This window comes from Bubalus kerabau, chromosome 11 (genome assembly GCF_029407905.1).
Source record: "Bubalus kerabau isolate K-KA32 ecotype Philippines breed swamp buffalo chromosome 11, PCC_UOA_SB_1v2, whole genome shotgun sequence".
Lineage (NCBI taxonomy): Eukaryota > Metazoa > Chordata > Mammalia > Artiodactyla > Bovidae > Bubalus > Bubalus kerabau.
In genome coordinates, this window is record NC_073634.1 from 25,368,123 (window position 1) to 26,521,555 (window position 1,153,433).

Here is a 1,153,433-nt window from a genome sequence, read left to right on the forward strand (position 1 = left end):
TGAAATACAGTGACATTTAGACTCACGGAATTTGCCCTATAGTGAGAATAGCAATTTTTCAAAAGTTACAGCAGGTCAAGCACTAGTGGTTCCCGGGATTAAAAAACATGATGTTCCATCTCAATCTTTCTCTGATTCAAATAAAATTGAAGCGCCCTGGTTGGCTGAGCTGAAAGGGTCTGCCATTTGCCTACGATGTGTTTTTTTTTTTTTTTTTTCTTTTTAATTTCATCCTTCATCAATTCTAAAAGGCTCTAATATTGTCTTTGTTCTTCTTGTAGCCATTTTGTGTGTGTGTATTAATCTTTTCTTGACAACTATATGTTTTTTGACATCTGGACTTTGCTTCTCATCATCCTCAGAAAGACATAGGCAATTTGGCAATTTGTTTCTATTGAACTGAAAAGCCTTTGGGAAAGGATGTTTGGGGAAAACAAAAACAAAAACAAAAAAACTCTTATGTTCTGATTCATCGACAGAAGGAGATTAGATAGGAGTTTTGAGTTAATCTTTCTCTTGGGGTTTATGGAACTGTGGCTTAGTAGAAATCCTCATGAATGTGTGAAAGGTAAGGCATCATGTCACCTTTGGTCACGAAATACAGATTTTTCTGTATTCAGTAATAGAACCATGATTTTTGTTTCATTTTTATTGCACTATGGCCAAACATGAGTTGCCCTCAGATTACTCAAGGACAGTCTTATCATTTGCAGCTTTAGGTGCTGGCTTCTTTAGGACTGGGACTTATGTATGCTTGGAATTTGCTGGCTAGAATTTTTAAACAGATGGCCACATGCTTTTTTTTTCCTTTAGGAAACTTGCTTGGTTGTTTGTCTTCTAGTTCTCATGGTAACCAAAGAAGGTTGTTAACATTTTTCTTTTCACAAAGCAAAATCATCAGAGCTGTCAGAATAGGTACAGCAGTTTGATGAGGAATTGATCTATTGTCGAATTTTCTGGTTTGTGATACTGGATTCTTATTATACTTGTATCTTGTTTTTAGTGACATATTGCAAGAACAAGAACCTAGGATGAATCCTTTGTTGCATATAGTCTATTTAATAATTTGTTATTGCTATAAAAATTCCTTAACATACCAAATATTGGTAATAAAGGCCAGTGTTTATTGCTCACATGAAATGATTTCAATAGATGGGATTTGCCTGGGACCATCATATATAACCTTCAAATGTTATAGATTTATCATCTCAGAATTTCTGAAAATATATCATGGCATTCCATTTTCAGCCAGTGGATGAGATATGGAAGTAGAGGCCCTTAAAAAGGATTTGGCTAAGGTGCTAACTGAAGATTGAATGTGACCCTTTACTAATTGTTTATTTGCAGTGTGTTATTCCTTGAAATGGAGTGAAGTTTCATCTGCCAACGAATGAGTGAGCATAGATCCTAGGAAGAGCTACTGATAGTTTTGCCTATGTAAGCGTGTCAATTGTAGGATCCTGGGAATCTGCACTTAAACATGTTTAATGACTGGGTTCTAAATGAAAAGAAAAATTAAGAGTTAGGTGGCAAATCTCTGGATCTGTTTATATTGTCTTCCCCTGTCTGTGATTATGTGCTATGTAGCTGATTAGCACATAATTTCAGTTCACTTGCCCAGTCATGTCGACTCTTTGCTACCTCATGTACTGCAGCATGCCAGGCTTCCCTGTCCATCATCAACTTCCAGAGCTTGCTCAAACTCATGTCCATTGAGTCAGTGATGCCATCCAACCATCTTATCCTCTGTCATCCCCTTCTCCTCCTGCCTTCAATCTTTCCCAGCATCAGGGTCTTTTCTAATGAGTCAGCTCTTTGCATCAGATGGCCAAAGTATTAGAGCTTCAGCTTCAGCATCACTCCTTCCAATGAATATTCAGGACTTATTTCCTTTATGATTGACTGTTTTGATCTCCTTGGAGTCCAAGAGGCTCTCAAGAGTCTTCTCTAACACCGCAGTTCAAAAGCATCAATTCTTTGGTGCTGTCTTCTTTATGGTCCAGCTCTCACATCCATATATAACTACTGGAGAAACCATAGCTTTGACTATACAGACCTTTGTTGGCAAAGTAATGTCTCTGCTTTTTAATATGCTTTCTATCTTGGCCATAGGTTTTCTTCCAAGGAGTAAGTGTTTTTAATCTCATGGCGGCAGTCACCATCTGCAGTGATTTTGGAGTGCAAGAAAATAAAGTCTGTCACTCTTTTCATTGTTTCCCCGTCTATTTGCCATGAAGTGATAGGACTGGATGTCATGACCTTTGTTTTTTGAATGTTGAATTTTAAGCCAGCTTTTTCACTCTCCTCTTTTATCAAGAGGCTCTTTAGGTCCTCTTCACTTTCTGCCATAAGGGTGGTGTCATCTGCATTTCTGAGGTTATTGATATTTCTCCCGGCAATCTTAATTCCAGCTTGTGCTTCATCAAGCCTGGTATTTCTCATGATGTATTCTGCATATAAGCTAAATAAGCAGGGTGACAATATGTAGCCTTAACGTATTCCTTTCCCACTTTGGAACCAGTCCATGTTCGGTTCTAACTGTTGCTTCTTAACTTGCATACAGATTTCTCAGGAGGCAGATAAGGTAGGCTGGTATTCCCACGTATTTAAGAATTTTCCATAGTTTGTTGTGATCCACACAGTCAAAGGCTTTAGCGTAGTCAATGAAGCAGAAGTAGATGCTTTTCTGGAATAACCACAGAAACTAGGCGCAATTGGAGAATCACAGCTGTTCACAGATGGTGACGATAGTGCTTCAACATAGCTGTTGTTATGGACAGCTTAGAACAAAATGATCATTTGCAAGAAGAGAATTCCTGGTATACTCAAGCCCAGTTTTGGACTGATAGTTGTTCCCAATTATAGAGTATCTACCACATACATGTCATTTGTAACTTGCTTTGTTGAAAGAGTTCATCTTGTAACTTGCTTTGTTGGAAAAGTTGTAAGTTTGTGAGTGAAATCAGCTTGATTTTTGTTTCCAAATCAGATATATACAGATAAGAAAGGCCAAAATAGCAAGAAAGATATATACCTGTTCTCTATGGTTGTCTGAAGGTGAAGGTGGTGTTGGATGAGCTGTTTCCAATGTGACTTTGATGAGGCATGGGACACTTACTTTGTGTGCTTTTCTTGCCTCTGGGGGATATTAGCTAACGTCTCTTTGCTGCTGCTGCTGCTGCTAAGTCGCTTCAGTCGTGTCTGACTCTGTGTGACCTCATAGACGGCAGCCCACCAGGCTCCCCCGTCCCCGGGACTCTCCAGGCAAGAACACTGGAGTGGGTTGCCATTTCCCTCTCCAATGCATGAAAGCAAAAAGTGAAAGGGAAGTTGCTCAGTCGTGTCCGACCCCCAGCGACCCCATGGACTGTAGCCCACCAGGCTCCTCTGTCCATGGGATTTTCCAAGCAAGAGTACCAGAGTGGGGTGCCATTGCCTTCTCCCAATGTCTCTTTAGGGATATGATATTCTATAATCTCATTCCACAGAGAAAAGATCTATGATAATAATGCTGTAGAACTATCACTATGGAATTATATATCAAATCTTGATGAAATTTTTTGGACTCACCTAGCGATCATGGTGATCACATGGGTTGTATGTATTGATACACATTGTTATTATTTTATGTCATCTTGGGAGTTTGCTCAATCCTAGCAGATACTTTCAAGATAGAGATAGCTCTATCAATGATCATAAACTTAAGCTTTGGAGTCAGACAGGCTTGAATTCAATGTCTGATTCTGCCATTTCATAGGTGAGTGATTTGGGGCAAGTGTTTCTCTAAGATTAAAGTTCTCATGTGTAAAAAGGGACAGAAATTATTCTTGTTTCAGAAAGTTTTTGTGAGAATTTGGGATATAATCCAAGTCAAGTGCTTAGTACATTACCTGGTTAATAGCAAGCACTTGATAAATGTTGGCTAAAGCTACTATGATAAAGGGAGTTATATGGCAAAACCAATACAATATTGTAAAGTTAAAAAAGTAAAATTAAAAAAATGAAAACTAAAAAAAAAAAAAGAATTCAGCTCATTTGGTTTTTTCACCTTTCAGTATAGAAGATGTTGCTGGTGTTCAAGAAAAATTTATTCAGACACTTGTTAAATATGATAAGGAAGACTTTTTTCAAAAAGGGAAAGGAGACTGAGCTCAAATCTGGATAGAATGAAGACAAATGGGGGTTTATAACCAAGGAGCAGGATTGGGAGTCAGTGGATAGAAAATTACTAAAAGTGAACAGCAAGGCTGGGTGCATTTTTGCTAGTCCGATTCAACAGGAATCTTGTTGAAGGCAGGCCAGGGTGATAAGTTGTGAAGAGTGGGGGATAGGGAACTTGACCAAGTATCAAGGGTTGGGAGGATTGTCACTAAACTGACCCTAAAGGCTTTTTCTTTTTCTTTTTTTTTTTTTTGCCCAAATTGAACTTAGTGGGCAAGGGACAGAGCCCAAGTTCAAGGTCTAGTCAAGAAGAGCTCTCCAAGGAGCTGTATTCAAGTTTGATCAGGAGAAAGTTTTGTCACTGTTATCAGGGACATAAATACTATCCAGCACACACATACCAACAACCATTTGTTGACAGCCTTATGAGTATCAGGCACTCCATAAATGGTGATTGTTTCATTTAATCTTTATGACAACCCTAAAAAAATAGATACTACTAGTCTCATTTTACACAGAAAGAAATTGAGGTTTAGACAAAGTTGCATTCTAAATCCAAAGTTTCTGACCTCACCAACCAGCACTTGGAGGCACTATTCCATGTTGGGCACATGTAGCTGGGCACAGGAAGATCTAATCCAGTACTTAGCAAATATTTACAGTGAATGAATGAATATCTGTGTGAATGGCAAGCTGCAGTTGTTTCCAACAGCTTCAGAGGAATGAGAAATGCTGCAGAAATTAATTTGTGATACCAAAGTCAAGGCATATATACTCATCAACTTTATTACCTTAAGTGCTTTATTACCTTAATGGCAGGAACCATAGGGTTATATGGGGGCATCTCCTTGAATAAAAATGATGAAAATGTGGTGAGAGAGATGAATCTCGCTGCAAGTGTGTGTGTGTGTGTGTGTGTGTGTGTGTGTGTGTGTGTGTACAAGCATTTTTAAAAAACGGATATGGTATTGGGTTGGTCAAAAAGTTCATTAAGCTGTTACAGAAAAAGCTGAATGAACTTTTTGATCAACACAATACATATAAGGAAATATATCATTGAGAAAACATCCTGGGTGTATTCTCTTTTGTGGTACCCTGTGGATAAATATTTATAATTTAGCAGGCATTATGTTCTTTTTTATAGAATTCTTTGATCCCCCACAGAAGTATCATTTTAGGAAATGTGATCTGATGCTACATTTTATGTGTAGCAATGAAACTTGAGTAATTTTTTAAAACATAGTATACAATTTTGGGGCTTCCCTGGGAGCTTAACTGGTAAAGAATCCCTCTGAAATGCAGGGAAACCTGGTTTGATTCCTGGGTCAGCAAGATTCCCTGGAGAAGGGATAGGCTACCCACTCCAGAATTCTTGGGCTTCCCTGGTGGCTCAGATGGTAAAGAATCCACCTGCAATGGGGGAGATGCAGGATCGATTCCTGGGTTGGGAAGATCCTCTGGAGGAGGGCATGGCAACCCACTCCAGTATTCTTGCCTGCAGAATCCCCATGGACAGAGGAGCCTGGTAGGCTATAGTCCATGGGGTCGCAAAGGGTTGGACATGATTGAGCAACTAAGCATACACATTTTAAGATGGTATCTTTTAAATGTTTCTTCCAGAGTTAGGGTCAAATCTCTTAAATTGAGATTTAGTTTAATTTAATTTTAAATTTGACTTTGAGACAATACTTCTGCAAGTGATAGTTGCATTTTCTGAGCCAAATGTACTGTATTTTAACCCAAGACTCCTCAGTGGCTAATTTCTATCATTGCTATAACATAGAAAGAAAGTAATTTGTTAATTTCATGAAAGTCACGGCAGAATAGTTTAGGGAAAGTTCAGAAGTCCTTACTTTTGTCCTCAAAAATTCTCCCAATATTTATATAGAGCCAGATTCACAGTAGATACTCAATAAGTATTTGTCAGATGGATGAATGAATTTTTGCCAAAGCTATAATGTTCTTGAGCCTGGAATTAACTATGACAGGGAAACATTTTGATTCTCCTTTGTTGGAGTTAGTTAATGGAGTCACACTGAAGATACATAAAAAAATCAATAAAAATGAATGACTAATTTACAAACATTTATATTTAAGTGTTAGGAAATATGGTAAGATTAGGAAAACAGTTAAGACAATGGTTTGTACAGAATTGACTCATTCGGGCAATGAACACTTCACGGATTACAGTTTAACAAGTTCAATGTCACATTTAACATACATGTATGACAGACAGTGCTTCTGATTTTGGTATTAATATACCATCAGTTATACACATAAGAAATATTGACAGTTCAATTTGGGGTTATGAAATATATAATTTGTTGGGTAAGACATTTCAAATTACAGTATATCTCAGGCAGCATGCAGGAAAAGTCATTTATTTTACATTTGTTAGGACACACCTTGCAACAAGCTTCCAGTCTTGGGTAGTTAGATCAAGAATACAGAAACCATTGAAATGATGGTATGGTTGGAATCAGCAGTTGTATTTAACTGACTGAAAAGGCATTCTGTTGAAAACTCTCCTAATTAATTCATTAGGAAAATGCACAGTGATCATAAACTCCATTCTTTGAAAATTGTTTTCACAATTCTCATTTATTGGTGATACAGAAGCTGCAGGAAATTTGAATTCTGAGAGCTGGTTGTACATTAACAGCAGGACTTTATTCTTCTGTGGGCTCACATGATTACAACAAAGATGCTTGCCATTTGAAATCACATATTATAACAATGGTGCTATACGAACATCACAAATATTTGGTGTTTCAGGGCCTTAACAAATATTGTGGTTATTTCACCAACAGACCAGATTAACAGGCAGTGTAAATCACATATATCCTAAGATTTTAAAAATACATTTTATACAATAGGTTTCTAATTTCTTCACTAGCATTTAATTTTGGTGTGTTTTTTGTTTTCCTTTTTTTTTTTTGTCTCATATTTAGAGTCCTTAAAGAATCTATGAAGATCTGGCTCATGCCAAGAAACTCAGTAAGATTGATATTTCCCCACAGGAATATGGCTGAGTGTACATTGAATCACAGAGTCAATAAAGCAACATCTAACTTATAACAGATCATTTTTAAAATTCAAATAATATCTAATAATTTTAAAAGTAGTTTGAACAAAACTATAGGAATCAAAAATTTTATTTACAAAACATTTGAATATATTTTTAAATGGCTAGTTCTCACTAACTGCACAAATTTAATATCCTTGGTGTACATAGTCTGTTAACCTTCTATGCAATGCTGTTAGATTTCTGAGTTAACATACATGTGATGGTTAGGTGGGAAAATTAGATGGTAATTTCCACTCTTTCAAGGTGCTTGAAAGCAAGTGCTTTAATACCTTCCATGTCAGATGAGATCTGCCATTAATGTTGGTGCCTTTAATTTGAAAAGATTTAGCTGAATTACCCAAACGTATTTTAGTGCAGTTTAAGAATTATAGGAAAGACTGATAAATTTACCATCAGATGTTGAAATTCTAACCTAACATCACACTGTTGATCTAAGTCACTGTACCTTTCATTTCCAAGGCGTCTGTGTATTACATTGGCTTAAAAAATATTTTCCTTGGTCCTTAGAAATACAAAATATTAATTTTCAAAAGATAGAGGATGAGAGGGTGAGCATTTCTTACAATTACATTCATAATGAAAGAAGTTAATCTACATTTTACAGATCATTAAATGGTCTTTGGCAGAAGACTTTACAAATAACTTCCTCCACTTTTAACATTTTGTGTAGGCCATTTCCCTTTTTGATGATATCAGTTGTAAACTCACTTGTTCACAACTATAGGTTAATAGGAAAACACCACAGATATAAAAATATTTAAGTTTAGCACATACTTGTTTTGAAAGTTAAATTCAAAGTATATTGACTCATTGATACTAGAGAAGATATTCTACACAGGCATTTCTGAGAGCACTGCTTAAGATCACAGTTTTAACAATATGGTCAGCAAAGAGAGAGTATGAATATCTTTATTTCCAACAAAATATTATCACTGAAACACACTGAAAGAATCCACTGCAATCTTTTTAATTATAATACACTATATTTCCCACAAAATGAGTAATATATAATGTTTATGTGTGTGTGTGGTACGCATGTGTGTGTACTTAAAATGGTAAGTCTCAGAGGCTACATTCATTGGCATGGAAGAATAAAAACGGAAAGACTCAGTTAAGTAGCCAAATGTATTACTGACATACCACTACTCAGAAATTTCAAAGTTCAGTGAAGTTGTTAATTAGCTTTAGACAGGCGATTGTTTTCAGAATCAACTAGAGGGACATTATGATTGCTTACTTCCTTTTTCGAGACACAAACTCCTTCTCCACTTTGTCCCTCTTCTCTCCACTCTCCCCCTGCCTGTGTTTGGAGGCTATTTGTGGTGGGTCCTTTATACTGTGCGTGCATGATGTGAACAGGCTGATCTTTCCTTTTCTGTCCTGTGCGTTGGATTTATGATCGCCTCTTAGGATGAGAGGGTTTCTGGCACAGTGATCTGCCTCCCTTTTCTTTATGGATTGCCTATGAGTTCAGTTTACTATCAAAAGTATCCACCAAGCTTATTTCAGTGGGAATGAATTACCACTCTAACCAAAGGTGAGAGAGACATTCTAAATTGGTTTCCTACCTGAGTTCTTCCATCCGGGCTGCTGTGCCAGGAACACTCCCAGTGGCACAGAGCAGTGTTTTGTGTAGATAAAGTGGGTACAAGATGCTAGTTCCTTTTCTGGCGCTCATCTAGAAGCTCAAAATGTGTCCTCAGTGTGAGCCTTCTACTGTCTACTAAAATTAATAGGTGAAAGCTAGGGAAGTCCCCCTGGAATAACAGTTGTGCCAACAGTTATGTTTATGGCTTATTAGAATAGTATTAAATTGCACCACTGTCCTACGAACATCACTATGGATGGCATGGAAAGGCAGAAGCTGCTGGAGATTCAAACAATTTTCTGTTACCTTCTAATGTCAAGACCTTTTAATGTACTGCACACGTTGGGGGGGCTTTAGAACATAGAAGTTTTTCTCTTGCGTTTTCTGAGGGAAATTTTTAATCCAGGTTTGATTCAAGATTTCAAGACTTGAGTCAATAACTTAAACCATGGATTGTGGATAAAGCCAAGCCACCACTGTGATTTTGCCTGGTGGACAACAGGGTTCTGGGAGGGAGGTCAAGGCTCTGAGTGGGCCCCGGTCAGTCTGATCTAGCCCCTCCCTCTGCAAAGGGGCAGGTCCCCTTACCAAGCACCTTGACATTTGATGATCATTCTAAGAAGGGTCTTTTCAGTGAGGTTTTAGCTCTGAGTGAAAGGCCAAATATGCAGATGGAGATGGACAGCACAGTGGAGACAGAGGAAGGGGAATGGTGCTTTGGCTGGAACTGTGTGGTGATCAGGTCACAGTGGGGAAAGAACTGATGAGAAAATGCTGTCAGAGACAGAAAACGGGACACCCAAATGTTCAAACTTTGACCAACAATCAGATTTCTAGAGAAGCAGGTACAGCATTATGATAAATCAATTATTCTTTTTCAGTAATTCCTGAAAAAGAGCAAAAAGTCAATCTAAGATACCTGACAAGTTCGGCTCTTTGAAGGAAGACCTGGGAACATAGTTTAGCATTTTCTTCAGAACATCATTGTTGAGGTTCCAGTTTCGGTTTCCTTTTGGCTGCTTTGAGTTTACTTTTCTGCATCAGAAGAAGTGGTCAAAAATATATACATATGGATGTTTTAAGTAGCTGTCAATGTGATACTTTCAGGTTCGATTTAAAGAAGCATACACACATATCCCACAACCTTAAACTCCCTTTCCTAAGCCATTTTAATAAGCCAAATCAACTTGCTGGCTTTTCACTCTTGTTCTGCACCAATTCAAATGAGCCTAGAAAAAAAGCTCCCAGGGGTCTTGGGATTGTTCTCTACATTGTTTGTGGTTTCCAGGTTTTATGAGCTATGTGAACCTTTGAAACTATCTTTGAAAACCCAAATTCACTTAAAACCATAGTCATTTTAGCTCAGTCCATACCCAATCTTCAAACCAATAGACCATATCATTAAATATAACTCAGTTCTGTTAGACAATGGTTTAGCATTAAGGCAAATGGACCAGAGCTGATCAATTAAGAGAAAGGTGTCCAAGGTCATTCTCTGGACACTGGTTAGTCAGGCAAATAGATTAGCGTTGTGTTTTAGGAAGAACTAGAAAAGCTAATGGCAACCCACTCCAGTACTCTTGTATGGACAGAGGAGCCTGGTGGGCTGCAGTCCATGGGGTCGCTAAGAGTCGGACACGACTGAGCGACTTCACTTTCACTTTTTCACTTTCATGCATTGGAGAAGGAAATGGCAACCCACTCCAGTGTTCTTGCCTGGAGAATCCCAGGGATGGGGGAGCCTGGTGGGCTGCCATCTACGGGGTCGCACAGAGTTGGACATGACTGAAGTGACTTAGCAGCAGCAGAAAAGCTAATGAGAAATCTTTCTGATAGGAGATCTTGCCTGAAGCTCAGTTATACCAGTAAAGAATATGTGTAAGGATTAATTTTCCTTCAGGTTATACTGAATATTTTACATCTGAATGTTGGACATTTCTGTAAATATATCAGAATGTACTGGGGCTAGATGGACTCTATCATTTAAGCTTTTAAACTTTTTCCTGTGAGGAAGCAGAGTTAAACAGAGGATGACATGAACTTTTCTTGACCACTGAGAGCACAGATTGGAGTTCTCAAACTTGAACGTACATCAGAATCATCCCAAGGGCTTGTTAGAAGCCACATTGCTGGGCCCATTCCCAGGTTTTCTGATTTATGGGTCTGGGTTGGGCTCTCAGGTGGGACCAGGGAATTTATATACCTAACAAATTTCAAAGTTGCTACACATGCTGCCTTGTCATGGACCAAATGTTAAGGGCCGCTGTAGTAGCTTCTTCTAAAACACACTTTAGTTATTCAAAGTACCTTAATTGAGCTCCCAGTTCCATCTGGAATGGGATGGTCAGTTGGATTTTTTCCGAGGCATCCTTATGATGTAGGCAAAGGATGAATTCAACTGGTACTAGTTTACTTCTTGAGAAATGAGAGGTTCAGATGTTTAAGTCCGATATTAGCATATAGAGCAAACCCATAAGTAAAATATGACTCAAACTTGTGCCCTAACCTATGACCTTCCTCTGAGGGATAAAGGCTTTTTCTACCTCATTAAATTTGAGTCCCAAGAGGCAAATGCAGAAAACTCTACAACCTTTCTTCAGGGAGTATTATTTTAGTAATAGTATTAAAATTCTCTCTTGCCACACAGGTGATATTCTTCCTGAGACCTCAGGAGGGTTAACATGATAACAGCTAAATCTGTTCACAGTTCTTTCACTGAACACAAAGGTTTGTTGACTTTTTTCTAGTAATATGCCTATTAAATGCAGGGACCTATGTAAAAGAGTAAAGCAGAAGCAAGTACTCCAAAGGCCACTCCATGAAGTATCATTGATGCAGAATTCTGTTTGACAAGCTGTCAACAAGTGTAATCAGTGATGGCGATTCTTTTGACTGACATGTGGACCTGGGTCAATCAAGAGGCTAGATGGGCACAAGGGGTTAAGGAAAGACAAGACATGAGTTTGTGTGAAGGGGTTGTTTCCTACATAGAAGGCAAGTTCCATCTATTTATGGTTTCTCTGCCTTACCAAGCACCTACTGCTAACTGACTGAGCTACCAGGATGGCTTAAGGCAATCATATCTAGAAAATGCTTATGGTGCAGATTTGTTATTTAAAAGACACAAATATTTACCTTTCCAATTTAGGATTTCCTAATCAAATGTGAAATAGGGGTCAAATTCAACATGGGGGACTTAAATATAAAAATATGATGGCTACTGCAACTGAATAGCAGCTTTATATAAAGACATATAATGAGAGAAGGAAAAGTAATTTTTTCCCTAGGTAGAACTGTGTGTGTGTTAGTCACTCAGTTGTGTCCAACTCTTTGCAACCCCAGGCTCTTCTGTCCATGGGGTTTGTCAGGCAAGAATACTGGAGTGGGTTGCCATTCCCTTCTCCAGGGAATTTTCCCAACCCAGGGATCAAACCCAGGTCTCCGGCATTGCTGGCAGATTCGTTACTGTCTGAGGTAACAGGGAAGCCCTTAGTTAGGACAAAAATACTATCTTTTCATTTTCTCTCTCAACAACTAGGCTCCCAAGATCACTTTCTCTGTTCTAATGCCAGGAGTTTTTGTTTGCCTCTCCTCCTGACAAATTTGGCTTTATGCCTCAGTGCTAATAAAACTGGAATAAATTACTGCTATGATGTTGAAATGGTTTTGCCATTTCTGATGACATTCTAACTGGTATTCCTTCGAGAGAAGGCTTACATATATTCCACTAAGATGTTGTTTACATAAGCAGAGTTTGTCGTGATTGCTTTTCTTTTTTCTTTCTTTTCCCCATGGCAATGTCTACATCCTTTTGCTATATTTTCTCTAACCGTGTGCAATTCCAGATTGCTAATGAGACATTTGGGCTGTGGCGAATCAGATGATTGCTAGGGATGGGATTTAAGTCTTTTCTGTAAAATCTTTTTGAGGAGTCATTTTCTCCGTAACCAGGGAGTGTTTAAAAGACAGCTGAGTTTGCAGCAAAAGCAATTCTTTCTTCATCTTCCTTTAGAATACTTGTATCTTTTAATAATCTTTCTCCTGGTCAGTGTACATCCTGTTTGCATTCACACACTTTGGTATAAAGTCACTACTGGCAGTCTCTTTCTCCTAACAGATTGTCATTAAGTACACAAAAAAATGAAAAATAAAAGTGGAATTATTGTGGGAAACTGTGTGAACTCAGAAATTACATTTAGAAGACTAGCAGATTCAACCTTAGGAAGGTCAGTGAGGAGGAAGGCATTCCCATCTGATTAAATTTTCTGTTGTCGGGCATCCCACAAAGGCAGAGACTTTTCACTCCCCTTAGGGAAGGAAATTTTTTCAGCAGTGCGTAAAGAATTGTTTCAAAATAAATCTTTAAATTCCCGTCTGACTTAACGTAGCTTTATTGGCTTGATGCTCACATTGATAATCAAGTATTGTGAGGAGTGTGATGAGGACCAACTGGTTCCCAACATAAAGCACCTTCAACCCATACCCCTTGGATTGATACCAGGATCACGCCAGTGCTTGATGGGTTCTGGAAAGCCAAGTTAAAAGTGAAGTCCTTCCATTTCATGATGGGGAAATTTAAGTCCCAAAAGAGCTTGAGATTCATAATCCTCTGAAACAATTAAATTCTAATTTTCAACAGATGAAAGCCTTTGGGGTCACTTCTTTGGTGATTATTTGGTGTTGAAATAAAGAGAACATTGTGTACTCAGACATGGGGACTGAGGTCTTCTCTTGTTGACTGTTAATATGTGACAGCTGAGGTTGTAACTCCAAATAGTCAGACACCTCAAAGTCAAAAGAGCAATGGGCAGAGTTAAGAACATTCAGTGATGAACTAATATCAACACCCAATAGAAAAAATCTTCAGTAATGGGGAGGCAAATCATTTCTGGAACAAGTTTATCCCAACTTGAAATGTTGAAACAAAAGACTGTATGTCATTCTCACACAGGTTTTGGTTCATTGTACACTCTGAAGATGTTGAGTCTGAATCCATTTATCTCATTGGTAAAAGACAGAATGTGGAGTTAAGAAAATTAGCAGTTCTATGTCTATTAAAGGAAAGTTCCTTGACAGATTTCAGAACAGTTCCATTTAGCAGTTTCAAATTGATAAAATGTCTCTAGACCAAAATTGAAGATTAATTTAATTAGAGTGCCATAACTGGACTCTTTCTGACTAAATTCAGGGCTAGTGCTAATTTTCTTGGAATTGTCTTAAATGCTTGATGCCATCTTAGATTACCTAGTACAATACTCTGCACAAAAGAAATGCTTGAAGTCTATGGAATTGTATGATTGAAAAAAATGTAATTGCCTCTGATATTTGATTTAAAAATTGTTCCACTGATTTGGCTATATAAATTATTTTTTAAGTTTTAACTGAATATAAAGTAGGTCAATGATCTTGGAGGACTGACTTGCTAAATTGTGGCCATCTTTGGTTTAACTTCTGATTCTTTTTATTCATGTAATTTGTCAGTTGATATTTATCAAGTTTCTTATCAAGCTCCAGCATCCAGTTAAAATTTTAATTCACAAGTACTCAATGGAAAAGACTCTGATGCTGGGAGGGATTGGGGGCAGGAGGAGAAGGGGACGGCAGAGAATGAGATGGCTGGATGGTATTACCGACTCGATGGACATGAGTTTGAGTGAACTCTGGGAGTTGGTGATGGACAGGGAGGCCTGGCATGCTGTGATTCATGGGGTCTCAAAGAGTCAGACACGACTGAGTGACTGAACTGAACTGCCCAAATACTCTCTGCATTTTTCAATACTTATTGATGTATGAGTTCTAGGCAGGAAGATAAAGTGACATTTAAGATACTTTCAACAAGGTGATTTTTTACTTTTGATAAAGGATTGGAAGTAGTTCCTCAAATCTTGTTTTCTGGGTGGGTTGCAGTCACTAACAAAAGCCGTTTAGTAAGTACGGTCTTAATATGGAGACAATCAGGTGGTCTGTGTTTTTGTACAAAACTTCTGGATCAACCAATGAGGCACCTGTCATCCCCCCCCCACTTTTTTCCTTTTATATTACAAGCTCTGGAAGGTCTGTTTCTCCAGGGAGAATTAGGAAATAAAAGGCAGAGTCTGGAGCTGTGTCAATATCCTCCCACTGAGTATGGGGAAATATTCCACTGGGAACCATGACAGATTAAGAGCAAAACACTGAGAAGCCTGTCAGAAGCCCAGCCCTCCTCTAACCCAGCAGTCTGTGCTGAACCTTTATTGTTTTCAAATGTTATTATCTTGTCTGTTGCTTTAAAGGGACCCAAACCAATTCTGGTATCTTTATAAAACAAACCTAGTCTTTGGGTAAACCCATGGATCTCATTTGAGTAACTGGAAGCTTCAAGTTCAGAAAATATATGAATTAATTCTAAACAATGACAAAGCAATTATTATTTTCATTTTACCGACATGATTTTTTGAGTTGGAGTGTCAGTGCATTAGCTGGAAAGGAAAAAAATGAAAGTTTAGACTCCTCATCACTAGGTCTAATACTTAAGTGTTGCTGAAATTGGTTCCATGGCAACCAGTTTTGAAAAAGGGATTCACTCTCCAAGCAGACAACAAGTATGTGATGGAGCTGGATGATTCTGTTTGGAAAGGTTTGAGTCAAACACAATATTCTGGCTCAGAGCAGAAAGGGATCTCTGCAAGTATTATTCATCTCAAGTGAAAAATGTCCTTCTGGCATGGTTCTAATGTTCACAGACCATATCCATCACAGGAGTGAGCAAGGTGATCTGGTTCAAGGACTAGAATTGATTCCATCTCTTTTACCCACTTCCTGACACCATCTAGTAACTGAGTGGTGATGTGATTATGATATTAATCAAGAAAGTGAAAGTGAAGTCACTCAGTCGTGTCCGACTCTTTGTGACCCTATGGACTGTAGCCTACCAGGCTCCTCCCTCCATGGGATTTTCCAGGCAAGAGTACTGGAGTGGGGTGCCATTGCCTTCTCCAGGGGATCTTCCTGACCCAGGGATCAAACCCAGGTCTCCTGCATTCCAGGCAGATGCTTTAACCTCCGAGCCACCAGGGAAGCCCATCTGTATTTCCTGGCTCTACATTTTCTTTGCCTCTAGATACTGAATGAACAGGATGGGGAGGGTAGTGGTTGGGCACTGATGTTAGTAATGTTAGTAAACTCCATGGCTCAATGATTAACACAAATTTCCTGAGAGCTTTGCATAAATGCAATCTTTGCTTCATATCTGAGATTTAAAAGCATCTCTCTTGGTTTTGTGTCTAATATTAAAAAAATGTAACAGTTACATTTTTAAAGATAAGAAGTAGGTTTAGTCCATTTTGAAAGGGAGGACAACTTTTTTTTTAACTTTCTCTATTTGCAGTTGTTTCTGAAAGATGTACACAGGGATTAAGAGTCAGAAGTGGGAAAAGGGGATACTGAAACACAGCCACTGATGCAGTCTAATGCTCACAGTTTCTTCGGGTGCTTATTGGGAAAATTCCCAATCCATTTGATGAGAAAGATAGTCATTTATTTAAGATAAAAAAAAGTAAATCTATGCAGTCTGTGAGAACAATCTGAAAATATCAAGGATATTTTAAGCCTCATGCATACGTTTACCAAGATTCAGGGTGTCAAATTTCCTATTGGATTACTAATGGCAGCAAAAACTTGTGCTTAAAGTTTTAGACTGAAATATCAAAGACATTTTCTTGCAAATTGTAACAAAAATAACTACATTTTTGCATGGTGCCATCCTTTGCTTAGATCCAATACCACAAAAGTTGTTGATGAAATATCAATAAAATAAAGTCATCTCAGTATTTCTAATAGTAAGTGTCCCAAACAGATTCTAAGACATAATGAAACAGTTTGTAAGTAGGCTCCACTCTGTACCCACCCCTTATCCTTCCCCCTGGAGAAATTTCATGTACCAACTGGTTGAAAGGGTGAAATTGCCTGTTAGTAAGATGTTAGGATGGCATGACCAACTCGATGGACATGAGTTTGAGTGAACTCCGGGAGTTGGTGATGGACAGGGAGGCCTGGCGTGCTGTGATTCATGGGGTCGCAAAGAGTTGGACACGACTGAGCGACTGAACTGAACTGAAGATGTTAGCAGCAAACGCTAGGGAGTGTATATGATAGTTGAGGGTTGATTTAGTTTAGAACATTTAAGCTAAGCTACAGTGGAGAGTCTATATGGCAGTAGATGATTAGGTATTTGGGCAAAATTAGGTGGGAGTCCCATTCCTTTTACACCAACATGCCAAAACACATTTCTAGAAAATATCAACCAATGTATGGGGACCTGTGTGCTTCCAGAAAAATATAAAATCGCATCCTTCTAATCCCCCAGGATTTGACCTACAAGAGGATGTTTTTTTCAAGAGCTGTATTCAAAACCTCCCAAAAGACAGTATAATTGGAAAATGAAGAAAGTGGCCCTAATTGATCAAAAAAGTTTCTATCAGAAATGCTTGCCAAATGAGGAAGGAAAAATGAAATTCTTTCTTTTAAAAATCTACTTATGTATTTAGAAGGAAAGATATAATTAATAGTGTTATAAGCAATTTTCAAATGACATTAAATTTACACCCTTAGCAAAAAAAGGAAAAGGAAATCAGGAATATGCTTCCTTTCCCATCTCTGCCCCCTTTTCCTGTTTATAAAAGAGATCTGATAAAAAGGAATGTCAACCTGACATGGACTTTTAGGGCAAATCTAGACATCTGAAAATACAATCTGAGTTCTTTGATTTATATCATCCATTTTGTATTTATGTATCTCTATGCTCTGGGAAGAGATGGGATAGAGGAGATTAACTGCTGAAACTATATCTGATTCTCATAGAAATAATCTTCAAACTAGTATTTCAAAAAAATTTTTTTTGGTTTGTTTTTACACAGGTTGAAATGACAACTTTTGGTAAAAAGAAGATTGAAAACAGCACTTAATTTGCTGTGCATAAAAGGTTAGTGTTTCAGAAGCTTTTTAAATACTGATAGGTCTGTTTGAGCTTTACTGTTTGTATGGGCTAGATTTAAGTTCAATATCCCTTCTGGTATGTTGATTATTTTAAATATTTAATTCTGAAATGTATAACATAAAAAGGAATCCACTTTTTATAAATGAAATTATCAGGTTGCTATGTTGTGAAATTAGAAAGTTCATGGCTTTAGAAAAAAGAGGAAGGAAATTAGTGGAGGCATTTTTATTAACACTTGTATAAGTCTAGTGCATTACACAAAATAACTCAGCAGTACTGAAAACTGTGCCAAAAGCATACTTTTTGGGGGCTTGACAGGGCTTCCCTGGTAGCTCCACTGGTAAAGAATCCGCCTGCAATGCAAGAGACACCGGTTCGATTCCTAGGTAGGGAAGATCTGCTGAAGAAGGGATAGGCTACCCACTCCAGTATTCTTGGGTTTTCCTGGTGGCTCAGCTGGTAAAGAATCTCCCTGCAATGAGGGAGACCTGGTTTGATCCCTGGGTTGGGAAGATCCCCTGGAGAAGGGAATGGCTTACCCACTCCAATATTCTGGAGAATTCCATGGACTATTCCATGGGGTTGCAAAAAGTCGGACATGACTATAATCTTGCTCACTACTTTAGAAAAAAGAGGACGGAAATTATTGAAGGCAATTTTATGAGACACCAGTGTAAGTCCAGTGCATCACACAAAATAACTCAGCAATACAGAAAAGCATGCCAAAAGCATACTTTTTGGGGGGCTGCCAAAGCCAAAAGTTATGCATTCTCAGCTTCGATTTTCATATAAAAACTGAGAATAAGTGTGTTAATTGTACTATTGTTTCTGAAAACTGGGAATTCATCTTCCACAAGGAGAGTAGAAGTAGCAGAAAGCATGCATGACACTAAGTCAACTCAGTCACATCCGACCCTTTGTGTCCGACCCTGTGTCCAACCCTGTGTGACCCCATGGATTGTGGCCCACCAGGCTTCTCTGTCCGTGGGATTTTCCAGGCAAGAACACTGGAGTAGGTTGCCATATCCTCCTCCAGGAGATTTTCCTGACACAAGGGTTGAACTCACATCTCTTATGCCTCCTGCATTGGCAGGTGAGTTCTTTACTGCTGAGTCACCTGCGAAGGATAAGGGCTTTCAAGTATCTTAGACAAGGGTAGCCTGGGATGAGATCTTAACACATTTTCTTTTGGTTAATTCTATTATTTTAAAAATATGTTCTTGTCAAGCACATAGATAATTCTCACCCACATAATTAACCATATTCTTCAATTATATGAGCATCATGAGAATGTAAAATCTTTTAAGATATCTTCCTTGAAATATTTTACAAATTTTAGTGTGGACTATAAGAACGTAGAGAACTATTTTTCTCAGTAGACACATGGGCCGTATCAGCTTTATCTTAAATATTTATATAACTGTCTATTTTTAGGTGAAACGTCATTATGTATTTTGTTATCTAAGGGAAACTGTTTCTTCTACTTGGAAGAAATGAGATTTTCATATAGGAGGATGGTTCACTGCAAATCTAGGAACATATTTTCAGGAAAGATCTCCTTGGAGAATTTATTTATTGCTCTACCTTGTGACTTTAAGAGACCTAATAACTAATTCCATAAATTAAATGTGGTTTATTTCAACATGGAAAATGTCATGGACAGAGGAGCCTCGTGGGCTACAGTACGTGGGGTCACAAAGACTTGAACACGACTGAGCATGCATACACATGCATATTTCAACTTTGGAGTGTAGGGGAAATGTCTTTGAAAATCTCTGGGCCAGGTCTTTATAGGCAAATAAGCAATTTCCAGTACACAGGGCTATATAATCATTTTAGTAAATTAATTCCCTTCTATACACTTGGATTTGGCTAGGTAGATCTGTCTTTGCAATCAACAAACTAGGAGTGCTGGGCTGTGCATTAACTATCAAAATTGACTCAGTAACATTGAAATTAGTCAATTTCTCTTGGTGTGTTTGGTTACTAATGTGAATTTCCCTACCATTTGCATATCATGAATAATAACTACAGAGAAATACTTGATCCACTCATATTTCCTGGAGGCATGGAAGCTACATATGCTGTTTTTCTGTATTTACGTACTTGATGTTTGGAGATATATGTGAGGGTGTTTATCCTCGATCCATACCTACATATATCAACTGAACAGAAGGCTAGGTGGATGGGCACTAAAACATTAAGAATGTGGGGCTGGTGCACTGGGATGACCCAGAGGGATGGTACAGGGAGGGAGGTGGGAAGGGGGTTCAGGATGTGGAACACATGTACGCCCATGGCGGATTCATGTTGATGTGTGGCAGAACAAATACAATATTGTAAAGTAATTAGCCTCCAATTAAAATAAATAAATTTAAATTAAAAAAAAGAATGTGATCCAGAAAGGAACAAAATGAACAGCTGCTGTGTGTAGCTTCAGGGTCTAATCCTGTCCTAAACATTTACAGAGATCCACACTAAGATCCAAAGACTGTTTTCTAGGTGAAATATCATTATATTAATATCTGATTTTCCAATGACAAGTTCACTTTCAGAAAAACATGCCCAGAGAATTTTTAGCATGAGCCTTTTCCCCATTGCTGAAAGGTAATAGTGAACACTACTGAGGGAAATGAATATCATGGGAGTAGCCATGGAAGAGCTACAAAGGTTGGGAATTAGGAAAAGAAAGGTTAAGGCTGCATATTCCCAAGGGGACACCTCTCTGGATCTTTGGAAAAGGTTAGGGATGCATGATTCTAAAGAACGTGAGCAGGTCAAGCATCTATAAAACACTACATTGATTACCAGGCAATTCTGGGCAAGCAATTCTTCCCATGTAAAGACATGGGTCATAATTCTAACTACAAAGTTATGTTGCTTTTTTAAAAGTTATAATGTTCTGTTCTACAAGTCAACTAATTAAAATAATTTATACTATGATCACTGATTTCAAAGTTCCATAGGAGATTCAATCAGAGGAACTTTGACAAAACTGAAATTGGAAAAGCCTCTGAATGCATGTTTTCAGATACCTTGACAGGTAGAAAAAAGTCACAGACAGCTTCATACTCACCCATTTCTTGTTGGCTGGAAAGCTGAAGCACTCTCTCCTTTGGGAGTCCCACCATTTAGTGGTTGCTCCTTCTATAGGTAAGACAGTCTCTCTTTGGGGAGATGATTAACTGTGGCCCAATTAAGCTCTAAAAAATAGCTCTTACAATTGTTTCCCCTTCTATGCTATCTTTGCAGGTGGAATAGCAATAGGACCGACTGACTCTTGACACACACTGATGGAAGACAATGAACATGATTAGAAGTGATAGGAATATGATGGTTGAAAAGAAGAACCGAAATGCAATCCGCTACTAAAACCTGTAAGTGGAACTGAAAGAAAGCTAATGAATCCACTCCTAACAGCACCTTTCTCTCTCTGTAAGATGAATATGATTTTGTATGTCTCGTCTATGTAATACCCTTGTTTATCAGTTGAAATGCTCGATTTTACTTCTCTTGGCCAAGTGAAACGATGACTACAACCAAAACCAAGTGCCATTTGGAGATTATGGTAAGATCCAGTGTTGTGCATGGCTGATTATGAAATGACCAGATATTCCTGAAGTTGTGAAACTATACCCAAGACTTGCTCTGGATATAACTGCCCACTATCAGAGAAAACCATCATCAAGAGAGATTGCATTTCTTGGGTCAGGAAACACTGAAGGAAATCTTACAGGAGCTGATTTACATTCTTGAGAAAGTGAAGTTTTGTCACCATTAGAGAATGCAGGACTTTGTCATCTATTAGAGGATATTTGTTATTTTTCTGATTGCTTCCACAACATTCTCAGATGTATGCAGCACAGACTGGTGAATCTCACTCTGACAGGTTAGGAGCAGGGCTGTGGGATCAACAGTGAATCAAGCCCCCTGTGGATAAAATACGTGTACGGTGATCTTTTTATTAATAGTGAGACCACTGGAGGGAAGGTATGTATGAGGAAATCGAATAGGATGACAGTCACCTATCAGAATAGCTTCAGAATTGCAGACAGACAGTACGCTTTTCAAGAAAAGATTATAAGAAGGAAAAACTTGGTGCACTTATGCCATGAATGGTAAAACCAAAGTTCTGTGAAATCTCCACTGGTAGAAGGCTTGAACTGGAACCTTTGAAAGAACAGAATTAGCTTATACGAGATTAGAGTCACTGGGCCACAGCATTGTGCTGAATAGTTGCTCAATAGTCAAGGCTAGTCTGGTCATTGAATTATCCCTTTTACTGTTAGAGTAGTAAATGTTGGCTGCTTATTTTGTGTTAAACCAAAGATTGGGTCCCAGGATACATACTAATTGTTGATCCAAGAAAATTACCTTCACATACGAAAGTGTTTCATGCATGACCATATATGAATATAATGAGGAATTCTAAAGAAAAATTTAAAGACAACTAGATGAATAAGGTATCATTTATCTCAGCAGTCAGACACTGTGCTCCCTTGGGACATTAAAAGCAGACAACGCATGAGCAAGGGTTGACATTTGTAAGGTGGTTACTGGGCATCTATGTTCTTTCTTGTGGATGAGGATACCAATGGCACAATAATACCTTTTGGGTCTTTATTTCTTCAAAACATGAAAACAAAAGATGAAGTCGATGACAATGAGAAGAGAGAAAACATTGCATACAGAATATGCTGGATCACTAGTGATTAAATCAGAAATCATTAGAAACTTTATTTGTCTGTGTCAATAATGTGTACCAATTATAAGGAACAGCACAATTGGTGTGCCTCCCCCGCTAAGCTGTGCACAATACACACAAAACAATCACACAAAATGAAATAATTTTACATGACTATAATTACTAAAACAACCCTGAACAACTAGAATCATATTTTCCCTATAACATGAAAATTTAAAAAGCAAACAAACCAAAAAGCTTTGAAATTGAAATTGACCAACAGTCAAGATTTCTTAACATCCTCTGTGAAAATTTGCTATGGGATTATTAACGTTCCAAATATAGCTAGAAAGAAGTGCAAAGTCTTTCTAATGTTTAAACAACTCATATCCCTTGACTATTTACTTGGTGTTTCTAGGCTAGCTTTTCATTAAATAAATCTTCAGGAAAAAATGGGTTAGGATTATGCCACCAGTGTGTTGGGCCATGACAGGTCAGGGCTGAGGCTCCAGGAGATGTGAGAAATTAGAGCTGCAGGGGGCATGGAAAAGTACTGCTGTCCAACAAAGATCAGCTGAAGACAAAAATTGGGATTAATTGGGATTTCTCAGACAGCTGGGTCATCAGCAGGATTTCCTTACTTGGTTTAAAATGGAAAGGTGTACAGATCTGCAAGACTGGCTCAGGATACACAGACTGCTGCTCCTCCCGTATGCCTTCTACTCTCTCAGTTCAAGAAAATCTTAGACATCTAGGCAAGAGAATTTCAGCAATTGTGTTTTTCTTGTAAGATCCCATTGTTTCCACGTGGCTGTGTTAACTGTTACTCAGGGGTTAACTGTGAACCCCCTCAGGATGGGGATCTGGGCTGTCTGGTCCATGTTTAGTCCCCAGGTGCTAGCACAGCACTGGGCAGATTGGGTGGGCACTCAGCATTTACTTATTCGTTCAGTCATCCAGTGTTTATTAAATGATGAGTGATTGTGATTACTAAGTGGAAGAAGAGAAAACAAGAAATGAAAATTATCATCAGTTAAGGATCTTTGAAACAACACAGAGGGCTTAGGGGTGTCTCCGGCCTGGGATTCTTTACGGATAGAGAAATGTCTGAGAGGGGACCTAAGTCATTCCATTTTTCCTCATTTGTGGACTCACAGCTTTGGAATGTTGGGTTTATCATACTCTTTGATATTGTGAAATAGAGCCATTCCGTTTCCAGGATTAAAAACCTCCCAGAGCAGTCCTGTGAGAGGCACTGATCAATCATCTCATTTAATCACTTCCTCCTCAGCCCTACGTAGAGAAGACACTTTGAAAGGCCTGTTGCTCACCGTGGCTTCTTTTCTCCTCAGGAACTGCAGATACTATCAGAGGGGTCTGGACGGTGAAAAAAATGGGGCTCTGAATAGCCTTTGACATAAAAAAATAAAATGAACAAACCAGCACTATCTACCGTCTGTGCCAGACAGAGCAGATGTGAAATAAATACTTTGGGGGCAGGGGTGTTCCAGGAACGGAGGCTTTCAGAGCCCAGGCACATCTAACGTATCCCCTTCTCGACACAGCCCTTCTCCTTGGCCTTCCTGAACCAACAGGTGAGTTTTCAAGGCTTTGATATGCACCACACGGCTAATTTCCCTTGAAGATACTTCGTCGCATGCCCGCTGTCCTCTCAATAGCTTTAACTCCCACGTAACAGTTATTGTTTCTTAGAAATGAACGTGCAGATCCATGAACAATAAGCCATTTTCTCCTTTTATCCCTAATCAAACTCAGTAACAACACAAAAGTTACAACTCAGGTGAAAAGAAAACTCACTTATGTCTTCAATGTCCAATCAATGTCGCCAAATGGGAGAACAGTATATGCTATACTCTACTATATACAGATACGCTTTGTTTTGTTGTATTTTTCATCCATGCACTGTGTAACAGGTATCACAACAACATTCCCAAACAGGCAGATGAAAGAGGAGCAAATGTTCCGCCATGACTGCAACAGGAGTGTGCAGGCCATAAGTGCCTTGGAAAACAGAACCGCTGGACAATCCCAGGCAATAGCAACATGGGACACAGACTGATGCAAATGGGAAAGGATGGTGTGCTTTTTGAATGGAGTTATTCTTCCTGTTTGTACGAGGGGTAAAGGGCAGGAGAAGGGGTTTGGGATGGGAGGGCTGGGGAATCAGCAGGTGTGGAACATCAGAATCAGGGCCTTGCTAATCATAGTCCAGCGCTAAAGAGATAAGAAAGGACTTTGTGTGTTCCTGGGAATCTAGGCATGTTGTTTTTGTACCTGTTGAACAAGGGTGCCAGGCCTAGTATCTTTAAATATCAGACTGTATCTAGAACCATGACTCTTCTTGGCTCCATTCCAGCTCCCATGTTTCTTCTTGGAGGGAGCTTCACCTCTGCTCCCACTCCAGAGATAAGCATGAAATTTAGTAATATGGTGAAGACATGCTTCTTTCTTCTTCCATGCCCATTTCCTTTCTTACTCCAAGATAATTTTTAAAGTTTTTGGGCAAAGGGAGAGTCATCTTCCTGATTTCCATTTTTACCATTGAGATTGGACATCACCTCCCACAAGAGAACCACAAACCTTGATCCTCCCCCTGCAAAAACAAAACCAAACCCTAACATCAACCACCTCCCAACCCCGACCCAAAACAAGCAAAAACAGAAAACAAATCAAAGACTTAAGGATTTATGAACCCGGGGAGAACACAGCCTTTCTGGGCTGAGCTGCAAAGATGGCCCTGCCTCCATGCCTGGTTCAACAAGACGATGCCCCTGGGAATGGGAGGTGATGCCTTCTCACTCCGGCCCTAGTACAGAGTCTGCTCTTGAAGCTGGATTCCATCAGCAGGTGGGTGGACATGACAAATGCCAGTTTCCTCTGTTCATTATACATAATTTTTATGTATATATATATGTATATATATATATATAAATTTACTACATCTGATTGTTCCTTTAGAAGCCTTTTATGTGGCAGTAGGCCTCCAGGGAGGAGAAGAAAATGTACAAGAGCCACAGGAGCACAAAGAGGCAGGATGTGAGGAGCTTGGCAGTCCGGGGCCCACCCAGCTCACCTCCAATTTCTGGCCTCCGCCGATACAGCAGCACCCCCACATTGATGAAAGCAAAAATGGTGAAGAGAGTGACAGAAAAAGCTAGCGTGCCAGGGGACACTTTGAACTGTTCCCCGTTGGCCGCGTGGTAGATGGCGGCGATGGACCAGGCCACACCGATGCCCAGGAAGACGTTCACCGCGTTGCTGCCTGTGACGTTACCTATGGATGCGTCCGCATACTGGTCCTGGGTGGCTGCCACTTTGCTTGCGAATGTGTCTGAGGAGGAAGAAGAAAAAGACAATGAGCGATTAGCCCTTTACAGAGGTCTGTGGAGTGCTGGAAGCTGCAGCCGTGTACTCTGGAATCAAGCCTTCGGTGGAAACCCTGAGACCAGGACAGAGCTTTGTTCGCTCAAGTCCCAGTCTGTGTCGTCAGAACAGGAGGATCCCTAGGTAACAGGACTCGAGGGCTTGGTGGTGGGTGAGTTATAAGCGACTTTGATCAAGTTCTTTTTCCCCACAGATACCACAGTTCTTTGTTGATGGTAACAATTCTACGAGGGTAGTAAACTCTAGAGGTAAGGATAGTGGGCTCAGAGAGGATAAGTAAATGGGTGCAAAATCAGGCAGCAAGGAAGAAGCCACATTAAAGCCTGAGCTCAGGCCTTCTGCCTTCAGGCAAATGCTTGTTTATTGTATTATCTCACCTTTCCCTGTGCCTGGCATCCTAATGGGCAGCCTCAAAGCTCTTTGTTTACCAATAATCCTGAATGCATCTTTTCTCTGAGGCTAGGGAATTCACACATTTTCTTTCTCTACAAGGAGCAGGACACTTGGTGAACAAAGCACAAGGGTTTAGTGCTCATTTAAGCCAGAGGGTTTCAAATTCTTCCTTTGCAAGGGAGTATGTGACCCCAGGCAGTTAATTTTTAGAGATTCAATTTCCTAATCTGTGAAATGAGGATAGTAATGCTCACTTTAGAGTGCTTTTGTTAAATTGAGCTATTAAATGTAAAATGCATATGTTTCTGGTACAAAGCAAGGGTAGCTATTTTTGTTGTTTTGGGAAGACAACATGAATGGAGCTGCCCAGATCTGTTTATTAAAAGGTGAGGTGAGGATGGATCTGAAATAGCTCCCTTTATTAATAATGTAACAGGACCTGTAAGATATTCAACTTCCTTTTTATATGATCACTGAGTTACTGATATCAAAGTCCTTTCAGCTACCTCTGCAAAATATGTTGCACAGTCAATTTAGAATAAATATTAATAACTGTCCAATTGCACTCACATTCGCAAAACCAGCAGTGGCAGATATCTATTACTACAAGGTATCATGGTCTAAGCATATGTGTAGATGTGTGATATCTGGATGGCTTTCTCCACTCTGTTGCTACCTCCAACAGTGTGTGTGCTAAGTCGCTCAGTTATGTCTGATTCTTTGCGACCCTATGGACTGTAGCCCTCCAGGCTCCTCTGACCATGGGATTCCCCAGACAAGAATACTGGAGTGGGCTGCCAGGTGTCCTCCAGAAGATCTTCCCAACTCAGGGATCAAACCCATGTCTCTTACATCTCTTGCAATGGCAGGTGGGTCCTTTATCACTAGTGCCACCTGGGAAGCCCAAGCTCCAATGGGGATGATACATAAAGCATGTTTGCTTACATAAGCCTGTAGATTCTTGTGCTTTACCATAGGAGAGGTTATTTAGGCTTCTCAGAGGCTACTGAATCTGCAGTGTCTCTTTCTTTCTGAAAGGGAACTGGTTAACCTTGAGGGTCTGTGGGATGGAGCCACAGATAGATTCTGACCTACGTTTTATAAAGAGGCAAACTTCTTACTCTGTGATACCCATATTACACAGATATGTTTTTAGTTTTTAACTGGCGGATAATTGCTTTACAATGTTGTGCTGGTTTCTGCCATATAACAGTGTGAATCAGCCATAGTTACATGGATATTTTCACTGAACCCTCAATCTAAGCCTTGTAGAGTAGACATTATTATTCCGTTTTTACAATCTGGCAAACAGTGATGTTGTGATAGTCTGCCTGTTGGACAGAGTGTCCGTCAGTAGAGCAAGGATTCTGAAGCCAAATCTGTTTGATTTCAGAGCCATTCTCAGCCTACACCTTGCTTTCTCTCCTAGGAAGGCTCACATTTTCCTCTTCTCAGTCCCTTTCAGGCTGCCCCGTTCCTTCCACTCAGAAAACTTGAGACAGGTTTCCGCAGAGTACTCTTTCCTGTACCGGTGAGAACTAAGAAGGAAGTGTAGGCAGCTGGCTATCCTGTCCTGCTGGACTGGTGCTGCATGGTACATTGAGATCATACACTGCAGCCTGAATCAGGATCATCACGGAGGCTGGTGAGTAAAAGCCAAGTGAGACAAACCTTCATCTCTTGCATTATTAAGAATTACTAGGAACTGCCATAGCAGCAGCCTCAAAAAAAAAAAAAAAAAAAAGTCACTTGGCTTTTAATTTTCAAGGACAGACAGCTGAACAAGGAATGTAAATGAACAGAGTCCAAGGAGGGGAGACAGCCACTTACAGCTCAGCTACTGCTGAGGAACACTTGAGATGGTATTCTGTGCTGACATGCCTGCTGGTGGTGGCTAGTGATGCGGGGCCTTCACCTTCCTCTCTTCCGCCCTCTGCCATGCTGTAGGGATGGGGACCTGGCATCCTTGGCCGGCTTACCTCCCTTGGCACATAGTATGTGGCACTCTAGGCTTCCTCGGTGCCCCATCTCCACTCGACAGCATCTCTGCTGCTGTGCCAGAAGTGAATGAGGCACAAAATCAAAGATTTTACTGGGCCCTCCTGGGTCTGTAGGGATTTCTTCTTGCTCAAGTCATTTTTTCAATAGCTCATTAATGTGAATAGCGCAGGAGAGTCCTAATAATAATAGGTTCCTGTTTATAAATGCCTCTGAAAGTTAGCAACCCAAGTGGTTAGCTTATATCACATAAATGAAACATGTTTGGGCCTCTGAGCCAGGTAGGTTTTACTTACTGGAATTATACATCAGATCTTTGATTTGCAATTCAAAAGCTGTATAAGAAAATTGTAGAAACATATGTAAATCCAAACTATTAGCTTTAATTTCAACAGAGACAACTCTGTTTTCCAAATGAAGTGTGATGGAATCTCCCCAAACCACCTTCTCTCACCACTGCTTAGCTCACAGAGTGGCAGACCGCAGACTGTAGATGAGGTCCAGCCAAGCCTGGCCCTGAATGCCAAGCCCAAGACCTGTTTGTGGCTGAACAAGGCAAAAGCCATGCAAATGCCATTCCCCGGGGTGATATCCAAACAAGACCTGTTGCCACAGTACAGGCGTATTCAGAACTTAGACTGTTAAATACAAACCAAAGGAGTCAGATATCCATTGTGATTGCTACAAACTAAGTAATTGTCGATGATAACTTATATATGGGTTTATAACTATACCTACATAATAGGAATTTTTATTTCTAATTCTCACCTTGAATTCTAATACATTTAAAGTTAATTGTAGAGTTTTAGAATTTTGATTCTGCCTCCTTGGTCCCTGTAACTGTGAATCACTAACAGGAAAGATATGTTTGGGAGGCAGTGTGGCTGGAATCAAACCACACATTACAGAGTCAGGACATGATTGTTCTCTGCATCTGGCCGTTGCCAAGTCACTTGGTCAATATGCAGGACTATGTCAACACATTCCCCTTTCTTCCAGAAATAATTTTTTTAACTGAATTTCTCAAACTTGATCACTACCTACAGACTAAGCTTTTAAACATTTCTTCTGTAAAAGGGATAGTTCTTACAACCCTGCAGGTCACATGAAGGGTTTCTGTGTTTTGTATAGTTCCACCCTGAAATGATTTATCTTTGCCTTGACTCTTAGCATATGCTGGGGGCCAGCTGTTCAACTCTCAAGCGGTCTGTGCTCAGGAACTGACGCTGACACTGATTCCGACTGCAGTCCAGCCTGCTTATGGAGGCAGGGCTGCTGTCTCCCAGCGCCCGTGGATTATTGACAACATGAGGGACTCAGAGCTTCCTCATAGTAGTGACAGAAATCTCATCAAGGGGACATTCTGGGCTCTTCTCTCTGTGTGTACTCAGGGGTTCTGGTTTCCTAATTTTACTGTTGGGTGGTACATAGAATATATCACAATACTAAATTCAGATAAATGATTTTGGTGAGGTTTTCTTTTTTGCAGGAGTCTATACATGTCTACCCTTAAACTTGACTAGTGATGACAATATCTCCTTTTAAAAGAATAAATGACCTAGATGAAATATTCAAAGTGATGTCTAGACCTGAAGATTTTGCCAGTGATGAAATTGTGCCAATATTTGTGAAGTTAAACCACACAGCACAGTCATTGAGCTCTTAAAAAGAGGTAAGAAATGTTGGCACGGTTATTGACTTCAAATCATGTAAGTGACTATATGAGTGTAGCCATGGAATAACTGGTGGCAGGGAGGACTGTTTTAGATACTGCATAATGTCAATCAAGTGTGGACTGAAGATACTGGGAGATCCTTGTTTTGTGTTTTTAAAGATTTGGGGCTCTACCATCCACCCAATTATTAATCAGACTCTCTGAGAAAAAGACACAGGGATATGCATTTTTATAAATGCTTGGGTGAGTTTGATGGAGGTGCTGGGGCAGCCTGGCATGAAGTCCCCCATCCTCTAGTTGTGCTGTGCTCTCTTTTAAAAAACCCAGCTCAAGCATGGCAACTATGAAAGGCCAAGGAACGAGGAAATTTCCTTAAAATTGAATTCTGGCTGTTTCACTTGTCACGTAAGAAGTTTACCTACTTTATATGGTTGTGAAGGAAATGAGTTAACATGAACAAGAACAGGGCCTAGTACTTAATGAGTGCTCAATATTAGTAATTATTTTTATAATACACCAGAGCCAGATCCCAAGAGAATCCATAAGTGGTCCAGAATTCTGAGTTACTATAATGATTCTAAACTTCTGGGGAGTTACAACACCCTTTAAAGACATATTAACTTTACAGTCCTAGGTATTTAAAAATGTGGTAGAACATAAAATTATTCTTAAAATCAGAGATTTTTATTTGAAAATTCCATATAACCTAAGTCATAAAAGGGCTGCCTTTGTGGTTCAGATGGTAAAGCATCCCCCTGCAATGCAGGAGACCCAGGTTCAATCCCTGGGTCAAGAAGATTCCCTGGTGAATGGCAATCCACTCTAGTATTCTTGCCTGGAGAATTCCATGGACAGAGAAGCCTGGAGGGCTATAGTCCATAGGATTGCAAAGAGTCAGGCTTGACTGAGTGACTTTCACTTTCTAAGTCATAAAAAGACACTAGAGATCTGGCTTATGGCCCTAATTTTACTAGTGACCAAAAGACATACTTGCTTAAACAACGCATATATTCCTCTATTCTTTCCTCTCTTCTGTGTACTTTTTGTTTCACATCCTTCTTACTCTGCCATCTTGCCTCCATCCTGAATCCCCACAACGTTGATTTTGTTGACCTACATGTGTTTTCTTGACTAACACAGGGAAGGTACCACTGTCCTTACACAGAGGGTGAATCAAAGGAGAATTCAAATGGAAATTTTACTTATGTACTAATTCCTCTGTCACTAAGGACTTTAAACAAGTTTTTGCCTTTGTAATATTTATTTACCCCCATAAATATGAAACCCAAACTTCTTACTTACATACACACACTCACCTCACTGGTTCATATGAAAAGAAACCTTGTTTGGCATCCAAGTGAAGTTTAACAGATCAGGGAATTACTGATGTTTGATTGATGTTTGACCAGTTAGAGGAATTATAAAAACTGACAAAGGGAAAAAATTTCTAGCCATAAAAATCTGTCCCTGAAAAAGAAATGGAGACAATGACACTGACTTTTAGAAGAGAAGAAAAGAGGTAAGTCACAAGTTCAAGAGGACTCATGTTGGCAGGTCAGAACACCTGCTTCTACTCATTTTTATCACCAGGGTAGCTTCGGAAAACTACCAGATTGTGAGCTCCACTCTGGGTTTCTGTTCCCTTGGTCTAGAATGCAGCCTGAGCACTGACATTCATTAAAGCTCTCCAACTAGACTGAGACCCACTAACCAACTATGCAGAGCCTTCGATTCACTCTCTGTGTAAGGACAGTGGTACCTTCCCTGTATTAGTCAAGAAAACATGTAGGTCAACAAAATCTATGTTGTGGGGAATCAGGATGGAGGCAAGATGGCAGAGTAAGAAGGATATGAGCTCACCTCTTAGGAAAACACCAAAATCACAATTAACTGCTGAACAACTATCAACAAAAAAATGCTGGACCCTAACAAAAAAGATATCCTACATCCAAAGACAAAGAAGGAAGTGCATTATTCTGATGGTAGGAGGGCACGGTTGTGATAAAATCAAATCTCATGCCCACTGGGGGAGGGGTGGTATGAGCCAAAGACTGGAAAATATATCACAGAGGTTCCCCCACAGGAGTGAAAGTTCTGAGTCCCACATCAGCCTTCCCAGCCTGATGGTCTGGCAACAGGGGTGGAGCCTCCAGAAAGTCGGGCTTTGAAGGCCAGCAGTGTTTGATCACAGGACTTCCACAAGACTGGGGGAAGAAGAAACTCCACTCTTGGAGGGTGCACACAAGGTCTGTGTGCACCAGGACCCAGTGAAAAAAGCAGTGAGAGCCTGGGCCAGACCCACCTGCTAGTACTGGAGGGTCTCCTTCAGTGGACGTAGAGGCAGCTGCGGCTTACTAGGGAACAAAGACACTGGAAGTAGCAGTTCACTGGTGCGAGCCCTCAGGGCAGACCACCATCTCTCACCAAGACCTGGCCCCACTCAACAGGATCCCATTCTAGGACACCTCAGGCCAAATACCCAACATGGTAGGCACACACCGCCTACTCAGCAGCAGACAGCATGCCTAAAGTCTTCCTGAGCATATAGCTGCCAGCTAAACCCCTTGACATGGTCCTGCCCACCAGACAGACAAAACTCAGTTATACTCAGCTTGGGGGGAGGCAAAATCACTTCAAATCACTGAATGATATAACCTAAATGAGATAAAAGATAATATAGAATACATAATTATTATTTATGCCTAGCACACAGGGGAACTACATGATAAACTAAAAAAAAATTCCCTTTCTGGTCATAAAAGTTTTCATTCTCATTTTCTGATGGTTTCTATTCCTTTTGACATTTTGAGAGTTGATTTCAGTGTAAATAATAACTTCCTGCATTTTATACCAACTTTTGGTTTACAAAGTGCTCTGAAATCCATATTACTTAATCCTCTTATCAGCTCCCTAAATTGTCATGATTATGCCTATTTTACAGGCAAGAAAAGCATGGCTGAGTCAAGAAGTTGATTCCAGCAATAACATGAATAATGGTTAGAAGTTCTGTTTCCTGAATTCAGTTCTAAAGTTCTTGTTTCTAAAGAAAAGTCTCAAACCCATCCTTTCACCTAAAGCAACTAGAGAAATAAGGACAAACAAAACCCAAAGTTAGTAGAAGGAAAGAAATCATAAATATCGGAGCAGAAATAAAGACAAACAATAGCAAAGATCAAAGAAACTAAAAGCTCGTCCTCTAAGAAGATGAACAAAGTTGAGAAACCTTTTAGCCAAAATCATCAAGAAAAAAGGGAGAGGGCTCAAATCAATAAAATTAGAAATGAAAAAGAAGTTACAATGGAAGCCACATAAATACAAAGGATCATGCGACTATTACAAGCAACAATACACCAATAAATTGGACAACCTAGAGGAAATGAAAAAATTCTTAGGTACAATCTCCCAAGACTGAACCAGGAAGAAATAGAAAATATGAACAGACTAATTACAAGCACTAAAATGGAAACTGTGATTAAAACATTCCCAAAAAAAGTCCAGGACCAGATGTCTTCACAGGCAAATTCTATCAAACATTTAGAGCAGAGTTAACACATAACCTTTGATACCCTTCCAAAAAATTGCAGAGGAAGGAGCACTTCCAAACTCATTCTATGATGTCACCATCACTCTGATACTGAAACCAGATGAAGATACCACACACACAAAAATTCAGGCCAATATCACTGATGAACATAGATACAAAAAATCCTAAACAGAATACTAGCAAATAAAAATCCAACAAAACATTAAGAGGATCATATACCATGATCAAATGGGATTTATTCCAGAGATGCAAAGATTTTTTCAATATCCACAGACTAACTAGGGTGAACTACCCCACCAACAAATTGAAATATTAAAAACCATACAGTCATATTGATAGATACAGAAAAAGCTTTTGACAAAATCCAACACTCATTTGTGATAAAAACTTTCCAGAAATTGGGCATAGAAGGAATGTACTTCAACATAATAAAGGTCATATATGACAAACATACAACGAATATCATACTCAATGGTAAAAAGCTGAAAGCATTTCCTCTAAGATTAGAAACAAGATCAGGATGTGCACGCTTGCAGTTTTATTCAACATAGTTTTGGAAGTCCTAGCCAAGGCAATCAGAGAAGAAAAAAAAAATAAAAAGAATCCAAATTAGAAAAGAAGGAAGACCTTCACTGTTGGCAGATGAAATGATAGTATACATAGAAAATCCTAAAAATGCTACCAGAAAACTACTGCAGCTCATCAATAAATAGTGAAGTTGGAGGATACACAAAGTACAGAAATCTTTTGCATTCCTATACACTAACAACAAAAGATCAGAAAGGGGAATTAAATAGTCCCATTTACCATAACATCAAAAAGAATAAAATATCTAGAAATAAACCTATCTAAGGATGCAAAATGCTTGTACTCCAAAAACTATAAGATGCTGAAAGAAATTGAAGATGACACAGATGGAAAGATATACCATGTTCTTGTATTAGAAGAATCAATATTGTGAAAATGACTATATTATTCAAGGTAATCTACATAGTCAATGAAATCCCTATCAAATTACCAATAGCATTTATTTACATGGAACTAGAACAAAAAGTCTTAAAATCTGATGGGGACACAAAAGACCCTAAAGCCAAAGCAATCTTAAGAAAAATGGAGCTGGTGGAATCAGGTTCCTTGACTTCAGACTATGCTTCAAATCTACAGTAATCAATACAGTATGGTACTGCACAAAAAAACAAGTATAGACCAATAGAACAGGATAGAAAGCCCAGAAATAAACCCATGCAACTGTGGTCAATTAATCTATGTCAAAGGAGATAAGATTATACAATGTAGAAAGACAGTTTCTTCAATAAATGATGCTGAGAAAACTGGACAGCCACATGTACAAAACTGAAATTAGATCATTTTTTACCACTATATACAAAAATAAACTCAAAATGCATTAAAGATCTAAATGTAAGATTGGATGCTATAAAACTTATAGAAGAAAACATAGGCAGAACACTCTTTGACATAAATCACAGCAATATTTTTTCAAACTATCTCCCAGAGTAATGGAAACAAAACCAAAAATAAACAAATGGGACCTAATTAAATTTAAAAGCTTTTGCACAGCCATGTGCAAAACAAAATGAAAAGCCCACATAATGGAAGAAAATATTTGCAAATGATGTAACTGACATGGGATTAATATTGAAAATTTATAAACAGCTCATGCAGTTCAATATAAAAAAAAACAAACAACCCAATCAAAAAATGGGCAGAAGATCTAAGCAGACATTTATCCAAAGAAGACATACAGATGGCCAAGAGGCACATGAAAAGATGGTCAACATGGCTAATTATTAGAGAAATGCAAATCAAAAGCACATTAAGATATCACTTTACACCAGACAGAATGGTCATCATCAAAACGTCTACAAACCAAAAAATGCTGGCGAGTTTGTAGAAAAGGGAACCCTTCCACCCTATTGGTGGGAATGTAAATTGGTACAGCCGCTATGCAGAAACATATGGAGATTCCTTAAAAAACTAAATATAGAGCTACCAAATGATCTAGCAGTCCCACCGCTGGGCATATATGCAGAGAAAGCCATGCATGGTTCAAAAGGATACATGCACCCCAGTGTACACTGCAGCACTATTTACAATAGCCAAGAAACGGAAGCAAACTAAATGTCCGTTGATGGAGGAACAGATAAAGAAGATGTAGCATATACATACAGTGGAATATTACTCAGCCACTAAAAAGAATGACATAAATCCACTTGCAGCAACATGGATGGGCCTGGAGATTACACTAAATGAAGTAAGTCAGAGACAGACACGTATCATACGATAGTGCTTGTATTCAGAATCTAAAAAAAAAAAAGATACAGATGAACTTATTTACAAAACAGAAAACAAACTTATGGTTACCAAAGGGGAAGGGTGGCAGGGTGGGATAAGTTGGCAGTTTGGGACTGACATATACACAATACTAGATAACCAACAAGGATCTACTATATAGCATATGGAACTCGGCTCAATATTCTGTAATAACCTAAATGGAAAAAGAATTTGAAAAAGAATAAATACATAACTGAATCCCTTTGCTGCACACCTGAAACACTGTTAATCAACTATACTCCGAATATAAAATAAAGAATTTAAAAATCAACTTTTTTTTACTGGATAAATTACTTTTCACTTTGATATTGTTAACTTGAACATTTGCACTTTGCAGGGTTACCCCTGGAACTTAGTTTTCCTATGATGTATCTGAAATCCTGGTATATTTCAAGTTCAAAGAAAGATTAATTCTAATTAAAATAGAGAAATAGTGTGTCTATTCTTCAGGGAACACAAGGCAGAGAAGAGAATGAACAACAACCAGCAGCACTATTTGCTTTGCTTTCCAAACTGTAATTTGATACATGTTCGCAAAAGGAAACAGTCAACACTCCACGTACACATATTGGGAACACACAGTTCCATAAAGGATTATTTTTCAGAACAATATTCATGAATGTTCAAGAGTGGGTTCAAGGTTCCCCTTCCTTCTTCAAGCTCCTAGCTTCATGGCATTTGCTAAAATTTTCTAAGGTCTTTGATTCTAATTCATGATATTAATAGAAGCATTTTGAACCTTCCAAAGAACTCTGTTGGTTTACCTGAGATGGGGCTCTTGAATTTCTCAGTCAGTGTTACCTTCGCACTCTCAGTCCTGAAAAGAACCCTGAACCAACTAGCTGGTTGTAGAGCAAAAAAGCTGTGTTCTAACCTGGCTGTCTCTTGCTGCTGTTGCTAAGTCGCTTCAGTCATATCCAACTCTGTGTGACCCCATAGACGGCAGCGCACCAGGCCCCGCCATCCCTGGGATTTTCCAGGCAAGAACACTCGAGTGGGTTGCCATTTCCTTCTCCAATGCATGAAAGGGAAAAGTGAAAGTGAAGTCGCTCAGTCATGTCCGACTCTTGGAGACCCCATGGACTGCAACCTACCAGGCTCCTCCGTCCGTGGGATTTTCCAGGCAAGAATACTGGAGTGGGTTGCCATTGCCTTCTCCGGGCTGTCTCAGAATTCTGTCCATGGAATTCTCCAGGCAATACCTGCATTAATATGGTTCTGGAGTGGATCAGATTATGTATGCTGGGTACCCTGAGAGTTCTGATTGTTTGCTCACCCAAATAAAAAGGTTGATGCAGATTATAGTGGTGGACATTCCAATGTGTGTCTGATCAAGTAAGGGGTTACAAGGTTGATTGACTTAAAGGAAGTCTCCTTGCGCTGGTCAACCAGCAGCTGGATGATGAACATGATATCTGATCAGTTTCCAGTTGGTGCATGTGAGATAATGGTTCCACTTAGCATGGAGATATTTAGTAAGCTGAGGCCACTGTGAGTGGCCAGTTTGGTCACCTGAGCCTGTGTTACTCTGGTAACGACTATTGCTACTGAAGAATACCAGTCCTAGTAACTCTGGTCAGCATGCTGCTGCTGCTGCTAAGTCGCTTCAGTTGTGTCCGACTCTGCTACCCCATAGATGGCAGCCCACCAGGCTCTGCTGTCCCTGGGATTCTCCAGGCAAGAGTACTGGAGTGGGGTGCCATTGCCTTCTCCATCTGGTTAGCATAATATATCTAATTATGGTAGTAAGGAGCCTAAACTTAAATAAGTGAAAGTGTTAGTCATGTCTGACTCTTTGCTACCCCATGGACTGTAGCCCACCAGGCTCTTCTGTCCATGGAATTCTCCAGGCAAGAATACTGGAGTGAGTTTCCATTCCCTTCTCCAGGAGATCTTCCTGACCCAGGGATTGAACCCAGGTCTACCGCATTTCAGGCAGATTCTTTACCGTTTGAAGCACCAGGAAAACCCCATACTTAAGTAAGACCTGGCTTACTTTACTTACTCTACTTACTTATTGTACTTCCATTTGCCATGCACTGGCCATGTGACCTCAGCACAACTTCTCTAAGCCTCTAAAACCTCACCTGTAAAAATGGGAAAATACAAGTCCTCATTTATATGGCTGATGATTAAAAGAAGTGATGCAAAAAGGCGTAGTGTGGTGTCTGGAAATTGGTAGGTATAACAAATGCTAAGTGTTATTATATTTTGGAAATCTTTGTTCTGGTAATAATAAAGGATATGTGGATGATATTAAAGTCTTTTATTATGGTTTCCTTCAGCAAGGTGATTTACGGGTAATAGACCTTATATCCCACTCCAGTACCCTAGCCTGGAGAATCCTAGGGACCGGGGAGCCTGGTGGGCTGCCGTCTATGGGGTCACACTGAGTCGGACACGACTGAAGCGACTTAGCAGCAGCAGCAGCAGACCTTATATAGGATTATAGGAAAATGTGGTTTTGTCCTTGATGTTCAGAAATGATAGAAGAGATAAGGAAAACAATAGTTAACATTTATGTGGCTTCCTAGGTGAGGCACTACACATACATAGATCCTCATTTAATCCACAAACAACCCTTTAATGTGGGTACTATTATTATCCCCATTTAACAGATGAGAAAACTGAAGCCCAGAGTATAAGAAATTTGACCAAAGTTACATAGCCAGTAACAAGAGGTGAAGCTAGGATTCAGACCAAAGAGGTGTGACTAGCTGGAGTGAATGTTCTTAACCACAAGTCTGGCGGGGGGAGGGGGTGGGTTGATAAGGACTAGATAACTGACATACTTTAAACTTGAACATGGACAAAGAGTTCAAAGAAAGTGTACAGAAACAATTATGTTCAACTATGATTGTAACTACATAATGTTAAAACAGCTGATCATTTTGAGAGGTCGATGACTGATAAAACACTTTTTTTTAATTCCTTATATTCCTGGCTTCTCCCAGTATTACATTTACAATGTCTACAAAAGTACATAAAAATGGGTTTGAATGAATCTATGTTAAATAATTAAAATTTTTGAAATTTTGAGTCATAATTCTCTTACTTTCATAATAAGCCTTTGGTGACACCATGCCCTTGAGGGTAAAAAAAAAAATGGTAAGATTTAGTGAAGCAACATTTTTCTAAGAAAAAAGAGAAGGGCAGATCTGGGACTAAAACAAAAAAACTGAATTAACTGTCACTTTCCTGAGCCATGCTAGTCTGTTAAGAGAAAGATACACCTGAAACTCCCTTTTTGCCTCAAAAACAGTTCCGAACTGCCCTGCACAAAATAGTGTCCCCAGTTTGCTTCTCCCTCGCAATCTTCCTTGCATTTGAAACCTGGTTCTTTCTCCTGTGCTTTGTTCTATTTTGGGAACATCCATCTCTTATCTGAGTCTTCTCAAGTCCTCTCCCTCCTCTTCTCAAGTCCTACTTTAGAGATGGTAAAGCTCAAGGTCCCCCAAGTATCACTACAGCTAGATATAGCTGAGAAGGATCTGAAAGAAAAACCTGGGAAAAGATGAAAACAGAAATCCTCGCTCTCACCTCCAGGTAGCCTTAATGAGTCACAAAGGAAACTCCCTGTTAGGTGGCTATTGGTGTGATTCTAAGTCCGAGGCTCTAGACCATACACTGATGACCGCAACCTGTGTCTTTACCCTGTGGGTGTCTACCGAGCTATTTATTCCACAGAGAAATTCTCTTTTTGAAGAGGCTGCTTTGTGTATTATAAGCTCAGGAGAACACGAAAAACTAGTAAAAGTAGGCAAATGGAAAGTGAAAGTCACTTAGTCGTGTCTGACTCTTTGCGACCCCATGGACTATACAGTCCATGGAATTCTCTAGGCCAGAATATTGGAGTCAGTAGCTGATCCCTTCTCCAGGGGATCTTCCCAACCTAGGCAAAGGGAGGCAACTCAATAAACGTTAAGGGTCAGTGCACAAAACTTCAGCCCAGCCCTGGAGGCAGCAGGTGAGACCTAAGCGGGTTCTAAAAAGTTCTGATAATTGTCCCATTTCTGATTCCTCTTGCCTTGACTTGGTGTAACATTTCCCTCATTAACTCATTCCTATGAATCACATAGTACAAAATGGCATGTGTCAATCAAAAGTTAAAAATCCATAACATCTTTGGTCAAGCGATTCTACTTCTGGGAATTTAGAATTAACTTTACAAATGTGAAAGTTCATGTATAGGGATGTTTAGAGCAGAGATTTTATGTTAGAGAAAAATTAGAAACAACTGAATTGCCTGCAATTTCAGTAAAATAAATTGCAATTTCGTATAACGTAATATTGTGCAATTGTTAAAATCATGATGTAATGATACACTAATAGAAAAATTTTCATGATGCACCGCTAAGAGAAAAAGCAGGTTATGTAACAATGTCTAGTATGATTCCATTAAAAAGTGGTGGGTAAATATTTGTCTTTGTATACATATTTTTGTGCAATTTATTTACATATCCTATAATTTTAAAATTTGAAACACAGGAGATCAAGATGGAATAAGAGGACATGGAACTCACTTTCTTCAAATGAATAATTCTCACTTAAAATGAACTGGAAACTGGCAGAAGAACCCCTTTACAACCAAGGCTGTAAGAAAGATACATACATACTCTGGTAGGGAGAGAAGAAAAGTGACTGGTTCTAGACCTGGGCCCTTAGAAGGGGACTCAGAGGAAAAGGGAGACGACAAGAGTGGACCTATGGAGTGAGTAGGTCAAGCCACAGACTGGGCATCCCAGATCCTGGGGATCTATGCAGAGGAGAGAGACCCCCTTACCTGGCTGGAGGAACTGGGTCAGATGGACAGGCTGGAGAAGCCTGGACACTGCACATGTGCTGACTAGCTCTTGAAGCAGGGCAGAGAGAGGTCTACCCTGGAGGCTACTAGGTTGCCAAAGACTGCCTCATTTCACTTCCCAGCCTGAACTGAGCAAATGATCTGGCCCTGCTTACTGCACACCACAGTGTAGTACTGGATCTGGGGCAGCCAACAAGAGGGGGAAGACCAGACCGTGGTCACAAAGGTGACCCATGCTGAGGAGGAGCCCCGGGTGGGCAGCAGCAGCACACCAGGAACCACCCAGATCACCGAGAGCTGCCCTGCTACCACAACTAACCTACCAATACATGCTGAGTTCACGCAGGTCCTTGCCAGACTACACGAATAGTTCTACAACAAGGGTGGGGGTGGCGGAGGCAGGCGGCAGTGATTGGCTGTGGGAAACAAAGGGGATTCATACCCAAGGCTGCATCTGAGTGAAACAGGATGCCTACACAGGCTGTGCATCGGACCTCTGTCTACGTACAGGCCCCACATGCTTCAGCACAGCCCTCTGGGGCAATGGTCCTGGTACAGAGAGAGAGAGAAACAGACACTTAAAGGGAAAGGAGTCAGCTTGAGCCTGACCTCAGGGCTTCTTCTCTAGCAACTTGATTACTAGACTTGACCCTGACACTGACCCTCACCAGGCAGTGATGGCCACTGAGCAGACAGGAAGTCCTGCTTCACATCTGACATCAGCTCTAGCCCTCCACCCCATCTCCAGCCTTACTGCCTACCAAGGTGATAGCTGCCTGCACACCCTGAGGAAATTATTCATATACATAAAATCCAGTCCTCCCACCAAAGGCATTAGGTACATGACTGTAGCCTACCAGGCTCCTCTCTCCATGGAATTCACCAGGCAGGAATACTGGAGTGGGTTGCCATTTCCTTCTCCAGGGGATCTTCCAGACCCAGGGATCGAACCCAGGTCTCCTGCATTGCAGGCAGATGCTTTACCATCTGAGCTTCCAGGGAAGCCCCAGTCTGTATAGGGATCCTCGCACAAAGAACACCACTTCAAGACCGCAATAACTGTTTAACCTAAATTCACAGAGGCGGAGATAATTAAGCAAAGTGAAGGGTGGAACTATTCAAAATTGAAAGAGCAAGAGAAAACCTCTGAAAAAAATAATAAAACAGAAATAGACAAGTTATCAACTAAAGAATGCAAAACACTGGTAATAAATTGAACTAGACACAGCTACGTCAAAAATTGTTAACTGAATTAAGGAAAATAACTGATTGAAACACTACTGTAGCAAGGCACTAGCAAATATAAATGAGACCCATTCAGAAATGAATAATAGCTGAAATAAATAAACCAGAAACATGAATAACACACTAAGTGATACAGAAGAATACGCAAGTGACCTGAAAGACAGAATTATGGAAATCACATAATCAGGATAAAAGAATGAAAATGTTTTAAAAATGAAAGCAATTTGATATCTGGCATAATAGTAAGGGTTCTGAAATTTTCATTATATGAATTCCAGAAAAGAAGGAAGGGGATTGAAAATGTATTTGAGGAAATTATGGCTGAAAATCTCCCAAACCTGAAGAAGAAATCAGATACAGGTACAGAATGCATAGAAGATTCCAAACCGCTTCACACTAAGACATATTGTAATTAAAATGGCAAAAGTTAGAGAATTCTAAAGATAGCAAAAGAGTCAAATACAAGGGAATTCCTCATAAAGCTATCAGCTGACTGGTCTGCAGAAATTTTGCAGGCCAGAAGAGAGTGGCATGATATATTCAAAGTGCTGAAAGGGAAAAACCTGCAACCTAGAATATTCTATCCAGCAAGATTATAATTTAGACTAGAAGGAGAGATAAAGAACCTCTCAGACAAGCGACAACTTAGATAATTCATCAATACTAAACATACCATGAAAGAAATGCTGAAGGATCTTCTCTAACTAGAAAAGAAGTAAGAATCTATAGGAAAGGGAAAATCCCACTAGGAAAGGCAAATATATAGTAAGATATGAGGATCAACCCCTTAAATAAATCTTACCTAGATTAAAAGGCAAAAAATTGTAACAGCAACTATAACTACAATAAACAGTTAAGTGATAAGCATAAAGATGTAAACTATAATAATAAAAGCAAAATGTGGGAGGAGGGAAGTAGAAAATGTAGATCTCTTGGAATGTGTTTGGACTTACATAACTATAAGCTTAAAACAAGTAAATGTAATTACAGGTCAACATACATGAACCACATATAACCACAAGTCAAAAACCTACAATAGATATTCCAAACACCAAAAAGAAAGGAACACAAACACAATAAAAAAGTCAACCACAAGAAAACAAAAGAACAGAGAATAACTATAAAAGCAACCAGAAAACAACTATTAAAATGGTAGTTAATACAGAATGGGAAAGACTAGGGATCTCTTCAAGAAAATCAGAGATACCAAAGGAACATTTCATGCAAAGATGGGCTCGATAAGGGACAGAAATGGTATGGACCTAACAGAAGCAGACGATATTAAGAAGATGGCAAGAATACACAGAAGAACTGTACAAAAAAATCTTCACGACCCAGATAATCACGATGGTGTGATCACTGACCTAGAGCCAGACATCCTGGAATGTGAAGTCAAGTGGGCCTTAGAAAGCATCACTACGAACAAAGCTAGTGGAGGTGATGGAATTCCAGTTGAGCTATTCCAAATCCTGAAAGATGATGCTGTGAAAGTGCTGCACTCAATATGCCAGCAAATTTGGAAAACTCAGCAGTGGCCACAGGACTGGAAAAGGTCAGTTTTCCTTCCAATGCCAAAGAAAGGCAATGCCAAAGAATGCTCAAACTACCACCCAATTGCACTCATCTCACACGCTAGTAAGGTAATGCTCAAAATTCTCCAAGCCAGGCTTCAGCAATATGTGAACCGTGAACTTCCAGATGTTCAAGCTGGTTTTAGAAAAGGCAGAGGAACCAGAGATCAAATTGCCAACATCCGCTGGATCGTGGAAAAAGCAAGAGAGTTACAGAAAAGCATCTATTTCTGCTTTATTGACTATGCCAAAGCTTTTGACTGTGTGGATCAGAATAAACTGTGGAAAATTCTGAAAGAGATGGGAATACCAGACCACCTGATCTGCCTCTTGAGAAATCTGTATGCAGGTCAGGAAGCAACAGTTAGAACTGGACATGGAACAACAGACTGGTTCCAAATAGGAAAAGGAGTTCGTCAAGGCTGTATATTGTCACCCTGCTTATTTAACTTATATGCAGAGTACATCATGAGAAACACTGGACTGGAAGAAACACAAGCTGGAATCAAGATTGCCGGGAGAAATATCAATCACCTCAGATATGCAGATGACACCACCCTTATGGCAGAAAGGGAAGAGGAACTCAAAAGCCTCTTGATGAAAGTGAAAGAGGAGAGTGAAAAAGTTGGCTTAAAGCTCAACATTCAGAAAACGAAGATCATGGCATCCGGTCCCATCACTTCATGGGAAATAGATGGGGAAACAGTGGAAACAGTGTCAGACTTTATTTTTGGGGGCTCCAAAATCACTGCAGATGGTGACTGCAGCCATGAAATTAAAAGACGCTTACTCCTTGGAAGGAAAGTTATGACCAACCTAGATGGCATATTCAAGAGCAGAGACATTACTTTGCCAACAAAGGTTCGTCTAGTCAAGGCTACGGCTTTTCCTGTGGTCATGTATGGATGTGAGAGTTGGCCTGTGAAGAAGGCTGAGCGCTGAAGAATTGATGCTTTTGAACTGTGGTGTTGGAGAAGACTCTTGAGAGTCCCTTGGACTGCAAGGAGATCCAACCAGTCCATTCTGAAGGAGATCAGCCCTGGGATTTCTTTGGAAGGAATGATGCTAAAGCTGAAACTCCAGTACTTTGGCCACCTCATGCGAAGTGTTGACTCATTGGAAAAGACTCTGATGCTGGGAGGGATTGGGGGCAGGAAGAGAAAGGGCCGACAGAGGATGAGATGGCTGGATGGCATCACTGACTCGAAGGACGTGAGTCTGAGTGAACTCCAGGAGTTGGTGATGGACAGGGAGGCCTGGCGTGCTGCGATTCATGGGGTCGCAAAGAGTCGGACATGACTGAGCGACTGATCTGATCTGATCTGATGCATATATATACAGCTGATTCACTTTGCTGAACATCTGAAACTAACATAACATTGTAAATCAACTATATGCCAATAAAAATTTTTAAAAAACTGATACCACAGAGATACAAAAAATAAGAGAATAGTATGAAAAGTTATATGCCAATAAACTGAACAACCTAGAAGAAATGGACAAATTTCTAGACAGAGACAACTTGCCAAGACTGTATCAAGAAGGAACACACAATTTGAACAGACGGGTCATTAGTAGTGAAACTGAATTTTTAATTAACAAAACTCCTAGGAAACAAAAGTCCAACACCAGATGGCTTCACTGGGGACTTCTACCAAACATATAAAAAAGAAATAATTCTTCTCAAACTATACCAAAAAATTGAAGAGGAAAAAACACTTCTAAATCCATTCTATAAGGCAACCACTACCCTGACATCAACATCAGACAAAGACAGTACAAAAAAGAAAATTACAGGCCAATATCTTTGATGAATATATATGCAAAAATAAACAAAATGTTAGTAACCTGAAACCAACAATACATAAAGAGGATGATACATCATGATCAAGTTGGATTTGTTCTAGTGAAATAAGGATGGTTCACCATTAGCAAATAAATCAATGTGACATATCACATTAACAAAAGGAAGGATAAGAATCATACGATTATCTCAATAGATGCCAAAGCCCAGTTTACAGAATATAACACCCATTTATAATGAAAAAATTCTAATCAAAGTTGGTATAGAGAACGTTTCTCAACATAATAGGGCTTCCCTGGTGGCTCAGATGGTAAAGAATCTGTCTGTAATGCAGGAGACCCAGGTTCAATCCCCGGGTCAGGAAGGTTCCCTGGAGAAGGGAATCACTACCCACTATCACTACCCAGTATTCTTGCCTGGAGAATTCCATGGACAGAGGAGCCTGGTGGGCTGCAGTCCATGGGGTTGCAGAAGACTTGGACACTGAACACCTAGAAAACCCTCTGCAGCCACCCTTCCCCTAGTGGGCACTGCAGTTGGGGATCTGCAGGAGGAACTCTGTCCTTCATCTCTGTCTCCAAAAGTGTATGTCCCTCTCCTGCAGGGCTGGGGGATGAACTAAGACTTCCTCCACTTTCTCGTAGGGGCGAGGTGGTGTGTCCCCTTCCTGTGCAGCCTTTGGACAGAGCCCTGCCTCCACATCCCTGTAATCAGATAGCACTTCTTCCCCACTAAGCCTGCTGCAACAACCTGAATTTCATGGTTTCCACCCTGAACAATAAGGCAACTTTCCTTATTTCCATGGGGTCCCACAGAGCTGGACCTGATGGTGCCACTGATGCTTTCACTTTACTTTCTCAACATTCTCATTTATGACAGACCCACACCTAGCATCGCACTCATCAATGAAAACCTGAAAGCCTATCCTTAAATTCAAGAAAAAGACAAGGATGCCCACTCTCATCACATCTATTTAACACAGTATGCAAAGTCCTAGCCACAGCAGTGAGACAAAGAGAAATAAGCATCCAAATTGGAAGGAAAGAAATAAAACTATAACTATTTGCAAATGACATGGTACTCAATGAAAAATAAATTACATAAAATAATCGATTGTCATGGGAGAACAAAACAATATAAAGTTCAGTATGCACAATTAATGTATGTATAAATACTCATTTCAGTGTTAACAGCGTTTATCTCTAGGTGGTAAGGTTATGAATGATTTATGTCTTCTACCATTTGCTCACTGTTCTTTCAAATTTGGGAAACATACACCCCATTTTGTGATATAAAGGGAAAAACTAACATGGCCCTGAAAGGAAGTTTCTGGTGACTGTGAGATCAATTTCATTCAGTACAGTTATTTAGCTGAGAAGGAATAGAGAACTTGTCAACATGGTCTTTGGTCCCACTCTTACTACATACACCCTTGACCCCTTCAAGAGGGGAACAGTATGTAAGATAAAATAATCTTCCTGTGTATAGAAATCTAACTTCAGATTCTTTGGTTGAATACTCTAAAATGACAAATGAAAACCAAATGTAACATACTAAAACTTGAAAGATAGATACAAGAATGTTGTATAGATGCAAATGAATGTTAGGATTATACTTCTTTTGCATTCTTTGCTTATTACTATTTCCTATTATATTTACAAAGAATGTATTTAGTACTTGTGTTATTAAAAGGCTCTTAAAGATACATTAAAACATAATCTTATCTAAACAATGGAGTCTATCGGGGAAGGGATTTATGGTTGATTTTTTTCTGGTTCTTTCAGTAGTCATGGATATGGTACTCAAATCCTTAGATTGAAGGCATCGCACATATTATTTGCAAATCAGATACATGTAAAGGGTGAGGAAGGGTATGGAAGAGATGAAGAGGATATTTCCTGCCTATCAGGGGCTGACCTAGGGCCCAGAGACAAGAAAGTGCTCAGGACAGTCCATATAGTGAAACAAGAATTCTAAAAAACAAATTTCACCCACTGTAAAAGTCTTCCCAGGGCCAGCTCTGAAGAGATATGTCTGTATTGGTTTCCTTCCAATCCCTCCTGTCAAGCAATGAAGGATGGTAGAGCAAGGCCAAAATCCTCTTTTAATTTTGTATCTTCTGTCACAGCAACATATTTTATTTACTAACAGTTGATTTTATTGACTTCAACCCACAGAATTGCTTTGCATATTCACTGGACCTGACAAATACTTTTTACAAGCTTGTTAAAAGATCTGTACCCTTGAGATGTCTAGGAAGAGTTGTCGGCCCAGGTCTTTCATCATTTGTACTTGGGTTCTTACTAGAAATGTCATTTGTAATGTGAAGACCAGAGAATAAGGGGTAGGGCTCTCTCTAAGCTGCTAGAATATGCGATGAGGCTGAGCTCTTATGTCACGCTTTGTCCTTGTCTCTCTCAGGCACCAACACAGCTTAGTACTTAATAAATGTCTTTTGATAAATAGCTCTTAGGTGTACAACAGCTTACAATTTTTAAAGCACTTCCACAGATGTTACACTACTGATTCTTCTGAACAATTTGGAGGTGGGATGGTGGCTGGGAGGAGTACCATCAGCCCCACGATTTTTTTCAGGGGAGGAAACTGAAGTTCTCTAGGGTGGATGAGCTGTGAATGCAGAAGGCGGGCTTAGAACCTACATTCTGTGATGCCTGTGCCCAGGTCTTCATGCTGCGGTCTTGTTCCTAGGATCCTTGATCAAATCCTGTTCTTGTGACATTTTACCCCATGTTGAAACCTCACATAATGAGACTGCCCAACTCCCAAGGCTGCTGGGATATCAAAGAGATAATTATACAAATGTACCTTCTGAACAATGAAGCTATTCAAATGTATTACTGTTTTGTGTTCAATGCAACGCTCTGGCCTCATGAAATCATTAATCATTGATACCTTGGTGTGGGTCATTTATTGAATATTCCAGTCATAATATTCAAGTATTCCCTCGAATATCCAAGGCTTCCCTTGTGGCTCAGCTGGTAAAGAATCTGCCTGCAATGCGAGAGACCTGGGTTCAATCCCCGGGGTGGGAAGATCCCTTGCATAAGGGAATGGCCACCCATTCCAAGTATTCTGGCCTGGAGAATTCCATGGTCTGTATAGTCCATGGGGTCGCAAAGAGTAGGGCATGACCGACTGACTTTCACTTCACCTCCAGTCACCGTAACACAGGCTGGGACCTGCGACCTTTGCTGCAGTGCTAACACCTGGACAAACATCTCAAGTAACAAGATACAAAGAAACTATAAGGGGCCAAAAATAATTATATGCATGTACAGTTGAGGAAAATTATGGACGATACAAAAAGATAAAAAAGCCCAAATGCTACTTCTGATAGGCCTGGAGCATAAGCAGGGTATATACATGCCCCCCGCCCCCTGCATACAACACCACCAAAGGGGCGGGCAAACCACCCAAGTCACCTGTCTGACCCAACTTCCGGACACACCACTACCCTCATCCCAGAGAAGGACCAGCTCACCCTAACTTCAGTGAGTAAGCAAGGGAGCCTGTTGTTTGTTCTCTCTGCCCCCTGCTGCAGCAGGTACCCCAGTAAAGCCTTGCCTGAATTTCTTGTCTGGCCTCTGATCAATTTCTGTTGATTGACGAGGCCAAGAACCCTGGTTGGCAACAATAACTAACCCGGAATATTTGGGATGAGAGGAGAAAGGTGTTGGGAAGAAACATCCAGGGTACTGTGGTCTTATCTGGTCAGAACAGATAGACTGGGGTGACATGAGAATACTAGCTGCCAGAGAGAAGAGGAAAACAGCAGATAATTCAAAGGCATTATCTGAAGTGGGGTCCAAGGAAAAGCAATACTTTTTCACAGTTTCTAAGATTAGAACTGTCTGGGTAAGTCGGCAAAGGGAGAACCATAGGCTTAAAGATGGGGTGACTTGCCAACTATCAGTGGTACCAGGAGATATACTATCTTATTAAAATACCATCCCCCCCCCAATTCCATGATCCTGCTTTATTTTCTTAACAATATTCATCCTATTGGTATCTGAATATTATCATGTTTTTAAGTATCTGACTTCACGGGATTCAACATCTGTCTTTTATTAATCCCTCTGACCCCAAGTAGAACAGGTCTTAGCACTTAGGGTATGTTCACTAAATATTTGTAGTATAAATGAATGAAAACAAAGACAGAATGGCTCTGAGGCCTATGTCTTGCCACTACATCATATCACTTCCTTTGTTTTAATTCTTAAAACATTTGAGCCACAGTATTGCTGCCAATACTGTGCTGGAATCAAGATTGCCGGGAGAAATATCAATCACCTCAGATATGCAGATGACATCACCCTTATGGCAGAAAGGGAAGAGGAACTCAAAAGCCTCTTGATGAAAGTGAAAGTAGAGAGTGAAAAAGTTGGCTTAAAGCTCAACATTCAGAAAACGAAGATCATGGCATCTGGTCCCATCACTTCATGGGAAATAGATGGGGAAACAGTGGAAATAGTATCAGACTTTATTTTTTGGGGCTCCAAAATCACTGTAGATGGTGACTGCAGCCATGAAATTAAAAGACACTTACTCCTTGGAAGGAAAGTTATGATCAACCTAGATAGCATATTCAAAAGCAGAGACATTACTTTGCCAACAAAGGTCCGTCTAGTCAAAGCTATGGTTTTTCCAGTAGTCATGTATGGATGTGAGAGTTGGACTGTGAAGAAGGCTGAGCGCTGAAGAATTGATGCTTTTGAACTGTGGTGTTGGAAAAGACTCTTGAGAGTCCCTTGGACTGCAAGGAGACCCAACCAGTCCACTCTGAAGGAGATCAGCCCTGGGATTTCTTTGGAAGGAATGATGCTAAAGCTGAAACTCCAGTACTTTGGCCACCTCATGTGAAGTAGTTGACTCATTGGAAAAGACTCTGATGCTGGGAGGGATTGGGGGCAGGAGGAGAAGGGGCTGACAGAGGATGAGATGGCTGGATGGCATCAGGGACTCGATGGACGTGAGTCTGAGTGAACTCCGGGAGTTGGTGATGGACAGGGAGGCCTGGTGTGCATGGGGTCGCAAAGAGTCAGACACGACTGAGCGACTGAACTGAACTGAACTGATTGCTGCCAAGCAATGGAAGCCACGGTACTTTTTGCTAGAACAGCTCTAATGGGATATAACTGGGTCTGAATCCTGGCTGCATTACTGCTGTACCCTCTAGCTTCTCTTCAACGAGTCTTCCTCTCCTGCCAGTCTGTAGTCTGTTTTCCAGTGTAGTCAGTCATCCTTTTAAATGGAAGATCTGATAATATTGGTCCCCTAATTCTTACTGGAGATCAAACCAGTCAATCCTAAAGGAAATCAGTCCTGAATATTTATTGGAAGAAGTCATGCTGAAGTTCCAATACTTTGGCCACCTGATGCGAAGAGCTGACTCATTGGAAAAGACCTTGATGCTGGGAAAGACTGAAGGTAGGAGGAGAAGGGGACAACAGAGAATGAGACGGTTGGATGGCATCACCGGCTCGACGGACATGAGTTTGAGCAAACTCCGGGAGTTGGTGATGGACAGGGAAGCCTGGCATGCTGCAGTCTATAGGGGTTGCAAAGAGTCGGACACTACTGAGCAACTGAATTGAACTTAATTCTTACTGTCAGGACAAGAAGTTATTGACGTCAGGTTCTCGTGTGTGGTTTGTCCCCTTTCTCCCAAAATGTGGCAACTCCAGAAGCTTGAATGTAAGGGCAGGCAGTGCCTGGAACCACTTCTAATGCAACTTCACACTGAGTCCCGACCTCCTCTGAGCCGGGGGCCTCTCTCGTTTGACAAGTGGGTTAGTTTAGGGGCTCTGGTTTGCCGTATGTCAACCCTCTGAAGCATCACCATGCCTAGAATCCTTCAGAGAATGGCATTTTCACAATCTTTGTGCACATTTGCAGTGATTTTTCTTTTGCAACTGTACCTCAGGAATGAAAAGGTATAATTAGTCCTCTGCTGGGCCCATGTGTGGACCCCAGCGGGGATCATTTTAGTTTGGAATGACAGCAACCCTGCTTGTTATCTCAACTCACATGTTTTTTCTTAAACAGGGATAACCTAATAATAGCTTGAAATTTATGGAGGACCATGCCAAAGAGCCCCCTGGGCTTCAGAGGGCAGAGGAGGGGATGGGGGGGCAGAAAATACCACATAATTTCCTGCTTGTAAACAACTGAACCAAAATAAGCTCTTTTTTCCCTGTGCACAAAACACTGGATTTATAGGTACTGAGTTAAACAAAGGTTATCAGATATGGTCACCAAGGAGATCAGCATTTCTGGATGATGTGTCAGAAAATGTGGCTGAACCATATAAAGTGTTGTATAGATTTAAATCCTTTTCTGGAATAAAGCAGAGTGTAAACAGTCATACATAGCTTATGTTCCCTTCCTGGGAAGAGGCAGGATGTGAGGTCTGTGTGCTAAGGAGCCTAGATGGCGTTCCAGCTGGCATCGTGTATAAATGCCGAGCACCATGATTTCATAGCCAGAATATGCACTATTCCCAACAGATACTAAAATTCTTCTATAGTCACATGGAAGATCTGCCTTGTAAATTGAGTTAGCATTTCATCTGCCTTTTCTAAAAATACCAGTGGGTCTTAAATTCATTTTGCTGCTCATGCGGTACCCATGACATGGCAATTAAATGATGCTTTTTTATAACCCACAGTTCTTTAAGTTCAGTAACAACATTTTAATAAAAACATGTTATTCTTTGTGCAGGGAGGTCCTGGCACGTGCCTCTGTTCTACAGACCTTGGTCTCTGTTCCTAATGGTTTCCATGGATTTGAACTGATTCAAGGGGCCTACAAGGTGACACGCTGGGACATGGATGAGACTGAGCTGAAGCTTGCCTCCTTAGTACTGTTATGATCAACTAACTGAAGGACTTTTTAATTTTTTATTATTAAATGAAGTGCAAAGAAGGGCAACGCCTAAGAATGTTCACACTATAGTACAACTGCAGTAATTTCACAATGCTAGCAAGGTAATGCTCAAAATCCTTCTAGCTAGGCTTCAACAGTACATGAACTAAGAAATTCCAGATGTACAAGCTAGATTTAGAAAAGGCAGAGGAACCAGATATAAAATTGCCAACATCTGCTGGATCATAGATAAAGCAAAAAGAATTCCAGAAAAACATTTACTTCTGCTTCATTGACTATGCTAAACTTTAACTGTGTGGATCACAACAAACTGGAAAATTCTTAGAGCAATGGGAATACTAGACCACCTGAGAAACCTGTATGCAGGTCAAGAAGCAACAGTTAGAACCGGACATGAACAATGGACTAGTTCAAAATTTGGAAAGGAGTATGTCAAGACAGTATATTTTACTCTGCTTATTTAACTTATATGCAGAGTGCATCATGCGAAATGCCGGACTGGATGACTCACAAACTGGAATCAAGATTGCTGGGAGAAACATCAACAACCTCAGATATGCAGATGATACCACCCCTAAGTGGCAGAAAGTGAAGAGGAACCAAAGAGCCTCTTGATAAAAGAGGAGAATGAAAAAGCTGGCTTAAAACTCAACATTCAAAAAACTAAGATCATGACATCCAGTCCCATCATTTCATGGCAATAAATGGAGAAAAAACAGAAACAGTGGCAGAGTTTATTTTCTTGGGCTGCAAAATCACTGCATTTGATGTCAGCAACCATGAAATTAAAAGACACTTGCTTCTTGGAAGAAAAGCTATGACAAACCTGGTCAATGTATTAAAAAGCAGAGACACCACTTTGCCAACAAAGGTCAGCATAGTCAAAACTATGGTTTCTCCACGAGTCATGCACAGATGTGAGAGTTGGATCATAAAGAAGGCTGAGTGCTGAAGAATTGATCCTTTTGAACTTCAGTGCTGGAGAAGCCTCAGGAGAGTCCCTTGGATTTCAAGGAGATCGAACCAGTCAATCCTAAAGGAAATCAACCCTGAATATTCATTGGAAGGACTGATGCTGAAGCTCCAACACTTTTGCCACCTGATGTGAAAAGTGACTCATCAGAAAGGACCCTGATGCTGGGAAAGATTGAGGGCAGAAGAGAATAGGGCAACAAAGGATGGGATGTTGGATGGCATCACTGACTCAATGAACATGAGTTTAAGCAAACTCCAGGAGACAGTGAAGGACAGGGAAACCTGGCGTGCTACAGTCCATGGGGTTGTAAAGAGTTGGACACAACTTAGCGACTGAACAACAACAACCTCAAAGTTCATGGTGCTAATTCTGAGTGCCACTGTGTGGTATTTTCTCCCAGAAATCCCTAACATATAGGTCAAAGTTACTGTTGGCAGAAGGGTTACGAGTTGTTTTAAAAGGCACACAAATTCATATATGCACAAAGCAATGAAGACCAGAAACATCTCACATGCATAGACTGTACATGTCTGTAGAGATTGTGTAATGAATAAAACAAAAATCATAAATCCTATAGACTCCATGGTGCATCCCTAACATTATGTATAACAAGTATAATTACTATCATATAGAGAATCCATGACATTTTTATGCTAAAATTGGTCTTTGTTAAATATTGAGAAAAGACAACTTTGTGCAGTCAGAATGTACATTAGCAGTTATTTGGGGCTGGAGGTGGAAATGGAGATTACCTGTATAGGGGCATGAGGGCTCTTACTGTGGTAATGAAACATTCTAAAACTGGATCAGGGTAATAGTTGCACAACATAGTAAATTTACAGAAAAAAAAATCACTGAATTGTTTACTTCACATACCAATTTTATGGTATGTGAATAACGCCTCAATAAAGTTGCTTAAAAATGCAGTCTGGGGCCTGAATTTGAAAGAAAAAAAAATTAAAGAGTGGCCCTTGAAAACTGTCACTTGCATTATCTTATTTTCAAATGTGCAAAGGGAGAAATGAGAGTCTTCACCTGTACATTGTTTACTGGTCATTCAGTAGAGACCCACACTTCTGCTAACCCCCATGGAGTGAATATTCCTAATATGCTTTCCTTATACTTGATGCTTGCTCTCTTTGGAATACAACTTGAGCTGGAAAAAAGTTTACATTTGTCTGCAATGCATATCCACAACACCAAGTCTTCAGGCACAAAACACACACACACACACACACACACACACACACACGCCCCTCAATAGTATGGTATTCCTGCCAGGTGTTCTTATTTGGCTGACCTAGAGTTTATAAAAAGGCCCAGTTAAGAGTAGGATGAAATATTTTTTAACTCCCTTTCTTACACTGTGGTCGTTGTGGAACTCAGTGAAGGCAGGTCGTGTGAGGTTGGGACCCTGATCCTAAGGCTGCAAAGCTTCAGGTGAAGCCTGACACACGCCGAGAACCCCTACTCTCTGGACCACCTCCTGCTAGACGACACCCTTTTTATCATCCTGGTCTCTCCCTGGCCTGGTGCACAGGACCAGGTGCCCATGCAGTGCTACCATTTGGGAAAAATAGAAGGACTGTAATGGCCAATGAAAAAACTAAGAGGACTGTATACAAGCTTTTCTTTTGAGCGAAAGGGATAAAGGATGGAAATAAAATTTGGAAATGAGTATTTCCCAGACTGGCTTTTACAAGACGCTTTTAGGCCTGTTGCATATAGTTTATTTTTATTTAGGATAATAGGCAGTGCTTGTGGCATTTATGGAGCAAATCTTGTGAAATCTGGTGTCAGGCCTTCCTCCGTCTTGCTCTGTCCTTGTAAAGTTTTGCTTTCGTAGGCTCCCTTCAATTCTAATGACATCACTCATTCGTGGGAAAGTTCTCTGGAAAGAACAGAATGTTTTACCCCCAGGCAGCTTCTCACTGGTGTGAGGTTCAGATAAGTTTCCATGGAAAGACATTTGAGTGACTAGGGCTGACCAGGGCTGCTCCCCTGGCCGTGTCCCTGGGTATCTTTGCCTCTTGGCCTGACTACAGATCAGAGGGCCCATTGTCAACAGTCCTGACCTTTGCTGGTGGCCAAGAAACTGACTGCATATTAGAGCATTTGAAAACAAAATATACCTGCCCTTTAGGTCCTCTTGGGAGAACTGTCACCAGGGCCATTGGGAAATCTTGGCTCAGAGTAAAGTAATTCTGTTTTCATTCCCATGTAAGCTGATGTGAAATGTTAACCATCCAATTTAATATGTATACACGCTGGAGCTGTGGCACTGTCTCTCCAACTTGCGCTGAGTTGAAATGCCAGTGCTTGGAGGGTAAACCTCACAGTCAGTCAGTGACACTGCAGGAGACAGGAATACATTTGGGGATGTCCATATCATCAGAATTCTTAACAAAGGATAGTAATGAAACTAGGCTAAGAATTTTCTTGGCTTTCTATTTTCTTTCAATGGCTGCAATATAGCAGAGCTAAAAATACTGTGGGAATCCTAAACCCATTTATCAGTACATTGGAGTAGAAGGGGAAAGAGATCTAACTTTCTTATCAGGTCAACTACATGTAATATCCTGCACTACAAAGGTGTTCTCCTATAGTCCTCAACTCTAAGGTAGATTTTCATGTCCCCATTTATGCAGCTTAAGAAACTAAGGCTTTGAGAAATTAAGTAATATGCTTCTAGTGAGCAGGGGTAGGTGGGTTTGAACTCAGGGCTACCTGAATCTAAAGTTCCTGTTCTTTTATACTCTGTTGGTGCATCTTCACTAAGATGGTACTGAGAGAAGATTCTGCATAACTTTTCTGGGACTGAGACTATTAACAGTTAATCTGAAGCCCAGCAATAAGAACATGGAATCTGTTTAAAGTAGAACAAAGAGGAAGAGACTGAAGCAGTCTGATTCCTGCTGTCTCCAAGGTAGCTCAGATGACTGGGGAATTCAGAATGGCTGGGTACTATTTCCCCTGAGAAGAGTTTTCTTTTGGGTGGGGTGGTATGCTACTGTGTTGCCTTCTGACCCCCTATTTTTGGTTAGGTTGGGACAGAATGAGTATGTGCGTGGATAGGTGTTTTGGACAGTAACCTCTAGAAATTCTGCTCCCAGGGCTCCTACTTCTGCTAAACATTGAAAGTTGATTTCCAGAGTTGCTAGTAGGTCTTTGCAGAACCTGACTGCTGAGATAGTGTCCCCAATATGTCCTTCCTGGGCTCCACTGACCCCAGTGACTGGGCAACCTCGTATCACAGGCAGCTTCTAGCTAGAGTCAGAATGACCCAACCTCCCTTGTGGTCACTTAAATTAGCAGCACGTGGCTGTGCTGATGAAGATTATCTTGGCATGCTATTTTTCACCAGCTGAGTCAGAACTGAACATGCTTAAGAGTTTCCAGTCATCTAATTTTTTTCAAATTTACATGTAGGAAATGCTAAGAATCTATGAATAGAGGATTAGGTCTTTACTACTTTCTGAAGTTTTTTGAAGCATGGACTCTATGAGGTGTTTGATGCCAGAGAATAATGTAGTATCAGATATCAAGGAGCTTGAATGTAATCCACTGTTTCATATTTTAAAAATGGAAAATACTAAAATTAAAGCAAAAGTGTAATATCCCCCAAATTATAAACTATATGGGAAAGGATATCTGCCATGCTTACTTTGCAACTAAATCCCAGGTGTAATGATAAAGTGGTTAAATACCAGATTTAAGTATTATGAGATAATATGGATTCCATAACTTACCATTGATATAAACTTGGCCTAAATGTGGCCAAATCATTTTTCTATAAGCCCTAATTTTCTCATCTAACAATTGAATCATCTAAAACAAAGTGCAGGACCAGCTCTCTTCACAGGTGAATTTTATCAAACATTTAGAGAAGAACTATCATTTTCAAACTTTTCTAACAAATTGCAGAGGAAGGAACATTCCCAGGGCCATTCTATGAGGTTACCATCAACCCAGTACCAAGAGCAGACAAAGAGATCACACAAAAAAGAAAACTACAGGCCCACATCACTGATGAACATAGATGTAAAAATCCTTAACAAAATACTACAAACAGAATCCAACAATATTAAAAGGATCATACACCATGATTGAGTGGGATCCAGGGATGCAAAGATTTTTCAATATATGCAAATCAATCAATGGGATACACCATATTAACAAATAAAGATTAAAAACCATATGATCATCTCTATAATAGAGACATAAAAAGCTTCTGACAAAATTCAACACTCATTTATGATAAAATCTCTCCATAAAGTGGACACAGAGGGAACCTACCTTAATATAATAAAACCTATATATGATAAATCCATAGCAAGTATCATTCTCAACGTTGAAAAATTAAAAGTATTTCCTCTAAGATCAGGAACAAGACAAGGATGTCCACTCTTGCCACTATAATTCAACATAGTTTTGAAAGTCCTAGCCACAGCAATCAGATAAGAAAAAGAAATAAAAGGAATCCAAACAGGAAAAGAAGTAAAACTGTCACTGTTTGCAGATGACATGATACTATACATAAAAAAATTATAATGATGCCACAAGAAAACTACTAGAGCTTATCAACAAATCTGATTAAACTGCAAGAAACAAAATAAAGGCACAGAAACCTTTTGCATTCTTGAACACTAGCAATGAAAGATCAAAAGAGAAATTAAGGAGACAATCCCATATTCCATGTGTTAAAAAGCATAAAATACCTAGGAATAAACCTACCTAAGGAGGTAAAAGAAGTGTACTTGGAAAACTATAAGAAAGTGATGAAAGAAGACAAAGATGACTCAAACAGATGGACACATAAACCATGTCACTGGATTTAAAGAATCAATATTGTGAAAATTATTCTATTGCACAAGGCAATCTACAGATTTAATGCAATTTCTATCAAATTACCAATGGTATATTTCACAGAGTTAGAACAAAATATGAATGGAAGACCCCAAAGAGCCAAAGCAATCTTGAGGGAAAAATTGGAGCTGGAGGAATCAGGCTCCCTGACTTCAGACTATACCACAAAGCTACAGTTATCAAAACAGTATGGTACTGGCCCAAAAAGAGAAATATAAATCAATGAAACAGGATAGAACGTCCAGAGATAAACCCACACACCTATGGCCCCCTAATCTGTGACAAAGGATGCAAGAATATACAACGGAGAAAAGACAATCTTTTCAATGAGTGGTGCTGGGAAAACTTGACAGCCACATGTATTATAAAAGAATGAAATTAGAATGCTTCCTAACTCTGTACACAAAAATAAACTCAAAATGAATTAAAGATCTAAATGTAAGGCTAGATACTATGAAACTTAGAGGGAAATACAGGCAGAACACTCTCTGACATAAATCATAGCAAGATCTCTTTTGATTCACTGGCTAGTAATGGAAATAAGAAAAATAAACAATGGGACCTACTTAAACTCAAAAGCTTTTACATAGCAAAAGAAACAATAAACAAAAAGACAACCCACAGACTGGGAGAAAATATTTACAAATGATGTGACTGATAAGAGATTAGTCTCCAAAATTTACAGAATAGCTCATGATGCTTAACAGAAGCAAAAAAACCCAACTCACTCAAAAAGTGGGCAGAGACCTAAATAGACATTTCTCCAAAGAAGACATGCAGATAGCCAATAGGCACATGAAAAGATGTTCAACATCACTCATTATTAGAGAAATGGAAATCAAAACTACAAAGAGATGTCACCTCACACCAGCCAGAATGGCTGTCCAAAAAATATCCACAAATAATAAATGCTTGAGAGGGTGTGGAGAGAATGGAGCTCTCCTACAATGTTGGTAGTAATGTAATTGGTACAGGCACTATGGAGAACAGAATGGAAATTCCTTAAAAAATAAAAATAGACCTACCATGTGACCCTGCAGTCCCACTCTTGGGCATATATCTGGGCAAAAACATGATCTGAAAAGATACATGCACCTCAATATTCATTGCAGCACTGTTTATAATAGCCAAGGCATATTACAAGGCAGAGAATCAACCTAAATGTCCATCGACAGAGGAATGGATAAAGAAGATATGGTACATATATACAATGGAATATTACCCAGTCACTAAAAAGAATGAAATAATGTCATTAACAGCAACACGGATGGACCTAGAGAGTGTCATATTTAGTGAAGTAAGTAAGTCAGAAAGAGAAGGAGAAATGTCATATGGCATCCCTAATATGTGGAATCTAAAAAGAAATGATTTTAATGAACTTACTTTCAAAATAGAAACAGAATTTGAGACTTTGAGAATGAACTTATGGTTGCCTGGGAGGAAAGACGGGAGGAAGGGATAGTCAGGAAGTTTGGTATGAGTGTGTACACACTGCTACATTTAAAATGAATAACCAACAAGGACTTACTGTATAGCACATGGAACTCTGCTCAATGTTATGGGGCAGCCTGGATAGGAGGGGAGTTTGGGGGAGAATGGATACATGTTTATGTATGGCTGAGTCCCTTCACTATTTACCTGAAACCATCACAACATTGTTTGTTAATCATCTATACCTCAATACAAAATAAAATGTTTTGTTTTGTTTTTAAAAGGCTTTTTGTTTTCACAGCAAAGAAAGCCATGAACAAAATGAAAAGGCAACCCTCAGGATGGTAGAAAATATTTGTAAATGAAGCAAGTGACAAGGAACTAATTTCCAAAATATACAAACAACTCATGCAGCTCAATATGAAAAAAACAAAACTGAATCAGAAAACCAGAATTTGAAAGGATGCATGCACCGCAGTGTTCACTGCGGCACTATTTACAATACCTAGGACATGGCAGCAACTTAGATGTTTATCAGAGAAATAAAGAAGGTGTGGTACATATATACAATGGAATATTACTCGGCCAGAAAAAGAAACAAAATGGTACCATCTGCAGAGATGAGGATGGACTTAGAAACTGTCATTCAGAGTGAAGTAAGTCAGAAAGAAAAAAACAAATATCATTTAGCATTAATTATATGTTCAATCTAGAAAAATTGTACAGATGAACTTATTTGCAAAGCAGAAATGGAGTCACAGATGTAGAGAACAAATTTATGGCTACCAAGGTGGGGGATGAATTGGGAGATTAGGATTGATACATATACACTACTATGTAAAAACAGATAATGAGAACCTACTGTATACAGCACAAGGAACTCTATTCAATGCTCTGTGGTCATCTAAATGGGGAGGAAATTTTAAAAAGAGTCAAGCTGTCCACTGACAGATGAGTGGCTATAGATATGGTACACATATACAATGGAGAAGGCAATGGCACCCCACTCCAGTACTCTTGCCTGGAAAATCCCATGGACGGAGGAGCCTGGTAGGCTGCAGTCCATGGGGTCGCTAAGAGTCGGACATGACCGAGCGACTTCACTTTCACTTTTTCACTTTCATGCATTGGAGAAGGAAATGGCAACCCACTCCAGTGTTCTTGCCTGGAGAATCCCAGGGACGTGGGAGCCTGGTGGGCTGCCATCTATGGGGTCGCACAGAGTCAGACACGACTGAAGCTACTTAGCAGCAGCAGCAGCAGCAGCACACATATACAATGGAATATTACTCAGCCACAAAGAGGAACAAATTTGAGTCAGCTGTAGCGAGGTGGATGAACTTGGAGCCTGTTATTCAGAGTGAAGTAAGAAAGAGAAAAACTAATATTATATATTAATGCATATATATGGAATCTAGAAAAATGGTATTGATGAACCTTGTAGTGCAGCAATAGAGACACAGATGTAGAGAACAGATGTGTGGACATAGCTGTGGAGGGAGAAGGTGGGGCAAACTGAGAGAGTAGTATTAAAACATATACCATATGTAAAACAGATAGCCAGTGGGAATTTGCTGTAGGATGCAGGGCGCTCAACCCTGCTTTGTGATAACCTAGAAGGGTGAGGTGGGGGGAAGTTCAGGAGGGAGGGGATATGTGTATACATATAATTATGACTGATTCACATTGTTGTATGGCAGAAACCAACACAACACTGTAAAGCAATTTTCCTTCAATTAAAAAAATGTAGAAGTCTAGAAGTCAAAAAAAGAGCGAATATGTTTGTGTGTAACTGATTCACTTTACCACACAGCAGAAGCTAACAAAACACTGTAAAGGAACTATACTCCGAACTTTTTTTTTAAAAAAGCTCTTGTTTCTATACCCCTGTGGTTCATATTCACTAACACTGCAATCAGAGGGCAAAGTGAATGGCTAGTTTAGCTAGTTTTATATCATGTACATCCTATGGTATTTAAAAGTCTGGAAGTGGTAACTTAAAAATGACAGATGATCTGATATTAAGATTATTTTTAAAAAAGATTCCATGTAGAAAATAGGGCAAAACCTCCAAAATTGTCTATTTCCTTCTCCTTTATGCCTTAAAATCTCTAGGGTAAAATAATTCTTACTTGACAGAACTCAAAGGATAATCATAATACTGGAAGCAAACAGAAGTCAGACAATGCCAGTGCCCTAGAATACCCAATTTTTAAACTGTTCTGGTCCCAAAAGTAAACAGTCAGTAAAGAGAAGATGAAGTGAGCAGTAGGCAAGCTTTGGGCATAAGCCCAATCAAGATATATGAAGAAAGACCAAGACAGGACTCAGGTCAAACTACTCCAAACTCATCAACATCTCAGAGTTTTCTGTGTAATTAAAGAAGAATGCTTACTTCTATTTGACTTGATTTAAAAGGAGCCAGAGATGAAAGGAAAAGGTTCATATTTGGAATCTGATGTATAAGCTTGTCTTAATATACCCAAGTTTTACTCACGTAAAATGACTGTGTGCTAAAAGATTGCCAATTAAAGATGGTTCCTAGTACAAAAAAGGCTAGGTTCCAAATGTTCCTTCTTGCACATTATCCTCTTGTATTTTGAACCTGTATTTCCAGAGAAGCAATGTGATATAGCATGGTTATGAACTTATGCCAGTCTACTGAAAAGTGCCTGTTTAGCACTCTACAAAATATACCTAAAGTTTCTAACAGTTCTGGCCTGAGTTCTGAGTCTTGGAAGCGGAGATTATAGGAGAGAAAAGAATGAAGAGATAATACCTTGCTGCTCACAGTTCCCACCATAGTCACAATTATGAATGAAAAAACGTTGTTTCCATTCTGATATGCTTAGTGCTTTGAAATTTACTTTAGCCCCTTCTTACTACAATAACCTACTCAGATATATCCTAGTCTTCAAAAATAAGCTACACTAGAGAAACTATTCATCTCCCTTGATTCTAACTTTAATTCTTAGCTGTCTCTACAAGGTGTTATGAAGAAAGCAATCTGACAGACCAACTCATACTCATGTGTAAATGATTGTACATTAATTTATATATACAGCACACATACACAAACACATGCACACACGTAATTGCATTATTTATATGCTAACTAGGAATCATTCTAGGAGCCAGGGATGTAATAGAGAAAAAGAGCAAGGTTTCTGCTCCTATGAAACATTTCCATGGGGAGAGTAGGCCAAAGACAATACTCAAAAGCAGACTAAAAAATCCAGAAAGTTATAAACACTCAATATCAAAGAGGGTGCCATAACACAGGAAAACTGGGTGACTACTTCATATGGCATGGTCAGGGAAGGTCTCTTTGAAGAGGTGACATTTAGGATGAGACATAACTGAAGACAGCTTGTGCAAATGAAGGGGAAGAGCATTTTAGACAGCTAGTGAAACCATGAGAAAGAAATGTACTTGGCGCATGAAGGACAGTAAAAAGACTATGCTCAGACGCTCAGTCGTGTGCAACTCTGTGACTCCATGGATTGTAGCCTACCAGGCTCCTCTGTCCATGGGATTTTCCAGGCAAGAATATTGGAGTGGGTTGCCATTTCCTTTTCCAGGGCATCTTCCCCATCCAGGGAACTAACCTGGGTCTCCTGTATTGCAGGTGGATTCTTTACCAACTGAGCCACCAGGGAAGGCTGAAAAAGAGTGGGCAAGGAGGCAAACAGGACAGACAGGCAGGGGCCAAATCATATGGTCTTTGTAAGCCAGAGTGATGCTTTTGAAGTTTATCCTAAGTGCAAGAGAAAGACTGAGATTTTAAGGAGAAATGCAGTCTGATTTACATCTTAAAGCCATCTCTAGAAGAAGCATGGAGATAGATAGGAGGCTACTCTGGGGGTTAGAGTGAGGAAAAACAGTTGCCTAGACTAGCATGACTATGAGCGAGACAGCTAAGTGGGTCTGATCAACATAGATGGTAGAGGAAAGATCTGCAGGAGTTATGAACACATTCACTGGGGATGAGGACAAAGGAGTCAGGAACACCTGGGAAGATGACACTGTTTTCCAGAGAAAGGCAAGATCTAGAAAGAATAGGTTTGGGTGAAAGATAAAGCACCTGGGCAGTAGAAATCAACAGTTCTATTTGGTATATGGTGCTTTTCAGCTGTGAATTACACATCCAGTATGGATATAGGAAAGCAGTTGGTATACGAATGTAGAACTCAGGGATAAGTTGAAGTTGGGGATGTACACTTGGTACTCACTGGTGTATCAATGGTAATTAAGACTTGGAGACTGGGACAATGGCCCAGTGGGTGAGCATGACCAAGAAGAGGGCTGAAGACCCGGCTCTGGTTCACTCCAACATGAGGAGGTGGGAGCATACTGTTTTGGAAGCCCCCTTCTTCTCCAGAAAGGCAGCTCTGGGGAAGGGTGAGTCAGGAGAAAAGACTCTTCCTCTATGAACAGGTTTGGATCTTTAAGCTTGTACAGGCACACTTGAGGGTTGTCAGGAGTCCTTCTCTGCTGGTAGGTTAATAATAAAATCTCACTACCAGTTGGTATGAAGAAGCTCTGTCTCTTCTGCAAAGTCATAAGCTCTTTTTCCCAAGGTTTTGAATATGGTAAGAACATACCATTAATGAGATACATAGATATTTAATTCTACCCTGAGTCGGGAGGACTAGTAGTGAAGCTTTTCAATGCTCAAATGCCATCACAATCTAAGAATCTCAGTCTCACAGCAGAGGAGGCAGCGGCTTATCAAACACTAGCCAGGAGCCTTTCTACCTTAGGAAAACTGGTAAGATGTCAGCCTAGAGAAAGAGCTGGGCTCTAGGACCAATACCAACGAATGGTAGGCTATAAGTAAAAAGAATCAGTTTTTTTCCCATAGCAACTGGGCTTTGTCATTTGGGAAGAATAGCATCTTTTTCCCTCTAAGAAGTCAAGCACTTCTCTGAATCATCAGGATTGAAGGATGAAGTCAGAAATATTGAACAAGATGCTGAATGAACAATTTGCAGTTTTCTGAGGTGCAGGGGGAGGGAATGTCTGTTTATTTAGATATGATCATGTGAGATTACCTGTGAATATATTGTTTGGGGAGTACACTGCACAGTTAATATTACAGCAAGTTATAGGAATTCTCCCATTAACAGAGCAAAGAAATCTTCTTCCCAATGGGAAGAATTTATGGTAATGCAGGGAAACCACTTTGACAACTAATGACTCTGCTATATCATCCCACAGGCTCTCTCACCTCTTGATACCCCTACCTGGGTTCTGTGCTGGTTTTTAAGTGGCAGGACAAAAGACTTCAAGCACTAGTGAGTGAAGTCGCTCAGTCGTGTCCGCTCTTTGTGACCCCATGGACTGTAGCCTACCACACTCCTCCATCCAAGGGTTTTTCCAGGCAAGAGTACTGGAGTGGGTTGCCATTTCCTTCTCCAGGGGATCTTCCTGACCCAGGGATTGAATCCAGGTCTCCCGCACTGCAGGCAGACGCTTTACTGTCTGAGCCACTAAGCACTAGGGTTTACTGTAATCCACATTCCATGTCACACAAGAAATTTTAATCATACGGCTTTGATATGTTCCAAAGCGTTCATTCAAATACGAGATACAGAGCCATGTTTGAAGACTGATATATAGCAAAAGGAGCCAGCCTTGAGATATTGATATGAATGAAGAAAAAAGAAAAACACCCCAAAACATTTTCAGACCCAAGGATTTCATGTAGGAAAAGCATTTTTTTTCAATCCCTTTTAAAGTCAGAGATGCATTTGGTAGGCCCTATTGACTTATCAGAAATTCAGGCTAATTTTGAATAACTGTCATGAGATCTAATTTTGCCTTCATTACCATAATTTGCACATATTCTCCTCAAGGGTTAAGAATGTGCCACGGCCAAGAGTGTGCACTGACTTGGGTACCGTTTCGCACGGTAACTTAAGCCTTAAGGACAGCAGATCCCCTGACATTTTCCTATAGTAACCTGAGACAGAGCTGGGGCTGACCATGATGCTTAGTTCCTGTGGTTGTGTACATGTTCTCTAAACAAAGCAACTGAAGAATATTTTCAGTTTTTCCTCTTGCTTGCTATATTTCTAGTCATTTTTAGAAATTAAAGACCAAATACACATCTATTGGAGTACAGCTGGTTTTAAGGGGGAATCTACTCTCTTCTGAGGATCAGCAATCAACAGGAAGAATTTGCACAGCCCTGCTCTCTAAGGTGGGAGGAAGAGCATTCGTAATTGCTCGGCTCCTCCATGAACTCAGCTGGACCCCTAAACCATGCTGGGCCCAGCATGATCAAGACCTGAAAACAGTCAATCAGTTGTGTAATACCAAGCGCTGTGGCTGACCAGTATAAATCTGGACACTTCACCCATCCCTTGTTTCTCAAGGCTGAAGGGTCTGGATTCATACTTGTCAGATCATCTTTAGCCATTCAACACCATAATCACAAAAGCTGCTTTTTTATGCAATTCCTTCTATGTCCCAGATGCTTTACGTAAGCTGTATAATTTACAGGCATTTTCCCAATCCTTACCCTCATTCTGCAAGTTAAGTATGGTTATCCCTAGTTCATAAATGAAGAAACTGAGGCTCAGAGAAGTAATCTATCCATAGTCACGGAGATAATAAGTACCTGAGAAGAACAATTAATGATCTCAATCAAGAAATCATGGTTCAACTGTGCTTGTTTTTAGTCTCAAAAACCAAAAGTCAGGCTGCCAACTATGTCAAGTGTTAGTAGAAGTCACAGCCTTTTTATCAAGGCTCTGGCAAGTGTTGAAAGTGGGAAGGGAATAGCTATATTTCCCCGCAAGTCCTGCCTTTTCCCAAGCCCACTGCAACTCTTGTCACTGACTTTCTGTCGATAGAGACACAAGTCTTGTTACTGTCAGTTGAGGCTGTAACTCTGTCAAGATGTCAACCAGTGCTGGAGAGTGGGTCCAGAACCTGAGTTATAATAAACTCTGATGTGTTGATATATACCTGTGAATCACCTGTGAGCTTCACACACATTTTGGGCCCTTCTTTAGACCTTCCGATTCCATGGCTCTCAGGCACTTGCATTTTTTAAACAAGCTCTGAGGTAATTTTGATGCCCAACAAAGTCTGAAAATTACGGCTCTCAAAGTAATGATCAGGAGAAGGCTATCTTACTTAGAAGTGTGAGTATACATAATGAGCTATAGCTGTAGGTTGGAAGAAAAAGATTCACCTTATAGGAATGCATGAAGGGATGTCCAGTTGGTCTGCTCACTTTGGTCAGGATGACTTTTTCCTTGTTCTGATTCATGTTAATTTTTCATTTACTCCCATTAATATTTGGGTCAAGAGAATATCATATCAGGTCTTAAATGTTTATCTTCACAGCTCTGTCGGTAAAGAATCTGCCTGCAATGCGGGAGACCTGGGTTTGATTCCTGGGTTGGGAAGATCCCCCGGAGAAAGAATGGCAACCCACTCTAGCGCTCTTGCCTGGAGAATCCCATGGACAAAGAAGCCCAGCAGCCTACAGTCCATGTGTTCGGAAGAGTCGGACGTGACTTAGTGACCAAACCACCCAACAAATACAGTGAGTGCTTCTTGCTAAATACACAGAAGACAGAAATTTTGTTCTTAAAGATGATTCTGCAGCTGTGTTTTTCAAAGTTCTAATTGTAATAGGAAGCTGACCTATCAATCTAGCCATTAAATCAGTCTGCACTCTCTGGACAGGCAGGCAGGCCCTCTGGGAATGCTACCCTGTCAGCATGAGGACAATGACCAGCTTTCTAACCTTGAGAAATGCCATGACAATATTCTGGCAGTGACATCATGCATAGCTTTGGGCTTTTGTCTTTCATCGGCCGGGTTTGTTAGCGCAGACCTTGAAACCGCAGAAACAAAAAGGTCAAGAAGGTGAAAGGGCTTCCATTTCTGAGGCAATCACATAGGCATGTATCCCCTACCTGGCACTGAGGTTCCAAGCGCGACGAACACCACCGCGGTCACGGAATCCTTCAGGCCGATGGTGCAGCCAAAGTGGGAAGCGAGGTCTCCAATGAAGGCCGTCAGTAGGCCGATCATGAGGATGGAGACGATGAAACACGCCCAGCCGTTCCAGTACTCTGTCGGGGGGACAAAGGCGAAGAGGACCTTCCAGAACACAGTCAGAAAGTGCATCACGTAGTCAAAACAGGAGGGCAGCTTCTCCTCCCCACATTCGTCGTCATCGTCATCTTCCCCTAGAGAAAGAGATGGAGGATATTCCATCAAAACCTGTGCTCTCAGCTTCCCTTCTCTCCTACTTTCTCCTTCCCAGGCTTTTTAGCCCTTGCCTGACAGGTAGGTGAAGCTTTGGGTTTTCCAATAGCCAATCATAATTAACCAAATAATTATTAAGGTACTGACATACTTCAGGGAACAGCAGCAAAAACTTAAGCCCCAACCAGTTCTGGTGATATGCAAACAACACACACTTTCTACTCCCATGTTACCTCCAGTGAGAGTTGTCATTTCATAGAAATGAAAAGGATTTCTCCCCAAAAACCAGGAAAGTCATGTCCAGGCTTGGAAAGAAGCCTCTTTTAATGAAAGATAACTGACAATTCTTATACCAGGATTCTTTCTTTCCAGCTTGGAGTCTGGCTCTGGGGATTCATGGCTACATGATCTCATATAGGACCATGTTCTAATAGAGGCCTGTGAGCCCTACATATTTCTCCAGCTTCATCTGCAACTGCTTCAAACTCAAACTTCATCCCGGCCAAATGGAATTATTCACATTAAAAAAAAAAAAAAAACAACTGTATGTAATGTACTTTCTCTTACTTTTATCTTTTAGAACCAAATGTGCTTGGCATGGGAGAAGGAGATGGCAACCTACTCCAGTATTCTTGCCTAGAGAATCCCATGGACAGAGGAGCTGCTGTCCATAGGGTTGCACAGTCAGACACGACTGAAGCTTCTTTGCATGCATGCATGCATTGGAGAAGGCAATGGCAACCCACTCCAGTGTTCTTGCCTGGAGAATCCTAGGGACAGAGGAGCCTGATGGGCTGCCATCTGTGGGGTTGCACAGAGTCGGACACGACTGAAGCGACTTAGCAGCAGCAGCAGCAGCAGCAACAGCAGTGTTTGGCATATCCTAACCACTCTCTCCTTATTCTTTAAAACATCACTGCCTCTGTGAAACTTTCCCTGCCCCCTGCCCCCTCTCCCTCTGGCCATGTTGGGAACTTCTCAAAGTTTCCATAGCCCCCCAACACTGGTAACACTGGATCACTGGTTCTCAAAGTATGGTCCCAGAAGAGTGGCAGCAGCATCAAGAAATTTTTTTAGAAATGCAAATTCCTGGCCCCACTGATCAAACACTAGGGGGAGGGGTGAAGGGGGAGGGGTGTGAACAAGTCATCCAGGTGATTCCCACACATGCTCAGTTTGAGAACCAGTCTCTAGATGGCACCTGTTCCTTCCTCCATTGTGACTGTGAACTTGTCAAGGGCAGGAACGTGTTCATTTTTGTGTCTTCAGTGTTTGATCTCATCTCCAGCATATGCAATAAGCTGGCTAAGTTCAATGAATGTGTGTTTGGATTCCGACTGACTCAATTTGAGTACTTAATTACATAATGGATACACCCATACCAATTTTGCCAATTATGTTACATGATACTATCAATGCATAATAATCGAGTATCAAATACTACTACCAAGAAATTCAAAACTTACTCTTTAAAGAAGTCAGGAAAACAATAGTAGTGTTTTAAGACAGAGATTTCATTTACAATGTGATATTGTGAAATAGCTGTATCATCACGACTCAATTGACACGAGTTTGAGCAAACTCCGGGAGAGAGTGGAGGACAGAAGAGCCTAGTGTGCTGCAGTCCACTGGGTCACAAAGAGTCAGACATGACTTAGCAAATGAACCAGCAACAACATAGGGATATAATCCCCATTCACATATTTTCAACTCTTCTTGAATGTCAACTCTTCCTGAAATAGGGTCTAATAAATATTTCTGTGTTCTGTGGCCACTTTGGAAAGAACTCCTTGAGACTTTGTTTCGCCACCACTACCTCCCAAAATCTTGTCATCAGGGATCCACTGTCCTCCCAACTAATGCAGCTGGCAGTGGGTGGGGCGGCCACACTTCCCAGCTGACGGCAAGATCTGAGACTGCCAGCATGGGGCCAATGTGCGTGCCCTTCACGAGACTCTCTGTGGAGAGGCCATCTGAGGCAGCTCATAGTTGGGAAAGCCTCTTAAAGCAGAGGAGCTCTGAGAGAAAAGTGGCTCTCACAAAACACGAGGCGTGTCTGGATTTGTCATCTGTCATCTTACAGGACGAGAAAAGAGGCAGTGGGTCACTCTTCAGTAAGCACGAGGTCAGAAATTATTATGCAGACGCACTCTGGCATCCGCAGAGAAAGTAGCCCGGTCTGAGGCTTTGGAAGCTCTGGAGTAAGCTCTCAGGAAGAAGCCCGCAGCAGATGGATGGAATCAGCTTTGGAGACTAACGAGGACTTGACTCGGCCACAGATGGAAAAAGGTGAGACTCACTAGAGGGAGAAAGTGTGGATGACCATGTTAAAGCAAGTGACCAAGGAGGCCACTTGGCCATTACACTAGGGTGACTCTAATGCCTTAGGAATCGATGTAAGCAAGCCGAAACCTCAGCCAGAAGCAATTCCTATACCTACACTAGTATCGGAGAAAATGAAATTGAGGAGCCACCAATCTCAAAGAGCCAGCTGTCATAAGTAAGGCAACTGCTTAAGCTAGAGCCAACTGGACAATCTTCTTGCTTCTTGTGAATCCATGTTTGGTCAAATAAAGTCTTAAAAGCTTTTAATGTGCCTCAGTTTATCTTTTAACAACCATTTGTACAGTGCTTATGCTGTATGGTTATTATTACATTTTTAATATCTTTCTTGCCTGAAAGCCGAAGATCTTTTGAAGTAAAAGCACATGTTGTGGGCTGAACTGTGTCTCCTCCAGATTCAGCCCGATTCCCAGTACCCAAGAATATGACTATATTTGGAGAGAGGGGCTTAAAGAGACAGGCTGTTAGGGTGACCCCTAAACCAATCTGACCGGTGTCCTGGTAAGGGGGAACCAGGATATAGAGAGAGGCAGCAGGGGTACTTGCACGTGGAGGAACAGCCCTGTGAGCACACAGCAAGGAGCAAGCCCTTCCTGCTCCCAAGTCAAGGAGAGAAGCTTCGGGAGAAGCTGAACCTATCAAAAGCAACATCTTGGACCTTTATCCTCCAGAACTGAGAACACACATTTCTATTGTGTAAGCTCCAGTCTGGGGTGTTTTGTCACGGCAGTCCTAGCAAACTGTACAGCCCCTTTGGAAGCATCCTGTATCACAGCACTGACAGGTGGGAACAGCCACTCAGTGTTTTGATTACCTACTCCTTTTTTGTTTCCTTATCCATCTCTTCTTTTTTCCTACTGTTACTGAACCAGGTTCATTTTGCCCTATGAACAGTAAGGCAAATCGCTGAGAGGCTGAGGTTTGCAGTAAAGGGAGGGTTTATTCCCAAGGCAGCCGAGTGAGGAGACAGGAGGACAAATCCCAAAGCTGCCTTTTGAAAGCAGAGGGTTTGGATATTTACGGGATGACGAATAAAGAAGAAGGTGGTCTGGGACATGGGGAGCACAGGGAAAGGTGATTGGACAAAGATGCCGTAATCTTGGTTCTGCACAGGCATAATGCTCAAAAGGTCACTGAGTGGGCACTCACGCATGCCCAATTGGAGGGTCAGTGGTCCCATCCAGTGTTAACCAGCTCAGTTCCAACTAGACACAGCCTAAAACATCTCAGGCAAGCACCTATTGTTTATGCTATTTGGAGAACTTGCAAGTCATAAAATAACCTTGATTAGTGAAGGCAAGTGAAATGGATTTGACTTTGAGTTCCATTTCATTTCACCTTTCTTCCCATTTCCCTCTTACCCTCCACTTGAGTTTCAGGTGAAACTCACTGCGAGAGTTGCAGCTGTCAGGTCTTATTTGAGGGGAGGGGCAGAAAAATTTCTCTACCTCCTCTTCTCCCTACTTCCCAATCTAAAGTTCTGGTGTGTGTGGGGCGGGGGGGAGGGGGTGCCCTGCATGTACGCTAGGAAAGCTCAGAAAAAGCACTAGACCTTTTAATTATATTTTTGTATCTGATTCTTCAAAATTTCTATATTTGTAAAGATTTTATGATTTTATAGGGAACATGATTCCCAGGTGCTGTGAATGGTCAAGAACCCACCTGCCAACGCAGAAGACATAAGAGATACAGGTTCGATTCCTGGGTTGGGAAGACCCCTTGGTGGAGGGCATGGCAATCCACCCCAGGATTCTTGCCAGGAGAGTTCCATGGAGAGAGGAACTTGGCAGGCATAGGGTTGCAAAGAGTTGGACATGACGGAAGCAACTTATTATGCTCACATCAAGCATGCATGACTAAAACAGTTTGGAAAACACTAGATTTTAATCAATCATTCATACAAACACAGATCATTCTGCCTCTAACTCTACGAAGTTAATTTTCGGGTGTCTAAGTCTCATATTGTGAAGATGAAAAGAAAACAAATAATGAAGCTTCTCATAAAAAATGACACTTATAAATCAAGAGCAGATATTATATTTGTCTTCAAGATGGAAATAATAACACCATTCCCAGGAGGGACGTGCAAGGGAATAATTAGATCATCTCTGGAAAATGTTTGAGGATATTTCAAGGTAATGATTATCATGGTCATGATCATTATTTCCCTCCACTTAGTATTGTTATGGTGTTTCCCCATCATTATCTAATTGCTTAGTCAAGGTGCTGGGTCCTAAGGTGACATTCTAGGCTTTTAAAAACAAAATCTGATATTGCCCTCTGGAATTAACTTTATGACCTGTAAGTTTGCAATGCAAAGTGTGTGTGTGTGTGTGTGTGTGTGTGTGTGTGATAGAGAGAGAGACAGAATTTCCTTCTGTAGGCTTCCAGCATTATAGGAAATCTTAAATATTTTAATGCTTAAGTCTGGACTGGAAGGCCCATCTGTTTTATTGCATTTGAAAGTATAAGTGGGTTCCCATCCTTTTTCCTGGGATCTCACTGCTCTTTATAAATTTTAATCTCCAACTCAGATGTCATTTAAATATTAAAAATGACCCCTGACTGCCATGTATGATGCACAATTACCCTGTCTTGGAGAAGGACAAAGAAATATTGTGTTCATTCATCAGCATCTGTATTATACTTAAAAGTGTGCACCTTACAAAGAGCAGTGGAGCATTAAAAAAAAAAAAAAAAGCACCTGGAACATCTCTTATGTGATGGCACAGATGATAGTAATTTGCTGTTTCTGTATGTTTGGCAGCTCGGTGTTACCGGACGCTAGGTAATTTTTTCGAGTTTCTCTTCTGCATTAGCAAAGGAACAGGCAGGTTGGTTGGTTTCCTTTTATAGAATTCCAAGCAAAGGGTCCTCTTATCTCAGAACCCTTCTTTTCAGCTTTATGGACTTCACTAATGGGAAGATTAACAAACAAGCTGTATTTCATTAATCCTTCCCATGGCCTTTTAAGTGGTTTCCTTGATACATGTTGGACTTCCTAAATATAACTACAAAAGTAGCCAAATCATTAAAACTACAGACAGTGGAAAGAACTGACTTCAACTATTGATATAATAGTACTTTCCCTGGCCCTGCTCTGCAGCATGAGAACTAAGACATCATCAGCTCAATTAATTGATCATGAAAGACAATCCCTGGACATTATACAACTGCACATTTTACAGCATCTAAAGTAAACCAGGTAGAGACTTCCCTGGCAGTCCAGTTAAGACTCTGCACTCCCAGTGCATGGGACCTGGGTTCGATCCCTGGTCAGGGAAATAGATCCCACATACGGCAATTTAAAAATCCTACATGCCACAGCTAAAAATTCCTCATGCCGAAACTTAGACCCAGCACAGCCAAATAAATAAATATTTAAAAACAAAGTAAGCCAGGTGTTAATCTGTATCCTTCTATAAGGCACTCACGGAGAAGGCAATGGCACCCCACTCCAGTACTCTTGCCTGGAAAATCCCATGGATAGAGGAGCCTGTTAGGCTGCAGTCCATGGGGTCGCTAAGAGTCGGACACGACTGAGCGACTTCACTTTCACTTTTTACTTTCATGCATCGGAGAAGGAAATGACAACCCACTCCAGTGTTCTTGCCTGGAGAATCCCAGGGACGGGGGAGCCTGATGGGCTGCCGTCTATGGGGTCGCAGAGTCAGACACGACTGAAGCGACTTAGCAGCAGCAGCAGCAGCATAAGGCACTCAAGGTTTGGCCTCAGGGAGAACTTGGAAAACCAGAAATAGAGGCTTTTGCTAGGTGAAGTGGACCTTTGGTTCAGAAGATTCAGAAGACTTAAATCAATTTCTGGTTCTGATAGCTTGTTTTGGGGCAAGACGCTTGACTATCCTGAGCCTCAATTCCTCTTCAGTCATATAAGTTTCTAAACTTTCACATCACAGGGCTGTTGTGAGGACAGAGGGGAAATGCCCAAGTCCTTTGTAAAACTGCAAACCCCTCTACAGACCTGTGTGCCATCTTCCACAACTGTTACTTGTCAGAAGAAAGGCTGTAAATCAATAGGATCTGAGGATACCAATTGCACAGAATCTGTATTCTGTTTGAATGAACTGTTATCACTGCAGCTTCCCTGAGCGGCTTGGTTTTAAGAAAAAAAAGGCAGAACAGAGGGAGAGAACATAATGGGGTGTCTACTGAATGTCATACACTGAGCTAATTTTTTTCACAAATCCGATCTTATTTAATCCCTATAATAACCCTGCAAGGTAGGCATCTTTAATCCCATCGTACAGATGAAGAGGCTGAAGCTTAGAGACTTTAAGTGACTTTTCTAAAATAATGACACAGAAGCTTTTAAGGTTAATTAGGTCCCATTTGTTTATTTTTGCTTTTATTTCCAATATTCTGGGAGGTGGGTCATAGAGGATCCTGCTGTGATGTATGTCAGAGAGTGTTTTGCCTGGAACACATGTATACCTGTGGTGGATTCATTTTGATATTTGGCAAAACTAATACAATTATGTAAAATTAAAAAAAAAAAATAATGACACAGTCAGTAAGTGGCTGAGTTGGGATTTGACCTCACAGCCCATGGAACATTTTACTTCCCATGATGTCTTGCTGAAGCAACTTGAGGAATACAGCATTGATCACTGCACACTGATTCAAAGTCTAAATCTGAGAATTATTCTAATGTCCCGTGCTGTAGAATGTAATGTTATCTTTTTGTACGAAAGCAAAAATGATGTTGCATCATCAGTAATGTTTGTATTCTCATTTACTTTTTAGTATATGATGTGCTCTTGGCAGAGTCAGCCGTATGTTCTTTCTTGAACTCCTGGGGACTATCTAAACCCAGGAGACAAGACAATCAAGTAAGGGAAAGCATCACGGTTATGGCTGATTTTGAATATCTAGAGTACGGCGAGTTATTTTCATTTCTAGTTGTCAAAGGTCAACTCTCTATATCAACATCCTGGTTTGCATCCAGTTCTTCATCTAGAATTTGGGAAACTGGCCTAAATTATTACAAGTTTGTAATGGAAAGCAGTTTAGAGAACCTCTACTGTTGTTAACCTGAGAAAATGTTTGACATTCAGAGCCTTCTAGATATTATTTATTTATAATCAGTCCATTTTTATTTTGCAAGACTATCTTCCAATATGAGCATAATGAGAATGATCAGAATGCTTTCCGGGAGTATGACATTATTGATTTAGGATGACATTTGTGGCCAATCACACTGCCTTCCACATAATCTTGTAAGCCCAGTAAGTGTTACTCAGCAGCCCCATGTAATATACAAATCAATAACTGTGAATGTAGATCACTAAAGTGGTTTTCTTCATTGTACAGACATTGTTTGGGCATAATTTCTTTCTGAACTTTTATGTCTTTTTTCCCAAGTGTAGCTGATTTGATTTTGTGTCTCTTTAGTTTCCGAGCACAAAGATTTGCTGCCTTCAAACAAATTAAAAAGCTAATTTATTACTGAATGGACTTTCTCTTCCATAGCTATTACTTTTTTTTTGCAACCTGATATACAATGATTATAAATTAAGTTCTACTCATCTGGTGTATAATTCTATTTCTCTTATTCAATGCTTCTTACAGAATTATTAACTATTAAAAATGAAAGAAACCTTAGCAATCAGCTAATTTACCCCCTTTTAATTTTAAGAGAACAAACAGAACTGATTCAACTGATGAATTTTTGGTCTCTTTTCTCATCTCTCTCTCTCTCTCTCTCTCTGTTATATGTAAGAACTTGATTGAAACCCAGTGGCTTTTACTGTTTTGCTCATTCAGTGACCAAAAACGTCTTTTTCCTCTTTCCCATTTTATATGATTGTAAATTATTTCCCCCTTCATGGATTACAACTTTGTTGTGGGGAAGGGGCTTGTGTAACTCTATGAAGCGATGAGCCATGCCATGCAGGGTCACTCAAGATGGAGGCATCACAGTGGAGTGTTCTGACAAAATGTGGTCCGCTGGAGAAGGAAATACAACCCACTCCAGTATTCTTGCCTGGAAAACCCCACGGACAGTTTGAAAAGGTAAATAGATATGACACTGGAAGATGAGCTCCCCCAGTTCAAAAGGTATTCAATATGTTACTGAGGAAGAGCAGAGGGTAATTACTAATAGCTTCAGTAAAAATGAAGCAGCTGAGTCAAAGCAGAAACAATGCTCAGCTATGGATGTATCTGGTGGTGAAAGTAAAGTCTGATGCTGTAAAGAATAATACTGCATAGGAACCTGGAATATTAGGTCCATGAATCAAGGTAAATCGCACATGGTCAAGCATGAGATGGCAAGAGTGAACACTGACGTCTTAGGAATCAGTGAACTATAATGGATGGGAATGGAAGTATGTAATTCAGATGACTGTTATACCTACTACTGCGGGCAAGAATCCCTTAGACAAAATGCACTAGCCCCCAAAGTCAACAAAAGAATCTGAAATGCAGTACTTGGGCGCAATCTCAAAAAGGACAGAATGATCTTGGTTTGTTTCCAAGGTAAATCATTCAACATCACAGTAATCCAAGTCTATACCCCTACTACTGATGGAGAAGAAGCTGAAGTTGAACAGTTCCATGAAGACCTGTAAGACCTTCTAGAACTAACACCAAAAAGGATGTCCTTTTTATTATAGGGGATTGGAATGCAGAAGAAGTCAAGTATGTTAGTTGTTCAGTCATGTCTGACGCTTTATGACCCCATGAACAGTAGCCTGCCAGGCTCCTCTGTCCATGGGATTTCCCAGGCAAGAACACTGGAGTGGGTTGCCATTTCCTTCTCCAGGGGATCTTCCCAACCCAGGGATTCAACCTGGGTCTCTTGTATTGTAGGCAGATTCTTTACCATCTCAGCCACTAGGGAAGCCCAAGAAGTCAAGAGATAACCAGAATAACAAGCAAGTTTGGTCTTGGAGTACAAAATGAAGATGGGCAAAGGCTAACAGAATTTTGTTAAGAGAACATGCTGGTATAGGAAACACCCTTGGCAAAACTAATACAATTATGTAAAGTTTAAAAATAAAATAAAATTAAAAAAAAAAACAAAACAAAAATAAAAACACAAAAAATGACTCTACACATGGACATTACCAAATGGTCAACACCGAAATCAGACTGATTATATTCTTTGCAGCCAAAGATGGAGAAGCTCTATACAGTCAGCAAAAACAAGACCTGGAGCTGACTGTGGCTCAGATCATGAACTCCTTATTGCCAAATTCAGACTTAAATTGAAGAAAGTAGGGAAAACCACTAGGCCATTCAGGTACAACCTAAATCAAATAACTTATGATTACAGAGTGGAGATGATAAATAGATTCAACGGATTAGATCTGGTAGACAGAATATCTGAGGTACTATGAACAGAGGTGTTTAACACTGTGCAGGAGGCAGGGACCAAAAGCATTCCTAAGAAAAAGAAATGCAACAAGGCAAAGTGGTTGTGGAGGAGACTTTACAAATAGCTGAGGAAAGAAGAGAAGTGAAAGGCAAGGGAGAAAGGGAAAGATATACACAACTGAATGCAGAGTTCCAGAAAAATAGCAAGGAGAGCCAAGAAGGCCTTCTTAAATGAACAATGCAAAGAAAGAGAATGGGAAAGACTGTAGGTCATTTCAAGAAAACTGGAGATATCAAGGGAATATTTTATGGAAGAATGGGCATGATAAAGGACAGAAAGAGTAAGGACCTAACAGAAGCAGAAGAGATTAAGAAGAGGTGGCAAGAATACACAGAACTATACAAGAAAGGTCTTAATGACCCAGATAACCTGATGGTGTGGTCACTCACCTAGACCAAGATATTCTGGAGTGTGAAGTCAAGTAGGCCTTAGGATACATTGTGTGTGTGTGTGTGTGTGCATGCTAAGTTGCTTCAGTCATGTTTGACTCTCTGTGACCCTAGGGACTGTAGCCTGCCAAGCTCCTCTGTCCATGGAATTATCCAGGGAAGAATACTGGAGTGGGCTGCCATTCCCTCCTCCAGAGGATCTTCCAGACCCAGAGATCAACCCCACATCACTTATGTCTCCTACATCGGCAGGCAGGTTCTTAACCAATAGCACCACCTGGGAAGCCTCTCTATGAATAAAGCTAGTGGAGGTGATGCAATTACAGCTGGGGTATTTAAAATCCTAAAAGATGATGATGTGAAAGTGCTGCACTCAATATGCCAGCAATTTGAAAAACTAAGCAGTGGCCACAGAACTGGAAAAGGTAGTTTTCATTCCAATCCCAGAGAAGGGCAATGCCAGAGAAAGTCAAGTTACCAGATAATTGTGCTCATTTCACAAGCTAGCAAGGTTATGCTCAAAATCCTTCAAGCTAGGTTTCAGCAGTATTTGAACCAAGAACTTCCAGATGTATAAGCTGGGTTTTGAAGAGACAGAGGAACCAGAGATAAAACTGTCACCAGCTGTTGGATCATGGAGAAAGCAAAGGAATTCCAGAAAAACATCTATTTCTGTTTCATTGACTATGCTGAAGCCTTTGATTGTGTGGGTCACAACAAACTGTGGAAAATTCTTAGAAATGGAAGTACCAGACCACCTTACTTGCCTCCTGAGAAACCTTTACATGGGTCAAGAAGCAATAGTTAGACCCAGATATGGAACAACTGAGTGGTTCAAAATTGGGAAATGAGTACAAGGCTGTATCTGCCATCCTACTTATTTAACTTATATGCAGAGTACATCATGCAAAATGCCAGACTGGATGAATCACAAGCTGGAATCAAGTTTATTGGGAGAAATATCAACAAACTCAGATATGCACATGCTACCACTCTAGTGGCAGAAAGTGAAGAGGAACTAAAGAGGCTCTTGATGAGGGTGAAAGAGGAGAGTGAAAAAGCTGGCTTGAAACTCCACATTCAAAATCTAAGATCATGGCATCCAGTCCCATCACTTCATGGCAAGTAGAAGGGGAGAAAGTGGAAGCAGTGACAGACTTTATTTTCTTGGGCTCCAATATCACTGCAGATGGTAACTGCAGCTGTGAAATTAAAAGATGCTTGCTCCTTGGAAGAAAAACTATTACAAACCTAGACAATGTTTTAAAAAGCAGAAAGATCACTTTGCCAAAAAGGTCCATATAGTCACAGCAATGGTTTTTCCAATAGTCATGTATGGGTGTCAGAGTTGGTCCATAAACAAGGCTGAGCACCGAAGAATTGATAGTTTCAGATTGTGGTGCTGGAGAAGACTCTTGAGAGTCCTTAGGCAGCAAGGAGAGCAAATCAGTCAGTCCTAAAGGAAATCAACCCTGAATATTCGCTGGAAGGACTGATGCTGAAGCTGAAGCTCTAATACTTAGGCCACCTGATTCGAAGAGCTGATTCATTGGAAAAGACTCTGATGCTGGGAAAGACTGAAGGTCAAAGAGAAGGGAATGGCAGAGAATGAGATGGTTAGATAGGATCACTGACTCAATGGACATGAATTTGAATCAACTCTGGGAGATAGTGGAGGGCAGAGGAGCCTGGAGTGCTACATTCCACAGGGTCACAGAGTTGAACATGACTTAGCGACTGAACAATATCAACAACAATTTATTTCTAGTGAGAAAACATATATCCATCTTTTCTACACTTAATGGTTTCTATATGCTACTAAATTTAGTAACCTGAAGATTCAATCCCAAAAAGAATTTACCTCTTTGTTCTGGATTTAAGAGGAGTGCTATAAACACTCCCTATACCTTACTTACATATTCTCTGATGCAAAGTAAAAGATGTCAGCACCCTTCTTCCAAGTATATTGCAAGGTAATTCCTTATCAAGAAAGATCTTAAAACACAATTCACTCAGATTTCTAGATCTATGATTTGCCAAAGCACAGGGAAAGAATATAGACATTTTCTTTTATCAAACAAAACATGTGGGGATTAGAAAAATACCTGGATTTAAAGCATTGGGAGAGTTTCAGAGCTTGCCAAGGTCAACTCCCTATATAATGTGAATTCCTTTAAAATCTCTTTGGCAAAGTCACCCATGCCACATTTCAGAGTCCCAGCTATTAGTAGTTCGTGGTCACACAATGCACATTTTAACGGCTATGGCTGTCAGCTTGGGCTGGTAGGCCCATGCATTTATCCAGGTCTATTCCTTAAACCATATGGGATAAGTCCAATCCTGTTCCTCATGACATTCCTTCAGGCACTTGAACCTGGCTCCTCTCATTTCACCCTGGGGCCTCGCTCCAGGCTCAGTCTGGCCATGCTCCTATGAGCACTATCTTAGTCAAAGCTTCCTTTCTTTTTTCAGTTTTTATTCTATATTGAAGTACAGTTCATTAACAATGTTGTGTTAGTCCCAGGTGTACAGCAAAGTGATTCAAATATACATATACGTGTATTTATTCTTTTTTCAAATTCTTTTCCCATTTAGTTTATTGCTGAATATTGAGCAGGGCTCCCTGTGTGATACAGTAGGTCCTTGAAGATTATCTATTTTAAGTATAGCAGTGTGTACATGGAAGGGTTAGGGTGGGGAGGGAGAGCCTGGGAGTTTGGGATTGACATGTACATACCCTTCTCTTTTAGAATGCAGTGCATGGAGCTGAATGCAACTCCAAGAGGTGTTTATTTGCCTGCACTGGGGAAGGTCTTTTGCTATCCTTATTCTGGGCACTTTCATTAATGAATCCATATCACACATTTTCATATGCAGAGTAAACCAACACCATTAATCCATGTTCCAATGCCATTTCTAGCTCACGTCTTCCATTTCCCATACTAGTGTAATTGATTTGCTGCTGCTGCTAAGTCACTTCAGTCGTGTCCGACTCTGTGCAACCCCATAGACGGTAGCCCACCAGGCTCCCCCGTCCCTGGGATTCTCCAGGCAAGAACACTGGAGTGGGTTGCCATTTCCTTCTCCAATGCATGAAAGTGAAAAGTGAAAGTGAAGTCGCTCAGTCGTGTCCGACTCTTAGCGACCCCATGGACTGCAGCCCACCAGGCTCCTCTGTCCATGGGATTTTCCAGGCAAGAGTACTGGAGTGGGGTGCCATTGCCTTCTCTGGTAATTGATTTGGGGGACACAATTTTACAATCTTTTATCTATCTTTATTAGGCTCTTTAAAAGAAGTGATTACTTACTATCTGTTCAGTCCATGTAAAACTCTGTTAAGAGAAAACTTGAACCTTGACATCATACCAGCTCTTACTAGGAAGTGTCATTCTTGAATATATTTGAATGATGACAGAATCCCTTGGTGTGGCTAGCTATCTGTCCTTGAGGGGGTTATGGGTCCTACTGGTGGTCTCTAGTCTCACTGCCCTCATCTTTGCAGCCAAAGGCCTGAGGATAAGTCTAGTCATATATTGAGAAACCCTTTTTCACTAGCTCGTGGGACCAGATTGACTGTGGAGACCCCATGTCTAGAATCAACTGTGCCTAAGACACCCATAGCTAGGAGTGTGTCCTTTACTCTAGAGATTGACTGAACTTGGAGTTTTTGGTCTATTTCCTTGGAGAGATACATTGGATATCAACACCGTATGGCAAGAAATATGAGTTCAAGACTTCTGTAGCTTTGTGACTCGAATTTCTGGCCTGTTTCAGATGGAGAGGATGCCTATAAAAGTCCTGTTAAACATCTCCACTATCTGTTGGGTTAGCCAAAAAGTTCATTTGAGTTTTCCCATTATGGAAAAACTCGAATGAACTTTTTGGCCAACCCAATACTATTTTTAAGCTGAGACAGCTATGGCCCATTCTGCCCTCCCAGGACCAGTACTGGTTTCAGCCCATATTTGGGGGGCTAGGGACAGTGATTTGTGATAATACTGGAAGGGACACAGAAGGCAACTCACTCTCTGTGCATAAATTTCAACCCTGTGTAAACAAATGAACCCCTGGGCGATATTTTTCACAAAGAACAGAATGCCTACCAGCTTAGGCCATTATGGATCTTGTTAGGATGGTTAACACAGCATAAGAAATATCTAATGCGACAGAAATATTTCTCAGCAACTGTGGCCACTGTCAAGATGAAAAACGGATCCACTAAGGAGTTCCAGCTCCATGCAAGTTTGATTATTAGCCAAATGAATCAGTTTAAAACTGAAACTTGATTGCTTAACCTCTTTCTCTTTTAAGAATTCTCCTATGTGAACAGAGTGCTCCTAAATGATTGTGGGCTGACATAATTAGTCACATGTGGTTTTGCCCAAAGCTCTACTTTTGCAAAATCACTTCAAGTCAGACTAAGAATCTTGAAATTCAGTGTCCTCTTACCCTTTATCGATTGAAGGATTAACAGAATTTCAGGCTCTTGCAATAGACAGGCATATTGCCTGCAGACTTGAGGAGCTAAGAAATAAACCTCCAATAAGCAGAGATGATATTTAGCAAGTGTAGATGCCCCCTGCTAGTTTCAATGCTTTAGTTAAACCAGGTAGTATGTGGGCACACCAGAATCTGAGACTGGCCCAAGGGCTCTGATAATACTTTGTAAATATCAGCAGCTGTGTCTGAATTAGCCTCCCGGAGTGTGGGAAGCTGAGCCTTGGAGGAACTGTTTGGGCAGCAATAACCCTGTAATCAACAACAACAACAAAAATCAGTATTATGTCCCAGGAAAATGTTGAAATTTATATAAAGGGTTGATGTGTATCAAAGGCTGCCATGTGAGAGGAGTACAAAGACGATCTATATTCTCTTAAGATGGTGTTGTGATTAAACTATAAATTCAGATTCACTTACTGAGTGCCTATCTTTATGTATATGGGTCAATACACACATTCCACTTAATCTCCCAGCAACCTGGTAAAGTAGGTATTATTTTCTCCATTTTAAAAATGAAGAAACCAAGCATCAGAGTTTAAGACTTGCTTATGAGATTTAAACTCTTTCCATCACTTTATTGTAATTACTTGACCCATTGTTCCCAGAGAGAAACATCTCTGTAGTTTGTCCAGCAAAAATCCATTCTGATAAAAATCTAAGCCCATCTGGAATTGCTTTAGGAACACTGTAACTGGGAAGTAACTTAAAATAACCCCCTACATATGATACCATGGATAAAATACTGAATGCCCTTGCAGTATGAGTTAAATGATGAATGATGAACGAATGGATGGCCCTACTTTCTTTCCTCTTCCTAGAGTCTGGTTTTCTTTTAATCTTTGGGAAAATCCTCTCCTAGTGGTTTATATCAGCCCTGTTGGGAAGTGGGATTTTCTTTATGCCATGGCAAACATCAATTTCTCTGCATAGCAAATGGAATGGACTCTAGTCAGCTCTTCAGTAAAGACAACTCCTCTCCCTTGTGATTGCTTTTCTGGTCTCAGGATCACTTGAACGAACTTTTTTTCTGACTGTGGGGTTTGTGAGTTGATCTGCCAGCAAAATGGTGCTGAAAGTTGAGAGTCTAGGAACCTCATCATGGCCTTGGTTTGCACAATACAAAATGACGGCAAGCGTTCAAGGTGCCCCTCATCTGCTTTTTCCTGGTCCCTTCTCTCTGTTGTGATTTTCAATGAGATCCCAGGAAACAGGGCCCCACACTGACAGCTAAGAGGCTTCTATGATTTCCATGTGCTCAGGCATCTCACAGATTCTTCTCCTAGAAACAAAGGCTAGCCTCAACTAACTTTCTCTTTGGCGATTTTGAAAAGATAAACGAGACTTTTTAAGAGAAGTGAGAACCTTATAGATAGTGAAATCAGTTTTGGACAATAGGATTGTCTCATTAGCAGAATTCAGATAGAGCATCTCATTCTCTGACTGCATGTGAACTCTTCTTTTAAAGGGTAGGCTGCCTAAGGTGAGTGCTGACAATCAGATTTGTCTGTCCATTGGTGGTTTTGACAAAGGTCTGTACAGTCAGAGCTATGGTTTTCCAGTAGTCATGCATGGGGGTGAGAGCTGGACCATAAAGAAGGCTGAGCACTGAAGAATTGATGGTTTCAAATTGTGGTGCTGGAGAAGACTCTTGAGAGTCCCTTGGACACCAAGGAGATCAAACCAGTCAATCCTAAAGGAAATCAACTCTGAATATTCATTGGAAGGACTGATATGGAAGTTGAAGGTCCAATACTTTGGCCACCTGATGCAAAGAGCTGAGTCATTGGAAAAGACCCTGATGCTGGGAAAGAATGAAGGCAGGAAGAGAAGGGGGAGGCAGAGGATGAGATGGTTGGATGGCATCACTGACTGATGGACATGAGTTTGAGCAAGCTCTGGGAGTTGGTGATGGACAGGGAAGCCTGGCGTTCTGCAGTCCATGGGGTCGCAAAGAGTCGGACAGCTTGTGCATAGGTCCTGAGGCAAGAGCAAAGTATGAGGAAAACACTGTATGGATGGAGTGGCCTATGGGCATTAGATTTCAGGATGCACACGTGTGACAAGAGATAAAGAAGACCAACCTTAAAACAGAACCTATAGGTCCAAGTGTGAATCCTAACTTCTGTTTCCCTATCTCGTAAATAGGTTAATGAATATTCACTGAGCAAGGTTGCCATGAGGCTGGTGTGAACACAAAATGACTATTCATCAAGAGTGGGACCCTTCACTTCATTGGAGACTGCAGACTGTTGGCCCAAGAAAGTTGTGGTCTTTACTTCACTTAATTCTGAAGCATCACGTCATCAAGAAGTCCAGAAGACTTTAGGTGATATATCAGGGGACAGGCATGGGCTAAGGACAAAGGCGCTGGTTCCATAAATGTCAATTTAGAAAGAAGAATGAGATAGTGCTGTGTGATGTAGCAAGTACCTAGGATTCTAAAACAGGCTCTGTGTGACCTTAGAGGAAATTCTTTCCCTCTCTGGTCTCAGCTGCTTATCTACTGAAAAAAAAAAAAAAAAAAAAAGTGAGGTTGGACTAGCTGATCGGTAAGCTCCTTTCCAGGTACACAACAGGATTCTGGTCTAAGATGTTTTCTCAGGACAGAGGGACAACACCCAGACAGATGTGCACAGGCAAGGCAGGAAAGAGACATGAGCTGGTGGGTTGTGTTGAAGCCTGTTGGTTCAGGCAAGTGGCATTTCATTGCAGAAGTCATAATGACAAGGTCTTTATCAAGAAAGCAGGCTGTGAACAGCAAGAATTAATGCTGCAAGTCACTTTCATGAGGTTCCTCTGCCTCTGTGTGTGTGTTGGGAGGGGGGGGTAATTGGTTATGTTTTCTCTTTTTCCACCTCTTCAGATTATGCTGAAATGTTTTCCCCCACTGCAAACAGTATACAACAGCGACCGCCTGGAGATGAACGCCCACCGCCCCCCCTTCCCCCCAATCCCCAATGCCATGTGCATTGGTTTGGAAGCAACAACTAAAATTGTATCCACGTTGCAGCAGTGAAGCCAACAAAAGAGCTTCTGGACCCAGTGATGGCACATTGTTTGCAGAGCCGAGCTGCTGCCTCTCCAGACAAAAGCTGCATTAGGGATGTGACTCCAGGCTTACAAATAAGAGCGCTGAATCACTCCCCAGCCTTTCTATAGTGTTTTCCTCAAGATTTTGAAATAAGCAATTTAAGAGAAAAACAGCCCAACAAGTCAATATTCTTTTCAGAAATATTAGCTAAAGCATATCCAGGGGCAGAAAAATAATTGCTTGTTTCTCCCACCTTCTTCTTGTTCTCTCACCCCTGTGCATCCAGCCTGCCTTTTTCTGAAACTAACAGTTGAAGTTACCTGATTCAACATTTTATTCTGCTACCAGTGACATTTTGAAGTTGATTGATATCCGAGATTTGCTTTATCTACCTACCGATATGGTCCTAGAATATCTCCTTTAATATCTCCTATTTATGGGAGATATTCAAGTTTCTCTCTGGAACTTACTGTCATTTCTCCCTCATGCCCTCTGCTTTTCCTCTTTCTCAATTCAGACCCTGATAATGAGCCAAAAAACACTAAAATCCCACTAAGGAAACAGACAGAAAATGCAATTTTAAATATGGATTTGCATATCCAATTTGCATACACAAAAATAAATGTATTTTATGTGTACCATTATATGCATATGTATATATGCATGTTCTGTAGATGTGTATTTATTATATATGAATTAAAAATATGTCTGGAACTTTGAAACAAGGCATATGGATATGTGTGAGGGTATGTGTTTATATAGATTTTTTTCTAGATCAGACATGGCAGTATGATATCAGGGAAAACAGGCTTTTAATCCAGTTACATGTAGATTGAAAAACATTGCTTCCCACCTACATTCAATCACTCTTTATTCAATAAATATTTTCACTACCAAACACTGTCCTGGATACTAGAGAAATGGTAGTACAAATGACAGATTTGTTGTTTAAAAAAATATTTCAATTTAGATTATCTACTTCTAAGAGAACTTGGGCAGATCTGTACCCGTTAATAAACTAAATTACTTTAAGGTAAAATAGGACTAAAAATATCCAAAGAAAGTAGAAATAAAGGACACTTTCTGACACAAGACTTGAGTGAATATTGAATTCTTGGACAAAAAAGTTAAGCTTTCTGATGGTAAAGCAAATACGAAAACATTGAATTAAAAATTATTTTGCTAAAAAAAACCCAAAACTTTTCTTTAAAGTAGGAATTTATCATTTTTCTTTATAGGAAGTGACATTATTAATAACAACTAACTCTAAAGAAAGATAAAAATACTTTTCAAATATTATACTTTAAAGGTAAAAATTAAAATGATGATTAATTTATAATCCATAAGAATAGTTTTGATAGGGGCTCTGGTAAAAGACTATTGAGAGTCCCTTGGACAGCAAGGAGATCAAACCAGTCCATCCTAAAGGAAATCAACCCTGAGTGTTCATTGGAAGGACTGATGCTGAACCAGAAGCTCCAATACTTTGGCCACCTGATGCGAAGAGCTGACTCATTGGAAAAGACCCTGATGCTGGGAAAGATTGAGGGCAGGAGGACAAGAAGGTGACAGGATGAGATGGTTGGATGGCATCACTGACTCAATAGACACGAGTGTGAGAAAACTCAGGGAGATAGTGATGGACAGAGAAACCTGGTGTGTTACAGTTCATGGAGGCACAAAGAGTTGGACACAACTTAGCAACTGAACAACTGATAAAAAGTTAAATAAGCTTTACTTTCCTGATATCTAATTTAAAGCAAGAAGAGCAGCTACTGAATTTAATGTGACCATTAGACAGCATGTCGTAAACATTTCATGTCTTAAATGAACTTTGGCCAATATGGTGCAATTACCCAATTAATCTAACGTGTACTCTAAGGCAGATATTTCATTTGCTTAAAGCCAGAGCCCGAAATTTGAAATAGCAGTATCATCAAAAGCAAATTGACATTTACTGCTGACAATGAAGGGTCCTTCAGAGGACCTTTCGGTACAGCCATGTTCCCAAAACAGAGATTATCATTCCAATGTCCTAACCTGTTTGTGGCCTATTAAACAAACACTGTGTGTCTGATTTAATTATTAAAGAAAAGGGCACACTGACCAGGAGCAAAGAACATCCAAATAAAGATTAAATGCCCTTCTTCCTGGGATTCCAATGCTGGTCCTTTGATGATAAGACTCACTTCCCAGGTGCCAAGGCCATTTTGACTCTTTGTGTAGGTGGTCTGTTTCTTTTTCTTTTTTTGAAACCTTGACGAAATGTATCCCTGACTTGTTTAATGTTTTTAATTATTTTTTCAGAGTACACCTGGGAAGCTGTCTTCTGGGCTACAGTTCTCAGTTTGGTTCAGATAAAACTGGGGGACACATGTACACCCATGGCTAATTCATGTCAATGTATGGCAAAAACCACCACAATATTGTAAAGTAATTAGCCTCCAATTAAAATAAATAAATTAATTTTAAAAATAAAATAAAAGCACCTCCACGAGGGGAGTAACAACCTTAGGGGTAGGAGGCAGGTACATCACTGGGGCTCTAGGAAAGGGGTAGAGAGTTCTAGAACAGCCAGGGTAGCTGGGGCATGTGCAATCTTCTGTGCTCCTTTGCACCTGGCTGGAACTGTGCCTGATAGAGTTTAAATCCCTTGTCAGGCAGAGATCTTAGCATGGTAATGAAGCAAAGGTCATTTTCAGACACCTCTAGTCTCCTCTGTGCAGGCAAATTCCTGTAGTTAGGTCCGAGGCTGTTGAGGGGAGCTGACCACAGCCTCTCTCTCAACGCACTGGTGCAAAACATCTCTTTCAAATACCAGGAGCTTTTGATACAAGCACAGAGGTAAACCAAGGCACCAGCAGGAGCAGCATCACCTGGGAATTGTTAGAAATCCATAATCTCAGACCTCCCCCGGTGCTTTTGAGAATAAACATCTTAAAAAGATCCCTGGGAGATTCATGTACAGATTAATGTTTGGGAAGCATTGTTCTTATAAGTGTTGGGCTACTTCTGATCTAACTTCTTTCAGGTCAGCAGAAACCTTCTACCAACAGTAATTTCACTCCCATGTTTATAAATTGAAGATTAGAGGGATGGTGGATTCTGTAGTGATCAGAATTAATCTTTCCAACTGTGTCCCCTGATTGACATGTAGCAAGGTGGTCACTAAGTGGGTTCCAGGTCTTACAGTCTCTCTTTAGTAAGAGCAACTCTTAAAATATTCATGTTTTAGATTTGCTTTATGTTTTTGTGTAAGAAGTTTTCCCATCTTAAACAAAAAGGTGGAAAGACTTTTATGATTTATGGTATTTTATTAGTAAATGCCATTTGAGCACCCAAAAAACCTCTCTTTTTCTAATTATAGATTGTTTTGATTATTTTCATTGACACAGTAGATAGGATAGCATTATTCAAGCAGAAAGTGAGCCAAAATTTCATACAGTTTTTGACCAACTTCTTTAAAGGCACCTGTACCTACTATTTCTCATGAAACTTCATCTTTTTTTCATGAAGCTCAGTCAGTTTCTATATTTAGATAAAGGATAACTAAGACTCTTTACCGGAGAAGGCAATGGCACCCCACTCCAGTACTCTTGCCTGGCAAATCCCATGGACAGAAGAGCTTGGAAGGCTGCAGTCCATGGGGTCGCTGAGGGTCGGACAGGACTCAGCAACTTCACTTTCACGCATTGGAGAAGGAAATGGCAACCCACTCCAGTGTTCTTTCCTGGAGAATCCCAGGGACGGGGGAGACTGGTGGGCTGCCGTCTATGGGGTCCCACAGAGTCGGACACGACTGAAGCGACTCAGCAGCAGCAGCAGCAAGACTCTTTATAGTCACACAAGGAATAGGACAAAAAGAAAATTCCCAATCCCTAACGGCCTCTCCCCTTTTTTGTCTGATTGCCTCACAGTCAAACTAATGCTGTGTTACATCTGACCTAGCAGTGTTTTTTGTTTCTTCAGCTGCTTAAATGGGATTTTCATATGACCCACGGGTTATACATTAAGTAATGAGAGTGTCTCTACAGTAATGATGTTCAATAATAGAGGAGATGTTAAAAGATTCTTGTTTAGACCAGATGGCACGGCAACCCTTGAAACTCATTTGAGGTACCGTTTTTATTATTTATTATTTAGGATTTAAAGAGTGGATCAGTCTTCAGGTTGACAGAATTGTCAAGTGAATTACTGTTCAGGGGCACCACTGAGGTGACAGCTTTTGCCATTAAATAATTCAACTTATCTGAGTGCACTTATTATTCTATGTAACACATGGTGAAGGACTGATGGCAGAAGCGTCACCCAAACTGAGCCAGTCTCCATGCTGGGTTGGTAGGCTCAGGAGATGCCATCCCCTCCACCTCTTTAACTCACATCGAGTCTCTGATTATAATCTTGAGCCACCTGGGAAGCCTTAGTGCTGGATACTTAAGATGATCAGGTAAAAGAGAGGGCAGTATGTTGACTTTATTCAAAGAAAGTCACCAATTAGTAGGCAGAAGGCTACAGATGCACCCAGGGAAACAAACACCACCCTCTGTCCTTGAGGGAACTGACTGGTACCTTTCCTTACCGAAATATGAGCTTAAGGAGATTTAACACATATTAAGAAAAAAAAAACAACTGCCATATTTCAATCTTCTGCTCAATTATCTGAAAGAATAAAGATATAGGCCATAGAATGTGCCAGTCTCTCTGTGCCTGTGTTTTGTATGTCTGTATGTACACACGTTTATATATGTGTGTCTCTGTGTGTTCATGTATTTGTACACACACATACAGGTCTGCGTGCATCTGTGTAAGTACGTATATGGGTGTTCTATGTGTCTGTGCACAGGTGAGTGTGTACTCAGTTCTCAGGCATAGTGAGTGTGTGCACTTCCACAAAGAAGAAAATCTCAGGCTGACGTGTACCCCAGCACTGACATTTACCAGCTCCGAGTTCTTGTGCAAGTTACACTGTTTTTCTGAATCTCAGTTTACTTATCTATCAAATGGCATGTGTAATATAAAATGAGAAGATAAACTGTGTTTTTAGTTATGTAGCCTTTTTAGTAATTAAATGGAATTGACTGCCTTTCACAAAATTTGGTTATTTTTTTAATTTATTTTTTAACTGAAAGATAACTGCTTTACAGAATTTTGTTGTTTTCTGTCAAACCTCAACATGAAACAGCCATAGGTATATATATCCCCTCCCTCCTGAACCTTCCCCCTATGTCCCTCCCCATTGCACCCCTCTAAGTTGACACAGAGCCCCTGTTCGAGTTTCCTGAGCCATACAGCAAATTCCTGTTGGCTATCTATTTTACAAATGGTAATCTAAGTTTCCATGTAACTCTTTCCATACATCTCACCCTCTCCTCCCCTCTCCCCATGTCCATAAGTCTATTTTCTATGTCTTTTTCTCCACTGCTGCCCTGTAAATAAATTCTTCAGTACCATTCTTCTATATTCTGTGTATATGCGGTAGAATACGATATTATATTTCTCTTTCTGACTTACTTCTCTCTGTATAATAGGTTCTAGGTTCATCCACCTTTTTATGGCCGAGTAATATTCCATTGTGCATATGTACCACAACTTCTCTATCCATTCATCTGTTGATGGACATCTAGGTTGCTGTATCTAGTGCTGCAACGAACAATGGGATACACGTGTCTTTTTCAATTTTGGTTTCCTCAGGGTATATGCCTGAAGTGGGATTGATGGGTCATATGGTGGTTTTATTCCTAGTTTTTTAATGAATCTCCATACCATCTTCCATAGTGGCTGTATCAATTTACACTCCCACCAGCAGTGCAAGAGCATTCCCTTTTCTCCACACCCCCTCAGCATTTATTGTTTGTAGGCTTTTTGATGAGGGCCATTCTGACTGGTGTGAGGTGACATCTCATTGTAGTTTTGATTTGCATTTCTCTAATAATAAGCGATGTTGAGCATCTTTTCATGTGTCTGCTAGCCATCTGTATGTCTTCTTTGGAGAAATGTCTGTTTAGGTCTTTCCCCCACTTTTTGATTCGGTTATTTGTTTTTCTGGTATTGAGTTGTATGAACTGCTTGTATATCTTGGAAATTAATCTTTGGTCAGTTGTTTCATTTGCTATTATTTTCTCCCACTCTGAGGGCTGTCTTTTCACCTTGCTTATAGTTTCCTTTGCTGTGCAAAAGCTTTCAAGTTTAATCACGTCCCACTTGTTTACTTTTGTTTTTATTTCTGTTACTCTAGGAGGTGGGTCATAGAGGATCTTGCTTTGATTTATGTCATCGAGTGTTCTGCCTATGTGTTTTTCCACTAAGAGTTTTATCATAGAATATTCAAGATTATTTGCCTCCCAAATAACCAACTGTGGTATCCCAATGCAAAAGTTGGTTCTGGTGAAAATATATGTTGCCTTGATTAGTCCTTATAGCAACTCATGAGTGAGGAGCTGCTTTCTCCACTTTCCACATAAGGGGACTGAAATTTAGAGGGGAAGTAATCTGCCTAGAGGGTTTCCCAGGTGGCTCAGTCGTAAAGAATCCACCTGCCAATGCAGGAGCCGCTGGTTTGATCCCTGGGTTGGGAAGATTTCCTGGAGAAGGAAATGGCAACCCACTCCAGTCTTCTTACCTGGGTAATCCCATGGACAGAAGAGCCTCGGAGGCTACAGTCCATGGGGTTGCAAAAGAGTCGGACACGACTGAGAGACTAAACAATAACAATCTTCTTGGAGTCATCTGGGAAGCTGTTGGAGGTCTGGGACACAAACACGCATCTGACTCCAAAGCCTGGTTTGTCACCCCTCTGCCCTTCACCTCACTATAGCCCAGGCTGCTGGGAAGAACGGCAGTGTGCTGGCTACGGAATTGGCACTGGCATTCTGCTTCTCTTTACCCAAATAACCTTTGCCCTTTTCCTGACACATTTCTCCCTTGTAGCCCAGCTGGTCCATGATTTCTTAAAGCTAACCTTCATTCCTGTCTTGGTAGAGACACTAGGAAGAAGGTGGCATTGGGGGAAATTCAAACTGGACACACAGTGAATTCTGGCTTCCCTTAGAAATACATCTGCCAGCACAGCTCATACCACCTAATGGTACTCAACTTGTCTTGCAAATTTTTACAGGCACCTCAGTGCTGCAGGCCACCACTCCTGGGAGTCTATCCAGGGAAAGACAGAAGGAGACAGAAGGAGAACTTCAGGGACATGACTGTATAATCCCCTTCTGGTCCCTGGAATCAAATGAGTCCTTTAACTCTTCAAATATTTAACTAAAAGAACTTGGTTTACAGAAACATTATGGTCCTAAGAGGTCTAGGGACAGAGCTATGAAATTCAGTGAAGGTAGGGGAACCAAAAGACTGCCAGAGGTTACCTTAAAACTAGTTTAAATACAATCAGTGGGAAACAGAAGCAAAATCCAATTTATGAAATTATTATTTTGTTTAGGAAGATAGATCGTTTCAATTTTGCACAGAAAATTGCATGGGACAAAACTTCTCAGTAGAGCCGTTTAAAAGCAATTTAACATTTTTAATAAGGCAACTCTTTCTAATTCTCAACTATTTAGCCATGAAATCTTAAAATCCAACAAAATTCTGTTGTCAAGAAATGTTGCTTTACCAATTTTATTGTCTATTTAACAACCCAAGAATATTAACATTCTTTAGAGACCTAAATTTAATCATAATGACAACTATTGAGCTTCCTAACTGCCCTTCATGTAATTTAAGGCCTATAAACTATCAGTTTGCTTTTCTGATATTTTGTCTCAAAATTGTAAAGGTCAATTTTACCCAGCAGCCTGCAAATTTCTAAGCAATTTTTGTCTTGTTCCCAAGCATACATTTAGAAACTTAAACACAATACACTGCATGATAAATAAGAATCCTTGAGGGGTTTTGCATTTCATTCATCAACAGTTCTTCAAAGGATGTGAGGGGACTTAGTCCCATTATCTAAGTGCTGAAGAAAAGAGTATCAGCTGTGGTGATAAAGCCAGGGGAAGTCATGAGCCGGAGGGGAAGAGCAGTTTTCCTTGCTTTGCCATTTCTCTCTCAAGAGCTGTGGACAGCACACTGGACTAGTTATTTGGTAGATCAGGGCTCTGGGCTACTTTCCAAAACCAAGTTGCCTTGCGGAGGCTCAGATTTTTCCTCCCAAAGGTCAGGATAGTCATAATACTGACCTCCTGAGATTTCAAGAGGATTTAATTCAACGTAAGAAAGGGCTGTCAAACCAAAATCTTCCCCTTTAAAGTAAGAAAGTCTTAGCATCTTTAGAGTTGTTTCTCTGTATACCTATTCTGATCAGGAGCCAAAATACAACTTTACAGCATAATCACTTTTGCTGTTTAAAACCACCCTTTTCCATTACCATAGATGGGCCAGAAAATGTTTAGCTTGGTCCCTGAAAGTTACAAAAATGTGCCGATAAATCAACACGAAACCACCCCACTGCTAGAAAAGCAAATTCAGCAGTGACAAGTCTATGGACTGTGTCTTCTTGGCCACTGAAAATGCAGCCCCTTAGGCAAGCTTCTTATCCCCCTCCACAGCTTTGTTGTTCTGATGATAAGCTCATCATTGTACGTACATTTTGACTTCTTGCTTATTTTACTTATCTGCTATCTTCTGCATTAGAAGGTAAGCTTCATGCAGACAGGAATATTTGTCTGTGTTTTTTTTTTTTTTAATTTTATTTTATTTTTAAACTTTACATAATTGTATTAGTTTTGCCAAATATCAAAATGAATCCGCCACAGGTATATATGTGTTCCCCATCCTGAACCCTCCTCCCTCCTCCCTCCCCATTCCATCCCTCTGGGTCGTCCCAGTGCACCAGCCCCAAGCATCCAGTATCATGCATCAAACCTGGACTGGCAACTCGTTTCATACATGATATTTTACATGTTTCAATGCCATTCTCCCAAATCTTCCCACCCTCTCCCTCTCTCACAGAGTCCATAAGACTGTTCTATACATCAGTGTCTCTTTTGCTGTGTCTGTTTTATTCACTGTCATATCCTTTGCACCAAGAACGATGATTGACATATAGAAAAATGAATGAATGAATGAATGAATGAGGCCAGGTCATGATCATCATTTAAATGCTCATACATCTGCGGCCAAAGGAAATGTGGAAACTATTAGAAATGATCCATTAAGGCTTATGCTGCTTTTAATGTTTCAATTCTGATATGTCAAAGCCCATAAAATAATTTGGTTATTTTAAAATATCTTCTACCACTGGCCTTGTCAACAGTGTCTTAGACAAGTTATCTTTGTCCTTCTAGTTTGTATTCTCTCTGAGAAGGAGTATAACTCCCACGCCTCAGATAGTAATCTTAGATTTACAGAAAAAAATACAAGCCATAATGAGGGACTTCTAGAGACTGAATGTTTATGTCCCTCCCAAATTCACATGTTGAAACCTAATTCCTGATATGATGGTATATGGAAGTGCGGCCTTTGGAAAATGATAAAATCATCAGGTTAAAGTCCTCATCAACAGGACTAATGCCCTTGGAACTTGAGATGAATATACATATACTATTATATATAAGATAAGCAACAAGATAACCAACCTACTGCATAGCACAGAGAACTCTATTCAAAATTCTGATAACCTGTATGAGAAAATAATCTGAAAGAGAATGAATATAGGTATGTGTATAATTGAATCATTTTGCCATATATCTAAGACTAATACAACATTGCAAATCAACTATACTGCAGTAAATTTTTTAAAAAAGAGAGACCCTGAAGCACTCCCTCATCTCTTCTATGTGAGGACAGAGTGAGAAATCAGCTGTCCAGGAACCAGGATGCAGGCTCTCACCAGGCACCAAATCTACCAGGCCCTCACACTGGACTTCCAGCCTCTAGAACTGCCAGAAGTAAGTTTCTGTAGTTTACAAGTGCACCCCGTCTCTGGCATTTTGTGACAGCAGTCTGAAAAGAATAACACAGGGAGTCCCTCACCTCCACTAGAATTTATGTGTAAATTTCAGATTTACTCCCCCTAAGCAATTACTCATCATTTACTCTTCATAAATTTCCACTGTGGACTCCACTGCAAGAAACCAAAGTGTGATTATAAACAGTACTACTAATAAAGAGGCACAAACATTCCTTTACCACCCTCTGTTTCACAGTATTTGGGAGATCTGTCAAATTATTCTCTGGCAGATTGGAAAGAGGGGGTTGTGTTAGAAGTCATGACCCAACCTCTAGTGACGCTGTTCCCATATTTTACAGTCTGGGAATCACTACCTAGAAAATTCTAGTTTTGTTCATTCACTGCAACAGTAGAGGATGAGCCTGCAGGGATCTTTAAAGAGAAAGAACCAGTGGAAATGCAGCAGCAGAATTGAAAACCATGATGGTGGCGCTTTCCTGAATCTCTGAAAGGGGCTTTCCTCCACCTTTATTCAATCACACAGAGAATGGACAAGGCTTGGCAATGCGTGAAACAGATACATCTTTCTGGATTTCATTTCCTCAGGTGTCTGGCTCCTTGTGTTTGCAGCACACTTCATTTTGCAGGATTTTCCTAAATAAAACTCTTCACTTTGCATGTACAGGAAGAAACAGAATGTGATTCTATTTTTATGTCCAGAGCCACTGCAAACACTTAATGCTGTTGAAGAGAGTTTAAAATGAGGCAGATGGTGGTGGTGAAGGGTCTTCATGTCACCCTGCCCCACCAATGATATTGCTGCTTCCTTTCAGATCTACACTTGGCCACTTCTCCTGCTCGCAGGAAATTTTCCAGACAAAGCCCTGTGATTGGCTATCCATGAGTTTGAGATGGGAAGGCTTTAAATTTATCTTGTCTATTTCCAGAGAGAAAGACGCAAAGTAGACAGAGAAGGAAGTTCTGTTTGAAGACTTTTACTTCATCTATAAAGTCTAAATTTGTCCCCAAAATGTGCATATATGCTACAAATACATTTATTTTTCTTTTAATTTCATCACAGAGAATCTTTGGTGCTTTGACATAGACCAAGTGTTTATGGCAGGAAAAGTAAGCTTGTAATGAATGACATTATCATTCATAATATTCATAGAAAGGCACTCACCAGCACTGACAGTGATCGCCTCGATGAACTGCTCTCTCCAGCTATTCGTCCCAACCACGAGGGCTAGATTTGTCTTCTTAATCAGTTTGTCCACGGTACTCTAGAAAGGTTGAAAAGAATCAGATAATAACGGCTGGGTTGGTTAAGGCCTCCGGAAATCTCAGACCTTGTTGATTTTGAAATCCCAGATTTATATAAAGGGTAGCAGATGTTAGGCTCAGAACAACAGTATTGACATCAAACACTGTTACGTTTATGCAAACAAGCACAGTCCTGACTTGGAAACATCCTGAAATGGAAACTTCTTTGTAGCAAATACAAGCCTCCTTCAATGCCTAATGGCCAAGGAAGAATGGCCTCAGTGGTTAGAATAGAGGATGTTACAAAGCCCATCCTTTCCTTTTGGATGCTTCATGAACTTGCTTCTCTCTTGGCCTCATCTAGAGTGTGCTGTCTGCAACTGAATTTATCTATGCCCTGCTCAGCATTATCTATCAGTGAACATCCAGAAGTGGCAGAGAAATTACAAAATTAAAACCTATTCTTACTATATTTTTGTTGATCAATGAAATGCAGCCAAACAGCAGAGTCTCAAGACTGCTGCTGTATGATGATCAATAAATGGATTTTTCTTTGGCTACTGGTTTTGTAAGACTAGTGGCCATTAGAGAATTCATCTCACCTGACTCCTGTTGCAAATGACAAAAACCAAGAAAAAGTCAATTTGTATGGTTTAGGGCAGTAGTCCCTAACCTTTTTGGCACCAGTTTCGTGGAAGACAATTTTTTCCCATAGACTGGGGTGGGAATGGTTTGGGGATGATTCAAGCACATTACATTTATCATGCATTTATTTCTATTTTTATTATATCAGCTCCAGCTCAGAGCATCAGGCATTAGGTCCTGGAGGTTGGGGCCCGTGGTTTATGATACACTGCAATGACCTTGCACTAAATTTTCCACCGCTCTACTAATACTGAGTCACTTCTTCTTCTTTTTTTTTTTTTAAAGACTTTTGTTTTAAGCTTGGTTCTGTACAATTAGCACTCCTAACTTTCCACATAAATGTCAGTTCATGGAACAACAGGAGCAGCCAAGCATTCACAAGAAAACTAAGGAAGCAGATGCACCCAAAGCGCTACCACAAACCACAGCAACTGCAAGGAGAAGGGTCACTTCTGGGACTTGAGGCCGTTCTTCCCAGAGAGACTACCACCCGACTAGTCTACCACACGCCCACACTTACTGTCAGAGCTTCCTCGAATTCCCACTCATTGCAAAGAGGCAGAAAACACATATCATTGGTCTTAGGTCAAAACCTGTACATGTGTAAGGCAGTGTCCCTGAATTGACTAAGGTTTGAGAGAGAAAGAGAGCATGTTATCAGCTAATCAGGAGGAAGGAAAATGTGATCTGAAGGGTCCATCTGGAAGGCCAAAGCCACATCAGAATGTCAGGTACAACTGTCATTGGAACTGAAGCGAAATCTTCCGAGGATAATAAACCTGAAAGGGCCCATCTCCAAGGGGCCCGCTCTGTCCTTTCACATCAAGCCTCGCCAGGTTGTTTCTCCGCAGGGAGGTGGCCTTCCGGCCTCCAGCTTTGTGTCTGCACGTGTCAGTGCCCTGATAATGCTGCCATCATCAGGACTGCCCTAACTAGAAGCACATGGCAAGCCTCTGACTTTTCTCTCGACTCAGCCAATGTTAAGTCCTCCAAGTGTCATGGTTGATGCCGATTCAAAGTTCTCTGCAGAATGTAACAAGAAATGACCATGACTTTTCCTAAATATGATGGAAACTTGGGGCAGGCCTCTCCAAAGGAACCCTCTTTATTCTAAAGCCAAGGCTGAGAATCCCATCACCTGGGGGATGAATAACTGAGAAGAGAATCTTCTCTAACAGTTAAATACCTCAAACAATATTGCCTCAGACATGTCTCTAAAGAGCTAAGTTATAACATAAACTAAACTTAAAATGTATATATGCAAAACCTCAGGTAGATCATAAACTTTAGTTCATGTTAACCCTAAGGGACTATGAGATAGCCTGGGTTCTTCCCAGGACTTAATTTACATACATGTCCTCTCTTGACCTATAGGAGTAGACGAAAGAATAAGGTGAATTTGAAATTTTATACTTGAGCATTCCCATCGACACTGGCTTGGAGATTTCCTAAACGTCCATTGTTAGCTCTTCACTGCGCTAGACTGTGAGCAATTGTTTTAACCTCACCCTCAGTCACGGGTGTTAGAAAAATCCAGTACTACGTCAGAAGACAGCAAATAAGAACCCAGTGGGCAAAGCAGACTTGAACATTGTTAGATGTGACCCCAGATTTGGGTCTTTAATGCAGTTCTGAGGGCTCTGAACAAGTTCTTTAAAACGGCTATGGTCTAGAAAAAAATTCTTAAGAGAATAAAATTATATCAACATTAATCCTTGAAGGCACTTCAGAAACATAACCCAATGTGCCCTTCAATGTTAATATTAAACACACTGATGAACTCTAGAGGACATATCCTTTGGAAGCTATTCTAGAAAGATAAGTATCGCAAACAACTAGACTTACGGAGAGAGTGTTGGGTGACTTTCAAATGCTTGGATCATTGGTGTGGTTACCAGAAAGAGCTTTGAACCCAAGAAAGTTTTGCTGCCTAGAAGACTGTGCTCTGCCATACCCAATCCAATTCTTCCTACAGGAAGTGACTGTGATTGTTCTTCCTGGTCACGGGTGCATGGAAGGGGAAAGCTCAGGGTTGTTCCAGAAGAGAGAGGGCACAAAATAATTCCCAGGTCCACAAACATGGACAGGCTGAGATGTCTGCGCCTCAGGAATCTCAGGGAACACGTGCACAGTCGGTCATGTGTGTGCAGCTGGCCAGGTTCCAAATCAAACACCGGGTGGGTTCTGATGGTCGGGGTCTGCCTAGAACGCACTGGTCCCAGTGTCTATCCTGCTCTTTCATTCTGTGGGAATGGCTGGAAGGATGAGTTAACACATCCATGGTGGCCTGAAGGGGAAAGTTTAATTGCATTTTTATCTTTTAAATGCCACTTTAATTTGCAAAGAAATTTTTCTTTCCACCTATCTCCTATCAGGCACCTTCCTTTGTGAACTAAATTAAAAAAAAATAATGAACAGGCCCAGCAAAAGGCAAAGAAGTCACAACCATGAAAACTCCAGATACAATGCAGAGGGCTCTGGTTTCTAGGCTGGTGGCCTGATTCTCCCTTTTGGATTCTTCATTCTGGTCTTCCAAACAGAAGCAGGATCTGCTTTTCAAAAATAAGTAGGGAAAATGCTGCTGAGCTCTGGCGTGTAGTTCTGGAAACCTTTTCACATCCCACTGAAGAACGCAGGTGCACCTCTACTGGGGGGCTTCTAGGAGGGAGGACCATGTGAGTGAGATGGGGTGGGAGTGGGATGAGGGCTCAGTAAGCAGCTAAGAACAGATGGAAAGTTTCACCTCTAAGTCCTAAGCTCACCCTAAGGTCCATTTGCTTAACTTCTGAAATATGACTTTTCTCATCTAGAGAACTGGAAATCTAATTTTTTGTCTGATGACAAACTCTCTGGTTACAGGCACTCTACCTTCAGCTTGCAGATTATACTCAAGTGTCCTCGGATCTTGAGAAGATGACTACGTATACACGAGAGCTTATCGATCGCATGTTCCGTGGGGAGAGCTTACCAACCTCCCTCCAAACAAAAGCCTCGTTTTTAGTAGTGCCAAGGCTTTGCTTCTACTAGATTGACTAGCTCTTTCAAACAAAGCATGGTTTCTTCCACACATCTCTTAGAACCCATCTTTGCCTCTCCTTGCTGTCCTCTTGGAAAAAGCCTCCCTTTAGGGCACCTTGGATCCTGTTAGTGATCGGACTCTGAACCAGAACCCCAGACCCTGGTTCTGATGCTGTTTAGTTTACAGGATCTGCTGGTTCCCTACCAACTCTCGAATTCCACTTCTGCTTTGATGGTCTCTCCGTCAGTGAGCCAGTTCCTCTCTCTGGATGGATCATACAGCACACACCAACACTATGAACTGTCTGGGTCCAGAGATGGGCCCTGCCTTCCTGCTGGGCAGTGCTGATAAGCATACCTTGAACTCGTAGGATTCTTCAATGATCACCTCCAGTCTGGTGTGCTCTCCCAGAATGGGGCGCCCCATTTCCGCAATGCGCCTCTCTTCCTCCTCTTTGCTGGTCAGTGGCTGCTTGTCATCATATTCATCTGTGAAAGGGAAGGGCAAGAGATTGAGGATGGACTCCATTTTATTTGGAAATCCCTGGATCCTGAAACAAGGACACCAAGAAGGAAAGAAGTCCTGATGACCTACTGAAGTCCCTGGGGTGATGTCGCAGGGAGGGGAGAACTGGACAGATGCCTGTCATGTGGGGCCGTGATCACCGTGACAGCAAGTGATCATAACATCCCACAAACTAACCACCAGCCAAAGAGCAGATCAGGAAAAGCAACCGACAGGATCATATTCCTGGCAAAACTCTGCCATATGGCATCTATGATGAGGGAATCACCTAGGTGTTCCCTAGGGTGCCGGGTCACCTGGCCGTTCGTACACATCCTTTTAGCACATGACGAAGAGGAAACACAATTAAAGCTGCCAGGTGAAAGAATCCGGTCTCCTCCTCTCTACTTTCAAGAGGCAACAGAAAATGCCCCAGGGGCAAAGAGATGATAGATGGGATATTCTTATCTTAGCCTCTTATTTGCTACTACAAGTTAAGAAGCTAAGCATCCATGCATTCGCATTTTAGTAAGATCCTGTACTCCAGGTCTGTCTCTCTGTGGTGCAAAGCTGATGGGTTGGGAGGACCTTGATCACATTAATCTTAAAGGAAACAAGGAAGAGGGAGCGTGAGGCCTTCAGGGAGTTACTACTACTCACCCTGGGGGCATGATTATTTCCAGAACTACCAAGTAATTTACACTCCAGGAGAAACTCATGGGTACTAAGAAAATGTTAATGGACTTGAGAGTCCATTAATGAGGGGAAGCTCACAGTTGGTTCCTCTCTGTGTGAAGGTCATTAGGATAAATCCCAGACTGAAAAGGCCATGCACACGTGAAGGACAAACACTCGTCCTATAATCACTCAGCCCCCTGTCCTTCAGGCTCAGGATGTGGAACAAGACAGGCCACTTCCCCTCACAGTTGAGCGGAATGGACCTCATTGAAAAGGATCTAGAATTGGTGGTACAGAAAGACTGCAGCCCTGATGCCCTCATTTCTAGAATCCTCTAGGCAAACTGCCTGCAATAGGAATCTGTGGACTGGGGAGTGATCAGGGTGGGAAGGACTTGTAGCCAGACTCCTTGCCTTTTGCATTTAGGCATCAGCTATTGCAGGAGTTCACCACTCCCTTCCCCTCCAAAGACACATGGCTTCCGTCTGCTGAGGGACCCTGCCATGGTGGGTCCATCTGATGTGCCAGCAAATGATGCAGAAAACTAGTTCCTAGGCCAGTTGCTACGGAGCAGATGGGCTAGAGGCATTGCTAGCATTTTATAGGAAAGTGAAAGTGCCACTTGGATTTTAATTTGAATTACAAGACATTAGGGGAAGAATATTCACTATGTTCACTTTTCATAGTTTATTTACAAATGGGAAGTTGTTTTTAATGGGATTCAAGTTGATTTAGGTAGAAAAATATAGAGAAATTACAAAAGAAAGGTGATACAATACAGTGGCATTACTTTAAACTGCATTTCACAAAATGAAATGATTTGGAACATGACATTAACTATACGGACATGGTAGTAAACGAAATCAAATCATGTAGTGAGCAAAAAAGGTTATTCCCTTTTTAATCATCCTTGAGTCCTTCTGATGATGAAGACATGCTTATTTGGGGGCTATTACATCTGTAACTAGTTCCTGACATTAGGGTTTCTATCCTTTAGGAAAGAGAAAACATTTCTCAGGCATAGAGCACTGGACTGCATAGATCTAGAAGTTAACTATTTTCATCCTAAAAATTTTAACCTTATTTTGTATTTATGACAAATACTAGCTTTCCATTAGTGTTAGTGACTTGGTTTTGTTGTTTTGTTTTTAAACAAATTTAGTGAAGTAAAAACATGAGCCAAAACATTGCATGAAGTACATAACTGTACAGTTGGTATGAAGCCAAACGAAATAATGGAGAAGAGGTATGAGAATGACCAAAATTTAGGAATATCCGAACAGATTTCAAACTAAAGAAAAGCAGGGCATCTTGCTCCTATTGCTTCCTTCTACACTCTTTTTCCAGACTTGAATTTAATGCCACACTTTATCCTGCTGTCTACCCATCTAGAAAACCTTCCCCATTTTCACCTAGCTGAATCCTATTTATTTTTCAAAACTTTACCTCTTATTGCATGAAATATCCTTCAACTGACTTGCTTAGGAATGACCACTATGTCAGTTCTTAGTATTTGGTGTGTGTATATATTAAACATGGACACTTCTAATATACTACATTTTGTATTTAAACCACCTTTTGTTGTTGCTGTTTGGTCAGTAAGTAGTCTTTGACTCTTTTGTGACCACACGGACTGTAGCCTGCCAAGATCCTCTGTACATGGGATTTTCCAGGCAAGAATACTGGGGTGGGTTGCCATTTCCTTCTCCAAAAACCACATTTACATACAAATATCCTGCATAAAAACTTAACAAGACAGAACAATATGTCTCATTGCTCTCTGAATTGCCCTCACACCCCCCCCCCCCAAGCCTATTATGATATAGTACTATAAACTGTAGGTGCCTACTAAGTATTTGTCATGTGACTGTCCAACTCACTGTTAGAAAAGTCTATTTGCTCTACGCATAGAAAGACTATTCAATCATTTCACACACGTCATCACACTCTTACCATATGTCAGCACACTGAGGCCTTCCAACCCCATTCCCTTTTCTAGGAACTCATGGTCCAGTGGGAAGTGAGGCATATAGGCAGGGTAACTTCTACTACAACAAGCTAAGGACTGCAGATTCAGGGTGAGGGAGCAGCTTCCCTCTGCCCCAGGGAATCAGGGAAAGCTTCAAGAGAGAGGAGATACTTGAAATTTGCCCGGAAGCATAAATAGAAGCTCACCAGGTGAAGGTGGTGGGCAGGCTGGCTAGGAGGTATTATAATAGAGGAGGGAGTGGTATTCCAGGCAGAGAGAAGTCAAAGCACAAAGGTTTAGTGGCACAGTATGGTCAAGGCTATTTTCACTTAATAAATGTCATGAACATTTAGGAGATATTTATATGTAACAGATAGTAGCTGGATAAATCCTTTTATTGCTCTATAATGATACAGATGGGCTTGCCTGGTAGCTCAGCTGGGAAAGAATCCACCTGCAATACAGGAGACCTTGGTTCAATTCCTGGATTGGGAAGATCCCCTGGAGAAGAGAATGGCAACCCACTCTAGTATTCTTGACTGGAAAATCCCATGGACAGAGGAGCCTGGCCGGCTATAGTCCATGGGGTTGCAAAGAGTCAGACATGACTGAGTTAGCCCTACTACTCTAGTGATACAAATAAGTTAGCATTCATTATCCAGATTTTTGAAACTGGCAAAGAGGAGAGCTAAGAAATTTTTTTAAGTGTCCTCTCTTTAGATAGCTTTTATTGAATAGGGAAATAGTTTAACAGCACATTTTTTGATGAACTATTATGTTTCTTTTCACTTTGAGTGTTGGATCAAATGCAGTTCATTTTAATATGGTCAAGTCAGTTTCATTTCCTTCTTTATGCACATGTTGTGCTTTTTGTTTGGCTTCTCAGATAGAAGAAATTCTCTATTTAATTCTCTCCCTCTCTCTATCTGTATATCTACATAAGCTTGCATGCTTGTGTCTAAGTGGCTTCAGTTATGTCCGACTCTGTGTGACCCTATGGACTATAGCCCACCAGGCCCTTCTATCCATGGGGATTCTCCAGGCAAGAATACTTGGTTGCCATGCCCTCCTCCAGGAGATCTTCCCAACCCAGGGATCGAACCCATGTGTCTTATGTCTCCTGCATTAGGAGGCAGATTTTTACCACTAGCGCCAGCTAGTATATATGGGAATATATATATATGGGAAGCCCCATATATACATATACCTGTACCTATTTTTAAACTCACTTTATTTTACTGAGAAGTTGATAATAAATTATGTAATATCATGATCTTAAAAAACAACACAACTTAAAGATCAAATGCGTAATGAAGAGCCATGGTTCAAATCAGTATTGACAAGACAGAAAATAATCCTGGGATAAAATCATCTGTAGGGGAGAAATCTGAGAGCAGATATCTCCTGGCAGTTTGCAGCAACTTGCTGGCCTCTCTGATTAGAACCTAAAGAGGCCCATAATTTATTTCCATGAGGAATATTCTGGAACAACTCTGCAGTCAGAGCTGCATGATGATTAAGTGGGTGTGTGGGATGCGAGAAACAAGGGAAGTCCTACTGAGGCGTGCTTCTGTTGCCGTGTCCAGTGATGGGTGATGCTGACAACTGAGGAGTGGGTATCCGTGTCCTCATCCAGAGACTCAGTGACAAGGGAGAAGGAGCTCAAACTGGGCTCTAATCCTCCTGTCGACACGGGACAGTTCTGTCATCGTTTAGTCACCCTGTCAACGTTCCACTCTGGAGAAGCCCCACAGATGCCCTGTCGTCTGTTTGTGTTTGGCTAACATCACGTTGCCTGGAGGCAGGAAAGGCAGATTCTGAGAAGAGAGTCAGCTTGCTTTTAAACATACTTCGTAATACTTGGAATAAAAGACCCATGCCTGAGAAGCGAGATTTGCAAGAAATCTGGAATATACTGAAACTTGGGAGGCCTCTGCACAGAGTCCCCTTTATAGGTCCACGCTGCCCCTTCCACCATGCTTCCCACCCTGGGCTGTTGTGGTGGTATCTTGTGGCTGACCCAGGACACCCCTCCCACTACAGAGAAGCCATGGCATTGTATAGCAATGTTTCCGTGGGAACAGGGGCTGAATTGTGTCACTTGGACTGATGCTGAAGCTGAAACTCCAGTACTTTGGCCACCTCATACAAAGAGTTGACTCATTGGAAAAGACCCTGATGCTGGGAGCGATTGGGGGCAGGAGGAGACAGAGGATGAGCTGGCTGGATGGCATCACTGGCTCGATGGACGTGGGTTTGAGTGAACTCTAGGAGTTGGTGATGGACAGGGAGGCCTGGCGTGCTGCGATTCATGGGGTCGCAAAGAGTCAGACACGACTGAGCAACAGAACTGAACTGAACTAAACTGAATATCTAAAGACCCAAAGAACACTTGAAGGCTGTTAACTGTGGTTTTCAAGGCCCGTGAGGAAACGAGTACCTGCGATGGTGATTATAGTAGAGGGGAGTGGATGTTCTCTAGCGTGAACTTTCCTGAAGACAGGCTGGCCTAGCAAAAGGACAGGCAAAAGTCAGCAGAATGGATGGTACTGGTTTGCCAGCAGAGCTCTGTGGAATTAGTAAGCATCATACCCAAAGGCATACAGCACACACAACGTTAGTCTGGGGATTGAGTGGTCAGAGGTCACTGTTCTGTAGGTCACAGAAGACAGCAGGTCAATGGGGCAAGGGTTCTAGGAGCCAAGCCAGATTGTTTCTGGGAAGCACACGTGCCACAGACAGGAATGCAGCCACACTCCTGCAGGCGTCCGAGACGCACTAGCCATGTCCTTCACGTTCCTGCTTCCAGAGGCATCACCAAACTACAGAAAGCACTTGGTGCTCCTTTTAGAGCCTACTGGTGCCAACAACATGGCCTCGAGCAGGCCGTTTCCCCAGCTTATTTCCCATATGTAACACGGGGATAGTAGTACCTGCTCTGTCCATATCACAGGTTTGTTTGAGGATCAAGTAACATAATATCAAAAATAATGCTTATTTATTTCTTGGGCAGTCTGAAGGGGAAAAGGTTGTATACACTGGCAGGTTTTGCAAGGGTGCTCCATTGTCACCATGACTGGCTGGATTACCTAGTTGAGGGTTTTCATGAAACCCCTGGTTCATCTGACTGACAGATGCCCCGGCTGTTGGTTTCTACCAAGAGTTCCCATAACTGACCTGGGAATCATAAGATTCACCCTCTGTGCAAACTCTGCCGTATGCATGCTGTCTGTACTTGGACAAGGTGTTTCTTTCAGATTCAGTTTTCTCAACTGTTGAGTCAAACTTGAAGGGAATTTGTTCTTCTAACCCAAGTACTGGAGGGTCTAAAGTGTGTTTAACTGTTGGAATTTTCATAGTTTGGCTTCTTTAGAAAGCCATGTGCCTTATGAAATCTATCATATGATAAGCATAAAATGATTGGAAGAGTAACTTTTAAAGAGGTATATTTACTATTATGCACTTTTAATTAATTAGCAAAATTTTAGCTGCCTGTTTTGGGAATCAAACATGCCTCTCTCTTTGCAAACTGAGCCAGAATACTTAACTTTATTAAAAATATCCAAATTAATGTACTCTAATTTCCCTGCTTTGGGTTCTTCCTATTTTTTTGTTTGGAATTCGTACTGGTGGATTTAAGAGACACTGTGGAGGCTCTGGATTGAAATGGGAGTAAGATGCAAGTAGGAATGTATGAGTTGGGAGGAAGGAATTAAAAGTGCTGGAAATAGTCATCACATGGCCTTGGACGTAAAGGCCAAGCTCTGAGCCCTGGGTGAGTGGTTGGAGCAGATTGATTAATCTCTTTGAACCTTCATTTCTTCTCCTGTAAGAGAAAAAATCTTATCCTGTAAGGTTGAAGATCAAATGATATAATGAATAAGAGATGCTTTCCAGATTCTAATGAGTTATAATGTAAAAAGGGTTATAATGTTATGGGCCTGGAGGGTCAAAGGGGAATTACATCGTAGACACCAACAAGGGCCTTCCAATGAGGCAAAGATAAGCAGCAACAGGGGAAGATTTGCAAATTCCAAAAGCATCCCCAGAATTTAATGTCCACTACAAATGACATTTCTGAAATAGAGACACTGGGTTGTGGACCAAATGACTTTTTCAATTTCCATATATCCTGATTTAAATTTAGATTTTCACACTCAGCTGCAAAGACGGCGTAAACCTGCTGGCAAAGTCCAAGAGCTGGATTAATTCTTCTCTACTGCTCCTGTGTCTCAAAGCCTTGACTTCAAAGCTTCAAACTGACTTCAAAGGAAAGCTCTTCAGGGCTTACAGCTGCTTTTAACTGTGTAGACCTACATTTTAGAACTTCCCCCAGAGGTATCTATAGAGAGTGGATCCCAGATATTCTTGGTTCAAGAGAAGAAAGGTCATGTAAAGCGAGAGGAACAAACCAATGTAGAGATCCTCAGAGGGTTCTGCAAATTCTCTCATTTTAACTGCATCGTTGCAAGTTTTGGGAAGAGGTGGTAACACCAGAAAAACTGCTATTGGAGATTAAAATCTGAACCATAAGAAAAAGCTTAATGAAGTATATGAAATAGTAGAAAACCTTTGGAAGACATGATTCTGTCTTCTTGGATGCATAATGTATCCAAGACAGAAAATGTTAGATATTAGTAGTCGGGTATTCTAGAACTTGATATGAACAATTTCTGAGAAAAGAAAATTAGATACCATTAATTAGTTACTAAAAAGGAAGATGCTTCAAGTGATACAGAAGGAAGCCCCTAAAAGCAAAATCCTGACATAGTCAATGATAAAACAGGAAGATATCCAAACACATCGGTACATTTTAACAAGAGATTCCACCTACCCTAAAGACTTTGTTAAGGTCTCAGCAGCAGGTTGCCCAGGACCAAGCAGTAGATACTATACTATTCCTACCTTCCTCAAAGCACACAAGGATCAATTACTTATTGGGTGATTGAATCAGAACATTTCCAAAAAGACTTCAGTAAATGATAAGATGAAAAAGAAAAGATTAAAGTTTTAAAAGTAAATGTACATTCCTGCCTTCAGATTCAAAACTAGCATCATTGGCAGTGCAGAACTGGGAAGACGTGACCTAGGAGAAAGTCAGGTGAATCAGATTTAAGAAATTCTCTATGAGAACTTGCCCTGTTGAGCATTTTTATCCTTTTCAAATTCTATGTCTCCAAGAGCCTATGAATTATTTTGTCATTAAACATTGTGTCTGGAGAGAAAGCAGTGGAGAGCAATAGCCCATGTGAAATTGGATGCATTCAGAAAGTTCCACTTTGACAGAATCATGTTGAAACTTCTTGATCGTGAGTTTACACTGGTGGTTTGAGTTAAGCCCCACCCCCACCATAACATTTTCAAATAGAATTTTTGAAAATGTTTCTTTTCTAAATGTTTTTGTTTAACTATCTTGTTTCAGGAAAAAATAATTAGACTATTGATATCTACATAATTGTATTGGAAAATGCCACAACCATTAGGACAGCCTCTAGAGACATCTTCAACCTGCAGCGTCAGACAAACCACAAGGATATTTACTTTCCTTTCTAAATCTACATGGATGATGTTGAAAGTGTGCAAAAATATTTAAGGTCAAAAGAGAGGATGCTGCAAGGAAATATCTCCCTTCCATACACAAGGAAAGAGCTTTAAAGTTGTGCTTAAAAATGCAATCAACAGTGGCTGGGTACCATTCTGAATTTTAAGAGTTTAAAATTTTTTAACTCGAGTATTGAGTTTTTACAGAACACTTTGTCATCCACTTCAAGAGGCAGGCATATTACTCGTTTCCATGTTAAGAATCCTAAAACTTCTCAGATGGGTGTGGTGGGCAGAGCGACGGCATGCTTTGTCTTCTCCCAATAGGACATTATCTATGATTAGAATCCTGAGCTTGGGCCAGGGAGTTGGCTTGGATGTCAACTCCTATGCCTCCTTGAGACTAGCAATCATTGTATTTATTCTGGTACTCTCTGGAGCATCTAGCAGAGCTCCCTCATATTATCAGCATATAATATGTGCATATCTGTAAATTGATCAGTGTTAAAACACGACCAATTACAGGTTCTCCATACAAATTTGCTCATAAATAAACACAACACACACCTTGTTAATGTGTAAAACATTAAATGTGTAAAATCAGCAAGAGCACACCGTGTACCACAGCTAAAGGTTAATTCTGGGTAAGTAAGATGCGGTTCTTATTTGATATTTAAGGGTAACTGGAAGAAAATGAAGAACATTTTAAAAAATTGTCTTACCATACAGGTATTTCCCTTCATTAAAAGGAAATAAAAATGGGAAATAATTTTTTAAAATGTAAATAACACATGGTGAGAACAGATAGTAAAAAATAAAATTTGGTTCATTAGACTTAAAAATTCATACCTGTTATTGTGAAGCCACCTAAAAAAGAAAGAAAATAAATAAATGTTACCATTTATTTCATTTACACTCTAAATAACAAATACCAGTGACATCAGACCACCTGACAACCCATCCAAGGTACAAAAACTTGCCAAATTGTATTTATAATTAAGAAAGGTATGGAAATATCAATTCAAGATTTAACCATTAATCATTCTTTTAAGGTTATGATGTTCAGTGCACAAATTTAATTCTTGTGCATGCCTAAAAAAGTCACTGATTTTTTTAAAAAAGGTAATACTAAACTCAAAGTGGAATACAAACTGTCTGACTTCCACAAAATTATGAGGCCAATCGCTCTAAACAACAATCTTGTTAATAAATCAAGAGAAATAAAGAATAAATCAGAAAGCTACTGTGGCACCTGATAGAAAAGGAAAATAACCTAGAAAAATGGAAAGGAAATGCAAGAAATGAAATGCTTACCAAGCTCATTCAATAACAGGGCTGTGAAGGAAACAGACAAAGACAAACACAGAATAAGAGACCAGATGAATAATGAAAGTAAGAGGAATATCAGCAGAAAGAAATCCAGGCAGATCTGATTATAGTGGTAGGGAGCTGCTACTAAATGGTGCATGCCAAGTAAATGTGGCATTGGGAGTATTTCCAAAAAAAAAATCCCTAATTTCTGCAAATTGGTGTGCCTGATTGTATATGTAAACAATTTACTTTATATATCATTTCTTGACATTTAAGAAAACATGTCCATTATATGTTTACACACAGTGTATATATCTAGTTTGCCAAATATAGCAGAAATATTTTATGAGTCTTCTTCATGAAATAATTGCCTGGGAGTTAGTGAATTCAACAGACAGAAGTCTGAAATCATCCAGGATCTCAGGGATTGTACCTTTCATGTACCTTTCAATGAAAATGGAGGAAACATCTTAGGACATTTCATTTTGGCCATCTCTCCTGATAAGGAGATTTTGACCCAGGGTTAAGTTCTCTCTCTGGAAGTTCTATATGCATGATATTTGGTCATCAAGGAATGCTTAGGTTTTTTTAAATCCTCAAAACTTGAGTCCCAGGAATTAGTGCTTATTTGTGTGTCCTTATCTATGACTTCTGCACATTCTAATTGGACAGCCACATCGCTTCTTGCAGACACATAATTTCACAGAAACTGACAAGTCAGAGAGGGAAGGCTTGTGGTCGGTGGAGAGGACATACATACTTTGTCTTTCAGGCTATGTGCTTTAAACTCGGAGAAGGCAATGGCACCCCACTCCAGTACTCTTGCCTGGAAAATCCCATGGACGGAGGAAACTGGTAGGCTGCAGTCCATGGGGTCGCTAAGAGTCGGACACGACTGAGCGACTTCACTTTCACTTTCATGCATTGGAGAAGGAAATGGCAACCCACTCCAGTGTTCTTGCCTGGAGAATCCCAGGGACGCTGGAGCCTGATGGGCTGCCGTCTCTGGGGTCGCACAGAGTGGGACATGACTGAAGCGACTTAGCAGCAGCTTTAAACTCAGACTGTAAGTGTAGCACTTTATTTTGGTAAAATCTACTTGCCTAAATGTATCAAATAAATTACTTCCACAGTTACAGATGAGAATGTTACAATTACTTCTTCAGGACCAGTTTTCTAATGGTAGTGGCATTAGAGGGTACTTTCAAAAACAAGTCAGTCATTTTATTTATGACGACACAGATCTACTTGGTGGGTGTCGAAAGCAGATCAAGGAATTTTAATTTGCTTTTATATGAAGGCATATTTTACTAAAATGACAATCGAAAGAGCTGTGTATCCAAGATGCTCTTCCTTGAGATAAAAGGCAATCCTTTGGAGGAATACAATTAGAAGTAAGTGCTTTTTCCTGTATGTTAATGAGGCATTTTTGATCCCATCTTTGTAAGAAATCAGCACAATTTTCTAAAGTGTCTTTTTCTTTCACCTGCTGTCTATGGCACATTAAATAAGCTGCATTAAAATGGGTCCCCAGTGCTCCTCCTCCATCATTCCAAAGGCTCCTGTTACCTTTTTGAACTTGTTCTGATTAAGTCAGGACAACTTTGTTTTTCTGATGGACTCAGAGGCCAGTGTGTTCTAATAAAAGCAAGATTAGTTAAATTCCCCCAAATGTTGGGTCTATATAGGAATTAGTCTTGTGTATTTGATTTTTCCTTTACATGTAAAAGTATATATTTCTTGCAAAGTGGTCATCTAACCATTTAAACTGTTCTCATCAATTGTTTGAATGCAATCAATATGTTCTATGTTCATTTTATAGATACCATTAAATTTACCATTCCTTTTAAAATGGCCACTATTAGAGGGTAATTATGGGAAGCCTTTAGAATAATTCAAAATTTAAAAAAAAACTATTTTTAAAGCTGATATAAAATTCAGCTCTAAAATTTTGTTTTTAAACAAAATTTAAAAACTTTTTAATTTCATGCTGTTTTTTATTTTTAGAAAAAATTTCTTTGTTAGAAATGTGTCAGTTCAATGAGAATTGAAAGAGTTTGAAGCATAAGGCAGAATCAGCCTTAATTAAGGGTTAAGTTCTTAATGAACTATCATCATGTCCTTTCTACTAAAGAAAATTCATATGCCTATAGGTTTTATACTTTTTAAATTTCATATCTGATGATATGAGTAATACTATGCAAAAATGAATACTGCTCTTTAAAGATCTTTGTTCTTACTGTTTTTTGTTTTTGAAAACTGGCTTCTCTAAGGAAGACTAATGATTGAATTCTGAAGTTTCCTATTATTTACCATGAGACACAACTGCCATGACTAACATGTACACAGTAGTGTCCATCGCTAACGTATTAGGGGATGCTTAATAGCTGGAACCAAATTGTTGAATGATTCCTGAGTAGTGAAAAACTAAACCCAGAAATTATTCTTTTATGTCATCCTTTCTGAATTACAGAACTCTCTTCCATTATTTCTGAAATCTGGTATCAATTAAGGTGAACTGGCATTTCCTGAAAAAAAGGGGCATTTCTTGGTGCATGGTGGAACAGGGAAGGGGAATGAAATTGCCAAAGCTTCAAAGGAGAGGAAGTATAGTACTTGGAAGCCGAGGAAGAGGAGAGAGTTAAGTGTGAGAGTAGGAGACACGGAGAGAAGAGTACAATTTCTCGCTGGTATGTCTTTGAATACTCTCACACCTTTCATGCCTCTTCTTATCCATTTTGGTTCCTCAAGCACAAGGGAGAAACTGCACTCTTTCTCATATTCCTCACGGTCAAATATTCTAATGGTAATGATCTTCCTGTGGGAACACAAGACAAAGGCAAAACAAATGGTTGGAGTCACACGCTCATGCTAGGTGTTCACCAAGCAGCATGTTACTGTGATGTTATGGAAGGAGAACGGGCCACACATGGACCTCCAGGAGTATGTAAAAGGGCATCCAGGGACTCTCAGTGGGCCCCCGCTAATCTTCTCTGCCAATCCATCACTGATACAAATTCTTCTCCTTCAATTTAGCAGTCAGGAGGTACCCCAAATTAGGAAATCAGACCGTTGGCTTTATGGGGGTGTAGCCAGCATCAGCACCAACATTCCCAGCAATGGAAGCTTGACTGCACTGCCAATGCTCAGAATGCAATGTGCAGAGTGGCCCAAACTGGTTGATGGGGCTCCAGGCCAGGCCTACTGTGGCCCCAAGGAGATCCATGCCCTGTTACATAGGTGGAGGGATGTGTGCATCGTAAGTCACGTTCTGAAGAGTGCAGGCATCCAGGGGTGGCACAGGCCAGCAGAAGCTGTTGGGCTCAGCCCTGGAGCAGCTCCCCCACCTTTCTTCTCACTCATCTCCACCAGGCGGGGCTCTCCAATCTCAAGGAAGAAGGTCTTGTTTTTCTCATACTCCTCATCATCAATTACCTTGACTGATATTGTTTTGCTGAAACAGAGAAGAATAGAAATTGACGAACAAGGGGAAGAGGAAAGAGAAGAGAAGGAACATAGAGAAGAGGAAAGCAAGGTTAACGAGCAGCACTTCCAGACAAACGCCAACTGAGAAACTTCTGGACTGTGAGACTGTCCTTCCAGAAAGGGTGTGGGATGGGTCTGAGAAATGCACAGCGCCCCTGCCCAGGGCCACAGAATTATTTTAGTCAAAACACAGCTCTCATACGGCTAGGTTTATCATCATTGTGGGAAGCAGAAAAACACAGATCACAATAGTAAGAAGAGAAAAATATATTTATAAGCAAATACCTTAACCATAGGACTGTCTGAGCTATGCTCTGGAATTTACTCCTGTGATACAAATCAGTAAACCACATCAAAATATGAACAGAGGCTACCTCTGTTCATAACAGGCATGAGGATCATTTTTGTGAGGATCATTTTGTGAAGCTTTCATTTTGCTTTATTTCCAAACATGACATTTTTATCACAAAATTTATTAAAATTATATATATATATATATATATATATAAAAGGATCACAAAATAAAATACCTTACCCCACCCAATATCCTAGAGTCAAACTCATTTTCAAGTGAGTCAGATTTTCCACCTAGATCACAAGGGGAAGCTGTGTTTTGTCTCTTTAAAGATGAAGGCCTCTTAAAGTGGGGGTGAGGAATGATGTTCTATTTTCTTCCCTCCCAAAGTTGAGTTTAAACTTAGACAAAATACATTCTTTAACCTCCTTGCAAACTCCATGGATACATCGAGACATTTCATTAAGAATTCTTCCTGTAATCGATCCTTTAGCACTTTTTGCCTTGTTGTCTTATGGTTGTGATGGACAGGCAGGTATGACAAATACAAATATTATGCAAATCTAAACCTCCCCTAAGCCTTGATGACTCTGAAAAGAAATCTAGTGTTACCTTCTAATTAATAAGGGTTTAATCACTTCATGTATTACAATTTACTCAGAGCCCAAAAACACGTGTTTGTTCTTAAAAATATCTTTTGTTCAGTAACATCGGCCAAGAATATTTCTGACTAAAGGTTTAAAAAAGATGAGTTTTCAAACACATACAGTTTTAATGTCATGCACATTATTTAGTTTTGGTGGAATTTTCCAGGTTTTCTATAAAGCTCTCTCTTTTTTTTTTTTTTCTTTTTTTTATTATTGATCAAAGCTCTCAAGTTTCATTTAGACCTACACATGCCAAAGAGCACCAGCCTTCTCTTCTCATATGAAGGAGAATAAAGGTAGAAGTTGCTTTTAATTCTCTGAATTTCCCAGCCTCTAATGCTAAGTGAGAACAAATGACTGCTTCTGGTTCTAAAGAGCCCCATAACCTCCCTGCTCCTCACCTAAAGAACAGCCCCATAACACTCACATCCCAATGGTTCACTGCTAAGGAATTGGAACACACGATAGTGCCTTTCTATCTCAGCTTTGTCTTCAAAGACTGAAATAGTAAGGCTAGGTGAGCAGCTGTCAATGACTAAAGCAGCATCATTTTTAAAGAGCAGTTAGATATTTGTAAAACTACCAACAGTCTGACAAAAGTCCAGCCATATATATTTATATATATACACACACACATATATATAGTGAACAATTCCTAACTTCCAAAACTATGTTCTGGAATTCACCAATTTACTTTATATCTATAACCAGCCTGCTCTGACTATACCAGGGTATCTGATCATTCCTCAGTATCCAAAAAAAATACGAAATATTAGAGAAAGCATAAGAAGATATAGGAATGGATGATACATGTGTTTTTCATTTTAGAATGAATTTGGTAAGTGAGATCAAATTTATTCTTCAAAAAACTGCCAAACATCTACCTTATTTGTCATCCAAATTATGCATTTTAGGTATTAATTTCCATCTTACTGCCTTGTAATCATAGACTATACTTGTACATCACTGCTAAAGCCATCAGCATCATATGATCGTGTGTGGGAAAACGCCGGTGGGCATTAGAAGGGTCCTGCTACTGTCTTTTGGACCTAAAGGCCTCTCAAGACACTTCACGGTTAGAGTGCATGTTGCAATGCTCTTGCTTATATTACATATAAACTTTTGACTTGTGTTTTTCCATCCTGTACTCCCAACCCATCCCAACTCTCATGCATTATTATAGAAATAAAGCATAGTGGAGATGCTTGGAGTGGTCTTTCTACTAGGGCAAGCATTTGTTTAGCAGGGGCTCCCAGTTTCATTCCCAAAGGGCAACATGACCACTTATTCATAAATAAACAGAAAAACCCAAGTAACATTGTGTTTCTGATCCTTGGTGAATTTAATCTGCTATTGCTGTGATAGGTTTATTTTCTACATTCTGAGTAGCTGATCAATGTGAAAAACATAAGGTCTCACCCCCCTCATTTATATAACAAACACTTAAAATTTATCAATAGAGTATCTCTAGTCACTGGGATTATAATCCTTAGAAAACATTTCAGTACTTGATAACTATGACACTGGAAGTCAGCTATGAAGGAAAAGAAAACAGTAATTCTGCAGGTGCCTGGCAAAGGCACCTAAAATAGATGGGATTTGCATAATGGTATATCATTTCAAAATCATTAGTAATACAATCAATAGTGCCCCTGACAGGAGGAGCCATTAAATCACATATTGATTTTACTCCTCTTGCTCAGTATAGCTATTAATAGGAAACTTGATTATTAAAGGAAAATTCAGTCAATTTAAAGAGGCAAGATAAAGAAATCAATATGAATTAGTCCTCTGAATCAAGAGAGGCAAAACCCAGAAGAGATTGGTAATGTTCATCTTTTGCTTACGAACAGAACTGTTTCTCCCCCTAGCAAAGGTGCATGCGTGTTAAGTCATTTCAGTCATTTCTGACTCTGTGCAACCTTATGGACTGCAGCTCCCCAGGCTCCTCTGTTCATGGGATTCCCCAGGCAAGAATACTGGAGTGGGTTGCTGTGCCCTCCTCCAGGGAATCCTCCCGACCCAGGGATTGAACCTAAATCTCGTGTGTCTCCTGCATTGGCAGGCAGGTTCTTTATCACTAGCACCACAAGGGAAGCCCCCTAACAAAGGTAGAGAGGTGCAACTAACCTATGTAAATTTTAAAGGATCATATCCTTGGCATGTCTTTGGCTCACTTTCCAGAACCTAATGCATAAAAGACTATGGCCACTTCTTTCATCATGGGCGAAGTAAATAAGATGGGGTTGGTTTGGTGAAAACCCCAGTTTCACTTTTAGCTTGATAATCAGCAGAAGCACATCTCTCTCTGCTCCTCACAGTTCTGCAGTGAAAATTAAATCTCAAGGACTGAATGATCTTAGAGGTCCTTCACTTTGCCCCCTTTGCCACACCAATCCCATATTCATAGGGCTTTTGCACTGCAATAAGACTCTCTCTCTCTGAGAACATAGATTCATGTTGGCTATATTTTGGTTCTATTTATCAATGGGAAGCAGTCAGATAACTGTTATTCTTTCCTTTTTTGAAGTATAGTTAATCTACAGTGTTATATTAGCTTCAAGTGTACACCAAAGTGATTCACTTATATATATATATATCATTACACTAGTTTTATTATTTCTTTAAATCAGCAAGTTAATCAAAACAAAACTGGAATAGTTGGGTAGATCCAGCCTTTCATCCAACAACAATGTCTGCACTAATTTTACATTGATAGGGAACAAACAGAAAAATTGTGTCATGCAATTTTCAGCTACCCTAATCATGATGAAGAGGGTAAGGAGAATTTCTCACCTGATTTTTTTATATCACTCTAAAGTTGAAGAGTATACTATAAAAACTATGTTTCCTGGAAACTAGCAATACAGTTACAAATCTTATGATATCATTAAGACATTAAATAATTTCTCAGGATGGCCAAAATATTTATGGAGATACATTTTGGTTTCATTTCTAGAAAAAAAGCATTTGGTTAAGAAAGATCAAATTATTTAGTGGAAAAATACAGGTCGTTCCTTTGATTTTTGCCTTGCCTTTGATGATACTAAAGCCACATCTATGTTTTATTTCTCAGTTTTTCTCTTATCTGATGGGTTTCAAAGGACCCAGATTCCTTCAAGCATCCTAGTCAGGAGTTCTTATATCAGGTGGTGACTCAGGCAAACTATGAAAAAGAAGAGAAAGACATGGTGCTATTAGCAAGAGTTATAAAATCTCCTCAAAATACGAATATCTCATTATTAAGCCAAATTTGAATCAGCCTCTTTTCAAATTCAGCTTCAATTTGTCCTTCTGTGCTTTCTTCTCCCTAAGACTACTCTTGAAGTTGAGAGAAGCGAGAAAAGATGAGTTGGAGGATGAAAAAGAAGAGAATCTTTCTAAATCCTCATAAAACAAAAAGATTTTACTGAGGATTTCACATATATAGGTACTGCAATATCTCTTTAGAAAAGATTTTCTTAAAGATCTAACCTCTCTTTAAATCAGAGGTCAATGAACTGATGGGCATTTTGCATTTCTTAGTTCACCCATCTTTCTAGCAGGCCTGGAAGTAACTTCTACCATTTAACAATTCACAGAGGAAATAATGACTGAGAAGTAAAGTAACTTCCAAGGTCACAACGTGAGGCTCCTGTGACTGGATCCACAGACAAGTATCTTTCAGGTACATGACCTACAAGGTCCTTGCTCATTGAGCTGTGCAGTATTTTTATGACCACTTTAAAAGATCTAAATCATTACCTTGAATTAATACAGAGGTTTATTGTTCAATCTTTATGTTAGCAAAGACTGCCTAGATGAGCAGCAATAGATTTTTTTTTTTTAGCTATAGATTTTTAATTATATTTTTAAAAGGAAAGCAGTACATATTATATTGGATGATGGTGTATTAAAAAGTTAAATCCTTGAGGTGATAAAGATCCTATTAGGATTAACTGAAAAATGCCACAGACACATAGGGGCTCCAGTTCTGAGGAATGTGAGCAGCCAACCAGCAGCTTTGGCTTCACCGAGGGGCTTGTTAGAAATGCAGAGTCTTGGGGCCTGCCCCAGGCCCACCAAATCAGATCTGCATTTTATCAAGACCCTCAGAGGACACCAATGCAAGTAAAAGTTTGAGAAGTGCTGATCTAGACTGGAAAAAGCATTCCTAAGTCTCATAATAAATGAAGAGGCTAGTGATAGCTGGGCTTGTGTTTTGAAACTGTCTGCATATTTGAACTGAAAACTCTAAATGCTTAGGCTGGGCCCATTCCAGATCAGTGAGATGATGAGACTCTCCAGTTCAGGAGTCTCAGCATGAATACAGTTTTAAAAAGTTTTCAGGGGATTCTAATAATGTAACTGGGGCTGGGAACTGACTAATGAAGAATCGGCACATGTGTCCCTGATGCTTAAAAGAATATATATTGATAAGGAAAAGGTAGCATTGTGGGGCTTCCCAAGTGGCGCTAATGGTAAAGAACCTGTCAGTACAGGAGATGTGAGAGAAAGGGTTCACTCCCTGGGTTGGGAAAATCCCCCGGAGGAGGGCATAGCAACCTACTCTAGTATTTTTGCCTGGCAGGCTACAGTCCATTGGGTTGCACAGTCATGCAAACTGAAGTGACTTGGCGTGCACACACAGGTAGCATTGTGAGGAAGGGAGAGTCAAAAGTAAATTTTAGATCTAATTAGAAATCTAGGTTGAAGCATGGGAAAAGCATTTAACTTTGTCCTTCACCAGTGTTCTTTTCTGGATTATATAGAGAATGTAAAGTTGTTGTGTCCTCCTCAGGAAATACTGGTTTCCACAAGCCACCATAATAGTTATAGATGAGAAAAGACCTTGAACATCTGGGCAGCAGAGTTTATACTCATTCACAGTGACTTCCTTCCTAGAGAGATAAGAACTCTGGTGCTAGGTTTTAATACAACAGAGGTCTGTTTGGAGAATAGAAAGACTAAGGGTTTCGACTGACACAGAAGATAGGAATGCCTTCTGTGCCTTGTCAGTGCCTCTCTCTGCCTTGAGCCACGCTAGTGGAAGGCCATGTCCATGGAACTGAAAACTTTCCATTTGGAGGCCACCATACTCAGACTCAAGAAAGAAGTCCCAGGACCAACCTCATCTGAAGGGCAAAGATCTGGTCATTTCTCTGACCACAGAGTGGTGTCATCAGGTAAGGCAAATCTGCAACTGAATCTCCATTCCGTCTGATGTTAAAAGCTTCAGGGTAAACGCCTATTACTCAAAACGACAAAAAGAATCAACTTAAAATGGGCAAAGGATCTGAACAAACAGTTCTCCAAAGAAGGTAAACCCGTGGCCAGTAAGCACATGAGAAGATAATTAACATCATTTGTCATTGCTGCTGCTGCTGCTAAGCCACTTCAGTCGTGTCCGACTCTGTGCAACCCCATAGACGGCACCCCACTGGGCTCCCCCGTCCCTGGGATTCTCCAGGCAAGAACACTGGAGTGGGTTGCCATTTCCTTCTCCAATGCATGAAAGTGAAAAGTGAAAGTGAAGTCGCTCAGTCATGTCCAACTCTTCGCGACCCCATGGACTGCAGCCCATCAGAAAGATACAAATCAAAACCGCAATGAGATACAACTTCACTCTCATGAAGATAGCTATAATCAAAGAGACAGATAGTACTAAGTGTTATGGAGAATGAACAAGAATTGGAACTCTCTTACACTGCTGGTGGGAATGTAAAAGGGCATAGAAGCTTTGGAAAAGTCTGGATGTTCCTCAAAAGTTTAAAAGTACAGTTATTATATGATCCAGCAATTCTATTTTGAGGTGGAACTCAAGAGACTGAAAAACATATGTCCACACAGAGACTTGTACATGAATGTTCATTGCAGAATTATTAACAATAGCTAAAAGTTGGAAACAACTTAAATGTGTGTCAGCTGATGACTGGATAAACAAAATGTGATACAGCCACACAATGGAATATTATTCAGCAATTAAAAGGATCAGAATTCTGATTCATGCTACTAACAGGTAGCATAATACACCACCCTAAAACATACTGCTTTGGTATACTGACTATTTTGAGCTTGTCATTGGCTTTTAGTCCTTAAGTAGCATCAGACTCTTTGAGACCCCATGGACTGTATGTAGCCCACCAGGTTCCTCTGTCCATGGGATTGCCCAGGCAAGGATACTAGAGTGGGTTGCTATTTCTTTCTCCAGGGGATCTTCTCAACCAGGGATCGAACCCATGTTTCCTGCATTGGCAGGTGGGTTCTTTACCACTGAAGCATCAGGGAAGCCCATTTTGAGCTGAGAGCACCTAAAAATAGCCAATACAGGGAGACACTTCTCTGAAACCCTATATGCCTAAAGATAGATGCTTCATCAACCAGGGAAACTGACTCATCACCAGAAAGGAGACTAGAAGCGGACATCACTTATCTCCCGTCTTTTTTTCTAAGGGCCCATTCATTTCTTTCTAATAATTATGTACTCTCCCTTAGAAGCTTAAATCCCCCTTCCCATTTCCCTAGGAAGATAGTATTTAAGATTGCATTTAAGCCACCTCAGAGAATGACTCATTTCTCCCTGGGTATCTCCCATGTACATATGTTAATAAAATTGTTTAGTTTTCTCTTGCTAATCTGTCTTTTATTACATGGGCTCAGCCAAAAACTCTAAATGGTAGAGGGAAAATTATTTTTCCTCCCCTACACTTTGACATGGATAAAGCCTGTAAACATTATGCTAAGTGAAAGAAACCAGACACAAAAGTTCAGACATTGTATGATTCTATTTATGTGAAAGTGGAATAGGCAAATCCATAGAGACAGAAAGTAGATTGGTGGTTGCCTCAGGGCTGAGGGTTGGGGAATAAATGGCAGGTGACTGCTAATGAGCATGGGATTTCATTTGGGGGTAATGAAAAAATTCTAAAGTAGATTACAGCCACGGTGGCCCACTTCTGAGAATATATGAAAGCCCTCTGAATTGCACGTTAAATCGGTGAATTCTCTGGTATATGAATTGTATTTCAGTAAACTTGTTATTACAAAACACAGCAACAACAGAGAACAAGCTTCAGGATAAAATCATGGTCTAGAAAAGACAGTTGCTTAGGGTAAGAAAGGCTTACTGAGAATGTTTGGGGTGAGTTTTCAGTTAGAAGTTTCACATTTTGTGAGTCTGCCAAACAGGGAGCTAGGGTGCTGCATGGCCATGGGACAGTGAAGAGAATTTGCATCAAAGCTGTGTTCTCGCTGGGTCTGCCAGCTTGGTCACCCTTCAATCCATCCCTCTCCTCAGGCAGAATGCTCGCTGCCGCCTCCAGGGTCAAGGGCTATTGATGGCTTTGACAGCATTTCTGGTGGATGTTACCTTGGGCCTGACTTCTTTGGCTGGTTTCTTTCCCTCTAAATATAAAGTCTTAAGAAAAAATCAGAAACAGCATTTCCGTCATAGCATTCATTTAAAAGGAAAGGAAAAAAACTCAATCAAGGATTATGCCTGCTGCCCTTGCAAAGCCGAAAGCTCTCTTCACATCACCTAGGGCTTTATCCAGTGCTCTTGTTGGCACTGATTTTGCTCTACCAACAAGGCAAGATATGCTTGCTATGGGTTACCTTTGTATCACTTGGCTTAAATTCCTTGCCCATTTTAAGATTTCACCCCCCCTCCCCCATCAACAGTTGACTTTGGGAGTTGCTTAGTGATTTGGAATCAGGGAAAGAAAAGGGCAGTCAGAGAAGACCCACACATAACTTCTTAACATTTTATGTAAGTGACACAAATCAATTCTCCCTCTAATTAACATTCCAAATAGGATAAGAATAGACTGCTTTTCATATTATTTCTAATAACATTTTTACATCCTTTTTAGATTACTGGTGAGGAACTCTTTGCCCTGACGTCACTTGGGAGTTTGTTTAAGTTTCCATTCTAAGCTAGTCACAGAAGAGGGACTAGATCATGACTTACATTTATTGTTTCCTTGGTTGAACTGTCAAGGGCACCAAACTGGGAGTCAGATTACCCTGGATTTTTATCTTGACTCTGCCACTTTCTAGCTGAGATCTGTGGACCAGTTCTGGCATCTTTCTAGACATTCATATTATCATCTATCAAATGGGGATAAGGAAACTCACTTCACAATAACTGTAATATTTAGTGTTATGATGATCACATAAATGGTGTCATCATTCATCAATGGTGAATAATAAAACTTCACAGGTGGATGCAATGATCAAATAATATAATGCATGCAAAATCATTTTGCAAAGGACTGTAACATGTTAGGAAGAGTTATGATTAACTGAAATGGAGTGGTTTACTTTATAGTTCTTAACTTTCTCCTTCAACCAGTCACCCAAAGGGGCAGTTGGCAGATGGTAGAGGTAGGTGTCAGAAAATTCTCAGTGGAGTGTTTCCCTGGCGCCTCAGTGGTAAATAGTCTGCATATATGCATAAAAATGTGCATACTAAGTTGCTTCAGTCATGTCCAACTCTCTGTGACCCTATGGACTGTAGCCTGCCAGGCGCCTCTGTCCATGGGATTCACCAGGCAAGAAAAGTAGAGTGGGTTGCCATGTCCTCCTCCAGGAGATCTTTCCGAACCAGTGATCGAACCTGGGTCTTAGGCATTGCAGGCAGACTCTTTACCACTGAGCTACCTGGAAAGCCATATATGAATGTGTATGTGTCTAAATAACTGATTCATTTTGCTATACACCTGAAATAAACACAACTTTGTAAATCAACTATAGTTCAATAAAAAGAAAAGAAGGAACTGGTTAGCTCCCCAGTCCTAACAGGTGTCCCCTCACCAGGGTAGCTAGATACACAAAGGGGGCTGAAGTTATACTTTTCCTGGAGCTCCTGCTATGAAGCAGAGCCTGGCAAACCCGGATGGGTGCTATTCTTTAATTTAAATAGACTCCAAAGAAGAGAGGTGCTAAAGTAGCTAAACCAAAGTAATTCTCCAGGAGGCCTTGTCATCCCTGCACTGATCTCTCTGCATTATCAAGTGGTGATTGAAATCATTGCTTCAAGCAGAGCAAGGGGCAGGAATAGCTAAAATCCTGCTGTTCTCAGGGGATTCCAGGGCAGTGTCACAGAGCACTGGAGCAGGGGCTTTTCCAGCAGAACCTTGCTCTATTCTATTTTCCTCTGTTTGCTTTTGAATCTGAATGGCAACCAACTCATTTGTTCAGATGCAAAATAGGAACAAATGTGATTCTTTTTTGATCTCTCTCTTTTTAGCAATCTATTGTTAGCTTCAGGCCTACCTTCCAGTCCCTAGAAGACATGCTGGTTGACCATTTAAAAGAGAGACTGCAGGGATCCTAGAATTGTCGTTTCAATAAATAATAAACTGGGAGTTCTATAATCTAAACTCCTTCCCCCAAAATCTTCTATCCTATGATGATAGGGTAATGTGGAAATCTGGATGTATTAAAAATGTCCATAATTTTGTGATGTATAAAATTTATACTTTCGCACTGTTTTATTCCCCTGCAGCTAGTACACCTCAGTCTTAAGAAGGATAAAGTAATAAGGATCCTGAGTTTGTTACCTCCATGTGCACTGGAGACATTGAGACAATTTGTCAATTTAGTGACAAACAAAGTGGATAAAGCATTGGGTACCATGTTGAAATACACCAAAATGGATCTTAGTCTAGTGTTTTGTTTTGTTTTTTTTGGTTTTTTTTTGTTTGTTTGTTTACCACTATTGACATTGTGCAAGTTCCATCAGAGGGACTTTTAGCAAAATGATGGAAGATTCTTACCAACTTTAAACTGATTCCTTAACTTGTTAGGACTGTTTGTAATCTGAGATCTTGACTGAATTCCTTAATAGGAATGAAAAATGTCAACTTCTCCTGAAAAAGTTGTTTTAACAAATTCCTCAAAGTTGAGGATAATGTTAAGAGTATTTGGGGCATCAAATATCTTTCCCACAAACTGAACATATAAACATTTTAGTTCAGTTTTAGAAACTTCTGTTAAGTCCTCAATTTGCCACTGCCCTTTATAAGAATTTGAAATTAGATGAAACTGGCAGCTGTTGAATTTCAAAGGCACAGTTGGTTTCCCAACCTTCTCCAAAGCTCTCTTCATCTTGAATTTTTTCAGCATTCCTGGGTTTGTCATTAGACTCTTTCCAGAGATTATTTATACCTTTGGTCCTTCCTCCTTTGTCAAGATTCTTTGCTCAAATTAAAGAGTTTCCCTGGAAAGCAGTGGAAAGATCTCACTCTTAGAACATTACAGGAAAGCAGCTAGAATATGCTGAAAGCATTCTAATCGGAAGAAAGTATAAAAGTGAAAGTTGCCCATTCGTGTCTGACTCTTTGTGACCCCATGGACAATACAGTCCATGGAATTCTCCAGGCCAGAATACTGGAGTGGGTAGCCTTTCCCTTCTCCAGCGGATCTTCCCAACCTAGGGATTGAACCCAGGTTTCCCACATTGCAGGCAGATTCTTTACCAGCTGGGCCACAAGGGAAGCCCAAGAATACTGGAGTGGGTGGCCTATCCCTTTTCCAGCGGATCTTCCTGACCCAGGAATCGAACCGGGGACTTCTGCATTGCAGGTGGATTCTTTACCAACTGAGCTATCAGGGAATCCCTATTCGAAAGATGCCAGCTTTAAAAAACAGAATGCCAAGAAATAAAGCTGAGTTTTCCTAAGGTCTCTAATTCATATCCTCTCTTTTCCTTCCTCTCCTCCTTTTCTCCAAAGTCATAGAAGATTGAATGACAGATCAATCTCTGCATGCATTTGTATAAAATATTCTAAAAGACAGGATACCAGCAATTTCCTTGAATATAACTAAAATAAATTAATAATTAATGAACTGATGCTAATTTTTATATATCACACTTCTATTCCATCGTTAATGTTTTATTGCTATTTTACATTAGATTAAGCAATCAATCCTTATGTCTTCACACTATTGCAGGGATTCAGAATGAGCCTCCCCACTGCTGCATGAGGATTATTTTGAGCTGCAAGCAATCAAGACCTGTGGATTCAAGAGAAACTACTGCCCTTCCATTAACTACCTAGAAGAATTTGGGGATTTTTCCCAGAAAAAGTTATTCACAGAGATAAATTTTATCTAAGTGACCCTATCTGTATGGCAGGGTCAGTATCTATCGATATCTGTTCTTCTGCTTTCAGTCCTGTGAATGACCCTCTTGACCTTGGAAGCCCTAGGCTCCTATCCCATTCCTTAGCTCAGGATGACATACAGACCTTGTTTTACCTTTCTGTCTCTGACCCTCTCATGTAGATCTGATCTCTAGTCCTCTCAAGCATGTTGGGTCCCCGTATATACGAAGTTCAGTTCAGCCCAGTCGTTCAGTTGTGTCTGACTCTTTGTGACCCCACGGACTGCAGCATACCAGGCGCAAATAACAGAACTATTAGGGCTAATCATGTTCCTGTAAGCATGACCATGGCTCTGAGTGGTTCCACCATACTGGTGGGATAAAACAGCCTCCTAAAATGTTGTCTTAAGAAAGGGACTCAGGTTGCAAAATTCTTACTGTCATTTACTACTGAAACTATGGTTACTTACTCTAAGGGTGCTCTGTAAAGCAGTTATAAAAATGGTATTTATCTCATTTGATTGCTGCAAACAAATCGTGACAACATGTATAAGATGCTTAACATGGAGACTGGTGTATTTGAAGTGCTAAATGAATATTAGCTATGTCTACTATGACCGGGAGCAATATTGTGCTAAGAACTGGGACTTCTGGGACTGAACTGCCTGTAACTCATGCAAATGAATTAATCTATGCCTTAGTTTCCTCATCAGTAATAACGGAATAATTACAATTATATCATGAGGTTGTTCAGGTGACTCTATGGGAAAACAGAACAGGGCGTGGCACAGAGAGAGCACTCAGTCAGTGGTGGTTATCATAATTATTGTTACAGAGTCCAAAGAAGAAAGGGACTAGGAACTAAAGTATTTCAGTAAGGCTGCTGCTGCTACGTCACTTCAGTCGTGTCTGACTCTGTGCGACCCCATAGATGGCAGCCCACCAGGCTCCTCTGTCCATGGGGTTCTCCAGGCAAGAACACTGGAGTGGGTTGCCATTTCCTCCTCCAATGCATGAAAGTGAAAAGTCAAAGTGAAGTCGCTCAGTCTGTCCGACTCCTAGTGACCCCATGGACTGCAGCCTATCAGGCTCCTCCATCCATGGGATTTTCCAGGCAAGAGTACTGGAGTGGGGTGCCATCAGTAAGGCTAATTTACTGATATTAACAGGGAGGTTTGTAGAAATCAATAGTACAGATTTTAAAATTAAATCTTCAGTGAATATATTTCCTTTCCCTGATAATACAGGTAAAACTTGATTCTGAACAGACATCTGACCTTGTTCATGTCAAACACCTTAAATTGGCAGAATGAGCAAGTTGGTACTTCATAGGCTCTTTTTCACTAAATACAATTTAAATAATATAAACTGCTTTCAGATTATTTGCGTGTTATTTGTCTTAAAGTATTTTTCCCACTTGTTAACATCATGCTTATTCATTTTGAGAACTGAACAAATGTAGAAATGAAGGAAAAGAAAAATCACCCAAAAGCCTGCCACTAGAGATTACCATCTGACTTTTTAAAATGTTTGCTTTTAGCTTTTAAAATACACAACTGCATAATTTGGACCATTTTTTGTGTATATGTCTGTGTGGGTGTGTATAAATAAAATTTGGTGTTGTGATTTTTTGCTTCATGTTATATTTTGGATATTTCCCATGGAGAAGGAAATGGCACCCCACTCCAGTGTTCTTGCCTGGAGAATCCCAGGGATGGGGGAGCCTGGTGGGCTGCAGTCCATGGGGTCGCTAAGAGTCAGACACGACTGAGCGACTTCACTTTCACTTTTCACTTTCATGCATTGGAGAAGGAAATGGCAACCCACTCCAGTGTTCTTGCCTGGAGAATCCCAGGGACGGGGGAGCCTGGTGGGCTGCTGTCTATGGGGTCGCACAGAGTCGGACACGACTGAAGCAACTTAGCGGCAGCAGCAGCAGCAGCATGACATAAAAAATATAAAAACTCTCCTTTAAAATGGCACAAGATGTTCCATGAAATGTCTTCACAATAATGTAATTAACTATATCTGTACAGTTATATCTTATAATGGATTATAATAATAATGGATTGTGGGGCATTCATTTTTTTTTTTCTCTACTGTATCTAAATAGACTGATCTACATTTTAGAGGAGGGAATAACGAAAACAAGCCAAAAATACTATGAACTTTTGGCATTTTTCTATGGATGAGCTACATAGGATTAGGTCTCTGAGAGCTGAATATTTATTTTCCCTACATTCCTCTTTATATGCTTGAGCCCTATCCTGGACTCCTAATATATATGGTAACCTTCTTCTTCTAGTTATTCCTAGTGGTCTTTATTCAAGTTCTTGTCTGAATTCTGTCCTATGGAAAATTTATACATCCCTTTTTAAAAGGAGAAATTCTCTCCTTTGTTATTCCTAATCAGTTAGCTAGTTGTGATGAAAAGTTTTTAAGAATCATCTGCCAGTGTTTTTTCCTAAAAGGCCATTCTGGCTACCTTGCTAAGCTTCAACCGCTTCCGTAACAAATAATTCCTTGAGCCAAATCATTCACAAACACCAATGATTAATCACCCATTCCCAAATTTGTCATCAAAACAGTAGTGGTCATTTTCCACTCGAATTTAGCCCTTGCCTTCCCAAATGCTCTACTTTCCAGTCTTGAAGAAGTTCCTCAAACCTTGGTCATAGAAATCTCCTGGTTCATATTATTATACAGATGAGCAAACTGAGATTCACTGAAATTAGCCAACACCTCAAAGCTGGTAGAGGCCAGAATCAGGATTAAAATTAGTCTCCAGATTCCACTGTCTGAGCTTCCCTGGTGGCTCAGATGATAAAAAAAAATCTGCCTGCAATGCAGGAGACCCAGGTTCCATCTTTGGGCTAGGAAGATCCCCAGGAGAAGGAAATGGCAACCCATTCCAGTATTCTTGTCTTGAGAATCCTATGGACAGAGGAGCCTGGTGAGCTACAGTTCATGGAGTCACAGAGTCAGACATGACTAAGCAACTAACACACACACACACCAGACTCTAAATCCAAATATGGTACTCCTTTCTTCTACAGTTACCCTAGTGTTTTTCTTCTTGGGTACCGCTGAAATCTTGATCACCACTCTTCAAAGAAAACCTTTCCTTTCCCATCTCTTCTTAATGAAGTAAAAACTGATGCTGATAACAGAAGGAAATGATGATATTCTTTAATAACTCACTGCTTTTCTATCATTGTCCATTCTACTGGTGGATGCTTTACAAATTAAATGGCTCAGATGATGAAAATACAGACTTCCTTTAATGAGGATGACTGAATAGAGTCATGACCTGGTGAGTCTCTGACGTGAAAAGAATCTACAATATCCACAGAAACACTAAAGAAAGAATAAACAAAAACTAACCCAGAGTCTTATTTGTATCCCAAGTCTTCTGGGCACTATGTTTAGCAGTTATCTGTCTTTGCATTTTTTCTTTCCTTCCCTTCCTTCTTCAGTCAGAGCCAGGGTATATTCCTATCAACCACTAGACAAGGAACCTGATGATCTATTTGTACTGAGGTAAGAATGGTTGATAATTCTATTTCGTTCCATTTAAAATATACTTCTAATTTTAAAGAGACCCTTATTTGCTGAATTCAAAGGGAGTAATTATGAAAGAAAACAGCTTTGCAGCCATGTGGCAATTCTATAATTGCTCGGACTAATGTACTTCTGTGTGGTCAAATATCTCCTGAGTGTCTAATCACAAACAGGTAAACATTAAAACTGATATAAATGTTGAATCAAAAGTTTTTACCAGCAAAATATCAAGGGCTTCAATAGGCCCCCTGCTTTCTGCTGAGGCTTTTCACTGTGCAGGACACAATAATACCCTGACTGTGGACTCACATTGAACTTTCCAGGGCAGAACTTATTTGGATGTTTAAATCTTTTCTAGGTATTCTATTTAGTTGAAACCTACCCTAAACAGTTGCATTTGGAGCTCATATTCCTAACAGAAGGAACCCAAGGCACTTTATAGGTAATCACCACAGAGAAAATCAGCAAGAAGACAATAAAGCTTCTTATTGATAACAGCAATTTAAAGCTTAAAATAAAAATTAACCAAAACTAGAATAGAGTTTACTGGCTTTGAACTGAAAATGTGTTTTGCTTTTTAATTTTTTTTCCTTTTATGTTTCTTGTTTGTAATGGAATTTTTCCCTGGTTAGACTTTACAGAACCAGAGCAGGTTTACAGAATGCAAATAATGACGTTGTTTAACAATATTGAATCACTAGACCAAACACTCTGCGAAAGTACTTGGTGAGCAATTCTGGGATTAATTACAAGGATCCTGAAGAGCTGCATTTAAGGTGCACAGTGATTTTAGGGGAAAATCTGTTAAGTTGGCTTGGCAAAATTTTTGATTTTTGATTTTGTTATGGATTGCATGAAGTTCACAGTTAGTGTTCAAAAGGCAAATCCTCGCCATTATATCAGCTTTCGATGCAGACATAATCTTCTTATAAGGAAAGGTTATTGTTTTTAGGATTTATGCTATTTTATAAATTCTCTAGAAAGGCTGTACTTTTGTTCAGCAAATTTATAGGTAGAGGGGACATAAGAGACCTAGATTTGCATTTGCAATACAGATTTATAGCTTTTGGCCAGAAATATAAAAGTACATTTATAGAAACATATAAAGATATGCTTATATTTATATCATATATGTATGTTTATATATGTTTAAGCAGCATAACCTTGGTCACATCACTTTCTCTCAATTTCAAACTCATTGACTGCAAAATGAAGTTGACAAGAAAAGTATATGAAATAATGTACATGAAAAAAATTTTTGCACTTTGAGCACTTTCAAATGTAGGGTACTAACTTAATCTTCTCATTTTGCAACTTAGGTCACTTAATTATAATAATTTTATATTATTGCCTTTTCGGTTTCCCTCTAAAATATGTATAGAATATGTATAGTATATTAATATTCATTTTTGGAAAACAGGAGTTTACTGTGTGAACAGAAAAACAATAATATCTGACAACATTCCATGGATCTCATTTCAGAGTGATATTTTATGTTTATAAAACTAAAACTTAGAATTTATAGCTACATATATTGTTGATTGCCAGAACATGAAATAGTACTTTATTAAATGTTTATTAAGATACTGTCCTACTGGATTTTAACACTTATGTTGACTTTAATCATGTAGAATTGGATTTAACTGCTATTAATCATAATATGCTGCTGCTGCTGCTGCTGCTGCTAAGTCGCTTCAGTCGTGTCCGACTCTGTGTGACCCCATAGATAGCAGCCCACCAGGCTCCCCCATCCCTGGGATTCTCCAGGCAAGAACACTGGAGTGGGTTGCCATTTCCTTCTCCAATGCAGGAAAGTGAAAAGTGAAAGTGAAGTCGCTCAGTCATGTCCGACTCTTAGCGACCCCATGGACTGCAGCCTACCAGGCTCCTCCCTCCATGGGATTTTCCAGGCAAGAGTACTGGAGTAAGGGTGCCATCGCCTTCTCTGAATCATAATATAGTGCCTGGCATATAGCGTATTGTGGTCAGTTGTGTCCACCTCTTTGCAACCCCACAGACTGTAGCCCCGCTAGGCTTCTGTGGTCGTGGAATTTTCCAGGCAAGAATACTGGAGAGGGTTGCCATTTCCTACTCCAGGGAATTTTTCTAACTCAGGGATTGAATCTTGCATCTCCTGCATCTGACAGACAGGTTCTTTACCACTGGGCCACCTGAAATCTGTTAATCATAATATATGGTTCTTTAATAATATAAAGCGATAAAAGAGAAATAAGAGTGCATCTCAAAGATAGGACTATGTATCCTGAATAAATTCTACTAATTCACTAGAAGTAAAAATTATTTATTTTATCTATCTATCTACCTATCTATTTTTACTATTTAAGCCAGAAAACCCCTAAAGGTTATCTATGGATTCTCCCTTCTCTGTCAACTTCCTGTCCTCATATAACGTTCTTAAGTCCTGAATAATAAGTTATCTTTGAGTTTCTGAAGTATTCAAAATTCTCTTTATAGTTCTAAGTAAAGGTCTTTCATGAAGTCAGACTTCCTGATACAGATATTAAAAGATTAGTGAGACTGATGTTGGAATTGAAGAGAATCCATAGAAACACAATTCTGGATTTTCAGAGCCCCAATAATGTAAAGCCTTTTGGCAAAACCATATACACTCAGCAGCCCTGTCGCCAAGGGCCAGGATAGCCCCAGGTACCCCAGGAATGCCATGCATTCCCCATGGCAATGAACATAGTGCCAGAACATGCTGTTTGCTTAAGAGACATTTATAATTGGCATAGCTTTTCTTACTGTGCATATTTGTACTTGAGTTTGTGCTGATCCATCAAGGTCTGTTAGATTTTTCAGTAAAATCAGCCCACATATTTTTTAGATGAAAAGATAGGCTCCTTAGCATATATTTGGCTGTGAGAGTTGGCAAAATGAGAATAATGCATATGATTCAACCTCATAACTTGCACTTTCCTAGGAAGGGCCAAGTGAACTTATCAGGCACATGTCAGATCCCCACAGCACGTTGTTTTGTCCAGCCATTCCATAAACCTTTATCCGGTATTAACCATGTGTCAGGCCCATGTTAGGTGACAGGGGTAAAAAAGTAGAATATGAATTCACTGCTTAGAGGAGTGATAGGCATGTAAACCGAAGACTGCCTACCTCCCTAAATGCTAAATATATGTGTGGGCTCCATGCCACGAGAGCTCAGAGGGTGGGCAACTTTACAAACGGCTGGGATGATTGGCCCAGGTCTTGAAGAAAGAGTAGAGTTTTGTGAGGCAGAAATGCAATGAAAGGTCAAAGATAAAAACAAACAAACAAAAAAAATGATGCAAATAACAGAAATGAAAAGGCACACCATGTTTAAGAAGGGTGAAGTGCTGTCTGTCCTGTTTCCCAGGCATATTAAATGAAGGGAAGTTGATGAGCAATGAATCAAGGAAAGGAGATTGGGATCAGGAGAAATACTGTCATGTGGGCACCACTTGGTAATAAAAACCCATGGGCTGGGCTGCCATGATCAATTTTGACCTTTAGGAAAAAAAAAAAATCTAACTCTGGGATAAAGCTTGTATTGCAGAAGAATGGAAAAAGTGGAGAAGGCCAGGGAGGCCACCAAGGGGTAAGTGCTTTCCCCTGGACTGCCAGATCCTAAAGTTCCTGATGGAATATACAGCCAGGGACCCCTCCAGCAGCATGTTTCCAGAAAGTATTTGGTTCCCAGTTTTCAGTCTAGCTCTGTCAGAGCTGAAGAAACAGAGAGAAATTGCTTTAATTTCTCTTCTTGCAACTTCACCTTCCTGAAAACTTCTCTAGGGATTAGAGAAAACAAATTGAAATTCCATGAAATAGTCTCTCTGAGCTCCTCCTTTTGCCTGCAATGATCAATTTCATATAGCAAGATGGAGGTAGTAAAATGCAAATTCTGCTGAACAAAACATCATCAGGTTGAGAAACTGACCTGGTTTTCATGAACAGAAAAATCTAATTATCCACCATCAATTCAGGCTTCAGTACATATTTCATTTTTATCAACTATGAGTGGTTTTGGCAAACTTTATGACAAAATGATATCTAGATGTGTACTTTAAATTTTTAAATGAAAGCATCAAAAACTGAAGTCTCAGGTTAATGAATTATATAGAAAATTGCTATCACATTACATTACCTTATATAGTATTGGCAGGAGGATTGGCGAGAGAATACAACCAAAACGATGTAATGAAATGGAAATTTACAAGTTGGGGTGTGGAAAATGGTAAAAAGAATATCATTCTCCTGATACAGTGAGAGGTCACTGAAAAAAGTGATTCTTAGACAGTTTAGTAGGCAGTGTGTGTGTGTGTGTGTGTGTGTGTGTGTGTGTGTGGAGAGTGAAAGAGAGAGAGGAAAAAAAGAACAAAGTGTCTTGAGGTCTATGATGAGAAATAGTAATTTACTATCAGAGGAAATGAGATGTAAAAAGATTGAAAGTATGAATAAAATGACATCTGTTCCTCACAGTTCTTTGTGTTAGGCAGATAGGAACCGTGAGGGGATGAAAGCAAAGGAGATAACAAGGGTTCGGCTGTGACAGTTGGTATCATGACTGAGGGCCAGGCCTGATTCATCAGAGTGGGATGAAACAGACTGGGAAGAGGAAGAGACTAGAACACAATCTGCCCACTGGACTAGGGTTGGAGGCTGGGAGTAAGGGTGGCTGAACAAAGCCACCAAAGGTGGAGGAGGTTCGTTCCAAAGCGGCAAAACACAGCACCCAGAAAGTATGGAGATCTATGACAATTGGAAGCCAGGTACACCACTGAGTCAGATGGGCAAGGAGCTGAGTGTTGACTTAAAGATAGAACAACATCAAGAGTTCAAAGGGGACTTCCCTGGTGGTCGCATGCTGGTTTGATCCCTGCTCCATCTAGAGCCCATGAGCCACAATGGCTGACTAAAGCCTGAATGCCCTAGAGCCTGTGCTGCTCAACAGGAGAAACCATACAACGGGAAGCCTGTGTACCATGACTGAAGAGTAGCCCCCACTTGCCGCAACTAGGGAAAGCTGCATGCAGCAACAAAGACCCAGTGCAGCCAATAAATAAATAAAACCTGGAAGAAAAAGAGTTCAAAGGGCTGCACACAGCATAAGGTAGCAGAACCTTGTCCTTATCTGGGAGAGGTACCCATCCTCCAAGGGAACTGGTTATTGGAAGGATATGCCTTCATTTAGGATAAACTGAAGTCATGAAATCAAGACAGGAAGGCAGAAACCAGATAGGAAACCAAACCTTATTTTCAAATCAATTCCAGAAATCTAGCAGTTTACTGCTTTTGTCCTGAGTGCCTGAAAGGATACACAGGATGTACAGCAATTCCACAGTAGTTGATAAATGACAGCCTGGACTATTGGAACTGGAAGACAGGTCAGAATCTGATGGCAAATAAACTTCCTGTGATGCTGAGGCCCAGAGGACTAGACTAGTGTTTCTAAAATCCTTCCTACTTCAGATCAGGGTAGAGTGGGGATGGGAAAGCTGACTGAGATAAGTCTGGGCTTGTGGAGAAATGGAGAAAAAGGATAAGGCTGAAAAAGTGGAGAAAAATTTGCAGCCACCATGATGTCTTTGCCTGGAACTCTTTCTGCTTGTTCTTGTTTAGTCACTAAGTCATGTCTGACTATTTGGGACACCATGAACTCTAGCCCACCAGGCTCCTTTGTCCATGGGATTTCCCAGGCACAAATACTGGAGTGGGTTGCCATTTTCTTCTGCCAGGGAATCCTCCTGACCCAGGGTTTGAACCTGCGTCTCCTGCATTGGCAGGCAGATTCTTTACTGCTGAGCCACCAGGGAAGGCCACAGACTATCTATTTCTTCCCTAATAGCTTCTGAATGGTTATCTATTGCTTTACGATGATCTGTAACCATTAGTTATTTAAATAAATGGTGTTTCCAAGCATCTAGGCCTAGGAGATGGCTAACATCATGCTATGGAAGGTTAAGGAATTCTGTGGGGAAAATACAACAAATTTTGGTGTAGATATATTTAATCCAAGCTGTGATAGGGAAATGTCTTTAAGAATATGAAATACAGGTCTTCAGTGGAGATTAAGTGTCTAGGTGAGAATTCTCTCTATATTGGTTATGTATACTGAAGTGGAAATTGAAGCCATTTATATGAGCTGCTAGACTTTTGCCAAATGGAGTGATTTTAGAAGAACAAGGCAAGGAATGTAGAATCCAATACTGAAATTTTGTTAAAAAAAAGAAAAAAAAAAAAAAAAAGCGTGTGTGTGGGGGTGTGGGGTAGGAGGGAGATGAGAGAGAGACCAAGAGAGACAGAGTCAGACATAGCAAGGCACCAGTAACCATAGAACGACAGAAATTGAAAGGTCCTTGAAGCTTAGGGTAAGCTTTAACTTAAAGAGGGAGACTTTAACATGCAGAATCAGAAGAACCACAATTATACAAAAACAAACAAAAAAGCTCTTGCTTTGGGCCAAGAGGATACTATTGGAAATAAGCCAAAAGACTGATTTACATAGTAATCTGAAGGGAGATAAGGCAAGATATCAAGATAGCAATGTTGTTTGTGGCCCACTCAAAGAGAAAGCAAAGGAGAAGGAGTATCAGAGGAGCAGTCCTGATGAATGGTGACTTTCCTAGGAAGTGGCCTGAGAAAAATTAAGCATGAATTAGAATTTAAGAAATGGGTTCTGAGTGAAAACAAGATTCACGGCATTACATGAAATCAGATTCTAAACTTGTGAGTCCTGAGGTTTATGGAAGGAACATATTAGACCAGTGCTTCCTCCAATCCAGTGGGCCACTAGAATTTCCTGGAGAACTTTCAAAACAAACATACAGATTCCTTGTCCTCACCATAGAATCAGAACCTTGGATGCATAGATGAGGGCTTAGTAGGGGAATCTACAGTGTGAAAAAGCTGCCCTAATAATTCTAAGACTGTGATCCATCAACTGGCCTTAGGAAGTTATTTTACTAGTTTCAACAGCAGATATCATTATGAACAGGACCTTAAAAAAAACTCTGTCTCCCATATCTCTATCTCCCATATTGAAACAGTTTATGAAATACTTTCCCAGACTGACCAGGCATCATATTGTTTATTAGTCAGGGTAAAAGCAAAAGGTAGTTTTTTGTTGCTCTTGCAGATTCTGCCCACTGTAACATAGCAGGTAAATTTTCCATCAGGTCTATTTTCAGTACATTGATTAGCAGTAGAAATTCATAAATTAGCTCGTAGAATGACTAAATCTGTGACATTCTGCAGAGGGGGTATTCTTTATGGTAGATTGATTTGTTCTGCATCCTGTATAATGGTCCATTAGAATATCTCATGGAAATGCTCTTGTACAACTCACATGCATCAGGGGCTGCAAAGATGAAGTCTGGCATTTATTACTGTGGAACTGGACCAGGTTTCTCTGGCGCTACTCCATGCAAAGTCATTTGCTCCAGTTCCTATTTGGGGGCCAGATAAAATAATTGTCAGGGTGTTCCAATAGTGACATCCTTCCTGATAAATTTAGCCTTTACCGAGGGATCCACTTTCCATGCCCAGAGATTTTTCGCAGAAGTGACAGCTGGAGCCTCAGGATGGAGCTATAATTTTATGGTGCAGAGTCTAAGCCTGGAAATGCAACTAGTAAACCATAAATGCCAAAGGCATCATAAAGAAAACTGTACTTTAGGAAGTACTTGCCAATTTCTGAGCAACTAATTATTCCTTTACCTACCCACTGACTTTTATGAATAAAACAGGCCAGGAAATGCATTTTTTAATTAAGCAGGCAGTTATGATAAAATGAGGTACTTTCCATCCTTAGCAAGAGACCTCTTTTTCATGCCCTCCTCTGGAACGTGTTCTGATGAATGTGTTTTTAGGTTCACTTCCATTTTCAAACTTTTATAAACAATGTCTGTCAAGCAAAATTGAGTGTTCTTAGGATGAGAGAGAACAGAGTGAAACTGACTGCCTCCAAGACTCTTTCCGGTTTGGAAATTTTCTCATCTTGCTACATCTTTTTCACCCCCCCCAACTCTGTGGAACTGAGAGAGTGGTGTTATCTCTGAGATTCAATATTCAAGGCTCTACTACGAAAGTTGCAGGAGAAAAGGAATGCCCACGAATGCTCCTTGGCGATGGCTTCTGTGGAGGGAAAGCAGTGCCTCTCTCCCGCATTTCAGTTCTCTCAGTTGCCTTTGAGTGCCAAACTGAGTGTAAGTCAGAAGGACCCCCTTGAATGCCTGTCAGAATTGGCTAGATGGAGAGAAGCAGAGGACTATACAATTTAGTGAAAGTAGAAGTTGCTCAGTCTGTCCAATTCTTTGCAACCCCGTGGAGTGTGTATCCTTTCCCTTCTCCAAGGGATCTTTCCAACTCAGGAATCGAACCCAGGTCTCCCACATTGCAGGCAGATTCTTTACCAGCTGCGCTATAAGGGAAGCCCAAGGATACTGGAGTGGGTAGCCTATCCCTTCTCCAGGGGATCTTCCCGACCCAGGAATTGAACCGGGGTCTCCTGCAATTGCAGGTGGTTTCTTTACCAACTGAGCTATTAGGTCTCCTCCAAACTTCTAGAAAGACTTGTCAACTCTAGTCAGGTCTTTGGGCAGAAGAAAATATCGGAGATCTCTGAAATCTATTTTTCTGTGAAGATATAAGATAAAATTATCACTAAAATCACTAAATTTTATTTCTACCTTAGTTTTAGAAAGTTGGGTATATATTAACTTCTCAAATTTGCAGTAGTTTAAATGAAGATATAAGTGCAAAAAAATTGTCTAAACATGGGTAAAACAGGAAACACAAATAAAGGAGGAGTTTGTGGTAGGGAAGAGAATGGTAGTAAAAATTTCTCTTTACTTGGGAAACAACTATGTTTGGAACAGGGCACTAGTTCCATGTACAACAGCTTAATTGACTGGATGGTCTTTCAGGGAATGCTACTAACCAGAGTTCTTATTTGCATTTCCTTAATGCAAATATAAAGAAAGATGATCTATAAATATCAGTGTGAGATATTTATGTAGTATGATGTCTGAAATGCCCCCAAACACTTGGCGTTGTATCTCACTAACTCATTTAAATTTTAGAAAATAGTTCAGGTATTATTAATTTCATTTGCTGTGAGAAAATTATTTCTTGATTTTTTTTTTTAAAAAAGACTGAATTCAGTAAATCTGACTCAGAGTATAAATAAAGTAACCCACAGTGGAACAAAAACAAAACAAAACTCCACAGTAGTATGAAAAAACAAGGAGACTGAACCCCAAAGTGAAAGATCTTGGTATTTGATCTACTTTCCAGTTGGATCCAAAGCATGTTTGGAAGCATGCTAATAAGGACATTGACAGGATATTGTGGAGGTCCTCTCTTTAAGGCACTAACTATCCCAAGAGTGACTCTGAAATGTAGTTCCCAGACCTTTATTATGGTGATAAAATTCACATCAACTCAGCTGTCAGTACTTTTTACTGTGGAGATGAAGTTGAAGGGATTTCTCTCTGCTCAAAGCTTTGAGCTTCCATAGGAATTGCAGTTTTATGGAAAGTCCATTGAAATTAAAAAACAAAGAAGTTGAACTAGGACCTGTTCTAGACCCCATAAACATGATTCTGAATTGCTTTTTGATAGAAGGCATTATATTTTACAATTCTTTGGTAATGAAGTTAATAAATATAGAAACTGGCTGCTAACATAGTGAGAAGTTGTTCAACTTTAAAACTCCCAAAATTAACATGATCCCATTTTAGAGTGGGACTAAAGATTTTTCCTATTTTTAGTTATCAGATTTAGGGTCTATGACTGGGCCTACTTAGAATCCTAGAAAAGAGAAGAATTAAATTATATATCCCAGGTGGCACTAGGGGTAAAGAACCCGTCTGCCAATGCAGGAAACATAAGAGACATGGATTTGATCCCTGGGTTGGGAAGATTCCCTGGAAAAGGAAATGGCAACCCACTCCAGTATTCCTGCCTGGAGAATCCCATGGACAGAGGAACCTGGCAGGCTACGGTCCATAGGGTCACACAAAATCAGACACAACTAAAGTTACTTAGCACACACACACTGCAGTGGTGGAAATTCCTACTCACTTTGAGAACTTTTACTGAATTCCCATTGGATCCTGGCTTGCTTAGGAGAGAGCATGGAGTGTGGAGGCTGTGTATTCTTCTGAAGCAGCGTGCCTCTAGACCAACACGTGATATCCTTAATCCATCATGGTCAGTCTACACAGAGAATAGACCTCCATAGGATCATAAGTATAGTCTCTCTGTATTATATCACAATGCTTGTGATCACAATGCTTGCAGCCCGTAGGATTTATTTTTCTAAGGGATTGCTACCACTCCTGAATCATGATCAGACAATAAAGGGAAGCTTTAATCTGTCTTTGTATATCCCAGACCCTATGAATTAGGATTCTGAAAGAAGCAGAGCACATTTTCTTATTCTCTTGCTAGGAAACTACACTTTCAAAATTCCTCTCCTCATTTAGAAAAATGGAACTATAAAAATTCAGCCCCAGAGTTTGTGCGTGTTAACACACTTTGATGATTCTCCAGGGTAACTAGTCACCTGAAACTGGACAGGACTTACATGAGGCTCTTGTTCTTAGCTCCAGTCTTCACAGGGGAAGTAGGAGAGGACTGAAAAGCATCACTCATTAGTGACCATATTTGGCAAAGGCCAAGTCTCTCCACCCTCAAGTCCCCGCCCTCCATTATTATTCATTCTGAAAGAGCTGTGGCACAGGCCAGATGTCATTCCAACGTTAAAATTACATTGTTTTTATAACAACGTCAGCTTACATCACTCTTAAATAGATCACACGAATGTTCCTCTGTACACTGTCAGGGAGAGGATGAGCTAGATCTTTCCAGCGGACTTGCCAAGCACACACTGTGGGAGGAGTTAAGATTTTCTCAGAATGTTGCATAGCTGGCTCCCAGCCTACAAATCTCCATGTTTCTCTGCAGCATAACTCATTGCAATAGGAAACATCCTTTTTAGTGGTTTATTTGATTCCTGGAGGAAATTATGGATATCTGTTCTTGGGTTAGGTAGAGGGCCATTGGCCAGAGCTCTTTTCCTGTCTGTTCTCTTCTCCCTTCCTTCTTGGGGCAGATGACCTTGAATTCCTTTATGGTCCATTGCTTAAGAGTATTATGTGAACTACCTCTCCTAAAGACCATTTGAAACCTGGAAGATAACAATTCCAATTTCAGGATCAGAATCCATATGGACTCTGAACAGTATGGAAATGGTAATTTTGGAAGCTTAGTTCCTCCTTCCTCTCTCATCTCTCCTGCAGTCCCACTTGCTTTAACCTCTGTGCCCCTGATGATAGAATGGGGACCAAGAACTGCAGGGTGACTGACAAAAGTCACCTCAGGTAAATCTGACCTCATGGTCACATTGCCAGATGAGCACATCACTTGCTGATCAAGTCACTACGACTCTTCCAACTACTGCAGTGAGCCTGAAGAAAGAAAGAACTTTTTTCTTTTTTAGAGATTTTGCCCTTAATTGACCTCATGCTTCTAAATGTCCATAATATAATTTTTTAATGAACGATTCATGTCAGAGAAGTCCACTTAGATATCTACCAAAGATAAAACCAATCATTATAAACAATGTTAGCAAAACAAGCTAATATGTTTAGTATTACAAGGAATCCTGGCATTTCTTTTCTCAATGTTCCCTCTATTGTTTTATTCTCTTTTTTTTTTTTTTTTTTTTTTTTGCCTCTTAAACAGAAAGAAAATTCAAAGTAGGGTATAAATTATAAAACCAAAAAACTCAGAAATATTATTCTATTCCTGAATGGCAACCCCATTCCCTTAAAGAAAGCAAAAAAAAAAATCATAAATAATATACCTCTCCTTCAAGATTACCCTGACATGTAAGATAAATGCTGATACTGTTTCTCATGGGTCTGACTTTCAGTTTCTTGTGACTCAGTCAAGGTCTGGTAACTATTTCCTCCTCATTCAATACTCTTTGGCTCTACAACCAAAACAAAACTGGATTTACAAATTTATGTTTCATAGTAAATTTGAGGTTATCTACTCTTCCAAGCAGAGAAGGCAATGGCAACCCACTCCAGTACTCTTGCCTGGAAAATCCCATGGACAGAGGAGCCTGGTAGGCTGCAGTCCATGGGGTCGCTAGGAGTTGGACATGACTCTGCGACTTCACTTTCACTTTTCACTTTTCTGCACTGGAGAAGGAAATGGCAACCCACTCCAGTGTTCTTGCCTGGAGAATCCCAGGGACAGGGGAGCTGGTGGGCTGCCGTCTATGGGGTTGCACAGAGTCGGACATGACTGAAGCGACTTAGCAGCAGCAGCAGCACCCTTCCAAGGTTCCTTGGTGGCTCAGTGTAAAGAATCTGCCTACGAATACAGGAGGCATGGGTTTGATCCCTGGGTTGGGATAATTTCCTGGAGAAGGAAATGACAACCCACTTCAATATTCTTGCCTGGAAAATCCCACAGGTAGAAGACTATAGAAGGCTATGGTCCATGGGATCACAAAAGAGTTGGACATGACTGAGGGACTAAACAACAACAACACTCCTCCAAACCAGAGATTTAAGGGCAGGTAATTTATTTGGGAGAAGAAATGGAAATAAAGCTTGATCCAGACAATCAACCTCAGCAAAATCATCTCCAGTGGAGAACCACGACTTCAGATTGAAAGCACAAGCATGTTTTTGCTTTCTCTGAATGACTGCATGATACTTCCATGAGCTTTGGCTCTGGAAATCTAAGCTTTGAGGTTCCTGAATATTCTGGTTTGAAGAAACTTATGCTGATATGGATCATGTAAAGCAAAGGGTTTTACAATCTGGAACAGGAAAAGTCTCTTTTGGTCCTGAGAAGTGCTGAACATTTTCGTGTGTGTGTGTGTGTGTATGCAGGTATGTATGTATGTTTCAGGCCATTTTTTTGGGGGGGTCTATTATCCTTAGAGGATAGATTTTTTAGAGATTACATCAGCACCATACAAAGAACAAGGGATGGACATGAATCCCGTGCTGTCAACTCAGTGAGGTCAGGTGAACAGGTCAAAATGTTTGAAGTTCTCATTGGGATCTGACTGTATTCACTTTCTGATACAATTCTCCCTACCTCAAATGTCCTTCTTCATGTCTCTCCATGCCCAAAGTCCACTCAACCCTTTAAGACATAGCTATAAGGTCACCTCCTCCACAAAGCTATCTATAATTCATCATTCAGAATTACCTTTTTCTTTTCTGAATTTACCATCACACTTTTCTTGTAAATTCACATGGCGTATACCACTTTCTGATTTGCATGGTAATTTTGTTCTTGCCTAATCACCAGGACTGGGCTATAAATGCTTTGAGAAAAAAATCTCTATCTGCTTCAACTTTGCATTTCTAAAGAGAAGGGAAAGCAACCAGGAAATATTTATTGAATTAGAATATATAGAGATGACTACATACACACGCACACATATATTTTTTTCTTCTGGGCCAATATCATTACCTCCACTCTAAAAAAATAAAAGCATTTGTAGAAAGCACTGAGACTGAACATTCGATACGTTTAGAAGTAGGTCGGAGCTAAACTAGACACCCACAAGCAGGCAGAGGTTCATCTCAAGGAGTCAAAGGAGATCATGGCTCTGGACAATCGGTATGTCACTTCACTGTCATGAACTGGAATTACCCTTTGGTTTGAGAGCATGTGTTCATGATTAAGAAGCTGTCTCTGGGCCCAGATAGAATATCTTGCTGGTCCTGGAGGAAACTGATGCCAATCAGAATGGCATCAACTATAGGCATGCTTTAAAAAATGCCCTTGTGACGAGCCAGAGGAGATGACATGCTACGTTAAAGAACTCAGTGGCTCTACAACCATGCTCAGCTTAGAGTCCCTCTCAGACAGTTACATGGGACTGTTGTGCTTGTGCCAACTACTCTCGTTCCATAAAACAAAGGGATCACTTTTGGTTGCCTTCCCTCATTCTCCCCAATCGGCTGATGTCGGTGCCGCTTTGCTCAGCACCCCTTAAACATGCTTACTTGCAATTCCTTCCAAATGTACTTATTAGAAACCCTGCATTCCTGATCCTGGAGGTAATAAACCTGGAGACACAACTTTCATTAGCAAATGGAAAGAGACTTTAAGTATATCCAGAAATAAACTAAAGGGAATAAAAGACTGGGGTAGTTTACAGCTAAAGAACTTCATTATAATGTATTTAGTAATGAGGCGTTCTGCTTCCCCACAACATTGCACTGCTATTGCCTCTTTCTATTTGCCTAGTGTGATGGCCAGCAAAACCTAAACAGAAAATGCTCCACATCATGAGTTATTTCCACATCACTGGACTAAAAAAATGCTGTCCATAGTAAGCCTGCTACTGAAGCTCCCATTAGTTGCCCAAGAGAGCTGCAAGAATTGCTCAGAGGAGACTTAGCCAAAAATATATAACAACAACATATGGAGAAAACCAATAGAATAATAAATGGAAGTAGATGAACAAATTCAGTACTGATAATGGGGGCATTTCCTTTCATCTAAGTTCCTACATTCTAATACTGAGAGTGTTAAAAACAATTTTACAAACCAAGTTTAAGAGAGGGAGGACAAAAAATGCAAAAAGATCTGTGTGTTCTTTAGATGACATTTGAAACATGCTTACATACTTTTAAACACCATTTGTTGCTGTCTCTATTCAGGCAGTATGCTTGAAGGTCTGCTCAGAAAACATCTTAAACTCAGGATACGTTGTTCTCTTTTATGATTGGTTTAGATCACTTACTTAATAAGAATTGTGGAATTATTCCAGATGTGACATTTATAGAAAATTCCAAGGTCTGAAAATTCCTACAAGCCCATAAGGACATTTAAAATTGATCATTTTCACCCTCATGATTCCTTAAGAAAATCAACTACAGGTTTTCAGATTATTTTTCCATCCCAATTAAGGGTAACCATAATAACAACTGCATACTTCAGTTTTCAGCAGAAGTGACTACACATTTTTGCCCTTAACTGAAGAGAAAACAACCATATGGACCTTGTTCTTAGCCAGCGCTCCATTAGCTAATTAAATTTGTAAAGCCCAACCATTGACAGACCGTGGATTAGCCCCATTTTAATGACTCCATCCCTTTGGCAGAGCTAATGGTGTCTTGTTTCAGAGCAGACTAGGTAAATTGCCTCATTCTGAATAGGTTAGGAGGATTCGTGCAATAGAAATGGAATGTAAGCCATATAAAATGTATATGCATTTTTTAAAAGGTAAAGAGAAAAGACAAAGTAAATTTTAATAATATATTTTAAATATCCAATATATTCAAAATATTATCTTAACATATAATCAATATGCAATTTGTTAATGAAATCTTTTCTATTCCTTTTTTCATACTAAACCTTTGAAAGCTGGGATGTCTTTTACAGTTATGACATCTCTTCATGTAGATTACCCACATTTCAGTGATCTATTAGCTACAGATGGCTTGTGGCTAGCATATTGGACAGTGCAAGATTCCATGGTAGGGTTTTCTACTTCATTTTTTCCCCATTGTTCACACTTATGATCTTTTTCCAGAGTTGAGTATTTCACTTTTCACACCTGGATACTAGCTGAACATGCAGCCTTTGTAGTGGTGAATGAACCGAAAGAAGTAACCATTTCTTTTGAAAAACATTTACATCTTTTAGGTCTAAAAAGTGCTAGAGCCAGAAAAAGGCCCAAAATGTTTAGCCTGTTGACCCATTTTGAGTTGTGATTACAGAATATTTCAAGCATCTTAAGGCATGATGTGCAAATTTTGAGTCTGACAAACTCCAAAATTTTAACTTTCTGCTTCACTTGTGCTGTGTACAACTGATTCATGGCTACAGTGACCATCTTATCCTCACTAAAAACAGGAACACAATTTGACAAAGGGATGGATTGTATTTGTATGATTTGTTGACATAAACATTTTCATTGAGACATGAAAATTAAGCAGATTTAATGGAAAGATTTCAAAGGAGGAAATAAAATGATAGAAAATCAGGTTATTTTCAGAGACTTCACCAATGTAGGGGAGATAAATAACTAAGGTTCTACTTTGTAATGATAACAGGACCAACAAAAGGATTGGGGCTAAGAAGAACCAACAAGAACCAATAAGATTGTGTTGTCCCCTGATTTCTGGAACATCCATGTAAATAAGCCTGTTACAAATAGCAGCGTTATGAAAAATGATTAAATTTTCATCTTAAAATCAGGGTATCTGCCACTTCCTCAACATCTATATACTTCTAGAATCAAAAGATGTCACTTCATCACCTTGAGACATTTATTTTAATCTGTCCTGAATGTAATTATTCGATCAAGCTACTGTCACAAAATCCTATTAACTCAAACAGAGACTGCATTATTCACTTCTTACTCATACCTTGATTCCAATGCTTATTAAATGCAAGTTTCACTCAGCCAGAATGAAGGGTAAGCCTTAAGGGTTCTCACATCTTTTTAATTTTAGGAATTGTTTCTTATCCAATCTCATGAATATCAGTCTCAAAGTGAGAATAAGCTTATGTTAAGAGTTCATCTTAATGATATATCTAGGCATTAAAAATTCAAAGAATGCCTAAAGGTTATAATAAAAATTAAGAATAAAACTCATCAAATGACTCAAATACTTCCTTTGATTATCCTAAATGGCAATCATTGAACACATGAGCATTAGAAGCAGCGGAACAAGTATTAAAGTTTGAAGTCAAATGCCAGAGACAAAAGTTGTAGAGCATTATTTTCACTCCTAGAAACCAAACAGATGAGGAAAATTTGAAGGAAGTGGAGAATCAAGTATATTCCGGAAACAGAACTCATAAGGACATGAGCACTACATCTAACTAATTGCAGTCTACTGAAGAGCCCAGCATCAATGGCTTTTTGTTTTTTCATAGATTTCTTTAAGAGACACTGTATCACTGCTGATCTTGATGGCATAAATGTGAGTTCATGTGAAAAAAACATGAGCCTAAATTACTCTGAATTGCAAAGTGGCGCAGAAGAGCTGAACTCTGAAGGGAAGATGTTTTAACATGTTTTTTTCAAATGCATTTTCTTAATATATATAAAAAATGATAAGAGAAAAATCTAATAAGATTTTCTCTTTCCATAAGAATAAAATAAAAAAGTTAGGTGATAGGAAGGCACTATGTTTCAGTTACTTGTGAGCATCTTTTGCCACTGGTACTTCAATCAGTACCAGTACAATCAATGATGTCTGAAGTTCATGTAAAAAAGATATTGACTCATTTAATTAATATCTTATTGACTCCTTTAGTCTATATCTTTAGTTTCCTTGGACTTTTGTTCCCCCGAGACAAGTTCCATCCAAAGGGAGCCATCATCAGATGGCCAGCACTTTTCAATCATCCCTCAGAGGTGTCTGATTTCATCCTTTTATGGGAGGAATGCCCTTGGAGAGAGAGGTGGTGGATGTTGGCCCCTTGTATGATAAGATGTTGGATGATGAGGTCTGCAACTGTCTCATTTTTCCTACAAATGACAGTATTCCACTTAAACAAGCTCTACAGAAACCATGATTACAGTCTCTCAAACTAAATAAGGGATCCAAGGTAAGATAAAAATCTCTTTTCCTTGGTTTTCTAACTTCATCACTTGAAATGATTTTAAATGCTACACAAAATAAATGTATACAGTGAACAAATCCACTTTACCAAAAAGATGAACATGACATGAAATGACTGCTTGAGAAAATATGAGGCATTTTTAAGTCCCCATATCAGAGATGTGGGTCCAAGTTTCCAAATCAGAATATGGGAATCATGCCATCTGGAATGTTCAGTTTAATAATCTATTAGGCCAGCCCTAGAAAATGTGTTAAGTTGATAAAACATAACCTCTCTTCCCCTCCTTTTTAAAGCATCATTAGGGGGCTGCTCTTTGGAGTTCCCCCGAGTTGCCATTTATTTTATTTGGAGGGATTCCTAGGACATGGCCTTAGAAGATGTGCTAGGTCTCGTTTCAAAGTATGCTGCAGCTCTTTGAAACTGGCCAGATGGAGTAACCTTGAAGCTTATGAACCTGACCGCCTTCATAATCGCATCACCAGAGGGACTGCCTCTCCCTATAATTCAAGCTATCCAAGAGAACTGATATAAACATGTATATCCACCTCCAGCCAAGGGGAGAGATGGTAGCATGGAGGAAGAAGGGAAGATCAGGAACAAAAAGGAGAGTGGTAGTCTCTGGCTTGTAGAAAGAACCCACTTATGCCTCAAGACAGTGAGTATTAAAGCAGATTCATCAAGTTTTTCTTCTGTGTCTCTCACTTTCTCATAATGTGTCTCTTCCTTAGTCAGGGTTTCAAAGTCTCGCCTCTTCTCCTCTTTATAAAATCTTTATGGCAAGAATAAATCTAAATCTCATTTACAATCTCTCCTTGAAATCACTAGGCACTTGTATGTCAAGGGTAGTGAACTTGAAGTCAAGAAAATACTCCTTGAATGTTAATTTTTCAGGTACCACTGTTAGAAAAGGGCAGAAAAGGGAGGGAATGGAGAGAGATCCTTGGCCCTTTGTACCAGAGACTGGCAGCTTATCTGGGAATGCAACAGAACCCCCTTTTCCCTGGGCATCATTCTGGGGTTTTGGTTACTACACTTGGAAATGAAATTATACAGAGGGCAATGGCTTTTTCCTTTGGCACATCAATCAATCAATCAACTCTGTTTGGAAGGTTCTATAAATAGGAAAGAGTAGAATAACTTGGGCACAAGAGGACTCCTTGGGGCCTTCAGCCTCCTCTTCCCCAGTCGAAAGCAAACAAGGGTTGAAATGAGAAGCCAGAAGGCAACAAGGGCCATTTCTCCTCTCCTGTATCCACTGAAGTCTAAACGTTCCTTAAAGAATTCAGAAGTCTGAGCACAGAACTCTGAGCATGCTGATTTTTGAGGGGAAAATAATCAGAGAATGTCAAATTTGGGAGGCTTTTGAGGTTGTTCATTCCAGAGATGAATGTTCCATGCTTCCCTCCCACACCCACACCAGATGCCATTCATTTATTCATTCATTTGCCAATTCTTTATAAACACCAATTATGTGCTGGAGACTGTTCCTGGGGTGGCTTTTGACCAGAAAAAAATCCTTGTCCTCTTATTGAGGTGAGACAGATGTATATAATATATAAAATAAATAATTAAAGTCTATAATGCTATAAATACTATGGAAAAAATAGACTTCTGGAGATGAGGAGTGCTGGGTGAGGGGTGGCAGTTGTCATTTTAAGTTAGATGGTCAAGATAGGCTTTATTGAGAATGCGACACATAAGAAAAGGTTTCAAGAACAGGGAACTATACGCAATATTTTGTAATAACCTATACAGGAAAAGAATCTGGAAAAGGATACACACACACATATATATACACACACATATCTATACACACATATGTATATACATATATTCTTACATACATAACCAAATTACCATGTTGTACTCCTCAAACTAACATGATATTGTAAGTCAACTATATTTTAATAAAAGAAGATGGCAAAAAGAGGAATAAGGTTAACATTTAAAGGTTGAAAACATGTATCACAATAGGTAATACATGCTAAGTGCCTCTGATAAAATAAAGGCATCTGATAAGCTGTAGAAATAATGTCTGTCACTGCTGACAAGTTGCATGACCTTTGAGAAACAAAGTTATATTTTGTTTCAATTTTCCTAACTGTCCAATAAAAGTTCAAACACCAAAAAAAAAAAAAAAAAAAAGAAGAAAAGGCTTCAAGAAATAAGAGAGTTAGCCATCCATATTTTGGAGGGAGGCAGAAATAAAGACACAAGTTTGAGCAAACATGGGGAAATAGGGAAGCCTGGTCTGCTTCAGTCCATGGGGTCACAAAGAGTTGGACACGACTGAGTATCTGAACAACAACCGAAGAAAAGACGGCTCAGGCAGCACACAGATACTAAGGCAGAAGCTTGCCAGTCTTGTTTATGGTTTAAGGAAACTATGTGGCTGGAGAAAATGTGATCTAGGAGGAAAGATGAGAAGTGAAAGCAGAGTGGTGGGGAGAAGGGTCATCCATGTAGGCCATGGAGACTCTCGAAATGACTTTGGTTCTGAGCAAAACGGGGAGAAATGTTTTGAGCACAGAAGGGATATAACCTGACTTAAAAACTTTAAAGAATCACTCTGGCACCTTTGTTGAGAATAGATTGTAGAGATAAGGGTGGGAGCCAGGAGGCTACTGTAATTCCAGCAAAAGTCTGTGCCTCAGAACAGAACAGTAATATTTAGAAAGGCAGACTGCATACTACAGATGCCGGCACATGGGTGGATGCAATGGTGGGAATCTTTGGTAAGTCTATTCTGATTGCTTCTCTTTTCTCAGGGAGCTGGGAAGCAAGATCACCAGCTGAGAGTAGGGGGACAGAGGCTGGGAGGTACTGGACATCTGAGTGGAGCAAAGGCTTGACTAAAATAGCTTAGGAAAGGGGGAGAGGGAATGACTAGGTAGGTACATACAGATTGATGATGGCATCATCAAGTGCTTTCTACTCAATTTTGCCTTCTTTCCCACAGGTATCAAAATCTTTCTCTACCCAGAGCTCCAGGCAGGCCTACTGACTGATCAGAATTGGTAGATGAGAGAATGTGTCTTTGCCAGTTCTAAACCTAACTGGGTTAGTTAGTGGGTTAGTTCTAACCTAACCCACTCCTTTGGTAAACTGAGATTTAGAACATTTCTTTTAAATTTCCATCTCTGTGTGTGGTTTGCCAATTACAGATTGGCTAGTGCTCTACTACGTAAAATAATTAGGATGCCTATGACACCACCCTTATGGCAGAAAGTGAAGAGGAACTAAAAAGGCTCTTGATGAAAGTGAAAGTGAAGAGTGAAAAAGTGGGCTTAAAGCTCAACATTCAGAAAACGAAGATCATGGCATCCGGTCCCATTACTTCATGGGAAATAGATGGGGAAACTGTGGAAACAGTGGCTGACTTTATTTTTCTGGGCTCCAAAATCACTGCAGATGGTGAGTGCAGCCATGAAATTAAAAGATGCTTACTCCTTGGAAGGAAAGTTATGACCAACCTAGACAGTATATTCAAAAGCAGAGACATTACTTTGCCAACAAAGGTTCATCTAGTCAAGGCTATGGTTTTTCCTGTGGTCATGTATGGATGTGAGAGTTGGACTGTGAAGAAGGCTGAGTGCCGAAGAATTGACGCTTTTGAACTGTGGTGTTGGAGAAGACTCTTGAGAGTCCCTTGGACTGCAAGGAGATCCAACCAGTCCATTCTGAAGGAGATCAGCCCTGGGATTTCTTTGGAAGGAATGATGCTAAAGCTGAAACTCCAGAACTTTGGCCACCTCATGCGAAGAGTTGACTCATCGGAAAAGACTCTGATGCTGGGAGGGATTGGGGGCAAGAGGAGAAGGGGATGACAGAGGATGACATGGCTGGCTGGCATCACTGACTCTATGGACGTGAGTCTCAGTGAACTCTGGGAGTTGGTGATGGACAGGGAGGCCTGGCGTGCTGCAATTCATGGGGTCACAAAGAGTCGGACATGACTGAGCGACTGATCTGATCTGATCTAAATATCATGTACCGAGAGGACATGATGACTCAGGCTCTTGGGTATTCATGCTATATGACAAGGGCACCAACTGTAGCTGAATGTCTGAAACATGAGCTCTGTTAACGTGGCAGGAAGAAGACACCTTCTTACTCAATTTCTACTTCACTTTTAGTTTTTTGCATTCCAGCTCAAGGTTATATACCTTTTTCACCTCCTGGCTTCAATTTTCAAAAGGTTCCAGGGAGACCAGCAGGGTTTCTGTTTTGAAAAACTGGCATGACTTTTCAACTAGACCCAACCGCATCATAACTAATTTCAATAAATTGAGGAGATGATGAAGAATGTTAGTCACCACTGAATGAGGTGTGTATGCTTGCTTCTGCAATTTAAAGGAAAAAAAGAAAAAGGTTCATTTAAGTCATCTTAAAAGGGCCCTTACCACAAAATGAAATTTGGAGAAGGGGTAAACTGAAATGCAAATGACTTTCCTGTTTCACCAGCAATTTAGTACTACCTAATGAACGCTGAGTCATCAAAGCATTTCTTGTCATTTCTGCACCCACACTGGGAATCGGTTTCTGACCTTTAAAACACCCTACTCTTCTGAACTGCTTTTTATGAGTTATTTCTCCAGTCTCCTTCCCACTCAGTTTACTTCTTGGAAGGCTTGTTGACCTTTATCATCATTCCTCTCTTTTACTCAATCTTAAGTCTGCGCATCATTCTGTCCTTTATGTAAATTACAGTTTCTGAGAATGCTTAAGTTTAGAAGGACCATTAACACCATGAGGTCGGACACAGTTGTAAACAGATGACCAGAGTGAGCTCACATGTGACAGACTTCTTGTTAGATTTTTATCAAGATCTTCATTTTTCAAGTGGTCTATCATCTTTGGAAAAATTAGGCTATTTTTAAGCAGATTGTTCCTTTGTCTTTCCAACCTAGAAATAATAATTATGTCTTTCCAATCTAGAACATAATAATAAGTTCATATCCATTGCATGGGTGATGCCATCCAGCCATAGAACCATGATTCTATACTTAGTCAAAATTTGGTGAACACAGTGTAAAGCCAAAATAAAAGGAATTTTGAATGAAAGTATAATATATTCTTCAGTATACTGTATTTTTCTTAATTTTGAAATATATAAGTATTTTATATAATTTAAGCAACGAAGAGGAGGGGTGGATGTGAGGAAATTCATTTCAATATGGCCCAGGAAGAGGGCAGAGGAGAAGACATAATTACTATGCAACCTAAGGCAAGACATGGGCATCCCAGATGGTGCTAGTGGTAAAGAACCTGCCTGCCAATGCAGGAGACGTAAGAAACGCAGATTCGATCCCTGGGTTGGGAAGATCCCCTGGAGAAGGGCATGGCAATCCACTCCAGTATTGTTGCCTGGAGAATCCCATGGACAGAGGTCTGGCAGGCTATGGTCCATAGGGTCACAAAGAGTCAGACATGACTGAAGCGATTTAGCACGCACGCAAGGCAAGACACCAAGTGATGGTTCCTTTTTCTGGTGACTATCTCATAAATACTTCTCACCAAGAGCTAGTCAGAAGAAACGCGGTGTCTTGAAGGCATCATGAGTATGTCAAAGAAGCAAGGAGAGGGTACGAAAGAGTGAAGACTTCCTGGCTTTTTCTTTCCTCCAGGAAACATTATTTTCGAATTCTTAGGCATAGTGGCTTGGACTCAGAGCTCTTCATGGCACAGTGCTGTCTTCTTCTAGCACCTACATGGAGAACTCATTTGGAGAGTCCTCTGGATGGAATCCATAATTGGGGACCACAGAGCATATGTATGGATGTGGGACTGGGGGGTGGGCAAGAGGGATAAGGTTAAGTCAGGACCAAGCAGCTGACTATAGGCTATCAAATAGGACACTCAGGTCTGATTTGTGGAAGCAACATTATCAGTAGCTGCAGGTCCATACTGGCCAGAATTTATGAACTCAACTGTGGTGTGCCAACTCTAAATCTTTATAGTCTAAAATAGATGACCAAGTTCACTCTTTCCTGTAGGCCATCACCTTGAACTTCAGAAAGGATAGTGCATTTTTACTTTAGATATTCAGCCTCATATTTCAGTTTCTGGTGATATCAGCAGACATAGATAATTTGCTGGGAAGATTACCATGTGACTCAGGAATAAAACCTACCATTAAAGGTCAGAGACATGTACTTAGAACTGCATTTCTGGCTTCATATCCCATCCCCTTACACGCACAGTCCACAGTCCAGAAAATCAGCCTTTTCCATACAAGATGGGTTTGACCAGTAGATGGAGTAAGTGTTTCCCAGAACCTTGTATCTGCTAATTAATGATGCAATCTTTCAAGAAGGGACAGAGCCATGCCCAGCAACTCAATATTGAGCTTTATGTACAATTGCAGCTGGTGAACACAGTGAATGACATGGCCATCTCTTGCTTTGTAAGAGATGAGGCCATGTCATGGATAAAAAACTGAATAGGAGAATTAGCAGTAGGGAAGCAGTGGGATACAGAGCAAAAGGGGTGCTTGCACAATTTTGCTTAACACCAGCCCAGTCTCTGGGAGAAAATCCCAAGTGCAATTTTTCCCCCCTCATCTTAAATGTTTTTCAAAACTGATCCTTTTATTCTGCGGATTTGGGGGAGAAGGGAATGGGGGAAAGTCCACTTTGCAGCCTTGTGAGAAGAGAGTTGTATCAAATCTCGCAGGCTGCCAAGCCTTTCTTTTGGCAGAAGTGCTAGGGATATTTCACTGGGGATAATTTATCACGCTTGCTTTGGGTGTTCCAAATTTGCAAGCTATGGCTAGTTTCCAGAGACGGCAGGGCAAAAAACTCCACTTTCCTAAAAGAAAAACAGTAACCGCATCACCTTTCAATTAAACGGGCCATGGAAAATGAATAGGCACAGATGATCATGGATCTTCAGAAATCTTCAGAATGCCTGTGCTTGGCTGCTGGTGGTGGGAATAACAATGGTGTAGCTCAAGAAGCCTAGACTGAGGGTCTTTGAATTGGCAAAGCATCTGCTTCTATATCTGTTTCTCTCTGTATATTTTTATGTAAGAATATGCACATACATACATATGTGAGAGGGCTAGACAGCATATTAAAAAGTAGAGACATTACTTTGCCAACAAATGTCCTTCTAGTCAAAGCTATGGTTTTTCCTGTGGTCATGTATGGATGTGTGGGCTGGACCATAAAGAAGGCTGAGCACCGAAGAATTGATGCTTTTGAACTGTGGTGTTGCAGAAGACTCTTGAGAGACCCTTGAACTGCAAGGAGATCCAACCAGTCAATCCTAAAGGAAATCAATCCTGAATATTCATTAGAAGGACTGAGATGAAGCTTTGGGCACCTGATGCCAAGAGTCTGCTCATTAGAAAGGACCCTGAAGCTGGGAAAGATCAAAGAAAGGAGGAGAAGGGGACGACAGAGGATGAGGCGGTTGGATGGCATTACCGACTCAATGGACATGAGTTTGAGCAAGCTCTGGGAGATGGTGAAGGACAGGGAAGCCTGGTGTGCTGCAGTCCATGGGGTCACAAAGAGTTGGACACTGAACAACTGAACAGCAACACACATGTGAACCCTCACGTGTTCAGCACCAAAACATAGAACTGTTGGATGCTATCAGAAGAATTATAGCCTCCTTCACTATGAAACCAGTCAAGTCTTCCTCATTGTCTCTGAAGTCTGCTTTTCCCAACTCCTTCCTCACCTTCCAGGTATCCTCAGGGTGCTTCCTTGATAATCCAAGGCTCTGAGGAGCAGGAAACAAACAGCAACTCCCTCCAGATAAGTGAGCCATGTTGGGACTTGTCCTCACTGCCTCAGCTCTTCCTAACGTCCTTTATGCTTTCAAGGTGAGGGTTCCAGAAGCTACTTAGCAAATCACTTACTTGTACATTACGTTAACTCAAGTCACATATCAGTATCTTATAGGCAACTTCCAGGCCAGCATTCAGAGGATTAACAGATGGTGTCCATGTTGAGTGGGCAATTAGTACATAAAAGGAGGGGTGTGTGAGGACAGACTCTCACCCCAAGTAGGACACCACCTTCGGAGGCTCCTTCTACTTTGGTGGTCCAGGATCATACCATCTGCTTCTATGGACATCCCAAGAACCTGCTCATTACAGAAACAGCCCAGGACCACTCCAGTGATGTGAGTTTTGCAGGACAGGAGAACTCAGAGGTCACTCAGGTCACTTTCCTCTCCAGGAAACACAGGGCAGACTGCTACTTAGTTTTGTTCTCCTGACTTTTGTTTCTATGGATTGTTTACGGATTGACAGGATCAATTCCTATGGAGCAGAGGACCACCTTGGGCCAGACTCTACCTTCAAATTCAGAGACACTGTAAGGCAAAATAGGGTCTAATGAGTTTTATAATGCATTCGAAATATCTTCCTACTTTTTAGGGGGATGCTAATCCATATGACTTCTTCAATCCTTGCCCTCTCTTGCTCTGCTAAAGCATTTATAAGAAATGATACACAGAAGGAGCTCAATAGATGTTAGTTCTTATTTTTGCCCTCAAAAGGTATTCCAATCCTATGCCCCAGGTCCCAAATCCGAGTGGAGCTCTCCTCTTGTTTTTCATGATCCTACCAAACTGCTCTGCTCTAGGATGACACCTGACAAGGTAAACTGCATTTAGGTGTTAATGGGTGACTGTGGGTTGACAGATAAGCCTTCATAGTCTACGTTATTTCTTGACCTGTGCCTCTCCTTTGGGCTTCAGCTTCTATCAGGCTTCTCCTCTGTTCTGTGTGATCCTTCAGATGATTCTCTTTCTTGCCCTCAAGTTCTTTCCATTTAGGTAACTAGAGGTCATCTTTCAGGAAGTCATTTAATGGGGTTGGTGGCGTTCTGAGCCCAGAGGATTCTTCTCATTGTAGAGTGAACTGTGATCCCAACCTTTATTCTAGACTATGTACAGAAACCAGTTCATCAGAGCAACAAGATAAGGTTTAGCTAACACGATCCCACCTGTTGGTCTGTGAAACAACAAATTTCAAGATTTTAATTACAAAATTCACGCACACCCATCCACCATGCTCATTTCCTACAGTTATGTAACTTAACAAATAAGCCTGTCTAAGTTTTACCTGGATGGCGACAGAAATGGGGTTAAAAAATAAAAAATATTAAGTAACCATATGTTAAATTTATATTTACCTAATAGAATAATGCTGTATTCTGAAATAAATCAACATGTGATGAACAGGTTGCATGAAGGCTTGTCTTTACATATAGGCCTACAGGCCAATGTTAAAAGGAAAGAAAAAACAAATCTTAGTGGTTCAGGAAAGGGACACAGCCTGCAGAATGTCATGAGAGATTCTATTTCAACTACTTGCAGTTAACTCTGACTCCGTTATTAATGAAAACTGCAATTAGTAAACACTTTGGTTCTAAATTTCACTTTATCAATATTTCCTCTCTCTGCTACCTATTAGTACGTGGGACTACTAGGCTTACATTTTTTAAAAATGCCCTATTTTCCACTGCTAGCTGTGTTTTGCTTTGATAAACTCAGGGCAAACTGTGTAATTTCTGCATTGAGAAAAGGGAATGACAATACATTAGACAGAACATTTTTGAATAAAGAATTAGCAACTAGAAAGACTGAAAACAAATTTGGTATGACCAAGTAGGCCATAATTAGCATGATACATTTTTGTTGGCTGAATTTTATGTATATGGAGCAGAAGCAGGAAAAGAGGAAGCACATGTAGGCCTTAGTCTATGTACTTTTCTGATTTTACGGATGATTACATTTCTCCAAGGCCTCTAATGCCTTATAAAAGATGAACACATTCTTCTGGGAGGAAAAGCCAATTAACTTCCTTGTGTGCAGAGACTGGTAACCTTGTCTCTTCTATCTTGGGTTTCAGCGGGACACCCTCATCTTTGCATGAAAAATGCTGACCAGTGGAATCTTGGCTAAGAGTGCAGTGTCCTGGCCTCATGCCCAGCTTTTGTGGCAGGGAGTTACCCCCCGAGTCCTTTTTTTTTTTTTTAACTAACACTAAAGTTGTGACTTCGAAAGCAAGATTTGCTAGCGCAGCAGAGGAAACTGGGCTTTCCTTTTATAGCTATCAAAATCAAGTCTTATGTTTCCTTGCAACCCTCAACTGGCCTTTTTGGTCTGATATAATCACAATATTCATAAAAATCTTGGTGGGAGAAGTTAAGGAGAGACGAGAGCATGCAGGATTCCCCTAGTTTTGGGGAGCTCCATCTATGTGGCCCTGTCAAGAGGGATGCAGGAGAAGGACTGTGGAGTGAAGGTGAACCCTGATATGTGTGTATCCACAGAGGAATAACAGCAGAGAACAATGAGAAAGGGAGAATGAAGGGCAGCTGCCATTGACCTTGTAGGCTTCCCACACGGGATTAAAAGTCAAACTGGCGGACGCTTCCGAGGAGTGGTCATGGCCATTCCTCATCCCCTACTGTCAGCACATGACAAAGTGTGCTGCGGCTAGCAGGAAATTCTTTCCAAACATTGCAAAATATTGGTCGTGTTCTCTTCAGTCTCTCATCTACCCATAAGAGGTCACAGGAGATGTTAGAAATTCTCTGTCCAATTCAATGTCCAATTCAAAGAAACAGAAATGGAGTTGAAATAATACACTCGTGGAGTTTCCTTCACTGATGCTTTCAGATATAACAAAACTTACAAACATTTTAAAATAGACCTAAAACCACCTCAAATTTCAGGTATTTTTCTCCTTTTGGCCTTCCATTCTAATAAATGGTTAGCCTACCTAAGAAGTAACGGTCTTCTAAAATCACTTCAGCTTATAGCAGTGATACTTAAGTTTTAGAAAGAGTCCTAAAGGAGTTGAATCAGTATCTTAATTGGCATTATAATGTCCAAAACAGAGATGTGATTAGAATTTAGTTTCCCATCCATGAGGTGGTTCGAAAATTGTGATTTAGCCCCTGTACAGTTTGCCTAGAGTAGGATAGCTTTTAAAAAAATCAACATGTCTTTCTGTCAGAGTTTGGTTAGGCAGAATTTGACTGAAATTACACCTAGTAAATAAGATTATTTTTATTTTGTTTGAGAGACATAGATCACTATTCCTTATGTTTCTTTTTTTTTTTTCCCATCTCAGGCAAATGAGGCCAACTTTCTTGCATCTCTGAATCTGTAGCCTTGCAACTGGCTGGCAATGATCTTGAGAAGGAATAACTGTGGCTATGACTTAGATGTTTCTTTGAAGAAAAAAAAAGAGAGATACAGACAAAGGAAGGGGAAAAGACAAGGGAGGAGGAGAAACAGTGGAGAGAAGAAGAAGAAAAGAGGTAAAGGAAGGTAAGAAAGAAGGGGTTCTGTGAAGAAAAAAGAAAGAATTTAAGTCATCAGAGCTTCCAAGGGAATATCAACTTTGATAGCCGAGACACCTCTACCTCGGCTCCGTCACCTCCCGAGTGAGGGAGAGCATCATTTCTGAAGGCGGTCTCATGTGAGTCTGGCACATGCTTGATGCTTTGGCATCACTGTGCAGGTACTTGTTGGAAGGTCCCAAGCCCGGCAGCCCACTGGACACAGGTCTTTGTGCCTTTGGTTTGTCACATGCTGGCCAACTAGCCAGCTAATCTGGAGACTGGTTTAACCTCAGGGCTCTTCTGATTTCTTTTTCTGACATAGCAATACTTCCATTAAGAAAAAGGCACTCAGCTATTCATTTCTGCTAACTCTGAACCTGGCCAATGAGCTAGAAGCATGTGCAATTCTGTGTCTATTTCAGGGCATGGATGTGGGGGCGGTGAAAACTCTGCTTGGTTTAGAGCTCTTTGCATTCATCTCACTCTTCCCAGCCAGCTCTGTTTTCTTTGTTCATCCTTTCCCTGACAGGCTGCCTGATGCTTACAAGACGATGCAGGATTCCAACAGGCTCACACTGGATGGAGGAAGGAAAGAGCACAGGAATAACTCCCTTTCTTAATAGTTTAAAAAAAAAAATAACATTTTTTTAAAAAGAGAATGCCTGAGTGATCTTAAGTACTAGTCATTGCTGTTTGAATGCTTTATTTTCTAAAGGGGGGAATTAAAACCCCATATACTATATAATCTTTGTATTCCTATACCTTTTCTTTCTCTCTCCCTAGGTTTTGGAACTCACTGGAGAAAAAAAGCCCATGTGCGCCTAGTCTCTGGTGCTTTACTGATCACTACATTGCAATGTCTAATATACTAAACGTTGGCCCTGGGAAAGCAAACAGCAAACAACAGGTTATGGATACAAATAATTAATTAAATACCTGTCTGATTCATTTCAATGAAGTAAATACTGTAATCATAACAACAGTTTTTTTCCTAATCTGTTGGATTGTCAGTGTATTAGAAGTGAGCATATCCTAATTTATAATAGGAGGAGTGGGTAAGGCTGAACGAGATGTTTGCTCCCTCTCTGTAACCATCAGAGACAAAACAGGAATGAGCCTCCCTGAAGCAGAGTGGGTCTTGCCCAGAAATTACACAGGTAACCAACTAAGTATTTGTGAGCCCATCATAGTTTGGCCACAAATACATCCACCACAAAGATATTAAAGTGCCTAAAATTTTCACTTTGTATGGACTCAAACATGATATGATTTGAGAGAGAAATGATAGCTAATTGTCTAGTGAGATGGAGTCCTTTTAACTGATGACATAGTACCTTACGCTTTTAACTGAATGGAAAAAGTATAAGCTTGAAGGAGAGGAGGCTGTCTCCGAGAGGCTGGGTGGGGCTCTGGAGGGGGTTTGAAAGGATTGAGGATCCATTAATGAAAAAGTTTCAAGAAACAGAGTCAGAGAAGCCAAACAGTTATCTTGCCTCTCCCAGATTTTCTGGGAATCAGGCATTCCTAAAAGTCCCTAATTTATTAACTTCACTGTTGAGAATCATAAAATACCAGGAGCTAAAACTCCATCACTTTATGAGAAAGGAAGCAGAAACCCATGAAGGTGACAAAGAAGTCATAGCTGGAGAATAAGAATATTTTAGAATTTTCTTAACACTGTGCTAGGTAGTAGGAAGTTCACATACCTCTTCCAATCCAATGACTGACTACCAGCCATGGCCACACACCCCAATCACTCGTGGAAGTGGAAAAAACATAGATTGTCTACATTTTCCAGACCACTACCCATGAGAGAATACAATTGCTTAGGCTTTGGGTTAGCATTTGGCAAGTGTAGTTTTCTTTTTTTTTTTAAACCCCACAATGATTCTGAGTCACTGCAGGGTTAAGAACTTTTTGTTTAATTCTTAAAATTCTGTAAGACAAGTATATTACTCCATCTTCTCCCAAAGATGAAACTGAAGTTCATATTTGACCAATTTCAGGGAACTAGAACTCGGGTCTATAATTTCCAGTTTTCCCATTTAATACAACAGCTTCCCTGAGGTGTTGAAGTCAGGTTCTGAGTAGATAACCATGAGACTTACAACTGTATCCCACTATATCTCTTTTTCTAAGAGACACCAAGGAATATATCTGTTGGCAACAGGGTATAGAGAAAACAGCACAGAGTGGTTTTAATTGTTGTTAGTTGTGTGACTGAGCATGCCACCGTGCTGAGCCTCAGTATCCTCATTTGTATAGCATGAATAATAAATATCTCAAATTGAATTTGAATAGTAAATGAGAAAAAATATATATAATGGAGTTTAAATAGTGCCTGGTACTTAATAAACCCTCAACAAGTAGTAGTTCTTTTTGCCAAGTCGATAGCTCCTAATGATCTTATATTAGGCATTTGGCCTCATTTTTTTCTTCTTCCCTTTTTCTTTAAACAAAAAAAAAGGTGGTAGGACTTCCCTAGTGGTCCAATGGTTAAGAATCCACCTGCCAACGCAGGGGACATGGATTTGATCCCTGGTCCAGGAAGATTCCACATGCCTCGAGGCAACTAAGACCATAGGCCGCAACTACTGAAGCCCGAGCGCCCTAGAGCCTGTGCTCTGCAACAAGAGAAGCCACTGCGATGAGAAGACCTTGCAACTAGAGAAAGGCTGTGCACAGCAACAAAGACCTAGGCAGCCAAAACTAAATAAATCAACAATAAAATAAAAAAAGAAAGGGGTAGAAGGCACCAGGCATGGAATACAGTCAAAGCTGGTAATAAATCATGCAGAATCTCTTATACCCAGTGAAAGATATGTAATTTCTATATAATTTCTATTTCTCTCCACATGAGAGTCAGCTTGGAGTAAGGGACTTATCTCCAAGCTGTATTTGCCTTTAGCCATCAAAGCCTTAATTTTTTTCTTAGGCGGTATTTTGGTCAGGGGGTGGGGTGGCTGACGGAGAGAGGGGCGGGGAGGTTACAGCCCCTCCCAAGGATGCCTCTTGGTGACACCACTCCTCAAGCATCACACTTCACCTTAGCCTCACTGGGATAAACAGATTCTTCCGGTGTAATCTTATGAGCTGCTAGACCTAGACAAGTACGTTTACCACTTGAATGGTAAGCCTCAGTGTTAGAATTGCTCTATTTATATTTTGCTCTGCAGGCAACCCTGATGCTTTTATATAATCGGTAAGCTCCACTCACTCAGCAAAGAAGTAAATAAGATGATAAACAATACTTTCTTTTCCACACAGGCTTATGATGTATTCAGAAGCCAACTTCACTTCCAATTATTCTGGCTAACTCAACCTGTTTTAAAATACCTGAGATGACAGTTGGTTTTATAGTTTCCTCTTGAAAGTCAGGCCTTGCTATGACAGTTACTTTACAAGCACAGGGGAGCCTGCTGTGTGATCGGCAGGGCAAGGGCTGGTTTAACATAATTACTCAAATTTAGCCTTGCTGGGTCTATGCAGCTCTTGTGTAGTTACATAGCACTCCCGGGCTCCAGAGAGGATGGAAGTTTGGCAGCTCTATATGCCATCTAGATTCTCTGTTCTGCAAACTTCTGTGGTTTCAAGGGTTAGTTTTGTGGTCCATAAGAAACTGAAATGCAGGTTTGGAGAATCATTTGGAAATGCAAGCAGGAACCACACACCAGCTTAGGCACGGGAAGTTCTAGAACACCAAGGAACTTGAGAATAATCTGGTTTCTGTATATAGACTTTGTGGTCTCTGGATCCTTCCTCCAGAGAGAAGTCAGTTATAGACATTTAGGATTCTAATAAGGACCTGGATTCTCCTACCTTACCCACCTCCACTCTGGGGACAGAGAACTTAGCGCCATAGGCGTTAGACTAACTTGCTTTTTATTTCCTTCTGAGTTGAAGTAGAAGTACCCTTGACTGATGCATCTGCATTTGAATGTCCATAAGCGTGGCAAATGCAGCTGTCCAACTATTTATGAATAATCCAAAAGATTAGCTTGTAGCTTTCAGTATCATACTGAAATTAGTTAAATGGAAGTACCACTAACGAGCATTTATCAATAAAGGCAACTGAAGTAACCCTGCTAATGTAATGGCCAGGAGGGATAATAAAATAAGTGGACAAAACAAGCCTAATTCTGTTCAGCATCACAGTTGCTCTGCTGAAAAACTGAGAGCCAGAAAATGACCGCAATTAAAACATTTTAGCAACAGGGGCACTGCTTGGTGGGGCTCACCGCTGAGTTTTAAATGGGGGGTGGGGAGTTGTGCTTCAAGACCTCTGCTTTCCATAGGACCTTTCTTGATTATTTTTACTAGTGTGAAAGCTTTGATTGTTTCTCTGAACTCTTACTACATAAAAAGGCACCCATGTTTTATAAGTCAACAATTTTATACGGCTCTTTGTTTTATGGGTATCAATGCAGTCTACACAGCAAAATTATAGCAACAGAAAACAGGGGCCCTATTTATAATAGGATGTTTTCTCTAACTTTCTTCCTTCCCTCCAACTATACCTCAAGGTTGAGTGAGGCCCATATTCTGTGACCTCAAAGAGTGTTTTGTGATCTACTTTACACTTTAATCATACCACATGCAAATAATAACTCTGATGAGGTTTTTTTTGGAATCAGTGACTGTCTTTTATCTCTCGTTTTCTAAACCCAGCACCAGGCTCTGCACAATGCCAGGACAGCGCTGAGTATTTTTGACCAATGAAACAGTTGTGCCGTTTAGATTCAGTTTGTTGCTGTGTCTTAGTAAACTCAGAGGACAATGAGCTGCTTCCTGTCTGTAAAGGACTTAGGGTGTAGAAATAGTTATTATTCATAGTTTATATACACAGAACTCAAGTCATGCTGGTGAGTATACACCCCCCAAAGGAAATGAAATCAGCATGTGTTTAAAATTACTTTTCTCTTTCCATGTGCAATCATTAATTTAAAAAACCAATGTACTGGCTAGGGAGGATTAAAGATGGTGGTATAGGAAGATCCTGAATTCACCTCCTCCCACAAACACAACAGATTTGCAACTACATATGGAATAATTCCCTTGGAAAAAGACCTGAAAATCAGATGAACAGAGCCTCCATATCAAAGGGTTAAAGGATATCACTGAGACAGGCAGGAGAAGCCTGGACATCCTCACAGAACCTCACAGGACATCTCTCTCAAATAAGGTCACTTTTTAAGACTAGAAGAGATAGCTGACTTACCTAATACATAAAATAAACAGAGAACTAGGTAGAATGAGGAGATAAAAGAATATGCTCCAATCAAAACAACAAGATAAAACATCAGAAAAAGAACAAAACAAAATGGACATAGGCAGCCTACCCACCAGTGTAAAAGTAATAAAGATGCTTGCTGAACTCAAGAGAAGAATGGATGAGCATAGTGAGACCGCTAACAGAGAAATGGAAAATATAAGAAAGCAACAAAAAGAAGTTATATGAACTGAAAAACTCAAAAAATTAAGAACATATAACCTACCTATTCTTCTTCAGAATCTTTACTCAAAGAGCATAAAATACTAATTTAATATGCACCGCTGTGTTCACTGCAGCATTATATACAATCACCAAGATATGTAAACAACCTGAGCGTCTATCATGGGTGAATGGATAAAGAAGATGTGGTGTTATACACAGTGGGATTCCCTGGTGGCTGAGTGGTAAAGAAAGCACCTGACAATTCAGTGGATATGGGTTTGATCTCTGGTCCACAGAGACTCCCTGGAGAAGGAAATGGCCACTCACTCCAGTATTCTTGCCTGGGAAATCCCCATGGACTGAGAGCCCGGCAGGCTACAATTCATGGGGCGGCCAAGAGTCCAACACAACTTAGTCATTACAAAAAAAAAAAATGGATTCCTGCCATTTGTGACAATATGCATGGGCCCTGAAGGTATTATGCTCAGTGGAATCGATGAAGAAAGACAAATTCTACATGATTTCACTCATATGTGGAATCTAAAAAGATAGAACAGACAGACCAAAGAAAAAAACTCATAAATACAGAGATTAGATTAGTTGTTACCAGAGGAGAAGGGATGGAGGGCAAAATGGGTAAAAGGGGCCAACTACATAGTAATGGGTGGAAACTAGACTGATGTTGGTGATCACTTTGTAGTGTATACAGATGTTGAATTATAATGCTATACACCTGGAATTTATACAATTTAAAAAGAAACAGAAAACCAAAAAACTCAAATTTGCCTTAATTACTGTCCTTAGTAAACAAAGTGGTTGACAAAGCCCTGTTTCCTGCTATAAAACATAGTAATTGTTTTTCTTCACATCATTTCTTAGTGTAAAGGATACCCAAACACTGGCATCATATATGTAATATCTTTTCTCATTCCTGCAGTACCTTTAACTATGCCAACGTACAGACCACATTTATACCGAACAGGAACCAAATATGCCTACATGAGAATTCATACACATAAAGCAGAAAGATGGAGTTTGTTTTAGCTTTGAGGCATACATGATGATGTGGAAAATGTTGCTATCTACATGGGAACGACACTGAAATGAAGCCAACGGGAGGCAGCTGCAGCTGTCTGAAAAACAAAGCTGAGGAATTAGATACCAGAAGCAAAGGGCTGCAGCCCAAATCCCAGGGAGTCAAACACCCTGCTGTGAGGCCTGGCATAGGCAGCAGTGGGTTGGCATCACTGAACTTCCCTTAATGAAAAGACCCCTAGGTCTTCCTCCTGGGTCAGCTCCATTTCTGCCATATTCTAGTCCTCATTAAAGGTTTGCATGGCAAAGAGCTTCTCAAATACAAATTTCTGTATCCATCTATGTGAAAAGTAGAAATGGTGGATAGAAGTGGTTTAAAACAAACCTGTTCTGAGGCACAAATATTCAAGTACCTAGACCTTATCTCCAAATCACTGGGGGAGGGGGGGTGGATTCAAACTACACCTACGGTTACAGATCGGAGAAAGCAATGGCCCCCACTCCAGTCCTCTTGCCTGGAAAGTCCCATGGGCGGAGGAGCCTGGTAGGCTGCAGTCCACGGGGTCACTAAGAGTCGGACACGACTGAGCGACTTTCCTTTCACTTTTCACTTTCATGCATTGGAGAAGGAAATGGCAACCCACTCCAGTGTTCTTGCCTGGAGAATCCCAGGGACGGGGGAGCCTGGTGGGCTGCCGTCTATGGGGTCGCACAGAATCGGACATGACTGAGGTGACTTAGCAGCAGCAGCAGCATGGTTACAGATATTATATGATTAACGTTTTGATTATGTAAAAGGTGCTCACTTTTCAGTTCTTCTTGCAAATAATGTAATTTTGCTAAATTGCTTCTCTTTTATTAACTATAAGGAAGGGGAGAAGGGAAATCAATGGGTCTCTTCATGTAGTCAAGCCACCTTTTATTGAAAGTCTACTATGTGCCAGTCATGGTTAACCTCACAATGGTTATGCACTAAAATGCTCATGTCATGTGCTAAAAATTGTACTCGTTTTTACATATCACCTAAGAACCATAACCATAAAGCTGAACCTTATTACTATCTTTCATTTAGACTACATCCTCCAAAGCTATTTACTTGACTGTTGTTCACAAACACACTGGATTTGTTCCATGTGCAATTAACAGGGATAAAACTTGAGCAGAAAAGGTGCCAGTTAGAGATAGCAAATGGCCTTTGAGCCCACCACGTTGCATGAATACCATTTCATAATTATAAAAAATAGAAAAATAAAAATGCTACATCAAGAGAAATTATTTTCTCATACATAAAGAAATTTGTATTTAAGAACACAAATCACATAACTTGGAAATTAATTAAACAGAAAACACTTCAAAAATTCAACTGTCAGAGAAACCTCTTAATTTCTTTCAAAGCTGAAAGAATGTGTCCTTGCAATAATCCCTGTTGTTTTTTCTATGCAGCTGCAAAACTTCATTTAGTCAATTAAAGTTGAGATTATTTGCAAGATTCTCTACTGATAAATCTCCCCCTAAAATACTTAGAGCTCTCCCCATTTCCACAGCCCTGCCCACTGCTGTTACTGTGTTTCATCTCTGTGTCCTTTCCTGGAATGGTTCCCTATGATCCTCTGAGCATAACCTGATGACTTTATATGTGTGTTAATCGCTCAGTCGTGTCCGACTCTCTGCAACCCCATGGACTGTAGCCCACCAGGCTCCTCTGTGCATGGGATTTTCCAGGCAAGAATACTGGAGTGGGTTGCCATTGCCTTATCCAGGGGATCTTCCTGACCCAGGAATCAAACCCAGGTCTCTCACATTAGAGGCAGATTCTTTACCATCTGAGCCACCAGACCTGATGACTATACTTTTCTAAAAATGCCCTGAAATAGCCTGGCAAGGTTTCCATTGTATGTCATACACATTATCTTTTGCTCCATTGAATTCTCTTTGGTAGTGTGTGCATATGTACGTTTGTTTTTTTAAACTGAAAGTCACTCAGTTGTGTCCAACTTTTGTGACCCCATGGATTATACAGTCCATGGAATTCTCCAGGCCATAATACTGGAGTAGGTAGCCTTTCCCTTCTCCAGGGGATCTTCCCAACCCAGGGATCGAACCCAGGTCTCCCTTAATGCAGGTGGATTTTTTTTTTTTTTTTTTACCAGCTGAGCCACCAAGGAAGCCCGAGAAAACTGGAGTGGGTAGCCTATCCCTTCTCCAGCAGATCTTCCCGACCCAGGAATTGAACCAGGGTCTCCTGCATTGCAGGTGGATTCTTTACCAGCTGAGCTACCAGGGAAGCCCTTGGGTTTTTAAGGAGTAGTTATTTATGTGCATTAGGAAAAAGCATGTTGGTTGAAGCTATAAATAATGTACATCTAAGAGAGACTATTTACTAATGACCATGACATCAGTCTTGAAAGCTAGCTAAGTTCCAGTCTTAGCTGATGAACTTGTTGATCTGGGAAAGATCCTGGAATCATTATACCAAAACTCTTATTTTTAGATTTGGAACTGAGGTCTAGAAAGATGAATTGATTCATTACAAGTTCCAGAGCTGGCACCTTTGACGCGGCCCTCAAGTTTGGGGCTTCTCCCTGAACTCCTGGCTCAAAACCCAGCCTTCTCATTGTATTATGTGAAGGGTACTGGCTTCTCATAATACAGTGAGCTCCAGCCAGCCTAGAAACATTCTGGGTTCCTCTAAAGCCTCAGCTTTGGCTAGGTTGGCTTTGTCTCCCCCTGTTCTTCTATATATAAATCTTCAACTCCAAATGAACCCCAGACACTTCTGCTGTCTTGCTATTCTGACTTTGTACCTTTCCCACTTTTTAGAATGCTCTAACCCTCATCACTGCATTCTAATTCCACGAGCAAACATTCTAGAAAGTGGTTTCTGTCCTAGAGTTCACACATTACATCTTTGTTCAGTTTAGAAGTACTACTTAGATCCACAATGTAAACCAAACTAAACACTTGTCTTTACTTGTTTTACAATGTTTGTTCAACAAGTGAGATATTTATAACTTTAGGCCTCAACTTTTACATGATCACTCAGAGGATGAACATGATAGACAGTTCAGTTCAATTGCTTAGTCATGTCCGACTCTTTGTGACCCCATGGACTGCAGCACGCCAGGTTTCCCTGTCCATCACCAACTCCCGGAGCTCACTCAAACTCACGTCCATTGAGTTGGTGATGCCATTCAACCATCTCATCCTCTGTCATCCCTTTCTCCTCATGCCTTCAATCTTTCCCAGCATCAGATCTTTTCCAACAAGTCAGTTCTTCATATCAAGTGGCCAAAGTATTGAAGCTTCAGCTTCAGCATCGATCCTTCCAATGAATATTCAGGACTGATTTCCTTTAGGATGGACTGGTTGGATGTCTTTTCAGTCCAAGGAACTCTCAAGAGTCTTCTCTTCAAAAGCATCAATTCTTTGGTGCTCAGCTTTCTTTATAGTCCAACTCTCACATCCATATGTGACTACTGGAAAAACCACAGTTTTGACTAGATGGATCTTTGTTGGCAAAGTAATGTCTCTGCTTTTGAATATGCTGTCTAGGTTGGTCATAACTTCTTTTCCAAGGAGCAAGCATCTTTTAAAATCATGATGCAGTCACCATCTGCAGTGATTTTGGAGTCTCCCAAAATAGTCTGTCACTGTTCCCATTGTTTCCCCATCTATTTGCCATGAAGAGATGGGACTGGATGCCATGATCTTAGTTTTCTGAATGTTGAGTTTTTAAGACAACTTTTTCACTCTCCTGTTTCATTTTCATCAGGAGGCTCTTTAGTTCTTTGCTTTCTGCCATAGTGTGGTGTCATCTGTGTATCTGAGGTTATTGACATTTCTCCCGGCAATCTTGATTCCAGCTTGTGCTTCATCCAGCCTGATATTTCACATGATGTACTCTGCATATAAGTTAAATAAGCAGGGTGAAAATATACAGCCTTGACATACTTCTTTCCTGATTTGGAACAAGTCTGTTGTTCCATGTCCAGTTCTAACTGCTGCTTCTCGACCTGCATACAGATTTCTCAGGAGGCAGGTCAGGTGGTCTGGTATACAGGAATGCATTATAAATGGCTCATTAATGGAAAATGTTTATGTGCTATTCAATTTTTCCATTAAAATTATAATTGAACACAGTTTAGCATGAATGATCACATACAGGTATTTAATATAAAACTGATGGCAAATTTTGTATGTCAATCATGCCCAGCTCTTTATTTATTTTTTTTTTTACTATACTTTCATAAATTAAAAAGATTATTCTGCTTACTCTCCATTTAGAAAAGTTCCTCTGTCTTTACTTGAAAGCTTAATTCATATAGGAGGGCATTTTCCACAGGCTTTCCTGGTAGCTCAGATGCAAAGAATCTGCCTACATTGCAGGAGACCCAGGTTTGATCCCTGCATTGCGAAGATCCCCTGGAGAAGGGAATGGCTACCCACTCCAGTATTATTGCCTTGGAGAATTCCATGGACAGAGAAGCCTGGTAGGCTACAGTCCATGGGGTCGCAAGTCACTGGACACAGCTGAGCAACTAAGACTTCACTTTCTCCATAGTCACATATCTCCTGACATTTATGTGGGAAGCAGAAACAGGGAGTGAAGCTTGAAGTAGTTTTAAAAAAATGTTTTGATGCATAAGTAGTCAAATGCTCAAATTATATCACCAAACCAAGGGGGTATGTGGAAATCAAGTTTGACCACCTCCTTCAAGAGTTGCTTGATTCTCTCAACTGGACCCTTTGCTTCTCTGAAGTGAACTCATTGCTGCTTGCTAAAATCTTTGTGGCCTGTTTTGTTTTAAGATATAGAATATAAGGAAAGAGCAGTAAATGTCACTTATGCAAGAGAAGTGCAGGTTCTTGGCACAATTTTTTCCTGAACTGAAAACGGTGGCATGAAAAATATAAAGCAAAAGCAGAGTTACATTTTGCAGAATCTAATAAATGCACACATATAAGAAATGGAAAATATCCATTACCCTTTTGTCATTAACATCTAACTTGGGAGAATGTACTTGATACACATCTGTAGATCTTTATAGTTGCTCAGGATTCCAAATCTTTCCATTTTATCTCTATAATGATACTTTGGAAGGATGGCTGTGGGGTTTTTTTTTCCCCTTCCAAATTGCTGTATCAGCCCTCTGTTTTCACCACCTCTCTTTTTTCCCCTCAATTCAAAGTCAAACTACATATTCTTTCAGGACATACTTTGACAGTTTTCCTATCCATCACGACTCTGAGGCTCTCACTTTTAACATTAATTCTTCTCCAGGGCTCCTTCCCCTGATCTCTTCTCCTGAGCTTTGGGCAATTATGTTCTCTTATCTCTTTCACATAAATCTCACTTGGAAGACAAGCCCCTCAGGTTAAGCTGCTCTGGGGTGTGTGTACTTCTCCTCAAGAACCAGCAACACCTACATCACTAGCATTCACCTTCACCACCACCTGTGAAAGCCGCTTACTTTGGGAAAATGATTTTCTTTTTTCAGCACTCCTGTTTTTAGCCTGGCTGTCCCTGGGCTCTGGCCAGGGATACTTATAATGTTGGGGGCACTGGACTACAGACTGGAGGGGTGGACAACAGGAGGAAGATAAAAGTTCCTTAAATGAAAAGCTTACCATAGAATATGGCTGTGTCCTAAGACGCACCAGGCCAGGATGTTTGTTAGCAAGCAATGAGTCCAGTTCAGAGTAAAGCAACATTTAAAAGAGGTGGTAGATCATTAAAGGTCTAGGTAGACCCTACTTAGAGGTTTGTGGAAGCAGAAACCAACCCTGAGGAAGCCTTGGCCATGACCCAAATGACCACGTGCACTGTCTTCTTTTGAGCCTGCAATTCTGTCTAGGTTCTTAGGCTGTAGACGTACAACAGAAGGAAACCAGGGCCATCTCAGTAGCTGTGTCCTCCTTTCGTTGGCACACAGATGCTCTGATTAAAGACAGAATGTGCTATTTTCAGAGAGATGGAGCATAGAAATATGGCATAGGTTACTATTTTTTGGGTCTCCACATTTTTAAGAAATGACAAGGGTTATACATTTAGGGTGATGTGCCACTTAGGTGGCATCTATCTTTGCAAAGGAATTGGAGATTGAAAGTTAGGATTTAAAAAGGAGATTTAATCCATATCCTCAAGTAGAATGGACTTGTAGAAGCAATCCTAATCAATTTATGTTATTGGCCAACTTTTTTTTTCTTACAAGGCAATATCCTTCAAGTAAGAGCTATGCAGTGTCTTCTAAGTTTAAGTTTGTACATTCTATGAAGTATGAGATTATATTATACAAAATAACTCAAGGATTGTTCAAAGAGATCCTTTTCTAAGTCTTCTATGAACATTTTTTTTCCTCCAGGAGGAAACTAACATGTATCATTAGCTCTAGAACCCATTCTCTTCTAAGAATAACAACATATGTGCTTAGCTGTTATTTGCAAAGAAATTTATCTTTACGATGATAATTGCAGTAACCTTTTAAACGAACACACGCATACACCAGAACACACACCTGTCACTGCTGCCATGGATACGGTTCCAAAACATAAGATACGATGCTACTGTTGAGGTCGTATAGCCTCCAAAATGAATTTTAATGAAATTGTGGCAGGGTAGGGGGGAGAAAAGGAATTTTATGGAGGCTTCTAAATTATTTAGTGAAGTTTGCAACTAAAATCTGACTAAAACCCCACAGTGACAACCTTAATCTGAAAGGGAAACAATAGTCAGTAAATGTCAAGTATCTCAAAAGGAACATAAATGAGCTTTATTTAAAGATAAGCAAAGCACCCAAATGCTAGCTCTGTAAGCTAGCTAGCTCTTTAACACTGCCCATTTTCAATAACTATTCCCATTGTTGGTTGAAACATATTTGAGTATAAGCGATCTGGGAGGTACCTACTGAAACTACTTAGCTACCTGAAGATTTTTCCTAGTTTCTGTCAACTTTTGACCTTCATATTTGAGCATCTTTGCTTTTATAAGATAAAAAAGATTTCGAGTGACAGTGTTTTCAGAGCTGGTCTCTCTAGACATCTGTCTCTAAAAGACATCTATTCCAGCCACTTACTTTACAAATGAGGGAACTGAGGCCTACAAGAGGTGAGTGACTTATCCAACATACTAAAAGTTCATGTGGTTGGAAACTACAACTCAGGTCTCTGACTTTATGCCCCCCACACAATCACTGTACCACCTTACGAACTACAGCCCTCCTGTACGCCTGCTCAGTTGCTTCAGTTGTGTCTGATTCTTTGTGACTCTGTGGACTGAGCCTACTAGGCTCCTCTGTCCATGGGATTCTCCAGGCAAACATACTGGAATGGGTTGCCATGCCTTACTCCAGGGGATCTTCTTGACCCAGGGGTCGAACCTGTGTCTCCTATGTCTCCTGCACTGCAGGTGGATTCTTTACTGCTGAGCCACCAGGGAAGCCCACAGCCCTCCTGACTATTGATTAAAACTGGTGCATTAAACTAGTACAGCCACTATGGAGAACAGTGTGGAGATTCCTTAAAAAACTGGAAATAGAACTGCCTTATGACCCAGCAATCCCACTGCTGGGCATACACACTGAGGAAACCAGAAATGAAAAAGACATGTGTACCCCAATGTTCATCGCAGCACTGTTTATAATAGCCAGGACATGGAAGCAACCTAGATGTCCATCAGCAGACGAACGGATAAGAAAGCTGTGGTACATATACACAATGGAGTATTACTCAGCCATTAAAAAGAATACATTTGAATCAGTTCTAATGAGGTGGATGAAACTGGAGCCTATTATACAGAGTGAAGTAAGCCAGAAAGAAAAACACCAATACAGTATACTAACGCACATATATGGAATTTAGAAAGATGATAACAATAACCCTGTATGTGAGACAGCAAAAGAGACACAGATGTATAGAACAGTCTTTTGGACTCTGTGGAAGAGGGCTAGGATGGGATGATTTGGGAGAATGGCATTGAAACATGTATAATATCATATATGAAACAAATCGTCAGTCCAGGTTTGATGCATGATACTGGATGCTTGGGGCTGGTGCACTGGGACGACCCAGAGGGATGGTATGGGGAGGGAGGTGGGAGGGGGGTTCAGCATGGGGAACACATGTACACCCGTGGCAGATTCATGTTGATGTATGGCAAAACCAATATAATACTGTAAAGTAATTAACCTCCAATTAAAATAAATTTATATTAAAAAAAAATAAAACCGGTGCATTCTTTCATAGAGGCAGGAAGTCAAGTTCTAAATTTGAATATCTGAATATGTGAATATTTTTATTGCCCACTTATATCTTTAAAGCAGTTAGTCAAATTTGCTAAATGAAATAAACTTTTCACTTCTCCCTTAGAGTATGTATGTCCTCCTCAAATCTATTGATTGCATGGGAATTACTACTCTGTAATGGCACCCCACTCCAGTACTCTTGCCTGGAAAGTCCCATGGATGGAGGAGCCTGGTGCGCTGCAGTCCATGGGGTCGCGAAGAGTAGGACTCGACTGAGCGACTTCACTTTCACTTTTCACTTTCATGCATTGGAGAAGGAAATGGAAACCCACTCCAGTATTCTTGCCTGGAGAATCGCAGGGACGGGAGCCTGGTGGGCTGCTGTCTATGGGATCGCACAGAGTCGGACACGACTGAAGCGACTTAGCAGCAGCAGCAGCACTTTGAAAACCTTGATACCTTCATGTAATAAAAGAAGGAAAAGTCTTCTTGATTTGTAATCATTGCTGTACCACTTCTGTCCTCTGAAGTTGTCCCAGGCACATAATAAAGCCAACCATGAAACCGCTGCTCACCTCCAGGTCAAGAGCCTGGCAAACACACTGATGGGGTTTCACTGAAAGCTATCTAATGATGGCTGGGGCTCCAGTATATTATTTGGAGCACAAAGTCAAGGCAGTATACTTGGGGAAAAAAAGCCTTCACGGTCATAAATTATGACTGGGAAATGGGCACTCCCCGAGACAGAGAAGGACTTATTATGTAACTCTCATTAAGGGTTGCCAGTGCGGCAGGCTATTGTGTCTCTGGCGGGGTTGAGGACTCCCCAGGCTCTAGGAGGCCCCTGAGACAATGTGTCATACAGTGATGATGGGTGGAAAATACTCTCACTGTTCAAAATGTGATTGTTTTGGCCTCCTCTGCGTTAAGCTTTTGGCACTTGAACGGGACCCAATGTAACACCACAGCTGGGAAATGACATTATTTGGATTGGGTAAGAGGCATTTTGAATTGGACTCCACTGTAGTATTAGAGACGGGAAAAATTCCTGTCATATTCAACAAATCCCAGAGAAACTATCTCTTTGTCGTTCGTGTGTTTGCATGTGAATGTGCAATATAAACATTTTTTTTGTATAAATATACAGATAAGTTAGGTGGGCAAAGTTGTATAAATCTCTATTACTAGAATAATTCATTTCATAAATATTTACTGAGCACTTAATAAGCACCAGGGGTTCCGTTCCAGTGCATATATGTTTATACACACGTTACCTCTAAAATAGAGATGATGACTTCCTTCCTTGCAGGTATTACAGAACATAGCATGAGAAAAATACATGCAGTATAGGAGGCTGTCATAAACATTAGCTCCCCTTACATCTCTTCTCACTATTCCTCAGCTTTGAGATATGAATAACTTTTCTGTCCTTCTAAATTCTGCAAAACACCCCAACAGGTAGAGGAGGAAGTGTGAAATGTGGTCCGTTGAGGCCCAATTCAGAGCCCGTGACACCCATCCTGAACCCTCTACTTCTAAAGAAGGACCCCACACCCCACCAGGCTGAGAGTGACCTGTCATCTTTAAGATCCAGTAAGGACTGGGAGCTTTTTCATCATAAACATCTGCAAATGTATTCAAATCTTATAAGACTAGACAGGTATTTTTTTCTGATTATAAAATATATTTATGTTGTTGAATATTTGGAACATAATATATAAAAATAAAATGGAAAAGAATAATTAGATATAATTCTCCAATATTCAAGTGATATTGACTCAGTAGTGTATTGTCTATTCCCTACAGATGGCTATTGACTTTGGGGCAGACTCCCAAGAAATGAATATAATGGAACTATGATGTCTCAATTTTGACTGCATATAGTGTTATAAATGGCAGCAATGCCTTATGACTTCCCTAAGCAATGAAAAAGATGTGTTGTGAAGTTTGTGGGGATATGTGTGTGGGGATGTGTGTGTGTGTGTGTGAGAGAGAGACAGAGAGAGAGAGAGAGAAAGAAAGAGAATGTATATGAGATTATTTAGGAGAAATGAATCCACTAGAATTTCACTGCAAACCAGAACTCAGAATATCAAAGATGTTTAAATAGGCCTGTCTAGTTCTTTGTAAATATAATTTTAGGAAACAAACTAAAACATAAGGGCAAAAAGCCTACATTTTGCTCTGCATTTGCAAATAAAGCTTATTTCATCAATGGTGAAATTGCTTTGCCTAATTTGTAACCTCATTATAGTCCTGAACCCCCACGCCCTCACCCCAACATGATGCTCTGTTTATGTAGCTTCCCCTGGTGGCATGTGCTTCAAGCAGAAAAGGGTATAATTATAAATCTCCATCCACTAACAAGACCAATGGCTGCACCCAGCAACTCGACTCTCCCTTTGTGAAGCTCTACACAGGGAGCAGAATGGTGTAGATACCATTCTGAACGTGGAATGCCTAAAACTATTAGGAAAACAGCTGCCTCTTTCAACGTTTACTCATGGTATCACTTTATCCATCTTGTCAGGAGCTAATATTTTAAGCAAGGACCAGATATTTTAAGACACTGTGCCTACAATTAATCACTCAATTATACCAGAAAACAGAGAAATACAACCATAACTTGTGTTTGAAGACTTATTAGGCTTGCTTAGAAAGAAGGGACTAAATTTGTGCCTCTGGGCAAAGTTAGTCAGACTGGAAAAATAAGCTTGAAATGCAGAGTATGCTTGGTACTATCTCCATTTTTATAAAAGCAAAGCTAATGAGGCTCTTCTCTTTTTTAAAATCATTTTTAAAAATTGAAGTATAGTTAATTTACAATGTTTTATTGATTTCAGATGTATAGCAAAGGGATTCAGTTATACATATATCTATGTGTGTGTATATATATATTTTTCACATTCTTTTCCATTACAGGTTGTTACAAGATATTGCATACAGTTCCCTTTCCTTATAATTTATCTAGAGGCTCTGCTTTCTATTCTAAGGCTATTAAAAGTATCTATCTAAACCTGGTGTCTTAGAGGAAATAAATATTGTAATGATGATAAACCACTCATTCATTTCTTCAGCAAACAAGAATTCAAGTGCCTACTGAATGTCAGTAAGAGCCAGACTTCTGACATCAAAGACTCATTTCATAGCCCTTAACTTCTACAGAAAGCAACTGGATGCAGTGGATACTAACCAAACCCAGGTCTCCCATATTGCAGGCAGATTCTTAACTGTCTGAGCCACCTGGGACTCTTTAGACCTAACTAATTCATTACTTACTGTAGTTATTTTCAACTTATGAAAAGAAAGTAGGAAAATTTCCCAAGCCTAACTTCACCATTTAAAAAAGAAGTGACATCATGGCTTTAGGGTTGGTTTAATTGTTTTTGAATTAAGAAATCCATTCAAAAAGGTCCTGTAGCTCATAATCTCATGCCAGGAAAATGAACAAAACAATGCAATAATACATAGCATCATATATTTTTGAAAGGTATTGCATTTCTTTGTGATGGATTGGCCATGTACTTGAAAATACATTCACAGAGGAAGGCACCAATTCTGCTGCACATTTATAGAAGCATCTATTTTTTTTTTTTCCTTACAGGTAAAAGATATTCAAGTGAGGGGAGAATTCCATGTGAATGTCCATATGCATCCCCCCTATGATGGGTCTAAGAGTTGATAAACAAACCTCACTTCTAAAACCTCAAAAGGAACACTTGAATCAGGAGCAGTGGAAGAACACAGGTAGACTGAGGACAGCCTGCAGCAGACTGAGACATTTCTTGAGTAATGGTTAAGTGCAAAGGATTCTAGAGTTGGAGGGCCAATTCTCCATCAGCAGCCCCCCTTCTCTGATACAAAAAACATGAACATTTGGGTAATTTAATGGAAAGTTGTGAAAATGCAGCTGCCAACATTACGTTCCAACTAGATTGCTTCCTCTAAGCTTTCCTTGTAGAAATTTTGAAGCCTTCCAGACCTCCTTACCAGGGGGTTAAAAATTAAGTAGAAGGTCTGGGCTCTTGGATTTAGGATGGGAGGTGCCAGAAAAGAGACAATGGAAAAGAAAGGAGCCACCAGCTAACTGCTATCATTTATTGAAAAACCTACTATGTGAGAATCTTATTCTGAGCATTTCGTATCTATCATCTCTTTAAATTTCGTAACAATGCTAAGGTAATGACAGCCTTTCCTGCCAACCGCTGAAGCCCAGGCTGGGAGTTGTCCAATGATTTTTCCTCTATAATCGCACCCTAAGGGAAGACATTACTCTGATTTTTCCACCTCATGTTTTTCCCTGGCAATTGCTATGAGAGAATGCTGTTTTTGGAGTTGAGTAGGCAAGTGTTGTGCATGATATGAAAGATCAAAAAAAAAAAAAAAAAAAAAACCCCAAAACTGACACAAAGCACTAGTCAATTTCAGTCTATCTATGAAAGATCGGGGTCTTTTCCTATAAAATGAACAGTGTGTATGGGTGTTAGTCGCTCAGTCGTGTCTGACTCTTTGCAACCCCGTGGACTGTAGCCCACCAGGCTCCTCTGTCCATGGAATTCTCCGGGCAAGAACACTGGAGTGGGTTGCCATACCCTTCTCCCAGGGATTTCCCGACCCAGGGATCAAACCCAGGTCTCCCACATTGCAGGTAGATTCTTTACCATCTGAGCCACCAGGAAAGCCACAAATGAACAGATTCTACCTCAATTTTCAGCTGGGCTTTTGCTTTTTTTTTTTTTAACTTTACAATATCGTATTGGTTTTGTTATACATAAACATGAATCTGCCACAGGTATACACGTGTTCCCCATCCTGAACCCTCCTCCCACCTCCCTCCCTGTACCATCCCTCTGGGTCTTCCCAGTGCACCAGCCCCAAGCATTATAGAGCGCCATCTCAGCCAGCCTGTGGACAATCAGTACAGGATTAGTGACACTGTGCAACAGCCAAAGAGGTGCATTCCTGAATGCAGAGGTTGCTCACCACCAAGGAAGGAGTCAGTTGCTAGAATCCCAGCAAAACCTATGGGTTTGTTCAACAAAGGGAAGGAATGTCTGGAGGATAAGACTCCCTGCAGTCAACTTCTGGAAAATGTCTGCCATACATATTTGCCTAACTAAAAAGCCTCTTGATGAAAGTGAAAGAGGAGAGTGAAAAAGTTGGCTTAAAGCTCAACATTCAGAAAACTAAGATCATGGCATCTGGTCCCATCACTTCATGGCAAATAGATGGAGAAACAGTGGAAACAGTGTCAGACTTTATTTTTTTGGGCTCCAAAATCACTGCAGATGGTGACTGCAGCCATGAAATTAAAAGATGCTTACTCCTTGAAAGGAAAGTTATGACCAACCTAGATAGCATATTCAAAAGCAGAGACATTACTTTGCCAACAAAGGTCCGTCTAGTCAAGGCTATGGTTTTTCCTGTGGTCATGTATGGATGTGAGAGTTGGACTGTGAAGAAAGCTGAGTGCCAAAGAATTGATGCTTTTGAACTGTGTTGTTGGAGAAGACTCTTGAGAGTCCCTTGGACTGCAAGGAGATCCAACCAGTCCATTCTGAAGGAGATCAGCCCTGGGATTTCTTTGGAAGGACTGATACTAAAGCTGAAACTCCAATACTTTGGCCACCTCATGTGAAGAGTTGACTCATTGGAAAAGACTCTGATGCTGGGAGGGATTGGGGGCAGGAGGAGAAGGGGACAACAGAGGATGAGATGGCTGGATGGCATCACCGCCTTGATGGACATGAGTCTGAGTGAACTCCAGGAACTGGTGATGGACAGGGAGGCCTGGCATGCTGCAATTCATGGGGTTGCAAAGAGTTGGACACGACTGAGTGACTGAACTGAACTGATATATTACATTATTTTAGTCCACAAAATCTATTTTATGGATAAGGAATTTGATGTTTATCAGGATCAAGTAACTTGCCCAAGTGGTTACACAATTAGTAAGTTGCTAAGCTAGGGTTTCTAGGTCTGTCTCAGCAGCCTATAATTTTAACCATTATGCTCGATGGCCTATCTTGAACTCAGTTTATCAAACAGCTATTCAATTAATCTCTCTTAAGTTTTCGCAGATTTTAAGCATTTCTTTTCTTGGTTTGGCAATAACATTATGCTGATGCAAACGTAATTTCAGTTTTTGCATTGATATTGGAATACATTATTAAATAAATGTGGTTATGTTATCCATAATTTTAATGTGCATCTCTTGCTTTATGTTTTTTTTTGATAAATGACTTATTACTTGCTGTTTATTTTATATTTATTTTAGACTATGGAAGTGATGTTAAACAGCAAATTCAAGTGATTTTCTTATTCGAGTTCAAAATGGGTCGTAAAGCAGTGGAGACAACTCTGAACATCAACACCACATTTGGCCCAGGAACTGCTAACAAACATACAATGCATTGGTGGTTCAAGAAGTTTTGCAAAGGAGACAAGAATCTTGAAGATGAGAAGCACAGTGGTTAGCCATCAGAAGTTGACAACAACCAACTAAGAGCCATTATTGAAACTAATCCTCTTACAACTACATGAGAAGTTGCTGAAGAACTCAGCATGGAGCATTTTACAGTCATTTGGCATTTGAAGCAAATTGGAAAGATGAAAAATCTCAGTAAGTGGGTGCCTCATGAACTGACTGCAAATCAAAAAAATCCTCATTTTGAAGTGTTGTCTTCTCTCACTCTATGCAACAATGAGTTATTTCTTGATCAGATTGTGACGTGTGATGAAAAGTGGATTTTATATTACCACTGGCAATGGTTGGACTGAGAAGCAGCTCCAAAGCACTTCCCAAAGCTAAAGTTGCACCAAAAAAAGGTCACAGTCACTATTTGATGGCCTACCGCCAGCTTGATCCATTATAACTTTCTGAGTCCCGGCAAAATCATTACGTCTGAGAAGTACACTAAGCAAATCTATGAGATGCACGGAAAACTGTAACGCCCGAGTGCACGTCACATAACCAATGCTGCAAAAGCTGAACGAGCTGGGCTATGAAGTTTTACCTCATCTGCCATCTTCACCCGACCTCTTGCCAACCAACTACCAATTCCTCAAGAATCTCAACAACTTTTGCAGGGAAAACGCTTCTGCAACCAGCAGGATGCAGAAAATGCTTTCCAAGAGTTTGTTGAATTGTGAAGATTGGATTTTTATTCTACAGGAACAAAGAAACTTAACTTTTCATTGGCAAAAATGTGTTGATTATAATGGTTCCTATTTTGATTAATAAAGGTGTGTCTGAGCCGAGTTATAATGATTTAAAAAGCAGAGACATTATTAAAAAGCAGAGACATTACTTTGCCAACAAAGATCCGTCTCGTCAAGGCTATGGTTTTTCCAGTAGTCACGTATGGATGTGAGAATTGGTCTATAAAGAAAGCCGAGTACCGAAGAACTGATGCTTCTGAACTGTGGTGTTGGAGAAGACTCTTGAGAGTCCCTTGGACTGCAAGGAGATCCAACCAGTCCATTCTAAAGGAAATCAGTCCTGAATATGATGCTGAAGCTGAAACTCCAATACTTTGGCCATGCAATGCGAAGAACCAACTCATTGGAAAAGACCCTGATGCTGGGAAAGATTGAAGGTGAGAGGAGAAGGGGATGACAGAGGATGAGATGGCTGGATGGCATCACCAACGCAATGGACATGAATTTGAGTGAACTCTGTGAGTTGGTTGATGGACAGGGAGGCCTGGCATGCTGTAGTCCATGGGGTCGCAAAGAGCCGGACACAACTGAGCAACTGAACTGAACTGATAATGATTTAAAATTCAAGGTCCAAAACCGCAGTTATGTTCAAACCAACCTAATAATTTTGAAGCCATATACACACAAACTCAAATGAAGAAAAAAAAAACAAAGTAAAAGATGCTCCAGATAGAGACTTTATAGTTGCACTTCTTGGCTACGGGCGGTTACACCGGCACTGCAAACGCATGACATCCACCCGGACCCAGCTATAGAAATACATTCTGAAGAGGGGAAACTTGAAATGCCCAGACTGTGGTCCTGAATTCACTTATGAATGCTTGATTTTAGTGCATTTACCCAGTTTTTCTACTTGGATTTTACTCACTATGGTTCAATATAACTGCTTCCAGCCAGTCCCCAAGACAGACTTGTTCACTGTAGTTGTCCACGAGTTTCACGCAGAAGAACCTCATATAACAGCAGCGTAGCCCAGATACCAGGCTGGTCAATCAGCCCAAGAGTCCATCCCTCAGCACATCCCGCCTTTAAGATCTGCTGGTTGAGTGTGCTATGTTCCAACACTGCCTTCCAAATAGACCGTTTATAAAAAGCAAGTTGCTGCTACCAGGGCATGCAAACATGGTCTAGCTCCTAGTGCCTGGCAGAGCTTCCATGTAACAGTTTTTCTGTTTAAAACAAACAAACAAAAATGAACATTTTCCCATTATTGCCTCAGATTCTTCCATTTTCCCCATATTTCCTGAAATGTAATAGCTGAGAGATGAAATTACACATTTCACATTTTACTGTGAAAACATCCTGGAATGAAAAGGTCAAACATTTTCTATAGACTCAGTCAGTTCAGTTGCTCAGTTGTGTCCAACTCTTTGCGACCCCATGGACTGCAGCACACCAGGCTTCTCTGTCTATTACCAACTCCCAGAGCTTGCTCAAACTCATGTCCATCGAGTCAGTGATGCCATGCAACCATCTCAACCTCTGTTGTCCCCTTCTCCTCCCACCTTCAATCTTTCCCAGCATCAGGATCTTTTCCAATGAGTTTGTTCTTCGCATCACATAGCCAAAGTATTGGAGTTTCAGCTTCAGCATCATATTCAGGACTGATTTCCTTTGGGATGGACTGGTTGGATCTCCTTGCAGTCCAAGGGACTCTCAAGAGTCTTCTCCAACACCACAGTTCAAAAACATCAATTCTTCAGTGCTCAGCTTTCTTTATCGTCTAACTCTCACATCCATACCTGACTACTGGAAAAACCATAGCCTTGATGAGATGGACCTTTGTTAGCAAAGTGATGCCTCTGCTTTTTAGTGCTAGCCATCTTCCTGGGCAGACATGGAAGTTAGTACCTTAGGATCAATTCTTAACTATGTTAAAGTTTTGAGTCCTGGTCTGTTTCCAAGAATGAGGAATTGGCTTTAAGAGGCCTGGAATGGAGAGGTCTACTGCCCCCAGAGAGCACGAGGTCCACTGCTTAACTGAGGCCCATTGCAGTCCTAACCAGTCAGACTCCAGATTAGAACAAATCCAGATATGCCTAGTTTCACTTCACTTGCCCAGTGATTGGAAATGCTTAATCTCAGACTATGGAAGGAGTCTGACCAAAGCAACTTTAAAATATATTAAAGGTGTATGTGTGTGTGTGTATATGTGTATTTTTTGCTGTGTCTATTATGCACATGTATGTGTATGTGTGTGTGTGTGTGTGTGTATGAAGAAAGGGGTCTAGGCATGGATCTTACTAATGTGGTTATTTAAATAAACTCTCCCATATAATAGAGCACCAGATGGTGCTACAAAAATGAGGGGAAAGAGGCTCAGTGTATATATGTCACAGAAGCTGTACTGTCCTGCATTCAAATGATAAACATTTTAATCACTCCAGTTTATAGCTCTGCTTAAATTTTTTTTGTTAATGTTAATATAAAATGCAAATTTACACATAGGATCCTAATAAAATGCATAAATAATTGGATTTTACAAGAGAAACGAAAATTATGGATAATTACATCCGGCTCTCATTTTAAAGGTGAAGTCAAGAATTAAATCAAAATGCAGAGAAGTTGAGTGACTTGCTAAAGGTCTTATAGGAAATTAATGGCAAAACTGTGATTAGAATATGGGTTCTCTGACTCCATATTCAATGTTATTTCCTCTATCACCTGTAGCAGATTCAGAAGCAAAAATAAATTTATGTCACATATGCTCAATTCTCAATACAATTTTGCAACAATGTTTTAAGAAGTATGTGTTTCCTGACCTCAAACTTGATGCAAGATGCTGAGTCCATTAAAACAAACCGCTTGATTTAAAAGAAAACAACAAAAATTTAGATCTCTATCACACCAAAAATATTTATAGAATTTTTAGAAGATCATATTCCAGAGATAAATCAATAAAATTTTCAGCTTTTGAGGACATGAAGGCACATTAAGAGAACTGAATGTTCCAGGCTGTGGATTAAAAACAAAATACCAACTATAGGGTGTACCTGTTCATGGTAATTTGAAATTTATTTTAAGGTTTCTCTACTGAGGTATTATTGGGAATAATTACTAAAATATATACTTTTTCCTAGGTTTAATAAAATCTCCTTTGATATACAGTGTGGGCATACATGGACTGGCATTTGTAACCAAATTAAGATGATGGCAGTCAAGAAGAAGACTGAATGTGGGGCTACTGGCTATTGAGACAGAATTAGTTCTAATCTTAAGAGTAGATCATTTCTGGTTTTGGAGGGGTTGTATTAATATTATTTGTCTATTCATTGTAAAGTAACCTTTTGGTCATAAGCAACTTCAAAACAAACAAGAAATCTACACCTGATGTTACTTTTCACTTTTATTCCACATCACCAGGGGCAAAGAAATTTTATTTCTAGGACTTTTCGGGGAGAACAGGTTGACTAGCGGAGCTGAAGGTGTGATCGTCCTGCCAACTGCTAGAGTCTTGTGCTCTTGCATTTTCTGTGTCCTGTGACACTTTCTAGGAAGTGAGCGAGATGAATAACAGCTTCCACAAAACTCCGTTGGCTCTGGAAATGGAATTAGGGCTCCTTCCAATTTTCTTCATGATGTTATAAGCAGATGAATATTTTAAAAATGACTGTTGAAGGAGATCAAGCTAGAGCTGCTCTACCATGTTACAAATGTAAGCGAGTCAATTAGTTTGCTGTTGAACCTCTCAGAGTTGCCAATAGTTCATTAGAAATGCCTCCATTATATCAAGTGGAAAATAAGCTTCAGTTCAGTTCAGTTCAGTCGCTCAGTCGTGTCCGACTCTTTGCAACCCCGTGAATCACAGCGCGCCAGGCGTCCCTGTCCATCACCAACTCCCGGAGTTCACTCAGACTCACGTCCATCGAGTCAGTGATGCCATCCAGCCATCTCATCCTCTGTCGTTTGATCTAATGAATGTCCATTCATTTTGACATTTTGAGAGTAGATTCTCAAAACCCTTTGAAGTAAGTAATACACTGGTTGTAAAAATTTGGGCTACCTTTACTTGGGATAAATGCTAACAAAACAATGTATCCCATTACATCAGTGGTTTTCAAAATTCAATCTATTCATTTGCATAATTCACCATGTTCCATAATATTTTCATAACCCTTTGTGTTTCTCAAATGGGTGGAGATGCCTAGACCTTACCCAGCCATAGTCTCCAACAAGGCGGTGAAACAGTGAGGAAGTGTTTCTCTTCCCCCCATTCCTACTCTATTGAAAAGTACTATTCTAGATGATTCCTCCAAAAATATTCAAGCTTTTAGAACTTGGCTTTTAAAAAGATTTTTTACTTAGTGTGAATTTACCATTGTTTTGAATACTAACAATGTGTTCCTCATGTAGTAGGTAAAAACAATTGCCACAGAATCATTTAAATCACAGTGAGAGTCCTGACCAACTCAAACGTATTATGTGGCTCAGAATGCTTCCTGGTCTGATTACCTACCAAGACCTGTTGAAGACAAGGAAGGGTGGAGACTTCACTGGGAATGATTCATTGATATTCAATTAGTAGGTTTTGGTTGAAAAAAAAAATGTATTTTGATAATAAGCAATTGTTGTTGTGGAGGTTATATTAAGACATTAACATCCAAATCTACTAGATAAACAGATCTAGTTATCTATTTTCAAAATCTTGTGTTTGTGTGTCGGTAGGTATGTGGGGGATATATTTTAAGTAAGTCAAATCAAACCATTGTTGTATACCCTGACTTAACAACCTACAGAAAAATTCCTTAACTAAAGTTGTTAAAGGTAAATTGTGGTGGACATTAAAAAATGTCAACAGAATAAAAATTGCCTGAAAATACAGTGAATTGTTTCTTAAGTATTTCTTTATTATTTAAGGGGAAGAACGCTAAAGATGTGTAAGGAGACTGGGATATTGGAATTAGGCTGAGTTAAAATTCTTGCTTTATATATATATATATATATATATATATATATATATAAAATATTAGACAATTTACCTAACATCTTTGAAGCTCAGTTCCTTAATCTAGAAAATGGGAATAGTATATATGCATTACAAAGAGATTATAAATACTAACTGGAGGAAAGAACCCAAGGCTTTGGCAAATAATAGGTGCTTAACATAACCTATGTTGTCAAAATTATTAATTGGCACTTGGCAACAAAAATGATCTGGAGAAAATTTCTACATACACATGCCCTTGGTCCCATAACAGGAGAATCTAAGTTCAGAGTGGGATTTGTGTGTTTGGAGAAAGCCCTCCAGACAATTCTAATGCACACACCTCTGGTTAAGAATGACTGGTTCCTTGGATCACTGGATGTGTTAATACTTACGGGATGTGATTGGGTTGTCACTGCAGTGATCTGCTACTTAAGAAACTTTCTCCTAGCCAAGAGTCCCAATGTGGTTTAAGTCTCTCCAAGGCCCACATTTAACTTGGGGTTTGGGGAAAGACAAATGGGATGCTTTCCCAGAATATTTCAGTACAATGTAGCTCAAATAACTTAAGTAGATTAGTATGCATAATAGTGCCTATGTCTGTTTAGTGAGTAGTTCAATTAACTGGATCATAGAACTAATGGATTAAAAGTTTGATGCTCACTGAGGCTTTTGACTTTTCTTTGCTTCATAGTGGCCCCTTAAGCCATCATCACATGAAGGTATCAGGCAAGAGAGTATCCAGATCCATAGATCCTACTGAAATCACTAGAAGAGTTAAATATTAGCAAGAAACAGCTTTATTCAGTATTCAATTTGAAGGTTTTTAAAAAAGAACCTCTTAAAATGTTGCATATCTGAATGAGATATTCCTAAAATATTAGGGTGTGAAAATGATTCTCTTTATAAAATTGAAAAAAAAAAAACAAACCTTCAGTAGAAAAAAACTCAGTGTGTGAGGTGGATAAACTTCAAACCTGCTAGTCAGAGATACAAAAAATATCTATGTCTACCTCATGTTGCCAAGGAGACTGTGTAAACAGACTAAAACAAAGAGAAGTGGCTGGCTGGCAATAAGGCTAATGTGGAAAACCTCTTCATTGTTGTGTGGCATGCTTCTTTTCAGAAAAGCAGGAAGAGGTGGCAGGCAGAGAGGGAGAAAAACAAGAATCGAAGCGTCTTTCTTCCAAAGAGGGCCATCGGCATCCCTGGGGGATGAACCTGGCTGGCCAAGGTCAAATCGTATCAAGTTACTTGGAAATAAAGCTTAGAAGCTCTGTGCATTGTCTCATGATTCCCTTAATATGTTACCCCCTGTTCTCTGATAAGCTGTGTGAGGAGGCAGACTCAGGGGATCTTTTCATTCAGACACTCAACCTCTGTTTATTTTGGACTTCCCAGGCAGGAGGGAACACCTGGAAGGTCACGAAGAGAGTAAGCAGCTGAGTGTGTGCTGGGGTCACCGTTTAACAATGAAACACCCACACAAGAGGTCTCATATGACTCACATCTCTTTACCCTTTCAGAAGTGTATCTAATCCAACCATATATCCAAATGTAATTACTTCCCCTTCATCAGCTTCATTTAGTCAGCATATACAGGGCAAAATGTTTATAGTGCATGATATAGAAAAATGCTCAATTCATTAAAAGTTTTAGTGAGAAAAATTTTGTTTTTACACCACTATATATGAGTATGATTACAAATCTGCAAAACTCTTTAGCAAATAATGAATAAGTAGTCAATGGCCATTAATAATGGAAGTGAAGATTACAGACTGTTGTTTTTTTTCCTTCTTTTTTCATCTTCAAGTTTTCTATTATGTACCTATGTGACTTTATTCATACAAAAAGAACTTAATAGTTTATGAACACGAATCTGGTTTCAGTTGCTGAACTTCGGAATGTATTCTTTTACAGAGTTTGAAATGAGCATGGGTAACTTTGACAAAACCAAGATATAAAACAATTCTTTCTACTGCTGTAAGTTTGTTGGCAAGATTATATTTTAAAAGAAAATGTCTTTTTTATTGTGCCTTTTCAAACTTGTCATCTTAGAAGTTGCTTGTTTGAAGGGAGATAAAGTAAAATTGCAAACTAGCCCTTATTTTATTGGAAAGCTTCCACTCAATCAGAGGGCAACTGTTAGCATTCATAGTTACACATTAAAAGAAAAAATTCTTTCCAACTGCTAAGTCATCAACAGATTAAAAATAGAAACAAGACTGGGGTCTTAAGTCATTTCTTTACATTGTGAGGGTTAAAACAAATCACTTCATAAGAAGGTAGTCAAGAGTCAGTGCTCAAAGTAGGCATATTGAATCAATAACTTCTTTTTCTATTAAACTCCTCCTAACTTGAGTTGTTAAATATGTGTGTATGTGTGTGTTTTTACAGGCTGCTATAATGATGTATCAAGCAGCCTCTTCAGAAAATTCATGAGAAAACATGAAACTAAATGCAGCTGAGAGTTACTGTCTTGAAATCTCAAAAATACCACCTTCTTTTATAGAAATGGGTTTAAAATTTATTTCATATTTTCCCCCAGAAAACTGTGAGTCTTAACAAAGATATATGCTTCAAGGTAATGCCACCCTACCTTGGTCCAGCTGGTCCCTAGAGTGGGTAAATTTATCAGATTCTCCCAGATTCCTAGGAGACCATGAATGCCAGCCAGCATATTTGTTTTTGTTCATTTTCACAAGATTGACAGGCTCATTATGTTAATATTGACATCTCCACTTGAGAGCTCATACTGTGCAATTGTAAATTTGCATATGATAATGAGCAGACAATTATATCAAAGAGAACATTTGGACTGATGTGCAAGGCACCATTTAATTATAAGAACAGCAGGCGGACCGAGCCTTGTCATTGATTCTTCCATTCCTTCCATTTCATCTCCTTCCAACTTGTACTTCTTCCTAGATTTCCCTCCTTCTCTACCTTTTTCTCCTCTTTACTTCCTCCCCCAATCCCTTGATAAAAAAACCTATCTTTTTCTCTCTTTTTTAAGCCATCGCTCTATGGCTACACTTGAAACAAGAATTCTTTCCTCCTGTTGGTTGACATCTGCAAATGTGAGAGAATTTGAACATGACAAACAACAAGGAATTAGAAATAAACTGCAATGGAACAGTGTCTCTTCTCTCCCCCCTCCACAGTGGAAATGATGATATCCTCACCATCTGTACCCTTGCAGTCTGTGAGTGGGCAGAAAACCAGCTGGAGATGCAGTCCATGGCAGAAAGCCAGACCCTCAGCTTCTGGGAGGTCCTAACAGCTCATGATGCCTCCCAGCTATTGGACTATCTCTTGCCATGTACATTTAAAGGGAAAATGTAAAATATTTCTCCAAGCTGTTTTGTATAGAGAGGTTCTCCTACTACAAAAGGAAGTTGATATGAATGGAGGAGGGGATAGAATTCTGGTCTGAGTGTCAGAACCTCAGTCCTTAGGGTCCTCCTTTTTCAAGTAGGAAATACTGGGTCTATTGCTTTCCCCCTCTGGGGTTTGATTTTCTCATTTCTAAAGTGACAGCTTTCAGCTTTAAAGTTTCATGATTCTGTTGGAAAATACATGCAGAAATAAGATAAGAATGAAAATAGTTGGAGGATGCATGTATCCTTTACTTTGGTTGACAGTCTATGTTGAGTGAAATATCACTGCACTACCAAAACACATCTATCCTAGGCTCTTCCCTTCAATTAGCTGAGGAAATGTGATTACTCTGAGCCTGAGAGACTTGTGCTAAAAAGACAGAGGCAACGATTCTATTTGGTACCCTCACTGATACTACCCTGTGTCCATGTGTGTATCAGAATTGAAATTATGGCCATCAAAAAGAGAAAGGAGAGACAGTGGATGAAATGGTTACATAGTATCACAGACTCAATGGACATGAACTTGAGCAAACTCTGGGAGATTGTAGAGAACGGAGGAGCCTGGCATGCTGCAGTTCATGGGGTCGCAAAGAGTCGGACATGACTTAGAGACCGAACAACCCAACAGCCATCCCGGTTTGCGAACTGGAGAAACAGGGCTGACCGTCTGTGGGAACTGCTCCTGGTACAACACTGCAACTGTGAAATCCAACAGAAGCACAAGATGGGGATCCACATGGGAATATCTCTATGAAAAGCTGTCTTGTGGCCTTGTGCGTGCTAAGTTACTTCAGCTGTGTCTGACTCTTAGTGACTCTATGGACTGTAGCCCAGAAGAGCCCAGGCTCTTTTGCCCATGGGATTCTCCAGACCAGAATACTGGAGTGGGTTGCTGTGCCCTCTTCCAGGGAGATCTTCCTGAGCGAGGGATCGAACCTCCATCTCTTATGTCTCAGGCATTGGCAGGCAGGATTTTTACCACTAGCACTACCTGGGAAGCCCCCTGAAAACCATGAGATACACAACATTTTTATTCTATTCCTAGCATGAACATCCAAGGATATCAATTCCTCCTAATAAATGTCTTCTTATAACAGTCTTAAGGGACCTTCAAAATTCTACAGAAGAAGACAGAAGAGGCAATGGACTATAAAATCACTTTGGGGGATGGCTTCTTGGCTTCTAACGGGGTGATCCTCATACACTTGAAAACCAAGGCTCATAGGCCAAGATACATTTTCATAAATTTGAGAATGTGTATTAGTTGTGTTGCTGTTGTTTAGTCACTAAGTCATGTCCAACTCTTTTGCAACCCATGGCTGTTAGGCTCCTCTGTCCATGGGATTTCCCATGCAAGTATACTGGAGTCAGTTGCCATTTCCTTCTCCAGAGGATCTTCCTGACTCACGGGTCAAACTCACGTTTCCTGCGTTGGCAGGCAGATTCTTTACTATTGAGCGACCAGGGAAGCCCGTATTAGTTATGACCTAGCTCTCTATATATGTATATATTTATGATAAAAATGTCAAAATGAACATAAAAGACAAACCTGTTTTTCAAAGGCTTCATAAAGCAAGTAATTATCTACCATCTAAAGGGTTCTATTGGATATATTTAGTATTCTTTTTTTCTTTCTATTAAATTATATGTTCCCTTTGGGTCACATGTTTGCTTTATAAATGGGCTTGGTGGCTTTTTGTGTGTTTGTTTTATTTTTGACATTATTCAACACTTTCTGATGCTGAGGCCAGACATTCAGGGAAAAGCAAAACATCTGCAGAGAAGCCTGACAGCCTAGCCTAAATTCTGAGCTGGGTTCTTCCAGATTGTTTTCCAAGAACAAACCCCAGGCCTACTGGATACATAAGGTTAAAGACACTTCCTGTATCCACAGGGTTGGGCGTGTTGGCTCAATTCCTCCAACCTGCCATGTGGGATGTGGGGGCCTGTCACACCACCCTCTGATGCCTTTCCCTCCCTGCTGCTTGGGCCGCAGTGCTGGGGAGGTGGGGACGGAACACTTCTGCAACTGAGGACAGTAGATGACCCTACCCCACATTCAGTCCCAGAACCTCTGCAGCTCCACCTGCCAAAATATGGGGCTGAGTTCAGAAAAAAATTATATATGTCTATAAACTATATATGTGTATATATATTACATGTATATGTATATAAATACATCTATATATTCATAGTTCTCCACCTGAATCTTATATTTTGCTATACATACAAACTACATTATTTGTATATACTACATATGTGCATGTATAAACTATATATGTGTATATATATTGCATATACATATATATGCATGTATATAAATATATGTTCAGTTCAGTTGCTCAGTCATGTCCAACTCTTTGTGACCCCATGGACTGCAGTACGCCAAGCTTCCCTGTCCATCACCAACTCCCAGAGCTTACTCAAACTCATGTCCATTGAGTTGGTGATGCCATCCAACCATCTCACTCCCTGTTGTCCCCTTCTCCTCCTGCCTTCAATCTTTCCCAGCATCAGGGTCTTTTCCAACAAGTCAGTTCTTCACATCAGGTGGCCAAATTATTGGAGTTTCAGCCTCAGCATCAGTCCTGCCAATGAATATTCAGAACTGATTTGCTTTAGGATTGACTGGTTGGATCTCTTTCAGTCCAAGGGACTCTCAAGTGTCTTCTCCGACTCCACAGTTCAAAAGCATCAATTTTTCAGCACTCAGCTTTCTTTATAGTCCAACTCTCATATCCATACATGACTACCGGAAAAACCGTAGTTTTGACTAGACGGATCTTTGTTGGCAAAGTAACGTCTCTGCTTTTTAATATGCTGTCTAGGTTGGTCATAGCTTTTCTTCCAAGGAGCAAGTATCTTTTAATTTCATGGCTGCAGTCACCATCTTCAATGATTTTGGAGCCCCCCAAAATAAAATCTGTCACTGTTTCCATTGTTTCTCTGTTTGCCAAGAAGTGATGGGACTGGATGCCATGATCTTAGTTTTTTGAATGCTGAGTTTTAAACCAGCTTTTTCACTCTCCTCTTTCACTTTCATCAGGAGGCTCTTTAATTCCTCTTCACTTTCTGTCACAAGGGTGGTGTCATCTGAGTACATGAGGTTATTGATATTTCTCCGGGCAATCTTGATTCCAGCTTGTGCTTCATCCAGCCCGGCATTTTGCACAATGTACTCTGCATATAAGTTAAATTAGCAGACTGACAATATACAGTCTTGATGTACTCCTTTCCCAATTTGGAACCAGTCTGTTCATTCATGATTCTCAGCCTGAATCTCATAGTTGATACAATCCTTTTAACTATGTTCTAGCTGGGGAAAATTATTTGCTGATCTTAGCTCATTTTAAAGAACTCCAGTGTACTTTGGAGGCTTCCTAACATACCAGCGTACTTCCAAATATTGCAGAAAACCTTTTTAGATATACCATAGGGGAGCAATCTTTTAAACAAGTTCTCAACACACAGGTCTTAAACAGATGATGACATCTGACTCACTATGTCCCTGATATTCACTTACTATCAGCTCCTGAAAGAAAATTAGAAAATCAGAGGCAAACTACAACAAAACTCCTGTAAAAAAGCAATGACAACTGTATCAATGAGCTCTTTATTACTCTTTCTGTGACCTTTTCATCGTTTTAGACCCTCCTCACAGGCAGCCTAATGATGGCAGGACAATCATCAAGGACATCTCAGAGAAAGGAAACTGATTATTGAGATAGCCACTATTTTCAAGAGCATAATCAGATCACATTACGCCAACACTCCCTCTGACACAATCTAGTCTTTCCTGGAATTAATTAAAGCAATTAATTCCCTCCTCTTTCAAAGCAGAATGATTACACAAATAGATAATTTTCTAATCCATACCCATAAGGCACGTTGATTTCTCTGCACTTTGCTCAGTATGCCAAAGAATCTAACTGAACTAAATTACCCCTGTTCTTTATATGACCTTTCAGAAATTCTCCATCAAATTTGTCTGCTTTGTTTTCCTCTCTGGTCGGATAGCAGAACCACATTCGTGCATGGACACAGGACTCCAAGGTTAATTAAGCCTTTTGCCCAGCAAAGATGGGTGATGCCCACCTATGATGGCAGTGACAGGATGCCACAGGACAGGAGAATAGCTGGTGAGCACGCTGACAGTCACTGCATAGTTTTCTGCAACAACAATTTCCCTGTGTGGGTGATGCTGACAATAATTAGGCAAACAGAATGCCAAACAATTGTAAGAAAAGCTGTCAAACATTTTTATTATCCCCTGCACAAGTCTGTGATTTATCATCACAGAAAAAGCACATTTAAAAAAAATCTCGAAACAGTGACATTTTGTTCAAATTACAACACAGCTTCCCTGACTGCCTGTGGACTGACATCTCCAATGTCGGAAGTAACGCTCGGCAATTTGTTCCCATCAACTGAGCAGGTCTCTGGAGTGGGCTCCAGCCACTGCTAGGAAGAGCTGATGTGCTAAGAGCAGGAGCAAAGGATCTCTCAATGCATGGGATAACAACTGCCTTCAGACATCAAAATAAAATAACCAACACTCATATTTCCTTCTTCGATTCTTAGGGTCACACTGGTTCTAAAACATGATATATTGTCTTCTGCCCCAAGGCTCCTACCCATCATCTCTTTGTCCTTCTTCACCCAAGACCCCATCTGGGGTTCTGGACTTGGTCCAAGTGCATTTTAAGGGTTCTGATCTTTTCATGAGAAAACCAAATTTCCTGATGATATCCCCATTGGTTATAATTGAACCAGCAAGAAAAAGAAATGGCAAACAGTTTTAATCTAATCTACTTTCTTTAGAGTTTGGCATAGTTTGAGGGATACATTCTTATACATTGAGAGAAGTACTGCAAGATGTTCTTTCAGAGATGTGGAGTAAATATACAGATGTAAGGTGCTAATAATATTGTTTTGTAAAATGTCTGTGGGCCATCTCTAAATTAGGTACCTGGATTGCTAAGTGTTTAAATGGACCTTGTGGTCATTTAATCTACCTTTTCAGCTAATGAGGGAAAGCTCGTCTATGAGATTCCTTGTGGATATTCTAAGCTGGAATGTTTCCAAGCATGGGGATGAGGAGCCCTCCCATTGCAAACACTTGGCTGCTAAAAGATCAAGGACCTGGATCTCCACTGTCTTCCACAGCCGCTCCCACTCCTTCCTCAACATTAAGATCCACTCAACATGGAGAGCTCCTACCTTCTAAATATTGTCTTACCCTCTAGATGGTACCTTGTTTGAATAGCCATTTCTTTCTACCCTGTTGTAAGAACTCCTTCCCGCTCCTTTTCTCACCTTTTTTTTTCAATCTTTATACCTACAAGAGTACCTTTTCTCCTCATGATCCTCTTTTGCTAGAGTTTGGACAGTTATTGAGTATCATCAGTATCTTCATTTTATTTTGGTAGATTTTGATTTTCAGAAACAGACAATAGTCATTTTACTTGAAATATGGCAAATCATGTATGTTTGTTAGTGCACAGAGTAAACGAGCTTTAATTCTCCCTTGACCATGTTATTTTCTTCTAATAATTTTTTCACAAACCATTCAATACCTTTTGCTGATTGTTGGCTGCCCAGGAACCCTCTTACTAGATTAATCCCAACTGGATTTTCTAACCATATTTCCCACCAAAATGCACGTCCCGTATCTTATGCCTAAGAAAGCTGATAGTGAATTGAATGGCCTAATTTAAACTAGGGTATTCACAGCTTGTATCTGAATACTTTAATTTACTTCAACCCAATGAACATTTATACATCAACAGTGATTCATTTCCTTAGCCTAAGAAAGTAGACAGAGGTTTGATTCTCTCTCTTTCACACTTGTCTTTATATACAAATATGAATTATACACTATAACCTGCATATATAACTCTGAAATCTGTTTATCAAATGCAAACCATAAAGGAGTACCAGGTAAGGGATGTACAGAGCTCACTAAAAACCCATCTCAGCTACAACTCATCTCAGAACAACTCAAAGGTCTACAGCCTGGAAGGCAAATCCATGGTATCAACTTTGAAGATAAAGAATGGTTTCATGACCAACATCAAATCAATTTTTAACATTTCTATCCTACTCTGACCTAGGATGGTCCAAAACAAAAGCATTAGCTGTAAAGATCAAATTAAATAATTTTCTTCTAGAATTCCCTCTTGCCAAAGTTAATGACTGAATAAATTCAGGGACAGATAAATTTATATAACTTATACCCAGAGTCACTGGAGGAAAGGTAATACAAATTCACACTTCAAATAAAGCAGATGTCGATGCTTTATACCATATATAAATATGGTATACCATATATAACCACCATCTCTGAAACACAGTGGCTAACTTTATACATCTGGATCCATTCAGGCAAGAAAGAGAGCCATATAGTTTTCTCTCACTCATAGTCAGACCCAAGAGTGTGTGGCAAATATTTCAGAAATAAAGTTTCTTCAAGAATTTTCCATTTTGTTTCCATCCAGAAAATAAAAAGGGGAGGCGGTAGATATCCTAACATAGCCACAGCTGGGAATATAGTTTGGTGAAAATATAGGAAAGAAGAGAGATGAGGGACGCCTATATATTTTTCTTTACAATGTGAATATATTGAGCATAAAAAGATCACAACAGAACCAAGTAAAATCGGCTCTTGTTGTACTTTGGGAAATATTGGTTCTGAGGATTTTCTTCCATAACAAGGTGGTCTGTTCTATCACACTAACTGGAAGGCCAGTCTGGGGTGTGCTCACTGGATGCATCAAGATCAATTACCCCTGCGGAGTTTCTCTTCTGCAGGAAACAGGGGAACGCCAGGCCATCAGTATTCTGTACACACACTAACAGCTTGTGCTTGCAGAGACAATCATATTTCAGCTCCTTTCAGATTCCATTTATTGGTTATTTTCCCCTTTGGCACAAAAGGTTTCTCCTCAGTACTAAGCAGGGGCACCAATCTAAGGGAATATATTGGAAACTGCCCTCCTGGTATTTTGCTAGGGTTCTACTGGAGTTGAAGTGCTCACACAAAATGGGACAAAAGTTTTAGGGTGTTCTGGGGTGACTTCAATCCCAAGGTCTCACTCGGTTGACTTGATTTCCTGCTCTTAGAGATGTAGGCCATGCTAGTTTAGGATGGGAGGTCTGGTAGACCCTGAATATGAGGCAGTTTTTACATCAGCCATTAGAAGACCCCATGCTATCCTGAATGTCAAGTTACTATGGCTTCATTTATGAGCAGGTGTGGATGAATTATTTAACAGGAAAAGGTGGGAGTGAACACTGCATGGTAATGCAGCTCAATAATAAGTGAAAACGTTTTATCTCACAGGTTCCTTCCTAAGACAAAGAGAAAATGTGACGGGGCAGATATCAAGGGATTTGGGGATAGGTAAAAGATCATTCCTTAAACAATCTTATCAAAGTTTATGATTTTGTATTCTTTTGTGTAGTATCTGTTTAGTGCTTTCTCCATAAGTAAATTGGAAGCTCCATGAGTACCAGCCACGTGGCTGCTCTGTTCCTTGCTATATTGCCAATACCTACTATAGTTTTTGGCACACAGAAAGAAAGAACAAATAAACACTCTGTCTCCTTTAAACCAATAGTTACCATTCTTCTCCAAGTGAGAAGTTGGTAAGGATTTTCTTGAGGTTTGATGATGACCAAAGCCAACATTGGAATGGAGATTAGCTGGTAAATGTGGTCTTTGATCTATTGGGGATTCTGGTAATATGTGACCTGGATATCAAATGAGTATATTCTATTATGTCCTAGACCACTGTGGTAAAAATTGTTTATTATAAATTTTTTTAGGTTGTAAAATTTTAAAAAAATATTGTTTTAAAGAAAAAATATAATAGCATCCATTTGTTCATTAAAAAAAATATTTTCTGAGTCCCTACACTGTGTCAAGAACTATTCTGGATTTATGGTGAATATGAAATCAAGATTGCCGGGAGAAGTATCAATAACTGCAGACACGCAGATGACACCACCTTATGGCAGAAAGTGAAGAGGAACTAAAAAGCCTCTTGATTAAAGTGAAAGAGGAGAGTGAAAAAGTTGGCTTAAAATTCAACATTCAGAAAACTAGGATCATGGCATCCGGTCCCATCACTTCGTGGCAAATAGATGGAGAAAATGGAAACAGTGACAGATTTTATTTAGGGGGGCTCCAAAATCACTGCAGATGGTGACTGCAGCCATGAAATTAAAAGAAGCTTTCCCCTTGGAAAAAAAGCTATGACCAACCTAGACAGCATATTAAAAAGCAGAGACATTACTTTGCCAACAAAGATCCATCTAGTCAAAACTACAGTTTTTCTGGTAGTCATGTATGTATATGAGAGTTGGACTATAAAGAAAGCTGAGTGCTGAAAAATGATGCTTTTGAACTGTGGAGTTGGAGAAGACACTTGACAGTCCCTTGGACTGCAAGGAGATCCAACCAGACCATCCTAAAGGAAATCAGTCCTGAATATTCACTGGAAGGACTGATGCTGAAGCTGAAACTCCAATACTTTGACTACCTGATGCAAAGAGCTGACTCAGTAGAAAAGACTCTGATGCTGGTAAATATTGAAGGCAGGAGTAGAAGGGACAGCAGGGGATGAGATGGTTGGATGACATCACCAACTCAGTGGACATGAGTTTGAGTAAGCTCTAGAAGTTGGTGATGGACAGGGAAGCCTGGCATGCTGCAGTCCATGGGGTCATAAAGAGTCAGACACAACTGAATGACTGACCTGAACTAAACTGGCAGATGGGTTGCTCATGGAATTTTCACTGTAGTAATGCATCTGTCACTGGAACTGGTTGGCATAAAGGCCAAAATAGCAGTTTTAGGCCAAACTGTTCTACACAAATTATATGAGACCAGAGAGATTAGCTAAAATGTTGTTCGTATTTAGTTCTCCTGCCAGAGCATTCACCAACTAACCTGGCAGGAGGTGAATCTGGAAGCACAGAATGAAGTGGGGAAAGAGGTACCCAAGGATCATGAAGGAACATTGTTCTCATCAAATGGCCCTCCTGTAATTCCAGAGAAGGTAAGATATTTAAGCACTGAAATGGCTTCATGAGGCAACACCAACTCCAAAGTTGTTCTACAGTTTGAACATCCCTTCAATGAATGACTTGAGGTTTGAACAACCTACAGAGCAGGCTCAAAGCATAGGTTGGAGACTCAGCTGACAAAGATAATTTAAGTCATGCCTTTACTATTTGCTGGCTGATTCATGAGAAAGTTTCTTAACCTTTCTAAGCATCAGTTTTACCTGTAGAGTGGTGATAACAAAACTGACGTTATGGGGTCACTGTGAATACAACATCAAATAATATACTGCATTCTTAGCATGGTAAGTGACACATACAGCAGCTGAATTAGTGTTAGTTGTTATTATTAAACAGAGAGAGAACATATTTCATTAATGATTAATCACAATACTGTGATTCATAAAAACAGTATACATAATTTGTAGGTAAGAAAATTGAGGCTTAAAGGGGTAGAACATTAGTACTTTCATTGCTTCTAGGATTCAGGGAGGATTTATATTTCACCTTCCCCTTAAAGTTTGACACAGCCACGTGACTTGCTGTGACTAATGAAATGTACAAGAGAGAAGCATGTGCTGGTTTTGGGTGGAAGCCTTTAAAAGCCACGTTCCCTTCCCTGTACCATCACAGTGATGTTCCAGGAAAAGGAATGTCCAAATCTTGAGTCCTGAAGTGGGGACAAGGAAGAGCAGAGCCCTCTGCTAATGATGCCGGACATACAGCATGTGCAAGAAAGAAATCTCTGTTGTTTTAAGCCCCTGACATTTTTGGAGTTGTTTGTTTTTATAGCAAAATCTGGTTATCCTATCTTACCCAAGATTAAACACTATTCAGGTCTAGGATTCAAACTCAAGTCTTATGATATTAAGGCCGATCCTTACTGTATTACCTTACAGATATCCTTGTTGCTTCTTAGAAATAAAACACCCAGTGGGTATTTTAGCATATCAACCAGTTTTCTTCAGGAGAAAACTGATGTTCCTGTTGATCTTATCCTTGGCTTTGAAAAAAATTAATTCTTTTTTCCTACCGAGATAGAAAATTCTCTGAACAAAGGTTAATAGAAGGTAACTAAAAAGTTGGAGAGAGGTGGACAGATAATAAAACTGGTTGAAAAGCTGTATTCATTTTGCTGAACTCTTTATTTCCTGTAGGTTCATGACCTGAAGATTACATGGGATGAAGGGAGGCCCTTCTCAAAAGCCTGCAATTTTGTAGCTACAAAATCAATTTTTAAATGATTTATGTGGTGTTCTTCAGGACCAAAGGCAATGCTTCATTCCCCTGTGGTACTCAGGCCACAGCTAAGATGCTGAAAAATGATTAATGTTTATTTACAGCATGCCTCCCCTTATATATTACTGGAAACAAGATTTGAGAGCCTGGCATTTCTATAGCATGAAATTATTTACTGAGGGAAGTCTCAGGCAAAGAGAAAAAAAAAATCTACTAAAAAGCAAAGATCTCAATATACACTGAAAAAGCCATTTGAAAGCTTTTCTTAAGGCTATCTATTTCCATCTATTCAGTTTAACCCATTTTTCCATAAATGGGCCAAATCAACTTCCCAAGAAGAGTCACTCTTACATCAAATCATATCACCACTAACCTTCAAAGTGAGAGGAAAGCTTAGAATTACTGTAGTTTTTTTTTTCTCCATTAGACTAAATTCATAAGTTTCTAGATTGTGGTGCACGTAGCTTATTTAACTTCATTTGAGGTAAGTGTTCATTTTAAAAAGCTGCTATAAGGATGTCTCCTCTGAGCTACCATATACAAGTATTTCTTTCTTTCAAAACTGCAGAAGAACTGTATTTCTAGGCTTCCTACTCTTCAACTTGCCAGCCTCAATTCAATATTAACATCACTCAGCACCTGAGAACTATTTCTACCCAGGACAAGGTTTACATTTTTCTCATCAACCACACCACCCTAAAACTACTAGCCCAGAACTCTCAATAATTTGATAACAAGGGGCTATTTAGTGTCTCCTTTGAGCCTTGGGAGCTTTAGGTTTGAGGTAAAAGCTCTGAGTAGCATGGAGGGAGATTAGGAACTACTCTGAGAACAGTGGAAAGAAGTCTGCCCATTGCTTCTTGACACCAGAAAGTGAGAAGGCTGTGGAGAATGGTGCCTGCCATTTTATTTTGTACTATTTTCTAGAACAAATTTTCTAAAGGGAAGAGCTCGGAGAACTTGACTTGGCCAATTACCAGCACCACACTGGAGGCCATTCATAGATTTGTGTACACTTTGTACCACATCCTTTTCCTCAGTTCATTGAACACTTTCTCTTCGCTGGGCCAATGATTTTGGTTAAGCTGCAGGTGGAGGCCTATGGATCACTGTTTCTTGCATCATTAAGCACAGGCATGTCTCTCCAGTGGGCTGTGAATGAAATTAGTACTCTGCTTCTCTCTCACTAGCTTGGATGGTTTAAAAAGCATGCTAGCTCACCAGTAAATGACTTGAACTGATATGACTAAGGATAAACTATCCTGTCAAAAAAATTTTCACTATGCTGTGAAAGTGCTGCACTCAATATGCCAGCAAATTTGGAAAACTCAGCAGTGGCCACAGCACTGGAAAAGGTCAGTTTTCATTTCAATCCCAAAGAAAGGCAATGCCAAAGAATGCTCAAACTACCACACAATTGCACTCATCTCACACGCTAGTAAGGTAATGCTCAAAATTCTCCAAGCCAGGCTTCAGCAATATGTGAACCATGAACTTCCTGATGTTCAAGCTGGTTTTAGAAAAGGCAGAGGAACCAGAGATCAAATTGCCAACATCCGCTGGATCATGGAAAAAGCAAGAGAGTTCCAGAAAAACATCTATTTCTGCTTTATTGACTATGCCAAAGCCTTTGACTGTGTGGATCACAGTAAACTGTGGAAAATTCTGAAAGAGATGGGAATACCAGACCACCTGATCTGCCTCTTGAGAAATCTGTATGCAGGTCAGGAAGCAACAGTTAGAACTGGACATGGAACAACAGACTGGTTCCAAATAGGAAAGGGAGTACGTCAAGGCTGTATATTGTCACCCTGTTTATTTAACTTATATGCAAAGTACATCATGAGAAACGCTGGGCTGGAAGAAACACAAGCTGGAATCAAGATTGCCGGGAGAAATATCAATCACCTCAGATATGCAGATGACACCACCCTTATGGCAGAAAGTGAAGAGGAACTCAAAAGCCTCTTGATGAAAGTGAAAGTGGAGACTGAAAAAGTTGGCTTAAAGCTCAACATTCAGAAAACGAAGATCATGGCATCCGGTCCCATCACTTCATGGGAAATAGATGGGGAAACAGTGGAAACAGTGGCTGACTTTATTTTTCTGGGCTCCAAAATCACTGCAGATGGTGACTGCAGCCATGAAATTAAAAGACGCTTACTCCTTGGAAGGAAAGTTATGACCAACCTAGATAGCATATTCAAAAGCAGAGACATTACTTTGCCAACAAAGGTTCGTCTAGTCAAGGCTATGGTTTTTCCTGTGGTCATGTATGGATGTGAGAGTTGGACTGTGAAGAAGGCTGAGCACCGAAGAATTGATGCTTTTGAACTGTGGTGTTGGAGAAGACTCTTGAGAGTCCCTTTGACTGCAAGGAGATCCAATCAGTCCATTTTAAAGGAGATCAGCCCTGGGATTTCTTTGGAAGGAATGATGCTAAAGCTGAAACTCCAGTACTTTGGCCACCTCATGCGAAGAGTTGACTCATTGGAAAAGACTCTGATGCTGGGACGGATTGGGGGCAAGAGGAGAAGGGGATGACAGAGGATGAGATGGCTGGATGGCATCACTGACTCGATGGACGTGAGTCTGAGAGAACTCCGGGAGTTGGTGATGGACAGGGAGGCCTGGCGTGCTGCGATTCATGGGGTCACAAAGAGTTGGACATGACTGAGCAACTGATCTGATCTGATCTGATCCTGTCAATTGGAGAAGGAAATGGCAACCCACTCCAGTATTCTTGCGTGGAGAATCCCAGGGATGGGAGAGCCCGGTGGGCTACCGTCTATGGGGTTGCACAGAGTCGGACACGACTGAAGTGACTTAGCAGCATCCTGTTAATACAAGTTTTTTATTAAGCTCTCCTGGAAGTAAAAGATATATAAGCAAAGGGCAGAGGCTGAGGGCTTTCCTTTCCTGTTTGTAGCTTTTTTGTGTATCAAGTTCATCACTTATTAGCAAACTTTGGGAAGCCCACTTCAATAGGTTTGCTCTGTAAAAAGTGGGTAAACCTGCTTAAGATAGAGTAAAAATAAGAGGATTCTTCTACAACCATCAACTATTGAACACTTGCAATTATTAACTGGAACATAAAACAAGAAAACAAAAGAGTAACGGCTTTGCTGATGTGTTAACAAGATTCTGGATCCTTCCCTTGCAAGTAAAAGACTATGTTTGCTGAGTCACTAGATGAGTCTTATGTCTCCAGATAACTTCACCCATAATCCTTGTCCTTTGTAAGTGATGGAAGTGGAGGGAAGAAGGCAGGAAGAATACATGGACTGCTATCCCAGAAACTTAGTCACATTGACTAATGAATGCAGTGGGCTTGTCACACAGACAGACGACTATTTTTTTTTTTTAACATTTTCCTGTCATGCAACTATTCTGTGTATGAAGCCTTTCTTCTAAAGTCCTGTGGTTGTCTCTAAGAACACCAATCCAGAGAAAGACACTAAATTCTCAACACACTGTTCTGTAATTGTCTGCTTGGCCCCTCTCAGCTGCAAGTGCTGTGACGGTGGGGAACGTGTACTTGGCTGTGTTGCAGCAGCCATTGTGGTACCTGGGTGCAGAAGGTATTCAGCAACTTTTTACTGAATGAATAAATGAGAACAAAATGATAGAAACGCATAGTACATGCATTAGTTAAGTACCGACCATGGGGCAGGTTGTGCTAGGCACTTCATGAACCATATTTTGAATTCTAACAACTCTAAAAGTAGAAACTTTTTCTCATATTATAGGAGAATAGACAGCTTCAGTGAGTTTCAGGCATGTGTCCAGCACACGGAGACTCTCCTACAGTGATTCCCTCCTCTGTGATAATCAGGGCTCTCCCACACTGTGTCCTGTGAGTGTCCTGGGACCGGTCAGCAGGAAGGCACGAGGAAACTCGTGAGTGATAGCTTACCTTCCCCTCTGAGCGCTTATCTCTTGGTCAATAGGATGGGAGGGGGAAGGGAAATGGAATTAGGGAATTGTGGTGGGTGATCTTTTATCACATCGAATCCTGAAAATGAACTCATCATGCTGACATTAACAGTCTTACAATCAAGTGAAAGTCCGGCTTCCCTTGTGGGTCAGCCGGTAAAGAACCTGCCTGCAATGCAGGAGACCTGGGTTCGATCCCTGGGTTGGGAAGATCCCCTGGAGAAGGGAAAGGATACCCACTCCAGTATTCTGGCCTAGAGAATTCCATGGAGTGTATAGTCCATGGGGTCACAAAGAGTTGGACTTATAATCAAATGAGTAATCAAAAGTTAGGAAATACAATATCTCTTATATGTGGAATCTAAAATGTGATACAAATAACCTTATTTACAAAACAGAAACAGACTCACAGACATAGAAAACAGACTTATGGTTACCAAAGGGGAAAGAGGGCAGGGAGGCATAACTTAGGAGTTTGGGATAATCAGATGTAAACTACTACAGATAAAAAAGATAAACAACAAGATCCTAATATAGCATATAGCACAGGGAACTATGTTCAATATCTTGTAATGACCTGTATATAAAAGAATATGAAAAAGAATATACATATATATTTGTATAACTGAATCACTTGCTGTACACCAGAAACTAATATAACTATACTTCAAAAAAAAAATTAAGAAAGAAGAAATTACTTATCCCAAATTCCAGGCCATGGTGCATACGCTATGGGTGCTAACGATGAAATTTCCTGGGGCCTGCCCCAGACTCACTAAGGTGGGATTCTTAAAAAACAGGCCCAGGAATCTCCATTTTTAGCAATTCAATAAATAGTTCTTAACACAAACTAAAGTTTGAGAAATGCTGTACTGGTTCATCTGCCTCTAAATGTACATTCTCGGGGCAAGAAATTTTTCATGCACTGGCACAACACTATTAGCTAGATGGTCTATAAATAGAACTGTCCCTTTAGCAAACGTTAGGGTTGTCTTTGCAGCTCAGAGTACGGGGAATGCCTTGGTACCCGCCCCCCATTAATGTTAATGGGAATCATGTGGTTAATTCTCTATACTTCAAGCTGAAAAGTGTTCCCTTTAGAGCCAGGAGAGGCTATATTTAATCAAACCATCTGGATTCCTATGCACATGTATAAGGGCAAAAAAATAGGTCACAGTTGGTAAACTACATTCTGGAAACTATTCCATTGTATCAATAAACCCCAAAGCCCTGAGAGGGCTCCTCTCTCCTTGGTGAGTCACTCCCTTGGTGAGTGACAGGCCCGGAACCAAGAGAGGTCAGAGAGAGTGCAAACTTAAAGGAAAAGGAGTTTCAGTAGCAAGGAAACACATAAAGCAAATCATCCCCTAAAGATAGAAGTACAGAATAAAGTTGTTACAAACTATTAACCTCCCCAAATAACACACTTCAACTCCAAAATAACCTCACTTGCTGTTTAAGGAGCAGCATGCGATTAAGAAACACAATTTGGAGAGCACAAAAGCTTCAAATGGGAACTCAGGATGTCCTCGAGGCTTGCAGACACTCAAGTGCCTGTGAAAACCATGAGGACAATGGGTCTATGACCACGAAGAGAATCAGGGCACTTCACATCAAAGGAGCGGTGAGCCTTCTCAAGCCTCAAAGAACACAGTTCTATTATTGACTGTTTCTATCGGCTTAGCCAAAAAAGATTGTTCGGGTTTTTCTATAGGATGTTATGAAAAACCCAAATGGAAATTTTGGCCAATCCAATATAATATGAGAGATGCTATAGAACCACATGAGAAATTTTAAAGCAAGAAGAGGATTTATTGAGCTCAGTCTGAATATGAACTTGAGCTCTGTCAAGCATGGGAGCAGAAAGCTACTGATTGTAAGGGAGCCTGAGGGCCAGAGGGTACTTACTTCTGTAGGTTGGAAATCCTACACAGCTCTCTCACCAAAATCAAAGTGTCAGCAGGGCTGTGTTCCTATCCAAAGGCACCAAGGGAGAATCTGTTCTGTTGCCTTTTCCACCTTCCAGAGTCCACCCATACTCCTCAGCTCATAGCCCCTTCCTCTGTCTTCAAAGTCAGCAATGTAGCATCCCTCTATTCTTCCATAGTCACATCTGCCTCTGACTGCAGACAGCAAAGTGTCTTTGCTTTTAAGGGCCCATGTGAATAGACAGGTTGTGTGTGTGTGTGTGTGTGTGCGCACGCGCACACACACACACAGGAAAGGAGGGGGGGCATTATTCTGCTGACCACACAGGGTAAGAGGTAGGTTCCCAGAGGTTCAAAGGTGCCTAGGTAGGAAGCTAGGAGGAGGCTATCTTTATGGGCCTTAGGGCTGGGGCTATCTTTCCAGGATCTTTTAAGTATACAGTTTAGGCTGGTTTTGTATTCTTTTTTGGCTGTGTTGCGCAGGCTGCAGGACCTTAGCTCCCAACTGGGGATTGAACCCACACCCTCGGTAGTGAAAGCAGAGAGTCCTAACCACTGGACCACCATGGATTTCCCTCAGGCTGGTTTTTTTTAAGTATTTATCCTAGGAACTTTATTTTTTTTCCCCCCTTGGGGTATAGCCAATTAACAAAGTTGTGATAGTTTTAGAACTATCACAGAAAGGACTCAGCATGTATCCATTCTCCCCCAAAATCCCTTCACGTCCAGGCTGCCACATAACATTGAGCAGAGTTCCATGTGCTATACAGAAGGTCCTTGTTGGTTATCCATTTTAAATATAGCTGTGTGTACATGTCTCTCCCAAACTCCCTAACTATTCCCTCCCCCTCCACCCTTTCCCACTGGCAACCATAAGCTCGTTCTCAGTCTGTCTGTTTCTGATTTGGATGCAAGCTCATTTGTACAATTTCTTTTTAGACTCCATATACAAGGGATGTCATATGATATTTCACTTTCTCTGTCTGACTTAATTTACTCAGTATGGCACCTCTAGGTCCATCTATGTTGCTGCAAATGGCATTACTTCATTCTGTTTTAAAGCACCCCTTTCCTTTATCACTTTCATTGGTGCCATCAACATTATGGCACATCCTCTCTTGCTTGGATTATACACTCATCCTTCCTCACTGGTGCCCTAGGGCCCTATACCCAACCTGCCCTGCCTCAGGCTAACTTGCCACAGAGCAGTCAGAGGAATTTTTAAAAACACAGTCATGTTAATCCTATGTTCACATCCAGTCATGTCACTCCCACGTTCAAAATCCTTTAATGTCTTTCTCTCATACTTAGAACAAGCCTCCAAAGCCCCTTGCCATAGCCGACAGAGCCCTCCCTGGCCTGGCCTAGGACTCTTTTCTAATCTACCCTCAGCTTCCTCCCCAAGGTCACTGGGCACCAGAAACAGTGCCTCTCTCTGTTCCTCAAGCTCCCCCGGCCAGCTCTTTCCTGGGCTTTAGTTGTACCTGGAAAGCTGACTCCAGATCTTTGTATGATGTCTTTCCTCCTCTTTCTTGACCCAAATGAAATATCATCTCCTCGGAGATCATTTCTGACCTATCTCACTACAATATCAAGCACTTTTTCATTCTCCATCCCCTTAACTTATGTATATATTTATTTTTCAAGTTCCTTATCACTACCTGATTGAGGGCAGGAGGAGAAGGGAGTGACAGAGGATGAGATGGTTGGATGGCATTATCGACTCAAATGACTCAACAGACATCAGTCTGAGTGAACTCTGGGAGATGATGAAGGGCAGGGAAGCCTGCTGTGCTGTAGTCCATGTGGTCACACTCAGACACGACTTAACAACCAACACTACCTGATGTTGCGTTTGTTTTCTTGTTGATTATTTGTTTCTCCCATTAGAATGCAGAAGTTACCTGAGGGCAGGGAATTCCCAGTGGAGAAGGCAATGGCACCCCACTCCAGTACTCTTGCCTGGAAAATCCCATGGACGGAGGAGCCTGGTAGGCTGCTGTCCATGGGGTTGCTGAGGGTTGGACACGACTGAGTGACTTCACTTTCACTTTTCACTTTCATGCATTGGAGAAGGAAATGGCAACCCACTCCAGTGTTCTTGCCTGGAGAATCCCAGGGATGGGGGAGCCTGGTGGGCTGCCATCTATGGGGTCGCACAGAGTCGGACATGACTGAAGTGACTTAGCAGCAGCAAGAACAGTGCCTTACACATTAAATATCTGTGTGGTAAATAAAGATTTAATTCAACACACATTTGTCGACCACCAACTTATAGGAGATGCTGTGATGCAGCAGTGAAAGAGAGAGACACACTCTTTCCTTTTCCTTCCAATGTCCCACTGATTGACTGGTTTTTCTATCCAGAGTCCACTTTTAATAATGCCCCAAGTTTATTTTTCAATTTCCATTTCCATCTCATGGCTCTCCCCTGATCTGATTCAATCAACACATATTTAATTGAGCACCTAACGTAGATCCATAATAGGTCCCTGTACCTGAAATAAGAACATCAGTTTTGGAGGTTCCTTCTGCTAGTGGCAATCATGAGAAGCAGATAAGGGGTAGGAAGTTTCTACACAGATTCCCACCTCTAATCCGACACCTTCCTTTTCTCATTTGAGTTAATTGACAAAGATGTAAGCATCTTCATATAATAACAGAAGCTCCCTAAATACTCAAAGGCTTTCCATAATGGAGGAGTCAGGAGACATGGTCCCAGTACCAACAATGCAGAGACTGTTCCCTACGTACTGGGTAAGGTCACTGTACCTCTGCAAACCTCTAGACATGGGTATAGAAGTCACACTAGCTGACCCCCCAGCCAAATTAGAGTAAGCCTGCAAACCTAATCCCCATCCTAGTCTAGGTGGCACTATACTGGGCAGTGGCATTTTAATATTTTCCACTTCTTGTTCACCATTGTGCTTGCAATTTTATGTTTTACTTAGAGAACATATGCTAAATAAATGTTTCTAAATTAGCCTGAGCTAATTTCACCCTTGAGCTCACTCTGCTACCACTGCCTATAGCAAATCAGATAGAGCACTGACACGCGCTCTGCATGTACTACAAGATGTGTGATGCAGAGTTAGTTTGGGCTCCCTGTGGGAAGATGCACACATTCCAAACACTCTTTGCAATTAAGAAGTCTAAGGAGATACTTTCTGTGAATGGATAAGCCAAGAAGAAGCTCCATAAGGTGCACAAATCCTGGTCCTGCTCACCGATTTGTGGGGGAAAAAAGCTGTGTGTCAGGAACTTCACTTAAAGTATAAGCAATATGGATAGTCCCTAAGTACTCAATAGGGTGTCCAAAATTAGATGCTATTTATTAGCCCTAATAAGGGCGAAGCATAACCCTATACTTTGAAAGTGAGGCTCAGTACTCAGCAATTTGCTAAATAAGGTTGTTAAGTGATATCATGGTATTTTGAGGTTACTCTGAACTTTTCCTCTCTCTGGTTCATTGCCTCGGGATGGGGCGAAATTCCTAATAAGTGAATCACTTAAAGGTACTTGCCTAGCAATGGGGATGAGGATGAAAAAAAAGAAATAGTTAATACCATGTGCCTCTCTTCATTTTAGAGCCGTTGGACTGTCAGTCTCCTGTCTTAGAACACTGAGAGGGGGTCCTACTTCTTGGGACTCCCAGGAACTGCTGGGTGTTGGTACTTAGGCATGAGGCCATGCCTTCTCTGATGTCCCCACCCTTCAGCTCTCTGTTCCTGTATAAAGAAGGCATCGTATCGTTGCTTCTAGACCATTCTGTCCCAGTTGCTCATTTCCTTCACTGAATAGTCAGGGGTCAGAGGGCCACAGGAAGATATGGAGCAGCCCTTCTGAATGACATACACTGGGCGCTGCAGCTGTCCAGCTGTGTGCCTCCCAGGAAGACATTCTCATACTTGTCTTCAACCCAGGACACCTGGGGCACCACATCTAACCATGCTACTAGCCCAGCATATTGATTTATCCACATCTGCTCATTGTGGAAACAAGCACATACTTTCTAGGATTAAAAATAAACTAGTAACAGCAGAGCTTGGCTGTCCAGCCCAATACCAAAGGGCAATGGAATTTGTGTCCCAAGACTTTCCAACCACAGCCAGGTCAAAGGCCATGGAGTGGGGCAGTCCTGAAAATAAGACTGGTGCAGAGATCATTCAACTCTATGTGGGTGGAAGTGAACAAGAGATGCGAAACTTTCTTGATCATTTGACATCAATGCTCAGGAATATAAGCTTTGGGAAAGATTAGGTAATGATACAAGCATACCAGCAGCTTCTATTTATGTTGAGGCAAATCCAGATATAGATATTCTTGCTATTTTCATTGGAAAACTAATTTCATCACTGACAGTAAATCAAATGCTATATAGCCACCTAAATCATTATAAATGACTAAAATCTATATGACTATAAATGACTATGTATCCCCAGAGAAAAGAACAAATGCTTATAAAATTCAAAGTGCCTCTACTTAGAACATGGTTGTTACAAATGAAGACTGGATCCCAGGAGGTTCTGTAAATGGACGGGGGTTGAAGCTGTGCTGTGCATCACCCACTTGGTTCTTCCCTTAAATTGAGGCCCCACAGAGAGACAAAATCACAATGGCACCAAGTGTCTATTTGACATAAGCAGTAGGTAGACCATAAATATATGAATTCATTCCTTTTTCTACTGCACAAGGGCAAATTTGAAACATTTTTATTTAATCTAAGATTTTAAGATTAATCAAGTTAGTATCAAAATATTGGATGAATGGTTAAATTTTCCAATTCTCACTTATTTCATATGTATGGAATAAGGAGTATATACTTGTGTTCTCTAATTAAAACACTTTGAAATTGGATCAAAACTACTGTACTATAGCTTCTGTTATCCTGGGATAAACAACAGCGGTACAGAGAGAAGACTGAAACGCCTGTAAATACCATTGTTGTTAAGTCTCTAGTTCTCACCATGAACTACCTACTGAACAGAGGGCCTATGAGACTCAAATCATTATCTTGTGAACAAAGGAGGAAACTGTCTTATGCGAAGGATCCACAGAGTTAGCTTGGATATAAACATCACTCAAATGTTGAATAAGTGTAATAGTTTTTGCAAATGAACCACTCTACCTATAGAGAAAATTAAGGTTAATCTGCAAAAGCAACATATTCTCTGTGGCTTGGGGCACAGCCTGATTTCATCAATGGAAGCAGGTCGCCTGGAAGGACAATTTGAACTTAAAAGTCAGAAGGCCCAGGTTTGAGGACTTTCTCTTTTTCTTGGCCCTTTAGTAACCTTAAGTAAGCCATAGTCCTCTGGTGTCTGATTTCCCCTGGCTTTAAAGATATCCACTTAAGGGAACATAATAGTCACAGTGAGAGGCAGGATCCTAGACCTGCCTACCTCAAGGAGCTTTGGGAGAGTCACAAGGGATAATGATATGCAAGGTGCTTGAAATACCCTAATAAGGCAGGGCCTTGAGCCTGTCCAATAAGCCTGGATGCTGTGTGGGGAGGTCAGCCTGGAAGGTGTTGGGGGCGAGGTACAGAGGGAGACTCACTAATGTCTCTTCAGGACGGTTACCTCACTCAAGATATGGAAGGTGAATACCCCAGCGTGGATCTCTACACGTATCATGGTACCAGCAGACTGACAGGTTCATTTGTCATAGCTCTTGTAATGCATTCTGAGAGTTGACTGAGCCCGAGGTGTTTATACGTGAACTTGTTCACAGATGTATATGGCTAGTTGTAAAAATCCAACACGTGAAATCTCCTGGTTTAACTATTGGCAATTTGATGCCTTTATATTGGCAAATTAAGCAACAGTTTGGCAAGTGTGAGTTTGGGAGCTAATAAATAGCTGCTTTGCCGTCTCTCCCTGTCCTGCATTAGTTATAAAGCCAGAGCCAGAGGAGAGGGCAGAGGGCAATCGGACTCTTTGCCTCTCTTTGTGACTATATGTTCCTTAAACAGATGTCTTCATAAAAAAAAAAAAAAAAAAAAAGTCAGTTAAATTGTTTCAGTATGTGGCAAGGACTAAGGAAACAAGCCCCAGAATTTTATTTCCATCTGAATCTCTAAGGCTGAATGAGAACAATGGTAGAAAGCAAAAGAGCCTTAAACAGATTTGATGCATTTTCTTCATTTCTAAGAATATCTATTCGAATGCATTATTCTCTAGCCAACAAAAGAAAGATGCCCTGCTCAGTCTTTCCTCATGGACACTGTAGTTTTCAAGGACAAAGACTCTGCTATCCAAGCAATCCAGTGATTTCTAATGATACCAAGGCCGGCAGAGTGGAGGACATAAAATACTCGGGGAGGGGTGTGGTGAAGGATAGCATTCTTCTTTCTTTGTCTTATGCAGGGTGTTGATAATTCTAGGAAACTACTAATTCTTTAATGTTTCAAAAGGCATTTTAAAGAGGCTACTGTTTTTATTGGACATCTTCATTCCAGGTTGGAAGAATCTCTTTATTCCTCAGCTCTGTTGACACCTATACGAGGCATTTCCCAGGGTTAAAATGATTCATATCAGAGAATTTATTCTTGACATTGGCTTACCTTGGGAATTAGGGGGGAAACTTAACTTTGTGTGGTGGTTCAGCTTAGAAAGGTTACTTTCAGTTAAATGACCTAGGTAAGAAAAGTCTACAATAGGACAAAGAGATTCTACCTAGCAGAATTATTCAACTAAAAATAATGTCATAGGTAAATTAAAAACTGATGACCAAGTCCTACTACGGGAACTATAGGATCGCAGTATAAGGGGCAAGGATATAGGAAGAGGAAGTTAATGTAATAAAAATATATCTGGTTTATGCTGATGACAATAATATCATATATTGGCATATTCTGATTCTACCACTCACTAGCTTTATTACTCTGACAAGTTACATTGTCTGTGCCTCAGTTTTCTCATCTTTAAAAGAGGGATAGTAATCGTAGCTACCTTATGATGTTGTCAAAAATTAAATGAAATAATCACTGATAAGTTCTTAGCACAGTGTCTGGAATATTGTGAACACATGGCAAAAATTAGCTGCTATAAAATCAACACTACTTAGTGTTTGACTGCATGGATAAATTTAAAAAACTAAAAATAAGAACAACAATAAATATGCATATAGTTGCTTGCTATGTGCTGGGCATTGTCCTAAATACTTATCAGCATTATATATATTAACATATTTAATTCTAATGCCAACTCATAAGGTAGCTATATCATGATCCCCATGGTACAGACAGGGAAACCAAGGCACGGAGACTTACCTGTTTACATGATGGAGCAGGAATTTACCGAGGCAATCTGCAGGTACCTTAGTGTTTCCTGAAGTGATTTAACAAGTTCTTGTTTTTTATTCTCTTGCCCATAAATCACTGGTATGTGTCTTTGGAAAACACACAGTGGTTATTTTATAGCAGCCATTAACTCTATAATTTATTCACTTGGATCTCGGAAAACAAAGGCATCACAAAGTGATGGTGTGAAGTTAGAGTGGACTTTGTGTATTATTCATTCATACATGCAAAAACAGTATCCAATGTGAAATGTGGACACAGCAATATACTTAAGTATTAGAGGGTGAGATCTGAAGATTAAGGGCACTTTGATTTCTCTTTATTTTCTTATGAGGCACACACTGATAGAATGTCTGGACTCAATGACAAGGCGGCCCTTTATCTCTTTTTTTTCTGCATATCTAGCTCTTATTCTGTAACTAATGCCTATATAAGAAAATAGAGTGCCCTACTTGACATCTGAGCTCTTAAAGATCTCATACAATTTAATCAATATTCACTTTTTACAGTTTTTTTCCCCCATCTTATTTTGCAATGACTTCCTCTACATTTTTTTGACTTGTCTTCAAAGCCCAGATGCTTAAATATTGGTTGCTCTGGGTCTTAATGGTTACTCCAGAGCCATGGAATTTTATATTTGATCTCAGACTTTTTTAAGACGTGACAGCTTGATTATTTTACAAGGCCCAAACTCTGAATCAAGTCGGTAATTTTAAGAATCAAAACTGTTTTTCCCACTGATGCAGACATTTTGAAATGTGTGGTCCAGAGCTATTTACGAGCGGGTTACAGCTGTTGTCTCTTTGTGCCCAAGAATCACGGAGAGTCCAAGAGTTGACCCTCCAGGGAATGCTATTAATTTCACTCTCATTTTAGACAGCATTTCCTTCAACTAGCAATTTTCTGGCTCCCTTAAACTGCACTGTAGCCTCACGGCATTCAAGCATTCACAGGGCACTTGGACAATTTAGCAATAATACAGGTTTTTATTAAAATAAGTGACTTTGTCGAAAGCTAGGGAAATATAAAATGACTCAAACAAAAAGGCAACTGCCAGAAGCTGAGAAAAAATGACTTAAACTAAGATAGGGGATGGGTTTCCCAGGTGGCGCAGGGGTAAAGAAACTACCTCTAGGAAATGCGGGTTTGATCCCTGGGTTGGGGAGAGCTCCTGGAGAAGGAAATGGCAATGCACTCCAGTATACTTGCCTGGAGAATTCCATGCACAGAGAAGCCTGGCAGGCTACAGTTCATGGGGATGCAAAAGAGTTGGACACGACTGAGTGCATGCACGCACACGCACGCACGCATGCACATACACACACACACACACACACACAAAGGGATAGGTAATTTCTTTAGTCTATAAGAAGAAAGGATTGATATAATACCAATTTGGGGCACAGTGACATCTGAAACTCAATGGAATAAACACTAATGTTGTGAGGGATGAAGCAAAACTCTTTATAGAGTAAAATACCAACTTTCAAGGCACATGGACATGATTTTGGAAGTGCTATATCTGATTCCATGTTTGATAGGGTCTGATGCCTCTTTTCCTAAGTGTGGATTGGAAATCGTATTCTGGTCCTTCTTTTAAGGGAAGAAGTCAACATATCAGTTTTGAAAATGTGATAAAGTACCCTGACACACAAAATAAAATCTATTTTGTGAAGGGTAAAGAAAATGATACATTCTGTTTCTCAGCTCTGCCTCCAATGTGCAGACATTACTAGAAATCTCTAGTTGTGGTCCTCCTGTTGTTTATTTAGTCTTTGATTGCTTATTCTTCAACCTGCCTACATTAATATTTTGTTCCCTAGTTCCCTTATCTATCAGACAGGTAACAACAATATCATAGGATTGTTTTAAATGTTAAGCTCCTTTGTATTTGAAAAATGTTAGAATTATGTAAAGATAAAGCACTATATAAATGTTTGATTTAAAAAAAAAAAAAAACTGTTCCTTCTCTCTTTTCCATTCTGATAAATTCTTAATATACACCATGTGGTATTTAAAATCATGGGACTCATTCTTTTTTTGTTTTTAAGCATTTTGGAATGGCAAGATACGAAAAGCACTAATGCCACATTGAAACGTTAGATAAGGACAATGAAGAATGGAAAATCCCAGTCTTTTAGATATTGATTGCAGCTTTTTAGGATTACCTCTGGTCCATGTAAATTGCAAAAGCAGACATGAGCTCTGACAATGTAAACCGAACTAAAATATGACTCTAAAATATGAATGCCCGCTATTATAAAAGAATCTCAAAATGATAAAACCTGAGGAAATAAACATTAGAAAAGAGCAGGTTATCTCCTCTTCCTTAAAAGCCCTGAAATGTAGTTTCACCATTCCCAGTCACAGGATAAAACATCTGTTCTAGTGGAAAAACAACAAAAATCCATTTCTGTAAAGCTCCGCAGAGAATTTTTCACATGAGTAGATGGAAATATGGATTCCATTTTTAGATAACTACTCTTTCTTGATGTAAAAAAGCCAATGGTCAAAAACATAAATATCACTTCGGCTTCAATCCTGAAACTCTGATAAGCACAAAAGCTGCAATACCAAGCTTAATTAACTTGACATTCACTTATTCATCCTCTCTTTTTGAAAACAGAGTAACATCTAGACACTGGGAATGCTGAAATAGAACATTTCATCTCTGCCTACAGGAGTTCACACTTTAGTCAGGAAGTCAAATACCAAATCATTAAAATATGATGTGATTAGCTCTGTAGTAAAGAAAAATACAGGAACAAGTCAAGGCAAGGCAACAAATCAGATCAGCAGTACCCGGACAGGCTCCTGAGAAGAGGTGACACCTGACTGATATCTTTGAGGCCCTGGAAGGGTAGCCAGGGAAAGGTTCTCTAGACAGGAGGAAAGATTTATGCAAAAGCAGAGATGGGTAAAAAAGCATCTGTAATTTCTCAGACAGGATTAATCTCATATATAGCACCTTATGTTGTCTATACTTTTGTTAGGATGAATATTATGCATATGTTTGTGGATCTACATGGCTCTCTTAGTGGACAGTAACCTCCTGAAGCAGGCCAATTCATTGTCTTGCACTTATAACTTGACCACATAGCAGAATAAATGAATTCGTACGATTTCACTCGAGTCATCTGTGAAATACATTCTTCACCAAAACACACACTGAACATCTCACTCACAAGGGGAGCCCTTTGTTTTTTGCAAACATGGCCCCATTCCCAGAGACAGGGCTGGAGAAAATTTTCTTGTCTTTTCAAAGAATCTGATCCCCAAGACATTTTTGTGGTCATGTGGAAAAGGGTCTGGGAAATGTGCTCTTGGATGGCATGGCTGGAATGAGGAATGGGAACTGTTCTGCCGTCTACCAAGTTTCTGCAAAAGGTAGTGAGAACAGAAAAAGCATCTGTGCCGATCAGTATTCCCAGTGCTGAAGTGGGAAGATGCTATAAACACAGAAATGCCTCATAGCGATTTCTACCCAGGGTCTTGCCGAGAACAGTTATAAGCAGCAGTCTCAGGTCTCTGGAGTCCCAAACAGCATTAGTGAAGGTCACTCTGAAGACAGAGCCCCCTTCCTTGGCTCGGCCTGGGCCTTGGCCAGGTCCAACAGAGAAACCAGATCCAACAGAGAAAGAGGTTCATTTCTGAGCCTGAGGGGTCTCTGCTCTCTTTCAGCAATTTACAAAGGAAAGTTTTAAGTATGTGGAGCTGGGAAATTCTAGAAAGGGAAAAGCTCACCTTCTCAAATGGATTTCTTCCTTAAAGAAGTAGAGCAGAGAGTGGCGATTATTTCACCAGTAGTTCACAGGGGAGTAAGCTGGAATCAGCTAATGATGGTTGTTAAAGGTAAATGTTCCATGATCCCCAGGAAGTGACTCCCCATCCTGGCACTTTTGTGGTTTTATCTACACTTCAATCTTGGGTGGAATAAAGCCATTCTGGATTCATCCTGATTGGATATTCAAAACTGGTGATTCATGGGAGACTGTTTATTCTTATAAATAAGTGTGACAACAGTGGATTAGCTCCTGGCTTCTAACTCCTCCATCCAGCTCCACCAACAGAAGAGCCCAGCTTGTTGACAAAGCTGCTACATCAGCTGTAGCCTACTTGCCTCCTTCCAATAGCAAAATAATAAAATGCAGGAAAATGCCACTTTCCCCATTTTTCTTTCTTTTCCCTTCTTCTATAGCATTTACTTTCCTCACCTAATTCAGAGGTGTGCTAGGAAACTTAACTAAAACTGAAAGGAAAACTTTCTGGAAATCCTAAAGACTGGAGTCATAATAGGGAATAATTTCTGACCTGGGATAAGCTCCCCTAATCAGCTTTCTCATCCCAGGTACAAAACACAATAAGACTAACCAACATTTGGGAGAAAAAAGAATGGAATGGAAAATGGAAAACAGAATGTTACATTATCTGATTAAATTTCTTTTCACACCTGGAAAAAGGTAAAAAAAATTTCTGTATTTCTACAGTAGTCAGAACATGAAGTATCATACTGAGAGCATGCACAATGCTTACTGAAATGCAAAGGCTATCTAGTTTAGAAGTCTGCATATGTATATTCATTACTGCACTCAGACCCATACATACGGCTGGCTTATTATTATTATCCAAGATTATAAATGGAAGCTAAAAGACTTTGCTCTCCAAAGCCCTTTCTTTGCCCAGCTGTATTGCTAGGTGAGATGCATCTGTCTCATTTTCACACATGTCGTCCCTCAATTTGGTCTAGTACCACAAGGAAGACAAGCCATAGCTTTTAAGGGAAGGGTGAGACACTGTTCTTACTGCAGTTCCTTGCCAGCAATTCTTAAAAGGATCATCATTGTCCCTGTGTGTAGTCTTGCCCAGTAAAAGAGAAAGGTTATTAAAAGTATCCAAACATAGGCTGCAAGCGGAACTTGACCTCTGATCCAGTGTAAGCCCAGCAGATGCAGACACACTTCCCATCAGCCCTCCCACTCCCTTAAACCACCCCCACCCCCATCCACCATCATAAATCTTGAAAAACCTACAGTTAACCTTATTACTTTGTCAACACAGTGATGACCTATGTTTATATCCAACCGGTCCCGCCTCACTGAATGTTTTTCCTGGATGGATCTGATTCCATTAGTTTTCTCTCTCATTCACTTATTCTCAAAAACACCTTGATTCTTTATCAAGCCACTAGCTTTACTTTATCAAGCTGACTCTTCTGCCAGATCTCAAGAGAATCTAGGAACTGGTGAGTTTGCAACATGATGTTAGAACTACTGGCCCATTCAGTGAAAACAAAACAAAAATAAAATAAAATAAAATCCAAAACCCTTTTTCCTTCCCCCCTACTCCCAATGGGAGGAGCAGGATATGAAAGTGAATTTATAATGAAGTTAGTGTCTACAGATTTCATGACTTATGCATTTGGGCTTCCCTTGTGGCTCAGCTGGTAAAGAATCCGCCTGCAATGCAGGAGACCTGGGTTCGATCCCTTAGCTGGGAAGATCCCCTGGAGAAGGGAAAGGCTCCTTACTCCAGTATTCTGGCCGGGAAAATTCCATGGACTATATAGCCCATGGGGTCACAAAGAGTTGGACACAACTGAGCAATTTTCACTTTACATCCAGTTATACTGGTGTTATAGGAAGAGTAAGATGCTATTATTATCTTTGATTTTTTGATAAACCTGAAACACAAGTTAAACAAATGGTAAGACATATGAATCTCTGACAGGCAATAACTTGCAAGAGAGAATAACAAATTATTTGGAGAGTGTTAAGTTGTCTGGAGAGTGTTATGGTTCATCAGGGACCCTTTTCAAGGGGCTTATTCAGAACCTCCCTTTCAGAGGCACCTACACAAGAGCCATCACCTGCCAATGATCTGGAGAAAGATTACGTCTTCCCAGCACTCACCCTTGTGACAGCGCTTTCCACAATCACAAAGGAATATACACACAAAGGCAAAGCACAAAGAGCAAATGGGTGTTGCTTCATTCCTCTCACCTCTAGTCCCCAAAACATCAAAGCACAGTTCTTTGTGTGGGTTTCACTTCAGTTGTCCTTTCTGCCCCGCACAGATCAACCCTATCTATGGAAGAATATGGATGTCCAAGTATATTTTACTTTTCATTTTTAACTAATTTTTATTGGAGTATAGTTGTTTTACGTGTTGTATTAGTTTCTACCTTAAAGAAAAGTGAATCAGCTATATGTTTACATATATTCTCTCTTTTCTGGATTTCCCTCCCATTTAAGTCATCACAGAGTACTGAGCAGAACCCTGTGCTATACATACAGTAGCTTCTCATTAGTTATCTATTTTATACATAGTATCAATAGAGTATATACATCTATTCCAGTCTTCCAGTTCATCCCACCTCTCCTTCCTGCTTGGTATCCGTACAATTGTTCTCTATGTCTGTGTCTGTATTCCTCCTTTACAAATAAGATCACCTATACTATCTTTCTAGATTCCACATATATGTGTTAATATAGGATATTTGATTTTCTCTTTCTGAATTACTTTATTATGTAAAACATAATTCAGAAAGATACATGCCCCTCAATGTTCATTGCAGCACTGTTTACAATAGCTAGGGAATAGAAGCAACCTAAATGGCTATCAACAAAGTAATGGATGAAGAAGATGTGGTACATAAATACAATGGAATAGTCCTCAGCCATAAAAAGGAATGAAATTGTGATACTTGCAGAGCCGAGTATCCTTAACAGCCTTCCCAACAACAGATACTAAAGATGGGATGAAGGTTTCGAAAACAGAGACCTGTGGTCAGGCAGAAAGAAAATAATAGCAAAAGCCTTTTTATTTCCTGCCCCTCCTAACATTTATTTTTTTCCCCCTGAAAAGCAAAGATGTATGGCTGTTCACCCAGGGATTTTGGTAGAATCGAGGAAAATCAGGCTTGTAATTGTTTGTGTAGTTCCAGTGGTTAAGGGAAGCAGTGACTTTGGCCCTAATGTAGAATATCTGCAGATACGAAGCCCAAACCCTTGGGAGGTGAAGTTGAAAAACAAATTTCTCATACGTATCAAGTTTGCATATAAATCTTATTTCCATCTTCCCAAAAAATTTCAATGAAAAAATATGTATGCATGGTTTGGGTAAAAATACGCTTTTCTACATTTTCTTGGATTGTTGCTTAGTCTTATACTAAATGGTTAATGAAGTTTGCTCCTTCAATCTCCCTTCCCATGACGTTTGGCTAGTGCATGGCAGCCCTGCCTATAACTGCTCACCAATGACCCAAGCTGCTCTAGGCAGCTGAGCACAAGAGGACCGCTTCTGGCAATTCTTCAGGAGCTAAAAAGGGCAGATTCCCATACCCCTGGGGAGGAGCAAGCTTCATGTTCATATGCATGGTTATATGGGCAGGCTGCGACCCCACGGACTGCAGCCTACCAGGCTCCTCTGTCCATGGGAGTTTCCGGGCAAGAGTACTGGAGTGGGGTGCCATTGTCTTCTCCATCCTTGAATCTTACTTTCATGCATTTTGATAGTCTTGTTTTATAACTAGAGAATGTCAGAGGTAGAAACAAGATGATAAGCTTTCTAAGCCATAGAGTACAACAGCACACAAAATCATCTTTGCAAAATGGTCAACCAGACCTTAGGAACAGAGAGATGGCAGAATTTTTTCCTTCAAGAGACGTTTATTAAGGCCTTATCTACAAGTCTGTGAATTGGGTCTTCTTATCTTAATTTTATACATGATGAAATGGAAACTCAAGATGTTCACAACTGGTAAGAGATAAAAGGGGATCTTGAGCCTAGGTCTGATCCCACAGCCTGTATTTTTTAAACTAAGTTAAGGCTATGGTTTTTCCACTGGTCATGTATGGATGTGAAAGTTGGACTGTGAAGAAAGCTGAGCGCCGATAAATTGATGCTTTTGAACTGTGGTGTTAGAGAAGACTCTTGAGAGTCCCTTGGACTGTAAAGAGATCCAACCAGTCCATTCTGAAGGAGATCAGCCCTGGGTGTTCTTTGGAAGGACTGATGCTAAAGCTGAAACTCCAATACTTTGACCACCTCAAGTGAAGAGTTGACTCATTGGAAAAGACCGTGATGCTGGAAGGGATTGGGGGCAGGAGGAGAAGTTGACGACAGAGCATGAGATGGCTGGATGGCATCACCAACTCGATGGACATGAGTTTGGGTGAACTCCAGGAGTTGGTGATGGACAGGGAGGCCTGGTGTGCTGCAATTCATGGGGTCGCAAAGAGTTGGACACGACTGAGTGACTGAACTGAACTGGTTTAAAACATAGTGTTAGTTTCAGGTGTACAGCAAAGTGAATCAGTTATCCATATATGTATATCCACTCTTTTTTAGTGTCTTTTCTCATACAGGTCACTACAGAGTACTGAGTAGAGTTCCCTGTGCTATACAGTAGGTCCTTATTAGTTATCTCCTTATTAGTTATCTATTTTCTATATAGAAGTGTTTATATGTCGATCTCAATGTTCCAATTCTTTCCTCCCCACAAAGCCTGTATTTTCAACCACTATAATATACATCTGATGGCCATTCTCTTTGACTTTTTCACAACTGTAGGAGGAAAAGCATATTAACAAGCATGCATCCTCAGTTGTGCCCAACTCTTTGTGACCCCATGGACAGTATATAGCCTACCAGGCCCCACTGTCCATGGAATTTTCCAGGCAAGAATACTGGAGTGGGTTGTCATTTTCTCCTCCAGGGGATCTTCCCAAACCAGGGATCGAACCCACATTTCTTGCATCAGCAGGCAGGTTCTTTACCACTGTGCCACCTGGGAAGCCCAACTAGGAGGAAAGTTCTATACAATGACAGATTCATACTTTCAGTAAAAGAATAGCCTCATTAACTGTGAGGTTTGGTTCAGGAGTCAATTTCTAGTTTTTTGTAGTTTTTTTTTTAAGGTCGCTTAATATTTCATATCCTCTATCTGAAATAAAATATAATAACAATTTGTCTAAGAATTAAGTTTTATGTCATCCCATCAATGTTGAGTGTGATTCATCTAAACCCAGGGAATGCCAACAGTAGAGAAGCCCAATGTTATAAACATAAAGAGGGTGATCACAGTATTTGCACATGAGATAATTTGGCTTCTCTTCTGAGCTTCGTATGCCAATTATTTTAAATAATCACTCTCAGTTAAACAAAGTATAACTATTTTGCTTATACATGTCAAGAGCACTTGCCGTGCTTTTGATTTTGTTCATTTCTCTTCACTAGATATTCACAAAGTAGTTTTCACAGCAAAATAGCTTGTTAATCCAATCAGTTGAGATAGAAACAAAAACCAGTCCTATTGGTCCCCAGGCACCAAAAACATGATGTGGAATTTTTTACTTTTCATTTGACTTTTCTTCATTGTTTTTAATAATAGAATATTTTGCCTGAAATCTTTTACATAATCTTCTGGTTGGAGATTAAATGCCAAGACAATGTTTGAGACACTAGTAATATTGCATAAAATCTCTAAGAGAATAATGTGAGACCCCAAAGTGCTCTCTAAGAGCCAGAGACTAGACCATGAGCTGGTTCTCTTTGCTGTTCACTGCTCAGCACACAGTGCCTAGAATAGTGTCTGGCACATAGTAGACAATGATGACTAACAGAGGTCTCTCCAATGAATGAATGGAATCTCTACAATGGTGTCTTCTGCAGCTTCTAGAGGAGGACTCTTTCATTCCGTTTTTTTTTTTTTTTTTTAGTTTCTTTTTTTTTTTAATTTAATTTTATTTTTTAAACTTTACATAATTGTATTAGTTTTGCCAAATATCAAAATGAATCCACCACAGGTATACATGTGTTCCCCATCCTGAACCCTCCTCCCTCCTCCCTCCCCACACCATTTATCTTCAAAGAGAAGAGACTTCAATATAGGAATAATCCTAGGTTTATAGCGGGGCATCTTCATTCTCTTTCTGATCCATGCTTCTACATGGTATCTAAAAAGCAAACTCAGAGCAGGACAGGAAGGACAGGTGACATCTCCTGTAGTCTGCCATCACCTTATGTGTGCTTATTTGGGGGAGGTAACCATGCTGGAAACAATATATGAGCATTCTTTAAAATGCAATCATTGATTATAGAGGGTTTTGTGACCAGTGAACTCATTGGGGATTAGCCTTGATGGGCAAAAGAGGAGATACGTTCCTATAAGGAAAACCCCTTATAGGGCAGTCTATTAGACAGGAAGTTTATTTTCTAATGCAGCTGAGCTAAGGTACCAACCTAGGCAATTTATACTGACGTCTCAGTTCCATTAATGACTTTCTGTACAGTCCTGAGCTAAGATGGACCATTATGTTTATATCATGTCCATTCAGAACAATTTTTCTAAAACTTTCCAGTTGAAAACAACCAACCATGGACCTATCAATGTGGAACTTGGGGCAACTGATGACTCCGTGTGCTATAGGTTCATGTTCTCTTCTGAGTCATATGTGTTTAATTAGTCTAACCAACATCATGACTGAACCAGCTCTGTACATGCATTCTTCCTTATACTTTCAACTTAGACCCAGTGAAGCAAAAAGTGGATGTGATGGCAGACAGGATGGAATCATGCTAACAGGCTGTTATGGAGTCAGACTTTAAAAAGTAACCTCCTAGGATCCTTAAGTAATGTCTACCCTCTTCCAGAAAAGTAATAGATCATAAACTCTCCACTCCTTCCAAAACACACACATCATATGCACCACATACACACACACCATACACACCACACACACACCACACAGGCATCACACATACACACCACATTTCCTAGACAAGCATTTTAAATAATTTGGAGCTCAATAAATGCTGTTATACTAAGCTTTCAAATAAGCTGGTCTGTTAGTAAATATAATGCCACCTTGAGGCAAAAGTAAATGATAATATGCAGTATTGTGGTGTCTAGTTGACTAGAAAAGACAAATACAAATATAATAATTGCAGAGCAATACAGTTATTTAGGTGCAGAATTAAGTGGTTGGTTGAGTTACCAGTGATCAAGAGTCTATAAAATACCTGCATTCCTAAAACACATTTGTAAGTTGGCAGCAGTTTACATATGTTGTCAGAAAAATAATAGGAGTGAGCCACTCACAAAAGCTTACATGATAAATAATCTTCCTGAACTAGAGACTTAGGGCTATAAAGTAAGGATGCTCTATTGTTCCAAGAGGAACAAAATTTTGGATGCTAGGCATCTTGGAAGCTGGGAAAGCTAGGATGCTTCTGGGATAGTGGTCAGAAGCTCTCAGCAAAGGGTAATCCTATTCCTGAGTGTCAGCCAACCAGGCAGGGGAAGGTTGTCCATGTGTGGGGGCACATGGGCAAGGACAAGGGGTATTTTAGCTCCAACTTACTATTGCAAGATGATGGGGTTATGAAGGCAGGACGGAAGGACAGGGGAGGATGACAGATGGAGACTTGAAGGATGGAAGACTGGAATAGGGGCTCTGCAGGGACTGATAGAGACGAGCCATCCTGGCAAGTGGGGGGACGCAAGCTTGTCTCTTCTCCTCCCACCTGCTCTTTATTGACTCACTGTGGAACTCTAATCCAGAACTTTCTTCCCCTACCAAGACAGAATAGTGTATGGAAGTTCCTTTAAAAACTAAAAATACCACTACCATATGATCCAGCAATCCCACTCCCGGGCATATATCCAGAGAAAACTGTAATTCAAAAAGATACCTGCATCACAATGGTCACAGCTGCACTGTTTATAACAGCCAAGACATAAAAGCAACCTAAACACCCGCCAACAGGTGAATGGATAAGGTGTGGTATGTGTGTATACACACATACAACATATATACTCCATTGTGTATATGTATGTATGTATATATGTGTATGTGATAGAGTCTCATGAAAACTTGTATATGTATGTGTATATATATGTATATATGTGTGTGTGTGTGTATGTATATATATATTCCATTGTGTGTGTAACACACACACAACGAAATATTGCTCAGCCACAAAAAAAGAATGAAATAATGATATTTGCAGCACAGTGGATGGACCTAGAGATGATCATACTAAGTAAAGTAAGCCAGACAGAAAAAGACAAATACCATAAAATATTGCTTATGTGTGTGTGTTAGTCAACTCAGTCATGTCTGACTCTTTGTGACCCCATGGACTATAGCCTGCCAGGCTCTATCCATGGAATTTTCCAGGCAAGAATACTGGAATGGGTTGCCATTCCCTTCTCCAGGGGTTCTTCCTGACCCAGGGATTGAACTCAGGTCTCCTGCATTGCAGGCAGATTCTTTACTGTCTGAGCCACCAGGGAAGCCCAATATTGCTTATATGTGAAATTTTAAAAAAAGATACAAATGAACTTATTTCCAAAGAGGTAAGAGTGGTAGGGGACAGATAAATTAGGAAGTTGGGGTTAACATATACACATTACTATATATAAAATAGATAACTAATAAGAACTTACTGTATAGCATAGGTAACTATACTCAATATTTTGTAATAACATATAAGGGGCTTTCTTAGTGGCTCAGTGGTGAGAACCTGCATGCCAATGTAGGAGATATGGGTTTGATCTCTGAGTCAGAAGATCCTCTGGAGAAGAAAATGGCAACCCACTCCAGTATTCCTGCTTGGGAAATCTCACAAACAGAGGAAACTGGTGGGCTACAGTCCGTGTGGTTGCAAAAGAGTTGGACACTCTAGAGCAAGGGTCCCCAACCCTTGGGCTTCCACCTTGTTAGGAACCAGGCCCCATAGCAGGAGGTAAGAGGCAGGGCAAGTAAAACATCATCTGCCACTTACTATTGCTAGGTTTAACGCCTGAATCATCCCTTCTGCCCCTCAGTCCATCCCAGCCATGGAAAAATTGTCTTCCAGGAAACTAGTCCCTGATGCCAAAAAGGTTGAGGGCCATTCCTCTAGAGAGCAGAAAGAAAGGATGGAAACAGAAGGCCTTTGCTCATTACAGATACTACTCTGCATGCCAAACCCCACATGGGTCATGGTTCCTGCAGGGGCTCATGGGGAAGAGCTCACTTGAGGTTATGAAACTTTAATGGGCAGTGGCCTGAAGCAACAAGGAAGAGAAGCAGATTTTAGTGTAAAAGCAATCCCTGGTCCTTTGGCTTCCACTTCTGCTTCCCCATTCTGCTGTCCTCATCCGCATTGTTCCCTGCAGACCCTCTGTAAACCACATGTGGTACTTAAGGCAAGGCAGTCTCATCTGGAAATAAACCTGCCATGGGGCCTGGATTCATGACAGTGTTTTCATGAATTTTCATCTGAAAAACAAACACATACACCCATGAAGAACTGTTCCTACAGCTTCACACAGGAAATAAACTTCTCATCTACTTTGTTTTTATTTAACAGAATCACATTTTAGGAAAGCTAACCACCTGTCATTAAAAAGTCTGACACAAAGATAAGGATTTTTTTTTTTTAAACTGGTTTCAAAGGGAAGGTACATTCTGCTGAAGAAAAAGAGAAATTGCAGAAGTTCCACCAAGGAAGTTCTGGCTTCAGTGAGGCTCCATAGACTGGATGAGTTGGTCTTGAAGGCTATGACTTGGCCTAACATCTGCTTCCCCCCCGCCATCTCCCGCCTTCTGACCTTTACTTCTACTTCAGCTGAAACATTCAAGGTAAGGATAACTTCAAAGTTGAGGTTCCTTCCTCTCACTCCAAGGTTCAACAACCATCACCCTGGTCAGCCAGCAGACATCAATATCAAGTTAAGACCCTCTATCAACATAAAATATTATGACTTATTGAATGGTTAGCATTTTTTAACAACAAAGTATTTTTGAATTAAGGTATGTACATTGTATTTTTAGGATATAATGTTATTGTATACAAACCAGACTACAGTATGGTGTAAACATAACTTTTATATACACTGGGAAACTCAAAATTCTGTGTGACTAGCTCTATTGTGCTATTTGCTGTATCTGGAACCAAACCCACAGTATCTCTGAGGTCTGCCTGCATAGCCCATGTGTTGTTTTGGAGCCAGCTTACCTCAGCTCTTGAGAATCAATTGTGCACATCTCTTCCAAAATTTATGTTCAGTGAAATGTTAATAACTTGAAATGATCCATGGTAGAAATATTAACATCATGGGGAGATAGGCAAATGCTACAAATGAGGACTTTTGTTTGAAGAGTGGCAATTTACCAGAAAACAGGTTTGTTCTTTTCTTAGAGAAGCTCAAAAAGTACTTTGCTTTTAAGATGTTTCTATCAAATGACTAAAGAATATTAACATATATATACTACTATATATAAAATAGGTTATCAACTGGGACCTATTGTATAACACAGGAAACTGTACTCAACATTCTATAATAACCTATGTGGAAAAGAATCTAAAAAAGAGTGGCTATATGTATAACTGATTCACTTTGCTGTATACCTGAAACTGCTGCTGCTGCTGCTAAGTCGCTTCAGTCGTGTCCGACTCTGTGCGACCCCAAAGACGGCAGGCCACCAGGCTCCCCCGTCCCTGGGATTCTCCAGGCAAGAACACTGGAGTGGGTTGCCATTTCCTTCTCCAATGCATCAAAGTGAAAATTCAAAGTGAAGTCGCTCAGTCATGTCTGACTCTTAGCGACCCCATGGACTGCAGCCTACCAGGCTCCTCCCTCCATGGGATTTTCCAGGCAAGAGTACTGGAGTGGGGTGCCATTGCCTTCTCCGATACCTGAACCTAACACATTGTAAATCAACCATCCTCCAATATAAGATAAAAATTAAATTAAAAAATTTAAGAAAATAAACATTCTAATGAAAATACTACAGTTTAAGAACTTAATGCTAAAATACAATTTTTTTTTCTGCTCAAATATGCTATAAAATCATAAGTAATATCATTCTTTCCTTTGGGGAAACTATAAGGGTGTAAGCTATAAAAGAATAAAAAAGCAGATAAATTAACCAAATCTTTATTTTCAAAGAATAATTTGCTTTGATAGAGTCTCATGAAAATGTTAAATTATTTGTAATAACGTTTCTACTTGGAAAACTTATTCATATGGTTTATGTTACAGTGCAAAGGACAAGATGTTCCCTTTTCAAGTTACAAACACAAATTCACATTTGGAGATGGTAAGAGAGGCCCAATGGCCTTCAATACTTTTCTTGCCAGCTCGTTTTAGAGTCTAAGGCTACAAATAAGTTTGTTGTCTATCTTTTGCATTGAGCTACTATCTGCAGACAATCTTGTAAAAATACAAATAGGTTCCCAGTAGGTGGAAGATTATTAAATAAATCTATCAGGGGCTTCCTAGTGGAAAAGAACCCACCTGCCAATTCAGGAGACATAAGAGATGGAGGTTCAATCCCTGAGTTGGGAAGATCCCCTGGAGGAGGAAATGACTACCCACTCCAGTATTCTTGCCTGGAAAATCCTATAGGCAGAGGAGCCTGGCAGGCTATGGTCCATAGTATCGCAGAGAGTCGGACATGACTGAAGCAACCTAGCATGCGTGCACTATCTCCAGACAATCTTGCTAAAATACAAATTGGTTCCTGGGAGGTGAAAGATCATTAAACAGATGGATAGATGGATATCAGACATATGTCAGATATTTCAGAGATGTCTCTATCTATCTATATGGATCAGAGATATATCACATATATATACATCAGATTAATCAACAGATAGTGTTCAAGGGAGTGATATGAAGGACAGACATATTTTGGCAGGTGGTTGGATCTAGGAGAAGTCTTGGCCAAGTGTTCTGCTGGAGGAGTAAGAGGTCTGGGATGGTGAATTTGGGACAATATAAAGCACCTGCAGGGAATTTGTGAGATAGAGATTTTTGCCCATGATTTGGTCTCAAGCTCATGAGCTGGATGGTTGGCTTCCCTAAGTCAAGGCCCCCATCTTCCTCACTGTTGTGTCTTGATGGTGCCTGGATTATTTTAAGTTCAGTAATTATCTGTTGACAGTGAGAATTGTGGTACAAAAGGCAAAAAAAAATACTGTTTTTTCAAAGTTTTTCTGCATTTTTCTCTAAGTTTAGAATGTCAGTGAGATAGCATAGTTTATCTTCTATTTAAGTCATAAAGAACATTGATTCTCACAAAGTGTAGAGATAACATCGAATACTAAACTCATATTCTTTCCACAACAATTACTTTATGACCTCCCATAGATGAGGAAGTCAGGCTGATAAGTTTTCAAAGAAAAAGACTGTGACAGAATTAAAGTCTGATTTACAGTAATGTATTTTCTGGGATAACTTGCTGTTTTCTCATCTTAACTGTCCTATAAGTCTTTGTTAGAGGCTCAAAAATACAAGAATTAGAGTAAAGGGAAACTGTGTCTCTTAAAAACAACAATGCATTTTTTTGAAATCAGAAAGCAAAGAGTATTATAGTTGCTGTAGGTAATTTCATGATTCATCATCAGGATCCATTCATCAGAATCCCTCATGAGGATTCAAAGGACCACAAAGATCCCATTACCATGTTTAATAATGAGTAGTAACTTTTTTCTCTTTTCACAGGTACTTGAAAGTAGCCCTTATCAGTATCTCCCTGTCCTCACCTCTAATATGCAACAGTTAAAAACTAAAGCCAAAAAGGTTTCAAGCAACTTTGTTAAACTTTAATTGACTCCTCTAGCAACTCAGCGTTTTCTCCAAGGTCGGTGCCCATGACAAAAACATAAGCACTGGGCATATTTTCTAGACATAAAAATGCAATGTAACACACAGTAAGCAAAGTTTATGTCAAATGACCACCTGTGTTCTTGATTATAAGAAGTGTTTTCACAAACTTGCCAGCCTACATTGTAAAGCCACATGGAAACAAAGGGAAGACATGTCCAAAGTATTAAGTCAGTGGTTTCAAGAGTTTATAATTCCATGGCTTTATATCGGAGATCCTGCTCTGTTCAACAAAATCTAGAAAATGAAAATAGGTCTGTGTATTATACATGGGAGGTCTAAGTTTTGCTGTTGAAATTCTAGAAGCTACCTGGGTTCCAAAATAGGAGTCTCTCGATAAAACCTAGGGCTCCACTGTCATGGCATGACCCACTCCCATTTGGAGATGAGTCCCTGATATTTTTTTCTTCTCAAAGAGGCAGGGAAGTGAGATGTACATCTACCAAAGGCATAATGGGGGGTTGCATCATTGAAAAGCCCTCATGGTGACTCTGTCCCCTGTCACTCCAGAGATATATTGCTTCAATCGCCTGTAAAAAAAAATACATGACCTTATATAGTTAAGGTCCTCATATCCCTTAAAAAGTCCTTTGTTACTTTTTATTAATGTATCTGATCCATTGGATTTTTCAGTTAATGTAAAGTTTTTAACATATTTTTATAAAACAAGCTAAAATAGATTCACTCTCAACCTCTGTGAAACTGACGTCATACTCCATCTCAGTGACATGGTAATTACTGGAAAGATACCTTTATCTCTTTCAATACCTACCTGAAATTCTTGTAAATTACAAATCATTAAAAACACCTATACATCCAACACGTCAGCAATCTAATATCACATTAACTTATAGCAGCACATGCTTAGCCATATATTTTATTTTTCAGTCTCTATGTACGTAGTGAGTTAAATAGAAACTATATAAAGAGTATTTACACATGATACAGAGGAAAGAAAGGAAGGAAAGAAAACTAAGCTGTGAGATCAACATACAGGGTTTTTTCTTTCCAAGACATTTGCGTCCTCATCAGGGTAACGACAGAGGAAAATACTCCCTCCAACCCCCTCACTGCCAGGACTTTTCTGCCTATGATGTTAACACATACCAAAGGAGTCTTCAAATGCCTCCTGCTCAGTCAGACTATTGATCTTTCCTTTATCTCATTTTTATTTCTCCTGCTTCATAATGTGATAGGTTTTTGGAAGATTTGGCAATAAAACTGCCAAACAACCAGAGAATTTGGGCTTTGATCTTTTCCTCCAGTGTCTGAGCTGGATTTTGGGTCTTGCTGCTGTGGAACAGCTGCTTCTAGTAACCCCTCAAACTTCCACCCCTGCCCTTTGGAGATCTCCCTGGTCACCTGCCACCACTTACATGACTATCCATTGTGAGGACAATGTGAGTTTCCAGGAAAATTCATTTCAGAATATAATACAGTGTGGATTTAAGACCTGATAGAAGTACACCCAGAGGAGTGATTGTGACCTTTTAAATCAATAAATTCTTGGAAGCCTTCTGTAAACCAACTTCAGAAAATAACTGTTCCCTTCTTGGTACACCACTGTGCTTTTTGATTTGTCTTTTGTTAAGTCATGGGGTCGCAAAGAGTCGGACACGACTGAGCGACTGAACTGAACTGAACTGAACTGAAGTCCTTCTGAGGAAAGGGCTGAACCTGGGGATTGTAGACCTTAAACAGTGACAACAGGGAATAAAAGAATGTTATATCACTCTGACTATTATCTTACCAAAACTCAGTAATAAGAGCGTCTGTTCCTTCATCCATCATCCAGTGGACTTTCAGGAAGGGGAGAGGGAATAAGCATTTAGAAATCCATCCTCAGCTGACTTTGAAAGATCACAGATCATGTTAGAGGAGGGCCTGTGAGCTTGTCCACCTTCGTTCTGGGTTCCTTCCTTCCTCAGTTCCTTCCAGTACCTTCTTTTTATTCTTTGAATAGATCACACTTTTTTCCCTGTCATGAAATATTCACACATGCTGTTTATTCTGTCTTGGATTTCTTTTCCTAAGATCTTATTTGTACTTCAAGTTTCTATTCGAATACTACTTGCTTAACAAAGAATTTGCCTGACCACCTAATCTAAATTAGGTTGCCCCCTCCTTTCATTTTTTGATTGAACCCTTTCATTTTTACGGATTTTCTTCACAATCTGCCTTTACACTTTGTCTCCTTTCTTGTTTCTGTGATTCCTACTGGCATGAGAGTCTCACAATGGCAGGCAACATATAGGTAACATGCAGTAGAAACTAAATAAATATCTGCTGTATCAAGGCATTTTTTTAAGGTGAATAAATGGGGTATCTGGAAAAAAAAAAAAAACTCACAGCCATACTGAATTGTAAATAAACTTATACTGATGTTTTTGTGTTCAGTTGAATAAACTTTAAACTTCGAATTTTAAGTATTACAAATCAGTGAGAGTTTCATTTATATTTTAAACTTTCATTTTTCCCAAAGAAGCATGTCCTCCAAGTGAAATTTAAATATTTCTAGCTTCCCATAATATCAGAATCTTTTTTAATATTTAGCACTATAGGGCTTTGTATGTTTAAGAAAAATCACTGTATTTATCTTAAGTGAAAGATAGAGAAAATTCCATTAAGCTTTTGACCTAATTTTTCTCTGGTTTAAGGCAACTGAAGAATTCTCAACTGGAAACAATTTCTTGGTGGCTATTCCACTGCTATCCAGAGGCATATAGATGGAGTATGTTCTACAGACTTACCTATGGCATACTCATTTATATAATTTTTGTCAGCAAAAAGGTTAAAATCCTGATGTTACTTAATCAAGCTGTAAAAAAAGGTATCCAGATGCTATTCAGTACTTTAGAAACAGTGATGATTTGTATAGGGTTCAAGGCATTTCAATTATTATATGAAGGTTTATGTAGCAGGTTTAGTAAGTTTTATAAAAGTGAAGTATTGGGATCAATAGAATCCATAATAATCTATTTAATATTTTCAATAAAGTGCGGAATGCAAGTGGGAAATCAACTAGAATCTGTTTCGTACACCTCTAACTGCAATGAGGTTATCTTTATGGTCAAAATTAACCAGGAGATTATTTATGCATGTTTACTTATGATTCCCTTTAATCCAACAATTCTACTTCAAAGAGCTTATTTTACAGATTTTTTTCACAAGTGGATAAAAATTCTTAATGTACCATTTTTACTTTAAAAAAAAAAAGAAGCAAATGTTCATCAATACGGGAGTTTTTTCCCTGATATACATTGTTTGCTACCTGCTAGAAATTGTTCTAAGTATTTTCACACAATTAGTTAATATTTAACAACAGCAATCTTATGTCCACTTTAAAGATGCGGAAAAGTAGCCTGTGGGAGGCCACAGAGATACTAAGTAGCCAAGCAAAGGTTTAAGTCCAAATGATAATTTTTAAAAATGAGGTAGACCTACATTTACTGGTAAAATATCCAGGACATATTTTTAGGTTGAGAAGAAGTAAGATGCATAATAGCAAAATGGTTCTAATTAAACAACATTACTTATGTATACCTACATATGCATATAAACACCTAGAAAAGGTGTAGAAGTTTCTCCCCAAACCAGTCTGCATTATGTCTTATTTGTAAGAAAAGGTTTAAAAGAGACTTTTTTATTTTACTTTTTTTAAACTTCTGAATGATTTTAATGTGATATTTTTAAATGGCAAAGAAAAGATACATTCTTGGGTTATTAAAATTAAATATAACTCCCATTTCCAACCCTGTACTAAAAGCAATATTTGAAAAGGTATAACACTTACTGGTCATATTTTTGTTTCCTAATAAGAAGAAGATATAATTAAAGATTCTAATTTTATATAATCTAAATTCACATGAACATACATACACTCTGTATGTAGCAAATGTATTATTCTGAACACCCTCCCATCAAGGAGAAAAGAACAGAAGGAAAGTCAGACGGTTAAGTCCAAACATTCCCCAGGTTTCCGGAGACACTAGAAAATGAAAATGACTCCAGTGAATTCATAAAGATAACAAAATTACATAGTAGGCAATGATCTGAAAAGGAATATCCTGAATATAAAAATCACAATGGAAGTTGTGATGGTTTGGTATATAATGCAATCATTCTAGAAGAATTCATGTATTTTTTTTTTTAAAAAGCTATCTACATATGGATAAAAAGAAGTAAATTTTTGTCCAGATGATTATTTTATTTAGTGTTAGGCTATGAAATTCTTCTATGTAATGAATGATAAAAGGTAGGATTAGAATCCATCAAATTTTGATTATGAGAAGGAAATGTGGTTTATGAAAGGCCTGTGCATCATGACATTATTGATACTGAATTTGGATAAATCCTCTATAGTGAGAATGTGATCCAAAATTATTAATCATATAAATTAAACTCAATTTAATAAACTCCAATTAACACAAGGGATTACTCTTAATCCTTCCAAAAACGATCGACTTTTGGACTATACTACATCTAGAGACACAGCTCTCATTAAGACAACATTACTCTTTCCTGCTACTTCTCCAACAGCTCACTCTTGAGAGCAGGAGGAGGAGGGAAGAAGGTAGAGAGAGGGTCTGCCTGAAGCAAGGGGCCTGCAGACGGTGGGGACAGCAAGACAGTCACGGCATCCAAGTGCCATATTGAGAATTTGAGAACAGGCCTTACTGCTAGAAAACATGTTACCATGCTTGGGCTTTGGCTTTATAATATACTCAGTTTTGCAAAGAAATAAGGAACAGGCTTCAATCCACTTTCCTTAATCCATTCAGTCAGATCTGATTTGCACTGTACGTGAGTACTCCCTGAGTGGCAACTGAAGAATATTAAAAGTGACTCTTTTTTTAAAAAATATAAATGTATTTATTTTAATTGGAGGCTAATTACTGTTATGCTAGAAAGTGCTTCAGGTAATTTTTTCTTAACTAAGAGGGCCCAAGAGCAAGACTAGGCACCCAAATTTCTAGGAATGGCCTCTCTTTGTTGCTGCTGCTGCTAAGTCGCTTCAGTCGTGTCCGACTCTGTGCGACCCCATAGACGGCAGCCCACCAGGCTCCCCCGTCCCTGGGATTCTCCAGGCAAGAACACTGGAGCGGGTTGCCATTTCCTTCTCCAATGCATGAAAGTGAAAAGTGAAAGTGAAGTCGCTCAGTCGTGTCTGACTCTTCGCGACCCCATGGACTGCAGCCTACCAGGCTCCTCCATCCATGGGATTTTCCAGGCAAGAGTACTGGAGTGGGGTGCCATTGCCTTCTCCTCTGTTGAGAGCAACCTAAAAAATGCAGATGCTGTAGCCCAACTCCTAAGAAGAAGTTTTAGTTGTTTAATGAGAGAAAGTAAAGATACAGTTAAGCGATAAACTAATTTATTTTTCAAGAGGACACTATGCCTTATTTAGGAGATCTATTAAACTTCCAGTTAAAATGAGATTTTGGTACCATCTATGGCTTTTAGAAACATTTTCCTATTTCCTGCTATTAACTATGTGGCTGAGAAAAACTAGCTGGTGATCTCGTCAAACTCTCCATTTAGTAGGAACTTTTGGTAAGGGGACATTTAAAATTGCAACTGGATGCCAGACTGCATGCTTTCTATACACAAATTTGCACCAACGAGTGGGCACACTAGGAGTGTGTGTGTGTGCATGTGTGTGAGTGCTCAGACTCTTTGCAGTCCCATGGATTGTAACCCTCCAGTTTCCTCTGTCTATGGAATTTTCCAGGCAAGAATACTGGAGTGGGTTGCCATTTCCTACTCCAGGGGATCTTCCTGACCCTGGGATAGAACTGGTGTCTCTTGTGTCTCCTGCATTGGCGCTCAGGTTCTTAACCACTGGAGTCACCTAGGAAAGCCACTTTTTAAACTTAATCATTCTTCCATCATTTTTCTGCAAATGTTGAAACAAAACACTGAATATAAAAGATCTGTTATCTAACATATAAAAATTTAAACTACTGCTTTAAGGCAAGCAGAAAAAAAGTAATAATCTGTCTCTCTACAGAATACTTCTAAGGAATAAGATAAGGCATGGAGAACTGGACAAAATTGAAATCATTTAAAGCCAAAATCTTCACTTTTTCATTTGTAATAAACCCATTCCTTAATATGCCTTCAGAGTAGAATTTCCTAAATCCTACTGTAGGTGCCTTTTTATTTTTCTTTCTACCAAAGAAAACAAAATTAAAGACAAAAATCTGTTAAAAGCAATCAATGGAAAACACACATACACAAATACACATACACACACATAGCTGCTGCTGCTGCTAAGTCACTTCAGTCGTGTCCGACTCTGTGCAACCCCATAGACGGCAGCCCACCAGGCTCTGCCGTCCCTGGGATTCTCCAGGCAAGAACACACATGTAGGTAAGTCACTTTAATTGTGTTTGTTTTCAAGCTGGATAGTTCCATGGACTATTCTATCTTTATTCCCATTAATTTCCATTGTTTTATTTTTGACTCATTTTACATCCTTTGGGAATTATTTGCTGATACTCAAACTGTCACACAGCGTCTTTGCTCTCTTCTCCTTCCTTTATGTCATCATCAGGTTCATTAATTATCCTGTATTTCCACCCAAATAGTTGACAAAGTGTCAGATCACTTTAAGGACTAGTCTATGTCACTCCACTGGAATTTTCCTTTGACCAAACTGGCAACAAGCATGACACTTTGGTGGTCGTTACTTAACAGTTGTATAATCTAGCCTTCTTTGATCTCGTATTTCTCTATCTTGGTCACATGATTACAATGAAAGCTTTTATTCAAAGTCTTGTTGAAGTGAAGACACATGGTACTCATGGTATTTTTCTGGTCTTATCACTAGGAACTATGTAAGAGACAGAAAGTGAGTTCCTTGAGGGCAGGCAGTAACTCTATGACACGTAAATGATGTTTGCTCAATGATTGTTTATTGGGAGAGTCTCAGATTTTTTGAAGAAGTTGCTTAGTGATACTAGAGATGCTACTTTCTTATTGCGTGATGTGGTTTCTAAGGATCTGGGTTCTAAATCTGAAATTAAAGAATGCTAAAACGTTCTAAGATCTCTTGCAGGTATAAAATTCTACCTCAAGTGACCGTTCCTTACCTTGCAGCAAAGTGAAATGACAACCCATCTCCCCTAACTCTGTGTAGCTTTATGAAAGAAGTTTAAAATATATACATATTTTAGTATGCCAATACATCCTGAGATAGAAGTGGTGTGTTATCTCCACATTGTGTAAAGCAAATATTTCAGTTCAGTTCAGTTCAGTCTCTCAGTCTGACTCACACTCTGTCCAACTCTTTGTGACCCCATGGACTGCAGCACACCAGGCTTCCTTGTCCATCACCAACTCCCGGAGCTTGCTCAAACTCATGTCTATCGAGTGGGTGATGCCATCTGACCATCTCATCCTCTGTCATCCCCTTCTCCTAATCATATTTAATTAAATATGATAACATTAAAATAATCTTATTTAATTTAATGTTGACCTTTAAGACTCAAAGTGGTGCCAATCATTTGGAAGCTTGGAAAAAATAATACAGACTGTTTAACATATACAAACATGAATTCAGGAACTCTAAATGGAAGGGTGGTCGTAGCATTAGTAGATGGACAATTCCAGGGAATGAGTGAACCTTTAGTGACTCATTTTCAAAGGGTCCTTCCAAGAGGAGGGGCTACTATTTTAACAATGTAAACTGAAGAATTCTGTCCATAGATTAATAGAAACATGCCTGGCTTAAGTGTGAGCTTGATACAGACTAAGAGAATTATGAAATGCCTATTCTAAAAAACCCCAATGTCTCTGTTTGTTGTGGCTAATTAGTGTGTGGGTGGTAGAAATGGGGTACACATACCAAACACAAATTGGTTACGTTAAGCCATAAATTGCTTCCACCTGCTTCCGACTGGGAGTCACACTGACTTCTGGCCATTTTGTTCCCATAAACAGATTTGGTTATACAATAGGAAAAGAGTATACTGTGTTTTTGGAAGCTTTAGTCTCATGGGATTTATGAGTGAAATCTGTTGTTTTTAGTAAAAGAACAATTTATTAAGGTGATTTTTAGGGGGATAAGACATATGGGAAAAGGATGGAGGTACTAATTTCTGGGGAAAACAAATATACAGATAATATTCACCAACATTTTCAGTCCCTCAAGGTGATGAATTAGTTTAATCATTTTAGATGAGTTCCAGATAAAGCCTACCACACTGACTCTGCTTTCAAAGAATTTAAAAGGCTAAGGTTTTAACTAAGGCTAAGGTTTTAAATTTGGAAAATTCAGCAGTGGCCACAGGACTGGAAAAGGTAAGTTTTCATTCCAATCCCAAAGAAAGGCAATGCCAAAGAATGCCCAAACTACCGCACAATTGCACTCATCTCAAACACTAGTAAAGTAATGCTCAAAATTCTCCAAGCCAGGCTTCAGCAATACGTGAACCATGAACTTCCAGATGTCCAAGCTGGTTTTAGAAAAGGCAAAGGAACCAGAGATCAAATCGCCAATATCCACTGGATCATGGAAAAAGCAAGAGAGTTCCAGAAAAATATCTATTTTTGCTTTACTGACTATGCCAAAGGCTTTGACTGTGTGGATCACAACAAACTGTGGAAAAATCTGAAAGAGATGGGAATACCAGACCTGCCTCCTGAGAAATCTGTATGCAGGTCAGGAAGCAATAGTTAGAACTGAATATGTAAAAACAGACTGGTTCCAAATAGGAAAAGGAGTACGTCAAGGCTGTATATTGTCACCCTGCTTATTTAACTTCTTTGCAGAGTACATCATGAGAAACGCTGGACTGGAAGAAACACAAGCTGTAATCAAGATTGTCCGCAGAAATATCAATAACCTCAGATATGCAGATGACACCACCCTTGTGGCAAAAAGCGAAGAAGAACTAAAGAGCCTCTTGATGAAAATGAAAGAGGAGAGTGAAAAAGTTGGCTTAAAGCTCAACATTCAGAAAACTAAGATCATGGCATCCAGTCCCATCACTTCATGGCAAATAGAGAAACAGTGAAAACAGTGGCAGACTTTATTTTTCTGGGCTCCAAAATCACTGCAGATGGTGACTGCAGCCATGAAATTAAAAGACGCTTACTCCTTGGAAGGAAAGTTATGACCAACCCAGATGGCATATTCAAAAGCAGAGACATTCCATTGTCAACAAAGGTCCATTTAGTCAAGGCTATGGTTTTTCCAGTGCTCATGTATGGATGTGAGAGTTGGACTGTGAAGAAAGCTGAGCACCGAAGAATTGATGCTTTTGAACTGTGGTGTTGGAGAAGACTCTTGAGAGTCCCTTGGACTGCAAGGAGATCCAACCAGTCCATCCTAAAGGAAGTCAATCCTGAATATTCATTGGAAGGACTGATGTTGAAGCTGAAACGCCAATACTTTGACCACATGATGCGAAGAGCTGACTCATTTGAAAAGACCCTGATGCTGGGAAAGATTGAAGGTGAGAGGAGAAGGGGATAACAGGGGATGAGATGGTTGGATGGCACCACCGACTCAATGGGCATGAGTTTGAATAAACTCCGGGAGTTAGTGATGGACAGTGAGGCCTGGAGTGCTGTGGTCCATGGGGTCACAAAGAGTCGGACAGGACTGAGCGACTGAACTGACCTGAACTGAACTGAGCGACTGAATTGAGCTGAACTGACGGTTTTAACACTTTGGTCAACGTTTAGCTCACAAAATGATAGTAACTTACATACTCTGAAGTACTATTGTAAGGGTGATGTGAGAGAGGGGACAAGAGGCAAAAGTAATGTATGGAAAGTATACTGAAAACCATAATAGCTTATATGAACATTATATATAATTGGTAAGTATTATCATTAATGGTGAAATAAAACAGATTAATATTTAGAAATGTTTTTCAAGAATGTTCACAATAAACAATTTAGATGTTTACAACAACTAGTCTGACAGTGCATACTCTGCCCTGGACTTCATCACTCCTGCCCTCCCACCCCTACCCACAAATAGGGAATAAGGAGAGAGGCGATATATCTGGATCCACTGGGGGTCGAGGTGTAAGCTACTCAAAGAGTAAGAAGAAATAAAGTGCCAGACTCTTAATGCTCCATCAAGGCAGTCATCGGAGGCATATCTCACCAAGAGACCTGGATTCAAGGCTGGTGGGCATCGCATGACTCACCTCTCTGGGCAGCAGAACGAAGTGAGATCATTGAGCTGCCCCACCAGCTAAGGTTTCTGTGACTCTTTCTGTATCACAATTTGTTCTACATCTTCTGCCATTAGGATCCCAGGAAAGATATCCATACTTACTATCCATGAAAGGAGTTGACTGCCTAAGTGATTTGCCTGCTCTCCACAGTGTGGGGAAAACCTATTAAAGACACTTTAAGACACAAGGCTGCACATCAGCAGTCAGGCTCTCCTCCTTTCTTCCCCCCTCTTTCCCTCATTCTCTGATAGAAACTGTAGAAAAACACAATCCCTGCTTGGATTTTTCATCTCAATTTCGAGAGCCCTGGAATCTGTCAGGTTTGTTCTGACACTGGATGGGACACAGAGAAGGGAAGGAAGATGCAAGAAAGTTACAAACTGCTGGCTCACTTCTCAGAAAGGGGCATTGGCAGACGTGGTTTGGAAGCATTTGGACTCTTGAGGGTGATGATCCAGGGGACTGGGGAACCTGCTTCTTGCCTGAATTCTCCCTCACCTTCAATTCCATCACTCTCCACTGCACATGCAAGAGCTTCCCATGTGCCTATGGTCAAACATCCTCCCAAGGGGAAATGCAATTGGATGGAAGAGTAAGCCCTGGGCCATAGTCTATGCTCAGGAGAAAACGTAAATGAGTATCTTGCCTAGCAGTAGTTCTTTCTTCATTCTAATTAGTCTAGAGCAGTGATGACAAAGCAGTGGCAAAATCTCTGAAGACTCTCCCTGAGAGCATACTGGAGTGTCCTGAAGCCCTGCGCCACATGCTCATATAGACACCTCCATCACAACCCTGGCCCTCAGGAAAGAAGTCCGTGTGTAGCATTCAAAAGGGAAAGCTGTAACACCTACTACTTGCTTTGGTGACAAACAAGGAAAACAAGTGTGGTTTTCAATTCCCCATGCACCAATTAGCTTCTCAATAAGATCCAGAACACTTAAGTTCCTCCAGTATATACCAGGCATGCATTAAGAACTATTTCATTTTATCCTCTGAGAAATCCTATAAAGTTGCTATTGGTATTGCATTCATTTTACACATGAGGCTTGGAGAGGCCACACACCTAATGGAAGGTCACACAACTGGTAAATTATGGAGTTAGGATTTCCATCCAGCTCTGGATGATTCCAAAACCTTTATGTCCCCCTGTTTTATGAAAGTTGGGTGTGTGAAATCTAGAATGGTCTATCCCATGGAGAAGACATTGTACATTTCCTATTTATTTCCTTGGCTGAGTCATGATCGTGTATTGCTTCAGCTCCTCAGAATAAAGCTGGAATAAGGTGTGCAAGGTAGACCAGAATTCTTCTGCATCCCACTGTGCCCCAGTGAGACCAGGAATTCTTTGCAGTTCAAATCTCAGATACAAGCTCTGAGCTGCAGGTCCCTGATTTTTGAGTTTGTTCAGAGCCAAACCTGTAGACCCAAGAACTGGGAAGGGGTAACCAACACATATCTCACATTGGTAGGTTAAGGCAACTCAGTTCCTAGTCAGGAAGAACCAACATTTAATCCTCTTTTTTGAGGATAGGAATTTTCCAAGGTAAAGAGAAATAGGCAAATTTTATTTGGCCCTATAATCTTGTAGGAACAGAGAGGAGGAAGGAGGTTAAGAAAGTTCATCTGGTGGGGAGTTGGATGATCCGGCTTTGCATCCCACCTCTTACACTAGCTAGTTCCACGACCTTAAACATAACAGCAAAAATAGTGATAATAATCTTTGTTCATTGTATTCTGCACGTTGAGAATTCGTAAGTGCTTTATATTTAATCTTGAAGATTTAGAACAACCCTCTACACTAGATGTTATAAGGCCCCTTCTTAGAGATAAAGAAACTAAGGCTGTAGGAGTTGATGAAACACACTCAAGGCTGCAAAGCTAGCTTGTGGCCAACCTACTAGCAGAACCTAAGTATGAATCCAGCACTTAAATTCAGGCTACTCTGTCCTTCAAAGTCTGTTTCTTATCCATAAAATTCTGACATGGGCCACAGGCTTTGAAGAGCTCTTACCTGCCTAGCTCTTGGGTCCACAGAGATCTCAACATCTAAAAAAAGGCAAAAGCAACAACACATTTTCAAATTCTTCCTCTCTTGTGGACTGTAAACACTAGTAAAATGAACTGAATCTGTATACTGTGACTACACCCTGCCAGAATCTGATTTATTTTGGACAAGTGGCCGTTCCTAGGAGTCTTAACTCTCAGCTGACCCTATGATGCTATGTGCCTTCAGTTTAAAAACTTCATATCATTCCAGGTTCCCCCATCCTCTCAAGAGCAGGAAAGAATCTTTGCCAGAGAGGAGGGAATTTTCCTTCAGGTATCATTTCCTGCTGAGCTGCAAACACACACATCACATTCGGAGTCTTATCAGTGACCTGAGTTCTCATGGGGCCAACCCTGGAGTAGGGAGGGGTGGAAAAATAGAAGGATGAGATACTGTTTAGGTATCCCCTGGTATCTCTGCTATAAAATGGATTACATGGGCAGAGCACACCAAGTTCCAGCAAGCATAACTCATGCCCAGGACAACATGCTGTAATAATTCCCTTTGCCTTTCTTGGACCATCTTGAGTTTGGGGGACCTCTAGGTATCTGATTGCCTATAATCCTGTGTGCTCCTGATGGTGCTGGAGAAAGAGAAAAACACATACGTAAAGGATTTGATCTGCAAGGCCTGGCCATAATCTGAAATCAAGTCAGGGACACAATTCAGAAGTATAATTTGCTATAAAAACATCCTCAGGGGAATAACTGCTGAGTTCCCAGGAGATGAAGCAACTTGTAGTTTTTATAACAGATGGGGATTCTGGGTTTTCCAGACCTCCGATTGTTCAAGACTGAGACACAGACAATTGCTGAAGCTAATCTGGGGGAGGGAGAGGAAGACAAGTTCCTCTCCTCAGGAACGAGTTTCCTCATCCAGCCATAGTCTGGGCAGTGGGCAACTCTCCCTCATCTTCCCAAAGCCAAGTGAAATATCCCAGGTCATGGTTAGGCTTGTCACAGGAACCCTGGACGACAAGATGTCATTGTTTTAAACCAAGATACAACAGCTTGGTTAAGTCAACAGCTCCTTACAAAAAGGCTCTAGTGGCTTTTGAACAAACACAGGAATCAAAGTGCTTTAATAGCTCTCATAAACTTGAATAATGCCACATTGATAATACGATGGTAGCATTCTGACCACAGGCAAATACAGAAGGGCTGCTGGGAAACCTGACCAATGCTATCAGGAATGGACCCCTTGGAGGTGCCCTTCCTGTAGTTCCTATGTGCCCCTGTGCTCTGATTTTCAGTCCACTTGATCCTTCGTGAAGGAAATAGGAGGATGTTGGAACAGAAATTTTCAATATCCAGATTCCAGACATATCAGCCTGCTACAGACAGAACTCAAATCCAAGGCATTCCTGGAATCCCCATGTTAATTACCACATTATCAAGTCCTGGAAGGACTGTGAACTATTGTAGAAGGACTCTGAGTAACTCGATTCCCCTAATGAACTCCAGCCACCCAGACAATGGAATGAACAGCCCGTAGCCAGTCTGGGCTGCTGCCTCTTACCCCTGCAGTCTCAGAGCCTTGGCCTCTCCAGGGTTTGGCACGTGGCCTGTCCTTTCCCACTGTCAGCCTCCTTGGCGCTGCCTGGCAGCCTTCCTCTTCCACGTGGACCGCCCAGAGCCTTGCCCCATCCCTTTCCTTGACCCAGCCGCTGGCACTGATGCTGGTTCATCACCTCTGCTGCCTTCTATCCTGTGTGTTCTGCATCATTTCGCCTGGGTTACCAGCTATGACTCTGGGCTTCCCAACTATGGCTGTTTTCTGGGGGTAAACAGCCATGCCTGCCTGGCCTGTGTATGCCATAGATGAGGCCATCTGGTGTTGTCATGCTCACTGCTGCCAGGAATACTTGGACCACTGCTTTGAAGCATCTTCAGCCTAAACCCTTGGGGTCAGTGCTTCTTAAACTTCTTGTGCATATGGATCACCTGAGGGTGTTGTTAAGATGCAGATTCTGCTTCAGTGGATCTGGAGTAGGGCTTGAGATCCTGCATTTCTCATAACTTGCCAGGTGACTGCAATTCTGCTGGTTCAGGACCACATACAAGCAGCAAGGCTCGAGAAGAACTCTGTCCTATTCACCTTTGCATTCCTGAAATGTCAACCTTATTATCACTGCCACCCCTTGATGAGGCACTTCTACATATGTCGCAGTGGACATACAATGATGATCATGACCTCAAAGCACATAGACTGGGGCAGGGTTTCTTAACCCTTTTTTAGTCACATTTTGGGCTAATCATAGTTGTGATAAGGCTGTCCTGTGAATTATCAGATGTTTAGCGGCATCCCTGGTCTCTGCCCACTAAATATCAGTAGCATCTCCCCAACTGTGGCAATAAAAATGTCTCCAGGCATGGCAAATGTCCCCCCGTGGGGGCAAAACTGCCCCTTCTTGAGAATCACTGGTCTAGTAGAGAGACAGATATGCAAATAAAGAACTGAAATACAGATCAAATTACAGAGCTGAGTACACACTGCTCAGGAAAATGGATCACTGAAATTTTGAAGCATGTGATGAGCCTTTGGCACCTAGTAAGTGCTCAAGAAAATGTGTTAGATAAAAAAATGAACTGCCAATGTCCTTGCGTTCCCTGGCAACTAAAACAATTTATCCTTCTGACCTCACCCAGGGAAATGATCCTTGCACATTCCAAAGATAAACATCTAACTACAACTGAGCGACTAACACTTACTTCCTTACTTCACTGGCATGATGAATTTCCATGGACATATTTACCAGGTGCATGGAGGGGGAAAAAAGAAAGCTTATCTTTCAGAACTGAAAGCTTATCAGTTCAGATGGAGTATAGATTTCTAAGAAAATGAGGCTCTTAAAGTAATAAATTACAGTTTTTAATTAGGAAGTTTGTACTGTTTTTTTGACATTCTACGAACCCTTGTATTAGAAAATAACAGGAAAGAGTGTGGACCTATAACTCTGTAAGTGAATTCAAGCAGAATGGTGCATTTTGTAGCTTAGCTCAACTTAATGCACGCTCTCAAACAGCTGTGCTTTTTTTCCCTCCAGGTTTTGTGAGGATGAATGCATTTCTAAGGCCCCATCTATTCTGAGATGCTTATGCTTCTACACAAATGCATCTGACATCTGACCATGCATAAATAGGATGGCAAGCCAGCAAGCAGATTAGATTGGGGAACCCAAGTAAGAGGGATATCAGGGAGAGTCCACCTTTCTGGGATGGAGGAGATGAGGAGGAGAGCTACAGAGTGGCAGTCTTGGTGTCCAATGGTAGAGCTATGATAAATATGGTCAGCATTTGGGCTCATATAATAAGGTCCCCATTGAAGAAGTTTAGATTGTATTCTGATATGGCTCTGGGGTCGCACAGAGTTGGACACGACTGAAGCGACTTAGCAGCAGCAGCAACAGCATGGAGGCAGGAATAGAGAAGAGTATAAGTGTGAAGTAGAATTATAAGTCTGTGGCAGGAGACTCCAGAGGCACAAGGGCATTTGAGGACATGTAAAAAGAAGAATGGAGTAGAGGGGGTACGTAGCATGGAACTCTTTCATGCAAACTTTTAGACATGAACTTGGGAGATGTTTTATCCTTTAACATTGTGCAAATGGAAGCCAAGAATAGGCCCACAGGGGAAGTTCTTGGAAATATATACTGATTGGACTGGAATACCCAGAGTTGCCAAAGGAAAGTGTGACACTCAGTCCCATTGCCAAAGTCTGTAAGCCTTTGCCCAAATAATGGCAAACCTTTCCTTTCAGAATACAGTTTCTTAATTTAAGCCTGTTCCCGCATAGAAGTGGAAATCAGCAGATGTGAAGTCGAAGCCAGGCCCCATGGCTGGTTGGCTATGTGAAACATTTAGGTTCCAATTTTCCTATCCAGAGAATGGGGAAGCTAATACTTTCCATCAATCTATACTGAAGAAATATTGTGATGAGTCAGAAGACAAATCTCTGATTTTCTTTTTAATAAAGACTGTTTCCACATTGACTGCGGTAAAGGCTTGTTTAGTCCATAAATCAAAACAATCCTGACATAAAGAATTCAAACAAAGAAAACCAAAACCCCTTTAAGAACACTCCCTTTTTGGTTTTAATATTAGAAATTGCCTAAAAGTGTACAGTCTCTGGTTAGATTTCTTAGCGTAGGAAGCCAAGGCTCCTGGTTACCGGAAGTGTCTAGTTATTAACACACTTTGTTCACATAAAGGAAACAAATCCACAAATGTCAATTCAGGAGTGTCTCATGTTCTACTGAGTTTGTACCTTTCAGTGGCGTGAGATATCAGCAAAGCCTCTGGAATCATCCAGAAGGGACAATGGACAATTTGCACTGCAGTCTTGGTTGTAATAATGTAACATCCTAAGCACCCAACTCTAAAGACAGTAGTCAGTTCTGGGTAATTAAGAACAAAACAAACAAACAAAAAAAAGATTCGGAAAAAGAAATAATAAAATGAATTAAAATAATACAAATCAAAACAAACACTATTCAAGAGAGTTTCTTTTCTCATGCCTAAGAAAGCCATTTGGACCCAATATATGAACTAATAAAGCATGGAGTGGTTCTTCTATGGGCATCTGCCTTTTGCTAGTTCCTGAGTAGAAACTGCTCCATGATTGGCTGCGTGACAATAAATTGTAATAATTATTCATTGTTAATCAATCTTCATATGGTGAAAGGAACAAGAATTAAGTGGAACAAAAGGAATCTAATAGCATGACAGCACAGCCATTGTATGGAATCACCCAACTAAAGCTTCAATAGCTGGACTGTCAATCAATCAATACTTTCCTGGATCATCCTAGACAAGTCTAGACCTCATCTGGTTTTTACTTCTGCAGAACAACAAGACTAAACTAGACATCTTTCAGATCTGCCATGGAGAGACAGAGAGGGTCTGGTGGGAGAGTCACAGGATAATTTTGATGCCATTTGTGATGGAAATTAATCAGTGACTCTTTGGTTTGAGGGAACCTGGATCGTTTCTGCTGAGCAGAGAACAGGAAGAACTCGGGAAGTGATGGTGTAAGGCTCTAGGACTTCCGGGAATCGTGGCTAATAGCCTAGTGATGAACTTCACTCAGGAAGCAGAAGGAATTTCTCTGTTGGGGAAAAAAAATCAAAATGGAATAAAAACAAACCCCCAAAGGTGTGTTGGGCTCCCAATTCTTTCCGATAGTAGTTCAGGCCTGCAGGGGAGGAGAGAGCCAGGTAGATGCCATGGAGATCAGACACCTGGCTGATTAGCTCCACAGGGAATGCTGCACAGGGCAAAGCTTTGTCATCCCATCTCTTTGAAAATACATCTTCTCTGGGGGCCTTTAAAAATAGGACAGGCTCTCAGCAGGTAAGATGATGGGATAGAAACCTGCCTGGGGGAAGTGAATAGGAAAATATATTCCCCCAAATATTTGGGGCACTGGGTCCTGTGGACAGTTGGACTCCAAAGCTAATTGGAGACATTGAGATGCTCTTTATGTAACCTAAAACTCCTACTAAACACAGTGAGATATCAAGTTGAATCAATTATTTTGCAGGAGAAAAAAAAACTCTGATCATAAAATGCAACTTGTTTTTGTTACTGCTGATGTTTCATTTTTAAAAAACTGAATTTGGCTTTTGAGGGAACCAAAGTGACAGTGCTTCAGGCAAAAAAATCTCACTTCTTCCCTGTTTACCTTCTTCGTCAAGGTGTGTTTTTAATGACAAGAACTACATTCTCCATGCAGGAGTAAAAAGTTTATGGATATTTGCTGCAACTTCTGCTGCTCTCTGCAGTGATCAAGGGAAACTCCTCTCTAGGGAGGCCTTCCGGCTCCGGGAGGCACACAGAGGAAAAAGCGCCTGTGGTTTTGGCTGTACCTACATGATCCCAATCATCCCCCTGAAATGGGTTATTGAAATATTCCCAAATGTCTAAGCAATTCATATTGTGTAAGTAAATGGTTATCTGAATATTTTACTTAGTAAACAAATGGTTTTGAGATGTAATTTACATACCATAAAATCCACCCTATTGAAGTGTCTAATTCAATGGCTTCCAGTATATTCACAAGGCTGTACAATCATCATCACTCTCTAATTCCAGTATATTTCAATCACCTAAAGTATATGCATACCTATGGATGATTCATGTTGAGGTTTGACAGAAAACAACAAAGTTCTATAAAGCAATTATCCTTCAATTAAAAAAGAAATAAATTTAAAAAAGAAGAAGAAACCTTGTACCAGTTACGAGTCTCTTCCATTTCCCACTTCTCCAGCCCCTGCCAGTCATTAATCTACCTTTTCTGTATATATATCCTGGATATTTCACATACATGGAGTCATACAAGATGTGGTCTTTCGTGGCTGGCTTTTTTCACTTAGCATACTGTTTTTAAGTTCATGTCACAGCATGTGTCAGCACTATTTTTTAAGCAATTTCAAAGACAAAGCAGCTAAGTATTAAAGTTCTCCTCTTCTTTCAGATGTAGAGAGCTGGAGCAGGCTTAACCCTCATAACCATAACCTCATAACTCTGGATGTCATGGTCCCAGGCAACATGGTTATAGTACAGGCCAAGGTTTACCGGGACCAAATAGAGTTGAACTAACCCAAAGGGGCAGGGCGGATTTCATAGAACATAAGCAAGAGATAGGACATAACTAGAGAAGGAGGAAAGATAGTACAATATAAAGGAGGCCAAGGAGGGCAGTTAAGATCTGAATACATGGTGGGAGGCCAAATAAGAGAGAAGGAGCCGTGGGTGAGATGAGGCCAGTGGCTAGGGATGTGGGCCAAGCGGCCAGGGATATGTAGTATCTGGGTCTGTAGTAGACACCCTGACTTAGGGCATGGGCTCCAGAGTTCTCTGTCACAGAACTACAGAATACTAGCACTGGAGGAAACCTTAGGAGCTGTCTTTTCCAGCGCCATCATTTTAAAAATGAACACCCTGAATCCTGGAGAGGTAAGAGACTTCCTCAAGCTCACAAACCATAACCACTGTCTCTCCTTAGTCTCCCTCCTCTCAGCAGGATATATTTTCTACAATAGCTCACTGCCGCAGTTCCAATAGTGGAAATTAGTCATACGCTGGTATCAGTTCAGTGGGCATATATTCACACACCATCATGCTAAATAAGAGCAAGTTGAAGGTCTTAAGATATATTCACACTAGCTTAAAAAATTTACTATGCTTTCACCTAAATTTTAAAGGGTAATTCTTGACATATACAGGGTTTCTTTATATTTTGAATGCAGAGTTCCAAAGAATAGCAAGGAGAGATAAGAAAGCCTTGCTCAGTGATCAATGCAAAAAAATAGAGGAAAACAACAGAATGGGAAAGACTAGAGATCTCTACAAAAAAATTAGAGATACCAAGGGGACATTTCATGCAAAAAGGACAGAAATGGTATGGACCTAACAGAAGCTGAAGATATTAAGAAGAGGTGGCAAGAATACACAGAAGAACTGTACAAAAAAGATCTTCACGACCCAGATAATCACGATGGTGTGATCACTCACCTAGAGCCAGACATCCGAGAATGTGAAGTCAAGTGGGCCTTAGGAACCATCACTACAAACAAAGCTAGTGGAGGTGATGGAATTCCAGTTGAGCTATTTCAAATCCTGAAAGATGATGCTGTAAAGTGCTGCACTCAATATGCCAGCAAATCTGGAAAAGTCAGCAGTGGCCACAGGACTGGAAAAGGTCAGTTTTCATTCCAATCCCAAAGAAAGGCAATGCCAAAGAATGCTCAAACTACCACACAATCGCACCCATCTCACATGCTAGCAAAGTAATGTTCAAAATTCTCCAAGCCAGGCTTCAACAGTACATGAACCGTGAACTTCCAGATGTTCAAGCTGGATTTAGAAAAGGCAGAGGAACCAGAGATCAAATTGCCAACATCCGCTGGATCATGGAAAAAGCAAGAGAGTTCCAGAAAAACATCTATTTCTGCTTGATTGACTATGCCAAAGCCTTTGACTGTGTGGATCACAACAAACTGTGGAAAATTCTGAAAGAGATGGGAATACCAGACCATCTGATCTGCCTCTTGAGAAACCTGTATGCAGGTCAGGAAGCAACAGTTAGAACTGGACATGGAACCGGAGTACATCAAGGCTGTATATTGTCACCCTGCTTATTTAACTTCTTTGCAGAGTACATCATGAGAAACGCTGGGCTGGAGGAAGCACAAGCTGGAATCAAGATTGCCGGGAGAAATATCAATAACCTCAGATATGCAGATGACACCACCCTTATGGCAGAAAGTGAAAAGGAACTAAAAAGCCTCTTGATGAAAGTGAAAGTGGAGAGTGAAAAAGTTGGCTTAAAGCTCAACATTCAGAAAATGAAGATCATGGCATCTGGTCCCATCACTTCATGAGAAATAGGAAAACAGTGGAAACAGTGGCTGACTTTATTTTTCTGGGCTCCAAAATCACTGCAGATGGTGACTGCAGCCATGAAATTAAAAGACGCTTACTCCTTGGAAGGAAAGTTATGACCAACCTAGACAGCATATTTAAAAGCAGAGACATTACTTTGTCAACAAAGGTCCATCTAGTCAAGGCTATGGTTTTTCCAGTAGTCATGTATGGATGTGAGAGTTGGACTGTTGAAGAAAGCTGAGCACCAAAGAATTGATGCTTTTGAACTGTGGTGTTGGAGAAGACTCTTGAGAGTCCCTTGGACTGCAAGGAGATCCAACCAGTCCATCCTAAAGGAGATCAGTCCTGGGTTTTCATTGGAAGGAATGATGCTAAAGCTGAAACTCCAGTACTTCGGCCACCTGATGCGAAGAGCTGACTCATTTGAAAAGACCCTGATGCTGGGAAAGATTGAGGGCAGGAGGAGAAGGGGACAACAGAGAATGAGATGGCTGGATGGCATCACCAACTCAATGGACATGAGTTTGGGTGAACTCCTGGAGTTGGTGATGGACAGGGAGGCCTGGCGTGCTGTGGTTCATGGGGCCGCAAAGAGTTGGACACGACTGAGTGACTGGACTGAACTGAACCTTTATATTTTAAATAAATTTCATAAATTAGTATCAGTCTGTAGGTTTAGAAACTGAAAGAAATGAATGATGTTCCCTAAGAAGTCAACCGGTGGGAAAGACCTAATTCTGTACTGTGATTAATACAATGATGCCCAGAATATGCACATAAGTATCATGTAAGGACCACTATAGAGTGCTCAGTGTTTAGCAATATTATGAAATTCACAGTTCAAGAGGCAGAATTCCAAAAGCATTTCGCCATTTAAAATCCAGAATTGTAGATTTTTAATGAATTTCTGCTAAAATCATGCTACAGAGGAAATCTTTGTTCCTTCAGAAAAGTGAAAAGGAAATTCAAAATAAACATACCTTCACAGCTTTGAGATCGCTTAAAGTTATTCTGTGTATTTATAAAATGAGACAATTGAAAGCATTAAGATGGTTGTATAGATGTATACTTATTGACACAGCTTGATAACTTATTGTTGAAAGACAAATGGTTATAGAAAAATATTTAAAATGTAATCTCTGTATATTACACACACACACACACACACACACACACGAGACATCTGGAAAGATATCCATAAAGTAATGAGAATTATATCCCCAAATAGTAGAATTATAAGAGGATTTAAGTTTTTGTTTTATTTTTTTGTTATCTTTATCTCCTATTTTTTTCTAAAATGAACACAGATTACTTATATAATTAAAATGTTAAAAATAGACTTTGTTTTGAATACTGTATTGCAAAACAGGTTTCTTATTATTTTTTCTTACAAAAGTATCTTTTAGAATCTACAACAAAAATAAAACCAAGGTGCCTTTACCATCTTCAGAAGCTCAAAAAGTGTTCAATTTTTCTGCATCAAATATGAATCAATAAATACAAAAGGGAAGCCTGTGAAAGGGAACAGATGCATGGGGTCATGACCTATCTCTTCTCTTCTCCTTTGCTTCTAGTCCCTTCTCTCTCAAAGAGATATAGCTCCTTTTCACTCCTTTTGATTTCTTAAATCAGGATGCTCTGTCTAGGCTAAGCATAGAAATCATGCTTTAGAATTTACCTTCAGACCATCTGCCATCTACTTCGTATCTGAAACATGCAAGTCACTCCTGCCTTGTTGCAAAGTGTACAGAAGCATCACTTCAGAGGCACATTTGCAGAGTTTGTTTCTACCCACTTTTATCTCCTATTAATAGGGCACTTTGAATCACTCTATTTGCTTATTCATAAGGTTGAAAGCTACAAGTATAGATCATATTTACTTTACAAGGGATCAAATGCCCAAAGTCATCATAATGAACAATAATGACAGGTACCATTTTTACCATAGAAAGATTCTCCATAAGTATCCTGCAAATTTCACAAGTATTTTTAAGAATGGACTCCTAATTCCAAAACCAGTGGACTACATTCATTAAAAAATACAAGACATGGGATACCAAGCTGATCCCATAAATACAACTGAAGCTCTTACCTTTAGGTTTGGGATTATGGCTTGTTAGATATAGTATTAGACTTTATCATTTGTGGCAAGTATAGGTTAGTTTTTTATCCTATAATTTTTCACAATTATTCTCATATTCTCAAGGTCTATTGTTCCAGTTTTGAGGTACCATTAACATACAACAAACTGAACACATTTAAAGTGCATTTGATATTTTTGATGGTATTGGTTTTCTAATGTTAATTTGCATTTACTGTATACAGAAATACAATTAATTTCTGCATATTATTCTCATACTCTGCAAACTTTCAAAATTCCTTTACTAGTTTTAGGAGTTCTACTTTTGTAGATTCCACTGGATTTTCAATATAGACAAACACATTGTCTGTGAATACAGGCTTTTCCTTCTGCTTTTCCAATCTGGATGCCTTTTGTTTCCTCCCTTTATTTCCTTAGCTAGAATTTCCAGGATAACATTAAACAACATTACTGAAATCAGATATCCTTGCCTTGTTCCAAATCTTAGGGAAAAAGCATTCAGTCTTTCACTGTTAAGCAGGATGTGAGTTTTAAGTTTCCCATCAATTTCCTTTATTAGGCTGAAGACCTTTCCTTTTATTTCTATTTTTTTGGAAAGTTTTTATTAGGAACGGATGTTGGATTTAGTCATTGCTTTTCCACACCTATTGAGATGATCATATGACTTTTCCTTTTTCAGTCTGTTAATATAATGCTCATCAGCTTAATAATATGATCCACATTTCATTATTTTTACTATTTTAAATTCCCAAACAAACCAATTTTGAATAAGCAGAAGGTTGGTCATGGTTGCTGCCTTAATGCCACTGACTTGGACTCAAGTGAGATAGATAAATAACTATTTTCTTTCCTAAGAACACTCCTGTGAATTTCAATGATCTAAATCTGTTTCAACTGGCTTTCTGTCTACATTTGCAAGATGCAATTGTGTTGGTTCTGAACTAGTCTTAGGAAAGGGAAAAAGCGCTGTGAATTTTAATGCTGATATGCAGCTTTAAATGTGGCCCTAAATCATGATCTCTAATTGAAGAACTGGTCTGAACAAATAAAGACAAATAAAAATGGATCCTGTGTCTTTAATGGCACTCTTTTATGCAAAATGAAACTTTTGGAACACTTATCTTTTCATGAAGTTGGAGTACCAGTCATATTAAAAACTATTTTCCAGTAATGGGGTCCCAGAGATATGAATTTACCTAAATTTCACCCTAATTCTATGTACCCTTTGGCACATGGTTATATTCCATTAACAAAAGTGAAGAAACACTCAAAAGCTTCTTTCAATTGAGAATGTTTCTATCAAGAAATGAACCTGGACATGCAACCAAGACAAGTAATTGCAGTGATCTCAGGCCAATTTAAATTGTATATTATAAACCTTCTATGTAGAAAAAGTTTATAGGTTTTGTATTCGAAAGCTTCATGGAAAAAATATCATATGAAAGTCTTTTGTTCCCTAAGCAGGATCTGAGTTTCCATTGTAAAGAAAACCTCTCTTAGTATCTAGAACTCCTTGACATGGTATGCATGATGAAAATAGACATGTTGGTTTGTGCTGATCATGGTCAATAAAAACATATTTGGTCTATGAGCCAGGATCCATTTAGACTGGCACGATTCTGAACTAGACTGGATTTTCTTCTGCAGTTCAAGGGCATAAGGAAACCAAGAAGTAAGTAGACTTGCCACTTAAGCACTGGGGGAGAAAAAGCAATTTACTAAAAGAAACACCACTTGAATAAGTTTAGATACCTCCACAAAGCAATGCATTCACTTCATTGGAAAAAACCAAGAGACATTCAAAGAGCTTAAGGGATTAGGGGAATTTTTCCTATTAATTTGAGCGTTGTGTATGAATTTGGAATTTGCTTAAATACTAATAAATAAGTCTTGTATAAAAAGTCTGCTTCACTCATTATAGATACTAAAATTAGGAACATATTTTCTTTGTTTAAGCATGATAAAAATTTAGCTAAGATCATGAACTTTCACACCAAAATTATTTCATTCTCAAAGTTTATTTCTTTTTTAAAACAGCTATAAGCATGAATGCAAGAATATCAGCTTGTAGAAAAAATTTCTCTACCATGTCTTAAGACTAAATAGAACTCTAAGTCGATCCATAGCAAAAAGTCTAAATTGGTACATAAGTCATATGGGAATTACAAATAATAATATAATAGTAATATCCACAATATGCTATATAAACTAAAAGTTCCAGCACACAAAAATGAAGTATCTATGAATCTCAGATTGTACTTTTATATACTTATAGAGGCCAACATTTTACCCAAGTGATCAATTCATAAAAAGTTGTATTTGATAAAATTACCAGTTGAACTGGTAATTTCATAAACATATTGGCTATTGGTGATACAGTGACCAAGGCTGACAGAGAGTCCATGTATGTCAGTGAAATATACTGCAATCAAAATTGTTAATAATACTGAGAGAGTGGCTCTGACATATATTCCTTACCATGTGTAAAACAGTTAGTGGGAAGCTTCTGTATAGCACAGGAAGCTCAGTTTGGTGCTCTGGGATGGCCTAGATGGGTGGGATTGGGGTGGGGAGAGGCTCACAAGGGAGGGGATATATATACACACACAAACACACACATATAGCTGATTCATGTTGTTGTACAGTAGAAACTAACACATCAGTGTAAAGCAACCATACTCCAATTTAATAAAACTGATAATAATGAAATTATTACAAGGGCCAAACAAAATGATTCTGAAATCAACATACAAGTACAGATTAACAGAAAGAGGAGATGCAGCTCATCAAGTCAACTTATTTCACTCAGTTTTTGTGGGGGCTAGGGGGGAGGATGTTTTCCTTTAGTTTGGTGCAGAAGCTTTAGAACATGAATACTCCCATATACTATTCCTAAACCACTGTGAACATCATTGAGTTTAGTCAATCTGAACATAAATGCAGAGTTAAGGAAAAAGTGGATATTCCATAAACACTCTTATGTACAAATATAAAATAAATTAATTTTGTTTTTTTAAATAAATTTAGAAAACAAAAAACTAGACAACCTTGTCAGAAATATTAGAGAGGAAAAACCTGGTGAATAAGATCAGTATGGTCTCCTAAGGACTGGATTATTGATTTCGCAGAATCTGCTCCCAGCATCTTTAAATATATTTATGAATGAAATGCACTGGGTTGAGCAGGTGCATTTGTAATTCCAATACTAGTTACCCTTGAGGGCCTCAGGGATTTCCATTTAACAGCTGAGGTTTCAAAACTTCCCAAATTTGAGATTACTGACTTCTGATTCCACCTTGTCCCCTCACCAGTCATGATTTGAATAAGGTTTTGGGATATTTAATAGTAATAGGGTTTTCTGGTTTTTATATCCCAATTTCATGAAAAATCTGATAAACTCTGTTTAAGATAGTTTACTGAAAAAGAAGGATATAAATGTGCAGAAAGGTAACATAACTGGAGTGTGAAAAAATGACGCTGTAATCCCAGTGACAACAACAAATTCTCAGGATACCATTTGTTGGCATTTTGGAAAGTCACAAATTGCCGATGAGATTCTCTGCTAAGTGGTTCCATCTGTTGTACACACAAGGCCTGTGTGTCAAGTCACATTCTAATGGATCATTTGCACCTTAAAATAAAACCTTCAGTGATGTGCACCAATGCAAAGATTGTGGCAATAGGAAAGGGAACATGTGCCAGAGCTAGAAATAGACACACAAATGAAGCACTCCCTATGCTTCAAGGTCTCTCATTTGACTGGTCAGAGAGACACATAATCGGTGCAAATTTATGAAGTGGGAACTCTCAAGGGAGAGTCAGGAGAAGGCTTCACAGAGAGTAGCACTGAAGTGGTCCCTGGAAAAATGAAAAGGGGCTTGCCAGGCAGATCATCAGAAGTCATTGATATTTGACTTTAATATACATTTTGTTAAAACAAGGGATACATACGGACTGAAAGTGAATGGCCAGAAAAAGATATTTCACGCAAATGGAGACCAAAAGAAAGCAGGAGTAGCAATACTCATATCAGATAAAATAGACTTTAAAATAAAGGCCATGAAAAGAGACAAAGGAGGACACTACATAATGATCAAAGGATCAATCCAAGAAGAAGATATAACAATTATAAATATGTATGCACCCAACATAGCAGCACCACAATATATTAAGCAAATGCTAACAAGTATGAAAGGGGAAATTAACAGTAACACAATAATAGTGGGAGACTTTAATACCCCACTCACACCTATGGATAGATCAACTAAGAAAATTAGCAAGGAAACACGCTTTAAATGATACAATGGACCAGTTAGACCTAATTGAAATCTATAGGCATTTCACCCCAAAACAATGAATTTCACCTTTTTCTCAAGTGCACACGGAACCTTCTCCAGGACAGATCACATTCTGGGCCATAAATCTAGACTTGGTAAATTAAAAAAAATTGAAATCATTCCAAGCATCTTTTCTAATCACAATGCAGTAAGATTAGATGTCAACTACGGGAAAAAACTATTAAAAATACAAACATATGGAGGCTAAACAACATACTTCTGAATACCAACAAATCACAGAAGAAATCAAAAAAGAAATCTAAATATGCATAGAAACAAATGAAAATGAAAACACAACAACCCAAAACCTATGGGATTCAGCAAAAGCAGTGTAAGGGGAAGGTTCATAGCAATACAAGCTTACCTCAAGAAACAAGATAAAAATCAAATAAACAACGTAACTCTACACCTAAAGCAACTAGAAAAAGAAGAAATGAAGAACCCCAGGGTTAGTAGAAGGAAAGAAATCATAAAAATTAGGACAGAAATAAGTGAAAAAGAAACCAAGGAGACCATAGCAAAAATCAACAAAGCTAAAAGCTGGTTCTTTGAGAAAATAAATAAAATAGACAAACCATTAGCCAGATTCATCAATAAACAGAAGAATCAAATCAACAAAATTATAAATGAAAATGGAGAAATCACAACAGACAACACAGAAATACAAAGGATCATAAGAGACTACTATCAGCAACTATATGCCAATAAAGTGGACGACTTGGAAGAAATGGACAAATTCTTAGAAAGGTATAACTTTCCAAAACTGACCCAGGAAGAAATAGAAAATCCTAACAGACCCATCACAAGCATGGAAATCGAAACTGTAATCAGAAATCTTCCAGCAAATAAAAGCACAGGACCAGGTGGCTTCACAGCTGAATTCTACCAAAAATTGAGAGAAGAGATAACACCTATCTTACTCAAACTCTTCCAGAAAATTGCAGAGGAGGGTAAACTTCCAAACTTATTATATTAGGCCACCATCACCCTAATACCAAAACCAGACAAATTTGCCACACAAAAAAGAAAACTACAGGCCAATATCACTGATGAACATAGATGCAAAAATCCTTAACAAAATTCTAGCAATCAGAATCCAACAACATACTAAAAAGATCATACATCATGACCAAGTGGGCTTTACCCCAGGGATGCAAGGATTCTTTAATATCCACAAATCAATCAATGTGATACACCACATTAACAAATCGAAAGATAAAAGCCACATGATTATCTCAATAAATGCAGAGAAAGCCTTTGACAAAATTCAACATCCATTAATGATAAAAACCCTCCAGAAAGCAGGAATAGAAGGAACATACCTCAACATAATAAAAGCCATATGTGATAAACCCACAGCAAACATTATCCTCAATGGTGAAATATTGAAAGCATTTCCCCTAAGTCAGGAACAAGACAAGGGTGCTCACTCTCACCACTATTATTCAACATAGTTTTGGAAGTTTTAGCCACATCAATCAGAGAAGAAAAAGAAATAAAAGGAATCCAGATTGGAAAAGAAGAAGTAAAACTCTGTTTGCAGATGACATGATCCTCTACATAGAAAACCCTAAAGACTCACTAGAGTTAATCAGTGAATATAGTAAAGTTGCAGGATATAAAATCAACACACAGAAATCCCTTGCATTCCTATACAGTAACAATGAGAAAACAGAAAGAGAAATTAAGGAAACAATTCCATTCACCATTGCAACTAAAAGAATAAAATACTTAGGAATAAATCTACCTAAAGAAACTAAAGACCTATATATAGAAAACTATAAAACACTGGTGAAAGAAATTAAAAAATGACACAAATAGATGGAAAAATATATCACTTTCATGGATTGGAAGAATCAATATAGTGAAAATGAGTATACTACCCAAAGCAATCTATAGATTCAATGCAATCCCTATCAAGGTATCAAAGGTATTTTTCAGAGAACTAGAACAAATAATTTCACAATTTGTATGCAAATACAAAAAACCTTGAATAGCCAAAGCAATCTTGAGAAAGAAGAATGGAACTGGAGGAATCAACCTGCCTGATCTCAGACTATGCTACAAAGCTACAGTCATCAAGACATTATGGTACTGGCACAAAGACAGAAATATAGATCAATGGAACAAAACAGAAAGCCCAGAGAAAAATTCACGCACCTATGGACACCTTATCTTTGACAAAGGAGGCAAAAATATACAATAGACAAAACACAGTCTCTTTAACAAGTGGTGCTGGGAAAACTGGTCAACCACTTGGAAAAGAATGAAACTAGAATACTTTCTAACACCATACACCAAAATAAACTCAAAATGGATTAAAGATCTAAACGTAAGACCAGAAACTATAAAACTCCTAGAGGAAAATATAGGCAAACCACTCTCTGACATAAATCACAGCAGGATCCTCTATGACCCACCTCCCAGAATACTGGAAATAAAAGCAAAAATAAACAAATGGGACCTAATTAAAATTAAAAGCTTTTGCACTGCAAAGGAAACTATAAGCAAGGTGAAAAGACAGCCTTCAGAATGGGAGAAAATAATAGCAAATGAAGCAACTGACAAACAACTAATCTCAAAAATATACAAGCAACTCCTGCAGCTCAATTCCAGAAAAATAAACAACCCAATCAAAACATGGGCCAAAGAACTAAACAGACATTTCTCCTAAGAAGATATACAGATGGCTAACAAACACATGAAAAGATGCTCAACATCACTCATTATCAGAGAAATGCAGATCAAAACCATGATGAGTTACCATTCCATGCCAGTTAGAATGGCTGCTATCCAAAAGTCTACAAGCAATAAATGCTGGAGAGGGTGTGGAGAAAAGGGAACCCTCTTATGCTGTTGGTGGGAATGCAAACTAGTACAGCCACTATGGAGAACAGTGTGGAGATTCCTTAAAAAACTCGAAATAGCCATACGAAAACTGCCATACGACCCAGCAATCCCACTGCTGGGCATACACACCGAGGACACCAGAATTGAAAGAGACACATGTACCCCAATGTTCATTGCAGCACTGTTTATAATAGCCAGGACATGGAAGCAACCTAGATGTCCATCAGCAGACGAATGGATAAGAAAGCTGTGGTACATATACACAATGGAGTATTACTCAGCCATTAAAAAGAATACATTTGAATCAGTTCTAATGAGGAGGATGAAACTGGAGCTGATTATACAGAGTGAAGTAAGCCAGAAAGAAAAATACCAATACAGTATACTAACGCATATATATGGAATTTAGAAAGATGGTAACGATAACCCTGTATGTGAGACAGCAAAAGAGACACAGATGTATAGAACAGTCTTTTGGACTCTGTGGGAGAGGGAGAGGGTGGGATGATTTGAGAGAATGTTGTTGAAACATGTAAAATATCATATGTGAAATGAATTGCCAGTCCAGGTTTGATGCATAATACAGGCAGGATGCTCAGGGCTGCTGCACTGGGATGACCCAGAGGTATGGGATGGGGAGGGAGGTGGGAGGGGGGCTCAGGATGGGAAGCATGTGTATACCTGTGGCGGATTCATGTTGATGTATGGCAAAACCAATACAATATTGTAAAGTAATTAGCCTCCAATTAAAATTAATAAATTTATATTAAAAAATTAAAAAGCATATTTCAAGTGAAAAAAAATAAACATCAATGGCTACACTTAAAAAAAAAAAAAAAAAAGAAGCAGCAGCAAGGCTTCAGAATGACCAGGTGGTCCTATGAGACACAGACTACAGGGCTCCAGTTCCTGATTCAATAGGTCTGGAATAGGGTCCGGAATTTGCCTTTCTAACAAGTTCACCTGATTGGAAGATAATTTATAAGAGGAAAACTACTACAAAATGAACACAGAAATACATAAAACCAATGCCAATTCCTTTCTGCAGACTTTGCCTTCTAAAATTCGTATGCAACCCTCCTCACTCTCCTTCTTTTCACATCTGCTCTGAACATATTTTCAAATAGATACGTTGTTTCACATGCAGGGGCCCCTACACAACTACATCCAAAGCACTTCCCAGCCCTACTTTGTGTTTTCATATATTACCTACTACTAGTCCAGCATCTCAGAGTGGCCAACATCTAATTTCAATCTCATTAGGATCAGAAAAAACAACCAGGTTTAAGGGCACTTGCTATCCCTAAAACTCTCTATAGCTCTATTACCCTGCCTTATGTTGTTACTTTCTAAGTTATTTATTTACACTTCCTTCCACTCAAATATAATCTCTATGAGGACAGAGAACTTGTTTACGTTGTTCACTGGCTTGCAGTGTATGTTCAAAATTTTTCTTAAACTAATAACACTTATTTTATCAATAACACTGAATGTGAATTCTTCCAGAATTAAGTTTGTAAGTTATTTAGAAATTCAACTTCTCTGAAGACATCTTTGGCAGAGACAAGGTTAATGCTCCCTTATTCAAGTAGAGATACCATTTTCTAACTTCTCTTGTTCAATTTCTTTCTGATATTTACTCCAGGCTGGAGACAGACAATATCCATCACTTCTCAGATTGAGAGAAGGCAGTGGTAATAAACTAAGCTACCTACATCATGTAATCGTACTGACTTTATGACTCATATTTTTCTGAGTTAGGGAAAATAGCTGTTTGGGTTTAGACTAGAGTAGAATTCTGACTCATGTCAACAAATCACTGACAAACTAGACACTGATAAAAGCCTGAAGGCAAATTTTATTAGTGAAAACCTACAACAACTCTACACAGCTATTGGTTAATTATGAGTTGACTCAATATCCTTTAAAACAAAAACACACACAGCTATATGCCAACAATTAAAAATAATAATTTGAAAGATACGCTTACCAAAAATGTTATTCTGCATTGGGATTTTTTAAAAGATAGAGACTACTGAAAAAATCAATCATGCTCCATTTGTAATTTGAATCCAGAATTCCTCTAACACTGTTAAGTCTATTACCTTAAGTGGTTTTCTCAAACAGAACTATTTTTAATCTGAAAATCATGGTGGCAAGTAAAGTAGACATTAAATTGTAATATTTCCTCAATATTTCATAGGTGTGTTTTATTTTCATTACACTGGAAAACTGATGGTGGTATTTGCTTCACTCCTCACCACGGTATCTTAAGTTTTTTAATGTCACTGCTCTGTATATTCACAGCATACTGACAGCATGGATTTCCTTGTGGGGACAGGGCTGAAAAACCCAGGATAATAACAGGGAACAGAAGAGAGTTTGATTGGAAAGGAGAGGGTAAATATGTATCCATGGAAACAAGGGCTAGCACATGGAAAACCTAATTTTTTCCCTCTTTCTTTACACCTTAAGCAGGCCAAGTAAACTTATTGGAACTGAGCTAAGTTGGGAAAGAAGAAAAATTCAAAATCATCAACAAGTGATTTTCAACTTTTGGTATGCATCAGAATTTTCTACAGAAATGATTCAAAATATCTGAGCTTCATTTCTCCAAACAACCTAATCAAAGATTCCCATGGAAATGTCTGGGCACCTGTATTTTTAGAAACCCATTCAGGTGATTCTGTGACTCAGCACAATTTAAGAGTTGTTGGTTTAGACTACACGCTAACTATGCACCAAGGACTTTACTAAACCATTCCCATGTACTATCTAAGTTAATCTAGTCATCTTCACCACAATTGTACAAGGTAAGTATTATTATTATCCCCACTTTGCAGAGAAGGAAACCAAGATTCAGCAACTTTGTCAAGATCACATAACCCATAAGTAAAAAAGCAAGAATTAGCTGGCTCTGAATCTCACAAACTGCCTCCAATCATATTGGGTATAATGCCCCATATAAATGTAGACTATTTCTAAGTAAAACCAAAAGCTATTTATGAGTCTGTCCAGAAATAACACTAATATTTTTATCTACTGAGGGTAACCAGTGAGGAAAATATATATATTGATACATATTAAAATTCAGAAATGCGCCTGTCACATCAAGTGCCTTCTGTGTTCAGCACTTGAGAAGGTTATTTATTGGAAGTTGTTCTTTTTTTCTCTTCAACTTTTTCTTTTAACTAACTTTTATTGGAGTACAGTTACTTTACAATGTTGTGCTAGTTTCTGCAGTCCAGCAAAGTGAGTCAGCTATATATACATGTATTTCCCCTCTTTTTTGGATTTTTTTCCCATCAGGTCACCACAGAGGATTGAGTAGACTTCCCTGTGCTATACAGTAGGTTCTCGCGTGCTCAGTCACTTCAGTTGTATCCAACTCTTTGCGACCGTACGGACTGGAGTCCACCAGGCTCCTCTGTCCATGGGATTCTCCAGGCAAGAACACCGGAATGGGTTGCCATGCCCTCCTCCAGGGGATCTTCCCAACCCAGGGATTGAACTCATGTCCCCTGCATCTCCTGCAATGCAGGTGGATTCTTTACTGCTGAACCACCAGGGAAGCCCCCACGTTCTCTTTAGTTACCTATTTTATATTTACATAGCTCCTGTATGTATGTATGTATGTGTGTATATATATATATATATGCCAATCCCAAACTCCCGATTCATACCACCTTCCCCCCTCCTTTTGGTATCCATACATTGGTTCTCTATATCTGTGTCTCTTATTTCTGCTTTGCAAATAAGTTCATCTGTATCATTTTTCTATTCCATATAAGTGATATTATGATATTTGTTTTTCTTTTTATGACTTATTTTACTTTGCAAGACAGTCTCTAGGTCTCCTCAACCTTTTATTGAGATGTTTGAATGAAACATTGGTGCTCAGGGTAAAGAATTTACTTATGGTTAATTCTTGAATTTATAGTTCCTTGAATTTAAACAATGAATTGATAGATTTGTGACTGTTATAAAATAGCTACTGGAAGGACACTGGATTTGGAAGGTAAGATAGGAATGCTCAGCTGAAAAGGTAATATAGGTAGACATAATAAGAAGGCCTTTAATTCCTGGCATGCTCCTGTTTATAGGAGGGTATGAGGATGGCATTATTTCACAACAGAGAGAAATCAAAGTGACAAATTATTTTACAAGATGCCTGCAATTACAACGAGAATTTCCTGTTTCCTAAGTGGAACAATTAGCAGGTGTTCATGAAGCCTCAGGCAGGTCATACCATTTGGAATAAGACACAAATTGCTCAACATTAACTCTATTTAATTTTGCTGTGCTTCACTCTGCTCAGAGGCAGTGGGATTCAGGGACTCACTATCCTTATTTTATGTCATTAGGCTTTTATTCTTTTCTTCAGTTCTCTGCAGCTTGGACCTTTCCAGTTGCTATTCAATTAATTCTTGGAACTTCCTTTGTTTTCTGGCTGAGCCAGTTTTGGCCTTATCGATCACTCTCTAAGCCATATGTTCTTTATTGGAGAGGTTTAATACATGTTTCCTAAGTAAACAATTAAATGAATGAAAGAAGGCATGCCTCACTAAGCAGCTCATGCATGAGCAGTTCTGCCTGGCATAAAGCTCCCCATGTTAGGCAGAAATCTTCATTCAATCCTCCTGCAGTAGCCATCATTCTGCATTGCTGGATATATAAACAACTCTTCCCAAGGGCTAGGCCTTTAATGTCTGAAGGAAATGATTATGAACACCTAAATCCCAATTATTCTACATGCTTATCAATAGATTCTTTTAGAACATGATTTCTAGATATTTCACAATTTTGATCATCCTTCTTGGGAGAGTTTGTCTGTCCCTATTAACAAGTGGCACTAAGAACTGACCACAGTACTCTTGATACAAGCTCAACATTGCAGTTTCCTCTGAATCTTTAACTTTCTTCTCCTTCACACTCCTGTTCCATCCAAAAACAATATGTTTTATCAGCATGGATTTCAAGAGTTTATGTGGTATTTCAGGAAAGCAATGGTTTGCAATTAATGAAAATGTCTTATTACTTCTCTATAGGCCATACTTAAAAAACATTAAAATCAGATACTATTATTTGAAAATCCAGAATGTGCCATGTACTATGAGGTGCATTTAACATCGTGAAGGCAAACAGTGCAACAAACAAATGCAGCCTTAAGATCTAGGAACAGCTCTTATCCATGTTCAATACATTGAAGTTTGTGACTTTTGATCAAATAGGAAGTATTTAATCAATGTTTTCCTGAATATGTGGATGACTTCTCCATCTGTTAAATGGGGATTATGGTACCTCCCTTGTAAAGCTGTTGCAAAAAGGCAAAATGTAGGTAAACTATCAAGAAGAGACACATGCATAGAGTTGGGACTTAATAAACATAGTATTTTCTATCATGGTTATCATCATCTTCACGTTCTCTAAAGGCACAGCGTGTACATTTGCAGGTGTTTTCTTATTTTTAACTTAAATGCCCCATTATGTATTTGTAGATATATACTAGTATATAATCAATTTTCTCCAGAAAAAAATTTTGAAAAATTATTCCATCATTCAATTCAAACTCAATAAACATGCAATGTGTTCATCAAAATACTGATTCAAGCATTGGCCAGACAAAGAGGGGTCAACTTTATCCTCCAACATTACATGATTCCCCAAACCATTACATCTCACAGCACTTCTGTAGTTAGTTGGCTGGTCTACTTTACCTGGCATTACCTGATAGCTTTCTTCATACATTGTCTATTTCTTTGTCACTTCATGTATCTTTCAAGCTATGGATAATCCTCAACAAATTCACATCACATTACAATCAGATGTTAAAAATGAAAAATACTGGGATCTGTTCAAGCTCAAAAATGTATTAAATAATAAGAATCACTATCAGCTAAGCAATGTTAGGTCTCTTTAAACTCTTAACATTTCCTCCTGAATCATTTTGATGTGTGTCTCATGGTTAAGAAGAGTGAAGAATGGCTTGATGGATCGTGTAACATAGGAGATCATATTTAAAAGGGACATTTTCCTCCATTTTCAGTATTTTTTAAACTTGATCTTTTAAGAGTCTCCTTAAAAGAGCATTTGATGAAATGAAAATGCATTAAAATCAAATGTGGCTGACCTCTTCTCTTCCTCTGCCCTCAGAACATTTTGTCAGTCACTGCTCAAAAGAAAATTAGCCAATTTAGCTATTAGTCAACAACAGCTTTTCTCCCTTCATCCCGATGGCCCGTCCCCCTGGACTTCCCATTCTTATCATGCAGGTGGAGAGATTGAAGAGTGAGAAAGCGGCATGCAAATCAAAGGTGAAGCCTGTAAAATCCCTGATTTGACTATTGGATACCCTGAGTTATGTTTGTTTCCATCTGTTTTTCAAGATCATACACCTACTTATGATCCCACTGTCTCAATTTCCTCATCTACAAATTAAAGGGAATATGAACACTGTTTTTCCCTCAAAGTCCCAGTATATACCTATTTCTGTCATAGAAATCCAACAGCTGGATTCTTGTCTTTCAAATAATTACTTTAATATTGCACAGAAACCATCTGCTAAAGAATGCAATAGATTCTTCTGCTCTTCTGGTATATGGTTTGCACAAGTCAATTATTTAAGACATTCATGACCACTATGACCATTTACATCAGTTCTAACTGGAATTCTGTTCATCAGAAAGGACAGCCTCAAGTTTGACAGAGACAGTGGTTTGAAAATACACTAGAAGGCTATCATTAAGGAGTGGAGTCTATGGACTACCTTCTAAGTTATGAATCACATAAGACACTGGTACATAAAGCATTTCCTACTCATTTCATCAATTTACAGGCATTGATTAAACTTCTACTGTCTGTAACTGAGTTATCATGTCACTCATTTGTCACTTTAGAATCTGCTGCTGAATCGCTATGAAAATGAAAAGGCTCATGTATGATGTTTGCTGCTAGAGTTGATACAACATTTATTCATAAGATTCATATATTCTTAACCAGTAAATCAATTTCTTTGACTCTTCTTTCTCCTGTTACACTTCACTGAATGAGCTCAGAAAAGGCTGAATTAGTAATGATTTCAGAAGGCTGCTCTGTGCCTTTGCAGAATATGAGAGCAGGGTTTTCAAGGTATTTCATTGTTTATTAGCTAAGCTTCTGATTGAGAGAACTATTTTATTTTTTTTTATAACTTTTTAGGAACTATCCCATAGTAGGTATAAGCAATCCACAAATGTTTGTTGAAGGAAAAGGAAGACATAATTTTCACACAATTATGACTTAACAAGTTGCCATTAAACCAACTTTGGGCAATATGGAATTAATTTAATATCAAATGTACAAAAATGATGGTTGTGTAAATGCCACTTACATAGTGTATTACATTTATCATGTGAGCGACTGAACAACAACAAAGTAACATATACACGGCAGTGAAAGTGAAAGAGTTAGTTGCTCAGTCGTGTCTGACTCTTTGTGATCCCATGGACTGTAGTCCACCAGGCTCCTCTGTCCATGGGACTTCCCAAGCAAGAATATGGGAGTGGGTTGCCATTTCCTTCTCCAGGGTATCCTCCTGACCCAGAGATCAAACCCAGGTCTCCCCCATTGCAGGCAGATTCTTTACCATCTGAGTCACCAATACATATATGTGGCTTCCCAGGAGACCCTGGTTCAATTCCTGGGTCGGGAAGATCTGCAGAAGGGATAGACTACCCACTCCAGTATTCTTGGGCTTCCCTTGTGGCTCAGCTTATTAATATACATAGTATAAATATAAATATTTAGTCCCTAAACAACCTTTTACACACTTAGAGTAGTTTCTATAATCCATATTTAAAGATTAAAAATTAAGACATTTAGTATTGTTCAAGAAAGCAGAGTCACATTCCATTCCATAACTACTGAGATTTTAGTTCGAGAGCTTTTATAATTTAAAATCCATTTGATCAAATAATAGCTAAAATGAACTAACTATAGATAGATTCAAAGGTTATTGACTTGAGAAGAATATTTACAGAAATAATCTTAATTCTTTGTAAAGCAACATCACTATAATGCTTTCTTTTCCAAGAGTTTCTAATGTTTTTATCAAAGACAAATTACAAAGTTGATGATCATTTTTCCTGAAAACCTATAAAGACTGACATCCATAGCATAGTATCTACTTGATAATTAATCATCCTGATTTTTATCAATATTTCATTTATCACAATTTTAAATACAAATTAGGAGGAACTTAATAGACTCATATAAGAAATTGCTGCCCTCAAAAGGTCTTACAAATAGAATAATCATTTCTTAAATAAGTCTCAAATTCTTTCCTTACCTGTTTCTTTTTAAGGATTAATTTCCTTGACTAAAAATAATTCTGAGTGATTAATCTATCTGACGTAAAACAAACCTGGGTTTCTGGCTTACTTGCCTGTCAAAATCCTCTTTTTAAAATCCTCAATTTAAAATCCTATTAACACTCATTCCACCATATTTGTAAGGCAAACTTTAAGTACCAAGAAGCAGCATAATGTAAACTTAATAGACTGGCATTATAAGGGACCATATGATCAAAGCATCTGCAACTTGATAATCATTTGTCTTTCTGCCCAGATTTTGGAGAGGAAAATACAACAAAGATAAAACTGTCTTGCCCAAGCAACTTGCAGGAGTGCTTAACTAAACTTTAAGTGCATTTCAGGGATTCAGAAATATCCTGAAATGTTTAAGTAATCTGAAATGATATTAGAAAGTTAGGCCTCTTAACTTTTTTTGGTGCTTGTTTGGGATTCATGTTGATATATGGCAAAACCAATACAATACTGTAAAGTTAAAAAATAAAATAAAAATAAATAAATAAAGTTAAAGTTAGTTACCACATTAAAAAAAAAAAAGAAAATTATGAGAGGTGAGTCTAGTTTAATTTTTTGAAAGATTTATTAGAAAAAAAGTCTGTAAAATATTGTGCTCATTTCCATTCATACTTAATTTATAAACAGAATTACCATACAATTCATACTCCAAACTGCAACACTTGGTGATTGGAAGAGGGCATTATTAATAATTATAGTATATGTAAACTAAGATTGTCTTATGAAAACCGGGACATAGAGTCACCCTATTTATAACTAAGCATATAAAGAAGAGACAGATAACTTAAATAGAAGTTTACAGGATTGAAATATAATATTTTTAAAAATTAGCATTCTATATCTGTGACCATTTGATTTGTAAATTAGTTCATCTGTACCACTTTTTGTTTTTTTAGATGCCACATAAAAGCTACCAGTATCATATGATATTTGTCTTTCTCTATCTGACTTACTTCACTCAAAATTACAACCTCTAGGTGCATCCATCTGCTGCAATGGTTACCAGGGTGAAAGGGGAGGAATAAACTGGGATTGATGCATACACACTACTATATATAAAATAGCTAACTAATTTGGACCTACTGTATAGCACAGGAAACTACACAATACTCAGTAATATCCTATATGGAAAAATAATCTAAAGAGTGAATATATGATTTACTTTGCTACACACTTGAAACTAACACAACATTATAAATCAACTATACTCCAAGAAATTAAAAAAATAAAAATAAAAGAATTAGTAAAGAGCATTTAGTTTTTAAATGGATTCTGGATTAAAAGGGGAAAGGTGGTCTGAACCAACACTGTAAGTGAGAAGGAAGAAAGAGCTTACATTTTTAAAGAGGAAGAAGAGTTCAGAAAACTCCAAGATTGGGAGTTACATCTAGTTTTGAATAGACAATGATACAATGGGATCAGGTTAAGTTGAGGCTGTTTCAGGGACTCTTCCTAAATCTACATAGCAGGATTATTTAAATGTCCTGTTTAAAATATACACTTAAAGAGGATCAATTGGTCAATACTTTTTTCCTTCTAATTCTGGAGAAGTGTTTTCTTTGTTGTCACTGTAAGGAGAAATGTCATCAACCCCTGTTCTAAATATGATTCAAAGTTCAGTAACTCATTCATTTATTAAGAATATAAGGCTTTCGTTTCCACAAAATACCCGTTGTTCCCCTTCCTCCCCTCCCTCCCTCCTTATTTTCCTTTCCTTCCCTGACCCACGCCCCTTGCCCCTCTCTTTCAAGTAGAAACATAATCATCTCAAGTCTAAACTTTATCAAAAACACATTATCTTGGATAACTCAAAAGGCCGTATCTTGCCAAGTTCTCGGTTTCACTGGCAATGTCCCAGTACCATGCCTTGTCACAGAAGCACAAACACAGCACCTTCTGATGCTACAGTTGTTCTCAGGTGGCAGTGCTGATGCCCCCTCACCTCCTGCTGGGTGAGCACAGGATGTCTACACAGATGACCTAGGAAAGATGTGGGCCACAGTCTGTGCCACGATTTTTAGTCCCTGTTTGTTTCCTTCCTAGGATTCTGGGAAGATCCTGACAGTGAGATAAGCACATGCTCCTGCTCTCCTGCAACACCCCTTATTTATTCCCAGGAAATCCCCACCACATCACTTTCTTAATAAATAATGACTCAATTTATTTATTTGAAGGACCGCTTTCTCCCTCCAGACCCCGCAGAGAATAACCATAATTAATTCTTTTATAGAGAAAACAGTTTACATTTTCTGTTTTAAAACCAAAAAAAAAGGCAGACAGTTTGACTTGTGAGGCTTTAGGTGGATGATCAGAGATTTCAGAAGAACACAGCTCTGCCCCCTCTGCTAAATGCAATGAAAACACTTGACCTTTTGAGGCAGGTCAGAGAAAATGCTTCTCAAGAGGACTGTCAGGCACCTAGAGCCAGGGAGAAGTCCTAGTCTAGCCCAGGGATGTTGCTTTTCCTTTTCAAACCAGTCATGCAGATCAATAATTGGGCTAACGATAGGCCTGAAAAGGCATTTTTCCTAGAAAGCCATTAATCAATTTATGAGCAACCCAAGCACATAAGGTTGCATCTAATGAATATTTCATTATTATATGTTGTAACGTAATATATATTATACTCTAAGAATGCTGTTTTAAAAATTTCTTGGCTCAGCACAGGGGACTATACTCAATATTTTGTAATAACCTAAGAATCTGGATCATTGAAAAAGCAAGAGAGTTCCAGAAAAACATCTATTTCAGGTTTATTGACTATGCCAAAGCCTTTGACTGTGTGGATCACAATAAACTGTGGAAAATTCTGAAAGAGATGGCAATACCAGACCATCTGACCTGTCTCTTGAGAAACCTATATGCAGGTCAGGAAGCAACAGTTAGAACTGGACATGGAACAACAGACTGGTTCCAAATAGGAAAAGGAGTACGTCAAGGCTGTATACTGTCACCCTGCTTATTTAACTTATATGCAGAGTACATCATGAGAACTGCAGGGCTGGAAGAAGCACAAGCTGGAATCAAGATTGCTGAAGAAATATCAATAACCTCAGATATGCAGACGACACCAACCTCATGGCAGAAAGTGAAGAAGAACTAAAAAGACTCTCGATGAAAGTGAAGGAGGAGAGTGAAAAAGTTGGCTTAAAGCTCAACATTCAGAAAACGAAGATCATGGCATCCGGTCCCATCACTTCATGGGAAATAGATGGGGAAACAGTGGAAACAGTGTCAGGCTTTATTTTGGGGGGCTCCAAAATCACTACAGATGGTGAATGCAGCCATGAAATTAAAAGACGCTTACTCCTAGGAAGGAAAGTTATGACCAACCTAGATAGCATATTCAAAAGCAGAGACATTACTTTGGCAACAAAGGTCCATCTAGTCAAGGCTATGGTTTTTCCAGTAGTCATATATGGATGTGAGAGTTGGACAGTGAAGAAAGCTGAGCACCGAAGAACTGATGCTTTTGAACTGTGGTGTTGGAGAAGACTCATGAGAGTCCCTTGGACTGCAAGGAGATCCAACCAGTCCATCCTAAAGGAGATCAGTCCTGGGTGTTCATTGGAAGGACTGATGTCGAAGCTGAAACTCCAATACTTTGGCCACCTCATGCAAAGAGTTGACTCATTGTAAAAGACCCTAATGCTGGGAAGGATTGGGGCAGGAGGAGAAGGGGACGACAGAGGATGAGATGGCTGCATGGCATCACCGACTCGATGGACATGGGTTTGGGTAGGTTCCGGGAGTTGGTGATGGATAGGGAGGCCTGGCATGCTGCGATTCATGGGGTCGCAAAGAGTCGGACACAACTGAGCAACTAAACTGAACTGAAGAATCTGAAAAAATAGATACCAATGTATGTATAGCTGAATCATTGTGCTATCTACCTGAAACTAACACAACACTGCAAATCATGCTGCTGCTGTTGTACCATCATTAAGTCTTGTCCTACTCTTTGTGACCCCATGGACTATAGCACGCTAGGTTCCATGAGGTTCTACAGGCAAGAATAATGGAGTGGGATGCATTTCCCTTTCCAGGAACTCTTCCTAGGACTGGGATTGAACCCACATCCGTTACATTGGCAGGGAGGTTCTTTACCATTGAGGCACCAGGGAATAAACCCCATTGTAAACCAACTATACTTCAATTTTAAAACATTTAAAAATGTGTATGGCTGAGTCCCTTTGTTGTCCACCTGAAACTATCATCATAATCAGCTATACTCCAGTACAAAATAAAAAGTTCAAAAAATTAAAAAATAAAATTACCCATGTTAGACCACTGACAATTTCATATGATCCAATCTAACAGGTTCTTAATAAAGAGTTGTTGAATACATAAAGAATAAAATGTCTTCCCTAGTGGCTCAGACGATAAAGTCTGCCTGCAATGTGGGAGACCCAGGTTCAAATCCTGGGTTGGGAAGATCCCCTGCAGAAGGAAATGGCTATCCACTCAGGTATTCTTGCCTGGAAACTTCCATGGACAGAGGAGCCTATCAGGCCACAATCCATGGGGTCACAAAGAGTCAGACACGACTGAGTGACTAACACATGGATAAAGAATAACAACAATAAAATTAAAAAAAAAAAAAATCTTGGCTCAGTGCCATTCAGATTCAGTCTTGAAACCTGAATCAAAAAGTTTTTGATCTGCTATCATAAAAAATAAGCACTTTGTCACACTGATATCTCTTTAGGTTCCACTGTCCTTAATGAATGACTTGGAAGGAATGAAAAGGTAAATGCACATTAATGTCTGGGTGAGGCTACCCTACTAGGCCTGCCTAATGCCAGGAGACATGAGTTGCCTTCTTCAAAGCCCAACAGAGAAAATCTGCAACTCTGAACCATTCAGACCTGATTTATAAGCAGATGCAATATACCTCTCAAAGCTGTCCAGTATGTGTGGTTTTGGAATCAAAAATCATTTGTTCTATACCTTACCCCCTAGTATCAGAAATTACCAAATCTTTGTCTATAACCACATCCTTCAAATAAATTTAAAACTCTGTGTACACATGGTCTCATTTAATCAAAGAACCTGCTGAAATACCTACTATTATTATCCCCAATTTAGAGGTGAGAAACCTGAGCCTCAGAAGTCTTGAACTTCTAACTGGCTTAATCAGAGACTTTGTGGTGTTTTTTTTTTTTTAATTTTCACACAGGGAACTATACCCAATATCTTGTAATAATCTATAAGGGAAAAGAATCTATAAGAGAATATATATGCATACATAAAATATATATTTATATAACTGAATCAGTTTACTGTACACTTGAAATTAATACATTATAAAGCAACTATACTTCAATTTTAAAAATAAATATTAAAAATTTGCAATGCTTATTCATCCAGTTTTCCTTTTTACGTCTCTACTCAATGATCACACAGATGGAAACTTTTACCATGGGCAGATGTAAATACTTAATTTGACCTTACAAATACATATAAATACAATCCTCCTATCTAACCTAAACTTGGAAGATCTGCTAGTATTGAGGATGATGGACAAATTCAAGAATTGTAACTCTGAATTTTTGTTTCAAATATTGTCTTTTCTACCCTTATAAAGTAAAATCTGCTTAAAGTTATCATACATTTGAAAAAAAAAAGAATCATTTGTCCCAGATTTTGTAGGCAAGTCTCTGTAGAGGAGAAATAGACCAGCTCATCTTCACCAGCTTTTTCAAACTCAGAGCTAAATGGTGCCTGGAGATGGCTTCCAATATTTTGGTGATGAGTTTGCACTCTCACCTTCCCTCGTACTACCAGTATTCTATTTATCCATTATTTTATACTTGTCTTTGCCTGTGTTGCTGAACCTCCCACTTCTGATATAATACACTATCTGATTCCAGAGAGGTCTCTTTCTTGCCAAGACCACCTCAGAATATTGATTAGAGTCAAGATCAAACATAGTCACGGCCTTTGAAAATAGTGTTTCTGTCTGAAAGGCTCCACCGAGCAGCAGGGCAGAGACAAAAAAAAAAAAAAAAGGTGAAGAAAAAGAACATCAGAGAGAGGCAGAGGCAGAGCTAAAAATCTTTCTTCCCTGCCCTCGGTATTTTTCTTTCCTCTTCTTACTTTTTTTCACAGCTCACTGATTTCCTTCCTCCCCCTCTTCCTGGATTTTCACTCTTAACTCTCCTCTCACTTTTCCTTTCTCTTTTAACCTCAGCACTGCCCACAGTTAAAGGACAAGATGGCCCCCTAGGAGCTGAACAATTGGTGGCATTGATCAATGGTGGTGGTCACTACCAGGAGCTCTACTAATGGATTCTAATAGTCCCAGTCCGGTAATGACTTGAATATTTAAAGAGGACACCTTCCAAGTTTTCTGCAAAGTATTTGGTCCTTCATAGGAAATAAGACATTGCTTTTACATAAGAAGGTGATTTATAATAATGATACCATATTACAGCAACCTTTAAAAAGTAAAGAAACCATTAGCAATTCTCTTTGTGTTAAAATGTACCACTTTAAACTACTATCTTCTAATATTTCCCAGACAGATGTTTTATACATTTGAAGCCATACTTTTGCACTCTGCTTTTTTAAAAAATAATAATCACATTTCTAAGTAGGTAAATTGTCTTCATAATTTTTAAAGATTGTATGATTCCATTAAATGTTTATACACTTCACACAAACATTCTACTAGTACAGTATTAAAATTTTGAACTGTTTCAAATAGAACACTGGAAAGAATGCTTGAGCATGTGATATTTTCATATTTCAAATTATTTTTATAGAATATCACCCCAAGAGGTATTAATGTGTCATAGGAGGTAACCATTTGATGACACCTTATATACACTCCAGTACTCTTGCCTGGAAAATCCCATGGACGGAGGAGCCTGGTGGGCTGCGGTTCATGGGGTTGCTAGGAGTCAGACACGACTGAGCGACTTCACTATATATATTACCAAATTTCACATCATAGATTTCCTTTAAAAAAAAGTTTTGAGTACCTTCCTCAAGCAAAGCATTCTGCTAATTTTGGAGCAGAAATGAATGCATTTAAAATATAGTCTTTACCCTGAAAAATCACACAGTCCATTTAGGGAAATAAGACATCCACCAAGAGAAAATAGAACTATATCAACTACGAGGATTCAGAGAAGAACAAGATGTTCTTCAGCAGTAGGGGCTGAAGAGTTAGACTTTTAATTGAGCCTTAGAACAGTCTTAGATTTGGATGAGTTGAGATGGGAGAATATCCAGCTGGTAAATAATGTGGTAAAGAAGGAAATTAAACAATTCAAGGAACTCCCTGTGACTCAAAGCACCATATGAGTAAATTTAATGTGTTAGCGTAATCTACATAGATTATAAACTTCCCAAAGGTATCTGCATTACTAGTAATAGCTCTTCACCCTTTTCCTTGAAGCTTTCTCTTTCCCTGTTACATCTGATGGGATGCTATAGAGGTTTACCTCCTCTGTCTGTGACCAGTCCTCTTCTTTCTTTCTTCTTCACACAACCCCTTTAAAGAAGGCATTTCTCCACTTTCTCTTCCAGTCTTTCCACATTTTCTGCAGGTAATATCACTTAATCTGTTGTCTCTAGCCACTGTTTCTTGCTGTTAACTCCCCAATTTCTATTTCTAGCTTTCAATTCTCCTTTTTGGTCTAATACCGTTCCACCTGCAGCTGACAGCCCTTGAGATTCAACAAGCCCCAAACTGAACCCTTTCTGTGTGTTCTTCATACCATTTGAAACCCTCACAGAGTTCAGAAGCATCATCATCTTGGATGTCTTTCATCTTCACAGTTCACATTCAATCAAGTTTCCAAATTTGGTCCCAGCTTCACAGTGAATCCCAATTTCCCCCTATTACAGACCAACACCACCTTTCACCTAGAATACTGTGAGGATTCCTATCTGATCTGCTTGCCTCCAGCCTCATTCCATTCAATCTAGGCTCCACATCATTACCAGGCACATTTCTAAACCACAGAGTAGATTGTATCACTTGTCTACACAAGGACTTCCAACAGATCTAGTCAAGATGGCAGTCAAATCCAAACACATTAATGTACTCCACTAGTCATTTATGACTTAGACCCACTTTACTTCTCTAAATTCATCTCCTCACACTACACCTTCTGCACACACACATGCATGCACACACACACATGCCACCTTGGACCATTTAAAATTTACTGAAAATAAACATTGACTTTAACCCAGCTGAAGCTTTTCTTCTGCAGTTTCCTTTGAATTGAATACTCTCATACGCTCTGGTCTACTGAAATCTAACACAACTATTGAAAGAAAGTGTTCGATTAGTTAGTTAGCATTAGTCGCTCAGTTGTGTCCAACTCTTTGTGACCCCATGGACGGTAGCCCGCCAGGCTCCTCTATCCATGGAATTCTCCAGGCAAGAATACTGGAATGGGTTGCCATGCCCTTCTCCAGGGGACCTTCCTAACTCAGGAATCGAAGTCAGGTCTCTTGCTTTGCAGGCAGATCCTTTGCCATCTGAACCATCAGGGAAGCCCAAATAGAACCCTTATGTCCAACTAAATGTCATCACTTCCTGAAAGTCTTCCCAGACTTCTGTCTCCTCCACTTGAACTTCTATGTTCTAACTTCCTACATTCTAGAGCACAGAGTAGTTCATTTACATTTCTGTCTGCATAACTATTAATAGAACAGTTTCGTTCTGAAGGCCAAGTTAAGAAATTCCATAAATTCAAGTGTGTTTAATTTTTTAATCTCCCTGGCCAAAGGCTGAGCTTCCTCCTGCTACTTGATAAATGGCTATTAGAGGATTACCAGCTAAACCTAAAAGCCTTCAAGAAGATGTTCAAAACAATCCTTATCTAATAGGTATGGAGAGGAGGAAGGGAAGAAATGAGAAAAGGGTCTCAGAAGTTACCAAAGACTTTTCCTTCCAATCAACCCTATGATGTATCTTCATTGATACACGATATATCATGAACTCTGATCGCTTGTCATGATCGGTTCTTAAGCAAAAATGTGGCACTGCAAATTCAAGTTCTTGTGCTAGGCTCTTTTGCTCCCACTTCAGGGCCCTTACTTAGATTTAAAGTGAGGGTTTTGAGTTCAGAAAACTCTCAGGCTCTAAGTGCTCCCCACCCCGTGATGCTGACTAGTGTCCGAGCACACTGTGGGATGCCCTGGTCCCCAGATAAATGTGAGGTAGGACAGAGGGGATAGAGAGGAAGAGAATTTGCAACCAACACTCCAGCTTTATTTATCACTTACCCTGGGAAAGTACTGAGCTAACAAAAAAGGCAAAAAGAAAGCCAAGTTATTTAAAGAGCGGGAGCTAAAACATCAGAAACATAAACTAACGTTTCTAAATAAAAAAGGGTGTGCAGCACAAGTCTTTTTTTAAAGTAGATTTCATATCCTAAGAAAACTGAATTTAAAGTGATATTTTTGAATGAACGATATAGCCCTGTTTATTAGGACTCAGGATTATTCCCAAGACCTGTTTCTGACTCCCTGGGCTCATGACGTTAGGTAGCACTGTATTTTTTTCATTTGTGTATCACAGGCAGGTTAATGATAGTATCTGCTTTTGCCTAAAGTGGGGCTGGTAAAAGGAACGTATTAAAATGATGAGGATAAATAGTTATGTCTACCCAATACCAGTTCTCCACTATTTTTCAGGCTAAATTCCCACAGAACTTTATTTTACTTTTTCAAAAGCTACAAATATTGTTTGCTTATGTGCATGAAAAGAATAAAACCACCAGTGAATGATCTGTAAGTTTGACTACATTTGATAAACTAAAATGAAATAGAAATCTAGAAGACATCAAAGTGGCACCTAAACAAAAAAAAAGAGTGGCACCTGATGCTTTTCCTCATTAACAAATCAGCCAGTTATTCCAACTTGGTATGTGCACACTGATTGCCTACAACCTGAGAGAAACATTGTCTATACACAGAATGATTCATATCCTTAGTCTGATTATTCTATTTGAAAAGGTGAATGCAGAAATTGTCATCATTTTCTAGCTCAGGAAAGAAAAAATAAAAACATATTCCCTCTTTTTGCATTGACTGCTAAATACCTGACTGATTAAGATTCAGTAAACTAAGGCATTTTTGGATAAACAGGGGTATTCACTAATTTAGAATCTAATGGATACATTTGCTAAGTGACTATGAGTCTTCCCAGGTGGTTCAGACGGTAAAGAATTCTCCTGCCAATGCAGGAGATATGGGTTCAAGCCCCAGGTTGAGACGATCCCCTGGAGAAGGAAACGGAAACCCACTCCAGTTTTCTTGCCTGGAAAATCCCACAGACGGAGGAGCCTGATGGGCTACACAGTCCATGGAGTCGGCAAAAGAGTCGGACACGACTTAGTGACTACACAACAAGAGCTGGCCTAAAACTATAGTTGAATATCTGATCTAATACTATAAATTTATCTGCAAATAAGAGCACATACAAAATAGAATGAATAAAAGTCTCAAGATAGTCATAAATAATTTCTTTTTTCCAAGTGTAATAAAGCGCTTGTTATGTAGTTTGGAGAAGTACGTGTGCAGCAGCACAAGTACATGTGCACCTCACTTCGTAGGTCGAATGACAAGGGTTCAAATCCAGGACCTGCCAAAGCACTAGCAGCCTTGGGATTTCAGGACATTTACTTAATCACTTCACACACATCTCCTCTCTCAGAAAATGAGGTGATAATATCTATGTTATGGGGTTGTTGTAAGTATTAACTGAGGGGATGCCATGTATGATGCTAAGTGTCTGACACAGATACTTTTTCAATAAATGTGCCTTCTATTATTACTAATGAGGCTAAAAAGTTGAACAGTCAAGACAGTGCTTCTACTTTCATATTCTACAGGAAATTCATAGAACAATCTAGTTCAAACACACACACACACACAATGAAAATATTTTCCCCAGTGTCCAACTGTGCTTGGTATATCTCTGTTTTCCTTCCATGGCCCATTCTCATGCATGTGCATTCTGTCGGGAAGACTTCCCAGGAGAATCAGAAAATGTCCTATATATTAGTGGAATTTCCATTGACTGGAACAGGCTTTGGATAAGGCCTTATTGATTATTTTCCTTGATGACAGTTTTTCTAATGGAGATTTACCAAAGGATTTCTGTAGTGACTTGGCAATACTCTAAGCATTTTATTTCTCAATCTTCTTATGCCTTTCTGAAGGTCATGGGCTGGGTCTATGTAATTCTCTTTGCAGCACCACATGCAATTGGTTGCTTAGCAAATGCTTTTTGAGATGGTGAAGAGCTCTGTTTCTCATTAAGTGGTTTTGAACTCTGGCACTGCAAGTCCTGACTCTAGATGTACCCTTCACATTACTACATAATTCAATTCAAACAGTAAAGTGATTACCTTCTCTCCCCAGGACATATGGAACGTGTTTCCCCCTGTGTCTTCATATGCATCTTTTTCCAGTCAGTCCATTCTAATGAAAGGATTCCACTATTCCCTAAATTCTTTATTCTGATCCTTTCCTTAATTTGATGTTGCAGCACTGAGTTGTGACACTAGGGGGAAAAAGAGCCAGCAAGTCAAACATGGGTTAGGAACGTAATTATCTACCATGCTGCAGAAAAGGAGGACAGGGTTGGCTTACATCCAAAGGTCAAATATATACAGGCTTTCTTATGGGAAAGGAATGTCAAACCTGTTTAAAAGTCTTTTGAAGTGAGTTTATAGTCCCAGACTTCCAAAATTAACCATCTGGTTGAATCATTCTAATATTTCCGTGAGCAAAGATAGATTGATTAGCTTTTCCAGGGTTATGTGTTATCAGATAAGCACAGCAATATATTTTACATAAATACTTTCTACCCAAATGTCATGAGGAGAGTACAAGAAGCTGAAAGATGCCCTCTGAGACTGCCCACGGTTTTTCATAGACAGAAAAGGCAAACTGGCCATGTGAATGTAATTTTTCAACATGATACTATGCGAGCCAGAACAAATGTATGGCCTCCTTCCCTAATTCTTCTTTTATTAATGCTTCTAAATCATGTTAGAATTTTAGGGCTTCAAATTGGATTAAAGGTTGGCTGAGTAGGATGATAAATTGTGTGTTGGGGGGTGGGGAGGAAACTCTGAACAAAAATTCTTGTGCCCAGTATAAAGTCTCTTTCATTTCAGAATTACATTCATCAGAATGTTAAGGAGAAGCATCTCAAGTCTATTTGTTTTATCTAAAACCGAGGCCTCCCACTGAGCTTTTTCCGCTTTGCAATGGGAAACATATATTTTTCTATCACCATTATTTTCTCAAGTATAAAGAAGAATGAATAAAACAGCTTTTTTAGGGCCTCCATAACTTCATATTATTTTAACATATGATCAGTTGTCTCCTATTAGGTTGGCGTCAATAAGCATCCATTATAAATACAACTATATGCATAATAAAGGATATCCCATTTTGTTGTGCCAACATCAGCATATACAGGGAAACACAGAGTGTTAGTGTTAGTTAAAAGGAGCCTTAGAGATTATTCAGCTGTCTTATTTCAGAAGTTAATAAAATGAGCTTCAGAGAGTTTAGTTATTTCTCTCCAAAAAGCTTATATCTGATTCTTTCCATCCTAACCCCGAGTTCCAGTCTAGTATGATACTGTGGGTGAAAGAAAGTAAAACTACCATGTACTGAATATTGTATAAGCCTTTCATGTCTTCTAACCCACTCAACACACTCAACAATTTAACATCATGCATATAGTCAATTCTGTTTTACATATAGACATCCTAAGTGTAGTTTAAGGTCACATATCTGGGCAATGACATTTTTGTACATTGTGCAAATTTTTGAAATTTAATAGAAAATAAAATTTATGAATACAATTTAGGTTATAGTAAATAATACATATGCATTAACATTCTTAAAAGCTGTTTTATAGGTACTAGTAACAAAAGTATTATCTGTGACTCTACTATGGAGAAAAACGGGTAACTTCTGTGATACACTCAAAGGGAAGAATCACTCTAAAGAAGGATGCCCTTAAAATGTCCCCCAAAACACTTTTATTTAGCCATAAATATGAATAAGTGAGCTTGAGGGTTATAATGACAAAATTCTCAAACCATGGATCAAATGATGTCCTATTTTCAGGCAGATAACACCATAATAGCAAAGAGGAAAGATATCTAATTTCTGTCTGGGACATTTAAAATAAATATAATGGGAACAAACTGTCAAAGCCATCCTTCAATCCTACACCTCTCTCATTTGATCCTTAAATCAACCCCTTAACTGCTGGAATGGGGGTAGGAGGTGGGAAAACACTTCATGCCAACCTGCGCTATCTTCTTCTGTCCCTGACCTCTACCAGGGCCTGCAGTAAAAATTGCTCATTTCACCTATAGCGCAAAGGCCAAAAATCCTATTCATATCAACTCATAGATCTCAACCTCTTGGGAGGCACCGGTGCTCCAGTCTTGTAAACAGTCATATTCTGAATCTCAGATGAGTTTCCAGCTTAGGCAGGTGGATAGACAGACAGATATACAGTATAGATATGTACGATATCTATATATTCATCCTTCTATAGGTGGCTTCCTTTTATCCTAGAAATTCAAATGTCATAAAGACAAAACAGACATATGCCCAGAAAGTTTAGCAACACGTTCATATATTTTTTCTAATTTCCTAAAATATCAAAACATAAATAACCACAAAAAAACTAACATCTACCACATTTGATGTCTTTCAAATTCTTGTAAACTGCTCTATAATTGTAATTAAATACACCTTCTGTTGTCAAGTTAAATTGAAGAATGCTGTCTATGAATAGGAAAATGAGATAGGAATGACTGACACCAAACTAGCTCCTTTTAAGAAATATGGTAAGCATAGCTCCCTTTCTCTTCTTCGTATTTTTTAAAATCATGTGAATCATACAGAAGCACTTTTCTCCAAACTTAGAACTGTGACAGCCCTAAAAGGAGAACAGGGATGGCTATTTTCCATAGACCCCAGGGCCAGCCCAGGAATAGCCCTTTAGCACAAACTGCACGGCTCACAGAATTTTAAGGAATCTTAAATAAGGTGATCCGCTTTCTCAGCGGGAAATGAATGTGTTTTGAGGATCCATCTTTTCCACAATTATCCAATTCTGTGTGAATCTGGCACTTTGGGAATTTGACATTATTGGTGTAGTGGAATAGGCTTATGGAAAAAAGTCAAGAAAAAGTTAAATGCCCGAAGTTTGGAAAGTACAACTAGCTGGCTTATCATTCAAGGGCTTGAGAATGAATGGGGAGAAAGGACAGGTTCCACGGAGAAGGTAATGTGAGAGCTACAGCTAGAAAAAACTGGAATTTACAAGTCAGACAAGTTAGGACATTTCGTTTTCTACAGTGGCATGCTACTGACTCACGACTCCAGGAAGTAGTGAAGGACAGGGAAGACTGGCATGCTACAGTCCATGAGGTCACAGAATTGGACACAACTTAGAGACCGAACAACAACATGCCATGGTTACAAACCAAATTTCTACCTATGTGTAAAGGCCGACAGCTGGTCTCTGAAGATTCTACATTTCACCAATAATAACGCTGACTTCGCCTTTCCAAGGACCGTTTTAGGTGGAACATTAAAGACGTAGGAGCATCTCAATTATAGCAATGATCACACTGAATTGTAATTACTTGTTTGCATGTCTCCTCTACTTGAAGACCAGGGATATATTTATATCACACTGCACCAGTGTCTGACAAATTCATACACTCAAACGACTAAAACAAATCAATGAACCAAAGAGAATTTAATCAAGACAACAAAGGCCTTGCATGGGCCACTCTTGCCCTCTGTAGTTTGTGATGGTTTTAACTAAGAAAGCTCAAAATGCCCATGTGATATGAAGAGTCAGTTCTGAGTACCCCTGAGACCTCTCAACTAGGCCAGAGGGTTCCTCAGGATTCCAGATAAATCTTGTTTCACCAAACTTCCCTGAAAAATAACTTCACATGCCTTGGGGAAGTTACCTAAACTGGCCTTTCCCCCGGGGCTCCTCCAGCTACTGTCTAGGCTCCACTTCTGGAGATGCCACCATAGATATAGACTGTTAGGTTCACTTTGGTCCACCAACAAAACAAGTACAAACTTCTGTGTCCGGCGAGCATGTTCCATTTTTGAGTACCTTAGTATTTTTACTCCTGCTTCTTTTGTAAATAAAAACTATTTTCAAAAATAAGATGAAATCCACAGAAAGATCATGGACTTTGGTGTCAGAGACTGAGTTCGAATCTCAACTTTGCCACTTTCTCTTGGACCCTGAGTAATTTAATTCCCTGAGACTCAGTTTCCTTACAGGAAAAATACAAGGAAAATAGCACTTACTTCCTAGGAGGCTATGAGCATCAAATGTGGTATACCTGAGACAGTGCACTAAATACATATTCAGTAAACAGTGACTTTAAAGGTATCTAAGAAAACAAGAACATTTTTGTAATGCACAAAAGCTAACCCTTTTTTTTTCTCAAGAGGGCTGGAAACAAGGAAAAATGCTACTTCTCTTTCAACACAAACATGATGATTTTGTTAGCTACTTTAATTAATGTACTGGGCACATTTTCCAGCTGCCATGTATCTTAAAAAATATAAATTCTTTTTACTTGAAGGATATGGAGGAAAAGGAAATAAATTGACAGGATGGCATTTTGAGATTTATACTTGAATTGCAATATTTTGTTAGGAAGGATTTCCCAGCAAAGGTTGTATCCTCATAAACAATGATACTGTTTTGCAAATATCGTAATGCTGCACTGGTCAGCTGATTTATACAGAATAGTTTCTTTTTAAAGTATAGTTGATTTACAATGTTTCAGGTTTATAGCAAAATGATCCAGTTGTGTATATATATATATATATATTCTTTTTCAGTTCCTTTTCCATTACAAGTTATCACAAAGTGTTGAATATAGTTCCCTGCGCTACACATAGATCCTTCTTAACCTATTTCATATCTGTTCACCCCAAACTTCTCATTTATCCCTCCCACTACCTTTCCTCTTTGGTAACCATAAGTTTACTTTCCATATCCGAGTCCATTTCTGTTTTGTAAATAAATTCATTTGTATTCAGATTCCACATATAAATGATGTCTCATGATATTTTTCTTTCTCTGACTTCACTTAGTACGATCATTTCTAGGTCCATCCTATTTTCTTATAGTCATTTCCTTATAGTCATTTCTTTCTCATAGTCATCCTATTATGACTTGTGAATTTTCTAAGCTTTAAGAAAGTACCTGACTCAAAAGACAGCCTATCAAAGAAGTCAGGTAAAAAAGCAATACATACAACAAACTATTTATCTCCATTGGCCCTTCTTCAACAATGCAGCAGTAGTTATTTGAGTCAAGTAATGGGCACTCAGTGATAATATTCAGTGTGGATTAATCTCTTTTTTGTTTCCCTAGGTACTTTTTCCATGGTCTCCTAGAATTTTTACCCTTGGTTTCTGTTCAGTTTATTTTTCTTCTTAGTTATATTCCTATTTATGCCTCTAGGAAAATATAGAATTAATCTTTCTATGTATGGAGAAATATACCATCCTGATGATTCCAGAAGTCTATTTCAATTATTTTAAGTTCCCCAAAGTACTACATGAACATTAAATTCCTTGATTCTTCCTAAATTCCTTGATTCTGTCAGTTCTATTATTTAATAATCCTACATCAACTAAATTAGATCTGTCTTTCTGGTATTTGGCTCAAAATGTCACATTTTATGATGAGTGATAGGTGTAAAGGAAAGACCCCTAAGACTCAGAGAAGTAAGCAGATGGAAACAGCATCACCCAGCTCATATGAACTTAGGAAATATAGGGGTCCAGAAGCCGTGTTCTGTCTCAATCCCCTCTCCAACCCCTCAATTCTTCAATGATGCTAAAATCCAGCCACTGGCTAATTTTACTGGGGCAGCGTTTGGTAACTTTTCCAGGAGACAGAGACATGTGAGGATTTGCAATAGAGAACCATGGCCACCCTGCCTGAAACACAAATCTTGACATACATAAAAATAACTATGGCACGTACTAACCTGTAAAAACTAGCAAACAGTAGCGTGTGTGTGTGTGTGTGTGTGTGTGTGTGTGTGTGAAAGCCAGTGTTCTACAAACTGGTTGATATGAAAGGAACACCAGCTATTCTGAGAACACCAAATCTGCTGAAGGCAGATTACCCAGGAATTGGATCCACACAAGCCAAGCCTCCTGAACCATCAAAGATGGTCTTTGATTCTATCCTCACTGTGTAAATGTCCCCATTTGGCCTCAGATCCTATTGAAAGTGCCCAATAAATATATGTGAATGATTATTACGAAGTGTAACTAAAGACTGCAGGTGTGTTCCCAGCAATAAGTTACAATAAAACAAGTTTCCATCACCAAAACTAGTGATGATTCTTACTTTGAAATTAGATGGTCAATGCCTTCAGTAGCTGGATCTTTTGCTTCTTAAAATTCCCAAATAGGTCCTGAAAGTTGCACTATACATACTACAGGAATCCAATAAAATGCTAGATTTCACTACACAACTACACATAGATGTGACTTGAAATATTTGAAAACAATATGCTATGCATTATAAATATAAGAAAACTTAAATATAAACATAACTGAAATGATAAACAGGAATTAAAATTTAAGTTACTGGTTAATTCATGATCTTCTAATAGAACTACCCATAAACCAGGGACAATGAGCTTTCCTGGAAAACAGACTGTTGGCCTCAGATAATGGGCTGCTCTTGTACACCCAAGGCAGAGAAAATTAAATGCCCCCAACACAGATCACACAACCACAGAATCTGTCTGAATTCCAAGAACCAAAATGACTTATATTAGCAAACAAATGCCCACTATTTGCCTCCAGCATCTTCTTTCAGGTTTCTTTGTTTAGTTCCTGATGCTGCTGCTGCTAAATTGCTTAAGTCTGGTCCGACTCCTAGCGACCCCATGGACTGCAGCCTACCAGGCTCCTCCGTCCATGGGATTTTCCAGGCAAGAGTACCGGAGTGGGGTGCCATCGCCTTCTCGTGTTTAGTTCCTAGCAAGCATGCAAATAATAGGTTCCTCATTTCCAAGATGCCACTCAGTGCAGCAACTGCCATCTTGCAGGCTGTCATGGTCCTGACAGATCAGAGTATCCTGTTTAAAGATGGCCAGTGATCAGTAAGGGCAACATGTACTCTCTCCTCACATTTCATCTATAGGAAGAGGCAGCTGTGCTTTGAGCATCTCTCAAGAGCTGCGGTGGTCCAGCTACAGAGAAACCGAGGGTCCTCTGAAGTCATTCGGAGCCAAATCTTACTCCATCATTTTTATATATACTGGGGTTTGGAATTTGTTTTAGAAACATATCCTTTACTGTTTTCACAATACCAGATCAAAAAAGAAAGTAAGTGAAGTACAAGGTGAACAACTTATATACAGGTATGAAAAACTACCCAATATACGCTCTTAAGTGAATAATGTAGGTTATGGAATAAAAGTAATCTATGATCCTGTTTAGCCATTTTGTATAGAACCAATGACTGTTTGGCATAGGCATAGGTAAATTTTGAAAGTACTCGATTATTAGCAATGAACTGGGGCAAGGAAGTATTGAGTTCGGTATTATGGAATATTTCCAACTTCTAAGGTATATCCAAATAGAGAGGTGGATAGATAGATAGCTATTGCATGATTAGAAAAATCATGAACCTACATCATCATTCAAAAAAGTGATCAAAATACAATATATCTATTGTATACTCATTCTGCATACCTTCACAAATCCAATTGAAAACAGTAGGCCAATAAAATGGAATATAGTTTATCAATTCATGATGTTTTTTAGAGCTTTTAATGTGCCCAGTGGATAGCTATTGAGAATAACTAGTCATAGGAAGCAGAATAAAAATGTGCATTTACATAGAATAGAAGCTCCCAGGGCTCACTGTAGCCTGTACACCTGGTAAATTTTGGCCAGTTCATTTTAAAGCCAAGATATGTTAGGTGTGCTTTGGACATTAGAAATGGCGGTCCAAAAGGGAGTACATTTTGGTTTACGTACTCCTTTGACAGTCATGAGGACTATGTCCATTCCAAATACTCTGTCCTTGTTCTACGAATTGACTGGGCAAACTGGGCAAAAAAGCAGTTGAGAGACTGGATTTATCAAACACCGTTTCCCATTTCCTCCTTGAGAGCCCCAGGTTTAGGGTCAGGATTTTTGCTATGCTAATCCTCTACCCAACAGGAGGGCCCCCACAGTGCTCTAGGTTATCAGAGTTTAATAGCTAAATTGGCCCTGGGCTGATCCATCTATTACTAAACTGTAAGTTCATCCTGACAGTAAGGAAAATGCAAGTTTGCCATAAAAGTCAGCCGCATACGTTTGGAGGTCTGGAGGGCAGGAGAAGTCTGAAGGGGTTATTTCAGATACAGTGAGAGGGCAAACAGCCCTCTCTCTGCCTATCACACACCAGAGAGCTTTCCTTGAGTTTTTGTTCTTTTTGCCTAAGGCTTTGATTCCCACACAAATACAAATTTCTCTGAAGAAGTTCACCTTTGGGGCTATAATCAGCCATTTTATACCCTATTATGAATGGTTTCATGTAATTCATTTGGGAGAGAGCCCAGTCCTTGAAGGAGTTGATTCCTCTGTGTGTGTGTGTGTGTGTGTGTGTGCATGCGCACACATGTATGTGCGTGTCATTCAGCCACGTTCAACTCTTTGCAGTCCCATGAACTGTGGCCTGCCAGGCTCCTCTGTCCATGGCATTCTCCAGCAAGAATACTGGAGTGGGTCGCCATTCCCTTCTCTAGGAGATCTTCCTGACCCAGGGATCAAATCCGGGTCTTCCACACTGCAGGCAGATTCTTTACCATCTAAGACACCAGGGAAGGAAGCCTGATGCCCAACTGTACTTCAATTTTTAAAAAATGTTAAAACCTCTTTTTGCTCTGTATGTCTCCTTGGGGTGAGCATGCTGTTATACGGCTTATGGTGACAAGTAAGTTGGGTAACTGAAAAAGCGGCTCCTTCTAATAACTGGAATGTATACTATTAGAATTGCACTTGATGCTTCTAATTTCTCTTGGAATAAACTTCAATGTATATTACCATCCATTTATACTTTACATATGAGCTGATGGAGACCCACAGAGTTCGTGTGCTATGTGTGCTAAGTTGCTTCAGTTGTGTCCGACACTTTGCGACCCTATGGAATACAGCTTCCCAGACTCCTCTGTCCATGGGATTCTCCTGGCCAGAATTGAAGTGGGTTGCCCTGCTCTCCTCTAGGGGATCTTCCTGATCCAAGAATTGAACCTGCATCTCTTATGCCTCCTGCATTTTAGGTGGGTTCTTTACCACTATCACCACCTGGGAAGATTAAGGGGGTAACAAAAAAGACCAATCACTGCAAATATAAACAGTATTCTGTATCCTTGACATTGTGGTAAATTTACTCATCACTTTAAGATTTATGCCTCAATGAAATATATCCACACAGAAGCCCTTGAAAGTGAAAGTGAAGTTGCTCAGTCGTGTCCGACTCTTTGCGACCACATGGACTGTAGCCTACCGGGCTCCTCCCTCCATGGGATTCTCCAGGCAAGAGTACTGGACTGAGTTGCCATTTCCTTCTCCAGGGGATCTTCCTGACCCAGGGATCGAACCCAGGTCTCCCGCATTCCAGGCAGATGCTTTAACCTCTGAGCCACCAGGGAAGCCCTACCTACATTAAAAGATGGGAAGCCTGATTCTAGCTGTATCCTGAAATTTCTGCATAAGCGCGGACTTTCAAGACAAGCTTTCAAGACCTCACCTAATCATGAGGATACTGAACTAAATCAAGACTCTCTTCTCTGTGAAGTATTCAACACAAAAAAAGAGAAGGCAAAACATATACAATTCAACATAAAACTTGGGAAACATCTACTTAAAAAAAGAGACTCAGAGAAACATATAATAGACCCCCTAAAGAGTTCAGCTGCAAATAAATCTTTTAAATTTCGTTCAGTTATGCATTTTCTATATCTATTTGACCAAAGAGAAACCCCCTGCAGGATCAGTTCTGCAGGATTAAGGCAGTAGACAGAATTGTGGATAGAATCTGGGTAGTTTTCTGTGCCCGAGTTCAAATTCTGGCTCTGCCAATTACTGGCTCTTTGAAATGTGGCAACTAGCTTGCCCTCTGTAGGACTTTCTCAATCACTGATTTATTCATTCAACAATTACGCTTCAAGTGCCCCATCTTTTCTCATCCATTACCTATGAACATTCCTATAAATAGCACCTATGAACTTTAACTTATTTTATGTAACAGTTTAGGCAATTCTTGAATAATCTGAGGTCGCTTGAGATTCAAACTAGTATAACAACTTCCTAAAAATTTATATAGCACTTAATACTCTTTAGGAGCTATCCTAATCCCTCAAGAAATATCAACCCATAGAAATCAGTTAAAAATACAGTGCCTATGACTGTCAACTGCAAGGAGATCCAACCAGTCCATTCTGAAGGAGATCAGCCCTGGGATTTCTTTGGAAGAAATGATGCTAAAGCTGAAACTCCAGTACTTTGGCCACCTCATGCGAAGAGTTGACTCATTGGAAAAGACTCTGATGCTGGGAGGGATTGGGGGCAAGAGGAGAAGGGGACGACAGAGGATGAGATGGCTGGATGGCATCACTGACTTGATGGACATGAGTCTCAGTGAACTCCAGGAGTTGGTGATGGACAGGGAGGCCTGGCGTGCTGCAATTCATGGGGCTGCAAAGAGTAGGACATGACTGAGCGACTGATCTGATCTGATCTGATGACTGTCAAAGTTAAAACTTAAAGTCTCTCAATTGTGTCCGACTCTTTGTGACCCCATGGACTATAGCTTGACAGGCTCCTCTGTTCATGGGATACTCCCGGCAAACATACTAGAGTGGATTGCCATTCCCTTCTCCATGGGATCTTCCTGACCCAGAGATGGAACCTGGGTCTCCTGTATTGCAGGCAGATTCATAACCATCTGAACCACCAGGGTCAACCTGGTACGTTTTAGGGTCCATATAATTACATACCAACATATGCAAAACTGTTCATGCAATTATGCAGAACTGTCTAGAGTTTAAAACAAAAGGCTTCAGAGCCAAAGGAGCATTACTGCTGGCCGGCCAAGGACTATAACTATAAAACTGCAGAGAAAGGCCCAGGCATCCCTTCCCATGGTTGTTAATTTTATCATTCCCACTCTGTTTTCCTCCAGTATTGGCAAGAAAACTTCAGAGTGAAAAGGATGCTCTGCAGTCGTATTTGGGGGATGCTTACTCACTAAGTCCTGTCTGATTCTGCAGCCCTGTGGACTGCAGACAGCCAGGCTCCTCTGTCCATGGGATTTTCCAGGCAAAAATACTGGAGTGTGTTGCCATTTTATTCCTCCAGGGGATCTTTCCAACCCAGGGATGGAACTCATGTCTCCTGTGTCTCCTGCATTTCAGGCAGATTCTTTACTCATTGAGCCATTGGGGAAGCTTACCTGGACCTAGATTGCCAGACAGATGCCAAAAATTTTTGAGCCTGATTCTAAAAACTGAGCATTGAACATGATTAAAAAAAAAATGAGATTTGAGAGCACATATACATGCTTCCCCAACCAAACTGTCTTGTTCCGACACCTACCTACCTCATGAACCAATCAGTGCTGGTTAGGATGAGCAAACGTTGAAAGCTTTAAGAGTCAATTTCAGTGTTTTGCTGTATGTCTGTTCTCAAAAAGGGGTAAGATGATATAATCCAGGATTTTCAAATTTGGCGACTGGTTCAGTTTGAATAGTCCAAGTTTGGAATGCAAAGCTTTTCTAATCCTATTTGCTCCTCCTGGATCAAGACACTCTCTTCATTGTGTGGTGGATGTTTGTGTTTCATGGTGATGAGAGCGAAAAGTAAACATTTGAACACTCCATCTCCTATGTCATAAACAAAGCAGAGCAAAAAGCTTTCACTGAGTCCTGCTACTCTTCACAGACCCCTTATCTCTTATCACATGCTTTAAAGAGAGTCACCACAACCCTGTCTATCAATTCAAATGCATGTTTAAAAATCAACATGTTCAAAAACTGTTAGAGGTGCTTCATGACTGTATCTCCATTGATTTGCAAAGGAAATTGGAGTGTGATGGGGAAGGAAACATTTATATACGAACTATGTAAAAAAGCATCCAGAAGATGCTCATGGGCCCAAGGAGAATGTCAGAGAAAGAATTCCACAGGCCAGAACATGACAGATGATACCTTTCAGCTCTGAGATGGATGGGGCCACTGATTTAGTCCCAGAGTTGTCAGTCAACGAATAGAAGAAAGAAACGATGCAGAGTTCTATCTGAGTATTCCCACCTCTTGAGCCATTATGCTTTACAATGACCAGAAAATCTGCATTTTGAAAACCTCTCATTTTCCTATAGGCTGCTGATTGTACTCTTCAGAACTATACGCTGGCTTTAGGACTCAGGAAGTGTGGCTGTGCATGTCCATGTTTGGAGCTGTCTTAGTTCTCCTGTGCTGCCAACAGTAAGTAATCGATGGCATGGGACACAAAACAGTGGAGCCTTCCTTTTCCCAAGTTGTTCTTTCACTGAAGTTTTGCTGACAGTTTCTTTCTGTATCACTGCACTCTGTGTTCAAGTGGATGGGCATCGCCAGGAAGTTATTAGAAATCTAAGTTCAAGGGTTCGGCCCCAGATGAATTAGAATTACTTGGGGGTGAAGCCCAGCACTCAGTGTTTTAACAGGCCCTGCCTCGAAATCCCAGGGCCACTTCTTGTCATCATTTCCCTTTCTGGAAAAAGAGCAAACTTGAGTCAACATTTCATTCTCCTCCACCAGAGCTCTTGCTCTAATGGGATTTACAAGTCTGGCCTTTCATGCGCAGTCCCCCAAATGGAATGCAGGGCACAGGAAGGCAGGGAGGGAAAAACGTCTGAATGCCAAACAGAGAAGAATGACCTGTGGGGCAAAGTTGTTTTGTCTGCATCCTGTCTAAAGGCACCAAAATTTACAGAGGATAAACTAAGGGAGGGGAAAAAAATCCTGTAGCTCTATAATCATTCAAGTTTGGTGTAACTGTAAATTAAGCAATAATATTGTGCATATTTTCAACCAGCATCTGTGTTCCACCAAGTTTCAGTCTGGCTTTTATTCCCCTGAGGAATCAGCCCACATTCAAGCAAGTGAAGAGATGGAAAAAAAAAAAAAAAAACTTATTCTATTTTCTATTTCCCATGTCTCCTTCTGTGTATATATCAAGGGACAGTGTATGACATGAACAGTTCTGCAAGATCAAGGCAGAATTGTGGATAGAATCTGGGTAGTTTTCTGTATCTGAGTTCAAATTCTGGCTCTGCCAATTACTGGCTCTTTGAAATGTGGCAACTAGCTTACCCTCTATAGGACTTTCTCAATCATTGATCTATCCATTCAACAATTATGTTTTAAGTGCCTACTATGTGCCAATATTTGTTACATATATTGCTTACCCAGTGAACAAGAATGATACTCTGATCTAGTACAACAAATGTTTCAGAGGAAGCTTAAAAAAATCAAATTATATATATATATATATATATATATATACACACACACACACACACACACACACACACACACACACACACACGCACAAACTAATGTTAATCTTGTGACCAAAAATGGGAGTAAGAACAGAAAATGGCTGATTGTGAATGAATTATTTTAAATATAATAGGTAGTAAAGGCCTTTTTAATATTTGAGCAGAGAGCTGAGTAAGATGAAGACTTAAGGCTATCTGGGAAAGAACTTTCCAGAGGGATTAGCAAGTGCAAAAATCCTGAGGCAGAAATGAGTGTAGAGTGGTTGGAACACAAAAAAGGTCAATATGGCCAAGAGGCATAAGGGAAGAAGAGGACAGAGCTGGATCACATAGGGTGGATTTGTGTGTGCTAAGAACCCTTAACATAAGACCCACCATCTTAGCAAACCTTTAAGCACACAATACAGAATTATTAACAATAGATGCCATGCTGCACAGTGGATAACTAGGACTTAGTCATCTTGTAAAACTGAAACTTAGTAACCTTTTACTAATATCTCCTCTTTCCTCCTCCCCACCCCCCAGTTCCTGGCAAACACCACTCTATTCTCTGATTCCCTGGTGGCTCCGATGGTAAAGAATCTGCCTGCAATTTGGGAGACCTGGGTTCCATCCCTGGGTCAAGAAGAATCCCTGAAGAAAGGAACAGCTATCCACACCAGTATTCTTGCCTGAAGAATTCTATGGACAGAGAAGCCTGGCAAGCTGTAGCCCATGGGGTTGCATGACAGAGCAACTTCACTTCACTTCACTCTCTGGCTCTATTAGTTTAATTATTTTGGATGCCTTGCATATGTTATATCATGTAGGAATTGTCCTGCATGACATTTTTTTTTATTTAAGTGTGATAGGAACACATTGGAAGTGGTTATGCAGGAGAAGGCTAGGATCTGACTCAGACTTTAAAGGATCATTCCAGCTGCTGTGTAAGAATTCACTGTGCATTTGAGAGGACGGGGTTCATGAGCAAGAAAGGAAAACAGGTGTCTGAGGCAAGACAGCAGTGGCTTGGACAAGCTGTAGAGAGAGAGATAAATAGGACAATGCTTAGAAGCAGGAGATAATCAGTTACTAATGAAAAGAAGCAAGGCTGACTGCTAGGTTTTTGCTCTAAGTAACTAGGTAGATGATAATGATAGTAACTGAAATCAGGAACCCAGAGGGAGGCATAGACTTGTGTGAGGAAAGGAGTGTAAACCAAGAGTTATTTTGGATGGGCTAAATTTAAGATATCTATTTCTGATCTTTAAATCTGTAGCAGACACCTCACGCTAGGGTATGAAATGGATAAAATGGATGTGAAGCACTTAGCACACAGTAAGGCATACAAGAAACACACAAGTTAATAGAATAGAGGTAGATCTCAGTCCTCCAGGAGAAACTGAGTGCTATTTCCCCTTAGGCTAGAATCAAGATGATTTAAGCATGATGTGACCAGGTGCAGTCAGCCAGTGCTACCTCGGCACTTCTTAGAGTAAAGAAGGCTACACCTACCTTCTCCTCACCTATAAATTTAACCACATAAAAATGAGAAGCTTTTTGAGGCTCTCATCTGCCACATACATCTTCTCACCACAGGGCCTTTGCATGCACTATCAAAGAAGTCAGCACAGAACAATGAGGAGAACACAGGGTTCGGAGCCAGACAAACTGAGTTCAATGCCCAGCTTCACCTTTTGCTATGTATGTGACACCAAAGAAACTAGAGGGGTTGGATGGGTGGTGGTGACAGAAGGAAGTTCAGGAGTGAGGGGACATACATATACCCATGGCTGATCCATACTGATACATGGCAGAAACCAACAAAATTCAGTAAAGCAATTATCCTTCCATTAAAAAATGTTAAAAAAGAAGCTACATAGTTAACCTCTTTGACCTTTAGTTTCCTTATCTGTAAATAGAGAGACAAAAATGAATCTCATTCCTTCCCCATACTAGCTAACTGACCTCAGTTAAGTTTCTTTCTGAACCTCAGCTGTCTCCTCCATGAAAGGGGATAATAAAAGCATCCCACTCACAGACCTACTGTGTAGATTAAGGAGCTAATGGATGGAAAGCACATGGCACAGTGGCACAGTGCCTGGCATCAGAGAAGGAATCGTTAAGTGAGCTATTTATCAACAACAAAAATCTATGGCCTATTTCAAGATGGCGTTTTCTGCAAATGGGCAGCTTATGAAAGTAATTTTGAAAACAAACCAAATTAGAAAAGAAAAACGTGTCATATTAAAGTTATATATGATAATTTAAAAAAAAAAACATGAGATCAATGTATATGTCAAGAAAAGCTTGAAGCAGAGCAGAAAAAGAATCATGACGTTTTCCCAGAAACATATAGCTGTTCCTATTTCCTCAAAGAGAGGAATGTTAATAGTAATATTAATATTAAAGCAGAGATCCAAAGTAATGAGAAATACTTGCTTCCAGAGACCACTAAATACCAGAGACTAAAAGTCTGGGCTTTTTTTTTTTTTTCTATATCATGCTTTTACCTAAATTCATAGTATAGCTATCACTTTTTTTTTTTAGCCACTTAATTTTACAGTTTTATCCTTACTAGAATGTTTGTGCTTATACATAACTTGCATCATATTTGTATGAGTGTTTTAAATCCACTTCATACAAGCAAGACAAAATTCATTTAAAGCTGTATTATCAATAATGCTAGATATCTATTCTCTATAACTATCTGTGTTTACAATTGCCCCCACCAAGCACTACTTCCCCACCCAGACAAACAAATAGCATTTCTGGGTATTGCTGAACTATTATTCTAAATTTAAATTAGGTATACTATTCATTTTACATAGATAATATTATTTTAAATACATCTTTTTTTTTTTTTTGGCCTTGCCATGTGGCATATGGGATCTTAGTTCCGTGATCATGGATTGAACTCATGTCCCCTCGCATTGGAAGGGTGGAGTCTTATCCACAGGACTGTCAGGAAAATCCCAAGCATAATATACCTTATTGTATAAAACCAAAAGATGTCATAAATTATAAAGGCACAAAAACTGATCTTTGGATTAGTATGCTAAATCACTTCAGTCATATCTGACTCTTTGTGACCCTATAGACCGTAGGTCTCCAGGCTCCTCTGTCCATGGAATTCTCCAGGCAAGAATACTGGAGTAAGATACCTTGCCCTCTTCCAGGCATCTTCCCAACCCAGGTATCGAACCCACATCTCATATCTCTTGCACAGGATGGTGGCTTCTCTCCACTAGCGCCACCTGGAAAGCCCTTGGATTAGTATGAACCTGGTGACTCAGATGGCAAGGAATCTGCCTGCAATTGGGAGACCTGGGTTCAATTTCTGGCTTGGGAAGATCCCCCAGAGAAGGGAATGGCTACCCACTCCAGTATTCTTGCCTGGGAAATCCCATGGACAGAGGAGCCTGGAAGGCTACAGTCCATGTGGTCACAAAGACTCGGACATGACTGAGCGACTAACACTTTCACCATTTTTTGAGTTCCTGTAAAATAAGCCAGACATTCCAGTAGGAACTTGGTATAAATTATCTCTAATCCTCAACACTTTCCTGTCAAGAAGATATTATTATGGTTGACATTCTATAGATGATGAAATTAGGGCTTCAAGGGGCATGTAACTGGTCACAGGATCTGGGCTGTTAGGTGACAGAGCTAAAAGGCAACTGCAGGTCTGTTCATCTGAACCTCATAGCTCCATCTGAATCCTCATCTATTGCAAAGGACTGGATACTCCTCCAAGGAATATTTAATACATTAAAATTTGAAAAATCTCAAGTAAAGCATTATAACTGGATTCTGGCTAAGAATGGGGCCTCCCATTGTACTTCACATCATATTTTATAACATTTGTATGTTAATTATTTATATCAGTGACCATATCTTACCTACTTTATAAAGCAGACTAAGTCTGAATTTCATTTCTATGCAGAGGAGATATCCAAACAGTCACTGAGTACATATTACAGATTTGAACATGCCATGGAAATGATATAGTGACGGGACATTCCCCATGACCCTCTCTTCTCTCCGGCTTCTCACCCATGTTCCCATCTCCTTGGTTAAGAAGCAGTGCAAGCGACGGAGAATATGAAGGCAGTGGCTTCAATGAAAAGTTCTAAAGGAAAGAAGGATGTACCAGTTCCAAAGGCTTCTTCATAGCACTTCCCTTCCATGGTTATTCCTGGAACTTAAGTTGGACTGCCTGCAACTTATCTTTGGAGACATCTCCAGTGTCCTTAACTCTAATTTAGTATCTGTTCTTAGTAATATATTAGATCTGAGTAAACTGGTCTACTGAACAATGCATTCAACTAACAGTCAGAATACCTACCTATATTTCAGTCCACTCTCCACCCAGAACAGACCAAGCACTCCCAAATAACTCTCTGCATACACTAAAAATATGCCCCTTTCTCCTTAACTAGAAGAAAGAGGGAGAAGATGGGAGGGGAGAGCTTTGATGGAGACAGTGAGGAACTCCGTAGACTACAGTTAACTGATCAGCTTGCCTGCATGCTGGACGTTTTGGAGATTATCCAAATGAAAGATTCAAATCGACAAATCCAAGGGACTCCTCTGGGACTCCAGGGCGATGCAGACCAAATACAATCCAAGGGTTCTCAAAGCACATCTCTCTCACACCATGCAAAATAGGTATATGTGTATTCATAAAGAAATCAAAAGAAACAAAAGCCAACATAAGGAAAATGGAAAAGGGTTTTAAAATAAGCTTTGCTTATGTCCATCTAACTAATAACTATACCAAATAGCTATGACAAGTTACTCCTTTAGGAATTAATAGATAAATGGTTTGCATTTACTTAGTTTACTTTTTTAAAAAATTTATTCACAAAAAGTCTTGGAAGAAACTTGCACTTACATTGGAGTTGGAGCAATATATCCAGTGAACAATTAAAGAACACATTCAATTAGGGAATTAAAGTAATAGATGTTAAATTTAGCCCAGAAAGTTAAGATTATTATTTCTGAAATAATATTCTCCAAAGCTAAAAATAAACCATTATGCTTACTGTGGTGTGTAACATTTCGGTGAATGTCTCAAATGGTTACCTTACGCTTTCCCGTGCTGTTCCTTCCACTAGGGAATGGCCATTTCTATTTGTTATCCAAAGGCTGGCGAGTTCTATCATCTTTGGGAACTCAGAGAAGCTTGTTAGTCATCAGAACTGAGTATGAAAAAAGTGGGCACAGAATTTAATTTGATTATGAAGACTATAATATGCAACTCTGTTCTCTAAAACTCTGGATACAATTTTGACTGGGGCAAAGAATGACTTAAGTGACCCCTTAAGGTGATTTCTATCTGTACATAAGATTTAAGTCTTCAAGATTTAATCTACTCAGGCCCTTTTTAAAATATTACTGATGTGGCCACATTTTAGTCCAAATTTTTTTTTTTAACATACAATTTGACTTCTTTAAGAAGTAGAGTGTTGCTTTGAATTAACACCAGGATTCTAAGTTATTTAAAATCGGTAATGATGTTTGTCTGTTGCATCTAATTGAGTTAATCTGCATTAACTCTGTATTAAGAGATTAAGAGTTAATCTCTTAATCTGGTATTCTCCAGTCATGTCTATACCAAATAAGAACCTTCCAAGTCTTTGTGGCTTATCTGGTACATCTATGAGAAACCAGGGAGGGCATTAAAAGCTGGCGGGTACAAAGCTCATTTACAGAAAGGTCCACACCCCCTCTTATTTTTAAGTTCTTATCTTTGAATTCCTGCATGGGTGGAGATCTCTTAGCCATGCTTCTGTGTTCACCTTCTAAATTACTCCTGGTTTCAGCTATAACTTTCTGTCATCAATTACAAAATTACTGGGGAGAAAAGAGGGGTAAATCTTTTTCAGTAGTAGATTAAGTTTTTTTTTTTTTTTTTTCCTTAAAGAACTTTTTTAAGAAAACATTCTAACTTCTCAAATCCTCCCTTCTTCAAATGTATGCTTATTGTCATATGCTTCTGTGTCTTCTTAGGAGCCAACCCTCGACAGCTTACAAAGAGATGAAACAAAGGAAACAGTGCCTTTCCTGGAGCCCTTCCTTGTGGCCCTATTCTTCTCTTGGTCATTCATCCATGAACAATTCACATTATCCGTGAATTCTCCCCTGTTCTTCATAGCCTGTCTAAGGCCTGTGGGTTTTTCAGTAAGGAAAACTGCCATTATTAAACAATTTTCACCCTAAACTGCCTTGTTTCACATCCTGTTTTAAATCGCTAACACATGGAGTCCAATGGTCTAATACTGTGATTAAAAAAACTGGTGGTGTGGCTAAGGCTCTGTGTTACCAATCTGGGGGGCCCGGGTTCAATCCCTGGTCAGGGAACGAGATCCCACATGCCACCGCTAACAGTTCATATGCCACAACTAAGGATTTCACATGCTGCAACCAAGACCAGGGGCAGTCAAGGCTATAAATATAGAAAATAAATGTTTAAAAGTTCTCTGGAACTGAGAACAGTGACTAGAATCCTCAACTGTAGTAAATTTGGGTATGTTATCATTCTTGGACTGAGAACTAAGAGACAGCTAAAGGAGAATAACCCACAGAGGTCTGCTTCTCCATTAAAACTACCCGCATGCCCTCGACTTCCTCTCCCAAAGTCCCCTTCTACTTCTCCCTTTGGAAACTTCCATCCCATTCTCATTTCCCCAGTTAGTCCCTGACGGTGGTAAATGGTCCCGTCAGAGTTGCCATCTTGTTGCTTAAACAACCTTTAATATACAGAAAGCCCTTTGAAGGGAGGGAGACATCAAACTAAGAGCAACTCCTCATAACTCTGGACTCAGACCCTCTTTCTGACTTGGAGATGGGAAAGTGAATTAGACATTTAATAAACTTTTCATTTTACATGGAACACAGATAGTAAATACAAGGCCAAATTGAAAACCTCTGTATATAAGTCATGTCATTCTTGTGCAGATGTTTTCATAGGACAGAGTCTCAGAAATGGGATTGCTAGGTCAAAGGACAAACACATCTCTAATTCTGTTAATTATTTCCAGATCTCCCTCCATAAGGTTATGCCACTCTGCACTCCCTTTAGGAATGTATGGGATTGTTTGTTTTCTCCTAGATTTGTAGCCAAACCCAATGTCAAGCTATTGCATTTTTGCTAGTCTTATGAGTGAGAAAGAGTTTTTTGGTGCAGTTTGAGTTTACATTTAATAATGAGTGAGATTACCTACGGTGAAGTGCCCTCTGTAGTCTCCCTTAAATATCCATTCTTGGCAGAAGGCATTTTGTAATCCAAAGTTTTGTATACCTTCAGGTTACACCCCATGGGATCCTTGCCCGTCTTACACATTGAGTGAGGATGGACCTGACACATCTGCCAAAGGAACCAGAGGATCTAGACGCCGTCCTTCTTCTCATAGTCTTTAGTTACTGGTTTGGCAGAAGCTGAATGAAGACTGCAAAGGTGACTCTCCAGAGCATAGTAAGGAAGGATTACTTATTCCATAAAGTTACATTCTGTGCTATTTGGGGACCCTATCTGAATGATGAGTCTTCTCTTTTTCTGAAATGTAGTATTCACTGTAGAATGAACACAGAATTTTAGAAAGAGAGGGGAAAGAAGGAAGGAAGGAATGGAGGGATGGGGGGAGGATGGGAGGGAAGGAATATCATATTACCCAGGTCTGATGTGGGGTACTCCACAAGGTCACATTCATTTCTAATCTCCTTTGACATATTAGATGGGGCACACCACAGGAGACATGTTGGTGGCAGGAAGTGATTCCCTTGGCCCATCTCATGGCACTATCAGATGGGTGTGAGAGTCACCACTTCCATAATGCCAAGAGAAATAACCTAATAAATATGGGGGCTTTTCCTTCAAGTGGTATCAGAGGCCTTGACAGTAATCATCACTCCTTCTCAGATGCAGAACTGCCAAGGACTTATTGTGTGCCATGGACTTATGTGTCTAGATGACAGTTTACCCTGGGGTCACCAAGTCCATCAGAATTGAACTTCACTTTAACTGTGGTACACACACACACACACATACACACAACACCTGATCCAGCTCAGTGTTTAAATGTCGGTATAAAGTGGCTATTGGTTCCAATCATCCTGTTTCTTTGACATCTGCTTTTCCTGGTATTTTTTGCCATTTTATCACAACAGAGATTCTGATCTGTCAGTGTCACTAAATTAATAAAATTTCAATGGGTCCCATACACTCCTGAGGGGGTATGTGTTGGGAAAGCTTGATGCTCTGCTTGGCCCCATTCACTTCTTCAGTCACAAACATGTCCTGAGTCTGCAATATGGCAGGTGAGTTCTGGTGAGGGCTGGAGGTCAACGTCAACATGCTGTTTTTTTCTGAATGGTCACATTCCCCACAGAAGCAGCTCAGGTGCCTCCTCCTCCAGGAAGCCCTAATGAGCTTTACCCCAGTCTGGATTACGTATGTCGCCCCCACCTCAACCCCCAGTTCCCAAACAACTTTTTCTACTGTTATACACAACATTACATCTAGACTACTGTATGCCTGCCTCCATCCTTGATCTCTGTCCTCTCAGCACCTATGATTGCCACACACTAAGTACTCAGATTTATTACTAATTGATTGCTTGAATCAAGGGATGAAGAAATACTTGTTCTCAAAAATCACATAAAGCTAGTTGAGCTTTCCTAAGTTATTGGTAAAACCCAGTAACATATTTACGATGTCTTAAATACTAACAATATTTGGAAAAGACCCTGATACCCAGGAAGAATGGAGGCAGAAGGAGAAGAGGGCAGCAGAGGATGAGATGGTTGGATGGCATCACAAATTCAATGGACATGATTTGGGCAAACGCCAGGAGATAGTGAAGGACAGGGAGGCCTGGCATGCTGCAGAGCATGGGGTCACAAAGAGTCAGACACAATGACTGAACAACAACAAAAAATAGTATGAATAACTCTTAACTATATAAATATTTATGAATTATGAAATGTTATCCAGTGTACCTTTCAACAATAATCTGGAGAGTATTAGAATAATTTGATATTGGTCTCAAGCTCAGTCATGGTCCTGTATCCAGAAGGGTGAAGTCAGACTAAACCACAATTGAAATAGACACATCACACTTTGGTCTGTTCAAATCTGCCTGCTTTTTCAGGCTGTCACCTCTCCCTGTTCTTTGCCTTATGCATACTTTGTTAATGCGAGGACAAATCACAGTGTAAGACAACAACAGTCATATTTCTAGCATAATTCCAGAAACACAAACCTTCTGTCTCCTTAAGCCTCAATTATTTTTTAAAAAATGACAAAAGGCATATGCCATGTCTTCTCTGCTTCTTGTCATCAACCATCACGTCCTACTGAAAACAAGGACACTCCATAAGTAGTCAAGAGTTTAATTACAATACACCAATCAGTCCGCCAGTTACATCTGCAGAACAATGTAATAAAAACTTAACAGATGCAGGTATGCTGGGGTAGGCAGCTCATATGAGAAAGAGTTCCTGATTTATCCCAGCAAATAACCCAGCGAGTGTATTTTTATGACAATTACCTACCATTGAAATGACAGTCTAAAAGATATTTAAAGAAAGGATGTAAACAGCAATATTTCTGTGCTCAGTGTAGAGGCAACATCCTAGCATTGATAAGCAGTCTATAAAATGCCTACATCACTGAACAGATTCAAACCCACTGGCTTAAGTGGCAGTCCTTTGACACATATCATTCTTCTCAAAGAGGTCCAGCAGCTGCCTTCTTGTTCTCCCTCTCTCTCTCCCCTCTGTCCTCTGACTTTAAGGGGACTCAAGCTGCTAGGAAGACAAATCTTTGTTTTTGAGTCACATGGTTTCTCTGTGCTGCCAGATATTTTATCCTGATGTGTTTATGTAAATTAGAATAACAAGTAATTCATCAGAAAATTATTTCTGCTCAGCGCACGCCAAAAAATAGATGCAACTGAAACAAAAAAGTTTGAGGAGGGCGGTTCTGGTAATGATCTAGCCTTCATCCCTGTTATGAATGAGGAAAGCAGCCATCCATCCACTCATGCCCCCATTCATTCATTATTCATTCAGGCAAAATTCAGTAACTAGATAAGGTTTTGACATCATTCTTCAAGTGCATATACTTCTAAAAATTAAAATCTAAGCAGAGCATAGGAAAAAAAGCCTACCACATAGTGCCTATACTTAAATATGCTCTTAAAAATGTTGCAGAAATACCTGTAGTTCTCATAAAGCGTATTTCTATAGACATACCAATAGCTAAAGAACAGAAGTACGGTTTCAGGTACTTGGGAACATCAAAGACAATGCTTATATCAGAAATTCCCCAAAATCTGTTTTTTTCTTCTTTGCAGCATTAAGGTAAGAACAAGGCATTTGGAGTAAAAAAATTCTGACTTTGAGCACTAGCCCTGTCTCATCCTACCTATTCTCTTCACTTTATGGGGCTGAACTGAGGAGCAGATAAACCGACTTATGTACTCACTGTGATGTTCTCACATTTATTCATATATTCATTCATTCATTCAACACTCCCCACACTGATCCAAATACTGTCCTGTGTGCAGCAGGAGTACAAGGGTAAGACAGACAGACAAGGCACCTACTCTCACAGGGTTCTTCGTGTATCTAGCAGCCAGAGACTGATAAAATAAACAGACTAATGACCTTGTAATGACAAATTAAAGTGGGACAAGTAGAGAAAGAAACCATCACTGAAGACTCTGGGGTAAAATGCATTGAGGGAGATCTTTGGAAATTAAGAGATAAATGAGCGAGTACTGGGTGATGGGGTGGAGATGGATGAGATGGAACAGCATGTGTAAAAGCCTCAACAGCAAAGAGCACAGTGGTGGAAAGGAACCCCAGAAAGATCAATGTGACTGTAAGCTGGGAATGGGCAGGAAAAAACTAAGAGTTGCAGCTCGAGATGGGGAAGGGGTGTCCAGCAAACACAGAGTGCGTTTAAAATGAAGCAGGCTGTAAAGGTAAAGTTCACACTGAATTTTGAAGACTCAGCATGAAAAAAAGCAAAATATCTCAATAATTATGTATATTGGTTGCATATTGAAGTGATAATATTTGGATATACTAGATTTGAAAAAACATATTATTAATTTCATCTGTTTTTATGTTTTTTTCCCTAAATTTTTTAAGATGATTACTAGAAAAGTCAAAGTTACATATATAGCTCATTTATATGGTTATTAGAAGCTGCTGGTTGTACATGCAGAGTCTTTTAATTCCAGACAAGGGTTTTTATCCTGAGCAATAGGAAGTCTTGGAAGGCTTTAAGCAGAGGAATGAGAGGATCATTCCAGTTTCTGGGTGGAGAACAGATCAAAAGGCAGCTAGAGGGGATGTGGAAAATCAGCTATGGACCGCAACAGATCAGACAAGATGCTTCATAACAGTTTGGTTTAGGGTCAAGAAGTACAGAGATGAGAGGGGAGAGGATGAAGGGATATTTAGGAGGAAAACATCAACAGGCCCCAGCAGTGAACTGTATGTGGTATTGAGAGCCTCCACAGGGCAGAATCCCAGCTGGGAATGCAAGAAATACATGTATACCATCCTAAGTCCTATCCTAGAGGTATGAATTCAGTGTTGTCGGAGCACAAAGTGAAAAACAAGACATGCTTGATGTAGCATATAACGCTGATGTTGCTTTCATTTTACAACAGGTTTCATTAAAAAATCAGGTTCCAGTACCACACCAAGAAATTTCATTCTGGTTAAAGCATTAAATATCTTTTACCCAGAGCTGAATTTAAATCAACAGATACATAACAAGTATTGATCATGTGCAAGAGACTGTAAAAGACTGTCTCTTGAGGAGAAAAGGAAAGAGAACTAATATTTATTTAGTCCTCAATACCACGTGCCCAGAGCTTTATATGTGTAACTCATTCAATCAGCTTGAGAATCTTATGAGGTTATATTATTTTCCTAATTTAGAGATAAGTAAAATGAGGTAAAAAGAGCTTAAAATTTTAATTGAAATTTCAGAAAGACTGGGGCCATTTTTATTTTTTCCACACAATATCCCTACAGCCTAACCTTCTGCCTAGCATACATTAAAATGCTCAATAAACCTGGTAGAATGAAAGGATAAAGGTTATACAGTTCATAAGGAGTAGAATTAAATTTCAACCCTGTTGTATCTTGACTCCAGCACATGGTATCAAAGTTGGGGATTTTTAAAAAGAATAAAATTAGATATAGCTTGTATATTCATATGTGGTTAATAGGTATTTATGTAAGAGTTCTTTATCTATGATAGACGGTCATCCCACACTTCACTGAATAAGAACAATTAACTATTCCTGGAAACACTGTGTGTCAGATACTATCCTAAACATTTTACTTGTATTTATCTTACTTAAGTCTTATTCTTAGCATAAATACCTGTGGGGTAGGAACAATTATTTTTCTCATTGTATAGACTGGGAAACTGAGGAACAGTGGGGTCCAGTCACTTGCCCCGAGTCATACAGTTGTAAAGGCATTAACCCCAAGGAACCTAACTCAAGAGTCCATAACTCACTTTGAACCAGTCTGGAGTCTGAACCCACTACTCCATGGGACCCTGGTTCTTACAAACAGCCCCCTAAGATTAGGGTACCCCTAAGATTAGGACGGAGAAGGCAATGGCACCCCACTCCAGTACTCTTGCCTGGAAAATCCCATGGATGGAGGAGCCTGGTGGGCTGCAGTCCATGGGGTCACTAAGAGTCGGACACGACTGAGCGACTTCACTTTCACTTTTCACTTTCATGCATTGGAGAAGGAAATGGCAACCCACTCCAGTGTTCTTGCCTGGAGAATCCCAGGGACGGGGGAGCCTGGTGGGCTGCTGTCTATGGGGTCACACAGAGTCGGACATGACTGAAGTGACTTAGCAGCAGCAGCAAGATTAGGGTGCCATTGGTCCAGCATGCTCTCTCCGGGCCACACAGTGTGATGGTTCATCAGGGCACCCCCTTGTAAATCTAGGAAATTATGGTGTTCAGACAACTGGAGAATCATAGCAACATGAATACCAAAGAGCCTGTGGAACTCATTTAGTTCCACAGGTGCAAAATGTGCAAAATGTGCAAAAAGCACATTTATCCTGGGTCCAGAAATGTCCACTGGCAGGAAGCCATCATCTGTCTCTGACACTGGATAGAGCAGAGAGAAAAGGTGAAACAAGGGGCTGAGTACATTGCAGATTTCCCAACAGTAGAGACATCTCCGTTCAGCGTGAACAGTGAACTCAAGAGACTCTTGTTCACTAATGGAGCTTAAGAGTTAAGATGCTCTCTAAGAACACTGGGCATGAAGGGCTTGCTAGCAGCTCAGATAATGAACTGGGTAGTTTTGACCAGCCATCCAGGCATTTCATGTGTGCTGTTTACTTCAAGTGTCAAATGACAGACTGACTCTGTGATGTCTAAGAGGGCTTAGTGCTCTGATTTGGAAAATCTATTGGGCAAATACGGACCTTATGTGAACATTTTACTTCTTTCAAGACTTTAAAATGGTCACAAACATTAGCAGAATCCCTAAAGGAATCTCATTTTTTTAAAAAAGAAATAGTATTATTAATACAGTAAAAAATTTTAGAACAATATTCATTACCTGGCAGTTTGATATAAAGGCATCCCATCTGATATCCGTCAAGATGGCCAGAAGTACAAACAAGACCTCATTATATGGTAATTTAAGCTATAAGGTGCTTCCGTGCCTGCAAACTGGGAGCAGCATGATGCTTCTCTACTTTATGGTATTGTGTGCAGTCACTGGGAATCAGGACAGTCAGCCCAATGCCCTGCGTTCTAAGTGGCCATATGTAATATGTAGGGAGGACTGCCCCTGCCCACCTGGCAACCGGAGAAATAACCCTGCCAAGATTCCCAGCACTTGCTCTGTCAGAAAACTTATACTCGATTATAATTGCTTGTCTAATCCTCTGGTAGACCTCTAACTCCAGGAAGGCAAATCATACCCTCCTTTGGTGTTAAATTTATTTCATTTGCATTCTTTATTACTGCATCCCTAGCATCTGGTACACTGCCTGGGACACTGTAGGCACTCAATGTATAGTGAATGGAAGAATAATGTGACTTTTATATGTCACATTAAATGTTGGTAAATTACAGTTAGAAGACATTATGAAAATAGTATTCTAGAAGAATATTGTTTACAGGTTCTCCGGTGACATTTCTAAGTGTCCTAACATTCAGACAAAAATTCTTCAAACACAAAAATGAAGGCTGGTAATAAATATTGAGGTAAAAGATGGAGGAGTTGGTGGAAAAAAAAAAAAGGAGATGGGGGAGATAACGGTATTTGAGAATGTAATAAATTAAAAGGCATTTAACAATATGTGGTCAGACATATTTCTTTTGGAGAGAAAAGATTAGGAAGTGATACACTATTTCATTTGGTTTGGGTTTTTTTTACAGAAAGCAAAGAGGAAAACTACATTACTTTTTAAAATAAAAATTCTTCCAGTAGTTCGTGTTTCTTCAGGTCTATTCTCATAGAAGAGCAAGTTATTTGGAAACTTGGATTAACTTCATAATGCAGGGAATGTACCTCGCACTACTATAAGTTATATTCACTTTTCATCTAACAGAGGAGGAGTTAACCCCTCTATCTGAATGTCCCACAGGTATCTAAAACTAAACACCAAGCTGACCTAAGAGGTCCCCAGAGACCTCCTCACTGCCCTGTATTCTCAATCTGGATGAACGGATATTGACTTAAGGTGAACACTTTGGAATCATGTTGGCTTAAAGGTCTTTTTCCCACTTCCTTCTTTCATCTGCCCATATCTTGTCAGACACCAGGTTTTATCAATTTTCTCTTCCAAATGCCCTTTAAATCTATGTCTATCCTTCCATTTCCATTATTACTCTCTGTATAATTAACATAATTTTCTAGACTGCTTTTTTTTCCTCCCAGCTGGCCCCAATCTCCAAAAAGCCCCCACATTATATCATAAATAAATGCCTGTAAAATAAAATGCCTGATCATGTCATTTTCCTGCTTAAAAATCTGTGTGGCTCTCCATTGCTGAAGTCAGTCACAAGTGCATAAAACAGCACTGTCCCAAGTTCTCCCTAGTCTGGCCCAACCCACCTTTCCAGGAACATCTCCTGTCTACTTTGCAATTTACCTTGAACAGGTGTCTCTCCAGACCACATCAGTTTGTAAGCAAAGAGAGGTCTACGCCAGCAGGAATCAAGCCTATTTCAATGGTTCTATTTCTATCTAATCTGAAGGAATAGCAACATTTTTCAAATTCCTTGTAGCCAGGTCTTAGAGATCCCAAAGGGAAGTTATTCTCTCCTCCAAATGACTATAATCCAATTTGATGATCTTTTTATCATATTCAACACCAGTTACATATTACTACCTCATGAAAATTATTGCCTAGAGAAAAAAAATAATGATGATTGACTGGTCAAAGGATTGGTTCTAAATTAGCAGCAGTTCCATAGTTTTGTTTAGAATGGTAGCTATCAATCTTTTCCAATCCAAGTCCTCTTTATAACAATATTTTATAACTTTTCTTCATTATCCATTATCTTAGTTAATTAAACCTACTTACATCCCTAAATTAAAGGCCAATATACACATATAATGCACTGATCAGAATATTAATTTAAAATATAAGATATTAATTTATAATAAAATGTTATCAATTTAAGTATGTTCAATAATAATCACACTAGCCTTACTGGTGTTGTTTTTTAGTTGCTAAGTAGTGTGCGCAACTCTTTTGCGACCCCCATGAAGCCTGCCAGGCTCCTCTGTCCATAGGATTTCCCAGGCAAGAACACTGGAATGGGTTTCCATTTCCTTCTCCAGAGGAAGAAGTTCCTCTTCCCAAGCCAGGAGTCAAACTTGCAACTCCTACCCTGCAGACAGATTCTTTATCACGGAGCCAGCACTAGGTATAGGAAGCCCTACCCCAGGCTACACCTTCCAGTAATAAATAAGTTTAGATGTAAAAGAAAAAATTAGAAGCAACTTCTGTCTAAAGTGTACTGGAAAATGAAAAACCGATATACAGTCTAAAGCTAGGTGATAGAGAAAACAAAAACCAGTATTAGGATAAGATACAAATACTCTTCAAGTAAGAATAGTAGGTCCAAAACAAATGACCAACTATCAAAGTGAAGTAAATTTTTGTCATTTGAGACTACACCATGCAATGTGGTATATCCAGCACCCTAGTTCCCTTTATATACTACATTCTCACTGTGCTGCCTCCAAATCACCAGCACAGCGGAAACAAGGCCCTGCCAATTATCCCAAATCTTCCCCAGAACCTCTACCCCCAGAAGGTTCAGCTTTCATTCAGGACTACTGGCTTAGGAATGTTCTGTATCAAATTGTACACCCGACCTAGAGGAATAAGAGAGATTTTCCTGGTGAAGGTTGGTATTAGATGAGTGTTACAATCATTCTCCACTTAAATAAAACTCAGACATAAAACCCAACTTACAGTCAATGAGTTAAACCATACATTCAGCAATCTTTCCTTTCTGAATTTCAAGTTGAAGCTTATTGCCAAAAGAATAATAAACAACTGATAATCAAAGCTGTCTCCTTGCCCTTTTCTGCCCAACTTTTAGACCCACTGAAATAATAATGATGATGATGAAGATAATAGCTAACATTTAAAAATTTTGTGCCACCATTAAACCAAGTGCTTTCAAAGCACATAAACTACATAACAGCCCTCTGAGCTCATATTTGAGATCCTTGAGAAGATTAGTGAAGATCCATGAGAAATAACATGGCAATCATGCTACACATGGTAATCATGCTACACATGGTAAATGATTACAAAACAAAGGCTATTGTCATTAAATCCCAAACCACCCTGAGGCAGTTACTCAAAAAAGCACATCTTACCATCATGTCAGTTGTTCAGTAGTTACACATTTATATCATGAAAAATACACTTTTTAAACACACATGGAAACAAGGCCATCGGACAAGAGACCTCCTTCAGATCTGCACCTCTCTGACATGTAATAAAACCTGTGCTTGGCTTCCATTACCGACAATCAGTTGGTTTGAGGATTGTGCCTAGCGAGGCAGGGAAGCTTGGTGTGTTGCAGTCCATGGGGTTGCAAAGAGTCAGACACCACTGAACAACTGAAGAACAATCTAGTGAAGCAAATGAAGCCCTGCATTTGGGCCCTGAGTTGTAGCATTATTTCTCAAGGTTGATTGATTCTGAGTCACATTATTTGCCTGTTCAGTAGGACAAGAAATTTTCCTGGGGAGATTTTCTTTGGTAGTGTTTATGGGGCGGGGTGTGTGTGTGTGTGTGTGTGTGTGTGTGTGTTTGGGGGTGGAAGCAGAAATGTGTGTGTGTGTATGTGTGTGTGTGTGTGTGTGTTTGGGGGTGGAAGCAGAAATGTGTATGTGTGTGTGTGTGTGTGTGTGTGTGTGTGTGAGTTTGGGGGTGGAAGCAGAAATGTGAGGACAATATAAATGGTCTAAAAAATAACTAAAATTACCCTGGATTACTCACCTTGTTACCTCTGTATCCATAGTACTAAAAGACAGTTTTTTTATAAAAGCATCTTTTCTTTCTCTCTCATAAGACAGTAAAAATATCTGACAATACAACTTTCTGATAAAAGAGTTTTTTCTTAGTATATTTTTCAAATGTTTATAAAAATTACTAAATCAATTAAAACATATCACTTGATACAATTTTCCTCAATAATCAACAGATGAATTAAATGGTGGTAACATGGATAAACAAAACAATTTAGGAAAAGACAGCTATAAAACCATGAGGTCTTAAACATTCTTAACTTTTAAACTCACTGAAATTGTCCAATTAGTAAGAGGATTTTTTTTTTCAGGATAATATGCTTTATTGATTCATTAAAAACATAAACTGGAAAATTTAGTAAGTAGATAGTGAGCAGAACTAAAAAAAAAAATTAGAGAGTTTCCATATCAAAAAGCCAAAATCCAATAAAATTGAATAACATTTTTTGTTCACCATATATCTTTTATGTTTCCATCCTCAGGTACTTAGATCACTTTTGTTTGCCAGATGACAGATGCACTAGCTGCCCTTACTACTGCCCTCACTCCTTAACACATATACAATAGAAAAAAGAAATTTAAAAATATCCATCTCTAGTCTCTGGCCACTAAAGAGACCACTGCCCTCCAAGGAAGGTCTTACTTACTTACCAGCCTGACTCTTATTTTAATGCAGAAAAATAAGGAAGTAAGGATAAGGAGGGGAAATAGGAGGACTTTTCATCGTTTAAAAGTTTGGGTGTTTTTTTTTTTTCCCCCTCAGTTTTTTTGAGAGAAGAAAGAGAGCAGCTTCAGGGTCTGTACAGATAACAGATGGGAGAAGAAAAGGGAGACTTTAGGTTTATTGCTGGAATACATGTTTCTTTAATAAAGAGATCAAATAAGGGTCTTGAGTTATTTATCGTATTGCACGGCATGTATTCTTTTAGCCCTGAAACCACTCTGGGACTGATCCATACTAGCCATGTTCTCAATGAGTTATTTATGGTATTTTACCATTTTTTGAGTGAATTTAACTGTTTTACCTTATTTGAACCTCAGAAATCCATAGGGTAGGCAAGGAAGGTATTACACTCACACTGACATAGGACTAAACCAAAAACATGAAAATGGGATAAAAATTTAGACTTTCTACTGTTCAAGTTGGTGGTCCGTTTAGTCTATATTTTCATATATCATATTTTTATACATAGCTTAGTGATGATTTGCTTCAGGGTTATGTTGTTAGAAATTCAAACATCTAAATAACCTGCAGAAGACAAAATTGGTAACGTGTTTGCAGTGATCTAAATATTTGGCATCCACAGAAAACAGATTAACCACCCATTTCACTTCTCACCTAGATATAGATGGCCAAATATTTTTCTATTCTTGCATTTAATCACACCATTCAAGAACCCCAACACTGGGGAGACTCGGAGTGCCCTTTGCAAGATCTCTTCAGAAATATTCCTTCTCATGCAGAGAGCACAAGTCGGGTTTCATGTTTATCTAATGTAGGCCGGTCCATACCTACATTTACATATATAAACATGTCACTCACTTGCCTTGCATTTGAGAGTCTAAAAATCCCTTTATGATATTTTTTAATTATAGATTTTAGAGCCAGAGAACCAGGGCCTCATTCTTCCCCAGTATATTAACAAGTTCCTGAAAAAATTGGTAATGGTTATGCCTCTTTATCTCTATGTTTTCAATTTGTCAAAAGAGGGTAGGTAGGAAGAGTACTTGCCCCACAAGGGGACTGTTAAGCAAACTAAATACACATACATACTTAGAGTGACTTATAGGAAGTGCTCAATAAATGTCAGCATTATTATTACAGTTGTCAGGGCTTTTTAAAATAGTTCTGGCACATAGTAGTCACAAAATTAATGTTTCCATGGTGCATGTAAAATGAGTCCCAGTTTTGCCAATATGGGACCTGGGAGCAGGGGGAGTGATTTCATCAGAAAAATAAGAATATAAAACCCGCAATAAAAATGCGGCCACACAAGGCTGTTATGAAGATCAAATGGAATAATACATATCAGAAAGGCTTTATAAACTATAAAGTGTGGAATACATGTTCATTGTTGTGTTTATTCTCTAATTTCATCCTCACAAGATGATGTTCTGCAGCTGTGATTATCTTCATTTTATAGATGAGGCAACAGGCTTAAAAAGGATTATGTAACTCACTCAAGGTCATTTAGATAGCATGTAGGAACAATCAGACCAAAAAATTATGTCTTTTTTCATCCCTCCAATTACAGTATCTTTTTGAATATTCATAAATGATCCATATAGAACTACAATTTCTCCAGAACATTATTTCTGTGTATTTCTATGCTTGTTTGTTTGCTTTTTTTAAAAAATAAATGGCATTTGACAATGTGGATGAAACTGTAGTTTACATTTTAGGGAGATTTCATCATTGCCAAGGAATTTTTTTTTTAAAGTGTGTGGCAGCAATCCAATGGCAGTAATTAACAAGTTTAATCAATCTAAAGTCCTCTTAAAGGAGCTTCATCTGTCAGTTTTAGGTTACATACATTGAGATTAAACTTAAAATTCCACTGGAGATTTGCCATCTGATTTTCAAGGGTTTTAAGGTAATCAAAAAAAAACAGAGATCAGTTACTGTGGTTCTAGATGTATGGCACCCCACTCCAGTACTCTTGCCTGGAAAATCCCATGGACGGAGGACCCTGGAAGGCTGCAGTCCATGAGGTCACTAAGAGTCAGACACGACTGAGCGACTTCACTTTCACTTTCCACTTTCATGCATTGGAGAAGGAAATGGCAACCCACTCCAGTATTCTTGCCTGGAGAATCCCAGGGATGGGGGAGCCTGGTGGGCTGCTGTCTATGGGGTTGCACAGAGTCGGACACGACTGAAGTGACTTAGCAGCAGATGATTTTATAAGGATTTTTCACAAAACCAAACTGGTAGAATTGTGTAAGGCCCCTCTGGAGAGCCCATCCCTGGCCAGTGAGCTGGTCCCCAAAGAGAAGAATTCACATAGTAAAAGCTCATACCAACCCTCGCTTAATCCAGCAGGTGAGATCACACAGAATGAGTAGGCCCAGTTCTCTTTACCTGTGCTGACCTCTGAGGGGCAACTTCTGGCCTCCTTGTTCCTCGTCCTAGTCTCTGCCTCCATTTATTTTCTGGATGTCAAATGTTGAGTCTATAGTTCAGAATCTCCTTCTATCTGTGTCTCCTAGACAACCTGGAGTATCCTGACACTGACCTTTGCTTACCTTCTCTGACACTACACTATGGCTACTCTAACATCCAACTCTGATCTTTGCTTTGCCCTCTGTATTCATGACACCCACGTGTCCCCCTTTCCCTTACTGTCTTATCTCCAAATGATGGCTTCTTGCCATAGTAGTCCAGCCCCATTTATGCCCCTGCTCTGCTGATTTCTGATAAACGTTGGTAATTGCTTCTTCCTATGGAAACAGTTTACTAAATTGTGTAATGTTTCCTTATCCTGTTGAAAACTGCCCACCCAGTCTTAAGTAGGGCACATTGACACGTGTTATCAGTCTGTGTCACTCTGCCATAATTGTTCACCATCTCATCTAGATGCCTCTAGCCTGTACATAACATCTGAACACGCAGGCCCAAAGTGGAATTGAATACTTGAGCTCTACCCAATACTCGATCTACCCAGTACTAAGGGTAGGAAGACATTTAGAGATCTGGATGCACTGCTTCTGCTAAGATGCAGTCTAGGGTTACCCCAGCTTTGTCCACAGACACATTACACCACTGACTCACATGAAGCTTGGAGGCAACAAAAGCCTCCATATCCCGTTCAAGGGAACTGATGCCAGGCTAGGTCTCCCACTTCCTTATGCACTTGGTGCTTTTTCAAAACCAAAACTCAGCTCATTATATTCATTCCAATTTCCATCTATAATGTAATATTAATTACATAATTATTAATATCTATTATATGAATATAAGCTAATTAATATTGATATTCTGATATTGAAGTTTATTGGGGGAAAGTGGGATTTGCTAGTTCCAGGATAATCTTCCTTTTTTGTTAAAATTGAAAGCCATTTCTCTTATTGCTGTCCTCACCACCCTCATGCTATCAGCATCTAAGATGAGCTCTTACAGTTGTGTCTGCAACCTCCATGATGCTCAGGGAAAAGCATCTATATGACAACCATTAGCTGAGGACATAAAGCATTAAGTGGTGAACAGAAGCATCTGTATATAATCTCTTAATTATTAATGTGCATGAGCTTCAACAGTGTCGCTTTAAGAAAAAGCTGCATAGTTTTAACAATGCTCATTTTAGAGCTTTAGGACGTTTCATTCTATTCCAGTTTAAACTCAGTTGTTAAAACAATTCTTATTGGGTCATGGATTAGCCAGCCCCATGACACTTGTCCTTCCATCTATGGCTTGTCTGTCATTTCAATATGTGTCAACACCAATATCACAGAATACTCTGGAAACAAAATTCCGGCAAGTCCATCTGGTTGGTCTTTGGCAGTCTTTCCAGTTAAACTGTTCAGCCATTGGCTGGAGCCAATTTGAGGAATCAGTGGTGGGCTAAGCCTGGCAGCTGAATGTCAAGAGAAGGAATTTTACTTTACCGCTACAGGGGTGGAAAAGAAATGAGGCAAAACACTGATTAGAAACATCAAAGAAATAATTCAAAATTTTCCCTTTGAATCTTTGTGATACATCTTTCAGGATAAAGATCTATGACATAAAGACCAAGAGAGGTAAAAAAGTTGAGATAACTGTTAAACTTCCTGGGATGTTTTGTGGTCTCAGAAAGCATGTCATGAAGAGATATGGCATTCTAATAGCTACACATTTATAAATTCTGGATGTAAATTCTGGGCAACAGATTCAATTCAGTTCAATTCAGTCACTCAGTTGTGTCTGACTGTTTGCAACCCCATGGACTGCAGCACGCCAGGCTTCCCTGTCCATCATCAACTCCTGGAGCTTACTCAAACTCATGTCCATTGAATCAGTGATGCCATACAACTATCTCATCCTCTGTCATCCCCTTCTCCTCCTGCCTTCAATCTCTGCCAGCATCAAGTTCTTTTCAAATGAGTCATCTCATTCTTCGCATCAGGTGGCCAAAGTATTGGAGTTTCAGCTTCAGCACCAGTCCTTCCAATGAACATTCAGGACTGATTTTCTTTAGGATGGACTGGTTTTATCTCCTTGAAGTCCAAGAGACTCTCAAGAGTCTTCTCCAACACCACAGTTCAAAAGCATCAATTCTTGGGTACTCGGCTTTCTTTATGGTCCAACTCTCACATCCATACGTGACTACTGGAAAAACCATAGCTTTGACTAGATGGACCTTTGTTTGCAACCCCATGGACTATAGAGTCCATGGAATTCTCCAGGACAGAATACTGGAGTGGATAGCCTTTCCCTTCTCCAGGGTATCTTCCCAATCCAGGGATCGAACCCAGATCTCCCGCATTGCAGGCAGATTCTTAACCAACTAAGTTATGAGGGAAGCCTGGGCAACAGATTCAACAGAAATATAATATGTATTAAAATTAGGTAAAAAGATTTCTCCCTTCTGTGTTTGTTCCTCAGTCACCAAATGAGCATGAGTAAAAAATCTTTCAGAGTTTTTTTCTAGAACCACAGAAGAAGTTGGTGAGTTCTTAGGGCTCAGACATTTTCCCAGGAGTTAACAGAAGAAAGGACACCAGATATCTACGAAATCAATTTGTATTTGCAACCTTCCTTTCAGCAACCCTCTCCCCTAGCTTCTTCTATCAAAAAGCTTCTCAAATGTCTCTTTTCCCCTTCATTTCACCTCAAACTTGTGTGTAGGCTTCACTGGCCCCCTGTGGCTTTTTAAAGTGATTTTGCTTTTGCCTCTGTAATTAACAGCCTAACCTATCCTTGAGTCGAGCACAATCTCCTGGAGAAATTTTACTTCTGAGAGATTGTATTCTTATCAGACTGACTTTCTAAAAGTGTGTTTAACTCTAATAATAAGTTACAAAACATATTAAATTTACAAAGTACACCAAACCTATAAATATATTACAATGGGAACAAAGAAAGTCTCTACTATATTCTTGGGTCAGTATCTCAAGAAATTAATTCCAACTTTAGTGTTTTACAACTTACAAAGCACTTTCACACCTGTCTTTTTATTATGACAACATCATTATTAATAGTATTATTAAGGCTGTGTTAGTATCTTCACTTTGCAGAAAAAGAAACTAAAGGTCTGAGAAGTTAAGAGACTTGGGAGATTGAGGAATGTAACCCCAATGTTCATGATTCTAAATTCAGTGCATTTAGCTTTTTGCTTTACTTAGTCACCCTTCAGACCTTCACAGTAATAAGGGTCACCTAAATATTTTCTGACTAAGGAGAGCTAAGACTCTCTGTCCTTCCTCTGCTCCTGAAGTTTGACAAAAGTTTGTTTTAAGGAGGTAATAACTAGAGAACCAGACATGGAACAACTGAGTGGTTCAAAACTGGGAAAGGAGTAGGTCAAGGTTGTATATTGTCACCCTGCCTATTTAACTTCTATGCAGAGGACATCATGTAAAATACCAGGCTAGATGAATCACAAGCTGGAATCGAGATTGCCAGGAGAAGTATCAATAACCTCAGATATGCAGATGAAACCACCCTAATGGCAGAAAGCAAAAAGGAACTGAAGTACCTCTTGATGAGGTGAAAGAGGAGAGTGAAAGAGCTGGTTTGAACCTCAACATTCTTAACACTTCATGGCAAATAGATGGGGAAAAAATGAAAACAGTGACAGACTTTACTTTCTTGGGCTCCAAAATCACTGCAGAGAGTGACAGACAGCAGCCATAAATTAAAAGACTCTTGCTCCTTGAATGAAAATTTATGACAAACTTAGACAGCATATTAAAAGGCAGAGACATCACTTTCCCAACAAAGGTTCATATAATCAAAGCTGTGGTTTTTCCAGTAGTCACGTATGGATGTGAGAGTTGGACTATAAAGAAAGCTGAGCGCCAAAGAATTGATGCTTTTGAACTGTGGTATTGGAGAAGACTCTTGAGAGTCCCTTGGACTGCAAGGAGATCAAACCAGTCTATCCTAAAGGAAATCAACCCTGAGTATTCACTGGAAGGACTGATGCTGAAGCTCCAATATGTTGGCCACCTGATGCAAAGAGCCAACTCATTGAAAAAGACTGGGGAAGGCTGAAGGCAAAAGGAGAAGGGGACAGCAGAGAATGAGATGTTGGAAGGCATCACCGACTCAATGGACATGAATAATTTGAGCAAACTCCAGGAGATAATGAAGGACAGGGAAGCCTGTCATGCTGCATTCCATGGAGTCGCAAAGAGTCGGACATGATTTAGCAACTGAAGAACAAAAACTAAAAAGAATCTATATTTTGCAAAATTGTGCCTGAGGTTTAAGGATTTCTATGTATGATACTAGTGGCCTCCAGCCCCACTTCTGGAAAAGTTCCAGTTTATACCACTTCAGGTTCTTAACTCAAAAACTTGGATTTCAAGCTCAGACTTGAGTTTTTCTTTCAACCTAGGGATCAGCTTTTTATAAAGTGCATGAAAATTTTTCAAAATAAATTTCTACATTTTTGTCTTTCTCATTCCCATCACTACTCCAGAAATAGGGAGGAACATGGAGAGGAAAAATAAGAGAAAAAAGGGGCAAAGGCCCAAGGCACTCCTGTCAACTATCATGGACCTGACTGGGAAAACATTGGATAGTTTTTGAGGCTTCTGAACATGGGCTTGATGTTCTGGCAAACACTGACTTCAATTTTATCAAGCCTCAGTTTCCCAATTTTTACAGAAAAACATGAAAATAATATATTTTACCTCTTAGGATTTTTGTGAGAATTGGAGGGCTATCATGAAAGTAACATGAGAAGGACATGACAACCCACTCCAGTATCCTTGTCTGGAAATCCTATGGACAGAGGTGCCTGGCAGGCTACAGTCCCTGGGGCTGCAGAGTCGGATACAACTGAGCAACTTCACTCCACTCCATGAAGGTAAAACATAATGTGTGGAACTTGCACATAGTAAATGCTCAATAAATCCTAGCTCTTTTTATTATTATTATCTGTTTCTGGAGATAGAACAGATGGAGACAAATACATTTCAAGAGGGAACATAAAAGAATTAAAGGTTAAACTGCATTTCTTTGGGATGGGGGTATAAAATTGTCTCCATGCAGAGTTGACCCTGTTCTGTGGAAACGCTGTCTCTTGCAGGCAGTTTCTGAGCATGTGACATCGTTGGTTCCATGTTGCCATGGCAGCAGCCCTGCAGCCAGACAACAGTTTTACAACAGAACGAGGTCCAAAGTCAGTCTCCCGGGCAATCACTGAGAACTAAAAGCAGGGCTATATCCATACATGAAATTGGGATGCAATGTCTTATACATTTCTTAATTTATAAGCATTGTTTATTCTCTTTAGAACAAATTCAATGCTTTTCCAAGACAGGATGCCAAGTAATTTTTTAAAAAGAAAACTGTGATAAGCCCCTCCTAATGCAGAAAGGATTAGAGAGCTTGCTACCAGCAATCAAGAAATATTTACAATAATCACATTCACTCCAGAGTTCATCTATGAATCTAAACAGAAAACTTTAATCCTACAGAGTGTAAGCTGATGCCATGGCTATATATGGTCACATAACTCCTACGGGAAGAAAAGGGAAAAGAGGAAAAAAACTGCAGATACCATGTCATTTATAATTTGTGTATAAGTTCTAGCACTGGGATCTGTTAACCTTGGCAAAATTTACAAGTAAGATTCATTAATCAGCTTTACTCAAGTACATGTAACACTTTCCATTTTAAGAAGCCACAAACTCCCCTCCCTTTGGGAAATCTCACTGTTTACCATGCTGTATTTTCTTCACAGATAAAACTGCTAGGACAAACATCAAAGACAGCTGGGTTCTGTTCTCTATGGTTGACCGCCCCAGAGAGGGCAAGACATATAAATTTTTCTTGGAGCCAACTTAATTTTTTCCCCTTTCTCTTTACCTCATTTTGCCTTTAGGTTAAAAAGGCATTAAATATTCTTAAGAAATGGCAAATTTTCCCACATTCTTTCTGGGTTGAAGACACTTCCACAAAGAGTTTGGGTTCTAGAGACTCTTGCTGAAGACACTTCCTCCCTGGCAGTTAATAAGCCATTGTGTATAGGATATTTTGTTGCTTCATTCATTTCCCCAGTGTAACAATGGAAACTCATTATCTCTGCCTTTGATCTTAACATAGGAAGGGATAGCAAATTGCCTCACCTACTAGTGAATGGAAGGGAAATCCCAGGTGGTTTAAGGGGACAGGTGTCCAAGGGAATACAAAGGAGAAAGTATGCTAAAGGGAAAAAAAGGAATTCTTACAAAATACCAATATCAGCCTTACGGTTTCCACTGAAACTTGTCTAATCAACTCAGAAAAAAAATCAAACTGTGTCCTCAACTTTAAACTGAAGAAGAGACCCTGGCAATGTCAAAATGTTTATCATTATCAACATCATTGTTATTTATTTATTTTGCTTTGAAGGATATCTCTTTTAAAAGCTGTCACTACTAGATGTTCTGTTGTTACAACTTTAAGAATGGCTTTAAAAAGGGGTGAATTGTGAAATTAAAGTGCATATGTACCTTTGCTGCTGCTGCTGCTAAGTCGCTTCAGTCGTGTCCGACTCTGTGAGACCCCAGAGATGGCAGCCCACTAGGTTTCCCCGTCCCTGGGATTCTCCAGGCAAGAACACTGGAGTGGGTTGCCATGTCCTTCTCCAATGCATGAAAGTGAAAAGTGAAAGGGAAGTCGCTCAGTCGTGTCCGACTCTTCGCGACCCCATGGACTGCAGCCCACCAGGGTCCTCTGTCCATGGGATTTTCCAGGCAAAAGTACTGGAGTGGGGTGCCACTGTCTTCTCCAATATGTACCTTTACTAATATACTAAGCCCATAGGTCCTCTTTTGGGGTCAACCTCAACAAAAGCATGCCTCTCCAAAAATAGATCATCACAATTGTGATTAAATCTTCCATGCTCAAAATGTACACGTCAATTTGCAAATATCCTAAATAAACAATAAAAAAGTTATAGTCAACCTCTTTTCCTCATACTGAAAGACCCCTAAGACTGATTTACAGTTTAAGGAAAAGATTAAGATCTCTTAAGCATCTATTTTAAGTTGGTCATTTTGCAAGTTGTTTTATACATGCTACACTATTTTGCTTGCCCAACAACTCACTGGAATAGGCATTAATATATCTAATTTACAGGTAAGAAAATGAGTGTTCAGAGAAACTGAGTCACAACCAAAATTACACAGTAAGATCTGGAGTCCAGAATTCTCATTTCTCAGGCCTACCAACAAACAAACCAGTAGATAAACAAAACAGTGTAAGGATGAGTGGAAAGTGGCATGGGGTGCTGGATTTCATTGCATGTAGCCCCACTCTTTACTCCCCCACTCTTTGGTATCTGTGTTCTACCTCTTTTAACAGCACCCCTAAAGCAGTAGGTTCAGGTATTCTTCAACACCTTCAAATGACTATGGATCAGCTGAACAGGAAGGCAGCTGGACAGAGTCACTAAATTCATGTCATCTTCCCAAGAAATATCAGAGAGAGGTTATTTGTCTGTTTACAGATATGTTCCTTGCCTGATCCAGTGTGAAACACAAGGTGTAATGAAGTCAAAATGACTTCTCTAACCTCGGGGCACCCACAACTACATAAAGGATTCCAAAGAAACATCCAGAAATAACATTACATTACAGAAAGAGCTCTATTAAATGCCCTGACACTATAGACAATAAGGAAAGGGAAGTTACTTTGAATTTCCAAAGTAATTTTGGAAAAAGTAGAAAAGAAAATTCTAGAGAACAGAATGAATGAATGAAGAGGATTTAGATATAGAAAAGTCTTAAGACTATTCTGTGCTGTGTATGTGTGTGTTTGCGAGTGTGTGAATAATTTAGAATTATAATTGTAAATTTTGAATAAGGGAGTCCTAGATCACAGTCATGGAAATTATCCTGGCCATAAGTAGGCTTGCAGAAGGCACAGAGAGGGAAAGTTAGTGTTCGTCACTCAGTAATATCCGACTCTCTATGACCCCATGGACTGCAGCCCACCAGGCTCCTCTGTCCATGGGATTCTCTAGGCAAGAATTCCAGAATGGGTTGCCATTTCCTTATCCAGGGTATCTTCTTAATCCAGGGATCAAGCCCTGTTCTTCTACATTGCAGGCAGCTTCTTTACCATCTGAGCCACCAGGGAAGCCTATAGAGAGGGGAGAACTGGACAAAGAAACTATTTAGACAGTTATCCCAATTCAGCCTTGATAGTGATAAGGTACACCAACGAGGTAGAATAAAGACAATTATTTTCCCAGCCTAACTCATACACAGGAGGCCTTGAAGACACCCACTATTCCACATTGTGATAACAGAGCAATACCAAGTGAATGACCAATGATGACATATGCTTAAAGAAGTACTTCGTTTTTTGGAGCTGAGACACTGAAAATATAGACTAGCCATTATCTTTTAAAATGGAGCCCCTTAGCATTCTCATCTCTCTTATATAGATCAAGTCTCATCAGTAAAAGGGGGAAAGGTAATTCCAGAGCAATAAATCTTCCATGGAAAGCACTTTACCTCTGGCTGTTTGATAATGAATTTAATCATTCTGGAGAACAGCCCCTGTCATTACGGATTAATCACCAAACACTCTGTTTTGGTAAGTTAATTGATGCTATGTTTGCAGCTGATGGTGGTCACAAGACACACTTGATATTTTAAAGAAATTTAGAGATTGAAGGAATGCTCAAACAGTTAATTAGCAACCACAAAACACGGCAAACAAACAAACAGAAAATAAAGGCTAAGGAAGTTACAAAACAGCAAATACTACTCAGATATCAGTCCTTTTGGTTTTGCAGAGTTTAAGATGGAACTGACTCAAAATATTGGTAGTATTTCTCTTCCTGCTGGTGTGCTTGATTTCTTTCTCAACTCAAGAAGGGAATTTTAAGACAATGCAGTCTAGGGTGGGGCAGGGGGGAAGGGGGAGGGATTTTTCTAACAGATTTTTCAATGTATCCATTTTTCAGAGTGCAGCTTATTTTTTAAAAAAGATCTCTTAATTGGATAGCTTGAGAAGAATTTGTGTATGTTCTATTTTCAACACAGTATCAAATTCTATAGCATCTCCCTTAAACTTCCATGTATAACATATGACTCCAGGATTATTACCATAGATATAATTATAGAAAATTGGCTAAGAGATCTCTAGTCAAATACTCTCTTAAAAGGTATTGGAGGTTTAGGAACTGAAGCAACTGAAAGATTCAGCAAGTCTATGGAGCCAGGTGCTAAGGTTTGTAGGCTGACTCCTTCAGCAAGATATTTAGAACTGTGAATAAAGAGGTAGACTTTCCAACTTAAAAGTGTCCCCAGGGTACATTTTTTCCAACATCTTTATCATGCTATTTTTAAGTTTCACTAATTACTACACAAATTTGTGATTTAACTGCTAACCTAGGCTTTGGGCATTTCCTGGCAAGCTCACACGTGTGACAATGTACATCGTAGGCACCCTAACTGAGCCAGTCTATTTCTCAGTACATCAGTAAACATTCATGATCACTAGGATCAGAGGTGTGCTCAGTCGCTTCAGTTGTGTTTGACTCTGCAGTCCCAAGGACTGCAGCCTGCCAGGTTCCTCTGTACATGGAATGATCCAGCCAGGAATACTGGAGTGGGTTGCCATTTCCTCCTCCAGGAGATCTTCCTGACCCAGAGATTGAAACCTCCTTCACTGGCAGGCAGATTCTTTACCATTAGTGCCGCCCGGGAAGCCCCTATATACATATACTACAATGCTTGATGCATACTGAGAAGTAGGTAATTATCTTGCTTATGGTCCCTAAAGTTCTGAGCAAAAGGGTGAGAACAAATTCAAGTAAAAAAATGTTTGGTCAGCTCTCATGCTGCCTCCAAATGTTAGTTTCATCGCCTGACTTGAGTGGGTTTGGGGTGAGGTGAGAGATCAAACATTTTCCATGTACTCTCAGATCTAGCCAGAGGATGAGAGGTAGATGGTAGCTATGGTCTTTTCTACAATTTTACTACTAACTGGTCTTTTCCATGAAAGCAAATCTAGGCTAAACTCTGCTAAAACTTACACATTTACAAACAAGCACAAAAACAGACAGCATAAACCCAGGGAAGTCCCACTCTGTTGACACTCTCACATGTGCCTTATAAGAAGTCTTTATGCTGAGGCAGATGAAACCATCCAGCAGCAGTCTGGGCAATTACTGAGTCAAGCTAGCAGGAGAGCCCCCATGAAAGGTTGTTATCAGACCAATGATGCTCTGACCATGAGTACTACTTCTTCAAAGGTTGGACATCTCAGCTAACAGTTTCTATACATCCTTATTACAGGTGCAGTGGGACCCACAGAATCTCTCTAGGCAACCAAAAAGTTTAAACACTTCTCATTTCCAAAATGGAAACATATCTCATAATTACCAAACTCTCTATTATGATATGACTGGCAGAGTTCTAAAATGACCCCCAACAACACATGACCATGCGTAATCCCCTTCTTATGAGCATAAGAAATAAATATAATTTACTTCTAAACAATAGAATATGGCCAAAATGATGGGATATCTCTCCCTCCCAAGTTTTAGATGGTATTATATAGCAAAAGTGCAAGGTATATGCAAATGTATTTAAAGTCCCTAATCATCTGACATTGAGTTCATCAAAAGAGCATTTTTCCTGGGTGGGCTTCATCTCATTAGTCAGCCTTTTAGAAGAGGGTCCCAGTCTTCACAGAAATAAGTCACTCAAAGAGATTCCCCTGTTGAGTTTCAATAAGCAAGCCACCAAGAAGCCTATGGACAGAAGGAAATGAATTCTGCCAACAACCACATGATCTTCGACAAGGAACCCACACATCAGATAAGACCCCAGCCTTGACCAACATCTTGACTGCATGCTTGTGAGACCCAGAGCAGGGGGCCCAGTTAAACTCTGCATGGGCTTCTAACCTGTGGCAACTGTAAGGTATTAAATGCATATTGTCTTAAGCCACTCTATTTCTGGTAGTTTGCTATGCCGTAATAGAAAACAAATACATATGGATCATGGTAACTATGTTTGAAGCGCTTTAAGCACCACTTCAGGAATAGATGCTTCGGAGGTGAACTAACAGCCCTGCAGCACAGCTCAAAATGAATCAATGCACACAAGCACCACGTTGTTTATCCTCAGGTGTATCTGAATAAATTTCCACACAGACAATAAAATACTCAGTTCCATATATTAGGTCTTTGGGCTACAGGTAAGGCATTGCAGAGTAAGACTTGGAGGCACCTCCAGACATGTCGCGTTCTCTCTCTGCCTCTCTAACCAGCTCTATTTCTACTGTTCTCTCCCTATTACAGAAAACAATGAGTTCTAGAAGTCTGCAGCCACTTTCTCAAGGCCAGTTGCTTGAAGACCAAGTCTGAAGCTTCAAGACATGAAAGTTTCACAGCCAAGTGCAACCTTTTTTACCCCCACCCAGTTGTAACCCTGCTCATTGCCTTATAATTCCCACCCTAAGCTCGCTTTCAATTCACAGGCTCTGTAGAAAATTATCCTGCATACCTTGGCATCAGCTATTCATTCATCAAACATTTATTAAGCACTTCCTCTGTGCCAGGCATTGTTCCAGGAGCTGGTGATAAAGGAGTGAACAGAACATGTCCTTGTCTTCCCAGGCTTAAATTCTAGTGAAATGACAATAGAAAATAAAATTATCAAATATATAATATAGTATTATTTGATGTTGATAAGCACAGAGAAAGACAAAGGAGCTGGAATTTTCTATAAAGTCAAGAAGACCTCTTGGGGAAATTGACTTTTGAGTAATGGCCTGCAGAAGAAAAGGAAGCAGGCCAAGAGGATATTTAGAAGAGCAATGCTCCAGGCAGAAGGAAACATACATGTAAAGGCTCTGTTTGAGTGGATACCTTGAAGGAGAAGACCTTGAAAAACTAAAGGAAGCCTGGGCGACTGAGGCAGGGTAAGTCAGGGGGAGGACGGGTCTTAGAAGCAACAAGAGATAGGGTTTCAGGGGGCTTTTCCTCTGAAGGAAGTAGGAAGCCAGGAGAGGGTTTTGAGCAGAAGACCATCAGGGAGACTCCTTTCTTGGGACTTTTAAATTGGAACCAAATCAGAGTGTTCATCTATCTGGAAGTGGCTTCTACCCAACCTGCGGAAGGAGAGAGAGTCTCATTGCCAGAGACAGAGGAATGAATCAAATTATGTGGACAAAAGTGGAAGTCAGAGGGTAGGCGAGAATTCAGCCAGGTGTCCCTTCCATGCTCCTTCTCCTGTTAAAATCTTCTTCTGGCTCAGCTTACTCACTGCCCTCTTTAAAATGGCCTCACCTCGGGACTTCCCTGGTGGTTGTGTGGTTAATAATCTACCTTGCAATGCAGAGGATGTGGGTTCCATCCTTGGCTGGGGAACTAAGATCCCACACAACACAGAGCAACTAAGCCTGAACTCTGCAACTACTGAGCCCAGGAGCTATGGTGCTCATGATGAAACAAAGATCCCTCATGCCACAGCTAAGACCTGATACAGCTAAACAATTAATTTAATAAATGACCTTGCCTCGCACTTCACTGAGGGGAGCTCAAATGTCACATCCTTGGAAGGGCCTTTCCTGACCATGTTTTCTAAAACAGCAGTCTCCCATGCTCTGCCCCCTTATCCATGGCTCCCATCACCACTTTGCACTATTGTTGTTCAGCTGCCAAATCGTGTCTAATCTTCGTGACCCCATGGACTGAAGTACGCCAGGCTTCCCTGTCCCTAACCATCTCCTGGAGTTTGCCCAAGACTTTCCACTTTATCATTCTCCCCCTGGATTAGAATGTACCCTCCATGAGGATAGGGTCTCTGCCCATCTTTTTCACTCTTCTGCCTCTACTAGTTTCTAGAATGGCATCTGCTTCAGAATAGAAGCTATTTTAATACTTCTTGGAATGAGTAAATGAAGAAATGTAAAACCTTAAATTCCCCATTGTTATTTACTCCCATGTCAGTGGTTCCTCTACTGGGGGGGTTAGGGAGCAGAATTGTAAAAACATGGGTGGCTGGACCCTCACTCCAGAATTTCTGGTTCAGGTTTGAGTCCCAGAACAGAGACAACTGTTCTATATCTAGTTAACTCCTGTGACTAGCAAGAAATTTTGGCTTGTAGAGATGACTTGAGATCTATTTTTAAAAGTCGATTAGAGTTCTCAGGCTACATTTAAGGTAAAACACATAACCACCAAAAATGTGGAACAGCTCACTCAAACATTTTGCCAATAGGGAGCTATTAAGATAGAGTTCTCGTGGATCTAATGCTGTTGGAGATGGGCACATTAACAAAGCATTTACAAAAAATAAAGCATTACCAATTTAGTTTATGTGACTTGACACCATACATCAGCACCTCATGAAAATATAATTACATAATAATATCCATAGTGTCATGCAAAATTGCATATTAATACTCTAAACTTATTATTGCATCCCAATAGCCTAAGAGATAAGCCAGACAGAGATCTTTGCACTCATTTTCCATAACAAAGCTGAGGCTTGAAGAGGTCAAGGCTCCCTAAGGCATGCTGAGAGACAGTAGGATTAGACTCAATTATTTGTCCAGGATCCCAGCTTCTTGCTTCCACAGTCTAGAGACAAAGCAACTTTAAAAAAGGATAAATCATTGAAGTATAGTCGGTTTACAATGTTGTGCCAATCTCTGCTGTATAGCAAAGTGGCTCGGTTATTCACATATAGATACCCTCTTCTTTTAGTATTCTTTTCCATTATGGTTTCACAGGTGGTACAATGGTAAAGAATCTGCCTGCCAATGCAGGAGACACTAGAGATGTGGTTTAGATCCTTGGGTCGGGAAGATCCCCTGGAGGAGGAAATGGCAGCCCACTCCAGTATTCTTGCCTGGAAAATTCCATGGACAGAGGAGCCAGGTGGACTACAGTATACAGGGTTACAAAGAGTCGGACATGACTGAGCACAGCGCTGCAACAGCAAGTTCCATTGTGGTTTATCACAGGACCTTAAATATATTTCCCTGTGCTATATAGTAGGGCCTTTTTGTTTACCACTAGACTTCAATAAAAATAATAAAATAAAAATATTAATTTTTTTAAAAAAAATTAAAGAATAAATCAATCATAGGCACTGCCATGAAATGCCCTGAGTGCAGGCATTATTTAATTTCTTCATGATATTCTATTGTCTTCACACAGAAATCTCACAAGGGGAAAAAAAAAACCCTCTTATCTGTGTCATCCAGTGTTTTGTTTTTTTTTTTTAAACTAAGTGCTATAAGACAGATGTTTAGATAGTTCTTTGATTTGTTGGTCGAAGTTTGACTGAAATCATCACTAATTCTTCTGCACAAACGGGTTCCGCCAGTTGCACTCGAAGCATGCTTCGTTGTCCTAATAAAGCAAAAGAAAGTGACTCTTGGCAAGTGATGGGTGCCTTAGTTATTTTATTGCTACAGTTTTTGAGATTTCAATGATGCTGCTTAATGAGATTTCCTTAATAACGAGGGTCCACACTGAACCCTGAATGGGTTTTTCACAACTTCAGGAAAGCAGAAATTACTGATTACTCTACTTTGGCCAGATTTGGCCTTTCTACTAAAATAAGGGTTACCAGGTGTCCTACTTCTTTAGGGAATGTGCTACTTTTGAACAAATCACCCTGCATATCTGACCCAAAGTAGGGCAGTAAAAATGACTCCTTTTCTATGACATCCAGATTCTCTTCCTCCCTCAGCTTTGACTCACCGAGTTTCCACACCTTTCAGTGGCTAAGTTTGAAACTTTTCCCAGGATAAAGAAACCCAGAATCTGCGGGTCCCTTATCCTCTATGCCTCCTATAAGAGGTCGCGACCACATAAAGTTTTCCACCAAGCAGCCTAGTCAAGCTTTCTAGGCTGTAGCTCCCTGTAAAGCAATCTCTGCAGTTGCTCAAGACATGAGAATCCGGAGTTGGCTGTGCTCGACAGTAACACCAGTTCTGCCTGAAATGGCTAACTATGTGATGAATGCTCAAAGCTCACGTCTTCAAGGGAGCCTTCCCAATCCATCACATCCTCCACCCACAACACACACACCTAGTTGGAACTCTCCTTTCCATTTCTCTGGCACTCCATTAAACTCTTACACTTCTCTTCAAGTGATTACAACAGGTGGCCTAGTATCTTAGAGACTCCAGTGGGACACATGGCATGGCTGCTTCCTGTTCCTCCGTGAATCTGTGAATCCTCAACCCACATTTCTAGAACAGATTTCTCTCTCTTCAGTTTAGCAAATTTCAATGCATTTTATAATATTCAGGTCAAATGTGCTCTGCTGTGCCCCATTCTTCCTATCTCCATACAGTTAATCTAACCTTCCTTTCCAACCTCAGATATTCACACATTCCTCTATGTAACACTGCATTGTAATTATTTATGTATACATCTGCCTTCTTCACTAGACTGAATTCATCAAGATAAGCTAACCCCAATTGAGCTTTCACAGAGGTTAGTACATCATAGGTAGTCAGCAAGACTTGACAGAGAAGCTCTCCTAAACCAATCTCTGCCTAATGATGAACTTAGGATGAACTTGACAATAAACTTACTGCTCTCCATGCAAATGAAATACCTGCCCCTAGTCAATTACTCTCAGGAATACTTGGACAGTAGAAATGCAGTCACCAAGGGTCAGTTTGTTTATTCCCAAACCTGTTTAGGGAATCACAGTAACAAAAGTGGCTAATCTGATTAAATATTATATAAACTCATGAAATATGGCAGTTAAAGACAGTTTTCCCTATGAAAATCAAATAGAATGCTCCACAAATATTCAACTAAGACACTGTTGTATTTAATTGTCTAATTTGACATGGGCAGGACAATTGTAAAAGACTGGGAGAAAATCTGGATGAACTCTGCAATTAGACTGCCGTGTCTTTTAACTGAAACTGAAAATTAAGCAAGTAAGAAAACAGAAATACAAGCAGTGGATTTTTACTTAAAGTAAAACTTTACTAATTCTGTTAAAATATTAGTGAAAGTACATTTAGATAAAATAAAAATAAAAAGTACATTTGTATGTTTTGTATATTTTATTTAGAGTTTACATATATTTCCTGCCTTAATTTATATCATGACTACCCAGGCAGAGAATTAGAGGGATTCTATTGTAATTATTTTATGTCCTTCTTAATTGATTCATTCACTTATTCATTTGAATATCTGATGAATACTATATTTTCTTTTGTATTGTCTAATGCACAATTTATCTCTCGTACAGCTATAAGCTTACTGACAGATAAGTGTGGAATACAGTGCTTGGCAATTTAGAGGTATCCAATGATTGCATAATTAATTAGTGGATACCTGATATTCCTTATTTTGACTCTATTTTTTCCTCTTTTGACACATCCTCTCAAAAAAAAAAAATAGGGTTGATATATTGCATAGGAGTAAAAGCAGGAAGAAACAAGATTTTTATGTACTGGCTGGTATTCAAAATTAAATCTTTTTCTTCCCCACATTTTTACAAAGCTAATTGAAACCAGATATCTAACATAGCCAATTCACCTAAGAGAGGTTGACTCTTTGGTTCTGTCCAACTTTCTCGACTATCTGCATAAAGGGGCAACACAAAATGTAGAAGTATATTTTCATAGTACAACTGCCTGGGCTGACTATGCTGAACCCAGCTGTACCAGGAGGTGACTAGCTTAGGGGACTTAAGAATTAGTTGAGACTTATGGACCCACTAACTAGGGGAGTCTCTCCCACCAATTAATCAATTCAGCCACACTGATGTATGCATACAGATAAAAGCCCAATCCTGGGAAGCATCTCAAATTGACATCTTTAAATTGTGACTGAAAAACTACATGACATCTTTTTCAAAGAAAACTACTGCAAGAAATATTCCCTTTTAGGCCAGATAAGGAAGCGTTTATGTTACTGATGAGTAGAGCCACTTGGAAATCATCATAACTTGTTTAGGGATTGCTATTATGGACACTGATTAGACCACTACATTTGAGAATGTAATTAAATTCATAAAGGTACTTCAACTTGAATTGCTAAAAAATACAGAAGTCATCTGGAGATGTTTCATGGATCATACTGATATATGCATGCATCCCCAGTAAATATACATTTGCTACATAATGCGTTATGGCTGCACACATCATAAATGATGTTTGTCTCACTAGTATCTTAACTCTCATTCCCCAATACTATAAAAAATGATGGGCAATGAGGAGAAAGTACTGAAAAATGCCTCTTTAAATAATAACCTCAAGTTTCTAGACCACAAGAAGGGTTTATTTAAAACTTGCACTCACTGATGAGAGTAGGCAAAACAAAGCATCCTATACATCTAAGCAACACTCTATAGTATTGGTAGTTTATATAACCTTGCCAAATCTTTTTTGTTAAACCTACTGCTTTCTGACAATTTTTGTTGAAGATTTTCCACTTTTAAATTTCTTATTTTATTTAGAAGCTAGAGTCAAATCAAATGAAAACTCAAAGGAAACATATATAAATATATATATTACAGTAAATACTTTGCTAAATACATGTGTATGTGATGTATATGCGTGTGTGTGGATGTATATACATGTGTGTGTGGAGAAGGCAATGGCACCCCACTCCAGTACTCTTGCCTGGAAAATCCCATGGATGGAGGAGCCTGGTCGGTTGCAGTCCATGGGGTCGGGAAGAGTCGGACACGACTGAGCGACTTCACTTTCACTTTTCACTTTCCTGCATTGGAGAAGGAAATGGCAACCCACTCCAGTGTTCTTGCCTGGAGAATCCCAGGGACGGGGGAGCCTGGTGGGCTGCCGTCTCTGGGGTCACACAGAGTCGGACACGACTGAAGCGACTTAGCAGCAGCAGCAGCAGCAGTGTGTGTGTGTGTGTGTGTAAATAATGCTTTCCGTGATGGCCAGAAGATTTATCTAAAATATTATTTCATTTGTGATCCTTTTGATAGGCTTATTCCATAGAAACCACAATGACAATTTGCGGAGATCAATAATTGGCTAGTGTAGAGAGGATTTTTTCACCTTTATGTCTTGTGGTTTAGTTGGTAAGTCGTGTCCAACTCTTTGCAATTCCATGGACTGCCCATCAGGCTCCTCTGTCCAAGGAATTTTCCAGGCAAAAATACTGGAGTGGGTTGCCATTTCCTTCTCCAGGAGATCTTTCTGACCCAGGAATCAAACCCAAGTCTTCTGCATTGCAGGTGGATTCCCTTGTGACTGAGCCAATATATCCTCAACAATCACTTAAAAGTACATATAAAGATTTATGCTCCAAGGTTTTCATTACAGCATTTCGTATAAGTGCAGCAAATTGGAACCAATGGATAAGTTTATGTTTCATCCATACATTGGAATATTGCCATTAAATATATACTGGAATATGTTGGAATATTGTCATTAAAATAAAAATGTATTAAAATAATAATTACATGCCTATAATATGAAATAAAATGAATAAAATTAGCTTAAAAACTATATATATGAATATGAATATATACACACACATATTATGATCAATTATGTTTAACATAGGCACAGAAAATTACTGGAGAATATACAGAAAAAAGTGTTATCTCTGAAGACTGAGATTATGAATGACTTAAAAATACCAGTAATTTATAATCTTAAATAAAATAAAGATAAACTGAACCTGAAAACCCTAAATAATATTTTATTTTTATAGTAATGTGATATATAATCAATAGAAAATAAATTTTAGAATCAGAAAATCCTGGATTCAATCCATTCAGTCTCCTACTAGATATGTGATCTTTGCAAGCCAGTTAACCTCTTTGAATCTCTCTATATAAAAAGTCCAGCCTAATAAATATTATGTGCTCTATTACTCCGAGCCCTTTAGGCAAGGCTTCATCCCTTCTCTGAATTTCTTCCAATTTATAGATACATACACACAATCTAGTATTCTATCATTTAACAATATGTCATGAACATTTTCTCCCATCATTGAAAATTCCTCAAAACCTTGCTTTTTCACAACAAATAATATTCCATGATATGAATATACCATAATTTACTGTTGAGCAATAGAATGAAAGAAATATCTTACTAGAGTATCTGGATTACACAACCTAAGTACTATATAGTAAAGCTAAAGCATTAGTAGAAAGTAGAATATTTTCAGATGCTACTTAAGTGACAAACTCAGCTATCTTTTCCTATCCTCCTCACTGGCATTCTTTAAAGGAAAGACTCTATTCAGTTTGCCTCTATCTCTTGGTTTAGAATAATATAATTATTCAACACTTTTTTTTTTAAGTTTTCAGTTGTGAACAAGGTGTTACCTTAAATGGGGCTGATTCACCTCAGCCCCAAAACTGATTGCAATTTCTCACATACTTTCTGCTAATTATTCTAAATGGCTATAGGAGTATAATTATGATCTCAGTGGTTCTCCAAGTGTAGTCTTTGAGCCAGTAATCTCAGTTACCTGGAAACTTGCTAGAATGCCAATTCTTCGGCACCATTTCAGATTTCCTAAATCATAAATTCTGGGGATTAGACTCAGCAATTTGTGTTGGAATAAGCCTCCCGGTGATCTTGATACTCAATCAATCATGATCCTACAGATAGATCATGATGTTGAAATAAGCCATTGTACATAAGCATAAACCCACCTAGGCATCCACCAATTCTTTTTAACAATCTGATGCATACCACCTTCTTTGGCAACATTTAAATATCACTTGTCTCCATCTACCTTAATCTGAACACTTTGGTGTGATCACTCCAAATGAGCTTCATAAGAGAATGAAGTAAAATTCATCAAAGATCTGTAATCAGTTGGTGGGAGTTTTATCTTACCCTAGCATTTCCATTCTCAGGCAGGACAGTCTGAAGGGGCAAACAGTAAATATGGAAGCTACTGAATGGCTCTCTGGGGATTTATCTTCAGGCAGCTCTAGAATGCGGTGGAGCTGGTTCTAAACAAATCATTGACAAGATAGACCATTTTATGGAAGCTGTTTTTATTTCTTTTCAATTTTTTCCAACTTGAAAACTGCGACTCTCATAAGTGCTTCTCTACTAATCCTTCCTGCCAAATGTTCTATTCTCCTCTGAAAAAATATATAGAGCTATTATAATATATATTTAAAAATATAATCCATATATATCATATTTAAATAACTCCATCTTAAGGGAGAGGCTGCTTTGAGAAAAAGTAGCATATTATTCAGAATAGGAAGGAGATGCTGGTATGACATTAAGGGATTTGAATACATTTGAAGATACATCCTTTTGGTAAATAGAGTATAGAACTAGAAATATCTTCTGGAAGCTCTGTTCTCCAATTTTAAAATCCACTTGTCCTGGCTAATAGTAAACCAGAAGCTCACAGCCTAATTTCTCACTCCCTGGTCAGTGTGGGGTAGTCATAGAGCCACGAGAAATTTGACACTAACCATAAAAGCTTCTCCTGTAAATCCCCCAAGATTTATGAGAGCAATAGGTCTTCTATGCTCTTTCTTTCTCAAAACCTTTACTTCAAAGTCTTCTGGGACTAGAAGAGCCCTTAGTAATCATCCAGTCTCCACACTGTAGAACTCTGAGTCCCAGGACCTAGAATTACTGAATCTTATAGAAATTTAGTGGAGAAGGCAATTGAGACCCCCACTCCAGGACTCTTGTCTGGAAAATCCCATGGGCAGAGGAGCCTGGTGGGCTGCAATCCATGGGGTTGCTACGAGTCGGATATGACTGAGCAACTTCACTTTCACTTTTCACTTTCATGCACTGGAGGAAGAAATGGCAACCCACCCAGTATTCTTGCCTGGAGAATCCCAGGGATGGGGGAGCCTGGTGGGCTGCCATCTATGGGGTCGCACAGAGTCAGACACGACTGAAGTGACTTAGCAGCAGCAGCATAGAAATTTAGGAGGCACTGAAACCAAATGTCTTCACTTGTCAGCTAGATAGAGAGCCAGGAATCTACTTTTTGAGGCCCTCAGCCTCATGTCACCAGCCTCTATCACTACCAATATCACTCTATTGTCTATATGTCCTTTCCCACTGGGATGTTTTTACACAGAGCTAACCTAACATATCCAAGATCGAGTTCAACATTATTTCTTCTCATTCAGTCCTCAAGTAGAGACAGCAAAATATTGCCTGCCCTGTCTTAAAAAAAATACAGCTGGTAAAGAATCTGCCTGCAATATGAGAGACCTGGGTTTGACCCCTGGTTTGGGAAGATCCCCTGGAGAAGGAAAAGGCTACCCACTCCAGTATTCTGGCCTGTAAAATTCTATGGACTGTACAGTCCATGGGGTCACAAAGAGTTGGACACAACTGAGCCACTTTCACTTTCTTTTCATGTACTTAAAGATCTTTAATGATAGAATTTCATATAAGAGGAAATCTAAAGAGATCATCTTATCCTTGCAACTTGGCATAACTAAACAGAGAACAAAACAGCTAGAAACCTCCTCTATTACTACAGATTTCCAAGGAAGGAAAAGAATGGTCTCGGTAAATTTAGGACACGTAAGTGTTAAGGCTCGTATACTGATAAAAGTGGGCAAAATATAAATCACGCTATGCGCTGAAGTAACACTATATCATGGGTGTGTGTGTGTGTGTGTGACCAGTCATGTCCAGCTCTTTGCGATCCCATGGACTGTAGCACATAAGGCTCCTTGGGACCATGGAATTTTCTAGGCAAGAATACTAGAGTGGGCTGCCATTTCCTATTCTAGGGGATCTTCCCAACCCAGGGATGGAACCTATGTGTCCTGTGTCTCCTTCACTGTAGGTGGATTCTTTACCACTTCACCAACTGTGAAGCCCTGTATTATGGATCTCTTGATATAAAAATCTGGCATAGATTGTTGTACATGAGTGCTTATTGCTGAAGAGTTACCAGATTTGCTTGGTGCTTTTGAAAAAACATTTTTAGAACTTTCCAAGACTTCTAATCCCAAAGAAAGGCAATGCCAAAGAATGCTCAAACTACCGCACAATTGCACTCATCTCACACACTAGTAAAGTAATGCTCAAAATTCTCCAAGCCAGGCTTCAGCAATACATGAACCGTGAATTTCATGATGTTCAAGCTGGTTGTAGCAAAGGTAGAGGAACCAGAGATCAAATTGCCAACATCCGCTGGATCATGGAAAAAGCAAGAGAGTTCCAGAAAAACATCTATTTCTGCTTTATTGACTATGCCAAAGCCTTTGACTGTGTGGATCACAATAAACTGTGGAAAATTCTGAAAGAGATGGGAATACCAGACCACCTGACCTGGCTCTAGAGAAACCTGTATGCAGGTCAGGAGGCAACAGTTAGAACTGGACATGGAACAACAGACTGGTTCCAAATAGGAAAAGGAGTACGTCAAGGCTGTATATTGTCACCCTGCTTATTCAACTTCTATGCAGAGTACATCATGAGAAACACTGGGCTGGAAGAAGCACAAGCTGGAATCAAGATTACCAGGAGAAATATCAGTAACCTCAGATATGCAGATGACACCACCCTTATGGCAGAAAGTGAAGAGGAACTAAAAAGCCTCTTGATGAAAGTGAAAGAGGAGAGTGAAAAAGTTGGCTTAAAATTCAACATTCAGAAAACTAAGATCATGGCATCTGGTCCCATCACTTCATGACAAATAGATGGGGAAATGGTGGAAACAGTGTCAGACTTTATTTTTCTGGGCTCCAAAATCACTGCAGATGGTGAATGCAGCCATGAAATTAAAAGATGCTTACTCCTTGGAAATAAAGTTATGAGCAACCTAGACAGTGTATTGAAAAGCAGAGATAATTACTTTGCCAACAACCGTCTAGTCAAGGCTATGGTTTTTCCTGTGGTCATGTATGGTTTCGAGAGTTGGACTGTGAAGAAAGCTGAGTGCAGAAGAATTGATGCTTTTGAACTGTTGTGTTGGAGAAGACTCTTGAGAGTCCCTTGGACTGCAAGGAGATCCAACCAGTCCATCCTAAAGGAGATCAGTCCTGGGTGTTCATTGGAAGGACTGACGCTGAAGTTGAAACTCCAACATTTTGGCCACCTCATGCAAAGAGCTGACTTATTAGAAAAGACCCTGATGCTGGGAGGGATTCGGAGCAGGAAGAGAAGAGGATGACAGAGGATGAGATGGCTGGATGGCATCACCGACTCGATGGACATGAGTTTCGGTGAATTCCAGGAGTTGGTGATGGACAGGGAGGCCTGGTGTGCTGCAATTCACGGGGTCTCAAAGAGTCGGACATGACTGAGTGACTGAACTGAACTGAAGACTTTGTCTACCCCCATCTAGCCTGCCTGCATTGTTCTTCACATGTCCTCTTGTTTGTTGGCAATGAAATGCTGATGATCAAATTATTAGAGGGGAAGATAAAGTGAAAGTGAAGTCACTCAGTCATGTCCCCATGAAATATGCAACCCCATGGACTGTAGCCCACTAGGCTCCTCTGTCCATGGGATTCTCAAGGCAAGAATACTGGAGTGGGTTGCCATTTCCTTCTCCAGGGGATCTTCCTGACCCAGGAATTGAACGCAGGTCTCCCGCATTGTGGGCAGACGCTTTACCCTCTGAGCCACCAGAGGGGAAGATAAGAGAATGAAAAAGAGGACAGGGAAATACCATGGTTTGTGATTAACAGATCAAAGGATGACTTCTGGCATTAATGTTTATGAATATTGGGGCAGACTACATTAGTCATCTCTGGGTTCACTTATTTTTTTACCCTACATGGAATGAGATACTTACTGTCTGTGCCTGTGAGAACCCTAATGACTATCATGTACTAGAAAACACATACATTTTTGGTGGCAGGAGTCAGTAGATAAATCAAGGGTAGGAAAAAAAAAACATTGTCAGATCAGTGCCAGTACTGACTGAATTTTACTGGTCTTTTATCTTTATCCCATATATATAAACTCACCCAGATTTTTTAAAAATGTAAACTGTCTTACATTTTATAACTCTTTTATAGAATTATAAAATTTCAATAACAAAGTCACAACATCCAAAACACAAATGCTAGCATCACCTCTAGTTTTTCTGAAAATTCTAAAAATATGATAATTAGAACTGATTTCTCATGTCACACCTCTGTATTATTTAGTTAAGGGGAAAAAAAAACTCGACAACCATCCAATTGTGTTCTATTGTGCTTTGGGGTCATTTATCAAAGGATGTACACTAAGAAATCTACCAATCTTTGCTTGTGATCACTTAATCTGGCATTATAATATAAAAAACTCTCACAAACAAAGGTTATGAGATGACATTTACAGGATCAAAGGAAGGATTTCTATGCTCCAAGTGTTTTTCTCTCCTCTTCTATCTAAATAGTTTTTCAGTATATAAAAATAATTTGCACTTCCATTTGCTGTAAAATACTATTACATTCTTTGTCGCCATTGGGAAGCCTTAATTCTGAAAATATACATATATATGTGTGTGTGGATATATACATAAGTTACCCAGGTGGCTCAGTGGTAGAGAATCTGCCTGCCAATGCAGGAGATGCAGATCCCAGGGTTGGGGAGATTCCCTGGAGAAGGAAATGGCAACCCACTCCAGTGTTCTTGCCTGGAAAATCCCATAGTCAGAGAAGCCTGGTAGGCTATAGTCTATAGGGTCACAAAAGAATTGGACACAACTTAGTGCCTACACAACAACAACTATAATTATAAGTATACACACACACACTCTAATTTATGTAGAGTCTAATTCCACATAAAGCCATATGAAGATGCTCCCAGCAAACACAATAAGGGGATAACTGTGAACCATAAAGTGATAAACATCTGGACTATAATCCTTGTGTTCTTTGATTTGTCAGAATTCACCTTGTAACATTAATTAGATACCACAGTTAGAAGAATCAGTGATTTTATAAGTGATTTTATATAAGAGGATCTGTAACCCAAGTGGGCTAAATCACCCCATCAACCAAAAAATTGAAAAGTTCAGCATTCATCCTTACATGTATCACCTCTGGCATGGCAGTGGGGTTACTCAGCTATTACAAGCTCTGAGAACACAACTAGATTACCTTAGATGAGATCAGGCGTGTTCAGGGTGATATGACCATAGACGCAACTAGACTACTTTAAACTAGTGTTCTAAACCAGTGGTCATTTGCCCTCTATGTGACATACAGCAATGTCTAGAGAAAATTTTAGTAGTAAAATTTGGGAAATGATATTGGCATCTAGTGAGAAGGGCCCAGGAAAGCTACTAAATATCCCAGGATGTACAAAGAATTATCTAGACCAAAAGGTCAACAGTGCTCAATTGAGAAACCCTGCCCTAAACAGATATAGCTTTAATGCCATGCAAATCCCCACATTCTAAGGAGGGGGTGGGAATGTGGTGGGTAAGGAGTGCCATCTTAAGGACAGTAGCTTGTTCGAGTTTAGGTGTTCACGCCCAGTAAACTAATAAGACGTTTGTCTTTGCTAATGTGGATTTATCAGGGAAATGAAATTTCAACTATTATATTTAAAATACAGTGTTTGCTCTTCACGTTTTTGTGATTTTCTGCAAAAGAAATAATTATAACAAAGCAAATGACAGATTTAATTTCATCAAGTTTCTATTACATTCTTTGATAAGATTATACAGAGTAACTCATGAATGTCTAAATACATATCTATCGATTTGTGAGAGAAAAAAAAAGTCTGTGAGCCGATGTCTATTCTCTTCCTTTCCAGAGAACTGTGATTGCATTTTTCTTTTCTCTAACATGTATAGAGTACCTGTTGCCATAGCAATCACTGATTTAGCACAACATGTTTTTTCCTCCTTCTTTTAAAAAATTAGTTTCCATTCCTGCCAAGAAGGAACATATTAATCTACCCATTATGCTAGCTTAGGGAAGTTGAAAGCCATACAAATTGTCATTTACGCAAAAGTTCCCAGAAAGTCAACTGTTAGTATCTTTTTTGCCAAGAACTCTGCCCCAGTCCCAGAGAGGAAATGAGATACTGAAATAAAAGATTCTGGAGCTAAAGAAGTAGGGTCTTTCATATTTTCCACAAAATTTCCCAGCAAGGTGTGAAACCTCAAAGTCCCAGATACTATGTCTGCTTAAGCGAAGTAACTCTCTCACTGGATATAGCTTTATAGCTTTTTTGAACTGATGTGCAGAAAACAGGGACTAATTAGACAACACTTTTTAAGACAAAAGTGTACTTTAATTTACTTATCGCTGAGGGAGGCCAAAACAATAACAACCAATAAAGACAAACAAAAAATCCTTGGAAGTGACTAAGAAGAAAACCCTGAAGAAACCAAAACCAACTGTTCAATTCTTGATAAAATAAAAACTCCTGCTTGAGTCTCCTGACTGATGAAATTCTTTCTAGTATTAGGTAACTTAGATCTTAAATCTGATCTAGCCTTGCTATTCAGACCTCAAAATGCTTATGAACATACCTCTCCAGAACTGTGTCCAGGCCTGTCTTAGGACAATGGTTTGTGCTAACCTGGATTTTTATAACTGACATTCCAAGCTGGGAAGACCACATTCTTCCCAATTTCTCAAATCAAATCCACTGGCTGTCCTGTCCTAGTCCATAAATCTCTCCAACCTCTAATGGGAAATGCCACATACTTGGGTGACTTCAGGCTCCCTAAAATTTCTGACCTATTTACTGCTCTAAGAGAAGAAAGAGAGTGGAGGGAAGAGAAACAAAAGGGGGGGCTGAAAGATATTTTCAGAAATATCTGCTTATTATCAGAGTGATGGAAACTTAGAATTAAGATATAGAAAATAAAAGATTAGAGATGTGACATTAAGGTTGGCCCTTATCCAAAGCTTTACAGAACTGAACTGCAGCTACATAGGAGCCTCAAAACACAAAATGTCTGCTATAAAGGAGAAGAGAGGACCATTTTCACCAACAGCATCTATGAAGAATGAATGCACACTGCCTTTGAAAACACCCTTAAATCTCTATACTTGAAACTGATTCTTAAAAATTTAAACTCACCATATTTACTATTATTTTCCACTGAGGGGGAAAAAACAAAACAAAACACCTGGCCATGCATTTCCTTTTAACATCATGGAAATGGGTAAGGGTTTAAACGGAAGAAAGATATTACTTCCTGAAACCTTGGACATTTTGCTAAGAACATTCTTAAAGGAATGCATCTGTTATGAAAACAAAAACAGTTGATAAAATGTTTTTAAAGCTATTCGTGTCTAAAGAAAAATGTGAGGGATATGGAATTGGAAGCAAATATGCATTTGATTAGGCTTCCCTGGTAGCTTAGCTGGTAAAGAATCCATCCGCCTGCAATGCAGGAGACCCCGGTTCAATTCCTGGGTCCAGAAGATCCCCTGGAGAAGGGATAGGCTACCCACTCCAGTACTGTTGGGCTTCCCTGGTGGCTCAGATGGTAAAGAATCTGCCTGCAATGTGGGAGACCTGGGTTTGATCCCTGGGTTGGGAAGATCCCCTGGAAAGGGAATGGCAACCTACTCCAGTATTCTGGCCTGGAGAATTCCATGGACAGAGAAGCCTGGTGGACTACAGTCCAAGGGATTGGAAAGAGTCAGACAGGCTACAGTCCATGAGGTCACAAAGAGTCGGACATAACTGAGCGACTTTCACTTTTACTTTTCACTTTCATGCATTTGATTGCACTAAACCCATTCTTCTGCTTTAAACGCTCAGTTCACCAACAGAAAGTGTGTGTTAACTAGGCAGCAATTTAAAAGGCATCACCTTTCCTCCAGATCTCAGTTGTTCACTCAGTCACGAATCTCGAAGGTTACATGAATTTATGGATAGTTTATTTCCATTTTGTTGCCAGTAATAACATCATCATCATTTTATTCTAGTATCTAATACAAGCTTAATTAAAATCATGAGAAAACCATGATAGAAATTTGAAAGCAATGTATTCCAAAACAGACCACATCAAAGCGCAACACACAATGCAATTACCTACACACCCTAGAAAAAAGACGTGACAGTGAAAAAGTATGATGAGAAATATCTAATCAACTCATTAATATTTTCTAGAACTATTTAATGTTTCATTAAAAAGAGAAAAAAGTTATTGCTGTAAAAAGCTTTCATCTCTGTTAAGCAGTAATCTTTGAGCTTCCATCATCCCTAGAAACTAGGTAGAACATAAGAAAATTAAAGAAGCAAGTCAGAGAAACTGTAGGTGGCCTTGTTGATGACCACTGATCCAGTGACAATGACTTGACTTTCTAGGTCAGTTCTCCAGCTACAGTAGAGAGACTTAACTCTCAGGATGGCATTGGAAAGGTGTACTTTCTCAGTCTGAACAAGTTTTGACAGGTTCTAAGCAGGAAGATCAGAGTTTGAATCTGTGATTTCTATGTAGGGACCAGATCTGTGAATTCTTTTCAACAGAAGAAAATGGAACTGTTGTTTCATGGATTAAACAAAAATAAGTATGACATGCTTAAAGAAATTCCTGGTACAGAGGAGCTATCTAATAATGTGTCTGATCTTTTCCCTTTGTCTCTTTCAGAGCTATACTGCCATGCTCAGTATTAGGAGCACAAGCAGGTTATAAACTTATGTGTCCATTTGATGGTCTAATGTATGACTATCAGGCCAGTTCTCTCAGTTGATACAAATGAGTATTATGGACAATAAAGTTCAGGATCAGTTAACAATGATTAATTGCTTTGCCTTAGTCAAAGGTCACCTCAACCAAGCTTTCCATTGCTTTCAGTGAAGACAAGGAAACAGAACTAGTTACAAATCGGTTCTCACTGGTGGAAAAATCAGTGCAAGGAGTGTCACCCATAGATTGTAGGCATGAGCATTCCCTGTGCACATAAAAGTTTCCACGTTGTCATGATTACATATCTGGATATATTTGCAGAGACTGGCTATTCCAGATGGGCCTTCTCCACACTGGGTGCTCACAAGAATCACTTACACAGCTTCATAAACATGTCAGTGCTCAGGCCTCACCCTGAGAAAAGTAAAACACAACTTTCTGAAATGGAAAGGATTCTCACCAGGATGACCACCCTGTGAATCCATAGAAATGGAGATCAGGGGTCAAAGGAAAATATTCTCCTTCTCCCCTGGGAATCACCAGTATTTGCATAGATCTCTATGGCTGGCTACATGACCCAGAGCACTTTCTTAAAGTGGGACACAGTGTGCTCTGAATCCAGACCTGACACTGACTTTATCATGGTTGGGTAGCTGCTGCCTTATGGAGAATGGCCCGTGGGACACTGAACTTACACGTTAAACAGCTGAGCCAACGGATGCTTCCACTGCCAGGGAAATAACAGAATGGGGAGACCCTCTGTTCATCTTCCACGGGTGCCAGCTTGGCAAAATGGCATTTTTTCCCTGCAGTCATTGAAAGAAAATAATCTGGCAACTCCTTTAGCCTGTGAGCTCTTAAAATACGGATGCATTTTTTTCTTTACCGGCTTATTTTCGATGCAAACCAGATTCCAGGCTCAAGTAAAGCGCAAAGCATCTTTCCTTCTAGCCTTGGTTTGCTTTTTCAACTCTTGGGACGGATCTGGGCTATAACTTGCTAGCCTTCCAGAGAAGTCTATCAGTCTATCTGAACTTTCTGAGAAGTCTATCTCAGATATCCCAGAAGTCTGTCTGAGCTATGTTGCTAAGAAATGCATCCCTATTAGATCTTCTGCCCACTATATGTGTCATGTAACTGTCATGCTCCCGGTGACTGGTGGTATATTGATTTTCCTACTATATGTTGTTAAATTGTAAATAACTTAGAAAATTACAATAGTAATACAAGTTCATTGTAAAAATGATATAAATGAACAGAAAGAAGATATCTATTATAATACCAAAGATTAATGACTGTTAATCCAATTTCCAAACACTTTAGATTAATGACTATTAATCCAATTTCCAAACACTTTTCCTACGTACAAGTTCTTTCCTGTTTTTATAAACATGCAATCACAGTATATTCACCACTGTCAAATCTTCCTCTTTCATTCAATATATGACTTTTTGTCAGTAATTATTCATTTAGAATAGTATTTTTAATTGGCTGCCCAGTATATGTCCTTGCAATGTTCATAACCATCTCCATATTGATAAATATAATATTTAGCTGTTTTCTATGTTCTGCTGTTGTAAACTAGACTACGATGATACAGCTCTTCAGCTGCTACTACGCTCTCACAATTGACTGATGATGACTCACCTTCCTAGGCCTAGGAAGAAGCAATGGATTTTGATGTTTACAAAGACTATCACCACAGCTTATCAAGCAATAGGCCAACATGTATTACTGTTATATCCAAATGCCTCGAAAGAAAGAAGCATTGCTTCTTTACTGAAATTTTATGACATATATAATCCTGTTTATATTATATATATCCATATATCCTATATTATATACATACATATGTATGTGTATATATATTATATATATATATAATATAGGATACATATATAATATATGGCATATATATATCCTATATTAAATCATATTTGTTCAATATTTTGTGAGAAGAGAAGAGAAAATGGGCTAGAAGAAGACCAGTCTCAGGTTCTTGACCTGTTACCTTTTAAAACTGACTAACTTTTCAAATTACTGCTTTGAATCACTTAAGCTATTTACTCTGTTTACTTTTTTAAAAACTTTGTAACATATATTTCTCCAGCGTACGGGCCTGAGGTGAAGTGGGAATGTGTTCCAGTGAGCCCGTTTCAGCTGCGGTGGCACTCGGCGAGGCCTGGAGCTTGAAGTCCTGTTTTACTGTGCGGTTGAAGCAGAACAACTAAAGCTCATGAGAAGTGCAGATACATATATTTATAAATATAACACACACATATATATATACACATACATACACATGGCTAAATATACTATATACAAAAATACTATATATTTTTGGCAAAAGATTTTAAAAACTGACTGTTAAAAATGAAATGAGGCATGTGGAGGTATGAAAGCCCCAAGGACAGAACATCTCTGAGATTCCTCCGTTGCAATCAGTTACTATTTAGAAAGTCCACTTCTATTTGCTAACAAATCCATTTCTTATAAAAGAGGGAAAAAGGCTTCCCTGGTGGTCCAGTGGTTAAGACTCCATGCTGCCAACGCAGGCAGCACGGGTTTGATCCCTAGTCGGGGAACTAAGACCTCCGTGCCATGTGGTGTGGCCAAAAGATTTTTAAAAAAGGCACGGCAGCTGAAGTGTCACTTTCACTGGGTGAGGTCAGAACTGCAGAAGGGTTGAAGGTCCCCTGCCAGCTCGAGTTCCCAACCCCGGAAGGTAAGCGGTGGCCAACAAGACACCGTGGGGAAGCCAACGATGGGACTCGCTGACAGGACTTGTGTCTTCACCCCACCGTCCTGGGGTCAAGGCTACCAGGGAACAATGTAAGCAGCACACGCCAGGCAGCTGGTGGTCACTGGGACCCTGCCCCTCTGGCATGATTTCCGCAGAACTCTTGGAGGGGAAGTCAGCTGAAGGAATTTTACTCAGGTCTGAAACAGTCCAATCCCTAGAGGTCTAGATCCAGAAAGACTCCAATTTTTTGTCTGATTCTCACCAGAATGAAAAACCATTTAAATGCTCCCTGGGGGCCTTAAATTATTATGTTTCCAAAAATGCTATGCTGTGGGAAACACTATTATTAAATAAATAGCCCCTCTCTCTTTTACCAAGGACATCTGAAAGAAAAAAAAAATCACCAATGAAGAACTGGGATGCTGTTTTAATTTGCTAAAAGTGACAAAATGAAAGTCATCATTTTTCTAAATTCCATAGCCAATTAACAACTTTTCTCATTAGTTACTACATTCAATCCCATTTAACAAATAGGTACCTTAAGTTGCAAGAGAACACAGAGACTGAAGGCAGAATCTAGAACTGAACGATGAGGGTGGGGATAATTGAGGGGGCAGATTTATCAAGCTGATAAAAAGAAATGCTAGCAGCCTGGGTTATCTGAGAATTCACCAAGGAAGCTAGAAGCCAGTCAAAATGTCCCTGGCAAGAGAACAAATTCCCTGAAAAAGCAAACCATACATTCACTGGATTCTTCTTTTCCAATCTTTTGTTTGCTCTTGCCTCTGAGTAAGAGTCATTCGGGAAAACTTTCGTGGGTCAGATGGGGAGGAAGAGGGAGAAGGAGAGGCAGGCAGGGAGGGAGGAAATGAGACGGGGGTCCTGCGGACAAACAGCGGGGGGCTGAACTGTCTCCTCCAGGGGGAGAATGAAGTGGGAGGGCCAGGGCAGGCGGTCTGCAAGAGAGAGACATGCCAGTTCCCTCACAAGAAGACGGCAAGGGAGGGTTCTTCTCAGAAAACTGGGAGAGCTTCTGAAGGTGATGTCAGAAACAGAGCATCTGCCTTCTAAGGACTTTGCCAACTGGCAGAGAGGGCATGGTTCAGAGAGCCAATTCTCTGTAAGAAAGAAAGGCAGCAAACAGGCAGGGAACATTCAACTCAGAGGGAAAAGCCACCTTTGAATGACACGGGAAAGGGGACAGGAGGGACAGAACAGGGCATCGTGGTCCCCTCTGCGAGGGAGACATCCATATTTTACATTTACATGGTGTTCTACACTTTACAAAACGCACCCACCATCACACTGCAGCTCACAGTGATCTGCGAGACGGGCACAATTATCGCTTTTTTCCAGATGAAGAAATTATCACCCAGAAATAAGTGATACACTTGATTGCAAGCTTTCTAATGTTCCTTCCACAACATCTAAGCAGCTTCTCCTGGGGAAGGTCTGTGCAGAATGAGTAGAGTTAGAAGGACTTTGTAAATAGTCATGCATTTATAAGGTGCTATTATTTACTATTAGCTTTGTTACTATGCCAGCTCATACCTAGAGACAGCTGTTCTTTCCATGGACAGAAGAAGACAATTCTGAGTTTAGGAGGAAAAATAAGCTATCTTCCCAAATACTATGACATCAAAGGTCTAACTCATCCACTGGCTGCCAGGAGAGCCTCCTTTAACCTCTAAACCAGTGACCTCGCAAAAGCTAGATCTTGACCCATCATAGCTTTTAAGTCATCTTGACTTGCTATCTCCTCAGATTCGACTTCCATGTATTGTCTGCCTTCTTTCTGAATGCCATGGATAAGTGATAATTCTGTAGCAATAGGAAATGAGTGGGGATACAGTATCAGATCTGAGTTTCTTGGGTAAATACAAACACAGCATTGATTTTGGTCTGTGCTGGAATATCTGTTTCAATAAAGAACTATTTTATTGGTTTGAGAGTGCTCATTTAACTTCATCCTTCCCCAGGCTATTCTGAGTTTGTTGTCACATCAGGCGCTGGTTGGGTTTCTGGGTTCAGGCAGCTTTTGCCACTTTGCAGTGACTGCAGGCAATAAGGCATCACCCACAGGCTGCTAGACAAGGACAGAGACCCAAATCTCAAGTCTGATTCAGTCTCCACCTCCTAGGGATGCGCTAGAAAACCCTAATAGAGGCTGTCTTCGAATGCCTTTTATATGCTTTAATCTTTACATAGAGTACCTTTAATCTTCACAATTACAGGCAAGGTAGATCTTTTTTCTTTTTTTTTGAAAGATGAGACACTGAAACCCAACAAAGTTAGATAACGTTACCAACGTCATTAAATCGGCACATGAGCAAGCCATCTTGCTGCATCTATCACTACAAAACTTTCAGCTTTCTCTGCTCTACCAAAAAAGCATTGTTTCCTCATTTACTTTACAAGCTTCAAAGACGATAAATGGTATCTTTCAAAGGTTGCCTTTAACATAAGTTTGTGTTATGAGAGCTCTACACACATACCCACCTGCTAAGGAGCTTCTTTCCCTACATGGTGAACCCCCTGCTTGATCCTAAAGGCTCAATTCCACATAGAGCTCTACAGCCTGCAAGGAGAGTCCACATTCCATCCACCAAAGAACCACACTTTTGTAACAACACATTCCTCATCACTCCAAAAAACAAAACCACAGCTTAAAACCACCCTACTCTAAACTACACAGCTGATTACTAATAATTATATTTATCCCTAGTCTATATGTCTTAAAGAAATTTAGCCATAAAAATCCTTTTTTAAATTGTATTCAATACGTGTAGTTGAAATTAATAATTACATTTCAGGTTAAGATTCTTTCAAATTGGAACATAATCACAAAATGTTATTAAGATGTTTAATTTGGGTATTTTCTGGCTTTAAATGAGCATTTCAAATTGTAGAGTCAACAACCTTCTGATTGCCTGACTTTGAACTGTCTTGCCCTCCATACCAATGGCCCTTCTGTTGGTCTAGTCTATTGAAGGCACAAACAACCTTTAGGAACTGCTTTGAATCCAAGATCTTAATCCTAAAATCTTTCAGCCCCCACTTTTCTTTCTGGCCATTCTTTACCTTTATTACTGACTTGCAATCAGTTGCCAAGTTTTATAGATTTTTAGCTCACAAAGTCTCTCAGGCATATTCTTTCTTTCCATTCTGCCTGCCTGTGACGTCCAAGTCCATTTACTTTTTAAATTTTATTGAAGCATAGTTGATTTACAATGTTGTGTTAATTTCTTCTGTACAGCAAAGTGACTCAGTTACACATACATATATGTCATATATATATATATATTCTCTTTCATATTCTTTCCTATTATGGTTCTTCACAGAATATTGAATCTAGTTCCCTGTGCTATACAATGTGACCTTGTTGGTTATCAATCTTATATATAATAATTTGCCTCTGCTAATCCTAAACTCTGATGCTCAAGTTCTTATCTATTTCTATATATTGATATAACACTTTGTGTGTGTGGTTGTGAGGCTGTTTAATTCATTAAAATGAAATTTTTCAATCTCTCTTTGTTAAGTTTAGGAGTCTTCTTTAAGTACTAGTCAGTGCTCACTGAAAACCTATATGCAGTCAAGTACTAAAATATATTTATACAGATGGTCTCATGTATGAATTTCTAAATCTAAGTATACATTCTAAATTTTTATTATTTAAAACATAGGTGCCAAACAGAACCTCAAATTTCACTTTGACTTTCATCACAATCCAGATTAGTATTCATTTTTCCCTTAGTTATGCCCATCATCTTTCCAGTGCTAACGAAAAAGATGTGCCTTAACCACATCACACTGCAGAACCTCCATCCTATCTTTTCTACAACAGAAAAGTAGGGGGTGGGAGGGGGGAAATCTTGCAATTACTGTTCTGGAGTCATTGTTCAGCTAGTCACCTTGACTCTACCGTCATTTATTGTTCCTTAACTTTGTGCTTAAGTAAATTACCTCTCTCAGATTAAAGCCTTTGCCATTTGCTACTGACACAATTGCACCATTTGATTTTTATCTGTGACTTACTGCTTCAGATCTGAGTCGCAGTTAACAAAATTTAAGGCCGTGAATTTCTTCTCTAATTGGGCATTTGTGCCTTTCATAAATGACTCTCCAGTGTATCAGATATAGGCTCTATCCACTTGACTCATAAAGTACACCATGTGAAATCATTTTGGAACTTAAAGTTAGATTTAAATTGGTATTTACAGTTAATCCTCACTGAATAGGAAATACTAAAAATGAGGCAAGCTTGAAAAACTCCGAGCAATTTAGCATTATTCAGTATAGCATGCTAATTCCCTTTATTCAAAACCAAACATTTTGCAAAGCAAAAAACTCTCCTATTAAACTCTAGCATTAAGAAGAAGAAAGTAGACTCTTAATTACTCAAGGAGGAAATGCATTTGCTCCGGGCTTAGCAGGTTAGCAGTGTAAACAGCCCAGGGAGCCTTATCAATGGCTGCCCTTCCAAAGAGCCTCAGCACCCTGCACTGACTCATTCTTCCCAAGCCATAGAAGCCAATACCTGTGTCCATTATCTGCAGTTTTCCATACTGAGAAAGACATCATCATCCACCAAAGGAGTGCTTGGGCTTTTGTCCTTACTTTCCCTACAGAAGGAAATTCAGTAGAACCCCTTTATTGGTCTGAACAGTCAAAGCATTGACTATCTGACTTCAAGGTTTTCTAGCCAATCTTTTCAGCAATCTGGAAAACCTTTTGGTTATAATTTCCTGCCATTCCTCTGTTCATACAATTAGTTCGCAATTCAACATTAGCTTCAGACTAGTAGGAGAATATTTAGTGTGCGAGATTCAGAAAGCACAGATCCTATTCATAGAAAGCACTCTGGCATCCAAAACAAATGTGTAATTAATAATGAATAATAATAGCATTGTCTCTGAAGGCAAGAGCATGAAAATACATCGATGAAGTAAAAATAAATTCCCCCCCAAAAAACTGACAGGACCATATGTGCATGAAAGGAAATGAGTAGAAAGTGTTTGTTGCTTTTGACTAGCATGTGTCACCATTTCATTTATTTTTAAAATGTAACTTTTCATAAATTTAAGATAATTATGGATTTATAGATCCACTGATATCTAATAGAGCATAACCAGAGACAAATAAGATAAAGTAAACCCATGAATTTTCACATATTTCTCTACAGCCTTCTCACCTGTCAATCATTAGTGGAAAAGAATGTTTCCGTCTATACATATCTGACAAAAATCTTTGTTCTCTGCTTTTTGTTCTTATGTGTATATGCCTATGTTCACCAAACCTTACACTATTATTATTAGTCCTTTGCAAATACCAGGATTACTTCTGCACTCCATCTGTAACGTATTGATTTTGCTGATGTCTTCAGGAATACATTTTTTTTTTTTGCAACAGATACAATGATCTGAAAAGGCCACATTAAAATATGCAATTTTATGCAACAGCTATCAAATCTGTAAAGTTCAATATCCCAGGAGTTTGTGTGTGTTGAGGAAAAAAATCCAAGAGAGAAAGATGTAACTAAATTAATGAATCATCATTTCTTCCCTGGTCATCAATGCCCTAGATTCATTAAAAGATAGAACATTAAAAGATAGAACCATTGGTCTGACTTAGGGCAAATTTGCATTTTCATGATCAGAAAGCAGAATTAAAGCATTTCAGCAGTTCAAGCTGGCATGGGTACATTGCTTCCTAGATTGAAATGTGTAATTAACCAGAAAGCTAGTTGTTGTACAGCTACACAGATTGTCCAAAAATGACCTCACTGCCGTTCAAATGAATGCTGAAAAGTGGAGTGCCATGGTGACTTTTTGTTTTATAGACAAGCTACATCCAAGCATTTGACAAAGACTGATATTTTCCTTTATTTTTTCAAAGCCGATGAAAGCTTAGGGGTAACAGCAATTATCTCTGTTTGTCAAACACTTGTATCCAGAAGTGGATTTATAATCCCTTGAAAACTCTATAATTTACTGAACCAGTGACCAAGCCCATGCTACTCTCCCACCCCAATCTCATTGAATGTAACTCATTTCAATAAAGAATTAGAGAGGGAAAATGCTAGGAAAAGTATGCCTCCCAATTTCCATCAGAAATACCCTTATTTCTTAAATAAGCAAATACCAATTATTGGACAGAAGAGCTACATTTCACAGCATAAAGTCATCCCATTTTTGTTGCTAAGTGAAGATGTCAGGGCAGAATTAGTGGCTGAGCATTAGGATGGGCTGCATACCTACATTTGCTAAAGCAATTACTGCAAGAAAAAGATAAATATGGGAAACATTGTGGATTAAAGCCAAGGAATGTCTTAAATATAGATTGCTTAGAAAAGCACATAGATGTTTCCATATCTTGTAAATGAGAGTTTTCAAGAGGTTGTCTTTAAAATAAAATGGATGGGGATACTTGGCCCCTTTTCCAGCACATCCTACAAATGCGAATTCTTGGGAGACATACCCCAATTCATCTTCCAATTTCCAACAAACAGAAGGTATTGCACCATTTTTACATTTGCACTTCAGTGTTTGCATGATGGTTTCTGGTTAGTTTGGCCATGTTTCATTTTCAGAAATGTTAGAATGGGAAGGATGAAATAATTCAACTCTTAATCTTCAACAATTTAACAAACCGCAGTGTTTATACTTGTGCTAACAGGTGTTTTATTTTGTCCTTGTCCATTCTTTTTCTTATTTTTCCTACTTTGGTCAACCCATGTCACACACTAGCTGTAAATTATCTTGATTGCACTAATAAGATTTGACCTGAAATCTAATTTAAATTGCTAAAAATTCACTTTGTTCCTTGAAAATGATTAGCATGAGTCTGAAAAATCTGTTAGCTGAATCCTCAGCGACTATCACAACCTTGATAAAATCATTTCATGTAGTACGTCATGCATCACCATATGCTAGACGTTTATCATCCTCTTTCTATAGCACAGAGCTTCTCATTTTTCCTCTCATGGGGAAATGCAACTAATATTGGAGTCATTTGTTATCAGTCATCCCTACAAAATAGGCACATATACAGATATACACACACACAGAAGCTCATTTCTTCAAACATTTTATACAAATAAGCAAAAGAGTATGCTAAATATGATCTCTGAGAACATTTAGAGCATCATCCCTTTGATACACAAGGTGAAAAAAATAGATGATGTCCTGCTCTTGGATCTTTGTGCATTCCTGGACTTTCCAATTCTTCATGAATGCACAGTTATTTTGGCAAGATGCCAGAATGTTCCACAGCAATTTTTTAATGTAACATTCAATATATCAATGCCAGATAGAGAATTTTAGAAATTCTAATTGTGTTGTTGGGCTATCGAAGTCTACAGCATTTCACTACCAGACAGGTGGGGTGGGAAAGGATGGCAACGTGTGAGCTGTGATGAGGGCTGAGAGTGGAGGGCATGGGAGGAGGCTAGATGTGCAACCCGCATGGTGGAGCTGTGGGAAAGCTGAGGGACTCCACTGCCCAGGGCAGCCACGATTGCAGTGCTAAAGGCCCAGAAGTGAAGGCAGTCCTGCATATCCATCCAAGCCAAAGCATCTTGTGGGTCACTCCTCTGATGCGCAGAGACATCCACAGAAGGACCTAATGTCCCACGGTCACTGGGTGGGGCTTAAACTTAGGTAAGTTACTATATGCTAAGTATTCCCCATATGGGTGTCACATGCCAACTACAAAGAGAGAACAGGAACAATGCAATCCCTTCCTGGGCTGTGATCTCCCCTCTGATCCCAAAGTTTTCTTACATCCTGATGGTAATGCCAACCGTTGACTGAGGATGGGCTCAGTGGGTTCCACACCCAGTTCCGCTCCTCTGAACTGCCTGAGCTCAATAAGTCACTCATGAGATTGCTCTTGGACTGTTTCCTTATCTGTGAAAGGAAATGTTTAACTGGATGCTACCTAGGGTTCCTTCACTCCTAAATGTCAATGGTTTCTTCTTTATGAATAGTTTTTTCTCCCTGCCTTTGGCCTGTGTCCATTTCTCTATTTCCATTTCCAAGTGTTTAATCCTTCACCTCAGTGAAGCTCCTGCTCACACCCTCCTGGGTCCTCTGCCCCAGAAATATCATCAGTCTGATCTTAGCACATAGCCCTCAATGACTGCCTGCATTAAGTTGTCAGCCCCTGTCAACAAGACCTTTTCACTATGATTTATCCTATGTTCCCAACTTTGTGACCACAACACTGCATTCAGTAAATATCTTATGAATAACTGACTTTGCCAATCTTCTTGGAGAGTCCCCTTAGGCAAAGAGAATGGTCAGAGGGAGTTGCTCTTTGTTTTTTCTGGCCACTACCTTCACAGAGAGCCAGTTTGGTGTTCAGTCTCTTTGGAGCTGACTTTTCTGAGCTGTGGGTCTTCACTGGCATCTGTAACTACTGGCCTATGGCACCCCACTCCAGTACTCTTGCCTGGAAAATCCCATGGACGGAGGAGCCTGGTCGGCTGCAGTCCATGGGGTCGCTAAGAGTCGGGCACGACTGAGCGACTTTACTTTCACTTTTCACTTTCATGCATTGGAGAAGGAAATGGCAACCCACTCCAGTGTTCTTGCCTGGAGAATCCCAGGGACGGGGGAGCCTGGTGGGCTGCTATCTATGGGGTCGCGCAGAGTCGGACACGACTGAAGCGACTTAGCAGCAGCAGCAGCAGCAGCAGCACTCACAAGTACAAGCAGATAGGGGCTTTCGTGGTGGCTCAGGTGGTGAAGAACCTACTTGCAATGCAAGGGGAGACATGGGTTCGATCCCTGGATCAGGAAGATCCCCTAGAGAAGGGAATGGCTACCCACTCCAGTATTCTTGCCAGAGAATTCCATGGACAGAGGAGCCTGGCGGGCTACAGTCCATGGGATCGCAAAGGGTCGGACATGGCTGAGCAGACAGGCAGACAGACAAGCAATTAACTGTGTCGGGCACCAACAACTATATGCCGTCAGTAACAAAGTCACAGATACGTTCTCTCCATAACAGCCTAATCATTCTCTATCATATCAGTGCTAGACTGTGAGTTTGGCCATGGAAAGGGACATATTTTCTTTGTCCCTCTCAACTTCCTTATCTCCTGTCTCCCCACCATCCAGTTCCTGATGGAGCTGGAGGCATCAAACGTCAGTTAGTATATTTTGACTGAAAGTTTGGGGCTGAACCCAATCATGTCCAGTCTACACTTACCCATCAAGTGTTCATGCTACACTGTTTCTGTGAGATAGGCAAGCATTTGGATACCCTCTCCCGCCTTAATTTATCCGTATTTCCTTTCAGACCATGAATATCTTCACTGTTGTGGCACACTGCTACAGAGCCACACAAAGCAAGGCCGATTTGGAAATACAAAGTGGAAAGACTGCCTGTTTTATTTTCTATAAGGCCCTCCTGAAAGCACATGAAATCTGGGGATTGTGAACTCTCCCTCCACGCAAAGGACAAAATAAAACGTAATTCAACTGCTTGAATTTGGCCTGAAAGGGACAGCGCTGAGCACTGGGAAATAAGGGAATGGGAAGTAGGTGGTCCAGCTGCGAACAGAAGGAGCAGAGACAGAGCTGATAATTAACAAACCACTGCACACTGAACCATGCCTTCATGCTCACAGGAGTGGAAAGACAGCACCAAAGGCCCATATTTTGGAGTGACTTTAAAATTCATGAGTTTAATCAGGGTTCAGCCATATAAATTATTTGTCCCTTGGGCTTGACCAATTCTGCTATGCTCAAAGACACAGCATTGGAGCAAATTTTAAATTCAGTATTGAGTTACAGGACAGTAATAAGGGAAATAATCTATAGCCTTAAGAAGCCTTAAAAAAAAGTAATTTTCCTTGGTCACTTAACTGCAATCACAGTAATGAAAATATGTTATAATTACATAACATGCTATAAATCAGAGTAAGTGATTATACTTAAATATAACTTTTGATACGATTGAAAAATATCAATTCAAGAAAGGCCTGCAAAATTCTTCCTATTTTTGAGACCATGAACTTTCTTAAGAGAACAAGCCCTCCTGAAATAGCTCCAGTGCTTTAGCTTCTGGTCCTCATTTAAAATGACCTATGAGTTGAATGAAATACCACCTAAACATGCTCACTCATACTTAACAGGGGTATATTTTAATATTTTTCCATTGGGAAAATAATTCTGCAGATTCAGGCATCAGAAAGACACTTGGAAACAATAGATAAATCACTTTCTGACCTGCTTTAGAGCCAAAAGATAATGGAGTCTTAGGCTCTCTGTCAAGAACTCCTGCTTCAAAATTGTCCAAAGCAAGCTGCTGGCCAGAAATGAATTTGAACCCCCCTCCAAAGAGTTCTAAATTCACAAACCTTCAAAAACACACACGTGCACACAATGCCACATCAGAGCTTCAGTTTCTCAAGCGTGGATATATGATCATCCATTTAGAATTTGTGAATGCTTACAGGATAACCTCCAACCATCATCTGGCTTGCTGAATACAAGAGGCTGAAGTGGTGGCAAATGATGAAACTGGAGAGCGGAAATAAAAGAAATAAAATACCCAGGTTTTTGGAAGTAACTATAACAGAATCATCTTGCTCAGAAAACGGTGGAAATTATGCATCTTGGAGCCGTATTGTCCAAAGGTCAGCGTTATCAATCTAAAGGGCAAGAGTGCTGGTGAGAATGGAGTCATACGCAACAGTTCAGTTCAGTTCACTCAGTCTTGTCCAACTCTTTGCAACCCATGGACTCAGCACATCAGGCTTCCCTGAAAATCACCAACTCCCAGAGTCTACTCAAACTCCTGTCCTTCACATTGGTGATGCCATCCAACCATCTCATCCTCCGTTGTCCCCTTCTCCTCCTGCCCTCAATCTTTCCCAGCATCAGGGTCTTTTCAAATGAGTCAGCCCTTCACATCAGGTGGCCAAAGTATTGGAGTTTTAGCATCAGTTCTTCCAATGAATACTCAGGACTGATTTCCATTAGGATTGACAGGTTAGATCTCCTTGCAGTCCAAGGGACTCTCAAGAGTCTTCTCCAACACCACAGTTCAAAAGCATCAATTCTTTGCACTCAGCATGCTTTATAGTCCAACACTCATACCCATACATGACTACTGAAAAACCATAGCTTTGACTAGATGGGACTTGTTGGCAAAGTAATGTCTCTGCTTTTCAATATGCTGTCTAGGTTGGGAATTACTTTTCTTCTAAGGAGCAAGCATCTTTTAATTTCATGGCTGCAGTCACCATCTACAGTGATTTTGGAGCCCCCCAGAATAAAGTCTCTCACTATATCCATTGTTTCTTAATCTATTTGCCATGAAGTGATGGGACCAGATGCCATGATCTTAGTTTTGTGAATGTTGAGTTTTAAGCCAACTTTTTCACCCTCCTCTTTCACTTTCATCAAGAGGCTCTTTAATGCTTCTTCACTTTCTGCCATAAGGGTGGTGTCATCTGCATATCTAAGATAATTTATATTTCTCACAGCAATCTTGATTCCAGCTTGTGCTTCATCCAACCCAGCATTTCTCATGATGTACTCTGCATATAAGTTAAATAAGCAGGATGAAAATATACAGCCTTGATGTACTCCTTTCCCGATTTGGAACCAGTTTGCTGTTCCATGTGCAGTTCTAACTGTTGCTTCTTGACCTGCACACAGATTTCTCAGGAGGCAGATCAGGTGGTCTTGTATTCCCTTCTCTTTAAGAATTTTCCACAGTTGGTTGTGATCCACACAGTCAAAGGCTTTGGTATAGTCAATAAAGCAGAAATAGATGTTTTTCTGGAACTCTCTTGCTTTTTCAATGATCCAGAAGATGTTGCCAATTTGATCTCTAGTTCCTCTGGCTTTTCTAGATTCAGGGTGAACATGTGGAAGTTCATGGTTTTCAAACTGTTGAATCCTGGCTTGCAGAATTTTGAGCATTACATTGCTAGTGTGTGAGATAAGTGCAATTGTGCAACAGACTGAACCTTCATTGGCATTGCCTTTCTTTGGGATTGGAATGAAAACTGACCTTTTCCAGTCCTGTGGCCACTGCTGAGTTTTCCAAATTTGCTGGCATATTGAGTGCAGCACTTTCACAGCATCATCTTTCAAGATTTGAAATAGCTCAACTGGAGTTCCATCACCTCCACTAGCTTTGTTCATAGTGATGCTTTCTAAGGCCCACTTGACTTCACATTCCAGGATGTCTGGCTCTAGGTGAGTGATCACATCACTGAGGTTATCTGGGTCATGAAGATCTTTTTTGTATAGTTCTTCTGTATATTCTTGCCATCTCTTATTATCTTCTGCTTCTGTTAGGTCCATACCATTTCTGTCCCTTATTTAGCCCATCTTTGCATGAAATGCTCTGTTTGTATCTCTAATTTCTTGAAGAAATCTCTAGTGTTTCCCATTCTATTGTTTTCCTCTATTTCTTTGCATTGATCACTGAGGAAGGCTTTCTTATCTCTCCTTGGTATTCTTTGGAACTCTGCATTCAAATGGGTATATCTTTCCTTTTCTCCTTTGCTTTTCGCTTCTCTTATTTTCTCAGTTATTTGTAAGCCCTCATCAGACAACCATTTTGCATTTTTGCAATTCTTTTTCTTGGGGATGGTCTTGATCCCTGCCTCCTGCACAATGTCACAAACCTCCCTCCATAGTTCTTTAGGCACTCTGTCTATCAGATCTGATCCCTTGAATCTATTTGTCACTTCTACTGTATAATCATAAGGGATTTGATTTAGGTCATACCTGAATAGTCTAGTGGTTTTCCCTACTTTCTTCAATTTAAGTCTGAATTTGGCAATAAGGAGTTCATGATCTGAGCCATATTCAGCTCCTAGTCTTGTTTTTGCTGACTGTATAGAGCTTCTCCATTTTTGCCTACAAAGAATATAATCAATCTGATTTCAGTACTGACCATCTGGTGATGTCCATGTAGAGAGTCTTCTCTTGTGTTGTTGGAAGAGGGTTTTTGCTATGACCAGTGCGTTCTCTTGGCAAAACTCTGTTAGCCTTGCCCTGCCTCATTTTGTACTCCAAGGCCAAATTTGCCTGTTACTCCAGGTAGCTCTTGACTTCCTACTTTTGCATTCCAGTCTCCTATAATGAAAAGGACATCTTTTTTGGGTGTTAGTTCTAAAAGGTCTTGTAGGTCTTCACAGAACCATTCAGCTTCTTCAACATTACTGGTCAGGGCACAGACTTGGATCACTGTGATATTGAATGGTTTGCCTGGCAAACAAACAGAGATCACTCTGTCATTTTTGATATTGCACCCAAGTACTGCATTTTGGACTCTTTTCTTGACTATGATGGCTACTCCATTTCTACTAAGGGATTCCTGCCCACAGTAATTGATCTAATGGTCATCTGAATTAAATTCACCCATTCCAGTCCATTTTAGTTCACTGAGTCCTAAAATGTCAATGTTCACTCTTGCCACCTTGATTCATGGACCTAACATTGCAGGTTCCTATGCAATATTGCTCTTTACAGCATCAGACTTTACTTCCATCACCCATCACATCCACAACTGGGTGTTGTTTTTGCTTTGGCTGTCTCTTCATTCTTTCTCGAGTTATTTCTCCACTGATCTCCAGTAGGATATTGGGCACCTACCAATCTGGGAAGTTCATCTTTCGGCGTCATACCTTTTTGCCTTTTCATACTGTTCATGGGGTTCTCAAGGCAAGAATACTGAAGTGGTTTTCCATTCCCTTCTCCAGTGGACCACATTTTGTCAGAACTCTCCTCCATGACCCGTCCGTCCCAGATGGCCCTACAGGACATGGCTCATAGTTTCACTGAGCTAGACAAGGCCGTGGTCCATGTGATCAGTTTGGTTGCTGCTGCTGCTGCTAAGTCGCTTCAGTCGTGTCCAACTCTGTGCAACCCCAGAGACGGCAGCCCACCAAGCTCCCCCGTCCTTGGGATTCTCCAGGCAATAACACTGGAGTGGGTTGCCATTTCCTTCTCCAATGCATGAAAGTGAAAAGTGAAAGTGAAGTCGCTCAGTCGTGTCCGACTCTTAGCGACCCCATGGACTGCAGCCTACCAGGCTCCTCTGTCCATGGGATTTTCCAGGCAAGAGTACTGGAGTGGGGTGCCATTGCCTTCTCCGGATCAGTTTGGTTAGTTTCCTGTAATTGTGGTCCTATGCATATGGACCCCTTGTTCCTACTTTGCCTAACAACCAACCAATAAAGCTGTTAATTTATTAATTAGCTGTTAAGTCCCTATTCCCATTCCTTCACCACCAAACATAGGGTGCTGTGAGCTATGTAAAAATACCGCAGTGAATCAGAGCAATCATGGACTAAGAGTGAGATGAATCAAAAGGAGCACTTTTTAAGAAAAAGAAAAGAAAAAGAAAGGAGCCAACCTTCAGAAGCAAATACTAGAGGAAACCCATGAAATACAAACTTTATGATTTAACTTTTCAAAACATTATGTGGTTTCATATGCCTCCTCTTGTCACTAAAGCTTTAGGCAATACATATGATTTGTGAGATTATCATAGTACCCCTCTGAGGGCACTGAAATGATGCAATGAGAAATTCCTGATTTTCAGAAATTCCAGGAAAGTCTCTCAATTTGACTTGTTACTGGCCAAATAAGATTGAAATCAACATAGCATACTAGGGAAATAACACTGAAAGTAATCTTAATTGGTTTGCACTAAAAGCTTTCTGCATGGTGACTAATAAAAGTGGCTTATATACCCTATCAATAACTGAACATTGATGAGCATTACAGGAAAAAATAAAACTTAGCAGATGTCTATTTGCACAGTGATGAAAAAAAAAGAATTGTGGACTTTTCCTACAATATAAATATAGTCATCATCATAATTTTAGCATGGCATTTTTATACATTTCCTTACTCTTTCAAATCATTGAAAATTACCTTTAGTATTAGATAACAATATTTCAGTACCACTGTATTAGCAAACCATTTTTACATATTTCATGATACTCATCATAGCACTATGATTAAGAAGTATTTTCACCAATTTTAGAAAAAGAAACTGAGTCTTAAGAACACAGAAGTAAATTACCTACACCCATAAAGGCAGCAAATGAGATTCAAACTGAGATTTTTTGACCCCATATTGTAATATTGCAGTACAGCTGCAAGCTTAATAAATTATTTTGAAAAATAATTATTTTTTTAGATTGGATTTGATTTTGGAACAGACTGAAGTTATCTGGCACTAAGACTTCTAAATAATGTGAATATTCAGAAAGATAAAGCTATATGAAATTTTTTAAAGATGTTATCTATTGCTCTGAAGATAATTTCAAAAGAGAAAAACAAGGAGGACTTTGAAGAATAATGGTATATTGGAATTCAGGAACACTTACTTACTCCATGGGGTCACAGAGTTGGACACGACTGAGCAACTAACACTAACCAACTTAATACTGTTCAGCTATTAAGATTTTAAAGAATTCTATTTATATAAGGACTATTTTAAACACATACCTACAAAGCAAAAGAGAGCAAAACAAAGATTATATATACAAAAAGGTAAAAGGTTAATCATCTCTGGTTTGTGAGATCATTTACAATTTTCTCCTTATCTTTTCAAAATATTTATATTGGGTACATGATTTTTTAACAGACACGTAAACTGTTTTAAAGTCAGTATTTTAATAAGAGTCAACATGGATTGAGTTTTAACCGTGTGATAGACATGGTTCTCATCCTTTTACATATGTAATTTAATTTACTTCTCATAAAAAGCATTGATGTTGAGCTATTTATCCTGCTTAATAGGTGAGAAAACTGGGGCAGAGACACTAAACAACCAGACCAACATGACCTTTCAAATAAACATCTAAGCGAGCATCTGAACCAAATCATCTGACTTCAGACTCGTGTGCATCAGGACCACGGTCTACTACTCATGCTATACAGGTGGCTTAGGGATGTGTCAGAATACATTAACATCATGGAGAAAGCAATCTCCTGCAGCTGTGACTCTTGTCTCCGAAGCTGAATAATCCTGTGGGTGAGACGGCTTGTGATTTTGATAATATATGAAGTGTACTTAACTTACCCTATATATAACTAGTTTTCATGAATGTGTTACTTCTCCTGCCAACGCAAAGGCTGTTTAACAGGGAGGGGTAGTACATTTATTTACATTCATTTTGTGATCATCTAGTTAGATCCATTTACAGTATATCAGGCACTGGACTAAAGTCTGAGAAAAATTATCTACTTATACCACTCACTGACATAAATTTAACATGGAAGGGAATGCACTCCTTTTTTTTTTTTTTTTTTAACTATCTGACCAACATTTATTTTTATTTTTATTGGAGTATAGCTACTCCACAAGATTGTGCTAGCTTTTACTATATGGCAAAGTGAATTAGCCATATGCATACATATATTCCCACCTTTTTGGATCTCCTCCCCATTTAGGGGAAGGAGGGAAGGAGGGTAGGATGAATTGGGAGATTGGGAGTGACTTAAATACACTGCCATGTATGGAATAGATGGCTAAATGGAAACCAACTATATAAGATAGGGACCTCTGCTGGGGCATATACTCTTAATTGATGCCATTTCTTGACCACAGGAAGGGAGCACAACTTTAAGAGAAAGGATATTCAGGCTGTTTCCTTGCTAAAAATATGTTTCTTAGGCACTTCCACCTGCATAGATTGAAGACAGCACAATTAATCTTACTGATTTCAAAAATTTCTGCTAAATGCATTGGCAAATATAATGTCCACAAAACCAAAGTTATTACAATTACAAAGATGTCCGTGTTAGTTGCTCAGTCGTGCCTGACTCTGTGACCCATGGACCGAAATCCACCAGACTCTTCTGTCCATGGGATTTTCCAGGCAAGAATACTGGAGTGCGTTGCCATTTCCTTCTCCACGGGATCTTCCCCACCCAGGGATTGAACCCAGGTCTCCTGCACTACAAGCAGATTCTTTACCAACTGAGCTATGAGGGAAGACCTTACAAAGATGTAAGTCAGTCACAATAATAAAAATATGTTTTTATTTCATATTATCATGGCATTATCAACTAGGAAGACATAAACACAATTTTGCTATAGATGAAAACTACTGATAGACATTTTTGTGGTTACTGACTCCATTTAAGTACACTCTGAAAAGTTAAGAGTCTAATTTTTTGGCTATCATTTTTGATCTTTAAAATTATCTATTTTAAGAATTTTTACAATCAGATCCCCATTCTTATTAAAAAAAAATTCTAGAAGAATTCAGGTGTTATTAGCATCGATTTACTTTACACCTTATATTTGTTCCTATTCTCTAAATACCATGTGAGTTTCATATAACATGAAAACACTCATGTCTTACAGCTTTTGGAGGCTTTATTACATAAAATGCACAGCATGATAAATCTAAATAAACATCCTTTAAGTAGGAATTCAAGGTATACAAAGGTTAATGTGTGTCAAGGAGTTTTAGTCCTATTTTGTTTATAAGGAAGATATTTATTAATCCCTGGATAAATAGGTAAAAGTGTAATAGATGCAAATCCAAGTAGCTGCACATGGTCTCATGAACGATAAGCCGACCTCTCATAGGCACCCGGTGACATGTTTCACCAAGTACTGCCTGAGTTATAGATACACTAACTAACAGCTGCTCAGAAAATGCCCTTCTTGGCTCATACTTTATACCAATTGAAAAAAGAAATGTTTAAGTAGTATGCAAGAGAAAAAAATTCAATGTTTAAATGGTACTCTAATTGCAAGAACAATTTAGAAACAGAGAACTAAAACCTTGATTTCCCTAATGTGAAAATACTGTTTATGCCCTTCAAGTATTTTATAAAATGAAACACAAATCACAGTGATTACAGAGCTACTAATGACTGAAGTTGCATTCTTTGCTCTCTTTTATTTTAGGTGTTAATTTTGTTGGAAAAAAATATCCTTTATGAAGACCAAAATTCTGGGAACTATTGAGGTTCTAGTCACAGAGACAGGTAGACTGTGGGGAATTAAATATCTGTACACGTCTGCATCTATAAATAGGGTTGCACATGAGATGGAGCAACCAGATGTGTTCCCATGCGTTGGTGTGACATGTGTGTGCACACCAGGGCCACTGCATATTGTTACCTGTATCTTCTCCTGAGTCACACGAGTGTGGTCAATTAAAACTCGCAGATTTATTTTTTATGAAAGGATATTTCCAAGTTTAATATATCTGATTCTATATTTTCCGGATTGATTTTTCCTCGTGTTAAATTCTCCACTGTTCTTGCTTTGACTGAGCTGTAATTACCCATTACTTAACTTAAATATTGAATTCTTCAAATATTTTTCTGTTCCATCCACTTTTACACTTAAATGAGGACTGGTTTTAGTCTCTTAGAAGTTTATTCACTGTTTATATAATTTTGCAGTATTTTCCCCTTTTTTTATAAATCAATAAATAAGCCTCATTTTCACACTTTATGATGAATCCAAATATGTAATATAGGAAACAGACTTAACTTGATTGGAATGAATTGGCCTATGCCTAGAGGTCAATTATCGTTCTTCCTACTCCTACATAGCCATTCTGAAAAGATTATAGGTTTAAAAAAAAAGAAAGTGATGTATATTTATAATAAGACAGTAGGAATCAATATGAGAAAGCCCTTTGCATATGCTAACACTGGGGAAGACAGACAGATGGGTTTGTGTCATGTGGATACCAAAGAGTATGGACTATCTGGCTCAGATGGTTGTGGCAGGAGGGAATGGAAGAACATGTAGGGACAAGGCCCTGAGGAGTGACCCTGGAACGCACGAATGGCAGGGATAGCCCAGGGAAACATGGCAGCTTAGAAGCTCACCAAGCGTTTCTCTAGGCTTCCACAATCAAGTCTAAGAACAGAAAGGTAAGACAAGGCCACCGGGTCCCAGGAGGATGCAATGCTGCTGAAGAACTACACTGCAAAGCTGGAAGGGACTTCTGAGATTCTTTTTCCTTGAATAAAGACATAATTGGTAACTTTGCAAGTGCTGCTGACAACATTATACAGATCTGCCTCTACTATTTCCCTTAAGATGGAGAAGAAAAATCAATTGTTTAATCCATGCAAAAATAAAAAATAAAAGGGAAACCTGCCAATGTAGTTTGACTAACAAACCACTGGAGTTGTGGTTTGAGTATAATGGATTCCCTCTTCCATTGCCTCTAATCTAATTAATTCCTCATAATGTCCTCATTCCATCAGATGTGTTTACCAGCCAAGTTGTATTAAGATGACTTTTTTAATAGCTTCATTGAAAAAAATGAAGCAACTGACAAACAACTAATCTCAAAAATATACAAGCAACTCCTACAGCTCAACTCCAGAAAAATAAATGACCCAATCAAAAAATGGGTCAAAGAACTAAATTGATATTTCTCCAGAGAAGACATACAGATGGCTAACAAACACATGAAAAGATGCTCAACATCACTCATTATCAGAGAAATGCAAATCAAAACCACTATGAGGTACCATTTCACGCCAGTCAGAATGGCTGCGATCCAAAAGTCAATAAATGCTGGAGAGGGTGTGGAGAAAAGGGAACCCTCTTACACTGTTGGTGGGAATGCAAACTAGTACAGCCACTATGGAGAACAGTGTGGAGATTCCTTAAAAATCTGGAAATAGAACTGCCTTATGACCCAGCAATCCCACTGCTGGGCATACACACTGAGGAAACCAGAAGGGAAAGAGACACGTGTACCCCAATGTTCATCGCAGCACTGTTTATAATAGCCAGGACATGGAAGCAACCTAGATGCCCATCAGCAGATGAATGGATAAGCAAGCTGTGGTACATATACACAATGGAGTATTAGTCAGCCATTAAAAAGAATACATGTGAATCAGTTCTAATGAGGTGGATGAAACTGGAACCTATTATACAAAGTGAAGTAAGCCAGAAAGAAAAACACCAATACAGTATACTAACGCATATATATGGAATTTAGAAAGATGGTAACAATAACCCTGTGTACGAGACAGCAAAAGAGACACTGATGTATAGAACAGTCTTATGGACTCTGTGGGAGAGGGAGAGGGTGGGGAGATTTGGGAGAATGGCATTGAAACATGTATAATATCATGTATGAAACGAGTCGCCACTCCAGGTTCGATGCAAGATACTTGGGGCTGGTGCACTGGGATGACCCAGAGGGAGGGTATGGGGAGGGAAGAGGGAGGAGGGTTCAGGATGGGGAACACAGGTATACCTGTGGCGGATTAATTTCGATATTTGGCAAAACTAATATTGTAAAGTTTAAAAATAAAATAAAATTAAAAAAAAGAAAAAAATGGATAGAATGTGGGTAATTGAAGCAAACAGAAACTTCAAATACAAAGTCTTTTGTTTCTGATGACCATTGCTCTCTTACTACAAGTGTCTTTAGTAGAAACACAATCTCTTCTTTTCTGAAACAACACACACACAGAGTGCTTAAATTTAGGATTATCATCCCACACTTCCTAATTATTACACCTGCATAATTATTAATGGTGTTCTCTTTTACTAGAAAAAGTGCTCTGATTTGGACAATAAATGACACAGGCTACCTTAATACACATTGACAGGAATGTCAATTTAAATAAAACATTGTAACAAATTGATATGATGATTTTAGCAGATCAAACCAGTGGATGTATATATTTTGTAACTTTACAATTTATTAAAATTCCATAAGAAAGGATTTAAGCTTCACTTAGTTGGTTTTGGGGCTTTCTTGATAGCTCAGTTGATAAAGAATCCACCTGCAATGCTGGAGACCCCGGTTTGATCCCTGGGTTGGGAAGATCCCCTGGAGAAGGGATAGGCTAGCCACTCCAATATTCTTGGGCTTCCCTTGTAGCTCAGCTGGTAAAGAATCCACCTGCAGTGCAGAAGACCTAGGTTTAATCCCTGGGTTGGGAAGATTCCCTGGAGAAGGGAAAGGCTACCCACTCCAGTACTCTGACCTGGAGAATTCCATGGACTGTATAGTCTATGGGGCCACAAAGAGTCAGACACACCCAAGTAATTTTCACTTTCACTCATTTGGTTTTTATATTATTTGTTATCTTTAATGTGCTTCTTTTTTGTAAATGACTATGCCAGGCATAGTGGTAAAGAATCCACATGCCAATGCAGGGGCGGCAAGAGACACAAGTTCCATCCCTGAGTCAGGAAGATCCCCTGGAGAAGGAAATGGCAACCCACTCCAGTATTCTTGCCTGGAAAATCCCATGGATGGAGGAGCCTAGCAGGCTATAGTCCAGGGGGTCACAAAGAGTTGGACGAGACTGAGCATGCACGTACGCACACACACCCCCCACCTTTCTCTACTTCACATCCCTGAGTTCACCAAGGCTATGAATAATGAATCAGACCTGAATTCTTCCCAATCTTTACACTTCTGGTCTTTATTAGAGAGGGCAGTCAAATGGTGATGGAAGCCATGAGGGGGAGCTAGACAGGGAGAGAGAGGGAGCAGAGTGGCTTTCTTCTGGAGAAGAGCAGGCACTTAGTGCAGCTCCTACAGCTCGCAGCCTCGCTGAGAGCTGAGCATCACTCCCCCTCAGCCTCACACCAGTGCCAAAATCCCCATCGGGAGGCAATGACGGAACAGCAACTAGGAAGGCACGCAGAAGCTGTATGGTGCACCAGCCACATCAGTGCAGGACTGCATATGTGCACAGCTACCTCCTCGAGTCCAGCAAGAGACTCTCCATGCCAGGGGCCACGTCTTAGTCACCACTCTGTCCCAGCATCTTATAAGGGACTTGACACAGGACAGATATTCATAAAACAGTTGTTGAAAGCAGGCACCATCACTATTGGATCCCACCTCCTTCCTCTGGCTCCTCAAACACACTCAGGCAATTGTATGTACATTTCATTCCGAGGACAAAGTGGCTGTTTTTAATAAAGCAGCAGTTTAAGTGAATCCCAGGTCTACTTTCTTACTCAAAGACTATCTTTTGTGTGCTTGAGCAAGATTCTGAATGAATTCCAGGCTTCACTTCATTTTAGTAATAGCCAAATTCTAATCAGGGCTGTATATTCTCAGCTTCCATCTCTTGTCTCTCTGCCTGCCTTTCTCCTCCCCTCTTTTTTCTTTCTCTGTCTACTCCCGTTTTTTTCTTACTCTCCCTGCCTTAGCTTCTCTTTCTCGCTTATCCTCTCCCTCCGTTTCCTTTCTGTTCTCTCCCTTTTTCTCTTTTCCTAAAAATTAAACTAAATAGCTCACTTGAAGCGTGGTGTCAAGTTAAGATTATAATGTCTAGTATGCTAGAATGAGAACTGTCCTTTGGGAATTACTTTTTTTTCCCTTGTTTTCAGTTCAGTTCAGTATGCCCTAAAAATTAAACTAGGCTTCCCTGGTGGCTGAGTTGGTAAAGAATCCTCCTGCAATGCAGAAGACCCAGATTGGATCCCTTGGTCAGGAAGATCCCCTGGAGAGGAAATGGCAACCCACTCCAGTATGCTTGCTTAGGAAATCCCAAAGACAGAGGATCCTGGCAGGCTACAGTCCATGAGGTCACTAAGAGTTGGCCAGGACTTAGCAACTTCACCACCACCACAAAATTAAACTACATGTTAATAGGACTTAATTTTGCTTTCCCACCTTTATCTCGGTAAGTAATAAACGTGTGTGAAAGATAAAAGTTCTCTGTTGAAAATGAACAGTTGGGGGCTACTGTAATGTTAAAATTAATTATATTTATAAACATATTGACAGTGAATTTACTCCAAACAGACCAATAATTCACCTGCAAAAGTCTAAAAAATAAAACTATGCTTGAAAGCCAATGACATACAGACACACCTGAATGCTGAGCTGATATAAAGTATATGCAAGTTGTCTTTGGACAGTTACCTGATTTTAGTTCAAAGTGTTTTGTTGTTGTTCTTGCATCCTAGAGAATATAGCTCAAAAGCAAGAGGGACTTCGAATTGAACTTTTAAACAAGCAGCTAAAAATTCCATTTGCTGTGGGTAGGTTTGTATCCGTTGAACTGTCATGTGGGTTCCTTCTTCTAGGAAAACCTCCTAGCAGAAATTCCTACTGTTAATGACCTCCAGGGGCAAAGAATGCAACTTTTCAAACTTGGTAGTAGTGCTGTCACAAAGTAACAAGCATCCTCTGGTACCCTCTGTCATCATTAATTTACACTGTCTTGTAATACACAAAAAAGACAGACAGACCAAGAAACTGCTATTTTAAGAAAAGCTACATTCACTGTTCAGCCATATAAGGAAGTTAAGACACAGAGCCAGTGCAGGCGATGACAGAAAGCTACTAATAGAGTTCCTTTACTATTCAGGAACAAGAGGAAATAAATACTGTGAGAGAGAATAGACAGTAATTGGGCATGTTGCAGAGATGGAAGGATTATAGCGTTTAGAGTTTTTTTTTTTTTTTTTTTTTTTTTTTTTTTTGTATACCAATAACATTTTATTTACAAAAAACAACCCCTGTTTTATTTTTTTTTTTTTTTTTTTTTTTTTTTAATTTTATTTTATTTTTAAACTTTACATAACTGTATTAGATTTGCCAAATATCAAAATGAATCCGCCACAGGTATACATGTGTTCCCCATCCTGAACCCTCCTCCCTCCTCCCTCCCCATTCCATCCCTCTGGGTCGTCCCAGTGCACCAGCCCCAAGCATCCAGTATCGTGCATCGAACCTGGACTGGCAACTCATTTCATACATGATATTTACATGTTTCAATGCCATTCTCCCAAATCTTCCCACCCTCTCCCTCTCCCACAGAGTCCATAAGACTGTTCTATACATCAGTGTCTCTTTTGCTGTCTCGTACACAGTTTTTCCTGCTTCTCAAACTCAGTTAATCATGGCTCTTCTAGACTGATGGAGTGGTAGTGGGTGGGGGGCATCATGGTGAATGCATGTTCAAGAATCCAGAAAGGATACATCACTCTTCTGGTTTCCCATCTTCAGAGCTGCACAACCACACGCAGTCAGGATCACAGCACTATGGCCTTCATGTTTGTCCCTGCCTCGCCTATGACAGCCACGTGACGGGAAAGAACAGCCCGGAGGAGACTAACCTCTACAGTCAGGCAGCCCTACTGCTAAATTCCAGGTCCTCTCTCACTAGCTGTTTGACCCAAAGAAAAGCAGTTACTCTCCAAGCCTCAATTTCTCCAACTCTAAAGTGAGTACCGGAGAAGGCAATGGCACCCCACTCCAGTACTCTTGCTTGGAGAATCCCATGGACGGAGGAGCCTGGTGGGCTGCAGTCCATGGGGTCGCTAAGAGTTGGACACAACTGAGCGACTTCACTTTCATTTTTCACTTTCATGCATTGGAGAAAGAAATGGCAACCCACTCCAGTGTTCCTGCCTGAAGAATCCCAGGGACAGGGGAGCCTGGTGGGCTGCCGTCTCTGGGGTCGCACAGAGTCGGACACGACTGAAGCGACTTAGCAGCAGCAGTAGCAACAAAGTGAGTACAATAAGCACTTAACCAATAGCTTTATGGTGGCTCAGACGGTAAACAATCTGCCTGCAATACAGGAGGCCTGGGTTCGATCCCTGGGTTGGGAAGATCCCCTGGAGGAGGGCATGGCAACCCACTCCAGTATTCTTACCTGGAGAATCCCCACAGACAGAGGAGCCTGAGGGGCTACCGTCCATGGGGTCGCAAAGTGTCGGACACAACTGGGCAACTGAGCACAGCAATATAATGGTTGTGAGGATTTAATCAAATGAATATTGTAAGGAAAATAGCATGAAACCCAGCTCACCATACATCTTAAAACCATCTCTCCACCACCGTCACCTCCCTGTCTCCATCACAGTCAAAACTCCCACCTCCCACACCATCACTATGACCACCATCACCACCTACGCCACTACCACCACCATTACCGCCACTTATGCCATGACCATATGCAAAATCACAACCTCCAATACCACATCATTATTATTATCAGCACCACACCACCCTGTCCAAAGCTACCGCCTCCAACACCATCACTATCACGCCAGTATCACTGGCATTACCACCACCATCACCATCAATTACCAACACCATCAAAACATTTACCATTGTCATCTTCATTTCACAGGCAAAGAAACTGACTCAGAGCTTAAGTATCTTTGCTGAAAGGTACAAAGCCAGTAGGGAGAGCTCCAACCTGGGCACAGAACCCAAGTCGAGAGCTCCTCCTATGTCCATCTTTTATCTCAGAAAGTCTAACATGGAAAAGTACAGAGGGCTTTGTTTCAAGGGGGACCACAGGGCTTCAAGGGTCCCAAGTACTCAGGATCTCTCATACCTAAGCTTTACAAATAGTATCTAGAAATAAAATATTCCAGGTTGCGTCATTAATAGCTGAATTCCTGGGCATAATGAAATCTCCCCGATTTCTGCTTTGGCTGTTCTTGCCCCTTGCTTCTGTGTCTTCAATGATCACAAAGCACACAATGACTATTCCCCTATGTAACCCTGTGGAGACATTGTAAGAGGGAAAGAAAATGTCATGGAGAACACAAGTCCTGGGGAGAAAGGCAGGAAATAAAAGGCATTGTTGATTTCGCCTAGCTCTACAGAGAGACAGCTGTATAGGCCTGCGAAAAGAAAGAGCTCTGGCTGGCTCAACCTTTGGCAAGCAGATCTGGTATTACGTAGGCAGTCTGTTGAGCCAGGAGAGGAAGCAAAGGAGGAGATTTCCTTTAATTCTGGCCATATTGTTGACCGCTTGTTTTCCCCTCCAGGACCCTCTGGACTTGCCCACTCCCAAGACAAAAGCTGCAAGGCAGTGTGGGTAGCCACAGCAGAACCCCGCTTGCCGCTGGTCTGCTCCATCAACACCTTCCACAAGGTTCCCCTCAGCTGGCTCACCCAAGGCAATTATAAAGATCACCTCTTGTGCCACAGACCCACTTTACATTTGGATGTCCTTTCTTCCTTTCCCACCACTGGGCACAGAGCCACATCTGCTGTTGTAAGGATAACCCTTAAGAGTTGCATGGCATTTACAACATGAGAGCAGCCTAACAGGTAGTGCCAGTGGTAAAGAACCCACCTGCCAATGCAGGAGACATAAGAGACTTGGGTTCAATCCCTGGGTTGGGAAGATCCCCTGGAGGAGGGCATGGCAACCCACTCCAGTATTCTTGCCTAGAGAATTCCATGGACAGAGGAGCCTGGTGGGCTACAGTCCATATGGTCACAGAAAGTTGGACATGACTGAAGCGACTTAGCACACACACACACACACACACACACACACAGGGACCTAACAGCTTTCCCATCCCAAAGAATGAATCTCCAGTGAGTGGATTTCAGTAACCATGACAGAACATGGTGGAGATACTTTACAGGAAAACCTCTATGGTTCTCAAGATACTGTAATCCACAGGCAATTTTCTATACCTTGGCTAACAAAGAGCAGTGAAACAACAAATAAAATCCTATCATAGGTGTTATACCCTGAAGGTGGCTCCATTCCAAAGAATTCAGCATGCTTAAATCTCTTTTCATGGGTTACCAGGGTCCTCAGGAAAGAAAACCAAAGAAAATCTCTCCCTACTTCACAATATGATGTGAAATCTACTTGGGTTCTACTGAGATGTTGCAATGGTTACCTCTGAGAAAATGCAGCCAGAAGGCAGGCAAAATGGGCTAAGGACTATTCCAGTGGCTACAGCACTAAGGGAAATCAAAACCATCTAGAGACCAAGGACGAATCCCACTAAGTGCAAAAGAAAATACTGGCAATATTTTTTTAGAAATCTTGTAAAGTTTGCTTATAAACAATAAGAGGCAGTGAGATACAGAGGGGCAAGCACATAAGCTGATTTTTAAGTAGATCATACACTCTTCTTTTTTCAACAATTTAAAATTTTTATGCTATTGTAGTAAAAAGCACTTGCTAAGATCCAACTCTAAAGATTTTTAAGTACATGGCACAATATTGTTAACTACAGGTATGATGTTGTATGGCAGACTTCTAGAACTTCCTCATTTTGCATTAACTGAAGCTTTATACCTGTTGATGAACAACTGTCCATTTTCCCTTCCATTTCCTCCAACAACCACCATCCTGCTCTTGCTTCTATGAGTGATATATACTATTTCAGATATCTCATATAAGTAGAATCATGCAACACTGGTCAGTTTGTGACTGGCTTAAAGGGATATATACTCAGATTAATTTAAATGCCTTCATAATGATTTAAAATCCCATTAAATGAACTAAGGCCATTTGGGGCATTATTTAGCATGGATGGACCTAAAGATTATCATGCTTAAGAGAAGTCCCACAGAGAAAGACAAATGCCAAATGATATCACTTATATGTGGAATATAAAATATGACACAAATGAACTTATCTACAAAACAGAAACAGATTCGCAGACACAGAGGACAGACCCGTGGTTGCCAAAGTGGGGCAGGGAGAGAGACGGAGGGGGAGTTTGGGGTTAGCGGATGCAAAATGGTAATATACAGAATGCATAGGTCCTAGTCTATAGGATATGGAACTATATTCAACATCCTATGATAAACAATAATGGAAAAGAATATAAACAAAAATGTGACTCGCTTTGCTGCACACCTGAAACTAACAACACTGAAAATCAACCATAATTTGAAAAAATAAAATTCCATTAAAGAAAATTAATGTTCACTGAGTCTTTCATTAAGAACCATCCAATATATTGAAAACATCCATACTCAGGTTTACCAAGTTACGATTCCATCCTAAAATGAACATCGCTTTTCTCTCCGATTATGCCTTCTGCAAATGCAAATATTTTACCCCAAATTAAGGCTTCTCCTACAACTTATAGCTTATCTTTGGAATGACATTTATACTGATTAAAATATGTTATCTCATTATCCCCCATTTTAGAGTATTCGGAGATACTTCTTCTGTTTCCTTCAAAATAATTAGTCCAGCGCTGAGTGCAAATTAGTAACTTAGTATGTACAGACTGATTGATAAATAAATTCTTGTCTAACCCTGAACCAGAAAATCAATCAGCCCCCTATGTGATGGCCTTGAATGATGACTCAAAAGGCAGTCCTATAAACACTTCAGTGTGTCTAAACTATGACATCTCATTTGCTAAGATAAAATTTCTTTACATAATTCTATTATAACCCCAAACTCTAATCTGCAGTGGGAAAATGAGATTACAGTAGCAAAGGCAGCAATCTAGTTGACATGGTAAACAACCTTTCTGCACATAATCAATTTAGGTTCCCAGCAGCGGTGAATTAGAACTTGTAATTTTTTTTTTTTTTTTGGCTCTTACCCTGTCTTATTTTTTATAGTAGTTACGCATTCATGAAAATATATGCATTTATAAAAACATTTCTTGTAGTTACAATTTAGATTTTCAAATGATATTACATGTGGTTTGCTTCTAAAAGAGATAAATATTCCAGTCTGAAAAGATAATCCAAAGCGGAAGTCCATTAAAACCCTAAAATTACTCCCATCTAAATTTTTTATATTACTTGGGAAAATTTTTTATCAATGTAAGGTATCATGCCTCCATCATTTTAATTGGCTAAATGTCACAGATAAATACTTTTGCCACAAAGTAAATCTAGAATATGTTGGATTCAAGGTAGTATGAGCTAATAGGCTTTTTTGTCTAACACTATTTTCTCTAGTATTGTTCACCATTTCTGATTTTCCCCCAAATACAATTATTGTTCTTTTTCTGATCATTTCAAATTTTCCTAATATTTTTTTCATTTTTTATAGCTGACTGCCTTCTCTTTCTACTCTCTGAATTGTTTTATCATATAGCTAAGTCTTTATTCCTTGGTATTCTATAGAGCAAGAAAAGAATACTGGTAATATAAATAGCAAAAACAAAGTACTTATTTTCCCTGGAATATAATAACGATTCCATACAGCCTATATGGAATTTCTTTTCTAGATATTTTTCAAAAAAGAAAGTGATGTAAATATTTTACATCCAAGAGCTATATATGTTGAGATGTCTTACATATTGTATTTGCTATTTGCTAATAACTATTGCTATTGTATTAGCAATACAATAAATATTATATTGCTAGAGTAATGACGTTGCAATCAAACTTGTAAACATTAATAGTCTTTAAAGCTAAATTAATTTTGGACAGATCCATTGTTTAACAAATTATGGCTAGAAACTCCCAGTAAAATGATATGCTAAGTGACCTACATACTTCATTTTCCAACTTTGCATTTTAAATATACAGCAGTAAATGCTCATGATGTTTTGAGTAATCTTCCAAAAATGATATTATTGTTGAGCTATAACTAAGTAATTAAATTTGATTTGTATCTGCACTAGCTAATTAACCTTAACATTTTCCAGAACAGTCAAGCTAATGTTAGACCTTGAAACACCGAACAACATTTTCTATAATTATTACCAAGAAACCAGCATCATTAAAGAACAAACATTAGTAGCACTTCAAATTTTTGGATGTCACCTTCCTAACCACAAATCAAATTAGCATATTCTTCGTTTATTTTTTATTAGCTGTTAACATTAGACAGAATTCCCTGTTGAAATTCAAGATTAGCTAGCATGGGTTTAGTATTTGTCATTGATTGTGTTTATACAAAAGCATGTGCTAATTGTTAATTATATCTGTCTAATGAGTGTTTGCATTGTAATTTTCAAATGTTTTGCTGAGAATAAATTTTATTTGAGACCACAAGCAGCACTTACCACTTAATGCTATTTTCCTAAAATATGGATTTTGATCTTTAAAAGGGTCAAGTTGAAATAATTCAACTCATTTATATAAAAATATGAATGAGGACAGACATGCTTATTTTATAAATTTAAATGACTTTTTCTACACTAAAACTGAGGTCAAAGATTAGGCATCTTATTCTTGAAAATAATGAATTGATAAATCTGACTGCATTTTGATCTCCCTCCCTGATCAGATTGAACTCTACTTCTACCTTGGTTAATGACTTCTTAATTAGATATACTTTAAATCCAGGCTTTTCCAGGAATTGTTTTAAGCTACTGTGGAAAGCATCATAAATTCTGGCTTATGCATGTCATTAAACAAACCAAAAAAAAAAGAAGATTTGAAAAACTATCTAATAAAGCTGTTCAGTTCAGTTGTTCAGTGGTCTCTGACCACCTGGACTGCAGCACGCCAGGCCTCCCTGTCCATCACCAACTACTGAGTCCACTCAAACTCATGTCCATTGAGTCAGTGATGCCATCCAGCCATCTCATCCTCTGTCCTCCCCTTTTCCTCCCACCTTCACTCTTTCCCAGAATCAGGGTCTTTTCAAATGAGTCAGTTCTTCGCATCAGGTGGTCCAAGTATTGGAGTTTCAGCTGTAGCATCAGTCCTTCCAATGAATATGCAGGACTGATCTCCTTTAGGATGGACTGGTTGGATCTCCTTGCAGTCCAAGGGACTCTCAAGAGTCTTCTCCAACACCACAGTTCAAAAGTATCAATTTTCTTCATAGTCCAACTCTCACATCCATACATGACTACTGGAAAAACCATAGCTTTTACTAGATGGGACTTTGTTGGCAAAGTAATGTCTCTGCTTTTTAATATGCTGTCTAGGTAATTCATAACTTTTCTTCCAAGGAACAAGCATCTTTGAATTTCATGGCTGCAGTCACCATCTACAGTGATTTTGGAGCCCCAAAAAATAAAGTCTGTCACTGTTTCCCCATCTATTTGCCATGAAATGATGGGACCAGATGTCATGATGTTTGTTTTCTGAGCTTTAAGCCAACTTTTTCACTCTCCTCTTTCACTTCCATCAAAGGCTCTTTAGTTCTTCTTCACTTTCTGCCATAAGGGTAGTATCATCTGCATATCTGAGGTTATTGATATTCTTGGCAATCTTGATTCCAGCTTGTGCTTCATCCAGCCCAGCATTTCTCATGATGTACTCTGCATATGAGTTAAACAAGCACGGTGACAATATACAGCCTTGAGGTACTCCTTTTCCTATTTGGAACCAGTCTGCTGTCCCATGTTCAGTTCTAACTGTTGCTTCTTGGCCTGAATACAGATTTCTCAGGAGGCAGGTCAGGTGGTCTGGTATTCCCATCTCTTTAAGAATTTTCCACAGTTGGTTGTGATCCACACAGTCAAAGGCTTTGGCATAGTCAATAAAGCAGAAGTATATGTTTTTCTGGAATTCTCTTGCTTTTTCGATGATCCAACGGATGTTGGCAATTTGATCTCTGGTTACTCTGGCTTTTCTAAATCCAGCTTGACCATCTGGAAGTTCATGGTTCACGTACTGTTGAAGATTGGCTTGGAGAATTTTGAGCATTAGTTTGCTAGTGTGTGAGATGAGTGCAATTGTGCGGTAGTCTGAGCATTCTTTGTCACTGCCTTTCTTTGGGATTGTAATGAAAACTGATCTTTTCCAGTTCTGTGGCCACCGCTGAGTTTTCCAAATTTGCTGGCATATTGAGTGCATCACTTTCACAGCATCATCTTTTAGGATGTGAAATAGCTCGACTGAAATTCCATCACTGGACAGACCTGTGTTGACAAAGTAAGGTCTTTGCTTTTTAATATGCTGTCTAGGTTGTGGCAACCCACTCCAGTATTCTTGACTGGAAAAACCCATGGACGGAGGAGCCTGATAGGCTACAGTCCATGGGGTCTCAAAGAGTCGAACACGACTGAGTGACTTTACCATGTTGGTCATAACTTTTCTTCCAAGAAGCAAGTGTCTTTTAATTTCATGGCTGCAGTCACCATCTGCAGTAATTTTAAAGCTGAGGGGTATCCATAGTCCCATCCATGTATTTTAGGTTTTTGAGAACGTCATCTCTCAAGATTACCTTTGTAATTGGATGAAATATAAATTCATTTTAAAAGATAAAAACTGAGTTGTGTCTACATACTTCACCTAGACTACATGATGACAAACTCCTTTTAACTTGGATCTGACTGTATGGACCTGACATTGGAAACAACTACCAGAGGAAAAGCAATCCATTAAAAAAAAAACAATAGAATAAGGGATCTTTGATAATATTATGTTTTCCCAGACGCATTTTGTTTGAATCTTTGGTGCCTAGATTAAGGCTAAGTACCAGTCACCACAACAAATTTATTCAAGCAATAGACCTATTAATTATCTTCAAACCTTATCGGTAGTAAAACTCTTTAACGCTAAGATGAAAATTCCTTAAAATTTCAGAAAGAAGAAAAAATGCAGGGATGTACTTTCATTACACTTCTAAATAACATGTTTTGTCATTACTAAAAGTTCATATTTCAACTTACCACAAAAAAGATAGGAAGAATTTTATAGCACTAGGAGAAGGCAATGGCACCCGACTCCAGTACTCTTGCCTGGAAAATCCCATGGATGAAGGAGCCTGGAAGGCTGCAGTCCATGGGGTCGCTGAGGGTCGGATGCGACTGAGCGACTTCACTTTCACTTTTCACTTTCATGCATTGGAGAAGGAAATGGCAACAACCCACTCCAGTGTTATTGCCTGGAGAATCCCAGGGACGGGGGAGCCTGGTGGGCTGCCGTCTATGGGTTCGCACAGAGTCGGACATGACTGAAGTGACTTAGCAGCAGCAGGAATGGCTATTCATCTAGAATATTCCTAAGAACACATACTGGAGAAGGTGATGGCACCCCACTCCAGTACTCTTGCCTGAAAAATCCCATGGACGGAGAAGCCTGGTAGCTGCAGTCCATGGGGTCGCGAAGAGTGGGACACAACTGAGCGATTTCCCTTTCACTTTTCACTTTCATGCACTGGAGAAGGAAATGGCAACCCACTCCGGTGTTCTTGCCTGGAGAATCCCAGGGATGGGGGAGTCTGGTGGGCTGTCGTCTATGGGGTCACACAGAGTTGGACATGACTGAAGTGACTTAGCAGCAGCAAGAACACATACACAGAGATGCTGATAATTCCACTGATTCTTACCAGTTTTCACAAGATATCTAAATTTCTAAAGCTGAAATTTGGCAATATTCCTTCCATAGCAAGAATTAAATCAATATAATGGCATAGGGTGAATGTTTGAAATAGAGCTTGACAGACTAAATTTTACCATCAAACCACTGTCTCTTTTTTTCCTTCTTCTACTACACTCTGCCCAAAAGAAATTTATTTATGCTTTGGTAGAAGTCCTGGACACCAGATTAGACAGGGAAAGCTGCCTTTCAAACAAGTACAGAGCCCTTATTCTCGAGAGAAAGCAATATTGCATTTTTTGAGAAAACATCCTACGTAAAATGAGTAAACAAAACAAAATACCAATTTGGTCATGTTTAAGAGCTACCCTTGTGAATTCATTTAATAACATGCAGTATTCCTTTAATAATATGCAATAGCACTTGTAATCCATGTAAAAGTATATCTAATACAAGAGGGTTCAATAATTGAAATGATTATGAAATGTAATGAGCAAGAATTCCCAGCAAAGAAATAAAGTTTATGTACTAATGTGGGCAGGACCATAATCAACAGAGGCCTTTGGGAAAATCCGTCCTTGGGTGTGCAGGATATTCATTTCCTATTACCATCTTTCAGTAAAGTATCTGTCCCAACAAAACATGTCTCACTAAGTGGAATGTTAACAGCATAAGAACCAATGTAAAACAGATACTGAGCAAAAGTTCTCCCCACACACATATCCAAGGAAGGTTATTACAGTCTCTCTTAGATTTCACTGTGACAGCATATGGATTGCCCATCTCTAGAAATACAGTGTCAAAGAGGTGAAAGACATTGGAAGGCTCTTTTAGGAAAATCTGTTTCCTCTGCACCCCCCTCCCCCATCCTTGTATTTATTTTCTCTACACTTATAGTAGAAGAAATTTCACCTTGAAGAGAATGCACCTGCCATGTCACATGCCATTAACAAGAGTTAACCATTTTGATAACAAACTATATTTTATATTGTTTATCCTGAAATCCCTAAGTTGTCAATGATCCCGTCAACATAATCATTCATTTGAATATTTTCAAATGAATGATTTAAAATGAATGTTTCACTGCAGATATTACAAACAGTTCCTTTTCTTCCATCCTTGCAGTTTGGATATTACTGACTGGGTCATATTTTCTGGTTTGCTTTTGGTGAGTGCAGTGCCCCTGGCCTTAGGCAAGGAAGGAGGAAAAGCACTCTAAACATCCTCTGCCAATGGAGGAATCATCACACAATCAGATATTCTGTGTTACAGCGTTGGCAAATGTCACTGTGAAGTGTCAATAGGAAAACTTAATCGTTTCCCACTTCTTTTCTCTGACCTGCTCCTTGTCATTTCAGACACTTAGAATTTTATTTCTCTCACCATCCCTATGCCAGCAGGGTAAAAGGGTTTGTTTAACCATGTAAAGTAAAATCAGACTAGAACTAAAAAAGAACTTCATGACTTTTCTCCATTGGCATCAAACTGAAAAGGCAGGATTGGTCATTAAGTTATAATTAAGCATTAGCATTTCAGCAGAAACATTAGACCATCACAGAAACAGTGTCAGAGAAAAGCAGCAAAAATCATTTCAGCGAACCCTAGTAGCCAGGAAATTATTTTTGGGCTTTCCCAAATTGTACTCAGTAATGAAGTTAGGACATAACGTGCCTTTTGCGATATTCCCTTTCTGTGTGTCTGTTATATGATCAAGACAGAATACAAGTTTTTCAACCGATCATTAAGTGCATAAATTCTGCCAGAAGACTCATTTCATCATGATCCATAAACGTACTTAAAAACTGTAAATGCATAAAAGTAAAAAGGAAAACACATTAGGATCTTGACAGATATAGTATATTGATCAGTGGCACATAAGCTAGAAGCTGGGATATTTTGGTATTTTGAAAGTGGTTCTGTATAGTAACCAATCCATTCTTTCTTCACCATTTAGTTTTTAAAAAACACACACATGTTCACACAACCACAAACGTACTCAACCACACACGTAGGCATAAAAAAAAAGAACTTACACAATTTCATCATTCTGGAACTCGAGCTCTCCGCATGTGTCCTCAAAGTCCTCCCCTCCACCTCTGGCAGTCCCCTCAATGGTCTTATAGGGAACGATAACATTTCCACGTGCTCCAGATGTTCTCAGAACTTTCACCTCCATGATGCCAATGCTCTCACTCACATGAGTCACCGGTTCCTCAAAAGTAAAGATGCCAGCATGGTCATCATCAAAAATAGTCACGGTGGCAGTGGAGGGGGATCCCAGGCAAGCAAGGGTAGAGACATGACTGGCTTCCAGGATGCCATCTTCCGAGGCTTCCAAAGATACTTTGACGTTGCTGAGATGCACAAGGAAATTCTCATCCTCCTCAAAGATGTCATCATCAATGATGCCAACTCTGATTTCCTTCTGGGTCTCACCAGGCTTAAAGACCACAGTTCCTTCGGTAAATTCGTAATCAGATCCAGCGTTGGCTGTGCCATCCTCTGTTCTGAAGTCAACAAACACGGTGTTGGTCAGATCACCACCTCTGCGGATAATGGTCAGGGCTACTGTGCCACAGTTCTCCAGACACTGATATGTCCCTTGTTCAAAGAAGATCTTACTGACAGGGTCATTTTCAGCCACTTCTGTGTTGACCTCATGCATGCTGACAGCTTTCCTGGCTTGGTCTGCTGCATGCCTCTTTAAAATGTTGCCTGCTCCGGTCATCAGGCGGGTAGCTTGAATGCGGTAAAACGCTCGACTTTTTTGCTGCTGACTTAAGACTTGGTAATTGGCTAATTCTATTAATTGCTCTATTTCCTTCTCTGGATGCTTCTGCTTGAGTTCCTTCAGAATCCTAGCCATTTCTCGCCTGGCTTCTTCATCATCTTGGTCCCTCTCATCAACCTCCAGAACCAGGGCTCCATCTAAGAAACTGTCAACATGGGAATTGACCACTTTCCCATCCATTTCAATTTCTGTCTTGGAAGACGGCCTGTCTCCTTCGTGTTCAATAATCATTCCCCTCTGCTTGCCAGCCCGATACCTCTTGTAGACATACTTGTAAAACAGAAGCCTCCTGTCTGCCACCCAAGCAAACACAACGCAGATGGGGAAGAAGAAGAAAGTAAGCAAACCTTCCCAGACCTCCACGACCCCAGGGGAGCTGACAGACAAAATGATGTAAAGCCAGGTATAGGCAAAGATGCTCCATGCCGCTGTCACAAAGAACACACGCAAATGCTTGATCTTCCTTGTCTCCCCATCCGGGACGACGTAAACACAAAGCGCAATGATGATGAACATGTTGAATGCAGCACTCCCCACAATGGTGCTAGGACCAAGGTCTCCTGCAGTGAAGTTATGGCCACACACCTCGATTACTGAAAGGAGAATCTCTGGAGCTGAAGACCCCAGGGCCATCAAGGTCAGGTTGGACACTGTCTCATTCCAGATCCTCACAGTTGTCTTGGTGGTCTCTCCATTGGGTTTCTTTATGGTGATTTCTTTCTCTTGAGATGTGATGACTTCTATAGAGGACATGAACCGGTCAGCAATGATTGAGACTCCAAGAAACATGTAGACCATGGCCACAAAATACACAGTCGCTCTAGCAATTTTGTCCCCAAAGGAAGGGTCCTGGGGCTCCCAAATGGGTAAAATCACCCCCTTCTTACAGTAGTAGGAGCCAGTACACTCGCCAGTCTCATTGCCTTCTCCTTCCATTTCTGACTCAGCACTTATATGGTCCACATGGGAAAACAAGAGAGCCACCATGGCTAACACGTGAAATCCCATCGACAAGGTGGGTGACAGACTGAACTGCAGCATGCTGGGCAATGGCAGAGTTCCAGCTGTCCCAACCTACTGGGGAGAATAAGAAAGGGGGAGGGGGGGGAGGAAAATCACATCATTAGATCCAGACCCAAAGCACTCAAGTGACCCAATTATTTTTATTACATTTACCAATGACTTGTTTATATTTGACTATCACAACATCTATGGTGAATCATGACTCTAAGAATCCATCTGTGATAAAGCAATCCTTGGTAATGTTTACAGCCCAATCTCTCCACTTGTGGATTTTCTACATGCAGTCCCATTTACTGAGCAATGAGCAATGTACACAGCTGACTTACTGGAAGAAAACGTTCAATTATATCCTTGGCTTGTTGAACACACATGCATGCACGCTGACAGCCAATGAGGAAAAGCACAAAGTTTTGACGCATTAAATAATTTTCTCCTTGTTGCTAAGGCAGATTTTCTTTTAAACTGTGGTTAACACAGTCAACCTTCCAAAAACTGTTTCATTGCCAAAATCACCTTAAGAGTGACGCTATGAAGTTTAGACTCTAAAAATCCTACAAATGCATGACATGGTAACGATCTTAAATTCTGGGGCACAGTTTACACTGTATTTAATGCAATTGTTTCCTATGGCTCATGAGGGTCACTTGGACTGCAAAATCAAACCAGTCAATTCTAAATGAAATCAATCCTGAATATTCACTGGAAGGACTGATGCTGAAGCACCAATTCTTTGGTCACCTGATGTGAAGAGCTGACTTATTGGAAAAGACCCTGATGCTGGGAAAGACTGAAGACAAAAGGAGAAGAGTGCATTAGAGGATGAGATGGTTGGATGGCATCATCAACTCAATGGACATGAATCTGAGCAAACACTGAGAAATAGAGGACAGGGAAGCCTAGCATGCTGCAGTCCATAGGGTTGCAAAGAGTCAGACATAACTTAGCAACTGAACAACAAGAAATCTATGGATCTTAGAACCACAGAGAAATCTTCCAGCTTGCCTGCAATCAAAGCTCAATGGTATTTGCACTTGAAGGGAAAAAAGATCTGTTGTAAGGCAATATTTCCACACAATAAGTATAGTTTTTAAGAGCATGTTTTGATGACAGCACATTTCCTCCTAATTTTCAGCAACACCAGGTCTTCTGATGCATTAGCAGCTGGGCATCTGGTTGTTTGAGCGCTGCTCTTCATAGCTGTGTACAGATCTCATTCTAGAATCTGCAGGCTGCCCATGGCAGGAAAGGGAGATAAGCAGGCCTAGGTCTGTGCGTGTGTCTTGCCCAGGTCTTGCCTGACAGGCTGTGAAATCAGTGTTACCAGCCATAAAATGTTCCTTCTCTGTGTCAATGTCAGAATTTTCATGGTCATTCTAAAATACACATCAGTTCTATAGAGGACTCAAGTGACCTAAAAATACAGGGGCAATAATTCCAACTAAATTAGCTCAGGCGGCAAAATGACAGTGACCAAAAGTACCTATGGGATTAAAGGGCTGTAGGAAACGGGATATGGCAGGAGCATCACTGGTGGGAATCCAGGTTCATGGTGCTCCACCTACCACTCTGCTCAGGTAACCAAGGTTTGTGCCTCTCCGTGACCTTGTATCACCTCTGATTCCAGGGTTTTGGTGAATGGGGTGGGGGACAATGAAGCAAAGAAGGATCTGCTGCAAGTCAGGGTGACTCTGGTCTGGAAAGCCAGTTATAACATCCAATGACATAGGGATAAGAAGGGTCCTGAGTCAGGTCTTAGTCCTGTGGCCTGACATAAAGTCAAACGTAGAGCTGGGTTAGACCCCTTCATGGCCTCAGGCTATCTAAGTCACCCCCACATTTGCCTACACTCTCTGCCCTAGGCTTACTGCTGATGGCTTATATTGAAAACTGCACCAGGGCCCAGGAGAACCCCTACCTGGCCCAGCACATTCTGGCATCACCTAAAGCACCCTCCCCGCAGACTTTTTTTTTTTAAAGCTCATCGCTACAGGGAGATAAGCTTTGACATTTTCCTCACACTAAAGAAGACACAGCAGAGGGCTGTGGTGATCAGATCCCATTCTAAGTAAAAGGTGGAAAAATAGAAGAAACATATTTTCAAAGTATGCAGTTCATGGTCAGTGTATCTACTTGTTCAGTCATGACTCGACTTGAGTGGGTTGTAGGATCTCTTCTTAAAACAAGGTAACTCTGAACCATCCCTGTAAGAACAGTGGCAGATCTAGTTCTAACTCCCTTGCATCAATTTATTCCACGATTTATGAGAGCTGCCCAGACAAATTTTAGGACATGATGGGCTCTCTTCTAGGTCCTGAGAATTCATCAGTGAATTTGTTTTCAAGTCTCTGTCTTTGCAGATCTTATATTCTAATGGGGAGGAAAGAAACAAATAAATATAAATGTCAGGTGGTAAAAAGCACTGTAATGGTGGGGGGTAGGGAGCAATTTCAAGAGGACGGGAAGTCTGTACGTTATGGTGTCTGTGCCAGGTTGTATGTGTCAGTATGTGCACACACATGGAAGGCATGATTTTACAATGGACAGTTTAAAGAAGGCCTCTCTGATAAGGTGCCATTTGAGCAAAGTCCTGAAGGAAGAAGAGGCCCAAGCTTTGTGGATACTTGCAGGAAGAGAATTTCAAGTTAGGTACAAAGATCTTGATGAGAATTGTGCTTTGCATAGTCTAGGGACCAGGAAGAAACCTGTGTGGTGACAGAGAAGTGATGGAAAGAAGCAGGGCTGGGGAGCTGGAAACTCAGTAGGGACAGATCATGAGGGCCACGGAGGCCACTGTAAGACATTGGCATTGACTGTAAGGGATTTGGGAATCACAGGGAGATTCCAATCAGAAGTGTGATATGAGCTGATTTATCTTTTAAAATAATCTCTCTGCTGGTTCACTGAAGAACAGACTATAAAGACAAGAGGAGAAAAAAGGGAGCCTGCATTTGCCTATTATTTAAAAAAAAAAAAAAGTCTGATCAAGGCAATGATCCCAATGCCTTGCAGGTATATAAAATGATATAGTAAAGATCTAAAGTTTAAAAAAGAGAAATAAACATTTGCAGTGATCCTTTTGGAAGATTTGCAACTTAAAACATTTTGGTAACCTGTAAGGATCAGAAAGGTTAAGAATTTGCTCAGAAGGAATAGTACAGAACACACAGAGCCTACCCAAACAGACACAAAGTTGCTCCTGTCTCCAGGGTGGATAGAATGAACCACTCCCTTGAAATTGCTGCCAAGGCTCATCATTCCATTCCTCACATCTCAGCCAAAACAAACCTCCCAAAATGCAGATCACACTCTCTCACTCCCCTTAAAACTCTTTATGGCCTACTGCCCTGAAGACAAATGCAAACCCCCTCAATAGGCTATTTAGACCTTTCAGGATCTGGCCTTTGAGTTCTAAAATATGGGAATTCTCTCAATTTCCTGAACAGGACAGCCCTTTCTTACCTCCAGGTCTTTGCATATTGTGCTTTCTGTGCCCTGAACTATTTTCCTTCTTTGAAGCACATTTCAAAATGACACCACAGCAAATCACAAATCACAGTTGACTGCCTGAGATGGTAATCCCAGGCTCCATTATTAAACACTGTCCCAGACACCATGGTAAATTTTTTACATCTATCTATATCTAATTATTATATCTAATACTTCCAGGAACCAGCACTTCCCTGTTATACAACTCCTAATGTTGCCATTTCCATTAGAGTCTGTGTGAATAGCACCCCTAACAATATACCGTAAGCCTGTTTGTAGGTGGAAAGACTGAGGTTCAGACAGGTTACATACTTGCTGAAAGTCAGACAGTAACTAAGATTCAAAGCCCGGTCTGTCTCTGAAACTGATGTAATCCCCTGCTCCATTCTACCACACCTGAGGGTGTATATAGTGACCTTTTGAGAATGATTGGATTTGGGCTTAGACTAGCTCAGTGGAAAACCTCTTGGCTTCTATGTGGGGATAGGTAGCAAAAGTCCCATGAAAGGTTTCCAACAAGCCTAGTTTTATCTTATGGATGGCAGACTGACATGGACACATATCCGCAGCTGGGAGGTAACCTGTGGGCTGGAATGTTCCTGGAGACAACTGGCTTCTACTCTCCTGCCTTTTAGCAATTACCTGACAACCTCTTCTGCAAATACTCTCAGGGCAATCTCTTCAGTCTTCCAAGTAGAAGCCCTGCCCCAACCAACATCTCCCAATATGCTCCCAGCCAAAAGGGTATGAATGTCTAAGGGTGGACAGAGCAGTAAAAAAAAAAAAAAAATCATCATCGGTATTACATAAAAAGGAAGGGGACTTCTGAGGTTAACTCAAAAATGTCACAATTATATTCAAAAGATGGTTTCACAGTAGTCTAATTTGTGAGGTCAATGGACCAAAAAACACTGCTATAGCTTATTGGTCATGAAGCAACTGGAAAGAACTCTCTGGACTTCAGTTTCTTTCTTTATTAAATTAACACCAAATCCAAATGCTTGTGAGGATATGGGGTTTCTTTACCACTGAGCCACCAGTGAAGCCCTGAGGATGTGGGTTAGGTGTCATCAAAAAATGAGTCCTGCTTCATTTTTTCCCTCCATGTTTTGTCTCAATTCTGATGCCTCAGATGCAAACAGATCTGACTCTTGCCACTGTCTCCTCAAATATTTATTTCTATGAAAATTAAGCAGCAAATAGTAGCTGTTGATGTATTAGTCTGCTGCCTGACCTTCTAATCTTTCACCCTGATCTACTGAACTCTGAACAAGAGGTAGTCTGATCTTCACAGTGGTTTCAGATAAGCCCTTATATCCAGGGCCAGTTCTTACTTAGGAATGTTCATTACATCATCCAAATGAGCCTTCAGCACAGTAGCAAGAATACTCACATTATCTTCTGCTCACTATTTATTTTAAAACAAACCAAAGAGCCCCAACACCTATAGATGACAGACCTGAACGTCACGGACAAAGGACGGTGAACAGGTATCAAACTGAAGGAGCCCGCCCCTCTATGGCAAAGGGAGAGGTCACAGAAATGGATGCATGTACTCGCCAGACAGATCTTCATCAAACTGCCATAGCAGAGGTTCAAGGAGTAGTTAGGTAGCACAGCACTGGGAGCTTTAGTGGTTCTGACTGCAAGGAGAACCAGCTCAGAGAGGAAACACCTCTGGCATTCTCACCAGTTCTGTGCTTGAGGTGGCCTAGTCTCATTCTGCTGATCGGCAGCTGGGGTTTTTCCAAGGAACTCCTTGACTCTCCATCAAGACCTGGAATCCCCACCTCTGTAATTCTTGCTGACCGAAAGCCTCAAAACTAAGCAATGAATCTGTTTCTAAGGCAACAGTGTAACAACCATGAATTCTCATCCACTACAAATGCAAGCACTTCCAAATGCTTCTAGACAAAGACGATGCCAGAGGATGCCCTTCTTTATCTGATCATCCACTGAGGGTGCCAATTACCATTCTGGCCCCCACCCTCAGGCCATCAGGCCATGGCCACACTTCACCAAGGAGCTCCTTCAGTGCCCACAGCAACTCTCTGCTATTACTTTATTTTTTCCCCAAAGAGAGAGTTTCTACTTTTCTTCCTGAAAAATGAGGACAGGTCCTCTGGGAGACAAGCAGTTAGACATCACGTAAGGGGCTCAAGCCCCCTGCCCAGACTTAAAAGACTACAGGGGCCCTGTCCCATGTCAGAAAACACCCTCTTCATTCATCAAAGGTAGCAGCTGGGGTAATGGTCAGGCAACGTGGCCAAAAAGGAAAGATGATTTCAGAATTTAGGATAATAAAAATGTTACTGAAAAGTCATGGGACCCTTTTTCCCTTATTTTGTTTTTCTATATAGAACTTACTACTTTTTATTGAATTATAGTTGATTTCCAATGCTGTGTTTATTTCTGCTGCACAGCAAAATGATTTGGTTATACACATACATGCATTCTTTTTTATATTCTTTTCCATTATGGTTTATCCCAGAATATTGAATGTAGTTCCGCATGCTATACAGTAGGACCTTGCTGTTTATCTATTCTATATGTAACAGTTTGTATCTCCTAATTTCAAATTTTCAATCTCTCTCCCAATTCCTCCCCCCTTGGGAACCACAAGTCTGTTCTCTATCTCTGTAAATCTTAGAACTTACTACTTTTTATACATTATATACTTTATTTAACAGTTCTGCTTATTCTCTCTCTCTCTCATAGATGTCAACTCTGTAAGGGTAGGGATTTCTGTCTCTTTTGTTCACCCAGTTCCTCGAGCATACCCTGCTACATGGAAGATGCATGGCACCTGCTTTTATTAAATAAATAAAATACTTCTCAGTTGGCCTTGTGCTGATTCATCAAATCTCTGATGTGGAATCAGAATCCAGGTGCTGGACCTAGACATATGCATTTAGAAATGTTCCCTAGGTAAGATGGATACCCCTAAAGTGAGCAAAGGCCAGTATCAGACTGAAAAGCCACAATCAATATGCGGTAGAGGAAAAGAATGAAGAACGGCAACACCTTTTTGTTTATTTGTTTTCACTACAGAGATTAACAATACTGTTCTTTCCTAGCAAAGAGCTCCTTACTGAGGTACTTCATGCAAAATAACCTTCTCACGCTGCCCCTCCTTTCCACCTGAATAAACGTCACCTCATCCAGAGATTTTCACCTTTCCCTTGCCCATCTCCTGCCGCCCCACCCCCAAGGAAGGCTTTTGTAAGCACTCCCATTCATCACGTGACAAGGAAAGATGATCCATTTAGGGGATCATCAGCTAAAATCTGAGGTCAGAAATCCCTCCAAAGGCATGTAAAAATCTCAAGGTTTTTCCATTCAGTCAGGAGAAAAAAAAAATGGTGAATGAAATCCTAGCAGTGAACAACCAAAAACTAAAATAAAAGAAGGCAATCCAAAAAGCTGCAGAGAATGATACCAAATTTTAGCCCAACAAGTAAGTTAATACTTAGCTCTAATGACAATAAATCATTTTTTTTAAATAATCTCAACACTGCCCACAAATGTATAGTCTTGGGGTCAAAACATGTTTATCTTTTAATTTTTTAACTGGTAAGTAATCCAAACAAATGGGAAAACAACACATTCATTCACAAGTTTGCCAAGCTTCTCTTAGCCACTCATATGTGCCAGATACTGTGTTTTAAAGACATATAAGATGATATTCCCCAAAGAAGCTCACATTCTAGTAAGTCATTACAAGAGACAAGGAGTGAGTCTTGCTTTCCAGAAGACAGAACTCTTCCATGACTAGGGAATCATGGAAGAGGAGAGACTTTTCAGGCATTCAGACAGTAAGACCATGACCACACCTGGATGCCCTCAAAGTGGACCACCTCATTTCCAGGTTAACATACCTGGGGTCTTGGGGTCATACAAGTGGGCTTCTAGAAACCTCCAACTGCTCCATCTACAGTCTTGCAACCAAAAGATTTCAAATGTAGTGAACTCCCAGAAGTGGGCCTCAGATCATCTCTTCCATGAAACTTTCAGGGGTCTCATGTTGGACAATAGCAACTATTTCAGGTACCATCCACCCTGAAAAGAGCAATCTTTCCTGATGTTTGACCTTACACTGAAAAAAAATGAGGTCATATGTGTGCATTTATTTCTGGGTCACCAAAAAAGATCTCCTACCTAAAAATATTTCCCACACTAGCTTGTTGACATTGTGCCTTCAGACATTTGAGTGAAGTATAACCCTCCTGGTATTCCTAGTTCTAGAGAGGAGACCATTTATTTGTTCTCAAGCATGTACTGAACGGCTTCTAGTGCAAAGCACCAGACCAAACACTGTGGGGATCACAAAGAGGACTGATTCCTGGTCCCTGTTTCTGATAAATTTACAGTCTTCAAGTGATATTTACTCAAATGACCATGAATAGGAGAAAGAAGATGGAAAATTCCATAAAAGGAAGGGACTGGAAAAAACAACAGAAGCCAGAGAGAGTAAGGGCATTTCAGAAGGAAGCAATGATGTGACTAAAAGCATAGAACAATACTTCTTCAACTTCACTTCACCTAAGGATCTTCTGGAAAATTCATTAAAGTGGAGATAACTGGGCCCTATCATTGGGTATACAGTAGATCTAAAGAAAACAGTGTAAGTGTTAATTGCTCAGTCGCATTCAACTCTTTGTGACCCCATGGACTGTAGTCTGCCAGGCTCCTCTATCCGTGGACTTCTCCAGGCAAGAATACTGGGGTGGGCAGTCATTCCCTTCTCAAGGGATTCTTCCTGACCCAGGGATTAAACCCGGGTCTCCTATATTCCAGGCAAATTCTTTACCTGCTGAGCCACAAGGAAAGCCCTGTAGCTCTAAAGAGGAAACCCCAAATTTGAATTTTAAGAAGCATCGTAGGTGATTCTGATGTAGGTGGTCTTGGCACTGGTAGGATGGGTAGCAATGCATAAAAGGCAGAACTGGGTAGGAAGGCAGAACTAGCTTGAAGGGCATCAGCATGTTTAGCAAACACAGACTAGAGAGGAAAAGGACTTAAAGTCCTTGATGTAAGGTGGTGCTTACATATTAGAAGATAACATTTGTTGTAATATCAGTATGATGCTGATGTGAAATAGTATATCAGATGGGCTCTCATCACAAACTGGGACTCCAGAGAGCACTAAAATAATGAAGTCCCAGGATTTCCCTCAGGACTTCCCTGGAAGTCCAGTGGATAAGATTCCATGCTTCAATGCAGGGGGCGCAGGTTCAATCCATGGCTGGGGAACTAGGATCCCACATACTATGTAGCATGGCCAAAAAATAAAAATGGTGAGTGTGTAGGGGAGGGAAGAGAGAAGAGGGCAGAGAAAAATGGACCCTAATCGGAGATTAAAAGGGTCCTCCAAAGAGGAGATTAAATCATTGAGAGTAACATACATACTTCGTAATTTTGGCAAGGGCTTGCTCTGCTTTCCTCAAAGAGAAACAGCTAAGGATAGCTGGGAACCTACATAGACACAGGGCAAAGGAGCAAATCCATGGAAATCTTCAGTTCAGTTCAGTTCAGTTACTCAGTCATGTCCAACTCTTTGCAACCCCACAGACTGCAGCACAGCAGGCCTCCCTGTCCAATATCAACTCCAAGTCCACTCAAACTCGTGTCCATTGAGTCGGTGATGACATCCAGCCATCTCATCCTCTGTCGTCCCCTTTTCCTCCTGCCTTCAATCTTTCCCAGAATCAGGGTCTTTTCAAATAAGTCAGTTCTTCACAGCAGGTGGCCAAAGGATTGGAGTTTCAGTTTCAGTATCAGTCCTTCCATTGAATATTCAAGACTGATATCCTTTAGGATGGACTTTAGGTTGATCTCCTTACAGTCCAAGGGACTCTCAAGAGTCTTCTCCAACACCACAGTTCAAGAGCATCAATTCTTCGGCGCTCAGCTTCCTTTATAGTCCAACTCTCACATCCAAACATGAATACTGGAAAAACCATAGCCTTAACTAGATGGACCTTTTTTGGCAAAGTAATGTCTCTGCTTTCTAATATACTGTCTAGGTTGCATAACTTTTCTTCCATGGAGCAAGCATCTTTTAATTTCATGGCTGCAGTCACCATCTGCAGTGATTTTGGGAGCCCAAAAAATAGTCTGCCACTGTTTCCACTGTTTCTCCATCTATTTGCCATGAAGTGATGGGACCCGATGCCATGATCTTCGTTTTCTGAATGTTGAGCTTTAAGTCAACTTTTTCACTCTCCACTTTCACTTTCATCAAGAGGTTCTTTAGTTCTTCTTCACTTTCTGCCACAAGGGTGGTGTCATCTGCATATCTGAGGTTATTGATATTTCTACCAGCAATCTCAACTCCAGCTTGTGCTTCATCCAGCCCAGCGTTTCTCATGATGTACTCTGCATATAAGTTAAATAAGCAGGGTGACAATATACAGCCTTAACATACTCTTCTTCCTATTTGGAACCAGTCTGTTGATCCATGTCCAGTTCTAACTGTTGCTTCCTGATCTGCATACAGATTTCTCTAGAGGCAGGTCAGGTGGTCTGGTATTCCCATCTCTTTAAGAATTTTCCACAGTTGGTTATGATCTACATAGTCAAATGCTTTGGCATAGTCAATAAAGCAAAAGTATATGTTTTTCTGGAACTTTCTTGCTTTTTCGATGCTCCAGCAGATGTTGGCAATTTGATCTCTGTTTCCTCTGGTTTCTAAAACCAGCTTGAACATCTGGAAGTTCACGATTCATGTATTGTTGAAGCCTGGCTTGGAGCATTTTGAGCATTACTTTACTAGCGTGTGAGATGAGTGCAACTGTGCGGTAGTTCGGGCATTCTTTGGCATTGCCTTTCTTTGGGATTGGGATGAAAACTGATCTTTTCCAGTCCTGTGGCCACTGCCGAGTTTTTCAAATTTGCTGGCATATTGAGTGCAGCACTTTCACAGCATCATCTTTCAGGATTTGAAATAGCTCAACTGGAATTCCATCACCTCCACTAGCTTTGTTTGTAGTGATGCTTCCTAAGGCCCCCTTGACTTCACATTCCAGGATGTCTGGCTCTAGGTGAGTGATCACACCATGGTGATTATCTGGGTTGTGTAGATCTTTTTTGTACAGTTCCTCTGTGTGTTCTTGCCACCTCTTCTTAATATCTTCTGCTTCTCTGGGAGTCTTCAGAGACCTTTCAATCAGGTTCCATTCACAAGCTCTGAACAGACGTCAACAATATGCAGAAACATAAAACCCAACCTGGACCTCCTAGGTGGTGAGGAAAGTTGTGCTCTTTAAATGAGAGGCGTGTATGGAGCCTCACCATGTTCCCCTGTTCCCTTCAACTCAAGAGTAAATCTTTGAAGTCACTCTTCTGGCTTTGTAGTCTGTCTCTTGGGACTGGGGATGTTTAATACAGAATTCAGTTTCAAGCCATGCAGTAGGAACATGCACAACACCGTAAAAAGAAAATCTTTTTTAACAAAAAAATTTCTGGTTATGTGAGCAAGCTGGTGAATTTCATCAGCTTTTTTCCCTGAGTCATTAAGCTTCATCTTCAAGTAGATTGTTTTTCGGGGATGGGAATTTATCAATTGAAAGTTTGTAGGTCTTTCAAATTTTCCTGCAGTCACAAAGCACAATCCTTTAAAGAATAAGATGCCCTTGAGGAGAACAGAAATAGAAAGTAAAAAGAAATAATTTTTTCAAAACCCAGGTTGGGGGCTTTCCTGGTAGTTCAGTAGTAAAGAATCTGCCTGCCAATGCAGGAGACACGGGTTCAATCCCTAAGCCGAGAGGATCTCACATGCCACAGCGCAACTAAGCCACTGCACCATAACTACTAAACATGTGCTCTGGAGCCCGGGAGCCACAACTGCTGAGCCCATGTGCTGCAACTTCTGAAGCCTGCATGCCTTAGAGCCCATGATCTGCAACAAGAGAAGCTACCACAACGATAAGCCCATGCGCCACATGTCGAGTGGTCCCCTGCTCACCGTAACTAGATAAAAGCCCCTGAAGCAACAAGGACTCAGCACAGCCAAAAATAAACATTTTTTTTTAAATTCAAGTTGATTGATGCTCAGACAATAGTGACTCTTCATCAGCATTCTATGTTCTAATTTTCTAAAGTTCCTGACAATAGACGCAGTGACATAGCTCTGAGTGTAAATATAACAAATCCATTCTTTTTTAATGGAAGCAGCTTAGAAAGGAACTAACCAAATTTTTATTTAGAGAAATAAAGCAAATAGCTTTTCAGGAGGTAAAATGTGAACTTTTTATACAAACCCCTGAGCACAGTTTAAGAAACATACAGTTTACTAAGTAAGGCATCTAATGAACATGTCCTTTAAACCAGGGCTCCTCAACCTCTGCGATCTAAAGCCTGATGTTCTGAGATGGAGCTGATGTAATAATAATAGAAATAAAGTGCACATAAATGCAATGTGCTTTAATCATCTCAAAACCATTCCCCTCTACCCCCGACCTTGGTCCATGAAAAAACTGTCCTCCATATAATCAGTCCCTGGTGCCAAAAAGGATGGGGACCACTGTTTTAAACCAATCCCATACACCTGTGTTTGAAGAACTATTTATATATTGACTTATGGTTTCAATTTTAGTAACTATGCTATGACTATTATTGTCTTTTTGTGATAGGTTGAGGATTAGATAGGAGCTTTTGAAAAAGATAAAAAATTAAATGGAGAAGGAAAGACTCATCATGTAACCATTTTATTAACAAGTGAAGATAGTCACTCCTGCCTATTAAGTCTTTGCGTAAGCAAGGATTGTTTTCACCAGTATCAATGGTTAATGAGAGAACATGTATTCATTCATTCAACAAACACTGAATGTCTATTATGCGTCTGGCAAAGTATCGGGGGCTAGAACCATGAACTAAACAGACAATCTCTCTCCTCCCAGAATTTATTATCTAGCTAGGAAGACAGATGATAGATGTTAATTTAAACTGTTACAAACAGAAACACTTATTTAAATTGTTACAGAAAGAAGCATTTATTAATTGATAAATCCTATAAAGGAAAAGGCAATGGCACCCCACTCCAGTACTCTTGCCTGAAAAATCCCATGGACAGAGGAGCCTGGTAGGCTGCAGTCCATGGGGTCGCTGAGAGTCGGACACAACTAAGCGACTTCACTTTCACTTTTCACTTTCATGTATTGGAGAAGGAAATGGCAACCCACTCCAGTGTTCTTGCCTGGAGAATCCCAGGGACAGGGGAGCCTGGTGGGCTGCTGTCTATGGGGTCATACAGAGTCGGACATGAATGAAGTGACTTAGCATAGCATCGCATAAAGGAAAAACACAGTCCTAGGAGAATAAGTCGGAGAAGGCAATGGCACCCCACTCCAGTACTCTTGCCTGGAAAATCCCATGGACGGAGGAGCCTGGTAGGCTGCAATCCATGGGGTCCCTAAGAGTCAGACACGACTGAGCGACTTCACTTTCACCTTTCACTTTCCTGCATTGGAGAAGGAAATGGCAACCCACTCCAGTGTTCTTGCCTGGAGAATCCCAGGGATGGCAGAGCCTGGCGGGCTGCCGTCTATGGGGTCGCACAGAGTCGGACACGACTGAAGCGACTTAGCAGCAGCAGCAGCAGCAGCAGCAGGAGGAGAGTACGTAATGGAAGGCCTGACCTACTAGGATATTAGGGAAGGCTTTGCTGATGAAATAACATCTGAGCCAAAATTTTTTAAAAGACACTCAGCAAGAAGCCAGGCTAAAGGTTGCTGGAGTGCAAGGCCTTAGGCTGACACTTCTGTAATTACCCTTCTCAGTAATGGGATTATTCACAGACCTACCTTCTTAGATACGCTGGGGTATGAGATCATGTTTAGAAAATGCTAAAAACAGCTTCTGAAATTTTATATGAGAATCTCCCCCTCTGAGATCACAGTCACACAGTGGAAATTAACTGCATTCTACCACACCGCTGGGGGCAGTACTATAGACAGAAGGGTCATTGGTCTTGGGGCCAAAAGAAATGAGTGCTGGTCTTGGCTCTCACTGACCAGTCATGTGGCCTTGGACAAGTCGTTTTCCCTTTCTCAGCTTGATCTGTAAAATCAAGGAATTTTGCAGATAGCCCAAAGCTATGATATCCTACTTCCTCACTTCGGCATTCAAGGTCATCATCCATTATACATCACCTGTCTAACTTGCCAGATTTATTGTTCCTGGTAGATAGCTGAGCTACAAACTGAAAATTACCCAAATACACACCCTGTTTTCCTTTCTCATGCTTTAACTACCTGTCCTCCATGACCCATTTTGAATATTCAATTCCCCTTCAGAAAACTGCTTTTACTGCTAGGAAAGCTTCTAAAAGTCTTCTAATGTTGCCCCTTCCTCCCTTTTCCCTGCAAGAAAACTCAGGCTATGAGAACTTAAAAGACTTTTTCTCCAAAGCCACGCATTTCAGAAGTGACAAAGCTAAGCTCTAAAACAAGGTCTCTGAGTTTCTAGGCCAGCTCTCTTCCCATGACACCAACCCCAATTGCTTGGAATCCTGCAGCCCCTAGGTGACTGGTGTGTTTCTCTTAAGATCTGTGTCTCGAGGGTTAGGAAGCTATGGCCAACTGGTCAAATTTAGCCTGCCATCTGTCTTGATGATGCCTATTTTTTTAAATATACTTTGAAATGATTGAAACATTTTTAAAAAGCACTGTTTCATATGGGAAAATTACACAATGCTCAAATTTCAGTGTAAGTAAAAAACTGTTTTATGGAGCACAGCACGTTCATGCATTTAAGTACTGTCATGGCTGCTTTCACGTTTTGACAGCAGTGTTGAGTAGCTATGACAGGCCCTGTGGTCCACAAAGCCAAAATTATTTACTCTGTGGCCCTTCACAAAACAGTTCTGTGAGGGTTCAGGATGGGGTTACACATGTACACCCATGGCTAATTCATCTCCATGTATGGCAAAAGCCACCACAATATTGTAAAGAAATCAGCATCCAATTAAAATAAATTAATTAAAAAATAAAACAACACAGTTCTGTGACCTTTGGTGCAGCCATTGTGTGTGTCCTTATCTTCCGGCTCTCCAAGACAACCTTCCACAATCTGAATGTCCATGTGAAGGCACACAGGTAGGGACAGTCACCCCTCAAGCAGTAAGGACCAATTCTCATTGAGCACTCAGGTGCTATAGGCAGTTCCAGATGTTTTATAAGTATTAATGTATTATTCCTCACAAAAACCCCATAAGGCTCTCTACTATTACTATTCCCATTTAACAGATGAAGATCCCTGGGGTTAGGAAGACCACTGGAGAAGGAAATGGCAACCCACTCCAGTACTCTTGCCTGGAAAATCCCATGGACGGAGGAGCCTACAGTCCATGGGACTGCAAATAGTTGGACACGATTAAGCAACTTCACTTTCACTTTCACCAGACAAATAAAATGAGGCACAGAGAAGTTAAGGACTTTGCACCATGTTAAATATGCCATTTGTTGAATTCAAACAAATATTAAAGCTAATATGACATGCCTGTTGCCTGGAGGACAACATGGCGACCCACTCCTGGATTCTTGCCTGGAGAATCCCACGCACAGAGGAGCCTAGCGGGTTACAGTCCATAGTGGGTTGCAAAGAGTCAGACATTAACTAAGCACGCATGCATGATATGCCTGCTGACCTCAGAGAACTGTGGTCTGAGTGCCATAGCATCCTTCATTGCATTCATCAATATCCTTGATCTAGAAGCCAAGTCATCATTCTCTTTCCATCTGAGGAAATCACTGCTAGACATCCAGGGACCCGAGATCAGAAAACACAGGCACATGTCTAGGGCCTTCTATTAACATATTATCAAAGAACAAGAGAGATGTAACTTTGGTGAAATACATTTCAGTCACACATCTGGATCCAACTACATCCCATTTCATTCTATGAATTAATTTAATTTCATATGGCCTCCATTTGCTTATTTGTCTCTCTCTCTCTCTCTCTCTCTCTCTCTCTCTATATATATATATATATATATATATAAACTAAGCTAAGTCACTTCAGTCGTGTCCGACTCTGTGTGACCCCATAGACGGCAGCCCGCCAGGCTCAGCCATCCCTGGGATTCTCCAGGCAAGAACAATGGAGTGGGTTGCCATTTCCTTCTCCAATGCAGGAAAGTGAAAAGTGAAAGTGAAGTTGCTCAGTCGTGTCCGACTCTTAGCAACCCCATGGACTGCAGCCTACCAGGCTCCTCCGCCCATGGGATTTTCCAGGCAAGAGTACTGGAGTGGGGTGCCATTGCCTTCTCCGATATATAAACTAGATGACCTCTGATGTGGTCTTCCAGAGCTACCTAGGGTTCTAAGCAGCATGAGAAGTGATAAGAAGGAGTTCTAGAAAAGTGGGCAGGGGCAGCTGCACAGCCAGGAGAAGACAGACAGTACAGAAGAGTTACCAACTGACTCCAATATCAACTCTCAGATTTCAGCTCCAGGTGGCTCACATCAACCAACATTTAAAAGGTAGAATCTGGAAGAGTTCAGTTCAGTTGCTCAGTTGTGTCCAACTCTTTGCGACCCCATTAAACGCAGCACACCAGGCCTCCCTGTCCATCACCAACTCCCGGAGTCCACCCAAACCCATGTCCATTGAGTCGGTGATGCCATCCAACCATCTCATCCTCTGTCGTCCCCTCCTCCTCCTGCTTTCAGTCTTTCCCAGCATCAAGGTCTTTTCCAATGAGTCAGCTCTTCGCATCAGGTGGCCAAAATATTGGAGTTTCAGCTTCAACATCAGTCCTTCCAATGAACACCCAGGATGATCTCCTTTAGGATGGACTGGTTGGATCTCCTTGCAGATTTGGAAGAATAGCAACCTGCAATTTCTGAGGAACACAGATGACTGAGCCCCTGAGCCCCTCCCCAAGCTTTATCCTTTCACCCTTGTCTGATGCCACTCACTCTGGGGGCTCTACCATGAAGCACCGAGGAAGTGGTGGCTGGTGTGTAGAGTAAGCAGCCTGATTCTCTCAACCTGCTAAAACTGGATGCTGTGCATTGAACAGAGCAGAGCCAAAGGGGGCCCTGGTTCCTGTACCTTAAGGGGAGGCAGAAGTGAGGAGCTGAAAAAGCTTCAGGGAGAAAGCACCAGAGCCATTTGGTGCTCAAGAAGGAAAGAAAAACCACCTGTGATGGCACAGAAACCATAACCATCAAATACAGCTGAACCACAACCATCTAGAAAAGTGGGCAGAGGCTATATTCTTTGCCTCACCTCTCAGACTGATGCAGCTTCTCTCCTTCAAGGCGTGCTGGAAATTCATCACCCATTTTGGTTTCCCATGTAAAATACATGTGTGCAACGGCTTCTGCTATCACTTGTTCCAGAGCCACAGGCCCCATGGCATGGTCCTGACTGGGACATGCAGCTTGTCTGAAGTCTGGAAATGGCCCTAACCTTGCTCTGGGGTGGTCCTTGTCATAAATTAGCTGGGGCTGGTTTACATGTTTTAAAAATAGCGAGACTGTGCTTATTTCAAAGGCCTTTTCATTCTTTGAGAATGAACTAAAATGCCTCCTCCTCCAAGAAACCTTTTCCAGTGTTCTCTTCTTCCTCTCAACGCTAGAGCCCTGGGCTTATTCGACAGCCGCAGCCACCTATCTCATTCGGCCCAGTATTTAGGTGTTCTAGACTGTACATCAACAAGAACAAGGAGCAAGGCTTTGGAAAAGCCTCAAAAACTAGTACCATCACCTACTCACTCTTGGACAAGTATTTTAACTGAGCCATAGTCTTCATCTTTAAGTCAGGATCAGGATGATTCCTTGCAAGGGTATTACGTAAGAAAATAGGTAAAGTGCCTAGACTGATGTCTGGAACATACTGGGTGTTCAACAAATGTCAAATAACTCCTCTTTAGCATCTGCCTTCTCTGAAAAGCCCTGTTCAGTGCATACACTGAGTGCTCAATAAATGTCATAGTTGGGTTAAAATAAATTGCTGAATCACTCTCATGTCTGTTAGACTTCATCTCACCTTAGGTTCAACCATGAAATTATTTTTCTAACTTCACACACAATAACATCTATAAAGTGATGAATTTTTCTGTCTTTCCTAAAAAACTAAGATGGATTCTAATATTTACATTTTATGTTTCTATGTCTATTACATATGCAAAAATGTTTTTTTGAATGAGTATCACACTAGTTTTCTAGATGAATGGTATGAATACTCCAAAATGACACAGCAGAAGCCATTCAAGATTTTAAGGATATCATTTCACATTAGGGGACATATCTCACTCATTTCTCAGAAGACTTAAGCTAAATTTTCAAGAAACTCTTGTTACCTTTGCTGCCCTGGAAGTAAAGTTTCAGGGTGCCAGTTTATCTTTGCCTCTGTATGGCTACTTTCTAGGTCCCAACTTCAGTAGCCTGGTTCCAATTCCCTGGCACTTCCCCACCAGAAGGGCCCTCTAGGGGCACTAGCTGGACAGCAACCCAGTTTCAAACTTCTTTTCACTTCCTCTGCACCTTGCTGTCTTCTAGATCCTCGGGACTTCTCTATCTGCCAGATGATCCGACAAACCAATCCAAGTTAATAAATGAACAGATGCGAATGGTTTGTGAGAATGAATGAGAACTCTTTTCTAGGTTATCCCACTGCATTCTATTAGGGATTTACCCCACTCCAGCACTCTTGCCTGGAAAATCCCATGGACGGAGGAGCCTAGTGGGCTGCAGTCCACGGGGTAGGGAAGAGTCGGACACGACTGAGTGACTTCCCTTTCACTTTTCACTTTCCTGCAATGGAGAAGGAAATGGCAACCCACTCCAGTGTTCTTGCCTGGAGAATCCCAGGGACGCTGGAGCCTGGTTGGCTGCCGTCTATGGGGTCACACAGAGTCGGACACGACTGAAGCGACTTAGCGGCAGCAGCAGACAGAATTACTTTATTTAAATGAATGCCTGTAATAGTGCGAATTCCTGATCCTACATTGGTCGATAGATAAATGCTTTGAATCCAGGCATGTTCTGTGCTTCTCAAATCACTTTCTAGGCAGCTGCCTACAATGTACTTGCCCCTGCTCACTAACACACTTTCATCACTTCAGCTGCTTTTCATCACTTCAGCACTTTCCCCCTCCCCCATGGTCTACTCTTCCTCCTGAAAACTGGCTACAAAGTTTCAGATGAAGAGAAAATGGGATTCTCATGAAACTTTGTACTTACTATAGTTTTCTGACTGTACCCATCAAAGGAGAAATCACAAATGTAGACATAAAACACTTAAGGGTTCAATACAGAGTTGTCAGCAAAGAGAGCCTACAGAAAACACTTGAAACACAAGAGCTGGGAGCAACTGTCTTCCAAATTGAATCAACACACTAGTAAAAGATGCCTGATCTCATTTGTATTCTCAACTGCTGGTGATGAAAACATATCAGTAAGAGTAGTTTACCCTAGGAGTCTCCAGTTCGGAAAAAGAGCACCTTGATATTCAAACCCTGCTGAGAATCTAAGTTATTTATTAGTTGGAAGTTTGCAAAATACGTGTTGTATAAAATATCTGTTGTGAAGAGTATGTGTTTGTATGCCCACACGCACGGGAGGCTGAGGACAGAGGGAGACAGGGAGAAGAGATGCAGACACTTTCACACAGGGAGAGCTATCTTTCAGAAGAGAAAAAAAGGAAACTGAAAATAATCCCACTGCACTTAATGAAGCCCCACCGAACTAGCCCTGAGTCCAGCTCAAAATCTCAGAGCAAGACTCTGCAAGCTCACTTTCCCAGAACCTAGTCCATCTTAGAGTCAGAGAACAAATTTGCGTCCACTAAATCTCAAGGACATCTCCGCATCTCTGGGGGTAGATCTCGCTTTGTTCAGAGAGAAAATTGGAAACAGCTAGTTGAGCAATCTACCAGCTTTGTTAGCCCCAGTTACCACTGAAAATTAGAACCAAATTGATAGGCAGCTGAGGGAATGGATTCTGAAATCCAGAGAAAGTCAGAACATTAGCCACAAGAGGGAGCAGGAGAATCTGATCAGATGGGAGACTACTTGGTACAGGTTATGAGGAGGGGTCTGACCATGAGGTATGTAGGATATTGAAAGACATTTTGACAAGAGACATTTATCCCTTAGAGGAAAAAAAAAAAAAAGGATGGTGGAAGGCTCAAGAAGAGAGATCGCGGCACGTGGATTCCTAAGTTTTGTCAGCCCAATGTCAAGCAACAATTTTTAGAGACAAGCAACATAGATACACACTGCAAAAGTATCAAATGTGCAAGCTATGTGCTCTACCGTCCTCTTTAGTTGTGCTTCTTTTTCCACATTTAATTTCTATTTCAATTTAGATCTTGTGTATTTCCATGATGATGGGACAGATTGCTTGCTTCTCAACTACTTGCTTTTCTCCATCTACCTGAAGGCATCACAGAGAAAGGGCCTCTGTTACTGAACTACAACATGAAAACCAGATGGTACAGTCCCCAAATGCACTTACTTTGAGAATAACCCATCCATAAGCTAAATGCATGCTTTATACTTTCTTTAAAGGGGAAATGCAACTTGGTAGGATCTACAGAGCTTTTTTCACCATTTATTTTGTCAAAGAAACAGATTAAGTACTTACAGGGAAGGAGATATGCGTTTACTTTGCAAGATAAATAAAACTATTTTTGTCTGGTAAAAAAAAAACATGTTAAATATAGCTTTTCTAACAAAATGCTGAAGCTCTCTTGAAATATTTAATTTTCAAAACATAGTGAGTTATTAGAGAGAGCAATTAATACAATTCCTACAAATAGTCCTGTAGGTGTTACTGACTATACTTCACCTTCCTTTAGTAATTTCACTTTCTTTTTGTCATTTTATTTGGAGTTAACACACTGCTGGGCCATGCATTTTTCTTCCCTTTTATGATCAACATATGGGTTATCCAGTACTTAATCTGAAAAGATACAGTAGAAACCATTATATAGTAACAATAAGTAAACTGACAGTAGGTAGATAGACAGATGTAAAGCACAGCCCTGGTATTCTAATTCATTACACTCCTCTTTCAGCCCTGCTAAGGTTTCAAGGCAGAGTAAAGGAAGTCTGATCGTCATGGACACTCACATCCTTTGCTGTCCCTGCACAGCTCAATAGTGAATAACAGTTTACCTCTGTGCAGGTTTTGTTGTTTGTTTGTTTTACTTTTTCCGTAGGAATTAGTCATGCCATACTTAATCAAAGAGCCAGTTTAGGTGAGAAAAATGAAGGTTCCTTCTTTAGTAGGTGGGAGAAATAATGAACTAGCCCTCAGATTCAAATGGAATCCTTCAAGCAGGCAGAGTCCCTAAAATGAAAACCATTTAAGAAAATACATTATGCTTCTGATGAAATAAGTGGATCTGTCCCCGCCTTCTCATTCAGGAGGCCCCAAAGATGGAGCGAGCTAGTTCTCTTCCTTCCTCCTTTTTTTTTTTTTCATGCTAACCTCAAAATTAAGCAAGTTTAGCAAACCCACAGAGGTAAATCCAAGTAACAGAGAGGAACCTAAAAGCAATCATTCCTATTAGAGCTTTGTTTTCTTTTCCAAAATGAATGAAATATCTAAATATATTTTCCTCCCTCTTTGCCTGACTTGCTGCAGGAGCAGCTCTGAGAAAGAGAAACCTGCGAGTGAGGAGTGAGTGTGTATGTTAGGGGGCTGTGGATGGGAGGTATGCTTTCAGAATCCCCTCCTGATTGCTCCCCATTTCCCTCAGGATATATTTTCACACAGATACTACAGTGTGGATGTTCAATTGCTCTAATTGGAGAAACTCAAGCTATGCCTTTAACCAGATCTGATCAGGCTCTCCACCAACTCCACCAGCTCCTCCATGACACGGATGTCTGTACTGTCTTTACCACCGTCATTTTTTAAAAAGCTCCTTCCACTACACCTATTGATATCCTTTTCTCTCTCTCTCTCTCTCTGTTTTTAGTCTTTACACCTCCAGCAGGACAAAGTTTGTATTGTTATATTCACAACCACTAGTGGCTAACTAGCAGTAGAGAGATAGCGCCTGCAAGGGAGCCAGGCAAGAAGGGGGTTAAATAAATACCTAGTGCAAAGGCGGACTTTCTTTCCACAGACTGCGGACACCATGCACAACGCTTTCTTCACAAAATTCTTTGTTACATTCGATCACTCTGCTCACAACCCAACCATTGCCACTTTGTCTGGAGAGGGAAATACGAATTGCCAGCCCAAGCCATTCATCCAGAAGCCACGAGGGAAGGGGGATTTTATACGCCAAGGATGCACACATACTGTATTTTTAAAAGCATCGCCTGTGCAGATTTGGTTTCCGTAGCCGATTGTCCACCCATAAGACCTCCCTCTTTTTCATTAAGGAGGAGCCAAGAAGGATATCCTCACATCTCAGAACACAGACCATTTCCCCAAGAGCCAGCAAAGCTCCAGGGGCAAAGGCGGATAATGCAACGGCAAAGTTCCCCACGAATCTCGGGGGCAAGCTGCCTGTGCGCGCAGCATCCCCAACGCACCCTCTAGCAGAGTGCCCAAAGGCTGGGACCCTGCAGCCCACTCCCCCCCACCCCCCGCCCCGCCGCTGCATCCTTCCCTCGCCTGTCCCCCCCGCCCCGGCCACACCTCCCTCCTTTCCGCAGTCCTTACTGAAGGAGCGCCCAGGGCTGGCCGGAAAAGAGGAAACTCGCGAGTGTGGGCTTGGGGAAGACCCCAGGGATTACCAGGGGGACGGATGACCATGGAGCTGAGCCCAGTGGGTGGGGACGCCTGGATCCCCAGCAGCGCGGCATTCCGGGTGGACTTCGCTCTCAGCGCCCTGAATCCTCAAGCCCAAGGCGGTGCAGGGTGCAGCACCCCTCCTTAGCAGCCCTTTCTTCCTCCGGCAGGCGGGTACACTCAACGACCAGGCGCACCAGCCCGAGCAATTTCACTCTCCGAGCAGCGCGTACACCCCAGATATGGGTAGGGATACACACACACACACACACAATTTAGGAGCCGGTCCTTTCCCAAAGCGGAGGGAAGTGGAGCCTTCTGAACAAATGGAAAATAGTTGGCGGTTTCTGACCAAATCCCTTCAGCTGCCCATCAGAAGATCCTACCTGATTTGGAGGAGTGTGACTGGATCCTTCTCCGGTTCCTCCACGCTAGTAGGAAAGACGGCGCACTGCCTCCTTTTTAAATAGCTCCCGAGCTGGGAGAGGTCGCTCCCATCTTCGGGGGGAAGCACAAAGCGGGCGGCGGGTGGGCTCCGATGCAGCGCCGGCGCGAGCAGGAGCGGCGGCGGCGGGCAGCCGGTGCGCGCGGGCGGGAGGCAGCGCGGAGGCCGGGAGGCTGGGAGGGCCGGGGCCCGGGCGGCGCGCGCGCTCTCCTCCCTCTCTCCCTCCCTCCCTCCCGCGCACACTCGCCCGCCCGCCGCCCGCAGCCTCGCACTCGCTCTCACGCGCGCTCCCCCCAGCCGCCGCCGGCGCCCAGGCCCCCCGCGCGCCCCACGCCGGCGCCCTCGGCCACCGCGGACGAGCGGAGGTGGCCCGTTTCTGGAGCTCCGGGCCGGAGGGGAACAATTCCAGCTTCCCAGCCTCTGCCGCGGAGGTCTGTCGACGTCCTCCCAGCTCTCAGCTCTCGGCCCTGCAGTGCGTTCGGGCCGCGCGCGCTAGCGCTTTCCCCGGCGCCCAACCCGTGGGTTACACGCGCAGACCCGCGCTGCAACTTTTCTTTACCGCCTTCCTCACCCACAGACAGAACCCCAACCCCGGCTTGCCTATCCGTTTCTCACCTCTGAAATTGTTCATCCAGATATATCTTTCTTCCTCCACTTTCTATCCCTCTGCTAAAGAAAGCTTTCTTTTAGCAAAGGGATCCGGGGATGTATCAATGATTTTTCTCTGAAATCCTCCCTCCGTGTTTTTCCTACTTATCGGAACTGTCCAGAAATACGCTAGCTAGGAGCTGCTGACACAAGCAGATAAGGAAAGGGGGGGGGGGGGTGAGGGGTGGTAATTCCCCAGCCAAGAACTCCGAAAGATTCTCCTTTGTTGGTGTTTCCCTCTAAGATTGCAGCTCACCTGAGAATAAAGACCAAGAGGCTGTTTAATGAGAAAGCCCTGAAGCTTTTAAAACTACAGAGAGGAGTAAAAGCTGAGCAATAAGGTTAAGCTGGGAAACATCTAATGCAGCAATCGACGAACCATTCATTGCCCTTTCCAAGAGAAGCATTATCATTGCCAATACATCACTTCGCCATAATTAATAAAGGAGTACTGCGCCAGGCCCTCGCCCTCTTGACAGCTCATTCATCCTTAAGAACCCTTAATGATTTGGCAGGATGAAAGGCTAGACCCGCGGTGGAGTTCACAAACCTGGCTGAATATCAGACACACCTGGGAAGCTAGTGAAAAATGCAGATTGTAGCGTCGCATCTCGAGACTCTGATGTAGCTTCTCAAACCGGGCTCCAAGTTGGTATTTTTCAAGCACGAGTTGATGTTCGCCACTCTCTGGTGTGGTTTGCTTAAGTGTGGAAGATCAGTGGCAGCTGTGTCAGGGGGTGAGGGTGGGAGGGAGACGGGAGGATCAGACTCAGAGTTGAGTTCCTTAGTAGACTCCCCCCACCCCCCAGCCCTGTACTTACAGTCGGGCTCTGGGCTGCCAGGTCACAGGAAAAGAGAAACTCTGACTCCAAGAAACCCGCTGTTTGACTGTGAGGCAGAGTGTGAGGGGTAGGAAAAGTAGCTCTCCTTTGCCTTTTTGCCAGTGGTTCACAATTCTGACAGCACCTCAGAATCTCCTGGGGAGCTTTTAAAAATCCCAATGCTTAGGCCACACCCCAGAGAGAATATCTTGGAATCTCTTCCGGGGGGGGGCGGGGGTGAGGGGTTGCTCAGGCATCAATAATTATTTTTAAGTTTCCCTGGTTGGTGCCCCATGTATAACCAAGGTTGAAAATCATATTGTAGGCCAATGCTCCTCAAGCGTGAACCTGCATATGAATCAGCTGGAGACTGCAGTTTCTTATGCTGTAAATCTGAAACAGGCCTGGTAGCTGCACTTCTAACAAACTCACAAGTGATGGTGATGCTGCCTGAGTGAGGACCACTCTTATTAACAGAGGCATGCAGCCTCTTCCTGGTGGTTGTGGACACTCAGCTTGTTAGAGGAAACTCCGAGCTTCTTGACTTGTATATTCCCAGGAATCATTCTTCCCCAAGAACATGTTCCTCCCCTCTGTGATGAGTTAAACTTTCTCGGAAGCCACTCTTCACACAAACGTTTTATTAGACTGCACTCACTAATGGGTATGAATAGAATGACATGTGGGGAGACACAGAAGGTTGCCACCTCCCTGTTAGCATATGTCCTCAGACAAAAATTACTTAGGGTCCTGCCTTCAAGAGTGTGAGAGGCAGACATTTGGCTCACACTCAAGGAAAGGGGCTTGAAGAGAAAAGTGGCTGCTTTGCAAATGACATTGGGAAAGGCATATAACTAGACTCCACCCATAGGAAATAGGACAAAGCTGACTGAATGCAAGAGCTAAATGAAAAAGTGAGCGGAGTACGTCTCATTGGAATGGATTTTGTAGAAAGGGTGCGGCCTGTTATTGGTATTAAGGACCACTTAGTGAAAATTCAGAATTTCTTCACAGTGTAAGCATGCTTGTGTCACATGGGGTGATAAAAGCCCTGTTCTTAAATGTCTGTATTCCAGTAGTGCCCCAAATCTATCTTGTCAGCTGTTGAGAAGGCATGAAGACAACATCATGTTCTCTTTATTCCTGTTTTTTCTCCCAGTTTAGACTATTTTGGTTAATTTTAATATTTGAGGGGGGAACTACATTCACTGGTCTTCTGTATTTCCTAGAACCATTAAAAGGTAGCCTAGTGACTTGGCACCATTTTTGATTTGGCTCAATTTATGACCCCTTAATTTTTTTTCCTTTCATTTCTCACTAAAGGCATTTTTATAAGGGTTCCTGGGGCCCAAGGCAAATCAAACCTTTCGTTCCCTCCTAAATGTCATACATGACTGGATTTTTATTACAAGAATTATCAAAGGCTACATCACTGGCACAAAGCTCTAGGTAAGAAAAGAAGCTGCTCAGGCTGTGACTTTGGAAAGAAAAAATGTTGTATGTAGGAAGACAGTGATTTACATTCCAATGGCAATGCTATTTCCTAATTGTATTCTTGTGTATTGATTGCCATTCTTTCCTCTGGACTTAAGAAGTAGTTGTGGGCCTCCACTGTTATCTATCCCAGTTGGCATAACCATCTTGCAGACTCCATAGGGATATTATTAAGATTTGGTATATTCTAAAGGTGGTTCAGATTTTCAAGAACTATTTGCCTACAAACCGTCAGGGGATCTTTTTGCAAGCTCATTTGAAACCAAATGAAACTGTTGTGAATTAGGCACTACTCTACTCTTTTGTCCAGGCTATAGGAAAATTAGACATGTGATCAGGGGTATCCCAAATCTTAATATTGTAGTAAAGCAGTCGACAATTTTTCATCATGAGGAAAACAAATACTTCAATGTAATTCGTTTCACTTTGAATGACTTGGGTCAAGTTACCATCCTTATTTTTGGTTTTGTTTTTTTCAGCACTTGGAGCTTTTTCAGTGTATTAATATAGCACAGGATGGGAAAAAGTCAGTTTTCATTCCAATCCCAGAGAAAGGCAATGCCAAAGAATGCTCAAACTACTGCACAATTGCACTCATCTCACACGCTAGTAAAGTAATGCTCAAAATTCTCCAAGCCAGGCTTCAGCAATACGTGAACCATGAACTTCCAGATGTTCAAGCTGGTTTTAGAAAAGGCAGAGGAACCAGAGATCAAATTGCCAACCTGCTGGATCATCGAAAAAGCAAGAGAGTTCCAGAAAAACATCTATTTCAGCTTTATTGACTATGCCAAAGCCTTTGACTGTGTGGATCACAATAAACTGGAAAATTCTGAAAGAGATGGGAATACCAGACCACCTGACCTGCCTCTAGAGAAACCTGTATGCAGGTCAGGAAGCAACAGTTAGAACTGGACATGGAACAACAGACTGGTTCCAAATAGGAAAAGGAGTACGTCAAGGCTGTATATTGTCACCCTGCTTATTTAACTTCTATTCAGAGTACATCATGAGAATCGCTGGGCTGGATGAAGCACAAGCTGGAATCAAGATTACCAGGAGAAATATCAATAACCTCAGATATGCAGATGACACCACCCTTATGGCAGAAAGGGAAGAGGAACTCAAAAGCCTCTTGATGAAAGTGAAAGAGGAGAGTGAAAAAATTAGCTTAAAGCTCAACATTCAGAAAACGAAGATCATGGCATCCGGTCCCATCACTTCATGGCAAATAGATGGGGAAACAGTGGAAACAGTGTCAGACTTTATTTTTCTGGGCTCCAAAATCACTGCAGATGGTGACTGCAGCCATGAAATTAAAAGACACTTACTCCTTGGAAGGAAAGTTATGACCAAACTAGACAGTATATTCAAAAGCAGAGACATTACTTTGCCAACAAAGGGCTGTCTAGTCAAGTCTATGGTTTTTCCAGCCGTCGTGGATGTGAAAGTTGGACTGTGAAGAAAGCTGAGTGCCAAAGAATTGATGCTTTTGAACTGTGGTGTTGGAGAAGACTCTTGAGAGTCCCTTGGACTGCGAGGAGATCCAAACAGTCCATCCTAAGGGAGATCAGTCCCGGGTGTTCTTTGGAAGGAGTGATGCTAAAGCTGAAACTCCAGTACTTTGGCCACCTCATGCAGAGTTGACTCATTGGAAAAGACTCTGATGCTGGGAGGGATTGGGGGCAGGAGGAGAAGGGGACGACAGAAGATGAGATGGCTGGATAGCATCACTGACTCGATAGACGTGAGTTTGAGTGATCTCCAGGAGTTGGTGATGGACAGGGAGGCCTGGCGTGCTGCGATTCATGGGGTTGCAAAGAGTCGGACACGACTGAGCAACTGAACTGAATATAGCTCTAGGCATCCCCCACGTCTTTTCCTACTCTGCCCATGTTCACGATTCACCTATCTGCTCCTTCATTGGTTTAGTTTGATACTGATTTCCTCATAAGAAAAAGCATTTTAGCATCCCTAGCTTTAGCCATTCTCCTGCATAGGAAACTCAGGTGAAACACTGGACCAGGTTTTCTTTGCTGCTAATGGGACCCACGGTTTTTGCTTCAAGGGTGACTGTGAGGATTCTTATTGACTTCTAAGTGCTATGTTCCCCCTCCCTGGGGTCTTGTTCCTGCAATTAAACTTCTACTTCTCTATTTTGCTTTGAACAGTTGAACCTGTTCTAGTCCGTGGCCCATGCTGGTGGGTGGAGCAGCCTTCCCAGTAGACTCCGTTATAACCCTTTCTTCCTCAGTGCTCCGTCACTATAAGGTCAACCACTTCCTCTGAATCTGTCAGCCTCTGCATAGCAGAGACTTGCACTTCTGCATTTGAGTAACTTACAGTCAACAGTTGACCTTGTGCAAAATCCTGACAGTTTCATTTTTTATTTCTGCCTCAGTACAATGAGGACATCATCTAGTTTGTACTTCCCAAACTTTACCAATGGTGAGTTTAGCAGTCAGTAACTCAATGGCAGAATCATTATCTAGATCAACTAGTGGGTCAGAGAAGAACAGAGACGGGTTAAGAAATAGGCTTTGGAGTCAGACTCTGGGTTTGAATCTCACATCTGCCTGTGTGACCTTGGGAAGTTTTTTTAACCACAGTGTCTTTCTCTGGAAAACCTAGATCATAAATCTCCTTCAGGGAGTTATGGAAAGGATAAATGTATATAATGTGCTTGACATATATGTACTTGCCTTATCACAGAAATTACTCAATAAGTGGTATTATTATTATTGGTAAATTTCCATAAAAATGATATCCATGAAGCAAAAAAGAAAAGTTTCTATATAATTAGGTTCAACATAATCAGGCCATCCCATTACTGATAATGATTATGCTGTGGTTTTTGTTATTTGGGCTTCCTTGATGGCTCAGATGGTCAAGAATCTGCCTGCAATGCAGAAGACCTGGCTTCCATCCCTGGGTTGGGAAAATTCCCTGGAGAAGGGAATGGCTACCCATTCCAGCATTTGTGCCTGGAGAATTCCGTGGACAGAGGAGGCTGGCAGGCTACAGTCCATGGGGTCACAAAGAGCTGGACACAACTGAGTGACTAACACTTTCATTTTCATTTTCATGCTGTGGTTTTCATTATATGGAATTCTACACAATGAATAATCCAGGAAAGCGGATGTCCCTATAGTTGAGAGTAGTTTCCCTCTCTATAATGAAAGAAGCTGCTGTGTGCTTTCCAATTTTATAAATACAGAGTGTGGTTACTGCATCCTCCCTGGATTACAATATTTCTTTTCCTATATGTTCCTCTTTTCCTATGATCCCCTCTCTAATATAATCTCAGGGTTTAATTTCCAACAGAGCCATTTTCAGCAAATTCCAGTATGAGGAAGATTTTGCTTTTTTTGTCACATTAATTTTCTTAACAGAGGACCTTATCTAGAGAACATAAACTTTTTCACTAAGTTTGCACAAACTTTCATCAACATTGATTCAAGGACTCCATCAATAGGGACTCAAGATGAAATCCCCAGAGTCCTCTGTACCCGGCAGTTTATTCCTCAGAATCCAGTTCTGAAGCAATGTCCCTGAAAGATTGTACTTTAGATCTTTCAATAAATCTCCTTTCTTTGGCATTGCCTATGATCTATAGCTCCCTCACTGCATCTTCAATTGCTGACCACTGATTAGACTCTTCTGAGAACTGACAATATTTTAGTAGAGACCACAGTGCCCGGACAGTAGCCCTTGAAAATGTTTATAACAAAGATACCTAAGGGAGAAATGGACCAAATTTGTGGGTGACTTAAGCCATGGTCTTAATGCTGCTGATTCTGCTACCACTGGAGTGTCTGGAAATAATGACATTATATGCTCTTATCTCTTTAAAAACTCAGAATCTTACACAGCATGACCTAAAGGGTCCTTAGCAATTACAAAGAAGGAAAGTTCAGAAACTATAATGTTTCCCCTTCGTTTTAAAATATTATTCTGTCTCACAAAAGTCTTTGCCATCTTTGGATTTGTTTAATAATTTCTGAGAGTGTAGACCAAAATGAGAGTGTAGACCAGTTAGTTGTATAGATAGTAAATTTATTTGACATCTACAACCTAAATTTTAGATAAGAAATTCTTAAGCGCTAATGAGGGAACTATGATTACCCTCATTTTTACAAGCTGAGAAAGTACAAAGAGATTTGCCCAATCCTGGCTGCACATAAGTATCAGTTGTTCAAAATAATACTGAAGCCCAGATCCACTTTTTAGAGATTTTGTTCCTACTGGTCTGGAGTATGGCATTTTTTTTAAGTTTCTTGGTTGATTCTAGGTTCAGCTTGAGCTAACCACTAGCCTAGGGTCAAATAGCTAATTAGTGATAAAAACAAGTGAAAAAATTCTCTTTACATCTGCCATAATTCTGTTTCTATCCTGCTGCTACAATGAACATTGGTATTTAACAGCACACAAAAATGAGGACTCTTCTTGGAAATTTAAGATAATTAAAAATGTTTAAGGACCTTTTTTGAGTCTCTAAGAGACTCAAGTGGGTACTGTAAATGACCTTACAAAGACAGATGAGCAGGTTGGAAGAGATGATCAATAAAGCAAAGTCTAAGACTGCAGAGCCTCTACCTGTCAGACCCCAGCATCTAGAGCAGCTCTGTGTTCATAGTAGATAAATCAATGAAGCACATAACTGTCCCCTGACCTATCAGGGGGCAGGGGTGACCTATGTAGACAAAATAGGGGTTTGGGTCATAGGGGAAAATAAACACTTTGGCCCCTGTCCAGTGCAAACTGCAACTTAATAGCAATCATCTCCTAGCTACAGTGCAGGCCCTAGTTAGCAACTGACAGTAGTCACCATATCCACACTCACAGTCCTGCCTGGCCACCTGCTCTGTGATGACAGACAGAGCAGGAGGCCAGACCACACAGAGATGCAATCTGACCAAGCCTCAGGCTTGAGCCTGTAAGCTGACCCCTTGTCAGTTATCCCAGCAATTACTTTTAAGCTCTTGTTTGACCCAGTTTGTAAGCATGTCAGAGAATCTCTTATTTCCTGTTAAGAGGGGTTCTTTAGGCATGTCTTATATGGATATGGTGCTTATAGTTTCACTTATTAATTTTTGAAAATCAAGGAACCAAATAATTTCCTGAGAGGTTCAAAACCAGTCATTAAGCAACTCAAATAAAAAGCCAAAATAACTGGGGAGAGCAGAGACGAAACACAGTTGAAAAGTCATATTAATTCATTTTTTCATTTATCTCTTTATGATTCATTCAAAAAATATTTATGAGGACCTACTCTGGGCCAGGCACTGTCCCAGATGCTCAAGACACAATAGTGAAAACATTAGTAAAAGTTCCCACCCTCCTAGGATTTACATTCCACTGGAGAAACAGGCAGAAAGCAAAATAAATTAACACACAGTGTCAGATGGAGATACTCCCATGAGAGAAATGAAGCAGGGAAAACAAGATAAGAGACTTTGGGGAGAAAGTACTAGTTTAGGTGGTCAGTTTTTCAGAGATCAGTTAAGACTGCTCACTGACAGCTTGAGTCCTTTTTTGAGAGTCCCAGACCAATGAAATGATAGAGCACTGTGCTTTATGTGATCATTTGTTCCTGCCTTGAGTTGAGGTTCCTTTAGGAATTCCCACCTCAGAGCTCCCGGATTTCATCAGGGCTAGGTGCAGAGGCCTTAGCCACACGGCTTGCACTTCTGCAGTCATGAGCTTGTGTATGTGATATAGACCCAAGAGTTGTTCCATAAAGACAAGACTGCTGCCAGAAGCTGCACATAAAATGGTTATATTCCTTTCAAGGCAGAATTGCAGCAGGAATTCTAAGTTCCCCTTTGGTTTCATTTAAAGAATAGCATGTAATGAATACATCTGGATGGCAAACATTACACAAGTGAGTTCTCATGGGTAAACTGCTTGCCGCAAAATTAACACCTCTGGAGAGGGGGAAGGGGAATCCCTTACAAGTAAATTGATGGTTCCGGTGCTGCTTTCCATGAGTCTATCACGCCTGCTTTGTCCTTCTTCCCACATTCTTATCTGACATTACACAATACAGATTCCACATGCACACATACACACACACTCTTACACAAGCACACAGTCACTCATATCCACGAATATGAACTGTAGCCAAATATCTTATTATTGGAAAAATCACCATTTGCAAATATGGAAATAATAGCCAACCTGTCATTCTTTTCTACTTTTATTTAGCACAAACAGTCTTTTATTTGCCAGGTCTTCTATACTTGGGTTCAAGTCTACTTAAAAGCTCACAGGCTAAAGCAGTTTATGGCCTATTCATTGCTCTCCTTTGAGATAACAACAATAAATTTGAAGCCTAAAAAGAACACCTGAATTTCATATTTTATTGCTCTTAAAAGATATTTTTTGGTTTTCTGGTTTCTTTTGTCAAAAAAAAAAAGGTATCTCTGAATGTACATAATGCTCAAGAAAAGACAGATTTTAGATGGAAAAATTATTCAACACTGCAAATGCCTACCTAACTCATATGAAAGGATCAGTAAGTATGTGTTAAATAAATGATGCAAATTTGTGGGACATGCCTTATTATAGGGCTGTCATTTAAAGAAAACTTAGTAGCAGATAACTGAATTTTTAAATTATTCAGGCAGCAGATAGTAAGCAACTATTCCATTCAGCAGCATGAACTAAGTCCTGTGGTCACTAAAAGCTGAATTACATACTTCCCATGACCTTTTGGAACTTAGTCTCAGAGCTAGAACTAGACCCTGGAGATTTTTGAGCATGTGAGTCCTGAAACCAGACAAGTGCTTTAAGAAGGTACATTAAAAAAAAAAAAAAAAATGTGCATCTTAAGTGGATGACCTGTAAGACTGGGTGTGGTCAAGGATAAAGAGACCCATGAAGAGATAGTCACAGCCCACAGAACGCCAAGTGAGACAGTGACTGGAGAAGAAAGGCAAAAAATAGTTACTTTTCGCCGTGGCTCAATTTTTGGCAGAGTCCCATTCCCCCACTCAGCCAAGTATTAAAAGAAATAAAAATGGAATTTTCATTTTCGGAGGAATCATCATGGATGGTTTCAATTGGAACACATCTGACTTCTATAATGCTGTTAGTATTCTAGAAACTCTCCTTAAAGTGGTCTGCTAACATGGTAGGAGGCAGGGTCACCTTCTCCAGCAGGCAAGGGAAGCACTTCACCCCTGAGAAGCTGCTCAGGGGTGATAAAGAGCAGAGGACCCCTAGTTGGTTTTAGTATCGTGTTTACATCCTCTGCAGATGATGCACGCTCTTATTCTTTGTGCCTTAAATTGACTCTTCCCACTGCCAGGTCCCCTGGATGTGCAGCTGTCTTTTAAACAGGTTGTAGAAAGCAGAGAATAACTAGTTGTGTTTGTATGACAGCTAGAGCTTAATTGTAACCAGGGAACAGGTGAAAAGATACTGTCTCCTACTCGCTTCTACCGCCTCTCCATGAGTAAATCTCCAGACATTTAAATTTGCTGTGTGTGAAAGCCAAATGGAACCAATTTTGATGAAGTATGGACTTTATAAAGAGCCTATTGCTTCCCTTAACTATAGGTTCTTTTAATATTATTTTAGAAATATACAGAATCAGTGAAGGGAATCCAAATGGAATCATTACATTTAATCAAATCTTTTTGTCTTTTGATTTTGTATATATTCAAAAGAATATTGTTTGCTAAAAGCAATGATATTTGTTGGATTAAAAAAAAGAAAGATAAAGCTGTTTTGATTTTCTGTGTGTGTTTCTTACATCTCTGTGACACACCCTTGTGCTGTGCTTAGTTGCTCATTTGTGTCTGACTCTTTGCTATGTGACCCCACGGACTGTAGCCTGCAAGGCTCCTCTGTCCATGTGGATTCTCCAGGCAAGAACACTGGACTGGGTGGTCATGCACTCCTCCAAGGGGTCTTCCCAACCCGGGGATTGATCCCAGGTCTCCTGCATTGCAGGCCACTCTAACACAAACTAGAAAATTGTACATTTGTCATTATGGGAAATCTAGTGTCAATTTATCACTAATACCACTTGATATTTAAGACTTATCTTTTAAATGGAAAGCATAGGCTTTTTTATCTTCATTCCTTGTATTAAGGTGAAATGTTATTTGTGTAAAATTTTAAAACATTTAATTAAGTATGAATTATAATTAAATAAATTTAAATTGATTATTTTAATAAATTTACTTAAGTAAATTTATTTGAATAAATTAAAAAAGTTATTTATATATAAATACTAATGTCAGAAAAATCCATAATGAATTTTCTGACAAGTTTGGAATCTTCTTTTTCTGTGAGAGACAGTGTCCTATGATCAGAGCAGATATCAGCTTGATTTTACAGACATGGGCTTGAATTTTGGTATCTACCTGCTTTGTTCAGTGGCTCAGTCAGGTCTGACTCTTTGTGACCCCATGGACTGTAGCCTACCAGGCTCCTCTACCCATGGGATTTCCCAGGCAAGAATACTGGAATGCGTTGCCATTTCCTACTCCAGGATTTACCTGATAGGGCTTCCCTGATAGCTCAGTTGGTAAAGAATCTGCCTGCAATGCAGGAGACCCCAGTTCAAATCCTGGGTCAGGAATACCCACTGGAAAAGGGATAGGCTACCCACTCCAGTATTCTTGGGCTTCCCTTGTGGCTCAGCTGGTAAACAATCCACCTGCAATGCAGGAGGCCTGTGTCTGATCCCTGGGTTGGGAAGATCCCCTGGAGAAGGGGAAGGCTACCCACTCCAGTATTCAGGCCTGGAGAATTCCATAGACTGTACAGTCCATGGGGTCTCAAAGAGTCAGACACGATGGAGCAACATGCATTTTCATACAGTTATAATTATTCATTCACTCATTTATTTGAGTATTTTAAAGTTACTATTAAGCAGAGCGTAATTAGACATAAAGGGGTCATCAGTGAACATGTAAACAAATGGGGCTTTTATCTTGGGAAAAAAAGGAAGTAGCAAAATTACACAACTTTCTAACAAAGAGAGCTGGCCTTTTCTTAGGAGAGTCAGTTAAGGTCTAAAAATGGCTAGGAACTGGCTAAGGGCAGAAGAGGGTGAATTCAGCGTAGTCTTGAGCAGAAGAAACTTCAGGTGCAGAGGTCCTGTGTTGAGAAGGAGCAGTCTAGTACTGTTAGTAGGTTGGTGGGAGTGGTTGAGGTGGGGGTGAAGCATAAAAAGTGAGGGAGAGAGAGATGTGAGCAGGAGCTACAGCGTAGGAAGGGCAGTCCGGTACTATAGAGTTTGGTATTTGATCTCATTCTTAAGATCAAGATAACTTTCCTGTTCATTCTGAGGACTTCTTTTAGTTTCTTATGAAACAATTAGCTTTGTAAGTACTAAACTCTCTTCACTTTCCTACTCTCCTGGCTCACACATATCTTCCCAAGTTTGGTATTAAGGGAGAGACTTAACTTCTTAAGTCATGTGTTTTAGACATGATTTTATTTATCACTGTTGTGCCTTCTCAGGGGTCACCTGTATGATTATCAATACTCAAATTCTCTACTAGTTTGCTTTTTAGATTATTTGATAGAGTCCCCTTCTTTATATGCCCACATATCTTCCAGACATGCTTTCTAAATTACTTTCATGAACTTATGGATAAGAAGAACTGTTGATAGCCAAAGTGAATAAAAAAGCACTGGCTCAATTCTGGAGTGGAGACAATGTATTTTATGACTTTAAAACACTCCTATCTTTTCACCTGTTTATTTGCTGTGAACATTTCTGCATTGTATTATATAAACAAATTATTGATTATGTGCAGTAAGCTAGCTATTCTGTGATGGGTTATAGAAGGATAGTATTCAACTGGTTTCTCCTTTTTGAGGTCAAGAGAGAAGGCTCCCAAGAAAATTGCTTTAAAAATTGTAAAAAAGTGAGACTGGTATCAAGTTTCCCAGTATCAGTTTACTTCTGAATCGTGTACTCCTGGAGTGGAGGAAAGACCGCTTGGGAGAAATGGGATGGGGTGGTCTCTGAAGTGGGGCTTTAGTGGGGAAAGGAGATAAAAAAACATTGATTTATTAGAAAATATTGACAGATATTGAGGAGGGCATGGCAACCCATTCCAGTATTCTTGCTTGGAGAACCCCAGGGACAGAGGAACCTGATGGGCTACAATCCATGGGGTTGCAAAGAGTCAGACACAACTGGGCGGATAAGCAGACACATTGACAGATATCAGAGTTAGTAGGTAGAATTTGAAAAAAAAAATATTCAGGAAATAGGTTATATTATCATTTGTTATGAATTGGGAAGTGCTTCATACTTCCTTATTTTTTTCAATTAATTAAATTATTTTTGGCCACACCTCACAGCATGCAGAACTTCCCTGACCAAGGATCGAACCCATGCCCCCTGCATTGGAAGTACTATGTCCCAACCACTGGATCACCAGGAAAGTATCAATTAATTTTATTTCAGAATGTTTAAAAAGTTGCTGCAATGTATTTTTATAAAAGGGGTAATATGGGTCTGAAGGAATGATAAACTTTTCAAGTTTGTAACTCTCTAGGACTTACAAAAGCAGGGTGCCATGGCACGCAAGGGCAGAAGTTGGGAGAGAAATTTAAATCAATTGTGATTATCAGATTGAAATTTAAAAGTAAAGGGAATGAGTCAATTACAAGAGGCTCTTTCAATAACTAAAATGGACTGAAAATTTTCTGGACTGATATACACTCTTTAGGAAGAGCTTCCCCAGAGCCCCGCTGGAGGCTTTCCTTGGAAAATGATTCAAGGGTCTTTTCTGCAGCTATTGTATCCAGTTGAGTGGCCAGCTGTTGCTGCTATTCAGTTGCCAAATCATGTCCAACTCTTTGTGACCCCATGGACTGCAGCATACCACACTTCTCTGTCCTTCACCATCTCCTGGAGTTTGCTCAAACTCATGTCTATTGATTCAATGATGCTATTCAACAATCTCATCCTCTGTCGCCCCTTCTCCTGCCCTCAATCTTCTCCAGCATCAGGGCCTTTTCCAAGGAGTTGGCTCTTCACATCAGGTGGCCAAAGTATTGTCCTTTGAGCTGTTTTGCAGATACTGAAACTCTCACCAGGTGGAAGAAGTTAACTGTATGCTGCTCACAAGCACATATACCCCAAACCAGTTGGAACCAGAAGGTGATGATGCTGACTTCCAGTGACCTCACCACTAACCAGTTAGAAGACTGTCCACATGTTGATCACACCCTGCTCCTTGAATGCTATGACTCCTTACTACCCCTGCCAGGCAGGGTGGGACATACGATTTTGAGGGCAGTATCTTGTTGTGGGCTCTTTTGCCTGGCAAAGCAAGAAAGTTAATTCACAGATATTATGTACCTTAAGAAACCTATTTATGATTACTTGACATAATTAAATTATTTCTAAATGGCCCAAGAGAGCATTAAATATAATAGTGCCTAGGTATTGAGATTAATCATAGACTTTATTGGAGTTGGTTGTCAAAAAACAGAATATGCAGGGAAAGAAAGAAGCAGGGTACAAGTCCTAAAAGGTGAATTAAGTTGAGAGTGAAATACCACCTGGTGCATACCAGGAGGGAAGCTAATTAAATCTTCTGAAAGGAGTGGAATGGATCCCCAAGGCTGGCTGGAGGCTGAGCTGGTTAGAACATGGTGTTTATTCTGTCCCTTAGGGTGCTTATCTGACCCTCAGGAGGGTCAGTTTCAATATTTTAGCTTTCTCAATTGTTCATCTTCAATTTTCACCTGTCCAAAGACTCCACTCACTGTTAACCCCAAGCTGCCCACCTTGAAAATGTCTCCTGTCCAAAGCTGAGAATGTGATGGGGATTGATGGACTCAACCTCACTTCTAAAGGAACAACTCGATGTAACAGGGTTTGCTCTATAGAGCATCACCCTGTAGATCGAACGGTAGCACTGCCCTCCTAAACAAGAGGTGATGTTGCTAAGTGCTGTTACGTATGGCTGGAGGGAAGACAAATGTCTAAACTGTTTCCTTCACTTTTCTAAAATATCTTTCTCCTCTTAATTAAAAACATTGGTGGCTGCTGTCTTTGTCTCCTATTTTCTCCTGCAGAATGATGATTTACTACCTTTTTGCTCTTTTCAGAGGCAATTTCTGCCTTAATTAAAAAAAAAAAGACATATCTCGTTGCATATGACACTCACATAAATAACTTCTGTCCTTGTTATTCCTTTCAGAATGCTGTCCACTTTAATTAAATCCTGATTAATTACCATTTTTCCCCATTAGTGGTTTTTGCAACACTTTGATTCACTAGCATGTGTGTTCACCATCTTTATCTATTACACTAAATGATATTGAGTTTTTGTGGCTCTCACATTCATAATCTTCACAAAATAATTTTTTATAACAAAATTGGATTTAAGACTTTTCATATATGACCTTATGATTGTGCAAAAATAAATTTAATTACTCTTGAGTATGGGTATGCTGCTGCTGCTGCTAAGTCACTTCAGTCATGTCTGACTCTGTGCGACCCCATAGACGGCAGCCTGCCAGGCTCCCCTGTCCCTGAGATTCTCCAGGCTAGAACACTGGAGTGGGTTGCCATTTCCTTCTCCAATGCATGAAAGTGAAAAGGGAAACTGAAGTTGCTCAGTCGTGTCCGACCCTCAGCGACCCCATGGACTACAGCCTTCCAGGCTCCCCATCCATGGGATTTTCCAGGCAAGAGTACTGGAGTGGGGTGCCATTGCCTTCTCCGTGAGTATGGGAATAACATTAAGCAAATTGTTTCAGCCTCTTCGATCCATGTTGTTTATCTACAAAATGAGAGTGTAGAACTGACCTCTGCCTCTTCCTTCAATTAAAACATTGAGATTCCATGATATAAAGTCTCACTATTTACTCCTGGTTTCAAAGTTTATTTCACATTATTTGATCCACAGTGTGCCTGAGAGAGGTGGTATGTAATTATTGATTTTTCCCTTCATGACTGGGAATTCTCTAAATTTTGTTCAAACTATAGTCATTCATTTTCCCTGGAAAGATAACTTTGAGATAATACTAACTTCATTGGCACTTAGTTTTTAAAAAATAAATGGTATTTATGTACTCTTTTACTATTTACTGTTATTGCATTTTGGAGAAATAGGCTCTTTCCTAGTCATCTAAACAGTTATTTTTAAAATCAACAAGCACTCAATTATTTTGATTATGAAGACTTTTCATGTCTTTCCACATGGTTCTTTGCTCCTTCTGAAACAGAAAGGGTTTTTGGATTATCATAATTTCTATTTTTAATTTCTTCTTATTTGAAGTAGAGCTACTATATTTTGTGTATTCCCAGTGTACATAAATATTTTTTATGCCATAATCTATATTTAAACACATTCTTCATGTTTTATTGTAGTAAATCTCTGATATGCATAAAAGGGCAGGGAGACGTAGAACCAGTTCCCATGTACCTGTCTTCAGCCTCACTGGTTAGTGACAAATAGCTTTGTGCATACAGATTTCCCTTCCACCTTACAGGTTTGATTCTTCTTCTTCTTTTTTTTTTTTTTTTATATGTTTAGGATTTTATTCATTTGTCTCTTTCTGGCTGCGCTGGGTCTTCACTGTTTTCTTCCAGTTGTGGTGAGCAGGGGCTACTCTCTAATTGCTGTGCTGGGGTTTCTCACTGCAGTGGCTTCTCTGGCGCACAGGTTCTAGGGCATGCAGGTTTCAATAGTTGAGGCACACCCCTGGCTCTAGAGCACAGGCTCAGTAGTGGTGGGTCACAGGCTTAGTGACTCTGCTGCATGTAGGATCCTCCCAGATCAGGGATCGAACCCATGTCTCCTGCATTGGCTGAGCAGGAGCCACCAGGGAAGACCCAGGTTTGATTATTTTAAAGCCGCTTCTGGATATCACATTTTCCTTTAGTCTTTCACCGGAGAAGGCATTTAAGGTGGTGGCTTGAACCATTTCAGGAGGTTGCTTGGTTTTCTTGGCTATCTCCCATGTATACAGAGGATATACATGTTATTAAACTTCTGTTTGCTTTTCACCTTTTAATCAGCCTCTTATCACAGGCATCTCAGCCAAGAGCCTAGAGTATAGAGGAAAAGTTGTTATTCCTCCCCTACCCTCTCATCATCTCTTTGGTTACCCTGAAATTCAATTTGAGCAGTGTTTTAATACTTGCAATAAATTGCCCCTGTGTACATTCTTCCCTATTTTCTTTTATTTGAAATAATATACATGTCTATGTAGTTCCTTTAGAAAACAGGATGTAAGTAAAAATGTTAAATAACATTAATTTAATTAAAGCTCCATACTTCATGGAAACTTTAAAAATTTCCCTTTATGTTTAAATCTAAATAGCTTTTCTAGAGGGCAATCTGGCAACCTTTTTATTTTTATTGTGCAGCCCTTTATTCAAAGTAAATCTACTTCAAGTAACTTATCCCCAGACAATAATTGAAGAGTCTGTACAAATATAAATGCACAGAAATTTGACACAGCGTTGTTTGTAGTAGCAAAAACTTATTGCAAACAATCTAAGTGTCTAATAATTGACTGTGTAACACATGACAATCATCATGGCAGCCATTAAAGATGGAATTACAGCTCTGTGTTGACATAAAAAGATTCATATATAGATCAGTATGGAATATTGATCTTTATTGACATGCACATATCTTATGTTAAAAGCATATTACAAATAGCTGGATGTTTTATTTGTAAAATGAATAATTTTATGTGAATGGATACAGATATGTTTATAATGCATAGAAAAATTCTGAAACCTATCCTTTCAAATGTTACTTATGTTTATTAATGTCTGGATGGTAGCATTTGAGTAACTCTCTACTTACTTTCATTAATACATGAATCTGTTTCACAATTAACCATGAAAATAAATAAAATATTAATTTTATTTATTTTATGAATAAAAAAGCATTTTCAATCAACGGTAGACACTTATTTAATTAAAAAAACGATAAATCAATTTTCAATTTGTAAATAAATATTTCTGTTTAAGCGTAGCAGGTACCACTGTTTCTTCTTACACTTAAATCTCATGGTGCAGATTATAAACAGATAAGTGGTTTTTATATACTATGATTTCTACAAGCCAACTTTTAAAATTTTATGTCTAGATTTAATGCTTCTTATCACCTGTGAAATTGCTGATTTTCTACTGAACCGGACTGAAGGCAGCTTTACATTGAAGGTTCAGTGCTCAAACAGAAACCTTTTCCAGTGCTAATGTTCTCTGGTACATGGAGCCTCTGTACATACTATATTGTATAATTTTTAGAACCATCCTCTGATGCAAGTATTGATAACCTTATTTTATAAATGAGAGAGAAAATCCTATGTTTACAGCTAATAAATCCTAAGCTGGGACTTGAACCCAGGAATATCTGCTCACGTCTATTTTTTGCCTTCTTGACCACTACATTCCCATAAGACTCTCATTCACTTCTTCTCTGCCTGAAAGGTCTTATCTGACAAATCTTAACCACACTGAGAATATCTTATTTAATTTGCTGCCACCACATCTCTGGAATAGATGACCTTATCCATCAACATCTAAACTATTATGGCACCAGCACAATATCAGCCCCTGTTAGACAGGGACAGACTACTTCCCCCATCATCCTATGTACTGAGATGGTAATGAATTGTGAGCTAAGCACACTGAATTGCTATTTCTGCCTAAAAATAATTTTTCTCCATCAGTCACATAGAGGAAGTACACCCTTCATTAAAATAAGTAGTTACTGAACTCAGGCATCTGTCTGGAAATACCGTATTCATATACCCCAAGGCAATCAAGTTAACAGGAAATCTGAAATGATCTGCAATTGCATTGAGTTGAAACAGGTTTGTTTTTTTTAATTACAAATATCAGATAACTTTAGTAAGATAGGGCAAGACTTATTCTTAACCGAAACTTAACACCAAATTTTAATATAAATCTTGAAACATTTAGAAGATGTTTACCCAGCTGTGATGCATCATCTAACAAATGAAAACAATAGAGCATCAAGTCTATGATACTGCGCACTCTTCTTTCTTGGTAAAGGAGTAGCCTGAGATGGACTATAAACAGACTTGACCTATATCTAAACCAGGAGGATCATATATGTGGGCATGGAAGCAAAGCAATTAAGGTGATATGAAAACCAAGTGCTGTGCATGGTGACATTCTGACTGGCACATGTTAAGACCATGTCCATTTCACATGCAGAAATTTAACTTACACGTTGTGGAATAAAAACAAAGACGTTCTAACATGCATCACCCCAGGTAATCTTTAATCTCTGATCTTCGTAAAATTGTTCCTTTTAGAAAATAGATATGAAGCATTCCACCCTACCACGGCCCTGGAGTTGGTGAGAGTATGAACTTATTTCATCTGCTTACCAGTCCTTTGGTTTAGGAACTAATATTATCCATATTTTAAAGAAATATAAGCATAGAAATGTTGAATAAATTTAGGTTGTTAGGTTTGAGAATCTGAGCTAATGGCCACAATGCTATACCTTAATGTTTTCCATGGCTTACCATTTGGATTCATGTTTGTAAAGCTTTAGTTATCTGAATGTGCAAATAAGCTGAAACAATTGTCTACATGTACACTAAACACATTTTTGGAAAGAGAAAGACATAATGGATGTCAAATACATACATACATACATACATGTGGTGGTTTAAACAAAAAGTCATGTCCAATTCTTATGACAGTGTGGACTATAGCCTGCTAGACTCCTCTGTCCATGGGATTTTCCAGGCAAAATACTGGAGTGGGTAGCCATTTCCTTTCTAGGGAGTCTTCATAACCCAAGGATCGAACCCAGGTCTCCTGCATTGCAGACTGATTCTTTACCTATTGAGCCACCAGTGAAGCTTATATAAATGATTTTCAGAGACCTGAGAAATATATTTAACTATAGTGATCAGGGCTATTTATTTTACTATATACTCATCATCTTAAATTTAATTTATAAAATATTTACTTAGGGATCTATTTGTTGATAGTTTAATATCTTAGCGCAACACTAACTTTGTGGTCCACATTAGACTATTAAAAATTAGTGAGGGGCTTTCCTGGTGGTCCAGTGGTTAAGACTCACCCACCAATGCAGGGGACATGGGCTCAATTTCTGCTCAGGGAAGATCCCACAGGCTGCGGAGAAACTAAACCCCAGCACCACAACTACTGAGCCTGTACCCATGCTCCGAAACAAGAGAAGCTGCAACAATGAGAAGCCTGTGCACTGCAATGAATAGTAGCCCCCGCTCAGCACAACTAGAGAAAGGCCATGCACAGCAATGAAGCCCCACCACAGCCAAAGTAAATACATATATTAACGAAATAAATCTTAAAAAAAAAAAAAAATCAGTGAGGATCCAAAACAGCTTTTGCTTATGGGGGTTTTATCTATAGATATTTATTTTATTAGAAATTAAAAGTAAGAATTTATTAAACATTTAGTTATTCATTCATAAAAATATTTATTAAACATTTACTCATTCAATAAAATATACCCATTACATATGAACATGAACATTTAAACAAACTAAATACATTTTCTGAAAGAAAAATATTCAGCAAGAAGAATGATCTTGTTTCCAATATATGCAAATATTTTTAAAGCTTGACTTCAGAGAAGACAGCTGGATTTTCATCTTTGCTTTTCCATTTAGTCTGCTGCAATATCACATACCCTGTAGCCTCTAGAAAACTGCTATGTCCACTTGTGAGAAAATGAGAATGAAAAGGCAAATATTAACACCATCTTCATATTATTATGGAAATAGCACTGACGTAATGGATTCCTGAACTAGTCTCTGAGATGATCAGGGGTCCCAAGATCACTCCTTGAGAACTGTTGTCTTAGAATGACTGACTACGAGGAAATCAAAATAAATCTTAGGGCTTCCTTGAGATGACTCTGCAAACTGTGGGTTCTCCTAAAATTTCTGTTTTCCTCCCAAACATAGCATTCTCTGATGCTTCAGAATTTTTAAGGGGCTTGGGGGAAATTCTCTGGTCTAAGCAATTTTCTATTCAAAATATAGTTAACAATTTTAACATATTCTCAGACTCGTTTTACCTCTAAGAGCTCTTGTTCTATTTCAAAGCATGGAAATAAATAAGTAATGAGAAATTAAAAACATTATTTACAAGTTAATTAAAGCATTTTGAGGTTAGTTTCGGAACATTTTGAGTTTTTTATGACAGTGTAAAGTTCTGCATCAGAAATCATGACTTTTCCCTACTCTTATCACTCAATTTATAACAATCTATCTTCACTGGTCTTCCTCAGGGACCCTATAGAGACTCTTTCCCCACTGACTCAGTGGTGAAGAATCTGCCTGCAATACAGGAGAAGCAGCTTCCATCCCTGGGTTGGGAAGATTACCTGGAGGAGGGTATGGCAACCTATTCCAATATTCTTCCCTGGAGAATCCCATGAGCAGAGGAGCCTGGCAGTTTACCATCCATAGGATCGGAAAGAGCTGGATACAATGAAGCGACTGGGCATGCACTCACACACAGGGAAACTCTGGACCTGAGACCTCGAGCCGAACTCTATTTCAGTGTCCCAGGACTAACTGGCCCTGTTGTCCAAACTCTTGCCTGATTGCATTTGCCAAAAGACTGAATTCTCAAGAACTACAGGATCCAATTCATTTATTTAGGGACAGAAAAATAAGTCTTACCCTTATGAAACTTGCCTTTAGCTAGGGAAGAGTGAAAATAAACAAAGATATAATGTATCATTAGGTAGTAATAAGGCTGAGAAAACAGTTAAGCAAGTTATGAGCTGCTGCTGCTGCTAAGTCGCTTCAGTCGTGTCGGACTCTGTGCAACCCCATAGACGGTAGCCCACCAGGCTCCCCCGTCCCTGGGATTCTCCAGGCAAGAACACTGGAGTGGGTTGCCATTTCCTTCTCCAATGCATGAAAGTGAAAAGTGAAAGTGAAGATGCTCAGTCATGTCTGACTCTTAGCGACCCCATGGACCGCAGCCTATCAGGCTCCTCTGTCCATGGGATTTTCCAGGCAAGAGTAATGGAGCGGGGTGCCATCGCCTTCTCTGAGTTATGGGCTAAAGAATGAAAAAGAAGGAGTTTAGGTTAGGTGGTCAGGGAAGGACCCCCTCAGGAGGTAGCATTTGCCCAGAGACCTGAATAAGGTGACAGAGAAGGCTATTTCTAAGGAGAAAAAAAAAAAAAAAAAAAGCAGTCCTGGCAGAGGTCATACAAAATGTTGATTCCCTGAGGTCAGAAGAAACTTGGCTTATTTGCATCTGAGAAAACAGCAGGAGCCAGAGTGGCTGGAGCCAAAAGAATAAATTCTAGAGATAGAGGAAAGGAAATGAAGACCATAACAAGTTGTTACAATTTATTCTAAGAGTGCCAGAGGCAACTGGAAGGTTTTGGGTAGAAGAGTATCCTGTTTCAAGAGGTTCCCTCCAAGAACACAGGGGGAGAATCAGCCTGGGGACATGATGGAAGCAAGGAGACAGTGGGGAGAGGGGTGCTGGTGGTTTTCTTTAGGATGTTAAGAATAGGACAGTGGTCCAATTATGGAACTATTTAGATGGTGGAGACAACAGGATTAGCTGATGGATCAAAAGTGGGTTATATGAAAAAGAAAGTAAACAGGGGTGAGTAAAATTTTCTATTGAGCAAGTGGGTGAACATAGCTGCTGTTTACTAAGGTAGGGAATCCAGGGGCTAGACATGAAAAGTTTTGTTTGGGATGTATTGTTTGCCACACCTAGTAGATAGTCAAGTAGGGATGAGAATCTCTCAGTTGAGTTTATAAGTCTGGAACTCAGTATTGTGGCCTAAGATTGAAAATGTGGGCATTATTGGCATATGCATGTTCATTAAATCCATGGCACTGGTTAAATAAAGTGAGAGCAGAAAGAAGAGGAGAAGGGGGCTGAGGACTGAGGCCAGAGCACTCCTATATTAAAAGATTGAATAAAAGAGGAGGACCTAGAGAGGGAAACTAGAACAGTCACTGACTTAAGAGGACAACAAGGGGACTGTGATGTCCTGGGAGCCAAGAGATACAAACATTTAGAAAAACAGGGGCTTTGCCATTTCTGGATTCTGCACCTAAGACTTCACCTTGAGTTATTCCGCCTTTGCTTTGGTCTTTCCCACTTTCTAGACTGCCCCTACCCTGTGACACAGCAGGCTTTAGATGTCACGGACCAGGAGCGATCTTGTAACCGCTCAAAGCTCATCCCTCCTGACAATTTACAAAGAAATTTGCTAATGAACAAGCCCCATATTTATCAACTCAAAACAAATTTGTTTGCTGTATTCAACCCCAAAACCCATAAAAAACAACAAGATAATTGCACAGTAGTTATTTTCTGGAAACATTGTATTCACTGAATATTTTTCATATTTATGGGAAAATAATTGATGTTCATAATGATGTCCTTAAATTAACATGTGGTCCCCAAAGCCTTCTGGATGATTAAGGAAAAACCAATTACACTGAGCATCTTTTAGGGTTAAAGCATAATATCTCCTATTCTGGTTCTTCTAGAATTAGATATTAATGTGTGGTCATATAGCAAAACTCTACTAGCTATAATTATTGAATAAAAAATGATATTTTCTAAGCACAGCTGATAAAAGAATGTACTAGTCACTGAATCAGCAGAAAGGAGGGGTAGGTGATACTGGTATTCTGGGCTGTCCATTACTGTGGATTGTCAGTGCCAATGAAAGAGCATGGGTGGGGCTTTGGATCATAGTCTACAGAGGGAAGTAAAGTGCGGGTCAGGCTGGGAAATGTATGTTTTAAGGCAGGAGTTGTCAGATGAGTGAAGAAAAGCAGTCATTAGAAGGAGGTGAGGCATAAATGATGTAGGGAGTACATTATGGTTCAGGACGAATTCACATGGGTCAGCCCTGAGGTGCCTGGTGGGAAGCTAATGACATAAAGAAAAAAATGACAGCATAAAGAATGATTCTGAGGTTCTGAAATCAGACTCAGAAAGAGTGGCTGTCACATCTTGAGAATGCTTTACACCATCACTGATGTTTTTCTCTGAGGGTAGGGAACCCCCTCCAGGCAAACTGGAAAAACGGTGAGGTTCCTGAGGACTGGAAATTGCCCGTAACACTGCAGATTTAGTGGAGACCCAGGCCTCCAGCTCTCAGTATGCAAGGGTAGCGGTAAAGGAAAGTGAGTTCTCAGCTCTAATGGGAATGCTGGTTTTGTTTGTTTTGTAATCCAATCATATAACCTATGAATTTTTACTATAGTCCTCCTAACTAGGTCTGTGAAGAGGCAGAAGTGAATAAATAAAAATCTTTGCCTTGGGGCTTCTCTGATGGCTCAGCGGTAAAGAATCTGCCTGCCTATGCAGGAGACACGAGTTTGGTGATCCTTGATCTTGGAAGATCCCACATGCCATGGAGCACCTAAGCCCCTAAGCCCCTAAGCCCCTGTGCCACACTAGTGAGCCTGTGCTCTAGAGCCTGGGAACCTCAGTTACTGAAGCCCACGGCCCCTAGAGTCGGTGCCCTGCAACAAGAGAAGCCACCACAGTGAGAAGACTGCCCATTACAACGAAGAATAGCTCCCGCTGTCTGCAACTAGAGAAAAGCCCATGCAGCACTGAAGACCCAGGACAGCCATAAATAAATAAATAAAAGTATTTAAAAAATCTTTGCCTTACAGAAGCTTCTAGTTGACATGAAGGAGGTGTGGGGGGAGGGTGGGGAAAGACAGATGGGCAAGCAAGCAAATGCAGAATGGAGGTATGATCTGAGTGTATGCCATGTAGAGAGAAGAGGGTGTCTGCTCTGCACAGAGAGGAAGGAAATGAAGAGAAGAATATCAAATAGGGCTTTCAGGAGTTGATTGCTCCACTGAGTCTTAAAGGACCACCAGAGGTTTTCTAGGAAGACTCGTGGGAGGACACAGTGACAGGCAAAACCACAAGACGTAAGATACCAACTTACTTCCTGTGATGTGCAATGAAGTTTGGCTTGTTTAGAATGCTTAATGAATGTGGAAAAGTGATGAGAAATAAAGGGTTGCATGCTGCTGCTGCTGCTGCTGCTAAGTTGCTTCAGTCATGTCCGACTCTGTGCAACCCCATGGACTGTAGCCTACCGGGCTTCTCCGTCCATGGGATTCTCCAGGCAAGAACACTGGAGTGGGTTGCCATTTCCTTCTCCATAGGCCATCCCAATCCAACCTTGACATTTTAATTGAGGTGTCAAAATTGGTTGTGGCAATTTAGGTGGGGCTTTGGGTTTTAGATCCCTGCCATGAATTCTGAGGCTTGAACATAAGACCTTAACTCGTGGAGAGAGTTTTATCTACACAAAAGTCTATATATTTTCACCCTGCTTATTTAACTTATATGCAGAGTACATCATGCGAAATGCTGGGATGGATGAAGCACAAAGCTAGAATCAAGATTGCCAGGAAAAATATCAATAACTTCAGATATGCAGATGACACCACCGTTATGGCAGAAAATGAAGAGGAACTAAAGAGCCTCATGATGAAGATGAAAAGGAGAGTGAAAAATCTGGCTTAAAATTCAGCATTCAGAAAACTAAGATCACGGCATCTGGTTCCATCACTTCATGGCAAATAGATGGGGAAAGAAATGAAACTGTGACAGACTTTATTTTCTTGGGCTCCAAAATCACTGCAGATGGTGACTGCAGCCATGAAATTGAAAGACGCTTGCTCCTTGGAAGAAAAGTTATGACCAACCTGGACAGCATATTAAAAAGCAGAGACATTATTTTGCCAACTAAAGTCCATCTAGTCAAAGCTATGGTTTTTCCAGTAGTCATATATAGATGTGAGAGTTGGACCATAAAGAAAGCTGAGTGCCGAAGAATTGATGCTTTGAACTGTAGTGTTGGAGAAGACTCTTGAGAGTCCCTTGGACAGCAAGGAGATCAAACCAGTCATTTCTAAAGTAAATCAGTTCTGAATATTCATTGAAAGGACTGATGCTGAAGCTTCAATATTTTGGCCATCTGATGCGAAGAACTGACTCATTTGAAAAGACCCTGATTCTGGGAAAGATTGAAGGCAGGAGGAGAAGGGGATGACAGAGGATTAGATGGACATCATCATTGAATCAATGGACATGAATTTGAGGAAGCTCTGAGAGTTGGTGATGGACAAGGAAGTCTGGCATGCTGCAGTCCATGGGGTCACAGAGAGTCAGACATGACTGAGTGACTGAACTGAACTGATGGTCTCCTAAGGAGCTAAGATAGCCAATTAGGGAGTTCAGATGTGAAATGAAGGAGAATTCTTAACCATCCTTAGACTAGATAATCCAATCATTCCTTTAATGAGGTTTAATGCTTACTCCTATAGACAAAGAACTTTAATTTTTCTAAACTTATGAATGAATCTCCAAAAAGTGAGGTGGGACACACACTTGGATGACAATGTATGAACTTCTGTCCACTGAGAACTTCTGTCCTGATGGTATGATAGTATTAATAAGAATGGAGTATCTCATGGGAAATACAGATTTCTTTTTTCTCAGGGAAGGTAACTGGAATAAAAGAGATGTAATGTTGCCTTGATTTCTGTGTACTCAAGAATAGTGATCACCCATTTCAGGTTTTCTAATATAATCATCTTTCCACAGTCTGTCTTGTTCATTCTTTTCTTTGGAGCACAAACCTAATGCCTACTGGTATTAAGAAAGAAAGTGAAGTCACTCAGTCGTGTCTGACTCTTTGTGACCCCATGGACTGTAGCCTACCAGGTTCCTTCGTCCATGGGATTTTCCAGGGAAGAATACTGGAGTGGGTTGTCATTTCCTTCTCCAGGAGATCTTCCTGACCCAGGGATTGAACCCAGGTCTCCCACATTGTAGGCAGATGCTTTACTGTCTGAGCCACCAGGGAAGCTCAAAAATGAAAGTTAAATTTGCTCAGTTGTGTCTGACTCTTTGCAACCCCATGGACTATACAGTCCAGGGAATTCTCCAGGCCAGAATACTGGAGTGGGTAGCCTTTCCCTTCCCAGGGGATCTTCCCAACCCAGGGATTGAACCTGGGTCTCCCACATTGCAGGTGGATTCTTTACCAGCTGAGCCACAAGAGAAGCTTACTACTGATATTAAGTACATGTTAAATTTTTGAAGGGGTAAGTGAAACAGTAAATCAATGAAGAAAAATTACCAGACTAATTTCTCTGATATTTTGGTCTGGAAAATATTGTTATAATTAATCTGCGGTTGCATTTTTATCTATAGCCAACATAATATTGGCAATAACCATGTCATGCACTTTTTGTAACATTCAATGTTAAAAAACATAATGCAATTATCTGAAAATGTGAACAGAGAGCTCATTAAATAAATACGTGAATTTCTTGGGAAACATGATCTTTCTTCAATTGTTTATTTACTTTTAGTTTTTTAATTTATTTTTTGTAGGCTGAACTGCAATGGAATCTGAAGAAAATGTAAGGTTTTTATTATCTTAAAAGACAGAAGACCCTATGATATAGTCCTAGACTGAAAGCTGGGGTTATGTATCAGTAGTTCCCTATTCTTAGAACCCTCTGAAAGACTGCATGCAAGTAAATCAGTCCAATCCACTTTGCTTCAGATTGTTTATTAGTAAAATGATCCACCTTCTCTTTTCCCCTAGTCCCCTCAATATTTCTTTGTCCCACATTATTAAAAAGAGGATAACTTCTTGGCACTTAAACAGTACTTTAGAAATGATCCCTCAATTTTTTAGGCACCATCTGAATGCAAAGGACTCTTGACCGTTTGCTGAAGAAAGAAAAGGGGTCAGTTGGCTTGGAAAGTTTTCCTTCCTCTGACTGAAGATGAACTTAGTTGCATTTTTCTCTGCTCTGTACACTTAAGCCACATGAGTAATTTGCCCTTAAGTTGAACTACTGAATTTCAGTAAAGATGTTTGTGTGTGCCTATGTACTGTGTAAATGCATGTGTATGCGTGTGTGTGTGTGTGTGTGTGTGTGTGTGTGTGTGGAGGGGGAGATATGGTCAAAGTGGGAACTGTACACAAAGACATCGGTTAATAAAATTTCAAGGGTACCCCCTAAAAAAGCTTAGTAAATGTCTATCCCTGAGTTAGAGTGACTTGCCATGGTGTAATGACTTTCTAGAATAGTTGTGACCCAGAACTTTTCAGAAGCTCTTTGGTTGGCAACTCAGGTAAAGGCCAGATGATCAATATATTAAGAACATCTCAGAAGAAGGTGGTATATAAATACGTGGCATTGTTATTATTCCAATCTACCTCCTTTGGCCACGTATTTTGGCATCAAATTGTGAGAAGCCAGTGATACAATTTCTGGAGAGTTGTTTTACACATTTTTTTCCTGTTTATTAATTTTGTTTGAACGGAATGTTTTTAATTCTGCCTTCTCACAATTAGCTGTGTCTTGGTTGGGGATTACAGAAGCACTTTCCCCTTCCCAGTTTTATTAGTTTACACGCACACATACTGTTTTTCACCCACATATGCATGCACACACATGTGCCATTTTGCTGAAAAACAAAACAGTCCACCTGTTTAAGGCACTTCTACCTGTCACGGTAAGGACAATCATTGTTTGAGGCATCATCAACAGAGTGCTAGCTGAACCAAGTATCTTTCATGTTCTGTTTACATAATGCTGAAGCTGACTAAACTCAATATGACCTTTACAGAGGCTAAGCCTTCCCAACAAATTGTAATAGCCAGTCATCTTTGTAGTTGCAAATCCAAACATTAAAAAAAAAAAAAAGAAATACTATTTAAAGCAACATGAGTTAATCAAATGTATTGATATCATTCATTTAAAAGTCTATGGTTTTGTTTGGGTAGTGAAAAACTAAGGTAGTTTATTCTTTTCCTTGACTAATTCCCCTGTACATTTAGTGTGCATTTCTCTCTCTCCTGAAAAAAAAATGAGTCTCTGATGGTTTTCAGGCTTCCCTGGTGGCTCAGATGGTACAGAATCCACCTGCAATGCAGGAGACCTGGGTTGGATGGGTTTCAAAGGATCTCAGAGATAATAGAATCTCAATATGATTTTATACTTTGATGGACTTTTAAAGCATTTTGTAATTGAAGTATAGTTGATTTACAATGTTGTGTTAATTTCTGCTGTACTGCAAAGTGATTTCATTATATATTTATATATATATATTTTAAAAATATTCTTTTCCATTATAGTCTATCATAAGATACTGAATATAGTTCCCTGTGCTATACAGTAAGACCTTGTTTTTTATCCATTCTATATATAATAACTTACACCTGGTAATCCCAAACTCCCCATTCATTTCTCCCCCACCAGCCTGCCCCCTTGGCAACCACAAATCTATTCTTTGATGGACTTTCTTATAGGAAATTTATATTAGGGATATTGCATTTTATTATCGACCAACTAATTTTAAACATCAGGAAAACTTTCAATCTTCATTAATTCAGGCCGCTAATTCAGAAAGTACAAATGTGCAGATTGTTGTTGAATAAACATTTAAAATACATTTGACTGAATTCTTCATCTCCTTTTCAGTAGAAATTCAATCTAAATTAGCATCTTTTAATGAAAAATCTTCAAGAGACGCCATAATTGGTATTTTGTATGTAATTTTAACTCATATATTTAAAATTACTTTTTTGGTCTAATTATTTTATATCACACAGTCCCAATGAATTCGTTGTCCCACTAAAACCTGCACCTCAAATTCTTGATATGCTATTTATCCTCTGATCACAAGTTTTCTTAGGCTTAGGGAATTCATAAATGTTCTTTAAACTCATAAAGATCTTCCACTTGGCCTTTTTTTTTTTTTTCTGAATGAAGCCTTTCTCTTACAAACAAGAAACAAGGGACACAGAAAGGATTTGTACCTAGGCGCCCCATAGGGTCTTGCTTGGATTCATTAGCAGACCAGCAAATACGCAAAATGAATTTTAAAGTACAGAACACATGTATACGTGAAGAATTTATTTAGACAGACATAGAAGCAATGATGGCGGTGGTTGGCCCTGGGAGAACTGGGAGCTTAAAGCGGCAGGTTTCCTCACCCTTTGGTAATGTGTGAAATTTACCCTTTTACACGTGAATATTAACCACTTTTTCCCCTCAATGTAGCCTGATCTAGAGATATCAGTGATGACTACTTCCTACATATAGGACAGATACAGAAAAGGACGCACAGACGTTTCTCATCTAGGTTAGAGAAATAAAATATCTCGGGGTCATAAGTAGGGTTTTCATGTTATCTCTTATAACACCAGTTTTATTTGCATCTGGGGAAGATCACTGCTAAAATACCAACAATAAATGAGCATTTCCATTTCAGTTTTGATGGCAAGGTGCTTTGACATCCTAATACTTCTGGTTTGGGGAAAAACATTTTTAAAATCATTAATACTGGGAGAGAAATACAAGCCTATTACACCTCCCTTCATTGTTTATCTCCTTAGAGTGGTCCATTTTGTAGCTGTGCAGCTGCTAAGCTCCGGCCCCCACCCATGTACCGGTAATTAACGCACCGGGCAATTTCTTCCTGACGCCAGGATCTGTTGATATAGCTATGAAAATGGACTGAGAGCCCGTGATAAGGTTTCCACAGAGACTTGATTTTACTGAGGAATGGGGGCAAAACAGGACAAGGAAAGGCCAGGATGCAAAAGCAGAATCCTTTTCTTGTCTTTTTTTTTTTTTCCAGATTGTAATTCTGATTTTCTCTGGTGCCTGGAGCCACAAACATTGTTCTTTAAAGCAAAAAACCTCATGAAATCTTGAAAGAGGAAGCCAAAAGTTGCTTTCCTTCCCAAGTGACCGCCTTTTGCCTCCAAAGCTTAGGCTGCCCTAACTTTGCTTAGATGAAAGAGGTTGAGTGTATTAGTTGAATCCTAACCAACAAGGCTTGTTAGGGCGAAAGGGTTTCAGGAACATAAACATTCAAGTTGTGCTGGTGCACCAATTACTCTAAAAGCACCTCTCTGCCCACGTCATAGCTCATCAGGAAAGAACGAGCTCAGGACTTCCCTGGTGGTTCAGATGGTTATGAATCTGCCTGCAATGCAGGAGACTCAGGTTTGATCCCTGCGTCAGGAAGATCCCCTGGAGAAGGGAATAGCAATCCACTCCAATATTCTTGCCTGGAGAATGCCATGGACAGAGAAGCCTGGCGGGCTACAGTCCCTTGGGTCACAAGAGTCAGACACAACTGAGTGACTAACACACAAGGAAGGAGCTCAGGGCACGCTCAGAGATGAAGACGCAGATGTTGTGTGGCACCTGAGACCACCTATCCACCATCTAATCTTAATATTTTAAACAGATCTCTGTCTATAACTGCACCAATGATATTTAAAGACAAATGCCTAAAAGTGTAAAAGATCACAACCATAACCTTTTAACTATTGCAATATCCTTTAATGTGGAAAGAGAAAAGAGGAGTGCATATTTTTGCCCTTAGATACAACTATAGCAAAAAAAAAGGCAGGACATCATTCACTGATTGAGTCATTTTTCTAAGAGGGAGCAAATATTCTTGTGTTTGCTTTTGCATATGTGCACAGGCACTTAGTATTTCAAAGCTCATGGGTTAACACGGGGAGGAATAAGGGATATAGTGAAAGAAAGTATTAGTTGCTTGGTTGTATCCGACTCTTTGCAACCCCATGGACCGTAGCCCGCCAGGTTCCTCAGTCCGTGGGATTCTCCAGACAAGAATACTGGAGTGGGTTGCCATGTCCTTCTCCAGGGGATCTTCCTGACCCAGGGATTGAACGCAGGTCTCTAGTATTGCAGGCAGATTCTTTACCGTTTGAGCCACAAGGGAAGGGATATAGAAAAGAGGGCAAATAATTGGTTCTGTGGCATGTTGTATCATATCTTTTCAAGGTTTAAGCTCTGAATGTCACCTCACATGCAAATGAGTGTCATGTTTATGTGTAAGCACCACACTGTTGAAGGAATGGAGTGTCAAAACAGGCAATGAATTCAGCCATACCTGGGCTTAAATCCCTGCCACATGTTGGCTGTGTCATTTTACCCAAGATTATTTAACCTGCTTGTACTTTAGTTTTCTCATTCATAAAATAGGAATAGCATCTTTCTTGTTGGATTGTTATAACAATTCAAGAGATAACAGTTGTAGAACATCTAGCAGTTTGTCTAGAAGAGTAGCAGCCAATCATTCTCAGATTCCTCTTGTCTATCCATAAAAAAACAACATAGCTTAATTTGAGCTAATAAAATCTCATACTGAAGAGAACTATCATAATCTTTATCACTGGACTCATGGGTAGGGGGGGAAATGGAATAATTGATTTATTCTTGAAGATATACTGATGGAAAACAAATGGCTCAGAAGTCTTAACCCTTTCAGACAAGTTGTTTCTTTATCTGAAATCCAGGCTTGGAACTCTTCCAGCCCTATTCCTTTATGTCTCTCTTATAATTCAGAACATTCCTGGACTTCCCTGACAGTCCAGTGGTTAAGAGTCCACGCTCCCAATGTAGGGGGCATGGGTTCAATCTCTGGTCCAGGAACTAAGAGCCCACATGCCACCTAAGTTGGCCAAACAACAACCAAACACTGAAAAAAAAAAAAAATTCAGAGCATTCCTTGCCTTGGGCAAATTCTGACTGAGGGGGCTAGGTTTCTGATTCTTCCATAGCCTTTTGGGTGGCGATTCCAGAACCAAGGTGGTATAGTTTAAGAACTTCAAAGTTGGAAGAGGTATTACAATACTGTTTCAAACTTTAAGGCACATTAGAATCACTTGAAAAGCTTGATTAAAATGAAGATTTGTAAGACCTGTCTCTAAAGGTTCTCTTTCTGAAGGTGTAGTTTCTGAGTTCCTGTACTTTTTAAAACAAGGTCCCACTCGTCTTTGATTCAGTTGGCTTGGAGCCCCAGTGCGTGAAGGCTGAGTAATCCAAGGATTCTCCCAGCCTTAGGGTCGTTTATGGTTCTCAATTCAATGCAAAACTGCCAGGAGAGACTTCAAATTTTGTAAGGACTGAATCTTACACAGTTTGGGAGTCTCCTTAAAGAAAAAAAAAAAAGGTCTTACTTTTGTAAATCTTGCCAAAGCAAATAATCATATGAACATATTGCTAAGACCTCTCCCAGGGACTGGGAGGGGAACCTGAATGTGAGGGTCTCTGGACAGAAGCTTCCTCAGCTTCACCATCCACTTCTGAGTACTACCATGACAATTCATCCTTGTTATTGTCTCTGTTTCAGACAATCAAGAAAACTGAGGAACAGAGAAGTTAAGTAACTTGCTGTGGTCACATAGTAAGTGGCAGAGCTGGGGTTTGAATCCAGATAGCTTGTCTACAGAGACTTGGTTCCTTTACTATGACAATAGACAACATCATGCCTCTTATTGATACTTCCTGTTTTCTGAAAACCATAGAGACAATGCTTCTCCTTATTTGTGTTAGAGGCGCCATAGTTACACTCTAGATGAGCTAAAGTGCTGATGACAATAAATCAAAATATACAATAATTAGTCAAATATTTATGCATTCTTAGCAACTATTAGGTCATTCTATTGACTTCAATATCTTCATATTTTAAAATCTAAATTTAAAATACACCATCACACAGTATATATTGAGAAATATATATGATAAATAATTGATGAAGACTTTGAGTGATGAAAAGTACGAGAAGTTACATCTCTAACCCCCAGAATCTTATAATCTCATAAATCAAGGGTGGGTTAGAATGGGAGGGTGTATGATAGTCTAAAATTTATAAGGAACATGAGAAATTCTGTGGGAAGCTTCAGTATTCAGAGAGGAGAAAAAACAGAAAACTAATCTCTGCAAAAGAATAGCTCCATTAAATAAAAGCCAAACAAAACAAAAGAGAAAGCAAACTGACAGAGATTGCTAATCGTCTAGTCTAATATTCTGTTGGTAACAGATCCCTCAACTTTAAATGCTTACAATAAAGTCTACTTTGCAGTAAAGTGTGGCCACATGATTAAGTTCTGCCTGATGAGATGGAAACAGCATTGTCATGTGACGACTTCCAGAAAACCTCTTAAAAGTCAGCTAACATGCTCTCTTTGTTTCTTTCTCTTCCCCTTTCTCCTTTCTGCTGGTTTGAATGCAGACAGAGGATTGGAATTGGAGCAGCCATGATGATCCTTATGACAGCAAATAAGGGTGGGCAAAGCATCAAGCTAGAAGGAGTCCTAGTGATCACAAACCACTCTATCAGCCCTGAATTGTTTATTTCCAGAATATGTCCATTAGAGAGAGACAGACCACTCTCTTTTGCAAGAAACATTTATTTTTTGGTTTCTGTCATTTGCAGCTAAATTTAATGCTAACTAATAAAAGCTTCTATTTTGACTGCTCATTCCAGTCACTGTTCTGTTAAGAATATTTCATTGTATAAAGCAGACATACATGTAACTAACATTATATGACTACATTTTTCAAAAATGCATTGTTGTTCTTCATCCAAATAAAATTAGTCCTCACAAATTGTCACTTTTGGAGAAAATATGATTATTGTTCCAATTGGACTGCTACTAGTCAAATTAGTGTCAAAGATTTTCCTTTGGAATTTTGTTTAAATGACTTCTTAGACACCTTACTAAATTAGATCCCTGGGGTAGATATTTCTTGGGTGTTTTTTGCTTTCAGTATTTGATACTCTTACTTCGCTTTTTGGAAATTCTCTACCTTACATGTTTGGGTAACATCTTCTGCCCTCTGCAGTCTTCTATCAGGATTTATTTTCCCCTGCATTAAATTTTTCTTGCTAGATTACCTATTTATTATAAAAAGATATTAAAGAATCTGAATCAACAGCCAGATGAAGAGATATATGGAGTAAAGGAATTTTGTCTTCCTGTAGTGTGGATCTGAACATGGAGGCATGAGGAAGTGTTCTAGTTTCCCAACAGGGAAGCTCTCCTAAATAAAGGGCTCCCTGAATCACTTATTAACATCACTCCATGCCTTCCTCTAGAAGGGAAGCTCAATAAGAGGAGGGACAATATCTTACTGCCTTGCTCAACCCCAGAGTCTAATGTATAATTGAGCCTGGTAGATCATAGATGTTCAGTAATTATTATTTGGCCAATGAATGTTAAGGCACAGCTGGCTTTACACTGTAGATGTTGAAGAGTCTAGACACTTGCTTCCAGCCACTAGGCACCAAGAATATGGGCACATAACCTGCCATCAGCCAAAGGCACCTGGCTCTGCCTCTCAGTGGAGAAAAACAATGGAGCATCCATTTTGGAGTGGTGAGAGCAGCAGCCAACATCATTTCCAGGTATAGCAGTGATAAGAGTGCCCTTTGGAAGGAAGAGGGGTGATGCCAGCTTGGCACCCAGGAAGATTGTGATGAACCGGCATGAGTTGAGTCTGGCTATCCACTCTTCCCTTGTTCCTACCCATGCTTCCAAACCTCCTTTTCCAGGGATACTATGAGCTTCCCAGGATTCTTACAATAAATTATCTTTGCATAGCCATATCATAGAAGCCTTCCCTGATGATTCTACAAAAACAGAAACTCCCAGCACCTCCTGTCCTCATCATCCAAATCTAGTGAGAAGCACTGGGGAGGTTGAAATGTGTTTTTCTGGAATTTGGAGTCCATAATGTGTACATGTGTGTGTGCTAAGTCACTTCAGTCATATCTGACTCTTTGTGACCCTATGGACCATAGCCAGCCAGGCTCCTCCCTCCATGGGACTCTCCAAGCAAGAATACTGGAGTGGACCTCCTCCAGGGGATCTTCCCCACCCAGGGATGGAACCCGTCTCTTACCTCTAGCGCCACCTGGGAAGCTCCCAGAATGAGTGACATACATTCAAAAAGTCAAAGGTGAGAGTCAAAGTTACTATCACCCGAGTTAGCAGGGTGGGGGGAGAGAGGGCTGAGGTCTACTTTTGGAACTTAAGTGAACAACCACAGCAGCATTCAAAGGATGTGTTAAGTGTTTCTCATGGACTGGATTTGGGCCACTAACACAAGAGAGCTGGGTTGGGTCATGTTAACTTCTATTCATTAGGGTAACCCCACCTGGTATGTAAGGAACCTGAGGGGAAGGACACAGAGGAAGATGGAAGAGCAAGTCCAAGAAAATACAATCAACTGCTTGCATGTTGGGAATCATAATTTAATCTATCCCCTGGTCGAATCTCTTAAGAATCCAAGACAATCCCCGAGAAAGTCAGACACCTGCCCGATTATGAGAAGTCATCCTATTAAAGAACTCTAACTTTCATTAGGTTAGCAAAAGTAGAAGGAGGAGGAGCAAGGAAGCCAGCAGGCAAGGAGAGAACAACCATCTTCCTACCCTCCTTCCCAGCCCTCACCCTACAAGTCATCAGCCTGCAGCCATTCTCAACAGAGCCCAGGGAAAGGACTCAACATTGTATCAACTTAAACTGATCGTTATATGAGACCAGATATCCTGTTTTCTGAACTGGGACCGTGTTAATGTCTTGACTTGATTGTAGGACTTCCAGTTAACAATAGCCTTTTACCACTTGCTGTCCAGGTTTGTATCTAGGTTTAAAAGAACAGAGCAAGGAAAAATAATGCTGCTTTTATGATCCTTCCCTGTTAGTCCTGTTTGTTCAAATGGTCAGGAACCCACTCGAGTATTCTTGCCTGGAAAATCCCATGGACAGAGAAGCCTGGTAGGCTACAGCCCATGGGGTCGCAAAGAGTTGGACACGATTGAGTGACTTCACTTTCTTTCTTTCAAACAAACAATGAAGTGGGTGATATGTTCACCTGCACCTTGGTCTTTATCTCAGGGATCATTGTTATTTTGCTCTGATTTCTCCCATCAAATGAAAACACAAATGGGAGAAAAATTTTTAAATAATAGATACATGTATATGTATAACTGAATCACTTTCCTGTACATCTGAAACTATAAACTATTGTAAATCAACTGTGTGTGTGTGTATGTGTGTGCGTTCAGTTGCTCAGTCATGTCTGACTCTTTGTGACCCTATGGACCATAGCCCTCTGGCTCCTCGGTCCATGGAACTCTCCAGGCAGGAATACTGGAGTGGGTTGCTATTTCGTACTCCAGGGTATCTTTCCAACCCAGAGAAAGAACCCAAGACAGAACTCAAGACAAGTCTCTTGTGTCTCTGCATTGGCAGGCAGATTCTTTACCCTGTACCACCTTGGTAGCCCTAGATCAACTATACTCTAATATAAAACTAAAATTAAATGCACAGTAAACAAACTTTTAAGATTTAATACTTTTAACTGGGTTATTGATGGCTAAAACTGTTTCTCTTTCTATTGTAGAATAATTACCACTTCAGAGATTCCTTGGAAATATTAACACAAAGTAATCCATTGGTGCTGAAATTTTTAGTGATAGAGAGAAGGCATTTTATATAGGGCAACTTCCCACCATATTTGGTAGAAAATCTCACATATGATCTGAGTTTATCAGGCATTTAGTATTTGCTGAATGAATAAATGGTAAATAAATTGCTCTTCTACAAATGGTACAAGTTGGTGGATGTGACACAGATGCAAACATCTGAGATATAGAGCAAACTGGTAGAGAGTGTGAAGTGAATCACTTTTATAGGCTAAGAGGAAGTAGTGTGTAGAAGGAAGGAGCAGATGATGTATCACAGGAGCAAAATTAACCAGTTCACGCTTGACGAGCCAATACTAACCAAGAAACATCAGTCAGCCACATTGTAAAACAACAGCTTTGGGGGGATTAATAATTAAATAAACTAACAAAGCACAATCTTTCCCCAAGGAGAAAATCTGTTTCTTCTAAATAAATTAATTCAAGTATTAGGAAAGAATCAGTTGCTCAATAATTATTTATTGAAAGCCCATTAAGAGATCAATATTACAGAGAATGACATAGAATCTAAAAATCTCTCAGAACTGTATTGATTGAGGCTTCCTGGTGGCTCAGCAGTAAGGAATCCTCCTGCCAATGCAGGAGACGTGGGTTCAATATCTGGGGAGGGAAGATCCCCTGGAGAAGGAAATGGCAACTCACTCCAGTACTCTTGTCTGGAAAATTCCATGGACAGAGGAGCCTGGGGCTACAGTCCATGGGTCATAAATGACTTATTAACTAAACAGCAACAATAACTATCGATTATTTGTAATTTTAATGTTAATGATTCACAGTTAAACATTTTCCATGTTTATCCTAACCGGTTGCATTTTTGATTGTCTCATAGATATCTAGCTTTAGAGATGGAAAGGATCTTTAAGAATGTTTCACTAATAATCAACCCAAATTTTCCAAAATGTAATTTTTGCACACTGGACATATATCCTTACTGTAAAGTGTTAGTCACTCAGTTGTATCCAACTCTGCGAGCCCATGGACTATAGCCCACCAGGCTCCTCTGTTCATGGGATTTTCCAGGCAAGAATACTGGAGTGAGTTGCCATTCCCTTCTCCAAGAGATCTTCCCAACACGGGAATCAAACCCGGGTCTCCTACACAGCAGGTTCAATTCAGTTCAGTTCAGTCACTCAGTCATGTCTGACTCTTTGTGACTCCATGGACTGCAGCACACCAGGCTTCCCTGTCCATCACCAACTTGCTCAAACTCACGTCCATTGAGTAGATGATGCCATCCAATCATCACATCCTCCGTCATCCCCTTCTCCTCCTGCCTTCAAACATTCCCAGCATCAGAGTATTTTCAAATGAGTCAATTCTTTGCATCAGGTGGCCACAGTATTGGAGCTTCAGCTTCAGCATCAGTCCTTCCAATGAATATTCAGGATTGATTTCCTTTAGATAGACTGGTTTGATCTCCTTGCTGTCCAAGGGACTCGCAAGAGTCTTCTCCAGCACCACAATTGGAAAGCATAAGTTCTTCTGCACTCAGCCTTTATGGTCCAACTCTCACATCCATACATGGCTACTGGAAAAATCAGTTTTGACTATACAGACCTTTATCAGTAAAGTGTCATCTCTGCTTTTTAATATGCTGTCTAGGCTTGTCATAGCTTTTCTTTCAAGGAGCAAGTGTCTTTAGTCTTTTAATTTCATAGCTGCAATCACCTTCGGCAGTGATTTTGGAGCCCAAGAAGATAATATCTGCCACTGTTTCCCCTTTTCCCCCTTCTGTTTGCTATGAAGTGATGGGACCAGATGCCATGATCTTAGTTTTTTTGAATGTGAGTTTTAAGCCAGCTTTTTCAGTCTCCTCTTTCACTTTCACCAAGAGGCTCTCTAGTTCCTCTTTGCTTTCTGTACTGCAGGTAGATTCTTAATTTCTTTATTGGAAAACAGATTATACGTGATGATGACATAGTATAATAGCAAATGACTTTTGCAGATATTCTTTACATAGTTAATATGTCTTCACATGGTATTACATATTTTTATTGTCTATATTTCTGCATTTTCACTGTGTTGGTGAGTGCATGCGCGCTAGGTCGCCTCAATTGCGTTTGATTCTTTACAACCAGGCTCCTCTGTCCCTGGGATTCTCCAGGCAAGAATACTGGAATGGATTGCCATGCCTCCTTCAGGGCATTTTCCTGACCTATGTCTCTTATGTCTCCTGCATAAGAAGCTAGTATTATAGTGCAAAAAACTAGTGGGTTCTTTACCACTAGTGCCACCTGGGAAGCCCCCACTGTGTTGGTATCAAATCGTTATATTCATTCTCTAAGTGCCTTAAAATTTGGTAGCTATTTTCACTCAGCTCAACATCATTTTCTGAAGAAAATTTTCAGGAAGTTAGGGTCCCCTGCTACACACCCTATACTTCTAGAAATATACTCATCATTACTGTAATGAGTGAAAATTATAAAATTTGTGTTTAATATCTAGTTCCGCAATGCATAGTAAGCTTATCAAGGACAGAGAATGTTCACTCTGGTGTTCCAAGCAGCTAGCATAGCAGGTACACAAAGTAAGTCCACTAGCATGTTGCCTGGCTTATCTGAGGTGCAATAAACGGTTACATGAATGAATGAACTCAACAATAATCATTTAGAACCTCTTTTGTGCTTCCCTTAACTGCAAATGATAAAATAGTCGTACCTTGATTTGGGGTCATTTTTTTCTTGGTTGACCTACCAATTTTTCTTGGTCTTCAACCTCATCTGAGCATGCCAATTTCATACTTCAAGGCTCTTCAGTATACTTTTCCTTTATTTATTCAATACGTTTTTTTTTTTTTCACTTCTTATGTGAAGATGAACATATCTTCTGAATTTTGCATTTCTTTGTTAACTTGTTATCTTCCCTCTAAGCAAATCATTCTAAATTATTTGACTTGGAAGTGCCCTTAGAGATTATACAGTCCAAATTCTCTGGTAATAAATTATTTTCTTCAGTAACACATCTCAGGATTAGTTATCTGATGCTTGTTGAACACTTGTAATCACCCTAAAGAAACTCACTTCTTCTCAAGGAAGCCCAATGCTTTGCTGTACCTGTTAAATTACTGGAAACTTCTTTGTGCTTTTCGGGACTCTTCTGGTCTCCTCTGGTCTCCTCTGGATGGTGGTATCATACTCTAAATAAAACCCTCAACTTCTGTATGATGGACCTTTCTGTACTGGCAGGAAGCTCTTGTACCTTCTCAAATAAATTTAAACATCCATGGCTCTTTCACCTGTTCATCATTACAGTTCTTTTTTTTTTTTTTAATTTTATTTTATTTTTAAACTTTACATAGCTGTATTAGTTCTGATCAAATGTTTTGCCTTTCTGATTACTTATATTTTAACTCTTTAAAACGTGGTGGCCAAAGTAACATAGTATTCCCCAGATGGTCAATTTAGTGCTTTGAACAGTGGGAATTTGCCTCATATGAACTTCATAAAGATACCAAGATTCAATATTAACTCATTGGCAGTTTGTCCTAAGATAACAGGGAATGATAAACACAGTCTAGTTTCATTAGACTGTGACCATTGCCATGGAAAAAAATGAATAGCCCAATAATTAGCGGAGGCACAGTTATGTTTTATCAATTCATTTCCCTTCACAAATGTCAATGGTGATGAACCAATCAACCGTTGCTTTGGAGCCATATAAATGTCTGCTCCACCTTCCCCACCTTGCAAGCTGGTGATACTAAACAATACAATTGTTTATACTATGGATTCTCAAACAAGTGGTCAACAAATTGATTCAAATAATGCCTTCCAGAAAAATACAATCCTGATATGAGAGAAATAATAAAGATGGCAAAAGAAAGTACTGACATCTTCTGCTTCAGTATGAGTATCAAATATGGTAGAATTTATTTTAGCACGTCCTTGGATCTGGATTTTTAACCAGATCATGTCCCATGAAATCTAATTCTACCATTAGATGAGGAGATATATCTCTGTTTCTAACAAAAAATTCTGTTTGATTTTTAAAAAATATATCACATTTTTTGGGAAAGCATAGAAGATAACATATGGATGAATAAAAGCTTTAAAGAATATGCAGAAAATGGGAATTATGCCCAAGGATGCCATATGAATGAGGTTATCTATGGTTATTACCCTAGTCTATTGTATATAAAACCTTAATGGAAGTTGCATAAGTTATTTTGGGGAAGAAGGTGGTATACATTTAAAAAAGTACTGTTGAAATATTCAGTTTCTTTTTTCAGCTATTACATAAGTAACATGAATTGCATGTAGGAAATACACAAAATTGTCAATGGTGAAAAATCATGTGCTATTAGGGTTTCTTGAGGAGGTAGTATTAGAGACAAAATACACAAGATGTAAGCATCCATACAACTAAATACTGATTTGCACTACTCAGATTCTCTCCTTAATATCTGACAATTTCCAGCACTTTAGATCCATAATGTACATTTTGCCTAAGTATCTCAGAGATTACTTTAGTTATAGAAGATGGCTGATTGAGAGGAATTTTTCACATTTCTCTACCTTTTTTAATTTTCCAATTACAACAGAGTCTAGTTTGAATTTCCTTTATAAAACTAATGTCTCAAAGCTCTTAATAACCTTTCATTTTGCTTGAATAAAGCAGCATATAAACCTTCCCTATTTCTGCAGTTGGGAGAAAATAACTGGATATATTGATACTGTAGGCTGAAGAAAAAACAGTAAATTCTTAATCACTACTCAAGACAGAACCAGTGGTTCAACTGAGATACTTCCTTAGAAGCAAAACTCTCAGTTCTTACCACTTGAGTGTTTACTCTGAATCCAAGGAGAGAGTAATAGGAGTGAGAGTAGCTCTTTGCAGTGCCTGCTGACTCAGACCAGTTTTCCCATTGCTGCTAAAAAGGCAAGGGCTAGGTTTCGTAATTGAGAAAGCTTAATGGTCAGCTATCGCATTGAAACAGACACGGTACTTGAGCACTTTTTCATGCTCCAGTAAGTCAACTTTTAATGCGTAGATAACACCATCTTAATCTCCGATACGACTTCATGGAAAAACAATACAACCAGTCCTAAGGAAGGGGAAGTTCAAAAAAACAATAACAATAAATGAGGTTAAGGAGTTTAGAGCCAGCTGACTTCATATCTGGCTTTGAGTTTAGCATTAACTTTCAGGTAGGAATGAGTCTTTAAGTAAACGTTTGCTCTTTTAGAAGCAAGAGCTATTAAAAGGATGGATAGACAGAGTACGGAAAGGTCTTTGTACATGTGTGAAATATCACAAGATTAGATGAAATGCTAGACTAGCCTTTGCTGTTACCACAAGGGGGACACCTTCTGTGGACAGAAATAGACTGAAAAAAAGTGAAGCCTTTTTATCCATATTTCTCCTCTCTCATCTCCCCCAGGCACACTGAGAAAGCTGGCGAAAGACTGCAAATGACAGGGAATTGCCATGAGACAGAATTTAGGAGATTTAGGTCATCAAAATGCTCTTAGGATCGACACTTGCCATCTCATTTCACAAATATGCAGACAAATCCTCTTGAAACAGGTTCCCAAACTGCTCGCTCTCAAGTTTTTTTTTTTTTTTTTCCTCGAGAGCCTGTTCAGCACGTGGAAAGAATGAGCATGTTTCCTTTTAACTGTCAAAAGGGAAGTCTCATCTGACAGTGTATTTTTAAACAAAACCAACTGTGTTTTTTTTTTTTTTTAAGTAAAGTGACCGAAGGCTGGGGTAGGTGGAGGAGGGGGACTGTGAAGAGGGTGGGGACAAGGAGAAGCACAGCAAAGATTTTTGCACTAAAGCCATTCATTTCCTTATTCATATTTTGTCTTCCTCCCACCCCAAATTGTCTTTATAGTCCATGGAGTGGCAAAGAGTTGGACCTGACTGAGCGACTAAGCACTAAGCACCGAGCACAAAGGTTACTTAAGTTCACAGGAGTTTGTTCCGTGTGTCATGTTAGTATTACATAACATTGGATTTCTTTACTTGACTGAGCTTTTTTAGGACTGTGCTCATGTCTTGTGCTGTGCTCTGCTTAGTCGCTCGGTCGGGTCCGACTCTTTGTGACTCGTGTCTTAGAATTCTTCATATTTTCACAGCATCTTTCCACAGCGTCTCTCCACATGTAATATTTCAGTGAAAGCAAAGAGAGGGTACACGGTGCCCTGTGACCGAGTCTTCCATTTGCACTGGGGTAGATTGCAGGATTGTGCGAGCCTAGGGCGCTATGATAGAGGAAAGAATCTCGGGTTTGGAAATGATCTGTGTTAGAATCCCATGAGATAATCATAATTATAGTAACAATAAGGCTCTAATGAGGATAATTGTCATTGATTGGGTGCTTACTCTGTGTCAGGCACAGCATCTAGTGCTTTACAAACATCTGTAGCTGCTGCATCAATCTAGGAGGTGATCAGGAGCCCTGTTTCACAGATAGAATACTGAGGCTTAGGAAACTAAAGAGACCAGCCTGTGGGGACACATTGCTGGCAAATTAGAACAGACACTGAGTAAGAAATCAAGTATGTCTGCTTAGTGTCACCATCTGTAAACAAAAGTAAAATGTACCTCAAATTTTGCTGTGCTTAAATGGGAATACATGGGCCTTGAAAAGCAAAAGGAAATATATACACAAAAGTGTTTGTTCTGGGATTTCCCCAGTGGTCCAATGGTTAAGATTCCTTGCTTCAAATGCAAGGTTCATGGGTTCCATCACTGATCAGGGAACTAAGATACCATATGCCACAAGGCATGGCCAAAAAAAGAAAAGAAATAAAAAGCATTTGTGTTGAGGTCAGCATGACATACAGAGCAGGTGCTGAATGGGAATGGAGTCCTCATAAGGTGGGGTACAAGGCAGAGTAGAGGAGGGATGACTTGTCTTCCCAAGGTCATGATTCTGAGTCTTTTCAAGAATTGAAAAATCTTGTCTCATTTTTCTGACATTGTGTTACTCCTTTAAGACACCAGAGCAGCTTTTTCTACTCTGGTGGGAAGAGGACTGTGTATATTGTTGGAAGGGGAAGTCAGGGAGAGACTAGTTTCACTATGGGGTTAGAGCACTTTGGTTGAAGGAGACAAGACAGAACAAAGCTTGAGGGTGGAAGAACAGGCAGACTCAGTTTTCTTCCTTAAGACAAACGCAGTCCTTAGAACTCTTAGGCTTCTGCTCCAACAAGAGCAATTACATGGCTTCTTGACAACGTTCCGTGGGGTTAATCTCTGAGTAGGAAAGCATCAGAATGTTGGTTGGCAGGTTTCTCCCATAAGAACAATCTCCAAATTTGAGCCAACAAAACACTTTTCTTAAATCACCAAGTTCTCACCTTGTGAAAATACAGTTCTCAGATTTTATAGCCCAGTGTGAAATGAGAAAACTCACTCACCTTCACTTGATGACCGTTTCTCTAAAAGTTTTTAAAATAAACTTATTGTGGCAAAACATAGATAAACTAAAACTATCTTAACTGTTTTTAGAAGTGTAGTTAGTTCAGTGGTATTAAGGATATTCATATTATTGTCCAACCATCACCATCATTCATCTCCAGAGGCATTTGCAACAACATGGATGAAACTGGAGGACATTATACTAAGTGAAATAATCCAGACATGGGGAGAAAAATACTGTATTATCTCACTTACATGTGGAATCTAAAAAAAACTAAAACCAAACAAAACAAGAACACCAGACTTGTACAAAAAGAGATCAGACTGGTGGTTATCAGAGGCAGAGGGAGGAAGAAGGGAGAATTGGAGAAGGTGGTTAAAAGGTACATACATCCAGCTATAAGGTAAATAGGCACCTGGGAGGTATGGTACAACATGTTGACTATAGCTAACGCTGATGTATGATATATAGGAAAGTTACTAAGACAATAAATCCTAAGAATCTAAAAATTCTCTGTGTATCTCCTTTCATTTCTTTTTGTTGTCTTTATACGAAATGATGGAAGTGAGCTGAACGTGTGCTAATCATTTCTCCATGTGTATAAATCAAACCATCCGGCTGTAAGCCTTGAACTTATATAGTCATGTTTGCCAACTATTTCTCAATAAAACTAAAAACAAAACAGCAGAACCTGAGTTCATAGTATCTGAGAGTTACCAGAGGTCTGACAGAAGGAGAAAAATAGATATTAAAAAAAAAAAAGAAAGTAGAATGGTGACTTCCAGGGGTGGGGAAAGGTGACATGATGATAAATTTCTAATATTTTACACTTGTGCCATTATACCTAGGTTGAAAACAAACACAAAAATCTGTTTATTCCTTGCTTCTCAAGGTACATTCATCAGAGCTTTGATGACAGTAAATATGTATAAGTTTTTCTTTCACCAAGAAACTAGTGAAAGTGTGTGGATATTTTACTCATATCCAAGGAAAATATGCATCATTTAAATATTATAAATCACTTGGAATGTTTTTGATTTATGAGGATAGAACCAATGTGCTTGACTTTGAAATATATGGCTCATTAGAAGGCATGAAGAGATTAGTTTCTTGATATTGTTTTAACCTTTGATTACTGGTTTTGATTCTAAACAGAAACTTTAGTATCTCAGAAGGTAATAAACACAGAATAATTTTTGTTGTATAGTTTTCAGATCTTCATTTACTCCTTTCATATCTTCTAATTGTTTGTTTTTCTAAATCTTCCACTTATACATGGAATACATAAACTGTGCTTCTTTTTATAAATATAAATCTATTAATTTATTAAAGACTGATTACAATTTCCTATATACCTAGCATTCCATTAAATGTTGAGGAAACAAAGATGAGTATCTTTTAGGTACTTAATGAAACCAATAAATGAACAATTCTGTGTGTATGCTGAAAGTGTGAAATTGCATATAACATGGTAATGTTTTGAGATGATTTGTGGGGAATGGGAAAAAGTCATGAATTCACAACTATCTATTCATATAACCAGGAATGTCCATGAATAAAACTTGAGATGAAAGACTTGTAAGTTTAACAAAGATATTGAACACAAACTATTAGTAATATCAGTGAAAAGAAACAAAAATTACTGTATAAAGCACATATAACTTTATGTGACTGATATCTAGTTGCAACATATGAACACAGAAGCTAATTATATTATATCTCTCTAATATATAATAATAATATAGAGAGAGAAACTTTCTATACTAGACACAGAATAGGAATATTTACAAGCCAAGAACAACGAGGAATTGATAAGCAATATTTTCTCAAATCTGAACTTGAAAATCCTGCCATTCACTATACTTCCTACCAAATTTATATTTTTGAAATATTAGAATATGAAAATAAAAATCCCTATGATAAAATATAGAATTTATACTCTGCATTTATAAGGCCCAAAGGCTAACACACAAAAAAGTATTCTCTTCATATAAAAAAGAAGATAATATTACATAATACCTGTTTCTCCTGTGCATAAAATTCAATCATTGTGAGGGATATTTAGTGATCAACCAACTCAAGCTCTTATTTTATGGTCAGAGAAACTTAGAAAATGAAAATAAATTTACCGAGATCACAGAACTGGGAAGTTGGAGAACCTAGCCTAGACTTCAGTTCTCCCACCATCATCGTCCAGTGATCTTTCTCACATTGTTTATGTCAATGTACTAGCATAAAGAGCTATATTCTGCATCAGTCATGGATTTTTCTACTTCTTCATTCTCTTTTTCTCTCTCTTTTTTTAAATTGATACTTTTCCCTTTTTGCAACTTTAAGAAACATGAGGTCAGACCTGATCTACCCAAATATGTGTTTGCCTTCTCCCTTCTGCAGGCCTCTGCAATCATTACAATCAAATATTTGAATCTTTTGGCCCAAGTTCTAATAACAAACAGACCTAATAGGTCTAGCTGTCCCTCTGCCTATTGGTGAGCCACCTATTTTCCTTGTAATTTCTTCTATGTACCTGGATATTTTTTGTCTTTAATCCAATAGCTCATTTGGAAATAATTTTTGTTACACTAAAGATAAACCCCAGGTTACAAAGAGGAAACACAAGCATGAGAAATTGCATTTGAGATTAAATAAATTACATAAACCAAATGGGACCTAGAGGTTATTTCATGTCTCCTTTGGCTGATATTCAAGAGAGCTCATGTCATTCATCCTTGAGTGTAATTTGTGTCAGCCATTGGCAGAGCTGGGAGCAGAGGCAAGAACTTCTGCTTTTCTGTCTGATGATTTTAATGTAGAAGGAAATACATGGGGAAACAGTAAAGGAGAACTACTTGTCATCATGCTTTTAGGTTTTCTCACCCATGATCTCATTTGGCCATCCCTCCCCCACCAAGATGGTGAAGACTATATGACTATCTTTCCTTTACAAGTGAAGTCTATGTATTAAGTCATGTCTATTTGCAACCCCACAAACTATAGCCTGCCAGGTTCTGTCCATGAGATTTCCCAGGCAAAAAGGAGTGGGTTGCCATTCCTCTTCCAGGGGATCTTCCCAACCCAGGGACTGAATTATGTCTCTCCCATCTTCTGCATTGGCAGCCAGGTTCTTTACCACTAGCGCCATGTGGGAAGCTCACTACAAAGGAAGAACTGAAGTTAATCCTTGAGCAACAAGTCATATTGCTGGGAAATGAAATTTGATACCAGATTTGTCTGTTTAACATAAGCACCACAATAGATAAACTAAAGATTAAGTTGAAAAGCTATACACAGTTTTATGATGGCTCATAGGCACAATTTCTTTATTGCTGATGAAATTAAAAAATGCCATTTTGAACAGTGATTATCCGAGTCATAAGACATGGTAGAAAAACCATAAATTTTAGTGTCAGGAAGATATATGTTCAAATTCTGACTTGTCTGCCTAGAATGTAGTGGCTCAACAAATGAGTCGTAATAATAATTATTATTATTCTCTTTGTGTCTGAAAGTAAATGGTCTTCTAAGGAATACCATATCCTATACTAAATGTGTAGGAGAAAAGAGAAAGGTCCAAGTTCAGGACACACTCTTAAAGCATGTTTTCATTTCTTTTCCAATTATGTTTCCTTATTATTTCATCAGATGACAATGACTAGGATGAGTTATGTAAAAATGATAAGCAACATCAAGAACAAAGAGTGGGTGTCAGAGCAAATCACAGATGTATCAGCAGATAAAAAATCACCATGTACAATGAGAACCTTGTTATAAGTCTATTATGACTCCATTGTCTCATGCAATTTTGGATCATGAACTATAACAGCAAGAAGGGATTCCAGGGGTTACAAAGTCCAGCTACCTTATCCCATAGAGGAAACAGAGTTTGGAAATCAGTGACTTGCTAATTATAAGCTTTGTGACAGAGTTGGAACTTGGATCCAGGGCATAGAATTTTGAGTGTAATAATTTAATTTTTTTAATCTTCAAGTATTGAAACTGGGGCTTATTTGGGACTTCCTTGATGGTCTAGTCATTAGAATTCTGCATTCCACCGCAGAGGGTGTGGGTTTGATCCCCGGTCAGGGAACTAAGATTTCAAGTGCCACAGGGCCAAAAAACCAACAAACTAATACCTGTTTAAAGACATACCTCCTTTGCTGATAGGGTTAATCTTTGCCATAAAGGACTGTCAGTTATTCTTTAGTTGTTAGATATCAGAAATTATTTGGTTCTCAAACAGTATCATTTTATCTTCTGTTTTTCCTCCAAAATAAAGCAGACCCATTGAGAAGTACATATGAAGAGCTCTGGGAAAAACTCTTCCAGCAATTATGAGGCACTCACCACTTACTCATTATCATTTTCCCCCCTCATTGGTAGGAAACAACACTAACTCTAATAAACGGAAAAATACAGAGCCTAAAGTCAAATTTTAGGTTCTATCTATATTTTTAGATGTTATCTAAATGGGACACCACATTGCTCTAAATAAGCAGATGATATAACTAGGAGTACATGGTATATCCCATTTGCACACTGGTAAACTGAGGTAAGTTTCCAGATCCAAGTCAAGGTATTACCCAAGTTTTGTCCAGTTTTGTTTGATAAAAATCCATTTTTAAAAATATTATCCAAAAGAATTTCAGAACTGGTGATGACAGAAAATACTGCTCATGACAAGTACTTCAGTTTGGTCAAGATCTGGATAACATTGCTACAAATGCTAATGGAAGGTTCTCCTTAACACCATGTGTTATTTTTGCCCTTTATAACCAGATAAGCCACTGCTTGCTTTTTGAAAAGCTATTCTCAGAATATCTGTGAATAGTGGAAGATAAGATAATTTAAAAGAATAGTCATCTAAAAGAGAGAGATTTTAATCGCCCTCTCTTCTGTGTAAATCCTTTCATGTTGAGGCTGATACCTTTTGAGATTGGTGAATTTGGGTAGTGTAACAATAAGCAGCAGAGAAGGCAGTGGCACCCCACTGCAGTACTCTTGCCTGGAAAATCCCATGGACGGAGGAGCCTGGTAGGCTGCAGTCCCCGGGGTCATGAAGAGTTGGACATGACTGAGCAACTTCACTTTCACTTTTCACTTTCATGCATTGGAGAAGGAAATGGCAACCCACTCCAGTGTTCTTGCCTGGAGAATCCCAGGGATGGCAGAGCCTGGTGGGCTGCCGTCTATGGGGTCGCACAGAGTTGGACACGACTGACGCGACTTAGCAGCAGCAGCAACAATAAACAGACTCTATATTTTGGACTTCATCAACCACAGAAGTCCACACATCATGTGAATGAGTAATGTTACAAAAATATGTTTATAAGTTAGTCAGGTAGACCTTAGAACATAAAGGACAAGTAAGATTTTTTAAATTAGCGCAACAGTTTTGAGTTAAATGAGGAATAGACTACCTGCTAGGGGCATGTGGAAGATAAGAAGAAAATGTAACTCTTTAGAGAACATTTTCTTCTAGTTTTTCATCCAATGAGAATGATGTTGACCTACTCATTTCATGATTCTATAAACATTTATAGATTACACCTAAAGTATGTCAGATATTTTATGTATGAAGTCCTTCACATATAAAGAGCAAGATAAGTATGTGTCACCAAGTTGTACAGAGTCTAACAAGGAGGTGAGAAAGTACATATTGACAATACTAAGTATTATCACAGAGAGAGGCAGAGTGCAGCAGGAACACAAAGGAAGAATACAGATCAGAGTTAGGTAATGGGGAGGGAAGCATCACAGAGAGAATGGTTCTTGTATTGAGTCTTAAAGCAAGCGCAGGATTTATTAAGTGAAAAGAGGTGGGGGGGCGGGGAGGAAAAACACACCGAAGAAAGAAGGTAATGAACATGTGAGAAAAAGTGGATCTGAATCACTTGACTATTTATTTCAGTGAATCAACTGATAAGTAGTCCAGTAAAGAAAGCTAGGACAAAGAATGTTTATTAGCAGATGAAGAGGGCCAAGCTTAGGAACTTAGGCAGGGCTACAATTTCAAAGCCCTTTGGTACTAAATGAACGAATTTAGATTTCATCCTGGAAGTTATATGGATTCATTAAAAGATTTTACATGTGTATGCCAGATCAAGATTGTGTTTTTCAAGATCATATTGGCAACCAAGTGGAAGATAGTTGGGAGTGGCTAGGATGGGTATGGCTAGGTCTCCCCTGGTAGCTCAGCTGGTAAAAATCCGCCTGAAATGCAGGAGACCCTGGTTCAATTCCTGGGTTGGGAAGATCCCCTGGAGAAGGGATAGGCTACCCACTCCAGTATTCATGGTCTTCCCTGGTGGCTTAGATAGTAAAGAATCTGCCAGCAATGCAAGAGACCTGGGTTCGATCCCTGGGTTGGGAAGATTCCTTGGAGGAGGGCATGGAAACCCACTCCAGTATTCTTGCCTAAAGAATCCCCATGGACAGAGGAGCCTGGCAGGCAATAGCCCATGGGGTCGCAAAGAGTCAGACACAACTGAGTGAATGAGCAACAAAGTTTGAGTCAGAGGGTCTGTGGAAATGTGTTGAATAGACAATTGAATGTATGTACAGGAGGGTGGACAGCAAATATTAGTAATGGGAAACTAGAGTCAAAGACAAAAGTGATGGTAAGAAACTACCTGGTTGCTCAAATTTGTTCAGATACTTTGCATAAGTAAATTACACTCCAGTGTATAAAACCTTTTTATTAGAGAACATTGAGCCAATCAGTACTCTATAGGAACGCTGGAGGTTGGAGGAAGAGCCATGGAAGTGCAAAGAGACAAAGAGTTTCAATGTTCAAAGTCAAGTCACACTAGCCTTGTGACACTGAGGGACCTTAAAATAATTGAAAAGAAAAATGCTATTGGTACATGATTTGTGACCTTCATCAGAATGGTTTACATAACTACACAAAAGCGCTTTGGGCCAAATGGAGGAATATGGGCTGCCTGATAATGCAATTAAGTGGAGTCCCTTCCTGATGGCTCAGACGGTAAAGTGTCTGCCTACAATATGGGAACCTGTGTTTGATCCCTGGGTCAGGAAGATCCTCTGGAGATGGAAATGGCAACCCACTCCGGTCCTCTTGCCTGGAAAATCCTATGGACGGAGGAGCCTAGTAGTCTACAGTCCATGGGGTCGCGAAGAGTCGGACACAGCTGAGTGACTAAGCTTTCACTTTCTACTAAATTGGTGGTATTTAGTCACTAAGTCATGTACAACTCTTTGTGGTAGTCCACCAGCCAGACTCCTCTGTCCATGGGATTTCCCAGGCAAGAATACCGGAGTGGGTTGCCATTTCCCTTTCCAGGGTATCTTCCCACCCCGGGGATCGAACCTACGTCTCCTGATTGGCAGGCAGATTCTTTACCACTGAGCCACCATGGAAGCCCTCTTACTAAATAACCATGCTCAAAGATTGCTAATTCAGGCTGGATAGAAAGTGAGTGATGTGCTACATGGCACTGTCCTTATGTGGCCAAATACTTTGTCAGAGTATCACATGAAGACATAAAAAACCATTCTCACAACATTTGCAATAGATGTCAAAGTTGAAGAATGTAAACAGGCTGAATGACATTTTGGATTCACAGAGATCTTAATAAATTCGATTTAATAAGGGTGGGTTTTCATGTCCTGAACCTGGAGCTCTCAGATCATCTGCAAGTACTCCTTGACTGAGTTGTGGCTCTCATCCCTGTCAACACATTAACTAAATGAATAACAAAATAGAAAAAGCTAGTGCACCTTCAAAGGTGAGTTTTCAGGCATTAAATTAAGTAGGAGTTCACACGCATGTCATAAGAGCATCTAAGAAATTAGAGCTATAAACTTTGAGAGAAATGTAATAACTGCGGGTCTTTAGAGACTTCAACGGTATCAGTGGACTAGGAACAATGTTCTATTTGCTCATAAGGATTAGAACTAGATTAAAAAGGTAACTTTCTCCATTAATTTCTATGAAGAATTTGCCCAAAGTGATCTCACATATCATGCAGCTAAAAAGAAAGACAAACTGAAAACAGAAAGAAGTTGTTTTATGTGTTACCTGCCATTGTTAGTAGTCGTTACAGGAACATAGAGGGTAACCCTTCCCCCACCCCTCCCCTCCAAATAAAAAATTAAATAGGAAAAGAGATTTAGAGAGGTACCCTTTGAGCACCTTTTAAGAATTTATGAATCATTCGTGAGCCAATATCTAGAAGCTGGTAACAGCTCCCAAGCACTCTGATTGCTGACTCACCCACACAACTCCCATCAGAGAGTATGAAAGGCAGTTGCAAACAATAGCCTCCATCCTGGGACCTAGGAAAACTGTCTGCTTGGGTATCTGACAAGGTTAGGTACTTCTTTCATTTCTGAACTCATCTTCTTGCCTTCATACTTTACATATTTGGTTTCCCATTCATGTCTCTGGTGTGTGTGTGTCAGTGGCAATTCAAAATCTGTTTTTCTGGCTCACTGACTCTCACTCTGACCCCAGGTGCTTATTGAGCAAGAAAGGGCACCAAGAAGCCTTTACTTTAAAAAAACTCCCAGGCATAAAATTAAGTCCATAGAGGGAATTCCCTGGTGGCTTAGTAGTAAAGAATATACCTGCCAATGCAGGAGACATGGGTTCAATCCCTGGTCTGATAAGATTCCCTATGCTGTGGAGCAACTAAGTCTGTGTACCAGAACTAGTGAGCCTATGCATTAGGGCCAGGCCCCTCCCTAGAGCCTGTACTCCTCAACAAGAGAAGCCACAGCAATGAGAAGCCCACACATCACAAAGAAGAGTAGCCCTCTCACCGCAGCGTAGAGAAACCCCATGTGCAGAAACAAAGATCCAGCACAGCCCCAAACAATAAACAAATTAATTAAAATTTAAAAAATTAAGTCCATAGAACCACAAGTACACAGCAAATAGATGTTCATGGACAATGAAAACAGGCTTTTTTTTTTGCATCTACAGAGGATAAGAACAACCTGTATATTTTGGTAGCTACTTAATCAGCCTGACATTGATTTTAAATTACAGTTTGGAGCATCTCATTCCACTGAGTTATCTACCCACTAATCTAATGAAAAAAAAAGTGAAGTTGCTCAGTAGTGTCTGACTCTTTGCAACCCCATGGATTGTAGCTTACCAGACTCCTCCATCCATGGGATTTCCCAGTCAAGAATACTGGATTGGGTTGCCATTTCCTTCTCCAGGGGATCTTCCTGTCCCAGGGATCGAACCCGGGTCTCCTACATAGCAGACAGACACTTTACCGTCTGAGCCACCAGGGAAGTCAAATCTATCTAAAATGCCTGGGGAGGGAGGAGGGAGGAGGGTTCAGGATGGGGAACACATGTATACCTGTGGAGGATTCATTTTGATGTTTGGCAAAACTAATACAATTATGTAAAGTTTAAAAATAAAATAAAATTAAAAATACATAAATAAATAAAGAAAAGAAAAGAAAGAATAAAATGCCTGGGTCAAATCTCTGAACCATATCCATCCATCATCCATCCCACTCTCTGAACTATAGCTTTGTCCTGGACCATTACTCACCATACTGAGTTTCAAGGAAGACTGGGGTCACAAGGTACTAATTCCTTGAAAAAATAAAATCTGTAGACAAATGATGGACAAATGGGTGAATACTACATATGATCAATAGATCTGATGAGGTCTTTACAACCTCCAGACATTCTTTGGATTATATAACTTCATTGTTAACACTAGCAAGCCCCCTTCTGATGCCTATGTCAGAAGCTTTCTCTATCTCCTTTATACTTTAATAAAACTTTATTACACACACACACACACACACACACACAAAATAGTGCTCAGGTATTTAGTGTCTTAAAAACTCCAGAACTCCTTTAGTAAAGAACCAGTTTACCTGAGTTTAACGTAGTAGTCCCTGGTTTATTCTCTCAAAGAATTATTTTTAGTTTATAGCCCATTAATACTCAGTTCACTAGTATTTGGTGAAAGAGTTTGGGAGCTACTAATTTTGGCTGCTTTTCTCTGAACACCTACTCAGTACTAATTTATTCTCAAAAACAGCCCTTTAATTAGGGCGAGCATATGTCCCAGTTTGTCTGTGACATTCCCAGTTCACTGCTGTTGATCCAGTGTGATAACTCACCTTCCGCCTTTTATATTCAAAAATGTTCTGATTCTGATGACCGATTATGTAGACAGTCGACCTATAAAGGTGTCTATTATTACCACCTGCTTGCTTGCTTGGTTTGTTTATGTATTTATTACCTTTCTACAGTTTATCCTCCCAACCGTAGCTGGAATTAAGTGTTAAATTGTAAATTAGCTCATTTCATGTCTCAGTTCATAATACTCCAATGGGTTCCTAGTCCTCTTGGAATTAATGTCTCTTAACTGAGTTTTCCAAATCTATGGGCTTCAAAGACCTAATGAATTAGCTGCCGGCTATATCTCTGATGTCATTTTTTGTCACTCTTCTTTTTATCGAGTCTCAATGGACCCCTTATCATGCCTTGAACAGATGAAGTATGCTCTACCTCATTGCCTTTTCACTTGCTGTTTTTCCCCTCTGTCTGGAAATCTTCTCTCCATTCACCTGACTTGTTTCCTCATAGCTTTTAGTTTTCTGCTCACATTTCATTTCCTTTGATCACCCTATCGAAAAATGCTTTCTTGTCTCTTTCTCTGTCTCCTTATCCTGCTGTGGTTTTTGTTTGTGTTGCTATTGTTTGAGTTTTGTCTCTAACACTGCAGTTATAATAGCACTCCAAACCTAACCCACTCCAGTGTTCTTGCCTGGAGAATCCCAGGGATGGGGAGCCTGGTGGCTGCTGTCTATGGGGTCGCACAGAGTCGGACACAACTGAAGCGACTTAGCAGCAGCAGCAGACTGATGCATATAAATACAAGGACAAAAACAGACAAGGTAGATATAACTCTAGAAATAAATGCTATATTATTGAAGGTATAGTCACCTTAAAATTTTATTTAGAACAATTCCTGCTCATGACCCCATGATTTATCTTCCCTTTTATCACACACAATTTGATCCACTGAGGAAGGCATAAAACTTTTTGCTTGGCTTCTACCTTCCCTCCCAGTTTTATATTCCTTTTGACTTGTCCTGGTGGCACCCCACTCCAGTACTCTTGCCTGGAAAATCCCATGGACGGAGAAGCCTGGTAGGCTGCAGTCCATGAGGTCGCTAAGAGTTGGACATGACTGAGCGACTTCACTTTGACTTTTCATTTTCATGCATTGGAGAAGGAAATGGCAACCCACGCCAGTACTCTTGCCTGAAGAATCCCAGGGACAGGGGAGCCTGGTGGGCTGCCGTCTATGGGGTCGCACAGAGTCGGACACGACTGAAGCGACTTAGCAGCAGCAGCAGCAGGACTATTGTCTTGTTACCGATCTCTGGAAATTTTCTTTTTTTTTTTTTAATAATTGTAATGCTTTATTACTGATGGTTATTTACATAGTGTTTAAGGCACAATAAAAAATAAATTACAATACAAAAGTTCTCTTTAAGTAGAAGACACTGAACAATGGGGCTGTATTAACCCTTGAGTATTTAGCCAAGACACAAACTACAAATTTTGCTGGAAATACCTTCCATGAGTTTTTAACTACCTCTTTACACTTCATCCAGGCCACCTGTTTGAAGAAATATCCAGTTATTATATTTTCAAAGGTTGAATTGTAGAGAAAAATAGAATGTGAATGAAAGGTAATATGGATTTTGAATCTGATTTTTAGTTTCAAAACTGGGTACTGAAACTTCTTTTTTAGACAGCATAAAAGGCAAAATGAGACAGGTATGGAAAGCATTTCAAATTCATATGTAAATTATACCAGGGTTTTTTTTTTTTAGTTGAGGAAAAAATATCAAAGTTCATCATCTTTAAATACAATAAACTATTGAAATTCCAGTTTGTTAAAAGAAATAACATCTTCAGCCTAATTGGTGAAAACTGAAAGTATCAAGCTATATTAAAACAAAAAATAAATAAAAGAAATAAAAAATTTAAACAATCTCTTTCAGTTCTGAGAGCTTTGTATGACACTAGAGAAAATTATCGTAACTTAGGATTGATTTATTTTCACTAGCCCTAAATTTTAAATTGTAATATACTACTTCAGAATCCTTACATCTAACTGCATAATGATTCCAGTCTACAAATGAACATAGATTTTCCTCTGTTATTATAAATAATTGAATTAGAAGTGGGGAATATATAAGCTAAACAGTCATTCACTGCTCATGAAAAATCAGAACTGTTGATCACTTGTCAGAGCACAGAAAAAAGGTGACTAGCATTTCATCTGGAGGTGGCATTTGTCTATCTATTAGCATTTATGTCCCCTTCCCTAGTTACTCTGGTTTTGGCTTGTGCTACCGTAAACCCTGGATCAACTGACCAAAAACAAAACAAACAAAAACAAAGACCTGCCATCTATAGTATTGAAAGAAATTCAATAAAATGTGTCTCATACTTAAGGAGAGCCATAAAAATCAAACTGTTATTTAACAGTTTGAATGCAAGAGTTTCTATTAATCAAAACTGTTGAGAGAATTAGTTCATCTTTTAATTGAGAGTGTGAGAAGAGTAAGCACATCAACATTAGTAGCTAGAAAGTTGCACTAAAGAAATTAATATATCAAAGGAAACGTGACAGACAATTTGGTTCTTATCTCATTTGAGGCCAATATATGAGTATATAAGTCATAATCCACAAGGAGTGTTTAAGGGCAAAAATATAGCTTCTTAGTATACAAAAGCTAGTGAGCATTTGAAAAATATTTGCACTCTAAAATTAAATAAAACCTTAGTAGCAGAGCTGTTTGTGAGTCTGGTGGTATCTGCTCAAGAAGAGCGTTATGCTGGCTCCAGAGGAACGTTGCTCATCTGGAGATAGTTATATACTGCAGCGCTGGTTGGAAGATGCGTCACAACTAAAAAAGCCAAAGAAAAGCTTCCATTGACTCCATTTTATCTTAGGGTTCTTGTTCTGGGAAATCTTCAGCTTCCATGTAAGAATGTTAGTCTGTGTATTCTAAAGAAACAGAAGCTTTTCCCCCCCCCCTCCCCTTGGTTGAGCTTTTCTTCTTTTCAGTCTGCACGATGCTGAGCTGGATCTCCCTGATCAGCCCATCAACATCAGGTGGGCTCTTCATCTGACAGGTGTGTGTCCCATTATCATCAAACCGCAGCTTCCAGAGGAGGATGGAGACATCACACCACTCTGGGTTCCCATCCCAGACCACGCAGTCCTTGAAACGCCCACTCATGGGTTTGAAGGGTCCCACATGGTAGTATAAAGCAAACTGTTTAGGGCCTCCATATCAAGGCTGGGAATTCCAGGTCACTGTGAGAGCATCACCCACAGGGCCAAAGCAGGAAAAAGTGCGGTTTAGTCGAACATCTGTCCCATTGACAGCCTCCAGCACACAAGAAGTGTAAATTTCCACAGCTGCCACTGGCCAAAGAGCTGTGAACTGTGTGCCAAGGAGAAAAAGCACAGCACGCGTAGGGCTCTTGCCATACATGAGGGAAACCCAGCCCTGGCCCCAGAGACCAGACCGGGCAGACCGAGCCCTCCAGCATCCTGCCAAGGCCTCTCCTGGTGGAGAGAGTGCCACTGCATTTTTCCAGAGAAAGGAGTCTGTCCCTCACCTGTGGGAACCTGAGCACCCATGCCTGTCTAGAAATTTTCTTTTCTTCATCTTTATATCCTGGATCTTTTTTTTTTTTTTTAATTTTATTTTATTTTTAAACTTTACATAACTGTATTAGTTTTGCCAAATATCAAAATGAATCCACCACAGGTTTATTTGAGAAAAAGGACTATGTCTTAGTCATCATTTTATATACAAAACACAGTATTTGAAAAGAAAAATGCTCAATAAATGCTTACTAAATGAATAACAATAATGGCTACCATTTATTGAGCAATTATTATGTGCTAGGAACCAAATATATTACATGCTTTATCTCATTGGTTCTTATAAGAAGAATGAAGTAATCATTTTAAAATTCTTTTTTTTGTATCCCTTTAGCACACCTGTGACTTGTTAGAATATGTGTACGCTTTTACATATCTTTCAATAATAAATACATTACTTAGAGTAAATAAAGAATATTCAGGAGCTTCACTGGTGGCTCAGTGCTAACGAATCCACCTGTCAATGCAGGAGACATGGGGTTGTGCAGGGGTTCTACCCCTGATCCGGGAAGATCCCAGATGCCGTGGAGCAACTAAACTCATGCACCACAACTATTGAGCCTGTGCTTTAGAGCCCAGGAACTCCAACTACTGAGCCCACTTGTCTCAGCTCCTGAGGCCACGTGCCCTAGAGCCCATGCTCTGCAAAAGAGAAGCCACTGCAATGAGAAGCCTGAACACTGCAACAAAGAGTAGCCCCTGCTCGCCGCAACTAAAGACAGCCTGTGCATCAACAAAGACCCAACACAGCCCCCCCACCCCAAAAATAATAATAATAAAAACATCCGTTTATCCACTCAATTAGTCATCAGACTAAATTAATTCATTCAAAATGAATTATTTTGTGTCAGAAAATGGCATTGGAGATATGAAATTAAGAGGGGTCACATTTCTGGTCACAGTCTTGGCTAGAACCTTTCTGGCCTGTGCTATTAACCGTTTACTATAGTTCTTCTGAAACTGCCTTGTGACAGCCCATTTCTGTGATTCTTTGCCCTACAAGACCAAGTTCTTCAGCATTGTGTCTCCTGGTATTTAATGTAGCTCCAGGAGCCCAACTGGTTTAGTATAACGACAGGGTCACATAATTTCACTGATGTAAAATGTTGTGTGCTAAGTCTCTTCAGTTGTATCTGACTCTGTGTGACCCTTTGGACCGGACCATAGCCTGCCAGGCTCCTCTGTCCATGGGATTCTCCAGGCAAAAGTACTGGAGTGGGTTGCCATGCCCTTCTCTAGGGGATCTTCCTGACTCAGGGATCGAACATGTGCCTCTTACAGCTCCCGCACTGACAGAGGGGTTCTTTACCACTAGTGCCACTTGGGAAGCCCCTTAGGTGATTTGTATCTTTATCACCTCCAAAAACAACAAAAACAATATTCAAAGGACTTTCCTATACTTTTAGAATAACTATGCATATATATGGATGAAGTTGTGAAAGTTGGAACTTGAACTGGCAATTCCATAAGCTAAGCATACAGGGCTTCCCGGTGGCTCAGCGGTAAAGAATCTGCACACAATGCAGGAGACACAGGAGACGAGGGTTTGATCCTTGGGTCAGGAAGACCCCTTGGAGGAGGGCAGGGCAACCCACTCCAGTATTCTTGCCTGGAGAATCCCCTGGAGTCTGATGGGCTACCATGGGGTCACAAAGAGTCAGACATGACTCAAGCCACTGAGTGCACACACACACAAGCTGGGCATTCTTCTACTGTTTCACATAGAGGCTGTTCAATAGCTTGTTCTTTGTGTTAAAACTAGAGGCCTGGGTTTAATCAATTCTTTCAGGGTTAACTATTTCCAGGAGATGGTTCCATGATTGGATGACAGCTACATTTCATCCTATGTATTAACTCTGGCCAATTAGCCATGGCTGCCGGCAATAATCTGAGTGAGAATGACTTTGAGACCAACCTAGGCTCAGTCAGTGACAATGACGTGGCTGATGTCTGCCATGGAGGCTGCGAGGTCAGGGTACACCTTATCTGGATTCTAAACCATCATTTAGCTTAACAACAAGGTCATACCCAGATTATCTACCTGCAAGATTTCTCAGAGCTAGTGGCATGTTAGCCTGTTTTCAATATCTGAGATGGTGATTCATTTAATACAATATTTCATAGGCACTGGTTTTAGATAACAAGACCTCTTATTGCACCAAAGATGCTGAAGAATAATTCCTTCTCTGATCGCATTTTGGAAGATGTAGATTGGAAGATCACAAGCTCAGTGAACTTTTGAAGAGCTGGTTCTCTAACTAATCAGTGAATATTTATTAGATATCCCTTTGAAAAACATAAAATGATCCAGTAAATTGGGCACATTTTGTTTTAGCTTAACCCAAATGGATTATTGAGGGAGAAAAAGAGCTTTGGGACATATATTTTCTCTACTAGTTATTTATTTAGCCTGTGTTACCCTAAAGATCCTAAACTGTGGCTTTGGTAAACACATATTGAACAAAAACTAAGTATCTAAGTGTTACTTCAAATTTGTTTCTTTATAATGAAATTTTGGCTCTCTGATTTCTAGCATGCTGTGCTTTTGTTTTAGTTTTTCAACATTTTATATTGCTCAAGAAATTCTGTGCTTTAAGTTAACTGATTATTATGCCCGTTTGTTGGTAGCATTGTTAACTGGTGATAATTTAAGAATTGTAAGTTATTAGGGACTATAGATTTATGGGAACTACAGTAACCTCATTTTTGTTGTTGTTGTTTAAATCACTCATCTTTTTATTTGTTTTCCCTATCCCCTACATGAATCACAATAGATATTTATCTTTTTAAGGCAAAACAGTATTCAAATTATTAGCAGCAAAATTAGCTCTGGGGAAACAGTATAATAAATGTTCTTGAATGTGTAATAGCATAGAGTGAGAGAATGTGGGTTTGAACTCTAATCCTTTTTACATGCCTGATAAATAGAGGGGAATAAAGGTAATCTTTCATTCCATTTTCTTTGCAAAAAAATAAGCTACTAACTTCTGTACAAGTTGTATTACCACAGTTAAAATACATTTTAATTATAATTTTCATAAATGAATACACCACTCTATAATATTGGTGAAGATTATATATTGAATTCCTGAAGGTCTGATGCTCATAAGCATTATCTAAAATGTAAGTTGAATGCTGAGTAGATCTCTTGTTCTTCATTTAAAATTTTGAATTGAAATTTAAATGTGATTTGATATGCCTGTGAGATGGGACCTGGAATACAATACTAACTTTTATTTAAATAATTTTTATCTCACTTTATCATTTTTATACAAATCATTTCTGCTGTATAACAGTGAAGACTGGGGGGAGGGGAAGGATATACAAGTTTTGACACATTTATTGAAATAGTAGGTATTATGAAAGAGAGAGAGGATTATGTAAAGAGAATGGAATAGAGCCACAAAATAATCATTTAACCTCTGTTTCTCAAAAGTGTCTAGCCAACAATTTATAATTGCTAGTTTATAAAGGACAATCAAACTATTTCTTATATAGTTGGTACTCAGAAACATTGTTTCAAATGATTAGATTCCTCATTAATCAGATAAAGTGAACAATAAGCCACATATCCTGGAATGTGAAGTCAAGTGGGCCTTAGGAAGCATCACTACGAACAAAGCTAGTGGAGGTGATGGAATTCCAGTTGAACAATTTCAAATCCTAAAAGATGATGCTGTGAAAGTGCTGTACTCTATATGCCAGCAAATTTGGAAAACACAGAGGTGGCCACAGGACTGGAAAAGGTCAGTTTTCATTCCAATCCCAAAGAAAGGCAATGACAAAGAAAGGCAATGCCAAACTACTGCAGAATTGCACTCATCTCACATGCTAGCAAAATAATGCTCAAAATTCTCTAAGCCAGGCTTCAACAGAACATGAATCGTGAATATCCAGATGTTCAGGCTGGATTTAGAAAAGGCAAAGGAAGCAGAGATCAAATTGCCAACATCTGTTCAAAATGTTGTTGCTCTTAAAAAAGAAAGTTCCAGAAAAACATCTACTATTGCTTTATTGACTACACCAAAGCCTTTGACTGTGTGGATCACAACAAACTGTGAAAAATTCTAAAAGAGATGGGAATATCAGACCACCTGACCTACTTCCTGAGAAATCTGTATGCAGGTCAAGAAGCAACAGTTAGAACTGGACACGCAACAACAGCCTGGTTCCAAATCGGGAAAGGAGTACTTCAAGGCTATATATTACCACCCTGCTTACTTAACTTATATGTAGAGTATATCATGTGAAATGCCAGGCTGGATGAAGCACAAGCTGGAATCAAGATTGCTGGGAGAAATATCAATAACCTCAGATATGCAGATAACACCATGCTTTTGGCAGAAAGTGAAGTAGAACTAAAGAGCCTCTTTATGAAAGTGAAAGAGGAGAATGAAAATGTTGGCTTAAAATTCAACATGCATAAAACTAAGATCATGGCATCCAGCCCCATCACTTCATGGCAAATAGATGGGGAAACAATGGAAACAGTGACAGATTTTGTTTTCTTCAGCTCCAAAATCACTGCAGATGGTGACTGCAGCCATGAAATTAAAAGACTCTTGCTCCTTGGAAGAAAAGCTATGACCAACCTAGACAGCATATTAAAAAGCAGAGACATTACTTTACCAACAAAGATCCATCTGGTCAAAGCCATGGTTTTTCCAGTAGCCATGTATGGATGTGAGAGTTGGACTAAAAAGAAAGCTGAACACCGAAGAATTGATACCTATGAATCGTGGTGTTGGAGAAGACTCTTGAGAGTCCCTTGGACTACAAGGAAATCAAACCAGTCAATCTAAAGGAAATCAGTCCTGAATATCCATTGGAAGGACTGATGTTGAACCTGAAGCTCCAATACTGTGGCCACCTGATGTGGAAAAGACCCTGATGCTGGGAAAGATTGAAGGCAGGAGGAGAAGGGGACGACAGAGGATGTGGTGGTTGGATGGCATCACTGACTCGATGGATATGAATTTGAGTAAGCTCTGGGAGTTGGTGATGGACTGAGAAGCCTGGTGTCCAGTAGTCCATAGGTTCGTAGAGTAGGACACGACTGAGTGACTGAACTGAATCTAAGAAGAATAATGTGGCTTGCTCTCACTTCTTGTCAGATACTATATTGTATATTTTTTGTACATTAATTTTTTTAAGCATTAATATATTTGTTTCTATCTTTTAAAGGCCAAGAAACAGTTGTGGGACTGCAAAATACAGAGGCTAAAAATAGGCTTCAAATTCTTCCTTTTCTGTTTACTTGCTGTGTGACCTTGGGCATGTGACTTAACTTCACTCTTCTTTAGCAAAATGACTGCCAATCTTGTAGGGTAATTTTTAGAATTTATAAATTAATATATATGACTTCCTTGGAAGTGTTTTGGAAAACAGTAGAGTTCAACACACCTCAAGACAGTTATTAGGTCTTGCCCAGAATGACAATAAGAAGCATAGTTGGGATTTTATTGCTTTGTCTGAATTTTGAACTCAGGCTTTTAACAAAAAAAAAAAAAAAAGAATTTTTATTTCATAATATTTTCTATATGGGTACAGCAGCAGTAAAGTTAAGATTTAGAAATAGTTTGTTAAAATTCTATTTCTTTAAATGAAATTCAATAGTAGCTTGCAATTGATAATTGCAAAATAACAGCATAATAGTATATATATCATTTTACATATGATTGCATCTTATCTCTGAAAGGGCAAACTGTTGAAGAGACTTTATTATAATAACATATTATTAATTGGAATATAATGCATTTGCTCTGAATAGGGTAAATATTCAATGGATTCATCTATCTCTATGTAAAACAGAATTTGTTTAGAAAACGATTAAGGAAGGAAATGTCTTGTTAACTGGTACCCTTCTCATCTATTAAGATGACTTCATTTTTTTAATGACTTTATTTTTGATATAGGTTTTGTATGTATTTCATATTTGTGAGTGAATATACATCTATATTTATTTTTGACATCTTAAATGATAGTTTCCAGACTCACCATGATATTATTTGGAGTAAGAGGGAAAGTCAATGTTTGTGATTAACTGACACGACTGAGCGACTGAACTGAACTGAACTGAATCAGTATCTCCCAAACGAACAGTATGAGTGGTGGGTTAACTTTAGAAACTGAATTGAAAGGAATTCAAGAATTCATATACTCTAAAATGTGATCATTCTTCTGTCTAGTATTTCTAACGACAGGGAAATTAGTCTCGTAAGAAAAATACATCTGATTTTAATATTGATTACAAAGATGGTACCACCATTTACAGGCAACTAAGCTAAACCCTTTTTTTTGCTCTTTGCTACTTAACTCCTTTGATAATGGTTATTGCTATCCACAATTTGCAGAGAGGGAAATAGAGGCTTACAAAGATGATGTTACCTGTCCAAAGTCACTTAGCCATTAATACATTGAAGGCAGACCTAAAACCTAGGCTGTCAGACTGAAGTTATCCTCAGCAGTCACCATTCTAATCACTGCTTCCACTCCCTTTCTCAAATAGTCCGCTATAACCTGAGCTGAAATCTAAAAGTGTTATTTATCCTCTATCTACATTCAACCCAGAATCATTTTTGCAGGGCTCAGGGAGCCCAGTCTTCATTTCTTACTGACAAGTGCAAGGAGTCTTATGTGGCCCTACACAGCCTTTTAGTATTGTGGCTAGTGTTAGTTTCTTATTCATATTTATTAACACATGATAATTAATATATCCTCTGCATAAAATCATTCACCCTCTCTCCAAAGTTCTTGACACTTAGAAAGGCAAAAAAGGCAATGATTTTCCTAATCCGTAGAAAACTGTTGCTATCCAAAATTAATATGCCCTTTCAGATGGCTGTTTGATAATTAGCTAAAACAATATGAAATTTCACTTGGCAGCTGTAGTTAAGATCCATAACATCACATATACATACATATATTTTTACTTTTCAATAATTGTGGCCAGCATTCAGGCCAGGGGGTATGAGTGATACGAACTAGATCTATATCTAGTGAAAGCTTTTTAAATATGTTGGAACCTTTCAATAGGTACTTTCTGTCAGAAAATATTACTTCAATCAAACTTCCAAGAAATCACGTTTCTGGGAAACAGCATGTTTTTTATCTTCAGCTGTTCTGTTAACTGCCCCCAACCAAATAAACTGGACTGATGACCACTTTTTTTATTGCAAAAAGAAACTGGTTCTCAGTGTTGGTTGCACATTAGAATTTCCTGGGGTAGATTAAAAGAACAAGCTACTTTTGCCTGGACTCCCATGAAAATATTTAGTTCATCAAGGGTACAGTGGACATCTCCTCCTCCACTCCCCACCCAGTGATTTTCATGAGTTGAGAACCATGGTTTATTTCATGGGAAGGTGTCAATGGAATGGAAAAGGCCATTTTCTCCTCAGCAGACTAAGTGCCATGGTAACTTGTCCCCTTTCATTTCTTTGTCATTGTAGTTCAGTTGCTAAGTAGTGTCCGACTCTTTGCCACCCCATGAACTGCAGCACGCCAGGCTCCTCTGTCCTTCACTATCTCCTGGAGTTTGCTCAAGCTCATGTCCATTGAGTCAGTGATGCCTTCCAACCATCTCATCCTCGGTCGTCCCCTTCTCCTCCTGCCCTCAATCTTTCCCAGCATCAGGGTCTTCTCCTGTGAGTCAGCTCTTCACATCAGGTGGCCAAAACATTGGAACTTCAGCATCAGTCCTTCCAGTGAATATTCAGGGTTGATTTCCTTTAAGATTGACTGGTTTGATCTCCTTACTGTCCAAGGGACTCTCAAGAGTTTTCTCCAACACCACAATTCAAAAGCAGCCATGAAATTAAAAGGTGCTTGCTCCTTGGAAGTAAACACTATGAAAAACCAAGACAGTGTATTAAACAGCAAAGACATCACTTTGCTGACAGAAGTCCGTATAGTCAAAGCTATGGTTTTTCCAATAGTCATGTATGAATGTGATAGTCGGACCATAAAGAAGGCTGAGCGCAAAAAAACTGATACTTTTGAATTGATGCTTTTTATATCTTAAAGATACTTTAATAATTATCTGCCATGGAATGTCCAGTTTTAATCATTAGAGAAATTTTTTATTTTATTTAAGTTCCCAATAGATTCTCTTTTCCTTAGAGTAATCATTTTCATTTCCTTGAAACTTAATGGGTTTTCCTCTGGGTCACCATTTTCCATGCCTCTGGAAAAGCAAATCTCTACTCTTACTTTCATACAAATTCTCCCCAAACATTTTAAGGGATATTGTTCACATCAAAGCCCCTAAAAACATCTGTTTCTCCTGCTCTCTTTGTAGCAGCCAGGCTCAGGAGCTATCTGGTCTGGCCCTTCACAGACAGACACCCCAAATCTGTGTTCTATGCTTTCAGGACAAAATTCAACTTTTCTATCATTCTTGGCCTCTGTAAATTTGCTTCTACCTCAGCTAACTATAGCATAGAGCATTCAAGTCATTTTTTTTTCACGTAAGACCGTCAATACTTCCAATTCTCTTCTCAAAATATGAGCTCAAGATTTTCTAACACGTACAGTCATCACCAAATACTTAAGAAGTCATAAGTCAAAAGGGCAAGTAGTTTATGGTCAAATTTTTTTTTCATAGATGACATACTATATATATATAATAGCAGTAAGTAATTCTTTATTACTTCATAAATTTGTTTACTAAAGAAAAAACAGGAACAGACATTTCTCATGAGGGGTACACACTTGAAGTGCACTTGGCAATAAGCAAATGAGAAACAGTGGATGTCATATATGCATTGCATCCGATTACAAACACTAGTGACATCATTTAGATTAACCTTTTATATATTTAAAATTGCCAAAACTCTTGCTGTGCTATTTCTTTCCGAAAGCCGGCTGGTATGTAGTGTTTAATTATTTTAACTCCATCCTTTTGAAGGCCTGTTCCACTTTAGCTGAAGTTATGACAGTTTAGTTAGCTCTGTTAGTTTAAAAAGAGAAGGCACAGTTTATTCTCTCTCCTTCTCTCTCTTGCCTGCAGATATAGAATATTAGTATTTTTAGATAAAGTAAAATAGCTTATTTTAGAGATGTAGAAAGGTTAGTTTGAATGTGTTGTTAATATAACATGCTGTCAGTTTAAATAGACTAGACATCTAAATTTGATGAAAATTTAGAATGATAATTATTTTAGAAATGATAATGCATTCTTATTGAAATAAAACCTTGTTTTTTCTTTCCCTGGCACATTTTTTGGTCTTAGAGAACATCCACAACTTGAAGAAACCCACCACACAATTTAAGTTGCTTTGCCTATATCCTTTTCCCAGATATGTAATTTATCCAAAGACCATCTCCTTGTTCAGTATTACAAGCTGTTTTTATTATTTTCTTAACATTTGTTTATTAATCATTTTCCATATCATATATGTCATCAGAGAAGGAAAAATCACACTTAATTTTTCTTTCTTTTTTTTTTCTTCTCATGTTCTATCTTAAGATTAAAAACGTACTTAAATGAAGAGTTGGTTCAAATCTTCCGTGAAACATAGACACAATATTCTCAATGAGGGAAATTTTGAATTTAAATTCCATTATCTTGTGTAAAAATGCTTTTAATTCAATCTTGAAAACACACAGACATTTTATAGTTATGAGCTGCAAATCCCCCCCCCCACTTTTGTGTTTTGCAGAAGTTCATAGATTTTGCTGACAATTTTAAAAGAAATGCTTAATGATCTAATGATTACTATTTGGTAATTAGCTGGAGTAGCATTTCAACATGCATCTGATAAGCTTTGGCTCGGTTAACCAGCATCCTGGAAACTAAAGTCATAGTGATTCTGACACTGTTCTTGTCTTCATATTCTTGCTTTTACTTGGGACCCCAAGACATCTAGCTTTTGTGATTCTGCCACAATATACCATCCCCTGAACATCACTGATGGCAAAATTATCATCACATAGCTTTCCCCTCAAGCTCCTTAGTTTTCAGTCATTATCAACAAAGACAGAAACGTTGAAGGTACTGAGAAGTCTAGTGCTTACAGCTGGTTGCAGCAATTTCAACTTGCGCAAGACCCCATGTTTGTGAAAACAACCCAAGAATCTCTGAACGGGATGTAATCAACCTCCCATCTACTGAGAAACACTGCAAAAATGACTTCAGCTGCCAAAAATAATAATGTCGTTTACAAGCAGCTCTTTCTAGGTCTAAGGAAGAACTAGCCACACATGTGAGTTTATGCTGGATTCCGACGAGCAAGCAGAGAAGAGGGCAAAGCTTACCTCCCTCCCATAAAATACACGGTATCGGAACCCACGGGAAGCTGGGGCCCGTTTCCAAGGTGCTGGCAATATTGAGGGAGATTCGTATCCACAGAAATCTAAACAGTAAGTGACCCCAGAGAAAAGAATTCTATTTGGGAGCAGTTCTTTGCGGCCACTTTCCCTCTGTAACCAAGCTGCCCTGTCTTGTGAAGGCAGAGCTGTTAAATACCTCTTAGTCACCAGCCCCAAACCAAATCTTTCTTTTTTTCAAAATATTATTTGGCAGCTTCCTTTAAGGGACCTCAAGAGCTTGGGAGGGAATATTCACAAATGACCCTTTAGAAACGTTTCATCACAAAAGCCCTGCACCTACCTCTGGTTGAGCTGGCCGATCAGTCTGCATGGGCTGGATGTGAAAAAAGACCCGGGGTGATGGCTTCTCCAAATTTACCAGAAAGAAAGAACCTGGGATGCTTGTCGTTTAAGTGTCTCTAAACATGGTTTGCATAGCTGGATCTCTGCTTATCTGTGCCTTTCGGCTTTCGCTTCCATACATGGATCTGTTCCCAACAGTAACTCCAAGCTGTCGAAAAGAAGCTATCTGGCAGCTCTCCGCTTCATCCAACACATGGATGATAAAAATACACATATAGAGATCCTTCCAGCCAGGCGCATTTCCCACCCTGCCATCCTGCCACTATGCCTTTTCACAAACACACGTTCAGATTGGCATTTTTACTCTCTACATTTTTACTCTCTAGATGGTTAGAGAACAACCAATTTTTAACCTGATTCCCACATAGTGTTTTCAGGATGTGGGTTTCTTGAGCTTTGTGAAAAGAGAGATGTGATTACAGTTCCTTACCAGGGTTTTCATCCTTAAAGATTTCAGTGATAAGATACAGGTATGAGACCCAAAAAGCGTTGGGAAATGAATGGATGTCTGAACAATGGATAGCATTGTTCGGGGATGAATAAATACATAAGGTATTTCTTTAACCAGGGATAGTTGTTAATACTCTGGATAGTTTGTCTTAAAGAAACAGTCCCCAGCCTTTCTGGCACCAGGGACCAGTTTCATGGAAGACAATTTTTCCGTGGACTGGGGTTGGGGGGTGGGTGGGGATGGTGGGGAGGAATGATTTCCGTATGATTCATGTGCATTACATTTATCGCACACTTTATTTTCTATTATTATTACATGAGCTCCAGCTCAGATCATCAGGCATTAGATCCTACAGGTTGAGGACCCCTGTCTTTAAGGATAAGGTAGCAGCAGCAGGTCAAAGTAATCAAAATCTCTAATAAGAGGAGGAAAGGCCAAGTTCTCATTGGAATTGCTTCTCACTAGGATAATTGAGGCAGTTCCAAAGAAGCAACCATCAGTTTGAAATTCAGGAAACATTTTTTTCTTTAATGTTAAAGAATATAAACCTGAATAGAATACTAATTACTACATTTGTTAACTTCAGTGGTACTCTAAATGATACATAGCTGTGACTTACATTTTAAGTGGTGGGGTGGGGGGCAAGGGGAACAAATCCTGCTCTGTGTGGTAGAGAGGTGATGCATACTCCCTCAGGATGCCCAGTTCTTTTGAAATCTAGCTTTTCAGGTGTTTAAGCTTATCTGCCTCTCTCTTTTCTCAATGTGTTGTTACTTATGTAATAAGAAGTCAAAATATGGAGAGAGAGAGAGAGAGACCTTTCAAATAACATTTTCCCATTGGTTAACTTTTTCAAAATCACGTTAAAACTCCTTAGAGTCTCTCGTTAGAAAAAAGAAATTTGAGACACACAGGCATAATTGATTTTAGTTTATTGAAATGAGTTTGCTTAAAATATTCCAGAGGAAAAAGGGAGAGGCAGACAAAACACCACAAATAAAATGATCATATTTGAAGATAGCCTATAGGTACACCTATCAACCTGTGACTGGAGTTCATTATTAGCTTCTCTATCTCATGTAGGTTTTAATATTTCTATAGAAGAAAAAAAGAAAAGGATACCTAACTGATATATTTATGGCAAGTTAGAGCACTCCTAGGTTTTAGTAATCTCTGTGTAATAACACTAAGGTCAGAACAATGAGAGGCAAAGTTGTTTTTTGTTCAAAATATTCTGAAATTCCAACTTCTCTCGCCCTCCCTACCAGCAATTATGTATATATAAATAAATATATGCATATAAATATTACATATATAAATTTAATATATTTATATACAAGTTTTTCTTTATATAATAAATTATATAGATCTTCATAATAAATTACCTAGTATTTATATAATAATATATAGTCTATATAATAATACCTAATGAAAATTAAGATTGATATTTAACAAGCTGACCAATGATGGGCATGGTAAAAGATGACTTTTCCCAGGAGTTATTCAGCACCCTCCCTTCCCTTGCCTTTTTCTACTGTAGAAATTCAAAAGCAAAGCGCTTCTTTTCTCATCCATTGCTGCTACGGATGACCATGTAACACTGTTTTGGCCAAGCCAGGGGTAAACCGGAGTCCCTTGGTGAGACGTCAGAAAAGGGTTTTTTTTTAATCTGTTAAAAAGGGACAGGTTCACTATTTGCAGGGCAGAAGTAGGGACACAGACACAGAGAACAGACTTGTGCACACAGGAGGGGAGAGAGTGGCATGAATTGAGAGTGTAATGTAGAAACATATACATCACCATATGTAAAATAGATAACCTGTGGGAATTTGCTGTAAGACACAGGAAGCTCAAATGGGTGCTCTGTGACAATCTAGAGGAGTGGGATTGGGTGAGTGGTGGGATGGAGTTTCAAGAAGGAAGGGGACATACGTATGCCTATGGCTGACTCATGTTGATGTGTGGTAGAAACCAACATTATATTGTGCCCGCCAATTAAAAAATAAAAAGGACAGGATCAGCTTTTACCCATCTTGTCCTTTTGCTGCTTCCACCTCGTTCCTTCTGAGAGAGCAAATTCAAGGCCTGAAATTGCAGCTTCCATTTGGTGACCAGGAGGGGACAAGCAGAGGGACAAAGGCCTGGAGAGCAAGGAAAGTGAACCAGACAGACAAAAGAATGTCAGTTCTTGCCAGCAATCTTGAGTCGCTGTAGCAATCTCAAGCTGTCTGCCTCTTATCAGTGGAGAAAAATAAAACCATAATGAATACAAGATGGGTTCTAGATAATCAACTCAGGATTCAAATGAAAAGACAATGCTTTGGTCCTAGCTCTGTTACTTACTACTAGCTGTGTAACATTGGTCATATCACAAGTTCTGATTCTTCTCTGTTAGTTACTCAAGAAAACTCTTGACCTTCTCACCCTAGAATTATCCTATGAGTTAATGTGTTTGGCATTGTTTAGTTAATATGCAGAGCAGTTACTACATTAGGACCCACAATGACTATGTATACCAGGGCCTGGGAGACTGCTCTGTTCAAAGAACTCACAGACCCTTTGATAGGCTTAACTTAAGACCTCTCGGAATTTTTAGCAACATCCAAGGTATGAGAAGCTTGTGTATTCCAAAATGCGTTTGCCCATTTTGGATTGGCCAAACTGAGTTGGCATGTTCTTGATGAAGCTTGCTGTGGAAGTGGGCCAACTTCCTGCTTAGCTTGGGTAATCAGTACTCTTGGCCAGGGAGATTTTCCTCAACTCTGGAAGATGCCTTGGGGTATGTGTATAAGGAAAAATTCTCTTGTTAAGGAGGTTCAAGTCCTATTATACTTTCAGGGAAAGAGGTTAAACTGGTGTTCATGACACTTGCAAATGAGGAAGTCAGGATTTAATGTATTGACATCAAAAAATTTGTCTAACTCCATAGAGAAGTGCATCTGGGCATGCTCTTTCACTATGGGATAGTTTGCACAGGCTGTTTCTTTCAATGGAAAGTTCTGTACCTTCCCCCAAAAGTAGGCACATTCATGCATATGCTTCACCTTTGTCTGCCTGATGAAGGTATCCTCAGGCTTTTAAGATTCAGCTCAGTGTCTCTTCCTTTCTCAAGTCTTTCCAGACCTCACCACCAGATATTCCAAGGCACATATGGCATACTCTAGTCTCTTCTGACCTCTCCACCCTTGGCCATTAGACTGTAAGCTCCTGGTAGACAGGGGCACCGTATTATTTGTTCTTGTATTTCCAACATTCAACGCAGTGTCTCTTCTACAGTAACTTGACAAGTTTGATGGATAATTACATGGATTGATACATGAGTGAAAAATGGACAGATGATAGTTAACTCTCAACTAGTGATTATTAGCCTGACAGCCCTCCCTGCTATTTAAGGTATAAGAATCTCAAATAGGGACTTCACTCTTAGTCCAATGGTTAAGACTCCATGCTCCCAATGCAGGCGGTTAGGGTTCAACCCTTCGTCAGAGAACTAGATCCCACATGGCACAATGAAGACCCTGCATAGCCAAAAAAAAAAAGAGAATCTCAAATACCCCACTGACCATCTGGATAGTGTCTGCCAACTCAAAGGAGACAGAAAAACAGAGTGTCAAAAAATATCAACATCATTTTGGTTTATCTGGACAAATTATCTAATGTTTTCAGTTCCCTAAAGCAGCGGGCCATAATGTTAACACAGATCATTTAGACTGGATATCTGACACAAATTAGTAGTATTAAAGAGGGAGCTAAGGATTGTAATGTTTAAAAAGAGCAGAGATATTCAATTTTTGGTGGTTAAAATATTTTCTTCTTTTGTCTAAGGACATAAAAGAAATCTTTTATGAAAGTCTTCTTAAGGCATATAGCAAGTTTTCAAAAGTTTCAAGGCAAATTATTAGCAAACTCAGTCTATCTTTCAAGATGAGAAATAAGTTAAAGCAATTGAACACAGTTCTTACTTATCCTTGAAGAACCACTTCAAACATTGTTTCTTCTAAATAGATTTTCTTGACTTGTTCTCATCACCACTGACACAGTCATTAAATTTTTTCTCAGCATAATGTCCAAACTTCTCTTATATTATTGAGATATAATTCACACGCCAGACTATTCACTGAGCCACTGTACAATCCAGTGGTGTTTACTATAATTTATTTGCAGATATGTGCAACTATCACCGCAATCAATTTTAAAACATTTTCATCTCATTCCTGTCCTTCCATTCTCCCCAGCTCTAAGGAACCAGTAATCAACTTTCTGTCTCAATGGATCTCTCTATTTGGGACTTTAATGCATTGTCTTTTGTGTCTGGCTTCCTTCATTTAGCATGTTTTCAAAGTTCATCCATTTGTAGCATGAATTAGTACTTTATTTCTCTTTTTGACTGAGTAATATTTCATTGTGTAGATATACCCTGTATATTGTTTATCCATTCATCTCTTAATGAACATCTCACTGTTTTACACTTGTTGGCTATTATGAATGATCCTACTATAAATATTTGTGTAAAACTTTTTATATCAACATGTTTGTAATTTCTCTTGGATGTATACTTGGGAATGGAATTGTTGGGTTATATGGTAATTCTCTTCCAAGGTGGTGCTAGTGGTAAAGAACCCACCTGCCAATGCAGGAGATGTAAGGAATGCAGGTTTAATCCCTGGATCAGGAAGATCCCCTGGAGGAGGGCATGGCAACCCACCACAGTATTCTCGCCTGGAGAATCCCATGGACAGAGGAGCCTGGCAGGCTATGGTTCATAGGGTCACAAAATGGTGGACACAACTGAAGCAACTTAGCACGCACACATGCATGGTAATTCTATGTTTCATCATTTGAGGAACTGCCAGATTGTTTTCTAAAGCAGTTGTGGCATTTTATATTCTCACTAGCTGTGTATGAGCGTTCAATATCTCCATACAATTGTTATATTTTTTGTTCTCTAACTTTCTCATTCTAGCTATACTAGTGTTTGCAGAATGGTATCTCACTGTGGTTTTGATTTGCATTCACTGATGACTAATGATGTTTAACAGTTTTTTCCTGTACTTGCTGGTTATTTGAATATCTTCCTTGAAGACACACCTATTCAGATTTTTTGCCCACTTCTTTATTGGGTGGTCTTTTTACCATTCAGTTGTAAATGTCCATTATATATTCCAGGTACAAATTTATCAGCTACATGATTTGCAAATATTTTCTTGCATTTTGCGGTGTTTTGTTTGTTTGTTTTACTTTCTTGTAAAAGTAAGTAAAAGGGGCACTCTAGGGGGTGTTGAAATATTGATGAAGACCAATTTATTTTTTCTTTTGCTGCTCATACTTCTGTTATCACAGCTAAGAATCTTTTGCCAAATCTGAAGGCATGAAGTTTTCTGCCTATGCTTTTATCTAAGAGTTTTATAGCTTTAGCTCTTATGTTTAGGTAATTAATCCATTTTGAATTAACTTTTCTGTATGAAATGGACTTCATTCTTTTGTAAATTGATACTCATTTGTCCCAGCAACATTTGTTGAGCATACTATTTTTTTTCTCATTGAATAGTCTTAGTAATCCTGTTGGTTGTCAGTTGACCTTAGATGTATTTATTTAGATTTGTATTTAGATTTATTTCTGGAGTCTCAACTTTTTCCTGTTGATCTATATGTATGTCTGTCTTTGTTCCAATAAGACACTGTTTTCATTACACTATTTTGTAGTAAGTTTTGAAATTAGGAATGAGTTCTCCTACTTTTTTCTTCTTTTTTTCATAATTATTTTGACTATTGTGGGTTTCTTTACCATCTGAGCCACCAGGGAAGCCCTATTATGGGTTTCTTTCAATTCAATATGAATTTCAGAATCAGACTGTCTGTTTTTATAATATAGTCAACTGAATTTCTAATAGGAATTGTGTTAAATCTGTAGGTCAGCTTTGAGAGTACTGCCATCTTAACAGTATTCAATCTTCTGATCCATAAACATGGGTGACTTTCATTTATTTAGATTTTTGTTAATTTTTTAAGAATGTTTTTTAGTTTTCAGAGTATGTTTTACACTTTTTGGATAAATTTATTTCTAAATATTTTATTCTTCTGCTGCTATTGTGAAAGGAATTGTCTTCTTACTTTCATTTTCAAACTGAAAATGAAGCCACCTGGACATTTGTTTTCTTTACAGGTAGTTTTTTTTGAAAACTAATCTGATCTCTACACTTGCTATAACTTTACTCAGATTATCTATTTTTAACTGGATGCTTGGGGCTGGTGCACTGGGACGACCCAGAGGGATGGAATGGGGAGGGAGGAGGGAGGAGGGTTCAGGATGGGGAACACATGTATACCTGTGGCGGATTCATTTTGATATTTGGCAAAACTAATACAATTATGTAAAGTTTAAAAATAAAATAAAATTAAAAAAATAAAAAATAAAAATTAGTTTAGTTTCTTAAATGAGTCTTTTGAGGAATTAGTCATTTCATCTAAGTTATCAATTCATTGGCATACAATAGTTTATAATAGTCCTTTCAATCATTTTTATACCTGTAAGATCAGTAATAATGTCCCCTCTTAATGTCTTGAGTCTCTTTTCTTCTTGGTCAAGCTAGCTAAATGTTTGCCAATTTATCTTTATAATTATTACATCTCTCTGATGAATTGGCTCCTTCTCATTATAAATGGAAGTGTTGTAGCATGTTTGCCTCAGATTTCTGGCTTAAGTTTTGGGTGGATGATGGCACTATTTAAAGCCAAATTCTTAACTTGCCATTCCCCGTTCAGCATTTTTCAATACTTACCCAGGCCTTTCAGGATAAAATATAAATTTCTTAGTTTTTGAAAATGTTCTGAGAGTTACTTGTTCACATCTTAATTACTTCTCTGGTCACTCACCATCAAAGTTTCTCTCATTTCATTATAAATGACTTGGTGTGCATGTGCGTCCTGGCCAGTTGCAAAAACTTGGTTTTCCTCACATGCTATTTTCCTGCATGTCTTTTGCCTAAACTCTCATTCATTCTCTTCTTTATTTAGCTAACTCCTTGAATTTCAAAGCTCAGATCAACTGTTCTCTTCTCTGGGGAGAAGATTCTTCCTCTATTGTTTAGGTTTTTGAGGCATATTAGGCCCACATTATACAACCCTGACATTTCACTCAATAACTGTAGGGTAATTATTATTTTGTTGGTTAGCTTTTCAGTTAGGCTTTAAGTTTTATATAATCAGACAATAGATTTCATTTTTACTTGCATCATTAAAACATCATACAATAGGTGTTCAATACAATAGATAACTGAATAAGGGACTAAATGGACAGATGAATAAATTATTCTCAATTCAAAGAATAAAGAAAGATTTCATGGAATAATTGCCTGGCTTTGAATTATACTCCTCACTCTTATTAAAAATTTTATTTATTTGTTTTTGGCTGTGCTGGGTCTTTGTGGCTGTGCTGGGTCTTTTTTCCTGAACGGGCTTTTCTTTAGTTGTGGCAAGTGGGGGCTACTCTCTAGTTGAGGTACGAGAGCTTCCCAGTGCAGTGGCTTCTCTTATTGTGGAACTCGGGCTCAAGGGTGTGTGGGCTTCAGTGGCTGTAATGCATGGGCTCAATAGTTGTGGATCCCAGGCCCTAGAGAACAGGCTCAATGTGGTGCATTGGCTTAGTTGCTCCACGGCATGTGGCATTTTCCCAGACCAAGGATTGAACATGTGGATTTTTTACTACTGAGCCACAAGGGAAACCCTATACTCCTCACTCTGAAGCAGGGATAGGACGGAGACAAGCATAAATCACATACCAAGTACATGTGTCCTGAGACCCTGAGTGAATAATGGTAAGAAGGCAGGGGTTTCAGGCAGACATAAGTGTTGGAGTAATAGCTGAGAAGCAACATGGTATAGAATATGTTTGGCTAGTTGAGAGGGGTCCACTTTGGCTGATTCTTGAGGTGATTGTAGGGGATAGTGGGACCCAAAACCCTTCAAGTGGCAAGCTTATCAGCATTTTGATTTTGAATGGGTTAAATGGAGGAGTTATGGCATTGTTGAAATTGCTGAGACTGGAGCTAACATATACACACTATATTTAAAACAGCTAGCCAACAAGGACCCATTGTATAGCACAGGGAACTATATTCAATTGTCTGTGATAAGCAATATGAGAAAATAATTTGAAAAAGAAAGAGTATTGCATATGGATAGGCTTCCCAGGTGGCACGAGTGGTAAAGAACTCACCTGCCAATGCAGGTAGAGGTGAGAGGCGTGGGTTCGATCCCTGGGTCAGGAAAATACCCTGGAGGAGGGCATCGCCACCCACTCTGTTATTCTTGCCTGGAGACTCTCATGGTCAGAGGAGACTAGAGGGCTAGAGTCTATGGGGTCACAAAGAGTCAGACATGACTGAAGCAACTTAGAACATGCATAACTGAATCATTTTGCAGTACACCTGAAGCTAACCCAATACTGTAAATCAGAATGAAGTGCTGGGGCTTCAGCTGGTTTGAAAATTGATCTGCTATGCTAATATGATTTCTGGCTTTTTAAATTCTGCCCAGAGCATTGGAAAGCAGAATCATTGTACTTAACATAATAGATTGCATCTAAGAGGTCTCTTACCCACTCCAGTGTTCTTGCCTGGAGAATCCCAGGGACAGTGGAGCCTGGTGGGTTGCCGTCTATGGGTTCGCACAGAGTCAGACACGACTGAAGCGACTTAGCAGCAGCAGCAGCAGCAAGAGGTCTCTTAAATAATTCTATAATATAATAATTCTAGCCCTATACAACAGGCATATTAAATTTACTTGCTGTATTTATTGTTAAAATATTTGATTATTTGTGTTATACGTCCTTGCATTTCAGATTACATGATTTGGTGATTTGAAGCTGTTATTGGAAACTTGACTCTAACTGAGCTGGCAGTATCCAAGAAGATGATCTTGGGTAAATCCATTTCATTTTTGCTCTCTTTGCAGGGTTTGATTTTCCTATTCTGTGCCATTTGAAAATGACAGGCCCTCTTGCTTTCCACTTCTTTCCAAACTCATGTCCCATGATTTATAAGAAACATTTTGTTATTATCTGCCAGGTTATTGTTCAAGGTTCTACTTGTTGTTGTAGGTCAGTCGCTAAGTCGTGTCCAACTCTTTGTGACCCCATGAACTGCAGCACGCCAACCTTCCTTGTCCCTTCACAATCTTCCAGAGTTTGGTCAGACTCATGTTCATTGAATCAGTGATGTCATCCAACCATCTCGTCTTCTGCCACCTCCTCCTCTTGCCTCAATATTTCCCAGCATCAGGGTCTTTTCCAATGAGTTGGCACTTCCTGACAGGTAGCCAAATATTAGAGCTTCAGCAACAGCTTTTCCAACAGATATTCAGAGTTGATTTCCTTTAGGATTGACTGGTTTAATCTCCTTGCTGTCAAGGTCTGTCTAGAGTCTTCTCCAGCACCACAGTTCGAAAGCATCAATTCTTCGGCACTCAGCCTTCTTTATGGTCCAACTCTCACTCCCATCATGACTACTTGAAAAACCTCAGCTTTGACTATATAGACCTTTTTTGGCAAAGTGATGTCTCTTCTTTTTAATACACTGTCTAGGTTTGTTATAGCTATTCTCGCAAGGAGTAAGCATCTCTTAATTTCGTGGCTGCAGTCCCTGTCCCCATTGATTTTGGAGCCCAAGAAAATGAAATCTATCAGTTACCACTTTTTCCTCATCTATTTGCCATGAAGTTATAGGATCAGATGCCATGATCTTAGTTTTTTGAATGTTCAGTTTTAAGCCAGCTTTTTCACTCTCTTCTTTCATTTTCATCAAGAGGTTTTTTAGTTCCTCATTTTCTGCCATTAAAGTGGTACCATCTCCATATCTGAGATTGTTGATATTTCTCCCAGCAATCTTGATTCCAGCTTGTGAATCATCCAGCCCATCATTTTGTATGATGTACTCTGCATATAAGTTAAATAAACAGGGTGACAATATACAGTCTTGACGTACTCCTTTCCCAATTTTGAACCAGTCTGTTGTTCCATGTCCAGTTCTAACTGTTGCTTCTTGTCCTGCATACAGGTTTCTCAGGAGGCTTGTAAAGTGGTCTGGTTTTCCCATCTCTTTAAGAATATTCCACAGTTGTGATCAACACAGTCAAAGGCTTTAAAGTAGTCAATGAAACACAAGCAGATGGTTTTTTGAAATTCCCTTGCTTTTTCTATGATCTAACGGATGTTGGCAATTTGATCTCTGATTCCTCTGCCTTTTCTAAGTCCAGTTTATACATCTGGAAATTCTCAGTTCACGTACTGCTGAAGCTTAGCTTGAAGGATTTTGAGCATGATTTTACTAGCATGTGAAATAAATGCAATTGTACTTTAATTTGAACATTCTTTGGCATTGCCTTTCTTAGGGATTGGAATGAAAACTGACCTTTTTCAGTCCTGTGGCCACTGCTGAGTTTTCCAAATGTGCTGGCATATTGAATCCAGCCCTTTAACAGCATAATATTTTAGGATTTGAAATAGCTCAGTTGGAATTCCATCTCCTCCTCTAAGCTTTGTTGGTAGTAGTGCTTCCCTCAGCCCACTTGACTTCACACTGCAAGATGTCTGGCTCTAGGTAAGTGCCGATACCATCGTGGTTATCTGGGTCATTAAGAGACTTTTTGTACAGTTCTGTGTGTTCTTGCCACTTTTTCTTAATCTCATTTACTTCTGTTAGGTTCTTGCCATTTTTATTCTTTATTGTGCCTATCTTTGCATGAAATATTCCCTTAGTAACTCCAATTTTCTTAAAGAGATCTCTAGTTTTTCTAATTCTATCATTTTTCTCTATTTCTTTGCATCATTCACTTTAGTAGGAAGTCAAGAAATACCTAGAGTAACTGGCAAGTATGGCCCTGGAATACAAAATAAAGCAGGGCAAAGGCTAACAGAGTTTGCCAAGAAAATGCACTGATCATAGCAAATACCCTCTTCCAATAACACAAGAGACAACTCTACACATTGATATCAGCAGACGGTCAGTACTGTAATCAGGTTGATTATATTCTTTGCAGCCAAAGAAGCAGAAGCTCTATACAATCAGCAAAATCAAGACATAGAGCTGACTGGCTCAGATCATCAGCTTTGTATTGCAGAATTCAGGCTCAAGTTGAAGACAGTAGGGAAAACCACTAGGCCATTCAGTTATGATCTAAATCAAATCCCTTATGAATATACAGTGGAGGTGATGAATAGATTCAAGGGACTAGATCTGGTATACAGAGTGCCTGAAGAACTATTGATGGAGGTTTATAACATTGTATAGGAGGTGGTGACCAAAACCATCCTTAAGAAAAAGAAATGCAAGAAGGCAAACTGGCTGCCTGAGGAGGGCTTACAAATAAGCTGAGAAAAGAAGAGAAGCAAAAGGCAAAGGAGAAAGGGTAAGATATACCCAACTGAATGCAGAACTCCAGAGAATAGCAAGAAGAGGTAAGAAAGCCTTCTTGAGTGAACAGTGCAAAGATTCTACTTATGAGCCCCCAAACAAAAGAATAAAAAGCCTGAAGCCATCTCAAGTTCCTTCTGGGTGCCAAGGCGTCTAGCCCATCATAGGTGCCCAATGATACCCTTTGCCTTCGTGTGACACACGAGGACGTCCCTTCCATGGTGGTGGTGGTGGTGGTGTGTGTGTTGGTCACTCAGTTGTGTCTGACTCTTTGTGACCCAATGGATTGTAGTCCACCAGGCTCTTCTGTGCATGAGGATTCTCCAGGCAAGAATACTGGAGAGAGTTGCCATTTCCTTCTCCAGGGGGCCTTCCTGATCCAGGGGTTGAACCCAGGTCTCCTGCATTGCAGGCAGATGCTTTACTGTCTGAGCTACTAGGGAAACCCATGCTTGTGGTAGAACATTTTGATTATTAGACAATTCAGTTATGTATTTCATTTAAAAAATAGGGAAAACAAAACAGTATTCAATTATTTATTGCTGTCTATTGGGACTGTAAATTCTCCTTTTCAAAGTGGATTAGAATCTTCCTGACTTCAGAATCTGAGCCCATTATGTACTTTACAATCTATAATACCTAACATAGTGTTCTGTTCCTAAATAAATGACTTCCTAAAGAAATAAATAATTTTGTAAAGAAATATTAAGTATACATCTCTTAGTTCTCTCAGATTTTGCTATTATTAAGATTATTTTTCACCAGATACTATTAAAAATCAGTGGTTAAAAAGCTTTACTAATTGTAATAGTGTATCATTTAAAGTCTGTTCTAAATTCCTATATAGACAGCCTCATTAAGCACGATTATGTCTACGGGCTTATCTCTGTGGAACAGGCAGCAATATTAACGCTAAAATAAAGTACAATAAAGATGTGGGTGTTTTGGGACATAGGTTTTTTTTTGAGTTATAGCAGGCAGAGCTTGAAGAGATGAACTAAAATTAGGGTAAGCAATTTCAAGGTATTTTGACTAGAGTTGTTGGACAACTGAGCAGAGAATGCCTTATTACCATTCTCTCTCAATAGCATAGTTGGGCCCCAGGGAATATATACATACATATATATATATATATATATATACACACACACACACACACACACACACACACACACACACACTCCAAGGTGGCACTTATTGTAAAAAACTCGCCTTGTCAATTCTGGAGACATGAGACACAGGTTTGATCCCTTGTTCAGGAAGATCCCCTGGAGGAGGGCATGGCAACCCACTCCAATATTCTTGTCTGGAGAAACCCATGGACAGAGGGCTATAGTCCATAGGGTCACAGAGTTGGACACAACTGAAGAGACTTGGCATGCACACAATATATATAATATATATGTTAAATTATATATAATATTTATTATATATAAATATATAAAGTACCCTCCTTGCAAAAAAAAGTATATATATTATATATATAATATATATGTTAAATTATATATTATTTATTATATATAAATATTAATATATAATTTAACATATATATTATATATATATATATATATATATATATATATATATATATACTTTTTCTTTTTTTGCAAGGAGGGTACTTTAAAGGTACTGATGAATGAGAAGGCATCCTGTCAAGCTGGCTGGGACCAGATTAAATCCAATGAGGCTGACACTAACTTGGGGTGAGTGAGTGGTTATGATGGGGCTGAAAAGTAGGAAAGCATTTCTTCAAACACACCTGGCCATTGGTCCCAAAGAAAAAGTGAAGAGACTTTGCAAAAATTTCAGGTTACAAAACATTTCTTAGGATCTATCCATGCCCGGAGCCTCATCAGAGCCATCTAAGTCCATCGATTATTATATGTGTCATCTAAGCTATTCATTAACTCAGGAAAAAGTCACAGACAAGTGTTTAGAAAAATGCACAGAGGTTACATGAAGATGTATATTTTTCCAAACCAGCACTTATGTTAAGGTATGTCAGAACTATCTACAAGTTACTTTAATGAGACCACTTTCTAAATGCAACAAGTTCAGTAAATCACTCTACTTTTCTTTGTCTTTTCATCTTGCATGTAAAATTTTAACCACAGTGGAGGGAGAAAATCTTTGGCCCAAAAAACAAATGTCTTATCCACAGATACAGGTAAAGGGAAACTGTTGTTGTTTCCTACTCAGTTGTATCCTACTCTTTGTGACCCCATGTACTTTAGCCCACCAGGCTCCTCTGTCCATGGGATTTCCCAGGCAAGAATACTGGAGTGGGTTGCCATATCCTACCCCAGGGGATCTTCATGACCCAGGGATTGAACCAGCATCTCCTGCATTGCAGGCAGATTCTTTATCCCTGAGCCACCATAGAAGCCCAAGATGGAAACCACAGCTCTTCAGTGACGACATTAGTCAATGTGATTTGTTTTTAATTTGTTACAGGGTCAAATATCACTGGTAAGTGTCATAAAATGCTTCAAAGTATTCCTGTGCTTGTGCAGTTGCTCTAAGGACCTAAAGAGGGAAATCTTAAAGCAATGTGCTCTGATCAAGAAACAGCTGGCAATGGCAGTGACCTGATATGGAGCCGTCAAGAATTGAAGGTTTATTTTGAATGAGAGGTGTTGTCCAGCTGTGAGACTGAGTGATGGCAGCTGAGAATAAGTACACAAGCAATCATGACTCCAGGCATGAAGTTTTTGAGACTGTATCTTGTTTTCCTTCTTTTTCTGCTACTGCATCCATACTGCTGCATTCAATCCTGTCTGTGGAGGAGGAATAAAGTTCTTCAGTTTATTCTTCTTATTAACGACAGTTTCTGAGCTGTCATGATTTGGAATTATAATGATAAAAATGGCTCTTTCAGATAAAAGAAGCAATATATTCCCAAGTCAGATTATGTATTGGACAGGTAAGAATGCTTCATCATTAAATGGTCTTTAATAAGCTTTGCCATTAATTTTTTATATTAGTTGTTCTCCCTTTTCTGTAGTTATATAGCTTTGAGCCAAGTCATTTCATTCTTCCTGGTTTGTACCAAGGTTACAATTTTATTGCAATAGACCATATGAACTGCTCAATTAATTATTTGTTTTTGAACAATCTAAAATTGCAACATTTTCTATTTGATTGCCACTTTAGGAGTTTGCAAAGCACTTTAGAATGCCTTATTTAAATTAAAGTTCACTGCAACATAAAGATATTGTCCAAAATATGTGTTTTTTAAGCCTCATTATTTTATAGTCATATTCCATGTATCATATCCACATATCATAGACACAGAGACAGACAAATACAAATACATACCTATGAAAGCCATATTCCCCAAATTTATGCTTTGTGCTTTCTTTTAGGGTTTTCTTTTTTTTTTTTAATTTTATTTTATTTTTAAACTTTACATAATTGTATTAGTTTTGCCAAATATCAAAATGAATTTAGGGTTTTCTTATCAATATAATTAAAAAAAAAACCCTCTTCCTGTTTGTATTACAGAAAAAACCTATTTGATGATTCAGAAATTTTACCCTGTTCCTTTTTTGGTTCTTATAATTATGTAAGGCACTGATTGGGCCAGTTACCACATGGAATATGAATATGGATAAGATAAAATTCTTTACTTCAGTGAGATTAAAAGTCATTTACTTTCTTCACCCAATCCTTCCCAACCAGCACTTTCACTAGACAATTTCAGTAGGAAAAAAAGGTACTTATTTTAGAACCTGGGGAGGCAAGCTGGAGCCTGGGCAGATTTTCCACTTGTTGGAACTGTTCTGACCTTGCCTAAATGTACAACACTCTTTTTCATCTGGTTGCCTTTATAATGCAAAGGGCAGAGCCAAATGACTCAGAGCACAATCAGTGGGTCCAGAGTATTGAAACACTCTCTCAATGACAATGCCAAGTTACTTTTTTGTTCATGAAACACTTGAAAAATGAGAAAGAACAGCAGGCTTTCAAGAGAGAACTGAGAGAGTTGGTTCCCAATGCTTTCATTACCAAAAGAGGGTGTTAAAATGCATAGAAATGTTAAATCTCTACTAAAAAATATCAATGAATAACACATCTAGTTGCAGCTCATTCGACCTTGATTTAAAAATCATTTGCAATCTTAAAATAGAATGGTTCTGAAATATAAAAAGTATTTCAGTTTTACCTCCTGAGTGTGAATGTATTTGAAAAATCAGAGAGGAAGCTGTCAAAGGGAAGTAGAATATCTGTACCACCACCTACACTCTCTCAAACAAAAATTATAATGTAGTTGTACAGAAGTATGTTCTAACAGAACACTCATTTTGTTAAAATGTGTGTGTGACCCTGTAGGTTTAAAAAGTGCCAGGTCTGACCATAAGATAAAATAATAATACCACTAGCTGGTATTCATATAGCATTTTTCTACTGAAGACCCTAAAATGATTTATGTGTATAATTCAATCTTCTGGTGGTGTTATTTGGAATCTTAGCCAGTATGCTTATAATACATCAAGCAACCTGGAAAATGATCAAGCCTCACTGTAGATGAAGTTTTTAGGGATTTAATTTCTTGTTGCAAACCTGGGAAATAAGAGAGTAATGATCCCTAAACCAAGGCAACTCTTGCACCTAGGCAACTTCTCCATAGACTGTTGCTACATGTGGTATGAAGGACACCATTCAAAGCCCCCACAATGTTGCTGCTACTGCTGCTGCTAAGTCGTTCCAGTCGTGTCCGACTCTGTGCGACCCCATAGACGGCAGCCCACCAGGCTTCCCTGTCCCTGGGATTCTCCAGGCAAAAACACTGGAGTGGGTTGCCATTTCCTTCTCCAATGCATGAAAGTGAAAAGTGAAAGTGAAGTCGCTCAGTCGTGTCTGACTCCTAGCGACCCCATGGACTGCAGCCTACCAGGCTCCTCTGTCCATGGGATTCTCCAGGCGAGAGTACTGGGGTGGGTGCCATTGCCTTCTCCGCCCCACAATGTTACACTCCATTTAATATGCTGCCAAGTAACAAATTTCAAGGCAAAACTTTAACTCAATCGTTTCTTTGAAAGGTTCAGTGTCTCTACTCAGAAATGATAGAGGATTTAGTCAAAAAATTAAAATCTGATGAGGCTACTTGAGAATTTCTAGTATGGCAGCAACATTTTATACCCATTTTTTTTTATTTAAAGCACTTATATTTCACATCAAGATTGCTATTTTAAGGTTAAGATACCATGTTAAAGAACTGTTGTGTCCTTATGATATGAGGATTGATGTAAGATAAAGCACTTCGTTGCCATGGGGATCAGTAAATAGTCTTGATCTGGGATACTAGTTTCCATTGCCAAGACATGGGTGGAAGAAGGTGGTTCCCACAGACTCTGTTTTCTCTAGACTAAAAATACTATATGATTTCTATTAAAGGACAATTAAAAAATTTCCTGATGGTTTTGCTTAAAGGAAACATACCCTATCATTTTCAGAACAATTAATCAGTGAGCTCATGAGGCAGTATTTTGAGATTGTATTTGTATGTAATATTAATTATGCCCACACTAGGTTGTATCAAAGGCGCTGTAGCAACTGCAGCTTTTTTAGTATTGTTTCATGTGGTCTTAGAGAAGAAATAGTTTATGAAGATATAAACTTAAAAGAAAATTATTCCTTTTAAGTTTGACAATATAGAGCTTAGCACATTGAAGTGAACCCTTTAAAAAAGTGTTGGTTTGCAAAATACTGTTCCAAATTGTTGTGATGAACGTGAATTCTATTAATATTGCTTTTATGGCCTCTAGTCAAAAAAGCCAAAGCCTTGCATTTTTCCCCTTAAGCTTATTATTAAATAATATGTCAGCATAAATTTAATTAACCTGTGTGTGTATATATATATATGAGGTTATAGAACTTGCAAAGTGATTTTACCACCAACCATTTTGCCTGATGTATGTCACCATTTTCTTAGATAGGCAGAGCTGGTAAGTAGTTACTAGTCTCTTTTTGCATGGTGAGATTCAGGATTAAAAAGATAAAAATGCTTGCCTAAAGCTACGTGGAAAATAAGAGTACGTTTGAGCACCAGATCCCAAAATGAAAACTACTCTCCCTATTCTACTGTAATATTATGAAAACAACATACATCATCTCATTCAGTCATTTCCTATGAGCTCTATCGTTACATCATCAAGACATGAATTTGATTCTGTAACAATAACATTAATAGCATCTGAATATTGAAAATTTGGTTGAACTAAATAGCAGTGAATTATAATTATCCATTGGCTGGGGCTAGGAATTCTACACATTGTCCTATTATTTTAAGAAAATTTGACACACATTGAAAGAAATCACTGCAGATGGTGACTGTAGCCATGAAATTAAAACACATTTGATCCTTGGAAGTAAAGTTATGACTAACCTAGACAGCATATTAAAAAGCAGAGACATTACTTTGCCAGCAAAGATCCATCTAATCAAAGCTATGGTTTTTCCAGTAGCCATGTATGGATGTGAGAGTTGGACTATAAAGAAAGCTGAGCACTGAAGCATTGATGCTTTTGAACTGTGGTGTTGGAGAAGGCTCTTGAGAGTCCCTTGACTGCAAGGAGATCCAACCAGTCCATCCTAAAGGAAATCACTCCTGTGTATTCATTGGAAGGGCTGAAGCTGAAACTCCAATACTTTGGCCACTTGATGTGAAGAACTGAGTATTTGAAAAGACCCTGATGCTGGGAATGGCACCCCACTCCAGTACTCTTGCCTGGAAAATCCCATGGACAGAGGAGCCTGGTAGGCTGCAGTCCATGGGGTCGCTAAGAGTCGGACACGACTGAGCAAATTTACTTTCACTTTTCACTTTCATGCATTGGAGAAGGACATGGCAACCCACTCCAGTGTTCTTGCCTGGAGAATCCCAGGGACGGGGGAGCCTAGTGGGCTGCCGTCTATGGGGTCACACAGAGTTGGACACGACTGAAGCAACTTAGCAGCAGCAGCAGATGCTGGGAAAGATTGAAGGCAGCAGGAGAAGGGAACAACAGAGGATGAGATGGCTGGATGGCATCACCGACTCAATGGACATGAGTTTGAATAAACTCTGGGAGTTGGTGATGGACGGGAAGGCCTGGCGTGCTGCAGTCCATGGGGTCGCAGAGTCGGACACGACTGAACGACTGAACTGAACTGAACTGAAAGTAACTAATTTTAAGTTTGTTATAAACTCTGCCCAAATCAAATTTTATTTTCCTACTCAGAAGGTGAGTTTCCTTTCCCTTCTTTTTTTTTTTTTTATCCAATGACCTCTGTGGCTTGTCAGCCTTAGTAAGTTTATCATTGTACAACTTGACCTATTTGGGGGTATTACTTTGATGGATGTCAAGCTAACACAGCCAGGTTTAAAATATTATTGTTGTTATTCCTCATACTGTCTTCCTTTAAGGTATGTGCTTTATATAGGGTATTTATTGGGCTATTTCCAGTTTTAAATGAGTGTAATTCATCAAGGGATCAACACAAGCTAAAGAACCAAAGTGTATGCATATTGATGGACTCTGCTTCAGGAGTTTTAAAGTATGTGCTTTCCTCTATTCAAACATCACTCTCTTTCATGCAGGCTCATCCCTCTCTGAACATCATTTATAAAAGCTGTCACTCGACTCGATAAGGGACTCATTTTTCTCACCTGCTCCACAGGAGAGGCATCTGCTGGTTCCTGATACCCAGGTCCCTGAAGTTAAATGCTTCATGTCTCTACTGTCTTCCTTATTCTCTTACTCTTTACTTCTATGAGCCACCCCCATAACTTTCCACAATCTTAATTCTCTCCTTAAATAATAGAGTTCGTTTCTTATGTTTGCAACCAGAGAATCCTGCTTGCTGTAGAAGAGTAAAAAGTAAGTATTTTAATTAGTGCTTCCTTTCTCTTTGAGCAATACTGTAAAATAACCCACTATTTTTGTCACTGAACAATATTTATTATAGCAATATTATCGTTTTCTTAAATTACTAACATTCATTTACTGAGATACTGTGCCTTTTGCTTGAATCTCACAATGTTTTTCATAACCCATTTTAGGAGGGAGCCCCAGTGAAATGTACCTGTTTATCAAAGCTCCCTACAATCTTTATTATTTGGAGCTATGGGTCCCAAACTGTATCATCTGGATTTGAGATTCACTCATTTGGGTAGCACACCACTTGACCAGGCTCATTTAGGAGACAGAGAAATTGAAGTTCTGGTTACCTAGGTATATCTCTAGGTCAAGGACAAAAGTTGTTTCTCTTTTTTCCAGCCTAGGAATCTGTTTGCTCTGCTAATTGAACTACTCCAGTCAGATCAATACCATCCCTTATCTGCAGTGAGGCAGGTAAGAAATCCATTCCCAGGTGGTGGATGAGCTGCTTTTCCCTCCTGCATGCCGGCCTACTGATGTAAGTCTTAGCATAACAGATGCTACTGGCAAAAGGTAAGTGTACTAAAATGAGAGCCATGTCCTTGCTGAGTTCCTTTACTCCTGACAGAGCATTAGTATTTCCCCCTCAAAGATCACCATTGCTGCTGCTGCTGCTGCTGAGTCGCTTCAGTCGTGTCCGACTCTGTGCGACCCCATAGACGGCAGCCCACCAGGCTCCCCCATCTCTGGGATTCTCCAGGCAAAAACATTGGAGTGGGTTGCCATTGCCTTCTCCAATGCATGAGAATGAAAAGTGAAAGTGAAGTCGCTCAGTTGCGTCAACTCTTTGTGACCCCATGGACTGCAGCCTTCCAGGCTCCTCCATCCATGGGATTTTCCAGGCAAGAGTACTGGAGTGGGTTGCCATTGCCTTTACCAATTCAGTTTCTAGGAAGCCTATATTTAGTTCAGGGCTAGAAATAAACACAAGCATCATCATATCCACTCTTTATCCCTTATCCTTCTTAACATCTTTAAAGGAGGAATGATGAGAACTTATGAGAAAATAAGTTGAAAACTTCCTATTTTTTCCATTAAATCCAGTTCTCCTGTGTCCCTATGTCAGTCACGATCACAGTCATTTGCACAGTGACCCAGGCTGGGAACCAAGCTTTCCAGCTGGTTACTGTGCCTCCTATCTGGAGTTCTTACTCTTCTATGTTGTATCCAGTATGATCTTGGCTTGTTTGAAATGGACGGTTAGGTTGCTTCCATGTCTTGACTATTGTAAATTGCACTGCAATGAACATTGGGGTACATGTATCTTTTCTAATTGGAGTGTTCCTCTTTTCCAGATATATGCCCAGGAGTAGAATTGCTGAGTCATACAGCAACTCTATATTTAGTTTTTTAAGGAACTTCCATATGGCTCTCTTACAGTGGTTGTATCAATTTACATTTCCACAAACAGCATAGGAGGGTTCCCTTTTCTCCACACATTATCCAGCATTTGTTATTTGTAGACTTTTTAATGATGGCCATTCTGACTGGTGTGAGGTGGTATGTCATTGTAGTTTTGATTTGTATTTCTCTAACAATCAGCGATACTGAGCATCTTTTCATGTACCTGTTGGCCATCTGCATGTCTTTTTTGGAGAAATGTCTGTTTAGGTCTTCTGCCCATTTTTTGATTTTTTTGATATCAAGCTATTTAAGTTGATTGTATATTTTGGAAGTTAAGCCCTTGTCGGTCACATTATTTGCAAATATTTTCTCTAGTCTATAGGTTATTTTTAAATTTTGGTTGTGGTTTCCTTTGCTGTGCAAAGCTTTTAAGTTTAATTAGGTCCCATTTGTTTATTTTTGTTTTTGTTTCCATGACTCTAGGAGACAGATCCAAAAAGATATTGCTATGATATATGTCAAAAAGTGTCCTGCCCATGTTTTCCCCTGGGAGTTGTATAGAATCTGGCCTTACATTTAGGTCTTTAATCCATTTTGAGTTTATTTTTGTGTATGGTATTTGAGAATGTTCTAACTTCATTCTTTTACATGTGGCTGTCCAGTTTTCCTAGCACCACCTATTGAAGAGACTGTTTTTTCTCCTTTGTACACTGTGATCTTTACTAAGTCTGGATCTGATTTTATCACTCTTCTGATTTAAGTCTTACTGTGGCTTCCAAGAGCTTTGTGGTTACTCTCAACTTCCCCAGCTTGCTATACAAGTTCCTTCCTGATTTGGCATCTGCTTGTTTCTTTCAGTTTATCTTCCAGCACTGTCTCATGAGCACCTTTCGCTCTGGTCATATTAAACTATTTGCCTCTGTCCTCAAGGATTTCATAGATATAATTCTCTCTACTTCAAAACATTCTTACTATTTTTTTATCTATCCATTATATTTTTGTTCTTCAATACCAAGTTTTGAAAAGGAACCCTTCTGATCTCTTAACAATAAAGGTGTGTTTTCCTCTGTGTCTTCAAATCATCCTCAGCAAATATTTTAGCACCTGTCACATAAGATTACATTATTGGGGACTTTCCTGGTGGTCCAGTGGTTAAGACTCTGCAGTTCCAATGCAGGGCTCATAGGTTCAATCCCTGGTCAGGGAAGTAAGATTCTTCATGCAGCATGGCATGGCCAAAATTAATAAATAAATAGAGATTACACTGCTGATTTACAGCTCTGGGGTCTTCCACTGGATGTGAAACTCTAGGAGGGGAAAAGAGTGTGTCACTTTGTGTTTATATGCTCCAGTACCCAGTTGTGTGCATAGAATATAGAAAGTAATCAAATTTCCTTTGGGAATTAAAGGAGAAATTTGAAAGAGTTAATAAACCAAGTAGATAGATGATGTAGAGAAACGTAAGTCAGCCAGGAAGGCAGACTTGCAAAGTACACTTTACCACAAATAATTCCTCCTGGCTAATTATCTCCTTTTGCAATCTCCAATCTTTCCATCTTGCTGAAACCACATATTTTTTCAAGCCCAGCCTGCTCACTCTCCCTAGGTCTCTAGGTGAGGCTCATTTCCCTCTTGTAATAAGCATCTAGTATTGGGTATCATATACTCTTGCTTAACCAAGCTATTTCACTTCCCTGAATCAATTAGCTCCACATTTTCATCTCTTCTAATATGTTTGTTTTTCTATTAAATAGAAATAGAAGTAAATTCCCATTAGTATTTATGGACCTAAACATGCAACTTACAACTACTTTTACTTGAACTCTGGGTAGCTGCACAGCATATGGAGGACAGAATGATAGCTATAGATTCAGAGGCTAAAGTGTGAACTTCAATCTTCTCACTTTCTATCTATGTCATGCAGGTAGGGTATTGTTACCTTTCTCTTTAAGCCTCGGGCTCTTTTCAACAAAGCTGGGGATTATAATATCTTCCATAAGCAGTTCTGAAGGATGAGATCTGAAGCATGAGATCCCTACCTAGCACATAGTAGTTTCTCTGTAGATTGATAGTAATTATGTATGTTAATACAAAGAATCTTTCCACTGTAATCAGATATACTGATTTCACTTGGTTTCAAACTCCTAGGTCATTCAATATTTTAAATCAAATTAAAAAGAGCATTAGAACTGTACATGGAAAAACAGGCTGGTTCCAAATTGGGGAAGGAGTACGTCAAGGCTGTATATTGTCACCCTGCTTATTTAAGTTATGTGCAGAGTACATCATGAGAAATGCTGGGCTGGAGGAAGCACAAGATGAAATCAAGGTTGCTGGGAGAAATATCAATAACCTCAGATATGCAGATGACACCACACTTATGGCAGAAAGTGAAGAAGAACTAAAGAGCTTCTTGATGAAAGTGAAAGAAGAGAGTGAAACATTGGCTTAAAGCTCAACATTCAGAAAACTAAGATCATGGCATCCAGTCCCATCACTTTATGGCAAATGGGGAAATAATGGAAACAGTGACAGACTTCATTTTCTTGGGCTCCAAAATCACTGCAGATGGTAACTGCAGCCATGAAATTAAAAGACTTTTGCTCCTTGGAAGAAAAGCTGTGACCAACCTAGACAGAGACATTACTTTGCCAACAAAGGTCCGTCTAGTCAAAGCTATGGTTTTTCCAGTAGTCATGTATGGATGTGAGAGTTGGACTATAATGAAAGCTGAGTGCCAAAGAGTTGATGCTTTTGAACTGTGGTGTTGGAGAAGACACTTGAGAGTCCCTTGGAGTGCAAAGGACTCTCCAGTCCATCCTAAAGGAGACCAGTCCTGAGTGTTCATTGGAAGGACTGATGTTGAAGTTGAAACTCCAATACTTTGGCCACCTGATGTGAAGAACTGGCTCATTTGAAAAGACCCTGATGCTAGGCAAGATTGAAAGTTGGAGGAGAAGGGGAAGGCAGAGGATGAGATAGTTGGATGGCATCACCGACTCGAAGGATATGAGTTTGAGTAAGCTCTGGGAGTTGGTGATGGACAGGGAAGCCTGGCATACTGCAGTCCATGGGGTCGCAAAGTGTCAGACATGACCGAGTGACTGTACTGAACTGAACTGAAAAGAGCATGTGAGACAGAAGGTTCTGCGTTCTAAACAAGAGAAAAAATTTTATTTCATTTACAGTGACATTGCATACATTGATGTGTGAATGTTGAGGTCACTTGCTTTCTTGATTGGAAAGGTTTTTATTATGATCCTTCAAATATAGATGTGGATGTAAATATGAAAGATACCAAAAAAATTCCAGACTTGTTTCCCTATATTGTCCTTCCTTTTCCCCATTTACTTCATCCTTTCTTGCCATTATTTCCATGGTTCTTGCCATTATTTCTTCTGCTTGAGTACTCAGTGTTCTTATTTTTGCTCATATCTAGCCCACTTCATTATTTAGAGGGCTTTATTGAATTCACATCTCTGGCTTAATATATTCAATCTCCCATGGTTTTCTTAAAGGCTACTTGTGCAAACCTTTTCTTCTTGTGCTCATGGTTTCCATTTGCCTCTTTGGATCTATTCTGTCCCTTTCTGTATCCTGGTCAGTCACCTGGGAGATCAATCTTAAGAACAGAATCATCTGGATTTTCTTGCCCTCTGGCTTTCATATGGGCTTAGTCAATGAGAGGCATTGGAAACATATTGAAGACTGGTAGAGGAGGTAGACTGATGTACCACATTCCTTCTGCCATACCAGCTCACTCCCTGATTGGCCAGAGTCCTGGCAGGGGCTGCTCTTCTTCTGGCCACACCTCCTGTTGGGCAGACACACATCCACAGCTCCATCTCTATGAGGCTTCATTAACACTTAACTCTTCGCCTTATTATTTTATGTGTAGGCATCAAAGAGCCTTCTTGATATTAGAGTTCCTGGGTACCTCATATATTCTTTTTGGTCCCTGAAGCCTGTCCCAACATCTATAAAAAGTCCCTTCATGAAATCCTTTTCAGTTACATCCTTCCTGCTGGGATCTGCCTGATTCAGTTTCAGCATATCCTCCGTGCCAGGAAAAAGATATTTGCTTGCCAGAATTTGGCTCTGAAGGCTCACAATGGGTGAGGAGATGAGATTATTTGTTAAGTGATGAGATTGAGGTCTAGAGGAGTTAAGTTATTGAGCAATACTTGCCCAATCACATGGCTGGTCAATGCATAGTCAGTTCTTTCAAATATTTATCAAAACCTAGAATTAGTCAGGCAGTGGAGATAAAGATAAAACATAGCCTCTACCCTTAATGACTTGCATTTTAGTATAGGAGAGAGATGGATAACCCAGTATTTAAAATATAGCAGAGCTAAATGCCCAGTACTAAGATAATTGGAGCAGGAAAACCCAATTTAATCTAGGCTTTGCAGATGAAACCAAAAGATGAGGTAGGGAAAGAAAGATGGTTATTTGAGTACAATGTAAAGCAAGCCATCAGTTTGTCTTTTCTCACCTTTTTTCTTGCTGCAGCTCTGGTGATTAGAGTCTATTCCAGGCCTCATTTATTTTCTTCTGGACCGTGGTAAGGCCTACTGTAAAGCAGTGGATAAGCCATGCTTTCTGCCCTTTAATCATTCTCTATATTATGGTCTGCATAATGTTTTAAAAAATGCAAATCTGGGACAATTCTCTGCTTAAAAGTATGCAATAATTCTCAGTTTTCTGAGTTAGGATAAAGAAAAGGTATGATAAATAAATGCTTACATTGACTTGTTTCTGTTTAGTCTGTTGTTTCTGTTCTGTTTAGTTTCTGTTGTTTAGTTGCTAAGTGGTGTCTGACTCTTTGCAACCCCATGTACTGTAGCATGCCAGGCTTCCATGTCCTTCACTGTCTCGTGAAGTTTGCTCAAACTCATGTCCGTTGAGTCGGCGATGCCACCCAACCATCTCATCCTCTGTTGCTCCCTTCTCCTCCTGCCCTCAATCTTTCCCAGGATCGGTGTCTTTTCTGATGAGTCCTTTCTAATGAGTTTCTGTTCCCGTCACCAACTTCATGTCTGGCTACCCACTTCTCTCTTTTTGTTTTAATCTATACAACCTTCTTTTAGTTCCTTGAAAATTTTATTCTTCTCCCATCACAAGGCATATATATTCTATTCCCAGGCTCCTCTGAACTTCTTGTTATTTATCTGGGGATTTCTCTTCAAACTTCAAGCCTTAGGTAGAAAATCATTTCCATGAGGAAGATACCCCAGGAAATTTCCTGGCCACGTCAGGCCCCCGTTTTATGCTTTCCTGACACTCTATAGTTACTCTTGGCATCATTGATCCCAATTCTAATGAAATTAAAAGTGTTCATTTTATATTTTTACATCTTGTGAACTGGTATGATTTCCATTTCTTAACCAGCTTATCCCAATCTTTAGATTCAATGCTGTACTGATGGTAAAAGCTCAGTAAGTAATTTTTGAATGACTATGTGAATGATTATGAAGAAAGAGTGAATTCTGAGAAAGTATTGTACATTAGAGAAATATGCATGTAATTTGGAGTGATGAAACATGTGGCTGGAGCCTCATTTACAAAAGCCAAATCCTGAAGGGCCTTAAATGCATAATAAATTTGGATTTACTGTTATGTGTGATAAGCAGCCTTTATTTTTAAGCTTGGACTTTTTCAGGTTTGTTGACTGGCTGAAGAATGATTGTTGTAGAGAGAAACTGGAGTCAAAGAGACTAATTAAGGGGCAAATGCATTTATCTGGCAGAGAAAAATTAAGAGCATATACTGAAGTAGTATTTCTCAAGTTTGCTGCAAATCTTAACGACCTGGATAGCTAATAAATCCCACAGAGGCCCAGGCTCCTTGAAGTGGGACAGGGCACAATCCTTTGTATTTTTACCAATACAAATTTCCCCAGGGATTTCTGAAACACATACATTTCCCCCCCTGCTGATCAGTTTACTATTGCTTTTCCTTGTAGGGAAGGGGAAAAGGGCCAAGAAGGTGGTTCACTTCTCTCCTCTTTTGTGCTTCTTCCAAGTCCAAAGTCAGTGTTTCTTCCCTCTTGCTCCCAGTCAGATTCAGACTTCTAAGCTTCAGAATCCTCATATGTAAAATGAGGGATCTAGACACATTTCTCATCCACTTTTAAGAATCTATAAAATGAAACAGCACATGAGATGGTCTTTTTGATATACTGCCAGTATGCTTACTGAAGAAAGTTGCTAAATTAAATTAGAATATACTCATGATCAAAGTAAACAAACAAAAAATTGAAATTCTTTTTAACTATATAAAAAAGCTATATAAATCAACTTTATTTCAATTTAAAAAATAAAAGATGCTGTAAAATTGGTAAAAAAAATAATTTAACCATATGTTGTTTGCAAGAAAGAAATAAAAATAAGATCCCCTGGAGGGGGGCATGGCAACTCCCTCTAGTATTCTTGCCTGAAGAATCCCAGAGGAGCCTGGTGGGCTACAAGGCATAGGGTCACAAAGAGTCAGATATGACTGAAGTGACTTAGCAAGCATTCACGAGCGCGTGCGTGTGTGCACGTGTGCGCACACACACACACACAGATAATTAAAAAAAAAAAACAACTTTTTGAAGGTTTTTACTGATGTGTTCATGGGCTTCCCAGATGGCTCAGTGGTAAAGAATCTGCCTATCAAGCAGGAGATGTGGTTCTGTCCCTGGGCTGGAAAGATTTCCTGGAGAAGGATCAACCCCATCCAGTTTTTTTCTTGCCTGGGAAATCCCATGGACAGAGGAGCCTAGAGGGCTACAGTCCCTGGGGTTGCAAAGAGACAGGCATGACTTAGAGACTGAACAACAAAAACATGCTTAATCCCAGATGAGTTAACAAGATGGTAGCCCCACTTTGTAAAAAGTACTATGACTACATTACCAAACACAACTGATACCCATCTATCTGAGAACCACTGAAGAAAAGAGAAAGCAGTGAGATGAAGTCTTGATAAAGTTGAATGATTAGAGACTGGGGATGGGTACAAGTGAGGAATTCATATTAACTTTCATGTCATTGGCTCTGATGGCCATTTCTGTCATTGGCTAAGAGGAGAGATTTTTGGCTCTGCATCTTTATTATTGGAATGAAAGTCAATTGTACTCATCTCATTTTATTAGTGTCTGTCACCTGCAAAGTCTATCCCAGATGATTAGTGAAAAGTTGGGGTTAGAATAGCTCCCTGCATGACAGAAGAGATAATGTTAGAACTTAGATTTTCTAATTTCTAGTCCATGATACAGTCTCATAAATCACAGGTGATAATTTATATGCATCTTATACTATATATATATATTTATATATATTTCCCTCTATGTATATTGTTGCTCCACTGTCAGCTTAATTTAACAATGAAAGAAAGCATGCTAAACTCACTGTAGTGATTTTTTATTTTGATAGTCTAAATATTTGCCCATTTGTTGCCAAATCTTTCATGATTCAAGAAGTTTAGTATTAGCACCCAAACTCTGGATAGTATTAAATGTTTGTTCCTCATATGATTTTAAAGAGGTACCACATACACACTAGCATAGTATTGGTATTTGCTGATTTTTAATGGTACTATTGAAATTTTTAAAAATGTGTTACAGATTTAATACTAACTTGATATCTTTTTTAATGCCTGGATGATGGTAGCATTCTCTGCAATGTGTATTTTAATATTAAGTGTAAGGGACTTCCCTGGTGGTTTGGTTTTTAAAACTCTTGGGTTCCAGTGCAGGGGCCATGGATTTGATCCCTGGTCAGGGAACTATCCCACATGCCATGTGGCACAGCCAAAATATATGTGTGTGTGTGTGTGTGTGTAAAAAACTGGGCAGTATACAGGGGCAGGAAGGTCCAAAAAATGCAATGGTCTGTTTTGTTATTATTCCTATACTTAATTTTACATAAAATAATGGGAAATAGATGGGGAAACAGTGGAAACAGTGTCAGACTTTATTTTTCTGGGCTCCAAAATCACTGCAGATGGTGACTGCAGCCATGAAATTAAAAGACACTTACTCCTTGGAAGGAAAGTTACGACCAACCTAGATAGCATATTCAAAAACAGAGACATTACTTTGCCAACAAAGGTTCGTCTAGTCAAGGCTATGGTTTTTCCTGTGGTCATGTATGGATGTGGGAGTTGGACCGTGAAGAAGGCTGAGCACCGAAGAATTGATGCTTTTGAACTGTGGTGTTGGAGAAGACTCTTGAGAGTCCCTTGGCCTGCAAGGAGATCCAACCAGTCCATTCTGAAGGAGATCAGCCCTGGGATTTCTTTGGAAGGAATGATGCTAAAGCTGAAACTCCAGTACTTTGTCCACCTCATGCGAAGACTTGACTCATTGGAAAAGACTCTGATGCTGGGAGGGATTGGGGGCAAGAGGAGAAGGGGACGACAGAGGATGAGATGGCTGGATGGCATCATGGACTCGATGGACGTGAGTCTGAGTGAACTCCGGGAGTTGGTGATGGACAGGGAGGCCTGGCGTGCTGCGATTCATGGGGTCTCAGAGAGTTGGACACGACTGAGCGACTGATCTGATCTGATCTGATCTGAAATATATTTTTAGTGAAATTATTAAAATGTCCCTTCATTTGTCAAAATGAGAAACAAGCTGGAATAGTAGAAAGGACTTGGGCATGGGTCCAGACACCGATACCCAGAGGTGGGGCCTTGGTCTAATCACTTACTGCTCTCTGTGTGTAAGTTTCCTCAGCTTTAAGATGATGGGAATGACTAGTCTCTAAAAATCCCTTCTAGTTCTACAATTCTGGGATTCTAGATTTTATCCACTGAGCATCTGCATAGTGTTTAATAGAAATGTGGTTTAATCTGGGAACATCTTTTACCATCTATAACATATTTTGCCAAGTCCTTGACGTTAATTTTACCATAGACATCAGATGCTCCTTCCCAGAGTTTACTCTGCATTTTATCAAAGGGACATCAGTTATACTTGTGTCTGGAATAGTATCAATACGACTCAAAAAAATATGCCAGGTTTGTTAACATTACCATTAAGTGACTTTTAAATTAAGGTTGTCCATACTATCAGTGATACAGTTCAGTGCTATTTTACTATTAGAAATTACATAAACTTCTCATTTACATTTTTATCCTTATAGTATTTATTGCAAAATAAAAGTACTTTTGTTGAAGGCATAATACTTTTTCTAAATAAACACGGATTCAAAAAGAGTTCTGTGACCTACATATTAACTTATTAATTGAATAAATATACTGCTGTTTCATTTCTTCTAATAAGCAATATTCCCTCACTAATAATTTTAACTGTATCATTAATGTAGAAACTTGCTTCTTTCTACTGGAAGTTTTATTTTTATGATTTTTCTAGCTTTAAGAAGTATGTCGTTTGGGCCACAGAATTCCCCCAGTTTTAATTTACTTGAAGTCAAGGAGATGGAATAATTTTTTTTCTATCTTTGCTTTTACTATTTGCTAAGAATATAGCTCATTAGAAGAAAAAGTGCATCTTTCCATGGTTAATTATTAAGCCAGTGCAAATCTTTGATTCCAAAGGGAACAAAGGATAATAAAAAAAAAGAAGCAAACAAATAACCTAATAGACCCAGTACACTTCACTGCTACACTTTGAGTCTCTGTTTTCCAATGAGCAGATGATGGTGGGGAATGGATGGTGTAGTGATTACTTTGTGAAATGTACTGAAAATTATTTGAGATAACAACAGGCAGCTCTTGACCCATAGTTATAGTTATTGAGAAATGCCCATTATTTCATGATTGATTTAATATGCAGAATAAAGTTACACATAAGAGGGTTCCCTATGCCCCTGCTATTTTATGACTGCATGTTAGAAACACATTCATTTTGTTTTATCTCTGCTTTCTCCTTTATAGTGAGACACACAAATGTCATTAAGCATTTTGGGCTTCCCAGGACTGTCTTCTTTCCTTTTGCTTCTGGTACTGTATTGTTGGTCATCATTGGTTGTATGTTTTCAGTAGCTGGGGATCAAGTGTTGATTTTCTCTCCCAGTATATTAATAATTTAGACTTTTCAAAGGAGCTTTCTATAGTAGCCTTTTTAATTAGCCTTGTTTCTATTTCTTCTTAGAAACCCTTGATTTCTCCATAAAGAAAACTTAAAAATGTCATCAAACATGTATCCTTACAAAAAAAAATAGACAATATTTTGCAAAATAAATGCTGGCAAGCATAATGGAAGTCTGTACCACCTTTCTCTGATTCCTCTTCCACACTGTATCACTGTCTTCACCAATTCCTTCATCCCAGCTCATGTCTGGCCTCAGCCTGTCTGTACTGAGTGCCTCTCTCAGCCACCTGGGGTCTTCTACTCCCTCAGAGTTGTGTCTGCTGTGCTGGTGCTTCAAGAATCCAGGTACCTCATGGAGTGAGGTTGAGGCAATAGACAGAGGGAAGGGGAGTAAATATATCCATTTGCATTGTACTTTTCAAAAGTAAAAAAAAAAAAAATCCTTCTAATGATGAAGTGACAGTGTTAGTCACTCAGTTGTGTCTGACTCTTTGTGACCCCAGGGACTCTAGCCCACCAGGTTCCTCTGTCCATGGAATTCTCCAGGCAAGAATATTGAAGTGGGTAGCCACTCCCTTCTCCAGGGGATCTCCAGGCAATCCAACTCAGGGATTGAATCCCAGTCTCCCACAATGCAGGCAGATTCTTTACCATCTGAGCCACCTCCTATTGGCTTATTAGATCACTTTGTGGTCTGGCTGGGGCAGGAACTACCATCTCCATGGTAAAGACACCTAAGACTCATAAGGGTTAAATGACCGCATAAGGTCATGCAGGTTGGAAGCATTCCAAGTTAGTTTTAGCTCGTATCTTCTGAATGCAGCTTCAGGATTCTTTCCACTACTTCATGCCAACAATCTATTTTGGGAATACTATCAGTGATGTCTGAACTTGTCTTTGGGAAATCCCGTCATTCACTCAGGCAGTTTGTGAGGAGCTTTGGTTATGGAAAAAAAAAAAAGGAGAGAAATCTTAAAACTTTGCTATGATGACAACTAAGAATGTTAACAGCCTATTATAATAAGACATAAGGATTTAGGAAGGTATGTATAACCACACTATATGACCTGAAAAGCAGAGTGATTAATATTGCTGAAAGTTTCCACTATGGAAAACATGAGTTGAATAAAAGCAGTGGACAGGTCATCAGCTCATTCTGTTTCTGAGATAGGTAAATTTTCTTCCATGAATGCAGGATAAAAGGATGAGATTGTCACTGATTTTCATTCCACACAAATTGCATAGTACCAGTTGTGGAAGACAAGGTGCTAAAATGCCTTGAGAAGTGCAATGAAAGAGGTATGATTTTGGACTTTGGATCAATGATCCAATGAGTTTAGATTCAGGGGGATTTGTAGGGTTGTGGCTAAAATTAAATGAAATAAGAAAAAAAAGTTGTTACACAGTGCATTGAACATGTGCTAAAAACAATTTAGTAAATTGTTTCCATGCTGTCAGATGAATGAGTCTGTTGGCCTGAAACAGGCTGCCAGATATTTCTCCAGCAAAGATGGGCTTATTGAGGATCAGCAGAGAACTGCAATTTGAGGTCTGCAACCATAGCAGTTCCCTTAGGGCAAAGGAAGGAGAATACTTTTTTAGAGAGAAGGGCTTTAGTAAACAGAGTCCATGGCTTTTCATTGGTTGAGTCCTTGCTGGGAAAAAAGAGGAGACTTTATTCTTCCTGTTGGACTCTGCTATCACCACACAGAGTGTGAGCTTCCCCTCCTGGTTTCTCAACTCTATTTAATTGAAATTTTTGTTTATTAATTTCTTACAAGGTCAAAGAATTCAGAAAATGCTTCTGGATTTGGGGGTGGGGGATAAAAGACCCTGATGCTGGGGAAGATTGAAGACAGGAAGAGAAGGGGATGACAGAGGATGAGATGGCAGGATGGCATCACCACTCAATGGACACGAGTTTGAGCAAACTCCAGGAGATGGTGAAGGACAAGGAAGCCTGGCATGCTGCCATCCATGGGGTCGCGAAGAGTCAGACATGACTTAGTGACTGAAAACCAACAGGAGCTTAATAGTTCACAACAGTCAAAATTAGTTATTTTACCAATAAATAAGCTGGCAACATATTTGAAAATTTTTCTTTAAATTTGCCTTTGTAAAAGTAGTTCTAAGCCATAGACTACATTGGAATTATTTAAGAGGTAAGGCAGGCAACAAACAAAATATCAAGGCATACTTCAGACCAATTAAATCTGAATTTCTAAGGATGGGTCAGGAGATATATATATTTAAGCTGACCAGGTGATTCTAGGGCTTCCCTTGCAGCTTAGCTGGTAAAAAATCCACCTGCAATGCTGGAGACTCTGCTTCGATTCCTGGGTTGGGAAGATCCCTTGAAGAATGGAATCGCTACCCACTCCAGTATTTTGGCCCAGAAAGTCCATGGATTGTATATCCACGCTGTTGCAGAGTCCAGCATGACTAAGTGACTTTCACTTTCAGGTGATTCTAACCCATGGCCATAGTTGAGAAATGTAAGTTTGTTAGGTAATTTAATCACAGAGTCTCTTTTGATGACCACGATTGATGTGTGTCTATTTCAGGGTCAGTGATAAAGCCCTTCTTTTTCTTCTCATAATCCCTCAGTTTCCTGAAGAGGATCTGGCAGACACATCAGTCTGCAATGTCCCTTGAAATGGTAAGTGACCTGGAAAAGTAATTGGAGATCTGGTCTGAGCTGAAGCCTTGCAGCTGAGAGGAGGAAACAAATGTAGAAGCTTCTCAGTGTTTGACTGCAAGTCGCCATGACTGTGACTTTTTTCTTGTCTCTCTGAATCCTTTCCTTCCTGCCTTTTCTCATTATTTACCTTATTACTCTGTGTCTTTTAAGTTTCTTGTTTGTGTTCCTTAATTTTTTTCTTTCACTTTCTCTTCTCAGAGAAAACATACTTGCTTCAGTGTAAGAAAAGTGAGTGGACATACATCTGTTATAATGCCGGCAAGTTCTACCAGCTTCACTTTGATTTTTTGCTCCATAACCAGTTTGGAATGGCTTAGATTTTTTTTTTTAATTACTAGATTACCACAGTAATACAATTTAGCTTTTGTATTAATGTGTGTCAGGAATACTTATCCAATGTTAATTGGTTAAATCTTAATGGTTATCCAATGTGTTGGTGTATGGTTATTCAACGTAATCTCTTAATATCATTTTACTTCTGTAGAATCAGTAGTAATGTCCTCATCTTCAGTCCTCATTTTAGTAATTGTTCTCTTTTTACTTAGTTCATCTGCTGCTGCTGCTGCTAAGTCTCTTCAGTTGTGTCCGACTCTGTGCGACCCCATAGACGGAAGGCCACCAGACTCCCCTGTCCTTGGGATTCTCCAGGCAAGAACACTGGAGTGGGTTGCCATTTCCTTCTCCAGTGCATGAAAGTGAAAAGTGAAAGTGAAGTCGCTCAGTCGTGTCCGACTCTTAGTGACCCCATGGACTGCAGCCTACCAGGCTCTTCCATCCATGGGATTTTCCAGGCAAGAGTACTGGAGTGGGATGCCATTGCCTTCTCCGAGTTAAGTATTTGTCAATTTTGTTGGTCTTTTCAAAGAACCAACTTTAAGTTTCAATAATTTCCTCTATTATTTTCTGTTCTTTACTTCATTGATTTCTACTCCTTCACTATCTCTGCTCTAACTTTCATTACTTCCTTTGTTCTGCAGTGGGGTTTAGTTTATTCTTTTTTATCTGGTTCCCTAAGTTGTAAACTTAGGTTTTTGACTTGAGACCTTTCTTGTTTTTTTTAAGTGTAAACACTTTTAGCTATAAACTTCCCCATTAAGCACTGCTTTTGCTATGTCCTTTAAGTTTTGGCAAATTGTATTTTCATTTTCATTCATCTCTAAATATTTTCTAATTTCACTTATAAGTTTTCCTTTGACCCACTGCCTCTTTAATGTGTTGCTGAATTTCCAAAAATTGTGAAATTTCCAGATTTACCTCTTATTGATTTCTGTCTTCCATTCTGGTCAGAAAATATATTTTATGTGAACTCTATCTTTCATATCTATTGATACTTTAACTTTTAATGTGTTAGTCTCTTAAAACATACAGAAAACAAAAAGTGTTGTTACAATTTCACAGTTGTTACAATAATGCAAGCTTTTATACTCGCCCTTATTTTCTCTTATTGCAATCTTAATTTTGCCTTATAGTTTTGAGTTACTATCTAGTGTCCCATCATTTCACTCTGCAGGTGTTGGCTTGAGCCTTACTTGTGGATTGGGTCTAGTGGTAGCAGAGTCCCTCAACTTCTCTTTTATCTGGGAATATCTTAAAGTCTCTCTTAATTTGAGAAAGCCTTTAATAGCTGACTCCCAAAAAGAGAAAAAGAGAAGAATGAAATGGGGGGAGGGCAGTGGGCCTGTACATCCCCTGGAGAATCACTTCAGCTAGAGGGGGAGGAGCTGTCAGAAATGGGAGGAAGTGCAACAGAAGTAGCCACCATCACTTTGTCTATACATCCCTATGACCAGAAACAGCAATCAACAGGCAGAACACAGATCCCCAGTGACTGGAGGACAAGGTTGGTTTTTCCCAGCCTGGTTCCCACAAGCTGTGTGCAAGTTGCTCTAGAACACGTGCGTGGCTGCCTGAGTGGGAGATGAGGAGCTACTACTGTACCAAGAGCTGAAATAGACTGCAGTAAACCACAGTTTACCGTCCATACCTTCTCCTGGGTCTTGCATGCCTTCAATAGACTCTAGAATTTCAAAATAGTCACACCAGACAGATTTGGCCAGGGTTGCGGTCTATATGGGGAGACAGATTCCTGGTACTTCTTATTCTGCCATTCTTCCCAGAATGCCATGAATGGCTAATTTTTTATCCTCTCGATGAGAACCATTTTCTATTAATTAACTCAGCTTTCTAAAACATTATTAATCTGGAATCCCAAGGAAGAAAACTTTTCAAGAAAGATTTCTGATCATCTTAAAAGGCTTTGTTCAACCTTCATTGTCCAAAGTAAAGTACATTTTGGACAACAAAATTCACAATAGATCTTTAGCTTTTCCCCTGCAATACAATCTGTTCAAATTCAATACTCATATGCAAGCATTATGCACTATAGTTGGTCACAAATAGCTTTAAATCACATTTACTTCTTTTAATGTTTATGTTTATGTCAATATCAGCGTCTAAGTGATACAGTTTTTCTTCTCTTTACCTCAAAAATAAAACTTAATATCAATTCCAGACACCTCTTGACTCTTCCAGCTCATGTTGAGGCTGTACATGAAAGGGGAATATATTTTTATTTCAATAGAGAGTTTTACTAAGTATGCAACTCCATTTTTCAATCCACATTGAATGAAACATCTATGCACTTAATAGTTCATTTATTCATATATAGTATCAGTTCTTTTTACCATTAGGACTTTCTAAGTTTTCAGCACAGTCTAGTGATTCTGATTTGAGAGAAAACTTTAATCAATTACTAATTGACTGGTTAGGTAAAAGTTAACATGTTAGTTTCTGGGAATACAACAGTAAGTTAGTTATAGATTCTTTCTTAAGAAGCCTTCAGATTATTGGGTAGAAGATGTTGGATCAGAGGGAAAAGACATACATAATCAATTATATTTAAGTATAGTAAGTGCAGTAGTAGAAAGTACAGAAGGGGTGGATAACAAATACTGCTTGGAGGAGTCATAAAAGGACATTACAGAGATGAAACCCAATCTCAGCCTTGATAATTAGGAGTTTACTAGGCAAAGTAGATGGGGACAGTAAAATAAGTGAACAGCATATGCAATGACATATAGGCATGTTCAAAGATGTGAAACTCAAATGGAAAAATCAGGGTTTTTATAAGAGAAAAGCAATCAGGGTAGATTTTGAAAAATTTACTAAAAGCCAATTTTGAAGGGTTTTATATTCTGAACCAAAGACACTGGACTCAATTCTGTAGATAATAGAACAGTAAAGGGAATTTTAAAATTGGAGAGTGATTTGTGAATATTTGTTTATCAAGAAGTAGAACTGACTCATTTGAAAAGACCCTGATGCTGGGATAGATTGAAGGAGGGAGGAGAAGGGGACGACAGAGGATGAGATGGCTGGATGGCATCACCGACTCCATGGACATGAGTTTGAGTCAACTCCGGGAGTTGGTGATGGACAGGGAAGCCTGGTGTGCTGCAGTCCATGGGGTCACAATGAGTCGGACATGACTGAGTGACTGAACTGAATTGAAATGAATTTCTAATAGTACACAGAGGATTAATTAGTAGCTAGTAGCAGACCCAAGAAAGAAATGTTCTCAGCCTTGGAAAGAAGATAGAGAAGAGGATTAATACTTGAGAGACTTTCATGAAATATAATTGAATGAATTTGCCATTGGTTTGCTTTACATTTTGAATGGGTTTGCTTAGGAGAAAGTTAACTTTGAAGTAAGGTCACTGGAGGTAACTAATTGGTCACTATACATTCAGGCATGGAGTTTGAGAGAGAGTTGAAATAATGTGGATGTATGAGCTAAAGCAGAAAGTTCAAATGGAAAGTTAAGTTATCCAAGGGCAAAGCTCTAATGGTAGGTTTCCATTCCAGACATTAGCTAGGTATTATCTTTAGTAGACTCTCCTTGTTCAGAGTTTAGTAGGATTTCTGCAGGTGTGACTGAATGAATTATCCTTTGACATCATATTTTATACCCCTTTTGACTTTCTGAAAAAGAATAACCCAAATTGAGAGTATATATTTATATATTATACTCTTTTATTTTAAAAAAGATTAATGAATTAGCACAGCAACAATATTTCTTAATAATGATAAAATTGCTTAATTATTAAAAAATATTCACTAGAAGAGAGGTACAATGGTAGAGATTATATTAACAGTCCTTTAAAGTAAGAATAATTCATAATCTCACATTACAGGTGAAGTACATGAAGCTTGGAGAGTTTAATAACTGGGATTCAAACTCAGGTTCCAAAGCTCTAGATTCCATGCTCTAAACCAGTGATTTTAAAGTATTACTGATGCCTAGATCTATCTCCAGAGAGTTTTACTTAATTGCCTCAAATGAGGCTCAGGCATTGGTCCTAAAAGCTCCCTTGGCAATTCTAATTGCAGCCAGAGATACACACCAGTGCTTTAAACTTTGTCAGTTCATTGCCTCCTTTTTGGAAGATAGTACCACATTGCACTAGTATCTGAATGGCTCCCCCTGGAGTTCAACCTACCTAGTGCCCTCTGGAGTTGTACAGAGTAGCAGCTGTGCTTCAACACACATTCACCCTCTGAAAAATGCTTCAAACCCATGAGTTTCAATAATTAACTGGAACTACTTTTACATAAAGACTTCCAGAGTTGGAAAAGTTTTTTACCTCTTTTATGATTATATGATAGTTTTTAAGAACTTAAGAGATCCTATATACATATCAAGAATTACTACAGTCAAAAAGAAACTACTACCATCAATATATTTATTTGATTGATTATAAGTATAATCTATCAGTAGAGCCACAGATCCAGAAATAGGCAGGATTCTTTAATTTTTGAAATGGAGAGCAATGCCATGGTGTTACTATGCAGGGTGCAGTTGTTGGGGCAAGACAGGAATGATGTAGCCTTTGAAGGAGGGGAGTTAGAACAAAGTGTCATCCTCAGTTCTTACAGTTTCTTACTCCTTTTGAAAACCTTTAGCTTCATTTACTCCTGGGAGGACTTCACAAAGCTCCTGACCAACTAGAATTGGTCTAGAAATATACTGGAAAACAACATGACAAAATCAAGGGAGGGTTAGGATAGAGGTAGGCCAAGAGTCTAGACAGAATAATCCTGCTGTAATGTCAGGAAGATGTGCTGGCATCCTCAGATGCCATCCTGGACATTCCTGAATGGAGACAGTGGGAACGGAACCAGAGCGACAAAAACGTTAGCTCTTACGGAAAGAGAATTGGCACTAAAGACAGTCCAATCTAGCCTGATACTTCATTAGCTATGTGACCTTGGGAAAAATAATTAACCTTTCTGAATTGCAATTTGCTCTTCTATAAAAGGAGGTGGTGGTACTTCCCTCCCAGGTTTTATGTGAATACCTGAATGTGAAAAGTACCCAGCTCAGAGCCTCTTTTATTGATTTCTCCACCACAGTGGCCTCAGGTGAAGCAATGCTGCTACTGCTGCTAAGTCGCTTCAGTCGTGTCCGACTCTGCGCGACCCTGTAGATGGCAGCCCACCAGGCTCCCCCGTCCCTGGGATTCTCCAGGCAAGAACACTGGAGTGGGTTGCCATTTCCCTCTACGATGCATGAAAGTGAAAAGTGAAAGTGAAGTTGCTCAGTGGTGTCCGACTCTTAGCATCCCCATGGACTGCAACCCGCCAGGCTCCTCCGTCCATGGGATTCTCCAGGCAAGAGCACCGGAGTGGGGTGCCATTGCCTTCTCCAGGTGAAGAACAGTGGTAGCCAAAGCAGAAAGTGCAAGGGAAAGGCAGCCATGGTGATGGTAATTCAAAGAGGTGAAAATGAAGTAGGCCAGACAGGGAGCACCATTACAGTCTCGAAAGCTCCATTATAGCCACGGTCTCACACCCTCAGTTCCATTTGTTTGCAGAAAAGGGACCAGCATTGTAATGTTGCAGCCTCTTAATCATCTGGGAATAATTCAGCTCGCCCAGCTTATGGAAGGATCAGCTGGATACTCTGTAGGGTCTCCTCAGAAAGAGCACAGGCTACAGTCATTTCATTTTCTAATGCTGCTGCCTATTTTCATTTAATTAAGGAGGCTGACCTTTAGAAAGAGTTTTTTTTTCTTCTTCCTTTGCTTACTTATGATCCTAATGGAAGCTGAAAATCTGATGGTAAAGAGGGCTGAGTTTTCACTGATAAGGCTAACACATTGTTCCTATCTTTACAAAGAAATGGCACAGGCATAATTATAGATGTATAAGCCAAACTCCCTTTCAGATAAACCTAACCTTAAGCTGATGAGTAGGTGGGAACAGTAGGAAATGAAAGATAAGCCCTAGAAGAATGTATATCACAAAAGACTACCAAAGAACTGGGAGGCCCTGAAAACCCATATCCTTGTAATGAGCTTTTACCCAAAGCAAAGTACAGTCAGATTCTTGCTCAATCCTTTAAATCTCTGGTGGTAGAGAAGTGACTACTTGAAACAACTGTTGTGTGTGGCATTTGCTGTGCTCTTTAGATAGAGGGGCCAAATGAGCCAGTGAGAAAGGGGATGGTGATCTGTTAGGGTCAACGCCACAGCACAGTGGCATTGCACACACTGCCTTTGCCAGTGAATTTAAGGTTCTTTCTTCATCTCAAAAGATTTAGGAGATGAAACAGCTTAGGAAAGTTATGTGAGAGTTTATTTAAGGAAGGATATGCCCTCAGAGTCTGACTTAGCAACTGAACAACAGCAACATTCTCAGGGAGAGCTGGCAGACGGGTGAGCTGCCGCCCTGGGTTTCTTTGGCAAGACAGTTATGAGGAGCCTACAAATGAAGGGGCAGAATATTCACTGAAGGAGGACTTTGGGGGTCATCATCTCAGATTTTCATCCCAGCTCCATTTTCTCCAGGGAAGGAGGGGTTTTTGTCCTTATTGAACAGAGAGCAGAAGTGTCAAGGCAACAGCGCATGCTGAGTACTTATAAGGTTAATTTTATTGTAATGAGAGCACAGGGCGCAAAAGGTTACTTTAGTTCTCAGAAGATTCCCGCCTTTGCGCCTTTCTTTGTCTGCGACTGGCACCCTTAACACCCAAAATGTGTGGTTTCCTGTCAGTCTGAAGGTGCCCACTTTCCTTTGTCTGCCGAACCGCACTGTTTACGAGATGCGGGATTTCCTGTCACCTGGCCCCTGCCCCCATTTCTCTGCTCACACACCTAGCTACCGGCTTGCTGTAACAGTTTTGGTGAGGTGCTCTGTGAGATTAGCGAGCAGGTGGGGACCCTCAAGCCCCTCGAGCAGGTGGGGACCCTCAAGCCCTGGGTGGAGCTGTAAGAACAGGCTGGTGTTTGTTCTGCCCCGGATTTAATCCACAAACTCCCATGATCCTCTGCTCAGTGCGTCCAAGAATATCGCCGGAGAACCAAAGCCTAGCAGCCGCTGCTGCTGCGCTCCTGGTCCTTGTTGGTGCCCTTTTCACTTTCTGTCAGGGAATACATTTCCTCTGGTCTTCACAGAGACCGTTCGCTTGGATGCAATGAGATTTTGTTACTGAAATAGAGGTGACTCAATCACCTGAAGTCCCGTCTGATGACTAAATATGGGCGCTGGTGGCGTTATGGGCGGAACACCACAGCGATGGCAGCTCTTTCAGGTGATGATGAATTTAAGCCACTGGATTAGGAACGACGCTTCCTAGATTTATCCAACTGGTGAGCAAGTCTTTAATCAGCTATCATTGGTTTACAGACGGATGACACAAAATAATACAATATGTACTGGAACTAAGCCTTGGGTCTCGAGAATTGTGACGTTTGTGTCTCTCCAAACATGAGTACTTTTACTCCTGTACCACAACAGTGGCAAGGAAGTATTGGGGCAAAGTTGGAGTATTTGAGTCCCTTTTGTAAAATATCATTAAATATCATTACACATGCAATGGAGCAAAGAGACGAATAAACAAAATGTAAATGGGATCTTTGAATAAGTGCTTATAGGTAAATGTAAATCATAGTATTATACCCTCTAGTTTTCTTCGTCACTGTTAGAAATAGGAAGTGAATTAGTATAATTTTTCCAGGTGTATTTCCACTGAGTGAGAAGAGAGAATATTTCTCATGTTGCTGATCGCCTTGCCCCAGGTGTTGGCATCACTAAATGAAGAAAAGGTCAGAAAACTATGAGCCAATAGGAGTGCTACACTTAAACAGCATCTTTTCCCACTTTCCTGCCCTTGGGTATTTTCAATCCATTGTAAATAATTTCTTCGGAGGTCACATAATTTGCCACATATACTGAATGAACTCAAGAAAAGAAGTGCCATAAACAAAACTGCTTTTGTGCACCTATTAGTGTTTACTGCTACAGACACACACACACACACACACACACAAGCATATACACCTGCACACACACACATGCATAAGCTCTCATTTTTAAAATATCCAAGAAATCAAAGTCATTTTCAGCTTTGAGCTCTAGTATATATTAGATTCCTTCTCAACTCAGCTCATTATAAATTTAAGTGAAATTTGAGACCAAGTAGCAGTCCTTATAGCACACTAGTCCTTAGCAGTGATATTGAGGAGTCTATCCTTATTGCAAAATTCAGACTTAAATTGAAGAAAGTAGGGAAAACCACTAGACCATTCAGGTATGACCTAAGTCAAATCCCTTATTATGATTATACAGTGGAAATAACAAATAGATTCAAGGGATTAGATCTGATAGAGTGCCTGAAGAACTATTGATGGAGGTTTGTGACATTGTATAGGAGGCAGGGATCAAGACCATCGCCAAGAAAAAGAAAAGCAAAAAGGCAAAATGGTTGTCTGAGGAGGCCTTACAAATGGCTGTGAATAGAAGAGAAGCCAAAGGAAAAGGAGATAAGAAAACATATTCCCATTTGAATGCAGAGTTCCAAAGAATAGCAAGGAGAGATAAGAAAGCCTTCCTCAGTGATCAATGCAAAGAAATAGAGGGAAACAACACAATGGGAAAGACGAGAGATCTCTTTAAGAAAATTAGAGATACCAAGGGAACATTTCATGCAAAGATGGGCTCGATAAAGGACAGAAATGGTACGGACCTAACAGAAGCAGAAGATATTAAGAAGAGGAGGCAAGAATACACAGAAGAACTATACAAAAAAGATCTTCATGATCCACATAATCACGATGGTGTGATCACCAACCTAGAGCAGACATTCTGAAATGTGAAGTCAAGTAGGCCTTAGGAAGCATCACTAGGAACAAAGCTAGTGAAAGTGATGGAATTCCAGTGGAGCTCTTTCAAATCCTGAAAGATGATGCTGTGAAAGTGCTGCACTCAACATGCCAGCAAATTTGGAAAATGTAGCAGTAACCACAGGACTGGAAAAGGGCAGTTTTCATTCCAATCCCAAAGAAAGGCAATGCTGAAGAATGTTCACTCATCTCACATGCTAGCAATGTAATGCTCAAAATTCTCCAAGCCAGCTTTCAGCAGTATGTGAACCATGAACTTCCTATGTTCAAGTTGGATTTAGAAATGGCAGAAGAACCAGAGATAAAATTGCCAACATCTGTTGGATCATCAAAAAAGCAAGAGAGTTCCATAAAAACATCTGCTTTATTGACTATGCCAAAGCCTTTGGCTATGTGGATCACAACAAACTGTGGAAAATTCTTAGATATGGGAATACCAGACCACCTGACCTGCCTCTTGAGAAATCTGTATGCAGCTCAGGAAGCAACAGTTGGAACTGGACACGGAACAACAGACTGGTTCCAAATAGGGAAAGGAGTACACCAAGGCTGTATATTGTAACCCTGCTTATTTAACTTATCTGAGGAGTACATCACGAGAAGCACTGGGCTGGATGAAGCACAATCTGGAATCAAGATTGCCAGGAGAAATATCAATAAGCTGAGATATGCAGATTACACCACTGTTTTGGCAGAAAGCGAAGAACTAAAGAGCTTCTTGATGAAAGTGAAAGAGGAGAGTGAAAAAGTTGCTTAAAGCTCAACATTCAGAAAACTAAGATCATGGCATCCGGTCCCATCACTTCATGGCAAATAGATGGGGAAACAGTGACAGACTTTATTTTTTGGGGGTCCAGAATCACTGCAGATTGTGACTGCAGCCATGAAATTAGAAGATGCTTGTTTCTTGGAAGAAAAGTTATGACCAACCTAGACAGCATATTAAGAAGCAGAGACATTACTTTGCCAACAAAGGTCCATCTAGTCAAAGCTATGGTTTTTCCAGTAGTCATGTTATGGATGTGAGAGCTGGACTAAAAAGAAAGCTGAGCGCCGAAGAATTGATGCTTTTGAACTGTGGTGTTGGAGAAGACTCTTGAGAGTCCCTTGGACTGCAAAAGGATCCAACCAGTCCATCCTCAAGGAAATCAGTCTTGAATATTCAATGAAAGGAGTGATGCTGAAGCTGAAACTCCAATACTTTGGCCACCTGATGTGAGGAGCTGACTCATTTGAACACATGAATACCTGTGGTGGATTCATTTTGATATTTGGCAAAACTAATACAATTATGTAAAGTTTAAAAATAAAATAAAATTAAAAAAAAAAAAAGAAAAAAAGAAAAGACCCTGATGCCGGGAACAATTGAAGGCAGGAAGAGAAGGGGTCGACAGAGGATGAGATGGTTGGATGGCATCACTGAATCAATGGACATGAGTTTGAGTAAACTCCGGGAGATGGCGAATGACAGGGAGGCTTGACATGCTGCAGTCCATGGGGTTACAAAGAGTCGGACATCGCTGAGCGACTGAATTGAACTGATTTTTATTGGAGCTGGTGTGCATTTAAATGTATCCTTGTGCCTGACATTAACAGTCACTGCACTCATCACAGAGCAAATAAAGTCCAACCACAAAGAAGATACTAGGTTGGGGTGGGGTGAGTATGCAAATTCTTTATAAATGACTGTGGGGAGGATCCTATAAAGAGTTTTAACGTCTATTTTTAGGATGAAAGATATGTGCTTACGGAAGGATTTTTCTTATGTCTTTTTTACCTATCATTTTTTTTCATATATTAACAACATCTGCAGTATTTTTTTTCCAGTTGATGTTATTATCCATATGGCAGATTTAACACAATGCCTGTCAGTTGCCTAAATCCTGCCCGGGAAAAGCAGTTTTGCACACACCTCCTTATGTATCATCTTAGCTCCTACTTCTTTTTTCAGGTAACACATCTGTGAAGTTCACTGAAGCTGGTTGTTTTCACTGCTGTCCTAAACAAGTGATACTGGACTCCTCCCCAGGGAACAAGTGGCATCTATTTAAAATTCACTTTTAGGTGAGTTTGTGAGACGTCTTTGCTAAATAGAAGGGTTCTTAGGTGTCTTAACAAGAGAATATTGGTCTTGAATGTAAAGGACAAAAATCAAGGTTTGTGCAGCATTGTAAATGAGAGTCAGGATGATCTAATATGGAGGTGCAGAGCATTCTTTTCTTCAACATCTTATTGTTGCCAGATTAATAATAGCCAGGAGAGAGGGCAAATGCTGAAGAGACTCTATTTTCCTTTGTTAGTAATGCCAGCATTTGACCTTGAGTGTGTATAGATGGGCAAATGGCTGTAATTCTGAGTCTAAAATAAATTTTCTTTGATTCATATTTTAATTGGAAATGGAATAGTTATCTTTATTTCTAATCTGCTTTCTTTTTTTTCTCTTCCTTTTGCTTTAAGAAAAGGAGAGGAACTGTGATTTTATCTCTTAATCTAATTCATAGCTGCTCCTCTTGGCAGAGAGTGAGAGAGAGAAAGGGAGGCCAGTGACAGAATGTCCAAATGTGACAACATGATACCAACATAGGGTGTAATCAGAGTGAAAGTCTGTGCTCCAAGGGAGATGCAACGAAGGACGGAACAGAACAGAAAAGTTGGCACAGGTTTTATTTTTTCTAACAAGTATCTATCAAAGGGTTGGCAGGTGCTGTCTTTAATGTTATCTTGCAAAGGGCTGTAAAATTCACTCAGGGTTCTTACAAAGGCAAGAAATCTTTGTTGCCAGAGTGCCCTGCTGGTTTTTCTGTTGCACCTCTTAGGCATTACTGTACAGTGTGTGTACAGTAAGCCACTGTAGCAAATGGAGTTTGACTTAGGGATCTCTGTTTACCCAGAACCAGCAGGGAGCCTGACACATAATAATCACTTAAGAAATGTTTATTAAATTCACTCGAAAATTGGATCTAAATGAGCTGCTCTTCTGGAACTCTAGAGGTAAGAGAGCATCAAGAAAAGACCCCAAGATTCCAGTCTGTGGCTTATCTCAAAAGAGGGTCTTGCATTTGATGCGAATATTTTCTGTACGATTGGGCAAAAGGTATGGGAAGAAATTGCACTTGCTAGTCCGTCTCATCAAGGCTATGGTTTTTCCTGTGGTCATGTATGAATGTGAGAGTTGGACTGTGAAGAAGGCTGAGTGCCGAAGAATTGATGCTTTTGTACTGTGGTGTTGGAGAAGACTCTTGAGAGTCCCTTGGACTGCAAGGAGATCCAACCAGTCCATTCTGAAGGAGATCAGCCCTGGGTGTTCTTTGGAAGGAATCATGCTAACGCTGAAACTCCAGTTCTTTGGCCACCTCATGCGAAGAGTTGACTCGTTGGAAAAGACTCTGATCCTGGGAGGGATTAGGGGCAGGGGGAGAAGTTGACAACAGAGGATGAGATGGCTGGATGGCATCACCGACTCGATGGACGTGAGTTTGAGTGAACTCTGGGGGTTAGTGATGGACAGGGAGGCCTGGTGTGCTGCGATTCATGGGGTTGCAAAGAGTCGGACACGACTGAGCAACTGAACTGAACTGGACTGCGTCAATGTCAGGAAATAGAAACAAAGCATCAAAGAGAAAGCACAGAATTTGTACAGGGAGAGGAAGACATTTAAGAGAGCAGAAAAGTCCACTTGTGTAGACATTTGGGGAAAGACAGGTGCAGGAAGACAATAATAGGAAGGTAGATGCTGGGAGACTCATACAGGACTCCTAAGTGAGGATAACGGGTGTACAGATGTGTAGCCATGAATTTCAGAGGCCATACAAACCTGTCTATATGGCTGTGGCACATATGTTGTTGAAATTGCTCAGAAGCTCATATACAAAACTGACAGGTTTGAAGTAGATGCCTTTCATTTACATAATCTGTGTTTGGTTGTTAATAGGAGAAAAGTGGGTAGAGGTGGGCATAAAGAGGGTGTTGGGAAAGGAAAGTTGAACCTGGATCCGTATATTTTATAGAACAGGGACATATCTTGTGCTTTTTTTAAAATTTGTTTTCAGTTGAAGGACAATTGCTTTACAATGCTGTGTTGGTTTCTGCCATACATCAACATGACTCAGCTATAGGTATACATTTGTCCCCTCCTTCTTGAGTCTCCCTCCCACCTCCTACTGTATCCCACCCATCTCTGTTGTTACAGAGTGCAGGGGAAATTAACCAGAATTTCCTCCCAATCTTGCCAATGTCTGTATATTTGCTTCTCTCTATATATATTCAGATAGAGTATTTAAGCCATTTTTCTATTTTATCTCCTTTGCAAATTAAAAAAAAAGAGACTTTCTTCCTCATTTTCTGAAATACAGTTTTGAATCAACTTAAAACTATAAAAATCTTTGTCTCATTTTTCTAATATAGAAATTTTAATTTTGCTAATTTGTATAGTTTTAATTCCTTGCTTTTCAAAACTTCCATTTTCTTCATTATATAATAATAAAATCCTTTCATTGCCTTCTTTTTTATAATTTATTATATTTTTTATAATTTGAAATTGTAAAGCTTTCATTATGGTTCAGAAAAATCACATCTCACTAAAAGCACTCTGAACCATATTATCTCTTTATCACTAATTTGCATTCTTTAACACTATGAATCATTGAGAGGCCAAATGTCAAAATAAATTATTCTTTTCTCAAGAGAAATTATTAACCTGCACTCAGTCATGATGGCAAAAATAATCTAATATAGGCATATCTCATTTTATCATGCTTCACCTATACTCTTTTTTGCTTTTCTTTTAAAATAAATACTGTTTTTTACAATTTGTGTGTTTTTGGCAACCCTACAATGAGCAAGTCTGTTGGTGCTATTCTCCCAATAGAATTTGTTCATCTCCATATTATGTTTTGGTAATTCTAGCAATATTGCATACTTTTTCATTATATCTTGTTATGATTATCATTCATCTTTGTTATACTACTACTCACTGAAGGATCAGATGATGGTTGGTGTTTGTAGCACTAGAGTATTTTTTAATTAAGGTATTTCCATGTCTGTTTTTAATAGACATAATGCTAATGCAAAGTGCACTGCTACATTTAAAAATAGATAACCAACAAGACCTACTGTATAGCCCAAGGAACTCTGCTCAATGTTATGTGGCAGCCTGGATGGGAGGGGAGTTTGAGTGAGAATGGATACATGTATATATATGGATGAGTCCCTTTGCTATCTACCTGAAACTATAAGTCAGTCAGTCAGTCAGTTCAGTTGCTCAGTTGTGTCCGACTCTTTGCGACCCCATGAATCACAGCACAGCAGGCCTCCCTGTCCATCACCAACTCCCGGAGTTCACTCAGACTCACGTCCATCGAGTCCGTGATGCCATCCAGCCATCTCATCCTCTGTCATTCCCTTCTCCTCCTGCCCGCAATCCCTTCCAGCATCAGAGTCTTTTCCAACGAGTCAACTCTTCGCATGAGGTGGCCAAAGTACTGGAGTTTCAGCTTTAGCATCATTCCTTCCAAAGAAATCCCAGGGCTGATCTCCTTCAGAATGGACTGGTTGGATCTCCTTGCAGTCCAAGGGACTCTCAAGAGTCTTCTCCAACACCACAGTACAAAAGCATCAATTCTTCGGCGCTCAGCTTTCTTCACAGTCCAACTCTATACATGACCACTTGAAAAACCGTAGCCTTGACTAGATAGACCTTTGTTGGTAAAGTAATGTCTCTGCTTTTCAATATGCTATCTAGGTTGGTCATAACTTTTCTTCCAAGGAGTAAGTGTCTTTTAATTTCATGGCTGCAGTCACCATTGGCAGTGATTTTGGAGCCCCAAAAAATAAAGTCTGACACTGTTTCCACTGTTTCCCCATCTATTTCCCATGAAGTGATGGGACCAGATGCCATGATCTTCATCTTCTGAATGTTGAGCCAACTTTTTCACTCTGCACTTTCACTTTCATCAAGAGGCTTTTGAGTTCCTCTTCACTTTCTGCCATAAGGGTGGTGTCATCTGCATATCTGAGGTTATTGATATTTCTCCCGGCAATCTTGATTCCAGCTTGTGCTTCTTCCAGCCCAGTGTTTCTCATGATGTACTCTACATATAAGTTAAATAAGCAGGGTGACAATATACAGCCTTGACATACTCCTTTTCCTATTTGGAACCAGTCTGTTGTTCCATGTCCAGTTCTAACTGTTGCTTCCTGACCTGCGTACAGATTTCTCAAGGGGCAGATCAGGTGGTCTGGTATTCCCATCTCTTTCAGAATTTTCCACAGTTTATTGCGATCCACACAGTCAAAGGCTTTGGCATAGTCAATAAAGCAGAAATAGATGTTTTTCTGGAACTCTCTTGCTTTTTCCATGATCCAGCAGATGTTGGCAATTTGACCTCTGGTTCCTCTGCCTTTTCTAAATCCAGCTTGAACATCTGGAAGCTCACAGTTCATGTATTGCTGAAGCCTGGCTTGGAGAATTTTGAGCATTACTTTACTAGTGTGTGAGATGAGTGCAATTGTGTGGCAGTTTGAGCATTCTTTGGTATTGCCTTTCTTTGGGATTGGAATGAAAACTGACCTTTTCCAGTCCTGTGGCCACTGCTGAGTTTTCCAAATTTGCTGGCATGTTGAGTGCAGCACTTTTACAGCATCATCTTTCAGGATTTGAAATAGCTCCACTGGAATTCCATCACCTCCACTAGCTTTGTTCACAGTGGTGCTTTCTAAGGCCCACTTGACTTTACATTCCAGGATGTCTGGCTCTAGGTGAGTGATCACACCATCGTGATTATCTGGGTCATGAAGATCTTTTTTGTACAGTTCTTCTGTGTATTCTTGCCACCTCTTCTTAATATCTTCTGCTTCTGTTAGGTCCATACCATTTCTGTCCTTTATCAAGCCCATCTTTACATGAAATGTTCCCTTGGTATCTCTAATTTTCTTGAAGAAATCTCTGGTCTTTCCCATTCTGTTGTTTTCCTCTATTTCTTTGCATTGATTGCTGAGGAAGGCTTTCTTATCTCTTCTTGCTATTCTTTGGAACTCTGCATTCAGATGCTTGTATCTTTGCTTTTCTCCTTTGCTTTTAGCTTCTCTTCTATTCACAGCTATTTGTAAGGCCTCCCCAGACAGCCATTTTGCTTTTTTACATTTCTTTTCCATGGGGATGATCTTGATCCCTGTCTCCTGTACGATGTCATGGACCTCATTCCATAGTTTATCAGGCACTCTATCTATTAGATCTAGACCCTTAAATCTATTTCTCACTTCCACTGTATTATCATAAGGGATTTGATTTAGGTCATACCTGAATGGTCTAGTGGTTTTCCATACTTTCTTCAGTTTCAGTCTGAATTTGGCAATAAGGAGTTCATGATCTGAGTCACAGTCAGCTCTTGGTCTTGTTTTCGTTGACTGTATAGAGCTTCTTCATCTTTGTGACCCTGTAGACTATACAGTCCATGGAATTCTCCAGGCCAGAATACTGGAGTGGGTAGCCTTTCCCTTCTCCAGGGGAAGTTCCCAACCCAGGGATCGAACCCAGGTCTCCCGCATTGCAGGCGGATTCTTTACCAGTTTAGCTATCAGGGAAGCCCACCTGAAACTATCACAACATTGTTAATCAGCTATGCTCTAATACAAAATAAAAAGTTTAATAAACTCGAAAAAAATTCAAAATTAATAAACTATAGTATAGTCTAAACATAAATTTTATGTGCACTTAAAAATGAAAAAGTTAGTGTGAGTTGCTTGATTACAATATTTGCTTTAATGTGGTGGTCTGGAACCAAACCCGTGATATCTCAAAGATGTGCCTGTACAGTATTATGGACAGATTTGAGATCAAATATAGTTAAATTCTCCAGAAGAACAAGTAATCCATAAGCACACAGTAATTACAACATTAGTTAGTTACTCTGACTTAAATGCTTCTTCAGGTCTGCCAGTTGTATACATAGAACATCTTACAGAATAATCTGAAGATCTTGTTTATGCTTATCTTAGCACACATAGTTAGTACCAAGAGGACAAAAACATGGTTAAAGGAATTTTGGAGTCCTCCCTGAGTTTGTCTGGCATTGCAGTAATCTAAGTAATCACTTTCTGGATAAAAATTTAATGTGGTTTCTTCTAGTTTTAAAACCTCAAATTTGTTCCTTATCTTAACTCCATTCATTTCATCTGGTTGTTCATTATGAATTGGCTTCTGATTGAAAAGAAAGACTTGGAAAATATTAAGAACTGATTTTCTCCAATAATCTGTGTTCTGTCTTTAATTTTTAGGAAATAAAAGTTTGAAAATTATTTCACATTTAATTTATATTATTTGATAAAATGAATCAGAAAACTATTTTGACTTTGTTTTTCAGATGATAAATCATATCCAACTCTTTGCGACCCATAAACTGCAGCATGCCAGGCTTCCCTGTCTTTCACTATCTCCCAGAGTTGGTTCAAACTCATGTCCATTGAGTCAGTGATGTCATCCAACCATGTCATCCTCTGTCACCCCATTCTCCTCTTTCTCTCACTCTTTCCCAGCATTAGGGTCTTTTCCAGTGAGTCACTTTTTTGCATCAGGTGGCCAGAGTACTGGAGCTTCAGCCTCAGCATCTGTCCTGCCAGTGAATATTCAGGGTTGATTTCCTTTAAGATTGACTGATTTGATCTTTCTGTCCAAGAAACTGTCAAGAGTCTTCTATAGCAGGACAGTTCGAAAGCATCAGTTCTTTGACACTCTACCATTTTTATGGTCCAACTCTCACATTCATATGTGACTGGTGGTAAAACCAAAGCTTGGACTGCATTGAACTTTGGTGCACAAAGTGATGACTCTGCTTTCCCATGCACTGTCCTGGTGTGTCATAGCTTTTCTGCTAAGGTGAAAGTGTCTTTTAATTTTATGGCCGCAATCACTGCCCACAGTGATTTTGGAGCCCAAGAAAATGAAATCTGACACTGTTTCCAATTTTTCCCCATCTATTTGCCATGAAGTGATGGGACCAGATACCATAATCTTGATTTTTGAATGTTGAGCTTTAAGCCAGCTTTTCCACACTCCTCTTTCACCTTCATCAAGAGACTTTTTAGTTCCTCTTCACTTTCTTCCATTAAAGTGGTATCATTTGCATATCTGAGATTGTTGATATTTCTCCTGGCAATCTTGATTCCCCTCAGGAGTCATTTAGCCCAGCATTGCATGTGATGTACTCTGCATATAAGTTAAATAAACAGGGTGACAATATACAGTCTTGACGTACTCCTTTCCCAGTTTTGAACCAGTCTGTTGTTCCATGTCAAATTCTAACTGTTGCTTCTTGTCCTGCATACAGGTTTCTCAGGAAGCACTTAAGATGGTCTGGTATTCCCATCTGTTTAAGAATATTCCACAGTTTGTTGTGATCAACACAGTCAAAGGCTTTAGCATAGTCAATGAAGCAGAAGTAGATGTTTTTAAGGAATTTCCTTGTTTTTTCTGTGATCCTATGGATGTTGGCAATTTGATCCCTGGTTCCTCTGCCTTTTCTAAATTCAGCTTGTACATCTGGAAGTTCTCAATTCATGGACTGCTGAAGCCTAGTTTTTTGAAGGATTTTAGCATAATCATGCTAGCATGTAAAATGAGTGTAATTGTATGGTAATTTGAACAGTCTTTGGCATTGCCTTTCTTTGGCATTGGAATAAAAGCTTACCTTTTTCAGTCCTGTGGCCTCTGCTGAGTTTTCCAAATGTGCTGGCATATTGAGTGCAGAACAATCACACCATCATCTTTTAGGATTTGAAATAGCTCAGCTGGAATTCCATCACTTCCACTAACTTTGTAGCAATGCTTCCTAAGGCCTGCTTGACTTCATACTCCAGAATGTTTGGCTGTAGGTGAGTGACCACACCATCATGGTTATCTGGGTCATTAAGAGCTTTTTTGTACAGTTCTTTTGTGTATTCTTGCCACTTCTTCTTAATCTCTTCTGCTTCTGTTAGGTTCTTGGTGTTTTTGTCCTTTATTGTGGCTGTCTTTGCATGAGATATTCCCTTGGTATCTCCAGTTTTCTTGATGAGATGTCTGGTCTTTCCCTTTCTATTGTTTTCCTCCATCTCTTTGCATTGGTCACTTAAGACTTTCTTTTCTCTCCTTGCTGTTCTCTGGAACTCTGCATTCATATGGGTATATCTTTCCTTTTCTCCTTTGCCTTTTGTCTCTCTTCTTTTCTCCGCTGTTTGTAAGGCCTCCTCAGACACCCACTTTCCCTTCTTGCATTTCTTTGTCTTGAGTATGGTTTTGGTCACCACCTCCTGTGCAATGTTACGAACCTCTGTTCATAGTTCTTCAGGCACTCTGTCTACCAGTATAGCCTTCAGGGATATTTTAAAGTTTTAACAATGAAATTTAGCCTCAACAATGATATCTTGAATGAATGATACTTGACCTAATTTTTCTACTACATAACATTATATATTTTAAACATTTTTAAAAGCACAACCCACTTCATCATTTTGTTTTCACCTTTTAAAAAATAATATGATTACCTTAAATAACTCTTCACTTTCTTTTGGTATGGCCTGCTTCACACATATCTTTCTTTTTTATCCTCATTTGTAAAATAATCATTATTAATGCCATTAGTATTTTTAATTCATTTTATGTTTAAAAACTCCCATAGATTCTCATAGGATCAACAACTATTAGATTCTTTGAACAGAAGTGAATGAATACATCAAAATGCATTTATGTAATATTTTATAAATTGCTGAGAGTATCTTCTGAGTGGCACCATCCCTAATGAGTGTCTAAATGACAGAGATGAGTCATTGCAGCTGATTCTTTGGGAATGCTTTTTCTACATCTTCAGCTGTTTAGAACAAAGTTCTATGCAGGTTTCTTATATCTTATTTGAACAATATGAAGGTAAGTAGAAGTAGTATTTAATGATTCTTAACTTCTACATTTTAATATTGAGAAACCTCTATCTAATCTAATCTGTAGTATCAAAAACAACTCAAACACTTTATGTGTTAAATTTGAATATGTAAATTAAACTGATCAAAAAAGTAACCCCTGTTAATAGACTAAACCCCAGAAAAAAAATATCAGAAGTAGTTCATGGTTGATTTCTCAAGTTAATTTTTTTTCCTGGTTTGGTATTTAATTTTTCACAAAGATCTCTCATATATATGTTATTGCTGGACACTCAGTTTGTTATTGTGCTGATATTCACTCTATTGTGAAGACCAAATGTCACAATTTTGCAATATATGAATACATTCTCAGTCAGTTCAGTCATTCAGTTGTGTCCGACTCTGCAACCCCATGGACTGCAGCACACCATGCTTCTTTGTCCATCACCAACTCCCGGAGCTTGCTCAAACTCATGTTCATTGAGTTGGTGATGCCATCCAACCATCTCATCCTCAGTCGCCCCTTCTACTCCTGCCTTCAATCTTTCCCAGCATCAGGTTCTTTTGCAGTGAGTCAGTTCTTCACATCAGGTGGCCAAAGCATTGGAGTTTCAGCTTCAGCATCAGTACTTCGGATGAATATTCAGGACTGATTTCCTTGAAGATGGACTGGTTGGATCTCCTTGCAGTCCAAGGGACTCTCAAGAGTCTTCTCCAACACCACAGTTCAAAAGCATCAATTCTTTGGCACTCAGCTTTCTTTATAGTCCAACTCTCACATCCACACATGACTACTGGAAAAACATAGCCTTGACTAGACAGATGTTTGTTGGCAAAGCAATGTCTCTGCTTTTTAATATGCTGTCCAGGTTGATCATAGTTTTTCTTCCAAGGAGCAAGTGTCTTTTAATTTCATGTCTGCAGTTACCATCTGCAGTGATTTTGGAGCCAAAGAAAATAAAGTCTCTCACTGTCTCCATTGTTTCCCCATCTATGTGCCATGAAGTGATGGGACCAGATGCCATGAACTTAGTTTTTTGAATGTTGAGTTTTAAGCCAGTTTTTTCACTCTCCTTTTTAACTGTAATCAGAAAGCTCTTTAGGTCTTCTTCACTTTCTGCCACGAGGGTGGTATCATCTGCATATATGAAGTTATTGATATTTCTCTTGGCAATCTTGATTCCAGCTTGTGCTTCTTCCAGCCCTGCGTTTCTCATGATGTACTCTGCATATAAGTTAAATAAGAAGAGTGACAATATACAGCCTTGACGTACTCCTTTCCCAATTTGGAACCAGTCCATTGTTCCATGTCCAGTTCTAACTATTGATTCTTGACCTGCATACAGATTTCTCAGGAGGCAGGTCAGGTGGTCTGATACTACTCCCTTCTCTTTAAGAATTATCAATTGTACATTAAATTTTTGTCTCTTAAAAAAAAAAAAGAATTATCCACATTTTGTTATGATCCATGCAGGCAAAGGCTTTGTCAATAGTCAGTAAAGCAGAAGTAGATGTTTTTCTGGAACTCTCTTGCTTTTTTAATGATCCAATGGATGTTGGCAATTTGATCTCTGGTCCCTCTGCCTTTTCTTAATCTAGCTTGAACATCTGGAAGTTCTCGATTCACATACTGTTGAGACTGGCTTGGACAATTTTTAGCATTACTTTGCTAGTGTGTGAGATGAGTGCAATGGTGTGGTAGTTTGAACATTCTTTGGCATTGCCTTTCTTTGGGACTGGAATGAAAACTGACCTTTTCCAGTCCTGTAATCACTTCTGAGTTTTCCATATTTGCTGGCATATTGAGTGCAGCATTTTCACAGCATCATCTTTCAGGATTTGAAATAGCTCAACTGGAATTCTGTCACCTCCACTAGCTTTGTTTGTAGTGATGGTTCCTAAGGCCTCCTTGACTTTGCATTCAACAATGTCTGGCTCTAGGTGAGTGATCACACCATTGTGGTTATCTGGGTCATGAAGATCTTTTTTGTATAGTTCTTCTGTGTATTCTTGCCACCTCTTCTTAATATTTTCTGCTTCTGTTAGGTCCATACCATTTCTGTCCTTTATTGTGCCCATCTTTGCATGAAATGTTCCCTTGGTATCTCTAATTTTCTTAAAGAGATCTCTAGTCTTTTCCATTATATTGTTTTTTCTCTATTTCTTTGCACTGATCACTGAGGCAAGCTTTCTTATCTCTCCTTGCTATTCTTTAGAACATTTCATTCAGATAGGTAGATTTTTCCTTTTCTCCTTTGCCTTTAGTGTCTCTCCTTTTCTCAGCTATTTGTCAGGTGTCCTCAGACAACCATTTTTCTTTTTGCATTTCTTTTTTTTGGGGATTGTCTTGATCCCTGCTTCCTGTACAATGTCATGAACCTCCATCCATAGTTCTTCAGACATTCTGTCTATCAGATCTAATCCCTTGAATCTATTTTTCACTTCGGGTGTATAATTATAAAGGATTTGATTTAGGTTACATGTGAATGGTGTAGGAGTTTTCCCTACGTTCTTCAATTTAAGTCTGAATTTGGCAATAAGGAGTTCATGATCTGAGCCAGTCAGCTCCTGGTCTTGTTTTGCTGACTGTTTAGGGCTTCTCCATGTTTGGCTACAAAGAAAATAATCAATCTGATTTTGGTATTGACCCTCTGGTGATGTCCATGTGTAGAGTCTTCTCTTGTGTTGTTGGAAGAGGGTGTTTGCTATGACCAGTGCATTCTCTTGGCAAAACTCTATTAGCCTTTGCCCTGCTTTGTTTTGTACTCCAAGGCCAAATTTGCCTGTTACTCCAGGTAGCTCTTGACATCCTACTTTTTCAATCCAGTCCCCTATAATGAAAAGGACATCTTTTATGGGTGTTAGTTCTAGAAGGTCTTGTAGGTATTCATAGAACCGTTCAACTTCAGCTTCTTCAGCATTAGTGATTGGGGCACAGACTTGGATCACTGTGATATTGAATGGTTTACCTTGGAAACGAACAGAGATCATTTTGTCGTTTTTGATATTGCACCCAAGTTCTGCATTTTGGACTCTTGTTGACTGTGAGGGCTACTCTATTTTTTCTAAGGATTCTTGCCCGCAGTAGTTGATCTAATGGACATCTGAATTAAATTCACCCATGCCAGTCCATTTTAGTTCACTGATTGCAAAAAGGCCGATGTTCACTCTTGCCATCTCCTGTTTGACCACTTCAAATTTACCTTGATTCATGGACCTAACATTCCAGGTTCCTATGCAATATCGTTCTTTAAGCTTCGGATTTTACTTCCCTCACCAGTCACACCCTCAACTGGGCATTGTTTTTGCTTCATCTACGTCTCTTCATTCTTTCTGGAGTTATTTCTCCACTCTTATCCAGTAGCATATTGGGCGCTTACTGTCCTGGGGAGTTCATTTTTCAGTGTCATATCTTTTTGCCTTTTCATACTGTTCATGGGGTTCTCAAGGTGAGAATACTGAGGTAGTTTGCCATTCCCTTCTCCAGTGGACCATGTTTTGCCAGAACTCTTACCATGAGCTGTCTGTTCTGGGTGGCCCTACACAGTCTGGCTCATAGTTTCATTGAGCTAGACAAGGGTGTGGTCTGTGTGATCACTTTGATTAGTTTTCTGTGGATGTGGTTTTCATTCTGTCTGCCCTCTGACAGATAAGGATAAGGGAATGAATACATTCTACAACTGATAATTTAAGAAATGATCCATTAATAATGCATTTTGTTAATATAATGCAGGTATACTAAGCTCTGACTATACTTCCAGATCTATATTAGGTATCATATGATATATAAATGGTATGGCCTTTGTCTGAAGCAGCTGTTCTCTATGAAAAGAGAAAAGGTATTAATCTAGAATACAACATAGGCAATGTCAGTAATTGAATGTGGAATATAACATAGGGTCTGGGAGATGGTGAAGGACAGGGGAGCCTGGAATGCTACAATGCGTGGGGTCACAAAGAATCAAGCACAACTGAGCAACTGAACCACAGTGTCAATAATAATAGCTATAAGGCAGCCCAGTGTTTAGGTACAGAGCAGGTAAGAACTATGTTATATCTGACTTGGTGAGGCGAGCAGCAGAACTTGAATTGCGTGTGCAAGAAGAGATATGCTTTGTATAGATAGAAGGTGAGGGTGGAGAACATTTTAGGCTGGAAATTAGTATGAATGAGAGCAGAGTGATAAGAATGTGGGTGACAGAGCTGTTTGCATTAGTTCCCTTGAAGCAGAATATATAAGTACGTGTGTATATATATATGTGTATGGAAAAAGGTAGGAGTATAGTGGAATATTGGAAAGAGTCCATGGATGTTTTTGGAAACTAGGAGGGCAGTTGGATCTTGAATTTCAGTCTGAACCTTATTCTATAGATAGTTCTAAGCCTCTAAAGACTTCTGAGCTAAACAGCTGCTTTATATAAAGTAGTTTTTTTTTGTAATATTAATCTGACAATGTTTTGCAGATTGCTTTAGAAAAGGAAGAAAAGAAAGCTCAGTGAGGAAAGTATTCAATAATTCAGGCACAATAATAGATTCAGACCAAAAATAGCATGGTGGAATGGAAAAGATGAAAGTTCTAAATGGTGATTTTAGATTTTTCAGTTCAAGGCAAGCAGAGAGCTGTCTTGTAAAATTTGTCTGCTCTTTTTAAAGGTAAATTTTCCACCTTCTTTCTACCAATATGCCTGTTTATATTCTGACCTGATATTCTGATAGTGAATGTATTTTGGGATTGTTCTTTGTGTCTTTCATTCTTATTACAAAGAACTAGTCCAGTGATGATGCCTGTAAATCTCTTAGCCAATCTAAGGACAAAGAAACTAGCTTGGCTGAAGAAAAATAGACCTGTCTATCTGAATGTTGTGAAATACTCTATTTTAAGTGATTTTCAAACCTATTGGGCCACACATATTATAATCTACCTCTGAGTTTATGAGATTCAAGAACTCTAAAGTGTTCCATCTCAAATTTACCCTATTTTATGAGTAACTATGGACAAGTCTATGGTTTTTCCTGTGGTCATGTATGGATATGAGAGTTGGACTGTGAAAAAGGCTGAGCACTGAAAAACTGATGCTTTTGAACTGTGGTGTTGAAGAAGACTCTTGAGAGTCCCTTGGACTGCAAGGAGATGCGACCAGTCCATTTTGAAGGAGATTAGCCCTGGGATTTCTTTGGAAGGAATGATGCTAAAGCTGAAACTCCAGAACTTTGGCCACCTCATGCGAAGAGTTGACTCATTGGAAAAGACTCTGATGCTGGGAGGGATTGGGGGCAGGAGGAGAAGGGGACGACAGAGGATGAGATGGCTGGATGGCATCACTGACTCGATGGACGTGAGTCTCAGTGAACTCTGGGAGTTGGTGATGGACAGGGAGGCCTGGTGTGCTGCAATTCATGGGGTCGCAAAGAGTCGGACACGACTGAGTGACTGAACTGAACTGAACTGATGGACAAGTCATTTAACCTCTGATTTTTCTCATTTCTAAAATGACATGAGCAAAATATCCTAAGAAAACTGAATGTGATAGCATATATAGAGTACTTCACACAGAGCCGTATTAAGTTCTCAATAATTATTAGCAGTTATTACCTTTCAGAAAAGCATTTCTTTTTTTAATGTGAAACCAACTATCATAGTTTCCCTTGTTTGTGGTTTTGCTTCCAAGGCCTCAGTTACCTCTGATAACTGCAGTCTGAAAATACTAAATGGAAAATTCCAGAAACAAACCATTCACAAGTTTTAAATTTCCCACAGTTCTGAGCAGAGTGATGGATTCTTTCATTGTCTGGCTCCAACCTGCTTGGGACATGAATCATCCATTTGTCCATATCTCTGTCCATTAGCTACTTAGAAGCCACCATCTGGTTATTAGAACAAGTGTTATGACAGTAAAGTTCAAGTCACCCTTATTTTATTAAATAATGGCCCCGGAGCACGAGAGTTGTGATCCTGGCAGTTCACACTGTGGTTCCAGCCTAAAATATCCTCCATCTCACTGTTCATCTACATAAAGCTTATTTCTTCTTACACATGCAATTCAGGTCCCGCTGCTTGCCTCACAATAAAATATTTTGTGCATGAGAGAGACCATATTCAAAAAGTAATAGTACTTTTTATTACTGTTGTTACAGTATTTAGTTATAATTTTTTATTAATATCTTGTTATTTATTGTTGTCAGTCTCTTACAGTGTATAATTTATAAGTTAAAAATTATTGTAGGTCTGTATGTATAGGAAAAAACATAGTCTACACAGGGTTCAGTACTCTCCACTGTTTCAGAAATCCACTGGAGGTCTTGAGATATATCCTCAGCAGATAAGAAACTAGTGTACAATTCATGATAAGTGTGTAATTTCTGATGACCACATTGAGTTTCAGTGTCTAAATTACTTTTAAACCATTATTTCAGTTATTTCAGTAGCAATGACTTGTCAATATCACTTTATTTTGATGTAATCTTGATATAGTATGTGCTAATGATCATTGACTCAAATTAACAATAGGATATGGAGATAATGTTTGGCTCAGTTCATGAAACTTTCATTGAAAACTGTACTGTGTTAAACATCTGTCGTTGTTTTTGACCTCAAGGAGATTGTAGGCAAGTAAATAGACACATGTGTAAATAATATAATTGCAGTATAGTGTCATATAAATATAGGCATAAGGAACAGGATTAGCGCAATTCATTATCTTGGGGAACGAAAATAACTTAGCAAAAGAATGACGTACAATTTAGGCTTTTTAGCTATCAATCTATTGAATGTCATAATTAGACTTGTTTTATAGGGTATTATGGGTAGAAGTTGGAGAGAAAGTGCATTTGTAAAGCATGATTATCTAAGAAATGTGATGCATTCATAGTGCTCTATTTCCAAAGTGCTAAAGCAAAAATCTATAGTTAGGGCAATAAAAAGAATAAGACTTCAGGTCAAAAGGCAAGATCTAGACTAGCGCTGTCCATTAGAAATGTCAACCACATATGTAAGTAAGTTTTCTAATAGCTAGATTAAAAATATGGATAAGCAAAATTAATTTTATAACATATTTTATTTAAGCCAATATATCTAAAATATTCCCAGGTGGTGCAGTGGTAAAGAATCTGCCTGCCAAAGCAGGAGACATGAGTTCAACCCCTGGGTTGAGAAGGTCCCCTGGAGAAGGAAATAGCAGCACAATCCAGTATTCTTGCCTGGAAAATTCTATGGATACAGGAGCCTGGCAGGCTACAGTCCATGGGGTTGCAAAGAGCTGAACACAATTGAGATCACACAGAGAAATCTAAAATATTGCCATTTCAACTTGGTAATTCATATAAATAATGGGATCTTTTGCCCTTATAACAATACAGAGTCTTAAAAATCCATATGTATGTAGCACTTACAGCACATTTCAAATTGAACTAGTCATATTTCAAGAACTTAATAGTCGTATGAGGTTAATGACCTGTTTGTTGAAGAGTACAGGAGAGACTCAGACAATGAAGAGCTTGAACACCCTATTGAAGAATTTAGACTATTGACCTTTATTAATATGTAAAGTCTATTCATCTGATCCGTGTTAGAATTATATTTTCTCTAGTTATTGAGGATGTTGATGGCTAGCAAAAATATTTGTCCAAGAGACATGAAACTAACTATTTGCTTTCTGCTGTTGATCAATCAACACTAGTCAGGAAAGAAGAGAAGACAAAGTCATACTTAAGGACAAAATGGGATTTTTACTCCAGTTCTCTATAGAGGACACAGCGAGCTTGGCTGAACCTCGTGTGTGTGTGTGTGTGTGTGTGTGTGTGTGTGTTAGTTGCTCAGTCGTGTCTGACTCTTTGCAACCCTATGGACTGTAGCCCACCAGACTCCTCTATCCATGGGATTCTCCAGGCAAGAATATTGGAATAGGTTGCCATTCCCTTCTCCAGGGAATCTTCCCCACTCAGGGATTGAACCTGGGTCTCCTGCATTGTTGGGACCCCATGGAGATTACCAAAACCAAGTCATCCTGAATGATCTAGAAGTAAAGCAGCCTCAAAGGTCAGTTTAAGTACTTCCACATCAGAACTCAGACTTACATCTTACTATTCTACAATGAGAAGAGGATAGGCACACACACTAACAGGAAGTGCTGAAGGAAAGGATCATGTGAGAGAGAGTCGGTATTTGTGTCAAGGAGTGAGCTCTTTTTAGGTTGTTGTTAGGGTCCTAGTCTTGAAAGAAAACATCTTAAGTGAGAAAGATTAATGTCTTAAATGAGAAAAATACTAGAGTCCCCCTGATAGCTTACCATTTAACCCATATGTCCCAGACCACTTAACTCCTCAGTCCTAATGTGTGGAGAGAAAAGTAGTTCTAAGAACCACACCATGTGTCTTTCAGCTTGTTACCTGACATGATGGCTTCTAGCTTAGCACAATGGCCAATAAATTGTCATTAGTTAGACACCGTGAAGTATAGTGCCTGTGCTCACAGAGATGGGATTTCTTGACCCATTACTGGGAAAGAAGTGTTGAGCTCTTCATGAAGGATGTTTAAACTCCACCCTAGGGGCCAATGTAAGTTTCTAGACATATTTCTGAATACTCAAATAATTTAGAATTAAATATTTCTTGGCTTCAAAGGGTGAGAGAAGCATTATTATTATTTTTTATTTTGTTTTACCAAATGTTGTAGTATACTGATTATAAGCTGGGAAGGTCATACATCTCATTTGGCATGTAATAGTTTTAGTTATTTCCAATGCTGGCCCCATCTCCCCAGTATTCTATTTAGTTTTTCATTTATCACTTTAAAAATAGTAAGTTATTACTAGCAGTTGCATTAAAATAAACCAGAATGAAGTTATTATTCTTTGACTTTATACTTCTAGCTTCTGTCATAGTTCCATCTAGTAGTGTTTGATATACATGTATAGTAAATAAAATTTTTAGCTTTAACAGGTCATGAAATCTTAAAGAACAGCAGTAACCATTTCCTGCCCCAAACCTTTACAGAATTAATCAAACGTATCTCTCTGAGTTATTGGCTGGTAGGTAATTGCTGATAAATAATGTGTATTGATAGGAAAATCTAGGGAGCAGTCTATTTTTCTGGTTTTATTTGATAATGGAAAAAAATACTCTGTAGCTTATGCCAGCCACTTTGTGCTAAAGCCAGTTGTGCTATGACCTGTGTCATTGGCCTCAAGATGCACGAGGCCTCCAGGCAACCAGTTAGCAGAATCAGTGGAAAATTATAGGCTACTTGTATGTGAAATATGTACAGGATATAGAGGATGAGTAGTTCAGCCATAGAGTTTATAGACAGTATGAAATATAGTAGTTTTGTAATGGAAACCTACATTATTTGTTTTTTATCTTTTTGAAAGATACTATTTAAAGCAGTAATGAGCTCGAAAATTGAAAATGCTGGAAAAATAAAAAAGGAGTACTATATTTGCACTTCTCAAGAAAGTTGATTAATGCTAAATTCACAAATAATTTGTCAACATTTACTGTTCTTTGGGGGTTGTGGTGATGTCAGTGAACACAAGAAACAAATCTGCTGAATAAGCCTTTGCATCTACTTCAAAAGTTAATAATTATTTTAAGAAGATTTCCAAGAGAATAATTTTACACATGGAGCTGCAGGAAGTACATTTTGTATCACAGTGTTATTTTTCATTTTGATCAAAGAGTTGTTTTTATAAATGTCACTAATTTTTAATTTTAGGTTTTCTTGTGTGTGTTTGAAAAGCATTAGCATATCAGTTCTATTAGAGGAAATATTTGGCAGCATTAAATGATGTCAGTATTATTTCAGTCATCTGATTCCAAAGAGGAAATAAATCCCTAAAATAAATCAATTTTTAATTCAATTCATAGAATCCAAGTAATATTTTAAAACTTCATTTAATAAAAGGTGGAATATGTGGCAATTATGTAGATGCTGGGCCTTCCAGATGGCGCTAGTGGTAAAGAACCCGCCTGCCAATGTAGATGACACAAGAGATACTGGTTCAATCCCTGGGTTGGGAAGAGCCCCTGGAGGAGGGCATGGCAACCCACTCCAGTATTCTTGCCTGGAGAATCCCATGGACAGAGGAGCCTGGTGGGCTACAGTCCATAGGATTGCAAAGAGTTGGACACGGCTGAAGTAAACTAGAATGAAAATGTAGATGCTATTGTTAAGTTTTGAAAATGAAACTTCTAAATTTTGATTGTGTTTGTTTTGAAATTTTGGGAAACTTTAACTAATGAGTAGAGTGCCAAAAATTTTCAAATTTTGAAGTTTTAGTCAATTGAAGTTATTGAGAAAAAACTAACAGGAATATATTGAAATATATCCTTACAAAAACAAGGAGGAATGGAATCAATTAACACAGGGGGCAAAGTATAACATTTAATAGTAAAATTACATAATTATGCTCTGTGATATATCTTGACTTTGGGGAAAATATATGAATAGAGCTCATAGTTTTAATTGGATTCGTGTCTATTCTGAAAAAGTCTTTCTTTTGTGGAAACTAAATTTTGCTAAATATTCACAGTAGTCATAAATATAAATCATTTAATGATTTTAGACTTGTAAACATATTTTTTAAAAATTATCTGAATGAAGGTATGTGTGACAATATTTGAGCTAAAATTTTTATGCATTTTAACTAAAAATTGAGTTGAGAATATTCTTTTTGCAAAATTTGCTCTGCATTTGCCAGATATCTCAGTGCCTATTGTGAATGAATTTACAATAAAAACTCTTATGCTCTATATAGAGAGTCAATTGAAGATGTCAACAGACAATTTCAAACTCATTAACCATAAAATGGGTATATCTTTCCTTTTCTCTTTTGCTTTTCACTTCCGTCTTTTCACAGCTATTTGTAAGGCCTCCTCAGACAGCCATTTTGCTTTTTTGCATTTCTTTTTGTTGGGGATGGTCTAGATTCCTGTTTCCTGTACAATGTCATGAACCTCCATTCATAGTTCGTCAGGCACTCTGTCTATCAGATCTAGTCCCTTAAATCTATTTCTCACTTCCACTATATAGTCATAAGGGATTTGATTTAGGTCATACCTGAATGGTCTAGTGGTTTTCTCCACTTTCTTCAATTTCAGTCTAAATTTGGCAATAAGGAGTTCATGATCCAAGCCACAGTCAGCTCCCAGTCTTGTTTTTGCTGACTGTATAGAGCTTCTCCATCTTTGGCTGCAAAGAATATAATCAATCTGATTTCAGTGTCAGCCATCTTATGATGTCCATGTGTAGAGTTCTTGTGTTGTTGGAATAGGGTGTTTGCTATGATCAGTGTGTTCTCTTGGCAGAACTCTATTAGCCTTTGCCCTGATTCATTCTGTACTCCAAGGCCAAATTTGCCTGTTACTCCAGGTGTTTCTTGACTTCCTACTTTTGTATTCCAGTCCCCTATAATGAAAAGGACATCTTTTTTGGGTGTTAGTTCTAGAAGGTCTTGTAGGTCTTCACAGAACTGTTCAACTTCAGCTTCTTCAGTGTTATTGGTTGGGGCATAGACTTGAGTTACTGTGATATTGAATGGTTTGCCTTGGAAACGAACAGAGATCATTCTGTCGTTTTTGAGATTGCATCCAAGTACTGCATTTTGGACTCTTTTGTTGACTGTGGTGGCTACTCCATTTCTTCTAAGGGATTCCTGCCCAAAGTAGTAGATATAATGGTCATCGGAATTAAATTCACCTATTCCAGTCCATTTTAGTTCACTGATTCCTAGAATGTTGATGTTCACTCTTGTCATCTCCTGTTTGACCACTTCCAATTTGCCTTGATTCATGGACCTAACATTCCCAGTTCCTATGCAGTATTGCTCTTTACAACATCGAATCTTGCTTCTATCACCAGTACCATTCACAAATAGGTGTTGTTTTTGCTTTGGCTCCATCTCTTCATTCTTTCTGGAGTTATTTCTCCACTGATCTCCAGTAGCATATTGGGCACCTACTACCTGGGGAGTTCATCTTTCAGTGTCCTATTATTTTGCCTTTTCATACTGTTCATGGGGTTCTCAAGGCAAGAATACTGAAGTGGTTTGCCATTCCCTTCTCCAGTGGGAGAAGTTCATGAGAAACACTGGGCTGGAGGAAGCACAAGCTGGAATCAAGATTGCCAGGAGAAATATCAATAACCTCAGAAATGCAGATGACACCACCCTTATGGCAAAAAGTGAAGAAGAACTAAAGAGCCTCTTGATGAAAGTGAAAGAGAGAGTGAAAAAGTTGGCTTAAAGCTCAACATTCAGAAAACAAAGATCATGGCATCCAGTCCCATCACTTCATGGCAGATAGGTGGGGAAACAGTGGAAACAGTGTCAGACTTTATTTTTCTGGGCTCCAAAATCACTGGAGATGGCGATTGCAGTAATGAAATTAAAAGACGCTTACTCCTTGGAAGGAAAGTTATGACCAACCTAGATAGCATATTCAAAAGCAGTGACATTACTTTGCCAACAAAGGTCCATCTAGTCAAGGCTATGGTTTTTCCAGTGGTCATGTATGGATGTGAGAGTTGGATTATAAAAAAAGCTGAGTGCTGAAGCATTGATGCTTTTGAACTGTGGTGTTGGAGAAGGCTCTTGAGAGTCCCTTCGACTGCGAGGAAATCCAACCAGTCCATCAAAAAGGAGATCAGTCCTGGGTGTTCATTAGAAGGACTGATGTTGAGGCTGAAACTCCAATACTTTGGCCACCTCATGAGAAGAGTTAACTCAGTGGAAAAGACCCTGATGCTGGGAAAGTTTGAGGGCAGGAGGAGAAGGGGATGACAGAGGATGAGATGGTTGGATGGCATCATCGACTCAATGGACATGGGTTTGGGTGGACTCTGGGAGTTGGTGATGGACAGGGAGGCCTTGCGTGCTGCAATTCATGGGGTTGCAGAGAGTCGGACACGATTGAGTGACTGAACTGAACTGACTGAACTATAAGATGAGTCATTGAGAAAGATTATACCAATTTGATTAAAAATTTAAAATGGTAAAATAATATTAAAAATAAATTCTTAGGAAAAAAATCCAAATGTTACAGTGTTAAGAGAGATAGAGCCAAGGAATTGACTCAGAAGCAGTGTGACAAAGTGCCAAGATTATTCTGATTATATATTTTAAAAATAAATTTTTGATTAATATAAATAGTATTTTGTTATAATATTTACTATTTATATGAATATTTATAACATTTTATGTTATTCATTTTAGAAAATTTTACCAAATGCATCATTGTATGTCTATCAACATCATAACTATTATAACATATCAACTATTTTTCTGTGAAAAATATGTAAAGCATTGAACAGTTTTTATTACTTTCAGTGCATCCTTTCACTTTCAAAACTGTTCAAAAAACAAGAGAAATCTCAGCTTACTGAGCCTAATATCATGCTCTGCCTCTGACTATGTTTGAGAATTTCAGTAAACTATTTGAAGTGACTCCATTTCTTTATTTGTAAAAATGGAGATATAAAACACAAATTTCCTAGGGTTGTGAGGATTAAATTAGTGACTAATTGAATGTTATCATCATCATCACTATCCTCATTGTCTTAAAAATTCTTATGAAGGTGGCAGAATTTTATAACTTACTTGAAATTAATATCAGCAAAGGGTCCAGTGTATATGGCAAAAAGAGAGAGAGAAAGGAAAAGAATGTTAGGAAAAATAAGTTACAAATAAAATATGGAAAAATCATTTGGCACTTATAACAGGCTAGTGTTTTTCAGAAATATTAGTGCTTTTATTTAAATGTGTAAATGGGGTTATTTTTTTTCTCTGTGTGCCAGATGAATGTTTTTATGTCAAAATTATCAATAACTATGATAGATACATCCAATGCTGTAAGATAATTCCAGTACTCAAATTATTACTTTAAAGTATTGTTTATTAGAAGAAAGAAGAAAAACAGCAAATCACACATGGCATTTCATAGTCTTTGGCTAAAAAAGGGGATTGCTTGAATAATAGAGACTTTGGGAATAATTACTCTTCCTGAAAAGAGGCATATGTTTATAGAAGTTATATGTCTTCCTTGTACATGTTACAGTTAAATAAAAGAATGTTTGTAGTAGAAAGGAATACTTTCCAAATTTTTCCTCGTGTAGATGTCTCAATTCACAGTAACTTTCTTTTCACTTAGTTCTATTTCTCTTTTTCTGTTAATAAATAAAATGGTATTTGTATTTTACAACTGTAATTAAAATTTACTAGTTTTATGTTTTATTTTACAAATCTAACTTACATGAGCTGACTTTTAGATTGAGATCTTAATAAAAATCTTTAAATAATTAGTTTTCAAAGTAAAAGTATAAACAATATTACTATTAATTAGAATGCTTTCTTTATTCCTTCATGCTTGCTTTGCTTCAGTCCTGTCTGACTCTTTGCAGCCCTATGGACTGCAGCCTACCAGGCTCCTCCGTCCATGGGATTCTCCAGGCAAGCATACTGGAGTGGGTTGTCATACCCTCCTCCAGCGGATCTTCCCATCCCAGGGATTGAACCAATGTCTCTTGTGTTGCCTGCATTGGCAGGCGGGTTCTTTACCACTAGCGCTACCTGGGAAACATTCCTTTATGGACAGATACAAATTTGGACCTTAGCCATGAATTTTTATACAGAAGAGACAGTTTTAGAGAAACATAATACAAATTATTTATAAATCTATAGTAAAATACAGCTTTCCCTGATAGAACTGCCAGATTGTGTGTGTGTGTGTGTGTGTGTGTATGATAGCCTGCCAAATTTGAATGTTAGAAAAACAACTTGTAATTTTTAAAGTATGTTCCAAGTATTGAATGGGACATATTCATATTAAAACATTGTTTATCTGAAATTTAAATTTAACTGGCCTTCTTGTATTTTTCTGGTAACTCTACTTTCTTCATCCTGTAGATTTATATATGTACATATGTGTGTGTGTGTGTGTGTGTGTATATATATATATATATCGGAGAAGGCAGTGGCACCCCACTCCAGTACTCTTGCCTGGAGAATCCCATGGACGGAGGAGCCTGGTAGGCTGCAGTCCATGGGGTTGCTAAGAGTCGGACACGACTGAGCGACTTCACTTTCCCTTTTCACTTTCATGCATTGGAGAAGGAAATGGCAACCCACTCCAGTGTTCTTGCCTGGAGAATCCCAGGGACAGGGGAGCCTGGTGGTCTGCCGTCTATGGGGTCGCACAGAGTTGGACACGACTGAAGAGACTCAGCAGCAGCAGCAGCAGCATATATATATATATATATACACACACACATATATACATACATATATGTGTGTATTTATTCAGATACTTTGGATTTCTTACTTGGAAATCTTTTTTTTTTTTTTTACTTGAAATATAGTTAATTTAGAATGCTGTGTTAGTGTCAGGTATACAGTGATCTGATTCAGTTATTTATATATATATATATATTTTTTTTTTCAGATTCTTTTCCAGTATAGGTTATTACATAATACGGAATATAGTTTCTTCTGCTATACAGTAGGTCCTTGCTGTTTGTCTATTTTTATATAGTAATGTGTATCTGTTAATTTCAAACTCCTAATTTATCCCCTGTGCCCCTTTCTTCTTTGGTAACCATAAGGTCATTTTCTATGTCTGTGAGTCTATTTTTGTTTTGTAAATTGGTTTATTTGTATCATTTTTTTTTATGTTCCACATACAGTTGATATTATCTAATATTTATCTTTCTCTATCTGACTTACTTCACTTAGTATGATAATCTCTAAGCCCATCCACATTGCTGCAAATAGCATTATTTCATTCTTTTTTGTGACTGAGTAGTATTCCATCATATTTATTAATATATACCACATCTCCTTTACTATTCATCTGTCAGTGGACATTTAGGGTATTTCCATGGCTTGGCTATTGTGGATAGTACTGCTGTGATCATAGGGGTGAATATAACTTTTTGAATTATATTTTTGTCCAGTTATATTTCCAGGAGTGGGATTGCTGATTCATATGGCAAATCTGTTTCTAGGTTTTTGAAGAACTTCTCTATTGTTCTTTATAATGGCTGCACCAATTTACATTCCCACCAAAAGTCTAGGATGGGGATGGTTCCCTTTTCTACACCCTCTATAGCATTTCTTATTTATAGACATTTTGATAATGGCTGTTCTGACCAGTGTGAGGTGATTGTACTTTTGTACATCATTGTACTTTTCATTGGCATTTCTCTAGTAATGAGTGATATTAAGCATCTTTTCATGTGTTTGTTGGCCATCTGTAGGTTTTCTTTGAAGAAATGTCTATTTAGGTCTTCTGCCCATGTTTTTATTGGGTTGGATTTTTGTTTGTTTTCATTTTGATATTGAGCTATAGAAGCTGTTTGCATATTGTGGAAGTTAATTCTTTGTTGGTCACATTGTTTTCAAATATTTTCTTCAGTCCATAGGTTGTTTTTTCCATTTTGTTTATGGTTTCCATTGTTGTGCAAAAGGTTTCCATTTAATTATGTCACATATGTTTATTTTTGCTTTTATTTCTGTTACTCTAGGAGACAGACCCCAAAATATATTGCTGTGATTTGTAAAAAAAAAAAAAAAGGGTGCTCTAAGTTTTCCTAAAATATTTGGTCTTACATTTAGGCCTTTAATCCATTTTGAGTTTATTTTTGTATATTGTGTTAGGAAATGTTTTAATTTCATATTTTTACATGTCACTATGCCAGCAAATTTGGAAAACTCAGCAGTGGCCACAGGACTGGAAGAGGTCAGTTTTAATTCCAATCCCAAAGAAAGGCAATGACAAAAAATGGTCAAACTACCGCACAATTGGACTCATCTCACATGCTAGTAGGGTAATGCTCAAAATTCTCCAAGCCAGGCTTCAACAGTACATGAACCATGAACTTTCAGATGTTCAAACTGGATTTAGAAAAGGCAGAGAAACCAGAGATCAGATTGCCAGCATCCACTGGATCATCGAAAAACCAAGAGAGTTCAGGAAAAACATCTATATCTGCATTATTGACTATGCCAAAGCCTTTGATTGTGTGAATCACAACAAACTGTGGAAAATTCTTAAAGAGATGGAAATACCAGACTAACTGACCTGCTTCTTCATAAATCTGTATGCAAGTCAAGAAGCAACAGTAAGAACTGGACGTGAAACAACAGACTGGTTCCAAATCAGGAAAGGAGTATGTGAAGGCTATATATTGTCACCCTGCTTCTTTAACTTATGCGCAGAGTACATCATGAGAAATGCTGGGATGGATGAAGCACAAGCTGGAATCAAGATTGCTGGGAGAAATATCAATAACTTCAGATATGCAGATGATACCACTCTTATGGCAGAAAGTGAAGGAAAACTAAAGAGCCTCTTACTGAAAGTGAAAGAGGAGAGTGAAAAAGTTGGCTTAAAGCTCAACATTCAGAAAACTAAGATCATGGTATCTGGTCTCATCACTTCATAACAAATAGATGGGGAAACTGGAAACAGTGACAGACTTTATTTTTCTGGGCTCCAAAATCGCTGCCGATGGTGACTGCAGCCATGAAATTAAAAGACGCTTGATCCTTGGAAGGAAAGTTATGACCAACCTAGACAGCCTATTAAAAAGCAGAGACATTATTTTGCCAACAAAGGTCCGTCTAGTCAAGGCTATGGTTTTTCCAGTAGTCATGTATGGATGTGAGAGTTTGACTGTAAAGAAAGCTGAGTGCTGAAGCATTGATACTTTTGAATTGTGGTGTTGGAGAAGACTCTTTAGAGTTCCTTGGACTGCAAGGAGATCCAACCAGTCCATCCTAAAGGAGATCAATCCTGGGTGTTCATTGGAAGGACTGATGTTGAAGCTGAAACTCCAGTACTTTGGCCACCTAATGCAAAGAGCTGACTCATTTGAAAAGACCCTGATGCTGGGAAAGATTGAAGGCGGGAGGAAAAGGGGACGACAGAGGATGAAATGGTTGGATGGCATCACTGACTCAATGGACATGAGTTTGTGTATACTCTGGGAGTTGGTGATGGACAGGGAGGCCTGACGTGCTGCAGTCCATGGGGTCTCAAAGAATCGGACATGACTGAGTGACTGAACTGAACTGAACTGTCCAGTTTTCCAGTATCACTTACTTAAAAGACTGTCTTTTCTTCATTGTATAATCTTGCTTCCTTCGTTGTAGATTAATTGACCATTAGTGTGTGGATTTATTCCTGGGCTTTCTATCCTGTTCCATAGATCTCTGTGTCTGTTTTTGTGCGAGCACCATACTGTCTTGATTTCTGTAGCTTTGTGTCACGGTCTGAAGTCACGGAGTAATTTCTCCAGCTCTCTTTTTCTTTCCTCAGATTATTTTGGCCATTCAAGGTCTTTTGTGTTTCCATACTAATTTTAAAATAATTTGTTCTAATCCTGTAGAAAATATCATTGGTAATTTGGTAGAAACTGCATGACATCTATAGATTGCCTTGAATATTATGGTCATTTTAACAATATTGATTCTTCCAAATCAAAAAAAACTGTATTTCTTTCCATCTGTTTGTATCATCTTCAGTTTCTTTAATCAGTGTCTCTAGAGTACAGGTCTTTTGCTTCCTTAGGTAGATTTATTCCTAGGTATTATATTCTTTTTGATGTGATGGTAAATGAGATTATTTTCTTAATTTCTCTTTCTGGTATTTAGTTGTTAGTGTATGAAAAAGATATTTTGATATAATGTAATAATCTCCATATACATACCTCCAAGGTTACTTTAGACCAGCATCTAATACTTGTAAAAAAAGAAAAGAAGAAGTAGATGGGTTAGAGAGATTGAGAAACACAAAGCTAGTGTTTATGGACTACAAAATCTGTCCTATTGAATTTTTTAAACAGTTTCAAAGAAACTGTTAATAAGCTTAGAAATCTACTCTAGGAGAAGAAAACAGACACATTATTTTGTTGAGAATATAAAGTCAAAGAAAGCCTCTATAAGCTAATGCTGAATTGAAATTCTTTGGAATTTGGTAGAATATTCTTTTAACAAAATCAAAGTGTGAAAATGTGTAAATTTCTATTTATAAGAAATAATAGTAGAAGAAAGTGAAGAAAATCATAGAGTGGTATTTTTTGTTATACTTTTCCAATTCCCTCATGATTAAGTGCTTTTATACTTTCAGTTGATGAGTACATAGTATGTTTATATAATAATAAATTTAATTGCTAATGGAAATTTGGATGCCATTGATAAAAGCAATTAGAGCAGCTTTCAAATGAGCATCTGATAGAGTATTCATTTTAAATAAAGGTTAATTCAGAATTCATGCATTTCATCAACACGATAATGTTTGTAGGCATAAAAATACAGCCTCTAAAATTATAAAAAGAAATTTTTTATCTCTTGAACTTGGTATGATTAGCCACATAACAAAAGAGAATCCATTTTAAATAAAATTGGAAAGGACTTCAGTGTTGCTTTATTTTTATCTTTTTTAAATTAACTTTAATTGAAGTATAATTGCTTTAAATAATTTTGTTGTTTTCTGTCAAACATCAACATGAATCAGCCATAGGTATACATATATCCTCTTCCTCTTGAAGCTCCCTCCCATCTCCATCTCCATCCCACCCCTCTAGGTTGATACAGAGCCCCTTTTGAGTTCCCTGAGACATACAGCAAATTCCCATTGACTATCTATTTTACATATGGAAATGTAAGTTTCCATGTAACTCTCTCCATATATCTCATCCTCTCCTCCCCTCTCCCCGTGTCCATAAATCTGTTCTCTATGTCTATTTCTCCATTGCTGCCTTGAAAATAAATTTATCAGTACCATCTTTGTAGATTATTTTGATTTCTTTTATATAAATATTATAACTTTCTTTTATCAGTATTATAATTTTAGAAAACTAAAACATTAAAATATACTACATTTCTAGTATCAGTAATCATCAAATATATTTCAAAAGGCCTTGCAAAGATACGTATTTGATATATATGATGAAGACTATTGAAGCATTTTCAGAATTACAAAAGAAGACAAGAATAATAAATATACCTTACTGTAATACAAAAAGCATAGTAACTAAATACTGGAGATATTAAGTTATGATAAGTTATTACAACAAGTCATAAATTCTCATTGTTTAAAAAATTCCGCAGATATTTGGATGGTTGCTTGTTTTGTTCGGCCAAATTTCACAGGATATTCTACTATTCTACAATTCATCTGAGAGAACAGAATGGTGAAAACAAAAAAACATAATTTTTGAAAAAATGTTTAATGAGGTAGTTCAGTTTCAGTTCAGTCGCTCAGTTGTATCCGACTCTTTGTGACCCCATGGACTGCAGCACGACAGGCCTCCCTATCCATCGCCAACTCCTGGAGTTTACTCAAACATATGTCCATTGAGTCAGTAATGCCATCCAACCATCTCATCCTCTGTCTTCCCCTTCTCCTCCTGCCTTCAGTGTTTCCCAGCATCAGGGTCTTATCAAATGAGTCAGCTTTTCACATCAGGTGGACAAAGTATTGGAGTTTCAGCTTCAACATCAGTCCTTCCAATGAATATTCAGGACTGATCTCCGTTAGGATGGACTGGTTGGATCTCCTTGCAGTCCAAGGGATTCTCAAGAGTCTTCTCCAACACCACATTTCAAAAGCATCAATGCTTTGGTGCTCAGCTTTCTTTACAGTCCAACTCTCACATCCATACATGACCACTGGAAAAACCATAGCCTTGACTAGACGGACCTTTGTTGGCAAAGTCTCTGCTTTTTAATATGCTGTCTAGTTTGGTCATAACTTTTCTCCCAAGGAGTAAGTGTCTTTTAATTTCATGGCTGCAATCACCATCTGCAGTGATTTTGGAGCCCCCCAAAATAGTCTGCCACTGTTTCCACTGTTTCTCCATCTATTTTCCATGAAGAGATGGGACTGGATGCCATGATCTTTGTTTTCTGAATGTTGAGCTTTAAGCCAACTTTTTCACTCTCTTTCACTTTCATCAAGAGGCTCTTTTGTTCTTCTTCACTTTCTGCCATAAGCATGGTGTCATCTGCATATCTGAGGTTATTGATATTTCTCCCGGCAATCTTGATTCCAGCTTGTGCTTCATCCAGCTGAACACTTCTCATGATGTACTCTGCGCATAAGTTAAAGAAGCAGGGTTGATGTATACAGCCTTGAAGTACTCCTTTTCTTATTTGGAACCAGTCGGTTGTCCCATGTCCAGTTTTAACTGTTGCTTCCTGACCTGCATACAAATTTCTCAAGAGGCAGGTCAGGTGGTCTGGTATTCCCATCTCTTTCAGAATTTTCCACAGTTTATTGTGATCCACACAGTCAAAGGCTTTGGCATAGTCAATAAAGCAGAAATAGATGTTTTTCTGGAACTCTCTTGCTTTTTCAATGATCCAGTAGATGTTGGCAATTTGATCTCTGGTTCCTCTGCCTTTTCTAAATCCAGCTTGAGCATCTGGAAGTTCACAGTGGCTTGGAGAATTTTGAGCATTACTTTGCTAGCATGTGAGATGAGTGCAATTGTGCGGTAGTTTGAGCATTCTTTGGCATTGCCTTTCTTTGGGATTGGAATGAAAACTGACCTTTTCCAGTCTTGTGGCCACTGCTGAGTTTTCCAAATTTGCTGGCATATTGAGTGCAGCACTTTCACAGCATCAGCTTTTAGGATTTGAAATAGCTCAACTGGAATTCCATCACCTCCAGTAGCTTTGTTCATAGTGATGCTTCCTAAGGCCAAATTCACATTCCAGGATGTCTGGCTCTAGGTGAGTGATCACACCATCATGATTATCTGTGTTGTGAAAATCTTTTTTGTACAGTTCTGTGTATTCTTGCCACCTCTTCTTAATATCTTCTGCTCTGTTAGGTCCATACCATTTCTGTCCTTAATTGTGCCCCTCTTTGCATGAAATGTTCCCTTGGTATCTCCAATTTTCTTAGAGATCCTAGTCTTTCCCATTCTATTGTTTTCCTCTATTTCTTTGCACTGTGATGAAGGCTTTCTTATCCCTCCATGCTATTCTTTGAAACATTTCATTCAGATAGGTATATTTTGCTTTTATCCTTTGCCTTTAGTGTCTCTTCTTTTCACAGCTATTTGTAAGGCTTCCTCAGACAGCCATTTTGCTTTTTTTACATTTCTTTTCCTTGGGGATGGTCTTGCTCCCTGTCTCCTGTACAATGTCACCTTTAATGAGGTAAAGTTGACCTAATTACACATTGCAGCAAAATGAATGTTCCAGTAATAAAGATAATAATGCGTGAACTGAGTATATGTTCACATTTCATCCAAAAACTGAAAAAGAAAATGTAATTGAAATAAATAATTTATTATTTTAGGGAAAAACTTTGGATAACTACTGTTCTTCACTGTATTTAACAAAATAAAATCAGAGTATTATTTAAGTCCTAGTTTTTAAGAAATAATCTAGATGGAGATGGCAGTGATGATCTTACATTAAAAAGATTTTCTCAGTTAATGATATATCAAAAATATTGCATATAGTTTATTATCTAAATAAATTACAGTACATTACATGCTTGTAAATGTATATACATAAGACATAATACAAAAATAAATAACATACACAAAATGAATATACATGACAAATAAAATATATATGAATGTGAAAATAAGAATGCATAAATGGTTAATAAAATAATACAATAAAAACAGATTTAAAATAAAGATGAACAATGCAATAAATCATAATGCACCAAATAAATGATATACATAAAGCATTTGCATTACTTAAACAACTGAACCCAAAGACAGTATTTTTGGGAGAATATTTGCAATGACTTTGGTAGGGACTCAACCCCCTTAAAAACAAAGAGCCTTCAAAACTGAAAAAAAATCACCAAGAATTTTGTATAAAACTTGGCAAAAGGTACAAATAGACACTTCATACGAAAAAATTAACACATAATATGTTCAATATAACATGCAACCTAAAATTTAAACACCATAGTGCCTTCTCCCATGGCCTAGGATTGTTGACAATGGGTTAAAAGGGGTAATCGTCCATATTACTTGTGGGATTTTAAGTTGATGTAAACTTTTTGGAAAAAAAGTTGATCATTTTATTGAGACTTTTAAATAGTCATACATTTTGGGCAAGTTCATTTCTTCTAGTATTTTAAACAAAGCATCAATCAATCAAATATGCTTACATAATAGATTATATAGGTTTATATAATAGATTCATGAAAGTTTTCAAAATAATGTCCCAAATTGAAAATGACCTCATTCTCCAATGAAGTGGAAATAATGAAGTAAATGACAATATCTATAAAGCATATTTTGAAGCAACTAAAAGTGCTTTCAAAATTATTTAATAAAATGGAGAAAAAGTCATGTTTTAATTAGCAGTCAAAACTACAATTCAACCAGTGTCTTAAATTATTAAGGTCAGGTCCAGCCCTCCAATAAGAATTAGAATTCCAAGGTTTGTTCTCCTTTTCATAATGCTTCACACTGGCAGTAAGACTTATCCATTAGAGCTCCAAAAAGACAAGCAGGTACCAATGCAAAACTTGGAATTCATGTTTCAAACACTATGAAGCAAGAGAAGTTTTGGAATGCTATCAGTGACCTCAAAATTAAAACAATCAACATTTATGTGTTGTCAAACTTAAATTTGCAGGTAATTTTGCATTTAATAAAGACAAGAGGGAGATTGCTAAGGATTACATTTTGAAGTCCTCACATATCTCTTACTCATTTAAAAATATTCTGTGGAAAAAAAAAAGAGAGACTTTTTCTCAAACACTTTCTCTAGAAAACTTGAGTGTTTACAGAAAGCTGCTGGCCTGGATTGTGTTGTTATTCATAGGGACCTCCCTCCTGCTGATTGATGATGCATGTGCATTTCGCATGTTGGCAGATTTCCCTTTGGTTTTTAAGGGGACGACCTAGCATCCCCAAATACACTGATTTTATATGTAAATACTGAAGTAATTGTTCTGGGAATGAGGCAGACACTTCAGAGTCTCTTAGATTTCCTTATATTCCACTATTTTATTTACTAAGATTATGGTAACTCTGCCAATACCCTTTGGCAAATAGCTAATTAACAATGAATGAGGATTGTCAATTGAGATATTTTTATGTAAACAAACAGAACAATTCGAGGCAACATCATTTATTATACAACGTGTGTCTCAATTATTAAAATTTCATGTGATATAGTGCATGAAGATTTTCTAGAATAAACAGCAATGTTTAGAAATTAAAGCCTTTATATAGTATGCTAATAAATTCTGAGAGCAGCAAATCGATAGGATATTCAAGTCAAACAAGAGCGTTTTAGAGAAGGACAAAGGATTAACCTTAAATGTGAAAAATCATAAATATATTTAAACCATTTTATTGACATTGTAATAACCCAAATTTAATTCATAATGGCCTTGGTTATATTCTTAGTGAGATGCTATCAAATAAGAACATGATGACTACAGCTGGTTCAGACTACAGGAGTATGAGTCATGAAAACTGCTTGTAAAATTTTCAGGTCCTTAGATCCACCTTTCATGTTTGGTATTCCAAAGACATCCCTTCAGTTATTTTTTCTTTGAGATATGATTCATGTACCATAACATTGATATCTTTCTAGTGACTTTAGTGTTATCCACAGTCTTGAGTACATCACCATTTTAATTTTAATTTCAGAACATTTTCACCATCCCTCAAAGAAAGCCCACACCCATTAACAGTCACTCCCCATTGCCTAAGGGAATTAATTCTGAAATTAGGACTAGTCACTTTGTTTCTTTGATCAAAAAAGGCAATTACCTTTTGAATTGAAAATAATTCTTGATTTTTTAAAAGCAATTCTTGCCCCAGGTGAGCAGGACTTCAGTCTATTGCCACCAAAATGCCATTAAAAGAATTGCATCATCAAAAATGGCTAGAAAAGAAAAGATGTTTCTTCTATTTTGTGGACATTTCCCTAAATGTCTGTAAAAACTTTGTCAATATTTGCCAGTTTCTAAATACAGTTCTCTCTCTGTATCCTGCTGGGTATTGGTTTCCCTCAATCCACATCACTTTCTCCCATCTCAAACCCAGGTAGCAAAATCTGAGTGCTCAATCCCCTTATATAAAATATGTAATATAGTCAGGTTGCTATATCTGGGGATCAGATATGTTCCTGAGAAGATCAAAACAGATAAGCATGGAGTTTAAGTATCTCTGAGATGGAGTTAGGCACACAGACTCTGACTTTTCTAAGTGGGGCTAAGGAAGAGAATTGTGTTTTTCCCTTGCGCGTCTAACAGTACAAGGATCAGGCTTGTTGTCTGTACTGTATTGTAGTTTTATATAATATATGTAGTTTTATGTAGTGTATAGCCAGGGCTGAATTGATATGGAGGAATAGATAGCCTCAGTGCAAGTACTGTATGTCTCTGAAATCATTGTTGCTGTGGAAATCTTTTGTCCTTTGTTGTCAGTCTCTAAAATAAATTAAGGATTTTGTTCCCTTGAAAAAAGAAAGTTGTAATTCATGTTTCATGTAAGTTAGCAAAAAAGTTTCTGCCAAAGGCTGAGTATCTGAAATATTGCAGTAAAAAGACCTAAATCAATAAAGGACAAAAAGTTATGATCAAATAAATAATAAAAGAAAATATTTAAATATATCTGGCAATGCCATATTTTACTGTAAGAGTCAAGTTAGAGGTTGAAACAGAGCTTAGAAGAGAGATATATGCTCCAATATCCATTAGTTTTTCATATACAATGTGTTTTTGTTTATACAGTGTGTTTTTAATAAGAGATATGGGTAAAATCGCAGAAGAATTGATGCTTTTGAACTGTGGTGTTGGAGACTCTTGAGAGTCCCCTGGACTGCAAGGAAATCCAACCAGTCGCTCTTAAAGGAGATCAGTCCTGGGGGTTCATTGGAAGGACTGATGCTGAAGCTGAAACTCCAATACTTTGGCCACCTGATGTGAAGAGGTGACTCATTCAAAAAGACCCTGATGCTGGGAAAGATTGAAGGCGGGAGGAGGAGGGGACGACAGAGAATGAGATGGTTGGATGGCATCACCGACTCAATGGATGTGGGTTTGGGTGGACTCTGGGAGTTGGTGATGGACAGGGCTGGACTGGCATGCTGCGGTTTATGGGGTCGCAAAGAGTCAGACACGACTGAGCAACTGAACTGAACTGATGGGTAAAATCAGAAAAGGAAGCAAGTAAGTTACCAACATTCCTAGTATTAATGCAAACTACAATTTGTATTTTGGCATATTTACCTTGTTCATTTCTGTGCAAAATATTATATTTTTGTTTATAATTTTTTCTTTGCTATAATTCAAAAGTATAGAATATTTCATGATACTTTTAAACTAGATTTAGCAAGTGTTAAATTTTGCCCCATTTGCTGTATCATATTCTCTTGACACACGTGTGCACATACACACACATCTATTTATGCATAATTATTTATAGCCACATTCCTATATAAGCATATTTTTTCTGAATCGTTTGAGAGCCAATGAAAAGCATGATATCTTTACCCCTCAGTTCAGTTCAGTTCAGTTGCTCAGTTGTATCCAACTCTTTGTGACCCCATGTATCACAGCACACCAGGCCTCCTTGTCCATCACCAACTCCTGGAGTTCACCCAAACTCATGTGCTTCGAGTTGGTGATGCCATCCAGCCATCTCATCCTCTGTTGTCCCCTTCTCCTCCTGCCTCCAATCCCTCCCAGCATCAGGGTCTTTTCCAATGAGTCAACTCTTCGCATGAAGAGGCCGAAGTATTGGAGTTTCAGCCTCAGCATCAGTCTTTTCAATGAACACCCAGGACTGGTCTCCTTTAGGATGGACTGGTTGGATCTCCTTGCAGTCCAAGGGACTCTCAAGAGTCTTCTCCAACACCACAGTTCAAGAGCATCAATTCTTCGGTGCTCAGCTTTCTTCACAGTCCATCTCTCACATCTGTACATGACCACTGGAAAAACCATAGCCTTGACTAGATGGACCTTTGTTGGCAAAGTAATAGCTCTGCTTTTGAATATGCTATCTAGGTTGGTCATAACTTTCCTTCTAAGGAGTAAGCGTCTTTTAATTTCATGGCTGCAATCACCATTTGCAGTGATTTTGGAGCCCCCCAAAATAAAGTCTGACATTGTTTCCACTGTTTCCCCATCTATTTCCCATGAAGTGATGGGACCGGATGCCATGATCTTCGTTTTCTGAATGTTGAGCTTTAAGCCAACTTTTTCACTGTGCTCTTTCACTTTCATCAAGAAGCTTTTAGTTCCTCTTCACTTTCTGCCATCAGGGTGGTGTCATCTGCATATCTGAGGTTATTGATATTTCTCCCAGCAATCTTGATTCCAGCTTGTGTTTCTTCCAGTCCAGTGTTTCTCATGATGTACTCTGCATATAAGTTAAATAAGCAGGGTGACAATATACAGCCTTGACATACTCCTTTTCCTATTTGGAACCAGTCTGTTATTCCATGTCCAGTTCTAAAACTGTTGCTTCCTGACATATAGGTTTCTCAAGAGGCAGGTCATTACCCCTAAATATCTATAAAATTGAGAACTTGAACATTATTAAAATATGTTATCTAATCCACAGTACATATTTAATTTTTTTTCAATTGTCCCCATGATATGTTTTATACTTTGTATCCCCTCAGCAATGCATCTAAACTAGATCACAGTTTTCATGTACTTACCATATCTAGTTCATCTCCATTAATCTTAAAAAAACATCCAGACTTTCTCTCTTTGTTGACCTTGACATTTTTAAGAGGACAGGAAATAATAATGATAATGTCTTATAGAATGTTCTGCACTTAGAGGGTTTCTAGTGTTTTCACATGATTCTCTTTGGGTCACACATTTCGGCTGACTCCTAAGCAGCTCCTATAAAGGAATCTGGTAAGACTGTGTTCTCTAGTTGAAATAAAAACAAAGATGCAAAGCTTCCTTCGGGGCAGGTTTCACAGACTGAAGTAATTCCATAGGAAAGGTGGTCATTGTGGAGAAGGAATGAAAAACCTCCTCTTTAGGTTTAAGTTTAGCTCTGAGGGAGAGACTTTATAAATATTTTAGGAAGACAGCAATGTCTGAAAGAGTATTTCCCAAAATAGGAGACAGATGTCTCTAGGGATTCAGGTATGATGAGTGTCTCTAGGGATTCAGGTGTGATGAATGCACAGGGCCAGGACTGCACTGATGGATTTGGATTTCACTGGCTGACAATATTAATGGTTAAATCTAAAGGACAAGTGGGACAGAGAATTTGGGAATACTCGGTGGGAAGCACACTCCTTCCCCACAGCTTTCCTTCCGGATGGAGAAAATTCCACTAGGATGAAAGCCCTGTGTGCCCCTCCTCTCCACATTTAACCATCCCAGGGATGAAAGAATAATTGGTGAAATTTGGAGTATGGAACTGGCATAAATGTTTCTTTGTTCCCTGGGAGCAGCCTTGTCCATAAAACAAGAGTTCTACTTTGCTCTTTCATGCTGTGAGGGTCTCAGAGACAACTTCTGCCTCGTGTAGTGCACAGTACTAGTCCTGTCCTGGGTGGCTTCCCTATTTCTGAAAGTCAGTGTTTGGAGTTCACTTCCTTAAAGATTTAAGCCACATCTTCACATTATTCTTAGCTGGTTTGTTTTTTCTCATTTCTCAATTGGTTCAGATCTTTTGTAGAGATGATATTTTTATTATTACTCAAGTAAATCCCATTTTTACTTGTTAGCACCCCAGTGTCGCATTCTGTGAAGTCTTGGTTACTGTAGTATCTCTAACTGCATCTTCTTTTAAAAATAATTTAAAAAATTTTTTTAATTTAAATTTATTTAATTGGAGGCTAATTACTTTACAATATTGTATTGGTTCTGCCACACATCAACATGAATCCATCACGGGTGTACACATGTTCCCCATCCTGAACCCCCCTCCCACCTCCCTCCCCATACCATCCCTCCGAGTCATCCCAGTGCACCAGCCCCAAACATCCTGTATTGAACCTGGAGTGGCGATTCGCTTCTTATATGATATTATACATGTTTCCATGCCATTCCCCCAAATTATCCCACCCTCTCCCTCTCCCACAGAGTCCAAAAGACTTTTCTATACATCTGTGTCTCTTTTGCTGTCTCGCATACAGGGTTGTCGTTACCATCTTTCTAAATTCCATATATATGTGTTAATATACTGTATTGGTGTTTTTCTTTCTGGCTTACTTCACTCTGTATAATAGGCTCCAGTTTCATCCACCTCATTAGAACTGATGCAAATGTATTCTTTTTAATGGCTGAGTAATACTCCATTGTGTATATGTACCACTGCTTTCTTATCCATTCATCTGCTGATGGACATCTAGGTTGCTTCCATGTCCTGGCTATTATAAACAGTGCTGCGATGAACACTGGGGCACACGTGTCTCTTTAAATTCTGGTTTCCTTGGTGTGTATGCCCAGCAGTGGGATTGCTGGGTCATAAGGCAGTTCTATTTCCAGATTTTTAGGGAATCTCCACACTGTTCTCCATAGTGGCTGTACTAGTTTGCATTCCCACCAACAGTGTAAGAGGGTTCCCTTTTCTCCACACCCTCTCCAGCATTTATTGCTTGTAGACTTTTGGATCACAGCCATTCTGACTGGCATGAAATGGTACCTCATTGTAATTTTGATATGCATTTCTCTGATAATGAGTGATGTTGAGCATCTTTTCATGTGTTTGTTAGCCATCTGTATGTCTTCTTTGGAGAAATCTCTGTTTAGTTCTTTGGCCCATTTTTTGATTGGGTCATTTATTTTTCTGGAATTGAGCTGCAGGAGTTGCTTGTATATTTTTGAGATTAATTCTTTGTCAGTTGCTTCATTTGCTATTATTTTTTCCCATTCTGAAGGCTGTCTTTTCACCTTGCTTATAGTTTCCTTTGTTGTGCAGAAGCTTTTAATTTTAATTAGGTCCATTTGTTTATTTTTGCTTTGATTTCCAGTATTCTGGGAGGTGGGTCATAGAGGATCCTGCTGTGATTTATGTCTGAGAGTGTTTTGCCTATGTTCTCCTCTAGTTTTATTTATTTATGTTTGGATGTGCTGGTTCTTTGTTGTTGCGTGGGCTTTTTTCTAGTTGGGGCGAGTGGGGACTACTCTTGCTGGGGTGCATAGGCCTCTTGTTGTTGTGGCCTCTCGTCTCTCAGCATGGGCTCTAGGGTGCACAGGCTTCAGTAGTTTCTGCACGTGGGCTCAGTAGTTGTGGCTCCCAGGCTCCAGAGCACAGGCTTAACGGTTGTGGTGCAGTTGCTTAGTTGCCCCTCAGCATGGTATCTTCCCAGACTAGGCATCAAACCCATGTATTCTACTCTGGCAGATGGATTCTTTACCACTGAGTCACCACTGAAGCCCCCTAACTGCATCTTATTTATTTCTTACTTGAGATTCTTATCCCATTATTTATTACAGTGACTGTATGTCTCTATGTTAATGATATAAAATACTTTACCATTGTGATGGTTTTGCTAAAAATCTACAGCATAAGATTGTTGAAACTGAAGCTCCCACCTGGTTTATGCTGTTGTTTGGCTGTGTATGAAAATAAAACTATTTTAATCTTTTCAAACATTTTATTTCTTCTTTATACAACTACTATTAAATTTTTCTGGTTTTCATTTCGCTTACATTTCATCCTAAGTTATAAAACATGCTTACGTGGGGCTTTTATTCAATACACTAAAATCTTTTCTTGTACTATATAATTTAAATCTAATTATATCCATGCATTTAAAACATTAATTACAGCAATTTATCAGTGTAATATATTCTTCTCAAATTTCTGGCTTATCTCTTTATTCTCTGCCTATGTCTCTGCTTTCATTTATTAATTATTTTTTAAAACTGGGAAATGGTAGTGGTAGGCAAAGACATACAACGATAAGTCTTCTTTGCTTTTTATCAGTTTTATGAATTATACTCTAACTGCTGAATGTATTCTCAGGATAGTCCATCACTGTATGATACTGACAAAATGCATTTGTCTATAAAGCAAGATACATAAGATATCCAACAATAAAAATAATGAGAATATTTATTTTTTGAGAGAAATTTTAAAAGTTTTTGAGACCCTTGAAAGTCAGTATACAGAAAGAGGCAAGCTCATCCATTGTTGATTAAATAGGCAAAATCATTTTGGAAAGCAGTTTAGAGGCAAGGAGATCCAACCAGTCCATTCTGAAGGAGATCAGCCCTGGGATTTCTTTGCAAGGAATGATGCTAAAGCTGAAACTCCAGTACTTTGGCCACCTGATGTGAAGAGTTGACTTATTGGAAAAGACTCTGATGCTGGAAGGGATTGGGGGCAGGAGGAGAAGGGGATGACAGAGGATGAGATGTCTGGCTGGCATCACTGACTCGATGGACGTGAGTCTGAGTGAACTCTGGGAGTTGGTGATGGACAGGGAGGCCTGGCGTGCTGTGATTCATGGGGTCGCAAAGAGTCAGACACGACTGAGCAACTGATCTGATCTGACCTGATTAATATCTTTTAGCTCAGCTGGTAAAGAATCCACCTGCAATGCAGGAGACCCTGGTTCAATTCTTGAGTCAGGAAGATCCCCTGGAGGAGGAAAAGGCAACCCACTCCAGTATTCTGGCCTGGAGAATTCCATGAACTATATAGTCCCTAGGGTTGCAAAGAGTTGGACATGCCTAAGTGACTTGCTCCTACTTCACTTGGTCATTTCTGGAACATTATGCTAAAAAAGTCTTCTTGTGCTAGTGGTAAAGAACCTACCTGCCAATGCAGGAGACATGAGACATGGGTTCGATCCAGTGTCATTAAGATCCCCTGGAGGATGGCATAGCAAGCCACTCCAGTATTCTTGCCTAGAGACTCCCCATGGACAGAGGAGCCTGGCAGACTACAGTCCATAGTGTTGAAAAGAGTCAGACACAACTGAAGCAACTTACTATGCACATGCTAATAAAGTGCTTTTAATTTTTTTTTTTAAATTTTATTTTATTTTTAAACTTTACATAACTGTATTAGTTTTGCCAAATATCAAAATGAATCCGCCACAGGTATACATGTGTTCCCCATCCTGAACCCTCCCCCTCCTCCCTCCCCATTCCATCCCTCTGGGTCGTCCCAGTGCACCAGCCCCAAGCATCCAGTATCGTGCATGGAACCTGGACTGGCAACTCGTTTCATACATGATATTTTACATGTTTCAATGCCATTCTCCCAAATCTTCCCACCCTCTCCCTCTCTCACAGAGTCCATAAGACTGTTCTATACATCAGTGTCTCTTTTGCTATCTCATACACAGGGTTATTGTTACCATCTTTCTAAATTCCATATATATGCGTTAGTATACTGTATTGGTGTTTTTCTTTCTGGCTTACTTCACTCTGTATAATAGGCTCCAGTTTCATCCACCTCATTAGAACTGATTCAAATGTATTCTTTTTAATGGCTGAATAATACTCCATTGTGTATATGTACCATGGCTTTCTTATCCAATCATCTGCTGATGGACATCTAGGTTGCTTCCATGTCCTGGCTATTATAAACAGTGCTGCAATGAACATTGGGGTGCATGTGTCTCTTTCCCTTCTGGTTTCCTCAGTGTGTATGCCCAGCAGTGGGATTGCTGGATCATAAGGCAGGTCTATTTCCAGTTTTTTAAGGAATCTCCACACTGTTCTCCATAGTGGCTGTACTAGTTTGCATTCCCACCAACAGTGTAAGAGGGTTCCCTTTTCTCCACACCCTCTCCAGCATTTATTACTTGTAGACTTTTGGATCGCAGCCATTCTGACTGGTGTGAAATGGTACCTCATAGTGGTTTTGATTTGCATTTCTCTGATAATGAGTGATGTTGAGCATCTTTTCATGTGTTTGTTAGCCATCTGTATGTCTTCTTTGGAGAAATGTCTATTTAGTTCTTTGGCCCATTTTTTGATTGGGTCATTTATTTTTCTGGAGTTGAGCTGTAGGAGTTGCTTGTATATTCTCGAGATTAGTTGTTTGTCAGTTGCTTCATTTGCTATTATCTTCTCCCATTCTGAAGGCTGTCTTTTCACCTTGCTAATAGTTTCCTTTGATGTGCAGAATCTTTTAAGGTTAATTAGGTCCATTTGTTTATTTTTGCTTTTATTTCCAATATTCTGGGAGGTGGGTCATAGAGGATCCTGCTGTGATGTATGTCTGAGAGTGTTTTGCCTATGTTCTCCTCTAGGAGTTTTATAGTTTCTGGTCTTATGTTTAGATCTTTAATCCATTTTGAGTTTATTTTTGTGTATGGTGTTAGAAAGTGTTCTAGTTTCATTCTTTTACAAGTGGTTGACCAGATTTCCCAGCACCACTTGTTAAAGAGATTGTCTTTAATCCATTGTATATTCTTGCCTCCTTTGTCAAAGATAAGGTGTCCATATGTGTGTGGATTTATCTCTGGGTTTTCTATTTTGTTCCATTGATCTATATTTCTGTCTTTGTGCCAGTACCATACTGTCTTGATAACTGTGGCTTTGTAGTAGAGCCTGAAGTCAGGTAGGTTGATTCCTCCAGTTCCATTCTTCTTTCTCAAGATCGCTTTGGCTATTTGAGGTTTTTTGTATTTCCATACAAATTGTGAAATTATTTGTTCTAGCTCTGTGAAGAATGCTGTTGGTAGCTTGATAGGGATTGCATTGAATCTGTAGATTGCTTTGGGTAGTAACTCATTTTCACTATATTGATTCTTCCAATCCATGAACATGGTATATTTCTCCATCTGTTAGTGTCCTCTTTGATTTCTTTCACCAGTGTTTTATAGTTTTCTATATATAGGTCTTTAGTTTCTTTAGGTAGATATATTCCTAAGTATTTTATTCTTTCCGTTGCAATGGTGAATGGAATTGTTTCCTTAATTTCTCTTTCTGTTTTCTCATTATTAGTGTATAGGAATGCAAGGGATTTCTGTGTGTTGATTTTATATCCTGCAACTTTACTATATTCATTGATTAGTTCTAGTAATTTTCTGGTGGAGTCTTTAGGGTTTTCTATGTAGAGGATCATGTCATCTGCAAACAGTGAGAGCTTTACTTCTTCTTTTCCAATTTGGATTCCTTTTATTTCTTTTTCTGTTCTGATTGCTGTGGCCAAAACTTCCAAAGCTATGTTGAATAGTAATGGTGAAAGTGGGCACCCTTGTCTTGTTCCTGACTTTAGAGGAAATGCTTTCAATTTTTCACCTTTGAGGATAATGTTTGCTGTGGGTTTGTCATATATAGCTTTGATTATGTTGAGGTATGTTCCTTCTATTCCTGCTTTCTGGAGAGTTTTGATCATAAATGGATGTTGAATTTTGTCAAAGGTTTTCTCTGCATCTATTGAGATAATCATATGGTTTTTATTTTTCAATTTGTTAATGTGGTGTATTACATTGATTGATTTGCGGATATTGAAGAATCCTTGCATCCCTGGGATAAAGCCCACTTGGTCATGGTGTATGATCTTTTTAATGTGTTGTTGGATTCTGATTGCTAGAATTTTGTTAAGGATTTTTGCATCTATGTTCATCAGTGATATTGGCCTGTAGTTTTCTTTTTTTGTGGGATCTTTGTCAGGTTTTGGTATTAGGGTGATGGTGGCCTCATAGAATGAGTTTGGAAGTTTACCATCCTCTGCAATTTTCTGGAAGAGTTTGAGCAGGATAGGTGTTAGCTCTTCTCTAAATTTTTGGTAGAATTCAGCTGTGAAGCCGTCTGGACCTGGGCTTTTGTTTGCTGGAAGATTTTTGATTACAGTTTCAATTTCCGTGCTTGTGATGGGTCTGTTAAGATTTTCTATTTCTTCCTGGTCGAGTTTTGGAAAGTTGTACTTTTCTAAGAATTTGTCCATTTCTTCCTCGTTGTCCATTTTATTGGCATATAATTGTTGATAGTAGTCTCTTATGATCCTTTGTATTTCTGTGTTGTCTGTTGTGATCTCTCCATTTTCATTTCTAATTTTATTGATTTGATTTTTCTCCCTTTGTTTCTTGATGAGTCTGGCTAATGGTTTGTCAATTTTATTTATCCTTTCAAAGAACCAGCTTTTGGCTTTGTTGATTTTTGCTATGGTCTCTTTTGTTTCTTTTGCATTTATTTCTGCTCTAAGTTTTAAGATTTCTTTCCTTCTACTAACCCTGGGGTTCTTCATTTCTTCCTTTTCTAGTTGCTTTAGGTGTAGAGTTAGGTTATTTATTTGACTTTTTTCTTGTTTCTTGAGGTGTGCCTGTATTGCTATGAACTTTCCCCTTAGGACTGCTTTTACCGTGTCCCACAGGTTTTGGGTTGTTGTGTTTTCATTTTCATTCGTTTCTATGCAAATTTTGATCTCTTTTTTGATTTCTTATGTGATTTGTTGGTTATTCAGCAGCGTGTTGTTCAGCCTCCATATGTTGGATTTTTTAATAGTTTTTCTCCTGTAATTGAGATCTAATCTTACTGCATTGTGGTCAGAAAAGATGCTTGGAATGATTTCTATTTTTTTGAATTTACCAAGGCTAGCTTTATGGTCCAGGATGTGATCTATCCTGGAGAAGGTTCCATGTGTGCTTGAGAAGAAGGTGAAATTCATTGTTTTGGGATGAAATGTCCTATAGATATCAATTAGGTCTAACTGGTCTATTGTATCATTTAAAGTTTGTGTTTCCTTGTTAATTTTCTGTTTAGTTGATCTATCCATAGGTGTGAGTGGGGTATTAAAGTCTCCCACTATTATTGTGTTATTGTTAATTTCTCCTTTCATACTTGTTAGCATTTGTCTTACATACTGCGGTGCTCCCGTGTTGGGAGCATATATATTTATAATTGTTATATCTTCTTCTTGGATTGATCCTTTGATCATTATGTAGTGACCATCTTTGTCTCTTTTCACAGTCTTTGTTTTAAAGTCTATGTTATCTGATATGAGTATTGCTACTCCTGCTTTCTTTTGGTCCCTATTTGCATGGAAAATCTTTTTCCAGCCCTTCACTTTCAGTCTGTATGTGTCCCCTGTTTTGAGGTGGGTCTCTTGTAGACAACATATGTAGGGGTCTTGTTTTTGTATCCATTCAGCCAGTCTTTGTCTTTTGGTTGGGGCATTCAACCCATTTACGTTTAAGGTAATTACTGATAAGTATGATCCCGTTGCCATTTACTTTATTGTTTTGGGTTCGAATTTATACACCGTTTTTGTGTTTCCTGTCTAGAGAATATCCTTTAGTATTTGTTGGAGAGCTGGTTTGGTGGTGCAGAATTCTCTCAGCTTTTGCTTGTCTGAAAAGCTTTTGATTTCTCCTTCATACTTGAATGAGATCCTTGCTGGGTACAATAATCTGGGCTGTAGGTTATTTTCTTTCATCATTTTAAGTATGTCTTGCCATTCCCTCCTGGCTTGAAGAGTTTCTATTGAAAGGTCAGCTGTTATCCTTATGGGTATTCCCTTGTGTGTTATTTGTTGTTTTTCCCTTGCTGCTTTTAATATTTGTTCTTTGTGTTTGATCTTTGTTAATTTGATTAATATGTGTCTTGGGGTGTTTCGCCTTGGGTTTATCCTGTTTGGGACTCTCTGGGTTTCTTGGACTTGGGTGATTATTTCCTTCCCCATTTTAGGGAAGTTTTCAACTATTATCTCCTCAAGTATTTTCTCATGGTCTTTCTTTTTGTCTTCTTCTTCTGGGACCCCTATGATTCGAATGTTGTAGCGTTTAATATTGTCCTGGAGGTCTCTGAGATTGTCCTCATTTCTTTTAATTCGTTTTTCTTTTGTCCTCTCTGATTCATTTATTTCTACCATTCTATCTTCTAATTCACTAATCCTATCTTCTGCCTCTGTTATTCTACTATTTGTTGCCTCCAGAGTGTTTTTAATTTCACTTATTGCATTATTCATTATATATTGACTCTTTTTTATTTCTTCTAAGTCCTTGTTAAACCTTTCTTGCATCTTCTCTTTTATTTCTTCTAAGTCCTTGTTAAACCTTTCTTGCATCTTCTCAATCCTTGCCTCCAGGCTATTTATCTGTGATTCCATTTTAATTTCAAGATTTTGGATCAATTTCACTATCATTATTCAGAATTCTTTATCAGGTAGATTCCCTATCTCTTCCTCTTTTGTTTGGTTTGGTGGGCATTTATCCTGTTCCTTTATCTGCTGGGTATTCCTCTGTCTCTTCATCTTGTTTAAATTGCTGAGTTTGGGGTGTCCTTTCTGTATTCTGGAAGTTTGTGGAGTTCTCTTTATTGTGGCGTTTCCTCACTGTGTGTGGTTTTGTACAGGTGACTTGTCAAGGTTTCCTGGTTAAGGAAGCTTGTGTCGATGTTCTGGTGGGTGGAGCTGTATTTCTTCTCTCTGGAGTGTAATGAAATGTCCAGTAATGAGTTATGAGATGTCTATGGTTTTGGGGTGACTTTGGGCAGCCTGTATCTTGAAGCTCAGGGCTGTGTTCCTTTGTTGCTGGAGAATTTGCTTGGTATGTCTTTCCCTGGAACTTGTTGGCCCTTGTGTGGTGCTTGGTTTCAGTGTCGGTATGGAGGTGTTTGATGAGCTCCTGTCAATTAATGTTCCTTAGAGTCAGGAGTTCCCTGGAGTCAGGGTTTGGACTTGAGCCTCCTACTTCCAGTTATCGGTCTTATTTTTACAGTAGTTTCAAAACTTCTCCTTCTATACAACACCATTGATAAAACATCTACGTTAAAGATGAAAAGTTTCTCTACTGTGAGGGTCACTCAGAGAGGTTCACAGCATTACATGGAGAAGAGAACAGGGAGGAGGGAGTTAGAGGTGACCCAGATGATATGAGGTGGAATCAATAGTGGAGAGAGTGGGCTAGCCAGTAGTCACTTCCTTATGTGCATTCCACAACTGGACTGCTCAGAGATGTTCACGGAGTTATACAGAGAAGAGAAGAAGGAGGCAGGAGACAGAGGTGGCCAGAAGGATAAAAGGGGGAAATGAAAAGGAGGGAGACAGATCCAGCCAGTAATCAGTTCCCTAAGTGTTCTCCACCGTCTGGAACACACAGAAATTCACAGAGTTGGGTAGAGTAGAGAGGGGTTAGGGAGGAGATACAGGTGACCTGGTGGAGAAAACGGAGAGTCCAAAGGGAGAGACAGCAGTCAAGCCAGTAATCTCGTACCCTAGTGAAAAATGGGTCCTGAAGATTGGGTTCTTAAAGGTACAAAATTGGTAACAAATAGATAAAAGCAAAAATTAAAAATCTAGAGTAGAGTTTGGAATTTCAAAAATGCGATGTTAATGAAAAGAAGAAGGAAAAGAAAGAGAGAAAAAACGAACAAAGAAAAACAAACAAGGTCGTGAAAATTATAAAGAAACTACAGGTACAAAATTGATAACTAATACCAAAAAGCAAAAATTAAAAATCTAGAGTAGAGTTTGGAATTTCAAAAATACAACGTTAAAAGAAAAGAAGAAGAAAAATAAAGAGAGAAAACAAACAAACCAACAAAAACAATGTCGCAAAAATTATAAAGAAAATACAGGTACAAAATTGATATCAAATACCAAAAAGCATAAATTAAAAATCTTGAGTAGAGTTTGGAATTGCAGATATACGATGTTATATAAAAGAAGAAGAGAAAGAAACAGAGGAAAAAAAAAGTCACAGAAATTATGAAAAAAACTATAGGTACAAAATTGATAACATATACCAAAAGGCTAAAATTAAAAATCTAGAGTAGAGTTTGGAATTTCAAAAATACAATGTTAAAGAAAAGAAGAAAAAGAAAAAAAAACAAAACACGGTCAAAAAATTATAAAATATATATATGAAGTTTGCTGAAGAAGAAAAGAAAAAAAAATAGGGTCTTTTTTTTTTTGCAAAGTAATAGTTATAAAAGTGAAAATTAAAGGACAATAGAGGACTTACAATTTTTTTTTTTAAAAATTAAAGAAAAAAAAAGAAAGAAAGATTGATCGTAAAAATAGTAAAAATATATCTAGGTCTTTCTCTGGTTTTGTTGTGAGTATTGTGGGTTCAGTCCATTTTTGGCTAGTTCCTTAGTCTGACTTATATTTCTCAAGATCCATAGGCCCCTTCCTATGTAATCCGTAGTAACCACAGGGTTTTAATCTATGGCCTGTAGCTTCCAAGGCGTTTCCCTCTGTTATAGCTTCTTCTGTTTGCTGGTCTCTTCAGTGTCTGGTTCCCGCCCTGACACAAAGGGGACGGTTGAGGAAACTTTTTTTTTTTTTTAATTTAGGCTCACTTGTTCAGCCGCGCTGTGGGGAGGGAGGGAAGGATGCTGCAAACAGATAACACTGGCGTGCGCTCGCAGTGCCTCAGCCACACTGGGTCTAACCACGCTCACGGCGCGTGTAGCCTCCCTGCCCACACTGCTCGGGCTCTAGGTTGTTCCGCGGGGAACAATCAGAGGCCGGCCCTGGGCTGAGCTCCCAGGTCCAAGCCGCTCAGGTTCAGGCACTCGGGTAGTCCTCAGAGGCGCAGACTGGGTTGGGCCTGCGTTTTGTGTTCTTCCCAGATCCGAGCAGCTCAGGTGATGAGGTGTTTGGCGGGCACCAATGCTGCGACTTATTGCCTCTCCGCCACTCGGTTATCTGGGTGTAAAACCGGCGCACCTTCTCAGGCAGATGTTGACCGTCCAGACCCCCAAGAAGTTTTAGTTAGCAAAGAAGCCTGCTTACAGTTTTATAGATAGTGTCTCTCTTGGGCTGCGATTGCCCCCTTCCGGCTCTGGCTGCCTGTCACTGGAGGGGGAAGGTCTGCAACTGGCTATCTCTGTTCAGTCTTTTGTTCTGTGCGCGGGCCTGGCGGTGTCTTAGGTTAGGGCTGGCTTTTCGCGTGGTAGATATCCTACAGTCTGGTTTGCTAGCCCAAATTATTTCGCTCAGATCGCGCTCAGGACATTCGGCCAGATTCTTACTCTAAGGGACACAGCCCGCGCCGCACTTCCCTGCCCAGCCCCCGCTTGCTAATGCCGTGTGCAGGCGTCTGCGCTGCTTCTCTGCTGGGGGAGTTACCGTAGGGCTCACAATCTGCGATTTTTAATTGTTTATTTTTTTTTTTTCCCTCCCTTTTATGTTGCCCTCTGTGCTTCCAAAACTCGGCACAGATTCGGCAGTGAGAAGGTTTCCTGGTGTTTGGAAACTTCTCTCTTTTTAAGACTCCCTTCCCGGGACGGAACTCCGTCCCTCCCTCTTTTGTCTCTTTTTTTGTCTTTTATATTTTTCCTACCTCCTTTCGAAGAGTTGGGCTGCTTTTCTGGGTGCCTGATGTCCTCTGCCGGCATTCATAAGTTGTTTTGTGGAATTTACTCGATGTTTAAATGCTCTTTTGATGAATTTGTGGGGGAGAAAGTGTTCTCCCCGTCCTACTCCTCCGCCATCTTGGCTCCTCCATCGCTTTTAATTTTTTAAAGACTTTATGCACAAAGATTTTTACAATAAAAAATGTAGAACATCTGAGCTTCTTAACAAAAATACTGGTAAAATAAAGCATGATATATAAACATAAGAGAATATATTAGAGTCATTAAATTGTGTTAATAAGTCTCCTTTAATATGCAGGGTACATAAGCCATAATAATAAGAGGAAATTATACATTTGTAATGATGACAACAATATAAAACTGAAAAAAATCCAGATCTAGGAAATATAGAAATTTTTACATGGAAATAAGACAAAATGTTTATAGTGGCTGTCTTAGGTTGAATAAATATATTATTTTTCTTGAATTTTTAATTTTTCAATCACAGTTTCAATGATTGTGGACTGTCATGTAAATATCATTCCTAATAAAACCCTTTGTATTTTAAAAGTTACTGTATGCTAAGTCACTTCAGTCGTGTCCGACTCTGTGCGACCTCATAGACAGCAGCCCACCAGGCTCCCCCGTCCCTGGGATTCTCCAGGCAAGAATACTGGAGTGGCTTGCCATTTCCTTCTCTAATGTATTAAAGTGAAAAGTGAAAGAAGTCATTCAGACGTGTCCGACTCTTAGTGACCCCATGGACTGCAGCCTTCCAGGCTCCTCCATCCATGGGATTTTCCAGGCAAGGGTACTGGAGTGGGGTGCCATTGCCTTCTCCGAAAAGTTACTGTATAAGTAATAGTAAATGTTAACAGATATCAAAATGATTACATATGTGATTTCTTGGATTGAGTTAATCCATGAATCTGCACAATGGAATTAAATTAATTTAAACTTTGAAAGTAGAGAGAGATAATAGGGGGCTAAAAAATCTTAAGTTCTTATTTGATGCTTGTTTAGTAGGTGTTTCCCACAGGAGCATGAGAGAAACAGTATGGATTCACTAGCTTTATTCTTCCTTGTGGATTTTTAAAAAATTACCTCTGCAGCTCAGGAATCTTTATGGTTGTAACTATAATTTTTTATTTGCCTCTGTAAAATCTTGTTTATAGCCTTTACATATATTTTTTTCTCTTGCTTTTTATGCCATTTCTTCTGTTAAATTCATTTTCCCCTTGAGGATTTCATTAGTCAGCCTCTTAGAGAAAGAATTTAAATAGCAAATAAAGGCCCAGAGGGGATGGTTTACAGTAATAAGAATTATTTTTCCTACCATATGTGAAGGTGAGAATAATGTCCTTAAGTTCTACAACTTCTAAAACATGGCTGAACACAAATAATATGGTACAAATATTAAAATATTTGAGCTATCAGGGAAGTACTTTATATTCTTAAACTCTAGAGATTATCTTTATATAATAGGACTTCCCTGTGGCTCAGATGGGTAAAGCATCTGTCTACAATGCAGGAGACCCAGGTTTGAGCCCTGGGTCATGAAGATCCCCTGGAGAAGGCAGTGGCACCCCACTCCAGTACTATTGCCTGGAAAATCCCATGGACAGAGGAGCCTGGTAGGCTACAGTCTATGGGGTTGCAAAGAGTCAGACACAACTGCTCTATCAGGGAAGTACTTTATATTCTTAAACTCTAGAGATTATCTTTATATAATATAGTAATATATATGATAAAGTGTATATATATGCACAGTTATATGTGATACATCTAATTGTTTATAATATCAATATTATTATAGTATAAATATTTTTCTTTCAAACATTTTAATAAATATTTTATGTTTTTCCTCATGTCAAAGTACATGGAACATCTTCATCATTCTTAAAAATTATATTGTGTTCTATTATGAGAATGAGCTATAATTAGTTTCTTTAATTTTTATTGATAATTATTGAAATCATTCTTCAACTATTGCTTCTCTTATAAACAAAATCTTGCAATAACTATCTTAGTATATATGTCTTTGTTCTCATTACATTTTCAAAGTAGGAGCATTAAATATAATTAGGACATGGTTATCACTGACTTAAGCTTGTGTTATACAAATAAAGGATAAACAATATATAAGTGACATTAGCAAAAGGGCAATACAAATTGATCTATGTTTAGAATTCCCTTACAGGAATTAGATCACAAGAAAATAGTGCAATCAGATAACTAAGAAACATCACTCTATTCATCAGCCAAGAGAATAATGGTAATGGTGATGCTGATAAATTTTATTAAAAGCTTGTGATGTGCCACTGAGTGAGTTAAACCATCTTATATAATTCCTACAAAAACTCTTTTAAGAAAATAATAGTATTGTGCTCATTTGTAAATGAAGAAATTAGGTAAATTTATTTGATCCAGATCACATAATGGAATCTATTTGCTGAGCAAGAATTCAGTTTCATTATATATAATCCCAGAGGAGATACCCCATGTCCAAGGGCAAAGGAGAAGCCCTAGCAAGACGGTTCAGTTCAGTTGAGTCACTCAGTCATGTCTGACTCTTTGTGACCCCATGAACCGCAGCATGCCAGGGCTCCCTGTCCATCACCAACTCCCGGAGTTTACCCAAACCCATGTCCATTGAGTCGGTATGCAATCCAGCCGTCTCATCCTCTGTCGTCTCCTTCTCCTCTTGCCCTCAATCTTTCCCAGCATCAGGGTCTTTTCAAATGAGTCAGCTGTTCGCATCAGATGGCCAAAGTATTGGAGTTTCAACTTCAACATCAGTCCTTCCAATGAACACCCAGGACTGATGTCCCTTAGGATGGACTGGTTGGATCTCCTTGCAATCCAAGGGACTCTCAAGAGTCTTCTCCAACACCACAGTTTAAAAGCATCAGTTCTTCTGTGCTCAGTATTCTTGCTTTGAGAACCCCATGGATGGTATGAAAAAAAAAAAAAAAAAAAGGCAAGACAGTAGGAGGGGCGAATTCACATTTAGAATAAAACCCCAGGCTCAGAGGGCTCAAACAAACCTTGTGCATCCCAGGACCCAGAGACCCCACAGAGACTGAGACAGAACTATGTTTGAGTGTCTCCTGTGGAGGTATGGGTCAGCAGTGGACTGCCACAAGGGCAGGGGCGCTGGGTGCAGCAGACTTCGGTATGGCTGGGTGCAGCAGACTTGCATAAGCCCTCTTGGAGGAGGTAGCCATTAACTCCACCAAAGAGCTGCCAGAACTTATCAAAATCAGATTGATTATATTCTTTGCAGCCAAAGATGAAGAAGCTCTATACAGTCAACAAAAGCAAGACCGGGAGCTGACTGTGGCTCAGATCATGAACTCCTTATTGCCAAATTCAGACTTAAATTGAAGGAAGTGGGGAAAACCACTAGACCATTCAGGTATGACCTAAATCAAATCTCTTACAATTATACAGTGGAAGTAACAAATAGATTCAAGGGATTATATCTGATAGACAGGGTGGCTGATGAACTATAGATGGAGGTTCATAACATTGTACAGGAGACAGGGATCAAGACCATCCCCAAGAAAAAGAAATGCAAAAAACCAAAATGGCTATCTGAGGAGGCCTTACAAATAACTGTGAAAAGAAGATAAGTGAAAAGCAAAGGAGAAAAGGAAAGATAGACCCATCTGAATGCAGAAATCCAAAGAAAGCAAGGAGAGACAAGAAAGCCTTCCTCAGTGATGAGTGCAAAGAAATAGAGGAAACAATAGAATGGGAAAGACTAGAGATCTCTTCAAGAAAATTAGAGATACCAAGGGAACATTTCATGCAAAGATGGGCTCAATAAAGGACAGAGATGGTATGGACCTAACAGAAACAGAAGATATTAAGAAGAGGTGGAAAGAACACACAGAAGAACTATACAAAAAAGATCTTCATGACTCAAATAATCATGATGGTGTGATCACTCACCTAGAGCCAGACATCCTGGAATGTGAAGTCAAGGGGGCCTTAGGAGCCATCACTATGAACAAAGCTAGTGGAGGTGATGGAATTCCAGTGGAGCTATTTCAAATCCTAAAAGGTGATGCTATAAAAGTGCTTCACTCAATATGCCAGCAAATTTGGAAAACTGAGCAGTGGCCACAGGACTGGAAAAGGTCAGTTTTCATTCCAGTGCCAAAGAATGCTCAAACTACCCCACACTTGCACTCATCTTACACGCCAGCAAAGTAATGCTCAAAATTCTCCAAGCCAGGCTTCAACAATACGTGAACTGTGAACTTCCAGATGTTCAAGCTGGATTCAGAAAAGAAAGAGGAACCAGAGATCAAATTGCCAACATCCTCTGGATCATCAAAAACAGCAAGAGAGTTCCAGAAAAACATCTACTTCTGTCTATTGACTATGCCAGAGCCTTTGACAATGTAGATCACAACAAACTGTGAAAATTCTGAAAGAGATGGGAATATCAGACCACCTAACCTGCCTCCTGAGAAATCTGTATGCAGGTCAGGAAGCAACAGTTAGAACTGGACATGGAACAATATAGTTCCAAATAGGAAAAGGAGTACGTCAAGGCTGTATATTGTCAACTTGCTTATTTAATTTATATGCAGAGTACATCACGAGAAATGCTGGGCTAAATGAAGCACAAGCTGGAATCAAGATTACCAGGAGAAATATTGATAACTTCAGATATGCAAATGACACCACCGTTATGGAAGATGTGAAGAAAAACTGAAGAGCCTCTTGATGCAAGTAAAAGAGGAGAGTGAAAAAGTTGGCTTAAAGCTCAACATTCAGAAAACTAAGATCATGGCATCTGGTCTCATCACTTCATGGGAAATAGATGGGGAAACAGTGGAAACAGTGTCAGACTTTGTTTTGGGGGGCTCTAAAATCACTGCAGATGGTGACTGCAGCCATGAAATTAAAAGACGCTTACTCTTTGGAAGGAAAGTTATGACCAACCTAGATAACATATTAAAAAGCAGAGATATTACTTTGCCAACAATGGTCCGTCTAGTCAAGGCTATGGGTTTTCCAGTAGTCATGTATGGATGCGAGAGTTGGGCTATAAAGAAAGCTGAGCTCCCTAAAATTGATGCTTTTGAACTGTTGTGTTGGAGAAGACTCTCAAGAGTCCCTTGGACTGCAAGGAGAACCAACCAGTCCATCTAAAAGGAAATCAGTCCTGAATATTCATTGAAAGGAGTGATGCTGAAGCTGAAACTCCAATACTTTGGCCACCTGATGTGAAGTTCTGACTCATTTGAAAAGACCCTGATTCTGGGAAAGATTGAAGGTGGGAGGAGAACGGGACAACAGAGGATGAGATGGTTGGATGGCATCGCTGACTCAATGGACAGGTAATTACTCAACCTCCCATCACCAGGAGTTGGTGATGGACAGGGAGGCCTGGTGTGCTGCAGTCCATGGGGTCGCAAAGAGTTGGACATGACTGAACGACTGAACTGAACTGATATATAATCCCATGAACAAGTGTAGCAATAAGAGTAGAAAGAACACCAGATAGAAATATCTGCACCCAAGGTCCTTGTTGAGGTTGGCTTCTAGCTATTAAAATGACTTTGGTCACAACCATAATGAGTCACATAGTGAGAAAGGAAAAACTCCAGGCATTTGGTCAGGGCCACTCTGTTTCACCCCCACAAACATCTAATTCAAGGTGGTATTTTTCTGTTTAAATGAGCTTGCTGCTGCTGCTGCTAAGTTGCTTCAGTCGTGTCCGACTCTGTGCGACCCCATAGACGGCAGCCCACCAGGCTCCCCCATCCCTGGGATTCTCCAGGCAAGAACACTGGAGTGGGTTGCCATTTCCTTCTCCAATGCAGCTTAAACACATTAAAACACTTTGTAGTTCATAAAATGGAAAAGTGAGAAAATGATGAGATTGTGATGATTATGTGTTAATCATTAAGATTTTTGTTTATTTCCATTATAAAATTATACACAGCCAAGAAAATAAAGGCCAACTGAGCCAATTAATTCTATCAAAGATTCTATGATAAAGTTTTTTAGTTATATCTGAGTACTACACGCTGAAATAAAAATAAGTGGGAGAAAGCCTAGAGAGGAACTGAAATACTGCTCAGTATTTCTTTAATTTTGCTCCTATCCAATGATGGCTTCCTCAGACCAGGCCACTTGAAGAATTCTGTAGTGGCTCCTAGGCGACACAGTGACAAAGAATCTGCCTGTCAGTGCAAGAGATGCAGGAGGCTTATGTTCAATCCCTGGGTGTGGAAGATCCCCTGGAGGGGAAAATGGCAACCCACTCCATTGTTCTTGTCTGGCTATTCCCATAGACAAAGGAGTCTGGTGGACTATAGATCATGGGGTCACAAAGAGTTGGATGTGATTGAGCATGCATGCAGTTGTGACTGAAGTCATTTTAAAAAGTAAAGAAAGTCAAAGTTGCTCAGTCATGTCTGACTCTTTGTGACCCCATGGACTGTACAGTCCATGGAATTCTCCAGGCTAGAATTCTGGAGTGATTAGCCATTCCCTTCTCCAGGGGATCTTCCCAACCCAGGGATCAAACCCAGGTCTCCTGCATTGCAGGCAGATTCTTTACCAGAAAAGTAAAATGCATGTATTATAAACTTCCAAGACAACCACTTAGATATTGAATCAACACATTTGCTTCACTATTGGTTTCCTACTTCTCTCTTACCTCTCAAAAATGTAGGATTGTTTGATCTTTTTACCTCAAAAGGTTCAGTTAAATCTGTCCCTTTTCTACCATGATTAAAAATTCTACATTGATGACAAAAGATGAATAGTTTTCTTCCACTCTGGGATGCAAGCCAGGGAAACCAAGTAATTTATATTGAGGTAGAAATGTGGCAAAGGACATGTTTCCTAATTAAGGAACATAAGGGTTGAAGTTGGTACAGCAAGATTTTAGGGAAGAGCAAGAAGAAGCTTCCCTGAGTGACATTCCACATCCCCCTCCCATGGTTCCCAGGTAAGGAAGTGACAGAGAGCCAAAAAATGGTAGTTATGAACTTGTATGATGTTAACATGTTTCACATTTTCAATATTTGTTGTTCATTACTGTTAACATTATGTTTATGTGAACTCTTATAAGAACCGAAATATAGATCAATGGAAAAAAATAGAAAGCCCAGAGATAAATCCACGCACCTATGGACACCTTACCTTTGACAAAGGAGGCAAGAATATACAATGGAGAAAGGACAATCTCTTTAACAAGTGGTGCTGGGAAAACTGGTCAACCACTTGTAAACGAATGAAACTAGAACACTTTCTAACACCATACACAAAAATAAACTCAAAATAGATTAAAGATCTAAATGTAAGACCAGAAACTATAAAACTCCTAGAGGAGAACATAGGCAAAACACTCTCCGACATAAATCACAGCAGGATCCTCTATGACCCACCTCCCAGAATATTGGAAATAAAAGCAAAAATAAACAAATGGACCTAATTAAAATTAAAAGCTTCTGCACAACAAAGGAAACTATAAGCAAGGTGAAAAGACAGCCTTCAGAATGGGAGAAAATAATAGCAAGTGAAGCAACTGACAAACAACTAATCTCAAAAATATACACAAGCAACTCCTGTAGCTCAATTCCAGAAAAATAAATGACCCAATCAAAAAATGGGCCAAAGAACTAAATAGACATTTCTCAAAAGAAGACATACAGCTGGCTAACAAACACATGAAAAGATGCTCAACATCACTCATTATCAGAGAAATGCAAATCAAAACCACAATGAGGTACCATTTCATGCCAGTCAGAATGGCTACGATCCAAAAGGCTATAAGCAATAAATGCTGGAGAGGGTGTGGAGAAAAGGGAACCCTCTTACACTGTTGGTGGGAATGCAAACTAGTACAGCCACTCTGGAGAACAGTGTGGAGATTCCTTCAAAAACTGGAAATAGACCTGCCTTATGATCCAGCAATCCCACTGCTGGGCATACACACTGAGGAAACCAGAAGGGAAAGAGACACGTGTACTCCAATGTTCATCGCAGCACTGTTTATAATAGCCAGGACATGGAAGCAACCTAGATGTCCATCAGCAGATGAATGGATAAGAAAGCAGTGGTACATATACACAATGGAGTATTACTCAGCCATTAAAAAGAATACATTTGAATCAGTTCTAATGAGGTGGATGAAACTGGAGCCTATTATACAGAGTGAAGTAAGCCAGAAAGAAAAACACCAATACAGTATATTAACACATGTATATGGAATTTAGAAAGATAGTAACGACAACCCTGTATGCGAGACAACAAAAGAGACACAGATGTATAGAAAAGTCTTTTGGACTCTGTGGGAGAGGGAGAGGGTGGGATGATTTGGGAGAATGGCATTGAAACATGTATAATATCATATAAGAAATGAATGGCCAGTCCAGGTTCGATGCAGGATACAGGATGCTTGGGGCTGGTGCACTGGGATGAACCAGAGGGATGGTACAGGGAGGGAGGTAGGAGGGGGGTTCAGGATGGGGAATACCTGTACACTTGTGGTGGATTCATGTTGATGTATGGCAAAACCAATACAATATTGTAGTTAGCCTCCAATTAAAATAAGTAAATTTAAATTAAAAAAAAAAGAAAAAGAAAAAACGCAGACTGCAAAAAAAAAAAAAAGAATACATCTGGTTCAGAAGCCCTCAGAAGAAATCTTGTCTTGGAAAGTTTCTGTCTCCACATATATCTATATATTTGTATCTGTATCTGTCTACTTGTGTATCTATCTGTCTTCTTATTGCCTGTTGGTTTCTTATGTTATTTGTTTTCTGATGCTGCTTTTATCATGATAAGTATGTTGCTACTTTGAGCTGCTAAAGTTAAGGAATAAGGGGTAGTATCAAAAAAACTGATGAAAGCAAGTGATTACCTTTTTCTTTGGTTCATTTCCCTAGTCAAGGCACAGAAAGCAAGCTCTTTAAAGGATGAAAAATAAAATGAGTAGGGGAGACTTTCCATGGACTCTCTTCTACTCAGCCACATTTTATCTGTTGGCTATTTATATTTTTACTCACTGTGGCATCAGGAAGCTGAAAATTGGGAACACCAATCTTTAGAAATGCATTTGGGGCTTACTCAAACTTGATTTTATACATGGAATTGTTGACCAATTTATCAGATAAGGGCAGATTAACACCACTACAGAAATAATGAAAACAACTACCTTCAACAACTGATACAATGTATTTTCCGCTTTTATAAAAATATAATTTTACCAGTAAATGTTATTTGTGTCTGGGGAAGAGATTATGAGGAATGATTTCTTAACTGGATTTTCTCTGATCGGTGCTGTAAGCTTTTCTAGTGTGTGTCTGAACCTTTTCTGAGCTGCCATGACTACGTTGGACATTCCTTTTTAATTTTAATTTTTCTTCAAGGAACTTAGGAGTCTTGTTGGGAGAAGATGCATAGATGCGGTAGCAAAGAAAAGATAAAGAAAAGGAGAGAGGGGAAGGTGGAGGAGGTAGAAAATCTGTGTCTTAAACATTCTCACAGCTATTTCATTGGAGTTTCTTTTCAAATAAAAATTTATTATTTAAGAATGGAACAGTCTTCGTTATTTCTAGTTTTATTGCTTTTGGTTAATTTAAATGATCTTGGAAAGAACTTTAAGCTATATGATACCACTATCTATTCTTTAGGTAAACAAAAGTAACATTTAAATATCCTGATTGTTCTGGTTGAATCTATAGATCCAATTTACTCTGTTTTCCTATTTAAGTAAAATTATACTCCTAAAAAGTATTTGGTATAAGCATCTGCTCACTCTTTTTATCTCTTTCATTGCCCAGGAAGGATATTCATTTCAACCCTCTTTGTTCTCTTCTCACTGCCATTGGAACTTGACTGGAGTTCTAGCAGGGCATGCCCAAGGTTAGCAGATGCTTATACAGTCCCACAGTAGCAGCTCTCTGGATACCAGGCAATCTGCCATGAGATAATGCCTCTTTCATATAGGAACATGGGGACCTGATAAGACTGTCACTAAGAGAATGTGGAACACGTTATAGGGCATTCCAATTCTACAAAAAAAGTAATGTGATTTATCATAAGGCAATGAAATAAGTACGTGGTGGTGTTTTGACTGTGTCTCTTCACTGTAATATATATTAGGTATCTGTTACTAACCTAAATGAGAATAGAAAATTATAGTTCTATGCCATCATTGTAAGTTGTCTTTTATATGAAAAATGTAGAGCTCAAAAAAGAAGAGCCACAGCTCTGCTCATAGACCTTAACTGTAGATTCTTCTTTATTAGTGCTCCCTAAGAACAAAAGGCCATGCAATTGAAAGAATTAAAAAAGAAGACAGTAAAAGACATTAAGGAAAAGAATAAGCTCATGGATAAAGAACAGAGAAACTAGGAAGGGTACTTTTTGAATTACTGAATTTTTTACTGACTAGAAATAAAAGGAATTTTACTGAAAGATATTTTTAACTCTTGCTCTTAGAGTTCTGAGAATTTAGTTTTCATTGACTTAGAAAAAGACCCATTAGTTAATTTGGGGCATAGTAAAGAGAAGAATTCTCTTAAAAATAGGTCTGCATGTATACCTGTTGAATAGCCAGAATTTGGAATACTAACAAAAGCAAACACCAGCAAGGAAATGGAGCAACAGGAACCCCCATTCATTGCTGAGGGAAATGCAGATTGGTGCAGACACTTTGGAAGACAGTTTGGTGGTTTTTAACAAAATTGAACATACTCTTACCATACAATTTAAGAATGTCATTTCTAGGTATTTACCTGAAGGAGGTAAAAACTTATCTCCACAAATGCACATGCATATGGATGTTAATAGCAGCTTTATTCATAATTACTAAAATTAAGTCAATCATTAGTCCTTCAGTGGGTGAACAGGTACATAAATTATAGTACATCCAGATAAGGAACTACTAATTAGGGCTAAAAAGAAATAAACTGTCAAGCCATGAGAATATATAGAGGGATTTTCACCTCATATTACTAAGAAAAAAGATAACATATTCTGTAATACCAACTATATGACATTCTGGAAAAGACAAAACTATGGAGACATTAAGCTGATCTGTTGGTTTCCAGGGGTGAGGGTAGGGAGAAGGGACAAACAAGGAAAAACCCAGAAAATTTTAGGGCTCTTAAAATGATGGCTATATATCATTGTTCAGTTCAGTTCAGTCGCTCAGTCGTGTCCGACTCTTTGCAACCCCATGAATGGCAGCACGGCAGGCTTCCCTGTCCATCATCAACTCCTGGAGTTTACCCAAACTCATGTCCATCGAGTCGGTGATGCCATCCAGCCATCTCATCCTCTGTCATCCCCTTCTCCTCCTGCCCCCTATCCCTCCCAGCATCAGGGTCTTTTCTAATGAGTCAGCTCTTCACATGAGGTGGCCAAAGTATTGGAGTTTCAGCTTCAGCATCAGTCCTTTCAATGAACACCCAGGACTGATCTCCTTCAGGATGGACTGGTTGGATCTCCTTGCAGTCCAAGGGACTCTCAAGAGTCTTCTCCAACACCACAGTTCAAAAGCATCAATTCTTCGGTGCTCAGCTTTCTTCACAGTCCAACTTTCACATCCATACATGACCACTGGAAAAACAATAGCCTTGACTAGATGGACCTTTGTTGGCAAAGCAATGTCTCTGCTTTTTAATATATCATTGTACATTTGTCCAAATCTGTAGAATGTACAACACCAAGCAGTGAACCATAATGTAAACCATGGGCCTTGGGTGATTATGGTACGTCAATATAGCTTCATATTTGGTAGCAATGCAGCATGGTGCTAATAATCAGGAGACTATGCATGTATGGAGTTAGTCTCAAAGTTGTGTCTGACTCTTTGTAACCCCATGGACATCCTTTGTCCATGGAATTCTGCAGGCAAGAATACTGGAGTGGGTTCCCAGTATTATATCCCCTAAAGAATTCCCTTCTTTAGGCAATCTTCCCAACCCATGGTATGGGGGTTCATTTCTTAGTGTTGTACATTCTACAGATTTGGGCAAATGTATAATGATATATTCCCTTGAGAAGGGAAAGGCTACCCACTCCAGTATTCTGGCCTGGAGAATCCCCAGGACTGTATTGATGGAGTTGGACAAGACTGAGCGACTTTCACTCACTCACTCATAATGATATAAAGCCATCATTTTAATATTAATCAGAACATACCTACTCCAGTATTCTTGCCTGGAGAATGGACAGAGAAGCCTGGTGGGCTACAGTCCATGGGGTTGCAAAGAGTCAGACATGACTGAGTGACTTAACACTTTCACTTCATTCTTGTATGGAGTTAGGGGGTATACGGGAGACTTCTGTATCTGTCATTTAATTTTGCTGTGAATTTAAACTGCTCTAAAAAATAAAGTCTTAAAAAACAGGCCTATATATACACCTTTGATTCAAGAGTGGTCTTTCTTTAGCTGAGAATTCCATCCTCCTCAACACTGTCACAATTTGGGGGTGGAATCGTAAGGAGGAAAAAAGATAAGAATGATTGCTTAGATATACTTTTTGAGTATTTGGAATGATTTATGTTGTAAACAGCTTATTCCTACACCCTCTCCTTACTACCTCTTTAATTATTTCTGCATTCATTTCTTACTTTCTGAATGTGAACGTTGAACTTTGAAAGAAAGAAAATGGTCCAGAAAAAAATTTACTTTCCCATAAAAATATCTTTCATTGTATCGTAGACATAAATAAAGGTTTGAGTGTAAAAGAGAAGCAATAAAAATATGCTTGTATTCATTGATCGAAAACAACATATCAACATATATATCCTACTTCCCTCATCTGTGAGAGGTATCTTTTTTAAAAAATTAAATGATGCCAAATCTCCATTGGTGTGTGAACATAAAAATAGAAGCATGTAATAAACTCAAATAACCATCAACAATTTATTGAGAACAAGTTGTTTAGATGTATTAGATATGAATTTGTACTTTATATTTTTCCATTGCTCAGTACCCAGATTCTCAGCTGATTATTTCTGTCAGTTTTATATCCTTCTTCTTTGAAAACATTTAATAAGTTACTTAAGGCAGCAGAATGACCACCCTGTACTGGAACCAGTCACAAATGATTACAACGCAACAGACATTGCAGTGCGTGTTTTGAAATGTGATTGTGGAAGATGAAATGAAATTCTGCAAAACAGGAGACAATATGAGAAAACGTGGAGTTTTTTTCTTTTTTGGTATGAGTGACATACTAACTTAGAAACTTTTTTTATTAAAGTATAGTTGATTTACAAGGTTGTATTAGTTTCAGATGTACAGCAAAGTGATTCAGTTATACATATACATACCCACTGTTTTTTAAAATTTAGATTCTTTTCCTATGTAGGCCTTATGCAGTTTGATGAGTTCCTTGTACTGCGCAACAGGTTCATATTAGTTATCTGTTTTGTATATAATACTGTGTATGTGTAAATCCCAATCTCCCAATTTATCCCTCCCCACTTGTATCCCCTGTTAACCATAAATTTGTTTTCTCTATCTGTGACTCTACTTCTGTTTTGTGTATAAGTTTATTTGTACCTTTTTTTTAGATTCCACATACAAGCAATATTATATAATATATGTCTTTCTCTGTCTGACCTCACTCAGTGTAACAATCTCTAGGTTCATCCATGTTGCTGCAAATGGTATTATTTTGTTCTTTTTTATGGCTGAGTAATATGCTATTGTATATATGTGCAACATCTTCTTTATCTGCTTATCTTTCAGTGGGCACTTAGATTGCTTCCATGTCCTAGCTATTGTAAATAGTGCTGCAGTGAACTTTGTGGTTCATATATGTTTTTGAATTATGGTTTTCTCAGGATGGGCTTCCCTTATGGCTCAGCTGGTAAAGAATCCGCCTGCAATACGGGAGACCTGGGTTCAATCCCTGGGTTGGGAAGATCCCCTGGAGAAGGGAAAGGCTACCCACTCCAGTATTCTGACCTAGAGAATCCCATGGACAGTCCATGGGGTCGTAAAGAGTCAGACACAACTAAGCAACTTTCACTTTCGCTTTCTCAGGATATATGCCCAGAAGTGATATTGCTGTGTCATATGGTAGTTCTTTTTTAGTGTTTTAAAGAGCCTCTGTACTGTTCTCCATAGTGGCTATACCAATTTACATTTCCACCAACAGTGTAGGAGGGTTCCCTTTTCTCCACCTCCGCCTCCCTCTCCAGTTTATTGTTTGTAGATTCTTTGATGATGGCCATTCTGACTGGCATTACAAATAGCTGTGAAAAGAAGAGCAGGGAAAGGCAAAGGAGAAAAGGAAAGATATACCCATCTGGATATACAGTTTTAAAGAATAGCAAGGGGAAATAAGAAAGCCTTCAGTGAACAATGCAAAGAAATAGAGGGAAACAATAGAATGGGAAAGACTAGAGATGTCTTCAAGAAAATTGGAAATAGCAAGAGAACATTTCATGCAAAGATGGGTACAATAAAGAACAGAAATGGTATGGACCTAACAGAAGGAAAAGAGATTAAGAAGAGATGGCAAGAATATACAGAAGAGCTGTATGAAAAAGGTCTTCATGACCTGGATAACCACAGTGGTGTGATCACTCATCTAGTGCCAGACATCCTGGAATGTGAAGTCAAGTAAGCTTTAGGAAGAATTACTACAAACAAATCTAGTGGAGGTGATGGAATTCCAGTTGAGCTATTTCAAATCCTAAAAGATGATGCTGTGAAAGTGCTGCATTCAGTATGCCAGTAAATTTGGAAAACTTGGCAATGGCCATAGGATTGGAAAAGGTGAGATTTCATTCCAACTCAAAAAGCACAGTTGCAAAAACTGTTCAAACTACTGCACAATTGTGCTCATTTTACACACTAGCAAGGTAACGCTCAATATCCTTCAAGCTTGGCTTCTATAGTGGGTGAACCGAGAACTTCCAGATGTACAAGCTGGGTTTAAAAACGGCAAAGGAACCAGAGCTCAAACTGCTAACATCTGTTGGATAATAGAAAAAGCAAGAGAATTCTAGAGAAACATCTACTTCTGCTTCATTGACTACACTAAAGTCTTTGACCATGTGGATCACAACAAACTGTGTAAAATTCTTAAAGAGATGGAAATTTCAGACCACCTTATCTGTCTCCTAAGAAACCTTTATGCAGGTCAAGAAGCAATAGTTAGAACTGGACATGTAACAACAGACTGGTTCCAAATTGGGAAAGGAGTACATCAAGGCTGTATTGTTACCCTGCTTATTTAACTTCTATGCAGAGTACCTCATGCAAAATGCAGGGCTGGATGAAGCTCAAGCTGGAATCAAGATTGCTGGGAGAATTATCAACAACCTCATATATGCAGATGGCACCACACTAATGGCAGAAAACAAGAGAAACTAAAGAGCCTCTTGATGAAGGAGAAAGAGGAGAGTGAAAAAGCTGGCTTAAAACTCAACATTCAGAAATCTAAGATTATGGCATCCAGTCCCACCACTTTATGGCAAATAGATGGGAAAAAATAGAAACAGTGACAGACTTTATTTTCTTGGGCTCCAAAATCACTGCAGATGGCAACTGCAGCCATGAAACTAAAAGATGCTTGCCCCTTGGGAGAAAAGCTGTGACAATCCTAGACAGTGTGTTAAAAAGCAGAGCCATCACTTTGTGGACAGAGGTCCATATAGACAAACCTATGGTTTTTCCAGTAGTCATGTATGGATGTGAGTGTTGGACTATAAAGAAGACTGAGTGCCAGAGAATCGATGCTTTCCAAATGTGGTGCTGGCGAAGAGAGTTCATTGGACAGCGAGGGGTTAAAACCAGTCAATAATAAAGGAAATCAACCCTGAATATTCATTGGAAGAAGTGAAGCTGAATTTCTAGCAGTTTGGCCACCAGATGTGAAGAGCAGACTCATTGGAAAAGATCCTGATTCTGGGAAAGATTGAGGGCAGGAGAAGGAGGTGATAGAGGATAAGGTGATTGGATGGAATCAACGACTCAAAAGACATGAGTTTATGCAAACTCTGGGAGATAGTGAAGGACAGGGAAGCCTGGCACGCCTCAGTCCATGGGGTTGCAAAAAGCTGGACACAACTGAATGACTGAACAACAACAGTATTCTGACTAGTGTGAGGTGATACCTCATAGTTTTGATTTTCATTTCTCCAATAATTAATGACATTGAGCATGTTTTCATGTATTTGCTGGCCATCTCAGTGTCTTCTTTGGAGAAATGTCTATTTAGGTCATTCATACATTTTTTGGTTGGGTTGTTTCTTTTTTTGTTATTGAGCTACATGAGCTGTTTGTGTTACATATTTTATAATCCCTTACCAATTGCTTCATTTGCATATATTTTCTCCCACTTTGAGGGTTGTCCTTTTGTTATGTTTATGTTTTCCTTTGCTGTGGAGAAGGTGATGGCACCCCACTGCAGTACTCTTGCCTGGAAAATTCCATGGACAGAGGAGCCCGGTAGGCTGCAGTCCATGCAGTTGCAAAAAGTTGGACACGACTGAGTGACTTCACTTTCACTTTTCACTTTCATGCATTGGAGAAGGAAATGGCAACCCACTCCAGTGGTCTTGCCTGGAGAATCCCAGGAACGGGGGAGCCTGGTGGGCTGCTGTTTCTGGGGTCGCACAGAATCAGACAAGACTGAAGCGACTTAGCAGCAGCAGCTGCAGTGAACTTGGACTATCCCTGTAAAATATAAATGGTTCCTACTTGAGTCATAGAAATATGTATTTACTCTTCATTTTGTCTATAAAAATCATCTAGCAATGTTGTTATCACTGAAAGCTGTATTGTAAAGATGCTTTCCAAAACATCCTTAAATTTTTGCATAAATAATATATTTTTATGATGAATCATAACGATCTAATTTCCCAAAGGCATTGTTAAGGGTCAGTTTTGTGGTTACAGTGCTCTCAGCCATTCAATAATTCACCATTGTAGGTGCTGCATAGCCTGTCTGTAGGGCTCATGTACTCTTTTTAGATTTGAGTTTCAGATGTTCTCACCAAAGAACTAGCCTAAAAATAGCAAACAGAGCCTCTCTGTGCTTATCAGATGGCTGCACATCTTTTGGAAAATTCATGGGAGAGAGAGCTGCCAGGTGTATTGTCTCTCTTAACTATGGATAAGGCTAAGACTGAGAGTCATGGATCTCAGAGAAAGGCGCTGGCTGCTTCCTCATCCAGAAAGTGTTCCCTTTTGCCGACTCATTTCGAAGTGGAGGCTCTGCAATCATAGTCCACTTTCTCCCAAACAGCCTCTCTGGGCAGAAGGCCCACTGCCTGATTAATCTCGCCTTTATCAAAACAGTGGGGAATCAGCAAAACACTCCATGTGAAATCTGAGTCTGAACTCACATGCTATTTGGAGGTTCAGGGCGCAGGTGCACTCATGCTGCTATGTGGGAGCATTTGTTCTAAAGGGGATGTCATGTTGATTTTGCATGTTCGAGGTTCTCTTGCTTTGAAATAAACCCAAGTAATTTAAAGAATATCAATTAAGGATCTTCAGATAGGACTGCAAATAATTATCATCTGGGAATCCCTTTTAAACTGCTGCTTTTCATAGCCCAGTGAAGCTTTCTGGAGTCACAGTCCCTGGGGGAAAGGCCCAGAAATACTTATTTTTAATCAATTATTTCATTGATTCTGATGTACAGTCAGATTTGGAAGTCATTTCTTAATCTGTCTGAGATACATAAAAATAAGTACAAGAATAACATAGCAAGCTGAAGGGGAGAGAGGAAGCTGATAAAGAAAGGGTGTGAGAAAGAGAATGAGAAAAATCATTGCAAAAAATTAATAATGGGAAAAAAAGCAAGAGATATAAACTTCAGACAAAAGGAAATATTAAGCACTGCAGCAGGCAGCTGCCAACTGCGATTTGTTCTGGTCTAGAAGAAAGGAACCAGGAAAACAATGTTTCCTAATCCACGGGGGCTGCAATTACTCTCACATTCATCATTTGTATACTAAGAGTAAATTAACTGTAATAAGACATTGTCACTGAACAAATGTTTCCTGCTTGGAAAACCAGTGCTTCGGCTTTGCCCCTCCTTTTATGCTCCAGCGGGAGAGCGGAACATTATCTTGGGTCAGTGTTCTCTTCTACTGATGTTATCATTTAATTATATCTCCATCACACCTAACCTTCTAAATGAAATATTTCCTTAAAAATGCATGCCTTCAATAGGAACATGTAAAATAGGAAAGTAGAAATGTTTCAAATCCATAAGACTCAAAGCGCCATCTTATATCATGGGACCCCAACAGGTGGTAGCAAAAGTCATTATTTTGATTCCTATTGAACAAAATCCAGTTCAGTCTGAAATATTAGAGAATGGGGAAAGTCTATTATTATTTTATTTTAAATATAGAAAACTTACAAGAAGTAGAAGTGCTCTTAGGTTAAGGGTCAACATGAGAAAAAATATAAACTAAACTAAAATTGCTTTTATGAGTAGATAATTTACATGTAAGAAATAAGTTGAACTTTATTGGATTTTCATTCATTTCTGCCACTCTTACATCAAAACTCTACCTTGAGGTCTAGTGGTGGCTTTGCAAAGAAATCTGTGCTCATTTTACCCTGAAAAATAAGGCCTTTCACTCTCTGAGTTTCATGGTTTCTAGGAAAAATAAAAAAAAAACCACATAGACTTTTTTCATTTGTAAAAGGGGCAGAATAATAGTATCTACTATGTGAAAACTGAGTGAGTTAATATATGTAGAGTTTGGGAAAACATCTGACCCATTGTAAACATTGCACAAGTGTTCAGTGTGACTCTTACAAAGGCTAAGATTCTCCTATGAACAATTTCCCCTCCATTTTTCCGTGTTTCTTCCTATAACATTTTTGCTTTGTAGCAATGTGTTTTAAGTGATATAGTACTTTGTATAGTAATAATTGAAGAGTTATGTGTCAGGAGGTTCTTCTACAGACCAAAATTCTCTTATTTATAATGTCCCTTGGTGCATTTATGTAAAAAAATGTCAAAAGTAGAAATCCTGTCACAGCCTTTGGTATTAAAGGAGATTGTGAATAACAATGGAAAGCCAAGGGAAGGAAAAAATGAGTTGAGAGGAGCACATGCAGATTTGATCCCTGGGGCAGGGAGATCCTCTGACATAGGAAATGACAACCCACTTCAGTATTCTCGCCTGGGAGATCCCATGGACAGAGGAACCTGGCAGACTACAGTTCACGGGGTTGGAAAGAGTCAGGCAAGACTTGGCAACTACACAACAACTGCTGAATGGCTGCCCTCTGAGGAGATTAAGATACCCTGGATGAGACAGAGAGGGAGGAGCTTCTTATTTACATCAAAGGACTATAAATACCACCACCAAACAGCTGTCCTCTCACAAGTTGCAGAAGTGTCTTTGCTCCTCCTCAGTCCTTCACCTTTGTCTTTGTCTGTTTTGCTGTTCTCTACAAACCTTCCCCAGAAATACTCTCGTTCGCAATATTACTTGACTACCTCAAGTTCCCATAGACCTCTCCCTTAAACTGTTGCTGTGTCATTTAGCCACTCCGCTCCCCTGCCCCATCTCCCTGCCACAAGTAGTTGAACTTGCTGTGTTGTGACAACAGAGAATGACATATATTCATCTTGAACTATGGTCAGAATATTGATGATTATGCATCCCAAGTAAAATGAACACCGTATTTCCTAACACCAGCTGATTGCAAATAATCTGTGTCTAGCATCTCTCTGTTTTGCTGAACTTCACACATGATTACAATTGATATTCTGCCTCTGTTGCCATGCTTTCCCTCTCCCAATGCCATGTAAAATTTGTAAGTTTTATTTTAATCATTTTAAATGTCAGTTGTCTTCAACAGCCTCCTTTTTGCTTAATGGCATCAGTTAGAAAAAGAAATTTAAGTTGTAAATAAACATCACAAAGACAGATACAGAGTGAAAGGGACATATCACAAAATTTTAAAGAAATGAGTGTAACAGAAATGAAAACTTACTCCATTTTCAAAAAGAGAATGAGTGCTTTTTCCTATCAAGAAAAATGATACTACTGATATATAAGACTTTTATTTCAACATCAATAATTTTTCACAAGAGAGCAAAGTCACCACCTTAATTCTAAGACAGGGAAATTCCTTTCAGTTATTTCCTGAAAAAACTTATAAAACCCAGATGACCTCGAGTATGGTGATGCCTTTTTAAGTGAAACCTCAAAAGGGTGGTCCATGAAAGAAGTAATTGATCTGTTGGACTTCATTAAAATGTAAAATGTGAAAGACAATGCCAAGAGACTTAGAAGATAAGCTACAGATTTGTAGAAAATCTTTACGAAAGATAAAGAAAAGTCTGATATTGGGCTGTTACCCAAACATACAAAGAACTCTTAAAACTCAAAATTCAGAAAACAGACAACCTGATTGAAAAAGAGGCCAAAGACCTTAGTAGAAACCTCACCAAATAAAATATGCAAATGGCAAATAAAGAGATGCTCCAAGTCATATGTCATCAGGGGAAAAATGCAAATTAACCCATAATGAGATACCACTGCATATATACTACAGGGGCGCAGACCCGGAGCACTGTCAGCGCCAAATGCTGACAAGAACGTGAAGCATCCGGAACCCTCATTCATTGCTTATGAGAATGAAAAATGGTGCAGCCACTTGGGAAGATGATTTTAAAAACTAAATATACTCTTACCACATGATCCAGCAATCATACTTCATGGTATTTACATGAAGAATTTGAAAACTATGGTCACACAAAAACCTGCACACAAAAGATTATAGTTTTATTATTAATTGCCAAAAACTTAGAAGAAACCAATATGTCTTTCAGGGTGTGAATGGATAAAATGTGGTACATCCAGACAATGGAATATCATTCAGTGCTAAAAAGAAGGGTGCTTTTAAGCCATGAAGAGAAATAAAGGAAACAAATTTATATCATTAAATGAAAGAAGTCAACCTGAAGAGACTATTGTATGTTTCCAACTATATGACATTCTGGGAAAGGCAAAACTGTTAAGACATTAGTAAAAGATTAATGGTTGCCAGGAGTTGGGCAAGGGAAAAGGTAAATAGGGCACAGAGGATAGTCTGCATGACACCATAATGATGGATCCATGTCATCATACATTGTGCTAAATTCATAGACTGTATAACACCACACCGAGAATGGACTGTAAACCAGGGGTTGGGGTGATTATGTGTCAGTATAGGTTGACCAATCAAAAATAACCACTTTGGAGGGGAATAGGATAGTGGGGGAGGCTATACATGTGTGGGGGCAGGGAATATATGGGGCATGTCTATACTTCCTGCTCAGCTTTGTAGTGAACCCAAAACTTTTTTAGAAAAATTGTCTTAATAAAAAAGAAAATAAAATTAAAGAATTCCTCTTCAAAGCACAAATGAAAGAAGACCTGATGTCATGTGAGGAAGAATCAGAGCCCTCTGTTTATTTACTTCAGCATCAATGCCAGGTCCCATTGACAAAGTATTTTTTGGTAGCGCTCTCTTGATTCTCCCACTTGGCCACTAAATGCTATCCTTTTGGAACTATTTCCATATCGTTTTTTCCCATCTGTGTATTACTAAATACCTCTAAATGATCAAAAATATTTCTTTCCTTGAATTCAATAATGAGTGACAATCCTTCTCCTGTAATGTTAGTAAAAATAATAGAAAATAATATGGGGGCAGAGGAAAGAAGAGACCATTCCCATTGGAAATTGTAATGGACCAGGAATCTGGAGCTAAAGTGCAATTTTGATGATGCAAAAATCCATTTTTGTATACTAAGTTGAAGTGAAGTGTTAGTTACTCAGTTGTGTTCGACTCTTTGTGATCACATGGACTGCAGCCTGCCAGGTTCCTCTGTCCATGGAATTTTCCAGGCAAGAATACTGGAGTGGGTTGCCATGCCCTCCTCCAAGGGATCTTGCTGACCCAGGGACTGAACCCAGGTCTTCTGCATGGCAGGAGGATTCTTAACCATCTGAGATACCAGGGAAGCCCCAGTCTTTTAAATGGGGAGATTATGCAGTCAATCACCTGAGTATCTGGTCTACATAAATTTAATTTTAATATATAGGCTGTCCTATTTGTGGTATTTTATAAACCTGTGTTTTTAAAATTATATATTTAAGGTGGACGTAAGTATAAAACTGTTATTGAATCTTTTATTTTGTATATTTGTCTAAAATCTACTGTATAAAGAACTATATAATTGTGGTTATAGCATAAATCATTCAAGCAACTAATGTTTCAGTGCCTTAGTGGTAGAAATTAGCTAGCAGAAGAGGCAGAATCTTTCTCTTAATCAATCTTGCAATCAAGTAGGAAAAAGAGACAACAAACCAGTCAACAAATAATAGTAAAAATGTTTATCGCACCTGATGCCCTGACAAACGTCTCCTTTATCAGACAGTAAGAGTTTCATGGGTTAGTATATGTCCATGTTTTCTTTAGCAGATTAGAAAGCCAGAAAGAAATTTAAAACCTTCAAGAGGAGGAATGATACAAGGAGAAAGGACAGGAAATAAATGATCTGAGTTTGACTCTCCTTTTAACTTTTACTTGTGAAACCTTTCTTGTGTGAAACCACATTTCTGAACCTCTGCTTTCCATTTCAACATGGAATTCACTTAACACCTGGCCTTCTTCATTGTCTTCAGAAACCAATGGGACCATGTGGACAACACAAGGGTAACAAAATAATTCTTAGAGAAGTAAATTGCACCAGATTTTTTTTCTCCCTTAAAACTATGGGTGACACTATTCTGTATATAGGATATTGTTTGTTGCTTAGTTGCTAAGTTGTGTCTGACTCTTGTGACCCCATGGACTGAAGCACACCAGGTTGGCCTGTGCTTCACTCTTTTCCAGAGTTTGCTCAAGCTCATGTCCACTGAGTGGATGATGCCATCTAACTACCGCATCCTGGCTTCCCAGGTGGCACTAGAGGTAAAGAACCTGCCTGCCAGTGTAGGAGACAAAAGAGACAAGGGTTTGATCCCAGGGTCAGGAAAACCTGCTCCAGTATTCTTGCCTGGAGGATCCCATGGACAGAGGAGCCTGGTGGGCTACAGTCCATAAGGTTGCAAAGAGTTGGACATGACTGAAACACCTTAGTACCCACAGATATATTTCATATATTTTGTTAAGGGTTCACTAAATCTTTTGAAACAAAACGTTAAATTCTAAAATTAGGAAATATCTTAAAGTTTATCTAGTTCAACTACCACTTGATATTTAAAATCTCATCTATAACTTCCACATAATATGTGAGTTTGCTGCTGCTAAGTTGCTTCAGTCGTGTCCGACTCTGTGCATAGATTCCATAGATGGCAGCCCACCAGGCTCCCCCGTCCCTGGGATTCTCCAGGCAAGAACACTGGAGTGGGTTGCCATTTCCTCCTCCAATGCATGAAAGTGAAAAGTGAAAGTGAAGTCGCTCAGTCCTGTCTGACTCTTATCGACCCCATGGACTGCAGCCCACCAGGCTCCTCCGTCCATAGGATTTTCCAGGCAAGAGTGTTGGAGTAGGGTGCCATTGCCTTCCCTGAATATGTGAGTTTAAATATGCCAAAACTTTAATTCCTCCAGTGATGGGGAACTTAGAACTTAATGAAACAGAAAAATGATGTCAGAGTATCTTCCTAATTTGCAACTGGAATGTCTCCTGGAAGCTCCTGCCAAATATTCCTCAATTACCAAGACACTGGGTATATATGTATAGGTTGTGCACTGTACAAGGGCCCTGATTAATGGGACATTGTTCTGACTGTAAACGTTGTGGATTTGTCTATTACAATTTTTTTTTTTTTCCTGGCCAGTGGAAACAAATTAAGGAGCAAGTGCCATTTAAAAATTCTTGGAAAGGTACCTTTTGAGTTAACAGTAGCCCTGTTCTATCATTTGTAGTGAGATAGATAAAAGTCCATCCTTTCTCCCATGGTGACCTTTTGGATATTTTAATTTGATCAGTATAGTTCCAAGAGCCTGTAGACTTCCTCTCTGAGAGGGACTTGGGTTTTATATTTCTAAAGCACAAGTTGCCCACCTTGGTCAATATAAAAAGAAATGTAACAATTGTGAAAATCATCCAGCTACATAGGCGTGCTATGCTTAGTTGCTCAGTCATGTCTGCGTCTTTGTGACTGCATCAGCTGTAGCCTGCCAGGCTCCTCTGTCCATGGGGATTCTCCAGGCAAGAATATTGGAGTGGGTTGCCATGCCCTCCTCCAGGCAATCTTACCAAGCCAGGGATTGAACCCAGGTCTCCCACATAAAGACCAGGTGGACTCTTTACCATCTGAGCCACCAGGGAAGCCAAACAGCTACTTATAAGAGCACGTCTGACTCTTTGTGACCCCATGGACTGCAGCACGCCAGGCTTCCCTGTCCATCACCAACTCCCGGAGCTTGCTCAAACTCACGTCTATCAAGTTGGTGATGCCATCTATCCATCTCATCCACTGTCTTCCCCTTCTCCTCCTGCCTTCAATCTTTCCCAGCATCAGGGTCTTTTCCAAGGAGTCAGTTCTTTGCATCAGGTGGCCAGAGTATTGGAGTTTCAGCTTCAGCATCAGTCCTTCCGATGAACACCCAGGATTTCCTTTTGTCAGGTTTGATCTCCTTGTAGTCTAAGGGACTCTCAAGAGTCTTCTCCAACACCACAGTTCAAAAGCATCAATTCTTTGGTTCTCAGTTATCTTTATAGTTCAACTCTCACATCCATACATGACTGCTGGAAAAACCATAGCTTTGACTAGACTGACATTTATGGGCAAAGTAATGTCTCTAGTTTTTAATATGCTGTCTAGGTTGGTCATAGCTTTTCTTCTAAGGAGCAAGCATCTTTTAATTTCATGGCTGCAGTCACCATCTGCAGTGATTTTGGGGCCCCCAAAAAATAAAGTCTGTTACTGTTTCCAGTTTCCCCATCTATTTGCCATGAAGTGATGAGACTGGATGCCATGATCTTAGTTTTCTGAATGTTGAGTCTTAAGCCAACTTTTTCACTCTTCCCTTTCACCTTCATCAAGAGGCTCTTTAGTTCTTCATTGCTTTCTGCCATAAGGGTGTGTCATCTGCATATCTGAGATTATTGCTATTTCTCCCAGCAATCTTGATTCCAGCTTTTGCTTTATCCATCCTGGCATTTCTCATGATGTACTCTGCATAGAAGTTAAATAAGCATGGTGGCAATATACAGCCTTGACATACTCCTTTCCCAATTTGGAACCAGTCTGTTCCATGTCCAGTTCTAACTGCTGCTTCCTGACCTGCATACAGATTTCTCAGGAGGCAGGTAAGGTGGTCTGGTGTTTTCAACTCTTGAAGAATTTTCTCTTGAAGAATTTTTAGTAAATGGGTCTCAATTCTTTTATCTCATATCCAGTAATCTCTGTGTAGATTTTTTTTCTAGAATAGGACTTACCACTTATGAAACTTTTGTATGTTTTTTAAACAGGAAAAAAATAATACAGTTTTCATTGTCAAAGTTACATTAGTTTCAAAGCATTTGAATTAAAAAAAAAGTGCTAATACAATTATGTAAAGTTTAAAAATAAAATAAAATTAATTAAAAAATAAAATAAAATAAAATCAGTATACTAAAAAAAAAAAAAAAAAGTGCTGTTTTGTCTCCTTGCTAGGTTAGCCATCTAATTTTCCAAGGTCAATCACAAACCTTAGATTTTTTGTTTATCTCCGAAGCCGTTTTTTTTTTTTTTTTGGTCCCTATACAAGAACTGTTTAGACACATTAGCATTTTAAAAACACAAATGGATTTCCTTCATTTATTCAGCATAGAGTCTACTCTTTCTAGGCAGTGTTCATTCTTATACCTGGGGATAGATAATAAAGAAAGAAGAAAATAACAGATAGTTATATAAAGCCAATAAAGAAAATAAAACAGGGCAGCCTGGCAATGATGAATGGGATCGTGTTTCATTCATTTGGTGGACAGGGAAAATCTCTCGGAGCAGTGGCATGGGGCGCAGAGTATTCCAGAATGATGAATTGAGCTAAGGCAAAAACAAACTTAGCACCATCAAGAAACAAATTCAAGGCTCCAAGTGGATGAATCAGATTAAGGGGGTAGAACATGGCAGAAATTAGCCCCTGACAAGAGAATCATCCTGTTCTTTGAAGCTTTGAAGCCAGGCATTGACTTCTCTCTAGTTATGAAAATCCCAGGTGGCATCTTCTCCAATAGAAGACTGTTTTGTTTTCGTTGAAAGTCTGCTATTTACTGTTATTTCATTAATTTTCTTAGTTAGATCTTCTGAGTAACTTGCTGCAGCTTCTGTATCAGCACTTGCTGCTTCACTTTGGACTTTGATGTAATCGAGATGGTTTCTTTCCTTTAGCCTCATGACCCAACTTCTACTAGTTTCAGACTTTTCTTCTGCAGCTTCCTCGCCTCTCTTATCCTTTATATAGTTGAAGAGCATTAGAGCTTTGCTCTGGATTAGGCTTAAGTTTAAGGGAATGCTGTGGCTGGTTTGATCTTCTATCCAGGTCATAAAGACTTCTGCCTTATCAGTATTTTGGCAATTTCTTGTGCTTATCATTTGTGTGTTCCACTGGAGTAACAAAGTAATTTCCTTTAAGAGTTTTCCTGTTGCATTCACAGTGTGAGCTATTTGGGGCAAAGGCCTAGATTTCAGTCTATCTCAGCTTTAAACATGCTGTCCTCACTAAACTTGATCATCTCTGACTTTTGATGTAAAGTGAGAGACATGCAGTTCTTCCTTTCACTTGAATCCTTAGAGACCATAGCAGGATTACTACTCAGCCTAATTTTAATACTGTTGTATCTCAGGGAACAATAAGGCCCAAGGAGAGGGACAAAGATGGGGAAACAACACACATATCTATCAAATTCACTCATCGTATATGGGTGCCATTCATGGCATCCTCGAACAGTTTTAATAGTAATATCAAAGATCACTGATCAAAGATGATCACAACACAACAATAAGAATGAAAATATTCTAAATATTGTGAAAATTACCAAATTGTGACACAGAGATGTAAAGTTAGCAAATATTGTTGGCTCAGAGACACCAACAAATTTGCTCAATGCAGTATTGTCACAGTCTTTCGGTTTGGAAAAAACCATAATATCTGCAAAGTACAATAGATCAAAGTGTAATAAGATTGAGGCAGAAGTCGATGATGGTGGTGATTCTGGGACTGCGAATAATATTGAGGCTGGAGGTAAGGACATCAATTAGATGGGAATGGAGAATATCTAGAACAGAGTGGCAGTCGTCCAGATAGTATTGAACAGAATTGGTATATGTTTTAGACAAACAGTCAACGTAGGAGTGTGGTGAGAAGAGGGAATGAGGGGAATATTTTAATGATAAATCCTAGGATACTGGCTTGTACAAATGATTAAATCTGATACACTTTATTGGAATGGCAAAGGTTAGGGAAGGGGAACATTATGACATGTTCAACTGAAGCTACCACTTAGAAATACAAGTGAAAATGTCATGTGGGTAGTTGAGTATTTAAAAAAGCTAGAGTTCAGGAAAATTTTTTAGAGAGTATGGGTTAGAGGCGTAACTTGGAGAGTCATCACCATTGATAGTACTTAAAGTCAAGTGAGTGTCTAAGGGATCCTAGTATATATTTTCATTTTAATGCAGTCTTTTCTCTGTTTCCTAATTTATTCCCTCTTCATCCTGTCTTATTTGCTTTTTGGAAATTTGTTTTTTGGAAAAGTTGAATCAAGAATTTATTCTTAGCTTTTAAAATTTTTGAATTATTTTCATTTATAAAAAAGGCATACATATGCAAGTCTTTTATAATACAAGTGTTTTTCTAGGAGTACAAATGTACATAGAGTAGAAAGTAAGCCCCTCTGTTTACCCTGTTCCCCTAGACACTCAGTTTCTCTCAGGAAACACAATGTGGGTTCCAATTGTTTTACACAAATGGGAGTTAAGTAGGTTCTTCTATACGTTGTTTATTTTACTGGAGTTAGATGTTGAAAAAACTTATGTGTTGCACTCCATGGTGTACCATACTTATTTGACAGGTCTGTTGAGGCACATTTTGTGCATGCTCATGCTCCGTTGCTTCAGTAGTGTCTGCCTCTTTGCTACTCTATGGAGTATAGCCCTCCAGGCTCCTCTGTCCATGGGATTCTCCAGGCAAGAATACTGGGGTTGCCATGCCCTCCTCCAGGGGATCCTCCTAATCCAGGGATCTAACCTACATCTCCTGTGTCCCTTGCCTACTGAGCCACCAAGGAAGCCTATGAAGCACATTTGGGTTCTTCATATTCTCTCCTGTTTCCTGCATTATCTGTTTGTTTACATTCTCTTTACCTCTGGCTGCTACTCCATTTTTAGGGGTTCTGTTTTATAGCAAATTCCTTTGAAGCGCTGATCATAATCACTAAAATCCTTTCTTTCTCTTTCCCTGTCTTGTTACATTTAATGTGTCTATTGTCCATTTCTATAATGATTGTATTGCTACCTTTAATTCTTTCTTGATCTCTACCACCTCAGTTGCCTTTTCTTTGCTACGCTCCTTCCCTCCTGTTGGCTTTATATCAACTCTGAATATATCTATTTTTGTAATCTTTTATCACTGTCTTTCTGTGTGAATGGAGGCTATCATATTCTGGTCTACCCTTTGTGCTAGTAATGGGCAGAGATGGTCAATATCTTCCAAACTGGAATGTTTTCTCAAAATATTTTCCAAATAAATGTATTGTGTCTTGTGTTCTGGAGGCAACACGTTATTGAGTCTTTCTTCCAGGGGGAGCAGATACTGTAGATAGTTCAGTGTGTTTCTAGCATGCCTCACCTGGATTTCTCAGGATTACTTTGTATGTCTGCCCAGTTCAGTTTTGCTAGCAGATGGAAGGTGATTTTCCCTTTCATATTGGGAAACATGTTTGGAGACATAAATGGGGTACTCTTGGCATCACTTCTTTTTCAGCTTCTCATCTGATGCTCTATGCTCTAGAACCAAATTCCCAAATTATTATTCTTCTGGCAAGCCATTCACCCAACTCTCATCATTCTGAGTGTTTTATCATTGGTCCCTCTGGATGGCATCATTGTATTCAGAGACATAAAGCACCCTGTTTGAGATGTGGACATGTGTTTTAGATTTTTGGTGTCCTCTTCCTGAATTTGGATGAATTTTGGCAGACAATATTCTTGTCTTAGCTGTTTCCTACTTTGTTTTTTAAAGGGTTTTCCAAAGTTATTTTTGTTTCTTAAGTTAATATTTTTTATTTTCATGAAAGAAAGAGAGAGAGAAAAAAAAACCCTCCATTTTTTTTCCCTTCAGGCTTTTGTAGGTCTTCAGCAATCCAGTAATTCTTCAGTAATTCGGGTGTTTTTTCTCAGCAAATGAGCTCACTAAGCAAAGGTAACTGACTCTAGTTTCCTGATCTCCTACTTACAAAGCAGCCACACTTGTCTCTTCCCATAGACGGCAGCCCACCAGGCTCCTCTGTCCCTGGGATTCTTCAGGCAAAAGTACTGGAGTGGGTTGCCATTTCCTTCTTCAAATGGTTTCATAGGTGTATAATTATCCCCAAAGTCATTAAATTGTGTACCTTGTATATGTACAGTTTTCTACATGTGAATCATACCTCAATAAAGTGGTTTAAAAATTATGTTGTGAGGAAAAAAAAAACACAAAAACAAAGATCACCATGTCATACATAGAAGATAAGGATTATACCTGAATTTTGAAAATTAGCATGGTGTTGTGGATGTATTAGAGAAGGAAATGGCAACCCACTCCAGTATTCTTGCCTGGAAAAACCTCTTGGACAGAGGAGTCTGGTAGGCTACATTCCATGGGGTCGCAAAGAGTCAAACAAGACTCACCAGCAGCAGCGTGGGCATATTAAGAATCTTGGGGTTAGATACGTGCAGATTTGAATTTCATCTTCGGCATGTATTAGTTGATTGGGGAAAGACCTCATTTCTCTGAGCTTATTGTAAATTCTCATTATGAAGAGAAACACCTCACTAGATTGATACGAGAATTAAACAGTATAAGATGAGGAAAAGTGACTTTGGCCACCTGATGCGAAGAGCTGACTCGTTGGAAAAGACCCTGATGCTGGGAAAGATTGAGGGCAGGAGGAGAAGGGGACGACAGAGGATGAGATGGTTGAATGGCATTACCAACTCGATGGACATGGGTTTGGGTGGACTCTGGGGGTTGGTGATAGACAGGAGGAAGGCCTGGAATGCTGAGGTTCATGAGGTCGCAAAGAGTCGGACATGACTGAGCGACTGAACTGAACTGAACTGAGGAAAAGTGTGTGTGCAAAGTGGGCATTCAACCAATTTCCATTTCTTTTCTCTATATTCATATTGTATTTTTGCTATCCAAGCTAACAGCTTAAAAAAATTTCTAGCAAAACCCAATATGCTAATATAATATTTTAGATTTTATTATCATGAAATAATGAAACAGGGGATCCTTAAACACTCAGAATACAATAAACAGTTTATAAAAGTATCCTGAGAGCTCTGCATTGTGCAAAGAGATTCTGAAAATATATTGATAAAATTGCAACAGGAAGGAGACCTTGTTAGGTACACACTCAGATAATAATATATTTCACATGTACATATAATAATTGAACAAATAATTCAACAATTTGTCCAGTGAGAGATTTCTGAATGCAGAAGGAGGAAAAGCAGATAGCATTTGGAAAGTTTTCAGGAAAATAGGAAATTTGCCTAAAACCTTTCAAAGGGCAAATCTGAGAGCCCTTATCAGGGTAAGCTTCTTCACTCTTGAGGATTTGTTATAAGCCTTGTCAAGGAGAAATGAAAGAAAATGTTAATACATGTGGTCTTGAAGGAAAATCTGTGCGATAAAAAGCATTTCAATTTAATATTTAAATGAAAGCTCCTTCGTATTCACAATCCTAACATGATAGAATACATGAGTGTCTTGTTTAGCAAAGAATGCTGCCATTTGTGCTTTTGCATTTGTATATAGCTCAGAACAGAAATTCTTGGGCCTGGAGTGACAGCATTTAGTTCACAGGGGTGTCTGAGTTCTCTCCGTTGGACATTGGAGGAAATGTTCCATTGGATCGTTCAGTTAGCTCATCCCAATTCTGTACTTGCAAGCTTCTGCTCCACAATGTAGCAGATGGAAACTACTGATGCAAAGAAAATCAGCACACAAGATATTCTTTATTAAGCACACATTTATTTTAGTATATCTCAATGATTCATGTTAAATATCCCTCAATATCATGACACATCTCTTGCTGTTATTTCATCCCTGGGTCCCATGACATTTGCTACTAGATTCCCTCTTGCGTAATATGTCTTTAGGTTCTCTCAAGCCCAGGTGTTCTCTTGGTGTGCTCAGCTCCATTGTGTGTGTGTGTGTGTGTGTGTGTGTGTACACGCACACTAAGTTGCGTCCGACTTTTTGCAACTCCGTGGACCAGACCATGAAATTAAAAGATGCTTGCTCCTTGGAGGAAAAGCTGTGACAAACCTATACAGTGTATCGGGCTTCCCTGGTGGCTCAGATGGTAAAGCATCTGCCTACAATGCAGGAGACCCATGTTCGATCCCTGGGTCAGGAACATCCTCTGGAGAAGGAAACGGCAACCCACTCTAGTACTCTTGCCTGGAAAATCCCATGGACAGAGGAGCCTGGTAGGATACAGTCCATGGGGTTGCAAAGAGTTGGACACAACTGAGTGACTTCACTAATACAGTATATCAGAGAGCAGAGACATTACTTTGCCAACAAAGGTCTGTCTAGTCAAAGCTCTGGTTTTTCCAATAGTCATATATAGATGTGAGAGCTGGACCATAAAGAAGGGTGAGCACCAAAGAATTGATGCTTTCGAACTGTGGTGTTGAAGACTCTTGAAAACCCCTTGGACAGCAAGGAGATCAAACAAGTCAATCCTAAAGGAAATCAGTTCTGAATATTCATTGAAAGGACTGATGCTGAACCTGAAGCTCCAATACCTTTGGCCACCAATGAGCAGACTCATTGGAAAGTACCCTGTTGCTGGAAAGATTGGAGGCAGGAGGACAAGGGGACAACAGAGGATGAAATGGTTGGATGGTATCACCTTCTCAATAGATAAGAGTTTAAGCAAGCGCTGAGAGATGGTGGAGGACAGGGAAGACTGGCATGCTGCAGTCTATGGGGTTGCAAAGAACTGACATGACTGAGCAATTGAACAGCATCAATGGACCATAGCCTGCCAGACTTCTCTGTCCATGGAATTCTCCAGGCAAGAATACTGGAGTGGGTTGCCATGGCCTCCTACAGAGTACCTTCCCAACCCAGGGATCAAACCCATGTCTCTTACATCTCCTGCATTGGCAGATGAGTTCTTTACCACTAGCTTGGTTCATCTACCACCACTTGGGTTCATCTCCATTGGCAGATGAGTTCTTTACCATTAGCTTGGTTCACTACCACCACTTGGGTTCATCTCCATTGGCCTCTGCTAATTCATTTGCACAGCTTCTGTTCCAATGTTTCCTCCTAATCAAAGTCTCTCTCAGCCATCATGGACCCCCAGTACTTTCTATGAGTACTGTATATATTAGGGGTGGGAGGAATTTTAATATCTCTTCTGTGATCTGGAAAGGGATTTAAAGTTGGTGAAAAGAGCCCTGAGCTTGGAAACAACATCTAAATTTAACTCCCCATGTAACTCTTGTTGCTATTGGCCTTGGGCAAAATAACCTCTTTAAACTTGTTTCCTCATCTGTAGATGCTTATGAGAACTAAATAAATTAAGACATATAAAAACATTGTGTTGTGATACGTGGTGTGAAATAGAAGTCAGTTTTCAGGGTAATCATCAACAGGGTTCTTCTAGCAGCACAAGTGATGGGTACCTCCCAATCACTGAATAATCTCCTTCTGAAATGTATTTCTTGTATTTATAGCTTAGCCACCTCTACACAGGAGGCATGCTTACTGCATGCAGAGTAGAAAGTTTTTTCTTCTTCGGATATTTTAAGTGTACTCAGAGGTACTGACTACTTGAAGATAATGGAACTGAAATTTCACTTAAGCTCTGGAGTCTTGGTTTCTTAATAGAAATGAGACCAAAGGCCTCTTAAATAAATAATACCTTCAAGGTAAAGGGCCAGAAGCATTCAAATATACCTTGATTTATGTCTCTTTAGGCACTGACTGAAAACAGATCAAATATGGTTGCAAATGCTAGAAACTGCTTCCAGTCCTCCCCCACTCCCAACACACACATTCCTGACAGCAAACAAGATTACGGGTCCTGCATTAAGTTCTCCAAACTGACAATAAAAGGCATTAGGTAAAGCCTAGACACTGTTGTAGTGATGCCATCGACCCACTTATATCTGGATACAAAAATGTTATTTTTTATGAAATAAAAGAACTCCTTTTTCCCTTTCTCCCTTCACTTTATCCTTCCCATATGTCTCCCAGAGTTCTGAAGTGGAAGCAACTAAGTAGGGTCTTGTTTCTCTTATTTTAGTGGTTACTCTGGAAAAACTTAGAAACAGAAGTGATGTGACCCTTCGAATCCCAGCATTTGGTGTCAGTCTCTTCTCAAGTCCTTGGTTACTAGGGCCATGGAATGACCAGCAGTCTCCTAGATTTGTTCATTTACTCACTGACATCTCTGGGCCTTCTCTCTTCCTTCTGTGTTAAATAATCTTCCTTTCTTGGTCAACTGAGCAACTATGCGATTGTGGATCAAATCCAAGGCAAACAACACTTTTGGGATGCTTTCTCCACTTGACTGCTTGTCACATGGTCTTGTTTTTACATACCATCCTGATTTCTACACCAGAATTGTGTGGACAGTCCTTATTAGACTGTACTTTTATTAGCAGCTTACCATCACATTACTTTTTTTTTTTCAATAGAGACAGAGTGTGACTTTATCTTGATATCCCTAGCTTTTGCTAAAGTGCCTAGAGTGAGTACTTAGTAAACTATTTTGGTTACTAAATAAAGAATAGCTTATGGTTTTATAAAAATTAATTTTATTTTATGGACATATTTTGTTCTCAGTGAGTAATAAAAATTAAGGGCGTAGGGAATGAGTCATCAATTGACTTTTAGGGCTTCTAAGAGAAAAACTTAGTCTCAGGACAGACTTTATCTATTACACTTACATTCAGTTCTGTGTACCAAATATGAACATACACGGCTCTGAGGTCTGGCATTTGAGTACTAAAATTTAGTGTATAAAGTACTAAAATTTAGTGTATAAATTTTAGAGTACTAAAATTTAGTGAATAAAGCTGGAGCAGTAAAAGAGAAATATTTTGATTGTTGAAAAATAATTGTATGAAAATCTACAGCAATGCTCTTTTAGTAATAGATTTCTAAATCCCCCAAATGGCAGCATTACTCAATATAAAATTTATTCAATAAAATAAAACAAGTTTTTAAGAAAAATAATTCCATGCTCTTAAAAGACCCCTGGTTGGTTATTTTCTTTCTAAAATTATTTTTTTTTGGGGGGGGCGCAAAATGTACTTCTGCAAATTATTTTGTAGTAATCCCTGTTGGTATTTGATGGGAACATTGTTTAATTTACTTTCATGTTCAGATTTTTCTATAAAAAGCTCTAACACAGATATATAAAGTTTTATATATATATATATAATTTTAAAAAACACTCATTCACACAAAATAATTTTGCTAATTTTTGAATATTGTACTAACACTGGGAAGCTTTGTAGAGCTGTGTTATGAATATTAAGGATGTAAGCAGGTGGAATTTGGGTTGAATTCCAGCTCTATTCCTTGCTAGCTGGTGCCGGTGAATGCCTCAACAAAACTGTCTGGATCTCCATTTCTTATCTGTGAAATGGAGGATATTTGATCATTTTCATGCTTAGTTGTGTCTGACTCTTTGCAACTCCATGGTCTATAGCCCGCCAGACTGCTGTGTCCATAGAATTTTCCAGGCAAGATACTGGAGTGGGTTGCCACTTCCTACTCCAGTGGATTTTCCCAACTTAGGGATTGAACTCATATCTCCTGTGTCTCCTGCATTGCAGGTGGATTCTTTACCCACTGAGTCATCTGGGAAGCCTGAAATAGGGATCCTTGTACTTACTTAACAAAGTAATTGTAAGGCTCAACATAAATTAAAGCATTCACAACCATTAGCATGATTCAGACCCTCAGTAATTGCTTAATAAAAGGTGCCTGTTCTCCTGGCATCTTCACTATCATCAATATTCTGGACTATAAGCTACAAAAGAGTAGCAACTCTACCTGGTTTGTTCACTGCTTTCATGTCCAGTCACTTTTCATTTTGTCTCACACATAGTAGTCTATCAATAAGTTTCTGTTGAATGAATGAATTAGAAACTGAATATAAATACTGTCATTTATGTCACTGACAAAAATCATATTACATTATTAATGCATATCCTTACAATTGCTTCAGAGGTGCAGTGGTAAAGAATCTGCCTGCCAGTTCAGGAGACACAAGAGATACAGGTTTGATCCCTGGGTCAGGAAGATCCCCTGAAATAAGAGGTGGCAACCTGCTGCAGTATTCTTGCCTTGGAAACTCCATGGACAGACAAACCTGAGGGGCTACAGTCCATAGAGTCACAGAGAGTTGGACATGATTGAGTGAGCATACATGAACACAGACACATACAGATCCTTACATTTAGAATATTTGGGAATGATAAGTGTCTCATTTGGTTATCTCTGTCTAAATAGAGGAAAATAATAGAATGGGAAAGACTAGAGATCTCTTCAAGGAAATTAGAGATACCAAGGGAACATTTCATGCAAAGATGGGCTCAATAAGGGACAAATGTGGTATGGACCTAACAGAAGCAGAAGATATTAAGAAGAGGTGGCAAGAAGAACTGTACAAAAAAGATCTTCACAACCCAGATACTCACGATGGTGTGATCACTCACCTAGAGCCAGACATCCTGGAATGTGAAGTCAAATGGGCCTTAGGAAGCATCACTATGAGCAAAGCTAGTGGAGGTGATGGAATTCCAGTGGAGCTATTTCTAATCCTAAAAGATGATACTGTAAAAGTGCTGCACTCAATCTGCCAGCAAATTTGGAAAACTCAGCAGTGGCCACAGGACTGGAAAAGGTGTTTTCATTCCAATCCCAAAGAAAGGCAATGCCAAAGAATGCTCAAACTACCGCACAATTGCACTTATCTCACACACTAGCTCAGTAATGCCCCAAATCCTCCAAACCATGCTTCAGCAATACGTGAACCATGAACTTCCAGATGTTCAAGCTGGAGTTAGAAGAGGCAGAGGAACCAGAGATCAAATTGCCAACATCTGCTTGATCATCAAAAAACCAAGAGAGTTCCAGAAAAACATCTATTTCTGCTTTATTGACTATGCCAAAGCCTTTGACTGTGTGGATCACAATAAACTGTGGAAAATTCTGAAAGAGATGGGAATACCATACCACCTGACCTGCCTCTTGAGAAATCTGTATGCAGGTCAGGAAGCAACAGTTAGAACTGGACATGGAACAACAGACTGGTTCCAAATAAGAAAAGGAGTATGTCAAGGCTGTATATTGTCACCCTGCTTCTTTAACTTATATGCAGAGTACATCATGAGAAACGCTGGACTGGAGAAAGCACAAGCTGGAATCAAGATTGCCGGGAGAAATATCAATAACCTCAGATATGCAGATGACACCATCCTTATGGCATAAAGTGAAGAAGAATTAAAGAGCCTCTTGATGAAAGTGAAAAAGGAGAGTGAAAAAGTTGGCTTAAAGCTCAACATTCAGAAAACGAAGATCATGGCATCTGGTCCCATCACTTCATGGAAAATAGATGGGGAAACATTGGAAACAGTGGCTGACTTTATTTTTCTGGGCTCCAAAATCACTGTAGATGGTGATTGCAGCCATGAAATTAAAAGACGCTTACTCCTTGGAAGTAAAGTCATGACCAACCTAGACAGCATATTAAAAAGCAGAGACATTACTTTGCCAACAAAGGTCTGTCTAGTCAAGGCTATGGTTTTTCCAGTAGTCATATATGGATATGAGAGTTGGACTATAAAGAAAGCTGAGCACCAAAGAATTGATGCTTTTGAACTATGGTGTTGGAGAAGACTCTTGAGAATGCCTTGGACTGCAAGGAGATCCAAGCAGTCCATCCTAAGTGAGTTCATTGAAAAGACTGATGTTGAAGCTGAAATTCCAATACTTTGGCCACCTAATGCAAAGAGCTGACTCATTTGAAAAGACCCTCATGCTGGGAAAGATCAAAGGTGGGAGGAGATGGGGACGACAGAGGATGAGATGGTTGGATGGCATCATTGACTCAATGGACATGAGTTTGGGTAAACTCTGGGAGTTGGTGATGGACAGGGAGGCCTGGCATGCTGCAGTCCCTGGGGTCACAAAGAGTCAGACACAACTGAGTTACTGAACTGAATTGAGCTCTGTAAATATAATCAACATCTTCTCTGAAATGATTGAATTGTTTCAATTTAACAATTATTGAATTGTTAAATTCCTATTAAATTTATTAAATCCATGTGAAAAGTTAATTCTCAAATTTACACTCACTAGAACATTTTATGTAATTACATTCTTTTTATTCTTTCATAGAATCTCTTTTCGTAAGTTTTGCCAATGAAAATATGAGTGTTCTGCTCAAATACATGGTAAACATCTAATAAACTGGTTCAATACAAGAGATGGATGTGCTAGTGGAAACTGTGCTTATTCAAGATAGATTTAAGCCAAATAAAATAATACACTAAAAAGTAAAAAAATTCATGGCTTCTTTCATGTATTTATCTATGCATCCATCTAACCATCACCCTACCATCCAGCAGGAGACATATTCATTGTGTATTCATATGTATTCACTTTTCTTTTTTTGGTCACGTGTCTTACAGAATCTTAGAACCCTGACGAGGAATTGAACCTAGGACCCCTGCAGTGGAAGTGCAGGGTCCTAATCACTGGAGAGTCAGGGAAGTCCCAACCCATACTTAAATATGTTTCTTATCCTGGCCCTTTTTGAATTTGGTAAATTTTTTTGCCATTTTGTATTACCATGAACAGTACTACCTATGCATATTTTGTTTTGGGGTTATGGTGGGAGGTGTCTTCTGAGAAAATGTGTGTGTTATTTTCTGTGTTACAGGCATACTGATTTCAGCTAATGATTAAGGTTTTATTCAGATTTTTGTCTTTTGTCAGTTTGTTTACTATACATTTTTCTTGAATACATGTTTCTTTTTCTATTAGCATATGGTGTTAAATATCAGTTGTTATTTTCTTTTAATCTGCTATTTCTGTGATTATTCCACTTTTGATATCTAACAGTTTATTTTCAGGTTTTAATCTTTTCTAATATAATCTATATTATGAAGTCTTTAAGCTTTCTTCTCTGGACAACTTTAGATGCATATCAAAAGTTTTGAGATATCATATTTTATTATTAATTATTTAGAAAGTTTGGCCTATCAGTTAGAATGTTTTTAAAATTTCTCAAGTGCATATTTTCATTTTTTACATTTTCCATTCTCATATCTAACCCAACTTTATTCTTAATGCAACTCATATGATACTGGTGTTTGAAAAATGTTGAGACTTCTGTTAAGCTCTAGACTGTGGCCAATACTTATTCATTTACCTGCATGCCTGAAAAAAATATTTTCAAATTGTTTGGCACAAGATTTCATGTGTCTATTAGATCATGTTTGCTAATCATATAGTTCACATATTTTGTACTCTTCCTGGTTTTTCTGTGTACTTTGTCTATAATTGCTGAGATAAGTATAATAAAGTCTCTGATCATGCTATTGTACTTTAAAATTTGCAGTTTAATATTTTGTAGAAATTTTGAAATTATTTTTAATATGATTCTTATAAACCTCAGTATTCTTGTCTGGAAAGCTCCTTTGGACAAAGGAGCCTGGCAGGCTACAGAACATGGGGTCACAAAGAGTCAGACATGACTGAGTGACTCACACACACACTTATAAACCTCATATCTCAGGAAAAATTTCAGTCTGACAATTTTGGTTTTTTTTTCACTGAACTGTATAAATTTATTAAGATAAAATGATACTGGATTTTTCTCTATCTTCTCTCCTTTTATTTTTTCTTCTGTTTGACTTGTTTGACTTTTTTCTCTTTCTCATCTCTCTCTTTTTTTTTTTTTGACATGGTGTGCTTTTCTCTTTATTTGATTCATATATCCCTCTATTATTTTGGAAAAGTAACACAATTTTAAATTTTCCAGTGTTTATGCTGAAAATTTTACATGCATGCAGAACAATATTTCATAGCTAAAGTAACAATTATAATCTAACAGAACTTTGATAAATGAACTTACCTGCTGTCTGTTAATCACTACATGTCTTCAGCATGGATCTAATCTGTCACTTTTTTTCAGGTTTGTTTCATTCTTTTCACAAATATTTTGTATAGATGAAATCTAGTGTGTTTTGCAAGTTGGTCCTAAACATTAGAAAATGCAAGGCAGTGTTGAACCTAGGGCAGAATGATAAAGGACTGCTAACTGAAACCATTTTTCCAAATAAACACTTATTTTAAGACTTCAAATATAAAACAAATAAAAGTGTAACTGCTCTGTTTGAGGCGAATCCCCTGCAGTGCTGGAGCTCCAGAGAAAATTATTTGAAAAATTACCATGTATAACTCTTACCATGAAAGTGTCTAGTGTAGCAAAACTTTTATTTTCTCTTGATTTACCTTCCATTTGACTCATTTATAATTGATTGGGATTAAAAGGAATGTTTCAAATTGTTCATCAGAATGGTGACTGTTTAAAGCTTAGATAATTCTTCCTAGAAAATGGAAATTACATATTTTTAATAGTTCCCCAAGAAGGAAAGAAAAAAAACTGGAAAGAATAGTAGGCTAAAGATGGAACAATTGAAAGGAGAAAAAAAGACTCTACTGTGGTCTATTATAAAAAAGTGAAACCACACAGCAAATCTGATTTATACCTACTGGACGAATGAGCAGTCTTTTTTAATTATTATTTTTAGGGATACATTGCTAGGTTTTCAGAATCTGTTTTCTGAGAGGCACATCTAATGCATCTCTTCAGTCTTACTTCTCCAATTGATGGTTTATGCTCCAATAAGCGGAGAAGGCACCCCACTCCAGTACTCTTGCCTGGAAAATCCCATGGATGGAGGAGCCTGGTGGGCTGCAGTCCATGGGGTTGCTAAGAGTCAGACACGACTGAGCATCTTCACTTTCACTTTTCACTTTCATGCATTGGAGAAGGAAATGGCAACCCACTCCAGTACTCGTGCCTGGAGAATCCCAGGGACGGGGGAGCCTGGTGGGCTGCTGTCTATGGGGTCGCACAGAGTCGGACACGGCTGAAGCGACTTAGCAGCAGCAGCAGCTCCAATAAAGTAAAGTGATGCTTTTCCAACCTACCTTTGATCAGTTGACTTTGCACACCTGAGGTCTTTTTCTTTCTCCATTCAAATCATTCCTACCCTTCAAGAACTTGCCCAAGTCCCAGTTTCTCCATACAAATCTCACCTTCTTTGAATTCTCATAACATTTCCAGTTTGAATGACAAAGGAGAACGTTTAATAATAGAGTGTCTTGTAAGGATTGCCACTGCTTTTTTCATAGCAGATAGTGCTGTTCAGAGATGATGAATGTCAAAATTTATCACTATGGCCTTGGAGAAGTTTTCTGAAAAATTTGGCCACAGTTTACGCATCTGTCAAATGAATTGGAGAAGAGTTTTTTTTTTTTTTCATTCTACCCTGAGTATGGGGAGAGCAGAAGGGGTGGTGGAAGATAGAAACAGGGAATTAAGAGGTGCAAACCACTATGTAAAAAAATCAATGAATTACAAGTATATATTACATAGCACAAGGAATATAGCAAATATTTTACAACAACTATAAATGGAATATATATATATATATATATATATTATTGAGGTATAGGTATTATGTAAGTTTCAGGTGTACAGCATAGTGATTTACAATTTTTGAAGGTTATATTCTTACTACTGGTAACCTCTAGTTTGTTCTTTATATCTGTGAGTCTGTTTTTGTCTGTTATATACATTTTTTAATTTTTAGATTTCACATATACATGATATCATACAGCATTTGTCTTTTTCTGACTTATTTTTTTCCTGGATTAAAAATCTTTGACATATGTTATTATAACACATGTTTTAAGATTCTGTTCTATTGCATTATTTTTCCCATTTTTAGAACAAAGCAGACTTAGAAATATGAAATATAACTAATTGACACTGGCATTACATTGGTTGGAACAAAATGGTTTTGTCTGTTTAATGTATTTATTTCACATGAACACATACATATAAACACTTTTACTCAATGAGAGAAATCAAGCCATACTGTACAGAAGGGAAAGACTTTAGATTCCACAGGTATTTAAAGAATTGTGTTTGTATTTGCTGAATTAACAAATACTGATTGATGTGGGTATGTGTATGTGTGTGTGTGTGTATACTCTCTGTATATGTGCATATGTGTGTGTGTGTATGTATACACACTCTATTTCTGAATACCCCTGTTACAGTCTAATTAGAAACTTCAATGTTTTCTTTGGGGGCTTCCCTTGTAGCTCAGTCGGTAAAGAATCTGCCTGCAATGCAAAGACCCAGGTTTGATTCCTGGGTTGGGAAGATCCCATGGGGAAGGAAATGGCAACCCACTCCAGTATTCTTGCCTGGAGAATCCCATGGACAGAGAAGCCTGGCGGGCTACAGTCCATGGGGCCACAAGAGTTGGACACAACTTAATGACTAAATCACCACCAGCGTTTTCTTTTTAGATTTTTTTTTTTAAATTGGAATATAGTTGACTTACAGTGTTGTGTTACTTTCAGATGTACAGCACAGTGCATCAGCTGTACATATACATAGATCCACTCTTTTTTAGACTCTTTTTCCATGTACGTCTTTACATAGAATTGAGTAGAGTTCCCTGTACTATATAAAGTAGGTTCTTACTAGTTATCTGTTTTATATATAGTAACATGTATATGCCAATCCTAATCTCCCAATTTATCCCTCTCTTTCCCCCTTGACAACCATAAGATTTTCCATGCCTGTAACTTTATTTCTGTTGTGTGAATAAGTTCATTTGTACCATTTATTTTTTAGATTACACAGATAAGCGATATCATACAATATTTGCCCTTTTCTAACTCAACTACATTCAGTATGACAATCTCTAGGTTCATCCATGTTGCTGTAAGTGGCATTATTTTGTTTTTATGACTGAGTAATATTTCATCGTATATATGTACCACATCTTCTTTATCCATTTCTCTGTTGGTGGACATTTAGGTTGTTTCCATATTCTGCTATTGTAAATAGTGCTGCAGTGAATATTGGGATGCATGTATATTTTTGAATTATGGTTTTCTCAGGATATATGATCACAAGTGAGGTTGCTGGCTCATATGGTAGTTCTCTTTTAATTTTTTAAGGAACCTCCATGCTGTTATCTCCATAGTAAATATACCAGTTTACATTTCCACCAACAATGTAGAAGGGTTCCCTTTTCTCCACACCCTCTCAAGCATTTATTGTTTGTAGATTTTTTGATGATGGCCATTCTGACCAGTGTGAAGTGATACCTCATTGTTTTCATTAGCATTTCTCTAATAATTAGTGATGCTGAGCATATTTTCATGTGCTTCTTGGCCATCTGTATGTCTTCTTTGGATAAATGTCTATTTAGGTCTCCCATCTTTTGATTGAGTTGTTTGGGTTTTTTGTTATTGAGCTTCATGAGCTATTTGTGTATTATAGAGATTAATTCCTGTTGAAACAGTTAGAACTGGACATGGAACAACAGACTGGTTCCAAATAGGAAAAGGAGTTGTTTGGGTTTTTTGTTATTGAGCTTCATGAGCTATTTGTGTATTATAGAGATTAATTCCTGTTGAAAAAGTTAGAACTGGACATGGAACAACAGACTGGTTCCAAATAGGAAAAGGAGTTCGTCAAGGCTGTATATTGTCACCCTGTTTATTTAACTTATATGCAGAGTACATCATGAGAAACGCTGGACTGGAAGAAACACAAGCTGGAATCAAGATTGCCGGGAGAAATATCAATAACCTCAGATATGCAGATGACATCACCCTTATGGCAGAAAGTGAAGAGGAACTCAAAAGCCTCTTGATGAAAGTGGAGAGTGAAAAAGTTGGCTTAAAGCTCAACATTCAGAAAACGAAGATCATGGCATCTGGTCCCATCACTTCATGGGAAATAGATGGGGAAACAGTGACAGACTTTATTTTGGGGGGATCCAAAAATCACTGCAGATGGTGACTGCAGCCATGAAATTAAAAGACGCTTACTCCTTGGAAGGAAAGTTATGACCAACCTAGATAGCATATTGAAAAGCAGAGACATTACTTTGCCAACAAAGGTTTGTCTAGTCAAGGCTATGGTTTTTCCTGTGGGCATGTATGGATGTGAGAGTTGGACTGTGAAGAAAGCTGAGTGCCGAAGAATTGATGCTTTTGAACTGTGGTGTTGGAGAAGACTCTTGAGAGTCCCTTGGACTGCAAGGAGATCCAACCAGTCCATTCTGAAGGAGATCAGCCCTGGGTGTTCTTTGGAAGGAATGATGCTGAAGCTGAAACTCCAGAACTTTGGCCACCTCATGTGAAGAGTTGACTCATTGGAAAAGACTCTGATGCTGGGAGGGATTGGGGGCAAGAGGAGAAGGGGATGGCAGAGGATGAGATGGCTGGATGGCATCACTGACTCGATGGACGTGAGTCTGAGTGAACTCCGGGAGCTGGTGATGGACAGGGAGGCCTGGTGTGCTGCGATTCATGGGGTCGCAAAGAGTCGGACATGGCTGAGCGACTGATCTGATCTGAATACCTGTTGACTGCTTCATTTGCAAATATTTCTCCCATTCTTTGCATTGCTTTTTGTTTTGTTTATGATTTCCTTTACTGTGCAAAAGTTTTTACATTTAATTAGGTTCTATTTGTTTATTTTTGTTTCTAATTCATTACTCTAGGAAGTAGGCCAAAAGAGCTCTTGCTGCCATTTATGTCAGAGAGTAAAAAGACAATTTATAAAAGAAGGTGTGATATATATATATATTACTCATATTATATTACTCATACATAAGAATGAAATAATGCCATTTTGTAGAACATGGGTGTACTTGGAGGGCACTGTGCTTAGTGAAATAAGTCAGACAGAGAAAGACCAATATTTTGTATTATCACTTACATGTGGAATCTAAAAAATACAATAATAACTGTCTCAAGAAGCAGACTTGAGAGGTAGAAACTACTATGTATAAAATAAGCTGTGAGGATATATTGTGCAATACAGGGAATATAGCCAATATTTTGTAAAAACTATAAATGTTAAAGGTTACACTCCAATTGTGAATCACTATATTGTATACCTGTAACAAATATTGTACAACTATAATTCAAAAAGATTTTTAAAAAAATAAAGACAAGCCCTCATCCCACCAACCCCCCAAAAAGAAACTTTAAGGATAATAATGGAAGGGAATGGATGGGTGAATCCAGACCAGTAAATCCTCATCTAAAATGCTTGACATCCCAGAGGTTTAGAACGATCCCTTCAGTGATTTCAGACTGACATCATGGTTGCTGAATGATCTTTAGAAAGCTTCTAATATGTCGAATTGTACCTTTTATGGATGTGATAAAAATCTGAAGACCATATAGTGTGTTCGCTTTCTAAGCTTTTCCTGGCAGGAATGTGAATACTGCATGTAGTATGGTTCTTCCCCAGAAAATGGACTAATGCATAGACTAAAATAATGTTTACAACTTCTAGAGCAATACTTCATACTTATGATGAATTAATTAGTTTGGGCTTTCTACATTTTAGCTTATTTCAATTAGGGTGAGATTCATTTTAACCTGTTACTATAAAATATTTAGAAATTAATGTGATGAATTTATCTAACAGACTTTAGTTTCCTGATGCCAATGGAAAATATATAGCCACTGCAATGTCAAAGTTATTTGTAGTTGCCTGTTAGAACACTACTGGAGAAGACTCTTGAGAGTCCCTTGGACTGCAAAGAGATCAAATCACTCAATCCTAAAGGAAATCAAGTCTTAATATTCAATGGAAGTATTGTTGCTGAAGTTGAAGCTTCAGTACTTGGGCCACCTGATGCAAAGAGCCAACTCATTGGAAAAGACCCTGACTCTGGGAGAGATTGAAGGCAAAAGAGGAGATAACAGAGGGTGAGATGGTTAGGTAGTATCATCTACTCAGTGTACATGAATTTGAGCAAACTCTGGGAGATAGTAGAGGACAGAGGAGCTGGCATGCTGCAGTCCATGGGGTCAGTGATGACTTAGCAACTGAACAATTAGAACACTGGGTTCTTGCTTACAAAGTGGCTGATAGTGAGGATAGGGCTCTTCCTGTTATGTGAGACTTGGGAGTATAGTTCACTAACCACCTCCCTGCAGAGCCTGGGCCTCTGAATTCCATTTACTGAATGTCATTTGGTTTAGAGTCTGGACTATTGTCAAATGTCAGATGTCAATGTGTGAGGAAAGGCTTGGGGAAATTCTTCCACAGCCCCCACTGGTGGGCACCCATCTTTGCTGACACAGTTAACATATAGTATAGTGACTTCTGCACTAATTATATGACGTGGGGAAAGTTGTTTAATTTTCTGTGCCTCAGAAATTTTTTTTTCATTGTGATTTAATGGAGATAAAAATGAGATAGTGGATGTAAATTGCTTTTCCCAGAGCTGGGCAGATAATAAGAACCAATAAATTATACATATTTTACTTTGTATATACATGTCATATATAGAGTGTTTATAAAAAGTTGAACATTTTCAAAAATATGTTCCTCAGGAAGAAAGTTATGTAAAAATGTATAAATGTATGGCTAAAGCCAATTTTAATACATTACCACCATTATTTCCATAATCTTACAAATAAATGCCCCTTAAGTTATTGTTACAAAGGTTGCCTCAGACTTGTGGCTTAAACCAACTAGAGAGAGGGAACTGACACAAAATCATATAATGTCATGTCTGGGATCTGGCTTGTTACTGTCCCCAAGGCAGGGCAGTGTGTTTAATGTTTAGAACAGACTGTTGCACAGTAGAGCGGTGTGGAAAACATTCAGGAAGGAACTGTATAGTAGGAAAAAAGCAGTGTCTTTCTGCTATAAAATAAAACTATCAGAGACCGAACGGTAGAGTGGAATGGTATCATTCCACCAGTGGGTGTAAATATATTATCATTGTCACTAGTCCTTCAAAATTATTAAAAAAAATAGAGCAATAATTTAAGTGCAAAAAAGACATTACATTTTGCAAATCCCCTATGTGTTCTTTTGTCATAGGATGCAGTGTAATAAATTCCATCCCAAGGTAAGAGATGATGAGAATTCTAAGGGTACTTCTATAGTTTGGTGCCTACTACCTATCCACATATAATGTGAATTCTGAAAGTAATTTATACATATATAATGATAACCATTTAGTTCGGATTAAATACCTAGTATTCAAGGAGCATGTTTTTGAGATTTTTTTCCTTTGGCTTTTGAAACACTAACAAGAAGAAATAGAATCCATATAATCTGGTGAAGGTGCTGGGTCAAATTCTAAATTCTGAACCTGAACCTTGATAGTTGGGCAAGAACCGGGAAAGAAAACCTATGTTGGTTAATAGGAGAATAGATCTCTTTAGGAATCACAAATTAATTTGATCTAGTGATGCTGTGTCAACAGCTTAAGGAAGTTGATCAGCAAGGAAGGTCGTTTGAGGTGGAGCATTTTGGATAGAAAATGAGTAAACCGAACTGGAAAGTTTGAAGATTCATGGAGCAGTTGGCCACTTAGAAGTAGGGCCAGGGAATTGGGAGGAAGTACACAAAAGAGAACCACAGCTGGGGAATAGGGTATTTTCCTTCCTGTCTCATACAATCTAGTTAGAATCTAATGGATACGTAGCAAAGAACAGCTACAGTTGTTATTACTGGTTCAGGAATATGATCCTTCCTCCTACTTCAGCATAGGTTGAAGAGGAAAAATGTCTTTTGAAACCCTAGTTCTATTTTCACACCCCCAAATTAAATCTACATCACATTTTTTCTCCTCAAATTCATTACCTTGTATTTCTTAGTATCTTCCGCAGGTTCCAGTTTCCTAGTCACAATTCACATTTTATAATGTTACATTCACAGGTTATTGGTAAAAATGAACTAAAGTGGGGATTTGATCTTGCCCTGAGGGCTCCATGAACAATACCATTTACCCTCTTTGTTTAGAATCTCTCAGCCTCTGCTGCTTCAAATTTAGTTGTTACTTGTTGTAGGTGTTAGTCTCTCAGTTGAATCTAACTCTTTGTGACCCCATGGACTGCAGCCCACCAGGGTCTTCTGTCCAAGGAATTCTCCAAGCAAGAATACTGGAGTGGGTTGACATTATTTTCTTCGGGGGATCTTCCTGACCCAGGAATTGAACCCGAGTGTCCTGCACTGCAGGCAGATTCTTTACTGTCAGAGCTCAGGAAGCCCAACCTGAGGCCAGTTTGCTGTCACTGTCTGATTTGTACAATGATTCTTCAAGGGCTTATGAAAATGTGGATATTGCTTATTCTCACCAATTACAACATTCATAATCGTATCTAAATAGCGACCCAGAGGGATGGAATGGGGAGGGAGGAGGGAGGAGGGTTCAGGATGGGGAACACATGTATACCTGTGGTGGATTCATTTTGATATTTGGCAAAACTAATACAATTATGTAAAGTTTAAAAATAAAATTAAATAAAAAAAAGAAAAAAAATAGCAATAAGAATTTCATCTTAGTTTGCTTTCAATCCATGTGTTATAATTTCAATAATTGCCTCTCACCCTGTATTTAAGAGATTTTGTACTTAGTTTTGTTAGAATTTTCATATTTTTCATTCCCGAATTTCTGAGAGTTCTTGGTAGGCTGCTGCTTTGTTTTTCTTTGGGTCCACATAATAGGTTGTCATTAGCTTCAGAGGGAATTAAAATTATATTAAGTGTTTAGTATTCATTGCATTCTTAGTCTCAGCAGTTGTGGACACTTCTCTAGTTTCTGTTCCACATAGTAGGACTATCAGATCTGTTCAAGCTAAGACATTTCCTCCAAACTCCATTCCTCTGAAAGTGTTTGTCTCAATACTTTTTTTTTTTTATTACTCATCCATCCTTGGTTACAGCGACTGCATAATACTCTTTTCAGTCATGGTTCAAATAGAGTTAAATAGTTTTCTACCATATCACACTTAAGCTTTATTTTGTCCAGATCATGATATCATCAGACACCCACAAAGCATTAAAATATCGATGGTCTCTTCTGATCTTTCTGACTAGAAAGGCAGCCCCAAAATTAAGAAGAAAGGTTAAAGAAAAGATATTTTCTTCTAAGCTTCTCCCATTCTCTCCTCCAGTTGTGAGTATGTAAGTCTTAGGGTTGCCAATTTAACGATTAGTACTTATCCTATGAAGACCCTAGAGAGTTGAACACACTAAAAAAAGGAGGTCAACTTGGTATCAGTTACCCCAGGAATATAAGAGAAACCAATGGAGAACTGTAAGCAGAGAAACCTGTTACTCTGATATCTGAGACTTGAGCTGGTACAGGTTAAATGAAATCTCTGCCCTGTGAACGGAGAAGGCAATGACACCCCACTCCAGTACTCTTGCCTGGAAAATCCATGGACGAAGGAGCCTGGTAGGCGGCAGTCCATGGGGTCGCTAAGAGCCGGACACGACTGAGCGACTTCACTTTCACTTTTCACTTTCATGCATTGGAGAAGGAAATGGCAACCAACTTCAGTGTTCTTGCCTGGGAATCCAGGGATGGGGAAGCCTGGTGGGCTGCTGTCTATGGGGTCGCACAGAGTCGGACACGACTGAAGCGACTTAGCAGCAGCAGCAGCAGCCCTGTGGAAGCTGCTGCTTAGAAGGAGGAAGCCATGATAAACAAGAGACTGGAAATGAGCAAAATACACACTCCAAAACAGATGTTCTAGATTTATGCCACCTTCTGTATGTCTTTGGGCTTCCCAGGTGACTCAGTGATAAATAATCCACCTGCCAATGTAGGAGACACAGAAGATGCGGGTTCGATCCCTGGGTTGGGATGATGCCCTGGAGTAGGAAATGAGAACCCACTCCAGTGTCCTTGCCTGAGAAATTCCTTGGAGAGAGGAGCCTGGCGGTCTAAAGTCCATGGGGTCATAGAGTCAGGCACAACTGAGTGAGTGAGCACCCATGCACGTGTGCAAAGTGTCTCTTTAGCCTTGGCTATCCTTTAGCTTTCAGCAGATTCTTTGAATGACCCCCTTACTCCAACAAAGTTTCAGTTTGAATATATTTATTTCCAAACTTGGATTAACATGTTTAAATTAAAGAAGAGGAATTAGAAGTCTGTGAGACAGTGCCAGTAGGAATGAGTGAGTATTCACCAGGAGATGGTGAGTTTCCAGAAAGAAACTGGTTTTGGGAAGTGTAATTTTCTATTTCTACATAGCAATTCACTTCTAATGTTCAGTTTGAAAGTTCTAGGACTCATTTTTATTATGAAAAGAACTGTGATTTGCAGAAAGACAATTTTTCTGAAGGAAAAGGACACCAGGTTAGGGAGACTGAGATGCAGCAGGTTGAAATTGTTACAGACAAATGAATCCTTTCAATGAGGAATGCTATCTCAAAGTAAAACATTCAGAGAGCACTGTTTGTCAGCGTGTTTAGGCAAATCTGAAAAAGAAAATATCAATATATAAAAGACCAAAAAAAAAAACCAAAACACACCTGTTTGCAGCACATGCACATTATTCTCACTCCTTTTATGCAGCTTCATCTCTTAATAGCCCTGGAGTTCTATTAATTAACATTAGACTAGATACAAATGGTAATTTTTTATCTGGCTTAAATTAAATTGAACTAAAATCTTACTTTAAAACACTAGTAAATACGTGAAATCATCATAGCATAGTGGTTAAAAATGCTGTTAGTCTTCCCTCTGCTCTTCACCTCGACCTGTTTCCACTCTTTAATCACTGTTTTTTGTGCAAGTTATTTAGACCTCTGTGATATGCTTCTTCTAGAGCTTGATGGTAGAGAATCTGCTTGCAATGCAGGAGATCTGGGTTCAGTTCCTGGATTGGGAAGATCCTCTGGAGAAGGGAATGGCAACCAACTCCAGTATTCTTGCCTGGAGAATTCCATGGACAAAGGAGCCTGGCAGGCTATAGTGCATGGGGTCACAAAGAGTCAGACATGACTGAGTGACTAACACTTTCACTTTCCTTTTTTCAGAGCTTATTTCACACATCAATTTAAGTAAATGGGTTAGGAAATTGCCAGGTACATGGTAAATGCTCAATAGAAATTGGCTGATATTTTAATAGCAGTTTAATTTTGTATCATATATTTTCCTTCATGTATATGACTTCATTGTGGCTCATCAGTAAAACTCTATGCATGAATAATTGTCAAATGAAAGACTTAAAACAATCTATTCCCATATTCTTCTTTAATACAAAGATATGTATTTACATTTTAATGTATTGTGTATTATTCCATGTGAAAAGGGATACATGAGGTTATTAAAAAAAAAAAAGGGCCTCTGAGACTATATGTAGTTAGATGTCCCTTAGACATCTCAGTTTTTCAGTGTCTGCTTTTAGAATAGTTCAGAGAGATATTTACTAGAATGTACATTCCATGAAATCAGGATCCTTTTCTGTTTTTTTTTGTTTTTTTTTTTTTTTCCCACTGCCCTATACCAATGCCTAGAGAAGTGCCTGGTACAGGAAGAGTGATCACTGAATATGTGTTTTATAAAGAAAAGGTGATATCTTTAAGACTGGGTACTGAAAAGACCATCAGTGATTTCAAATAAGAGCCATAAATCAAAGTCTTACAGGCAGATGCTTTGGCTATTTTTGAGATCTGTTGCTCAAAGGGGCAACTCTCAATTTAGCATATTCCAGGTGGAGCTGCAGTGGGTGGCCAATGAGTACATAATAGTGAATAGTGATTTTTCCAAAAGATACTCTTTATAGACAGTGTAACCTTAAGGAGAGCCTCCCAGGTGGAATCTTTGGATGTGCTTGCGTTTCTTAGCGCTGTCATCAGGAAAGGCAGAAAGAGATCCTTGAATTGTAAGAAATAGAATAATAAAAGTAGGGTAATATAGGTATTTTGAGGTAGTAAAATATGAGTACCAAATAAAGAAGTTTTTTTTATGCCCAAGAAAGAAAGAAAGAATAAAAGTGGGGATGGATATCATAGCTATAGGGGATTTTTTATGTTGAATGACTGGCTTCCTTAAGTTTTTCTCCTTATGAAAATGATTCAATACTATAGAAAAATAAAACTTGGAAAATATGAACTTTAGAAAATTTCCTTTGTGCTTTTATTAGGTATTCAAAGAGAAGCATAAACAATCTTAGCAAATTCTTTATGCATTTGTAATTACCAATATTTTCTCAGAGTGTCATCTTTTATTTTGTTCTTTCTTTCATGAACCTCATCTGCAAAGCAAAAAAAAGAACTTTAATAGAAAAAAAAGAAAAGGGTTAAAAACAAAAATTTCTGAGAATAGATTCACAAATTGATTACATATCACAAAACTCAAAGAAATACTTAGTAATAATATATTTGCTGTTTATCAAATTAGCATGACTTCAGAAATTGCCATTTAATGATAGGTATGATAATATAGGAGACTTCCCTGGTGGCTCAGACGGTAAAGCGTCTGCCTACAATGCGGGAGACCCGGGTTAGATCCCTGGGTTGGGAAGATCCCCTGGAGAAGGAAATGGCAACCCACTCCAGTATTCTTGCCTGGAAAATCCATGGACAGAGGAGCCTGGTAGGCTACAGTCCATGGGGCCGCAGAGTCAGACACGACTGAGCGACTTCACTTTCACTTTTATGATAATATAGAAGCATTTATAAATATCATGTAAGAGGGAAAACTGATACATTTATTTTGGAAATCAGCATGAGGATATGTATGGAAAGTCTGTAAAACAATTCTTTGTTTTTTAATTTTTTTTTTAAACACCAAATACATTTTGTATTGGGGTATAGCCAGTTAAAAATGTTGTGATAGTTTCAGGTGAACAGTGAAGGGACTCAGCCATATACATGTATCCATTCTCCCCCCAAAGCCCCTCCCATCTAGGCTGGCACATAACATTGACCTGCATTCCATGCACCATACAATAGATTTTTGTTGATTATCCATTTTAAATTTAGCAGTGTGTACATGATCTCCCCAAAGCCCTTGACTATCCCTTTCCCCCAGAAACCATGAGTTCATTTTCTGTAAGTCTCTTTCTAAAACAATCCTTCTTTTCTTCTAGAAAATTCATTTTTTTTTATCCATATACTAAGGAAATAATCAGGGTGATGTCAAAGTTTTATATGGGTGAATATTTCAATATAAGTTAAGGGGTAATGATTAAATCGTATATTCATTTAATATTTATTCTCATATTATTTTCTTGTTGCGACCCCGTGGACTGCAGCCCACCAGGCTCCTCTGTCCTTTACTATCTCCTGGAGTTTGCTAAACTCATGTCTGTTGAGTTGGTGATGCCATTCAACCATCCCAATCTTTGTCGCCCCCTTCTCATCCTGCCCTCATTCTTTTCCAGCATCAGGTTCTTTTCCAATGAGCCAGAAGAACTTAAAGCAAATGATGATTAAATTAAATGTAGCTCATGCACATGGTGGATACATATGTATCTTGAAATGATATTAAAATATATGTGTATTGATATTGGAAAATGCTTTTATTGCTAACTGAAAACTTTAGGAATCATAGTTTGATGTATCATTAACTACAAAAAGAGGATAGAAGAAAATAATAGGTGGAAAACAGATTCTAGAATGTTAAAAGCTATTGCTTTAGGTGAAGAGATTAAGAATGATTCTCTAGAGAACACTCCATGCAACAATAGCATGGGAGGAAAACAAGAAAACTATGTTGTGGGATAGATATATTAATTATCTTAATTTGTGATTATGTTTTATGGGTTCAGTTCAGTTCAGTCGCTCAGTCGTGTCCGACTCTTTGTGACCCCATGAATCGCAGCACGCCAGGCCTCCCTGTCCATCATAAACTCCCGGAGTTCACCCAGACTCATGTCCATCAAGTCAGTGATGCCATCCAGCCATCTCATCCTCTGTCGTCCCCTTCTCCTCCTGCCCCCAACCCCTCCCAGCATCAGAGTCTTTTCCAATGAGTCAACTCTTCGCATGAGGTGGTCAAAGTACTGGAGTTTCAGCTTCAGCATCATTCCTTCCAAAGAAATCCCAGGGCTGATCTCCTTCAGAATGGACTGGTTGGATCTCTTTGCAGTCCAAGGGACTCTCAAGAGCCTTCTCCAACACCACAGTTCAAAAGCATCAATTCTTCGGCGCTCAGCGCTCTTCACAGTCCAACTCTCACATCCATACATGACCACAGGAAAAACCATAGCCTTGACTAGATGAACCTTTGTTGGCAAAGTAATGTCTCTGCTTTTGAATATGCTATCTAGGTTGGTCATAACTTTCCTTCCAAGGTGCATACATGTTAAAAACATTAAATTAACAGTTTAAATATGAGACGTTTATTGTAACACAATTATGTTTCATTAAGTGTGTTAACATTTTTTTTTTGTGAGTAGTTTTAGGTGGCTCGGATGGTAAAGTGTCTGCCTGCAATGCGGGAGACCTGGGTTCAATCACTGGGTCAGAAAGATCCCCTGGAGAAGGAAATGGCAACCCACTCCAGTACTCTTGTCTGGGAAATTCCATGGATGGAGGAGCCTGGTAGACTATAGTCCATGGGGTCGCAAAGAGTCGGACACGACTTCACTTTCACTTTCATAATGTTCTTAGACAGGAACAAAGTGAATGGGTTTGTTCTATCCAGAATTTTTATAATGCTACTCTAAATAAGACAGCATGATATTCATGTAAAGATAGACAAGTAAAGCAGTGGAATAAAGTAGAAATCCCAGAAAAAGACCCAAGCATATGTGGAGTCTTAATTTATAAATAGAGTGCTACTCCAGAGCTGGGAACAGAAAATATTTTTCAATAAATCATGCTGGGATACTTTATATCCATAAAAATAAAAATGAAATTTGGCTTCTACTTCATGTTATACAGAGAACTGTTTTTTATGTAAAACATAAATCAAAATACAAAAAGCAAAGCAACAACAAAAAAATCTGGAGAACAATAAAGGAAAATATTTTCATGATCTCAGATGAGTGAAATAAATATATCTCAAACAAAACAAGGAGATTACCATGAATACATTTGAGTACATTAAGATTGTTCATCAAACGACTCCATTAAGACAGTGAAAAGGCAAGTTGTAATCTTGGTGAAGAAACTTTCAACACATAAAACATGGATATATCTGAAATCATTCAGAAAACATAGACAACTAAGCAGAAAATCAGTAACTGACTTTAAGAGGCATAGGAATATTAAAAACAGCCATAAATGATTGTAAAAGAGGGCAAGCTCAATGGTAATCAGGTAAAATGGAAAATAAGATCAAATTAACATACTATGGCATGCTCTCTTGGATGACTAAAATTACAGTTTGATACATAATGGGAACTCTCATGTAGAGGGTGAGGGTGTAAATTGGTCCTATTAATTTGGAAAACTGGCATTATTTTCTAAAGTTGATCATGTACAAATTCTATAATCTAGCAATTGTATAGAATATAAAATGATATATATATGTGAATATACATAATTATGTATACACATCTTAGTATAAATGTCTATGTGCTCAAATCAGCTAGTATTAGCTCAGAGAGCCAGCAGTTAAATTTGTGATCTGACTTTTATACCAGTGGTAGCTTGAAACTATTTGTTAGAATTTTGTTCAGTGCCGTATGTTGGGTTTCATTTTTCCCCATTAGAGAACCAATATATGATATGTACATAAAGTACATATAAAGCAATGCTTATAGTAGTTATTTGCAGTAGTCTCAAACTGAAAATGACTCAAATATCCATCTAAGGTAGAAATGATACATAAGTTGTGGTATGTCTATAATATTAGGGGCTTCCCAGGTAGCTCAGTGTAAAGAATCCACCTACCAATGCAGGAGATGCAGCAGATAGGGGTTTGATCCCTAGGTCTGGAAGATCCTCTAGAGGAAGAAATGGCAACCCACTCCAGTATTTTTGCCTGGAAAATTCCACAGACAGAGGAGCCTGGCGGGCTACAGTCCATGAGGTTGCAAAGAGTTGGACGTGACTGAGTGACTGAGCACACACATACACACACATCTCTGTACATTAGAATATTTTATGGCAATAAAATAAATGAACTACTATACTTATAAGAAGTGCAAACAATATATTTCATGTACACAAGGCCATATCTTTCTCTCTTTAAATATTTATTTATGTGTGTTTGTATCCTTAGGAAAAATAATGTGAATACATATGAAATGCTATCTTTGTATTATGGCATTATAAAATATTTCCTTTTTGTTTATACTTCTTTTATACTGATAAAATATTGCCTTATAATCAAGAAAAAATAACAAAATTAACTTTGTTTTAAAAATAAAATATAGGATAGTAGTCATGGTTGTGGGGTGTAATTGCTCAGGTAAAACTGAAATAGAAGCTAGTGTCAGATTTTATTTGAAATCTAGTGTGTGTCTTGCAAGATGTGTAACTCTGTAGATGTTATTTAACTCTACTGATATATATTTTCTTCAACTACAAAATTAGAATACAGATATTGACTACCTCAGAGAATATTTATGAAGATAAAAATAAGATGTCTGTGCCTTGATATTTACCAGCACAGAGTAAGAGTATAGTTACGTTTTATCTAGTGTATTGATTTTTGTTACTTCCCATACCTTTAAACAGTTCTTAACCTATTAGAAGATCTAAAATCATTTATTTGGGCGGTGATAAAGATGGAAAACCTTTATAATTAATAATATACCATTGTTGTTTACCTTATGGACACAAGTGATAACACTTCAATAGTAGGATTTCAGAGTTCCTGAGGGAGTGTTTAGTTGAGTTGTTAACTTGTACTTGAGTTTATTTGAAGTATTTTTACCATTTTATGTGTGTGTTTGATTTATTTACCTGCTGTAAGTCCTTGAAATGTGAAAGCATTATCTTCACTGAAACTTTTATATACAATTCTTTGAGGAGTGACCCATTTCTTTATCAGCTCTTTCTTTATCAACCAACTCTATTTTTATCTTCTCTCTATAGCTATTTGTTTTGAACAGACACACCCCATTCAGTGAGCTTAATTGAAGGGAGAATTACCCATCACTGTCTGCAATTTAAGTTTTGTTTAAGTGTGAGCTCTGATTCATTAAATGTAAGACTTACTTCAACTGAGAGAGTTCTTTTCTCCTTAATTCATCAGTGACTTGCTAATGAAACCTCCTTGATCTTTGTCATAGAAAAAAAGATCTAATTTTGTAGTACATCTTCTAATTTTGTTCAGTTCAGTTCAGTCGCTCAGTCATGTCCTACTCTTTGCGACCCCATGAATCGCAGCACGCCAGGCCTCCCTGTCCATCACCAACTCCCGGAGTTCACTCAGGCTCACGTCCATTGAGTCAGTGATGCCATCCAGCCATCTCATCCTCTGTCATCCCCTTCTCCTCCTGCCCCCAATCCCTCCCAGCATCAGAGTCTTTTCCAATGAGTCAACTCTTCGCATGAGGTGGCCAAAGTACTGGAGTTTCAGCTTTAACATCATTCTGTGTCTTAATGATCATTACCTTGAACTCTTTATCAGGTAGATAGCTTATCTCCAATTTAGTTTTTTGTTTTGTTTTGTCCTCTTCTTTCACTTGCAAAATATTCCTCTCTCTACTCATTTTGCCTAATTCTCTGTGTTTATTTGTATGTATTAGATAGCTCAGTTCAGTCCCTCAGTTCAGTTCAGTTCAGTTCAGTCACTCAGTCATGTCCCACTCTTTGCAACCCCATGAATCACAGCACACCAGGCCTCCCTGTCCATCACCAACTCCCAGAGTTTACCCAAACTCATGTTCATTGAGTCAGTGACGCCATCCAGCCATCTCATCCTCTGTCGTCCCCTTCTCCTCCTGCCCCCAATCCCTTCCAGCATCAGGGTCTTTTCCAATGAGTCAACTCTTCACATGAGGTGGCCAAAGTTCTGGAGTTTCAGCTTCAGCATCAGTCCTTCCAATGAACACCCAGGACTCATCTCCTTTAGGATGGACTGGTTGGATCTCCTGCTGTCCAAGGGACTCTCAAGAGTCTTCTCCAACACCACAGTTCAAAAGCATCAATGCTTCGGCGCTCAGCCTTCTTCACAGTCCAACTCTCATATCCACATGACCACTGGAAAAACCATAGCCTTGACTAGATGGACCTTAGTTGGCAAAGTAATGTCTCTGCTTTGTAATATGCTATCTAGGTTGGTCATAACTTTCCTTCCAAGGAGGGCAGCGGCCAAGAGGAGCTCCCCCACATCCGAGGTCAGGAGGGGTGACCTCGTCCAAGATAAGGAGCAGTGGCTGCGCTCTGCTGGAGCAGCCATGAAGAGATACCCCACGTCCAAGTAAGACAGTAGGTGTTGCGAGAGGGCATCAGAGGGCAGACACACTGAAACCATAATCACAGAAAACTAGCCAATCTGATCACAAGGACCACAGCCTTGTTAACTCAATGAAACTAAGTCATGCCGTGTGAGGCCACCCAAGATGGATGGGTCATGGTGGAGAGGTCTGACAGAATATGGTTTACTGGAGAAGGGACTGTCAAACCACTTCAGTATTCTTGCCTTGAACCCCATGCACAGTATGAAAAAGTCCCTCAGTCCTGTCCAACTCTTTGCAACCCCATGGACCGCAGCACTCCAGGCTTCCCTGTCCGTCACCAACTCCCGGAGCTTGCTAAAACTCACGTCCATCGAGTCGGTGATACCATCCAACCATCTCATCTTCTGTCATCCCCTTCTCCTCCCACCTTCAATCTTTCCCAGCATCAGGGTCTTTTCAAATGAGTCAGTTCTTCACATTAGGTGGCCAGAGTATTGGAGTTTCAGCTTCAGCATCAGTTCTTCCAATGAATAATACTCAGGACTGATTTCCTTTAGGATTGATTGGTTGGATCTCCTTGCAGTCCAAGGGACTCTCAAGAGTCTTCTCCAACACCACAGTTCAAAAGCAGTAATTCTTTGGCCCTCAGCTTTCCTTATAGTCCAACTCTCACATCCATACATGACTACTGGAAAACCCATAGCTTTGACTAGACAGACTTTTGCTGGCAAAGTAATGTCTCTGCTTTTTAATAGGCTGTCTAGGTTGGTCATAGCTTTTCTTCCAAGGAGCAAGCGTCTTTCAATTTCATGACTGCAGTCACCATCTGCAGTGATTTTGGAGCCCCCCCAAATAAAGTCTGTCACTATTTCCATTATTTCCCCACCTATTTGCCATGAAGTGATGGGACTGGATGCCATGATCTTAGTTTTCTGAATGTTGAGCTTTAAGCCAACTCTCACTCTCCTCTTTCCCTTTCATCAAGAGGCTCTTTAGTTTTTCTTCACTTCTGCCATGAGGGTGGTGTCATCTGTATATCTGAGGTTGTTGATATTTCTCCCAGCAATCTTGATTTCAGCTTGTGCTACATTCAGAGTGGCATTTCACATGATGTGCTCTGCATATAAGTTAAATAAGCAGGGTGACAATATACAGCCTTGATGTACTCCTTTCCCTAATTGGAATCAGTCTGTTGTTCCATGTTTAGTTCTAACTGTTGCTTCATGATCTGCAAACATATTTCTCAGGAAGCAGGTTAGGTGGTCTGGTATTCCCATCTCTTGAACAATTTTTCATAGTTTGTTGTGATCCACACAGTCAAAAGCTTTAGCATAATCAATAATGCAGAAGTAGATACTTTTTCAATGATTCAACACATGTTGGCAATTTGATCTCTGGTTCCTCTGCCTTTTTAAAATCCAGCTTGAACATCTGGAAGTTCATGGTTCACATACTGTTGAAGCCTGGCTTGGAGAATTTTGAGCATTACTTTGCTAGCATGTGAGATGAGTACAATTGTGTGGTAGTTTGAGCATCTTTGGCATTGCCTTTCTGTGGGACTGGAATGAAAACTGACTTTTTCCAGTCCTGTGGCCACTGCTGAGTTTTTCAAATTTGCTGGCATATTGAGTGCAGCACTTTCACAGGATCATCTTAATAGGATTTGAAATAGCTCAACTGGAATTCCATCACCTCCACTAGTTTTGTTCCTAGTAATGCTTTCTAAGGCCCACTTGACTTCGCACTCCAGGATGTCTGGCTCTAGGTGAGTGATCACACCATTGTGGTTATCTGGGTCATGAAGATACAAATAGCTGAGAAGAGAAGAGAAGGGAAGGCAAAGGAGAAATGGAAGATATACCCATTTGAATGCAGAGTTCCAAAGAATAGCAAGAAGAGACAAGAAATCCTTCCTCAGTGATCAGTGCAAAGAAATAGAGGAAAACAATAGAATGGGAAAGACTAGAGATCTCTTCAAGAAAATTAGAGATACCAAGGGGACATTTCATGCAAAGATGGGTATAATTAAGGACAGAAATGGTATGGACCTAACAGAAGAAGAACATGTTAAGAAGAGGTGGCAAGAATACACAGAACTATACAAAAAAAGATCTTCATGTATTAGATAGGTCAGTCATGTTTTCCAGTCTTAGAGAAGTGACCTTATGTTGGAGACTTCCTATGGAGCCCAGCTGCACATTTTGCTCTGGTGATCAGAGCTGTATGCTGTAGGGTGATCCCTCTGTGGGCTGTGTGGGCCCTCTGTTGTGGCGGGATTGACTACTGTGGGCACACTAGTAGGTAGGGCTGGCCCCTGGCCTAATTGACTGCCAGTCCCTACCTCATGTGGTGCCTGCCAGCCGGCTGGTGGGCAGGTCCATGTCCCAGTGTGGCTGCTCGTCAGTCTTGGTCTCAGTGATCCGAGGGCTAGTACTGAGCCTCTGGTGGGTGGAGTCAGGATCAAGGGCAGCTGGCTGTGGGGCCTCAGGGGCCTAGTGCTTGTGCCAACCTGCTGGAAGCAAGTAAGTCTGACACTATTAGGCAAGATGGAAGATTCCAAAACTGTGTTTGCTAGCACCACAGTCCTAGTGGTGGAATGAGCTCCCACTAATGGCTGCCACCAGCATTTTATCCCCAGGTTGCCCCCTGCCTTTCTGGGAGGCTCTCTAAGATCAGTAAGTTGGTCTGACTCAGGCTCCTTTGAAATGACTGCTTCAGTTCTAGGTCTCAGAACTTGTGACATTTTACGCATGTCTTGTAAGAACAGAGTCTCTGTTTCTATAACCCTCTGGCTTTCCCATATACAAACGCTGCTGGCCTTCAAAGCCAGATGTTCTGGGGACATGTCTTCCCAATGTAGGACTCTTGGGCTGGGGATCCTGATGTGGGACTTGAACCCCTTGTTCCTTGGGGAGAACCTCCACAATTGTGATTATTCTCCCCTTTGTGGGTCACCTACCTGGGGGTTATGAATCTTGAGTATATTGTGTCTGTCTCTCCTTCCTGTCTCATTGCAATTCCTTCTTTATATCTTAGTGTTGGGAAAATATTTTCTTCTAGACTTAATGTCATTTGCATAGATAGCTGCTCTGTAAATAGTTATAATTTTTGTGTGCCCATGAGAGGAGGTGAGCTCAGGTCTTTATTCTCTACCATCTTGGCCACGCATTATTTTTTAATGCAAGGAATTAGTACAGTATGATGGTTATAAGGCTACCTTCAGTTTCTTGATTATCTGTTCAAATTCCAATTTTACATTTTGAGCAGAGTGACTTTGATAAAGTTATTTTATATCTTTGTGCCTCAGTTTTTTCATGTGTGTTATGAAATAACGGTTGTATCTACTATATAGAGTTATTGTGAGGAACCAGTATAAAAAGCAGTTAGGACAAATCAAAGAATAAATATAAAGCAGTTAGGGCAAATCAAAGAATAATAAATTGGTTTTCAGCCACAAAGTTGCAAATGGAATATTAGTAATTTAGACATTCCAGATATTGACATTGTCTCTCTCTAAAACAAATTTGATCATATGCAACTTCTGTGTTTTTCTTTTCATTTTTGTTTTTCTATATATTGTGTACTTTTGTTGCTGAGCTTGTGTGCTTTTGAAATTTATATAAATGGTACAATACTATAAGTAATCTGTATCCTTTTTACATCCAATGATATGTTTCTTATATTCATTCATTTGATGTATCTAGCAGATCACTCATTTTCACTATTATATAGTGTTCCCAAAACATATCTATCTATACATAAATATAGTATATGGTCATTTTGATTTTTTTCAATTTGATGTCCGTTGATGCCATAAATATTTTCTACAGGTCCCTTAAGACACATGCTTAAGAGTTTTCTAAGATATTCATCTAGAAATGGCTTCCAAGTCCTGAATTTTCAAATATATAACTCCATGAGATGATGCTAAATTGTTTTCCAAGTACTGTATTAATTCATTCTCCCACCAGTTAGCATGTGGCAGTATCAGAACTTCCTATTTTTTAAAAAATTGGTGGGTGTAAAATGTGATTTTATTTTGACTAAAATTTGCATTTTTAAAATTATTAATAAGGTAAAACTTTTCATTTTTGTTTTGGCCCTTCAAGTTTCCTTTTCTGTGAAATAGCCTTTAGGTGATACTGGGATTGCATTTATATTCAATGTCTTCTCTGTTCTTTTAGTTTATATTTTAATATGTACTAGATTAAAAGCACTCCAAATTAAAATTTTCTAAATAACAAAGAAAAAAGATACACAAAATTTGAGTATATTGTGGCTATTTTTATTACTAAAAGGTTTTTGCCATTGTATATTAATACTTTTAGGCAGAACATAAAATTTGAATTATAGTTGAGTTATGAATACTTTCGGAGAAGGCAATGGCACCCCACTCCAGTACTTTTGCCTAGAAAATCCCATGGATGGAGGAGTCTGGTAGGCTGCAGTCCACGGGGTCGCTAGAGTCGGACACGACTAAGTGACTTCACTTTCACTTTTCACTTTCATGCATTGGAGAAGGAAATGGCAACCCACTCCAGTGTTCTTGCCTGGAGAATCCCGGGGACTGTGGAGCCTGGTGGGCTGCAGTCTATGGGATCGCACAGAGTCGGACACGACTGAAGTGACTTAGCAGCAGCAGTAGCAGTATGAATACTTTATAGAAAGTTCATTCTTTGTAGGTGAGCTTCATGAAGAATCAACTTTAAATCACTGTAGGAACAGAAATAGAGCAGGAGCTCAATATAAATATTTTCAGATTAATCAACTGACTCAATTTTAAGCATGAAGAGCTGTGAAATAATAAACATAAATGAAGTTAAGCCTAAACATTCTTCAATAATATCCACAAGTGGGACATTGTTTCTCAATTTATATAAACATTATGTTTAGGAGAAAGAGGTAATATTGTATAATATATAATACCCTGATGAAATAGATCTGTTTAGATATTTAGATGGACCATTTAACAGTGAATAAAACATACGAGCTTTTCTTTGATTTCCCATCATGCCCACTGTAGAATATTTTCTGTGTTGGAAATAGATGAGAACTTGACTTTAAATAGCAGTTTTCTTCCTGTTTTTAGTGTTGTTAAGGTAATTTCCTGGGCAGTGAGTTAATGAGATAGGCTTAGAATGACTAGGGAACCTATGGAAAAAGACACTTTCACTTGGACAGTAAAATCACTCTATTGAGAGAAAGAATAACTTTAGAATATCAAGATTCGTATCCACAAGGCATCTGATTCACATATCCTCAATTTTTCTTCTATTTGGCAAGAAACAATGCAAAATAGTATTCAGTTATATTAAAGTTAATCTTTAAACTTTCATATTTAAACAGTCTACTATTCCTTCTTAATCATATGATATACCGGGATTTAGAAAAGAGATCTTAGCAATATCTCTTGGTACAAAGACTATACTCATAAATTACAATATTTCATACATTTATTGAAACAATTTCTCCCTAGTACATTTTACTTATAGTTTGACAATGACATTTGTGTTTTGAGAATTAGCAGAAAACAATGGTTGGATTACCACTTACAACACTAAAAATCTTTAAATATTTGATGTGTCAATTAAAAATTTTTTTTAGATTTAAGGATAATTTCTTTACAGAATTTTGTTGTTTTCTGTCAAACATCAACATGAATCAGTCATAGGTATACATACGTCCCCTCTCTCTTGAATTTCCCTCCCCATCCCACTGCTCTAGGTTGATACAGAGCTCATATTTGAGTTCCCAGAGACATACAGAAAATCCCCATTGGCTATTTATTTTACATTTGGTAATGTAAATTTCCATGTTTCTCTCTCCATAAATCTCACCCCCTCTCTCCTCTCTCCATAAGTCTGTTCTCTATGTCTGTTTCTCTATTGCTGCCTTGCAAACAAATTCATCCATACCATCTCTTTAGATTCCCTATATACACATTAGTATATGATATTTATCTTTCTCTTTCTGACTTACTTCATTCTGTATAATAGGCTCTAGGTTCATCCATCTCGTTAGAACTGACTCAAATGTGTTTCTTTTTGTGGCTGAGTAATATTCCATTGTGTGTATGTAGCACACTTCTTTATCCATTTATCTGTAAATGGACATCTAGGTTGCTTTCATGTTCTAGCTGTTGTAAATACTGCTGCATTGAACACTGGGGTACATGTGTCTTTTTCAGTTTTGGTTTCTTCAGGGTAAATGCCTGGAGTGGGATTGCTGGGTCCTATGGTGATTTTTTCCCCCTAGTTTTCTAAGGAATATCCATACCGTCTTCTGTAGTGGCTGTATCAATTTACATTCCCACTAACAGTGTAAGAGGGATCCCTTTTCTCCACACCTTCTCCAGCATTTATTGTTTGTAGACTTTTTGATGATGGCCATTCTGACCGGTGTGAAGTGATATTGTAGTTTTGACTTGCATTTGATGAATCAATTTTTATATTCCTGTTTTAGTTTCCATAAATGCACTAAGGAAATAATATTACTCATCTCATAACTTCTTTTGTGAGATATTCAGAGGATAGACACATTTTTAAAACATCTGGAAGTAAGGTAGATGATGTGCAATTTAAGTTCACAGAGTAAAAGTAAAATAGTCACAGTAAAAGCTGCAACAAATTGCAAGTAGCTTTTCAATTTGCTCTCAGTTCTTAGAAAATTTTAAACTGGTGACAAAGAATTTCTTGGCAATTTATAAAAGGGAAACTAATTGTAATGATTTGCTTCTTGAAGGTAATTTTCAATAATAAAAACCAGCTGATAAACAAGTTTTTCCATCATGATCTAGCTGCTAGAAAAATAGCTTAAGTAAGTTTTTTTTTCTGGTTCTTTTAGATGAGGTGAATTTTCTTGTAGGTCTATGGAAACCTTTTTGAATATATTTGTTGCCGGAAGCTCAAAATTATTTAGTTCTGACTGTAATTGCATCTTGGAGGAGATGACTGACAGCCTGTTGACTAGTTTTGCCAAAAATAAACCTTTTAGGTTTCCTGAGAACACATTTTAAAATACTGGTGTTTGCTTGAAGATTATCTAGCTTGCCAAAGTATTCCTTTTTTAAAATATAAAATGTATTTCCAAATGTGAGATGTTTGTTGAGTTTTCTTTAAAAAATTTCCAGTAATGGAAGCTAGGAAAATTAGAAGGAAAATGGTTTAAGATGATTACCAATTTGGTTACTCCTGAGATGTTAATTTTCTCTTAGCATCATTCGTAATAGTTTCTTTTGCAAACAAAAATTGCAAAGTCACCAGAATATTCAGATCTATGTAAATACAAAAAACGATGGCAATTTTTTGGCACCTTATGTCCAATATGTTTTCCTGTACAATGGTAAATGTCGTAATCTTTTTTTTTTTTCCTGATGACTTGTATGTTTTTGTATCAGGGAAACCTACTGATGTTAATGTCTTAATGTTAACTGTGTCATGTTTATAGTTTGCATTGTTTACCCATGTAGGGAATAAATAGCATAATCTTTTAGATTTTCCAGTGATTTATTTATTATATTTAATTTTTGTTGACAAAATCAGTCATTCCCTAGGAACTGGGAGAAAGCAAGTCATCTATCATCATCATTTTCATTGAAGTGAGTGTATTTTCATCTTGAATCCATTTATTCAATACAGCTGTGAGTCATCCTTGGTAATTTTTTGGTAGGTACGAAGTCACAGAGATAAACTTGGAAGCATAATTTTTCTTTAAAACCGTTTAGACCTGGAGGCTAATCATAGACAGCCATGTACAGACTACATTTCAGTACTTTAGATTCACATCAGGTCATAAAATTTATTTTGTTTTACTATATTGGCTCTTTCTGCTACCTTAGAATTATATATAACTTATGTTTAAAATCATTACCAGAAGTAAGTAAACCATTTTTTTGACATTAGAGGTTTCTGAATTTCATATTATTTTTAGTACATTATTGAAATCTAAAGACTGTTATTTTATGTCCTAACTAAACTTTAGACTATTACCATTTTGTCTTTAAAGATTTGTTCAACATATGCCCACTTTTCTGCTTTTCCAAAAGCCCCAATATTGTATCCCAATTCTTTTCCAGTTTCTTACATACTGTTTCAAGTTCTTTCTGTTGTCTTTTTGTGTAAGATTCTAAGTGACTTCCTCAGAACTTCCTCCTAATTCTCTCTTCAGTTGAGCTCAGTCTATTATTACATTTAAAAGTGTTTTATTTCACTTTTTATATTTTATATACACAGTTTCTAATTGGATCTTATACATTGCTAATTGGTCCTATTCACCTTTTCTTTTGTTTGTACCATACCTTCTTTGGCTTTAGGGTGAATGTCACTCCTTCATTTATTTCTTATAGTGTCTGAAAGAGATTGATTTAAAAGTCTTTCTTCTCCCCAGGTTGTTCCATAAATGTGCTTTTAATCTGGAGTGACTAAGTGTGACATTTTTGTGTGTTTTTTTTTTTTTATATTCCTTTGAATTTGTGAATTGTGCAAAGTAGTTCATACAGACAATTGATTGTATTAAAGTCCAATGTACTATTTAAAGAACATTTTTAAAGTAAATGCCCATGAAAACAATCAAGAAATGGAAATATAACTTGAGTCTCTCTTCTATTAAGTCAGAGAGGAAAAGAAATTTCTTCAAAGCATGTGTAACTAAAGAAATACTCTTCTATGAGTTTGGGATTTTCTTGAAAGCCTGATATAGAATAAACATTTGAAAGTATTTCATGTGCCATTCAGAAAAACATGTTATAGAGTTCTATATATTGTTTTAAATTAAAATCTTAAAAATCTTGTGTCCCCATCTCTTTTCTCTCTCATTATCTTTCCCTCCTGCTGATTTTAATCTAAGTTAATGGTGGGTGCTTTAGAATGAATATTTGTAGACTTAAAGGTTTAGACAAAATTATTAATTCAACAGATTGTAATCATAATTTTGTAATAGAGTGTGACCCTAAGCAGGCCTTAGCATGTGGCCATTGCTGTACGCCATTATCCCCCACCTCATCACCAGGTAGCAGTTACACAAGACTATTAGTGGTCCAACTCAGCCATGGGTCAGCTCAGCAGTGGGCCCCTCCACCAAGGGACCAACTGTCAGTGAGTGATCCTTAGGGGGCCCATTCAGTCAATGGTCAGTGGAGTGGTGGTGGGTGGTCATCAGGCAGACAGAGAGGTAAGAGGTGGATGGAACCGGGCCTTCTCTCTGGGGCCCCCAAACTCACTTGCTGGTCTGAGGCCAGGTGAACTGGGGGGTCTAGGTAATAGGCTGGGTGCTGTGTCCTGCAGGGCTCCAGAGCCCTCATCAAGGCCACCACTGGCTTGGCCCAGACCTTGAGGCCCTGGTGAACCTCTCCCCATCTCAGTCTCTGCAGCCTAATAGCAGTGGCAGTCTGCCTGGGTCACAGTCTGCGGGAACTGCCCTCTTCCGTATGGGTGGCCTGAGGAGCCTAAGGGCCAATTAGGTTGGGCACCTTGCTCCCTCAGTGATGACACCTGGATTGGATCTGGGATCCTGGCCCTGGGGGCACCACCAGCTGTGATCTGCCTCATCTCAGCAGGATATGGACCTCAGAGGGTATTAGTTGTGCTTTGGGACCTGGCCCTTTCTTATCAGGATAGAGAATAACATTCATTTGATAGAGATTTACAGGAAGATGGTGATCTGACCATGATCTGACCTCAAGAATAAAGGATCTGATGCCAAGAAGTTTGCAACAACTAACCATGCCCCTCTGTTACCTTTTCTATAAAAGGGCTTTGCTGAAAGCTTTCAGGGAGTTTGGAGGTTTTTTTTAGGCATGAGCCACCCATCTCCTTGCATGGCCCTTAATAAACCTTTCTTTGTTCCGAATTCTGATATTTTGATACTGTTTGATCTCACTATGTGTCATGCACATGAACTTGCATTTAGGTAACAGTTGGAAAACAAGCATGTAGTAAGAAGGATATAAGATAAAGTACTTGCTGGACATTCTGCACAGATAATACAAGGAAATCATATAGAATGATCTCTGTTCCTTTCCTCTGACAGTAGCTTCAAGACTGCAATCAGCTGATTTGCTCATGTCCCAGAATCGCATGACAAGCAAGGGGGTATGGTGGGGGGATGCCAACTCTGTATATAAATATATTCAGACCTGAGTTGGGAGCAGGGCAGGTATGCTGTATTTAGAAAACCTTACTTTGCATACTTGCACTGTTGTACCCTTTATCTTACTGGTGATTAACATGAAAACTGCTCCAAGACCTTGGATTTCTTTCTAAAAAAATTAACTCTCCTCTCCTTGCTTGGCTCCCTTCTCATTATTTTAGAATTTTTTTTTTTTTTTTTTTTTTTTTGGAGCTTCAGTTTGGACTGTGGTCTGCATGCAATTCCATTGCTGAGGGTACAAAGAGAAATTGGATATCTTGGCTAGGGTGCTGAGCAGTTTTGGTTAGTGAGCTTGGTCTTTGCTTTTCCTTCTGAAATTCTTTTAAAACCTTGTGCTCGTTTCAGTAGACCTATTTGTTGTGTTTGTATGGGTATCCCCAAGACCTCTGTAGTTCTTTCCAATTCAGTGTGGAATGCTTGGAACTTTCTCCAGACAGATAATCAGCTTCAGATGTTGAATGTCCCTGTTCTACCTGCCCCAACCCAGCAGTTCTTCCCAGTTAGGTGAGTGAAATGATAGGTAAGCACATGGGTTTTGGCCGTGACAGTGTTCTTCTGTAGTGGAGGATTTCCCTTGGTGTAGCTATGCTCGTAGTTCTCTACTCACTTCAGAGGATGTGATCTATTCATCAGATACTCCCCTCCTTTCTTTTTGCTAAATCTTTTAAAAAAATCATTGGGGATTATTATTTCTAGGCAATTAAGATTAATAGTTTTCCTCCCTCTACTTTGCTTCTCACTCTGGAAAAAGCCAGTGGTAAGCCATGGCAATTTTTTTACTCTAAGTTACTAAGTTGATCCAAGACTGCTTCTTCAATAAAGGAATTGTCTGCATAGTTTCTCCTAGCTTTCTACTTACCCTTCCATTAACAAACTGGAGAATTATTAATGACGTTTTTAAATATATGTGCACTTATCCTCACCTCCTCTATGTATTCTTTTTGAGAACAGTTATGGGGAAAGAGTAGCAAACTCTGGAATCTTCTGCCCTTATTTCCCCCTAATGACCATTTTCCAAAGATTATAGTATGGAAATTTATTTTTTTTTGTTAACTGCTAGTTCATAGTAACTATAGCTTTACATTTAAAAACTTTTGAGGAAGAGTCTTTGATTTAGCTTTACTTGATGATGTGAATTATCAGTTTTGAGTGGACTTTTAAAACGTGTGCTTTTGTGGCATTAAGCATAAATGTCTGACAGTACCCAGTCATCCAAATTCCAGAAATGTGACAATCAGATATCTGAGAATGACCTTGATAGCACTTGCCGTCATATAATTCCCTCATCTGTGATATGAAGCTGCTGCTGCTAAGCTGCTAAGTCACATCAGTTGTGTCCGACTCTGTGCGATCCCATAGATGGCAGCCCACCAGGCTCCCCTATCCCTGGGATTCTCCAGGCAAGAACACTGGAGTGGGTTGCCATTTCCTTCTCCAGTGAATGAAAGTGAAAAGTGAAAGTGAAGTCGCTCAGTTGTGTCCGACTCTTAGCAACCCCATGGACTGCAGCCTACCAGGCTCCTCCATCCATGGCATTTCCCAGGCAAGAGTACTGGAGTGGGGTGCCATTGCCTTCTCCACTGTGATATGATGGGACATGGCAAAAGAGATTTACAGATGTAATTAAAGTTACTAATCAGCTGATCTTATTTTCTTAAGACAAGGAGGTAATCTAGGGAGGCCAGGCCTAATAAGGTGAGCCTCTTTAAAAAAATTTTTTTTTCTGTGGCTGGCGACAGGAGAAGTCAGAGAGATTTCAGGCTTGAAAAGGACTTCATGGGCCATTGCTGATTGACAGCTAGAGGAGTCCAAGTGAGAAGGAATGCAGGTAGTATCCAGAAATCAAGAATGGCCCCTAGCTGACAGCCAGCAAGGATAAAGGAACTTCAGATCTACACCCACAGGAGCTGGATTTTTCCAAGAATCTAAATGAGCCTGGAAGTGGATGCTTCCCCACAGCTTCCACAAAAGAGCCCAGTTTGGCCAAAACTTTGATTTCAGCATTGTGAGGCTCTAAGCATGCAACCCATTGAGCCCACCCGGACTTCTGACCCACAGATTTGTGAGTGAATAAATGGGTTTTGTTTTCTGCCTCTAAGTTTGTGGCAATCTGTTCTGCAACTGTGAAATATGAATTCAAGGCACATTAAAAACAGCCTGCAGGGAAATGTGCAAGGCACACACCTATCCTTATAGGAATAGTGTAATGTCCAAAAGATGATGCCATTTACCAGATTTAAGAACCTGTTCATTTTTCCATGTGATCACATTTACTTCTACTCTTTTCCAACTTCCAACTCTCTTTCTGAATCTGTTAAGAACTCCTCTGCCACTTAGCTCTCCACCAGTCTCTATTTCCATCAACCCTCTGAACAGATTTGTACCTCACTAGGATCTGGTCCCATCCTTTCTCCTCCCATTTTTGGCCCTGGCCATCCATCTGTCTTGCTTATTCTTTTTTTCTGTGCCATGGCTCTGTTAAATAAAAGGGAGTGCTAAGTTAATTTCATTCCTTTTCCATAAGTTTCATTCCTTTTAGAAATAATTAATCTTGTATTCTGACAGTATATACAAAACAACTGCAGATATTTAAAGAAAATTGCAACTGAGCCCAGCATGTACTACTTTTACAAACAAAGAAGAACTTTTTAGCTTAAAATAAATGTCTATGTGACAGATCTGTGTACAGTGAATTTTATTCAATAAGAAAGTACTTCAACGTTTTCAGTAGGTATTTAGGATGGTCCATGTTCCTAACATGTTTAGGATGTGTTCCATACATCCTTATCATTCTTCGTGTCTGTGCTATTTATTAACATTTCCATAGTTTTTTCTTTGATGCAGATATCATACTCTGAGAGAGTGTTTCTGAGTTTGATAGAAATTATAATTAAAATAAAGCAAAGTAAACACTAATTTACCACATACCTGATATTTTTCTTTCTCTTTCCTCCAGTATAACCCAAAACTTTTTAAATAGGATGTGTGAAGGCTAAAGATCACAGACAGATATATGGGAAAAGAAGAAAGAAGTTATAAGGAGAAAATATTTTTATTTAGTACCAAAAATTTGTCCTACCAAGTTTAGAGAATGTATCCTTAAAGAAAAGTTAAGATATTTAATAAATAATCAGGCATATGATATAGTGAGGCTTCTGTTAGTCAACTAATTTTTGAACTCAGTTTATGTAAACAAAGGTTATTTCATGTATATTTGACTCTTTAAAATTAATTATATCTGATTCACACTCAGATAGATGTAGAAACATGGCTTATTTAAAATAGCATAATTATATGTTACAAAAATAGCATTCATTTATTCTTTGTTTTCCACGATTATGATACTGTTAGAGTCACAGGATTATGTGAGGCTCTATGGGAAACATTTTATAGGGATGCATACTGACATTCTGGTTTCTCCCCAGTGTGTCCTGTACTATCCCAATACCAATCTGTGATAAAAATTTAGAAAGACAGACTGTGTTGACAGAATAGTACTTAGGAAGGAAATTTAGACATATGAAGTACAATTTGTGTGGAACAAAGACATTTTGCAAAGTAATTTTAGTTGGTACAAAAAATGAGAGAAATTGGCAAACTTCTCTAAAGACTTCTGTCTTATAACCATTGACTATGGAAGATGAGCAACTTAAAAATCACTAAGACGGTTCCTCGTATATGCAGTGCAGTCTACATTACCTGCAGCAGACCTCCTGCTGCACAGTTGCACTCATCTCACATGCTAGCAAACGAATGCTCAAATTCTCCAAGCCAGGCTTCAGCAATCTGTGAACCGTGAGTTTCCAGATGTTCAAGCTGGTTTTAGAAAAGGCAGAGGAACCAGAGATCAAATTGCCAAAATCCACTGGATCATCAAAAAAGCAAGAGAGTTCCAGAAAAACAGCTATTTCTGGCTTATTGACTATGCCAAAGCCTTTGACTGTGTGGATCACAATAAACTATGGAAAATTCTTTAAGAGATGAAGACCACCTGACCTGCCTCTTGAGAAATCTGTATGCAGGTCAGGAAGCAACAGTTAGAACTGGACATGGAACAACAGACTGGTTCCAAATAGGAAAGGAGTACATCAAGGCTGTATATTGTCCCCCTGCTTATTTAACTTATATGCAGAGTACATCATGAGTAATGCTGGGCTGGATGAAGCACAAGCTGGAAGCAAGATTGCTGGGAGAAATACCAATAACCTCAGATATGCAGTTGACACCACCCTTATGGCAGAAAGTGAAGAAGAACTAAAGAGCCTCTTGATTCAAGTGAAAGAGGAGAGTGAAAAAGTTGGCTTAAAGCTCAACATTCAGAAAACTAAGATCATGGTATCCAGTCCCATCACTTCATGGCAAATAGATGGGCAAACAGTGGAAATAGTGCCTGACTTTATTTTTTTGGGCTCCAAAATCACTGCAGATGGTGACTGCAGCCATGAAATTAAAACACGCTTACTCCTTGGTAAAGTTATGACCAACCTAGACAGCCTATTAAAAAGCAGAGACATTACTTTGCCAACAAAGGTCCGGCTAGTCAAGGCTATGGTTTTTCCAGTAGTCATGTTATGGATGTGAGAGTTGGACTGTGAAGAAAGCTGAGCACTGAAGAGTTGATGCTTTGAACTGTGGTGTTGTAGAAGACTCTTGAGAGTCCCTTGGACTGCAAGGACATCCAACCAGTCCATCCTAAAGGAGATCAGTCCTGAGTGTTCAGTCAAAAGACTGATGTTGAAGCTGAAACTCCAATACTTTGGCCACCTGCTATGAAGAGCTGACCGTTTGAAAAAAACCCTGATGCTGGGAAAGAGTGAGGGCAGGCGGAGAAGAGGCTGACAGAGGATGAGATGGTTGGATGGCATCACCGACTCAATGGACATGAGTTTGGGTCAACTCCAGGAGTTGGTGATGGACAGGGAGGCCTGGCGTGCTGCATTCCATGGGGTCACAAAGAGTCAGACACGACTGAGTGACTAAACTGAACTGGACTGAACTGAGACCTCCTACAAATCCAAAGAACTGTGACCTATCACACACTACTTCCTAGTAACCTTGAAAGTCTTTTTCAAAATTTTGAAGTGTAGGCACTCTTTCCTTAGCTAGGGTACACCGAAGAGGAAGATTCAGTGTGGTTACACCTGAATCAAAATAGAGCAAAAGCACTTAAGAATCTATAAGAAATAAGTCATGTATTAATTAATGCCTTCATTTATTTAGCACTCCATCAGGCATCCTGATTACATGGGTAGTTCTGTCATCAGGAATTCATGAATATAGCTGAAAAGTGTGTTTTATTTTCATCTTATATTATAATATCATGAGTACAAAGATCAGTTGATTCAGGTTTGTCCAGATACAAAGCTCAGCAGGAGTGTTCAGTGTATATGTGTGTGTGTGATTCTGTGTTACATTTTAAATTTTTTGCTTATACGTTGTTATTCACCATCAACTTTAATTTTCTAAAGGGCAGAAAGGTGTCATGATGGAATGAAAACCCATTAAGTGATTTTCTTGTTTTTATTTATTTTATTATTTTTAGTAGCTTTGGGCATTTTAAAAGCAGAAAAATTATCAACTAATGAAGTTTTGATACTGTTGTCTTTAGGTAACAGTCAAGCTTTTACATAAATGGTAGTCTATCTAATTAAATTCACTGAAGATCTTTCCAGAACAAATGTGTAGTCATATTTCTGGCATTTTGCATCTCTTCTTTGGTTACCTCTGATGGCTATAGACATAACAATAGTTTCCTTATCTGAGGTTTGATTTATCTCTCCTAATGTAATTTCTCTTTTAACTAAAAGTGCATAAAGGTGAATAGAATATGCTTGCTGTTCTTGAAAATTGCATAGACCAGTGAGGGAAGACAAGTTAATATAATGGGCTTCTCTGGTAGTTCAGACGGTAAAGAATCTGCAGGCAATACAGGAGACCCAGTTTTGATCCATGGGTTGGAAATATCCCCTGAAAAGTGAAACTTGCTCAGTCATGTCTGACTCTTTGTGACCCCATGGACTATAGAGTCCATGGAATTCTCCAGGCCAGAATACTGGAATGGGCAGCCTTTCCCTTCTCCAGGGTATCTTCCAGGGATTGAACCCAGATCTCCTGCATTGCAGGCAGATTCTTTACCAGCCGATCCACAAGGAAAGGCTAAGAATACTGGAGTGGGTAGCCTATCCCTTCTCCAGTGGATCTTCCTGACCCAGGAATCGAATCGGGGTTTCCTGCATTGCAGGCAGATTTTTTTACCAACTGAACTATTGGGGGAAGGGAATGGCAACCCACTCCAGTATTCTTGCCTGGTGAATTCCATGGACAGAGAAGCCTGGCAGGCTACAGTCCACGGGTCACAAAAAGTCGGGCATGCCTGAGCAAATAACACACATGAGCAAAATGAACACTAATCATGGGGGCCTTTAATCTTACTGCACTGTGACTAAAATATAAGCCACATGGCTATTGGAGAAGAGAGTTAATTTTCCACATGTTTATGTATTGTTTCACTTATTTAAAAATTCCATATTGTTACTCTTTCACCAATGTCCCTTTCCTTGATTAAATTGAGATGATTTATCTTTATTCCATTTAGAATTGGCATTAACTTTTAATGCGTGTCAAAGTTTTTGTTGAAAATATTCTATTTCTCAGAAAAATCAAAGCACCTAATGATACATTCTGAAAATATCCTCATTTATTTTAACTTTGGAAGCATTCTTCAAATTAAAGAATTAAGTCAAAATATTATAGCAGAACAAATAAACGTTTTATTTATTCATATAAAATAATAGATCTCATTTGGATGGTGTTTTATCATTCATCATATTACTTTGATACTTTCTCCAAGAAGCAAACTTCTTGGAAAACTGTGATGCAATTTTTGGTGATGAGGTTGAGGTCAAAGAAATAAATCAAATGCTTATTTTCTCTTTCATTTTCTTCCCTTATTTCTCTTTCTCTCTTTATGACCAGGTTTCTCTCTTTAAACCTTTTAGCTTTTCCTGACTCCTTCATATATCTCAGGCACCCCTATTTTTCTTTTAACATAATTATATAAATTAGACAACTTTATCTTTCTCTACTATAAGAGAGATTTCAAGCACCTGAGATGAGAAGGAAATAAAACTTGGTTGAAAGAACTGGATTTAAATCACAACTTGGCCACTCTTTTCCTCTATGGAACAGTGAACTGTTTGAGTCTGGACTCTCTAGTCAGACTGCCTGGATTTTAATTCCAGTCATGTAATCTCACTAACTAACTGATCTTGAGCAAATATTACCTCTGTGTTTCTCAGTTGCTCCATGAGTAAAATAATTAGAGTTCATACCAGCTAGAGTTTTTATGAGGATTAAATAAATATATAATATAAATTGCTTAGAATAATATCTAGCATAAAGTAAAAAACACTATCTTTGCTAGTATTATTAGGCTATTATTATTTGGTAAGTCATTGAATTTTTATATCTCAACAATGGCAGATATTGTTCTCTACATTGGAAGTCAACAATTCAATAAATTTTTATTGCAGGTAAAGCCAAACTCAAGGTATAAATGTAGTATAAACTGTAGGTTACTGATATTTTAGTAGTGTTACCAATAGAGTAAACTGTGTTTAAAGTTAAGATGAGGTTGCTGGGCTAAGTTCTTATCGTTCTCCAAGCTGAATTCATCCAGTGTTGCTGCATCTCCAGCTCATTTGTCTGAGAGCTAAGATGCAGAAAGGACAGACTTCTATCATGGGGAGGACTGGTTAATAGGCACAGCTCTGCTCCCCAGTTGTTAGGTTGCCCGGCTTAGTAAAGGAGATGTACTGAAGCCTGTAATTTAGGCTTCCTCTTGGAAGCTACTCTGGTTATCAGTCATTCACTCAACAAACTGTGTTCCAGTGAATCCTCTAGGCCCTAGGAATAGAGCAAAAAAATTAAAACTTATAATCTACCTGGGGAAGGCATATAATAAGCAAAAATAAATTATGAATTATGCAACTAGTGTAATAAATGGTGGAAATTCAGGGGAGGAGAGGAAGAAGTACCTGGAGCTGAGGGCTATAAATTTCTGAATATAGTGTTGGGAAAATCACTCTAATTTTTGGGCAGATACCTCTGAAGATAAAAACAGAGTTCCATTTGACTAAGGAATGGGCAGTTTCAAAAAGTACATGATGTGGGGTGAAAAAGCAAGAATTTGGTTAAGCTTGAAATACCTGTTAGACATCTGTGCAAAGATGTTGTATATGCTACTAAGTTATCTCAATATGGAGAACTGGGGAACAGTCCCGGCTGGATATATAAATGTAATAGTTATTGACATATAACTAGTACTCAAACCTATGAAACTAGATATGATTATATAGGGGGGCAATGAAGTTAAAAAAGAGCATCAAAGAAGGAATAAGCAAAGATAAAATAGTTTATTTTTCTTATTCTTAATTGACTTAATAGACTATTTGTTTAAAATAATAATAGTCACAATGCTTTTGATTATTCATATGTATATTATATATATGTGCTTAAATATAAGAAATAAATGACAAAAAAATAGTACGAGGGACAGAAAATAGGATTATTTTGTTCTTGTAAAATACTCATGCAAACTGTGAGTAGGATAGTGTTATGTGAAAGTTGATTTGAATTAGTTATGAATGCATATTAGCAAACTCCAGGGCAACTACAAAAAAAATTTTTAAGTGTAATTAGTATGCAAAGAAAAGAGAGAAATGGAGTTATATAAAATGTTCAATTAAAAACACAAAAGGAATAAAAAGTGGAGGACAAACTGGGAGAAAGGAACAAGGTCAACAAATAAAGAATAATAACAAATATGGTAGATATTAAGGGATTGTGGGATTTATGGTAGCTCTATTTTCAGTTTTGAAAGGAATCCCTATACTGTTCTCCTAGTGGCTGTATCAATGTACCTTCCCACCAATAATGTAGATGGATTTCCTTTTTCCTTACCCACTCTTGCATTTACTGTTTATAGACTTTTGTTGATGGCCATTACCAGTGTGAAATGGATAAAGATGATGTGGTACATATATACAAAGGAATATTACTCAGCTGTAAAAAGAACAAAATAATGCCATTTGCAGCAACATGGATGGACCTAGAGATTCTCATATTGAATAAAATAAGTCATACAAAGACAAATATATGATATTGCTTATATGTAGAATCTAAAAAAAGGCTATAAATCTACCAAACCAAAATAGAGTTACAGATGTAGAAAATAAGTGTACTGTTACAAGGGGGAATGGGGGAGGAAGTGATAAATTGGAAGATTGGGATTGATACATATGCACTACTATATATAAAATAGATACCTAACAAGGACCAACTGTATAGCACAGGGAACTCTACTCAATACTCTCTAATGGCCTGTGTGGGAAAATTATATAAAAACAGTGGTATATGTATTTGTAAAACTGATACACTTTGCTGTATACCTGAAACTAACACAACATTGTAAATCAATTATACCCCAATAAAAATTAAAGACCAAGAAACCCACTTTAAATGTAAAGCAACGTAGACTAAAAGTTAAAGAATGGAGAAAACTGTACGGTGCTAACATTAATGAATAGAAAGCAGAAATTGCTTTATTAATTTCAAAGAAAGGAAAGTTATTGGGGTTAAAGAGGAATGCAACATAATAATAAAAGTGTCAATTCTTCAAGAAGATGTAATTGTTAACATGTATTTATCTAACTATAGAGAACAATAGAGAACCAAACTATATAAAGCCAAAATGGACAGAATTTTAAGTTGGATAATCACTACCCCTCTCTCACAAATAGACAGATCAATTTAGCAGGCAGAAAAACCAGTCTTTACAAGAAATGGTGCTGGACCGATTGAATATCTACACACACATGAACATACATGAACACGCACACATACAGAGAACCAGACACGTAGCTTACATCCTTAACAAAAGTTAACTCGAAATGAAATGTAGATCGAAGTGTAAAACTCAAAACGTCTTGAGGATAATATAAAAGAAAACAAAACTTCCTGAGGATAATATAAAAGAAAAGTTAGATGATTTTGGATATGGTGATGACTAAGATTCAACACAAAAGGCCTGATCCATAATCTGGACTTCATTAAAATTAAAAATTTTATGCTCTGCAAAAGACACTGTTAAGAGGATAAGAAGATATTCAGGAAATCTTCGGAAAAGACACATCTGATAGATAACTTTTATTCAAATGCTCAAAACACTTAACATGTAACCATATGTAAACAAATAACCCAATTTAAAAATAGGTTAAAAATCTGAATGAACATTCACCAGAAAAGATATATAGATGGCAAATAAGCATGTGAAAACATGTTCCCCATCATATGTCATCAGGGAAATGCAAATTAAAGTAATGAGGCACTGCTACATATCCATTCAACTGGACGTAATTAAGAACAACACCAAATGCTGACAAGGGTGTGAAGCAACAGCAAGCTTCATTTACTGTTGTGGGAATACAAAATGATATAGTGGTATTAGCAAAAGACCCTGGTGCTGGGAAAGATTGAAGGCAGGAGGGTAAGGGGACAACAGAGGGCAAGATGGTTGGAAGGTGTCACTGACTCAATGGACATGAGTTTGAGCAAGCTCTGGGAGATGGTAAAGGATAGAGAAGCCTGGCATGCTGCAGACCATGGGGTTTCAAAGAGCTGGACATGACTGAGTGACTGAACATCAAATTAGGAGACACTTTGGCCATTTCCTACAAAACTAAACATACCAAGCCATCCAACAACTGCACGCTTTGGTATTTACCCAAAAGAGCAAATTCATTGAAAACTTAGTTCTACACAAACAACTATGTGCAGATATTCATAGTAGCTTTATTCATAATTGTCAAAACTAGTCAGCCAAGTTGTTTGACAGTAGCTGAATGGATAAGTAAATGGTAATACCTGCAGATAATGGAATATTGGTCAGACCTGAAAAGAGATGAGCTATCAAGCCGTGAAAAGACATGGAGAAATGATAAATGAATATTAGTAAATAAAAGCAATCAATCTGAAAAGGCTAAATACTGTATGGTCTTAACTATTGGCATTCTGGAAAAGGCAGAACTATGGAAATAGTGAAAATATCAGTGGTTGCCATGGGGAAGGGGAGAAGGAGGCATAAATGCACAAAGCACGGAGGATTTTTAGGGCAGTGAGACTACTGTGTATGATAGTAAAATGGTGGATTCGTGTTATTATACATTTGACCAAATTCATATAATGTACAATACTAAGAGTGAAATGTATTGCAAACTATGGCCTGTGGGTAATCATGGTTTGTCAATGTAGGTTCCTAAATTGGAACAATGTACCATTCCAGTGGGAAATATTCATAATGGGGAAGGATATGTGTATGTGAGGATAGGAGGCTAATGGATATCTTTGTACCTTCCACTTAATTTTCCTGTGAACCTAAAACTACTCTAAAAATTAAAATCAATTAAAAAAGCATGTTAGATGGCCAAATATTTAGAGTCAAGGCACAGGGTATTCAAGTGATAGAATATATATGAAACACAAATAGTTTTGTGAAAAATCCATTGAAAAGCATTCAGTGACTATATTTTTATTAACCTTGTATGGTCATCCATATTTTAATATTGAAAGCTTCATATTTTTGTATGGACAACATAAAATATGCTATTGACATAGACATTAATGAATAATATCTTCAATAGAATTCAACAAGTGCTTTAAAAAAAGAAAAAAAAAAAAACTGCGTAACTTTACAGCTTAAGGAACTAGAAAAAGAACAAACTAAGCCCAAAGTTAGTAAAAGAAAGAATAAAGATCAAAATGGAAATAAATGAAATAGATATTAAAATGACAATATAAAAGGAATGAAACTGAGTTGATTTTTTAAAAAATTAACAAAATAGACAATTAGCTAGACTTACCAAGAAAAAAAAAGACTCAAATGTATAAATGAAAGAAAATATATTACAACTCATACCACAGAAATACAAAATCATAAGAGACTATATGGCAACAAATTGCAAAATATAGAAGAAATGGATAAATCTCTAGAAATATACAACCATATCAAGACTGAATCATAAATAAATAGACAATCTGAACAGATCAATTCTAATAAAGAGAAGAGACTGAATCAGTAATCAAAAGCTTGGAACAAAGAAAATATTAGGAACAGATGACTTCACTGGTCAATTCTATCAAACTTTTAAGAACTAATACCAGTTCTTCTCAAACTCTTAAAAAGATGTGGAGACACTTTATAGTTCATTTTAGAAGCTCATCATTACCCTGATACCTAAGTTAGGCAGAGACACTGTAAGATAGAAAATTACAGGTCAATATTCCTGATAAATATAGATTCAAAAGTCCTCAACAAAATATTAGCAAACAGAGTTTGAATTTAGTAATACATGTAAAGAATCATACACCACAATTTACTCTAGAGATTCAAGGATGGTTCATCATGTACAAATCAATATAAATGATATATAACATTAACAAAATAAAAGATAAAGATCATATGATCACCTCAATAGATGGAGGAAAGCTATTTGACAGAATTTAACATCCATCATGATTTAAAACAAACAAAAAAAAAAACAAAAAACTCTCAACAAAGTGTATAGGGCAAGCATTTCTTGCTTGCAAGAGCCCAGTACATCATGCAAACCACTTCAGAAGTGTAAGTTGAGCTTATTTCTTTGGTGTGTTTAAGAAAGGAAATCTTATCCTGTTGCCAGTGACTGGTTCCTGCTCCTGAAAATCACTCTGCTGGTTTTCTGCTAAAATTCAGTTCAAAATTCCAGTATTCTTTCAGAGTTTACTAAAGTAAAAATTCTCCCAGTAGTTTGATTTTTGTACATCCCCACATCTTTTGACAAGTCACATTTTTGTTCTGTGGCTGACAGATCACTGTGTTTTTAATATCTTCACTAGACCTACTTTATCCTAATTAGGCCATCCTTGTGGCAAGACCCAAAGCACATGCCCAGCATCTATTACTAGGAGGATGTTATCTAGAAAAGAAAGGGAACATTTCTTTTCACAAATTTTCTATTGTTGGTTATTTTCTTCATTTCAGCTGCTAATCTCCTCAGTGAGGTGATACTGTTCAGTTCAGTTCAGTTGCTTAGTCATGTCCGACTCTTTGCAACCCCATGGACTGCAGCACGCCAGGCTTCCCTGTCCATCACCAACTCCTGGAGTTTACTCAGACTCATGTCCATTGAGTCGGTGATGCCATCCAAGTAAAATTAACTTGAGATCTTTATTTTGGCTTTATATGGTTCTCTTCTGAACTTATTTTTTTTTCAAACAAATGTTTATCTTACTATATTTTATGAGTCTGTGATTTTGACAAGTGAGGGACAAAAACCCCACAAACAAAATAAATTGCTGTAATATCACATTTCACAAAGTGCAAAAAAAAAAAAAAAAAACAAAAAACACAAAGTTTTAAAGTCTCTCTCTCTCTCTTTTTTTTTTTTGGCTTAGGATTTTAAATTTGTTCTTGCCTGGAAAATCCCATGGACAGAGAAGCCTGATGGGCTACAGTCCTTGGGGTCGCAAAAGAGTTGGCCATGACTTAGTGAATAAACAACAGCAAAACATGGTTACCTTAAGGGTAAATGATTTTGATAGGAATCTACTTTTTCCTACCTCTATTTCCCCCCTCCCCCCCAAATCCTGTGGATTCAGTAATTACTTTTTGAAGAGAGGAGGTAGTTTCAGATATTATTTTAAGATACTTTTGCTCTATTTTGGCTTTTCTGGTGACTCAGATGGTAAAGAATCTGCCTGTAATGCAGGAGACCTGAGTTTGAGTTCTGGGTTGGGAAGATTCCCTGGAGGAGGAAATGGCAACCCACTCCAGTATTCTTGCCTGGAGAACTCCATGGACAGAGGAGTCTGGTAGGCTACAGTCCATAGGGTTGCAAAGAGTTGGACATGACTGAGCAACTAACTAACACTGTTCTAGTTTGTATATAATGCTTTAATTAATTTAATTTTAAAAATTCTTCAAAATGTCAAAACACTGGCCTGGTTCAAGCACATTTTCTGACTCAGTAAGCCTTGCCCTGTGACAGTAATAACCTGCACTGATAAAAGGACTTGCAGAAAACTTAAGAAACACTGCCATATGGTTAACCTGACCTGGTTTTATTTGATCTGAGGTTTCCCAAAGTAATACAATACATGTTTTCTATGATTCAAAAAAGAATCAAGGTTTATTTCTGATTTGGGTCCAGGTCATGCAAGAGACTTTAAGAGGGGAAAGACAGATGAGCTTCATTCAAGATAATTATAAAATCTTTTAAAGCTTTGGATGCTGTTGTCATAATTTTACATTCTTTTATTTGCTACAGTTTTCAAAAGTATATGCTCTTGAGTAGCTGTTGTACAGCCCCTATTCCCACTCTTCCAGTGGTCATTAGCGAATTCCTTTAAAAATACAATTTCATCTGTAAATTACCTAGATAACCAATTAAATAAATATAATTGTGTATAATGAAATATACAATAATTATTAAACAAACCATATCTGTGGATTAGGGTTATAGATAATTTTTATCACTTCATTGTAAATCTTTATAGTTTCCAAATTATCAACAATTAGCATGTATTATTTTTGTGATCAGAAAGAAATGATGTTTTGAAACACACTTCATTCTAAATATGGGACTTAGTATGTTTCTAAATATTCATATTGTCAAATAGTATTCAAGGACTATATGAGAAAATAATATGCAATTAATAAATTAAAAGTAGTTTATTTAGCTCATATATTATTATGGAGCTAAATTCTAGAAAGCTGTTCTTAGGTGTACATTTATATGATTTCTTTATTTCTTACTCTTATAGTGATAATCACCAATATTTTACATAGAAAATGAAATAAATATATTTCAAGAAGAAATTATTGTCAAAAATTTTCATAAAGCCAGCAGCACATTCACAACAGAATCAATCTTGTCATCACTTGTTTAAAAATCCTGCATCTTCACTGGTTAGAAAATAACATTCAGACGTTTTTTTAAATGCCATTTGCTGTCTGAATCTAAAATGTTTCCCCAGTACATCATCCCAAATGGTCTCTTCGCACTGGCCTTCAATCCCATCACATTTCCCAGCAATTTATAAGCCCAAACTACAGAATTATAAACTAGTATATTAAATATCTGTAATATAGAGTTTTTCCAAGAAAATGCACTGGTCATAACAAACACCCTCTTCCAACAACACAAGAGAAGACTCTACACATGGACATCACCAGATGGTCAACACCGAAATCAGATTGATTATATTCTTTGCAGCCAAAGATGGAGAAGCTCTATACAGTCAACAAAAACAAGACCAGGAGCTGACTGTGGCTCAATTCAGACTTAAATTGAAGAAAGTAGGGAAAACCATTAGACCATTCAGGTATGACCTAAATCAAATCCTTTATGACTATACAGTGGAAGTGAGAAATAGATTTAAGGGACTAGATCTGATAGATAGAGTGCCTGATGAACTATGGACTGAGGTTCGTGACATTGTACAGGAGACAGGGATCAAGACCATCCCCATGGAAAAGAAATGCAAAAAAGTAAAATGGCTGTCTGGGGAGGCCGTACAAATAGCTGTGAAAAGAAGAGAAGCAAAAAACAAAGGACAAAAGGAAAGATATAAGCATCTGAATGCAGAGTTCCAAAGAATAGCAAGGAGAGATAAGAAAGCCTTCCTCAGCACTTAATGCAAAGAAATAGAGGGAAACAATAGAATGGGAAATACTAGAGATCTCATCAAGAAAATTAGAGATACCAAGGGAACATTTCACGCAAAGATGGGCTCGATAAAGGACAGAAATGGTATGGACCTAACAGAAGCAGAAGATATTAAGAAGAGGTGGCAAGAATACACAGAAGAACTGTACAAAAAAGATCTTCACAACCCAAATAATCACAATGGTGTGATCACTGACCTAGAGCCAGACATCCTGGAATGTGAAGTCAAGTGGGCCTTAGAAAGCATCACTACGAGCAAAGCTAGTGGAGGTGATGGAATTCCAGTTGAGCTCTTTCAAATCCTGAAAGATGATGCTGTGAAAGTTCTGCACTCAATATGCCAGCAAATCTGGAAAACAGCAGTGGCCACAGGACTGGAAAAGGTCAGTTTTCATTCCAATCCCAAAGAAAGGCAATGCCAAAGAATGCTCAAACTACCACACAATTGCACTCATCTCACACGCTAGTAAAGTAATGCTCAAAATTCTCCAAGCCAGGCTTCAGCAATATGTGAACTGTGAATTTCATGATGTTCAAGCTGGTTTTAGAAAAGGCAGAGGAACCAGAGACCAAATTGCCAACATCTGCTGGATCATGGAAAAAGCAAGAGAGTTCCAGAAAAACATCTATTTCTGCTTTATTGACTATGCCAAAGCCTTTGACTGTGTGGATCACAATAAACTGTGGAAAATTCTAAAAGAGATGGGAATACCAGACCACCTGACCTGCCTCTTGAGAAATTTGTATGCAGGTCAGGAAGCAACAGTTAGAACTGGACATGGAACAACAGACTGGTTCCAAATAGGAAAAGGAGTATGTCAAGGCTGTATATTCTCACCCTGTTTCTTTAACTTCTGCGCAGAGTACATCATGAGAAACGCTGGACTCTAATGCTGGGAGGGATTGGGGGCAGGAGGAGAAGGGGATGCCAGAGGATGAGATGGCTGGATGGCATCACTGGCTCGATGGACGTGAGTCTGAGTGACCTCTGGGAGTTGGTGATGGACAGGGAGGCCTGGCGTGCTGCGATTCATGGGGTTGCAAAGAGTCGGACATGACTGAGTGACTGAACTGAACTAAACTGAATACAGAATATACCATTTCTTGCCTTCTCATTCTCCTTAAAATGCCAACACTTCCTCCTCTTTCCTCATTCTTATATGATGACTTCTCTGAGCAAATGATTTCTTTGAGCAAATAGAAACCATCAGAAGAGAATTTTTCAATCTTTCCATTACCAAATCCTCTTAGGATCTGCATTGTTATCCTCCATATTTCTCCTCAAGTAAAGGGTAAGCTCTCCTTACCCCTTTCTGCTTTTCACTTTTTTATTGGATCCCCTCTATTTCTGGATATAGAAACATTTCTCCAGCAACCATCCACTCCCTTTACATATACATCAGGGATCTTTCTTTCTTTATATAATTGTTTTCATTGGAAACAAATAAAAATGTCTTTCATCTTTATATGCCTCTCTGGGGGGCAAATCCCTCTCCAGTTACTGCCCCATTGCTCTTGTCAAGGGAAAAAAAATAGTTTAGTTAACTCAAGTATCAGTTAAAGGTTTTATTCACCTGATGCATATCAAGGACTATCTGAAGACCAGGTAACTTGTTAAGTCAAAGCAGGATTTTATAGGGGGAGGAGCAGAAAGGGAGACTTGTGGTTTCACTCACATAGCAGTTTTCACCTCTTACTCTTGTGAAATTTGCTGTTGGTTTGGTTGAAAATTGTTCCACTTTTCCATTCCTTCTACTTGGTATTCTTGGCACAATGACATCCCAGTAACTGTCAGAACCATTTTTATCAATAGCTGCTTGGTAAGCCTGTGGTTTTTCAGTTAGACAAGGTTCAAGGGTGGGAGATTTAGCAAAACAGGAGGAAAAGGGGAAAAAAGGGAACAGAAGCCGTGGTTGAAGCAGAGGTAACTGGAGGCACTGTATCACATCTGTTTTAGTCCTTTATATTCTGTTTTCCTTTTATAGGAAAATTCCATGAAATTCTTTTCCATACCCCTTATGAAATGCTCACCTCCCATTCTCTCTAATCAAGCTATCTCCTCCAAGTAATCAAGCTTTCTTCCCAATACTCCAGTGAAAACCCTCTTGTCAAATGTTTTCAATGATTGCCATTTAAAAAATCAAATCCAATATTAAACACCAAGTTTTCGTCTTACTCAAAATTTCAGCATCATTTGATGTTGTGCAATTTCTGCCTTGTTAATTGGTTAACATCCCCCTAGAAGATAATCTTAGTTCAAATCATATATACAAGCCACCCAAATAAATCTTTAGGTCACCAAAGAACTCATCACTCCTCAATCCAGTGATTGAGTCTTTATCTCACTTGATATATTTGACCCAGTCATCTGTCTTCACCTGCCTTGTGGGATTCCTCCCTGTCATATTTTTCCTGGAGATTTTCTGAACTAACTGTTCATTTCTTCTCAGTCTCTTTTCGGTAGCTCTGCTTTTCCCTCTAGACTTTGTATGTTATGCAATATCAAGGCTCACACTTTCTCTATTTCCTCTTTGCATTCTCTTGTTTCCTAGATGATCTTATTTGGCACTGCTGGTTTTCAAATGAAAATCTATATGCTGATGTTTCACTGTCAAAGTCGTATCTCTAGACCCACAATTTACCTTGAAATCCAGTCTCTTTCACTTTAGAAGATAAGGGTTTCAATTGTCTGGTTCACCCAGCTCTGTTACTAATGTCTGAAATAGTCCCTGACATATGGTTTATACATTTCATACATCAAAAGTATATTCTATACATTTTTTGTTGAATCAATGAATGAATAAATTCTCTGTTATTCTTATAGCTGTGATGTGCTTAGTTGCTCAGTCATGTCAGATTCTTTGTGACCCCTGGACTGTAGTCCATCAGGCTCCTCTGTCTATGGGTTCTCCAGGCAAGAATACTCCTCCAGGGGACCTTCCTAACCCAGGGATTGAACCCAGGTCACCCGCATTGCAGGCAGATTATTTACTGTCTGAGCCACACAGCCTATTATCTATTCATAACAGTTTCATTGTGGAGCATCCTCTTAGTCCTGGAATGCTAATTTAACTACTTCTTTTTGAGACATCTTCTAGATCTTTCCCAAGCATGAGTCAGTTGTTAATTGATCATGCCTTTGTCATTCTGTACCATTTTGCACATATCCACAATACCATTATTAGATTGGAGAACTTTATAGTAGTCACTGGTATATGTACTGGTACATCCTGCTGCTGCTGCTAAGTCGCTTCAGTCGTGTCCGACTCTGTGCGACCCCAGAGACGGCAGCCCACCAGGCTCCCCTGTCCCTGGGATTCTCCAAGCAAGAACACTGGAGTGGGTTGCCATTTCCTTCTCCAATGAATGAAAGCGAAAAGTGAAAGTGAAGTCGCTCAGTCGTGTCCGACTCTTAGCGACCCCTTGGACTGCAGCCTACCAGGCTCCTCTGTCCATGGGATTTTCCAGGCAAGAGTACTGTAGTGGCTTGCCATTGCCTTCTCTGATTGGTACATCCTATTAGGATGTAAATTGAAGACTGGAATCATGTTTTATACACCTTTTTGTCCCCAACATCTAACACCGTGCTTGGCATTTTATGGATACAATGATATTTTTGTTGCAAATGTGAAACTATTTTCTTCAGTTTGCATAATCAGAAGTTAAATCTGTTTCAAAACTTCCTGAAGTTTCTCTTTTTTCCTGACTTATCCATGCAGTTATCTGCCTATTTCTATAGATTCCATGACCAATTCTTTTGTTTATAACAAAGATGCTCATTCCATCGTCCTATTGGCCAAAGGTGTTCCATTATAGTCATTTACGCAATACATGAACCGTGAACTTCCAGTTGTTCAAGCTGGTTTTAGAAAAGGCAGAGGAAACAGAGACCAAATTGCCAACATCCACTGGATCATCGAAAAAGCAAGAGAGTTCCAGAAAAACATCTATTTCTGCTTTATTGACTATGCCAAAGCCTTTGACTGTGTGGATCACAATAAACTGTGGAAAATTCTGAAAGAGATGGGAATACCAGACCACCTGACCTGCCTCTTGAGAAACCTGTATGCAGGTCAGGAAGCAACAGTTAGAACTGGACATGGAACAACAGACTGGTTCCAAATAGGAAAAGGGGTACGTCAAGGCTGTATATTGTCACCCTGTTTATTTAACTTCTATGCAGAGTACATCATGAGAAATGCTGGGCTGGAAGAAGCACAAGCTGGAGTCAAGATTGCCGGGAGAAATATCAATAACCTCAGATATGCAGATGACATCACCCTTATGGCAGAAAGTGAAGAGCAAGTCAAAAGCCTCTTGATGAAGGTGAAAGACGAGGGTGAAAAAATTGGCTTAAAGCTCAACATTCAGAAAATGAAGATCATGGCATCCGGTCCCATCACTTCATGGGAAATAGATGGGGAAACAGTGTCAGACTTTGTTTTTTTGGGCTCCCAAATCACTGCAGATGGTGACTGCAGCCATGAAATTAAAAGAATGAAACTAGAACACTTTCTAACACCATACACAAAAATAAACTCAAAATGGATTAAAGATCTCAATGTAAGACCAGAAACTATAAAACTCCTAGAGGAGAACATAGGCAAAACACTCTCTGACATACATCACAGCAGGATCCTCTATGACCCACCTCCCAGAATATTGGAAATGAAAGCAAAAATAAACAAATGGGACCTAATTAACCTTAAAAGCTTCTGCACATCAAAGGAAACTATTAGCAAGGTGAAAAGACAGCCTTCAGAATGGGAGAAGATAATAGCAAATGAAGCAACTGACAAACAACTAATCTCGAGAATATACAAGCAACTCCTACAGCTCAACTCCAGAAAAATAAATGACCCAATCAAAAAATGGGCCAAAGAACTAAATAGACATTTCTCCAAAGAAGACATACAGATGGCTAACAAACACATGAAAAGATGCTCAACATCACTCATTATCAGAGAAATGCAAATCAAAACCACTATGAGGTACCATTTCACACCAGTCAGAATGGCTGTGATCCAAAAGTCTACAAGTAATAAATGCTGGAGAGGGTGTGGAGAAAAGGGAACCCTCTTACACTGTTGGTGGGAATGCAAACTAGTACAGCCACTCTGGAGAACAGTGTGGAGATTCCTTCAAAAACTGGAAATAGAACTGCCTTATGATCCAGCAATCCCACTGCTGGGCATACACACCAAGGAAACCAGAAGGGAAAGAGACACATGTACCCCAATGTTCATCGCAGCACTGTTTATAATAGCCAGGACATGGAAGCAACCTAGATGCCCATCAGCAGATGAATGGATAAGAAAGCCGTGGTACATATACACAATGGAGTATTACTCAGCCATTAAAAAGATACATTTGAATCAGTTCTAATGAGGTGGATGAAACTGGAGCCTATTATACAGAGTGAAGTAAGCCAGAAAGAAAAACACCAATACAGTATACTAACGCATATATATGGAATTTAGAAAGATGGTAACAATAACCCTGTGTACGAGACAGCAAAAGAGACACTGATGTATAGAACAGTCTTATGGACTCTGTGAGAGAGGGAGAGGGTGGGAAGATTTGGGAGAATGGTATTGAAACATGTAAAATATCATGTATGAAATGAGTTGCCAGTCCAGGTTCGAAGCACGATACTGGATGCTTGGGGCTGGTGCACTGGGACGACCCAGAGGGATGGAATGGGGAGGGAGGAGGGAGGAGGGTTCAGGATGGGGAACACATGTATACCTGTGGTGGATTCATTTTGATATTTGGCAAAACTAATACAATTATGTAAAGTTTAAAAATAAAATAAATTAAAAAAAAAAGAATTTTCATCACAAGGAAAAAATTTTTCTCTATTTCTTTAATTTTGTATCTATATGAGATGAAGGCTGTTCACTAAGCTTGTCATGATACCATCTCATGATGTATGTAAGTCACATCATTAAGCTGTATACCTTAAACTTATAAAGTGCTGAATGTCAATTATATCTCAAATAAAGCTAGAAGAAAAAGTAAAAAAAAAAAAAATAAAATAAAATAAAAGATGCTTACTCCTTGGAAGGAAAGTTATGACCAACCTAGATAGCATATTCAAAAGCAGAGACATTACTTTGCCAACAAAGGTCCATCTAGTCAAGGCTATGGTTTTTCCAGTAGTCATGTATGGACGTGAGAGTTGGACTGTGAAGAAGGCTGAGCGCCGAAGAATTGATGCTTTTGAACTGTGGTATTGGAGAAGGCTCTTGAGAGTCCCTTGGACTGCAAGGAGATCCAACCAGTCCATTCTGAAGGAGATCAGCCCTGGGATTTCTTTGGAAGGAATGATGCTAAAGCTGAAACTCCAGTACTTTGGCCACCTCATGTGAAGAGTTGACTCATTGGAAAAGACTCTGACGCTGGGAGGAATTGGGGGCAGGAGGAGAAGGGGACGACAGAGGATGAGATGGCTGGATGGCATCACTGACTCGATGGACGTGCGTCTGAGTGAACTCCGGGAGTTGGTGATGGACAGGGAGGCCTGGCATGCTGCGATTCATAGGGTTGCAAAGAGTCGGACACAAGTAAGCGACTGAACTGAACTGAACTGAAAACTAAATAAGAAAAAAATAATCATTCTGTGTTGGAGTCAATCCTGATTTAAAGGCTTTTTAAGGCAGAAATAACCACAGGAACCAGTCCATCCTAAAGGAAATCAGTCCTGAATATTCATTGGAAGAAGTGGTGGTGAAGTTGAGTCTCCAATACTTTGGCCACCCGATATGAAGAACTGACTCATTTGAAAAGACCCTGATGCTGGGAAAGATTAAAGGTGGGAGGAGAAGGGGATGACAGAGGATGAGATGGAAGGATGGCATCACTGACTCGATGGACGTGTGTCTGAGTGAACTCCGGGAGTTGGTGATGGACAGGGAAGCCTAGTGTGCTGCAGACCATGGGGCCACAAAGAGTTGGACACGACTGAGTGGCAACGGCACTGAACTGAACTGCAGCAATCAAAAGACAATGTGCATGTGAGTTTGGAGGTTTGGGACTTCTTTATAAATACAAATGAATTTCTTTTTATGTGTTGTTTTTTATTTTCCATCATCAACTCAATGTTATTTACATATCTGTACACGTATGGATGTGTAAATATATCCACAAACACCTGTGATGGAGAGTGAGAGTTCAAAATAGAAAAAAATTACCTCAAAATTATAGTTCTCTCTGAGAGATGATTTTAATTTATATTTTTTCTGTATTTTTCTTTTTTATATTTTCAAAATTAGTCCAATCATCTTATATATTTTGTCTCAAAAATATACTAGTCTAAAACAAAAGGAGACCTACAGAGTTCTCAAATCTTTTAATCAAATAATAAAATTAGTTTTTAATGTAATATAAAAATTTTCATTTTTTTTTTTAGGAACTTTTCTCTTGTGTCTCAAAAGTGATAAAACTAGTAGAATATAGCAGTGGATGGCGTGGTAACCAGAAATTTCATTGACTCAGAAAACCCTGATCTTGGTTCTCACTTTTTCATAAATTACGTGACATTTAGAAGAGACATCACTTTTCTGACTGTAAGTACCACCATCTCTGAACCTACAGAGCTGGGGCAGGTGACCTTTAAAACTCCTCTGCACTCATGTGTTCGTTATGAAAATACTGTTCTAAGGACTCATTGGAGAAGACTCTGATGCTGGGAGGGATTGGGGGCAGGAGGAGAAGGGGACGACAGAGGATGAGATGGCTGGATGGCATCACCGACTCGGTGGACGTGAGTCTGAGTGAACTCCGGGAGTTGGTGATGGACAGGGAGGCCTGGCGTGCTGCGATTCATGGGGTCGCAAAGAGTAGGACACGACTGAGCGACTGAACTGAACTGAAGAACTATTTTGTACCATGTTGCTTAATTTACATGAGAGACTAATTTCATGTATTTCTGGGTGCTATTTGAAATAATGATCTCAAAGTGTCTGAAATTTAGAAAATATCCAGTTCTGCAAACCACAGTGTGATAAATATGGCAGAGTTCAACATCAATCTTGAATCTTCAATTGGGAATTTCTCATTTCAGTTTCTTGTGGGAACCAACCCTTACCAGCAAATTATTTTTTTTATAACCATATATGGTTCCATTATGATTCTGAACCTTCCTAGGTGCAAGCTACACTTCTGACATGTGGGAGAACATTCATTTTGGACATCATAAGTGTAATTTCAAACACTGCCTTTAAAAAACAGGAAAAAAAGAATCTAAAAACATTTCTATAAAATGGGCTTCCTTGAATATGTAGAAGTTACATATGTGCCAAATTGTGCATGAATATATTAAGACAGGATACAATTGATAAACGCTCATCTCATAGCCCTGGGCAGGTGGTTAAGAAGCAGTTAAAGGAATTGTAAGAATGCCTGTGGAAAATTTAAACTCCTGCCAGCTGACACCTTGGGGCTCCTGCAATGCATGGGAGAGACGTATGGTAATGAATGTGTGTGCCAGGCAAACTCTGTTTAAAAAAAAAAAAAAAAAAAGTTTTATCATGGGGTAAATCCAGCTATTTTTACCAAAATTGCTACCTTGATTTGTTCTTGGGAGATTTCCTGCCTGATTGCCTCCCTCTCTGGGGATTGACCTTCTGTGAAAAGCAGGGAGGGTAAGATACTTGAGAAAGCAAGGCAACTGGCACCGATGGGACAGGGACACAGCACAGGGTGGAAAGAAAGGCGGAGGCTAAGCGCCTCTGGGTGGGGGAAAGGCAGGGAGGCAGACAGTGCGTAGCAGCAGTCCACCCACTGCCTCCAGAAAGGCAGGCGTTTGAAACGGGGCTGAGGTGGCTCAGGCGGTAAAGCATCTGCCCGGAATGCAGAAGACCTGGGTTCGATCCCTGGGTCTGGAAGATCTCTGGAGAAGGAAATGGCAACCCACTCCAATATTCTTGCCTAGAAAATTCCGTGAATCGAGGAGCCTGGTGGGCTACACCCCATGGGGTTGCAAAGAGTTGAACACAACTGAGTGAGTGAGTTTGCATTTCACTTTAACAGTAGTAGTATTTATAAGACATATTTCTCTAAAGAAGTCAAAGCACTTCCCACTCCCAATCTTATTGTGGCTGGGGAGGCCCAGTTACTCTACCCCAGTTAATTGGGAAGTGTAACAAAGAGAATCTAGTGGCTTTGGAGGACCATTGTTCTTTCCTGTAGCATCTAGAGCCCAGGAAAGCAGGAACTATGGAAGCAACAATACCTTTCTCTTCATGATTATTATTATTTTTGTTTATTGTACCCCTCAGGAACAGAAAGAAACAAACAAAAAAAGTCACATGCCTTTGCTAAAATTTTGCACTCATTTTGCAACTTTGCAGGAATAATTTTGTCATTTCTTAGCCTGTTTCTCCTCTTCTTAAAGTAACTTCTCTTTTCCTGGGTATAATTAGCCGTCATTGCCTTTTTAATGGCTTCAGATACACAAGGCTCATTATTAAAAAATCATTTGGATTTTTAAGCTAAATTTCTTGATTCTCATATACTGTATACCATAGTAACCACTTTTTAAGCATGATAGAACCAAAGAAAAAATCAGTCTTAAAAAAGTTCATGATAATCATAAGCAGACCACTAATATGGGGTTTCCCAGGTGGCGCTAGTGGTAAACAGCCTGCCTGCCAATGCAAGAGATGTAAGAGACCAGAGGTTTGACCCCTGCGTTGGAAACATCCCCTGGAGGAGGGCATGGCATCCCACTCCAGTATTCTTTCCTGAAGAATCCTGTGGACAGAAGAGCCTGGCAGGTTATAGTCCATAGGGTCACAAACAGTCAGACAAGACAAAAGTGACTTAGCAAGAATGCATGACTTCTGAATACTTCAATATTCACATCATCTTTAAAAATGAAGTAATTGTTTAATATTCACTATCTGATAGTCATTTATATGTTGTTATATTTCTTCAAAGTATACAACTGTGAAATAGTCAACTAACTGCTTAATTTCTCCTACTGAAGTATTCTTTTCTTTCCCATCTGTCCACCTTGACAGTATAAAATTCAAGATTACCAAAGATATGATATGAATTTAGTGGCTCATTTTCCAAATTTTCTAAATACACAGCAAGGCATGAGTCATTCAATAAAGAATGTTGGCTAACAGATAATGAGTGTAAGGTGATTGCTGTTGTTATTCAGTTGCTCTGTTGTGTCCAACTCGTTCTGATCCCATGGACTGCAGCGTGCCAGTCTTCCCTGTCCTTCACCATCTCCCAGATCTTGCTCAAATTCATGTCCATTGAGTCAGTGATGCCATCCAACCATCTTATCCTCTGTCCCCTTCTTCTGCCTTCAATCTTTCCCAGCATCAAGGTCTTTTCCAATGAGTCATCTCTTCTCATCAGGTGGCAAAGTATTGGAACTTCAGTCTCAGCATCAGTCCTTCCAATGAATATTCAGGACTGATATCCTTTAGGATTGATCTCCTTCAGTCCAAGGGACTCTCAAGAATCTTCTCCAACAACACAGTTAGAAAGCATCAGTGCCTCAGTGCTCAGCCTTCTTTATGGTCCAACTCTCACATCCATACATGACTACTGGAGAAACTATACCTTTGACTATATGGACCTTTGTTGACAAAGTAATGTCTCTGCTTTTTAATATACTGTCTATGTTTGTCATAACTTGATCACCTTCTTTTTAAAATTTAGTGTGTATACATCTTTCATGGGGGATACTCTCAATGGGTAGTTTGGAAAATAACTAATGACAACCGTGGGACATGCTGAAGAATTGCTGCTTTTGACCTGTGGTATTGGAGAAGACTCTTGAGAGTCCCCTGGACTGCAAGGAGATCCAACCAGTCCATCCTAAGGGAAATCAGTCCTGAATGTTCATTGGAAGGACTGATGCTGAAGCTGAAACTCCAATACTTTGGCCACCTGATATGAAGAGCTGACTCATTTGAAAAGATCCTGATGCTGGGAAAGATTGAAGGCAGGAGGAGAAGGGGACGACAGAAGATGAGATGGTTGGTGGGCATCACCGACTCAATGGACATGAGTTTGAGTAAACTCCAGGAATTGGTGATAGACAGGGAGGCCTGGTGTGCTGTAGTCCATGGGGTCGCAAAGAGTTGGACACAACTGAGTGACTGAACTGAACTGAACTGATGGGACATATCCTGATGGTGTTTTTTGTTCCAAGCTTGGAGGTAAAATATTAGAGAACACATGAAATAAATAACATTTGAAGATTTTCCCACTCACAAATGGCTCATGCCTGTTACCTATTTTCAAATTATGTATACTGACTGTAAATGTGATTTTTTTATATTGAGCTAAATAAAAGAAACAAGGGCATATTATTTTGGAACTAGAAGAGGTTTTGAAGAGCTCGTCAAAAGCCTTAATTTTATGGAAATTTAGATGTCTTGCACAGAAAATTACTCTTCTGATAGAAATGTCTGTCTCACCACATGCCAAGATTCTCTACCCCCACAATGTTCTGTGGTTCATGTAGCCACAGGAATGTTGGTGTGCAAATATATAGTTGTATAAACTTTAATAACACAACATTTGTTTATGTCTAAACATTTTCTGGGATGCTTTTCAGAAGTCACCGCTGTAGCCAAAGTTGCCCTTGTCTTTAGAGTTTTCCTGGTGTTCAGTAAATAATCCTCAGAATGTGAGCATGAGTTTTTATTCTGATACCCATTTCCTTGAATTAATTTGGATGAAAAAGGAAAGTGAACAAAATTGTTCCAATATGTTATAAACACACTCATCTTCTTGTGGAAATTCTTATTTAAAAACCCTGGAGCCATAGTTTCGGCAAAAAAAATAAAAAGAGAGAGAGAAGATATAGCAAAATTCTCTCATCTTGATTATGATATTAGAAAATATAAGTAGCTTATTTTTTTGTCAGAGCTTCACATCATGATTCTTTAATTAGAATCAACAAAATGTATTTTCAGAATTCATTAAAAAAACATGATTGTTTTTCTCCTGAAAATAATGTGCAGTAGTCAATATAATTTTCCAGACAAGATCACAATAATTTCTTGGCTTTCATCACATTAATCCCTCTGTGTCAATAACAGCAGCATGTTTCCAAGCACATTTTACAGAAGGGCTTTTCCAAAATACTTGCTGTGCTAGTAAGTTAAAAGAGTACCTGTCTTACCTCTTCTCTCCCACCCCATTTTCCTGGCTCCTGACACATAGCAAGAAAGACTTTTTTTTTAAATTTTATTTTATTTTTAAACTTTACATAATTGTATATCTTTAATCTTTCTGTTTTGTTCTTTTTCTTTCTGTCTTTGTGTCTGCCCCCCAGATATATATATATATATATATATATATATAATATTTTACTGTTGGGCTCCTCTGTCCATGGGATTTCCCAGGCAAGAATACTGGAGTGGGTTGCCATTTCCTTCTCCAGGGGATCTTCCCAAACCAGGGATAGAATCGGTGTCTCCTGTGTATATATATTATGTGGGCTGTATGCAAATAGATCTATAATTTTTTAAATTATATTATAATTTACATATATTACCATGCAGCATGTTATATTAATTATTGAACAATGTTAAGATTATTTTAATTTTCTTGTCCAAGATGAATCATTTTTTTAGAAGTAAGTTGCCATGGCAATTTTGAAAGAGTTTGATTTATTCTATTGAAACACATAATTCTCATGCTTTCACTGTTGTTGATTTTCAGACAAAGCAGGTAAAATTTCAAAATTGAATTATGCATCTTACATGGAAGACAGCTTTTAGCTAAGACTAAGCTGTGCCCTGAAACTCAATGGCACAACCTATGCAGTTCATTGATTTAAATATGTATTAAATTTATTTTTTATTGAAGGATAATTGCTTTACAGAATTTTGTTGTTTTTCTGTCAAACCTCAACATGAATCAACCATAGGTATACATATATCCCCTCCCTTTTGAACCTCCCTCCCATCTTCCTCCCCATCACATCCCTCTAGGTTGATACAGAATCCCAGTTTGTTTTTTCCTGAGCCAATACAGCAAATTCCCGTTGGCTGTCTATTTTACATATTATTCTATGTATTCTATGTATGTCTATTTTACTGTTTCCATACATCTCACCCTTTCCTTCCCTCTCCCCATGTCCATAAGTCTATTCTCTATGTCTGTTTCTCCATTGCTGCCCCGTAAATAAATTCTTCAGTACCATTTTTCTAGATTCTGTATATGTGCGTTAGAATACGATATTTATCTTTCTCTTTCTGACTCACTTCACCCTGTATAATAGGTTCTAGGTTCATCCACCTCATCAGAACTGACTCAAATGTGTTCCTTTCTATGGCTGAATAATATTTCATTGTGTATATGTACCACAACTTCTTTATCCATTCATCTGTCAATGGACATCTAGGTTGCTTCCATGTTCTAGCTGTTGTAAATAGTGCTTCAATGAACAATGGGATACATGTGTCTTTTTCAACCCTGGTTTCCTAAGGGTATATGCCTGAAGTGGGATTGATGGGTCATATGGTGGTTTTATTCCTAGTTTTTTAAGGAATCTCCATACCGTCTTCCATAGTGGCTGTATCAATTTACATTTCCACCAACAGTGCAAGAGCATTCCCTTTTCTCCACACCCTGTCCAGCATTTATTGTTTGTAGACTTTTTGAAGATGGCCATTCTGACTGGTGTGAGGTGATATCTCATTGTGGGTTTGATTTGCATTTCTCTAAAGATGAGCAATGTTGAGCATCTTTTCCTGTGTTTGTTAGCCATCTGTATGTCTTCTTTCTGACTCACTTCAGACTCACTCACTTTTTCCCACTTTTTGGTTGGGTTGTATGTTTTTCTGGCATTGAGTTGTATGAGCTGCTTGTATATTTTGGAAATTAATCCTTTGTCAGTTGTTTCATTTGCTATTATTTTCTCCCATTCTGAGTGTTGTCTTCTCACTTTGCTTATAGTTTCCTTTTCTGTGAAAAAACTTAAATTTAGTCAGGTCCCACTTGTTTCAGTTCAGTTCAGTTCAGTTGCTCAGTCGTGTCCGACTCTTTGTGACCCCATGAATCGCAGCACGCCAGGCATCCCTGTCCATCACCAACTCCCGGAGTTCACTCAAACTCACGTCCATCGAGTCAGTGATGCCATCCAGCCATCTCATCCTCTGTCATCCCCTTCTCCTCCTGCCCCCAATCCCTCCCAGCATCAGAATCTTTTCCAATGAGTCAACTCTTCACATGAGGTGGCCAAAGTACTGGAGTTTCAGCTTTAGCATCATTCCTTCCAAAGAAATCCCAGGGCTGATCTCCTTCAGAATGGACTGGTTGGATCTCCTTGCAGTCCAAGGGACTCTCAAGAGTCTTCTCCAACACCACAGTTCAAAAGCATCAATTCTTAAGCACTCAGCCTTCTTCACAGTCCAACTCTCACATCCATACATGACCACAGGAAAAACCATAGCCTTGACTAGACGGACCTTTGTTGGCAAAGTAATGTCTCTGCTTTTGAATATGCTATCTAGGTTGGTTATAACTTTCCTTCCAAGGAGTAAGCGTCTTTTAATTTCATGGCTGCAGTCACCATCTGCAGTGATTTTGGAGCCCCCCAAAATAAAATCTGACACTGTTTCCACTGTTTCCCCATCTATTTCCCATGAAGTGATGGGACCGGATGCCATGATCTTCGTCTTCTGAATGTTGAGCTTTAAGCCAACTTTTTCACTCTCCTCTTTCACTTTCATCAAGAGGCTTTTTAGTTCCTCTTCACTTTCTGCCATAAGGGTGGTGTCATCTGCATATCTGAGGTTATTGATATTTCTCCCGGCAATCTTGATTCCAGCTTGTGCTTCTTCCAGCCCAGCGTTTCTCATGATGTACTCTGCATAGAAGTTAAATAAGTAAGGTGACAATATACAGCCTTGATGTACTCCTTTTCCTATCTGGAACCAGTCTGTTGTTCCATGTCCAGTTCTAACTGTTGCTTCCTGACCTACATACAGGTTTCTCAAGAGGCCTTTTGTTTTTATTTCAGTTACTCTAGGAGGTGGGTCATAGAGAATCTTGCTTTGATTTATGTCATCGAGTGTTCAGCCTATGTTTTCCTCTAAGAGTTTTATAGTTTCTGGTCTTACATTTAGGTCTTTAATACATTTTGAGTTTATCTTTGTGTGTGGTGTTAGGAAGTGTTCTAATTTCATTCTTTTACATGTAGCTTTCAGTTTTCCCAGCACCATTTATTGAAGAGGCTGTCTTTACCCCATTGTATATTCTTTGTCAAAAATAAGGTACCCATCGGTGCATGGGTTTATTTCTTGGCTTTCTATCTTGTCCTGTTGGTCTATATTTCTGTTTTTGTGCCAGTACCATACTGGCTTGATGACTGTAGCTTTGTAGTATAATCTGAAGTCAGGGCGGTTGATTTCTCCAGCTCCATTCTTTCTCAAAATTGCTTTGGCTATTCAGGTCTTTTGTGTTTCCATATGGATTGTGAATTTTTTTGTTCTAGTTCTGTGAAAAATGCCATTGGTAATTTAATAGGGGTCACTTTGAATCTCTAGGTTGCCTTTGGTAGTATAGTCATTTTCACAATATTGATTCTTCCTACCCAGGAACATGGAATATCTCTCCATCTGTTTATGTTCTGTTTGATTTCTTTTATCAGTGTCTTATAATTTTCTGTGTACAGTTCTTTTTTCTCCTTAGGTAAGTTTATTCCTAGATATTGAATTCTTTTTGTTTGCAATGGTGAATGGGGTTGATTCCTTAATTTCTCTTTCTGATTTTTCATTGTTAGTATATAGAAATGCAAGTGATTTCTGTGTATTGATTTTGTATCCTGCAACTTTGTTAAATTCACTGATTACTTCTAGTAATTTCCTGATACTATCTTTAGTGTTTTCTATGTGCAGTATCATGTCACCTGCAATCAGTGAGAGCTTTACTTCTCTTCTGATCTGGATTCCTTTTATTTCTTTTTCTTCTCTGATTGCTGTAGCTAGGACTTCCAGAACTATGTTGAATAATAGTGGTGAAAGTGGACACCCTTGACTTGTTCCTGATGTTAGGGGGAATGCTTTCAGTTTTTCACCATTAAGAATAATATTTGCTGTAAGATTATCATATATGGTCTTTACTATGTTGAGGTAGTTTCCTTCTATGCCCATTTTTTGAAGAGTTTGAATCATAAATGGGTGCTGAATTTTGTCAAAGGCTTTTTCTGCATATATTGAGATGATCATATGGTTTTTATCTTTCAATTTGTCAATATGGTGTATCACATTCATTGATTTGCATATATCGAAGAATCCTGCATCCCTGGAATAAACCTAGCTTGATCATGGTGTATGAGCTTTTTGATGTGTTTCTGAATTCTGTTTGCTAAAATTTTGTTGAGGATTTTTGCATCTATGTTCATCAGTGATATTGGCCTGTAGTTTTTCTTGTGTGTGTGTGTGTGTGTGTGTGTGTGTGTGTGTTGTCTTTTTCTGGTTTTGGTATCAGGGTGTAGGTGGCCTCATAAAATGAGTTTGGAAGTGTTCCTTCCTCTGCAATTTTTTGAAAGAGTTTTAGAAGGATAGCCATTAGCTCGTCTCTAAATGTTTGATAGAATTCTCCTGTGAAGCCATCTGGCCCTGGGCTTTTGTTTTCTGGGAGATTTTTTATCACAGCTTCAATTTCAGTGCTTGTAATTGGGTTATTCATAATTTCTATTTCTTCCTGGTTCAGTCTTGTAAGATTGAGCTTTTCTAACAATCTGTCTGTTTCTTCCAGGCTATCTATTTTATTGCCATATAGTTGTTCATAATAGTCTCTTATAATCCTTTGTATTTCTGCATTGTCTGTTGTAACCTCTCCTTTTTCATTTCTAATTTTGTTGATTAGATTCTTCTCTCTTCTTTTTTGATGAGTCTGGCTAAAGGTTTGTCAATTTTGTTTATCTTCTCAAAGAACCAGCTTTTAGTTTTATTAACTTTTACTATTGTTTCTTTCCAAATCCTGAAACATGATACTGTGAAAGTGCTTCACTCAATATGCCAGCAAATTTGGAAAACTCAGCAGTGGCCACAGCACTGGAAAAGGTCAGTTTTCATTCCAATCCCAAAGAAAGGCAATGCCAAAGAATGCTCAGACTACCGCACAATTGCACTCATCTCACACACTAGTAAAGTAATGCTCAAAATTCTCCAAGCCAGGCTTCAGCAATATGTGAACCGTGAACTTCCTGATGTTCAAGCTGGTTTTAGAAAAGGCAGAGGAACCAGAGATCAAATTGCCAACATCTGCTGGATCATAGAAAAAGCAAGAGAGTTCCAGAAAAACATCTATTTCTGCTTTATTGACTATGCCAAAGCCTTTGACTGTGTGGATCACAATAAATTGTGGAAAATTCTGAAAGAGATGGGAATACAAGACCACCTGATCTGCCTCTTGAGAAATTTGTATGCAGGTCAGGAAGCAACAGTTAGAACTGGACATGGAACAACAGACTGGTTCCAAATAAGAAAAGGAGTACGTCAAGGCTGTATATTGTCACCCTGTTTATTTAACTTATATGCAGGGTACATCATGAGAAACGCTGGACTGGAAGAAACACAAGCTGGAATCAAGATTGCTGGGAGAAATATCAATAACCTCAGATATGCAGATGACACCACCCTTATGGAAGGAAGTGAAGAGGAACTAAAAAGCCTCTTGATGAAAGTGAAAGAGGAGAGTGAAAAAGTTGGCTTAAAGCTCAACATTCAGAAGACGAAGATCATGGCATCCGGTCCCATCACTTCATGGGAAATAGATGGGGAAACAGTGGAAACAGTGTCAGACTTTATTTTTGGGGGCTTCAAAATCACTGCAGATGGTAACTGCAGCCATAAAACTAAAAGACGCTTACTCCTTGGAAGGAAAGTTATAACCAACCTAGATAGCATATTCAAAAGCAGAGACATTGCCAACAAAGGTTTGTCTAGTCAAAGCTATGGTTTTTCCTGTGGTCACGTATGGATGTGAGAGTTGGACTGTGAAGAAGGCTGAGTGCCAAAGAATTGATGCTTTTGAACTGTGGTGTTGGAGAAGACTCTTGAGAGTCCCTTGGACTGCAAGGAGATCCAACCAGTCCATTCTGAAGGAGATCAGCCCTGGGATTTCTTTGGAAGGAATGATGCTAAAGCTGAAACTCCAGTACTTTGGCCATCTCATGTGAAGAGTTGACTCATTGGAAAAGATTCTGATGCTGGGAGGGATTGGGGGCAGGAGGAGAAGGGGATGACAGAGGATGAGATGGCTGGATGGCATCACTGACTCAATGGACGTGAGTTTGAGTGAACTCCAGGAGTTGGTGATGGACAGGGAGGCCTGGCATGCTGTGATTCATGGGGTCGCAAAGAGTCGGACACGACTGAGTGACTGATCTGATCTGATTGTTTCATTTCTTTTTCATTCGTTTTTCCCCTAATCATTATGATTTCTTTCCTTCTACTAATTTGTTTTTTTTTTTTTGTTGTTGTTCTTCTTTTTCCAGTTTTTTTAGGTGTAAAGTTAAGCTATCTATTCAATATTTTTCTTGTTTCCTGAGGTAGGATTGTATTGCTATAAACTTCCCTCTTAGAACTGCTTTTGCTGCATCCCATAGGGTTTGAGTTGTCATGTTTTCATTGTCATTTGTTTCTAGAAATTTTTTTATTTCCCTTGTGATTTATTCAGTAACTTGTTGGTTATTTAGAAACATGTTGTTTAATCTCCACATGTTTGTGTTTCTTACAGTTTTTTTCCTTGTAATTGCTATCTAGTCTTATAGTGTTGTAGTCAGAGAAGATGCTTGATACAGTTTCAATTTTCTTAAATTTACTGAGGCTTGATTTGTGACCCGTTGTGGTCTATCCTGGAGAACATTCCATGTGCACTTGAGAAGGTGTATTCTTCATTTGGATGGAATGTCCTGAAGATATCAATGAGATCCATCTCATCTAATGTATCATTTAAGATTTGTATTTCCTTATTAATTTTTTGTTTTGATGATCTGTCCATTGGTGTGAGTAGGGTGTTAAAGTCTTCTACTATTATCATGTTACTGTCAATTTCTCCTTTTCTGTTTGTTAGTGTTTGTCTTATGTATTGAGGTGCTCCTATGTTGGGTGAATATTTACAATTGTCATATCTTCCTCTTGTATTGATTATGTGGTGTCCTTTTTTATCCCTTGTAATCTTCTTTATTTTAAGGTCTATTTTGTCTGATATGAGGATTGCTACTCCAGCTTTCTTTTGCTTCGCATTTGCATGGAATATATTTTTGCATCCTCACACTTTCAGTCTATATGTGTCTTGAGGTCTGAAGTGGGTTTCTGGTAGACAGCATATATATAGGTCTTGCTTTTGTATCTATTCAGCCAGTCTGTGTCTTTTGGTTGGGGCATTTAATCCATTTACAATTAAAGTAATTATTGATATGTGTTCCTATTGCCATTTTCTTAATTGTTTGGGGTTGATTTTGTAAATTTTTTTTTCTTCTCGTATTTCTTGACTATATAAGTTTCTTTAATGTTTGTTGTAACACTGGTTTGGTTGTACTGGATTCTCCTAACTTTTGCTTGTCTGAAAAGCATTTTATTTCTCCATCAATTTTGAAGAAATTGCCAGGTATGGTAATCCTTGCTGGGTACAGTAATCTTGGGTGTAGATTTTTCCCTTTCAGTAGTTTAAATATATCCTGCCATTCCCTTCTGGCCTGCAGAGTTTCTGCTGAAAGATTAGCTGTCAAATGTATGGGGTTTCCCTTTTATGTTTAGTTGCTTCTCCCTTGCTGCTTTTAATATTCTTTATTTGTGTCTAGTCTCTGTTAGTTTGGTTAGTATTTGTCTTGGCATGTTTTTCCTGGGGTTTATCCTGTATGGGACTCTTTGTGCCTCTTGGACTTGATTAACTATTTCCTTTTCCATGTTGGGGAAATTTTCAGCTGTAATCTCTTCAAAAATTTGCTCATACCCTTTCTTTTTCTCTTCTTCTGGGACCCCTATAATTAGAATGTTGGTGAGTTTGATATTGTCCCAAAGGTCTCTGAGGCTATCCTCAGTTCTTTTCATTGTTTTCACTTTATTCTGCTCTTCAGAAGTTATTTCCACCATTTTATCTTCCAGCTCACTGATTCGTTCTTCTGTTTCAGATAGTCTGCTATTGATTCCTTCTAGAGTATTTTTAATTTCAGTAATTGTGTTGTTTGTCTCTAAAGCATGTTTATTCTTTAATTCTTCGAGATCTTTGTTAATTGATTCTTGCAGTTTCTCCATTTTGCTTTCAAGGTTTTTGATCATCTTTACTATCATTATTATGAATTCTTTTTCAGATAGTTTGCCTATTTCCTCTTCATTCATTTGGACTTCTGTGTTTCTAGTTTGTTCCTTCATTTGTGTAGTAGTTCTCTGTCTTTTCATTATTATTTTTTTTAACATCATATTTGAGGTATGCTTTTCCCAGGCTTCAAGGTTGAATTCTTTCTTCCTTTTGATTTCTGCTCTCTAAGTTTGGTCCAGTGACTTGTATAAGCTTCTTATAGGGTGAGATCTGTGCTGAGTTTTTCTTTGTTTGTTTGTTTGTTTCGCCTCTGATGGGCAAGGCTGAGGTGAGGTGGTAATCTTATCTGCTGATGATTGGGTTTGTATTTTTTGTTTGTTTGTTGTTTAGATGAGGTGTCCTGCACAGGGTGCTATTGGTGGTTGGGTGATGCTGGGTCTTGTATTCCAGTGGTTTCCTTTGTGTGAATTCTCACTGTTTGGTACCCCCTAGGGTTAGTTCTCTGGTAGTCTAGGGTCTTGGAGTCAGTGCTCCCAGTCCAAAGGCTCAGGGCTTGATCTTGAGTTTTGTGTGGGTCTATATATTCTTTTCTGCTGGTCAGGTACTCCTGTCCACTCAGCTGGTCTTCTGCATGCACTTCCGTGCCTGAAGGAGTATTCCTGATGTATCCATGGAGAGAGACGTACTCCATGTCCACTTACTCCTCTGCCATCTTGTTCTCTTCCTAAATATGTATTTTTAAGCTGTGTGTTATTTCTGGGCTAGAATCACTTTCAAATATTTATATAGGAAAATGATCTTAGGAAACACTTTAGGAGAAATCCAAGAAAACCATAGAGTTAGATCACCAAATCACACATATACACCCCCAGACTGGACCGAATAATATAACTGTGGACAATATATACTGATTGTTCCTTCAGTTGGCTACTTTTTTTTTGAAAAAAATTTTGACTCTTCTATCACAAAGAAGTATTTTAAAGGTTAAGAAATTGTTATCCCATTCATTAATACCCACATGAACATTTACTGAATACTATTTAGGATGGTTTAATCTTACTTCTTACAGCAATTCTTTCTGTAGTATTAACTTTATTTGTGATATTGAATGGGAAAGGTATAATATAAAATAAAGTGGTACTATATAGCAACTAATCCTTGACAGTTGAATATGCATGCCCTCTTTCTGACTTCCCCATTTAAGACTGAATTTTAATAACTGCAAAAATTAAGCAAGAAAAATAACTACACCAAAGAGTAGAAGAGCTAACCTGACTTCACTGTGAGGCAAACATTATAATCTGCATTGAAACAAATGCAACTGTAATATTAAAAACATATATTTTATCATAAATCTGAATTTTGTGAAAAATATCTATATTTGAACATTCTCACATATTTATAATTTCAGACTTAAGATGACAGTTAGAACACAAACATTTATTCCTTTTAGATCACACTCAAATGTCAGACAGGGGAAGAAATTTTTACAAAGTGAGCAAATATTCTAAGACTGAATGAGAGGAGTTATTAGAGTCACAAATTTCACAAGCTAATAAGCAGGTGTACAAACAGGTCTTAACTGAAACTTGATCTCTAAGCCAGGGACAAAAGCCAAGAAGCAATCAGTTAAATACTAGCTAACAACCCAAACACACAAATGTTGATAGCACTTGTAGCTTGGGAAGTGGCAATAAAACAAGCACTAAAAAGAGAAGTATTGAACAAAAGATGGCCTAAGATGAAATTAAGAAGAAATAGCTAGATCCTCTTCCATCCTGAGCAGTGAAGCCACACCAGCAGAAAACTGAAGATTTAGTTTTGGGAAATTGTGAAGAGAACATCTGCTCTTGAGAACAGTAAATGGAGCTGAGAATAGAGACATTCTGAAAACTCAGGGATCAACTGAATGCTGAGATCCCCTGCTTTTTTCTCCAGTAATTAAGGGCTGAATATGTTGAAATCCTAACCTCCAGTATCTCAGAATATGACTGTATTTGGATATAGGACCTTAAAGAGCTGATTAAGCCAAAATGGAGCCTTTGCAGTAGGGCCTAATCCAACCTGACTGGTGGCCTTATAAGAAGAGGAACTTGGGTGTATAGCTAGGGACCAGAGATGCACACACTCAAGGGGAAGACCACGTGCAGGGGGGAAGGGCGCACTTGAATAAGGTAAGAGAGAGGTCTCAGTTCAGTTCAGTTCAGTTCAGTCCCTCAGTCGTGTCCGACTCTTTGCGACCCCATGAATCGCAGCACACCAGGCCTCCCTGTCCATCACCAACTGCCAGAGTTCACTCAGACTCACGTCCATTGAGTCAGTGATGCCATCCAGCCATCTCATCCTCTGTCGTCCCCTTCTCCTCCTGCCCTCAATCCCTCCCAGCATCAGAGTCTTTTCCAATGAGTCAACTCTTCACATGAGATGGCCAAAGTACTGGAGTTTCAGCTTTAGCATCATTCCTTCCAAAGAAATCCCAGGGCTGATCTCCTTCAGAATGGACTGGTTGGATCTCCTTGCAGTCCAAGGGACTCTCAAGAGTCTTCTCCAACACCACAGTTCAAAAGCATCAATTCTTCGGCGCTCAGCCTTCTTCACAGTCCAACTCTCACATCCATACATGACCACAGGAAAAACCATAGCCTTGACTAGACGGACCTTTGTTGGCAAAGTAATGTCTCTGCTTTTGAATATGCTATCTAGGTTGGTCATAACTTTCCTTCCAAGGAGTAAGCGTCTTTTAATTTCATGGTTGCAGTCACCATCTGCAGTGATTTTGGAGCCCTCCAAAATAAAATCTGACACTGTTTCCACTGTTTCCCCATCTATTTCCCATGAAGTGATGGGACCAGATGCCATCATCTTCGTCTTCTGAATGTTGAGCTTTAAGCCTACTTTTTCACTCTCTTTCACTTTCATCAAGAGGCTTTTTAGTTCCTCTTCACTTTCTGCCATAAGGGTGGTGTCATCTGCATATCTGAGGTTATTGATATTTCTCCCGACAATCTTGATTCCAGCTTGTGTTTCTTCCAGTCCAGCATTTCTCATGATGTACTCTGCATATAAGTTAAATAAGCAGGGTGATAATATACAGCCTTGATGTACTCTTTTTCCTATTTGGAACCAGTCTGTTGTTCCATGTCCAGTTCTAACTGTTGCTTCCTGACCTGCATACAGATTTCTCAAGAGGCAGGTCAGGTGGTCTGGTATTCCATCTCTTTCAGAATTTTCCACAGTTTATTGTGATCCACACAGTCAAAGGCTTTGGCATAGTCAATAAAGCAGAAATAGATGTTTTTCTGGAACTCTCTTGCTTTTTCTATGATCCAGCAGATGTTGGCAATTAGTCTCTGGTTCCTCTGCCTTTTCTAAAACCAGCTTGAACATTAGGAAGTTCACGGTTCATGTATTGCTGAAGCCTGGCTTGGAGAATTTTGAGCATTACTTTACTAGTGTGTGAGATGAGTGCAATTGTGCGGTAGTCTGAGCATTCTTTGGCATTGCCTTTCTTTGGGATTGGAATGAAAACTGACCTTTTCCAGTGCTGTGGCCACTGCTGAGTTTTCCATATTTGCTGGCATGTTGAGTGCAGCACGTTCACAGCATCAACTTTCAGGATTTGAAATAGCTCAACTGGAATTCCATCACCTCTACTAGCTTTGTTCATAGTGATGCTTTCTAAGGCCCACTTGACTTCACATTCCAGGATGTCTGGCCCTAGGTCAGTGATCACACCATTGTGATTATCTGGGTCGTGAAGATCTTTTTTGTTCAGTTCTTCTGTGTATTCTTGCCACCTCTTCTTAATATCTTCTGCTTCTGTAAGGTCCATACCATTTCTGTCCTTTATTGAGCCCATCTTTGCATGAAATGTCCCCTTGGTATCTTTAATTTTCTTGAAGAGATCTCTAGTCTTTCCCATTCTGTTGAGGCCTCAGGGGAAAGTAAATTTACTGACACTTTGATCTTGGACTTCTAGCCCCTGGAACGGTGAGAAATACATTCCTGTTGCTTCAGCCACCCAGCAACTCTACTAAACTAACATACCAGCTAACTTCAAGAACACTGGCAAATTTTGGGCAAAAAATTTAAAGAATCTCTCATGGAGACAGTGTTGATTGCTATAACCTCTTAGTTACAATTTAAAAAATCAGAGAAGTGATATATCTGTCAAAACTTGGATGATATGCTTCAGTATTTTCAAAAAGGTAAATATATAATAAACATATTTGACTCAATAGAATTAGAGAATTGCAATTTTAATCAAATTGCTGATCACTAAATCACTGATTCATATTTTCTAAACTCTTTATATTGAAGTATAGTTGATTTACAACATTGTAGTACTTTCAGGTGTGCAATATAGTGATTTAAAATTTCCTATATAATTATACTCTATTTAAAGTTATTATAAAATACTGGCTATATTCCCTCTGTTATATATCCTTGTTGCTTATTTATTTTATACATAATAGGTTGTATTTCTTAAATCCCTATGTTTGTAGGACTCTCCCTGCCTTCCTTCCCCACTGGTAACTACTAGTTTGTTCTTGTATATGTGAATCTATTTGTTGATATATTCATTTTTTAAGATTCCACATACAAATGATAACATAGAGTGTTTATCTTTCTCTGTCTTACTTTTTCACTATGCATGATACCCTCAAGGTCTATTCACATTGTCACAAATTGTAGATGTTAATTCTTTTTCATGGCTAAGTAATATTCTATTTTATGTATATACCACATCTTTTTTATCCATTCATCTGTTGGCCGACATTTAGGTTGTTTCCATTTCTCGGCTATTGTAAATAATGCTCTATGAACGTTGGGCATGTGTATCTTTTCAAATTAGCATTTAAAAATTTAAAGGATATTTTCCCTAGAGTGGAATTGCTGTATCATATGGTAGTTCTAATTTTAGTTTTTGAGGAACCTCCATACTATTTTCCATGTATTTGGTTATCCAAATTTGCATCCCCACCAACAGTGTACAAAGGTTTCCCTTTTCTCCACATCCTTTCTAACATTTGTTATGTGTGGTCTTTTTGATGATAGCCATTCTGATAGGTGTAAAGTAATATCTCATTGTTGTTTTTTTCATCATGGTGTGGTCACTATTTTCAGATGGCATGGTACTGTATATAGAAAATCCTAGTCTTCACCAAAAAACTATTAGAATTAATAAGTGAATTCAGTTAAGTTGCAGGATACAAGATTATACAAAATATGTTGATATTTGCAGAATATAAGATATACAAAAATATGTTGCTTTTCTATACACCAATAATGAACTATTAGAGAAAGTAAACAGTCTCGTTTAAAATAACATCAAATGAAATGAAACACCTAGTAATAAACTTAATGAATGAGGTGAAAGATCTGTAATCTAAAAACTATAAAACATTGATAAGGAAATTAAGATGATACAAAGAAATTGAAAGATATCCCATGTTTGTGGATCGGAAAAAATAGTATGGACATTATTAAAATGTCCATACTACATAAAACAGTCTACCTATTTAATGCAATCCCTTATCAAAATACCCATTTTCCACAGACATTTTCCACAGAACTATAACAAATAATCCTAAAATTTATATAGAACCACAAAAGACCCTGAATTGCCAAAGCAATCCTAGGAAAAAGTAACAAAACTGGAGATATCATGGTCCTTAACCTCAAGCTATACTACAAAACTACAGTAACCAGAACAACATTTTATTGACACAAAAGCAGATATATAGGCTAATGGAACAGAATAGATAGCCCAGGAATTAACCCAAGAACTTACGGTTAATTAATCTAAGACCAAGCAGGCAAAAATATACAATGGAAAAAAATACCTTCAATAAGTGGTGATGTGAAAACTGGACAGATATATGTAAAAGAATGAAATTAGAACATTTCTTCACACCATATAGAAAAATGAACTAAAAATGGATTAAAGACCTAAATGTAAGACTTGAAACCATAGAACTCCTTGAAGAGAACATGGGCAGAACATACTTTGGAATAAATTGTAGAAACATTTTTTTAGATCTGTCTCTAGAGGCAAAAGAACAAAAGTAAAAATAAACAAATGAGACCTAAATAACCTGAAAGGTTTTTCACAGCAAAGGAAACCATCCACAAAATGGAAAGATAATTTACTGAATGGGAGAAAATATTTATAAGTCAATGATTGATAAGGGATTAATATCTAAATTATATAAACAGCTTAATATAAAAATATAATATAAAAAATATACAAAATAACTCAGTTAAAAAATGCTTAGAATACTTGAATAGATATTTTTCCAGAAAAGAAATACAGATGACCAATTGGTAAATAAAAATAGGCTCAACATCATTAGCCATCAAAGAAGTTTTCTAAACTTTTTTGTGTTGCATATAAAATTTCTTGTGAAATTCTTACATTATATCCATTTAAACATTTTGCTACATACATTATTTTGGTGTGTGTTTTAGAAGTCAAATTTTGAAATATACTAGAACTTTAAGAACTCCATCTGTCTTTATAATCTGTCAAGTAGCAGATTGTATGATTAGCAATATTACTGAGACATATTTATAGATCATATTTTAAATCATCTAAATCAAAATGCAACTGATGCATCATCTAGTCTAACCTCCACAATTTGACAATAAGAAAACTATGATCAAGAAAGACATGTGGGCAGAAAGTGACAATGAAGTATACATTTATCAAGGTATCTCTTTGCCTTTTGCTGTATTTGGTCTAATGTAGATTTCACACATTTGCATGATTTGTGTTTTTAAAGATTTATGATTTCATCAGAAAATGTTAAAAATATAAACGTACAAATATGCTAATGTTGAATAGTAATTCTCTGTACCTTAACACACAACTTTTCACCATGTTAACATTCTTATGTGAATCTTCCAGAAATGTATAGATGCTTGTGTCTCCATGTATTTTGCATATTGCTCTATTATACCTTTTTACTTTGTGTCATCTTCATTAAAATGCAATTATCTGAATGGATATCTTATTATATATACTGTAGTAAACACTTAATCAGTGTAGATATCTAGTCTTATTCATAGACTGTCTTAACAATTAGTAATCTTTCACAAATGGTTTATATGATAGGTTAGATAAAATTAAGAAGTAAACTGATAAGATTATTGAAGAGATATTATGAACCAGATGAATGAATTAAAAGCCATTGGGTGAGGTAGTTGTAACTGTTAAATCCAGTAGTAGGATTCAATATGTCTTCAAGCAGCCAGATGAATGTCAGTTTTCATTGTCTGAGATTAGTGGGTGTCTGAGAGATGCATCTCCGGCAGGACCTTGGAGAGCTCTATGGTGCAGTTCATTTGCTCCCGGCTGCAGTTAGGTTGATTTCACCCTTATGGAGTTAGACTCAATAGGTTTAAAGATATTCCAACCAATTATTGATATTACTGGACTATTGAAACAGGTAACAAATCTAGGAGTCTTAATATTTATGAGTTTCTCCAGAAATCACTCATTTTTAAAGAGTTTAAGTACCTGTCAGTTTAGGGAGGTAGGGGGAAGCAGTTAAAATCAAGTAAATCTATTTAAAACCTTAAGACTGTGTGTGTATGTATAAAGTTTTTATTAGGTAGAATAATAAAACAGCAAATAACATACTAAATAGCAACTTGTATCTAGAGATTAAAAATAAAAGTAATATAAAATTCATTTTGCTCCTTGCTTCCTAGAAATTTTTGAATATTTCTCTTTTTGAGGTCAGAGGAGATAATTTAAATTCTTTTTGAACTCTGGGAAAAGTTTTGTATTATGAGACACTTGTATGTGTTTTAAAGTCCTTATTTTTCTACTGCTACCTTGACTGTCACCTCTTTTCCTCTTTAGTTCTCAAAAAGCACAGAATTTTTATTAGAGAAAGCTCTATGCCACCTTTTGAAAAATGTATTTCCACTTGGCACCAGAAATAATTCTTAATGTCTCCCTTTCCGTTACAGACGTTTATATGTTTCTACATTTATGATATATGCCATTGAAGATAGATTGATTGATTGATATAGATATGTAGCCAGAAAACATAGGAAACTTGAAACATATAGATGCCATTCTCTTTTACACATGACCTTTATTTGTGTGTGCTCAATGAATGACTTGCTCAGATTCCAGTTCACAAAACATTTAATGAAAATCTGTTCCACTAATCCCCAAGAATAACAGCAATTGTTAAGTTGCGAAAGCACAATTACATTTATTAATACTTGTATGCCTGACACTGTGCAAGATATACTCACTTTATTATATCCTTGTAGGACTGGACTTTGTTAAAGTGAAATGGAAACTATAGGAGAATTTTAAGGAGAAGAATACAATATATAGTACTAATTGTATAAGCCATAGAATTAGACTCTAGGTTTGAAACCTGATAGTTTAATTTGTACCACTATTTGACCTTTACATAGTTTAGTTTCTGCATATGTAAAATTAAAATGGGATCTAATGATAATGATGTTTTGAGGGAAAAAAGAAAATACTTACTCCAGTGTTCTCACATATTGAGTTGTCAACAACAATTTAATATTAACATCCTAATACAAACTGGTGTTGGAGAAGACTCTTGAGAGTCCCTTGGACTGCAAGGAGATCCAACCAGTCCATTCTAAAGGAGATCAGTCCTGGGTGTTCTTTGGAAGGAATGATGCTAAAGCTGAAACTCCAGTGCTTTGGCCACCTCATGTGAAGAGTTGACTCATTGGAAAAGACTCTGATGCTGGGAGGGATTGAGGGCAGGAGGAGAAGGGGACGACAGAGGATGAGATGGCTGGATGGCATCACTGACTTGATGGACGTGAGTCTGAGTGAACTCCGGGAGTTTGTGATGGACAGGGAGCCCTGGCGTGCTGTGATTCATGGGGTCACAAAGAGTAGGACATGACTGAGTGACTGAACTGAACTGAACTGAATATAATCTAAATTTTAATATATCATTCTGCCTTGTTAACCCACTCCGGTATTCTTGCCTGGAGAATCCCAGCGATAGGGGTGACTGATGGGCTGCCATCTATGGGGTTGCATAGAGTCTGACACGACTGAAGTGACTTAGCAGCAGCCTCAGCAGCAGCAGCTGCCTTGTTGAGAATGAATTATATGGGAAAAAGAGTAGAGCAGACAGATCAGTTCAGAAAAAATTACAATAGCCCAACCCCAGGTGATAGTGACCTGGAAGCATAATGAAAAGAAAAAGTGAACTGACTTAAAATATATCTTTGAAGTAGGGTTCATAGGATTTGCTAATAAATTAGACATGGGTTGAGGAAATAACAGGGAGAGATCAACAAATTGACAAAAAAGCAGCCTATGGAGTGGGAGAAAATGTTTGTAAACAGTATATCAAATAAGGGATAGATATTCAAAATTTTTAAAGAACTCATGCAACCTGTAGCAACCACCATCACAACTAAAAAACCTGATTGAAAAGTAGGGAGAGTAAATGAATAGAAATTTTCCAAAGAAGACATCCACATGGCCAACAGTTGCATGAGGAAAATGCTCAGCCACATTAATCACCACAGGATTGCAGATGAAAACCCCAATGAGATAACACTTCAAACCTGTAGGAATGGCTATCATCAAGAAGATAAGAGAGAACAAATGTTGACAAGAATTTGTAGAAAAGGGAATCTTGATACACTGTTGTGTACCAAGGATTGTAAACTGGCTCAGTCATTAGGAAAGACAGTACAGAAATTCTTCAAAACATTAAAAACAGAACCACCATGCAATCCAGCAATCTCACTTTTGGGTGTACACTCAAAGAAAATGAAAGTAGGTTATTGAAGACAGGTTATGCATTCTCATGTTTATTGCAGCATTATTCACAATAACTAAGACACGGAGACAGCCTGCTCCCTTCAACAAAGGAGTAGGCAAAGATATCTAAGGGAAAGCAAGTGCTACCTATACTGGTGATTTTTAAGGAATAGTTGTTTTCTGGTGAAAAATATACTGATGAAAGTTTTATATATATATATATATACACACACACACACACACACACACACATATATATATATATATAAGTATATATGTAAAAGGTATATATACATATATCAGTTCAGTTCAGTCGCTCAGTCATGTTTGACTCTTTGTGACTCCATGGACTGCAGCATACCAGGCTTCCCTGTCCATCACCAACTCCCGGAGCTTACTCAAACCCATGTCCATTGAGTTGTTGATGCCATCCAACCATCTCATCCTCTGTTGTCCCCTTCTCCTCCCACCTTCAATCTTTCCCAGCATCAGGGTCTTTTCCAATGAGTCAGTTCTTCGCAGTAGGTGGCCAAAGTACTGGAGTTTCAGCTTCAGCATCAGTCCTTCCATGAACACCCAGGACTGATTTTCTTTAGGATGGACTGGTTGGATCTCCTTGCAGTCCAAGGGACTCTCAAGAGTCTTCTCCAACACCACAGTTCAAAAACATCAATTCTTCGGCGCTCAACTTTCTTTATAGTCCAACTCTCACATCCATACATGACTACTGGAAAAACCATAGCTTTAACTAGACGGACCTTTGTTGGTATACACACACACACACACACACACACACACACACACACATTCCTCCCTCCATTATTGCACAACTTTGATCCTCTTCACTTTAATCTTCATTGCACTTTAGAAATTCCAAAGTACTATATAATTTATTATGTGGATTGTTTATTGTCCATCTCCATCTAGTATTATAGAATGTCAGCTCCTTGAGGGCAAGATTTTTTTCACTGATGTATCCTAATAATATAAAGTAGTACTTGGCACACAGAGTAGGTGTTTAATAAGTATTTAATTCACTGGTGTCTAAATATAGAAATGAAACATAGAGATCAAATTTGACTACTATATCTTTGGCTGAAGGAACTCTGAATGATGGTTTTTTTTTTTTTTTTGCAAATAGGAGTCTCGTGATGAAACAAAACTCTCTTTTGGACATGCCAATAAGTATAATACCACCATCCAGAGATTTCAACTGCACAATTAATGTTTTACTAAACAAGAGCACTGAGAATGTTTAAGTTTAAAAAAAAGCTCAGAAGTCACCTTTTAAAGTTTATATCACCTTGTCTACCTACAGATTTTTTGGCAGTAGGATGAAAAAAATGGTAAGGCTTTCTTAACTGCATAATCAAAATAAATATTTTTATAATTTTTAAAAATGTGCCTTTAAGAAAAGCTCAGCAAGAATCATTTATATTAGCTTACTATTGCTGCTGCTAAGTCTCTTCAGTTGTGTCTGACTCTCTGAGACCCCATAGACGGCAGCCCACCAGGCTCCCCCATCCCTGGGATTCTCCAGGCAAGAACACTGGAGTGGGTTGCCATTTCCTTCTCCAGTGCATGAAAGTGAAAAGTGAAAGGGAAGTCGCTCAGTCATGTCTGACTCTTGGCGACCCCATGGACTACAGCCTACCAGGCTCCTCCATCCATGGGATTTTCCAGGCAAGAGTACTGGAGTGGGGTGCTTATTATCTAACCATAATTATTTTTTCACAGAAGTCATTATCTTATGATTTAGGTAACTATTTTATGAATGTTCAAAGAAAAAGAAATGTACCACAAGAAAAAGAAGTCTTATCTTTGGTTTTTTTAAGGAGTGTGACGATAGTAAGATCAAGGCAAAAAATTTTTAGAAAAGGTTGACTTCCATTCTTAAAGGCAACATTCATAATCTGATGTTATATTTTTTTTATAGTGGAAAGCTGATATGCTTTCTTCCTGGAATTTGACATTCAAAACTAGGATATGAAAATTATTCCTGTTTGAATGCTAATATCCCAATTGTTGTGCTAAGAACTTTTAGAATGCATAATTTGAATTCATCATAATTACTCAAGTAGTTATTTTTATTTTCCCTATTTTATGAGTAAGAGAACTGTGTCTCAAAGACAAGCTCTTAATGGAGCTAAGACTAGTAACAGAGATTCAAACTAAGGTCTATTGGAACCTAAGACTTGAAGTTTTCTTTACCAATCTTATAAATCTATGTTTGTGTTATTGTTCAGTTGCTAAATCATGTCCAACTCTTTGCTACCTCAAGGACTGCAGCATCCCAGGCTTCCCTTTCCATCACTATCTCCTGGAGTTTGCTCAAACTCATGCTCATTGAGTCAATGATGCCATCCAACCATCTCATCCTCTGTCACCTCCTTTTCCTCTTGTACTCAATTTTTCCCAGCATCAGAGTCTTTTCCAGTGAGTTGGCTCTTTGCCTCAGGTGGCCGAAGTATTGGAGCTTCAACATCAGTCCTTCCGATGAATATTCAGGGTTGATTTCCTTTAGAATCAACTGGTTTGATCTCCTTGCTGTCCAAGGGGCTCTCAAGAGTCATCTCAAGCACCACAGTTCAAAAGCACAGTGTTTGTGTTAGAACCTACACTGTGAGAACCTCCATCCTGAGAAGTGACCTTTGCAGGGGGAGTGACCTGCAAGGAGAATATTTTGTGGTTTTGAAAAATAGCAAAGTATAACAAAGAAATGAGAGTGATCTGAACTTGGTGATGAGCCAGATTACTGAGTATATTGTAGGTACTTTGTAAACAACGTAAGAATGAGCATGTTAGATTTTTATGGGAAACCTCTGAAGATTTCTGAGAAGGGAAAAGCATGTTAAAAAGAGTACTCTGCATTTTATGTGCAGAATGGTCAGCAGTGGAACTATATAAGCTGGAAGACCAGTCAGGAAGCTATTTTAGTCCAGACAAAAGAAGATGGCAGTTTACCATCCTCTGCAATTTTCTGGAAGAGTTTGAGCAGGATAGGTGTTAGCTCTTCTCTAAATTTTTGGTAGAATTCAGCTGTGAAGCCGTCTGGACCTGGGCTTTTGTTTGCTGGAAGATTTTTGATTACCGTTTCAATTTCCGTGCTTGTGATGGGTCTGTTAAGATTTTCTATTTCTTCCTGGTCGAGTTTTGGAAAGTTGTACTTTTCTAAGAATTTGTCCATTTCTTCCACATTGTCCATTTTATTGGCATATAATTGTTGATAGTAGTCTCTTATGATCCTTTGTATTTCTGTGTTGTCTGTTGTGATCTCTCCATTTTCATTTCTAATTTTATTGATTTGATTTTTCTCCCTTTGTTTCTTGATGAGTCTGGCTAATGGTTTGTCAATTTTATTTATCCTTTCAAAGAACCAGCTTTTGGCTTTGTTGATTTTTGCTATGGTCTCTTTTGTTTCTTTTGCATTTATTTCTGCTCTAAGTTTTAAGATTTCTTTCCTTCTACTAACCCTGGGGTTCTTCATTTCTTCCTTTTCTAGTTGCTTTAGGTGTAGAGTTAGGTTATTTATTTGACTTTTTTCTTGTTTCTTGAGGTGTGCCTGTATTGCTATGAACTTTCCCCTTAGGACTGCTTTTACTGTGTCCCACAGGTTTTGGGTTGTTGTGTTTTCATTTTCATTCGTTTCTATGCAAATTTTGATTTCTTTTTTGATTTCTTATGTGATTTGTTGGTTATTCAGCAGCGTGTTGTTCAGCCTCCATATGTTGGATTTTTTAATAGTTTTTCTCCTGTAATTGAGATCTAATCTTACTGCATTGTGGTCAGAAAAGTTGCTTGGAATGATTTCTATTTTTTTGAATTTACCAAGGCTAGCTTTATGGCCCAGGATGTAATCTATCCTGGAGAAGGTTCCATGTGCACTTGAGAAAAAGGTGAAATTCATTGTTTTGGGATGAAATGTCCTGTAGATATCAATTAGGTCTAACTGGTCTATTGTATCATTTAAAGTTTGTGTTTCCTTGTTAATTTTCTGTTTAGTTGATCTATCCATAGGTGTGAGTGGGGTATTAAAGTCTCCCACTATTATTGTGTTATTGTTAATTTCTCCTTTCATACTTGTTAGCATTTGTCTTACATACTGCGGTGCTCCCGTGTTGGGTGCATATATATTTATAATTGTTATATCTTCTTCTTGGATTGATCCTTTGATCATTATGTAGTGACCATCTTTGTCTCTTTTCACAGTCTTTGTTTTAAAGTCTATGTTATCTGATATGAGTATTGCTACTCCTGCTTTCTTTTGGTCTCTATTTGCATGGAAAATCTTTTTCCAGCCCTTCACTTTCAGTCTGTATGTGTCCCCTGTTTTGAGGTGGGTCTCTTGTAGACAACATATGTAGGGGTCTTGTTTTTGTATCCATTCAGCCAGTCTTTGTCTTTTGGTTGGGGCATTCAACCCATTTACGTTTAAGGTAATTACTGATAAGTATGATCCCGTTGCCATTTACTTTATTGTTTTGGGTTCGAATTTATACACCGCTTTTGTGTTTCCTGTCTAGAGAATATCCTTTAGTATTTGTTGGAGAGCTGGTTTGGTGGTGCAGAATTCTCTCAGCTTTTGCTTGTCTGAAAAGCTTTTGATTTCTCCTTCATACTTGAATGAGATCCTTGCTGGGTACAATAATCTGGGCTGTAGGTTATTTTCTTTCATCATTTTAAGTATGTCTTGCCATTCCCTCCTGGCTTGAAGAGTTTCTATTGAAAGGTCAGCTGTTATCCTTATGGGTATTCCCTTGTGTGTTATTTGTTGTTTTTCCCTTGCTGCTTTTAATATTTGTTCTTTGTGTTTGATCTTTGTTAATTTGATTAATATGTGTCTTGGGGTGTTTCGCCTTGGGTTTATCCTGTTTGGGACTCTCTGGGTTTCTTGGACTTGGGTGATTATTTCCTTCCCCATTTTAGGGAAGTTTTCAACTATTATCTCCTCAAGTATTTTCTCATGGTCTTTCTTTTTGTCTTCTTCTTCTGGGACCCCTATGATTCGAATGTTGTAGCATTTAATATTGTCCTGGAGGTCTCTGAGATTGTCCTCATTTCTTTTAATTTGTTTTTCTTTTATCCTCTCTGATTCATTTATTTCTACCATTCTATCTTCTAATTCACTAATCCTATCTTCTGCCTCTGTTATTCTACTATTTGTTGCCTCCAGAGTGTTTTTAATTTCACTTATTGCATTATTCATTATATATTGACTCCTTTTTATTTCTTCTAAGTCCTTGTTAAACCTTTCTTGCATCTTCTCAATCCTTGCCTCCAGGCTATTTATCTGTGATTCCATTTTGATTTCAAGATTTTGGATCAATTTCACTATCATTATTCAGAATTCTTTATCAGGTAGATTCCCTATCTCTTCCTCTTTTGTTTGGTTTGGTGGGCATTTATCCTGTTCCTTTATCTGCTGGCTATTCCTCTGTCTCTTCATCTTGTTTAAATTGCTGAGTTTGGGGTGTCCTTTCTGTATTCTGATCACTGATGAACATAGATGCAAAAATCCTTAACAAAATTCTAGCAATCAGAATCCAACAACACATTAAAAAGATCATACACCATGACCAAGTGGGCTTTATCCCAGGGATGCAAGGATTCTTCAATATCCACAAATCAATCAATGTAATACACCACATTAACAAATTGAAAAATAAAAACCATATGATTATCTCAATAGATGCAGAGAAAGCCTTTGACAAAATTCAACATCCAATTATGATCAAAACTCTCCAGAAAGCAGGAATAGAAGGAACATACCTCAACATAATAAAAGCTATATATGACAAACCCACAGCAAACATTATCCTCAGTGGTGAAAAATTGAAAGCATTTCCTCTAAAGTCAGGAACAAGACAAGGGTGCCCACTTTCACCATTACTATTCAACATAGTTTTGGAAGTTTTGGCCACAGCAATCAGAGCAGAAAAAGAAATAAAAGGAATCCAAATTGGAAAAGAAGAAGTAAAGTTCTCACTATTTGCAGATGACATGATCCTCTACATAGAAAACCCTAAAGACTCCACCAGAAAATTACTAGAACTAATCGATGACTATAGTAAAGTTTCAGGATATAAAATCAACACCCAGAAATCCCTTGCATTCCTATACACTAATAATGAGAAAACAGAAAGAGAAATTAAGGAAACAATTCCATTCACCATTGCAACGGAAAGAATAAAATACTTAGGAATATATCTACCTAAAGAAACTAAAGACCTATATATAGAAAACTATCAAACACTGGTGAAAGAAATCAAAGAGGACACTGACAGATGGAGAAATATACCATGTTCATGGATTGGAAGAATCAATATAGTGAAAATGAGTATACTACCCAAAGCAATTTATAGATTCAATGCAATCCCTATCAAGCTACCAACAGCATTCTTCACAGAGCTAGAACAAATAATTTCACAATTTGTATGGAAATACAAAAAACCTTGAATAGCCAAAGCGATCTTGAGAAAGAAGAATGGAACTGGAGGAATCAACCTACCTGACTTCAGGCACTACTACAAAGCCACAGTTATCAAGACAGTATGGTACTGGCACAAAGACAGAAATATAGATCAATGGAACAAAATAGAAAGTCCAGAGATAAATCTACGCACAATTGGACACCTTATCTTTGACAAAGGAGGCAAGAATATACAATGGATTAAAGACAATCTCTTTAACAAGTGGTGCTGGGAAATCTGGTCAACCACTTGTAAAAGAATGAAACTAGAACACTTTCTAACACCATACACAAAAATAAACTCAAAATGGATTAAAGATCTAAACATAAGACCAGAAACTATAAAACTCCTAGAAGAGAACATAGGCAAAACACTCTCTGACATACATCATAGCAGGATCCTCTATGACCCACCTCCCAGAATATTGGAAATAAAAGCAAAAATAAACAAATGGGACCTAATTAACCTTAAAAGCTTCTGCACATCAAAGGAAACTATTAGCAAGGTGAAAAGACAGCCTTCAGAATGGGAGAAGATAATAGCAAATGAAGCAACTGACAAACAACTAATCTCGAGAATATACAAGCAACTCCTACAGCTCAACTCCAGAAAAATAAATGACCCAATCAAAAAATGGGCCAAAGAACTAAATAGACATTTCTCCAAAGAAGACATACAGATGGCCAACAAACACATGAAAAGATGCTCAACATCACTCATTATCAGAGAAATGCAAATCAAAACCACTATGAGGTACCATTTCACACCAGTCAGAATGGCTGTGATCCAAAAGTCTACAAGTAATAAATGCTGGAGAGGGTGTGGAGAAAAGGGAACCCTCTTACACTGTTGGTGGGAATGCAAACTAGTACAGCCACTCTGGAGAACAGTGTGGAGATTCCTTAAAAAACTGGAAATAGACCTGCCTTATGATCCAGCAATCCCACTGCTGGGCATACACACTGAGGAAACCCGAAGGGAAAGAGACACATGTACCCCAATGTTCATCGCAGCACTGTTTATAATAGCCAGAACATGGAAGCAACCTAGATGTCCATCAGCAGATGAATGGATAAGAAAGCTGTGGTACATATACACAATGGAATATTACTCAGCCATTAAAAAGAATACATTTGAATCAGTTCTAATGAGGTGGATGAAACTGGAGCGTATTATACAGAGTGAAGTAAGCCAGAAAGAAAAACACCAATACAGTGTACTAACACATATATATGGAATTTAGAAAGATGGTAACAATAACCCTATGTACGAGACAGCAAAAGAGACACTGATGTACAGAACAGTCTTATGGACTCTGTGAGAGAGGGAGAGGGTGGGAAGATTTGGGAGAATGGCATTGAAACATGTAAAATATCATGTATGAAACGAGTTGCCAGTCCAGGTTTGATGCACGATACTGGATGCTTGGGGCTGGTGCACTGGGACGACCCAGAGGGATGGAATGGGTAGGGAGGAGGGAGGAGGGTTCAGGATGGGGAACACATGTATACCTGTGGCGGATTCATTTTGATATTTGGCAAAACTAATACAATTATGTAAAGTTTAAAAATAAAATAAAATTGAAGATAAAAAACAAAACAAAACAAAACAAACAAACAAAAAAAAACAAAGAATGCAAACGGGACACTGAAAAGTTGGAACTGAAGAAGTAAATTCTGTATGGACAAGACAAAATACGCTCCATATTCCTTTACTGACATTTAATAGAATTTAAATATGGCCAAAAAAAAAAAAAAGAAGATGGCAACTTATACTACTGGTGGAGGTGATGAAAAGTATACTTCGAAAGTATACTAGTTATACTTCAAAACAAGTTTACTTTTATACTTCTAGTTATACTTCAAAAGAAGAGTTGAAATGATCTGCTGAAATATTACAGTGGAAGGTAAGAGGAGAGGAAGGTTGAACTGAGAATGGCTCCAAGACTGGGGATTCATGAGACATGAGTGAATAGTAATATATTTTAAAAACTTGTAGAGATTCAAGGAGAGGCATGGTTATGAATAACAAATAACAAAGAAAAAACCACTTTGAATTTTAAATCAGGTTCTGTCATTTACAAGAACAGCATCACAGGACAGTAGGAGAAGGTGTACTAGCTGGTGGTTGGGAACCACTGCATCCGAGTTCTTCAGTTCAGTTTAGTCGCTCAGACATGTCCAACTCTGCGACCCCATGAATCGCAGCACGCCAGGCATCCCTGTCCATCACCAACTCCCAGAGTTCACTCAGACTCACGTCCATCGAGTCAGTGATGCCATCCAGCCATCTCATCCTCTGTCGTCCCCTTCTCCTCCTGCTCCCAATCCCTCCCAGAATCAGAGTCTTTTCCAGTGAGTCAACTCTTCGCATGAGGTGGCCAAAGTACTGGAGTTTCAGCTTTAGCATCATTCCTTCCAAAGAAATCCCAGGGCTGATCTCCTTTAGAATGGACTGGTTGGATCTCCTTGCAGTCCAAGGGACTCTCAAGAGTCTTCTCCAACACCACAGTTCAAAAGCATCAATTCTTCGGCGCTCAGCCTTCTTCACAGTCCAACTCTCACATCCATACATGACCACTGGAAAAATCATAGCCTTGACTAGATGGACCTTTGTTGGTAAGTAATGTCTCTGCTTTTCAATATGCTGTCTAGGTTGGTCATAACTTTTCTTCCAAGGAGTAAGTGTCTTTTAATTTCCTAGTTCTTAGCTCACCCAAATTACCACCTTTCTCTTGAAACTGATTTGTTTCAAGACCTGCCTTTTGATTTTGGGGAAAGAGAAGCCTCTTGAGAACATGCAGGAAAGATGTGATATCCTGATGATGCTCAGCATAGATGGGAAAAGTGGAACTAACAGATTAACTAATTTCAGAGTCTTTGAAAGGAATGCTGATAAGGTGTCTTTGCAAGAGGGTTAAACATTTAAAAACAAGCAAAATTGGCAGCATTTAAATCACTGCAGATGGTGACTGCAGCCATGAAATTAAAAGATGCTTGCTCCTTGGAAGAAAAGCTATGACCAACCTAGACAGCATATTAAAAACCAGAGACATTACTTTACAAACAAAGGTCCATCTAGTTAAAGCTATAATTTTTCCAATAGTCATGTATGGATGTGAGAGTTGGACTATAAAGAAGACTGAGTGCTGCAGAATTGATGCTTGTGAACTGTGGTGTTGAAGACTCTTGAGAGTCCCTTGGACTGCAAGGAGGTCCAACCTGTCCATCCTAAAGGAAATCAGTCCTGAGTATTCATTGGAAGAACTGATGCTGAAACTCCAATACTTTGGCCACCTGATGTGAAGAACCAAGTCATTAGAAAAGACCCTGATGTTGGGAAAGAATGAAGGGGGGAGGAGAAGGGGATGACAGAGGATGAGATGGTTGGATGGCATCAGTGACACAACGGACATGAGTTTGAGTAGGCTCTGGGATTTGGTGATGGACAGGAAAGTCTGGTATGCTGCAGTCCATGGGGTCATAAAAAGTTGGACATGACCGAGCGACCAACTGAACTCAACAAGAAAATACTGACAGCATTATATTGAATATTTTTTAAAAGGAAGATCTATGAAACAGACATTCATGTTTGTTTGAAGGAGTACAACAGTAAAATTCATTTCGATTTTGGACTTTTAAATTGCATGATCTATTGATTAGAAAGACTGTATCCCCAAAACATACTACACATAGAGACTTTTAAAATACTTCCAGATTTTATCATTATGAACTTTTTGGTAAGTGGACATTAAAATTTTTCTGTATATTTCAATATATCAATATATTCTTTGTGGGAGGCCATGAGACAGTAATAAATAAATGTGGGTGTGTGAATCTGTGGCTCAAGGCAATAGGTAATATGGTGAACCCTGAGTTCACCTGCTATGCTCTTGTTCCTAATCATTCACATCATAGGTCATGAGGGGGAATTCTGTCCTTCTGACCTGGTGGATTTCACATTCAGGGTCAGAAGAATGGCCCACTGAACTGCAGACACATCTCCACGAGGAATCAAGAGCAATGATGCTAGGGCTGTATCCATACTCTCTTTCCTTGAACTGAATCCAGACCAGCCCCTGAGGTCTCCCCAAGTTCATCTTTTCTGATATCTACCTTTTTTTCAAAATACTCTCAAAAGTTATACCTGCTGCTGCTGCTAAGTCGCTTCAGTCATGTCCGACTCTGTGTGACCCCACAGACGGCAGCCCAGGAGGCTCCTTTGTCCCTGGGATTCTCCAGGAAAGAATACTGGAGTGGGTTGCCATTTCCTTCTCCAAGTTACACCTGCAGATTATATAAATAATCACTCATGTTATCTCTGAAACTTTCATAGTTTTATTTTTTAGTTTTTACATATTTTAACATCTCAGGGACTCCAATTTTGGTGTATAGTATAAATAACCTGTTTTCTTTAATGAATAGACAATCATCTAATGTAGTTTATTTAAAATTGATTCTTTTGCCTTTTATGTGAAATAATTTAAATTCTAAATCTATTTTCATTCTTGAAAATATTGGGGATTTTATATTCTATCTCAATGATTCACCTATTTATTACATCTCTGCCATAAAGTTTTGATTGTTACAGTTTTAATATATGTTAGGACAAAAACAAACTTTTAAAGATATTTTAAGTCCTGTGAGGACAATTATTGAACCTTTTATTGTAGAAAGAATCTTTTTAGCAAGAGATTATTAGAAACTCCTGTTGTTTTCTTTTCTTGGTTGTATATTTATTTTTATTTATTTTTCTTTCTTTTTTTTAAATTTTATTTTATTTTTAAATTTTACATAATTGTATTAGTTTTGCCAAATATCAAAATGAATCCGCCACAGGTATACATGTGTTCCCCATCCTGAACCCTCCTCCCTCCTCCCTCCCCATACCATCCCTCTGGGTCGTCCCAGTGCACCAGCCCCAAGCATCCAGTATTTTTAATAAACCAGAGTTGGTAGAAAAATGTGAACTACTTTGGTTAATTCCTATTAGAATATTCTTCAGGCATATAAATAAGTAATTTTAAAATATGTTAATTTAGGTTAAAATGCTTTGTCTCCTGATGCATCTAAGGTACTTTTATTATTTGTGATTTATTGAATCATGCCCCATAACTGGATTAATGAGAACAACATTTATCAGCAGTGTTTTCTGCTTTGCAAATTTTTAGCTTAACTTCCTTTTCATCTTATATAAATCTAGATGTAGAAGCAAATATATAGCACAAAAATTGAGGGAATACATTTTTGCAATTAGCTTTTGGTAATAATTTGATCAATTACAACACAAGTCTAAAATCTACTGACTAGAAATACATACAAGATCTGCTTTATTATAGAAAGAAATATGTACTTATTACCAATTAGCCTATAGGTAATTTGCAAGTGCCTAATGAAGACATTTTATTTCTTGGGTGCTAGAGAATAAGATACAGCAAGGTTTAAATTTTTATTCTTTATTATATTGGACAACTTTGTTAATTCCTCAGCCTAATTTTGGTCATCCAAGAAATGAGGATACATATCTGCAACCTATGTAGTTATGTCATTGTTGTTTTGTTGCTAAGTCGTGTCTGACTCTTTGAGATCCCATAGACTACAGCATGTCAAGCCTCCCCTGTCATTCACTATCTTCTGGAGTTTGTTCAAACTCGTGTCCATTGAGATGGTGAGGCCATCCAACCATTTCATCCTGTGTCCGCTCCTTCTTGACCTGCCCTCAGTCTTTACCAGCATCATGGTCTTTTCTAGTGAGTCAGCTGTTCACATCAGATGGTCAAAGTATTGGAGCTTCAGCATCAGTCCTTCCAATGAATATTCAACATTGATTTCCTTTAGGATTGACTGCCTTGATCACTGTGCTGTCTGAGGGACTCTCAAGAGTCTTCTCTGGCACCACATTGCAAAAGCATCAATTCTTCTGTGCTCAGCCTTCTTTATGGTCCAATTCTCATATCCATATATGACTACTGGAAAAAACACAGCTTTGACTATATGGACCTTTGTCAGCAAAGTGATGTCTCTGCTTTTTACTATGCTGTCTAGGTTTGTCATAACTTTCCTTCCAAGGTGCAAGCATCTTCTAACTTTATGGCTGCAATCTCCATCCACAGTGATTTTTGAGTCAAAGAAAATAAAATCTGTCACTATTTTCACTTTTTCCTCATCTATTTGCCACTTTTTCCTGTTAGATGGGACCCGATTTCATGATCTTAGTTTTTTGAATGTTGTTTTAAGCCAGCGTTTTCATTTTCCTCTTTCACCCTCATCAAGAGGCTCTTTAGTTCCTCTTTGCTTTCTGCCTTTAGAGTGGTATCATCTGCATATCTGAGGCTGTTAATATTTCTCCCAACAATGTTGATTCCAGGTTGTTATTCATCCAGTCTGGCATTTTGCATGATGTGTTCTGCATGTAAATTAAATGAGCAGGGCAGACAATACAGCCTTGATGTACTCCTTTGGAACCCAATTGGGAACCGATCCATTATATCTGGTTCTAACTGTTGCTTCTTGACCTGCATAGACGTTTCTTAGGACACAGTTAAGGTGGTCTGTTGGAGAAGGCAATGGCAACCCACTCCAGTACTGTTGCCTGGAAAATCCCATGGACAGAAGAGCCTGGTAGGCTGCAGTCCATGGGGTCTCGAAGACTCGGACATGACTGAGTGACTTCACTTTCACTTTTTACTTTCATGCGTTGGAGAAGGAAATGGCAACCCACTCCAGTGTTCTTGCCTGGAGAATCCCAGGGATGGGGGAGCCTGGTGGGCTGCTGTCTATGGGGTTGCACATGACTGAAGCAACTTAGCAGCAGCAGCAGCAAGGTGGTCTGTTATTCCTGCCTCTTTAAGAATTTTCCAGTTTGTTGTGATCCACAAAGTCAAAGGCTTTTGTGTAGTCAATGAAGAAGAAGTAGATGTTTTTCTGGAATTCCCTTGCTTTTTCTGTGATCCAATGGATGTTGGCAGTTTGACCTCTGATTCCTTTGTCTTTTCTAAATCCAGCTTGTACTCGTTTAATGTACTGTTGAAGCCTATCTTAAAGGATTTTGAGCCATTATCTTGCTAGCATATGAAATGAGTGCAATTGTGCAGTAGTTTGAATTCTTTGGCATTGCTCTTCTTTGGGATTAGAATGAAAACTGACCACTGCTGAATTTTCCAAATTTGCTGACATATTGAGTGCAGCAATTTAACAGCATCATCTTTTAGGATTTGAAATAGCTCAGCTGGAATTACATCACCTCCACTAGTTTTATTCATAGTAATGCTTTCTAAGGCCTACTTGACTTCGCACTCCAGGATGTCTGGCTCTAGGTGAATGACCACACCATCATGATTATCCAGGTCATTAAGACCTTTTTTATATAGTTCTTCTGTATATTCTTGACACTTCTTAATCTTTTCTGCTTCTGTTAGGTCCTTGTCATCTCTGTCCTTTATGGTGCCCATCTTTGCATGAAATATTCCCTTGGTATCTTGAATTTTCTTGAAGAGATCTCTAGCCTTTCCCACTCTATTGTTTTCCTCTATTTCTTTGTACTGTTCACTGTAGAAAGCTTTCTTATCTCTCCTTGTTATACTCTGGAACTCTGCATTTAGTTGGGTATATCTTTCTGTGGGGTATATCTTTCCGTGGGTTATATCTTTAGTTGGGGTTTCCGTGGTGGCTCAGATGGTAAAGCATCTGCTCGCAATGCGGGAGACCCAAGTTCGAACCCTGGGTTAAGATCACCTGGAGAAGGAAATAGCAACCCACTCCAGTATTCTTGCCTGAAAAATTCCATGGACAGAAGGGCCTGGTGGGCCACAGTCATGGGGTCGCAAAAAGTCAGACGCGACTGAGAGACTTCATTTTCTTTTCGTCTTTCCCTTTCTCCATTGCCTTTCACTTCTCTTCTTTTCTCAGCTATTTGTAAGGCCTCCTCAGACAACCACTTTGCCTTCTTGCATTTCTTTTTTGGGGGGATCATTTTGGTCATCACCACCTGTACAATGTTACAAACCTCAGTCCATAATTCTTCAGGCAATCTACCAAATCTAATCCCTTAAATCTATTTGTCACCTCCACTGTATAATCATAAGAAATTTCATTTTGGTTCTACTTGGATGGTATAGTGGTTTTCCCTAGTTTCTTCAATTTACATCTGAATTTTGCATTAAGGAGCTAATTATCTGAGCCACAGTCAGCTCCAGGTCTTGTTTTTGCTGACTGTATAACTATGTACAGTTATAATGAAGATTAAAGGAGAAAATGTAAGTGAAAGGATGCACTCCATAACAGAGTCTCATCACTTATAAATTAGATTTCTTCACACACTGTCTCACTCTTCCCAGTGATACATATCAGAAGAAGTTATAGTCTTTTTTGCAGTTCCCTCTAAGATAGTGCAAGTTACTGGGTGACTAGCCTTAGAGAATGCAGATGAGTCTTTCAGGGCACAGGTTTTGACTGGCCCTATAAAATGCTGTATAGTGGTATGTAGTGGAAAAAGTGCCTTCCATTTCCCTCCATATTCCACAACGTCTGTGCCCTTACAAAGCACAATCTCTTCTTCCCTACTCAGGCAGCAACTGGTGAGCCCTCTTCTCCCTCCCACTCTGATCTAATGAGTGTTTTATTGCAAAGTGATGAGAATAGACTGTCTCTAATTGTCTGTCATATGGATATGCTAGTAAGGAACAAGTTGTTATGTTACTCTGTCTTCAACTGATGCCTGTTATTCCCAATGGGCTGCAGTTTTCTCATTATTGGAATTATATGAATACATAGTTGGGGGAGTAGAAGCTCTAAATACTAAGCTGAGAAATTTTGGAGGACAGAGTTCTCTCACCTTTTGTAAATCAACTATATTTCAATAGAATAAATTAAAAAAAAATAAAGTCACATGGTTGGCAATCACTCAAAGAACTTTCTTCTATAAAGAAAAAGGTGGCTTGCTGAACCACTCCCAAATCCATCGTCTAAGAAACATGATGTGAGCTCCATCTCACAACCCTCAGAATGTGCTTCCCCCACCATCATTTCCATTATGAATTTCCAGTTTTAATTTGTTTTCTCACATCAACATCTTAGAAATCCCAGCCTTGCTGTTTTTTGCCATTAAGCTTATATTGATGCAATCTGCCTGTTCTTTTATGTGGCAATAAAATCACCACATTTAGATTGCTATTAATTCATTTTAAAAGTTGAGGAGTGCCAAGGAGAACACTTGTGTCTCATTTAGTATGTGGTTTGAGCCAAGGAATTTCTTGAATGTTTCTAGAGCAACATATTGCTCAAGGAAAGAGGCATTGATGTAACCCTTGCCTCATACCATTGAGTTACTGCCTTGTTAAAATTGTTGATTATTTGAAATTAGGTTCAAGTTCACAAAGACATTATTGTTATTCCTTTTAGAAAACTTCTTTGCAAGTAAAGACTACCCAAAGATAAGAAAATTGAAATTTATTGAGAAAGGTAATTTGTGAACTTGTCAGATTGATTCTTAAAATATTATACTGAAACAATTCATCTACTGTATAGGTATCTTTGAGTCAAAATCATTTTTTTTTAACTTGTAAGTCATTTCAGTGCATTGAAAAAAATCAACAGTTTTGAAATTTTTACAAGCAAATAACCATTTAAGTGAGTGAAAGTCAGTCAGTCATGTCCCACTCTTTACGACACCATGGACTATTAACCCACCAGGCTCCTCTGCCCATGGAATTTTCCAGGCAAGACTACTGGAATGGGTTGCTATTCGTTTCTTGAGGGCATCTTCCTGACCCGGGCATCGAATGTGGGTCTTCTGCATTGCAGGTAGATTCTTTACTATCTGAGCCACCAGGGAAGCTGGTAAAAGATATTTAAAATGTAAGATTATCTGAAAATAAGATATTAATTAAAGTTATTAAGGTGAAAATGTATCTGATTTAAAAGTAAAAGAGGTTGATTTTGACTTGTATTAAATAATCACATATTATATTAAGTATTAGAGTTATGGTATTATACAGTGAAGTTATTCAGGAAAGGCTTTACATAAATGTGAGCATTTTCAACTTAAATTATTGATGTATGACAGTTATGACAAGAGCTTGTTTGTGTGATTTTTATGTGCCTGCATTGTTAAGTTTGTCATGTATTTCACTCTATTTTTCATTAAATGTGTACATTATTTCCCATGTGAGAAAAATCTGTGGTCTATTAATTTTCTCCTTCATTTTTTTTAAATACAGAAGATGGTTTAAAAAATAAAATACAAAATTTTCTTAAATAATTTTCTTAAAACTTTTCTGCTTTTAATTTAAAGGAAGTATATTGGTGAAGATATCAGTTATGAGAACATTTTTGAAATTAATAAACATGGTTTATGCCAAGTCTGTGGTTCTTTACCACATATAGAATTATAAAAACAAGTTCAAGATTAAAAAAAGTATTATTAATATTATTTTTGTTTTTATAAATAGGTTACTCTGGAGTAAGCCAGATTTATTGAAGATTTTAAAATCTTTTAATAATTTATTTTCATTTATTATTTATGCATTTTAAAATTTCATTTTTATTGTGATAATTAACATATAGTATTATGTAGTTTCAGGTGTACAATAGTGATTTTATATTTTTATTTGTTATGAGATGATCACCACAATAAGTCTAGTTACCATGTGTTCAGTTCAGTTCAGTCACTCAGTCATGTCCGACTCTTTGCAACCCCATGAATCGCAGCATGCCAGGCATCCCTGTCCATCACCAACTCCCGGAGTTCACTCAGACTCATGTCCATAGAGTCAGTGATGCCATCCAGCCATCTCGTCCTCTGTCGTCCCCTTCTCCTCCTGCCCTCAATCCCTCCCAGCATCAGAGTCTTTTCCAATGAGTCAACTCTTCGCATGAGATGGCCAAAGTACTGGAGTTTCAGCTTTAGCATCATTCCTTCCAAAGAAATCCTAGGGCTGATCTCCTTCTGAATGGACTGGTTGGATCTCCTTGCAGTCCAAGGGACTCTCAAGAGTCTTCTCCAACACCACAGTTCAAAGGCATCAATTCTTCAGTGCTCAGCCTTCTTCACAGTCTAACTCTCACATCCATACATGACCACAGCAAAAACCATAGCCTTGACTAGATGAACCTTTGTTGGCAAAGTAATGTCTCTGCTTTTGAATATGCTATCTAGGTTGGTCATAACTTTCCTTCCAAGGAGTAAGCATCTTTTAATTTCATGGCTGCAATCACCATCTGCAGTGATTTTGGAGCCCCCAAAAATAAAGTCTGACACTGTTTCCACTGTTTCCCCATCTATTTCCCATGAAGTGATGGGACCAGATGCCATGATCTTCGTTTTCTGAATGTTGAGCTTTAAGCCAACTTTTTCACTCTCCACTTTCACTTTCATCAAGAGGCTTTTGAGTTCCTCTTCACTTTCTGCCATAAGGGTGGTGTCATCTGCACCATCTGTTACCATATAATATTGTTTCAATATTACTGACTATATTCCCTGTGTGTACAGTACATTCCCATTACTTATTTTATAACTGGAAATTTGTACCTCTTAATACTCTTCACCTATTTTGTCCATCTTCCCACCCTCCTCCTTTCTGGCAGCCACCAGTTTGTTCTCTGTATCTATGTTTTGGTTTATGGTTTTTATTGCTAGTTGTGGTTTTTGGTTTCAGCGTATAAATTAAATCATACAATGTTTTTGTTTCTCGGAGAAACCTTGCTCACTGTTGGTAGGAATGTAAATTGCTGCAGCCGCTATGGAACCCATTATAGAGTTTCCCTAAAAATCTAAAAATAAAATTTCCATATGATCCAGGAGTTTCACTTCTGGGCTATTTATCCAAAGAAACTGAAAATGCTAAATGAAAACATACATGTATGCTTACTTTCATAACAGCACTATTTACAGTAGCTGAGGTATGGAAGCAAGCTAAGTGCCTGTCAATAGACGAATGGGTAACCAAGATGTGGTATATATACACACTAAAGCAACACTGCATGCTAAGTTGCTTCAGTTGTGTCTAACTCTGTGCGACCCTATGGACAGCAGCCCTCCAGGCTCCACTGTCCACAGGATTCTCCAGGCAAGAATTTTGGAGTAGGTTGCCATTTTCCTTCTCAGCCATAGAAGAAAAGAATAAGAAACTTGCCATTTGTAGCAGCATAGATAGACCTGCAGGGTATTATGCTAAATGAAATCAATCAGACAACAGTATTTTCTTATTTCTAACCGTGGCCTGTTCTTTTCCAGTTTGTAGCTGCTGTTCTTTAGTTGCTAAGTCATATCTGACTGTTTTGCAACCCCACGGACTGTAGCCGACTAGGCTTCTCTGTCCATGAGATTTCCCAGGCAAGAATGCCAGAGTGAGTTGCCATTTCCTTCTCCAGGGGATCTTTCTGACCCAATGATCCAACAACCCATGCCACCTGCATTGGCAGGCCAGTTTATCACTGGGCCACCAGGGAAGCCCTCTTTCCCACTTAGAGAAGACCTTTTAACTTTTCTTTTATGGCTGATTTAGTGGTGATGAACTCTTTTAGCTTTGCTTGTTTGGGAAACTCTCTCTCCTAACTTTTCTGAATGGCAATCTTGCTGTAAAGAGCATTCTAGGTTGTAGGTTTGTTTTTTTTTTCCTTTTCTTTTCAGCACTTTAAAATACCCTGTCACTCCATTCTGGCCTATAAAATTTGTGTTGCAAAATCTAATAATAGTCTTGTGGGGTTCCCTTTGTATATGATTTTTTTTTTCTTGCTGCCTTTAAGATTCTGTCTTTAATTTTTTTACCTTTTGATTATGTCTTGGTGTGCGTCTCTTTGTTGATCTTATTTGAAACTCTCTTTGCTTTCTGTGCCTGGATGAGTTTCCCAGGTTACAGAAGTTTCCTTTTTTTTTAATTTTTTGTCTAAATGTTTTTATTTGAAACAAATAGTTGCACCAAGCAAGAGCTTACTTTCCCCACTCCAAATTAACAGAGCACAACAGGGGCAAACATCATTTGGCAGGACAGTTCTAATATGTGAACATCCTTCTTTCTACTTGCAATGATTGGGGTCACTTTATTCATAAGCAGTAATTTTTAGACAAAATATTAACCCCAAAGTACTAATGTCACTTGAAAGGAAGTGGCTTTAATTTCACGTGTGGGGCAGTATTTTCTATAAATGCCAAAATGTGGGAGAAGCACAAACACAACCCATTTTTTAAAAAACTAAATAATTCAAAGTAGAACTTTTCCATACCCCCTCCCTCTCCTGTAATAAAAAATAGTGCTGGGCTCTGACACCCAGATTTGGTCTTTATCCTGGCCATGTACAAAGTGTTCCCCATATGACTTGCATCATTAGGGTTATCAATAACAGTTCGTTCACTCTGAACAAAGTATCTACTCCTTCCTCCTCTTTTTGCCTTCATGCTCATGTTCCTTGGGACGGCTGCTATCTGAGGGTCTTTTAGAGCCACCGTGTTGCTTGGCTTCTTCCAAAAATTTGTCCAGACCGAAAGGATCCTCCTCAAACTGAACTGGTCCTTCTCGGCCTCTTTGTCTATGGTCTGAACCAGAAAACTCCATATCGGGAACAAATCTGTTAGTCTTTATTCTGGCTTCTAGGTCATCTCCATACATGTCCTTGTCCAGATTTTTACTGGGCCTGTAAATATTCTGGGCCATATCTTTTCCACCTCTCCAGGCTTGATCATAAACATTGTAAATTTCATCTTCTCCCCTGCAAAACCACTGTCCATACCCTTGGATTGGTTGAAGAGCTTTTGGTCATAGTGAACTTCATTGGAAGTCCGAGGGTTGGGCACACCAAGAGCAATGACTTCACTGATGTCTCGATTTTCATTTCTCTGCAGTTTCAACCTCTTGTCTGGAGCTGCCCTGGAGAGGTTCCAGTCATGCTGTCTCTCTTTTCGCCGGTCATGCTGGATTTCATCCCTCTCATGTGCCTCCCCGTCCTCTTTTTCCACATGGGTTTTGATCCCAGCTCTTCTCTCTCTGGCTTTCTGGGCCATTTCTCTAAGTTTCTCTTCATGTTTTTCCTTTTCTTTTTGAGCAATCTTTCTCCCTACTTTAGCACATATTTCTACCACTTCACAAGCCTTTCGATCAGCAGTGTAGAGGGCTTCGGCCAGTTTTGCAAAATTTTCATTGATGTGAACTGTTTGCAGTCCTCTTCCATTGGCAGCCAGACATTTATCTAATGGGATTGTATAACCCTTTGCATTTTTCCAGCTTGAAATACAGGGAGGAATCTTCCACTCTTGCTGCTCTTTCATGGTCATCTTTCGGCTAGGAGAATGCATGACAGGTGCAGGAGGAGAAGGTGGTCCCCGAGGAATTTTCTTATTAATCTTGAACCTTGGAGGCTCCATTGGATCTTTCCGTGTTTCCACCATCTGAATAACTCTCTGTTTAGCGCCAGAGTTGAAAGCCACTCCTTGTTGAGATGATGTGTATCGGATATACTGAGCAGGAGCCAGTTTATCAGCTGCTCGGACTGGCATGGCTGCTGCAACCTTCTGCAATACAGATTTTTCTAAGGCTACCCTTGTCTTTTCTGTTGTCTCTTTAATGGCCTCTTCATCAGGTCTTTGAAGGTCTGGGTCATCTGCATTCATGACTTCCTTGGGAACCAGGTCAGTGTACTTGCTATATATGACCTTGTCTTTTGACTGTCCTTGTCGAGCAATTGCATCATACTTAATTTTTCGTTCAGCATCCACCTGAATGGCCAATGCATTTGACATTTTTTTCTTTCGTCCCATATCCAGGGGATACTGGTCCACGTGGATCTCTGGAAAAGCCTCTCCATCTCCAAAATCCTCTAATAACCGAGGTATCCAGCCTTTCCGGTAACCGTATAGGGGAGGCTCTCTTCAGGAGGAGACCAGTGAGGTCTGTTGTGATCTCTGGGATCGTGCTTTTTCTTCAGCCTCAAGCTGGTCCTGAGACAGCTGAGTAGGTGCAGGTAAAAAGCTGGTGAGCGCCATCTTCTTCCGCTTCTTCAGAAGTTTTCTTTAAATAAGTTTTCTGTCCCTTTATGTCTTCCCTCTCCTGACCCCTTATAATGAGAATATTGGTATGCTTGATGTTTCTCTGGAGATCCCTTGAAGTTTTCTCATTTAACAGCAACTTTTTGTTCTTTTTGGTTTTCTGATTGGGTGATTTCCACTATTCTGTCTTCCAAATTCATTATCCATTCTTCTGTTATCATCTAACCTGCTGTTGATTCCCTCTATTAGACATTAAAAATTTTTTTTTAGTCATTATATTCTTAAGCTCAGATTGGTTCCTCATATTTTCCAAGTCTTTGTTGAAGTTCTCACTGAGTTCCTTCCTTCTCCAGAGATCAGTGATCATCCTTATAGCCACTTCTTTGAACTTTTAATTAAAGGTAAATATTTCATCTCTGTTTAACTGGAAATTTTTTCTGGGTTTTATTTTGTACTTTCATTTGGAACATATTCCTATTTCCTTATTTTGTTTGACTTTTGGTTTCTGTTTCTATTAAGCAGGTGAAACCACTACCTTTCTTGATCTTGGAGCTGGAGCGTCTGTGCTGCTGCTGCTAAGTCACTTCAGTCATGTCCGACTCTGTGTGACCCCATAGATGGAAGCCCACCAGGCTCCCCCATCCCTGGGGTTCTCCAGGCAAGACCACTGGAGTGGGTTGCTATTTCCTTCTCCAATGCATGAAAATGAAAAGTGAAAGTGAAGTCGCCCAGTCATATCCGACTCTTAGTGACCCCATGGACTGCAGCCCACCAGCCTCCTCTGTCCATGGGATTTTCCAGGCAGTAGTACTGAAGTGGGGTGCTATTGCCTTCTCTGGGAGTGTCTATGAACTGGAAGCAATTTCTGGGGAGGTGCTGCACTGGAAACCACTTTGATGGGGCTGCTGGAATTGGGAGACTCAATGCAGTTTACTGCTACATGCAACCCAGGAGAGTTCCAGCAGTTTCCTGATGATGCTCAGAAGCTCAAAGGTTAGTAGATGAATTTCCTTACAATATAGTGAAGAGTCTTTTAAACTGCTGTTTTCTCACTGTATCCCAACCTGGGTGAATCTGTGCTATACAGCTATGCAAGCTGCTGCATCATGGATACATGTATACCCTTTCTCTCTCTTTCCTGTTTTTATTTGGCCTTTCTCTGTGTGACTTCACTTTCACTTTTCACTTTCATGCATTGGAGAAGGAAATGGCAACCCACTCCAGTGTTCTTGCCTGGAGAATCCCAAGGACGGGGGAACTGGTGGGCTGCCATCTATGGGGTTGCGCAGAGTCGGACACGACTGAAGCGACTTAGCAGCAGCAGCAGCAGCAGCAGCTGTTCAGTCAGCTCTCAGGTCTTCTTCAGGAAGAACGGCTCTATTTGTAGGTGTAGTTTCAGTGTGTCCAGGGGAGAAGGTGAGCTCAAGGTCTTCCTTCACCACTATCTTGGATCACTCTTTCTACAAAGTCTTAGAAGACAAATTATCAATGTATTTCTTATTTCTTAGAAGACAAATTATCAATGTATTAATTAAAAATTTGTAAGGCCTTTATATTTTAAACATATACCTTACATATGACAATATGGACATAAAATCTTTCAATCAGTATCATTTTGCTTCTACAAAGTATTATATATCCATAATGACCATAGTTAGAACTAAGGTTCCTATAAATTAACTGAGAATTTATTTATAATGAGAATATGTTAAAACAAAATAAGAAAGTAAAATTTGTATATTTTTTTTATCACATTGATTGAATGGGTAGGGATAACTTACTCCCTCACAATAAACTTCATATTTAAATGTTATCACCAAAGTAGAATGTAATCTAGCATATCTGGTTCACTTTAAGTCATGTTTTAACATATAACTGGATACAAGAATGATAATATATAGTTCTATTTTTTCCTGTGATTCCTATGAAAAATTCAAATATCCCATTAAAAGGAACTTAAGGGCAAGCAAGGTGATTTGAAGGTGTTGGCAGAGGTGGAATAAATAGAGGAAAAACAAAGAAACTTGAAACAGGACTCTCACGATGAGATGGAGATAATTTATTGAAAAGCACTTCCAGTATGATTACAGTGGACTGTGTGGCTAGAAGCTCTATCTCATGGTCATGGATCACATACAAAAATGTTCTCTTTTGGTCTCTTCTTTGGTGGGATTAGAGGAACATTTAAGTGTTTTCTGTATTGTGACCTCTTGTGCTGAGAAGCTGGCAACAATACCATGTTATGTTGCAATCTAGGCCCTCCAGAATTAAAGCAATTACTTACAAAACCCCTTTATTCTCATATGAAATGTGTTTAAAGACACAAATACTGAAGTTTCTAGGAGAGGTCACATAAGATACATTGTTTCCTTAAGTTTAGTAAAATAAAGTTGAATTTTGATATATACTAGGATGGGCATAGAGAATACTTTGTTATCAGGTGATTTAATGAGAATTGCATATTCAAAAGCAGAGACATTACTTTGCCAACAGAGGTCCGTCTAGTCAAGGCTATGGTTTTTCCTGTGGTCATGTATGGATGTGAGAGTTGGACTGTGAAGAAGGCTGAGCACCGAAGAATTGATGCTTTTGAACTGTGGTGTTGGAGAAGACTCTTGAGAGTCCCTTGGACTGCAAGGGGATCCAACCAGTCCATTCTGAAGGAGATCAGCCCTGGGATTTCTTTGGAAGGAATGATGCTAAATCTGAAACTCCAGTACTTTGGCCACCTTACACTAAGAGTTGACTCATTGGAAAAGACTCTGATGCTGGGAGGGATTGGGGGCAGGAGGAGAAGGGGATGACAGAGGACGAGATGGCTGGATGGCATCACTGACTCGATGGACGTGAGTCTGAGTGAACTCCGGGAGTTGGTGTTGGACAGGGAGGCCTGGCGTGCTGTGATTCATGGGGTCACACAGAGTTGGACACGACTGAGTGACTGATCTGATCTGATCTGATCTGGAGATGATTTTCCACAGATGATTGATTATGGTTAGGATAAATCTAGCAAGCAAACCTTTGAAATATGTTATCTTAATTCTCTTACATTGTTCCTTGAAAATAGATGGGGACAACATTCTACCATGCAGTTTTTAAGTGTTTTGTTCTATAGAGGCTCTTACTTTATGGCCAAAAGACAGCTGTGCAATAGACATCTCTATTTATTGAGGGTGAATCTCTGGCCTGTGAATGCCTTATAAAGTTTGCAAACAACAAGCTAAGTGGGGATTTGGACAAGAATGACTGATTTTCATCTGTGTGTGTGTGTGTGTGTGTGTGTGTGTGTGTGTGTGTGTGTATGTGTGTGTGTGTGTGTGTGTGTCCGTGTCCTAACATTGGGAATTTTATTCCTAGTAAAGCTATGTTGTTAAAATCAATCACATTGACAAAATAGGTGCAATTGCAATTTGGAGGGTTCCTCACTTTAGTATTTATGGATTTTGTTTTTAGTTCATGTTTCAGGTTTTATCATACTTCCAGGGAACATGGTGTTCCTCAGGCTCTAATTTTGTCTTTGGCCTTTATGATGCTTTTTGGTTGTCATTTTTGTTTTCTTGATATATAATTCCTGATTTCCAGTTCAGTCACTCAGTTGGGTCCAACTCTTTGCAACCCCATGTACTGCGCACACCCAGGGTACCCTGTCCATCACCAACTCCCGGGGCTTGCTCAAACTCATATCCATTGAGTCAATGATGCCATCCAACCATCTCATCCTCTGTTGTCCACATCTCCCACCTTCAATCTTTCCCACCGTCAGGGTCTTTTCCAGTGAATCAGTTCTTCGCATAAGGTGGCCAAAGTATCGGAGCTTCAGCTTCAGCATCAGACCTCCCAATGAATATTCAGGACTGATTTCCTTTAGGATTGACTGGTTTGATCCCCTTGCTGCTAAGGGACTTTCAAGAGTCTTCTCCACCCCCACAGTTCAAATGGATCAATTCTCTGGTGTTCACCCTTTTTTATGGTCCAACTCTCACACCCATACATGACCACTGGCAAAACCATTGCTTTGACTATATGGACCTTTGTCGGCAGAGTGATGTCTCTGTTTTTTAATACGTTGTCCATGTATGTCATAGCTTTTCTTCCAAGGAGCAAGCATCTTTTAATTTCGTGGCTGCAGTTACCGACTGCAGTGATTTTGGAGCACAAGGAAGTAAAGCATTTCACTGTTTCCATTGTTTCCCCATCTATATGCCATGAAGTGGTGGGACAGGATGCCACGATCTTAGTTTTCTTAATGTTGAGTTTTAAGCCAGCTTTTTCACTCTCCTCTTTCACCTTCATTAAGAGGCTTTTTAGTTCCTCTTAGCTTTCTGCCATAAAGGTGGTTGTTTTCTGCATATCTGAGGTTATTGATACTTCTCCTGACAATCCTGAATCCAGCTTGTGAGTCCCCCCAGATATTCTATTACTAGCTCATAAAGTTATAGCTTCAACCCAATGTGAAGGCTGATGCAAAACTATGAATTATCCAGGAATTTTTTTTTTGTCTTACCCAGAAAACAGGATCAGATTAATTGCCTTATTATCACTCCATGCATATGAGTGGATTTCTCTTGTCCACACTTTCATTTAAGTCACAGCCTTTGAGTGGGCAGCCTTCATGAAGAATTTACTGCTCTCTGACTCTGGTCAGCACAAAGCCTCATATTTTCTCCCTGTGTAATTATTAAAACTCAATGCTCTTGATCACTCCTCTGTAATAACCACTCTCAGGACAGCCAAGGCGTCCACTTAAGCTAATTGCTTTGCCTTTCAGTTTCCTCTTTGATTTTGACCCCCTGGGGATTCTCTTTTCCAATTTAACTCTGCATTTAAAAATCAATATTAATATGCTTCTTCCAGTTTGATAGCCAGAAGATTTTCATTTTATCTGTTTATGCCATAAATAATAGCCTTCATCCATCTTTAAATTATAGGTTTTGATAAGGTTACAGAAAAGCATAGGAAGTTAAAAGCAATATAATAAATGAAACTATATTATAATTTTTGTTTTGAAATGAGAAGTGTCTGTACTGTGTTACATTTTGTTTACCCAAAATTTGTTGTAAATTTATAACTATGGAAACTATAAAATTAGGCAGTTTTATCAGGCTTGTGGCTTTTTTTTTAAATCCAGCTCTTCCTTTATTTGATTAAACGAATTAATTTTATTGAAATAGGTTTAATACAATATTAAGTTACTTTCAATAACTACATAGTTATTTAACATATTTAACAAGCCATAGCTTGTGGCTTTTTGGTTTATTATATTTCACAAATTGAGAGTATAAAGTTTTGTTTTCACTTTTGCATATGAAATCTCTATGTAGTGATCGTGGCAAATATAATATCTTTGTAATTATTTACTAATAATTAAATTATTATAATGGGTTAATAGTGCTTAATAGCATTATACTCAGATTTATTTCACTATTTCAGTATTGTTAGATTTTAAATTGCCTCCAATTTTTAAATATCATACAAAAACAAAAGCAAAATATGCCTGTGAACTCCATATTTGGATAATTTCTTAGGCTATGTCTTAAGAAGTGATTCTCATTTTGGCTTATTAATATGATAGTGGGAGCCTCTCTGGCTTCCTGTAAGTAGTGAATTACAGCTAGAGAAAAAAAATCAAATACCTTTATTATTCAGAGTTATTGAGACTTCCTTCTCCTTTTAGAAGAGAAAGCCTTGTCAAGTCACTGTGGTCAGAAAATTCACATAAGATACACTTCCTTTTATTTTCCAATCCAACCCTAGATTCTGCTGTCTTGGTAAAAATAAACCCCACCATTTGTGCATAGCTTTTTCTTTCATTTCAGGACAAATCAGCAAAAACAAATTATAGTAACTGAAGCTGAGAATACAAAAAGAACGCTTCCTAAAGGAAGGCAGTTGGGTCTGAAAAAGGATCAAGAAGCCATTTTCTCAGAAGATTGGAAGGACTGATCATTTTCGGTCTAAAAGAAAATAGGAGAGTTCTTAGCCCTTTCTGTTTGTTTTTCAAGTAGATGTACTATCAGGTCTGACAGTCCTATTCAGAAAGAATTCTTTCATTGATCCATGACAGCAGAAAAGTGACATTTTACACCCTTTTGTTGAGGTCCTTTAATAGACCGGAACCTGGTGGTCCAGAGTCAACCTATGAGAAAGTAAAGGAGAGAGAAAGAGGCTGATATTCCTTGGTTTATACATAAAGCCAATAAAGCCCCTGCACAGGGCTTGCTCTGTTCATGAAGGCCTCAGGTGCCCTCTCGATGGGGTGAAGGAGCAGAGCACCTTCTCGAGTGGGTCTTAGAAACCCAGGCAGGAAAGTGAACTCAGAGAGCCTCTGTGCTCCAGGGGATCAGCCTGAAAAAGAGAGAGAGGGAGGGGAGGGGGGAGAGAGAGAGAGAGAGAGAGAAAGCAAGACACGTGAACCAAAGCTCTGATGGAGCAAAGGTGTTTTATTCAACATTGTGTAGGTATTTATACTGTCTTACAAGATAGCTATTTCAGCAGAGTTAAAATCAAAACTTACAAGGAAACGAGGTCATCCATATGAAAGAGAGAGGGTTGTAAATAATCACTGTTACCATATGGTTCATAAAAAGGAAGAGGGTACTTATCACAGTATAGAAAAAGTAACAAAGGAAATGCCTGGATTCCTCAGCCCCTGGGAGAGGCTTGCCTCTCCTCTTAATTCCTGAATATTAAGGAATTAATAAGGAACAGAGAGTTGCTGACAGATCCAAAACAGCACACTGGGAGCCTCCTGTTAAATGCTTCCTGACACCCTTTGAACTGTATGGTTTTATACATTTGCAAATTGCAAGGATCCACAGATTCCATTGTGATTATCAAAACACAAGGTACAACCTGGTTGACCACATGGTCACAGTGACCCATAGTGTCCACCTCTCTGTCTCTCAGGCATTTCCTCAAAGGAATAGAAAGTGACTGAAGACTAGAGATAATTCTCCCAGGTCCTCTCCCTCACTCCTGCTCATTCATTCCTTCTCCAGCTAACCCAAGTTTATAGACAAAAGTCAATTAATACACTTTACATTTACTGCCATTAAAACCCCTTTTCTTGACTATTTCCCTTGTCAACTGAAAAAGTGCACAATCTAAAAGTTGAGAATTTTGCTTTATGCAGCAAACTTTCTGAGAAATTCATGCCTTTCTGAGAAATTCATGGAATGAACCAGTCCTTTCAGCTATCTGAGGCAGCTTCTCAGACAGCTCTGCAGGACTGCTCAGAAGAGGTCAGGGAGGAGCCAGGATATATAGGAGTTTTTGCAACAAAGATCAGGTAGTTGGAACATCAAGAGGTTACAGTTAACTTAAAACCAGGTATCTTAAGTTAATGAGTTTAAGCACTTCTTTATATTTGGGAAGATGCAAGTCTGGGCTCATTGAAAGCATTCCTTTGATATGCACCTTACCTATCCAGGGCCAGTATTCTGTTCTTTCCCGGTCTGACACCACTTAGGGTGTACCCTTGGGGATGACTGAAGTGGCTGAGGGCTTGGCAGTGGGCAACCTGTTCCTCTTCCTCATGAGTTCACTTAGGGTTCACTTCAAGGCTCCCTGTAGTGGTTTGATGGCTGTAACGTCCTTTGTTTGTTGACATGGCAGGCAACATTTTTCATTCACACTGTATTGATGAGAAAATTTCCCACAGTCTTTTTTTGGGAAATATTGAAAACTTCTGTGCTTTGTGAGTAGCTATGTAGACCTCAGTAGTACTGATTTGAATAGGGTTAAAAAAATATCTCTCAATTTGCTTGTATGTGGGACTTTTTATATGTGCGTGCTAAGTCACTTCAGTCAAGTCCAACTCTTTGTGACTCTATGGACCACAGACCTCCAGGCTCAGAATTCTGTCCAAGGGATTCTCCAGGCAACAATATTGTGTGGGTGGACAAGCCCTCTTCCAGAGAATCTTCCCTGGAGGGAAGATCTTTTTATTCACTTGTATCTAAATGACTTAGAAACACTAAATAAGTTGAGTTTTATTTCTGTATCTTTAGAGGGCCACTAATCATTTTCAAAGCCAAAGCCTTTTACTGTGTGGATCACAATAAACTGTGGAAAACTCTGAAAGAGATGGGAATACCAGACCACCTGACGTGCCTCTTGAGAAACCCATATGCAGGTCAGGAAGCAACAGTTAGAACTAGACATGGAACAACAGACTGGTTCCAAATGGGAAAAAGAGTACATCAAGGATGTATATTGTCACCCTGCTTAATTAACTTCTATGCAGAGTACATCATGAGAAACGCTGGACTGGAAGAAGCACAAGCTGGACAAGATTGCCGGGAAAAATATCAATAACCTCAGATATGCAGATGACACCACCATTACGGCAGAAAGTGAAGAGGATCTAAAAAGCCTCTTGATAAAAGTGAAAGAGGAGAGTGAAAAAGTTGACTTAAAGCTCAACATTCAGAAAACGAAGATCATGGCATCTGGTCACATCACTTCATGGGAAATAGATGGGGAAACAGTGGAAACAGTGTCAGACTTTATTTTTGGGGGCTCCAAAATCACTGAAGATGGTGACTGCAGCCATGAAATTAAAAGACGCTTACTCCTTGGAAGAAAGTTATGACCAACATAGATAGCATATTCAAAAGCAGAGACATTACTTTGCCAACAAAGGTCCGTCTAGTCGAGGCTATGGTTTTACCTGTGGTCAGGTATGGATGTGAAAGTTGGACTGTGAAGAAAGCTGAGTGCCGAAGAATTGATGCTTTTGAACTGTGGTGTTGGAGAAGACTCTTGAGAGTCCCTTGGACTGCAAGGAGATCCAACCAGTCCATTCTGAAGGAGATCAGTCCCGGGTGTTCATTGGAAGGACTGATGCTAAAGCTGAAACTCCAGTACTTTGGCCACCTCTTGCGAAGTGTTGACTCATTGGAAAAGACTCTGATGCTGGGAGGGATTGGGGGCAGGAGGAGAAGGGGACGACAGAGGATGAGATGGCTGGATGGTATCACTGACTCGATGGACAAAAGTTTGGGTGAACTCCAAGATTTGGTGATGGACAGGGAGGCCTGGCGTGCTGCAATTCATGGGGTCGCAAAGAGTTGGACACGACTGAGTGACTGAACTGAACTGAATCATTTTCTGGGCTGGGAAAGGTGGTCTCCAGGTGACTTCAGGCTGACAGATTGGCAAATGACTTAAGAGTCTTACTAAAATGTAGAATTTGATGTGATAGTTTTGGAGGGGAATCTGAGATTTTGTTTTACCCACATGCTCCCAGGTAATACAGATCATATTTGCTCCAAGGACTATGTTTTTGAGAAAAAAAGCTGCTGTATATCTGTCGATTGGCAAATAAGGGGAGTTTAGTGGACTATTAAGTAGAAGTGGAAGCTATAATAAGACCATTATAAGGCTTTATTCCCTAAATGTGATGAAAACATTGAATCTAACTTTTCTGCTGTGATCAGTCCTTGATAGAGTTATAGGCATTAGAGTATGTGCATGCATGCAAAGTCGCTTCAGTTGTGTCTGACTCTTTGCAATCCTTTGGATTGTAGCCTGCCAGCCAGGCTTCTCTGTCCATGGGATTTTCCAGGCAAGAATACTAGAGTGGGTTGCCATGCCCTTCTCCAGGGAATCTTCCTAGCCCAGGGATCCAACCCTTGTCTCTGCATTGGCAGGTGGGTTCTTTACCACTAGCACCACCTGGGAAGCCCAGGCAGTAGAGGATGTGTGTTTAACTCAAGATCAAAGGCTTTGGGAAAACAGTCCATCAGCTTGAGATTCAACCTTCTCTGTTAAGTGTTCAAATTATTTAGTAAGGTGGATGAGGTATTGATTATTCATGGGATTATTTCAATATTACCAAAACACCAAAAGACAACTGTTTATTCCTATCATAGAAATATTTCAAAAAATTAAATAATTCATTGTTGAGCACTACTCTGGAATATACATTATGCTAAGGTGTTGGTAAATGGTAAATACCTTAAAGTCTTCAGAGAAGCGGGGTTCATGCCCAAGTTGTCTATGAATTATCTGTTGCTGTGTAACAGGTGAACCCAACCCACTCAGTGAACAATTAGCTGATAGCTTAGACTGGACTCAGTTGAGCAGTTCTGGTCCCAGGTGCTCTGTATGCATCTTGGGAAGTCGGCTAGGTGGCTCTACTTTTGGAGGTTGGCTGGATAGCACCTGGAGGAACAGCTGAACTCTGTCTCTCATCATCTGGTAGGAGAGCCTTGGCCTGTTGACGCAGCACCTGAGCAAGGAGAGTGGGAGCCAAAGGCCTCTAGAAGCTCACATTCAAAAATGGCCCATTGCTCCATTTGTCATATTCCTGTGGTCAAAACAAGTCACAGGGACAGTCCTATTCAGGTTATAGAACAACACACTCTACCTCTTGGCAAGGGGACTTAAAAATGAATGATTACATTATGTTTGTGTAAGCAGTCTGCCTCTAAAATGTTGCATGCTCTGGATGACTTGTCATATTGTAACTGAAAGTGGGGTCTGGTTGCTCACTGCTCAAAAGCCAATAAAGAGGCCAGGTTGGCAGAATGGATAGTTTGCTTTATTTTGGATGCCTGTAACTGTGGTTGGTGGCTGGGGGAGGGACAGATGCTTGTCCAAACGTCCACTCCCCCTGTGACAATCAGTGGGCAAGAGCTTTTATAGACAGAGGGAAGGGTCTACCATGTAGAATCAGCACAGTCAGCTCTGACAGTCTTCATGAAATAGATCATCAGTGGTCTGACCATCATCATCTTGATTGTTTTAAATGCAGTTAATTTTCAGTTCTGTAGTCAGAGTCGGTTCATTTCGATTTCCTTGAGGCCAGTTCTTGGAATTGTGGCAGATTAAGACATGGCTCTAGTCTGGTCATCATGTAGCTAACTTCTCCAATGGGTGGAGGTTTCAGAATCTGTAAGAGAGCTCATAGTCTATGGCTAAGAATATTATCTATAGCCTGTGAGAAGGAACTAAAGGTCCTTGACTATGCTTACTGACTAAACCATTATTATTTGGTCTCCTTTGACTGTTTTCCTTTGTTTCTTCATGTTTTCACTTCTCTGATTAAACTTACTATTTAGCTACAGGCAGAGGACATAAGGGACAAGGACCATGGTGTGCTACTGTTTCAATACTACTTCTTGATGTACTTCTGAGATATGTAGAAATTGGGGTAACCATTGCTTAGCCTGTAAATTGGGGGAACAGTTCTCTTTAAATATTCACTATGGGAAAGATGAAAAAATTGCATCACAAGGCTAGCAAAATCAATTAGCTAGACCAACTTGGATTCACTTTTCCAATATTATATGTGATGAAACAATTCTGGGTAAAAATGATCAGCTAAGCTTTCTCTCTGTTAAGAGAACTCATCATTAGAAGGTATACGACTTTAATACTAGCTCACTGAATACTGTTAATCAAACCTGTTTGATTAACACACTGTAAACTCAATTTTTTTAAATTGTTGACTAATAGCTCTATTTGTACTTTGTTAAATTAGCTGAGTCTGGAGTGAAGGATTGGCTAGTGGTTATAAATACAACCAAGGAAGGATATTGTCTTCAGTTTTTATACTTCAGAAATGAAAAAAAGTATTAAATGTTAAAACAAACAAAACACTTTTGAAGAATGTAGCAACTTTCAGTAAGCTCCTTTATGATAAGATTGCATCAGAAGAAAGATTTCTGTATTTGTTGTTATCAAACTTAATTATATAAACATATTTAGAATATTTTATTTGAAATAAGACTGTTGAAAGATAAATAGTTTTCTTGGAATAGCAGAGGCATACATGAAACTAACAGCACAGATTGTAAATTTTTTGAGGCATTAAGATATATTTAATAGATAGCAAGGGTTTCCCTAGTGGCTCAAATGGTAAAGAATCTGCCTGCAATGCAGGACACCTTGGTTTGATCCCTGGGTCAGGAAGATCTCTATAGAAGGGAATAGCTACCCCATCCAGTACTCTTGCCTGGAGAATCACATGGACAGAGGAGCCTGGTGGGCTACAGTCCATGAGGTTGCAAAGAGTTGGACCCAACTGAGCGACTAACACTTTCACTTTTACTTTTTTCCCATGAAAAATGTAGGAAGTATATGTTCTTACTCAGTAGGCCCATTATTAGCATTAGAGTATAATAGTTTTGAAACACATTGTTCATTGAAATACATATATTTTGACTTTGCGTTTTTCTAGACCCTAGAGAAACCATTATCTGTATAACTACATTAAGAATAGTTTCCTGAAATTGACGGATGTAAAATTTTATATGCCTGTTTGAAACAGTATCACTTACAGAATCTGAAGCTCACAGTGGTGCCAGTCACCTGTCAATGCTGACAGATCGTGGTGGAGAGTAATTACAGATGCTGGTCTCGGCAGTCTGAATTCACGTGAGACTCTGGAGTTGCTGTTCATCTCTTATAGAAGCGTCTCAAGGGCATCCATTTGTAAAATATAGGCCTTAATAGCTTCTGTTTAGATTACATTTGTTAGTCATTTTCATTTTGTAGCTGTTAAACCAACAACTTAATATTTAAACAGATAAGCTTTCAAACCTATATGAAAAGCCTGTGTTGATAAATTGATATATAGCCTATGCTTCTTTTCCATATCTTTTATGATTCTTCAAGACATTATCTGAAGGCAAGCAGTGTGCTTCAGTATATTTGCATACTGTCTAAGCACAATCCCTGCAAATCTTGAAAATCCAGTGAGTCTTTCAGATCATGAAAAAATTGAGAAATAAAGTGAGTCACATTTGGTAGCTTCCTTACGTAAGTGTCACCACTCTTAAGTTTTGAGAGTTTCAACTTCTTGGTTAACCTAATATTTTTAAAACTTGCAAAATGGTTTTCTACTCAGTCATCCTTATTTTACCTTCATGTGAAAATACTCCTTTAGCATGGGTGATTGGATCAGCAGAAAGAGACAATTGGCATAGACAGACTCAACTGCATCAAAACCAAATCATTCCAATCTCAGAGTACCAATCAACCTTCAGATGCCCTTGAATTAACATGAGTGAAATGCTGTTTCAGCTGCCAAAGATGTTAAAATGGAACAAGAGCTATCAAATTAAGGCCAGGATCATTTTTTTCACACTTTGATTACCTTAAATGTTTAAAATTCAGAGCTCACTACTTTTGTGAAAGAACTGGAACCCAGAAGAGGTTTTGAAAACCACATATCTCTTCAATCATCCCTATTGTTTATTTGACTGTATTTTAAAATAACAAATGAAAAGATTTTGTAATCTTCTTGTAAGAAAATTAAACAACATGTATAAATGATATTTATTTATTGAAACAGAACTTTTTAACATATTGACGACACATTGCAATTGGAGGACCATGTTCCCAATAATAGCTATAGCTATAATTATGTTTCTTTCAAAGTATAACAAAATTAAAATACTGAAAATAAAGCACTGCTGAAGATAGGAGACTCTGCCTGTTCTTATCTTTTGTTCTTGCCTTAGAGATGGTAATCTTAGGCCTTAGGGATTTGGGGATTTTTATTTTACCACATTCAAAGAATCCCAACACTTCAAATTTTACATCTATCCAAGCAACACAGTATAATGGAAAGAGCAAGGGCTTTGGAATCAACAAAACAATTTTAAGCCTTATCTTGCCCTGTAACTTTAGGCAACTTCTCTGTACCTCAGTTTGCCTACTTTAAAATAGAATCTATCTTGTGAGGTTAATGTCACATTTGAAAATGATAATGCATGTAAAGCATCCTGGACAGCAGTTGAGGCATAATAAATGATAACTAAATTTACTATTTCATCTATGTGTGTGTTTATGTGTGTGTTCTCTATCAACAGTTTATTCTGTAGGAAACAAGAGTTTCTGGGACAGCTTACACTCTTTCAAGTATGAATGCTTTTCTTCTTGTCATGGAATAACATGTACTTTGAATAAATGATACTTATTTTTATCTTTCTTGTATCAGTAAATTTTATGAAGTGCCTAACTAGAATTGAGATGCTGTGTTAGGCCCTAGTACATGAAAAAATGATCAACATCATTAGTCATTAGGAAAGTACAAGTAAAAACCACATTGAGGTACCACCTCATGCTTGGTAGAATCAAAAAAATGAGAGAGAACAAATGCTGATGTGGACTTGGAGAAAAGGGACCTCTTGTGCATCAGTGGTGGGAATGTAACTTGGTACAGCCATTCTGGTAAACAGTATGGAGGTTCCTCAAAAAATTTAAAATAGAACTACCATATGGTCCAGCATTTCCATTTCTGGGAATATATACAAAGGAAACAAAAACGCTAAATCAAAAACATATCTGCATCTGCATGTTCATAGCAACATTATTGACAGTAGCCAAGACATGGAAATAACCTAAGTGCTATCGGTGGATAAATGGATAAAGAAAATGTGGCATGGTTCATCCATAACAGACAGTGGAATCATTGTGCCATTTGTGACAACATGGATGAACCTTGAGGGCATTCTAAGTGAAATAAGTCAGACAAAGAAAGACAAATTACTGTATGATCTCATTTATATGTGGACTCCAAATAAAATCACCAAACTCATAGAAAAAGAGATCATATTAATGGTTACAGGAGGCTGGGAGTAAGAGGAGGAGCTATTTGAGAAAGGTAGTCAAAAGGTAGTATAAATTTCCAGTTACAAGGAAGTTAAGTCTTAGGGATGTAATGTACAACTTGTTAACTGTAGTTAACACTGCTGTATGATATATTGGAAAACTGTTAAAAGAGTAGACCTTAAGGGTTCTCATCACAAGAATTTTTTTCTCTTTATTGTATCTTTATGAGATGATAGATGTTAACTAAACTAATTGTGATTATCACTTTATAATATATGTAAATCAAACCATCATGCTGTACATCTTAAACTCCTAAATGTATACAGTGATATATGTCAATTATTTCTCAAAAAAAACAAAACCCTGGCAAACAAAAGATGATGATTTAAGCACTGAGTCAGCCAAAGAAATGAGTTAGACTCAGACTGCCCCTTAACAGAACTTAAACTTGGAGATGCAATATTTGTATCTGTACAAATATGACTGTGATACCAAATGTCACTAGCAGGGTACCATATACTGAGAGCAGAGAGAAGGTACTTACCATTTGGAGCAGGAATAGGAGATGTTCCGGTGTGTGGGTAAAGGCACATGAGGGTGACCTTGAAGTAAAGCTAAGATTTGAGCCTGTGTTATTGGAGATAGGGGGACTTCAAACAGTGAGCATAACGTGAGTAAAACAAAATAATGTACCTTTCACAGGGACTAAATAGTATGCCTAATTTATCTGAATGCTAGAATACAAGAAAAAGATAAAAAACTGAGAAAGATGAAAGTTTGCGAAAGAGGATGGTGTCAAATCACAGAAAGTCTTAAATATTGGGTAAGGACTGTTGACTTTTTTCTTTTCGTGGACTAAACATAGTGCCTCTTTCTGTTTGTGTTGACTCCTCTCTACATACTCAGTGTGGCTCAGCTTCTTCCCTGGGCCTTCTCCCTGATGGAGTATCATAAGGCTGACTTAAGCTTCAGCTCCGTTCAGTTCAATCGCTCAGTCATGTCCGACTCTTTGCGACCCCATGAATTGCAGCACGCCAGGCCTCCCTGTCCATCACCATCTCCCGGAGTTCATTCAAACTCACGTCTCTTTTCTTTAAATGCCCTGGGTGTTGTCTCTCCTTTTCATTCTCTGCTTTAGCTCACGGACTGAGGCCGTAGGTATAGAACCAACGTTAGGGAGCAATATTGACCAAATCTCTTGGTCTCAGAATGATTCAGGGCCTGTTTGTCTTTTTCTCCAGACATCTCATAAATGCCTTGTCAATGAATGCCCACTGAAAGATAGAAGGACAGAGATTCTGAAAGATGTCCGGGAACATGCTGTTCTCAGAACAGCAAGAGGTGGGGGAATGTGTGTTTGGTGAAATCAAAACAAAGTGCATTTGTTTTGCTTCTTAGAAGAGAATGCTCTAATATTTTTCCAGTTTCAAATACTTCCTGTCAGACTTCAGGTTAAAACAGAAAGACATTTTTTTTTTTAATATATATAACCAGAAACAGCAATGTCATGCGAAAAATCACTTAGCTGTTCCATGTGTGCTTTTAAGAGCTTGATAAATGTCATTCTTTTTGCATGAAAATTCAGAAGGTCAAAGGATAGAGGAGAACATTGTGGGTACATGACACCGCATCTGCTGAAGAGAGGCTCAACCTAAACTGCTTTTTCCCTGAAACTCCACAGGAGGCCTTCAAAACTGCTGATGGTGGGCCCTCACATCAGAGGAGTTCAGTGAATTTTTACCCCACACATCACAGGAAAATCCAGCCAGGGTTGAGAGCCATTCCAACATTCTAAAGCCTCATTTTCCTGTTTAGAAACCTTAGCATCAGAGGTTGTAAGAGAGACTTACACTGCTTATCACTACAAACACCTGGGCTGAGAACACAGTTCTCCAGAGTTTGTTGTTTTCTCATACATCGTGAAATTTGGGGGTTTATCATCTATTAACTTCCAACATTAAATTATTAATTGAGGCAGTCAGCAAATTTTTGTCATCCATTATTCTAAGTAAAAGGAGTATAGCAGAGAACAACATCTCTGTACTCTGTGAGCTAGTCCTTGATGAGAGAAAGGAAGAAAGGATGCCTACAATGAACATAAATAAAAAAGCGAGGAAATAACTCAAGAACAGTATGGCATGTAGGGACGGTGACTTGGGGCAGCTGTATTAGATGCTTGATACTTGTGGACACTGAGGACACAGAATTAAAATAACTCCCCAATGCCAAATAACTGGATTTGAAGTTTGAATAAAAACTGCCAGGAAATGAACATGGAAAGCAATCTCAAGCTGAAGTTTCAGTTTGTGCAAAGAAATGAATTTGTGACAGGAAATAGTACCTTCATAGGGTTACAAATCAGTTCAGTAGTGATGGAGCGAATAAGGAATGTGGTTAGAAAAAATAGACTTCAATCAGATAAGGAAGGGCAGTATATGCCTTGCAAGTAGATTGGTTACTTTGCTCCCATGTGAGTGTCTCACAAACTGTAGTATGCATTCTGTTACTACATGGAGAATTTATGTAACTGAAGACTGCTGGCCTGTCTCTAGTGTTTCTGATCCACTGGTTCTGATGCTGATCATCAGCACTACTTTGAGAAGCACTTCTCAGGATAACAACACAACATTAAAGAAATTTAACGTGGGAAACATGAATAGATTTTCATATTGTTAACAGTTAACACAAGAAAAGTATAGAAGATATATCAGGGACAAAATGATATAATTGCTTGTTAAGTTATGACAGTACTATAAGAGGGAGATAATAAAGGCCTTTCCTAGTGCTGCAGTGGAAATGAATAGGAAGTAGGAAATGGGCATTTAAAAAATTTAACAGCTGGAGTTGACAAGTGATAGGACTTAGGAGCTGAGTTATTAATAATATAAATAAGGAGCAGAGTGGAATATACAGTTGCTTGCAGGCATTTCATTTGAGTAATTGGATGGAAGGTAGTATTAGCAAAAAGATGAGTTCAGACTTGGCATGTTCATTTCTAAATGAGGTTCAGCATCACCTCAGGAGTTAGCTGTACACATCAGCTGCATCTCAGGAGGAAAAATGCCCAAAGACATTGATTTGAAACTTTCCAATGTATGTGTAACCATTAAATTTTATGAAGACTAACAGGAAGAAATGATCAGAGAGGCAGAAAGTATGGAAATTGAGAGAATAGAGAATTTCAAGAAACAATGCTTGATTGTGATAAGTACCCAAAGAAGTTGAGTAAAATATTTTGAGATTGCAGTTTTAGAGCCATTGGTGAACTTAGTGAGAGCAGTAAGAGTAGTAACCTAAATTTTGTGGATTGTCACTGAAAGGAAAAATTAGGGATGTGGGCAAACATATACAATGCATGTATATTGCAGATTGAAGGCTCTTCTCTCTCTGTCTTTCACACATACACATACACACACAACTTCCTGTTGCCTATTAATAAAAATCATTCTTTTTTGTATATTCTTAACAAATTGAAGTATGAAGAATGCAAGTAGAATGAGAAAAATTCCAAATGATGGCACTAATCCTCATAAGCCAATAGAATAATAAATATTTGTGTAAGAATTAATTGATAAAAGTAGCTTAATGTACTTTAAAAGAAAGACAGAAACTAATCTGAAAGTTTATTTTCAATATTCATGACTCCAGCTTTTATTCTTGATAAAATAAGGATCTAAAAATCTTACTGATTTCAGGTATATACGTAGACCTCTGCCACAATTTTTTTTTGTAGTATCAGATATTTCTAAGAGAGGTAAAGTAATATGGAAATATATATTGTAATTATTTCAGGAAGACCTAACATAAATATTCAGAATGTTTGTGATTCTAAATTTTTTGAAGAATGCCCAAGTCTCCATAAAAGTTAGCATCACAAACATTTTCACATCTTAGGAACAAATCCACTTAAGCATTTTCTAACATTTCCCTATATTTCAGTAATAGATTCTATCCTAAAAGGACTTAGGGACATGCCTGTTCAACAGAAATATAAAGTGAATCACAGGTGTAATTTAAAATTTTCTAGGAGACATGTTAAGAAGGCAAAAACAGATAAAAGCCAGACAAAACTAATTTTAATAATGTATTTTATTTATCTTAATATAGCAAAGATACTAGCATTTCCGGTACCTTATAGCTCAGATGATAAAGAATCTGCCTGCAATGCAGAAGACCTGGGTTGGATCCCTCGGTCAGGAAGATGCCCTGGAGAAGGAAATGGCAACCCACTCCAGTATTCTTGCCTGGAGAATTCCATGGGCAGAGTAGCCTGGTGGGCTACAGTCCTGGGGTCGCAAAAAGTCAGACATGACTGAGCGACTAACACACACACTAGAATGTCAATATGCAATTAATGTAAAATTTTAGGATATTTTACATTCTATCTTTTTTGCCTAAATCTTCAAAATTTAATGTGTATTTTACACTTATGGCATGTCTTAGTTCCGATTATCCACATTACAAGTGCTTAATGCACACCTGTGATAATGGCTGCCATACTGGATAGTTTACACTTGACTGTTTACTCTGTAGACTGCATCTGTTATGTATAACCCAAACAAAATTTTATAGTAATGCTAATTTTCACCCTTGTTAAAATATTTCTTTTTGTTCAGTTCAGTTCAGTCTCTCAGTCATGTCTGACTCTTTGCGACCCCATGGACTGCAGCATGCCAGGCCTCCCTGTCCATCACTAACTCCTGGAGTTTACCCAAACTCGTATCCATTGAGTCGGTGATGCCATCCAACCATCTCATCCTCTGTTGTCCCCTTCTCTTCTTGCCCTCAATCTTTCCCAGCATCAGGGTCTTTTCTAATGAGTCAGCTCTTTGCATCAGGTAGCCAAAATATTGGAGTTTCAGCTTCAACATCAGTCCTTCCAATGAACACTCAGGACTGATCTTTAGGAGGGACCGGTTGGATTTCCTTGCAGTCCAAGGGACTCTCAAGAGTCTTCTCCAACACCACAGTTCAAAAGCATCATTGTTCGGTGTTCAGCTTTCTTTATAGTCCAACTCTCACATCCATACATGAATACTGGAAAAAAACATAGCCTTGACTAGACAGACCTTTGTTGGCAAAGTAATGTTTCTGCTTTTGAATATGCTGTCTAGGTTGGTCATAACTTTCCTTCCAAGGAGTAAGCGTCTTTTAATTTCATGGCTGCGATCACCATCTGCAGTAATTTTGGAGCCCCCCAAAATAAAGTCAGTCACTGTTTCCACTGTTTTGCCATCAATTTGCCATGAAGTGATGGGACCAGATGCCATGTTCTTTGTTTTCTGAATGTTGAATTTTAAGCCAACTTTTTCACTCTCCTCTTTCACTTTCATCAAGAGGCTTTTTAGTTTTTCTTCACTTTCTGCCATAAGGGTGCTGTCATCTGCATATTTAAAGTTATTGCTATTTCTCCTGGCAATCTTGATTCCAGCTTGTGCTTCATCCAGCCTGGCATTTTGCACGATGTACTCTGCGTATAAGTTAAATAAGCAGGGAGACAATGTACAGCTTTGATGTACTCCTTTCCCGATTTGGAACCAGTCTGTTGTTCCATGTCCAGTTCTAACTATTGCTTCCTGACCTGCATACAAATTTCTCAAGAGGCAGGTCAGGTGGTCTGGTATTCCCATCTCTTTCAGAATTTTCCACAGTTTATTGTGATCCACACAGTCAAAGTCTTTGGCATAGTCAATAAAGCAGAAATAGATGTTTTTCTGGAACTCTTGCTTTTTCGATGATCCAGTGGATGTTGGCAATTTGATCTCTGGTTCCTCTGCCTTTTCTAAAACCAGCTTGAACATCTGGAAGTTCACGGTTCACGTATTGCTGAAGCCTGACTTGGAGGATTTTGAGCATTACTTTACTAGTGTGTGCTGCTGCTGCTGCTAAGTCACTTCAGTCGTGTCTGACTCTGTGTGACCCCATAAGACGGCAGCCCACCAGGCTCCCCCGTCCCTGGGAATCTCCAGGCAAGAACACTGGAGTGGGTTGCCATTTCCTTCTCCAATGCATGAAAATGAAAAGTAAAAGTGAAGTCGCTCAGTCGTGTCTGACTCTTCGTGACCCCATGGACTGAAGCTTACCAGGCTCCTTCGTCCATGGGATTTTCCAGGCAAGAGTACTGGAGTGGGTTGCCATTGCCTTCTCCAATACTAGTGTGTGAGATAAGTGCAATTGTGTGGTAGTTTGAGCATTTCTTGTCATTGCCTTTCTTTGGGATTGGAATGAAAACTGACCTTTTCCAGTCCTGTGGCCACTGCTGAGTTTTCCAAATTTGCTGACATATTGAGTGCAACACTTTCACAGCATCATCTTTTAGTATTTGAAATAGTTCAACTGGAATTTCATCACTTCCACGAGCTTTGTTTGTAGGGACACTTCCTAAGGCCCACCTGACTTCACATTCCAGGATGTCTGGCTTTAGGTGATCTTTCTGTTATTTTACTGTAAAATACTCCAATATGAGTAGCTAATGTAATAAGGTAAGTCTTTGATGATTATTTGTTTCCAAAATAGTTGCTTGGCACCTGTGATATTCTATATTCCTGTTGAGAGTTTGGAACGTAGAGGTAAACATGAGAACCATGCCTACAAAAGTTCACTCATTTTAACAAAGAAGATAAAACCTAGGTACAATACTTGACTTGAATGCAGGAAGTTGAAAATGGCACTTAATAGTCATTGCTTTCAAAATGACACATAGCAGTTTAGCACTCTGGATATTTAGCAAAGAATCTTAAACTTAGTAAACATTAGAATAATGTCTGTGATGATGACAGTCTTTGAACTAGGCTTCAAATTCTGGGTGAGGTATGATTTGGTAGAAAATGCCAATCTAGAAAACCAAGATTCACGCAGCAAAACTAATAAAATCATGGAAATGAAAATGAGTGTAATAGGGAAGGGGAGCAGGAAAACAGGCAGCTGCATAGAAAACAGGGTTCTGTCTGTCTGTTAATTGCTCAGTTGTGCCTGACTCTTTGCAACCGACTGTAGCCCACCAAGCTCCTCAGTCCATGGGATTTTCCAGGCAAGGATACTGGAGTTATTTGCCTTTTCCTTCTCCAGGAAAGGAGGGTTAATGAAAGGAAAATAAGATATAAAAATGATTGGGGCTTGGACAAAGTAGGCATTTTCCCTCGCCTTGAATGGAAACCTATTGTAATACTGTTCCTAAAAGACTTATGTAGATGGTAATGTGGAAATTTTCACGCACCGTTGCCTGGAATAAACCTTTGATGGAAAAAAATCTCAATGCCAAAGGAAATATACTCTGATAAAACAAGTATCTTTCAGAGCTTCTTAGTAGAGCATGAAACAACTCCATGTTTATCCTGACTCCTTTGGTTTTATATTATTGTACAGAAGATAACCCAAAGATGATAGCATAATTTTCACTAGCATCACGTTTGTAGAAGGTAATTTGTTACTTATACCAAATATGAAGTTCCACACCAACAGTTTCTGAAAAATTCCTCTTTAGTTTTAAATATATTCACTTCTCATTTTTAGGGAAATAATTAGAGAGAGCCACACTGAAGTAAGTACAGGGACATAGTCATTTATAGCAGTAACAAATTTGAGAAATTTTATGTCCAACATTTAGTCATTAATTAAATGTATTTGGTCCACTAATGCTATGTGATATTATGAAAATAAACATCATGTTTTCATGATGCAATTATTAACTTTTTGTTGAAATATAGGCATATAAAATATACAGACTTCAAGGTTACAAGTGGATGGATTTTTTACAACACTTTAAAGCGCATGTAACTAGTGCTCAAGTCAATCAGTTAAATAATGTCAGCTCACCAGAAGTTTCTCTAGTGTTCCCTTTACCTTCACTTCTAACAGCCTAAATTAGTTTTTCTTCTTTTTCAAGTTTCTCTAATTGAAATCATATAGAGTGTATTTTGTGTCTGACCTTTTGCTCAATATTTATCTTTGACAGATTTAATCCATGCTGTTTCATGTGGCTTAATTTTTTAACTATCATTGGTATATGGTGTTCCATTATATGAATATACAAAACTTTCTTTACCCAGTCTCCCATAAGTACTAGTCAGGCCTAGGCCTTCTTAGCTTCCAAGGTCAGAAGGGATCAGGCACATTCAGGGTGGTATGGCTGTAGACTATTTACCTAGTCTACTGTTGAAAGACAATTGGAATATTTTCAGTTTGAACTATTACAAATAGTGCTTTTAAAAACTTTTTTTATAATTTTCATAAACTACACATTTTCATCAGTCATATTACTAGGAATAAAATTGGTAGGTCATAATAGGTGAATAGGGTGAACTTTCATATCTATTGACTACAGTTTTTCAAAGTGATTGTACTAGTTTTATTTCCATTAGCAGTGCATTAGAGTCCTTGGTTGCTTCATATCCTTGATGTTTATTTGGTCTTATCTGAAATTTTCATGTAAGCAATTTTGATGAATAGGAAATAGTATTGCATTTTGATTTTATTTTGAACGTCCCCTAATGTTTTTACAACTTTGTCACTGTGAAATCAGCCATGCAAAATTCCTGTCCGAGTCCTCTGCCCATTTTTTTTTTTTTAATTTAAGGATCTTAGTTTCTCTTATTGACATATTTCTGAATATTAATCTTTTGTTGGATATACACTTTACCTTTTTCCTTCTAGAGCTTGTTTTTCACTTTAGTGGTATTCTTTTACATTGATTACAGAGGCATGGATAATTGAAAGTACTACTCACAAGACTCTTCAAGGGTTACTCATTTGAGCATTTAATGAAGGTAAAGGTTATAACTGAGTAGGAGAAAGAATGACATCCATGACATCCCAGGACACTTCAGGATGCAGCTCCTCAGGGTCCTTTCTGAGTCACACAAGATATAATTTAGATCATTTGCCAGTTTCTATATTCAGAGCTATAAATACAGCATCCATCAAAACAGACAAACTCCTTACCTTTATGTAGCTTGTTTTTATTTCAATTGGTGAGAGAGAAACAAATGAATAAACGAATACACAAACTATCAGATAGTAATAATCACTGGAAAAAATAGTGTAAGCTTATGTGAGTAGGGCATGTTTGCTATGGCACGATGGGGAGGAAGAAATAAAGTTTCCTTGATAACATGATAATTGAGTAGAGACCTTTAGAAAACAACAAAACAAGCAACGCAATTATAGTTATATGTGGAAAGGCATTTCCAGGTTGAATTAGTAGAAAGTGAAAATAATCATGCAGGAGTTAAATATGGACTTTTTGAAGACTAGCAAATATGATTGAAATAGAATGAGTTGGATAGAATGAGGAGAATCATGAGAGATAAGTCTGGAGGGACAGCAAAATCTAGTTAAGATGTAGTCATTGTGGTAATAGCTAGTTGAGATGGAAAAAAATCATTGTCGTGTATTAAACAGAAGGTGACATGATCAGACATGCTTTGAAAGTTTGCTCTGGCTGCTGTTTTGAGAGTAAATTTTAGGAAGGCAATGGGGGATGCAAAGTGTTTGCCTAGGATGTTACAGCAATAACCTAGTAGAGAGAGTTTGTTTTTTTAGATGAGAGAGGGATGGTAAGAATATGTTTTGAAGACAGAATATTTATGGTTTGAGGGTGAATTGGAATCATGTAAGGGGGTAGTGAGTAATGTCTTCTAGGTTGTGTTCTATTCCATTGGTTTCTGGAAGAATAGCATTGCCATTTCCTGAAATGGTTAAGGCTGTGGAATGAAGATGCTATAGAAAGATTGGCTGGCTGCTGGAAATTAATTAGAGGGCAGGAAAAATCCCGCCACTTTAGTTTACCAGGTGGGCTATAAATTTGACAGTGTTAAAGACAACTTGGATTATCTTTATACGGACCGAAGTTCAGGAAACTTCCTGAGAATAATTGATATTAATGTCATTTAGTATCAATTGTTGTTCAGTGGCTAAGTTATGTCTGACTCTTTGTGACCCCCAGACTAAGTGCACCAGGCTTCCCTGCCCTTCACTATTTCCTGGAATTTGCTCCAACTCATGTCCATTGAGTTGGTGATGCTATCTAACCATCTTATCCTTTGTTAGTTAGAAGGCTTATATTTGTTTACTGTTTTCCTTTAAAATTTCCTCTCTTTTGTATACTTAGAAATGATTCTGAAATTGTATTTTTTTCTCTTTGAAATGCAGTTACTCAGGCTTGTATTCATTTTAGTGTCTTCGACATTTCTAGTAAATATGTGGAAATTTTCTCACCTGTCATGTCTTATAGCTTATAATAATTAATATTTCATGAAAACACAGGTGCTTCTTTTTAGTTTCTTTTGCATGTCTCATAGTTTATTTATACATTTTTTTTTAGTTTTTCTAAATTTAGAACTTGGAAGAAAACATTTAAGGGATGGTATGACTTTGATCTCTAAAATTTTTAATACATATTTGGCAGAAATGAAATCACTCATCTACCAAGTATTAACTACCATTCACTTTGTGAATGGTTAATCCTAATTGTAAGCAGAGTATTGAAATGGAAATCAATGAATAAAGTTATAATTGCAACAAAATAGTAAACTCAAAGGTGATTCCATTATCTTCAGTTGCCAACAGAGTTGCCAACCAAGTCTCTATCCTATATTATTTATTTTTAGAATTTCTCATAATTATTGTATACCTTTAAAGATATAGCATTCCCTAAACTTCATTGAAATTATGGGTTAAATTAAATAAAAATGGAGAATGTATCTGGTTTACAGGATAGTTCCAGTACCTAAAAATTTGGGGTCATATCTAAAAAAACTAAAATCTTTCAGTTATTTTCCCTTTACATTTGTTCATCTATCCTTGCAGCCATGCATTTCATAAAATAAAAGGGAACACAGCCAGGCACTGATCTGGGTCTTGGGAGTACAACTAGTAAGGGCACAGGCAGATTATTCATACGTGCATGGAACTTTCATCCTGCAGAAAGGGGTATAGAGTAAAATGGTCAAATAAATAAGTTAAAATACAATATGTTGTATATGATAAGTGCTATGTCAGTGGAAGGGAAATAGGAATTGCCATAATTGCATACAGATGGGTGTTATCTCCAATTTGCTTAGAACAAATGAGGCATAAATTCCTAGAAATGAAAGATAATTTAAGATTAGCCCTGATGGTCTCCAGTGGAGAGCAGAGGTAAAGCTGTAATTGCTGCAGAAAAGGAAACATCTTGTCAGGAACTAGCAGAATTCTGAGGGTCTTCTCTTTTGCCAGAGATTGAGAAGCCAGAAAGATGTCCTCCTACTCAGAGCTTGTAGGGTTTGTCAGCTCACTCTTGAATCCTCTGAGGGGAAATATGGGGAAAAACAATATGTTTTCCAATATCAAGACTGTTCTCACTTCATTTATGAAATCCTTCTTTTCTATTCATTATTTTTCCCTTTTCTCTGGGTATATTACGCAAGTTCATGTTTGCCTGGAGTTCTTCTCATATCATAGCGTGCAAGGGGCTTATGAGCTTTCGGTTCTTTGGGTACAATATACTAGATACAATCAAAATCCTCAGATTAAAGTCTCTGTAGTGAACATTTTCGGAGAAGGCAATGGCACCCCACTCCAGTACTCTTGCCTGGCAAATCCCATGGACAGAGGAGCATGGTGGGCTGCAGTCCATGGGGTCGCTACAAGTCAGACACAACTGAGCAACTTCACTTTCACTTTTCACTTTCATGCATTGGAGAAGGAAATGGCAATCCACTCCAGTGTTCTTGCCTGGAGAATCCCAGGGATAGGGGAGCCTGGTGGGCTGCCGTCTATGGGGTCGCACAGAGTTGGACGTGATTGAAGCGACTTAGCAGCAGCAGCAGCAGTAAACCTTTTCCCCTCTTCTGATGATCTGACTGGAAACATATGGCTGGGGCCTCAGACAGGGATGCTGGAATGGTTTTTCAGTTCTTCCCCACCTGATGGCCAGATAGCTCTCTCTATCCATCCTCTCCATGTGTCCCACATGGGCTTCCTTGTATCACAGCAGTGACAGAGGTCAGAAATGTATAGGAACTGACTTCTGCCAGAGTGAGCATTCCAAGAGTAGGAAACTGCCAATCTCTTAAAGGCTGGGCTTGGAGATTGTTATTGGTTCAGGGTCATTTCCTCATATTCTATTTATAAAGGTAGTCATAAAACCTACTCAAAGATAAGGATTATAGAACCAACTTCTCAAGGGAAAGAGACCCAAAAAATTTGTAGCCACAGGATTACAACCTGACCTCCTGAGAATTGAATGGGTTCTTGCGACTAATTCTGATTTAATAAGCTGTAGGCAGAATGGCTTGTGTCACTTCCAGACTAGGGTATTTATCTCTCTTTCAAGAATTTCAAAAGTCTTTTTCCCTTAGACATAGAACCTGATAACATTTGAGAGATTAAACTGAGTCAAAAGTGAAGAGGAGTGGAGTAGAGACCTTCGTCAACCTATAATGGACCTATGGTATAAGCTGAAAATATACCTTAATTTAAGGTACTAAGATTTGGGAGTCATTTGTAAGTATACAATAACTTAGTCCATCCTGATGGATATGTAGCCTGGGTATCCACTTTCCTTATCACCCTCCCTGACTACTAAGATATGCCAAATTTATTATCATGTGGAAGTTCTGATAGTTTTTACATATGGGAAGAGATTTAGTCAAAGAAAATGATTATTGCCTCCTAGACATATCACATATGGCAAAACAACTGGAGAACAATTCAAATATTCCACCCTCTATTTCTTAAAGTTAAGCAGAGAAAAAATGTTTTAGCCAGTATTTAATGTTTCCTGAATAGATAAAACATTTCAAGCAGAATTTATATTTATTACATTTGACTTGTTCTCTTGGCATGGTCATATTCCTGTCAGTATCTGATAATTCCTTTTCCTTCTCATTTTTTTCCATTTATTTCATCTGCTTTGGTTTGCTTAGTATGGGAGTTAATTTCTAATGATTTCTAATTCAGGACAACTTCATACACTCTTAGGAACAAGAAATGACAAGGAACTTTCTTCAGTTTTACATTTAAAAGTCATTTGGTTAAATTAAATGAAAATAATATGTTTTTCAAAGTCATTTTTATATTGTAAGTATTTAGTTTTAGAGAGGAGAATTGTGTAGTGCTCCTTTCCCCAATATTTTTGCAGCTGGGTTGGTTTAAAATGTATCAGGTTGAAAGGGCACCCACTAGATGGCAACAATAATTGGATTTGATTCTCTTTTTTTTTTTTTAACTGATATTTATTTATTTTTCTCTGACTAATCATTTTATTTATTTATTTTTTAAAATATAAATTTATTTATTTTAATTGGAGGTTAATTACTTTACAATATTTTATTGGCTTTGCCATACATCAACATGAATCCGCCACAGGTGGATTTGATTCTTTTTAAAATCCTGGCTCAGGAAACTCAAACAGGGGCTCTGTATCAACCTAGAGGGGTGGGATGGGGAGGGAAATGGGAGGGAGGTCCAAAAGGGAGGGGATATATGTATACCTGTGGCTGATTCATGTTGAGCTTTGACAGAAAACAGCAAAATTCTGTAAAGCAATTATTCTTCAATAAAAAATAAATTAATTAAAAAAAAATCAGGGCTTCAAATCCTGAGCGAGGTACACATGTCCCCAAGTAAATGCTCTGTGTTCTTGTAACATGGAAAACACTGAGGATGAGTTCTATAGGTCAGTCCAGCCTGTTTAGAAAAGAAACCTAGAATTACAAACGTATAGAATGTCAAAATTAAAATTTACAGAAGTCAAATCCCCACTCAAATCACACATTCTTTCCTTACTTCTGAATAACGATCATCTGAATCTGGTTGAATTCTCACGTGACAGGAAGATCAAAGGACAAAAGAATGTAGTTCATTTCCTGGATGAATAGCTCTAAGTATTAGAAAGTACTTCTTTCTTTGCCATGGAGTTTTAAATATATCATGTCATTCCATTCTGGCCTGCAGTTTCTGCAGAAAAATCAACTGATAGCCTTATGAGGTTCCTTTGTATATGAATGATTTTTTGTTTTTCTACTACTAACTTTAGAATTCTCCATTTATCTTCACTTTTACAGTTTTAATTATTATATGTTTTGTTGTGATTCTATTTCAGATAATCTTGTGTGAGACCCTCTGTGCTTCTTGTACCTGGGTATCTGTTTCTGTCTTCAGGTTTGGGAAGTTCTCAGTCATTATTTCATTAAATACAATTTATTTGGTTTTAATTGAAGTATAGTTGATTTACAGTGTTGTTACTTTTATATGCATAGCATAGTGGTTCAGCATTTTTATAGATTATTTTCCATTATATGATATTACAAAGTAATGGGTATTCTTTGACCTTCTCTCTCTCTCTTCTCCTTCTGGGAGCCCTATAACTTGAATCTTGGTGTGCTTAATATTATTCCAAAGATCCCTTAAATTGTTTTAGTTTTTAAAATTGTTTCTCTTTTTACTGTTGTAATTGGGTGATTTCTATTATCCTGTCTTGCAGATCAGTTGTGTGTTCTGTCTCATCTAGGCTGCTGTTCATTTCCTCTAGTGTGGTTTTCATTTTATTTATTGTATTTCTCAGTTCTGACTGCTTATTTTTTTGTATTTTCTAGTTCCTTGTTAAAATTCTCACTGTATTCATCTCTTTCCCTAATTTAGTTACTAATCTTATTACTAATGCTTTGAATTGTTAATCTAGTAAGTTGTGTATTTCTGTTTTATTAGTTGTCTTCACAGGGGTTTATGCTTGCTTTTTCAGTTGAAACAAATTCTGTCTTTTCATTTTGCCTATCTTTTTCTGTCTCTATGAAATGAGGTGAAGTAGTTACCTGTGGAGATATTGAAGGGGTATCCTTATGTGGGCATATTGGTTATGGTCTGTGCTGGTATATGGTCTGTGTTTGCTCAATGGCTTTGGTGGGAGAAATGGATTTAACAGCATATATTCATGTCTTTTTTCAGAGTAGGCTTTCTCAGTCACATCTTTTCTCAGAGCTGACTGGCAGCTATCACCTTGGTAGGGGGTGGGGTTGAAGGAGGAGGGACTAGGGCTAGAACCAGGTTGAAGTGTTGCTTCCCCTCTGCTCAGTGGCTATAACTGCTCTATCAGAGGAGGGGTCAGGTGCCAAGCTACAGCAGAAGCTCTCAGGGTTGGGTGCCAGCTGGCTAAGTTCCCTTTCAATGTGTGCTTTTGCCCTTCCTAGCACTGGCACCCTCAGTCCAAGAGATGAGCTGTGTTAGAACAAGAGATGTGGTAGGGTAGTTGGCAAGGACTGAAATGCAGCGTGTGGTATTTTTGCCACTGTCTGATCCACTCTGCCTCTGATGTGCTGCCTGTGCAATTGCAAGTAATGGCTGCCTCCTCAGCATCTCAGTCAAGCTTTTTCTCTGGTCATGGCCACCCATGCTCAGTACGGAGTTTTACATGAGGCAAACAATGCTTAGTCTTTGTTCAGCTCAGGTTGGGGTGGGTGCCAGGACAGTCAAAGGAAACAGGTCAGCCAGCTACAGGGTTCAATCCACCATTTCAGCCCTGCTTTGAGAGTAAGCAGGTGCTTGTGTATTACTTACAGGAAGAGTTTAGGCTTCCCACAGCCCTCCAACCAGGTAAGCTGAGTGGGCTTTCCTTTGTCAGACCCCAGGGTTGGGACACCTACTGTGAGACTTGAGCCACTCACTCCTCAGGGTAGGGTTCCACCAGCATAATTTACCTTTCTGAGTTCCCTGTCAGGGGCACCGGTCCTGAGCTGATCACTTCTCTTATCTGCATATGCAGTTCCACGTGTATCTTTCTTCCAGTTTTGGTTTTACAGGAGTCTTTGTGTTAGTCTCCAGTTAGTTTTCAGTGAAAACTGTTCCATGTGTAGATGTATTTCTGATGTGTTCATGGGGAAAGGTGATTTCTGTGTCCTCCTACTCCATCATTTTGTTCAATTCCTATGGCTTGGAATTTTTAAGAAACTACAATCATAGGACACGTTTTTTCTGTTTTACTTTTTAGAGTCCACATACAAATTATAGTATTAGTGTTTGTCTTTCTCTGGCTCATTTCACTAAGTGTATTACCCTCCAGTTTTATCCATATTGAAAATGGCAACATTTCATTCCGTTTTAGAGCTGATTAGTATTCCATTGTGTGTGTGTGTATACCATACCTTCTTGATCCATTTATCTGTGATGAACATTTAGGGTATAAATTTTATATCCTAGTTTTATCTATTTAGAACTTTATTTAAATGGAATAATATTTTGAATTTTATTTAAATGGAATTTGTCTTATTTTGTGCCTTGATTTTTATACTTAACTTTATAGTTGTTAAGACATGAGTAGTAATAGTTTGTTCAATTTTGGTGCTTTACAATATGATTTTGTTAAATGTATCGTCTTTATTTGGTATTTTTCCTCAACCCAGTAAACCCCATGGTACACGGTGTCCTGAAAGTATGAATATATGCATTTATGTAGGATATATATCCAGCAGTTCAGTTTTTCCATGACACAATGCATGCATCTTAAATGTTACCAGAAACTGCTGAAATCTCTACTTATTCCAATCTATACTCCAGCCAACAGTGAACAAAAATTCCTTTTGCTCCATATCCTCCCCAAATTTATGCTATCAGATTTAAATTTTTTGCCCAATGTGGGTCTGATTGTGATTTGCATGTCTCTTATGATTACTGAAATTGAGCATATTTCCCTATGTTTATTGGCTGTTTGAATTTTCTTTTTTTGTAATATGCCTTATTTTCTTCTGTGTGACAGCATTTTAAAATGAAGACATGTTTCATATTTCTGCTTAGTTTTCTGTTCTTTCATGTTTGTTAAACGATATAGCATCTTGGATTACATTTCATGTATGTACTTTAGGTTGACCTTTTTCCTTTTATAATACAATATGAGAATGACACTCATTATTCTTTAAGTGATCTGAACAGTGCAGGATAAATCATAGTTCTAGTTCCCTTCATCTGGAAGACTATACTTAGATTTGCATTAGAAATCTCAGCTCTTTTGTTAGCAAGTCATAATTAATCCCACAGTATTGAAAGCCAGTGTTTTGTTGAGTCTGACATTTTTATAGAGTGACTGGAACAGGTAGGTTAATTTCTTCTATTCACCACAGAAAATTAATACGTGTTATAATCTACCTATACATTGAGCACAATCTCTTTCCCTTTTACTGGAAAAATATATTAGGGTGAATATTTTTTCTCATTGGCCAAGAAGAGGTGTCAGGTAGGAACATTTTTGTTTTGTGTAAAAGTTGAGCAAATTCTAATAGGAAAATGAAATTTTCGACAGGGTGATGTTTCGTATGCCAAAAATAGCTGTATCATACAGAAATGATTACACTAAGAACATAGTGTTTTCGTTTTCATCGAATATGTAACAAAAATATTGAGCAAATGTTTCATGGGATATAATTATAAGCAACTTAATTTTCAATTCTTCTTCTTGTTTCAAGTTTATTCTCTAGAGTTAGTATCTTTTCTACCTCTCTCTGTCCCAATATGATTCTGCCAAGAGGAGGAAAGAGGTGCAGTGGCAGATTCTTTCTTTCCCCAAGTTGTAATTTGAGTTTTTTTCTGTTTCTTGTCAATAGTGCTTTCTGACCCTTTTAGGATCAAAAAATGAGAGAAAATGAGAGAAGGAAATGGGCAGAGAGGATTCCTTATTTGGTTTATATTATTTTGAATGATTGTAATGCTCTCTGAGCTTTGAAAATATTTCAAGCTGCCACAACCTTGTGCAACACTTTCATATGTTCTTAGAAGAGATCGCTGTTGCCTAACCTCCCTCCCCTGCTGTTCCCTTGATGCACATGATAAGCTCCCCACTAGTTGGCTGCTTGGTGGTGCACTTCTGCACAGATCGTCTCTCTGTTGGGTCTCAGTTGACCCTCTTGGGCAAAATTCCTTTAAGGGGTTTCCAGCTCAGTTTTTGTGTTATGAACACAATCTGTCTCTGGAATACTCACCTTTGGTTCTTTCATCAGGACTACAGGTATCAAACTGGTACCTCCTTCTGAGATGGAAAAATACCTCAACCAACCTCTTAACCTTTAAGTTTTTAGGGCATAAATTAGACCACTGCGTATGTCACTCAAACTCTCCAAAGTCCTGTGGAGTCCTTTTCCTCTAGTCTTCAGGTGAAGAGTTGACATCCTTCCCTTCTTCCACTTTATAATGGGACTCACAGCACACCAACTCTCTTTGTCCAGAAATTCTTTGTTAACTATTAGGCTTCTAACTTTGTTTATACCCTTAACATGGGGGAGAAAAGACTCTACTTTGGCACATGGTATATAATATTTTAGAATTTGAACCAAAAATAAGGCTAAAATAATTTTATTTAAAGAGAAAAAAAATGCATTATATACTTCATTCTGAGTGTTTATCATTCCAGGCACTGTTTTAGGAGCTGGGATTACATTTTAGAAATAAAACCAACAAATCCTTGTAATTATAAAGCTTGTATTATAGTTTGAAAGGAGAATTAAGACAAACAAGTCATGTATATAGCACATTCAGTTCAGTTCAGACGCTCAGTCGTGTCTGACTCTTTGCGACCCCATGAATCGCAGCAATCGCAGGCCTCCCTGTCCATCACCAACTCCCGGAGTTCACTCAGACTCACGTGCATCGAGTCCATGATGCCATCCAGCCATCTCATCCTCTGCTGTCCCCTTCTCCTCCTGCCCCCAATCCCTCCCAGCATCAGAGTCTTTCCCAATGAGTCAACTCTTCACACGAGGTGGCCAAAGTACTGGAGTTTCAGCTTTAGCATCATTCCTTCCAAAGAAATCCCAGGGCTGATCTCCTTCAGAATGGACTGGTTGGATCTCCTTGCAGTCCAAGGGACTCTCAAGAGTCTTCTCCAACACCACAGTTCAAAAGCATCAATTCTTCGGCACTCAGCTTTCTTCACAGTCCAACTCTCACATCCATACATGACCACTGGAAAAACTATAGCCTTGACTAGATGGACCTTTGTTGGCAAAGTAATGTCTCTGCTTTTGAATATGCTATCTAGGTTGGTCATAACTTTCCTTCCAAGGAGTAAGCGTCTTTTAATTTCATGGCTGCAGTCACCATCTGCAGTGATTTTTGGATCCCCCCAAAATAAAGTCTGACACTGTTTTCACTGTTTCCCCATCTATTTCCCGTGAAGTGATGGGACCGGATGCCATGATCTTCATTTTCTGAATGTTGAGTTTTAAGCCAACTTTTTCATTCTCCTTTTTCACCTTCATTCAGAGGCTTTTGAGTTCCTCTTCACATTCTGCCATAAGGGTGGTGTCATCTGCATATCTGAGGTTATTGATATTTCTCCCAGCAATCTTGATTCCAGCTTGTGCTTCTTCCAGTCCAGCGTTTCTCATGATGTACTCTGCATATAAATTAAATAAGCAAGGTGACAATATACAGCTTTGACATACTCCTTTTCCAATTTGGAACAGTCTGTTGTTCCATGTCCAATTCTAACTGTTGCTTCCTAACCTGCATACAAATTTCTCAAGAGGCAGGTCAGGTGGTCTGATATTCCCATCTCTTTCAGAATTTTCCACAGTTTATTGTGATCCACACAGTCAAAGGCTTTGGCATAGTCAATAAAGCAGAAATAGATGTTTTTCTGGAACTCTCTTGCTTTTTCTATGATCCAGTGTATGTTGGCATTTGGTCTTTGGTTCCTCTGCCTTTTCTAAAACCAGCTTGAACATCTGGAAGTTCACAGTTCACGTATTGCTGAAGCCTGGCTAGGAGAATTTTGAGCCTTACTTTACTAGCGTGTGAGATGAGTGCAATTGTGCAGTAGTTTGAGCATTCTTTGGCATTGCCTTTCTTTGGGAATGGAATGAAAACTGACCTTATCCAGTCCTGTGGCCCCTGCTGAGTTTTCCAGATTTGCTGGCATATTGAGTGCCGAACTTTCACAGCATCATCTTCCAGTTGAAATAGCTCAACTGGAGTTCCATCACCTCCACTAGCTTTGTTCGTAGTGATGCTTTCTAAGGCCCACTTGACTTCACATTCCAGGATGTCTGGCTCTAGGTCAGTGATCACACCATCGTGATTATCTGGGTTGTGAAGATCTTGTTTGTACAGTTCTTCTGTGTATTCTTGCCACCTCTTCTTAATATCTTCTGCTTCTGTTAGGTCCATACCATTTCTGTCCTTTATTGAGCCCATCTTTGCATGAAATATTCCCTTGGTATCTTTAATTTTCTTGAAGAGATCTCTAGTCTTTCCCATTCTGTTGTTTTCCTCTATTCTTTGCATTGATCGCTGAGGAAGGCTTTCTTATCTCTTCTTCCTATTCTTTGGAACTCTGCATTCAGATGCTTAAATCTTTCCTTTTCTCCTTTGCTTTTTGCTTCTCTTCTTTTCACAGCTATTTGTGAGGCCTCCCCAGACAGCCATTTTGCTTTTTTGCATTTATTTTCCATGGGGATGGTCTTGATCCCTTTCTCCTGTACAATGTCATGAACCTCAGTCCATAGTTCATCAGGCAGTCTATCTATCAGATCTAGTCCCTTAAATCTATTTCTCACTTCCACCGTATTATCATAAGGGATTTGATTTAGGTCTTACCTGAATGGTCTAGTGGTTTCCCCTACTTTCTTCAATTTCAAACTGAATTTGACAATAAGAAGTTCATGATCTGAGCCACAGTCAGCTCCTGTTCTTGTTTTTGTGGACTGTATAGAGCCTCTCCATCTTTGGCTGCAAAGAATATAATCAATCTGATTTCGGTGTTGACCATCTGGTGATGTCCATTAGATGATGCTAAATGCTAAGACAAGAAAACATTAATGAAAAACATAAGGAAGGGGAAGCAGTCAATGAAAGTGTTGTCATTTGAGATAGAGGGGCCAGGAAAGATCTCGTAAGAGGCTGATGTTTGAGTAAAGGCCTGCAGAAAATGAAGAAGTAAACCATGCAGTTGCTATGTGAAGAGGATTCCAGGTAAAGTGGTCATATTAGGTCACTGCCCTGAAGTGGGAACACAGCTGGTTCACATGAGGAAACCAAGGAGGCTGATATGGTTGAAGGGAATCATCCAAGGGAAAAGTAGTAGGAGATGTGGTCACAGAGGAAAATAGCAGGTGGGGCTAGATTGTTCTTGGCCTGAAAACCACTGAGAAAACACTGGCTTTTGCCCCAAGTACACCTTAGAATCATTGGAGTGTTTTGAGCAGAAGAAAGACAGCATCTGAGTTTTATTTTAGTAGGATTATTCTGCTTCCTTGTAGAGAGTAGAGTATGGGGTGGGGACAATGGCAGAAGCCAGAGCCCATTGAGGGGACTACTGTAATTAGCCAGGCAAGAAATGGTGGTGTCTTGAGAGGAGTCAATAGTGGGGAGAGTGGTAAAAGGTAGGTAGAAATTAGATGTACTTAAGAAGAACTGACAGGAATTCATGATGGATTGGATAAAGATTTGAAAAATAGAGATGAGGTAAGGATAATACAGGTTTTGGCCTGAGAAATTGGAAGGGAAGTCTTGTCATTTACTGAAATAAAGCAGACTGAGAAAGCAGTACATTTGGAGGGGAAGATTAGGAGTTCAGTTTTGCATATGTTAAGTTTAATATCTTATTAGCATTTAGGTAGGAACATCAGGGAAGCATTTGGTTACAAAGTCTGAGACTTAGGAGAGATTTCCAGGCTGGAGATATAAATGATATGCCTATTAGGGTAGAATAGCTTGGAGGCAGATGGTGAATCATGTTTTTCATAAAGGGAGATATTGAATCCTGAAATATAAAAATACCTTAGAATTCCTAAGAGCTGGGACTAAAATCTTCCAGTCGGTGCTTATTTAATATTGGTCTTCAGGGATGATGAGGAGACCTTTGGTCCTGATATCTCAGTCTTTCAGTGGTCAGATCTTATGAAATCTCTAGGCTTAGTACAAGCTTATTGTGAAAGTCTAGCTGAGGTGGGGTAGATAACCTTGAGTAGAGACTGCTGTGTCCAACTCAACTTCACCATGGAGTCAGGGAAGCCAGTGTTCCTAACTTGGGATGTAGGATATCCTGTGGAACTCACTGTTGCTGATTGCCTTTCCAAGGTGGATAGGGTTGCTTAATGTCCATAAAAATCAGTCAATAAAACATGCTTTCTAGCTAAGTCCTCAAAGCAGATCTTTGTTTCTGCCATTTTTATTTCTGAGTCAAACACCTTTCTTCCTGCCCTCAACCATTAACTTTATTGGCTTAAGAAGTGACTTTGAGATGTCCATAGACTTAAACATGCTGCAGAGAGACTCTGGAATCAGACTGCTCTACATACCAGCTAGCCCTGATGCTTATAAGTGATGTGACTGTTCATGGATCAATTCTTTTTTATGGACCTCAGTTTCCTTATCTGTACAATGGAGCTGGTCATAGTAATCACCTCATATGCTTGCTGTGAAGGTTACATTAGGTAATCCACACAAATCTTTAGCCTGTAGCTGAGTAAGTTGGAAACAAATGTTGGCCGCTACCTGCCTGCTACTTCAAGTGCATCATTATTCAGCAGACTGTTATGGGAGGAACGAAGAGGAAAATCCTCTTCACTATGCCCCCATTTAGTTCTTCCTTGATAACCTTAAAGGAGGACTTAGTCAAAGGTTCATGTATGATCTCCTTATGGTGCTTGTTAAGTAAACGTCTAGTGGGCCATGACATCCCCTGCTCCTTTGAAATTGGCTTGCAGGGAATAACGATGCTATAGGACACTGCTTTATTGTATCACATCCCTATAAGTCTCAGGGACCTTATAGATGCTGAAATGATATCCCTCCAAGGTAGTTTGGATGAAAGGAGAGGTACAAGATAGGTATATAAAGTTGGGGCCTGGAGTAAGTAGAAAACTCCCAGGAAGCTTCTTGAGCACTATTTCCAAGCTAATTTGCACCTTCCTGTTTGAAACTAAGGCTTTCTGAGTGGTAAGCGTTGGCCAGAATAAAGGCCTATGAGTTTCAAGGTGAAGTGCCACCAGGGGGACAAATACACACACACAAACACAAAACTCAGTAAACTCATGTCTCAAATTGTTAGTTCAGTTGTATTATTATTTACTTTTGAAATTCAGTTCAAGAATGGTATTTCTGGAAGTGAAATATTGATCCAAGATTGACTTAAGCTATATTTTCGTTGAATAAGAAGTATTTCAATTACTATATTAAATTGGTTTAGTTTCTTTATTTTTATATTATTCTTTAATTTATTTAGTTTATTTGAAACATGTGGTTTGATAGATCATACATTAGAATTATCCTAAAGACAAATTGCCCTTATTAAGTATTTTTAGTTATCAGATCACTTAGTTTTTCTAACTGTAGGAAGAGATGGTAAAGAATCTGCCTGCAATGCAGGAGACCTGGGTTTGATCCCTGGTCCTGGAAAATCCCCTGGAAAAGGAAATGGCAACCTGTTCCAGTATTCTATCCTGGAAAATTCTGTGGGCACAGGAGCCTGGTGGACTGCAGTCCATGAGGTTGCAAGGAGTTGGACATAACTGAGCGACTAACATGTTCACTTTTTCACTTTAAATAATAAAAAAGAGATGAAATTTACTCTCTTTTTAAAATTCAAGGATAGTTGACAAAAAATACTCTTTTCAGGTGTATAGCATAATGATCCAGCTTTTATATACATTACAAATTGATCTTGGTGATAAGTCTAATAACCATACAAATTGCAATGTCATTTGCTATATTGACACAGGAAAGCTGTACATCCCCATGACATATTTATTTTATAACTGAAAGTTCACAGCATCCCTTTTAAACTGAGAATGCAGAGTTCCATTGCCAATATCATTTCCAAGATCACACCACTTTTTTGTTGTTGTTGTTTCAAAAAAGAGTGTACGTACACACAGACACACCTAAACACAATTTCCCTTTTTATCCAAACGGTATACATTCATGAACGCACAAGTGGACAGACAGCAGTACTGTTCGGCCTCTGTTAGATTGTTTAAGCACTTTCTGAAGAAGAAAATTTCCCCAAAACAGTAGTGTAAAATATACCACTTATTCTAAATGTCATGTAGGGCACCAATATTTCTTCATCTTTTTCTACATGGCAATTGCTATTCAGCCCACATAAATCATGACTAGTAATAAATCAAAAACAATGAAACTGGTCTTCTCCTCAGGCAACTTGTTCTCTCTCATGGAAGGGCTGTGTTTTTAGTAATCAAAGTACAAATTGTTCCTTCAGGAAAACAATGATGACAGGAAGACATAGCGTACACAGAAAATTATATATGCTTGAGAAAGCAGAACTATACTAACCAGTACCTAAGAGAAGGACAAATCTGTCTACACATTTCATCCATCAGTAGATGTGAAGTAATTATATCTTGTGGAGTCCTAGAATTTCATAGTTCAAAGGTATACTAGAGGTCTTTCAGACCACAGATAAGAAAGTTGAAAAGGTAAGTCATTTACACAGTTCCTTAGAACTAGTTCCCAGCTAAATGGAGAGTTACATGCTTTTTTCTGGTCCTCCAAATCAATTTTTTCTTAATAGTGATACACTAAACAGTCTTATCTCTCAAACTTGCAAATTCTAAGGTTCAGGGCAGAAATCATTTGTACAAATGTACAATGACACATATATACCATTATAGTATCATACAAAATAGTTTTACTGGCCTTAAAACCCTTTGTGCTCCACCCGTTCATCCATCCCTCCTAGCAAACCCTGACAACCATTGATATTTTTTACTATTGTTATAGGTTTACGTTTTCCAGAATACCCTACTATTGAACTCATACAGCCAATAGCCTTTTCAGATTGCTTTCTTTCACTTAAGTTAAATGCATTTAAGGTTTTTAGTCTTTTCATCATTTGCTGACTTACTTATTTTTAGCACAGAATAATATTTTACTGTCTGGGTGTACTGCAGATTATCTATCTATCCACCTATTGAAGAACATTGTGGTTGCGTTTATACTTTGACAATATGAATAAGGCTGCTACAAACGTGTGTGGAATAGTTTGTGTAGACATAAGTTTTATCTCTAAGGAGTGTGATTGCTAGTTCATAAGGTAAGAGTTTTCTTAGTTTTGTAAGAAATTACCAAACTGTTCTCCAAAGTGGCTGCACAACCGTGCATTTTCACCAGCAACGAATCAGAGTTCATGTTGCTCCACATCCTCTTCGGCATATTCTGGTGTTAGTGTGCTGGATATTGGCCATCCTATCAGGCACGTAGTGGTATCTCATTGCTGTTTTAGTTTCTGTTTCCCCGATGGCATATGATGTAAAATATCTTTTCATGTATTATTTGTTTTGGTTTTTGCTTTGTGTTTACTTTCTGTAGTGAAATGTCTGTTGAGGTCTTTGGCCCATTTTCAGTGGTGATGCTTAATTCTTTATGATTAAATTTTAAAAGTTCTTGGCCTGCTTTGGGTATTATTTTGGGTATAAAGGCACACCTTTATTATTTGTGCCTTTTACAAAGAGTTTATCCAAGTCTATGGGTTGTCCTCTTATTCTCTTAACATTGTCTTTTGCAAAGAAGTTTTAATTTTAATGAAGTTGTTGCTTTTATGGATCTTGCTTGTGGTGTTGTCTAAAAAGTCATATTCATACCCAAGGTCATCTTGATATTCTGTACTTTTGTTGCCTCGGAGTTTTATAAGTTTGAATTTTATATTTAGGGCTATTTTCCATTTGGGGTTAATTTTCATGAAGGGTGTAAGTTCTGTGTCTACATTCATTTTTTTGCATGTAGTTGTTTAGTTGTTTTAGCATAATGTCTTATAAAGGCTAACTTTGCTCCATTTTTTGGAGCAAATACTTTACTCCAAAGTATTGCCTTTGCTCCCTCTTCAAAGATCAGTTGATATATTTATGTGATCTATTTCTGAGCTCTCTGTTTTGTTTAATTAACCTATTGTCTATTCTTTCATCAAAACCAGATTGTCTTGATAACTAACTTTATGCTAAGCCTTGAGCTAAAGTCATGTAAACAGTCCTCCAACTTTGTTCTTTTCGTTCAGTGTTGTATTAGCTCTTCCGGGCCTTTGGTTTTATCATATAAATGTTAGAATCAGTTTGTCAGTATCTATTTGCTGACATTTTCTTTGAAATTGCACTGAATCTATAGATCAAGTTGGGAAGAGCTGAATATTGAATCCTTTTTATCAATGAACACTGAATATTTCTCCATTTATTTAGTTCTTTGATTTCATTAGCAGTTTTATGACTTTCCTGAAAGAAATCTTATGTCTATTTTGTTAGCTTTATACCTAAGTATTAAATTTTAGGAGTGCTAATATAAATGGTATTGCATTTTTAATTTGAACTCTTACTTGTTCATTGCTGGTATGTAGGAAAGCAATTGATTTTTGTATATTAGCCTGTATTTTGCAACCTTATATTCTGCGATGACCTATAATTGTTCATTAGTTTCAGGAAATTTTGTTGATTCTTATGGTTTTTCTACCTCATTTACAAGCAAAGACAGTTTTATTTCTTGCGTTTTGATCTGGGTATGGGTGTTAAAATACTTCTTAATTCATTCTATGAGGCCAGTTTTATCTCCATACCAAACCAGACAAATATATTACAAAATACAGAAACTACACAGCAATATTTCTTATGAACATAGATTCAAAATCTTGAAGAAAATATAAGTAAATTGAATCCAACAGTGTATAAAAGAATACACATTACCACAACTTAATAGCTGTTTTCTACTGTTCGTTTAACGCTAGTAATGGTCAAAGCATGGTGAACGTAGGTCTTCCTCAGCCCTGGTACTCATGACGGTTTTTGGCTACTCACAAGCAGTGTGAAATTTTATACCCAAGCAGAATTTCTAAGCACAATCTAAATTCAATCAACGTATTATTTGTTTAAATAACATGTTTTAGCTCTCACTACATGCCTTCTAAATAGGCCTGGGTATGCTTATCACACTTCCTTGGTAGTGATTATATACACAAAGTAGTGAAAAACTGCTATATTAGTAGAAAATTCTTCTGCTTCCACAGCTCTCTAGGCCAAACAATTTATTAAGTAATACTTTGAGAATTTTGTTGAGCAAGAACTAGCAGCCACAGAACTCCTCTGTGTTTTGTCCATAATTTTTCATGTAAAGGCAAATCTTGGTATAAAATTGTTTGAGGACTTTCTTCTCCCTTCAGCTCTTTTTTAGTATGAATTGGTTTTTAGTATAAATTCTCAGCAAAACAAGGATAAGGGCAAAGTTTTAGGGTCAAAATTTTCTTGGTTACTTTAGCAATTCCTTAGAGAACACAGATTCAGTTACATTTCCTGGTTACCATGAGCTATAGAGACACAGCAAGCATGGAGAAAATAAGCTTCATATTGACTTGCAGTTCTTGACAGAGAGTTGAACACGACTTGATGTCTTCCTTAAATTTTAGGTCACTACACAAGCCCGTAGAAACTAAGTTAAACTTTAAATATGATTTAAAAGATTTAATCTTATTCCAAATAAGATTATTGCTTAATCAAGCATTTCTTGATCTTTATAGTTCTCTATGGTATATCCTATTTAGAGTTCTCAAAGTGTAGGCAGAATTAAAAGATTTGTTTTTGTCATTGTTAGGATGGCCATGGTATTTTTTTTCTGAACTACAACAGGTATAAAAACACTAACTAAGGGATACCATATTGAAAGAGCTTCCCTGGTAGCTCAGTGATGAAGAATCCACCTGTCAATGCAGGAGATGTGAGTTCAGTCCCTGGTCTGGAAGATCTCCTGAAGAAGGAAATGGCAACCCACTCCAGTATTCTTGCCTGGAAAATCCCATGGACAGAGGAGTCTGGTGGGCTACAGTCCATGGGGTTGCAAAGAATCGGTTGTGACTTAGCAACTAAACAATAACCTTATTGAAAAAATAGTTTGTCTAAAAGAAATTCAATGTATTATTTTTCTTAAGTTTTTTTGTTTTTGTTAGATTTATTGCAATTTTTATGAAGTCTCATACTTTTCCATCTTAGGTAGACAGAGAAAATGATGGATCAAGTGTAGCAAAAGATGCAATCAGCATATTTAAATTTAAATATCAGTGTGCAGCTGTTTAAATTTAATTAAAATTAAATTAAAAACTTAGAACCTCAGTGGCACTAGTCACATTTCAAGTGCACAAAAGCTACATGTGCTTGTGTGTAGGATTTTGGACAGAACAGATACTGAATATTTCTGTCATTGGAGAAAGTTCTACTGGATAATATTTCTCTATATTCTTGTTTTTTTTTTATGCATAGGAGTATAATTGGCACTCCAATTATGTTCCAGAGTTTCAAAGAGAGAAATGTACATTCTGGGTGTTTCATTTTAGAAGTTAAAGAAACATAGAACTCATTTTAAAACATTTATTCCAATTTAGAATATATGGAAAATATAGGAATTTAAAGTGGTTAGTTAGGGTTTATCTACCTTAGTAATTTGTGATGTGAATACTGGAATGTTGAATAATATTGTTTTATTGTTTTATATGTTTTTAAAAGACTTCTTTTGATGTTTTATGGTTTAGTGAAATATGAAGATTGTGTCATGAAAAGGTGGTATAAAAAATAAAAGTAAAAACATGCTACCTAATTATCAGGTGCATATCTTACCCACTATATTATGAGTAAATGAAAGATGTCTCTATTTTCCATTCTAATGAGGAAAGCGATGGTATAAACAAAGTGTTTGTTGTGCTGGATTAGGACCATTAAAAATGGTCTTGTTTCAGTCCCACACAGGTGAAATAAGAGAAGAACATTTCAAATGTACCATTATAAGGTAGCAGTAGACTTATCAGATAAAATATAGGATACCTACCTCTGTAAGTTGGAATTTTAAATAAGCAACAGATATCTTTTTCAGTATGTCCTAAATATTGCATAGGAAATGCTTATACTAATATATATATATGTGTGTATATATACACATTGTTTATCTAGAACTCAAGTTTAATTTGAATTCCTGCATTTTGTTTTCTAAATGTGGCCACCCTAGGTAGAAGATTTGAAAGAGTTATGATTTGCCAACTAACCATCTTTCCCACTGGGTTACTTTGTGCAGTTTAATTGTCCTGTAAGGGAAAAGATACCATTGACTACTTACTGCTCGTGGATAACCAAGGAACCATTGAGCCAGGATCACTAACATTTTTAGCATTCTTTTCAGAAGCTTCATATCTGAACCATACATAAAAATCTTTGATGGCTAACTGTCAACATATATATGTACAATGTAGCCATAATTAAGGTTACTGTTATAACATGGGAGTTTGATAAAACATGTACTGAAGATTTTGCCCCTTGCTCCTCTTCCACTATCCTGAGTACCCACTCTGCAGCCTCGAATGTGGAGCTTCCTTCCGCGTATCTGGCACATTTGTGCCCTTAGGAATCACTGTGCTACCAGTACAGCTATTCACACAAGCCTCCCTTGCCTTTTCCAATCCAGGGAACAGATACTTGGTGATGAGCTGATTCCCCTCTTCCCATTCTCTAACAGGAGGTAACACTGTCAAAGTGAAGCTAGAACAGACTGGAAATAAAACTGACTTGAGATAACTTGCATTTAAAGATATGGCAGTATACCATCTTTCTCCTCTGGTATTTCATCTTGTGAAGAGTACTTCAGTGAAAATGGTAGGCAGGTATTACAAAACTGAGAGAGAGTCTTCTGTATTCCAGAAGAAAGAAATTCTGAATTTCCCTTTTTCTTTAACAGAGATACCCTGTGATACTCATGTTCACTCATTATTCTCCTTTAGTGTGGTTGATGTATAGGAGCTAAATGATTTTGTTCATTTTTTCAGACATGACAAAGGATCCCAAATGGCAAGAAGTTCAGTAAAGTCTAGATCTCTGGGTGTTGGTGGTTGGTTTTGAAATACAAAGGTTCATAAAGAGGTGATCAGAGACATACCTTATGAATAGTCGATTTCCAATAGCAAATAGCTGTATTCTGCTTCTCTTTGTAAAGGCTCCTCCAGTCACCCCTCATCTTCTCTGCTTTCTGATCATATCACGTGGATATCTAGAACAATACAGAACTATGTGAGGCTATATACAGAGTGAAAAAAGATCTTCTGAACTATTAAGTCTATGTTAAAAACATTTACCTTTGTTAAGTATTTAAGGGACTCTATTCTGGATCTCAGTGTGGTGCAAGATTGATAAAAATCTGTGAAGTTATTGGAAGCCAGTTCAGTTAAGTTCAGTCGCTCAGTCGTGTCCGTAAAGACATAACTATATAACATATCCAAGACCTCAATAAGTCCTTGAAATGAGAACCTTGAAATTGACAAATAAGAAAAATTGCAGTTTCTCCTCTCCCCTAATCTTTAAACCCACATACTCAGGCATTAAACTGTGCAATAAACTGTGGAAAATTCTGAAGGGGATGGGAATACCAGACCACCTGATCTGCCTCTTGAGAAATTTGTATGCAGGTCAGGAAGCAACAGTTAGAACTGGACATGGAACAACAGACTGGCTCCAAATAGGAAAAGGAGTATGTCAAGGCTGTATATTGTCACCCTGCTTATTTAACTTATATGCAGAGTACATCATGAGACACGCTGGGCTGGAAGAAGCACAAGCTGGAATCAAGATTGTCGGGAGAAATATCAATAACCTCAGATATGCAGATGACACCACCTTTATGGCAGAAAGTGAAGAGGAACTCAAAAGCCTCTTGATGAAAGTGAAAGAGGAGAGTGAAAAAGTTGGCTTAAAGCTCAACATTCAGAAGACGAAGATCATGGCATCCGGTCCCATCACTTCATGGGAAATAGATGGGGAAACAGTGGAAACAGTGTCAGACTTTATTTTTCTGGGCTCCAAAATCACTGCAGATGGTGACTGCAGCCATGAAATTAGAAGACGCTTACTCCTTGGAAGGAAAGTTATGACCAACCTAGATAGCATATTGAAAAGCAGAGACATTACTTTGCCAACAAAGGTCCATCTAGTCAAGGCTATGGTTTTTCCTGTGGTCATGTATGGATGTGAGAGTTGGGCTGTGAAGAAGGCTGAGTGCCGAAGAATTGATGCTTTTGAACTGTGGTGTTGGAGAAGACTCTTGAGAGTCCCTTGAACTGCAAGGAGATCCAACTAGTCCATTCTGAAGGAGATCAGCCCTGGGATTTCTTTGGAAGGAATGATGCTAAATCTGAAACTCCAGTACTTTGGCCACCTCATGTGAAGGGTTGACTCATTGGAAAAGACTCTGATGCTGGGAGGGATTGGGGGCAAGAGGAGAAGGGGACGACAGAGGATGAGATGGCTGGATGGCATCACTGACTCAATGGATGTGAGTCTGAGTGAACTCTGGGAGTTGGTGATGGACAGGGAGCCCTGGCGTGCTGCGATTCATGGAGTCACAAAGAGTCGGACAGGACTGAGTGACTGATCTGATCTGATCTGACTCAGGCATTGCCAACAAACACATACACAGTGTTTATTGACTATGATCATAATGATCACAGTAAAGGTCCACTGTTCATTACTGCACAGGAGTCTGAGACGTGCAAATGTTAACAAAAATTTTGATTAAAGCTTAAGGCTCATAATGCTGGAAAATCCAATTGTAAAAGAAAGCACTTAAATTTTGTTGGCTTCATAAGAACTACACAAAAGAGACTGATGATACAGAGGAGAAATATAATACAAACAGAGAGAAATTTCTTATCCAAAAACTAAGTAAACTGGCTGAAAAATGTAGGCTTTGTGGTAAATTCTGCTGCTGCTGCTGCTAAGTCGCTTCAGTCATGCCTGAGTCTGTGCGACCCCATAGACAGCAGCCCACCAGGCTCCCCTGTCCCTGGGATTCTCCAGGCAAGAACACTGGAGTGGGTTGCCATTTCCTTCTCCAATGCATGAAAGTGAAAAGTGAAAGTGAAGTTGCTCAGTCGTGTCTGACTCTTAGCAATCCCCATGGACTGCAGCCTACCAGGCTCCTCTGTCCATGGGATTTTCCAGGCAAGAGTACTGGAGTAGGTTGCCATTGCCTTCTCTGTGTGGTAAATTCTGAATATATATTATTTTAAAGACTTGACTTTTGTTTTTTACTCAATGACCAATCTTTCTAAGAGTATTCTTACTATGATGCAAATGAACTCACCATAGACCTCTGTGGTTGGGATTGAATTTAGCAGCATAAAATGCAAAATCCAGATTAAAGAGGTTTAATTGATTGAAACTTAATTTTGTCTCATGGGAATTGGGAAGATAAGGGTGGAATGGCTGCTTCACTAATATTAGGAAATAATGTATTTTTATCTTTTTCTCTTCTTCCTTCCCTAGCACATGTTTTCCATCTTTGAAGTTGTCTCGGGCTACATGAGGACAGTTGTACTTCCAGACAATATGTTTATACTCCAAGAAGGAAGAATAAGGAAGCCAGGAAAGCTAAAAGGGAAAAAAGTCCCACTTTAAAAAAATTTCCTTATCTCCTGTCTGATGACTCCTACTGTACTTCATTGGATGCAAATAAGACTGTGAAATATAATTTTTTATTTAGGTATTTTGTTGCATTGGATAAGATCAGATTCTGTTAGTAAGGAGAAGTACAGAATTGATCTTGGGTGAACAACTAGCAATACCTGCCTTCCTAACAGTGTACTACTGTAATAATAATTAAAAAAAAATCTTTGTTATTTTTCTAGTCTCTAACTTGCAGAGGATCTTAGGAGGTAGCCATCAAAATAGAACTTAAACATAATATAGGTAATCCCAATAGAGCATTCTGTGTGCTGGCCAGTGTTTCAAATGCTTTACATATTTAACATTTTAAGAAGACCCATGAGAAATGTATTATGATCATCCTTTTAAGGAAAGGATTGTGATCATCCTTTTAACAGATAAGGAAACTAAGTTACAGAGAGGTTCAGTAACTCAACCAATGGCACACAGCTAATGACTGTAGATTGAATGCTATATGAAAGCATGCTTGTCAGCAGTTGGCTATTCTCCCGTTCAAGGTTCAGAAAAAATTTTGATTTCAAGTTTTTAGATTTTATTACTGCTACTTAAAATTAAGCATCTTAAAGACCTTGAAATAAAGTACAACATTTTGGTTATATTTTTCAAACGCAGATAGAACATAGGAAAGGTGAAGGGAAGTTATTAGAAAATTCTCACCAGAGAATGACATACTTGGTATAAGAACACAACAGAGGATAAACCTTTGTTTTCCCAAATGAGGAGCAAAACATGGATCTTGGGGTCATACTTCTCTTGAAAAATTCCGTACTTTGAGGCACCTACCGTCTCCTTGCTTTTATGTTAATTTGTAACTTGAATTCTATTGTCTTTTGAATGTCTGTAGAACTGATCAATACATTTGCTTCTTAGAGATATCTTTCCCTCAGTATGACTCATTACCCTTAAATATGGACCTTTCTGTCTTAGATAAATCATCTGCTTTTATTTCATCCCCGTTCTATCTTCAGATATTTTGGTTATAATATTAGATCTTTCTTTCTAAAATTTAGGTAGAGTTTGTGTTGTGTTTCTGATTTTTGTTCACTTTGGCGGTTTTGAGCAAATTTCAAAAAAAAAGGTACAGGTAATACATCTGTTTTTATCATCTTAATTTGAAAAATCTATTCCTGTTCCATTTGGAAATTCTTAGAAGAGAAGGATTGGCCCTCAGCTGCACTCACTGGCCAGGCTGTTATCACAGATGTGGAGCTCCTAATGTCAATACTCAGTCATTTAAGGCAGCAGCATTGCTGATACCCACGGTTACACATTCCATAGTCCCATCATATAGAGTGCTTATTTCTGTCACCCATGAGTGGATACCAGTTTATTATGGTGTCTTCTAGTGTTTGGCCACTAAATGTTAGCAATACTATGAAAGAGAACATTGGTAAAAAAAACACACACACACAAAAGTACAATTTACTCTCTTAATTAACAATCATCAAAGGGTAAGTTTTGAACAGAATTGAAATAGTTATAAGCAGTGTATTCTAGCTCAAAAAAAAAACAAAAAACAAATAAAAACCCTAATCAAACCTTACAATCTTGCCATCTTCTTTGGTACCCAGCATCTACTTTAGAAATTCTTGTCTCCATTTTTAATTTCTGTCTTGATACTAAAATGTTTTCCATTTCTGGTCACTGAAAGAAAATGACAAATGAACATATTTGCACTAGGGTTTTTGGTACTCATTATTTTTATAAAACAATTTGCATTTAAAAAGATACATTGAAGAGAAAAGGCAGTGATTAAATCAATGAAATTACATGTTGAACTTTGAGCATGAGGAAAGATGTGGGGATGGGAGGCTCTTCCAGGGTCTCAGTCATGCTATTCTCCATAAAGTCAGCCCCTATCATAAGGATTATGTTGCTATGTCCTGGAAAATGAACAGTTCAAGGGTGGAGCTTAGAGATATCACATTAGCAGGTCAGAGTTAAGAAATAACTTTTTCAAGAGACTTAGGAAACTCATTCAGGAAAAAAAAAAGCTTATTTTCAATAAGAAATGGGTTATTAATGATCGAAAGAAAAAGGGCAAAACAAGGATAACTCTAGGGGACTACTTAAATTCAGTCTATTTTTCACTTCTACATCTTTCTGAAATAGTTGTATTATACTCTTGAAGGACACAGTAAAACATTCAAAAGTAGAACTTACAAAGCTTATATATTTTCTGAGTTTATGTTCAGTAGCATACAGATGAGCATGATTCTAAAAGTTTAAAATCCTATTCTGTCTACTTCAAGAATCCTGCATCAGCTATTCTATTTGACTTGTTTCCTAGAAGAAGAGGATTTTTAGCTTTTTAAACTCAAATTATTAGGAAACAATTTTAGGATATTATTACATACATGATGGTACTGTGTGACATTACTGGAAACACGTTGACATTTTCTTCTGTGATCTGCGAATTGATTAGGATTTTCAAATATAGTAAAAGTGAACAAGTAACCCTTGCAACTTAAAATGATTAAGTGTTTTATCAGTTTTGAACCCTAAAGTTAAGGGTCTTTTGTGCATAGAGAAACCATTTAATGGAGCATGCTGTTCTCTATTTTTGGCTAATACTTTTAAGTTACTGTACTTCACTGTTCATTGTAGCTTGAACCAACACTTCCAATTGTAGTATCCTGATTCTTGAATGCAGCTAAGGTATTGTGATCCCGGAACCTAAAGAAGAGACGGCAATTTCCAGAATTCAGCAAAGCCAAAATTTCTCTTAGTGATCCAATTCTGAAGGGCTATTCTAGGAGTCATTTTGAAGGCCCAGCCTGGAACTTGTTCCTCTAAGGCCTTCCAATAATTTTAGAAATACTCATTCATCCATATCAAATATTCTTTGCTTAAAATTGCTAGGGATTTATTATCTGAAAGTGAGTCCTTATTTTAAACCATTTTTTATTATAGTTAATTTACAATGCTGAGTTAGTTTCAAGTATACAGTAAGGTGATTCAGTTTTTCACATTCATTTCCATTAGCTATTGACCTTAGTTCCCTGTGCTATGCAGTAGGTTCTTGTTGTTTATCTCTTATATATATAATAATGCACATATGCTAATCCCAAACTCCTAATTTATCTGAATGAAGCCAACTCTCTATTGATAAAGTATTTGGCACCAAAAGTAGTTGCAGGCAACAGATTCTTAAGGATGAAAATTGAATAGTTCCCTGATGCTGCTGGTTTAAAAGGAGAAAATATCTCTTCTACTACAGAATGGTATCTTCATAGCATGATTCCCAATGTGAAAAATATTACTAAAGGTTTTATTGATGAATGTACAATTCTATTAGATTAAATGATAGCTTCTGTAGTGTACTGTAACAACCACATAAAATTAAAAGCCTGTGAGATGGGGTGTTTCTAATAATACTGAATAACAGAAAAATAAGAATAACAGAATCAGGGCTTTACATTCTTAGCATAAGGACCAATCATAGAAACAAAAATATCTGTGATCCTTGTAAATTAATGTCTTTCCTTAATTAGCTTGAGGGCTAAAATAAACAATGATCAAATAAAATCTGATCCTGTGAGATGATATCTTGCAAAATAGACTAAAGCTTACAGATTCCTTAGGTCCCTTATATGAACACTGATTATGGGGGGGAAAAATCCCCCTCTTCTTCTTCTCCAAAAATAAAATTTGATGTTTGAATGATTTTGTAAGTGTAAGCATTCTAAATGCCCAAGCCGAAAAGAGCCCCCCAGGCAAGCCAAAACCTCCCCTTCATCTTTGAATAGGTGCCTACTTTGTTGGAGAGATAACATGACCTCACAGGTCACCTTGGAAGAGAATAACAATTATCTTTTTGCTCTATCACTACTATCTAATTTCCTCCAGAGCTAAATTTAGTATCAGATCCCAGCATGGCACAGAGGCCACTTATAATGTCAAACCAAGAAGTAGAGAATTAACATGCCAAAATAAGTTCCAGATACTGGTAGATGGTATTTTTATTTTTAAAATATTTTCTGTGCTCTCCTCCTATAGCAAATTAGCACATTTCTATCTGATTGACTTAACGACTTGGCTGTAAGAGTTAACTGTGACAAAGGGAATGTGAGTAGAACTGGCGTGTGCAAACTTACAAGTGTTCAGAGCCTTTGTGTGGTTCACCGGCAGGTCTGCTGCTGCCACAAGACCAGCAATTTGCAGAAAGGTCCTAATCTTTGAGGTTGGACTCTAGGATGCAGACAACATAAAATATACTGTGGCCAACCCACAAAGGAGTCATAACGAAAAATACTGTGTATGTGTTTTGCCTTTGCTGGATTCTAGAAATTGCCATCCCAACTTTTGGTTTGGGGATCATAATATCTTAGGTGCATGCAGAAATCAGGAAACCACTGCTGAAACTTCTGGTTCAAGCTGTGCTGCTAGAACCAGGAAAGAGTGTCCCTTTCCATCTTTTACTCCATTTAATGAGGTTATATGTATGTGTCCATTGATTCATGAGCTCAAAAATGCATCTGTAACTCTGAGAGAGAGTCTGAGAAATCTTATACTTTGAGTCTAATAAAGGAAGGAGTTTAAGAATAAATATTGGAAAAAATAATCAATGTAAGTACTAAAAATAGTAAGTATAAATAATTAAGGTATAATAGTCCATGGGGTCACGAAGAGTTGGACATGACTGAGCGACTTCACTTCCACTTTTCACTTTCATGCATTGGAGAAGGAAATGGCAACCCACTCCAGTGTTCTTGCCAGGAGAATCCCAGGGACGGGCGAGCACGATGGGCTGCCGTCTATGGGGACGCGACTGAAGCGACTTAGCAGCAGTAGCAGTATATAAATAGTATTTTTAAAAGCCTATCTTCAGTATGTGTAGCATTGTTCTATTTCCTTTCCTGTTGTTTCTATTGGGATGTCTGTTTTCAACTTACTGTTTTCCTTAATAGATTAAAAAATTTGATCTGTAGCTGCATTGAATGTCTTCTTACTTGTTGTGCTGTAGCTTTTCTGGGTCATCTCTAGGGGTGGATGAATTTTTATCTACTTTTTTAAAGAGTCATTATGATTCCTGATTATAATGATTTATGTACTTCAGTAATTCTTAGAAATTCTCATTGTTGTATTTTCTCTCTTTAGTCACTCTGGTATGTCCTTCTGGAACGTCTATTTTATACATATGTTTACATGCATATGTTTACATACATACAGATGTATACAGATAATGTAAAACCTTCTAATAACATTTATTTTTTTAACCTTGTTATACAATTTATATATAGTTTCCTTATATATGTGATCCAGATAACCAATAATCACAGCAGTATTTAAGCTGCTGGATAATTTATTCACTGGTTTATTTCATTTCAGTGACTGTATTATTTACAATTTGAAGTTGTTTTGGTCTTTTGCAAAACTGGAAGGTATTTTTCCATAGTGTCACACTACAGCCTCTTTTAAGCAATGCAATTATTTACTCTGCTGGTTCTCATATCTGAAATTCTTTAGAGGGTGCAGTAGGTTGAATGCACCCTAGACTCTTGAGAAGATACATTCTGAATCCCAGAACTTTCCAGTGTTATCTTATTTGGAAAAAGGGTCTTTACAGATGTAATTAAGTTAAGGATGTGGAGATGATATCATTTTGGGTATCTGAGTGGGTTCTAAATGTAATGACAGGTGTCCTCATGTGAGACACAGAGAGGAGAAGATGAAGGAAGCAGAGAGCAGAGCAATGCAGACAAATACTAGAAATGCCCACAGCTACTGGTAGCTGAAAAAGCAAGAACACAATCTTCTTCAGAGCCTCTGAAGGGAGTTCAGTCCTCCTAGCCCTTAGACTGCTGTCTATAGGGTCACACAGAGTCGGGCACGACTGAAGCGACTTAGCAGCAGCAGCAGCAGCCCTTAGACTTCATATGTCTGGCCTTGTGAGAATTAATTTCTATTGCTTCAAGCCATCAACTTCACAGTAATTTGTGAGGGCAGTCCTTGGAAGTTTATACAGAACAAAATCTTGCTTTCCTTGTTTTGCCTATTCTTCCTCAGGGTTGATTAGTTCCCCAGGCACTTGGTACTTTCAGATCGTGAGCTCTTGTTTAATAAGAGTTTGTGCAGACTTGGTTTAAGGACATGTCCCTTTTTAAAGGCTATACATTTGATTATTCCATAAGACTGAGAAGTGTCACCAGCCTGGACCAATTATTTATTTGTTTTTTATGTTAATTTTTTTATACATTGAGATCTTAAGGGATCTGGTAGTAAAAATGTGACCATGCCCAGCAGACTGCGGGTAGGTAGGGCAGTTAATTGTGAAAAATTCCCTGAGAATATTGCTTGAGAATATTTATTCCTGTCCTGGCCATCCTTTCAGCATTAATTAATTTTGCTTTAGTTCACCCTTTCTTGAGAATTTAATGCTCTCGTTCTGTATACACTCTTCATTTTTAATCTCTGATAATTCTTTTATTTTATGCAGGATATGGCTTTTAAAGGACTTAAAAGTATTTATTCCAGTATCTATTTCTAAGTAATTTGTAGCATGAAATATAGCAGGAGATATGATTGGCTTAAGTTTGTAACAGAGACCCATTAAAACATTAAATAAGTTTGTAGCAGAGACCTTTAATAAAATTACAATTTTCTGATTATGATTATATCACCATTGAGGGAAAATGGCTGAAGGGCTGAAGAGATTTCCCTATAATTTGTACAACTGTATGTAAATCTATAATTATCTCAAAACATTTACAAAATAAAAATAAAATTGGTTAAGCTACATATGAGATTATTCCTTTTTCACATAGGAGAAAAGTTAACCTCAAGATGGAAACAGCTTAGGATTTTATATTTAAGATGGGGTTGTTTTCAGCTTTCTGCTCTATAATTTTTTATATTATAGCTCATGGCTTCAAGTCCCAAATTGTACTTCAGTTAAGATGTTGGTGTTCCCAGAGCATTTAGAGGTAGGAAGGAAAAAGGACACACTTTTCCTTTCAAGGATGCATTCTCTAAATTGCATGTATTATTCACCCTCACCTTTTATGTCAGAGATTTGTTACATAACTACACTCTTTGGAAGTTGCCTGAGAATTGCAGCCTTTATTCTGGATTGCTAGTTACTTATATTAAAAACAGAAGTTCTAGTTCTATGGGAGCAGGGAGTTATCTTGAAGTCTCTATCATTGTCCATGTATTATCTAATACAAAAATCTCTGTTAACATCTTTTCCTTATGGCAGGTAACAGAAGGAATGTGATCAAGCCATATATTTGTGTTTGTTTTGAAACAAACACTAGAATCATGCCACATAATTAAATAATCTGAAGGATATCTATAAAATTATACCTTTGACAGATTATTAGGCAGCATTAAACTAGCATTTGCAGAATTTCTCATTATGTTTATAATTTATTATCATCATCATTGTTGTTATATTTAGGATGGGCCTTGGGGATGAGCAAACAGTAATGGGTTTGTATAGTTAAGAATGAAATTTCTGCAATGTATTTTTAAAATAAACTATTAAATCAGCCAGAGACGTTAAAAAAGTCTTTAGTAAAAGAGCTTTGCATGAATGCTTCAGGAAACCTTAAAGGTCAAAATACCTGAAAGCTTTAAAGTACTAAATTCTGTGTATAGCATTGTTCTTTGGAAATTAAGGTTTGTTTTAAAAAGAAAAAAGCCTTTCTTTCTGGAATCTTAGCAATCCATGCTGTCATTCACAATGGCAACTGGAAAGGAAACAATAGTCACAATAAAACTTGGCATCCAGTCAGCAGCCAAGAGGCAATGGTAACCTTTCCTTTCTCTGTCAGAGTAATTCTCTCCCAAGAGTTGATTCAGTGATTGTTCCAGCTCAAATGAATTTGCTCGGTGTGTTCTTTAAAAATTGGAGCATGATGGCCGAATAGCAGTTTCTTGAGAAAAACTCATTAGTCACTGAAGCTACTGTTTAATCTAGCCCTGACTTAAATGTGACAATTCAAGCAAAAATTGTCCCATCATCCCAAATAAGGCGATGTGTTTTCTCGGTGGATGGGAAGTAGTAGTGTGCACAGATCTTTCTCTCTACTAGCTATATTTTTATATTATTCAAGCCTTGTCCAGAAAAGAATATGCTTTGTTATTGGTGATATTCTATTTAAAAGGATGCCTTATTAAAATATATCCTACACATTAAATGCATTGAAGTGAAAAAATATGCATAAAACATGGTGCCATAAGGGCAGAAAGAATTTATCATTTCATTCTTAGGACTGACCATCTTTTAATAGGTCATTTACACCATGTGATTAAAATACTATTTCATTCGATCAATGTAAGCCTCACTGACAGTTTAATGTATGATATATGTTCCATCTTCAGTAGTCTAAATTCTTTTCTCTTTAGACTTCCAGAAGATTGTACATCTAATTCTATCACTTGTAAAAATAAGAATTGGAACTCATTAGATTTTCATCTAGGGATATTCCTAGGTATGATATTTCCAAATTGGCAAAAATAAACTTCTATAATTTTCTCTGATAAACTTTTTTATAAAATAATATTGGACTAGTTTCTTCAGACGGAAAAGGCAATGGCACCCCACTCCAGTACTCTTGCCTGGAAAATCCTGTGGATGGAGGAGCCTGGTAGGCTGCAGTCTATGGGGTTGCTAAGAGTTGGACACGACTGAGCGACTTCCCTTTTGCTTTTCACTTTCATGCATTGGAGAAGGAAATGGCAACCCACTCCAGTGTTCTTGCCTGGAAAATCCCAGGGATGGGGAAGCCTGGTGGACTGCCGTCTATGGGGTCGCACAGAGTCAGACACTACTGAAGCGACTTAGCAGCAGCAGCAGCAGTTTCTTCAGAAAAACCATTTACAATTATAGTAGTGCTTTGTATTTTACAATACAAGTTCACATGTTATTATTTATAGTTAAAAATAATATTAAAATCTAAAGATTTTAGTGATATTAGAATACATTTTATTCCTTAGGGTGTATGCAATGAAGTATAAATGGGTAAGTGAAAATTACATATGTAACATTTCTCAAATTGTGCATAAAATAATTATATTTTATATTAAGGTAAATCATATATATATACACATATGTATGCAAAGGAGAATGATAAAAGAATTGTGCAAAGTGTTAAAAATCTGGGTAAAGGATATATAGAGTATAGGGAATATGAGAGATTTTGTGTGTGTACGTGCATATGTTTTACTATTCTGCAACTTTTCTGTAAGTTTGAATTACTTTAAATCAAATTAACAAAAAAGAACTTGAGATGTATCTGGTTCAGCCCCCCATTTACAGGTTAGCAAACTGAGGAACAGGCCAGGAAAATCATGTATTAAAGTTGTAGAGGGCTTCAGTGATAGAGATAGGAATGACGTATCAGTATTCTGTTCTGATTTCTAGTAAAGGTCTCCTGCACAACTCCAAGCTTTATTTACACAATATCTAGGAGAGTAAAGAAGCACAAGTACTATCATTCACATTTACAGATAAAAAACATACTAGAAGAAATTAGATTAATCTTTTTAGTTCACATAATTAGCAGTAGAGCAGAAATTTTAGCTTGTAAATGGATTTCAAATTTTGGAATTCTTTTTGTTATGTGATGGATTAATGTATGCATATACAAGAGAACATGCTTCTGCTTAAAATCAGGACAAATTATACAGTTAAAGAAAAAAATGCTTTTTACTTCAGAATGTATCAATATATAAAGATAGAACATATTATCATAATATTCCAGAATGTTCCTAGAGGCTAATCAGCAATGGAATTAAGGTCAGATTTTATTCATGTTTTGTATTATATTCCACACATATTAGGAAATAATACTGTTCAGGTTATAAATGAAAATTCACTGCCTATTGATGTCAAAAGTAACTACAATTACAATGAAGCTAACCAAGTGCAAATTCTAAATTTTAATTTATTTGAATTAATTCCACTTCAGCATTTAATTTGTTTTGACTCATCTGACTCAGAGGGAAAACTCAAAGAACCATAATGAAAACTTTGTTTCGTGGATAGGATTTTCTCATCGCTCTGCATTTAGAGAACGATCTCTGTTATTTTCATTTTATGTTGGAAGGGTAGTCATCATTCTAGAATTAAATTCTGTTAGGTGCAATTTGTATTTCTCTGTTTTAGCATGTTTCCCCACTGTATTTTCAAGTTCTTCTGTTCACCCTGCATTTTGCTACACTGAGTCAGATAGAGACTATTTATGATCTTTAAAGATATTTGATTTGAATCTGCTATACTTATCATATAATGTAGGCTCAATAAAGATTTATTAAATTAAAGTCATTCTAAGTATATATGATATACATGCATATCATATATATGTCAAATACATTCACATATGAATGTATACATAAGCACATTGGGGAATTCAGAGTAAGGTAGCGATCCTACTAAAAGTTCACTAAGATAACATTTTTTTAAATGGAAATTTTTACATTAGTCCTGAAAACTAGTCAGAGAGAATTCTTTTAAGTATCAGTTCAGTTCAGTTAAGTATGAGTTCAGTCGCTCAGTCGTGTCCGACTCTTTGCGACCCCATGAATCACAGCACACCAGGCCTCCCTGTCCATCACAAACTCCCACAGTTCACTCAGACTCACGTCCATCGAGTCAGTGATGCCATCCAGCCATCTTATCCTCTGGCGTCCCCTTCTCCTCCTGCCCCCAATCCCTCCCAGCATCAGAGTCTTTTCCAATGAGTCAACTCTTCGCATGAGGTGGCCAAAGTACTGGAGTTTCAGCTTCAGCATCATTCCCTCCAAAGATTCAACCAATTAACAATGATATCTAAGACTAATTTGACAAATCTGCCTCCACTGACAAACAGGTTTTTCAGAAAGAGGACAAAATTCATTCAAAATCCTATGATTTCTCCCTAATTTGGAGTGATGGAAATAGGGAGACATTTACAATATTTTTATCTCATTAAAAATGTTATAAAGATTGGATCAAGATGGCTTCTTACTAAGGAATGAATATGGACTTATGTTAGTGAAGATCCCCAAATTAAGGTGACTAAAATAAGATGAAACTGTCTTTCAAATGAAGTCCAGAAGTAAGAAGTCAAGGACTTGGCATGAAAGCTTCATGGTTTCACTGAAGATCATATTAAGTTCTTTCTGCTTTGTCTTCCTAGATGTGTGCAAGGTCATCTCTTGGCCACTGGAGCCTCAGCACCATTTGTAACATGGACCAATGAAAGGAGGAAACGGGCAAAGACATGAGGGCTCTTCCATATGCATTGATTCCTGTTAACCAGTCATTCTGAAAGTATATATAACATTTTCTCATACACTGCTTTGGCTAGAATGAAGCCAACTGGCCAGACCTACCATCCACAGAGGTTAGAAAATGACATTGTTTATTCATATGCTATTTTACTCTGCTAAAATTTTGGTTTGGTTATCAGGAAGGCATATTTCTTAATTATTTTTTTGAGACAGATCCATGACACTGGTTTACCTAAATACCTATTCCAGTTGTCTTTTAACAGGAGTTTGTTAACAAAAGCTACAAAAATTAAAAACTAAATTTCTAAGACTCCCTAAAACCAGATTTTTGGTTTGATTATGATGTACCAGTTAATTAATTTCCACACAATATTAATTAAGAACTAAATTATACAAGGACACAGAAAGAATTGAGACCTCTATTTTGCTGGTGAAACTAATCTGAGATGATATGATTCTGTACCCAACAGTGGACTCCACAGCTTTCTGATCATGGTGATACACTGCAGCTTCATTGGCAGCTAAATTCTGTGAGAGCCTTTCCGACATGCTCATGTCGGTTTCTGCATTCTTCCAGTCTTTATCCTAGTTCAAACATAAAAAAAAAAAAAATCCCAGTGTGGTTAAAGATCTATAGTAGGTTCTGCTGTCTGCATTTAAAAACTCAAATCAATAAACACAAGTTTTGATAAATACATGTTGTTTAGCTAAATAGAAAATCACCATGTTATAAAAATTTGAGGACTGTCTGAAAGATATATGATCTAAAACTTCAACTTTGTATTAGCTTAAATTTGTAATAAAAATAGTTTAAATGATCTAGTTAAAATATTTTGATTGCTTTAAGGCAAAAAATGCAATTTTAAAAATGTTACTATATCCACAAAGGAAGAATATTTTTTTTCAAAAGGAAATAAATTATTCCAGACAATAACATTATAATGATGTAAGAAAAACATGAAGTTTATGTTCCATGACTAGAAAGCATAGACTCTTCACACACACTCACATACACACAAATCCAATTTATACTCTCTATAAAAAGATATACTTAAGGGAAAACAAGAAAGTATAAGAAAATTATGTATAATAATATAGTTGGCAAATTGTAAGAAAGAGGCAGGTAGAGTTATGCTTCTGCCTAATGTATAGAAAACTGAAATGAACATCCTTCTTATAATAATAATAACAAAACAGAAAAAGTACCAAAGCATAACTTTATTGAAGCTTTTTGATAACAAGTTGCAGAGAAATAGAATGCAATCTAAGAGGAGATAGGCCCCTTTGAAGAGACAGGACACAAGCGGTCATTCAAATGCTGCAGAGCACAGAAGGGAAAGGTAAGAAAACTCAGATATAAATGTTAAAGTCTTAAAGGTTGAATATGGACTATTTAGGAGAGAACATATTCATATTCTTCCCAAGTAGAACACATTCTACTTGGGAAGAGGCAAAAGGGAATTTATACTAAAAGCAACTAGTAGGAAGGAAATAATTAAAATGGAAAATAGAAAACAATTAAAATTTAAAACAGAAAAACAATAGACAAAACTAGTGAAACCAAAAGTAGATTCCTTGAAAAGAATAATAGCATTAATGAACTTCTAGCCTACTGAATATGAAAAAAGGAGAAAAGACACAAATCACAAACATTAGGAAAGGAAAGTGGTAATGAAAAACTAGAGCCACTGGAGAAATTACAAGAAAATAAGGAGATGTTGCAAGTAACTCTCTGCCCACGGATTTGAAGATTTTGATAAAAGGATCAAATTATTTGAAAGATACCAACCTCCGAAAGCTCACTGAAGAAGAACAGATAATCTGGATAGTTTATTCCTATTTAAAAAGTTGAACTTATAGTTTAAATCATTGTAACAGAACTGCAGATTCATGTGGCTTCTCTGGGAAATTCTACTAAACACTTGAGGAAGAAATAATGCCAATTCACTACAATCTCTTCTGTGCTGTAGAAAAGGAGTGAATATATCTTAACTAATTTTAGGAAAGAAAGATTACCTGGTTCTGAAATCAGAGTAGAAATCACAAGGGAAAAAAAAGACATAGATTAATATTAATCATAATCATAAATGCAAAAAAAGTTATATATGTATCAGTAAATGGGGGTGTATCCAAGAAATGCAAAAGTGATTCAGCAAGTTGATCAGATAGACTGAAAAAGAGATGCAATTGATAAACTTTAGTATCACTTTATGATACAATTTCAGGAAACTTGGAAAGAAGAGTATTTCTTCATCTGATAAATGACATCTATAAAAGACCTGCTGCTACTGCTGCTACTAAGTCGCTTCAGTCGTGTCTGACTCTGTGCGACCCCATAGACAGCCTCCTACCAGGCTCCTCTGTCCCTGGGATTCTCCAGGCAAGAACACTGGAGTGGGTTGCCACCAGCTAACATAATACTTAGTGATGAATGACTGAAAGTATTCCTTTTAAGAAGAAAGCAAAGCAAAGATATTCACACCTACTTGATATCATTCTGGAGCACATATTGGCTTAGGGCTCACCTTAATTTTAATCAATTCATTTTCACTTAACTTTTAAAGGCCCTAAGTCCAAATGCAGTCACATTGTGAGGTTAGGTCTTCAATACGTGAGTTTATTCAAGGGGACACAATTTAGTGCATAACGCTATTTAACACTTATGTAATAAAAGAATAAAGGTTTTAAATCAATGACCAAAGTTTCATGTTAGAAACTAGTAAAACAAAACCCAAAGAAAAATACAAAATAATGACGTGTAGAACTTAATGACATAGGAAAGCAAATAATAAAGTAAAAAAATAGGTTTTTAAAAAATATTTCAATAAAATTAATGACTGTCTTACTCAACTCACCAAATAAATACAAATAAAAAGGACATAAAATTGCTTATATCAGAAATTGTCAGTATCAGGATAAAATGGATAAATTTAAGGCAAGAGACAAACCACTAAAGCTCATTCAATCATACATACATACATGCATACATAGGTACATACAACCTGAATAGTCTTACTAAACACATAGAATTCCTAGATCAAAACCTTCTCACAAAAAATGTTTTAGGTCCAAATGGCTTCAACAAATGAATTTCCTCAAACATTTAAGGAAAAAATATTGAAATTCTATAGAAAATATTCCACAAAACATGAGTAGGGAATACTTTTAAAGTCATTTCAGGAGGCTAGCATTACCCTGATAGCAAAACCAGAAAAAGACACTGGAAAAACTTCCATACCAGTATCACCCATGAATATAGATGCAAATATCTAGCCAAATATTTCCAAATGGAATATAGCTATGTGTAAAAAGTATAATATATCATAATATATTATACAAGAGGGCTTTATCCCCAGAAAGCAAGTATGGTTTGTCATTCAAGATCAATCACTGTAATTCATTATGTCAAGAGATGAGAAAAGAAAACCTATATGATTTTCAGAATATATTCATAAAATATTTAACAGAAGTCAATAGCTTTCTGTGATATTCACTCTCAATAGTTTAGGAATAGAAAGATATTTCTCTAACATGATAAAATGTACCTGCAAAAACTGATTAGCATCATATTTAATATTGACATCTGAAGGCTCATTGCCCAAGCTTGTGAGCAGAGCATAAATATTTGTTTTTACCACTTTTATTTCTGAATGTACTGAAGAGCCTAGTCAGAATAAAATGCCAAGAAAAGAAATAGACATTAAATAAAACTAACTTCATTCACAAAATTTCTGTTTTAAAAAAGTCTACATAAAACTACTGGAAGAAATAACTGTTTAGCAATGTCACATGATAAAGGCCAATATACAAGAATCAATTTTAGTAATTGCTAGCAATAAAAATTGGAAATTGATATAAAAATGACCAACATATAAAAAACCTTGATAAAATATATTACTTCAAAATTAAAAAAAGGAACACTTCTTCTTTAAAAGACACTGTTAACAAAATGAAAGCTAAACCAAAAACTGGGAGGAAATAATTACAAAACATTTTATTTCAAATATATAAAAAACCAAACAATTCAATACTAGGATTAATGATGATTAAAAATGGAGAATAATTTGAAGAGATAATTCATCATGAAAGAGATATGGTTGTTACATAAATTTATTAAAGATGCTCAACAGCATTAGTCATTAGGAAAATATGAATTAAAACACAAGTGAGATACTACTGTACTCTTATTAGAATGTCTAAAATTAACAAAAATATCTGACATTATCAAGTCAATAACTAAGGTGGCTTGAAATCTCATACATGCAGAATAGAAGGAATAAAAGTATAGAATTCTAGATCTATTTAAGAAAAGAGCTTTCTTATAAAGAAAAGAATTTCTTGTAAAGTTAGAGGGGAAATTACGTAACAAGACATATGGTTACATAAAGACTTGTATACAAATATTTATTGCACTGTCAAAAATAATAGCCAATATCTGGAAATAATGCAGGGTCCATAACTTGTGAATGATTAAACAGAATACAAAATATCATTAAAATGGAATCTCTCTCAGCAATTAAAAAGGTATGATGTTTTGACATATGCAACATCAGTGAATCTCAAAATTTTTTGCTAAATGAAGACAGGCACCAAAGACTTTATGATTCTGTATTAAAGTTCATAAAATAATCATAGCAAGAAAAAGCAAATCACTATTTTCTAGGGGCCATGGGTTTGAGGGAGGGAGAGGATTGACTGCTAAGAGAAAAAAGGAGGCTTGTGATGAAGGAAATTTTCTAAATCTTTATTGTAATGGCAGTCATGAAACTATGCACATTAGTCAAAACTCATTGACCCATGTACCTAAAATGGGTTAATTTGATTTTGTATAAAATATACCTCAGTGAATTGATTAAAATATAAATATTTAATAATGCATAAAATAGAAATAATATTCATGTTAGATATATTATGGAGGAAATTTTGCCTATCTTATTGGGTTTGTGTTTTTATAAACATTAAATAAGATTATGTGCATAAAACTCATAGAACATTGTCTGAAAGCAGTGAGCACTCAATACTGGCAATGAATGCTATTAATGTTCAAACTCAGAAAAAAGTGCAAAACCTCTTTCATGATATACTTCAAAGAACTGAGAAAAACATTGCGAGATTCAAATAGTTCAAGTGTTATCACTTATATGCATATTTTCCTTTAAGACTATATTCATGCAGCAGTAGGTAGTGTTCACATATTAGTGTCATCTTAAGGAGGAGTCTTAGCTTGGAAATCTGTCCTCTTTATATGACAGAGGATTTCTGAACTGAAGCTTGCTAAGCCAAATACTTGTGGGAGATTTGAGAACCTGAGAAAGGTCTGCTTTTATTGTAGATTTTTCAAGAAGAAATAATTTTGTATCAGTGGCCTGAATGGTGCAAAACTCCTAAAAAGACTCTGGTTTAGTTGCTAAGTCATAAGACTCTTTGCGACCCCCTGGACTGTAGTCCACCAATGTCCTCTGTCTGTGGGATTTTGCAGACAAGAACACTGGAGTGGCTTGCCATTTCCTTCTCTAGGGGATCTTCCTGACCCGGGGATTGAACCCGCATCTCCTGTTTGGCCAACCAATTCTTTACCACTAAGCCACCCGGGAAGCCTGTTTACAAGTAGAAAAAAAAATTTGAACACACCAGGATGCTTCTGTTTCACAGTATTTGTGCAACTCTTTCCTGTACCTGGAATACTTTCCTCCAGAACATTGGAGGATGGGTCATTCACGTACCTTCTTCAAATTTTTACTTAAAAACTACCTCCATGAGGCACATGGCCATCATATGTAAAACTGTGACTCCCACTGTAGCCAGGTACCCCCATTCTGTTTTGTTCCATCCGCACTTAACACCTCCTAACATACTGTGTAATTTATCACTGATGTATTTATGACCTTTTTTTTTTTTTTGCTAGAATTAAACCTCCATCAAAGCAGAGAATTTGTCAATTATTTTTTTCCATCGTGTATTACCAGTTCTTGGCACATTGTACATATTAGACAAAAATCTGATGAAAGGGAAAAGAGAATGAAGGAAAAGTCTGGTAAATATTAAACACTGCAGAACAAAAAAGAAGAAAATAAATTTGCACTTTAAGAAAGGAAGGCATATGTATCTAGTCAGACATCATCATATGCCCAAGAAAGGATAATATTTTCTGTTATGCTTCCTGTACCTCCAGGTACATTCCTGACCTTAATAGCCCCATTTGTTCCCCCCTTTTCTCTTTTTAAATGGTTAGTTTAATTTACTCAGATTATAGAAGGAAATGTAATGACTATTCTTCAAAGTTGAGTGAACATAAAAGTATTAAAGCTGCTGCTGCTGCTAAGTTGCTTCAGTCGTGTCTGACTCTGTGTGACCCCATAGACGGCAGCCCACCAGGCTCCCCCGTCCCTGGGATTCTTCAGGCAAGAACACTGGAGTGGGTTGCCATTTCCTTCTCCAATGCATGAAAAGTGAAAGTGAAGTCGCTCAGTCATGTCCGAGTCTTAGCGACCTCATGGACTGCAGCCCACCAGGCTCCTCCATCCATGGGATTTTCCAAGCAAGAGTACTGGAGTGGGGTGCCATTGCCTTTTCCGATTAAAGCTGCTAGGAGAAAAGAAAGGTATAATTTGAATTGGCAGTACTTAAAATGGAATGCTCTTTCTTTGTCTAGAGAAGGGCATTTTGAATCAGATGATCAGTAAACAACATTTTCCTTGTCATTCCAGTGTTGCTCTTTATATAAATATACACATTACACTGATGTACAAAGAGTTTAGACCAATTTGAGTTATTGCAATCAGTATTTCAAGATTCAGATAAGAGAAAGTAGCTTTTGGTACCCATCTAATGCCCCTGCAGTACCGATCACCTAATTTTACAGAATTTAATGCCATCTTTAGGCCAGTGTTTTGCTTGCAAAGTACAGTTTAGGATCATGCAAGAGCAAAGGGCCAGGATTATTGCTTGAATTTTATTGAGGCATATAACAGACAGGAACTTCCATGGAGATATTATTTGTAAGATTCATTTTGTTGTCTTTTTTCCAAGGAGACTCTGGGAGAAATTGCTTTGAGCGTTTGACCCAGTGTTTATCAAAAGCTTTTTGAAAGAAGAAACTATGGATGAATAAGATAATTAAGCACAGACTGATGGGGAAAATGAGAGTTTCCAAATCCTTTCAGTCACTTTATTTTGTTTCTTTAGTTTCTGGGAATAAATGAATAAATATGTTTGTAAATATGCATCTAATAACTGATAATGTTTAATGCTGAGATATATTTAATACTGATAATGATCTTCTGATGACTACATACTTTATTTCCTAAGTATAATACCAAAAAATTATCTACAATTTAACTTTTTGGCAACTAGATTAATTTTTAAACATTTCAAGTGTGATTTTTAAAAAATATATTAAAAATTTAAAGTAGGCTGATAAGATAAATATCGATCAAGCCATAGGCCCATTTACAGTTTCTAATTCATAGTTATTATTTCCTAGGTAAGTGTGCCTGTTTTCATCAAATATCCAAAAACACTTGTAATTTTGTAAGTCTATATTTGTAATTCTCACATTTATGGAGATTTTACTAATTATGGTTATTAATTCAAATGAACCTCCTAAAAGACATTTCAATCAAAATGGCTCTAACAGACATTGATTTTCTCCTCTGGACATATATTTTTTTTCTAAAGCTCTTTATATAAAATTCAAATATTTTATCAATGCAAAGATGCAGTTAATGAATATTTTTGCTATTTGATCAGCTATAGTGTGCTTTGCTTCCAGAAAATGATTGAACTATTTTTGTCTAAAGATTGAATATTGCATCTAGTTTAAGCACATGTATATTGCCACTTGTTGACTCCTTTAGCCAAAATAAGTTGCATCAATAAAGTTAGAAATCTAATGGCAGATTCTTTAAAGCATCTGGATAGTTCTATTTGCCAATCTGGTCAGTGATTTTGAACATTAGAACTGTCAACATCCCTGTTTCCATGGCCACACTTTATATAATTTGTCATACATGTTTCCAAGAAAGTTTAATTGGGGATATGGATGCCCAGTAATAATGTCTTGTGTTTAATATTTGATTTTTTTTTAAGTAAAAGCTTTTAGCACAATTTCTTGCTATTAAGGAATTCATAATTGAATCAGATCAAAGCCTGAGGCACATGCAGTAAACACCAAGACACACAATGACGATAGTGTGTTTTATCCTATGTTTGGGTTAATACCAAAATGTTAGTAATAAAAAATAATAATTTTCTAACCTAGAATACCATTATTTTTTTTTCCAGATATCTGTTTGAATTTTTTAAACCTTTGTTTCACAGGCATTGTTTTTGTTTTAAATTTAATGGTTGCCACTTCTTTTTATCATCATTGCCTTGGTTATGAAAGTAGATTTGGGTAGATTTATCTAGACTAATAGAATTAGAACTAGCTTCCAAAAATGTCTGCTCCCAGCTCCTCTTTGTGAGGCTCTGCAAGATCAGCAAATAGTTCTGACCCAGGCTCTTTTTTTTTTTTTCCACTTTACTGTTATTATTAATGTAATTTTTAAAGGTTGCTTTCAACTTACAGTTATTACAAAATATTGGCTATATTCCCTGTGTTGTACAATATATCCTTGAGCCTGTCTTAAACCCAGTAGTTTCTACCTCCCCCCCACCATATCACTCCTCTTCCCACCCCCCACACTGGTGACAACTGGTTTGTTCTCTGTCTCTGTGATTCTGCTTCTTTCTTGTTATATTTACCAGTTTGTTACATTTTTTAGATTCCACCAATGATATCACACAGTATTTTTCTTCCTCTGTTTGACTTATTTCACTTGGATTAATGCCCTCCAACTCTATCCCTATTGCTGAAAATCACAAAATTCAATGATATTTTATGGCTGACTAGTATTCCATTGGAGAAAGCAATGGCACCCCACTCCAGTACTCTTGCCTGGAAAATCCCATGGACAGAGGAGCCTGGTAGGCTGCCGTCCATGGGGTCGCTAAGAGTCGGACACGACTAAGTGACTTCACTTTCACTTTTCACTTTCATGCATTGAAGAAGGAAATGGCAACCCTCTCCAGTGTTCTTGCCTGGAGAATCCCAGGGACAGAGGAGCCTAGTGGGCTGCCGTCTATGGGGTAGCACAGAGTCGGACACAACTGAAGCGACTTAGCAGCAGCAGCAGCAGTATTCCATTATCTTGGAGAAGGAAATAGGAACTCACTCCAGTCTTCTTGCCTGGGAAATCCCAGGACAGAGGAGTCTGGCAGTCTACAATCCATGGGTTTGCAAACGGTCAGACACAACTTAGCGACTATACAGCAACAGTATTCCCTTATGTACAGTTCTTCAGGCTAAGTTCATCATGCTTTCTTTACACTGAATTATATCTCATAAACCCAGGTTAAGCTAATCAAATACTGTCCTGCTGTGTCTCTATAAACACATTATATTGCCTCTTTGTACCTTTGCCAGGAAAAAAAAAATCTACTAACTTCTCTCCTCAAGAGTATTTCAGGAGTTAATAAGTGTGCAGAATTTTTAAAGAAACAGATAGTGTTTAGAGCTCTGTGGAGAAAACACGTGTATATGAATGCAATACATCATTATTACAGGATCTCCTTGCAGCCTAATGAAATGAACCCAATGCACTCTAGGAACACAGTTTTTACTTGGGTTCCATCCAACTCACCAGACACAATTAGCACATAAAACTTTTGTCATAACCATAAACTAAAACAACCTGGAACTCTGTAGAAGTAAGTCATTCTGTACTCTGTCCAGTTAGATATTGGAAGGACTATAAGGTCTTCATTATAATATGATTCTATGAGAATGATTAAGTACACGTTTCCAGTGTGTTATTTAGGGCTCCTAAAAGGAAGCAGCATTTAACATTCCAAAATATGCCTTTTGGTCATATAGATTACTTCAGACTGATTATTTTTAAGAAACAGTAGACATAGGATATGTTCTGAAAGTGGAATAGAAGTTACCCTTTTGCAAGAGACATTTACAGGGGAGGTCTTCATGTATAAGGATGTCTCCCTCTCTGTCCCAAGAAGAGCAGGATGACTAAATCTCTAGAAACTTATCAGTGGAGAAGGCAGTGGACATAAGTCTACTTAACAAACTTACACTTGTTCACTGTGCTTTTGTTCATAGCTGGTTCTCCCCCTCAAAATCTTTTGTCTTTACCTGGAGATAGTATTTAAGATAGTGACATGGACCATTTTGGGGAGTTACCCAGTCTTCTTGGGTTTCTTTCATGTATACAAAAGGTATACATGTCATTAAACTTATGTTTTCCTCCTGTTAATTTCTTTTATGACAGGGGGTTCTCAGCCAAGAACTTAGAAGGATAGAGGGGAAATTATTTTTCCTCCCCCATACTCCAAACACAAAGGGTTCTGTTTGTGTTTCTGCCTGGTTTTGGCAATTTTTTTTCCTCTAAGACAAATTCAAATTGGATTTTTTTGAAGTGTTTAACAAACATTTTACCAACGACTTGATCCAAGTTTCATAAATTTTCTCTTTCCTTTCTAAAAGTGTTACCCCTTCTACAATCTTATTTCTTTCCTTACTTTTAATTTCAAACCTGTGAAAGAGTAGTCTTCACCTGTCAATTTGATTTCCTTTCCACCCACTTTCAATTTAAAAAGAGAAATACTCCTGTTTTGCCCTCTCCAATATACTGATTCAGTTTTTTTATCCAAATCTCAAGATTTATTTAAAATTAATACACAGAAAATAATAGCTCATATTAAATAAATGAATAATATGAATAACTGATTTTTTTTAATTTAATTTTATTTTTAAACTTTACATAATTGTATTAGTTTTGCCAAATATCAAAATGAATCCGCCACAGGAATACATGAGTTCCCCATCCTGAACCTATGGAAGATTACCAATAATGATATGGATACATCTAGAAGTTTCTTTCTTAAAAAAAATTATTGGAGTATAGTTGATTTACAGTGCCATGTTAGTTTCTGCTGTACAGCAAAGTGAACCATTATATATATATTTTATATACATATATAATATATACATATATCTACTCTTTTTTAGATTATTATCCCATATATACTATTGAATAAAGTTCCCTGTGCTATACAGTAGGTTCTTACTACTACTACTACTGCTAAGTCCTTTCAGTCGTGTCTGACTCTGTGTGACCCCATGGACTGCAGCCTACCAGGCTTCTCCATCCATGGGATTCTCCAGGCAAGAACACTGGAGTGGGTTGCCATTTCCTTCTCCAACAGTAGGTCCTTACTAGTTATCTATTTTATATATGTGTGCGTGCGTGCTAAGTTGCTTCAGTCTTGTCCAACTGTTTGCGACCCTATGGAATATAGCCCGCCAGGCTCTTCTGTCCATGGGATTCTCAAGGCAAGAATACTGAAGTGGATTACCTTGACTTTCTCCAGGAGATCTTTCCAACCCAGGGATCAAACCTGAGTCTCTTGTGTCTCCTGCATTGGCAGGCAGGTTCTTTACCACTAGTGCCATCTGGGAAGCCCAATTTATATAGTGTGTATATGTTTCTTATTTGTTTAATGTCCTTACTCTTCTTCCTATGTCTTGGTTGCATTTTATGCAGTGAATTAATGTATGCTCACTGATAACTTTCCCTTTATGTTCTATTATACTCTATTCATTTCCACTTTGTTCTCATGATTTCTCTCTACCTTTCTTATTTTTTGTTAAATATTACCATTTTGAGTAATACCTTTTGAGAAAGCCTAAAATTCTACCTGGTCCAAATTAGATCTCAAATTACGTAGAGACCATGTCTTTACATCCATAAGGATTTGCCTTAAGCATTCTTATTATGTCAGTTTCCTTCCTTGTACTTTACTATATCTTTCAATTTCATGAAGTCTTGCTGAAGACATGGTATATTGTAGGCATTCAGTAGATGTTGAACAGGTCAACATTTGTCTGATTCCTAAGCATTTGTTATTTCCATTTTTCTGTGTTACTTGTCTGTTTGGTATCTTAAACTCTGTACTAGCATTATGATATAGCTGAAGACTGCATCCTAAACCTCTTTTAAATATTTTTCTTTTCTTCTATTAAGTAAGAGTCTGGCTCATGGGTGAGATAGCTGGGCCTGGCTCAGGGGTGAAATAGCCGGTGACATTCTTGTGCACCAAATGGGTCCGTTGTGTCAAGCCACCTCTGCAACTGCTCCTGGCTCTCTACTGTCCTCTGGTGGCTATATGCTGTATCCCCCTTCCTGGAGTGGTATAAATAAGAAAATAGTCTGGATGAAGACCTAAAATGTTCTGTTCCCACAGCCTGGATTACTATGGACTGACCTAAGTAGTATGGTGAACTGATGTGGCCTGTCATGGAAAAATTAGATCCAGATCATTATGAGCTTGGAGACCCATTAATGTCCCTTTCAGTGCCATTCAAGGCAAGCTGCCTACAAGCAACTCCCCCCACCCCATCATCCCACGGTCTTTCATAGATATGCAGTTGTGTGTTTCAAGATTTCAATCATTCTAATCCAAAATATGCCTTGTGAGCAAAATGTCTTTCAATAGTTTAGAACATTTATAGTCCCCGTTAAAAGTAGAAGGCTCTCTACACTTGGATGTTCTGGGAAACCACTTAACTTCTCACAGCTGCAAATTCCTTACGTAAAAATTTAGCCCTTCCTGTAAGTGGTTGAAAATAACTGATGGAAATAATCCCAAAATATTTTGTAAAAATCCATAGGAGCATTAAGCAATATTTCAAATGTGAGTGTAGAGATTGTGTGTGTGTTTAAACAAAATCTATTTTGGACAACAGCAAACTACAATGGGGAAAAATTGGTTTTGAAACATGAAAGCCAGTCGTCATAGGGAGCAGATTCTACATATATGTCATATGGAATATGTATGTGGCAAATGTACCCTGGAAATCCTTAAGCTCTCTGGAAGGAAATACCAATCTTGAGTCTTTATTGTTCTTTAAGGCAACTGTGGTTCTTTTCAGATTGATGATAAGGTGTATGATCTGCATGATTGAGTTCCTGAATTGTAAGAAAGACTTGCTACTTCAAGAAGGTGCTGAAGTCAGAAACTGTCTTAATCCTGCCACGTGAACTACTATATCGAGCAGTCTTAATATGCAGACTTTGACAGGAAGATAAAAGCTTAAGCCTTGGGTGATGGGAAGGTATCTCTTTGTGAAAACAATCTGGGGGGCAAAATATTTTTCTGTAAATCAGCGTGCTAAGGAAATAGATGCAGGTTCAATCCCTGGGTCGGGAAGATCCCCTGGAGGAGTAAATGGCAACCCACTCCAGTATTCTTACCTGGAAAATCTCATTAACAGAGGATAGTTGATTCATAATGTTGTGTTAGCTTCTGGTATACAGCAAAATGATTCAGTTATACAATATATATATATATATATATATATATATATATATATTTGTATATTAGTGTGTGTGTGTGTGTGTGTGTGTATATATATATTAGTTTACATTTGCTAATCCCAAACTCTCAGTCCATCCCTTCCCTCCCACCCCCACCTTGGCAACCACAAGTGTGTTCTCTAGGTCTGTGAGTCTGTTTCACAGATAAGTTTATTTGCGTCATACTTTCGATTCCATACAGAAGTAACATCATATGGTATTTGTCTTTATCTTTCTGACTTCACTTAGTATGATAAGCTCTAGGTCCACCCATACTGCTGCAAATGGTATTTTTTCATTCCTTTTTATGGCTGAGTAGTATTACATTGCTTATGTATACCACATCTTCTGTATCCATTCATCTGTAAATGGATATTTATATTGTTTCCCTGCCTTTGTTATTGAAAATAGTGCTACTATGAACTTAGGAGTGTATATATCTTTTTGAATTATAGTTTTGTTTGGATACACGCCCAGGAGTGAGATTGCAGGATCATATAGCAATTCTGTTTTTAGGTTTTTGAGGAAACTTCATACTGTTTTCTGAAGTGGCTGCACTAATTAACACTGAATCATCTATTTTAAAAGGAGAGAGAGCATCAAAACAGTTATTGCTACTGTATGGAAGATTCAATGAAATAACAATCTTTAAATGTCAGTTACTTTGTCATACAAACCTACTTACTAAACATCTTTAATTCTTCATTTCTTTCTTGATAGATTTTATAGTCTTTGTTATTCTGTTTTCGGACATTAAGATTTAAAATCTCATTTCTGTCTTTTTCACTTTGACCTCTCAACAAGCTGTTTCTCTGTTCTCACTCACATACTTGATTGTATTTTAGAATGTAAAATAAAATAGCTTTTACAATGACAAGGCCTTTATAAAGTACAATTTGATAGTAGAAAGACAAGAAGAGAATATATTTTTTTAAAAAACTGAGATTCTGGATGAAATTCCAAGGAGCTGTGGGGCCCTCAAGATGTGGGATTGCTATTTTTTAAAGTGGTTCAATGCTATGAATGCCCTTGGAAATTTCATATACTAAATTATGTAACTGTAAAAATGAATGTTTTATGGAAGAATATTATTTTGGTTTGCTGACCTTTTGAAGAAGTGGAAACAGGATTATATGTCATTCATCTTACATGATTTATATACACTTCCTCCAGCTCCTTGTATTATAAAAGTTATTGAGGCAAAAGTGACACTTGAAGTTTTCAAATTTCCTGATAAGTTTACAGAATGATTTGTTTTGTTTGTGAAATATATCTAAATACTTACAATATTCAGTTATATTCAGTTATGATTTGCCCTTATTTCTTTTTTGCTGTTATTTCTATATTCAAGAGTATAAGACATCTTTATTCTTCATTATTTAAGTACAAAACTCATCTCCAGTTGGCAGTTTTGGAAAAACTTGAAGTCTCAATATTTCCAAACTAGAGTTAATTTCAACAAACTGTACATATCTCACATGTATAATAGGGTGAAGATGGACACCAGTAGAAACTGAATCTTCTTTGAAGCACAGACTGAATAGAGAAGTTGGAGGCTTAGTTCACAATTCAGTGAGTTTAAATACTGCAAAATAAAGTGATCCTGCAATTAAACAAGAAATGGAAAGGCATCCAAGCATTCTTTTAATCCTTGAACTTCTCACTGAATATACTAACATTAATATAAATCTGAGCACTGCACATATATAGGTATAGAATAGACTTTAGCAGAGAAAAAATTAAGGCAGTTAGTTTTCATTTCCACATAAATGGGAGATCTGAAAGGCTTGAGTCTACCAGCATTACTTTGTAATTTATTTTCTCAACACTTCTTTTTTCCCCCTTTTTTTGGTCTTATTAATAATTGTACTTCATTGGTTTTGCTGATGCTGTTATCTATTATTGGGCTTCCATAATAGCTCAGTTGGTAAAGAATCTGCCTGTAATGCAGGAGACCCCAGTTCGATTCCTGGGTCAGGAAGATCCACCAGAGAAGGGATAGGCTACCCACTCCAGTATTCTTGGGCTTCCCTGGTGGCTCATTTGTAAGAGAATCTGCCTGCAATGCGGGAGACCTGGGTTCAACCCCTGGGTTGGAAAGATCCCCTGGAAAAGGGAAAGGGTACCCCACTCCAGTATTGTGGCCTGGAGAATTCCATGGACTGTATAGCGTCTATTATACAGCGTCTATTATGAGCTTCTTAGATATGTGTATTGCAAATCTCTGCAACTAAAGCAAATGTAAAAAAAAACAAAAAACAAAAAACAAAAACCGAAAGGGAGAGAGAGATTACTATTTGGCAGCTTTATAGTAGAGAATGAAGATGCATAACATGTGTGTGTCCGTGTGTCTGTGGAATTCTCCAGGCAAGAATACTGGAATAGGTAGCTATTCCCTTTTCCAGGGGAATCTTTTTGACCCAGAGATTGAACCTTGGTCTCCCACATTGCAGGCAGATTCTTTACTGTCCGAGCCACCAGGGAAGCCCTGTGAGTGAAGATGGTCAAATGTGCCTGAGGGTAATCAGATGTGACTGTTACAGAAATAGGAAAACTGAGCCAAATCAGGATTCCGTGGGGGTGTGTTAACTACTGAATGAGAACATGGAAATGAGAAAACAGGGAAACAAGAAAGATATAGCTTATTCCTGGATAGCTACAAAACAAAATAAAGATTAAAAAACATCAGTATGGTGGGTTAAATTGTTATTTAACAATTAGGACTAATACCTTAATGTAACACTGTATTTCCAGATTATACAGTTCGAAAACTTCTTAGTAAATACATAGACTTAAAAAATGAATAAAAACCAGGCATTTCCAAGGGAGGATTCCATGTATTAAAGAAAATGTTGGTACTACAGAACTTTAATGCCTTGTGTATGAGATCTGATTACCTGCTTATTGATGGGAACAAGCAATCCTTGTCAATAAGTAGATACTGATAATATACATGGCCAATAAATATGCACTATAAATTATATACTGATGGGGACAAATAACTGTGTCAACAATTTTATATATATGTGTGTGTGTGTATCAAAATTATATATATATATATATATATATATATATATATATATTCCACTCAGTCTATACGGGCAGCTATTCAATGACTGGATTTAGATTACATGAGTAATTATTAACTCAAATAATAAAACTGGTAAACTAATCAGCTCTAAATTTTAATTGTTATTTGTATCAGATGTTGGAGCCTAACATATGCAGAGAATTTTTTCCTAGGTAATATTTTTGCTTTATCTTTATTCCTTTATCCATTTCTCTCATGACTGACTAGAAAGGCATCCTATTGTGAGTGAGTAGTTGGAGCGAGGCAGTGGATGGAGGCTGGAATGAACATTAGGAAGCTGGATTCATAGCCCTGGCATCATCAGGGATCAGTGAAGTCAATAACTAGTGACTAAAGTTTGTGTCAATAAGATATCTCCTGTTTAAGAAATTGTAAACCAGGAGTCTGATATATAGAGTTATCAAAACAAAATTATTAATTAGCTATAAAGCTAATTATAGAAACTTAATAAACTATTAAGGAAGTTAGGTTATAATTTCAAAAGTCTACCCAGAATACAGTAGTGTGTTTTTGGTATCATGTCCAATTTTAGTTGCTTTGTAGGAATTTATTTAACTCTGTGAACTTTCAGGGGAAAGAAATGTTGCTCAATAGGGACCATATATTGCAGATGTCATCTATTCAGTTTGCTGTTTAATAAGTTGACTGCTTGTAAGTCACCTGAGTTTGCATATTTGCCTTTATCATACAGTGTCCTAGAATTTTAGCATATTAGATCAACTGAAAGATGTATACAGTAAATTTTTATGTTACATAATTATCTAAAAGAATTCCCCACATCTTTGTGTTTGAAATTAGCTATGAAACTTAAAATTGTCTTTACACAAAATAAATGAAATAACAATTTTCATAACACTGGCTTAAAAAATGGGCAGCTTTCAGAGAAAGGTAAGGTTTAACTAATACCTTTAAAAGATCTGACTGCAGGAGACTGTTCAGGTCATTTATCCCAGCCTCCTCCCTGGCAGAGATAAAAATCACAATCTAGAAACATTGACCTGAAGGAGAAAAAAAGTGTCATTTTTCAGCCTCAATTTTTCATTTGTAAAATGAGTATCAAAACAACCCTTTCCTTAGAAGGTCACTGGGCTTATAACACAACTTGGGCACTTGAGAATCTTATGTCATGAGCACCCTAATACAGAATTTTCACAGACTGCTTTTCAGCTGTTTTGATTTCACCCAAGAGGTTGTTTTTAATCTTCCTAACCCTCCCCCAACACACATACCTAAATGTAAAATTCCCTCGTCTCTTCCAGAAAATTTGACAAGCCCTGACACCTTCTCTGCCTCAGAATTGGAAGAATCCATTTGACTTGGATGTGAACTGTTGATTTGAGAATTGAAAATCTGCTTACATATCATAGAATAGTGCTTGGATCTGAACTATAATTGAACATAATTTCTTTGAGGAAATGATGCCAAACATCAAAAACTCCAACTTTATTTATTGTCAACTCCCTGCACTCTCTTCTCAGAAGGCATTAACGTTATTCTCCTCAACCCTCATTTCTGCTGTTGACATTTCTTGTTTAAATTCTAAGCCTACCAGGTCACCTTCAGAACTGTTCACCAGCAGAGACATTTTTCCCAAAGAAATTTATCCCATGGTGACTGCAAAATGCCGCTATCCTCAAAGCCAGATTCTTTAAACAAAACAAAGCAAACTTTGTGATTTTCTTCTCTTACTGTGTCAGATGAAACTGGTCTCCAGACACCAAACTGTGTCTCCTCTTCTTTTCATTCTCTTTTTACTACACTGCACATGTCACTAAATTCACTCCCGTGAAAGAAGCACAAGACTCATGTATTTCCCAAGAGAATTTTCAAGCAGCCACAGAAACGTTAAGCAAAAGGGTATTTTCCTGATTCATCACCTAGTTATGAATCATAAATCAAATGTATGCCCTGAGTGAATATACCCTGCAACCCAACCAAACACAAAATACTGTGATATGGGTGAGTTGGAGGGAAGGAAAGTTAGTGCTCTGTTATGGTCTTTGACTCAAGAACAGGTGGTAAGTACAACCTGCTGAATGTTTCTGATCACTCCTTCTCTTCCTTCTTTTCTTTTCTTCCCCACCAGATAGAGAGTAGATGAAAAGAGTTTTTCCAGTGAATGACGTATATAAATGTGGAGCCTACAAGACCCTTCCCTCTTTTATGGATTCTGTATTCTTTATATCTAGTTTCAGTCCCAGCCTCTGCTGAACCAGATGATTCTCACAGAGAATGTTTAATACCTGTACATTTCATACTTGACATGATGCATGTGTTGGGCTAAGGCAGGGCATCTATGCTAAGGCATGTATCTAGCATGAGACACTTCCTTGAGTACTTTTAAAATTACTTGAGTAATTTTACTCTAAGACTTGAGAAATAAGCCATTACTTTCAAGTAATAAGAAAATATGGCTGATAATAAAGTAAACTAAAATCCTGGTGGTTTTTTAAGACAAAATATCCTGATATTTTATGTTCATAGAGATCTGATGAGTTAATACAAGGTATTGTCAAAAGTTAGAACTTTGATATCAGACATATCTTCCTCTGCTACTTAATAGTTACTTTGGGCAAGTCACTAAGTCTCTTCAAGCTTCTTTTTTGTTTCACTCCTATATGCAAGATGCAAAAAAAAAAAAAAAAAACTCACTTCCTAAAAGTTTTATTAGGATTAAATGAAATATGGTCTTGCCTATAATAAACATATGATAAAATATAATTAATGCTATCATTTTTCCAGAGACTTCTGTCCTTATGTTAAAACTCCTCTTTGACCTTTAGATAGCTTTTTTTTAGGTAAATAAGTTAAACTTTTCATTGGTTGACTTATTGAAAAATATAGCATTTAGGTCTAAGATTAAAAGAAACAGTGAGAATGTTAACCTGATCATCATTTGCTGCTGCTGCTGCTGCTGCTAAGTCGCGTCAGTCGTGTCTGACTCTGCGACCCCATAGACGGCAGCCCACCAGGCTCCTCTGTCCCTGGGGTTCTCCAGGCAAGAATACTGGAGTGGGTTGCCATTTCCTTCTCCAATGCATGAAAGTGAAAAGTGAAAGTGAAGTCGCTCAGTGGTGTCCTTGCGATCCCATGGACTGTAGCCCACCTGGCTCCTCCTTCCATGGGATTTCCCAGGCAAGGGTACTGGAGTGGGGTGCCATTGCCTTTTCCTAAAGTGTAAGTTCAGTGCAATTCAGTTCAGTCACTCAGTTGTGTCCGACTCTTTGCGACCCCATGAATTGCAGCACCCCAGGCCTCCCTGTCCATCACCAACTCCCGAAGTTCACCCAAACTCATGTGCATTGAGTCAGTGATGCCATCCAGCCATCTCATCCTCTGTCATCCCCTTCTCCTCCTGCCCCCAATCCATCCCAGCATCAGGGTCTTTTCCAGTGAGTCAGCTCTTTGCATCAGGTGGCCAAAGTATTGGAGTTTCAGCCTCAGCATCAGTCCTTCCAATGAACACCCAGGACTGGTCTCCTTTAGGATGGACTGGTTGGATCTCTTTGCAGTCCAAGGGACTCCCAGGAGTCTTCTCCAACACCACAGTTCAAAAGCATCAATTCTTCATTGCTCAGCTTTCTTCACAGTCCAACTCTCACATCCATACATGACCACTGAAAAAACCATAGCCTTGACTAGACGGACCTCTGTCAGCAAAGTAATGTCTCTGCTTTTGAATATGCTATCTAGGTTGGTCATAACTTTCCTTCCAAGGAGTAAGCGTCTTTTAATTTCATGGCTGCAATCACCATCCGCAGTGATTTTAGAGCCCCAAGAAATAAAGTCTGACACTGTTTCCACTATTTCCCATAAAGTGATGGGATAAGATGCCATGATCTTAGTTTTCTGAATGTTGAGCTTTAAGCCAACTTTTTCACTCTCCTTTTTCACTTTCATCGAGAGGCTTTTTAGTTCCTCTTCACTTTCTGCCATTAGGGTGGTGTCATCTGCATATCTGAGGTTATTGATATCAGGAGAATATGATAAAAACAAACAAAAGAAAACAGTACCTGACACCATGATTTAGAGATACTTTGTATGTGTCTTGCTAGAGAAACCTTGCTTTTATCAACATAACTTAATACTACTTTTTTGCACTGTTTGAATTTTTAAAAATTGTATATAAGGCAAGTATTCTTTTATCATACTTTTATTTGAAATTTGCAGCTCTGGTACAAAGGAACCATTCCCACAGGGCAAGGTCCCAGGTGAAATAAAAACAAGAAAACAAAACCTAGGGCTCAGAGTCCCACAGGACTGCCCTGAGCTCTCATCAATATACAATTTATATAATGTAACCCTTGGACAACTTGCAAATGCTGTTCCTATTTTCTGATATTTGAAATGAGGTTTTTCCCTCAAAAAGTGATTCAGGGCAATGTTATAGGCAAAGTGTCTGTATGTATTTATTCAGCAATGTCTTTCTGAACACATACACTTGACCAAGTGCTACTCAAGGTGCTGGGAATAAAATCTGCATAAGATAAATATGCTCCTACCCTGGGAACTTAGTTCTGATTGGGGACGGCCTACAAATTAGAAATGAGCATTGGAGGAGGGATGCAGGGATCTGTGTACTGTTTTATCACAGGGGCCATGATCTCTGACATTTGCCTTGAGTGAGGGGGCTTTGAGCTGGAACCCAAGCCAGGAATCATGTTGTTTTGCCTCCCCAACTCAAAACAAGATATTGTCAATGTCAGAGGGAAGGTAATGAAAAAGTAAGTTACAAAATGAGTGTGTAGATGCTAAATGGGAAGAGAAGGGGACTGGGAAAAAGAGGATACCCCAGGCCAAGAGAAAAGCATTTATAAATGATCATGGGGCATATTTTAATAAGGAATAATAATAATGATGTATTTGATAAATAGCACTGTTTTCTTAAAGGACTATCTCATATTCATTATTTTCATTATCTTGACACTTTCCCATAGTTTCTATACTTTCATTTTTGGATGAAGTACCTGAGGCACAGGCTTTGAACTCTCTGCTCTCTGAATTTTAACAGCAAATATAAACAAAACATTTTTTAAAGAACTAAAGGGGAGGAGCTTTGCTTTCTCTCTCTCTTCCTCTCCCCTCCATATCCCTCCTCCCCTCCCTCCCTGCCCCCAAATTTTGCTCTCTTTTTCTCTTGTGTACATGTGTGTGAGTGGATGAAACACATCACCAAACTAGGCTATTACCACCGTCATTACAAATAAGAGCAACTTACACTGGTACTTAGATAATTTTCAAATTACTTTCAGGTGCTTTATCATGTCTGAAGTATCCAGTAGTGTTAAGTGTCTCTAGTCCAATCTAGGCGCAAACAATAAAAGAGAAGTAGATCCAGGACTAGAATCAAAATCTACGCATGCTTTAGGAAGTAGTCATAGAAAGTTTTTAGTTTGTTATTTAATAAATCACACAAGCAAAGGCACAAAGTAACTTAAAGTGGGAAATGCTGTAGAGCAGACAGAGTTTCCTAATGTTCCAAGAGGAGATTACCCTCTGCCCAGAGTAGGCTATGGTATATGTGTGTGGTTCCAGTGGCGACCCCGACTGACTGTGGGCTGCAGATGGGCATAGACATAAAACCAGAGAACATCAAAGGAAACTATTAGCAAGGTGAAAAGACAGCCTTCAGAATGGGAGAAGATAATAGCAAATGAAGCAACTGACAAACAACTAATCTCGAGGATATACAAGCAACTCCTACAGCTCAACTCCAGAAAAATAAATGACCCAATCAAAAAATGGGCCAAAGAACTAAATAGACATTTCTCCAAAGAAGACATACAGATGGCTAACAAACACATGAAAAGATGCTCAACATCACTCATTATCAGAGAAATGCAAATCAAAACCACTATGAGGTACCATTTCACACCAGTCAGAATGGCTGCGATCCAAAAGTCTACAAGTAATAAATGCTGGAGAGGGTGTGGAGAAAAGGGAACCCTCTTACACTGTTGGTGGGAATGCAAACTAGTACAGCCACTATGGAGAACAGTGTGGAGATTCCTTAAAAAACTGGAAATAGACATGCCTTATGATCCAGCAATCCCACTGCTGGGCATACACACTGAGGAAACCAGAAGGGAAAGAGACACGAGTACCCCAATGTTCATCGCAGCACTGTTTATAATAGCCAGGACATGGAAGCAACCTAGATGTCCATCAGCAGATGAATGGATAAGAAAGCTGTGGTACATATACACAATGGAGTATTACTCAGCCATTAAAAAGAATACATTTGAATCAGTTCTAATGAGGTGGATGAAACTGGAGCCTATTATACAGAGTGAAGTAAGCCAGAAAGAAAAACACCAATACAGTATACTAATGCATATATATGGAATTTAGAAAGATGGTAACAATAACCCTGTGTACGAGACAGCAAAAGAGACACTGATGTATAGAACAGTCTTATGGACTCGGTGGGAGAGGGAGAGGGTGGGAAGATTTGGGAGAATGGCATTTAAACATGTAAAATATCATGTATGAAACGAGTTGCCAGTCCAGGTTCGATGCACGATACTGGATGCTTGGGGCTGGTGCACTGGGACGACCCAGAGGGATGGAATGGGGAGGGAGGAGGGAGGAGGGTTCAGGATGGGGAACACATGTATACCTGTGGCAGATTCATTTTGATATTTGGCAAATCTAATACAGTTATGTTAAGTTTAAAAATAAAATAAAATTAAAAAAAAAAAACAAAAAAAAACAAACAAAAACAAAACAAAAAAAAAAACCAGAGAACAATCTCAAAGGTACTATTTTACCACCAGTTTAAATCATGCCTGGTTTAATACTATTATATTTTAGGTTGTTTCAAAAATCTAAACTAAATGCAATCTCTTGTACCTTGTTAATGTTTTCCAACCTGTTTATAGGATTATTGGAAATGCCTGGAACTGTTGTTGATGGCTGATAAATTCTTAAATTAAGGGAACCATGAAGTCAAGGTCTATTAAAATATTGTAAGGAAACCCTTGTGCCTAAGAAATTTACATTCCAATGTGCTGATCGCATTCCTTCTCTTAATGATGGAACTTTTCCACTCAGGGGTTCCCATAAGAACAGCACTGTAAAATTAATGTTTTCACTGGTAGGCAAGAAATTAGTTACTTCTTAAAGCCGATGAAATGTAAAATATATCAATTGCTATCTGAGGATCATGGAGTCCATTTTTCATTATCCTTTCTAATGGGAGGTAAAAAGGATAATTAAAAACGGAGGATATTAAAAGTGTATATCTTTGATTTTAGTGTTGACTTATATGAGCTGCTTATGTTTTGGAAATTAATCCTTTGTCAGTTGTTTCATTTGCTGTTATTTTCTCCCATTCTGAGGTTTTTCTTTTCACCTTGTGTAATTTCCGTTGCTGTGCAAAAGCTTTTAAGTTTAATTAGCTCCCACTTGTTTATTTTTATTTCCATTACTCTGGGAGGTGGGACATAGAGAATCTTACTGTGATTTATGTCATAGAGTGTTCTGCCTATGTTTTCCTCTAAGAGTTTTATATTTTCCGGTCTTACATTTAGGTTTTTAATCCATTTTGATTTTATTTTTGTGTATGGTGTTAGGAAGTGTTATAATTTCATTCTTTTACACGTAGCTGTCCAGTTTTCCTAGCACCACTTACTGAAGAAGCTGTCTTTGCCCCATTGTATAGTTTTGCCTCCTGTGTAAAAAATAAGGTACCCATAGGTGCATGGGTTTGTCTCTGAGATTTCTATCTGGTTCCATTGGTCTATATTTTCAGTACTATACTGTCTTGATGACTGCACCAGAAAAACAAACAACCCAATCAAAAAATGGGAGAAAGGCCTTAACAGACATGTCTCCAAAAAAGACATACAGATGGCTAACAAGCACATGAAAAGATGCTCAATGTTGCTCATTATCAGAGAAATGCAAATCAAAACTTCAGTGAGATACCACCTCACATTGGTCAGAATGGCCATCATCAAAAAGTCTACAAACAGTAAATGCTAGACACGGTGTGGAGAAAAGGGAACCCTCCTGCACTGTTGGGAATGTAAGTTGATACAGCCACTATGGAAGATGGTACGGAGATTCCTTGAAAAGCGAGGAATAAATACCATCATATGACCCAACAATCCCACTACTGGGTATATATAGTGAGGCAACCAAAGCTGAAAAAGATGCCCATACCCAATTGTTCATTGCAGCACTATTTACAATAGCTAGAACACGGAAACAACCTAGATGTCCATTGACAGATGAGTGGATAAAGAAGCTGTGGTACATATATACAATGAATATTACTCAGCCATAAAAATGTATGCATTTGAGTCAGTTCTAACAAGGTGGATGAGCCTAGAAAGCCTATTATGCAGAGCAAAGTAAGTCAGAAAGAGGAAAACAAATATCATATACTAATGCATATGTATGGAATCTAGAAAGATGGTGCTGATGAAATTATTTGCAAGGCAGCAATGGAGACACAGACATAGAGAACAGACTTATGGGGACAGGGTGGGTGGGGAGAGGAAGGAGAGAGTAGGTTGTATGGACAGAGTAACATGGAAACTTACATTACCTTATGTAAAATAGATAGCCAATGGGAATTTGTTGTATGACTCAGGGAACTCAAATTGGGGCTCAGTAACAACCTAGAGGGTGGGATGGGGAGGAAAATGGGAGAGAGGATTAAGAAGGAGGGACATATGTATACCTATGGTTGATTCATGTTGATGTTTGGCAGAAACCAACACAGTTCTGTAAAGCAATTATCTTCAGTTAATAAATAAATTTAAAATAAAATAAAAAAACATATATACTTGATTTTAAAGCAGTTTGAATGAGAGAACCAAATCCAGAAATCCTGAATCAAATTGTGAGAACTCAGTGTAAAGTTCTGGTTCTATAGAATATAACTTTATCCTGGTTTTTTTTGTTGTTGTTGTTGTTTTCTGATTTTTAAACTTAGGATAAAGTTATTTACTTTTTCATAGTACCATAAGAAGAAAAAGAAATTAGTGATCTCTCTCTTTCTCCTTTTATGTACTTGCTCACGTTGTCTTTAGGGCTGTTTCAACAGTTAGGGGGACAATTAAAACATTTCCTTATACCAGGGCATCAATCTTCTTCTTTATACGTCAATGAGACCTTTAATTTTATGATGCCTTATAGTTGTAGAACATTTTAGCATGTATGATCTAAGATAATCCTCAAAGCAACATAGAAATAGCATGGGCAAATCTTGTCTGGTGGTGGTTGTTTTTGTGTTTTTTACTTGAAATACAGACTCTGACAGACCGGAGCCATGGTCACAATCACCCAGCTAGAGAAATACAGAGGATCTAACCTGTCGTTGACTGCCTCGTCTACTACCTTATGTTTCTTTCATCTTTATTAGACCTTTATCTATTATCTGAACCCTGTCATTCAAGACATTTCCCCAGTCTAATAAAAACTTTTAACTTTATTTTTAAATATTCTTTTGAAACATACAATTCAGTAAAAAAGGGGTCTCCTGTGCCACACGCGTCCCCTGCCACTCTCAGATGCTTACTTGTATCTGTGGTGTCTTCCTGCACTTCCCAGACCCAGCCGGTTTGCCCTTCTCCATCAAAGCTCAGCTCTTACCAGGACCCACCTGGGGTCACAGGACCTTCATAAACACATCTCAGCACAGATTTCTCTTTTCTCTGAACTTCCACTTTGCCCTCTGTGTAGTGCCCTTTCCTCATTGAATAGATACTTTCTTTTAAATTTCTTGTGTAATGACTTGTGATGGTCTTTATTTGTGTGAAGTGAAGTTGCTCAGTCGTATCCGACTCTTTGTGACCCCGTGGACTATAGCCTACCAGGTACCTCCATCCATGGGATTTTCCAGGCAAGAATACTGAAGTGGGTTGCCATTTCCTTTTCCAGGAGATCTTCCCAACCCAGGGATTGAACCCAGGATCTCCCGCATTGTAGGCAGACCCTTTACTGTCTGAGCCAACAGGGAAGTATTTATTTGTGGACGTGTGTCCAAACATAGTTAACTTCCCCACCCTGAATACTGTATCTTTCTTTAATGAGAAGAATGTGTTAGACCATTTGTTTTAACATGGTGATTTTCCCATGGTATCTGATTCTCAATATATATCTGAAGACTGAATGGAAATGTCAACAAAATGGGCAAATAAAACTCAAAAGCAAGATTTGTTGTAGATAACTTAATTCCATTCTGGCAAATCAACTGACATTCCTGATTTACTAGCACATTATGTAGTAGTTAGGTTAATATATGCAATTGTTTTGATTCATAGGTTCTTTGGAGAAATCTGTTTAATATATTTCATAGCAGATACTTTTAATAGGTATTGAGATACCTCAGTATCATTACCAAGAATTTCTTTCATAAAAATTACCTGTTAATCATTAATCATTGTGGTAGACAAAATAATATTCTTCCCCCAAAAGATGTTCACATGCTAATCGTCAGAATTAGTGAATATAAAAGGGCCCTTGATGATCCATTTTAATTAAGGATCTTCAAACTGGGAAATTTTCCTGGATTATTCAAGTGATCCCAATGAAATCACACATTTGTAAGAGGTAGACAAATAAGTCAAAATAATAAAAAGGAGATGACCATGAAACCAGAGGCTGGCATAATGTGCTTTGAAGATAAAGGAAGGGACCACTAGCAAAGTAATGCAGGTGACTTTCAAAAACTAGAAAAGACAAGGAAAGATTGTCCCCTAAAGCCTCCAGAAGCAATGTAGCCATTCTAACACTTTGATTTTAGAACCCTGAAGTCTAGAACTGTAAGAGAATAACTGCATTATCTAAGCTGCTGTTTGCAGTAATTTGTTAGAGCAGTAATAGAAAGCCAATATAAACTTAATGAAGGTATTCACTTTAAATATAAATTAAAACTTAAAGTATTTACATAGAATTTTTTTCTCCATAGTATTGAGTTTTTATTGTGTGGGTCACTGACATTGAGACCTTGATGTTCTGAGCATGAGCTAACCTCTGCAAAATATGAATAACATACTACAAACACTTAATATTTCAGTTGTCCCTTTATGTACAAAAACGTGGAAATTAAAAGATTTAGAAATGTTAAGATTAAATTCAGCATCAGTGAGTAATGCTCATAACTAAATTGTAATTTGGATTCACTTGGTTCACATTTTTTATGATACCAGATTAGTGATACACAAGGTAGTTCTCCTTGTTACTGATTAAATATACAGTGATTAGGTGCTCATGGACTTAGGGGCAACTATGTTTGTTATTTTCCACTGGTTTCTTTCCCTAGAGCTATTATTATTATATGAGTTCTGTTAGAACTGATAAGAAAATGCCTAATTAATGACTCACCTTCCATTTTCCTTGTGTGATTTCATGGTTATCAAATTTGCTCAGCGAATAGACATAGTGATAAAATCCCAAACCAAACAAAATAAACTAAATACAATCTTTAATGGGGTGAAAAATGTATTGTTATAACTTAAACAAGCTCTGCTCTCATCCCAAAGAAAACTGATCTGTGGTCAACTTGCCTGCTAAGAGCTCAGCCCCTCTCAGTTGGATTAGATCAAGTTGTACTTTTAAAGAAGGATATTTGAACTAATTTGGGGATATAATTCAGCCAAAAAAGGAATAGAATTTTAGACGTGAATATATTGACATGATATGGATAAATATTGTTGATAGATGGTTAAGATCATAAAGCAACCTATGGAACAGTAGCTTCTAATCTTAGTTTCGAGACTCCTTTATATGAAGGACATCAAAGATATTTTGTTTATGTGAATTGTCTCTATTCATAGTTATTAGAAATTAAAAAACAGATCCATATTTGATATATATATTAAATCATTAAAAATGCAATAGATTAGTCATTGTATATTTATAACATATTCCATAAAAATAATATTAATTTTCAAAAAATTTAGTGAGAATAATGGCATTGTTTTTGCACCTTGCAAATCTCTTTACTGTCTTGCTTATTAGAGGGCAGCTGCAGTCTCATACCTGCTGCTGCCTTTTGGCCTCAAAACTTTTCTTTTCATTTGTGAGAAAATGAGAATAAAGAAAGAAAATAAGGTCTTAGTATTCTGATGAAAAGTTTTAACACATGAGCTCTGCGAAGGATCCAGGAGATCTCTAGAGATCCCTGGACCATATATTGAGAACTGCAGGCTGTGCGTGTCTGCATATTTATTTCTTTATCTATCTATATAACTATCTTTACTAGAAAAAATTTTGGAAGAATGCTGAGTTTTTAAAATACTACCTTTGCTACTATTACAGTTTAACTACCCAATTATTCGTAGTTAATATTCTGAATATTTACTCTGTTTCATACATTTGGATAAATACTTAAAAATATTACATTGCTTAATCTTCACAAAAACCTTAGAAAGCACATAATCTCATTCAAGGTAAGGAAACATATTTGACAGGTAATGAAACAAATAAGAATATGTTCTTTGCCATTTAGAAACTGGTGAATCTAGGATTTTACTCTGGCATATCTCACTCTGGAACCCATGTTACATATCTCACTCAACATGGAACCCGTGTTGTAATTATAAAATCTAAGAGAAATAGCTAACAGGGCATGAAGGTATGTGTGAGTGTTTCTTCATACTTGTGAGTTTGTCTGTTTACAAAAGAAGCTCTTAAAGAGCAGGAAAATGTCAAATAGTTGATGTTATTCCAAATTGTAAGCAAGTCTACTTTCATGATTTTTTAATAGGTTGTTTTCCTTTCTGTTGATACGGAAAAGTTTTCCCATTTACACCATAGGTAGAAAAGCTTTCTATTTTATGAATATAATAATATGAGACAAGTATTTATTTACTTTTTTGAAGAGTTTTTGAACTCTTAGAACACCAATGAATACCTTTTCTCATGAGTCATTGTGAAAGTTACTTGAGTCTTTCTTTGCAATGTGAATACTGACTTGGGCATATTCATTGTATTTCTTATTTTTTACATTTTTTTTCCAGGCAGCTCACCAAATTAATAGTCAAATTTTCAATCATTTAGATTACGTTTTTGAGAATTTGAGTCTACCCATATAAACCATCAAATATGGATGACAGTGATTTGATTTTTTCAATTAATGTTAAAAAATAAATTTGACTTTAAATTGGTTCTAAATTTAGAGTCTAAATAAACAGTTCATGTACCAGCAATAAGTGATAAATATCAGATAACATGTGCATTTTTCTGGGTAATAGATGTATACATTTGATCAATTTGACAAAGAAATCAGTGACCCCCAAAAGTTGAAAACCACTTCCTTAATCAAAGTTCTATGCATCATGAAAAATAATGTATCTAAATTACTTTTAATAGTATACTTTTACCTTACTTTATGGCAGTATCAGAGCTAAAATATTTGCTTGAAGTAAAAAAATACTTTTCAGAATATTTATATATGTTTATAATATTTATTTGGAAATGGCAATTCACTCCTGTATTCTTGTCTGGAAAATTCCATGGACAGAGGAGCCTAGCAGGCTACAGTCCATGGAGTCGCAAAGAGTTGGACATGACTGAGCAGGCATACTAGTTAACCTCTCCATAAATATACAGAATTATTCTTTACAATAAATTATTTTTATAAAAAATTTTAAATTCCAGTGAAAAATAATTAAAGGAGAATAATTTAAACAACTAATTAAAAGGACACTTTGCATTGATAGCTAAAAATATATGAATATTTGAGATAAATTTGTAATTTAATTTGAAATGTTATATTTGCCCCCATATAATGAAATTCTGAGCTGTTGCAGAGAATCAACATTTTGTAATTCTTTACTTTGACTAGGATCCATCATGAATACAATTATTTTTAAAGGTTGCTGTAGATCCTTTCACTCTGTTGCTAGAAGGAATTATTAATTTTATTTAGATAAATTATCTAATATAATTTTGAAAGAAAATGCTCTGTTAAGGTGTTTATAGACACATATTGTCCTTTAAAAACATTCCCCTTAGTCAAACCTACAAGGTGAAGTTGGAGATAAACAACTGTTTTATGATTCATTTTAACCTTTGGATAATTAGTATAACAATTGCCTACTTTTTAAAAGACTGCTTAGGAAAAGATAATGGAAAATATAGAAACCAACAATTTCAGCTTCATTTTGATCAATATCTCCCACATTTATTTCCATCACTTACTTTCACCTTTATTACTCAGAGACAGGAATACCCAATAATAATTTCCCCTCAGCTTCCATGAATTCTCCCATCCTCCCCAGTTGATGGCAGTATCAATACTTAATCACACTCCAAATTGTGGATAGTGAAATGGGTGAGGAACTGGTGAATTTGGCTTTATGAGTTACAAATATAATATCAATTTGTAAATAACCGAGAGTTACACAAGATCCATATGTTTTCATCCAGGTAACTTTCTTGTTTCAAGTTACTATCTAGATGTTACACTCAATCATACAATTTCAGGGCCTGTGTCAGGAAAGTCAGGAAAGACAGTCAGTCATTTCAGTTTGGAAATTTTCACTGAAAGTTACCTCAATAAAAAATTCAAAGCAACCAGGTTACAAACATATTCTCATTTCCTTGTTTTCAGTGAAAGCTTCCTTGTCAAATTGTTAAATAATTATTATTTAACAATAATTATTAATTATTATCTGATAACCCAGATCCCAATTATTATTGAACTGCTTTTCATCATCAAACATTATACAAATGGTATTTCATGAACATTTACGTTCAAAGAATATGTTGAATGATGGACATTTATGTTTGGACCTGAGCTCCTTCCACACTTGGAAGGTGTTGTCATCGGAATGAAGTACCATCTCTTATTTTTTCTTACAATTACATTTTTTCAAGAATATCACTAATACAAACATCTACAGACAGTTTTTATCTTTTCAATCCAAAAGACAGCTGCATTAGCTTTCATATGCCACAAATAGAACCTGAACTTGTACTAGTTTTGAAGAAAAGATCTTAATTCAGATGACTCTGAAGTCTGGGGATAGAGTTGGCACCAAAGACTCCGGGGCCTTAAACGATGCCACTGGGGATTGTTCTCTTTCAGACCCTTGTTTCCCTGTTTGTGTGTTGGCCATTTTCTCTCCTGTCACCAAGATGAGGAATGAGGGGCGTGCCTGTTAATAGATCCAGGTTTATAAAACTCAATGTCACATCAAAAGGAAGAGAGAACCTCTTTACTCCAGAGTCTCTATATAAAGCATTGTGAGAGGCATTCAGTAGTCTTACGGCATTTGCTGGAAGCTTATTATAGCCTGAGAGAGAACGTGACTGGTGGCCCATCAGATCCATGTAGTCTGTAAAGGCCACTCTGGTCTGGCATACGAAACAGATTCTAGTACAGTCACCTTGCAATGAGAAACTGTGCCTTGCTCACAGGAGCAAGCCATTTTGTTCAGGCTTTCTTGTGGCTTCTTAGACACTAGTAATGTATTCTTTCCCAGACACTCTTCTTCCTCGATTTGTATACAGCCAATTGTGAATTGGATATTGAAAAGCCTTTTCTAATTGGCTCTCCACACAGTCTGTACTTTCATTATAAACTTCTTTCTCTTCCTTCAAGTGCTTTCCCTACATATACTCAGAAACAAACAAAAACAAAAGCAAAATGCAAACAAAAAATAAATGAAAATCCTTCTTTTTTTCTAAGTTACTCTAAGGACTGTTTGAAAAGTTAAAAGGGATGGATTCCACAAGCTATTCTCTAAATTATACATGAGGATTGGGGTAGAAATCTGAAAAATGATACTCTCATTTGGGCAAAAATCTTTCTGAAGAGGGTCAGCTACTATTCTGTATGTGGTATAATGGAGAGTTTAGTAATTTTATTATATATCTGTTTCCAGGATTAGCAGAATAGAAGCTATTTGATACAGGTACAGACAATATATAAATATTTCCCCTATTTTCCTATTATTAATTAGTAAGCACACACACACACATATATATATATACATTTTTATACAGATTTATGTACAATTCTCACCATATAGAAATATATGTATTAGAGTTCTGCAACAGAACCACTAGAATCTACAAGGAATTGGCTCACACAATTATGGAAGTTGGCAAGTCCCAACCTGTACAGGGCAAGTTGGCAAGCTGGAGATCCAGGAGATCCAATAATATAGTTCCAGTTCAAAGGCCAGCAAGCTGAAGACTTAGGAAGAATTTATATTTCAGCTTGAGTCCAAAGGCAGGAAAAAGTTGATGTTCCAGTTTGAAGGCCATCAGGCAAAAAGAATTCTCTTATTTTGGGGAAGGTCATTATTTTGGTTATATTCAGGCCTCCGGTTGATTGGATGAGGCCCACTCACTGAGGCCAATCTGCTTTACTCAGTCTATCTATTTGAATATTCACCTCATCCAAAATTGCTCTTTCAGAAACACCCAGAATAATATTTGACCAAATATCTGGACACCTCACAGCCCAGTTAAATTGACACATAAAATTAACTATCACAATATACATGCTCAGGGTCTCTAATTTCTTTTCTGTGAAGGGCAAATGATTTCTCACCTTCAACATTCTGAGTTTTCCAAATACAGTTTGCCAGAAAATTTGTTGAAGTTGCTCAGTCGTGTCCGACTCTTTGCGACCCCATAGACTGTAGCCCACCAGGCTCCTCCATCCATGGGATTCTCCAGGCAAGAGTACTGGAGTGGGTTGCCATTTTCTTCTCCAGGGGATCTTCCTGACCCAGGGATCAAACCCAGGTCTCCTGCATTGTAGGCAGACGCTTTACCATCTGAGCCACCAGAGAAGTCCAAAAGTAATGCTGCTGCTGCTGCTGCTAAGTCCCTTCAGTCATGTCCGACTCTGTGCGACCCCATAGACAGAAGCCCACCAGATTCCCCCGTCCCTGGGATTCTCCAGGCAAGAACACTGGAGTGCTAAAAAGTATTAAATATTTTCTGAGAAATCAATGACTTAAGAACATTCCAAAGGATGATCTGTTGCAAAATTCACTGTATTCATAAATCCAGAAGCTTCACCCAGAAAGCTAAAAATTTTTTATTTACTTAAACAGAAACTAGTTGTCTTTGTAATGCACATCGTTTAACAAAGACTTTTAGTCTTATAAACATGACATGCTAACCTACAACCTTGAGATCCCTTTGCCAGTCAGACATTTGATACCTGTGGTAGAGTTGGGTCCTGTGTTCCTCACAACTCCATATAACCTCTTTCTTCTTTAATAATAAAAATACAAAATTCAGGATCATGAGATAAACAGAGGCCTGGACACAGATTCTCTGAGAAGCATAGCGCTTCTAAACAGAGATGCCTGCTTGCTTCTTATTTCCATGTCATCATGTATCTCAGATGCAGAATCGCCCTTATATCAGTGTGCATGTGTGTGTGTGTGTGTGTGTGTGTGTGTGTGTACGTGTGAATGCCTGTGTTGTAACTCATCATACACTCTGCACAGTGTATGGGAAAGAATTCTCACCTTGGAGTCTTCCAGTGAAGCTACCTAGAAAATTAGGCATAAGGCATTACTGTTCAATGCAATGCCATTTATTTATTTATTCATTTATATTGATAGTTATTTTTATTGAAGTATAGTTAATTTACAACACTGTGTTAGATTCAAGTGCACAGCAAAACGATTCAACTATACACATTTTTTGTATTTATAAATATTCTTTTTAAAATTCTTTTCCATTATAGGTTATTACAAGATATGGTTCCCTATGCTTATAGGAGATCCTTGTTTTATATATATATATATATATATATATATGTATATATATATATTTGTAGTGTGTATCTTTTAATCCCAAACTCCTGATTTATTTCCCCCATCCCATGCTATCCCCTTACAATACCTTTTAAAAAGCGAAGCATCTCATATATTACTCTTATCTCTCAAGTAAATTTTAATAAGGAATAAAGGAAGGTTTTAAAATTGTTTCACTTGAAGATAAATAAGAATTCAGTTCAGTTCAGTTCAGTCGCTCAGTCTTGTCCGACTCTTTGCGACCCCATGAACCGCAGCACCCCAGGCCTCCCTGTCCATCACCAACTCCTGGAGTTCACTCAAACTCATGTCCATTGAGTCGGTGATGCCATCCAGCCATCTCATCTTTTGTCGTCCCCTTCTCCTCCCAGCATCAGAGTCTTTTCCAATGAGTCAGCTCTTAGCATGAGGTGGCCAAAGTATTGGAGTTCCAGCTTTAGCATCAGTCCTTCCAATGAACACCCAGGACTGATCTCCTTTAGAATGGACTGGTTGGATCTCCTTGCAGTCCAATGGACTCTCAAGAGTCTTCTCCAACACCACAGTTCAAAAGCATCAATTCTTTGGTGCTCAGCTTTCTTATAGCTTCTTTCATTCTGCAGCTAGTGAGCCTATTATGATTTTGCATCGCTCTTAAATGATGTATCCAAGTTATTACTTTGTTGCAATGCACTACAATTTAAAGAATTATTTTTAATAGATATTAACCAGTTTTTATTCAAAGGTAATGTATGAACTTTAATTGTATAGTGTCACTTTACAATAAATACTGTTATGGAGGATTCTCCAGAGATAAGTTTTCATTCCTAAATAAAACACACACACAAAATTTATGGTTCTGTTCTACATACCAGATATTAAGTATTTTTTCAAGGGAATTGAGTTCTCTTTTTGCTTATCTCCCAAAATAATAGTTTTACATATAGTATTTTGTATTTGGAAAATGTTTCATCTATATGAATTCTCACAAATTATTAGCTATCAGAAATGAAGGATTCTAGCACAGGAAACAATATTTAATATCCTGTGATAAATCATAATGGAAAAGAATATGAAAGAAGTGTGTGTGTGTGTGTGTGTATATATATATAATGTATATATAGCTGAATCACTTTGCTGTACAGTAGAAATTAGCCCAACATTGTAAGTCAACTATAATTCAATAAAATTTAAAAAAGGAAATGAATTTAAAAAATGTGACTTATAGAAGACAAAAATACATGAATCAGAACACAGATAAAGTTTACACAGGACTCCTCAGAGCTGCCTAAACATCTGTGGACAGACAGCAGGGTCCTCTCATAAATATTACAATGAATGCTATCATGTCATAATCCATATCTTTAATCTCACAACCTTGTGAATGATTTGCCCTCACTTTTGTTGCTTTGAGCTGAATATACACTATTCTTCAAGCTCTATATCCCAAAACATATTACTGAATTAAAGGTCAGGCTGGCTTGAGTTATGTGAGCTGCTAATCCGTTTGCCATTTCATAGTTATCATGTAAAGTTATCATGTAATGGAAATTGACTGACTTTCAGAAACAAATTCAAGGGGCAAGTGTAACAAGAAGCGAAGGTTTAAATATTTGTCATAGAAAGAAGATTAGAAATGACTTGGACAAATATGTCTTTTAACTGAAATGGAGAAGAGGGAGTTAATTAATCAGAAACTCAGGTGAAAATCTGGGTGTGGGCTGCTTTTGTAACACATTTCCTGTTACTGTGAGTTAAGACACTAAGGTGGACTTCTGAATTGTGATAACAAAGGGTGATAAGTCAGATTGGGGCTTCCTGGCATAGGGCACTACTTTAAAAGTACTTGGTGTCTGGTTATTTGCTTTCATTTATTACAAGAAAATCAGAGCCATTAGCTTATTGTAGTCCTTGAGCCTAGGGCATTGCCTTGGAATCTTTGTGTGCTGATGGTCAGCCTCGGTATAGTTGCACTGCCTAGTCTAGGGTCTCTTTGATGTGCACCTTGTTGGCTGATGTAAATGAAGGGTAGATGGTGAGTTAAGCATAAGCTACATTTTGCTCTAGGTTGAACCCAGCAATATCTCCTTAATCAGGAGTCATGACACTTTTTAAGGTAGAGAAAGCTTGACAAAGGTGCTTTGGAGCTAGCCTTGCTATTCCTGGACCTCAATCTTATTTGTACTATGTCTGCTTCCCCCTTGTCTCTGATGCTACCTGTCTTCAAGGACAGATGTCTGGCTTTCTAAACCCTGAATATGTACAAACGATCACATACCTTTTCTCAGTCAAGTTGGATTATATTTAGAAAAATCTTCTTCCAGAATAGCAGGTTTTCTTCCCCCTCTGATCTCGCAACGGTCAGCTTTAGTGGAAGCATTCTCTGTAATAGCACTTCCTTAAGGCTGCGAGTAGCCAACACAGTCTAGCCTGCTGAAAATTTCCTGCCAACTGTCTTAATCCTGTAGTTTTGAGGCATATACTTTGTTAATCAGGGAATAATAAGCTACCATTTGAGAAAAATAATTAATAATAAAGATTGACAGCTTATTAATGCAATCTGTTCACTTGTTTCCTTCTAATTGTGACCCATTTCACATTTTGGACCTGTAACACTCCTCTTTCTTAAATAAAATTCTGTTACTACTAAAAAATTGTAAGTTATACTTAAAGAGGACTCATCTCCACTCTTTAAAATAATGACAGGAACTATTTTTTCATTAACTTAAAAGCGGAAGTTTCAAGGTAATGATTTGACCACAGTCCTGAACTCTATTTCCTCTTAAAGGTTGGTAGAAGAGTATATTATTTACATGTATAAAGTATGTAAGGATAGAAATTGGGGGCGAGGCAGAGTCAGGAAGATGATTCCAGTTCCTTTGGTCTAATTCTCTGCTGTCCTCTCTGTGCTTCCCTCATGCTAGCAAAATGGCTGCAGTTCCAGGCTTCACACTCATATTGTATCCCACATTGCTGAAAGAGAGAGAGAGATAGAGGGAGAAGGAGAGAAAGAGAATCTGCTTCCTAGAATGGAAACAACAATGGAACGGCTCATTGTTATATACTCACCTCTCAATATATTGATCTCCCTTAACTTGGGTAGGGTAGCAGTGCTCCTTTCCTTCAACTTCCCTGGGAAGCCATGGATCAGTGGCATGACACAACAGATATTTGTGTCAGCCTGCAGATATCTACTTAATTTGTGGAGACCAAAAGACAGTGATCAGTGTGATAAGGGTCTGCCCATTGTGTCATGTGAGGACTAGGTGAATATTAAGGAGATGAGAATCCAAAGACTGAAGTAAAGACTCTGTCCATGGTTTACAAATATCATCTATGAAAACTGATCAGGCCATTTGATGGGATATAAGCAAAGAAGGCTGACTACCAAAGAATTGATGCTTTTGAACTGTGGTATTGGAGAAGACTCTTGACAGCTCCTTGAACAGCAAGGAGATCCAACCTGTCAATCCTAAAGGAAATCAGTCCTGAATATTCATGGAAGGACTGACGCTGAAGCTGAAATTCCAGTACTTTGGCCATGTGATCCAAAGAACCGATTCATTGGAAAATACCTTGATGCTGGGAAAGATTGAGGGTGGGAGGAGAAGGGGACGACAGAGGATGAGATGGTTGGATGGCATCACCAACACCATGGACATGAGTTTAAGTAGGCTTTGGGAGTTGGTGATGAACAGGGAAGCCTGGTGTGCTGCAGTTCATGGGGTCGCAAAGAGTCAGACACGACTGAGTGACTGACCTGAACTGAAGCACAATATGGGATAACAATAACATGAAGTTACATTAAAAGTTAACAATCTTAGGCTTCATAAAGTACTTATTGGAAACAAAAAACTAACTTTAGTTAGTTATTAAAACTAACTTGACTTTTAATTTAGGCTGGGTAGATGCAACGTGGAATGCAATTTGTGTAGATGCAACTTGGAATGCAATTTTTAGGTGTGAGTGTCACAGTTTTAAAGTGACACATTAGGGATCATGAAGGTGGTCATGTGGATTTTAAAAATATGATGGCCTAAGTATGATGGCCAGAAAGTAATTTTTTAGCATTTGCTACATAAGCTTATTCATGGTCATCCAATTTCTCTAAGTGTAGGCTTCAGATATACACATATACCATACGTATGTATATCTATATGATTTTGTTGTATATTTATATAATTTTACTTTAATTTGGTTGTGAAAATAAATGTTTAAAAGGAAATGTATGAAAACTTTTTCACTGTAGAAATTCTAATAATATTAAACTATATTAAGCATATTAAGTGCTCCTTGAATAACTGTTCTGACATTAATCACTTTTTTCTCCCAGGAATAACCCCCCTTTTCCTAGATCCTTCCCTCAATGATTTATTGTTGTTTAGTCACTCAGTCCAGAGAAGGCAATGGCACCCCACTCCAGTACTCTTGCCTGGAAAATCCCATGGACGGAGGAGCCTGGTAGATTGCAGTCCATGGGGTCGCGAAGAGTCTGACATGACTGAGTGACTTCCCTTTCACTTTTCACTTTCATGCATTGGAGAAGGAAATGGCAACCCACTCCAGTGTTCTTGCCTAGAGAATCCCAGGGACGCGGGAGCCTGGTGGGCTGCCGTCTATGGGGTCGCACAGAGTCGGACACGACTGAAGCGACTTAGCAGCAGCAGCAGCAGTCACTCAGTCATGTCTGACTCCTTGTGACCCCGTGGACTATAGCCCACCAGCTCCTCTATCCATAGGATTTCCAAGCAAGAATACTGGAGTGGATCGCCACTTCCTTTGCCAGGGGATCTTCCTGACTCAGGAACTGAACCCGTGAATCCTGCATTGGCAGGTATGTTCTTTACCACTGAGCTCAGGGAAGCTCAGTGATTTCTTTGTTTTGCCAAAAATTTACACGATTGCTTCAATATTTAAATACATAATTTTGTCAACATTATTTTTGAAATTTAGTGACTTGATTTAACACAAGTAGATTTAGTCCATCTTTTAAAATAATATACAAGAGTCAGATTACATCAATATTATACATTGTTTCTCATTCTCAATGACTATTCATAGATTTAATTTTCACTTATTCAAATCAATTTATTATTATTATAAAATCACTCTCAAAGTTGGCAGACCAATTTTGTTTCATACCAGCAATGAATGAGAGTTACTATTTACTCACTCATATTAACATGTTTGTTGCACGTTTTGTGGATGTAAATTTAATTAATTATGTTTTATGGTGCTTTTTACTAGTGAAATTGAGCATCTATTATTGGCCATTTGAATTTCTTCCCCATGAATTCAAAACCTTTGCTTGCTTCTCATATTGGTTGTTTAAAATTATTCTTACTTGAGTTCTAGAAGTTATTTATACTTGCTGGCTGCTAATCCTTTGTATTAAATAGTGTGCTACTGCTAAGTCACTTCAGTCATGTCCGACTCTGTGCAACCCCATAGACAGCAGCCCACCAGGCTCCCCCATCCCTGGGATTCTCCACGCAAGAACACTGGAGTGGGTTGCCATTTCCTTCTCCAGTGCGTGAAAGTGAAAAGTGAAAGTGAAGTCGCTCAGTCATGTCCGACTCTTCGAGACCCCATGGAGGGCAGCCTACCAGGCTCCTCCGCCCATGGGATTTTCCAGGCAAGAGTACTGGAGTGGGGTGCCATTGCCTTCTCCGTTAAATAGTTTACATGTATTAAAAATAATTTTATCAAAATTATGGCTTTTCCTTTATATTCCTTCATGAAAATTTGTGTGTTTGTGTGTGAAGATGTGATTTATCTTGAAAAGAGAATGTAAAAGTGTTGCTCAGTTGTCTACTGACTCTTTGCAACCCCATGAGCTGTAGTCCTCCATGTTCCTTTCCATGGAATTCTCCAGGTAAGAACATTGGATGGGTAGCCATTCCCTTCTCCAGGGACTCCTCCCAAACCAGGGATCAAACCCAGGTTTGATCTCCCACACTGCAGGCATATTCTTTCCTGTCTGAACCACTTACTGAATTACAGTTAACCAATCTTTCCCTTGATGGTTTTGTCTCTTGCTCCTGTGTGATATACTCCAGCTGGCAGTGTGTGTGTGTGTCTTCTTTCTTATTACAACACCCAGGGCCATGATTATATCAGATGCATTTCTTTTTCATATTACTGTTAACATTTTCTGCTGCCCCCTTCATAAATAGACTTTCTGAAAATAATTGTAACATTTAATAATATTAAAACTTACTTAAAGTGTCTACAGGCAGAAAATAGAGGCTCACCAGTTACCTGATCAGTTAAGATTTTCCCTGATATATTCTTGGTTGTCAAGAAAAGAGATTGAAGTTGTTGATTTTACTTTCCATAACCACGTAAAGTCTAATATAGGAGATGCCTCATAGTTGGCACTTAATCTTTTGGCAACTCATCAGGGGTGAAGAAAATGATCCATAAGTTCTATTGACAGAAGACCATTCAAACAGCAGGAAAAGTTAGTAAGGGAGGAACAAATGAGGAAACTGACGATATTTAGGCTGAGAAAATAGAAGCCTTGAAGGGCAGTGAGGCATGATAGTTACCTTAAAGTAATTGAAGTGCTGTCTTGTGGAAGACGGATAAGACTCTGTGTATCCTTAGCAACGTAAAGAATGAATCAATGGGTAGAACTGGTGTTCCAATACATGTAAGAAAAACACGTAAGAAACATCATGGCTTACAATCTGAATGAACATGAGTGACTTTAAAAGCATTACCAGAAATGTTGACTCAGTGGCTAGATGACCTTTTCCTCTGGAGGATTATAGACTTTAGATGAAGAGTTGTGTTATTATTTTCCACTTTAGGATTACAGAAAAACAAAACAGTTAGTGTTCAGAAATTAAATGGACTACCGAGGGAACTAAAGAACTCATATTTTAAATAAGGAAAACAAATGACTAAAGGTGCAATAGAGAATGTTCCTTTAGCTTGGAGAATATTTTGATAAATATTAAAATTGATCTTTTTCAAACTATATGATCCCTATTAAACCACTAAATAAAATAATTATTCAGAAATGGGTAGTGTGAAGTGTATATAAATACATGTGAACTGTTATAAATGACTGTAAAACAATGATGCCTGTACTAGGTTGAGTTTATTTATTTATTAGTCTTGTTTTTTTTTAATTAATTTATTTTAGTAGGAAGCTAATTACTTAACAATATTATAGTGGTTTTTGCCATACACTGATATGAATCAACCATGGGTGTACATGTATTCCCCATCCTGAACCCCCCTCCCACCTCCCTCCCCATCCCATCCCTCTGGGTTATCCCAGGGCACCAGCCGTGAGCACCTGTCTCATACATCAAACCTGGACTGGTGATCTGTTTCACATATGATAATATACATGTTTCAATGCTATTCTCTCAGATCATGCAACTCTCGCCTTCTCTCACAGAGTCCAAAAGACTGTTCTATACATCTGTGTCTCTTTTTCTGTCTCACATATAAGGTTATTGTTACCATCTTTCTAAATTCCATATATATGCATTAGTACACTGTATTGGTGTTTTGCTTTCTGATTTACTTCACTCTGTATAATAGGCTCCAGTTTCATCCACCTCATTAGAACTGATTCAAATGTATTCTTTTTAATGGCTGAGTAATACTCCATTGTGTATATGTACCACAGCTTTCTTATCCATTCGTCTGTTGATGGATATCTAGGTTGCTTCCATGTCCTGGCTATTATAAACAGTGCTGCGATGAACATTGGGGTACACGTGTCTCTTTCAGTTCTGGTTTCCTCGATGTGTATGCCCAGCAGTGGGATTGCTGGGTTCTATGGCAGTTCTATTTCCAGTTTTTTAAGGAATCTCCACACTGTTCTCCATAGTAGCTGTACTAGTTTGCATTCCCACCAACAGTGTAAGAGGGTTCCCTTTTCTCTACACCCTCTCCAGCATTTATTGCTTGTAGACTTTTGGATCGCAGCCATTCTGACTGGTGTGAAATGGTACCTCATTGTGGTTTTGATTTGCATTTCTCTGATAATGAGTGATGTTAAGCATCTTTTCATGTGTTTGCTAGCCATCTGTATGTCTTCTTTGGAGAAATGTCTATTTAGTTCTTTGGCCCATTTTTTGATTGGGTCATTTATTTTTCTGGAATTGAGCTGCAGGAGTTGCTTGTGTATTTTTGAGATTAATTCTTTGTCAGTTGCTTCATTTGCTATTATTTTCTCCCATTCTGAAGGCTGTCTTTTCACTTTGCTTATAGTTTCCTTTGTTGTGCAAAAGCTTTTAAGTTTAATTAGGTCCCATTTGTTTATTTTTGCTTTTATTTCTGTTACTCTGGGAGGTAAGTCATAGAGGTCCTGCTGTGATTTATGTCGGAGAGTGTTTTGCCTATGTTTTCCTCTAGGAGTTGTATAGTTTCTGGTCTTATGTTTAGATCTTTAATCCATTTTGAGTTTATTTTTGTATATGGTGTTAGAAAGTGTTCTAGGTTCATTCTTTTACAAGAGGTTGACCAGTTTTCCCAGCACCACTTGTTAAAGAGATTGTCTTCTCCATTGTATATTCTTGCCTCCTTTGTTGAAGATAAGGTGTCCATACTAGATTGAGTTTAGATTAAATGATACAGTAAATGCAGTTTCATTCCTAAGGAATGGCTAGGAGAAGGGTGAGCCACAGATATTTTCTTATCATGTTGGATTGGCTCCTTGAATTCTTCTAGATTCCCTTAAGCATAGCTTTTTAAAATAGTACTGTAAATTTACCTCACTTATTTTTAGTAGTGTTAGATTAAACTAACTAAATCAACATAATGCTTTCTGCCACTTACAGATTTCAGTTTGGTGTAGTTACACTGTTTCTTCCTCAAAGAACTAACTTTTTCATATTCCACTTTTGTAGTAAGTTAATTTAAGCCTAACCCAAATGCATAACTTAGGCCCCAGACAAATATCTAATTTGTTTTCTCACCTCAAGGTGCAGCCCTATGACTAGACCAACAGTGTATTAGAACTTCTTACTGTGATGGAAATGTTTTCTATGTATGCAACCCAGTGTGGTGGCTTATCTCTAATGAACCCTTGAAACAGGTCTAGTGTTACTGAGAAACTGAATTCTAATAGTATTTAATTTTTATTAATTTATGTCTAAATTATATTAATTTATATCTGAATATCTAGTGATTACCATGTTGACAAGATAAATGTAATCAGATTTACCATAGGTCCTTTCAGATATAACCCTTAACTTTTTGCAAACATATCTTAAGACTTATCCTAAATCTCAGTGTTTCTACTTGAACTTCCTAAATCTCCAAGTCAACTGGAGTATGAAGACAGAGAGGACAGTGAAATTTGTGTTTTCATCATCTTCTGTATTTCAGTGAGAAAGTCTTATCGAGACTTTATAGTGTGGTAAATGCTGTCAAGGTGCTACGTTTACAGCATGTAATGGCAAATTTACTTCCATATAACTGCTGCTGCTGCTGCTAAGTCGCTTCAGTTGTGTCCGATTCAGTGCGACCCCATGGATGGCAGCCCACCAGGCTCCACCATCCCTGGGATTCTCCAGGCAAGAACACTGGAGTGGGTTGCCATTTCCTTCTCCAATTCATGAAAGTGAAAAGTGAAAGTGAAGTTGCTCAGTCGTGTCCGACTCTTAGCGACCCCATGGACTGCAGCCTACCAGGCTCCTCCGTCCATGGGATTTTCCAGGCAAGAACACTGGAGTGGGGTGCCATTGCCTTCTCCGTCCATATAACTAGATGTATTCAATTTTTTCTAGCTGTTTCTTGGGTATTTGCTGAAGTAATTTTTGGTATGATCTCTGAACATTTCTTCAAATTAATTTTATTACTCTATGAGTGAGACAGATATTATCCTCTTCTGAAGAAAAAATAAAATAGATGATCTATTTTAATAAGAATTAGAATTGTTTGTGTGTTTCTATCACTCTTCTTGGTGCAGGAAATGTAAGGATAAAAGACATTTAGTCCTTATGATTTTTAAGAGCAAGAACCTTGAAGTTTTCATTATTTTACCAGATTGTCTGGAAAACAGAGGGAGATTAATGAATATGTTAAATGAATGAGTAGTTTTTTACTTCAAAGAAGTTATAGCCCAGGGTATAAGACACATTTGTTGTTGTTTAGTCGCTAAGTCATGTCCAACTCTTTAGTGACCCCATGGACTGTAGACCAGCAAGCTCCTCTGTCCATGGGATTTCCCAGGCAGGAATACTGGAGTGGGTTGCCATTGCCTTCTCCAGGGGATCTTCCTGACCCAGGAATTGAACCTGTGTCTTCTGCATTGCATGCACATTCTTTACTACTGAGCACCTGGGAAGCCCAAGTACAAGACCCACATTTAAACCATAATAATCTGCAATGGGAAAGGCACACATAGTCTAGAGGGATCCATACATTGTGTTATTCACTGAAGTTTATATATTCATTAGGGATTGATTTTGGGAAAATCTTAGCTGTAGATACAATGTCCTTTAACCACCATTTTTAGAAACAATTAACTATGTGATCTCCACTTCTTAATTCTTTTTTACTGACTCTTTAATATGATTAGGATCTTATGCTTTCTAATATCTCATTGTGCAGCTTTTCACAACCTGCCTTTCTAATATGTCAAAATAGATGTTCTTAAACCAATTTCTTCAGTGTATTGACCTAATTAAGTAGAAAATTAAAAGAAAATATTCTGTCTAATAAACCTTAACATAGTAATGCATTAATTCTCTCAGAGATATTTATTTGCATTATATTCTCTTGGTCATCAAAAATCTTGTTGATCCGAAAGAAAACATTGCATACCTTGTTGATATTTTTGAAAAGAAACATTTGAGGGCTTTCCCAGTGCCCTTCAGAGTGCAGGAATAGGTATTTGCTTACCCTGCTTTGACTGAGGTCAGCTCTGGGGAGACATGGAGAAAATTTGTGTTTTCTTTAAGCTCTGATCTATAACATAAGGATATTAATTATTTCTTGTACTTCAGTCTCTCATTCTAAAATGAGAATCTTATCTAAATTTAATTTCCCAGGGCATGGTGCAGATTAATTAAATAATGGACAGTGAATTATTCCTTCAGAAGTTTATCTCTAATAAAGGTCTGTATGGGAAATCCTCTCTGTTCCACTGCCAAATATTCAATGCAGAAACCAGTAAGTATAATCTTCCCTGTTAAGACCTTGAAAGATTTGTCTCTGAGGGGTTTGATCAAGGACTTAATCAAACAATACTTATTAATCTCATCTTGTTAAATCAGTGTAGTCTTTGAGAATTTATCTTCACTTCCTTACAGGGTCATTAGATTTCTGAATTTATGGAAACTTTGAAATTGATTTCCAAAGTTTATTTCCAAAGACAGCAGAAGTTTTCCTCAGTATATAAATTCTCAGTGTTTGGATATTATCTTTAACTTACTCCAAGTTTTCTCTAACACTGAGCTAATTTCCTAACTCTTTTTTTATTTTTTGTTTGTTTAATCTATTTGAAAAGGCCTATGTCTTGTAGACAATCTCCCCAAACTATTTCTCTCTCAATACATACCTTAAAGTACTTTTTAAATGAAATGTAGTTATTTATTATTAACATAAGATCTTATTTCTAATTTTACCTACTCTGATTCATCTATTAATATATAAATTGATTATTTCATGTGTTCTTTCAATATGCATCTGGCATAATTTATTATTTTAAGGAGCTTTAATAAAATTGGGCTTCCCTGGTAACTCAGCTGGTAAAGAATCCGCCTGCAATGCAGGAGACCCCGGTTCAATTCCTGGGTTGGGAAGATCCCTTGGAGAAGGCATAGGCTACCCATTCCAATATTCTTGGAATTCCCTGGTGGCTCAGCTGGTAAAGAATCCGCCTGTAATGCGGGAGATCTGGGTCCGATCCCTGGGTGTTACATAGGATGGAACTAAGTTCCTCGGTTCCCTCTTTCTTCTTCCTTTTTTCATACATTCTTTTCCTTTTACTCCTCCTCCTTCTATCACTGTCTCTCTTCTCCTTTCATAACTTCATGCAAAGGCACTTCTTAATTGTCATTTAAACATACAATTTTGTTATTTTCTGCTTTCAGATCTTTCTCCATTATCAAGCCAAAACTGGTTTCTTCATGGTCATGATTCCCATGACCAGAATTTCTTAAATCATCTCTTTTTAAGTCACAAATCTTAATGTTTAAAAAACCTAGGGAAAACAGGATGAAGATCTCATCTACATTTTATCTACCAGAAAACAAGTCAGTCCCTCTCCAATGGGGAATGAACAATCGCATGATAATTATGCTGTGGTGAGGGTGATAACTCCCACCTATAGAAATGGCTCAGTGTCTGGGAGGGTCACTTCTTGCAATTTGGTACATTTAGAAAAATGTATAGGTTTGCTTCCAAGGTGGTGCAGTGGTAAAGAATCTGCCTGCAATGCAGGAGATACAGAAGATACAGGTTTGATCCCTGAGTTGGGAAGACTCCCTAGAGTAGGAAATGGCAACCCATTCCAGTATTCTTGCCTGGAAAATTCTGGGGATAGAGGACCTGGTGGGCTACAGTCCATAGAGTTGCAAACAGCTGAAAACGACTGAGCGATGGAGCACTAGCACTGACACAGACTTGCTTGGGCCTCCTAACAGATGATGTGCTCCCGCAGGGGATTTCGATACAGAGAAGATCATGTTATTTACTTCATAGCATACAAATTGTAAAGACAGGTTTGAACCTGGGACTATTTAATTTCATACTTTCCATAATATATTGATGAGTCTTCAACCTAGACCTACTGTGCTGATATCTCCAATAAATGAGGTCTTGCTACTGGGCATTTTTCATTATTTCCAGTATAGAAATCTATTTGAGGTATCTTGCATTGAATAAATTTTGGTGGTATACAGGATTCAAGGTCATAGCAACACACTCTTTCAACAACACAAGAGAAGACTCTATACATCTTCATGAACATCACCAGATGGTCAATACTGAAATCAGATTGATTATATTCTTTGCAGCCAAAGATGGAGAAGCTTTATACAGTCAGCTAAAACAAGACCGGGAGCTGACTGTGGCTCAGATCATAAACTCCTTCTTGCCAAGTTAAGTTCAGTTCATTTCAGTACAGTCTCTCAGTCATGTCCGACTCTTTGCAACCCCATGAACTGCAGCACGCCAGGCCTCCCTGTCCATCACCAACTCCTGGAGTTTACTCAAACTCATGTCCATCCAACCACTTCATCCTCTGTCATCCCATTCTCCTCCTGCCCTCAATCTTTCCCAGGATCAGGGTCTTTTCAAATGAGTCAGCTCTTCGCATGAGGTGGCCAAAGTATTGGAGTTTCAGCTTCAACATCAGTCCTTCCAATGAACACTCAGACTGATCTCCTTTAAGAGGGACTGGTTGGATCTCCTTGCAGTCCAAGGGACTCTTAAGAATCTTCTGCAACACCACAGTTCAAAAGCATCAGTTCTTCTGTACTCAGCTTTCTTTCTAGTCCAACTCTCACATCCATACATGACCATTGGAAAAACCATAGCCTTGACTAGATGGGCCTTTGTTGGCAAAGTAATGTCTCTGCTTTTTAATATGCTGTCTAGGTTGGTCATAACTTTCCTTCCAAGGAGCAAGTGTCTTTAATTTCATGGCTGCAATTACCATCTGCAGTAATTTTGGAGCCCAAAAGTATAAAGACAGCCACTGTTTCCACTATTTCCCCATCTATTTGCCATGAATTCAGACTTAAATTGAAGAAAGTAGGAAAAACCATTAGACCATTCAGGTATGACTAAATCTTATGAGTATATAGTGGAAGTGACAAATAGATTCAAGAGATTAGATCTGATAGAGTACCTGAAGAACTATGGACAGAAGTTCGTGACATTGTACAGGAAGCAGGGATCAAGATTATCCCAAGAAAAAAAAATGCAAAAAGGCAAAATGGTTGTCTGGGGAGGCTTTAGAAATAGCTGTGAAAAGAAGAGAAGTGAAAGGCAAGGAGAATAGGAAAGATATACCCATTTGAATGCAGAGTTCCAAAGAATAGCAAGGAGAGATAAGAAAGCCTTCCTGAGTGATCAGTGCAAAGAAATAGAGGAAAACAATAGAATGGGAAAGACTAGAGATCTCTTCATGAAAATTAGAGGCACCAAGGGAACATTTCATGCAAAGATGGGCTCAAAAGGACAGAAATGGTATGGACCCAACAGAAGCAGAAGATATTAAGAAGAGATGGCAAGAATACACAGAAGAACTATACAAAAAAGATCTTCACGACCCAGATAATCACGATGATGTGATCACTCACCTAGAGCCAGACATCCTGGAATGCGAGGTCAAGTGGGCCTTAGAAAGCATCACTATGAACAAAGCTAGTGGAGGTGATGGCATTCCAGCTGAGCTATTTCAAATCCTAAAAGATGACGCTGTGAAAATTCTGCAGTCAATATACCAGCAAATTTGGAAAACTCAGCAGTGGCCATGGGGCTGAAAAAGGTCAGTTTTCATTCCAATTCCAAAGAAAGGCAATGCCAAAGAATGCTCAAACGACTTCACAATCACACTCATCTCACACACTAGCAAAGTAATGCTGAAAATTCTCTAAGCCAATCTTCAACTGTACGTGAACTGTGAACTTCCAGATGTTCAAGCTGGATTTAGAAAAGGCAGAGGAACCAGAGATCCAATTGCCAACATCTGCTGAATCATCAAAAAAGCAAGAGAGTTCCAGAAAAACATCTACTTCTGTTTATTGACTATGCCAAAGCATTTGACTGTGTGGATCACAACAAATTGTGGAAAATTATTAAGAGATGGGAATACCAGACCACCTGACCTGCCTCCTGAGAAATCTGTATGCAGGTCAGGAAGCAACAGTTAGAACTGAACATGGAACAAAAGACTGGTTCAAAACTGGGAATGGAGTATGTCAAGTATGTCAAGGCTGTATATTGTCACCCTGCTTATTTAACTTACATGCAGAGAAATGCTGGGCTGGATGAAGCATAAGCTGGAATCAAGATTGCTGGGAGAAATATCAATAACCTCAGATATGCAGGTGATACCACCCTTATGGCAGAAAGTGAATAAGAACTAAAGAGCCTCTTGATGAAAGTGAAAGAGAAGAGTGAAGAAGTTGGCTTAAAGCTCAACATTCAGAAAACTAAGATCATGGCATCTGGTCCCATCACTTCATGGCAAATAGATGGGAAAACAATGGAAACAGTGACAGACTTTATTTTGGGGGGCTCCAAAATCACATGTGGTAACTGCAGTCATGAAATGAAAAGATGCTTGCTCCTTGGAAGCAAAGTTATGACCAACCTAGACAGCCTATTAAAGCAGTGACAACACTTTGCTGTGTTGTCACAGCAAAAGTCTGTCTAATCAGAGCTATGGTTTTTCCTGTGGTCATGTATGGATGTGAGAGTTGTACTGTAAAGAAAGCTGAGCACCAAAGATTTGATGCTTTTGACCCATGGTGTTGGTGAAGACTCTTGAGAGACCCCTGGACTGCAAGGAGATCCAACTAGTCCATCCTAAAGGAAATCAGTCCTGAATATTCATTGGAAGGACTGATGCTAAAGCTGAAACTCCAATATTTTGGCCACCTGATGCGAAGAGCTGACTCATTGGAAAAGACCCTGATGCCAGGAAAGATTGAAGGCAGGTGGAGAATGGGATAACAGAGGAAGAGATGGTTGGATGACATCACTGACTCAGTGGACATGAGTTTGAGTAAACTCTGGGAGTTGGTGATGGACAGGGAAGCCTGGGTGCTGTAGTCCATGGCATGGCAAAGAGTCAGCCACATCTGAGTGACTGAAAGGAACTGAACTGAGGATAAAGGGGGTTGCATATTCCCAGTTTACCCCCTCTCAAATAATCAGAAAGACATTGTTGATCAAGTCTCTTCCTTAAACTAGAAGAAAGAGACTAGTGAAACTAGAAGAGTGATATAAAAATTAAACAAGAGTTTAAAAGTTATTCATTCTAGTGGTGGCATGTCATGTATAGCAACAGTGATGAAATTAAATGTCCAGGGATGATAGTGGCTGTTCAGATGTTGAATCATTACCAGATGTGTTCTGTTCTTTCCCATAGCCTCCTTTTTATTCCTGATCCTGATTCTCCAATCTGCATGTAAGGATTATAAGTTACTTGATGCTCTTCCATTATATAATGGTTCTACTTAAGGCATCATTGTTTTTTTTTTTTTTTTTTCCTTCCAACCAGACCAATAACCTTAATCACCAGAGTATTTTCCTAATAAACTAGATTTGGATACATACTAGATCTCATGGCAAAACAAAGGTAAGGATATGGAGTCTAAGAAACTTCTTCTGTTTAATTTGTTTGTGTAGCAAAGCTTTCTGAAGACAAAAATATTTATACTTAATTATATATACAGCTGATTTTATTAAAAGAGTGAAATAAGTACTATTTAGACAATTAAGGACACTTGATTTCTATGTGGTTAGTATGGAAAACGATGGAGCAGAATGGTAAGGGACAACACTATGATCTTAGCTGATATTTTAAGGATAAGTAGAATTGACTAGCAGAGAAGGCACTGGCAACCCACTCCAGTACTCTTGCCTGGAAACTCCCATGGACGTAGGAGCCTGGTAGGCTGCAGTCCATGGGGTCGCTAAGAGTCAGACATGACTGAGAGACTTCCCTTTCACTTTCCACTTTCATGCATTGGAGAAGGAAATGGCAACCCACTCCAGTGTTCTTGCCTGGAGAATCCCAGGGACGGAGGAGCCTGATGGGCTTCCATCTATGGGGTCGCACAGAGTCGGACATGACTGAAGCGACTTAGCAGCAGCAGCAGAATTGACTAGGCTATGAAACAGAATAATTCCTTCCATGTGTATCAGCAAAAGCCCAAAATATGACTGGAGCTCTGCTGACTATGGTGAGGAGTTAAATGTCCCCCCAATACTGAAGCCATCTTTAAGAGATCATTGTTCATTTGAAATATATATTTTTCAAAAATAGAAGGTAGTTTGAATTCATTTAATGATGATAAAAGAATTACTTGAATAAGTAATATAAGAGCATGTAACTTTGTTTTAAGTAGATAGAGCTAGTGAATGCTGTCCTCACAAAATATTTAGCTTGACAGTTAGGTTTCTTTGCAAACATAATCTTAGTAAACTCCTTTTGGATTTTTTTTTCCAGAGTCTGTGCAAGAAAACCACTCAATGGTAGTCTTAGATTTTTTGAAACAGCTCTAACTATCTGTATTCATATTTGGAGAATCTGAGGAGAGGGAGTTATGAGGCTAGTACATGTTTTTAAGATACAAAACATAGAATGCTCATAATATAATAAAGATTCTGTGTGTCTTTGAAAGCAAACATCAAACATTCATCACAAAACTTTATAATAATGACTACATCCCTGAAGATAGAAAGTAAGATAGGTTTACAGCTTGTGCAAAATGCACTAATCATTCAGACATTAGATGTGTGAATTCTGCTATGAAAGTGTTAAAAAACAACCTCAGGGTCACTATCTTAGGATAAACTTCAGGTTGGCATGTCATAATGACTAGGTATATACAGAATAGGGCTTTTCAGGTAGCTCAGCTGGTAAAGAACCCACCTGTAATGCAGGAACCCTGGTTCAATTCCTGGATCTGGAAGTTCCCCTGAAGAAGGAATAGACTTACCCACTCCAGTATTCTTGGGCTTCCCTGGTGGCTCGGATGGTACAGAATCCGCCAGCAATGTAGGCTACCTGGGTTTGATCCCTGGGTTGGGAAGATCCCTTGGAGGAGGGTGTGGCAACTCACTCTGGTATTCTTGCCTGGAGAATCCAGATCCTGATGGACAGAGGTGCTTGCGGCGGGCTACATTCTGCCCGCAAAGAGTTGGACATGACAGAGTGACTGAGCATATATACGGAAAAATCCTACTTTCTTTTTTATTAAATGTTTACCTAAATTCTTTTGTTATTTGAACAAGTTAATTAAAGTCAGATTTAAAACATGATATATACAAACAGTAGAGTTATACATAAAATATTTAAATATATACTAATTGTTTTTTCCTTGGATTATAGATTTAGTAATTGAGCTCTTTCCTAGACTTTAATATTTTGTTCATTTAGACTAAATTCAACATCTTTTATTTTATTTTTTCATGGAAAGGCATTTTATTTTAAATATAGCAGTGTGTACATGTCAATGCCAAAATCTCAACATCATTTTTCAAGTTAACTTTTCAAGTGTTGTATTAGTCAGGGTTCTCCAGAGAAAGAACCAATAGGAGATATATATATAGATAAACATAGATATATGTAAAATATTAATATACACATATATATTAATATATACACATATATATGGGGGCTTCCCTGGTGGCTCAGTAGTAAAGAACTGCCTGCTAATGCAAGTAGACACTGAAGACATGGGTTCGATCCCTGGGTTGGGAAGATTCCCTGGAGAAGAAAATGACAACCCACTTCAGTATTCTTCCCTGGGAAATCCCATGGACAGAAGAGCCTGGGGGTCTGCAGTTCATGGGGTCACTAAAGAGTTGGATGTCTCTTGCTAAGTTTAGATGACTTAGCATCTAAACAACGACTATACACACACACACATATCTATACATGTGTATATATATATTTATTATAGAAATGGGCTCACATGACTGTGGAAGTTGAGAGGTCTCATAATCTTCTGTCTACAAGCTGGATAACCAGGGAAGTTGTTATTATAACTTAGTGTGAGTCCAAATGCCAGGGACCCAGCATCACTGATGCCATAGTGCAGGAGAAGATGGATATCTCATCTCAAGCAATGAGACATCATTTGCCTTCCTTTGCCTTTTTGTTGTATTCAAGTCCTCAGGGGATTGTCGACGTCCACCCACACTAGGGAGAACAATCTTCTTTACTCTTTCTACCGATTCAAATGCTAAACTTTTCTGGAGATGCCTTCATAGAAACATCTAGAAATAATGTTTTACCAGATATCAGGGTATTTCTTAGCCTGGACAAGTTTATACATTAACCATCACAAGTGTCAGCAAAGTGTATTATTAAGGATGATACTTAACTGAACGATGCAAGTAAAAGACCAAGTAAAAGGGAATATATCGGGTTAGGAGTAAATACAACTATTATAAAGCATTCAGTTATATTGATAGAAATGGTGAAGTACAGTGTCCATTATCCTACCAGTTACAAAGAATATGGTATATTATGAATAGCTACCAGTATGCTTTATGAAATAGCTAATCCACTGAATGAGAAAAGAGGAGGTTAGTTATAGAGCTTCTCCTATATCACAGTACCTAATTAGAATAATGCTGCATCAACAGATGGAACAACTCTGATTTAAGTACTTTGATGAAAGTGAAAGAGGAGAGTGAAAAAGATGGCTTAAAGCTCAACATTCAGAAAACGAAGATCATGGCATCTGGTCCTATCACTTCATGGCAAATAGATGGGGAAACAGTGGAAACAGTGGCAGACTTTATTTTTTTGGGCTCCAAAGTCACTGCAGATGGTGACTGCAGCCATGAAATTAAAAGACGCTTACTCCTTGGAAGGAAAGTTATAACCAACCTAGATAGCATATTCAAAAGCAGAGACATTACTTTGCCAACAAATGTCCATTTAGTCAAGGCTATGGTTTTTCCAGTGGTCATGTGTTGATGTGAGAGTTGGACTGTGAAGAAAGCTGAGAGCTGAAGAATTGATGCTTTTGAATTGTGGTGTTGGAGAAGACTCTTGAAAATCCCTTGGACTGCAAGGAGATCCAACCAGTCCATCCTAAAGGAGATCAGCCCTGGGTGTTTATTGGAAGGACTGATGCTGAAGCTGAAACTCCAATACTTTGGCAACCTCATGCAAAGAATTGACTCATTAGAAAAGATTCTGATGCTGGGAGGGATTGGGGGCAGGAGGAGAAGGGGATGACAGAGGGTGAGATGGCTGGATGGCATCACCACCTCAATGGACATGAATTTGGGTAAACTCCAGGAGTTGGTGATGGATAGGGAGGCCTAGCATGCTGCAATTCATGGGGTAGCAAAGAGTCAGACATGACTGAGCGACTGAACTGTACTATTAAGATACTAAATTTGATTTTTCACTTTCCTCACCTTCTGAAGGTTACTTACATAAACTGGAAAAAAAATTTCTGTCATTGGTTGATGATTCTTTGGACCAAATATAACAAGTTATTTAATATTAACCTCTCCATGTCTTAGCTTCCTCACATGTGAACTGAAGTTAATACTCATCCTTTTTTTTATTATTATTATTTTATTTTTAAACTTTACATAATTGTATTAGTTTTGCCAAATATCAAAATGAATCCGCCACAGGTATACATGTGTTCCCCATCCTGAACCCTCCTCCCTCCTCCCTCCCCATACCATCCCTCTGGGTCGTCCCAGTGCACCAGCCCCAAGCATCCAGTATCATGCATCGAACCTGGACTGGCAACTCGTTTCATACATGATATTTTACATGTTTCAATGCCATTCTCCCAAATCTTCCCACCCTCTCCCTCTCTCACAGAGTCCATAAGACTGTTCTATACATCAGTGTCTCTTTTGTTGTCTCGTACACAGGGTCATTGTTACCATCTTTCTAAATTCCATATATATGCGTTAGTATACTGTATTGGTGTTTTTCTTTCTGGCTTACTTCACTCTGTATAATAGGCTCCAGTTTCATCCACCTCATTAGAACTGATTCAAATGTATTCTTTTTAATGGCTGAGTAATACTCCATTGTGTATATGTACCACAGCTTTCTTATCCATTCATCTGCTGATGGACATCTAGGTTGCTTCCATGTCCTGGCTATTATAAACAGTGCTGCGATGAACATTGGGGTACACGTGTCTCTTTCCCTTCTGGTTTCCTCAGTGTGTATGCCCAGCTGTGGGATTGCTGGATCATAAAGCAGTTCTATTTCCAGTTTTTTTAAGGAATCTCCACACTGTTCTCCATAGTGGCTGTTGTGTGTTCCAGACGGTGGAGAATACTCATCCTTACTTCACAGGTTGCTAAACTGAAAGTGAAGTCACTCAGTCGTGTCCAACTCATAGCGACCCCATGGACTGCAGCCTACCAGACTCCTCCGTCCATGGGATTTTCCAGGCAAGAGTACTGGAGTGGGGTGCCATTGCCTTCTCCAGGGGATCTTCCCGACCCAGGGATCGAACCCGGATCTCCCGCATTGTAGACAGACGCTTTACCATCTGAGCCACCAAGGAAGTCCACTCAGAGGTTGCTAGGGGGATTGCAAATGAGTTAATACCTAAAATACCTAGAGCAATGCCTGATGCATAATGAGTGCCAGGACTATCTGGTGGTGTCTTTTGGTTTTGTGGAGTGCACAGCTTATGTAGCTGTATGCAACAGCCTTGGTAAGTCATTTTATTTCAATTTTTATAGAAATAAAGTCTCACTTATAAGCATTATCAGAGATGGCAATGGCACCCCACTCCAGTACTCTTGCCTGGAAAATCCCATGGATGGAGGAGCCTGGTGGGCTGCAGTCCATGGGGTCGCTAAGGGTCGGATACGACTGAGCGACTTCACTTTCACTTTTCACTTTCATGCATTGGAGAAGGAAATGGCAACCCACTCCAGTGATCTTGCCTGGAGAATCCCAGGGATGGGGGAGCCTGGTGGGCTGCTGTCTATGGGGTCGCACAGAGTCAGACACAACTGAAGCGACTTAGCAGCAGCAACAGCATAAGCATTATGCTCTATTGTCTGCCTTTGGTGATGGTGATGCCATGGAAATATTAAGGTCATCACAATAGTGCACTGCTACCTTTTGTCTATTGACATTAAAGGAATCTCTGATGACCAAACTCATGTTAAATGTCTGCCGACACCTTCATTCTTCCACCATGGTCTTCCCTGGTGGCTCAGGTGGTAGAGAGTCTGCCTGCAATGCAGGAGACCTGGGTTGGATCCTTAGGTGGGGAATATCCCCTGGAGAAGGGAAAGGCTACCCACTGCAGCATTCTTGCCTAGAGAATTCCATGGACAGAGGATCCTGGCAGGCTACAGTCCATGGGGTTGCAGAGTTGGACACGACTGAGCAACTTTCACTCACACACCTTCCTCAAAAAAAGGATAGAATTGCTTACTTTGCCATTCTTGCAGAGCATACCAAGTATACAGGAGAACTGAAGCCAATTTTCAGATCATACATCAGTTCAGTTCTGTTCAGTTCAGTCGCTCAGTTTTGTCCGACTCTTTGCGACCCCATGAATCGCAGCACGCTAGGCCTCCCGGTCCATCACCAACTCCCGGAGTTCACTCAGACTCATGTCCATTGAGTCAGTGATGCCATCCAGCCATCTCATCCTCTGTCATCCCCTTCTCCTCCTGCCCCCAATCTCCCAGCATCAGAGTCTTTTCCTATGAGTCAACTCTTTGTATGAGGTGGCCAAAGTGCTGAAGTTTCAGCTTTAGCATCATTCCTTCCAAAGAAATCCCAGGGCTGATCTCCTTCAGAATGGACTGGTTGGATCTCCTTGCAGTCCAAGGGACTCTCAAGAGTCTTCTCCAACACCACAGTTCAAAAGCATCAATTCTTCGGCGCTCAGCTTTCTTCACAGTCCAACTCTCACATCCATACATGACCACTGGAAAAACCATAGCCTTGACTAAACAGACCTTTGTTGGCAAAGTAATGTCTGCTTTTCAATATGCTATCTAGGTTGGTCATAACTTTCCTTCCAAGGAGTAAGCATCTTTTAATTTCATGGCTGCAGTCACCATCTGCAGTGATTTTGGAGCGCCCCCCCCCCCAAAAAAAATAAAGTCTGACACTGTTTCCACTGTTTCCCCATCTATTTGCCATGAAGTGATGGGACCAGATGCCATGATCTTAGTTTTCTGAATGTTGAGCTTTAAGCCAACTTTTTCACTCTCCTCTTTCATACATAAACATACTCAATTGCCTGTATATTTACTGTGAAAAATGCAGAACACTGTGGGGAATATTTAATACTATAGGTAAATATTCTATATTTTGTTTATACATGGTTGAAAGCCATTTTGCAAGTTTTACTTATTCGGGTATAGTTTTACATTTGAAAGGAGAGAACATTTTCTTAACAGTTTTTGTTAGCTCACCTGTGTTTTAAGAACTCTGTACTTTAAAATGCCATTGTCCTTTCAGTATATTGTCATGATCCCTTTTTTTGAGTTATTTGAATTAGACACTAATGATAAATTTATTTTTCCCATCTCCAGTGACTTAATGCTTCCTGTTTTTAAAAACTCTGACTTGTTTTTCATAAGCTTAAGCATTTTGTGCTTTTCTCTTTTTTCTTATTTACCTAAAGTAGAAACTCAAATTCATTTCATTTTCCTACTATGCACACAAAATTTAGTATAAATCACACGTACTTCAAAAACATCATTTCTCATTAAATAAAACATGGGTTTATCTCCCATATTTTGTCTACTGGTCTGGGATTCTTCCTCTCACAAATGGCCTCTATGCATCCCAGTGCTCAATTTATCCTTTGTTCATACAGTGGCAAAATAATTTTTAAACACTTCTATTTTTCTGCCATTTTAAGATCTCATTCCTTAAATTTCTATGTATTTGCTCATAATAGGAGTCAAATCAGCGGGTGAGCTTCCAGTTATTTTTCTTCTGCACCTTCCCTACCTGATGAGATCCTACTGAACAGTGATCTGTTTTCAATCAGGAAATAGAAACAAGCAAGAGGCAGAAAAAATTGCTTTGGTTATCCAATTATTGGGTGGTTCTAGAGACCAGGCTGTATCAATGCATTCACAGTATCACTATGGAGATTCATAAAATAAAATAAAAGTTTTAAAAGAAGATTTCAATGTCTTGTGTAAGGGAATAGTCTTAAGAGAGTGAAGCTTGTAAATAAGCAGCAAAACCTCGATTGGTGACTTCCGACCTTTAATTCCTCTTTCATTTGGATGTTCTAAAATAAGCCTCTGGAAAGTCAGACTTAATTACAAGAGGAATCCCTTAACACATTGACATTATATTACTCTAAGTGATTAGAACTTCCTGAGAGAGGCAGTATCTTAAAGGGAAACTCACAGCTCCCAGAGATGGCTTTTTTAAAGAGCTGTCTTCCCATAAGCACTTCTGCTCTCTGCAATTTCAGTTTTGGAGAGTACCAGTCCTGGGAAAGGCACTATCCTTTGTGGCTTTCCTACTTCATGCCCAAATTTTAATAAATTGCTCCTCTCTAAACTCTTCAAATTATCCAATTCACATGTGCTATTCCTGTTGCTCTTTAGATGCTAAGTCATGTCTGACTCTTTTGTGACCCCCATGGACTATAACCTGCCAAGCTCCTCTGTCCATGGGATTTTCCAGGCTAGAATACTGGCATATATGTTTAGTCGCTCAGTTGTATCCAACTCTTTGCAACCCCATGGACTGCAGCCCACCAGGATCCTCTGTCCATGGGGATTCTCCAGGCAAGAATACTAGAGTGGTTTGCCATTTCCTTCTCCAGGGAATCTTCTCGACCCAGGGATCAAACCCATGTCTTCTCCATTCCTGCTATTCCTGTTATGACCTTGACCAATAAGGCTGATTTTGGAATAGGACTCAAGTAAAATTCAGGCTTCAGGATTTTCTGGTTAGTAACTTTGAGTAACTTACTTAGCCTCTTTGAGTCTCAAATATTTCATCTATAAAGAAAAATAGTAAAACTTACCTCACTATGAAGGAATGAGTATTGAATGAGATTATATAGGTAAAATGTTAGCCATATCTTTGATGCATAATAAGTACTTATAATTTCATTTCTTGCCTCTCTTTCCCACCCATTTATGTGGTTGCTATCCTTGAAGAATTGATGGGCCAAGGAAGATTTTGTTACAAAAAGGAAAGTTTCAAAGACCCTTTTTATTTTTCACCACTGTGATTATGACTATTATTAATTTTTGCCAGACCAATCATTTTACAAACTTTACACTCAGTCTTTAGGTCTAAGGTTATATTTTTCTGTGCTTATCTGTGTGTGCACAACAGAATGAGAGAATATGAGTGTGTATATTTTAGTGTGTGGATTAGATGTTTAAATTAAAATAACAAAGCAGCCTTTTGTAACAGTTCAAACAAAAAGAATAAAAAAGAGTTTAAAGGAAGAGTTTCTCCTTGTCCATTCTACTTTTCTCTCCATAGGTCACCCTTGTTAGATGGTGGTGTATGTGCATACACAGACACAGACACATTCATATTTACAAAAATAAATTCTTTTTGTTACAAAAATATATTCTTTTGTTGCTTCAGTGTGGAGGAGTACACAAATGAAATCCTATCATATAGATTGCCATGCCTTTTGTTATTGCTAATCTTTTTTTCATTTCCTAAAACCTAAAGAAATGTTATTTTTTATTGTTATATTAGTCCATAAAATTGATGCATGTTTTAATTTATTTTTCTGCTATCTGCACATTTCCCCAGGTTTTCACTGCAAAAAGTGCTGTGTGCAAATGTGCAGTTTTCTGCAGTGTACATTAGTAGAAGTAGAATTCTAGGGTAAAAAAAAAAATACATATTTTTATTTTTGATTGACCCTTCCAAACTGTCTCTTTAAAACTCTCTCAAATTTATTTCTGACATTAGTATAGAAATGTGATAATGTTCCCATACATTTTTTGAATCATAAATATAATCAATATGTTATTTGTATGTATTTGAGTGGATAATGTTATCTTTTTAATTTGCATTATTTTTTCCATATATTTGTAGACTAATTGTACTTATTTTTCTATGAAATTCATATTGATACCTTTTCTTCTTTGTTGGCCAGTTGTCACATTTATATTGATTTATTGGAGATCTTTGTATGTTATAAATAAATCTTTGTTCATTATTTATGTTGCAAAAATTTCCCAGCCTATTGCTTGTCTTTTGACTTGGCTTTGGTGTGAAGTTTTAAATTCTTATACATTCAAATTTGTCAGTATTTTTTAGACTTCTGGACTGTATATTTTCTTTAGGAAATAATTTTCTAAATAGACTTGCTTTTGTTTTTTTCCTACATTAACCCACTTTGAAATATTAAAATGACTTCCTAAACACAGTTACATAGTCTTTACTATTTTATGTTTAGAGAAGGAATGATATACTGAAAAATATAACAGATTTTATAAGAGTCTCTGTGCTGGTACATAACAGGTCTTAGAAAATATTTCTTAAATAAATGAAATGCTGTGGGCTTTATTGAAAACAACCAAGAGTTATTAACCTTTAATTGATATGAACTTGATAAATTATTGTCTGTGTTTATACATTTTAAATGGAAATAATTCATATTATGATTTTAAAATACATGATTTGTAATGTAACTTTGTACATAAACAGCATTTCATAAATCCATAGTATGAAAAACAATCAAATATTGAAGTTACCAGGCTGAAGCAAATGAGTGTGGGTGGGTGGCAAGTAGAAAACATCAGAGCTCTCACTAGTTTCCTGTTTTCACTACTGAAACAGTCTCTAAGACATCTCTGTACAAGCCTCTAAGCCTCTCTTTTGAAAAGACCTATCTAAATCAGTTGGAGAAGGTGATGGCACCCCACTCCAGTACTCTTGCCTGGAAAATCCCATGGACAGAGGAGCCTGGTAGGCTACAGTCCAAGGGGTCATGAAGAGTCGGACACTTACTGAGCAACTTCACTTTCACGCATTGGAGAAGGAAATGGCAACCCACTCCAGTGTTCTTGCCTGGAGAACCCCAGGGACGGGGGAGCCTGGTGGGCTGCCGTCTGTGGGGTTGCACAGAGTCAGACACGACTGAAGCGACTTAGCAGATCTAAATCAGTGATTTCTAAAGTCAGTGCTAGAGGTGATCTATTAGTGTTTAGTAACAAAAGGTTAGAACTTCCATTTATATTAATATGATTTCAATTTTTGCATGTTTTATAATGCACATATAATATTAGCATAGTGTTTCTGTCATTGTTTAGCTACTAAGTCATGTCCAACTCTTTTTGTGACCCCGTGGACTATAGCCCACCAGGCCTCTCTGTCCATGGGATTTCCAGGTAAGAATGCTGGAGTGGGTTGCCAGTAGTTTAGTGTACTAGTGTATAATATATAAATAAATTACATATATTGGGACATGTAACTGTATTAAGCCAATTCTAGACATAAAGGTTTAAGAGTCTATGTATTCTAATATTGTATCTCCATTTTTGTGTTAAGAACTATGAGGTTAAACAAATAGATTAAATATATGACATATATTCCCTGTAGTGAAGGAGCCCCCTATTTAATTTATAAGATAATTTTACCTAGCTGCAAAGAGAGACTCCAGGGTATATTACAGATATGTGTTCAAGGTTATTCAACAAATGGGGACCAGTACAGGTCAAAATGGTGTGGGGAATGAAAAAGAACTTGGTATTCCATGTGAGTCCTATAAGGTCAAGAAAATTCAAGAAGGTGACTCAGTTTAACTTCCTTGAAATCCTTAATTGGAGAACTAGATTAAACAAAAGAGGTAAACTAAATAAGCAAGAAATGCCTTCTTCTGTTTATAAAACCCACAGGTTTCTCTGATTAGTAAAGAGAGATGTCTGATGGGGTCCTCTGAGTTCTCTGGTCTATAATTATTAGAATTGGGAGTTCAGTTCAGTTCAGTTCAGTTGCTCAGTCGTGTCCAACTCTTTGCGACCCCATGAATCGCAGCACGCCAGGCCTCCCTGTCCATCACCAACTCCCGGAGGTCACTCAAACTCACGTGCATCGAGTCATAACCAATCCTTTAATTCTAATCTCATTTCTGCAAATGAAGAAATTGAAATTGAGGCACAGACATAGCAGGTTAGATACCAAGTCATTGACAGGTTGGGAGCTGAGATCCAAATCTTTGCCCCACCAGCTAGTGTTCTTTCTATGTTATTATGAATGACAGTCAAACTTTACATAATATTATGCAGGATTTTGAGTGGAGAATGGAGGAAAAAACATAAGGTACAATAAGACATGGAAATAACATAATAGCATCATGTACAAAATATACACAATGCTAAATATTCTACTTGGCTTTCTTTTCCCATCTTTGGCCTCATAGAATGACATAGTATTTCTACATTTTTGTGCTGGAAAATCTCTTCTGTCCTAAGCCAGGCTGTCGGAACTACTCTCTTTATCTTAATGTCAGCCTTTTTTCGAGATAGATGCTGCATTGCTTCTCACCCTACAAGTGGATTGTGTGGAATTTGTGTTGTCAGTTCATCTACTTTTTCTTTTAATTAATGACTGCGTTTGTGAAAATTGATTGGTCTTGTTATGGTTCTAGCGTTGACTGGATACAGACTTTAAAGGTATAATATGACATAAAGAGATTCCTGCTTACAAGTCAAGAAAGCATTATCTTCTAGTTTTTTACATATAAAAGTAACATAACTGTCTTTCGGTTAGTAGCTACATATCTAGCTCCTTATCACTCTGCATTCCCTCTTTCAATATTCTGGGGAGGGTTATTGCCATTCTCTAGGGATCTTTGGAAGGTGAATTGGAAGATCTGTACTGCTGCTGCTGCTAAGTCACTTCAGTCGTGTCCGACTCTATGCAACCCCATAGACGGCAGCCCACCAGGCTCCGCCATCCCTGGGATTCTCCAGGCAGGAACACTGGAGTGGGGTGCCATTTCCTTCTCCAATGCATGAAAGTGAAAAGTGAAAATGAAGTCACTCAGTCGTGTCCGACTCTTCGCGACCCCATGGACTGCAGCCTACCAGGCTCCTCCGTCCATGGGATTTTCCAGGCAAGAGTACTGGAGTGGGGTGCCATCGCCTTCTCCAAGATCTGTACTATTGTTCCTTAAAATGATTGTTTGGCTAATATTTATGTCTATTGTAAATTATAAATGTACCCACACACTTAGACCTTGGGAATAAAATTACATAAAAATGCTAACACTTTTTATGACACTCAGATGGGAAAATCTCCCTTATAACCTAAAAATCGGAGACATTCAGAAGACAAACCTAAGTTTCCTAACCATCAGAACTCTAGATTTAATGACATAGGCAAGACTGAGAAAATTTCAAAAGTAAGAGATTCCTGAGAAAAATGCTTTCTGTATTGAAATGAGCTTTTGTCTCCTCACATGCTCCAGAGATCAAACCAGCGAGAGGCGTTTCCATTATTCACAGTCGTTATGGCAGCAGTTGAAGTTTATGGCAGCCTTTTCTGTAAATGTCTATTGCTGATGGAATCATAATATCACATGGCACACAAATGAGGTAATTCATACTATCGCCATGGGGCATCTCATGTTTTTCAGGAAGGTTGAATAGAATAGAATATATATTTACTCCTTTTAGTTTTAATTTTGCCTTTGATTTGAAATGAGAAAATATTGATTTCTATCTCTGCACAGCTTTCCATTCTTCTGTCTTATCTCTGAATAAACATTGAGGGCTTATTTGACATGAATTTACCCATTTCTAATATAGCTACACTGTTAGAACTTACTAATTTTAGTCTTATGAAAGTGACAGATACCTGAGCCCAGGTAGATTCCTGAGGACAGTCTAGCATAAGTGATGTACTCTACTTGGTCACCATTTTTAGAAAGTTGATTATCACTGGTTCCAAACCAGGAGCACAATAGGTATTTATTCTGTTGAATTAAGCTACCTCAATCAGGAAGCTCACTATACTAAGATAATACAACATGAGAGTTCATAGAGACAGCTGATTTTCTCTGAGAAAATTAAACCCCACATTACAACATTTATGGAGTTCATGAAACCCAATGGTAATGTATATGTGCTGAAAGTGTAAAAGAACTGTAAGTATACTTGTAAACACAAATAGCCATGTATACATATATAATATTTATAACAAATTATTTTCCTTAAGGTTTTTGGTACATAATAGAGTGGTAAAATAATTGGCCCCACCTTATCTTTTCTGTGGAAGAAAAGAGGCTTTCACTTACCCAGAAAAGAACTCATTCTACTTTCAGCAACCACCCCTACCCCTAACCAGTTATTAGTAAAATAGGAAAGTCTGAGATTCATAGGTCTCTATGAGTCAGGGGCAGGGTCACTGTGCTGAAGATTGGGCGGTAATCCTGATGGACACCAGATGTATGACTAGATACGAAAAACGAGCACTTGGGCTTTCAACTTCCAAACACTGAGTATGTTAGGAAGACCATTTTCTAAGCATTTGCATAGAATGATTTTTCTAATAAACACACAGGATATAATATAATTTCACTCTTTACAAAACAGATTTATTCTAAAAAGTTATTAACAAAAGTGTAGACTGGCAATGCAAGCAATTTTCAGATTGCTGGCTTCACCTTCTTTCAATCTCATCAGCATCTCTCTGAACCTGTATTGGAGAAGTCTCAAATTGAGGTCCTATGGGAACAGAAGCCTTGGAAAAGAATTCCCTTCCACTCTGGTGGGAATGAGACCTTATTTTAACAGACATGTTTTCAGTTGGTAAGAGTCAGTAGAAGGGATGAACAAACAGTTTGAACTCTGCAAAACTCAGTTGTGAAAACTTAGGGGGAGGGTAGTGTCTATTTTCTTCTTGCCTAGTGTTTCTGTTTGTTACTGGGTATTTTTTGGTCTTTTCCATGTATTATTTGACATTTGTCTAGGCATTTTCTTGAATTGGTTTTGATTGCAAATTAAGAGATTATTCAGTTGTTTAAAATATAGCCTTAAAAATAAATGACTGCTTCATTTCTGTTGCTCTGCTGTTTATCCATTTCTCTAATGAATTATTAATCACACTTTGGGGATTAGGACATACTGACTTTTCCAGTGATAATATATAGTGGTAATATAGTCCACAAATATGTCTGATGCTACCACAGCATAATTACCTTGCTGTGGTGGAAAAGGTTTTATAGCCAGCTCTAGCTCTGGGGGAAAGAGAACATCTAGTTGAACTGAAAGTGACCTGAAAAGGCTCCATTCTTTCTCATAAGCCTGTTCATAGATTTCTTGTGCCACAATTTTGAACTGCATCTCTCTTACTCCTTTTTCCCTGGCAGCGTCCTAGTCCTCTCTCTCTCTCCTATCTATTGATCAGTGTTTTAACTTTATTTTGCTACTTACAAGAGATGTTTCTATTTATCTGCTTTTTACCTCATAATGAATACTGCACTGAAAACTGATGCTCTTCAGTCATTAAGCTGCCATGATCTTGATGTATTGCTGAGATGCCAGTGCTTTATCGAACACCTACAGAACAGAGTTTGGACATTTCTGCCATATATTGAATATATAAGCATTCAGATTTGTGATGGATGTACTTATCTTGCATGCTTAATCTACACTACATGGATATAATACCAATTCTACACTACATTTCATGAAAGAATAAGTGGAACTTCACTAAAATTTAAAAATCTGTTCTGTGAAAGACAATGTCAAGAGAATTATAAGAAACCATAGACTGAAAGAAAATATTTGCAAAATACACACCTAATAAAAGACTGCTATCAAAAATATTCAAAGACCTCTTAAAATTCAACAATAAGAAAGCAAACATCACAACTAAGAATGGGCAAAGACTGTAGCAAATACCTTATGAAAGAAGATATACACGTGTTTTGCATCATATGTCATCCTGGAAATGCAAATTCAAACGACAAGAAGATAAATCATTACACATGTATCAAATGGCAATATCTGGGACAGTGACAACACCAAAAGCTGGTGAGAAACTAGAGCAACAGAAACTCTGGTTCACTGCTGGTGGTTATACAAAATGATGCAACTGTTTTGGAAGATAGGTTAATAGTTTCTTTCTTTTTTTTTTTTAATTTTATTTTATTTTTTAAACTTTACATAATTGTATTAGTTTTGCCAAATATCAAAATGAATCCACCACAGGTATACATGTGTTCCCCATCCTGAACCCTCCTCCCTCCTCCCTCCCCACACCATCCCTCTGGGTCGTCCCAGTGCACCAGCCCCAAGCATCCAGTATCGTGCATTGAACCTGGACAGCTGTGGTACATATACACAATGGAGTATTACTCAGCCATTAAAAAGAATACATTTGAATCCGTTCTAATGAGGTGGATGAAACTGGAGCCTATTATACAGAGTGAAGTAAGCCAGAAAGAAAAACACCAATACAGTATATTAACACATATATATGGAATTTAGAAAGATGGTAACAACAACCCTGTGTACGAGACAGCAAAAGAGACACTGATGTATAGAACAGGTTAATAGTTTCTTACAAAACTTAACGTACTGTTACTACACAATTCATCAATTGTGTTCCTTTGTATTCATATTTATCCAAAGAACTTGTCTGTATACACACTAAAACCTGAACATAAATGTTAATAATTGTGGAAACCTGCGGAGCAACCAAGATACCCTTCAGTGGTTTGAAGATACCCTTTAGTGAATGGAGCTGTGGAGCATCCAGACAATGTATTATTATTCAGTGCTAATAAGAGTTGAGCTGTCAAGCCATAGAAAGTTATGGTGAAAGCTTAAATGCGTATTATTAAGTGAAAAGGCCAATCTAAAAAGGCCACATCTATTATTTCAACTCTATGACATTCTGGAAAAGACAAAACTATGAAGATAATAAACAGATCAGTGTTGCCAGAGGCTGAGAGAGGAGGGAGGAGAGATGAACAGGCAGAACACAGAGGCCTCTTGCTGCTACTGCTGCTAAGTCGCTTCAGTCGTGTCCGACTCTGTGCGACCCCAGAGATGGCAGCCCACCAGCCTCCTCCGTCCCTGGGATTCTCCAGGCAAGAACACTGGAGTGCGTTGCCATTTCCTTCTCCAATGCATGAAAGTGAAAAGTGAAAGTGAAGTCGCTCAGTCGTGTCCAACTCCTAGCGACCCCACGGACTGCAGCCCACCAGGCTCCTCCATCCATGGGATTTTCCAGGCAAGAGTACTGGCCTCTTAGGGCAGTGAAAAATATTCCTGATGCTATAATAATGATGGCTATATCTCATCATGTATTTGTCAAAACTCATAGAATGTACACTTCTAACTTGGGGTGAATATGACCTAATATAGGTTCATCCTTGGTTGGAAATGTATCATTCTGATGGGTGATGTTGACAATTGAGAAGGTTATACATATTGAGTGGCAAGGGTGATAAGGGAAATCTTTGTGCCTTCACATCAATTTTTTGTGAGCCAAAAACTGATCTAAACATTGTCTTTAAAATATCTAAAAAATAGTTTCAACAGAGAAATAGAAGTCTCAGAAAAGAAGTAAACATTATAAAGAAGAACACAATGGCACGTTTAGAAGTAAAAAATACAAGTATAAAAATAAAAACTCAATGGACACACTCAACAGCAGGGTGGAAAAGACAGACGAGTCAGTAAATATAAAATAATAGAAATAAAAATGAGACATAAAACACTAGATATCACCCAGTCTGAACAACAGAGAGATATATATTGGAAAAATTATAAAATTTCAGAGACATATAGGACTTTAACAAAAGTATTTCTTTGAGTCAGCAGAATCTTAGAAGGAGAGGAGTAAAAGGATGGAATTTACAAAGCATTGGGAGAAATAATGGCTGAAAATTTCATAACTATTACAAAACACTGAAACCTACAGATTAACAAAGCTTAATAAACTTCAAACAAAGTAAACTCAAAGATATCTGCACTAAGACATATCCTATTCAAACTTCTGAAGACTAAGCACAAAGAAAATTTTGAAAAAGCTAGACAGAAATGACTCATTCCTGGAAGGAAAAAGCAATTGGAACAACAGCCAGTTTCTAAGAAGAAACTATAGTGACCAGAAGGAAGTGGTGCAGTATTTTTCTAAAGAAAAATAAAACAAAATATCTGCTGACCTAGAATTCTGTAGCAGTCAGAAATTATTGGAAAATTCTAGATCATTCAGAAATGCAAACATCAAAAAAAAAAAATGCAAACATCTCACCAATGTCAAATTTCTGCTTTTGTTATTGTATTATAACTAAGATATAACAATTGGAGTGAAATTGGGTGAAGCTGGCATGACATCCAGCTGTAAATCTTTGTAAATTCCTATGAATCTAAACATATTTTAGGATAAGAAAGTTTTTTTTTAAAGTTTAACAAAGTAGCTTAAGTCCCAAATTTAGTTTTAAAGACACGGTCACTGGTTGGCAGAAGTCTAGTAGAAATCCACAAGTTTCATGTACTTTCTTGAGCCCCCTCAGCCATATTTCTAAGGAAAATGAAATGATTTGTATTTTACCATTAAGAAACATTAGATGTGTTTGGACTCCCAGCCATTCATTTTCAAAAATTTCACGTAATTCCTCAGAACCTAGCAGGTCAGAGGCAGAATCCTCCACAGAATCAGATAGTCTTTACTTTGATTTTTGTCTTAAAGATCTTTCTCTTCTCCTGTCTCCTTTCTCTCTCTCTCCGTGTGTCTGTGTACACACACATGCACATGGGGTTTCCCAGGTGGTGCTAGTGGTAAAGAACCCACCTGCCAATGCAGGAGATATAAGGGACACAGGTTCGATCCCTGGATTGGGAAGAGCCTCTGAAGACGGCATGGCAACCCACTCCAGTATTCTTTCCTGGAGAATGCCCATGAACATAGGAGCCTGGTGGGCTATGGCCCATAGGGTTGCATAGAGATGGACACAACTGAAGGAATTAGCAGCGTGGAGTGGGTTGCATGCCCTCCTCCAGGGCATCTTCCCAACCCAGGGACTGAACCCACATTTCTTATGTCTCCTGCATTTACAGGAGGGTTCTTTACCACTAGCGCCACCTGGGAAGCCCGCATATGTACACACACACACACACACACACATGTCTATGTATATATAAAGTGACTTATAAAAATCACTCCCAGGAGTTATTGATTTTCACTTTTTAAAATATATATTTGAAAAGCAAGTGCTAATCTTTGCATAACCATTTTATTATGTTTTTAAGATAGTTTACCTTTGAAATATCCTAGCTATTCTTAACTTGATGATTTTAGAGAAAAGTAATACTTAGTATGAGTTGAGCACTCTGAATGGGTAAGTTTCTTTTTAATAATGCAGTACTTAATATTGCCCATGGGCAGTTTGACGTATCGCTGCCAGTTTGCAGCAGAAATGTGAGTGCAATGCTGTGTAGCTATGTGGCCTCTCTCCACAGGCCACAAGTTAAGTGATAGTCACTCAGTCATGTCCTTTCTTTGTGAATCCATGGACTGTACAGTCCATGGAATTCTCCAGGCCAGAATACTGGAGTGGATAGTCTTTCCCTTCTCCAGGGTATCTTCCCAACCCAGGAATTGAACCCAGGTCTCCTGCATTGCAGGAGGATTCTTTACCTGCTGAGCCACAAGGGAAGCCCAAGCATACTGGAGTGGGTAGCCTATCTATTCTCCAGGGGATCTTCCCAACCCAGCAATCGAACTGGGATCTCCTGCATTGCAGGCAGATTCTTTACCAACTGAACTATCAGGGAAATCACAAGAGCTCTTCTCAAAACCACTTTTTATTGAGAGGTGGTTCCCAAGGCACCAACAAAAGATTTTTAAAGCATCTCTTGGAGAGAATCTGCATCAAGCGAAAACCCAAAGGCAAGGTGGAATCACAAAAGATCTTTTAATGGGAAGGGGTTGCTTGAGTGTTAAAAAATCTCAGTTGGGAAGCTGGCAAATGTAAAGAAATCATTTTTTGTCATTGAATGTGCTTTCTAACCTCAAATGCTGGAGTACTTGGTGAATTATTTTAATGAGCAAAATCGCCTAACAAAGCTGAATCAAAAACTCAGGGGCATGATGAAGTGAATTTGCCTCCTCCACCTAAATTTTTGTGGTTTTACCTAGTGCAGATATTAGTTTATTTCTACAGTGGTAGAAGTCAATGGAAAAATATATAATCCTTACATTCTTATTTAATAAAATGGAGGAAACAATTTGTACATCTATTTTGAAGAATCCTATATATTCTAGCTATCACTTGGAAGTCAGTAGCAAATAGCTTATGGGAGCCTACTGGACTTTTAAAAATTAGTTGTTGAATAAAAAATTTTGATGAAATACAGATTTATTTTAGAAAATATTTATAGAGATATCCTTAAAGTTACTGGATTAAAGAAATGAACACTGAGATTGGGAAGCATCAAAGAAAGTACTTGAGGGATTTCAAAATGTGAGATATTGAAAAAAATTTACAGGATTTTATAGGCCCCAGATTTTATTGAGAAAATTGAAATTGAAAATGCTGATAGTGGAATCAACCAGCCCTTTTCAAAGAGGATATTGGACTGTGATTCTTTGGCGAGAGCAACTAATCCTTGACAAGTACAACTTCACAGAAGAGTTAAATTTGTGTACATTTTTCAAATTTGAAATACAAATCAATAGTACATTTAGCATAGTCTTAATAACTTCTACATTCTTAACATTGTTCATCCATTTTAGGAGCTTCACGGGTTATTCATTGTCTGGTTAATATTTAATTTATAGGATGGACACAATATTCAGTTCAGTTCAGTCACTCAGTCATGTCCGACTCTTTGCGACCCCATGAATTGCAGCACGCCAGGCCTCCCTGTCCATCACCAACTCCCGGATTTACACAAATTCATGTCCATCAAGTCAGTGATACCATCCAACCATCTCATCCTAGGTCATCCCCTTCTCCTCCTGCCCCCCAGTCCCTCCCAGCACCTGGGTCTTTTCCAATGAGTCGACTCTTCGTATAAGGTGGCCAAAATATTGGAGTTTCAGCTTCAGCATCAGTCCTTCCAATGAACACCCCGACTGATCTCCTTTAGGATGGACCGGTTGGATCTCCTTGCAGTCCAAGGGACTCTCAAGAGTCTTCTCCAACACCACAGTTCAAAAGCATCAATACTTTGGCACTCAGCTTTCTTCACAGTCCAACTCTCACATCCATACATGACCACTGGAAAAACCATAGCCTTGACTAGATGGACCTTTGTTGGCAAAGTAATGTCTCTGCTTTTGAATATGCTGTCTAGGTTGGTCATAACTTTCCTTCCAAGGAGTCAGCATCTTTTAATTTCATGGCTGCAATCACCATCTGCAGTGATTTTGGAGCCCCCAAAAATAAAGTCCGACACTGTTTCCACTGTTTCCCCATCTATTTCCCAAGAAGTGATGGGACCAGATGCCATGATCTTAGTTTTCTGAATGTTGAGCTTTAAGCCAACATTTTCACTCTCCTCTTTCACTTTCATCAAGAGGCTCTTTAGTTCCTCTTCACTTTCTGCCATAAGGGTGGTGTCATCTGCATATCTGAGGTTATTGATATTTCTCCCAGCAATCTTGATTCCAGCTTGTGCTTCCTCCAGCCCAGCATTTCTCATGATGTACTCTGCATAGAAGTTAAATAAGCAGGGTGACAATATACAGCCTTGACGTACTCCTTTTCCTATTTGGAAACAGTCTGTTGTTCCATGTCCAGTTCTAACTGTTGCTCCCTGACCTGCATACAAGTTTCTCAAGAGGCAGGTCAGGTGGTCTGGTATTCCCATCTCTTTCAGAATTTCCCACTGTTTATTGTGATCCACACAGTCAAAGGCTTTGGCATAGTCAATAAAGCAGAAATAGATGTTTTTCTGTAACTCTTGCTTTTTCGATGATCCAGTGGGTGTTGGCAATGGGATCTCTGGTTCCTCTGCCTTTTCTAAAACCAGCTTGAACATCTGGAAGTTCATGGTTCATGTATTGCTAAAGCCTGGATTGGAGAATTTGAGCATTACTTTACTAGAGTGTGGGATGAGTGCAATTGTGCGGTAGTTTGAGCATTCTTTGGCATTGCCTTTCTTTGGGATTGGAATGAAAACTGACCTTTTCCAGTCCTGTGCCCACTGCTGAGTTTTCCAAATTTGCTGGCATTTTGAGTGCAGCATTTTCACAGCATCATCTTTTAGGATTTGAAATACCTCAACTGGAATTCCATCACCTCCACTAGCTTTGTTCGTAGTGATGCTTTCTAAGGCCCACTTGATTTCACATTCCAGGATGTCTGGCTCTAGGTGAGTGATCATACCATCATGATTATCTGGGTCGTGAAGATCTTTTTTGTACAGTTCTTCTGTGTATTCTTGCCACCTCTTCTTAATATCTTCTGCTTCTGTTAGATCCATACCGTTTCTGTCCTTTATCGAGCCTATCTTTGCATGAAGTGTTCCCTTGGTATCTCTAATTTTCTTAAAGAGATCTCTAGTCTTTCCCATTCTGTTGTTTTCCTCTCTTTCTTTGCATTGATCCCTGAGAAAGGCTTTCTTATCTCTTCTTGCTATTCTTTGGAATTCTGCATTCAGACGCTTATATCTTTCCTTTTCTCATTTGCTTTTTGCTTCTCTTCTTTTCACAGCTATTTGTTAAGTCTCCTTAGACATATTTTCATTTTATTTTTATTTTTTTTTTAGATACGTTAAATTTACTTTTTCTTTGTTAGTTCTGTATTTTTTATACTGTCCCTCAATCACATAATTGGAAAAGTCTCTTAAGATTGGTTCTTTGTATAATAATATGATGATTGTGATTTAGATTGTCACCTTGAGATGATATATGTGTAAAGTATAAACAGAAACATTTATACAAATGCAACCTTTATATAAATTTTGGAAGCATGCAAATCGATGGTGTAATGATTTGGGATAAAGAGCAGAAAAATACAGAGGTTAAATGAGAAATTCACTGATAAAAAGTAGAAGCTCACCTGTTTGGATTGGCTTTGTGTTCAGACTTGGTACCCCCATGGGGGCTTTCCTGGTGGCTCAGACAGTAAAGAATCTCCCTGCAATGCAGGAGGCCAGGGTTCAGTCCCTGGGTCGGGAAGATCCCCTAGAGAAAGGAATGGTTTGGGGATTCCCTTGTGCTTAGTTGGTAAAGAATCTGCCTGTAATGCAGAAGACCTGAGGCTTGATCTCTGGGTCGGGAAGATCCCCTGGAGAAGGAAATGGCAACCCACTCCATTATTGGTCCCCAGAGAAGGTCCTCTTATGAAACATTATCAAGGGTGACATGAAGCTGTTGGTTTATTGACATCATATTTGAACAAAACATGATGACCCCTCTGGTAAGTCAATTGAGACTTTTTTTTTTTAATTGGAGGATAATTGCTTCACAATATTGTGTTGGCCTCTGCCATACATCAACATAAATCAGCTGCAGGTATACATATGTCCACTCCCTCTTGAACCCCACTCCTATCTCTCACCCCATCCAACCCCTCTAAGTTGTCACAGAGCACTAGGTTGAGCTCCCTGTCTCACACAGCAGATTCCTACTTGCTGTCTATCGAGAGTCTTTATTTTAAAGTCACAAAATAACGCTTTCCAAAACAAAATTGATGAGTTTAATTACTAAAGGCTAAGATGGTGATTGCAGCCATCAAATTAAAAGACGCTTGCTCCTTGGAAGAAAAGTTATGACTGACCTAGACAGCATATTAAAATCCAGAGACATAACTTTGCCTGCAAAGGTCCGTCTAGTTAAAGCTGTGTTTTTTCCAGTAGTCATATACTGATGTGAGAGCAGGACAATAAAAGAGGCAGAGCACTGAAGAACTGATGCCTTCAAACTGTAGTGCTGGAAAAGACTCTTGAGAGTCCCATGGACAACAAGGAGATCAAACCAGTTAATCCTAAAGGAAATCAACCCTGAATTTTCATTGGAAGGACTAATGTTGAAGCTGAAACTCCAGTACTTGGGCCACCTGATAACGAAGAACTGACACCTTGGAAAAGACTGGGAAAGACTGAAGGCAAAAAGAGAAGGGGACAACAGAGGATGTGATGGTTGGATGTCATCACCAACTCAAGGGACTTGAGTCTGAGCAAAGTCCAGGAGATGGTGAAGTAAAGGGAAGCCTGGCATGCTGCAGTTCATGGTCGCAAAGAGCCCAACACGACTGAGCAACTGAACAACAACAGCAATAAATTATACATCAATAAAACTGCTGTCAAAAATACATTAGAAATATAAATTCTGTAGACTTCTGTCTTCCAATCTGCATGGAAGCTCTCTAGCCTCCAAACTAAGCTATCATTCTGGAGGTTCTCTTCAGTATTTAAAAGGGTATTTCCTTCTTTTCTTTTTTTTTTTTTTAAGGTGTATATCATAATGATTTAATTTACATACATCATGAAATCATTACCACAATAAGTTTCATGAACACCCATAATCTTATATAAATACAGCATTTTTTAAAAAGAAAGAAAGAAAGAAAAAAACAAAACCAGGGGAGTATCATTTGCAACTGGGCCATTTAATAACTCATGATATTATTTCCTTCTTTTCTCTTTTTCACAGTATCTCCTATTTATTGGATCCTAGCTCTTCCCCTGCTGACATATCCTTCATAGTTTTAGTGGAAGATTGCTAGGGTTGAGTTCATAGCAGGTACACTTTTTAAAAAATGTGTATATCTGACAAAATGTTATCTTTGATACTTAATGGAGAAGTTTCTCTGTGAATGATACTCTAGATTTGGTGCCATTTCATTCAATATTTTGAGACCATTGCTCCATTGTATTTCAGTTTTCAATGATACAGATGAAAATTTCAATATTGAAAGTTATTATGATGTTGGCATATGTGTGTAAGTTTTATTATTCAGTATTCTGATTGTTCTTGCCCTTGGTTGGTCCTTTCTATACAAAAACATATGTCTTTCAATTCTGGGAAATATACTTGTAATTTTTCTTTGATATTTGTTCTCAGTAATGACCTATCACTGTTAGTTAGCACATTATAACTTAGTAGAAGTGAACTACTAGAAGGAAAATTTTACTGGAACCTGAACTATATACCTCAAATATACCTATATATTCAGTTCAGTTGAGTTCAGTTCAGTTGCTCAGTCATGTCCAACTCTGCGACCCCATGAATTGCAGCACGCCAGGCCTCCCTGTCCATCATCACCCATGGCAGAGACCTACATTTGATGCTGCTTAAACAGAGGATTAAGCCCTCTTTGCGGGCTATTTATTAATAGCCTCCTAATTCATAATAGCTCACCTGCTTGGTTGACATTCTAGTAAACCACAAATTTTCAGCTGCTCTTTTCTCACTGATCTTGCTTATATTCTGTGTATGAAGGAAAAGATTGAAATCTTATTCACCTAACTACTCTAAATCAACTAATATAAGAACTCTAAAGAGCCCAAAGAGAATTTGAGATCTAGAAATTTTTCTGTTTATTTTGTTATCAGTGTCACATATACCAGATCCTTCAGGTCACGTTTTAGTTTTCCCAGAGCCTCTTTCTACAACAACATCTCAAAAAACTCAAAAGTCCTCCTGTTGATTCAGTTTCTCCTACTTGAGCCCTGTATTTGGAGTAAAGATGGGAGAGCAGGAAGAGATCAAGATGCTGCTGTACGCTTCCAGTTTTCCCACAAAGCATATCATACAGAAAATTTTAGCATTTTAGAGTACCTGGAATACTTTTATTCACTTTTATTGAAAAATACTTGAAACACATCATGTATAATTTTAATGGAGTGTTTGATTTACATTTATTGTAAAATGATTAACCCAATAGTTTGAGGTAGCATCCACCTTCACATATAAATACAATTAAAAAAAAAGAAAAAAAGGGAAAAATCCTCTTTATAATGAGAATTCTTAGGATTTATTCTTATTGCAACTTTCCTATATATCATAAAGCAGTTCTCTCTGAACTATGATAGATTCTATTACAATCTCAAACTGATCTCACTTTATAGAAAAGGCTACAGTTCATGTGTTTCACAGTCATCAACAGAGACTCTTCTAGTCATCCCAGGGCAAGAAATATAATATAGCCAACTTGCATACGGGACTGAAACTAGAAAGCAAGAAAATGGGTAATTTCTCAGTACCTTAGATATTGTGAAATGTCTTTGCCTCATCTCTCTTTTGCTGTATCTGTCTCCCTGCTTCCCTCTCTAGACTATTTTTCTCTGCTTACACATGGTTGGCATGGCCATTCCCTTACAATCCTTGCTGTTTCATTGAAATTACAGGATTTCAGTTGTACCCCCGCCTTACACAGACTGCCAACAGTGCCAATGTCTTGTTGATCAATTATTGAAGGAAAAGGAAATGTTTATTCTGTACTATGGACTGGTTTCCCTTAACTTAGTGGTTCATATTCAATCTAATCAGCTGTTGACAGAATGGAGTTGTCTAGAGATGACTTTAGTGTAGGAGTTTGGTCTGTAGGTGGAGTGCTGTATTAAGTGGTTAATACACGGCACATCATTAAAGCATCTTGACAGTACTGTGAGGTGGTTGGTTTTATGTCAGGTTCACCAAAAAAAAAAAAGGGAACTAAGGGGTAGGAAATTTAAATAAGCATTTTCATATCACATAGTTTAAGTGACATGTCCATTATTCGAATATAAACTCAGCTAATTCCAAAATCCATGCCCTTAACCAATATTCTTTCATCAGTGAATAATCCTCTACCCAACTCAGACTCTCTCTTTAAGTGGCTGTCTCAGTGCTATAGTAATGGTAGCCTCTGTCTGTTGTTTTTATATGTGGTGAATTGTCTCCCCTAGAGAATCCTTTTCAGTCAGGACACATACCATTTGAGACATGAGGGAGCCAAATGCTGGATGGTAAATGAATGTGGGTACATGGAGTGCCCCCCATCCCTTTGCAAAACACTGTCTGTGGTCATGTGACCAAGCATACTCCATCCTTGCTATTCTGTAGTAACCCTCAAATTCCAACTCCTGTTAACATGGATACTGTACTTTAAACTCTCCTCCTGCATCCATAGTTACCCTTTTTTATAGTATTGCTGAATGCTGACATTTTCTTCAGGATTCCCTCCAGTCCTCTAAAGGCAGCTCATAGTTACTGAAATGATGTCTGGTCTGTGAAACTACCTCCTGCCCCCTCCACTGCCAGCAGCATCTGTAGCAAGAACCAACCTCACCCTAATCCCTCAGCTGCTGCCAAGTCTGTCAAGCCCTTTCTGGGTTTGAACTATTCAGGATAGTAATTTGTATCTTTGAGTCATCAAGCAAAATAATGCTGTTTACCAAGTATTCCTGAGTAGTATCATATAGTACATTAAATATTCTGTGGGTTGCATTGTCTGTAGGTTTTCACTTTGTCAGTCAGAGTGTCTGCCTTTGGAATCAGAGAAGGCTTCTGAATAGCATTTACATTATAAGTCATTTCTTTTAACATTTATAATGTGTATTGAGCTAGCTTCACTTGTTAACATATTTGCTTGGTTTCATAAATGTCAAATAAGATTCATTTGATTGGTACTTTGGATTGTCTCATTATTAACTTTTTTTAAGTTACTTTTTTTCTTTAAAAAAATGAATTTTTAATTGGAGAATAATTATGTATTTATTTATGCATTTTGCCATACATCAACATGAATTGGCTATAAGTATACACGTGTCCCCTCCCTCTTGATCCCACTTCCTTCCACACCCCACCCCTCTAGGTTGTCACAAAGTACCAACTTTGGGTTTCCTGTGTCATACGTCAAACTCCTAATGGGTACCTATTTTACATATGGTAATGTATATATTTCAATGCTGTTCTCTCAATTCATTACACTCTCTCCTTCCCCCAGCGTCCAAAAGTCTTTTCTTTATGTCTGTGTCTTCTTTGCTGACTTGCGTGTAAGATTGTTGGTGCTATCTATATTACATGTATATGTGTTAAAATATGATATTTGTCTTTCTCTTTCTGACTTACTTCACTCTCTTCATAATCGATTGCATTATGGAAGAGGGTACCAGAAGAGAAGAGCTCTCATTGCACATCTGTGCAGCACAAGAGGAAATACTTTCAATAGGCTATTAAGTGCATCTATAGTATTTAAATCTCAACAAGTACTACCACAAGTTAAAAGTGCCTTCTTATAATTTTCAAAATATAACAAATGTCCCTGTGCATATGAATTCCAAAAATAAGGTGGCTAATGAACAATAATGCTTCAAACCGATTTTACAAGCACAATTTGCTGTATCAGGATGAATGTCATATTCAGATGCCCATCAGTATTGAAGTAGCGGGTTTCTACTTCTCACTCTTATCTTGAGTTCTGAGTTTATCTCAGGGGTTGCAGTGGATATAAACAGGCTGGAAGTGAGCAATAATGGTTACCTCAAACCATTTCTTTTGTTTCGGCATTTTACGAACACTTTTAAGCAATTGCTCTGTGTCAGGCATTTTTCTGGGTACTGGTTGAAGCACAGTGGAACAATACATAATTATTGCCTTCATTGAAACTTACTTTCTAATGAATGACAGTTATTATAGAACTGAATTGTGTAATATTGGTTACATTTTTAAAAAGTGGGAAAGAAGAGAACAGAATAAGAAAAAAGAGTTTTAACATCAGTTTATGAGTTCAGAGTACTTTATATGAAGGGATCAAGGGGATCCTGTGGGGAAGTGGGCGAAATAAAAAAGCTAAATAGGTTGGCAACAGCTCTGTTGTTGAGAACATTGAGTACTCAGATATGGTGTTTATCCTGAAGGACATAGAGAAACTCAGAACAGAAATTCTTAGTACTACCATTACATATTGCCTCTGATCTTAATTAAAGGAACCATTAAATATCAGTCAAAAGTTACTGACGATGAAAATGTAACATTTTCATTCCAAATCTTAGCCCCTGAATTCTAAGACTTGCTTGAGGAACACACAAGATTTCTAATAAATGAAATTATTTCTGGAGACAGTACATTCAGAATAATGCTAGTTCTTTCTATTGTAAAATTTTTAGAATTATATACAGGAGTCTGATTGGAGGAGTGGAGAATTCCAAAACATTTAATTATGGAAAGTTGGAGTTTTAGTTGATGTACAATGAGAAATACTAACTGGCAACTGAGTGAGGAACAAGGGCAAGGGTGTAATCCAATGCCTGTTGGTTGATTCTTATTTAGTAGGAGTAAAGTGGTATCAGAAGAAAAGTAATGAACTGGGGAAAATTCAGTTGTCAAAAGGTTAATGGTATCAGTGAGGTGAAAGACTAAGTGTATTGTCAATAATAAAGTAATAAAATTTGAATAATATGAAGTTCTATCAGAGAGTTGTAGAGTAGTGTTTTGATCTCATATGTCAATGATTATTCACACTGATGAGTGATTTGACAAGGGAGATCATTAGTACAGAGGAATTTTAGTAATTTGATTGTTGTATGAGTAAGTGACACAGATAAATAAGAGTCTATTGGGAGAATGAGTGATAGAAAAATCATGATCAGGTGCCATTATGTATCTACATGTGTAGATGTAGATGACAAAAATAAAAGTTTGAGTATATATAGATGTCATGAGTTCTCATGAAGATATAATTATTGATGTCTGAGGTATAATACAGCAGTGGCCACGGGACTGGAAAAGGTCAGTTCTCATTCCAATATCAAAGAAAGGCAATGCCAAAGAACCCTCAAACTACCGCACAATTGCACTCATCTCACACACTAGTAAAGTAACGCTTAAAATTCTCCAATCCAGGCTTCAGCAATACATGAACCGTGAATTTCCAGATGTTCAAGCTGGTTTTAGAAAAGGCAGAGGGACCAGAGATGAAATTGCCAACATCTGCTGGATCATCAAAAAAAGAAAAGAGTTCTAGAAAAACATCTATTTCTGCTTTATTGACTATGCCAGGGCCTTTGACTGTGTGGATCACAATAAACTGTGGAAAATTCTGAAAGAGATGGGCATACCAGACCACCTGACCTGCCTCTTGAGAAACCTGTATGCAGGTCAGGAAGCAACAGTTAGAACTGGACATGGAACAACAGACTGGTTCCAAATAGGAAAAGGAGTACATCAAGGGTGTATATAGTCACCCTGCTTATTTAACTTATATAGAGTACATCATGAGAAAGGCTGGGCTGGAGGAAGCACAAGCTGGAATCAAGACTGCTGGGAGAAATATCAATAACCTCAGATATGCAGATGACACCACCCTTATGGCAGAAAGTGAAGAGGAACTAAAGAGCCTCTTGATGAAAGTGAAACTGGAGAGTGAAAAAGTTGGCTTAAAGCTCAACATTCAGAAGACGAAGATCATGGCATCCGGTCCCATCACTTCATGGGAAATAGATGGGGAAACAGTGGAAACAGTGTCAGACTTTATTTTTGGGGGCTCCAAAATCACTGCAGAGGGTGATTGCAGCCATGAAATTAAAAGATGCTTACTCCTTGGAAGGAAAGTTATGACCAACCTAGATAGCATATTCAAAAACAGAGACATTACTTTGCCATCAAAAGTCCGTCTAGTCAAGGCTATGATTTTTCCAGTGGTCATGTATGGATGTGAGAGTTGGACTATAGAGAAAGCTGAGCACCAAAGCACTGATGTTTTTGAACTGTGGTATTGGAGTAGACTCTTGAAAATCCCTTGGACTGCAAGGAGATCCAACCAGTCCATCCTAAAGGAGATCAGTCCTGAATATTCCTTGAAAGGACTGATGTTGAAGCTGAAACTCCAATCCTTTGGCCACCTGATGCAAAGAGCTGACTCATTTGAAAAGACCCTGATGTTGGGAAAGATTGAGGGCAGGAGGAGAAGGGGCCGACAGAGGATGAGATGGTTGGATAACATCACCGACACGATGGACATGGGTTTGTGTGGACTCCGGGAGTTGGTGATGGACCAGGAGGCCTGGCATGCTGCAGTTCATGAGGTCACAAATAGTGGGACACGAATGAGCAATTGAACTGAAGTGAACTGAGATATAATTGGTTGAAGGTGAGACAAGAATTGCACTTGCTTGATCATATTTCTTTATGATGTAGTACATAGGAAATGAAAAAGTGAGTAATGAGCTATGAAATGACACAGGAGAGTTGCATAACTCCTTTATTTGGGAAGCTCACTTTATAATGAAGGATAAAGATGAATAATCAAGTAAATTACTATAAAAAGTATAAGCAGAGTGAACTAGGAATGCACAAGAGGATTATTCAGATCAACTACCTTTATGATTATATAATAGTCCAGATGTTTGATTACTCTAAATCATTTGTAGTGAAATTAAAAATTCCATAAGATCCAAAAATCACCTTTTGTTAGGAAGAAGGAACAATGTGTATCCACATAAACCAGAGACAAACTCCAGAAATAGGATTGATTTCTAATTAACATATTTGAAAATATGCCATTTTTTAATCCTGTGTCTTTGTTCTTTGAAATGATTTCCCTTTTGCATAAACTCTTTCATGACTTGAATAATAACTAGATTGGGTTAGAACTAACACCCCCAAAAGATGTCCTTTTCATTATAGGGAACTGGAATGAAAAGTAGGAAGTCAAGAAACACTTGGAGTAACAGACAAATTTGGCCTTGGAATACAGAATGAAGCAGGGCAAAGGCTAACAGAGCTTTGCGAAGAGAATGCACTGGTCATAGCAAACACCCTCTTCCAACAACACAAGAGAAGACTCTACACATGGACATCACCAGATGGCCAACACCAAAATCAGATTGATTATATTCTTTGCAGCCAAAGATGGAGAAGTTCTATAAAGTCAACAAAAACAAGACCGGGAGCTAACTGTGGCTCATCATGAACTCCTTATTGACAAATTCAGACTTAAATTGAAGAGAGTAGGGAAACCCCCTAGACCACTCAGATATGACCTAAATCAAATCCCTTATGATTATGCAGTGGAAGTAAGAAATAGATTTAAGGGACTAGATCTGATAGACAGAGAGCCTGATGAACTATGAATGGAGCTTCATGACATTGTACAGGAGGCAGGGATCAAGACAATCCCCAAGAAAAAGAAATGCAAAAAAGCAGAATGGCTGTCTGAGGAAGCCTTACATATGGCTGTGAAAAGACGAGAAGTGAAAAGCAAGGGGGAAAAGGAAAGATATACATATTTGAATGCAGAGTTCCAAAGAATAGCAAGGAGAGATAAGAAAGCCTTCCTCAGCTATCAATGCAAAGAAATAGAGGAAAACAATAGAATGGGAAAGACTAGAGATCTCTTCAAGAAAATCAGAGACACAAAGGGATCATTTCATGCAAAGATGGGCTCAATGAAGGACAGAAATGGTATGGACCTAACAGAAGCAGAAGATATTAAGAGGTAGCAAGAATACACAGAAGAACTGTACAAAAAAGAACTTCACAAGCCAGATAATCATGATGGTGTGGTCACTCACGTAGAGCCAGACATCTGGGAATGTGAAGTCAAGTGGGCCTTAGAAAGTATCACTACGAACAAAGCTAGTGGAGGTGATGGAATTCCAGTTGAGCTATTTCAAATCCTAAAAGATGATGCTGTCAAAGTGCTGCACTTAATATGCCAGCAAATTTGGAAAGCTCAGCAGTGGCCACAGGACTGGAAAAGGTCAGTTTTCATTCCAATCCCAAAGAAAGGCAAGGCCAAAAAATGCTCAAACTACTGCACAATTGCACTCATCTCACATGCTAGTAAGGTCATGCTCAAAATTCTCCTAGCCAGGCTTCAGCAATACGTGAACCATGAGCTTCCAGATGTTCAAGTTGGTTTTAGAAAAGGCAGAGGGAGCAGAAATGAAATTGCCAACATCTGCTGGATCATTGAAAAAGCAAGAGAGTTCCAGAAAAACATCTATTTCTGCTTTACTGAGTATGCCAAAGCCTTGGACTCTGTGGATCACAATAAACTGTGGAAAATTCTGAAAGAGATGGGCATACCAGACCACCTGACATGCCTCCTGAGAAATCTGTATGCAAGTCAGGAAGCAACAGTTAGAACTGAACATGGAACAGACTGGTTCCAAATAGGAAAAGGAGTACATCAAGGCTGTATATTGTCACCCTGCTTATTTAACTTCTATGCAGAGTACATCATGAGAAACCCTGGGCTGGATGAAGCTCAAGCTGCAATCAAGATTGCTGGGAGAATTATCAATAACCTCAGATATGCAGATGACACCACCCTTATGGCAGAAAGTGAAGAGGAACTAAGAGCCTCTTGATGAAAGTGAAAGAGGAGAGTGAAAAGGTTGGCTTAAAGCTCAACATTCAGAAAACGAAGATCATGGCATCTGGTCCCATCACTTCATGGCAAATAGATGGGGAAACAGTGGAAACAGTGACAGACTTTATTTTTGGGGGTTTAAAAATCACTGCAGATGGCGATTGCCGCCATGAAATTAAAAGACACTTACTCCTTGGAAGGAAAGTTATGACCAACCTAGATAGCATATTCAAAAGCAGAGACATTACTTTGCCAAAAAAGGTCCGTCTAGTTAAGGCTATGGTTTTTCCAGTGGTCATGTATGGATGTGAGAGTTGGACTGTGAAGAAAGCTGAGCGCCAAAGAATTGATGCTTTTGAACTGTGGTGTTGGAGAAGACTCTTGAGAGTCCTTTGGACTGCAAGGAGATCTAACCAGTCCATTCTAAAGGAGATCAGCCCTGGGTGTTCTTTGGAAGGAATGATGCTAAAGCTGAAACTCCAGTACTTTGGCCACCTCATGTGAAGAGTTGACTCATTGGAAAAGACCCTGATGCTGGGAGGGATTGGGGGCAGGAGGAGAAGGGGACGACAGAGGATGAGATGGCTGGATGGCATCACTGACTCGATGGATGTGAGTCTGAGTGAACTCTGGGAGTTGGTGATGGACAGGGAGGCCTGGCGTGCTGCAATTCATGGGGTTGCCAAGAGTCGGACACAACTGAGTAACTGAACTGAACTGAACTGACTGCAGCACTTTCACAGCATCATCTTTTAGGATTTGAAAAAGCTCAACTGGAATTCTATCACTTCCACTAGCTTTGTTTGTAGTGATGCTTCCTAATATCTGCTCTTAAAAAAAAAAAAAAAAATCCCAGCCTATTCTGACTAACATCTTTTTTAATACCTTTTCTGAAGAGTTGAAAGGTGTCTGGCATATCTGGTCTCTCTTTTTTTCCATAAGACTCAACTACATTTGCAGCATAACTTCAACTCATCTTTCCAGCTCAATAATCAACACACTGGCCAATAGGAGTAATGGAACAAAAGTACCTTGAGCCAAAATAAACCACCAGTTTAGCTCTGTCTGATGTCTCCGTTACTGTTTCGTCAATCCACGTGTTTAGGATGCCATTGAGGCCATCAACTCACTGTCATACCTGCTGTCAATTAACTACAATTAGAAGAAAAGATGTTTTTCATTTTCTCTTTCTAAAATCTAAAATTATTCATTTAAAACCCTTGCAGGTAGACTTTTTACATAACACTCTATATTTAGCTCCACTGTATTCAAAATATTTGCTGAAAACTTCCCTGTGTCATAGTCAGTTCTAAGAAAGGATTTTCTACAAACCTGTTAATGCATTTTAATTACAAACACATGGGAAATAGCCAAGTGAGTCTCATAATTCAAGTGAAGTGATGAGTACCTTAGAAAGTACTGCATTTTGAAAGTACCAGTTTTAATAATCTAAAGTGTAGATTTAAGTGCCTATAAGAAAGTAATTATTCTTTATTAGCTATTCTATTAACTTGATACACTAAACTGAGAATCCAAGAAAAAGGGAGTTGTTCCATTACTGACTAATGTGAGTATGATGTACCTTTCTCTACTGAAGCCTGCTGAAAATATGAATTCGATCTAGAAAATTACATGAATAGTAGTAGGCTCCTTTGATTGCATTCTTCTATGTACTCATTTTTTCTCATTCTGAAATTAGTTACTACTTACTCTGCTGAAATTTTTTGAGAAAAAACTAAGAATGACTAATACTGACTTGAATTTTTTTCTCCAGTATAATACATGTACTTTAAAATCAGCTTTCAAATTTCTCACACAAAGAAATAACTTATGTGGTCATTTCCCGTGGTGAAACTTTTTCATAAGGATGAATCCATTCTCTGACGTTCTTTGCTATACACTTTTGAACATACATTTGCTTGTGAACATATTTGTGTACAAAATAGGCATGTGCATTCATCACACACTATGTATAATCATTATTTTTCCATTTAATAAAATTGCCTTTAACTTTTTCTAGAAATTGTGAAATTTCCAAATTTGCTTGAAATAGACTTGTTTTACAATCAGCTCTAGGTGTTCTGGTTCTACTTTGCCTTTTCTGCTGAATACAACCACATAATATGGGCTGACTGCATAGAATAGCTGTTTGAACTCTGTAAAGTAAATCATAGAAAGCAGATAGGAGAAGACCTGAATTTCAAATCCTCTGAAGCAAGAATCCCTTTAGTTCTGACTTGTAAAACAGGAAAGGCTACATCTAACTCTCAAAGGAAGTATGGAAATCACCTCTTTTGTTTTTTTTAACTTATGTCTGTTCTGTCATGCCCCAGCCCTCAAGCAATCTCATGGTGGTGATGACAGACAGTGGCAAATTCTAAGGAAAGGAAAACTTTCTCTGTGTTCAAAGAAGCTCTGATTACAAAGCCTTGAGGGAACCCCTTGCTCTTTTCTCTCTGTGTCTCCCTACTGATTTACCCCACACATTGGACTGCTGTGGAAGTTCATATCAGAGGGGGCTAACTAGATCTCCAGGGAACTTGAAAATACTGGGAAAACTACAGAGAGGAAGAAGCCCAATAAAGTGACTCCATAAAGTTTTCTTTTTAGGTCCTGAGCATCCCCAACTTCCTCATGCACAATCCAATCCTGTTCTGCATATTAAAGGCATTAAGCTTGATTTAACAAAATTCTCCATTGGATGTAAACAAGACTCAGATTCTTATAACTTCTTATTTAAAATGTCCAGGTACAATCCAAAGTTATTTTACAAAAAAAAAAAAATATTAAAATTAACTTGTATGAGAAAAGCCAGTTATTAGACTCTTAACACAAAGGTGGCATAGATGTTGTAGTTTTCTGACAAAGACTTAAATCAAGTATTATACAAATGCTTTAGCAAGCAATTATGAATACTGTTGAAGCCAACAGATAAATTAAAAATCTCATCAAAGAAATAGAAGGACCAAATAGTAATTTTTGAATCAAAAATCACAAGGACCAAAATAAAAAATTCATAGGATGGCCCTTTAGAAGGTGAACTGATAAAGAAACTGTTTATAGTACATAAAATATTATTCAGTGCTGAAAAGAAATGAGCTATAAGCCATGACAAGATATGGAGGAACCTAAAATGAATATTACTAAGTGAAAGAAACCAATTATAAACCATATGATTCCAACTACATGTTCTGGAAATGCAAAAGTATGGAGCAGTAAAAGATTAGCAAATATCAGAGGTTGGGGTGGAGGGAAGGGTTGAATAGGTGAAGCACAGGATTTCTAAGGCAATGAAAATACTCTGTTTGATGATATAATGATGTTATGCATTGATTTTTGATATTGATTGATATCAGTTGATGATTGATACATGATTTAAATGCCACTGTACATTTGTCCAAACCACAGAATGTACAACACCAAGAGAGAACCCTAACGTAAACTATGGACTTTGGATATTATGGTGTGTCAATGTAGGGTCATCAATTGTAAACAAATTTACTACTTTTGTGGTGAATTGATATCAGAGGAAGCTATGCATGTGTGGAGCGGGCGATATATGGGAAATGTCTCTACCCTCCTCTCAATTTTTTGTGAATCTAAAGCTGCTCTAAAAAAATAAAATATGTCTGTATCTCCATGGTTGCCCTTCAAATAGGTTCATCGGTACCATCTTTCTAGATTCTATACCTGTGTGTTAATGTACAATATTTGTCTTTCTCTTTCTGACTGACTTCACTCTGTACATAGGCTCTAGGTTCATCCACCTCATTAGGACTCAAATGCATTCTTTTTTTTTTTAGTATTCCATTGTATATATGTGCCACAATTTCTGTATCCATGGGAGGGAGAGGATGGAATGAACTGAGAGAGTAGCATAGACACATATTTATTACCATATGTAAAATAGATGGCCAGTGGGAATTTTCTGGGTACAACAGAGAGCTCAACCCAGTGCTCTGTAACAACCTAGAGGAGTGGGGCGGAGTGGGAGATGGGAGGGATGTTCAAGAGGGTGGAGAATTATATATGTATATATTTGTGACTGATTCATTATGATGCATGGCAAAAACCAGCACAATATTGTAAAGCAATTATCCTCCAATAAAAAAATTTAAAAATAAAATAATTTTAAAAATTCATAAGATGTACATAATATCAAGAGAGATGGTAGAACAAATGATGAAAAGAACTCAGAGATAAAGAATAAATTAGCAGTTACCAGTGGGGAAAGGGAGAAGGGGGCGAAATAGGGGATATTAAGAAATACAAACAACTGTATAATATAGATAAGCAAAAAGGATATATCGTACTGCACAAGGATATATAGCCATTGTTTTGAAATAAATTTAAATGGAATATAATCTACAAAAATGTTGAATCACTGTTTACACCTGAAACTAATGTAATATTATAAATCAACTACTCTTCAACTTTAAAAAAATCCAGTGGATTTGAAGTTATACCTATAGATGGAAATATACAATCTGTAAAACAGTGAAGAGAAAAATGAAAAGTAGTTGTGATGTTCTACCATTTAGTAGTTGGAAAATGTACTCTAGATTCCTTCTAATTGCAGGAGACCAATTTAAGGATCTGGGAAGTTTAAATTATGCCTATGAAATAAGGAAATGATCTCAAATTTTGCTTCTCTGCTCAGTGGTAGATGATGGCTAAGCCATCCAGCTTTATCTTAGTCTGCCCTAATGACCGCTCCAGACATTATCCTTATCCCTGTTATGTGAACAATTGACTGGTTCAAAATTGGGAAAGGAATACAAGAGTATGTTGTCACCCTGTTTATTTAACTTATATGCAGAGTATATCATGCAAAATGCTGGGCTGGATGAAGCACAGACTGAAATCAAGATTCCTAGGAGAAATACCAACAACCTCAGATATGCCGATGATACCACCCTAATGGCAGAAAACTAAGAGGAACTAAAGAGCCTCTTGATGAAAGTGAAAGGGGAGAGTGAAAGAGCTGGTTTGAAACTCAACATTCAAAAAACTAAGATCATAGCATCTGGTCTCATCACTTCATGGTAACTAGAAGGTGAAAAAGTGAAACAGTGACAGATTTTTTTTTTTCCCTTGGGTTCCAGAATTACTGCTGTTGGTGACTGCAGCCATGAAATTAAGACACTTGCTCCTTGGAAGAAAATCTATGGCAAACCTAGACAACATATTAAAAAGCAGAGACATTACTTTGCTGACAAAGGTCCATATAGTCAAAGTTATGGTTTTTCCAGAAGTCATGTACGCATGTGAGAGTTAGACCATAAAAAAGGTTGAATACCAAAGAATTGATGCTTTTGAATTGTGGTGCTGGGGAACACTCTTGAGAGTCCCTTGGACAGCAAGATCAAATCAGTCAATCCTAAAGGAAATCAACCCTGAATATTCATTGGAATGACTGATGCTGAAGCTGAAGCTCCAATACTTTGGCCACGTGATGTGAAGAGCTGACTCGTTGGAAAAGACCCTGATGCTGGGAAAGACTGAGGGCAGGAGGAGAAGAAGGTGGCAGAGGATGAGATGGTTAGATAGCATCACCAACTCAATAGACATGAATTTGAACAAACTCTTAGAGATAGTGAAGGACAGGGAAGCCTGACATGCTGCAGTCCATGGGGTCACAAAGAGTCAGACATGGCTGAGTGAGCAACAACTGTTACCCATGGACAACATCAGCCACATACCAAGTTCCTGATGGTATATAAACACCTTACACCCCTTTCACTTAAATTAGACCTTTCACCTTATGCTCATGTCTCTAGCTCTCAAACTCCTAGCTTTAATAGCTGTTTTTAGATCATTAGATTTTTGAATGATATTAATACTCCTCTCTGATTCATTGCTTTCTGTGTTCCATTCAACTTCCATCTCTGCATCCTCATTTACTGTCTCAGAAGATAGAGTCCTTCTTACACTCAGCTCTATGATCCCACAGGCTAAATTCTGACTTACCAGCCAAAACTAAGTGTTCAATCATGGGCTATAGTTTCCTGAAATGAAGTCTCAGAAATCTGACCTAGGTTGTGATATCCTAGAATTTTGTCTATTCTGCTGTACAAGGAATATTGAAGAAATTTGATATAGAATATCTTTTTTTTTTTTGCTTAACTTGTAACTTCAGAAATTAGTCACTTAATTTCATTGTACTGTTAAACATTAAATAAAACAGTACTGTTTTATTTCTAACTGATAGGTATTATACTTAAGCTCAAATCTCCATAGAATGACAAATTATCTCCTTAAATATTTTAAGGAGATAACCTTTCCTAGGAGATGTATTTTGTTACTCTCTTTTTAAGCTTTGGTTAAAGCTCCTTTTAGAATCTCAGGTAAGCATTTTCCACTGATCCTCTTGATACTTTTGCCTTCCATTTTAGGATACTTGGCCTTCCATCTTTTCTGATTTCCTTTTATTGTTTGGTCAACCATTTTCCAGAGACTTTTATAATAAATCTTTATATGATGATAACATGAAATGTAAACTGAGATGATCTTTTAATTCTGATTGCTCAGTAATAGCATGTTACATAAAGAATAATTTCTTATTGTTTTCTGATCATTTGTATCCTCTGTGGTTTTTGTTAAGTAAGAATAGTCCTGCTAAAACCTGAAATTCTATGTGTGCTCCATAATGTGTCATTAGGATTAGCCTGGTTAGAGCACTGAAATATTTGAAGAGCATTTTTTTTAAGTGGGTTTTTTGTTGTGATTTCTTTAATCAGCTTTCCAGCTGAAAAACACATACAGAATCTATGCAGTTCTCTGGCTATACTTCCTTGTCTCTGTGAATAATGCAACAGACTTTAGCAGTAGTGGCTTGGTAGGAACTACTGTAATTCCCGGAATCACAGTCCTTTATGAGGTTCTACAGTGATTTTGAAAAGTCAAATCATATTAGGATGCATAATGGTACAAGCACTTGCAAAGCCATAGTCTTATTTCATACAAGAAGAAGGCTTGAATTTTGATTTTGTGGTTATACTATTAGGTAAAAAAAGTTATCTGGGCTAGTTCTTAAAAACAACCATGATAACAATATCCCATCTTTATAACAGTTCCAAAATTGTTATTCGTGAATATGGTGTTATACAATCAGTATTAGTTCTTTACTAACACGCTGTGTTTTGAGCTATGTTCTTCAGACCAGATGGTCAGAATAGTCTGAACCCAACCCCAAATTGACTGAACCAGAATTTTTGTGGGTTTATGTGACTCATGAATTTACTTACACATTTTGCATCCTCCCAAGGTGATTCTTAATGCCACTAGTTAGGCAGTCTTTATCCCTGGATAAGGGAAAGACTGTTTCAGGACAATATAAATGATGGCACGCCATCATCAGTGTTCTGTAACTAAAGTCAGAAGGAAGAGAATAACCATCCAAGACTAAAAATGAAGAAATGATTTAAAATCAGTAAATATTTCACTTTCAGTATTAAAAATCATATAGTAGACCCAAAAGGGACCTTAGATTTCCAGTCTAAGCCTTATAACATATGACTGGGAAAACTGATAGCAGTAGCTATTATCTAGTCAGTGCTTACTACATGCTAGACATTATGCTAAGCACTATATAGGAGATATTTTATTTAATCTTTGTTGCTCAGAGAGTTGAAGATTTAAGATTATCAAGGAAGTTATCGGTAAAGTGAGGCCAGACTCTAGATTTGGCTTAGGGCCACGTTCTTATTGTCCCTCACTGCTTCCTATTTTCTTCCTGGGGAATAGTAGATACTGGCCAATTATATGTGCCTCTTGAAATGAATTTCAAGTACTTATATCACAAGTCACATTTTCACAAAATGTTTGCCATCTACTTACTTTTTCATTTTTTCCTAAAGAATGAAGAAATAAAATTCTCTAAAATGTCATAATTTGACCTTATTCAAAGTCCAACTACTAAGTATACTATGTTAAAATAAAATAACCAGGAAAATATCCAGATGTAAAGTTTTATGTGAAGATTACCAGAAATATTGGAGTTAGTTTCCTTTCAATGATTGAGTCTTAATTTTGTAATGAAGAATTATACATCGTGATCTTTAAGCTGTTATTTAATTGTACTTTCTGTGCTGTTTAGATTCTGGAGCCAGCAGTTTGCTTGCTCATTATCTCTAGAGATCTGTTTGCATGTGGGCTGTGTGCATATGTTTCATCCAGTCATTTGTGAAGCATTCTTATATTTTCCTATCTCCTACAATGCTTGTCATTTATGTAAGTCTACATGAATTTGCAAGATCAAAAAGCTGCATCTTCCCTTATATTCTCTTGTGACAGACTTTGGGCATGGGGAGGAAATAATTCTGTGTTAGGCCCCCATGCTTTTCGGCAAAATGGCCAAATATTTTAGCATTATTGAATTGTCATGGGCTAGTCCTAGCCTACTTTTTCAGCGGCATTTCTTACCACTTTCTTTGTTCTTCCTCTTATATTGCAACAATACTTGAAATACCATGAGCATATAACACTGTCTCATTCACTCATGTATGTGTACTTATTGTTTTATGCCTTAAACCCTCATTTACTTATCTCCCTGAAGAATTCCAACAGGGTTCAACCTAAATGTTAACTTCTCTACAACAAACTCTAACTCAGCCTCAACCTCCAAGCAGGATTTATTACTTCCTTTGCTGCATCATCTCTGGCCTTTTATACTTACCTCTCTCCATTACTTATCTCTCTCCTTTTATACTTACCTCTTTCTATTGCATTTGCCACTCTTCATTTTAGTTGCTTTTCTCTCTTCCTGATTTCTTGCTTGCTTGAAGAAGATTCTCTTTTTTTTTTTCCTCCAGAACCCAGAATAATTGGCAGAGCAAATGCTTATTAAAAGAGATTCATTTTGCCCTTTGTTTTATGTTCTTAAAGACTCACATCTGTGCCCTCCTTCTTTTTTTTGGCTGAGCCACATGCATTGCAGGATCTTAGTTCTCTGACCAGGGGTCGAACCTGGGCCTTCAGCAGTGAAAGCTCAGAGTCTTAACCTGCCAGGAAATTCTCAAAACTCATGCTTTTTCAATGTAATTTTCTTTATAAAGAAAATCTACTAACTGAGAAAATGGCATGTAGTGGGAATTAGCATGTTGATTACTAGACTGAATTAATGATTATGTCATTAATTGCCAACTTGTCAATACAATAAGAATTATTTTCATAGGGTTTCACAGTTTCTGGTGAATTTTTATATATGAACTTAATGTCGATACCACTGAGGTAGATATCCATTCCATTGCAGCTGTGAGGACTGGAGATCTCACAATTGTAAATGGTTTGCTCATTGCAGCTAGTTTGTTTCCTTGTTTGCTTTTACCCTGAAATTTTGTGCTTGTTACAGTTGCAAAGAGAGCAGTTATGAATGAATGACTTAGTGAACCTTCTTCAAGGAAAATGAGTAACTTTTTTTTTTAGAAGTCTTTAGTTTGAAAATTGATTTTGTTTTCTTAAAGATCACTGACCATAAATAACTCATCTTTTCATATTGAATGGAAGCTCACAGCATTTATTTTTTTAAATGTATGCTATATTTCAGATGTTGAGAGATATGACATGTGTTAAGTATTCCCCCATGCTTTTGCAATATTTCAAAAGATTTGTGGGAAAGAAGAATTTGCAACTGTTTAAGAAAATAACAATTATTTTCTCTTTTTTCTTTTTTTTTGGGTGAAAAGAACAAGGAGTATGGGAATACATCTGATTTTTTTCATTAGATCCCTAATACCTTTGTATATAACACATGCATGACATTAATAAAATTGATTAAAAATTATAGACATATAAATATGGTTTAAATATTGGCATTTAAATTAATAGATTACTAGTCATTTTAGAAGTGATTATTCTATTGTAGCTCAACATTGTCCTCTGGCAATTTCACAAGAAAATAAGGAAACTAAAGCACATTTCCTACCAAGTATTCTCTCTACACATGGTTTCAACCAAAATAAGTCTTATTTAATTACACACAGTTTTGCAGCCCAGAGCTGCTGTTTTTCTCTCTACTCATTTTTTCATGTCTTCCCATAAATATTCTCTGAATGTAAAGTGCCTGACTGAGTTTAAGAGCACTGAAACACTTGCCCACACTGCAACCCTACACACCATTAGGAAGAAAGTATTAGAGCATTGCTAAATTTGCAAAAGCCTGAGTAATTTAGTTTGATTCATGTTCACTTTTAGATGAGATCTATGATTACATCTATATATTACATTGAACACATATTCATTTTATTTGCCTCCAGTATACACAGCACATTTGTACTAGAAGAGTCATGCATCTATATACAAACCTTTAATACTTTTCAATTGCTTGCTAGATTATATTCAAACTGCATGGTTTGATATGCAAAGTCTCTTATATTCTGGTCCCAGCCTGCATTTCATGCTTATTATTCCTGTGTACCCGATGTTCCATTCAATCTGGTCAGGTAATTGAGCCATCTTTTCATTCGTCACTCAGCTATGTCTGACTCTCTGTGGCTCCATGGACTCAGTCATGTCCAACTCTTTGAGACTCCATGCACTGTAGCCCACCAGGCTCCTCTTTCCATGGGATTATCGAGACAAGAATTCTGGAGTGAATTGCCATTTCCTTCTCCAGGGAGTCTTCCTGACCCAGGGCTTGAACCCTGGTCTCCTGCATTGCAGGCAGATTCTTTACTGTATGAGCCACCAGGGAAGCCCCTCTTCCCACATGGGTGTCTTAAACATCTACTTTCCCATCAATTTAGTCACTCAGTCATGTCTGACTCTTTGTGACCCCATGGACTGAAACATGCAAGCCTTCCCTGTCCATTACCAACTCCCGGAGCTTGCTCAAACTCATGTCCATACATTTGGTGATGCATTCCAACTGTCTCATCTCCTGTCATACCCTTTTCCTCCTGCCTTCAATCTTTTCCAGTGTCAGGGTCTTTTCCAATGAGTCAGTTCCCATGAGGTGGCCAAAGTGTTAGAGCTTCAGCATCAGTCTTTCCAATGAATATTCAGGACTGATTTCCTTTAGGATTGACTGGTTGGATCTCCTTGCTGTCTAAGGGACTCTCAAAAAGTCTTCTCCAGCACTACAGCTCAAAAGCATCAATTCTTCAGTGCTCAGCTTTTTTAATAGTTAACTCTCACATGCATACATGACTACTGGAAAAACCATAGCTTTGACTAGGTGTACTTTTGCTGGCAAAGTAATGTCTCTGCTTTTTAATATGCTGTCTATGTTGGTCATAGATTTTCTTCTAAGGAGCAAGCATCTTTTAATTTCATGGCAGCAGTCACCATCTGCAGTGATTTTGGAGCCCAAGAAAATAAAGTCTGTCACTGTTTCCATTGTTTCCCCATATTTGCCATGAAGTTTTTAATCCAAGGACAGATTTTTTAAAAATCCTCTTCAAATTCAGTGATTAAAAATGCATCATGGAATTCAAACTAGATGAACCAGATTTTTTGTAGTAACCTGATTTCCCCTATGATTTTTTAATTTTAGTGTATTATAAACTGTAGTTAAGTATTATAGTTATGAAAAAATCAAGTGTTACATAAAGGATCTGTGCAGACCAATAGGAATCTGAGATTTTAGGTCAAACATGCTTCCAAGAGTGAAACTCTGTAATGATCTAACAGCATCACCTGACCTACATAATTTACCAAGGTGGGCATTTGGGCAAGGGGGATCAAAGTCAGTACTCTTCTCAGTTCACCAAAGGGAAAATACTATTTATTTTGTCTGTTCAAGAAAAAAAAAAGAAACACCACACAATAGGTTCTACTCTCAGTGATCAAACACAAGTCACAAAAGTAATAATAACACTGAAGAGGTTTAAAGAATCACAATTTAGAGAAGATTCGTGAAAGTGCTTTCTGAACTAAATGAATGCCAACTCATTCATTTGCAAACTAAAACATCAAAATTAAAAAGCAACAACCTCTTTTTATCTTAGTGGAAAACGGATCTCATTTCAGTACTTTTTGTTTTTAATTTTTTTTTAAGTTGGTACAAATGTGCATATGTGTGTGAACAAGTGGCAAGTGAGTTAGCAAAGTATCAGCTCCATGAATTTAAAAAAAGCTCCCATAGATAGAAGATAATATATTACTTATATAAAATGAAGGGCTATGTTGTTCACTTGCTTTAGGTCTTTTTTTTTTTTTTTTCTGATGCCTCAAATAGACATAATGAAATTATCTGCAATGCAATATCTGTGTGATGACTATATATCCAATTACTTCTGAAAAGCCTCTCTTGTAAGTGGAAGACTAATCATTTCATGAGTTTGGAGATTTACTAAGCAAAAGTACATTCAGTCAAATCATACTGTGTTAAGGAAGGGGGAGATAATTTACCAAAGTAATGCAGGGGGAAAAGGGAGTAATGAGAAGAGGAAAAAGAGAAGTGAAGATCAAGTAAACTAATACTGCCACTTAAAAAATATCGTCCTCCAAAAGTAAGATGCGTCTTTCTTGGGGAAAAATCGTCATAACGAGAACTCTTTGCAAGTGTTTGAGTTATATTATAGTTTGGACTTTAATTGAAAATAGATTTATACAGTTTCAGTGTATATTATGCCCTCATCTGTGGAAGATGATTTCATTTTTAACACCCTCTCTGTTCCCCAATGATACTCAGTCTACCATATACATTATTTAAATTTAACAGAAGCCTGTCTTTATAAATCGTCTTCTCTACAATGGTTAAAATCAGTAAGAAAGTAAAATATTCAATATGTATGTAAATAAAGGCCATGGCCCTTAAGTTTTTAGGTAACTAAAGCAATAATATTGCCGTTAATATAGCTTCAAAGAAATAAGCAAACATGGATGGAGCCTGAAGGCTGGACCACATTCTGACTCCCCAGATGCAGGTCTATTAGTTAATAATTAAAGACAAAATAATAGCACAATTTCAGGCATCACAGGACTGGTGAAGAACTCCCTTCATAGTGGAAGGCAGGATCAAGTGTGTCTTTCTTATCACTAGGCACAAAGAAGCTCATTAGAAGGAGAAACGTCTGTTTTGATAGCTGAGAAGACTAGAGTTCCTTAACACCAGCTGCTGAAATTGAAGGGTTGTGGATTCTGGCTGATTCATAGGAAAAAGGAACTCCACATCTTGGAAATATTTGAGAACAGTGATAATGCAATTTTGTTTTAATTTCTCCAATGCATCTAACAGAATTTTGCTTATAAGAAATCAATAAATACATGCTGATGGGATGTATGCACTAGTGCTACTATGGGCACTGGGCTTGAGTTACAACAGCTTGTTTATGCACAGTTCATTCCTATTTGCTGCCAGTGATTTGCCATTTTTCTTCACTGCCTCATCTGGCATCTCCTCCTTAAACTTTTATTGCTCATTTTCCCTCTCTTACTTTTCACTTCTGATACTTCAATCAATCATTCCAGTTAATCAGTCTGACCCAGAGTTTGCTATTAGTAATTTATATGAGATGAGTAATTGACAGCTTTTCCTTTGGCAAAGGCCCTGTGTATTGGGAGACTGAATCTACAATTGGACAATGACTGCTCTATACCTAAAAATAGAATGCTATCCCACAACTTCTGCAGCAACTAGCCTGGGGAGTCAAACCACATTCAATGCAGCAATCAACCCAGAGTACTTACGACCTCATCAGTAACTGTCAGTTATACTAATTTTTGCCCCCTTTCCTTTTGTCCATTTTGGAATCAACCAGAGAAAGCCAGCTATCTCCCCAAACCAACCACAGAGGCTAGCTCACTTCTCTTGACCTGACTCGAATTTCCTCATGCCAGCAAACCTCCACGTAAAACATACTTCAAAGCTTCCCCTATTTACCATGTAAAGCTTTCCTACTTCCACAGCTATCTTTGAGTCTCTGCCCAACACAAGTGATGGTGTCTGACTCCCTTGCTATAGCAAGCTATAATAAATAGCCTTTGCTTGGCCTCTTTTGTGATTTTCATTTATTCACACAAAATTATCTCTCCCAGTATTTATATTGTAAACTTCCAATTTATAATTTATAAAAGAATGTTTTGCTTCTGTTTGAAATGTAAGTCAAACAGTGGGGAAAGAATTGTTTGCATTCTTGAGAGAAGCTTGAGACCAGTGATGGTGCAGATCTAGATTCTAAATTTTTAGACAATTTACCAGGATTTGTTGATAGGAGAAAGCCTTGAATCTTTTAAAAGGTATGATGGTATTTGGCAACCAGACTGAAACTCTGGTTGACTGAAATAACTCTCTGCTAAACAGTTACTTTTTATCTCTTGCCTGTCTACCATAAATGGAAGACAGTTACTTTTTTTCTTCCCTCTGCAGCAAGAATTCAAAATGAGCATAAATTCCCTTGTATTATCTTATATTTAAGAGGATTTGTGTTTTTTTCCTTGGGTGTAATATTTTAGAATATTATGAAGAAACCGAGGATCAAATAACTTAAATGATTTAATCAAAAGACAGAACTGGTAGGTACCAGATTCATAGGTGAATCCATCTTGCTCTGACTTTCCAGACTGTTTGTTTTCTTCCAAAGTACGTAATTCCTTTTTTGTTATCTCTCATATTTGGCCAATTGTTACTTCTTTGTGGCCACTGCTTGAATGATTCAGGATAAAGTTCTCCAATATAGGTTTCAGATCACTCATTTGTGTCCGACTCTTTGTGACCCCATGAATCGCAGCACACCAGGCCTCCCTGTCAATCACCAACTCCCGGAGTTCACTGAGACTCTCACGTCCATCAAGTCAGTGTGCCATCCAGCCATCTCATCCTCTGTCGTCCCCTTCTCCTCCTGCCCCCAACCCCTCCCAGCATCAGAGTCTTTTCCAATGAGTCAACTCTTTGCATGAGGCGGCCAAAGTACTGGAGTTTCAGCTTTAGCATCATTCCTTCCAAAGAACACCCAGGGCTGATCTCTTTCCGAATGGATTGGTTGGATCTCCTTGCAGTCCAAGGGACTCTCAAGAGTCTTCTCCAACACCACAGTTCAAAAGCATCAATTCTTCGGTGCTCAGCCTTCTTCACAGTCCAACTCTCACATCCATACATGACCACTGGAAAAACCATAGCCTTGACTAGACGAACCTTTGTTGGCAAAGTAATGTCTCTGCTTTTGAATATGCTATCTAGGTTGGTCATAACTTTCCTTCCAAGGAGTAAGCGTCTTTTAATTTCATGGCTGCAGTCACCATATGCAGTGATTTTGGAGCCCAGAAAAATAAAGTCTGACACTGTTTCCACTGTTTCGCCATCTATTTCCCATGAAGTGATGGGACTGGATGCCATGATCTTCGTTTTCTGAATGTTGAGCTTTAAGCCAACTTTTTCACTCTCCTCTTTCACCTTCATCAAGAGGCTTTTTAGTTCCTCTTCACTTTCTGCCATATGGGTGGTGTCATCTGCATATCTGAGGTTATTGATATTTCTCCCAGCAATCTTGATTCCAGTTTGTGTTTCTTCCAGTCCAGCGTTTCTCATGATGTACTCTGCATATAAGTTAAATAAACAGGGTGACAATATACAGCCTTGACGTACTCCTTTTCCTATTTGGAACCAGTCTGTTGTTCCATGTCCAGTTCTAACTGTTGCTTCCTGGCTTGCATACAAATTTCTCAAGAGGCAGATCAGGTGGTCTGGTATTCCCATCTCTTTCAGAATTTTCCACAGTTTATTGTGATCCACACAGTCAAAGGCTTTGGCATGGTCAATAAAGCAGAAATAGATGTTTTTCTGGAACTCCCTTGCTTTTTTGATGATCCAGTGGATGTTGGCAATTTGATCTCTGGTTCCTCTGTCTTTTCTAAAACCAGCTTGAACATCAGAAAGTTCATGGTTCACATGTTGCTGAAGCCTGGCTTGGAGAATTTTGAGCATTACTTTACTAGCGTGTGAGATGACTGCAATTGTGCGGTAGTTTGAGCATTCTTTGGCATTGCCTTTCTTTGGGACTGGAATGAAAACTGACCTTTTCCAGTCCTGTGGCCACTGCTGAGTTTTCCAAATTTGCTGGCATATTGAGTGCAGCACTTTCACAGCATCATCTTTCAGGATTTGGAATAGCTCAACTGGAATGCCATCACCTCCACTAGCTTTGTTCGTAGTGATGCCTTCTAAGGCCCACTTGACTTCACATTCCAGGATGTCTTGCTCTAGGTCAGTGATCACACCATTGTGATTATCTGGGTCGTGAAGATCTTTTTTGTACAGTTCTTCTGTGTATTCTTGCCATCTCTTCTTAATATCTTCTGCTTCTGTTAGGTCCATACCATTTCTGTCCTGTATCGAGCCCATCTTTGCATGAAATGTTCCTTTGGTATTTCTGATTTTCTTGAAGAGATCTCTAGTCTTGCCCATTCTGTTGTTTTCCTCTATTTCTTTGCATTGATCGCTGAAGAAGGCTTTCTTATCTCTTCTTGCTATTCTTTGGAACTCTGCATTCAGATGTTTATATCTTTCCTTTTCTCCTTTGCTTTTCGCTTCTCTTCTTTTCACAGCTATTTGTAAGGCCTCCTCAGACAGCCATTTTGCTTTTTTGCATTTCTTTTCCATGGGGATAGTCTTGATCCCTGTCTCCTGTACAATGTCATGAACCTCATTCTATAGTTCATCAGGCACTCTATCTATCAGATCTAGGCCCTTAAATCTATTTCTCACTTCCACTGTATAATCATAAGGGATTTGATAGGTCATACCTGAATGGTCTAGTGGTTTTCCCTACGTTCTTCAATTTAAGTCTGAATTTGGCAATAAGGAGTTCATGGTCTGAGCCACAGTCAGCTCCTGGTCTTGTTTTTGCTGACTGTATAGAGCTTCTCCATCTTTGGCTGCAAAGAATATAATCAATCTGATTTCAGTGTTGACCATCTGGTGATGTCCATGTATAGAGTCTTCTCTTGTTTTGTTGGAAAAGGGTGTTTGTTATGACCAGTGCATTTTCTTGGCAAAACTCTATTAGTCTTTGCCCTGCTTCATTCCGTATTCCAAGGCCAAATTTGCCTGTTACTTCAGGTGTTTCTTGATTTCCTACTTTTGCATTCCAGTCCCCTATAATGAAAAGGACATCTTTTTTTGGGTGTGAGTTCTAAAAGGTCTTGTAGGTCTTCATAGAACCGTTCAACTTCAGCTTCGTCAGTGTTACTGGTTGGGGCATAGACTTGGATTACCGTGATATTGAATGGTTTGCCTTGGAAACGAACAGAGGTCATTCTGTCGTTTTTGAGATTGCATCCAAGTACTGCATTTCGGACTCTTTTGTTGACCATGATGGCTACTCCATTTCTTCTGAGGGATTCCTGCCCACAGTAATAGATATAATGGTCATCTGAGTTAAATTCACCCATTCCAGTCCATTTCAGTTCGCTGATTCCTAGAATGTCGACATTCACTCTTGCCATCTCTTGTTTGACCACTTCCAATTTGCCTTGATTCATGGACCTGACATTCCAGGTTCCTATGCAATATTGCTCTTTACAGCATCGGACCTTGCTTCTATCACCAGTCACATCCACAGCTGGGTATTCTTTTTGCTTTGGCTCCATCCCTTCATTCTTTCTGGAGCTATTTCTCCACTGATCTCCAGTAGCATATTGGGCACCTACTGACTTGGGGAGTTTCTCTTTCAGTATCCTATCATTTTGCCTTTTCATACTGTTCATGGGGTTCTCAAGGCAAGAATGCTGAAGTGGTTTGCCATTCCCTTCTCCAGTGGACCACATTCTGTCAGACCCGCCCATCTTGGGTTGCCCCACGGACATGGCTTAGTTTCATTGAGTTAGACAAGGCTGTGGCCCTAGTGTGATTAGATTGACTAGTTTTCTGTGGGTATGGTTTCAGTGTGTCTGCCCTCTTGCAACACCTACCGTCTTACTTGGGTTTCTCTTACCTTGGGTGTGGGGTATCTCTTCACAGCTGCTCCAGCAAAGTGCAGCCACTGCTCCTTACCTTGGACTAGGGGTATCTCCTCACCGCCGCCCTTCCTGACCTTCAACGTGGGATAGCTCCTCTAGGCCCTCCTGTGCCTGCACAGCCACGGCCTGGAGTTTCTCCTCCCGGCTGCCGCCCCTGGCCTCGGGCTTGGGGGGGGTGGGGTATCTCCTCTCGCCCGCCTCCCCTGACCTCAGACTTGGGGTAACTCCTCTTGGCCGCCACCCTTCGGGCATGGGGTCTTCCTGGCTTCTGCCCCTGACCTCCTACGTGGGGTATCCCCTCGCGGCCGCGCTTAGCGCACCCATCACAGCCGCCTCCGCTTTAGCACAAGAAACAATTTTTGTTTTATTTTATTTTTAAATTTAAAAGTCTTCAAAGACAGGAATCATCTTATAAGCCCCTAGAATAATTCATAGTCTATGCCTTGTCTTTTTGATATAATTGCCAGCCTAGCATTTTAATATAATTGAAATCAAGTATTGCAGTCTGCAACAAGTTATCAAAAACTATATAGCCAAAGTGCATATCTCAATAAGATACTTCTGTGATTGTGAGGGTATAGGCATATTCCATTCATTATTATTATGAACTGAATTAGAAAAATCTGGTTAATATAATACCATTGATTATAGTCATGAATCACTATGCAAAAGCCTATGATATCCTCAACATAAGCTAGAAATATGAAAGACTGTTCTTCCATGAAAAACTGAGAAAATTTAAGATTGAAAAGTAAAACTTTTTATTCTATAATCTATTTTATGTGTATTAATCTATATCTATTAATCTCATAAATCTAATTTATCTCTCTCCCTTCCTTTTCCCATTTGGTAAACATAAGTTTATTTTCTATGCCTGTAAGTCTGTTTTCATTTGCTATATAGATTCAACCTATTATATAGATTTGTATTATTTTTTTAGATTCCACATATAAGTGATGTACTATAATATATGTCTTAATTTGATTTACTTCACTAAGATGGTACTCTCTAGACACATCCTTATTACTACAACTGACAATATTTTACTCTTTTTTATGACTGAGCAGTATTCCATTGTATATAATATAAAATATCTTAAGCCAGTCTTCTGTTGATGGACACTTAGGTTGTTTTCACATCTTGGTTGCAAATACTGTTGCCATGAACATTAGGGTGCATGCATATATCTTTTTGAATTAGAGTTTTCATCTTTTCCAGATATCTGCCTAGGAGGGGATTGCTGAGTCATATGGTAGTTCTATTTTCTTTTTTTTTTTTTTAAGAAACCTCCATAGTGTAGAAGAGTTCCTTTTTCTCCAGACCCTCACTAACATTTATTATTTGATGATGGCCTTTCTGACCAGTGTGAGGTGATACCTCACTGTAGTTTTGATTTATATTTCTCTAATACTTAGTAGCATTAGCATCTTTTTGTGTGCCTTTTGACCATCTATATGTCTTCTTTGGAGAAATGTGCACTTAAGACTTCTGTGCCTTTTTTGTTGGCTTGTTTATTTTTTGACATTGGATTGTATGAGTTGTTTGTATATTTTGGATATTAACACCTTGTAGGTCACATCATTTGTAAATATTTTTTCCCAGTCTATGTTATCTTTTCGTTTTGTTGATGGTTTCCTTAGGTACCATTTGTGGGGTTTTTTTTTTTTTTTTTGCTTTTATTTCTTTGGCCTTGGAAGACTGATTTAAGACAATATTGCTACAGTTTATATCTTAGAATGCTCTTCCTATGTTCTCCTGTAGAAGTTTTATGGTATCCTGTCTTATATTTAAGTCTAAGCCATTTTGAGTTTATTTTTTTTATTAATATGGTGTGAGGGAGTGTTCTAATTTCATTATTTTACATGTAGCTGTCTAGGTTTTCCAACAGTACTTGTAGAAGAAACTCTTTTCTCCATTATATATTCTTGCCCCTTTGTTGTAGAGTAATTGGCCATAGGTATTTGAGTTTATTTCTGGACTCTATATTCTGTTCTATTCTACATGTTTGTTTATTGTACCAATACCATGCTCTTTTGATTATAGTACCTTTGTAATATAGCCTGAAGGGTTTTGCCTCCAGCTTTTCTCTTTATCCTCAGGTCTGCTTTGGCAATTCTGAGTTTTTTGTTTTTGGTTTTTTTGGTTCCATATAAATTATTTGTAGTACATGCAAGAAAAATGTCATAGGTGTTTTGATAGAGATCACATTAAATCTGTAGATTGCTTCCCATACCATGGGCATTTTAAATGACTTTAATTCTTCCAATCCAAGAGCATGAGATATTTTTCCATTTCTTTGAATCATCTTTAGTTTCCTTTATCAATATTTTATAGGTTGCAGGAAATAGCTCTTTGGGATTCCCTAGTGGCTTTGATGTTAAAGAATCTGCCTGTAATTCAGGAGACCTGTGTTTAATCCCTGGGTTAAGAAGATCCCCTGGAGATGAGAATGACTACCCACTCCAGTATCCTTGCCTAGAGAATTCCATGGACAGAGGAGCCTCGTGGGCTACAGTCTACAAGGTTGCAAAGAGTCTGACATGAGAAACTCGCACTTTCATTTACAAATATAGGTTTTAAACCTTTTGGGTTTATTCTTAGGTATTTTTGATGTAATTTTAAAACAGAATTTTTTTTAAACTTTCTTTTACTGATGCTTCATTGTTAGTGAAAAGAAATAGAGCAGATTTCTGTATATTAATCTTGTCTCCTGCTACCTTGCTGAATTCACTTATTATTAATAGTTCTAAGAGTTTTTGTGTGCAGTTTTAGGGTCCTTCTGTTACAATTAGCATGCTTCTTATTTATTCTTCTTGTCTAATTTCTGTGGCTAAGACTTCCAATACTGTGTTGAAGAATAGTGATAAGAGTGAGCATGCTTGTCTCATCCAGAATTTAATGGAAAGGAAGGCTTTCAGCTTTTCACTGTTGAGTATTATGTTGGATGTGAGTTTGTCATAAATGGCTTTTATTATGTTGAAATATGTTTGCTCCATACCCACTTTGGTAAGAGTTTCTTTTATGAATGGATGTTGAACTTTACCAAGAGCATTTTCTCTGTGTATAAAATGATTGTGTGGTTTTGTCTTTTCTTTGATTGATTTGCATATATTGATTGATTGCATATGTGACTCTGGAATGAATCCAACTTGATCACAGGGTATGATCCTATTTTGTTGAGATTTTTGCTTCTATATTCATGAATGATATTGACCAGTAACATTCTTTTTTCATAGTCTTTGTCTGGTTTGGTATCAGGATGACTGTGGCTTTACAAAATAAATTTATGAATGTTGCCTCCTTTTCAATCTTTTGGAATAGTTGGAGAAGTATGGATTTAAGTTTTTCTTTGTATATTTGGTATAATTCCCTGAGGAAGCCATCTGGTTCTGAATTTTGTTTGCAGGGACATTTTATTATTATTATTATTACTGATATTATTTCACTTCTAATGATCAGTCTCTTCAAATTATCTGTTTATTCTTGACTCAGCTAGGCAGATTATGTTTCTAGAAACATTCATTTCTTCTAAATTGTCCAATTTGTTGGCATATAACTCTTTATAGTAGTATTTTATGATTTTTTGTGTTTCTACCACTGTTATTTCTCCCCTTCTGCCACTTTTTTTTTGTTGTTGTTATTTTGTTATTGATTTCTCTAACTTTACTTCTTGGTGAGCCTGGCAGGAGATTTGTCAGTTTTATTTAACTTTTCAAAAATCAGCTCTTAATTTTATTGATCTTTTCTATTATTTTTGTTTCTATTTTATTTATTTCCTCTCTCATCTTTATTATTTTATTCCTTCTACTGACTTGGGGTTTTGTTTTTTTTCTTTTTCTGATTCTTTTAGGTGGTAAGTAGATTGTTTGAGATTTTTATTTGTTTCTTGAGGAAGGCTTCTAGGGCTCTGAACTTTCCTCTTATAGCTGTTTTTACTGCATCCCATAGTACTCTTGCCTGGAAAATCCCATGGACAGAGGAGCCCAGTAGGCTGCAGTCCATGGGGTCGTTAGGAGTCAGACACAACTGAGTGACTTCATTTTCTCTTTTCACTTTCCTGCATTGCACAAGGAAATGGCAACCCACTCCAGTGTTCTTGTCTGGAGAATCCCAGCGACAGGGGAACCTGGTGGGCTACCATCTATGGGGTCGCACAGAGTCAGACACGACTGAAGTGACTTAGCAGTAGCAGCAGCAGTGTAGATTTACTAAGGTTGTGCTTTCATTTTTTTTTTTTAAATCTCAAGGTATTTTCTGATTTCCTCATTGATTTCCTCATTGACCTATTGATTCTTTAGCATCATGTTGTTTATGTGTTTGTTATTTTATGATTTTTCTTTCTGTGGTTAATTTCTAGTTTCATGTCATTGTGGGCAGAAAAGATACTTGACATTGTTTCTGTCCTCTGAAATTTGTAGAGTTTTGTTTTGTGACCTAGTACATGGTCTATCCCACAGAATGTTCTATGTGCTCTTGAATAGAATGCATATTCTGATTTTATTTTGATGGACTTGAAACTCAGCATTAATAAACTAAGATTATGGCATCCAGTCCCATCACTTCTTGACAAATAGAAGGGGAAAAAAATGGAAGCTGTGACAGATTTTCTTTGGCTCTAAAATCAGTGTGAATGGTGACTGCATCCATGAAATTAAAAGATGCTTGCTCCTTTGAAGGAAAGCTGTGACAAACCTAGACAGTGTATTAAAAACCAGAGACATCATTTTGCTGGCAAAAGTCCATACGGTCAAAGCTATGATTTTCCCAGTAGTCGTGTATAGATGTAAGAGTTGGACCATAAAGAAGGCTGAGCTCTGAAGAAGTGATGCTTTAGAGTTGTGGTGCTGAAAAAGGTCTTAAGAGTCCCTTGGACAGGAAGGGAATAAAACCAGTCAATCCTACAAGAAATAAACCCTGGATACTCATTGAAGGACTGATGCTGAAGCTGAAGCTCCAATACTTTGGCCACTTGATGCAAAGAGCATATTCATTGGAAAAGACCCAGATGCTGGGAAAGATTGAAGGCAAAAGGAGAATGGGATGGCAACAGAAGCATCCTATGAATATCAATTAAGGACAACAGGTCTATTGTGTAATTTAGGACCTTTGATGCCTTATTAATTTTCTCTCTTGATTATCTATCCATTTTTGTTAGTGGGGAGTTAGTCTCCTACTATTGTAATATAATTGTCAATTTCTCCTGTTATGTCTGTTAATATATCCTTTACATATTTAGGTGATCCTACATTTGGTGCCTATATGTTAATAAGTGTTCAGTTCAGTTCAGTCACTCAGTTGTGTCCGACTCTTTGCGACCCCGTGAATTGCAGCACCCCAGGCTTCCCTGTCCATCACCAACTCCCCGAGTTCACTCAAACTCATGTCCATCGAGTCGGTGATGCCATCCAACCATCTCATCCTCTGTTTTCCCCTTCTCCTCCTGCCCCCAATCCTTCCCAGCATCAGAGTCTTTTCCAATGAGTCAACTCTTCACATGAGGTGGCCAAAGTATTGGACTTTCAGCTTTAGCATCATTCCTTCCAAAGAACGGCCAGAGCTAATCTCCTTTAGAATGGACTGGTTGGATCTCCTTGCAGTCCAAGGGACTTTCAAGAGTCTTCTCTACCACCACAGTTCAAAAGCATCAATTCTTCGGCACTCAGCTTTCTTCACAGTCCAACTCTCACATCCATACATAACCACTGGAAAAACCATAGCCTTGACTAGACGAACCTTTGTTGGCAAAGTAATGTCTCAGCTTTTGAATATGCTATCTAGGTTGGTCATAACTTTCCTTTCAAGGAGTAAGCATCTTTTAACTTCATGGCTGCAATCACCATCTGCAGTGATTTTAGAGCCCCCAAAAATAAAGTCTGACACTGTTTCCACCGTTTCCCCATCTATTTGCCATGAAGTGATGTGACCGGATCCCATGATCTTCGTTTTCTGAATGTTGAGCTTCAAGCCAACTTTTTCACTCTCCTCTTTCACTTTCATCAAGAGACTCTTTAGTTCCTCTTCACTTTCTGCCATAAGGGTAGTGTCATCTGCATATCTGAGGTTATTGATATTTTTCCCGGAAATCTTGATTCCAGCTTGTGCTTCTTCCAGCCCAGCATTTCTCTTGATGTACTCTGCATAGAAGTTAAATAAGCAGAGTGACAATATACAGCCTTGACGTACTCCTTTTCCTATTTGGAACCAGTCTGTTGTTCCATGTCCAGTTCTAACTGTTGCTTCTTGACCTACATATAGGTTTCTCAGGTCAGGTGGTCTGGTATTCCCATCTCTTTCAGAATTTTCCACAGTTTATTGTGATCCACACAGTCAAAGGCTTTGGCATAGTCAATAAAGCAGAAATAGATGTTTTTCTGGAACTCTTGCTCTTTCGATGATCCAGCATATGTTAGCAATTTGATCTCTGGTTCCTCTGCCTTTTCTAAAACCAGCTTGAACATGTGTAAGTTCATGGCTCACGTATTGCTGAAGCCTGACTTGGAAAAATTTGAGCATTACTTTACTAGCTTGTGATAAATGTAATACGGTATATCTTAACAGGTGTTATATTTTCTTCTTTTATTGAACCATTTCCCATTATATAATGTTCTTCTCTCCTTATGGATTTGGTTTTAAAGTCTGTTTTTTCCAATATGATATTGCTACTTCAGTCTCTTGTTGTTTCCATTTGCATGAAATATTTTATCCATCCCCTCACTTTCAATCTGTGTGTCTTTCATTTGAAGTGAGTGTTTTATAGGCAGCATGTTTTAGCTTCTTGTTTGTTTTGCTCTGTTTTTAAATCCATTCTGCCACTCTGTCTTTTGATTGGAGAATTTAGTCCATTGACATTTAAAGTAGTTATTTATAGGTACAGACTTACTGCTATTTTAAATCGTATTTCCCTGTTGATTTTTTAATTGTCTTTTGTTCATTTTTTCTCTTTTTTCCTTTTGTGGCTTAATGGTTTTCTTTTGTGTTGTACTTGAGCTCCTTTTTTTTTTTTTTACTTTTGTGACCCATTGTAGCTTTTTGATTTGTGGTTACTCTGGTTTTCAAGTGTGTTGAACTTTGTCTACTTTATACTATAAGTCATATCAGTTTAAATACATTCTGAAAGATCTACATTTTTTGTTCCCCTCCCCCTACACTTTGTGATTTTGATGTCCTTTTATGCATCTTCATTTTTTTCTATTTACTGTTAATTGAGTTATAATTTCTTATGCATTTTTTTACCTTTTTAATGTATACACTTATTTATATAAGTGATCCTCAATCTTTTTATATATTTGCCTTTCCTGTTGTGATTTTTTTCCTTTCCTGTAGATTTTTTATTCTCTTCTATTTAATAAAGATATTTATTTTAGGGTAGGTTTTGTATTGCTGTATTATTTCAGTTTTTGCTTATCTGAGTTTTTTTTTTTTTAAACTCTCCTTCTAAGAGTTTTCTTGCTGGGCAGAGTATCCTAGGTTGGAGGTTTTTCAGTTTCAGGATTTTTAGTATTTCATGCCACTCCCTTCTAGCCTTCAAAGTTTCAGGAGAGAAATCAACTGATACTGTTATTTAAGAGAGATAGCAAGAATTTCATAGCTGCCTTACAGTATTTGGAGAATTGTCCTGAGAAAGAGAGAGAGAATTATGCTCTTAACTAATGGTGAACACCTATTAGATGCCCGGTAGATATTACAGGAATGAATGAATATGTGAATGAATGAGTGATTGAAATACTAAAACCGAAACATAGAAGGAAAAGCAAAGGATGAAAGGTACAGGGAGATAAATATTATTTTAATGTGAAGACTAATGTTCTCTTGACAAGAGCTGTCCACAAATATTCACATCAGCAAACTGCCCTGGCTAGATGGAAAAATTACATTTATAAGATTACAGTTATAATTTTTTTCAATATCATTGTAGAGAGAGGCAATGGGTGTTTCTAAAATTATGCATCTTGCAAAAAGATAGTTTTTTCTATAGCTGCATCTAGCTATAGAAACTAGCTTTCAAATTAGTATTCTTTTAATTTCATAACATGTTGAAACTAATTTTTAACACATGGAGCAGTTTCAAGATGCAAGTTGTTCTAGGAAAGAAAATGTCAAATAATTTTTAATTAAATATGTATTCCAACTGTTTCTAGGATGAGCAAACCAACATTGTCTATAATAGTAGTAAGGCTTACTCTCTGTCATCTCTCATCAAGGAACTGTGCTAAGAGTTTCATGTGTCTCTAACACAAATACCAAATCAGGTTTAGGACAGCCAAGAATTGTCATGTATTGTATAAACTGTCTTGGGTTTGGGGACGTTTAGTAGTTTACTCAGTGTCATGAATTTATTAATTTGTGGAACAGGGACCTATATCTTAGTCTGTCTTATTTTTTTTATCATGTTTTTTAACACGTAATTTTTCCCACCTGCAGAAAATCTTCCTTCTGCTGTTGCTTTTCTGAATTAAATTGGTGTCATTATTCTATATTGCCTAGCAAGCATTCTCTAGTAGGCAAATAATATACAATTTATAGTAAAACAAATCTCAATCGTTTCATATGAGTTACATCATACATGAACTTAAGTAAAAATTGACAGCAAGTACTTTTGTTAAGAAAATGCTATCCTGTTAAACCACTGTCATTTCTGGAAAATGCATACTGACATGAAATTTAAAGTTCATTATATATTTCTTGAGAATGGCTTTTTCTTAACAATCAGAATATGAACTGGTAATGAAAGTTATGCAGAAAGAATCAATGAAGCACTGAGTTTGGTCTGCTGGACAGAGAGATTTGAAGATAGGTAGTGAGATTTGCAATACCAAGCTTTCATTCAATAGTTTTTTAAGTTATTTAAATGGAAGATTATAAATGATGCTAGTTATAAAATATAGAAAATAATATAGAAGACAGGGATCACTAAACTATTTACTTTTGTTATGGAGAAAAAATTTATTCACATACATGCATTCTACTCTTTTCTTCCTTCAACTAGATAATTTTCTCTTTGTACAGTAAATAGTTATATCCTGCCCTCTAGTCTCTGCGAAAAGTTTGATCTACCACTGGGTGCTTCAGATTGCACTATCAGCTTCCCAAATTCATCTATCCTAAATTTTGTTTGTTGATTTTTTGTTTGTCATTTTAGTTTTATCTCATGTGAATGGATCCCCAATAATTTTGTTTTCTTTGAAATTCATATAAAATACATGAAATATGCATATTCTTTAGGGGCTTGCTTATTTTCTTCAGCATATTCATCTTCATTCCTGTATAGTGACCAATTATTTATTATTAAATCAATATCCAAAGTGACTATACCAATTAAAAATGCCCCCATCCAAAACATATGGAAGCTTTTATTACCCCTATGCACTAAAATCTTTGAAGTCAAACTTCTTGTATTCAATATGATAGGTGTGAAAGTTTCTCCCTATCATTTTTAATTTGCATTTTCCTAATGACTAATGAGATTGAGCCTTTTAAAATGAATTTCTCTGCGAAATATATTTAAATGTCATTTGCTTAAATGTCATACTTTCATATTTTGTTATGAGTTTTTTCTTTCCTGGTTTTAGGTAGGTTTTCTTTAAATTGTAAACAGAGCTACAGCTTTTCTGATGATATGTGTAAAAACATTCTTCAACATTTGTGACCTGTTTTACCATGTCTTTAATTTGTTAAATTTTTAGATTTTGATATAATTCCTCATTTGTGCTATTTATAGATTATGCATGTTTATATTTCATTTAACAAATATTTTTTTTCATATGACAAAGTCATAACAATTTTTTCCCATGTTTCCTTCAAATTTATTAAAGATTTATCTTTTCAATTTGTCTTTACTCCATTTTGGCTTTATTATTGTGTATAGTGTAAAATTGTATCACAAAAACTACTATTACAGTTCATATTTTCCCATTAAGCGAAATGATAACTTTTGCCATATATTTTTTCAAATACATGTGCATATGTGTGTATATGTATATATTAATATATATGCTGCTAAGTCGCTTCAGTCGTGTCTGACTCTGTGCGGCCCCATAGACGGCAGCCCACCAGGCTCCCCCATCCCTGGGACTCTCCAGGCAAGAACACTGGAGTGGGTTGCCATTTACTTCTCCGGTGCATAAAAGTGAAAAGTGAAAGTGAAGTCACTCAGTCGTCTGACTCTTAGCGACCCCATGGACTGCAGCCCACCAGGCTCCTCCATCCATGGGATTTTCCAGGCAAGAGTACTGGAGTGGGGTGCCATTGCCTTCTCCGATTAATATATATACACATATATATTTTCAACTGTGTGGAAGACAGTTGAAAATTCACATATAGCTTATGATCAACCCTTAGTATATGAAGTTCCTCATGTCCATAGATTCAACAACTTTAAATCATATAGCACAGTACTATTTACTATTTTAAAAAATCTGTATATAAGTGGGTAGTTTTACCATCATTTACTTGCCTGTCTAGAACTCTTTGCCTCAATATTTTCTGATAAATTTTTTATGTAGCACATTCACTTTCTCCCTACTGTGCTGAAATTTGTAGTCTTCAGTAGACTATACTGGAGAAGTCATACAGTGTAAAAGAGTACATTTATTCTTTAGGGTAATTCTCAACCTTCAGTTTGCGTAAACATTGTTAAGATAGCATGATTAAGTGCTATCTGCATACCCCAGATAATCTGTATCTGTAGGTCTAGGATGAGGTTTGAGAATTTCATTTCTAGCAGCATCCCAGGAAATTCTGCTATTGGTTTAGAACTGCACATTGAATATCACTCAATTATGATACTGGTAGCAATTTTTAGGATATTCTGTTGACAGATTTTAGAGAAAGAGCTTTACCTCAGATGAAATCTTCATTCCTTGTATGTTCGCATATGAAATGGCAGCTGTATTGTTCAATTAGCAATGATGCCTCATTTGATTCACAGATGGGATGTTAAGTACAATTCAGTGCTTCTTGTGCCTATGGACAATGATGCACATGACACAAATGTAATCTGATATCAGCTATCTATACTTCTGAAAGCTCAAATTACTTTGTCTCTGAACCTGGCTCATTAAAGTATCAAACCTGATATGTAGCATTCCTAAAAGTATCCCTGTTATTTGTCCCTCGAAAAAGGGAACATCGATTGCAAACCAGTTCTTCAGATGCATGCAACTTTAGTTTCTTATGTTCTTCCTCCCATGCTTGTTTCCCTACCTCCCGGAGAGTCTCTTTAGGAGCCTCAGTGCTGCAACTCTTGACATATCACTGTGGGTATACTATCTATGAAAACTTCCCAAACTTCCAATCTGCAAGGTGCCAATCTTGCCGGGAAAATAGGCTGCAGTCCATTGGGTCACTGAGAGTCGGACACAACTGAGCGGCTTCACTTTCACTTTCAATCTTCAATCTGGTGTTTTTCTCACCTAGAAGCTGCAAGATATTAACGTTTCTGGGGTAATCCTATCAAAATACCCTTTTATTCTTTTCATAGTTAATGGAGGATGCAACAAACCTTGCTTGCCAATTTTACTTTGAAATTTTTAGCAGTGTATCCATCTCTGTGATTATCCACAATAATGGTTAAGGTCCTCATCTACTCTTGCCAAGATTGTTAAAATAATCTCTTAACTGGTCTCCTTCCATACTTATTCCTCTAAATTACATCTTTTCTACAGTCAAAGAAAGATTTATCTGAACACATAACTATGCAACTATAATAAGAACTGTGTATTTAATTATATCTATGTATTTCCTACTTAATAGGGTAAAGATTTTTTAAAAAATCTCTGGAATTAAACTTTATAGTGATCATTATTAGGCAATTTTAGGAGTTGAAAGTACTTAGTAATATTCCCAGTAAATAGTGGAACACATATATATGACTGTATCTTCTATTAAGGATATATTTGAGGGCATTAATTCAGCATCTTCTACACAGAAAAAAATACATTCCCCAATTTTCAGTGTTTGCATCAGCAGTTCAGAAATAACTATCTTGATCTTAAAATAAGACTAACTAAACAAAATGGTATGAGACTGGAAATGAATCACATTTAGAAAAGAAACCTGATTTCTGTAACAAAAATTAATGCCCTGGTGTCAATGAGGAATCATTATGAAGCAGAGTGTAAAGGTTTTGTTGATAATTAACTTAAATATGGAGAAATGATGAGAAAGATGTAAGGGAAATACTAATATGGATTTTGGATAAAAGTTACTGGCTGTTTAAATTGTTTTCAATATTTGAATATTATTTTCATGTGCTATCTTTATGTTTTGATATTGATCTAATACACTATTGAATATCAAACATTATGTTTACTTCATCAACCAGTAAACAGCAGAGAACAAATTTTGATGAGTTCAACAGAGTCAGTGTTTTTGATGAGGCTGGGAAAGAATGGGGGTAATAATTTTTTGACATATGGATACCCTGGCACTTGAACTAGTCCCGCTGTTCCCACATAATGTCCCCAAAATGTCAAACAATCCCTCTATCCATGCTATGCAGCCCCAGCAAAACTCTTGCTTGCCTGGTGCTGGAAGCCAGGAAATCGTAATAAATGTCAAAAGGAATATGAGGAAAATATATGGAAAGGCACTCGGCAAGAAATGTAGCTGATACTGCCTGCTTTTAAACTCAGTTGTTACTGATCCTATTCCAAGCTTCTTTAATTTAAAAAGCTGATGAGTATCCTGAACATCGTGTTCAAAAGAAGAATATTCAAATAGCTCAAAAAACAAGAAATTTATAACTCATTAATATAATCTCAATAAATGACAGAAGGAAATTCTTGGCCTAAATCACTCCAAAAGTATACTTGATCCCACTCTACTGTCCCTCTTCTCACTTTCTGGTCATTAATCTGCTAAAGAGTCTACTTCTGCCGAGAAACAGGTCAAATGCAGAAGAATTCATAAGCCAGTAAGATTTTTTTTAAACAAGGTACTTGTGTCTATTATTTATTGCTGTGTACCATAAATTACTCAAAGTCCAGCATCTTGAAGAGACAAACGTTATCTCACAGAGATGAGAATCAGGAATCTTACGAGTGGCTTAGTTGGGTGATTCTGGGTCAGGGTTTCTTATGAAGGTGCTATCAAAGTACCTCTGAAGACTTGAGTGGGATTGGAGAATGCCCTTCAACACTCATTCTTATAGTTGTTGGCCGGAGGCAACACTTTCAACACTGTTCTTAGAAATTTCAGCTAGATTACCAAGTTATTATATGCAATGCTGATACTAAAATTGGCTGCCACTACAGAGCAAGGCATCACCAACTCTATGGACGTGAGTTTGGGTGAACTCCGGGAGATGGTGATGAACAGGGAGGCCTGGCGTGCTGCGATTCACGGGGTCGCAAAGAGTCGGACATAACTGAGCGACTGAATTGAACTGAACAGAGCAAGGATCTCCTTTTCCCAAGTTTCAGATAACATTTTACTTCTGTTTCTACAAGCTCTTTCTGGGAGTCTTATTAATCACCACTTGACTTTAAGGCTTTATTTAACAGATCCTTCAAAAGTAACATTTAATTAATGATATAAAGGAAGTAAGAGAGAGAACTATGCAGCTAACCAGGGGAAGAACATTCCAATTAGAGGAAGCCAAATGCACAGATGCACCGAGGAAGAGGTGCTTTGACGTGGTCAGAAAATCCTACAAAGGCCAGAATAGCTGCAGTAAAATGCAAGAAGGAGGAATTCCTTTGAGTAGGAGGAAAGAGTTGCAGCAAGTAGTAAGATCGATTAGGGGCTTAGAGGCTGCTGTAATGACTTTTTGCTGATTGAGATGGGGAAGTAATGGTGGATATGCAATCTGGCTTAAATTATAAAAGAATCACCCTGGCTGTATATGGAATATACCTTGGTATGTGTGGGATGTGTGTGTGGTGTAAATATGGGCCAGTTAGGAAATATTGTAGTCCAGTGCAAGATGTTGGCACCCTAAGCTTGGCTCATATCAGGAGCTTTAACAAAAATTGCTGAATTTTGAATATTTCAAAAGGAATATCTTGAAGCTTCTGTTCATGTGGATCCATATTACATATTACTCGGGAGTTGATGTCAAATCATAACTTTATAACTCTTAAGACTTGAGATCTGTAACATTTGATTCGAAACCAAAGATAAATATTTGTAGGATATCAGATTGTAATCTGGATAAATAGATCATTGGGCCATTCTATTTTAACCTAAAACAGAAGGTTAAAGTATAAGTCAATAAGAAACACATGTGCATTGTACAGATAATACAACTTGAAAATCAGGTTTGAAAATTAAAAGTCATATTGAATCTTCCTTTTGCTCAGATTTTTACAAATGAACTAGTTCTGTTGATTTATTATAAAATGTATGTAAAGGAAAGTTTGACAGATGAAAAGGGCAAATGACACCTGATAACTAATGGAGAGTAAAAGTGTCTTGGTGTCTGTGTTTATCAGATTAGGGATAATTAAATAGCTGAAATTATATATCAGTAGTCAACTTTCAATGGTTGTTAATGCATAGATTACCTTACCATTACTATGATTTAAAAAATATGTTTAAGAACAACTACCTTAAAATATATAAGGGAAAAGAATTTGTGGAAAGTGAAGTATTCTGGCCAGGAAAGTTGATGGTTTGGAAATAGTATTTAAAAAACAATTTCAAAGCAGATAATAGTATAGTTTCTATCTCATTTGTCATTGTTGTATTGAACATTTAATAGAAATGCTTTATATTTTATCCAAAGTAGGGTAAGAGGGCAGATCCCAGTTATGGAGAAGCACTAATTTTTCCAGGTATGGCCCATGACTAGCTACCCTCAGTTGTCCCGCAAGTCTATTCTACATTTATTGATACCTTAACCCCTTTGTAAGGAGAGACTGTATTAATCTCTGAAGATTGTTCCCTAGCACCCTGAGTCATCCTCCAAGGATGAATAGTCCTGTCATATGTTCTTTTTGGATACTATACTAATGTCTGATACTATAATTTACCTCCATTTTCCACAATGTACTACCAGCCATGTTCTTAGAATATTTATTACATAATCACACAGTTTGCAAGGAAACTTTTCACCTAAAGTTGTAAATAATAGTGAAAGATATTGGAGGTAGTTCTTGGAATGGGGTAGGACTTCATAAAGTGTTTCTTGAGTGAGAGGCACCATTTTTTTATGTAACATCTGCATTATAAATCTTGCTCCAGTGCCCAAAGTATTCTTGATATTTACCCTTTTAACAAAACCACTCCTGTTACTGCAGTATGTGATTGAAGAATGGCTAGATGCTACAGATATTAAAATGAGGCTTAAGATTATTTTTGAAATAGGAGCTCAAGTCACTTTTGTCTTCTCCTATTATAATACTTCTGGAGAAGGCAATGGCACCCCACTCCAGTACTCTTGCCTGGAAAATCCCATGGACGGAGGAGCCTGGTAGGCTGCAGTCCATGGGGTCGCTAGGAGTCAGACACGACTGAGCGACTTCACTTTCACTTTTCACTTTCATGCACTAGAGGAGGAAATGGCAACCCACTGCAGTGTTCTTGCCTGGAGAATCCCAGAGATGGGGGAGCCTGGTGGGCTGCCGTCTATGGGACTGCACAGAGTCGGACACGACTGAAGCGACTTAGCAGCAGCAGCAGCTATTATAATACTTCAGTCCTTTGTTGCTAACTTCACACTCATTCTTAGATACCGACTTATAACAGGATCTTTTAGCTTTGTGCCAGTGGAAGCTTCAGATTCACATTTAACTGATACTAATAATAACTGAATAAAAACTATTTACCAAGCACTGTGCTGGGTACTTTCACAGATTATGTAATTTCAGTCCACAAGCAGGCATGATTTAGTCCTATTGAAGGAAAATGAAAACTTGTAGAGGTAAAATAACTTGCTTGAAGCATCACAGACCCTGTTTGGATTTAAGTTTTTATTCTCAGTCCAGGATTCTCTGACATTCATCCAGACTACTTATTATTCTGCAAGGAAGATTTGTGTCCTTAACCATTAGTCTTAAACATCAGTGACAGTTATCTTTAGAGATGCCATGCTAATCCTATTGTGTTCTGGGTCATTATTTCTAGAATGCCATTTTAGTCTGAGGATTAGAGGTGTAAAAGTAAGCACCCAGATACACATCACAGTTAATGTCAAAATCTTCAACATTTTAACAGACAGAGCTTCATTTTGAAATAGTAATTTTTCATTTCAGTTTCTCAGGGGTTTGAACAAAAGCCAAGATTGGAGGTTGGTTTTCACAAATTGAGCTAGATTAAATTATATCTTGTCTTCATTTTGTCATGCAATGGCCTGGAAGTATAAATAGTACTAATATAATTGCCCTGGTTCACTTTAATATACATATGACTGCTAAAACCAATCTAAATTAATTAAACGAGTTTTAATTTGATTTTTAACCTTTTAAGTATCCCAAAATAAGACAGAAGATCTAATTTGGAAAATAGAGATGCTCAGGATGCCAAGTCAAATTTAATCTACAAAACAAGTCAGATATTGACTGGAGACACATTTCTATGGACTGATTTATGCTGTTAAGAGAGGTAAAAATGTTAACCCTGTACTTTAGAGACCTGGAATTAGGAAATGTCTCTTTATAAGCCAAGGGACTGAGATTCAGCATCAGTGTATAATACATCTGCTTAGGGTGTGTACTTATTTTCTATGAAAAGCCATCTAGCCTTCTTTTCTTTATTTTTTTTTTTAATATGTCTTTCTGTACACCATTCTTGGTAGAAACATTTTATTGGAGATAGTGCTAGAGACAAGGTAGGAGCTTGACAAATTGTTTTGATTTCCTTAAAAAGGAAATATGTGGTCAATTAATAAAAGTGCTGTTGCTGCTGATGGCGATAATGATGGTAATGGGGCCAATGTTCGCTGAATGTTAACTGTCTACCAGACCTATTCTAAGTTCTTTAAATGTAGAAACCTATTTAGTACTTTTTGCAGCCACAAAAGATGGGTTATACTTATCCCCTCTATTTTATTTTATTTTTTGTATTTCTTTTTTTAAAATTTATTTATTTTAGTTGGAGGCTAATTACTTTACAATATTGTAGTGGTTTTTGCCAGACTAAGGGACTCTTTTTCCCAATTAGTTGAACCCAATTGATGGTAGAAACATTATCTTTTCTTGTTGGTTATCATCCAATACAGCCATGTATTCAGTAAATGTCTACTGAGAGTTGATTCTAGAAGTACTGATGAACATGACACATGTCTTTACCGAAAGGGCTTATCATTAAACAGAAACAAATATAAGAAGTAACAAATTCTACCTGTGAACAAACTGCAGGGTCCATGATGTACATCAAGATTAACCTGAAATATGTCAAAAGTGCAAATCTCAGGTTGAAACACGTTGACATGTAGAAAGAAGAGAAAATCACTGGAAAAAAATCTCAACCTATAAGTAAGTAAACTTTCCTCTAATAAAACTCAAAAAGAAGAACCACTAAAAATTAATGATTTAAACTTTTTCAAAATGAAGAAGACTTGTTCTTCAAAAGACAGTTTTATAAAATGAAAAGACAGAAATACTGGGAGGATATTTATGTATTCTCCAAGAATTATATATATATATATATATATATATATATGTATATATGGGGCATATATTTTATATGTATTGATACCCAATGTTCTTCTAAAGACAGCATTAAAAAAAGGAAAAGATAGCAAAAGAAAAAGTACACACATATATTACATATATATATTTCCCTGATATCTCACTCATATATATTGATATATTGATAAATAGATATCAATTTAAACACAAAATGTATAAATTTTATAATTTATAAAATGTAAATATATCAATATAGATCAGTTCAGTCAGTTCAATCACTCAGTCGTGTCCGACTCTGCAACCCCGTGGACTGCAGCACGCCAGGCCTCCCTGTCCATCACCAACTCCCAGAGTTTACTCAACCATCTCATCCTCTGTCGTCCCCTTCTCCTCCCACCTTCAATCTTTCCCAGATCAGGATATTTTCAAATGAGTCAGTTCTTTGCATCAGGTGGCCAAAGTATTGGAGTTTCAGTAGGTCTTCATAAATCAGTTATTTATATCTATATTTATTTCTCATATTTATAGATATACTGATATATTTATAAATATATCAATATGTATCAATATAATTTTATATAGAGTAGATAAGAATTCTTAAAACCAATAAAAACTCCAACAAACTAGTACAAAGTAAGAAAAATATTTGGACAGAGACTTCTGCAAAGAAGATATAAGATGACTAATAAGCACACAAAAAAATGTGTAACAATTTTAGTTTCCTGAAAAATACGAATTAAAACAATGAGATACTGCCATGTAGATCATATAACTAATAGGAGGGTGAGAAGTTTCTAAAACAGACAATACCAATTGTTAGCAATTATGTGATCAACTGGGGTTCTCATACATTGCTGGTGGGAATGTAACATAAGACACCCACTTTGGGAAACAATTTTGAAACTTTTTTTTTAAGTTTAAACATAACCTTACCATAAAACTCCCAAGGAAAATGAATTGTGTGTCCATGAATCTTACGTTCAATGAGTTGGTACATGAATATTCATTGCAGCTTATTCATTATAGTAAAACCTGGAATTAATCCAATTATTCATCAGCGGCTGAATAGATCAATTATGGTATATTTCATGCAATGAAATGCAATTCAGTCATAAGTAGATACAAACTAGCAACACACACAACAATATGGGCAAACTGCCAAAACATTGTGCTGAGTGCAAGAATCCAAACGCAAAGGACAACATGCTGTGAGATGCGGTGAACATGGCTCTCAAAGAGATGATGCTAATCTATCCTGACAGAGGGCAGATCAGGTTTACCTGAGTTGTGATATAGGGTAAGGGATTCATTAGGAAAGACACAGTAGGGTTGCCAGGTTAGCTAAATACATGAATGCATAAACAGATAAATACAAGATACCCAGTTAAATTTGAGTTTCAACTAAAAAATGATTTTTTAAAATGTATCTCAAATACTGCATGCTTGTGATACATAGTACTGACTGATAAAAGAAATAGTATCATGTCCCCAAACATGACACACATAAAGAGAAATATATACACTTAAATGCTTATATTGGAACTTATATTAGCAAAAAGAAACAGCATGAATCATGCATTGGAATAAGAAAAATATGTAATAAAGCAAAAAAATCTGTATAAAATATTATTTAAGGACACAGAAAGATATGATAAAAAATACCATCAACTCAATAAAATTTGAAATGTTTCATAAGATGAATCAGGGAAAAAAGGGAGATGATACAAATGACTGTTATCAAGATTGAAAAGGGGACAGCTCTAACAATAAAGCAGATATTAAAAACAAATAAAACCTATGAAACATTTATGCCAGAAATTTTCAAACTTAGGTGAAATGAGTAAATAAAAATTAAAAACCATCAGATTCACTCAAGGGGCTTCCCTGGTGGCTCAGTTGGTAAAGCATCTGCCTGCCATGCAGGAGACCAGGTTCGATTCCTGTGTCGGGAAGACCCCCTGGAGAAGAGAATGGAAATCCACTCCAGTATTCTTGCCTGGAGAATTCCAAGGACAGAAGATTCTGGAGGGCTGCAGTCCATCGGGTGATAAAGAGACAAACACGACTGAGTGACTAACACACACAAAATTCATCAGATTCACTTGAAGAGAATTAGAAGTTCTGAATTATTCTGTAATCTTAAACTCAATAGTTTAAAAAGCCCTACTGAAAATGATAGATTTTACCAATGAGTTCTACCAGAGAGTCAAGGAAGAATTCAATCCTGGCTTATCCATGATTTTGCAGACTGAAGTGAGAAAACTCCCAAATTGTGTGATTCAGTTAGAATAGCATTGATTGCAAAACCTAAAATGTTTAACAGTATTAATGATATCTTACATAGAAACATTGTTCACATAAACTAAAACATTACCAAAATAATTCAAGAATATATAAAAATGCATTATAGTCAATTGACCTTATTTTGTGTATAAAAGGATCAGGAAAGAAATGAATATAATTTACCACATTAATAAAAATAAATGAATAAATGATCGACTATATTGTTATAATGATAGATGCAAACTAGGAATTGAAGGAAGTTTCCCTAATTGATAAGACTATCTGGAGGAAAATATATAACAAACACTGTATTTTATGGTGAAATATTAATACATTCCCTGTAAATCAATGTGCCTATTATTACCATTTGAATTCATATATTTTCTGGATTTTCCTATGGTTCTCATACTTTAATAAGTATATGAGTCATCTAAGGATCTTGTGAAATGCATGCTATAATTCAGTTTATCTGAGGGGGGCTGATATAAATATATATGTATTTTCTTTCTTTTTCATATTTTTTCTCTTATAGGTTATTACAAGTTATTAAATGTAGCTCCCTGTGCTCTACCATATATCTTTGTTATTTTATATATAGTAGTGTGCATCTGTTAATCCCAAATTCATAATTTATCCCTTCCTAAATTCTTTTTGCATAAGTCTAAGTTTGTATTCTATGTGAGTCTATTTCTGCTTTGTAAATAAGTTTCTTTGTATCCTTTTCTTTTTTTTAGATTTCAGATGTAAGTAGTATAATACAATATTTGTCTTTCTCTGTCTAATTTACTTAGTGTGATAATCTCTAGGTTCATCCATGTTGCTGCAATATGGCATTATTTCATTCCTTTTAATGATTAGTAATATTCCAATTTGTGTGTGTATCACATTTTCTTTATCCGTTGATGGACATTTAGGTGGTGTCCATGTCTTGACTATTGTAAACAGTGCTGCTATGAACATTGAAGTGCAGTTATCTTTTTGAATTAAAGTTTTTGTCTTTTCTGGATTTATATCCAGGAGTAGGAATGCTAAGTCATATGGTAGCTCTATTTGTAACTTTTTAAGGAACTTTCATAGTGTTTTCCATAGAGCTATACCATTTACATTCCTACCAACAGTGTAGTTCCTTTTTTCCACACCCTCCTTGGCTATTAATTTTTTTAAGTGTTTTTCTTAGGTTGATTCTAAAATTAATAGAATAAGGAAAGAGGCTAAAAATAGATAAGACTAACCTGAAGAAAGAAAACAAGGTGAAGAGATTTGTTCAAACAATATCAATTCATAAAACTAGAATAACAAAGGCAATATTGGTTCATGGATGGGCTAATAGAAAAATGGGAAAAATAGGGAATATGGAGTCAGATACACACATATTCTGAAAAACTAGTATGTTATGGGCATGGTTCAGTACATCAAAGATAATCAATGAACTGTTTGATAAATTGTGTTGGGGGAAAGTTTATACATATGTATAAATATATTTTATATATAATGTCCATATGCTTGGTTCAAAAATACTTCTTGAGATATCAAACGTTAGTTTCAAAGGCAGAATACAAAGCTATTAAAAGACAGCATAAAACAAGATTTTATGATTTCAGAATAGGTATACATTTTCAAGATGCTAAAAAGAAAATATTTTAATAAAGACAAGATTTTAAAGTTTCAAAAATCTTAAATTAAAAAAATTAGAATGTATAAATCTTAATTAGGAGAAGATGTTTGTATCACAGATAATAGCAAAGAATTAGTATCTAGAATAAACAAAACTCAGAGTGACCTATGAGAAAAGAAAAGCAACCCAACGGGAGAAAGTCAGGTACAAAAACACTACAGAGGGAAAATATATCCTAAATCAACATATGAATCTCAGTATTAATTGGAGCATAGAAATTATAAATATAAAAAGAAAAACTATGACCACCTACTTGGTGAAAATTAAATTAACTGACACAAATGTTGATTAAGATACTGAAAGCTTTATGAGTACTTATACAATATTAACGGGAGTGTATAATTATATTCTGCTTGAGAAATCATGTAAGTAAGTAAGTTAGAATTGTTTTGTAAAGCTGAAGAAAAATAACCTTGATAGCCTCAAAATTTCACTCGTATTTCTCATGTCTTAGAGAAATTCATATATATGTGCACTGTGTCCGTATGGTTTTGAATAGCAGAATATTGAATCAACCCAAGCGTTGTTAACAGTAAAATATATAAATGAATTGTAGAATATTCATGTAATATAACCCAATAAGATAGTCAAATAATGAATTCTAGCTTCACTTATCAATCTGGATAAATGTCAAAAATGTAATGTAAAGGAAAATGCACATTCCTAAAAGAACACATAGTTTTTACATTAAGTTAAAAGCAAACACAAATGGATATTACATGCTAAGAGATTCATAAATGGAAAGGCAAATGTATTAACAGAAAGATGTGACACATAGTGACATCTTTAAAGGTGCCAATTATGCTAGTTTTTGTAAGCAGGATGTTGGATACGAAGGATTCAAAGATGTTTATAAATTATTCTTTATCTTGCACATATACATTATATATGTACACAGATACTTATATATATGGCATATAAAATATTTATTATTTTAAATGTATGACATATTTCTATAAATACATGTTGTAAAAAGATCAAGCAGAATATTATAAGGCCATTTTCCCTTACAAACACAATGGCATGACAACAATTTTTACCATGTACTTCCATCTGGTGTAAATACAGAAATTCTTAGTTATTTTTGTTTCTCTGCCACTGAGGCTCAATGTAATGTAGGCAAACTTCATTACTCTCCTGTGCTTGTAATTTTCTTTTGCAAAGTGTAAGGCATATTTTTCATTCACCTTGAAGAAATGCCGTGGGACCCAAAATGTAAACACTTTTAAAACAAAGCTGATAAATTCTTATTTATTCACTTTAAGATTCCAACTACCCATGGGAAAATTCTCAGATTGCTTATAGCCCTTTACATACAATGGTTTTTCAAGGAAGTATATCTTTTTTAAAAAAATATAAATTTATTTATTTTAATTGGAGGCTAATTACTGTACAATATTGTATTGGTTTTGCCATACATCAACATGAATCCACCACGGGTGTACACGTGTTCCCCATCCTGAACCCCGCTCCCACCTCCCTCCCCATACCATCCCTCAGGGTCATCCCAGTGCACCAGCCCCAAGCATCCTGTATCCTGCATCGAACCTGGACTGGAGATTAGTTTCTTATATAATACATGTTTCAATGCCATTCTCCCAAATCATCCTACCCTCTCCCTCTCCCACAGAGTCCAAAAGACTGTTCTATACATCAGTGTCTCTTTTGCTGTCTCATATACAGGGTTATTGTTACCATCTTTCTAAATTCCATATATATGCATTAGTATACTGTTTTGGTGTTTTCCTTTCTGGCTTACTTCACTCTGTATAATAGGCTCCAGTTTCATCCACCTCATTAGAACTGATTCAAATGTATTCTTTTTAATGGCTGAGTAATACTCCATTGTGTATATGTACCACAGCTTTCTTATCCATTCATCTGCTGATGGACATCTAGGTTGCTTCCATGTCCTGGCTATTATAAACAGTGCTGTGATGAACATTGGGGTACACGTGTCTCTTTCAATTCTGGTTTCCTCGGTGTGTATGCCCAGTAGTGGGATTGCTGGGTCATAAGGCAGTTCTATATCTTTCTATTCATTGAGCATTCACTACTATACTTTAACAACAATATCTGGTATGCTCTTTAGTATTTCAAAGTTATTCGATATTTGTGATTCAGTTTTACTCTCATACCACCCTCATGAGACAGTGAGGAATTGTTCATACCATTTTACATACAGTAAAGATCATAGCGCTAGCAACATCCATGGACTGTTAATGAGTTGAAGGCAGTTTCTTCCATGAATTGTAGCTTAACTGATATCTTCTTAAACACTGAAATTTTCTCTGATCTGGAAGGGATTGTTTTTGGCACTGCCTTCCAAAAGCAACCATAATCCTCTATAGAGGAGGATAACATAATTTTAGACCTCAAATTATCTTTCCAATCAAACTTATGGTTACCAGCAGTGAAGAGTAGGGGAGGGGAATTGGAGGAAGGTGGAAAAGGGTATAAATTTTTTGTTGTTGTTCAGTCACTATGTCCAGTTCTTTGTGACTTCATGGACTGCAACATGCCAGGGTCCATTATCTCCAGAATTTGCTCAAATTGAGTATTTGATGCTATCTAACCATCTCATCCTCTGCTGTTCCCTTCTCCTTCTGTCTTCAGTCTTTCCCAGCATCAGAGTCTTTTTCCAATGAGTTGGTTTTAGACATTTTCAGTGAGTCATCAATTAACTTTGAGTTGTAAATAAGTACTGGGACTATGATGTACAGCATGACAGTGCAGATAGAAGACTGTACAAAATTATCATAGAGATGGGAATACCAGACCACCTAACCTTCCGCCCGATAAACCTGTATGCAGGTCAAGAAACAACGGTTAGAACTGGACATGGAACAGCAGACTGGTTCCAAATTGGCAAAGAAGTATGTCAAGGCTGTATATTGTCACCCTGCCTATTTAATTTATGTGCAAAGTATATCATGTGGAATGCCATGCTGTATAAAGCACAAGCGGGAATCAAGATTGCCAGGACAAATATCAATAACCTCAGACTTGGAGGTGACACCACCCTAATGGCAGAAGATGAAGAGGAACTAAAGAGCCTCTTGATGATGGTGGAAGAGGAGAGTGAAAAAGTTGGCTTGAAACTCAGTATTTAAAAAGCAAAGATCATACCATCAAGTTCCATCACTTCATGGCAAAAAAAAAAAAAAAAAAGAAAGAAAGAAAGAAAATGGGGAAAAATGGAAAATAAAAAATGTATTTTCTTGGGCTCCAGAATTACTGAAGACAGTGACTACAGACATGAACTTAAAAGATGCTTGCTCCTTGGAAGAAAAGTTATGACAAACCTAGACAGGTTATTAAAAAGCAGAGACATCACTTTACCAACAAAGGTCTGTAGAGTCAAAGGTATGATTTTTCCAGCAGTCATGATGGATGTGAGACTTGGAACATAAAGAAGACTGGGCACAGAAGAATTGATGGTTTCAAATTGTGGTGCTGGAGATTTCTTGATAGTCTCTTGAACAGCAGGAAGTGAAAGCAGTGAATCCTAAAGGAAATCAGTCCTGAATATTCATTGGAAGGACTGATGCTGAAGCTGAAGTTCCAATACTTTGGCCACCTGATGAGAAGAGCCAACTCACTGGAAAAGATCCTGAGGCTGGGGAAGATTTGGGGCAGGTGGAGAAGGGAATGACAGAGGACAAGATGCTTGTTTGGCATCACTGACTCAATGGACATGAGTGTGGGCAATCTCTAGGAGATAGTAAAGAATAGGGCAACCTAGCATGCTGCAGTCCATGGGGTCTTAAGGAGTTGGACATAACTGAGCTACTGAACAACAAGAACATCACTGCTCTGTGATACATAGCAAAGTTGTTAAGAGGATGAATCCTAAGAGTTCCCATCACAAAGAGAATTTTTTCCCTTTTCTTTCTTTCTTTTTACTGTGTCTGTATGAAAAGATGGATGTTATCTGAACTTGTGATAATAATTTCATAATATATATAAATAAAACCATGCTATGCCCCTTAAACTTATGTAGTTATTTCAATTATTTCTCAATAAAATTGAAAAATTTTTACAAAAACGTATTTGTAGTAAGAATAATATTCAGTTCAGTTAGTCACTCAGTCATGTCTGACTCTTTGCAACCCCATGGACTGCAGCACATCAGGCCTCCCTGTCCATCACCAACACCTGGAGCCTACTCAAACTCATGTCCATTGCATCGGTGATGCCATCCAACCATCTCATCCTCTCTTGTCCCCTTCTCCTCCTGCCTTCAGTCTTTCCCAGCATCAGGGTCTTTTCCAATGAGTCAGTTCTTCGCATCAGGTGGCCAAAGAATTGGAGTTTCGGCTTCAGCATCAGTCCTTGCAATGAATATTCAGGACTGATTTTCTTTAGGACTGACTGGTTGGATCTCTTTTCAGTCCAAGGGACTCTCAAAGTCTTCTCCAACACCACAGTTCATAAGCATCAATTCTTTGGTGCTCAGTTTTCTTTTTTTAAATATATATGGTCATTTTAAAAATTTTATTTTTAATTGGAAGATATTGCCTTACAATGTTGTGTTGGTTTCTGTCATACATCAATATGAATCAGCCATAAGCAGACATATGTCCCCTCCCTGTTTAGCTTTCTGCCCACCTCCCACCACCTCCCACCCCTCTAGGTCATCATAGAGTACCAGGTTTCAGTTTCCTGCATCTTACAGCAAATTCCCACAGGCTAGTTGTTTTACAGTAATATATGTTTCAGTGTTGCTCTATTTGTCCCACCCTTTCATTTTCCTAGTGTGTCCAAAAATCTGTTCACTATGTCTGCATCTTCATTGCTGCCCTGCAGATAAGTTCATCAGTAGCATCTTTCTAGATTCCATGTACATATATTACTATGCAATATTTGTTTTTCCCTTTCTGACTTACTTCACTCTGTATAACAGGCTCTAGGTTCATCCACCTCATTATAACTGACCCAAATAATTTCCTGTTTATGACTTGAGTAATATTCCATTGTGTAACTATGCCACACCTTCATTATCTATTGATGGACATCCTGGTTGCTTCCATGTACTAGCTATTGTAAATGGTGCTATTGTGAGCATTGAAGAACATGTGTGTTTTTGAATTATGGTTTTCTTTCTTTATAGTTCAACTCTCGCATACATATATGACTATTGGAAAAACCATACCTTTGACTAGACAGACCTTTGTTAGTAATGTCTCTGTTTTTTAATATGCTGTCTAGGTTGGTCATAGCTTTTCTTCCAAGGAGGAAGTGTCTTTTAATTTCATGGCCGCAATCACTATCTGCAGTGATTTTGGAGACCAATAAAATAAAGTTGCTCACTCTTTTCATTCATTTCCCATCTATTTGCCATGAAGTGATGGGACCAGATGCCATGATCTTAGTTTTCTGAATGTTGAACTTTAAACCAACTTTTCCACTCTCCTCTTTCACTTTCATCAAGAGCCTCTTTAGCTCTTTTTCACTTTCTACCATAAGGGTGGTGTCATCTGCATATCTGAGGTTATTGATATTACTCCCAGTAACCTAGATCCCAGCTTGTGCTTTATCCAGCCCTGCATTTCACTTGATGTACTCTGCAAATAAGTTAAATAAGCAGAGTGACAATATACAGCCTTGATGTACTCTTTTCCCAATTTGGAACCAGTCTGTTGTTCCATGTCCAGTTCTAATTGTTACTTCTTGACCTGCATAGAGAATTCTCAGGAGGCAGGTCAAGTGGTTTGGTATTCACATCTTTTGAAGAATTTTCCACAGTTTGTTGTGATCCCACAGTCAAAGGCTTTGGCGTAGTCAGTAAAGCAAAAGTAGATGTTTTTCTGGAACTCTCTTGCTTTTTTGATGATCCAACAGATGTTGGCAATTTGATCTCTGGTTCCTCTGCCTTTTCTAAAACCAGCTGGAACATCTGGAAGTTCACAGCTCACGTAGTGTTGAAGCCTGGCTTAGAGAATTTTTAACATTACCTTACTATCATGTGCTGCTGCTGCTGCTGCTAAGTCACTTCAGTCGTGTCCAACTCTGTGCGACCCCATAGACGGCAGCCCACCAGGCTCCCCCGTCCTTGGGATTCTCCAGGCAAGAACATATGTGAGATGAGTGCAATTGTGCAGTAGTTTGAGCATTCTTTGGCATTGCCTTTCTTTGGGATTGGAATGAAAACTGACCTTTTTGAGTCCAGTGGCCACTGCTGAGTTTTCCAGATTTGCTGGCATATTGAGTGCAGCATTTTCACAGCATCATCTTTTACTATTGTTAACAACCAAAAACAAAAGAATAATATAACATGGACAGCAGCCACTATAAACTATAAGCTATAGAAACAGAACCACAAAGCATCTGAAATTACCTAAAATAGACTATAAAATAACAATATTTACTGTCTTCCAGAAGATAAAAGGGCTTTTTTGGTGGCTCAGATGATAAAGTATCCATCTGCAATGTGGGAGACCTGGGTTTGATCCCTGGGTTGGGAAGATTCCCTGCTGAAGGGAATGGCAACCTACTCCAGTATTCTTTCCTGGAAAATCTCCATGGACAGAGGAGCCTGGTGGACTACAGTCCACAGGATTGCAAAGAGTTGTACTCTACTAAGTGACTAAGCACAGTACACATAAGATAAACATACATGATTAAAAATTTAGCAGATAACTGAATAATGTAAAAAATAGCTCGATGAAAATTCTAGAACTGGCAAATACAATAATCAGATTTAACAGTTGTAATTGATGGGTTCAGAAATAATAAGATTTTTAATGGATAAAGAGAGAATTAGTACTAAAAGATTGGGCAGAAGGAAAAAAAATCAGAATTTAGCATAGAGAGGCAAAAGAATAAAAATCAAAAGGGAAGTTAAGAAACAAAGATGATGCCACATATAAAACTTAAGCATAACACTCAAACACAAACAAGGAAAAAAAATGTTATGTCTCTAAAGGCTGTGTTTGTGTGTGTATACATTTATATTTTTACATATGTGTATATGTGTATATGTGTGTATATCCTTATATCTGAAGATTTAAAATACTGTTGTAAAAGTCACCAGGATTGGTGACTTTTAAACCCTTTTTTAAAGGGTTTAACATTTTACCTCTAAGTTATTGTTTTTAAATTTATTTATTTTTAATTGAAGAATAATTGCTTTACAATACTATGTTGGTTTCTGCCATATATCAACATGAATCAGCCATAGATAGACATATATCCCCTCCCTCCCATCTCCCACCCATCCTACCCTTCTAGGTTGTCACAGAGTCCAGGTTTGTGTTCTCTGAGTCTTACAGCAAATTCCCACTGGCTGTCTACTTTACATATGGTAGTGTATATTTTTCAATGCTATTCTCCATTCGCCCCACCATCTTTTAATGTTATTGCTAAATAACCTTTTTTCTCAACATGTTAAATTTTATTTAATCATATAAAAGATACGTTTTCTACTGTTTGTTCTTCATCCTGATTTCCAGTTCAACTGAGTCTTTAAATCATCAAGGAGCCAAAACGTTGGTTTGTTTCTTTATAGATAAGAAATATGAAAAGTTTGGCCAAAAGTAGAATTGACATCTCCTTACAGACTGGTTTCAAATAGGAAAAGGAGTACGTCAAGGCTGTATATTGTCACCCTGCTTATTTAACTTCTATGCAGAGTACATCATGAGAAACGCTGGACTGGAAGAAGCACAAGCTGGAATCAAGATTGCCATGAAAAATATCAATAACCTCAGATATGCAGATGACACCACCCTTATGGCAGAAAGTGAAGAGGAACTAAAAAGCCTCTTGATGAAAGTGAAAGAGGAGAGTGCAAAAGTTGGCTAAAGCTCAACATTCAGAAAACCAAGATCATGGCATCTGGTCCCATCACTTCATGGCAAATAGATGGGGAAAGTGTCAAACTTTATTTTTCTGGGCTCCAAAATCACTGCAGATGGTGACTGCAGCCATGAAATTAAAAGACGCTTACTCCTAGGAAGGAAAGTTATGACCAACCTAGATAACATATTAAAAAGCAGAGACATTACTTTGCCAACAAAGGTCCGTCTAGTCAAGGCTATGGTTTTTCCAGTGGTCATGTATGGCTGTGAGAGTTGGACTGTGAAGAAAGCTGAGCACCAAAGAATTGATGCTTTTGAACTGTGGTGTTGGAGAGGATTCTTGAGAGTCCCTTGGACTACAAGGAGATCCAACCAGTCCATCCTAAGGAAGATCAGTCCTGGGTGTTCATTGGAAGGACTAATGCTAAAGCTGAAACTCCAGTACTTTGGCCACCTCATGCAAAGAGTTGACTCATTGGAAAAGACCCTGATGCTGGGAGGGATTGGGGGCAGGAGGAGAAGGGGACAACAGAGGATGAGATGGCTGGATGGCCTCACTGACTCGATGGACCTGAGTTTGAATGAACTCCAGGAGTTGGTGATGGACAGGGAGGCCTGGTGTGCTGTGATTCATGGGGTTGCAAAGAGTCGGACACAACTGAGCGACTGTACTGAACTGAACTCTACTTTAAATCTAGATCCTTAATTCTAGTTCTCAACCTCATGCAAGATATTGAACAGTTGCGTTTGTCAGATCATCTTTTGGTGAAATGTATTTCTTTACATCTTACTGTTATTTCTTGCTTAGGCAATTGAAACATTATGGTGAAACATAGTCCTTAAATTAGAATCACAGGTTGATAAACATTAAGTGACAGTGGTAGTATAAAACTGGAGAGGTCCAGGGTTCCCAGCACAAAACAAGGAGAAAAATGATCCAGGTTGGTCGTTGCTGTCAGGTAATTGGAAACCTATACACTCTGCTATACTCTGCCATGTCCTGTACCTTCTGGTCCCACCACTTCTTCCAGGATCATCTGTCCTCTTGTTCTCATTCAGAAGAGAGAGGTCCAAGTAAAAGAATTCAAAATGCTTGCCAGTAGCAATGATAAAAACCAATCTAAACTTTTTAGAGTGCTTTGAGTACTGCTCAATGTTTTTATTCTGTGGATCATGTATTACCTACTGAGAGGTTATACTTTCCTTTTTCTTTTTGAATAGAAGATATTTAAGTAATTGCTCAGAGGACTAGATCTTCCTGTGATTCAAAGAGATATTTAGCTCTGTAATTTGCAGTACTCAAAACAAATTGGCCAATTCATATTCCCAAAGTAGGAAACAATTGAATACACACCTCAGTTTTCTTTTTTTCCTGCTTCCTAATTTACTGAGTGGAAAACTAAAGTCCTATAGGCTAGAAATGATTTGCTAGAAATACTGTGAAGAATACTCATTAAACTGACTTCAACTTGTAGCTTTGGGGTAAATGATCACATAGTGTATGAAAGAATTATTATTTATACCAATGTTGATGTGTTGTGCATTTTGGAGTTAGAATCCAAATGAATTATTTATTAAATATTCATAATTGAATCTGGAAATGATTATGAAAAGTATTATTTGGTGACAAAATGATTTTAACTCAATAATTTTAGCATATTTTTCATCTTATATTTTTTATTTGTTTACCTAAGCCAAGGTAATATGAGATTCTAAAAAAAAAATTAGGAGATAATCTGTTTATCTAGGCAAAAGGAAGGACAGGTAAAAATCTGTATATTGGGCTTCTCTGGTGGCTCAGTGGTATCTGCCAGCCAATGCAGGAGCCATGGGTCTGATCCCTGCTCCGGAAGATCCCATGTGCCTTGGAGCAGGTAAACCCACGCAACACAGCCGCTGAGCCTGTGTTCTAGAGCCCGGGAACTGAAACTGCTGAGCCCACATGCCACAACTACTGAAGCCCTCGTGCCCGAGAGCCTGTGCTCTGCAAGAAGAGAAGCCACTGCAATGAGAAGCCAGAGCGCTAAAACTAGAAGTAGCCCCTACTCACTGCAACTAGAAGAAAAGCACAGCAGCAAAGACCCAGCACAGCCAAAAAGGAAAGAAAAAAAATTTTTTTAATAAAATCTATATATTAATAGCACAAAGGAAAGTTTCACAATCTTCTGCATTATGTTTATGCGCAATCAAGTAACCCGGCCAAAAGCAGCACTTAGGAATAGAAATCCCTTGAACGTGGAGTTGCTCAGTCGTGTCCGACTCTTTGTGACTCCATGGACTGTATAGCCTACCAGGCTCCTCTGCCCATGGGATTTTCCAAGCAAGAATAGTGGAGTGGGTTGCCATTTCCTTCTCTAAGAAATCCCTTAGAAGAAACTTAAAAATGTGGAGAAGAAGGGCTTTTGGTTGTTGTTACTGTTGGTAAAACTGATTTTCGTTTCCAGGAACAAACAAAAAGAAAGAACTTATTCAATGAGTGCAGGAATCTACCTTTCACTGATTAGAAAGGGAATGGATCAAAAACTCACCTTCTGAATACTTCTTATGTAATAGGCACTGTAAGGTAAAATTTTCATCATGATGCTCACAATTAATAATCCTGTGAGGTGTTATTCTACCCATTTTCCAGAGAGAGATGATGAGTCTAAGTCATTTTCCCAAGTTAAATCAAAGGGTAAGTAATGGGAATTGATTCTGAATCATGTTCCATTTACAAATGATGACCTTAATCTGCTATAACCCAATAAAAAAAAAAAACTTTAAAATTAAAAAGATAAATAAAAAATTGTGACCTTAACAATCACTCTTGGAAATTTCTCTCGAGTATTACTTTCCTGTAGCTTCCTTTGTCCTCTGGGAATCTTCAATTTGTCTCAATTTTAAAAATAAATAATTTTAGTCCAGTGATAATTTTCAGACAACATAGCTCTTGCTAATATGGATTTGGAAAACAGAGCCCAAAATATCAGTTGGTGATTAAGTAAATATAATCACAAACAAAAATTACCCAATCAATCTTAACTTTCCAACATTATCTGTTTTTCCAATAATATATTGAAGTTGCAGAGTTTTAAATTGTTATTTTAATATATATTTTTTTAATTTCTAAAATGTTGAAAATAGAATTTTAATACCACAGATATACTGTGTATCTGCTTATATACAACATGTATATCAGCACTTTATATCTGGAAAAGTAAGATTTTGGAGGTTATGGCTTCTTTATTCCCATATTGTTTGTGTCTTTTTTCATTTTTACTTGAAAACTCTTTCCTGTGTTTGTTCTATTCTTTAGCTGTTTCCAAGTATCAATTTCAGGCTCTTTTGGTCCTGGTTTACTCTTTTATATTCTATTCCATTAATTTCTGCTTTTATACATTTTAAAGTGAATAAATACTTCGTGTTTTAAATGTTTTCTCCAATAAAAATACTTAAGTTCACTTATATTCTGCCATATTTTAAGCATTATTTTATTAGAGCAAATAGTTACTGAATACTTACTTCTTTTGGAGACCTGTGGTAAAATTTTACACATTTTAGCTCATTTAATCCTCACACTAACTCATTAGGTCAATAGAGTTATTTTCTTTCTTTTTCACAGGAAACAAAGAGAAGTGAAATAACTAAATCAAAGTCACACAGCTAATAAATTCTGGAGACAAGATTCAACTCAGGTCGTCTTAACTCGAGAATCTAGATTGTTAACCATTAATGCTGTTGCCTGTTTTCTATTTTCATTATGATTTTTAATCAAAGCATCCATTTATTAGAAGTCTTACTATACTTCTCTATATATGGGTGTTTAGTTGTCATTCTATATACATTTATAACTTAAATAATCAGAGAACATATTTGATAAGACCAGTTGTTTGAAATATGTGACCTAATATATGACCAGTCTTCTTTAAAGTTTTATATTTACTGAAGAATTATACATTCATTTTCTTAGTTAATGAGGATAAGTTGCTATCATATTTATTGTTGTTCAGGCACTAAGTCATGCCTGACTCTTTGTGACTCCATGGACTGGAATACACGAGTCTTTCCTGTCCTTCACTCTCTCCAAGATTTTGTTCCAATTCATGTCAATTGAGTCAGTGATTCCAAACAACCATCTCATCGTCTGTCGCCCCTTCTCCTCCTGCCTTCAATCTTTCTCAGCATGATGCTGGGTCTTTTCCAGTGAGTTGGCTCTTTCTATCAGGTGGCCAAAGTATTGACACTTCAGCTTCAGTATCAGCCTTCCAAAGAATATTCAGAGTTGATTTCCTTCAAGATTGACTGGTTTGATCTCCTTGCAGGCCATGGGACTCTCAAGAATGTTCTCCAGTAATGCAGTTCAAAACCATCAATTCTTTGACATTCAGCCTTATTAATGGTCTGACCCTCACATCTGTACGTGACTACTGGAAAAACCATAGCTTTGACTATATGGAACTTTGTTGGCAAAGTGATGTCTCTGCTTTTAAATACACTGTCTAGGCTTATCATAACTTTTCTTCCAAGGAGCAAGCGTCTTTTAATTTCATGGCTGCGGTCACTGTCTGCAGTGATTTTGGAGCCCAAGAAAATAAAGTTTGTCACTACTTCCATTTTTACCCCCATCAATTTGCCATCAAGAGACAGAACTAGATGTGCCATGATCTTAGTTTTTTGAATGTTGAGTTTTAAGCCAGCTTTTTCACTCTCCTCTTACACCTTCATCAAGAGGCTCTTCAGTTCCTCTTTGCTTTCTGCCATACCCTAATGGCATATGTGAGGTAATTGACATTTCTCCTGGCGATCTTGATTCTAGCTTGTAAATCATCCAGACAGTACATATATATTTACTTTTCATTTAAGTTAAATAAGCATGGTAATAATGTACAGCCTTTCCAAATTTTGAACTAGTCCATTGTTCCATATTTGGTTTTAACTGATGCTTGTTGACCTGCATACAGGTTTCTCAGGAGGCAGAGTTCAGTTCAGTTCAGTTGTTCAGTCATGTCCGACTCTTTGTGACCCCATGAATTGCAGCATGCCAGGCCTCCCTGTCCATCACCAACTGCTGGAGTCCACCCAAACCCATGTCCATTGAGTCGGTGATGCCATCCAGCCATCTCATCCTCTGTCGGCCCCTTCTCCTCCTGCCCTCAATCTTTTCCAGCATCAGAGTCTTTTCCAATGAGACAACTCTTCACGTCAGGTGGCCAAAGTACTGGAGTTTCAGCTTCAGCATCAGTCAGTCCTTCCAATGAACACCCATGACTGATCTCCTTTAGGATGGACTGGTTGGATCTCCTTGCAGTCCAAGGAACTCTAAAGAGTCTTTTCCAAAACCATAGTTCAAAAGCATCAGTTCTTTGGTGCTCAGCTTTCTTTATAGTCCAACTATCACATCCATACATGACCACTGGAAAAACCACAGCCTTGACTAGACAGACCTTTGTTGACAAAGTAATGTCTCTGCTTTTTAATATGGTGTCTAGGTTGGTCATAACTTTCCTTCCAAGGAGTAGGCATCTTTTAATTTCATGGCTGCAGTCACCATCTGCAGTGATTTTGGAGCCTAGAAAAATAAAGTCAGCCACTGTTTCCATTGTTTCCCCATCTATTTGCCATGAAGTGATGGGACCAGATGCCATCATCTTAGTTTTCTGAATGTTGAGCTTTAAGCCAACGTTTTTCACTCTCCTCTTTCACTTTCATCAAGAGGCTCTTTAGTTCTTCACTTTCTGCCATAAGGGTGGTGTCATCTGCATATCTAAGGTGATTGATATTTCTCCTAGCAATCTTGACTCCAACTTGTGCTTCCTTTAGCCCAGCATTTCTCATGATGTACTCTGCATAGAAGTTAAATAAGCAGAGTGACAATATACAGCCTTGACGTACTCCTTTTCCTGTTTGGAACCAGTCTGTTGTTCCATGTCCAGTTCTAACTGTTGCTTTCTGACGTGCATACAGGTTTCTCAAGAGGCAGGTCAGGTGGTCTGGTATGCCCATCTCTTTCAGAATTTTCCACATTTATTATGATAAGGTGGTCTGATATTCCCATCTCTAAAAATTTTTCGTAGTTTGTTGTGATCCACAGAAAAGCTTTAGTGTAGTCAGTGAAGCAGAAGTAGATGTTTTTCTGGAATTCTCTTGCTTTTTCTATGATCCCATGGATGTTGGCAATTTGATCACTGATCCCTCTGCCTTTTCTAAATCCAGCTTATACATCTGGAAGCTCTCAGTTCACATACTGTTGAAGCCTAACTTGAAGGATTTTGAGCATTACCTTGCTAGCATGTGAAATGTGTGCAAAGCCAAACATTTGCCACACAACTGCACTCATTTCACATGCAAGGTTATGCTCAAAAATCCTAACTTTCAATATTGTCACTACTTACTTATTTGTATCTTGTAATATCTGTGACTCTTATTTCTTAAAGATCTATTAGGTTCTATCATGTTCATGTTTATGAATCAACTTGGCTAGGCCACGGTACCAAATTTTTGTCAAATACCATCTAAATGTTTCTGTGAAGGAATTTTTGGTGTGATTACATTTAAATTGGTAAAGTTTTAATAAAGCAGATTACCCTCTGTTATTTAATTACCCTTCCTCATTTAATCATCTGAAGCCTTTAAGAGAAAAAAGCTGAAGTGTCCCAGGAAAGAAGGATTTCTGCCTCCAGATTGCCTTTGGACTTAGACTGTAACATCAATCTTATGTAGCTTTCCAGCCTGCTAGCCTATTCTGCAGATTTCACAGCCATGTCCCACAATATCACAAGCCAAATCTCTAAAATAAATCTCTGTTTCTCTTTCTCTCTCATAAAGTTTAGACTGAGCTTTTATTTTGTGTGAAAGCTATGGGGTCTTGATTAAGAGAAGTTCCTCTGAAAAAGGTTTGAATTGGACCAGAGACTGACAGGAACTACCATTATAAGAACGTTCAAAAATTTTTAAAAATTATTTTCTTGATTTGAAGTTTCCTGTTCCATGAAGGTAGAATAAATTTGAACCTCAAATCCACATAAGACAAGCCTGGTATTCTAATACTAGTGGGAGACAATCTTTATCCAAGTTCGGGACTATCAGATAGGCTTATTTTGTAATCTTTTTCCAATGGGCACCTGTTTTTTTTTTTTTTTTTTTCTATTTTACACTTTCCCTAAAGAGAGAACATTTTGATGGTTCTATTTTTATTTAAGAGTCTCAATTCTAAATGCCCACCTTGAGTACGTTAAAACCCACTCCATGGTCAGTGATGCCTTTAAAACATACTCTTACCTAGTTCCTGGGATGGCCAATCCCCTCAGAACTACTTGACCGTCAAATTACCTCTCTATTTTTAGGTTGTTCTTCATTTAATATCACTGTGGTATTTCTTTTATGGTTTTAAAATATCAGCTATACTGAGAATCATATGTATTTTTTTTCAGCTTTCCTACCTGATTTATATCAAGATATTTTTCAGAATATGTAGCCTTGAGATTTTTTTTCTTAAGCTATTTAAAATTCATATCCTTGGTGAAACAAAAACCATAGTCTTATTTGTCATCTTTAGGGTTTTGAGTTCTAAAATTAAATTAAAAATTTGTAAATTCTTTTGTATATATGTAATTATCTTAAGCATAAAAATAAAATGAACATGGTTCTTTCTTTTCATTTCTACATGACTTACACATTCTGTCCATTGCATTAATAGAATTCCCTTCTTCTTTTGTAATTATTGATAAACAATGGAGAATATATATAAAATTTAAACTTCTCATATCTTGGTTAAGAGTTAAAAATTTTTGTGAACATTCTTGTGAATGATTTTCTTTCAAATATCATTTTATGAATCACTTTAGAACAAATTTAAAATTTTAGTGATATTGAAATCTATATAGAAGAATAAAAATAAGACATAGCACAAGATTTTGAAATTATACTACTGTGTTAATTTCTCTGTTGTTACAATATTTGGAATTTGCATTGTATTTTTGATCTTGTCTTTTTGAGATGTCAAACAGAAAAAAATAAGGATGAAACTCATTGTCCATTTTGTTTTTACAAAGGAAATTTCCCTTGAGTTCAAGATATGCTTCAGAATATCTTTGTAAATCTTAAAATGTAGTGTCAAAAATGAATATGTCCTAGACAAAGCAACCACTTTGGATGAACCTGAAATACATTATGCTGCTAAGTCGCTTCAGTCGTGTCCGACTCTGTGTGACCCCACAGACGGCAGCCCACCAGGCTCCCCCATCCCTGGGATTCTCCAGGCAAGAACACTGGAGTGGGTTGCCATTTCCTTCTCCAATGCATGAAAGTGAAAAGTGAAAGTGAAGTCGCTCAGTCGTGTTCAACTCCCAGCGACCCCATGGACTGCAGCCCACCAGGCTCCTCCATGCATGGGATTTTCCAGGCAAGAGTACTGGAGAGGGGTGCCATTGCCTTCTCCAGAAGTACATTATAGGCTAAGTGAAAAAATCCAGACACAGAAAGAAAAATACTGCATGATTACTTATATATGGGACCTTAAAATTTCGAATACATAGAAGCAGAAGATAGAGTAGTGGTTACCAAGGAGGGTAGTTGGAGGAAGTGGGAGGATGTTGGCCAAAGGATGCAAAGCTGAAGTTACATAGGTTGAATAAATTCCAGAAATCTAATTTACAGCAAGGTGAGTTTAATTAATAATGCTATACTGTATGCTGGAAATTTGCTATACAGTGGATTTCCTTGTTCTCACTACACACACACACACACACACACACACACATACACACACACACACACAAATATGGTAACTATGTGAGAGGACAGTTATGTTAATTTGCTTTATTGTGGCAGTAATTTCATCATATCTATATAGATAGAGATATGTCAAAACATCATGTACATTTAAAATATATACAATTTTTATTTTAAAAACTTAACATGCCTTGTTTAACTTTTTAGATTCTACATATAAATTATAACATACAGTGTCTGCATTTCTCTAACTTATTTTACTAAGCATAATATACTCCAGGTTCATCCATGTTGTTGGGAGAAGTCAAAAAGTGGAAGTGTTAGTCACTTAGTCATGTCCAACTCTTTGCAATCCCTTGGACTGTAGCCCGCCAGGCTCCTCTGTCCATGGAATTCTCCAGGCAAGAATACTGGAGTGGGTAGCCATTCCCTTCCCTAGGGGATCTTCCTGACCCAGGAATCAAACCTAGGTCTCCTGCCTTGTGGGCAGATTCTTTATCATCTGAGCCACCAGGGAAGCCCCATGTAGTTGCAAATGGCCAAATTTCATTCTTGTATGGCTGAGTAGCATTTCACTGTGTGTGTATACGTGTGTGTGTCTATATATGTATACATATGCTGCATCTTCTTTATCTGTTCATATGTTGATAAACACTTAGATTGCTTATATTTTTTGGCTGTTATAAATAATGCTGCTATGATTATTGGGACGTATATATCCTTTCAAACTGGTGTTTTTATTTTCTTTGGATATGTACCCAGGAGTGAAATGACTGGATCGTAACGTAGTTCTAGTTTTAGTTTTTTGAGGAACCTTCATATTGTATTCCAGTGGCTGCACCAATATATGTTCACACCAACAATATACAAGGGTTCCTTTTTCTCCACATCCTTGCCAACATTGGTTTTTTGTAGACGTTTAGATGATAGCCTCTGACGTGTGAGGTGTTATCTCATTGTTTTGATTTGCATGTGTTTGATAATTAAAAAGTGCTGAGCATCTTTTCGCGTTCCTGTTGGTCATCTATATGTCTTCTTTGGAAAAATGTCTATTTGGGTCTTCTGCCTGAACTGATTTTTAATCCATGTTTGTTTTGTTTTTTTTTTTTGGACATTGAGTTGTTTGAGCTGTTTATATATTTTTGCATATGAACTTGTTATAGGTCATATTATTTGCAAATATTTTTCTCCCATACAGTAGATAGTTTTATTGTTGCATTGATTTTTTTTTAAACCTGTGTAGAAGCTTTTAGGTTATTTAGGTCCCATTTATATTTGCTTTTTTTATTCCCCCCTTTTCTTTAGGAGATGGATCCAAAAATATATAGCTAGGATTTATATCAAAGAATGTCCTACCTATGTTTTATTCTAGGAGTTTTATAGCTTTCAATTTTACATTTAGGTCCCTAATACATTTTGAATTTATTTTTGTATATGGTGTGAGAAATATTCTGATTTCATTCTTTTACATGTAGCTGTCCAGTTTTCACACTTGGTGCCTACCTACTAGTAGGTAGAGCGGATCCTGGAACTAGTTCCGGCCCACTGGCGAACAGAGCCAGACCTAGGTCTGGATGCAGGAATCAGGGGTCCCTGAGTTAACATAGGACTGCTGGTGGGTAGGGCTGTTTCTTGACCAGCTAGCTGGCTGTAGGATCCAAGGTGTCTTGACACTTTTGTCAGCCCATTGGTGAGCAGGGCTGAATCTGGAAGGCCAGAGACCTAAGGTGTCAGAGCTGGTATCAGACTGCTAGTGGGTGGACTCGGTCCTACCACAGCTGTCTGCTGGCCTGCGGTTGTCCTGAGGCTAATGTCTGCCTGCTGGTGGGTAAGGCTGGTCCTGAAGGGTGAACAGGCTTAGTAGTGGACAGGGCTGGGGCCCAGGAGATTCTGGGATGGGTGCCTGCTCCCTGATGGAACTGTGTCTGGATCTCTGGTTGCAGGGCCCTGGAGGTCCTGGGTCCCAGGCCCTGGAGGGCCCTGGCTGTACCTGGGTCTAGTATCTGTGCAATGCTGTGTGGGGCTATGTCCTGGCCCATCTTATGGGCAGGCCCATGTCCTGGGCAGCTGTAGGGTCAGAAATTCATAGGGCAGCCTGTCTGCTGGTGAGTGGGGTTCTGCCCAGTTAGTTGCATAACCTGAGGCATCCTGGTATTAGTGTCTACAGCCCTTTGAGCCAGGCCAGGCCAGCGTGAGGCCAATAAGCTAGAGGGAGGATTCCAAAATGATGCTCGCCAGCACCAGTGTCCACATGGTAGAAGAGGCTCCCGAAATGCCCACCACCTGTGTATATGTCCCCAGGGTGAGCTCCCATTGCCTGTTGCCTCTCTGGGAGATTCTCCAGAACTAGAAGGTAGGTCTGACCAGGCTCTTCAAATTTCTGCTCTGGGTCTCAACAACTGCGAGATTTTGTGTGCGCTCTTTAAGAGTGGAGTCTCTATTCCCATAGCCCTCTGGGTCTCCTGAAAGTAAGCCCCACTGGCCTTCAATACCAAGCATGATGAGGGTTTGTTTTCTCACCATGAGACCCCTGGATTTGGGAGCCCAATGTGGAGCTCAGATCCCTTGCTCCTTGAGGAGAACCTCTGCAATTTTTCTCCTGTTTGTGGATCACCAATGTGGACGTGTTGGTATTGGCTGTACCGTGACTCTGTCCCTCCTACCCTTGTGGTTCTTTCTTTAGATCTTTCATTGTAGATACTTCCTAGTAGTTTCCAGTCTTTTCATTAATAGTTAATTTGTAAATAGCTGTAATTTTGATGTTCTGGTGAGAGGAGGTGCACTGAGTCTTACTACTCCACTATCTTCTTCATATATCATGGCTAATATTGTTAATGAAATTTTCTTATGAAGAGACAGGAAAACAGTAAGTTCATTCACTTGCAAGGGACAGCAACCGCTTTCTTAATTTCCTTCATCTTTCTCTTGTAACTCAGCTTTCCTAAGATAGGGACCAGAAAAACAGAAAGAAATAGGCAAGGGGAAAAAACAAAAAAACTGTTAAGTTCTTCATTAAGCATCCTAAAAGGTCAACTAATAACAAGGGGGATATTGACATTTTTGCAAATGATTATATGGGAGACACACAACGAAAAAGCTACTTAACCTCGCTTAAAATGAAAGGTGATGAAATATTACCACAAGCATTTCCTGAATAGTATCTACTTGAAACATTCCTTCCTGTCTCTTTCCCTCCTTCCATTCCTCTCTCTCTTTCTAGTTTCCATTCTATATACTATCATTTATTTTCACAATTTTCTCCCTGCTGATTTACTTTGATATAAAATTTTGATTCTGACTCACACTATAGATGGATCCTTTGTCTTGAAGAAAAAAATTGTTCCCCCTCCTTGCTGTACCACTATGGTTATTGGGCCATTATGCTGGTTGAAGAGCAATGTGCTGAATTATAAAATAATCTCTGGGCATATCTTTTAGCTGAATGCTCAGTATGGTGCTCCTAGCACTGAATGTTTTAATGGGCTAATTTCTCCCTCTGGAGCGCAGAATAAAAGCAATAATCTTATTTTCCAGCCACTGTTGGCACTGTTTGGCATTTTCCTAATAAAGCCACAGTGCTCCTGGCATTTCATCACAGCTTTCCAGTAGTTTCTCCAAACCATTCTACCCTAATTACTGTAGCCTAGAAACATCACCTCCCACCCCCTGTGAGTTTTGCTGAACAATCACCAACTTACAGTGGATCAGAATTGAATGACAATCTGGGTGAGAAAGAGCCATGCAAGAAGAGATGCCATCTCCCCAGAGTCAGTCTGTTGAAATAGGATTTCATGAGCATGGATTTTCCTTAGTTCTGTTTTAGTCTTTATTGAAATGAAAAAGAAATGCCTCAAAAATTGAAATAAATTTCAATGACAGCACTGCCTACAAGTCAAGACATTTCTTTTCATGTTAATCATCCATTTTGTCCCCATCAAATGAGTAGGAAGGGGTTTATTTGTCTAGAGATTCCTTTTTAAACCCCAAGTGACAGGGTTCAGGCTAAATGAATCACAGTGAAATAGTTATTTTCAAAGGAGAGATTTATTATTAATGATGTTCTTAATAAATGAAAGTGGAGAACATATAGACATTTGAGTTAGACAAGTACAAAGTGATGCATTACAGAAGAACTCTACATTGCCTACTCAGAAGAGAAGGTAGGAAAAGCTGCATGAGAAAGAATGAGAGACGGATGAGAGGGTGAGTTTACGTCAACATGGACAAAAGGCCAGCAGTTAGAACCTGCAGGGAAATGGACCAAAAGTGCTATCACATATAATCAATATTCTCCTAAAGAGCCTGTGTTGAAGGGGGAAATCCTAATTTGGTAGTCATCATTCCATTTGCAATATATTTTTTTCTTCGAAGGAATTCTTGATGATACATCATTTGCATTTCACAAATTGAGTATTAGAAAGTTGACATGCCTGCCCCCAAATTACATAGCCAGAGGGTGAAGAAGTAAGATTTGTTGACCTCTGAAACTTTTGTTTGCTCTACTACAGTGAACTGTCTTAAACTAAGAAGCAGTTATATGTAGAGACAAAAAGATCTTTAAAGATCACTATACAGTGTCTTTATGCAAAGACATATAATCTTCATTAAGTTGTCTAATCATTCATTTAACTTGTATGTATTGTTTATTAACATTATGTGCCTGGGGAAATAATATAAAATGTGAACAAAATACAACATTTAGGAAACTCAGAGTATAGAAGGAAACAGTAAACAAATAGCTATCATTGTGAAGAATTTTCTGAGAGAATATTCCTCAGTGCTATAGAAGTGCATAATGCCCCACCTAATTTATAGGCTTCTGTAATACAGCAACAGGAGAGGGAGATGACAGAGGCTGGTCCCTCTCACAACTGTTGTGGAGTTCGTTTGTTTGTTTACTTACTAATTAGACATAAATTAGGGAAAGAAGTGAAACTGTCACTCTTGGCACTTGAAATTATTATGAAACTGAAATTCACCATAGAACCTATTGAAAAACCATACAAACAATGTAAAAATGCAGTAAGGTAATAGGATATGAAATAAGTATATAGAAATAAGGGTTTCCCAAGTGGTGCTAGTGGTAGAGAACTCTTCTGCCAATGCAGGTAGACATGACAGATGAGAGTTTGATCCCTGGGTCGGGAAGATCCCCTGAAGGAGGGCACAGCAACTCACTCCAGTATTTTTGCCTGGAGAATCCCATGGACAGAGGAGCCTGTAGGCTATGGTCCATAGTGTCGCAAAGAGTTGGACATACCTGAAGCAACTTAGGATGCATGCATGCAGAAATCAACACCATTTGTGTATATATTAATAAAACAAATAACTTAGATGGTATATGGTAAAAGAAAAGTTCTCTCATTTACAATCAAAACAGAACAAAGAAAGCTCAAGACCCATATAGAGAAATGTTTAAAATACCCCCAAAAAAGCAAACAAAGGAAAAAGTTGAAACAAATTCAAATATAAAAACATTCTGGTAAGAAGTCAAAAAATAAAGATGTTAATGTTCTCTGAGCTGATAGTTTTAACAAATAACCAAGGTGCTTCTAAAGATCAAATGGTAAGTTAACAGAAATAACCAGGAATTTTTGAAAATGAAGATCAGAGAAATGATCTTAGGGCTTAGTTCTACCATTTATAAAAATACTTATAAATTCTAAATAAGGAACACACAGCCATGTGTCATGAACAGACATGAAGACAAAAGGAATAGAATATGATGCCAGAATTTGACCCAGTTACATTTAGGAATCTAAGTTATGAAAGGCAACACATATAATAAATGAAGACTATATAGAGAATTTAATAAATTATTGAGGACAACTGAATGGTCATCTGGACATGGTGGGATTTATGCTTGTCAGGCTTCACCAGATGGATGTCTAGTGGATTAAAGATGCACATGTGAAAAATGAAACCATAAAACAAGTCAGAAGATAACATATACCTAATCTTGGAGCAAGAATATTTCTAATTCTGACTAAAAATTCAGGAGCCAATAAAATGGATAATTTCAAGTAATTTTACAAATCTGCATGCCTTAAAAAATCAAGCAGAAGAAAACCAAAACACTTCAAAACTAGCATGAGCAAAGTGAAAGAAAGTGAAGTCGCTCAGTTGTGTCCGACTCTTTGCAACCCCATGGACTGTAGCCTGCCAGGCTCCTCCATCCATGGGATTCTCCAGGCAAGAGTACTGGAGTGGGTTGCCATTTCCTTCTCCAGGGGATCTTCCTGACCCAGGGATCGAACCCGGGTCTCCCGCATTGTAGCATGAGCAAAGAAAAATATAAATTGGCATAATATACTTTGAGTCTATACCTATAAAGGGGTTATTTTACATAGATAAGTAGATAGATAATCTAGAAAATCTTAAGAAAAAGATCAAGAATCACAATAGAAAAATAAGCAAAGAATATGAATAGAGAGTTCAGTAAAAAAAATAATAAGGGAAATACAAATATATCTTACAAAAAATCTAGGTAATAGCAATTTCATCCTTCCAGTTGTTCAAGCTAGAAAAGTTGGAGTAATAATTTGCTTCTTTATTTCCTTTACACTACATATCCAGTTTTCTCAGGAAGTCTTGTTTGCTATATCTTGAACATATATTCAGAATCTGACAACCCAGTTTTATTACTCAACCCTGGAATAATCTGCCATCATCTCTTGATAGGATTGAGGCAGTAGTCTTGAAACTGGTCTTTCTGCTTCCACCCTTGTTTTGTATGGTTTAATCTTAATAGCATCTATAGTGATCCCTTAGAAGTATATGTTAGCTTTAAAATATATACTTTTATATTTTCAGTGGCTTTTCATTTATCCAGAATGAAAGCCAAAGTGTTTTGCATTGTGTACCAAAGCCCTGTGCATTCCTGCTTCTCGTTCTCTCTCTAACAATTTTTATCATTCCTCCCCTCTCTGGTTCTGCTTCAGTCACACTGAACTTGTAATTCCTCCACAATGCCAACTATTCTCCACCTTGAGATTTTGCACTGGCTCTTTCTTCTACCTGGAATTCACTCCTCCCAGTTATCTCCCTCATCTTCAAAGTTTTTCCAAAATGTGACTCTGTCAGTGAAGTTTATCCTGACTGTCGTTCTCCCTTCGTCTTATTCTACTTTTATTTCTTCGTAACAATTATCACCATCTAATACTGTACTGAATAATTCACTATATGTATATGATTACATGCATAGTCAGATACATATATATGCTTTTTATGTTCAGTTCACTTTTATATTTCCATCACCTTGAATAAAGCTGGCACATAATAGGGATTCAATAAGTATCTGTTCAGTGAATAAATTTAATTCTATTCCTAATCTTACAGAGAAAGGTAAATTAATATTCCAATGAGAAGCCATTTTCATGTAACACATTGGCAAAACCCAGAAATTGTTAACACACTTGTGCAAAATATACTTTCATAAATTCCTGGTGGGAGTGTAAAATGGTACAAACCACCTGGAGGAAAATTTGGCAATATGTGCTTCAATGCACTGGTGTATGTTCTTTGGCATAGAAAGTATAGTTTTTGCACAAGGATGAAATGACATAAGTTTATATTATTCATTGTCATATTATTTTTAAAGAATAGAAAAAATATTAATAAAGAACTGTTTGAACAAATTATGTTAATATATTGGAATGCTATACAACTTTAAAAAAATAATGATTAGTCCTCTATACACTGATTTGAAAAGTTTTTCAAATGATATATGCAAATTTTAAAGAAGATACAAATCAGTGTGTACAATAGCCTAACACTTATAAAAGAAACTGCTGCTAAGTCGCTTCAGTCGTGTCCGACTCTGTGCAACCCGTAGACGGCAGCCCATCAGGCTCCACTGTCCCTGGGATTCTCCAGGCAAGAACACTGGAGTGGGTTGCCATTTCCTTCTCCAATGAATGAAAATGAAAAGTGAAAGTGAAGTCGCTCAGTCGTGTCCGACTCTTAGCGACATCCATGGACTGCGGACCACCAGGCTCCTCCGTCCATGGGATTCTCCAGGCAGGAGTACTGGAGTGGGGTGCCATTGCCTTCTCCATAAGAGAAACTAAACAGATATATATTAACATTTGTTTGTATCTATCAACTATGGAAGGATACAAAAGAAATTAATCGATGTTTCTAGGATGGAGTTATTTCAATAGGAAAAACTGGAAACAAAGGTAAAGCAGGAGATATTTTTTTCTTTCTTTTTAAATTTTATTTAACTTTACAATATTGTATTGGTTTTGCCATATATCAAAATGAATCTGCCACAGGTATACATGTATTCCCCATCCTGAACCCTCCTCTCTCCTCCCTCCCCATACCATCCCTCTGAGTCGTCCCAGTGCACCAGCCCCAAGCATCCAGTATCTTGCATTGAACCTGGATTGGCGACTCATTTCATATATGATATTATCATGTTAAAGATGATATATTGATATATTTAAAATACTGAATATAGAAACTAAGTTGAAAATTATTGCAAGATAGTATACACTGTAAGAGAAGTATAGATAAAAAGACTGACTTTTAATCACATTCCAAAAAGTAGTAGAGCAGCAGCAGTTTTCTTTAGAACTTGGAAATGTGTTAAAGTTTTGAGGATAGGTTGAAGGAAATCAACATGTAAATAGGTGAAATGAATCATGTGGAAATACCCCCACCTAAGTAATTATTTCATGAATATGAGTGGTCCTAATCAAGGGATGAGGGTGTAGTTTCTATCAAAATATGACTACATTAAACATCTTTAAATTGTGACTAAGATAATACTGTTAATAAATTAAAAGGAAAAGGATATTTACTGAAGATAGGTGGTTTATAGAAACATAGAAAGGCCAGAGTTGGAAAGAGAAGCTGGCGCTTCATTCCTTAGTGTCCCATCATAGGGGCTCACTGAATAATGGTCATTGGATTATATTAGGTATGCTTATTGTATATACTCACTCACTGTGCAGATGAATGCACAGACTATTAAGGCCTTATGTCAAAATCCATTGAAAATATCTACTTTAATTAAAATCAACTTTCTAGTTGTTATCAGATGCAGCTGTCTGAAAGTGAATAAAAAGATAAAGCTAGTTTGAACATTCTGTTCTACTTGATATTAAGTTCTTCAGTGGAGAGTAGTGCATGTACATTTTTCTCTCTTGAGATTTTGATTAATATAAGTCTGCCTCCTTGACTTTGATTGTCATAGGGATATTGACAAAACTACAAGCCCATGAAACTAAAGATTAGGTGCAGAATTCATGTCATAGCATCAAGGTGCTGTCGAAAGGAATTGTCTGGATGATCAGCCAGTGAGGATTACTGATGTTGCCTTATAGTATTATGATGTCACCTTATAGTATTATTTACAATAATAAAGCAAAGGTAATTGGATAGAAGAACACAGGATTGAAAGCATGAGATGACTGAGTTAACTCCTCACTCAGACTCACATCCATCGAGTCAGTGATGCCATCCAGCCATCTCATCCTCTGGCATCCCCTTCTCCTCCTGCCCCCAATCCCTCCCAGCATCAGAGTCTTTTCCAATGAGTCAACTCTTCCCATGAGGTGGCCAAAGTACTGGAGTTTCAGCTTCAGCATCATTCCCTCTAAAGAAATCCCAGGGCTGATCTCCTTCAGAATGGACTGGTTGGATCTCCTTGCAGGCCAAGGGACTCTCAAGAGTCTTCTCCAACACCACAGTTCAAAAGCATCAATTCTTCGGTGCTCAGCCTTCTTCACAGTCCAACTCTCACATCCATACATGACCACAGGAAAAACCATAGCCTTGACTAGACGAGCCTTTGTTGGCAAAGTAATGTCTCGGCTTTTGAATATGCTATCTAGGTTGGTCATAACTTTCCTTCCAAGGAGTAAGCGTCTTTTAATTTCATGGCTGCAGTCACCATCTGCAATGATTTTGGAACCCCCCAAAATAAAGTCTGACACTGTTTCCACTGTTTCCCCATCTATTTCCCATGAAGTGATGGGACCGGATGCCATGATCTTTGTTTTCTGAATGTTGAGCTTTAAGTCAACTTTTTCACTCTCCACTTTCACTTTCATCAAAAGGCTGTTTAGTTCCTCTTCACCTTCTGCCATAAGGGTGGTGTCATCTGCATATCTGAGGTTATTGATATTTCTCCCAGCAATCTTGATTCCAGCTTGTGTTTCTTCCAGTCCAGCATTTCTCATGATGTACTCTGCATATAAGTTAAATAAGCAGGGTGATAATATACAGCCTTGGTGTGCTCCTTTGTGTACTCCTTTTCCTATTTGGAACCAGTCTGTTGTTCCATGTCCAGTTCTAAGTGTTGCTTCCTGACCTGCATACAGATTTCTCAAGAGGCAGGTCAGGTGGTCCGGAAGTCCCATCTCTTTCAGAATTTTCCACAGTTAACTCCTAGTATGTCCCAGTTTTTAAAATGCTGTTAGCATGAAAATGTGAAAAAGTTATTTGTTCCCTAAAATAACTAGCCATCAAGGTATAACTCAAAAAAGAGAAAAAATTTATCTCCCATTCCATTAATGGGAGAACAATGATAAAATGCACTGTTAAATCAACTACAAAGTAGAGCACTCTTAAAAAAAAAAAAAAAACTGAAAAAGTTGAATTTCCTCCATCTCAATTACTGTGCAAATACAAATTGATAAGCCTCCATGTCTCTTTCTGTTAATGACCACTCAAGCAAAGAGAATATTTCATTAGAAAAAAAACCCCAACACTTCCCACACAGTATAACATTTCAAAGTATGTGTATAGTGACTACTAGGTTTCTTTAAGGATGGGATTATGAAGGTGGAAAACAAAAGAACACAGTTCTAGAAAGTCCTAGTCCCCAGTTATCCAAACAATCAGAGAAAATTTAGGGGTTTTTTGTTTCTGTTAAAATATTTCCACTTAAACTTTTTCCCATGAGGGGAGTTTTCTTGTTTGCCTGAGATGATGAATTTTTAACAAATCAAATGTTTATTGAGTACTAGAGCATTATGGCAGAAAGCAAAGAACTAAAGAGCCTCTTGATGAAAGTGAAAGAGGAGAGTGAAAAAGTTGGCTTAAAACTCAATATTCAGAAAACTAAGATCATGGCATCCAGTCCCATCACTTCATGGCAATTAAATAGGGAAAAAATGGAAACAGTGAGAGTTTATTTGGGTGGGCTCCAAAGTCACTGTATATGGTGACTGTAGCCATGAAATTAAAAGATACTTGCTCCTTGGAAGAAAAGCTATGACCAACCTGGACAGCATATTAAAAAGCAGAGACATTACTTTGCAAACAAAGATCCATCTAGTCAAAGCTATGGTTTTTCCAGTAGTCATGTACGGATGTGAAAGTTGGACTATAAAGAAAGGTGAGCACCGAAGAAATGATGCTTGTGAACTGTAGTGTTGGAGAAGACTCTTGAGAGTCCCTTGGCCTGCAAGGAGATCAAACCCGTTCATCCTAAAGTAAATCAGTCCTGATGCTGAAGCTGAATCTCCAATACTTTGGCCACCTGATGTGAAGAACTGATTCATTGAAAAAGACCTTGATGCTGGGAAAAATTGAAGACAAGAGGAGAAGTGGACGCCAGAGGATGAGATGGTTGGATGGCATCACCAACTCGATGGACGTGAGTTTGAGCAAGCTCCGGGTGTTGGATAATGGACAGGGAAGCCTGATGTGCTGCAGTCCATGGGGTCGCAAAGAGTCAGACATGACTAAGAGACTGAACTGAACTGAACTGAGAGCATGGGGAGGGTAAGAACTTGAGAAAACCTCGTGTTCTAAGTCCTGCCTGTCCTTTAAAGCTACTTGTCCTTCTGGACCATTTGATCTCTCCTTCCTCCCAAACTATACTTTACTGACTGCTGCATAGCTTTTACTTTCTTTCTTACTAACTTATCATTGCAGACAAAAGATACTACCTTACATAACTATGTAGAGAATTAAATCAGGTAACAGTTGTAAATATATAATGGATGCTCCATTTCTATTTTCTGTACCAGGCACTCAGCTAAGCACTTCACAAATACTACCTCCTAGAGTGTTCAAAATCACCTATTGCATTGCCATATTGATTCTAATTGATTGAAGTCCTAAAGGTTGATGATGTCTTTTTGGAAAAAGCCAGTGAGGTTTCCGCATACATTGGTCATATGCTTTGGGTTTTTCAGAATAGATCTCCCAGTCATTGTGTTGTGTTAGGCCCTCAGTCATGTCTGACTCTCTGCAACCCCATGGACTGTAGCCCACCAAGCTCCTCTGTCCATTGATTAGCAAGAAGGAGGCGGTAACCATTCCCTTCTCCAAGGTCTCCCAATTATAGATGCATTAACAAGAGTTCATTAGGTATTCTGAAATTTGCTGAATTAATAAAGCAATTAATAATGTATCATTATTAATCATGCAATTTGGGGCCCAGTCCACATTTATATAAAATGTATAGATTTCAACTTTGGTACATTACTTGCAAATTAGCCTTTCTTTTCTGGGAACTTAGATGCTCACTTTGCCATGAGGATAGGGAATTAGAATATTCAGAGTTTTGTGGTGCAGCACATGTATGCTTTGAAAATTTTTATTAATATTTATTATAACTTTGATACTTTGAAAATGAAAAGGAACAACAAAAAAAATTCTTAACACAGGCTGCAAAACACGAAGCTCTTAAAATCATCTCGAATGGTAAACCACAGGCTTGAAAACACTGTCTCAGGATATAATTTGAAGAAGGATTAATCTCCAAAATATACAAGCAGCTCATGCAGCTCAGTACCAGAAAAAACAAAAAACTCAATAAAAAGTGGGCAGAAGACTTTAACAGACATTTACCTAAAGAAGGCATACAGATGGCTAATAAACACATGAAAAGATGCTCAGCATCGCTCATTATTAAGAGAAACACAAATCAAAACTACAATAAGGTATCATCTCACACAGGTCAGCATGACTATCATCAAAAAGTCTACAAACAATAAGTGCTCAACAATAAGTGAAGAGTTCAGTTCAGTCACTTGGTCATGTCTGACTCTTTGAGACTCCATGGACTGCTGCACACCAGGCCTCCCTGTCCATCACCAACTCCTGAAGCCTGCTCAAACTCTTGTCCATTGAGTCGGTGATGCCATCCAACCATCTCATCCTCTGTCGTCCCCTTCTCCTCCTGCCTTCAATGTTTCCCAGCATCAGGGTCTTTTCCAATGAGTCAGTTCTTCTCATCAGGTGGCCAAACTATTGGAGTTTCAGCTTCAGTATCAGTCCTTCCAATGAATATTCAGGACTGATTTCCTTTAGGATGGACTGGTTGGATCTCCTTGCAGTCCAGGAGATTCTCAAGAGTCTTCTCCAACATCACAGTTCAAAAGTATCAATTATTCAGTGCTCAGCTTTCTTTATAGTCCAACTCTCACATCCATACATGACTACTGGAAAAACCATAGCTTTGTCTAGATGGACTTTTGTTTGCAAAGTAATGTCTCTGCTTTTTAATATGCTGTCCAGGTTGGTCATAGCTTTTCTTCCAAGGAGCAAGTGTCTTTTAATTTCATGGCTTCAGTTACCATCTGCAGTGATTGAAGCCCAAGAAAATAAAGTCTCTCACTATTTCTGTTGTTTACATATCTAAATGGATATGGAAAGGGTATGAAGAAAAGGGAACCCTCTTACACTGTTGGTGGGAATGCAAACTGATACAACCAGTACGGAGCAGGGTATGGCTGTTGCTGCTGCTAAGTCGCTTCAGTCTTGTCCGACTCTATGCAACCCTATGGACAACAGCTCACCAGGCTCCTCTGTCCACAGGACTCTCTAGGCAAGAATACTGGAGTGGGTTGCCATTTCCATCTCTGGAACAGTATGGAGATCCCTTAAAAAAGTAGGAATAAAACTACCATATCATGTATATCAAATCACATCAATTGTGTCTGACTCTTTGTGACCCTATGGACTGTAGCCCACCAGGCTCCTCTGTCCATGGGATTCTCCAGGCAAGAATACTGGAGTGGGTTGCTATTTCCTCCTCCAGGGGATCTTCCTGACCCAGGGATCGAACCCATGCTTCCTGCAGCTCTTGCATTGCAGGCAGATTCTTTACCACTGAGGCACCAGGGAAGCCCAGTGAAAGTTGTTCAGTCATGTCCGACTGTTTGCAACTGTATAGTCCATGGAATTCTCCAGGCCAGAATACTGGAGTGGGTAGCCTTTCCCTTCTCCAGCGAATCTTCCTAACCCAGGGATCAAACCCAGGTCCCCTGCATTGCAGGCAGATTCTTTACCAGCTGAGCCACCTGGGGAATCCCAGCAATTCCACTACTGGGGATATACCCTGAGAAAACCATAATTGAAAAATACACATGTACCCCAGTGTTCATTGCAGCACTATTTACAATAGCCAGGACATAGAAGCAACCTAGATGTGCATGGACAGATGAATGGATAAAGAAGTTGTGGTATATATACACAATGGAATACTACTTAGCTATAAAAGGAACACATTTGAGTCAGTTCTAATGAGGTAGATGGACCTAGAGCCTATTACACAGAGTGAAATAAGTCCAAAAGAGAAAGACAAATATCATTTATTAACACATATATATGGAATCTAGAAAGATGGTACCTATCTGCAGGGTGACAATAGAGACTCAGACATAAAGAAAAGACTTATGAACATAGTGGGGGAAGGAGAGGGTGGAACAATTTGAGAGAGTAGCACTGAAACATATACATTAACATATGTAAAATTAGATATAGGAAGTAACAGATAAATTTGCTGTATGAGCTGTATGAGGGAGCTCAAATCTGGTGCTTTGTGACAACCTAGAGGGGTGAGATTGGGTGGGAGGTGGGAGGGAGGTTCAAGATGGAGGAGACATACATATGCCTATGGCTGATTCATGTTGATATATGGCAGAAACGAACACAATATTGTAAAGCAATTATCCTCCAATTAGAATAAATCAATTTAAAAAAAAGTCACTCTCATAATCTTGCAGAGCAGTAGAAGCTGACACAGGGGGTCAGGATTCAACTAGCAAGTTTTGTTTATTTGCCTTTTCCCTAATCACATTTAGCTCCATCTTCACCAATTTTTTCCTTGAAAAATTGGTATCCCTCTTTTAAAAATGAAATATTACATACATGAGCACTGACAATTTAGAGAATAGTTTAATTGGTTAGAGGTTTCTATCGCTGCTGGAAGAGTTGTAGAAAGAGTTAGATTGGGTAATAAGGGTGAAAAAAATGATTCATGTATTGTAAATAGCTGTGAGGAATGTGACCCTAAGGCATAGTAGAAAGGTTGAAGCGTTGTTTTTCAACATATTTTTGGCTTTAATAATTAGGTCTTGTGAATAGAAAATTGCTGGGGAGGAAAGTCAGATTATAGGGACTTAAGTACTAAGCCAGTGGATAATGACAACAGCTGGCAGAGATCACTTAAGTGTGAACCCACTCTTCTAAGGCTGAAAGAGAGGCTTAAAGGCAAAAAAAGAGAAGTGTGTTGAAGTAGGAGATAGAGACAATGGAAAATATAAGTGTTATGTGCAGTAACATTAAAAAAGGAGGAGGTAAACAACTCTTGAGACTAAAAAATGAATTAGAAATGGTTGTGTGAATAAGAAATGTGAGTGAATTTTTTTTCCAAAATGGAAATGGAATCTTTTGCTTTATTCAAATATATACAACCACCATGACAAAAATTGAATTTAATTCAGTAAATCTCTGAGCTCTGTGGTCCTAAGAAACATCATGTGAGAGTTGATTTTTTATTTTGAATCTTAAGTACTATGTTCCTGCTGTCACTTCCTCCTACCAGTTCTTATCCTTCAATTGAGACTTCCTGCAGGCTTTAGCAACATTTTTTCATGTTGGAACCTTTTCAGCAATAGGTGACCAGTGTCAATGAACAAATCTTCCCAATTCATGAAGTATAATTTAAAATGGACATGTACTCACTACTATATGTAAAGTAGATAAGTAATAAAAACCTACTATATATAGCACATAGAACTCTACTCAATAATTTGTAATGACCTATATGGGGATATTGGAGAAGGCAATGGCACCCCACTCCAGTACTCTTGCCTGGAAAATCCCATGGATGGAGGAGCCTGGTAGGCTGAAGTCCATGGGGTCGCTAAGAGTCGGACACGACTGAGCGACTTCCTTTCACTTTTCACTTTCATGCATTGGAGAAGGAAATGGCAACCCACTGCAGTGTTCTTGCCTGGAGAATCCCAGGGATGGGGGAGCCTGGTGGGCTTCCATCTATGGGGTCGCACAGAGTCGGACACGACTGAAGCGACTTAGTAGTAGTAGTGGTATATGGTGATATAATCTTAAAGAGTGTATATATGTATATGTATAACTGATTCACTTTGCTATACACCTGAAATGAATGCAACATTGTAAATCAATTATACTGAAATAAAATTAATTTTAAAACCATATAAATGAAAAAAAAAAACAAGTAAAATGTGGAGATATGCTCCCAAGGTTTCCAAATTTGCTGAATAATGTATGGGTAGCATTTTCAGGCTCCATACTTCATTCTGTTCATGCTAGTGATATTTTCCCAGTATTCCCACAAATCTACAAAGCACGTAAAATTCAATCAATCACTCTGAACACAAATATTACAGTTTAATACCTGGATTGTCCTAAGACTTAGTGAATTGTGAGTCTACTCCCTCTCCCACCAAAAAAAAAAGCAAGCCATTTTGTTTCTAATTTATTAGAAAATAAGTTAATTTCCCCAGTGAGTTAAAAAGTCAGTTTATCTAAACATTATATGATTGTCTCTATTTTGGTCCATTTTGAGTTCAGTTCCTCCGTCATGTCAAACTCTTTGCGACCCCATGGACTGCTGGACACCAGACTTCCTGGTCCACCATCCAACTCACAGAACTTGTTCAAACTCATGTCCATCGAGTGATGATGCCATCTAAAAATCTCATGCTCTGTTGTCCCTTTCTCCTGCCTTCAATCTTTCCAGGCATCAAGTTCTTTTCCAATGATCAGTCCTTCAATGATCAGTGGCCAAAGTACTGTAGCTTCAGCTTCAGCATCAGTCCTTCCAGTGAAAATTCAGGGTTGATTTTCTTTAGGGTTGACTGATTAGATCTCCTTGCTATCCAAGGGACTCTCAAAGTCTTCTCCAACACCACAGTTCACAAGCATCAATTCTTCAGTGCTCAGCTTTCTTTATGGTCCAAATCTTACATGCACACATGACTACTGGAAAAAAACCATAGACTTGACATTCAGAAGACAAAGATCATGACATCCAGTCCCATCACTCAAGGCAAATAGATGGGGAAACAGTGGAAAAGTGGCTGACTTTACATTCTTGGGCTCCAAAATCACTGTAGATGGTGACTGCAGCCATGAAGTTAAAAGATGCTTACTCTTTGGAAGGAAAGTTATGACCTACCTAGACAGCATATTAAAAAGCAGAGACATCACTTAGTCAACAAAGGTCCGTCTAGTCAAGGACATGGTTTTTCCAGTGGTCATGTATGGATGTGAGAGTTGGACTAGAAAGAAAGCTGAGCACCAAAGAGTTGATGCTTTTGAACTGTGGTGTTGGAGAAGACTCTTGAGAATCCCTTTGATTGCAAGGAGATCCAACCAGTCCATCCTAAAGGAAATCAGTCCTGGGTGTTCATTGGAAGGAATGATGTTGCAGCTGAAACTCCAATACTTTGGCCACCTGATACAAAGAGCTGACTCATTTGAAAAGACCCTGATGCTGGGGAAGATTGAGGGCAGGAGGAGAATGGGATGACAGAAGATGAGATGGTTCGATGGCATCACCGACTCAATGGACATGGGTTTGGGTGGACTCTGGGACTTGGTGATGGACAGGGAAGCCTGGTGTGCTGCGGTTCAAAGGGGTCTCAAAGAGTAGGACATGACTGAGTGACTGAACTGAACTGAACTGACCAGATGGACCTTTGTTGACCTAGTAATGTCTCTGCTTTTTAATATGCTATCTAGGTTGGTCATAGCTTTCCTTCCAAGGAGTAAGCATCTTTTAATTTCATAGATGCAATCACCATCTGCAGTGATTTGGGAGCCCCAAAAAATAAAGTCTGACACTGCTTCCACTGTTTCACCATATATTTGCCATGAGTGATGGGACTGGATGCCCTGATCTTTGTTTTCTGAATGTTGAGCTTTAAGCCAACTTTTTCACTCTCCTCTTTCACTTTCATCAAGAGGCTCTTTAGTTCTTCTTCGCTTTCTGGCATAAGGGTGGTGTCATCTGCCTATCTGAGGTTATTGATATTTTTCACGGCAATCTTGATTCCAGCTTGTGCTTCTTCCAGCCCAGCTTTTCTCATGATGTACTCTGCATATAAGTTAAATAAATCGGGTGACAATATACAGCCGTCACATACTCGTTTTCCTATTTGGAACCAGTCTGTTGTTCCATGTCCAGTTCTAACTGTTGCTTCCTGACCTGCATACAGGTTTTCAAGAGGCAGGTCAGGTGGTCTGGTATTCCCATGTCTTTCAGAGTTTTCCACAGTTTATTGTGATCCATACAGTCAAAGGCTTTGGTGTAGTCAATAAGCAGAAATAGATGTTTTTCTGGAACTCTATTGCTTTTTCTATGATCCAATGGATGTTGGAAATTGGACCTCTGGTTCCTCTGCCTTTTCTAAAACCAGCTTGAATATCTGGAAGTTCACGGTTCATGTATTGCTGAAGCCTGGCTTGGAGAATTTTGTGCATTACTTTACTAGTGTGTGAGATGAGTGCAATTGTGCGGTAGTTTGAGCATTCTTTGGCATTGCCTTTCTTTGGGATTGGAATGAAAACTGACCTCTTCCAGTCCTGTGGCCACTGCTGAGTTTTCCAAATTTTCTGGCATATTGAGTGCAGCACTTTCACAGCATCATCTTTCAGGATTTGAAATAGCTCAACTGGAATTCCATCACCTCCACTAGCTTTGTTCTTAGTGATACTTCCTAAGGCCCACTTGACTTCACATTCCAGGATGTCTGGCTTTAGGTAAGTGATCACACCATCATGGTTATCTGGGTAATTAATATCTTTTTTGTATAGTTCTTCTGTGTGTTCTTTCTACCTTTTCTTAATATCTTCTGCTTCTGTTAGGTCCATATCATTTCTGTCCTTTATTGTGTTATATTTGCATGAAATGTTCCCTTGGTGTCTCTAATTTTCTTGAAGAGATCTCTAGTCTTTCCCAGTCTGTTGTTTTCCTCTATTTCTTTTCATTGATTACTGAGAAAGCCTTTTTTTTTTTTTTTTTAATCTCTCCTTGCTATTCTTTGGAACTCTGCATTCAAATTTGTATATCTTTCTTTTTCTCCTTTGCCTTTAGCTTCTCTTCTTTTGTCAGCTATTTGTAAGCCCTCCTCAGACAACCATTTTGCCTTTTTGAATTTCTTTTTCTTGGGAATGGTCTTGAGCACTGCCTCCTACACAGTGTCACAAACCTCTGCCCATAGTTCTTGAGACACTCTGTCTATCAGATCTAATCCCTTGAATCTATTTATCACTTCCAGTATACAATTGTAAGGAATTTGATTTAGGTCATACCTGAATGGTCTAGTGATTTTCCCTACCTTATTCAATTTAAGTCTGAATTTGGCAGTAAGAAGTTCATGATCTGAAGGACAGTTAGCTCCCAGTCTTTTTTTTTTTTTTGCTGGCTGTATAGAGCTTCTCCATCTTTGGCTGCCAAGACTGTATCAATCTGATTTCAATATTGACCTTATGGTGATGTCCATGTGTAGATCATCTCTTGTGTTGTTGGAAGAGGCTCTACTTTGAGAATTACTATTTCAATCTATGTCGATCTGTTTTGAGGTTATTAATTTCTTCCAGTATCCTTTATCATACTCTTTCTTCATTATTCAGTTGTTTTAATTATAGGAATTTAGACTATATTTAATGTGACAAGGCAGTTTCTTCCTCATTATTCCTCTTTCCAGAATTTTCCTGACTGTTGTAACATATTTATATATCCACATAAACTGTAAAAATTCTTCAAATTAATAAAATAAATAGCATTTCCCTAAATAATATTTAATTGATGTCAAATGTATAGATTTCCTTATGGGTAATACCTTTATATGTTTTGCCTTTCATAAATTAGTTTAAATGATGCCCTGTGAAGTTTTAAAGAATTAGATCAGTGCTGTTCATCTTTGGAAAGCTCTAGGTATTTCTATTTTTTATGTAAGTATTTTAAGAGAGATAAATTAACTTATTATATTTCCCCACCAGTTATTATTTACACTATTAAAAACCATAGTACTCTATAGATTCATTTGTTGATTGCCTAAATTGCCTTTTTTGTGTATCGTATAAGACACAGATCCAGTTTCTTTCCTTTGAATGTGGATATCTGGTTTTCCAAACATCATTTAATGAAGAGACTCTCCATTCCCCATTCTGGAATATTGGTGCTTTTGTTAAGCATTAGTTGGTCATATATGTGTGGGTTCATTTCTGGACTGTCTATTCTGTGTTGTGGTTTATGTGTCTATTTTTATGCCAGTACCATATTGTTTTTAATACTCTTGCTTTTAATATAATTTGAAATCATAAAGTGTGATGCCTCCAGCTTTATTCTTCTTTCTTAAGATTGTTTTACTGAGTTCAGGACTTTTATGGTTCCACATAAATTTTAGGATTATTTTTTTATATTTCTGTGAAAATACATTGTAATTTTGATAGCAATCACAATGAATATGTAGATATCATTGGATACTATAGACATCTTAACAATATTATTTTTTCCAATCATTGCACACAGGATATCTTTCCATTTATGTTTTTCTTCATTTTCCTTATCAGTGTTTTATAGTTTTCAGTGTGCAAACCTTTCACTAGCAATATTGGGTAAAAGTATTCCTAATTTTTATCCTTTTTCATGCTATTGTAAATGTAATTGTTTTATTAATTTTCTTTTTGGATGCTCATTGTTTTGTAAGCTGAAGAAGGTCTATTTAATTCACTTATTAGTCCTAACAGATTTGGAGTATTTAGGATTTTCTATATATAAGATCAGACAGAATGTGGTCCACTGGAGAAGGGAATGGCAAACCACTACAGTATTCTTGCCTTGAGAACCCCATGAACAGTATGAAAGGGCAAAATGATAGGATACTGAAAGATGAACTCCCTACGTCGGTAGGTGCCCAATATGCTACTGGAGGTCAGTGGAGAAATAACTCCAGAAAGAATGAAGGGACAGAGTCAAAGCAAAAACAATACCCAGTTGTGGATATGACTGGTGATAGAAGCAAGGTCTGATGCTGTAAAGAGCAATACTGCATAGGAACCTGGAATGTCAGGTCCATGAATCAAGGCAAATTGGAAGTGGTCAAACAGGAGATGGCAAGAGTGAATGTCGATATTCTAGGAATCAGTGAACTAAAATGGACTGGAATGGGTGAATTTAACTCAGATGACCATTATATCTACTACTGTGGGCAGGAATCCCTTAGAAGAAATGGAGTAGCAATCATGGTCAACAAAAGAGTCTGAAATGAGGTACTTGGATGCAATTTCAGACACGACAGAATGATCTTTGTTCGGTTCCAAGGCAAACCATTCAATATCACGGTAATCCAAGCCTATGCCCAAACCAGTAATGCTGAAGAAGCTGAAGTTGAACAGTTCTATGAAGACGTACAAGACCTTTTAGAACTAACACCCAAAGGAGATGTCCTTTTCATTATAGGGGACTGGAATGCAAAAGTAGGAAATCAAGAAACACTTGGAGTAACAGGCAAATTTGGCCTTGGAGTATGGAATGAAGCAGGGGAAAGGCTAATAGAGTTTTGAAAAGAGAACGCACTGGTCATAGCAAACACCCTCTTCCAACAACACAAGAGAACACTCAACACATGGACATCACCAGATGGTCAACACCGAAATCAGATTGATTATATTCTTTGAAGCCAAAGATGGAGAAGCTCTATAGAGTCAGCAAAAACAAGACAGAGAGCTGACTGTGGCTCAGATCATGAACTCCTTATTGCCAAATTCAGACTTAAATTGAAGAAAGTAGGGAAAACCAGTAGACCATTCAGTTATGACCTAAATCAAATCCCTTAAGATTATACAGTGGATGTGAGAAATAGATTTGAGGGACTAGATCTGATAGACAGAGTGTCTCAAGAACTATGGGAAGAAGTTCCTGACACTGTAGAGGAAGCAGTCCTCAAGACCATTCCCATGCAAAAAAATGCAAAAAAGCAAAATGGATGTCTGAGGAGGTCTTACAAATAGCTGTGAAAAGAAGAGAAGCGAAAAGCAAAGGAGAAAAGGAAAGATATAAGCATCTGAATGCAGAGTTCCAAAGAATAGCAAGGAGAGATAAGAAAGGCTTCCTCAGTGATCAGTGCAAAGAAATAGAGGAAAACAATAGAATGGGAAAGACTAGAGATCTCTTCAAGAAAATTAGAGATACCAAGGGAATATTTCATGCAACGATGGGCTCGATAAAGGACAGAAATGGTATGGACCTAACAGAAGCAGAAGATATTAAGAAGAGGTGGCAAGAATACACAGAAGAATTGTACAAAAAGGAGCTTCATGACCCAGAAAATCACGATGGTGTGATCACTCACCTAGAGCCAGACATCCTGGCAAGGGAAGTCAAGTAGGCCTTAGAAAGCATCACAATGAACAAAGCTAGTGGAGGTGATGGAATTCCAGTTGAGCTATTTCAAATCCTGAAAGATGATGCTGTGAAAGTGCTGCACTCAATACGTCAGCAAATTTGAAAAACTCAGCAGTGGCCACAGGACTGGAAAAGGTCAGTTTTCATTCCAATCCCAACGAAAGGCAATGCCAAACAATGCTCAAACTACTGCACAATTGCACTCATCTCACACACTAGTAAAGTAATGCACAAAATTCTCCAAGCCAGCCTTCAGCAATACGTGAACCATGAACTTCCAGATGTTCAAGATGGTTTTAGAAAAGGCAGAGGAACCAGAGGTCCAATTGCCAACATCTGCTGGATCATGGAAAAAGCAAGAGAATTCCAGAAAAACATCTATTTCTGCTTTATTGACTACACCAAAGCCTTTGACTGTATGGATCACAATAAACTGTGGAAAATTCTGAAAGAGATGGGAATACCAGACCACCTGACCTCCTCTTGAGAAACCTATATGCAGGTCAGAAAGCAACAGTTAGAACTGGACATGGAACAACAGACTGGTTCCACATAGAAAAAGGAGTACGTCAAGGCTGTATATTTTCACCTTGCTTATTTAACTTATATGCAGAGTACATCATGAGAAACGCTGGGCTGGAATAAGCACAAGCTGGAATCAAGATTGCGGGGAGAAATATCAATAACCTTAGATATGCAGATGACTACCCTTATGGCAGAAAGTGAAGAAGAACTAAAGAGCCTTTTAATGAAAGTAAAAGAGGAGAGTGGAAAAGTTGGCTTAAAGCTCAACATTCAGAAAACGAAGATCATGGCATCTGGTCCCATCACTTCATGGGAAATAGATGGGGAAACAGTGGAAACAGTGTCAGTCTTTATTTTGGGGGGCTCCAAAATCACTGCAGATGGTGATCGCAGCCATAAAATTAAAAGACGCTTACTCCTTGAAAGAAAAGTTATGACCAACGTATATAGAATATTGAAAAGCAGAGATATTACTTTGCCAACAATGGTTCTTCTAGTCAAGGCTATGGTTTTTCCAGTAGTCATGTATGGATGTGAGAGTTGGACTGTGAAGAAAGCTGAGCACTGAAGAATTGATGCTTTTGAACTGTGGTGTTGGAGAAGACTCGAGAGTCCCTTGGACTGCAAGGAGGTCCAACAAGTCCATCCTAAGGGAGATCAGTCCAGTTTGTTCATTGGAAGGACTGATGCTAAAGCTGAAACTCCAGTACTTTGGCCACCTCATGCAAAGAGTTGACTCATTGGAAAAGACCCTGATGCTGGGAGGGATTGGGGGCACGAGGAGAAGGGGACGACAGAGGATGAGATGGCTTGATGGCATCACAGACTTGATGGACATGAGTCTGAGTGAACTCCGGGAGTTGGTGATGAACAGGGAGGCCTGGCGTGCTGCGATTCATGGGGTTGCAAAGAGTTGGACATGCCTGAGCAACTGAACTGAACTGATATACAAAATCCTGTCATCTGCAAACAAAAATAATTTAACTTCTTCCTTTTGATATGGATACCTTGTATTCTTTTTCTTGCCTAATTTTTTTGACTAGAAACCCCAGTACTATATCTAATAGAAGCAGTGAGAGTGGGCAGTTTTTTCTTTTTCCTGACCTTAGAGACAAAGCTTCAGCTTTTCATCATTGAATATAATGTTAGCTATAGGTTTATATGTGACTTTTATTATACCTTCTGTTCTTAACATGTTGAAAGTGTCTTTGTTTTTTATCATAAAATGTTATTGAATTTTGTCAAAAGTTTTTTTTTCATCTCTTGAGTTGATCATATGACTTTCATCCTTCCTCATATTAATATGGCATTTCACATTTATTGATTTGTGTTTGTTGTGTGTGTGTTACTCGCTCAGTCATGTCCGACTGTTTGTGACCCCATAGACTGTAGCCCACCAGGCTCCTCTGTCCATGGGATTTCCCAGACAAGAATACTGGAGTGGGTTGCCCTTTTTATTCCAGGGATATAGCCCACTTGTTTTTGGTATATAATCCTTCTAATACACTGTTGAATTTTGTTTGCTAGTATTTTGTTGGGGACTTTTGCCTCTATATTCATCTGGTATATTGGCCTGTGTTTTTCTTTTCTTGAAGAGTCCTTGTTTGGCTTTGGTACCAGGATAACATTGGTTTCATAAAATAAGTTTGGAATTACTTAGTTTTTTTAGTAGAGTCTGGAAAGATTGGTATTAATTCTTCTTTAAGTATTTGCAGAATTTGGAACTGAAATCATATTTTCCTATCAGAGAATAAGAATCTACCTTAAAATAATGAAATTTTGTTAAAATCAAATCTTTTCTAAAGAAAAAGACACCCTAACTAATGCCATTTGAGTTACGAAAGTAGTACTATCTTTCATCCTCTCTAGTGATCTCTGGAAAGAGATATTAATAAGAATGATGGCAATTATCTAACTGCTGCTTGTGCCAAAATGAAACCAGTTGCAAAACTTCTTTCCAAAGGACAATCTGATGTTTAGGATTTGGTCTCCTTGCACATTTGTCCTTTGAGAACCATGGTTGAAGTGATAGTTTCAGCATGAATACATCTTACCATGCTATTTAAATAAAATATAGTTCAATGTGGGAATGAGTTAGTTCCTTTACTTTTGAACACTCTCTTCAAAATAGTAATGTATAATCATATGGAGAAATCTGCTTATACTTCCGTTAAGTATTTTTCTATTTTTCCTTATATCTTTTGAAGTATAGATATTTAAATGATAATTTAAAAAAATTACCAGATAAGAATATACCATGAGGACATTTTCCCAATCATAAACATTGTCATTTGGAGTTTGGTATCTCTTGGTCTTATTGTTTTCAAACTGTTATGAAAACCATCAAGTGATTTAAATGTAGCACTTCACAGCTGCTTTTGAGTAAAACTGAGGAACTTAGGAGGGGATGCCCCCACTTTTCTCCATGTATTTTTTGACTAAAAAAGGTAAGACACTTTACATGGCTTCTTTACTTTTCTTTTGAAGAGACAGAACTCCTTCATTAAAAAGAAAAAAAAAAATACTACCTTTTCTGCTTTACAAAGATTTTTTTTTTTTTAACTAATGCACTGGAGCCATTGACCTAGAGTGTTTTATTTAAATAACTCATTTAGTTTCATGTATTCTCCGGAGAGTCAGTAAAAATTTGGACTGTAACATTTCTTTTAATATTGTTCTTTTCCATGATAATATGAAATTGATTTTCTCCAGACCTTTCACAACTACTTACAGACATGAAGGCTTCCCTGGTAGCTCAGCTGGTAAAGAATCCACTTGTAATGCAAGAGACCCTGGTTCAACTCCTGGATCAGGAAGATCCCCTGGAGAAGGGTTAGGCTACCCACTCCAGTATTCTTGGGCTTCCCTAGTGGCTCAGCTGGTAAAGAATCCACCTGCAATGCAGGAGACCTAAGTTTGATCCCTGGGTTGAGAAGATCCCCTGGAGAAGGGAAAGGCTACCCACTTCAGTATTCTGACTTGGAGAATTCCCTATTCCTATAGCCCATAGGGTCACAAAAAGTTGGACACGACTGAGTGACTTTAACTTTCACTTGACAGACATGAACATTCTTGTCAGAGAGAAAGGGCAACAGGATTAAAAAAACTGGTGTTTGATCTGGAGAGAGCTTCACTGTGCCTAGCTGTAACTCTAATTTGATAACATTGCTTTTGCTGTTTGAATCAAAGAAATGCTCTTTACATCTAGAGACCTTGTTCCAGTGATGGAAATGGCAGTACTTCCAAGAAGCAAAGATAATTCTTAAGTGACATTACGTAGAAAGTGTAGGATGTGTAGGTGACAAAAAAAAAAAAAAAGAAGCAAACCTGATTCAGAGAATAGACACTTAAGGAACAAAATGTGAACTCAAGAAGAGAGTCAATGAGAAGATAGAGTTTTATGAGCATTTAGCAAAAGAGGAAGTTGGCAGCTTGGCAAAAGATGGCTCCAATAAAGGAGAGTCCTGCCATGTGGGGATGTGGAGGAATGTCTAAGACTTCTTATTAAAGTGTTACAGTTCCAATACAATTGATTTGTATGCTTGGCACGATATCCTGGACTCTTAAAACTTGAAGTGAAGAATATTGAATGCCATCCAAAACTTCAATTCAAAAAATTTTTTTGAAAGTTTACTTTATCTGTGAAGAAAAATGAGATATTTGGAAGTTAATTTTTTTTTTTAATATTTGGCTGCTGTTCTTCTCTCAAGTACTAACTTTGAAGAAAACATAATTCTGTGATAAGCACAATGTGCCAGAACAAAGCAGAGATTATCCTTTGAAACTGAGTTTATGGATTCAGAGAGGATTTTCAACATTATAAGAACATTAAACCATGCAAAATAGACCTGTGCTTTCCTTTCCATAATAGATCCATTTTTTTCCTGTCTATCCGAGAAGCTTCCAGATTCTCTTTTCACTTGGTGCCTGCATTCCTATACTGGTTTGTAAGGCCTATGGGCATGCGCATGCGCGCACACACACACAAACACACACGCAAACATACCCGCAAACATACCCGCATAAATGCATCATGTTATAAAACAATAGCCTGGATCCTTTCAAAAAACTAGTTGAAACTATATGCATTGCTGATAACGTATAAGTTATTGTTACCAACCAACTATGAATAGATATCTCCTAGTACTCTTGCCTGGAAAATCCCATGGATGCAGGAGCCTTGTGGGCTGCAGTCCATGGGGTCGCTAAGAGTCGGACACGACTGAGCGACTTCACTTTCACTTTTCACTTTCATGCATTGGAGAAGGAAATGGCAACCCACTCCAGTGTTCTTGCCTGGAGAATCCCAGGGACGGGGGAGCCTGGTGGGCTGCCATCTATGGGGTCGCACAGAGTTGGACACGACTGAAGCGACTTAGCAGCAGCAGCAGGATACTTAGAACCAGTTTTGTATTCTTCTTTTTAAAAAATTATCCTAGTTCATCCTTCATATACTAATCTTCTCTTAGAAACATTTTCTGTTTTTCAATATTTCTTCACTACCCTACTCAGTTGAATTGCCTGAAATTTTTGTATTCTATTGAAACATGTTCACACAAACACAGATATTTCCCTTGAGCTTCCATAGTGAAAACCGTGGTGTTCTGCATATGTTTGGAATAACATCAAGGTTTTTGACTGACAGGCTGGCACTCCAAGATAGCTGTTTCCCAAGGAGTGCTGTACAGAAGGGAGGGATGGCTTTGAAACTGATACTACAAATTTATTTTTCTAAGGATGACTGCAGTGCCAACAGATTGCACTTGAACTGGCTAAATCATGCCTCTGAAAGTGGTTTTCCTTGTTGTTTTATTTTTGTTATTGTTGAGTATAGAGAGGGAACGTAGATGGAGGAATATGCCTTATAACAATATTCTGGGAATTCAGAGTTCCTCTATGGGTACAGCCCTTAGGCATATAATTTTTCCCCAAAGGATTGTTCAGAATGTAATATTTTTATTGTATCATTTTGCATCAAAAAAGTCCTCTGAGCTAATAAAAATTTTAAAAAAAACCCTCATCAAATTGCTTTGATATAATTCATCAAATTATTTGGTGATTCATTTTAGAGGGGAGAAATCACAATTAAAGGCTTAAGTCCTGGGGAAGAAATGGATATATAGCTGTGGAAAATAATAGTTCTTAATGATAGATGGTTGGTACTCATCTTTTAAAGTATATGACAGTTTCAATCATCTGGGAAACTTAAATGCCAGTAAAGTCTTTGGCTTTATGTGAAAATCATTTTGTTAATATCTATAGACCCAGAAAAACTGATATGGAGGCACAAATGGTATTTTTAATGAATCAGTAGATAGGGAGTATTATTATTTTTCTAAGTTTAGCAATATGGTCTTGGGGGAGGGGCTAAGAAGTTATCTAAATATATAAACACATGAATAAAAATCTGTTAGGTATGAATCCTAAGAGAAAGTAATATGAGCAAGTTCAAAGAGCATAGATACTATTATGCTTAAAATGTGTCATCAATTGGCATAAAGAGAAGCACAGGATAGGTAAAAAGTTAGCATTCCTTATTTTGTCTTGAGACATAGACACAGACTTAAAAGGAAAGATAATATCTAATTGTGTATAGTATTGATATAAATATTTTTTGCCAGTCTAGGTTCACATAGAGACCTACAGGAAGATCTCCAGGTATTCTCTGCTCTCAGTATTACAGCTATTCTGGATCACACTGACATGATCAAACCTTGTCCTTAAAATAGGACTGCTATGTCCATGTGGCTGAGTCAGACAGAGTTTTCAGCCTAGGCAGCATGCTTAGCTAGAATCAGCTCTCACCTGAGAACAAGTTAGGTCTGCTGTCACTTTTCGGGTGAATTTTCAGTTGAAGGTTTTTTTTCCTCCAAGGAAATATCCATCTGGAACATTTCATTCTCTGATAGTGACTCTAGTAAAGTGAATTCTCAAAGAGGAAGAAAATCTGGATTCCTTTTTCTCAAGATGGTCTTTGGCCCCTATGCATAGTTTTTCATCCATATTCCAGCTACCACCTCTGCATACCTAAGACATTTCAGAAACAGTGTCAAAGCCTCAAGAGTCAACTGTCACATCCTTTCCATAGGTCAATGAGTACCACTAAAATGGTTTCTGTTTGCATCACTCTTTGGGGTCATTCAAATCATTGTTTTCCTAATAATGAAAATCTACTCTAGGTTTATATCTGTCTAGTCATAAGAGGGCTGGCATATATTTTTCTTAACACCTCCTTAAAGGAGATTTGCTTTTTTGGAGCTGAAACTTCCTTCTCCGAACATACCAAGGAAAGAGACTATGTTTTATTCATTTGATATTTACATCTCCTCTCCTAGTCTAGCATACCATGTGGAAAGCACTGATTGAATGTTAAGCTGAATTAAATTTCATTTGTCCTTTTTATACTTATACAAAATATGTCTCTCTGATGTTTTTCTTCTCCTTGGGAATACAAAAAAATAAGTGTAATAACTTTTGAACATGAAAATGCATTAAATATTTGATAGTAGGTATTTTGTCCTTAGCCTTCTGGTGTTCTTTACTACAGACTAAACATCTCCAATTCCTTTAACTGTTTTCATATGTTAGGGAAACAAAAAAAACTCTATCAACCTTACCACTTGGTCTTAGGTCAGAGATTCTTAAGCTGAAGCCCACATATCTACAGAATTCATAGGTGGGTTGTAAGGAATGCTGTAAACCTTTCTGAAACTGTAAATAAAATTTTACATGCAAACATTAAGCACAACTTTCTGGGTGATATATCTATATGGCTTCTCATATATTCCCAATGAAAGATTATCTGTGATCTCTCAATGATTAAACATCACTGATAGACCAATTATCCAATTTGTTGTTGATCTTAAAATGTGGTTCCCAAATTTGTACATAATCACAGGGTACAACCAGAGAGAGCACAGAGGAGCTGGTATTTCTCTTTCTCAAGACATAATTTTTTTTTAATTAATGCAACTTAAGCATCCATGTGCCTCTGTTAATCAGAATATCTTAGCTAATGCTAAAGTTATTTGTAAAAGCAGAGTCTTACCATCATATACATGAGGACAAACACATACACAACCACACATATTCTTTAGCAAGCTGGTTTCCACTACTATGTTCATGTATCTTTTAGTGTGGAATTCGTATCTACATTTATGCCTGTCAAACTTTATAATGTTGATTTGGTTCATCATAGAGTCATTTTCTTGCATCTTATATTAATTGACCGTTCTGGTTTTCAGTCATTCATAAATTTGGTAACCATGCCATAGTTGAACTATTTGGAAAAGCTAAGATCATGTTTTTAGATCAAATGTTGTATAAATATCTATCTAAAGGAACTTTTGAATGTGAATTTGTTGAGTTCTTATATGCATCAGTTGCAACACTCTTGGTAACATCCTTCTCAAATCATGTCCATCAATATGTGATTGCCTGCTTGCATGTTACAAAGCATTTATTTCCTTCCACCTGAAGAATGTCTAAAATCTCTGTTAATACCAAATCCCCTTCCACTTCCTACTTGTTTACTCAAAGAATTGCTTCATGTTTATCACTCATTGAGTCAGGCCATTCTATTAAGGGAGTGGCTCTCTGTGACTTTTGAATTCTGAGCTCAGTCATTTATTTACTTATAATAATTGAAATGTAGGGAACAAAGAAACAATATATCATCTTACTACATAAAAGACAGTGAGCTTTCCCTTTTTGTTTCACTGTTATTTCTTCTACTTTGGTGATGAAAGGTGGCAATACAGACTATGGTGGGCATTCTTGAATACCCTGTGTAGTGAGAAATGACATCCCTTGGACTGTTCATTACCAATAACATTCTTATATAAAGAATTTGTGGTACACCTTATCAGTAGCATACTGCTTAGAAGTAAGAATGAACATCTGTTACACTCAACAGTCTAGGTAAATATCACAGGTATAAGAATGAGAAAAAGAAAATAATCACACAAAAATATATATTATATGATTTTTGCTATATGAAGTCTAAGAACTGGCAAAACTGAACTGTTGTGATAGGTTAGAGAGAATGATCATTGCCTTAGGCATGTAGTATATTCACTGAGATGGGGCATGAGGGGACTTTTTGAAATGTCCTTTGTCTTGATCTGGCTGGTGATTACCTGGTTGCACAGATACATGTAGAAGCTCCTTGAGCCACACTTTGCTCTAGGATACTTTAATAAAACATTTTTATTTAATACTGATATGTGGGCAACTATGTTTAAATCAGCATATGTTACATGTGAATATATATGATGCTGTTTTTCTGTTTTGATTTTTAGCTGCTCCAGTTACTTAAACTACTACCTTCTTCTTTTATAGCCTAACTGCATTATCTTACTCTTCATCCTAATTTTAATTTAAGTCACTTCTTGATATTGTGCAACTCAATTTAAATATCTTTTCTGAAATCGATATGTCTTAATTTACATTTAACCAAAGTTCTGTTTAATGCATTTGTAATAAATTTATCGATGATGCTGGTTAAGGAAACAGAGTTTCAGAAATGAATCTTGCAAGCCCTTTATTTACAAACTTGATTTTTTGTTAGCATATAAAAGACTGTCACCTGGCCCTTCCGTTTTTAAAAGTCGTGGTCTTTTTTCATGATTGGGAAAATCACGACTAAGAATTCTATCAGTTCAGTGCAGTTCAGTCACTCAATCCTGTCCAACTCTTTGCGACCCCATGAGCTGTAGCACGCCAGACTTCCCTGTACATCACCAACTCCTGGAGCTTACTCAAACTGATGTCCATCGAGTTGGTGATGCCATCCAACCATCTCATCCTCTGTCATCTCTTCCCCTCCTGCCTTCAATCTTTTCCAGCATCAGGGTCTTCTCCAGTGAGTCAGTTCTTCGCAGCAAGTGGCCAAAGTCTTAGAGCTTCAGCATCAGTCCTTCCAGTGAATATTCAGGACATATTTCCTTTAGGATTAACTAGTTGCATCTCCTTACAGTCTAAGCAGACTCTCAAGAGTCTTCTCTAACACGACAGTTCAAAAGCATCAATTCTTTGGTGCTCAGCTTTCTCTATAATCAAACTCTCACAAGCATACAATGGCTACTAGAAAAACCATAGCTTTGACTAGATGGACCTTTATTGGCAAAGTAATGTCTGTATTTTAATATGCTGTCTAGGTTGGTCATTGCTTTTCTTCCAAGGAGCAAGTGTCTTTTAATATCATGGCTGCAGTCACTATCTACAGTGATTTTGGAGCCCCCCAAAATAAAGTCTTTAACTGTATCCATTGTTTCCCCATCTATTTGTCATGAAGTGATGGAATCAGATGCCATGATCTTAGTTTTCTGAATGTTGAGTTTTAAGCCAACTTTTTCACTCTCCTCTTTCACTTTCATCAAGAGGCTCTTCAGTTCCTCTTTGTTTTCTGCCATTAGGGTGGTGTGATCTGCAATCTGAGGTGATTGATATTTCTCCCAGCAATCTTGATTCCAGCTTGTGCTTCATCCAGCTTGGCATTTCACATGATGTACTCTGCATGTAAGTTAAATAAGCAGGATGACAATATACAGCCATGATGTATTCCTTTCCCAATTTGAAACCAGTGTGCTGTTTCATGTCCATTTCTAACTGTTGTTTCTTGACCTGCATGCAGATTTCTCAGGAGGCAGGTCAGATGGTCTGGTATTCCCATGTCTTTCAGAATTTTCCACAGTTTGTTGTGATCCTTGATAGCTCAGTTGGTAAAGAATTCACCTGCAATGCAGGAGACCCTGGTTCGATTCCTGGGTTGGGAAGATCCCCTGTAGAAGTGATGGGCTATGCACTCCAGTATTCTTGGGCTTCCCTAGTGGCTCAGCTGGTAAAGAATCTGCCTGCAATGCAGGAGACCTGGGTTTGATCCCTGATTTGGGAAAATCCCCTGGAGAAGGGAAAGGCTACCTACTCCAGTATTCTGGCCTGGAGAATTCCATGGACTGTAAGAGATGGACACTACTGAGTGACTTTCACTTTCACTTTCTTATATAATAATAGTTGGCAAGAAATTAGTAGAAATATATGTGTTACATAAGTATAATATTTAGAATAATATATTTAAAATCTCATTCATAGTAAATACATTTGTGGGTTAGATATCTTCTTACTTGTGTCGTGCATCACATGATGAGCCATGACAGCAAGGAGATTTAAATGCTAATGAAGAATTCTGTAATCTCTCATCCTGCCACTTTTAGCTTTCACAAAAGGAGAGAGAAAATATAGAAGGAAGATGTTATCCAACAGTATACTGACACTACTGGAACATCATGTAGACATTTTATAAAGAAAAGTCATGTTTAGTCCCTTAGTTTTACTTTGCCAGAAAAATGAATCCTTTTTTCTTCAGAAATTCATGTTTCCAAGAAACTGTTGCATTCCCTGAAATTAAACAAAAGTCTAATCAAAGCATAATCTTCATATACCCCATGACACATGTGTGAATGCTTGGTGATGCCTATCTCCCCCATATGACATAGAATTACTATATGTGATTATCAGTTATGCTCACCTCAAAAGGAAATCACTGCCTGGAAAAATGTGCACTACCTTCCTAAAAATAACTGCCTAAGAAGCATGTTTCTTCTAAAGATAAAAATCTTGTGGGAATATAATCAGCCTTCAGATTTCTTGTTCAATGAAATTTATGCTCTAAAACAGGAAGTGGGAAATTAGAAGGGTGATTTGTTTTGTTTTGTGTGAGAACACACAAATCCATTCTTATCATAACAGTTGAAAAAGGAATTTTATGTTCTTGTGACTGGGTAAGGAAAGAGGTCCTGTATTTGTGATTAAAATATAAAGATATAAAAGAAGTTTTAATAGTGTAACTTAATACAGATTGCAGACTACTAAAATTTTTCTTCATAATTGCAAGGTTTCAAAATATATGCAGAGGATTCAATGTATGTTAACCCCTGGGTCAGAACGGTCATGTAACCCTCTGTGATAAGTATAATCTTGGAATATAATGATATGAAATTTCCATTTTTCACAGTCAGGCTCATGGAAACTGAAATCTTTGTGGAATGCCCAATTATTCTACTGTTAGGAGGTCAAGAAGGACATTGATGCTTCCAAAATATATAAACATCCTAGAACTGAGATTGGTAAACATAGAATTTTATAGAAATATTTATAATCACTTTTAGGAGACTTCCCTGGTGGCTCAGATGGTAAAGCATCTGCCTACAATGCGGGAGACTGGGTTCGATCCCTGGGTTGAGAAGATCCTCTGGAGAAGGAAATGGCAACCCACTCCAGTACTCTCACCTGGAAAATCCCACGGATGGAAGAGCCTGGTAGGCTACAGTCCATGGGGTTGCAAAGAGTCGGACACGACTGAGCAACTTCACCTACCTACTCCTATGATCTCTTGATGTTTGTCCCATTTATTCAGAATGTTGAACAACATATTAAGGAGCCATGGATCCTGAACCATCTTATTCCGTTACAATATTTAGTCTGAAAATGCTACTGCATAAGTGAAACAGACTTTTCTAGACAGTACTAGAAACATTTGCAAATATGATATTTTTAGGTAATTAGAAATTCATAGCCCTCAAAATAACTAGATACTTGCATCTACCTTGAAAAATTATCTGGATGTTTAGATTCTCTTAAAATTTAATTTTTCTTGTCCTCCATTTACTGATCTTTTAAAGAAACCTGTACCCCAGGAAGATTTTTAAAACATGCAAGATTTCCACCAGTCTTAATAGAGCTCCTCCCTGAGTTATCAGCCTCTTCTGATTAGCAATTCACACACTGAACAGAGGTAAGGATAGTTAGATAGCAAAAGCTATTGCCACCAACTTTCCCCCTACTTTCCTTTTATAAAATCATCTTTTTATTTGTTGATTTATTTTGTTTTCCCCCAATGTTAACTCAAAAATTTTAGGTTTGTTTTAACTTGGAGAGGAATATCAGGACTTAAATGGAGTTGAGCAAATTTCTCATTCCTAATGAAACTAAATGACTACTGGCTTTTTCTTTTTTTTGAATACATAGTCACCATGCCAATATCAGTAAAGAGCTGTCTCTCAAATCATGTCTCTTTGGATAACTCTGAAACTAGTTAAATAAAGAAAATAGTTAAATAGATTAAATATCATTTGTCTTCAAATGTTAAATATTTAAAAAGCCAATCTACAATACTATTCTTCTTCCTGAAATTTAATTGCAGCTTTTGTATTTGTCTCTTCTTTATTGAAAATGGACTTGTTGATTGGAAAAAAAAAAAAAAGACACACAACATAGAAGCGGAGAATTATGCATCCCAACTTTCTGAGGACTTCAAACCCAGGAGATGCTAAGGGACTGCTCTGGAAAGGGAAGAGCCAGGATATGTAGGAGGTTTGGCAACAAAGACCAGGTAGTCAAAACACCAAAAGATTACTGTTAATTAAAGAAAACCAGGTATCTCAGGTTCAAGAATTTAAAGCTTTTCTGTGTATGGGAAGATGCAAGAATCTGGGCTCATTGAAATATTTCCTTTGATATGCACCTTAGGTATCCAGGGTCAGTATCCTATTATTATTATTTTTTTTCCGTGCTGAGTGCCCTTTGGGTGCACCTTTGGCAGTGGCTGCCGTGGCTAAGGACTTCATGGCTGGCATTCTGAATTGCCTCGAGGCTCTCTGTTGGGGTGGCTGTAACACGATGGCCTGATGACTGCAACATCCTTTGTTAACTAATATGGCAGGAAACATCTTTCATTCACAGACTGTTTTTACCTCAGCAGTGCAATTAGTTCTTTTTTTTTCCCCCCTCTCCTTTTTTCCCCCCACAGCTAGCCTAACCACTTCACCTGAAAAACTATGTCTATGGAAAAATGCCTTCCATCTCCCAATTAGCCAATTTATAAACAAATGTGTACCTCACAACCTAGTTGTAAGTGGATAACTTACTATATCAAAATGTCTGTGTTTTAGTGTCATGCCGATGTCATTATTAACAGTAATAACAAGTTGTGAATGCTGTTTCATTGCTAGTAGATTTAATTACAGGCATTAGAAAGCACCATGGAGAGAATCTATTCTCATAGTTACAGATACTTAAAAACATATTTCTAGGTCCATTTTTCTCTAAAAAATACTTCCACTAAACTCAATACATAGATACATAATAGCAGTAATTTATGTTGAGTAATGTTGAGGATGGGTGTGAGAGATTAGTAGGTAGACATCTGCTCCCTCTCTATTATAATCCCTAGAGACCTCTAAGGTTATCTCCATGGAAGCTTTGAATGAAAATGTCAGAACTAGTCTGCCCATTTCGTTTAAAGATATGAAACAGATTCAGAAAGGAGAAATAACTTGCAGAAGTCAACACACGAGTCAGTGGAATAAAAAAGTGAATCTGGTCACCTGAATCATTTAGCTATCTTGCTTTAGATAGTGTTGGTTTATACACTCTTTAAGAAGTTAACTCATAAAATGAAGCTCAAGTGTGACTTATTTATATCTAATATGTTAGCCATTTCCTATTATCTTTTGGCAAAATTGGTAAAAATTAATCTTAAATGGATTTTAAAGTGTAAAAGGAACTGGTTACAGTAATGATATCATTGAATAGTTCCAGTTTAAGTCCTAAATAGCTTTTCTTTGATTAGCTTTCCCATGAAAATAATCTATTCTTCACTAAGCCCATTATCATAAGGATTCCCTTTGGAAAATGCCCCTTCTAAAAATAAAGAAATGCTATCATTGTATTGCCTGTAGAACAGAAGTAGTCCACAACTATAGGTCCCACTGTTCAGTTGGTTGTTGGGTGGGAGCAAAAGGGGATCAAGAACAGGGGCAGCTTTCAGCTATGCATTTTATCCATTAAAAAAAAAAAAATGGGTTTTCTCCATAATGAGATACAAACTTACCCTATAGAATGGTATCAAAAAGACAACAAATAATGTGTTGATAAGTATGTGGAAACAAAGGAACGCTCAACCATTGTTGGCAGGAGCATAAATTGGTGCAGCCACTATGGAAAACAGTATGGAGGGTCCTCAAAAATCTAAAAATAGAATTTTCACATTATTCAGCCATTGCACTTCTGCATATTTACTCAAAAAAAGAAAAAACACTAACTCTAAAAGGTATATATATTCCAATGATCATTGGAGCATTATTTACAATAGCTAAGATATAGAAGCATCCTACATGATTATTGATAGGTGAATGGAGTAAGAAACTGTTGTATATCTACACAATGAAGTATTACTCAGCCATTAAAAAAAATATCTTGCCATTTGCAATAACATGGATGGGTCTAGAGGTCATTATGCTAAGTGAAATAAGTCAGACAGAGATGGTAAAAATATCACATGATCTCACTTATATGTGGAATCTAAAAGCAAACAAGCAAACAAATAAAACCTCAAAGGTATCTATGCAGACTCATAAAGAGAACAAACCAAACAAGTGGTTATCAGAAGGGAGGGGTATAGGAGGGGTATAGGAGTTTGTAGGAAAAATAAGTGGAGTGATTAAGAACTACAAACCTCCAGTTATATGATAAATTAGTCACAGGGAGTATAATATACAGCATAAGGAATATGATCAATAATATTATAATTACTTTGTATGGGGAAGTTGGACAAATTCCCAGTCAATTTGCTTGCTTCCATTGGAGGCATGAGCTATATCATCAGATTTGTTGAAATGGAGAGTCATGAAATAAAGCATCAGAAAACACTTTTAGACTGGTTTAAGATTAGCTATTAAATTTTTTTAAACGGATTAACAGAATGTTCTCAGTCTTCAGTTTTCTCATCATGCACCCCAGTTGCTAACAAAATTTTTTAACTCAAGTAACAGGGAAATTATCAGAAATATCTTTTAAAAATCGGTGTTTAAGAAAATATGTATTTGAGGCTGCCAGCTCTTCAAAACTCATGCCATACTTATCAGTAATCCCTATTTGTGAATTGCTTACATTCTAATATGTTTGATAAGTTGTGACTTACAAACAAATGAGTTTCCTCAGTGTCTGAGGTCACAGTTAACTATCAAGGCAAGCCAATCCAATAAGCCATGCTTAGGTTATAAATGGCAACCCACTCCAGTATTCTTGCCTGGAAAATCCCATGGACAGAGGAGCCTGGAAGGCTACAGTCCATGGGGTCGCAAAGAGTCGGACACGACTCAGTGACGCCACTTCACTTCAAAGTATTAAATATTTACATTAAATAATCAAGAGAATACTATGACTTCAAAAAATAATATTTCTAAATTGAATTTTAATGAAATACAACTGTGGTCTTGGAGAAGACTCTTGAGAGTCCCTTGGACTGCAAGGAGATCCAACCAGTCCATCCTAAAGGAAATTAGTCCTGATTATTCATTGGAAGGACTGATGTTGAAGCTGAAACTCCAATACTTTGGCCACCTCATGTGAAGAACTGACTCATTGGGAAAGACCTGATGCCGGGAAAGATTGAGGGCAGGAGGAGAAGGGGACGACAGAGGATGAGATGGTTGTTTGGCATCACTGACTCAATGGACATGAGTTTGAGCAATCTCTAGGAGATAGTAAAGGATAGGGCAACCTGGCATGCTGCAGTCCATGGGGCCACAAAGAGTCAGACACGACCGAGCGACTGAACTGACTGATAAAGTTATTAAATAATTATTAACATTTTCAAAGGTCTTCTTACATATTTGTCAAACTTCGGTAATTCAAAATTCCTTTCAAGGTAAATGACTTTTAGCTATTCTCATTATAATAATATTTAACATGTATGCATGTAAAATATGTGTACATGACATACAGATCTTATACATCTATAAGAAAAACTATGAAACCAATAATTAAATTAAAAGTTTAACAATATAATTTTTCTCCTACTAAATGAATATAGCAACTTATTTTTGAGTTGAGATAAGAGCTACCTGTTTTGTGGAGATCTAATGATTTACTTTTGTCTTTCTGAGCTCTACGAATTTATGGTTTGTTGACATAAATTAATAGTCACTTAGTGGGAATGCCTAATTCATAGGTAAAATTTGCATTGCTTCTTTTTCTGATCATAGTGTAATAATTATGCCATGGCAGTATCATGTATCACCAAAGGGTGATATGTGCAAATGGACACTTGTTTGAACAAAACCCATCAGTACATAGTAAGAAATTTGTCATCTGTGAAAAATGTTTAAATTAGTATTTTTAATTAGTCTCCATAACACAGAAGTGCATGTGTGTGTGTTGTATGCTAAGAAGTGTATAGTGAAGCAGTAAGTGCTGATGTAGAAAGTGTAGCAAGTTACCCAGAAAATCTAGCTAAGATGATTAATGAAGGGGGCTACACAAAATAACATATTTTCAATGCAGACAAAATACCTTTATACTGGAAGGAGATGTTATAATACCTGGGGCTTTCACAGCTAGAGAGCAGAAGTCAATGTTAGACTTCCAAGAACAGACTGACTCTCTTGTTAGGGGCTAACACAGCTGGTGACTTTAGAAACCAATGTTCATCTGCCTTTCTGAAAATCATAGAGCCCTTAAGAATTATGCTAAATTTGCTCTGCCTGTGCTCTAATCAACGGACCAAAAATCCTGATGACTGCATATCTGTTTACAGCCCACTATTGAGACCTACTGCTCAGAAAAAATTTTTTTCTTTCAAAATACTAATGCTTACTGACAGTGCAGCTGATCTCTCAAGAGCTCTGATGACGTACAGTGAGTTTCATGTTGTTTCCATGTCTGCTAACACAACATTCATTTTGCAGCCCATAGATCATGGAGTTATTTCAAATTTTGAGTTTTATTACTTAAGGGAAAAAAATGGGTATGGATATAGCTGCATAGCTAAGAATTCCTTTAATGGGTCTGGGAAAAGTAAGTTAAAAATCTTCTGCAAAGAATTCACCATTTTAGACGTGTTAAGAACGTTTGTGATTCATGGGAAGTGTTCAAAATATCAACATTAGCAAGAGTTTGGGAGAAGCAGATTTCAACTCTCCTGGATTACTTTGAGGGGTCCAAGACTTCAGTGAAGGGAGTAACTGGATATGTGATGGAAAGAACAAGGGGACCAGAATTAGAAGTGGAGCCTGGAGATGTAACTGAATTGCTGCAATCTCATGATAAAACCTTAAGGGATAAGTTACTTCTTATGGATAAGCCAAGAAAGTGGTTTCTTGAGGTGGAATCAACTGCTGGTGAAGATGCCGTGAAGACAGTAGGAATGACAAGAAGGATTTTGAATATGACATAAACTTAGGTGATCAAGCAGCAGCCGGGTTTGACAGGATTGACTCCAATTTTAAAAGAAGTTCTACTGTGGGTAAATAACTATAAAACAGCGTTAAATGTTCCAGAGAAATCATTTGTGAAAGGAAGAGTCAATTGATGTGGCAAACTTTATTATTGTCTTATTTTAACAAACTGCCACAGCCACCCCAACCTTCAGCAACCACCACCCTGATCAGTCAGCAGCCATCCACACTGAAGCAAAACCCTCCTTCAGCAAAAAGATTAATTCACTGAAGCCTCAGATAAAGGTTAGTATTTTTAACAATGTTTTAAGATATTAGAGTTTAATGTGAACATAACATTATGTTCACATTAAACTCTAATATCTTAAGTGTGCAATAGCATTATGTCTAAAAGAATGTGCATGAAAAATAAAAAACATTGTTAAAAAATTGGAGTCACTGACATTGCAGTTTTTCACATATTTGTCAATCCTTGTTATTTATTGCATTTTTGACAACAGCCATTCTGACAGGTGTGAGATGGTATCTCACTGTGGTTTTGATTTGCATCTCTTTTATAATTAGAAATAGTGTGCATCTTTTCATGTGTCTGAAGGCCATGAATAAAAGTTAGAGATAATGGACATTTTTATTCTGTTCCTGATCTAGAGGAAATGCTTTGAGCATTTTGCTTTATTTTTATTTATTTTTATCAAAATATAATTGATTTATAATATTCATTTCAGGTATACAGTGTAGTGATTCGGTATTTTTAGTTTATACTCCATTAAACATTATTACAAGATGATGGCAATAGTTTCCTATGCTATAAAATATATCTTTGTTTCTTATCTATTTTACATATAGTAGTTGGTAGCTTTTAATCTCACACCCTATCTTACTCCTCCCTTCTTTCCTCTCCCCACTGGTAAAAACTAGTTTGTTTTCTGTACTTGTGAGTGTGTTTCTTTTTTGCTATACACAGTCATTTGTTTTTAGGTTCTACATATAAGTGGTATAATATGGTATTTGTCTTGCCTGACATTTCATTAAGCATATTATTTTCTATGTCCATCCTCATTGTTGTAAATAGCAGAATTTCATTATTTTTATGGCTGAGTAATATACAGGTGATAGAATTCCAGTTGAACTATTCCAAATCCTGAAAGATGATGCTGTGAAAGTGCTGCATTCTATATGCCACCAAATTTGGAAAACTCAGCAGTGGCCACAGGACTGGAAAAGGTCAGTTTTCATTCCAATCCCAAAGAAAGGTAATTCCAAAGAATGCTCAAACTACTGCAGAATTGCACTCATCTCACATGCTGGTAAAGTAATGCTCAGAATTCTCCAAGCCAGCCTTCAGTAATATGTAAACCGTGAACTTCCTGATGTTCAAGCTGGTTTTAGAAAAGGCAGAGGAACCAGAGATCAAATTGCCAACATCCGCTGGATCATTGAAAAAGCAAGAGCGTTCCATCCAGAAAAATATCTATTTCTGCTTTATTGACTATGCCAAAGCCTTAGACTGTGTGGATCGCAAGAAATTGTGGAAAATTCTGAAAGAGATGGGAATACCAGACCACCTGATCTGCCTCTTGAGAAATTTGTATGCAGGTCAGGAAGCAACAGTTAGAACTGGACATGGAACAACAGACGTTTTCCAAATAGGAAAAGGAGTACGTCAAGGCTGTATATTGTCACCCTGTTTATTTAACTTTTATGCAGAGTACATCATGAGAAACGCTGGACTGGAAGAAACACAAACTGGAATCAAGATTGCCGGGAGAAATATCAATAACCTCAGATATGCAGATGACACCACTCTTATGACAGAAAGTGAAAAGGAACTAAAAAGCCTCTTGATGAAGGTGAAAGTGGAGAGTGAAAAAGGTGACTTAAAGCTCAACATTCAGAAAACGAAGATCATGGCATCTGGTCCCAGCACTTCATGGGAAATAGATGGGGAAACAGTGGAAACAGTGTCAGACTTTATTTTTCTGGGCTCCAAAGTCACTGCAGATGGTGACTGCAGCCATGAAATTAGAAGACGCTTACTCCTTGGAAGGAAAGTTATGACCAACCTAGATAGCATATTCAAAAGCAGAGACATTACTTTGCCAACAAAGGTTCGTCTAGTCAAGGCTATGGTTTTTCCTGTGGTCATGTATGGATGTGAGAGTTGGACTGTGAAGAAGGCTGAGCGCCAAAGAATTGATGTTTTTGAACTGTGGTGTTAGAGAAGACTCTTGAGAGTCCCTTGGCCTGCAAGGAGATCCAACCAGTCCATTCTGAAGGAGATCAGCCCTGGGATTTCTTTGGAAGGAATGATGCTAAAGCTGAAACTCCAGTACTTTGGCCACCTGATGCGAAGAGTTGACTCATTGGAAAAGACTCTGATGCTAGGAGGGATTGCAGGCAGGAGGAGAAGGGGACGACAGAGGATGAGATGGCTGGATGGCATCGCTGACTTGATGGGCGTGAGTCTGGGTGAACTCCGGGAGTTGGTGATGGACAGGGAGGCCTGGCGTGCTGCGATTCATGGGGTCGCAAAGAGTCGGACACGACTGAGTGACTGATCTGATCTGAATATATAGATAGATAAATAGATATAGAGATATATATAGGCTTTTCTGGTGTCTCAGTGATAAAGAATCCACCTGCCAGTGCAGGAGATAACAGATTGATCCCTGAGTAAGGAAGATTCACTGGAGAAGGAAATGCCAACCCATTCCAGTATTCTTGCCAGGGAATGCCATGGACAAAAGAGCTAGGTGGACTATAGTCCATGGGGTCACAAAAGAGTCAGACAAAAGTTAACAACTAAAATGACAAATATAAATATGTATAAATATATAGTAATATAATATGTTTGTTTGTGTATATACATATATCACTTTTTTTCCATTCCTTTATTAATGGACACTTCAGCTGCTTCCCTATCTTGCCTATTGTAATAGTGTTGCTTTGACCATTGGGGTGCATTGTAGCTGGTCAGTTGCTAAGTCATGTCTGACTCTTTGTGACCCCGTGAACTGCAGCACACCATGCTTCCCTGTCCTTCACTATCTTCCTGAATTTGTTCAAACTCATGTCCATTGAGTCAGTGATGCCATCCAACCATCTCATCCTCTGGTGCCCCTTCTCCTCTTGCCCTCAGTCTTTCTCAGCATAAAGTTCTTCTCCAATGAGTCAGCTGTCTGCATCAGGTGACCAAAGTATTGGAGTTTCAACTTCAGCATGAGTCCTTCCAATGAATATTCAGGGTTGATTTCCTTTAGGAATGACTGGTTTGATCTCCTTGCAGTCCAAGGGACTCTCAAGAGTCTTCTCCAGAACCACCATCAATTCTTTGGTGCTCACCCTTCATTATGGTCCAACTCACACATCCATGCATGAGTATTGGAAAAACCATAACTTTGACTATATGGACCTTTGTTGACAAAGTGATGTCTGTGGTTTTTAAAACACTGTCTAGGTTTGTCATAGCTTTTCTTCCAAGGAGCAAATGTCTAAAAATAGAACTACCATACTTCCTAGCAATTTCATTCTTGGCTGCTGCTAAGTCACTTCAGTCGTGTCCAACTCTGTGCGACCCCATAGACGGCAGCCCACCAGGCTCCCCTGTCCCTGGGAGTCTCCAGGCAAGAACACTAGAGTGGGTTGCCATTCCCTTCTCCAATGCATGAAAGTGAAAAGTGAAAGTGAAGACGTTCAGTCGTATCCGACCCTCAGCGACCCCATGGACTGCAGCCTTCCTACATCCATGGGATTTTCCAGGCAAGAGTACCAGAGTGGGGTGCCATTGCCTTCTCCATTCTTAGCTATATATCTGTAAAAAAATAATAAATAAAAACAAAAATTTGAAAAGACACATGCACCCCAATTTAGATTTAGAAAAGGATTTAGAAAAGGCAGAGGAAAAAGAGATCAAATTGCCAACTCTGCAGTTTCCCTTTTCTCTACATCCTCACCAACATTTGTTATTTGTAGATGATTTGATGATAGCCACTCTGATATGTGTGAGGTGATCTCATTCTTGTTTTGATTTGCATTTCTCTAATAAGAGAAATCTGTACATCTATGATCTGTAGAACCATCTGTATATCTTATTTGGAAAAATGTTTATTCAGGTCTTCTGCTAATTAAAAAAATTTTTTAATATTAAGTTGTATGAACTGTTTATATATTTTAGATATTAACCCCTAGTTATCATGGTGCATATCATTTGCAAATATTTTCTACCATTCTGTAATTTGTCTTTTCATTTTGTCAATGGTTTCCTTTGCTGTGGAAAAGCACTTAAACTTAATTAGGTCCCATTTATTTGTTTTTTATTTTATTTCTTTTGCCTTAGAAGACATTTAAAATCATTGCTATAATTTATGTCAAAGAGTATTCTGGCTATGTGTTCTCCTAGGATTTTTATGGTTTCAGGTTTTACATTTAGGTCTTTAATCTATTTGGGGCTCATCATTTATATGGTATGAAGAACTTTTCTAATTTCATTGTTTTACATGTAGCTGTCCAGTTTTCCCAGTACAGTTTATTGAAGAGATATTTTCCATTGTATATTCTTAACTTCTTTGTTATAGTTTAATTGGCCATAGGTGAATGGCTTTATTTCTGTGCTCTCTATTCTGTTCCATTGATCTATTTATATGTATCTGTGTTTGTGCCAGTACCATGCTGTTTTGATTACTGTAGCTTTGTAATATGGTCTGAAGTCTGAGAGCCTGCTACCTCCAGCTTTGTTCTTTTTTCCTCAAGATTGCTTTCACAATTCAAGGTCTTTTGTGCTTCCATATAGATTTTAGGATTATTTGTTCTGGTTCTGTGAAAAATACCATGAGTATTTTGGGAAGGATTGCACTAAATCTATAGGTTGCTTTGGGTAGTATAAGTATTTTAATATTCTTCCAGTCTAAGACCATGGGATTCTTTTTCATTTCTTTGTATTATGCAGTTTCCTTTATCAAGGTTTTGTAGTTTTCAGAATGTAACATCCTAAGTTAAGTTTATTAGTAAGCATCTTATTCTTTTTGATCAAAATATAAATTTTAAATAGGATTTATTTTAACTTTCTGATAGTTTATGATTCGTGTATACAAAAGCAACAGATTTATGAAAGTTTTCATTACAAATGAGTGTTCAGTTTTGTCAAATCTTTCCTTTGATCTGCTGAGAAGACTGTATCATTTCATCCTTTATTTTGTTAATGTGATATTACCTGTGCCCATTTTTAAATAGATTTTTTTGGAGGATATATTGAGTTATATAAGTCCATTATATATTTTGAATATTAGCCCCATCAAATGTATCTTCTCTCATTCTGTTGTGTGACTTTTCTTTGTGCTGTTGGTTCCTTTCACAGTGGAGAGGCTTATAGTTTGATGTGATCCTCTTTGTTTAGTTTTTCTTTTTTTGCCCTTTACTGAAGAGACAGATATCAACAAATATTTCTAAAACTAATGTCAGAAAGTGTACTGCCTATGTGTTCTTAGAAGTTTTATAGTTTTAGGTATTACATTTAAGTCTTTAATTCATTTTGAGTTTATTTTTATATATAGCATGAGAAAGCAGATAAGTCTGATTCTATAAAGCTGATTACTCTGGGTGCAGTGGTAGACAGGACTGGCTCTCTCACTAACTGGCTGTGTATTCTGGCCAAATGCTTGCTTTGTTCTTCTCACTGTATAACCTACAATATGAAACAAACACCTTTTCTATATGCCTTAGTAAATTGTCATAAATTCTAAGTTGAGTTTCCAACAGGTAATATGTGATTTCAATGTTTTGCAATATCCTTGAGATTTCCTTTAACTTGGGGTATTTTATTGGTATCACTTATGCTGTAATATACTTTTAGCTTGTGAACTAACAGATGAGCAGTGACCACTCATGGGCAGAGTTTGAAAGAAGTAATATAATTGGTCATTGATCATGATACACTTCTGTTATATGTACAGCTGCTTGTGTGCCAAAGAACTAGTAGTGATATTTGTACTTTATTTACTTATTCAGAGTTAATATATCATAATTAAAAATTGAACTGTGTTACTGGGTAATGGTGTTATTTAACTAAATTATGGTAACTAAAACTCATGGATATTGAAATTTTGCAAAATAAGGACTGCCTCCATGTGCATTTAAAATTTTTATATAGTTATGTAATAACCAAAATTAAGACTTGGATTATCTTGCTAAACAATTCAGTACTGGATAGTTGCCTCACTTAAAATAATGTACATCCACTCTATCTTAAGGTAAATGAGTGTTGAGTTAGTTTACATTTTCTACTTAAAGTTCAAATAAGTTGTCTTCAGTATATTCTTAGAATATATAGTATTTGAGAGAATATAAAATTGAGGTTATCTTCTATAGATTTAAGTAAAAACTCCTCAAGTTTAATCATATAAACAAGATATTAAAACACAGAGTAGATATTTATTTTGCAATTAATTTAATTTATAGCCAGACTCATAGCAGTGCGTTTGCAGCCCATTTTAGCTTTAATTCTCCTGGAAATAGTCACAGAAAAATTGTGATGCCTTCGTTTTCATGAAGCCATGAAGAGGTGAGTGATGCTATTCGGGGATGATCAAAAACAACTACATTTTCTTTTAAAAATATTGCTGAGTCCTAATTTTCAGCTCAAATCTGTTTACTTACTTTACAAAAAGATGCATGTAAAATTACATGTTTTATATTCCTAACCAAATGTGGAACTATAAACATAAATAATATAATAAGAAATTTCTACTAATTCAGAGTTAAATTTTTTTTTTTAACTAGGTAGAATATCTTTCCAAAATACTCCCTCCTTTTGTTTCTTACTGTATTGAATGGGAAATGGAAGTCATATCAAATCCCCAAATTTATAATTTGGTAAGAATAGCAAACAAGTTAATAAATATCCAAAAATCTTCATCTTGAATTGCAGCAATCTACAAATTCCTCACAAACAAAAATTTCTTTTTTGGTGGACAGTTTTAAAGTAGCATGGATTTTCTTTTCTTTGTTTGCATAACAGAACTCCATAAAACGTGAGGGTGATGAATGGATAAAACAGGAAGCCCCAGGTCAAAACAAGAAAGCACGTTTCTTACTGTAAGTTCATATAAAACTTTCTATTATAGTTTTAATTCAATGTGTGAGTCTGTTTGGGGGACTTTTCTTCAAGGCAAGTTTATACCATTTTACCATGAGCGATTACACTTGATGGTACTCAAAAGCAGGGAGATGGAGAAGTTCATCCAAAACAGTGAGAAGGTTCTCATTCCAAAATTTAGGATTTATTTATTTTCCCAACCTCTGACCTTCCAGTAAGTAGTGATCCACAATGAAATTGTCAGGTTAGTTTATTTCTCTCCCTAAGTTCTTGTCTCATTGTAACAAAGAATTGGGATGATGTGCTAAAGGGTTTAAAACAACAGACAAATTATAGCTCAAGCAGGCAGAACGTTCATTAAACAAACATTCCTGAGACATGGGAGCAGGCTGACCCCAAGGAGTTGTACAATCCCTCTTGGCTTTGCATTTTATACTTCCTGTCTCCTCCTTTTGGTTTTGCCCTGTGCAAAACACAGCTTGTATCTGCCACCAGTCAGGAAAGGGAATGCAAATAGGCATACACTCAAGGCTGATTGACAATTGCAAGTTACATAACAACAAGCTCTGTTGTGCATGTCTTTCCCATAATTCAGTCTGTTATAATCAGATGTTTATATGTATAGAATATTTATAAACCCTTAATGGGCTCCTAGATGCCTAAGGTCACTTGAGGAAACCCCTGTGGTTAGTTTGTATCCAGGGTATGCCTAAGGTACTTGCGCAAGAGTTGGAAAAAGTCTTCTGTGGTTATTTTTGTAGCGTATCTTTGAGCTTTTCATGATGTGTCTGGGATGGGTTTAGAGATCAGTTGTGATCATGCCTAACTTCCTACCTAACAAAATGTTTCAATTTAAAGATTCTACTTCTGTAATTACAAAGCAACAAACATTAAGCACTACCTTTTAAAGTTAAAATCACTTCTAACTTCACTGTGTATTAGGGTGCAAAATTCATTATGAAATTGGCTTTCAATTCTTTACAAGTAGTTAATCTCCTGGGACAGGGAGGCCTGGCATGCTGCAGTGCATGGGGTCTAAGAGTTGGATATGACTTAGTGACCGAACAAAAACAACAAGAACACTCAAATTCTAGCCCTAAAAGTATAAGATTCTTTTAAAAGATAATAGCATGTATTTGCCAATTTCTGCCTATGAGAGATAGCCCCTTCCCCTCACTTAATTCTATTTAAAATGGAAAATATAACAAATACAAAATACAAACCCTTCATATTATTAAGAAGTAATCCTTTCATTTAACTGTATTAAAAACCAAATAACAACTATTTCTACTTTTAATACATGCATTCTATTTCACAAAGAATCATAGTAGAGAGTGAGCGGTTACATTTTTTCATCACAGCAATCCTTGACCTAAGGTAGTGTATACATTTGCCAGATGAAAAGTGTCCTTAGATAGCAGAGTCTCAGTTCTTGCAACATGTTTGCTTTATATTCTGTTTCAAAGGCTGCAGACACATTTTAGCTCCAGTTCTTAACTTTTATCTACTTTTAACCTTTAAAGTGATGCCTTGACTTCAGGCTGGCATTCGTGATTTTTAAAATCTTCACTGTAAATTCAAGTTTCCTTTTCTTCTCAAAGACACATCTGTGTTTCCAGAGTAACAAAGCTTAACAGTCTCTGAAGGAAGTGGCACTCAAAAATATCTTAGCCTTTTTGTGTATCTAACATTGAATTTGATGAGGTAATAGAGTATATCATTAAGCATGTGAACTCTGCATCCAAAGTACATGGATATAAATTCCAAAGCCACCATTTAGTATCTCTGAGACCATAGATAGTTATCTACCCTTTTAACGTTGGCGATAAAAGTATATAGCGCATGGAGTTTAAAAGAGGTGGTGTGAAATTTTTCCTCACTCGTTGCACTCAATACATGCTAGTGACAGTGAGGATGATGATGGTGAAATATTTTACATCTTTGTTTCAATTTAAATCTTTCTGAGAATCCATGCTTTTAGGTTTGTTTCATCACTTTTGACCAATCACTTATAAAACATACCCTTGATAATAAATATGGCTATCCCCAGAGTTCTAGACCTCTTCTGCGAAAATGGATATGATTGGAAGACATTTAAGAAGGATTATTAACAGAAATCCTCTTCCAATTCTTTAAGAGAGTTAAGATTTCTGTGATGCATTATTATTTCTTTGTGACTTGAATGTGACAGTTCTGTTAAAAGTTTATTTTCTGTGGAGTCTCTTCCAAATTCCCTGTAAGAACACACATGGAACAGTTTTTAAACATGAATAGAGGACTGACTGAAACAAAACATATTGTTTTCACTGAGAAAGAGAGTTCACCATTTCACTCAATGATTCTTCTTTATTATGTAGAAGAGGTGTCATTTAGAACTCTGAAAGATAATGCTGTACATCATTTAACCCCAAAAAATCAGAAGAGAAAGACACAATCACATCAAGTAACAGTTGCACTTTTTTGCATAAACTATGCTATATCATAGTTTTTCCAGTCTGTTAAAGTGAGCATATAAAAAAATGCCCTTCTTATGAAATTTGTATTGGTAGGAAGAGAAATTACATCAGAAGACTAAAGATAAAACAGAGCTGTTTAGAGGAAAAATTAATGTTTTTTGGCTGGACTTCTATTTTTTATATGAGTTAAAATTTTAAATCATCCAACATTTGATATTTAGACAGGGCAGTTAGGACAAAATGATGAAAATTAGTCACTGATTTCTCCAAGTAGGTAATTTTCTGAAACAGTATTTCAGGTGTAACTTTCAGCTAAATATTTAATGTCAGTTTGGTTGGCTTTCCTGTTGGTTGTAAAATATTTCATAATGGACTCATGTGGTTTTTGATCAAATATCAATCCATTATATTATAAATTGCCTGGGTCCAGCCCCGGTGGATCCAGGGAATTCGAAGCGGGGACGGCGTAGGCGAGGATCAGGAAACAATTGCTTAACTAAACGTTAACTAAAGATATAAAGAGTGGTTAAATAAGGATAGCTCAGTGAGAAAATTTAGTGGAGAAAAGAGGCTGAATAACTTGGTTTACGTGGAAAGCTAATAAAATTCCAAAATAAGGGATTTGCGTCACCTACGTAGGCCGCAGGTGTCCTCCCGTTCTCCCGAAGGAGAGGAGACACTAAGGCCTCCCCAGTCAGATCTTAGAAGCCCAGGCAAAATTAGTAGGCTTGGCGAGCCTCCCCGCCCCAGATGGAAATTCAGCCAGAAGGTGAGAGAAGGACATGGGGAGACCAACTTTCAGTGAACCAAAAGGTGTACTTTATTTTCCGAAGTAGTTTTATACCTTAAGTTGTGCATAGAGGATAATGGGGGAAGGGGTAGAGTCATGCAAGGACAGCAGTCCCTGATCCTAATCGAAGCCAGGCTTTCAAACTTATCATATGCAAAAGTTTAGGTGATTTACATCATCTTCTGGCCAGGAGGCCTGTTAACATTTTAAGATTCTTTCTTCAGAAAACTTATTTTTCTCTAAAGGTGATTATTCTAAAGTCAGGTGCCACCCTCCGAAAGCATTAGATAAAGTTGCATTCCCATAGGGCAAAGGTGTGGTGAGCTATAACAAGAAAAGAATTAACTCAAGGGTCCAAGGTTACAAACATTAAAGCTACTACTTACATTTCTATACACCAAATATATAAATCAATACACTGCCAGGGACACAGTAGGTAAGGGATATGGAGACTTAGCAGCAAACATTGGCCCAATACGTGAAAAACCCTTCACCAATACAATTTCTAATCTATCTTTTAACTGCTCAAAGGAATCTGTATTTAGACAGTTTAGAACATCTCATGCCTCTCACAGTTGGGAGGCTCTGAACAATCACATATGGCCGAAAAAACCTATTCAGGCAGGCTAGAGGACTTCCAAAGGAGTTTGTAGGTTGAAACACTGTCACACCCAGGAACTTTATTAACTGGGGCTGTAAGTTAACTCTTTTTTCAGAGAGAGGTGGTGGGGCACAGCCCCCTGTAAAGTCAGAGGTGTAGGTGAGAGCACAAAGCAGAAAGTAGGCAGACTCTGGTTTTGGGGGTAGATGCTCGAGAATTTCCAGGGGGACTCCTGAAGCCCGATCCCGCCTGTGCGTATGCCAAGCCTCCTTCCTCATGACCTTTGTCACAGGCGGAGTTCCTCACGCTGGCTCCCGGCAATAAATACTTAGTTGACACCTGACAGGTAATAAACAGTTTATTAGAGTTCAAGAAATTTTTAAAAATGAAACATGATACCCTCTCAAAGAGCTCAAAATCTTTTGCATGTGCAGTTTTATTAAAACAAGAAATTTGAAAATTTGCTGTGAGGGTTAATTTTAAAGTAGTAATCTTTTCCCTAATTATATCAGCTATTGTAATTAATTCCACCTGTCTCTTGACTCCTGGCAGAAACATCATTGTGCAGTCATCTTGGAAATATAATTGTTCTTCACTTAGATCAGTCCAGACACACTCAGAAATCGATCAGCACAGCCTTTTATATTCCTCTTGATGACCTCGATATTTTTATATTTACACTCACCACAAAAGCTTTCATTCCTTTTATTTTCCAGAAATATTTTATATAAAGAAATTAATAAGATGCATGGTATAAAAATGCAACAAATTAAAATTGTCTTTGGTTTATGATAAAATCATAAACCAGTAACCAAGTTCATGTTAGCAATGAGGCTAGTGAAAGAGCATGTGCAAAGATCAGACGATAAGTTTTTCAGAGTCACTTGAGTATTCTTACATTATCATTTATATAAATAATATAAAAACAGTGTATTTTGAACATTTTCAGAGGAAATTTTTTGCTGTTTTTGTAGAATCACATGTTGTTCAAACTCACAACAGCTTCTGTTCAGATCATTTTTTCCTTCCAGTTTTATTGAAATATAATAAACATGTAGCTCTAAGTTGAAGGCTTACAGCATAATGATTTGACTTACATATATCATGAAATAATTACCATAGTGAGTTTAGTGAATATCTATCATCTTATCTACAGACACAAAATTAAAGAGAAACTTTTTTTCTTGGGATTAGAACTCTAACGATTTGTTCTCTAAACAGCTTTCATATATAACATATGGCAGGATTAATTATATTAATCATGTTGTACATTATATCTCTAGTATATATTTATCTTCTACTGGAAGTTTGTACCTTTTGACTGTCTTCATCCAGTTCCCCTTGTTCCCACTCTCCACCTCTAGCAACCACAAATCTGATCTCTTTTTCTATTGATTTGATTGCTTGTTTCTAAAGTATAATTGACCTACAACACTATGTTGGTTCCTGGTGCATAATATAATGTTTCAATATTTCTATACATTTCAAAATAATCACCACAGTTAAGTCTAGTTGCCATCTGTCATCATACAAAGATATCACATAGTTATTGACTATATTGCCCACACTGTGCATTTCATATTCATTACTTATATATTTTGCAACTGGAAGTTTGTATCTCTTTATTCAGAGTCACAACAGCTTTTGTTCACAGAATTTTTTAAAAGGAAAAAAAATTCGGTTCTATGGAAATGAAGAAGTCAGGAAGGCTCACTTTTTTTTTTAATTGATGTATAGTTGATTTATAACATTTGTAAATTTCTGCTGTTCAGCAAAGGGATTCAGTTATACATGTTTATACATTATTTTTATATTGTTTTCTGTTATGATTTATCTCAGGATATTGAATATATTTCTATTTATTTCTATATATTTTATAGAATAATAGAATAGAATAGAAATATATATATATTTCTATATATTTTTATATATATGAAATATATTTCTATGTTTTTTACATAAATAAATATATATCTATATATTTATAGAATAATAGAATAGAAATATATATATGTTTCTATATATTTTATCTCAGGATATTGAATATATGTGCTATTCAGTAGGAGTTTGATTCTATTTATAATAGCTTGCATATGCTAACCCCAGCCTCCCAGTTCATCCCTTCCCTACCCTCCTTCCCCGTTGGTGTCCACAAGTCTGTTCTCCATGTCAGTGAGGAAGACTCAGATTTTCACACCCCAAAATCCTTGTTAGTTTACTAAGGCCTAATAGTCCTTTTCCCAGTGGCTCTGTGGTAAAGAATCTGCCCGCCAATGCAGAAGATTGACACTCATTGACATTTTTCTTCCTCATCCACAAATCCAAGCCCTATCTATCTACTATCTTCAGTTCAGTTACTCAGTCCTGTCTGATTATTTGTGACCCCGTGGACTGCAGCATGCCAGGCTTCCCTGTCTTTCACCAACTCCCAGAGCTTACACAAACTCATGTCCATTGAGTCAGTGATGCCATCCAACCATCTCATTCTCTGTTGTCCCCTTCTCTTCCCACCCCCAATCCCTGCCAGCATCAGGGTCTTTTCCAATGAGTCAGTTTTTCGCATCAGGTGGCCAAAGTATTGGAGTTTCAGCTTCAGCATCAGTCCTTCTAATGACCATTCAGGACTGATTTCTTTTGGGATTGACTGGTTGGATCTCCTTGCAGTCCAAGGGACTTTCAAGAGTCTTCTCCAACACCACAATTCAAAAGTATCACGTCTTCAGCACTCAGCTTTCTTTATAGTCCAACTCTCACAACCATGCATGACTACTGGAAAAACCAAAGCTTTGACTAGATGGACCTTTGTTGGCAAAGCAATGTCTACTTTTCAATATGCTATCTAGGTTGGTCACAGCTTTTCTTCCAAGGAGGATCTTTTAATTTCATGGCTGCAGTCACCATCTGCAGTGATTTTGGAGCTTAAGAAAATAAAGTTTCTCACAGTTTCCATTGTTTCCCCATCTATTTGCCAGTCGGGCACGACTGAGCGACTTCACTTTCACTTTTCACTTTCATGCACTGGAGAAGGAAATGGCAACCCACTCCAGTGTTCTTGCCTGGAGAATCCCAGGGACGGGGGAGCCTGGTGGGCTGCCGTCTATGGGGTCACACAGAGTCGGACACGACTGAAGTGACTTAGCAGCAGCAGCAATGGGACCTGATGCCATGATCTTTGTTTTTTGAATGCTAAGTTTTAAGGCAACTTTTTCACTCTCTTCTTTCACTTTCATCAAGAAGCTCTTCAGTTCCTCTTTGCTTTCTGCCACAAGGGTGGTGTCATCTGCATACTTCCCTAATGAATATTAAATGTATCTGCTTATTCTTTATCCCCATTACTGCTGCCCTAGATCTGGCTGTTGCTATATCTTTCCTGCACTAGGGCAATGCTCCCTCCACTTGTATCTCTGATTTCCAGGTGATCACAATCTAAGGTTTTCCATTCTGCAATAAAAATTGAAATTAAACTCAAATATTTCTGCCCCACCCTCCACTTCCCAGATGTTCATCCTACATTCTCCTTACCTCTAGCATACAACTTTTTACCCTAGATATCACAGTTGCCTATTCCCTTGCTTGGAGAAGGAAATGGCAACCCACTCCAGTATCCTTGCCTGGGAAATCCCATGGACAGAAGAGCCTGACGCACTGTACAGTCCATGGGGTCACAAAGAGTCGGACACGACTGAATGACTAACATGATAACACACACATTCCCTTGCTTATCTTGCACTCTAGACCTTGAATGACCTAAGGGTCGGATAATGGTTTCATGGAGGCTCAGCAGTAAAGAATCTGCCTGCCAGTGCAAGAGATGTGGATTTAATCCCTGGTCCAGCAAGATACCCTGGAGAAGAAAATAGCAACCAGTATTCTTGGCTAGGAAGATACCATGGACAGAGGGAGCCTGGCAAGCTATATAGTTCATGGGGTTGCAAGAGTTGGATACAGATTAGTGACTAAACAACAACTATAGTTCCTTTAACAAATAGGTTACACGAGAACCAATCTGTGGTTAATATGGTCAAAAGTTAAAACTAAATGCAGTTCAGTGAAAAATGATGAAAATTAATACTTCTAAACTATATTTCTGATCTTTTTCTTTTTCTTTATCATGCTTTTCACTATTCATTCTTTATAAATGCTTGTAGTTAAAAAACAGATCGTTCTCAAATTATGTTGAATAGAGTAATTCAAATAAATACAAACAAAAATTAGACTTTGATTCACTACCTCCTTTCAGGTGGGTGTTAGAAGAAAGAAGAAATCATCTCTATTTTCAGTTCTCCATGAATGGGAAGTCAAACTAGAAAGAAAAGCATTAATTAAGCATTGGTATTTTTAAGACCACAATTTTAGTTACTTCTCTCCTTTATTAAATGAAAGAAAATATACGTGGAAAAATTAAACCCTGTGTAACAGCCTTTTTCTCTATAAATATATATATATATATATATATATATATATATAAAAAAATAAATATAGCTCCAAATAAAATATTTTCCTGGAATTTTTTCTTCCTTGGTATCATTTCAGTATGTAATATTTTGGTTATTTATAGCATAAAGTATGAAAACATGCTCAGTATACTAAAACCTGCTTTTATTATTTCCATGATGCTTTTATTTGAATAGCTCACCTTTATTTTTCTAGTCATTTTTAAAAAACACTGAAATTAATAATTTTTTCCCAAAATAAAATAATATAGCCTGGCTTCTCAGAGCAGGAAATACTTTTATTTTGTATATCTCTTGTTCTTCAATCATGAAAAAAGTTATGAATTTCAAAATAGCCATAATAATAATAGACCAATGAGTGATTTTCTTAGAAGACTATGAACTTTATAAAATGATATGTGGGTATGCTTTTATAAGAACTCACTATTGGTTTTCTCCTGATTTGTTTATGATTATAGAAAAGCTATATCTAGGATCTAAAATTTAGAAGGTTAAAATTTTAAGCATTGTGTGTAGATTAATTTATAAACATTTTGTTTTTATTTCCATAGATAATTTATAAAAAATACAAATTTCCCTAGTGTGTTTCATTTACAGTGTTTTTGCAAATGCAGAAATATATATGTCTATATCCATAACCATGTCTTTGAGAAATCATTTCAGATGAATAAAAACAAAGTTTTACTTATAAGTGTTAAAACAGAAAACAGAAATCTTTCAGCATTACATTTCCCATATAAATCTAAAAATGTCTAGAACTGAAATACACTCACTCTTATTGCAAAGATAGCAATATTCTCTCCCTAATTAATAGTATCCTCTTAAAAGGTAGAAATAAAAATGAAATATATGTATGTGGTTATTCCCTGGTTGGAAAAGTTCCCTTTAAAATTTCTTGTTTTAATAATGGTTTAAAAATCTATCCTGCTGTCTAATAAGTTACTGAAATATAAATACTACTTGCTCATCAAAAAAATCAATATTCAGATGTTGAAGTTTCTGCCATTTCCTACAATTTTGATTTTATTTCTGAGCTTCCGTAACTTAGAATGTCTGTCTCAGTTTAGATGGTGGTGGAAATGTATTAGTTTCTTCAATTAACTATTGGACGTCTGGAAGGTGAGGAACATTACCATATATCCAGATACCCAGTGGCTAAAAAAATCATTAGCTTCTCTTTCAAAAATATCCTAAACTACATTAAAATAAAATAATTTAAAGATTTGTGGTGACATAATCCTTTCTAAGTTTTGGTCTTTTCTTTGAGAAGAAAGCTTTGTCCTGTTCCTTAAATAATGATGAGGTTCAGAGCAGTCCACCCCCAAAATATGTCACTTTGGCATATTATTTTGAATAAAGACCCTCATTTGTCCCCCTGAAAGCAGGAAATAAAACTTCCATATGAAAAGTACCCTTCCTGTACCAGGAGGTAGAGAGACATCTTTATCACCTGAGATAGGGAGTTCAAGGCCAAGAAGAGTCTATAAACAAACCTTGTTACTCCTTTACTTCCCGTACCCAGAAGCTTTTGTCACTCAGTTCTGTAGGAATTTATTATTTGTTTATAAAAAGGTATACAAACAGCCTGCTTTGTTCCCTTCCTTAAATCTCATCTTTCTATGTACTCCTGTATATAGAAATTAAATTTGGTTTTCTCCTGTTATTTTGTCTGATGTCAATTAAATTATTAGATCAGCCAAGGAACTTAGAAGGGAAGAAAGGAAAAGTTTTCTTCTCTACAATAGCATGTCAGAGTTGACTCCATGTCAAGAATTGTAACTTGAGCGTTAGGACTTATTTATCTACTTAAAATATTTTCTTTCTTGGGTCTGAGTTTTCCCACTGTAATACCAATGTCAATAGTTTGTTGATTATTTCCCTCCAAATCGTAGATTTAGAGTTAAGCAGTAACCTCAATCATAGCAGTGCATGATTTGAGATTATAGAATTTTATCAGGAAATAAACCAAGTTTTAGGAAATCCTGCTGGCTCATTTAGGTGACCTTACCTGAAAATTAAAATGAAGCCCTTTAGTAACAGACATATTTGTGAATACCTTCCTAAGAACATGTTTTTAGGAGGATTACTATTCAAGAATGAAGTTGGCTCTTCTCAGGTTTTATGTGCAGTAAAATGTTTTTCCACAATTGAACAAAATTTTGAAGACTCAATTTGCATAAAAACAAAGGATGTCTGAAGTCTCAATGTCATTAAGTGATGTCAACCAAGAAATTACATTTCCCATTCTATTTTCCTAATAATAACTGAATTTATTGAGAAGTTAACATGCTTCAGTTAGAAAATAGAACATGAGAAAACTAATATCATTCATAAAAATTGAAAACAAATCAGAAAAGAGGAGTTCATTAAATAATGTCTATATTTATCAGCATTTATATTTATATTAATTTCTATATATATTAAAATTATTATTACATATTTAAAATATTTTTTAAAGTACTGACTTGAGAATGAAAAGACCTGAAAGTTCTTGATTAACCTAAAAACCATGTTTTTCACAAAGTTACAATTAATTCAATGGATTTTTAAGGAACTTTTTAGGAACAATAGATACATAGTGTGAACCCCAAAAGAAGTATTCAAAGAGAACTTCTGTAAACACTCCTAAGAGCACATCTACCAATCTACTTACTTCTTTTTTATTATGGACAAAATATTCATATTTCCATAGAATACATTTCATTCTCTCTTCTCTATTCAATTTCTCCTCCCTCTGCTACATTATCATTTTTTTTATCTTTTATGGATTATTTCAATTAGGATAAAAACCTGACATAATATGTGCTATATTAAAATACGTGTTTGTAAATTTCCCTGGTGGCCCAGTGGTGAAGATTTTGCCTTCCAGTGCAAGGAATGTGGGTTCGATTCTTGGTCGGGGAACTAAGAGCCCACATGTCTCACAGACAAAAAAAAAAAAAAAAGAACATAAACAAAAGGCAGAAAACATTGTAACAAATTCACTAAAGACTTAAAATAAAATAAAATATGTGTTTGTACCCACATTCTGCTCCAATGCATGCCCATTTCTTAGCAACATTATATAAAAGAACTCCTCTAAAATAGTGCTTCCATCTGTTATCCTTCATTTACTCTTCAAACCAGTATAATTAGACCTTCTTCCATACCAATTCCAACAGCTATTGTTAAGGTCAACAATTACTAGCCGATTGCTAAATCCAGTGATTTTAGTTCTCAAGACAGTTGATCGTTTACTCTATCACCAACTCATTTTTTCACTTGGCTTTCAAGACATCAGTCTCTTAATTTTCCACCTGCCTTCATTCCTGATACTTCTTTGGCTTGTTTTTCCTTTTCCTTTTAACCTGTTGGAAAGTCCAAGGGCTAAGGTCTCAGACTTCTCTTCTTTACCTACACTTACTCTGTGGGAGACCCCATTCAATCTTATAGGAGGAGTAAATATTACTTGTCTTCTTAGGAGTTCCCACTTTATATCTCTACATCTATTCCTCTGAATTCTAAACTTTCATATCTACCATTGGATATCTAATACTCACCTCAAACTTAACACTGATTTCTTAGTACTCACAAATCCTTTCCTCCTCATCCACCCTGTTTCATTTGTTGGAGTGTTCTATATTTCCTCTATTTCTTTCATGTACCGTACCTAATTTATCAGTAAATTCTTTTGGCTTAAGTTTAAAAATAGGTCTCTTTTTTTAACCAATCTCAGAATTTCTACCTCTACAACTAAATTCCAAGCCATTATTGTCTCATGTCTAGATTGTTGCAATAGTTTATAACTGGAATTTTCTTTGTGCTCTTGCTCTCTAGTCCTATAATGAATCTTTCAGAATGTGAGTGAAATTATGTCACTCATATAAAAATCCTTTAATGAATTCTCACAATAATTAGCAAAATTCAAGCAATACCTTATAAGACTACATGTTCCGGGCTCCTCCAAGCTACCACCCTAATACTCATCTGCTTTCTCCCTCACCTCTTGCAAACTTAACTCTGTCATACATTCCAGGTATACTTGGAAGGCTAAAACACTCTGAGCACATTTTTGGCTAACTTATGTACATTGACTCTTCCTTTTGCCTGAAATGCTGACTTTCAGATAAGCTTGTAGCTCAGTTCTATCAGAGTTTTTATTATTTTCTTATCTGTTTGCCTATTGATTGTATTACCCTTTCTGAAATAAAAGGTCACCAAGGGCCAGGACTTCCTTCACCTGTTTGTAACCCCAGAACCTGCAAGATTTCTCTCATGTAGTAAGTATTTCATAAATCTGAAAGACTTAGAAAAAGCCTCCATGTTTCCATGTCACTTCAAAACGTATTCTATAGTTTCCTAATATGTTTTACCATAAACCTTGACTTTTCTGTAAATATATTCTACCTAACTTTTTCTAAATTTTTTAGCCAAGAAAATTTAATTACAACCCACCTTTAGTCCAACTTCATTACTAGCTTATAGCCTGTGCTCCTTCCATATCCCATTACCCACACATATTTATAATACTTCACATCTCATTGTTGATTTGCTCATATGATACTATTAGGTATAGAAAGTTTTGGAGTCATGAATATAAGTTTGTATAATGGTAAGTTTCTCTAAATTTCCCAGGTAAACTTTAAGTAAGTATTTTCTCCATATACTACAAGTAATTGGATCTAAAACTTATAAGCTGTGTGGCTTTGGGCTAAGCAACATCACTTATCCACAGTTGGCTCAGTTGTAAAATGAATCATCTACTCTTATCATTCTATTATAAAAAATAGAAGATGCCTAATAAAGTACCTAAAATAAGTAGATACAGAGAAATGCATGCATCTTCTCTGTCCTTCTCAAGCCTATTATCATTCAATCCTATCACCTCTGTATATCACAGCTCTATATTTATCACTCAACTTCTAGTTTCTCTGTTTTCATTGACTTAATTCATTTTCTTAAAGTTTCCCCCCTCCCCATTACTTACTATATTATTATAGCTATAATCAAGACAAGACATATACTCTTGCTAGGCTCCAATCTACTACTGTTTTCAATTTTAAACATGTGATTTGAAGCTTTAAAATGTGTACATTCATAAGAAATTGAAGAGGATAAGATAACTTCCTATGAACCTCGTCCATCAAAAGAGGCATTTATATGAAATCTTTTAAATATATGAGTTAGTGTGTCAGGAGGAAAAATTTTTCTTTTATCCTTCTAAGTTCTTATGGCTGATCGAAGAATTAAGTTAACATGAGATGGATTACGAGGAGAGAAAATAAATGTTCAATAACTTGTATACATGGAAGAGACCCAGAAAAACAAAGTAACTCTCAGGGAAAGTGGGACATCTCATGCTGTCCCTCTTGACTTCTTGTGGCTGGACTAAAATCGATATAAGATAGATTAACCAAAAAGAAAGAAATTTTAGTTCATGTGTATGAAGTTGTCATAAAAAATGGGACCTAAGAAGTGATCAAAATAGATAGCTTCTATATTTTTTAAATGAAGGAACAATAAAGTTGTGAAGTATTGACAGGATGAAGAAATTTAGACTTTGGGCACTCAGTTAGTGAAGAATCTAAACAGAATTTGGTCATGAGGTAGTAAATTACAGAGGTAACAAGTTTTGTTTATAAAAGACTTCTCATCTCAAAATCCCTGTCTCCAGTGATAAGGGGGTCTTTCTGCCTCCAGATGCAGGGAGCACACCTTTCACATGAGAGGCTTATTTCCTGTCTTCACAGAAACAGAAAGGAAAATCTGTGTCCCTCTTGTGTTGGCTATTTCTTTAGTAAGTTTAATTCAAAATAATCAATATATTATCGAAACACATTTGGGGGCAGCCTACCATGGGACCTGACATTGGGAAAATGCACAAAGCCCTCACCTTGAATACCATCCTCAGCAAGACAAAAGAGGTTGATTGGTTTAGTGGTCTGGGCTTGAAAGAGGAGGAAGGCAATTGACAAGGAGATGGAAAAGCAAATATTTGTTGGGCCATGAAGAGAAGCATTAAATGGTTTGAGGAAAGATTCTTTTCTTTAAGTAGTATGCTTTAAAATAATATAATCCTACTTCAAAATTACTGTACCTTTTCTGTAAATCAGAGATGATAGAACTTTTTCATTAGTTAAACTAGATAAATAATTTATAAATGAAGATAAAGTGAGAGCTCTGTATTGAAATTAGAATATTTTCTCTGAGGAAGCAAAAAATAAACAATTGATTAGATAAAAAAGAAGTTCTTCCAAGTAATGCTATTTCTGTCACATTATCCAAAACAGCAGATTTTCTTCTGGCTTTTTAGATTGTGTTTTTAGTCCCTATTGGGTCATTTTGTCCATTAAGCACTTTCCTTCAAGGTACTGAGTAATTGTTCCTTTTAAGCATAGAATAAAAACTAATTTGTTGTCAAATATCCTGATGGTTTTCTATTTTTTTCTAAGTACTAGATTTTTTTATATCAATTGAATTTGCAATCACAACCATTCATTCAGGAGAAAAAAGCCTTCAGATTGCAAAATAGACCAATTTAAAGGAAAGTTCATTTTGACATTTAAACCTCATATAAAGGTTTGCCTCATGTTAAGCTTTGCTGGTAGTGCTGAACAAGGAAAAAGAAATTTGGGGGGAAATAAAAAGTAATGTTGGTAGGCTACATTAATTGTAAATCAGATAAAACTTGTTATTTTAAAAATTTTATCCTTATTTTCTATAAGATTATTTTAAATATATATTCTTGCAATTTATGTGTGTTACAAGACAAACTAAATTATGTCTCAAGTTTGAAAGAAATGTTGTTTTGAGTACATTGAATATTCTGAAGAAATTCTTATCCATTTTATTTCATTATAGTTATTATTGTGCCATAATTTTTTCCCACAGATTTCAATTCCCTTGAGAACTTCCCATACATTTGAAAATACTATCAAATCTATTCTAGTAATAAAGAAACCTTTGCGAAATCTTAGAAAAATGCTAAAATGATACATAAACTGAATGTTCTCAGCGTTAGTCTATAGTGCTAGGTCTAGAAGTATATTTTAAGGTTAAAAAATACCTTTACACGATAGATAGAAAGAGCTAAACATACAAATGTAGATACATCTACAAATTATCAATATACTTATCTATTATCTATATTATCTATCATTTATCCCTTACAATGATTACAGATATCTGGTAGTAAATATCTTTACAATGAAAAGCAATATTTTTAAAAATCAAAATTAATCATATAGGAAGTTGCAAATTAGTTTGATTTAACCAAATCAGTTTGAGCATAAAAAGACTTCTTAATATTAGGTTTATAAACACTTTCCTTAAGCAGGAAATATTTTGTGCTAGGAAATGTGCTTAAAAGTCTTTTCACCTTTCAATAAACTCTATTTTAGAAAACACTGTTATCCTTCTTGTGAAAGAAGTTGAGAAAACTCTTCTGAGGTATAAAACTGAGGGAAACTCACTTCCTTCTGAAGGTTCTGCCTCTGAGCTTTTCTCTACTGTGCAGTTATTTATTACCAGAAAATATTTAACAAAATGCTTTTCCTGTTTTACAACTGAGATTTATCTGTAAGATAAACTTCTAAATTAAGAGCATGTCCCAAGGCACTTGAGGGAACTTTTTATCCCATAATTCTATTTCATGTGACATTTCTTTGCCAGGGATCTCCATTTTTAAGGGAAGTTTATAGTAACTAAAAGTCTGTATGCTATGGTTTTAAATTTAGAACTAAATTCTCTAGAAATAGTGAATATAATCATTCCACAATATGTATAAATAAGTTTTTTTTGTATTTTCCCATCAAATATTCAAATATGACTAGAAATTTTATATATACTTCAAACTGACTTTTTAAAATATATTACTGATGCTGAAAACTCAGCCTCTGTACACTGGTGCTGAATAGAATCTGAGACAGAACTCTGGGTGAAGTAGAAAAGAATAGCTTTATTGCTTTACCAGTCAATCCTAATGGAAATCAGTCCTGAATATTCATTGAAAGGAGTGATGCTGCAGCTGAAATTCCAAAACTTTGGCCACCTCATGCAAAGAACTGACTCATTGGAAAAGACCTTGATGCTGAGAAAGACTGAAGGCAGGGAAGGGGACAACAGAGGATGAGATAGCTTCCCTGTCCATCACCACCTCCAAGAGATTACTCAAACTCACAGCAATCGAGTCAGTGATGCCATCCAATCCTCTCATCCCCTGTAGTCCCCTTCTCCCGCCTTCAATCTTTCCCAGCATCAGGGTCTTTTCCAATGAATCAACTCTTCACATGAGGTGGCCAAAGTACTGGAGTTTCAGCTTTAGCATCATTCCTTCCAAAGAAATCCCAGGGCTGATCTCCTTCAGAATGGGCTGGTTGAATCTCCTTGCAGTCCAAGGGACTCTCAAGAGTCTTCTCCAACACCGAAGTTCAAAAACATCAATTCTTCACCACTCAGCTGTCTTTATAGTCCAACTCTCACATCCATACATGACTACTGGAAAAACCATAACTTTGACTAGATGAACCTTTGCTGGCAAAGTAATGTCTGCTTTTTAATATGCTATCTAGGTTGTTCATAGCTTTTCTTCCAAGAAGGATCTTTTATTTCATGGCTGCAGTCACCATCTGCAGTGATTTTGGAGCCCCCAAAATAAAGTCTCTCACTGTTTCCATTGTTTCCTCATCTATTTGCCATGAAGTAATGGGACCGGATGTCATGATCTTAGTTTTCTGAATGTTGAGTTTTAAGCCACCTTTTTCACTCTCCTCTTTCACTTTCATCAAGAGGCTCTTTAGTTCTTTGCTTTCTGCCATAAGGGTTGAGTCATCTGCATATCAGAGAAGGCAATGGCAACCCACTCCAGTACTCTTGCCTGGAAAATCCCATGGATGGAGGAACCTGGTAGGCTGCAGTCCATTGGGTCACTAAGAGTTGGACACGACTGAGCAACTTCACTTTCACTTTTCACTTTCCTGCATTGGAGAAGGAAATGGCAACCCACTACAGTGTTCTTGCCTGGAGAGTCGCAGGGACCGGGGAGCCTGGTGGGCTGTTGTCTATGGGATTGCACAGACACAGACATGACTGAAGCAACTTAGCAGCAACAGCAGCAGCAGCAGCAGCATCTGCGTATTGGAAGTTATTGTTATTTCTCCTGGCATTCTTGATTCCAGCTTGTGCTTCATCCAGCCCAGCATTTCACATGATGTACTCTGGATATAATTTAAATAAGCAGGGTGACAATATCCAGCCTTGACATACTCCTTTCCCAAGTTAGAACCAATCTGTTGTTCCATGTCCAGTTCTAACTGTTGCTTCTTGACCTGCATACAGATTTCTCAGGAGGCAGGTCAGGTGGTCTGGTATTCCCACCTGTTTAAGAATTTTTCACAGTTTGTTGTGATCCACACAGTCAAAGGCTTTGGCATAGTCAATAAAGCAAAAGTAGATGTTTTTCTGGAACTCTCTTGCTTTTTCAATGATCCAGCAGATGTTGGCAATTTGATCTCTGGTTCCTCTGCCTTTTCTAAAACCAGCTTGAACATCTGAAAGGTAATGGTTCACGTAATGTTGAAGCCTGGCTTGGAGAATTTTGAGCATTACTTTACTAGCATGTGAGATGAGTGCAAGTGTGTTGTAGTTTGAGCATTCGTTGGTATTGCCTTTCTTTGGGATTGGAATGAAAGCTGACCTTTTCCAGTCCTGTACCACTGCTGAGTTTTCCAAATTTGCTGGCATGTTGAGTGCAGCACCTTCACAGCATCATCTTTCAGGATTTGAAATAGCTCAACTGGAATTCCATCAACTCCACTAGCTTTGTTCATAGTGATCCTTTCTAAGGCCCGCTTGACTTCACACTCCGGGATGTCTGGCTCTAGGTGAGTGATCATACCATCGTGATTATCTGGATAGTGAAGATCTTTTTTGTACTGTTCTTCTGTGTATTCTTGCCTTGAGAACCCCATGAACAGTATGAAAAGGCAAAATGATAGGATACTTAAAGAGAAACTCGCCAGGTCAGTAGGTGCCCAATATGCTACTGGAGATCAGTGGAGAAATAACTCCAGAAAGAAAGAAGAGATGGAGCCAAAGCAAAAAAATACCCAGCTGTGGATGTGACTGGTGATAGAAGGTCTGATGCTGTAAAGAGCAATATTGCATAGGAACCTGGAATGTCAGGTCCATGAATCAAGGCAAATTGGAAGTGGTCAAACAAGAGATGGCAAGAGTGAATGTCGACATTCTAGGAATCAGCAAACTGAAATGGACTGGAATGGGTGAATTTAACTCAGATGACCATTATATCTACTACTGTGGGCAGGAATCCCTTACAGAAATGGAGTAGCCATCATGGTCAACAAAAGAGTCTGAAATGCAGCACTTGGATGCAATCTCAAAAACAACAGAATGATCTCTGTTCGTTTCCAAGGCAAACCATTCAATATCACAGTAATCCAAGTCTATGCCCCAACCAGTAATGCTGAAGAAGCTGAAGTTGAACGGTTCTACGAAGACTTACAAGACCTTTTAGAACTAACACCCCAAAAAAGATGTCCTTTTCATTATAGGGGACTGGAATGCAAAAGTAGGAAGTCAAGAAACACCTGGAGTAACAGGCAAATTTGGCCTTGGAATACGGAATGACTAATAGAGTTTTGCCAAGAAAATGCACTGGTCATAACAAACACCCTCTTCCAACATCACGAGAGAAGACTCTACACATGGACATCACCAGATGGTCAACACCGAAATCAGATTGATTATATTCTTTGCAGCCAAAGATGGAGAAGCTCTATACAGTCAGCAAAAACAAGACCAGGAGCTGACTGTGGCTCAGACCATGAACTTCTTATTGCCAAATTCAGACTTAAATTGAAGAACGTAGGGAAAACCACTAGACCATTGAGGTATGACCTAAATCAAATCCCTTATGATTATACAGTGGAAGTGAGAAATAGATTTAAGGGCCTAGATCTGATAGATAGAGTGCCTGATGAACTATAGAATGAGGTTCGTGACATTGTACAGGAGACAGGGATCAAGACCATCCCCATGGAAAAGAAATGCAAAAAAGCAAAATGGCTGTCTGAGGAGGCTTTACAAATAGCTGTGAAAGGAAGACAAGTGAAAAGCAAAGGAGAAAAAGAAAGATATAAGCATCTGAATGCAGAGTTCCAAAGAAAAGCAAGAAGAGATAAGAAAGCCTTCTTCAGCGATCAATGCAAAGAAATAGAGGAAAACAACAGAATGGGAAAGACTAGAGATCTCTTCAAGAAAATCAGAGATACCAAAGGAACATTTCATGCAAAGATGGGCTCTATAAAGGACAGAAATGGTATGGACCTAACAGAAGCAGAAGATATTAAGAAGAGGTGGCAAGAATACACAGAAGAACTGTACAAAAAAGATCGTCATGACCAAATTAATCACGATGGTGTGATCACTCACCTTGAGCCAGACATCCTGGAATGTGAAGTCAAGAGGGCCTTAGAAAGCATCACTATGAACAAAGCTAGTGGAGGTGATAGAATTCCAGTTTAGCTCTTTCAAATCCTGAAAGATGATGCTGTGAAAGTGCTGCACTCAATATGCCAGCAAATTTGGAAAACTCAGCAGTGGCCACAGGACTGGAAAAGGTCAGTTTTCATTCCAATCCCAAAGAAAGGCAATGCCAAAGAATGCTCAAACTACTGCACAATTGCACTCATCTCACACGCTAGCAAAGTAATGCTCAAAGTTCTCCAAGCCAGGCTTCAGCAATATGTGAACCATGAACTTCCAGATGTTCAAGCTGGCTTAGAAAAGGCAGAGGAACTAGAGATCAAATTGCCAACATCTGCTGGATCATGGAAAAAGCAAGAGAGTTCCAGAAAAACATCTATTTCTGCTTTATTGACTATGCCAAAGCCTTTGACTGTGTGAATCACAATCAACTGTAGAAAATTCTGGGATGGGAAAACCAGACCACCTCATCTGCGTCTTGAGAAATCTGTATGCAGGTCAGGAAGCAACAGTTAGAACTGGACATGGAACAACAGACTTTTTCCAAAAAGGAAAAGGAGTACGTCAAAGCTGTATATTGTCACCTTATTTATTTAACTTACATGCAGAGTACATCATGAGAAACGCTGGGCTGGAAGAAACACAAGCTGGAATCAAGATTGCCAGGAGAAATATCAATAACCTTAGATATGCAGATGACACCACCCTTATGGCAGAAAGTGAAGAGGAACTCAAAAGCCTCTTGATGAAAGTGAAAGTGGAGAGTGAAAAAATTGGCTTAAAGCTCAACATTCAGAAAACGAAGATCATGGCATCTGGTCCCATTACTTCATGGCAAATAGATGGGGAAACAGTGGAAACAGTGTCAGACTTTATTTTGGGGGGCTCCAAAATCACTACAGATGGTGACTGCAGCCATGAAATTAAAAGACGCTTACTCCTTGGAAGGAAAGTTATGACCAACCTAGATAGCATATTGAAAAGCAGAGACATTACTTTGCCAAAAAAGGTCCATCTAGTCAAGGTTATGGTTTTTCCTGTGGTCATGTATGGATGTGAGAGTTGGACTGTGAAGAAGGCTGAGCGCCAAAGAATTGATGCTTTTGAACTGTGGTGTTGGAGAAGACTCTTGAGAGTCCCTTGGACTACAGGGAGATTCAACCAGTCCATTCTGAAGGAGATCAGCCCTGGGATTTCTTTGGAAGGAATGATGCTGAAGCTGAAACTCCAGTACTTTGGCCACCTCATGCGAAGAGTTGACTCATTGGAAAAGACTCTGATGCTGGGAGGGATTGGGGGCAGGAGGAGAAGGGGATGACATAGGATGAGATGGCTAGATGGCATCACTGACTCGATGGACGTGAGTCTTGGTGAACTCTGGGAGTTGGTGATGGACAGGGAGGCCTGGCGAGCTGGGATTCGTGAGGTTGCAAAGAGTTGGACACGACTGAGCGACTGATTTGATCTCATCTGATCCATGTATTCTTGCCACCTGTTCTTAATATCTTCTGCTTCTGTTAGGTCCATACCATTTCTGTCCTTTATCGAGCCCATCTTTGCATGAAATGTTCCCTTGGTGTCTCTAATTTTCTTGAAGAGATCTCTAGTCTTTCCCATTCTGTTGTTTTCCTCTATTTCTTTGCATTGATCACTGAGGAAGGCTTTCTTATCTCTTCTTGCTATTCTTTGGAACTCTGCATTCAGATGCTTATATCTTTCCTTTTCTCCTTTGCTTTTCACTTCTCTTCTTTCCCAGCTATTTGTAAAGCCTCCCCAGACAGCCATTTTGTTTTTTTGCATTTCTTTTCCATGAGGATGGTCTTGATCCCTGTCTCCTGTACAATATCATGAACCTCAGTCCATAGTTCATCAGGCAGTCTGTCAGATCTAGGCCCTTAAATCTGTTTCTCACTTCCACTGTATAATCATATGGGATTTAATTTAGGTCATACCTCAATGGTCTAGTGCTTTTCCCTACTTTCTTCAATTTAAGTCTGAATTTGGCAATAAGGAACTTATGATCTGAGCCACAGTCAGCTCCCAGTCTTGTTTTTCCTGAGTGTATAGAGCTTCTCCATCATTGGCTGCAAAGAATATAATCAATCTGATTTCGGTGTTGACCATCTGATGATGTCCATGTGTAGAGTCTTCTCTTGTGTTGTTGGAAGACGGTGTTCGATGTGATCAGTGAGTTCTCTTGGCAAAATTCTATTAGTCTTTGCCCTGCTTCATTCCATATTCCAAGGCCAAATTTGCCTGTTACTCCAGGTGTTTCTTGATTTCCTACTTTTGCATTCCAGTCCCCTATAATGAAAAGGACATCTTTTTTGGGTGTTAGTTCTAAAAGGTCTTGTAGTTCTTCATAGGACCGTTCAACTTCAGCTCCTTCAGTGTTACTGGGAGGGGCATAGACTTTGATTCCTGTAATATTGAATGTTTTGCCTTGGAAATGAACAGAGATCATTCTATCGTTTTTGAGATTGCATCCAAGTACTGCATTTCAGACTCTTTTGTTGACCATGATGGCTACTCCATTTCTGTAAGGGATTCCTGCCTGCAGTAGTAGATATTATGGTCATCTGAGTTAATTTCACCCATTCTAGTTCACTGATTCCTTGAATATCGACGTTCACTCTTGCCATCTAGTGTTTGACCACTTCCAATTTGCCTTGATTCATGGACCTGACATTCCAGGTTCCTATGCAATATTGCTCTTTACAGCATCAGATCTTGCTTCTATAACAAGTGACATCCACAACTGGGTATTTTTGCTTTGGCTCCATCCCTTCATTCTTTCTGGAATTATTTCTCCACTGATCTCCAGTAGCATATTGGGCACCTACTGACCTGGGGAGTTCCTCTTTCAGTATCCTATCATTTTGCCTTTTCTTACTGTTCATGGGGTTCTCAAGGCTAGAATACTGAAGTGGTTTGCCATTCCCTTCTCCAGTGGACCACATTCTGTCAGACCTCTCCACCATGACCTGCCCATCTTGGGTGGCCCCACGGGCGTGGCTTAGTTTCATTGAGTTAGACAAGGCTGTGGTCCTAGTGTGATTAGATTGACTAGTTTTCTGTGAGTATGGTTTCAGTGTGTCTGCCCTCTGATGCTCTCTTGCAACACCTACCATCTTACTTGGGTTTCTCTTACCTTGGGTGTGGGGTATCTCTTCACGGCTGCTCCAGCAAAGCACAGCCACTGCTCCTTACCTTCAACGAGGGGTATCTCCTCACCACCGCCCCTCCTGATCTTGAACATGGAGTAGCTCCTCTAGGCCCTCCTGTGCCTGCACAGCCACCACTCCTTAGATGTGGGGTTTGAGTGCAGTTGTGCAGTAATTTGAGCATTCTTTGGCTTTGCCTTTCTTTGGGATTGGAATGAAAACAGACCTTTTCTAGTCTGGTGGCCACTGCTGAGTTTCCCATATTTGTTGGCATATAGAGTGAAGCACTTTCACAGCATCATCTTTTAGGATTTGAAATACTTCAACTGGAATTCCATCACCTGAAGTTGCTTTGTTCATAGTGATGCTTCCTAAGTCCCACTTGACTTCACATTCCAGGATGTCTGGCTCTAGGTGAGAATGCACTGATCATAGCAAACACCTCTTCCAACAACACAAGAGATGACTCTACACATGGGCATCACCAGAGGGTCAAATCGGAAATCATATTGATTAGAATCTTTTTTGTAGTCCATTGGGTTGCAAATAGTCAGACGGAGCCACTGAACTAACTGATTGCTTTACCAGGCAAAGAGATAGACAGCAGGCTTCTGCAGTCAAAAACTGATTGTCCCAACCTGGGAGGAATCATTGAGGAGTTTTGATAACAATGGTTCAAGGTGGGGTTGCTAAGATTAGGGTGTGTGCAAAGCCTGCACTCCTTTAATCTGGTTTCAGGTAATCTTTTGATAGCTGCAATCTGAGCCACATGACTGAGCAACTAAAAGGAAAGGAAAAAAACGAAAGTGAAGCCGCTCAGTCATGTCTGACTCTTTGCAACCCCATGTACTGTAGCCTACCAGGCTCCTCTGTCCATGGGATTTTCCAGGCAATAGTACTGGTGTGGACTGCCATTTCCTTCTTCAGCGGATCTTCCTGACCCAGGGATGGAACCCAGATCTCCTGCATTGTAGACAGACGCTTTACCATCTGAGCCACCAGGGAAGTCCAATCTATTGATGAGCTTTATCTGCCCTCAGGTGGGGTTCTCTGGAATGAAGAATGCTGACATTTTCCATTAATTGGGGAGTTTAGTTTTATAAAGAGCTCAAAAGATATTAAATGTATCCTTTGAGGCAGAATCAGGACTGTGCCCAAGACTGCACTATTGTTGGCTGCTCTTCCTTTTTCTCTGCATTCCCTCCCTTCCCTGATTAGCAATTGTTTGAATTTGTCCTTTGGGACTCAGGGAAGGTCATGAAGGCTAGAGTCTATTCCCTACAAACAAGTAATTGGACACAAGGAATGGTTTCCATGATCTGGAACCCAACAGGGCTTGCTTTCATAACCACTGCTGTGGAGAGTTTCTACTGCACCCTACTGGGGCAAGATTGGAGAATCAATCAAATAGTATATCTTCAACTTCCTAAAACCTTCTAGAAACTATGTATCCAAATAAAAATCCACTTTTGACTTCTTAAGACTTTTTGTCTTATGGGAAGGCTTTCATTGCCTGACTCAGAACTTATCCAATATTCTTTTTAACATAGTTCAATTTCTCATTTCTTTACCTATTAAGAGTCTTGCTTATTTGAGGATGAAAATCTTAATTGAAGAGTCTTTTTTTTAAACAAAAGTATGCCAATATGATTTAAAATAATTAGTTTTATTATTGATTCTTTTCTGTAATTAAGAAAATAGTTTATGCAGATGTCTATGCTAATCTATTTCAAAGAACTATATTCTCTTAAGAGATTGCTATTCATTGAGAGAACCTAATGTTCCTAAAAGAAAATATAGCTTGATAAAATAAAAAAGACTAGCCTGAAATCCCCAGTCTTCTTTATATTTAATTTGTAACATAAATGAGAAATAAAAGAGTACCAAAAACTATGATGGCACATATTTTCCCTAGACTTACAGTTTATATGTATTAATTGATAGAACAGATTAGTGTGTGTTTATGTTGACTAAAAAGATGCACAACTTGAAAGTTGCAAGTTAACTTTTATTGAGGGGCAAAATGAGCCTGGAAGCACCTTAAGGAGCTCTGAGAGACTGCTCCAAAGAGGCAGTGGGGAAAAGTCAATATGTAAGATTTTAGTGAAGGGGGAGTTCAATACTCAAGTGCTTACTTTACAAAAGGTTTTCTGCTAGTCACGAGGCAATATGAAGAGATAAAAGGATTGGGATGACCATTATATCTACTATTGTGGGCAAGAATCCCTTAGAAGAAATGGAGCAGCCCTCATGGTCAACTAAGAGCCTGACATGCAGATTGCCTGTGGTCTCAAAACCAAAATGATCTCTGTTTGTCTCTGAGGCAAACCATTCAATATCACAGTAATCCAAGTTATGCTCCAACTAACAATGCCAAAGAAGCTGAAGTTGAATGGTTCTATGAAGACTTACTAGTCCTTCTAGAACTAACATCAAAAAAAGATGTATTTTTCATCACAGGGGACTGAAATGCAAAAGTAGGAAGTCAAGAGATACCTGGTAACAGGTAAGTTTGGCTTTGGAGTACAAAGTGAAGCAGAGAAAAGGCTTACAGAGTTTTGCCAAGAGAATGCACTGGTCATTGCAAACACCCTCTTCCAACAACACAAGAGATGACTCTACACATGGACATCACCAGATGGTCAATAATGAAATCCGATTGATTATCTTCTTTACAGCTGAAGATGGAGAAGTTCTATACAGTCAGCAAAAACTAGACCGGGAGCTGACTGTGGCTCAGATTCCTTACAATTATGCAGTGGAAATGACAAATAGATTCAAGGGATTAGATCTGATAGAGTGCCTGAAAAACTATGGACAGAGCTTTGTAACAGTGTACATGACATAGTGACCAAAACAATCCCCAAGAAAAAGAAATGCAAAAGGGCAAAATGGTTGTCTGAGGAGGCCTTACAAATTGCTGAGAAAAAAAGAAGTGAAAGACAAAGGAGAAATGGAAAAATATACCATCTGAATGTAGAGTTCCAGAGAATAGCAAGGAAGCCTTTCTAAGTAAACAATGAAAGAAATAGAGGAAAACAATAGAATGGGAAAGACTAGAGATCTCTTCAAGAAAATTAGAGATACCAAGGGAACATTTCATGCAAAGATGGACACAATAAAGGACAAAAACAGTATGGGTCTAACACAAGCAGAAGATATTAAGAAGACGTAGCAAGAATACTCAGAAGAACTATACAAAAAAGATCTTAATGATCCAGATACCAGGATAGTGTGATTACTCACATAGAGCCAGATATCTTGGAGTGCAAAGTCAAGTGGGCCTTAGGAAACATCACTATGAACAAAGCTAATGGAGGTGATGGAATTCCAGGTGAGCTATTTCAAGTCCTAAAAGCTGATGCTGTGAAAATGCTACACTCAATATGCCAGCAAATTTGGAAAACTCAGCAGGACTGGAAAAGGTCTGTTTTCATTCCATCCCCAAAGAAAGGCAATGCCAAAGAGTGTTCAAACTACCACACAATTGCACTCATCTCACATGCTAGCAAAGTAATGCTCAAAATTCTTCAAGCCAGGCTTCAACAGTACGTGAACCATGAACTTCCAGATATTCAAGCTGGATTTAGAAAAGGCAGAGGAACCAGAGACCAAATTGCCAACATCTGTTGGACCATAGAAAAAGCAAGAGAATTCAGAAGAACACCTACTTCTGCTTCATTGACTACGCCAAACCCTTTGGTTCTATGAATCACAATAAACTATGGAAAATTCTTAAAGAAATGGGAATATCAGACCACCTGACCTGTCTCCTGCCATACCTGTATGTAGGTCAAGAAGCAATATTAGAACCCGACATGGAACAATGGACTGTTTCAAAATTGAGAAACGAGTATGTCAAGGCTATATGTATTGTCACCCTGCTTATTTAACTTATTTGCAGAGTACATCATGAGAAATGCCGACTGGATGAAGCACAAGCTGGAATCAAGATGGCTGGGAGAAATATCCACAACCTCAGATATGCAGATGATACCACCCTTATGGCAGACAGTGGAGAATACCTAAAGAACCTCTTGATGAAGGTGAAAGAGGAGAGTGAAAAAACTGGCTTAATTGATCCCACCACTACATGGCAAACAGATGGGGAAACAATGGAAACAGTGAGAGACTTTATTTTCTTGAACTCCAAAATCACTGCAGATGGTGACTGCAGCCATGAAATTAAAAGATTCTTGCTCCTTGGAAGAAAAGTTATGACCAACCTAGACAGCACATTAAAAAGCAGATACATTTTTTTGCCAACAAAGATCCATCTAGTCAAAGCTATGGTTTTTCCAGTAGTCATGTATGAATGTGAGAGTTGGACCATAAAGAAGGCTGAGTGCCTAAGAATTGATGCTTTTGAACTGTGGTGTTGAAGACTCTTGGGAGTCCGTCAGAGTGCAAGGAGATCAAACCAGTGAATCCTAAAGGAAATCAGTCTTGAATATTCATTGGAAGGACTGATTTTGAAGCTGAAGCTCCAATACTTTGGCTGCTTGATGTGACTGGCTGTCTCATTGGAAAAGACCCTAATGCTGGAAAAGATTGAAGGCAGGAGGAAAAGGGGATGACAAAGGATGAAATGGTTGGATGGCCATCACCGACTCAATGGACATGAGTTTCAGCAAGCTCTGGGAGATGGTGAAGGACAGGGAAGCCTGGCGGGCTGCAGTCCATGGTGTCACAAGGAGACATGACTGAGCGACTGAACAACAATAAGGATTGGGATCATGAAATCATTTCCTGAAAATATCTAACTATCTAAAGACTTGTTCCACAAGAATCCCTGGAGCACAACGTGCCTCTCTCTACATTGAAGTCACTCAGAATGTGCTGAAAGTCAACAGCTGCAGCATCACAGGGTTAAATCTCTGCAGAGGCAGATGGAAAATGCCCTTGTTGTTGTTCAGTCTCTGGCAAGTGTTCTTGGCAAGTCCCAATTTGTAGTTGAGAGGAACATGGAAGAATCTGAGTCATTGAAATTCTTTGCTAAATAAGCTTCTGAACAATCTATGCTTTGTCCAGTTTTTTTTTTTCTCTCTTTTTGCCATCCTGAATTATCTCCTATGTGTTGTCATTGAGCAACTGCAGTGGGTTGCAACTTAATCCTTGTAGAGTTGGAATGGTGAGTAGCAGTCTCTGTTTAAACCCAAAGTGCAGTTGAGAGCACTTCCCTCTATTTAGATTTTCCAGTGGTGTACTAGAGCCAGAATGTACTTGCCCACTAGAACCATTCAGTTTCCACTGATTTTGTAAGGAAATTCTTAAATGCAAACATTATTTAAAATAAAATCATAAAAATTTACAATTAAATTATAAATACTCAAAGCATGTCACTTCATAATTGTTTTCCTACATTTTATCATTATCTATGCTCTTGAGCTGTGAAAAGAAGAGAAGTGAAAAGCAAAGGAGAAAAGGAAAGATATAAGCATCTGAATGCAGAGTTCCAAAGAATAGCATGAAGAGATAAGAAAGCCTTCCTCAGTGATCAATGCAAAGAAATAGAGGAAAACAACAGAATGGGAAAGACTAGAGATCTCTTCAAGAAAATTAGAGACACCAAGGGAACATTTCATGCAAAGATGGGCTCGATAAAGGACAGAAACGGTATGGACCTAACAGAAGCAGAAGATATTAAGAAGACGTGGCAAGAATACACAGAAGAACTGTACAAAAAGATCTTCACAACCAAGATAATCACGATGGTGTGATCACAATCTAGAGCCAGATATCCTGGAATGTAAAGTCAAGTGGGCCTTAGAAAGCATCACTACAAACAAAGCTAATGGAGGTGATGGAATTCCAGTTGAGCTATTCCAAATCCTGAAAGATGATGCTGTGAAAGTGCTGCACTCAATATGCCAGCAAATTTGGAAAACTCAGCAGTGGCCACAGGACTGGAAAATGTCAGTTTTCATTCCAGTCCCAAAGAAAGGAAATGCCAAAGAATGCTCAAAGTGAAAGTGAAGTCACTCAGTCATGTCCAATGCTTTGTGACCCAGTGGACTGTAGCCCACCATGCTCCTCTGTCCATGTGATTTTCCAGGCAAGAGTATTGGAGTGGGTTGCCATTACCTTCCCCAGAGTATCTTCCCAACCCAGGGATTGAACCCAGGTCTCCTGCATTGTAAGCAAGACGCTTTACCATCTGAGCAACCAGGGAAGTCCTCAAACTACTGCACAATTACACTCATCTCACACGCTAGTAAAGTAATGCTCAGAATTCTCCAAGCCAGGCTTCAGCAATATGTGAACTGTGAACTTCCACATGTTCAAGCTGGTTTTAGAAAAGGCAGAACAACGAGAGATCAAATTGCCTACAACCGCTGGATCATGGAAAAAACAAGAGAGTTCCAGAAAAGCATCTATTTCTGCTTTATTGACTATGCCAAAGCCTTTGACTGTGTGGATCACAATAAACTGTGGAAAATTCTGAAAGAGATGGGAATACCAGACCACCTGACCTGCCTCTTGAGAAACCTATATGCAAGTCAGGAAGCAAGTTAGAACTGGACATGGAACAACAGACTGGTTCCAAATAGGAAAAGGAGTACGTCAAGGCTGTATTTGTCACCCTGCTTATTTAACTTCTATGCAGAGCACATCATTAAAAATGCTGGGCTAGAAGAAGCACAAGCTGGAATCAAGATTGCTAGGAGAAATATCAATAACCTCATATATGCAGATGACACCACCCTTATGGCAGAAAGTGAAGAGGAACTCAAAAGCCTCTTGATGAAAGTGAAAGTGGAGAGTGAAAAAGTTGACTTAAAGCTCAACCTTCAGAAAACTAAGATCATGGCATCAGGTCCCATCACTTCATGGGAAATAGATGGGGAAACAGTGGAAACAGTGTCAGACTTTATTTTTTTGGGCTCCAAAATCACTGCAGATGGTGATTGCAGCCATGAAATTAAAAGACGCTTACTCCTTGGAAGGAAAAGTCATGACCAACCTAGATAGCATATTCAAAAGCTGAGACATTACTTTGCCAACAAAGGTCCGTCTAGTCAAGGCTATGGTTTTTGCAGTGGCCATGTATAGATTTGAGAGTTGGACTGTGAAGAAAGCTGAGTGCCAAAGAATTGGTGCTTTTGAACTGTGGTGTTGGAGAAGACTCTTGAGAGTCCCTTGCACTGCAAGGAGATTCAGCCAGTCCATTCTAAAGGAGGTCAGTCTTGGGTGTTCTTTGGAAGGAATGATGCTAAAGCTGAAACTCCAGTACTTTGGCCACCTCATGCGAAGAGTTGACTCATTGGAAAAGACTCTGATGCTGGGAGGGACTGAGGGCAGGAGGAGAAGGGGATGACAGAGGATGAGATGGCTGGATGGCATCACTGACTTGATGGACCTGAGTTTGAGTGAACTCTGGGAGTTGGTGATGGACAGGGAGGCCTGCGTGCTGCAATTCATGGGGTCGCAAAGAGTTGGACATGACTGAGTGATTGAACTGAATGCTCTTGAAATGATTTACATTATTGTATCATGGATGGGAACGGTGGAAATACAGTTTACCCAACATGGGTTTGAACTCAGTAGTTTCACTTTTATGTGGATATTTCTTAACAAATGCATACTGCTTTGTGAAACAGTCTACAGTTGTCTGAATTCTTGGATTCAGAGCCAAGGGTACAGAGGGCTGACTATAAAGTTCTATATGGATTTTCTACTGTGCACCCCTAAACTCTGTTATTCAAAGATCCACTGTACTGTAATATAATGTGCTACCATGTTTATTTTCCCAACCTCTCATTCAGTGACATCACATTGATATATAGGAACTGGCCAAGACAGAATTATTTACACCATGGAAATAAGTGAAGGGAGCAAAATTTGCCACTCCAAAATGTGTATCTGGCATGAGGATTAATTTAAGCTCATAATTTTTAAGAAACCGAACGCTCAGGAATTCTTTCTTTTTAATCTCCACCTTAGCTGACTCAGCTTCTCTGGTGTCTCAGATGATAAATAATCTGCCTGCAATGCAGGAGACCTGGGTTTGATTCTTGGATCAAGAAATCCCCTGGAGAAGGAAATGGCAACCCACTCCAGTATTCTTGCCTGGGAAATCCCTATGGACAAAGGAGCCTGGTGTGCTGCAGTCTATGGTGTTGCAAAGAGTTGGGCACAACTGAGTGACTAACACTCAGCTGCCTGAAGAATGTAAATAGAGGGCCTGTCTCTGTAATAGAGCTATCACTAGAGATCTCTGCAAAGAACTCGGGCTAGGTTTGGTGTGGGTAACTAGACAGAACCTAGAGATCAGAGTCCACACTATGTTCCATTGTCTCTGCAGGACCCGGCAAACATTTGTTTACCCAACATTTGTTTTTCCATCTCCATGTCAATTGCCTTCCTCCCCTTTTGAGTTCAAAACTACTGTCTCCAACATCTTCTTTTAGTCTTTAGCTGAAAATAGTATTTAAAGTAAGGATTTGGGGTATTTTGGCAAGTTTCTAAGTTTTTATGGGTTTTTCTCATGTCATTAAACTTTTGTATGTATTTTTAAATTTCCTTTTAATCTGTTTCATGTCCATTTGATTCTTAAACTATCCAGAAGAAACACAGAGGGTAGAGAAAAACACCTTCCTCACCACATCAGCAGATAGCACAAATCAGTGATTTTTTTTGCTTTGTTTTACTTTCAGCTTGTTAAACATTTGCCAGCACATCACAGACAGAAGTTCCTGAAGGTAAATGTATATGCCTATATAAATATATGCATAAATATATTTTTAATAGACTTTAATTTGTAGAGGAGTTTTAGATTCACAGAAAAATTGAAATGAAAATACAGAGATTTTTCATACATTCACTGTCCCACACACACACATGATCTTCTCACATTATCAACATCCTGAATATAGTGGTACATTTATTACAGCTGTTTACCTATATTGACATACCATTATCACACAAAGTGCATACTTTACATTCATTGCATGGTATATTCTATAGTGTAGAAAAAAATTTATAAGAACATGTATTCCCCATTATTGTACCACACAATGATTTCACCATCATAAAAATCCTCTGTGTCCCACCTATTCATTTCTTCCTTCTCTGTAACTCCTGGCAACCATTGATCTTTTTAGTGTCTCCATAGCTTTGCCTTTTCTAGAATGTCATATAATTGGAATTAAACAGTATGTAGCCTTTTCAGACTGACTTCTTTTACTTAGTAATATGCATGTAAATTTCTCCCAGGTCTTTACGTAGTTTGTCGTGTATATTTCTTTTTGTTGCTAAATATTCATTTGTCTGGATATGCTGTACTTTAGCCATTCACATACTGGAGGATATCTTGGTTGCTTCCAAGTTTGGACAATTATAACTAAAGCTGCTATAAATATCTATGTCCAGGTGTTTGTGTAGACATAAGTTTTCAACTAATTTGCTTCTCTGGGTAAATGCCAAGGATTGAAATCACTTGATGGCATGGTAAGAGTATATTTAGGTTTTCAAGAAACTGCCAAACGGTATTTCAGTGTAGCTGTATCATTTTGCATTCCCACCAGTAATGAATGAGAGTTCCTATTGCTCTACTTCCTCATCAGCATTTGATGTTGTCAGTGTCTTAACTTTTGTTCATTCTAAATGGTTCATAGTGGTCTCATTATTGTTTTAATTTGCATTTCCTTGATAACAAATGATGTGGAGCATCTTTCCATGTACTGACTTGCCATCTACATATTTTTTTGGTAGGGTATTTATTAAGGTTTTCGGCATATTTTTAATCAAGTTGTTTATATTCTTATCGTTGAGTTTTAAAAGTTTTTTTGTGTATTTTAGATAGCAGTACTTTATTACAGGTCTCTTTCATAAATGTTTTCTCTCATATACATTTTCTTCTTAATGAAAAAGTTCAGCAAAGATCTGCACTAATTTTAAATCATGTATTTTAAACTTAAAAGCAACTCAATAAAGGAACTGTGAGGTATTGTTAGCAGCAGTCTGTGGGGAACTGGTCCAAAATCATTATTATGTAGGGGCCGTGTTTCAGTGGAAGAGAGAGAAGAGAAATGGTGGGAAAATACAGAGTATTTAGGTTTCATACATTGATTTGATTAGATGCTGCTTAAGGAAATGAAAAGTCTTTGAATTCATACAGTCTAAATCTGTTTCCCTTCAGTTGAAATCCTTTAATTTTAAGTGTAATGGCCCAAAGTTAAATTGCACTTGTAAAACACATGACTTGGAAGAAGATTAAATTTTATATTTGTGTAATCAGTTCCAGCATGCCATCAGAGGAGGGTAGGAATTAAAACTCTGAAGAGTAATCATTTCAGAATAGTACCAATAACTATATAAAATAATCAAGAATATACATTCTGCACATACAGCTTCAAGTAAGGTTGTTTTTTTAATTTTATAATGTTTTTTTTTTAAGCCTCCAGGTGCATCTACTCAAATTAACATTCTCACAAATGTAACTTTTTCCATGTGAAATTATTTTGAATCAATGGCATATGATGTTTTCAAGGGAGGAAATCTTCAGACTATATGGAGTATAAACCATAATCTAAACATATAGGCATATGAAACTCTTTTATGGATGCTAGAAACTGCACTGAGTATAAAAAGAGATATAGGTATTATTATAGTAAATAGGAGATAAAGTAATTTTCCCTCTATTCACCAGAGTTCTTAGCTGAGACCCCTGTAATAAAAGACATATTAACAAGAGAAGAAATAAACAGAAGTTCATTTACACATCTACCTCATGTATACATGGGAGAAACCCAAGGAAAAATGAGTCACTTCTGAAGTGTCTTGGAATTCAGATTTAAGTATTTTCATAATATGGAATGGGGAGAGAAAATCTAGGTCTCTAAGGATAGGAAATGATTTTTAGGGAGGATGAATGGGTCTGTAGAAGAACAAATGGGAGGTGCGATGGTATGGGAAAGAAAAAATAATTTTCCCTCTACCCTTTTAGGTTCTTGACTGAGACACTCCTGTAATAAAACAACCACCATATTAATAGGAGAAAAACAAACAAAAGCTTAATAACATGTATACCTTCTAATATGTGGAAGATACTCAGGAAAATTGATAACTCTCCAAAATGGACCAGGCCATTACCTTAGCTACCATCTTCAGCCCAAGACAAAAGAAAGATGTTGTAAGTTGGGGAGCCAGTTATGGGAGGTTACCAGAAAAACATAGTAAAGAAGGATATAGTTGTTACGTAGATTTGTTAGTACTTTCTCCATTGATAGGTTTTAGAGATTTGGTAATCCCGTCTTCCTTATTCCTGGGTTTCCCTGGTGGCTCAGCTAGTGAAAAATCCACGTGTGGCCACACTTGCCTTCTGCAATGGCCCACACTGTCTGTGGAGTGTACTTCTCTCTGTATCTGAATAAATTCACTTCTTACCTAAAAACCACCACCACCACCACCACCAACAACAAATCCGCCTGCATTGCAGGAGACCTGAATTGGATCCCTGGGTTGGGAAGATCGCCTGGAGAAGGGAATGGCTACCCGCTCCAATATTCTGTCCTGGAGATTAGTCCACTGGGTCGCAAAGAGTCAGACACAACTGAGAGACTTTCATTTTCACTCTTCTCATTCAGGGAGGGAGATACTCTCATAAATAGAGATGTCCCTTATAAACATAAATACCTCTTTCAATGTGTTAACTTTTATTTGGTTTTCAGAACCTCTCCTGTGTCTCCTATTTAAACAAAATAATGAGTCTAAAATAATCATTGTGCTAAAGAAGAATATTTTAGGGTGACAAAATCTGCTCCCCATCAACAGTTTGTGATAAGTTTGCCTGAGTGGGGTATTTGTTTCTAATCTCCTCTGCTTTGAAAAGAGTCAATATTCCCCGGCTGACAAATCTCTCAGGGAAAAGATCTATGACAACTGAGTTCCTTTTGGAGAGTCTGTTTTTAAGGGAAGTTCAGAGAAAGCTTCTTTCTGTTTTCTAGCATCTATTGTTTTTCAAGTATCTACAGCTCAGATTACTCAATATACCAAAGTGGAATGTTTTGGGGCAACATATTCTGAACTCCTACAGTCATACTTTGAGATGACATTTTCTGCTGCTCTTCAATATCATTATCATTTATCACCCCAAATCAATTGTCCAATCACTGCTCTCTACTTGTTAATTCAAGAAGACCTCTAGGTATGCTTGTACCAGTTTTCTAAGAGGAAGAAAAAAAAAAAAAAACTTTAATTTTAATTTTACAGGTAATATGTATTTTTTAAACCCAGAAATATTGGGGGGGGGGGGAGTTCATTTGTGTTTCTGTATCCAATTATTGGTAAGTTAGACTTTAAATATTAAGGCTCCAAACTTACAGCTTCATTTTTCTTTTTAATACATTTGGTCAGCACTGAGCGAAAAACAAAAAGCACATTTTCCTGGAAATGGTAAAAGCAAGTGAATAAAATTAAGTGTCTAGGACAATCCTTTTGACTAAAAAATATTCAAAGCCTAAAAGTTGAGAATTATATTTTATTCAGCAGAAGTGTGTAGGACTTCAGACGAGGACACAGCATCTCAAGTAACCCTAAGAGGAGGAGGTGAGAGGGAAGTTAGGATATATAGGAGTTTTGTAACAAAGGGCAGGGAGTAGGAACAAAAGATGACTGTGGAAAACTAGAAGTCTCAAGTTCAGGAACTTAGTGCTTTTCTGTGTATGGGAAGATGCAAGAGTCTGGGCTTGCTGAAATTATGCCCTTGATATGCATCTCAGGTATCTAGGTCCAGTACCCTGTGTTTTCACATCCTGAGTTTCTGCAGAGCTCACCATCAGGGGTGGCTGCAGTCTGATGGCTGCTAGATGGCAAGTATTCTTTGTTTCCTTCCTGAATTTTCTAACGCAGCTTACCATTGGATGTAGCTGCAATGATGACAATGGCATCCTTTGTTAATTGAAATGGTGGGCAATATTCCATTTCTCAATACAAAACATTTTTTTCTTAAAATCTTACAAGATTATAGGCTTTGTACAGTTTAATATATCACCTCCTCTTCCCTGGTGGCTCAGATGGTAAAGAATCCACCTGCAGTACAGGAGACCTGGGTTCAATCCCTGGTTTGGGAAGATCCCCTGAAGAAGGGCATGGCAACCCACTCTAGTACTCTTGCCTGGAGAATTTCCATGGACAGAGGAGCCTGGCGTGCTACAGTCCATGGGGTTGTAAAGAATCAGACATGACTGAGTGACTAAGCATAGCACGTCATGTGTCACTTTTGGATAGGAAACCATTTAAAAGTTCTGTAAAGTAATAACCTACTCAAAAATATTTCGCATTGTAATCTGTCCCTAGAAAATACACTGAATACAATCACTCATGTAATTTACCTTAAAAGAGAACACAAATCTTTCCTTTAGAAAGTAAAGTTTTCCAGGTTGTAATCCATGATGTATAAATTTAGCAAATCAACCTCTGAGCTCACTCCTCCCCAGCCCCCACCCATCCACACATCTATACACTGGATCAAAAACAGACATCTAATAGCTGAAGCCTCCCATTATATAGTTAATCTTTTAAAGTCTGTAACTAATTGGCAGAGGTAATCTGATTAATGAGATAGCGTCATGTAAATAAATTATAAAATGTTCCTTAGAAGAGACATTAATCAAGAAGGATGACAAGCACTAAGCCACCACACAAAAATAAAATGGTTCAAAAGAGGGAATTGGATGGTGACAAAAATAAACCCCTCATTTCTTAGTTTTGACAAAAGATCAAAGATCCCTTCAAGCCATTTCTTCTAAAGATCCCAATTTGTTTTGGAATTAGTTCTTTGAAGAGTGATCCTAATTTTGAGTACCTGCTGCATGCCTGTATTGTTCTTTTATGTGTTTTGATCTAGTTTCCATAAATCTTTACAATATAAGCAATATACTTATAAAGTAACCAAAATGAAAGCTCCAAAATATTCAATAATTTTTGTTCAGTTTTTCTTTTAAAAAGTTGCAATAATAGAATCAAAACTAGGTTTTCCTTGTCAAAAAAAACCCCCACAACTTAGCAATCCCCAAACAGATAAATGCGAATTATTTTGAGGAACAAAAGATGAGTTTCACTATCACTTCTCATGCTTTCTTTCAATAAACTTAAAGAACATACTATGGAATAGAGTTACAAGATCTCAGAAGAGTTGTGCTGACTTTGTCTGTCTGAATTTCCTATAGTCTAAATAATCTTGAAACCATTATCAACACCATTCATTTGGTTTAGGCATTTATTTCTTCTCCTGGGAAGTGGTAGCACATGGATGTGCTTTCCTATTCACTGGACATGAAGCCAGCACACTGCGGATCCCTCCTTCTCCAGGCCTAGGCAGTCATTTGTACCATAGAACTTATGACTATAATGATCTCCTATCCTGAAAAATCAACTACAGGATTCATGAATGATGTATAGATCAGGTGGAGTGTGGTAATGAATGAATAATTACCAAATATTCATGGGATTATTCATATACAAATGACCTTTCAATACAAGTAGAATTAATCACGTCATAAGTAAATTGAATCATATATAAGTGTTAAAAACTTTTAAAAGTACTTCCATAGGCCTGTTATTTAAATGTCATTTGTTGGAATTGATTTGGTAGTTTTCATTCCATTTTATGAATTTCCAAGTTACATAAAATGTAGATTTTTAAGATCTGTGATAGGTTGGAGTTCTCATTACTGCCATGAGTGCTTTTCATTAATGATCTGTTAGAAATCTCACTTGGTCTTTACAAAATCTTAGCATTACAAAAAAGAAGAAAAAAAAAAAAAGTGTGGTAAACCACAGGTGAGCAAATTGCAATTTAACAGTGTGTGTTATGCTTTTATGTTCTTTGTGGGCCAGAATTGATTTTAGTAATTATCCCAACTTTCTAAGAGCCCTGGTCTGTGGACTATTTCTGCTTTCACAACTGCCTTTTCTTTTGGTGTTTTTAGAACCCCAGTTGTGAAATATCAATAATCTGCCCCCTTCTTCAAAGTGACGTTGCCTGGATACAGCAGTTTATGTCCATAATCATCGTATATTCCTTAGGATATTCCCTTTAAAAAGAGAAACAAAAGTGTGAATTCCTTTGTGCCTTTGAAAAAAATGTCAGAAAGATATTTTGAGAGTGAGCATCATTCACACATTTTAATCTATTACTCTATAACTCCTTTTAAACATAATCTTAAAACTTGAAAATTAGAATGCTGTACTTCAGCCAAGTAATTTTTTCAGGGGAATCACCTACTTCCAAATTCACTGATTCATTCACTGTCACTCTCTCCCCAAAGACTCTCATCTTTATCTCATCCAGCAAGCTCACCTCATTACTGCAAGCCTTGCTGTCTTTAGTCTGCCATAGAGCCTTTGCATATTTGGTGCCAACAATGCCTTTGCACTTGGCTTTGCATAGATTTGCGCTAGTTATATACTGCGTTTGGTAGTCTCCTTTATGTTTTGTTGTATGAGTTATCCAGTCTCCAATGTTACACTCTAAATTCCATTATGGCAAAGACAAATTGTTTGAAAATATAGCTTTTATTAATATTTAAGTATAACAAGGCCAACAGATCAGAAGATGACTGCCATTAAAAAAAAGGAATTTGTTATACTTGCAGATCCCAACAGATGAGAGCATGCCACACCATGGGGCCACACAAGAAAGTGTTAGGGGAAGCACACTGATTGAAACCGCCTGCCCTGGCCAGGCACCATAGTAACTATTTGCATGAGTTGTTTTACAACAGGAGGTCCTGGTAAGGAACAGTTTCAGGCCCTGGAAGGGGTCCCCTTTCCTGCAACAGAAGCACCAGGGTCAGTCAGGAGGCAGCGGGAGCAGAGGTAAATAGGGCAAGAGCTTCTGTTGTAGCTTCCATGAGAAAGAATGGGCAAGCCAGAGGAAACAGCCTGTAAATAAGTGAATCAACAGCTATTGACTAGATTGAATAATTTCAGTGGGTTTTGGGATGTGGCGGCTATCTCTAGTTTTCTGGTACTTGGTCCTAGGATGATTAGGGCAGAGGAATAGTGACCTAGGATGTAAGGGTTTAAGAGAAATGATTAGGGATATGGGCTCTAGTTTGGTGGATTTGCATATAAAAAGTATGGACCAGCTCTTTGCTAGAAATTAGCTAGCCCTAGGAGAAGAAGTCTTTCTGGGGTCACCAAGGTTTCAAGATATCACAGCATCAGAAAATACAAGCCATGGATAATCCACTAAGGTTTCTACATTTTAACTCTTGATCAGTCAGTTCAGTCTCTCAGTCATGTCTGACTCTTTGCAACCCCATGGACTGCAGCATGCCAGGCTTCCCTGTCCATCACAAATTCTAAGAATTTGCTCAAACTCATGTCCATTGAGTTGGTGATGCCATCCAACCATCTCATCCTCTGTCGTCCCCTTCTTCTCCTGCCTTCAATTTTTCCCAGCATCAGAGTCTTTTCCAATGAGTCAGTTGTTTGCATCAGGTGTCCAAAGCATTGGAGTTTCAACTTCAGCATCAGTCCTTCCAATGAATATTCAGGACTGATTTCCTAGTACTATAAAAATAAAGTGAGACACACTTGCAGCAACATAATTTACTGTCTATGAGGCAATCACACTCTGTGTATTTTTTTTTTTTCCAGTCTATCTGGGATAGTTAGCAAAGGTTAGCCTTACCAGTATATATATAAAATCAACAGAAGCACTTCTACCCAATAGTTATGTTTTATTGTCCATGCCCTGTAGCCAAGGATCATAGGAACAGACATATAGTTGAATGAGATGGACTTATTTCTCATTGTAGCAAGGGAGATGCCTGGCATGGGCAACTGTGGGGTGTCTCAGAAGGTGTTGGAAGGATTTGGACATGGATTGGTTAGGTGTTTTTAAAGAGAGTCCAAAACAGTGGAAGTGTGGTCTGGATTGGATTTTGTCTGAGATTGAAGGCAGTTCTGTTGCAGGAAATGGGAGCCCTTCCAGGGCCCGAAACTGGGCTCTTGTCTAACACTCAGAAATGAATTGTCTGAGGAGACATATCTGCTGACAAAGCAAGAGATTTTATTGGGAAAGGGCACCCAGGTGGAGAACAGCAGGGCAAGGGAACCCAGGAGAACAGCTCTGTCACATGGTTTGCAGTCTCGGGTTTCATGGTGATGGGATTGGTTTTGGGGTTGTCTTTAGCCAATCATTCTAATTCAAGAGTCCTTGCTGGTAGTGCATGCCTTGTTCAGCCAAGATGAATGCCAGACAGAAGGATTCTGGGAAGTGGTCAGACTTGTGGTGTCTCATTTTGACCTTTCCCAAACTCTTCCGGTTGGTGGAGGCTTATTAGTTCTGTGTTCCTTACCAGGACCTCCTGTTGTAAAACAACTCATGCAAATGGTTACTATGCTGCCTGGCCATGGTGGACAGTTTCAATCAGTGTGCTTCCCCTAACAGTTCTATATTTAGTTATCTCAATAGATCTTATCTGTATAGAGGGGTGATTAGAGGGCGGTAATAAGCAAACAGGGAAAGAAGCAGCTGTCATTCATATTAACTGAAATGGTTTATGATCAGTAGGAGGATGCCAGTACCTACCTGTGAGTGCCAGGCCAGCTCCTAGATGTCAGGGCTTGCTTTTCTTTTTCTCACTGTACTGTATAAGTACTAAATGTATGTGTGTGTTACAGTCAGTTGCCCAGTCATGTCTGACTTTTTGTGAGCCCCTGGACTGTAGGGACCCACCAGGCTCTTCTGTCCAGGAATATTCCAGGCAAGAATACTGGAGTGGGTTGTGATTTCCTACTCCAAGGAATTATCCTGACTCAAGGATCTATCCCTCGTATCTTGTGTCTCCTTCATTGGTAGGCGGATTCTTTACCAATGCATCACCTGGGAAGCCCTAAACTTGTGTATACACAGAGTCAATTTTCATTATTAGTAAAGTCACAAAGTGACAGTGAATATTGAATTAATATATATGGAAGCATTGCTCCTATGGGAAATAAGAGTTAGGTTCCTCTGAGCCATTAATATTAAAACCATTTTTAGTCAATCAATCAGTACATAGTCTTGTTTCATGTGTATTTCTGTTTAAAGACACCTTAGTTAATATATATTGTTGATTAATTAATATTGAACTCACAGCCAATATCACTGTAACTCATGTCTAAATGAAGCTCGTCTAACACGTGTATTTTTTTTAATTTAATTTAATTTAATTTTTTTAACTTTACAACATTGTATTGGTTTTGCCATATATCAACATGCATCCGCCACAGGTATACACATGTTCCCCATCCTGAACCCTCCTCCCTCCTCCCTCCCCATACCATCCGTCGTCCCAGTGCACCAGCCCTGAGCATCCAGTATCGTGCATTGAACCTGGACTGGTGACTCATTTCATATATGATATTATACATGTTTCGATGTCATTCTCCCAAATCATCCCACCCTCTCCCTCTCCCACAGAGTCCACAAGACTGTTTTTTATTAAGACACATCACAGCTTTCTTGCATTTGGAAACACTAAATAGCATGCCTACCCTTTAGGGACGTTGTAAACAGCAAAATCACTATCAAAAAAATACAAAAATGTCAAAAAAATATAAGACTAAATAGACTATACTCATTATGCACAAGAGAGGAGACAAGAGAGTAAATCACAGCCTTTTTCAAACTCAGCTGGAAAGGTACATATTGGAGAATTTAAATTTGTTGCTGCTTTCTGTTCATCTGTGCATGACCACAGAAATGCCACAGGTAATGTGGGGTTACAAACAAATTTTAGTCACTAGGCAAATTCATAGGTAGAGAATCCACATTTAATGAGGATTGACTGTGTAAATAATCTCTAATCCTCTGAAAAATTCTTCAAGACAACATTGAAATAAAAAAAATTCTGAGGCAAACGGGGTGTGTTCCTTACTCATGGTCACAGAGCTGGTTTCTGGAAGAGTCAGAATTTGGATGCAAATCTATTTGATCTAAAATCTTGTTCTTTCTAACAGATCACACTGCTCCTGTTTTGAATGAGAATATATTCTCTTAAAACATTTAAGTCTTTTCTTAAATTTGAGAAGGACATTATAAATAATATTTCCAACATACCAGTATATTATCAAGTACAAAAACTTGGTAGTCAGTATAAGTTTCTTTCATAATAATTATTAAATATGAATTATTGCAATTCACTCAGAATGTAATATAATGCCTGCATGTATCCAACATGTTCTGTAATTACAGGACACCATGATTAAGGGAGTGCCTCTTTTCAGAGACTGTAGGAAGCCAGGAGAGATTATTGCTTAAATATTAAAGCAATGCTAGAGCCTTGAATATTGTATCTTAGCTTTCAGTATGAAATGGGGTGAATTCTAAAACAAATACATGTCAGGAAACAGGTTGAATAGTGAGAATTCCTGATGTTTTGCATGACAATGGTGAAGTTTAACCTGGGATCTGAAAAAACTGAAAGGGTTAAAAAAAAATAAACTAAGTGTACTTTTTAAAGAAACTGTATTTTAGAGGAAATATATATTTTTTTTCATTAATTTACTGAAATTACTTCTTACCTTATGTAAATCTAAGTAAGTGCTAGCCTTGGATTATATACTTGAGTTTACCTCTTATTATAAGTAATCTCAGAGTAGATGTATTGTTTCAGTTTCTAAACCTTTGGTTTGCCATTTCCTTCTCCAATTAGAGAGAACACAGGACATCAAACAAATTGAAAAATTTTAAGTGAAAAACTTGAAGGTTTTAGTATGAATGTTGATGCAAATCACATTTGATATAAAATGAGTTTATATATAATCCCATTTAAGTTCTTATATTGACCTAAACATTGATAGAAGTCTTGGAGGCAGACTGTATATGGTACAAATTAAGCTTTTGTTTCTCATGAAAAAGCAATAACATTAAAATAGATATGATAAGTTTAATCTTTGGAAGGAAGAATTACAATTTTTAAGGAGCATCTACAAAATTCCAGACTCTCTGTCGACTACTTTTGCATGCATAACTTTATTTAATTTTCTCAATCTTATGAGACAGTAGTACAATGCCTCAAATTACTCAAACATGGAGACTGAGTTTTTGAAACTAGACTTTCCAGCTAGAAACTAGTAAAGACAGATTACAAACATAGACTTCTGCAGTCATGTCTATAACTTTTGCAAAGCTTACTTCTTCACCAGAAGGATGAAAACTGACAAAATTTTCCACAGTGCTTTATGACCAGAAAGGCTAATATTTTACTCACTCAAAAAAGAATTTTATGGCAGAAATTCTGCAGACGAGAGGGTGCTACAGTCAACAATTAAAATTGCTTTTTTGTTTACTTTAATGATTATGGTGAGCGCAGATATTCTGTAAATGAACATTGCCTCAAATAGTAAAGTAATGTAAAGAAGAATGCCTCTCTAAATCAAACAGAAGCTATTACTAGGACCTTCCTGATTGTCAGTTATTTGGTTCAAGATTCCAAATCACCTCCACGGTGTACCCTCTAGCTCAAGAGAAGTACATGACCTTTATGGATTATGGAGAAAATTTTATGTATTTGATTACCATAAAAGCTGTTATTTTATTTCAAATAATTTTTTCACAATGACAAAGTTAATCATTTATAACATGTTACAAATGTTTACAAATGCTATTTTATAAATGCTTATAAAATAGCAGTTTTAAGGATACTAATATAAATCTTAAGAGAGTATAAAAACTCAGATGAACTTTGATAAAGCCTAAAGACATCTGATACTCAAATATGTATTTATGTTAAAATGTATGTTTTTCCTCTTTCTTTTTTATTTTAAAAAAATGTATTAGTTTTAAGTAACTGGAATCTTTCTTCAATTGTCCTCAAAATGTTGCAGGAAGGGGGACCACTTCCAGGGCCCGAAACTGGGCTCTTGTCTAACACATGGAAACGAATTGTCCTATCTGCTGACAAAGCAAGAGATTTTATTGGGAAAGGGCACCCGGGTGGAGAGCAGGAGAGTAAGGGAACCCAGGAGAACAGCTTTGCCATGTGGCTTGCAGTCTCGGGTTTTATGGTGATGGGATTAGGTTTTGGGTTGTCTTTAGCCAATCATTCTGACTGAGGGTCCTTGCTGGTGGTGCACACCTTGTTTAGCCAAGATGGATATCAGTGAGAAGGATTCTGGGAGGTGGTTGGACATGTAGTTTCTCCTTTTGACCTTTCCGGTACTCTTCCGCTTGATGGAGGCTTATTAGTTCCTTGTTCCTTACCAGGACCTCCTGTTCTAAAACAACTCATGCAAATAAGTTACTATGGTCCCTGGCCAGGGTGGGGGATTTCAGTCAATGTGCTTCCCCTAACAAAAATACAATGTTTCTTTCCTTACTCCTATTTTGTGTTAAGGACTCAGTCTATTGCAGAAAACTTTATTACTTAAAAGATCTTGTTTTATTAAGAAATTATATGTAGTAAATGCAGAGTTCTGGTTGATGGGGTAAAAAGAAATGAAAAACGTGTTTTACTGAAGGTGGAGGAGAGGATTAATAGTTTATAGGTTAGTCTTTAGGGAATATCAAACTTAAATGGGAAGTTTAGCAAAACATGGTCAGTTCTGCTCTCTTTCTAGGCTTCAGAAATTATGATCCTTCTTCAGAGAGATATCTGTAGTATGAGATGGCTCCTAGAATAATGAATTATTGAACCATAACTTGTATAACTTACTTGGAAAATTATACAATGTGTCCTGTTTCAATAAAATGAAATATAAAGGATACAACATACTTTCATGATTTTTAAATTTTTTGCCTATGAATATACAGTTGACCAGCATCATTATGGAAACCAAAACAAAAGCAACAAGGGAAGCCTTGCTCCATCCATCCCAGTGGCGTCATTGTCATCATCAAACGATTACTTACTCTTGGCCTTACATTCAGTGCTTTTGGCCTAGTTGTCTATCTTTTCAAAACCAACAGTACGTGGTTATTAATTGCTATGGTGTTAATATGATACCTTTATATATTTTGGTAAAACTTCTTCAGGTTGTTCTTACTTTTGAACATTAGGTTGACTAATAAGGAATGTTCCTATTTTCATATATGAATTCAATCCTGCAAAAATAATACTGAGATGATATTAAACTAAAGAATTTGGGAGAAACTGACAACTTTATAATATTAAGTTTTCCAATGCATTAACAAACTATAATCTTCTAGTTATTCAAGTCTTTTATTGTTTATTGTAAAATATTTTGTAATTTTCTCACTAGTTGGTAAAAGCATCTAACATTTAATTTATTCATTGGTATTTGATATTTCAGGTAAATAGTATCACTTTACATTTTACTTTCTGGTTATTTCTTGCCATATGTGAAATTTTAGAGTTCTATGGAATATCAAAATTATTTTTGTGTATATATACATGTGTGTATATATAAAAAGGAGTACGTCAAGGCTGAATATTATCACCCTGCTTATTTAACTTATATGCAGAGTACATCATGAGAAACGCTGGACTGGAAGAAACACAAGCTGGAATCAAGATTGCCAGGAGAAATATCAATAACCTCAAATATGCAGATGACACCACCCTAATGGCAGTAAGTGAAGAGGAACTAAAAAGCCTCTTGATGAAAGTGAAAGAGGAGAGTGAAAAAGTTGGCTTAAAGCTCAACATTCAGAAAATGAAGATCATGGCATCTGGTCCCATCACTTCATGGGAAATAGATGGGGAAACAGTGGAAACAGTGTCAGACTTTATTTTTTGGGGCTCCCAAATCACTGCAGATGGTGATTGCAGCCATGAAATTAAAAGACTCTTAATTCTTGGAAGGAAAGTTATGACCAACCTAGATAGCATATTGAAAAGCAGAGACATTACTTTGCCGACAAAGGTCCATCTAGTCAAGGCTATGGTTTTTCCAGTGGTCATGTATGGATGTGAGAGTTGGACTGTGAAGAAGGCTGAGCGCTGAAGAATTGATGCTTTTGAACTGTGGTGTTGGAGAAGACTCTTGAGAGTCCCTTGGACTGCAAGGAGATCCAACCAGTCCATTCTGAAGGAGATCAGCCCTGGGATTTCTTTGGAGGGAATGATGCTGAAGCTGAAACTCCAGTACTTTGGCCACCTCTTGCGAAGAGTTGACTCATTGGAAAAGACTCTGATGCTGGGAGGGATTGGGGGCAAGAGGAGAAGGGGACGACAGAGTATGAGATGGCTGGATGGCATCACTGACTCGATGGACATGAGTCTGAGTGAACTCCAGGAGTTGGTGATGGACAGGGAGGCCTGGCGTGCTGCGATTCATGTGGTCACGAAGAGTCGGACACGACTGAGCAACTGAACTGAACTGAATACATGTGTGTCTATACATATATATTTGCTAATAGGCAGTGATTCTAAACATTATCCATTAATTCTAAACATTTATCAGTGGATATTTTTAGTTTCTTTTTCTGTATATCCAGTTATTTCATCTATGATAATTAACAGTTATACTTCTTATTTTCCTCTCCTTATAGCATTTTGTTATTTTTTTCTTTCTTTTTGGATTTGTAACATTGTAATACTTTCAGATGTACAGCTCAGTAATGCATATATATATTTCATTTCAGATTCTTTTCTCTTATAGATTATTACAAAATACTGAGTACAATTATCTGTGCTATGTAGTAGGTTCTGTTGGTTATCTAATTTATATATAGTAGTATGTAAATGTGGAGAAGGAAATGGCAACCCACTCCAGTGTTCTTGCCTGGAGAATCCCAGGGATGGTGGAGCCTGGTGGGCTGTTATCTCTGGGGTCGCACAGAGTTGGACATGACTGAAATGACTTAGCAGCAGCAGCAGCAGCAGTATGTATATGTTGATCCCAAACTCCCAACTTATCTCTCACTTTTTTGTTCTTGCTTTGTTTTTTGCACTTGCAAGGACTTCTTTATGAATGCTGAATAGAAATGTTAATAATATACTTCTCTCTCATTTTCAATGGAGCACTTTCATAAGACACCATTAAATATGATGCTTACTTCCCCGTTGTCAGGAAGATCCCCTAGAGAAGAGAATGGCTTATTGACTTCAGTATTCTTGTCCGGAGAATCCCATGGATAGAAGAGCCTGGCAGCTATGGTCCATGGGATTGCCAAGAGTTGGACATGAATCAAGTAACTTACCACGATGCTTATTGTATATTTTTTCTAATGAATTGTTTTATGTCAGTCAAGTTTATTATTTCTTTTGTTCAGAACTGTTTTCTTGTGCATGAGTGTTCAGTTGCTTCAGTCACATATGACTTTTCTTCTTTACAACTCTTTTCTCCTTTATTCCTCTGCATTCTTGCTGCTATTCATTTAATCTTACATCTATTTTAACCCTACATATACTATTAAGATTATTACAGATACAAAGAACATCTTCTGTATTCATATGCAAGAAGTCTTCTTTCTTACATGCAAGAAGTCTTGCATATAATATAGATAATGAGATGCAATATACCTGCATTTCCATTTCCATTTAATATGTTATTGATACAATTAGATTTAAGTCTTATCAACTCACTAGTTGTTTTCTGTTTGTTCTATTTCATCTATTCTTTGCCCCATGGTTCCTTTTGTTTTTCTCGGGGGAAGAACAAAATTTTCTTCTATTTTCTCCCTTGTTGATATCAATGAAAAACTAGTAAAATACAAATAAAATCTGAAGATTAGTTAATAATCATGTACTAATTTTGATTTCTTCCTTTTGACAATAATAGCATGGTAATATAATATATTAACATTATAGAAATGCTTTATTGATAGCTCAGTTGGTAAAGAAGCTGCTTGTAATGCAGGAGACCCAGGTCTGATTCCTAAGTCAGAAAGATCTGCAAGAGAAGGAATAGGCTACCCATTTCAGTAATCTTGGGCTTCTCTTGTGGCTCAGCTGGTAAAGATCCGCCTGCAATGTGGGAGACCTGGGTTCGCTCAGTCATGTCCGACTCTTTGTAACCCCATGAATTGCAGCACACCAGGCCTCCCTGTCCATCACCAACTCCCAGAGTTCACTGAGACTCACGTCCATCAAGTCAGTGATGCCACCCAGCCATCTCATACTCTGTCGTCCCCTTCTCCTCTTGCCCCCAATCCCTCCCAGCATCAGAGTCTTTTCCAATGAGTCAACTCTTCGCATGAGGTGGCCAAAGTACTGGAGTTTCAGCTTTAGCATCATTCCCTCCAAAGAAATCCCAGGGCTGATCTCCTTCAGAATGGACTGGTTGGATCTCCTTGCAGTCCAAGGGACTCTCAAGAGTCTTCTCCAACACCACAGTTCAAAAGCATCAGTTCTTCAGTGCTCGGCTTTCTTCACAGTCCAACTCTCACATCCATACATGACCACAGGAAAAACCATAGCCTTGACTAGATGGACCTTTGTTGGCAAAGTAATGTCTCTGCTTTTCAATATGCTATCTAGGTTGGTCATAACTTTCCTTCCAAGGAGTAAGCATCTTATAATTTCATGGCTGCAATCACCATCTACAGTGATTTTGGTGCCCCCCAAAATAAAATCTGACACTGTTTCCACTGTTTCCCCATCTATTTCCCATGAAATGATGGGACCAGATGCCATGATCTTCGTTTTCTGAATGTTGAGCTTTAAACCAACTTTTTCACTCTCCTCTTTCACTTTCATCAAGAGGCTTTTTAGTTCCTCTTCACTTTCTGCCATAAAGGTGGTGTCATTTGCATATCTGAGGTTATTGATATTTCTCCTAGCAATCGTGATTCCAGCTGTGCTTCTTCCAGTCCAGTGTTTCTCATGCTGTATTCTGCATAGAAGTTAAATAAGCAGGGTGACAATATACAGCCTTGACATACTCTTTTTCCTATTTGGAACCAGTCTGTTGTTCCACGTCCAGTTCTAACTGTTGCTTCCTGACCCGCATACAGGTTTCTCAAGAGGCAGGTCAGGTGGTCTGGGATTCCCATCTCTTTCAGAATTTTCCACAGTTTATTGTAATCCACACAGTCAAAGGCTTTGGCATAGTCAGTAAAGCAGAAATAGATGTTTTTCTGGAACTCTCTTGCTTTTTCAATGATCCAGCGGATGTTGGCAATTTGATCTCTGGTTCCTCTGCCTTTTTCTAAAACCAGCTTGAACATCAGGAAGTTCACAGTTCACATATTGCTGAAGCCTGGCTTGGAGAATTTTGAACATTACTTTACTACATGTGAGATGAGTGCATTTGTGCGGTAGTTTGAGCATTCTTTGGCATTGCCTTTCTTTGGGATTGGAATGAAAACTGACCTTTTCCAGTCCTGTGGCCACTGCTGAGTTTTGCAAATTTGCTGGCATATTGAGGGCAGCACTTTCACAGCATCATCTTTCAGGATTTGAAAGAGCTCAACTGGAATTCCGTCACCTCCACTAGCTTTGTTCATAGTGATGCTTTATAAGGCCCACTTGACTTCACATTCCAGGATGTCTGGCTCTAGGTGAGTGATCACACCATCGTGATTATCTTGGTCATGAAGATCTTTTTTGTACAGTTCTTCTGTGTATTCCTGCCACCTCTTCTTAATATCTTCTGCTTCTGTTAGGTCCATACCATTTCTGTCCTTTATCGAGCCCATCTTTGCATGAAATGTTCCCTTGATATCTCTAATTTTCTTGAAGAGATCTCTAGTCTTTCCCATTCTGTTGTTTTCCTCTATTTCTTTGCATTGGTTGCTGAGGAAGGCTTTCTTTTTCAAACCTCAAATTATTCATTTTTAAATTACATTCATTAAGTTTCTAACTTAGAGTGAATATCAAAGGTTATGTGTAGAAGATTCCTAATGATAAGTCTGACCTATAGGAGGCCCTTCTGTAGCAATTATAATAAGTTTTTAAGAATTTCTATTTCACACAATCACACAGCATTTAATTCTGACCCTCCTTTGTGATCCTCAGCAATCTGAAAAATTCACCTATCCCCCAAATTTTTCATTGAAGAATTTGAACAACAGATGTATTCAGCATTATGCATATGTTATTTCATCAAATCCTGGCAGTATTATGAAGCAAAACTTTTATATTTACACTCGAAGAAAATAAACAAAAGTACTGTCAAACTGTGTGAGGTCACAGAATTATTAAGTACAAATATGGAATTTAAATCCTCTTGTCTAACTATACAGTCAATGTTCTTTATATTACTGCTTCAAAACCTGAAATTCATAATTAATATCAGAAGAAACAGTTGGAAAAGGAAACAAACAGAGATGATTATGGTAGGTTTTGGTTTCCTGATTGAAAGTCTCGGCCACTTCTTCTCTAATTTGTGACGATAAGATAGAGATGCTCATTTTTATTTTGAGATATTATGATCTTTCATCATATTTTTGTTTCAATTTTCTGTTCTTTTGCCCGAGTGCACAAAGAAATGTAGAGTACAGTAAGGAATATGGACCAACTTTAGTTCATCTATTTGTACTAAGACAAAATAAACTAGACCAGAATTTATTTACTTTAATCCGGGGAGGGAAACACATACACAAACACCTTTTTAACAGCCCACAGAGAATAAGAACAAAATGCCTATGAAAATAAATTTCATTAAAAATTTTTGAACAATGACATATAATGTCTGATGATAAACCATTTTCTAGTCTGAAAAATCTGCCTTGAGTTTATTCCTAGATACAGGTATGCAGTCTGTTATGTGTTGGAGTATATAATTTTCATCTGTATTTGACACCATGTCTCTGTTTAGCATCATATATAATGCTAGAATGTTTTTCTATTTTGAAGCAAATAATAAAGCTTTAAATATTGTTTGTTATGGTGGCTTCATTCTTGTGTCAGACAACTGCTAAATACCTCACGAAATATAGACAAAGCTACTGTATTATGCTAGTCAGTGCTTACATGTTTTTATGTATATACTGCTTTTACTCATAGCCAAAAATGTAACCAAGATATTACTCTGTAGAAAGATAGAATAAATTGCAGGTAACAATGGGTAACTAAATTTTGAAAAATATAATTAGGAAATACTACAGTGTTTTCCAAGATTTTTTGTGTGTGTGTCACCATACAAATATGTGTTATACTTTAGACTATGCTTTTCCTCTTATTTTAATTAAACACATATTTATGGAACTCTTGCTTTGGAAACAGCACTCTTAATAGTCTAAGGAAATATGACATTGCTTATCAACATTTAATTATTTGCATAATCAGTAGAGTGAAATTGGTATTTCTCCTCATATTCAATATGATCTAGTTGTCACACATCATAGAAATTACTCTGGAAGACTTTTATTTGCACATTGGCTTTGCATTAAAATACTCAACATAATGACAGTTTAGCTATTAGTAAAAAAGGTATCACTGTCAAGTCTATCCTCACAGGAACTTCACCAATACTTATCATTTAACTTTGAAGAAAAATTACATCAAAAAGCAAATTATAATCAGAGTGACATTTGGTATGCGTGAAATCAGAAAGAAGAATTAAGTAGGTAATGAAATAGCTTTGGAATCTGATAACCTAATGAGTTCACATGATTTCATTTTATAATAACCCAAAATGAATAGTTAAATTTATCAACATTTGGTATTTGTAATAGTAAGAATTAAAATATTCAACTTGTTTGTGCTCCAAAATGTGTATTTTCTGTGTAAATGGCTTTAATATTCTTCATGTGATTCACCTCTGAGCTGTTAAACACAAATTGATATGATGATAATAATATACAAACAGCAGTAATTATTATAGCTTATCTCACTATATTTGAAGGAAAATAAATCAATAAAGCACACTCGAATGGGCATTTAAAGCATGTCTCCAAAAAGATTTTCATATTGGCTTTAATCAAGTAATTTCCTTATTTTGTTAATTACAGTACCCAACAGAAAGAAAGGGTAAGATAAACAACAACAACAAACATTTTATTGTTAAGGACAGAGAGAGAATCATGCTTAATACATGATTATTATTTATATTTTTCAAATTTATAGAGATTGTGCACGCCTGCTCAGTTGTTCAGTTGTGTTAGACTTTGTGACTCCATGGACTGCAGCCTGCCAGGCTCCTCTGTCCATGGCATTTTCCAGGCAAGAATACTGGAGTGGGTTGCCATTTCCTCCTCCAGAGGATCTTCCTGACCAACCCAGGTAAGCAACCCATGCTTCTTGCATTGGCAGGCAAATTCTTTACCATTGAGCCACCTGGGAAGCCCTTATAGAGATTATTTGTGCTGTGCTGTGTTTAGTCACTCAGTCATGTCCAACTCTATGCGATCCCATGGCCTATAGCCTCCCAGGCTCTTCTGTGCATGGGGATTCTCTAGCCAAGAATACTGGAGTGGGTTGCCATGCCCTCCTCTAGAGGATATTCCCAACTCAGGGATCACACCAGGTCTCCCACATTGTAGGTGGATTCTTCATCATCTGAGCCACCAGGGAAGCCAGTAGAGCTTATTTAGCAAGTCTCAATTATAATAGAAAGTAAGTTCTATAAGGCGAAGCTTTAACTGCCATGATCACTCCTATATTCTTAGAATCTTGCCTGACAAAATTTCTGCTTTAAAAATGTATATGGAATGACAATCTGACTGAATATATAAAAATGCTTTTTAAAAGCTGTTGCTGGAAATTAAAACTGATCTTGGAAATTTTTATATTAAAGTAGTATTTTGGTTACTTATTTTATACATACTGATGACACCCCCACTATATGTATGGCATTATGTTGAACATAGGGAAGAATACAAGTGTGAAAATTAAGGTAGTATGACTTTTATTTTAAAAATAAATCCTTTTTTTTGTTTTAGTTCTAAAATAATATAAAATAATACATGTAGATTAATAGTTTGAGGCTATAATGGTAAAAGATATTTCACTCCCAAACAGCAAAAATCATTGTCAATATTTTTATGTAGTCCTTTTATTATTTGGGGCTTCCCTGGTGGCTCAGAGGGTAAAGAATCTGCTTGCAATGCGGGAGACACAGGTTTGATCCCTGGGTTGTGAAGATCCCCTAGAGAAGGGAATTGCTACCCACTCCAGTATTCTTGCCTAGGGAGTTCCATGGACAGAGGAGCCTGAAGGGCTACAGTCCATAGGGTCACAGAGAGTCAGACATGAGTGAGTGACTAGCACTTTTACTTTTAATATTCAGCATGTGTGCCTAATTATATACTATAAACAATTACTTTCAAAACATCATATATATATATATATATATATATATGTCAACTTACTGCATTTTCAGTATTTTAACATGTTACTTAAAGTTTTGGGTTGCCCATAATTTTGATGGGTGCAGAGAAGCTTGCTATAATTATTCATTTGTTTATTGATTCCCTGTTTATCCATTAAACAGATATTCATTGATACCCTACAAGGTATCAAACATTATTTTAGGTGTGCAATATCTACCTGTTTTCTCAAAGTTTATATTTTACTGAAAATCCACAGAGAAGAAACAAATATTCAAATATATATGTGGTAGGTGGCATTGAAATGGAACAGGGTATGTAGGAAACAAGGAGGGAAAAGTGACTGGAGAAATGGCTGTCTTCTGTGGTGTGGTCAGGGAAGGATAGGGTGGCCTTTGTGTAGGGAACTGAGTAAGTGAAGGAAGTACTCATGAACATCTGAAGGAAATGCCTGATAGAAGAGTCATTGCTAATGTTGAGGCAAGACCTTGCCTGAAGTGTTTCTAGGTGAGGAGAAACAGTGGAGAGTGAAGAGAAAGCCAGAACAAGAGAGTGATGGGTGATACAGGACTGCGGAGGCCATGTAAAGATCTTGGCTTTTATCTTTCTCCAAAGAGAGTCATTTGGGAGGTTTTAAACAGAGAAGTGATATGACCTGACTTACACTGTGATATGATGCCCTAGCTTTTCTGAGGAGGGGAGACCATAGGGAGGCAAGAGTGAAAACAGGAGAACATGTGAAAGAATACTGCAATAATCTTGTGAGAAATGATGGTGGTAGTGAGCAATGGTCAAATTCTCTATATAATCTGTAGACCTGCCAGGATGTGGTGATTGGGAAACGTAGGGTGTGAGGAAGAGAGAGTGATAAGCATGATGTTGAAGGTTTTGGCATGAGCAACTGAAACTGAGTTGCCTAAAATGAAGAAAGAACAGATTGAAAGAAAATTAGCAGTTCAGTCTTGAACTTGTTAAATTTTTGGTTGGTGCTTGAGATTCAAATGATAATGTTAAAACCTGAAGTCTTGAAAACCAAAATAAAACTTTGAGAGTTTCAGTGAATTGATGGTGGTCTAAAGGCTTGAGATTAGAGTTGATCCAAAGGACCATATGAAGAGGAGAGGAGTTCTAAGGCACAAGCTCTGCAAGCCAGTACATTGCATTCAGGAATATAAGGAGGATCCAGTGCAGAGACAAAAATAAGAGGCTGGAATACTCAGAGGAAAACTGAAGAGAATTTTCTTCCTAACAGAAGAATGTTAAGGGAGTGTTTGAAAAAGGATGAACTGTTCAAGAGTTTGAAAACCTCCTGTTAGATCAGCCAGTAGGAGGATTGAAAGATAATCATGGTATTGACAGCTGGAGGGCATTAGTGATTGTGAGAAGGGTTTTGGTAGAGTGGTGGATGAATGTCTGGTTGGAATGTGTTTAAAATAGAGCGAGAGTAGAGAAACTGAAAAAAGAAACTGCAAATTAATTATTTGAGAAAAATTGTGGGAAAGGGAATTGGACAGATTGTGTATTATCTGGAGGGAAAGTGGGGCTTGCTTTAAAACAGGAGATGTGAAAGCTATAGCAGCTGTGGATGTCCCCCTTTTCAAGAAAGCAAAGGCTTTTGGAGGAAAATTTTCACTATGCCTCTTTACTCAAACTGTTTTTCTGATATGGCCATTCATATCAGCAAGGGAGGCTATAAAAATGACTGTTTATCTGGAAACATTGCTTCTTTGAATACTACTAAGATTCTAAATATTAACAAGGAAGAAAGGGTGAATATCTATTGGGAGGCAGCTAATAGTGCCTGTTATTGACCCCTATGAAGGGTCAATGCTCAGCTTTCTTTATGGTTCAACTCTCATGACCCCAGGGACTGCAGCATGCCAGGCTTCCCTGTCCTTCACTATCTCCCGGAGTTTGCTTAAACTCATGTCCATTGTGTAAATGATGCTATCCAACCATCTCTTCCTCTGTTGTCTTCTTCTTCTCCTGCCCTTAATCTTTCCCAGCATCACGGTCTTTTTCAATGAGTCCGCTCTTTGCATCAAATGGTCCAACTATTGGAGTTTCAGCTTCAGAATCAGTCCTCCCAATGTATATTCAGGTTTGATTTCTTTTAGGATTGACTGGTTTGATCTCCTTGATGTCCAGGGACCCTCAAGAGTCTTCTCCAGCACCACAATTCAAAAGCATCAATTCTTTGGTGCTCAGCCTTCTTTATGGTCCAACTCTCACATCCATAAATGGCCACTGAGAAAACCATAGCTTTGACCATATGGACTTTTGTAGGCAAAGAATCTCTGCTTTGTGATATGCTGTCTAGGTTTGTCATCTTTCCTTCCAAGGATCAAGCGTCTTTTAATATCATGGCTGCAGTCACCATCTGCAGTGATTTTGGAGTCCAAGAAAATAAAATCGGTCATATTGTTTTATTAGTAAATAAAATATGTTTCCACTTTTTCCCCATCTATTTGCCATGAAGTGATGGGACTGACTGCCATGATCTTTGCTTTCTGAATGTTGAGTTTTAAGCCAGCTTTTTCACTCTCCTGTTTCACCCTCAACAAGAGGCTCTTTAGTTTCTCTTTGCTTTCTGCCATTAGGGTGGTGTCATCTGTATATCTGAGGTTGTTAATATTTCTCACTTTTTTTCTGGTTTCTCCTGGCAGTCTTGATTCCAGCTTGTGATTCATCCAGCCTGGCATATCCCATGATGTAGTCTGCTTATAAATTAAATAAACAAGATGACAACACAGCCTTGACATACTCTTTTCTCAATTTTCAACCAGTCTGTTTTTCCATGTCTGGTTCTAACTGTTGCTTCTTGACCTGCATACACACTTCTCAGGAGACAGTGAAAAATTGTTGCTGAGCCATGAAAGACGCCAGGATTCTTAGCCTCCAGAGGACAGGAATTCAATCTGGGGCCAGTGCCGATCTTTGATCACTCAGAGCTTTTGTGTAGTAAAGTTTTATTAAAGTATAAAAGAGATAGAGAAAGCTTTTGACATAGACTTCAGAAGAGGGCAGAAAGAGTGTCCCCCTGCTAGTCTTTGACAGGAAGTTGTATATCTATTAGCAGGCTGCTAAGTGGTGAAAGGAAATGTCTCAAAACTCGGAGAGTGGCACCAGACCCCTCACCCACAACATGCATTTTGAGATAACACTGACACAAGGTGAGTCATTCCGGCCATAAAATGATTGACATGAATCTTGAAAAAAGGCAGGTTTCCGAGCAAATATATAGTCTCATTAAATAGCTTAAGAGACCATTTACATGACTAAACTGTACAGTCAGTTCTGAGTTTTAGGTGGAACCAACATGAAGAAAGATAAAGTCTAAGGTAAATACATAGTTTATTAACACAGCTTAAGAAAAACATTTCTATTAAAAAATGCATTGGTTAGCTCAAGGTTTGAGAAAAGTTAAGTTCAGGTGCAACCGATGTCCTCATGACAACACAGAATTTTAAAAGAAACCTCCTTTTAATTTTGTATCAGTTCACTTCAGTTCAGTTCAGTCACTCAGTTGGCCCAACTCTTTGAGACCCCATGAATTGCAGCACGCAAGGCCTCCCTGTCCATCACCAACTCTCAGAGTTCACTCAGACTCATGTCCATTGAGTCAGTGATGCCATCCAGCCATCTCATCCTCTTCTCCTCCTGCCCCCAAGCCCTCCCAGCATCAGAGTCTTTTCCAATGAGTCAACTCTTCGCATGAGGTGGCCAAAGTACTGGAGTTTCAGCTTTAGCATCATTCCTTCCAAAGAACACCCAGGACTGACCTCCTTTAGAATGGACTGGTTGGATCTCCTTGTAGTCCAAGGGACTCTCAAGAGTCTTCTCCAACACCACAGTTCAAAAGCATCAATTCTTCGGTGCTCAGCCTTCTTCACAGTCCAACTCTCACATCCATACATGACCACTGGAAAAAACATAGCCTTGACTAGATGGACCTTTGTTGGCAAAGTAGTGTCTCTGCTTTTCAATATGCTATCTAGGTTGGTCATAAGTTTCCTTCCAAGGAGTAAGCGTCTTTTAATTTCATGGCTGCAATCACCATCTGCAGTGATTTGGGAGCCCCAAAAAATAAAGTCTGACACTGTTTCCACTGTTTCCCCATCTATTTCCCATGAAGTGCTGGGACCAGATGCCATGATCTTAGTTTTCTGAAGGTTGAGCTTTAAGCCAACTTTTTCACTCTCCACTTTCACTTTCATCAAGAGGCTATTTAGTTCCTCTTCACTTTCTGCCATAAGGGTGGTGTCATCTGCATATCTGAGGTTATTGATATTTCTCCTAGCAATCTTGACTCCAGCTTGTGCTTCTTCCAGTCCAGTGTTTCTCATGATGTACTCTGTGTATAAGTTAAATAAGGGTGACAATATACAGCCTTGAGGTACTCCTTTTCCTATTTGGAACCAGTCTGTTGTTCCATGTCCAGTCCTAACTGTTGTTGTTCCTGACCTGCATACAAATTTCTCAAGAGGCAGATCAGGTGCTCTGGTATTCCCATCTCTTTCAGAATTTTCCACAGTTTATTGTGATTCACACAGTCAAAGGCTTTGGCATAGTCAATAAAGCAGAAATAGATGTTTTTCTGGAACTCTCTTGCTTTTTTGATGATCCAGCGGATGTTGGCAATTTGATCTCTGGTTCCTCTGCCTTTTCTAAAACCAGCTTGAACATCTGGAAGTTCATGGTTCACATATTGCTGAAGCCTGGCTTGGAGAATTTTGAGCATTACTTTACTAGTGTGTGAAATGAGTGCAATTGTGCGGTAGTTTGAGCATTCTTTGGCATTGCCTTTCTTTGGGATTGGAATGAAAACTGACCTTTTCCAGTCCTGTGGCCACTGCTGAGTTTTCCAAATTTGCTGGCATATTGAGTGCAGTACTAGTGAAGAGAAAAAAATCTGACACTTGTAGTTTATTTCTTCCTGCTAAAGAGAGGGATAAAAAAAGGTCTGACACTTGCAGCCTATTTCCTCCATTTGGAGACCTCTGGCATTCCTGCCTATACCCTCTCAACAGGTAAGGTGCTCTGGTATTCCCATCTCTTTAAGAATGTTCCACAGTTTGTTGTGAACCACACAGTCAAAGGCTTTAGCATAGTCAATGAAGTAGAAATAGATGTTTTTCTGGAATTCCCTTGCTTTCTCTATTAACCAATGAATGTTGGAAATTTGATCTCTGACTTGTGTGCCTTTTCTAAATCTAGCTTGTACATCTAGAAGTCTTGGTTCATGTATTGCTGAAGCCTAGCTTGAAGGATTTTGAGCATTACATTGCTAGCATGTGAAATGAGTGCAATTGTGCTATAGTTTGAACATTCTTTGGCATTTCCCTTCTTTGGAATTGGAATGAAAACTGACATTTTCCAGTCCTGTAGACACTGCTGAGTTTTCCAAATTTGCTGACATATTGAATGCAGCACTTGTACACCATCGTCTTTTAGGATTTGAAATAGCTTCTCTGGAATTCCATCACCTCCACTAACTGACACAATGTGGTACACTAGAGAAGGAACGGTAAACCACTTTTTGCCTCAAGAACCCCATGAACAGTATGAAAAGATTCTCTATAATGTTATTTAAGCATATGCTGAATTGTATTGGAGAAGGAAATGGCAACACACTCTAATATTCTTGCCTGGGGAGTCCCACGGACAGAGGAGCCTGACAGGCTACAAACCATGAGGTTGCAAAGAGTCAAAGTCAAAGTGAGAGTGACTAATACTCTCACTTTCTTTCAACTGTATAGTTCTTCCCTGGTGGCTCAGATGGTAAAGAATCCACTTGCAATGAAGGAGACCCAAGTTTGATCCCCGGGTCAAGGAGGTCCCCTAGAGAAGAGATATAGCTACGCACTCCAGTATTCTTTCCTGGAGAAATCCATGGACAGAACAGCATGGTGGGCTACAGTCCATGGGCTCACAAAGAACTGGACATGACTAAGCTACTAACACTTTCATTTCCACTTTTCCTAGGGTTTCTCAAGGACAGAGACATGCCCTGAAACTCTAACTAACAGAATGTCAGACAGATGACAACTCTGTAAACCTAGCTCCCTAACTACCTATAAAGTTTCATCCAGGATAGGTGATTCTGTCCTTAATGTTATAGAAACCATGCGCTTAGGTTATGTTTAACAGGGGCAAAATGGAGGAAAAGGATTTTCCTAGTGAGATTCTACATAAAGAGGAAATCATTTTACTAAACATTTGCTTATGCATAGTTCTCAAATCTGTAAACTTACTCTGAGCAAGCAATAAATAACATACTGCTAAAGAGGAATTTGCTAAAGATAGATGCATTAATACTCATGTTTCTCAATTTATGTACATCATTTCAGAGGATGTGTGGCATTTTTAGTGAGCAAGAGGGGCTATGTTCAAATGCTCTTCAAAAGACAGAAATATTTTCCTGAAAATGACTCACTGCTTCAGTGACTGTTTCTCTACTCAGTCTCAGAATATTTCCACATATAATCTCCCCCTGAGGAGTAAAGGCAGTCTTCAGCCTCATGCAGGGCTTGCTCTGGGATTTCATTTTCTCCATTTCAACCAATTTTTGTAGACTGCCTACATTGTTTTATGGTTATAATAAGCTGGGAGTACAAAAGTGAAGAAGACAGCTGCTCTATCTAAAAGAGCTTAAATTTTGAAGGCGATGACAAAATAGTATATATGCTGAGGGTAAAGAACTGTGGAGACATCTGTCGGTAACAACTTAGGTAGTCAGTGGATATGTTAGGGGAAGCACACTGATTGAAACCGCCCACCCTGGCCAGGCACCATAGTAACTATTTGCATGAGTTGTTTTACGACTGGAGGTCCTGGTAAGGCACACGGAACTAATAAGCCTCCATCAACCGGAAGAGTTCGGGAAAGGTCAAAAGGAGAAACCACATGTCCGACCACCTCCCAGAATCCTTCTCTCCAGCATCCATCTTGGCTGAACAAGGCTTATACCACCAGGAAGGACCCTGAGTCAGCATGATTGGCCAAAGACAACCTGGAAACTAATCTCATCACCATAAAACCCAAGACTGCGAGCCACGTGGAAGAGCTGTTCTCCTGGGTTCCCTTATTCTACTGCTCTCCATCCAGGTGCCCTTTCCCAATAAAATCTCTTGCTTTGTCAGCAGATGTGTCTCCTCGGACAATTCATTTCTGAGTGTTAGACAAGAGCCCAGTTTGGGGCCCTGAAAGGGGCCCCCTTCCTTCAACAGATAGGTAATACAAGAAGTAGTGTATGGGTTTAAAAAAAAAAAAAAAAAAGCAGTTAGGACCTTATAGACCACAAACACACAGTATGATTTTTCCCTCCTTGTTCCACTATCTATTCCAATATAAATTTATAGTTTTAAGGCTTAACTCAAGAGCCAAATAACACATTTATGAAACTATTCTCCAATTTAACTGTAAGAATGAGTTATTTTCCTTTAAACTTTATTATTCTTGTGATCTAGACTTCTGCTGGAGTTAGAACAATGTCTTATATATTTATGCACCCCATGGTGTCTAAACATTGGTATCCAATATCAATATCTTTCACAGACCCCTTGTGGTTTCATTTTCCACCTTCTATTCTCCAGAATGCTTGACAGTCCCTCCCAGTTATTTACATGGGCTGCATATTGTCCTTTGCTAACTGTACTTCTTTGTAGCCCCCTCCAAGACTACTACTTTTATTTTTATTGATTAGCATTTCAGAGATTTGCATATTTTGACTTGTTGACATCTTATGCAGTTATGAAATCAATTACTTCAATCTAAGAGTACCAGTAGTAAAAAAATCTATGTTATAGTAAGCAGGATTCTTTCCTCTAATTATATGGTTATTCTGCATCCAAGAGTTAACAATGCAATAGCAAAGTCTTGCTTGGGGACACTCCAAATTTGAAGCTGTGTTTGGATTTTAAATTCTTTTTATGACATGTTTTACTTTTCTTATTTATGATGAGAATTGATAGCCCTAATGTCTCTGAAGCTTTCCATGAATAATTGATTTGGGTATGTTGATTTCCTCTTCTAGATCTGAGTTGTGGATTTTATTCTGGATGACTTCAGAGTTATGTACCTCTTGAAAAGTTTGATATTGCAAATTTGGAATTTGTTTCATGCAGGGAGAATTTTCAAAATGATTGCAAGGGCTTCAGATAAATCAATAAATCTTTGGGGAAAGAGTTGAGTCCACTTTGTGAACAATATGCTTAGAAAATAAATTATGTATGTTTTAGTAAATATGTGTGTGCATGTAATATATATTCTTATATATGTATCTCATATTCTTTTTTTCTCATATTCTTATACATGTATCTCATACATATATATGTGTATATATGTACATACATATGTGTATGTGTATGTGTCTTAGTATGCATGTAAATTTTGGTTCTGTATAAGTTGGAGTTAACTAATTTTCATTGATTTTATTGTCATTCTTATTGTCTAATAATTTTATTATCTTAGAAGAATAGGAGAGAAGTCACATAATAAGGGTGAAATATTGCAATACCTTTCCAACATTTCCAATGGAGTGTAGGAACAGCAATATACATTTTCTACTTTCTCATGTAGTTAACTGGCCCATTCTATTCCAGGATTCCTTCCTGGAATTGCAACTCATTGAAATCAACTGTTAGGTCCATGAATCAAGGCAAATTGGAAGTGGTCAAACAGGAGATGGCAAGAGTGAACATCGACATTTTAGGAATCAGTGAATTAAAATGGACTGGAATGGGTGAATTTAACTCAGATGATCATTATATCTACCACCTTGGGCAGGAATCTCTTAGAAGAAATGGAGTAGCCATCATAGTCAACAAAAGAGTCTGAAATGCAGTACTTGGATGCAATCTCAAAAACGACAGAATGATCTCTGTTTGTTTCCTAGGCAAACCATTCAATGTCACGGTAATCCAAGTCTATGTACCGGCCAGTAATGCTGAAGAAGCTGAAGTTGAACGGTTCTATGAAGACCTAAAGACCTTCTAGAACTAACACCCAAAAAAGATGTCCTTTTCATTATAGGGGACTGGAATACAAAAGTAGGAAGTCAAGAAACACCTGGAGTTACAGGCAAATTTGGACTTGGAGTACAGAATGAAGCAGAGCAAAGGCTAATAGAGTTCTGCTGAGAGAACGCACTGGTCATAGCAGACACTGTCTTCAAACAATACAAGAGAAGACTCTACACATGGACATCACCAGATGGTCAACACTGAAATCAGATTGATTATATTCTTTGCAGTCAAAGATGTAGAAGCTCTATACAGTCAGCAAAAACAAGACCAGGAGCTGACTGTGGCTGAGATCATGAACTTTTTATTGCCAAATTTATACTTAAATTGAAGTAGGGAAAACCACTAGACCATTCAGGTATCACCTAAATTAAATCCCTAACAATTATACAGTGGAAATGAGAAATCGATTTAAGTGACTAGATCTGATAGACAGATTGCCTGATGAATAATGGACGGAGGTTCGTGACATTGTACAGGAGACAGGAAGCAAGACCATCCTCAAGGAAAAGAAATACAAAAAAGCAAAATGGCTGTCTGAGAAGACCTTACAAATAGCTGTGAAAAGAAGAGAAGCAAAAAGCAAAGGAAAAAAGGAAAGGTATACTCATTTGAATTCAGAGTTCCAAAGAATAGCAAGAAGAGATAAGAAAGCCTTCCTCAGTGATCAGTGCAAAAAAAAAAACATGGGAAAACAATAGAATAGGAAAGACTAGAGATCACTTCAAGAAAATTAGAGATACCAAGGGAATATTTCATGCAAAGATGGGCTCAATAAAGGACAGAAATTGTATGGCCCTAATAGAAGCAGAAGATATTAAGAAGAGGTGGCAAGAATTCACAGAAGAACTGTACAAAAAAGATCTTCATGACCCAGATAATCATGATAGTGTGATCACTCAGCTAGAGCCAGATATTCTGGAATGTTTAGGAAGCATCACTACAAACAAAGCTAGTGGAGGTGATGGAATTCCAGTTGAGCTATATCAAATCCTAAAAGATGATTCTGTGAAAGTGCTGGCACTTAATATGCCAGCAAACCTGGAAAATTCAGCAGTGGCCACAGGACTGGAAAAGGTCAGTTTTCATCCCAATCCCAAAGAAAGGCAATTCCAAAGAATGCTCAAACTACTGCACAATTGCACTCATCTCATATGCTAGTAAAGTAATGCTCAATATTCTCCAAGCCAGTCTTCAACAGTATGTGAACTGTGAATTTCCAGATAAGATCATGGCATCCAGTCCCATCACTTCATGGGAAATAGATGGGGAAACAGTGGAAACAGTGTCAGACTTTATTTTTTGGGCTCCAAAATCACTGCAGATGGTGACTGCAGCCATGAAATTAAAAGAAGCTTACTCCTTGGAAGGAAAGTTATGACCAACCTAGATAGCATATTCAAAAGCAGAGACATTACTTTGCCAACAAAGGTCCATCTAGTCAAGGCTATGGTTTTTCCTGTGGTCATGTATGGATGTGAGAGTTGGACTGTGAAGAAGGCTGAGCACCGAAGAATTGATGCTTTTGAACTGTGGTGTTGGAGAAGACTCTTGAGAGTCCTTTGGACTGCAAGGAGATCCAACCAGTCCATTCTGAAGGAGATCAGCCCTGGGATTTCTTTGGAAGGACTGATGCTAAAGCTGAAACTCCAGTACTTTGGCCACCTCATGCGAAGAGTTGACTCATTGGAAAAGACTCTGAGGCTGGGAGGGATTGGGGGCAGGAGGAGAAGGGGATGACAGAGGATGAGATGGCTGGATGGCATCACTGACTCAATGGACGTGAGTCTCAGTGAACTCCGGGAGTTGGTGATGGACAGGGAGGCCTGCCGTGCTGCAATTCATGGGGTCGCAAAGAGTCAGACACGACTGAGCGACTGAACTGAACTTAAGCTGGTTTTAGAAAAGGCAGAGGAACCAGAGATCAAACTGCTAACATCTGCTGGATCATCGAAAAAGCAAGAGAATTCCAGAAAAACATCTACTTTTGCTTTATTGACTGTGCCAAAGCCTTGACTGTGTGAATCATAACAAACTGTGGAAATTTCTTCAGGAGATGTGAATACCAGACCACCTGATCTGCCTCTTGGCAAACCTATATGTGGGTCAGAAAGCAACAGTTAGAACTGGACGTGGAAAAACAGAATGGTTCCAAATAGGAAAAGGAGTACGTCAAGGCTGCATATTGGCACCATGCTTATTTAACTCATATGCAGAGTATATCTTGAAAAATGCTGGGCTGGATAAAGCACAAGCTGGAATCAAGATTGCCAGGAGAAATGTCAATAACCTCAGATATGCAAATGACACCACCCTTATGGCAGAAAGTGAAGAAGAACTGAAGAGTCTCTTGATGAAAGTGAAAGTGGAGAGTGAAAAAGTTGGCTTAAAGCTCAACATTCAGAAAACAAAGATCATGGCATCTAGTCCCATTACTTCATGGCAAATAGATGGGGAAACAGTGGCAGACTTTGTTTTGCGGGGGCTCCATAATCACTGCAGATGGTAACTGCAGCCATGAAATTAAAATATTCTTACTCCTTGGAAGAAAATGTATGACCAACCTAGACAGCATTTTAAAAAGCAGAGATGTTACTTTGCTAACAAAGGTCCGTCTAGTCAAGGCTATGGTTTTTCTAGTAGTCCTGACTGAGCTACTTCACTTTCACTTTTCACTTTCATGCATTGGAGAAGGAAATGGCAATCCACTCCAGTATTCTTGCCTGGAGAATCCTAGGAACGTGGGAGCCAGGTGGGCTGCCGTCTGTGGGGTTGCATAGAGTCGCACATGACTGAGGCAACTTAGCAGCAGCAGTAGCAGCAGCAGCATGTATGAACGTGAGATTTGGACTATAAAGAAAGCTGAGTGCCAAAGAATTGATGCTTTTGAACTGTGGTGTTGGAGAAGGCTCTTGAGAGTCCCTTGGACTGCAAGGAGATTCAACCAGTCCATCCTAAAGGAAATCAGTCCTGAATATTCATTGGAAGGACTGATGTTGAAGCTGAAACTCCAATACTTTGGCCACCTGATGTCAAGAGCTGACTCATTTGAAAATACCCTGATTCTGGGAAAGATTGAAGGCAGGAGGAGAAGGGGACAACAGAGGATGAGATGATTGCATGGCATCACCGACTCAATGGACATGAGTTTGAGTAAACTCCAGGGGTTTGTGATGGTAGGGAGGCCTGGCGTCCTGCAGTCCATGTGGTCTCACAGAGTCAGAAACGACTGAGTAACTGAACTGACTGACTGACTGAGATCAACTAATTGATCTAATTACCTAATTACCTACAATTATTTCTCCTGTTTTTCACTGTGCTACAGCATGCAGGATCTTAGTGTCCAAACCAGGGATCAATCCTGCACCCTGTGCTGTGAAGGTGTGGTGTCTTAACCAGTGGGCCACCAGGGAAGTTCCCCTACAAGTTTTGATCTAGATTCACACAGCCTAAATCCAAAGTCCTAGCACTTTGACATTTGGGGCTGGATAATTTTTTGTTGTGCACATTAGTGTGGTGTGGGATTTTTCTGTGCATTTAAGGATTTGTAACAGCATCCCTGGTACCAACTGGATGTTGGTAGTACTACATTCTGTCTGTGACAATCCAAAACATCTCCAGACATTGGCACACATCCCCTAGGGGGCAAAAATCACCTTGGTTCTGTTTCTTGCTGTGAATAATCAGATTTTTGCTTGGTCAGGTCTATACTGTTAAAGATAAAAATGACCCTCAGCAAGTCATTAAAACTCTTAATTGTTTATTTTCTTATCTTTAAAAATAAGCATAGTATCCTATTGCCTACATCTTAGTGTGGAAGTGAGAATTAAAAATAAATGCCACAATAGAGATGGAGGTAGCTATAATAAGTTTTACTCATTTTTTTCTTTTCTCTCTTCCCCTGTTTTAAATATTAAAACAAGCATTAAATACTATTCAAATCATATCCCAAGGGGCTAATTTTGCTTAAAGTATATATATATTTGGAATGTTGTTTCCTTGAGTCTTCCTGCCCCATAATGTTAAGTAAGCTACCCTAACATTGCTAGTGTCCTGCCATTCCATACGGAATGGATGCCCCAGCACAGCATCGAACTGCTTCAGGGACCCTCATTTCACTGAAGGGAAAGGCCATGCAATGCATGTCCTGAGGTTGTTCAGACAACACGTGCAAAGCCACACCCATTGCAGCAGGAAGAATTCCAATTTGCCAGCCCATCATGTAGGATGCTGAGATTCCCCACACACTTCCCTTTACCTCCTATTCCATCTTGCTTAGTAGTCACTGAATTAAGGTAACAAATCAATTCCAAGCTACACATTTTCTTGGTAAATAGATCAAACTGCTGCCAGTTGACTGGCTCAATGACAGACCACTACATGACAGGCATGGAAATATCCCTGTCGGTGAGACAGGACAGAGTTCATCCAATTGGAATGCTGGGGAGATTGAACCTCAACTGTGGGAAATTTCTGTATTAATTGTTCTTGTAGCTGTGCTGACCAGCGTACCCTAGTCCCCAAAATAAACAAACCAACAAAATAAAACTTTCAAATCTTTCCCGAAAACCCTTGAAGTTTCTTCAAGTTCTCTTTGAAGAAAATGATGAAATTATCCCAAGTTTAAATGAATAATCTTCATTATTAAGTCCCACTGTCACCTTATAAGTTCCTAAGTTCCTTATGATGTCAGCATCATCACCATCATCCTAGTTGCTCCAATAAGACACCCAGGCTTGTTATTTAATCTGTCAGTTTCTCTCAGTCTTCTCATCAATCAGCCCAACAGCCATCAGGAACTTCTTATTCGAGTATTTAAATTTCTACTGAATTCACCCCCTTCTCTGCATCTCACTGCCATTTCATTCCCCATTACTCAATCACAGAAAACTAATGAAACTGATCACATGGACCACAACCTTGCCTAACTCAGTGAAACTATGAGCCATGCCATGTAAGGCCACCCAAGACGGACGGGTCATGGTGGAGAGTTCTGACAAAACATGGTCCATGGAGAAGGAAATGGCACACCACTTCAGCATTCTTGCCTTGAGAACCCCATGAAGAGTATGAAAAGGTAAAAAGGAACAACACTGAAAGATGAAGCCTCCACCCCTCCCCCCATGTGAATAGGTGTTCAATATGTTACTAGAGAAAAGTAGAGAAATAGCTGCAGAAGGAATGAAGAGGCTGAGCCAAAGAGGAAAGAATGCCCAGTTGTGTCTGGGGGTAAAAGTAAAGTCTGGTGCTGTAAAGAACAATATTACATAGGAACCTAGAATGTTAGGCCCATGAGTCAAGGTAAATTGGAAGTGGTCAAACAGGAGATGGCTAGAGTGAACTTGCCATTTTAGGAGTCAGTGAACTAAAGTGGAAATCAGTGAACTAAAATGGACAGGAATGGGCAAATTTAATTCAGATGATCATATCTACTACTGTGGGCAAGAATGCCTTAGAAGAAATGGAGTAGCCCTCATAGGCAACAAGAAAGTCTGAAACGCAATACTTAGGTACAATCTCAAAAATGACAGAATGATCTCTGTTCATTTCCAAGGCAAACCATTCAATATCACAGTAATCAAAGTCTATGCCCCAACCACTTGCTGCTTGGATTATTACACTATTATCCTAATTGATTACACAGTCTACACTGAGAACAAATCTATTTTCTAAATACAGGTGTGATTCATTTTCTTTAATGCAAATATGGTAATATATTCACATGCTCAAGACCCTCCTCAATTGAGACAGCTGAAAGAGTCCAGGTTCTCTTTTCTCCCATACTTAATACAATGCCACATATAAGGTGCAAGCTCAAAAAATAGCTACTGAATGAATGTCTTCTTGAAACATTCTCCACATAGGATTGCATTCCAGTAGACGGCAGATTTTCATCCAGAAAATCTTCCCAAATGAGTGCAGGCTACTTGAATTTGAATGCTTCCTCTGCTTACTTGGTCTGTTATTCAAATGAGACATGAGAAGGGAAGGAGATGATGACAAAGAACATTAAAATCCATATATGAATACATTGTAGACAACTGAGGATTTCTCTGTTGCTTTGAAATTTCACAAAACATAGATTCAAATCTACTTTCTGTTCCATGGTTTTGTCCTGTGTAGTGGAGTGACAAGAGTGTTGGTATCAAGAAAACTGTGTCCTGAATCCCAGAGTCCTGTTCAAATAATTTGTTGTCTGCTCTTAGTCTCTTTATCTATAAAATTGGAAAGATGAAGTTGTTTTACTAAGAGAGGCACCAAGGCACAAAAAAGAACTACTCAAATGTGACACATTACAAGTGTGCATCCATCAACTTCTCACTTAATTCTAGTTATTCTCAATTTCTTGAAATTTATCAATGGACCCTGACAGCTTTGATAGAGACAATTTGGCCTTAGGTATCAAGTTAAGAACATTTTTGTTATAATTTTCACTTTATAATTTCTCATTTAGTATATTATTTAATTCTCTGAAAAATCCTGCAGTGTCATATATTTTTATTCTCTCTAATTGAAAAGAAGGATTTAAACTTAAAAATTATTATATTTGTTTTACTCATCTTCTATTCTTTTAAAAGGAAAGATGGTTAGGAACAAACTATATGTGGAAAACATTTTTATCCCCACAAACGCATCTGAAAAATAGGATTGAAACACAGCTTACCATGAACAGAAGAAAAAAAAAAAGGTTTTCCTGATTTTTACAGATGTAGTTACTCCAAATTACCATTGCATTACAGAAAGTCTTTGTGGAATCAGTGAGCATATTTAAACAGAACAGAGAAGTCCCAGTCCAGAGTTAAATGCAAAATGTACAGTATCTATAATTGGGTGTGCAAGTCATGCCAGCAAAAATGTTTAATCCATAGAGCAGAAAAATCTCTCAAATCAGTTCTCTAAAGCTCAATACAGTTTTACACTTCAATTGATTGTTCTGACATTAGATCTCTTGTATCCTACGTTGCAGGGTATGTAATGAGGGACTATCAGAATAATCATTACTTTTCCTTGAAAATATGGTTAGTATTCCAAGATCATGCTTTATTTTAGGAATCATGAACCTAAACCAACTGGGGTCAGTAATTCCATTACACAGGTTATTAAAAGAGCAGGACAATGCCTACCCAGGAGCATTAGGTTAACGTTATCTCAGTACTTTCAGCATATATTCCAGCTTGTTTCTGAATATCTTTGTTGCAAACACTATGTATATGATATATTTATGCACATGCTTCTTGGTTGGGGATGAGTATTAAAGAGTTGAAAGTCAGGAAGCTGAAATCTAGAATCATTCTGAACCTGTAGTTTTTTCTGTCTTTATTTTTTCTTATTTGGAAATGTGAGTAACATTAAGCTACCCTCTAAAACTGTTTAAAGCATTAGATATCAGGAAAGAATTTAAAGTGTTTCATAAATTGTAAAATACCATACTTATTTAAGGTATTTTTATTATTGTTACAAAGAAAGTGCAGGCATATTTGTTTTATTATGCTTTGACTTGTTGCGCTTCCACAAGTTTTATAGATCGAAGGTTTGTGGCAAACCTGCAGGGAGCAAGTCTATGGGTACCATTCTTCCAACAGCTTTTGCTCACTTTTCAATTTGCTCTGTGTCAGATTTTGTTAATTCTTGCAATATTTCAAACGTTTTAATTATTATTACATTAGTAATGGTAATCTATAATCAATGAGTGATCTTTGATGTTACTATTATAATGGTTCTGGTAAGCCATGAACCACACCCATATATCGCAGCAAACAGTTGATAAATATATGTGTTCTGACTACTTTGCCAACTGGCACGTTCCCCCTCTTGCTCACTCTCCTAGGGCCTCCCTACTCTCTGGGACATAGCAATATTGAAATTAGACCAATTAATAATCTTGCAATGGCCTGTAAGTTTTCAAGTGAAAAGAAGACTTGTATGTATCTCTTTTGAAATCAAAAGCTAGAAATGATTAAACTTAGTGAGGAAGGCATATCAAAATCCTAGAAACGTCAAAAGTTAGGCCTCATGTACCAGTTAGCCAAGTTATGAATGCAAAGGGAAAGTCATTGAAGGAAATTAAAAAGTGCTACTCCGCAGCACTGTTTATAATAGCCAGGACATGGAAGCAACCTAGATGTCCATCAGCAGATGAATGGATAAGAAAGCTGTGGTACATATACACAATGGAGTATTACTCAGCCATTAAAAAGAATACATTTGCATCAGTTCTAATGAGGTGGATGAGACTGGAGCCTATTATACAAAGTGAAGTAAGCCAGAAAGAAAAACACCAATACAGTATACTAACGCATATATATGGAATTTAGAAAGATGGTAACAATAACCCTGTGTACGAGACAGCAAAAGAGACACTGATGTATAGAACAGTCTTATGGACTCTGTGAGAGAGGGAGAGGGTGGGAAGATTTGGGAGAACAGCATTGAAACATGTAAAATATCATGTATGAAATGAGTTGCCAGTCCAGGTTCGATGCACGATACTGGATGCTTGGGGCTGGTGCACTGGGACGACCCAGAGGGATGGAATGGGGAGGGAGGAGGGGGGAGGGTTCAGGATGGGGAACACATGTATACCTGTGGCGGATTCATTTTGATATTTGGCAAAACTAATACAATTATGTAAAGTTTAAAAATAAAATTAAATTAAAAAAAGAAAAAAAAGTGCTACTCCAGTGAACACATGAATAATAAAGAAGCAAAATAGTCTCATGGCTGATATAGAGAAAGTTTTAGTCATCTGGGCAGAAGATCAAACAACCAGCCACAACATTCCCTTAAACCAAAACCTAATCCAGAGGAATGGGGTGGGTGCTAAGTTGCTCAGTCAGGTCCAGCTCTTTGCAACCCCATGGACTGTAGCCCACCAGGCTCCTCTGTCTATGGGATTCTCCAGGCAAGAATACTGGACTGGGTTGCCATGCCCTCTTCCAGGGGATCTTTCCAACCAAGAAATCGAACCATCATCTCCTGCATTGCAGATGGATTCTTTACTGCTGAGCCACCAGGAAAGTCCTAATCCAAAGAAAGGCCCTGTTCAATTCTATGAAGGGTGCTGCTGCTGCTGCTAAGTCGCTTCAGTCATGTCCGACCCTGTGTGATCCCATAGATGGCAGCCCACCAGGCTCCCCCGTCCCTGGGATTCTCAAGAGAGGTAAAAAAAAAAGGCTGCAGAAGAAGTCTGAAACTAGCAAAAATTGGTTCATGAGTTTTATGGAAAGAAACCATCTCTATAACATAGAAGTGCAAGGTGAATCAGCAAGTGCTGGTGTAGAGGCTACAGCAAGCTACCCAGAAGATCATTAATGAAGATCATTAACTAAGATCATTAATGAAGGTGGCTACACTAAACAATAGATTTTCATTGCAGTGCAACAGCCTTCTATTGAAAGAAGATGCCACCTAGGACTTTGATAGCTAGAGAGGCAAAGCCAATGCCTCACTTCAAAGCTTTAAGTGTTCTTGGCTCAGTCGTGTCCAACTCTTTGTGACCTCATAGACTGTAGCCTGCCAGGCTCCTCTGTCTATGGGATTCTCCAGGCAAGAATACTGGAGTGGATTGCCATTCCCTTCTTCAGGGGATCTTCCCAACCCAGGGATCAAACATGGGTCTCTTGCATTGCAGGCAGATTCTTTACCATCTGAGCCACCAGGGAAGCTCTCAAAGCTTTAAAGGACAGGCTCACTCTTTTGTTAGGGTCTCATGCAGCTGGTGACTTTGTGTTGAAGCCAAAGTTTATTTACCATTCCAAAAAATCCTAGGACACTTAAGAATTATATTCAATTTACTCTTTCTGTACAGAGTATATTCTATCAATGGAGCAACAAAGTCTGGATGATAACACATCTGTTCACAACATGGTTTACTGAATATTTTAAGCCCACTGCTCAGAAAAATATACATAATCCTTTCAGAATGCTCATTGATAATGCATCTGGTCATCCAAGCACTCTGATAGAGATATATGACAAGATTAATGTTGTTTCCCTGCCTGCTAATGCAACATCCATTCTGCAGCCCATAGATCAAGAAGTAATTTCAACTATGAAGTCTTATTATTTAAGAAAGACATTATGTAAGGCTATGGCTGCCATAGATAATGATTCCTCTTATGGATCTGGGCAAAGTAAACTGAAAACCTTCTGGAAAGAATTCACCATTCTAAATGCCATTAAGAACATCTGTGATTCATGGGGAGGGGTCAAAATATCAACATTAGCAGGACTTTGGAAGAAATGGATTCCAACTTTCCCAGATGACTCTGAGAAGTTCAAGACTTCAGGGGTGTAAGTAATTGCAGGTAGAATTACTTATGGTATGGTGGAAATAGCAAGAGAACTAGAATTATTATTATTTTTTTTATTTTACAATATTGTATTGGTTTTGCCATACATCAACATGCATCTTTAGAAGTGGAGTCTGAAATGTGACAGAATTGCTGCAATCTAATGATAAAAGCTTAACTGTTAAAGAGTAGTTATGGATGAGCAAAGAAAATAGTTTCTGGAGATGAAATCTATTCCTGGTAAAGATGCTATGAAGACCATTAAAATTACAATAAGAATTTAGAATATTACATAAATTTAGTTGATCAAGCAAAAACAGGGTTTGAGAGGATTGAATCTAATTTTGAAAAAAGAAAGGTTCTGTTGTGGGTAAAATGTTATGAAACAACATTGCAAGTACAGAGAAATTGTGAGATGAAGATTTAATCAATGTAGCAAACTTTTTTGTTGTCTTATTTTAAGAAATTATCCAATCCTCAGCAAGCATCACCTTGATCAGTCAGGAGTCATCAACATTGATACAAGTTCCTGTACAAGCAATAATATAAAAGGCTTATTGAAGGCTCAGATGGTTAGCATTTTTCAGCAGTATTTTCTAATTAAGATATGTACATTGTTTTTGGACATGATACTATTATATACTTAATAGGCTACTATAGTATAAATATAAATTTTAATGCACTGGGAAACCACAAAATCCATATGACTCACATTATTTCTATATTAGCTTTATTGCAATGGTCTGGAATAATACCTCCAAGGTATGTCTGTAGAGCTAGGACAGAACTAAAGAAAGCTTCTTGGATGAGAAGATAGAGGGGTTCAGGGGAATGAGTAAGCTATTTGCTTATAAAAGATACCTCTGTGTGATGCAGCTATTATAACAAGGAATTTCCAGGGAGGTCTTAACCTCAACTGGACAAATATTGACACTACATCTTGGTACAACCTAGCATCTGTCAGTGTACACCTATGTATATTGTCTATCCTGATATCCTCTCATTTCTTTTACATTTAAAATACTTAATCTACAACTGTTTGGCTATTATATATGGGCTTCTCTGGTGGTTCAGACAGTAAAGTGCCTGGGTTCAATCCCTGGGTCAGGAAGATCTCCTGGAGAAGGAAATTGCCACCCACTCCACTACTCTTGCCTGGAAAATTCCATGGATGGAGGAGCCTGGTGGGCTACAGTCCATGGGGGTCGCAAAGAGTTGGACATGACTGAGTGACTTCACTTTAGTGGTATATATAGCTAGGGGCGAGCCCAGAAAAAAATCAAGAAAAGGGGAGGGCCGTTTTCCTAAAGGTGTCTTCACAGAGTGGAATTTTTCTCGCTTCCCTGGAGACTTAGCTGGTAAAGAGTCTGCCTGCAATGTGGGAGAACTGGGTTTGATCCCTGAGTTGGGAAGATCCCCTGGAGAAGGGAATGGCTACCCACTTTAGTATTCTGGCCTGGAGAATTCCATGGACTGTATAGTTCAAGGGGTCGCAAAGAGGGACATGACTAAGCAACTTTCACTTCACAGTCAAGGAATGTTACAGAAGTGTTCATTCTTTTTGGTACCACTTTCCCATCCTAAGTCCACTTAATGGCACTTTCATGAAGCCCGGTCAAAGATTATGACTCCTTCTCATCATTGTAATTGAGGCAGCCACCTTGAGCATTTGGGAGTTGGCATGTAAACAGACACCCATTTGTCACTCTTGTCTTAGGCTGAAGGTGAAAGCTATTCATTAGACAAGAAATACTATCATCATCTCTACCTCTTGAAATATATATATTATAAAATATTTAAGTTCAACTTCTGATTGCTAACTCTGCAATGAGAACTTCTTGTAATGTAACTTCTTATTCACTGTACATCACTGATTTGAGAATCAAATGACACAGACTGCAGCTATCATTCTTATATATTAGTCTTTAGAATGTTTTTTGTTTTAGTTCTTCATACGTATGCATGCACTTCAGATCCCTCCCCTGGGTGGAAGCTGTTGTACAATTTCATTTTTCGTTTACAATATAACATTCTCATTGTCTTAACATTTTGTTCCTCTTTGAAAACAGGCTGATAAGGATGACTGAGAGATGGGCAAGACAAACTAGAGACAAGTCTGCTATAGAAGCACAATCGCATATAGCTTATTAGTTGAATAAATTCAGGATATGGTCTGTGGTAGCCATAGTTATAAAGAACAGGTATATAGAACATAACATATTAGCAGAGTTTTAGAGTTAGAAGAAGTACTCAAGTTCTGTTCCTCCAGTTAACAATTTTTTGGTCTTGGAGAAATTTTTCAACTTTTAATTTCTTAAGAATAAAATAAACATGTTGATACTTCAGAGAGATATTAATGATTAGATGAGAAAATAACTATAAATGATTTGTAAAGCACAAAGTATAATAAACATACCCATAAGTTTCTGTTCCATCACCCAGATGTAAATGACATAAAAAAACATTTAAGGATGTAAAATATATAGATTAATGTCAAAGTTAGCAAGTGACTGGTCTTAAACCATGATAACATACACAGTACCGTGATTGCCTGAGTCAAATATGTGTGGGGCAATTTATATGATTAGTTTTTGTTAACATTTTCCTTTCTGTTTTACTTTAAAAAAGAGTTTTATGATTTACATGTCATGAAGTCAGGTTTTAGTTTCAATTTGATGAGTTTTGATAACTGTATACACCCCTGTACTGTCACTCAAAGTGAGTTAGAATGTTGTCACTACTTGTGAAATGTTTCTTTCTCTACTATATACTCATTTTAGCAGAGGCAATCATTTTTCATTTCTATCACCACAGATTTTGTTTTTGTCCTATAATTTGGATTTTATTGTATTCCTTTGTCTCTAAATGTTCACCTATGTTGTGTATATCAGTAACTTGTATATTCCTTTAAATTACTAAGTAGTATACCATTGAATATGTCAGAAATGAATATGTCAAAATGTTATTGGCCTTTTTTCTCAGTGAATTACACTTGGCCTGTTTCTAGCTATTGCCTACATTAATGAGTTTGCTGTAACCATTTTTGAGCAAGTCTTTTTGTGAACATGTTTTTTTCTCGTTAGGCTGGGTGATCTCTCTTAGGAATGTGGTTCCCCTGAGGGTCTTATTTCTTTGGGAATGAAATTGCTAAGTTGTAGAGTAGTTGCTGGCATGAGTGTAAAGTGGGACATCTTCTTTGGAAAATTAACAGTATTTTATAAAAGTCAATGTATAGCTTATTTAACATCTACACTATTTATCTAGACTCTAGATAAAATTGCCAAATTGTCCTTTAAAATGTTGGTACAGACTTTACACTCTCACTAGGAATGCGTTACAATTGCAGTCACTTTGTATATCCTGACTCGCTGTGCTTATGTTGGTAACACATTCATCTTCACTTGGCATTGTCAGGGGGTTTGCATGTGTTATTTCCTCCATGCTAATTGCACATACTAGTGTTTCATTTTTTAAATTGTTGAATGATATTTTGTTATACAAATAACTGAATTTATTTATTCATTTCTCTTGTTAATAGACATTAGGGTTGTTCCCAGATTTTGTCTGTGGTAGATAAAGCTGTTATAGACACTAGAGCACAAATCTTTTAATAGGCTAATATTTTTATTTCTTATGAGTATTGGATTTCAGTTAATAATTTAGATTAGCAATTAACAAACTGCTACTTTCTGTGGGCCAAATCTGGCCCGCCACCTGTCTTTGTAAATTCAAGTTTATTAACACAAGGTCATGTTCACCCGTTTACATATTTCCTATGACTGCATTTGTGTTGCAGTGGACAAATTGAGCATTTGTAGTAGAAACCATCTGACATACAAAGCTTAAACTATTTACTATTTGACCAATTACAAAATCATTTTGCCAAAACTCTTAAATATACATTTATCTTTATAAGAACCAGCTACAATTCACCAAAGCAATTATACAATTTTAAATTCATACCAACATTATATAACAATTTCAGTTGCTCCATATCTCTACCATCCTTTGATATTATTGTTTTTTGTTATTGTACACATTCTAAATTGTGGAAATGATCTTACATTGTGGGTTTTAATTTGCATTTTTCTGAAAATCAAAAATTCTGATCACCTTTTCATGGAAGATTATTGATCATCTGTGTATCTTCTTTTGTGAAATGTCTGTTGAAATCTTTTGTGAGTTTTATAATTATGTTGTCTATCTTTTTCTTGTTCATTTGTAGTAGTTTCTTATATACTCAAGATACAAGTTCTTTTTATATGCATTTCAATTTTATCCCAGTTTTTGTCTTTCCTTTTCATTCTATTCAAGGAATATTTTGATAAATAGGAAATGTACATTCTTATGAGTTCTAATTTGTCACTTTTCACTTGTGATTAGTGGTCGTCATGTCTTGTCTGGAAAAAGATCTTTGCCTACTCCAAGGTAACAAAATTACTAAATTTTCTTACAAGTTTAGGAGTATGGTTCACTCCGTATTACTTGTGTTTGAAGTTGAATATAAGACAAAGTTCACTTTCTTTCCATGTGGATATTGAAATGTCAAAAATATTTGTTAAATATATTTGTTAAAAAAATCCCCAATGAATTGATTTAGAACCTTGGCCAAGAATCAATCATACATGTTTGAGTTTACTCCTGGATTCTATTTTCCTCTTATCTATTTCTCTATCCTTATGTCAATACTGTCTTTATTGCTATAGATTTATAAGACCTTGAAATCAGTTAATATAAATCCTCCAGCTTTTATTAATTTTTTGCATTTTAGTTCAAATTTTAGAAAAAGAGAGGTCAATATCTTTAAAAAAAATCTGGGATTTTAACTAAGATTGTATTGAATCCATGTAAGACGAGGATAGTGGAAATCGCAACAATGTTGAGTCTTAATAATCCATATACAATCCATATTGCTAAATCTTCGTTATCTCATCATATTTTCCCATGTTCTGTATTCTATTTCCATTAGGGTTATTTTACATATATTTCATATTTTGTGTTAGGTATTTGATGTTTTAGATTATTTCTAAGTGTTTACTTCTGGTATATAGAAATATGATTAGTTTTATACCCTGTGGCCTGTGTTGAATTGGTAAATGTCTAATAGTCAGTTCTTTGAGTGAAAAAAGAGCTCAAGTTTGCAATTTGCTAATTTTCATGGAATAAAAGTTTTGATATAAGATATCAAGCTACAAATGTATATGATTGAAAATGAATTAGTATAATGTGTACAGTAGCATGTTAATCTATGGTATTACCATTAGACAGATGCAGTAGATGCAAATATCCTCAAACCATAGACATTAAAAGGTATTAAAATATATTAGGAGGTGGTCATTTCTGAGCATACTTTAGATTTTAATATAACTTATTTCATAAGTTTAATTTAAATTTATTTCTGTTGCTTTAAAACCTGTACATAAAATTCCTGAAAATTGAAAAAAAATAAGCTCTTATGAACCAGTATCACTCAGGTTCAGCAAATTATTGCCTTTGACTTGTGTACTTCTATTACTAGTTCTGTCATTAGTTATTTTTTATTAGTTGTTTTTAGTTTTCATAGTGTTCAATCAGGTTACTTATAAATAAGAACATGTTTACTTCTTTCTTTATAGATTTCATGCCTTTTATTGCTTCTTCCCAGTTAAGATTTCCAGTAAAATTTTAATAGAAGTGGGAACAAGCACCCTTTTCAGTCCCCTATTCTCAAGACTCCACTGATCTTTTTATAAGAGCTTAGTTACCAGCTTTATCAGAATTAGATCCACTTTATTGTCTGCTGTCCAGCTGAAGAGTACATGGGTGATCTCTGTGCTCTCTGATTGCAATGCCAGTTTCCTGTGCCTTGAGATAGATCCCTCTCTTCCCTGGTGCCCTGGCCCCAGCCTTCGGGTTGCAGCGCACTTGAAGTAGGTCTGGGGTACCCTGGGAGCTTTTGTCAGTGCCCGATATTCACACCCAGTGTTTGGCATGTCAGCTTTCTACTTGGTGAATCCTTAGAGTTCCTCAGAGAGAATTATGTCCGTTACATCTGTCCTTCCCAAAGCCACCAGGAGGAAATTGTCATTCTTCTGTCATAATTTCATCTTAAGCAGTGTCATTGTCTTGCGGTGAATGATGGGCTCATGAACCTCAGTGGGGTTATCTCTCTGCTGTCTTGACATATTCCATCTTTAGGCACTTGACCTTGCCCTCTTGGAAGGCCCAGGGGAAAGAATTGGCAAGTGGATGTAAACTTGCTCTGTGCTTAAGACTCCTCAGGATTCATTAGAATCCTTCACATGTGTCCACACATACCCGCTAAAAATTTGACTGATTCTTCTTTACAGCCATCTGTAGTAGATTTTTCATTTTCTCACTATTCTACATAGAGAAAAGCAGATTTAGACCTCTTATTTCTCAAGAAATGCTCATTACTTTCTGTAATTTAGTTCATTTAGTTTTCTTTGTTTCTGCTCAGTTTAAAAATACCATGAGCTTTTGGCTTATCTGTCTTATTCTCATTGTTATGGTGGGTTCTCTGACTTTTTAATTTGTTCATTCAGATTTTGAGCACACTCAAAATGTCTTTATAAAGGTCTTACCATTACTTATGAAGTTTTTAAGAAATCAGAAGCAAGAAAATTGGAAATTAATTAAAATCACACCATTTGTTACTGTCTATATGCTGCTGCTGCTGCTGCTGCTGCTGCTAAGTCGCTTCAGTCATGTCTGACTCTGTGCGACCCCATAGACGGCAGCCCACCAGGCTCTGCCGTCCCTGGGATTCTCCAGGCGAGAGTACTGGAGTGGGTTGCCATTTCCTTCTCCAACGCATGAAAGTGAAAAGTGAAAGTGAAGTCATTCAGTCGTGTCCAACTCTTAGCGACCCCATGAACTGCAGCCTACCAGGCTCTTCCATCCATGGGATTTTCCAGGCAAGAGTACTGGAGTGGGGTGCCATTGCCTTCTCCGCTCTATATGCTATATTGAGCTATATTCAGTTAATAGGTTATCCTTCTCTCTATCTAGATCTTAAATTTACTGAGTTCCAGTGGCTTGCAAATAATATTAAGTTCAATGTTTAAACACAGCCATGAGTTTTGTACTTTGTTGTAACTGAGGAGATTGAGACTTGGTGAGATTGTCTAAGATCACACAATCAAGTACAGAGACAGAATTCAACTTCAATTTGTCTAATTTGAGACCTTCTACTTAATCATCATACCCCTCTACTTCTATATCTGTCCAGATTTCTGAAAGATGGCTACTTTGTAAGTTACCAGTCTCATGAATCACTGCATCATTGTTGCCTCAATGGATTGGCATAGTCTATATACAAACATATGTGTCAGACTTGCCAAACTTTACTTTTAAGAAGAAAGGAATTCTCTACCTATGAGGCAGGCCTATCACTAAAAATTGAAAGAAAAAATTGCATGGTTGTAATTATTAATGCAGTTAATTAATTTTCTTCTTCAGATGTATGTTTCTGAGCTGGATAGGTGTTAATCTCAGAAAGCCGCCTCTGAGAGCCTGTACCCTTGATCGTCAATCCCCATTTAACTTTAAAGCTGTTGTTAAAGGAGGTCTGCAGTGTTCAATATCTGCTTCATTTTGGGAGAACAGCTGGAATCAACAACTTGAAGCTATTTTTTTTTTTCTTCCTGAATTACTTCTGTAATTATTGCTATATACTGTGGGCTGTGGAATATGTCTTTTTAATCAGAAGTACAGGAGAATTTGCACAAGGTCGCCATGAACCTAATTGAAGAAGTAATTACCTAACCTCATTTTCTCCTTTTGTCCATATACCTTAAGAAAATATATTAAATGAATAACATGATTGGTTTTTTACCAGAATCAATCCTGTTTCTAAGCCATATTTTATGTTCAGATTTTTTACACTGTGAATTATTTTAAATTTCATGCATAGGCAATGATTAGAGGAAAAGGAAATGTGAAATATTTAAGCAATCCATTCCCATCCTAATACTCACAAACAACTAAGATATTTTAACTGCAAAAACGTCCTTTCTGTAATAGGGCCATGTTTTCAAGTATGAAAAAAAACTGGTTCATGTGAAAATATTTGGCTGTTGTATCATCACTTTAACTTTCTCACTGAGCAGAAATAGGCATTATTCAATAGTGCCCCTCAAATTTACTGTTATACTTTGGAGTATGAACAATCCCTCTAACCCCAGTGATTTTCCCTGACTTAGTCCTGGGATATATAGCTCAGAAAAACTAAACATTCCTGCTCTGGTGCACTATATGTGTTTCAGAAAAGCCTCAGTTCAGAAAATCAGAAGTTGTAGGGAAAAATAGGATTGAGGGAGACTGTTCAAAACCTATGGCATTTTGTAACCAGAAAACTGAAAAAAAAATATAATAAATGTATTAAAAGTGCTAACATGATAATATGCTAATTTTTTATATTTGAGTTTAGATTTTTCTTAAGATAACACACAGCAAAATAGCTTTAGGAAACAGGTGTAACGGTCTCCTAGCTTAGCCATGTCAGGCCTGAGTGACAGAGATGCTCCTTGCAACAGATCACCATCCTTTTAGGGGTACTATTTTAAAAAGAACAGAGTTTGGAGAGCAACTGCTACTAGACATACTCCTTTCTACAGAAACTTTAGTTGCTTTTTTTTTATGTTATTTGAATCAAGACACATTTGAGCAAAGAGACAGTGATAATGAATTATTTCTAATTCATTATCACTGTAGGAAAAGGGTAAAATAAGAAAGGGTAAAAGGAAAAGGGTAAAATCGCAATTAAATGGGTATTTGGGACAATCACTTACAAATAAGGGCATCCAAACAGTTTAGTGTTAAAATATATTAGCAATTTACTTTAGCTGCTCTGAGGGATTTACACATATGGGATAGGATGAGGGATGGAAATTAGATACTTTTGAGGTTCTGATTGTGATATCCAGCTCTCCTGAATCCATTTACTTGTTGAAGTGTATACAGTTCTCACTTTGCAAACTTTAAATTAATGCTTATTAAAATCATCAGGATGTTTATTTTTCCTTATTTAGCTTGTTTTCTTTTTTTTTTAATTTTAATGTATATGAAAAGAAAATGGGGCTGATGATGTTTTAATTTACAGCACCTTTCATCACTCTGTAAAGTTACATAAAGTAGAAATCTATCGAGAGAATGTGTCAAGTGGAGCACACTTCCTTGTGCATCAGTGAGATATTTAATGGAATGATTCTTGTAGATCCAGACAGGAGAACATGAAGGTATCTATCCTGTGGAACACATGCAAGAAGACAGAACAATGCTCACCCAGCAAACAGAAGAGAGATTGTATACAGGGTAGTGAAGGAGGTTTGGGGAAGTGCTGGGCAAAGTCACAGCCATGGAGTGTCTTCCTGCTCTGAGAAAAGGCATGGATGTGAACCATGCTGCCAACAATGGGACAGAGTGAGCCACGTAGTTCCATTGTGGTGGTCGTTGGTATTGAGCAAGCCTGGCCTGCTGAGTGTGTCCTGGGATTCCAGAGGTAGCAAGTACCAAACATAAGAAATGGTGACTATGGTGAAGTAAAGTTACTGAAAGAATTCAACCTTTCATTCATTTATGAACAGCCAACCACCATACCCAAAGTTGCAGTCAACTGCTTATCCTTACCAGACACACAAAGCAGGCTGCCCATTGGCCCCATGACAGTTTAGAACCCCTGCTTTGGTGCCCTTCACTTTAGGGTCAGGTTCCTGCAGCCCTGTTCCCATGCCACTGGTATCTGAGCAGTTGTCCCTTGTGGCAGAGAGCAAATACCCCTGATCTCAGATCCAGTCTCTCTTTCCAGTCCCTAAGACCTGGGTTGCCATATGGCCCAGTTTTTCCATTCTTCTTCTGCAAGCCCACATTTCTCAACTGAGAGCAGTCTGCCACTCCTAGGGGTTAAACTTTGCATGCCCACTCATGACTATATGATTTTTTTTTTTAAGGAAATGCCATTTCACCCTTCTTTCCCTCCAAAGTGGTAGGAATTCACTTTTCCAGCCTCAGAAGCAAGCACCAGTAAACCCTCTAGTTTCCCATAAAACCATCAACCCCACTCCTGAACTATTCTGTTTCACATTCCTGCTCCTGAGTTTTACAGTTATTTGGAGATGAACTTTTCCCAGACTCCTGAGGCCAAGATATTAGTACTTACAGGTTAGACTATGCCAATGTTATCTTCTTAAATGATTACTTATTTCCCTGAGAAACTGGTCAGATAGAAATTTCCCAACTGATAATCCACCTATGATTGAAATAAAGATAATAATCAGTTAGGTTCAGTTCAGTCACTCAGTCATGTCCGACTCTTTGCAACCCCACAGACTGCAACACGCCAGGCCTCAATGTCCATCACCAACCCAAGGGGTTTACACAAACTCATGTCCATTGAGTCAGTGATGCCCTCCAACCATCTCATCCTCTGTCATCCCCTTCTCCTCCTGACTTCAATCTTTCCCAGCACAGGGTTTTTTTAAATGAGTCAGTTCTTCGCATCAGGTGGCCAAAGTACTGGAGTTTCAACTTCAGCATCAGTCCTTCCAATGAATATTCAGGACTGATTTCCTTCAGGATGGACTGGTTGGATCTCCTTGCAGTCCAAGGGACTCTCAAGAGTCTTCTCCAACAGTTCAAAAGCATCAGTTCTTTGGTGCTCAGCTTTCTTTATAGTCCAACTCTCACATCCATACATGACAACTGAAAAAACCATAGCTTTGACTAGATGGACCTTTGTTGGCAAAGTAATGTCTCTTCTTTTTAATATGCTGTCTAGGTTGGTCATAACTTTTCTTGCAAGGAGCAAGCATCTTTTAATTTCATGGCTGCAGTCACCATCTGCAGTGATTTTGGAGCCCCCAAAAATAAAGTCTGTCACTGTTTCCACTGTTTCATCATATATTTGCAATGAAGTGATGGGACCAGATGCCATGATCTTAGTTTTCTGAATGCTGAGCTTTAAGCCAACTTTTTCACTCTCCTCTTTCACTTTCATCAAGAGGCTCTTTAGTCCTTCTTCACTTTCTGCCATAAGTGTGGTGTCATCTGCATATCTGAGGTTATTGATATTTCTCCTGGCAATCTTGATTCCAGCTTGTGCTTCATCCAGCCCAGCATTTCTCATGAGGCACTCTGCATATAAGATAAATAAACAGGGTGACAATATGCAGCCTTGACGTACTCCTTTCCCGATTTGGAACCAGTCTGTTGTTCCATATCCAGTTCTAATTGTTGCTTCCTGACTTGCATACAGATTTCTCAGGAGGCAGGTCAGGTAGACTGGTATTCCCATCTCTTTAAGAATTTTCCACAGTTTGTTGTGATAATAATAGATAATAATAATAATAATAGAGTATTATTTTTGGCAGGCATTCTGACCCTTAACATGTATTGAACAATTTAATCTGTACAGAAATCCTGAGAAAGCTGATGCATAGGATGGCTAAACATGTTTTCTGAAGTTTCACAGTTAGTAATTGACAGATGAAGAATTCAAACCCAAGTTTCCTAACTATAATAAGAGTTTATGATCTTAACCACCAAATTAATATAAGAATCTGCTGAGAAAGCCATCTACTAATTAAAATAAAAGAAATTGTAGAAAGAGGCACAATTTGTAGGTAGAGGCATAAATGTGACATATGTCAATCCTTAAAAACATAAACTAACATTTTAAGGGAAAAGACAACTAGAAACTCAAATCTTTGATTTGTAGTCTTAAATAAATCCAATGATACTATTTTGATCTTGAGATTCTGATTCCTTTAGAAATGAAGCTGAAAATTGGAGAACTGTGAAAAAGATGTTTCTTAAGTGAAAATAAGAACAGTCTGAGGAAATTGTATAGTCTGATAAGTTTATATAACTGATGGGGAATACAATGGTAAATCTACAACTGTTCCCCTGTGCAATTCAAAGATATATATGTGCAGATACTTCCTACCCTCAAGAGTCCTACAACTTAAATGCTAAGATCTCAGATAATTTTGGACTATACATTTAATTCAAGATTTAGAGTTATAGTCAAGATTAAATGATCAGATCACTGGATTATTGTTCCTGTTGTTAGTGACTGAGAATGAGAATCAAAGTACCTAGGATAACTGCATGACCATCTTTCTGTTGCTGGAAAAGACCAGAGAAAGCTTTCTCTTGGACTATGTAAAAAAAAACACATATAAGTCCAGAGTGTAATGCAGTGTTCTGTGACCTGCTGTGATGCACACTGCTTGCTTTTGTTCTATTGACCAAATGTGATGACCTATAAATAAGCTAATGTTTCACAACCTCAAGTAACATTTCTGCTTGATGTTCCACGTGGATTGTATATATTTGCAAATTTCAAATCAGCACTTGGAAATAAGTCAGACTAAGAAAGTCAAATATTTGTGAGTTCACTCTTGTGTGGAATATAAAAAACAAGCGAAGAGAAAAACCTAATAAATGAACAAACCAAATCAAACAAAGCGTACATGCAGGTATAGAGAACAGAGTTGTGGTTATCAGAGGGAAAAGGAAAAGGAAGAAAGGTGAAATGGGTAAGGGGGATCAGCTTTATGGTAATAGGTTGAAATTAAACGTTTGGTGGTGATCACTAGTGTATACAGAAGTAAAAGTGAAAAGCCACCAGGGAAGCCAAATGCTGTACACATGAATGTGTACAGTATAAACCAATGCTATCTCTAATAAAAAAATAAATCAACATTTGGATAACAAATTACAAAAGAACACTATAGAACTAGAAAATTGAATAAAACCAAGGTTTTAGCTTTTTTGGTTTATATACCAATTTTTATTTTATTTAGTTTAAAGTCTTTGTGTAGAATCCTATGCTAAGATTGCCTTTCTTCTCCAGCCAATTAGTCCCCCTAATTACAGCCACTGACAGGAGAATGGCCCTGTAAACTGACCTCCATTCTACAGGATCCATCTAGTAATCACATGTAGTGGAGACTGAGGAATTGAGACCCATCATGTGACCACAGAAGCTAGAAGAAATGTGCAGTCTAAACCTTGTTCAGTTTGCTTATTAGTTATAACAGATGATTTTTTTTAAAAAAGTAGCTGTATTGATAATGTTCATTTAAATCCATGCCATATAATCATTTCTACTTCTTATGGTTTTAGAAGCTATAAATTCTAGACCACTTAGAAAAATCAGGTTTGAAGCACTTCACTTTGTTTTCCTGGAACTAATCACAGGATTATATTGAGCTTATAAAACGTGGATCTGAATGTACCTAGAACATTCTAGGAATATCTCCAATATAGAAGTTAGTGATTTCACTAACATTGTAATCAAATGTTTTATAATAGCACGATGTGCAAAGAAATTGGGTATTTTAATAAAAAAATTCTTCCAAGTTTCTTCCATTAAAAAAGCTTTCATCCTGAAATGGATGGAAACAGTGAAGTAGGCATATCAAGTGTAGTATTACTAAAGAATCAAGTAACAAAACAGACACTCAAATAATACAGAATTTAGTCAAATGCCAAGAGTACACTGTATTGATTTTAGTTTCAAATGATCTTGAATTTTTGTTTTTAAATAAGATGTTTAAATTACAGTATCATCCTCATTTACTCTCTCTCTTAAAAAAATTTACATGAGAGGTAGATTTATTTATTCCTTAAATTAGAGAATCACAGAAGGCTTCATTCTACTTAGATGTGTACCATTCCTAATGAGAGAGATAATATACATTTGTATTTCTTTTTGAAATGTTTTTCAAAAATTTTAGAACATACCTTCTCTAATTAAGCTTTTCACAAAGTTTGTGGGGGGAAAAAAAAGAGCTAACATAGCCAACAGTAATAAAATAACATTTTAAAGTAGAAAACTTGATTTAAAATTCAGATTTAAACAATTTATATAAATATATATGAGAGGTTGAACCAAGTTCATATATTTAAATGTAAGGTGAGTGCTGTATTAGTTTCTTACTCTTAAAATAACACAGCTTATTATTTAAGTAAATACTTTAACAATATTTGCAGATCAGTTTAAACATTTTGGAACATATATACAAATCTCTGAGGTAATCATGGAAATTATGTTATCTCCATTTAATTACATGACAAAAATTAGAATGAAATTTAATGATTTTTCTCAACTAGTTTTACAAATTATAAGGTCTCAAATCCAAGATGTTCTGTAATCTCTCAATACTTATATTTTTCCTTCTGTTTTTGTTAACCAAAAGTATTTTTAAGGTGTTTCTGCCCCAGAGGTCAGTTTTGGTTTTTTTTTTCCTTTTTACCAAAGATTCTGGTGTATAATTAGGTCAAAGAGCTAATGAAGCTTCCCTAGGAGATTTTTCACTCAGAAAATGAAATGTAGAATGCTCCCAGGAGCTGTGAATGAACAAAGGAAGGTGGTTGTATTCAAGACAGCAGCTTAAAAGAAAAAGACAGCAGCTTAATCTTCATTGTTGGAAAATCTAGGCTAAGTGACCCCAGTTCAAAGATGCTTCCATTATCCAGAGACTGTATCGTTTTCCAAATCTTAATTGACAGATCTTAAAAGGGTGTTTTGACATTATAGAATGTCCACATTGCTAGAGACATCATATAAATACAGAAAAATTTACACTTGTCTAAACAGCTAAATAAAGATGGATAAATGAGAAAGAAGCCTTTGGATCTTAATGATAATACCTTGGTAGAGAGAACAGGTCCAAATAAATGGTTGAAAACTACAAACTACTCCTCCATGTGTGGTTTTCTCCATGCATGAACCATTACCAAAGTTTGTTAGAGAATTTCTCTTGCAATCTATTCTGTATAGCACAGTTAGAATAATGTCCCTAAGTGCCATATTGCTTGAGTACCACTTTTCTTCCTAAAGAGTCAACAGAAGACAGACATTATAGTAAAGGGAAAATATATGGGTTTATATTTAAGTTAAACAATACCAAGACTAGCTGTTTATTTACTAACTGATCTTGTGAAATTATTTAACCAGTTCTTCTTGTACAAACTGAAACTTCCTAAACATGTCTTGCATGCTACTGTCTTACTGTTTTGCTGGTGCATTCCTCTTTCTGAAATGCTCACTCCTGTATTTTTGCTTATCTAAAGCCATCCAGTCTTCAAAACTCAACTCAAATATTTACTTCCCTCGATCAAGTAAGATAAAAGATATTTCTTCCTATTTGGTTTTCAATACTTCTAAACTTGTTTCTGTCATATAATCTTTACCAGAAACAAAACAAAACAAAACAAAACACTATTTCTTCTAGTGGGCTTCCCTGATAGCCCAGTTGGTATATGGTAAACACAGTAGGAACTCAGTAATGCTATAATATCTACAAAATGTTCATGGGGATCAATGATTGTATACTTAGAAATATTAATAATTGGTTGATTAAAAAGTTCAGCCAATGACAGATTTGATTGTAAACCTAAAAGAAAATTTCATATGGATATGCAAGAACCCTTTTCTAGTCAATATTTTATTACCTTAAAGAAGGACATCAATGCAATGTTCTTTAAATCTACCAGTAACATCAAATGGAAAATAATATGCATTACATTGAAAGACAAAATCAGCACACTATTCAATTCCAGGATTTTCATACTCACATGCAAATCCAGTATGACTCATTTTATTAAGAACATTTCCCATAAATCCATTCAACTCTTGATATAGTTGATGTATTTTATTGCATCTATAATCAATTCTTAGAACACTGACAAGTTTAAAAAAATATTGAAGGGGAAACCCGAAGAAAGTCATTTTTTAACAGTCTTTTTTCTCTCTCAGTGTGAAACCCCTTGCTTTCATTTTCTTAATTATGTGACTCTTCATCATTGCCACTAAGTCCAAGCTGACAAGAATTTGCTTTCTGCTTTTTTCTTTTTTCTGTGCATGCATGCAGTGTCTTGGACTTCCCTGGTGGTTCAGACAGTAAAGCATCTGTCTACAATGCGGGAGACCTGGGTTCAAGCCCTGGGTTGGGAAGAGCCCCTGGAGAAGGTTTTACGGGAAATGTTCTTAATAAAATGAGTCATACTGGATTTACATGTGAGTATGAAAATCCTGGAATTGAATAGTGTGCTGATTTTGTCTTTCAATGTAATGCATATTATTTTCCATTTGATGTTACTGGTAGATTTTAAAGAACATTGCAGTATCTTATAGATATCAATTAAGTCTAACTGGTCTGTTGTATAATTTAGGACCTCTATTGACTTACTGATTTTCTGTCTTCATAATCCGTCCATTGATATCACGTAATATTAAAAATCTTTTGCTATTTTTATATTATTTCCAATTTTTCAGTTTTGTTTACTGGTATTTGTTTTATATATGTAGATACTCCTATATTGAATTGAATGTGTATATGTTAATAAGTGTAACAATCTCTTCCCTTGTAGCAATCCCTTTATCATTGTATAATAATGATGTCTTCTTTGTCTTTCTTTATGGACTTTGTTTTAAGTCTATTTTGTCTAATATTATTATTGCTACTCATACTTTCTTATCTTTCCATTAGCATGAACTATCATTTTTCATTTCATTACTTTCAGTCTGTATTTCTTTCACCCTGAAATGAATCTCTTATAGGCAGCATATTTCAGGTTCTTGTTTGTTGTTTTTTTAATCCAATCTGTCACCCTGTGCCTTTTGATCAGAGCATACAGTCCATTGACATTTAAAGTAATTATTGATGAATGCATACTTATTGCCAATTTAATTCATGCCTTTCACTTTTTTTGTAGTTCTTTGTTCATTTCTTCTTTTTGTTTTTTCTTTTGTATTTTGATGATTTGTAGTATATTTGAGTTCCTTTTTGTTTTTTATTTTTTATTTTTTGTGAATCTTATGTATTGTTTTGGTTTGTGGTTACTATGGAGTTCAAGTACATTGATCCAGAACTTTATACTTGCTTTAAACTGATAGTCATTCAGGTTCAAACACATCCTAAAAGATGTACATTTTATATTCCCCTCCCTCACAGTTTGTAATTTTGATGTTCTATTTTGCATCTTCATGCTTATCTTTTTATGGTTAATTGTAGTTATAATTGGTTTTTACAATTTTTTATTGTTTTCTTAACCTATGTACCTGCTTATTTAAGTGAACTTCAGTGTTTTTATATATTTGCCTTTTGTATTATGATTTGCCCTTTTCTATAGATCTTGCTTCTTTTCTATTCAGAGAAGACCCCTCTCAATATTTCTTTTAGGATAGGCTTGGTATTGCTGAATTCTTCTAGTTTTTGTTTGTCTTAGAAATTATTTCTCTCTATTTTAAATGATAATCTTGCTGATAGGTTGCTGTATTTCCCTTTCAGGATTTTCAGTATAACATGCCATTCCCTTCTGGCCCACAAAGTTCCTGCAGAGAATTCGGTTGATAGCCTCATGTGGGTTCCCTTCTAATTCACTCTGTTTTTCTCTTGCTGCCTTTAGAAACTTCTCTTTGTCTTTAGCTTTGGCCATTTTGATTGTTGTATGTCTTTGTATGAGTCTCTTGGGGTTCATCTTCTTTGGGGCCCTCTGTGCATCCTGTAACTGAACATCTGTTTTCTTCTTTAGGTTTGGAAAGTTATCAGCCAAAATTTCTTCAAATACATTTTTGATCCAGTTCAAGGAAATGACAGCCCACTCCACTATACTTGCTGGAGAATCCCATGGATTCCTGGCAGGCTACAGTTCATGGGGTTGCAAAGAGTCAGACACAACTAAAACGATTTATAATGCATCTCTCTCTTCCTCTTATGGTGCCCCTATTATGCATAAAGTGAAGTCGCTCAGTCGTGTCCATCTCTTTGCGACCCCATAGACTGTAGCCATTGTATTCTTCTGTCCATGGGATTTTCCAGGCAAGAGTACTGGAGTGCGTTGCCATTTCCTTCTCCAGGGGATCTTCCCGACCCAGGGATCAAACCCAGGTCTCCCACATTATAGGCAGCCGCTTTATTGTCAGAGCCACCAGGGTTTTTTTTTTCTGTTTTATGTTATCCCATAGATCTTGTATGTTGCTTTTATTTTTATTTGTTTTTTTGTCTGCTGTTCTGATTGGTTGGTTTCTATTATTCTATGTTCCAGATCACTTATTCATTCTTCTGTGTCATTTGTTCTGATCTTTATTTTTTCTAGATTGTCTATTTTTGATTGGTTCATCTTTATAGTTTCTAGTTCCTTGTTCCAGTTATCTGCATTTCTATCAATAATATTTTTTCATTCATTTAGCATTTTTATTACCTCCATTTTGAACTCAGGGTCTAATATACTGGTGAGGTCTGTTTTATTATTCTTTCAGGTGTTTCTCTTGTTATCTTAGTTGGGAATAGTTCATCTACCTTTTCATTTTAACTTTATCTATCTGTATCTGTGTAGGAGAAACAATTGTCTACTCTGGTCTCTAAAGGGTATTTTTATGTGGGAGCTTCCCTCTATAGGCAACCTGTTTCCAATGTTTTTGGTTAAGGGCTGGTTGTGTTATACAAGTCATGTCTTCCTTCCAGATGTGCTGGATGTTATCCCCTTAATATGAGGTGTGATTTTTGTTGTAGAATCTAGAGCTTATTTTGGGTGTGACATGGGACTTCCTATCTATTCTATGGCTGTAATCACCTGTCAGAGATAGAGACTGCGCCCCAGTTGTTAGAATAGAAGCCCTTAGTGTTGGGTTGAATCAGGTTCTATTTTCCTCAAGTGTATGCTCTGCCCCAAAGGAGGTACTTTCTAAAACAATTGAGACCCCTATGCTACAGTGGACCAGTGCGCCACCTGAATAGGCAGCTGCAGTTTTGCTCAGAAGCATCCCCTTCCCTGGTGTGTTCATCTCAGATCTAGTGAAAGGCTATTATGTGGAGTAGATTAGGGCTGGGAGTCAGGGTGCTGTGGTTGTAGGAACTGAGATGGTGATACTATCACCAGAGATCTATGCCACTTCTCTGGCAGACTTGTCCTAGGACCTGTTTGCCCTGGATCTACAGGTGAAGTGAGTAAAGCTGAGACACTCCCACTGGGAAGTGAACTGCTGAATACTGCTAAGTGTGCAGATAAGGGCTGTTGCTGCCCTACCTGGGCCATGCCATAGGCCCCCTTGGTTGTCTCTGCATAGCTTGAGGAGTCTCAGAGCCTGTCTTCATGAGGTGCAGTTCTTAGCCATCTTGTGCTCCTGTGGCATTGCCCATGTGTGCTCTAACAGTGTCCTCTATTACTCTGCCTGGATCACACCCCAAATGTCCCAGTCTCTCTTGTCCGAGTATCTGCTCATGTCACACGCAAGGCTCTGATATGGAGTGAGCAGGGCTGGTGTATTTTCCACTTCACAGAGTGAATTGCTGTTAGGTGGTAGCCCCCAATGCAGGGCTCTCTCCACTCTGAATGTCATGAAAACAGCATGTGCCCACTCTTCATAATTAGTCTAGGCTTCTCTAGTCCTTCTATCTGAAAGTGGATTTTCCGTCAGGCAAGGGGGCCTGTCTTCCCTGCACAAAACCACAGGACTGTCCAGATTGTGGTTTAATTTGCTCAGTAGCCTGAGTGAGGGCTGCCTGTGCAGACCTCCTTCTCCTTACAGATACCTCCTGGGGTGCAGGCTCCAACCCAATGCCTTTTCCCCCCATTCTATCTGGTTAAGTGGAGGTCTTTCTTAGTGCTTTGGTTTTATAGGAGTTCTCCAGTTTCCAGGTTGTTTTCATGAGAATTGTTCCACATGTAGATATGTTTTAGATGTGATTGTGGGATGTGGGGGGAGGCTAGCTTCATGTACTCCTACTTCAACATATTCCTCATCTCTTAATTCTTTTGTAAGTATTTTTTATTTATAATTATGTTGAATATATAATAGCATGTTTTTTTTTAACATAGCATTGTCATGTGAATTTTCAAAACAAAAATCTTACAAAGAACCCAAAATAACTGCAGTCAAGTGTTTTGCTTAGTTATGAATTTTGTATAAGAAGAAAAAAAAAAAACAAACCAAAACCAAGGAAACAAAAGCATCCTAGTGTGCTCTATTTTTGTCTTTCCCTGAGAAAAGAAATCTTGTGATGTCAACAGAAATAGTAAAGTCTTCCTAGTATTAATTTCTAATGAAAAGTCATATGGTAGGCAGTCCTAAGATGGTGGAGGAATAGGACAGGGAGACCACTTTCTCCCCCACAAATTCATCAAAAGAACATTTAAATGCTGAGTAAATTCCACAAAACAACTTCTGAATGCCGGCAGAGGACATCAGGCACCCAGAAAAGCAGCCCATTGTCTTCAAAAGGAGGTAGGAAAAATATAAAAGACAAAAAAAGAGACCAAAGAGGTAGGGACAGAGCTCTGTCCTGGTCATGGAGTCTTAAAAAGAGAGAAGTTTCCAAACACCAGGAAACACTCTCACTGCTGAGTCTGTGGCGAGCCTTGGAAGTACAGAGGACAACATAATAGGGAGGAAAAATAAGTAAATAATTAAAACCCACAGATTATGAGCCCAATGGTAACTCCACCAGTGGAGAAGCAGCGCAGATGCCTGCACCTGCCACTAGCAAGCGGGGGCTGGGCAGGGAGGTGTGGGCTGTATTGCTTAGAGTAAGGATAGGGCCTGAATGCCCCGAGGCTAATCAGAGCGAACTAATTTGGGCTAGCAAACCAGACTGTGGGATAGCTACCACTCGAAAAGCCCTAAGACACCACCAGGCCCGCACATAGAACAAAGGGCTGAACAGAACTAGCCGGCTGCAGACCATCCCCCTCTGGTGACAGGCAGCCAGAGCCAGAAGGGGGCAATCGGAGCCCCAGAGAGACATTATCTACCTAACTGCAAGCAGGCTTCTTTGCTAAGACTTCTTGGGGTTCTGGACAGTCATCATCTGCCTGAGAAGGTGTGTCGGTTGTACACCCAGAAAACCAAGTGGCAGGGACGGAAAAGGCGGCAAGTCACAGTGACCGTGCTAGCCAAACATCTCATCATCCAAGCTGCTCCAAGCTGGGAAGGGCACAAAACACAGGCCCAACAGAGTCTGCGCCTCTGAGGACTACCCAAATGCCTGAACCTGAGCGGCTTAGACCTGGGAGGTGCATGCAGCCCAGGGCTGACCTCGGACGGATCCTGGGGGAGCAACCTAGAGCCTGAGCTGTGTGGGCAGGGAGGGTGCACGCCCGGTGAGCGGGGGCAGGCCCAGTGAGGCTGAGACACTGTGAGCACATGCCAGTGTTATTTGTTTGCAGCGTCCCTCCCTCCCCACAGCACGACTGAACAAGGGAGCCTAAAAGAAAGTGTCCACCACCACCCGCTATGTGTCAGGGCAGAAATCAGACACTGAAGAGACCAGCAAACAGAAGAAGCTAAAACCGAAGGAACCGCCTTGGAAGTGACAGGTGCAATAGATTAAAACCCTGTAGTTAGTACCAACTACATAGGAAGGTGGAGAAGGCAATGGCACCCCACTCCAGTACTCTTGCCTGGAAAATCCCATGGATGGAGGAGCCTGGTAGGCTGCAGTCCATGGGGTAGCTAGGAGTCAGACACAATGGAGCGACTTCACTTTGACTTTTCACTTTCATGTATTGGAGGAGGAAATGGCAACCCACTCCAGTGTTCTTGCCTGGAGAATCCCATGGACAGAGGAACCTGGTGGGCTGCCGTCTTTGGGGTTGCACAGAGTCGGACACGACTGAAGCGACTTAGCAGCAGCAGCACATAGGAAGGGGCCTATAGATCTTGAGAAATATAAGCCGGACCAAGGAACTATCCAAAAATGAACTGACCCCACACTGCCCACACCACCACCAGAGAAAGTCCTAGATATATTTTTACTATTTTAATGATCATTCATTTCTTTTTTTTCTTTTAACATTTTTAAAATTTTTAAGTCCTCTATTACTCCTTTAATTTTCATTTTTATAACCTACTATTACTTTTCAAAAAAAGACTATTTTTTAAAGCAAACTTCATATATATATATATTTTAATAACTTTTGTGACTTTGTTTTCTTCTTCTTCTTCTTTTCTTTAATATTGTATTTTTGAAAATCCAACCTCTACTCTAGAATTTTAATCTTTGCTTTTTGGTATTTGTTATCAATTTTGTACCTTTAAGAACCCAATCTTCAGTATCCATTTTTACTTGGGAGCGAGATTACTGGCTTGACTGCTCTCTCCCCCTTTGGACTCTCCTTTTTCTCCACCAGGTCGCCTCTGTCTCCTCCCTCCCCCTTCTCTTCTCTACCCAACTCTCTGAATCTCTGTGTGTTCCAGATGGCGGAGAACACTTAGGGAACTGATTACTGGCTGGATCTGTCTCTCTCCTTTTCATTCCCCTCTTTTATCCTCCTGGCCACCTCTGTCTCCTTCCTTCCTCTTCTCTTCTCTGTATAACTCCATGAACATCTCTGAGCGGTCCAGACTGGAGTGCACATAATGGAGTGATTACTGGCTAGCTTGCTCTCTCCTCTTTTGATTCCAACTCATCTCATTGGGGTCACCTCTAACTCTCTCCTCCCTCTTCTCTTCTCCATGTAACTCTGTGAACCTCTCTGGGTGTCCCTCACTGTGGAGAAACTTTTCATCTTTAACCTAGATGTTTTGTCAATGGTGCTGTATAGAAGGAGAAGTCTTGAGACTACTGTAAAAATAAGACTGAAAACCAGAAGCAGGAGGCTTAAGTCCAAATCCTGAGAACAACAGAGAATACCTGACTCCAGGGAACAATAATCAATAGGAGCTCATCAAACCCCTCCATACCTACATTGAAACCAAGCACCACACAAGGGCCAACAAGTTCCAGAGCAAGACATACCATATAAATTCTCCAGCAACACAGGAACACAGCCCTGAGCTTAAATATACAGGCTACCCAAAGTTACTCCAAAACCATTGACATCTCATAACTTGTTACTAGACACTTCATTGCACTCCAGAGAGAAGAAATCCAGCTCCACCCACTAGAACACCAACACAAGCTTCCCTAACCAAGAAACCTTGACAAGCCACAGATACAACCCCACCCACAGCAAGGAAACTCCATAATAAAGAGAACTCCACAAACTGCCAGAATACAGAAAGGCCACCCCAAATTCAGCAATATAAACAAGATGAAGGGACAGAGGAATACCCAGCAGGTAAAGGAATAGGATAAATGCCCACCAAACCAAACAAAAGAGGAAGAGATAGGGAATCTACCTGATAAAGAATTCCGAATAATGATAGTGAAAATGATCCAAAATCTTGAAATAAAAATGGAATCACAGATAAATAGCCTGGAGACAAGGATTGAGAAAATGCAAGAAAGGTTTAACAAGGACCTAGAAGAAATAAAAAAGAGTCAACATATAATGAATAATGCAATAAATTAGATCAAAAACACTCTGGAGGCAACAAATAGTAGAATAACAGAGGCAGAAGATAGGATTAGTGAAATAGAAGATAGAATGGTAGAAATAAATGAATCAGAGAGGAAAAAAGAAAAACGAATTAAAAGAAATGAGGACAATCTCAGAGACCTCCAGGACATCATTAAATGCTCCAACATTCGAATCATAGGAGTCCCAGAAGAAGAAGACAAAAAGAAAGACCATGAGACAATTCTTGAGGAGATAATAGTTGAAAACTTCTCTAAAATGGGGAAGGAAATAATCACCCAAGTCCAAGAAACCCAGAGAGTCCCAAACAGGATAAACCCAAGGCAAAACACTCCAAGACACATATTAATCAAGTTAACAAAGATCAAACACAAAGAATAAATATTAAAAGCAGCAAGGGAAAAACAACAAATAACACACAAGGGGATTCCCATAAGGATAACAGCTGATCTTTCAATAGAAACTCTTCAGGCCAGGAGGGAATGGCAAGACATACTTAAAGTGATGAAAGAAAATAACCTACAGCCCAGATTACTGTACCCAGCAAGGATCTCATTCAAATATGAAGGAGAAATCAAAAGCTTTACAGACAAGCAAAGGCTGAGAGAATTCAGCACCACCAAACCAGCTCTCCAACAAATGCTAAAGGATATTCTCTAGACAGGAGACACAAAAATGGTGTATAAACTCGAACCCAAAACAATAAAGTAAATGGCAACGGGATCATACTTATCAGTAATTACCTTCAATATAAATGGGTTGAATGCCCCCAACCAAAAGACAAAGACTGGATGAATGGATACAAAAACAAGACCCCTACATATGTTGTCTACAAGAGACCCACCTCAAAACAGGGGACACATACAGACTGAAAGTGAAGGGCTGGAAAAAGATATTCCATGCAAATAAAGATCAAAAGAAAGCAGGAGTAACAATACTCATATCAGATAAAATAGACTTTAAAACAAAGGCTGTGAAAAGAGACAAAGAAGGACACTACATAATGATCAAAGGATCAATCCAAGAAGAATATATAACAATTATAAATATATATGCACCCAACATAGGAGCACCACAATATGTAAGACAAATGCTAACAAGTATGAAAGGGGAAATTAACAATAACACAATAATAGTGGGAGACTTTAATACCCCACTTACACCTATGGATAGATCAACTAAACAGAAAATTAACAAAGAAACACAAACTTTAAATGATACAATAGACCAGTTAGACCTAATTGATATCTATAGGACATTTCACCCCAAAACAATGACTTTCACATTTTTCTCAAGCGCACACAGAACCTTCTCCAGGATAGATCACATTCTGGGCCATAAATCTAGCCTTGGTAAATTCAAAAAAATTGAAATCATTCCAAGCATCTTTTCTGACCACAATGCAGTAAGATTAGATCTCAATTACAGGAGAAAAACTATTAAAAATTCCAACATATGGAGGCTGAACAACACGCTGCTGAATAACCAACAAATCACAGAAGAAATCAAAAAAGAAATCAAAATATGCATAGAAATGAATGAAAATGAAAACACAACAACCCAAAACCTATGGGACACTGTAAAAGCAGTGCTAAGGGGAAAGTTCATAGCAATACAGGCATACCTCAAGAAACAAGAAAAAAAGTCAAATAAATAACCTAACTCTACACTTAAAGCAACTAGAAAAGGAAGAAATGAAGAACCCCAGGGTTAGTAGAAGGAAAGAAATCTTAAAAATTAGCCAGAAATAAATGCAAAAGAAACAAAGGAGACCATAGCAAAAATCAACAAAGCCAAAAGCTGGTTCTTTGAAAGGATAAATAAAATTGAGAAACCATTAGCCAGACTCATCAAGAAACAAAGAGAGAAAAATCAAATCAATAAAATTAGAAATGAAAATGGAGAGATCACAACAGACAACACAGAAATACAAAGGATCATAAGAGACTACTATCAGCAATTATATGCCAATAAAATAGACAACGTGGAAGAAATGGACAAATTCTTAGAAAAGTACAACTTTCCAAAACTGGACCAGGAAGAAATAGAAAATCTTAACAGACCCATTCACAAGCACTGAAATTGAAACTGTAATCAGAAATCTTCCAGCAAACAAAAGCCCTGGTTCAGACGGCTTCACAGCTGAATTCTACCAAAAATTTAGAGAAGAGCTAACACCTATCCTACTCAAACTCTTCCAGAAAATTGCAGAGGAAAGTAAACTTCCAAACTCATTCTATAAGGCCACCATCACCCTAATACCAAAACCTGACAAAGATGCCACAAAAAAATAAAACTACAGGCCAATATCATTGATGAACATAGATGCAAAAATCCTTAACAAAATTCTAGCAATCAGAATCCAACAACACATTAAAAAGATCATACACCATGACCAAGAGGGCTTTATCCCAGGCATGCAAGGATTCTTCAATATCCACAAATCAATCAATATAATACACCACATTAACAAATTGAAAAATAAAAGCCATATGATTATTTCAATAGATGCAGAGAAAGCCTTTGACAAAATTCAACATCCATTTATGATAAAAACTCTCCAGAAAGCAGGTCTAGAAGGAACATACCTCAACATAATAAAAGCTATATATGACAAACCCACAGCAAATATTATCCTCAGTGGTGAAAAATTGAAAGCATTTCCCCTAAAGTCAGGAACAAGACAAGGGTGCCCACTTTCACCACTACTATTCAACATAGTTTTGGAAGTTTTGGCCACAGCAATCAGAGCAGAAAAATAAATAAAAGGAATCCAAATTGAAAAAGAAGAAGAAAAACTCTCACTGTTTGCAGATGACATGATCCTCTACATAGAAAATCCTAAAGACTCCACCAGAGAATTACTAGAGCTAATCAATGAATATAGTAAAGTTGCAGGATATAAAATCAACACACAGAAATCCCTTGCATTCCTATACACTAACAATGAGAAAATAGAAAGAGAAATTAAGGAAACAATTCCATTCACCATTGCAATGAAAAGAATAAAATACTTAGGAATATATCTACCTAAAGAAACTAAGACCTATATATAGAAAACTATAAAGCACTGGTGAAAGTAATCAAAGAGGACACTAACAGATGGAGAAATATTCCATGTTCATGGATCAGAAGAATCAATATAGTGAAAATGAGTATACTACCCAAAGCAATCTATAGATTTGATGCAATCCCTATCAAGCTACCAACGGTATTTTTCACAGAGCTCGAACAAATAATTTCACAATTTGTATGGAAATACAAAAAAACCTCGAATAGCCAAAGCAATCTTGAAAAAGAAGAATGGAACTGGAGGAATCAACCTGCCTGACTTCAGGTCTACTACAAAGCCATAGTCATCAAGACAGTATGGTACTGGCACAAAGACAGAAATATAGATCAATGGAACAAAATAGAAAGCCCAGAGATAAATCCACGCACCTATGGACACCTTATCTTTGACAAAGGAGGCAAGAATATACAATAGAGATAAGACAATCTCTTTAACAAGTGGTGCTGGGAGAACTGGTCAACCACTTGTAAAAGAAAGAAACTAGAACACTTTCTAACACCATACACAAAAATAAACTCAAAATGGATTAAAGATCTAAACATAAGACCAGAAACTATAAAACTCTTACAGGAGAATATAGGCAAAACACTCTCCGAGATACATCACAGCAGGATCCTCTATGACCCACCTCCCAGAATATTGGAAATAAAAGCAAAAATAAACAAATGAGATCTAATTAAAATTAAAAGCTTCTACACAACAAAAGAAACTATAAGCAAGGTGAAAAGACAGCCTTCAGAATGGGAGAAAATAATAGCAAATGAAGCAACTGACAAACAACTAATCTCAAAAATATACAAGCAACTCCTGCAGCTCAATTCCAGAAAAATAAACGACCCAATAAAAAAATGGGCCAAAGAACTAAATAGACATTTCTCCAAAGAAGACATACAGATGGCTAACAAACACATGAAAAGATGCTCAACATCACTCATTATCAGAGAAATGCAAATCAAAACCACAATGAAGTACCATTTCACACCAGTCAGAATGGCTGTGATCCAAAAGTGTACAAGCAATAAATGCTGGAGAGGGTGTGGAGAAAAGGGAACCCTCTTACACTGTTGATGGGAATGCAAACTAGTACAGCCACTATGAAGAACAATGTGGAGAATCCTTAAAAAACTGGAACTAGAACTGCCATACGACCCAGCAATCCCACTGCTGGGCATACACACTGAGGAAACCAGAATTGAAAGAAACACATGTACCCCAATGTTCATCGCAGCACTGTTTATAATAGCCAGGACATGGAAGCAACCTAGATGTCCATCAGCAGATGAATGGATAAGAAAGCTGTGGTACATATACACAATGGTGTATTACTCAGCCATTAAAAAGAATACATTTGAATCAGTTCTAATGAGGTGGATGAAACTGGAGCCTATTATACAGAGTGAAGTAAGCCAGAAAGAAAAACACCAATACAGTATACTAATGCATACATATGGAATTTAGAAAGATGGTAACGATAACCCTGTATGCGAGACAGCAAAAGAAACACAAATGTATAGAACAGTCTTTTGGACTCTGTGGGAGAGGGAGAGGGGGGATGATTTGGGAGAATGGCATTGAAACATGTATAATATCATATAAGAAACGAATCGCCAGTCCAGGTTTGATGCAGGATACAGGAAGCTTGGGGCTGGTGCACTGGGATGACCCAGAGGGATGGTATGGGGAGGGAGGTGGGAGGGGGTTCAGGATAGTGAACATGTGTACACCTGAGGCGGATTCATGTTGATGTATGGCAAAACCAATACAATATTGTGAAGTAATTAGCCTCTAATTAAAATAAATAAATTTAAATTTAAAAAAAGTCATATGGTGTATTATATGAAACTAAATATGAGAAGAGAATGAGTAGTCACGACAACTTATGTTTGTAGTAATGTCTCATGAAATAAAAGAAATAAATAACATTGTTTACTCTGGCTATAGTTCAAATATTGACTAGCCTAAATCGCCTTCATTTTGAGATAGGCTACCAGTGTTGCAGTGATGTTTTTACTTGATTGGCAACATAGCCAACTATATGGGAGCCTGTCCGTCTAGTCAAGGCTATGGTTTTTCCTGTGGTCATGTATGGATGTGAGAGTTGGACTGTGAAGAAGGTTGAGTGCCGAAAAATGATGCTTTTGAACTGTGGGGTTGGAGAAGACTCTTGAGAGTCCCTTGGACTGCAAAGAGACCCAACCACTCCATTCTGAAGGAGATCAGCCCTGGGATTTCTTTGGAAGGAATGATGCTAAAGCTGAAACTCCAGTACTTTGGCCACCTCATGGGAAGAGTTGACTCATAGGAAAAGACTCTGATGCTGGGAGGGATTGGGGGTAGGAGGAGAAGGGGACAACAGAGGATGAGATGGCTGGATGGCATCACTGACTCAATGGACGTGAGTCTGAGTGAACTCCGGGAGTTGGTGATGGACAGGGAGGCCTGCGTGCTGCGATTCATGGGATCGCAAAGAGTCGGACACGACTTAGCGACTGAACTGAACTAAACTGAACTGACCATGAGTCTCCTGATGATTGTCATTGCCATAGGGACTAACACCAATGCCAGTCTTCCATCTTTACACCACTGTATATAGGAGTACCAATAAATACAGCAAACCTAGGGAGTTAATTCAATTGCAGAAAGAAAGTGAAAGTTGCTCAGTCATGTCCGACTCTCTTGTGACCCCATACAGTCCATTGAATTCTCCATGCAAGAATACTGGAACAGGTAGCCTTCCCCTTCTCCAAGGGATCTTCCCAACCCAGGGATCAAACCCAGGTCTCCCGCATTGCAGACAGATTCTTTACCAACTGAGCTGTCAGGGAAGCCCCAAAACCTAATAATAATACTGTCTATTTGAGAAGCATTTCTAAGGTCTTGTATTCTTTCTTGTCAGGACTTTCAGAAGTGACTATAGAAATACAGAATAGGCAAAGGCGATGACAATGAGACTTTGGGGAACTGAAAAAAGATCCAAATAAAAGGAATTTTTCCCCCTAATGTGAATTCCTTTCATGGTATCTCAGTCTCACCACTACAGAGTGTTTTTTGGGGTTTGTTTAAGAAGATACACACAATGTATATCTTCGGCAAGAATGTCAATCCTTTTATCTGTTTTCTAGATTTCATGCCCCTCAGTCTCATCTCATCAAAAGTAACATCTGTTATTTCTTTAGGTCTCTCTGTGCTCTTTCCTTGTCTTCAAGCAAGCCCATTTTCTTTCATTTTTTTTCCTACTATTCAAACATTCTAGAATTAATAATATCTAATGATTATGTATTTTATGCTTGCAACAATGTTATTACTGCCCTTGATTTTCAGACAGGAAACTATAGCCCAAACAAGCTAATCCAATGACCAAAGTTATGGCTACTAAATAGTAGAATCAAGGTTCAATCTTCATTCCTGTGTAACTCCATGCCCATTACTTGTATAGCATCAACAGTTGTTTTTTTGCCGGTTATTCTACTTGCTGTCCATTCTTTTTTCTTTCCTTCAGTGCTTTTATTTTAACCCTGATTTTTTTTTATCTCGTTGTACATTTCCTGTCATGCTTAAACTTCTTGCATTTTGCCATCTGAACAATCATCAGGCCAATACTCCTCTTTTGTAGGTTGATAAGGCTAATTCAGTGACTTTCTTTCAATCCTTATTTCTTCTTCTTCAGTCTTTTCACAAATGCCCTGTTGAACAGCTAGTCCTTAAAATGTGTATCACTCTTATTAATATGACATCACTATTTCCTTTTTTCATTTCTAGCAAAATTACAAGTAGTTTCTTAAACCACCTTTCTTACATTTTGCTACAGTGTATTAATAAGTAATTGTGGAAAATGGAATCAAATTCAAATATCAGTTCTACCATGTATTGTCTTGTGATCTTGTTCAAGTTCCCTAATATCTCTGAACCTTAGCTGCATCAACTATGAAAGGTAGCTTAGAAAGATAAAGGAAAATTACTCATCTAAAGCACACAGCACACAATGGATACTCAAGACATTTTGGTTCATAAACCTAAAGTTAGCATACCAAAGCACTTCAAATGAATTAACTGTTGCTCACATTATAAGGGTATGTGTCATATCACTTCAGGGGGTCCCTGAAAGGCAGGCAACCTGCCATGGAATAGTTCCACTTGGCTTACAGCACTATGAACTTGCCAAATAGAAATTAAAATCACAACAACAATAAAATTAAAAAGGAGGAACGTCAAATAAGCAAACAGAATATGACCCACATATTCTGTTTATATAATCCTTATTGATTAGTCCTATCAAATTAAGAAATAATAATACTATATCATGGTACTAAAGAACTATAAACTGGAAATAGAGAACCAAATGAGAACTAGAACATTCAACCCCAAATTCCCATCAGGTGTTAAGATTATGAAGTCAATGGATGTGCATGTTAGAGAGAATTCAGTTGTGAAGCTTATCATTGGAAGTAACTGTATTAGAATGTTTTGCAGATTGATTATTGTAGTAGGCAGAATAATGCCTCCCACCATCACCATTAAAGATGCCGGTGTTCTAATCCATGGAACTCTTGAATCTGTAATATCACATGTCAAGTGAGAATTATGTTTACAGATGGAATTAAAATGGATAAAATCATCTGACCTTAACATGTGGAGATTATAAAGGGTTTTCTGAGTGAGCTCACTTTAATCACAAAGGGCCTTAACAAGTGGAAGTGAAAGCGGCAGTCGCTCAGTCATGTCCGACTCTTTGTGACTCTTCGGACTATACAGTCCATGGAATTCTCCAGGCCAGAATACTGGAGTGGGAAGCCTTTCCCTTCTCTAGGGGACCTTCCCAACCCATGAATCAAACTGGGGTCTCCTGCATTGCGGGTGGATTCTTTTTTCAGAGATATTGAAAAATGCTGCTTTGAAGATAGAGGAAGTGACTATGCACCAAGGAACGCATGCATCTCTAAAATCTGGAGACTGCGAGGAAATAGACTTTCCCCTAGAATCTCTGGAGAACATAATTTGTATACATCTGACTTTGGTCTACTAATAGCTAGTTCAGAATTTTGAACTCCAAGAACTAACTATAAGAGAATAATTGTATTGTTTAAATTTCTAAGTTTATTGTAACTTTTTATGGCAGCAATAATAATACAACTGTTATACTATTATTTAATGTTTTCCTTGTGGTTACTTTCTAGGTAAAACAAACAGAAAAGAATGGTGATTGAATTATCTCCGGGGAATAATGATGATCCCTTCTGAGTGCCACCCCTCCAAAAACAAACACCCACAAAAATCTATTAAAATTGTAGATCTTTAGGAGCTAGAGTCAAATTTGAGTGGATATATATTTGAGAAAACAATTTACTTCAATAAATGACAACCACACATAATTGTAAATAGGTCATGATGCTCATGGGATGTTTTAGGTAATAATACCCCCTGAAGATTGAAAACAGCAGAAAATTTGTGTCTCTATAACTGTGTTCCTAATTGTCAACATAACATTCCAAAGAATAGAAAATCCTAGGGAAAAAGTATCTTCACAAAAAATAATACATCATGCTAATTTTGTATAATTTTTGTCAATATCTATGCTTTTAAGATGCCAAGTCAATGAATAAAAGCAAAAATATAAATTGATTTTGCCAAATATCAAAATGAATCCACCACAGGTATACATGTGTTCCCCATCCTGAACCCTCCTCCCTCCTCCCTCCCCATACCATCCCTCTGGGTCGTCCCAGTGCACCAGCCCCAAGCATCCAGTATCATGCATCAAACCTGGACTGGCGACTCGTTCCATATATGATATTATACGTATTTCAATGCCATTCTCCCAAATCATCCCACCCTCTCCCTCTCCCACAGAGTGCATAAGACTGTTCTATACATCTCTTTTGCTGTCTTGTATACAGGGTTATTGTTACCATCTTTCTAAATTCCATATATATGCGTTAGTATACTGTATTGGTGCTTTTCTTTCTGGCTTACTTCACTCTGTATAATAGGCTCCAGTTTCATCCACCTCATTAGAACTGATTCAAATGTATTCTTTTTAATGGCTGAGTAATATTGTAAAGTTTAAAAATAAAAAAAAATTTTTTAATTAAAAAAAAAATAAAATAAAAATTTTACCAGAGGGGGGGAAATATCTATCTATCTATCTATCTATATATATATATAGATATATAAATTGATTATACATAATGATAGTGGTCAGAATAATTATAAGAAAACACAGTTTACCACACTTGATAACTTATGACAGCCATATCTTTAAACATGGATCTTTCTCAACTCAAATCACTTGGAAGTAAAGGATAATTTAGTGTAGAATTCCATAAAGTGGAATCTAGTTGTGTCTGTCATAAGGAGATGATATGGACAAAGTCACTTAATTTAAATATCTCTAATGGAATAAACTGGAGTCTGCATTGGGTATTAATTCGACCACCCCTTAGTTGAAGGTTGTGATAAATAACTACTCAAGTGGTACTTCCTCAGCCAGACAGCAAGTTGCAATGATTTAAGAATTAGCTTCATTTTGTGCTTCCAAGAAGCTGCATCACTTTGAGATTGAGTCTCCTATGAGATTAAGAGTTTAACTGAGAAAAATATGATTTATAGATCCAAGCATCCATATTTGGGAATAGCTCCCCCCAAAAAATGTTACTCTTTTTGTAGTTAGAGCTGCTATAAACAATTAACTAGGAGCCTTCATGAAAACATTAGAAAATGAAGTGTGTATGCCATATGAACATCTGGGTTTGTTTTCTCTCCTGGCTTGAGGAAAGCTCCATGTTAAAACCTCAAGAAATATTTTACTATCATTCTTCATCCAACCTCAATTAAATAGGACGTGGTTTTATACCTTTGGTGGTTTTGAGGTTTTGGCATGGCTTACACATTTGGGGTTGGATACTTTTCTAAAATTACAGCTGTTTTTAATATTGACATTGAAAACCAGAGGAAATGTATTAACTTTACTATATTACTGAGTGCTGTTGATTTTTTACTTTTTCTAACACTTGTTTTAAGTGACCTGCTCTAGATTAATCCAAAACAATTCTTTTGATACATGGAGTTTCCTGTCAAAATAGATATATTATGCATTGACTGTGGATCAAGCACTCCCGTTACTCATGTAAAATTACATCTGAATCTTCAGCTAAAGATGAGTAACTGTGCTCATGACAATCTTTAAAGTAAGACAAATTTTAGTTGGTCTTTCAAAAATAATAATAATATATACATTATCAAACTAGTCAGTTCTGATCTCTCACAAGTCTCCCAATCCCACTGACATCAGAGAATTTGGGGGTGGGGGTGTGGGGGGTGGAATTAATAGTTATAATAGTCACACGTAATCAAAAGTTATCGATTTCAGGAAATTTAGACTTTTTTTAAACCTAAGTTATGATATCCCACATTAGACTTTAAGGAAAGTCCAAGGAATAGTGCTGGCGGTGATGGCAGTAATTTCTGAATAAAGTGATTGAATTTTTATTAAAATTTCAAAGCACTTTTATGCCTGCTGCTTATTTCGTCATCTGCAAAGCAGGCTGTGTAGGATTATTAAACATTTTTGGAAAACAAGAAAAATGAAGTCCAAGGAAATTAAACATCTTGTGTGAGATGACACTTCTGTGAAGTGGAAAATCTAGGTTTCTTGGACTTAGCCCTCTAGTCTTTACTGTCAGCAGTTTTCTTTACTAGTTTCTCTTATGACTAGAAGAATGATCTGGACACCTTTCTACTACAGCTTTCTGGAAAATACATTAACAAATTTGTGTAAAAAATTTCTTAACACAGTGTTTTCCAGGGACACAGTTTGAATGTGATATTTTGCAGCTCCTGTCATCTAAAGAGCAAAATTATACCTGGAAAAAAGGACCTAATATTATGCATTAATCATCATAAAAACTTGTCTTGAGTTTGATTCTGCTGGTCTATACATACATAATCTGAGAAAACATGACAAAATTGTTGTTGAGACACAATAGGGACAATTTCTTAGGGGCAAGAAATGTCCTGGGTACTTGATTTCTCCAGGACTCTCATTTATTTGTGACGAGTTCTTTACTTACCCTGTCTCTAACTAGTCACTTATTTAGTCTATTAAAAACAATGACACTATGGAATAGTTAAAAGAATGCTAGTAAAAAGTTCTTCAAATTACAAATTTTAGTAAGATGCCAGTGTACTTCTTAAAATGTGTTAATTAAAAGTGTTTTTTATGTAAAGTTTAAAAATAAAATAAAATTAAAAAAAAATCATAGTACCTTAAATATTTTGTTAACTGAATTTCTAGCCAAAACTAAGATTAAATTTGTTCAACAATAATGTCTCTAATGAAATTAGTTATGTCTAAGTAGTCTCCTTATTTGAATAATGATGACATCAATATTAATGTAAGCACAATGTAAAATGGAAGTTGTAGTTGAAGTACCATGGCAATGTAGACTATATTCCAAAGAGGGGTGCAAGTGCATGATTCCAGAAGTGTCTATCAACTGTGATTTTTAAATCCATCATCCCCACTGAGGAGATAAGAGGGCTTGAGCTAATTAGAGATGGTGATATGTCAATAATTTTGGTAGAGAGATATTGACATGTTGTTTATAATAACATCTATACATAAGAGTTATAGGCGGCCCTGTCCTTCATCCCAAGTTTAAGAACTAGGTCTTTAATTGGGAGCTCTCAGAGCATCCTATATGGTTCTGTTTATTCTGTGGGACACCATGGACTGGTGTCTGACATGCAACAAAGAAATCTGAAGGTATACTGAGTGACTAACCAGTTTCTTTGATGGTGGAGAAAAGGAACTTTCTTATTGTCTAAGAATTGGCCTGAACTCACAAAGCATTTAGGGTTCTAAGGGTACTGAAAGCATGAGAATCTTCTTTGGTATATATACATGAAATAAATAAAGAAAGCCATTACTGGGCAATTTTCAAATATAATTCAAGTTCTCAGCAGAAAAAAGCTGGACATAATAACAGATGCCTGGGATATGTGAAAGGAATCACAGGGGAAAGTTAGAATGGAGATGATTCACCAGTGCTTATGGAACCTCAGTTGAGTGATCAAAGTGATGGGAGTTTTTCTTCGAAAGAATCAGCATAAACATCATCAAGTTCAGAGGGTGGTAGATTTCCATGTAAACAACAGTCTTTAGAAACTTTTCTGCTGCCATGCCCTCCCACTGATCCAATCATAAAGGGTGTCTGAAATTAAAATTAACAAGACAGAAAAGGAAGAATAGAAGTATTTGGTAGACACGGAATAAGGAACTACATACCCCTTTTCCCATTTTCCAGATTCTCATTTATATTAAGTAAGCCAGGGAAGAAATTTTAATTTTAACTTGAAAGCAAGATGGCATCTATCACTGTTATTCAGGCCCTAAGAGTTGGTTTCTAAACTGAGATGCTGTGTAGATTGAAGAGATTGGTAAATAAGTTTTGCCACTTATGATTAACCAGAAGAGCCATTAGGGGCTGCCACAGGGTAAAATTAAAGAAACTGTAGAAAGCATGTTGCTCTCTGGTGACAGACACTCCATTGAGTCTTGCAGTAGACTGGTGTAAAACAAGTAATAATAATCACTAAGAATATGGCAAAGTTATTGTGAATGGCCTACAATATAATTCATGACATTCTCCCTTTTTAAAAAAAATTATTTATGTATTTATTTGACTGTGCTGGGTCTTAGTTGTGTCATGGTCGTGATTTAGTCCCTAAGTTGTGTCCGACCCTTGTGACCCCATGGACTGTAGCCTGCCAGAGTCCTCTGTCCATGGGATTCTCCAGGCAGGAATACTGGAGTGGGTTGCCATTCCATTCTCCAGAGGATCTTCCTGACCCAGGAATTGAACCTGGATCTCCTGCACTGCAGGCAGATTCTTCACTGACTGAGCTATGAGGGAAGCCCTAGTTGTGGCATACAGGATGTTTTAGTTGCAGCACGTGGGATCTAGCTCCCTTAACCCTGGCCCCCTACATTGGGAGCATGAAGTCTTAACCACTGAACCAGCAGAGATATCCCTTGACTTTTTTTCTATCTCTAAACCTCCAACTTATGTTTTCAAGCTCAGAACATCTTCCTTTTGATATCTATTGTCTGTTTCTGTTCTCAAGTTTCCATTCTATTTCTAAAAGTATAAAGCAAGAGGTTTTGTTTTTCCTACCAGTCTGAGAACATTTTGATCTGTGTTATGGGAAAAATAGAGATCTACATAGCCGTTAAGATATAGTATTAAATACTTGCATTCCCTTTCTTTTATGAAAGAGCATGTAGTGATAGAACAACTTGTGGGGAGTTAATAATAAAATGGTAGCTGAACTAGTTTAGACACGTTACTCTTTGGCTGTGCTTTCAAGCTAATGATAAAGGAGCAGCAATACTGTGCAGTAATGGCTTTCCCCTTTCATTGTTTTTCAAAACTACTCTCAATCAACTACAGCCTCCTTATACTCTTTTTTTTTTTTTTTAAACAGTTTTTAATTTTTTATTTATTTATTTATTTTTTTTAAATTTTATTTTATTTTTAAACTTTACATAATTGTATTATCCTTATACTCTTTTAATAATCAGCTGTATAGTTAGCAATGTAAACACAATATAAATATAAAAATGTCCATATTTTACAGTAACTGAGAAATCATTCCTATCTATAATTATAGTCAATACTTGGACAAAAGGGGAAAGATTTCATTTTATTGATGTGTTCATGAGTGGAAAAGCAATCAAGTTTCCCCCTTTTTGTAGTTGTATTGACTGGCCCTAGCTGGGCTTACTTTTCCAAATTATAAGCAAGCCAGGTAATTTCATTGTTAAAGTCTTTAAAGATCTAGCTGTTATTTTATTTTCTGTAGTTCTAATGGCAGTGATAAGAATCTGCCCATCACATTTATCTTTTGCTCTTACTCCCTCAAGGGCTAAGCTGCTTCTCTATTCATTGGCGTTAAATCTTGATTAAGATTTGTCTGGAAACTAACAAAGCCAAAAACTGGAAAATGGAATTATTGATGGAATCTTGCCTTAAGGAGCATAGCAGGGGGAAGCAATAATAAATGTTCTTTTATTAAAAATTGTGTTAAGCTAATGGGTCTGACTTTGTCAAGTTACTGATAGAATGCAAGAGAGTTGGACATAGCACATTCACAGATTGAACAAGAACATGGAAAGGATGGAGGCATGAGAGCTAAAAAGATTTTATTTTCAGGTCTTGTAAACTAATATGGAATGATACATAGCTACTCCAGAGTTGGCATTGACATCTAGTTCATGTCATGTCTAATATATTGACAATGCTGTAATGTCTTGGTTGTTTTATCATACAACCTCAAACAGAAGATACCAAAGATACACACTTTGGTATAAGTGATAAAACAAATTCTTTTTCACAAGCATCAGTTATTGTATTGGGAATTTTTAGGAAGTTATGTTCACTAGTAATATTTAGTTTTTGTATTTTATGATAATGTTGACCTTTCCATCATGTTCTCTAAAATGTTGAAAGGTTTGTTCAAAGCTCCCACTCTATTTGTAGAGTTCATTATTTCTTCTCATAGATGTGTCTTTTTTTTTTTTTTTTTTTTGCTTTCTACATTTTATTGGATATATACAAATTTTAATGCCTATACCTCCCTGGTGAGTCTTCACCATTTGGAATCCCTCGCCTTACTTCTAGTTATCTTCTCTTCATTAAAGCTTTGTTCATGTGATGTTAACGTGGCTTCACAGCCTTTCTTTAGTATATAGTTGATCACTTACTTATTTTCCCCTCAGCTTTCTTCTCTTAGTTTTGTATCAGTATGTTTATATGTGCCTCCTGTAGACAGCTCATTGTTAAATTTTTGAAACTTTAAATGCAGTCTGAAAATATTTAAATGGAATGTTTTATACAATTATACTTATACAATTACCAAAATATTTGGGTTTATACCTACCATCCTATTTTATGCTCAGTAGCATCCCTCATGTTTCTTTTGCTTTCCTTCTTGATTTGTCTCAGATTGTGTGGATATTTGTATCATTGCATTTTCCTCTTAATGGCTGACTTTCACTACACAATTTTATGTATGAGGAAACTGAGTCATAGGAAATGTTACCCTTAGGAAAGTTTGCTCAAGTGTTGAAAAGCTTGTTGAGTGACTCCAGAGAACAAACTTTTATCCATGATGCTCCTAATCCAGAAGCAAACTGAGATCATTATCAACCCTACATAGTGGAACATTGTTATAGCTAATATATTTAAATTGAATTCTTTCACTTAAATTCTCCCTTTTATTGTTTCTGTGCTGTGATTTGAAACCCCAGGCTTCCAATTCAGCATGAAAACTGAGGCAAGAAAATAGTGTCTACTGATAGGTTATATATAGTCAACTCTGTGAATTCCAAGATGATCCTTGCAGAGCCACATTTTCAAGAAACAGATTTGGAAAGCCATCTCTCTGCAAGCTTAAAACAAAACAAAGCTTATTAATTTCCAACAAATATGTTTGGCACTTTGAATAAGACCAAGCAGATGAGGAATCAGAAAGTTGTTTGCATTTTGCCATGTATCTCTGAATTACGGTATTTTTAAAGATAATTTTAAGGATTCTCTCAATTTCCCAATATTATTAAACACTCTAAATTAAGTTTTTATTAATTTGGATGTATTTGTGGATAGTGATAAGAAAGGGACTACAGGCTAGCAGGAGAAGGCAATGGCAAGCCACTCCAGTACTCTTGCCTAGAAAACCCCATGGATGGAGGAGCCTGGTCGGCTGCAGTCCATGGGGTCGCTACGAGTTGGACGCGACTGAGCGGCTTCACTTTCACTTTTTACTTTCATGCATTGGAGAAGGAAATGGCGGCCCACTCCAGTGTTCTTGCCTGGAGAATCCCAGGGACGGCAGAGCCTGGTGGGCTGCCGTCTATGGGGTCGCACAGAGTCGGACAAGACTGAAGCGACTTAGCAGCAGCAGCAGAGGCTAGCAAGCAACATCAAAGAAAATGGTCATATAGACTTCTGTTTGATTGCCATCATAATTGACAATTAAAAAACTTTGATTTTGTGAAGTGCATATTTTATTATTTCTCCTGAATTTAAACAAATCATTTAGGTACAATGCAATATCAGAATAGTTTGGCTGAATTGCCTTTCTGATATTTATAGCTCATATTTTATTAGACTTTCCTCTTTGGTGAGTCTAATTTTCCTAAACTTTTCAAGTTATTATTTATGCAGAGTAATAAAATTTACTTTCAGGAATTTAATTTTCCAAATAGAATTGTAAACAGACCACTGAGGAAACTCTCAAGTAAAAGAATGAAATGCATTCACAGTAACTTGCCCATGAAGTCAAATATAATTTATTTAATTAATCTAAAAAGTACATGTATGTGTGCACATACGTGTGTGTGTGTGTGTGTGTAGTTGTTTTCCTCAATAGGGAATTAAATAGAAGAAAATTTATTCTTAGGATGGTTTTGATTGCTTTTTATTTGTATTTGTTTCCTTTTTAAATTAGTAAATGCAGTAACTCCACAGTAAACTTAATGTAGGCCAAATAAAAGTATTGAAAAGAGAACCTTCCAAAGTAAACTGTAATCCAAATTACTCTTTTTGTGCAAAACATTTGCAATATGACAAAACTCTTTAGCATGTTTGGATTCCTTCCTGGGAGTTATGATTTTTATAAACTCAAATTGGTTTGGATTTTTGACTCAACAAGTACCAACATTATTCCATTGGTTCAATTAGATCCAAAGACATTTTTCTGATATCTGGCTTTGTGGTGTTTATTTTAAAATCTGGGAGTAATTCCAATGCTATTAAATGATCTCTCAAAAAGATGAAAGAGAGAGAAGGGACATGGCAGGGCTTATAAATACATGATAAAAAATGATTCTGACTTCAAATCTTATATATCAAAGTGAGAAGTGATTTATTGCTCAAGGTATTTCTATTTCTCAAAACATTTTTAGAAATACCACTGTGGTATTGCTAAAACTTAATTTATAAGGAATGAATGAATATTAGCCTCAATACTTTATAATCACATATCATTTTTGACCAAATATAATATCACACCTATTGGCCAGCCATTCTTTTGGTAAGGTCAAGTTCTTTTCTTCCCTTTTTTAAAATGTATTTTATTTGAAGCATAGTTGATTTGCAGTGTTGTGTTAATTTCTACTGTTCAGTAAAGTGATTAAGCTGAACATATATATATATATGAAAAAGAATACATATATATATGAATTCTTTTTCGTATTTTTTCCATTACAATCTATCAGAAGTATTGAATATAGTTCCCTGTGCTATATTAATGGGTTTCCCTGGTGGCTCAGATGGTAAAGAATCCACCTGCAATACGAGAGACCTGAGTTTGATCCCTGGGTTGGGAAGATTAGGACCTTGTTTATCCATTCTATATTTAAGAGTTTGTATCTGTTAACCCCAAACTTCCAATTCATCCCTCCCCTACCCACCTCCCTCTTGACAATGACAAGTCTATTCTTTATGTCTATGAGTTAGTCTCTATTTGTAGATAAGTTCATTTATATCATATTTAGATTCCACATGTTTGTGATATCATATACTGTTTGTCTTTCTCCTTCTGACTTACTTCACTTTGTATGATAATCTCTAGGTTCATTCATGCTGCTGCAAGTCAGTCCAAGTTCTTATTGCCATTTATTCTTAGAAAGCAAGTCCTCCTTCAAATTAGAAAGATGCTCTACTACATAGAATATTAAATATTCTAGAAAGTAGAGATTTGTCTTTCTATTCTTGATATCAACAGCAGTGCCTAGAGGATCACTTATAACTAACAGGCAAGCTATGATCCAGAAACATTAGCTTAACTGGATATTGAGAGCCATAGTTTACAAGTGAAAATTTCAAAAAAAAATGAGCTCAAACTGATATGAGCAGTTATAACCAGATTTTGACCTGGAATTCTATATTTCTAGCCTAGATCGCTATTCTCAGGAATTTAAGAATGAGGCAACCTGAGGAAACCAGCTTGTCTTAAATCGGTCTAGAGATGGTCAGAAGGGTATTTGTGGAAAGGATGAAATTGTGTCAGAGAGATGCTGCCACCAACTCATGCGTCAGTATTGCAGCCGTGGGCCTGGATGAAAGGGTGAATCAGAGTGAAATTGAGATAAAGTTTTAATAAAATGATGAAAACACTTAATTGGAACATCCAGGATGAAAAATAAGGAGGAGGATGGATTCTTTAAGATCTTAGGAAGACTGATGAAAAGGCTAATGTTACAAAACAAAAAACTCACTAGCTACAAAGACAGAGGTTTCTGGAAAGCAAGCAATTCTTTCATTTTAACTTATTTTTATTTTGCTTAAGTGTCAAATGCCTTTTTTTTTATTATGTGTATGTTTTATTTCCAAATACCATATCCCAATCAGGGAGAATAAATACAGAGAAGGGCCTGGGTCAGAAACCTGACTTCGTTTTGCAAGTAATTTGATATGTTCCAGATAGAAGACTTCAAATATATAATTTCCAGTCCCACAAGGAAATTCCTTAAAGTAAGAAGCAACAAAACTACCATATTTAAGAGCCATTTATATGGATAATCAGGTTGTATTTTTTCAGAGTGTAATTTCTACATCAGATGATAATGGCCAGATGAGAAGAATTTGATAAACTTCTCAGAAGAATGGAATGAAAAAAACCAAATGGCTATATGATAGATATTGAGCTATTTACACAAAAACAAAGGCAAATGAAATTAAAATGACAGTATTTTTCTATACTAATATCAGTTCCACTGAGGGTGGGGTGGGGCTTGCAAAAATAAGAATTGTAACATGCAAATTTGATGCACGCATTAAAAAAATGCCTTAAAATTGATTCTGACATTGATTTTGTATAATACCAGTATTAGTAGGATGAAATAGGCAGTAAAGAAAAGGATCCTCAGGTCTGCATTCTGGTTCTGTAAGTCACCGGTTGGGCTTTCCAGGTGACATTGGTGCTAAAGAATCCTCCTGCCAGCGTAGGAAACATACAGAACTTGGATTTATCCCTGGGTTGGGAAGATCCCCTGGAGGACGGCATGGCAACCCCCTCCAGCATTCTTGCCTGGAGAATCCCCTGGACAGACGATCCTGGCGGGCTATGGTCCCATAGGGTTGCAAAGAGTCGGACACGACTGAAACAACTTAGCGCACACGTAAGGCACTGGTTCTGTAACCCTGAGCAGGTCACATAGGGTTGCAAAGAGTCGGACACGACTGAAACAGCTTAGCGCACACGGAAGTCACTGGTTCTGTAACCCTGAGCAGGTCACATAGCCTAACAACTGTCACCCTCATGTGAATGAGCATAATAAATTTACATTCCTGGCATGCATGTAATATAAAAGAAATTCATCTATAGAGCGTTTTTGATACAAAGGGCTTGACACTAATACATGCTCAATTTTGAGGCTTTTTGAAAGAGAGAACTAGCTTTTTCAATTTTTTCAAATGGACAATGATTACATTTTTCCTTTAATAATTTAAACTTCTTGTGTTTTATTTTGCTTTGTTTTACTTCTAATAACTACTTTTATCAGCTTATGATTGACATACAATAAACAGCATGTATTCGAAGTATATAATTTAATCATATTTGAATGATGTATAAACCTATGAAACCATTTCCATAATTACGATATAGTTCCTTCAACCCTGATAATTTCCATCAATCCTTTTTAAATCCATTCCTCCCTCCTGTATTTTCCCCTCTAATCTCTAGCCAATTTTTGAACTTCTGTTACTATAGATTTCTTTGTATTTTCTATAATTTTTTTTATAAAGGGAATCATGTCCATGTATACTTTTCACATAAGTCTAAAGAATAGAAGAACGTAGAAGAATGGAACAAAGAACTATTGTAACTCTCCAAGCATAAAACAATAAATTTGTAACAGTTACTACCATCTTCCTATTAACCCTCCACTGTTATAGTCAAATATTCTATTTCTTTATACATTTTAAATCTCACAATATAATTTTTGTTAGTCAATTATATTTTTAAAAGTTTAAAACAGTAAAAAAAAAACTTTTACAAGTACCCACATATTTTCCCTTATTAAAATTCATATTTCAATGTAGCATCATTTTCTTATTCATGAAAGTCTTCCTCTAAAATTCCCTGTACAGCAAGTGTGCTGATGATAAATTCTCTTACTGCTGGATGTTGATCTTATGTTGTCTCTGTTTTAAAAAGATTACTTTGCTTATTACAGAATTCTAAGAGATTTTCCTCTTACATTTAAGTATGTTTTTGCACTGTCATTGGCCTTGAATTGTTTTAAGAAGAAGTCTGTGTCATTGTTTTCTATATTCCTCTGTATATATCTTCTCTAGTTGTCTTAAGATGTTCCATTTATTATTTGTATAAGCAATTTGATTATGAGGTGCTTTAGCAGAATTTTATGTTTCTTGTACTTAATATTTGTTAATTTTCTTGAATCTGTGAATTTATAGTTTTTATTAAATTTGGGAGATATTTAGTCTCATTTCTTCAACTATTTTATTTTTCTGTTCTATTTTTTCCTGTTCTCTTTGCTTTCTCTTCTCCTTCTTAGACTCCACTTAGACTCCAGCCACTTGAAGTTTTCCCACAGTTCAGTGATGCTTTGTGTTTGTATTAATATTTACCATAGTTGTTATTGTTTACTCTTCATGTTTTATTTGATATAACTCCATCTGCTACGTCCTTAAATTTACTGATCATTTTTACAGTTTCTAATTGTAAATTCCAACCAGTGTGTTTTTCATATTGTCAGATTATTTACTATCAATATGTTCAACTTGGATCTTTATCATATTTTACATAGAATCCCTTTGCTGGCTCTACCTTCTTGAGCATATATAACTATAAACACTCATTTAGTGTCCTTTTATCCTAAAGTTATCATCTATCTCATTTAAATCCATTTCTATAGATTGATTTATTTTTCAACTTGGCTTGTTCATTCTTACTTCTTTATATGCCTGGTAATTTTTCTTTGGTTGCCAGGTATTATTAATTCTGTTTTGTTAGATGCTGGATATTTTGATGTATGGCAAAATCAATACAATATTGTAAAGTAAAAAATAATAATAATAAAATAATAATTAAAAAACTAAAAAAATAAAATCTTCTTTGTCTTGTTTCTGAAATGCAGCTATGTAGAAGTGATTTCTACTCTTTGGAGGCTGGCTTTTAACCTTAATTAGGCAGGGCCACAGCATCTTTTCACCTATGGTTAATTTTTTTTTTTTTTTTTTTTTTTTTGGACTGCACCAGGTCTAGGTTTGGGCAGGTGGAGTCTAGTTTCCTGCCCAGGGATCAAAGTCAGGTCCCCTGCATTGGGAGCACAGAGTCTTAACCACGGGAACACCAGGGAAGTCCAGATGGTTAATTTTGACCTGCTGCTGAGGCAATACCATTCATTTGATCTTTTTTTCTATTGCATTTTGGTAATGGATATATTTTCTATAATTATAGAATTTAAATGTACAGAAAACTGAAAAAAGTTCATAATGAATATCCATGTGTTTACTACCTACATTCTATGATTACCATTTTCTGAACTTCCTTTATAACCTATTCATCTCTCTCAATCCATCTGTAGTCTCTTATCTGATATTAACCTAAAAACTCCTGATTTTTAAATTTTCTTTCATATATAATAGTATTTCCCCATATTTTTGATTTTTTTAATTTTTTCTTATTCCTGAGTCTCAAGAATTTTTTTTTTTTAAATCATGTTAATTAGACAACTCCTTTAGCCATTCTTTTAGAAGAGAGGTGATGGTGAGAAGCTTTCATCTTTTTTTTCAGTTGATAATATCTTGATATTTCTCTTTATTTCTGCAGGATATTTTCCCTGGATATAGAATTTTGATTCAACAGGTTTCCTCCTTCAACCCTTGAAAAAGCTGATGCTACTTTCTTCTCGCCTCTGTGATTTATCAAAACTTGGCTGACATTTGAATTGCTTTTTCCTTACTGATACGATGTTATTTCTTACTTTTTTTTTAATCACTAATTTTAATTAAGTTTTACAGTGATGGATACTGATGTGTATTTTGCTGTTTGTTTATCTTATTTGAGGCTTGAGCAGCTTTAAAAAATCTGTGGACTTCAGTATTTTACCAAGTTTGAGAAAATTTTAGCTATTAATTTTTTATGTATTTTTCATCTCAACCCTCTTTCTCTTCTCTTGGAATTTTGATGATGCAGACTCTAAATCTTTTGTTATGGTACCACAAGTCCCTGAGGCTTTGATATATTTTTTTTTTCCTCAGTTATTTTCCTCTCTATTGTTCAGATTGAGTGATATCTATCATTCTGTATTCAACTTCCCTAATTATTTACTCAGTTCCCTCTATCCTGATGTTGAACACAGGATTGCTTTTTGGTAGTTGTTGTATCTTTATTTCTAAAATTTCCATTTTGTCCTTCTTTGTGTATTGTATTTATTTTCTGAGAATTTCTATTTGCTAACATTCTTTTTGTTTTTTGATTTGTTTCAAGTGTGTTAATAATTGCTCATTGAACCATGGTTATTTTAAAATCCTTTTCCAAAATTTCTAACATCTGTATAACTTCTTTGCCTTTTCTCATTCAAATTTTGATTTCTCTGATTCTTAGTATGAAAAGTGATTTTCAAATAAAACCTGGACATTTAGAGTATTGTTTTAATGAGACTCTGGATCATGGTTAAATATTTCCTTTTGGCACGGTTCCTCTGATACCACCCTTGTAAGGAAAGGGAGATGCCCTCTCATTTCTGTGATATATAAAAAGTGATGGAAATACAGTTCCCTATGTGGACTCCATAGATACCTGGAACCCATATTCACTTGGCTTATACTGATGCATTGAGAAGACAGCCTCATTGCAGCTGAGTGGTTGTAAAAGTTCTTAATCCCCTCTAGACCTTCTTTGTGCCACTCCAACAAGGAGGGAGCAAGATGTGTCATTACCAGCATGTAAGATGGAAGTCCAGGCTCCACATATGGTCTCCAATGACACCATGGAAGAGAGGCCTTGTTTACCATCTGGTGGAGGGCAAATGCTGCAGTTCCTATTCAGCCTTCTCTGCAACCACCTTGGCACAGTGTTACAGCACCTTGATATAGCCTGATAGCATGATCAGGCCACTCAAGGTGATGGTTCTCCTGCCCTTCATACATCTCTCACTGAACCAGTCCCTGCTTCACTTGTACCCCAAGTTAATCAGTAACTACCCATGTGCTTCCGCCTCTGCCCCAGGTAGTTACTGTTCTAATCCTTAGACCAGAACTGCTCCACCATGCTAGGTTATCAAAGGGAAACATCTGCCCCCATGATGATCATTAACCCAAGGGACTGTGAGGGACATGATCCTCTGCTGGTATCCCTGGTAACAGATGAGCTATCCTGATGTCAATTCCACCCTCCCCATCTCCCATTAGTGCAGATTACTGCCATGCTTAGCCTGCCATCTACTGTGCATGGTGGAGTGTCACTCCAGGACCTTTTGTTTCTGGCCTGTAAGATTCTATAACCTATCATCGTGGATGTCTCTGTGATGGATTCTGGGCTCTTTCTTCAGTCTCACAGCTGGGCAATTAACAAGGCTTGCAGGGTTCAGTGTCCCATCTGGCAAGGGTACGAGTGTAAGCTCTCCATTGAGCCTTTGCTACTGAGCGTGAGGATGGGGGTCACAAATTTTCTGTGATGTTTGGCTGGAGTGGAACAGTTATTGTCTATCTTACTAGACTGCCCCCTTTCTCATCTTTTAGTTAGAAAGCATAGGCTTTTGCTGGGGTTTGCTTTGTCCATGCCCATTGGTATTCCATGTTTCTGGCTTCTCAATGATCAATTCAAAGTCTATGAGGCAAAAAGAATATATGGGGAGCTTAACACATATCATTCCTTAGATCCTGAAATCTCTAGTCCAGTCTGTGTCTTCTTTTCACCTTTCAGTCTTCTTATTTTTTTTAATATATAATGCTCAGATTTTTAATTCACACATATCAGGAAAAATGAGGGAAATATCAGCAATATTTGTTTATAATTCTTGGAATCATGGGTGAGGTTTCCAATGCTAACTGATAAGAATAGAAACTATCTTTGGCCCTGTATGTGGGCTTCCTTGGTGGCTCAGATGGTAAAGAATTTGTCTGAAATGCAGGACACATGGGTTCAATCCCTGAGTCAGGAAGATCCCCTGGAAAATGGAATGGCTACCCACTTCAGTATTCTTGCCTGGAGAAGTACATGGGCAGAGGAGCCCAGCAGGCTACAGTCCATGGGGTCACAAAGAATTGGACATTACTGAGGAACCAACATTTTGGACCTATAGAAGCTCCAGGTCTTCACTTGCTCCTACCAAATGGTTCTTTTCTCGTCTTAAAGCATCTGCTAATCAGAACTCAGCCAAAGACCAGAGGGGGCCTTCTGCAGATCTCTAGAATCTCTCTTGGTGTTCAGCAATCTCACGTTCTTACAGCTTTTTCCTCTGTGGATTGTAGCTGCGTTGACTCCTCTCCATTTTGAACTCTGTTTTCTTCCTGTTCTATGGTCAAGAAATTCCCACAAAACAGTAAATGGAGAAATTAAAGGGCTAATCTTCTTTGTTTTCCTTCCCTTGGGGATCACTGTCCTGTACTAACTTTTGTCCAATGTCTGAAAAAAAAAATCAGTTTCTTATTTCCCAGTTATTTTTAAAGGTAGGTTCTCCATGATTACCAGAAGTGTGATTTATGTTCCTTGGTTTTTGTTTTTTTTTTCTTTTTAAAAAAATTTATTTATTTTTTATTGAAGGATAATTGCTTTACAGAATTTTGCTGTTTTAACCTCAACATGAATCAGCCATAGGTATAAATATATCCCCTTCCTTTTGAAACTCCTTCCCATATCCTTCCCCATCCCACCCCTTTAGGTTGATGCACAGCTCCTGTTCGAGTTTCCTGAGCCATACAGCAAATTCCTGTTGGCTATCTACTTTACACATGGTAATGTAAGTTTCCATGTAACTCTTTCCATACATCTCACCCTCTCCTCAACCTCTCCCCATGTCCATAAGTCTATTCTCTATGTCTATTTTTCCATTGTTGTCCTGTAAATAAGTTCTTCAGTACTATTTTTCTATATTCTGTATATATGCATTAGAATATGGTATTTATCTTTCTCTTTCTGACTCACTTCACTCTGTGTAATAGGTTTTAGGTTCATCTACCTCATTAGAACTGACTGAAAAGCATTCCTTTTTATGGCTGAGTGATATTCCATTGTGTATATGTACCACATATACCCATAGGTGCATGGGTTTGTTTCTGGGCTATCTTGTTCCATTGGTCTATATTTCTGTTTTTGTGCCAGTACCATACTGGCTTGATGACTGTAGCTTTGTAGTATAATCTGAAGTCAGGAAGCTTGATTCCTTCATTTCTATTCTTCTTTTTCAAGACTGCTTTGGTTATTCAGGATCTTTTGTGTTTCCATATGAATTGTGAAGTTTTTTGTTCTAGTTCTGTGAAAATTTCCATTGGTAATTTAATAGGGGTCACTTTGAATCTGTAGGTTGCCTTTGGTAGTATAGTCATTTTCACAATATTGATTATTCCTACCCAGGAACATGGAATATCTCTCCATCTGTTTAGGTCATGTTTGATTTCTTTCATCAGTGTCTTATAATTTTCTGTGTACAATTCTTTTTTCCCCTTAGGTAAGTTTTTTTCCTAGATGTTGAATTCTTTTTGTTGCAATGGTGAATGGGATTGATTCTTTAATTTCTCTTTCTGATTTTTCATTGTTAGTATATAGAAATGCAAATGATTTCTGTATTGATTTTGTATTCTGCAACTTTGCTAAATTCATTGATTAGCTCTATTAATTTTCTGATACTATCTTTAGGGTTTTCTATGTACAGTATCATGTCATCTGCAAAAAGTGAGAGCTTTACTTCTTCTCTTCCCATCTGGATTCCTTTTATTTCTTTTTCTTCTCTGATTGCTGTAGCTAGGACTTCCAGAACTATGTTGAATAATAGTGGTGAAAGTGGACACCCTTGTCTTGTTCCTGATCTTAGGGGGAATGCTTTCAGTTTTTCACCATTGAGAATAATATTTGCTGTAGGTTTATCATATATGGCCTTTACTATGTTGAGGTAAGTTCCTTCTATGCCCATTTTTTGAAAAGCTTTAATCATAAATGGGTGATGAATTTTGTCAAAGGATTTTTTTGCATCTATCGAGATGATCATATGGTTTTTATCTTTCAATTTGTCAATATGGTGTATCACGTTGATTGATTTGCATATATTGAAGAATTCTTGCATCCCTGGAATAAATCCAACTTGATCACGGTGTATGAGCTTTTAGATGTGTTGCTGAATTCTGTTTGCTAAAATTATGTTGAGGATTTTTGCATCTATGTTCATCAGTGTTATTGGCCTATAGTTTTCTTTTCTTGTTTTGTCTTTGTCTGGTTTTGGGATCAGGGTGATGGTGGCCTCATAAAATGAGTTTGGAAGTGTTCCTTCCTCTGCAAGTTTTTGAAAGAGTTTTAGAAGCATAGGCATTCGCTTTTTTCTAAATGTTTGATAGAATTCTCCTGTGAAGCCATCTGGCCCTGGGCTTTTGTTTTTTGGGAGATTTTTGATCACACCTTCAATTTCAGTGCTTGTAATTGGGTTGTTCATAATTTCTATTTCTTCCTGGTTCAGTCTTGGAAGATTTAACCTTTCTAACAATCTGTCTGTTTCTTCCAAGTTATCTATTTTATTGTCATATAGTTGTCATAATAGTCTCTTATAATCCTTTGTATTTCTGCATTGTCTGCTGTAACCTCTCCTTTTTCATATCTAATTTTGTTGACTTGATTCGTCTGTCTTTTTTCTTTGATGAATCTGGCTAAGGGTTTGTCAGTTTTGTTTATCTTCTCAAAGAACCAGCTTTTAGTTTTATTAATCTTTATTATTGTTTCTTTCATTTCTTTTTTATTTATTTCTGCTTGGATCTTTATGATTTCTTTAGTTTTACTAATTTGGGGGGCTCTTTTGTTCTTCATTTTCCAGTTGCTTTAGGTGTAAAGTTAGGTTGTCTATTCAATGTTTGTCTTGTTCCCTCTTAGGACTGCTTTTGCTGCATCCCATAGGTTTTGAGTTGTCATGTTTTCATTGTCATTTATTTCTAGAATTTTTTTTATTTCTTCAGTAACCTGTTGGTTATTTAGAAACGTGTAGTTTAATCTCCATGTGCTTGTATTTTTTACAATTTTTTCTTGTAATTGATATCTAGTCTCATAGCGTTGTGATCAGAGTAGATGCTTGATACGATTTCAATTTTCTTAAAGCTACTGAGGTTTCATTTGTGACCCAGTATGTGGTGTATCCTGGAGAATGTTCCATATGCATTTGAGAAGAAGGTGTATTCTTTTCCATTTGGATGGAATGTCCTGAAGATATCAATGAGATCCATCTCATCCAATGTATCATTTAAGATTTGTGTTTCCTTATTAATTTTCTGTTTTGATGATCTGTCCATTGGTGTGAATGGTGGGTTAAAGTCTCCTACTATTATTGTGTTACTGTCAGTTTCTCCTTTTCTATCTGTTATTATTTGTCTTATGTATTGAGGTGCTCATATGTTGGGTGCATAGATATTTACAATTGTTATGTTTTCCTCTTGGATTGATCCCTTGATTATTATGTAGTGTTCTTCCTTATCTCTTGTAATCTTTTTTATTTTAAGGTCTATTTTGTCTGATATAAGGATTGCTACTCCAGCTTTCTTTTGCTTCCCATTTTCATGAAATATATTTTTCCATCCTCTCACTTTCAGACTAAATGTGTCTTGAGGTCTGATGTGGGCTTCTTGGAGACAGCATATATATGGATCTTCTTTTTGTATCCATTCAGACAGTCTGTGTCTTTTGGTTGGAGTATTTAATCCATTTAAATTTAAAGTAATTATTGATATTTGTATGCAGGTCAGGAAGCAACAGTTAGAACTGGACATGGAACAACAGACTGGTTCCAAATAGGAAAAGGAGTTCATCAAGGCTGTATATTGTCACCCTGTTTATTTAACTTATATGCAGAGTGCATCATGAGAAACGCTGGATGGAAGAAACACAAACTGGAATCAAGATTGCTGGGAGAAATAACAATAACCTCAGATATGCAGATGACACGATCCTTATGGCAGAAAGTGAAGAGGAACTCAAAAGCCTCTTGATGAAAGTGAAAGAGGAGAGTGAAAAAGTTGGCTTAAAGCTCAACATTCAGAAAACAAATATCATGGCATCCAGTCCCACCACTTCATGGGAAATAGATGGGGAAACAGTGGAAACAGTGTCAGACTTTATTTTTCTGGGCTCCAAAATCACTACAGATGGTGACTGCTGCCATGAAATTAAAAGACACTTACTCCTTGGAAGGAAAGTTATGACCAACCTAGATAGCATATTCAAAAGCAGAGACATTACTTTGCCAACAAAGGTTCATCTAGTCAAGGCTATGGTTTTTCCTGTGGTCATGTATGGATGTGAGAGTTGGACTGTGAAGAAGGCTGAGTGCCGAAGAATTGATGCTTTTGAACTGTGGTGTTGGAGAAGACTCTTGAGAGTCCCTTGGACTGCAAGGAGATCCAGCCAGTCCATTCTGAAGGAGATCAGCCCTGGGATTTCTTTGGAAGGACTGATGCTCAAGCTGAAACTCCAGTAATTTGGCCACCTCATGCGAAGAGTTGACTCATTGGAAAAGACTCTGATGCTGGGAGGGATTGAGGGCAGGAGGAGAAGGGGATGACAGAGGATGAGATGGCTGGATGGCATCACTGACTTGATAGATGTGAGTCTCAGTGAACTCCAGGAGTTGGTGATGGACAGGGAGGCCTGGCGTGCTGTGATTCATGGGGTCGCAGAGTCGGACACGACTGAGTGACTGATCTGATCTGGTCTGATCTGATGCTTCTATTGCCATTTTCTAATTGTTTGGGGTTGATTTTGTAGATTTTTTGTGTGTGTGTTGTATTTCTTGACTATATAAGTCCATTTAATATTTGTTGTAAAGCTGGTTTGGTGATACTGAATTCTCTTAACTTTTGCTTGTCTGAAAAGCTTTTTATTTCTCCATCAGTTTTGAATGAGATCCTTGCTTGGTACAGTAACCTTGATTGTAGATTTTTCCCTTTCAGTACTTTAAATATATCCTGCCATTCCCTTCTGGCCTGCAGAGTTTCTGCTGAAAGATCAGCTGTTAAGCATATGGAGTTTCCCTTGTATGTTACTTGTTGCTTTTCCCTTGCTGCTTTTAATATTCTTTCTTTGTTTTTAGTCTTTGTTAGTTTGATTAGTATGTGTCTTGGTATGTTTCTCCTTGGATTTATCCTGTATAGGATTCTTTGTACCTCTTAGACTTGATTGACTATTTCCTTTTCCATGTTAGGGAAATTTTCAACTATAATCTCATCAAAAAATTTCTCATGCCCTTTCTTTTTCTTTTCTTACTCTGGGACCCCTATAATTCAAATGTTGGTGCATTTGATATGTTTCCAGAGATCTCTGAGACTGTCGTCAGCTCTCTTCATTCTTTTTACTTTATTCAGCTCTTCAGAAGTTATTTCCACCATTTTATCTTCCAGTTCTCTGATTCATTCTTCTGCTTCCGATATTCTGCTAGTGATTCTTTCTAGAGTATTTTTGATTTCTGTAATTGTTTTGTCTTGTATGTTTATTCTTTAATTCTTCTAAGTCTTTGTTAATTGATTCTTGCATTTTCTCCATTTTGTTTTCAAGGTTTTTGATCATCTTTACTATCATTATTCTGAATTCTTTTTCAGGTAGTTTGCCTATTTCTTCTTCACTTATTTTTGGAGAAGGAAATGGCAATCCACCCCAGTATGCTTGCCTGGAAAATTCCATGGATGGAAGCTACAGTCCATGGGGTTGCAAAGAGTCAGACACGACTGAGCAACTTCACTTTTCTTTCTTTTTTTCATTTATTTGGACTTCTGTGTTTCTAGTTTGTTCCTTCATTTGTGCAGTATCTCTCTGTCTTTTTTTTTTTTTTAATGTTATTATGTTTGAGGTTTCCTTTTCCCAGGCTTCAAAGAAAGTTGAATTCTTTTCTTGAAGAAGGTTGAATTCTTTCTTCCTTTTGGTTTCTGCCCTCCTAAGGTTGGTCCAGTGATTTGTGTGAGATTCGTATAGGGTGAGATTTGTGCTGAGTTTTTGTTTGTTTTTCCTCCAATGAGTAAGGCTGAGTGAGGTGGTAATCCTGTCTGCTGATGATTGTATTTTTGTTTTGTTTCTTTTTTTTTTTTTTTTTTTTTATGGTTTTATTTATTTATTTATTTTTTTTTAATTTTATTTTATTTTTAAACTTTACATAACTGTATTAGATTTGCCAAATATCAAAATGAATCCGCCACAGGTTTACATGTGTTCCCCATCCTGAACCCTCCTCCCTCCGCCCTCCCCATTCCATCCCTCTGGGTCGTCCCAGTTTAGATGAGGCCTCCTGCACTGGGTGCTACTGGTGGTTGGGTGATACCAAGTCTTGTATTCAAGTGATTTCCTTTATATTAGTTCTTACTATTTGATACTCCCTAGGGTTAATTCTCTGGTAGTCTAGGGTCTTGGAGTCAATGCTCTCACTCCAAAAGCTCAGGGCTTAATCTCTGGTCAGGAACGAAGATTCCACAAGTGGTTTGTTACAGCATTAAGTGAGATTAAACCAAATATTGAAAAACAAGAAACCAAAGATGAACCCCAGGTAAATGGTAGTTACAAAATCAGGCACATAATTAAAATAATGGAATATACACGTATACATGTACACCCATGAGCAAAAATGAAAACAGTCCAACAAAAATAAAGCACAGTAGATTGATCCAGCAAAAAAAGGAAATCGAAAATTATCTTTACCAGTTAAGAACAAAGCTAACTTAAGAACAAACTAGAAAACAAAACTAAAGCAAGGTGCCAAGTAGGGAATAAAGCAATGAAAACAAAACTAACAAATGTTTTGAGAGGAAAGGAAAGAAAGAAAGAATAGAAATGCAAAGTTAAATATAGGTAGATGAAGAAGATTTATATGCATAAGAGAAAAACATGGAAGAAGAAAGAAAAAAGAGAGAAAAAAGGAAAACTCCACAGAACTGCAAAAGCCCATAGAGGTAGAGGTTTATAACAACAATAGAAAGTTTGACTGAATATACACCCATAATCAAAATCAAAACAGTCCAACAAAAATAAAGTACAATAGATTTTGACCTAGCAAACAAAGGAAACCTAAAATTTTATCTACCAGAACAAAACTAATTAAAGCACAAACTGTAGAACAAAACTAAAGTAAGGTGCCAATTGGGGACTAAAGCAATGAAAATAAAACTAGCAAATATGTTGAGAGGAAAGGAGAGAAAGAAAAGAAATAATAGATATGCAAAGTTAATAGAGGTAGATAAAGAAGATTTATATACAGTAAAGATTAACTGCAAGGGGAAAAGAACAGTAGGAAAAGCAAACAAAGGAATAAATGTAGAAAAATAATGATAGGTTTAAAAAATTAAAATTTAAAAAAAAAGAGAAAAACTTCACGGAACTGCAAAAGCCCAACATAGAGGCAGAGGTTTATAACCACAATAAAAAAATGTGACTGAGGGAAAAAAAAGAAAAAAGTTCAAAAGCTTAATTGGATTTCTTAGTGCCAGTAAAATAAACAACTACAACAGAGGGAGAGAAAAAGGAGGGGCGGGGAGAAGATCCAAAAGAATCTACAGAAAAAGTTAAAAAACAAGAATAATAAATGTTTTTCTTGGGTCACTGCTTCAGAGTCCTTTCCTGCTCTGGGAATCACAGTTCACCTTGCTTACCTAGGATGCCCTCCAACACCATGCTGATCTCTGGACCTGCCATGGGGGCTGCTCAGATTCTAATCTGGTCTTACTCCTGTGTGTTCTTGCCTCCAATGTCCACAGCTATCAGAGCTAGTGTGTTTTCTCTTGTGGGCACTCTCAATGGCCTTTTATATATTCCATAGACACAGAGTCTGCTTAGTTGATCATGTGGATTTAATCTGCAGCTTGTACAGCTGGTGGGAAGGTTTTGGGTCTTCTTCCTTAGCCATACTAACCCTGGGCTTCAGTTGTCGCTTTATTCCCACCTCTACATGTGGGTCATCCACTGGATTTAGCTTCTGAGGCTGCCCTGAAGGGTTTGGGTTTGACCCTGTGAGGGCCAGGTGTGCAGGTGGTGCAGCTGCTTGGGTCACAGGGGTTCTGGCAGCACCAGGTACTCAGGGGGGTTGGTGGCTAGGGTAGTAGGAAATACTGTGCTCTAGAAGGGTATGGCGACCAGTCTTGGCCAATACACTCCAATATTCTTGCCTGGAAAACCCCCTCTCTGACAGAGAAGCTTGGCAGGCCACAGTCTACAGGATCACGAAGAGTTGGACACAGCTGAAGCGACCCTGTGTGCATAAATGCAAGACTTTTTTTTTTTTTTTTTACCTGTGGCAGCTCTGCCCCAGTGAGAGTTGAGCGTGAAGGTGGTACAGCTGCTTGGCTTGCAGGGATCCTGGCAGTGCCAAGTGTGCAGGGACACAGACTGCCTCCATTGCAAGAGTTATGGACCTATCAGAGTCTTTTTTCCAGCTGGCGATCAGAAGACCTCTTTGGCTAGTCTTTCTCCGTAGCTCCACCAGTTCAGGCACTAAGAGGGCTCCCTTGCCTGGAGTCCTTCTCTGTTGTTCTGTGTGTTATGCACATAGAGGGCCCCCTTCCCCCGAATGGGGTTCTACTCTGTAGTGTGGTGCATCAGTCACTGAAAAGAGCACCCTGGATGGGTCCTACTCTGTGTGACAGGTGTTTAATGGGCCAGGCTGTCTATTGTTCAGCTTCCTATGAGAGTTTTGAGTGTTTCTATGTACTCTTTTCCACTGGTCAGATACTCCTCTCCACTCTCAGCTGGTGTTCTGCATGCACTTCTGTGTCTGAAGGTGTATTCCTGATGTATCCATGGAGAGAGATGTACTCCACATCCACCTGCTCCTCCACCATCTTGTTCTCCCATGTACCTAATTTTTAAAATTTTCCCTTTCAGTCTTAGCTTGAGTACTGCCTAAAACATGATACATTTGCTACAGTCTTTCCATTTAAAATTCCTGAAAATACACAGTTCCAGCAGGAAATATGAATTCTAAAATGATTTGTCTTACATTTTTGAGGATAAATTGATATCCTTCTATTATGTTATAATGTTTCAAGTTAATAAACAAGCAAGAAGAACCAAAGAATATTAATATAGGAGTCAGAGAAGATAATTGAGATCTAACCTCATTTTGAGACAAATTGATATTTTCTACTTTGGAGTCCCTCAATAGCATTCTAAAAGCAATCTGGATCCCATGATATTGCCAGGGCAATAGACTTCATTTTTACCTTATTATGGAATTATCTGTTTAGTGAGAAAATAAGATCTTATATTACATAGCTATGTTATGCGATCTGAAACTGTTGAAAATTATTAAAGGCAGTAAAATTTTCTCCAAAAGAAATATTCTCCTGAGTTAATAAAACAGTGAGTTTGCCACTCTTTTATTTTATAATGTTATATTATTGTCCCACAATGTTATTCTGAACCTTAAATATTTTACAAAATGTGAGATGCAGTTATACACACTCATTTGTTAAGTTTATGGAGGATTAAGCAACCATCATTGTCTACTTGTATTTAAATAGCATTGTAGATGCCATCTGCTACAATAAAGTTCTTCCATTACTGAATCCACATTTATTTCATGTCATGGGTATTTAATGAGTACATATGGAAATAATGGCTAACTGTGATATTGCTTTGAAACTTGGCATGAGAAAATGTTTTATTTTGATGAATTGCCATCCTTTCCAAATTTATTGTGGATATATACATTTTTAAACAGCTTATAGGGAATGTTGGTAAGGAAAAGATGTATTTTCCTTATATAGATGGAATATGCAAACAATTTAGAATAACACTTTAACACTACTAATTGTTATACATGCTGCCTCAAAACTGGTTTGAAAAAAACTACAGTTTAACTCATTGAATCTTGTCAGTAATCTTATTAAAATATAAAGAACATATAATGAATTAAAGCAGGGAAAGGATGTTTCCAGTCTAATAGAAAACAGCATAAAGTTATACCTTGTGTTACTGATCCATAGTTATGTCTGTAATTATTGGCACTTGATGGTTTTTAGTTGTCAATCAAGATGATAGTAATTGTGCCTGCTAAACTGTGTATCCATTTTTGCAACTATTTCCTGTTTATCTACCCAGCAATTTGCAAATCAGAACTGTCTTGGTCAGAATATACTTAGGATAAGGATAACTAGTGTAAAAATCAATGAATAGAAACCTTAATTAAATTGAGTCAAGGATCTGAAGTAGGAGCTCTCACAAATCGCAGTGATAGTAGAGCCCACTAGGAAGAAGAAAAACTCCTCTTCTTTCCTAGAAAGGAGCTAATGAAAAGCCATGGACTCTTTGTTCACTCCAAGTCCTTCCAACTCCCTTTTTGTCTCTATGAAAAGTGATCTCCTTACCTTGATGTTCAGAGACATTCATGTGACTCTCCATGGTTGCAGACCACAAATCTACTGATCCTGAATAAATATCTTTGCTAGAGAAATATCTGGCAGTCTGTTTGTTTTATGTCAACACAAGCAGCATGTGCCCCTACTCAAATTCTGAGTTAAACAAAGTTCAACAGCATCCGTATTCTAGCCTTTAATTGAGAGCCTTCTTTATGCTAAGACTCATAGTCTCTGAATAGAATATAACACATAATTCTTTCAAAACTCAGTGAGGAACAGAATAATTTTCATGCTTTTTCTTTGTATATCTTGAGGAAAAATATGCACCCCCTAAAACATCAGTTGAGAAATGCTGTGCTCAACCATAAACCATAATATTATTTGTTGCTCTTCATTCTAACATAAGTGGTGTTTGTCTTGGTTATACCATAAAGTTTGCATTCATTTTTTTTTTAAATGAGCACAACTTCCTTCCATCCAGGTATGCATGTCCCTTTCTACTCACACTACTACTTTCCTATCCAAAGATAGAGTCCATTTCTCCACTCTCCCAAACTTAAAATGTCAATGTCTTTCATTTTTGCCAGTAGAATAATTTAAGTATGATATATGAGTTCTGGAGCATAAAGTTTAAAAGGTCTTGCATCTCTGTCCCTCATCTGCTTGAAACATGGCCCTGAAACTAATGTGCAAAGGAAGACAATATAGCTAAATATAGGATGAAAGGCTTAGTGGTGAAATAATGTGGCTAAATTGTATGAGGTCACCTTGAACATTCCAAATGAGTTGATCCTCCAGCTGGATGCAACTGCATGATCCCAAGAAAAGAAAATAAATAATAGACATCAGTGTAGAAATAAAAATAGAGACCAAAAAATAATAGAGTAATACATATGAAATCAAGAGCTGGGTCTTTAAGAATATAAACAAAATTGGTAAGCCTTTGGCTAGGTTCATTAAGAAAACAAAGAGAGGACTCAAAAAGATAAAATAGGAAATGAAAGAGGAGAAATCACAACTGATATCACAGAGTTAAAATCATTAGAGAATACTCAAACAGTTACATGCTAACAAACTGGACAATCCAGAAGAAATGGATAAATTTCTAGACACATACAATCTTCTAAATCCTAATCAGGGAGAAATGGATAATCTTAACTGACTGATCACAAGGAGTGGAATTGAATTTGTAATATAAAACAAAACAAACAAAAAAACTCTCTCAGAAAAAAAGTCCAGGATCAGATGGCTTCACAGCAGACCTTTACCAAAGATATAAAAAAGAGCTAATATCTATTCTCAAACTGTTCTGAAAAAATGACTGGGATGGAACAGTCCTACATTCATTCTAAAAGGCTTCATTTACCCTAATGCCAAAACCAAAGACACTACAAAAAACAGAGGCCTATATCTCTGATGAATATAGATGCAGAAATTCTCAACAAAATATTAGCAAACAGACTTCAACAATATACAAAAAAGATCGTACATCATGATTAAGTGAGATTTATTCTGGGGATGCAAAAATGATTCAATATCTATAAATGAGCCAATATGAAACATCATGTTAAAAAAATGAAGGATAAAAATCTCATGATCATCTCAATAGACACAGAAAAATCATTTGATATAATTCAATGCCCATTTATGATAAAACTTTCATCAAAATGGGTATAGAGGAAACATTTCAACAAAATATTGACCTTTTATGAGAACCTGTAGCTAACACATACAAAAAGATGAAAAATTTTCCTCCAAAATCAGGAACAAGACAAGGATACCCACTCTCGCATTTCTGAACTGGAATATTGGAAAGTGTAGCTACAGCAACCATATAAGAAAAAGAAAAGTGCAGTATTGAAATTGCTAAGATGGAAGTAAAACTGCCACTGTGTGCAGATGACATGATACTATATAGAAAACCCTAAAGTGGCCACCAAAAAGCACTGCTAGAACTAATAAATGAATTCACTGAAGTTACAGAATACAAAATTAATATACAAAAATCTGTTGCTTTTCTATACACCAGTAACTAACTATAAGAAAGAGAAAGATTAAAAAAAATCCCATTTGCATCAGAAAGAATAAAATACCGAGAAATAAACTTAACCAAGTGGGTGACAGACATATATTCTGAAAACAAGGAGATACTGAGGAAGAAAATTGAGGTATGCAAATGAAAAGATAGTCTGTGTCCATGGATTGGAAGACATACTATTGTTAAAATGTTCATACTACCCAAAGCAATCTATAAATGTAATGCAACCTCTATCAAAATATCCATGACATTTTTTCACAGAACTAGAATAAATAATCCTAAAATTTATATGGAACCACAAAAGACTTCAAATACCCAAAACAATCCTGGGAAGGGAGAACAAAGCTGGAGGTGTCAAGCTCCCTGAGTTCAAACTATACTACAAAGCTGCAGTAATGAAAAAACATGGTACTTGCACGAAAACACTCATAGATCAATGGAACAGAATAGAAAGTCCAGATATAGTCACATACACTCAAATAATCCTCAACAAAAATATACCATAAATAAAAGATTTTTTTTTCAATAAATGATGTTTGGAAAACTGGACAGCTTCATGTGGAATAAAATTAGAACTTTTTCTCACATCGTATACAAAAATAAAGTCAAAATGAGTTAAAGACCTAAATGTAAGATCAGAACTCATAAAACTCCTGGAAGAAAACATAAGCAGTGTGCTCTTTGACATAAGTCTTAGAAATATTTTTTAACCTGTGTCCTCAGGCAATAGGAACAAAACCCAAAATAAAGAAAGGAGGAGCTTACCTGCTGGACTAGTGGTTAAAACTCTGCCTGCCTTAAAAAACAAAACAAAACAAACAAAAAGCACTCCACTGACCAACTCATGGGACATGGGTTCAATCTCTGATCCAGGAAGATCCCACATGCTGCACAGCCACTAAGCCAATGCAGCACAGTTACTGAGCCCATGCTCTAGAGCCTGAGAGCCACAGCTGCTGAAGCCAGCGCATCCTATAGCTTGTGCTCCGCAACAAGATCCACCACAGTGAGGCTGCATGCTGCAAAGAAGAGTAGCCCCACTCCCTGCAACTAGAGAAAGCCTACAAGCATCGATGAAAACCCTGTGCAGCCAAAAATCTATCAGTAAATGAATCTAAAAAAAAAAAAAAAAAAAGAAAAGAAATGATATCTGCCTGCTCAGTGGTATCTGACTCTTTTGTGACTCCATGGACTGTGGCCCACCAGGCTTCTCTGTCCACAGGACTTTTCAGGCAAGAATACTGGAGTGAGTTGCCTTTTCCTACTCCAGGGGAACTTCCTGACCCAGAGATTGAACCCACGTCTCTCTCATTTCCTGCACTGGCAGGTGGATTCTTTACCACTGCACCACCTAGAAAGCCAAATAAGATCTAATTAAATGTCAAAGCTTTTTCACAGCAAAGAAAACCATTAACAAAAGGAAAAGGCAATCTGTTGAATGGTAGAAAATATTTGTAAATGATATATCTAAGCAGTTATCATGCAATTCAATATTTTAAAAATAACCCAAATAAAAATGGACAGAAGACTTCATTTTCCCAAAGAAGACATACAGTTGGCCAACAGGCACACAAAAAGATATTCAAATCGCTAATCATCAGGGAAATGCAAATCAAAATCACAATAAAGTAACACCTCATACCTGCTAGAATGGTTATCATCAAAAAGACATTCATGAATGTTGATGAGGATGTGAAGAAAATAGAACTGTAGCCCACGGTTGGTGGAAACGTCAACTGGTGCAGCCAATACAGAAAACAGTATGGAGGTTCCTCAAAAAAACAAAAAGTAGAACCACCATATAATCCAGCAATTCCACTCGGGTATATTTGCACAGAAAGCCAAACACTATGTTGAAAAGATATATGCACCCCAATGTTAATAGCAGCTTCATTTAATAGCCAAGATGGGAAAGCAACCTAAGTATCCATCAACTGATAGATGGATAAAGAAGATGTAGTATATAGATACACAAAGGAATATTACTTAGCCATAAAAAAGAATAAAATTTTGCCATTTGCAAGAACATTGATGAACCTGGAGGATATTATGCTTAGTGAAGTAAGTCCGACTGAGAAAGACAAATACTGTATGCTTTCACTTATATGTGAAAATTTAAAAATAAACAAATGAATATAAGAAAACACAAGCAGACTCATAGACACAGAGAACAAACTAATAGTTATCAGTGTACATAGGGGTGGGGAAGAGACAAGATAGGAGAAAAGGATTAAGAGGTATAAACTGCTGCTGCTAAGTCTCTTCAGTCGTGTCCAACTCTGTGTGACCCCGTAGACGGCAGCCCACCAGGCTCCCCCGTCCCTGGGATTCTTTAGGCAAGAACACTGGAGTGGGTTGCCATTTCCTTCTCCAATGCGTGAAGGTGAAAAGTGAAAGTGAAGTCGCTCAGTCATGTCTGACTCAGTGACCCCATGAACTGCAGCCCACCAGGCTCCTCCGTCCATGGGATTTTCCAGGCAAGAGTACTGGAGTGGGATGCCATTGCCTTCTCCGAAGAGGTATAAACTACTGGTATAAAATAAGTAAGCTGCAAAGATGTAATGTACTTCCCAGGGAATATAGTCAATATTTTATAACTTAAAATGGAGTATAACCTATAAAAATATTAAATCACTACATGTACACCTGAAATTAATATAATTTTGCAAATCAACTATACTTTAATAAAGAAGTGAACATATTCTAAAGATTTTACCATACAGTGTTGGGTGAGAATAAGGAGGAAATGGGACATCTTGTTTGAGAAATTACAAGTGTCTTGGTGAAGTAATTGGTTTCTTTTCAAATAGTAATAGAAAAATATATTTTGGATACTGAGAATAAGAAAAAGAAGGAAAACTGAAAGCAATATAGACTGATGACAATTCTTATTTGTCTCCATTATGACTTTGACAGCCACCATATATTGTTACCAGTAGCCTTAGCTCTAACTTACTGATAGATGATCTTCATAGAATAAAGGAGGAATTTGGAGCTCAGTTTCTTCTACAAAAAACATCTGTCCTAATGTGCTTTATAAGGAAGCTCAATGTTTTCTCATTTTGGAGTGTTTTGTTTTGTTTTTACTTAGTGCTCAGATATGGAGAATTGTTCTGACAAGAAGGAAATGAATAAAGTATGGCTGTCATATCCAAAACAAAGAAACAGAAAACCAAAAACCAAGTTCAAGTCACTAGAAAGAAGACTCTTCTTAGCATACAGTCTCCCTTTGGAGAGTCCACAAGCTCTAAGGTGCTATGGGGCTGTCACAGATGAGCACCTTGATTTTTAATCCGTGATTCTCTTATGGGATATAATGTTACTAGGTATCCAATGGGCTTCCCTGGTGGCTCAGAGGTTAAAGCGTCTGCCTGCAATACAGGAGACCTGGGTTCAATCCCTGGGTCAGGAAACCCACCCCAGTATTCTTGCCTGGAAAATCCCATGGACAGAGGAGCCTGGTGGGCTACTGTCCATGGGGTCACAAAGAGTTGGACATGAGTGAGCGATATCCAATAGCTCAAGAATTGACATTTATTGCTAAGTGAAGAGCCTTGTATTTGCTGTATCTTTTTCTGCTATGGGGAAATAAGAATTGTTCACCTTTTATGGGAACATTATTTGTTAAAAAACCTTGAGCCCATTAGAACTTGCCATATGAATTGTTACTGAATGAACTATAAGAATTAATGGCCCTCTAAATAGTCAAAAATCTCATCCCTTTACTAACACTGAGTAATATAATATGAAGCAATGATAAACGCCAGTGGACTGAAGATCATATTATACAGACTACTAAGTTTTGTTGGCATGCTGAAACGTTATGAATTACTGTAGTAATAGAAGCCCGGGTGACATATGGTATATCACATATTTTTAAATGTTCCACATTTTAATTTTGGGCAAAAGTTCATATAGTGCCAGTTTCTTCATTTTTTTCCCTTGAAATCAGACTCTTTCTCAGTAACTGAAGAATGCCAATTTAAAGATGTCGATAATATATTATGTTAATTGGCATTCTTTATAAAATATTTCAATTTAACCAAACTGTAATATATATTAAACAGACAAAATAATATAGGGCTGTGAGTATGATTGTTCTAGAAATGTAAATACTATACAAAGTGTTGAAGGTGATAGTCGCTCAGTCGTGTCTGACTGTGGGACCCCATGGACTGGAGCCTGCCAGGCTCCTCTGTTCACGGAATTCTCCTGGCGAAGATATTGAAGTGGGTTGTCATTTCCTTCTCCAGGGGATCTTCTGTCCCAGGGATCAAACTTGGGTCTCTTGCATTGCAGGCCAATTCTTTACCATTTGAGCCACCAGGGAAGCCCAAATACTATACAAAGACACTTATAAAAATGACCATACATGTGGATATGCCAATGAATTACATGTGTTTCCATATGATAGATGAGTGGCTATTATGTCAGTTACCATTGGATGTATAAAAAACAATTATTAAATTCAATGTGTTTTTTTAACTTTTTATTTTGTATTGGGATATAGCCGATTAACAATGTTGTGATAGTTTCAGGTGAACAGCGAAGGGATGCAGCCATACATATACATATATCCATTCTTACCCTCAAAGTTATTATTTCTTAAGATTGTGGGTCAGCTGGATGGTTTATTTGGTCTGTGTCAGCTTCTCTGATATGTTTGGTTGACTGGAGTTTCAGCCAAGGTTGGATGGCTTATATTTGACACATCTGTTGTTGGCAGTGTGGTTAATCTGGGGAGTCTCAACTGTGATGGCTCATTTATGTTTCATATGATTTCTTATCCTCCAGTAAGTTGTTCTTCTTCACATAATGGTCTATGGTTCCAAAAAAGCAGCAAGAAAGGATATACTTCAACTTTAAAGAACATTTGAATCTTCTGCTTTATCCATCAGCGTGCTGTTATCAGAGCAAATCACATGACCACGGCTTGAGTCAGGGGATGGAGAAAGAGATTCTGATTTTTGGTGGTGGAAAGGTGCCAAATATGGTGATGATTATTGCAATCTGCCACAGCTGTGGACTTTGAGAGCATATTCATTTTCTGTGGAATCGTAACCCTGCTCTCCTTGCATGTGAATACAGACATACCATGGAAAGAAACCGTTTTTATTCCATTTTGGAAAGGGGTCATGCCTTATTCATCAGTGTTGTTCTAGCACATAATCCAATATTTGGAGCTTGGTTGTTACTTTATGGTTATTTGTTGAAATAAATATGTAGCCAGATGAAGATATATAAGAACATAAACTGCTTTATCTAACTATAATGAAATTAAAAATGTGGCATGTCTCATATATTACTTGATGTTAAATTTATAGCATTTACCTTACTTTTACAAGTACCAAATAAACTTATGATAGTTTATGTCATGAGTCAGCAAACATGTGGCTGGCTGCCTGTTTTTGTAAAGAAGGTATTGGGAAACATAAATGCCTATTCAGTTATGTACTCTCTATGACTGCTTTTGTGCTACAATGGGATATTAGAATTGTTGGTGACAGAAACTGTATGCTAGGAGAAAATATTCAATATCTGACCTTTTAAGAAAATATTTGCTGACCATCATCAACATTTGGATATTTGAAAGCATGAATTACTATTTATGTAGCATTTTCTTTTTTTTTTTAATCTGTGCAAATAATTTATTTGAAGCATTTTACAATTTATCTGAAGCCTTTAACAATTTTAGTTGCTAAATCCGTGTTGGCAGATGTTCATTATTTACTCATCAATTCAGGTGCTTGTTGGGCAGTTTATTCATCATTTTCTTTTTTTTTAAATTTTATTTTATTTTTAAACTTTACAATATTGGTTTTGCCGTATATCAAAATGAATCCGCCACAGGCATACACGTGTTCCCCATCCTGAACCCTCCTCCCTCCTCCCTCCCCATACCATCCCTCTGGGTCGTCCCAGTGCACCAGCCCCAAGCATCCAGTATCGTACATCGAACCTGGACTGGTGACTCATTTCATATATGATATTATACATGTTTCAGTGCTATTCTCCCAAATCATCCCACCCTCTCCCTCTCCCACAGAGTCCAAAAGACTGTTCTATACATCTATGTCTCTTTTGCTGTCTCGTACACAGGGTTATTGTTACCATCTTTCTAAATTCCATATATATGCGTTAGTATACTGTATTGGTGTTTTTCTTTCTGGCTTACTTCACTCTGTATAATAGGCTCCAGTTTCATCTACCTCATTAGAACTGATTCAAATGGCATTTTCATTATTAGTAACACTATTTCGTTATTAGCTTCCTGGGTTGGGAAGATTCCCTGAAGGAGGACATGGCAACCCACTCCAGTATTCTTGCCTGGAGAATCCCCATGGATGGAGGAGCCTGGCGGGCTGCAGTCCATGGGGTCACAAAGAGTCAGACACGACTGAGTAACTTAGCATATAACATAGCTATACACATACAGACACACACACACATACATTTTACATTGACGTCATCATGATTTACTAAGCATTGTGCTAAAAGCTTAATATACCTATTATAAAGTCTAATATTTACAATAACTCTGAGTTAAGTATTTTTAAAACACCATTTTATTGCTAGTAAATAACATAGCTGAAAATCTAAATAATTCCTGTAAGTTTCTAAACCTGTGCTCTTAAACTTTATATTGATAGCTAGTATATGAAGAATAACAATGTGGAGAACAAGATTTGTTAAATGATTTCCCACCAAATGGATTCAAGACCAGTCAGGTGACAGGAAGTGTGCCAGAGATTTTCATTCTGCAGAAGACATCCTCTGAGTATATACCCTGAAATGGGTTTGCTGGATCATATAATAGTTCTATTTTTAATTTCTTGAGGAATCTCCATACTGCTTTCCATAGTAGCTATATCAGAAAGCTGTACTTTCTCACTAACAAGGGTTCATTTTTCTCTGTATTTTTGCCAGCTTTGGTTATTAATATATCCTGTCTCTTTGTTAATAGACATCCTAAGAGTATGAGGATGTCTGGTGTTGGGTATATGTCCACATGGAATGAAACCATTATCTTGCAGAGATATCTGTATACCCACATGTAGAATGGTGGTTTCCATGGGATGGGGGGAAAGGGTGAGGCTGATAATTTATAACTTTTAGTTAGAAAATGAATCGGTCTGATTATCTAGTGTTTAACATGGTGACCTTGGTTGGTAAATAATACTGTATTGTATAATTGAAATTAGCTAAGAGAAGAACTTAAACATTTTTTACACATACATTCAAAAAATAAATATGTGAGGTGATGGATATGTTAATCAAACTCAGGGAGAATGCTTTTATGATGTGTTTGGATATCAAGTTATCACCATGTCCATTATCTGACAGTTTTGTTGACTAGTTTTATTTGTCAATAAAACTGGGGGGAGGGGAAGGCACCCTCTTCAATTGAGTGGGGATTTCTAAAAGAAATACAGATGAAGTGTGATAAGAAGAAAAGAGGATAGTTATCTATAAAATTAGCTTAAACCTTTCAGTCAATAGATTTAGAGGTATTACATCCTAACAATAAACCAAAACACTATGATCAGTTGTGTTTACCTGAATATCGAGTGTCCAGCCCTCAGTATTGGCAAATATGTTCCCACAACTTTTCCTGAATCTCTTGGCATTTTAAGTGAGGAGTGGTGAATGTCTGGGAGAATTTCTTATTTTTTCAGTTCATGTGAGGACTGATTCTCCCCTTATTTTTAGTAATTTTCAGTAGATACCCCTATCTCAATCAGACCATGTCATTTGAAAAAATGAAAATTTTATTCTCCTCAAAACAGATTGAAGGAGAAAAAGAGAGATAGATTAAATAGACAACCAGGAAAAATAGGGATAAACAACTAAGAGAATAAGAGTGTCAAAATGACATTAAATAATCCATGAAGCCTTAAAGTATTCCTAGATTACTTTTATAGTTACTTAGAAATAAGTGTAGGATACTTGAAAATAGATGAAAGTGAGTTGTTTACAAAGACTGAATTTTCTGTTGAGCATAATTGTTTCATTAAATTTATGAAATGAAAAAATTATTTGATTTGTCACTTTGAATAATAATTAGATAACACACATCAACCATGGCACAGAGTTGTTCGTTGGAAGAAATAAATTTTTATGTAGATATAGCAGGCAAACATGTTTCTTTTCTTTGATTATAGTGCTTTTTTATATAATATATGTCCATTGGATCAAGCAAGGTAAAAGAATAAAAGGACCCAATATTTTAATAGGGCATGTTATTTGTTTTATTCCATTTTTATTATGTTAATTCCACTGGCGAATTTTAAAGTGTCATTTATTTAATGTTTATTAGGCACCAGGGATAAATGTTCAATGTTATAAGTGCATTAACATATTAAACTACAAAACAATTCTAAAAGGAATGCTACATTTCCTGTTTCATAGATAAGAAATAAAAGTTTAGAGAGATAAATGACATACCCTAGCTCACACAGCTGTTAGAAGAAAGAAAAAAAAAAAAGAGCCCAGCTCTTTTTGAGTCCAAGTTCAGGCCATGTATTAATATATTTAAAAGAATATTGTTTTACTTTATCCCAAAATCATTCCTTAGATTTATTTTAAAAGATTAGTTTTTTAACTTTAGTCATAAGCATCATCTTATTTCTCAATTTTTTCTTGTATTGTGTTTCCCAACTAGCTCACAAGCTCAGTATCTTTTGATTCCATATTTCCTCTGTTCCCATGAATCCCCTAATACTACCTAATCCCAGCACTACTAGCTCTGGACATATAATTGGTGTTCAATTAATATTTTTAATTAATAAAAAGAGTTGATATTGTTATATGGAGTTTTAGGCATTAAACTGACTTGCCTATGTCCACATTATTAGTATCCAAAGTAGTATTGACGTCCATAATCTAAACCCTATTTTTCTTTGGCTAGGCGAGGTTGAAAGGGATATTTCAGCTAGTATTAATATATACCCATCTACATTTTTACTTAGTAGAGCATTTAATTTACAGTTGGCACCATTCCCTTCTTAGTGCATTTTGACTGTATTCTATTCTTCAGCGAGAATCATATTTATATAATGTAGATTTTAAACTCATATTATTTCCACATATATGTTAATTGTAACCTCATACCCTGTTCTAAGGGTTCCAGGTGGAACCAGTGGTAAAGAACATGCCTGCCAGTACAGGAGACATAAGAGACATGGGTTCAATCCCTGGGTCAGGAAGAAGGCATGGCAACCTATTCCAGTATTCTCTCCTGGAAAATCTGCACGGACAGAGGAGCCTGGAGGGCTGCAGTCCATAGGGTCGCAAAGAGTTGGACACAACTGAAGTGACTTAGCATGCATGTACACTCCCTGCTCTATATTCATCCATTTTTTTCATCTCTAATACATCTATCCATCTTTTCTGGCTTAACTTGCCCATCACCCCTCATACCCTGCATCATTCACCTAACCATAAATACCACTCCAGTTCATTTCTCTCAGTCTTGTAGAATATCTTTTTTAGTAAGTTCTAGTCTTTTTTGTTGATGGTTGTCCAGCAGTGAGTTGTGATTTGGGTCTCCCTTAATTCCAGGACCAAAAAATCTCAAATCAAAAAAATAAATAAATAAACTTCAAATTCTCTTGTCTGAAATCTGATTTCTCTGTTTTCCCATCATTTTCCTTTTTTTAAAAAAATCAGTATATATTAAAGCTTGATTTTGTGATTTTTGTATCTGTATTCATTGTTAGGAATTTCTGTTTTCCCAGCAGGTTGCTCAGGGAGCACTCAGAATATGTCATCCATGCAGAATACCCTCCCACTCATCACACCCTTTTGGAACTGAGACTTCTTACCCCACTTCCTCCACTTTGCTAGAGAGCGATGTTGTTTATTATGTCCTGAGAGCGAAATTCCCACCTATCCTGTTGCTAACAGCTGTTTTGTGCATGGAGCAAAGTGAAGGGAATAAAATGGCAGTTATAAAATACAGCCCTTTTCCCAATCCAGAAACAAATCACACTGATTGGATGGGCCTCATGAAAGCCAAAAGAAATACTGGAGTACTGCATTTGTTTGCTTAGGCTGAAAAAACACTTTAAAATGTAAATAATAGCATATAAGGTCTTCTCTGTATGATACAAGTCATGTATGTTATAGATCATCTATCAAGAAGGAAAGCCTGTTTCAGGTTTACTCTATTTTACAAGTTAGCATGTGAAGCTAGGACCACTACCAAGGTTAACAACTGAATGTGAATTTTCTCTGAAGCACTTACCTTAAAATAGTTAAATTTAAGAAGAGTAGTTTAATAGTTCAGGGTCAAAAAGTTGGAAGGAGGTCAACAAAACAGTGGTAGAGCTCTCTGCTCTGAAAAAGTCTTTCATAATATGTAGTGTATAAACAGTGCAGATAATAATATAAAACTAGAATTATCACAGTTTCAGATGACACAAAATTTCACAGTAGTTTACATTTGGCTCTAGAGACCTTGTTTATTTATGTTGCATACTTCTGTGTACAATCTGTCAGGTTGACGTCTGATCCCATGCCCTCTGCAACTTTATCAAATGACATATTAGCACTATTCGGTTGATTCTATACTTAAGTCATACTCATTAATATCTTGTGTCAATGCTCAGTTAGAAAGTTACCTTAAAGTTATTTTCATAATAGTGTTAACAGTATAATACACTTTCATATATTACATTATCAAGCTTAAACTTTAGCTACCATTTTGGGGAAATTGATAAAATAGAAAATAGATTAGAATTAATCTAATTAATGTGATATTCTAGGATGATTCCGTATAAACAGACTTATTTTGAATTTCTTACTAGGTACTTTGTTCTACCCTTATGTCATTTAATACAAGGGTGCAAATATCAGTGACACCATCTATGGCTGTGTACTGATTCATTCCCTTGAAATATTCCTAAACGTTCACGGAGCTGAATTATTCTAGTGCTCCAGCACATGTTAGTATTTTTCTTGCTCACAAATAAAGTTAACAAACAATAAAGAAATTATTGTTGCTCAGGCATCTCATGGCTAACTAAAAATAGAGATACATTTGGTAGGCTAACAGCATTTATTAAACTGAATTAGGTATGATGAGGTCATTCAGCAATGATTTTAACACTATTCATAAAAAATAAAACTGGATGCTTGGGGCTGGTGCACTGGGACGACCCAGAGGGATGGAATGGGGAGGGAGGAGGGAGGAGGGTTCAGGATGGGGAACACATGTATACCTGTGGCGGATTCATTTTGATATTTGGCAAATCTAATACAGTTATGTAAAGTTTAAAAATAAAATAAAATTAAAAAAAAAAATAAATAAATAAAATAAAATTATTTTAAAATAAAAAAAAAAAAAAATAAAACAACTAGAATTTCAGAGGGTTGCTATGTACCAAATAATATGATGTTTTGTAAATATTATTTCTAACCCTTGCAACCTCCCTCCCCTCAGTTTAGAATGATTATCCTCATTAGCTACTTTTTAGCTAGTAGTAAGGACTGAAATGGCACCTCACTCCAGTACTCTTGCCTGGAAAATCCCATGGACGGAGGAGCCTGGTAGGCTGTAGTCCATGGGGTCGCTAAGAGTCGGACATGACTGAGCAACTTCACTTTCACTTTTTCACTTTCATGCATTGGAGAAGGAAATGGCAACCCACTCCAGTGTTCTTGCCTGGAGAATCCCAGGGACGGGGGAGCCTGGTGGGCTGCCGTCTATGGGGTCACACAGAGTTGGACACGACTGAAGTGACTTAGCAGCAGCAGCAAGGACTGAAAAGTAAAGAAATGGATTGCCTTGACCAAAGTTATGCAACTAACTTATGTAGCTACTATTTTCAAACCCAATCTTTCCAAATCTCAACTCCTTACCACTATAATATACACTGAGGATCTGCCATAAGCAAGAGAGTTGTAGGTACTGCCAGGAATCAAATATCTCCTCAAATATTATGGGTAAAACCAAAATGCTATATTCCAGAAAAGAATGTGATACTATTCAAAAGTGAAATATAATCAAATGGATATATTGTTGAAAAGAAACGAAAGATATTGTCCTTATTCTTGGAAAAACTCTTGGGAAAGCATAGCTTCAGGACTGCTCTCCACAGGCCATGAGTGTGGCAAAAGATGGGTGTGGACTGATTCTGCTGTTTCAAAAAGTGTATTCAACATGTACTACTTCAAAAGTCACTTCCTGAGTCTCTCAACATTTGTGATTGCTCATCTAGCATCTACTAACCATCAAAAATGTCACACCAAAAAAGTCATAGGTGATGCTCAGGTAGCTCAGTAAAATGCAGACACCACGTAACAATAAATACATGGAAATGATCTGACAATAAGTAATACTGCAGAATATTGTTTATTTTTATATGTCTTTCTTCCTGCTTATTCTTAATCTCTAAGAAGAACCTAATACATTGATGCTGTTAAGGTGAGAAGTTGCGTTTCAGAATCTCTCCCATTACAAAAACTGTTTTGTTTTTGTTAGTTTTCTAAACTGGGATTTTGTGTAAGTGTTTATGTTGAAACGAAATGTGAATTGCATACTAAGATTACTTTTCCAGGGTGTGAGTGTTAAAAAGTTTTCCATTTGGGCTCTTTTTAAGTTCTCCTCAACTAATAATTACTAGAAGTAGATAACAATGATTAGTTCACAATGATTGCTTTCCAGGGTCTCAGTGAATCAACAGAGGAATGCCTGACAACAATTTTCTATCCTTCGGGGGCTCTATTGTCATCATCGCCAGCCACCTGCTGGGTGTGATCAGTCATCACTCTACACTGCTTTTTGTTGGACCCATTTGCAGAAGTCTGTTTCTTATAAATCCCCTTGGAGACAGGCAGTCCTTCAAAGTAAAGCGTATCAGATTTGGAGATTTTTTCCAAAAGTCTCAGGAAACTAAGGCAAAACTCATTCTGATCAAGGTATATGCACTCTTAATTGAATTTCTGTCCCAACAGACCAGCCTTCTTATTGATATAAACTAGAATCACAAGAATCAAAGCTAGTGACAACCCCAAAATGATTTATTATTCTTTGATAAATTAAGCTTTCGATAGATGCATATTCTGTAGGAAAAAAAGAAAACCATTCTATTTTCCCCTATGAATATCTTTATTGATGTCATTTAAACTTTAAATAAATTTAAATTTATTCTATTTATTTTATTTAAATTATTAGTATACATTTAAAATATAATTCCTTATATATGTGGAAATAAAAAGGTAGGTTTCTGAAAATAGTTTAATAAGTAGCCTTTTTTTTGTTTATTTGTACATACACCAGCAATATAATATAAAGGAATTATTTTTCTTTCTTTAGAGCAAAGAAAAAAAAGTGTCTTTTATCTTGTTTTTACCACAGGATAAAAGATTTGAAGAATTTCTTGAAAACTCAGGCCCGTGAAGAATACATTATTCCAAACAGGCAGGCAAATAAACACAGGTTCTATTAGATGAAAAAAGAAAGTAGTAAGACTGGGTAGGGGATTTTTATCACCAGGCTCACTAAGTACTAGTCACAATAAGCTAGAACTATAGGTATGAGGGTTCCTTTGGCCTACTTCACAGGCAGAAATGAGTGACTCTGTGGAAATCATCTCTGTGTTCTCTTGGGCATTGTCTCACAGATGGCAAAGGAATAGAATTTAGTCCTGAAACCGTGGAGTTTACAGAAGTCCACAAATCAGTACCAGCAGCTTGAACTTCTCAAGTTAGTTTCAATGTCCGTGAAGCTATGTTATAGAACCCTGATATAGATCCCTAATATAATGGGTCTTGATATCTAGTGAATGATATTCCACCCTAGTCAGCAAAGACACTCAGAAATCAACATTTTTGTCAGGTAATCCTATACCATCTAACAGGATGTGGGTCCTCTTGGGAAAAACTATTTAGTTCTTTCTGGGTTTGCTGTGGCCAAGTGGGAGAGTAGGAAGCCTGAGCTCACCTACACCCATGAGCACACCAGAATTACAAATATTTCCCTGGTGACTCAGAAGATAAAGAATCTGTCTGCAATGCAGGAGACCTGGGTTCAAACCCTAGGTCAGGAGGATGCCCTGGAGAAGGGAATGCCTACCCACTCCAGTATTCTTGCCTGGAGAATTCCATGGACAGAGGAACCCAGTGAACTACAGTCCATGGGGTCACAGAGAGATATGGTGAGTGACTTTCACTTTCACAGAGCAATTATTGATGAGAATGACTGAAGACTAGCAAAAAAGATTTTTCACAACCAAAATTATAAAGAAGAAATGACAGTGAGATGCAGAAAAATCTTTTGACAAAATTCAACATCAACATGATAAAACTGTCAACAAAGTGGGTACAGAGGAACCACACCTCAACATAATAAAGGCCACATATGACAAACCTACAGTCAACATCATATTCGATGGTGAAAAGCTAAAAGCATTTCCTATAAGATCATCCACAAGACAAGATTTCCCACTTCTGCCAGTTGTATTCAACATAGCATTGGAAGCCCTAACCACAGAACTCAGACAAGAAAAAGAAAAAAAGTAAGTCAAATTGGAAAGGAAGATGAAAACTGTTACTGTATAGATTATAATATACATATAAAACTCTAAGGATTATGCACACATGAATACAATACTGTAAAGCAAGTATCTTTCAATTTAAAATAAATTTTAAAAATATAAACACTTAAAAATTAAAAAATAATCAGATAAATAAATTTTAAAAGACTTACGATGTCAACTGTTGGTAAGAATATAGAGCCACCTGAAAAAGTGAAGAACTAAAGAGCCTCTTGATGAAAGTGAAAGAGGAGAGTGAAAAACCTGGCTTAAAACTCAACAATCAGAAAACTAACATCATGGCATCTTGTCCCATCACTTCATGGCAAATACATGTGGAAACAATGGAAATAGTGACATACTTTATTTTCTTGGGCTCCAAAATCACAGCAGATGGTGACTGCAGTCATGAAATCAAGACACTTTCTCCTTGGAAAAAAGCTATGACCAACCTAGACAGCGTATTCAAAAGCAGAGACATTACTTTGCTGACAAAGACCCATCTAGTCAAAGCTATGGTTTTTCCAGTAGTCATGTATGGATGTGAGAGTTGGACTACAAAGAAAGCTGAGCACCGAAGAATTGATGCTTTTGAACTGTGGTGTTGGAGAAGACTCTTGAGAGTCCCTTGGACAGCTAGGAGCTCAAACCAGTCAATCCTAAATCAGTCCTGAATATTCGTTGGAAGGACTGATGCTGAGGTTGAAACTCCAACACTTTGGCCACTTGATGCGATGAACTGACTCCTTGGAAAAGACTCTGATGCTGGGAAAGTCCTTCAGCAGGGGAAGAAGGGGACAACGGGGGATGAGATGGTTGGATGGCATCACCGACTTGATGGACATGAGTTTGAACAAGCTCTGGGAGTTGGTGATGGACAGGGGAGCCTGGCATGCTGCAGTCCATGGAGTTGCAGAGTCTGACATGACCAAGTGACTGAACTGAACTAACAGAAATAGATAATACTGCTGCTGCTGCTGCTGCTAAGGTGCTTCAGTTGTGTCCGACTCTGTGCGACCCCATAGATGGCAGCCCACCAGGCTCCCCCATCCCTGAGATTCTCCAGGCAAGAATACTGCAGTGGGTTGCCATTTCCTTCTCCAATGCATGAAAGTGAAAAGTGAAAGTGAAGTCATTCAGTCATGTCTGACTCTTTACAACCCCATGGACTGCAGCTTACCAGGCTCCTCCATCCATGGGATTTTCCAGGCAAGAGTACTGGAGTGGGGTGCCATTGCCTTCTCCAATAGATAATACAAGCCACCTGCAACTGCCCTGTCATCCATCTATCACATTCTGTGAGCACTCCATATCTGTGATGGTTACATCCCAAGTCCCATAGTGAGGCCTGAAACTGTAGATAGTAGCAAATCCTATATGTATTAGTTTTTCCTATACCTATATACCTTTGTATGTGTGCTTAGTCACTCAGTCATTCAGACTCTTTGAGACCCCCTGGATTGTAGCCCTCCAGTCTCCTCTGTCCATGAAGATTCCCCAGGCAAGAATACTGGAGTGGGTTGCCATGCCCTCCTTCAGGGGATCTTCCCAGCCCAGGGATGGAAACCAGATCTCCTGCATAGCAGGCAGATTCTTTACCAACTGAGTCACCAGGGAAGACCACATACCTATGGTAAAGTTCAATTTATACAGTAGGCATGGTAAGAGATTAGAAGTAATAACTAATATTAAAGTAGAGCAGTTATAAAAATATATTGTAATAAAAATTATATAAATGTGGTCTCTACCAAAATCTCTTACAAATTCAAATCCATTTCTATCTTAATTAAGCAGTTATCACTCACTGTGGCCATAACTGTGTCAATTTGACGTGCATCCACAAAACTAGCATGAATTTCTTTTTTTCTTCACAATTTGGTCAGGAAATTTGTTATTACCATAGATTTTAGGAAACTCAGCATATGTATATTTTCTTTCCTTATTAAGGCAATATATTTCACCTTTTCACTTAAACAGAGCATTTTATGACTTCTTTGATTTATCCAAATTGTCAGCATCACTACTCTTGAGCTTTGGGCCATAGTTAAGTAAAATAAGGGTTACATGAAGACCAACACTTCCACAGCAAGACAGTTGATCTAAAAATGAAGAGGGTGAACTAACTAATGGGTGAGATATGCTAAATAAAGTGATGATTCATGTCACAGGCCAGAGGAAGCAGCATGGCATGAGACTTCATCACACTACTCAGAATGGAGGACTATTTCAAACATATGAATTGTTTAGCTCTAGAATTTCCATTTAATGTTTTCTCACCTAGATTGATCACAGGTAACTGAAATCTTGAAAATCAAAACCATGGATAAGGCGGGGGTGGGGGTGGGGGCAGACTATTACAGTTACATAAAAAGTATTTCTGCAAAGGAAATTAAAAATTCTCATGGAGCAAAAGCAAAGACAAATAAGTGGAATTATAAACCATGCTCATGAGTAATATCATTTCCCTCCAATTGATCTATGGATGCAGTTAAAGCCAGATCAGTAAACTAGGAGTTTTTCTTCTGTGAAAATTAGCAATTTAATTCTTAGAATATATTGTACAAGTATAAACTTTGAAAGACGGACAAGTGGAATAAAGACCAGAAACAGACCTATATATAAATGATTACCTGATTAATGGCAATGGTGCTTTCATACAATACAGTGAAAGAAAGGAGGAACCACCTAAAAGATGCTGACTCAATTGAATATTCATACTGGGGACAAAATTTTGATCCTCCACATACCTGCCATTCAAAAATTCTCCAATAAATTAAAGAATTTGGTATTTTAAGACAAATTTCCTGCCTTTCTTCAAACTCTCCCAATCTCTCTCTTTCTCCATCCAAATTTCAATTTGTTCCTGAATCTTAGTTCTATGTGTCAGCTAAAATCCTATTTGTGTCTGTAACACTCAATGTTTCTTCTTTGTTTCTTTTTTTGATGGTTATTGGCTCTATCTAAAGGACTCTTTATGTATATTGTTATTGTTCTTATCCTTTCTTTACTTAGGACTCATATTACTGTGACCGTTCACAAACAGCCTTAATTAACAATAGCTCATTTTTAAAAATAGAATGATTATAAGCCATTTCCTTTGGTCTCAGTTCAGTTCAGTTCGGTTGTGTCTGACTCTTTATGACCCCATGGACTGCAACATGCCAGGCCTCCTTGTCCATCACCAACTGCGGGAATTTACTCAAACTCACGTCCATTGAGTCAGTGATGCCATCCAACCATCTCATTCTCTGTCATCCCCTTCTCCTCCTGCCTTCAATCTTTCCCATTATCAGGGTCTTTACAAATGAGTCAGTTTTTTGTATCAGGTGGCCAAAGTATTGGAGTTTCAGCTTCAGCATCAGTCCTTCCAATGAATATTCAGGACTGATTTCCTTTAGGATGGATTAGTTGGACCTCCTTACAGTCCAAGGGACTCTCAAGAGTCTTCTCCAACACCACAGTTCAAAAGCATCAATACTTTGGCACTCATATTTCTTTATAGTCCAACTCTTACATCCATACATAGCTATTGGAAAAACCATAGCTTTGACTAGATGGACCTTTGTTGGCAAAGTAATGTCTCTTCTTTTAAATATGCTGTCTAGGTTGGTCATAACTTTTCTTCCAAAGAGCAATTGGAGTTTCATGGCTGTAGTCACCATCTGCAACAAAAACAAAGTCGGTCACTGTTTCCACTGTTTCCCCATCTATTTTCTATAAAGTGATGGGATCAGATGCCATGATCTTAGTTTTCTGAGTGTCTAGTTTTAAGCCAACTTTTTCACTCTCCTCTTTCACTTTCATCAAGAGGCTCTTTAGTTCTTCTTTGCTTTCTGCCATAAGGGTGGTGTCATCTGTATATCTGAGGTTATTGATATTTCTCCAGGCAATCTTGATTCCAGTTTGTGCTTCATCCAGCCCAGCGTTTTTCATGATGTACTCTGCATAGAAGTAATATAAGCAGGATGACAATATACAGCCTTGATGTACTCCTTTCGCTATTTGGATCCAGTCTGTTGTTCCATGTCCAGTTCTAACTGTTGCTTCCTGATCTGCATATAGGTTTCTCAAGAGGCAGGTCAGGTGGTCTGGGATTCTCATCTCTTTCAGAATTTTCCACAGTTTATTGAGACACACACAATCAAATGCTTTGGCATAGTCAATAAAGCAGATGTAGATGTTTTTCTGGACCTCTCTTTCTTTTTCGATGATCCAGCAGATGTTGGCAATTTGATCTCTGGTTCCTCTGCCTTTTCTAAATCCAGCTTGAACATCTGAAAATTCTTACTCTATAAAGGCAGATTGAAATTTAGAACCTAAACTACATGCTTATTATGTATTGTTTATAATAAATTGAATGTCATAATTAAGATGATAGCAAGTAAATTAGTCTGAGTTATAAGGGGAAAAAGTAATGTATGCAGGTATATAATAATGTGGGAAAAGTTGTTAATTTCTGCTATCATAGCATTTTTTACATGATAGAATAACATAAAACACTGGAATTTGTTTTCTTATGTCATAAAGGCTGTAATTTAAAAGCCTAGTGCTGTTTGGAATGCTTTCCTGTAAAGGTAGGGCTGAAACTGATCTTCCAAGATTGAGTGGGATTTGGACATGTGAAATGCAGGATAAACAAAACTAAGAAAACAACATGAGTAAAATCCATTGTGGTTGAGTTTATTTGATGACATTTTTATGTCTATTGTAAACACATCTAATATTTTTATGAATATCACCTTGATATGTTACTTTGATATAGTTTTATATCAGATTAAAGAAATTATGACTATTCATGATCTTCCCTTCAAATACTAATTCCAGTAGGTCATATTCAAAGTAAACCATTTTTTTTTTTCCCAGAAGCAAAGCTCATATTTCAAGGAAGGTCCTATGTATTCTAGATCCCTCATTTTTTTAAGTCACTTCTACACCTTGAATTCTGTTTTATACTTTCTTTCATCTAACTTAAGTGTTCTTTGGCTTATTAGACATAAAAAGTTAAAATGGAAACAGAAAGGAGAGTTCATTTTCCCTTCAAGATGGACTAATAGAAATCAAATTTACAATCCTACCTGAAGCAATCAGCAAAACAGAAAGAGCAAAGTATGTGGAAATTGGTTTTGCAAGCACTGAACATTTGGCAACAAAGGAAGAGATCCCCAAGAAATGGGCAACAAATAAGATGAATGCTATGATTGCCACAGGGTGAGGACTGCACCTTGAAAATGACAGTCTGAGGGGACTAAGATGGAAAAGTTCTCAAGACTTTGTAGAATGACCTTAATATTTGCAGTCTTCAGTTGCCAATCCTTAGGTCAGCCTCTGTAAAGCTCTTTCCTCCTCTGTATTCTGTCCTGAGGACTTTAGTCATGTCTCAGTCCCAATATTATCATACAGGAACCCACAGTTGTAAAAACATGCAACAAAAATCAAAAAAGGTAAATTAAAAAACAAACATCAATTAACATCCTCTTGATTTGATACTGGTTTCCCAGTTAAACTGAACATACTTTAGATTAGCTATAGTTCATTGATTTAATTTTACTTAAAATTTAAATTCATTAAGCTATACCCTTTTGATTTATTTTTTTGTAGGTATACTATTTTTCAATAGCAATCTTTTAAAAATAAATACCACTTATAATAATGAAAAGCAAAAACTAAAGAGCACTTGGGAAAATTCTTTAAAAAGATATATAAAACCTATACAGAAAAAAATAAAATTTTACTAAAATTTAGTAAAGAAGACATACAAATGAGAAGAGAGCCTTTGTTCATCAATAAGATTATAGCTGCAGAAATAAATAGCAGTTCTGCCTGAAATGCTATAGATCTTGTGGCACTGTAATAAAAATATATTACCAGAGGTTTCTTGAAACATGACATTTGAACTTCCATTTCAAGTGACCAAGACACTTCAAGATATGTCTGAAAAAAAGGATTAAGAGAGAGATGACCAAATCAGATATTAGTAGTAACACTCAATATAAAACTGTAGACATGAAGTTTATTTGGTTTGTTTGGAATTTAGGAAAAAACAGGGTCTTCGGATCAGAAAGAAGCACATGTTTATTGTTGATTTTCCAGTTCTAAGGTTCAATAATGTGGTCACAGTGTTCATTTTATCATTAGAGTAAATAAAGCCAATGATCCATGCATTGAGTAATATATTATATATTATATTATAAACTAGAGATTATAGTCAAAGCAAATATTTTCAACCAAGAAGGAAGAGAAGGAAAAGAGGAGAATATATAATGAAGACTTATAGAGGCTGTCAAAGTGGAAATGATGTGGAAATAAATATTAGTAATATTCTATAAGTAAAAATCAAAATAAATTATTGAAGGAATAACTATTTGGGATGAAGTAAAGGTCAAAATTAAAGATATTTTCTAGTGTAATTAGGAGGGTTAATAATGCAGATGTGGGAAGGATAATGACACTCAGATGCAATTTTGGTCACTTTGATGTAGAAGAGTTTACTCTGTACACGTAATAATAAAAGGCAGTGATGATGAAAGATAATTTGAATTCAAGCTGAGAATTTCTTTGGAGGACAAGGCTGGTGAATTAGATATGGGAATTGTCTGTATAGTAATTAATAGGTGAGATGACCTAAGGAGAGAATTAATTAATTTTACTCAGTGTAAGAATTACATCTCTAACAGAACTGTCAAATACTGACCTGCATTGCTTTGAACAGTACTGAGCATTCAATTATTTTAGTTAGTTGACACATTAGTAGTCATTTGACATGTATATTTTAGGAAATCCCTAGATTGAGTCAAATATTAATCACTTTGTGAATCTTAGGGTTAATGCTAAGAATTTATGGCTTATGATTTTTGCTACTTATCTTTATTGCTCTAAGTCCTACCATATTATATGTATAAACACATGTACAAATTTAACTATTTTACATAAGTAAACATATAAATAAAAGTTTTTATATAAACTATATTGTTTGCCAAGAGAATGAATATCATTTATGTTCAGGAAGATCTCAAGTGGTACTAGTGGTAAAGAACCTGCCTGGGAATGCAGGAGATATGAGATGTTGTTTCAGTCCCTGGGTCAGGAAGATCCCCTGGAGAAGGCAATGACAACCCACTCCAGTATTCTTGCCTGGAGAATTCCACAGACAGAGGAGCCTGGCGGGCTACAGTCCGTGGGGTCACAAAGAATCAGACATGACTGAGTAACACTCTCTTTTTCAAGAAGATCACTCTTCTTATTGGGTAGATGGGGTTTTTTATTTGTTTGTTTTGTTTTTTTCACAGCATTAACATATTTGGGTGAGATACAACAAAATTGGAATAAGGGCCAAGATTAAGTCAGGATACAGCTTTGATTCATACACATAGCAGTTGACCTGATATTTACTTAGCTGTGTACTTAAAAGTAGAGATAATCTAATATAAAAATGAGTAATTTTATTATATAAGAACGCACAATTAAAAGTGAACTCTTTAATGTTTCGCCAAGGAATATTTTTACCTTTGATGAAGAATGTAACACAGTTATAGAAAGTAATTTCTAAGGCTCTGATTGTGATGTCATTTTCAGATACGGTGTTACTTACTTCTTTCTCTTTCTCCTCTCATAATTCCTCTCCTTGCCTTCCTTTCTTCTTATTTCTTCTGGCTTTTCTTTTCCTTCTTTGTCTACCCCTTCTTCCTTTTGAAAAGGAGATATAAATTTTCTGGAGTACTGAAGGAATGAAACAATGCACTTCCAGATGTATGTTGGGGGTTTGTATGTTAATAATAAAAAATTAAACTAAATACCTCTTGCTAATTGTTCCAAAATTGTTTAATGCCTGTATTTTTTAAACAAAATTATTCTTTTTAATTCAGCTTATTTAATCTTAAAAAAAAAATTCATCCATTTCTCTAATCTCTACTCTCTGCCTCTGGCAACCACCAATCTGCCCTTTGTATGTAAGACTTTATTTATATTTATTTATAATAAAACATTGTAATATGTTACTCTACGTAATATGTATATTACATGTTCATATTTATTTGTTTAGATTCCACATATGAGATTATAAAATGTTTATCTCTGGGTGACTGACTTCATTTAGCATTATGCCCCCAAGACCCATCAATGCAGTCACAACGGCAAGATTTCATTCATTTTTTAATACCTGAGTAATATTTCATTGTATCCACTTCTTTATCCATTCACTTAGGTTGTTTCTATTGTATTGACTATTGTCAATAATGCTGCAGTGCATATGTCTTTTTGAATTAATATTTTCATTTTCTTCAGCTAGTACCCAGAAGTGGAATTCCTGAATCATGTGGTAGTTCTGTTTTTAATTTTCCTAAGAACTTCCATACTGTTTTCCATAGTGGCTGTACGGATTTGCATTCCCACCAATGGTGAGCAAGTGTTCCTTTATCTTCACTTCCTCACCAAAACTTGTTCTTTCTGGTGTTTTTGATGATAGCATTCTGACAGATGTGAAGTGCTACCTCATTGCAGTTTTGATTTTTATTTCCCTGATGTTAATCACGCAGAGCATTGTATTTTTTTTAATTTTACTTTTTATACTTAACAATATACTCTGGAAACCTTTATCTTTTAGTTTCAAGAGCATTCTTTGTTTCATGGTTATTATTTCATGTATTTAGCTGATTTATTATTAAGGTATAACTTATTTTAGTATGGTAAACTTTCTAGAAGATCATTACAATGACCTATGTATGGTTACTTTATATGCAATGTACAAAGTAAAGTAATAAGAAAAAAATGTTATATACATTAAAAAAAAACAGAAAAATGTGATTGATAGGAAAGAGAAAAACACATTTGTCAGTTGTTGGAGTTAGTACATAGGGATTTAAAAATAGCCATGATTCGTGCATATTAAGAAAATAGAGGAAAACATAGACAAACATGAAAAAGGTGACCAATGCCTGCAGAAAATTGAAATATATAAAAAAAGAATCCAATGGGCATTCTAAATTTTAAAGTATCTAATGTTGATAGCTTATTTGATAGATGTAATATACAGTGCTGAACACAGAAGAAGAAAATTAGTAAACCCAAAGACAGATCAATAGAGAATGATCAAGGTGCAGCCCAGAGGAAAACAAAGAATGAAAATACAGAACAAAAGAAATATGTGGGTCAAATGTATACCTAGTTAGACTCCCTGAAAGCAAAATACGTTTGGCATGAAGCAATATTTTATGAGATAAAGGCAAAGATTTTGCCAAAAATGGTGAAAATTTTGAACCCATGGATGAACTATGGTCTGCCCATCCTAAGCAGGATCAATATCAAGAAAACTATACCAGTTCTTAATAGGAAACATTTAAAAAACTAGCAGGGCTCCCAGGGCTGTGTGACAACCTGTAGGGATGGGGTTGGAGGGAGGTGGGAGGGGATTCAGGATGGGGAGACGCATGTATACCCTATGGCCGATTCATGTTGATGTATGCAAGATCCATCAATATATTGTAAAGTAATTATCCTCCAATTAAAATATATAAATACATTTAAAAAATAAAAACCAGAGCAAGTAGGAAATCTTAAAGGCAGCTACAGAAAAGGTGTATTAACTTTAAAAGAATAAAACAATAAAATATATCTTGCTTTTTAATTAAAGCTATTGAACCAAGAAGATAATGGAATGACACATTTAGTGTGCTGCTGAAAGGGCAAATAAATAGATAAATAAATAACTGTCAAACCAGAGTTTTATACTCAGAAGACTATCTTTGTAAAATGAAATTGAGATTAAAAATGCTTCTACAGAAGCACAACTGAGGAAAAAAACATTGCTAAAGTAAGATGTACTTAAGCAAAGAAATTATTGTAAGTGTGAAACTACATTAAGGAATGAAGAAGTGTAAATTTGTGAAAAAATTTAAAAATGATGCTGATTCTTTAAAACAGCAATAACAATCGTGTTGTATAACAAGTATAACATGCACAGAAGTAAAATATCTAATTACATTACACCAAGACAAGAGGAGAGCAAATAGAAGTCAGAATGTATGTTAAACTGAGTTTAAAGAAAACATCACAATGTGATATATAGCTAATCTTAAGGCTTTAAATGTATATGTCTAGTTTAATATTTATCTCTACATGTACATATTAAAAAAACACTTGAGACTATTAATCTGTTATTAGTTTAACAAGAAGCTAAAAAATTGAACAAGAAAGTAAAAAAAAAATAGGAAAGAACAGGAAGTGGAAAAAATAATACTGAAAAAAGAGCAGATGAAATCAGTAAAGTGAAATGCATATCTTCAAGAGAAAGAGTAAATAACAAATGGCTTCTTCAAGACCATGTCAGCAGTTGAAAGAGAGAGACATCTTCATAGTTTGACACTGTGCAATACAACTTTCTCCGGTGATCATTTCTGTTCAATATCTGATGTCTTAAAAGATTGCCTCTAGTCACATGTGGCTATTGAACCCATTAAATGGTTAGTGGAACTGACACAATATTTTCTAGTTTTTATTTCATTTCATATTTATGAAAAAATATATTATAAAAACTTTATATTGACACATTTGGTAAAATTTACAAAATATTTAATAAACATTTTAAAAAATAACTCTTGATCTATGGAAAAGTTACAAAGGTAGTACAGTTTCTATATCCAGTTTCCCCATGAGAAACACCTTATATTAGTATGTTACATTTGTTACAACTATTAATTGCTATTTATACATTATTTTTATTCTTATTACCCACATATTTGATTTAGATTCTTTAGTTTTTATCTAATATCCTTTTTCTGTTCAAAAATACCATCCAGGATATCACATTATTCTTAGGCATAATGTTTCCTTAGTCTTCTCTGGATTGTAATAGTGTCTCAGGCTTTCTTTGTTTTTGATGACCTTGACATTTTTAAGGAATACTGGCTAGGCATGTTATAGAATGTTCTATAGTGGAATTGTTTGATGATTTTCTCATAGTTAGTCAATGGTTATGAGTTTTGGAGAGAAAGACCCAAAGGTCAAGTACAATTTTCATCCCATTGTATCAAGGGTATATTCTGTCAACATATTCCTTTTCATGTTAATTTTTTAATAAACTTTATTATTCTTTTTATTGGTGTATACTCGATTAACAATGTTGTGATTGTTTCAGGTTGTTTGTGTTAGTCCTAGCTAAGATAGTGTTTGGCTTTCTTCACTGAAATACTATAGAAATCTACTCTTAAATAACAAAGAATTGCATAGTCCAGATTCGCAGACAATTCTTTTATCATTGAGAACTGAGATATTCCCATGTATATTATTATAAAATATTTGTAGCTTAATTCTACCAGATCCATTTTAGCTGTTTTTCTTTAGTTTAGTTTTGTTTAGTGTTTTAGCTGTTATGTAATAATCATATTACATAAATTTTCAGGTGAAATGTGGAAATTCAAAAAATCATTAAGTTTGAAAATTATAACTGCTTTTTAAAAATAATCTTATGATTCAATCTTGAATTTTGATTGCAGTACTTCCTCATTTTGCAGTATATATATATATATTATATGTATAATATATGGTTAGAAAATTACATCAGCCAAAGGTTGGTTATAGTAAATATTGTTAACTCATGAAAATCATAAGAACTATTTTAAGTAATCAGATTAAATAGGGAAGATTAATACTGCTTCTCTCAAAGCATTCTGAATTAGAAATTCTTAATACTATTTTGTGTTAGATTATTTTCTAGTGGGAAAGAGAACTTGTCAAACCTCATATCATATGTGTTTTCAAAATCATGTCTATTTTATGTTTATGGATTTGCTACTCACTTGCTTAATACTTAAACACAGAAAAGATACAATATTTGGATTGAACAGAGAGAACCCATAATGGAGAAACTAGGTACAATTATTAAAAGAATCTTGGAAAAACATCAGATTCTCTTTTGTGGGCTGATTAAAAAAACCTAAGATATACTTTTATCTTTTCCATATTGAACCTTGGGTTTAAGAAACTCCATATCCCTTTCTTACTCTTTTTAGTGGATGGCAATAAATGAAAGTAGGAAATGAAAGAGTGCAGGAAATAAAATAAGAAAAAAATCAAATCTACATGTTTACCTCAGCATATATAAGACTTTCCATATTTATTTTGTCCTTATCCTCCCTTTTTTCATGTTATAGGTTGGTGTCAGTATGTGAGAAATAGCTTTAAAGGCATATATAGAAAGTATAATCAGAACTGTGCAAGACAAGTTTAGCAAGTTGTTGGAGAAACCTTAAAGTTGCAGAACCACTGAGAGCTAATATAAAGCACTGCTATGTTAATACTGTTTCTATGTGAAGGGCCACCAACAGGCAACAGCTTGACTAGGAAATCAGGAAGGTCTATAATTAAATGAAAGCAAGCTTCAAGTATTCTATTCTGGGGTGTAACTTTTCAAAATACCATATTTTCTGCTTAAACCATCAAGATTTTGGCTGAATTTAGTAAGTGACCATTTTGCCAGAATTTCCTCCCACACTCTGTGCTTCTTCTTAGAGGAGAATAGTATTTTCATGAGATTTATGGTTCCTCTCTAGCATAAATCTCCCTCCCCTAAATATGGTAAAACTATTTGAAGTGAAAGGAAGTATACTTAATTCCCTCTTATCTGAAAAGAACTTAACATCCTTCCCAATTACCTCGTCTCCACAGAATCACTCACTTTGTTAAAGGCATCCTATTTCATGAGTTATTACTTAAAATCAGAGAGGCCTGGGACTCAAAACTCTTCTAAGACAATAGATTCCCAACATTATTCTATAACTAACTTTAAGTTTAAGATACTTTTAACTGACTACTTTTTGCCAGGCACTGTGGAACTACAACGTAAACAGACAAACAGAGAGAGAGCCTACCATTTAAGAACTCATGGTTGGTTACATACTAAAGCTGCTGCTGCTGCTGCTCCTAAGTAGCTTCAGTCGTGTCCGACTCTGTGCGACCCCATAGACGGCAACCCAGCAGGCTCCCCCATCCCTGGGATTCTCCAGGCAAGAATACTGGAGTGGGTTGCCATTTCCTTCTCCAATGCATGAAAGTGAAAAGTGAAATTCTGGAATTGAGAGTCCATCAAATATTCTCTGCTTCACGATCAGGGCTTCCCAGGTGGCACAGGTGTTAAAGAATCTGCCTGCCAATGCAGGAGACACAAGACAAACAGGTTTGATCCCTGGGTTGGGAAGATCCCCTGGAGTAAGAAATGGCAACCCACTCCAGTATTCTTGCCTGGAAAATAACATGGACAGAGGAGGCTAGTGGGCTACAATCCATGGGGTTGCAAAGAGCCAGACACAACTGAGCATGTGTGTGCACTCACACACACACACACACACACACAAATCATAACTTCTGGAGGGATAAGGTAAACAATAAAGTAAAAACAGAATCACAGGAAGAAATCATAAACAGGAAAGGATATAGAAATTAGGGTTGGGACTTTGCAACTTTATGAGGGGTAGCCAAGGAAAGTCTTGTTGTAAGTTTGCATCTAAGTAATGTCCTGAGAAAGGTGAAGTGAAAGAGGTTGATGTTTAGAGCAAAGCATTCCAGGGAAACAAGAGAAAGTGGAAAGGCTCTGAGATAGAAGCATGGCAGCTGTGTTTAAAAGACAGCAAGGAAACCAGCCTAGTTTGAATAGAATGGGCAAGGCAGTCCACAGCAGATGAAATCAGAGGGGGAATATGAGGATCACACCATGAAACTATGATTTGGCAAATTGTTACTTTGAAATCCTCTCTTAGAGGACCATATCATATTATAAACGAATCTCAGCATTTTTCTTTCTTTTTCTATGTCTGAAACAAGTGGACTGAGATGTGATGCTTTGACTTACGATGACAAAGGGCATGATATCCACAGGATAACTTCAGATTGGAATATAGCCAATTATCATCAATTTGGCAAATGTTCTTATTGGCTTAGTGAAAACACTTGACAAATTACTTTTTATGATTCTCATATTCAAAGGAATTTTCAAGCCAGTGGGTAGAGTTGGCTAAATCTCTTGTTTCCCCTGACTTTAATTCCCTTTTGCCTTGTTCACAGGTTCTGGTGATCCAGACATGGACCTCCTTGGCAGGGGCGTAATTATTAATATTTTGCCAACTGCCAGATCACCAGGACCTGTGAACATGGCAAAAGGGAATTAATGATGCAATGAAGTTTGCTAATCTGATTAACTTCAGATGAGGAAAATACTGGATAATCCAGATGAAACCAATGTATCACACAAGTCCTTAAAAAGGAGAACCTTTCTCAGCTATGGTGAGAGGAGGAGCTGACAGTGAAAGAAAAGTCAGAAAGATGCGATGTTGCTGAGGAAAGGGGCCACTGCAGAAGAAATGCATGTGACTTTCAGAAGCTGGAAAAAGTGAGGAATGGACTTTCCCATGAAGCCTGCAAGGACCTGTGACTTCTGACATACAGAACAGTAAGAAAATAAATCATCTTTGTGTTGTTTTAAATCCACAAATTGCTACAAAGTTCATGGTAGTATGTTACGTCAGCAATATAGAAAACAAATACACCGTGACTTGTGGCTTTCCACAGTTCCTACACCATGTCTCCCGAAAGCTGGTGTCTTGTGATACAGTGTTTTCAACTCTAGCTGGGTAGATGAAAGCTGAGAAGTAAAACAAATGGCAGCAAGAACCCCTAATCTCTGTACGAAAGCTTAAAAAATGCATGAGAAGAAACCTATGAGAACATGGACAAAACTATTCTTGAGACCATAAAAGAAGTGGTAATTATGTGACTTGATGGAGGTGTTAGCTAAGGAATGTCCGTGTTTATTTTACAATATGTAAGTGTATCAAAGCAGCACATTTAACACCTTAAACTTACACAATGTTCTTATGACAGTTTAAATAAACCTGGGGAAAAAGGGGACCCTATTTTTGTTTCTATGGTTGGTAACATGTAATATCATTTAATTCCATCAGTCAAATAAAGAGCTTTATACATAGTATAGTATCTTGCAAAGAGTTGACTCATTGGAAAAGACTGATGCTGGGAGGGATTGGGGGCAGGAGGAGAAAGGGACGACAGAGGATGAGATGGCTCGATGGCATCACTGACTCGATGGACGTGAGTCTGAGTGAACTCCAGGAGTTCGTGATGGACAGGGAGGCCTGGCGTGCTGCGATTCATGGGGTCGCAAAGAGTCGGACATGACTGAGCTGATCTGAACATTTAAAAAAGCATTTCAAATAGCTTGCCTCATAGCATCCCTTTAATGAAATGTGATTTATTTTTATTTCCAATATTGTGATTTTTCAGGAGGCTTTTGTTACTGTTTCCACATTTCATAAAGCATCCCATATTGAACATGTTTCATCAAAGATGCACAATATAGTTATTTGCCTCTTCTGATTCTTTTTCTTTTAGCTATTATATTCAGATATTCCTTAAGTCTGATCCTTGGCTTTTTATCTATCATCTACACATACTGTTTGTGATTTTACCCACTATTGATAAATATTTAACGTATACAGGTGATTTAACCATCATTTTAGCATAATACTCCTTACATATTTTTTTTAATCAAAGCAAAGCACACTTAGTATTTCCTATGTGCCAAATACTGATAATCATAATTAAAATACCTGCTTGTATTCTCCATAATCACCACAAATTATCATTTTTCCTTCTAAACCAGGTTTTCCTCTTGGTTCCTAATTTTTGTTAAAAACAGACATTTACCCAGAAATATCTCTGAAGAAATATGGTATAGTCTTGAAATCATCTTGTACAGACTTTAAATTGGTCACTATGTTTTCTTAACTGTTACTTAATAGTGGCCTATTAATTGCAGTGTTGTCTCCCAAGCCCATATTTGATTTCTTAGCCCTTCCATCACCTGTGTACCCAATCCCCAGTTTTAAATTCCCTCCATTAGAAACATCTGAAGTGTTTTGTCACTCTCAGAAGACTAATGGGTTGTGCTGGAACAGAGAGAAAAGGCAGCAACTTCCTCCTTAATTTCCCCATTTATCTTTGTCTATAATTCAGTTTTTAAAAAATGTTTATCCACAAAACTTTTCACAAGTAGTCATATATTTTCATTTTTTTATTATATGTGAATGTGAATACAGAGTTTCCAAGCAAGACGTGAAGTACAGAATAAAGAGGCTTTTGAATTGAAAACCAAGCATCCTGTGGGAGGAGACAATAAGAGTAACTAGATATAGAAGGTTAGGTCTGACATAGACACACACAGGGATATTGATTGGAGGCTGTCTTAAAGGATGGCAGAAGAGTAGGCATCGCAATGGATGAGGGAGGATTCAAAGGAAGCTTCCTTAACTCACAGTTGTCTTCAGAGTGCGTGTCCTCTTTGGGCTATTGAGAAGAACATGCTCTCGTCACATGCTGAGCCCTCTCTGCTCTTTTTTCCTTTACTGAGAAAAAAACCTGCCATCCCAGGACATACATCAGAGTTCTGTATGTAGACTTGCACTGCATGATGGGCATTTGTGATTACCACCAAGGAGACAGATATGAAACATCAGTATCTCTACCTCTTACTGTGAAAAAAACTACTTCCTATGTGACAAATATGAATGATTACATATTTTCCCAAATAATGGTCCTAATTTCATATGGAGAATGAATAACATCAGCAAAATGGTTAAGTCACTTTCAGGGAAGATAAAGCAAAACTATTTCATCTGCTCAAAAACTGGATGTTTGCCAGGCACTGTAACAGGCAGAATGTAATTTATTTGTTGTCCCCCAAACCCCATGCCTTTGAATGCATTGCTTGATCACTCAGTTGTGGTCATGTCAGCAGTTTTTCACCATTTCTATTGAACGCATCACAAGACACACATCCTTAGTTTTCTGTTTGAAGTATCCTCATATATTTGAAATTATTCTACTCACTGGTTTTTATTTCTTAGTGCAACTTGTATACTGAAATGACTTAAAACTTAAATTTAAAAACTTACATCATGAAAAATCATGATTAACCAACCCCCCCCCCTTCCACCTTTCTTCTCTTTCTTTTACAAGAAAAGAATCCTGTTTCCATTAGACTTTCTTCTCTAACAGGTCATGCTGCTGCTGCTGCTAAGTCACTTCAGTCGTGTCCGACTCTGTGTGACCCCATAGACATCAGCCCACCAGGCTCTCCTGCTCCTGGGATTCTCCAGGCAAGAAAACTGGAGTGGGTTGCCATTTCCTTCTCCAATGCATGAAAGTGAAAAGTGAAAGGGAAGTCGCTCAGTCGTGTCCGACTCTTAGCGGCCCCATGGGCTGCAGCCCACTAGGCTCCCCCATCCGTGGAATTTTCCAGGCAAGGGTACTGGAGTGAGGTGCCATTGCCTTCTCCGCTAACAGGTCATAGACCTATATAAAATGATTCAGATTATAAAAGCTAATGATTTTGAACAGTGTTTTAAGTCTTGACTCTTGCCCTCTGCTTTGTGAAGGAACTGAGATGGGCGTGTGATGGACAAAGGTTGAGCTCTGGACATGGAGTCAAGAAAACAGGACGGTGTCCAGAATTCAACCTGTTCTTGATTTGTTAATTTATAAAGTCATTTCAAAGCATTTGGTCTCATTTGCCTCTCCTCCAAAATGACCGTGATAAAATATTCTATCTGATCTACCTAATAGAAAGTGTCACTTGAACCAACAAAGGCTAGTAGCTAGCAGCTAAGAACAAAAGTGTAGGCTAAGTCCAAGAAAGAAATCTTTGCAAATGTCGAAGAACTATACCAATATAAACAATATTGTGAGGGTGATACAGTCCTGTGGCAGCACTTTGGCAGGCCTATGGCCAAACATAATAGAGTTTTGAGATACCACAGGAATGTGACAAAGCTATTCAGAGCTTCAAACTGCCACCACTTTTCAAGTCGCCTGCTTTGTCACTGACCGGAATATATACACCTTCTAGTGATTTGTAACATTGTTTTCTGAAAGCTATGTAACAATGAAAAGACAAGATTATTCCTTGCCTGACTCAGATGAGGTGAGACAGAAGGATCTTAGTCTTTCAATCATAAATAATACAGTCCTTTTTGATCCATCTACTTTTTCCTTCCTAGTCTCGAGTCTCTCATTCTCATTCCTCTTCCCCCAGTACAAACATATTGCATTTCATCTTCCTCAAATATTCCAGACATTTTTTGATTCTGGGTCTCTTACATGGCCTTTTTTTTTTCAATCTATCTGTAATGTGCTTTCTACTTTAATTTCTCTGCTAATGGTGACCCAAACTTCACACCCCAGTATGAGCATTGCTTCACCCAGAAAGTCATGTACTAGATGCTGAGTTGGATGATGATTCTTCCATGTTCTACTGAGCACCTCCTGCTTTTACTATCACAGAAACGATAACATTTCTTGTAATTATTAAATAAATGTTCTTTTTACCTTCTCCAATAGAATTTAATTTCCTTGAAGGCAAGGTTTCTGTTAGGGGAGGGGTGCCGTTGTATTTAATATTTCCAACATGTATTTAATATCTTTTTGGCACATAGAAAATATTTGATATGTGCTTGTTGAATGCATGATTGAAGGGAGAAGTGAATAACTGCCTCCACATCCTGTTATGAGGTCTTCATAGTTCTGTGTCCCAAGAGACTTCAGAGACCCATTCCTGTTAACTACCTGTTACCTGTAATTGCTTCTCTACTTGCTGCCACGTAAACTGGGTTATGAAGTCATGCTTCAGCTATATCTCAATTTTGTATGAGAAGTTGAGGAGGGAAAACTAGCTACAGCTAAATCAATACAGTGTCATAAGCTAAGTAAAGTGAAGAAATAGATGAATATAATAAATAAATGTATATTTCCATATGTTATAAGATAGAACCAGAAAAGGAGTTCTGGAGGCTGTTTAGGGGATAGTAGACTGAACAGAGTATCACACAGTATAGAGGACTATCATATCTTCAAATAATAGGGTTCTTTTTATCTTTGGTGGTTGAAAGCAAGTCAGTTTTTCTGTGTGGACGGAGACATTTCTTATCCACTCCTTGTGCTAACTTTTGTCTCTAGAATCAGAGCCTGTTGCGAGAATTCTTATGCAAGTGATTTCAAGGAGTGTATTAGGGCAGCCAACCTCTGGATCTAATGCCTGATGATCTGAGGTGGAACTGATGTAATCTTAGTAGAAATAAGTGAGTGAGTGAAGTCGCTCAGTCATGTCCGACTCTTTGTGACCCCAGGGACTGTAGCCTACCAGGCTCCTCTGTCCATGGGATTCTCCAGGCAAGAGTGCTGGAGTGGGGTGCCATTGCCTTCTCCAATAGAAATAAAATGCACAATAAATGTAATGCACTTGAATCAGCCCGAAACCATCCCCCTACCCCAGGCCCATGGAAAAATTGTCTTTCACAAAACCAGTTCCTGATGCCAAAAAGGCTGGGGACTGCCGCAGTAGTAAGTGCTCTCCTGAACTTACTGCTGGGGAGTAAGAGAAACAAGCTACGAGGAATCTGCGAAGATGAGAGCTGAGCTGAAGCCCAAAGCCATTCAAGCCCATCGTCATTCCAGAGCCTGGGTGAGCTCTGGAACACGAAGAGTCATGCGAAGCCCCACATGGATGAGGAGCTGACCTCTTGTCCTGCACAGTCAGTCAGTCATGAGGTGCAGACTACCCTTTGTGGAGATAGTGTCATTTTCGAGGTATCAGGCCAGTGGCAAATCTTAGGAGACAGGTAAACCTGAGCTGTCGCTGTCAGTCCTCAACTGCAGCTGGAACATGAGCGAAACCGTCAGGGAAGGGGAACTGAGCAGGGCAGGCTGTACACTTCACAACCTCAGAAACAGGAGATTCAGGGCTAAGGCAGCTAATTCAGAAAATGGTCTAAAACTTCCTACATCAATATATTAGCTGGATAGGGTCTATGCTTTTGACAATACCATTTCTTACATTGAAAACTTTTGAAGATGAAGTCAAACTAATTTAATGTTACTTGAAGAAAAAGTGCTTTTTGCCATCTCTAGGTTTCTACTAAAATTGAGTTCTATGGAAGTGACCACTATAGAATTTGTCTTGAACTGCTCCAAGAAGACAATGAAGAAGGAAGTTCAAACTGTAGCAAATGAGATTTAAGATTAGACATTTGGAGTATTAAAACTCACTCTGATAAGAACTGTGGTGGGATTACTTTTATTGGAGATTTTTGAAAATAGGAAATATCAATACTTTTAAGATTTCAAGCTTAATTACCTTTTAATTCAATTCTCTACTTATATCTCTGTGGATGAGAATGTAAAGTAATTAAATTTGAGCCTCCCATTGGGCCTATGTATACAGTTTTCTAATAAAGCATAATGGGCTTCCCAGGTGGCCAGTGGTGAAAGAATCCCCCTGCCAATGCAGGAGATGAAAGAGATGCAGGCTCAATCCCTGGGTCAGAAAAATCCCCTAGAGGAGAAAATGGCAACCTACTCCAGTATTCTTGCCTGGAAAATTCCATGGACAAAGAAGCTTGGCAGGCTACAGTCCATGGGCTCACAAAGAGCTGGACATGACTGAGCACAGCACAACAGTAAAGCACAATATGGTTGAAAAAGCACTGAATTAGATATCCAGGTTATGGCTCTCTACTAAATTGGTCTTTTAATAGAAACTCAATCTCTCTGAAATCAGTTTTCTTCTAATGTAAGGTAATGAGGATGAACAATACAACCCTTCTGATTCTTTCAATAGCCTATGCTCTTTTATTTATTTGGTAAAATAAAATATTTGTGCCTGCATTGGAGTTGGTTGTAATCTAACAGTTTCTTTTTCAGATAATATGTATTTTATAAATATTTAGTGAATAACTCATCCTCTCCTCATTTGAAATGCCATAATATAGAATGAATATTTACTTTCTTCAGTTTCTGGCTATTTTATTATTTGTCATTTAATTCATTTATTGACAAACTGCTTGCCAACTGCCTACTGTATGTCAGTCACTGTGCTAAGTGCTGGTTTACGTGTTAATTATTATAATAGTCACAGTGTTCTATTTCATAGCACATTTACATAGAAGAATACATACTCTGTAGTTATATTTCATTTTCAATATTTTATTACCTAATGTCATTTATCACTCCAAATGAAGAGTCCTTTTGTCAGTTTTCAAAATCTCATTTGGAAGTTTATTTGGATTTCAAATAGGGTTCTTAATTTCCTAGAAGATTCCAACAAATTACTAGTTCTTATCCCTCCAAAGTAGGGACTGTGGCTATTTTAGAAAATATTTTTACCTTCTGCTTATATTAGGAAGGTATATATTATATCTTGGGTTTCTTTTTCTATCATTTTTTAAATTGTGTGATGTCTAGCTAACATGACATTTGTATGAGGTTGTGAACATCCTTGGGCTTCACTTTAAGATGGGTCTCATTCTTTGAAATTGGTTCTTTTGTTTTCATTCCAATGGGAATGAGTAGATTTTGGAAAGTACATATTTACTTGACCATTTCTATTGGGAGTTCTTTTATCGTCTGTGAAAAGTATGTATAGCAAGGGCTCTTTTAACTTATCAAAAAATCCATTTTCCCTTCTTCTTGGATTCTATCTAGACTAATTTTCCCAGCCTCCCTTGAAGCTAAAGAATGAAGTCAAGACAGTAGAATGTGAACTGAACTGATATAATCTCAAGTTTTAGAGTGCTGCTTTTTAGAAAGAATCACCAACTCTCTACTTTCTTCTCCCGTTTGCTGCCCCTGGGATATAATACCCTAGGAACTGGGGAAGCTGCACTGTGAAAGGAACCTTAAACCACTACAAGGAGACACACTATCTATTCTTTTATGGAAAGAAAACAAACTATTGTATGTCAGTCATTATGTATCAGGCTATTGTTCTTCAGTCACAAACTAGCCTCCCTTTTAATACCAGTTTATAATCCTCTTCCCTTGTTTAACTCAAGGCACTGTGGTTTCTATTACAAATAAAATTTTAAATTTTTAAAAAATTACAGATAAAGTACCATTCAAGACTCCATGAACTCTTTCCATGCTGAAAATTCGAATATCATGTAGTGTTTTAGACTGGGTTTCCCACAGTCACACTCTGAGATGGAGAGTTTTGTGCAGAAGGTTTGTTGGGAGATAACACCTGTAAAGAAGTGAGAAAGGCAGGGCTGGGAATGGAGAGAAGCCACAAGGTGGCTGCAACTGAAGACTTAGTCCATGTCCTATAAGAGCCTGTGGAGATAGGATGGCTTTTGACATTGTCTCAGATTGAGGCACGGGAGATAGGTCATTGAATTTCCACATGAGCCATTGGCCATGGGCAGCCCTCTGGGAAGGGTTGAAGACAGTTTTGGGGGGATGTGTAAATGCATGCTCAGTCACTACAACTGTTTGCAACCACGTGAACTGTAGCCTGTCAGGCTTCTCTGTCCATGGAATTTTCAAGGCAAGAATACTGGAGTGGGTTGCCAGATCTCCTTCAAGGGATCTTCTTGACCCAGGGATTGAACCTGCATCTCTTGCATCTCCTGAATTGGCAGACATATTCTTGACCACTGAGCAGGGGAGGGGCAGGCTATTCAGTACATACAGGCATGTAGATAATAATTTATTGCATGATTCTTCTTAAGAATTCCACTCTAGCAATTTGATACAAAGTAATGAATTGGTACCTACATAAATAAACCTTTCCTGCTGGAAGGGGTTTGATTACATCCATTGATGTTCATCAGTGTGTGGTGTGTATGTACCACAGGAATAGGAACAATATCTGCTGGTCGTGTAGAAAGAAAATATCAGTGTGTGTGAATGAAATACTTTCATACAAGCACATCTCATTTTATTGTCCTTTGCTTTATTGTACTACTTTGCAGATACTGTGTTTTTAAAATAAGTGAAGCTTTGTGGGAACCCTGTGAAAATCAAATATATCAGCACAATTTTTCCAACAGCATTTGCTCACTCAGTGTCTCACCATTACATTTTGGTAACTCTCACAAGTTTTCCATTTTCTTCCTTATTATGTATAAATATTACATAAATAATAAAAATTTTAAGAACAGTTACCATAAAATAGTACATGTATGTTGCTGCTGCTGCTGCTGCTGCTAAGTCGCTTCAGTCGTGTCCGACTCTGTGAGACCCCATAGACAGCAGCCCACCAGGCTCCCCCGTCCCTGGGATTCTCCAGGCAAGAACGCTGGAGTGGGTTGCCATTTCCTTCTCCAGTGCATGAAAGTGAAAAGAGAAAGGAAAGTCAGTCGTGTCCGACTCTCAGCGACCCCATGGACTGCAGCCTACCAGGCTCCTCGGTCCATGGGATTTTCCAGGCAAGAGTACTGGAGTTGGGTGCCATTGCCTTCTCTGGTATGTTAGGTATAAATATTTGATTTCTAATATCTCACATTTCAGTCTGTTTCATATAGACTCTAAGGTGAAACCAGTTATAACATTATTGTTTTATATAACATTAGGAAAGAAAAATATGTATACCTGTGGCGGATTCGTTTTGATGTTTGGCAAAACTAATACAGTGTTTGAGGTTTAAAAATAAAATAAAATTTAAACATAAATGAAAAAAAGAAAAAGAAAAATATGTTAGAAAAATTCTAAGACCTATTCTTTTTAAAAATAAATCTAAGTGACACATAAATTGATCACAATAGATGTTTCTTGCTTTGGAATTTCTTTTTTTTTAATGTTTCTGAATTCAAGTTTAATGAACTCTAAAAACAGTACTGAACAGTATGACATAGAGGAATTTCTTTGACTTACTCTAAGGTATTCATTTTTTTGGCTGTCATCAGTTGCATTACTTGGTGTTTGGTACCGTTAAATGAGTAATAACACAGATTTGCTTACTTGGAAAGATCTTTCTTCCTTAGGATATATATATATATATATATATATATATATATATATATATATATATTTTGTTGTTGTTGTTGTTGCTTTGCAACAAATATGAAATTGAAGTCATTTTTCTAAATACAAATATTTGCTTCACTTATATTGCATTTGTTCTCTGCCACCCTGCTTTCATGTCTAACTGATTACATAATGTCTTTTCTTTCAGTACCAAATCACAGGATAATCATTTTGAAGACTTTTAAGTAACAATAAAATTCAATATGCACAGAACCATCAAGGCACATAACTTAAAATCACTGAACTATGAGTAAGTGTCTTGAGTATAAATGTGAAATGCAACCTGATTTGGGAAATATTTTTTAAAAATTAAATGCATTTTAGAATTGGTGAAATGTAGTATATTACTGTTGTATGTTATCAACATACAACATATAGTTGTATAGTTGATATCTTTTATCAACTATATATGTGGGCATAATGGATATATCTGTTAAAAATTTTTGTAGAACTTGGGCTTATATTCCCAGGGTATTAGTTTATGAAAAGTTTTAGCAAATGATTTTGTTAAATGTTGTATTTCTCTAGTTCATTTAAAGAATTTTAAAAATAAACCAAATATGATATAAAGCCATTCAGAGCTAAGAATGAACCCAGAATTTATTAAATGCCATTTTTTTCCCCAGAGAATTCCATGTATCTTCTTGTGTTGGAATCACTCTGACATATCATCTCATTATCACTTGGCTTCATCAGCTCCTCTACCCAATATCTAACAAAACTTTCAGTTCAAAACCTATCCATTGCCTATTTCCTACTTTTGTTTTTATTTTCTTTGCCCCTCATAGATTTTTGAAATCAATTTGCATATAAATATCAAACTACCATGAAGTTTTAAAATATCACAACTAAATAAGACTTAGAACCTAATGACAAAACCTTATTTGTGTTGATTGACATGTTTCAATTTACTTGAAATATTTTATACTTTTGTCACTGACTTAATTTTTTAAGACACAAAAATTAAAATAAATTTGAAGGCAAATGTATAAGAGGAAATTATTAGGTTTCAATATTGGTAAACTCATGAAACCAAAAAAATTTTTGATTGAGAAAAAAAGTACCTGAAAAACAACTTTCCTAACTTTGTTTATTGTTAAATATGTTAAAAGTATGAACTGTTAGTAAAAGAAGTTAGAGAAGATCTAAATTGTTCTCTAACTCAAGATTCACTCAAAGAAAATATTTTGCGTAACTATTAAGCAGGGAATTTTTTTCCTTGGAATGTTTAAATTAGTTCCAAAGTATGTTAGAAACTCTCTTCCATCATACTCTCACCCTGACAATGAAATAAACACTTGCTTTTCAATTCAACTGGCACCTTCAAGCACTCAGCTCAGAAATGTAATTACAAACTATTTAAAATTTTCATTTTTTAATAATTGATATTTATTTCATACCATGTGATTGGAAAGCATGCTTGATATGATTTCAGTATTCTTAACTTTATTAAAATTTTTGTTTGGCCTAACATTTTATAACTGGTCCTTGAAAATGTTTTATGTGTGCTTAAGAAGAATGTTTATTCTGATGCTGTTGGGTGGATTATTTTGTTTCTGTTGTGTTCATCTAGTCTAACATACAGTTTAAACCCAATGCTTCCTGATTCATTTTTTGTCTGATGAATCTATCCATAGTTGAAAGCAGGGTATTGAATTACCCCTTCTATTATTGTACTGTTGTCTATTTCTTCCTTCTGAACAGATAACAATTCTTTATATACGGTGAATGTATAAATATTTACACTTTATTATATCCTTTTCTGAACTGACCTCTTTATTATATAATTATCTGCTTTGCCTCATTATTATTTTGCCTAAAGCCTCTTTTTTTCTGATGTAAATATTACTAACCTTGATTTCTTTGGTTTCAGTCTGCATAAAATATCTTTTTTCCAGCTGCTCACTTTCAGTCTGTGTGTATTCTTAAAGCTGAAGTGAGTCTTTTGTAGGCAGCACATAGTTGTATCTGTTCTTTTTATTCATTCAGTCATGATATGTTTTTGTTATTGTAGAATTTAGTATGTTTACAGTAATAATTGATAGGTATGAACTTAATATTGTTAAGTGTTTTCTGGATGTTTTTTAATTTGTTAATTTACTACTCTCTTGCTTCATGATTTGGTGATATTCTGTAGTGGAATGCTTTGATTTTTTTTCTTTCTCTTTTGTAAATCTATGATAGCTTTTTTTTTCTTTGTGGTTATCTTGAGATTTAGGTAAAATATCTTAATTATAACAGTCTATTTTAGGACGTAAGTGTGGGTCTTTTAGAGTCATCTTTTTTGGTACTCTTTGAGCTTCCTGGATTTGGATATCTGTTTATTCACTCAGTTTAATGAACTTGTCAGCTATGATTTCTTTTTTAGGTTCACTGCCCCTTTCTCTCTCTATTCTCCTTCTAAGACCTCCTTTTAGGTCTTCTAATGGTGTCCCCAAATCCCTCAAGCTCTTTGAACATTTCAAACTTTTTTTTTTAATTTTATTTTATTTTTAAACTTTACATAAGTGTATTAGTTTTGCCAAATATCAAAATGAATCCACCACAGGTATACACGTGTTCCCCATCCTGAACCCTCTTCCCTCCTCCCTCCCCATTCCATCCCTCTGGGTCGGCCCAGTGCACCAGCCCCAAGCATCCAGTATCGTGCATCGAACCTGGACTGGCAACTCGTTTCATACATGATATTTTACATGTTTCAATGCCATTCTCCCAAATCTTCCCACCCTCTCCCTCTCCCACAGAGTCCATATTATCTTTGTTCTTTTCTTTGGAACATATTGAGCATATTTATTCACTTATCTTTTGTCTAAAAAAGGGGCAGGTGGTCCATGGCTCTACTAAAGGATTAGCTGTATCAGCATTCTAGTCACCTTCTTTACTGCAGGCCAATAATTTCCGGGCATATCAACCAACAAAACTCAGTAGATTGATCGGAACTGGAATTTTTTTATTTCTTGATTATTAAACTCAAAATGGATGAAAGATCTAAACGTAAGACCAGAAACTATAAAACTCCCAGAGGAGAACATAGGCAAAACACTCTCTGACATACATCACAGCAGAATCCTCTACGACCCAGCTCTCAGAATTTTGGAAATAAAAGCAAAAATAAACAAATGGGACCTAATTAACCTTAAAAGCTTCTGCACATCAAAGGAAACTATTAGCAAGGTGAAAAGACAGCCTTCAGAATGGGAGAAGATAATAGCAAATGAAGCAACTGACAAACAACTAATCTTGAGAATATACAAGCAACTCCTACAGCTCAACTCCAGAAAAATAAATGACCCAATCAAAAAATGGGCCAAAGAACTAAACAGACATTTCTCCAAAGAAGACATACAGATGGCTAACAAACACATGAAAAGATGCTCAACATCACTCATTATCAGAGAAATTCAAATCAAAACCACTATGAGGTACCATTTCACACCAGTCAGAATGGCTGCGATCCAAAAGTCTACAAGTAATAAATGCTGGAGAGGGTGTGGAGAAAAGGGAACACTCTTACACTGTTGGTGGGAATGCAAACTAGTACAGCCACTATGGAGAACAGTGTGGAGATTCCTTAAAAAACTGGAAATAGACCCGCCTTATGATCCAGCAATCCCACTGCTGGGCATACACACTGAGGAAACCAGAAGGGAAAGAGACACATGTACCCCAATGTTCATCGCAGCAGTGTTTATAATAGCCAGGACATGGAAGCAACCTAGATGTCCATCAGCAGATGAATGGATAAGAAAGCAGTGGTACATATACACAATGGAGTATTACTCAGCCATTAAAAAGAATACATTTGAATCAGTTCTAATGAGGTGGATGAAAGTGGAGCCTATTATACAGAGTGAAGTAAGCCAGAAAGAAAAACACCAATACAGTATACTAACGCATATATATGGAATTTAGAAAGCTGGTAACAATAACCCTGTGTACGAGACAGCAAAAGAGACACTGATGTATAGAACAGTCCTATGGACTCTGTGGGAGAGGGAGAGGGTGGGAAGATTTGGGAGAATGGCATTGAAACCTGTAAAATATCATGTATGAAACGAGTTGCCAGTCCAGGTTCGATGCACGATACTGGATGCTTGGGGCTGGTGCACTGGGACGACCCAGAGGGATGGTATGGGGAGGGAGGAGGGAGGAGGGTTCAGGATGGGGAACACATGTATACCTGTGGCGGATTCATTTTGATATTTGGCAAAACTAATACAATTATGTAAAATTTAAAAATAAAATTAAAAAAAATATATAAAAAAATAAAAAAATAAAACAAATTTTACAAATAGGAAGGACTATAGGAGGTTCTTTATGGTTTTTTCTTTTCTTTCTTTTTTTGTAAGCATAACAACTGAACAAGGTGTTAGTAGATTTGTACTGTGAAGGTGAAAGTTGCTCAGTCATGTCTGACTCTTCGTGACCCCATGGACTATACAGTCCATGGGAATCTCCAGGCCAGAATACTAAAATGGGTAGCTGTTCCCTTCTCCAGGGGGTCTTCCTAACCCAGGGATCGAAACCAGGTCTCCCACATTGCAGGCAGATTCTTTACTGGCTGAGTCACCAGGGAAGCCCAAGAATACTGGAGAGGGTAGCCTATCCCTTCTCCAGTGAATCTTCCCAAACCAGGAATTGAACCAGGGTCTCCTGCTTCACAGATGGATTCTTTACCAGCTAAGCTACCAGGGAAGATTTATCCTATATAATTACCTAAATCGAATTAAAAGGCACATTTCTTCTTTTGGTCCATTCTGTTGTTTATATTGTCAAAACATATAATGGTATAAATATCAGCATGTATATGTTGATATAAGTATACATTTTGCTATTTCTCATTTCTAGTTCTGATTCAAATATCATTCATATTTAATGATTCATGGGTTTTTTCTTTTATTTTTGAACAGTAAAGTCTTGCTTCCAGTAGTGCCTGTAGTATCATAAGAATTTCTCATAAATGTTCAAATTATTACTTTGCAGATGGGGAAGTACTGAGCTTCAACTAAGACATAGTAAAGTAACACTACTATTTTCTGACGGTTACCTAGCTACAAGATTTCTATATCCTTCTAGTCTTATCATTTTTCAGTTGATAAGTCATGTTGGACTCTTTGCAGCCCTATGGACTGCAGCATACCAGGTTTCCCTGTCCTTCACTATCTCCTGGAGTTTGCTCAAATTCATATCCATTGAATCAGTGTTGCTATCCAACCATCTGATCCTCTGTCTCTCCCTTCTCCTCCTGCTCTCAATCTTTCACATAATTAGGGTCTTTTCCAACGTGTTGGCTCTTTGCATCAGGTGGCCAAAGTATTAGAGCTTCAGCTACAGTATCAGTCCTTCCATGAATATTCAGGGTTGATTTCCTTTAGAATAGACTGGTTTGATATCCTTAAGATCCCCTGAAGAAGGAAAATGGCAACCCACTCCAGTATTCTTGCCTGGAAAATATCATGGACAGAGGAGCCTGGTGGGCTGCAATCCATGGGGTCTCAAAGAGTCAGGAACGACTGAGCGACCGACACTTACTTACAGTACAAGGGACTCTCAAGAGTTTTCTCCAGAACCACAATTTGAAAGCATCACTTCCTTGGCATTCAATCTTCTTTATGGTCCAACACTCACAACCATACATTATTACTCTTATTATTACTAATCTTATTATTCTCTAAATATTAGCAATTTGAGTAATTTCAAAATCCATGAGGAAATACCATATTTCTATCAGGATGATTATTAATATCATGATATTAATATCATCATATCATACCATATTATCAGGATGATTTTTTTGCTAATATTTGCATGTCATAACTGGCTTCCAGCCATTTAGCTCAAAATAGAGTTTAGTTCAAAAACAGTCTTCATTTACGATAAACACTCTTTTGGTAGTAAATGTGCCCATATTAAAATAGGTTATATTGGATGTCATCAACCCCATGACAGGGAGATGTGATCATGATAACATATTCCCTAATTTCTTTATAAAAAAACTGATTTTAGTCCAAAAGACCGTAACCATTTTGATAAGGGTGACTTCTCTTCCCTTGTTTTCTGACTTGAACACTCAGAGTGGATGAGATTGGCATGGAAGTGAACTAAAGTTCAAGGCTCTGATGTGGGGAAAGAGTGTTTTTCATTTTGTATTGGTATATTGAGGTCAGCTGCTTAAGGAATAAATTGTATCGTCTCATTCCATCAGAGTACTTCATGGAATCCAAAGGAAGAAAGAGCAGTTGAGTTCATGAAGAACCAAAATCAGGATCTAGAAATATGTTAGAAAATAAGTATTCTCTATTTCTAGAGTTCATGATTGTTATTCATGTTCCTTTTTGTACATGTTCCTTTTCTCATTTTGCAATTCTATGCAGTTGGAAGAACTTGTACCCAGTTCAAATAATCAGCACAACCTGATTCAAATTTAATAGAGTGATGAGCTGGTGGGGTTGGGTTGGGACATAAATTCCCATTCTGTTAAATCAGTTAGAGCTGAGAGGAAATGTTCTTGCAATATACTTTCAGGGACAGAGGTGAAAGGATAGTTCTCAGTGAAGTGGTAGTTGTCTGTTGGGTATGAATCTAACCAAATATTAAAATTATAAAATAATATTGTAAATAAAATTGTAAAAAGAAATGTAATTATTTGTACATCATTATTACAGTCTAGTTAAAGTGTTTCAGTTCAGTTCAGTTGCTCAATTGTGTCCAACTCTTTGCAACTCCATGGACTGCGGCACGCCAGGCCTCCATGTCCATCACCAACTCCAGGAGTTTACTCAAACTCATGTCCATTGAGTCAGTGGTGCTATCCAACCATCTCATCCTCTGTCATCCCCTTCTCCTCCTGCCTTCAATCTTTCCCAGCATCAGGGTCTTTTCAAATGAGTCAGTTCTCCACATCAGGTGGCGATGGAGTTTCAGTATTGGAGTTTCAGCTTCAATATCAGTCCTTCCAATGAACACTCAGGACTGATTTCCTTTAGGATGGACTAGTTGGACCTCCTTGAAGTCCAAGGGACCCTCAAGAGTCTTCTCCAACACCACAGTTCCAAATCATCAATTCTTCTGTGCTCGGCTTTCCTTATAGTCCAACTCTCACATGCATACATGACTACTGGAAAAAACATAGCCTTGACTAAATGGACCATTGTTAGCAAAGTAACGTCTCTGCTTTTTAACATGCTGTCTAGGTTGGTCATAACTTTTCTTCCAAGGAGCAAGATCTTTTAATTTCATGGCTGCAGTCACCATCTGCAGTGATTTTGGAGCCCAGAAAAATAAAGTCAGCCACTGTTTCCCCATCTATTTGCCATGAAGTGATGGGAAATAGATGGGGAAACAGTAGAAACAGTGTCAGACTTTATTATATATGTATATACACAGCCAGGGGATTCAAAGTATGGAAAGAGAAAAAATTACCATGTAAACTATGATCATAAAATATCTAGAATGGAAATTTTCATAGTTTATACAGGAGAACAAAATATGAAAGTGGGCAAAGAAAAGCTCAGTATGTATAGGGTAACAATGATAAGAGTTCAACTTTTTCATCAAAACCCATGCAAGATTAAAAGGATGGGAAAACACTATGCCTAAAAGTTTGAGGTGATTATATTCAAGTTTGAAGGAAAATTATAAAACAAGACAAAGAAAAATGGTCAATCTAGAATTCTGTATCTAGCAATAATGTGAGGGAAAACTACTATATAAACAGAAGCTGAGAGAATTTGTAGCCAGCAGACCTGCACTACAAAGAATGTAAAAAATTCATTAGAAGGAAGAAAAATAATTTGAGAAAGAAACTTGGATCTATCCAAGGGAATGAAGAACTCTAGAAATGGTTAATATGCATATGAATACAGAAGACTTCTTTTCTCATTCTCTAAAGTCTTTAATTTTAGGGGACAAACAAAATTGTTTGTTTTAAAAGACAATCTACTCTTTATGTAAACAGTAACAATATATAAAAACATTTGTAACACATGTCAACAAAATGAGTGAAAAAATAGTACAGAGAATAGGAAGGAGATATTAAAGTATGTTGTCAGTTATTACATTGTATGTAAAATGAAATAATAGCACTTGAAAGTAGTCTCTTATAAATTAAAGTTACATATTGTAAATGGTAAAGTGACCACTAAAAATAAAGTATGGGTAAGTATCCAGGAGTGAGGATAAAATAGACTACTATAAAGTACTTTATTTGGGCACTGTTCCTCACTCCAGCAACAAAGGATTGCATTTTGTCCATAACCAAGTAGAAGGACAGGACTTGCTAGGTGGCACTAGTGGTAAAGAGCCTGCCTGCCAATGCAGAAGATGTAAGAGACAAGGATTCGATCCCTGGGTCAGGAAGATCCCCTGGAGAAGGGTATGCAACCCACTCCAGTACTCTTGCCTGGAGAATCCCATGGGCAGAGGTGCTTGGTGGGCTTTAGTCCATGGCATGGCACAAGAGTCGGACACAACTGAAGCAAATGGGCAGCAGCAGCAAGTATAGGGATGGTCAAAATTTATAAAACAACTGTTTTCACACATTGGTCAGTAGGCAGGACTTCTGTCAGTGAGAGAAGAAAATCAGTAGAGGGAACCCTACAATTTCCCTGGCTGACATTCCAGGAAGGAGTTTCTAGGCTGCAGTGCAGTGAGTGGGTAAACAAACAAAACAGTTTTTTGTTTGTTTATTTGTATTTTTGGTGAACTTCCAAAAATGGAAGTTCAGGAATATTAGGTGATTCCGGGCTAGAATTTTCAGGAGAAAATATGGGAAAAGAGCAACACAGAGAACATTTCAAAGATATGTAAAGTGGGGAAGAACTACCATATTTTAACTGAATTCAGATCTTCACCAAAGACTATGAAGTCAGGGGAAAAGCTATTTTTAACTATTCTAAGAGCTCATGATGTTGGGGAATATTTGCATTCTCACCAGCAAGAACAGAGAGAACTTAAAATATATGAGGCAGCCAGTAGAGTCTTAAGTAAGATATTGCCTCACTAATGGAGTGAAAGGATGATTAAGCCAGAGACTGCTCTGGAAGTAAACCAAGAAGTCTCAAAAGCAAGATTTAAAAGATTCAAACTGATTCCAAATAGCTTTCAGTTCAGTTCAGTCACTTAGTCATGTCCGACGCTTTGTGACCCCATGGTCTGCAACATGCCAGGCTTCCCTGTCCATCATCAACCCCTGGAGATTACTCAAACTCATCTCCATTGAGTCAGTGATGCCACCCAACCATCTCATGCTCTGTCGTCCCCTTCTCCTCCCACCTCCAATCATTCCCAGCATAAGGTGTTTTCAAATGAGTCAGTTCTCCACATCAGGAGGCCAAAGTATTGGAGTTTCAGCTTCAGCATCAGTCCTTCCAATGAACACCCAGGACTGATTTCCTTTAGGATGGACTAGTTGGACCTCCTTGCAGTCCAAGGGACTCTCAAGAGTCTTCTCCAACACCACAATTCAAAAGCATCAATTCTTCCACGCTCAGCTTTCTTTATAGTCTGACTCTCATGTCCATACATGACTACTGGAAAAACCAAAGCTTTGACTAAATGGACTTTTGTTGGCAAAGTAATGTCTCCGCTTTTTAATATGCTGTCTAGGTTGGTCATAACTTTTCTTCCAAGGAGCAAGCATCTTTTAATTTCATGGCTGCAGTCACCATTTGTAGTAATTTTGGAGCCCAGAAAAATAAAGTCAGCCACTGTTTACACTGTTTCCCATCTATTTGCCATGAAGTGATGGTACCAGATGCCATGATTTTAGTTTTCTAAATGTTGAGTTTTAAGCCAATGTTTTTACTCTCCTCTTTCACTTTCATCAAGAAGCTCTTTAGTTCTTCTTTGCTTTCTGCCATACGTGTGGTTTACTATATGTCATAACAAAGTCCTACTAAACAGTTACAGCCTCATAAATAGATCAGAGGACAATCTAGTTGCTGGAACCACTAGTTAGGACTGGCCACCAGACTTATAAGTGAGGTCATCATGGATGTCCCAGGTCCAGCCAAGTTCCCAAATGAATGCAGCCATGTGTGTGACCCTAGAAAACAGCATATGGAGTAGAAGAACCATCAGTAAAATTCAGGCATCCCATAGAATCATGAGAAATAGTAAGTCACTGCTCTTTTAAACCACTGGATTTTGTTATGGAGAAACAGATAATTGAAATAGAGGGTATGTTCTCTTTTGTGAAGTGGCCAAGGAGGAGGATGAAACATGAAGAATTTTCCAGAAGGTGAAACTGAAAACCATAGAAAACAGTGTACTAAGGAATTATTTCCAGGGAGCAGAACTAGGGCTTATTCAAATAAGAGAGTCTATTTACAATCTAGGGGTCCTAGTAACAGTTTCCTACTCGGATTCCCCCTTTTCTGTGGAAGTGTTTGCTGGAGTTATCCTGTCCCTTTGACACTGTTTTGTGTTGCCTGGGTAGGGAGCACATAACTTTTCTTTTTAGTTGATCTGTGGCTCATAAGGAACTACATCTGGCCTTCAATGCTTTGTTTTGATAAGACTTGGGAAAAGAGACTGGGGATTCTGGGAATGATAGTGAGCTTTCTTTCTGCAAATGAGAGAGATGTGAATATTTTTGAATAAAGGAGGAGATTAGGGTAGATTTAGAATACTTCTTAGCATGTATTCAACTCTTATGCACCCCTCTTCCATAGCAAGAGTATATTACCTTAACCCTTTGATATTATCCTAGACCAAAGGATATGATTTATCCAGAGGACAATGGGCAGCAGGGTCAGTGGTTAAATACAAAGTCTAGGCCTTAAGAGATATTACACGTTTTGGCTTGTCCCCCAAGGGGCTTCAGATCTCTGCCATGAGAAGAGTGTGGTTTAGGTATTACTGCTAGTTCAGCCTTTGCTTCAGCATGAACCAAAAGGAACAAGTTCCCCAGATGTGTAGGTGCACAGGCTGAGATAGTGCTGTGCTAACTGACATGCAGACAGCGTGAAAAATAGATGCGTATCGTTGCATGCCACTGAGATTTTGTGGTTCTTTGGCATGAAGCATTACTGCAGCAATGTTTAACTAATACACCATATTTCTCCATACCTCCTCCCTCAGGTAGATACAGGAATTCAGCTAAGATTGTTTCCTATACACTCAACATCAGTTCTGTGTATCTAGTAATAGTTTTGTCAGCAGTTGGTAACCTGAAATGATATAAATGGACCTCAGCCCGTTTCTTTATTTCCGCATCTAAATTGTATATGGTGGGAATAACAAGAGGAAAAAAAAGATGAAGACTCATTTGTACATGGGACAAATTTATAAACTAAATTTACGCATGCACCCTGGCCCGAGGAATCTTTGCATTCATGATCAAATATATTACTAAATAAATGTGTATATGTCTGTTCTATAATAACTACTTTTATTTACAATGAGTTTTCATGTTGGGAGTGGGTCTAAGAAGGACCTTGAAAGATCGAGTCCTGAGCAGATTATGGGACTATGATGTGCTAGAATGAATTACACACTCTATTTTAGTGTTTTAACACATTGCAGTTCGCTTTTATTTCAATGCTTTTGAGGTTAGTCAGGATCTTCTTCCAAGGAGAGATTTGTAACTAATACAGTGATTCCAAGAATGTAGCTGCTGTGATAGTATCTCTGATATGTATTTAGGCAATAGCTTGGAGAAGAAAATGGATGGAGCAGCTTGGTTAAGCTACAGTGTGTGGGGTTGCAAAGAGTCAGACATGACTGAGCAACTTCACCTCACTTTCACATTACAATAAGGCTGATCTATATTATTTGGTCCCAAAGTTTGTGAGTTTCAAAACCATTCCTGAGACTTATTTGTTATTAGAAAGGAGGAATATATAGAATATAGAAACATAGTCTAAGAAGATGGCAAAATGATGAAGCTTAAGTCAGAGAGAGAGATTAATTTGAACTCCACAAATAGCAAACCTTGAAGATTGCAGAGAAAATTATTTGCTGGTATAAGTCTTATTAAGTCTAGCTGTTTATGATGTTTTACTTTCTAATTATTCACTTTAATGCTTTATCTCCTATGATTTTTTTCAACATTTGTTCAGTAAAGCTTGTAGACTCAGACTTTGAGGAGGCACAGTAAGTAGGAGAAAGAGAAGAAGTAAGATGATAGAGATTCTCTGCACCAATGTCTGCCCTTAGAAACTGTACAGTCTAGTTTCCAAGATCACTCAGGATAAGAAGTGTTATCTTCCTCTTTTACAAGCTCTCTGATAGTTCCTCTGAACTTGAATGCAAATAGTTTTTATTTAAGACGGCTTCATTAAGCCAGAGGGACTATTACTTTGTACATGGTTATGTCCCTAGTCTGGATGGACCATGATTGATGTCCTCTATTACATTTCATTAGTATTCCCCGTGGTACTGGTTTGGCCATTAAAAGTGAAAGCCTGGAAAAAAAGATTCAAGAATCTTATGCACTTGAATACATTAGGAATAGCTAACTCCTTTTCCTTCCCTATTGTTGTTCAGAGTTGGCTCAGAATTTTTATTTTGAAGCTATTTCAAGAGGGGTAAATAAAATGTAACACATACACACAAGAGTAAAATTCACATAAAAAATAGATTCACAGCAATGATCTGTATCCAGTAATAGTCTTGTAGAGAATTGGTTACCCAGAGTGATGTAAATTGGTCTCAGCCCATTTCTTCATCTCTGCAGCCCAGATCTTTCTACTCCCTACTAGGATACATAGTTACAGTTCTCAACACCCCTTCATTTCAAAATGGAAATAAGAAACAGTTTCAGATTTCTCCTATCCTCCATGAAGAACAGAAGAAGCACTTACTGTTTGAATTTCCTTGATTTCTTTTTTTGGCCTGCTTAATTATGTATTGCTTCTGTATCATAAGTAATCATTTCAAATAACACAGTGGCCCATGTTAAGGAAATGATTCATCTTCCTAATGCATTTGAAACTATGGTTTGCAGCACTATTTTAGACACTACATTTTAATTCTGTTATGCAAAACATCTTTAGAGGCTAAAATTAATGTTGATAAGAAGCTTACGCAACAGGAAAAATGAACACAAGGCAAAGAAAAGCAAAAATAAACCTGACGTTTCTACAGTCAATGAGATTGCACATTTTACATCATCATATACTCCCAGACACATCAGGCCTTTTGTGCATCAAAGAAAGGAGAGGGGGTTAAAAAAAAAAAAAAAAAAAACCTGAACATACCAGAGAAGTCTCTTGCTTCCTGTTTCTGCTTCCCTGCTTCCTTCTACAAGTTCTCTTTGTATGCTATAGGAATCGTATAACTTTAGCAAGATAAAGAGAATTTTCATACCAATTTAAAAAAATATTAACTTTTATATTCATAATCTCTGGGTCAACAAGAAAATGTGAAAATTTAACCTCAGAAACGTTTAGACCATTGAATAAGGAGTGATGACATTTATTTAATGAGTTAATTATCTTCACAGAATCCAAAAGAGATAGGATGTTGAAGGAGGTCCAAAAACTGAAAAAGAAACTGTGCTAATGTGCATGAAAATTTATATTTCTTATAAAAATATTTTTCCAAGTAGTAATCTCATATCTAAGTAATATCTATATGTGCAAAGATGATTTCTACCATGCAACTTATATAAATAACTTAATTTCTCTAATTCTGTCACTTGATACTACCTTAAAAAGATGACAGCAGCACTTAGCACATAGCTGAGCAATCTTTTTAGTCCTATTATTTTTAGGTGCAAGTGAGGACTTTGAAGATACTGACAAAGGTTAAAAAGAAATATCCTGCAAGAACAGCAGGGGAGAAAAATCATACATATTGTATAACTCCCTGACTTGAAGAAAGAAAGAACATGGTATGGCCTCAGACACTTTTCTAAACAGGAGAAATCACAAAATAATTCTTTGCCTTTTGTAAACAAAGCTCAGTTTTGTAGGTGAGATCATTATAAGGTTTTATAGCAAGATGATAAATGTGGAAACATTTAACTATAAAGGAATCCCTGTGAAAAGTGAGATGTAGGCAGAAGAAGAAAAAGTAGCAGAAAAGAGGAAGTAAGAAGCTGGAAATAATTGGAAAAGTGGTAACAGAACCAATAAGACAATTTTAACAGACCCAATCAGAAGATAATTTTATAGCCCCTAGAATTTTCAAAATATTGGAGGAGGATATATCCTCTTCTCATGTTTATTGTATCTCTGAATTTTTCAAACTCAGTCTCTGATAGAATCTCTGATAGTATATGTGCATTGTTTGGTCCCCATCAGTGCTTGGTGGCTCAAACGGTAAAGAATCGCCTGTAATGTGGGAGTCCTGGGTTCCATCCCTGGGTTGGGAAGATCCCCTGAAGAGGGGAATGTCTACCCACTCAAGTATTCTGGCCTGGAGAATTCCATGGACAGAGGAGCCTGGCAGGCTACAGTCCATGGGGTCACAAAGAGTCGCATACGACTGAGCGACTTAAACTTTCAGCACCTTAACATTAAACCTGACATTTGCATGAGGTTGCTATACCTACAAGCTTTGCTTTGCAAATATTCTTTCCTCTATGGAGTTCAAAGTTCATCATTGACAATGTTTTCCTAATAAAATCAGAATATAAAAGGGTTAACAGAAAATACTAAATCCCTATATGAAAAAAAGCTAATAATAATATTCATTATATCTGAAGTTTTATAAAATTCTTATTAAAAAACTTTTTTCTTTACCACAAAGACATAATGAAGTATCCAAAGTTGGATGATACCACTTTTTCACAGTTAAGTAAATTAAGGCTTAGACAGGTTAATGACTTGACCATGTTCACAGATAGTAGAGTCAGTTTTGATTCCAAGCTTTGCCTAAGTCCATTAAACATCAATTGCTGTGTAACTGATTGTCCCTGGGTGGCTTAAAGCAGCACCAAGCATTTATCTCAAACAGGTCCTGTGAGTTTCTAAATTTTTAATTTTGGAGTGACTTTGCTGAGTGATTCATGGTCTCCCATAAGTTTCTAGTCTTGAAGTTGGCAGTAAATGCAGTTAACTGAAGGCTTAAGTCAGCACTACTTAAGAATTTGCTTTCTAGATAGCTCACTCGCGTGGCTGTCAAGGTGGTACTGGCTCTTGACTGGAAGCTTCAGTCACTCACCGTATGAACCACTACATAGGGCTACTGAGCTGTCTTCACAACATGGCAATTGGCTTCCAGCAGAAGAGTGCTTCAAAGTCAAAACCACATGCTTTTTCTGGACTAGTTTCAGTCATTTTTGCAATATTCTATTCCTCACATAGATCAGTCCTAGCCAAAGGGGTGAGGAGGAAGGTGGTATGAAAGAGTATAAATAATAAGAGGAGGTAGTCGTCAGAAGCCATCCTGAAGGCTGGCTATGACACAATACCACACTAACAAAGTTCACTCTATGAATCTTTTCCCTCTTTTTTTTACTTCCCTTTTTTTTTTTTTTTAAATTATTACACTATCTAACTCTTTGGGTGGTAACTTAATATACTTGCTTCACTTCTGTACCATTTGTCTTCTACATATCGTATCATAAGCTCCCTGAATATAAGTACTAGAAATTCTGCTTTTTAACTGTTTATGGTTCCTATGGGTTCTCCATTGATCCTGAATAAATGAATAACTAAGTGAGTAAGTATATTGATAAAAATAAAGACATCTAATTCATCAGCAGATGTATTTGAGTCAGGTTTAAAGTCTAAGAAACTTAAGTCAAGAGTGCCAGAATTGATTGCCAAGATGAAGGTCTCAGAGCAGATCTGATATGCCTACCCCAGAACGAGAAACTGCTTTACATTTTCTTTTATATTTTGCAGTCTCCTTATTTCAGATAATTCTAGTACTTTCTACATGAAAATCATGTAAAGAAAAAAAAGACACAGTAACATAATGGCACTAAAATATTCTAGGGAAAAGTAACCAGAAAATGTTCATTTTCTATGGAATAGAAACTTCTGGAAACAGGAAACATATTCGCTTAAATAATTCATTCTCATAGAAAACTGAATTTGGGTAGTTTAATATGCTTTAGAAGATTGTGCATTATAGTGAGAATTAAACGCTAATAGGAAACTGAGACATTTCTTTCTTTTTTCAGAAATAAAATGACCCTTTCCACTACTTCCATATGTTCATGTTTCAAAACAAAAACAGTTTCTGCAAAGCACACTCTTACTCCCTAAGAAACCGAGGTGAGTTTTGATGAAGAAACGGCAAATAAAAGTACAAAGAAACAGAAAAACAGAAATTTTTAAAATTAAGTCAAAATACTTTAAAATTACCAGTAAGTCTGCTTATCACCAACCCAACTCAATATATACATATTTATTTTGTTTTAAGGTTGCTTTGCGTGGTCACTTCAGTTGCGTCCGACTTTTTGCAACCCTATGAACCATAGCCTGTCAGGCTCCTCTGTCCATGGGAATTCTCTAGGCAAGAATACTGGAGTGGGTTTCCATGCCTGCCTCCAGGGGATCTTCCCGTGGAAGATGGTAAAGCTATAGCTTTACTGAAATGTTAATATAACTGACTTAATGCTTCCCAGGTGGCGCTAGTGGTAAACAAACCACCTGCTAATGCAGGAGACATAAGAGACATGGGTTCCCACTCCAGTTTTCTTGCCTGGAGAATCCCGTGGACTGAGGAGCCTGGCAGGCTACAAACCACGGGGTTGCAAAGAGTTGGACACGACTGGAGTGACTTAACACACATAGTAAGTGTACGTATTTAAGGTGTGTTTTGATATATAGATATACCTATGAAGCTATCACTAAAAAGGAAATATAATGAACTTATTCAAACTCCCCAAATGCCCCTGTGGTGCTTATTAATCTCAGCTTCATGTCCCTCCCACCCTTCTCACTGCCTGAACCTCAAGCAACCCTTCTACTGCTTACTGCTTTCTATTACTATAAGTTAGTTTTCACACTTTAGAATTTTACATAGGTGGAAGGAATCATTCAGTATGTACTATTTGAGGGAGTCTGAATTCTTAATATAATATGATTGATATAATAGCTATTATATATTGTTAGTATACAAAATAATTTTGAGGTTCACTCATGTTGCATGTTTCAAAATGTATTCACTTTTTTTTTTTTTTTAACTAAGGAGTACTTCATTGTATGGATATACCATAATTAGATGATTATTCAACTGTTACTATTTGGATTGTTTCCAGCTATTATAAATCTGCTATGTACATTGAACATATGCTTTCATTAATCTTGAGTAAATAGCTAGGTATGGAATGGCTGAGTCTGTTGGCAAGTATGTGTTTAATATTTTAATAAATGCTACATTATTTTCCAAAGTGATTGTGCCATGTCACACTCCCACTAGTAGTATAACAGAGTTCCAGTTCCTCCAAATTCACCAACGCTAAATAGGGTCAGTCTTTTTAAAATTTTGGCCATTCTGTTAGAAGGGTAGCAGTATGTCATTATATTTTTAATTTGCATTTCCCTAGAGATTAATGATATTGAACATCTTGCCATGTGCTTATTGGCTATCCATATATGTTCCTGAAGAAGTATTACTTCAGATGTTTGGCCATATTTTATTTTTATTATCTAATTTTAAGTGTTTTTTAAAATTAGATATAAGCTCTTTATCAGAAGATGATTTGCTAGATTTCTGCCTCAACATGTGGCTTGTCTTTTCATTTTGTTAATAGTCTTTCAAAGAACAGGAGTGTTAAATTTTGATTCCAATCTATAATTTTGTTCTTTCATGCATCACGCTTTTGAAATTATCCCTAATCCAATCTTTTCCTAGTCCAGGGTCACAAATATATTTTTGCTGATTATAGAAATCCAAGTGGACAAGTTTTTTGTACTGTCAGCACTTTAAAGCATGACTTTTTCACCTCAGTTTTCTGGATGATATCAAGGTTTTCTCTTTACTATTGATTTTAGGCAATTTGGTTATGATGTGTCTTAGTATAGTTTTTCTTATGTTTCTGGGTCTTGAGCTTTTTAGATCTAGGGGCTTATAGTTTTTATTGTATTTAGCAAGATTATGCCTATGAAATCTTTAAACTGTTTTCTGCCTCTACCTCATCTATTCTTCTCCTTCAGGGCTTCCAAATATATCTTCATTAGCCTGCTTCAGTTTTAGTATTTTATTAATTCTTATCTGTATATAACTTTTCAATATGGAATGAGAAAAATACTACTGTTACATGCATATGGAACATGCTTATGTTACATGTAACATGCATATGTTACATGCTTGAAATTATTTGCAACTCACTAGGATATGTTTTTTCTTTTTAAAATCTTTTTTGTTTCCCTGTGTGTCTGTCATTTGGTTTATTTCTATTGCTATGCATTCAAGTTCACTACTTTTCTTTTTTTTTTTTTAATTAAATTTTATTTTATTTTTAAGCTTTACATAATTGTACTAGTTTTGCCAAATATCAAAATGAATCCGCCACAGGTATACATGTGTTCCCCACCCTGAACCCTCCTCCCTCCTCCCTCCCCATACCATCCCTCTGGGTCGTCCCAGTGCACTAGCCCCAAGCATCCAGTATCGTGCATCGAACCTGGACTGGCAACTCGTTTCATACATGATATTTTACATGTTTCAATGCCATTCTCCCAAATCTTCCCACCCTCTCCCTCTCCCACAGAGTCCATAAGACTGTTCTATACTGCAATATCTCATTTCCCATTTATCCCACAAAGTATTCTTTAATCCTACCTATTATAGTTTTCATCTCTAGAAGTTAGACTTGTGTTTTAAAATATCCCACTTTTCTACTTAACTTTTTGAACACATAGAGAGCTATAATAACTACTCTAAGCATTTATTTGTTAATTCTACCAACTTTTTAGATCTGAGTTGATTTTAATTGCTTTTTTTTTTTTTTATTGTCAGTCATTGTGTCTTCCTTCTTTGCATATCTGGCAATTTTTATTTGATGCCAGAGATGGTGACTATTGCCTGTGAGTCTGGATAGTTGCCTATTCATGTAAATATTTTGAACTTTGTTTTGGGACTCAGTTAAATTTCTTGGAATGAATATGACCCTTTTGAATCTTGCTTTTAAATTTTGTTAGGTGAGACAGGGCTGTCTCATTCTAGGAGAAATTTGTTCAGCTCTGGCATCACTGATATTTGGGGGTAGGTAATTCCTGGTATGAGATGTTCTTCTGTACAGTGTTTAGTGGCATCTGGCATTACCTATCTAACGCCAGAGTGCCCTCCCCCCTCTATTTTGACAACCAAAGCTTTCTCTGGACATTTTCAAATGGTCCCCTGGGAGTCAAGATCATGTCTGTTTGAGAAGCAGTGAGCTAGAGCTAATAGTCTCCATTTCTGAAGCTAGACCTTTTGAGGACTCTGCCTGAGCTCCATATGTTATAAGTTTTTTCCTTCTGGCTGACAGGAGCAGGCACTGGCCTCAGCTTTATGCAGGATGAGACATTCTTCCCCCTAATATTTTCCTTGGCTTGGGCAGTGTCTTCATTTCCATGTGCAGATCAGCCCTCTTTTGAATACTTGAGGGGGCCTCTACTCATCTCTCATGTTCTTTCTTTGTGTAGTTCTCTCTCCTTTGATTGTCTGTCCTGCAAATTCTAGCTATATTTGTCTCCTTTTATTTTTAGTTCTCTTTTCAACTCATGGTTCCTGATGGCTATCTTTTCCTTGCACTATAACTGAGAAACTCTCTCAAATCCGAAAACTCATGTCTTTGTAAGCCTCACCTTATTTGTTTTCCATCTTCTATCTGAAATCAGTGTACCTCATTCTTTAATGTCCAGTGTTTCATTTTATATGCTTTGTCATGATTTTTGGTTATTCAGGTAAGAAAGTTAATATAATCCATATTATTCCATTTGGTTTAAAATGTTTGTCTTTCATGCATATTTTTTTTGCCATGTCTATTTTATCTATTCTTTCCCACTTAAATTTCTTTCTTTTTTTCATCCATCTCTCTGTTCCTCTGTTCTTCATTATCAACTGCTATTTTCATGACAAATCAGTCAATAATACCTGGAGTTTCAGAAATATTTGATAGCTATTAGTTTTATAGCTTTTATTAAAGTCATGCAACTGGATAAAATTACCTATGTAAAAAAGTAAAGATAAAATGATTTAGAATTTACTCCTGTCTGTGTGATGTGTGAATAAGTATGTTTTAATATAAATAATTTCACATATATTTACATGCAAGATGATCTGAATTATATATGCTTATCTCTTTTCTTATGCCAGAATTAATTTTGAGTACCAGGATTATGATTTATTCTCCATCTGCCCTCTCAGTATAAAGTTAATGAGGAAATTGACGAGAGATGATGAACATAGTATAAAATATAGAGGGTGGGAATGAATAGTTGAAAAGATACTACCCTACATTGTCCTTGTTATTTTATTCTACATTCGGTTTGAGTGATTACAATCCTAGTCAACCAAAATAAATAAATAATTGTTTGTTTTATCTTTACCAAGAAACAAAGTTTAAATCCCGATTTAAAAAATAAAGATCTTGATGGACTTTTTAGTGGGTTATTTATCTTCAAAACATTAAAGCTTCCATGTGTGTAAGTTTACTGTAAATGGGATACATGCTTATTTGTATACAGTGCCATGAAACGATTCACTTGAACTTTATGGAATGTGGTCATCTGAATAAATAATCTTATGTTTATTGAGTTTATACAGAAAGCTGAAAAGAAATCTACTTGATCTTCTAATGGATCCTCTTTAATGGACAAATCAAATGTGTACATTAATATAGAAAGTCATTTTAAAAAATTATTGTTTTTAAATTCCAGTCTTTCCTAGATAGAGATCTCATTTTGTTTTGTGAATACTTTGATAATTCTATGAAAAGGCTACCTGTGGTGGATTCATTTTGATATTTGGCAAATCTAATACAGTTATGTAAAGTTTAAAAATAAAATAAAATTTAAAAAAAAAAAAAAAAAATAAAAAAAAAAAAAAAAAAAAAGAAAAGGCTAGAAGCATGAAGTTGGCTAGATCCTTGGATTATGAGATCCTGGTAAAGTTCCTCTGGATTAAAACGAGAAGAGAGGCCTTTCTTTCAGAAAAGAGGTGGGAGAGACTTGCAGACACAAAAACAGTTGGGGTTGGGGTCAAAGAGATGGGAAATAAAAGAAGGAGTTTTGGGGAGTAGAGAAATATATTTGATGAATGTCTATTAAGTCATTTGCTATTTAGTATAGAGTATAGCTATTCTTTTTTATTCTATGACATATTTAGTAATGTCAACATGACTCACTAGAGAGTTGGGTAGATTTTCCTTCCTTAGAAAATGATGGAAGTTTAGGCACGAAGTTAATGGCAACCCATACAGTATTCTTGTCTGGGAAATCCCTTGGACAGAGGAGCCTGGTGGTCTACAGTCCATGGGGTCACAAAGAGTTGGACACAACTGAGTGACTAAGCAAGTACAGGGTCTAAGTTAAGCATTGGGATGAGACAAACACAAAAGCTCACCAAAGGGACAAACTTGTGCAGGGCAAATATACTGTTATAGAAACAAGGAAGACTTAGACATTCTATTTACCACTAGGAATTTGGGGGTAAGTTACTGATTAACCAAAATTTCCTGTGGCTTTTCCATATTGGTATATAAAGTCTCCTATGCTGTATTCTATATAGAGTTATAAATAACACAGATCACTTTGCTTATCCATATTATGTCAACCACAAAGTAGATTTAGGCAAAAATTTTCACTACTTTGTCTCTTAGGACTGTTTTGAAGATTATATTTGTAAAATTATATCAAAGTGCTTCTAGAGAGAAATATTTTGTTGCTTTAATAGCTTAGGGCCTAAGCTCATTTCGTGTGTGTTAGTCACTCAGTTATGTCTGACTCTTTGCAACCCCATGGACTGTAGCCCGCCAGGGTCCTCCATCCACGGGATTTTCCAGGCAAGAATACTGGAGTGGCTTGCCATTTCCTTCTCCAAAACTCTTATTAATATCTGACAATTTCACTTAAATTTTTAAAATGGATCTCGTTTTCAGTGAAGTTGATGAAACTTAATGTTTCTATAAGTTGAAAGAGTTAAAAAAGATAGAAGACGTTGTCCAAAGAAGAGAAAATTGGGTAATAAAATGAGATTGTTTCTTAGAAGTGGACTCCCTGTTGATAAACTGGAATGGGCTGTAAAGTTGTCGTGGGCTTTTTAGATGAATGGAAAATGTTTCAGTGCTTTAAATAAGGGGAGACAAAAGACAACTTCAATAATTTTTAAAAAAGAGTTAAATAGTATTCAGTTCTTCATTGTTCCTGAATTTGATTTATGCTTGAGAAATACATGATAATTATCTATTCTGTTTGATGACTCACTGATAAATATAATACTTATAAGCAAAGTAGAAAATAATTTAGATCTAAAGAATGGCTTACAGAAACTCTTTCAACGTTTGTATTTGTATTAGAGTCAAACATAACAATGCTATCATACCCAAAATGGAAGTTGTTTTAATTGGATTTTAATTTTATCTTTTAAAGTATTAATAACTAAAAGCATGTGATCTCTCCCAAGTCATTTTATCTGAAAATGTTAGCATTTTTTTCTTTCAACTATATATGATAGGCTCAGGTTATATTTTTGTCCCCAAAATGGGCTGGCTAGCTAATGTCTTAATAATTATGATGCAAATTTTTCAGTAGCAAATATTCTGAGTGCAGACTTCCTAGGTGAAATTTAATGGCAACCTACTCCAGTGTTCTTGCCTGGAGAATCCCAGGGATGGAGGAACCTGGTGGGCTGCCGTCTATGGGGTCGCACAGAGTCGGACACGACTGAAGCGACTTAGCAGCAGCAGCAGCAGCAGCAGGGTTTATCTGGAGAAGGCAATGGCACCCCACTCCAGTACTCTTGCCTGGAAAATCCCATGGATGGAGGAGCCTGGTAGGCTGCAGCCCATGGGGTCGCTAAGAGTCGGATACAACTGAATGTCTTCACTTGCACTTTTCACTTTCCTGCATTGGAGAAGGAAATGGCAACCCACTCCAGTGTTCTTGCCTGGAGAATCCAGGGACGGGGAAGCCTGGTGGGCTGCCGTCTATGGGGTCACACAGAGTCGGACACGACTGAAGCAACTAGGCAGCAGCAGCAGCAGCAGGTGAAATTTACAGCGGTAGGAAATGCATCACCAAATTTTGAGTTACAGATGACTATTAAAATTGAGATGTCACCAGATAGCACTGTATCCAGCTCTTCCAATTATTTATATTGTATTGTTGCTAATCTTCCTCTACTGAACCTTACTCCAATTCTACTAATGAGGCCCAGAAGCTTTTATCATCCTCTTAAAAAAACGAAACTATAGGCTTAAAGGGACAAAAGACTTATTTTTCTCATAAGTAATATCTAATCTGATTAGTTAATTTTTTCAAAGTTATTTCCTTTAAGTTATCTCGTATTATTTATCTTTCCTAACTAGAAAGGAGGAAAATAAGATCATGATGGCCAAAGCAGCCAACTCTAGATCACAAAACTATTGCTAAGTAGATGAGTCAGCCATTTAAGAAGGCGCAACTCCAAGTTCTGTGTTCATTTCATCATATTGAACCGGATATATTGAATAAGACAATGGTGTGGAATGCAAGGCACTAGGAAGCCCATGGTTAAGACATTTATTCATTATTAGGGGCCACCCCCAAGTACACATCTCTAACCTCAAGGTGTTGAGAGATTAGTGTAGGAGTGGGTGCATACAATGGGCTGTGCTATAAGACCGTTGAGCTAAGTGCCATATCTTATCATAAAGTGATATAAAATGATTTAAAAATTTTGAGACAAAGGAGGAAGGACTAAACTTCCTACAATTATCTGGGATCAATGTAAGATGAGCAGATAGTTTAATAGGATAGAATGTCATGGAAAGGCCATTCTAGATTTTCAAGCATCATGTCAGAGATAAATAAGTTCTTTGATAATTTGTTGCAGTGGTAATGAAAAAAGAGGAAGATTCACATATACCTTGTGGAGACACATTGTTGTACCAGTACTAGCAGAAATAATACCTCTGTCAAAAATAGCCTATATTGGTTTTCTATTGCTGTGTGACAAATTACCGCAAAGTTCACAATTTAAAACAATCCCTATTTATTAGTTCACATTTCCGTATGTCAGAAATAAAGATACGGGTTATCTAGGTCCTCTACTCAAAATCTACAGGCCAATTTCAAGACCTGGTTGCTTTCTCGTCTGGATCTTTAGAGAGCTTGTGGGAGAATTTAGTTCTTTGTGGTTGTATAACTGAGATTCCTGAGGTTCCTATTTCCTTGCCTCAGTCAGCCAAAGACTATTCTCAACTTTTAGACACTGATAAGATTCTTTGCCTCATAGGCCCATCCATTCCTTACCCAGCAGTGAAGAATCTCCTTCATGTTAAATCTCTCTCACTTTGAATCTTTATTTCCAGAACCGGTCATTCCTTTTATGAATTCACCAGATTTGGATAATCTCCCTATTTTAAGGTTAGCAGATTTTCTACATTATCATAGCTAAAAAATTCCTTTGTAGCAGCACCTAGATTTGTGTTTGATTGAATAACTGAGAGGATGTATGTGTATACCAAGGGCAATTGTTGACGTAATAAATATTCACAACTTAAAAGTTTGGAGTTATGTTTTATTCAGTGGGAATTTGTAAGACTTCAAGCCTGGGAGGCAGCTTTTCAAGTAACCCTTAGATAACTGTTGAAACGAGTTAAACAGTGGGGTAAGGAGGAGACCAAGTTATATGGACTTTTTTCAACAAAAAAAGGGTAGGTAGTCTGAACATCAAATGATTATTGTAATTAAAGGAAAACCAGATATTTCAAGTTAAAGAATTTAGTGCTTTTCTATGTATGGGAAGATGCGAAAGTCTGGGTTCAATGGGCTCACAGATATCATCTCTTTGACATGTACCTGGGGCCAGTATCCTGTGTTTTCATATCCTGTTTCCTCAGGGCTCACTGTAGGGAGTGGCTGCAGTCTGACAGCTGCTAAATGGCAGGTATTCTCTTCCTTCTTGAGTTCCCTCAGCAAATACCAGTTCACCATTGGCAGTGGCTGCAATCGCTGATGATTATGATGTCCTTTGTTAATTGATATGCCAGGAAGTATCCCATTTCTCAGAACAATCATGAGTTCATCTTAAAATTCTATCACTAGCCTGTGTAAGTAGAAAGAAGGAGAAGAAAAATTTTAAATAACTGTTCAAAGCTTTTAGAAGCTTTGCCTACCAGTAAAGGTAATGATCCCTGTAATTAAATTAGCAAATATAGAACTTGTAGTTGAGATCCAAGGTATAGAGTTTAGGTCACTTAGTTCACTTAAGTCACTTTGAATTTGAGATCTTAGTGAGATAGGCTCTTTAGTGGTCAGTTGTAGTTTCAATCTGGAATTTAGGAGGTAGGCCATGGATATTTGTGAATCATTAGTATTTTAAGTTTTTGTAATGAATGAGTTCACCTAAAGAGAGAAGTTTAATAAGAATTTCAAACTGGTTGTAATTTAGAAGAATTGTTTCATTTCCAGTGTAAATTTAGAGAGAAAAGAAGGCAAAAGAAACAGAGATGATACTATACTATTGAGCCCTATTAAGAATCTCAGTTTATTCATAGTCTATAAACTCCCTGAGAGCATGAAGAATACCTTGAGTTGATAAAGTGAACAAAATATAAAATTAGAGATGTTTAGTAGATCAGTGGTCCATAAGACTGAAGGTCTAAGGACTCATCAATAAGTTCTTAAAGCAGTGGTTCTCAACTAAGGGTAATTTCATCCCCCCAAGTAGGATTGCCAAATAAAATACAGAACATCTAATTAAATTTGAGTATCAATTAAGCAATAAATAATTTTTAAAGCATAAGTATACCCCATGAAATATGTGACATATTTATATTAAAAATAATTGTTTATATGAAATTAAAATTCAGCTGGGTTTCCGGTGTGCTTATTTGCTAAACATGACAGAACTACACCAGAGGGCATCTGGCAATTTTGGTCACCGTGAGAAGGGATTCTAATGGCATTTAACAGGTAGAGGCCAAGAATACCACTAAACATTCCACAATCCACAACCCCCACAACCACAGGTAAAAGATAACCTCAAAATATAAATAGTGCTGAGATTGAGAAGCCTTTTTTAAACTTTCATCTTTATGTCAATATTCATTATATCCATTTTTATATTTTGCCCTAACCAACATTCTAGGATGATGAAGATGTTCAGTCTTTAAGTCATGTCTCATTCTTTGCAACCCTGTGGACTGCAGCATGGGTCCTTCACTATATCCATATCTGAGGTTGTTGATATTTCTTCTGGCAATCTTGATTCCAGCTTGTGATTCATCCAGCCCAGTATTCTGCATGATGTACTCTGCATAGAAGTTAAGTAAGCAGGGTGACAATACACAGCCTTGATATACTCTTTTCCCAATTTTGAACCAGTCAGTTGTTCAATGTCTGTTTCTGTTGCATCTTGACCTGCATACAGTTTCTTAGGAAGAAAGTAAAGCAGTCTGTTATTCCCATCCTTTAAGAATTTCCCATGATTTTTTGTGATCCACACAGTCAAAGGCTTTAGTGTAGTCAATTAAGCAGAAGTAGATAATTTTATGGAATTCCCTTGCTTTCTCTATGATCCAGTGAATGTTGGCAATTTGATCTCTGGTTCCTCGGCCTTTTTTAAACCCAGTTTGTACATCTGGAAGTTCTCGGTTCACATACTGCTGAAGCCTAGCTTAAAGGATTTTGAGCATAACCTTACTAGCATGTGAAATGAGTGCAATCATCTGGTAGTTTGAACTTTGGCACTGCTCCTCTAGGATTGTTGTTGTTGTTCAGTCACTAAGTTGTGTTCAATTCTTTGCAACCTCTTGGACTGCAGCACACCAGGCTTTCCTGTCCTTCACTAATTCCCGGAGTGTGCTGAAACCCATGTCCATTGCGTGAATGATGCCATCCAACTGTCTCATCCTTTGTCACCCCCTTCTCTTCCTGCCCTCAATCTTTCCCAGCATCAGGGTCCTTTCCAGTGAATTGGCTCTATGCATAGGGTGACCAAAGTATCAGAGCTTCAGCATCAGTCCTTCCAGTGAATATTCAGGGTTTAATCTCCTTGCAGTCCAAGGGACTCTCAGGAGTCTTCTCCAGCACTGCTGTTTGAAAGCATCAATTCTTTGGTGCTCAGCCTTCTTTATGGTCCAGCTCTCACATCCATACATGACTATTGGCAAAACCATAGGTTTGACTATACAGACATTTGCTGTCAAAGTAATGTCTGCTTTTTAATACACTGTCTAGGTTTGTCATAGCTTTTATTCCAAGGAGCAAGTGTCTTAATTTCATGGATGCATTCACTGCAGTGATTTGGGAGCCCAAGAAAATAAAGTCTGTTACTGTTTGCATTTTTTCCCCCATCTGTTTGCCATGAAATGATTGGGCTGGGTGCTATGATCTTAGTTTTTTGAATGTTGAGCTTTAAGTCAGCTTTTCCACTCTCCGCCTTGACATTCATTAAGAGGCTCTTTAGTTCCTTTTCACTTTCTGCCTTTAGGATGGCATCATCTGCATATCTGAGGTTATTGATATTTCTCCTAGCAATCTTGATTCCAGCTTGTGATTCATCCATCCTGGAATTCTGCATGATGTGCTCTGCATAGACGTTATATAAGCAGGGTGACAATGTACAGCCTTGATGTACTCTTTTCCCATTTTCTTCTATATATACCTTACAGAATCTGATTCTCCTTGGTAAGCTATACCTATCAGAGATGCAATAAAATACTTGTTCAAGGACCATTTCAGCTACCAGATTAGAATCTGGTCAGTTATGTAACCATAGTTTTTAATTCTGTACTATGGCACAAAATAGAGGTGCAATAAATATTTATTGAATGTGTGAATGAACAAAGGGGCTTTAAGCTAACCTTGAGTAATGAGAGTGAATGAGAATGAGACAAATACAGTGAAGCTAGGTGCAAAAATTCCTATAATATGTAGAGCAATGTTTTGGAAGAGGTCAAGTAATGAGATTAATAGAAAGAATGATAATTGAATTTAATATTTTGATATTAGGAGCTCCAACATCCTGGAAAGAAAATTGCTATTAGAAAATTTATAAAGACAGTCACAAATATAATTTAAAAAGTTTAGCTAGATCATGTTAGTTCTAGTTAATGGAAAAGAGTTGTAATGCCTCAGACTGACTTTCTATCTTCAAAATACATTATGGAAAATGCAAAAGCTAGAGACTATTTTTAAAAAATGAATTTGTTGAGTCAATGACTGAAAGACCAAGCACCCCAAAATGTTACTTTAAATAGCACATTTCACACTGAATTTTATAGCAACTATCTATTCCTTACATGTTTTGTTACTCTAAATATAATTCTTTTCCAAAACTCTGAGTTGATTTTGAAGCTTCTATTTATTGCTGAGAGGATCATTTCTCAGATGTTTGTAGGGAGGTACTGGTTTATCTCATTACCAGAAGGCACCATTAAAAGAGAAATTTTAATCATTCTGCCATAAGGATATCTATTTTTCTAATTTTGCATAATGAATAAATCAATCACTTAAATAGCACTCATTAAATAACCAGAAGGTTCTGTCTCTGTAGCATTAGCATACATATTAATTCAGATGGATGAATACTGTTAAGAAATATTTATTGTGTACTATAGGCTCTGTTTTGGAGAGGAATGAAGAGGGATAAAATTATAAGCAAATAAATATATATATAGTCTTTACCTTTGTGAAGTTGCTATCAAGCATAGGTGCCATTTATTAGATATTATTATGAAATGATGTAGTTAAATGTATAAATATTATGAACATATTTTGAATATGCCTGATGACATACATGCTGTGATAGTTATCTATGCAGCAAGATAAATTACTCCAAAATGTATCAACTTAAAACACACGTATTTATTATCTTACAGTGAAATCTTCAGGCTTCCCAGGTGGCACAGTGGTAAATCCCCTGGAGTAGGAAATGGCTACCCACTCCAGTATTCTTGCCTGGAAAATTCCATGGACAGAGGAGCCTGCTGGGCTGGAGTCCATGAAGTCGCGAAGAGTCACACATGCACCTGAGTGACTGAGCACACAGACACAGTGAAATCTGAGATTGGCCCAGCTGGTTGGCACTGGCTCAGGGTGTCTCACGAGACTGCAGGCTTATGCTGACTAGGGAGGTTGTTAGGGAAGTTCTGGCACTGAAGGATCTACTTTAAAGAAGATTTACTCATGTGGTTTATGGCAAGAGGGCTCAGTTCCTTACCACATTGGCTTCTCCATAAGGCTGCTTGAATATTCTCAGGATATGGCTTCTGGCTTTGCTTAGAATGAATGATCCAAAAGAAAGAGCAGTAAGCAAAGCCACAATACCTTTTTATGACCTAGTCTCATAACTTGCTCATTACTCATAATGTCATTTCCACCACATTCTATTAGTGAGAAATGAGTCACTAAGTACAGCCCACACTCAAGGGGGAAGAAGTATAATTAGGCTCCACCTTTTGAAGAGTATTGCATAATTTGTAGATATAATTTAATATCCTATATCTTTTCTAATCTGGGGTATGAAAATAAAAAAGAACTTTCCTGTCATCGTGACCTTATGCTGAGAACTGAAGAATGAACAGGTTTAGCACCACATAGTAAGTGAAGGGTGGAAGACCAGAACAGTGACAGACACAGGGAACATACATGAATGTCCTAAAGCAAAAGAGAACACATAAAAGAAAATGAAAGAAGGCTGGTGTAGCTATAGAGACAATAGCGGAAGGGGACTTACGAGTTGAGACTAGGAGGGGTAAAGAGAGAAACTAGGCTATACAGAGCCTGTAGCTCAGGTTATAAATTTTATTCTGCATCTTCAGCCAATGGGAAGCCATTGAAGGGTTTCAAGAAGAAGAGGGACATGATTAAGGCAACATTTTGCAAACAGTAATACTCTGTCTGTTTTGTGGAGAGTGGACTGAATGGCAACGAGAAGGCATGTAGGGAAAGGAGTTAAAAGGTTGTTGCCAGAGTTTTAAAACTTGAACCTAGTGATGGCAGCTGATGTAGAAAGAGGAGGACATATTTTAAATATATTTGTAAGTAAGCTAGATAAGACTTAATATCTCACTGAGTTGGTAGGAAAGCAAGAGGAGGTGGCTGATTCCTAAGTCTCTAGCTTAGGCAATGGGTGGTGATTATACCATTTACTAAGAAAGGAAACAGTTGAATAGATTTGGGGGCAAGAGAAAACCACAATGAGATAGCTGTGAGCTAGTGGAGTTGCTAGGAGATCCAAGAAAATGATGGATGTAACTTTCTCAAATCACAGAGTTAGTTTTTTATTGGCAGAACTCATATCCTTTGACATTTAGACTCAAGTCATATCTACCACATTATGATTCCCTCTCTATGATTATTTTCCTGTTTTATTTCTATGGGTGTAGAGAAAGAGAATGAGAATGTAGTTTCCTCTACTAAATTCTTTATAAGAATATTGACCCATCTTTGTATATAAAGGATAGCTTTTTGATATATGTGACTGATTAAGGCAAAAGAAAGAAAAATAAGACTCAATATAGCACTATCTTGGCTTCCCTGGTGGCTCAGCTGTAAAAAATCTGCCTGAAATGCAGAAGTCTCAGGAGACACAGGTTCGATCCCTGGGTCAAGAAGATCCCCTGGAGGAGGGCATGGCAACCCACTCCAAGTATTCTTGTCTGGAGAGTCCCATGGACAGAAAAGGCTGGTGGGCTACAGTCCAGATGGTTACCAAGAATCGGACGTGACTGAAGTGACTTCACACACATACTATATTGGTGCTGTGGGCTGATGCTTGAATGTCATTTAATTGGGTTTTATCATGCATGAAAAATAGATCAGAAAGATACACTTTTTGGTGGACTTCTGAACATATTCATATGAGAATAAACTATGATCTGTCAGTGTTGTTGAATGAGAAATACTACCTGTGGTCCACAGGGTAGAATGGCATTTGTGATTCATAGTGCCTTTATGGCTATCAGTTTAGGACAAATGTATTAATAATTAGTTAATCAGGAGCTTGAAAGGAAGAATTTAGATTTGTTAACTTGTGGTGTAAGTGAATTAGGGAGATTAATGGGGAGAGTGTTCAAGATGCTTTTCTGCAGGGAGAAAATAGACTTGGGGAAGTTCTCTGTGACTTTAATCTATAGTGTAGGAGCATAGTTGGAAGTGAGTTTTGTTAGACTGATGTTAAATTCTGGCTAGTTATGGAAGGCAGTCCTGAGTATTAGGTGAGATCATTTTAGGAATCATATAAACACTGAACTGAGAGTTGACTGTGCAGCTTGTCATTTGAGCACCCTTTAATGAACTAACCAATTTCTCTGAATTTCACTTTTTTCTTTTCTAGTATAGGAAAAATTACCTCTCTGGTGCTTCTGCTGTTCTATTGTCTGCATTTCGTGCCTTCTTTGGGATTTTTCTCTCCTCTTGCTCCACTGTTGTGATACTGTGGATATGCTGATGCTCCTAGGAGGGCTCAGAAATACTTGATTGAACTGCACATGTTAACCCTTGCAGGTGCTGCATATGGGACATCATCACTGACTAGGAGATCAAGCAGATTATAAACTGGCACATGGCTATTTAGGAATCACCCAGTTGACAAACAATCTGAAGAAAGGCTGGAAGACAAAACCCCAGTATAAGTGGACAGGAAGCTTGAAAGGCCTGATTACAGGGAGTGCAGGGATTTCCCTGAACACTAGAAGCACTGTGAATCCATGTGTTCCATATCTGTCTACAATCCAGAAGATGTATCACTTTAATAGTCATAGTGTCAACCAGTCAGAAAGTTTGATTGCTCAGTCTGGTTGTGGGATGACTCAATCAACACAATGTCATTATCACAGTGGCTTGCAGGCCATGTTCTAGAGTGAAACTACCTGGGTTCAGATACCATTGTGGACACACAGAACCTGCATGTAATTGGGAAATGACTCGCACCCCCTTTGTCTTAGTTTTCTTGTCTGTAAATGTGGATAATTGTAGTATGTTTTCAAAGGGGTCTTCTGAGGGTCAAATTAAATGACATATGTCTTAGCCTGGTAATTGGTTGAACAAATGATCACTGAATACATATGTATTGTGATTATTATATCTTCAAGAACATGTGGATGCCTACACTAATATACTGGCATGTTGCACAGTAAATATTCTCTTACATCAGCATCCTCTTTGAGGCAGAGCATACTTCCTTACTTCATTGCATTTAGTTTGGCTGTGTTGCTTTGATTATAGTTCTCCAAATGGCATGATGTGAACAGTTTCAATGTGCCTGTAAGCATCAGTGTGGCTCTTTTTCCAGATTTCCCTTAAGAAGAGCATACTGCATGTAACGCTTATTCAAGGACCCTATGCTGCTGCTAAGTCTCTTCAGTTGTGTCTGACTCTGTGCAACCCCATAGACAGCAGCCCACCAGGCTCTCCTGTCCCTGGGATTCTCCAAGCAAGAACACTGGAGTGGGTTGCCATTGACCCTATGGAGGTGTATAAAATGGATTTGAACCCAAACCCTAAACTTAAACTAAGTCCAACCTGTTCATAGCCTAAATCATAGCTGCCCACACACTGAATGGAGGTGGAGGGGGGGTGAGGGGGGGAATGCTTGTATTTTACACCACTGAGATTTTAGGAGTTTCCTTATGCAGTATTATTATAGCAATACCTGACTTGTCTTTTGTACCACAGTGATTCGTCATTAGTGCAAGCATCGGGTGTACACTCCCCAGTTACACAAACAGCCTGGATCAGAGCCACAAGCCAAGGCCAGACTAGATGAGCCAAATTAATTGTTATCTGAGTTTAAGGGTATTTTTCATTGTGACAATAGGTAACTGACACACTTATTTTTGTGCCAAACATAGGAAAGAAAAGAAGTCAGTTTTGCTGCAGTGTTTGCATGCTAGTGAATATTTATAAACAGTCCTAAATGCAGGCCAAATGCTCTTACTCCTGACCATAATGTTTTACACAAAATGGTACAGTTCATTTTTCCGCATCTTCCACCAAATTATGAAGCTCAAATGTAACCTCCTAAGCCTGTGAAAATTTAACCCTAAATCTATTACAAAAATTTAACCCTAAAATCTATTACAGAATCTCTCCCTTAAAGAATGTGAACTATAGCACAGACAGCTTTTTGGTTAGAATATTTGGATATCCGCCTGCCTGAGGGTAGAGGCATAGGCCAGAAAACTGAAGTTGCTCTGCTTTTATAGTTTCATTATTTTATTGAATCTTAGCCAATTTGAATTTCAAGGAAGCTAGGCACTTTCTAAATAGTTAATGAAATTAAAGGCTCTATTGTTTTTTTCTCCTTTTCATCCTGGTCTAAGCAAATGAGGTCAGCGACTTAGATGGCTTTGTTCTTAAGAGTTTGAAAATGAAGAGCTTGATGAGACAGCTAGTGCTAGGCACACAGTCTTATAGCAACTGTACACTTTTAGGTTCTAATCAATCAGCTATACCTGAATGATAAGTTGGTACACAAACACATTTGTCCTTATTTGGTTCTTTGGTTCTACTTTATTTACAACTCTTTTTTGTTGTTAAAGAAATAAAAAAACTCAAGCTGAAAATCAATGAGTCATGATTTTTATATTTGCGCTTGCAGTTATAATCTAGAACCTCTTTTTCTAAATACTGTTTTTGGAACTGCTAACCTTTTCTCTACTGTTTGAATATATAAAATATAGTTAATATGCAGAGAAAAAATTAATATTGAAGATCCCTTTAGAAATTTTAAAGATGAATTTTAATAGTTAAAGATTACGTATTCACCATTTCAAATGAATAATTGTCTTTAAAATCTCTAAGATTTTAGGTATTTTGAATCTCTGAAAAACTTAGATTTCCTACAATATTGAACTTGAAAAGGTTTTTGCAAATTCAGATGTCTCTAATTACCATGAAGAAAAGTACAAGTACTAAGGTCAATTCATAAATCTTAGTAAAGATAAGTGAGAATGGGAGAATTACAGTGTGTCTCAACTAAAAGAATTCACATTCAAAATTTTAAAACTGATGTGCAAGGAATTTTGGTTTCCTAAGCTATAGAAAGCCACAAAGGGTGTTGCTCCCTTCTCAAAAATGAGTAAAAGCCTAGTAAACTTTCATCCAAGTCATTACTTGGAAACCATCATCAGAGAACTGAGATTGCAAAGCAACCTCGAAGTGAATTCCAAAGTGGGCCAAGCCTCTCTAAAGTGATGTGGACACTGCAGCCCACACCAGTGGAACACAGGAAAAAGAGGCTCTGTCCAGAATCAGTTAAATTTTGACAAAACCCCAAAGGCCAATCATGGACTAAAACAGCTGGGGACACAGAAACTAGGGCTTCCAGGTGGCACTACTGATAAATAATTTGTCTGCCAATGAAGAGACTCAAGAGACGTGGGTTTGATCCCTGGGTCGAGAACATCCCTTGGAGTAGGAAATGGCACCCCACTCCAGAATTCTTGCCTGGAAAATTCCATGGACAGAGGAGCCTAGTGGGCTACAGTCCATGGGTCCACAGAGAGTATAAGACCACTGAGCACACACACAAGTGTGAGTGCGCGTACACACACACACACACACACACACACAAACAAGGGGAGCTCATACTCACTTGTAAGCTTTTTCCCATAAGCCGTTGTCAGGAACTAGGTGGGACCTCAGGTCTATGAGCTATACAAGATAGATACAAAGCTTCCCAGATGCATTTTAAGATTAGAAAAATATGTTTTTACCACTGGAGGGAGGAGCAAGAAACTTCCTTGAGCCTAAGGGCCTATAAAGACACCATATAAAGGTTAGATACTACTTGCGGTGTGCAGGAAACTCACACCTAAGACCCATCACAGGAAGATGGAGAAAGTCTCCGCACTAAGACTTAGGCATATGGGCAACTCTTAGACTTAGGTGGAACTAGAACAACAAAAAACCTATACTCACAACATGAGCCTAAGACAAAGTAGAAGTAACAGCAGACTCTGGGGAAAGAAAAAGTGTGGGAAGAGTTCTCCTGGGCTGCAAGAAAGGGGGGATAATTGAACAGGGAGAAAAACTTCCAACAACTGAGCCTCAGCTCTAAGCACAGAGCAATGGCAGTCAATGCTAGAGGAATCTGAGATCTGTGGTGCACTGCTGAAAACCATATTAACAAGAAAACCAAATGTCCTTCTTGACTAGATTGACTCAATCCTGCGCACTGATGGCCTGACAAAAAGACATGTCCATTTCCAGGTATAAACAGAGTTTACCTCAGTCCCTCCTGTTTTACACAGTTCAGTTCAGTTCAGTTCAGTTCAGTCACTCAGTCGTGTCCAACTCTGCAACCCTATGAATTGCAGCATGCCAGGCTTCCCTGTCCATCACCAACTCCCAGAGTTCACTCAAACTCATGTCCATCGAGTTGGTGATGCCATACAGCCATCTCATCCTCTGGCGTCCCCTTCTCCTCCTGCCCCCAATCCCTCCCAGAATCAGTCTTTTCCAATGAGTCAACTCTTTGCATGAGGTGGCCAAAGTACTGGAGTTTCAGCTTTAACATCAGTCCTTCCAAAGAACACCCAGGGCTGATCTCCTTCAGAATGGACTGGTTGGATCTCCTTGCAGTCCAAGGGACCCTCAAGAGTCTTATCCAACACCACAGTTCAAAAGCATCAATTTTTTGGTGCTCAGCTTTCTCACAGTCCAACTCTCACATCCATACATGACCACTGGAAAAACCATAGCCTTGACTAGACGGACCTTTGTTGGCAAAGTAATGTCTCTGCTTTTGAATATGCTGTGTAGGTTGGTCATAACTTTTCTTCCAAGGAGCAAGTGTTTTTTAATTTCATGGCTGCAGTCACCATCTGCATTGATTTTGGAGCCCAGAAAGATTAAGTATGTCACTGTTTCCATTGTTTCCCCATCTATTTCCCATGAAGTGATGGGACTGGATGCCATGATCTTCATTTTCTGAATATTTAGTTTTAAGCACCATTTTCACTCTCCTCTTTCACTTTCATCAAAAGACTCTTTACTTCTTTTCTTTCTTCCATTAGGGTGGTATCATCCACATATTGAGGTTATTGATATTTCTCCAGGCAATCTTGATTCCAGCTTGTGCTTCATCCAGCCCAGCATTTTGCATGATCTACTCTGCATACAAGTTAAATAAGCACAGTGATGGTATACAGCCTTGAAGTACTCCTTTCCCAGTTTGGAACCAGTGTGTTGTTCCATGTCCACTTCTAATTGTTGCTTCCTGACCTGCATACAGATTTCTCAGGAAGCAGGTCAGGTGGTCTGGTACTCCCATCTCTTGAAAAAATTTCCAGTTTGTTGTGATCCACACAAAGGCTTTGGCATAGTCAATAAAGCAAAAGTAGGTGTTTTTCTGGAAAACTCTTGCTTTTTTGATGATCCAACGGATGTTGGCAATTTGATCTCTGGTTCCTCTGCCTTTTCTAAATCCAGTTTGAACATCTGGAAATTCATGGTTCATGTACTGTTGAAGCCTGGCTTGGGGAATTTTGTGCTTTACTTTGCTAGCATGTGAGATGAGTGCAATTGTGCAGTAGTTTGAACATTCTTTGGCATTGCCTTTCTTTGCAATTGGAATGGTACTTGACCATTTCCAGTCCTGTGGCCACTGCTGTTTTCCAAGTTTGCTGGCATATTGAGTGCAGCACTTTCACAGCACCATCTTTTAGGGTTTGAAATAGCCCCTTGTACCAATGTGTTTATTACCTTCATCTCACCCAGGATCCCCTAGTCCATATCCTAGTCAGAACCATCTCCCTCAATATATAATATATATTTTACATCTCTTCCTTATTTCTTCCAGACCTTCAGATATGGCATGAAAACAATTTGCAATCATATATATTGTAGAGTATTATGTTATTAAGAAATATGAA

The 1,153,433-nt window shown here is 38.3% G+C and overlaps 2 protein-coding genes, 7 long non-coding RNA genes and 1 other non-coding gene across 24 annotated transcripts; 7 read left to right on the top strand and 3 right to left on the bottom strand.

The window, feature by feature from the left end:
• Positions 1-22,417: 22,417 nt before the first annotated feature.
• SLC8A1 (solute carrier family 8 member A1) lies at positions 22,418-485,963 on the bottom strand. Of its 15 annotated transcripts, XM_055539875.1 has the most exons (10): positions 404,280-404,524; positions 404,030-404,183; positions 378,398-380,229; positions 112,893-112,996; positions 109,717-109,734; positions 100,533-100,663; positions 96,432-96,531; positions 67,403-67,678; positions 25,590-25,847; positions 22,418-25,109 (listed from the first exon to the last, which is right to left on the bottom strand). In XM_055539875.1, exons 2-10 carry the CDS (start codon positions 404,066-404,068, stop codon positions 25,006-25,008), a joined length of 2,862 nt encoding a protein of 953 aa, XP_055395850.1. In that variant the 5' UTR covers positions 404,069-404,183; positions 404,280-404,524; the 3' UTR covers positions 22,418-25,005. The 15 variants fall into 15 exon arrangements, with proteins under 15 accessions (XP_055395850.1, XP_055395856.1, XP_055395857.1 ...); XM_055539881.1 differs by lacking the exons at positions 404,030-404,183; positions 404,280-404,524 and adding exons at positions 403,715-403,737; positions 485,954-485,963 and having other exon boundaries at positions 22,418-25,847; positions 378,398-380,232; XM_055539882.1 differs by lacking the exons at positions 404,030-404,183; positions 404,280-404,524 and adding exons at positions 403,715-403,737; positions 485,954-485,957 and having other exon boundaries at positions 22,418-25,847.
• LOC129622958 (uncharacterized) lies at positions 83,673-85,431 on the top strand. Its single transcript, XR_008700201.1, has 3 exons — positions 83,673-83,808; positions 84,474-84,654; positions 85,192-85,431. It is a non-coding gene; the product is annotated as an uncharacterized LOC129622958 (long non-coding RNA).
• Positions 210,723-299,108, bottom strand: LOC129622957 (uncharacterized). Its single transcript, XR_008700200.1, has 3 exons — positions 296,485-299,108; positions 211,870-211,988; positions 210,723-211,094 (listed from the first exon to the last, which is right to left on the bottom strand). It is a non-coding gene; the product is annotated as an uncharacterized LOC129622957 (long non-coding RNA).
• LOC129622956 (uncharacterized) lies at positions 403,716-407,018 on the top strand. The gene is made up of 3 exons (XR_008700199.1): positions 403,716-404,106; positions 404,605-405,728; positions 406,253-407,018. It is a non-coding gene; the product is annotated as an uncharacterized LOC129622956 (long non-coding RNA).
• Positions 429,114-439,092, top strand: LOC129622959 (uncharacterized). Its single transcript, XR_008700202.1, has 3 exons — positions 429,114-429,227; positions 438,445-438,602; positions 439,010-439,092. It is a non-coding gene; the product is annotated as an uncharacterized LOC129622959 (long non-coding RNA).
• On the top strand, positions 471,423-486,944 carry LOC129622955 (uncharacterized). Its single transcript, XR_008700198.1, has 3 exons — positions 471,423-471,563; positions 481,166-481,246; positions 486,189-486,944. It is a non-coding gene; the product is annotated as an uncharacterized LOC129622955 (long non-coding RNA).
• A 3,257-nt stretch (positions 486,945-490,201) lies between these two features.
• LOC129622374 (uncharacterized) lies at positions 490,202-507,745 on the top strand. The gene is made up of 4 exons (XR_008699935.1): positions 490,202-490,960; positions 491,996-492,070; positions 505,653-505,704; positions 506,292-507,745. It is a non-coding gene; the product is annotated as an uncharacterized LOC129622374 (long non-coding RNA).
• Positions 507,746-511,704: 3,959 nt separating this feature from the next.
• LOC129622963 (uncharacterized) lies at positions 511,705-517,919 on the top strand. Its single transcript, XR_008700204.1, has 3 exons — positions 511,705-513,395; positions 516,880-516,992; positions 517,820-517,919. It is a non-coding gene; the product is annotated as an uncharacterized LOC129622963 (long non-coding RNA).
• Positions 517,920-698,878: 180,959 nt separating this feature from the next.
• Positions 698,879-700,992, bottom strand: LOC129622961 (SNW domain-containing protein 1-like). The gene is given in 2 exon segments (XM_055539907.1): positions 698,879-699,723; positions 699,726-700,992. Coding segments are annotated over 2 exon segments (1,608 nt in total). The 3' UTR covers positions 698,879-699,382.
• Positions 700,993-879,686: 178,694 nt separating this feature from the next.
• Positions 879,687-879,758, top strand: TRNAG-GCC (transfer RNA glycine (anticodon GCC)). Its single transcript has one exon. It is a non-coding gene; the product is annotated as a tRNA-Gly (tRNA).
• Positions 879,759-1,153,433: the final 273,675 nt, after the last annotated feature.

Bases quoted from the DNA above. Each gene is read 5' to 3' on its own strand.
- SLC8A1 (XM_055539874.1), bottom strand. From the start codon at position 404,068: ATGCGACGCTACAATCTGCATTTTTCACTAGCTTCCCAG. The intron at 112,997-378,397 runs GTAAGTTCTTTT...GTGTTCCCACAG, and splicing joins TTCCAGAATGATGAAATTGT to GAAGATCATTACCATTAGAA. The intron at 67,679-96,431 runs GTGAGTGCCTTT...CTCTTTCTCTAG, and splicing joins GGCGATCACTGTCAGTGCTG to GGGAAGATGACGATGACGAC.